This window comes from Caretta caretta, chromosome 16 (assembly GCF_965140235.1).
Source record: "Caretta caretta isolate rCarCar2 chromosome 16, rCarCar1.hap1, whole genome shotgun sequence".
Taxonomy (NCBI): domain Eukaryota; kingdom Metazoa; phylum Chordata; order Testudines; family Cheloniidae; genus Caretta; species Caretta caretta.
In genome coordinates this window covers 9,328,526-10,481,958 of record NC_134221.1, presented here as the reverse complement: position 1 = coordinate 10,481,958, position 1,153,433 = coordinate 9,328,526, and the positions used below count along the sequence as shown (strand labels likewise).

Here is a 1,153,433-nt window from a genome sequence, read left to right as displayed (position 1 = left end):
CCCCATTCCCAGGGCATCTCTCCATACACTGAAGGGGGAAAGCCCTAGGCCAGCTGCTTTGCTGCGAGCTGTTTGGGGGACAGAAGATTGCATAGAAAGTGGCAGGAGGAGGTAGGGAAGGCAGAGCACTTCCTTAAACAGCGTCTCAAACCCATCAGTGCTTTGATTTGCTTTCCGAGAATGCTTTAGCTCAACAAACAATTGCAAACTACACAGTCGCAAGGTAAAATGAAAAGCCCGCAGGCATTAATTATATATAGAGATATTAAAAAAAGAAGCTACTGCTTAATTATTGTTTGCAAATCTCGGTATTTAAATTGACTTATTTGCAAATGTCTGTTTAGAAATTGACTTTGTAATTATAAAGTCGGTGCAGGCATATCACAGGCCCTGGAGGGGTCTCTAACGAGGAATGATAATGTACCAGGCAAAGTGAACCATCCTGAGCTGCATTTTAATAACCAAGAGGTGCTTGGAGGGGGGAGGTGAAAGGTCTGCTGGAAATCCCAAAGCCAACAAATGAAGGAGCGAGAGACAGAGAGAAGAGAGCGGGGGGTGCACATGCAGAAGGCGAACCCAGCGGAGAAGGGGCTGCAAAAGAACAAGCCAGGTATTGCTCAGACCTCAGTGATTGGATCAGGCTGGTAATAACCTACGTTTGAGCTCTGAATGAGAATGAGGTTGTCTGCTGGCATGATACTGCCTACCAGAAAGAACGACACTCAACATGTACCCAGACATCCCCTGGTGCCTGGCTCTTGCCACAAAGGGGAGAGGACTCAGCTACGTCCGAATGGGCAGTGTGAAACATGCAATGGGCTGCATGTAACATGTCAAGGCATGTGCAATGCCTGGCTCTGTGAAGAACACAGAGAGCTGGGCAGTTTGTTGATGGTAAGGGCTGCATCTGTAAAAAATATTTTGCTCTGTTCAAAGCTATAATGCTCAGAATGGTAGCATGCTCCACAGGGGAAGCTATGGATCCCTCATACGTGTCCAGGGGGAAACCCCTTAAAGTACATGAAAGCAGGAGAGAAAGAGTTTGACCCGCTTTCTCTCTTGGTTAAAAATAAATGATAATCAACGTCACTAATGGGGAGTGAACCTGTGACTGATCGCTGGATTTAAAAGCATGGGTTGCACTGTTTGACCCAAACAACAACCTCTGTTAGCCTTGTCGTGGCTACAGATTTATAAACCTCTGATGAAGTTCATCCGCTAGGTGGCGACAAAGGCACACACGGTCAATAACAGGTGGAAGGATGTAAAAATAAAACAATGTTAAAAAAAAATTGCAAACAAAAGCTCCAGGTTTTGACGCGTCCGCAAGTCATAGTCAAGTTATCCCTTATTCGTGAACATTCAGTGGGTCCTGTGTATTCAGAAAAACGTGCAGGCGAAGACAAGGTCTGAAAATTAAACAGGATCCACGATCCTGCTGTCAAGAAGGGTAAAATTGAAGGCCCCACTGACATCAATGGCATCAAATGGCAATCCCATTCATTTAATCAGGGATGTGGTCCACCCAAATCTGAAAAAAAAAATGGCATCTCTGTGCCAGCATAACTATGTTGGTCAAAGACAGTGCATAGCCCAAGCCTCAGTAAAGGCTTTTTCCATTTATCGTAAAGCACCGAACAAGTGTCCTTACAATTAATTTTAAGCAAAAGAGCAGCTCTGAGTCTAGATCCATTCAACTCTTCTCTCCAATGCTGTTCATCACAGTGTTTGCAATTCCTTCCCCAGGGCTGTCTGTGACTCTTAAACGCAGAACATTATGAATAATTGTTTTGTGGTTATAAAAAAAACTCACGCATTTTGAAAGGTGCCATGAAGAATCGGGACATGTACAGTGTCCTGAAGGAAGGTCCTAGGACAGTGGGGCATCATCTGAAAAACTGTGACTGTCCAGTAAAACAGGGACAAATAAACACTGTACTCAGCTTGGTAAAACTGGTACTTGGTACTCAGCTCAGTGAGTTTCTCTTCTTCATTGTTTCACTAGCCCAATGCTTTTGCATTTAGGCTTTCAGTTATGCTGGGGAAATGTTTAGATAAAAAATACTGCTTTCATTGAATTAAGCTACTTGTCTCAATAATTTAAAACACATCTGCATGAGACCTTAGGCATTGAGTCATCCAGCAGAAAATGTTTGATTGCCCTCATGTGATGCTCGTGTTTCATCAATTGGCTCCAGTCCTCCAGTGGGATGTGCATTGTCAGTTGGGCTCTGAATAGATGTAAGAGTCTGATTGCAGGATCAGGGCTCAGTCTCATATAGTTATATTGATACACATGTTCCTCTATGGGTGGATTCTAGACAGAGCATCTGTAGCATCCTATTTACTTGTATTTTATGCTTTTCACCGTCCTTTAATTCAATGATTCTGCTAGCATAATAACTGTTCAAAGAGGAAGTATATTACAACTCATATTCATGAATTAATTAAAGCCATCAAAGAGTCCACAAAGTCTGCCATTGATTCAGGATGAATGGGGCCCACAGATAATTAATGACTCTCAATGACAGTTTTTGAAAAATTGGTTTCTGGGAGCTCTCAGAGTATGCTGGATAGGTTTCTGTTTTATAAGCTTTATCTGTTCTGAAAGACACACACAAAAGAGAAAGCAGAACTGTCCCTTCCAATATTTATTAGACCATTATATATCTGGAAGAGTTGGGGGTTTTTTTGGTGTTAGATATTTACATGTCAGCTGCTGCAAATTCCACCTTAAGTCACTTAATAGCCCATTAAGAGATTGTCTTGATGAATACTTATTAAGTACAAATCCTGAATCCATTTTCAGGTTTATTAATTAAAAGATTACTATTGGGATCTTGTGGCACACATCCCAGCATCATTTTGTGTACTTGAAATATGATGATTCTTTTACTTTCCCGTTAGCATATTTTAATGTCTGCCTACGGAGAGAAAATGGGTCTATACATTGCTCGGTATATATCATTAGGCATTATTACTAATGATAATTAATAATAAATACTAATTATGGGCTGGAGCGTGCTTCTGGGAGGCCCTGTGCCGAAGGGTTTGTCTACACTGCACGCTCCTTACGGCGGTGAGGAGAGTTTGGATGCTGCCTGCCACAGCACGGGTATAAATACCAGTGTAGACAGCACTGCTGAGGCGAATAAAGACATGACTGACCACTGTGGGTGTGTACTCTATGCAGCTCTCTACACACCTAAGCCATGCCTTACACGCACACTGCTATTTTTAGCAGTATAGTGTCCCGCAGCCACCCCGCTGCCAGACCTTCTCACTGATGCGTGGATGCAGTGCGAACACAGCTTACTTGAAGGCTGCCCTGTCGCTACACATGCCCTGCACTCTGCCTCAAAGGGTGTGCAAGGTAGACATAACCTAGGAGAAACTCCTGTGAGACACAGTTTCCACCCTGCGTCCCCGTTGCTTCAAAGCAGTGGAGTGTTGATGCATGATTGTTGGCCAGTATCACCAGTAAATTAAGATGTGCCAGCATGATGAAAGGGAGCTAACCGCGCTGGCTGTACTTGGGGTTTGGCAGAAGTTGAGTCAAGGCTCTGTCCCTTTTTCCATCCCTCTCCCACATCCCCCATCCACCAGTCCAGGGCAACCCCTCTTAAGCTTGGTCCAGGCAACCCCAGCCAAGCAGGTCTCTATGAAAGGTTCTATTCCACCCCCACCCCCCCTTACTCTGCTCCTTGGGTATATAGCCCAGGGTCCAGTCTAGCCTAATGGATACTATGCACCCATGTGCTGACAATGTGGTTGTAGCATTGTGTCCCGATGTACAGCCTGCAGTGGGATAAAACTCAACCCCAGCAAAATATACAGCAAAACCTGCATTAGGAGCATTCTCAGATAGGCAGCATTCTATACTAAAAGTCCACTTTTAAATATCTCCAGGGGTCTTGTTAGCATTTGTTTGACCTCTCATTAAAGAGCCAACTCGACAAGGCAACTGATCCTGGCTGGTCCCCTGGGTGACTGGCCAGTGAGGCCTGCTTTAAGCAAACAGTTAAAGAAACAAAAAACCCAGCAGTCCAGATGAATACACCAGCATCACAGCACCTACAAAACAAAGCTGTCTTCAGTGCTTTTTCATAGGCCAGCAGGGAGTGACTAAACAGAGCCTCCAGTGGGAGCCTATCCACCTTTGTTACTGGAGTCATTATTGCAAATAGCTGCTTGGCTCTAGATTTAACAAGGCAGCACTACCAAGAGATGGACTGAGGAGTGCAGAGTCCATGGACAGAAAGCTGAGAGCAGTTTCAGCAGGTACTTGAATCCCAAACGGGTTATCTTTATTCATGGATACTGCTATCCTTAGAATATCAAATTTGCAATTTTGCAACTATTTTTTGCAAAAACTTCATCCACTTCTTGGACCAAAATACAGAAGTGGGACCAAAAATGTAGTTGAAGCTGAATTTTACAATTTTTCAACCAGCTCTAATAAATGTGTTATTGTCAAGAATATGTGACCACTTAGGACCTCACAATAGTCACCATCCTGCAAACTGTGGCCAAGAACCGCCCCCCACCCCCCAACCATGATTAAACAAACACGAAAAGCTTAAAAGCTTAAAATAATGTGGAACTAACAAAGCATTTGCAAGCCATGACTCTGCTTGTGTATTCTGGCTGTTCCGCCTACCCATTGTCTATTTAGCTGGCAGGTTCTTTAAGGCAAGGATTGTCTCTCACCCTACGTTTGGACAGTGCCCACCACAATGAGGCCCTGCTTTTGGTTGGGGTCTCTAGGCAGTACTGCAGTAACAATAAAGAATATTAATAATAACTTGGAACTTCATGGTAATTGCAGGGCTAGAACCCATGTCTTTCCACCCCAAAAGGGCAACTCCCTGCACAGAAGAAAGGGAGCATAAAGCTCAGGCATAGTCACACTTTCAGGTTTCCTTCAATTCAAGGAACCTCACTCATTTTAGTCCCTCTGTTATCTGTGTTCCTCACATATTTAGTGTCCCCTTCATTTTTTCTATTGAAAATGCTTTGCATCAGAAAGAATGACTCACGAGCGTAAGGTTATAGAAGGAATCATTGACACAGAAGGAAGGAATATCCCATAGTATTTAAAATTTACTGATCCTAGAATACAGTACCTAAGAGCCTCCATGCACGGGCTTATTACTGACAAACCCTAAGAGCCTCCATGCATGGGCTTATTACTGACTTAAACGAAAGTCCCCGACATGAAAGGCTTGCAGAAATCAGGCCCAATTTCAGAGGTGTCTTCATGATGTCAAGATTAATCTGCTTCCTCGTCACACCCTTTTCTCAGTGCTGACAAATATGCCATTCAGGGTGCTGTTTTATTGTCAATTGCAACAGATATGGAGATAGGCTCATGAACCCCACCCCCACCCCAACACAGGATGCAGAGCGAGTCTCTTTGTTTTGGTCCTGGGAAAAAGGGGACATTTTCATAGAAGCATGGAAGAATTAGATGTTCTAGGCCAATCTCGTGGCAAAGAAGTTAATCCTGCAATGAAATTGGACTTAGCACCTGAGGATGAGGCTTGGCACGTGGGTTTGGGAGAGCTGGCTGCAGTAAAAGTTACTGCCATACACGGGAGACGCCTAGAATGCAGTAGTCAAAGAATGCAAGAGTTTTAGTTCTAGATAGACTGTTTTGTTTTCTTACAGATATAACACCCCAGTTATAGCTGTAAGATGGCTATAACTTGGGCTGTAAATCTGATGCTTGTCTATCAGGGTGATTCAGGAATAACTAAAGCCACCCTGCCGCAATGTGGTGAAATGGACCAGAGCCTCTTCCAACTAGAGATGGATCAAACCACATGCGGCCCAAGAAGCTGTGGGTGCCAACTGACAGAGGGCACAGAGGTATATAGAGGTACAGTAGAACCTCAGAGTTACAAACACCAGAGTTACAAACTGATGGGTCAATCACACACCTCATTTGGAACTGGAAGTACGCAATCAGGCAGCAGCAGAGACACCCTTATCCCCCCCCCCCCCCCCCGCCCCAAGAGCAAAAAGAGTACAGTACTGTGTTAAAGATAAACTCCTAAAAAAAGAGAAAGCAGCAATTTTCTTCTGCATAGTAAAGTTTCAAAGCTGTATGAAGCCAATGTCAACTTTTGAAAGACCAGTCATAATGTTTTGTTCAGAGTTACAAACAACCTCCATTCCCGAGGTGTTCGTAACTCTGAGGTTCTACTGTACAGGAATCCCCTGGGTTCAGCAAAAGAATGATACGTAAGATCTCTACTGAAAGCCTGTGTCACACTGGTCATCATAATGTTTGTGTGTGTCTATATGAGGAATTATGTAGATAAACTAAAAAACTGTGTTCTTGTGGTCTGTAGATAAAAGCAGGTTACTCAAACGAAGTGTCTCTTGAGACTCCAGGTCTCCAGGCCGAAGGTAGGAGACACTTATCTCCATGTTGGATATGTCACACAATAGGTGTCTATTAGCATAATAAATCAAACACTAATGAAGAGCTAGTGAGGACTTTAGAAGGAAATTAACAGGAAGCAGTAAACAGCGGGGGCTGGACGGGACCTTATTTTCATGTAAACACTAAAGGTCTGTTCTGGAATATTTGGGGTGCAAAGAGACCCCTGGCATCCTTCACTGAGGAAGTAAACTGACAGTGGGTTTGCTTAATGGGAAAGGAATCTCAGCCAGGCTTGGCTGAAAATGCTGAGAAGAAATTTGAGTGAGATACATTTCTTCAAAGAGGATAACTGGTTAGTTAAGTTTAGTCTCTAGAAAGCATGTTATAATTTTGTTTCAGATGTAACTGTTTGTTTCCAATATTCTCACCCTCTGTTATGTGCATCTCTGTTCTTTGAGAATAATAATTAGTCTTGTTTTTGCTATGTGTATATAGCTAAGTGCTGTATGTTAAGAAAAGTGGTCATCCTGAGTTGAGTCTTACACGCTGGTGTATACTACGCCTTTGGGAGTAGCACCTTCCAGAAATGCATTAAGCAACACATGCATACAACTGAATATTCAGCTCCACTGCCAATTGCCTTGACTTCTACACACACATTGGCCAAGAACACATTGCAAAGGCACCTAACTCAATCTGGAGAGCAAGAGGGAACATGAGAACAAGGTAAAGAGAGAGAGATTCTGTTGCTCCAGATGCAAAAGAAAAAAAAAAAGATATAATTGAACTGCACAAAATCCTCCACATCATGGATAATGGCAGCCTGCTGCCTGGGTTACCTTTCTTTATCTGTGGATTAGAGATGAGCGAAAGGGGTCATAAAGAGAAATTAAAGCCGAATAAATTCAGGGCCAGCATTTGGTAGCGGCTGATTTCCTGTCATTTACAAAGCAGAGCACTAGGAGGAATGAAAAAGTGTGGCAGACATTTTCTCGGCTCCGGAGGGACAGCCACAGTGTCATAAGCTTCTGCCACCTTTGCTCACACTGAGTAGATCCTTACCCTTCGAGTAGCCCTGTTGATTCCAGTAGGACTATTCCAGGAGTAAGGGACGATTCAGTGTGAATAACGGTGACAGACTGAGGCTCTCCACGCCCCAAGCGTTCAGGTCGAAATGCTCACGGCTCTCTGGCCACAGGCCCTGATCCTACCTCAGCTCTACACTCTTCCCAGGTAGGTAAACTGAGCACTACGGCCAAGATTGTCAAAGGTGACCAGCAACTTGGGCAGGCCTCTGTTTTTGGGAGCCCAGTTTGGGACACCTTAAAGAGACCTGATTTTTAGAAAGTGATGAGCACACACCCTGCTGGAAGTTAGGTCCTTTAAGGTGTCACAAATAGAACAAAGCACACAAAATCATGAATCACTTGAGGAAATCTTGGCATATGTCATGTGGATCTGATAAAAGCTGAGCCCTTGTCTGCTCTGCCTAGCACTAAAAGACCTCTATCTGCTTTTGGAAGAGAAGGGATATTTCCTCAGGTCCTTGGCCAAAAGCTTTCCCTTGTGGCACAGAGGTTCCTCTTGGTTACGCCTTTGTGGGCTGTGGGGGTTTAACAGGCTTTGGGATCTTTTTTGGATGAGCAGTGCTCTCCACAGTAAGTTATGTTTGTTCTTTTCTTCGAGTGAAAAATGGTATATTTACAGCATACACAGAGAGAAAAATTAAAAAAAATAGTTTTGCTGGAAGGTTGCAGTGTAGCACTACTTTATGTCTTAGAATGATAATACACAAGAACCCCAAAACAGAGAGAGAGAAAACAGGCTGCTCCCGAAGCAAGGCACAACTCACCTCACCGTGTTTAAGCTGGCTTTTTACAGAGTAACTTTCTCTGCTCACACTGCACACTTTGCTACAGAGCCCCCTAGCTTCCAAACAGGGCCAGGAAACACACCTGGTTTTAAAGTGATAGCATGCAATTCCAACAATCCTCAGTACACCACAAACCATTAAAGCAGCCCAGAGGCCTGGGTGAGCAAAGCCCTCTCCCTCCACCTCCTTGGGTGGATGTTAGATGCTGTTACATGTTTAGGAACAAGATTAGTCCCTTCTCCAGTCCCCTGGTGAGAGGCCAGCAGTGATGCCTACAGGGGAGTTGTACAGCCTGCCCAATCTATGTATTGCCAGGCAGTTGTTATGGTAATTGGGCCTTACAAATACCTGGCAATTCCTGAGCCAGGCAATGTTGTGAGGGGTAGCGCACAGAGTCTGACTTATAGTTAACAAAGCACTGAGCCCTGCAGCAAATGGTGTCATCCTTATTCCCAAAACCTAGGCTGCAATACAAGGACAAACGAATGACAGTGCCTGTGACAAAGATCTCAGAGCCAGGTTCAGTTTGGACAAGACACTCGGAACGTGCAGGAAGGAATACGAGGGGAGAGGGTAGGACAACCAGGAGGAATACAGCCCAAGAATGTACCACAGACTCATGGACACTAGAGCTAGAAATGACTCATTAGGTCTTCTTATCCATCCACCCCACCCGAAGATGAATGCAGAACTGCCCCCACTCAATACAATCCCGCCCCAATTTATTCAATCCAGTTTGAAATAAAGCACTTGGTTCACGCATCTCAGGCTGCGCTGATCCTTCCCAGCCGTGACTCAGATTGCAGCAGGAGGAGCAGCGGGAGGCCACATATGGAAACCTGGCATTAGTATCGCTTTCAGCTAACAGAGGATCAGAGAGCTGGACCTGGGAGCGAATTAATACAGGGCTAGGATTCACTCAAAGGCTTTGCTGGTGTCACACACTTCTCCAGATTTCAGAGAGAATTAACACAAGGGCTGAGAATGGGATTCACTGACAGCACCCTGATGGCTGCACACAAGGCCCATGTCATTCGGACCCAGGGAGCAAGTTAATTCATGATTAATACGCTGGGATTCATGCCAGGGGTCTGCTGGCACTGCACACCGTGAAAGCACATGCTGAGTGATCTTGGGGTACATGTATACCCCAGGACAATCTCAATCGCTATTGATTACAGGAACTTATCTAAAGGCTATTGAAGTGGATGGAAAGACTCCCATTGACTTCAGTGGGCTTTCTAGCAGATCCCTGAGTGCTGAGCACATGTTTGGCACTAGACAAAACAGGGACAAGGACCCTCCCTCACCAACCTTTTGATCTCACTGGATGGACAGCACAAATCACACCGTAAAGGCACTGAGCAACCCTGGGGAAGGTTTTAACTCAGAGCGCAGCTTCTGGGGCAATGGGCGTGAGGGCGTTTTTACAGAGGTGCTGGTGTCGGGGGGTTCACAAAAGAAGGGAGGTTGCAGATGGTATTTGAATGGGGTTATGGTTGGGGTGGGGGTGTCTGGCACAGTGAGATAGTGACCATCGGTGATCCGGGCTGAACCTTTGGACTGGGACATCTTAACACTATTTATGGCTCCTTACCTGGCATCGGCGTCACTCAACGGACATTGCGGCCACATGACCTCAGGCATGTGGCTGATTAACTTGGGAGGTTGGCTGCTGAGCCGCAGAAACTTCCCTCCTGCAATGGGAGCAGCAGGGTCTTTGATGCATAAAGTTTGGTTCGGCTGAAGCAGATTCAGGATCCTTGAGACAACGTCCTCACCCTTTCCATTGCTGTGGCCGACACATCTCATGGCGACGCTGCTCTGCTGCACGGTCACTCCCTTTGCTCAGCACGTTAGCCCACACGTGTAGGGCATTGCTGCAAGGCATTGCTCACACCTAGAGGGACTGATGGTATTGGCAGGGCATTGGTGCACGGGAGTCCATGCAACGGGTGGGTCAGCTGGCACTGTTGAATGCAAATCCCTGATATAGGGATTGGCAAGTAGAATAAACAACTGCTTTGCTTCTATCATCTGTCAGTAGGACCTGGAAGGCAGATGGGATATTCGGTTCATGGGGAAGGGAGTATATATGTCAACTAAAAAATGGGTGTGGGGAGGAGATGGAACGCTTGACAGATAGGTAGATATTGCAGTAAACCTACTGAGTTATAAGAAGAATCTGGCCCCCATCATTGGGAGGCTAATGATTACTTAGAATAATGCATCCCTGAACCAGAGGGGAGGGGGCATGGGAGAGGAGGCTTTGCTTCCCCCCTCCAAGGGGCAGAGAAGTGTGGAGCCCTGAGCACAATGGCAGGCAAGTATTGTAAAAATAGAGGGATAGAGTTCAACTGAGCTCAAATCTCCACATGTTTCCAGCTCCCTGAAATAGAGAAGAAAAGAGAGAGAGAGAGAGAGCCCTTGAAAACAAAATGAAGACAGAGAAGATGGGAAAATCAGCACTAGAGGAAACAGCTTCAAATAATTACACTGTGTAAGTGTCACACAGACACAGCAGATGCTAGAGCGTCCCTCACAAGGGAGGGACATCGGGACAGCCAGGATGAAGGACACCTAGGGAAACTGTGAGGATAAAAATGAAACACTCTGGGCCAAATTCATCCCTGCTTGAAAGCTGGGGAGTGGTTTCAGGAATGAATTGGATCCTGTATTTAAAACAACTCCACCCCCACCCCCCGTGGCTATTCCCACCTTACATTATAGGTAGCTGGAAGGAGAGTACTATTGTAAAATCTTCGGGGCAGGGATTATCATTCACCCTGAGCTGGATTTGCACAACTACGCCTCACCTCCAGCTCACAATGAGAGCAGGGGGAGCTGCTGCATGCTAAGCAGTTTTGAAAATCTACAGACTTAAACATTTAAGTGTTTCACTGAGAGCTGAGCTCATGTGCAGATCTGGCCTTGTAGGTTTGTACAGCACTGAGCACAATGGGGCTCTCGGTTTGGTCTTTAAGTGCTATGCCGCAGTATAAATATGAATGAATTATTCCAGTAGTTCAACTTGCGCCATTATCCTAAACTTCCCATCCCTCCCACTCACACACTCTGTTACAAGCATGCTCTCTAAAAGAGCTATCCCTGGATATGTGTACTTAGCTGTTGTGCCTTTTGTTCTTTTTGCTACAAAAATAATACGAAGAAACTACATAGCATGGTTATTTGGGACCCAGATGTGCCTTCGCAAACACACCAGGCCTAATAGCATAAATCCTGATGCTCCCTCTGGTCTCTGTCAACCTGAGCACCACCAGAGGGCTCACAGACAGAGATGCTACTCTATTCCTCGCCATTACATTGGTTAGTAGAAAACACACCATCTGCAGGCACATATGAATGCAACACATTGCCTGAAAGTTAGTGGGTTAAATAAAGCTGTGATTCTACATTTCATGAGTTCTGCTGTTAACGTGCCATTCCAAAGGCCCTCCCTCCTTCCATCCTCCTCCCCCCACACACCTTGGCCCCCTCCAGCCGAAATGACAAAAATATAATTCATACCGAATGCTCCTCCATTATTCTACTTCCTATCGATCCCTCAGCCATTTCATTTCAATATCAATCCCTCAGATGATGCAAAAAGAAAAGGAGTACTTGTGGCACCTTAGAGACTAACCAATTTATTTGAGCATGAGCTTTCGTGAGCTACAGCTCACTTCATCAGATGTTTACCGTGGAAACTGCAGCAGACTTTATATACACACAGAGAATATGAAACAATACCTCCTCCCACCCCACTGTCCTGCTGGTAACTATTACCAGCAGGACAGTGGGGTGGGAGGAGGTATTGTTTCATATTCTCTGTGTGTATATAAAGTCTGCTGCAGTTTCCACGGTAAACATCTGATGAAGTGAGCTGTAGCTCACGAAAGCTCATGCTCAAATAAATTGGTTAGTCTCTAAGGTGCCACAAGTACTCCTTTTCTTTTTGCGAATACAGACTAACACGGCTGTTCCTCTGAAACCCTCAGATGATGGTAATTCATGATAGATACAAGAGGCAGGAGGTGAATATCAAGCAGATCCTCTGCCCCGTTAGTGGGAAGTCCCGAGCTGTGCAGATCACAGGGCCAGTGGCCCTTCCGATTGGTTTGTTTGCTGTTTGGGGGGTTGGGGGGAAGAGCCAACTTATTTTCTGCATGTTATGGTTTAAAAGGGCCAGTTTGAGCAAACAGTCCAAGCAAATCAGAGCATTTAATGTTTCTCTTTGAGTATAAAAGTCTTTCCCTGTGCAGCAAGTTGAAAGAGAAAAAGAAGGGAGGGGGGCAAACGGGGGGACTGTGCATTCTGGTGAGATATAAAAATCTTCTAAGCACCCAAATCTAACAATTGTAGGATTTTTTTAAAAAAAATCTCTCTCCCAGACGACCTGGTATTAAATCAGGCATTAGTCAAAACATAGCAAGGAAAGTGCAACCCAAGAGGCAAAGGTTTAAAGCAAACTCCCCCAGGTAGAAATGCAACAGGAGAAACCAGGGGACAGAGATAAATGGCCCAAGGAGATGGCTGGAGTAGACGCAATGGATGTACTGAAATGTCCAAGGCTAAGAAGCATCACAGAAAGGTCGCCTTCATTAAGCTCTTCATGAAACGGGCCTTCTGCTGTCTGGGACTGCAGCCGTCTCTCTGGTGCCAGCACAGAGTTCTCGCCCCGTACTCCTTTTCTCGTCATTGCTCATCTTTATCCCTGAGCCAGCAAGGGAGACGCGTTTTATAACCCTAATGTTATTCCTCTCTTGCTGCTCAACGATGGACTTTTAATATCGCCGTCCCCGAGGAGCCTAAGAGATACGGCTCCCACGGAATGCCAGGCACGGCTCTGAATTGAGAACTGCCAGTAGCCGCAATGAAACGGAGCGCATGAATACAAACGCAGGCCAGGTCAGGGAGGTCATTGTATCTATAGGATTTCATATGTTAGCCAGTGTTATGCAATTAAACACACAAACAAGGAAGAACATCCGCAAATCAAAGGGAAAAATAAAACCCATTCATCTCGTCAGACAAAGCAACTGGGCTACTCTTTATTTCCTGGCCTAATGGCTGTTCAATAGTTGTCAAGTCCCTCCTCAGAGATGGCTGCATTGCCACAAAGTAACACATACATTTCTTCCTTCCCCTCCAAATATACCTCTCTCATTTTGGCCATACTTCTCTTGTAACCAGTCTTCTTGTGGTTTTTGCCCACACTAGATTTTGTGGGCCCTAGTTGCAGTTGTCTTGCAACTTTGTGTAACCACTTCACCTGTGCAACATGAATGATTTGGTAGCATTGTATGCTCCATTTACATTGGTTAAATGACTCCCAAAGGTTGAGGGCATCGTTGTGTACGATGGGAGTCACCAGATGGAACTATGGCATGTAGTTTTCCAAGTTATTTTCCTTAGCCTGTGGGTACTGTTCACTCTTAGAAGAAATGCTGCATTGTTATTAAGTTTGTTGCAGAATGCTTGGGGAGCTGTTGCAAACTGCTGGAGGGTTTATTCTCTGCCTTAATCTCTCTAACTAGAGTCAATTCTTGGAGCAAAGTTGCTCCCTGGAGCTTGGGTATTGGTATTTTTGCTGAGATTCCTGAAAGAAGGGTTGGGCTGCATGCTGCCTGACCATCTCTGTTCCAGGACTGGTGTATATCGTGTAAATGAAACAAGATACACTAAGAAAATACCTAGTTTCTACCACACTGATTTCTCCAATGGGAAACTGACCTGCAAGGCCCTTAAATCTGCCCCCACTTCTCAAAGGGGGTGACAGGAGAATCAAGGCTTACCCTATATTAACTGGCAAACTGTCAGCAAGACAGGGCTGCATAAAAGAAAGTATAAGCTTCGTTGCTTCTGTCTTCTAAATATCCATGTTCCATGAAGTATACAGGCCATCCTGTATTTGTTTTGGATTGTGCTGGACTGTACAGAACGTAAGCTGCCCAAGGCAGGAACTTGCAATCTGTTTGGCACAGTGCACCTGTCGTTAGCACTGCAGGCACAACATAAACACGTGCCCCGAGCTTGCCCCCACACATGAACCAGGACCGAGCCAGGATTCCTGCCCCATTTAGCGATCTAGGGGAAGCAGGGTGGAGGGGACTCCACAACATCTTTTCATGACCCTACTGGAGGTTGCAACCCCTGGATTGAGAACCCCTGGGTCTTCTGATTCAGACCATTATCAACGTAGGCTAGATCTATGCCATTCAAACCTGGATCTGAAGTTTGGAGGAGCTCAGACCCCAGGGGTCTGATGTGGGCCCATCCCAGAGGTAAAGCTCTGCTTTGTCTAGGGGATGCACAGCATGAGACATTAAGGGAACTTGCTTCCTTTCCTTTCCTTTCCCCTCTCTCTCTGTGTGCTAGCTCAGATCCATCTCCTAGCGGTTGCCATGAGAAATTGCTCTAAACGTCCCATAAATAGCAGCAGAATAATTGTAATCTATATTCTAATAACTGCTGCTATAATAACCCCCCTCCCACCCCACTTTCCTCTTTAGGGGTGAGCTGCCAAAATGAGAAACAAAATTACTGTGTCTGTTCAGCAAATTCGTACTGACAAAATCTTTAAGCGTTGACAAGACTAATATACTGAAAATTAGTTTAGAAGTGTTTCAAGTTTCAAAAATCAATCAAAATCAAATTAAATTCTGAAGATGCTGTCTGTAGAGTTTAAGGAAAATAAAGATCAGCTCCAGCAACTCGGGAGCATGGACTCAACCTTTGAGCTGGTGACTGGTTCCTGCTCAGCAATTGCCTTGTTTTACAGTCACTCAGCTGGCTCCTGGCCTTTGGGAACGGAGACCTTGGCTGGGCTGGGGGATTTCAGCCATCGATAGCAGATAGAGCTCTATCAGTGCAAACCCCTAAACTGAAATTTGCCATCAGGCACCTAACGCATTGCTTGAAACTAGTCTATGCTAAGGGGGTGATTCACATCTCCGCTTCGGGGGATGGGTGGTGAATCTCTGCTATTGGGTTGTGTAAAGGGACCATAACAGCCTGCAAGTGCCTGGTAGGAGAGCTCCCGGGACACAGTGAAGTAGGATGCGTGGTACCCTCCTTGCAAGCTCTGACATAGGGGCACACTGCGGGGCAAGGTCAAGCATGGGAGTGGGTGTGCTAGGGGCATGAGAGGGTGTGGAAGCCTGGGCAGTGGTGTAAGAGGGGGTTCCTCTTTCAGATGAGAATTGTAGTCCAAGTCACAATCTAACCTTGAATTAGCTCCAGTTTTATTCTGGGTCACAGTAAATTGTTCTGGTTCCGGATGATGTAAACTATACCTGAAAGCAATTATTATTTCTGAGTGGCTGGTACTTTTCTGGGCTAATGGATTGCATCACACACTCTGGATGTGCTGTCTTCCTTAACCTTCATCCATATGGTGACCAGACCCCTTCTTAGTCCAGCCAATCCAACAGTTTCTGACCTACAAATTCTCAGCCATCTGCTTTGCAAATCAACCTCCACCCTGTTATTCCAGCATTGGCTCAGGTGGATTGATTTTTTTTTTTAAGTCTATATTTTTAGGCTGACGGTTATGTCATTGCTGATTATATTCCACCTCAGCTCCTGGCGGGAGAACCTTAACAACTCCCCAGCATTTCTGTTCCCAAAACTGTGAGCCGATACTTTGATTCTGTCGCCTGCATAAAGGGGCTTCAATCTGTTTCTTGGGCAAAGTTCCTTGATAAGATTATATGCTACATAAATGTCTCTAGCAAAACACATTTCACAGGGAATTTATCTCTGCACAACTTCTCCAGCTTACAGCACCTTATCGTTCCAAGACATCTCAAGGCACTATCCAAAAGGTGTGGAATAATAACACTGCCTTTTACGTGAGTACTTCAGATTGCTTTATAAAGATGGGCACTATCATCCCTGCTTTACAAACGGGGAGACTGAGGCACAAGAGAAGACATAAATGAATTGCCCAAATGCATAGTACCACAGCAGAACCTATGACAGAGCCCAACGCCCAGAAAACTGCACTCTTCAGTGGGAGAGACAAGGTGACTGATGTCCTCTACTGGACCAACTTCTGTGTAAGCGCAAAAGCTTGTCTCTCGCACCAACAGAAGTTGGCCCAATAAAAGATATTACCTCACCCACCTTGTCTCTCTAATATTCTGGGACCAACACAGCTACCACCTCTCCTGAGTGGGTGTCTCCCTATAATAGAGTCTGCAATGCCCGGCTCGTGACCATTATCAGACAGCCACCAGACTGGCTCCCCTCTACATACTCTCTAGCATGTCTACAGCTCAGGGGCTGTTGTGATAATTGGGCCTACAAATTTACCCTAATTGTAAGCTCAACTGGGAAAAGTGAGTGAAAATCCATAAGATGTCACAAAAACCTACGACAACAAATGTGGATGGGAACAGGTGCAAAAACGAGACTGAAAGACTGAATTACTCCAAACAAATAGGCCTTAAGGTATGCTTTCAGATCATGCTTGGTGAACAAGAAAAGCATGGAACTGGAAATCAGGGATACAAAATTGGTGTGTCTGAATTAGGCCTAATTGGTGGAGAAAATAATGAGAGAGTGGGCTATCCCACCCACCACTCCCTTTTGGGTCCATTAAAGAAAGACTTTGGGAGAAAAACTGGCAATTGGTGTGAGCTCACGAAAGCTTATGCTCAAATAAATTTGTTAGTCTCTACGGTGCCACAAGACCATCATGGCTGCCACTCCCACCCTCTCTTGGGACCCAGGCCTTTCTCATCTTGATCTTGAGAGGTGTGTCCTGACTACACTGGGAGAGAAAGATCTGGATAACATCGTCCCTTTCACCAGCTCCAGCGAAATCCCAAACACCATCTGGAATGTGAGACTTATCTCCCCAGTGTGTCCTTTTCCTTCCCTACCTTATTTCTTCTCTTTCCTATTGTTCCCCTTTTCCCTTCTGTCTAATAAGAGTCTGGCGTAGCCGGCCAAGACTGTATATTTTGCAGCACTGCTGTGAGCCTGTGACCAGAAAAAGGCAGCTGAAAGCAATGCCCTAACCAGTCTGATGCTGGTATAAGTTTGCCACGTCTGAGTGGCTGATAAGACCATGGACTGTACCTGTGTTTTTCTGTGAAGTTGCAAGAGAGTCAACACCAGAGACAGAGCTTCACTTTCTACCTTTGCTGCTCTTTTCACTGCCCTTTTGTGTGTCTTTGTCTTGTTTTGTCTTCTAAGTGACGAGATTGGACTTTAGCAATAACAGCAGCTCCAGTCCATCTCAACCAACTTCTTCTCTTTTCCTCAAAGGGACCTTTGATACCATTCAAAAGACTGTCAGACAAGGGTTTTCTTCTTTCTAAAAACTCTCTCCAGCTAAAGGGAAAGGGAACAAGGGATGTTGTTAAAACAAAAGTCTTACAGAATACTTTACCTTTCTAATGCTTTACTTGGTTTTCCTTCTTTTCTGTATCTTTAATAAATGGTTAAAAGGATTGTTAATGGTGTGTTGGCCAGGGTACTAAGCAGGCTGAGGTCTCTGTACACCAAACCCAGAACCTTGTTTAATGCTGTATAAAGTTGGCTGTATGTACATAAATGCTGTATAACAGTGACTGGGTTCTGTTAACACCTTTGACCCTTTGGGCCTATATATTCCATCTAAATTAATATGTATCTTTTTTTTTTAAACCATTACCTGACTGCACAGATGATCTTTCAAAGGAAACCCAGGGTTTAGCCTTCAGCGTGAAAGGAAAAAAACACGGCTCGGTCCCGTGTCCTTCTCCCACAGTACAACTGATGTAGAAGACATGAAGAGCGTTCTCAAAGGTGCTGATTACTTAGGGAACCAACTGTCTCCAGCTTGAAAGTAGACAGAAGTTTGTGATGTCCCCAGTACCCACTCTTGGCTGAAGATCAGCTGCAGTCTGTGTGTGCAGCTCAATGTGGGAGTCTGGAGATGGGCTGAGTGAGACTCCTGGTTTCCATATGGGCTAGGAGATTGGAGGCTGGGGTGCCCTTGGTATTGTCTGTGTGGAAATTGGTCACTAAAGATGATGAACTAAGGGATTCCAACAACCTGCTGGGCAATAGGTCCCTTAGTTCCTCTAGAAAAGTGCCAGACAGGGTCTTTGATTCTTAGTGGACTAAAGCTACTCAGCAAAGCTTCCTTTTGCTCTTCACTGTGTAGCTCATGCAGTGACATTCAAAGGCACGTGTGCCTGGGGTGGGGCACCATCTGCATCTGAGATTGGAGGGAATGGCTCTGTTACTCTGTCTTCTCTTTTCTGCTTTTTGCCTTGTCCTGGGGTCTTCCTTTGTTTGTGTTGGACTGAGTAGCCTCTGAGGACCAGTCAGGCTAGAGGTGACAGTCAACCAGGCCTCAGTGATGTAAACTGGAGGAGGGAGGGGTCTTGCCCAAAGTCACATAGTGGTGCTTTACTGATGATCGATCTTGTTTTCAGCAGCAAGAGCTTGAGGCTGTTACCCTCCAGTAGAACCACCAGAGACAGGGCAATGGCAGGTATCACTAGCTGGACTGGCTTCATCTACCTGATTATATGCCTTGGCCTATGGGCTGGCCTTGTTGGCTTTAGCTGGTGGTATCTTTCATTTCCAGTTCCTGCTAGAGACTGAGCTCCCAGAAGTTCCTTCTCCTTGGAGAGGCACATGCAGCTGCTGCTGTAGGCATAGGGCTACAGTGGCCTCTCACAAACCATTTGCTTCTGCTGTTCACGAATTGTGTTGTACAGCTGGCCACCTTTATCACATGGTATTGATTCTGTTCCCTGATTGGATGAGTGAAAATTCTTTATAAAGGAGAATAACAAAAAGGAATGAGCGTTGTCCTGTCTGGGGTGAATTCACAGCTAAATAATCCTTGCTGCTAAAATGAGTGAGCAAGAGAGCTGGGCAAAAAAATTTCGGACAAATAGTTTATTTGCCAAAAAGTATAGTTTTGGTCTTCCCGAAACTGTTTACTAATTTGACATCAATAGTTTTGCCCATTCATAAAACAGCATTAGGAGGTGGCAGCTGCTGCTGCTCGAAACCCCCCACGCCACCCCGACCCTGTAACCTTTAACCCAGCGGCTAAGGCAGTCACATGGCTTCTGGGAGATCTCCCAGGTTCAACTCCCAGCTCTGAAACAGATCCAAAACAAACTAAATATTTCAATTCACCAACATTTAAAAAAAAACAAACTTTTTTATTTTTTCTGAATTGCCACCAAACCAAAAGATCAGTTATTCAACCAGCTCTAGAGACCGAGGTCATTGCTGTGATGTGCTAGGTTTTTCTGGCTACCCAGTGTGACAGACAGGGTAACTTCCTGCAATATCTTTGTGGTCATTTGGTTTAAATGAATAGTTTGTGTGTGACTGTGTTCTAGTCCATTGGGGAGGGCTACCCCAGTTCCTCCAGGAACTAAAAACAGTGGGGAGTGATTACAGCCAATCAGCCAGGTTGTAACACCGCCTCCTATTCCAGGAGGAACCACCACCTGGAGACGCTCATGTATACTAGTTCGAACTGGATTCTGCAGAGACCAACAGGCAGAGAAAGGTCTTTTGGATAAACTGCCTGAGTTTAAATGGACTCAGGGCCTGCTTTCTGATCCAGCAATCAGACAGGATCCTCAAGGTTGGGCGTGGGCAATACTTGTGGAGGAGTTGAAAGGGCCTGACCCGCTAGGCCCCCCAATAAGACTGATCTTTGGTAAGCTTTCTAGCATTTGTATAGGAATGTTTGTTGTTTTTATATGTTTTCTTTGTAATGTTTTCACCTTAAGAATAAATGTGCTTGCTTAGTAAGAGCCGTAACTTGTAACTGCTGGCAACACACTGTTCAGAGCTTTCAGAGAGACAGCAATGTGCAGATGCTAAGCCTGTTTAGGCAGTCTGGCTTGCTGAGAATATCACTATGTAATGCAGGGAACTATGCAGCCTTAAAAAGCCTGGTCGGGGGGAGAGAGACATGGGTCTCTGCCCAAGAGCGGTGACTACGGGAACTGGAAATCCCTAAGTGGGTGGACTATGGAGGGGGAATTCAGGTGCAGTTACACTGAAACGCCAACACCCAGCAATCCTCGTGACACTCCCAAGTATACACAGTCTTAGAAGTAACAGCAAAGTGGAAATTCATTGAATTTACTGCTCTGATTCTCATCTGCATCCTCGCCCCCTCTCACCTTGAGCTCAGCTGCCTAACTGGTGTCCTTGGCTCCTGCTTTGCCCATCACCTTCCTCTGCATTTTATCATGTTCAGTATCCTCTTTTCCCTCTGCTCAGCTTGTATCATCAAAAATCCCTTTGGCACTTTCTCTATCAGTAAACGGCCGTTTATCTGCTGTATCATTGGAGAGATCTCTAAAGCCTGCCTTGGAAATGGACCCATTTTTTTTGATGCAGGATCATCTGAAAGGAGGATGAAAAGCCATGAGAATATGTTTTCTTTGCATGGATCAATATGACTTTAACCTTCCTCTTCATCTACCATGGCAAGGCCTTTCTGCCCACCTTGTTGGTTTGTGTACGTCTCCTTCCCTCCCTCTCGCTTGTTTTCCTTCACCCCTCTGCTCCCTCCTACTGTTCAGTCTGCTTTAATGCTCTCACCACTTGGATCGTTCAGATCAAGTCACATGGGAGCAGAATTTTGCCTTGGGGGGGAGGAGGGGGAAACCAATCAGATCCAGTGTGTGTGTCCAGCTGTGCGCCCCCCATTTCAATCAAGTTGCTGACTCCATCATCCAGTGGATCAAAGCTCCTTTTCAGCTTGTCCCGTGCTTTAAATCTCTTTGCCATCCCCAGTATTATATTATATTGAATTCAGATGTTTTGAGTCACTGAATGAAGCTCTGTATTTGCCCAGGAACCCACCAAAGAAAGATGAATTTCTAGCACCATTGAGGTAGTGTAAATTTTTTCCTGTTTTTCTCTTCTTCTCCCCGTCGAGTCACAAACAGTAGAGCTCTTCTCTAAAACACCCTTCCTTCCCAGAGTGGCAGATTTACTCCTCCCTGGCTCCCTTACAGCTGCTGCAGCTGCCAGGTTGAACAAGAACCTCCACATTCATTTCATCTTTCACCACATTCCTTTCCAGTGGGACCAGCTACAGAGACAGCAGCCATTCGGGGCTTTTGTTGCTCTCTGAAGATGCTGGGTCAAATTTAAAGAGGTGGATGCAACTGGTGAACGTTCAAAAACTGCACTGTTTCTTTATTGGCTCCTCTGTGGGGCTCATCACTGTAACACCTGAGCACCACACAAACAACAATGAATTTAGCCTCGCAACACTCCCATGAGGCAAGGGGGGGCAGTCTTTCTGTTTTGAACAGCACCTAACACAATGGCCCAGGACTGGGGCGCTTAGGTGCTATGGCAACACACATAAATTCATTAATTTAGTATTACTTTGCAGAGTTAAGAGGAAACAAGCTGAAAAGGAACTTTAATAATAATAATATCATGATACCTGGGGAAACTGAGGCACAGAGCGGTGAAAGGTTTTGCCCATGAATAAAGACTTCCCTCACCTGCTCTGAACCAAAGTCCATGTGCTGGTCAGAGTCAAAACTTACCTCCCTTCCTGCGGTTTGGCTTTAGTAACAGAGACATTAATAATGCATTAATATAAGGTTCAGGTCAGACTCTTTGGTGACTCAACGGGCCATAAAATACAAGATCCTGTCTGCCTCCTTGTTGGTTACAGCGATGTTAAAGACTGAATGGGATTGTGGCTGCACTTGGATAACTTGGGGATTGAAGCATACTAGATGATACTTATTACATAGATTTGAAGGGAGGGTATTGTTCTCCCATTTAAAAGGTGAAGAAACTGAGGCACACACATTGAAGTGATTCGCCCAAGGTCAGTGGCAGATCTGGAATTAGAAACCAGCTCCCTTGACTCCCAGTCCAGTTTCCTGCCCACTGGATCGTGCAGCTAGCCAGTGCAGCTAGATGGAAGTGTCTCCTACCCTAACTGATGAGGAAAGCTCAGACACATGTCCAGGGCAGTTTCGGGGGATGTTTGCACAGCTGGGATTTGAGATGTATCTGCTGTGTGAATAATTAGTGAGTGTCATTTTCCAGGCTTTAGTCTGGCACCTTCCCCCAGCATCACACCTGCTAAAAAAAAAATTAAGAATTAAACTTTCAGTACAAAAACCACCTTGACAGTGGGAACCCAGAGAAACATCAACTCTTGCTCCTTGTCAGAACAGCTCTTAAGGAAGGTGCTATTTTTATAATTACTGACTATGGTAGCGCCACAAGCCCCTAACGAAGATCAGAGCCCAGCTGTGCTAGATGCCGAAAATACATGTAATAAGAGAGTTATTGCTCCAAAGAGCTGTCCATCTGAAAAGGCAAAGGATGCACGTCTACACTGCAATTGGGAAGTGGGCTTGTAGTGCAGGGAAGCAATGGCGACATAGGCAATGGTTGCTGATGTATTAAAGGTCCTGGGGCTATCGTTACTTTGATCTAGTTAGATCAAGGCAAGCCCGGTATGTCTACACAACATGCTGCAATCTCACCTCCTGATTGCAGCGTAGACAGACCCAGAGGCACAGAGGTAAAGTGACTTGTCCAAGGTCACCTAGCAAACCACTGGCAGAGCTGGGAATAGAACCCCAGGGCGTGATTCACAAAGTTACTTAGGTGCTTAACTCTCACTGAGCTCAATGTCTTAGTCCAGCATCCTACCCACTAGGCCACGCTGCCACCTTGGCTTAGGCCTCACCTACTTAGCAAGCAGCTCTGGAGCCCCTCAGTTAGCGAAGGCAGGTTCGGAAGGCTGACACGCATTCATACAAATAAGCAAAAAGTGTTACCAACGCACATTCCATTCCAGCCCCTCATCTTTCACACAGAGCCCTCTCCCTGCGAGCAAAGGAGATGAGAAAATGTTACTGAAAAGAAGGAAAATAAAATTTAAAAAAAGCATTGATCCTGGGACCTAAGAGACGGTTTAAAGTCTCACATCAAAACAAAAAAAGAGACAGACAGAGAGAGAGAGCTGGCGTGTTCTGTCCATATCTAGCCAAATGCCAGGTGCTGTCAGAGATTAGACAGTTTCGCAGATAAAAGCAGGTAATAGGACCTCGCCAGATAAGGACACAAAGAAGAGAATACAGGGGAGGGAAAAACCCGCAGATGAGGAAGAGGTGAAAGGACAGACTACAGCTCTGGCTATCTGCAGATCAGTCAACCAAGCTGGCCGAGATGCTGCCTGGCCCAATGGCAGTGGGAACATCACATCTACCCCCCCCGTGCGGCCAGTGGAATGATATCTCTGTCTCCACATTCACCAGCGCAGTAGGCCCACAGATCACCTTGCCCTGGGCTCAGAGCCATGGTTCCTAAAGGCATGGGGTTGAGGGGGAATGAATAGCTTGTGCTGCAGCTGGCTGGCTTTGAGATAGATACCCAGAAAAGGAAACCAGCCGGGGACGGATTCATCCCATGTAACTCAATGGAGTTTCATCAAGGATGCATTTAGCCCTGTAAGTTGAGGGTGTTCGAAAGGGTCCTTGACCCTCGCTGAATGCGTCCTCCACTCCTCAGGGTTACAAGTCCAGAGCATGATGTTCACTGCATCACCTTGGTCTGTCCAGTGCCGAGTTGAAGCCACTCCATTGATACTACCCAGCATCCCACGTCCTGGGCTAGACATCACTGAGTCCTGGTAAAGGCTCTGAGATGCAAGGACAAGTAGCAGAGGGAAGCTGTGAATATGACTAGTGGGGTCTGAATATCCTGTGGGAATTTGCTGAGGCTGTGGGGATACGGTCAGTGGCTAATGCCCGTGGATTGCGGTGTCTCAGAGAGCCTGAAATGCATATGCCAAGAATCTTTGTTCATGGAAAGAAGTTACAGCTTCATTCAATGCATCTTAGCAGGATAGCTGTCTGTGGGAAATGCCCTAAATCTCCCTCAGTCCTATCCCAGCATGGGATGGATTCTTCAGGAATTGACTGAACTTTGATTGCTCCAAAATCTCCATCAGAATCACACAGGGGTTCTTAAAAGGGCAGTACCCCTAAATCTGGCTTTATTAACACTCCATAACTCAAATTAGCAGCTTGTAGGAGAGGTGCCCAGATATGCCGTGTCTTGGCTAGGCCTTTCAAGGACCAGGAATCCTCTCTACATCATTCAACCAGTCTGCTGAAGGAAATGAATGCTCCAGAAGGGGATTCATTCTTCTGCCTGCAATTCCCATGCGTAACCCTAACAAACCACTCTCTTGCCCATGGGCCAGTGCCTCTGCTTTGTTAATTATGCCAGACAAAAAATGAGAAAGAAAGAAGGAACTGGCCTCACCCCCTGTGAAACCTTCTCTGGCCACCACAAGTCTGCCAAGCACCATGGAGTAAATCAGGCCGTCTTCTCATGTTTCATTATCCATGACCCAGATATATAACATTTAACCTCCATTGATTATACCGTGCGAGGCAAAGAGGCATTCATAGCCCCTTTTGGTTCTGGTGTTTTCTCTTTGATTCCGATGCAAGCAACCGAGGCCGGATGCCGGGACTCAGTTACAGGCTTTCCTGCCCAAAGTCCGGTTAATAAACCTGACGACGTTGTCACAGCGAGACATCCGCAGTGACAGGGCACATGGTGTTTCCATACAGAACACCAGTGTTTGACTTCTCTGTCTCCTGAACTGTCATGGATGCAACCTTCTTGCTTGGTGGCTATCAATCACATGGTCCCTCAGGTCCCTGCAGCAGGAAAGTTTTCTCAGACTCCTGTTAAAGGATTCAGCCCAAGCAACAACTAAGGGCCTGGTCTAGCATGGTGCAGAGAGCCTTCAGCTCCCAGCTGGATTTAGCGGGACCTGAGAGCATTCAGCACCTTGCAGGATTAAGCGATCAGCCCCTGAACTGCATTACACCTGTCATTTCCCTTGTATGTAGCCTCTACTGCTCACAAGTGTGGTCTCCCCCTAATAGTAAAATAGCCACTGCTTCCTGTGATTTATCTATTGTTTGTGTGGCCTGATAATTCCCAAATCTACCATTCCTCCTCATAAATGTGGAGTCCTCCTCGCTTAACGGGCTTCTTGTGGACAACTTAATAGCAGGGGCTCTGCAGAGGATACTGAAAACCTGGAAAGATCTTGAAAAACTGGATTCCAGCAGCTGTGCTTCTGACAGTTGTGCTGGAGGAAAAACAGCTTTCAGAGGAGACGTAAAACCCAGGCCCTGACCATTTGTGGTCATTAACTATCCCATGCTGCTTTTTATAAAGATACGGCATTAAATGCAATGTCCTGGCTAAATTTCAACTCAGCTATCCTACCTAGCTACCTAAATTCTACAGACAGTTCTGAATGGGTACAACATCCTTCACTTTCTGTCCTATCCTGTTCTGTGAGTAATGTTGCCACATGCTGTTCAACAGCTGCCCCATTCCACCCCAGATGTGGCTTCATCCAGGGGTGTAACTTCAGTGTTGTCAATTAATTTAGCCATTTGTGTGTCAGTTTTCCCATTAGTAAAATGGGATGAATAATATTGATGTATTTACCTCAAGGGAAGCTGTGAGGACGTACTAATTATCATGCATGCTTGGATCGCTCGTTGTAGTAAGACCAGGTTAATAACGGGTTAATAGCTGACAATACATGGTTAATCGTTCATAATGCTTTGTACGCATGTGTTTATAACCATCTAGAACACATGCTGTAGCAGGCTTTTAACACCTATTCACCCTTTATAATCCATCTATGAATGGATCCTTACTACAACGTGTGATCCATGTTTATCAGTGGCTTGGAGGTCAAGAGCTCTAGAAATGCCCAAGATAGTTTTTCTCTTATTGGTCCTTCAGTTACGCAACGCTGAATTTAGCATGACACCCAGTCCACCAGCAGCAGAAACTGAACCGAAAATGTCTGGCTCGAAAAGCATGAGTTACCTACACCAGCTGTGTTAGCTGAGGCCTTAGGAGCTCATCCACATCTGTATGTGGTTAGAAAGGGCCACAGCAACACACTGTGTGGGTGAGAGCTACTCTTCACGGAAGAAGCCAACAGCTCCGGTGCTCATTTCAGCAGCGTTTGTAACTTTCTGTCTGCCTCTTCCCCCCATGAATAGTATTCTTTATGGTGGCACCTAAGATGTGACCAGACCTTTCCAAACACTGAGGAAAGATCAGTCTCTGCTCCAGGGAGCTCATAGTCTAAGATCATTCGGACAAGCAGATGGAAGTTAGGGGACTGACAGTCGGCATTTTGTATCTGAGTCAGCTTTGCTTCACCATGGCACGTGGGTCTGTGAAACAGACTTCAGCATGGCCAGGGTAGGGCTGGGGGAATGAGTTCAGGGAAGCTGTCCCTGGCACAAGAATTGAACATTGCAGATGGAACACTGAAGAGAGCAGAGCATGGATCCTACTGGAAATAATGACACCGCCCTGAGCCGGGCATTTTCATGGATCATAGCAGAAGGTATGGTCCGAAGCTAGGCAGGAGGAAGACACCTTGTTATGAAGCAGCATGAGAGTCCAAAGCAAATGCAGGACCAGATTTACCTCCCCGAACTTCTCTCGCTCTCTGTCCACACAGTAAAAGGAAAGCGACGTTTGCCAAGCTTGTTAGGACTCAACCGTTCCCTTCGGTGCAAGGAAGAACTGAAAGTAAGGAGGCTCATGCAGTGCTGGGAGGTAAGAGAAGAGTAAAGTGCTACCGGTATCCTCTGTGAAGCATTATATAACGCCAGGATAAGGAGCATATGTGGCCCGGGCAGTCCCTTTTTTAAGCCCTGTCCCAGCCATCCTGACTTTTTTTCTTCAAAAGGAGGCATTTGCTCTTGCTGACTTGATCAGTTAGCAAGGGCAAACGAGACAAATGGTCACTTTTGTCAAAAAGTGGGAAACGGTGCGGAGGAACATGCGGGGAATGGGGGGGGTGGATGCCAGCTCCCTGAAGGGGGCGAGAAAGAGGTCAGGAGGAGGCAGCATTCCTGTATGGCCCCCCCACAGGGTTCCAGCAATAGGCAACAGCCTCGTGTGGGGAGGGGGGCTTGGGTGAGTGGCTGGGGGTGTCCCATTTTCTCTTTGGGAAATATGGTCACTCTACTCCAGGGCTGCAGAGGACAGATTCGCACTGCTGCACACTTCTGTGGAGAGCATGCTCCTCTGTGCAGCTGACATGGGGGTGGACCTCCTTCCCATCCCCCTCTGCAGTGACTCGCACTGCAGGGAGCACTCAGGAGAGCAAAGGCACTGCAAGCAGGGCCAGCTCCAAGAGGCAGAGTGGGCAAGACCCCTTGTAATCTCTCCCCCATTGGGTACCCACAGCCTCAATCTGACTGGACACAGATTAGGGCCCAATGCACAGTTCTGCTCTAACTCCAAATCTCATCTCTTGTGGGAGAAGGCAGAGTGTCAGAGCTGGACCCATCTCCAGCTGGGAAAGGGACACCCCCCGCACTGATCACCTGCACCATGCAGCATTAGACCCAGGCAAAAGCACTGTCAAACCACAACACAGCTGCAATCACTTTTCTGGGAGGAAACATGGGTGCTTTGCATAAGGCAGACACATGCTGCAGCTTTGGCACAAGGAGATCCGGTTGGCATTCGCTTGCCAGACTTTTCCCACCCTCCTCTCAGACCATCTGCCTCTGAGAAGCACTGAAACTCCCATCTGTCAATTTTACTGTAAACACACAATTACCGAGCTGCCGAAAAAGCTCAGTCGACCCCTGGAGGTTAGCGGGCAAGCCGGGGAGCTGGTCAGCCCTGACTACATGTTATCTCGCTCCTTTCCAGCAAGGTGCTCTGGCGCTTAAGAGTCTGTGCCCTCCTTTCCTGTTCTGCTTTAATAGGGCTCTCTGAATCCTTCCTCCCAGCTGGGAATCAGAGCTATTAACCTTGCTGACTTCTCGTGACGTACGGGGAGCCTCAGAGAGCGCAGGAATCACTGCTGTAAATTTGGAATTAAACACAAAGGAACAGAGCAGCACACTGGCAGTTGCAGAGCCCCGAGCATCACAGCTTCGATCAAAGCCCCCCAACAGCCCTCATGGCGTGTTTGCTGGAGAGAAGAGTAGCCAGGGATGTGCACTTCCTCCCAGCAGTGCCGTGCCAAGTCAGCTAGAACTCCCAGCCACGTGAATCTCCTCACGGCAATGCCACACTGATGGCATCCAGAATGCCAGCAGAATGAGCCTGGACTGTGCTTTCTGATGTCCATGCCATCTTATGTCCATGCCAGCAGTGTGAGCTTCCTATCAGCAGGGCCATAGCCATTGGGCTGGGATTGCACCAGAGAAATCGTCCTCCTATCCATGCCAGCTAGAATGCCAGCAGGGTATTTCTTTGCAGCAGTGTTTGCGCCTTGCCAGAGTGGATGCCAGCAGTGTATTTCCCCAGAGCAATGCTCAGACCATATTAGCAGTGCAAGCTTCTTCAGAACAGTGCCCTCCTCACGCCTTCTAGAGTGCTGTCTGGGACAGCTTTGCCCCAATCATACCAGGTAGGAAAGCATTGGCTGTGTGTGTAGCACAATCTCAGCACCCATCAGCGTAAGCCAGGCTGCCCCCTTGTTTGTCTGTGTTTAGCAACAAACCTCACTGCAGATACTGATCAGCCACTTCACTCCCTTCTCCTACTCTGAGCCAGAATGCAGGAGGAGAGGGCGGTGTGGAGACAGTGGGAGGTGGGGTGTTGGGGGCCGAGGAAAATGCAGATAGTTCACAAAATCAGGGCCCCTCTGGGGCATCTCCAGCTCAGGAAGTGGCTCCACCACCTGTTACATTCACCGGGAAAGAGATGGCAGAGGTGGGGGGAGCAGCTGGCAGATGGCATGTGTTCCAGAAGATAACATTGGGCTAGTTCAGAGGTTACTAATTGGGTTTCTGCTTGCCTTTCATATTCAATGTGAATCAAAATGAGAATGCACAGTTTAAAACACACCTCATCCTCTCCTCCTGCCTCCTCTCCCCCCACCTTCCCGCACACTCACACCAAAGAGGCTAGAACCAATGAATGAGATAGTTACTGTTCATTCACAAGCTAAAGCAAAATAGCAGCACTGCCGGCAGAGAAGCCAGTCAGTCCCCGCTCACTTAAAACAACTCCAAAGACCAGGGTTCAACCCTTCCATGCCAGCCGACCTACTAACAAGCTATTGCCTTATACAGCTAATGTTAAGCCATCCACTGACACACGCAGCATGGGGAATAGAACTCACTACTCAGGTAGCTCCCAAGTGACTGCAGAGCATGCTGGGAGTGGTATGACACATGCCAGCCAGTAGGGGACAGTCATGCATGCCCAGAAGAGCCTGTTCATTACAGCCTCTGAAGGGGTGTGTCTTCAAGCTTCAAACACCTGCATTGCTTTCCTTTCACAGCAGCGCACTTCCCCTGCCTTCCAATAGTTGTACCGTATTTCCTTTTCAGGGGCTGCCACCTCTGAGCTCTAGGCTATCTTCCCCCAATAGCATGGCAGGACCTTCAAAAAGGGGTCTCTAGTGATGGCAGCAGGAGCTGCTCAGGAGACTGATGGTGTGTTTACAGAAAGGGAGCACGGTGCAGTCATTAGACGCCCTTGGTCAAGATGTTTAACTAAGAATCTCTAAGGGACTAACTAAGGGATGCAAAGCCTTGGCCTTTGGCTCTAAAAGCATGAGCCTCTACTGCTTGAGCTAAAATTAACTGCTACGGTCTGTGAGTTAAGGGAGACTCTCTATGTGGTCCAGTCACCAGAGGAGGAGAAAAACTTACATCTGCCAGCATGAGTTATGCAAAGCCCTGACCCTGCATAGTTTATCCGGCCATGGGGACAGCAGACATATGGACAACATTTCTCCCTTGGGTAAACAGCTGGATTTTCACAGCATACAGTTTGTGGTGGGCACCATATTTCGTGATGGAATATGGTCCCCTAGCCTGGGTCGGCATATGAGACTTAGGGCTCCTGTGTTCTAGCCTCGACTCAGCTGCTGACCTCCTGCACGGCCTTGGATAAATCTCACAGAGCCAGATTTGTAAAGGCATTTAGGTGCCCAGGTCCCATTGAAATCCAGATCTGTGAAAGGGGGTGCTCTGGATCTTCATTAACGTTTGTAAAGTACTTTGAGCTCCTTGAACGAAAGATGCCATAGAAATGGAAAATAAAGTTCTGAAAATGCAACCAAACAGGCCGTCATGATTTCTTTAGGAAAGGCCAATATTGCACCCCTGGTTCGAATCAAATCCAATCAATATTAGGATTAAAAAATAAGCATCTAGAGTCTCTGACCCTGACTGTCCTCTCACTTACACTGGTATTACACCAGTGGGCTCGGTTCCCTCAGGAGCTCAGGGATAGCTTGTCAAGGGGCTAGCATTAGACGTGATCAAACATTCTCCATCCAAACATGTTTCCCCATGAAAAATGGCCTTTTTCCCCAAAATTAAAATTTTCACTCACTCCAAAATGTTATTTTTTCTGCTCAGCAACAACAAAAATGTTTCTCAAAATCCAAAAAGTGAAAAATGTAACCAAAAAAAAAATTAAAAATTGGTTTGTATTAAAAAAAACAGAAAAAAAAGGTGATTTTTTTTTTTAAGTTTTTGTCTCTTTCAAAAAGGTTTGTAAAAATGATGTCCCACTTTCTGACTTCCCACCATCAGGGTCAAATTTTCAAAAGGGCTCCACACCCAATCTGCACCCTTCGCATTGAGCCCTTTTCATAATCTGGCCATTTATTAAGCTGTCTCAATGGGAAAAATCAGATCCAGTGTAGCTACGTTGACTGCGCTTACAATCACTCCTGATTTACACCAGTTTAAATATTCTAAAGTGATGATATTAACCACTGGTTGGGATCCGTAGCTTCTCTCAGCAGGTGTTCACCACTGGGGGGATGCCCGGCACCATGGTGCAATTAAGCACCATGAAAAGGCAGCTTGTCGATGAATGCACTTGTGATGTCCATTTTGAGAAGCACAGGACTGGGGAGTGAGGAGGAGACAGAGAGAGGTGGATGAAAAAAGGAGGGGAGTGAGAAAAAAAGAGGGGTGGGGGAGAGATATGGCAGGAGGGAAGGGGGACAAGCTGAGAGAAGAGAAGGGAAAACCTTTAAAAGCTACTTCTCCAGGGTGGTAGCAGTATCCTTGGTTGTGCTGTGCCACAAAGCTAGAGCAGCTTGTGGTTATAGTGAGGGTGGGACTGCTGGCAGGGGAGAGGCGAGTATCAGCAATGGGCTAGCCTGGCAATGGGCACAAAGCTCTGGAAGCAACATGTAACTTCAAGGGAAAGCAGGGAAGGCTGTGTGAGGAGGGAGCGCTGGCCAGTGTGTCCTGGGGGCTGTGTGATGCAGGAGAGGGACGGCAGGGTGTGGATGGCTCCCTCACGTCGAATCAGTCCCCTGGCTCTTTTACGCTGCAGTTAGATTCTACAGTCTGTTCTTCTCTTTCCCCCACCCCTTTCTTTTCCACCCAGACACATGCCCCGGACATAAATCACTGTCCATCAGGATAAATGGAGGCCTGTAAGTGCCGTAAACACTAATGACAACATTCATCAAAAGCTGAAGTACTCCATATTGCGCCGGTCACAGGGATGCCCACGGCCATATGGACGGAGCTCATTCCAGCAGCCTTCGCTCCCCCGCTGCCAGCCCCCCATCCTCCTGTGCCAGGCAGCGGGCCCTTGCCTCTCCTTCACACATCAGCGTGGAGCAGCATCTTAGAGCTCACATGTTAAGCGACCTCAGGCAAGAATATGCCGGCTCCTTGGGAGAATGGATGGCAGAAGGGACTGCGAATGCCCCCCTCACTTCTAAGCTTCATGCAGCCCGGATGGGGATGGCTGCTAGATGTTACCATTTGATGGCTGCTGAGCCTCCTATGTAAAATGAACTGGCCTCAGTCCAGGTCCCAACTGAACAAGTATCCACCTGATAAGAAAACACTTCGCCGCACCTGGACGGTTCAACTCAGAGCCCTCAGAGACCTCACCTCGAGAGGGGCAGGTTATGGGAAGCTCACATGGCCAATGCCTAGTTTATACCAGCCCTGTGGATGCATGGAGAAATACAGGTGCCTGTGAGGGACAGCCCAGAACAAACTGCACTAAAAAAAAAATCCTTTCAACAGGAAAAACAAAACATAAGAACAGCCATATTGGTCAGATCAATGGTCCATCTAGTCCAGTATCCTCTCTCTGACAGTGGCTAATGCCCGATGCTTTAGAGGGAATGAACAAAAGAGGGCAATTATCAAGTGATCCATCCCCAGTCATCCAGTCCCAGCATCTGGCAGTCAAAGGCTTAGGGACACCCAGAGCATGAGGGTCCGTCCCTGACCATCTTTCTTAATAGCTATTGATGGATCTACCCTCCATGAATTTCTCTCATTCTTTTTGAACCCAGTTATACTTTTGGCCTTCACAGCATCTCCTGGCAGCCAGTTCTGTAGGTTGACTGTGCGTTTTGTGAAGAAGTTTGTATGTTTTTAACTTGCTGCCTATTAATTTCATTGGATCACTCCAGTACTTGTGTTATATGAAGGTGTAAATAACACTTCCTTATTCCCTTTCTGTACACCAGTCATGATTGTATAGGTTTCTATTATAGCCTCCCTTAGTTGTCTCTTTTCTAAGATAACAATCTCAGTCTTTTGAATCTTTCCTGGTACGGAAGCTATTCCATGCCCCTAATCATTTTTGTTGCCCTTTTCCAATTCCAATATATCTTTTTTTTGAGGGGACAACTGGAATTGCACACAGTATTCAAGGTGTGGGCGTACCATGGATTTATATAGTGGCATTATGATATTTTCTGTCTTATTATCTGTCCCTTACCTAATGGTTTCTAACATTTTGTTAGCTTTTTTGACTGCTGCAGCACATTGAGTGGATGATTTCAGAGAACTATCCACAATGACTCCAAGATCTCTTTCTTGAGTGGTAACAGCTAATTTAGATCCCATCATTTTGTATCTATAGTTGGGATTAAGTTTTCCAATGTGCATTACTTTGCCTTAACCAACACTGAATTTCATCTGCCATTTTGTTGCCCAGTCACTCAGTTTTGTGAGATCCCATTGTAACTCTTCATAGTCAGTTTTGGATTTAACTATCTTGAGTAACTTTGTATCACCTATAAATTTGACCACCTCACTGTTTAGCCCTTTTTCCAGATCATTTATGCATATGTTGAACAGGACTGCTCCCAGGACACACCCGTGGGGGACACCACTATTTAGCTCTCTCCATTCTGAAAACTGACCATTTATTCCTACCCTTTATTTCCTATCTTATAACCAGTTACTGATCCATGAGTGGACCTTCGCTCTTATCCCATGACTGCTTAGTTGCTTAAGAGCCTTTGGTAAGGGACATTTGCAAAGGCCTTCTGAAAATTCAAGTACACTATATGCACTGGATCACCCTTGTCCACATGCTTGTTGACCCCCCTCAAAGAATTCTACTAGATTAGGGAGGCATGATTTCCCTTTACGAAAGCCGTGTTGACTCTTCCCCAACATATTGTGTTCATCGATGTGTCTGATAATTCTTTGCTAAAGTTTCAACCAATTTTCCTGGTCCTGAAATTAGGTTTACGAACCTGTAATTGTCAGGCTCACCTCTAGCACTCTTTTTTTAAAAATCAGTATTACATTAGCTATCCACCAGTCATCTGGTACATGGACGGCTTTAAACGATAGGTTACATACCAAGTTAGTAGTTCTGAAATTTCATATCTGAATTCCTTCAGAACTTTTGGGTGAATATCATCTGGTCCTGGTGACTTATTACTGTTTAATGTATACAGTTGTTCCCTACTGACCCCTCAATCTGGGACAGCTTCTCAGGGTTGTCACCTAAAAAGAATGGCTCAGGTGTGGGGCTCTCCCTCACATCATCTGCAGTGAAGACTGATGCAAAGAATTCATTCGGCTTCTCCGCAATGGCTTTGTCTTCCCTGAGTACTCCTTTAGCACCTCAATTGTTCAGTAGCCCCACTAATTGTTTGGCAGGCTTCCTGCCTCTGATTTACTTTTTTTAAATTTGCTATTATTTTGTGTGTCTTTTGCTAGTTGCTCTTCTAATTCTTTTTTGGCCTGCCTAATTATAGTACAGGGGGATTCGTGTCCAATGGCACACGCCAAGTGCTCCTTAGATTTGGCCTTGCTTGGGACATGTGAGTGACACACGTGTGCAATCATTCCCAGAGACCTGAGGTCAAATGCCTCCGCACAATCAATGAGATGCTCAAGACTTTTAGTTGACATAAGTTATATCACTCAGGGATGTGAATTAGCTAAGCCCTGGAGCAACATAATTTATGCCAATTTAAGCGCCAGTGTGGACAGAACTATGTTGCCAGGAGAGCTTCTCCAACCAACATAGTTACTGCAGTTCACGGGGGCTGGAGTAATTAAGCCAACGGGAGAGTTCTCTCCCATTGGCTTAGAGCAGCTACATCAGAGAGCTGCCATAAGCTCTCTAGCGTGGCCATAGCCTAGCTCAGACAGAAGTTGTGGCCTTGATGCAGAAGATACTTGGTGAGGTCAGAGTAGCAATCATAATAAGGGTTCCTTAGGGCCTTAAAATCTATGAACCAGAAGTGAAAAGAAGTGGGAGCAATCTCCTCCAGTTGCTATTTTGTTATATCATGGATGTAGGGATGGTTTGGTTCAACTTAGCATTCCAAAGTAGAGATGGGTCTCTGAATCTCTTGAGCCTCCATGAAAGGAGAAAAAAGAACAATAATGAGGGAAAGACCTAAAATTTTTTAACTCCACTCAGAAAAAAGTTCTGTTTGGCTTTCAATTTAAGAGGGGAAGCTTGAAGGCAAAGAGGAAGGATTATCCAGTGGTTAGGGCACTCACCTAGAATTTAAGAGACTGGTTTCAATTCCCTACTGCACCACAGACTTTCTGTATGACCTTGGGTAAGTCATGTAGATCCACATCCCCAATCCAAGTGAAATCAAATGGGAGTTATGAGGCAGCTCCTCAAAGATATTTAGGCTTCTATCTCTCTGTGCCTCAATGCCCCATCTGTACAATGGGGTTAACAGCTCTGCCTTACCTCCCGGGGCTGTGGTGAGGATAAGGATTGCGAAGCACTTTGAGATCTAGTGATTAAAAGCACTACATCGAAGGTAGGTATCATAAGTAATTGTTTCCAAAGCGATGTACCCTAACATCCCTACCAAAAGCAAGTGGGGAGCGAGGTTAGGTCTAGAGAGAGGTGTATCATCAAAGCTCTGCCCTAGGAAACCTCAGTGTACTGCCTGCCTTTCAGACACCAGCACTCTGAGTCCCGTCCTTTCATGAGCAGAAAAATTCACTTGCAAATGGAAATAAATAAAAGTTTATTGAAATATGAAATTGCAAATGGAAACGGCTGGTTTGGGCCCTTTACAGCAATTATGCAAGGGACGTTCATTTCCTTGTTTTTATATGGAAGTAAAAAGATATTTTAAAGTAATTTTGTGATTTATTTACCCTAGGAAAGCTCAGCTCAGATACAGCATCTGTTTTTCCCACAGTGGAGCTGACTTCTCTTCACTAGTTTCCTAGCTAGCTTGAGACGCAAGAAGGTCAAGTGATTTACCTCAGGTCATACAGCAAGTCAGAACCTCAGTCAGGTTTAGAAGAACTTTTGGCTATGTTTATCCCTGTCTAACCAGTCACCTCAGAGGTCCTACAGAGTAGACAGAACCAGGAACAGTTGTTTTTAGAAATATTATCATTTATATTATGGTAGCAGCTAAAGCTAGGGAGGGAGATGACAAGGGTGGGCTGGGAATCATTTGGCCTGGAGGGAAACTGAGGTCAGATGAGAAGCCAGACTGGGGAGACTGGGACTGCCTAGAAAAGGAGACTGGGGCTGGGAATCAGTGGGACAAGGAAACTGGAGAGTATTTCTGACTAGGAAGTGGGGGTGATGTGGGAAGAACTGGGACTGGCTGGGCAAAGAATAGAGATTAAGGCCACACTGGCGCTGGGTGCTGTACCAGCTCATAGAAGAGATAGTCTCTGCTCCAAAAAAGCTTACAGTCTAACTAGACAAGAGATGAGAGGGGAACAGAGGCATAGAGAAATGAGAGTAGCCCCAGCTTACCCACAGGGCAGAGGCAGAGCCTGAAACAGAACCCAGGAGTCCTGGCGTGACAGCGGCCTACCCAGCCAACCCACCGGGGATTGAACCAGGGACCTCCAAAGATGAAAAAAATAGGAGCTAAAGCTCCCTAGGCAGGGCTGTAACAGACTCAGGGCACCAAGGAGGGACCTGCAACACACACCGGCTTACACTGGCTCCTAGTCTCATGCCCTAATCACTGGACCATGCTGTCTCTCAAAACGACTGTCCTGGTTCGGTTCTGCAAAAAAACCAGGGGTGAGATGGATCTGGAACGTAACTCAAGTTCAAGTGTGGAAGGACTCTGGAAGGGAGGGGTGCTGGCTAAACGATTCTGGGTTCAGGCCCATCTGTACCAAAAAGATAGTTAGAAAGGCAGCTGCCCAGCTTGTGCCTTCAGCTTACTATTCTGCTCTAAATCACGTACAGGCCCTGAGACAGATCATTCCTTAATTCCTTCATTTCATGGGTGAATTTCACGCTTGCGAAAGCGAGGAAGTAATGGCTCCAACCAGGTCTGCAGTGATGTCTCCCAACTGTAATCCTGGCTCTAAATGCAGACCTTGTCTAAACCATGTCCCATGTCCAAAGACTATGGCTCTGGCCCAACTCTTCTATAATGCAGGCCAGCTCTGTGCCTGCCTCCCCATCCCTGGCAATGCACCGTATCCACGATCCAGAGCATCCCCCTAGTCTAGCCCTGAGCCCCTGCTTACAGCTCTAGCAGTGCAAAGCCCCCGCTCCCGAATGCCCGTCCTGCTTCTGCAGTGTGAACAAGAGTCCGCTAAGAACTGAGGCCCCCTCCACTTATCTCCACTTTTGACCCTCAGCAATATTTGAACTCAGCGCTCCAGGGATGAAAGGCTGGAGCTGGGTCATTGATGCCAGTGCCCCCTTACTCAGAGGAAAACACACCAGTCAGATTGTCCCTGGCCAGCCCAGGGGGACCACAGGGTTCTTACTGCATGGGTGACATACCCACCTGCACTCTCAAGCCCAACAGAGCTCCCACTCAGCTGGGGGCATCCAGGTCATGCTAGGACAAGGCTACATCCCTAGTGCTCTTAATGGGCCTTGTCAGAGGATGCTCTTTGATCTGTAGGATGATTCACTGTAGCACAGAAATATCCCCACTGACCTCTAGACAGGGGCAGATTAGGGTTTTGTGGGGCCCTGGGCCAGAGCAAGTGGGGGCCCCTCCCAACCCCTTCTGCCTTCAGTCCCCCTGTCCCCATGCTCCTGCCAGGGAAATGGGGTCAGAGCACAGGGGTTTGCTCCACTCCACCTGCCTGGCACTCCCGCAGGGGAGCGAGGGAAACCCCCACATCCCAACCCCACTCCCCGGCAGGAGGGCTGATTGGGTGGAGCAGGGCAAGCCCCCGCACCCTGACCCCGCTCCCCAGAAGGAGCGCCTGATGGAGCAGGTCAGGGCATGGGGGGGACCATTTTTCTGGGGCCCCCAATTAGTTGAGCCCCTGGGCACCGACCCCATTGGCCCAGTGGCTAATCTGCCACTGCCTCTAGACCTTCTGGCAAAGCAGGTATGTTGGGATTCGGGAACGGTACTATCTTCCTTACGGATTCTTTGCCCTTCCACTCCGTCCCCATTCGGTCCGGACCCATTGTAGCTCTGGAGGATTCTCCATGGCCACAGGCTGCAAAGGAGAATCATCTCTACGGGTATCTGTGCGTGATGGGGCGCCTGCCCCTCACTGGTATGTAAGGAATTAAAGCAACCCTGGGGAGGCTGCGCGGGAAGCAGCCAATAAGGCAAAGGCTTGCAGTGCCAGCCAATTAGGGGAAGTTTTATTGGAGGAGCCAATCAGGGCCAGGCTGGCCCATATAAGAAGAGGCTGCAGAGCAGAGGGCAGTCACTCCCTGGGGTTTGAGGGAGGAGGACCACCAGGGACAGAGCAGTGCTGGGCAGGGTCAGCAGAGTAGGAGACAGCTCCAGGCTGCCCAACTGAGGCCCTGATGCAAGGGCAGAGAAGGTGCTAGGGCTGCAGGGAAGTGGCCCAGGGAAGGAGACGGCGGAGTTGGAGGAGGGGCAGTACGTGGCTGCCAGCTATAGAGTGCCTGGGTTGGGACCCAGAGTAGTGGCCTGGGTCCTGCCCCCTTTCCCCCCTACTTGCCACTGAGGGGAGTGACCAGTGCATGGACTGCAGTTTGCCACTGCGACGAGCGGCTAGAATCGGGACTGCAGTTCACCACGGAGGCAAGTGGTTGGACTAAGGACTGTCGGTCCCCCAGAAGGAGCGAAAGGACGGACTGGGACACCGCCAGAGGGCTGTGTCCAGAAGAGGATGACATGGTCTGGGGAGCGATGGGGGTCCTGGAGATGGAAACAGATGAGATGACGGGCGAGACACCACCTGAGAAGAGTGTAGTGGCAACTCCCAAGGTGATTCCCAGGATGGCCAGCTGCAGGACCGCAGTGATGAGTCAAACCCCATCACACTGCGCCAGCCTGATCACATGAAACTAAGGCTGCTCCCAAGTTTAGTGCCTGCTATCTGGCCACTGGGCAACTGGCCCCCTTTCACTGCTGTTGAACCCAGGCTGGCTTGCACAGCGGGTCTAGCTACATGCACAGCAAGTCACGCTGTGCAGCAAGAGGGAGATTTGAGAGCCATCTCCACGAGATTCCAGATGCCACTTTGCCTTTTACAGATTGGCCCATTTTCAAGTCAAAGACTTGGGCTTCTGCTAGGAAAACACATTTGCACCAGGAAGGGCTCCAGTCACACCCACAAACATTCCAGCCAGCAGAGGCCGCGCAGGGTCTCAGGATTATTGGCTCCATGTCCAGCTTGTGGGTTGGCAGCCCTATGAGGCATCCTGGTGAGAAGAATAAAAGAAAGATTCCTCATCACGCATAAGGAAGGGGCAACAGGCAAGCTTCCTACCATCTGTCCCTGAGGTCGCACTATATCTCCCCTGCTAGCCTCAGTCCACGTCTCCACTCATAGCTTGAATAAATCTAGTGCTGGCTTGGCAGACCGAGGGGCTGTGGCCCTAGCTATATACAGTGGGGGGCAGCTTGCCCATGCTGATCGGCCAGTGTCTGCTAAAGGGAACCGTGTCTGGGTCTGGAACCAATTCAGAGCCCTGTTAGCCCTTGGATTCCCTGCCCGTGAAGAAGCCCTTTAGTGCCAGTGGTTTCTGTGATGCGGAAACCCAGCCGGTGTTTTTATTAATGATGATTGTGTTAAGCCCCAACACCACATACAGGAAACAGAAAGAGAGGATGCCCAAAGAGCTTACAATGGACCGCACAAGAGGCTCTAGGAGATGCAGCGGACACTCACAGTGTGTCCAGGGGATTTTTACAAAGCCATCGCTACCCCAGTGCAGGCCCCTGACTGGACACTCTGTGCCAGTGTAAAAGGAGAGCTGTTCACAAATTGAATTTCCATCCTACATCGAATGTAATTTCTTCGGGGCAGGGACCATTTTTCTGTTTGTACCGTGCCTAGTACACTGGACCCCCCAGTCCATGAGTCCCCGCTCTTGGGTTCTATCCCACTATGAATAGCAAAGTAAACTAATTTCAGCATTGGTGTTTGTCCTGAAACAGGAGGACGTCAAAATACCAAAATGTTCAGACTGAGCCGTGCCCATAAAAGTGTAGCTTGAGAAATGTCAAAGTGCGCATGTGCCACACTTTCAGTCCAAACAAAATGCTTCGGTTTTCTTATTTCCTCCAAAAAACATGTCCTAGGAAGCTTTAGATTTTGACACAACCTCCTGTCTTGTCCAGAATGTCTTTCAGCCAAAACATTTCAACCAGCTCTATGCCCATTCAAACCCACGTAAGCCATGCTGCTGCAAGCCCTGTTTTAAACCAGTTCAGTGCACTTACACCGGGTGAAGTCACATTGGCGCCAAATGTGGACGAGCCCGTGGAGCGGTGGGGGGGGGGGAGGGTTAAGGTTGTTTAAGAGACCAGCCAGTGACATCAGCTCAGCAACAGCAGTTTACAGGTGGATGTTCGCGCGACTGGACTTTGCTTTGTTCTAAGCTGGGGGCCCTGGCTTGCTGGGAGTGGGAAGCGGTTCCAGGCATAGTGGGGGAGTGTAAATGAAGGTCTGAGATTCACCACCTGCGCCTGAGAGTCAGCCATCTCTCACTGACCACTTCAATCACCTGTTCTCCCTTTCGCAGCAGTGAGGGGTGCTCTTTCCCCCAAAGGGGTTAACATTAGCATAAGAGCCATCTCTTTATAGAGGCAATTCCTCTGAGCAGAATTTCTTGTAGCAGCAGAGGCTGCAAACACAGAGCAGTCATTTCAAGCAGGGTTTGCAGTAGCGTGCGGAGGGAGGGAGCATTGCAGTGAATGGGCATGGGGTGGAAGGTAGGAGATATTGTTCCAAGCAGTATTTGCCGCTGTGTAGGAAGCTGCTTAGGGGGGGATATTGCTCTGATCAAGGTATTGATTGGTCCTAGTTATTGCTTGCTGCATAGAACCACTGCTCTCATTGTGCTCACCTCTTGCCTGAGCCTTATTATCTACTCCTCGCAATTATGTTGTGAAATGAATGCCGGGCTGGAAAAATCCTATCTAACCACATTCAGTATAAATTTTAAACAAGCAGCCTTTCAAACTCGATAATATTTCAGGGGCCATTAATCACGCATGCTGCTCACTGCCATGGCAGGTGACTACGTGTTAATAAAGAGGGGGCTGGAAATAAAACTTTAAAATAAAGTGTGGTGAAAGGTAATGTTCCCTCTTCTCTCTGCGTGGAGAGATCTGGGCTATTGGGCTGGGGCTGGGCTGTGAGACACATCCCCTCATCCCGCGTTAGCAGGGGCTCTGTAGACTCAGACTTTAAGGCCAGAAGGGACCATCATGACTGGACTTCACTCTGCCTCACTGAGCCACTAACCCCTCCACCCCACCCCACACTACCCCTGAGCTCTCTGCATCCCACAACAGGACTTGAGGGGAAGCAGGAGAGATGAGTCCACATGGAATCATAGAAATGTAGGTCCCTTCACTTCTAACCCCACCTACGCATATGTAGCCCCCTCTCCCTCCAGTGGAAGGGGCCTGTCTCTATGGTTGTAACACCTCCATCCCCCAGAGTCCCTTTCTCCCACACTAAATGGAGGTGTCTTGCTCTTTATCCCCTCTCTCCAGCTCTAAGACATTCAGACCTACAGCAGCATGGACGTGGCATTTCTCCTCACCCCATGGTAACCAACACCCGGCCTACTCTCGCCGGCCTCGGTTCTACTGCAGTTTGCTCCGTGCTCACCCCTTCTAAGCCACAGTGAGTTATTTCACATCCAGCTGGGGAGGGCGAATTGGATGCAAGCCCTGGCTTCTTTTGGCAGAGTAGGCCGTCTAGGAACACCCCCATAGCTACTCTTTCCGGATTCCTGCCTCACTCTCTTTCCTGTGGGGGAGTCAGAAGAAAGAAAGAAAGAAACATTCTGAGTCCTGCGAGCCTCAACTCTCCTCATCCTTGGGAACTGACAAAAAGAAATGAAAATATGATGGGAGGGGGGGACAGATAAGGGAAAAAGAATAAGAGAGAGAGCGCGCCAGCATTTTTGAATGGCACAGATTCTAATCTTGTTACCGAGTTCAGTTCAGGAGGTTGATACACCCCTGAGGACAGATTGACATTTTGATGCTCCTAGTTAGGGAAAACATGAACTGGGGAAGCCGCATTAACAAGCAAATAAATTTATGATCGGCTGGCAGTGTCTCGCTGTTTGTCGGCAGCATTTAGGCAGTGATATATGAACAGGGTGAGCTCCCAGTAAAGCATCTTCCTCTCCCACTTGGAAACCAACACTCACAACCAGGTGGGGGTGTGGATTTCCAGTGCTCCCATCATGCGGGCAGGCAATACTAAAAGACAAATCGCAAGGCAAAGCTGGGCGGGGGCATAAAAAACAGTCTGAGGTTTGCAAATGATGCTGACTCAGCACCCCAGCCCAGCAGAACTAGGGAGCCTGGCATGCCCAGGGATGGGAGCGACGTCATTCTAGAGGCAAGAAGTGTTTGATTTATAGCAGACGTCAGAGCAACTGTGATTTGAAGCAGACTCGTATCATGCGGAAGGGGGTTGGGGGACTCCTTCAGTATCCAAGACACAGTCTTATGCTTGAAGCAGCAGAAAGAGAGTCAGGAGACCTAGGCTCTAGCCCAGCTCTGCCACTTGACCCGCTGTGGGACCTTGGGTGAGTCACTTGGCCTCGCTGTGCCTAAGTTTCCTTACCTGTGAAGCGGGGTTAGTACTCACCAAGTGAGGGGAAGGGTTGGACTGTAAAACGATTTGAGATAGTATAGTGGAAAGCACAATAAAAGAGCAAAGCCCCTTTTAACATAGGGGTGTGGGGGGGTCTGATTATCAGGATGAGGGTCTGGATTAGAACTCACAGTAGCATGACAAGGAGAGATTTTCTGGATTTCTGTTAGGCCATCTTTTTGTTCTGGGGATGCACCTAGCACTACAGGGTCCTGGTCTATGACTAGACCTCCTAGGTGCTACAGTAATACAGATAATCATCATTGTACATTGCTCTTTTAGGACCTGATCCACAGCCCACTGGATTCAGTGGGCTTCTTTCCATTGACTTCAAGGGGCTTTTGCTCAGGCTGTTACAGTGATTTTCATTTGACATCTCACATATTTAATATGAATGAATTCAGCTTCCAAACCTCACTCCTGCAAATGAGACTGGTAAGGGATATACAGTACTGGGCTCTCCCCACCACAACACACACCTCTGGAACACTGCCCCCTCAGGGGTGCAGCTATTTAGCAATGCCCATTGGAGCAGTCAGGAAATAATTTGGGGCTTGATTCTCCTCTCACTTACACCAGAGCAAATCAAGAATAACCCCAACTGAAACTAACAGAGCTTCGCTGCTTTAAACCCAGTGTGCCTGAAAGGCGAGTCAGTCCCAGTATCCAAGGGAATCTCAAGTGGGAATTTATAGAAACAATAATAAATGAATCATGCTTTGCTCTTCTAGAGCACTTTTCTCCTCAGAAACTCAACACTCTTTTGAAACATGAATTAAGCTTCACAAAGCCCCCCTGTGAAGTAGGTCAAGGACATCTGGGGCCCTTTCCGCCCACCCTGAAATGCAGAGAATGTTTAAGCACCACAGACCAGCAATGCACAACAGTCCAGGAGAGGAGGGGAAGAATGCTGCATCAAATGGAAACTGCAGAGCACAGCAGAGGCCAGCAAAATTTAACTAGTGGAGTTGGAATTTGGCCAAGACCCTGGGGTTAACACCCTTATTCTTACAAAAAGTACCTTGAAGTCTTTAATGACCACACATGGCTCGGAGCTCATTGGACATCAGAGATTCCAGCATCTACTAGTCCCACCCTTGGGGCATTGGTCCCACACAGACTCCAAAGAAAGATCTGTCTATGGAGTCAGCAGTACTACCTGCGATACTTTGGAGACCTGCCTTCCAGGTACTGAGCAGGCCCTGCAGGGCTTCTAGTAGCAGGACGGCTGCTTAATGAGCACCCACTCATGGCTAGAGGTCTCTCTCTGGTGCCCTGCTATCAATTTCTCCCACTTCAGAGCCCCTTAGGAACTCACAGTCCACAGGTTAAATTAAAACATTCTCCTCCTGCGGTTCCAGTTCAAAGTCTGTCAGGCTTTACCTGGCTGGAGCTCAGCCTTCTTCAGCCACGTGGTTTCCAGGCCCCAAACCCTCCTCCAGTCAGGGTCTCTAGCAGCAGCTGGGCCCATATTCCCAGGCTGTCCCTGGCTGAAGCTCAGCCTCTCTCAGCCCTCTGGTTCTGGCTTCCAGGCCCAAACCCTTCTTTGAGTCAGTAGCTTCCTGATCACAGGAAGTCCTCTCTGTCTTAGCTCCCTTGGTCTCAGGAGACTTCCCCACTCTCTGTAGCCTCTCAGCTATTCCCTCAGCATCACCCACTGCACTGCAGCCTCCTGCTGCTCTTTATAGCGCAATCACACCCAATCTTTCCATTCTGTAATCAGGCATGGCTAGCTCCAGCCCATCAGGGGCAAGCCACCCTGTTCTACTTACCCTGCTGGAGCTGACATGAGCACCGTTCAAGGCAGTGACTGTTAATGAATGCCTAGGCCCTGGTCTACACTATGAGTTTAGGTCGAATTTAGCAGCGTTAGATCGATTTAACCCTGCACTCGTCCACACAATGAAGCCATTTCTGTTGACTTAAAGGGCTCTTAAAAATCGATTTCTATACTCCTCCCCAACGAGGATTAGCGCTGAAATCAGAATCGCTGGGTCAAATTTCGGATAGTGCGGATGCAATTGGATGGTATTGGCCTCCAGGAACTATCCATTGTGACCACTCTGGACAGCACTTTCAACTCAGATGCACTAGCCAGGTACACAGGAAAAGCACTGGGAACTTTTGAATTTCATTTCCTGTTTGGCCAGCGTGGCGAGCTCATCAGCAGAGGTGACCATGCAGTCCCAGAATCGCAAAAGAGCTCCAGCATGGACCGAAGGGGAGGTATTAGATCTGATCACTGTATGGGGAGACAAATCCGTGCTATCAGAAGTCCTTTCCAAAAGATGAAATGCCAAAATATTTGAAAAAATCTCCAAGGGCATGATGGACAGAGGCTATAACAGGGACCCACAGCAATGCCGCGTGAAAACTGAGGAGCTCAGGCAAGCCTACCAAAGAGGCAAACAGCTGCTCTGGGTCAGAGCCCCAGATATGCCGCTTCTATGATGAGCTGCATGCAATTCTAGGGGGTGCCCCTGCCACTACCCCACCTCTGTCCATGAACACCTGCAAGAGGGGGAATCTCATGCAAGAGGGATGAGGATTTTGGGGATGGGGATGAGGAGGAGGAGGAGGATAGCACACAACAGTCAAGCGGAGAAACTGTTCTCCCCGACAATCAGGAACTGTTTATCACCCTGGAGCCAATACCTTCCCAACCCTCCCAAGGCGGGCTCTCGGACCATGAAGCCAGAGAGGGCAACTCTGGTGAGTGTACCTTTGTAACTATAATACATGGTTTAAAAGGAAGCATGTTTAATGACTAATTTTCCCTGAAGACTTGGGATGCATTCGCGGCCAGTACAGCTACTGGAAAAGTCTGTTAACATGTCTGGGAATGGAGCATAAATCCTCCAGGGACATTATTAAGGGGACATTCAGAGGTGGCCATTCTGTCTGGGGATGGAGCGGAAATCCTCCAGGGACATTATTAAGGGGACATTCAGAGGTGGCCATTCCTCCTGGGCTGTTTGTCTGTGGCTGAAAAGAAATCATCGCCGCTTTTAGCCATGCGGTGGTGGGGGGCGGGGGACATTCATGCTGCGTTGTTCACGTTTGGCTGGTAGGGATCTCCCCTGAAACTAGTCACATGGCGGGAGGACGGGTGAAGCGCTCATCCCAGAGAATTGGGTGTGGGGAGGGGGGGCTGCTGCACGTTAATCTGAAAACCGCAGCCCCTCCTTTTAAATGACCAACCCAATGGGTGCTTGGTATGGGAAAGGAGGGCGCTGTTGTTTGAAACCGTTCCCACATGTTATGAAGGTTGAAGGAGCCAAAAGACTGGTTTACCATGGCTGCCTCCAAGGCGAATTCTGTTGCCTGTCCCTGCGTGTGTGATCTCTCACACCAAACAGGGAGGCCCTCAATATAAGAGGCAAAATGCGACCTGGTACCGAAAGCACATGTGCTATGTAATGTTAACAGCTTGGTTCACCATGAAAGAGTCTACCCATTGTTCTCTAAAATGTGTCTTTAAATACTACTCTCCTTTTCTTTCCTCCCGCAGCTGCAAATGTTTCAATGCTCCCCCTATCATCTCCGTCCCAGAGGCTAGTGCAGATAAGGCGGCGAAAAAAACGCACTCACGATAACATGTTCTCTGAACTCATGCACTCCTCCTGCACTGAAAGAGATCAGCAGAATGTATGGAGGCAAACGATGGCAGAGTCCAGGAAAGCAGAAAATGAACTTGAGGACAGGAGGGACGAGCAAGAGGAGAGGTGGCAGAAGCGTGATGAGAGGAGGCAGGATGCAATGCTGAGGCTACTGGGGGATCAAACTGACATGCTCCGGCGTCTGGTGGAGCTGCCAGAAAGGCAGCAGGAGCACAGACCGTCACTGCAGCCCCTGTGTAACCGCCTGCCCTCCTCCCCAAGTTTCATAGCCTCCTCACCCAGATGCCCAAGAACGCAGGGCAGGGGGCTCTGGGCACCCAACCACTCCACCCCAGGGGACTGCCCAAGCAACAGAAGGCTGGCATTCAATAAGTTTTGAAGTGCAGTGTGGCCTTGTCCTTCCCTCCTCCCCTTATCCACCACATCTGGTGTGTCCCTCCTCCCCCACCCCTTCCGGGCTACCTTGGAAGTTATCCCCCTATTTGTGTGATGAATTCAGAAAGAATGCATGATTTTGAAACAACAATGACTTTATTGCCTGTGCAAGCAGTGATCGAAGGGGGGAGGGTGGCTGGCTTACAGGGAAGTAGAGTGAACCAAGGGGGCGGGTTTTCATCAAGGAGAAACAAACAGAACTGTCACACCGTAGCCTGGCCAGTCATGAAACTGGTTTTAAAAGCTTCTCTGATGCACAGCGCACCCTGCTGTGCTCTTCTAGTCACTCTGGTGTCTGGCTGCGCATAATCAGTGGCCAGGCGATTTGCCTCAACCTCCCACCCCACCATAAATATCTCCCCCTTACTCTTGCAGATATTGTGGAGCACACAGCAAGCAGCAATAACAATGGGAATATTGGTTTCACTGAGCTCTAACCGAGTCAGTAAACTGCACCAGCGTGCTTTTAAATGTCCAAATGCACACTCTACCACCATTCTGCACTTGCTCAGCCTATAGTTGAACTGCTCCTTACTACTGTCCAGGTTGCCTGTGTATGGCTTCATGAGCCATGGCATTAAGGGATAGGCTGGGTCCCCAAGGATAACTATAAGCATTTCAACACCCCCAATGGTTATTTTCTGATCTGGGAAGTAAGTCCCTTCCTGCAGCTGTTCAAACGGACCAAGTTCCTGAAGATGTGAGCATCATGTACCTTTTCCAGCCATCCCATGTCGATGTCGGTGAAACGTCCCTTGTGATCCACCAGTGTTTGCAGCACCATTGAAAAGTACCCCTTGTGGTTTATGTTCTGGCTGCCAAGATGGTCCAGTCCCAAGACAGAGATATGCATTCCGTCTGTCACCCCACCACAGTTAGGGAATCCCACTGCAGCAAAGCCATCCAATATGACCTGCACATTTCCCAGAGTCACTACCCTTGGTAGCAGCAGCTCAGTGATCGCACTGGCTACTTGGATCACAGCAGCCCCCACGGTAGATTTTCCCACTCCAAATTGATTCCCGACTGACCGGTAGCTGTCTGGCATTGCAAGCTTCCAAAGGGATATCACCACTAGCTTGTGAACTGTGAGGGCTGCTCTCATCTTGGTATTCTTGCGCTTTAGGGCAGGGGAAAGAAAGCCATAAAGTTCCATGAAAGTGCTCTTACACATGCAAAAGTTTCGCAGCCACTGGGAATCATCCCAGACCTGCAATATTATGCAGTCCCACCAGTCTGTGCTTGTTTCCTGGGCCCAGAATCGGCATTCCATGGCAAGAGCCTGCCCCATTGCCACCAGGATGTCCAAATTGCTGGGGCCCATACTTAGAGAGAAGTCTGTGTCCATGTCCTCATCACTCTCGTCACTCCGCTGCCGTCACCTCCTCGCCTGCTTTTGCAGGTTCTGGTTCTGCACATACTGCAGGATAATGCGCGAGGTGTTTACAATGCTCATAACTGCCGCGGTGATCTGAGCGGGCTCCATGCTTGCCGTGATATGGTGTCTGCAGGAGAGCAGAGTTGCAGCGGTAGCGGTGGCTGACGGATGCCACGAGAATAGATATTTATAGAGAACGACGAGAGGACCTGCGAGGTGGATTCATGAGAGCAGAGTTGCATCGGAAGCGGTGGAGGATGACGGTTAGCAACGCGCACGTTTCCCGAGGAAGAACACATGTACCCGGGAGCCCAGGACAGACAACATGGAGAAATTCGCTATTGAGACAATAGCAGCAGAGCAGAGTTGCAGCAGAAGTGGTGGATGACAATGGTTAGCAGTCCTACTGAACTGTCTGCTGAAAGCAGAATGGCATCCACATGGAAAAAAGGTGCAAAATGATTGTCTGCCGTTGCTTTCATGGAGGGAGGGGCGACTGACGACATGTACCCAAAACCACCCGTGACAATGTTTTTGCCCTATCAGGCATTGGGAGCTTAACCCAGAATTCCAATGGGAGGCGGAAACTGCGGGAACTGTGGGATAGCTACCAACAGTGCACCACTCCGTAAGTTGATGCTAGCCACGGTAGTGAGGACACACTCCCCCGACTTAAAGCGCTTAGTGTGGACATATGCAATCGATTTCTAAAAATCAACTTCTATAATATCGACCTAATTTCATAGTGTAGACATACCCTAGTTCAGGCCCCATGCAGAGACAGCAGGCATCACAAGATGCATTTGCCAGTGTGGCTGTTTGAGAGCTTTGGAGAAACACTGAGGCATCAGTCTATGTCTGGCAAACTAAATAAAGCACTAGCTTTGTAGTCACTACAGTGGAGAAAACTCTCTCTTCTCTATCTTACAGATTTCTCTCCTTCTCCTGGTCTCTGTGCGAGTCCAGAGTTGGATTTCCACCTACTCCCTTCCCTCTTCTCACCCACTTCCCCCTCAAGAGGAAGACTTGGCGCTTCTATCACATCTGGATTAGTTTTCCACCACTGTGAGAAAACTCAGGTCTGGAATGGTGTTCCAAATTCCTGGCCTTCTCTTAACTGGAACATGTCAGGTCATGCCAGTCCCAAGCATAGAAAGAAGCATGGATGAAAGATAGCTAGAAAGTAGGAATGAGCAAAGAAGTTTGCAATCCCATGCAGCTGGTATGGCTGTCACTTTGGCCACTGCAATGACTCGTCCCTTTCAGCATCCTGCTGGGATCTGCATCATCTGACAGCCGTGACCTCGTTATAAATAAATTGCATCCCCAGGTAAAAAATCAGAATGTTTATCCAAAAAAGAACTCCCCCCACAACACATGAACACCCAAACAGACATATGCACAATCACACCCAAAGGTATCACAGATAATATATGAGTGCGAGTTTGTGTCTAACACATAGGTGCCAAACTTACCCAGGCACACAGATTCAGCCATACAAGAGCACGGGCTCAACTCACCCAGAGAGACATACAGAGCAACCCCACACAAACAGAGAAAGACACAGACAAATACATACAGACACCCCCCCACCCCCAAAAAGCAACCCGTACAAAGGCACACATACAAATCTGTGCATATATACACACACACGTGCCACACAGACATATCGCTACACATATACATTCTAGCACATCATGCATTTAGATGCATCAATGCTTTTCATGTTGGCACTTTCCCCAGGAAGGACACAATGGCAGCGGTGCTGTGTGGTTCTCTGGTACAGTCACTTGCTTGGGAAGGCAAGGCAGAGGGAAAGATGACCATACGGTTAGAAAGTTGGCCACAGTGGCGATACAGGAAAGTTAGCCCGTCTCTGGTGAGCTGCCTTCTCCCAGCGCATTTGCATTCTGCTGTGAATGATTATTGCTTTCTGCCGGCACAAGCAGCCTCCCTGATAAAGTTAAGCTCGAGGGTATTAGGGAACAGACCTTCACTTGGTTAATTTTCAAGGTCCTTCATATCTCCTGCCAGCAATTCCAGTGCCTCACAACTCCTTCAAAGAGCTGCTCTCCGGGAAGGCTCAGGCAGCCTTTCCCCTGTCTTATCAGCCTCCCTCAGACTGGCTTATTTGCCTAATGGCAGTTCGGTATCTGCCATGAGACACACGGCACACAAAGCAAATGACCACCAGGTGACCTCCCAGAGCCAAGCTTCTACAGCTCCTTGCGTGACAGTACCCGATCCCAACTGCCCTTCCCTGCATCTTTTCACTCCCCCTCATGCACCCATCCCTTGACTGTAGGTGCAGAGCAGTAACACCCACTCACCCCTCGCTTCCCAATAGCTATCTTTTGGGTTGATAAACCAGACCCAGTGGCTTTGGACGCTGGGTGAAATGGGACTATGGAGAGAACCAGCCATGAGCCCGAGTCCACAAACATCACATCTGCTATGCTATTGTGGACACTGACCTGCAGAATCAACCTCTACTGGGTTTTGCCCACTTATGGCCCTGGGGTGCTCCCCTGCCTTGGGTGTCCCAGCCTCAGAAACTCTCAAGCCCCCTTGCTGCTCCAGCCCTCTGGAAATGAACCCTCCACTAAGCCCCCATGCTGTGTACGGAGCCACACCGTATGGCCCTCTCCTCCTACACAGTCCCTACCACACTTCCCATCCCTCCTTGGCACACGGAGCCTTGGCAAGGTCACTGTGGGCCATCAAATGCCTCTTTCCAAGCCTTTTCAGGTTCCCCTCCATCCGGGAGAGACCCATTTCTTTTCCCATAAGCCACCAAATTGCTGGTAACAACTTTGGGTCTGTAATGTTCTGGGTTGGTCTGAATCAGCACCCAGGAGCCAAAAGGCTTAACAGCTCAGTGCCAACCTCCTTCCAGTCAAAGTGCGGCTGTTTTCCAACTAGCATGAGGCCCTGCGGTTCAACAGTTCTCACCATGCTTTCCACTGCATGACATGGAGTCCATTCTCGTCTCTCTCACAGGGAGGCCCAACCACATCTCAAGGGCCTGTCTCTAGACCATGGACACCAGGCTCACTGGCTCTCATCAGAATCTCCCTCACTCGATTTATTTGTGTTGGCAGGGAGGAGGGGGGAGAGGAAACCAGATGGGTCTCTTCCGTGATAGCACCACAGCCTAACTGTGCTGGGGAGCTGGTCATAGAGGGGTCCAGGACCGTTATAGGGATCCAGTAGGTAGAGCTGGGGAAGTTCTACATGGAGCCGTCACCAGTGATGGGGAAGAGGGTAGAAAAGAGAGAAGAATATGAGGGACAGGAAGAGCAAAGACAGGAGAAGGGGAGAGACTGGGATGAGAAGAGACAAGAGGGATGAAGATGTGTGTGAGGAAAGAAGGCACAGCTGGGATTCGCTCCATGGTCTCTCTGCTCACCCAGCACTGGCCTCGCTTTCCTTTCCCCGGTATCGGTGTGAGAGCCTTCTCCTCTGCAGCTCCCACTGCTTGGAACAGCCTCCCTCCATCATTTCATCCCCTGAGGGGAATTTGATCTGGGATAGAGATTTTAGGAAAAGTGCTATGCAGAATGACACAGCATTGCTCTGTGCTACCTATTGCATTGTCGCGCCCTCTGCGAGCCACGTGCAGTTAGGGCTGTGAGAAGAGGCGTTCCTGGGCAGCTAACTGGAGTCTAGCTAACACAATGCCTACGTTGCCAGCTGACAATAGTTAGGTACATGATGAGCTATGGCAACTGCTCTCTATGCTAAGATGTGTGTTTATTACCTCGTCCTTTTCCTCTCCCCTTACTCTCCAACCCCAGACTATTTAATCCACCTTTTGTATTCCACTAATCTAGACTGTATATTCTTTGGGGGTAGGCACTCTCTTTTTAACAAGGCTGCGGACAGCACCTTGCGCATCAGGGTACGGATCTTTGATTGGATCCCTTAGGCACTACTGGAATAATTTCTTCACAGAAACAAAATCTACAGCCTCTTTGTATATTTCATTTTGAGTCACGGCACTTGGAGCCCTGGACTGGCCCTTTCCCCTGTATCAATTTGTTCTGAATTGAAATAAATAAAGCCCAAAGGCTAAAAAGGTGGACATGATTAAGGACTTGCCTACATTTGAAATGCTACACCAGCACACCTGCAGCGCCTCCGTGTAGATCAGAGGTGGCCTCCTTGAGCTCTCCGCCAGGGAGGCTCGCCCCCAGCCCCTTCTCCCACTGTCCCCCCTCCTCCACAGCCACGACGCTGCGTGGGCAGTGCTCTGGGCGGCGGGGTTGTGTGCTCCTGCAGGGCAAGCGCAGCAGCATGTCTGGCTCCGGCCAGGCGGCGCGGCTGCCAGACATGCTGCTCTGAGCGGCACGGTAAGGGGGGCGGGGCCGGCGGGTCCCAGGGGGCAGTCAGGAGGCAAGGAGCAGGGGGCGGTTGGATAGGCGGTTGGATAGGTTGGACCCCCTAGGGAGTCCCAAGGGGCCTTTCCAGGGGCAGGGGTGTGGATGGGGTCGGGGCAGTCAGAGAGCAGGGGGGGTTGGATGGGGGTGGGTGTAACGGTGCTCCCCATAAGGCTTTATGGAAATATGCTTATGAATATATATAACAGAACTGAAATATGTTCTATGCTACATATGCCATGTAACATATCTATGTAAAGGTTATGATCTACAGAATCTATTACTCTTATTTGTATGCATGTATCATTTTTGTATTCAAAGTTATGAATATTGGCCATGTACTGGCTTGATTTCTAAATAACCTTAGTAGAGCATTTGGTCAGTTCCTGGAGAAAGGAATTCGCAAAGTTAGGTGCCCAATCAAGAAGCACTTAAGGAATAATGCATCTTGGAATGCTCCAATCCACTTAAGAAGTCCTCCTGGAGACATTCAAGATACCATAAAAACAACAAGGAGTCCGGTGGCACCTTAAAGACTAACAGATTTATTTGAACATAAGCTTTCATGGGTAAAAACCTCACTTCTTCAGATGCGTGGAGTGAAAGATACAGATGCAGAGATAAATATACTGACACATGAAGAGAAGGGAGTTACCTCACAAGTGGAGAACTAGTGTGGACAGGGCCAATTCGATCAGGGTGGATGTAGTCCACTCCCAACTATAGATGAGGAGGTGTCCATTCCAGGAGAGGCAAAGCTGCTTCTGTAATGAGCCAGCCACTCCCAGTCCCTGTTCAAGCCCAAATTGATGGTGTTAAATTTGCAAATGAATTTTAGTTCTGCTGTTTCTCTTTGAAGTCTGGTTTTGAAGTTTTTTTGTTCAAGTATAGCTACTATAAGCTGTATACAGGGTAAAACAGATTTATTTAGGGTTTGGACCCCATTGGGAGTTGGGCATCTGAGTATTAAAGACAGGCACACTTCTGTAAGCTGCTTTCAGTTAAGCCTACAGCTGTTAGGGGACGTGGTTCAGACCTGGGTCTGAGTTTGCAGCAGGCTAGTGGGTCTGGCTCAAACCAGGCAGGGCGCTGGAGTCCTACGCTGCCAGGGCAGGAAAGCAGGAGCAGAAGTAGTCTTGGCAGATCAGGTGGCAGCTCCCACGGGTGTCTGTGATCCAACCTGTCACAGTGGGAGTCCCGGGGAGGGGGGGGGGGGGGCTGTCAGGGTGTGGAGGGTCCTGGAATGGGGCGGTCAGGGGACAAGGAGCAGGGGGGGTTGGATGGGTGGGGGGTTCTGAGGGGGTCAGTCGGGGGCAGGAAGTGGGAGGGGGCAGACAGGGGGTGGGGACCAGGCTGTTTGGGGAGGCACCGCCTTCCCTACCCAGCCATCCATACAGTTTTGCAACCCCAATGTGGCCCTCGGGCCAAAAAGTTTGCCCACCCCTGCTGTAGATGCTACCTATGCTGACGGGAGGGATTCGCCCATTGGTGTAGGTAATCCACCTCCCTGAGAGGAGGCAGCTAGGTCAATGGAAGAATTCTTTCATCCACCGAGTGCTGTCTACACCAGGGGCTAGGTTGGCTTACCTATGTCGTTCAGGGGTGTGGATTTTTCACACCCCTGAGTGACACAGCTGGGTCGACCTAATTTTTTAGTGCAGATCAGGCCTAAGGGATCTCAAGGTCTCCTCTGGCATATAACCCTCCCTCCCTACCTTCCCCTTTCCTTCCCCAGTTCTATACCACCGTCCCAACCATAAATTTGGCCCTCAAAATTTGCACACACAGAAATTTGCTAAGTTCAAAACAACAAATGTCAAAAGGTCAGCATCGCCTACCCTTATTCACACTGCACATACCTTCCTCCCCGAGGACTGCCATTGGCTCCAGGGCGTGCACACACTGAGCAAGGGTAGCAGAATCTGGCTGTCTGAGAGAACATGCTGTTTCCTATTCAAGGGAGCCATTTCCAACATACTATGGACGCAATCCTGCAAGAGATCCTGCTGATTTCAATGCGACTACTCACATGCTTAAAGTGAAGCATGTACTTGAGCTTTGCTGATCAAGGCCAGAGCAGTCGTCATCTTGTAGCACTAAGCCCTACAAAACTAACATTTATTGCTGGGTTACACACAATGTGAAAACTACATATGCCAGCTGGCCCACTAGTTAGTTATCACCAATGCAAGCCAGCAAGTAGAGCCAGTCAAGATCTTCTGATGGTACAAAAACAATGAGGGGTCCTTGTGGCACCTTAGAGACTAACAAATTTAATTGGGCATAAGCTTTCGTGGGCTAAAACCCACTTCATCAGATGCATGGAGTGAAAAATACAGTAAGCGGTATATATATTACAGCACATGAAAAGATGGGAGTTGCCTTACCAAGTGGGGGGTCTGTGCTAACAAGGCCAATTCAATTAAGGTAGAAGTGGCACTGTGAAACTGATGGAACAGTTTTCCACCAGAAAAATGTTGATTTGAGTAAATGAAAACACTGTAAACACAAAATTTCAATTCAACACTATTCTTTTCAACTTTTTCATTTTGCTTTGACTCTTTTGTAAGGACTTTTATCATCTTTTATAATGGACTATAAAATAAGAGTTAAAACAATTAAGTCAAAACAAAATTTTCAATTTCATCAGCATGATGGAAGCAAAACATTTCGCCCAGCTCAAAACAAAACTTTTCGCATTAGTCTATTTTGCCAGAAATGCTGAATTTCTATTTTTCTTCCTTTCTGATATGGAAGAAAACAACATTCCAGAATCTGGTAATCTCTCATGGGTGGGCAATTCCACGTTTTCACTCAGCTCCCCTAGCCAGCTCTCCATGTGCTGACCCAAATCCAACCCACCAGCTGATCTACATGTCAGAACACCGGACGGAACAGCCATTCAGTTCTATTTATAGGAATATTCTTCTGCTCTGCCCACACCCTGTACTGTGAGCACTCTGCATTAATGCACATTGAGACTGCATTCCCTCTCAAAGCTTTGCTACACATTTCAAAGGCATATACCTCATTGAAATACAGCGCAGTCCCCATTATCCAAATAGCAATGGGGACAGGGATTTTATTCAGATAATTGAGAGGGCAGGAGCCATTCAGCAGTGGGATAGCATCCCTTATGGCTGGGGGCTCGTGTTCCTCTTCCTCACAGCCCTGCCCAGGGGTCTCTGCTCTGCCTGATGATAGCAGGGCTGCAGGGGACTCTCTGCACTGCCACGTATACAGTGACACCAGATCCCTGCAGGCGCCAGGTGCAAAGCAGAGACCCCCAGCCAGGACTCTGTCCCGCCAGGACCGCAGCCCTCCTTGCACCTGCAGGGACTGGCGTCACTGCCCCTGCGGGGGGCAGGGAACCCTCCGCAGCTCCGACTTTTGCAGCCCCACTCAATCCCATGACAATGGGACTGCAGAGGGCTCCCTGCATAGCCACACGAGACATTCAGCAGCAAGGTGTCCTCCCCTGTGGCTGGGGGCACATCCTTGTCCTAGCCCTGGTTGGGGATCTCTGGTCTCTTATCCCAGCTTCCACTTTATCCCAATCCCGGCCTTGTCCCCCAGCATGTGGGGGGTGCAGATAATGTGGAGATTCAGATGATAGGGATTTGGATAAATGGGAGCATACCATCGTGGGCTCCCTAACCCCAGCAGGCTCCTATGATCAACCTTAATAAACCATCTATAACCATCCAACAGCACTGCCGAATGAAACTATTGTCTCATTTCTTTTTGTTGTATTAGGAGCACCAAGGAGCCCCCTTCATGGACCAGGACCCCATTGTGGAAGGCGCAAATTAGAAGAGGGGGCAGAGTTAAGGTTAGATGGGCAGCATGAATCGAGGGGGAGATGAGGGTTTGTTGCCATGGGGAACTGGCTGTTTGTTTCTCGATAGTCACTGGAAGCTGTACGCCCTCTGTAGTTAAGCGTTAGGTTTTTAAATGGGCATTGGCCAGATTTCTGTGAAATGCACCCAATTATTTGTGTGGGAATAACACTCACCGGCTGCAAGGGGCTGTGATGAATCGCCATTCCATGAAGTCGTACGATGCTTTGAGATCCCTGAATGGAAGGCAACATTGAAAGGGCCAGTGTCATTAGTGCTAGTGGGAAGGAGAATCGGACAAGCAAGAAGAACTCCCAGTGCTGGGGATTAGGGGTGGGATGAGCTTCCTGGCCTGCCAGGCTGCTTTCTCAAGGCTGATCTTTCACTCGGCTCCAGACCATCCGCAGCTCCATTCAGTCTGTTCCCGGGTCTCTGCCGTGGAGCTCTGACGCCCCCTGCTGTGAGCAGCTCTCTGAATCAGAGACATTTTCCTGCCTTTTTACACCACGCAGCCCTGCAAACAGGGATCTCTGAATCCATGGGAACAACAGAATCGATACTGTCATCCGCTGGGGGAGGGAAACAACCCTTCCAGAACCCCTTCAGCGGGGAGTGCTTATCCTAGCAGGGACGGCTTTCCAGGCCACTGCTAGGAGCTGCCAGGTATGCACACAGCAAGCAGGCGTTTACAGACCCTTTACCTCTGAAGCGCGTCACAGCTCCAAACTGTTGGCTGTCCATCACTCTGAGATCCACTAGAAGAGGCGACAGTGAGAACCCAGGGAAATGGTCACGCCGATTCTAAGGCAACGTGGCCACCTGTCCCCAAAGCTCGACCTGGACTCCAAAGGCAAACTCAATCTTCATTGAGGGTTGAAAAAGTTTGGTCAGCTAATTATTGGCTCTCGTGCTGCTGGGCATCTGCACCTCTGGGCTCCAGGAAGGGCCAGATACTCAGCTGGTTAACCATTAACTTTGGTGCAGCTGCAGGCAGATGTGACCTGAAGTGTCAAGACAGCATGAGAGAAGCTGCTCTGTGGATCCTCAAGCCTGATGGGTTTCAGAGTAGCAGCCGTGTTAGTCTGTATCCGCAAAAAGAAAGGAGGACTTGTGGCACCTTGGAGACTAACCAATTTATTTGCGCATAAGCTTTTGTGAGCTACAGCTCACTTCATCGGATGCATTCAGTGGAAAATACAATGAGGAGATTTATATACACACAGAACATGAAAAAATGGGTGTTTATCATACACACTGTAAGGAGTGATCACTTAAGATGAGCTGTTCTGTGAGTATATAAATCTCCTCACTGTATTTTCCACTGAATGCATTCAATGAAGTGAGCTGTAGCTCACAAAAGCTTATGCGCAAATAAATTGGTTAGTCTCTAAGGTGCCACAAGTCCTCCTTTTCTTCATGCCTGATGGGAAGCCAGGGGAATGAAAATCCCTAGGGGCTGGCCTTCTCCCCATGAGATTGGGCCCACGAGGTTCACGCTGTCATCCAAACTCCATCTACAAGCCGCCGGAGGATCAGCCAGTACTGACTTGTCCTTTTGCCCCCTGCTTCCTTCCTCCACCTGGGGCAGAGAAGAACAAAGCCCTGAGGGTCTGGTGAGCAGCGAGGAAGTGGTTGCTTGCTGCAGGGCCCATTCAGAGCTCTGCTGGTCTCCCTCCACCTCCCCAGCATGCGACGATGAAAGAACTGTGCGGAGGGGTCTCAGAGCCTGAGCTTCAGCCCAAGCCTCAACAGCTGCACTGCAATTTTATAGCCCCGCAAGCCCGAATCAACTGACCTGGGCTCTGAGACCTGGCGGTTTTTAATCCCAGTGCAGACGTAGCCCGAAAGTCTGCCATGCTCCTGGCCCCATGTGCAGCTCAGTTGAGTCCAACATGTTTAACCAAGGCATTTAATTCTTGCCATCATGGAGGGGACTTGAACCGTATGTTAACCATGTTACCAAATCATTCCACCCGCTCAGCATAGCCCAGAGCCTTAGCACAACTGGTAACGCTGGTCCATCTCACCAGGACCAAAACCAGCCTGGGCACGATCAGCTTGAAACCAGCGCATCTGAACAGAGCAGATGCAATTGAACATCGCTAACCGGAGTGACTGCCATTTCTCGGTATCCTCACCCTCCCTTCCCTCTAATGGTTTGCCCCACACTCCCTTGTTGTGCCTTGCCGATTTAGACTTAGGGGCCAGATTCTCAGCTGGTCTAAATACACTGAGCCCCATTGGTGTGTGATGTCTCCAAGTGGGCATCCGAAGTCAGAGGCCCCCGAAATCACGTGTCAGGGTGATAACTCTGGGCCCAAGCCCTCCCACTGCAGGGGTATGCATATGTCCCACTGATGGCAGAGGGAAAGGACAGTGGGATTTCTTTCTCCCTCTTGCAGAGGGGGATGTGTGGGTGGGGGAGCCTGCTTGATTATCTGAGTTTCCACACGGCAGACGTTCCCTTTTGATAAGGATGCTGACTGTGATGGATCAGAGGAAGTGTTACCGTTTGAAGAGGGCGCAGAAGGAAAAACACATCAGCAAAGTTTCCACGTGCAATTATTAACTTCACCTCCGGAAGGAAGTGGGGGAGGTGGAGGCAGGAGTGAGTGCTCAAATTCCCTGGGGGGTGCTTTGGATCGGCTTGCTGGCTGGCTGAGCCCAGTGGAGCATATGGCGGTGAGATCTCTGGTCTCTGCATCGCCAGCACTGCGGTGGAAGAGAAACTGCAGCTGCACAATTCGCTGGGCACAGTGACTGGAGACAAGCTCCCACCAGAAGAAAACTGATGTGGGTGGGGCAGGCAGGAGTAGATCCCACCACTGGAAAGTCACTACTGGCTGTTCTAGAGCAATCCTGCAGCAGGAGAATCCGAGTGCCGGATGCAATGAGAACTGGGTCAGCTAAGACAGGATGCGAAGTATGTGCCCTTGGGAAACGGAGGGGAAAGGGAACTCAGGTAGGACAGGTGGCCGAGAGAGGAAGGCTGATCTAGTGGTCAAGGACTAGGTTTAATTCCTGGCTTTGCCCCAGACTCACCGTATGATGTTGGGCAAGTCGCGTCACTTGACAGGGCTAGATTTTCAGTTCCTAAGTTGGGTGCTAAGCCCTTTTGAGAATTTGATCCTATCCGTGACAGGCCCAGGGGGAGGGACAGTAGTTGGTCTTTGTTTTGCATCTAACATTTCAAGTTGCCATTATCAACAGAGCTCAGCAACAGCAGCTTCCTTTGCTGCTGGGCACTGAGGCCTTTTGAAAATCTGTCCTCGCTTCAGTACCTTGGTAGGAATTGAGGAGAGTTGAGCTCTTGGGGACTTCTGGCCCCAAATGAGGAGGCATGTCTGGTGGTTAGAGAAGGACACCATGAGCCTGAGCTCCTGCCTCCTACTCCTGGCTCTGTCACCAAGTCACTCTGTGACTTTTGGAAAGTCACTTCATTCTTATATTTGATATATTATTCTTCATTGGATGGCACTGAAAAGCACACCGGGCACTTGGGCTGGCCAGAAAACAAGAATTCTGTTTCACATAAAATTTCAAGCTGTCAAAATTTGTTTTCATTCTGCCTTGTGACAAAAATGAGATCTTTTGAAATGTTTCACGAACAAGTCAGAAAGAACAGGAAAGAGTATGCCCACACTAACCAATAACCTCGTATGTGAGAGACCCAGGTTCAAATCCCTGCTCTTCCTGATTCTCTCTCTTCTGTGGTTTGATCAGAAATTCCAACCCAGACCTGAGAAACCTTCCCAACAGACGTTGTCAAAACCAATATGTTTCTGCCCAAAATTTCAGTTTTGACGAATCAGCATTTTACAATGAAAAATTCCCAGCTAGCTTTACCAGGCACCTCCCAGTAAATATCTCATCATCCTTGCTCCAAAGAACTCACCTCTACGTGTGCCCCCATATCTCTGGAGCTGATTGGAAAACGGGGGGTGGGGGGTTGTTCCTGTGAACATTTTTGATTAAAGAAAAAGAAAGTTTTCATTCTCAAAATTCTTCAACTGTTTTCATGGAAAACTTGAAAAAAAATCACCACAATCAGAACACTTCCCATGGAAATTTCCATTTTGATGAAAAAGTCTCATGGGTTAAAAATGTAGTTTTGAGCAAAAAAATGTCAACTGGCTCTGCATATGACCTTATGACCTTTGTAAAATGGAGATAATAAACACTTCTCTGAGGGTAAGTTGTCCCGGGGAGGGGAGTGTGTTCTTAACTCAGGCTAGCTACCAGGAGTTAGAATAGCAGCAAGGACAAGGCAACATGGGTTGTAAGTCAGGTTAGCAGCTCACATTAAAGTCCAACCTCTCCAATAGGCTTTACCCTGAGCTGTTAAGACTACTTAAAAGCATTTGCTGTGTCTTCACTCTTCTTTTAACCCAATTTAACTAATCCAATTGAAGAACACACACACACACACACACACCCCTTTTTCTTTAGGTGCAATGAAGTCATACTTCAACTTGGAGGCACGTTAGCTCAATTGACGTCTATAAAAGACTTTGAGCAACTTTGAGCCAGAGGCTGGATAGAAGCACTACATTAATTTTCCTAGCGCAAGGTCAGCAACGAGGTGGTCGGGACCCCATCAGCATGGGCCTGGCTAACTGGTTTGTCAGCAGGGTTGAAGAATGCCGCAACGCAATGGGGATTGCTGCTCTGATTTGCAAACGCTGATTTGGGTTGGTTAGCCGAGTTGCAGCTGCAGGCAGAAGGCGCGACCGTCTCTTCCCAGCTTGAATGTTTGCCTAGCTTGGGAGTCTGCTGAGACCGTTTGAAGTAGGAGGGGTTTGTAATTGCACATTTTGTGGTAGCTAAGAGTCCCCCTGAGCCAAGCAGGCTGCCTACTGTAGAAGCAGAGCTTTGTGCTCAGCAGCTGAGCTGAGCCAGTGCTCAGAGAACGCCTTGTGAAAGGACACTTGCAAATGAATTCTACCCCAAGGTCTCTGTGGCAGATTTACCAGGCCATACAGATCTCTGCTGTGAACGCTTTGACTTGGAAATTAACTTGGCCCATTGCAAGGAACTGGTTCAGCAAAACAGAGCCTGTCTGGAGCAGGGTTCCAGCCACAGGCAGACTGACTTCATCGATTCAAATCCCTGCAAGGAGCACAGTTCATTCACACACATGTTCCTCTTTGTCGAGGACTGGTTGGATTGTGGGAAGGAAGCAAGAGAGCGGATAGCAGCAGCATCCTCCAAAGCTCTTCCAGACAGCCAGGAGCAGCAGAGAATGCAACCCTACAGCTAGAGAAATGGAGATGGATGCCAACACGTAGGGATTCATACACTGGTCTAGGAGCCAGGTCTCTGTTTGCTGTTCCGGCGCAGAGTAACTGCGTGAGCTTTGACTAGTCGTGTCCTCCTTGTGTGGCTCAGTTTCCCCATGTCACATGGGAACAACAAACAGAATAGAATATTAGGATTGGAAGAGACCTCAGGAGGTCATCTAGTCCAACCCCCTGCTCAAAGCAGGACCAACCCCAACTAAATCAAAAATATTTCCCTAGTTGTCAGGGGCATGGCAAGGTTGAGATCCTCCCATGGAAGAGGTCCAGTGGTGGAAGGAAGAAGTCAGAAGCAGAACTGCGAGGGATCTAGAGGAAGGTGGCAGTGCTGAAAGGGATGGCTGAGGACTCACCAACCCAGGCTCCAAGAGCCCTGAGCCTTACTGAAATAAAGAAGAGGAGAAAACAATAGAAGGCAATCGAAAGCTAAGAGATAGTCACCTGTGAAACACAAGATGTCAAATTTACATAAACTCCAGCCTCTGCTCTCCGGCTCCCTGACAGTTATGTCTGAGGGCTTGAATTCAGTACAGGATTCTCAGTAAACAAATGTAAGAGCTTTATGCAACAGAGTAATTGTTTAGCACTAAATAATTCTCTCAGACTGTATATTTCAAACCCCAGACACCCTCCATTTAATCACAGTCAGGGATAAAACCAGCCGCTCTACTAAAAACCCAGCTAAATGGAAGACATCTTGTCATGATCCATCCTCAGGGTGCTTGCAGGCTGCTCCTTTAGTGGCTTCTCTTCCCCCTCCATATCCTTCTACGTGCTGGGTTTCTCCAGGACCCTGTCCTCAGTGCCCTCCACATGTCTTTATAAACCAGTATTTCCCAGCTGGGATGGGGGAACCTCATCCTCAGCCTCCCACTTCCTGGATGAGTCTAACAACAGCAGGAGGATGGAGAAAGTTACATGGTCCTGGGTCTATCCTCTCCCAAACAGCACCTGCGCTCCCCCAGAAGTTCATACTGCACTCTTTCATAACACCTTTCCTCCGGGAAGCTCAGCCATCTAGAAACATCTGTTAATCAAGCCCCACAACACCCTTGTGAGGCAGGGACATTGTATTATCCCCATTTTACAGATGGGGAAACTGAGGCACAGAGCGGTTTAAGGCCAAAAGTTTCCAAGGCGGCCGCTGATTTGGTTGCTTCAGGTATTGAGGTGCTCAGGTTGGGCACCCAGAAAATGAAGGGACTCAAAAATCAGTGGCCACTTCTGAAACCTTTGACCCAAGTGTCTGGTCAAGGGCCGCTTAGAAAGTCAGTAGCAGGCTAGGAATAAAACCCGGCAGAGCTTATCCTTTTGTTGCCAGCTTCAAGCAGTAGACAAGCCTTGAGAATTCAGCAATAGCTTGATAGCAGGCAAAGCAACCAGGGAAATATTACACACATAAATATAGAGATTTAATGTAACACAAGTAGTATCAGCAAAACCTTCCTGCACCAAAGCAAATCACTCACCTATTTTTAGCCGTACAATTTAGTCACACACTTGCAGGAAATAAGGTCAGTTTCCTTGCAATGTGTCCCTTTTTCTCTCTTTCTTTCTTTCTTGATTAAAATTCCCCACCCTGCAGCAGAGCTCAGAGACTTGGTGAGATCCTTAGCATCTGCAGAGTCAAACTGCGTCACTGGCCCAGCAGGGCACTGTCCAGCTGTCAAGGTGTCTGGACTAACGAAGGGATAAAGCCACACAGTCTGGATCGACAGTTGGAGCCAAACATCACCATAGGTTAGGAGCATTTGGTGTTTTTAATCGGTCATACTCCAGCCAGGACTCATGTGGATGAAAGAGAGAGGCATGGTCCAATGGTCTGAGCATGCCCCTCAGCTGGTGTCAGAGTTGCGTTGCTTTGCACCAGTGGGGGATCTAGCGTGGGAGCTCCCAAGTTCCGATACCTGACACTGTGGCCTTGAGTAACTCACAAGTTCTGTGCCTCAGTTTCCCTATCCATTAAAAGGGGTTGATAAATACCTCCTGCCCTGAAGGAAGGAAGGAGTTGATGTGCATGAAGCACTTGGAAGGTGATAATGCCCAATACTATTACAGGCGCCCCCACCACACACAGCACCATGTTAACCTGCCATCGGTTAGAAAGACTCTGTCAGTCCACGTGCAGGGCGGGGCAGGACCAGATGATAACTGGATGCAACAAGCTTGGCATCAGGTGCCCACTGGCTTGCAGAACCCACAGGGCAAATTGCTGGAGGTTCTGCACACTTCTCAGCTGACCACCTTAGAAAGATGGCATGGACTTCCAACAGTGACAGAAGGGTGAGATTTGCCCTGGAGAATGGGGCTCCGTGCAGAGGACAGCTGCCTCTCAATTCCCATGCTGCTGTTACTAACCGGTTCTGAAAGCTGCTCCAGGGAAACTGGCTTCTCTCTCGGGGGCTGCAGCAAATGCAAGATGCATCTGTGGGAGCAGTGATGGCTTGCCAGAGAGCAAGGAGAACAGCGTGCATGGTTATGAACCCTTGCAACCTAGGGCTGCAGTCAGGTTCAATAAAGCCCAGAATTGTACAGAGCTCCAAAGCAACTTGTTATTTCCAGCTCAAAGGGAGGGACCCAGACACCTAAACAACAGTATTGCCAACAGCAAGTCTTTCAAAAATCATGAGTTACAGTGCAAATAATGATGACGGGTTGAAAAATAACGAGATTTTAAAAAACAATGAATGTACAGTTCATTTGATTGGTCTTCTCATGTTGGAGACTTTAGGGTGCAAATGTTCACGTGTTTTGTTGCTGTCATGAGGGCCAGAAATTTACTTTATGTAAATGAGAGCTGAGATTCTTGGGCAATAACATGACTCCAGCAGTTGGAGGCCTTAAAAAGAATCCCCAAAATAGTGAGACTCATCAAATCACAAGAGTTGGCAACACTCTGAAATTCCAGCTCAAATCCAGGCACTTGGGGCCTGCTCCAAACTCCCCTGCTCCCAGATCTCTTTTTGCACTATCCCCAAAGGAGAGGTTTGGGATCTGAAGGCTGCCAACACACTGCCAGATTTCCAGGCAGCCCCATAGTGACACACACCTCTGGGAAGTACAGAGTGGGGGAAATACAAGAGAATGGGTGTTACCGCAAGGAGGGAGCAAAGTCGGGGTTCTGGACGTACCCCCGTGCTTTGTGCCACTTTGATCAGCCTCTCTCAAAGGGCTGGGACATGATGCATCTGTGCCACGGATCTGTGCATCTGTGCCATCCCATCCTTCCCCTTCACTCTCTATGGTTCAGTGGAGTCAGAGGCTGAGCGTCTGCCTTATTCCTTGAAGCTTCATCCTTAACCCACTGAGCCATGTCCCCTGTGTCTCAGGTACAGAGTCTTGTGTTTTATGGAAGGTCAGACTGGATAAACTGGCTAGATCAGACCAGGTGACCTTAGAATCTGAGAATTCCGTGCCGTGCCCCATTGGTAGTCAGTGCTCCAGGGCCTTTTGGTTTCTTAACTCGTGGCCCCTGTGAATGAGCCTCCTGGTGGGATGCTGAGGTCTCTGCCCAGAGGGGAGGAGAATGAGGAGGGAACAATCTGTGTCCCACTTCCCCCCCGCCCCGCAGTGAGTCTTGTACAAGCAGGCAGGCTCAAGTGTCTATAAGTGCAGAAGTCGCTGACTTGCCAGCATTGCAAGTGTTACCACTTCCAAAAACCCAGGTGTCCCCCGTGCCTTTGCTAGAGCCCCTGCAGTCACCAATGCTGCTGCGACTCAAAGCAGCAAGGAGCAATGCAAATGAACGCCCCCGAAACATCATCTTTCCCAGGACTCCCAGAATGCTGCTCTCTCCGGTAGTGTAATTGCCTTCAGCAATTCACTTAAAACTCTCTTGGCCCAGATCAATATTCCTCCCTGCAGTCCCCCATGCTGCTGCTTCCGCCTCTGGAGAATTCCCTTTTTTCTCCATTCCTCTGCAGAAAAAAACAAACTCCCTCCATCAGCTGCTCCTGTCCTTTTCACACAATCTTCCCCCCCACCATTATTACCATCTGCAGCAGACACATTTGCAGCAAGGAGCATGGAGCTAATGGAATTTCTGTGAAGTTGTAAACGATTATTCAAAAGGAAGGCCGCACCTATTTATCTGCTAATACAGTCGGCAGGGAGGGGGGGGTTAAAAAAAGTCCTTCAATTGCATTTGGAATCTATTTTAACGATCTACCCATGTGAGTATTAAGATGCCAACGCTTTTCCATTAGTAATATATTCCCAAGCAAAATCTTTGTTAAAATAGGTTAAGGTGGTAACTAGCTGGTAAACAGACAATTAATTTCCAAGTACATAATTAGAACACTGAAGTTATGTTAAAAAACAAACAAACGAACGCCATATTATTTGAAAGTCAGGATATTGAAAGGCAAGATGTAAAATGTAAATTGGCCAATCAGTGAATTTACAACCAGCTTTTCAAAAATCCCAAATGCTGAAAAGCGTGGAAAGATTTGATTAAGGTTCCAGCATTGACCCTAACTGTGCCCCACTGCTCAGAAACACCATCCTAACATCAGTTGTGCCAACAAAAACATCCACCCAAAAATATCCACAAGTGGCAAATAATATACACAGCAATCATGGCTGGACCAGGCAGCCTTTTGAAATTCAAACAAATATTTGTGAACAAAGTTATGCAAAACTCAACTTACACTAAGAGCTGAAGACTAGATTCTGTGTGACTTCCAATCAGAATCCGCAACAACTCCCACTAGAGAGCATGGAAGACTTTTCAGAACACACCATTCCGATTTTTCATTTCAAAATTTCTTTTTGTTTTCAAGTTATAATTCAAAATCGGGGAGGGGAAAAAGTTGAAATCAGAACAACGCTTAGATTGACCCAAAATGAATATTTTTCCCCAAAAAATTTCATTTTCTGGGACAGTTTTAAAAAATTGCTTCAGTACCAATTCAGAACAAAGACAAATGCAGAAACGTGTGAGTTGCTTGAAACTTGGAATTTCCATTCCACTGGAAACGCCTTCTTTCACATGTGTGTGGATGGGATTTACAGAGTATAAAAGGGTCTTCCAAGGTCATAAGTGGTGCAGAATTTGTATCCTCAAGATGGTAAGGCTCTAAAGCTGTGATTCTCAACCAAGGGTACATGTACCTCTGGGGGTACACAGAGATCTTCCGGGGGTGCATCAGCTGATCGAGATATTTGCTAGTGCTTTTTATGTAGCCTGTTGTAAAGCTAGGCAAAGTCAGTACAAACTAAAATGTCATACAGACACTGACTTGTTTATATGGCTGTATATACTATACACTGAAATGTAAGTACAATATTTATATTCCAATTGATGTATTTTATAATTACATAGTAAAAATGAGAAAGTCAGCAATTTTTCAGTAATAGTGAGCTGTGACACTTTTGTATTTTTAAGTCTGATTTTGTAAGCAAGTAGTTTTTAAGTGAGATGAAACTTGGGGGTACGCAAGACAAATCAGACTCCCGAAAGGAGTACAGTAATCTGGCAAGGCTGAGAGCCACTGCTCTAAAGCACGAACATTCCTAAAGAGATAAGCAATCAAAATGTACAGACTTAGCGGTCACCATTGGTATTGTAAGTTGTGACAAGTTATAAAATTGATAAGAAGTAACGAGATTATCTTCTGCTGTACAGCAGACCCTCAGAATTATGAACACCAGAGTTATGAACTGACCGGTCAACCCCACACCTCATTTGAAACCGGAAGTGTACTATCAGGCAGCAGCAGAGACAAAAAAAAATTAAAATAAGAAAAAAATTACAGAACTGTGTTAGACGTAAACTACTAGGAAAAAAAAAGGAAAGCAGCATTTTTCTTCTGCACAGCAAAATGTCAAAGCTCTATGAAGTCAACGTTCAGCTGTAAACTTTTGAAAGAACACCCACAACGTTTTGTTCAGCGTTATGAACATTTCAGAGTTACGAACAACCTCCATTCCCCAGGTGTTCGTAACTCTGAGGTTCTACTGTACTGAGAAGTCTGAAGTTCAGCTGCATGTTGCTATTGTTCTGTTTGCTGGTCTGGACTTTTCCTAGTTGTTAAAGAGACAACAGACCAACTAATGCTCCAAATAGAACTGCTTGAAAAGTGGCGGGGGGGGGAGGAGGGATTTTAACATTTTCAACAACATTTGACCAGCTCCATAGTTGGTTGAACAAACAGGGCAAGATCTGTGAGCCTTTTGTCAATTTATTTTCCTGATTTTTTTTTTGGGTGTGGGGGGGTATTTTTGACAAAATTTGGAAATGTAAAAAATGTTAACCCGCGCAGGTCCCACAGGAAGCTTTCGAAAAACCAGCCCTCTGCCCAGTGGAAATAATCTCATTTTTACTTGGTTAATTTTTTAAAATGCCGCTGACACTGGCCTAAAAACCTTCTCCCTGGAGTTAGAGTAACAGCCGTGTTAGTCTGTATTCGCAAAAAGAAAAGGAGTACTTGTGGCACCTTAGAGACTAACCAATTTATTTGAGCATGAGCTTTCGTGCATCTGATGAAGTGAGCTGTAGCTCACGAAAGCTCATGCTCAAATAAATTGGTTAGTCTCTAAGGTGCCACAAGTCCTCCTTTTCTTTCTCCCTGGAGTGTTTGCAACAGTGTTCTGAGAGAGCATGAGAGCCCGAGGGTGAAATTGATTAGGAGCAAAAGTGAAACTGACGAGTCAGTTTTCATTGTCCAGAAATGAATAAGCTTCCAAAAGTAAACAAACAGCATAAAGGATGAAAAATAAATGAGATTTTAAAATAATTTTAGTTTTAATAATCCATGCCAATGTTTTTCTAACTTGGGTACCTAGAAACTGCAAAGGACAGTACTAAAGAAATGCTCCTTTGTTAGGAGAAGTTTTTGGTTGACAAACCCCATGCAATGAAGTAATTGGGAAAGGAGTCATACAACAGGGGAACTGGGATATGCAATTGGTTTTATTTTAGAAAGGATCAGCACAAGACTGTATCTGCTTCTCTCCAACTGGAGCCATGCAGATGGAGTTATGACAACTGTGGGGTAGCACTAATGAGCCAGATCCAGAACCAATTTATCCAACAATCCTGCATCTTCCTGACCCCCCCATCCTCAGACCTGGAAAAATTGGGACTTGGTTCTGAACCAGCCTGACTGCCAAAGTTTTACAAAACTAAAGCTACATCTGGGCCAGGTCTACACGAGAAACTTTTGTAGGTATAATGTCAGTTAGAGGTATGATTCTTTGCTGCTATAAAAATGTCATAAAATGACCTCGTGTGGACACCAGTTGTACCGGGCAAAAAAATCCTTTTACCAGTTTAGCTTAATTAATTTGGGGAACAGATATAAACTATTTTGGCAAAAGAACTCCTTTGTAAGAGTCTAAGCCATGTTTCTACCAGGAGGGTTTGCTGGCAGAGCAAACCTTTTTAGTGCAGACCTGGTCTGGGTTTTGCCCACCTAGTAATTCTCACATACTACAGAGCCGTAGTAGGCAGAATGTGGCCACACCCTGAACCAGGAGTGGCACTGCTCTGAGATCCTGGCCATCATGTATATAAACTCCCTCTCCCTGCATAGCTTTGCTGCTCCTGGGTGGGAGTGTATTTCCCCTCTTTTCCAGGATCTTCTCCTGGATAGGTCAGCTCCCCAGACAAGCAGCTGCAGCATATACAGCCTTCTGCAGCTTGTGCACCTCAGAAGCCATTGTACTTTGTGTTCAGAATAAGGCTCAACACAATCAGGTGCTGAATGGAATGGAAGGTTGCATGATGCCTGTGTAAGTGTGATCCATGTACATATTTGCCCTGGCTTATTGCAGAGGATCTCCCCACACACTCACAGACACCCCCACATGTTCACATGCACATGCCCGTGTCTACCCAGATGTGCAGAGAAACACACCTGCATGCGCCCCACCGAACGTACCACACACCCCTGAAGAGCTGCAGCTCCCATGCCTACGTAGCTTATTCCTTCCTTAAGCTCGTTGGGGCAAGGACCATCTTTTAGTCTGTTCCGTGTTTGTACAGCACCTAGCACAGCGCCTGGAGCACCTCGATCCTACTGTGCTACTGCTACCATAATATTATGCCTGTGGTCACTTGCTCAGACACGCACATTCCTACACTAAGGCGTGTGTGTGCACACACACACATACAGGGGTGCACAGGTGACCCGCTTATGGGTGTTTGGTGCAGGTCTCCCTCTGTGCCAGTCCACAAAAGATGACCGTCTGGGACCATGCCCAGCTACAGAGCTTTAGCTCAAGCTGTGGTAACCCCCCACGGTTTTAGTTCTGGAGGTTCCCCCGTTCAAGCCCCAGTGCGTCAGCTAAGATGGTGCCTGTCACGTATGCACGTAAACATTCCCAGGCGCGCCACTTTCCCCCTTGGATTGAACTGCCTCTGCCTTAACAAGGATGGATGCGCATGACCCAGAGAGGCCACACCATATGCAAGGGAAAGCCATGATCCTGTATGACTTTGCTGCCAAGCAGCAAGTCTGACGCCAGGGATTTCTGCCCTTGACCTTTGCCTTCCCCCCGAAGTGCAAATTTCCAAAAGGTGGCCAATTAAAGAGCAATCAAACCCTTCCAAGGGAGGAGGAGGGTAGGGGGCATATGCAGCTTCCCTGCGAGAGGCTGGCATTAATGTCCCTGAACTAATCCATTATTTCATGCCCGCTGGACCCTCTGATTGGGCTTTTACAATTAGAACCATCTCATCTTGGCGTGTTTATGGCACAACTCTGGTGTTGGCTCGCTGCAGCTATCATCCCAGATTATATAGGAGTTTATTTAGCCTTTTACTACCACTCCCCCAGCCTTATTTGCCACTAATGAGGGCTTTGTTCCACGCTGGGGTTTTAAGAGGGCTGCAGATTGCTGCGTCCCCACCACCCCTCCTTCCTCTGTCCCAGATCTGTCTGTCTCGCTCGCTCTCCCCGGCTCCATTGGATTAAGATGCTATGCCATGCGACAGCTCTCTTTATATAGCAGATTGATTTTTTCTCCCCCCTCCAACTCCCCCCCCCCAATCCTCTTCCCTTCCTCTAAAAGAACAAATGGTATCGGATATGGCAGGGCTTTTCATTCCGGAGTTAAGATTTACTGTGCTTCTCAAAACAAACGCATGTAACTTGTGGCCGGAAAGCAGAGTGACAGGGAGAAGGCTAAAACTCCTTCCTAGGAGGAAAGGCAGGGGGACAAATGACACGAGAAGGCTCCATGCCAGGACCTCAGGATAAAGCATGCAGGGCCCAATCCTAGCAGGTGCTGAGCACCCACAACTCTCACGGCAGCCAATGGGAATTAAGGCCAACATTTTCCAAAGAGGCCTCCATCTATGATACCGATATGACCTCTCTCCCCATAGTATCTGAGCACCTCACAATCTGCAATGCATCTATTCTTAGAAGTAGAGCAGTGGTATTATCCCCATTTTATAGGTGGGGAAAGTGCGGGACAGATAGACCCAGTGACTTGCCCAAGGTCACACAGGAAGTCTCGTGGCAGAGCAGGGAGATCTATATTCAATTCCCAAGTCCTAGACTCATGCCTTCGCCACCGGGCCATCCTTCTGGCATGAGGTGCCACCACTTTTGGGTGGCCACCTTGCAACACCCAGGCATCTGATGCTCAGGAAGTGCTAAGCACACGCAGTTCCCGTCAACGTCAGCTGCACTTTGCTCAGCCCTTTCTGAGATTCAGGTCCCAGATGCCTCCAAAATTGAAGCACCTGAAATCAGAAAGTGCCTTGAAAGTGCCGACTTGTGAGCACTCAGTGTAGGACATTGCCTGGGTGCATGTGATCCTGAGCCCCTCTAGTGGCTGACTCGCATCAAGGATAACCACCTGTTGCTTGCTCGCAGCTCGCCAAGTAGCCCCATGAATACAGGCCAGGGGCTCACATGCTTGGAGTGGAAGGCCCCAGGACTGATCCCTGCTGTCAGCCCCTGGCATCTCCATGTAAGTGGCTGGTTCTGTTACATCAGCACTTTGCAGGATCAACCCTGAGTATTATTACTCAGCATGTATGTAGAGCTTTCCACACTTAGTTCTCAAAACTCTTTACAAAGAAGTGTGACCACCGCTAGCTGCATTATACAGAATGGAAAACTAAGCCACAACTGAGGTCAAGTGACTTGCCCCAGGTCACCCTGGAAGCCTGTGGCAGAGTCAGGAATAGACCGCCCAGGAGGGGTGAAAGTCCTGGCCCTTTTGAAGCCAGTGGGAGTGTTGCCATTAGATTCAGTGGAGCCAGGATTTCATTACCAAGCTCCAGCTCTAAAACATGCTGCACCCCTGGGCTCCAGCCTGCATCCTTGCTCCTCCCTCTGTCTGTAGAATACCAACTACACCAGCCCAAAAGCTACGCCATAAAGGTTCACACACCCCTAATTGGCCACACTTTGCCTTAAGTGGCGGCTGTTATGATCACCCACATTTTGAAAGGGTCATTCCGTCCCTGACAGCAGCAGTAAAAACCTCCACTCTTGTGTTTTGTTCTATTTTTGCAGATTTATTCCCCCCCAGTGATTTTACTGCCATTTAAACCTGTACTGGTGGTTTATGAGACGCCTACCCTCCCTCTACCATCTGCATGTTTTCCCCCTTCCCTTCCTTCAAGATTTAGCTTGAGGGTTCAACCCCGCTGGTAAAATACCTGACCCTTAAAATTTCAGCACAGCACCATTGATCGCTGCAAAGCGATTTTACCACTCAAACTGAACAAAATGGAGTCTTTAAAACACAAAATGCCAAGCCCATAAATATGGGGCCTCGTAAGGCCCGGGACTGGCTCATAGCCCTTTAAAGTGGTTAACCGTGCTATCTGCATGTACCAGTGATGTAACTTTGCTGGGTGGTACTTACAGCCCCCCAGGACTCATAGGATAGGTTCACCCTGCACAATGGATGCAGCAAGCCATTTCCCCTAGGTAGGTCATAAATCCTACCTTTATTGCCTTTTATTATGTTGTTTCAACACACTCTTAAAGCTGGAACAGCCACCGATTCATAGCTGCTTTAAATCTTTCAATTTTTTGCCCCTATTACTTTCCCTTCCCAGATTTGCTTTTCTTTTCTTCTTTCCTCCCCCCTGCCCCTCTTTCCCTTCATGAGTCAAATTTTATAGGTCTCCCCCTGAGGACTGCAGCAGAATAGACACAGTGTTTGTGATTGCGAAACAGTAACCAAGAGAGAGACAGAGACAGACAGCGTTTATTTTTCACCGTGCTACCAGGAAGAGGAGGCACATAAATTGAATTAAGCTTAAAGGGAGGGGGAAGATTGGCAGGATACGAGCCCAGGGAGGATTTATTGCCATAGAATCAAGGGAAAGAATAAAATGAAAAACTAATAATAATAATAATAATAATACAGTTCTGGCTCGATTACTGTGCTTCTGTTAATGGCTGGATTCACTCCCCGACATCGCTCTCAGCTGACTGCTCGCTTAACGCCAGAAGGGGATGGAAACACAAAGATTTAAGCTAGAAATCAGACTGCATTTTTAGGCTCTAATCCTGCATTGAAAATCTTGGCAGAAGTTACTGATGCAGGATCTGGGCCTTCGCATGTAAGGCTGTATCTACACTTAACACTGCAGCTGCACCCACTGTCACACTTCAGTGCAGACATTACACCAACGGAAGGGGTTCTCCAGTCAGCATTGGTAATCCACCTCCGAGACCTGGTAGCTAGGTCGAGGGAAACAAACAGTCTTATATCTGATATGTTACAGATAATATGTTGTATTTTGTTTTGACATGATCAAAAGAATTCTTCCATGGACCTGACAATGTCTACACCAAGGCTTATGTCGGCTTAACTACGTCACTCGGGCATGTGGATTTTTCACATCCCCAAGAGAAGTAACTATACCGATGTGACTTTTCAGTGTAGACCAGCTCTACGTTCTTTTGGGCAGGGACTACCTATGTATCATTGCAGCGCCTAGCACCATAGGGGCCCTGAACTCAAGTGGGGTTACGATAACATAACAATTGCAGGGATTTGCTCCAACTGGACAGCTAGTGGGAGGAGGAGGGAGGTTCAAGGTGGTAATGCGTAAACCTCAGAACACTTCCACCTACTTTTTGATAGAGACCTCTGCACCCTGTGGCCTTCTTTCTAGAGCTGCTCAAAAGTTTATTTTGGGCAGAACAGGTTTCCCATCAGAAAATGCAGTTTTGTAGAAATTAAACCACTTTACGGGAACATGTCGGTTTCAATAAAGTTTTTGAAGGGAAAGCCAAAATGAATCATTTGAGATTCAGTTTGGTTTGGCTTATATATTATATTGAATTACTAATTTTATATTATATCCAATACATTTTATATTTTGTTTGGACATGATAAAAAATGAAACATTTTTATCTGAGCGAAAACAAACATTTTGACATTAACAAAAGAAAAAAAAATATTTGAAGATGATCAAAAATAATTTTGTACCATTGAAAGGATTTATTTTGATCAGTTATTTATTTATTTGAATTTTCACTCCATGGGAAATTTCAAAATTTCAGCTTTTCAGTTGGATTTGGAATGAAAACAAATTTTGAAAGGTCAGAATTTTCTGTGGAATAGAAATCCCATGTTCTGACCAGATTTATTAACCTGACCTTGCTACAAAGGCTTATGAACCTTTGTAGCATCCCTGGGTCTCTGAGACAGAGCCAAGGCAGAATATAGCTGGAGAAACTGGACCACAACAAGAAACTATTAGGGAACTTTTTTTCCGTAGATGGGTGGTCCTAGCTCAGGAGAGTCCAAAAGGTACAGGAAGGTCTTCACAGACCCCCCAGTAATGAATAGCTGAGCTGTGAGATCAGCCTACACCTGCAGGCACCAATTGACACTGTAAGGGAGTTTTCTGCCTCTAAAAATCCAAGATCACTCAAAATTTGCAGAATAATGGCTCTGGTGTTCAGCTCCCTCTTAGTTACCTAAATAAATGGCCAATTTTCAAGAGTGCTCGGCCTGCGGGGTTCACAGTGGGAACCGAGCCAGTCGGAAAATCTGGCCCTTTTATTTCGGACTGCAATAACAGCTGAACACTTTGGAAAAATCTAGCCCTGACTGTGGGCTCTGAGCACTTAGAAATCCATCCCTGAGTTCTAAGGAAAACTTGACTTCCCATTCAGCCCTGCTCTCCGACAGACGTAGGTCAACCTAAGGCAGTCCTCCTGACTCCGTAGGCGTCTGCACTAAAAACGTCACTCCCACCGAGGTAACTCCACCTCCGTGAGAGGCGTACTGCTTAGGTCGACGCAGTGTCAGTGTCGACACCACGTGACTTACAATTGACTGTTGCTGCCTTTCAGAAGCCATCCCACAATGCCCCACGCTGACAATGAAATCGGTACAAGCGCTCCTAGTGAGGTTGTGCACAGCTGACACAAGTGTAGCGGGGACATGCAAAAGCGATTTAATTACTGCAGTGGTGATCAAGGTTCCGTCTAATTTTAAACATCCATGTGCGGAATGAATTTTGTTGTGTGCACCAATATGGAGGTGATGTGTGGCAGGGGTGGGCCTGAGGGTTTTGGAGTGTGGGAGGGGGCTCAGGGCTGGGCAGAGGATTGGGGTGCAGGGGTGAGGACTCCAGCTGGGGCGGGGAGGACTCTGGGATGGGGCTGTGGATGAGGGGTTCAGGCTGTAGGAGGGGGCTCAGGGCTGGGGCAGAGGACTCTGGGATGGGGCTGTGGATGAGGGCTTCAGGCTGCAGGAGGGGGCTCAGGGCTGGAGTAGAAGGTTGGGGTGCAGCTGGGGATGAGGGGTTTGGTGCAGGCTGCCCCAGGGCTGCAGCAGGGAGAGAGGACTCCCCTCAGCCCTCTCACCAGAGCAGCCCCAGGGCTGGGGCCAGGGGAGAGGCACCTCTCCTTGCCAGCAGCAGCTTCAGAACCCGTATCCCTCAGAAGTCGCTACCCCTGGACCACGAGGGTACCAAATTCTGCCGGGTAAGCAAGGGCCATCCTTACATGGCGGTAACTACTACTGGTGGGAAAATATGACAGTGGTGGCCTCTCCCCACAGTAGCCCTGCATGCCCAAACTTGCTCCCCTCTCTGCCCACCTCTTACCCCTCTCCTCTCCAGGCCTCTGTGGTTGAGTGCCTGTGCGGCTCTTTATAGCCCGCTGCACGGCCACGCAGCTTAGAGGGAACTTAGGTGGCAATACATCAATGTAACTTAGGTCAACTTAATTTTGTAGTTTAGACTTGCCCTCGGTCACAATTGGGAGCCAGTGAAGACAGAGGGCAGGAAATCTGATCTGCCATTTTCGATGGCACCAGTCTCAGCCCTTGCTAACCTTGAGTGTTCAAATATAATAAATGAGGCATCTCAGAATCATGAGATGGGCTTAAAAATTGTGAGCTGTGTAGACATGATTTTTAAGCCTATTTGCCCTCTGGTTTCTGAGTCCTTGCCTCACTTTTTCACACTTTTCTCCCAAACATGATTGCATAAGAATCTCTGCTTCCATTTAAAATGAAAACTTTAGCAATCTCTTGATGTCAGCAGCTGGGGGTTTAATCACAAGCCCTGTGATATAAACCACAAGTGTTGGCCGCACTGCCCATACAAGTCTCTTATGGCAATAACTTTGCTGACCACATGCTATGAACCAAACCACCCAGTGACAGGCTGGGGCGAGGCATCCTTACTCACCCTTTGCAAAGCCAGTGATGTATATGATTAGTCTTTAAGGGATAGATTTTCCAGATACCATGTAGTAAGTTAGCCCCTCAAATCCCATTACCAAGTCTAGTCTGTGGGTACCGAACAGCCACATCATGTACATGCTCTGAGCTGAAACTGCACCAAGCACTTCACATGAATTTCTCCTCTCCATGCAAATGAGAATGAACACCCTTGTCCCGTATTTAATGGGGCTGGGGGTGGAAACAGACATTTTGATTGACATTCTACAGCTTGACAGGCTCCATCCCTTCTGATTTGTGTGACAGCATGCTCCATAGGTGGAGGTGACAACTGCTCAGTGTCTGATACTTATGCAAGACAAGAGGGTTGCAAATTCTACGGTGTGTTACCAGCTCTCCCCCCCGCCCCCCACTCTCTGACATCCTCATGCTAATGCTCTATTGTTGAATTTAAAAAAGTAGTCCAGGACACAAGCCAAGTCAATGTGTGAAAGTGTTGCTGGCATAGCTATGGTGGTTTGGGGGATGATTTTTTAAATTTATTTTTTACAACCTAATTATGCTGCCAGAAGTCCTAATGTATATGCAGTTTTATTGGCAAAAAAAAGTAATTTTACTGGTATTTTGCTCACCAAATCAAACTCTACTAGCAAAAGCACTTAGTGTAGATGCAGTTATAGTGGCAAAGTGGCTTTGGCAGATGAAGCTATACTGGCAAATCTCGTAAGTTTAGGCAAGGCTAAAGTGGATTCTATTCTGCACTTCGCTCAGTTGTAGCCACCATGCTTATTAGCATGGTTCTGTGCTTAAGTCTGAGTTCAGTTCCTGGTTCTGCCACAGACTCCCTATGTGGCCTTGGGCAAATCACTTCATCTCTCTGTGTTCTGTTCCTCATGTGTAGACTGAGAATAATATTTCCCTACCCACATAGGCATCGTGAGAGGAAAAGTCTTCATGCTTGGGAAATGCTCAGGCACTATCTAGACAGAGGACCCTAGACAGCTTGGTCCTGGAACATTGATTCCTGTCATTACTACTTTGTTTAATAAATAGCTGACCTAGGGCCAAGCTCACTACCCATTTTCACCCCACCGCACTATCCTTCCCACCTGCTAATGATCCCTCTCCTATTCCTACCTCTGAACTCTCTGCAATAACTGCTTGGTTTGTTACTATTTCTAACTTTACTGCACACCCCGGAAACAAAGACTGGCTAGGATAGCCCATTTCCAGTGTAACCCTTCTGCCCGTCAGAGTTGGTAGCAACAAGGGCCGGGTTCAATATCTAGGGGATTCATTTCAATAACACAATGCAAACCGGCTCGATCCCCCACCCAGTGACCTAGGACACATATATACCACCCCCGCTGGGCGCCTCCCAGAGGCAATGCTTCCCCTCTCGCAAGCACCTAGTCTGAGTGTAGCAAAAAGCCTTTTAATAACAGAGAGAAACAATGTGGCATTATGTTGGGGAACCACCACCAACAGGATTCATAACACAACCCATGAGCAAAAACCCACCCCAAGCAAATTTGGGGCATGCCCTTTCCTTTTGGTTCTTGAGTCCAGCAACCCCAAATCACCCAAAGTCCCAAAAGTCTCTGTCCCTGGTCAGGGCAGCCCCAGAGTTTGAAAGTTTATCTGCAGAGCTTTACCTCCCAACCTGGGTGGAGATGGGGGGTGGGGGGAAGAGAGGTAAGGGGCACCTTACATGATCTGAAGCTGACCGCCCCACAGCTCCATAGGCCTTCGCTCCGCCAGCTGCCCCACGAACTGCTTCGCTCGGCTCCGCTCCGCTGCTTCACCAGCTGGTCCACGAACTGCTCCGCTCCACATCCCACAAGCAGCTCCCGCTGTCCCACGAACTGCTCCGCTCCACATCCCACAAGCAGCTCCTGCCGTCCCACGAACTGCTCCATGTCCTACAAGCAGCTCCCACCATCCCACAAACTGCTCCACCAGCCTGTCCACAAGGCACTCCAGCCGTCCCACAAACTGCTCCACAATATATCTTCAGGCTCCCCCACTACTTAACACAACACTCAGTGATTTCAGCTCTTAGTCAGTTCAGCTCTTTGGTGAATTCAGCTTGTAGTAGGGGAGCCTCAGTGCTGGTGCACCATTAGCCCAAAGTGAGCTCAGCAGCCCGTAATTAGACTCCTAATAGAATCAAAATTAGCTCTGATATTCCACAATGGAGAGAGGAGGAAGTACAATTAGCATATAAGGCCCTCACCCAGGGGCCCATACCACCAAGTATTAATACTTATCCCCAGCCTCTCTCAATTCACAGTTTTGGAACCCACGACCCTTGCCTAGCGAGTGCTACTTAGTTGATGGTGAGTCCCTCCATCAGAACAAAAGGCCAAGTACAGTTCCAAGCGCAGTTCCCATAATCAGGGTAACAACAATTTATTCTTCCTGCCCCAATAACAGAGACACTGGGGATCCCACAGCAGCCAAAGTGACCATTTGGGCAGCTATGGCCTCATTCTAGGCGGGGTGGGTGTGCCTATGCAAATGAGATCAGCCCCTGAAGTTCTTTTCCACAACTTTCCACACCTCACCACCAGATGTCAGGGTGGAGCTCATCCTGACACTGCTTACACCAGTATTGATTATGTTCCAGCCCAGACAGTCAAATGGCTCTGGATCCACAGAAGCGCAGGATGGTCAGTGGAGTTGGGAAATACTGAAGTTTACGAGCCAGTAAAAGCAAGAAGCCAGGCACTTAATGATCACCCTCACGGCTTTGTGGATGGTTGACTGATAGCTTCTCTTTGGACAGTCCTTATCCATTCATTGCATCACAGCACATCAACCAGGGGTATTGGTCCCCATTCTGGGGTTGAGCCAGAGTACAGCTGCATACTCCTGCTCACAGGTAGTGGATTTATCTCAAGCCACGGCACTAGAAATCTTGAGTTCAATTCTCTGTGGTAACAACCCCCTGGATGAGCTACACCGTGAATGATTTTAACAGGCGTTTTAATTGGGGGGTGGGGGCTTAGCATCTCGTGTGTCATGGCTACTACTGAACAGAAGGGAAATTGGAGTCTGCCTTCAGATAGGTTTCCAATGGGTGATGTTATGATTTTGGACTACCCCTGCCACATCTTCTACAAAGGAAATATGGTAAACAGAGCACTCGGTACAAAGGTGCTGCACTGGGCTGGAGAGAAATGGGTCTTCTCTCTCTGAAGCAGCCTGTTCAAATCTGGCTTAGTGCCGGCCTAGCTTAGCGCATGATACGTTTTGGAGCCCCTAATCCAAGGCATTTGTGGATATTTCACATGACAAAACCCCCCTCCAATTTAGTGACCCAGTTTAGCCAGGGTGACCATATGACCTGTTTTGCCTGGGACGGTCCCTTTTTTTAAGCTCTGTCCTGGCTTTTTTGGAAAAACTGGGCATTTGTCCCATTTGCTCTTGCCAAGTGATCCGTTAGCAAGAGCAACCTGGACAAATGCCCAGTTTTGCCAAAGAAGTGGGGTGTGACCCCTAGTGTGGCAGGGAGGAATGTGTGTGGAGGAGGGAGGGGCAAGGGGCAATGCCAGCCCTGCACAGGAGGGAGGGCTCAGGCCAGGTCAACTCTGCGTGGGTAGGGGTCAGGGGGTCTTGGGTTGGCCCCATGTAAAGGGGATAGAGGGTGATCTTAGGCTGGCGGGCGGGCAGTAGGGGGCCTCGGGCCAGTCCTGTGGGCAGGTGGCAGGGAGGGACCTCATGAAGCAGGGGAGTGGGGGGGGTCTCGGGCTGGCCCTGTGCAGTGTTTCCTTTTCCCTTTGGGAAAATATGGTCACCCTCTACCCAACCAAAAAGAAAGCTAGGACTGGAACAGCAGGGAGTGGCAAAGGGCAAGACAGAGGAGGGCTGGCAAAGCTGAAAGGATGAAGCTTGCTTAGCGACCACTCTTACTGCGTCAGAGTTACTCCAAGTGACACCGATATATCGTTCCTTGCTTTAATGAGCACCAGTCAAACGTCAGTCAATTAAATAGAGCTGGGCAAACATTTTCCGTCACAACTTTTCTTCAATGAAAACTGGACTTTTTTGTTAGTGGAAAACGTCATGGAAAATTTTCCCATTCTGTGATAAAAAACAGACATTTGTACTAAGAATGAAAAAGGGTTTGGTTTTTGATTTTCCCCCCCCCCCTTTAAAAAAAATTGTGGAAAATATCAGGAAAAAAGTTAAAATGTTTTCTGTCTTGACCTTTTTCCTGGACAATATTTATTGTTTCCAAACCTGCTCTGAATATGAAGCAGTGTTTCCCTTGCATCCTTCTCCCCTGTTTTGGAATATTCAGAGCAGCAAAGAAACGTTTGTACCAATAGCTGAACAGGAAGGTGATATCTAGAGATCACTTGTGGTCATGCAAACTGCCTCCCCCCTATGGAGGAGGAACTGCCACATGGATTACTCAGCGATAGTATGTGGCAAATCAAACCAGACTGGAAAGACCTTGAGTGACTCAGTAATTAAACAAAGGGCTTTTCTCTGAAAGCCCCTGCTGATGGATGTCCTCTGAGGCTGGGAACAAGCTTGAGTCATTTGGTTTTGTTCCACCAGCCATAAATAATAGCTCTCCTGGGAGCCGAGGAGAGGGCCAGGATGGTGCTTGACAGTGAAATCACAGCAAGAAGAGGACAGCAATGGGGACCTCAAGGAAACACCACAAGATCCAAGGTAGAGACAATTTATCTCCACCTTCCTACTGTGGTACCAAAAAAAAAAAAATCTCTACAAAATGAGCAAGCCAGAAATTAACATTTCAGCAGAATTATTTACAAGCGGAGAAGATAGTGGGGAAATGAAGCTTGTTATGGAGATGGGCCTGAATGGGAAACCTCTGCCCCCAAATCTGAATACCCCTCAGCATTAGGGAGGAAAGGAGACCAGAATTTGAATGAGGTTCTGAATTTCACCAAGAGACTCTCTCACTGTAATAAAACGACCACTATTAGTGACCATAGACCTCGGTCCACTTTGCAAACATGGGTTGAATGATCCCCAGGCTACAGATAGGGAACCTAGAGCACAGAGAAGTGACTGGTCCATGGTCACACAGCCAATCAATGGCAGAACCCAGGTGTCCTGACCCCCAGTGTGATGCCTCTATACCTTGAGGGTCAGATTTTCAGGAGCTCAGCTCCCACATTCAGAGGCTGATTTTCAAGAATGCTCAGTACCTATTTCGGCCCCGAAATAGGGGCCAAGTTTGCACCACTCTTCAACCCCCAGCAGTTCCTGCTGAAACACAGATGGCCAGATTGCCAGGAGAGCTCAGCAGCCAGCATGCACCCACTGCACAGAGCTTGTTCAGGGAACTTATTTTGCTGCCTAATGAATGGAGAGGTGAGGTCTCTGGGAAATGTAGCCCTATGTGGCAAACCTCGAAGGGAGGGGGGTGAAAACCCGCTCTGTAAATGTTGCTGCATGCATGATTCATCCTTTTACCATGGGGAGGTCGGAGTTCAGCACCATGCCTGTCTGATTCAGCCCTCACCCTCGGAGGTGAAAGCACTGTAACAACATGTGCCTTTTCACTTTCACTTTGGTTACTTAGCCTAAATTGCTTCCTCTCTTTGGCAAGTTTAAATGGTACCAGGGAAACCTCTGAACCAGGCGCAGTCGAAATCAATTTGTGCCAGATCCAACCTGAAGAGAATTTATAGCTGCACCCAAAACACCACAATGCACTTGCCTTTATTCTTTTTCAACAGAACATCCTGAAAGTAACAGTAGCAGAGCAACGTCAGAGACAGAGAGAGAGTCAAGCAGAAGCTGGAGAGAAAAGGAGAGAATTAAAAGTACAGTAAGCTTTATGGAAAGCTGGAGGTGAGTGGGAGTCAGCAGGGAGGGAATTTGAGAGAGGACTGTTCTCACATCTTGGCTCTTTTCTCTGGTGAGTGCAGCAGTGTGAAGGGATTGTCGAGTTTTTAAACAGAAGAGATAAAGACAAAACTGGTCTCATCCGCAATGACAGCCACAGCTTACAACTGACCCGAAGGGGAAGATGAGCAGAGTCCAGGCTTCGAATAGCACTGCCAGCTGCCTAGAGGGTACCCTTTCCTCAAAGCATCCAGTTTCCTGCTCCCCTGGATTTTGTCTTCCTGCTACTCTGATCCTCTTGAAAACATCCCTGGAGACCACACAGAACCATAGAAATGGAGGGCTAGAAGGAACCTCCGGAGGTCTTAAAGTCCAGCACCCCGCACTGAGGCAGGATCAAATAAACCTAAACCATCCCCAACAGATGTGTGTCTAACCGATCATTAAAAACCTCCCCTGATGGGGATTCCACCGCCTCCCCTGGAAGCCTATTCCAGAGCCTAACGACCCTTAGAGTTGGAAAGTTTTTCCTAATACCCAACCTAAATCTCCCTGGCTGCAGATTAAGCCCATTACTTCTTGTCCTACTTTCAGTAGACAGAACAATTGATTGCCGTCCTTTTTACCACAGTCTTCAAATACGTGAAGGTTTATTATCAGGTCCCCAGCCTCCACCCTCATCTTTTCTCAGGACTAAACATGTTCAGTTTCTTTAACCTTCCCACAAAGGTCACATTTTCTAAGCCTTTTCTCATTTTTCTTATTCTCCTCTGGATTCTCTCCAATTTGTCCACCTCTTTCCTGAAATGTGGCACCCAGAACTGGGCACAGTGCTCCAGCTGAGGCCTCACAGTGCCAAGCAGAGGGGGCAATTACCTCCCATGTCTAAGGGCTTGTCCACACTTGAAACGCTACAGCAGAGCGGCTCTTCTGTTAGGCACTACCTACAGCGACAGGAGAGGTTCTCCCATCGGTGTAGGTAATCCACCAGCAAGGTCAACCAAGCTCTGTCTGTACCAGTGACTTAGGTCAGCTTAACAATGCTGCACAGATGTGGATTTTTCACACCCCTGAGCAAGGTAGTTATGTTGACCTAATCTTCTAGTGTAGACAGCCTTTACATACTACTCTCCTGTTCATACACCCCAGAATATTAGCCTTTTTTACAACCGCAGCACACAGTTGACTCTTACTCAGTTTGCGATCCACTATAACCCCCAGATCCTTTTCAGCCATACTATCTCTAGTCAATGATTTCCCTTTTTGTAGTTGTGCGTTTGATTTTTCCTTCCTAAGTGAAGTACTTTGCACTTGTCTGTATTGAATTTCATCTTGCTCATTTCAGAGCAATTCTCTGATTTGTCAAGGTCATTTTGAATGCCAATCCTGTCCTCCAAAGTGCTTGTAACCTCTCCCAGTTTGGTGTAATCTGCACATTTTATAAGCATATTCTCCATTCCATTGTCCAAGTCATTAATTAAAATCCTGAATAATACAGGACCCAGGACTAACCCCTGCAGGACCATACTCGATCTGCCCTCTCAGTTTGACAGGAAACCATTGATAACGACCGAGTACAGTTTTTGAACCAGTTGTGCACCCATCTGATAATGATTTCATCTAAACCATGGTCCCACGTGATGGTCTCATAAGCAAACTAGGGAATATGTCAAAAGCCTTACTGAAAAAATCAAGATATACCACATCTACTGCTTTCTCCATAACCAATAGGCCAGTAACACTTTCAAAGGAGGAAATTAGGGTGGTTTGCCAAGCTTTGTTCTTGCCAAATACATGCTAGCTCTTCCTTCTAACTCTATTATCCTCGAGGTGGTTTAATAATTTGTTCCAGTATCTTTCCAGGTATTGAAGTTAGGCTGATTGATCTATAATTGGCTGAGACCTCTTTATTCCATTTTTTAAAGATAGGTACTATGCTTGTCCTTCTCCAGGCCTCTGAAACCTCACCCATCCTCCAGGGTTCTTGAAGGTAATTGCTTCAGCTAGCTTCTTAAATTCCCTAGGATGAATTTCATCAAACCCTGCTGACTTGAATAGATCTAACTTATCTCAATACACATACACAATAGATTGATCCAGCAGTATGCAAAAGGGACTGGGAGTCAGGACTCCTGGGTTCTGCTCCTCCCTCAAGTTCCAGGAGGGAGTGTAATGCTATGAACTTGGAGTCACACGTCTTTGGTTTTGCTCCCTAGTTGTCCTACTGACACATAGAATCACAGGACTGGAAGGGACCTTGAGAGGTCTTCTACTCCAGTCCCCTGCACTCAAGGCAGGACTAAGTATTATCTAGACCAGTGGTTCTCAAACTTTTGCACTGGTGACCCCTTTCACATAGCAAGCCTCTGAGTGTGACCCCCCCCCTTATAAATTAAAAACACTTTTTTATATATTGAACACCATTATAAATGCTGGAGGCAAAGCAGGGTTTGGGGTGGAGGCTGACAGTTCGTGACCCCCTATGTAATAACCTCGTGACCCCCTGAGGGGTCCCTACCCCTAGTTTGAGAACCTCTGATCTGGACCATTCCTGACAGGTATTTGTCTAACCTGCTCTTAAAAACCTCTAATGATGGAGATTCCACAACCCCCCGGGCAATTTATTCCAGTATTATTCACTGTGACTATATCTTCACTGCAGGCTAATTACAATTTGGCCAACAGTGACATTGGGTATGCCTATACCGTAGCTGGGAACATGCTTCCCAGCTCAGACAGACACCCACTAGCTCTACTCCAGCTAGCGTGCTAAAAACAGCAATACAGCCTGTGGTAGCCTGGGTGGCAAACCAGACTAGCTGAGTACAACCTGCCTAGACCCCTTGGGTATGTAATCGGGCTACTAGCCTGAGCTGCTGTCTGTGCTACCCCCAACACTGTTATTTTTGGCATGCTAACTCGGAGCGGGGGAAGCAGGGTCCCTGCTCTAGTGTAGATGTATCCTTATCGTTCCCTCACAATAATTTAAGTGGCTACCGCATGAGCACACTGTCAGGTTCCACATGCTGATGTCACACCACACAGCCACCCCGGCACGGTGTCATAGCAACATAAAATTATAGACCCACAGGGTCAAAGCACAGGCTGCAAGGGACAATACAGATATCTGGGTACGTATCCTCTAGTTCCTAATGACACGATTCACTGTACTGCCCCATGCTCGTTTTCACAGGGTGCTGCAGGACAACTTGCTGGGGCAGAAATGGCCACGGCCCAGGACAGTCATCCCCTAGCAGGACCTAGTGTGGTGGTGAGCTGTTACCTCCCTGGGCTGAAGTTACGGATCCTGCTCATTGCAACATCCAGGATGGACAACGTCTGGTTTTCATGGAGGCAGTCTTTCTTGGTGTGCCTTTGTAGAAGCTGCCATCAAGAAAGGGTGGGAAGTGTTTCAGAGGTGGCTTTTTGCCTGGAGAAGAGGGAAGCAGCAGCTCCAGTCAGGGGTCAGAGCACAGGTAGATGGCAAGACAGTGTTCTAGCAGACCATCTTCTATTGCTTGTTGGGACCGGCTGTGGTTGGGCATCTTCCCTGCAGTCACCTGAGTTAGCAAAACACAAGATAAGCTAACTCAGGGTCTGGCCTTTACCTCAGGACAGGGCTGCCTCACCACACAGCAAGACTGTGGCATGGCTGAGTGGTGCCAATTTGTGCACTTGGAATATGTTCGAGGAGGAAACTCACCATTGAATCCAAGTTACATTCCCAGGGAGGACAAATCCTATTTGACTTTGAGCAAGTCATGGCACTTCCCTGTGCCTCAGTTTCCCCACTTTTAAAAAGGGCAATGCTATTGACCGGGTCTGTAAAGTGCGTAGAGCTCCTCCTCCCACGAAAGATGCTATAGAAGAGCATAGTGTTGCCATTATGACATATCTAGGCCAGTCTATCAGTGTAATACAGTCCTGACCTCCTGGTATGGCTGGCTGTGGATAAAAGCAAAGCCAGACCTCGCTTAGATGCCTTGAACACCCCTCCCCATCATTTCACAAGCAGCAGCATGTGCCAGAATAGCCCCGCCATGTTCCCCCGGCTTTGGCCAGAGCTCCAAGCTGTTTCTAGAGCCACATCCCAGCCCTGAAGGATAGCTAGGCACTGAGCAATCTGTGGCAGAGGCAAGCGAGCCCTGCACAATGCTTTCAAAGAGGTTTCCACAAAGCACCGCGCTCCTGTTAATTTCATTAATTTTATTCTCCCAGCCTCCAGCACTTCAGCTTCATGGAGCACCAGCCCTGATTAATTGGAAGATCTCCCACTGATTCCTGATTAGCTGCTTTTGATTAGGGTTTAATGACTTCACTGGGCCCCTAATTCACAAGGACGAGCTGCAAAATGTCTACAAACTACTTCAACAGAATTACATTTTCTCACACCCCAGAGCCATCACTTAAGCTCTGTGTACAGAAGCCTCCACCTCTCCTGAGCCCCAGGTAATTGTCCCATTCCCACCCCTCCCATCCTCCTCCTGCATCCTCATACATAGCAGCAGCTCAGAACTCTGAACTAATATGCCCGGCTGCTAGAGGAGACATTAGATGAAAGCCTATCCCAGGAATAGGATATGAGGGTGGAATTTTCAAAGCCACCTAATTGCTAAGGGACACCTGATTCCCATTAAGTTGAATGGAAATTGGATGTTCACATCCCTTAGGCATGTTTGGAAAATTCTGAACCGTGAGGTCCACTTAGGCTATGGAATAGTCACGCAAGGAAAGTAGTGGAAGCCTCATAATTTGGGACCTTCAGAACTGGACTGAACAAACCACTCCAAGTCAGGTCCACAGCTGGTTACATGAATCTAAATCCATTGATTTCAACTTCACTACACCAATTTCTACCACCTGTATATCTAGCCCACACTAGGAAACAATTCTGCACACATGCGGCATGGACAAGATGACTCAACTGTTCTTTTCTATTGATAATTTCTTGGATCCAGGATTTGGGCCTGAACCAAAACCCAGGATCCAAAGACCCCTACACCTTGGAGTGCTTAAGATCAGGGATGTAAACTCTACCCCTCAAGGTCATCTCAAATGTTCTGCTTGCCTCTGAATTGGGGAAGAATTTAGTGGGAGGTAGCTCCCCTAAGTGGGGTTCCCTCTCCCCAATACATTTCTTTCTAAATAAATATCATTGTCTAAAGATAGTCAGCTCAACCCGAGTGCTTTCAACTCAGAGGGCTTGATTCTTCATTAGTATAAGTGAGCACAGCTCATGTATTCTGTAGAGCCATGCCAGTTTTGGGGCCCCCCTTGAATCTCTCAATGACTGGATATCGGGTGGGTCAAACACTATTCAGCAAATAAATTATTGCATAAATTTCACCCTATTTGACAAATTTTTTTCTCCATTAATGACCCAGCTCCAATCAGAAATTTTACCGGAAACCAAGACTCTATCAAAACCCAAACAGCTTACCCAGAGAAGAGACCCAAACCAGGATTCCTAGGGAACATTTCTGGAGTAGCCAAAAAGTTCAAATAACTTTCATTGTTTGTGGCAGCCCCAACATGTTCAGGTTCAAGTTGGGACCAGAAGCAAGGGCAGGTGAGATGCTGAAAGGAAAGCTCTTCTATTAAAATCTATATGATAGTACCACCTAGATATACAAACCAAAGCCAGTGTCCCATTGTGCAAAAGCACTGAACAATGGCAGTGAGGTTAAGAGTGTACAATTTGTGTGTAGACAAGCCCTACAAGATAACCCCTGCCCTGAAGAGTTTACAGTCTAAAGAAGTGATTTGCTGGAGGTCAACAGCAGAGCTGCAATAGAACCTAGGTTTTATGAATCCTAGTTCAGAGGTTGGTCCACTGAACCACAGTCTTTTCAAGACAGCTGTATACCCAAAGATTTTTTTCTAATGTTAGACCAAGAATCACCTCAAGCAGAGCAGTGGCAAGAGGTCCCTGGTATTGGTCATGAGCCAGGGAGACAGAAGCAATTGAAGCTGAGAGATCTGTGCTGGGTGGGAAGATAGAGAATGTGGCTCAACATGATGCCTTCAGGAAGGAATTGGAGTGGAAAAGGGATAGATTGTTCATATGAGAGGCAATGGGGAACCCACCTCAGCGGCACACCCAGGCTCCTGGGGCTCTCTAAACTCAGCACACAGTGGCAGACCTTGGAGAGAAAACCATCATGGATAGGTTTTTCCCCCACGCACTTTCCTCTCTTCACCTTATTGCCTCTCAGACTCTCCCTGCTCCCTCTCCTTCAGAGCCTCTCTCTCACTAGTTCCTGTTTTCTCTTTCCCTCTCCTCCATTTCAGAACTCACCCTGGGCCAACTTCTCAGCTGGGGGTAGCTTTATTGCCTTCAGTGAAGTGATGTAAGCCAAAGATTTGGCCAGCTCTCTTGTTAACACTTTCCCTCTCTCCGTGCCTGAGAAAACAGTCCAGTCAGATTCCCAGGAGTTTGCCCTGCCAGGGAGCACCATTAAACGCATGCCCCAGGCAGTGGACGCGTCAAACTGCATTAGCGCTGCTAATAACTCCGCCAGCCTTGCGTCTCAGCCACCACCTTGGAGACAGAGCTGACTGAAGGTCGTCTCATGCTCCCGCCTTGTCAGGAGCCAAAGGGAGGTACTGAGCGCTGGCTTTCAGAGGCTGCCTCTCCTGAAGATGTGAGAGTGCATTTATCTTCCAGAGAGGCGCACTAATCTATCAAATCCAGGTGAAGATAAAGGGATAAAAAGATAGTCAAGGCAGGGGGAAGAGGAGCCATTTTATCAATGAGAAGCCTTTCGTCCGCTCTCTGCATCCCCCCAAGGCACAAGGACTCGGCCCTCCAAGAGTTATTGATACTCGGCAAACAGCTGCCTTATCACAGCTCTCCCCACCAGGCTTGACCTGACAGCACGAGGGGACAGCTTGTGCAGCAGAAAAGTCTCCTCGGCATGCCCCAAGCCCCACTTTTCATCCACTTATCTCTGCATCTCAGTGACAAGGCAGACAAGCAACTAGACTCCCCAGAAAACATTCCCTGTGCAGTTAAAAAGACACGGTGGATTTAGTGAGGCTGTAAGGTGCCTGCCTGTATTTATGGACAAGCAGGTAAAGGGCCAGGTAGCATTAGCAGAAGTGTCTCCTCTGATGTCCCATCAATGTGGACTACCCAGACATGGAGAGCCCATGTTTAAGGGCAAGAGAAGAATGCCTCTCCCAGAAGAAGCTATGTGGGTTAGTGGACTGCAACTTGGCAGACCTGGAGTCACTTCCCAGTTCTGCCACTAGCCTTCTGGGTGCCCTAGATCAGGTCACCTTGCCTCAGTTTCCCCTTCTGTAAAATGGGGGTGATGACAGTGACCTCCTTTGTAAGGTGCTTTGAGATCAACAGATGAAAAGAGCTAGGTATTAGGATTCTACTCCACAGTGCACCCTCCACTGGGGACCAGCTCAGTATCTGAGACTGGCCACTTGGTCAAAGACTCTATATTTCCACCAGAACGGGAGGCGGGGCATGGGTTTCCAGTGAAACTAACAAACAGCTTTGAAAGACGAGGATTCGATTCAGGTCCACATTAAAGGGCAGGGAAATGAATGCAGCGATCAAAGCGCCTACACTTTCAAATCTATCAAACAGATAAATAAATATGGTTAAAACTTTCAATTATGTTTGAAAGCAAGCGAGGGAGAAAAATCCCAGCAGCCCTCTGGCAGTGCGTTTATCTGTGGTCCCTTTCCGTCTGCATGCCTGGGTAATCAGAAGCAGGACATTGGTAATGAGAGAATTGTGGGTCCCAGTAAGATCAAATGAGTGTGTTTTTAATGCCTCAATTAAGGTTCATTCCGATTGGTTTTTAAAAGCAATTTAGCCCTGCTAAGCCACGCCGGGTCAGAAGCAAGGATAGACAGCGTGTCTCATTTGAAAGCTGAGCACATACATTCCCATCATTAACATTCCCTTCCCATTAATGAGAATAATATTGTTGGCTTATAACATTGCCTTCATTTAGCAAGTGGAGAAGAATGAAATGCTTTCCTCTATGCTTGGCCCAGTGCCAGAGCCTGCCTGTAAAATCCAGATAAGGGTTCTTAGCACAAAAGTTCTGATAAGGAAATTAATGGTTAAACTTTACACTTAGACTTGGAGGGAAAGAGCCACGATCTCTTCTCTGGTGCTGGCCCTGTCAGGGCTAATCCCCCTAGAACCAGCCCGCCCTGCTCACTCAACCTGCTGTCCCCAGGGTCGGTGAAACCAGTCCTTTCTGTACCACCTCAGGGCTGGGGTGTGACCGAGGAGTAGTTTCCTGGAGGACCTTCCCATTCTGCTCCTTAAGGCCTCTGGCCCATTGTTGGGGAGGGTCTGACAAAGGGCTGATGTCCTCTAGATCAATCTCCTTTCTGCTCCCCACACTGATTTTCTCAGTATTTAGTTGTCTGCACCTGAGGACTAACTCCCCATTAAATCTAGCCTGTTCCCCTCTCTCTAGAGGCTCCTCCTTGATGGTTGTCCTTCCACCACGCAACCCCGTTAGGGCTGCCTGACCTGGATCCATAACGTATCCCACTGCACCTAGAGAATAATGTACCCACATTTCCTCACATAGGTATACCTTTCAGGTGCTATCTGAGGGGACATCCTAGCCCCCTGGTGTGGATGAGAGCCCCTGAAGACAATCTGGATGAAATATTCACCATGAAAAAACTCTTTGGCATCAAGTTTGCCGAGTCCCGAATTTATGAAAAAAAATCCATCACATTAAAGAAATTCCATCCCAAAAGAGTAGCTGTTTGAAAAGGAGTGAACAAAATGTCAGTCAGGAAGTGGAGTGCAGGTTTCTGATGAACACAGTGTTGAAAGCTGCCTGCCAGTGCACATACCGCTGCATCGAGAGGACACCTAGCCTAAGATTCTGGCATCATCTAGAGGACATTCTCCTCCCACCTTTGCCACCAACAGGATTGAATGGACAACTTCATGGATATTTCTTTGGTTTTCTGACCATGATCTCTTGTAAAACAGGGATAGTGTTCTTGGCTTGCTCCAGAGGGGAGCTGGGAGCCCTAACAAGTTAGTATTTTAATCCTGGTTCTTCTGACCTTGAGTCCCCTCCCCATCACATACCTAATCCTCTTAGTGGCTTCTAGGCAAGTCACTCTCTGCCTCGCTTTCTCCATAAGGAAACTGGGGATAATATTTATTTCCCTATTATCTGCCTCTCCATGTGCAACCCACACACCTCCTGGCTGTGGGGTTCTGTCCCATGTACTGGCACAGAGACCATTTAGAGATTAATAAATCTGCTACAGCTTTAACTAGTAGCCACGTGGCTTTTAGCTCATGCAATAGAGGCTCATGCATTGAGTTTCAGAGGTCCCAAGTTCGATCCCACTCGCTGATAACTAGGCTCTGTTGGTGTTACACAAGGGTACCGTAAAGCTGCACATACTAGGATCTTGCCTGTGGTACAGACATCATTGCCCCGTTTCCCATATGGCAAAGGGCATCAAAGTGAAGTGACTTGTCTTGGAGGCACCACGACCTAACAGACTCTTCTTCCTTCTTTTCTCCATGGGTGGGCACCTCTTTGATCTGCTGACAAACCAACTCCTATTAAGCAAAAGCCACTGAACACACAGAACTTCACCAGAAACTCAAACCAAATCCAACCCCCAGAGCCATTCTGAGGGTGGAAAAAGGTTGGTTGACTTCCTTGTTAGCTGCTTACATTATGCTGCTGCTGGACTTCTGTATTTTAAGTGGGAGCACCAAACACCACAGGAAAGGCTGTTCCCAGAAAATTTCTGGCATGACTTGGAGCTGAGAGAAATTTCATCAGAAAGTCTGGTTCGGTGATAACTCCAATGCCAGGGTGCAAACTCAATAGCTCCTAAGCTCTAGGCATTTATTAAAACAAACTCAAGAACTACAGAAGGCCTCAAAGCCACTGCTCTTGATAGGTTTGCCAGATGTCCGGTTTTCAACCTGATCGAAAAGGAATCCTGGTGGCGCCGGTCAACACTGCCGTTCGGGCTGTTAAAAGTGTGGTCGGCAACACCATGGAGGTCTGGGGCTAAGGCAGGCTCCCTGCCTGCCCTGGCTACGCATGGCTCCCAGAAGCAGCTGCCAGGTCCTGAGGCCCCTAGGCACCCCTGGGGTGTTGTGGGGGGGCTGGGTCCCAGCAGGGCTTACCGCAGCTCCCAGGAAGTAGCCTCCAGGTCCCTGCGGCCCCTAGGTGCATGAGGGCCAGAGAGGCTCCACACACTGCCCCCACCCTGAGTGCCTTCTGGCTGAGAACTGTGACCCATGGGAGCTGTGGGAACGGTGCCTGCGGGCGCAAGGGCAGTGCATGGAGCCTCCCAGGCTGCCCACGCACCTAGAGGCCGCAGGGACCTGGTGGCCACTTCCTAGGAGCTGCAGAAAGCACCCCTGGGATCCAGCACCCCCCCTCCAACACCTGAACACCCTGCCTCATCCCTGAGCCCCCTCCTACATCCCAAACCCCTCATCCCTGAGCCCACCCCAGAGCCTACACCCTCAGCCAGAGCCTTCACTTCCCACCCCAATCCCCTGCCCCAGCCCTCTCCACCTCTCATTTCTGACCCCACCCAGAGCCCTCACCCCAACCCCTGGCCCCAGCCCAGAGCCCTCTCACACACCCCAAACCCCTCATCCCTGGCCCCACCCCAGAGCCCACACCCCCAACCGGACCCCTCCCTCCCCACCCACTCCAACACACTGCCCCAGCCCGGTGAAAGTGAGTGAGGGTGGGAGAGAGCGAGCAACGGGGGTGGGGGGGGGGGAGGAAATGGAGCAAGTGGGGGCAGGGTGTCAGAGAAGGGGGTGGGACAGGGGTGTTCAGTTTTGTACCATTAGAAAGCTGGCAACCCTAGCTCTTGAGTTTTAACTCCTCAGTTGAGACTTTAACTTTGTCTTCTTTCAAAAGGAGAATTAAGATCAGGCCTGATCCAAAGTCCACTGAAATCACCAGAAAGAGTCCCAGTGACTTCAAAGGGCTTTGGAGCAGGTCCATAGTTTTTTAGTTCCACCTATAGCCAAAACTTTTGCTTATGAGTCTCAAACAGGACTGACGACACCAAACTCCTGCTCCCATCCCAACCCCAACTCCCTCCCAAGACCTGCTCCTCTGAATCTCTTATCACCATGTAAGATCACCTGGCATTTCGGAAGAGCTATGGAAAAGAGCTGGTTGGGGTTTTTTGTTATTGTTGGTTTTGGTTTTTAAACACTTTTTGGCTGGAAAAAGCCAATTGTCAAAACTGAAACTGTTTATGGGGAAATGGTTTGAAATTGTCTAAACAACCCATGTTAACATTTTCTAATTTAAAAACTCCATTTTGGGTTCAAAACAACCCAGTTTCAAAAAGTAAAGAAATTATATTTTTAAAAGAAGAAACATTTCAAAATTATTGAAACAAAAATGTTTCATTTGACTCAAACTGGGGTGGGTTTTTGTTGTTGTTGGTATTGTTTTGGATTGTCAATTGGTGAAAATTTGAGATGGATGTTTTAGCCAAATCCAGGATGAAGAAAATTTTCAGAATCTCAAAGAGTTTACCTGGATGGAAAAAACATTTCCCACCCATCTCTAATGGAACCCTGATTTTATTGGTCTGTCTCCTCTTCTGCTTCGAACTCAAACAGAGTTAACTAGAGTGATCCAAACTTGTTAAAAAACAAGAGAAACCTTTCATATTTCAAAAAGAACAGGAGTACTTCTGGCACCTTAGAGACTAACAAATTTATTAGAGCATAAGCGGCCGTGGGCTACAGCCCACTTCATCGGATGCATAGAGTGGAACATATAGTAAGAAGAAATATATATACATACAGATAAGTTGGAAGTTGCCATACAAACTGTGAGAGGTCAATTAGTTAAGATGAGCTGTTATCAGCAGGAGAAAAAACTTTTGTAGTGATAATCAAGATGACCCATTTAGACAGTTGACAAGAAGGGGTGAGGATACTTAACATGGGGAAATAGAAGCAATATCTGTAATGACCCAGCCACTCCCAGTCTCTGTTCAAACCCAAGTTAATGGTATCTAGTTTGCATATTAATTCAAGCTCAGCAGTTTCTCCTTGGAGTCTATTTTTGAAGCTTTTCTGTTGCAAAATTAAACAATCTTTTACTGAGTGGCCAGAGTGGCTGCAGTGTTCTCCTACTGGTTTTTGAATGTTATGATTCCTGATGTCAGATTTGTGTCCATTTATTCTTTTGCGTAGAGACTGTCCGGTTTGGCCAATGTACATGGCAAAGGGGCACTGCTGGCACATGATGCCCCATCATGTCAGGCATTGGCACCCTGACTGCAGGATTGTCTGGCTATGTGGACTCTCTCCTCAGGCCCTACGCTACTAGCACTCCCAGTTATCTTTGAGACACCACTGACTTCCTGAGGAAACTACAATCCATCGGTCATCTTCCAGAAAACACCATCCTGGCCACTGTGGATGTAGAAGCCCTCTACACCAACATTCCACACAAAGATGGACTACAAGCCGTCAGGAACACTATCCCCGATAATGTCACGGCAAACCTGGTGGCTGACCTTGGTGACTTGACCTCACCCACAACTATTTTGCATTTGGGGACAATGTATACCTTCAAGTCAGCGGCACTGCTATGGGAACCTTCATGGCCCCACAGTATGCCAACATTTTTATGGCTGACTTAGAACAATGCTTCCTTAGCTCTCGTCCCCTAACGCCCCTACTCTACTTGCGCTACATTGATGACATCTTCATCATCTGGACCCATGGAAAAGAAGCCCTTGAGGAATTCCACCATGATTTCAACAATTTCCATCCCACCATCAGCCTCAGCCTGGTCCAGTCCACACAAGCGGTCCATTTCCTGGACACTACTGTGCTAATAAGCGATGGTCACATAAACACCACCCTATACTGGAAACCTACTGACCGCTAGACTTACCTACATGCCTCCAGCTTCCTTCCAGGACATACCACATGATCCATTGTCTACAGCCAAGCTCTAAGATACAACTGCATTTGCTCCAATCCCTCAGACAGAGACAAACACCTACAAGATCTCTATCAAGCATTCTTAAAACTACAATACCCACCTGCTGAAGTGAAAAAACAGATTGACAGAGCCAGAAGTCACCTACTACAGGACAGGCACAACAAAGAAAACAGAACGCCACTAGCCATCACCTTCAGCCCCCAACTAAAACCTCTCCAATGCATCATCAAGGATCTACAACCTATCCTGAAGGACGATCCCTTACTCTCAGACCTTGGGAGACAGATCAGTCCTCGCTTACAGACAGCCCCACAACCTGAAGCAAATACTCTCCAGCAACCACACACCACACAACAAAAACACTAACCCAGGAACCTATTTTTGCAACAAAGCCCGATGCCAACTCTGTCCAAATATGTATTCAAGTAACACCATCACAGGACCTAATCACATTAGCCATGCCATCAGGGGCTCATTCACCTGCACATCTATCAGTGTGATATATGCCATCATGTGCCAGCAATGCCCCTCTGCCATGTACATTGGCTAAACTGGACAGTCTCTACGCAAAAGAATAAATGGACACAAATCAGACATCAGGAATCATAACATTCAAAAACCAGTAGGAGAACACTGCAGCCACTCTGGCCACTCAGTAAAAGATTGTTTAATTTTGCAACAGAAAAGCTTCAAAAATAGACTCCAAGGAGAAACTGCTGAGCTTGAATTAATATGCAAACTAGATACCATTAACTTGGGTTTGAACAGAGACTGGGAGTGGCTGGGTCATTACAGATATTGCTTCTATTTCCCCATGTTAAGTATCCTCACCCCTTCTTGTCAACTGTCTAAATGGGTCATCTTGATTATCACTACAAAAGTTTTTTCTCCTGCTGAAGCTCATCTTAACTAATTGGCCTCTCAGTTTGTACGGCAACTTCCAACTTATCTGTATGTATATATATTTCTTCTTACTATATGTTCCACTCTATACATCTGATGAAGTGGACTGTAGCCCACGACAGCTTATGCTCTAATAAATTTGTTAGTCTCTAAGGTGCCACAAGTACTCCTGTTCTTTTTGCGGATACAGACTAACACGGCTGCTACTCTGAAACCTTTTATATTTCAGACCTCAATCTCTCTCTGCTCCCAGTGGCCACAAAAAATGCCATTAGCCCTGGAGGTTCTTTTAGTAAATAAAGAAAGGGAGGAAAAAAGATGATAGAATAGTCTTTATCCTTTTATTTTCTCTCTTTTTAAATATATTTTATAAACCATTTTCTCAAAGGCACTGAAATCTCTCTTCAGTCCAGAGAGTCAGGGGAGCCCAGGCTTTCAAAGTCCTGTTTTGAAAGGGACTAGTGGCTTGAAAGCGCGTCTCAAATGTAATTTTCTAATACAGGGCAGCTACACAATGGGATGTGTAAATGCTATGCTCCCTACAGAGTTCCCTTCAGCTTTTCTTATTATGATTGTGAGAGATTCTGGGTGAAAACAGCGCAACTCAGCACAGCCTGTAAATCTAAGACACTATTTGCACATCAATGCCCGGAAGGGGGAACTAACTCTTGCTTATCAGATCTGCCAGACTTTGAGCTTTTCACTATGCAGCTATTATTATTGTTGTTGTTATACTATTTTTGGTTTTGCTCTGGGAGATCTGATAGGTCCTGGGGTCTTCTGCTGCCCCTTCACCGAAAGGAGCAGGGAGTTAGGGGACTCAGTGATTGTTTTTACAGACGGCTCTTTGAGGACTGTTATATTTTTAACTTTCTCTTAAGAAAGTTTTGCTTTTAAAGCCTCTGTGAAACATGACTCTGAGTTTGTGTGTGTACACACACACACAATTTCAGGACGGGTCCTACAAACTCTTATTCATGTGAGGAGCCCTTGTTTACATGTATAATTCCACCTGAACAAATGGGATGACTCACATCAGTCATGATACGTGTACTGATGATCACCCGTGTAAGCAAGAGTTTGCAGGGTCAGTGCTTTTGGATGTTTTCAAATGAATGAAAGATTCACTAGTTCATAAAGTAACAGTAACAGAGATGGTTGATAACTGGAATTTCTTCCTGCATGAAAGGCCAATGTCTCAACACTGACACGGCCTCAGCTGGAGTATTGTGTCCAGTTCTGGGTGTCATATTTCAGGAAAGATGTGGACAAATTGGAGAGAGTCCAGAGAAGAGCAACGAAAATTATTAAAGGTCTAGAAAACGTGACCTATGAGTGAAGATTGAAAAAACTGGGTTTGTTTAGTCTGGAGAAGAGGAGGCATGATACCAGTTTTCAAGTACAGAAATGGTGTTACAAGGAGGAGGGAGAAAAATTATCTTTGTTAACCTCTGAGGCTAAGAAAAGAAGCAATGGGCTTAAATTGCAGCAAGGGAGGTTTGGGTTGGACATTAGGAAAAACTTTCTAACTGTCAGAGTAGTTAAGCACTGGAACAAATTGCCTAGGGAAATTGCTGAATCTGTCATTTGAGGTTTTTAAGAGCAGGTTAGACAAACACTGGTCAGGGATGGTCTAGATAATACTTAGGCCTGTCTTGAGGGCAGAGGACTGGACTAACTGACCTACTGAGGTCCTTTCTAGTCCTACAATTCTCTGATTTGTTTTGGTCCCAAAGTGGGATGAAAAGTTGAAATAAGTTTTTTCTCAGAAATGAGAATTCCAGAAAATATTGATTTATGAACAATATTGAAACATTTTGTTTCAGTTCAGTTCAATGTTATTTCCATGTACCCTTGAGCTGCCATAGTGCCTCATGGGAGCATAATTAGGGTGCCTCTTGCCCCCATTCTCCTCAATGGACAGGTCTACCTTTCCCATGGTGCATCTTGGTCCTGTGACTCCCTACTCCATGACAGTCCAACTGGAAAGGTGACTGCAGAGCATTATGGGGGGTGTAGTCCAATCAGGAGCACTGGCCATAGAGAAATGCAGTCAGTTGATCCTAAACAAAACAGTTTTACTCAGTTCCTCAAACCAAGATGTGTTTCAATTGAGGTCCACCTGACCCATAACAAAAAATATTTTTTTAGATGTTTGTGATAGAAAAATGAAAAATTTCAGCAAAAATCAAATTTCCCCCATGGATAATTTTGATCTTATAGAAACGATTTACCATTTCAACAGAAAATCCCTGATCAGCACCAATAATAATAAATAAGTTTACTAAACACTGACAAACTGCTCATTACTGTGCAGGCCACAACAAAACCAACCCTGGCTGAAGAGCTTCTGCTGTTTTTTTATATTCATTCAAGGTACATTTCTAATGCAGGAGAAAGGTCTTAGATCGACAGCACAAAATAGACGTTCTCTGTTTATCAGAGCAGTAACCACAGAGTGGAAGCTTTGTAACATTACCCATGCCCAAGTGCCTGAGGTCTGGTCTACACCTAAAAGTTGGTCAACCAGGCTACATCACTCAGGGGTCTGAAAAAGGCACACCCCTGCAAGAGGTCATTCAGCTGGCCTAAGCCCCAGCATAGACCCCACTAGGTCGCTGGAGGAATTTGTCTGTCAACCTAGTTGCTGCCTCTTGAGAGGGTGGATTTACTAAAGAGAAAAAAATCCCTTCTGTTACAGTACTATGATACCTCAACCCTGAGCTAGAAGAAGCCTCCTCAGAGTCTCTTGGTCCAGTGAGACCTTGACCCCTCTAATCAAACACTACTCAACCAGGGGGTGCTGGTGACTTTGGTAACAAGGACTTCTGGCCACTAGGAACGGGATAAAAACCTCCACACTTATTTGAAACAGCTTGCTGAATGGCCACCAGGTAGCCAGGACTTCTGATTGGAAGGTGCACCCCTTACTAAGGGCTTGTCTACATAAGAAGTTAAACTGGTGTAAGAGAAGGTGAGAATTCAAACGGCTATTTTTATACTGGTATAATTCCCTGTGTGGATGCTGAGGCAATATTATTTAGTACTATTACACTCCCTGCACCTCAACTTAAGGCTTTGCTAAAGCCCAGACCAGAGTTCTGACTTTTCAGACAATTACTACACAGGTAAATCTCAGAGTAACTTTACGTAAAACCTTGATAAGTATGTGTTAAAACTTCCCAGTCAACGTCAAAGAGAGAATATCATAGAACTCCTTCTTGAGCAAACATTTACAGAAAACAATTGTACATAGTATTCTGAATACTATGAATATCTTTTACACAAAAGCTGTTAGAACCTACTGGTGAGGCATATATAGACTTTTCCACTTTGTTGCTGTTACATATATTCTGAAAGAAGGTTTCAGTGTAACAAATACACTTCTACACAGTAGCACCCACACCTAAACACATTCCCCTCTGATCTCTCAGACATGATTTCTCAGGTTTTGTAACCTGGCCATAATACCTAGACTATGTCACCCGGACTCTTCAGAGGGTGAGAAGAACTGCAGCATCTCATCTCTTTTCCAAACACTTCAGAACCCTGGTAGTAAACAAACAGTCTGGGGAATCTCTGCAGCTAGCAGCCTTCCAGCTTGGGGTAATAGTTAACCAGGCCTTCGTTGCTGGTGAAGCAGAAATTCTTAGCTGGTCTCCTACGTGGTACAGGTGCTGGGCTCAGCATATCAAATATCCATTGCATGGATCTCTATAAGACTCTTATTCTCCGGGCAACTATCTTTCCCCCTATGAACCCAGCTAAGTCAGACAAGCATTTTCAAACCCTCACCTCATGCAGCACTAGTCCCATTCTCTTTAGCGGAGATGGAAACCTAGTTTTAAGCATTTCATTGATGACTACATGTAAGTTGCCCAGACTGTATAGCCTCTAGAAGTGACAGCTGCTCCTCTCCTATCTCTCCCTCTAGGTCCATAAAACCACAGCGGATGAAACATTATCCTAACAGATAGCTTCCTTAGTAAGTAAAGCTGGAATAGCACTCACCTGTATCCAAAGTGGGATCCAGCCCTCCCAACACACACTACTCCTGGTCCTACATCAATCTGTCAGCATCCCAAGGCTGTCTAAGCCCTATATTTATAACTCTTACCCCCACCCACTTACACTCTGATTGGCTCAACTCCCTGAAGGTGATTGGCTGTGACCTGACAGGCAGATTAACTGTCTATACAGCTTCAGAAACAGCCAATGAGCTTGTTTAGTAACTGCCCCACCCTATTTCTAGATGTTTCTGGGCCTCCTGGCTGAGTTGCATTACTCTGCACAGACACAGGATAGTCTAACTAAAAGCCATGTCTCCTTCCCACAGCTTCTCTCCCTTTCTTTGGGCTGAACAAAGTGAAATGCTGCAGTATAAAGCATGTGGGTTATGGGCACTCTGGTTCTGAGCAGAGTGGGCTTTTTTGGTTGGTTCGTTTGTTTATTTTTGTTTAGTTTATGTCACATGGGAAGCAGTGCAACTGCCGGAAAAAGGCACTCTGATTCCAGAATTCGAGTGTCTGCCCTGGAAGTTAGACAGGTATAACTACGGTGGTTTAACTATAGCGGTAGATCTTCCCATCAGAAAACAAGCCCTCAGAGGGCACTGGGGGAGGGATAACACTGTGGTTCTACTGAAGTCAATGGCAAAACTCCCAGCCCAATTTTTGAGAGTCATACACCATTTCTCAGCTCCATCTCCTCGACGACGGTACTAGACCTGAAGCCTTCTTAGGGCTTGCTCCTGCAAGGTGCTGAGCACCTTGACCCTGATCCAGCAAAGCACTTAAGCACATGCTGGTGTTCAATGGGACGGCTCATGTGCTCAAGTGCTTTGCTGGATTAGTGCTAGAATGCTCAGCATTCTTCCTGATCAAGCCCTTGACTGGTCACTACCAGCCTGGATTAGGGTCAGTTTGGTGGCATGGAAGTGCAAGGATTATGCTGCTCAATTAGCCAGCTCCCAGTATTACATATCAAGTGAGTAGGTCCAGGAGGGCTGGGGGCGCATTATGGAAATAGAGATGGGCGAATCTGGCAGTTATACCTCCAAAAAAAAAAAAAAAAAAAAAAAGCTTCACATCAATGCTTTCACCTGCAGAAGTTCTGTCAGCTCCCATCAGCCTGTTCTGTGCTCTCGAGGTGTACTTTTTGGGTCAAAATTAATGGTTATCTTTCCACAGTGAAAACATACAAAAATTGCACACTGAATTAATTTCTGGCCGAGTTTTGCTCAGAAATGAGCTCTTTTTTCCACTGGAAAATGGGCTCACTTAAAAAAATAAAGTACCAAACCTGGCAATTTTGTAAGAGAAATAAATCCATGTTTTAGCCTGGAACAAAATAAGAAGTGAAAACCCTCCCATTTTGAGTAGTTTCCCCTTTCATTGCAAATGTTTACATGCCTTACAGCTACTGGCCTCTTTCCCCAGCCCAGATCTCTTCTTGGTCCTTTCCTTCAGGTCACAGTTTATTGATTTGAACACAAACTTGCAAATTAACACAAAACAAAGCAATTTCCCTGACCAACACAGGCTGCAGGGGCCCAGAGCCACTCACTCTATTCCCCTCTCTCGGCAGGCCATTCATCCGGTTTTAAGCCACACAGTGCGGCTTCTCTAGGGTTTGTCCCCCATCCTGTACTGACACAGAATCGCACATGGTTTGGTCTGGTATTGGATGGGGGATGTCATTCTGAAGATCACTCTGGCCTGTCCCCGCCAGCATGACTTCACATGCATGGTGTCCTTAAGGGGGCAGGCCATCTTGCTGCACACCTCAGTTAGAAAGGCACCTAAACCAGTGCTCCTATAAGGCAAAGAGTCTATCCCCAGACCTGTCTGACAGCAATAACAGGGCCCATCCTGTGTAAGACTTAAAACACAGCCCTTTTGGCTGGCAGAGACGTGAAGGATGAGCATTTCTTTTCTCTGGAGGCTAGGGTTGCTACTGGTTCTTACTCTGGAAGAATTCCTCATTGGATTTCCTTCCACCTCCACGCTGCAATCCCTCAGCAACACGTTATGGTGTGACTCACATATGGAAAAATGCCCTGCATCCTGTGAGGAAAGATCTCTGTGGAAGAGCATTGCCAGAGAAACACAACAGGATAGTTTGGGTGCTTCCGAAGAAACTGCCGCAGAGAAAGGCATCTGCTTCTGAAATCCCTGCTGCGTTTCTAAAGAACACTGGTGACACTATATTATGGGTGAAGCCCATACTCCCCTGGGAGTTTTGCAATTGAGGTCAACAGGGCCAGGATTTCATCCCACATGTGCAAGTGACAACAATGGGGACCACTGCAATTGTTTCATTGTTGACAGGGAAGGTGCAGCCAGCTGTCACTGCATTTAGCAGACAATATGTTGGACTAGTTTTGTGATCATCTCCACTAGGCAGTAATATAGATTTACTGTAAAAATAATCACCTGTTGGCTTTAAAATCTAGGGTTGTATCCAGAGGCCTCTCCAGGTGGGTGCAAAATTCCATTTCAATTTCTTCTCCTTCCAAGGACTGTAGTCAGGGTCCGTAGAAATCCAGTCTAGCGTCTTCTCCTCCCCAGGGCTGCATGCAAAGACAAGTCCAAGACTCAGGGGTAGTGTTATAGTTCTTCTCCTGCCACAAGCTGTTTTCTGAACAGAATTATTATTATTCTGGTCAGAGTCCCGACTGAGATCAGGCCCCCATTTTGCGAGGGACTGCATATGCACATGTAGCCAGAGACAGCCCCTGCCCCAAAAGAGGTTGCAATCTAAACAGAGGAGACAGCCGGTGGTCAGCAGGAGTAACAGGAGCTGTTAATTCTAGTGCCGGCTCTGCCACTGACCTGCTGTGTGCCCTTGGACAAGTCATTTTCCATCCCTGTGCCTCTGAGTCCCACTCTAGGGTGCTAGCCACTAGACCAGGGGTTCTCAATCTTTTTCTTTGAGGCCCTTCAACATGCTATAAAAGCTCCCCGGCCCTGCACGGTTTGCTGCATATAAAAGCCAGGGCCGGCGTTAGGGGGCAGCAAGCAGGGCAATTGCCTGTGGCCCCATGCCACAGCGCCCACTATGACGTTCAGTTGCTCAGGCTTTGGCTTCAGCTCCTGGTGGCAGGGCTCAGGGTCCCAGGCTTCAGCCCCATATGGTGGGGCTTTGGCTTTCTGCCCTGGGCCCCAGCAACACTGGCCCTGCTTGGAGGACCCCCTGAAATCTGCTCCCAACCCACCAGGGGACCCCGGACCCCTGGCTGAAAACCACTGCACTAGACCACCATAAGTGTTCGTATTTGCTTATTTGTATGGATTTATGAGCCACAGGGTGCACAACTTACAATATTAAAGCTACTTCAGTGCAGATCCCTGGTCCTGTACCCGCAGGGGACCATAGCACCTCTCATGAGTAAGAAGGTTGCACAGGGGTCAGGAGCTCTGGAGACGGATTGGCAACCCCACACCATGCTGCTCAAGTGGCATTTGTGGCAATATTTCCAGATGCCTGCACTCCCAGAGTATAACAGGCCCATCTGGAAACAGCGAGGGAGCTGGAAGTGGTAGAGGCAATTCTAGGCAGGAGGAAAAATACACCTGGCTCCTAATAAAAGCCTCTTCAAGGGTGCAGCAAACGCCATGCTCATTGCGCCAGTAATGGGAGAGAAGGGATGGGGCATAGCCTGGAACCGGACACCACTTGCACCAATTAATCATGCTACCCCATTCTGTTTGGGGGGCGGGATCTCATATGGATATGATCCTCCTGCTGTTCTGTGCTCCTCAGCTCCTGGGTTGGAGAAGGAGAGACCCAAGTGTCAGAGACAAGTTGAGCACTGGAGAGGCAGCGAACTGTCATCCCATCTTCCGCCCTCTGGTCCCACCGCTCTTACCAAAGACTTGCCTGTCTGCTCATAGGGGGGAGGGATAGCTCAGTGGTTTGAGCATTAGCCTGCTAAACCCAGGGTTGTGAGTTCAATCCTTGAGGGGGCCATTTAGGGATCTGGGCCAAAAATTGGGGATTGGTCCTGCTTTGAGCAGGGGTTGGACTAGATGACCTCCTGAGGTCCCTTCCAACCCTGATATTCTATGATTCTAGGGGGGAGTGGAGGAGGTGCCTTACCTGGCCAGCCTGATTTCCCTACCCATATCTCCTTGGGTTCTCCATGAGAGAGGGCAACCTCAGCAACCAAATCCAGTCCCCCATGCTGTAACTGGAGATGGGACTGGTTTGGATTTTCCAGGGGAGGTTCTGACTCAGGCTCCATTTTATCCAAGCCACTGAAGTTCAAGGGAGAGGGGTAGATAAAAGTTTCCCAGTTTGGGCTCATCTGTACTTGAAACAATTCTTGTGGCTACAGGGACAGAAGCATCCAGTTGGTAAGGAATAATGGTAGCAAGACAATCACCTTGTGTATTTTTCCATGCTCCTATCTAATATCAGGTGGCTTCTAGCCAGCTTTTTCTTATGCTCAAGATGTCCTCTGCTTCACTGATCAAGCCTTTCATGTCCCTCTCAGATTGGAGAGCTTCCTCACCAGCAGCCTCGTAACCTCCAGGGTTAGCTACACATACGAGCAGCCTTCCACGCCACTGATCCCAAATGGAATTGCGTGGGCACTAGTAAACACAAAGGGCGAGCATCTCAGCAGGTGTGATTCAGCATGGCTCCACTGGGCTCTGGGCCCTGGTTTCTCTCACACGCACGCAGACACAAAACACTACCCCAGCCCATGCTCACCTACCTGTATAGACACCGAAATAATCCCACAACTCTATGCACTCTCTCAGTCCCTCTGATACTCATACATCATAAGCAGAAATGTGTGCACAATCACACCAGCAGGATGTATACTTACATAGCACAACCAGTGCACACGCCAACACAGAATTGCATATACTCTGGCATACACATACATACACACAGCCAAATATGAACAAGAGCACACACACGACATGCCATGCAAAGGTCACACACACCCGACTGCTCAGTGATAATTAAAGACGGCTCTATTTACCAAGGACTTCTTTTATAGCAGTTGGATTAGGATTAAAGATAAAATCTGGAGTTCCCAAAATTTGGAGGTGCCGGGTGGTACAGATCTAGCGAGCTGGCCATTTGCAGCCATGTTGGTCCCAGGAGAGAGACAGGGTGGGTGAGCTAATGTCTTTTATTTGACCAATTTCTGTTGGTGAAAGAGTCAAGCTTTTGAGCTGCCTCTTCTTCATATCTCTCTCTCTTTGTCTAGGCATTTACACTGCACTCTCTAATAGCACCTAAGTGCCTTTTAGTTTGGTCTATTGTAGAGATGTGGCCATCTGTTAAGCACTATTTCCTTACCCCATCTAGGCACCATTCCCTTCTAGAGGAGTCTTGTTCGGATGCTTACATTTGCCACTAGTATTTTCCTCTCTTTTATTCGCAAACAGCAACCAACTGGTTCATGTTGTGTTTTCCCGTGATGATCTATCTTTGGCTGCGGTTTCTTTTTGGGTTTCCTACAGGCATATCCTAGTACGGACTCACCAAATTGTCCTCTGAACTTTCCCAAAGTGCAGGAGTGTTTAGCTCCAGGGTGTTGGTTCAGGCCCAGCTCTAGCCATTTATTGTGTAAGGAAGGAAAGAAGCAAAAGAATTGTCCCAATTTTACATTCCTCTCCCGTTTACTTGAGTTATTTCCACCACAGGATCTCCGGCTGATTTATTCAAATTTCCCAGTGCTGGTCCTCTTTGTAGCATTTCCAGGAGTGGTCAACTGGCTAGTTCACACCATTTACTGGAGCTGCTGGAGAAGGGGGAAAAAAATCATATGACCTGAAAAGAAATGGATCAATGTGTGGATTTCATCATCTCTGCAGGGAATAGAGACTCAAATCCAAGCTGCTGTACTGAGAACAATCAAAGTTGAGACACAGTTGAGATACTCTTGGCAGGATTCCCTTCTCCTGAGAGCTGGAACAATCCCCTTCACACAGAGCAACCTTGAGAAGAAGGAGTGTCTTGCCAGCAGCAATATTGTTAGTTGCATTCATCTGGGTCTTTGTGTTGTGATGGACTGGGCAAAGGTATTCATTGTTTCTAGGAGTGCCAACCATCCAGGTTCGTGCTGAAAAATTCCTTCTCCCGGCTCTGGCTCTTTAATTTATTTCGCAATCAAGCCAGTCCACAGACTGAGGTTTGATTGATAGTTAGGAGGGGTTTGTTTGGGGTTTTTTTTGCCTTTGCTGATAGACAAGAAATCAGATAGGAAGAGGCCCGTTTTGTGTGCCTAGCAGAGAAAGTTTAGTGTGCTTCCCAGAGCGGGAATTTCCCAGGACAAAAAGACCCCACTGTAGCACCACCTAAAAGAAGACATCAAAGCCCCCTACAACAGCCTGCTCACAAAACATAAGAGCAATACATCCAGCTGGAAACCCCCCAGCTGCTACCTGGCCTGCTCCTTGGGACCACCTGCCAGGAGTGATCAGTGTTTACCGAGTCAATGGCTGGTTTTCTAAATTCCTTCCTATCCAGCCCTCCCTCCCAACAGTTCACTCCCCAGACCATTTCCTAAAGAGAGAAAGCCCTTTTATGGACCAGATCCCAAAGGTTTTCATCCTGCAGCGCCATCAACAACAACAACCTTCTACTTCAACCTCCAGCTGAAAGGCACCTAGGATCGTGTCCCCTGTTGTCTTACTGCCAAGGGAGCAGCCACAGGGACCCTGCTGGCTCCAGAGCAGAGGGCTGGTTCACTCCAGCACTAGCAGGGTATCCTGAATGCTCCCCTCTGCTGTTGCTGTTAAGCTGTTGAGTGAAATACACTGAAGTCCTGCAGTTCTGGTGCCACGGGAGGAAAGCGCTTTATTCAGAACTAGGTGCTGAGACAGCTGCCCTTCATCATGGCTGCCCACACCAGCAAGAATTAAAGTGTCTCCAGCTGGGATCTCCAAAAAATGAGACGCCCCTGCCCAGTGGCCACTCTTGAAAATGGTCACCTTATGGTCTCTGTGCCTCAGTTTCCCCATCCGTAAAAAGGTGATGCTGATGGTCACCAATTCGTGGATAGCCCTAGCTCAAGTCTGGGCTGCTGCAGTGTGCGGGACTCAAGGAAACAAAGCACATTTGCCCACCAGAGAATCCAGAGGAGCGTCTTTCCACACTGACCTGTTTCCCTCTGTCTACGACACAGGCCTTAAAGGTGTCTGTCATGCATAAAACACAGGAGAGAGGCATGAAGAGACACTCATCACCAGCAGCCATTTATAGGTCATACACGACACAAGGGTCAGGGAGGGCATCTATGGAGCATGTCAACACTAGAGCCCTGGATCGGACCTTCCCCAAAGTCTGGCTGGGAGTTAGGATCCAGCTTCAGCTCATTACTGAGCTATATTCAGAGCCAGAATTTTAGATGGGAGGAAGGAAACAGCACCTGCTCGCTGCAGATGAGGAGCACCTCCTACTGGTCAGCCCCTGGAATAGGTTTGCCGTTGGATTCATACGAAGCCACTCCTCCAACAGGTCCCTGCTCTCTTTAATAGTGTGCATGCGCTCGCCAGACACACACAGCTCGTCCAGTATTCTCACCAACCCTGAGACGCCTTCCTTTCGAAAAAGTTCCAGACCCACTCTCACATTAGACATTAGGGAGCATTACGGGGCCTGTGCTCTCCTGGATCCTGATGCAACTTCAGCCAGTGAGGGAGCGTGACCTTCAGAACACAGGCAGGGGGAGCCAGGACTTGTGGGTTCTAATTCCACTTTTACCACTGAACAACTGCATGCTCCTAGGCAATTCGGTTGATAACACTGTGCCTCCGTTTTCCTATCTGTAAAAGGGAGGTGGTGATAGTTACCCAATCTGATAAGGCTATTACGAAGATGAATGCAAGAATGCTTGAAAAAGTTTTTCAAATCCTTGGAGGGGAGCAGTGGAGAAATGCAGCAATGTCCAGTGTTATAAGCAACGCAAACACAATAGAAAGCTCCTGCTATTCTGGGCTCTGTATGCAAATGCTTTCACGTCAGAGAGCTGGGCAGGGTACAGCCACGATGCAAATGCATTTGGAATGCTGCGTGCAGCTGTGGGGAGTCGTTAGCATTCCCATAGAGTGTAAACAAGTAGGACAGCACCGCAGTAAATCCAAAGCTGGCCGGACACAGACTGAGGGCCAGATTCTCTGCTGATGTCTCACCACACAGCAGTGGAATCTCTGAGCTTCTCTCTGGCTCCAGCACTTCCATACTGAGTAGCAGTGACATTGTGGCCTGCGTTAGCCAAAGCCCCAGCCAAGTTTGGGCAGTCCTGGGATGAACTGTAGACTACACTCTATTCCTGCTTGCGTTAAAAAAAAAAACCTCAGCAAATTGGAGGGGATCCAGCGAAAGGAGATAAAGATGATTAAGGGTTTAGAAGGATTGACCTAAGAGGAAAGATTAAAGGAACTAATTATGTACTGCTCAGATAAAGGATGAGTAAAGAGGTGATTTAATAACAGCCTGCAAATAGTTGGAGGGCGTCAACATTAAGGAAAGGGGCGGAATTGTTCAGGGTGGTTCAACGGGGAATAACAAGACGTGATGGGACGAAACTGAGCAAAGGGGAAAATTAACCAGAGTGTTAGGAACAAGTGACCTGACAATAAGGGGAGGAATTTTCAAGAGTTCAGGTGATGTAGGTGACGCATTGACATGCCACAAGATTTATGGTCTTAAATCACTTAGGGCCTGATTTACAGAGGTATTTAGGCACTCTACACAGTGCAGACAGGCACCTGAAGGGATTGACAAAGGTGTCCGAGCATAGAGGTTTTCAACCTTTTTTCATTTGCGGATTCCTAAAAAATTCCAAATGTAGGTGTGGACCCCTTTGGAAATCTTAGACATAGACCCACGGACCACAGGTTGAAAACCACCATTCTATGGTAATGATAATCTTTTGTGGATCACTTAGACACAGTCTGCGGACCCCCAGGGGTCCGCGGACCACAGGCTGAAAGCCACTGCCCGAGAAGATTGGGTGCCAGATTTCAAAAGGAGTGTGGTGCCCAACCTGCTTGGGTGCTTTGGAAAAGCCCACCCAGTGCCTATCTGCATCTTTGCACTACATGACTTTGAAAATCTGGCCCTAAGACTCTTGTCAAATCCCCCTCCAGGTCAGAAAAGGCTTCAGAACTGGACTGCAAGGGAGGGAGCCGTGATACTGGAGTTATTTAAAAGGCAGAGTGGTTGATGCACTTGGGAATGTTCTGTAGGAAACAGTCCTGCCTTGTCAGGATATTATTCATTATTATTATGTATTCATTTTCACCATCAATTTGAAAGCCAAAGAGACTTAGACTCTGTGCCTAAATCACTTTTTAAAATGGGGCTTAGGGACTGTGATAAAGTTCCTCCTCTACCTTGGTGGGTCCTGCACTTATTGGTGGATCATTTTGCTCGCCTCAGAGATTCACAGTAGCCCTCAGTTTGGCCACTTTCATGGCTCAAATCTGCCATTCACTCAGATAACCTCATCACTGGCCAGCATGGGGAAAAAAGAGTAAGAACAATGCCCGCAGTTTCTGCTGATCCACCCTGTGGGTCGGGGAACAGCTCAGAGACCTTCCCCTCTGGTGGAACCTCCTGTGTTGGGTCGGGAGTTGGGAGGTTTGGGGGGAACCCGAGCCCGCCCTCTACCCTGGGTTCCAGCCCAGGGCCCTGTGGACTGCAGCTGTGTAGAGTGCCTCCTGGAACAGCTGAGCGACAGCGACAATTCCCTGGGCTACTTCCCCAGGGCCTCCTCCCAACACCTTCTTTGTCCTCACCACAGGACCTTCCACCTGGTGTCTGTTAACGCTTGTACTCCTCAGTCCTCCAGCAGCACATCCTCTCACTCCCAGATCCTTACACACACCTCACTAACTGGAGTGACAGCCTTTTTAAACCAGGTGTCCTGATGAGCCTTAATTAATTCTAGCAGCTTCCCAATTCGCTACAGGTATCCTAATTAGCCTACCTGCCTTAATTAGTTCTGGAAAGTTCCTGAGTGTTCTGGAATCGTCCCTGTTATCTTACCCAGGGAAAAGGGACCTGCTTAACCTGGAACTAATGTATCTACCTTTGACCACTCTCTTGTAGCCATCTGGCCTGACCCTGTCACAGCACCCTGTGTATATTTTCATTGCAGTTAAATTGGGTGATCAGCACCTGGCTCTGAACACTGGGGTTAGCCTCACTCACTGCAAAGCCATAGCAGAGTTACTTCCTGGAGCTGCACTCACCTGTACAAGCCAAAAGCCTAAGCCCACGTTGTTTCAAATACTCCTCTGAAGCTCATAACACTTCCCAGAGTTTACATTAGCCAGGTCTCCTTCCTAGAGACGTTACATACAATTTCATAATAATACACAATAATAATTATTAATAATACATTTGCATTTTTAAAATAGTGAACTACTAAGATACTTAATCATAATTCAATAAGGTTTGTCCAGGATATTTAAAGCATGACTAGACCGGAAGGAGAAAGTTTTGTAAAGGATGGGAGGAGGGGATGGGGAACAGCCGAGTAAGAGCCTGGGTTATCTTTGCAATGAAGACAGATCCTTAGGATCTTTGGAAAATGCCATGCTTGGTCCCTGTAGTGGTCCCTCGCTCTCAGGTAGATAGGGAGGCCATTCCGCCTCACTGCGTCAGGCAACAGTAGTTGGGCTTGGGCCCTGAAGGTCGGGGCCCCGAGCAACAAGCTGTCTATAGCTTGCAACCTCCTGGTTGGGGCAAACAACAGGTAACAGTCTGGGGCTCTGGCCCTCTAGGTGGGGCAGAGCAACAAGCAGTCTTTAGCCCTGTGTCTCCTGGCTAAGGCAGACAGTGGTCAACAGTCTAGAGCCCACAGCCTCCTGACTGGGGCAACCAACAATCAAGCCACAGACCTTCAGACCTAGAGTGAGGGTGCTGCCAATCCCCAGGTGTGGGATAATGGCAAAGGGGATAGGGAGACCCAGGCTCACCCTACTCCACCAGGTCCCAGTGGACCTAGTAGTGGCATGTGGTCCCGCCACTGGGTCGTTGGAGAAACTGAAATACACTGCTTTGCTTTCTGGATCAATGTCTGGTTCCCCTGCGCTACTTCCGACACTATTTAGTCAGCATTGCTCCATCGTGCTGGGGCTTTGTCTTCCCACCTCGAAGTCGGGGGGCAGCCACTTCAAGCAACTCCTCGGGGTCCTCTGTCTCTTTGGGCAGTAATGTGCTGGTTTGCATGGCTGCTGGGCCAGGGTCCTGCAGAAGGCTTGGCCCCCTAAAAGAGATATACGCATCCTTCCCTAGTGCAGCCACAACTGAGCTGCAGGGCCCTCCCTTTATACTTCCTGCTCCGCCCCAGCAAGAGGTGCGGGGCGGGTTTGACTCCACCTACCTGGGGGAGAGTAGTGGTCCCTTGCTTTCAAGTCTGGAGGGAGGCCATTCTGCCCTGCTACAGTCCCTGCCAAAGAGAGCTCACAATCTCGTTTCAGACATGTCACACTCTAGGGCTGGATCTGAACTTTCCTGAAGTTTGGGTGGCAGGTTGACACAGTGGATGAGTAACAAAAATTAGGGATGAGGTGGGTATAAGAGTTCCAAGAATCACGAGATCACAAGGTTATTTCACCGGGGCATGAGCAGGGCTGATCAGGAAATTTTTGATAAAATTGCTATTTGTCAGAAAATGCCGAGTCATCAAAAACCAAATCTTTTTTGTGGGAACATATCCGTTTCAATGAAATGTTCGTCAGGACGTCCTCTCGGGTCTGCAAGGGAATTTCTGGTCCAAACCAGAGAGCAAGAGACACTAGCCAGTAGCCCAGTGATTAAGGCACTCACTCAAGAGTGTCTACGGGTTTTGGGTGTCTCTGTTTTTGGGATCCCAGCCGGAGACACCTTCCCACTGTGGGCAGCCGTTATGAAGGACAAACTGGCTCATTGTCTGGGGCACTCAGGTGGAAGACCCTGGTTTCACATGCATTGCCAAACATTCCACATGAGTTTCCTAATCACTGGGGTATTGGCTATTCTGGGTTGGGTCTCTCTCTCTCTCAGAAAAATGATGCAAGCTCTTGGTTGAGTCCCAGGGTGGAATGGGAATTTTTTTTGAAATCTGCAAATTTTTGTGCGACGGGAAAACTATATTTCCCATCCAGCTCTCGTCATAAGTGCATCTCTGTGGTTCCCTGGAATCTCGGAAGGGGTGTACAGGTCTGGAGTAGCACGGTACCACATAGTTCTTGCAAGATAATTAGGCCAATGGAAACTATAGGGCATTGTGCTGTCATCCAGCTGCGGCACAGGTGTGAAGGGAGGCAGCATGAGAGGAATCTACCTTAATGTACGGACAGATCACAATGGCTGTGGACGGAGACTGCTCAACCTTGCTCCCTGCAGGGAGCGAATCACCCAGAAAGGATCAAGGAGGAAGGGGCAGTTCACAGGGCAGCAAGTAGCAGTGAGGGGAAGCAATCTGCCCCATTCTGATGGATGATGCAACATCCCTCCTCCCGAGGAGAGACCATGGAGCACTTTCTCCTAGTGCTCTCCCTGGTCCCTACACAGCCTCTCTGCAAACTGCACAGCTAAGCCCAGAGTGCAGGGCTTTCACCATTATGACCACTTGTGTTTAGAAACTCTAAACTAAATGCCAGTGTCACGAAAGCAAAATCTCACCTGCTACCTGCCTATTTGATTGCCATAGCCAGCGCGGCTGCGGGTTTAGATGCTCTATTAGAATGAAGAGCACAGTAATAATAGAAGAGGGGAGTGACTTGCGCTTGTTTTCCCCTGAAGAATCCTTCAGGGCAAACATTCTGCAGACAGTTTTCAATACACCACAATCCATTGTAGCCTTAAAAAAAAAATTCAAAGCGTGGCTTTAAAACTCCAGTTTCTAGCAACTGGGTTAACCCTTTAATGCCACTCACATTGGTCTGAAACAATACCACAGGGGAAAGTTTAAACACAAAAATAAATGGCCAGGGTTGCCAGGGAAACATAAGTGGAAGGAAATTGAAAGTCAATTTAAGGGCTAACTTCATGCTTCATTTTAAAAATAGCGTTTTTATACCGAAATGAAACATTTTTCAAACCCCTGTCAGCCTGCGTCAAACAAACAAGGCTGGCTGCTGGGTAAATCAGTCGATACTAGGGTTCAGCTTGTGGTAATGAAACCTGTGTGGTCCTCAAGTACGTACTGAGGAAAGACCTGCTCTCAAAGGGTTAACTGTTTATTCTGTTCCCAGACCTCCAACAAGGCTCTTATTTATAATTATCACACAGGTTGGCACAAATGCAAACACTCACATACACACACACACATATACACACACTTAAGTCCCTGTTGTGTAATAATACTAGGTTGTTAATGACTCTAGGTCACTTCTGCTTATAGGGACATTTTGGACTGAGGGAAATATAATGCACCTACATGGTTCTATTCAGAGACTGGGAGAAACTATGTTTGAATAGAGTCAAAACCTGTTCATGAACTGCATGCCAATGGAAAACTGGGTTTTCACACAGCCTGTTTGTCTCCCTACACACACACACACACACACACACCCCTTTGTTATCTGCTCGAAGTGAACATTTGTTCAACAGTTTTGTTTTGATCATCATTAGCAAACAGCTAGTCGGTGGCCTGCAGCCACGATTCTTTTAACCAAGAAAAAAGTTTTGCGCAGCAATGAAATTCATTTAGGTCGGGAGTGGCAGTAGAACGTAGAGGTTGGCTCAGCCAATCACGAGACACAAAGAAGGCCATGTGACTCTAATGACCACTCCACTGCCCCTCGACTCAGAGTTTGGCAGACACCTTAATTTGTGTCTGTACAAAGGTGTTAGGGGAGGTGTCTTCCGAATGGGTCTCTTTGCACAGTGCCATAGCGGGGCGCAGAGTGACCGAAGTAAACACGGCAGCACGACTGAGAGCAGCCTTTGCCCACCTGTGTTTGAAAAAAAGCCCTGCACTGTAGCTGTGATGTCAGACTGATGCTGTCTTGACCACGCCATGTGTCAGTTTCATACCGATGCCCATTCACTCCCTCTTCTTTGCTGCTCTTCTCTCCTCCTCTGCCTCTTGTGCATTACACACTGGCTCAGTGTGCGTGATCTCGCCACTCACATAGAAGGAGGCTTAATTCTACTAGCAAGCAAGGACCATTCCTTTAGCTCAAGTGCAGGAGGTCCGTGATTTCTCAGACACGGTTCTTGGGTTCTACCACTCCCAGCACTGCACTTGTGCTGTAACTGGATTGGCTACACATTTCTACACCCCCGCTTGATCCGCCCACCTCTAAACCCCATTCATCTCCTTCTTCCACTCTTACCTTGGCATCTTCTCCATGCCTCTCCTTACACCTGGCACTCCCGTCTGGTCTTCTCAGGTATCAAACAGCTTCCTGCTTCTCATTCCAAATGATACTTTCAGCACATTTCTCCCACAAGCCCTTTCAACAACTCCCACTGAGTCATGGAATCATAGAATATCAGGGTTGGAAGGGACCTCAGGAGGTCATCTAGTCCAACCCCCTGCTCAAAGCAGGACCAATCCCCAACTAAAGTCCAGAATCTGTATTCCAGTCCACCCTCGGCACCACTTTCATATTGTTCCCTTGACCTGGTATCATGTATGTTTGAACTAGGCATGGATGGACTTCATAGCACTCAAGGTTTTGTGAACCTCACAGGCTATTTGGGGGGATTCAGAAATCTAGCTTGAGCTTGTGACCCTTTTTCTCCAGTAGCTTCAGCCCACATTTATTTTTCAGTTAATACAAACTCAGCAACAACCACATGTATTTTTCCAGTTAAAGGAAAGCCTATGTATTAGGGAATAGGAGAACCTTTTCTGCTCACACCTAGCCGAAAGCTTAACTGGGTAAGTGAGTGCCCCATACATGGTATATAGACTGTGGATAACATTTTAAAAATCACCTAAGACCCAGATTCTCAAAGGTATTTGGGTGCCCATCTCTCATTCATTTCAAATAGAAGTTGGATTGCAAATCTGGGTCCAAGTGACCTAGGAGCCTAAGATCCATTTACATAAGTGATGTAGGCATTTAGGAGCCTAAATCTCATTGACTTTCAGCTACTAAATGCCTAAGAGGCAGATTTTGTAGGTGCCAAAAGATACAGTGAGGTGCCTAATGTGATTTTCAGCAGGGCCTCGGCACCTAACTCCTATTAATGGGCCTTAGGGCCAGATTTTCAAAGGTGCTTAGGCATCTAAAGATGCAAATAGGCATCTAGTGTGATTTTCAAAAGGGTCTAAGTCACGCTTGAAAAAAATAGAACTTAGGCTTCTAAATCACCTATAAAGAAAAGGAGTACTTGTGGCACCTAGAGACTAACCAATTTATTTGAGCATAAGCTTTTGTGAGCTACAGCTCCCTTCATCCGATGAAGTGAGCTGTAGCTCACAAAAGCTTATGCTCAAATAAATTGGTTAGTCTCTAAGGTGCCACAAGTCCTCCTTTTCTTTTTGCGAATACAGACTAACACAGCTGCTACTCTGAAACTAAATCACCTATGCACTTTTGAATAATGTTCCCTGTATCTTTTTAGTGCAATCTCTCTCTCCTTCACTCTTCTCCTTTTCCCGTAGATTCTTCAACCCAGAGCATGTTCAAGTCCAGATTTCTAACCCAAAATATTTGAGTGAGTTTGAAATTGGGCAAAATGAATTAACCAGTCCCTTTTTGGAACTCTATTACCTGGGTCTAAACAGCACCTGGGTCTAAACTCTATTAGCTGGGTCTAAACAGCACCTTCCTTTATCCTGCATGTGATGAGCACACTCTAAAGGTTCAGAAAGTAATCTGCAATAACAGCAGGATTCCTGGCATCCCTCGCAGATCCTTCATGCAGCCAGAAGGTGCTTTTAAAATTGGTTGTGTGCTGCTCTGAGAATTTTCAGGTGCCCTGTAATATACAGTATCTATAAGTAATCACGGCTCCCTCGCTGAGAGAGAAGTTCAGAGTTTAGCTGAGGGGCAGTGGCCCCATTTTCACAGCAATAGCGTCAGGGGTCCCCGTATTGCTGTCGTTACCCTATACTGCATTGTAAGTCGTTTGGATTTCACATGCAAAGAGGTGTGATAAAGTGCATGTCCGTCACACATCTGTCCCATGAAGCCAGGGGAAATTAATCCATTTCACATATCCCAAGGAATCTGCTCTCAGCTTGGTCGGGAGATAACTACACACCCACGAGCCAGCTCATGCTTGCGGCGCAAACACCGGTGACAGCAGCTGCAAAGTGGCATTTGCATGACAGGTGACTATTTGCTGTGCTGCTTACCCCTTCCTCCTACTGAACCGGCCCTGCCCAGCCTTCCCCAGCTCCTGTCACCCTGAGACTTGGGCTCCTGGAAGCGGGCAGCACGAGAAACTTAAAAGCAAATGAGATGTTTCCACCAGGATTGATCTCTCCCCGCTGCACACACTCACGCACACAAAGTCACATGTGGTTCCACGCACTCCCAGAAACACACAGTCACGGTGTCATAGACCTGCACGCACTCATGGCGTAACGCACACACCTTCCTACGCTCACACATACATAGTCCTACATCTATCCAAACACACACATGCTAGGCCCCTGCTCCCCGTTCCCAACATGGCAAAAGAAAGAAAATAAGCGAACAAAAAGAAAGAGCAGCACCCAGGCCTTCTGCCCTGCAAGGACCCTACCTTTGGTAGGAGACCGAGGACAGCTTGGCTTTCTGCTGTGCTTCTCTCTGGGAGCTGAGAATAAGAAGTCTCTCCACATCCCTAGGCTGAGGCCCTAGGAGCTGGGCTTCTCCCTTTCCTTCTCCAATCTGGCATGCTTCACAGCTGCAGTGGCAGGATCACCTGTGCCCACAGGTGCTCTTTAATCCCTTTCTGTCTAGTGCGGGGTTTGTATACCCCATCACACCTGGCCACTGCTGAATCCCTGTGGCTAGCAAATATCCTTAGTTCATCCGAGGACTTTCGGGGCTGTGCAATGGTCTCTCAAAGAAGGTCCAATGGCATTGCCAACAGGCCTTGTTAGGCAAGAGGGAAAGGCATTATCAAGCAATCACTAGGACAGTTGGCTTCCAGGAAGCTCAGTACCTTCAACATCACATCACTTCTCCCAGCACACAACAGTGACCCACATGAAAAACCCGCTCACGCACAGACGGTATGCACCCAGCTGTGCGTTTCCATGCGTGCCGCCCTCGTCACCTATTTGCCTCCTTAAATGCATGTTTTCAAAAATCGACCCGTGTCCACGTGCTGCGTTACACATGCATCCACACGCGTGTCCAGACTTGTGTTTCCACAACTAGACAGCTCTGGCCACCCCACTGTCCTTGCACAGTCCTGTTGCCAGCCACATGGCCACACGTACATGTGTCCGTACACACAGTTCTTTCATCTGGCACGGGACACACACACACACACACACACAACACTGCACACACACACTGTTCACATGTTTCTCTCCTCCTCTCCCTGTGCACTTCATCCTACCAGGAAAAAAGCAAAACCAAAACAACCATCTGCCTCTTGTTAAATACTATTAAAACCAGAAGCAGTTTTTAAAAAAAAAAAAAAAAAAAACAGCACACCAGCCCTTGCTGAAGGTTGAAACCACCTTGAGCACAATCCTGGAAAAAGCAGATACTTCCCTCCGCTTCTCTGTCAACTCCACTTTGCATCAAAATCTCCTTTGTATGTCACTGAGTTATTAAAGTTGTGGATTGCGGCACAGTGTGTTAGCAACCAGGGAGCTCTCCATGAAAACTCTGCCCTTGACAAATGCTACCAGCCAAGACCCAAAGAGTCCCCACACCCTTTTTGTGTGTGCATCCCATCATGGTTTGAAGGGAGAAAATAATCCCTCCTCTTGATGGGCTTTTGTACCTTTTATTCAGCAGCTCCAGAAGGAAGTAATTTCTAGCAGGCCAATCTGGGGGATGCTCCATTCTCAGGCTCCGAGGCCTGTGGGGCCTTTGCTCTTTTTAAAATATTCCCTTTCACCTGCAGAAGCAGCTCACAGGCAGGATAATCAGCTCCTCAGCCTCTCCCCCATCAGCTTTCAGGAAGTGAGGGGGAGGGAAGCAGCCAAACTCCAGGCCTCAAGTAGGGCCAGCTGGGTGCTAGTTAGAGGCGTGGAGGGACTAGAGAGGAGGAAACCTCTGCCCACAGCCAGAGCTGCTCCACTGAGTCTATTTCAGTCCAGTGGCTGAAGCTGCCTATGCAGGCCACTTATCCAGGCAGAAGGTGGGATGTTACATCGTTTCATGGTGGAACTGAACTAGTTCCACTGCAGAGGAGTCCTCCACAGCCATGGAGGAAGGGCTGAGTCTGCCTCAATGGGTCTCGAAAAATGGGACATTCCCTCAGGGTCTGGGAGCAGCATGTGAGCTCCAGGCCTCGCTCCATCCCAGCACCTAGCCCTGGGAGGTGCAGGTTCAGAACCCAGTTGGTACCGATAATTTCATTTGAGGGTCTAAACTCTCCAGCTAAGTGGCATTGTCATTCTCGGTTTTCATCTGGGACTAGGGGCCAGATTCTCTGGCCCAGCCAAGCTGGGCTCCTGGCCTCCTCCACAGTGAGACAGACAGACATGCACAGGGAGAATTGGGGCAGGCACAGCAGAGCTCTCGCTGGTGACTTGGTGTGCACAGGGCGAGACCCACCAGTTGACACTAACCGCCAGGTTAGTTGAAGCATGCTGGTGGCCTGCCAGGCCAGTTCTGCTGACTCCAGCCAAAGCAGTGGGGCAAAACCCACTGGCCATATTCCTGAGATGAGGGGGAGGACTTGGTGGAGGGAGGAGGGTTTATCAATGGGTTGTTTTTAATATGTATGACATTAACAAGGCCATTTAGCAACTGGATAATGTGGTGGGGGCTTCTTAGCTGGGCAGCTACTGCCCTCAAAAAGTTCAAGCTTTACCCTCAGATCCTCCTGGGCCACAATCTTAAAAGCACACAGAAACCTCTCACTCAGAGCCAAGTCCTGCTCTGTATCACAGTAGTGTAAATCCAGAGTCACTCCTCTGCAGTCAGTGGACGCAATAGGATTACTCCAGATTTACACCACTTTAAGTGACACAGAATTAGACCATCCACTAACACATTCAGTTAAAGAGCTAGGACCCCAAGGCAAACCCGTGCCTGAAAAGGGGACAGTGGGTTGGCTTAGTGCTCAAGAAGGGCTGATGTGAAGGGGTTTAGCCTGTAGTCACAGACAAGCAGTCCCATGCAACCGATCCTGGGACCTCAATCACAGAGGGTCAGACAACAGAGATTCCAAGAGAAGGAAAGGGCTGATTGCAGGGGCTTTGCCCCTCCACCACAGCCACTCCAGCACTGGGAGAGAGCAGGAGGAAGGGAGGGGGAGCTGCTCCAGGACAGACAGCCCAACAGTGGGAAAGTGGAGGCGAGGAGCAAAAGGTGCTGTGTTTGAGGGATCTAGCCCTCAGGCAGAGACATCTGAACAGTCAGTCTGGGCTCATGGAGCAGGAGCAGTAGCTAGACCTCAGAGCCAGTAGCATCTGAGCACCTCACAGTCCATAGCTTTCCTCCTCCCAGCACCCCTGGAAGGTCCAATCCCTGATGGGGAACTGAGGCACATTTGCCCAAGATCACACAGGAACTCCGTGACAGAGCTGCAGATTGAACCCCGCGGAGCTCCCCAGAGTCCCAGTCCGCAGCCTCTCTACTAGGCTGTCCGTCTCCCTCCATGACGGAGCCATTAGTCCAGCCCTGAGCAGCCCTGCACCTTCACAAGTACAGAGACCTGACTTTCCAGGGGATTAACCCCAGAGAGGCTGCCATTCCAGCCCCGCACCAGCAGGCATTATGATGCCGCAGTATGACAAGAAGCCACCACGCTGCCCTGCTTGTGTCCGTTCCAGGGTAATAAGCGCACCACCCACTGGCCCCTTGTGGTTACATGAAACGGAATATCCAGATAATAGAAAAGTCACCCACACTTATTACAGTCTAATCAGGCCTGCTCCATTGTCCTCCGGCTAATGTATGCAGCAGCGAATCTAAGGGATCTTTAAAGGAATGAATTGTCAGCTCGCGGAAGCGAACGATGACAGGGGAATTATTGCTAATCCCACACTGGGGCCGGACCACTCCAGAGGACTTAAAGAATGGTTTGTCTGTTTTTTTAAAAAAAGGAGAGGATCTTCTTTTCCTAAGTGCTGGTGCAGATTTGTTCCCCTCTCCTGGCTGGCATTGCACCAAATAGTGACCAGGAATCTGAAAAGAACGAAGAGAAGAGGAGCAGGGGGAAAAACGACAAAGAGAAAAGATAAAGACGGGAGATTAAAATTGCACTGACGCTCCATGTTACCCACTCTGGGAGTGTTGGCTCCAATTAAATCTTCCCCTCCCAACAATACACCATTGTCATTTACCTAGTACTCAAGATATTGCGATAAGCGACCATGGTATTACCAGCTAGAGACAGCAAGTACAGGAAAGAGAGAGAGCTTGTGACTAGTACTTGATCATGTAACAGTTGGATCTTATCTGAAGGCCCAGTGGATGTGGTTATGGGGCCAGCCCCTCCATTGGTGTAAATGAGCAGAGTTACACGGAAATTAATGTGACTACTCTCATTTGCACCAGTTGAAGTGCTGGCCCCTGGTCTGAAATTAATAGCTTCAGAGCAACATTAGCAGAAGGGGAAAAAACAAAAGAAAACAAAATTCTCCTTCTGGGTCCACATCCCAGATGTTGCTGATGGAAAGACACAAGCATGCCGCTTTGTGTCCTGGTTTCCAGAGCCCCTTCAACACCCACCTCAGGAGTTTCTGGAGCTTCCCAGGACTTGCCTCCTTTGGCACATCAAGCAAAAAGGGGATAGGAGCAGAAGCTAGCGTGTGGCTACTCCTGTAGCAGGAATTCATCCCAGCTGAACTGTACCCTTGGGCAGAGGCCCTGCACAAGCGCTGTGTGCCACTTAATCTCTAATTGGAGTTCAGAAGTGGCACCTAGGCCCTTATCCTGAATTTCACCCCTTTTGCACGGTGATAACATAGGGTAAATGGAGTAGGCCTGATGCCCTCCATGTGTGGGCTTGCGTCAGAAAAGCACTTAAGCATCTGCCTATGTTTAAGCACGTCAGCAGTCCCATTGGAGTCACTTGGGGAAAAACATGTGCTTAAACTTAGGCATGTGCTTGATTGCCTTGCTGAATCGGGGCCTACCCACAACCGGTGCAGTACGGCCACAGTGGAGCAAAGTTTCCCCGAGCTCCCCTGCAAAGGCACCTAAGCCCTGACCTGGGGAGACCAACGCTAAGAGAAGAGGGGGAGTTTGGTCTTCTGCCCTCTGGGCCACGCCCGCCAGCTGGTACTGAGTGGAAGTGTAATGTCACCGGCACCAGGCAGTGTTAAAGGTGGTTATGTCCTATGCGATGTGCAGACTAGGCCTGGCGCTGCTAGCCTCTGGAAAGCTTTCCTAGGGTCTCTGTCTTTTCCCCAAACTCTTTGTGAATTTGGTTTGATGATGGAGCCTGGATCATACCACCGGGAACACACTGGCTTGGGGAGCAGAAGGTCAGCGGAGGGCTAGAAGGATGCAGGGACATATTGTGTTCTTGGAGCTGTTTAGGCTGAGGTGGGGTTTGGCTTGAAGGAGCAGCTGTCCATCCCCAGCGGGTTTTATATCGTTGTACAATTATACAGCTGTCCTTAGAGTTTGGATGAGGTGCACCTTACGGAAAGGGGAATGAATAACTGTACTTCGACTGAGTTCTGTATGTATCACTGAGTTCTGTCTTTCTAAACGTGCCTGTGGATACTGCTGTGAGAAACCAAAACCTGAACATGCCTCAGATGGCATGGGGTGCACACCCCGGGCAGTGCACAAGAGGGATTTAACAGCGACAGGCCCCGCTGGGGAGGAATGGCTTTGCCCTTCAGCACCTGGACTCTCTAGAGGACATTGCTTGTCTTTTGATTCCAGCCACCAGCCTGGCAAAGCGAGACCTGGCAGAGATCCTGAACAATGCCATCCCCAGCATCTTCCCTGTCGGCAGAAATGGTCTCGTAACGGACGGCTCCCACCAAGCCTCAGGGATCGAACAGACACCCAGCTTGGGTTCAGGGCAACATCAGCAAGGTCCTGAAGGCAGAATCTGCTGAGAATGGAGGCACAAACGTGAAGCTGTGCGTGCTGCTTCTGCTTCTCAGATGAGCGAGAGTGATCCGATAGAGAGACAGATGAAATCATTCTGATTGCAGTTTCTGAGATCAGACGTAACAGGAGTCGGGGCAGTTCAGAACACGTGTGAGGATTTTTTGCAATGAACACAGCATGGACTGAGCACGTAAGCGGGCTTCAGGACAAGAGTTTCATTTGCATTTAAATAGATTTAAAGGGTGACTCGGTCTCTCTCTTTCCATTCACCACGTGGATAGGAGCAGGCTGATTAATGCAGGTAATGAAAAATAGCCCCGGCTAATCCATTCTGCTGTAACTGCTGATACTGATGGAGAGAAACATGTAAACCACCATATTATTTTATACTGTTTGGGACTAGAATTTATAGAGGGCATGGCCTGCTGAGACAGATATTCCAATGCCAGCCACTACCTGCAGGACTCAGCGTAGGGAATGGGGTAGGAGCCCTATGTGAACAGCTCTTAGCTCCTGCAAACTCCGCCTCTCTCAGCATGAGTCACAGGGGCGCTCTCCCCTCCTTCCCCAGCCTTTCCCTTCACATTCACTGTAGGGTTTGATGAGAAGCCACTGCAGTCCCAATCTATGTCTACACTGCAAATTGAGGTGTGACTGCAGTTTGGGCAGATGTAGCCACACCTATCTTTGCCCATGGTAGGATGGCTAAACACACCCATGTAGACATGGCGGGGCGGGCTTCAGCGTGGGCTATGCAAGCTGGACGGGGACCTTAGGTACATACTTGCTTTGCTAGCCTGCACTGCTGCCGCTACATGGCTCTTTTTAATAAGGCTGGTGGAGGTATGTCCATCCATGCGGCAATCACACCGCGGATTGCAGTGTTGACGTACCCTAGGAGGAGACCTCTCAACAGGGGCCCTTGCCTGGAGGGAGTGCTACTGCAGGAACCCACACAAAAACCCAGGGTTCAGATGAAGGCAGCAGCCCTGCTAATGTTTTACACAGCATTTCACCCAAGCCGATTACACGTAACAAAACAGAAATGAAGAACATATGGGCTTAGATGCGGCTTCATCTATATACTGGGTTCAGTAGCACATCAGCCCTCTGCCTTGGGGTGATTTTATGCCTGGTGCGGAGGGGAGGGGGTGGGTTCTATTCTCTACCAGTGGCTGTGGTGTCAGCATTCGGGCAGCCACAGAATCGTTACAGTTACACCGGCTCCCACTTAAATCCCACACTGATCTCTAGTGTTTAGATTGGACTAGCCCTCAGGGACATATACAGCTTGCTCATTATAGAAGCTTGTTACTTTTTGAAACTTAAGATTGGAACTCATTTGTGTGTGTATGTTTACCTGCTTGAACCTTGTAAATAACTCTCATTTCCTTTTCCTATTCATACATCTGTATATCATTTATTACAGGATAGGCTACAAGCATTGTTTCTGGTGTGAGATCTAAGCTGCAATTGACCTTGGGTAAGCGACTGGGCCTTTGGGACAGGGAGTAGCCTGAATATTGCTGCAATTTATGGTGTAAGGGACCATCTATCACAAAGATAAGCTTACGCAGGTGGCGAGACAGATCAGAATACCCAAGGGACTGTCTCTGACGCCTTTGTTCAGGCTGTTCTAGTGTCTGAGTTTACACTTGATAATTGGGTGGTAAAATCTAAGTATAGAATTCACAACCAATTTGAAGTTTGTTTCCTGCTTCTTAACAGTCTGCCTAGAGGGTCGTCCTCATGCTCTGGAGCCACAGCAGGACAGCCTGACAGGTGGGCTTTGCTAAGGCACTGGGGATTCAAAGGATAAATCTGCATGAAGGACCATTCGCCCTGTGCCACTCCTGCAGCCAGCCAGAGCCAAGACTGGTCTCAAGGCAATGGAATTCTTATTGTGTAACTTCTTCTCTACAGCCTGGAGATCACAAATATTTCATGATTGCAAGGGCCTGGCTCAAATCAGAGATCTTACTAGAGAAATCACCTTCCCAGTGATGATTAGAACATAAGAATGGCCATACTGGGACAGGCCAAAGGTCCATCTAGCCCAGTATCCTGTCTTCTGACAGTGATCAATACCAGGTGCCCCAGAGGGAATGAATAGAACAGGGAATCATCAAGTGATCCATCCCCTGTCACCCATTCCCAGCTTCTGGCAAACAGAGGCTAGGGACACCATTCCTGCCCATCTTGGCTAACAGCAATTGATGGACCTATTCTCCATGAATTTATCTAGTTCTTTTTTGAATCCTGTTATAGTCTTGGCCTTCACAACATCCTTGGCAAAGAGTTCCATGGGTTGACTGTGTATTGTTGATTGGCACAGCCCGAGCTGGCCTCAGCATTTTGGGGGTCAGGCCTGCCAAACTATTTTTCCTACTTCCTTTGGATACATGGGCAATACAATCCTCTGGGAGACAACCCAAATTTCCATGTGTGTGTGTATGTGAGAGAGACACAGACAGACAGACAGACACCTACCATGCAAACAATGGCTTTGCCAGTCCACAGTAGGTGTTTGCACTGGTCCAGATACAAATCCCCAATGGAGATGAGACCTAAGAACCTAGGTTCAATGGGGAACGCTATGGGAACTCAGCGCCTGACCCTGCACCCGCTGAAGTAAATGGCAAAGCTCCTGTTGCCTTCAAGGGTCCATGGTCAGCTCTGTAACCAGCTCATCACCAATTATTTGCACCATCTAGAACAGGGATGGTCAGCCTTTCCTGCTCAAGTGCCACAAGCACAAAATACTTTCCAGATGTTGGGACGGGCACTGCAGTGTTAGCGGGACTATCTTCTCCTCCATTCTCATGAGATGCACCAGGAGTGTAGGCAAAGCTGGAGCTGCTCTGTGAGAAGGAAAGCAAAATTAACTTGTCCTTGTCATGGCTTCAGCAAGGACCCCAGGCCCTTCTGGCTGCTCGCCTGGAAAAGGGTACAGGGAGAAAAAAGAGACCCTAGCATAGCCAATAGCCCAGTGGTTAGGAGACTCACCCAGGATGTAGGAGACTCACGTTCAGTCCCTGCTCTACCTGATTCCTGACCAGCTCTCCTCTGTATGCTATTCTCTGGCCCACATGCTGCAGGTTGCTTAGTGCATTTGCAATGGATAAGCTGGTAAACCTTTGCTTGCTGTCAGGAGTCTATCCAGGGAAGTTCATGTTGCTAGCCACACAGGCTCCCTGACGTAACAGCACTGGTGTTGCCCATAAAAAAACCCTGTGATCCCCCAGAATTGAAATTCACTCCAGCCACTGAGGAAGCAGCTACCATACGCAGGGGTCTACTGTCTCCTCCACTCTCTTCAGCAAGGGAAATGAACTTGCCATGTTCTTAGAAGCGCAGCACTACTGAAGCCGTGTGATACTATGGACAGCAGTCACACTTACTGAGAGGGGATAGACAATTTTCCAACTTGCAAAAACAAAACAAAACAATCAAACAAACCCTCAAACTTGCGTGTGACGCTGTCTCGAATGCTCAGAGAGCCTGTCTCCGGCCTGTAGCCTTTTCTGTTGGCTTACCCCTTCCAGAAGCAATGATGGCTTTCCCACGCACTCACAGCCAGCAGGACAATCTAACTGGGGTAGCCTGGGGCCACGTCCATAGCTGAGTCTGTATGGGTGATGCCACGTGTCTGGAGTGGAGGGGCATGGCAGTCACCAGCCTGCCTTTAAAGTGTGGATCTAGGAGCTTCTGACAAGCACAGCCCCAGTAACTATTCTGCCAAACTTGGCTTGCTATCCAACAAACCCTCACCGTCGAAACAACACGTCTGTCCTGCACGCTTATTATCATTCCCTGGACCACTTGCAGGCTTTCAGAAACCCATCATTACAATGATAATCAAGAATCATAGGACACTGCGATTTGTAACTGCAATACATTTACACCGTGAATTGTTTGTAGAAGAGACACAGAGAGACAGAGAAAGAGAGAGACCTGCAGCTTCAGTGCCATTCAATTCAGGAGCAGTAACTCCCACGCCATTTGATTTGTCCCCTTTCATTTTCTAATTTAAATTGTACCTGCTGAAAACCAGACATATATTTACTTCGTCCTCTGCGCTCTTCTTTAGCCTTGAACCGAGGAACCTTGAGACATGCCCTTGTTTACTGCACCTTGAAATCTCTCCTCTGTGCAGAAGCCCTCCTCTGGTTTCCCAGGCCTCCACCGCACGGCGAGGAGACAGGTTTGTCTGACAAAGCGCTACGCTCCCGGACTGTCAGTCATGCCTGAAGTAAGAGACAGAGCACTCTGGAAATGACTGCAACAGTACTTAGCAAACGTAAAACGGAGAGAAACTCACTGCAGGATGCAAATGCAGCGTGAGTCCAGTTTTATTAGAGTATTTTGCACACAGTTCCTCTCTTGAAACACAAAGACACTAGAGAGGTGACTGTGTCACTGGTGAGTAATGATACAGCACAGTGGGAGGTAAAGGGAATTGGGCTTAGGCCAGCGCAAGCCACCCACTGAGACTGGGTCCTCCCTGGGAGCAGGCTTCTGCAAATATAAGGCGTGAGTCTGATCTCACGCACACCTGGCTTCAGTGAAAATATTCCTGATTTGCACCTGAGTGAGATCAGAATCAGGCCATCATTTTGACTAAATGATAAACCTGATTCCTCACGGGACCCTGCCTGGTTTACGCTGGGATAACGTCACAGATTTCAGCAGGGTTACACCACAGTCAAACTGGACTGACTCTCAGATTCACACCCAAAACCTTCCACCCAGCTGTAAAAAGAGCAAGATTCCATTGGGTAACTTGTGCCCCAGGAGCGCCACCATCATTCCTAGTCAATCGGGGGGGGGGGGGGGGGGGAGAGGGGGGCTGTAGGCTTTGCTGGCCCCTATTTCTCCCAACAGTAGGACATATACAGTTCTCCATTGCATTCAGCCATGCACCTCTCCCCTTTCTCTCATTTCTTACAGGCCTAAGCTCTGCTACAGCATTATACTAAAGGTCAAAGCCGCTCCCGTTGAACGAAAGGCAAAACTTCCCGAACAAGGATCCACCCCATATAACTAACAACGGAACGCTGGACAGTGATTCCATATGTCGCTGTGTCGACAGGCCACTTCATCCCACCGGCTCCCAAATTCAGACGTGGGCTGAGCCGTGACATCGATGGCAGAGACCTCACTTCCTGTCCCAGTCACACCTCCCCTGCCCCAGCATAATGGGGAGGAGAGGGTGTATCAAGGCCAAGCAGAGCAGAGCGCTGTTATTTCTGATCTTCCACTGGGGTAGGGCCCGTTATGCCAGCGGTGGAAGTAAGAGCAGGCCCCCTGCGGCCCTACCTTCTGCTGGGGCCAGGTGGCTGTGGACCGGAGAGCTACCACCAATGCTCTGCAGCGGCCGCTCTTGGAGGGTCAGGGCCAATTCCTCAAAAGAGCTTACTTGCCCCCTGCCCATAACACTGTGAGTGGACAGTAGTTCAGGACTGAATCCCAGGCAAGAGCGCCCCCTTATGAAAGCACTACCGCCGGGCTGTTGCCTCTCATCCCCAGGCCAGACCAGCTTGGAATGGCTGCGGCCACCGATGGCCGTCGGGCCAGCCTGTCCATGTGGAAGCATCCCAGCTGCACCTGACACCTTAGTTCACAAGCTCTCCCTTAGAGGAGGCTGCTGAACAAAGGGCCTAGAGCAGGGGTGGGCAAACTATGGCCCAGGGGCTGCATCTGGCCTTTAAAATGTTTTAATCTGGCCTTCGAGCTCCTGCCGGGGAGTGGGATCGGGAGCTTGCCCCGCTCCGCGCGGCTCCTGGAAGAAGCGGCACGTCCCCCCTCTGGCTCCTATGCGTAAGGGGCAGCCAGGGGGCTCTGCACGCTGCCCCTGCCCCAAGTGCCGCTCCCATTGGCCAGCAAATGGGGCCAATGGGTGCTGCAGGGGTGGCGCCTGTGGATTGGGCAGAGGGGGGACATGCCGCTGTTTCCAGGAGCTGCTTGAGGTAAGCGCCACCCAGAGACTGCACCCCTGATCCCCTCCCATGCCCCAACCCTTCGTCAGCCCTGATCCCCCTCCCACCCTCCAAACCCCTCGGTCTCACCCTCCTGCACCCCAGAGCTCACCCCCGCACCCGCACCCCTGCCCCAGCCCGGAGCCCCCTCCCGCACCCTGAACTCCTCATTTCTGGCCCCACCCCAGAACCCACACCCCCAGCCGGAGCCCTCATCCCCAGCCACACCCCAACCCCAAATTTCGTGAGCATTCATGGCCCACCATACAATTTCCATACCCAGATGTGGCCCTTGGGCCAAAAAGTTTGCCCACCCTGGCCTACAGTTTCACTGGGTCCCCACTCTTGTACTTCAGAAGAATTAAATTCCTCCAGCTCCAAAGGAAACAACTCCTGGAGACCCAGCTCATGAACCCCAGCTTTCAGCCAGGGCCAGGCAGAGAGAGCAAGGAACAGGGAAGCACCATCATAGTTTGTTCCCATTAGTTTCCCCCGCTTCCTGGTTCTGTTTTGCCAGCTAGCAAGGCCGTCCTCAGCTGCCTCCAAAAGAGGTGCCTGCTTATTTCCCTGTCCTTCCACTCCAGGTAGGTGTTCCTCTGCAGGTAGCGGGACAGCCCCAGCTTGCGCCTCAGCAGCGCCTTATTCACTTCCTCCAGCACAATCAGGATGATGCCAGCTCTGCCCTCCACGAACTGCCAGGACTGGGCGATCTCAAGCTCAAAGCTGCACCACTTGCTCTCCATGAAGTGGTCGGAGATGACCGCGATGACTTTCCTGCTGCTCAGGAACCCTTCGTGGATGATGTTGGAGGCAACGGGCACCCCCGGCGTGAAGTCCCGGTAGTGGAGGCAGAGGTGGAAGGGGGGCACTCCCCCCTCCAAGGTCTCGACCAGCTCCTTTCTCACCCACTCAATGTCCTTGCTGGAGTGGATGACAAAGGCGTCGTAGGTGTCATCCCTGTCCGCATACCGCCGGCATCCGCTGAGCAGTACCAGCCCGTAGTACAGGTTGAAGTAGTATTTGTAAATGAGGAACAAGAACAGAGCTCCAGCGAGGGCCGGGCCCACATAGATGGCCATCAGAATGGGACTGAGTTGGCAGGAGGAGAGGTCAAAGTTCAGCACACTCACATTCTTCAGGTGCTCGGGGCTGTTGCAGACCATCAGCTTGGTGCTCCAGAGCAGCTCCCCGTGCTCCTTGGCCCACTTCAGGAAACTCAGGTGGCTGCAGGAGCAGTCAAACAGGTTGCAAGAGATGTCCAGGTGGACCAAGCTGCTTGGCAGGCTCTCCAGAGCCTTTTCTGTCAAGACAGTCAGCTGGTTGCTGCTAAAGTCCAGGACAGTGAGGGCCTGGAGAGGCTTGTAGGCCAGGTGGTCAAAGGTCAGCAGCTTGTTGTGGCTGATGTTTAGCTTTTGCAATTTACCAAGGGTAGAAAATGCGCTCAGAGACACCTGTATCAAATTACAGCTGGAAACATCCAGGGTGAGCAGCTGGGTCAGTTTCATGAAGCTGTCGCCCAGGTTGTTGCCCTTAAAGGAGTTGCCGGCCATCTTGAGCACTTGCAGGGACTCTAAGCCACAGAACGCACACTGGGACTCAACGTGAGTGTTGGTGTAGGAAATATCAAGGTAGATGAGTTTCCCAAGGGAGAGGAAGACAGGAAAGGAGCCAGGACCATTCAACTTCGAGTGCTGAAAGTCCAGAGACACCAGCTCATTGACACTCCAGCTTCCAGACACGCTGATTTTGGAGTTGAAGCTCAGGTTCAAGTGCTTCAACTTTGGGGTCCCAGACAGGTAAAAGGCACAGCATTGAATGAAGCTGAGCCGGTTCTCACTCAGATCCAGGACCTCCAGGTTAGGCAGATCCACAAATGTCTGCAGGAAGCCAGTGAGGTATTTGCTTTTGGTGATCCGAAGCACTCTGAGCTCTTTGAAGGAGGACAGCTTCAGGGCAGGCACCTCACTAAACTTGCAGGTCTTGCATTCCAGCTGGTGTAGTCTGGAGGCAGTAGGGACCGCTGACACCTGGTTGAGGTAGATATCCACCATCCGAATAATGGAGGTGTTGACCAGGCAGTCAAAGAGAGTGTCTGTGCAATTATAAAACCTCTCGAAGCAAATGAACACAAACTCCTGAAGCTGCACCTGACACAGTCCATCCAGGAGCCCATTACTAAAGTCCCCCACTCTCCGAATGTTCCTGAACTCTCCAAGAACTAGTCTGTTGACCTGTAAGCCAGCAAGGCCTTGGATGCCAGCCTTCATAACACTGGTGTTCTCAAAACAAGCCCTCAGAGACAGCTCATGAAGATGAATCCCCTCAAAGGAGCCTAGCTGAATGTATTTTATATCATTGATAGAAAGCACTAATGTTAGGTTGAGGCCCTTCTCTCCTTGCAAAACATCCAGGTCTCCTGTGGAGATAGATGAGATCTTATTCGATTGAAGGCTCAGGAATCGGAGAAAAGTCAAGTTGGAGAAATATTTGGGGAGCTTCAAAGAGTCGACATTGTTCTTGGCCACATTCAGTTCCTGCAGAGTATGTAAGTGTCCAATGGGCAGGTCAGCTAGTGAGGATATGCTGTCTTCCACAGCTACCAGCTTTTGCAGGGATGTCAAACTATAGAAGGCTTTTGGACCCAGATGCCAGAGGGGATTTGCAGTCAGAATCAAGGTGAGCAAGTTATGAAGATCCTCAAAAGCATAGTCTTCAATTGTCTGGATGCGACACCTGTTACGCAAGAAAAGAGAACAATATACATGAAGCATTATCACTTCTGTCACACACACGCACATGCATATGGGTACCGCGTTACTGCACTGGGTGCAGACACAGTGTCATTATGCCAGGTGCACATGGGTATGGAGCATTACCAAGCTAGGCAGCTTTGCAGACACACCATTATCAAACCTGGGGCAATATTATCACACCAGATCTACGTGTGAGCACAGCATTATCGCCCAGAGATGCAGACCTGCCCAACCAGGCAAAAAGAAATCAGCTTAGCGGAAAGGAAATGAATGCTGACACATAGAACACATCTCTCACATCTCTTCTGCCCTGCCTAAATCTGGAATTAAATTTGAAAGCAGGGGATTTACAGAGCCATCTACAGTGAGGCAGGGTGCAGGCTTCCTTTACCACCTGACAGTCCTAATCAAAAGCACCCATTGACATTCCAGGGTTTCTTCACCACCAAAAGGCCTTAAAACAGAGGCTGAGCGTTTACAAGGCACCTAGGAGATCTGGGTACCTCATTCCAGTTAATGTTCATGGGAACTGGACACAATTTCCTCAGGGAGCTTTGACAATCTCAGCCTTCATTTCTGGAATGAAAGGAAACCTTAAACTCAGAAGAGTGCCGCGGAGTTACCAACAATCCATGGGAAGACCCTAAATCTACATCAGGGTGCGGAATGTTGTATGTGACTGAATCTGCTAGGGGCAGTCTTCAGGATTTGAACCCAGAACCTTCAGTGCTAAAAGCATGAGCCTCTATCGCTTGAACTAACAGACTAAAAATGCCACAGCCAGAAATAGTAGCAGAGTCGTAAATCTCTTATGTGATTCAGGCATGAAATGTGGAAAATAACCCACATACTCCTAGTATGGGTTAAAAGCTAACCTCCCCTAGGGAACCTCATCCTGAATGTCTAAGGTCTAGTGGGGTTGAAACCCCATGTTGAATACCCATTCTATAATAATAATACTATCTTGCTCTCCTATAGTGCTTTTCATCCATAGATCTCAAAGCACTTTGCAAAGGAGGACAGTTTATCCCCATTTTACAGATGGGGAAACGGAAGCACGAAGTGGTGACGTGACTTGCCTTTGGTCTCCCAGAAGGCCAGTGGCAAATCTGGGAATAGAACCCAGGTCTCCTGAGTCCTAGTCTAATGCTCCATCCACTAGGCAACACTGCCTCCATCACCAAATCTCCTATATGACCCATATACTCTAACCAATCCCACTTGGTTCAACAACCACGTTTAAGCCCAGGAGCTTCAGCACCATACACATGAACCTCTACCACTTGGCCTAAAGGATTTAGGTCTGGATTGAGCAGTCCGTCCCTATTCAGCAAAGATAAGCACAGGCTTACGTGCTTTGCTGGCTAGGGGGTGTACTTAAGCATGTGCTCAAATACTTTGCTCATTCGGAACTTTAGTTCCAGCAGCGGAGGCTTATAAGGAGTCAGGTACACGTATTTTAGTCCCAGATGAAGTCTGAGCTCTGCTTGCTAGTCTAAAGGAAACTGTCCCTAGAACAACATAGAACACAGCTTCAGCTCCTAGCATCCGGAAGGGAAGGAAAGGCCGACTGCTCCTCTAAGCAAGGAGAGTTAGTGAGGGATTAGCGTGTAGGGATACAGGATTCTACCCTGAACCTCCAAACCTTAATGCTGTGGCTCAGTCTACACTTAAAATGCTACTGCGCTTCAGAGTAGACACTCACTGCCGCAACGGGAGGGGTTCTCCTGTCGCTGTGGTTAATGCACCTTACCGGGTGGCAGTAGCTATGGACTGGTCTACATTATAAACTAGACTGACCCAGCTACAGCACTCAGGGGTGTGAAAAGTCCACCCCCTGAGCGCCATCATTCAGCTGACCTCAGACAGCGGTAGGTCGATGGAAGAATTCTTCCGTGGACACAGCTACTGCCTCTTGGGGAAGTGGATTCATTACGCTGACAGGAGAACCCCTCCCATTGGCACAGATAGCGTCTACACTTGAAATGCTACATTGACACGTCTGGGCTGCTGGAGAGTTCAAGAATAGACAAGCCCTAGGCTGATGGAAGAACTTTTCCGTTAACCTAGCGCTGTCTACCCCAGGGGTCAGTTGGCATTTATGTTTCGCAGAAGAGTGGATTTTCCACTCCCCTGAGAGAACTAGCAATGCCCATGCTAGTTATCAGCGTAGATCAGCCCTGAAACAGCTCATTGGGCTGGAGGGAGACAGACAGAGAGGTGCTGGAACAATTTTTGTAGTGGGGGTGCTGAGAGCCATTGAACCAAACTGGTTTCAGAGTAACAGTCGTGCTAGTCTGTATTCGCAAAAAGAAAAGGAGGACTTGTGGCACCTTAGAGACTAACCAATTTATTTGAGCATAAGCTTTCGTGAGCTCACGAAAGCTTATGAACCAAACTGTAAACCCTGTATATAATGGAAACCACTTCAAGCCAGGGGGTGCAGCACCCCTAGTTCCAGCACCTATGGACAGGCACAGTAAACAGCTATCTGAACTTAGAAGGGAATATCCTTGACAAGCCCAGCAGCATTCAGCAATTGCTCAGACCCGGTGTGGGATTTCTCTTATGCTGAGAGCGGAATTCATCCCAAAGCAGATATCCCTGATGCAAGGCCAAAGGCACCACTTAAAACTACAGCTCAGATCTCATGTGAGGCTCTAGTGGGTGTAGAGTCTGAAATGGGCCATCGGAGCTGGAGAGAATTCCATCATCAGAGGAGACGTGCCAGTAAGGACCTGGTCTTAATTACCATGCCAGGTCTGCGGGGTAGGGAGCTTTTCTTCTGACATGTCCGTAAAGTGCCGCGGGTACCAATGCCTCTATGTAAACAATAGTAATCATTATTATTAATATAATTCACCATTCCCATTGCATCTTTAAAGTGCAGGTCAGCTCTGTAGGAGTGGGGTCACTGGGTCTCCACATTTACTGTCTCTAGGTGATCTCCAGGTCAAATGTGCCCTATTTACCACTAAAAAGATGCCCATTTCTTCACTTGCAACCCACAAAATGCCACGTGACACTTGCACGGGGTACGATCTATCTTGTGCATTGTCACCCATAATGCAGGTTGTGAAAGACAAATAAGGGCTTCACTTACTTCTGTGACCCCCTTCCCCCCCCAATCGTTTCCAGGTTATGTCCTCAGTGACACCCGTGCAACCGCTTCACTGCCCACGTGCTGTCAAAACAAGGGGTCGCTGATTCGGACTTAGGAAACAACTCTGCTGCGGATGCACAAGAAGGAAGGGACTTCAGCCCGTCATCCCTTCGTGGAGTTGTCTCTGACAGTCTAACAGAAGTAGTAAAGCCGAATGCCCCACGGAATGAACACGAGTGACATGAAGTGCAGGAACTGCACCTTAGAACAGTATCCCTGTGACAGCACTGGGCACGATCTTAAATTACGGTGCAGGATTAGAACCCTTTTTTAGCCAGAATCACCCGTTGAACCACACAGACACAAGAGCAAAGAGGGCAAAAATAACAGTGCCTGTCCCCGTGTCAGTGCACTGGCGATTCTGAAACAGGATTAATCAGTGTGACGCAAAAGCCCTGTCTGCATCCAGTAGGACAACACCAATGTGAAAGGTTCCATACCTAGTGAGGTCCAGAAACCTCAGTGCAGGGACTGCTGAGAAATAATTTGAGGTCAGTGACTCCAGTGGGTTGAAACTCAGATCCAAGTTCTGGGTGGAAGGTGGGATTTCAGCGGGAACTCCAGAGAGGTTCAACTCCATGCATCTGTAAGTTACGTTGGTGATCTCCTGCAAATATTCACAGAGCCAATCCACAAATCAACATCTAGATTCCACAGAGTGCCAGAAAGTTAAACCATTAAAAAACTATCGAGTGCAGGCTAAATATCTCTGTAACAGACAGATCCTCTGGGCCGCACTGAGCAACAGGAAGTCCAAGCATCTGCACCTATTCTAGTAATAGCATCTCTGCTTCCTAAACCAATAACCAATATAATTACAAGTGTAATGAGGCGCAAGCCCACTGGGATGTGCCTACTTATATCAGTGGTGAATCTGGACCAGAGCTTTTAAAGACAAGATTCTTTGTGATGCTGGTAATACACCAGGGAACAGAGATACTCTCAGACAGTAACAATCCAAAATCAGCATTAAACTTAATTCTTCAAGTTAACATTTAACTTTATTTCTTATAGAACTCGTTTATTTATAAAAGTGACGTCTGGAAACAACCAACTCAGCAACAAGTTGCTGACCAGTGGCTGCAACACCAACTCTGCAACATATTACAGGAATAACCTAAAATATCAGAGCTTACAGCAGTAATACTATGGGGTCTGAGGTCTGTTCTACACTACAGAGTTAGGTCGACCCAACACAGCTTCCGTCAGCCTAACTATGGAAGTGTTCACACTTAAAGTTCACTCCCGCCAACACACCTGCACTGCTACGCCGACTTAATAACTCCACCTCCGTGAGCAGCGTAGAATCAAGGTTGATGTAGTTAGGTCGACACAGCATCAGTGTAGACACCGCAGTGCTTATGTCGACGGTTGCTGGCTTTCAGCACGCATCCCACAATGCCCCACGCTGACGCCACAATCGATACCAGTGCTCCTGGTGAGGGCTCGCACCGCCGACACAGGGAACAAAGAACAAATGCACTCAAGCAATGTAATTACTGCGGCAGCTATATGCGGACGAAAGTTAGGTCGACTTAATTTTGTAGCGTAGGCATGGCCTGAGTCTATTGCTGTAGGAGAATGGGATCCATTGGTTAATAACTGCACCTCAGCAATACCAAGCCTATGGAAACAAAACTAAAATAGGTCAAAGCTACTTTTTCTGGTGCTGCGAGTTGGTTTAGTCCAGGATTTCCATGGTGGCGTATGCTTTCTGCAAAGCTGCGTAATACTGCTGGCAAAAGACAACGCACCCCACAGGAAGATGAGCACTCAGCACATCAGAGACACCAATAACACAGGCTGGGGAAAGCTGCTCTTGAGAAACAAAAGGATTTTGGTTATTTAGAGATCACGTACCTCCACACAGGGGTTGAGGCTGCTGGCCATTAACTGCGACAGGAAAAGTGTGGCCAAAGACAGCACAAAGCAGGTTGGAAAGGAGAGAGCTTCTCTCCCGAACATCTTCAGGAGGTGACCATCCAGTGGAGAGAACCATAAGTGAAAATAAAAGACTCTAGCAAGACTCTGACCCCACCATCACTGCTCCTCCCAACGGCAGAGGGAGGAGAGGGAAGTGAAACTGAAAACAAGGCAGCTCTGAGGCATGCTCTGAGAACAACACTCTTCCGTTCAGTTGCTTGTAAAGAAGAGGAAGTTACAGGAAAGCATGACCTCCTGGGCAAGAAGCCCAGAGGTGCCTGGGTCCCATCAGAGCAATCATTTAATGCCTCAGCTTAAGATGGAATAAAAAGGAAAACCACCCCTTTGGAACTCATCTTTCCTGGGAGAGAAAAGACGTCCATCCAACACACTAATACATCTGAATGCACTAGGTGCATCCAGTGTTGGCACTGGGTTTACCCTCACAACCTCTGGCTGCCCGTCGTACCATACAGACTAGGGGAGCCGGGGAGGTTATACCGGCTTTACACAATGCTCCCATCTCAAGCAGAACAGAGGTCTGCCGGAAACGAGCAGGATGGTACCAGGCATGTGCAGGGAGCAAAACACGCTGGGTGGGGCTGGGAAGTGACCCAGTCGGAAGGAGACTGCTGGTGTGGATTTGCACAAAGGAGCTTTCACCTGGCTGGGATGGCACTTAGGGCACAAAGCATTGGGCCCATACTTTGTTAAACACTGCTGTTTGTTCAGATGTATCTACAGCTGTTGGACAAGTTGAGAGCTCTTCATCTCATGCTGCCTGCCCCAGGCTGTTAGATGTCTTCCTCCTTCTTCCATTCCCCCAATCCTGGACAGCCCTACACATGTGATTTGTACCAGGATAGAGCGGCTCTGGCCATGCCAGCATTAAGACACTGTGCCTTCTCGGATGCTGGTTCTTGGGGAGAGTCGAAAATCAAGCCTGGCAGTGCTGCGTTCAGACCATTTCTTCCTATCCTGATATAAATATACCCTGTCTGAGGACTTCACCAACAGATTTCAAAGCACTTTGCAAATACTAACTAAAGGTTTTTCTACCCGGGGACACCCAGAAACATTAATCCAAATTAACTAAAGGTGTGAATTTGAAGTGAATTAGTTAAACCGCATTCAACCCCATTAAAAAAATTAAACTAAACCAAATTAAGGCCACGTTAATTCTGAATGAGGTTGTTCACACAGGGGTTTAATGCGGTTTAACTAATCCACTTCAAATTCACAGTTTAGGTTAATTTCCTGGAGGCCCCCATGTAGATGGGCCCAAATGGGCACAAGCCCCCTGTGAAACAGAGAAGTGTTATTATCCCCACTTTTGCAGAGGGCTTGTCTACACTACAAATGCTGTACAACGGCTGTACTGGCTTAGCTAGACTGTCAGAGACCCCAAGACAAGACGCAGCTTATCCCAGCAAAAGGAATTCTTTTGCCAGCATAGTTAAACTACTTCCCCGAACGACATAAACTGTGCCGGCAGGATGTCTCATGACGTTGTCACCAGGACGTTTGCCGGTATAGCTATCACAGTGGGGTGTATGTGATTTTTTTCCCAGACTCTTGGCTGACACAGCTGTGCTGGCAAAACCTTGTAGTTGAGATCAAGGCTCAGAGGTTATATGACTTATTCACCATCACTCAGAACATCAGTGGCAGAGCTAGGAATAGAACCCAGGAGCCCTCGCTGAGAATGGCATGCGCTAACCACTAGCCCACACTCTTCCAGATCCTGCATCGTCTATCAGTGGCTGCACTGGTAAGGCCTTTTCCTCCTTGAGAACATTTATCACCTCACCTGTCCTTAGGGTGTGAGAAGAGAATGAACGATCCTGCCACCTGGAGACCAAACGAGGCAGCGCTCCTTGTGACTGAAGTGGTGCACCAACATGTCCCTTTGAGATTTAGTCGTGTGTTTCAGGGTGCTCCTTCAGACTGAACCATCACACTGCTCTTCAATTGCATTACCCCAGAATGCCAGGGGATGGCTCACATACCGGTCCTTATTATTATTAATCATGTTTATGACAGGAGTGCCTAAGGTCCAACCGAGCATGGGACCCTGTTGCGTTAGGCGCTCTGCCGAGTAGCAGACCGGGCCAGCCCTAAAGAGTTCACAATCGAAACAGCCAGGACACACACGGGGTGGAGGAAGAGGGCGAAGGCACAAGCAGAGGGAACAAGGACGTGGCTTTAGTGCGTGGGTGGTTTTAATTGGGAGGGGATCAGAAGAGCGAAGGGACATGGCAGGGAAGGGGAACGAGAGGAGAAGGGAGAAAGAGGGGCAGGCGTGGAATGAAGCTGAGGGGAACAGACGGTGCGGGAGGGAGAGGATTGGAGCAAAGAGCCAGTCAGCACGGGCCAGAGCAAGTCCAGTTCAAACCCGAGAACATGGTCTGAATGGCCACAGGTCTCTGCCTTGGCTGCTTCTGCAGCTGCTCCGACTGGCAGGAATGTCTGGCTGACCCCTCTCCGAAGTTCTTCCCCATGGTGAGGGCGGAGTGGGAGGGAAGGCACCACTTGGGTCACAGTGGCCTTGGGAGGAAGGCGGGTCTCCCCTGTATGGGTCTGGTCTATCATGGTAGTGCTGGGGGGGCTGGGTGTCCCGGCAAGGCCCCAGAGCAGCGGACTGTGCTGTGTCTGTTCCTGCAGTGCTCAGCTGCAGAGGTGGGCGGCTCGACAGAGGATGCGGAGATGGAGACAAGAAGTCTGCCCAGGCAGAGTGAATTATAAATACCTCTGTACACGGTGCTAAGTACGACACTCCTTTCTCCAGGGAAATCATCGTGGGCAGGAAAGCAATGGGGGAGAAAACCACTGTGGGCGTCCGGCAGGCAAAGGCGAGCTCGGCTCCAGTCTTCTTGGTCTTTGGCAGGGCCACAGCTATGCCCTGCTTGGCAGTCTTTTGCGGGGAAGGGGGGAGGGGAGGAACAAACAGGCTCAGCTACACAGAGGACACCTCCTCCAGAGCTCATGGGTCAGATTCAGCCCCACACCGGCACTCGGGCTAGCGCAGGGACAGAGGGGAGGTTGCTCGTGCCTTCTCTATGCCTCTGCCACTGGTGACCACATTGCAGGGGTGAATTTCTTCCCTAGGGTCTGATCCCGAGCCCACGGAAGTCAGTGGAAATATTCTCATTGACTTCAGCAGGCTTTGAATCTGGCCTCTGGCAAGGAATCCTTACAAGGAATTTGACCGGTGACCTTCTGAAAAGAACGCAGTAACACTGAGTTAAAGGAGAATGATTTAGTTGGGGATTGGCCCTGCTTTGAGCAGGGGGTTGGACTAGATGACCTCCTGAGGTCCCTTCCAACCCTGATATTCTATGATTCTATGAATCTTCCCACGTCGGATGCATTTGCCCTATTCTTGGCCTCCAACAATGACAATCACAAGGTTTCCTGGATTCTACCCTCTCCCTGACTGTGCCCAGCTATGGCAGGAAAGCCTGGATCATCCCTGGTTATGTTTCATAGGGAGGTTACCTCCCTAATGCTGCCTATTCAATAAAGCCCTTCTGTCGTTTACCCAGTTTCCATTGTGCAATAAGCCAGGTACAAGCAGGGAGTTGTAAGTCATGGTGGACAGAGTCACTGCGGGCGCGCTGCTTCATTGTGGGGAGCACAGGAGCACGGTGGGAGGAGTTGTTGCCCAGGGAAGAGGACGCACTGAGATCTCCTCTAAAATAAAGGTGCTCTGCACCCTAGCTTTTGTTTCTGTGGGGCCCTCGCAGCGAGCCAATGCTTAAACCGATAAAAATAAAACACATCCCGTCATTTGCTAACAGATCCCCACCTCCCCTCCTCCAGGGCTGGCAGCTTGACTCAGCTCTGCCGGCGTGCATCCGTGTTATTGTGAGAGTCCGAATCCTCCGCTTAGCCATTCTTGGCCCTCTCCTTCTGCCTACCAGCGACTTCATCCCCAAACTCAGCTTAGCAGCCAACCTCTCAGGCTCTTCCCCCTCGCCCCCAACACAGGGCACCTTCCCCCATTTTGGTTCCGTTCTGAATCGTACAGACTCACCGCAGTGACACGTTTCAGTTCGATGGATACCGGGTACACGTCTGTAGACATCAGCTTGGCTTGCAGGGGAGAAGTAGGACCGAAAGGAAGAAAGTTAACGCTGTACAAAGTGAGATGCAGAGACACGCTGGGGCAGAAATGGAGCAGAGTCAAAGCCAGGGAAGTCACCAAGGAGAAATGGAGCGTAGACAGCCGCACAGAGAGTGCTGCACACTAGCTGCAGGGAGGGGACGGAGGAGGCTAAGGCCTTGTCTACCGGCTACATAGCTGTACCCAAATCAAAGTGTCCACCCCGGGAGATACTGGGATCACTGTATCAGTTTAAACTCACCCCTTAGGACAGGTTACACCAAGAAACCTTCCCCACCTAGGCAAGGCTTTCTAGTGAGAGCTGGAGAAAGGTGAGTGAGCAGGGTGTGGAAGCTGTACTGGGCATGGGGAAAGATGAGCCCAGCAATGAGTGGGGCTGGGGAAAGGTGAACGTGGCAGTGAGGGAGCACTGGAAGGAGGCAGGGGAAAGTGTGCGGTGGGGATGGAGGCCTGGAGGAGAGGGTGGAAGGAAGCCGTAAGTGGGGGGGATTTTGGTGTCTGAGCCAGTCGTGCACAGGAGTTTTACAGATCAGATTTGATGGAAGGAGGAATTCTGGCATAACAGGCCAGCAACTTCCCAGCTCCGGCAGGGTGAGCAATGGGGCAGGGGTGGCTATGCAGTCATGGCAGGTTGGGAGGGGCAAGCAAAGCCATCAAGAGTGTGCAGAGAAGGGGGGCAGTAACTGTAGATCCAGGAGCAGCAAAGAGTTTGTAGTGACACTGCGTACCGTCATCCACATTAGTCCCCTCCAGACAACCCCTCCCTATAACCCTGGTGCCAATCAGAGACACTCCCAGGCCCACTTAGAACCAGTTCTGTCTTTATTTCCAAACAGAAACACTCATCAGCACGGTCTCACTGCCAATAACTTTCCCCAACGTTTCAAAGATCACCTGAGATACCGGATCCTCTGAGGGTTCAGCAGAGTCCTTCTCCAAGCTAACGGGACCAGCTCCTTCTCACTTGAGGCTCCAGAGAAAGGGGCTGAGAACTGTAAGGGACCTGGCTTAAGACCACCCCTCAATGCCCTAATGCGGGGCCTTAACCTCTCAAGTCAAGGGTTAATACAAGTGACAGCAGGCAAAGCAGGGAGGGCTGTTTCCAAAAGGTGTGGGAAGCACCATATGGCACTCTTCCTCCTCCACCAAGGAAGCCATGGATCAGTGATTAGAGGCAAAGGTCGCAGGCCATCAGAGCAAAGGCCATGCAGTCAAACGCCGGAGGACCATGGCTTACTGCCCACCAGGTACAGAACAGGATAACGCCTGCCCTGTCCGATACAGATCAGAACAACAACAAGAGTAAAAGCCAACCGTGGCCCAACACTGGTGCATGGAGCAACGGCTCCTGGAACATCTCGCAGCGTCACCCCCACTCAGGGGCCCCAGGACGAGGAGGAAGGGCGCAACAAGTCGGAAATCATCCCCTGCTCCATCATTTTCAGCAGCCACGCCTGCTCCGCGCTGATGTTGTGCGTCACAAACTGCAGAGAGAAGTGCTGTTGTTATGGATCATTTCTTACAGCACCCAGAACTGTGTGCTGAATGTTGCCCAGCACAGACAGAAAGCAGGCCGGACCCACAGCTGGTGTAAATCAGTGTCAATGGAGCGACTCCAATTGAGACCAGCAGGGGATCTGACCAAAGATCCCTACCCCAGGAAATTTACAAGCTAACATCAGTATGGTGCCATGCTTCAAGCACTGAACTGGGGACCAGGTGACCTGGGTTCTATTCCCAGCACTGCCAGTGACTCACTGCATAGCCTTGGGCAAGTCACTTTGTCTCTCTATTTCCACTCTCATCCTTAGTCTTTCCACCCTGTCTGTAAGCGATTTGGGCAGGGACTGTCTCCCGTAGTGTGTGTACAGCGCCCACACAAGACGGGCCCCTTCTCAGTTACAGGCTCCAGGTGCCACTGCTATTAATGATATAACTTTAATAAAAGGGGGTAAAAAGACAGGAGGGAAGGGAAAGGGTCAGGAATGGCAAGGGTTAACAGCGCTACCGTCATGCAATTATGCAGCATGGCGGGATAAGGGTGATTGGGTTTCTGTATTTTAAACAAATGAATGGCTCAGCTGGCTAATTTCTTACAGGTGGCATGGAAAAAGTGAGACTTAAGCGGGGATTTGCATGAGATCAGGAAAGTGGCTTTGCAGGCCCCGGTGCCTGAGCATGACGATGGGCACCAGGGAGGAACTGACAAACAAGACAGTGAAGGCAACAGGAGGGGAGACCAGCTCTCAGAATCAATAGCAAGACTCCCGTTGATTTCAATGGGCACTGGATTGGGCCCATATTGCCATTCCAAATGCTGTACTGGAGTGGACAGAGTCTGTACCTGAAGTCCTCTCAAAAAGCTCCCAGCAGCTACTCCAGTCCCAGCCTCTCCCAAGAGGAGTCGCTGTGGGGAATGATGAAGAAGCACCAAGCGTGGGGGGCTGCCAGCTACTCCAGTCCCAGCCTCTCTCAGCGGGTGGCATCACAAGGAACAGGTTAGCAGAACGAGGATAATCTTACCACGCCCTGGCTCAGATGCTCCGTGTCATAGTAGTGTACTGGTGTGGTATTGTCATGCTTGTCAGGGTACCCAAATCCTATGATGTTAACCTCGTGGCAGACATGGAGGGCTAAGTTCAAAGCGATGATTCCGGTGGTGGAATACTTCTGGATAAAAGGATATGACACATTTTCAAATTGCATTATGCATTTTGGTCTCAACTTTTACCACACCAGCCCCAAGCAACCTGGCTACCTCTGGGACCAACTGCCCCCTCCATGCCCCACTTGGCAGAAAAATACCAAGACAGACAGAAGGGCGGAGTTTACAGGTCTTGCCGTTTCTGTGACAAAACCACAAGGTGCAACTTTTTAAAGTGACGCTGGGCAGAGCAGAGCGGCCTGTAGTGAGAACGGGGCCTTTGGAAAAGTCAAATGTTAACCACAGTGGAGATCTATGAGCTTCTGGAAGGAATCCAGCAGGCACTGCAGGTCTGCACATACTACTGAGCAAGCATGCAATCTGTCCCTATCGGACTTCTGGGTATGCCTTGTCTGAGTATGTACTCTCTCTGGTTGGCGTGTTAGGGTTGTTCTAAATTCGAGCCCGTGCATTAAATTCCAGCCTAAAAGTTACAAAACTCCAGCGTCAGTCATTTAAAGGCGACACTGGCCTTCACAAACGAACACCTGCATTAAAAGAAAAATAAATGAGACCAAGCAGAACAGCTACAAAGCTCAGCTCCGGAGCCAACGTAACATCTGTAGTAAGAGGCCCTGAAATATAAACCCTTGTATCAGAGGCCTGGTCTGAGGCCTAAAGCCTGAACCAAAGTACTTTCAGGCATTGCTAAGCAAAGCTGGGCTGTGAGCCAGAGGCACGCCCTAATTGCAGAACATGGCAAGAAAAGGGCTCCTAGAAAGCATGCGCTAATGATATAAGTAGTAATAAGAGGAACGAACGTGTGCCAAGATGGCACCTGGACATCCTGATACAAGGACACTTCCCAGAGATAACAAGGAACAGGCAAGTGCATCCCAAAGACAGGGTCAAAAGGACAGCATGATGGACAGAGCTGTTTGTTTGAACCAACATGATCAAAGGGGGAGACAGCACCCTAATGAGTCAAGGGGCTGTACCTCAGTACGTCAGGAGGGATGAGTAATCTGTCCGGCAATCTGTCCGGTATAAAAATAGGTCCCGGAGTGCATATCTTTGTCCACCCTAGGGGGCAGTGGAGTGAGCTGTGTCCATTGCCATGGGGCACATATTCGTAGTATGTCCTGTAGAGTCTACATGAAACTATTACTGCGCTTCGCTGGACAATAAATCTGGCCAGGTGCCTTACTAGAGTCTGTGGTCTTTGAGGGTTCTCTCGGGGTCTGCTGTGTCAGCTATCTGTGCAGAGCTGGGGCAGTACACAGAGGGAACACGCACGCAGCCGACTGTTATCATCATCGAACCAGAGCAGAGCACCTCACCGGTAGCTACCGACAATACCATCCGGCCTCCGGTCTCTAAGTACACACTTCGCACTTTCCGCATGGACAGTAGCACTTTCAGCGAGGATACGTTGTAGCACATGGGTTTGGAGATCTGGAGACTTGGGTCCCAGTCCCAATCCCAGCCCTGGCTATGAATCACTGCCTGACCTTGGGCAAGTCATTTAGACACCCTGCCTCAGCTTCCCCCTCAGAAAATGCCAATTACAATGCTTCCCTAATTCGTGGTGGTGGCTGAATTAATTAATGGCTGCAAAGCGCTTTGAGGATCAGGACAAAAGACAAAGAATGATTATACTTATTAACTAGATAATCCTCGGTGCCCCCAACGAGTGGGGAAGCTAATGCTACAGAAGGAGTTGACAACAGAGCCAGGATTAGACTTGAGCTTTCCTGAATACCTCACTGCTTTAAGGGATGCAAACCTAAATTCCTCTCTTCCTTAGAAGCCCATTATCAGTATGGGTCCATCTGATGGGGAAAGAGAAGAACCAAATACACACAGCTTGGCTAAGCATTGACCAAGCTGGGGAGACATTGTTCAGCCTCGCATGGCAAGGAATGGTGGGATGAAATTAAGAAAGGGAAATTTAGGCTGAATGTCAGTAATATCCAGACACAGACCCGGTGGATAGGGTAGAAACACCCATCGCCCATTTAGAGCGAGGTCAGCCATGGCAACAGAAATCCTGCTAAAGGCATGCACCCGGCTCTGGCAGGCAGATGGATTGGATGACCAAAGAGGACTTTCCCCTCCACCCCTCCATCTCCTTCTGTGATTCTGCTTTGGGCAGTACTGTACTGCGGTGAAGCAGGAAGGCACAGAGTTAAAGGAGGCAAGTAGCATCCTGGAGCTTTCTCCCTGCCAGGCAGTCAGGGCCATACCTTGCCCCTCTTCTCCAGCTGAAGCAATTTGTATGTTGCTTCATAGGTGACGTAAGGGTGCAGAATCCGCAGGTGAGAGGCATTCCACTTCCATTCACTGGGAGGCCGGCGCCAAAACCCCTGTACAGTCTGTAGGGGAGAGAGAGAGAGAGAGAGATTTGGATCCAGCTGCAATATCCCAGCCTGTTGACTCATTAGGAAGCAGCAGAGCATAGGAGGGCAGGTGATTAGTACAAATAAGAAACGCATACATAACAATGGCTACAGGAATTAGCACAGAGAGATCACATGGAGGTAGCAGACATAAGTAACCTGACAAGACAGGTCAGTACCAACAAGTAACGGGCAAGTGGTTTGTAACTAAGGGGAAGATTTTCAAAGGCGCAAATGACAGTGAGGCATCCAATTGCCACAGAATTTCAATGAGAATTGGGTGCCTGACTGTCGAAATCCCAGCCTGCATCTACCCTGGTGCTGTCCAGACTCTGCTGCCCATGTTCACACTGAGTAACAGTTGGCTACAGGATTAGAATCAACCGGACTTTCTGCTGAGTAAGGATGGCGAAGTCTGGTCCCTTCTCCTGCTCCCAATGCCATCAGCCTTCTAGGATTAGTTCCCATGTAGACAGTATTCCCATTTAATGACGGAAGAGTTGAGAGCCAGATTGGACCAGAAGCTTGGGGTCACCCCACTGCTCATGGCAAGCTGCTTAGGTGCACCTCGTGATATGGAAGAGCACAAGAGAGCCCCGAAACCTCTTCACTCACCCTTATCGCATGCCACTTGGCCGAGCACCTCCCGATAGCCCTTTGAGAAGCCTCACCTTATTCCTTGTCTTCAGCAGCATTTCCTTCACCCAGATAAAATCCAGGCTCTTGAATGCAACGAGCACCATCAGCGTTTCATTGTCATTGTTATCCAGAGGGTTGGGCAGAGCAGACTCGGGGAAGAAGAGCCGGATGCTGGTTTTCTCACCAACGTCTTCCTTGTGCTCTTTCACTGGAGCATTGTTTAACCTGAGGGGTGAAAGGCAGAGTGCTGAGAGCATGCCAGATACACAGGTTGTCACGGAACAGGTCATGTGCCACTGCCGGATGGAACCCAGGGCCAGACTTCTTCACATGTGGGGGTTTATTTTACTTTACTACTTTGTTATTTACAACACCTCGCGGCCTCAATTGATATCACAGCTCCAGTGTGCGAGGCAATGCATGCACACATAGTAAGAAATGGTCCATGATCCAAAAAGCTACATAAAGGCAGACAAAGGGTGGCAGAAGGCAGTATGATTTTAGCCCCGTTTTGCAGATGGGGAATGGATGCACAGAGAAATTAAGTGACTTTCACTCAGGAAATCGATGGCATTGCCAAAAATTCAACTCAGATCTCCTGAGTCCCAAAGCAAGACCTTGACTACAAGACCATTCTCCTTTCTACTGAATGAGCAAATGGAAGAGGTCAAAGGATTCATCTACACTGCAATAAGAGACCCACAGCATAGGGGTGGCTGGCCCAGGTCAGCTGACTCAGGCTTGCGGGACTCGGGCTGTGGGGCTAAAAATTGCAGTACAGACAGGATTTTTATTGCAGTGTAGCTGTACCCACAGAGCACCCACAGAAAAGGCCTGCAATTTTGGAGGCTGTGAATTCTGATAACCATGGCATCTACTTGTGTGTTTGGCCAAGGTCATGAGGCTCCCTGAACACAGGGGTCAAGCTGGCTATACAGAAAGAGCTAAGCACGTGTACATCAAGCCATCGGTTCCCCTCTGCGTGTTGGTCCCAGGGAGCATCCAGTACCTGATGACAATGTTGTGTGAGTCAATCACTGCCCCGAAGCCTCGGCCACGAATGGAGTTACTGTTGCCGACCACGACGCACCTTCGGCACCGAAGACTGGACAGAGGAGCCAATGGAATGCATGTGAGGCCCTGTTCGGCCCAGTTCCTCCCCCTCTAGAGCAATATCGCCCAGGGCTTGTCTGGACTACTGATGGGCCTCCCCAGAACAATGCCATGTGACTGCAGCGCAGAGGAAACCTGGAACTCAGCCCGGCCCCAGGAGAATTCAGCTGCTCCTGCTGGGCTCAGATACCAGGAGTGGGCTTGGCAAGGTACGGAGCGCTGCCAGTCCAACCCACAAAGCCCATCTATTACCTGGTTAGCCCTGCAACACAGGGATGCTGCACTCCGCTCGGCTGGATGTGGCCATGCCCCAGTGAGAGGAGCAAGGCATGGAGTCTCCCCAGCATACTAAGAAACTTGCGTGTGGCCTTGGCTAAGCTGGTGGAGGGGGAGGCAGCCATGATAACACAGTCTGTACTGGAAGGGCCAGAAGGCACTGGTGGAAGAGGGAAGCAATCCAGTGGCTAACGGATGCCCAGCAGACGGACCATGCTTCACAGCCAGTAGTGGACGAGCACCACAGACATATGCACGTACCTCTGTGTGCTCTGAGCGGCCCCGCCCTGGGAGGAGGTAGATGGTGATGGGGGAGGAGGAGAGAGCAGGGTGTAATAGAAATTAGAGGGCAGCGGCTAGTGACCTTTCTGATGCCCTGGGCACCAAGGCGGACCAGAAGGGCAAGCTAGAGGGGCCTGCAGGGAGAGTAGAAGGGGCCTTTTGGGAGGCGAGGAGAGGGAGCAGGGTGTCAGCAGAGGGGATGGATTGGAGGGGAGGTAAGAATGGGAGAACTTTAATGAGCCTCAGATACAATGGTGCCAAACCAAGCTGCTAAACCCTTTTTTGAGGTTTCCCCACCACTAACACCCACCATTGTCCCACCGACACACAGCCACCAGCCAGCCCCCTACCGCTCAATGGACTTTGGCATCCCCTGCTGCGGGAGGAGCTGTAATGTGTGGAACGCATGGAGAACTGGACAGAAAGGAGAAAGAGGTTAAACAATGACACAAGAACACAATAAACACAAGATCAAAAGAACTAGGGGTCACCAAATGAAATGAACAGGCAGGTTTAAAACAAACAAAAGGAAGTATTTTTTCACACAAAGCACAGTCAACCTGTGGAACTCCTTGCCAGAGGATGTTGTGAAGGCCAAGACTATAACAGGGTTCAAAAAAGAACTAGATGAATTCACGGAGGATAGGTCCATCAATGGCTATTAGCCAGGATGGGCAGGAATGGTGTCTCTAGCCTCGCTTTGGCAGAAGCTGGGAATGGGTGACAGGGGATGGGTCACTTGATGATTCCCTGTTCTGTTCATTCCCTCTGGGGCACCTGGCATCGGCCACTGTCGGAAGACAGGATACTGGGCTAGATGGACCTTTGGTCTGACCCAGTTTGGCTGTTCTTATGTTCTTAATCATCTGCCTGGGCCAAGTGATCCCTTCCCGAAGACACGACTCCTTGGTTTCATCCGCTCCTCCTATTTGCCGAATAGTCTCCACATCCTGGGTATGTCTACCCAGAGACTCAGGGCGCGGCAAGCTGGGGTGTAAATCTACAGCGCAGTAGCCTGCCATGCTCTACGTGGCCGTGTGGACCCAGCACTGCCATGCACTCCAATGTCCGCACTGCGCTCTGATCGGCTGCTGTTTCAAACTGCAGTACCCAAAGCGCACCAGGGAACTCGAATGCGTGGCAGGAGGGTCCATACAGCCACTGAGCACCCAGCGGGCTGTAGATTGACACCCCAGCTTGCCGTGCACGGTGTCTCTGTACAGACAAGCCCTGGAGCAGATGAATGTCAGACCTCTCTATTAATTATCCTACATGTGATCACCCCCACATGTGAACAGACCTCTCTATTAATTATTGATCAGGAACAGTCAGCATGGATTCACCAAGAGAAGGTCATGCCTGACTAATCTAATCGCCTTCTATGATGAGATTACTGGTTCTGTGGATGAAGGGAAAGCAGTGGATGTATTGTTTCTTGTCTTTAGCAAAGCTTTTGACACAGTCTCCCACAGTATTCTTGTCAGCAAGTTAAAGAAGTATGGGCTGGATGAATGCACTATAAGGTGGGTAGAAAGTTGGCTAGATTGTCGGGCTCAACGGGTAGTGATCAATGGCTCCATGTCTAGTTGGCAGCCGGTGTCAAGTGGAGTGCCCCAGGGGTCAGTGCTGGGGCCGGTTTTGTTCAATATCTTCATAAATGATCTGGAGGATGGTGTGGATTGCACTCTCAGCAAATTTGTGGATGATACTAAACTGGGAGGAGTGGTAGATACGCTGGAGGGCAGGGATAGGATACAGAGGGACCTAGACAAATTGGAGGATTGGGCCAAAAGAAATCTGGTGAGGTTCAATAAGGATAAGTGCAGGGTCCTGCACTTAGGACGGAAGAACCCAATGCACAGCTACAGACTAGGGACCGAATGGCTAGGCAGCAGTTCTGTGGAAAAGGACCTAGGGGTGACAGTGGACGAGAAGCTGGATATGAGTCAGCAGTGTGCCCTTGTTGCCAAGAAGGCCAATGGCATTTTGGGATGTATAAGTAGGGGCATAGCGAGCAGATCGAGGGACGTGATCGTTCCCCTCTATTCGACATTGGTGAGGCCTCATCTGGAGTACTGTGTCCAGTTTTGGGCCCCACACTACAAGAAGGACGTGGATAAATTGGAGAGAGTCCAGCGAAGGGCAACAAAAATGATTAGGGGTCTGGAACACATGACTTATGAGGAGAGGCTGAGGGAACTGGGATTGTTTAGTCTGCAGAAGAGAAGAATGAGGGGGGATTTGATAGCTGCTTTCAACTACCTGAGAGGTGGTTCCAGAGAGGATGATTCTAGACTATTCTCAGTGGTATAAGAGGACAGGACAAGGAGTAATGGTCTCAAGTTGCAGTGGGGGAGGTTTAGGTTGGATATTAGGAAAAACTTTTTCACTAGGAGGGTGGTGAAACACTGGAATGCGTTACCTAGGGAGGTGGTAGAATCTCCTTCCTTAGAAGTTTTTAAGGTCAGGCTTGACAAAGCCCTGGCTGGGATGATTTAATTGGGGATTGGTCCTGCTTTGAGCAGGGGGTTGGACTAGATGACCTCCTGAGGTCCCTTCCAACCCTGATATTCTATGATTCTATGATTATACAGTGGCACAGACATGGACAACACATTGCACTGGGGGAGCCTGGCCAAACACGCAGCCCCTTGCCCCAAGGAAACTATCGCTGTAGCCTTTGCCCTCCCTTCTCCCTATTCCCCCTGCTGCCCAGGGCTTTCACTCCCTGTGTCACTGCACCAGGTAGTTGGCAAACTCTTTAGGGCAGGGATCATATTTTGCCTAGGTTTTCCATCAAGTGTCCCAGCATACAAATAATCAGGGCACACGCTGGGACGGTTCAGAACTGAGAGCCCCGATACCAGCCCATTGCGGGGGTCGATGGGACTATGACCGTGGACTGCAATGGAAGCTTTAACAGTACAGCACTCATCAATTCTATTCATGGGCCTACTGGCCCTGCTGGAGAATGAAATTAAAGAGTTTCCTCCTTCCTTCATCTCCGCCATTCCCCACGTTCATCCTCACACAGTCGTATCCAGGGAGCAAAGCCGACACTCCTCCAGCCTGACCACCTACCCAGGAAATCCTGCGGTCCAGCTCTGATGAGCCCTGGCATATTTCTATCCTAGCACCACCCGCACCTTCCATATCTCCGTGTGGCTGAGTAATGGAGAGGCTTTTCTGATGCCCAGTGGGCCCCCACAGTCCCGCGAGTTAACCGCGAGCAAAGGGTGTGCTTGGGGAGGGGGGAGACCGGTACCCGAGCTCTTCAGTCCAAAGGGAAGCATATGGAACTGGAGAAGGTAGTTTAGTTGTCTCCTGGCAGGAGTGTTGTCCTGCCAGAATAACTCCCTGCTGGTCAGGAAAGGCTTCCAGTCAGGCTCAAACCTAGCAAGAGAGAGCCTGGGTGTTAGCAGCAGGGTCCAGGGGAGAAAATGCCAGTCACAGCCTCGGCACATGGGCTGAGCGTCCAGGCTCATTTAGGGCAGTGGTTCTCAACCAGGGGTGGGTGTACCCCCGGGGGTATGTAGAGGTCTGCCAGGGGGTACGTCAGCTCATCTAGATATGCACCTAGTTTTACAACAGGCTACATAAAAAGCACTAGCGAGGTCAGTGCAAACTAAAATGTCATACAGACGCTGACTTGTTTATACTGCACTAGATACTGCACACTGAGATGGAAGTGCAGTTTTTATATTCCAGTTGATTTATTTCATAATTATATGGTAAAAATCAGAAAGTCAGCAATTTTTCAGCAATAGTGAGCTGTGATACTTCTGTATTTTTTATGTCTGATTTTGTCAGCAAGTCATTTTTAAATGAGGTGAAACTTGGGGGTACGCAAGACAAATCAGACTCCTGAAAGGGGTACAGTTGTCTGGAAAGGCTGAGAGCCACAGACCGACGGCGCTCGGATGCTTCTGTGCTCTCCCCAAGCGCTTCTAGACAAGGAACCACGTCCCACCCTGTTAGCCCTGGCTGGTTCCACCCCATGTCTCAGCCCGGCCTGCGATGGCGAAATCCCCTCTGAGCTCCCACACTCAACTTCCCCAACGTGTTCCCCTTGCCTTGGCCTGCCGACGTCTTGGAAATGCTGCGTCATCTTTCAGTTGCTCTGCCCTGGGACGGAAGTGAGGTCTGCTTTTCCTCTTGAGGTTCCTCAGCGTGTCTCACCTCAGCTTGTTCACTGACTTCACAGCGGTATCAGCACTCACAGTGGACATCTCCCTTCCAGTCTGCTGGATTCCCCACACACCGGGACTGCCCTGCCCCTCCACATACACTGGTCAGAGCGTCAAACCCTCCCTCGCCAACATCCCCAGGGCAAATCAAAAGCAACTAACAAACCTGCCAAGAATGGGATTTCTCCATGCAAAGCGCTTCCTGCAAATGTTGATGTCCTTCCTGTGAAAGACACATGGCTCATTTATTCACAGCTTTCTGACTGCCTCCACCCCCTCTCTAGCCCTCCATGAGTCTGCTCCAGAACTGTCCATTAGCACACCCCTCCGGCTCCCTCTCCACGACCTGCCAGGGATCCCACACTATGGGAAGATTTTAGGTTTAGAATTGAGTCCTTCCGTGACTTTTTCCCCCCTGCTACTTTTCTCTTCCTTTCCTCTCCTTCCACCCCATCCTCCCTGCCACACAATTCAGATAATCTCCTCACCAGGCAGAACACAGCTCTCCCAAACTCCCCATGGTTCCCCATGCCCCACACTGGGAGCAAGCAGTCTCCATTGTCCCAGGACAGAAAGGTCTGAGCTTTACAGGTGAGGTGTGTTTCTGGCTACTGAGCCCCCGCTACGAGCCTAATGTCATGCAGATCGGGCCTGGGGAAGCAGGGTGACTTACTCAAAGGGAACATCAGGTGACATCCTCCTGCAGTACCGGAAAACTTGCACACTGAGCACTGTTGAAGGAAATGGACACAAGACGGACACGCTGAAACAGGGAAGCAATGGCCTCATAGAATATCAGGGTTAGAAGGGACCTCAGGAGGTCATCTAGTCCAACTCCCTGCTCAAAGCAGGACCAACCCCAACTAAATCATCCCAATTTTTTCCCCTTATTTTCTTTTTGCTCTAGATCCCTAAATGGCCTCCTCAAGGATTGAACTCACAACCCTGGGTTTAGCAGGCCAATGTTCAAACCCCTGAGCTATCCCTCCCTCCTAGCAGCACCACAGCTGGGCTCACCTGCCGCCTAGCCCCCGAAACGCACATCCGACTGACGTGAGTTTCAACCACATAGGGCTGAAGACCTGCAGATACTGTTCCAGAACAGGGGAGCCCCTGAGTGGCTAGATCAGAACTAGTCCCTCACTGGCCAGGATTGAATGGGACTTTCTGTTAATAATTCCTAGTATTTCTACAGCAATTTCCACCCCAGGCCCTTGCTGCGCGTTGCAAACATTACGACCTGCAGCACCCCCGTAGGGTAGGTATTATTCCCTCCTCTGTAAAATGGCAACATAGCAGCACAGAGAGGTTAAGTGACTTGTCAAAGCCCTTCACTAAGTTAGCAGCAGAACTAGAAAGAAGAAGACCCATGAGCCCTGACTCCCAGCCCACTGCTTTAAGCCACAGACTCCCTTTCAGGGCCAGGAATAGAACCCCGGAGCGCTGAGTCTCAGCCCCCTCCCCACTCTAACCACAGGGCACTACAGATAGCAGCCCTGAGTTACATCCGCAACCCTGAGCATGCCCTTTGCTGGACACAGTTGGCAAAGGCTTCATTTACGCTGAGCCCAGCTCTCTCTCTTTCTCATTGTCTCTTCAACGGCCTCGTATCTGCACAGATTAGGGGATGCAGAGAGCAGGCTCCTTCAAACCTCTCATGTTTCTATTACAGTGAGCCATTCCCCCCCCCCCAGCACATCCACCAGCGGGACCTGGAAAGAACACAAACAGCCAGAACCCCAATCCTGCCCCCCAAAATGTGGGTTAAAAACACAGGACTGCAGAACAGAGAAAAAAAATCATTTTTTTGTTCTTTCTTTGTACAGCACCTAGCACAGTGGGGCTCGGGTCCATGCCTGGGCCCCCTAGTTGCTATGGTAATGCAAATAATAATGTTCCACCTCCTTGGAAACCAGTGTCCCTGCCAGGGAAAACCACGGGCCCAGCCCTACATTCCTTGTGCACCACTGAAAACAGTAGGAGTTTGGGGGGAGAAAGACAGACAGGATTGGCCCCTGTCTATAGATGGGTAGGAAAGACCCTTTAACACCAAAAGAACGCTAGACATCTTGTCTCCTTTGCGTTGCCTTTCTTCTTGGCTCTCCACTCTGCATGGGCAGTAAAACCCAGTCATTGAGTATGTTTATTGCAGTTGTGCCCAGGACTCAGCCAAGATGGGGGACTCCACTGCGCTAGGTGCTGTATGAACACAGAATGATAACTCTGCCTTCCCTGGGCTCCCATACCTCTGGGCTTCCGAGATGCATGAAGCTGCAGATTGAGAGGAAAGCAGCCAGTCCACCCCCTCCAAGGGCAGGACACCAGCCCAGGTGTGAGGGGTGTCTGATACTGCACTGAAGCAGGGCCAGAAATAAGGAGATATGGAGGTTACAACCCTGAAGAGTTGGGGGTAGGGACAGGGATGGCGGGGGGGGGGAATTCCCCTCATCTCATACCATCTCCCCCATTCAAGGTATCAGTGCAAGAACCCGCACTTGTTCACACACCCCCTGGGGAGGGGAAAGCAAATCAAGCCTCCCCGTTATCTCCCATCCATCAGCAGGGAAGGGGGGGGCACACCCTCTAAGTAGGAAGGATGGGGGAGCAGAAGAGGTGAAGGAGAGCGGCCACAGGAGGGATCCAATCAAGGGGGACAGACACTGCTGTAATGGCCCCCTCAACTCAGCCGTTCTCAGCCCCATCGGAAGGCAAGGGGCACAGGCACAACTTCACATCACCCTCTTTCCAGCCCTGGGCGGAGCAGGGGAAATGGCCTGCAACATTTTTATGGACAATACGTGTGACTCAGTTTACCTACTGAGTATAAAGGGGGCGTGAGGCATAGCTGGATATCACAAAGGCAAGAGGCCTGTCTGGGTTGGAACCAGATACGTCCGGCTGGAATCCACCCATATGCCACGGAAGGTCCTGCAGAGCCAGTGGCAGCTTCAGCCACCGAAAATTCCCTTTGAAGGCCTGGCAGCCAGAGAGAATTCACACAGCGTGGCTGCGGCGGGACACAGAGGAGCAAGGTGTTTTAAAGGCTGCTGCTGGAAAGACAGAGACGCTGAGCCAGCGAGAGAGCGAGCGAGCCGAGATGGATGCTGGGAGAGCGTGGAACATTGGGACATCGCACACGCTGTCATAGGCTTGGCTTGCCCATGCTTGTTGACCTGAGCATGCGCCGATACTGTATTCCAGCTGGCTAATAAATGGCACCTTGTGAGAAGGCTGCCCTGCCTCACTGAGAATACCCTCTAGGTGCATTGCTCCCTGAAGGGGTAGCAGTCTCTGCAGGGGTCTGAAGCACTTTGTAGGAGCACTCAATGAGAAACAGGCGGTGCAGGAGCCCAAAGGCCCAGGCTCAGGCCTAACTGCTCCCAAAGGGACCTGAGGAAGGTGGGATTGCGGGACACTGACTGGCAACATCTCCCAGGGGCCTGCCAGCCCCCAAATACTCCACCTCTGCCTCCAGAGTAAGCTCCAGAACGGGGGAGATCTAATGGGGAAAGCCGCACCGAGCCAGCTGGCCTTTGTGTTTGTAACAGACCCTGCCAGCTCCCCTGCTGTTTGCTGCATACCCAGAATAGGAAATCAACCTGCAGTGGACCTGGCCGCTTCTCGCCTTCTGTTGGAGCCCGCGGTTCTCTTGTTAGCTCAGCACTGCCATAGAGTCTGAAGTTACCAAGCGACGTGTCCTCCCCAGCAGAACACCCCTGCCCACATCAAGCCAGGCCTAGGAGAACTGAGCAGCACAGGGATAGATGCCAAGGAAAAGGCCTAGCAAACACATTTCATGGCCACAGGCCATGCTGTTCAATCGTGGTGGCCAAGAGTTAGTTGCATTTGTGAGCGTGGGTAGCAAAGTCACTAAGGCCATCTCTGGAGGATGTCGCCGGGGGCTGTTGTTACATCCGCTCAGCAGGAGCAAATGGCCCAGTGCAGGTGTTCCCAGGCTGACGAGGCTAATTTGGAGTGTTTGGTGCCCAGCTTTAGACACCCAGGGCCTGATTTCCAGAAGAACAGCTGATTTCTGAAAGAGTGGAGGGATAGCTCAGTGGTTTGAGCATTGGCCTGCTAAACCAAGGGTTGTGAGTTCAATCCTTGAGGGGGCCATTTAGGGACCTGGGGCAAAAATTGGGGATTGGTCCTGCTTTGAGCAGGGGGTGGGACTAGATGACCTCCTGAGGTCCCTTCCAACCTTGATATTCTATGATTCTACGTTCATTGAGAAGATAGCAGGACATCACGGAGGCCCTCAGCTACCACAGTAATGAGCACAGTAGGGAAATGGGCTCAATGCTCCTGACAGTCAGGCTCTGGTGTGTGTAAATAAAGATGGGCACAAAAACCTGCAGGCCATTTTGGGAAAACTGGTCGATAAAGCTGCATGTGTGTCACAACCATGACATCCACATGAAATCCTTTTCAGAGTGGTAGTCATGTTAATTTGTATCAGCAAACAAACAAACAAAAAAGGAGTCCTTGTGGTACCTTAGAGACTAACAAATTTATTTGGGCATAAGTCAATGGGAGTTTTGCCATTGATTTCAGCGAGGCCAGGATTTCACCCATGACCTTCACGGATCTTATGTGTAAAAACATCTAGATCTTTGACAACCCAGCCAGCCTTCTGCTGAGCAAAATTCCTCCAGGAATCTTTACAAAGCTGGCTGTAAATCATCTCCAAATGAGTCAAGTGGAATATGGATTTTCAGATTTTTTAAAAAACACCTATTAGTTAAGCCCAATTTTGATTGGAAAACAAAAGATTTTAATTTGACTTTTCTCATAATGTCCCATGTCAAATAACACAATGGTCATTAAATTACCCGGAGGATTTCTTTCAAACTGAAGGTCTGACGGATGCATTTTTAGCCCGAAAGCTGCAATGAATTTCCCCAAGACAAAAAAACAGCCTTTCTAGTGAAAATAGGACACCCTTACTTTGTGGAAGGGGTTCACAAGCACTGGTCTTCCTGGTGGATTTCATTGGACCACCCACCCATCCACTGGGGTGACCAGATGTCCCGATTTTATATGGACAGTCACAATATTTGGGGCTTTGTCTTCCATAGGCGCCTGCCAGCCCCACCCCGTGCTGATTTTTCACCCTTGCTGTCTGGTCACCCTACTGTCCACCCCCCCCCACACACACGTTCTAACTCTAAACCTGTAGGAAGCTCCTCATGAGTACCGGGGTCTACTGAACCGAGACCATGGCTACTTCACGGCCTAAGCTGCTGTTTTCAGGTACTTACAATTTTTGAAAAAGTTACAACTTGGACTGAAATTATCCACATTCTTTCACAGCACAAAGGTAACATTTTGGGAGGAGACTACAGTGACATTCCCCTGGATTGTTTTGCGCTAAGTGTGGGAAATAATACAGGAGATTTTCACATTTTAAAAAAAAATAATCTTTTCTTCCGCACCACACAGGCAAATACAGCTCAAGTGACGCAATTTTCTACAAATAACCTAGATCCAAGTATAAACATAGTCCTGCCCATGACCTGCAGTGTTACTAGGCACCCGATGATTGTAATGCAAAGGGTTATTACAGGTTCAGTGCTTACTGCTGGGAGTAGTTCCACTGAGGAAAGCATCATTGCTCGCAGTAGTAAATGCTAGGAAGTCTTCGCAAGATCGGGTGCTTGGTTTGGAAAAGAACGGCTGGCTGTGGCAGAGCCGCACAAACACAACCTTGACTAGCAGCTCTTTAGGGCCACGTGGCGGAGACCTGACTCACCCCGGGAGCACTAACCCACTCAAGTGTCCCCCTGAAGTCAAAGGATTCATGGGAGTAAAGGTTCCCCAGTGTGGGTACGGACTGCAGACTCCAGCCCTTGGCCCGGACAGTGGCGAAGGGCTGGTGCACGCTGCACCATTCTCCATCCTGTCCGACATCTTTGGGCCTGATTCTCCACATATTCATTCCCATCACGCTGCCGGGAGCCAGAGAAGCCTCAGGCCTGTTCTGCTTCGCCAGGAGTAGAGGTGGTTCCACAAATCTCACGGACATCAAACTTTCTGAAGCTATTTAGCTCTGCATGTAGCTGATCTATGTAACCACATTTCCTGTTACCATTACCATGCTCCAACCTAGGGTGACCAGATATCCCTATTTTATAGGGACAGTCCTGATTTTGGGGTCTTTTTCTTATATAGTCTCCTATTACCCCCCCCCCCGATTTTTCACATTTGCTCTCTGGTCACTCAACTCCAACCTCCCTTGTCCCTTCTACCCCTTTGCCACACTCACTTATTGGGTCCTGTCTACCTGAAGTGCAAGCTCTTCAGGTCATGGGCTGTCTCTCACTATATAGTGCCCGGCACAGTGGGGCTTTGATCCTGGTGACCATATGCAAATACAAGTGGGGCAGGGGACAGGATGGCAGGAGACAGCATGAGATCAAGCTCTCTTACCCACACTCAGGAGAAGCCTCAGCACCTTCCACAGCTTCCTGAGAAAGACAAAGGTGAATCTGCCCTGCGATTTGGAGCACATGAGCCCCTCAATATTCATATCGGCAGCTTCTGCGTTCCCAGCCTGCAAAGGAAACTAACAGAGGTGACCCATCAATTCATCAATCAAAAGGACTGGTGAACCACGACATTAGACTTCGCACAGAACGGTAGGCAGGGATCCTTCTCAAGCGCTCGTGCAACAGCTGCCTGCGTTTGCCCTGGCTACATTGACCCGGCATTCTGGGTAATGTCTAGCATTTGAGTCTCTGGGACACGCCTCACGCTGCTTCATCCCCTGCTGAGACTCCCCATGCAAATGGAAGAAAGGCCACGCCGAAAGACTCACCCACCTCCCTTTTGCTTTGGGCTGCCGGGCAAGGGGCGGGTGGGTTGGTCGGAGATGTTGTTTTTACCAGTTACCCTAAAACGACACAGTGAAAGGGGACGTCACCAACAGGAGTTATCTAAACGCTGCCCAAAGGTGAATTTTTCTCCCCCTGGCCCCAAAGCTTGCTCGACCGATAAGAATGATACTTCCCTCCAAAGAGCAGAGAGCATGGCACCTTTGCCAGCGGAGCAAGGCAGCTCTGTGAGCAAGCCGCAGAGTTTGCAGCATTTAGGTCTCTGAGCTTGACTGACAGCCTTAATTATACAGGGACAGAGATGCAGCTGGAGCAGACACGTGGGAGCTCAGGCCGGTAAAGCCACAATAATGCACTCCCGCTCTTTAAGGGACGGCGCAGGAAGGAAGAGCTCCGCTTCCTCCGTCTGAGAGCGATCACCTAATTAGCCCCATTGAGCAGGTGAGACAAACTCAAGCACAGCAGGAGAAACCGGCAGCCTGTAACTGACGGTGCCTTATAGTCATCCCCCCCTCAGCGGCTGGAAGGGGGCCTCGTGAGGCTGATTATCTGGGGCAAAACCAGCTCTTCCAAAGCTGCCCATTGGCCAACGAAGAGACCCTTCAGCTGCGCTGGCATCTCCTGCTCTCCCAGACCCTGCTGGGGGGATTAGCCACTTTTTTTGGTGGTTACCTTAAAAGCAAGGGCATTGGTGCTCCCCCTCCCCAGGGAGCCTGGGGTTCGCACTGCAGGAGTAGGTGAGATCTGACTGTCTCAAGCTATTGCATTGCTCCTGCCAGACAGGCTTCCGTCTGATGCAGGTGCAGGGGGGCGTTTGCTTCGCAAGGCGTCAGTGGGAGGTAATTGTTTCAAAGAAGGAAGGTTAAGTGCCTCTTTGCCAGGAGTCTGAGATGCATCACGTGAGGGCGATGGGCAAACAGCCCCCCGCAAACTGATCTGAATTGTGCCCCTGCAGCTCGGCTCTGGTTAAGGGCCGCTCAGAATTGACTGAGCATCTGTGTTTCTTTATTGGTCAGCCACAGATCAAAGTTGCTCATTTGAAAAGAAATAATGGGGTGGGGGGAGAAATCAACCAACCAAACTGGGATCTTCCCTTCTCCTGGATCATCAGCAGGGGCTGGAGACCTGACTGTGCGTCACTGCCCTCAAATTAAGGCCTGTGCAGTGCCATCACCTCCACGGGGTTTGCAGGGGTATAACTGAGAAGGCCTTAGTACCCAAGCCTGTCGACGCAGCACGGGGTGGACTCCTCTCTGCCTCACTCGCCTGCGGCTGCGTGCGTTCTGCAGGGCGAAGCGGAGTGAAGAGCCGACAAAACGTATCTGTCTGTCACTACAGTCAGGAGGCATAACGCTGAGTAAGGGGATTCCTCTTGCCCTTCGCCCTCTCACGCCCCCGTAGCTACCTCTCCGAGCAGCCTCTACCTCCAGAGTCTGGATACGCAGACCCTGCCTAGCAACAGTGCCCTGACTCTCCCCAGCCCAGAACTGTCTTGGGGGGCTCTGACCCTGCGGAAGTCTCCCTGCTGGGTGCCAGGTGCCACTACGGTCCACAGCTTATGTGCCAGGAGCCTGTCCAGTACTAAGACAAACCGGATGTGACTTTGCCCTGTATCAGACCGGGGACACCATACTGAATAGTGTTCCCCTCTGCCGGCGTGATCTTGCACAGACCGTGCATGCGAGGTCATGCTGGTGGGGGGACAGGGCAGGGAGCTCTTCAAAATGGCATCCTGCATGGCACGCACTGTGCGTGCGAGGTCACACCAAGGGGAAGGGGGGGGGGTGTCACGCCGTTCCTGAAGTACCAGAACGGCCGGTAGGCCAGGTACGCGGGAGTGGCCACCCTTCCTCCACCAGTGCCACGGCGTCCATACTGCTCCTTTAGCACGCTAGCTTGAGCTCTGCTCGTGCGAGTCTGTCTCCCTAGGCTTGCTCCCGGCTGCCGTGTGGACACACCCTTCGTGAGCCCGTCTGAGCTCCGCCCTACCGCCCTTGGGCCCCACTGGAGACCGGCCTCTCTCCTTCCTCCCTGCAGGGACAGAAAGAGGGGATGGATTCACTGGGGGGAGGCATCTAGTTTCCCACCTATGCTGGCCTAAAGGGGGCCCCCTCCCCAGCCCCGTGCACAGGGCTGTGGTTCTGGGGTCCAGGTCACTCTCTGGGGAAGAGAGCTGCTGGGGTTTTCAACCCCTTCCCCTGGGTCAGCTCCTCTCCCCTGCTCTGCTGGATGGGTTCTTCTCACAGCAACTGGCCTGGGAACTGGGGAGAGGGATGGGGGGTGCCCACTGGGTGCTCATGGCAACGTGGCCATGGCTGGTTGAAGATGGTCTGCCATGTGGGGGGGGGGCAGGGGCAGTTACATTAAAACTGCTTGTTGCCTTGTCCGCCCTTCCTTATGCACCCTACATATTCCCCCTTTACAAGTAATAATAATAATAATTACGGTAAACCTAGGAGCCTGAGTCATGGACCAGGGCCCCATGGTGCTAGGTGCTGTACAAACCCAGAACAAAGATGGTGCCTGCCCCAAGGGACTTACAATCTAAGCACGGCTAACTGTGGCGCCTTGCAGCACCCTAAATGATTCCTCTCCCTCCTGCTTGTTCAAACCCATCCAATCTCTGCAGGCCATTATGGTCCCATCACCGCCTTGACCCTGCAAGGAGCTGCTTTCAGGATGCTCCCCCCGCCTCGCACCTGCATGGAGCATCACTACCCTATAAGGAGTGCTGCACAGACACAGGGGGCTGTGCCGCAGGGAACTCCTTGCAGGATCGGGGGCTAGCTGCTTTCATTTTCCCTCAAGCCAATGCCTTCACCCCCTCCCATCCGCCCCACTCTGACCGGTTTTGTTGCCATTCCGGTTCGGGGATACCTTCCCAGCAATGACGTGCTCAGATCAGAATACGCCATTCCCCGGTCTCTGTAGAAAGGGGACAGCGAATCGGTGTCTCTGCGGCTCAAAGCCTTACTGAGCTCCCTAGCAATACAGTACGACTGCAAACTCAGACCTCAGTCCCTCACGTGGTGACTTCAACACATGAATGGCTCCACAGAACGTGGAGGTCAGACAGGTCAAGAGGTCATCTTTCCTTGCTTCAGAGAAATGCAATCGAGCTGCATAGCTCTCAAGATGCAACGTGTCCGGCACAGGCTGCTTCCTAGCATGGAGCAAGACAGTTTTAAAAAGAAAAAAAAAAAATCAAGCAAACTACCGCCTGTCTGGGGAAAAGTCTGTCTCTTTCTCCAGCGCTCCACCAGCAGGTGCTGGGCCCGGGTTTATTTTCATAGAGGGTTTTTTCATTTTTGTTTGTTTGTTTGTTTCTTCCCTTTTAATTAAAGTATTTGTTGCCGCAGCAGGAAATGTAAACTGTACAGCAGCCTATATATATATATATAAGAGAGGGAGACATAATTTAGCAAAAGCAATGATCTTCAAGCATACACAGAAGGCACCTCCTGCCCTCACCCCAGAAACCACCACAACCAAAACCAAAAAGACTGTCCCTTTTAAAAAAAAAAAATTAAATTCCCTGTATATGGATTGAGGACCTTTGGCCCACTGAAATCGGTGGGAGTCTCTGCGCTGACTTCAGTGGCGTTTGGATTGGGCCTTCTCTCTACCCGTTAGGCTCAAGCTGTCTAGGTTTCCCTTGGAACGCACATTTGCTCGGCATGGGTCTGAACGGAAATAAGGGTCTCTGACACGCTGTTAGAAGAACAGGAGGACGTGTGGCACCTTAGAGACTAACCCATTTATTAGAGCGTGAGCTTTCGTGAGCGACAGCTCGCCTCATCGGGTGCGTGACACGCTGTTTGCACCGCAGCTACCCAAAGATGCTTTCAACTGCCACTGGGGAGCTTCCTAATTATTCCTGGTTTGCCTTGCAATACAGCCCAGCGGTCCCACTCAGACTGGGGGCTCTGTTGTGTAGGTGCTGCGCGTACACACGCAGGAAGGCATGGTCCCTGCCTCTATGAGCTTGCGGACCTGATGGGAGTTGGATACGTCTCCACAGCTGAATCTCAGAGGTCTGCTGCCCCGGACAGGAAGGAGACGAACCAGCCAGAGTCTGGCACTTAGAACATGTCACTCAATTTCAGCCAAGGGTGAGGACGCAAGGACCATCAGCCCCAGGGGCAGGCACAATGCAGGGCAAGCAAGGGCACGGCCCCCAAATAATCGGAGGGGGCACAGAGCTCCTCCGGCCCTGGGGCGGTGGCCAGAATTGACAACTCCTCCAGCCCCAGGGCCACAGCAGGGAGAGAGAGAGAGCTCCCCTGGCCCCAGGGCCACAGAGGGGGCACAGAACTTCCCCGGGACCAGCTCTCTCTCTCTCTCTCTCCCCACCAAGGCCGGAGGCGCTCTGTGACCCCACCACAGCCAAGTACTTGCGGATACATGTATTCAGATGGCTCCACGGCACGTGGATTTTCGTTGATGCGGTGAGTGTCCTGCTGTTTATTTCTATGCATATGATGTAGGTGCATATGTCGATAGGGTTTAATGTGTATAATATGCATGTGTTTCACATGCCCCTCCAAAAGCAGTCAAATGTGAATTCCTGTGCACACCCCTGATCAGCCGTGTATCCGACTGGAACGGGGAGGATGGAGCCAGAGAGAACAGCCTTCTCTCTAAAGCATGGGCCCCCACCAGTCCCCCAAGCGTTTAGCTTTTCGCCACTGGGTCGCCGCAATGCAGTGGAGCTATCTCTGCAGAGCACTCAGGCATCCCGGTGAGTGCGGAACATGACTGCCAGCCTAGCTCATGGCACAGTCCCTACAGAGCCCGTTACCCGTCCTCTCCGTGCAGCACCATGGCTCCCAGTTCAGATTCAGGTGCAAGGCAAAGTGTCTACAAGGGCCGATAGGATCGAGCCTTCATGGCGTGGGGTCCTGTCTGGACGCCAGCCGCTCTTCATGGGCCAGCCCAGCAGCTCGGATCAGCGGAGACCCTCAGATTGGTGGTTCTAGACGAGTCTGTCTCAGGACCACAGAGCTCTTTGTGGAAGGCTCCCTGGGCTGGAATGCAGCCGTCGCCCCGCACAGGGCCCGTCGCAGCTCGTGGCAAATCTCTGTGCTGTCCCACAGCACACAACCGCCTCATCGGCAGCCCTTCTTTTTGGAGTATTCTCTTTCTTCCCTGGCTGCAGCTGCCACTCGGTGGCAACGCTGCCTCGGGGTTAAAGTTGGGCAACTGATTTAAAGTATGTACCTACATCATCCCCATTTCCTGAGTATGTCATACGATTGCCTGCACCTGTCCTCAGATCACCACTACCAGAGAAGGCCGGGCTGTTATCCCCATCTCACCGAGGGGGCACTGAGGCACAAAGTGACTTGCCCAAGGTCACACACGAAGTTCGTGACAAAGCAGAGAACTGGACCTGGATCTCTCAAGTCCCAGGCTCATGCCCTAACCCCTGGACCAGCCTTCCTCTCCTGGAATGGAAATCAGAGCTCCTGGTTTCTATTCCTCCCTCTGCTACTCACCTGATCTAACCCTGGGCGAATCACCGTCCCACTCTGTGCCTCGGTTTCCCATCAGCGAAATGGCCATAACAATGATATTCTGCCTAGCTCAACTAATGGCTGGAAATTTACTTTGAGATCCCCGGGGGTGAGGTGCTATTTTGATTCATGGCCAGCCTATCAAAAATCCCCAGTGCCTGAGGTTGTGTGCTGTTCTCCATTGTCATGCTGGAGAAATAGCGAAATAAATCTTTATGGTCTTCTAGCAGTAACTGAGCAGGTGAGGTACACTGGGATTTTTTTTTAAACCACCTATTGCACCCTTGCAAGAACAGGCTAGTAAATGACAACAGATCCAGTCTGACTCCACTCCTCTAGCCTCCACCTCCCCTACCCCAGCCATCTCTCGCTCCAACCAGATAGAAAAACCAACTTCTCGAAAGATTGTCCCTCCCATTTCAGCACAGCAGGACAAGTGGAAAACAAATTAAAACCATTACAATAACCATCAGAACCATCCACCGCTGGGGCTGGGGGGAGGAGGAGACATACCAGCATCACTTTGGTTTAAAAAAAAATCTATTTATATTAAAATAAACAAGCACAAAAGAAGAAAGAGAAAAATCAATCAACTGCATTTAATAACCAACACACAGTGCTGCATGCCGCAAGGCGGAACGCAGCTGGGGAGAAGGACACCTAAAAAAGGCAACAATTCTCTCCCTCCACCTCTCTACGGGCCCGGTTATGCTGCAATCAGAGGTGAGACTGACATACCCGAGCTGGTTTATACCTGAGCTTAGACATAATTCAGTGAACTTTCTCTTGCAATTCCAAAGCTGTTTCCTCTCCCGGAGGAGAGAGACTGGACCTGTCCCCAACTACCAACCCCTGGGAGAACCTGCCAGGGACCCCTGGCCTTGCTGCATCCGCCCCCGCACACACCTTCCGTGAAAATCATCTCCCCACACCTGATGCTAATACACACACCAGCTCAGCCCGCGAAAAGATGCCTGGCACAACTAGGCACATTTGGCATGGACACAAGCGTGCACACACACACACACCCCGTCAGTGAAAATATCCCTCCACCGCTAGCTTTGATGCACGCACCCCTTCCACCCATGAAAAGAAGCCGGGCACATCCGGGCACGGCCGCGCCAATGCACCCACACACGTCTCTGGGAAAATATGCCCTGTGCAGCAGGCAGTGATGCAGAGCAGGGCAGGCAGCGTGAACGGACCCCTGGCTCTGTCCTCACTGCAAGGCCACCTTCACCTCTGTGCCCCCCACCCACCCCCCACGCTTTCCCCCTGGAACTCAGCTGGCCCAGGGGGGTTGAAGCAACTTTGCCCCCTGCCAAGGGTTAAGAAGTTTGATCCTGCCAGACAAATGGGCTATGGAGACACCCCGGGCCCTTCGGTGGCCCTGCAATGCCATCGTGTGGCCGTAGCGTGCACACCACAGCAAGCGTCAGGCTCAGAGAAGTGAAGAAGCGAAGAAGGAATCAGCCACTGTAAGAACCTTCCAGGTCTCTGCTGCCCCTAGGCCCTAGTCTCCTGGAGTTTGACTGTAGCACGGCACTTCCCTGCTCCCACCCGGCAGTCATCCCCCTCTCCCCGAAGCAGCCAAATGCAGCCCAGAGAGTCCTACCCTCTGGGTCCCAGAGACGTCAGGTCCCAGCCGACGATGCTCCATCTGGACCAGAGAGGTCTGGCTGCCTCGTGTGCTGGGGGCTTGTCATCTCTATGGCTGGATGAGGGGGACTGAAACCTTGGGTGCACGTCCCATGTTCTGGGCGACTGGCCAGCACGGCCTTGTTTCTTTCGGCAAAGCCTAGGTGACCCTGCCTTAAAAGGAGGCAGCTGCTAACGACACAGATGCTGAGTGTCCCCGAGACAGCCCAGGAGTGCAGCTCTGGGGAACTTCTAGCAGCCGTCAGCAAAACCGCAGAGGGTTCAGTTTAGGGATTGCAGCAAAGGGTTAGCGAAGCCTCTTTATTGTGTGAAGTCGGCCAGACACCTTCCAACTTTAACATCCTGCCCAGCTATCCTGACCCCTAGCCCCGGGGGCTGGATCTAGAGAAGGGCATTTCCACTGTGTGATATGGCCTCTGCTCCCTGCCCCTGCTGGAGCCAGGACCGGACAAGTTGTGGGGAAACGTAGCTCAGATGCCCGTCCTGCCAAATTTTGCTGAATCCCAAAGGCTCCGGTTTGAAGAAAGGTCAGGAGCCAGATCAGGCTATCTGCCCTGGTGGGAAATTCCACTCCACTCCACTCGAGTCTGCCAACTGGTCTCGCTTGCTTTTAGTCCAAGGCCCAGTAGCCCTGAGAACCAGCAGACCATTCATGCTATTCCCAAACCAGCTGAAAATCTCACCTGGAGTTTGCACTAGAGCCTGGTCTGTGACCCACAAACCCATCCGTACAGACACTTGCTGACAATTCGCTCATGCTGTCACTCCGTCATTGCCTCACATCATGAATTCATCACTGCAACGCATTCCCGCCTCTGCTCTACCTTGACTCGGAGTTTATCCCTTTACAGTTGGCATTGCACGTCTTTAAGCTGCTGCGTGGGTGACAATATAAAAATCTGAGCAGAGCTGCACAAGGCAGAGGGGGTGGAAGAGACAGGACATGCTCACCATTAGCAGAGATCGCTCTCACACCCAACTGAACTGGAGCTGGGGGAGAGTGACACCAGCAGGGAATTCCAGAAATGGCCCTGAAACAAACATGGGATTTAAAGAGTCTTTTCCCTACAATGAACTGAATCAACCCCACGACCTGAAGTGGACGTTGGAGACACCAGATGGCTCACGGCAGATCCTGCAGATGTGAGATGAGATGTGAAATGGAAGCCTCCAGATGAGATGAGCTTAGAACTGTCCTGCTTTGGCCTGGTTAGCTCGCTTGGTCAAGGGGCTGCCTACAGACCACAAGGACGTGAGTTTCTAAAGATACATTTGGTAGACCCGGCAGAGTGAGCTCTTCATAGGCAACACAAGTGGGGTCTCTCTTACTGAATGTGACTGGTCCTTTAAAAACATTCAGGGACCTTGAGGCTTTGCATGGAGTGGGATTTCAGGGCTAATCCAGGCTGCACCAGGATTTCTTTTTTACATTAAGGTTCCTTTTCTTAGCCACCTGCTCACAGCAGCCAAACTCCACCCAGGCTCAACATCTGGATCTATGAACAGATGTGCAGAGAGCACAGTCCTCCTGCAAAGCCACCCATACCTTTCCTCCTGCCCAGCAAAAAGGTGACCCCAAAAACAGAATTCCCCAGGAAAGAAATCGACGGGCAGAAAACGGTCAGGGAGGGGCTCAAAAATGTCCTCCAAGTTTTGCCCTCGTTTTGGGTTGGAAAGTTTGTTGCGATGGAAATTTCCCATCCAGCCCTTCTCTCATCTTAATAAGCCCTGATGCAGCCCTGGCAGCTCCGCCACGCATGTCAGCGAGAGTCGAGCCATGGAGTTAAGCAAGTTTCCTGTGTTAATAACGGTCCCGGGGAGCAAGTGGTCATTAACAAGGCGAACAAGTGCCATCGCGGGGACCTTGACAGCACCCAGGGTGACCGCTGCAAAGGTGCCCAGATGAGTGATGGCAACAGCCACTTGCGCTCCCAGCACTGACCCAGCAGGATTAGAGAGAGGGGCTGCCCAGGGCAGTGCTGGGAGCAGGGAGGAGAGGAATGAATGTCCTCTCACAGGATGGCTCATGGCAGACAATGCTCAGACAGTCCTGGGTGCCATTATCCAGCTCTCTGCATTCCCCTTTCCTCTCCGAGCCTGCCCTCTATTAATCCTCCCCCTGGCCTGCTGAGGCTCTGCAGGGCGTCTGGGGGGGGCAGCAAAGGAGCGAATGTCTCAACGCGCCAGGCACAGCAGACTTGCCCCTGGAGCCACCACACCTTAGCGCCTCCATTAACCCACCCACTGCGCTAACAGGGGCCTAACCCTAACTTAGGGTGCTAACGCTGGAGCCTTCTTGGAGGGGGCATCACAGGGCACTGACATGACCCCTGCCCAAGCCCTGACCCCACCATTCTTGTGCTGACTCCGAGGAGCTGCGATGGTGCAGTTATTCTGCAAAATCGGGAGCAAACCTTCTCCCCGTCTCACAGCCCCTGCACAGCATCCCCTGAGACACGGCCCTGACTACCAATCCCCACTGGCCCTCCCGGTCTCGCTCACTGTTCCCATTATACCTTCCAGGGCCCGAGGATTCAACAGTTCCTCCAAGTACAAAACTCTGGGCATACAGCGACCGCAGGATTGGGCCCAACGTGAGCCCGGGGGAACAGGAGCGGGATTGCAGTGGGGAGGGCATATGATCCTGGAGCCTACTAACCCACCCTTGCTGCAGACAGGGAGTGAGCTATTGTTACAGGAACCCAGTGTCCAACAATGGCACTCACCCCACAGGGCAGGAGGAATATGAAGGATCCCCAGGTGCAAGGGGCACTAGCTACCAGCCCTGTTGGACATGCAGACCCTCTGCCAGCCCAGCTACAACTCCATGCAGCCACCTCCCCGGCCCGGCGTGTAGCAGACGGGAACATGCACAAGTGAACTTATCAATTGGCTCTTGTTTATCAATTGTCTCTCCCAGCACCCTGCCCTACAAATTCCACTCTCCTGCTGCAGCCGAAAGCTCTCCTGGAGCTGGCCACGAGGCACTGAGGCTGAGCGGCAGAACCGTCCCTGGGAGGGAGGCAGTGGGACTGGATCTCTGCATTTCCCCTGCAAGCAGTGACAAAACTCACGCTCCTGCCCTGCAAGCCAGCAAGATCCAACCAGCCCCATCCAGAGGAGCATGGGCAGGCTGCCAAGTGAGTTCTCTACTCAGCATCTGCGCAGGAACTATCTGGCAGCCTGGCCTCTTGCCTGGCAAAGCTCTACTTGGGGACACAGGAGTGTCTCCTCCTAATACTTCGCACTCCCCCAGTCCCCGCAATCACTCGCCAAACTCGATCGCCCGCTGTTCACCCGGCCTAAAGCTCTGCTCTGGGTGTTTTACTTAGGCTTGGAAGGGTCAGATTTCTCGAAGTAAATCTTGGTAAACGTCGATTTCACTATATACACCCAAACCCAGGAAAAACATATTTCCATCAATAGCAATCAAAATGTATAGTGAGGCAAAGTCAGAGATATGCTGCTTGGGATCTTATTAGAGCTTTACTTTGTATATTTTGACATGGGATGTTGACAATTTGGGTTTCGATGGTTACAATGCTTTACATTTTTGAATCTCAGCTGTCATTAACTTCTTACCATCTGATCCCTGCATTGTCTGACCCTCTCCGCTAATTTCCCACAACTTTGAATATTTCAATGGATAAAAACAGAAAAATATAACACTTAAACCCCACCGGTTTGTGCAACTGTGAAAATTTAAAAATCGATCTTAAATGCTTAAAAATGAGCATTGATATCCATTGGAATGATCAAAAAAGAAAACTCGTGTTCTGCCAAGCCCACTTTTCCTCCATCGGGCAGTGCCTGTGTCCCGAGGCACCTCCAACCCCCCTCCAGGATTTGAGGGAAGGACAGGGACCAAGCCAACGGACAGGGCCAACATCCATCAAAAGGGATTTTGTTCTGCCACAGTTTACCTGGCCTGTTTAACCAGGACTTTAGCCTGAGGCAGGAACAGGTGGTGGCTTCTGGGTAGAGGAAAAACTGATCCTTAAGGGACATGGGAGTAACCTTAGCTCATGGGCGGGCTCTGTCTCTAAGGAAGGCCACTCCACAAAAGGCCTGCTCTGTTGTCTTTGGCCTCTGGGCAGGGCTGGTTACATGGTTTCCTATCCTAAGGACTCCTCCTCCACTTCCCGGGCCATCAGACCACATCTCTGAGTTAACGGTGCCACGGGCCTGGCCGTGTGACTCTGCCATCCTGCAGCAATGAGAGGAAGCTTTGCCTAGGGGTTAGAGCACAGGGCAGGGAGCCAGGAGGCCCAGGCTGTGCTCCCAGCTCTGCCACTGAGCTACCATGTGAGCTTGGGCAAGTTATTGTAACTGCTCTGTGCCTCAGTTTCCCCACCTGTAAAGTGAGGCTACCAGTACAGTCCCTTTGCATTCTCCAGATGGCTAGGGAAGGGTTTGAACTGGGTGGGTTTCTCCGGCCTGTGCAGTGCAGGCGGTCAGAATAGATAATCATAAGGATTCCCTCCCCCCACCCCCGACTAAACGAATCTACGAATCGCTGATGTTACTGCCGCAGATCTCGGCCCCAAAGCCCCCAAGCCCCATTGTGCCTCCCCCACTCCTGTTCCGTCCTCATGGCTCAGGTTCTCAGACCACGCTAGTCACGGGAGCCTCTAGGCGCAAACACTTAAAGGCGTCTCGCGGTTAGAAAGAACCGAGCAATCTCAGAGACACGCCCTTGTAGACAAGCAAACACGGGTGCTGGAACAAGTTTCACAGTGGGGGGTGCTGAGAGCCATTGACCCAAACTGTAAACCTTGTACATAAGGGAAACCGCTCCAAGCCAGTGGGTGCTGTGACACCCCCCGCACCCCTAGTTCCAGCACCTTTGCAAGTAAATCACACCCCTGCAGTATCTACAGCCACGACACTGAGCGTACTGCAGGCCCCAGCCCCCACTGCCCCTTGGGGGTCCCCCTCACCGTAGCCTTGCACCCCGGATGCTCGTCAGCAGCCAGGCACCGTGGCCAGCTTCTGACTCGGGTGCCTCTTAGACCCACGGGGCAACCAAGTATAAAAGGTTATCGCCTGGCCGGGCAGCATGGTCCTCCAACCTGGCGTGACGTCACTGGCTCCGGGAGAGGAGAAGGGCCTTACTCGGGCAGCGTTCGGGCCTGTGCAGGATTAACGGCTGGCAGAACGCACCGCGGCAGAACGAGGCCGGAGGACCCGACGGCAGCACATCTGCAGCTGCCTTTGCACAGGGACCCCACCTTGTCGTGCTGGGCACTGCGCACGCCACACAGGGCCTGTCCCGAGGTCCGTACTGTCGAAACGCCGACCAGGCAATGCCCATTCCAAAAGACAGGGCACGCCGGCCTGCCTCACCAGCGCCACCCACGCCCTGCGGAGCATACCCGTGCTGTGCAGGGGAGACAACGGCACCAGCCCCTGCTCCAAGCCACCGACGAATTAGCCCAGCCACCAGCAACTGCCCTGCAACCTGCTTCCTCCTGGGCTGCTTCCTAGTGGACCAAGCTCAGCGGGGCCAAGTATGCTGCTCAATTTGGGATGGACAGTGCCATCTACTGGCTAGCTAGCATCATTGCCTCGTTAGGACAGACCTTCCAAAACCCATGATCTGACATGGGACACATTAATTTGCTACGTGAAGAGCTAGTTGCAGGGTTCTCTAAGGATAGTCTTTTGGTTTTGGCGCTAGACAAGGATGCAGGGTTCAATTCCTTCCTCTACCACAGATTTCCTGAGCTAGCAACTTCATTTCACTAAAAGAACAGGAGGACTTGTGGCACCTTAGAGACGAACAAATTTATTGGAGCATAAGCTTTCGTGAGCTACAGCTCACTTCATCGGATGCATTCAGTGGAAAATACAGTGGGGAGATTTATATACATAGAGAACATGAAACAATGGGTGTTACCATACACACTGTAACAAGAGAGTGATCACTTAAGGTGAGCTATTACCAGCAGGAGAGCGGGGGGGTGGGGTGGGGGGGTGGAACCTTTTGTAGTGATAATCAAGGTGGGCCATTTCCAGCGGTTGACAAGAACGTCTGAGGAACAGTGGGGGGGGGGGAGGGGAAATAAACATGGGGAAATAGTTTTACTTTGTGTAATGACCCATCCATTCCCAGTCTCTATTTAAGCCTAAATTTATTGTATCCAGTTTGCAAATTAATTCCAATTCAGCAGTCTATCGTTGGAGTCTGTTTTTGAAGTTTTTTTGTTGAAGAAGTAAAACTATTTCCCCATGTTTATTTCCCCCCTCCACCCCCCATTGTTCCTCAGACGTTCTTGTCAACCGCTGGAAATGGCTCACCTTGATTATCGCTACAAAAGATCGTCCCCCCGCCCCCACTCTCCTGCTGGTAATAGCTCACCTTAAATGATCACTCTCTTGTTACAGTGTGTACGGTAACACCCATCGTTTCACGTTCTCTATGAATATAAATCTCCCCACTGTATTTTCCACTGAATGCATCCCACGAAGTGAGCTGTAGCTCTCGAAAGTTTATGCTGAAATAAATTGGTTACTCTCTAAGGTGCCACAAGTCCTCCTTTTCTTTTTGCGAATACAGACTAACACGGCTGCTACTCTGAAACCGTTCATTTCACTGTTACTCAGTTCCCCTGATGTGAGGCTTTATTTGTGTCTGGAGATCTTTAAGTGGGTCATGTCTTCCCTTTCCCCTGCCTGGGAAGCCTTTCTTGACAGCACTGTTTAAATTGTCCTCCCAGACAATCTGCAGTGTTAAAACCCCCTCATCGGGATTGCCAACCCCAAAGTGTTCAACAATCAAGAAACCGACTTAAAAACATGACAACTAAATGCAGGTTCTTTTCGTTTGCCTTCTGAGTACAATGGGGTCACATTTCCAAGCTTTTCTCCACAACCATGGGGGCTAGCTTCACTTTTCCTTTCAAATGAAAGCTGAGATTCAACTCCTCTGTTCACATGACTCCAGGAGCTAAAACTTTAAGGATAACAGCAAATTACAATGACTCATGATAAAATCACAAGGCTCGGCAACACTGCACCATAGAGATGAATGCAGGGAATAAACGAGCTGTTTGTTTCAGGCTGCATGTCTGCAGCATGCTGCTTTGGACTCGCCTGGCAAGGCACTCTTTGCAACCAGAAATTTTGGGGCTGAGTTTCCATTACATTATAACCGCCATGCAGTCATTTACACTAGAACGGGCCAGAAAAATGGCCCCCTCCCATGGAAAATGTCAATAAAAAAATCATTTTTGCCTGCCTTTTCCACAGAAATTTTGACTTTTTGGCGACATATTGAGTACCTATATACTTTGACTGAAAACCATAGCGTTCCAAGTCAGAAACGCTGCCATGGTGCCTCATGGGAGTTGCCGTTCAGGAGCCTTGTGCTCCCCATTCTCCTCTATAGGCCAGCTACCCTGGGTGGACTAGATCTCCCAGAGTGCATCACAGTTTGTTTTTCAGGTATTTGGTTTCATTGATGAAAAAATAAAATGCCCTGCAGAAAGCAGGCACTCCCCTGCCCCACCCCCCCAAGTCAGTCTGGTTCATCAAAAACCCAATTTTCTGTCCACAAGCAGTTTTGATGGAAATTTTTCAACCAGCCCTAATTTATAGCAGCGCAAAGTGGGCATACCATGCTAGTAGATCAGAATTATACGGTTTTACACTCCCTGTGCACTGGTCTCGGTGACAACACAGTGACCAGGGTAATGCAGAGTCAGACCCTTAATAATTTTTTCTCTTTATTTACCTCTCATATATTTTTTTCATAGGGCACTTTGAGCCGGAGGAAGCTCCCGGTTTCCCAGACCACCCTTCCAGGCACTGGTGCACCTCAGCCCCGCCTCTTCTCAGTCTTTGGCACCCAATTATTTTCATAATTGAGTCTCCCGAGGGCTGAAATCATTTGGTCTAATTCTGGTTGTCAGCCTGTTGTGGAGGTGGCTAACTGGTGTTGAGAGGCGTGTGATACACAGGATGATCGGGAGGTCCCTTCTGGTCTTAAACTCCATGACTCCCACAATCAGTCTGGCCTGGGGTGGAGAGTGAGAAGGGAAGGCATGATCCATTTAACCCTCGTCCTTTCTGCTGAGGCAGCAACTCATGTGCATGTAGCAAGAATACAAGGGGGGTCCTGGTCTCCACTGTGGTAGAATTGTTTGCTCTGAGGACACCTATCATAACCCAGGCCATCTGCCAGACCTTCCTACATACCAGCCACATAGGATCAGGAACTTATTTTTTCAAGTCTTATTTGGGAAAGTACCTAAGGATGTGCTTAACTTTAAATCCCAATGGAATTTAAGCATTTACTTAGGTATTCTCCTGAACTGGGGGCCTCAATCCATCCTCCCCCCAGCCCTACTCCACCTCCTTCCCCTGTCCCACTCTCTATCCACTCACCTGCCTTCGGCTGTGTATCATCTCATTTCAATAAGAGGTGGGGGAGCAATCTTCCCTGAAGCTTAAGATAGCACAATCCAATATCCATATATAAGCTGCTGGCTTTCTAATTACCTGCTTATGTATCTGGAAAAAGTGCTGATCAATCACACAGAGAGAGCAGACCGCTTTGTGAGCTCGCTTATGGTGGGGTGAAGGCAGCGGGACTGCCCAGGCCACTGAACATCTGGTGGTCTCCGAGGGGGAAGGTACGTTCCGCTGGCTCGACTCACAGACAGAGAGAAACCGTGCTTTCATTAGCAGTAAACAGGCTGATTCTCATTCAAGCCCTTTGACGAGAGATTAGATCCGGGATCAATGTGGTGTTTTTTTCCTGGAAAAATCTTACGTACGAAACAGGAACCCAGAGCTAATAGGAACATGGGCTGGGTGGCTCCGGAACTAAGAAACCCGCCTTGGGTTTTGTCTCATCCTTGTACCAAAACAGTCAGGTGCAGAGCAGTAGAACCTGCTTCGATGGCTTATAGAAATGTGTCTTCTTGTTTGGTTTGGAGAGTTTTCTTATAAGCCAGGCTGTGGGAATTCATTTTGCCTAATTGCAAAGCCATGATGATGACCGACATACAACTTAATTCCACCATGCAAATGATTTCAGGCACACTCAAATCTACTCCTCTTACCATGGTTACTGATTCTCTGCAATATTGCTCCACCCAGTGTTTGCAGAGAGGAAAGCGTAGCAAAGCTCGTGACGAAATTGCGTGATATGCCACATCTACCGTTAATTAAAGACTCATTTAATCCACCACATCGTCGTCTGCCCTCATGGCGCCTGCTGGGGAGAAGTTTACTGGGTGAGGGATTTACGGTAGAGGATGTGTGGCGACCTTCATGGTCTGCAGAGAAAGTGACAAATAATTCTCTTGTCTTGGACCCCATTCAACGTCCACCTGGGCTTGATTTACCACAAAGGCAATGGAGCCTTCTCAACTGGTTTCGTACTGGCATGGAATTTGTGCTGTGGCAGAATTTCGGTGGGATTTTAGAGACAATCCACTATGTCAACATGGGCAGCCACAACGCATGATGCACATTGCTGAGGACTGCAAAATGATTCAACTTCCTGGAGGTCTTCATGCCTTGAACGTTGTTGATAAGAATGCTGCAGCTTGGCGTGACCGGTTTGCAGACACCAAGTAATAAACAATAATTGAAACCTCATTCTAGCGCTGTGGGGCTGAAAGACTTTTTCAAGTTGATTGCTCTCTATAAATATATCAGAGGGATAAATACCAGAGAGGGAGAGGAATTATTTCAGCTCAGTACCAATGTGGACACAAGAACAAATGGTTATAAACTGGTCATTGGGAAGTTTAGACTTGAAATTAGATGAAGGGGTTTCTAACCATCAGAGGAGTGAAGTTCTGGAATAGCCTTCCAAGGGAAGCAGTGGGGGCAAAAGATCTATCTGGCTTTAAGATTAAACTCGATAAGTTTATGGAGGAGACCTAGACAAATTGGAGGATTGGGCCAAAAGAAATCTGATGAGGTTCAATAAGGATAAGTGCAGGGTCCTGCACTTAGGATGGAAGAACCCAATGCACAGCTACAGACTAGGGACCGAATGGCTAGGCAGCAGTTCTGCGGAAAAGGACCTAGGGGTAACAGTGGACGAGAAGCTGGATATGAGTCAGCAGTGTGCCCTTGTTGCCAAGAAGGCCAATGGCATTTTGGGATGTATAAGTAGGGGCATAGCGAGCAGATCGAGGGACGTGATCGTTCCCCTCTATTCGACATTGGTGAGGCCTCATCTGGAGTACTGTGTCCAGTTTTGGGCCCCACACTACAAGAAGGATGTGGATAAATTGGAGAGAGTCCAGCGAAGGGCAACAAAAATGATTAGGGGTCTGGAACACATGACTTATGAGGAGAGGCTGAGGGAGCTGGGATTGTTTAGCCTGCAGAAGAGAAGAATGAGGGGGGATTTGATAGCTGCTTTCAACTACCTGAAAGGGGGTTCCAAAGAGGATGGCTCTAGACTGTTCTCAATGGTAGCAGATGACAGAACGAGGAGTAATGGTCTCAAGTTGCAGTGGGGGAGGTTTAGATTGGATATTAGGAAAAACTTTTTCACTAAGAGGGTGGTGAAACACTGGAATGCGTTACCTAGGGAGGTGGTAGAATCTCCTTCCTTAGAGGTTTTTAAGGTCAGGCTTGACAAAGCCCTGGCTGGGATGATTTTACTGGGAATTGGTCCTGCTTTGAGCAGGGGGTTGGACTAGATGACCTTCTGGGGTCCCTTCCAACCCTGATATTCTATGATTCTATGATTCTATGAGATGGTATGATGGGATAACATGATTTTGGTAATTAATTGATCTTTAAATATTCATGGTAAATAGGCCTAATGGCCTGTGATGGGATGTTAGATGGGGTGGGATCTGAGTTACGCAGGAAAGAATTTTCTGTAGTATCTGGCTGGTGAATCTTGCCCATATGCTCAGGGTTTAGCTGATCGCCATATTTGGGGTCGGGAAGGAATTTTCCTCCAGGGCAGATTGGAAGAGGCCCTGGAGGTTTTTCGCCTTCCTCTGTAGCATGGGGCATGGGTCACTTGCTGGAGGATTCTCTGCTCCTTGAAGTCTTTAAACCACGATTTGAGGACTTCAGTAGCTCAGACACAGGTGAGAGGTTCTTCACAGGAGTGGGTGGGTAAGATTCTGTGGCCTGCGCTGTGCAGGAGGTCGGACTAGATGATCATAATGGTCCCTTCTGACCTTACTATCTATGAATCTAAGTTTAGGCCTCATCTAGACTGGCAATTTGCCCCTATTTCAGCCATGACAGTAGCTGCCTCAATGCAGACCTCTCATGCAGATGGGCAAATCTGCAATTTACACTGACCAGTCCTTGAAACAAGATTAAGCCGCAGCAGTGTCAATTGCAACCTATAACTGTTTAGCCCATCTACACTCGGAGTTTGCACTGGTGACAGCTACAGAAATGTAGACAAAGCCTTAGACAGGGGGCTTGTTCCCCACCTAGCTTGTTCCTAGCACCAGAATGAAGACATGGGGACAGTCTATACAGTCTGCTAGTCACCCATTTGTGCCAGCCAAGCTTTCAGCCAGGTTCTTCTAGGCCAACTACATAAAACAGGCTCACCAAGTCTTTAAAAATCAAAAGTCAGTCCCCGCCCCCGTCTCAAAAAGAATGAGTTTTTAAAAAACATAAATGTTGGGTTCTTTTTACTTTGCCTTCTGAGCCTTTCGTGTTCATGTTTTCAAGCTTTTCTCCACAACTAGGGAAGGCTAAAAATGTAGGGCTGGATTCACAAAGAGACTTAGCTGCTGCAGCATGGAGCGTCGCCATGCCTGCTTCTTAGGGGCCGCCCGGCCAGAGAGTGGAATTCCCAGCCCTGAGTCAGGCGTCCTGTGCAATGCATGAGGAGACCGAGGGGCCTTAGAGTGGGATTCACAGAAGCCCACATGCTGAGCGGGAAGCTGCCTAAGGGAGCCAGCAGGGAATGCCGAGGAGAGGGAAGTGGTCTAAGCCCCATCCTCGAAAAGAGGGTAGGTCCCTCGCTCGACTTGGGAGTCACAGCCATGAACCTGCTCCTGGAGCTGTCAACAGTAGCAGCAGGCCCCCTTGTAATCCTTAGCCCAGGAGTTAGGCCACTCATGCTGGAGACCCAGGCTCAATTTCCCCTTTTGTCTGAGGTGGAGACATAATTGAATTTGGGTTTCCCACCTCCGGTGTCAAAGTCTCTTGTGAACATAGACGTTGTTTTTAATGAAACCTCAGCTTCCCCCGTGATCACAGGACTCTAGGAGCCAGGGCTTTATGAAACACCAGGTATCTTGTGAGAAGAACGTTCCAAAACCCACCATGTAGCCCCATGAGGAAGGTAAATATCCTCACCAGATAGGGGATGGTGCTGTTAAGCAGCTCACCCAAGGACACCCAGGAAACGTGAGGTAGAGCTGGCAATAGAATCCATGTCTCCCGACTGTCGTTCCTGTGCTTTAACCCAGAGACTCAGCTTCTTCCTTTGCTACAGCTAGCTGCTCCCTGCACAGATGTGTGTGCTCCAACCCACAATGAAGTTGGGAATACTCCAAACTGCAGTCTCAGACTTTAGAGTTACCCAAGTTCCACAGCAGGTTACAAGTACATGTCCAGGTGTTATGTCCCAAGGGAGGTGGGCAGCAGAGACCTGCTAGGACATAACACAGAATCTCATTGCAGCCCATTGGTGAGCCTGCATTGTGGGTCCCGCTCTGTGCCTGACCTGCAGAGGATGTGAGTCTATTACAGCCCCATCTAGGTAGCTTCAGCTCAAGCTGTAGCAGCTCAGGGTCTTAGCCCTGGAGATCCTCCCATCAATCGCTTATGTGTTGTACAAAATGGCAGCCATCAACTCATCACTGAGGTAGACTACCTAGCTTGGGGCATCAGCACCAGTGGCTGGGAAGACCTACGTGACTCAGGAACTGGGAGTTTAAGACCCCCTACAGAAGATAAGAACTTTTCCACTTCGGACAGCAAAGGAGAAAGACTCTTTTCAAGGTACAACCCAATTAAAATCTATTGTGAGGAAACTGGAATTAAAAGTAGAAGAAGATGACAGTGGGGTAGCTAAGGCTGAATTCAAACTTCCTGAGGCGAAGGGCAGGTTCTTATTAAAGGGCAACCCTGTCAGGTACCATAGGTGGCAAAACAAATTCCCTTTCGTTGGCTTCAGATGCTCAGTCTGGCAGAGAGCAGCACTGCAGATTGCAAGTGTCTGTTTCCTTTTCTTTGTTTCCTTGTTGTCTTTTTCAAACAATCTGCCAATTCATCATGAAGACATTAAATATTTTATAGCTGGTTTCATGATGATGACAGGTGCCAGATTGATTGGTGCTGGCAGAGGAAACGCGCTGCTCTTTCTTTACCCTCACAGCAATGAGCTACATGTGCTGGAGAGAGGGTGGAAATCTCCAAGCTGTCCAGGCTTGACCCAAAAACGCGTTTTAAAAATAGGTGCAATCTGGAGGCATTTCGGTGCCAAAAAAGGTCATCTTTTTTCCATCGATGGTGTGAGTGGGAGGGGAGAATCCTTAGCATCACTATCGGTGATGTTAAGTTTGTCATGAATTTACACTAACTTCCATTTATACATCTCTGATGGGGTGTACAACCCCACACTGGGCAACAAGGGGTTAAGGGACTATTTTGGGCTCAACCAGCCCCGCCCAACCACACCCGTAGCAAATGCTCCACCTGCTGGAGGAATTAAAAGCAGGGAATTGGCTAATTTGGGTGGCAGAGCTGGAGGTGAGCAGACCTGCAGCCCACAGTCCCAATAGTGCAGTGGAGAGCCTAAAGGCTCCAACACAGCTCCCCAAAGGGGCCCTCCTTGCGTGAGGGGAGGACCCACCCCAGAGACAACAGAGAAGCAAGTATCCCTTGGACCAAGATGAGGCCCAGGGAGGACAGCCTTAAGCAGCCTTGGTTGCCAGACTACTGGTAACCCAAAGGGCTCTGGGTCGGAATCCTGGTGAATTGGGTGATCCCGGGCTCCCCTCTCCACAACCTCCTTGGCAGTCAGGAGTTGCAGCCGTGACCACTAGGCCACACTCCCCAAACAGACCCCAAGTGAAGACCTTTACAACATCTCACCCAGGAACAATGCCCTTCAGAACCTGCCACTATCTAACCCCTGGAGAAGAGGAATGGTTTGCGGCTAAGGAACTGAACTGGGATTCAGCAGATGTACATTCAGCTCCCAGCTCTCCCACAGGCTCCCTGGATGACCTTAGGTGAATCACTTCATCTCTCTGGGCCTCAGTTCCTCATCTGTCAAATGGGGATGATGATAAACTCTTTGTCAGCCTCGCCTGTTGAGGTTGTAGGCTTTTCAGGACAGGACTGTTTCATTATGTGTACAGAGCCTAGCACACAGGGTTCTGACCTGAAGTGTGGCCTCTGGGCATTACTGCGATATAAATAATGATCCTTTGAGTGTTGCTGCCCCATGCACCTGGGCCAGGCTTTGGAGCACTGATATGCCAATGGGATGCTACACGTGGAAGTTGCTATGGAGACTGCCAGCGAAAGGGTTAGCAGTGCAAAGGGGTGGCTCTTGCACTTCTCGGCCATCCCGGCAGAATGAAGGAAGTCTCTTTTTTTTTTTTTTTTTTTTTTTTTTAAGATCTGTGTTTGCCTTCATCCTACTGGAGAGCCTGGGGCCTGTAACTGAGGACATGGAGAATGTCAGAGAAGCAACTCCCCTCCTCCCATCTCCATTTAAACCTTCTTTACCACTTAGGCTGGCATAGGAACCCCCAACATATATTATCAGAGGGGAGTGAACTTGGGGCCTTCTACACTAAAGCTGCAGCTTGCAGATTCTCCAGTGGTGTAAAGCGGTATAACCCACTGAACAGCCCCAGCTGACCACCTGACCCACAGGGCTCCTAGAGACACGGAGCTACAACACATTCTTCTAGAACTCCATCTTGGCAAGGTGCTGCCTCCCTCTTGGCTTCCGTGGGAAGCTGAGGGTGCTCAAAAGATCTGGCCCCTTGCGTCCAGAAGGGAAGAATCTAAACACTCCAGAAGCCGGGGTGTTTCAAATCCAGATCCACTTTTTTGTGGCTTGAGCCCAATACAAGGGGGTGGGATGAGTAGAACCCACCCAACCCTACCAACCAATCGCTGAGCCACCCGCCACCTTCTCTGACCAACTCCTCCTTCTCGGCTGCCCTTCCCACAAGCCGGGCTCTCCTGGGAGCAATCTGGCTTATGCTGAGCCAGACCTGGAAGACAGACGAGCCACCTTCCCAGAGCTGACACACTAACTAGATTTACTACCATGGCTAAGGCCTGCAATTGGTGGTGATAACAGGAGAATTACCCTGATAAATATTGGATATGATTTGGAGAGTAATAATAGATTTTTCTAGTCCACCATATCCAGCAGCAAGGAGAAGGGGAGAAAAGAGCCGCTGAAGGAGAGTGTAATTGTAACATCATTCTTCCTGGATGAGCTGACCGCTCGCCTGCAATGGATCGTGGTTCCAAGGGGGATAGAGGAGCGACGGATGGGCAACAGGGCATCAGGCCTGTGCTTTGCAGGCAGTATCACAGCACAGGAAGGGCGTAGTGTGCAAGTGATGTTGCGTCTGTGAGCGCGTCTATGTGTGAGAGAGAACTCGGGGAAGAGCAAGAGGGGAGACAGGGAGGGAAAGAGCAAGAGGGGAGAAGGAAAAGGATGAAAGAGAGGGAAGGGGGAAAGAAAGGGAGCAAAGAGAGGAGAATGGGAGAGACAGAGAAAGGTCAGAGTGAAAGAAAGAGGGGAGCGGAGAGGGGGAAATGGGAAGACAAAAGGACAGGGAAGGTGAGTGAAAAAAGAGAGCCAGGCCGGAGGGTGCTGAGGCAGAAGGTGCTTTTCTGTGGTGCTGGTGTGTATGAGAGGGGAGAACATGACATAAGAACGGCCAGACTGGGTCAGACCAAAGGTCCATCTAGCCCAGTGTCCTGTCTTCTGACAGTGGCCAATACCAGGTGCCCCAGAGGGAATGAACAGAACAGATAATCATCAAGTGATCCAACCCGTGTTGCCCATTCCCAGCTTTTAGCAAACAGAGGCTAGGGACACCATTCCTGCTCATCTTGGCTAATAGCCATTGATGGACCTGTCCTCCATGAACTTATCTAGTTCTTCTTTGAACCTTGTTATAATCTTGCCCTTCACAACATCCTTTGGAAGGGAGCATCTCAGTGAGAAATCCAGCCTGATAATTGGCCGTTCCCCTGCTGTATTCCCTACAAGGGGAGCATTCTAAAAATCAGCAGCATTTTTTAGGTTTTGTGGCTCTCTCCTTCTTCCACCTCCATACCCTGAGGTCAATGGAGCTATGCCAGTTACACCCACTAAGAATCTGGCCCTGGGCCCAAAGGTATCCTCTCAGGGCATGACTCTCCACTGTCTCACGGCAGTGATATGCTTGTGTGACTCTACTGATACAAATGGAGTCACGGCAGCATTAAAACCAGTGTAAGGAAGTGTAGTCACCCACTTAAATCCATGTAGCTCTCTGAAGGCCATGGATAGAGTGCTGGAGTGGGATTCCTAGTCTTGGATCTCCATGGGCCTGCTGTGTTACCATGGGCACATCATTTCACCCCTCTGTGTTTCCATTTCCTCTCCCACGCTTGGTCAGTCTTGTCTATTTAGATGGGATGCTCTTTCGGGGCCAGGACCCCATCTCTTGCTGTGTTTGCACAGCACCTGCCGCACTGGGCCCTGGCTCTCTAGCTGCCACTGCAATATCAATCAGAGGTGCTGTATTCACTGGGTGCTCAGAGCCTCTGAGACATCAAGCCACCTTTCTAAAGGTGCCCAATTTGAGGTCTCTGAATGCCAAGTGTTCATCTCATTCCCTAGTCGCACCTTCATTTTTGCGCTCAGATCATTAGTCAGACTCTGTTCAATGACTTTGGGGCAAGCATGGTTTCAAGTTAATACAGAGAAAGCATCTGAGAACTAAGATCACAGCAAGGAAACTAGCATACTGACATGTTCAAATAGCAGCTACTCCTCCAGGTAAAACATAAAGCGGTTGTAATGATCTCTTCATAAACCCTAATATACATTCAGTTACTCTTAAGAGTTCCTTCTTTGTTCCTCCCCCTTCATGTCATTCATCTAAACAGGGGTCAGACAGAGAAAGGCAATAACACAAAGTAACTCCAATCCATTCTCTTAATATACCAAAGGATATTAATAGTGGTCGTGCTGGCTAATTGCACATGTCCTATCGCAGAGGATTGATCACGGTAGGAAAGTATAGATCAAAAGCAATTCAGCATGGTCTTACGGCAACCCATTCAAATGGGAATATGAGGCACGCTTCTGCCCTTCTTACACTTATTCAACCTTTCTGGAAGCCAGTGGGATTAGTGTTTGAAGGTATAAATGAGGGAAGATCATGGTCTATGGTGTCAGTCCCTCAACATCCCAACATGCAGACTTAGTGCTAAAAAAAAAAAAAATCAACCTTGCTGTAGGGTATGTTAATGAAAACCAACAAGAAGAAAGAACAAAAGTGAAGTCTCTAGACGAGAGCACAGTGTGTGCGTCTCCTCTGGAACAGGCTGCAGAATTTCTGGGAACAAAATGGCCATCCTCTCTGAAGGCTGGCTGGGTTCAGAGAAAAGGAAAGACACATTACACAGGAAACAAAGACACCCCACTATCATAGATAAACCGACTCCACTTTTCTTTACACACAACTGGCCAGGCCACCAGCTCGTGTAGATCAGGCTAGCTCCATTGACTTCAGTGGTATGATGCTGCGTCACATCAGCTGAGGATCTGGCCCACAAGGTTTTGCAATGCTGGTGTCACTGTAATACAGTCTTGCAGTCCTGAGTGCTTTATTATTTGTATTGCAATGGCATGGAGGGTCCTCAGGCAGGGATCAGGGCCCCATTGTGCTAGGTACTGTACATACATATCATGAACAGATAGTCCCCTTCACAAAGAATTTATAACCTAAGCAAACCTCTGAAATCCCTTTTTTGATATTGGCAATCACATCACATAATAAAAATCAGACTTCTGAGAACGGATGGGGTGTGACCCCAGACTGTGGGACCCCTCTAGTCTCCAATTACAAGCCCTCTTCCAGTTTTCTCCAGGCCCCAGCAATCTTCACCGGCTCTTGGCATAAAGAAAAACAACAACAATCACCCTTGTCCCATAGTAAAGGTTAATTTCCCCTTCAAGCAGTTGTCTTCACAAGAATGAAGAGTTTAATTTTAAGTGATAGGTCCCAGATAATACAGCTAGAACTTACACTGCCGTGCTAGAGACTGAGATAGACACAAGGTTCTGTCCCCTGTGATGGATTCATTCAAATCTAGAGAGCTGGAGTAGAAAAAAAATTAAATAAAGCCCTCTTGATTTTTTTCCCCCTTTTCTTCCCATTGAGTTGTCGCCAGCTGCCTTAATTAGATATTGTTCTTAACAAGAATGGAGTACACAAATTAAATCTGCTCCACACTTCATCTCATTTGGCTAGTCAGACAATTTTACCCAACTGCGTTCTCCTGAGGGGATGGGTTCTTCTTTTAGCCACTTTCCTCACCTCCGAGGCAGCTCAGCATACAAAGTTATTGCTCCGGGTTCTGTATTTGGGCCCCAGTTTGGTTCACTCTGAGCACATGAATGGCCCCATTTTTCTCTCAATGGGATTATGCACATGCTTAAAGCTAGGTACATAATGAAGTACCTTGCTACGTTACGGCTTGGCCCATTAACACCCCAACCCTCCCATCCTCAAGGCATCCGTCCACATTCAGCGCCTCTGATTTCAATGGTTTTGCCTGTGGGTACAGAAGTCCAGCCATGTAGAAGCAGGATTGGCCCCAGATGGCAGGATTTGGGGCTACGTTTTAACCTATTGCCCTTAGGTGCCCAGAGCCCTCAGGGAGAAGCATAGCAAGAGGCACCGGCAACTGGAGCTGGGCTTTTGGTGCTTCCTGGGACACTGGAGATGCAGGAGGAGGATGGAGTCTGGGGCTACCCGAACTGCCTGGCCCCTGGTGAGGATGGTGCTCTTCAGCCTGACTGCCTCTCTGGGTAAGAGCTCTGGGCTGGGTGTGGGTTAGGGTTATCTTAGGGCTGGGTACAGGGAGCAGAGCTCAGAGTGGGACAATGGGGAGGGGCAGGGAGATGACAGGGCAGGGGGCAGAACTCAGAGCTGCATGTGGGGCAGCAGGAGGGAAGTAGGTGCGGAGCTGGGTGCAGGGAGACACTGTGGTAGAGATCTTGACGCTGAGGGCAGGTGAAGGCGAGCTCTGGGTCCCCCTCCAGAAAACTCTGGGTACGTTCCTGCCTCTTACCAAGATTCTTCCCATCCCTCCACCTGGGGACCCTGGTATGTCCTACTTCTTCAGCCCCCGTCAGCGCTGGCCTCAGTTTATTCCCTTTAACTCACAGCACCAGCCTCCCCCTCAGTCAGACCATGTCCTTTTATACATACGCTGCTGCAGGCCAATTGTTTCCCAGGAGCCAGGTCAAACTCATTCCACTGGCCCAGGGGAGAACAAGGCTGGATGTGTAAGTGCTAATTGCCCTTGTATTGTCTTTTATCAGGTCTCAGTCTTTGCTGAGAAGTGGGCACCTGGTTTCCTGCTGACCAAAGCTCTATGGAATTAACACATTATTAGACACGTACAGTACAGTACTAGAAATACAGTATTCATAGATAATCAAAGGCAACGCCAAATCCATCACACCAACTAAGGGTCTAGTTATCTTCCTCGACCCACCTCCCTAGTGGGTGCAGAATTCATAGGTGTCAGAACTAGGGGTGCTGCTTGAAATTGTTTCCATCATGGGTGTACCCTTTGGTTCAATGGCTCTCAGCACCCCAATTATGCAAACTGTTCCAGCACCCCTGGCAGAATTACTCCCTACACTACAGTTTCCTGTGCTTCTCCAGTCTCCTGTGCTTCTCCAGTCTCAGTGTTAAAGCCTCTGGGATTGTTTGCCATGACACCAGCCCACCACATTGGGACCCTGTAACAGAGCACAGCAGGGCCCCCTCAGCTTCTGCCTTGCTAGGTCCACAAAGTCACCCTGAAATCCTCAGCTTAGTAACCACCAGTGCAGTTTATTCATACACTTGTTCTCACCACCATGTACAGTTGGCCCTTTACCATCTACAGAAGGGACATGAGCACTGCTTCCACACCCTGTCTTTTCCCTTTCTTCCTGCTCCCACTTTGGCTTCCTTCCCCTAAGGCTTTATACAGCCCCAGTCTAATTAGGCAGCAGTTGTCTCTGCTTCCCCAATTAGGGTCAGGTTATCTCCAGCCAGCTCCAATTTAGTCCCCTACATGGGAGCTGACCTGACAGACAGCTGAATCAGCAACCCTTTGCCCCGCACCCTGTCACAGATGCACTTCTTAAACTGGAGACCATCTTCTCTCAGCCCAATCTCAGACCTTCTCTATAGGACAACCAGAGGGTTTGGCAAAAAAAAAAAAAAAAACAAATTAAGGTGAGGGCAATAAGAAGATAAAACTAACCTCACTGTAGTTCTGTGGGTGACTCCGTCCTCCCATTCTGTTTCTCTGCTATTTATCCCTTCTCTCTGGGTGTAGGGTTTTACACTTTTGCTGGTCCCCAATCGCTCCGCTTTGACTTTGGTCACCAACTTTCCTAATATCTTTAGGTCTCTTTCTGGTTTGCTTCTGCCTTCCGTTGAGTTCGTTACTGATCCTGGTGTCATGCACAAATCTGATTGTAGTTACACACAGGGCAGAGCTTGTGTTTTTGAGGTTGGTCAGTCTGAAAAAGCCTCTGGAATTGCAGCATGGGCACCCCAAAAATGAGGGCATCCGAAATCTCTTTGAAAATGTGGCTGTGAGAATCCTGGGACCAAATAATTTTCTGTTTATGTAACTGAAAGGTCAGGGTGTTACACAACTGCCCTCGTGCCCGATCCACAAAGGATGGCTCTTTCATTCTAGCTTAGCAACTTAAGCACTGAGTTCTGGAGGTCCCTAGTTCAACCCCTGTTGTCAGTCGAAATGGAGACTATCACACTGGCATAACAACCTTCACTTCATTGGGGTGACATCAGCAGAGAATTTGGTTCCTGGATGACATTAGAACTCGGCAGCTGCATCGCTTCTTGCAGACTAAGTGGTGAAGCATTGTCATGCTGGAGATGACGCCATGGGCCAGCTGCAAGTCCCGTATGAACCACCAATGTTCTGCAGATCACGGTTTAATGTCCCTTTGGGAGGGGACTGGAGAGCACATGAAGGGCTAACAACCTCATTTCCCCTCTGCCTTACCCCTGTGTCATCCTTTGCATCTGTGCCGTGTGGGTGGGAAATGTGACAGCCGGGTGGCCTGAGTAGAGAATTCTGATTTGGTAGCATCTATACCCATGTTGCTCGGAGGTAAATTACTGCACCAGGTGCCAGAAAGTGGAAAATCAGGCCCTAAGAGAACAAGGAGATGAGAAAAAGGAATCTGCTGTGTGTATTTACAGATGTCTGGGGAGGAATGGGAGAATAATTTGGCCAAGGAAAACAGAGACGGTAGATGAGGGTGAAGGTGAGCTAGAACTTTGCCTGGCGTACACTGATCTATACCAATTTGCAGCAGCTGCAGATCTGACCATAAGCGATTGTGTGTTTGCAGAGGGGGAGGCTTCTATAAGTTCTGCTGCTAAAACTGACTCTCTGAAAAGCTGCCTGCTGCCCTCCTGTCCTGTCCTGTCCTGTCCTGTCCTTTCTCAGCACCGCCCTTTCCATCTGTCTGTGCTTTGAAAAGGTCCTGGTGTCACAGCCCAGTCTCGCTAGAGCATTGACCTTTTTCTGAAGGAACAAATGCTGGCATTCCGAGCGTTACCCTCAGCCTGTCAACACGGCGATCCCGGAGGAAATGGGAAGGCAGAGCAGGCTTCTGAGTCCTACACCCCGCGCACGTCAGAGAGAGGACTTCTGGCCCTTGCCCAGCTGTCTTCTGCAAGAACGTAGTCCCTAGTGAGAGCTCATCAACTGCCGCAGCAGGGGGCGGCATACAACCAGGGAAGGGGATGAATGGTTCCCGAGTGTGCATTTCGTCCCAATCCCAGGAACAAATACTTGCCCTGTACTGAGACACTTCTGACTAAGAATGTGGAGGAAAGCTCTTGTTGCTAAAGCTCAGGAGACTTAGTTCTTTGTCGTGGTTGAATGAGGGTCTGAGTGCCGGGATTCCTTTGCCTTTTTCTCAGCCCTACGCCAACGCCTCCGCATGACTGTGAGCAAGTCACCACCTCACTCTGTGCCTCAGTTTCCCTCGCTGCGAAATGAGGACCTTAATTTGTATCCACTGCACTGCACAGGGTATTGTAAGGGTTAATGCGTCACTGTTTGCAAACAGTCCTGAGATTCAAGGATCGGGGGCGCTGTAGACATGCAAAGTATGATGCTTGTGATGACGAGGATATACCGGAGAATCCAACGTGGAGATGAATGCACGCACATGGAGGGGGAAATGTGCATGTCTGTGCAAGCATATGGGGGCTGGAAGAGAGAGAGAGAGAGAGCACAGGTATACAGGGTCAGGCAGTCCATCCATCCCACTCAGTATGCAGCCAGGCACATGGCTTCCTTTTAAAGAGATGTCAGACCACCACCAATCCCTATTACACAGCCCTCCACCTTCCCAGCTCATTCCATTACCTACTCTTGGATGCCTGGCAGCAGCTAATATAATACTCACAACAGGGGACAAAAACTCTTTCAAATTTTCCTTAAACACCCTTCTCCCCACAGTGCTGAGCATTTACAAGTAATTACAACCTGAGTGCTGCTGATCCAAACCTGAGAAGGGGCCCGGCAGGGTAACTAAAGCCCTCTCCACTCCCCTTCTCCTCCCGGAAGCATCTCACCTTGAACAGCAGTGCTGTTCCCCATTCTGATTTCATCTGTGTCACCTCCCAGATCCCAGCATGGTTGGCAGCAATAATAAAAGCTGTGACACCAAGCCCTCCGCATGGCGGGCCCATGCCAGGTAAGGTGTGAACAGTCCCTTTACATCCAAGTCCGGCTCCTACCAACCCAACGGCTATTTTCCCAGCAGCGCCTCTGAATCTGCAATTCGCTCCCCAACAAGTGCTCATCCCATTTTCATGAAATGCCTGAAAATGAGGCAAACATAAAGCACCAGGAAAATGCAAGGACCAGTTCAATAAGTTACTCATGCACAGAAGAGACTGAGGAATAGACGAAGGGGAAAAGGTGCTTTACAAAAATTCCTTTTTTTACAATGTTAACATATTTTTACAAATTTTACAAAAATTGCTAACATGATTCCAAACCCCTGGGTAGAAACAGTTCGAACCTTAAAGGTATGTCTACACTGCGGTTGGGAGGTGCGATTGAAGCAGGTGTTAGCATACCCAAGCTAGTGTTGATTGAACTAGCTGGCTAAAAATAGCAGTGTGTAGCCATGGGGGCATGGGCTAGCGACTCGAGTACATACCCAGGGTCCCGGGCAGGACTGCACTTGACTAGCCACTGGAGTACATAGCCAGGGTCTTGGGTGGGATTGTACTCAAGTGGCTAGTCTGTACCTCTGTCTGCACTGCCGTGGCTATGCTGCTATTTTTAGCAAGATAGTTTGATCACAGCTAACTCGGTATTCCTATACATGTTGCATGCACTTCTCCTGATCGCAGTGTAGACATACCCTTAGTGTTTGCTGGTCAGGTTGTAACCGAGGGATCGGGGGGAATGTCAGTTAGAATCATAGAATCATAAAATATCAGGGTTGGAAGGGACCTCAGGAGGTCATCTAGTCCAACCCCCGGCTCAAAGCAGGACGAAGCCCCAACTAAATCATCCCAGCCAGGGCTTTGTCAAGCCTGACCTTGAAAACCTCTAAGGATGGAGATTCCACCACCTCCCTGCCCTAAAGAGTTTGCCAGCTACCTGGTGCAGTGACACAGGGAGTGAAAGCTCTGGGCAGCAGAGGGAATAGGGAGAAGGGAGGGCAAAGGCTACAGCGATAGTTTCCTTGGGGCAAGGGGCTGCGTGTTTGGCCAGGCTCCCCCAGTGCAATGTGTTGTCCATGTCTGTGCCACTGTATAATCATAGAATCATAGAATATCAGGGTTGGAAGGGACCTCAGGAGGTCATCTAGTCCAACCCCCTGCTCAAAGCAGGACCAATCCCCAATTAAATCATCCCAGCCAGGGCTTTGTCAAGCCTGACCTTAAAAACTTCTAAGGAAGGAGATTCCACCCCCTCCCTAGGTAACCCATTCCAGTGCTTCACCAGCCTCCTAGTGAAAAAGTTTTTCCTACCATCCAATCTAAACCTCCCCCTCTGTAACTTGAGACCATTACTCCTTGTTCTGTCATCTGCTACCACTGAGAACAGTCTAGATCCATCCTCTTTGGAACCCCCTTTCAGGTAGTTGAAAGCAGCTATCAAATCCCCCCTCATTCTTCTCTTCCGCAGACTAAACAATCCCAGTTCCCTCAGCCTCTCCTCAGTTGGTCATCTGAGAGATGTAAAGTGGCCAGAACAGCAGGAGACAATCCAGGGCACAGGCCCATTCAAGTGTCATAAAACAGGGATGCCAGTAGGGATGTATATTACAGCAGAAGAGGTAGGTAGATGGAGGGTGGTTCTGGGGTGTGGTGGGCAGAGAAGAAGGGGGGTTTGTGGGAAGGTAAACAAGTGTTTTGGCAGGCAGACTGTCCTCAGGTCCAGTGTGAAGGGGGATACAGAAAGCGGGATGATTCTACCGCTCGTTAAAGTAGGGAAGCGCTCGGGCAGTAACAAGATGCAGTCAAGCTGTTTTGTTTGCGCGTGGCTTTTAAATGTTAGACTTATTAGCGACGGTTGTCAAAGCACCGCTTGCAAAAAGACTTGCCGTCGCAAGCAACTGCCGGAGCCCTTAATGTTAATTGGACAGATTGTCTCTGGTTTTGAAGAGAAAACTGTGATTAATGAAACAATTGGTAATGAAGCTGGAGAGAAGTGGCCCCGTCGCCTTCCTTCTTGTGAGGGGAGAGAAACAACAACAGCCCAAAACAACTTGTTCTAGGCCAGCCAAAAGAAACGGCCAGAGAGTGGCCATCATAAGACAACCACCAAAAGCTACAAGTCATGCAGAAGGCAACTCAAGAAGGCTGGGTGTCCCATGTCAGGATATCCCAGTCCTTGTTTTCTGTTTAATCCCGGGCCAAATCTCCATAGGTCCAGTCTAGATTAGGAATGGACCAGAACCAAAGTCCTGGGCACAAAGAGATCTGAAGGTTGAGGGGGTTATGATCCTGATCCAAATTTCACAGCTCAAGCCGATCGCTGGCTCAGATAAACACCCAAAGGCTTCTCAGAACCTCCTGAGTCTGCAAACCTGGGCTAGGAATCTGGGGAGGACAGCGTTCCTCGAGGGACCTCTGGAGTGGACCCAGGGAGGGTTGGATTCTCCATTGCCTCACACCTTTTGCAGTCATTTATGGAAGTGCAAAGTGGGCATAAAAAGCTACCACATCAGAATGTTGGTGTTTCACACTCACTTTGCCCTAGTGGCAAAGTTCAGAGAAACGAAGCAGCAGGCCCCAAGGCTGGAGTTTAAAGGAGGGAAACAAGCATTTGTGAAGCTCAAGAAAGGCTCCATTCTGCTCTTGGGAAAGAGTCCCGTTATCCCTTTACTGTCCCTGAACTGGTTTTCTCAGACCTAACTTGAAGGTGGTATAATGGCTAACTCGGGTGGCGGAACCAGAGGCCATTGGGGGACTCCACCCCCACGTAAACTCACACATACGTGGGGGGTGGGGGCGACAAAAGCAGGACCTGGAGTGGCCACTGTGGCACCCCCCGTCCAAGCCTAGGTCTGGCTCTCCCCCTGCAAGTCCCAGTAACTCCCCTCACTCCTGCTTCTACCACTTCACACACACACCCCCAGCAGCCTTGTACATGTGCCAGCAGTCATCTTAACAAACACCAAGGACCTCCAAAGCTAAAAGCACAAGCTGCTCCAGCTTGAGCTAAAGAGCCAGGGCTTTCTAGTGTGTGGCTGTAACAGGAAATGGTTTTCCCATCTTGTGAATATTTTTGAGAGTTCAGAATTTTTTCCCAACCCAAATTGTGATGAAAAACCAGGGGGAAAAATATTGTTTCGGGTCAACTGAAATTTTTTTTTTCATTATTTGCAAAGTGTTTCATTTGGATTTGACATTTTTTCTCTTTTTTTCAATCTAAATTAGCTTACTGTTTTTAAACACAAAGTCGTTTCAAACAGGAAAAACAGGATTTTTCATTTCAAAAATGTCAAAAAGAAACGTTGCTCCAGTTTCAAAATTTTCTCAGCCTGTTTTCTTGTCAGGAAATTCATGGTCCCTGACCCTGGTTTTGCAAAGTCTTGGTTTGGACCAATCGGCATTTTCCAATGAAAAAGCAATTTATCGAGAACTTCCCCACCAGCTCTACTCACATCCCTCCTGGTGGATTGGAGACAGTGGGGGACATGTAACACTCACCCCCCCACCAATGGGTTACATATACAAACTTGCACAGGTTGCCAGAGAGCCGTATGTGTTTTCTCCTGGAGGATGAAAGCTGAAAAGACTTGTCTCATTCTCCTTTTCCTTATTCCCAATGGCTGGTGAACTCTGGCCAGCAATGACTTGTGACCAGAGGCCCCTGGACCAGTGCTACATCCAGTCTCAGAGACCTCCCTCACTGGGAACAGGGTTTAAAACAGAAGCAGTCTCCACACTCCCGCAGCTGCCTGATGTTTGTGAACTCAGGCCAGTTCCACACCCACATACATACAGCAGACCAATAATTCCCATTGGTTATGGTGTGGACTAGCGATATTGTGCAGTGGAATAACTGGGGCTCAGGGCTCTTGTTTGTGGCCTCGTAGAAAGAAGGGGAAGGCAGGTTCGGAGTGTGGGCACCACCGGTCTCTTTCCCCTCCTAGAACGAATTCACAGGGACCGTTGTACGGAGCCACCCAGCCCTGCTGTCAGTTCCAAGGCTGTGATTCAACTCCAATTGTCCTCAATGGCAAAACTCCCCATAGACATCAACTGGAGCAGCATCAGGCCCTGTCTCACTCGGAGGCAGTGAGCTAGGAAGCCCTCCTCCCTCTTGTGTTCACATGCCGAGGTCTCCGGTCATTACTCTCCTCGCTGCCTCATTACCAGAATGTGTCATTAAAGTTTCGCTCACTTGAAAATGATCTCTTATTATCTCTCCATGGAAATTGCCCCAGCAACAAGCTCCTTCCTTCAATATCTATCAAGTCAAAGAAAGCCATTAGAGAAATTACAGTGAGCAGCACGGACGCCCACAGCCCTCCCCTGGCAGGTAGCCTCGTCCAGCTCAGAGCACCCATCCTCACGCTGCTCTGGCTCCATCATGAGGTGACTGGAGGAGCGGTCTACAATCCCTCTCACTCAGGGGCATTGGGAGTAACAGACTGGATTTAAAGAGAAAAGAGAAGGCCTTGGAACCAGCATATGGACCCACCCATAGAGGAGGTTGCTGGGAGCCTTATAAATCCAGGAGCCCAAACTCTGCAGCAGTAAGAGTGACACAGGCCTGACGGCCAACACTCATTCCGTTAATGAAGGAGCCTCTGTCCAGTAGCTGGAAAAGGGGCGTGGGAATCAGACTCCTGGGTTCCATTCCAGTCTGTAGGAGGCAATATGGTTTCACGACTAAAACAGAAGGTGGCACTAGGAGTCAGGATTTCCGGGTTCATTTTCCAGTCCTGTCACTGACTCACTGTGCAACTATGGGCACGTCACATGCACCCAGATTTCCAGTTTTCCTTTGCGCATGCCCCCATTTGAGACACCCTGGGCCCGATCTCCAGAGGTGCTGAGCACCCACAGCTCCCACTGACTTCAGCTGAAGTTACAGATGCTCAGCCTTTCTGCAAGTCAGGCCGAAGGTGTCTCAGGCTGGGCCACCCGAAAGAGAGGAAGTACCCCAAAATCAACACCTCTGTGCCGCATTACTGCATCTGTAATGGGAGGAATATTTCTATTGCTGTCAGTGGGGGCAGGATGGAGAGGGGGCCCTAGGTTTCATTGGATCCTTTGGGGCAAAATGTGAGTCTTGATCTGTTGTAAAGAGCTGTGAAATCCCAGGGGCGGTGCAATAGAATGCCCAGTTTCCCTTCATTCCACACACTCACGTACCCTTTCGAACTCACAGCACATGCTCACGGCCATAATATTTGCTTGTATTTTTCTCTCTTGGCAGATGAACAGAAATGGCTGCCTTCAGCAGCAGTGAAATTAAAACACCTGAGGCATTTCCAGAGCTGCTGGGGACAAACAGCAGATACAGGGCTCTGGCCTATCATAAGCATCATTAAGCTCTGTGAGCCGCAACCTTTATATCTATGGGAAAGTTGATTTACTATTTATGGCACCTTCAACGGTGAAGGAACAGGCCATGAGTTTCTTCTTCTTTCCAGTCCTGTTGCTGGAGCGGGAGATCTGTCTCACCGGTTGTTTATACCAAGCTCAACATCCTGAAATCTCAGTGCTCAGGTCTGGCTGGCTTATGTGCAATGCATGTGCATGGAAGAGGCCCATTGCCAGGGCTTAAATCTGGCCCTGAGCAAGAAATAGGACAGGGGCGAGTGGCTGTGGATTATCTGCAGGGCCATATTTGACCATAGCGCTGCCCTCAAATGGTCTTTATACAGTATTAGATCCCTAGAGCCCTCACGCATGTGCAATGACAGAGTCATAAATTGAATGGTTGTTTGATTCTCAGCCCTGTTTTCCTTTGCTGTTGAAATAATAGTACCATCCTGTATTGTATGATAATCCTCTGTAAGTGTGTATGTTTCCTAATGTCTCTCTGCATGTGCATCTCTGCCTCTTTCAGATCCATGCATCCCCTAAAGTGACTAGGGAGTTTCCCTGTCCCAAGTGTCTTTACCCTGTGCAATGTTAGGTCACTGGGATGGCTGAGATCACAGCCTTCCCACGAAGTTCGGGTGGCAGGCAGCATGTTTTTGAGGAAGCACTGGCTATTTTAAGGCCATCTGCTGTTTCTCTGGCATTTCTCCTGACCCTACAGTCATTTGCATTGAATATTCATAACTGGTACCCCAAACCTCCCCCAGAACCCAAGCAGCTGGCCTAGCCATAGTAAATGCTGGGCTTTGAACCAAAGCCCCCAGAGGCTGTGATTTTTGGAGTCACCTAAACATAACTAGAATTCCATCACCCCAGAGGTGTTTCTAAACTCCACATGAGTCCATCCATGCAGCAGTCTTCACCAAACAGCCAGAGCAAAAGTTCTGCTTCTCAGGTTGGGAGGGAGGAAGGAGAGAAAGAGAGGAAAGGAAAAAAACAAACAAACAAGTAGAGACAAAGTGAAGCAGTTGCCTGCGCTAAAAGACAGGTGGAAATAGGGCTAGAGAAGAATGACCTATAGCACATGCTCAGGCTCATGCATATGCTGTTCTTGTTCAGACCTGCTTGGGGACAGCAGACCTCTTGATAGAGCTTCTCTCTGGAGCCTGCATGGTCTGCGTGTATCCAGGCTGCCGCCCCTGTGGTATTTTAGCTGGTTCTGTGTATCAGTGAGGGGCTGTACTGGCTGTTTGCACTGGTCCCCACAGAGGGCCCTGCAGCCCTGACTCATCCTATCTCATTGGTGCCTCTAGCCAGGAACATGGATGAGATGGATTGTTTGGGGTGGTTGGGTGGGGGGGGGGGGGGGAAAGGGTTGTTAAATCCAAGATGGAAACTGTCCTGTTAGGTAGCAAACAGGTACAGCTGAGCCTAGTTGGAGGCAGACCCTTTCAAAGGGCCTGGGCTGGGCTAGGCTCATGGGAAGAAAGGACAGGATTTGCTGAGCACAAGCCAGGACAAAACTGTCTGGAGATGTGAACTATCCTGCTTATGTGACTTGTCTGGCACTTATAAGCTGTTCAGCTGCAGGAAGGGGATGGATAGGGCCAGAGATTTAGTTGGTTTGTTTGGTCAAAAGATAGCCAGTTAAAACTGAAACCCCAGAGAGGATTTCATTAGCTTAACCTGGACCTCCTGTGAGCTCTTGGTGCTTTCTGTGCCTGGGAGCCTTGCAATCAGACTGTGGGATTCCTGTGTAGAGTCTATGATCAATACCTGCAGCAAGCCGCCTCATCTCCTGGATCCAGAGTATTTCAGAGATGAGTGGTATGTTGAGAGGGAGTCGCCAATCAGCAGCCCAGGTTCATTTGCAGCTTCATCTGGCATGGTCTAGTTACTAGACACTAGTAGATGGAGCGTGAGGCTGGGCGGCATAGGAGTCCCTGGGCTCCAGTCCTGGCTCTATCCCTCCCTTGCGGTGTGACCTCGAACAAGACATTTCCTTTCGTTGCTTCCCTGTTTCTCCATCAGTGAGTGAAGGACAATTATGCTCACCCACCTTTCTAAAGCACTTTGAAATCCTCACACCAACTACGCTATAAAATCACCGTTTATTAGTAGGAGTATTAGAAATGTCCTAGTTTTCTCCAGTTCACAGATGGTTTCCCATAGCTCTTCCTGCGCTGAACACAGGCATCTGCTAGGTCAGCACACTGCAGCAGACAAAGGTCGTAAACATCAAGGCATCAGAGGTGGCAGGGAGGCTTGTATTGAGCCATGATTGTGGCGTCCCAGAAAACTGATGAAGCCTGGTGCATAAGCAGAAACGTCAAACACGGTTGGTAAATGGAGAAAAGTTGCTGACTGTTTCACCTGGAGCCACAGTCATTCTGCTTCTGCGGCCCAAGACACACTGTGAGTTCTCCTTTGGCATGAGTCCGTGGAGTTAAGCCAGGGTGATGAATATGCCTCACTCTCTGGAAGCCTAGTCTAGCATCATATTCATCCAAATGAAATAACCTTTACTAGTTGCTCCATTTTAGAGCATCCAGGAGTAGGGATGGCAAAGAGGCATCCAAAGTCTTCCTCGCCAGGCTAAGCAACATCCCATGTGCTGTAGAGAACCAACTCTCTAAATGCACATGATCAGTTATTACACAGTAAATTGTAAGCTGTTTGGGACAGGGGCTGTCTTTGTGTTCTGGGTTTGTACGGCGCCTAGCATAATGGGCTAGGGACTTAGAAATGCTACAATAATACAAATGGTCCATGACTGGGACTCAGAAGTGATACAATAACGCAAATAATAAATAATAATATCGTAATAGGATATAGTAACATGATGATGCAGTCTGGACATCCTTGTTACTATGGTACCATTTCATTAATGTGAAGAAACCCTGAGCTATGCTGATTTACATCAACTGAGGATCCGGTCCCTAAGGTTTTGTGTTTGATCATAGAAACCTAATTTTTTGTATGTCCTGTGAAGCACTGCATCTAGGCCTGGTCACTTAATATTAAGGAAGATGACAAGATGTAATTGGGATTGAAAAGGTCCAGTGAAGGGCAACAGAAATGGTTAGCGGTCTGGACAAGGTTTATATATGACAAGAAGTGGCAAGAGCTGTGGTAGAATTATTTAGCCTGGGAAGAAGAGATGATGGCAGGGGTATTTAGAATTATGAAAGCTGTAGCGAAAAATGATCCATCTCTCTTCGTTCCCTGTCCCATAAGAAGAGAACCAGGGCGTTACTCCATTAGATTAATGGTTAGGTAAATTTAATACAGGTTAAAAGAAATGCCACCTAGTGTGTTGTGTAGTCAGCTTGTGTAATTCACTACGGCAGGAGGTCACAGTGTGCTGTATTGGAGTTGCAGTTAAAAAGGAGCTCTATAATTTTAAATCCATTAAGTACATATCTTTATGCCTGTGAATATGGGAGGAGGGGCTACCAATGAAATCTTAAGCTTCAGAGTGTAAACTGATCACAGCAGCTGTCAAGAAGAGAATATCCCTCACCGCCTACAGGGCACATCACACAACCAGGTAAGGGCACTATAACAATAGACAGTTGGAAATTTTGGGATGAAAAGGTTTTTTTGTTGAAAAATGCCAAGATCATCAACACTGGATTTTTTGGCTGGAAGCTGTCGGCTTTGATGAATTTCTCAACACTCAAAATGTATGGGGAAAAAAGTTTAGAAATTGTTCAAACATTTTGTTTTGACATTTCTGACATGGTAGTTTTCTGGTTCCAAACAATTTTTCGTGTTGCAAATTAGAGTAAAAGAACTTTTTTAAAAAAAATGATTGAAATTAAACTGAAACATTTCAGTTAACCTGGACAAAAAAATATATATATTTTCAGTTCACAAAACTATTGAGATTGTGAATTTCTGCCTGATTTAGGAGGGGTAATTTTTTCAAAATCTTGAAAATTTTAGCAGGATAGGAAAACTATTCCCACCTAAGTCTACCCATAACAAGTTCTTCCCTTCTTCAGAACTATCCAGTAGAAGCCACTGCCATAAAGTGGAGATCCAGTTTGAGAAAGCCATGGAAAGCACTCAGTGAGGCAAATCCTATGATCTCATAATGTTTACTACACAACACTGGAACAGGGTACCTAGAGAGGTTGTGGAATCTCCATCCTCAGAGGTTTCTAAGAACAGGTTAAACAAACACTTCTCAGGGATGATCTAGGTTTACTTAATCCTGTTTCAGTTCAGGGGGATGGACTAGGTGACCTCTTGAGGTCTCTTCCAGCCCAATGGTTCTATGATTTGCCAATGGCCTATTTGCTGTGGGATTTCAGAGCATGCTTGCTAACCCAGGCTTTACTCTCAGCTGTGTTCTGAAACTCCTCAGCCCCTCTGTTTCCATGAGCTGGGCTGATTCCTATTGCTCACATCTGGCCTGGAGGATGCAGAAGAGAGGGATTGCTCACTCAACATCACTTATCACTCCATCACTCCCACTAATGCACCTCCTCATGTGGAAGCCCCACTGTAGTTAGAAAGCAGGAACTGGGCCATGTTGATTGGGAGGAATGGTGATGGCTGCTCATCATGACATTATCCCCATGGAAACCCACATTCTCAACAGTGCAGACTGGGCCCCATTACAGCGTAGTTGGGATAGCGGCTTGTGGGGATCACTCGCACGGATCTTCTATGGGTACTAGGAAGAGCTGCAGCTGCAGAGGGCCTCCACCCAGATGGCTCTGGCCTCCAAATATTGGGAGGTCCATCAGTTGAGGGACTTAGACTGCAAACCCTGCACCCCCCGCCAACAATGGGATTAAAACTCAAGGAGCTTCCTTTCTCTTACAAGGTCTTTCCTTGTGCAGGGGATGATATGGCCATTTATGTTCTATATTATGCCATCTAGGGGCTGAATAAATGAATAGAGCCTAGTGTTTAGATGAGGTAATCCATGAAGGGTGTCATGGGAGTGGCAGCCATGTTGCATGTGAGTGGGATGAACTGAAGCGATGTTCTGATTTGGGCAACATGTCTCCATCTCCCTCTGTTCGTGGTTCTTCTGCATCGATGTAGTATATAGGAAAGGGGTAGTAGCCCTTTAAGTAGTTAGGCAGACCTCAAGAAGACGCAACCATCTGCACCTTCCACCATCAGCAGCTCACCATAGCTTTCATCTGTATTGTATTATTAGCCTGCCTCTTCAGACTCAACTCCACCCAGCTTCGGCAGCATGCAAGCAGGTTAGCCTTTCACCATTTAGTCTGGCTGTGCACAGCAAATCTAGGGAGATTTCTGTTGATATTCAACGGGGGTTGTGGAATTGGGTGGCTGTGCAGATTTTTGGATGGACATAGTTTGAGGTAGCACCAGGGGGTCATGAAAGCAAGCTAGGCCACAAGCTGCTGGTCATACTCAAGAGCCTGAGCATGCTTGATAAAGATCTTTTTCCTACAGCTCTGCCTGTCTATGCAGCTCTTTTCCCATGGTGAAACAGGAAGCATTTTATATGCTATTGGCCCACAAATCAGGGGTCAGAGCCTCAGCTGGTATAAATTGCCATAGCTCAGTCAGTGTTAATGGATGACTTCCATTTACACCAGATGAGAATCAGGCACAATGATTACACTTTATCCTGGTGTATCTCTATAATATGGGTGCTGCCCAATCCATCTACAGTTTCAGTGGGAGAGCCTGGCACACTTTGGGGACAGGCCTATTATAAATCAGTATTCTTTATTTCCTTTCCTACATTGCTGGGAACGGTTAACTGGCTGACCACTTCCCCTGGCTGCATTTCAGTGGAGACACAGTTAAATATGTGCTGGCTCGTGAGAGCACACTGGAACCCAACACCTCGGCCAGGCGAGAAGCAAGAGGGAGCAATGGGAGAAGCCCGTGGAGGATGGACAGCCAGCCAAGTATTGCAGCAAGAGGTCCAGGACCATTGATTTGGGAACCACTGCTCTAGCCTTGTTCCTTGCTTCCCTTTTGTTCCTGGGTCTTCTGAAAGCTAGGCAGGAAAATACACCTGTGTGCCTTTTGCATTCCGGCTGGCCAGCAAGCGGATTCTACTGTCAGCCAGCATTCCAGGATCCAAGTGGCCCACCTCCAGCTTGGCTAATCTGTCACTGCTGAAGCTGTCAGCTGGCAGATAATGTATATGCAGGAGCTCCGATCTTACTCGAGGGCAAGGGTGGAGGGAAAGGAAAGGACCCAAATGTATCATGCATGAGCCTAGGGAGGAGGGGAAGCAAAAGCAGCAAGCATGGTGCCTTTATCCACCCTTTTCAGGTAGGTTCCCCCTCCAGTCACAGAGCCAGCAGCCCAGGGAACTCCAGTGATGGGGCAATGGCCTTTACTGGTCCCGGGTTCATCCTGAACAGTAGCTGTTTGTGACTGAGGGGGCTTCAAAGGCTGGAAAGCTGATTGGCTGGCAAGTACAGCAAAGTTGCCCTCTCTTCTGGACAATCAGCACCTCCTGTTCTTGCCCGGATACTGAATAGGGGTGGGGGTACACAGAGGGAAACCAGAAGGTGTGCACAGCTGTTCAAGAGCTCTTCTCTCTCACTCCAGTGTTGATTTGGATTGTGCTTCCTCTGAACTGCCCAGGCCTTCCGCTGAGGATGAGCAAGGCTCTGTGCTGCCCAGCCATGGATTTGCATTTCTCACATGCCCCTCTCACTCTGACCTGGTGTAACTAATCCCGGAGCTGCATGCATACAAACACCGCCATCATCGGCCAAACCACGTCCATGCAGCACCAAGGGAAGAGCATCCTGGACTGTGTACTGCTGGGAGAGACTCTCTCAGTAATGAGCAGCACTAAGGCTTATCTCGCTCTCTGTGGGCCTTTGCCAACACTTGCATAGGCTTCATCCGTTCAAGGACGCTGATGCGTGTACATGCCAGCCAGTGGCCTACAGTGAGCGTTCCCGCTGCATCTGCTAAATAAAGCCGCTTCCTGTAAAACAGCAGAACCACCTCCGCTCCTCTGCACAGCCCAGGCTGATCCTGTCTCTTTCCCCCCAACCACATGGCTTGTCCTCCTGGAAAGGGGCCCATCATATGTGGGAGCCAAACTTCTGTAGTACATAGCCACATGGTCTTCACATGCACCTATCACTTAGTGATCTCTCCCTGCCTCTCAGCAAAGATTTAAGAGCAGAGCCTCTCTACTGAAGATTCGTATTACTAGAAACAACTAGCTCTTCCACAGCCCTTTTCAGCTTCAGCTTTCCAGGCAGGTAAATCTAATTATCCCTCTTTTAAAGATGGGGAAACTAAGTCACGGAGCAGTGACGTGAGTTGTCTAAGATCTGCAAATAAGCCAGGGGCAGAGTTGGGGATAGAACCTAGATCTCCTGAATCCTAATCCAAAGCCTCACCCAACCTCCTACACTGAAATTTATAGCAAACTCCCCTAGAAGCTAATTAAGAATGAACTTGTATCTATAGGACTTAGGTGCTGTAAAGCCCTTGTGTTGGAGCAATAAAGAGGGATGAGATACAGCCAGTGCACAGAAAGGCAGTGTAGTTTAGAGCAGGGGTTTTCAACCTTTTTTCATCTGCAGACCCTAAAAAATTTCGAATGGAGGAGCAGAACCTTTTGGAAATCTTAGACATAGTCTATGGACCCAGAGTGGGTCCACGGACCTCAGGTTGAAAACCCCTATTCTAGGGTAACGACAACCTTTGGCTGACCTCTTAGACATAGTCTGAGGATCCACAGGTTGAAAAGCACTGGTTTAGAGGACTCAGAACCAGTCCTGAGCTCCAAGCCTAGCACTGCCTGATTTAGGAGATTGGGGTATTTTTTTGTTTGGGGAGTTGTGTTTAGTTGCAGGGATTAATGACAGCTGGTTGACACATTGTGCTGATGTTTTCATTGGAAATCCAACTGGACATTGATAACATAGAAAATAATCAATTGTTAGAAGTGGAATGAATCAAGGTTACATCTCCATGGCTTTCCGAATACACAGGATTCCACACGTAATTCAGCCAGTGTTTCTGCTTAATGCTCTTATGGTAACATCGGCTGCACAGAATTTCACTGCATTCTTCCAGAGATGCAAAGGTGTAAATAGCAATTTGCCACCCACTCTGCTTTCAAGTCTCTGCTATGGAAGTTGGCCTTGATTTCTCCTCACTGATGCAGTAATAACTAACAAAGACACCGGCTCTGGTGTAAAGCTAGATTAAGGGAGAGGAGAATCAGCTCTTCCTTTGTTCTGTGGTGGCTCCAAGAAATGAATGCAAGGAGCCAGATCCTCAACAGCATCTCTCTGTTAAAGTCGATGGCGCTAGGCTGATTGACACCAGCTGATTATGGTAATTATATATAATCAGAACTAACCTTTCCTCTGTTCTGATCTTCCCAAAGCATCCAGCCTCTCTCTTTACTTCCAGCTCTGTGGAGCAGAGATGCTCTTCATTCTGCATCTTGCACAGAGCTGAGCACAAAGGGCCAGATCCTCAGCTGGTAAAAATAAGGATGGCTTCATGGAAATCAATGGCCTACACTGATTTTCCCCAGCTGGAAAGCTGGCCCGCAGTGTGCACTTAACAAGTCATGACTGATGGGGGTAAATGGCAACGTGTGCATGCACGGGCCCGTCTGCGAGCCCTCGGGATGCTCCTCCGGCAGAGGAACACCATTACCCAAGCTATTGTAGGGTCACTATCACAGCAGGGGCAGCGAGAGAGGGAGATCTGGCAGCATACTTAATTAAAAGGCCTGATGAAGGATAACACCCTTGACATAAGAAATGTTGCCCTACCGGGAGCTCTAACAATTGTCTGCCATGGCGTCTACCAGCCTGGCTACGACTGTGCAAAATCAGAAGCAGCGTGAAACTCACCTGATTTGGCGACAGGGCCAAATCTGCAGCTGGGGTAAGTCAGCATAACTCCATTGACTTCAGCCGAGCTATTCTGACTGACACCAACCAAGGGTCTCGGCCCAAGCTTGTGTGTGAAGTTCAGGCAGACCTGAGCTGATTAATAACCCTGGGAAAACATGCAATGCTCAGTGGCTTTAGCTGGATTCAGGGGGCTTATTTCAACTCCTGCTGAAATTGGGGCTGCAAACTGAATGACAATATTTTGCACAAACCTTCCTGAAAAGCAAAGCCCCATCTCTCAGGCCTGCTGCTCGCCAGTGCTGAGCACTGCTGCAGTCTCTCTCTTACCAGCCTCGGGAGTATGTGCTGCTCTGATTAGGGATCTCCCCAAGCCAGAACACTGTCGGCCAGCCTGGCTGCTGGGATCGACCAATGCCTCCCATGCTTGGTGGAGTCCAGATCCAGAAATATATGCCCCATCTCTTTAATGAGCCAAACCAGAACACCTGGGTCTGAAAGCCCAAAAACTCCAGGGAAGTTTGATCTGAACTTGGACTTGGGCTAGGGCTAGTTCTGGAAACATTGTCAGCGTGCAGCTTGACCTATAAACGTAGTAATGCTTCAGTGACACAGGGCTAAACCTAGGCAAAAATGTTGACAGTTCCTGCTGACCAAACACTTGGGCAAAGGGGTTCATGCCAATCTGCCCAACCTACCCCCAGCCCTCACAGTTGGTGAAAAGCCCAGCCGGACATCTGCCAGAAAGCAAACTGGAAAGCTGGCAAGAACAGACTTTTCGAAAGAGATCTGGGTATTCCTACTTCTGATCACACCTGGAAATAAGATGAGAAGAGACCCTCTTGTGATCCTTTAGCATTTCTAGAGGTGGTGAGAGGTAGCTGGTGGGTGGGGCACTGGGAAGCCATGTTTCTGTTCCTGGTTCGACCACTCACCAGCTGTGTGACCTTGGGTAGGTCACTTTGACTCGGTTCCTCAATCAATCCAAGTTAGAAGCCTTAATACTTCTGAGTAGCTGGGCCTACCCCTTTCCCCCCATTGTCTTCTATTTGGATTACAAGCGCTTTAGGGCAGGTACTGCTCCTTCCTATGTGTGTGTAGCTATCACAATGGGGCCATGACATCAGCTGGGAGTTCCAGGTGTCACTGTAGTACGAATAAATAACAACTAAGCGTGGAAACCAGGCACACGGACATTGCTTAAATTGTAAACTCTTTGTACAGAGAATTCATCCTCGGAGTTCGTGCCCTCATACGATTATCATGGGACAAGACAACAACCGTAGCCCTGGGCACAATGCAGCCCTGTCCAGGCCTAGGGCTCTCTGGTGCTACCACCGTTAGTTATAAAAATGGAAAGGGGAAGAATAAACTCAGATTCTTTCTGAACCCCAAAAATCTTTGATTTAAAAGATGGGGAAGGGGTCAGGTCAGTTCTTGTTCTGTCTGAACTGGGTCAGGTATCCCTGATAGACAATTAAACCTATTTTGTCCAACTACCTTGGAGACGGGGGAAAGGCAACGTATCTAATAGACGGGAAGGGGCCACAAGGTAGAACAAAATGGCAGTGGGAACTTTGGGACTACTTTAAGGTGGTCCCAGAGGCATTTGGTTATCCCGAGGCTGAAGTCCCTGGGCAGCACGCAGGTTGTACAGCATGCACTGTGCCAGCCTCCCACCCTGGCACTCCCCCGGGCTATTGGGAGGCAAGGAGGATGCTGCCAGCTTGAGGTGTTGCCACTCAAGCCAAGTGACTACAACTTTGGATCAGAGAGAGAGAGAGATGTGCCAGAGATTAGAGACCATCGGGAAAGTGAGAAGGGCCAGGACCGGCGTGTTTAAATCGATGGAACAATCAGTTGGAGGCTAAAGCAATTTTGAGATTAGGGCCCCTGTATGGAAAGAAGTGATCTCTCTTTGATGAAAAAAGCCATCCCAGCCTATTGCTGTAATCTCACCTCCGCTCGCACCAGTTTCTCTGTGTCTCTCCGCTGACCTACTTCCTTCATCTCCTTGGCTTGTTTGCTTCAAGTGCAGTTTTAGCTCCAAACCACATAAACACCTTGTTTAAATTGCTTTAATCTCCAAGTCCTCCTTATATTGATTTGAAACAGTTATGCTGTCAATCAGTCCCTTTGCCTCACGCTGGAGATGAGGGCAGGAAGATTAAAACAACAAACAAACAAGACGTGAGCAGGCAGGGAAGTTAGTTTGAATTTCTAAATGGATGGTGGCCCTAAATAGCCCTTCGCTGGGTGGGAGCGAGGTGTCTCAGCTGGATGAAGCCTCGGGTTAGACAATTCTTTCCAGAGCTAAGGACAGTGTGTCATGTCCCATTGCTCAGTGCCTTGAGCTAATGCACTGAGACTCACGTTATTAATGCAAAGACCTGGCAGTTTTCTTGGAAATGGCCAGTCTGTCTGGACACCATATGAATTACAAATCCCAAAGTCCTCCCCCAGCATGTATCAGGGAGATGCTTTCGTGGCTGCCCCTGTTATCATTAGAACTGGTTGGGAATTTTTAGAAGAAACTTGTTTTGTGCAAAAATGTTTTCTTGTTGAAAGAAAGCTTTTCACAGGAAAATGGTCGGTTTTGTTGAATGTTTCTACTCAAAAAATTTTTGGAAAGAAGTTTGACAGCCATTGAGGCATTTCATTTGGGCATTTTCAAGGCCAAAAAAGTCAATTTTTCTGTTTCCAAACAAAGTTTTGTTTTGAAATGTGAGCTAATTACAGTAAAAAAAAAAAAACACAAAACAAAACAAAACACCACCATGGAAAATAGAAAACAGTTGAAATTAAAACACATTTTCGTTGCCCTGAATATTTTTCAGATTTTTTGGTTTACCAACATTTCTGAGATTTCCACTTTTCATCTTGATTGGGGATTTTTTTGATATCTTGAACATTTTCACAGGACAGGAAGACCATTTTCACCCAGCTCTAGTTATTATTGTTTGTGTGACAGTCGCGTACTGGCGCACTCCCATGTTGGCAGGCGCTGTACAAACACTTGTAGGAGACAGCCCCAGCCCAAAGAGTTTACAATCAAAATGGATGAGACAGGCAAAGGGTGGGAAGGGAAACAGAGGCACAGAAAGAAGGGAAAGGATTTCATTAAGGTCAGTGGCAGAGCCAGGTACAGAATCTAGATCGTCTGACTCCTCAAACCAATGCCCCATCAAATTGACCACCTGCCTCGCAAACCTTAGTTCTGAGGGGATGGATGGTCCAGTGGTCAGGGCACTGGTTCAGAATGTGGAAGACCCAGGTTCAAGGCTCCACTGTGGAAGTCCTCTGTAACCCTGGGAAAGTCACTTAGCCGCTCTAAGTATGTCTATCTGGCCTGTGGCAGTGAGCCTTCCAGCCTGGGTCAATGCATCTGGGCTAACAATAGCTGTGTAAACCTTGTGGTTTAGTCCCTGAAGCTTAGGGAGAGCGATGGGTGTCAGAGCCTCATCTGCAACTTCAAAGTGCTGCCTAGGCAGCTATGTTCAGCACAATAGTCTGAGCCCTACTAGCTCCAAGCTGGGAGGCTTTTTGCTGTTGCGGACACACCCTGTGCACCTCAGTTCCTCATCAGTAAAAGAGGGATAACATCTCTGCCCTGCCTCACAGGAGTGAGGTCAGGAAAAATCCATTAAAAGCTTGCGGAGCACTTTTGAGATCTACGAAAGAAGCAGCAGATCAGGCCAGGAGTGGGTCCAATAAAAGACCGCACCTCTGCCACCTTGTCCCTCTAATATAAGGATTTGTTGGCTTGTTTCAGAAATCTGGGCAGGAGGGAACATACCTACATGGTTCCAGACACAGGCTTTATCTGAGCAATGTCAATCGGCAGTGCTTCCTTTTCCGAGCTGAACCATACACGGGACCCAAAAAAACCACCAAAGCAGCCCCACTGAGCCCCCTGCTGCTCTCGAAGTCAGTGGACAATGCCTTTGCTCTTTCCGTTGCTTGGATAAAACTCCATGCCAGCTGTGCGTAAGAGAGCCCTGCTGGCAAACGCTAAGCAGCAAGCTATTATCTCATCATTAGAGCCAGGATAATGACAGGACCAGCGAAGCTCATTGCTGATGGAGAGGTGTGTGCTCAAGGAATCCAGAAGGAGAACGAAGAAGGTGTCCGGCGCTGGAGCATGGCTGGCCCGGCCCAGCTTTGGTTATACTGTTATCACATAACAGAAGCTTGGGGTCCGCAGCTAGAGTCCTGGCTCTTTTAAGGGGCGATGGGTCCAGCTCCACCCATGACAAGGCCCCCATAGCAGGAATGCAGGGAAGAACAGCCCAGGGGTAGTCACCCAAGCCGCAAACTCATCAACGAGTCCCCTTATACAGTGTCAACAACAGGGACAGCCACGCTTGATGCAAAGGGAGTCTGTTTTACTGTGTGGCTGCCCCCAATCCTCCCTAGCACAGGGGGAGGGGGGAGAAAGCTCTCTGGCCTCTGGTTTAACAAGGGGCTACCAGTTCACCTGGGCTGCACCTTCCCTTGGGGCAGCTCATCCGCCCAAATGCCCCGAGACGCTGCCATAGGAGGGTGAGCAGGCCAGGCACCCACATGTGGGGAGGGGAAAACGGAGGGCAGGAGGAATGGAGGTGAGTGACCCCAGAAGCAAGATAATGTTTCCTAGCAACTTCTGAAAGCTGATTAACCCTTTCATGGCTGTCACATGTCCTCACACTGCCCCCCTCAGATAATTTATCAAAGGATACAGCCAAATGTAAACAAAGAACGTAGATCTTCCTTCTAGGATGGGAAGCAGTGATCCAGGGATCGTGGTGGATAGTCAGCTGAAACACAAGCTTCCAATGCAACACTGTGGCCAGAAGGGCTAATGCTAATGTTCTTGGCAGTATAAACAGGGGACTCTGAAGCAGGAGTAGTGAGGTTATATCACCTCTGTATTTGTCACTGGTGTGACTGCTGCTGGAATACTCTGTTGAGTTCTGGTGTCCACAGTTCAAGAAGGATGTTGATAAATTGGAGAGGGTCCACAGAAGAGCCCCAAGAACACTGAAAGGATAAAAAAAACCCATGCTTTATAGGGGGGAAAACTCCAGGAGCTCGCTCTAGTCATCGTAACAAAGAGAAGGGTAAGGGGTGAATTGATCACAGTCTATAAGTACTTAGATGGGGAACACAAATTGGATAATGGGCTCTTCAAGCCAGCAGCAAAGACCTAATAAGAACCAATTTTTGGAAACTAAAGATAGATTCAGAGTGGAAATAAGGCAGACATTTTAATAGAGAGGGCAATTCACTATTAGAACAATTTATCAAGGGTTGCCAGCATCACTGGCAATTTTAAAATCCAGATTACATGTTTTTCCTTAAAAGCTCTGCTCCAGGAATTACTCTGGGGAAGTTAGGCAGCTGGTCAGACTAGATGATCACAACGGTCCCTTCTGAATTTAGGATCTATGATGGTTCAAGGCTCTTCCTACTCCTTTCCACCTCCACCTCTTAAAGATGGGAGTTGACTCTCGTGAGGCCTGATCCAAAGCCGGGTGAAGTCACTGGGATCCTTTCCACTGAATGCAATGGACCACTCAGGCTCTTGGGTTCTTTTGTGCCCTGTCACATTTGATCATGAAAAGGATTCTAGCTGGGGGGAGGCTAAAACCAACTAACAATATAAGCACGTCTCCTTTAATAAGGTCTTAGGGAAGGGGTAGCTGTAACAATAGCTCATAAAGCCCTGCCCTCCGGACCCTGCTTCCGAGCTCCCAAACTTCACGTCTGCAAAACAGAGTCTCTGGGTCCAGTCAAGCTAGTCCCTTGGAGCCCGCAAGAGCAGTAACCACCCATAACCACCTGCATAACCTACTCCCTTCTCTCCTGCTCAGCTTCCTGTTCCTGTTTAAATAGCTCAGTCCCAGGACAGGGGGGTTCCCTTGATTATTCCCAGGCTGTCTTGTTTGTAGGCTCCAGCTAGCCTGTCTCTTAAAGGGGCAGCACATGCCTTCACAGATCCTTTGTCCTCTAATCCTTTGTTCTCTAACTTGTGCAGCTTCCCAAGCTGCTCTCTTAAGACTGACACAGTCTGTACAGCTGTTAGTCGGTTTCCTCCACGCTTCCGACTTCCACCGCGCCAAGAAGCTCAGTGGTGCTCTCAGAGGGAGAGGGATAAAGGATTTGATAATGAGGGAGCCAGAGATCTTGACAGATGCTGGGGAAAGCCAGCTGATTATAACCCCCTTGGTACCATTAGCCAGTGTCTCCTCTCACTTATTACTCCTGTAACCCTTCTGCCCGTCAGAGTTGGCAGCAACAAGGGCCGGGTTCAATATCTAGGGGATCCATTCCAATAACACAATGCAAACCGGCTCGAGCCCCCACCCAGTGACCTGGGACAAATATATACCACCCCCGCTGGGCGCCTCCAAGAGGCAATACTTCCCCTCTCGCAAGCACATAGTCTGAGTGTAGCAAAAGCCTTTTAATAACAGAGAGAAACAATGTGGCATTATGTTTGGCAAACACCACCAACAGGATTCATAACAAAACCCATGAGCAAAAACCCACCCCAAGCAAATTGGGGCATGCCCTTTTCCCTTTGGTTCTTGAGTCCAGCAACCCCAAATCACCCAAAGTCCCAAAAGTCCAATGCCCCAAAAGTCTCTGTCCCTGGTCAGGGCAGCCCCAGAGTTCGAAAGTTTATCTGTGGAGCTTTACCTCCCAACCTGGGTGGAAATGGGACGGGGGTAAGAGGCACCTTACATGATCTGAAGCTGACCGCCCCACGAACTCCTTCGCTCAGCTGCGCTCCGCTCCGCCAGCCGCCCCACGAACTCCTTCGCTCAGCTCCACGGCCCACAAGCAGCTCCTGCCATCCACAAACTGCTCCACCAGCCGGTCCGCAAGGCACTCCAGCCAGCCCGCCAACTGCTCCACAATATATCTTCCGGCTCCCCCACTACTTAACACAACACTCAGTGATTTCAGCTCTTAGGTGAATTCAGCTTGTAGTAGGGGAGCCCCCGTGCTGGTGCACTGTCAGCCCAAAATGAGCTCAGCAGCCTATAACTAGACTTCTAATGAAATCAAAATTAGCTCTGATATTCCACAGGGGAGAGAGGAGGAAGTGCAATTAGCATATAAGGCCCTCACCAAGGGGCCCATGCCACCAAGTATTAATACTTGTCCCCAGCCTCTCTCCATTCACACAGTTTTGGAACCCATGACCCTTGCCTAGAGAGTGCTACTTAGTTGATGGTGAATCCCTCCATCATAACAAAAGGCCACGTACAGTTCCAAGCACAGTTCCCATAATCAGGGTAATAACAATTTATTCTTCCTGCCCCAATAACAGAGACACTGGGGATCCCACAGCAGCCAAAGTGACCATTTGGGCAGCTATGGTCTCATTCTAGGCGTGGTGGGTGTGCCTATGCAAATGAGATTGGCCCCTGAAGTTCTTTTCCACAACTTGCCACACCTCACCACCAGATGTCAGGGTGGAGCTCATCCTGACACTGCTTACACTCCAATATCGTTTCATGCCGCCACCAGCACAAACGAGGTCGAGATCTGGCTCCCCAAATTTGCCACAGTTAAGCAGTGGAGCCACAGAAAGCAGCAAGACGAAGGGAGGCGCTATCAGGAGAGCAGGTTGCAGAGGAAGCACGAAAGCTAAGTGAAGGGTGTTGGGGGAAAGTGTTAGGAATCCACCTGTGCAGAGGACAGCTGGGGGCCCCTAAACCACACTGTAACTGGAAAGCATCAGACTGCCAGGCTCCTGGAAAAGAAGAATGACGTGTACAAGAAGTGGCCAGGATGGCTTTGCAAGAAGTGGATGAGAGATCCTGGCTGAAACTTGGCACGGTTTTTTACTTGTATAGCACCAACACAATGCCAAAGGGGTGGTGGGGAAGTAACCTAAGGTGAACACGCAGCTTACTGGGGGAAAACAATAGGGGGGAACAGCCAGCTGAATGGACGTTAGTCAAAGGAGTTAAGGAGAAGGAGCAAGACGCTATATATGGGGTAATAGTAACTGGCCCATTCTCTCTCTACTAAGGGCTAGGTTGGGCTTGACTCTCAGTGCTGTGGAAGGGGCAGCACGTAGCTTTTCAAAACAGCATTAGCACCTGCTGCCCTGTCTGCCACTGTTCCTGCCTTTAATTTGCAAGTGATGCAAAAATGGGAGCTTGTGTAAGCATTAATGAAGGCAGAGAAATAACTCAAAGGAACTCAGAGCCTGATCTGAAGCCAGTTAAGTCTATGGAAGGAGTTCCCTTAGCTTCACTAAGCTTTGAATGAGGCCCCTGGAGACCTTAGAAATAGGAGCAGAAAATTGCATATATATATTGGGAAATTGGAAAGTAATGAATCTCGGGGGAAATGGATGACACAGGTATGCTGCATGGGAGGGAGGGAGCTGGGAAACAGTGATACAGAGACCTAGAGTTTAGAACAGACAGCAAATAAACAGGAGTTTGCAGTGTGAAACAGATTCAAAAATGGTTAATGCAATTTTGGGATGCATACCCAGAGGTTTCCCATTAGGCAGCTGGGTGATAGTTTTCCTAAGTCCATCAAAATGACACATAATGTCTTTATTTCTGGCCACCTCATTATCAGGAACATATGGACACATGGACTGCTGCTACGCGATGAGCTGCGCGTGTGAGCCCCAACTCGCACAGGCATACTGGTGCTAGCTCTGATCAAACTTGCATGCTAAAAAATAGCAGTGTAGCCATAGTAGCATGGGCAACGGCAAGCAGCAGCACAGGGTAGCCGCCCTGAGGAAGTGCCCACTGGGTCCAGGTGGGTCGATACCTGGGGCAGCTACCCCATGCCGCCACTCGCTGCTGCTGCCAGTGCCGTCTCTGTTGCTATTTTTAGCACGCTACCTCGACAAGCTCTAGCGCGGGTACGTCTCTACGAGTTGGGACCACATCCGCCGCTCCAAGTGTAGACACGGCCAAGTTTCAAAGAGTGCAGAGCCAAATTTCCAGGTGCTCAGGACCCCAATCGGGGCCAGATTTTCAAAGGGCACCTGAAGAAGTGACCAGATTTTCCCAGCAGCACCCAGGCACCGAGCCGCTCCCATTGTGACCCAAAGGACCAGATTTTCAAAAGAGCTCCACGCACTACAGCTGGGTGAAAGATTTTGGCTGGAACTTTTTTCAGCAAAAAAATGTAGATCCCGTGAAGCACTTTGTGACCATGTGTCGGTTTTGCCAAATTGTGTCAGTCAAAAAACAGCAACAACAACAAAATTCCAAAACATTTTGATCTGTTGGTTTGAGATGACTTTGATTCAAAATTTCCTTGAAGTGGTTTTTTTTTTTTTTAAATCAAACACATTTAAAAATGGTTGAAATCTGAATAAGCTGTTTCGGTTTTGTCAGAAAGTAATGCTTCATTTAGGGTGACCAGATAGCAAGTATGAAAAAGCGGAACAGAGTGTGGGCGGTAATAGGCACCTATATAAGAAAAAGCCCCGAATATCAGGACTGTCCCTATAAAATCGGGACATCTGGTCACCCTAGCTTCACTACTCCTGAAGCAACATTCTTTTTCTGACTTGCCGACAGTCCTGGTGCCACCCATGAGTGCTGAGCCTATCTGAAAATCTGGCCATCGGACGGCATTCAAAGAAGGGCAACAATGATTGTTATAGAATCCTAGAATATCAGGGTCGGAAGGGACCTCACAAGGTCATCTAGTCCCACCCCCTGCTCAAAGCAGGACCAATCCCCGATTTTTGCCCCTGATCCCTAAATGGCCCCCTCAAGGATTGAACTCACAAGCCTGGGTTGAGCAGGTCAAGGCTCAAACCACTGAGCTATCCCTCCCCACTGGAGGGACTGAGCTATGAGCAGTACCCCATGTTCCCTGCAGCACACTACGCTTCCTGTGTTTGGCACTGCCCCCGATCGCTGTAACCCAGAGGTGCCCAGTTCTGTGGCTGACTGGAGTGCAGGAGGATGCCTAAGAAAGCTATGCAGAAGTTCTGAACTGAATTCTACGTGGCACTAATGATCGTGTCATTCCTTGGAATGTTTTAATTAATAAAAACCTCACTGACTGCATTTTCTTTCCCCCGCACACACAGCGGTCTGCTGCCAAGTTTCCATTTTGCCTCGGGATACTTTGGTGATATGCTGCAAAAATTCTCGCTTGGTGGAGGGGCTGCTAGAAAGGTCACACCTGCTTCTCTTTGGCTGCTGTGACTGGAGAGGGTTCTACTTCCTCCCTCTGTGGGCCACTTGGAGAGGTGTGCGGCCAACAGCCATGTGGGGGAGACACTGATCGGAGTAATGAGGGAGAGAGTTCCTCCTGTACATTGAATGAGGCAGGAGCTCTACAGGGAGCAGCCTCCTTCACCATTCCCTGAGCCTCACCTGGCCGCTGCACTGAATGAGACAGGGGTCCTGTTGGAAAAAATAGCATGTGACCATGTAATTATAGACTGTCATAATGCACAAGCACAAGGGGGCAGAGTTAAGGTTGCACCGGCAACCTTAATTCTGGCATTTGGAATGCTCGACTTTGCAACCTTAATAACTTACTTTAAACATAGGTGGGGTTGAATGTCATTTTAGGTACGGTGGACGAGATTGTGCAGCTGACCTGCACCATCCTGGGGGAGCTCCAGGAAGGCATTATGTCTCAGGGAAGCCCAACGGCTCCTGAAGCATGACATGAGACAAGAATGAAGTGAGGCGGATGGTGTGCAGGAGCCATTGGCACACTGCAGAAGCCCCCTTGTGGTGATAACACATGCAGCAAAGGGTTGTCCCTGCCCCAAAGTTTCCAAACTAAGAAAACAAGCAACAGACAAAGCGTGGGGAGAAAGGGAGATTGTAAAACAGAGACTTTTTATACATATAAATTTGCAAGATTTGATTTGATTTGATTTTTGTAATTACTCACCATCTTCTTTCCCCATCTGCCCTTCCACCTAGCCATGAACAGATTGCTGGTTCGTGGTAGGTATTGCAACAGAGAGAGGGAGACGGGGGGGTCTCAAGAAGGGATTTGAAGGAGGTAACGATTGTCACCTGAAACTGGGCCTGCCTCTCTGGTGCCCCTTTGCCGCCCAGTGGTGCACTCCTCATGCTGTTACAGGGTCTTCAGTGGTCGGTAGCTGCCCCTCCCAGGGAAAGGTGCCAGGGTGCTTTACCCCGCTAGCTAAGGCACCCAGGAATGTTACCCCTTCTGGGGTATTAAAGTCCCAAAATAAAGGAATGTTAACAACTCCAAAACTGGATTGCCCAATGAACCTGTGGCAGGACCCTGTCTCCTCCTCAGGGCTCCTTTTCAAGCAGCCTCCCCGGTCAGGCTCCTTGGGCATGGTCGTCCCATCCCCCAGGATGTTCATCCAAGCAGCAATCTGTCTCAGACTCTTGACTGAAATGAGGCTTCCCTCCCTGAAGGAGACGCAGAGCTCCGCTCTCCTGGTCAGCCCACAAACTGAGCAAGGCCTTCTCCTTTGAACTCCCCTCCCCAGACCTGACATAATGTTGCGGGTGTAGCGGGATGGGGCTAGTTGGGTCCTCAGGCACTTATTAACCACTTCCTTGTCAGTGTAGGGCCTGTATGCCCCATCCGGTAGCCTTTGGGATCAGTTCAGGGCCAGTATTCCCTGTACAAAGGGCAGGGAGGAAGATGGTACTAAGACACCTGGGGGAGGATCAGAGAAGTAGGCAGTCAAGGCTGGTATCATTGGTGGAGTGGCAGGGATGGGGTTGAGGTGACCAGAGTGGACAAACGGTGAGGGGCAGAGCAAAAGAGAGGGGGCAGGGCAATGCCAAAGCAAGGGAACACATTGGTAGACCTGAAGAATTCCGTAGGGATGATCCCATGGGACCTCCATGCTACAAGCAACAGCTGGTAACATCTACAGAATCTCTCGATCCTCACTCTTCAGCTTCCAAGGGCTTGTCACTACGATGGGCTCTTTCCATGCCTTCTCTCTCTGCATTTCCAGTTTGCTGGAGTGATGCTCTTCAATCAAATCCCGACTTTAGGCTGTGAAGCAGGAGGCATGCAGAAGCCAGGAGGAGCTGGCAGAGAGGTGTTCCACCACTTTAAGGTTACGTTCCCAGCCCAGAATTCACTCCCTCTCACACAGAGGCACACACACAGAGCAAAGCAAGGAAGGAAATCAATAGTCCTGGGCTGAACTCATTTTCAAATGTGACTGTAGCCTGTGATTAGTGAGGGGCTTGGTGGAAAGCCATTATTTCCAGCCTTGCTCTGCACCTTAAATGTCAGGCTTGTGCAGGAGGGGGTGCAAAAAGCCTGCCACTGGGGAGTTGAGAATGCCAGTTCTCTTCTCTGGGCATGTGCAGTGTTTGGACATAAGCAGGTGAGCGGCTGGTAGAATTTAAATGCTTTCTTTATTCCAGCCATCTTGTCTTCCTCCTCTCATCTCTCTGTTTCTCCCGGTGTTCTCAAGTGTGAATTGCCCCATGGCACTCAGGGATCGATCCTGAACAATTCCTGCATGGCACTGGGTGCAAATGGGAGGATAGGCTGCCCTGTACCTCTGTGGGTGGGCCCAGCACCTAGCAGGATTAGGTCCTCGGAGTGTAAGGTGCTGGGCATGGTGTGAGAACTTAGGTGGGTCGACCTGCTCACTGCCGCTCTCTCTCAGGGCTGGGAGAGGAAGAGAGAGGTGGGGAGCCAGGTTCTCCACTGACCTGTGCTTTGCGTCAGCATTTATACCTCTGCACAGGGAGTGAGAAACGCTACCAGCATTCTCAACTCACTCATATCCCCTTTGTTTCTGAGGCCTGGGCTATGTGAAGTGCAAGGCACTGGGGAATCAGGCCCAGAGTGTCTTCTGGGAGGAAACACAGGAGGCAGGGTCCTTCTCCTCTCCTGGGTATTTCGATTAGGGCTATGTAGACCAGTTTGGAAAACAACAAGAGCCAACTTTGCACCAGAACCGAGCATTTCCACAAGGGCCAAACCTTACCAATTACTCCAGTATTCAGTCATATTCGCTTCGGCACCGTCTGGTCTCTGCTGAGGCGGGAAGCGGAAGCGCTGAGATCCCATCCAGGAGGCTGTTCCCCAAGCCTTCTCAGCTGTGCTGGGAGCAGGACAGAGGGGAATTCCCACCCCAGACTGCCCTGTTCACAGGAGATTTCTGCACTCTCTCTGTGAATTCCTCATTAACATCAGAGGAGATTCCGCACTTGCAATGCTAAGGTAGGGTACACCACGGAGCCCCTGTGGTATGGTTTGGTGGCCTTTGGCGGGACAGAGGAGATATAAAAGGCTGCAGATTGTAAACTCTTTGGGGCAGGGGCCACCTTTTTGTTCAGAGTTTGTACAGCACAGGAACATGGGCCCGGAAAGGATCAACTTGGGTCATTGAATACAGTCCCCTGCAACCACAGGCAACCCCCTCACACAACCCCATTCGTAAACTCATCAAGCGCCGTCTTAAAGCAAGTTAGGTTGTTTGGCCCTCCCCCTCTCCGCTGATGGAAGAAATCTCCAGCCTCAGATTATTCATGGCCCATTTAGCCCCATTGGTTCTTCTATCAACATGGTCCTTCAGCTTAAATAACTCGTCTCCCTCCTTGATGTTTACAGCACCCAGCACAATGGGGCCCTGGTGCATGATGGGGGCTTTTAAGAATACCACACGGCCTATAATAATTATTATTCAATTAACACACTGGGGTGAAGTTCACCTCTGTGCAGAGGGCCAGCACAAGGGTTATGTCCCCTTTGTATCCATCTGCACTGGGTTGCATTTCCACCCAGGAGGGGATGCCGCAATATATCCCTAGATTGTCCTGGGTGGCAACCTTTCTCTGCATTTTTTTCCTCCTCCAGGCTGGTAGGTCCCCAGGCCTCTAGCAAAGCCCGGCTGATTGAATATTGAGTTCCTGCTTCTTGCTAGCTCTGTAAATGGGTTTTAGCAACTCATCTGCTGGGAGCTCTGGAAAGGAGGGGGAGGGGGCCAGGAGTAAACTCACACAAGTCTATTCTGGTCTCTGAAGTTACAGTGATTTTTTGTTAAACTGTATTTTCATTCAATGCCACCTTGATGCTGCAACCTCGATCGAAGAATAAATCGTGACAGTGAAAGGGTGGGGGAGAGAGAGAGGAGATGATTGGAAATAAGGAGGAAAATGAGTCCCGGCCAACCAGACTCATTTTCAAAGGTGAAGGTAGCCGATGATTAGCGAAGTCCTGCTTAACCATTATCATTTCCAGCCCTGCCAGTGATATAAATGTCAGCTTCCACTAGCAGGGAATGGGCCAGCAATGACTCCTGCAATGCTGGGAGGGTGCAGAACTTCCAAATGAGCTTGACATTTTCATAACCTGAAACAAACAGAGAAGTGGAAAAGGCTGGGGAAGGAGCCCATTGGAATGACTGAGAGGGCTATAAAAGGAGAGCAGGACCTCACTTAAACACAGCCATCCGTAATGTGCTATCGGGCCGTGACAGAGCCAGAGTCGTGGGGCTGTCAGAGCACGTGCATCAGGATGGGTCTGCACTGGGCTTTGTGGGCATGTAGAAAGGTGGGTCCAAGTGGGGCAGGGACTGTGTTTGTATAGAACCTTGCACAGAGAGGCCCTGCTCTGCGACTGAGGCTGATAGGTGCTAGAGTAATACAAATTAACAATAACAATAACATCAGCCTGACCTACTGATTCAGATCCATTCACGAGGCCTGGGTTAGTGGGATGAGAGCGTTGCAGAGGTTGGACCCTAGGCTAACAGAGGTCTGCACTACTCTTCAGTAGACCTGTGTTTGAAGTCCAGCCTTGGCTCAAGAGGACACCAGGAGGTCAAAGAGCTGTGATGGACCATTGGTCTGACCCAGTATGGCCACTCTTATGTTTGTATGATCCTATGTTTCAAGGTATAAGATTCTTCACAGGCAGGATGATACTCTGCTGCATTCAGGCGTATGGAGGAATTTGGAGGTCCATGGGAGAGGACAGCCCATATTTTATCACAGGTTGCTTTGGAAGGTTCATTATTGATTTTAATGTGCCGGCACCAAGAACACAGGACAGGAGCAGTTTTGGAAACGGGAGACAGGAAGATTAAAGCTATTCAGTCCTTGTCCTCTGAGCACACATTTGCCTCTCCAGTTCAGTCCAATGAGCAGTCTCCCTTCCAAAGAAGGGATTTAATTTTAATAGGGCTGGCGTACATTTGTCGAGCTGCTGCTGTCCAGGATTGGAATAGTTAGAGGGTACTTCAGGAGAGCACTGAAGTCCACTGGCAGAACAAGTAGGGGCAACCCCGGATTGGAATCACTCGCTATCGGCATCACAAGGTGGCAGGGGGAGGGGGAGGGGAGTGCAGGACCCCACTGACGTGCCCAGGACCGAGACAGCTGCTGATCAGAACGGAGTCACTCTGCAGAGCTGTATGCAGGGCGAACATGCCCAGCGCCTGCCCCAGCCAGGGCCCACTTCCATGCTTACCAAAATCACAGGCATAAAGACCGATAAAATGGAACAAAGGTGTTTGGGCCTGAATCCTGCTTGGGTTCTCACCTGGTCCCAGTGACCCCAACAGGAGCAGGAGCACGTCCGTGGGGCTACTTTTATATGCAGGATTGGACCCTAAATAAAGTAAGCTTCCTCGCTCCATTACTGATGATCTTTGCTCCATTCAGACCTCTGTATTCAATGTGTTCCTTCCTGACTGAGGAGCTGCAGGGTCAGCCATGCTGACCTCATTGTGAGAATGGTAGTTCTCTCCTCGCGGGTGCAGACGAGGGGGGGGAGCCGGGCTCTTTCCATTTTGGTGCCGAGGGGTTGCACTGTCCGCGGTGCCCCCTCGGGTTGCACACTGAAGGGAGAAGGGTGAAGCTCATGCTATATTATCCACTAATGAACAGGCCTCCTGCGCTCTGGAGGCTGGCAGCTGGGAGGCATCTCTTGCACATTCCCAGTGCGGTGGCCCAGTCAAGCCAAAGGTTACCTTTCTCCCTGCACCCCTGCCCTGGCGCAGTTCACTCCATGCTCCAGCAACAAACTCACTTATCTCCTGCCCTTCGGTGGCCTTCACAGCTTCTTACTTCCAGTCATTACCAACCCCAGACTAGATTTAATGAGGCTAGAGGTCGCTGGATGAAATAAATGCAGGTCCCAGAACCCTCTAAACCAAAGCTAATGAAAAATATATGCTCTCTCACTCTCTCTTTCTCGTTTCCTCATCCTGCAAATTATCTCTTCTAATGCACGCAGTTCTCTGCTCCTCCGCGACTTCAGATGCTGAACTTTGAGTCTTTGTCACATCAGCCAGCGCCGACTAATTCCACACCGAAGTCTGACATTTCCAGTCGAAAAAAATAAATTGATTAAAATTCAACAGGCATGTGGTGTTCAGCTTTTAAAGGTCGGCGAATCTAGGGAACTATCAACTGTAAAATAATTCAACATTTAGAGAGGCGGGTGCAAGGGGGGAAGGAAACCTGTTGTGATCATTTACCGCCTCCATTTTACTCTCAGGGACTTAATTTAATTATAGTCTAACAGACAGGGCATCCATCTTCCCAATCATCGCCCCCAGAGTCTTCACTGCCTCCAAAAGCCCTCGGACATACGGAACGGGATGGCTGCTCTGATTGGAGGATGAGCACCCCACTGTGCTGGGGTCACCTTGCTGCAGGGATCTTGAAGAGAATGGCAGGGGTTGCTTTCTTTGTTTCACTGGGTTGTTCCTTGGAAGCGAGGCTGCCTCTGGGCTCCACCTGGTCTGGGTGGCAAGCCTTCTCAGTACTTCCAAAGGACACCCCAGAGTGTCTGTCAACTGGAGATGCTAGGCTTCACTGGAGATAGCCAGTCAAGAGGCAGCCTATGCTGCACCCTGATGCTGCCTGGCAGGGGACTGCTTCCTCATAGGGTGTGAACAGAGCTCTGTCCTTTCAGCGCTGGGTTTTTCTCATTACTGTTCTATCAATGAGCCCTAGCCTTGACTTAGAGGGACCCAAATCGACTTCCTGATAGTGAACCCTAGAGCCAAACTCTGGATCCAGATCCAAAGTTACCAAGCCACAGCCTCAGCTGGTGTTGTACATCAGCATCACTCCACTGACCGACCAGTGGGGTCAGCACAGCAGATGGGCCCAGACCCAGAGCCTAATGTCCTTGGACTTTGGGCATCTGTCCCAGCTCTCCTTGACCTGCAGTGAGAATGGGGCTTGCGTCAGAAACAAGAAGCGAGGGCCCTTTGTGCTTCTTGATGGGCAGCAAGAGTGCAGGCGGACATCGGCTATAGATGAATTTCCAGCATGGGCCTTCTCCAGAAGTTGCCATATTAGTGGTTACATCCCTTCCCCATCCCCTTTACTTCTCTGTGCATGTCTGAAACAGGCTCAGTAATGGGAAGAGGGAGATCCATTGTCTAGTTCAGCCTCCTGCTCCTGCCCCGCCTTACCCCACTCTGTGGGGATCGGGGAACATGGCTCTTGAGAAATGCTGCTCTCCTGCCTGGCAGGACAGCATTAATGGGGAGAGGATAGAAAGAGAGAGGCCCAGCCGGGGCTTGCCTTCCCAGCCCATCTGACTGCGGGGACCAGGCTGTAGTCTGTGGGAGGTAGGCACTTAGCCACCTGCTGGCATACTGCAGTATAGTTAAGCAGGAAGTGGGCTGTGTAATGCTCTTATTTCCTTGCAGGAGGATGGACTCTGTTGTGCAATCCAGCTTTGCCCCCTGCAGGTCTCTGAAAGGAGAACGCTGGAGGAGACGGTGCTAAGCTCCTCAGAGGGAGACACAGAGAGAGAGAAACTCCTTTCCTCAGAGCTTATCACAGCCTCACTATCCCGGCATATCGGGGCACGCCTTGTAATCTCAGCATGCTGAATTCTCCTCCCAATCAAACCAGGACAATCCCATTGACTTCAGTGGAGATCATAGCTGGGATTGAAAGGAGAATTTGGACTGGAAACCTCAGACCAGAGAGAATCACAGAGGAACCAGCACCCCCCTGCCCCGGGTGATAAGACCACCACAGAGTGCCTCAGGGAGCAGGGTTATGCCTTTCACAGCAAGCTAGCTGAAGACCAGCTTATCCAGCATAGCTAAAGCAGCAGCGGCTGAGGGACAGGCCAAACCAATCATAAAGGGATGCGAGACGTGCAGGTGGTGGTGGCTGGGTGGGGATTGAGAGGGAATATTCCCACCCTTCTCTATCTATCCTGGCTGTGTTATCTCTCTTCCATGCCAGTGCTGAGACACAAGTTCCAAACCCAGTCCTAGCCACGAGCTGCCAGGACCTGCCTGTGGAGGTGGGGAAGGGAGGGATGCTCTGGGGGCTGGCTGGCCTGTTCTCAATGAGGCAAACAGAAGAATGATCTCCAGAGGAAAATCTCCAGTACGTGGTAATGAAACCACTGGGCAATTCCCCAAGGAGTTCTTCCTGCTCCATGGCCAGATAGCTGTAGCCACAGGGAATATTCACTCCACATGATTGTGGTGTATTGAAATCTGTGTTAAAATTGTAGGTTGTCACTTTAAATGTCAGGGGGTTTTCCCGATCCTGCTTGCTGGCTTGGGGGCTCTGGAGGGTAGTGTGTGAAATGGGCCTAGTTAGCAGCAGTCAGTCTGCAGAATTCAAGTCTAGAGTAAGATGGGTTGAGCTGTGCCTCTCTGTTTTAGGGAGCAGCCTGCTTTGTTGCTCTCTGATTTTGTTCTTGTGTGTTATTGTTCTGAATACTAAGAAACAAAGTACCGTTACACTGCAACCTTCCAGCAGGAGTATTTACGTTTTTATCTACTGTCTCTCTGTGTGTTCGCTGTAAATATAACAATGATGGCAGCCTGCAGTGTAGTCTGTCTGTCTGCCTATACTCCAAGCTCCCATACAGAAGGCCCTGCCACAAAAACAGCCTCTTCAGGTATTAGGAAGGGGAGTACACCAGGAGCCCTTACTCTGTAGTATTCTCTAGTTGCATACCCAAGCACTGCGGTGTTTTGGGTGATTGCTACAGAGAAGAAGGTATGAGGGTGGGAACAACATCTATGTTGCCTTTAAAATGTGTCCAAATTGCACTGATTGTTTTAAAAATTGTTTTGCAAATTCAGCTCCTTCCCTGGGTGTTTCCTGCTCTCTTGCCCCTCCCTTCATCACACCAGCAATCCAATAAAGTGCCTCCCTCCTGACCCCTGCTGGGGATTTGCTGCTGGGCTTCACTGGAACCTAAAAGACTTCCAGCTCCCACCCCAGCCTGCCTGCAGGCTCCCACTTGCGAGAGGTGGGTCTCAAATGCCGACCTTTTCCAATCTGCCCACGGTGCCTGCACTCACTGGGGGAATTGCTGTCCGATTCTCTCTCCTCCTCATCCTAGCCCTGCACTTCCCCTCTTCAAGGAGATAACCAGAGAGCTACAGACTCCAATGCTCTGGTTACCTCCCCTTTACCTGCCCCACTTTGGTCAGTGAGATCTAAAGCCCCAGACAGTGGATCTGGGCAGTACTCATGCCAGACAGCTGTTCCCAGGAGCAGGCTTTGAGCCACACACTGCCCTTGTTACATGCACAGAGCTCTGCACCCTTGTCAATGGGAAATCCCCTTCTGGCTTGCTGAGCTCTCTGGGAGGTGCATGTCTGGTCAGCATTTATAGCAAGGGCAGTGGTGGCTCGGGGAAAAGAAAGGGCTCGGGTGGGAACGATCCCTTGCCCTGCTTACAGCAATGGAGGGGCAAGATGCTGCATCAGTGTGGGATGATGACGATGCTCATTATTATTTACAAGGTGTTGTATGGAAGCACCTAGGAGCTTCAGGCATGGACCAGGACTCCATTGTGCTAGGGGCTGTACAAACACAGAACCAAAGGACAGTCCCTGCCCCAAAGAGCTTCCAGTCCAAGTATAAGCTGAGACAGCAGCTGGAGACAGATGGGGAGTACAAGGAAACAATGCAGTGGTGTCAGTGATGCTGTGACATCATTCAGTATCATGACACGGAGACCTGATGTCACCACACCATGATGCTGCTTCATGGCATCTCCACGGGGTAATTTGAGGGTACCTCTAACCCTAACATCACTGAGAGGGGACCCACAATCCTAAGCCGATGCTGTGTAAAGAGGGGACCCTGAAGGTTTAAAGTTATTATTATTTGTATTCCTGTAGTTCGCACCACATTGTGCTAGGCGCTGTACAAACATAACCCAACGGTCTCTGCCCCAGAGAGCTCAGGGTGTAAGGATAAGACAAGAGACAACAGACGGGTACAGACAGATGGAGGAATACAAGCAAATAATGAGACAATAGTTGTCAGCATGACAGGCACTGATTTAAACACAACAGCAACCTAATTGCTGTCATGGTTTTGGCAGGTAGGAGAGCAAAGGCCAGTTTCCTAGTCAGGTATTAGCTGTGGAGCATAAAAGATGAGGGGGAAGGCATGTACCATGGTCATCCACTGCTGTCCCTCTCTACCCCTTGACAACGTGCCCATCAGCTCACTTAGTGCATCACATCAGCTGGGCTGCCCGTCATGTTGTCCCCCTAATCACTCCTGGCACCCAGCAGCTGAAAACCCTGTTGATTATTCAAGAGTGGATCCTTAACAGCTCTAATCAGTTGATAATCCAATCATACACTCAGCTGAGCCGCGCTCCCGACTCTCAGGTCCCTGTCACTGAAAGAACATTGACAGACCCATCAGGTTGATCATAACCACCGAGCAGCCAGGAGCTGAGTCCCAAGAACCCTTCCCCACCTTGCTGCCACCGCCTGCCCTTCTGCTGGGTCTGAACCATGCGGATCCACCCCCGCCCCAATTGCTCTGGCCTCTGCTTCTCCCTGGAGTGAAAGTAGTCTGCTCCGTGGACCCTTCTGTTCAGGTGGTGCTCAGCGCTATCTTTGGACTGGGCTGGCTGGCGTGCAACCGTATGGCTGGGGAAATGAGATGCCCATCTCCTGGGGCCGCCTCAGCCAGCAAAGCGTTTTAAATAAAACCAATAAACCTGGAAGCACGACCTGTGCTGGGCAATTTCCCCGCCTCTTTGTGGATGGAGAGGGGCATTTTAAATGGAAGACGTCAGAAGCCACCAAGCACAGCACAGCCCACTTCAATAATCGGGCACATACTGTTCTCCATGCACAGCGAGTGCAGCGTGGACATTCAGCTCGGACTGGAGATTAAGGGAAACACCAAGGAAAGACGGTGCAAAACTGTCTGCGTATGTCTCTGTGAGAGAGAGCACAATGTGCGTGACTCACCGGCAAGAGCCGGGGGAGGGATAGCTCAGTGGTTTGAGCATTGGCCTGCTGAACCCAGGGTTGTGAGTTCAATCCTTGAGGGGGCTGTTTAGGGATCTGGGGCAGGGATTGGGGATTGGTCCCACTTTGAGCAGGGAGTTGGACTAGATGACCTCCTGAGGTCCCTTCCAACCCTGATATTCTATGATTCTGTGACTCATAGCACTGGCCAGGGCTTCCCACTGAACGGTGCAGGACCAGAAAAGTGGATTGTAATATCTCCCTAACACTGACACAGCAGCGCACGCTACAAGTGAGCAGAGCAGGTCTTTGCAAGGGCAACAGGCTGCTCTGGTGTTCAAGGCGCAGGGGTGGGAGTTCCGGGTTCCATCCCCAGTGCTGCCACAGACTGACCCTGGGCAAGCCACTCCTCGTCACTGTGTCTCAGCTTTCCCATCTGTAAATGGGGATCATAATATTTGCCCACCTCTCAGTGCTGTTGCGAGGCGGAGTGTGAGATCCGCCGATGGAAGGCGCTATAACTGTGCAATATCTCATGTCAGTAGGGCTGGGCCACCCCAAAAGCAGAACATTTTAATGGGTGCATCTATTGTTGTTGTTTGTGTAGCATATAGAGGCCCATCGGTTCTAGGCTTTATACAGACACATAGCCAAAGACAGTCCCTGCTCCAAAGAGCTTACCCTCTAACTAGACAAGGCAGACAAAAGGCGATTAATTTCCCATTTTAAAGGTGGGAAACCGAGGCTCGAGGTGATGGGACTTGCCCAGGGTCAGCCCAGAGGCCTAGGGCTGAGCTGTAAAGTGGCCCTAAGCCTCCCAAGCACCCAGTGAACACACCCATCCTTCCTCTCTAAGGAATTAGTCCATTCCTGTCTCAAACTGTGCTCTCAAGACCAGAGCCAGCCCACTATGGCACCAGGCTATTCGGGCATCTAGACACAAGGCTGGGGGAAGAGGCTATTCCTCCCTCCCTCGTTACACCTGCTGTGATTGGGGTGTAAACGGCGTTCGCTCTATGTTCCAGCCAGCTCATTCCTCCCAGGGAAGCTGGGTTGATTGGAAGAGGAAACAACAGCAGGAATAAAGTCCATTATTGGGCTTGTTATTTATGCCTCTGCTCCCTCCTTCCGACAGCTCTGCTAACAGGTTCCCCGAGGACCTGTGCACAGGAGGAGGAGAGCTGGTGTCTCTCCTCTCAGCACATACACCATCCTCTGGCCGCACCCTCCCCATTGCCTGGCCTCTGCCACCTGCTCTCACACGCTCTCTCGGTATGCAGAAATATCCCCTTGCTCCCCTCCCGGCCCTCAACCCTCCATTTTGCTGCCTGTTCCCCCATGTGATGCATGCAGAAAACGACCCACCTGCACTCCTTTCGTCCCCCGGGTCTGATTTCTCAAGCAGAGAGATTCTCTGGGCTCTCCCTTGCCCTTCCTTCCCCCTTGCCACCCTCAGGCTCTTCTTTCAGCTGCCTGGTTTCCCGTGTTGTTTGTGGGGGTCATTCTCATCCCATGAGCCGGGCCAAGTCTATTGCACGCTCCCCGCAATCTTGGATCAATTCACCCTCAGTCGCTCTGAAATTAGAGTTTGTTTCCCTCCGGATTGCATTTGCCGCGCAGTAGTAGTGGAGGGTCGGTGTATTTCCTTCAGTCCCTAATTCCAGATTTCCTGCATTTTAGTTACCAAAGAAACTTCACCGTTGAATGGAAACAAGGGGTGTGCATGGGTGGTTTGGGGAGGGGGAATTGTACTTTATTTACAGAAACAGTTCCGTAGGCATTTGGTTAGATGGGATTAGTCACCCCCCAAAAATCTAAAACTAAATCGAGCTGAGGTACTTGTCTGGCCCTCAACACTGTAGTATCAGAACAGCTCACAATCTTTATGTATTTATGCTCACAACGTCCCTGTGAGCTAGCCAGCAGTGCTATTATCCCCATTGTACAGATGGGGTACTGAGGCACAGACACTATGGCCCAGATCCTCAAAGGTGTCTAAGCACCTAACTCTCATTGACTTCAGGGGCAGTTAGGCGCCTCATACCTTTCAGGATCTGGGTCTAAGTGACCTGCCCCAGGTCACACAGGAAGTCTGGAGCAGAGCTTTCATTTGAAAAAGCTTGAAGTGTCTCTCTAGTTGCACCGATGACTTTACAAACATAAATCAAGTGTAACCGGCACCTGAGTCTCCTGAGAGACTGAATCGATAGGTCCAAGAGGTGTGAACTACTCCTGTTTGTCTCAATCGGTGTTAACTCTGAAGCATAATGATGGTTGTTTAAATGTCAGCACTTATCTATTTCACTGCTGGTCAAGCCACACAGAAGAATAGAGAAAATAATATTACTCAGAGCTGCATGACATACAGAGAGTGTCCTCGCACCTTAGAGTCAGGAGGGGGCTGCAGGCAGAGTTTGAGTTGTAGATGGAGTTTGGGAGAGCATAACCAGTCACTTCTTTTCTCCAATCCAAGCCCTGTCCAAGTTGGGAAAGGACCTCCACCCTCAACCAGTAGAAGCAGGTATGAGCAGTAACCCACACCTCCTTCCTGACACTTGCTCAGAGATCTTAGACACATGGGTGAGATGGACAGAAAGACCCTCCCACTCAGCAATGACAACTCCAAATCCATGGGGAGAGGCCAGGAAGCCCTTCCTTTTGTGTCTTCTTTCCCGGGGGAAGGGAATGGCGCCAGCATGGGTTACAAGACAGGAGCCCTGGGTTCTATCCCCAGCTCAGACGCTGACTCGCTGCCAGGCACTGGGTAAGCCACTTTGCCTTATTTTCCTCATCTGTACACAGGGGGTTGTTGCTCCCATGCACACAAACAGCGGTGTTAACAGACTTAATTCCTGCCAGGGTGGAAAACTGCTTATTTTGTAGTGAAAGAGGTGACAGGGCTCAAGAAATGTTTTTTACTTTCATAACTGATGCGGCAAACCCGGAGGTACCAGGGCTCAGCCCTGGCACACATTAAGCACTGGGGGAAAGGCTTTAGAAGAGCCACGAAAGATTTGACTTAGGGTTGAAAATGAAAGAAAGAAGGAAATGCAAAACTATCCTGAGGAAACCACAACAGCAGAAGAGCAATAATGTTTAAATAACACTGGGGCCGACATGCCAGCCAGCCAGGGCACAAGGAGCTGGGACACTGTCTTAAAGTAGCCCACTGGTGTCCAACAATAGGGCTGGAAAGAGGGAGGAGTGGAGGTACCTATATATCCATACAACATGCAGCACAATGGGGTCCTCCTCTATGCCTGAGGTTCCTAGATGTTACCACCATCAAATTAATAATAAAAATTTGCTATACTGCCAGGTCTCAGGGCAGGTCTCACCTCCGTAGCCTGTGGTTTTTTAAGTCCTGACCTTTGGCGCAACTCCTGCAAAATGCCCTTTGAATGTGTATTGATTGGACTGGCGCACTGCAGCTGACAGTATTATCCCATTACATGAACCACCAGCCGCTGTGCTTCGACCGTGCAATACCCACCAGCCCCTGTTTTGCTTTGGGCAGAGACCCATGATGGCGTCCATGGCAATAAGCCAAGCAGCTTCCCCTTCTCCCAGACCTGCTGCTTCTACCGCAGATGGCCCAGACCTGGCTCAGCAGAAGGTCTCACGTCCGGAGGGCTGACTCACGCTCCTAGCCCATCTATTGTATTAAATGCTATTATTACTTGTTTGTGCTGTAGCACTCAGGAACCCCAGTCACGGACTAGAAGTCCATCGTGCAAGGTGCTGTACAAACACAGAACAAAAGGAAGGTCCTCCCCGAATGAGTAGAGAGACCATATTTTCCCAAAGGGAAAATGGGACACCGCGTGGGGCTGGCCTGAAGCCCCCTGCTGCCCGCCTGCCCATGTGGGGCTGGCCTGGCCCAAGCGGCTGTCCCCAGTCCTCCCTCCCTTCCGCTCAAGGCTGCCGTTCTCACCCCTCCACCAGAACACTCCTCCATGCCCCGCTAGGGGTTGCACCCCACTTTTTTTTTTTTGGCAAAACTGGGCATTTGTCCCATTTGCTCTTGCCAACTGATGATCACCTGGGCAAGAGCAAACGGGACAAATCCCCAGTTTTGCCAAAAAATTTAGGACAGCTGGGACGGGGCTTAAAAAAGGGACTGTCCCAGCCAAAACGGGACATATGGTCACCCTACCAATGAGCTTCCAATCTGAAGCTGATTTAGCGCTCAGGGATTGTGCCAGATTGAGTGCCAAGAAGGGCAAAGCTGTCCAAATGATCTAGCAATTGGACCCTATACACATAGTCTAGGGCTCTGTCCATCGTGAGCCGAACCAAAATGCCGGGTGTCCAACAGCTTCAGAGAACCCAGATCCTACAGTTCAGGCCAACCTTTAATATACTCACTCCCACACTGACTACTGCCGCAGTGCCTTGCCCCTGCCCTGGAGGGACTGGGTGCCATCCAAAGATGATGTAAGTTAGATAAACGCACCCCTGAGGTTAATTTAGGCCACGATCCAGCAACGTGAACCCCGGAACTGGAGTCAATGGGACTGTTCCTATATATGCAGTTCTGCATATGCTTAAGTGCTTTGGTGGATCAGGTTCTTTTCCCTCCCTCATACCTGGACTCAGTGGGACAACCTGCATTTTGGGGAGAGGGTGTGAGTGTAACAAGGGAGCTGATTTAATGTGCACACTGAAGGGACCAAAAGAAGGTGTATGTGTCACCAGTTAAACAACCCTGAGGCTTTCTTAGCTCTGTGTCCTATTCAATCCTTGGCCTTAACAACCAGAGGCCCAATTAGTGCCAGTGGTTTTAGAACATAACCTACTGGGCTGAGACCCCCAGTTCATTTCACATATCACTAGATATTGACTAGGCCTCAGATGGTAATAGCTTTCTCTCAGTGGCTGGATTTGAGCCGGTAGCCTTGAGGCGATAGATTTTGTATCGCATTACTAGCCTCCTGAGCCATCCAGTCCCCCCGAATGACTGCATCCTCCATGCTGGTGCTCTCTCTGCTTTCCGAAGAGGAACGGGTCATGCATATCGATGCTCGCTGGCTGCCAGGCAGTGACACCCATTGGCAGTTCATAGACATACCGCTCACAAAAGACAGACGAAGAAAGCCCAGCGAGGAGCCGCTGTGCTGATTTTCCGGAGCATTCGGGAATTAAGTGCGCATTTGTTTGCTAAGCCCATTATCAAAACTGCTCTTCCGCCACATTAGATTCAAGCCATGTTAGTCCTGCCTGCCCTGGGTCTTTTTCAGAAATCTGTTCTCAATCAATTGTGCTTCTGCTGTGTGTAGTAAAATGCATGCAGAGATCTTCCGCCAGGCTGCTACTCGGCCCCTTCTGCTAATGCCATGCACTGCTAACACCACACTGGGACACGTACTGGCTACCCGGCCTGCTCTGCTCCCTCTCATGAGCCTCTGCTAGCTTGTGCCAAGCGCTGGAAGAGGCGGAAATGGTGGCAGGCTCTCGCTGAGGAAGGACGACACTGCGGAAGGTGGCATGTGTTCGGCAATGAAAGAAGCAGCAGTGACTCAGGGGAATTCCTTGTGGGCTCCAGATGAGGGTGTAATTAACTAGCAGCAAGTATATGCCCAGTGCAGGATAAGTGACAGGCTATTGAGGGTCTGGTTGCGATGGCAAGTGGAACCCAATGAGGAGTGGAAGTGTAATGCCAACGGACCCCGGTCTCGAACCTGGGGCCTCTGGAGCTTAAAGCATAAGCCTCTACCACATGAGCTGAAAGCCAACTGGCTCTTAGCTACGGCAGTAGAGCAGACTCATTTCTCCTCTCTCTCTAAGTGATCTAGGTGCCACTAGATGGGACACAACACCACACCCTGGAGCTGTGGGGGTTACAGAAGCTCTTTGGTACGGGGACGGTCTCATGTGTACGTACAGCACCTAACACAATGGGGCCTGATCCTTAATTGGATCCTCTAAGTGCTAGCGCAGTGTTACTACTACCTGCGGAGCAGGCAGAGGTGGCTGGGGAGGAGTCAGCCTGGACTGCGGTTTGGGTAGCTCTGCAGGCAGATAAGGAGAGGCCATCCAGGATGAGGATCACTGTACACTGGATGAGACGATGCTGGTGGCACATACCAGGTGCGTGATAAGCAAGGTGCCTTGGAAAGAAGTTTTGTGCATTCTAGCTGAGTGTGCATGGAAGCCATTGGATGCATGCCAGATACAGACTGAACAGCAGAAACAGTCATTGCCGGGAGGGCAGGTTCATATAAGGTGGCACACAGCAGCCGGTGGGTTCGTGCCACCTGCAGGTGAATCCGAGGCTACAGTAGCAGCACAAATATTGTCTAAAATATCAGACACAGGGCAGGGAAGAGTCCTGACGTATGGCGCCCGCCCATGAGTCGCAGCTCTTAGCATCTCATCTCCCAGGATCAGGCCCAGAATCCATGCTTGCTTTTGCTGGTCACATGGGTGTGGTGATACCCATGGCACTGCCCCTGCCCTCCTGTTCACATCACGCTGACAAACTGAACGCAGCAGCCAATCCCCTCGCTGCTCTGCCCCCTCCCTGCTGTCATTCCGTGACATAATGGAATCAAATTAAAGCCCCATTTACCAGTTTTATTGCCTATTATTTATAATACTCCAGCTCCAAAGTGCTGTTTTATAGAGTGCTTAAGCTGCCATTGCTGGATAGAGTTTGCCATAAATGTCTCCGCAGCCACAGAACATAATGTCCTAGCATCGCGCAGGAAAAAGGAAGAGATTCTTCTCAATTATTTCATATAGTCTGTTTTATTGTCTTATTGTAATAAACTGTCATACCCTACAACACTTTAAAATCAATAGTTTGCATTAAAAGTAATGAAAAGTAGTTATTAATCCCGCTTAGTGCTTCCGCTCACCACAAAGCCCTGGAACGAGGAGAGGGTGATAATTATTCATTTTCAATCAATAGGAACATTTTCAAACACTCCTCGGTCCATCACCGTTCTCAGAGCCATTTGCGTTAATGAGAACGGGTGGAGAAGGCTTTCAGGGCTCTGGCCTAGCATGTCATTTTCCTTGGGCATAGCTTTTGAATGTAAAAACAAAACAAAAAGCTTAATTATTAAATAAATAGATAGATAAGTGTTCCTGCTATCTGCTAGCTTTAGAGCTCAAGAGTGGGGTTCTCAGAAGTTCTCACCATTGGCCCATCTCAGCTCCCATTGAAGCCCATTGCTCTTCATTGGCCTAACTCTGCTGCCATCTGAGGATATATCTACACTGGAGCTGGAGGTTACAGTCTCCAGCGTAGACATACTCTAAGTCAACTGGCAGTTTTGCCATTGACTTCAATGGTTATAGAGTTCGGCCAGTGTTGAGCATTTTTGAATTGCCCACCCCTGGAGGACAGAGATGGGCACATAGGCGTTGCCAGACTGGAGCACGTCCATTTAGCCTAGTACGCTGTTTTCGACAGTGACTAGTGCCAGCTGCTTCAGAAGAAGGTGCCAGAAACCTGGCAGTAGGCCTCAAAAACCCTTCATGTTGGTGTATCTAACATCTTTATCCAAGTTTTCCCACAGGAACTTTATACTGGGCCAAACCAAAACGCGGATCAGAACAGACCTGGCCTTTGAGGGTGTTTGAAATCGTGATCCACAGCCAAATATTGCATCTTATGGAATAATAGAAATGAAGGGCTGGAAGGGGCCTCAAAAGGCCAAGTCTAGCACCCTGCGCTGAGGCAGGACCAAGTAAACCTAGATCATCCCAGGCAGGTGTTTGTCCAACCTGTTCTTAAAAACCTCAATGATGGGGATCCCTCAACCACCCTTGGAAGCCTATTCCAGAGCAGAACTACCCTTACAGTTAGAAAGCTTTTCCTACTATGTAACCTAAATCTCCCTTACTGCAGATTAAGCCCATTACTTCTTGTCCAACCTTCAGATTTAGCCCCTTGCTACCAGAGAATGAGAACACCTCTTTAGCTACATATCAGATACTGCACTAAAGGCAGCCACACTGACAGTTTTCCCTATCGATAATACCTAGATACTTAGCTGGTGCACATCACTGTGGTATTGGAATACCTCCTTAGTATTTAAAGTTGGAAATAACAATTCATAGATTTTAATGCCCAAAGGGACCATTATCAACATCTAGTCTGACCTCCTGTATGATGTGGGTTGTAGGACTTCCCCGAATTAATTCGTGTTTGGACTAGACCATATCTTTTAGAAAAGCTTCCAACCCTGGTTGAAAAACTTCCATTGATGGAGAATCCATTGTGACCCTTAGTAAGTTGTTCCAATGGCTAATTTAATATCCAGCCTGCATTTGTCTAGCTTCACCTTCCAGCCATTGGATCTTGTTATGCCTTTGTCTGCTAGATTGAAAAGGCCTTTATTATCAAATTTCTGTTCCCCATGTAGGTACTTACAGACTGTGATCAAGTCACCCCTTTACCTTCTCTCTGTAAAGCTAAACAGATTGAGCTCCTTGAATTTATCATTATAAAGCCTGGTTTCCAATCCTTTAATCATTCTTTGGACTCTTCTATGTCCCCTATCCAATTTCAACATCCTTCTAGATTTGTGGACACCAGAACTGGACACAGTATTCCAGCTGTGGTCTCAGTCGTGCCAAATTCAGAGATAATATAACCTCCCTATTCCTACTGAAGATTCCCCAGTGACAACCCCACACTCTTTTTCCTTCCTTCCCTACCCATAGGAAAAAAAGTTTGTTTATTTTTGTGTGTGTGAGAGTATGAGTGAGAGAGAATAATTTATTGCTAGGAAGCTAAGACAGAGATGGGATTTACATATAGATCTGATGCAATGAGACCAATGGTCCTCCTTATCTCTTCAAGAAAGGAGTTCCATTATTTAGGTACAGTTGCTAAAAAAGTTCCATCTCCCACATTTCCAGCCCTCCTTATTGGTTGACAGCTTCATTGTTCTGGTAGCATGTAGCTGTCATGAGAGGTCATGGTAGCACAGGGCAAGGCAATCTTCCAGATAATCAAAACCGGTTTACTCCTGGGGGAATGCTGTGCCTCTGCGCGGGCGCAGAATTCATGTCCCCCACAGTTTTCTTTGCTTCCCTGCAGAAAAATGACTTTCTGACAGGGAAGCTGCAGGAGCCGTCATGCACCACTCCCTACCAGCACAGGTACATTGTTTCAGGCCCCTGGAGCAGCTGGCAGAGAGGTAAATCACCACGGGGCTGGGGACGCCCCAACCAGTGGCTCCTACCCTGAGCCAGGATCAGCTGCTAGCCCCGGCTGGGCTAGAGTCAAAAGAGGACGGGACTTCCTCTTCCCCTGCAAGAAGTGGCTGGGGCTGTGTCAGACCCACCCCCAGAAACCTCCCCCAGATGCAGGAAGCTCAGCATCCTCCCCTGCTTCCTCCCTCCATTGCTCCTCAGCTGTGGGGGGAGGGGTCACTGTACAGGGAGCTGCTCCCCCATCCACCCAACCCGCATGCATCCGGACCTCCCATACCCAGACGCCTCTGCCAAGCCTCACCCAGTACATCCAGAACTCCCCTATCCCTCCATACCTAAACCCCACGCCACTGAACCTCAACCCCTGCACCTGTAGACCCCCTGCACCCTGACCCCTCCACTGAGCTCCCTGCACTCAGACCCCCACCCTCTGCACCACCCTGAGCCCCCACATCCAGTACCCAATGCCACTTATCCCCAACTGCACCCAGAATCCCACCCCACCAAGCCCCACTCCCCCAGCACCCAGAGCCCTCTGCTGAGCCCCAACCATCTTCACCTGGAAGCCTCTGCAGAGTCCCATTGCCAATGCCCATAGAACGAGCCTCTGTGCATCCAATTCCTCCCACACCTAGACCCCCGCACTGAGCTTCCTGCATGCAGATAGTCCCACACAGAACCATCTCATCCCACACCTGGATCCCCCCATACTGAGCCCCTCCACACTCGGATCCTGCCTGGTCCAGCCCGCCTCCCCCACCAGCCACCCTGGTGCACCTGGTGCAGATGGGCAGGGCACTGGGGTGTTTCTGGGGCAGGACCAGGCCTTGTGCTGTGTCAGGGTCAGTTGCAGCCTCACCACTAAGTCCGTGTCCCAGAGGGGAGGGCTGGAGGGGCTTCAGGGTGATCTCCCACCTTCATGCAGCCAGTGGCCTGTGCTCCCCACTTGCAGAATTTTTAAGTATTGTGCGCAGAATTTTTAATTTTTTGGTGCAGAATGCCCTCAGGAGTACAGGTTGGACGGAGGGCTACAAATATAGGAACCGGACTCTGTGTTCATTTGGGAGCCAGTGCAGAGCAGCTGAGTGATATGTTCATGGCTTGTGTTGCCAAGATGATGCACTGCTATGTTTTGCGCCATTTAGGGCTTTCTCAGATCATGTGGCTTCATCCCTAGATATCGTAATAAATTGCAATAATCTGGAAGGACAGCCTCAATAATAGCTCACTCTCCGTCGTCCATTCAGGCTTTGGTGATTTGGGGATGTGAATACCTGTCCACTAGGAACTGAGACCCACTAACTCATTTCACAGTGGCACATTTCCATCACTATCAGCCTGGGCTGGGTTCATATCAGCTCTGTCTCCCCATTGCCAACCCCCTGAGCCATCCAGTCCCACTCTACTGACATTACTAAAGTGCCGTTCTGTTCAGAAAAAAGTGACACCGTTTGAAATGACATCTGGGTGTTTCCAGATTCACTCTTCATCCGTCATCCTTCATAGCAAATGTGCCTGGATTGCAAATCAAAGCATAGATTTCCACCCACCCCTTTTAGCTGCCAGCACTCACAAAAGCTCAACCCCATATGTGAAAATCAAGCCGTGTTCTCTTTGAACCACTTCATACATCACCAACAATAAAGGCAATTCTGAGGGTGATTCATGAGGCCATATAGTGTAGCCCTCGGTCTTCCAAGCTATAGTACAGTTGAATTCTTCTTTGTCCACCCAGGGAACCAATGTGGCTCAGAAGGTACATATATAAAGAATAGTTATGGGACGTAACCAAGATGTAATAGATTTTCTTATTTTTCTAGCCATAATTTGGGCAACATTCACCATTGTCATGTTTTTGGGGCCCACTCCTCCTTTCATTCACACCAGTTTAATTCCATGGTCTTCAAAGGAATTACTCCACATTTACACAGGGCTAAGAGAGGAGAGTCAGGCTCAATGAGAGCTATCCAAACTGAGCTCCAACTGCTGCAATTCTGATGTGATAGAGGTTTTCTCTCTCTTTCCGCTTGTTTAAATGACTGCACAGGGTGGAGGTGAAAAGTGAAGCAGGCCCTTACATTCAGTTCTTGCTTATAAGCCCATACCCTTAACTGGTGTAAATTGGAGGAGATTTCCTGATGGGGCCACCTGAGAATCTGGTCCATGATCTCTAGAGCCCTGAATGGAACAAGATACCTGAGTGGCTGCATCCCCTGTGCTTTGTCATGACAACTGAGACCAGCTGGGATCACTTGCTCCCTCGGACAGGTCATCAGAAGCAGAGTTGGAGGTGGGGAGGAGGCACGGCTGTAGGGCTCAGTGCCCTACGTATTTGTTGTGGCAGATTTTGAGCTGAATCCCTTGGATTTGCCCCACATAAGCAAGGCAGCTCCCTGGGCACTGTATTTTGCAGTGTGAAAATACATGGAGGTGTGACCACCCCCTCCAGGCAGCTTTGCTATTTTAACCACGTTTTAAATATTGTAAAGATGCCTAGAAACTGCACAAAAACTAGGGATGATTTTGGTTTTACAACAGGTTGTTGGTCGGTTATTGTAAAATCCAAAGCAGGGGTCAATCAGACACAGGGCATATTCCATGCAAACCCCCAATGCCAAAAGCTAGAAAGTGTCAGATAATAACACTGAGCACTTTTCATCCACTGATGTCAAAGCACTTTCCAAAGAAGGGTAAGCATTATTATTCCCATTTTACAGATGGGGAAAAAAGAGGCACAGAGAGAGGTGACTTGTCCAAGGGATCAGAGGTGGGGAGAGAACCCAGCTCTCTCAGTCCACAGCCCAGTCCACATGGCCACTCATCTTGGGCCGCTTGGTTATGGTGGCCCATCTCCGAAGATGTCCATGTGACATGGCAGGAATTATCTGCTTTGAACAGGGTCTCTACGGTGGCCATGTCACTTGCTGAACACTGTTCCTTTATTATTATCATAGCATCATCATCATCATCATCATTTTTAATCGCATTTCTGAATTTTTTCCAAAGGAAAGCCCAGCTGGTTGGTTGGATTTACTCTGCCTTTGCTACAATGCAGCTGCAATGAAAATAACCCAGCAGCCCATTAATTCCATAGGATGATAACATCAATTCACCCACACACACGCACCTCACTGGCAGGCCCATTGTAATCAAACAGGAGGAGCATTTCTCTATAGCTGGCATCTCTAGCAGCTGAGGAATAAAAACAAAATAATAATGCAACAGAATGAGTTATTTTCACCTGGGATTAGAGATGACAAGAGATTTGTTTATTTTTAATAAAGTCCATTTTTCCCTTGTTTGTCAGAAGCCGTTTGGGCTAAATGTTGTATGAGCAGAGGCAGAAACAGATGTGTCTATGTTCACCCAAGAAAGCTAGAAGTAATGAAAGTACTTTGTACCTTCCATGCAAGGATTTCAAAATACTTTTCCAAGTGTTGTGTCTCCCTTCACTCTTGTGAGGCAAGTATAGTTTATTGGTCCCATTTCACAGAAGAAGAAACAGATTCAGATTAGTTAAGGCCACAGAGTCAGAATGTCAGCTGATGTAAACCAGTGTAGCAAAATGAACGTCAATGGAGCGGCCCCAGTTTACACCAGCTGAGGATTTGGGCCCAACATTTTCAATCTTGGGTGCCTCAAGTTAAGCAACCAAAATGCATATTGAGGCATCTTAAAAAATGTTCTGATTTTTTGAGGGGCTGTGGACCCGCAGCTCCCAGTGATGTCAGTGAAATTCAGGCTGTTTTTTGTTAGGTGCCTAGGTGTGGACTCAGGTGTCTAATTTGTGGGCCTTTGTGTCTCACGATGTTGGTCTAAGCGACTTCCCTGGTTTCATACAGTGAGGCTCTAGCAGAGCCAGGACTAGAACTCAGATCCATAGTCCTGCATTTTATACACAAGACTGGCCCAGGGATGTGCAAGGCAAGGCAGAGAGCAAGGATGTGTGAGATGGAAAGGAGAGGTCATGAATGTGCTGGCCCCCTTAGCCATTAGATGCTAGAAAGGAGAAAGAATGACCCACCTGGTGGAATAGCCCATATGATGGCTGTGTGCACACCCTGCACCTGACAGCTACGGAGATGTGCCCTAGTGGTCCTTTGGGAGGCGCTCTAGCCTCTGAGACAAGAGGAATGTGCTAAGGTCCTCACCCCCTGAAAGTCAGCCTTTGTAGATCTTCTAGCAACAAAGGCTAAACAGAGGAGATCATCAAGGAAGAAGGAGACAGAGGAGGGGAGGCTACAACCAGCAACAGGGGGAAGTACAGAATGAAAAGGAAGAGGGGAAGCAGAGATACAGAACAGGGAGAGAAAATCCCACCCTGCCTCACATTTGCACATGCCTAGACACACATGTGCACAGAGGCGCACACAGATTCAGGATTCAAAACCTTCGCACATCTACTATCTTTGGCATTTTTTCCTGCTCCGTCCCCCTCCTCTGCTATTACTCTGCAGATGCAGTGCCAGAGCTGGGTATTATCGTGTGTGTTCTCGTAGCCCTTCAGCACCTGAGGCAGGGACCACGGCCCTGCAGTGCTAGGCACTGTACAAACAAAGAACCAAAAGATGACCTCTGCCCCAAAGAACTAAGATTCACCCCTTCCTTGGAGGTGTAAGCATCGTTTAACCCCCATCCCTCTACACTGGCATCTCATTTAACCGATGCCCATAGGCGGGAATAGAGTGACTATATTTCCCACATCGCCCATCTCCAGGGCCTTGAGTCTTAACAAATAAAGTCCCAGCCATGAAGGCAGTAAATGCAGGATGGGAAAGACGTGTGTATGATGAGGGGCTGCTGCTTCAGCTTTGCATACAGCTGTGCTGAAGGGAACTTGAGGGCCATGAGGTCATCCTAGCTCAGGGTCCATGAGGAGAGATGCCAGGCCTGGGAGACCCGCCCCTGTTTAGATCCATGTGTGAGGTCAGAGATGCTGCAGACAGCCAAGCGTGTCTGTGCAGGAAGAGATGTGAGGGGTTGCCGACCCGGTAGTTCAGTGCAGAGTGCCGTGGGGAGGAGGGCGGGGTTTTTTACATAGATGATAGGGCTTTAATCTGGTTTTGACATTATCTGAAATTAAAATCATACCTGACATATGGACAGTGGCAGAAATGGATTACACCTCTCCTGCCGGTAGATAATCCCTGGGTTATTCCAATGCGGGGGCAGGGAGAGACATGGTTTAAAGATGAGGGGGGGCAGAAAATCTTCCTGCTGCAGATGCCAGCTGCTTTCCGGTCTGTTCCTGCCACAGCCCTTCCAGGGACCCTTTCAAAGGGAGCTGTGATCCCATGTGCAAGATCACAAAGCCAACCTTTGCACTTGGGTGTATGTAGAATCCTAATCCACTGCCTCTTCGCTCATTAAAGCAATCCTGAGAGCAAGCCGGGGGCATTGGCAGCCTCCCTAGGAAGCAGAGACCTGAGCTGTAAAGCAGTTTGCTGCCTAATGGGAATATGCCATTTGATATGCACATTCCCGTATTAACAGATGTGCACTAGCTCCCCTTACACACACTCACCCAACACCCTGTGCCAACACCCTGTCTGCGGTACGCAGCTGACCTCTGCCACTGGAGTACATGAGCACCTCACACTCTTTAATGTATTTCTCCTCACAACGCCCCTGTGGGGCAAGTCAGGGCAGCGCAAGTATCCCCATTTTACTAATGGGCAGCTGAGACACGGGAAGGCTAAAAGCCAGAAATATAAAGTTATTCAGGCAGAGGTAAAGATGCATTGCACATGCATTGATTTTAAGGGGCGTTGGGGGCCGATGTGCTAAGATAGCTTTAAAAGCATGGTCCTAAGTGACTTGCCCAAAGTCACATGGGATGTCGGTTGCAGAGCAGGGAACTGAGACCTTCCCAAGTCCAGGCTCCTGCTGCCCTAACCACTAGATCTGTGATACTCAGACCTCAGTGGTTCAGGAGCCAAATTAGTGATCAAAATTACCCAAAAGTATGATGGGGAGATATTTAATGTGTGTATATAAAAAAAAATTCCCAAAGCAAAATGACTGACCAAATATTATTATTTTATCCACTACAGTTGGTTAATAACATACTAAAAGCCTCCTGATTGGTTATTAATTAAAATCACACACTGGTTTAATATCATGTGCTGCAAAGAGCCGCAGTCGCGGGAGACACATTCAAGAGCCACTTCGAGCTCATTAGCCTCAGTCCGAGTATCACTGCATTCGATCACCCTTGCTCTCTCTGTGTTTCCCCATTTGCATGTGCACCACTCAGATGGCAGACACTATCATAGGGCCTAATCACATCAGCCACACTATCAGAGGCTCGTTCACCTGCACATCTACCAATGTGAGATATGCCATCATGTGCCAGCAATGCCCCTCTGCCATGTACATTGATCAAACTGGACAGTCTCTACGTAAAAGAATAAATGGACACAAATCAGACATCAAGAATTATAACATTCAAAAACCAGTTGGAGAACACTTCAATCTCTTTGGTCACTCGATTACAGACCTAAAAGTTGCAATTCTTCAACAAAAAAACTTCAAAAACAGACTCCAACGAGAGACTGCTGAATTGGAATTAATTTGCAAATTGGATACCATTAATTTAGGCTTGAATAAAGACTGGGAGTGGATGGGTCATTACACAAAGTAAAACTATTTCCCCATGTTTATTCTCCCCCCCCACACACACACACTGTTCCTCACATGTTCTTGTCAACTGCTGGAAATGGCTTACCTTGATTATCACTACAAAGGGTCCCCCCCGCCCCCGCTCTCCTGCTGGTAATAGCTCACCTTACCTGATCACTCTCGTTACAGTGTGTATGGTAACACCCATTGTTTCATGTTCTCTGTGTATATAAAATCTCCCCACTGTATTTTCCACTGCATGCATCCAATGAAGTGAGCTGTAGCTTATGAAAGCTTATGCTCAAATAAATTTGTTAGTCTCTAAGGTGCCACAAGTCCTCCTTTTCTTATTCCTGTTGTGTTGATCCCAGGCCCGTTCCCAGTGGGTGGGTGTCTGCACACAGATGAAACTCCTCTACCACCAGGGACAGTCTCTGCGAAGAGCCTATGGGTTAAGTGAGCCATGGAGGCTGAACTAATTTCTCTGTTTCCCAGGGTAGCCCTTCCCAGATAGGGTTGAGTCCTAGGATCGTAGAACTAGCAAGAGGAGCTTCCAGGGCCACATGTGCCACTGCTCTCCTCTACATAAGCGAAGGGTGTCAAGCCAGCACCTTTCACCCCTCACTTGAGGGGTGAGGTCTGGCCTTCCAATTGAGTCAGAAAAAAACTTTCCTCCAACCACTAAATGCTATTGAAAAGAAAGGAAAACCCTATAACACACACATCAAACCACCACGGCTCTGTGGGGCAAACACTTGGTTTTCATTTGGTTTCTTTGCCCACCTCATGAAATCTTCTCCAAGAGGAAATAACTGCTGGAGATCCCTCCCCCCTGCCCTGATTCCCTCCTCCTCCTTCTCCTCCCCCACCCATACTTACTCTTCTCTGATTCTAATGCAATCCCTGACCACAAATGAATGCGAGGAAAATGAAATGGGACTGCCAGTCTGCAGCACAATTCAATTTCAGGGCCATTCCAGCCAATAATGGCTCTAAACAAAATACCATGAGTAATTCACAGCGTAATACAGGCCTAATTACATTTGTGGAATGGGCTTTTCTCTCATTCCCCTCTTCCACCCGCCCATAGCCAGCAGGACAAAAAAAAATATGAGAAAGACATCCTTCTCCTGAACGTCACCACGGATTGAGGGGGTGGGGGAGAGGAAGAGAAACTGCAGAAGGGATTGATGAAAATTGCAGGGAATTTTAATGTTTTTATAGGACGTTGTTCTTGGCATAACCCCCACCTGCTGTGTAACTGATTTTCAATGGAACTCCTGGACGCTATGTTTTCCCCAATTTCCCGCCTCTCCTCCTTCTAGAATTTTAAGTTAATTTTGTGTCATAGACAGACAGATCACGCAGGAGACTGAAGCTGAGGGTGTGCTGGAAGGAGCAGTGTTTGACAACAGCTGTGTCACAATAGTCCCTTTCTGTAGCACAATCTTTACTGAGCCCACCAGCAAGGAGTTAACTGGGAGGCTATGGTTGGCATTGTAGACAGCTGTGACTTGTCCAGGAAGAACTGGACTGAGAGTGAGCAGCCATTCCAGGATAACAATTTGTAAACCCTAGTGGCCTGGGCTGGATTCAAACTCACAACCCAGTAAGGAAGAGGCCAGTCTCCCATTCTTAGTCCCCTGGGCCACCAAGTTCCCTTTTTGCTGCTGATGCCAGTGACTGCAGCGCCAACAGGAATCTGGAAACAAACTCTGGCAAATCCAGCTGAAATTTTTGCCCTAAATCTGCAGGCTAACTTTAGAACATAGGAGCAAGGAGTCTCATAATCCCCAGTCTTGCATGGATTACTGAAGATCTACCACTGCACCAGACATATTCATCTAAATTCTCACATAACACAATAATGCTAGATCGTGTAGCCATGTGAGTGACTCAAGACCAAAGACAGAGTCCATCTTCTTTTCCCTGCAACTGGTGAGGGCAATAATGTATCCACTAAACATCCAGGGGTAAAGCACAGAACCTGAAACTACACAGATCCCAGTCCATGTCAGGTGATGTGGGCAGAAGTTTGTAGCTGCTGCTAAACTCAAAGGAGCTGCATGTCCATCCGTCAGCTGGAGATGGGGTGGTACATCACATCGGCTGCAGGGAAAAGTGAGAAATTAAGAAGAAAAATACCTAGGCTGTTATGATCTTTTATTTCTATAGTGCCAGAGGAGGGCATGGGGCTTTACAAAGATGGAGGAGAAGAGGCCTCTACTCCACCAAGCTTGCAGTCTAGCTTAGGCAGGTTTGAGATGAGTGACTAAGTGTCAGGTGCAAGAGTTGGAGAGAAGAATGTCGGCGAGAAAGTCAGCACTGGGGATGCTAAGTGAAGGGAGGAGGGGTAACGTTGGTCAGATGCCAGGGTGCTTCGGAAGTTCTTTGCTTCTAGGCGAGCATTCTATGTATTTCCAGGAGAAACTTTACAGTGAACCTCAAGCCCACTCGCACTCGCATTGGGTTCTGGATTCAGCATGTTTGCAAACTACAGCCCTTGCTCACCCAAGTTCTGCAGAACCGAGGCAAAGGAGCTTGCACGGCTAGGAACCGGTTAGACCCTCTCCCACCATAACCTCCCCCTACCCCAACAATCTTCAGGACCCTCACTTCCTAACCTGGCAGCTTTCAGGAGAGGCTCTGGCACAGGGTGGTCTGTCTCTTTAGGAGTCTGCAGGGGGTGGTTTTGTTGGGAGTTTGCCCCCTTTGAGTGTCTGTGCTTTTTCCGGTCCCGGGTGTCCTTCTCTGGTGCACGAGGAGTGTGGGAGTGGAGTTAAACAGCTAGCATCTTCTCCTTTTGTTTGCTTTCCTCTGTGTCAGCCACTGTAGCATTTTGTCTCTCTATCCTGCCCAGAGAACTGAGGACAAATGCAAACACCTGGGTAAAAGCTATTCTTTGTGGTTGCTGGGCTACTAATGACTAGAAGCGTAAGATTAGCTGAGCTCTGCTGGAAGTACAGGGGCAGAAGATCAACCACTGGGCACCCCAGGGGCTTGTCTACACTCAACATTGCAGGGATTTAACTAACGGTGTGATTTTAAACTGGTTTAGCTGAGCCAATGAAAAAGGCGGTATGGCAGCTCTCCCCAGTGGCTTACGCTAACTGCGATTCGGAACAGGTTTAAGCTACCCTGAAATAAGCTGCTCCTAAACCAAGCTAGTGGCCACGCAGGAGTTTGTGCCAGAGTAACGAAAGCAGGGCCATGATGAGTGTAAGCAAGGCCAAAACACATAAAATGGGCCAAAACCAGAATCACAAGAAGTGGGGCTAGCTGGGGAAGTTCTGGTTCACAGCTGGCTACTGAGTCCTCTGTTATGAGGGGTTAAGAACCTTCTGCTATTACGGACAGTAACTTTTGTTGATTCTTGGGTCCCTTCCCCAAAGTGGGAATGGCTAACTACATCTTTTACCCTGTCTGCTCTAAAGCAGGGGTTCTCAATCGTTTTCTTTCCTAGTCCCCGCCCCACTGCTGTTAAGAACTGACTACATAAAATGCCCGCAGTTTTTCTTGTTGGGCCCAGAGTGGAAGTGTTTCTGTAGAGCTTCTAGATCTCTACCTAGCCTGTCTTTCTTCCAGGGAGGGGAAGGGTCCCTCGGGGTCTCTCACAGGGTGTGGCTACCACGTCACCCCCTCCCCCAGATTACAGGCACTCGCTGCCTCAATTTCCTCCTCTGAGATGGGTCCCCTCGACCCCTCCGCACACGTGGGCTTGTGTGGGGGATGCAGTTTGATCCTCCAGCCAAGACACTAAACAAACAACTGCCTCCCAGGTAACAAAAGTGCAACTAAAAGTCCAAACAAACATAAAGATTCTTCTGCCCCTCTTGGGCTACTCTTCAACCTGCCTTCTGGGCTACCTTTGCGTCTTCTCCGCTCTGCTATAGAGCACGTCTCCCAAGCTGCCTTCCCAGGAGTCCCTCTCTCATTGGACTTCCCTGCTCTTCTCCTCTGCTCTGGGGCCCTGCCGATTTCTTCCTTGCCCTGATAGCTGAGCACTGCCTCACCAGGCTTCCTCCCAGGAAACCCTGTTCCCTAGCAGCTTCCCACTGCCTTTCCTCCAGGGGACTCTAGTAGCTTCTCCCAGGGACCTATCTGCAGATCCTCCCTCAGGAGGCCCTGGAATTGCTCACAGGGCTCTCTCAGCCCTTTCTATGAGGAGCAGGTGTTGGCCATACTAAACCCTGGCCCCATTAGTCCCACTTTCTCAGGCTGGGAGGCAGCTAACTATGGCAGAGCTGAGGCTGTTCCCCTTTAAGAGTCCGGTCACCCTGTGACAGGTGGAAGGAGGTGGCACACCCTCACCATGCTTTGGATTGGCTTAGCAACCCTAAAGCCCTGCTCCTCAAAAGGTATATAGGCTCCTAAATGCCATTGAAATCAGTCTTTGAGCAGCTGGACCTTGCTGCCTCTTCACTGGCAGCCACTGTTTGCCGATGCTGAGTGAAGTGCTGTTTAAATCTCTTCCCGTTGTCTTCCGTATTTCCAGAGGGTTTCAGCTCTGGCGGAGCTTTTCACTGCGTCATTCTTCCGCTTGGGTTACTTTGTTTAAGTTCTGTTCTCTCCTGGTCTCGTGTGGTGATCGGGAATCACCCTGGACCCCAGGGGCTTGAAACAGATCCTCTTTATCCAGTGACACTGAGCAGGTCGACGCTTAAACCACGGCTTTGGCCCAGCGGCACCAAGGTAGCTGAGCCGCTGTGGCAGTTTAGTGAAGACGCTCTATGCCGACGGGTGTAACGAATCCACCTCTGCAAGAGGTGGCAGCTATGTTGGTGGGGGAAGCTCTCCTACTGACGTAACGCTGTCTACACCAACACTTAGGTCAGTGTAACTACGTCCAGGGCCGTCCCGAAGGGGGTTTGAGGCCCGGGACATTAGAAACTCAGCCCCTATCTGCCGGAGGGGGTGCTCCGCCTGGCTCCGCCCAAGCTCCACCCCTTCCCCCAAAGCCCCTCCCTGCTTCTTCCCACCCCACCTCTTCCCACCCCCATCCTGCCTCTTGCCCGCCCAGTTCCACCCCCTCCCCCGCGCACGCTGCGCCCTCGCTCCTTCCCCCCCCCCCCGCCAAGCACCTCCTGATGCCGTGAAACATCGGATCTGTGGTAGGCGCTGGGGGGGGGGAGGTGCTGAGTAGCAGGGCCCGCCAGTGGGCAGGAGGCACTGGGGGTCGGAGAGGTTCTGGTAAGGGGGGCTCCTCCTTATCTGCCTGCTGCTTGCCTCCCCGTTTGCCTCCTCACCCCGCTTGCCCGCCCGCCACACCTCCCTGCCTGTGGGGCCCCCCAAAGCACAGGACCCGGGGCGGTCGCCCCAATTTGCCGTACCCAAGGGACAGCTCTGACTACGTCTCTCAGGGGATGGATTTTTACACCCCTGAGTGATGTAATTATACTGAAGTAATTTTGTAGTGTAGACCTGCTCACAGTTACCACCTGTCTCTGCCTAACAGAGCATGGGCTTCTCCTGCAACGTCTCTCCCCCAGATTTCCTAAGTAGAGAAGCTCCTTCAAGGTACGGTTCCAACAACACACTAAATGCAAGAGCTGTACACACATTAATTTATTAATCTTCCCGATTGCCCCCAGTGGGGAACAAATGCAGGTAAATGAGTACTATCCCTATTGACACACTTAGAAACTAAAGCCCAAGAAGTTAATTGATTCGCCCAACACCACACGTCAAGTCCATGCCAGACGCAGGCTTAGAATCCCAGGCTCCTAGCCCCAATCACAAGCTATAGGGCCGCCCTGCCTCAAGTTTGCCCCCAAACTCCATCCCTTGCCCCAGCTCCGAGGAGTTCTTCGTAAACAGTCCTGAGTAGGCTTTGCCTTGGAGTGGCTGGGCGGGAGGATAAGTGGCATTCATCATATCCTTGCTGTTGCTTGCTTGGCTGCAATTTCCCAAAGCCATCTGACAGCTCACTGATTTAGACAACAAACGCTAGCTCTGCTCAGCAGAAAGGGCTGGGAGAGGCATTGATTTTAAATCAAAGCTGGGATTCTCTGGAAAGCCCCTAAAAATCAAAGAGTCCACCACTTTACCTGGTGCTTTTAGCTGGCAAAGTGGGGTGTATAGTAATAGGGATACAAGAGCCCCTAGAATACCCCATATCTTTTATACCACATGCTAGGTGCTCTGGGGACATGGAACAGTCCCCCATAGGAATCTCGCATCCCCTATCTTCCTACTTTCGCCAGCTAGCCTGTGCTTCCACCACCATGTTCCCCTTCTCCAACAGATTTCTCCAGCTCTTCCATGAGCTGCTGGTCATGCCTTTCTCCTTTCTGCCATCCCCCCTTTCAGTCTTGTTTGGGGCGACCCCATGCTTGGCTTTCGCCTGCAGCTTGAGTTTGTTAGGCCAGGGAGCAGTTTAATCCATCCCTTTATTTTCCAACTCCTGCATCTCTTTTGGAGATCATCTTCTCCCCTCCCCTCTCTGCCACCCCTTGTAGGCGGGTGGGTCGCACCCTTTTCCACCCTCGGAGTACAACAGGAAGAGCAAGGTGCTGGCATTGCCCATGTTGAGGGTCCATGCCTTAGTCTCCCTCTGACTAGACTGTGGAAGTTAATTCTGCCTGATCCTTCTTCTCAGCAGCTCTTCCCAAACTCCTGACACCCCTTGCTTGCACCTGCTGCCTCTTTACATCCTTAAGCATGTGCTTTGAGAGCTGTACATGGTACCCCTGGTCCACGCTCTCCCACGTGTCACTACTCCCAGGCTATAAAGTGGCCTGGGTTTTTCCTGCAGATGTTTCATCCACCATCAGCACCAGGTCTCTCTCCAGCTCTGCAATTCTACTGCAACGAGCAGCACCAGAGTGAAATCACTTTGCACAGATGGCAAATTATCCCTCCCTGCTGCTGTCATCTGATGTAGACCTTCAAAAAGTTGTTTTTTAAAAAAAAAATTAAAATCAAAACATTTCATTCCGAAAATGTCAAAACAGGATGTTTCCACGTTGTTGGGATTTCCCCTCCCTCTCCCCCCCCCGCCCCCCAGTTTTCTTCATAAACAAAATTCCTGTGAAATGGACTCGATTTCACAAACCGTTTCGATTTCAAAGGAACCCCATATCCCGATCTCAAAGTTACTCTAGCCGGTTCTAGCGCTGCTGCCAATGGAGAGACATGGATTTATACCAGATGTGGCTCTGGCCCTCCCTGGCCTGGCATGTCTTTGACCAAGGGCTAATCCTTTCAGTTAGCTTTTCTCACTCCTTGGTTCCACTGGCTCAACACCAGGGTGTCTGTGGCCGGGGGAATTAGCCTTCAAAGTCAACCCTTCTCCTGCTCCACTGTCCTAGCCTTGGACGTACTCCAGAGTCAAGATCTGAGCTGGCTGCCACATGCACCTCCCTCTGAAGCTGTTGCAGATGAGCAGCGTTGACAGCTCCCTGGCGTGTGTTTATACTGAGCGTGTGACACGCTCCCCCTTTCCCTGTGTTTCAAGCCTCACAGATGACAACGCTCTTGAGAGATGGATTTAGATAACCTTGCGCTATACAAAGCATGCGCCATTCCTCCGTCGGCCTCCCATCCCATGCTTGCCTCAGTGGGGCAGAGCTCCACTCGGTGTTTACTCTGATAAATGCAAACCTTGGGAAAACAATCAAGATATGCCACTCATTACAGGAACGGATACCGGGAGCACAGGGGGTGGGGTGGTGGTGGAAATTACCAGCAAGGTGTCTTGAAAGCCCTCTCCTTTCTTGTACTTTTCTTCCTGGTTTCATACAGATTTAAAAGGTCTGTGGGAGCTAATGAACCTCAGATAGCAAAGCTGTCTCCTCTTTGTTTGTCATTTTCAGTTTTTCTGGTTGATTAAGATCCTCGCTGGCAGTAAGGTACGAAATAACAAGTGTCTGTGAGTAGGAAGAGGTTACATTTCCTACCCTGAAAAATGCTGAATTTACCAGGGGAAATGGCTAATCCCAAGCCCTGAAGGGAAAGATAACAGCCATGGAAATGAAGATTTTTTCCCCTCTATTTGAATAGGTTTCCCCCCCCACCTCCTCTTTTATTATTTTCTGCTTTATTTCACATTTTTCACTATATCAGGTTTTCCGTTAAAAGAAATTGAATTCTCAGTTACAGGCATAAACTGCAAAAGAAACTCACTCGGAATAAGACTCAGGCAGTGAACATTCATCAGGGGAAGAGTCTTCTCCAGGCCCTACCACTCTTGCTTCTCTCCTGTTTCCACCTATCTACTGGTTATCAACATGACTCAACACTATAGCACTCCCCAAATTAATTATGGCTGCCAGACCTGGTCCCCATCAGACTTTAGGGCCGGCGACTTGGCATGCCTCTGTTTTTGTGGTGCCAACTGGAGACACCTTTGTCCTAATTTCAGTCCTGCCACGTCTCATAATTTCATTGAAGGAATCACACTATTAAGTGTTTTTCTTACAGTCCCAGCTTCGGGAGTCAAGTGATCACATGAGAATCTCAGCTTTTATTAATAAACAAAGTATGTGTCTAGTCCTCCTGGCTGGGCACCCTAAATGCTCAAGAGCCAGAAGGCAAATAAAAGGAATCCAATAGTTGTTGTTTTTTAAACACTCATGATTTTAAAGCCCATCCCATGGGAGATTCTTTGGAATGCTGGGATTGATGTCACAGATCTAGTTGGGCTCCCCTTGCTGGCGACCCACCGGATTATTGGGAGGAGACTTGGAGTCTGAACAAAGCCCAGGCATCTACCTTGGGGTCCCTAAGCACAGACTCAAGATGCACCCCGTGTTGAGATCTGCCACCACATGGTCCCCTAGCCAGTCCCTGGAACTAACGCTGAGCCCCCAAATTCCCCATATAGCGTAATCGCACCCTTTCCCTGAACTCCACCAAATCGGTGGGCCTTTTGGTTACCTCTTCAAGGGGCCACATGGTAGGCATATCATATAGCTCACACGCAGACACTTTGCACAGAAGTCCAACCCTCACTGCTCTTTACTTAATCATGAGACATACACAGATCTATTCAAAAATAATAAACCCTATACCCATTTTCCTGCCTCAGTTTCCTCACTGGTCTAGGGCATTCTTTGGGCAGAGGTCACAGCATTTTGGGTTGTCCAGAGTCCTCCTGCTCCTGCACAAATGTTCCTAACTGTGGAGCCTTCTCCTTAGGTGAGCTTGCTTCCTCTCACCTTAGCCAGCCCAACCCCCTCCTTCCTTCTGCTGGAACTTCCTGTGAATCTCACCCCAAGATGGCTCTGAACCTGTTTATATCTCCCCTTGGTGTATTTCACGTCTTGGCTTCTTTGTTCTGTGTTGGGGAACTTTCCACTCCACGCAGTCCAGACCCCTGCAGATAGGTAAGAGAACACTGTTTGTCTCTGGGCAGGAGCCACCCTTTCTCCCAAGCAGCTTTCAATAGGTTGTGGTTGAATTCTGAAGATGCACCATTGTCCCTGGGCTGGCAGAGAGACCTGACACAGCCCTGCAGCTCATGGTGATTACACACACACACGGGCATTCACGATACAACAAGGTTCATAGTAACAGCTTCATAATACCAACCAGCATTCATAAATTGTGTATGTTACACAGTGACAATTTCCTGCACTCGCCTACTTTACTGAATTAAGTTTAATACCTTTGGGGGTCAGTGAAGGGGCTCAGGTGCTCCTCCTTGTGGCTAGGTCTGGGAATAGGCTCTCGTCCCATCGGGTGCCACCATCTATTGATTGCTTCTGCGGTGGCCCCATCTCGCAGGGACTCAGGGGGTTCGCTCTTCATGACTGAGCCCTCTGGCCAGCTCACTATAGAGTCCCCCTTCTGGGGTTACCAAGTCCCACCAGACAAGCTGTCTGTATGCCAATTTCAGGCAGGTTTCTTTTCCAACTCCAGGTCCTGTGCCGGCAGGTAGGGGAATCTAGGCCCATGTACTGCTCCAGGTTCCAGCCCAGGAACCCTAGGACTAGTAACACAGAGCTCAGTCTCAGGCTCTGTTGTGATTTCCCGAGGCTCCTTCCTACCCCACTTCTCTACCTTCTTACCTATCTCTGGGTTTGCCACTGCAGCTTCCTCTACTTCCCATGGCTATTTCATCCCTCTTGGCCTCTTGTCCAATTCCCTAGTCTAGGATAGTACCCCAGGGATAACTGTCCCCCTACATTTCCCTTTGTTCCTAGCCAACTCCCTTTTCTTTTAGGGAATTGCTGCAGGCCTCCTCCCGCATTGGGTTTCATCTGCAATTAGGCCTTATCAATCCCTCTCTTCCCTCAAGGTGCAGCATATAAGGTTAATTGGCCCACATTAACCTGCTCAGGGCTTGTGTGGTGTAAACACACATCACAGGGTCCACTGTATTCAAGATGCCATTGTGTTGTGTTATGGTGGCACTATCTGTACCTTCTGTAGCAGGGGGGGAGGCTCTGTTACCAGCCCTCTGAAGCATCCTCTAGAGAGGGCACATATACTACATCAAACTGGATTCTCCAGGGACCAGTAGGCAAAGAAAGAATTTTTGCATCGGTAGCCCAGTTTTAAATTGATTCGGGGCCTTTTGCTTGATCCAGCAAATGGACAGGACCCCAGTCCACAGAAGCCCCCAATCCTTAGGGGAGAGTTGGAAGGCCTGGGCCTACTGAGGCCCTATAGCAGTGGGGTGCTTGTTCCAAACAGAAGCTGTGATGAACTTGTAATTGCAGGGAGTCTCCTTGGGTGGGGTGCTGAAGGAGTGCCCCTGCCAGAATCCATGTTAGGGCTGGGGTGATCTCTGGTAAGCTAATTAATGTGCAGAGGTTCTTTTACTGGTTTGATATGTTTTCTCTCAGGCTTGCATAGAAAGAACTTTGTGGTAACTTATAGCTGTAGCTATTAGACCTGTTCACCATCTCTGAAGAGAAAGCCAGCAGGCGTGCTTGAGCCACCTGTCTCTGCTGGGAATAACACAGTGAAGGCAGGGAACAGTGCAGCCTGGAAATACCCCAGTCAGTGCGGAGTTAGAGGTGACTCTCCACCCGAAAAAGGCAACGGCTGGGGAGCTGGAACCCTGTTCCCCTTCCTGGACCACTGAGGGGAAATACAGGTGCAGCTGCCCTGAATTGTGGCAGGAGATTTCCCAAACCATCCCCGGGAGCTGTACTGTGATTCTCAGACGCTGGGGAGCATGCACCGTTTCTGTCAAAGTCAAAGGGGGCTGTGGGTGCTCAGCCCTTGCTGAAAATCAGGCCCCTCTGTGGGCTGGTGCCTAAGTGGGAACTTTCCACTTCAACTTGTACCTCAAGCATGACAGCCTTGGCGTGAGTCTTTCTGATTGTTGTGAGACTCACCCCAGCATACCACAGCGTTCTCGTTATCCTGTCCCTCTCAGGGCACTGGCCTCACCAGTGGAATGAAACAGAAGCCACAAGTTAGCCTCCCAAGGGCAGGATTTCAAGTGACCAGCGATTCTGGGTGCCCAACGGGAGACATCTTCAAGGGGCCTGAATTTCCAAGGTTGGGTGCTCAGCACGATCTGAGAGCGGGGCCCCTTGAAGCTGTTTCAAGCTGGGCACCCCAAATCCAGAATTACTTTTGAAAATCTTGCCCCTAAATCTGAAGTGCTGAGCTCCCAACATGGCATGTCTACCCTGCGTTTGGGAGCAAGCCTCCACTGCCTCTTGTTAGAGGGGTTCACACTAACGCTCAAAAAACACAGTGTGGCTCAGGCTCTGAAGTCTGGAAGTATAGGGGGAGGAGGGAGCTTGAGGTCCCAAGTTCCAGCCCAACACTGCTATTTTCCCAGCACTAGTACCAGGCCTGCTAGCACAAATCTGTGGACCCAGACTGGGAGGCTCGCTGCCAGATGCCACGTAGACATGCCCTCAGTGACCTGAATGGAATCAGCTGGATGCTCAGCACCTCTGAAAATTAGCCTCCTCCATCATCCCCTTCACAATCTGTGGCCCCACTCTTGCAAACGAATGCTCATCTTTGCTACCATGAGTAGAGTACTATTGAGAGAGATCATTTCCCCCCCCTCCCCCAACACACACACACACACCGGAATGCACCCACGCTCTGGGCGGCAGGTGACAATTGTTTGACAATGCACAAAAACACTGCACAACAGAGTTTAGGCCAGGGAGCGAAGAAGGCTATTGTGTCCAAATGAAACTGCAGGGGAGATTTCGGTAGACGGCATGCAATTACCCAAATTACAATTTAGCCAAGACATAAATCTTTCTGAAACAATAATAACACTTAGCACTTGGAGAGAGCTTTACATGTTCAAAGCTCAAGTGGTAATGAAGATGTCAAAAACATTTGAACCTCAAATAATTATTAACAAGCCCAGAAACCACCACAGCTGTGGGTTTCTCCAGCTGTAATTTACAGAGGTAGCTTTTTTCCAGGGGCACTTTGCTCAAACTTCCATCTTCCCCCAGCCTTCTGCAACTCCAATTCCAAGCTGAACGAGAAAAATCAAAAGCCGCCCCGAAGAAATACAGTTTGAACTTAAGCAAAATAACTAAAATAAAAGATAATGGTGCTAAATTTTTAACCACAGGATTCTTTTGCAAAAACATTTATTTGGCGGCTGACTCTTCAGGTATGGTGAAGCTCCACGCAACGCAGATAAGGGGCGTGGCACAGGTGGGCTACATGTCAGTTTGACACACCCTATTTCCCCAAATTCAGGAGCCAGTCAGGGACTGGTTCAGCTGCAGCACAATTTAAAGGAGCCTTGGGGCTGCTCTATTTGTGCTGGCCAGTAAAACCCCCGCAAGGAGCTGTCTGCCATCTGAGGATTGCTGGAGCGCACAAGCCGTCTGGCCACATCCCCTTTTGCTAGCCCACACTCCCTATACCAACTGGGTGGTCGTGGTGGCACAGAGCCATGAATAGCTGTCCAGTTAAGCCAGTTGTCAGCTTCTTTACGCTGCTGAAGTAGTGATTTGCTCCTGCGTGGGCGCTCCATTTTCACGCATTAGTCAAGCTGTCAGAAGACAATATGCCCCATGGGTCCAAGGTTGGGACTCCATTAGGGTGCCCAGAACTTCTTGATGGGTCAACGTACTGAACTCCGGGAATGGTGGTGTTTTCTGGCCTGTTACATACAGGAGCTCAGACCAGATGGGGGGAGGGATAGCTCAGTGGTTTGAGCATTGGCCTGCTAAACCCAGGGTTGTGAGTTCAATCCTTGAGGGGGCCATTTAGGGATCTTGGGCAAAAATTGGGGATTAGTCCTGCTATGAGCAGGAGGTTGGACTAGATGACCTCCTGAGGTCCCTTCTAACCCTGATGTTCTATGATCTGGTGGTCCCTTCTGGCCTTAAACTCTGTGACATGCCCAAATATGGCTTGTACCTAAATCCCAGTGTTTACATATGCAAAACTCAGGCAAGAGAAACCTTCTCCATGTGCAAAATAGTGGGTGACGCTGGGATTTCCGAGACTGGAGTGATGATCAGTCAGCCCTCCTTGTGACAGTCAGGGTAGCGCTGCGTTGGGTTTCTGGTTTTAAGAGAAGAGTAAACCTCTTTTTACAAAACCAACACAGATTCATTTCTCCCCACCCTGGACAATTTGCGACACATAATTCATCCATAGCACTCTGCTCTCCTAGAGCGGCAGCAGTGGCCAACATTTTGCACACCAATGGCTCATTGGCTGACTTGCCAGCAGCCCCAGGGCCTGTATCTCATTCGCATATATATTTGCATACATTTACATACTTTGGCGGGGGAAGTAAATAGAGGCATGGCTGTAATTCTCCATGCGTCTGCGGCTAGATCAAACAAGTTGCTGAGCGCTCAGGGCCTGATTTAGCAAAGCACCTAAGCCCATGGTTAAAGTTAAGCATGTGCTCGAGTTCTTTGCTGGAGCAGGGGCAGAGGGCTCAGCGCTTTTCGGGATTGAGCCCCTGGGCATGGCTGGAACAGTCCATTCTCCCTCCAAGAGTGCAGGGTTTTCTGTAACAGATGCCTCAGCCATTAGATGCCACAGTGGCTGGTGCCTTAGAAATCCACACAGAGGGTGGATCGGTTAGTAGAATGCTAGGTGGCTCCCTGGGCTGTAAGGGAGAGGGTGAAACCTATTGTCTCCCCTGTATGATGGGCACATCTGGAAGGAAAGGCTGAGTCCTCACCTTGCTCAAGCCCAGAATACACAACCTCCTGCCCACACACCTGCACAGTGTGCTCAGCCACTAGGGGGCGACACATACACACACACTCTGGGTTAGTGCCCCGATTCACCCCTCTTCCTGCGGTGAGCTTTATTAACAAGGGAATTCAATGAACCTGTGTACCAGCCCAAGACTTGTCCACAGGCATGGCTGTTTCCTAGGGTTCCTACCTTTGGGCTCCCACTCCCCAGCCCTTAGGTCTTTGAGGGAGCTACTTCATATCCAGGCTGGAGTTAATGACCCACACCGGCTCCAAGAGTCAACCACCCTGCAGGGTTCCAACACCCCCAAACAAGTGGGTGCAACAAGCAACTCCTGCCTCGGGTACCGATGGCGATGCAGTGCGCAGAGCGTGTGCTGATTTTAACCTATCCATGGAAGAAATTAACAGCCCTGACTCTTTCTCCCTCATGCACACACACACGCACACACCCTTTCCCACCTCCCGTCACAGCCTCCTCTCGGCTGTGGGCCCAGTACCTGTAAGAGGTAGAAGGCAGAAGGGTACTGGATTGCATTGGGGAGGAAGGGGGGAGAGATACAACAAACTCCCCTGAAATCTCTGTGGCTCTTTCAAAAACCCCTGAGCAGCTTTGAAGCAGCAACTTTGGTTAAATACCTTTGCTAGGCACAATTAACCGGAGCATGCGGCTTGAACTTTCCCTGCGGCAGGATCCCAGTGGGGTTAAAGCATTGTGAACTTGCGCAGCCTAAGTTTCTCTCTCTCTCCTGCTCAGAGCTAGAGGGGGACTGAGTCATTTGGTTAAAAATGAAAACACGGCGATCTAAACTTTAACGGCTTTGTTTCCCGTGGCTGCAGGCGGTGCTGCATATGCATTCCAAACAGCGCTTTGACTGCAAATGTACCATTTTGGAAGCTATTCCACCTGAAAAACAATATCTTTCATCTCCCTTCCCTGCATTGTCTGAAGGCCAGGAGCTCACCAGTCCTGGCTTTTGCAGACACGGGAGAGATGACTGAGTGGGGGATGGAGAGTACGTGAAGAATCATGAGCCTCACCCGGTTTGCCACCCTCCTCCAGTGTCAATGGCTTGGCTTTGGAGAAGCTCTTGAGGCATCAGGGTGACGGCTCTAAAGAGGCTGGGGGTCCTGCCCCTGCAATCCCAGCCTGCAACCACACCTTTGCAAATGCAAACACACACACTTGTGCGCACACACACACATTCCGCTTTCACAAATGACCCCGCACACACTCACTCCCACGGCCTTTCTCCACCTATTTTCACACCTAGCCAATCACCCAGTAGCTCATGCAACTCTCACAAACACACCCCAACCTCCGCCCACAGACCCTTTCACAGCACGCATCCATGCTATCCAACACTCAGCCTCTCTCACACACGCACGCTGCCACACAATCGCCTAGACGCTCACACATCCACTCACGAGTGCACAATTGCCTAGTCACCCAGACACTCACACACCTTCTTGCACTCCATGTCACACACACCTCAGTACCCTCTCACAACAACACGCACACAAACACACATACTTTCACAATGCATGCACACAGTCTCACAAATGCACACTTGCACCCACACTTCTCCAACACACACATTCCTCTCACAAATGGACACTCACCTCCCTACAAATCCTTCACACATTTCCTGCTCCTCTGCCTAAATTTAGCCTAGATTAGAAAAGGGGAGGAGGGGGTCCAGGTTAGGCCAGGGTGACCTAACATATTGCAGGTTAACCCTGGCCTTTCCTCTAGGCTCCCCACTAAGGCTGAGCTTGACTATCTAAATCAGGGATCTCAAACATGTGCCTCACATAGTTATTTATAGGCGCCGACTCTGCGGGTGCTCCAGGGCTGGAGCTCCCACGTGGAAAAATTAGTGGGTGCTCTGCACCCACCGGCAGCCAAGCTCCCTTCCTCTGCCTGCCCCACGTCCTCCTCCTCCCCCTGAGCGTGCCACATCCCCACTCCTCCACCTACCTCCCAGCACTTCCTGCCCAGCCGCTGCCAAACAGCTGTTTGCACACTCCAGTATGGGGAGGGGAGCAGGAACGTGGCGCGCTTAGGGGAGGAGGCGGGGAAGAGGTGGGGCCGGGGTGGGGATTTGGGGAAGGGGTTGGGATAGGGGCGGGGAAGGGGTGGGAAGAGGCGGGGCAGGGTGGAGGTTTCAGTGATGCAGCCCTCGGGCCAATGTAGGAGTCCTCATGTGGTTTTGTGGTTATTTGAGTTTGAGGTCCCTGATCTAAATGGAAGTTAAAGGGTAATCTGTGTCTATATTAGGGGAAAGGCCATGCTGAGGTCAGGGTTAAGTAAAACCTGTTAGCTAACCACCACCTCTTTTCTAAATCTAAACAAACCCTCAGGGTCTCAACCACCAACAAGGGCATGAAGACGTGTCTCTCCCTAGTGGTGAAGGTAGCACGTGCCTGCACGTCACCGGCTCCAGCAGACATCAAACCCCCCGGCCCTCTTCCCTCCCTCCTTGAGAATGCCCTGGAATCCGATCTCATCCTCCAAACATGGGCGCAATTCAGGAGCCTTTTCTAGGATTCTGGTGCCTTGTGCATGCTGGTCAGGTGCATTGCTGGTGGGGATTCCCTAGCAGGACGTCCTCTAGTAGTCCTTGGCATCATGCAGCATAGGTGCAAATGAGGAGAGCTGGAGAGAGAGGAGACATTCCCACGAAGGCCTGAGGCTTACAGCTGCACTCCGTGAGTTACCAATGGGGCAGGGAAGAGTTGCGGGGTAGCATGTCCCATGCATCCCTTCTCATGGGTGCCCTTCTGGGGTCTGATCCAAAGGCTGTTGAAGTCAAGGGGAGTCTTCCCATTGAGTCCAATGAACCTTGGATCAGGTCCTTGTGATACAACTAAGTTGACTCGATTTTGTCTCCCCTTTTAAATGACTTTTCCAGCCCTTCCACCCAGGGCTGCAGGCCCCGGCTCCTGCCCCTAGTGAAATCAATGGCCAGACTCCCATTGACTTCCATGTGATAGGATCAGGCCCTGCCAGGGGCAGCAAAGATGGCGGATCCGGGGGGTAAGGTGGAGCAGCTAAATAGCCAATCCTCTGAGGGGTAAGGCATGCGCTGCATCAACCACCAACTTTGTGGTGTTCCCCTGGCAACTCAAGCTGTAAGACGATGCACTCAAATTTGGGAACGATGGGATGACAAATGGCAGGTGAAAGGAAACAAAAGGAAGCAAAGTCGCTGTGGCAGGTGGGAGGCAGTGCCCGGCCCACAGCACATGTATCCTGGTTGCAAAACATTATTCCGAGCAATTACACTCAATATCATATTCTGTTTGCCAGCTAATTACAGAAATGCATTCAGAGCCGCTGTCTGCCTGTCCCCGGCTCTGCCTGCTTCGTTGCAGCCCTGGGAATGACACTCTCATTAACCTGGCTGTGTTTGATCAGCTCCTACATCTCCACTTGGCATGGGCCCATCCCTAGTTGTCGTTTGCCTCTTCCCCCGTTTGCATATTCTCCTGCCCCCTTCAACCTCCTCTTCACACTCAGCAGTTCCAGATCTGCCTCTTTGCAGGGGCCTTGTTTCCTCCTTTGTTCCCCCTCAGAGGGGCTGCAGGAATTGGGGCCAGCACCACTCGTAGTTCAAATACTGTTAATCCCTCGTACGAAGGTATTTTGCTTTGGGTTGTTTCTCCCCCTCCCAAGAAGCCCCAGCTGCCCTTTCGTCAGCTGCGAACGGCCCAGCAGCCGTGTGTAATTCAGTTCCCATTGTACAAACTGGCCCTGATTCTCCATTGCCCTGGGCCTTTTGGTGTCCCTTGCACCAGTGCAAAGGCGGGGTATAAACTGGTGCTGTTCTGATGTGTTTGCCTTTTACAACCACTCTGCACTGGTGTAAATGTCTGGGCTGGTCAAAGGGCTCTGGAGCATCCCTCCCCTCCCCCCCCACCCAGGTGTGGATGTGGAACAGTTCCCCAACTGCTGTTGCAAAGGGCACCGTGACACTCTGACACTCCTCCCATTTCTCCTCCAGCCCCTCTGGCCTTGTCTTCACTAGGGAGCAAAGGGTGTTTTTAATATGTATTAACACACCCCTGTTCAAATCCTAGTGTAGACAAGGCATGGTGCAGTTTGAACACATAGTAGCTGGTCGTGATAAACCCTTGAGATGACCCCTACTAGCTAACATGTTAAAACTACAACATGGCTTGTCTACACTAGGATTTTAACACGTGTTAGTTAAGATGTGTTAGCTAACTCGTGTTAGCTGATCACCTATTTTTCTCTAGTGTAACCCCAGCCTCTCTGGGTATGTCTACACTGCCTGGTTGCAAAACATTATTCCGAGCAATTACACTCAATATCATATTCTGTTTGCCAGCTAATTACAGAAATGCATTGCAAGCGAAAAGTGTGAATGCGGCAAAGGTAGGCATACCTATGCTAACTTTAAACTGGATAGTACAGGTAACAATGGCAGTGAAGATGTGGTAACATGGGCTTGTGCCTAGAGTAGCCACCTGACTACAAGCCCAATGGGGAGCCTGGGTATGTGCTCAGGTTGGTAGCCAATGCTGACCTGTGTTGCCACATCTACACTAGTCAATTAAAGCTGGCCCAGGTCTGCCTACCGACATTACAATCACACCTTCACTTGCAGTGTGGACATCCCTCATGTCTCTGCTCCTATCACCCTGAGATGACTCTCTGCACCTCCTCCCCCACCACAGACTGTGTCTGTTGTTTTTCTCACCCCTGTTAACTTCCCCGACAGACACCAATACAATGGATTGGCCTAGGGTCATTCATCAATGACTGGGTCCCAACTGGACACTGCTGGGAGACCGGGGCATGTGTGTGACATCAACAGAAAGACCTAGCTGGCCAATCTGAGGGGGTTTAGGGGTCGGTCATCAGGATCCCCAGCCAGACATTGAGGATATTGAAATGTGGCGACTTTGGGCAACCCCTCTGCACCTCCCTGTCCCCCTCTGGGAAGTGGTCGCTGGGAAGGGGAAAGAAGGAAGTGGAGAGGGAATCAGTCAGGTAGAACTGTGTCTGCTTAAAACCTAATCCCCGCCAACACAGCCTGGGAAATCCTCTCCTCCGGGTGAGCTCATTTAGATATACCGTGCGGCTGAGTGTGGGGAGAGGCAAAGTTGTAGGGGAGAGGCCAAAAGGCTGTTCTGACTTCCACCTCTACGGCATGGCTCCTCAGGAGCCATTCCCCCAGGAGGGATCTCTGCAACCCACTGCACATGTCTCCTTCCACCCCAGCCTGCCCCAATACATCCCTTCGCCTGGCGGGGCATAGGTGTGTAGATCCAGCTACACCAGCTCGACACCCCCCAGGCATTCTCCAACCCGCCAGAAAAACCTAGATGTGCCTGTCGGGCAGCACAAAGAAGCTGGAATAGGAGCCGAAGATCAGGCCCACGTTAAGCCTTCACCACAAACATCCACCAAATCAAACTGCCTAGACCACATCTGGGCCCAAAGCGTTCAGCTAATTTCTTTCCTAACATTTTCCATACTCACCGGCCTGTGCCTTTCAGATTATGCCGAGCCCCGGCGCTCAGCATGCCGAAATGACACAAGACAGGGCATGCCCTTCTGCAGTGTCCGTAGAACGTCGATGGAGTAGATTGATTTGGTCGCCCACGCAGCTTCCAGGGAACCCTGGCAGATGCAGGGCTTGCTCCGGCACAGAACAAGTAGTTAGGAGCCCAAAGTAAACAACGCCAATCAGGTCGAAGGGTGCCGGGGCCCCTCTCTTGCATTCATGAGAGTGCTATTGGGCGTCCCCCAGATTACTCCAGCCTGGCAGCAGGATGGAGGTACCTGAGGGGAGCACATTGCTAAGGGCTGAGGTCCGTGTTTCAGACACAACCATTCTCCACTCCCATTCCTGTCACCTTCTATGTGATTTCTGTGGAGAACCTTACTTAGGTGCTATAAGCACAGGCTCCATCACCTTGCTTACGCTTTCTATGCAGTGGTTTAGCCTGGTAGGTGGAGCACTGACTGGTCCCTCCTGCAACGTCTGTGTAATTCCCGCTGCACAGAGCTCTCTAATACACATTTCTCTCCCCCCCCCCCCGCCCCCCAACCTTGCCTCCCAGAATGAGTTGCTTAAAATGAATAGGTCTGAACTGGAATTAACCCCAGCAGGTGTCTATGAAATGCCGCGGGCCTGCAGAATTCGGACAGATAGAAATATGATAGGATGCAAGAGGAGGAGAGCTGCTGAGAAGGCAGCAAATGTAAATGGGGGGGATCTGCTGTCGCCAGATGGGGCACAGGGAGCTGAGCTTAATTTGAATTGCTCCCAGGCTTTGCAGTCAGGCAGAAGGAAATCATAGAAAATCCATCTAATACAAACGAATGCGAGTCATTAGAAAACCGAATAAACTGGCACCATCTGCATCGGGGAAAGACATTAGGAGGAAGGTTTCAGAGCAGGTGTCATTGCCAGAATATATCAGTGATGAACAATTCACCACCCCATTTATTTTTTTCTTCATTTTTTTCTTTAAATAGAAAATAACCTTCAGAGAGCCTCCTTCATATTGTGGGATCGTGGCCAGATTTTCACAGTGCTGACTGCAATACTGTGCCCACTGCAGCCAATAGAAGCCATGAGGCTCAAGCCCTCTGAAAATCAGACGGCCCTTTCTCCTTCTTTTGCACCAGGCGTAGTATCTGTAAGTGAAAACAATCCCTGTTTGCCAACAGAGTTGACGACAACCCCCAGCCCTGAGAAACAAGATTCCCAAAGCAGTCCTTTAAAGATGGTCAAATGGTATCTAATGGCAGTTTGTAAAAAGTAAACAAATCAATAACTCACTTCCAGCTGCAGCCCATGTGTGAGTTCTTCTAACCCTCCTGGTTTCTAATAGAAATACAGGCAATGTGTGAAAAGGGAAGCATTATCTTGGATGGGGGGTGGGGAGGAAACCCTGCCTTATCAATAACACTTTAGATTGGTCACAAACGAACAGATGTTTCAACATTTTGAAACGATTTCTGTTGGCTGTTAGCTTACAGGTTTCACCCAGCCTATAGAAGGAAACTAAACTTGTCAATTTCTTGTCAGTTTCAGATAGGGATTTGTAGCCAGTGCATTCTGGAATAGAGGCTGATTTGAAGCCCTCCACAAAAGATTTCCAGCAAAGCCATATTCATGGCTGACTTCAGAATCAGTGACCAAAAGCAGGAAGTGGAAATCAGGAGGCACAAAGACCCAAAGAGAAAGGACTAAACCCAAAGAGAAAGGACCATACAGCCACTGTGACAGAGGATAGATAGAGACAGAATCACTTTTTACTTCAATGTCCCATATGTGAGGCAGGAAAAGAAGAAGATTTCCTCAAATGATCAGAAATAATAAAAGACATCTCATCAAAAAGCAGGCAATGAGGAAACCCATACTGGGACCTGAGAGAGATAGCAGAGGCGGAATGGCGCTACATAGCAACATAAGCCAGATCAGGAATGGACAGGGATGATACATGGACACATTTCAGAGGAACAGCCGTGTTAGTCTGTATTCGCAAAAAGAAAAGGAGTACTTGTGGCACCTTAGAGACTAACCAATTTATTTGAGCATGAGCTTTCGTGAGCTACAGCTTACTTCATCAGATGTTTACCGTGGAAACTGCAGCAGACTTTATATACACACAGAGAATATGAAACAATACCTCCTCCCACCCCACTGTCCTGCTGGTAATAGCTTATCTAAAGTGATCAACAGGTGGGCCATTTCCAGCACAAATCCAGGTTTCTCACCCTCCACCCCCCACACAAATTCACAAAATCACTTGCCCCATAACCTCAGCCATGCGGAACGCAATGCCATCCACAGCCTCAGAAACAACTCTGACATCATAATCAAAAAGGCTGACAAAGGAGGTGCTGTTGTCATCATGAATAGGTCGGAATATGAACAAGAGGCTGCTCGGCAGCTCTCCAACACGAGTTTCTACAAGCCATTACCCTATGATCCCACTGAGAGTTACCAAAAGCAACTACAGCATTTGCTCAAGAAACTTCCTGAAAAAGCACAAGATCAAATCCGCACAGACACACCCCTGGAACCCCGACCTGGGATATTCTATCTACTACCCAAGATCCATAAACCTGGAAATCCTGGGCGCCCCATCATCTCAGGCATTGGCACCCTGACAGCAGGATTGTCTGGCTATGTAGACTCCCTCCTCAGGCCCTACGCTACCAGCACTCCCAGCTACCTTCGAGACACCACTGACTTCCTGAGGAAACTTCAATCCATCGGTGATCTTCCTGATAACACCATCCTGGCCACTATGGGTGTAGAAGCCCTCTACACCAACATTCCACACAAAGATGGACTACAAGCCGTCAAGAACACTATCCCCGATAATGTCACGGCTAACCTGGTGGCTGAACTTTGTGACTTTGTCCTTACCCATAACTATTTCACATTTGGGGACAATGTATACCTTCAGATCAGCGGCACTGCTATGGGTACCCGCATGGCCCCACAGTATGCCAACATTTTTATGGCTGATTTAGAACAACGCTTCCTCAGCTCTCGTCCCCTAAAGCCCCTACTCTACTTGCACTATATTGATGACATCTTCATCATCTGGACCCATGGAAAAGAAGCCCTTGAGGAATTCCACCACGATTTCAACAATTTCCATCCCACCACCAACCTCAGCCTGGTCCAGTCCACACAAGAGATCCACTTCCTGGACACTACAGTGCTAATAAACAATGGCCACATAAACACCACCCTATACCGGAAACCTACTGACTGCTATTCCTACCTGCATGCCTCCAGCTTTCACCCTGACCACACCACACGATCCATCGTCTACAGCCAAGCTCTGCGATACAACCGCATTTGCTCCAACCCCTCAGACAGAGACAAACACCTACAAGATCTCTGTCAAGCTTTCTTACAACTACAATACCCACCTGCAGAAGTAAAGAAACAGATTGATAGAGCCAGAAGAGTTCCCAGAAGTTACCTACTACAGGACAGGCCTAACAAAGAAAATAACAGAACGCCACTAGCGGTCACCTTCAGCCCCCAACTAAAACCCCTCCAACGCATTATTAAGGATCTACAACCTATCCTAAAGGATGACCCAACACTCTCACAAGTCTTGGGAGACAGGCCAGTCCTTGCCTACAGACAGCCCCGCAACCTGAAGCAAATACTCACCAACAACCACATACCACACAACAGAACCACTAACCCAGAAACTTATCCTTGCAACAAAGCCCGTTGCCAACTGTGCCCACATATCTATTCAGGGGACACCATCACAGGGCCTAATAACATCAGCCACACTATCAGAGGCTCGTTCACCTGCACATCCACCAATGTGATATATGCCATCATGTGCCAGCAATGCCCCTCTGCCATGTACATTGGTCAAACTGGACAGTCTCTACGTAAAAGAATAAATGGACACAAATCAGATGTCAAGAATTATAACATTCATAAACCAGTCGGAGAACACTTCAATCTCTCTAGTCACGCAATCACAGACATGAAGGTCGCTATCTTAAAACAAAAAAACTTCAAATCCAGACTCCAGCGAGAAACTGCTGAATTGGAATTCATTTGCAAATTGGATACTATTAATTTAGGCTTAAATAGAGACTGGGAGTGGCTAAGTCATTATGCAAGGTAGCCTGTTTCTTCTTGTTTTTTCCTACCCCTGCCCCCCCCCCCCCCCAGATGTTCTGGTTTAACTTGGATTTAAACTTGGAGAGTGGTCAGTTTAGATGAGCTATTACCAGCAGGAGAGTGAGTTTGTGTGTGTATGGGGGTGGGGGGGATGTGAGAAAACCTTGATCTATGCAGGAAATAGCCCGACTTGATTATGTATAGAGTTGTCACTTTGGATGGGCTAGCACCAGCAGGAGAGTGAATTTGTGTGGGGGGTGGAGGGTGAGAAAACCTGGATTTGTGCTGGAAATGGCCCACCTGTTGATCACTTTAGATAAGCTATTACCAGCAGGACAGTGGGGTGGGAGGAGGTATTGTTTCATATTCTCTGTGTGTATATAAAGTCTGCTGCAGTTTCCACGGTAAACATCTGATGAAGTGAGCTGTAGCTCACGAAAGCTCATGCTCAAATAAATTGGTTAGTCTCTAAGGTGCCACAAGTACTCCTTTTCTTTTTACATGGACACAGGAGAGCAGTCCCCAAACACAGTGTGTGACCTCATCCTAGGTGGGTTGCACCTGCCTCCGAGAGAGATCTGAGAGGTCTGTTTCTTCCTTACACTTTGGCGATATGTGTCGAGCTTGTAGTGTTAGTAAAGTCATTACGTTGAATTGAAATTGACTTTGGGAAGTGAACCTTGAAGCGGAGAGTCATACCCGTGGGCTTTGATGAGCTGGGTTTTTAACACTGCCTGTGGGAGAAAGACCTATAGGAGAGGAGGCCAAAGAGATTCAGAACCTTTTTATTTTCCTTTAACTGTCTTGGAGAATGTAACAGAACATTATACACTACCTGTACAGCTCTACAGGGTTTTGAGTGATTTCTATAGACTTCTGCTAATTTTCTATTAAATCCCTTTGGTTTCGTCCCTATTCAATCCTATAGAACTTTTATGTTAGGGTTCCAGTAAATAATGGCCTGGACCCTGCACAAACGTAAGCTCAGCTATAAGGCCATGTCTACACTGGAGAAATTACATGGATTGTAAGACAGAAGGGACCATCTGGTCAGATCTCCTGTGTAACACAGGCCATTTAATTTCACCCTGTTACTTACATACTGAGCCCAATAACTTGTGTATTTGCACCAATATAATTTATAAGATGAAGTTGCACCAGGGCAAGTCTTGCTTTACGTTGGGGCAGCAGGTCTGCATTCGGACTAGTGAAAAATTCTCCAATGTAGACTGGGCTTAAGATACCCAACAGAGAAGAAAATTAGCTAAGAGCAAAGGAAGGCGGAATCTGTGCAGAGTCAGAGGGCTTAATTTCCTAAGTATGTTTCCATTACCTTTCAGAGAGCAGCAGGAGTTCTGAAATCATCATCACAGATTGGTATTTGGCCTCCCTGATTGTGAGCAAACAAGTAACCAGAATAGAATGACCACACACTATAATGGAAGCAATCTCGTACAGTGATTAGAGTGCAGGTGTATCCAGCAGAGGAGGCGGGGAAGAAGGATGCAATTTTAAAGGACAGGGCTAGCATCTCTCTTTATACGCAGAAGAATGTACATCCCCTCTAAGGCTTTGCAGATCGGGAGATTTCATCCTCTGTGCAGTCGTGAAATAGTTTTAATACATTCCTAATGTCTGAATTAATAATACTTTGCACATTGTGCCACTCATCCAAAGATTTCAAAGCGCTTTACAAAGATGAGTAAGTAAAACTCATGGCATCTTCATTTTAGAGACAGAATGATTGAAGCACTGAGGTGAAGACCATTGATTTCAATGGGCGTTACATGCCTAAATACCTTTGAGGATCTTGGCCTAAGAGATTTACCCAAGCTCACAGAGCAGGTCAGACCACTACATACTCCAAGAAGAGCAGATATTAGCAAGTGGGGTTTTCAGATGATGCCCTCATTCTATTTTTAAACAGAATTATGATTTCTGGCTATTTTTCTTACTGTCCCTGCCTCTCCAGTATTTGCTACCATCTCTCTCATCAGCTCGAGTTTCTCTTTAAATAGATTGGAAGATCTTTGGGGGCAGGGACATAATCTTTTTTTTAACCTGCAAAGTGCCACACACATACATGCACCCACATGTGGCCCTAGCACATAAGGCAAACACGCATATGTGAACAGTAACACACACCACTCCGGCACACGCTATTGCACTTTGTGATGGGGTGTAGATGGTCTGTCCAGCTGCTGGCAGGGAAGGAGTTAACACATTCTGACTCAGCAGGAGAGATTTAACACAGGTGTCTGCTGTCAGTTGGTAAGCCCGGTGACTAGGCTCAGTGGTAGAGAATTATTTGATCGGGAGAGGCTATAAGAGAAAGGAGCTGAGTAGGATCTTTCATGGCAGGTTTGGAGCTGCTCGGTTGCTCTGACCTGGGAGTAGCTAAGGTTGATTGCAGGAAGACCTTCTGATCTTGGTTAGGGTCCAGTTCTGCAGGTGGGGTTGGATTTTCAACAGTGCTCAGCATCCAGTAGAAGATCAGTGAGGAGGACAAAAATTGCATTTTGGAAAAGATGGAAAGATTTTGTCATCTGTGTTTATTCTGATTAGGAAAGAAACTGGAAACATTTGAAATTCTCCATGAATTTTTTTTTAAAGTCATTTGGGATCAGTTAATATATTTTGTTTCTACAAAATTGAAACATTTAGTTTTGATTTTGCTTTTTTAAAAATTTCTATCATAATATGTAATACAGTTTTGTTTTAAATAATAAGTTTTGTTTTAAAACTTTCAAAGCAAAAAGTCATTTCAAAACAAAACATTGAAATGTTGCAATTTGAAAATGTTGAAATGGGATATTTCAATATTGTTGGAACTTTTTCCCCAGAATGAAATTTCAGCAAAATCTACATGATTCCACAAAGTGTTTTGACTTTGACAGAATGCCATTCTCTAACAGAAATTGGTCCATCAACATTTTTCTGACAAACTCTCTCCAGCAGTTCCGATTGTGACAATTTTGGTCCGATTTTTGAGTTCAGCACTCATCATTTTGGTGCCTAAATAGAAGCTGAGCTCTCTTGAAATTCAAACACTTGATGACCTCTGGATGTGGGAATCCCCTCTGATTTTAGTTTGGCGGTGAGCCAGAACTGCAAAGTTCAGATCTGGCTCAATCTTTCCTAAAGCTTGGGGACTGTGGTTTTTTGGGTCTTGGTTCCATCTTGGGTTCATTCATTGGAACCCGAACAGCGGTTCATTGGCTTTCTTGAGCTGGGACATAGCTCTGACACAGGCACACATGTGTGATGAGAACTTTCCAACATGCCCCAAAGCCTGATCTCCACTGGCACCTTTAGAAATTCATAGATGCATTGATTCCAAGGCCAGAAGGGACCATTGTGATCATCACATCCGACCTCTGTCGAGCGGCCAGAGAACTGCCCCAAAATAATTCCTTGAGCAGATATTGTAGAAAAACATCCAATCTTGATTTAAAAATTATTACTGATGGAGAATCTACCGCCACCCTTGTTAAATTGTTGCAATGGCTAATAACTCTCATTGTTAAAAGTTTGTGCCTTATTTCTGGTCTGACTTTGTCTTGCTTCAGCTTCCAGCCATTGGGTCATATTATGCCTTCCTCTGCCAGATTGAAGATCCCATTATTCAATAGTTGTTCGCCACGTAGATAATTATAGACTGATCAAGTCAACCCTTTAACCTTCTCTTTGTTAAACCAAATAGATTGAGCTCCTTGAGTCTGTCACTAAGTGAATCAGAATCTTTCAAAATAAACACAGAAATGGCCTGCAGCCTGGGGCACTAGCCCACATTGCGCCCCCAAGGAGAACCCTCCCTCCCCCAAATACTCGCCTCTAGAGATAGTCCACAATCTTGGAGACCGTCTCCCAGAGAGAGAAGAGCACAACCCCAGCTCTGTCTGCATCAGGCATCCTGCAACCTCCGACCCCATCTAGAGCCTTGGGTGTGGTCTCCCCGAGTTGTCTTGCAGCCTCCATTAAGTCCACGGATAATGATGCAGACAGACCCTTTGGCACAGGACAGGATGGTCCCAGCCCTTGAAGGCCGACATGAGTCCTTGCTATCCTTCCCCCACAATGATAAGCTAGAATTATATTCACTGGTCAGCCTTGTATTTTTTTTTTCCTGCTGCCTTCAGATCTGCCCCCCCCTTTCCTTGAAACGAGGCTTAAACACATTTTGCTGTTAAAGTACTTTTTTCATGTCTTCTGGTTCCCACTGGGCTGAAAAGCAATAAAAAGTCAGGAAGAAGTATGGGCTCCCTTCTCGGCGTTGTCATGTGGATGAATAGCACAGTAAAAAGCACTGGATTCTATCGGTTAAAGCGAACCCGCTGCTCCTCCAATATATTTGGAAGTGTTCTGATGGGAAGGAGTGGGGGGCTCGGACGGCAAAATCCTTTCCGGGAGATGGATATTTGGTCAGGGTAAAGATTTCTGCATTAAAAAGAGATTCCAGTTATAATCTCCCCACCGACAGGTCCCCCATTTTCATGTCACAGAAATAAATCTCTGGGTAACGCGACTTGCAGCCAGGATATCCATGAGCATCTTGGAGGATCTGTTAATAGAGGCCTCACAAGTAGAACTGCATGCAAAGAGCCTCCTATTATCTCGCCTTTGCAGTCTTTCCTGGATATTTTTCTCTCTTTCTCCGCTCTCATCTGTTTCTCATTGTTTCCCCGATCAGGCCGAGAGTAGGGATGGGAGAGAGGGAATGGCATAAACAGACAGCGAGACTTTGTAATATTTCACACCCTCACCTACCTGAAAAGCACTCTGCTCTGAAATTTTAATTTCCAATTGCAGATAAAGGCAGCTGGGAAGTTGCTGGAGAATTTCCCATTAAGATACTTAAGATACCCAGAAATCACTTCCATCCAGGATTTTGATCTGCTATTGTCAAACAAGCTCCAACTAGTTTGCATTAGGGGACAGCAGCCTGAATTGTAATAAAATCCTCCTTCCTGTTGCCTTTTGTGGGCTCTTTCATGCCCCTTTTCCTCTGCAAGGGACAGACATTGCTTTTGGGTTCAGTCCCAAAGAAGTGACTCTCTCCCACCTTCTAAACCCGGGACTGTCTCTAGGACAGTGCGAGATATCTCAGACAAATGTGGACCCTGTCTTTCTCATGCATGTCACTGGAGAGGTTGTAGTAGTAAAATGGTATGTTTGTATTTTATATAATTTAAAATAAAAAATAAAGAGTAATAATGTAGCATGTATTAAATGTATTGGTGTATGATTTGATCATATCCTGCCAACCTCCCTTTTTAAATAGCAAAAAGGAATGGCATAATGGGCCATTTTTTAAAAATACATCAGCCAAAATCTGTCTCTGTGCTAATTTCAAGGCAGTGACAGACCTTTGAGGGTTACTACTTTGTTGTAGGTTTAGCATTTTTAAATAAGTTTAAAAATGTCATAATTGTTTCCTTGTGCATTGCAACTTAATGTTTCTATTTAAAATGTTCTGTGTACATTAACTCTGTTTTGTACATAAATAAAAAATGTATATATATAAAAATTAATGTAAAGGCCATCGGTAAGCCAAATAAATATATAAAAAAAACCCCAAAGACAAATGCAAGGGCACCAGAAAGCTGCAATACGCCCCTACTGAAATGTCAGAGGAGGGCAAATTAACAACTCTAAAAATAAAACAAGCACCTATCAATAAAAACAAAATAGCTGTAATCAAAACCAGCATAAAATAACTCCCTAAAAAATCTAATAAAAAAACAAAATAAAAAATAAAATGAAAAAGTTAAAAAAAACAAGCCCTCGTCGAACAACAATTGATTACAGCATAACGGTGCAAAATTCATTGGTACCAATAAAAAAAAATCACTATAGAAACAGGGGGCCTTGCCATGAAACTTTGGGTTCGTCCCGCCAAGACTTCCCCGGAGCATTGTGTCGTGACCAACAGAACCCAGCTCCTCCCAACCCGTGATCCACCTAGCTGGCCACTAGATTGATCTGGACTCTCAACTGGTAACTATAACATCTACTGGTGGGACAGGGAGCATGTGGTGTAACTGAATGCATATGCTAATTGTTGTATCTTCAATAAACACGGCATATTGCCTTTTCCCCTAAAAAATCCCGTGTGCTTCTTATAAGCATAACAAGGGGAGAATAGCATGGTTCAAGGGCTTGATGATAGTTAGGTAAGGAGCCTTTGACTTATAGCCATGACCTACAACCATTCATTCATAAAACCAGGTGCTTAGCAGGTCTCAGCAAGGGCTGTCAAAAATGTTCTGTCCAAACTTGTGCCGGGTTTTTTGGACGGAGTTTTTGACTAAATGGAAATCTTCACAAATGCCTGCTTTGCTCGAGGAAATTAGCTGTTCCACTGGAAAACCCGAACATAAGGGGGGGAAAGGCGGGTGGTTCGACAAAAAGACAATTTTTTCCATTTCTTCTTGTCCTTCTCATGTCCTTGTCAGAAATGAGATGGACATAGGCGATGGCGCTTTCCATTGCTGCAGTGAGGTCCTCGAGAAACGATCAGGTGCTCCAGGGTCTGCACTTCACTGCACTTGCATGTCTTCGTGTCATTAGAATAGCCCATTTCATTCTGTTAGTCTGCCAGTCTGCACGTGCAGGCAGTAGGCTTTGTCTACACTGCGGACCTTACAGTGTAAGGTCTCCCATGTAGCTGCTCTGTGCTGGCAGGAGAAAGCTTTCCCGCCAGGGTAATTAACCCCCCCCCCACACACACACACACACACAACAAGCAGCAGTAGCTGTGTCGGCAGGAGAGTGTCGCCTGCTGACATAAGCGTGGTCCACACCAGCACTTTTGTCGGTGATACTTACGGTGGTCAGGGAGGTGTTTTTCCCGCATCCCTGACCACCGTCATATCCAAAGGCGCAACACTGGTTATAAAATTCCTTTGCGAGTGGGAGGGGAAGGGGCTGGGATGCCATCCAAGGAAAGTTATCTGAGTGTTGTCATCCAGTCTCCAGCTCCCCCACGGGATGTGGCCTTGCTCTTCTTAGGGAAGCAAGATGAAATTATCCTCTCTCCTTATTATGTAGTGCCCTCAATGGGGATAGAGGGGTGGTTAACAGGTCAGCTAGTGGACCCCATTATCCATTGGCATGCAGGGGTCTCCTCGTCAACAGTGGGCAGTGAAAACTGCTCCCTACCCCGCAGAGGGACCCAGCGGAACAGTTTGCAAACTGAAACTACACACCAGCTGCTCCCCCCTTCACTTCCATTTCCATCTTCCATTGATTGGGAGGGCTTCAGCCACCTGCTTATCCAGCCCCATTCAAATAGCTGGGACCAATATCTGGAAACCACACAGCGCTGCTTTGCTCTTGTTATTGATGATGTGTATTGTGGTAGAACAGAGTTCCCAGCCAAGAGAGGGCAGAGCCCCCTCGGACTCAGCTCTGAATACAGAGAGAGACAGTCCCTGCCCCAAAAATCTTTTAGCTTGTAGCTCACAAAAGCTTAGGCTCAAATAAATTGGTTAGTCTCTAAAGTGCCACAAGTCCTCCTTTTCTTTTTGCGAATACAGACTAACACGGCTGCTACTCTGAAAACAGCCTAAGTAGACACGAAACAAAGGGTGGGAGAGGAAAGGTGAGTTTAGGGAGGTGAGGTGAGATGACAAGGCTACCGAGATGAGCAGTAGCAGAGACGGGAAGAAAACCCAGGCGTACTGATTGTCACATAGACGACACTGCCTCTCTCCATAGTACCACAGGTGAGAGTGGTGCTTTCTGACCAAGTAAGAAAAACAGGTCCCAAGCCCAGGGAGCTTATCATCTAGCAATGCATGGCCAAGTAGGCCCTGATAACAGACTGAGGCTGGTGCAAGGGAGTGGGGAGGAAGGAGGAGCCTTTCTCCAGTAGGAGATCATAGTCTGTGTGTCTTCCTAGATCTTGTCCCAGAAATTCGGGGATTTTTTGCAACAGATACATATCCAGTTACATTAAAACTAGGGCAGGATTAAATTAACCCGTGGCACTCCCTGCCAACAGATACCATTGGGGCCAAGAGCATATCAGGATTCAAACAAGGATGGATATCATATAGGGATAACAAATATCCACTGATAAGAGGAAAAAGTGTTTAGAGAGGATATAATCCCTCCTGCTCCAGGTGATAAACCAGCCACTAACTGACAGGACTTCTGGGCAGGTTATTCCATAATTGGCTGTTATGGGGTTTCTTGAACTTTTCCCTGCGTGGTACGGGTCACTGCTGGAGACTGGATACTCTCCGGATCATTGGTCTGACCCATTCTGCAGTTCCTATGGTGCTAATGTAATTTATTGTTATGGCAGGTCTCACCAGGTGGAGCTGTTACACACAGTCTTCCATGTTCTTTTTCTTGGCGCGCAAGCAAGTTTTAACTCTTGGGAAGATATGTTTTGTTTCTAAATTTGAGCTGTGCAAGGCTTGTGTGCAGAGCTTCAGGACAGGGACCTGCAGGAGAGAGTGCTCTCTGCCTTGAGCTCTGGTTAGAGCCAATGTTTGCATTCCCTGGGAGCGAGGCACCAGTTTGGGGCTGAGAGTCCTGGAAAAAGGGATGCCTTGCCTGCTGCTTGACTAGTTGCAGGACTGGTGTATGTGTGTAAATAAAATACATAGCCAGGCACCACATCACTGATTTCTCCTCCACTGCGAAACTGAATGGCAAGACCCCAGACATCTGCTCCCAATCAGCAGAGGAGCAAAGTGGGTGTCAGAAGAAGGGGCAACATTATGCTTTATTTCTCTCCTTTCCTTTTGTATAATGAGTCCTGCTGTCCAGCTGGACGTGAAAGTAGGAGACGGCAGTGTCAGAGAGAGAGAGAGAGAGAGAGAGCAAGGATGCTGATGCAGCAGTGGCCAGTTAGAGGGCGTAAAAACCTAATCTCTCTTTTCTGCACGGCTGCATGCTTTTGAAGTGCGTCACGCTCCAGCAAAGCTAATGCGCTCCTGTGATGCCCCATCCATGCAAGATGGCTCCCAAAATGTTCCACCCGTCCAGTGTAATTGAGGGAGCTCTGCTAGCAAATTCCTGCCCTGCACCACCTCTGCCAGACACCAGCGCCCGATCAGGTGACTAAAGCCGATTGAGATGAGGGGTGGAGCGGTGCCCACACCAGACAGGTGGGAAGGGGAGCGTTCACTGTGGGGGAGCTTTCACTGAGCCTTCACAAAGCCCTTCAGCAGAGGAGGGGAACCTTGCTCCAAACTTTGTCAGTCAAAACTGTGGTTCAACTAAATAATTTTTCCCCAAAAGGTTTCTGCTTCTGGTGGACAATGTTGAGTTTTCATGGAAAACCTGAATGCCTGAAAACTGAAATATTAAATGCTTTCACGGTGTCTCATCTGAGCTATAGTTTGGTTGGCTCCTGTCACTTTTCTCCAATATGGGCCAGGCTCCCCAGGGGGACTACATCTCCGATGATGCACTAGGGCCATGGGACTCCCATGATGCATCACTTCTTTCCCCCAACTGGGGAGACTGTGATGCATCACAGGAGATGTAGTCTGACCAGGAAGCCTGGCCAGCAGAGAAAGATGGGAACATGAGGAACCCAAACTACAATTCCCATGAGGCATTTCTGCATCTAAATATTTCAGCTTTTGGTTTTTTTCAGCAGGAAGTCCCAAATCTCCATCGGGGGAAAAAGGTCCAGCCACCTCTCCCTGCCCTCCATACTATGACACAACTCCACAACCCCGCTTGCACCGACAATTTTAAGTGTTGTCCTGATGGGCTGCTGACCCCAATGACTAGGAGAAAATCCAGTGCAGGAAAAAGCTGCCCAGCCATAAGCCACCCTTGTCCCCTGGGGCCCATTGCCAGAGTGCAGGCTGCAGGAGGATGCTGGCTGGAAGACCCTTGTGCTCTGGGACCTAGCCCCTTGCCGGGCAGGCTGCAAAAGGAGGCTGGCTGATGAGAAAACAAATTCTCCACCTGAGGAAGGGAAGAGGTGAGGAAAAATGCATGGGGCTGTATGTGGTCCTTTTCCCAGTGTACCTGGAGCTGGTCCTACCTGGATGCCCTCTCTGGGGAGGGGAAATCAGGCGGCCTCCTTTCTGTGCCAGCCCCAGGGGTTCACTGTGGAGAGGGGAGGCTGTGTCACCTCGCACTCAGGGATGGGCAGAAGGCCAGCGGGGCACCACAGCAGAGCCGTCTCTCCCTTTATTCTCCAGCATGCTGGCAGGCCTAGCCCCAGAAATCCCTGCGCTGCTTCCCAGAGCCAGGCAGCAGAAAACGACTCTTGTCGAGTGAGCGCAGGATGGCTCACAGACAGCCAGCCTCCCATTGTCCATGTCCTAGGATGGCTGCCAAGCCTCGGCGCCTTGGCTAGGGGATGTAGAAGGAGCCCTGTTTGGTTCACATCTGTTCCGCTTGGGCTGTGGTGGAAGGGGAGGGGAGGGCAAGGGGATGCTTTCTTCTCCCCCCTCATTGCTGTGCAGTAGAGGACAGCAAGCCCAGCCACTGGGAGGAGATGCTAGCCCAGTCTGACAGTGCCTATCGCCTGACATAGGCCACAGGGCTATGCTATGACCAGAGACACCTGCCCTGCCAGGAGAAACATACCCTGGTGCGGCAGCTTCAAAGAGCCCCTCTCTAGAGGAGTGAGGGGCACCTGCAGGGGAGGGGGTTTCTCTGTCATCTGCTGGAATGGGCTGACAGCAAGATGTGTAGCCACGTGGAGTTACCACGGAGTCTGGCTGGGACTCAGACTGCACCACTCAGCTCCACTCCCACTGCACAACCAGAGGCAAAGGGTTTGCAAAGCTGGCTATGGAGTCGGGCGGCTTGGTGCAACCAAACAAGCCACAAACCCTGCAGGGGGCGGTACAAGCTGCCTCCGCAGAGGTGTACAGCCAGGAAGGGTCTTCAGAGATGTGGGTGAGCTGCCGGAGTGGGAAATAGGAATGGATCATTATTGAATACAGGAACCAAGCCTTCAAGGGGTGCCCTTGGTTCCCATTGATTTCACACACACACACCCCCCGGGCAGGGTAGAGCTGCTAATGTCCAGCGTACTCCCATGGCAAGGGTGTAAGGAGTCCAGGTGCAGCAGGGAATTGCGCCCGGAGCTGGGACTAGCATCCCAGGCCTCCAGCTCTCGCTGCACCCTGCAGGAAAACACTCTCGGTTCCCAGCAGTAGTAGGTGCCGCAGAGACTTTGTGCCTCAGCCACTAGAGGGCAGTATCAGTCACCGACTCCTTCATCCTCGCAAAGCCGGGGCTTTCCAGGGCGAGCTTTAACAAGTCCTAACACACCAGTCAGATTTACAGGCACAGCCGCTGGGAAATGCGCCCTCCAGCCTCCGTGGAGCAGCTGCTCTCGCCCTGACCTAGGGGCCCTGTTACAGAAAGAGCAGTTACTATGCACTTGTCACATGTAGGGGAAAGAGGGGCCCTACATCTACAGACGCTGCGTGCGGCTTCCGTCTGCCAGGGCCATGGACGGGGACACAGCCCTCCAAACAAACCGGCTCTTTCATCCAACGATGCATGGAGGCCGGGGAGGAGAGTGCCGAGGGATTCCCCTGTCGGGGACAGACAGTGCTGCTGCAGCCCTTTGAAGTGCAGCTTTCCTCTGTATAAAAGCCATGGCGGGGCTCCCCAGGCATCATCTCTCAGTGGCTTCCAGACACAGTTTACAAAACAAGAGGAGATTAATCCAGCTCTGCAAGATCCCCTTGGGAGCTGCCAATCCAGCTGGGCCCTTCCTGCCTCTTGCATCATCCCCCAGCAGTAAAGAGCTCTGCAACAAGAGCTTGGCTGACAACTTTGGCCACGATACACAAGGCGGCACAGAATTCAATTCGAAGAGGGGCGGCTTTGCAGCCTGTTGCTCCGTGGGGTGGGGACATCCCACTGGAGATGAGGCTAGCAGCAGATCCAATCCGGTTAAAGTGACTACAGTGTTTTCACTCTTTTCTCAGGGCTGTTTGGGGGGTTTGCTCTCCCCTGTGTGGGGGTTTATTCCCCGAGGAAGAGGCAAAGAGTCCCAGCACCCAGATCTACTGGATGCAAAGGCCACCTGTTCAGTGGCCCTTGCTTCTGCATTGCTGCTCTTCAGCTGAACTCCTTCCTGCTAGCAGCTGCAGCTCACAATGTGTTAGATTTCCCCATTCAGTACCAAGCTATCCCCAAAATACCCCCTTTCCCTTGGGGACTGGAGAGGAGGGGGAATAGATACAGAGGTAAACTGAGGCCCAGAGGTCTTACTCCGCCATGGCCACAAAGCAAATCATTGACAGAGCTAGGAAAACAATTCAGGACTCCTGACTTCCAGTCCCCTGCTCTAAATACTAGGCGCCATTGCCTGTATATACTGTTTGCGTTGTTATATTGGTGGCTTATAAACGATGTGATCATTATCCTTCCAAACGCAAGTGTATCGTTTATTACTTAGATTGTCAGCTCTCTGGAGTAGGGTGCTGTCTTTTTTGTTCTGCGTTTGTACAGTGCCTAGCACAATGGAGTCCTCGTCCATACCTGTGGCTCCTGGGCACTACCATGCTACAAATAATACATAATAATAGTAGTGTCTTGGATTGTTGTAAGAGTTATCAGCTGGCATTGCCAATTGCATTACTAAAAGGTGCCAACAGAGGGCATCAGCATTTAGTTCAGCAGAGCTGCAGGACACACAAACCTATCTGTTTATTGCCTCTGTCGGAGCAAAGGTCCTTTAGATTTTTCACCCTTCCCTGGCAATGTGCAGTGTTCTCTCCATCCGACTCCTCTTTAACTGTTTGTCTGCAGTGTTAAGTGGACAGGCTTTTCCACAGGGGTTTCTGCTTTGGTTGGGAAAAAAATACAACTGCAGCATCTTGGTCAAGGCAGGATTTTGATAAACAGCGTCTAAGCGAGATCCCCAAACAGCCTGGCAGAGAGAGAGAGCCGGGTTCAAAGCAAAGGCGTGGATGTTCTGATCTCAGCTCTACGCTGTTGTAAACACCGTGATGGTGTGGAGGAAAGGGCAGCTGCTTTCACTGCGAATGTCCTGGCTTTTGGGGGTTTATATCCTCAGTGTTCTTTGTAGGTGGCTTTTTGGCATTTAATCTCCTTGTTTCATGTCTCTTTAAGAGGGCCGAAAAGAAATTGAACTTCTAAAGCCATGCGCTCCCCTTGGTAAATACACATTGATGTTTGGCCAATACATCAGAATAGCTCTGAGCCAATAGTGTCTAGTATTTTGTTAAGACCTATATGCAGGACATCAGGGACCAGAAAGAATCACCTCCATCAAAGACCATCCAGTCTGTCCGATGCACAGGTTTTTAATGCCCACAGCTTGCCTGAAGGTATTTGCTGCCGCAGTCAAAACTAAATTATAGACAGGGTCCCATGTGGGGGTCAGGGATAGAAGAAGTCTTTGCAGGGGATTTTTTTCCACTTTCAGAAAGAAAAGCACTGGGGGTTTAATCATCTCAGAAGAAAAAACTCCAGTCAGAGGCCCAGCACATGCAAGGAGGCAGAGGGGTAGATACAGTTAATATTAGGGACGGGGGTGCAAGCGTTGGAAGGCAGGTCACTCTTCCTCCCCGTAGTGGGGCCTGCTTTTTTTTAGCTATGTGAATGGTAGTGAGTCATGGCTTTTTATTGGAGCCAGGGGAGAACAAAACTCATTTGCACCTTAGAGAGCCTTGTTACCATGCTGCCCCACAGGGCTTGAAATAGTAGATTTCCCATCACTGAAGGTGAATCATTATCTCTGCCCCATAAGAATAGGCTCAGGACTTGGTTTTAACCCTATGGTGATTGTAAACACATTGGCTGAAACTTTCACATGTGCCCACTGGTTTGGGGAGGGTAGGCCAGTTTGGTTTGCAAACAGGGGTGAGAGCACCTGTAAGTGCAAGATAATCAGTCTGTCAGAGTTGTGGGTGGTTAACACCTCTGAAATCCAGCCCTAAAATGTCTCAAGCTGGCCACCTGTGCAATCTGAATCTACTTTAGGAAAATGCCGGCTATATTTGCTATAGTTAATATGCTGAATGGGGCCAGAAACACACAGCTGCATTTGATTCATTGACTACAGTGGAAATTTAAGAAATTTACAATTTGATTAATCCATCCCATAGCTCTTTATCTTTGTTACCGGTAATTCATCCCATATATCTTAGTCCCAATGAGCAGTAATTTGGCTGGCAGAATGGAAAATGTCAGTGTTTTTAAGGGTTAAAACATATGTGCCCAACAGATAATAAACTATTATGACCTGATGCTTAAATGTGTATTCCTCCTTGCTGGTGTCTGACTTAAACTAGAACAAATCTATTGGGTATCAAGTGAATATGTATTTAGGACACATGCTCTTTGTAGGAGAACATCCTTGGGAAAATGCTTTGCAAAACATACTCACACTTCCACGTGGTCAAATCTTGTACAGAAGGAGCAGGGATCTGCACTATTCCTTGGAATCTATGCAAATTCTCCATAGCTACCTTTGTCAGAATGCAGTGTTTTCACTGTGTACACAGAACAAGGGGGACTGAATGGCTAAGGTCACTGGTAACAGGATATGGAATCTTTTACCTGTAGGTTTAAATTCCTAAAATCTCATGCTTCAGGGCTTCAGCCAGCCACCGGTAGGGGTCAGGAAGGAAATATTTCCCCCCATTGTATTCTGTTTGTTTTTTCTTCTTCCTCTGACGCGTCAGAGACGGCCATGGCTAGAGATGGGATACTGGACTGGGCGGACCAGTGCTCTGAGGTGGTGCTGAGAATTCTTTCTCAGATACTTGGCTGCTGGGTCTTGCTCACATGCTTGAGGTCTGATTGCCATAGGCAGGGTTGGGAAGGAATTTATCCTCTGGGATTTTTCACCCTTCTCTGTAGCATTAGGCATGGGTCATTTGTTAGGATCATCTGGGCATATCTCACCTAATCAATTCCTTGCCACGGGCATTGGTGTACCTTGGCCCCTCCTGTTCTCTGCCTGTAGCACACACCAGTTTAGTTTCCAGAGGGCTCTAATAATTTGGTCTCATTCTGGTTGTTGGGCTTGTGTGGGTGGCTGAGTGTGGTTTATCGGCCTGTGATATACAGGAGGTCAGGACTAGGTAGACTGGTGGTTGCTTCTGGCCTGAAACTCTGTGTCTCTCATCTGAGAGTTGTTTGGCATATGTGAAAGCTCCATCCAGTTCTAGGAAGACATAGGATCCAAATGCCCCCCCCCCCACACACACACCAAACGAATACTATGAACTGAGTGGCACAATGAGCAAAAATGCCAAAGACTGAATGTTGGTGTTAACTGAGCCCAAAACAGCCACTGCAGCTGGCAAACATGGTTTTTAACACTATCATTATTTTTAAATGATCACATTCTTTTAAAGCGCGTTTAGTGCTGGCAAAAGGGTCCGGATTTCAGTATTGCCAATTCCAGCTATTCAAAAATCATGACTCAGGCCCCAGATTAGCTTAAAAAACCATGAGTTTTAAAAATAAACACGTATGGGGTTGTTTTTCTTTGCCTTCTGCTTTTTGAGCCTTCCAGGGTCCCATTCTCCAGCTTTTCTCCACCCCCAGGAGGACTAGAAAAGTGTTTAAAAAAATAGCTGAGTTCTTCATGTCATCCAGTCATGTAAAACCCATGACTGCAAGAGCTGGGGTTTTATGAAATACACCCAACATTGCAAGACTTGCAATAAAACCCCGACAGTTGGCAACAGGGAGATTGCGAGACCTTCTGGAGGCCATCCAGAAAGCAGGTACAGCATGGACATCAGGTGTGATAGCTTCCCCCGCCCTTCCCTGCCAACATACCTCATCCCTGACCTGCACGTATCACTTCTAGGAGGGAGAGGGAAGTTCAGCCCCTATCACCCATTTGGTCCTTGGCATCCCTGCATGGCCAATGAAGAGGCCAATTAGCAGAAAATCTGAATCTGTTTTGCAATGCAGACTCCTGTCCATCAGGAACTGGGTTGAGACATGCATGACTTCCCATGCATGGCCACCAATCAGCGCTCAGACAGTAACAACAATCCACTTCTATTAACTGGACTTAGAGATGACCCCGTGACGGTGATGTGGAAAGCCCTGTATCTTCATTAAAACCCCCCAGAGCCATCTGGTCCCCCCAAATGGTTTATTTAAATTAGTTTAAAAAAACAGAGTGCTCCCGGTGCAGAGACACTGTGTGTCATATTTAAGCCCAGAGCAGATTTTTATGTCCAAATTGTAAACCCCTGAAAAGAGAGATTTATTGAACAGAGATGCTCTAATTAACTTCTGTGGTGGATACAATCAATCCATTTATTGCCCTCCATACAGATTATATGGGAAACACTGTTATCGTTCGTTCGTTAGCAACCTGTTACTTGCATGTTTGGCCTGAGTTGTCTGGTAGATGTTATGTCCTTCATGTTTTTTTGCCGGAAACATGCTATGCAGGAAAGTGCTTTTAGACAAGCAAGGCTCCTCTCAGAGGAATTCACTTCATTCCAAGAGGCATCTTGAATGGTTTGGCATAGAAGGGGAGGAAGTCTGGGCTAATGGCTACGGCACTGGGCTGGGAGTCAGGAGACATACGTTTTCTTCCAAGCGCTGCCACTGACCTACTGTATGACCTTGGGCCAAGTCACTTCACCTCTCCATGCCGCTGTTTCTCTTTGCACCCTTGGACTTGACTGTTTAGATTGCAGGGACTGTGGCCCACATCCTCAAAGATGTTTAGGCACCTACCTTGCTTTGAGGATGTGAGTCCTTCGCTCCCTGGGTTAGTACAGCACCCAGTGCAATGGAGCTCCGACTTCCTGTGGGGGTCCCAGAACACAAATGTTAACAACCACCCATGTGCCCTCACACAGAGACCCTGTCCAATGAACAGATAGGCTGCTTTGTTTTCTCTTCCTCATGTTCTCTCATACACAAGCTTTCCACATACAGCTGGTTAAATCGCCATAATAAATGAGACAGACAGGCTACGAGCTATCCCAAGGTTGTTGGTTCTCAGCTTTCTAATGTGCTCTCCCCCACTCTTCTTCACGGTTCCATCTGAGTGAAAGCCAGCTTGGCTCTTCCAGAACGGGGCTTTTACTTTTACATTCTTGGATTAGCCATGGAATAAAACAATGAATCAATGGAGATTATTTGTCATGAAAATGTAATCAGGAACTGTCCCCTTGTGTGAGTGAATCCGGATGAGCCTGTGAGATTTGGATGTGAAATAAAAATTGTCTGTCTAACAGAGGTAAGGAGGAGCGTGAGGGTACGTGTGAGCATGTTTCACTTCAGCATCCATCTACACAGACCCTGTTGAAGGATGTACTGTCTGCAGCTTCTCCTGTCAATTGCACTGTCCATCTATCTCAGCTTCTGAGCAGTGATAAAGACAATACTCCCCCATGTCATGCATCAAAGAAGTTTAAGCTTCTAATGCAACTACTGATTAATTAAGAAGTCTTACATGTGTTTAGAGTTTATCTCTGAAAGGAGAGGAGCCATTCAGCAGACACCTGCTGTTATCTCTCGGGAAAGAATTTCTGAGGGCAGGCTTTGATGGCTAGCTAGTTTGTGCATCTCTCTTGTACTGAGGGAAAGGACAATACAGTGTTTAAGCAAGTTTCCCCTCCCAGCAAAATGTACTAAGTGTGTGTGGTTATTCACTCCCATCTGGGGCCTACCTTAGGCACAATCAACACAAGTGTTCTCCTGATGTTTGTGTTTTTGGCCCCTCCCTGACATTCTGTCTCTTGATTCTAATGCACCCATCCACGCAGCCTCTAGATTCCAGGCTTAGGCTAACTCAGAAAACCCTTGGTCAGACCAGCCCATTCACCATTCCCCTCTGGCAACAGGGCTGTTAGAAGTGGTGACTCAGAGCAAAACTCCTGCCCAGCTCCAGAAGCTGTGCTCAGGTCAGGCTTTCTGATTCGCAAGGCCCTTTCCAAACTGATTGTGCTACGTAAGAATAGCACAAAGTTCCTAGCCCACTTTTGGTGGTGGGTAAATAATAACACATTGCTGCAGACACAAAGCACTGCAGGGGAGCAGATGGGTAGCACACAGGATTTCTGTAGCACACAGCAAATCAATGCTGAGGTTGAGAATTGGAAGGTGCTCAAATACCATAGTGATAGGGATGAGAAAAGGACCTGCGCAGAACTTCCCCTCCCAGGTGAACAGCAAGGTTGCGGTCTCATTGACCCCAGACTTTGCAATGACAATCTTTTGTTTCACCTTAAGAGATGAACAAATTTATTAGAGCGTAAGCTTTCGTGAGCTACAGCTCACTTCATCGGAAGTGAGCTGTAGCTCACGAAAGCTTATGCTCTAATAAATGTGTTCATCTCTAAGGTGCCACAAGTCCTCCTGTTCTTTTTACGGATACAGACTAACACTGAAACCAATCTTTTGTTTATAGAGCATGTTCACCAACCCCTTTCCCTGCTACTGAAGTGCACCCACCTCTGGGCTGAAATTTAGCAACTGTTAACCGTGTACAGAAAGTTATTTAACACAGGCTGGGAAGGCGATTGCTGTATCCCATTCAAATTATAGAGGGGATTTTAGGAGGCTGGCTATACATGCATTACCCAAGACTGGCCAGGAAATCGGGGCTAACCTCCCTGAGCTTGAAAAACATCCGCTTTCATCTACCTTTTCTATGAAAGGCAACTGCTCTAGCAGACCTGCGACATGGGAACGGTGGATCAGTATTAACTCAGAGGCAAGAACGCCACTGACTGAATCGCCAGTGTCATTTCCCGCCTAGCCTAGCTTTTTTTCACGTGGCGTTTCACTGAATTGCTGACCCCGTTTAGCTTGTGAGAGTTGACAAAGAGCGCAGCTTGAGTGGTATGGTTGTATACCACAGTTGGATACCATCTGGCTGCAAACCAGCATTTATACACCCCAGTTCAGAGCAAAATTAATTCTGTAGTATTTCCTTTGGCGTATAAAAATCCTTCGGCTCTCTCCCTTGGCGAAGTTTTTGTTGCGGATGTGAACCTTGCAGTGTGAAACAGACGCCTCTGATGACATCATAGCTGTGTGATATGACTTATCTTTCCCCCACTCACCAACAGCGCAATTTGCCATATCTATTACAGACAATATACCTTGTTCTATATATTGTAAATACATATATAGTACATTTTAATGATGGCTGCTGTATATCTTCAGTAATAGGGCCAATTGAAAACCACTTCAGAAAGCCTCTATTGATATCTTTTCAATAGCCTCCTAATCTTCTGCACCAGCACCAGCTGATAAAAGATGCATTAGGCAAGGCTGTCCAGAACACGAGCTCACGCGATTGTTAGTCAAAGAGAATGCTTCATCTGTGGCCACTTAGACCAAACTGGCTTTCCCCCTCCTCTTCCTTTTTAACTTGGATTGTATCGACATTTTAAGTATTTCCCAGTTAAGACGTCTGTATGCAGTTACCCAGAGAGGCACAAATCACAGGACAGGCTGAATCACATTCAGGATATTGTAATACAGGGGACAATGGCAACACTGCTGACTTACCCTGCCTACGTTTAAAAATAAATCAAAGAAAATATCTCTGGGTTTCCATTTAAAATCCACTCAGGGGAGGGTATAGAATTAACGCAGGCCGATTTCAGCCCATCCAACTTTCCCATGCAGTTCTGTCAACATGCAACCTGCTTGTAAAATGTGTGCTGTCTCCCTCTAGTGGCATACTAGTCCACACAGTAGATAGCCTACTACTGCTACCAACTAACAGAGTTACTCTGCTAGTTACTCCTCCTTCTCAAGCAGCAAAGGTCTGCGTTTTTTGTGCTGAAAGTCCCAGATTCAGACCTTACTATCAGCCTGTGCTTGGGGTAGATATAAATATTCTCTCGGTGGGCCAAAACATCTAATTATTTGTACGACAACAGTGCCTAAAGGGTTCCATTGCAATTTTTCCATGCACACACTGAGAGAAAACTCAAACCCAATGAGTTTATTATTTAATAGTCAAGATAAGGGTGGAAAGTGAGGTGAAGTGACTTGCCCAAAGTCACTGAGCTAGGAACAGAACCCCTGTCTTCTGTTCTAGCACGTTATCTGCTAGAGCTAGACCACATTGGCTTGCTACAGCCTTACTTACTGTAACTTGTACTTTACTTGCAATATTCTCTACTGTTTCACTCCTGGGCTTTTCTTGAACAGAGGTGGCCACTTCTGTTGGGGCTTTATGTGGCAGACCTGATCTTGATGCTGTTAAAGTAAAAACTGCCACTGATTTCAAAGAGAAAAGGGTCGGGGGCCCTGGAGACTACATGGAACCCTTTCAATTAAGGCTGGGACCTAATTTAGGGTTGAAACACATCTGGGTCATGCACTATACTGGAGCGCCAATTAGTTTCTGAAACCTTCAGCTTTCAGTACGTAAATGCACCTGGCTTAAAGCAAACACAGTGTAAAAAAACCACATTGTAAGCAAACTTCCATAAATAACTGTCACTAGGACATTATTATTAAGTGAAAGGTTTTTTTGTTGTTTTTTTTTAAATCCCATTTTCTTCATGCTACCCAGGCTCTGTTTCTCTTTTGAGTGGTGCTCATTTTGGTCAACAGGAATCCATGAAGTCACTTACACTTGTTTAAAACAATAATACCTAGCTCTTATGTAGCAGTTTTCATCAGTCAATCTGAAAGCACATTACAATCTTTAACACACTTATCCTCACAATACCCCTGTGAGGCAGGACAGTGCCATTATCTCCTACAGATGGGAAACTGAGGCACAGAGAGGGTAAGTGATTTGCCCAAGCTCAGACAGGAAATCTGTGGCAGAGCAAAGAATTGAGCCATGGAAATGTTTTTATTGATGTAAATGGTTTCATAGAGATTTTGCGTTTACACTTTTTGGGCTTTGGACTTAAAGAGCCACAGTGTCTCTTTAAAGAAAGCAGTTAGAAGACAGCTGACCACCTGCACGTACATACAGTAGCACCTTTCATCCAAAGAAATGCTGATCAAAGGTAGCAGCTGCACTTCACAGGTGGAGAATCTGAAGCATACTACGGTCGCATGCCTTATTCAAGGTCACATATTTAGTAGCAAAGCTGGTAACGGAAGCCAAATTTCCTACTGTCCAGTTTGCTGTTCTCATCCCTACAACATGTAGCTCTCATGGCTCGATTGTGAACAAGAGAACAGAGAGAACTTAAGTACAACTGTAACTTTATTTTTGATTGGTCAGACCTACAGCTAAACTGCACCCAGCCAATTAAGAGCTAACCAAAAACCCCTGTGTTGGGCACTCCACAGACAATCCAGATCATGCTACAGGTCTCTATGTGGTATGGTACTGATATGAGAGAGCTACCACCTTATGGGCCAGGAAAGCCAACAACGGCTTCATTCCTAGCACTAGCGGCCAAAATAATTTCTTGCCCCATAGATGAAGCCTGTTCAGAAGCAGTCTGGCTCCAAGTTTCACCACAGGAAGTTTGGGTTTTGTAGTGAAAAGTTACAGAAAGAGGGACATGCTAGAAATATCCTGAAACAATTGTGAGTGCCTGAACTGAAATAAGCCCTAGTTGAAGGGACTTTCACCGTTCTTTAAAAAATTTGGACTTAGTCACCTTTTACCAGCATGACCTTGCCATTTCAGCCCCCTTTCACTATCAGAATTCAGTGAGTATTGCACAGTTATCAGTGGTATTAGTTTCCACATCTCATCCTTTTGCAGGAGAAGCTAGGGCATCATTACTGGAAGTGAGGAAAAATTCAGTCTCCATAGCTGCTCTAATCTTTTGTTTTCTACGTTATATACACCTCAACACCACCACCCCCCTTTCTAAATAACACCTTCCCCTAGAACTACAGAGTTTTTACTATGTTACCTTATAATGAGGTGACTTTCTTATAAAAACTTTTTTCCCAGCATGCCTTTCTGGGGCTGGCCCTTTAAACTAGGCAGCGCCAAGCAGCTGGGTGCTCTAAAGGGGCCATTTTGTGGGTAGCTGGTGCTTCTTCCAACTGGTGAGTGGTTGGGTTTTTCCTTCTCTCTTTTCTATATTGATGAAGACAAGGTATGTGATCACATTTCCCTTTTGTAGTGCTAGCTAATTTTTATTATAAAGCTGGTTTATGGTATTGTGAATACTTCTGCACTGTTGAAAAGTTTCTTCCAAGGCCTTCAGTCTCAAGTTTGCCTGAACTAAGCTCATTATAGGCAATCTCTTCTTCTGTCTAGGGACTTGCCCATCTACCCATAAAATAGTAATAACCAGCAAAATCTCACACAAAGCACTCTTCTGTGTTATTGCATAGAGCCAATTGTCTAACAGGAATGACTAGCCTGTGGGTATATCCAGCAAGGAACTAGGTACCATTTCCAGAAAGGAGAGAGATGTGGAAGAGAGGCCTGGACTCCATGAATAAGACAGAGGAAGAAATTAGATGCAAAAGGCAGTATAGACATAAGAAGAACTTAATAATAGAGGGAAAGAGAAGGAGAGAAAAAGCCACTGAGTGGAAGGGTAAGAGAACAAAGAGCTAATCAGAAAGATTAACATGCGAGCAGGTGGAGGGAGACCTGGAAGGCTGCTAAAGGCAGTGAGAGAACGTGAAAGATAGAAGCAAAACTGAGTTAGTAAGAGACAAGGCTGGGTTAAGGACAGAATGACTGAAAGCAGAAAAAGCAGCTGGTAAGAAAGCGGTCTGATAAATGAACTGGTGGATGGACTGGAGCAACAGACAAGAAGAGTAGGTACCGGTCCGTGGCATTACATCAGCCATGGAACTGTCTCCCCGAGACTTACTGGAAGAGGTGTTGAGGGATTTTTGCTCAATAAAGTGAAAAAGAGTGGGGTTAAAGTAAATGAGCTAAAGAGAAAGAAAGTGGTTTAATGGATTGGGGGAAATGAGGATTGAACCAGATTAATTGAAGGAAGGTTTAAATTTAGATTCAGGAAGCAATTAAAGGGAAGATGGGGTGAATTAAGGTGGTAGGTAGGAGGGAAAGAAGCTGTGGGGATGACATCATGGAAGATGAAAGAAGTTAGAGATTGAATGGAATAATAATTGTCAGGCAATGGAGGGAAAGCTGGAGAAAAGACCTAGGGCATGGGTGGCCAATCTGAGCCTGAAAGGAGCCAGAATTTACCAATGTACATTGCCAAAAAGCCACAGTAATACATCATCAGCTCCCCTCCCATCCCCGCTCCCACTGCCTCCCACCCACCGGCAGCCCCACCGATCAGCACCTCCCCGCACCTCCTGATCAGCTGTTTCGTGGCATGCAGGAGGCTCTGGGTGCAGAGGGGAGGAGCAAGGGCATGGCAGGCTGAGGGGAGGAGGTGGGAAGGGGTGGCATGGGGGCAGGGCCTGTGGCAGAGCCAGGGGTTGAGCAGCAAGCACCCCCCCAGCACATTGGAAAGTTGGTGCCTAGACAAGGAGCCGCATATTAACTTCTGAAGGGCCACATGTGGCTCCGGAGCCCCAGGTTGGCCACCCCTGCACTAGGGGGATAGAACTGGAGAAAAGAAGGGGGTGGAAAACTGGGTTGGGTTAGTGGAAGAAAATAAGAAGGCAGTGTGGAATGAAAGGTTTTGGCTGAAGTGAAAATTAGAGGGAGTGATGAACTGCAGTGGAGGGATGGGATAGAGACCAGAGGAAGGGAGATGCAGGAATTATATGGTTTAGGAAGACAGGAACACTCAGAAGCGAAAGACTTGGACTTTCCTTAGTCTACTTCCTTTAGAAAGGAGGGAAAGAACCATCCCTGAAGCTAGTTCTGGGAAGGTGAAGTAGTTCTGAGAAAAGAAAAGTGGGCTGAAACGGGGGGGGGGGGCACGAAAGGGCGTGCTGGGGAGAAGGTTTGGATGAAGAAGGGCATGGCGTTATGGTGGTAAATGAAGAAAGAGAAGGGGAGCTTGGATGGAGAAGACCGAAAGAGAGTTCCCCCTAGGAAGAAGGCTAGAAAGGTGATGGGAAGGGCAGTGGGGATTCCTGGGATTAGGGGAGGGCTGGAGCGCTGGGAATGAGCAGCCAGGAGGAGGCTGCGGAACAGCCGGGAGGGTCTGTGGGGGCGGGGCTGGGAGAGGGGGAGCTGGGAAGGTGAGGGGCTGGCTCTGGTGCTCCAGGGCTGCCGGGGGGGAGCTGGGAGGGTGCGGGCCTGGTCCTGGTGCTCCAGGGCGAGGGAGGGGAGCTGGGAGGGTGCGGGGCTGGCCCTGGTGCTCCAGGCGGGGGGGAGCTGGGGGGGTGCGGGGCTGGCCCTGGTGCTCCCGGGCTGGGGGGGGGAGAGTCGGGGGGAGCTGGGGGGGTGCGGGCCTGGTCCTGGTGCTCCGGGGCTAGGTGGGGGAGTCGGGGGGAGTTGGGGGGGGGAGCGGGGCTGGCCCTGGTGCTCCAGGGCTGCTGCTGGTGGTGGTGGGGGGGAGGTGCGGGGCTGGCCCTGGTGCTCCGGGGCTGGGGGGGGAGAGTCGGGGGGAGCTGTGGGGGTGCGGGCCTGGTCCTGGTGCTCCGGGGCTGGGGGGGGGGGGAGAGTCGGGGGGAGCTGTGGGGGTGCGGGCCTGGTCCTGGTGCTCCGGGGCTGGGGGGGAGAGTCGGGGGGAGCTGTGGGGGTGCGGGCCTGGTCCTGGTGCTCCGGGGCTGGGGGGGAGAGTCGGGGGGAGCTGTGGGGGTGCGGGCCTGGTCCTGGTGCTCCGGGGCTGGGGGGGGGGAGAGTCGGGGGGAGCTGGGGGGGTGCGGGCCTGGTCCTGGTGCTCCGGGGCGGGGGCAGGCTCTGGGAGCCCCCGGGACCCCTGGGCAGGGCCCGGGGCCAGGCGGAAGGGGGCGGGGGCGAGCGGCGGCCCGGGCCGGGAGGGTCCCGGGCGGCGCGGGGGCGGGCAGGGGGCGGGGCGCGGCGGCGGCCGGAGGAGGGGCCGCTAGCGGCAGGCTCAGTCGGCCGGCTCGCCCCGCTCGGCTCTCCGTGCGCCTCCCGCTCCGGCTCCGGCTCCGGCTCCAGCGCCCCAGCCCGGCCCGGCATGGCAGCTCCCCCGCGCCGCAGCCGGCTCCGCGCCGCCGCCTCCCGGTGCCCGCCGCCGCCGCCGCCTCCGCTGCTGCCGCTGCTGCTGCTCCTGGCCAGCGGGCCCGGCTCGTCCGCCTCGCGGGAGCCCGACAGCCCGTGCCGGGCGAAGACGGTCACCGTGTCCACCCTGCCCGTGCTCCGCGAGAACGACATCAGCTGGCGCGGCTCCCCGCCGGCCGCCAGCGCCGCCGCCCCCGGCCCCTCGGGCCCCGGCCCCGCCGCCGAGTCCCGACTCCTGCTCTTCGTCCGCAACGAGCTGCCCGGGCGCATCGCGGTGCAGGACGATCTGGACAACACGGAGCTGCCCTTCTTCACCCTGGGTGCGGCGGGGCGGGGCGCCTCGGCGCCGGGGGTCGCTGCCCGGGGCATGGGAGGCCGGGAGGGGACAAGGGTCTGGGGGGCCCGGGGTTGCCTTCGCCCTGGCACCGGCGGGGTGGGCACCGGGTCCGAAGGGCGAGGCGGGGAGCTGCCGCCTCCCGGGAGGAGGGCGCACGGAGCGGAGTTCGCGGACTTCTCCCTGCTCCGTGGGGGACCGGGAGCTGGGCTAAGCCAGCTGCTTTCGGCCCCCGGGAGGAGGGGAGCACGGGGGCGCGGGGGGTCGGGGTGGGTACCCGGGCACACGCCCGATCTGCCTCTGGCCCCCGCGAGGAAGGAGCAGAGGTTGGATGGGGCCACCTCTGGCCCCCACACGGGGCTGAGCAAGGCGAGGGGCTCCGCTTTGCGGGCAGGGGGGCATTTCTGGGTGTGGGGAGGGGGCAGCTGAGGCACGGCCCTGCCCCTGGGGGGTGTGTGTGGCTGGCTGGCTGGCGGGGAACTTGCCCTCCTGTTTGGGATCAGCTCGGAGGACGCGGGGGAGATGATGGACCGAAGGAAGCAGAGGAGGGCTGAGCTGCTGAAGTGACTCTGGGGGGCAGCAGTTGGGGCTAAGAAGCGGCGGTGGGAGCGAGCCGCTGGGGCCGTCTGGGAGGGCTGGCTGGTGGGCAGTGCCCCCAACCCCTAGGGCGGGCTGGTGTTTGGGGGGGGGAGTGTGGAACAAAGTACCTGCCACTGCTCCAGGGCATGTGAAGCACTGAGGCGTTCATAAGGCTGGGGCAGAAGCTGTGGTGGTGGGGGCTGTGATACACAACCCCTCATAGCTAATTCTCTGGGGGTCCCTGTCTGTCTTTCTCCCCCCCCCCACCGCTACCTTCCCTCCGGTCTCCCTTAAAGTCCTCTCTCCTGGTGGGGTGCAGTTTCAGGGGAAGATTAGCTGGCATTATCTCTTTTCACTGTGGCTGAAATATTTATATTTATATTCATTTTTGCTCAGGAGTTGAGAGCATTTGACTTGATACAGCTCTTGTGCCTTTTTAGGTGTGTTCCTCTGGGCTTTTCACATACCTGTAGCTGTACCTGCTTTCCTTAGTTTAAAGACTTCCTCCTAGCTTTTTCTCCCCTTCATTCCCTGTCGCAACAATGCACAGTGGTTTATGTTTGCTCTCTCACCAAGGGGCTTTTACCCTTGTCCTCTTGGGCAGGACTCCTCTGCCCTTGCAGATGTAAAATATAGGACATTCTTTATGTGGCACGATCTCGCCTCGTCACCGAGTTGCCAACCAGTTTGATTTCAGAAATGTTCTTTGCAATGATCCTGCAGGAGTCACTTTAGTGCTGTCATGTTGCCGTGGTTTGATTTCCCTCCCTTGTAATTGATAGCTTCATTATCTTTTAGAGCTTTTTAATGTTTGCCTTTTTGCACACTTTTTTTTTTTTTCTGGAAGGGGGGAAAAGAGCTGTAGCAGGGTCTCAAGGCTGCCTGCTGGCTTGTCAAATGACCGGTTTGGAGCATATTGGATCAGCCTGCAAAGCTGGGTGGCACTACTCCTACTTAACTGTCTTCTGCAGTCCTGTGAAATGGCTGGCCCTGGAGAAGCTACCACTGAGCGTAGGGTACAAGAGGAGATTTCCTTTGATTGCTTATAAATATTTTTGCTGAATGCTCTCTGATTACCCCTGCTTTGTGTGATGCTTTAGCTGTCACGGACTATTACAGCATGACTGCATGTTTCTCCATACTTTCTAGGATTTCCCGGTAGCGAAGAACAATTAAAATGGGTTATGAGAACATCTTTCCTGCATGAAGCTAGTTGATCTCCTGCTCTAACATGGGATGTTCCTCCGTCTTGTCACTATTATCCTATTTTATATATTCGTTCTGACTTGTTCTACTCCATAAAAGTGAACTGTTTCGAATTCTGTAGCTAAAGCGTGGTGTCTGCTGTGGCAGAAGACTGAAGGCTTTTGTTGATCTCAAAACATCTCCTCTTTATCCACTGGCTTTCTCCTTCTCTGGGATCTAAGCCGCCTGTAATTTGAATACCTGCTTGGCTTTATGTGTGTGGTGCTGATGAAGGTGCTCCTCTCTGTTGTGACTTTGAGTGGATTGTTTTCTATGCATTTAGCACGTCAAGCTATTCTAGCCTATATGCATGCTAACCTGGTACAGAGTTGTGTGTTTAGCCGCAGACTGTTGTTTACAAGTGACTGTTTTTTCAGGGATTGTGATATGCCACAGAAGTGAAATAACTAACTGCATCTCATGGTCTTTTAACCCCCTGGGAGGCTCTTCCAATAGAAAATGCTTGTAATAAATACTTGGATGCCTCTTAAACTGAGCTTGTCAGAACCTCACTGTGCAGTCTGCTTGCCTTCCTAGGCATCTTAAGTCAATCACCAACAACAACAAATCCAGAACTTAAAAAAACCCTGTACTCTAGGTAAGAAATCTCAGACTCAGGGAACCGCCCCTGATGTGCTGGGCTGGCTTTACCATACAGGAGAGTGAAAAAAAGGTAACAGGAAACTTTGATTCACTGAGTTGAGGTTTCAGGGCAAAATGCAGTTACAGCAGGGATCAGGAGTGGATTCTCCCTAGCCCCACTATACATCCCTAGCTAAATGCATCAGAGGAAGGCAAAAGCACCTGCACGTAGCCTTAAATATTGGTTCCTGCCATGCGAAGGGTACTAGACCTGACAGAGCAGCAGTCTGATCTAGTACGGCAAACCCCATTGCAATGGGTGACTTGGTTGAGGGACACAGTATGCCTAAGAATTTCCCTACTTTTCAGCGAGCCTGTGCCTTGACTAGGACTCACAATTACCCCAACTCTTTCTCAGTGCTGGCTTCTGTTACAATCTCTTTTGTGTGCTAGACACCTCAAGGTATCCCCCAAACCAGCAGATATTGAACTTGCCGCAGAGTATAAATGAGAACGTTCCCCACATGGGATGGCTTTGCCACGATTCTAAACTTCATTAGTGCCTTGCTTCTGCAGAAGGGAACCCCCTCTCCTTTCCCAAGGTCTGTCTCATGAGTTGCTGTGGATACTTTTCAGAGGAGCAGCCATGTTAGTCTGTATCTGCAAAAAGAAAAGGAGGACTTGTGGCACCTTAGAGACTAGCCAATTTATTGGAGCATAAGCTTTCGTGAGCTACAGCTCACTTCATCGAATGAAGTGTGCCCCAAGTACTCCTTTTCTTTTTGTGGATACTTTGATACTGCCGTTTTTTTTTTTCTGTCTCCAGGAGTGGCAAGAGGTCCTCTCATATTTAACTCTTTCCTGGACAGTCACTGTAAACGATTTTGCTGGTTAGTGGGATTGCTTTTTGGGCACAGCGAATAGTGGGGCGGTTAGAATAGAAGTCCGGTAGGCCTTTGTGTACTAGCAATATCTCTGGACCCCGCTGTCTCTGGCGTGGCCAGAGTTGTCAAGGTTTGTGTGTGGTGGAGGGTGGGGAGACAGGAACGAAGTTACCAGTAAAGCTCTGTGGTAAGCTCTCTCAGGTGTGGTCCCTCGTCCCAAGGTGACTATCCCTGTAGATTTTTCCTCTGCTTCCTGCCCTACAACTCTAAATAGCAGCTGTACTTGCTGTGTGGCTTGCCAGGCTCCTCTGGGATGAAAGGTTCTTGCAAATGTAGGAAAAGGGGGAGGCCAGTAGCTCTGATCTTCTTGGGTGGTGAGGGAAATTGCCTTAAACACTTAGTCCCCTCCTCGCTGCGGTAGTGCTTGCCATTGGACGTCAAGGATTTATTGATTGGGTTTATGGTAGAAATCCGTGCATAGACTTGCCTCTGTGGGCAAGTTTTCTTCTGAGCTCCAATTTTACGGGTGCCTGGGTCGTTCTCTCCGTGAGAAGCAGAATGTTTTTCATCTTCAGATGGCCCCAGATGTGTCCTTACCTCTTTTCTGAGGCGCTGGTCCCAAACCGTCTCCCTGAGTAGCTTCCTAGAGGATTTGAGCTAGAACCAGCGTAAAACAGAGCTGATGGCAGTGCTGGTACCAAGAACTTTCAAGGAAAGGTCGCTGAGAACAAAACAAAGAAGAGCCTAACTTATGGGAACAGTCTCTTCATCTATTAATGGTAACATCTTTGTGGGGATGAATCGGTAACTTGTGGCGGCTTCTGTCAGGCACCGCTGTAGAATCTTGATACACGTCCCTTTTTTCTTATCTCCGTGATTATTTCCTTTCCTGTGAATGTCCACAGCTGAAGTGCCCCTTCTTGAAGCCTAATTGGGTCACAAGACTGCTTCTTAATGCCCCAAAACTCTCCGAAGGCCACAACCGACTTATTTTGTAGGGAAGCAATTCTGCATGAGTGGAGAAAGGAGCGTGACTTCGCTAGGGGCATTGCCTACAATAGGTGTCTTTTGATTAAAAATTTCTACTGGTGGGAGCCGGAGTGTAGATAAGGCTCCCACGTCTGCTAGCATTCGTCATGCAGTGCCATCTGGATTTGCTCAAAGCAAGGCTGGGAGATACATTGCTAAAGTCTGGTGGCTGTGGGAACCTTCTCCGTAGTAGCTGTAACTGTAACAGTGGGAAACCTGCTAATAAACAAACCAACCAAACTCAAGCAGAGATGTGGGCTAAAAAGGCTGGAGAATCTGAATCCTGGGAGGAGGTACTCTACTAAAAGGACACGGGGTGATCTGCATCAGAAAGAAGCTTCTTCCCCTGTGGTTATGCTCTGTAACCCTGACCTCCGAGGACGTGTTTAAGAGATTGCACCTTTCCCAGTATGTGTAAATGTTTAAAAGTTGTGACTGTGTGTGTACAGATGGCGTGCTGGAGGAGTGTTTTAGCCCACTAGGGGGTGTTGGAGTCTGGAGATACATACTCTATAAGCTCCAAGGCTGTGCAGAGTTCTTCTGCAAGGGATTTATCTGTATGTATTGGTTTGAAACCAGCTGTGGGGTTGGCGGTGTTGCTGTTGGATCCGAGACCCCGAAAAAGGGTTAACTAACTTGAGTCCTCCTCTGATCGCCTCAGGGGATGTCCAGCTAAAACACTGGCCTAGCCTGGCTTTCTTACTCCCATGAGAGTTAGTTCCTTGCATGCCCATACACGTCATTGCATTTCTCTGTGATTCTGGCCCCAATGCTCAGCATGTTTCATAAACCTTTTCCCTGTCTTAACTTACAGCCCGCCCCAAAAAAACCCATGAAGAGAATCCCAGGCTTGCAGGGCACAAAGCACTCAAAAGGCTGGCAATGACAAGTTCAGCTGTGCCCCTTGTCCATATGCATTATGCATTGATAGATAACACACCATCACTCGTGATTTTCTACAACCTTGGATACACCAGTTACACTTTGCAGTACCTTTTCATTCTTCTATTGTTTTCACTGGCGTAATGGTCCAGCATCTTTGTTGACCTAAGATGCTCTCTGATGAGGCCTCTTCACTCTGGGGCGTGTATCTTAATTTACTCAGCAGCTATGCACTGTACAACGTCTATTCACCAGGCAACACAGCCTGCTTTAAGTGCAGTTCAGAGAATGAAGCAGTTAGCGACCAAGCTAAACTAGATGGCCTATATATATCCTGGCAAATTTTCACTATTGATCTGTTACTTACATTGTAGTATCTTACATAAGAACAATTTCCTGTGTACTTCTTGTAAATGACTTCAATGGGTTCTGTGTGACTGGCATATGTAGCACTACAAGATGCTGTGTATCTGTGGGTGTCAGAAAAAAGTGTGTTTCTGCATATGTATTAGGATAATCGTTAATAACACCCCCACATGCAAGGGGCATGAGCTAAAGTGGTGTGTGCAACTTTGCTTTCACATCCCGATTTTTTGTTCTTGATCCTTAGCTATGCAATCCTAACATCCTCTTAATGTCATTTTTAATGCATTTTCCTAGGTTCTTTATTCCTGGTTTTGATACACTTTGACTTTCTACTGCAGCCATCTGGGTGCTTGAGCTGTCTTTAAAAAAAACAAATAAAAAACCCCATACAGAATCTTTTTAATAGGGAGAATGTTTTTCTCCTTTCAGAATATTTGAACTGACGTCTCAGATCTCTTTAAAAAGAAACAAAAAACATCTTTTTGTTTTTAAGCTGGAATTTTTCCAAGCTTGCTGCCTGCCCAAAAGTGGGATTTTTGGAAAGTGAAAAGAGGGCAACAATGGAAATGTTTATGCATTTGCTGCTGCTTCTTTAACAATACAATCTGCTTATAGCAGCTGTTTTTAGTCGGTGGGACTTTTTTTTTCTTTCTTTTTTTTTTTGAAAAACAGGATCAGGTCCGTAGTGAAACCATGATGTTGAACAGAATTGCACTCCTGAGTATTTCCTTGTCACCTGAGTTGCATTTTGCACTCTGGTGCTCTGAACCAACTTTGGACCGCCAATGGCATGGTTCCCAATATTTGGGTTCCACTGCGTAGTGAGAAGTAACTTGACCTCAAATTAGTTGAAAGTATCTTCCTTTTCTATTGCACAGACCCTTTGTGTTGGGCTGGAACAAGTCTGTAGTACTCTGAGCAAGGCATTGGTTGGCATAACACTCTTCCATTGGGTGTATCCTTGCCTCTTGCTGGCTGTATCCAAAATAGCCCAGTCAGGTAAAGGGTAGCCACTTCCAGACTCACTGAACAGCCTTGCCTCCTGCAGAATCGGAACCCAGCCCTGCCACACAAAAGCACTGATGGGAATGCAATGAAAACACGACTGTTTCAGAGGAATCCCTGGAGGGAGAAGCAAGGGGGATGTCACCTGATTCAGAGAACAAAGAGCTTTCCTTCTTGAAGGATGCCTGTTTGTGTGGAACAACCTCTATTAAAACATATCCATTTGGACCAGGTAGAAATCCCTTAGGGGGTATGCTGTTTACTAGGCATGGCTGTGCAAAGATGAAAGGGAAAATGGAACAAACTTTGCGTCTGGCTGCTTCCACCTGGCTTTCATTTCCATGGTGTTACACAAAGTAGAGGATGCAGAACAGATGGAGGGTGAGAGAGGAAAGATATTGAAAGGGGCCATGGGTTGTTGCCTGTTTAAGTTAATGACTCATGGTTAAGGATACGATTTAATCACGGGTATTTTTAGTAAAAGTCATGGACAGGTCACGGGCAAGAAACACAAAATTGTGGCCCATGACCTGTCTGTGACTTTTACTAAAAATACCTGTGATTGAATCTTGCGGGGAGGCCGTGGCACCAGCTGTGTGTGGTGTGGGGGAGCCCCTGGGGGCCTGCTGCCGGGGGGAGGGAAGCCCCAAGGTCAGCCGCACTGGCCGCTGCAGAAGTCATGGAGGTCGCAGGAAGTCACAGAATCCGTGACTTCCGCAACCTCCGTGACAAACACGGAGCCCTACTCATGGTCAATCGCCTTCACACCGAAGCTCTTTGCAACTGATGTGAATGTAATGGCTCAGAGAGAGAGGGAGGGCTCGGGAGGCATGGCCTCTGTTAAGAACAATCTCGTGGGTCTAAGTGCAGTAGATACAACTCTCTTTAAGGAGATTTTGTACAGCCAATACAGAAGGCCTGCGGGGTCTCTCAATGCCAGGGCTGGGAAGCGGGTGTGACTGGTGCCACTAGTTGTCCATGCAGCTTACTGAGAGAAGCTACCTTTAGGAGGAGGTGGCTCACGGCCTGAACACCTGTCAGTGGATTTGAATGGGCCTTGTGGGAAGAGGCAGCATCTGTTCTGTCTAATTCATTCCTACTGTTCTAAACCAAACAGCTGACTAAGATGGGCAGCTTTGCGCAGCTGCGTAATGGGCTAGGTGGTAGGGAAACCTGCGTTTTATTCCTAGCTCTGCTGCTGACTTGCTGTGTGACCTTGGGAATGTCACTTAACTTCTCTGTGCCTCACTCCTGTACTGTGTAAAGAGCCACAGATGCTCTCAGAAAGGTACTAACATCCCAACCACCGAGTCGGGAAATATGCTTGAATCTCTAGCTTTTACTCCCTCTTCAGATCTCCCTATACCCAGCTGATATTTGTTTCCTGCTTCTCTTGAAGAGGTAAAAGGATGGGGAATAATTTAAGCTTAATACTTCTGAGCGGTCCTAGAGAGAACCATAGTCTCATGAATTTTGTTAGACCTTGGCCACACAGTGGTCCCGATCACACATCTCCGCTGCTTGGCTAGTGTGCCCCATCCCCAACTGCCCCAAAGTGATGCTTGCTGCTGTCTAATGCTGAGAAATAACTTTTCTGGGGGGGATCCCTTATGCATCCCTTTCTTAAAGCATTGTCTGCAGTTCATCCTTCCTGAGGGGGCTTAGTCATCCATAAATGCCTTTTTTAATATGGGTTGTTGGAGGGGGGAACTTGGTTCAAACTACCTCTGGCATCTGAACACAAGAGCATCCTTAAAGAATTGCTGCTTTCCAAGAGTACCCATATTGACCAGCTAGTGGCAACAGAAGATTAACTATAGAGAAAGCAACCCATACTTTCCAGCTGAATTGCCAGACAGTGGGTAGGAATTACTAGAGGAGGCCTGCAGTTGTGGGGTGAGCTGGTTTAACCCTCATTTCCCGACTTTCTGTTCCTCTGCCTGCTCCCTTTTGAAAAGGGAGAGGGCAGAAGTGGGGTCAATCACCTGACCTAGATACCTTGGCACCCAAGATCTGCCTTTCCCAGGGCCACGGCACAGTGTAAAATGCACTTCTTTGCAATGTAGGCGTGGGAACTTCAGTTCCCTGTGTGTGTGTGTGTTTTTCAGGGTGGGAGGGGAGACGGAAGAGGCCCAGATGGATGGGCCCCTCAAAATACCCATTCCGTAAAGCAGTTACTGAATGTCTGACTGTTTATTTTATATGCATTGCCATAGTGCAGAGGAATTGTAGTCAGAGGCCAGGTCCCCATTGTGTTAGGTACAGACCTTGCTCCCTATATCTGCTTGACCCCATGTGGATGAGACCAAATTGGCACGGACCTTGATTCTGCTTCTGGGTGTGAGGTTAACACGCATCACTGCCTGACTCCTAAACTCCAAACAGACCCGTCAGCTTTCTCCGTGTGTTAAATGATCCCTAGGTCATTGGAACGCTGGCTTGGGACCAGTGTTCTCTGAGGCAGGTGGAGAAGTTATTTCCCTGCTGTGGGTGGGTGGGTGGCTGATGGGGAGGGATTGTTCTTGTACCACCTTCCATACAGATCTAGCCCTAGCATTTTCAGATGGTTTGAAAAACCTGCCCATTGTCAAGCCAAAGGCCTGACCAAGGTGCCCAGAGAAGGGAGCGGTGAGGCTGAGAGCTCAGACTAAGTGAAGTCCTATCAAGGCATTGACGTTGGAAGCTTTTGAGATCAGTAACATTAGTTCTCACTGTGTGCAGTATCCCAAGTGCATCTAGGATGATTTGGAAATAATGAGAGAGTTTCTCTCCTCTGACTGCTGCTGCATGCACAGGGAGAGGAAACCAATATCGTCCTTTCCCTCCTCTTTATTCTCTCTCTCCCCCCTTTTGCCTTCAGCCCCTGGTTCTGCATCCCTTGCTCTGTAGGAACAGCAGCAGAGTGAAACAGACAGGAACCTTGTCAGTAGCCCACTTAGGAAGTGATGCCATGTAAAATAATCAAATGTTTTTGGGTTGCTGCTGGGGCTCTGCTAATTTGATTAGGATTCCTAGTGTCCAGACAGCATGGAGACAGCTAATTTATTGAAGATGCCAAGCATGCAGAATGTAAAATCAGTTGTTCTTGGTGTCCGATGTCTGGATACATCTTTTTGAGGGTACCTTTGAACAACAGGTATGTAACTCTTTGCCTCCCCTGGGACCAGAGGACACTGCTTGGCTCCCGTGTTATCTACTCTGTATCTGCCAGGCAAGTGAGGAAGTTGGGTTACTCTGGTGCAATCCCTCAGTTACCTTCAGTATGTTCCTCCTGCTCTGAACAAGGAGGCGGCAGAACACGGCACAGAGGGACAAGTTGACTTGTTGCTAATTGCGACAAAAGGGGCTGAGTCCTGGATGGAGACGATATCCCGTCTGTCCTGAATGAGGTTCATACAGGAAAGAAAGGAACCAGCATGTTTCCAGCTGTCTCTCATCTGCTCCCCACAATGCCTATGTCGTCCTAACCCCATGCTTCCAGCCTCCCTATCTTTCTCTAAAAGGCAAACCCTGTAGGAGCTAGGGAACCCATGACTTGGCTTTGCAAGCAGCAGAGAAAGGGAAGAAATTTTCCATTAGCAGCATCAGCAGTAAAAGAAATTTCCCAGGCACCTGGTAACTGCTGAATTTAGGAAGATTATTGCGAGTTGGCTGCATTACTCCCAAGGATATGCACAGGGGTTATCCTGTTAAGGGAGAGGAGAGGAGGCAAGGGCCAGGTTTCTTGGCTGCCTGGAGATTTGGCCTTCAGAGGAGAACTGCCCCCAGATTTGTTTCTGATCCTGATAAGTGTAGCTTTGCACATATCTCCTGTAAGGTGAGCAGGAAGTGGTGCACCGTGGTGGGAGGATGGCGGAAACCTACAGGGCCAGCTGCCTCCGGTGCATCATCTCTGCCCTTCTGATGCTCCAGAATAAAACTCAAATTGCACAGCCAGCCGCACTAACGAGCTGCAGTGAGGAGGAGGAGGAGAGCACCCAATGGCACACCAGGCGGAGTGGCGCTGGGGAAAGTGGGGAAGGCACCCTGGAATGGCTGGGAATGCAGGGGCAGGGCGAGTTCTCGTTCATAGGCGTGAGAGTGTGAAGAGGCATGGAGGTCTTAAGCCATGCTCAGTACCAAGGACATGAGCCAATGTCAAAGCCGTGGAGTAAATCCATCTCTCTCGCCTGACTCTGACACTCCAGGGACCTTGTGGCTTTTGTTTCCATTATTAAGTATTCATAATTTTTACAATCCCCAAGAAGTCTCTTTCCAGAGCTCATAAAAAGCCATGATCCCTGCCATAAAGCACTTACAGTTTAACTGCAGAGGTGATGAGGGAGGGGAAGGAATGGGACAGTAGCTCAGAGGTTAGGGCACTGAACTGAGAAGTCCAGAGGGCTGGGTTCTGCTTCCACTGGCTTGCTGGTGACCTAGTTCACCCCCTCTGTGGCTGTTTTTCTGCCCATTGCTTGTCTGTGTTGCAGGGACTGTCTATCCAGTGCCAGCACGATGGGGTCCTGATTGCGGTTGGGGCTACCGAGTAAAGGATGGGCAAGGCTGATTTACAGCAAAGCAATCCATGTGCTGCCAAGCCGCATCTGAAGAGTTAACTGTGCCTTGCTGATGAGCTTGGTGTCGCTCGTGAGACCTCTGTTCGGTTCTTGTCTTCTCGCCTGTCCCCAGGTCCGCAGCCTGGGCTGGAGCATGGAAGGGCTCGGAGGCTGCTGCAGTAATTGCATATGAGTCAGCTGTGGGGAGGAGGGCTGGGATTCTGCTCAGCACCCACCGTGGGAAGGAAACGGAAGCCTTGTTTTAGCATCTCGTGTGTGCTGACCAGCTCTCGCTTTAGTCGTCTTCCCTCCCACCCCAAATGAACAGAGCATCCCAGGTGCCCAGCAAATTCTTCCCCCTCCCCAGCTTCTGCTGGCTCAGATGTCTCTTTCCCAGGCTGTCGATCTGTTCCCTGCCGCTTTCTAGTTCCCTGGGTTATTGCCTATCACGGGCTGTGTGTGGGACATTAAAATATGGGATTGAGTGACAGAGTAGTTGCTGGCAATGGCGTGGGCTTTTTGCCTCTAACCAACTGTTCCGTAAGGTCATCTACATGATTCAGTGCTCCCGAGTCAATAGCCTGCTGCAATAGCAAACACCAGGCTTGTGTGGGATGGCAGGAAAGCTGGGAGCTGAGGAAGGCCTGAGCAAGGTGGATCTGCCCTCAGATATTGTGGTGCTCCTAACGCCTGGCTGCTCTCGCTGAGTTTGGGAGCCCATCGCAGTTACTGACCTGCCCCTTGGGGTGAGAGAGGAGCTGGGGGAGAGCTGCTGACATGCCGGTGACCTCGTTATCCATGCGGGATTCACCCCTTGTGCTCACTCTGCTCTGCACTCCTGCCTCGTGACAGGTTCATTTACCACTGAACCAGGAATTCCCAGGGGGGCTGACCCCTGTGCAGATGCCAGTCGATTGGCCCCACTTAGTCCTCCGTTATAAAGCTGCCTCTTCTGCTGTAGGTCAGCCCTGTGGCTGAGAGGGCTATAAACCCTGACCTGGTCTTTCCGGGATCACTGCAGTCCCTTGTGTGGAGCTTTCAGTACAGTGGCTGTCAGAGGGAGTGTGGGGAGAACCAGGTCTGTCATTCCTGTTTATCCTCCCCCACCTCCTGCCATCGTGTTGCACTCTCATTCTAAACACATCCTGAGAGCAGCTGCGTGAAAGGAGGGGGGACCTCTAATCTAAATTAAAGAGACTCGTTAAATTCTCCCTCCAGCCCGGTGACCTGCCCAGGAAATTCTTCCAGAGCGTCAGCACCCTGCCTCTGGGTGTTGGTTTTGGGCCTCACCCGCCCCACGGTCTGTCCCCCTGCCAGGGGAAACTGGGAGCAGAGGGCACCCAGCAAGGGGGTCCCAGGGAGGGCAATTCTTGGCTAAACTGGGGGTGGGTATCGTTGTTCTCCTCCAGCTAATGTGATTGATTGTGTGTGTTCTTTTCCTCAGCCCTCCTCCGCTGTGGACAACAGTGATCTCTCTAGGTTCTGGTACTTCCATGGCGCCTTTCTAGGCATTTAAAAATAGAAACAATGAACAATCTCTTCTTTCTCCCTTCGTAGCCAGCAGGGCAGAGGTCGACTGGTTTGTAGGGTCTGGGCCACGGAGGGTGGAGCCGAAGAGGTGACTCGGGCGTTTGTTTCTGAACACCCGAGGCCCATACTCATTCTAAATCTCTTGTGGCAGGGAGTTCCCCAGTCTGGGCCCAGCTCCTGGGAACAATCACTGCCTTGCATTCCCAAGCCTCTCCTGTTGGTTGATCCATGCCCCCCTCAACCCACCCCGTGGCAGGTTGTGCTCAAGGAGGGAGAGGTGATATTTTGGACCTGTCCCATGGAGGGCTTTGAATGTGAGACCTTGAACTCAACTTTCCCCTGGCTCCCTGTTGAGTAGAGTGGAGTGTACCTGGGTGGTGGTCAGCTGATGGGCTCGCTGTGTTTGTACCAGCTGGAGCTTTCTCAGGGCGTGGCTTCATTTGGACCCTGTTCATAGGGTGGCTTCGTTCCTCGATCGTAGGCCTGAAAGTGACCAGGGTCAGTTCTGTGCCTGATGAGATGGGGCACAGTCAGCTGGTTTACGTGGCATTGGGATTCCAAAGGAGCCAGGTCTGCAGACAGACAACCACTGGAGGATAGATGCTGTTGATAAAGGGGGATGTTCCAGAGAAGGTGTGTTCACTCAAGCATGTCCCTCTCCTTACCAGCATGGCCTCCCTGTGGCTAAAGGTGAGCCTAGGCCAGGGCTGGTTTTGGGAGATGGGGCTGGTTACGTTGCGTGTAAAGGAGAGGAACGGGGGAATCTGCATAGTGCTGACACTTAAGCTCTCCCAGCAGCCTGGGGTAGGGATGGAATAATGCAGGGAAGCTGGCTGAGCCTTGTGAGAGGCTGTGGTGATGACTTTGGCACTGGAGGGACAGCTGCCCATAAGGACCCTCTGGCTTAGCCTGGGAGGAAAGACATGAACCAAGTAGAGTTTCCATTCATCCCTGGAGCATTCCAGGTGTGGGGCAGGCATATTTGGTGATCAAGTCTATGGAATGCTACTGAGACGCCCCACGGGAGGCGTGTGAATGGTAGGTCCCTTGTCTAAACAGGCAGGTCCTTGCGAGCCACCCCTAAAAGCCGCCCCTGGAAGGAGGAGTTGTTGCTCAGCCTGACTTGTTCACATCAGGGCTCTTATCTTTTCAATATCCTGTGGAGCCAAGGAAAGGCCTTGGGGGCACATTTGTCACCCAAACAGCCCCAGGCTTCAGATGAACTCTGTTTTCTAGCAATAAAACTGGGCTAGGCACCATGTACTGTAACAAAGCCCCTGGATATCCTAAATTCCGAGAATACTGCACCTTTCATCTCGAAGGATCCAAGGCGCTTTCCAAGCTGCTGAGTGTTACAGCCTGCCTCACTGGAGCATGCTGTTAGTGAGGGCAGCAGATGGTCTCTGCACCGCATACCCCACCCACCCCCCACTCCCTTGTAACTTCCTAAAGAATTCTCCTCTCCAATCAGCCATGCCGTGGGCTGGCTCTGGACCCGAACGTGAGTTTTGGAGGAAAATACATGCTTCCATTTGAGTTCTGAAAGGATGGGCGGGGGAACTATTCTTCCAGGACTGTGGCAGTGGGTAGGAATAACTTTCACGCACAGCTCCAGCAGCTTTGGAGCTTGGCAGAAATAGTAGTCGTGGAGGAGGTGTGCATCCTCCACAGCCTGAAGAAATCGACGCTCAAGTTCACGTGCTTGGGGGAAAAAATCACTCCTGGGCCATAGACTCGGTAGGAGCCCAGCTGACAGGCAGGGGTTGCTGCGGCTGGGGCCGCGCTCATGAGGGAGGCTGTAAATGTCTTGCTGAAACCTAAACGGTGCCGGTCCTTTGCCGCTCACCCTCCCTTTAAAGCGAACTCTCAGAAACAATTGCGGATCTGATTCTCCTGTGGAGTCTCCTTCAATTTTTGCAACATTCAGAAACAGATGTGCTGCTGCCCTTTTTTTAAATCCAGCCTTTCAGAAAACTATCTCCAACATGAGTGACCGATGGAAGGAAAGGAATGCATTTGCTCCTGGACTTCTCCACTACCTCTTACCTTGTGCTTTTCATCCGTAAATCTCAAAGCAATTTATCGGGAGGCAATTATCCCCGTTTTACAGATGGGAAAAGTGAGGCACTGAGACGTATAGGGACTTGCTCAAGGTCCCATCTTTGGAGTGTCAGATATAGAGCCTAGCTGGGATCATTTAAGTGCTAAAACATATTTTAATAGAACAAGGGCACTGCATGCGAAAAGAAGCATTACGGGTGCACAGGTCGTTGGGAAACGCATTTCGTGTTGAACTTCTGTGTGCGCGCTGTAGTACCCAAGAGGCAGCTTTTGTTTAACCGTTTGTGGGATACATTTCCTCATCCTGGGTAGCTTGTTCAATGTTTGCCATAAACTGTTAAATCAAAAACGGCCTTAACTGGTTCCCAGGAAATGTGTCCCAGTGCACAAAACATCTCTGCTGTGCAACAGTGCTAAGTGAAGGTTTCTGCAACATGAGCTCTGCATTTCCTGAGGGGTATGTTTTAGCTTGGCACCGTTGTGGTAGTGAATAAGGTAATGAGCAAGCTGGGGGGTTATTTTGTATTTGCTACAATTTCTAAATTCCGGAATTGCTGCAGCTGCCCCTGGGGTGGGCAAAAGCCGTGCCTGACAGGAAGTGGAATATCCTCTCCATGGACACTACAGGGTAAGTTTCAGCGAGGCAGGATCTATTTATATATATTGAAATCTGTTAATTGGCCCCAGCACTGGAGCTAATGCCCCTTTCCCGAAGCTCCCCATGCACTGTGAACAACCACAAGCAATCAGGAAGTCTTGTCTTACCTCACCTTTGGCAGCATCTCTGCTGTGGCAGCAGGCTGGGTCATTGGCTCCATCCTGACAAACAATAGAGTGACCCACCTACTGATTTACCAACACTAAAGCTCACAGCTTCCTGTAGTCTTTAATCAGGGCATAAATTTGCTTCGCTTGTGAGATCTGGCAAAGACAGCCTGCATCAATTTGCCTGCAATGGTGTAACGGGACCGTGTTGAAGAGAGTGGTGCTGGAGGAAGGGTCATTTCCCTTTTCAGCCCCACTTTCCCTTCATTCTGATCCTGCACTGAAGCCCCCAAACCAACTGATGCTCTGTATTTACATGGTAGCGATTGATGTAAAATTTCAGCATCCAGAACTCCCTTAGGGTTAGGGAGGTGAGGGAGCAAAGCTGTCTTAATGTTTCTTTAAACACCTCTCTTGCTGTTTTGAGTTGAGGGATCTATTACCAATCAACCCACTGGGGAAGTAAGCTCAGCAGCCATTGTATATTAGATAAGGAGTAGGGCCTGTGGTGTGGCCAACTCCAGGCATTCAAAAATCATGAGTCAGTTTCCTTAAAATGAGATTTTTAAAAAGTAATACATTCTGGGTTTCTTTGTTTTTTGAGTTTCTCTGGGGTCACATTTTTCAGATTTTTTCCCACAACCATAAGGACTAGAAACATATATCTTTGTTTTAATCACATGACTCCAGGAGCTGGGACTTGGAAAAAAACCACCTACTTCATTAGACTACTCCACACTAATGATATTAGATCCAGCACTACTGCTCTTTTCTATTCTTCACTTCCAAAGCACCAGACAGGCCAAGTGACTGTCCTCTCTGCATTGCTGGCTTTCTGCGGCTTCAAGGGGACAGCACTGGACCGATCAGGACAGTGCATTATCACATGGAGTGCCAGCCAGAGAGGAGGTCTGGGACTCTGGCTGCATGGGCCGGTGTCGGGTGGCTGGGGGTGTTTCTAAAGCAGCTAGGATCCTGCAGTGGACAGACATGCAAGGTTCACTGCTGGGTGTTTGTTCTGCATTGCGGAAAGTGGCTTTCTTCTCTGCTTAACCTCTGAACTATCCTTTATTTTAGCTTGAAAGTGAAACCTGGAGCGGGGGGCATGAGAGCTTTGATCTGGGCAGGATGGATGTGCCTTCAAGCCGAGGGAGTGGGACCACTTCAGGTCTCTCCATCCAGGACCCCACCTGCTGCCTTGCTCAAATGCCTTCTGCCCAAGAGCATTCTGCCGAGCTGCATACGTTCAGAACAGTCCGACCAGCTAAGTCTCACATGTGCAGAGAGAGATGCCCTCGCCCCCTGGGTTTGTTTGAAATGCAGTTTTAAAATGTCTCACTCCTTGTGCTGAAGGGTTTTACAGTGTCTTTCAATGAGCCACTTAATCCCCCTTCACTCCCCAAAACCCTTGTGCTCGTAACTTGGCATAATACTCCACCTTCCAATTATCAGAAGCCCAGTAGAATAACAGGCTGCTCCCTAGGATCAGACCTAGACTTCACCACCTTCGGGGTTGCTAAAGAAGGTGAGGGGTGACCTCCCTCTGCAGACAGCTGCTGAGTTTCTTCTCCCGACTGCATTCTCCACCCTCCCAGCTGCTCCCCACCATCCCTGGTGTGGCTGGGAGCGATCCAGGAGGGATGGGTTTGGCTGGCGTTCCTCTCTGGCAGGCTTCCCTGCTGAGTTTATGATGTGCGGAGAGTCATTCAAAAGAAATTTTTAGAACGTCTCAGCCCATAAATCCATTCTCCGGCAGGCATGGGCTCAGGTTTGGTTTTGAATAACCTGCCACACATTTTTGAACACCTTCTCTCATATCTCCCCGCCTCCTCTGGGGACGTTGTATCGAGGGTTCAGGGCGGTGAGATGACTCTGTGTGTGGAGGGGGTTTGGAGCAGGGCTGCTCCCAGCCTGTAATGGGGGAGTTTTATAACAGGGAGGAAGTATTTGGGATAGAAAAAATATACACCCTGGCAGTCGCATAAAAGCCAAGAATGACCAGTTAACGTAGGGTGACTGTTTTATCTCTGTTGGTTCAGATTGCTGCTTCTCTCTCAACTCCTCTAAAGGTATCCGGGGGAGACGCAAGGAGATGTTAATATCCTGCTGCTTGTCTCTGGAAAAAAGTAAATTAGATTGATCCAGCAAAGGCAGGTTCCTACGTAGTGGGACTCCTTGTCTCTTCCCTGATGCTGGGAGGGCGTGTAAAAACTGGAGACCTCTGCTCTGGTCGTACTAGCAAAGGGAGTGTGCTTTCACAGGGCTCCTCTTGTGGCCAGGGTGCACTAAATAAACTGGCCATCGACAAGTTTAGGCTTGAATTTAGATGAAGGTTTCTAACCACTGGAGGAGTGAAGTTCTGGAGAAGCCTTCCAGGGGATTTGTGTGGGCAAAAAACCTAATTTGTTTCAAGACTGAGCTTGCTAAATTTATGGAGGGGATGGTATGTTGAGGTTGCCTACTATGGTATATGACCCATCCACAACCGCTATTAGCAAATATCTCCAATGGCTGAGGTGAGACACTAGACTGGGAGGGCTCTGAGTTACTACAGAGAATTTTTTCCCAGGTGCTTGGCTGGTTGGTCTTGCCCACATGCTCAGGGTCTAACTCATCATATTTGGGGTTGGGAAGAAATTTTCCCCCAGGTCAGATTGGCAGAGATGCTAGGGGGTTTTCGCCTTCCTCTGCAGCATGGGACACGGGTCTCTTGCAGGTTTAAACTAGTGTAAATGGTGGAATCTCTGCAACTTGAAGTCTTTAAATCGACATTTGAGGACTTTGGTAACTTAGCCAGAGGTTAGAGGTCTGTTACAGGAGTGGGTGGGTGAGGTTCTTTGGCCTGCAATATGCAGGAGGTCAGACTAGATGATCATGATGGTCCCTTCTGGCTTGAAAGTCTGTCTGATTCTAGCCTGGGAGCCACAGCTTAAAATATTGGTCACTAATGGTGGAGAAGGTCTTTCCACATATTTACTGGAGAGAGGACTGAAAATTAAATCCAGAGAAACTCAGAGGTTAAAGAACAGACCTGGAAAATCCTACTTCTGATTTGGTTCATGAGCTTGAGCTCATGACTCCATTTTCCCTGTCTGTGAAATGGAGAACACCAGCTGGGAAGACGTGGTGAAGCTTAATTTATGGCTGCAAGGTGCCTTGACAGAAGGTGTAAACTTAAATGTAAATTAGTCCAGGGTACTAGCTTAAGCTTTCATATAAAACTTGACTCCTCTCTGATGGCATAAAATGGGTAACGCTATCCTTTCTGCCATGATATGGCAAATGGGCCACTTGCTCCTACTGGACCTTTTCTTTCCATCCCCACAAGTGGCTGCTAGAAGCAGTTTGGGGTAGGGACAGTCTCTTCCTAGGTATCAGCACAGTACCCACATACTTTGGGAGCTGTTGTAATAGGAATCCTAGAACGGATTGGGACACCAGATTAAAAAAGTGGCTTCCAATTTTGGTTCATGTTGGGAAATGACAAAGCCAAAGCATTCTAAGAAATCATTGGTCCCCCTAACTGGTTTTAAATGGGGGCATTGCAATGGGAAAAGGTTGGATTTAAAACAGGCAACATTGTTATATGGCTGCCAACAAATCACTGCTCTGCCCTTGTGGAATAATTTCTGTCTTCTGATATTATGTGGGGAAAATGGAGGATGGCGCATGCCCTATATTCAGGGGAGAAGCATCATCTTCCATTTCGATGCAATACCATATACATTGCCCTTTCTTTGACCTCACCTTTGCTAACAAAAATATATAGCAACATGTATGGTTTAAAAAATCCTAGACACTCTGCTCCCCTTGGAGAGCGGATGAGAGAACAAACCTATGAGATGTGTAGTCAAATTACATGACTGGAGGGTGCTCAGATACGACAGGGATGGCCGTGGTATAAGAACCTATGCAGAACTGGGGAAGAGAAGGGATTTTTTCTGTTCAAAGGCTTGGTGAACACAATGGGTGCCGGCCATAAGTTCTTCTCTGTGGGCTTGTCTATACTATGGGGAAGGTACAGTTAAACATGACTTCGTCCTAGAGTTAGCTACGACCAGCTAACTGTTGAAGCACCACCAGTCTTGTCCATGCTAAGGGCAATAGCAGGTCTAATTAGACAGTGTGTTAACATGTTCTAATGCCATGCATTTTCCTGGTATGGGCAAGCCCCTGGTGTGGACCATGCTTGAGGGAATAGATTAGTGAGGGCCAGATAACCCTGAGGTAGGGAAGAATTTTCCTTAAGAAGGGAAGAGGGCAGAGTCGTGAACAAAAGCTCTGAAGAGGGGCCTGATACACTTCAGTGCTTGCTTCCTCTTGGGCGTGTCGCACTAGCTCTGTTTAGTAGGTCAAAGGCAGAGGAAGCTTGGTATGAGGGAATAAACCCGGAGGTGACTGGTGAGCCAGGACAGGCTGGCACAGCCCTGGTTGCTTTTGCTCCTCTCCTTTAACCCAAAAACGGTCATCTCCTCCAGCCTCATTACACCTTCTGCCATTTCCAACCTTGCTGCTGTTTGCTTTCAATTAAGGGAGGAGAGTTTGAGAGCTTGCAAATGAAAACAAATTTTTCACAGCTGTTTAGCAGGCACCTGCCTAATGGATTATTCAAGCAGCACAGGCTCAGTGACGAAGGGAGAAGCAAGAGCAGACGGCAACCTGGCTTCCAGAGGAGTGACCCTAAGGATGCCACAGCATCTAGCCGCTCCTGCTCCTCAGCTGTTTGCATCCTTTACAGGCATCACGCTGGCTTTGCTCACCACTGTTCCACCTGTGTGGCTGGGAAAGCATAAATGCAACCAGACAGGCAGGTGGGGGGTGAGGCCTCAGGATCACTCAGAGGAAGGATAGTCTTGTGGTTGAGGGATTGGACTGGGGCATGGGCGTTTTGGGTTCAATTCCTGTCTCTGCTGGAGCCATTTTGCCCAACCTGGGACAAATCATGTTGTCTCTACTCCTCATCCCAATAAAAGCTGAATGAAACTTTTTCTACTAAATGATTATTTTGTGGAAAAATCCATTTTGGGAGATGGCGGGTGCGGGGGGGGGGGAGAGGGGACCCAGAAACTGTTCGTCAAACTGATTCAAAAGGGTGTTTTGATTTCAAATGCAGCCAGTTTAAATCCCCCTGCACAGGTGAAAACACCTGGAACATGCAAACTGAAACTAAATAAAGCAAAACCAAAATAATGTTGAGTCGACTGGAACATTTTGATAGATTTTGAAACCATTTTTTCAAGTTTTCTGGTTTGACAATTTTTTTTAAAGAAAATTGTCTGTTTTTTTTTTTTATTCAAACCTATTCTAGTTCATTTTTTATTTTGGCTTGGCAACTGAACTGAAAAACCCATTATTTGCCCAGCTCTAATCCCAGACGTGTCCTTTCTCCTGCCTTTCCGCTAGCCATCTGCTTTCCTCTTTAGACTGGAAGCTCTTTGGAGCAGGGCAGAGGCTGTTTCTGTGTATGTACCACCCTGCGCACAATGGTACTGCTGGAACACACATTGTGTAGAATGGATCTGTAATGCTCAGATGCGGAGATGGGGTGAATGTTTACCACGTCTTTTTCATTTGCTCCCGAAACCCTGTGCAGCATCTGCTCTGGTGTTGTGGGGAAAGATGAATTCCTTAGCTGGCTGCAGTCCCTCTTCTCTGAATTTCTTTTATTTCACCAATTTTCAAAGGGATTACATAAGAACATAAGAATGGCCATACTAGATCAGACCAAAGGTCCATCTAGCCCAGTGTCCTGTCTTCCAACAGTGGCCAGTTCCAGGTGCCCCAGAAGGAATGAACAGAACAGGTAATCATCAAGTGATCCATCCCATGTTGCCCATTTCCAGCTTCTGGCAAACAGAGGCTAGGAACGCCATCCCTGCCCATCCTGGCTAATAGCCATGGATGGACCTATCCTCCATGAACTTATCTAGTTCTTTCTTGAACCCTGTTATAGTCTTGGCCTTCACAACATCATCTGGCAAAGAGTTCCACAGGTTGACCGTGTGTTGTGTGAAGAAATACTTCGTTTTGTTTGTTTTAAACCCACTGCCTATTAATTTCATTTGGTGACCCCCTAGTTTATGAGAAGGAGTAAATAACACTTTCTCCACACCAGTCATGATTTTATAGACCTCTATCATCGGGCTGTGCTGATTGTATCTCTTCTCCCCCCCCCCCCGTTAAGTTCAGGTTTTCTTTGGACTTTGTTAGATGCCCAGACAGCTTTGCGTTTGTAGCCTAGAATTAAAAATAAATCTGTTTCTGTCTCTGAGGGGGTTGTGGAGATGTGAGTGACAAGGCCATGAGCTCCCAACGGCAGCAGACGAGCTGTCGGGCAATTTCTGCTAAGAGAAAAGATGCCTTCCCCAGCCCTACCTCTGTCTCCCTGCAACGTCTAGATTCCAAGTTTATTTAAGAGTGCTTTCTCTATTGCCGAGCATATGCTTTACCATGCCAGTCTGACAAGTCCCTGAGGGAATGGGAGCATGGTGGGAGTGCGATGGAGACACTGAGATGAGTGCTTGATTTCTGGGGTTCTCTCTCTCTGCGGTTTATGCTGCTGTTTCTCTTGCTGCTCTCTACCTCTTTAAAATACAGCTACTCATTGGCACTGCTGTCACCTTGGAATAGCAACAGAGTAGACTTCTCCGCTCAGAGTCCCGTCCGTTGGCAATGTGAACGTCTTCCTGACCCCTCCTTTCCCAACAGAGAACCCACCCTGGTGGCCCAGTCTCGAGACCTCATGCTGCGCTGCTCTGGGTCCTACCCTATAACGCTGCCAGATATTAAGTCTGGCACTGGTGTAATTGGTGTAGTGGAACGGGACACTGTTTCATGCGGTTACGTTGTCCTGACCTAGTGGACTTCATGGCCTAGCATTGGCATCCGTCCTGCCAACGCTTTTCAAAGATGGGTTCTTTTCCCTTCCCCTACTTCTCAGTCCCACAAGCTGGAGCAGGAGGCCTTTTGTCTGAAAAGCTGCTCCAGGAAAAGGAATGTCTAACCATCATGTGCAGACCAACCCCAACTCGGAGTGGGTGTTTCTCTCTGTGCATTCCCTCTTTGTTGTGTAAGGAGGAGGGAGGGATAGCTCAGTGGTTTGAGCATTGGCCTGCTAAACCCAGGGCTGTGAGTTCAATCCTTGAGGGGGCCATTTAGGGATCTGGGGCAAAAAAAAAAATTGGGGATTGTGCCTGCTTTGAGCAGGAGGTTGGACTAGATGATCTCCTGAGGTCCCTTCCAACTCTGATAGTCTGAGTCTAAGGCAGAAGCCTCAGCTGGTCTTGTTTCTTCAGTGGATCTCTGAATTCTCTACCTTGGTGCCCAGTTTCTTTGTAAGCTAGGAAAGATCGAGGTGTGTGGGTGACACCAAGCTGAGAGGGGCTGCTAGCACTTTGGAGGCTAGGATTAGAATTCAAAATGACCTTGATACACTGGAGAATTGGTCTGAAATCAGCAAGATGAAATTGAGTTAAGACAAGTGCAAAGTACTGCGTTTAGGGAGGGAAAAGTCAAATGCATGACTACAAAATGGGGAATAACTGGCTAAGTGGGAGTGGTGCCGAAAAGGATCGGGGGGCTATTATGGATCACAAACTGGATACCAGTCAGCATTTTGATGCAGTTGTGAAAAAGGCTTATGTCACTTTGGTATGTATTAACTGGAGTGTCATAGGAAAGACAGGGGAGGTAATTGTCCCATTCGACTTGGTACTGTTGAGGCCTCAGCTGGGGGACTGTGTCCAGTTTTGGGCAGGTCACTTTAAGAGGAGTTGGGGAAGGGAGCCGTAAAGCTATGCAGTCACCATCCCAAAGTGGCTCCCCAGATGCCACACTTTAAAAAGATGTGGACAAATTGAAGAGAGTCCGGAGGATAGCCACAGAAATGATGAAAGGTTTTAGAGGACCTGACCTGTAAGGAAAGGTTAGAAAAACTGGGCACATTTAGTTATGAGAAAAGAAGAGTGAGAGGGTGGGGTATAAGGCTACATAAGTCTTCAAATATGTTGAGTTATAAAGAGGACGAAGATGCGTTATTCTTCATGTCCCCTGAAGGTAGGACAAGAAGTAATCTGCTGAGTTTGAAGCAAAGGAGATTTAGGTTAGATATTAGGAAAAACTTTCTAACAATAAGGGTAGTGAGCTCTGGAACAGGCTCTCAACTCAGATTGTAGGAACCCCCACATTGGAGGTTTTTAAGGACCGGTTAGACACACACCTCTCAGGGATGGTTTAGATGTACTGGGTCCTGCCTCAGTGCAGGGGCTTGGGCTAGGTGGTCTCGGAAGGTCCCTTCCAGCCCTATGTTTCTATGCTGAGCAAGTATCCAGTTCTAGAGCCAGCCACTCTCTCTCCTTATCTGCTGCACAGTCTAGGGAATGTTCTGTAGTGGTTAGAGCTGTGATTGAGTCATTCTTGGATTCTATTCCTGGAGCTGCTACTTGACCTTGGGCAGCTCACTCTATCTTTGTGTCTCCGTTATCACTGGTATAAAACAAGGATAAGATCTACCTATCTTCACCAGGGCACGGAGAGGCTTAATGTTTGTACCATACAGCTTTTAGAGGAGCTTGGATACTGAGGAGCTACAGAAAAGTGCTATCCAAGTGCCTGCCTTGATCGTTTGCGGTGGTGATAGAAGGGGCTGTGACCGTTAAATGAGCTGGGGGCAAGGGAATGGTACTAAAACCAAGGCAAGGCTCTTAAGGGCCCGAAGGGGAGTTTAAATGGCCTGTATAAACCAGGACTCACTGCTTCCTAAGGACTGAGACGGCTGCTGCTCCCCACTCTCCTGTCCAACAACCTCGTCTCCCTTTGTGTGCCATCCTCCAGGCAAGAGGAGACAGGATGTTGCTATAGGGTTATAATTGCTCCAACATGCAGCCCCATTAGGTGACAGTTTCTTGCCTTAGTGCTGTACAAATTGTCTGTATTTTTTTTTAAAGTTTTTTTTTTTCCGTCCTCTCTTCCTGATCTTTGCTAGAGTGATGGCTTCTGTAATTAGGCAGCTGAGTAAGTAACCTTAGCAACTCCACATTGGCAGTGGGAACCCATCTCCAACTGTCCTTGGAGTCAGCGTGTCTGGCATTAAATGGCCTCTTGGAAGGGCCAGGAGAGTGCCTGGTGCTTGTGCTGAGGGCCTCTGTCCCTGACACCGAGGTTAATGCGGCTCGCAGTGTTACCTCGCTGAAGGGCAAGAGCCAGCAGATGGAGAGACAACTGCACCGAGTCTCTGCTCGTTTCCTTCTTGCCTGACATGCTGGAGTGACAGGCTCTCTGATGCCTGCATGGCTGCTGTAGCTCTCTGAGAGGCAGGGCCCCAGTGCTGCCAAGCGAGTGGGTGCAGAAGGGAGGAGTGGCGCCCAAGCCCGCTTTGTATAACTGCGCCTCTGCTCTGTGTTGAGACCCAGCAGCTCTGCTGAGCCGTTGCAGGGTGACTCCTGGAGAGTGGCCACTCCCAGAGCCTCTAGGAACTGGAGACGCAGAGACCTTCCCTTGCATCGCGTCCCTCCGCGGAGCCCGGGGTAGGATCCTTCCCTGTCCTATATTCTCCATTGCACTGTCTGGTTGAGTTAGGTTTCCATCGGTGGGGCTCCTGCTTCTTTCCTGGAGTTTTGCAGCGTAGCAGCTCTCACTGTAACTTGGATTTCTCCCATTTCTGTCTGTACTCTCAGCCCCTCCCCTAGCTTCTGCAAAGGGAGCCAGGAACTTTGTGTCTTCCTCTTGCTCAATAGCCTTTCCTATGGGGCTATCTTCGTGCTCTGTCTATTTCCTCCTTCCCTGACTCCCCTTCCTCATGCAAACCATCATCTCTGGGGCACAAACCTGTGGCTGGAAGCCGGCGTGTTTACGCCTCTCCCAACATGCCACAGGAAATGCTGGAAGGACTGTTGTTAAAATCTTGCCTCCGAGGGGGTCTCTCCCTTGGAATACTGCTGAATCACCCCTGCCAGAGAGCACGTACGCTCTAGCTCTCCGTAAATACAGCTGGAGGGCAACACTTCTTGTCTTTTAGACTGGCCCAGGTTGCATGAAATTGCAGGTATTTAAAATGTGTTCCAGGGAAGGACGTAGAGTATGTCCCAGTCCTCTGCCCTTCTCTCTGTGAGCATGCACAGCCCTGGCATGTGGGAGTGAAGCTTTGTGGGATCCCCTTGAAGTATTGATCACACATCCTGACCCGGTACTGAGATACCACCTGCCAGAGGGACATGGAGCCCACACTCACCATGGTCCTTTCCTCTGCTTGGAGCTAGCCCATGCCATGGGACCTGACTCTAAATGCACCCCATCCCCATGGGCTCACGGCTGTTCTGGGCCTCTGCTACTCCAAAGCGCACTCTGAAGTGGTTCTTGAACAGCAGCTGGGGTTGAGCCAGAGTTAAAATGAGCTGGGGCCGCTGAAGGGAGATAAGCTGAGACTTAAACTGTGATTTTCTGCCCTGTGAACCCGGTGCATGGATTTCATCTTTAATGGAAGTGCAGTAAATAAAAGCTATTTTCACAATAAGCTGAGCAACAGGGTCATAAGTGTCTGAGCTGCTGAAATTGAGAGAAGTGAGCTAAGCGTAACAAATCTCCCAAAATTGCACCAGGCTCTGCTTGTATCTGCTCCCTTCCTGCATCTCTCCAATTATAGCAAACCGCAATTATTCCTGAGCCAGAGCTTTTGCCGAACAAAACCTCAGACGGGCTGGAAATGCTTTCTGTTTCCTTCTCTTGAAATAGATTTGTGCTGGAGGAAAAACCCAGTGCGGAGAAATCCCATTTGAAGGGGCTTCCCTGGCTGTGCCTGAGGAGAAGGAGATGCCAGACTTGCGCAGAAGCAAGCAGCTGTACCGTGTTCGCGCCTACCTGATAAGGCGCCACGGAAGGGGAGTCCAAAGCAGTCACGCTAGTGCCTCTCTCCGTGGCAGAGAATGACTGGCTGGGGAGGTGCTAGGATTCTGCCGTGTCCTAGCATGGTCCAGTCTGAGCACCGCTCTACCAGACTACCGTTGGCATGTTCCTGGCAGCGGCATCTTGTGTGTTGCCTTTATCGAGCGCTGCCGTTCTCTTGCCCTTCCATTAAGTCAGGTCTGATGTGTTATTGGCTCTTTCCATGCCCCACCTGGGCTGTAGGATGCTGTGTACTAACGCACCTCTCCCGTTATAACATAAACCAGGCTCTCAATGTCTTGGATTTATTTTAAATACTTGGGCTTAAAACATAAAATCTTCTTCTTCCCCGCTCAAAGTAACCTCGCCTCGCCTTGCATTATGACTATTACAGTGCAGATGGGCCTGTGACCACAAAGACAACTAAAGGCTCAGGGCAGATATTAGCTGTCACTATCCAGCTACCAAATGCCAAAACATGGCACTTCCCACACCCACCAAATTGTCAGTGGTCTAGGTATGAAATGTTCCCTGGCCCCATGGGCTAAATTAGGCCATGGAGACATATGGAAACTCTCCTCTCAGCCTGGAAGATGTTGACTTTGAAGGAATGAGGTGTATTGATTGGTCCAGGCGTGTGTATGTGCATTCGTCGTGTGCTGTTCCTGTTCTTTGTTATGTATTTCTAGAGCTCCCTGCATGGTGATGCATGAGCGCTGGGGTTTTGCAAAGGAAACAGAAGGAAGTTAGATGCCCAGCTCTCAATGCATTGCAATTAGAGTTAGGCACTTAACTTCTGGATTTTCCTTTGACAATCCAACCTTCATGTATTGTGATGAAGGGCGCTCTAAAAATACCTATTGCCATTGGGCGGTGAACGCCCTTAGGTTTCTTTTCAAAATCTGAGCCCCTGAAACCTTCTTTGCAGAAATAGGGGGCTTGAGTCTGGAGGGCTGTCAGCCTGGCATCTTCCAACACTAAATTAACTGGAAGATCATCCAAGATCCAAGAGTGTTGATTGTGCTCTCCTTAAGTTGGCAAAAGGAAGTTTTTTGCTCTGAATAGCATTGCATTTGTGTAAGTGGTGAAAGTATACATGGGATGTTTTGCAGCCTTTTCAGTGGCCCCTGGGCACCAAATCTCTCCTCTGCAGGTGAGGCAAGAAATCACTAACTCGGAGTGATCAGTGTTGCTCAATGATGCATCCTCTCATGTCATGGGAGAACCAGATTTGATTGATTCACTCTGTGTTTGTTTCGCATGATGAAAAGTTTTTTTTCCTTAGTCTTGGGAATTACATTTTTTTTTCTTGGAGTATTGTTAATGAAAAGCACTGAACCAACCTCCCTTAAATTGAATTTGCTTGCATGAGCTGTCAGGCCAAGAAAAAAGTGTATGTCAAATATTTGTCCAGAGGCAGCCAGGATTGCATTCTAAATAGGCTGAAAAATGAGGCTGTACACACACATCTGATGCTAATGTGCCCCAAATACCTTGTCCTTCCCCTCCAGCAAAGAGAATACACGCTTTGAATCAGCATGTTCATGTTGTTTTCCTAGGTCCTCCTGGGTGTGAAGCATCTATGGGAACCACTGCTGGAAACAGTGATCCTTCTTTAAAGTCTTAGTACACTGTATGCCTATTATATGGGTGCTGGGATGGAGTGGCAGGTGATCTACAGGTGGCTTCATAGACTTTCTCTTAATGTTCAGACAAGCTCATGTCAGTCTTGGGCACTGAACCTTGATGACTTGGAGGAGCATGCATGTCCCTCGGGGTGTGCGACAGAGCTCCCCCAATCTGACTCAGTACAGGGAGTTTGTGTGTATGATGTGCCTAATATCCAGAGCCCAGGTATGTGTCCCTCAGGCTGAAGCCTGGCCACAGTGTTAAATGCACACATCCTTGGAGGCGGATTGTCTGGGGGAACCGGTGACGCTGGGCGAGAAGGGCAAAGTACAGGGCATTGGAAGTGCCAGGAGAGGTTGTACAACAAACCGCCTCGAGGTCCCCAGGAAATGAATGGTTAGTGAGCTGACCAAAGAGCTCCCCTCCAGTAGCGCGGGCTGCACTGTATTGCTCTCGTTATGAAACGATGCTATTGAAGGTCTGACCGCGATAACAGCAGAACGTGTGGGCCGATGAGGGCATCCATTCCATCTTCACCTTGTAGGTGCCCTTAGAACAAATGTCTGATTGCTCTGGTTGGCTGTGTGGTTTGTGTGATAGTCTGTCTTAAAAGAAACAGACTAGCTTATGTTGTCCTCAGACTGTGCTCATGCTGGGAGCCCAATGAGGTGTGCAGGACTTGAGAGCTTGGGGCGGGACTAGAGCAAATGATGTTGCCATGCCACAGGATATGGTCTGCCTGCACCTAATCAGACTTTGTGCAGTATTGTGCCTCTGGCAATGGCCAGTATGGGGAACTGCTTCCTATTCTATAACACTCTTAAATAAAGCTTGCAAAGCCACACAGGAGGAAGGTGGGAAGCCCTTCTTGATACACCACCTCTGTTTTGCAGGCATTTGATTACACCTTCAAGCCTGCAATCAAATAGCTTTACTTCCTGCTTCCAGAGAGCCTTCCGTCTGGTGATCTCAGTGAACACATGTAACTTGCATGAACTCCAAACCCTGGTCAGCATTATCTCCACTGTGCAACAGGGGAAACATTTTGGTACAGAAGAGGTGAAGTGACTCGTCCCACCTCCCGTGTTAGAGCTAGGAATAGAATTCCTTACCTTAACGGGCATTATAACCGATGTTCATGGTGAATGATCTAGTGCTGTTTAAAACCCAGCCACAATAGCTGGCTCTGAGTTCCTGTAGCAGTGAATTTTCCAGGTTAGATGCCATAAACTCTGTAGTGTCTTTTTCAATTCCTTCTGAGTGCCTCAGGCACTGCTCTTCTCCAGTCATCCTTGTGTTCAGATCTGAGTTATAGTCAGACTGTGGTCCTTGATCAGTTTTCACTATCCTGGGTTACTATCTTGAACTCTTCCATTGATTCATCTGGCTCTTCTCTCCTGGCTGAATATTCTGAGTTACTTAGTTAAAATGAGAGATTAGTATCTCCATATCCAGCTATCCTTTCCCCTATCAGCATCATCAAAGGTGAAACGGCTAAATTTTAGGTCTATGGAAGAGCATTATCACTGTTCATTATCTCCCTTATTTTTGAAAATGTACCAGAAATATCCTACCTGCTTCTAAAGTAATGGGACCCACAGAGCATACATCTTCATGGAACACTGATGGCTCCTAAATAGACCTTGATTTGGCCACACGAGTTCTATATCCATCGTGATAAGTTTATTTGCTTTGCCAGGGTGTATTAGCCTTACTTATTTGAAATGAATTCCATCATCCCGTTTCCCCCGTTCTGCTGTAAATCCATCTGAAGATTCTCAGACTCTTTATTGTCTTTGCTAAGCAGGATGACCTAGTCTCCTGCAGATCACTGTCCATGTCTTCAAGCAAATCACTAATTTAGGCTGCTCCTATTAACCTCTCTCTCTAATTTAGGGAGCATTCTTTGTTTTCTTTTGCTTAGCAAATATTAATCCTTGACATGACTTTGCCCTTTACCCGTTGAGTATTTATTTTCCTTAATCTCTTATGAGGCACCTTTGTCATAAATTCTCTGAAAATCCACCTAAATTATTCCAATTGGGTCACCTTTATTTTTATTAACTTTTTCAAATAACTCTAACAGGTTAGAGGCATAATTTTTCCCCTTATTGAAACTGTGCAGGCTTGACTTGATCAGATTATACTTACCCAAGTTTTGTACTAGTCTGACCCTTAATTAGACTCTGCATCGGTTTTCACTCCACTGCAGCTGGGCTCTTGGGTCGGTAATTCCCAGGATCCCCTCCGCTACATTTCTATGTATGGATTTTTTCCCTCTGTTTTGAAAAAGCACCTTTTTATTGACTTTATGGCTTTTTGGGAAAAGCAGCTGCTGTTTATGACAAATAAACTGCATATTCCTGCCAGTCTCCCTTATGTTTCAAGGCAAATATGGAAGGGGATATAGCCTAGGCCAATAATGAGAGGGGAAGATTTGCAGAGTGATTGAATGACTTTTCAGATATGCATGATGATTGGGAAGTGGAGTGATTGGTAGAACTAATGCCTAAGTGATCTAAGCTCCCCACACTGATGTAATGAAGGTCCTCCTGTATGGTAGCTTGATATGATAGGACAGCACCTGCCAAACATCAACCAATACAGAAAATTGCTTCAAAGCTGGCTCTGTTGGCCAGTGACTTTGGGTATTTTGAAACTGTACAGAGTGAACTAGATTTTGAGAGCTCTTAAAAGCATGTTAATGAAACTTATGCAGCAAAATCCCCTAAAGTAAATAGGATTTATCCTAAATGTTTAGATGATTCTGAAAATCTCCCACTACATATCTTGTCTTTCCCTGTAGCTGCCCAGATTCTAAGGCCGGAACAGACCACTGCGATCTAGTCTGACCACCTGTATAATACAGGCCATAGAATTTCCCCAAAATAATTCCTGTTCGAGCTAGAGCATATCTTTAATCTCGATTTAAAAATAGTCCTTGATGGAGAATCCATCACAGCTCTTGGTAATTGTTCCCGTGATTAACTACCCTCACTGTTACTTCCAGTCTGGATTTGTCTAGCTTCAGCTTCCAGCAGTGAGATCTTATTATCCTGCTGTCTGCTAGACAGAAGAGCGGTTGTGGCTTTATTCAGTTGGATAGGTCCAGGGCTCAAGAAAATTCTTTTTGTCCCATCATTATTGGTGTCTCTAAAGTTATGGGGCTTTTCTAGATCCCTATCCCCTATCTGGGACAAATGACTTTTGCTGTCCTTTTTGGCAGCTTGTCCTCTTCCCCTTCCCCATTTCTTTCACAGGAACGGTACTTGGCACAGCTGAGTTTTGTTCAAACCAGGCCCCCGCTTGGAGACTATTTTCTTGGCTGCATTTCAAGCACTCCCATTGGACGTAATGGGAGTGGTGAGAGGTGCATTCTTGGGGCTGGTTCCTATGGCACAGCTCTGTTTGGAAAGTTTGTGGGGAAAATAGCTTTTGAATGAGCAGAACCTCCTTTGTTTGGAACGGAACCCGGAACTGACCAGACACGTTGATAACTCTCTAATCTAGCAGATAAAGGGATGACAAGATCCTACAGCTGGGAGCTGAGGTTAGACAAATTCAGGCTAGAAATAAGGCACAAATCAGTGGGTGGAGTTTTGTTGCCTGAGTAATGTGGGAGGTCAGATTAGATGATCAGAACGGTCTCTTCTGCCCTTAAAATCAATGAGAATGAACCCCTTTTCTGGGAGTCCCAGATATATGGTCTTTATCATTCTTTGATTATTTAATTGCCGGAAGGCTACATCTATTGGTATCCCATGAGCTCACTCTCACTACTACCTCTCCAAGCAGAGTGCGATCATTCTGAAGGCTTCTCTCTTAGTGAGTGTGAGAAACAAGGAAAAAGTCTCTTCTTCCCTTCCTCCACCCTTTCCTTTCAGTGTGGTGAAATGCTGGGGTCCTCTAGATAGTTGAAAATTGGCATTTGCTCTTTCAAAGGCTTGTGGGGCTGGGAGAAGCCAGCTTTTCAGAGTTCTCATGCCCTCCTTCTCTTGGGATGGTTCGTTGGTCCATGATGCAGTGGCACGGATTGCAGGGTTCAGTCTGTCCCCCAAGAAGTCAAGGGTCTGCATGGCACCAGCCTCCCCATATTCTGGTAATGGAGCAGGCACCTCTGGGAATAAGAAATTTATTCCCTATGTCTGGCCTGGCAGAGATTTACAGTAACTTGGGATTTAAACTCAGTCGGGTTGAGGAATAAATAATTCGGCTTCCATTCTCTGAAGGGGGATATACAGTAAAAGTGTCTGATTTTATTTAAAAACAAACCTGCACAACTGCTGTTTCATTTGAGACTGCACAGGCCATAGATCAGTGAGACAGACACAGAGCAGAGCTGTAAAAGCAATGCAAGATCAGATCCCTTCAATCTCAGGGGACGGAGGGTGGGTAGGAAGATTGTCGCCTTCCCTCCACCCCTCAACAGGATCCAGGCTGGAATATCGGGAGGGGGCTCCAGGCTGCCACTGAAGTGTTACTATTTATACTTCAGCTGTGTGTCATAGAGGTAGGGAGGTGTCACTCTATCTTATGGAGGAGGGAAACTGAGGCACGGGGAGAGGAAGAGACTTGTCCAATGCCACAGCATGCATCAGTGGGAGAGCTAGGACAAGAAGCCAGGCTTCATGATTCCCACCCTCCACCACACTACACTCAGCCCACTAGATGGCAGCTACCCCTTTTTAACGGGAAAGCTTTAACTCTGGCTGAAGCCAATGTCCTCAGGACCTCATTCTCTAAAACTGCCCCTTGCACTGGAAGTTAGATTGGGGAGCGAGTGGCACTTTGACTGTGTCCTTCCCAAAAGCACATTCCTAGCTGCCTTGCCCTGATGGAGGGAGCCCAGCCAACGGGGTTGGCATGACTCAGACTGCACTGATCTGGTGCTTTTAATTAAACCTTCCAATGCCCCTGCAAGGCAGCAGGGAAGTAATATCCCCCTCCTTACTGATGGAAAAACCAGGACTCTGAATTCTGGCTTGCCTGGTTTTGCCATGAATCAGTGGCAGAGCTGAAAACGGAGCCCAGGGATCTCTATTCCCAGTCCCCCCTTAATTGCTGTGCCAGTGGGGTGCACCGCCTGCTGAGCAATCCTTGGGGCCAGCAGACGGGTGTAAGCTCAGCACTGCTGTGGCCTTGCTGTGATGCTTCCTCTGGGCACCCAGAACAGTCAGTAATTGTTACCCCCTGCCTCAGCCGGAGAGCTTTGCTGGAGCTTAAATTGTGCGTCAGCTCCCTGCCATGCTACTCAGTCCACCTCCCCAGTAAACTCCAGGGGATTCTGCCAGTCTTCACCTTGCCTGGTATGTAACATACGGTGAATCTCAGTTCCTGGAGGAGCATTCCTCTGCGATATTCAGCCCCTACCCTTGGACCCTCTCTCAGCAATTACCGAGTTCGCTGTCTCCAGAGAGACAGAATCCCCGGCAGCCTGTTGGCTCAGCTGAGGATGCACGCCTCGCTGAAGCATAGCAGCACTGAGATAAAGTTATAAGAAAACAAGCCGACGTTTATTAATAAAAGAACAGAGATTTAATTGACACTGAGCGGAGATAACAGAAAACGGTTCCAAATAAAATAACTGTTTCTATTGTCTAAAATTTAACAGATTACAATCCTCGTCACCTACAGTCTTCCACACACATGGTAACGGGATCCACGTCTCAAGAGGGCTGGCCTCTTTTGTTCCTTAAGTGCTGGATAACCAAGGAGTCCCCTTGCTTCCCTTGGATAGCCCAGCAAACCTTGAATGTGTTGTTTGAAAAGCAAGTCCAGACAAACTTCCTCTCTCCTGCTGCTTGCTCCCTGGAGTGCAGGTACAGACACCCTTCTTCAGCCTCTCGTCTGTTCAGTTTTACGACTGACTTGATCGCTGTGTTTACTTTAGATGCAAATGTCCTTTGCTTGCAATCAAGCTGTGCTGTTTTCTCATCCACCGGCTAGCTTGGACCCATGCCGACAGGTAAATACGCTTTCCTTTGGCGAGGGCAGGCTTGTGTATCGGCTGTCTTGAACACCTATATTTGCAGCACACACCTGTAGCTCTTGATACACAACCGGTACGCACATCATGCAGTGATATTCATCACCCGCGTGTTGCCAGTTTTCAAATGACCCCTTACAAGACACTGTTTGGCTAAACATTCTGACAGTAGCACGGTGGGAGTGCCCTTTGGCATAAAGGGGTTTTTAGGATCACACTTGCTCACATATAGATATGGGGGTAAGAATAGTTTCAGTGCTGTGATGTAAGTGACAAATAGCAGGCCCAAAGCCCATCTGGTGGGGTGCTTAGCTGAACGAAAGTCCAGCTTGATGTGAGTAGCTTGCTATAAAGAGCTAAGACGTGAGTGACAGTCACACGCTTGAGCACAGAGGCAAGTGGGAACAGTAGCACAAAGGTGATATCTTAGGATAAGTTTAGGGGATAATTATAATGGAAACTTGCACGATTCACCACAGAATTACCATGGTAACTAATTGAGGTAAAGGCTGGTAAGAGTGAGGTGAATAGGTGAGTCAGTAACAGAGTATCCCCAAAGATATGTGGCGGGGGGGGGGGAGTTAAATAAGGGGAAAGGGCTGAAATCATCATAAATATGCATAAGATCCAGGGTGGGGGAGGCGGCATCAGTGTGACACACACAAGATATTACCCTGGCCTGTGTGCTGTAGGGTATACGAGGATCACAACTGCTGGTGGTGATGAGAACAATGACAATGAAGCTGATTGACACATCTGGTTTCCCCATAAGGGTTGATGTGAGTAATGCAAGGACGTTCTGTATGCGCTCTCTCCCCTTCGCTATCCTGTTTAGCTTATTACATACCATTGCTACTTGGCGTAAAGGTGTTGGATAGTTTCTTGCTGGTGTTGTGCTCTTCAATTCCTCATTCTGAGCACAACCTCACTGCTGCAGCTGGGGCTGAAGCCCGTCCTTCGATTCAAGTGATGGTCCCAAAGATAGATGAAGCTACAGCTCGTATCTCCTGGCACTGTCCATCCTTCATGGGCGTGCAGCGTAGGGTGGCTGAAGCGTTTAAGGGGTTGTCTGTGAAGTGTTCCTTGTTGAATAAGGCTGGACAGCCAGGTGCAGTCTGGTGAGACTAAATACCTGGGCTTCTCCCAAGAACAGTACCCCTGTTAGCTGTCAGGGAATCGGACCATAGGGTGCATGTCCGTGTAAGCTGATTCGGCTGAATAACTTTGTTACAAAGGCTGGGAGCTGGCCTGTGCGTGTGTGGACTGGCTGTGAAATGGGCATCCTGCAGTGGGGATTGTGCTGCGTGAGTTCTTGTGGATTTCTGCTGGATTCTGTAAGTGAGGCTTTCTTGGAGCAGGGATAGAATTTCCTGCCTCCTCCCGTGCTCCAAATGTCCCCTGTCCTTTTAGTTAACTGCGCTGATGCTGGCTGACGAGGGCAGAGCCGGCCTGCTGCAAGGTCCATGCTGCCGACGTCGGCCAAGCCGTCTGCTGCTGTTCCTGCTCAGGACTCTAAACAATGTCAGCTGCGTTATTCTGTTGGGGATCTTGCTGACTTTCCCTTGCGTTAATGAACATTCTGCCTGATTGAGAGCCAGACCTGCCTGCCTAGTGCAGAGACTGGGCTTTGGATGGGAACCCACTTAGAGCAGGAAACTTAAGTGTTTCTCTGCCTCTCTCTGTCAGAGTAAAAAGAAAAGGAGGACTTGTGGCACCTTAGAGACTAACCAATTTATTTGAGCATAAGCTTTCGTGAGCTACAGCTCACTTCATCTGATGCATAAAAGTGGAAAATGCAATGAGGATGTTTTTATACACACAGACCATGAAAAAATGGGTGTTTATCACTTCAAAAGGTTTTCTCCCCCCACCCCACTCTCCTGCTGGTAATAGCTTATCTAAAATGATCACTCTCCTTACACTGTGTATGATAATCAAGGTGGGCCATTTCCAGCACAAATCCAGGGTTTAACAAGAAAGTCTGAGGAACTGGGGGGGGGGGGGGGGCGCGGAAGGGGTGGATAGGAAAAAACAAGGGGAAATAGGTTACCTTGCATAATGACTTAGCAACTCCCAGTCTCTATTCAAGCCTAAGTTAATTGTATCCAATTTGCAAATGAATTCCAATTCAGCAGTCTCTTGCTGGACTCTTTGGAAGATCTGTCACTGCTGCTGCCTCAGTCCTGCCTGTGTGTGTATGAGAAAATAGATATACAATGCAATGTTTTCTATGTATCGGGTGCCTTTTCATGTAGGATTCCCTTGAAGTGCTTTGCAAACAAAAGAACTCCAGCAGACCTGAAATGCAGCCACTTCTGGGTGACAGCATGTGCATAGTGTTGCACAAGAGGGAGGTTATAGAGAGAGGGCATCATCAAGGACCCTTGTATGGAAAGTGCCAGGAGATCTTTCCTGCCCCCTCAGAGCAGACAGCCTGGAGGTGTTGGTTATTTTAAGGTCTCGCTTGTAAGAACCATACTGAGCAATCTACCTGAAACCCTTTCCAGAAAAGGTGGATTTGAATCATCCCTTGTGGTTTCTCGGGAGTCGAAAGTATTTCCTGCCCATTGCTTAGACAGCTAAGCCATCGTCTTCTCCACTCCTCCTACTACAGAGTGCTGGAAGCCACTGCTGCTGCAGGAGAGCAGATGCTGTAAAAGTCACTTTCATGCAGCGTTTCTCCATAAATTATGAAATAATTTGCACGCTTCGTCTCTCTGCTCTGAACACGCTGGTGGCTCAGTTTTGTGATTAGTGGCTGAATGTAGCTTGTGGCAAAGCAAATCACTCAAAGTTCTGGCACTGTGCTTTTCTTCTTAAAATAAATTAAACTCCTTTACTGACCCAGGAGTCCAAATCTTCTTCCAGGGTTTAGTTTCCAGCTGTGTAAATTGGGTGCAAACAGCCAGGTGCACTCCAAGCCCTGCTAATGCTGCTGAAAATCTGGGGGGCTCTGAGCCAGGCCGGTGCTCAGATGGGTTTAGGTTGCACATGTTTGTGTTTGGTTAGTGGATGGCAGCTCTGCTTAACCTGTTCCATAGCCCTCCCACCTGGGTGTGCTTACTGGTAGGTCTTTGTACTCCCCTGTTAGTGCTGGGGTGTACGTGAACCTGCCCTGGTGGTTCTGTCCTGGGCGTGGCTGTGTTGTTAAAGTGCCCACAGTTATCACCATATTACACAGACCATGGATCTAAGGCGGAACTTGAATAACTGCTGGCTCTTCTTGAAGTCTCTGGTTAAGGGGGGGGCCAGTATCCTTCAGCTTTAGTTGCAAAACTGAGACAGAAGGTGAAATCCTGCCCCCACTGAAATCAATGGCAAAGCTCCTGGGAGGCCAGAATTTCACCTGGATCATCTGCACTGACTGTCTGTCCCAGAAGGCTGGGGAAGAGCTCCTGGGACATGGATCTGATCTGAGTGGCTGGCTGTGATCTCTCCCCTTCTAGTGAAGGTGGGGGCCAGCGTGATGCGGCACAAGCCTCAGAGCGCAGCAGCCTGGCTGCAATTAAAAGAACAGACCCTGGGCTGGGGGAGCAGGGTGCTGAGTGAGGAGCGCTGGGCTGAGGTTCAGTATGCTGCCTACTGCCCAAGTGAACTAGGACATGGGCGGTCAGGCCTCGGGTTGGACCAGAGTCAGGGACCATGGTCCGAGTTTGAGCCAGGAAGAAAGTGGGAGAGGGGCTGGGATAGGAGTGGGCAGCACAGGAGCAAGGCTGGGAAGAAGGCAGGATGGAGGAGAGTTCACAGCTGCAGACACGTGCATCGAGCAGCCAGAGATCAGGTGTTTCTGCTGCTGGGCTGAAAAGCAAGCTTGCTGACTTCTTCAGCCAGTCAGTCAGGTGGCCCGGCTGGGGCTCAGCTGTGCTCAGAGGCTGCCGGGAGGCTGGGCTGGTGCAGTTGCAAGTCCTCGTTCCTGACACTGCCGGGGGGAGCCAGTGACAAAATGAACCTCAGAAATCCAGATGCTCACGAATCAAGTGCTTCCTTCTCCCTCCCCATCCCCCCAACTCAAAGGCATGAACTCAGCTTTCCCGGGTGAGGTCTGTCTTTGTGGCTTTTTGTTCTTGCTACAGCATTCTGGAAAGACACGGCCTTTCTCCCTTCCCTCTCCTCACAAGTGGCTGCTGATCCTAATAGTAAATTACTCTTGAAGAATGAGCTTCTTTGCTGTAACTTGCCATCACCCAGGCTATATTTTGCCTTCTCCCTCGCTCTCTGCCTCGGGTGATTGGAGTGGGGAGCATGCCTTGATTGCTGACAGACTCTGAAGTTGTGGCACAATCGAATCAGTTCCTTTTCAGCATGTAGAATCCCTTCAAATTGTAATCACAGGCCATTCTTTCCCTTGGAATTGTGTTCTGCAGGCAGCTGCAGACGGATGCTTTCCTCCCTCCCCAGCCTGGGACCACCAGAGCCCTTGCTGGCAGGCATCCCCTGCTGCCCCAGCCTGCTAGGCTGTCCCTGGTTGGGAGCCTGAATGCACCTTACAAATGCAGTTTATGGTGGGCTTGCAAATAAGTGTGACGTGCTGGCATTGATGAACTAGGAGGGATCTATGGCTTGACCATGAACAGGCCAGGTGTTCAGGCTTCTGGCACCAGCTGGTTCAGAAGGCTGTTGGTGAAGAATTGGATTAGACCAGCCATACTCTCAGACCCACCACTCCAATCCCCATCCCCTTCCAAAAGAAGCGGCTGACATCCCACGGCTTGACATTGAGACCTACAAAATTACCATGTCCCCAAGCACTGCAGAGAACCCTGCACAAACAAGGAGAGGGCTTAGACCGGCACATCTCAGTGTGGTCTATAGACTCCTTTCTTAACCACTTGCTGTCAAATCCCTTGAGCCAGGAATACCCTCCCAAACAACTGGTTTGAAAGAAACATTGCTGCCCCTTCTGTCAAATTGTTCAATAAGTTCTTGAATTTAAATAGATTGTCTGTCTGCTTCCTATAACTTCCTGCCCCTTCCGTCTTTGCTGGTGCTGATGGGAGAGCTCAGGGGCTGGTGCTGCTTTTTCATTTTAGCTTTTGCAGCTGTTAAAGAAGCCCTGGAAAGTAACATGGGATTGTGCCTTCTTTTTGATCAGCTGGCATGAGGAAGGAGCCTTTGCAAGGGGAGGGTGTATCCTCTGTCGGGGGGACTCATAGAATCATAAAAGAATCCTAGAAGATTAGGATGGAAGAGACCTCAGGAGGTCATCTAGTCCAACCTCAACTAAATCATCCCAGCCAGGGCTTTGTCGAGCTGGGCCTTAAAAACCTCTATGGATGGAGATTCCACCACCTTCCTAGGTAACCCATTCCAGTGCTTCACCACCCTCTTAGTGAAAAAGTTTTTCCTAATATCCAATCTAAACCTCCCCCACTGCAACTTGAGACCATTGCTCCTTGTTCTGTCATCTGCCACCACTGAGAACAGCCGAGCTCCATCCTCTTTGGAACCCCCTTTAAGGTAGTTGAAAGCTGCTATCAAATCTCCCCTCGCTCTTCTTTTCTGCAGACTAAATAAGTCCAGTTCTCTCAGCCTCTCTTCATAAATTATGTGCTCCAATCCCGTAATCATTTTCATTGCCCTTCGCTGGACTCTCTCCAATTTGTCCACATCCTTTCTGTAGTGGGGGGCTCAAAACTGGACACAATACTCCAGATGTGGCCTCACCAATGCCGAACAGAGGGGAATAATCACTTCCCTCAATCTGCTGGCAGTGCTCCTACTAATGCAGCTCACTATGCTGTTAGCCTTCTTGGCAACAAGGGCACACTGTTGACTCATATCCAGCTTCTCTTCCACTGTAGTCCCCTGGTCCTTTTCTGCAGAACTGCCGCTTAACCAGTCGGTCCCCGGCCCGTAGCAGTGCGTGGGATTCTTCTCTCCTAAGTGCAGGACTCTGCGCTTGTCCTTGTTCAACCTCCTCAGATTTCTTTTGGCCCAATCCTCCGATTTGTCTAGGTCACTCTGGACCCTATCCCTACCCTCCAGCGTATCTACCTCTCCTCCCAGCTTAGCATCCTCCATGAACTTGCTGAGGGTGCAGTTCATCCCATCGTTCAGATCATTAATGAATGACTCTGGGGGATCCTCTCTTGGGCATTAAACAGAAAGTTAACGCTATCCTGATGCTCTTTGGTGTATGCCAAAGGGAGCATGTGTGTGTTTGTTTTAAAGGTGGTTCAGAAGCATCCAAGCTGTAGGGACGATTCGACCCTGGCAATGATGGTCTAGCAGCATCTGGAGTCAGATGAAATCCACCAGAGCCAAGGAACTTACACACTCAAATGCTGTGCCTGTGTGCTCACGTTATGACAACACTTGGTATTTGAATGCTCCCCAGCTTTGCGTTCTCTGCTGCTCTAGCTCATGTCTTTCGCTTGTTTGAAGCATCTGGCAGTGGCCACTGTCGGCAGACAGGACACTGGGCTCGATGGACCTTTGGTCTGACCCGGTGTGGCTGTTCTTAGGCCTTTTACCTTCTACTCTTTCCTTCTGCTCTGTCGTATCTTGTCATTTCCTTTCCTTCCCTCTGCTCTTCCTTGCTCCTTCACTCCCATTGTATTCTCTCCCTTCGTGAACTTTCAGTCTCTCCCTCCAGACCTTGATTCCATCACCCATTGGTGCCATTGTATTGCCCCAGCCATCTGCCTTCCTTTTCTTCTTCCCATTTTCCTGTACCTTTGGACACAATTCTTCTCTTTCCAGCCCCCCTCTGCTGCCCTCTCATGTAACATGGGGCAGTACACCCTGACTCCACTCAGTGTACCAAGTAAACATGACTCCTAGCACCTGGGGCTAGGAGGAGCTTGATTTCCCCCTACCAGCCCCCATCCCTCCTGCTTTTCCTTGGATAGAGAAGGGTAGACTAGAGATCAGGCTGGATCCTAGCATGACCCTTCCTCTTCATCAGAGTTGGCAGCTGCTCTTATACCCCTTAGCACAGGCAGCCAATGACCGTGTCTCCAGGCTCGTTTGGCTGAACGGGGAAGATCAGGCTGCTAGAAGCACAGGGGCTGGGTGGGGCCACAGATCAGGGTGGGGGGAGCATTCCGCCAGATGTTCTCCAGCACCATGCCCATCAGTAGAGCTGTGTCATTTTTCATTCCATTTTTTCCTGACCAAAAAAACCCTTTTTCATCAATAGGGAAATGATTGATTAATTTCGACGAAATCTTCTTGGGGCTTTTATTGAAAGCCCAAATCAGGGATCAAACTTAGTGGAAACTTTTTTCCTGGGCACAAAAAAGCATTTCCTGACTGGCCCTCTGCAGGAGGGCTTGCTTCTGAATGCTGGGCCTGTTTCTTCCTTCTTCGGGCCCGGAGAGGCTCACTGAGGCATGAGGAGGTGCACTGCCTCTCAAAGCATGTCACTTCTTAGCTGGGATTGGAAGAGCAGAGGTAAGGACCATGTCCACTGTGGTGGCAGGGGAGCATACAGAAAGCATGAAGCCAGCCCCAGAAGTAACTTCGTAAAGCCCTCAGAAAGGGAGGGTTTAGGGGGTTTGAACCCTGCCAATTAATTACTTGTTTGTTTAGTCTTTCATTTCTTGCAACAGAACGAACCTCACAGTTGCAGACCATTCAAAGGCTATCTCTTTGGGTTCCCGTCATGTGACTTCACCAGTAAAGAAGAGGCTTACCTGCCTGAGGATAATAGGGAGATGCCCCCCACCCTCCAAACAATGTACACCCCCAGAATGGTTTGGAACACCCAAGATTAACCTCCTGCCTGCTTGAAGCCAGCTAACTTAACCGCCATGCCAACTTGTCAGTGGAAAATTTACTGTGGAGAAAATTAGGGCAGCAAGGCATAATAATAAAACCTATTGCAGCTGAAAGCCAGCCAAGAGAAGCTGTGGAAGGAGAGCCTGATGTCAACTCTGGGGGAAAAGTATGATTCAGAATGCCCCTGAGCTCATTGATCTGGAGGCTAGGACAGGTCTGAGAGGAGCAATCTAATGCACGGACAGTGGGGAGTCAGCGCTGGGGCGTTTTTGTTTGTCTGCCGTGCTAGATGTCATACAAACCCAGACCCCGAGGCGCTCTCCGTCCTGGGACCCATCTCCCAAGTCAGGGCCTGTGTGTTCGGAGCACACGCTGATTCTTTGGGACGGGGGGGAGCTCCTGCCCCCATCGCGCAGGCATGGGAAGGAAGCGACGTTGTGTCCTTGGTGTCACTGGTATGTCTGGGATTCAGCCAGGCAGCCCTTCTGGAGGGTGGGTTGCTGGACAGTTCCCAGTGATGCAGCACTGGAGGGGGCAGACTACTGCTGCTAATTCTCTTTTGTTGCCGTTTATATAGCGGTGAGGGGGGAGCCAAACTTATTGACCCCACCCCCCCGCCCCGAGCCCCGTACGGTAATCTTCAGAAGCTCCAGAACTGGGAGTGCCTGCTGGGGCTCGGGGCTCCCGCCCTATGGCGGGGGTCTCGGGAATCAGGGCTTCAGCAGGAGTGGGGCAGCAGCCCCGAGACCCACCACCCCCGGCCAAGTCTGGTAGGCAGAGAATGGGGGAGCGTCCGGGGACTCTGTGAGCTGCACTTGACCTATAAAGAGCCACATGCGGCTCATGAGCCGCGGTTTGGCCACCCCTGCTATATAGACCTGGCTTTATCTAGAGGCTCTTGGCCCATTTCCTCTTCTTTTTGACTTGCGTCTCTCCCTGCCCACCTCAGTCCGCTTTAGCATGACTTTTGCCGTCGTCCTGCAGTGACAATTGAGGGGTTGGGGGGTTTCTCTCTTGATCTGTGAGCTTTGGTCCTGTTTCAGCAACACACTTAAGTGTCTGAGCCGAGTTATAATAGCATATTTGAAGTCCGTCTCTGGTCAGTAACAACTTTAAGCATGTGCTTTGCTGAATAGGAGCCCGGGGGTGTATGACACTGTGTTGTGACACCATGTGTTGACATGATAAAATATCTCAAGGTGGTGAGTAGTAGAAAACGCGGTTTGCTGGCTAAGAAGACAGCAGAGGGCTACGCTCTTGCCTGAAATGTTACTTGGGGATTCTGACCCCAGCTGCCTAACCTGTCCCCTCTCCCCTTCTTCTTCAAACTTACTTGCAGAACTATGGCAAGGGGCTGGTGCCTTGTTATTGAGAATAGCCTTTGTACTCTACTCAGGCTGATTTGTTCCCAGGCTTCCAAACTTTCTGTTCATACCCAGGGGTGGAGGCAAGTCATTGGCTACTGGGTCACTTAAATTCCCTGAGGGAACATTGTCCATGGCACATAAACAGGGTTTTTGTTCTGCATTAGGGTCTCTTCACACACGACTTGATTCCCTGACTGTAATTTAGTGATTATATGGCGTGTAATGGCATATCTACCCTGGGAGACTATGGCGATCTTGGGGAAAGTGGATCAGTGGGCTGGCAAGTGCACATCCACATCACGTACTGCAGCTTTGCATCTTCCTTGCTCAGTGTCACGGTGCAAATGTTCTGATTTCTTAAGGCTTAGATGCCTAATAGAAGCCTCCAGGCTTGAAATGCAGCAGCAGGACCTACACCCAGTGACAGCATGACCTCCCACTTCATGCATGGCATGCTGTGGAGATGAGCAAGTCACGGCAGCTCTTGCTTCCCAGACCTTTCACTGGGGGATGGTGCAGAGGCCATGCCTCTTGCTCATTAACAAACTTCCTGAGTCCTTCATGCACATCCTGAATAGAGGACAGCCCCAACCAACCTTCTTCCCACTCCAAACCCCAGCCAGCAAACAAATAGCCCTCGCTACCGCTTAAAGCTTGCATCCGCACGTCACCTTGGGTAGAAAAGCTCATATATTCTCGTTTCCCTAAATGAAGGATGCACTCAAGCAATTGAAAACAACTTCTGGGACAATCTCGTTCCATTATGTCTAATGGAATTGAGTATATGTGGTGCACAGTGTGTGCTGATATCTTAGAGAAACAAAGAGGGATTTTCCCATTATTCAGAGAATGGATGAGACGTGAAATGAACTCCTCAGAGGCATTTTCAGTTTGTCACAATAGAACAAAGTGAGTCACATTTGGAGGATTTGGGAATAAAATGTGTGGGGTTTTTTTTGTGCCTCCCCCCCCTTTGTGTATTTCTTCTCCCCTTTTTCCATGTTACTAATAAACGTGGCAACGAAAGCCCAAAATCAAGGCGCATTTGCTCAGACTTTTAAAGAGTTGTCAGTGCTGTTTTGGAATACAAGAAGCCTCTTTTGAGCATTGCATGGTCTTTCTGCCGATTGCATTGGGGCTGTTTAGAGAGGAGCTGCTTCTGCTGCTGATCAAATGAAGAGCTGCTGTCTTGGGTGCTCCTTCTCTTTCTTTCAGAAATGTTTTGGCAGCTGTGCTGCTGAGCTGTGAATAAAACTTCTCCCTTTGCAAGGCTCCTCCGCAGGAAGCTGGTGTCACTCACCTGCGCTTGCAAATCCCTTTGATTTCAGTGGGACTCTGTGCGTTTGTGTGAAGGCGGTGACTTCACTCCCATATGCCTTCTCTCCTGTTCTCTTCCTTTAAAAAATACAGTATATAGTTGAGGTTTTCAGTATTGCCAACACCAAGCGCTCAGAAATCACAAGTTACAAAGAACACAAATTATCTCTATGTAATTTGGTTTTTGAGCTTCTAGATGGTACTCAGCTCATGTTTTCAAGCTTTTCTCTGCACTCGTGGGCTCGGAACTTTGTTTTAAATGAGAGCTGAGATGCTCTTGATTGAGAGACTCGTAGTAAAATCAAAAGAATTGGCCATACTGAATTTTCCAAGAAGTTTAATGGACTAATGGACGTATCTTAATTCCCATGAGTGCTTGGTAAATCACAGCTAGGCATGGTTGCATTTTTTCTTTTCATTTTGCATAGACATTTTCCCATTTGGAGACACGGTTTCACTGAAATAGGAAATTTTCCATGGGAAAATCTCTCTCTCTCACTCACACACTCTCTCTCACACTCAGCTTTTTGGCTTTCCAGTTGGGAGAATTGAGACAAATGTCCTTTTCATTTCAAAATATCAAATCGTGGAGACATTTCTGATTAAAAACCTTCTGGCAATGATCCATTGTGTGTGTGTGGGGGAAATGTATATTTTTGACTTTTTATTCCAGTTTGGAGTGGAAAGCAACCTCAAAATTTCTTGCAGAAGGAGAATGCCGTTTGCCAAACAGCTTTTATCTCAATAGTATATTTTTACAGGAATGACACATTTAATGTGTTCAGCACCTTACAGGGGCCTGTGGTTTCAAAAGTGGCTAGCGATTTTTGGGCACCTCTATTTTTGGATGCTGAACTGGAGATAATTTAAAGATTTTCTAGAAAGGCTGAACACCCACCTTCTGGAAGTCGGGCCTCTTTGTCAGATCTCAGAGGCAAAGATTTTTTTAATCAAAGACCTAACTTGGCAAAAGCTAGCAGATAAATGCTGTGGCAGAGAGAGATGAAGGCAGAATGTTACAACAGCAAGAACATGCCATTTGCGGGTGTTGCAGAGACTTTTGTTGCTGGTGTGAAATACCGGGGTTGGGGGGAGGGGGTTTATGTCTCATCAAACAATGGCATTTAATTCCCCCCCATAAAAATGCCACCCAAAAGTAAATTCCTCACATGGGAAATGTAACTGGAAAGTGCCCATGTTAAATCTGTTCCAGGATTCACAGTGCCCATCTCTGCCCCTGACTTGACTCTGCCCGTTGGAGTTTTTCCATGTTCCCTGCAAGAAGAGGTGACTGGGAAACTCCTGTCTTCGCCGCTTCCTGTTGGCGAGCTGTTCCTGCCTCACTCACTGAAATCTGCCGCACCTGTGCAGCTGCTGAAGAATTCTCTGCAAAGGCAGCATCTCGGCCTTTATTTTTAAGGACTGTTTCCGGACTTAACAGATCAGTGCATTAAAATCCATAAATATTTAATCAGCCGCTGGCCCTCCAGAGAAGCTCCTGCAATTATGTCGGACTCCGCGTGCCTTTTCTTCCCCTACCCTGAAATACTCGGATAATCTATTTACTAATGAACTCCATATTAATGTGTCCATTTTTCTCCGTTAGTGTCAGGTTCCATTAGAAAATGGAGGGCTGCTGACGTTTAAAAGGATGAAAAACAGCTCTCCTGGAAGCTGTTGGAGCCCTGGAGGGGGATTTTCTGCAGGAAAAGGAATGAGGGAGCCTGTGGCCCACTGCTTTTTTGTTCTGGTTTTGATTTTATTTATTTTTTTTATCCTAAGTAAATAAGGAGTCAGGCTCATTTATTTCATGCTGATCTTTGCAGGTTGGTAGGCCCTGTGGCAGGTTCAGTTGGGGGGTCATGCGGTCATCCCTGATCTTATAGGGTATGTCTCCGCTGCACACTGAGCCCAGGCTGTGAGTCAGGTTTTGAGCCCGAGTCTCCCTTCCATCCACACACCCATCAGTTTGACTCAAACACACTCAAGACCTGGTCCTAGGACCCTGCTCGAGGGGTGGGTCAGAGCCCATGTCCTGCTGTGTCAGTCCAAGCCCTGTCATTATGCAGGTCAAGCCACAAACCCGAGTTCGAAGTGCAAGACGGATGCGTTAGCAAGGCTGTGAGACCAGGGTCCAGGAATTATAAAACCAGGTTTTCAATGCAGTGTGGACGCTCCAGCGTGTGCTTGGAGACACCAAGTCCACAAGCCCCCCGGACCTGCAGATGGAGCTTAGTGTGCAGTGTAGACGTACCCATAGCGATTCAGCCTTGCTTGTCGTCTTGAAGGTCCTGCAGTGTCGCATGGTAGTAGAGGGGGTTGCATTGTACACAAGGGCTTGTGCATGTCTGTTGTGGCCATCTTCATGCATCCAGTATACTCCTGGGGGCATTCTGCACCAAAAAAATTAAAAATTCTACACAATATTTTAAAAATCCGAAAAATTCTGCAATTTTTTGGTCAAAATAACACTGTAATCGCGCCAGTTTCAATGACTTTGATAGTTGATTTCAAAGTAGCTGTAGGCAAGTATGTCTTTAACAATAGACACATACACAGATTCCCCCAGAAGTAGACAGTTAAAGACACCCCTATGACACCCTTGTTTCTGTTCATTTGCACTTCCCCCGAGTCCAGCCAGGGGGCCAGACACCCACAACCTCTCTTCTCTCCCCCCCCGTGCCCCCCCCCCGCAGAGCCCAACCATGGGGGCCCCCCCAGCCCAGATAACTGCATGCCCTCCTCCCCAAGAGCCCAGCTGTTGGGGCCCCCCTTGCCCAGACACCCGTCTCCCTCACCCCCATCCCCTCCCTGAGCCCAGGGATCCAGAGGGAGGAACAGCCTGATGCTCGGTCCCAGGCTTGCATGGAGTTTCCTGCTATGCCCTCTCCTTCCCTCAGGGGGTGCTGCAGCTGCTAGGAACCCTCTAGCTCCCCCTTCCGCCCCCCAGCAGTGTCTGTTATGTGAAAGCTGGGCTTCGCCAAGTCTAGTGGCGGCTAGCATCATTGCAGCCCATTTCTGTGGGGGAAAGGAAATTCTGCACGCACAACATTAATTTCTGCAAAATTCTGCATTGCGCAGTGGAGCAGAATTCCCCCGGAGTAGACGGTCTAACCAGGACATGTGTGGCTTATGGTGGGTGGGAACCCTTTTGGCTATCAAGTGACTTGCAAGCTGGGGTTGTGTTGCACTGCTGATGAACTCTCTTGTGCTGTGGTCTCCTGGTGCATCATCTTTGCTGTCGCCGGCCTTTATGAAACACGGTTTTGATCTGCTGCAGCTGTGAGACCATCTGGTGCAGTTGCACAGGCTGCAGCTAGAGCTGGGTGAATAACGGATCTCTTGGTTTGCTGGCAGTTCCTAACAATTGGGAAAAGTCGTGTTGGGTTGAATGTTTTTGTTTTAATTTCAAGCTTTTTGGTTTTGTATGTTTTGTAATAAGCTTTGAAGACCGATGAAAACAGAGTCATTTTGAACCAATAAGATAAAACTTTTGGGGATTTCTTACTTTTGTTTTGTTTTTGACCCAAGCCATTTCTGGTGAAACTGCCTCCAAGTCACGGAACATTTTGGTGTCACCGAGTCAACATTTATTTGCCTCCCCCCACAAAATCATCTAACCGATGTCACCCAGCTCTAGCTGAGCCTGACTGGAGCTGTACGCTCCTCATGTCTTTACACTCCTAGAAAAATGGGTGTGAGAAAGGCAGGGAGCAGTGTTAAAACCATGCCTGAAACTTCATGTATAGTGCTTTTCATCAGTCAATCTGGTTGTGTTACAGATGGGGAAACTGAGGCACAAGAGAGCTGAAGTGACTTGCCCAGTGTCACTCAGGAGGCCAGTGGCAGAGCCAGGAACAGGTCCCAGATTTCCTCAATCCCAATCCGGTGCTCTTTCCACTAGGCCACACTGCCTCTTGGCATGAGTGAAGAGCGCCTCAGGAGCAGCCGTGACTTTGCTGCAGGTCGTGAAGTTGCTGTATTTACACCCCTCGTACAATGCCAAACCCATTGTGAGGGCCTGATGTAAGGGACAGTAGGTAGCAGAAGAGCTCCTTCCCTGCTGTGTAGGGACAGGCCTTTCGGTGCCTAGAGGGGTGCTCAGTCTCATGCCTCTGCTGAGACTCCTAGCAAGGTGCCGTTGGAGACAGAGGCTTTTTGAGGTCAGTGTTGCCCTCTAGAAGCAGGGCTCCCCCACCAGCCTCGAAAGGTCAATTGGATAACAATGGCTTCTGGGTTAGTCCCACATTAAACTGGATTTAAACCAGCTGCCTAGAGGGAGGAACCCCTTCTTAACGAGCCAGCTCATCTGTCCTCTGGTGAGAAGGCAGAGTGGCCTGGTTGATGTAGCACTTGGACTCTGGAGAGGTGGGTTCTAGAATTGACTCTGCCACTGACATTCTGGGGGGCCTTGGGCAAGTCTCTTATCCCTCCTGTCCTGTGTCTTGTCTGTTCAGCCTGCAAGCTGTTCACAGAGGGGGGCCATTCGTTGCCATGTGCTCTTACAGCACCCAGCACAATGGGACCCCAATCTAGCTTGGGGCCTCTAGATGCTCTTGTAGTGCAAATTAATAATAATACTTGGCTGTTTCAATGAGGCCCTAAGAAATGAGCTGCACAAAGTGGCCCCTTTCTCTGGGCTTCCCGGTGTGCCCTGCCCCCTTGCTGTAGAATGTAGCCTTTTGGGAAGGGCCTGTCTTTATTTTGCGCCTTCCACGTTGTTGGGACTTCATACATAATGAGACAGCAGTTGCTTACCCCGTAGCAGCTCTGACTCCCACTGCTGAACTTGTGCCCGACTCTCCCTCAAATGGAATTATCTTCGAAGAAACAAACCAAAATGCAACCAGTATAAGATCAGACTGCTTCAAAAAGACATGTAATTCTTGGCTTGGGATCCTTGCCCCTCCCTGGAGCTGGGCTAGAGTTACAGCCTACGGTGTGTGGTACCCAAGTCTCTCTGCTTCAAACCACACCTACAGAGCTCTCTTACTTGTTAAAGTGACAGACCGCCCCCCAACCAGAACACACCCAAATCCTCCCCCGAATAGAGATGCTTATGATGTGATGCTCTTTATCTTCAGCATCTTGAACTTCTTTTTTTACAAACTGCTTCAGGGTCTTGCATCGCCTGTCAATTCACAGGAATACGCTGTGGAGATAAGAACAGGAGTGCGTGGGGGGGAGGTAAACTTAGCTTTGAACTGCGTGGGGTCTCATTAAGGAGGTACAATTGAGATGTATGACATGGGGGAGTGTGTGGGGGGTGGGGGGGGTTTCGATCTATACAGTTTAAAGTTCTAATTTTAACCCGTCTGTGGAGATGGACCAGAGGACTCATGTGAACAGAGTGGCAACCTCATTGATGTCTGGGATTTTTTCCCCAAGGATCACTGTAGAAAGGGGTTGCATGATTTTGCATATCACTCCTGCTTCTCTTAAGGAACCGTTGCAGCCCACTGTCAGTTCGTAATATGATACTGTTATGACATAATCTAGATTTTCTTTTAGGAATTGTTTGCCTAGTTGCGTGGTTTAAAAAAATCTGTCAAGTGACAAGTTTGGCTTTTTTAATTTTATATTGAGTGGAAAGGCTTTTGCCTAAAGTCCAGGCTAGGTGCTTGCAAATCTGCATTCCTGGACAGTGAGCTATTTTCTAATTTAGAGTGAGCTGTGGGGAGAGGAGATCAGGGTAGGTTTCTAATTGACCCCTCTTTCCCTTTCCTTCTCAGCCAAATTGTGTTACAGTTGAAGTTTGAGGCCCCAGCAGAGATCGGGGCTTTGTTGTGCTGGGGACTATAGGGTAACCAGCTGTCCTGATTTTATAGGGACAGTCACAATTTTTGGGTCTTTCTCATATAGGCTCCTATTACCTTCCATCCCCATTCCAATTTTTCACATTTGCTGTCTGGTCACCCTAACTGTAATGCATGAGACAGTCCCTGCCCCGCAGAGCTGCCAGTCTTAAATAGCCAAGGCGGACAAAAAGGGAGGGAATGGAAACAGAGGGACGTAGTGACTTGCTCAAGACCAGTAGCAGAGCCAGGAATAGGACCCATAATTCTTGAGTCCAGTCCAGTGACTTTTTGAATGCGGCAGCACGCGCACAACAAGATATATATTTTTGTGGGGAATTGGGGGGGGGGGAATGAAGACCTCAGTTTGCTTTTCCCCTTCCAGCTCTCTGCGCCTCAAGGAAGCAGCCACACCAGCTGTCCGAGCTCAGCTGGCTCTGCGGTGCGGTGACTTATTGCTGTGTTGATCGCACGCTCATGGTGTTTGTTTTTCTGTTGTTTGTTTTTGAAGATTTCTGGTGCTGTTCCCCTGAGTTATGGAAACAGACAGGCCTTGGAACAGCTGTGTTGGTGATAATCACGGGGGCTCGGTTTAGTTGGCAACAGGCTGTTTCTTTCACTTGCTCGCTGAACGGCTGTAATTGCTGGTGAATCTAATTCTCTTTATTTTCTCCTTCGCACTTACCCTACTGCTGGTTTTTTGCTTTGTTTCTTTGCTCTCATGGTGCTTATGGCCTCTTTTCCAGGGACAGGGTTAAAAGGCAAGGCTGAGGCCTCTGGGATATGCCAGAAGGAGCTAGTGGACCTGAGATGGGTGTTTTTCAGAGATCGAGTCAGTCTGCAGAGTGCACTGATTTTCAGGGGAGGGCCACAGCCCCTCTCCACCCCCAAACCCAAGGGCAGATTGAACACAGCCAGCTCCAGCTCTGCCCACCTGCTGTAGCTTCAGCTGCACCCCGTGGGAGACATTTTCCTACCCCGGTGATGGGGAGTCCCGTGTTACAAGCTAGCCCCTACCACAGACATCTGGGTGCAAGGTAATAGACCTGTGCACTCGCTTGATGGTTCCCAAACTTTATTGGTTCATATGCTTAAAAAATGGTTGTGATGTGAATTGGTGGAACATGAAGCTCGTGTGCCATCAGGGGCTGTGGTTTGGGAACTCCTGCACTAGCTCTCGTCAAGGACAGGTGTGTTTAGCGGCAGTTCTTTGGAAGACAAGTCGCCTTTGCAATTCTAAGACTGACCGTGTTCGGACTTCTCTGGAAACGACACCGCGACTGTAGAATTGTTCCATAATCGCTGAAACTATTCATCTGTCCGACTTCCCTGCTGAAGAGACCAGCCGTGGGGGAGGATCTGGGGGAGTGTTTGATGGCACTAAGTGTCCTCTAATTAAAGCTCTGGGGTGGCTGTGGCAGGTCCATAATTACTGAAACGTGCAATATCTGGCTCGTTAGCATTAGCAGGCTCTGAGTGAGTTTGGGAGAGGAGACGGGATGTGGGTTTGGAGGAGGGAGCTGGGAATGGAGTTCTCGGAACTTGCATTAGCGGTGGCGAAGAGAGTCGGTCTGACCTGCCCTGGCTCCAGAATGCATTAATGATGGTACACGTGGCTTTTTGCCTCACGTTGAAAGCTGTGTAAAAACAGGCAGGCTCAGTCTAAAAACGTGCCGTCACTTTTTTCTTTTCCCCAATCAGTCAATCACCCCCTTCCCATCAGCAGGCCCATCACTTGAAGCTCCCTGTGGCTCTCCACACACTGAAGTCCATGGTGCTCCTGTGTGAGGCCGCAGCTGCCATTCCAGAGCTGTGCAGGTTCTCTGCCTTTCCCTGCATGCTTGGATGGATACTGGGCACTACATGCCCTCTGGGAAGGGGTCCGGCCCTGCACGCGTTTCAGTCACAGACCAGCAGACCCTACTGCATATTTGAATGAAACCTCTTTGTTGAGGGTTAGCCTCTGCTGGTTAATTTCATGCTCTGTGCTCGGAGATCAATGGCTCATTCTTGCCAAGACTTTACTAACTGCTCTTGAATGCCTAAAACTAACCACTGTCTGGCCAGTTAACACACACGGAGAAGGAAATCTCTCTTTGCAGCCAAATGCTCTAAGCTGTTTTTGCCCTCCTTCTCTGCCCCCATCTCTTCCCATTTCCTATTAATGGTTTAATGCTGGTCTAGGAAGCACTCTTGACATTGAGATGATTGTAGCTGCAGAGCCATACAGTTTTAGAAATGAGCGGTTATCCATGTCCTGTTTTTGTCAGGAGCTGGAGAGCCACTTGCCTTTGACATTTGCTTTAGTGACTCTGGTTTGGTTTCATGTATTGGGTCAAACCCCGGCTGTTTTGTTTTCCACCTGCTGCAGAATTGATGTCTGTTCTCATGTTGTTCGCCTCTCCTCATGGGCAGATTGTACAGATGGTGCCGGGGCAGGGGGATGGCCAGATGTGACACAATAGATGATGGATCCTGAGTGGATGTATTAAAGCTCTGTCCCTCTGCTGCTGTCTGGTGGGAAGAGGGGAAGTCACCATCTCGGGATCCTCTGTGCATCTCCTCCTTGTCTGATTTTCAGAGAGGTTTTCATTGCAGGGCTTGCATGGAAATGGCAGAAGTCTGAATCCCATCCAGTTTGCTGTAAAGAGCCTAGAGAGTTTCCAGACTGGAACAGATCAATGATCCATCTAGTCTGGTATCCTGTGTTTCAGTGGTCAGCGCTGAATGCCTCAAAGGCAGGTTAAAAATTGTTAGAGGGCCCATCGCTCTACTGGTGTATGTCAAATGATCTCTAAGCACTTACTGATATAAACCCCACAGCACCACACTGGGGGAGGTGAGCATTAAACCCACTTCTGTATGGGCAAACTGATGCACAGAGATAACGGCCCCAAGTCTTCAAAAGTTTCCACTAACTTTGGGTGTCTCCATACTTTGAGTTGATTGTTTTTTGTTGGGGGAAGGGGGTTGGTCCAAAGGTGCTGAACCCCAATAGCTCCCATTGACTTCAGCTGGGATTTCTAGGTTTCAGCCTGTCTCTGAATCTCAGCATGTGTCAAATCAAGACACCTAAAATTAGTGGATACCTTAGAGTTAAAACCAAAACTAATCAACCAACACACACACAAACTGGAGTTTACGTAGTCATTTAACAGAGTAGTGAGAGAGTGGAATAGAACCCAGGAATCCTGATCCAGCGCGCCGTGCGCTAACTGCACCTAACACTCCCCTCCTCTATTGGGCCAAACACGATACTAGAATAAGGGGAATTTCTTCCTGTCCCCAGCTGGTGTGATCATCTAATGCCCTGAAGCATGAGAATAAACAACTCTTACTTATAAATCAACTCTGCAATGACGTTAGCTGGGACAAAACATTTAAGTGTCTAATTCCTTTTTTTTGTGGTGTGTGGGAGTAATTCACTTTTCTTTTTCCTTTCCCTCCCTCCCTCCCTTTCCCAATCTGCCAGACTAGTCTCTTGATCTTTCTTGTTTGCATGGAGGATAAAGAATAGTGGGTCGATTTCTGTAGCCTTAGCACGGACCTGGGATGGGGCAGAAGTATTCCACAGCTCTGGCAACCTGAATGCTGCTCTGGGCAGGGGGTTAGTTTGAATCAGAAGCAGCATCTCTTCACCTAGAGGGTTATTTTACAGCTTGGCCTTAAAACCAGGGTTTGAGAAACTTACTGGACACCCAATAGCAAAAGGCCAGTTTGAAAAGGGTGTCTGTAACTCACCATCAAGGTCCAGGGATGACATTCTGATGAGAAGACTGTTGTTGTTGTTCCCTTTTTTCAGCTTCTAGGAAAAAAGGAAGGTGCTGGGATTTGTACTGAGGTGGAACCTGCTCAGGGCTCTCTTTTGTACAGTATGGTGTCTGATTAAATCTGAAGCCCTACCGTGCCTGCTTCTCCAGAGCCTCCTGACTCGTGTGTGTGTGTGTGTGTGTACATGTCACTCCATCCTTTCCTACCCTAGCTATGCTAGTAGTATGATTCCTCCCACCCCTGTGCCATAACTGCAGCATTGCCTTCCTCTGCTCAGCTCTTGGCAGGCGAAAGCAGGGGCAGAGTGGAATGGGTAAGATTCATGTCATTCACTGCTGGCCACAAGATAATAAATAAAGGGTAATGAAAGGGAGTGCTGAGCTGAAGCACCGGAGCTTGTCTGCAGACTCAGGAAAATGGCACAGCTCCAGTTTGCATTTGGAAGGTTTCCTTCATGGCCATGAGGCCTAGCGACTTCCTACTGACCGATCATTTTACTGTAGAACCTGAGTGTTTGTTTTTGCTGCACTTCACCTGGGAAAGTTTCCTGTTTGCCTCCGGCGAGGAAATTTTGCAACTCCTGCCTAAAACTATGGGCTTGGAACAAAACGTGTGCGCAGGAATGAGGATTAGTGCTATTAAAAACAATTAAGACTCTCCCTGCCTGGTACGGCAAGTGCTTGTTGGGGCTTCTGGGGGTGATTTTCCTTTTCTCCATTCTAGATTGTGAGCTCTCCACTGTACAACCCACCATCTCTGGGTGGGTGGGTTGTACAGTGATTTGTAAAAGCTACTGCTGCAAACATCGTCAGTAGCCTGCTCAGATACCTGATGGTAACACTGCCAGAGGTGGCAGCCAGTGAGTCCAGTTCATCTGACTCTCTAGTGCATGTTAAAACTGTGGCCCTTCTGTATCACTTACATTGTAGTCCAGCAGATGGCTCCTCCTCCCCCTTTCGCCCCTGGAATTAGCATACACGGTTTGTGTTTAAGTTTGATCGCTAATCACAGCAGCTAATCTCATGCTTCAGTGTGACGAGGCCTCTGAGTGTCTGTCGAACGTGTGTGTATGCACGCACCTAATTTATCCTGACCTGCCAGGTAATGAGTTTTGTATGAATGTTAAACAATGAAGTCCTTGAATGCATTGACTTGAAAAACAAACTGCTTAATAGGCAGAACGTTAGGGAGCTTCGCCCCCAGACTGGAGTCATTTACAGAGCCTCTGCACTTTGGCTGTTCTCGCCATTAACGGCTCACTTTGCCAGGGTCCCCAACAGAGTCTAATCGATGCCAGTGGACAGAGGAGGTGCAGCGGGCATGGTGCAGGCAGTGCCACGCCATTAGAATGCAGAGTCACGGTTCCTAAGAAGCATGGGAGAGGCTATTCCAGTTGTCATATTGGTAGCAAGTCCTGTTAGTGACTCCACTAAACTGGAAATCACCTGTGAGTGCTGGCATTCTTCCTCTGAGAGTTCAATAGTGGTGAAAGATGCAAGACTAAGGGTCCTGGAGACTGCCCATGGAATGGGATACAGCAAGGGCAGCTGCCCTGCCCTGCCTTTAGGCCTTACCCTGAACCAGAGAGACTAATTCTAGACATGAGCAGGAAGCCAAACCTGAATGGCCCATGAAGTCATTAGCCTCTGAGACCTACCCATTGGGAGCTGGACTGAGGCTGAAATTCAGCTCTTGTGGTCCATCAAATGACCGTTTGTAGCCGCTACCAACCCTACTCAGACTGAAAAAGTCAGAGGTGGAATTTCCCCAAGTTTCTCCCACTCCTCATGCCAAAATGAGGACACGTTCACAGTAGATCATACAATCTCCATTGCCCCTGTTTTCTCATGGACTTTGGTCAGCCATAAAATGGTTAACAATACTGATATTGAAATGTCTGTGATTAGGTTAGAGGTAGCATCCTGTGCAGATGAATGGGGCAGTTGACAGCGGTGGGCTGCTGTGTCAGGCTGCCTGTAGATGCAGGCAGATATTGCAGATTGGAAAGGTCAGGCTATGCATTTGGGTCACTTCTGACCAGAAAGTTCACCCTGGACAGACCTCAAGAAATTCCTATATAAAGTGATTAAAATTAATAACATCTCTGTGAAACGTTTGGGCTTGGATAAAAAGCACCTTTAGACTAAAATATGTTTGTCTAAAATGTTCGAAAAAGCTTTACTGATGTCCCTCACTCTGCCCTGCTAGAGAGAGAAATGGTTCATGTCCATTTCCCTTTTGTTTCAGCCCTCAATTACCCCAGGTGTTAATGAGACCCTCTCCTCATCAGTTTAATATGCAGCAGATCATTTAAAACCTCCATTCCAAACCCTGCAAAATCCTCAAGACTTAGAACTGAAAAGCAACCAACAAACAACCTTGAGATGACTTCGCTCGTCCACAGAAATTAAAATTAACTGGGCTGATTTGACTGGCCTGAGGGCAAGAAGGAATAAAAAAAAAAATGTGACAATTGAGTCAGTAAAGCTTTTCTGTCCCAGGTGAACAGAGCATTCGCATATGAATCGCTTATAAATGCTTCAGCTCAGGGTTCTGGAAATTGCCATGTTGTCAGAAAATAATCTGGGATGTGTTTTGAGATGCAGTTTAAATATCAATGTCTAAAGCAAAAGAACGGGTGACACTTGGAGGCAGTATTTTTGTGACGAGAGCAGGGTGCTGGGGGTCAGTACTCCTGGGTTCTTCTCTGCCCTGACTCACTGGTGATCTTCGATAAGTTATTAAATCTCCAAGTGCCTCATCATACCCATATTGTGATTATTTTATTTGTATTCCAGTCGTGCCTAGAGGCCCCAGCTGGATCAGGCTTCATTTTGCTAGGCACTGTACAAAGTGCTTACAAACTGAGCCGAGGAGACAGAGTGGGAGGGGGTGTTTATACCTCTTTGTACAGCTGGGGAGGAGAGGCTGCCCAAAGCCACACAGGGAGTCTGTGGCAGAGGTTAGATGTCCTGAGTCCTGCTCCAGTGCCCCATCCACAAGACACCTGCCAGTGAAGTAAGGGTTGGAAGGCACGTCCGGTCATATGACGAAAGACTGATTAAGTGCCAAGGATTATCATTCTTGGTAGATCCCAGACGTCCATTTAGCACAACCAGATTCCCAGAGTGAGTCTGTGCTGCCATAATGTCACCATAACAGGGTTGGCACCCAGCTCTCGTGAACACCCCCCTTTGGTCAAATGCGTGTGTCTGCAGTCTCCCAGCTGGTGGTGGTGTAACTGGGTGGCACCCACCTCTCGCGAGCGCCCCCCCACCCCCCCCTTGGGCGACGGTTTCTTCGGCGGGTCTTTAGTGACTCAGCCCTCCGGCCGAGTCTCACACTTGGTCTGTAGGTGGAACAGAATAAACCTTTTTCTGGGGCATACAGTCCTTACCTTCTCCCGGCCCTGGTATGGGGTCATACCCACAGGGCTTCCTCTCTGGAGACAATGTCATCTTGCAGTCCTCCCCAGGCCCAGGCCCTGCCCCCACTGAGCTGTCCATGGTCCTGCTGCTCTTTCAGCCAGTCAGAATCAAGGTCCTCTTTTTTCCGGCTCCAGGCAGCAACTGACTGGCTCTCTCTGCTGCTCCTTTTTATATGGCCCTCTTGGCCCCTGATTGGCTGCTTCCCCTGCAGCCACTCTAGGCCGGTTGGAGGATGTCTGTTCTGCTCCTGTCTGGGACGGGATGGGGGAGGCCCCGGGCCTACTCCTGTCACAGTCACATTTATCCCCTTGCCAGCAGGGGACAGTCCTGTCATTTTCTATCTTGCCCTTGAGTTTGACAGGGACAGTACTTGGCCCTCATTTCTTGGGAAGTGAAACAAGACCAATGAAGAGAAGACAATTGGTCATCAAATACACTGTTCTGTAGTGCACCAAGGTGTTGGTTGTGCTAACCTGGAGTGGGGCACGGAGTCTACCTCCTCCCTGATGTTAGGGGTAGGGATCTGGTGAGTGACACAGTGCAAATGCAGCCTTGGATCACGTGATGTTCATGTGTGCCTATTGAAGGGGTGTTTGTGGTTCGCACAGATGCCTAGCTACATACATGCCTGTCTGGTTACCTGACAGCTTGTCAAGCCATTTGCAGTCTCTCTCTTCTGCCTAGTCTGTCATGTTGGCCAAATGGGTTAGAGGTTCATGGTATCTTTCGTGCTGATCTGATAGCCCTGGCCATGCTGGCCTCATTCATGCCAGACACAGCACAGGGAGTGTCAGTGCATTTTGTACACTGCTTTTCCCACGTACCTCAGCGTTGACTGCTACGGGTCAGGGGAGTTAGGCTTCTCCCTGGGATTGCTCCCAAGGGTGCCAGTTTGGGGTGGGGGGTGGCTTAGCCACCTGGCTGTGAGCTGAGACCATCAGCCCATTTCATATAGGTCACCAAATGGTCTTTGGATGATGTCTCTTTCATTGTTGCTGTAAGGTCCTGGCTCAGAGCCCAGCCTGGTGATATGACCATCCTTCCCACCCCAAAATCCTCCAGCTTCAGTCTCCAAGGCTGCTTAACATTGACTCTGACTTGTTTGTTGCCTTTAAGGTTGGGCAGCAGCATTACCTTGACAAGGAAAGGAGGACTTGTGGCACCTTAAAGACTAACCAATTTATTTGAGCATGAGCTTTCGTGAGCTACAGCTCACTTCATCGGATGCAGCTGTAGCTCACGAAAGCTTATGCTCAAATAAATTGGTTAGTCTCTAAGGTGCCACAAGTCCTCCTTTTCTTTTTGCGAATACAGACTAACACGGCTGTTACTCTGAAACTTGACAAGGAAGTGTTTTAGAGCTCTGTAATCCCTGCTGGTCCATCCTCATTACTTCCCTTCTCTTTCTTCAGGAGGGCAACTTTACAGTGGTAATTAGGGTGGGATTGGCGAGACTTTTTTAATAATTAAGTGGTGTCACGCAAGGAGCAGGAAGGAAGGAGGATGGGGAGACCATCAGTGTGTAGGGGCCAGTGAGGTCTTCCTGAGAATGGAGAACCCACTAGCTCTCTTGAGCCATCCAATGCAGCCTGGAGAACAGAGCTCTGGCTCCCTGAGTCCACCTAATTAAGAAGTTGCACAACTGGAATCTGTAGGAGGATCACAGAGCGGGTAAGTGATGTGTCACAGCATAACTGAACCAAAATAGTGTAGCCTAGATATTGTATTAAGGGGAGCACTTGACACTCCTTAGCAATACAACATCCAGGCTTGAGCGCCAGAGGTGTCAGCCACCTGCAGCTTCCATGGCCTTCAGCTGGAGTCATGGATACTTGGCTCTTCTGAAAATCAGGCCATTTATTTCCACTAGTCCTTCTGAGATGCAGTAGAAAGGAGGGCAGTGTGAGGAAACCCGTAGGAAACTGTCCACTAGTTGCTGTAATCCAACATGGTGTTTTTCTGCAAAGAAATTATTCTAGGTTTCTCCAGCTTTGGAGGCCAGCTGCTTCCCGTACAGTGAATGGGTAGGGAAGGTGTTTGCTGTGGCAGAGATAAGACCTGGGCTGCTGGTTCAAATCCTTCCCAGGTCATAGTTACCCTAGTACTTTGCATCTATGACTGCTGTTTGGCATGTGCTGAAAAAGGCTCGGATTAGTTGTCTCCAAACACACCTCTGGCTTGGTGACTAGTGAGAGCAACAATGACTTAATTTTTTCCCCATGGGCTTAAATCCAGCCCACCTCAACCAGAATTTAAAAGCATTCCCCTTCTGGCAGGTATTTGCTGTTTCCAATGGACAGGTGGCCCCCACACAAGTCTTACCACAGTTGACATGAACGGTATGTCTCCACTGAAGTCAGAAGTGTGACTGTAACGCAAGAACCTCTTAATGCCAATGGGCAAGTGGTGGGGAGGGACTACAGGGATCTCTGGAGTCTGACATGTACATTCTGGCTGACCAAAGAATGTCCCATGGGATCTCAAATGAAAGCTGGTGCCACACTGGCCATCAATATCATTGTGATACGTAAGCACAGATCTTGTTTTTGTGTAAGGAGTTATGTGCACCTGCTGAAAATACAGTAGAACCTCAGAGTTACGAACGCCTCGGGACATTGGTCTTTCAAAAGCTCACAACTGAACATTGACTTAATACAGCTCTGAAACTTTTTTACTCTGCAGAAGAAAAATGCTAACCCTAACCCACCACCCTTCCCCCATTCTCCCTGTCCCACCCAGCCCCTCCTTTCTCTGCCCCATCATGGGCATTCACTGCTGTAACAGGAAATAGGATGGTGACCATGTAGGGCTCCCAGCACACACGGAAGGGGAAGACAACTGGCAGTAGGACCCAGGAGGGGGTGTCCAGCTGCAGACGCAGCGAGCCCCCTCCATCACCTGGCAGGAGATGTGGCTCCATCCCACCCGCTCGCTCCGTTCCCTGCCCAGGCCTGGCTTGCGGGGAGAGGGGGCGAGCAAGCTGGAAACGTGCCGGGGAGGGATGTGCAGTGTGGGAAGGACAGGCCAAGAAGAGCAAGCCCTGGGCAGCTCGGTGCTTGCAGAAATCGGGGGTGGGGGCAGTGGCACGTGACCCTGTGTGTGTCTGCCCCCCCATTCTATGTCTCTGTCTGGGGGGGCAATGCCCCTGTGCCTTCCCCCCAAACTATGCCCATGTGTGCGGTTGACTGGTCAGTCTATAACTCTGGTGTTCGTATCTCCAGGGTTCTACTATATGTTGTTAAAGTCTGAATCAAGGTACCGTCTGGCATCTTTGCTGGTGACAAGTCCCATCAGACAAGAGGTGTTTATCCATCTCTCTATTTACATATAAGTGGAGTATTGTGCCATTCACAGTGGGCTTCCTGTCATCAGTCTGAACTGAAGGCAAAGAAAGGATTGTGAGAACTTCAAAAAGAAATTAACAAACAGGAAGGGAAAAACGGCAGGGGAGGGAACCTTGTCTTGTGGTGCACTTCAAAGGTTTGCTTGACTCTGCTGGGGGGTAAGAAGACACCTGGGCAGCCTGCATTGAGGGAGTTGAAAGGATAGCGATTTTGCTTCATGAAAACAGGGTCTCAGCCAGGTTTGGCTGAGAACACTGGAATGAACTTGGGGTGAGAAGAAAAGCTTCTTAAGACAAAAGAATAATGTCTTAGTTAAAGGTTTCAGAGTAGCAGCCGTGTTAGTCTGTATTTGCAAAAAGAAAAGGAGGACTTGTGGCACCTTAGACTAACAAATTTATCTGAGCATAAGCTTTCGTGAGCTACAGCTCACTTCATCGGATGCATTCAGTGGAAAATACTTCAAGTTTGAAGTGAGCTGTAGCTCACGAAAGCTTATGCTCAGATAAATTTGTTAGCCTTTAAGGTGCCACAAGTCCTCCTTGTCTTAGTTAAAGTTCAGTCTCTAGAAAGCATATGGTGATTTTGTTTGGTATGTAACTGTTTGTTTCCAATATTCTTACTCACTGTCACTTGAATCTCTGTTCGTTGATGATAAACGTATTCTTGTTTTACCTGAGTGCTGGGGTGATGAGTTGAGTCTTACAAGCTGGCGTATACTCCTCCCTTGGGAACAGCAGGCCTGGAAATTCTGAGTGTGCTCAATGGCTGGGCGCTGCTGGGAATACATGGGGAGTTAGCTTGTGCCTGTCGCTATCTGTACAGAGAGAGGAAGGCCTGCCCAGGCAGCTTGTGCTGGCAGGGCCTGGTGGTTTCAGGCAGCTGAGGTATGCAGGTATGCACACGATTGCTTTGCACTAAGGGCAGGTGGTGGTGAGGTGCCCCCAGGGAGCATGTGTAGACGTAACCGAGCGAGCTGGATCTCAATAGCCGGGAAGCTGTGGCATTGCAGGCTAGTTGCTTGAATACACAGCTGGGGTCCTGGGCCAGGTTGTTCAGCCCAGCCCGCAGTCTGAGCTGCCCTGGCTTCACTGCTGCTGCTAACGACCAAGCTAGCTCAGGCCTGTCTACGCGTGCTGCAATCGCCCCTCTGGCTGTCGTATAGATGTACCTGAAGTTGCATGGTGATTGAAAGTCTCTGCAAAGAGTCTAGGGACTGACGGGTCCATGGAGATGCAAGAGGTGTCCCTGCAAAGCCAGGATTCATGCACGTTGCTGGGCAACGTCGGTGGAGATTGCATTGCGGCCATAGCCTGTTGCCATTACCCCAGCTGAGGATCTAGCTGTGTCAAATATGCTAGTTCTCCTACTCCCCCTTGAAATCGGTTGTCCTGCTGGGCATGAACTGACTCCAACACCGCTCGTGGGAGAGCGTGTGAGGGGCCTCCAAGAAAGAGGTGTCTAGTGAGCTTTGCGGCCGAGGCGGCTGGGTGCTGGGATGCTTTAGTGGCGCGCTGGCTTCTGTATTTGACATCCTCAAGTGGGGGTGGAGCCGTATTGCAGGCAGAGCTGTACTCTGCTGCATCTGCCCTGTGCACCAACGCCCAGCAGTCTCGAGGGTTGTGAAGCAGACCCCTCTGTGGGTGCTAAAAATCATTAAATCCAAAGGGAGAAAGCAGGACCAACTGGAATCCTTTAGTCTGTTTCTTCAGTGCGTTTCGGACTCTCTAATTCAGTGCTAGGAAAAAACCTCACTGTTTTTATTGCGAGCCCTAAAGGCTCCTGTTTAATTGTCTGATTTAAAGCCTGCAATAACCCCTTCCAAAAGGGAGGTGAGGAGACTGCCAGAATGCTAAGCCCTGACACTGCTCCCTTGGCTTGAAGATCTCTCTGAGCCCCTGCTATGGCAGCACCGCTCTCTGCTTTCCCTGCCCCAAGCCTCTCCCTTCTGCAGGTGCCTCCAGAAATACCTACTCGTGCCAGGCCTCCGGTTCTAGGTTGGCCATCTGACTCCAGCGACGGGGGCCTGGAGAGAGCAGATCTGGCATCGGTCATGATATGTAGTTTCTCAAGAGACCACCAGACTCCTTGCCCAAAGAGGAGGCTTTTGGTGAGTGTAAGCCTGTGTGAATAGCTCTAGTCCTCCCGCCTGTCACAGGGACGAGGGAAATGGAGAAGCTTCGAAAGGAGAGTGGGTCAGGCTGAGGAGAACGAAGCGTCCTTGTTATGCCTGTGGGGCGGCCTGCTCCCTGTGGCCTGGGGCTCGAGGAAGAGATCTGTAAAGGAACGCAGGGCAGTGAAAGCCAAGGGGTGGGGGGAGCCCGGCTTCCTTCTGTGTTGGAGCTGGGAGAGGGATGCTTATGCAGCAAATGGCCACCCGGTGCTTCAGTTGAAACAGTGCAGCTGCTATTCTGGCTACAGCTTCTCTCCTGCTGCCCCTTTCTTGGGGACAGAAGTTGGGGATACTGAGGGGTGTGGACGGGTCAGATATGTTGCGGCTCCTCCCTCCCGCCCCGTGACAGTGAATGCCCATTTCTCTCCATCCTGAACGCCAGGCGGATTTGCAGTCCCCAAGTGTCTAGGCAGGTGTCACGCACTGATTGACAGGCAGGGACAACTAAATACCTTGGTAACTAGCCTGTCTTGTGTTCCACCTCCTGCCTGCCCTCCCTTTCCCCTGATGGGAGCTGGCTGGGGAAGGGCATTCTGGGCGGTGTTATGTATGCACGCCGGCTGCCGTGCTGGGGACAGTAACCTTCTGAGGTCTGCATTTCCATTCCATCATCCGATTGCTAAATGCAAGAGACAGCTCCCGTTCAATAATTCATAACCCCGTGGAGCTTCTATCATATGGGGGGGAGGAGGGGGGGGAGAACCCTCTGGTTTGCCCTTCCTCCAGGCAGAGGAGGAAGGAGAGAAGTAATGGAGATTGTTCTGTCCCTGGAGCACTGCAATTTGGCTGGGAGGCAAGAAATTATTTGTACAAATCCCTCCTCAAAACCAGAGTGAGATGCCCTGAAAGGGAACAGGGACACGGTGCAGATAGACATCTCTGAGGGAGTAAGCCTTCAGTGCTGGGCCCTTGGTGGAATGGCATTGCATCTGTGCCATGGGAACAGAGTGCTGCCCAGAATGGACTCTACCTTGCTTTCCCTGGAGACCACGGACAGTAAAGTCGCCTGCATCAGCCTTCTGGGAAGTTTGAGGTTAGGGTAGGCTGGAGTTGATCCTACTGCTTATAACCAATCAGACCCTTCTCCCCTCCCCAGCTCCTTGTGTAGCTGGCCTCCTGGTAGAAATGTCTCCCGTGGGAAAGGGAGGAGTGATCTTGTATTTGCATCCCGGTAACAAGCAGTTTGGGAAGCAGCAGTGTCTAGTGGCTTAAAGGCAGAGAGCTGGGGTTCCTGGACTGTCTTCCAGCTGCCACCGACTTGCCGAGGGTTGAGGGTGGGAACAGACAATTACGGGTATTCTGCACTGGTAAATTGCTTTCCATTAGAAGGTCTCAGAGCTCTTGAATCTGAGAATTGTTTTCCCTGTCATACAGATGAGGCAAATGGGCAGGTCCCTTCATCTCTCTGTGCCTCAGTCACAGAGCCAGGAATGGAACACAGGGTAAAATTTTTAAATGGGGCCCAAGTGACTTGGTAGCCAAAGTCCCATTTTCAAAAGTGACATTGAAAATCAATGGGCCTTTGACTACTAAGCCATTTTTAAAAGTGCCCTGAAAATCCTCCCCCAGGTCTCTCTAATTGTAGGCAAGTGCTCTCACCCCGAGAGCATCTCACCATCTTTGGATGTGGGGAAGATTCTAAACCCGCTCTGTGCATCTGGTTTACTCTTTATAAAACAATGCAAATACTCAACTTTGCAGAGACTTTTTGAAATCCGAGTGCCTTCCAAGTGCAAAGTGGTTGCTGATTGTTTAAAAGTCACTGGAGTAGCTTGTATTCGTAATTTTAAACAATAGGATAGTGGGTTTAATTTGCTCCAGAATCATAAATGTGATCTTCATTGTGCTTTATGAAAACAATAAAGCTAAACACTAATAACCACAGATTTCCCTTGCTTTATGTGTGTGCATCCTTGGGGAGTGGGGCCTCAAGACTTGACTTGTTCTGCATTAAAACTCTCTTAGAAGCGCTCAATTTGGTCGCTGGTGGAGAGCTAGATTATTAATTTGCTTTGGTTCCGAAGGGAATTTTCTCTGCCTTGAGAGTGCTTGAGGTGAGCAAAAAGATGCCTCTGGAAAAGGAATCCATGCTGGTAGCAGAAGAGCTCAGCATTTCAGTACAAAATCAGGTTTCATTTAAATTACAAACTTCTATTTATATACAAGTAGGGGGGTTTTTTTGGTTATTTTTTTGCAATGAGTAATACTTTTATATAGCAGATTCATAGGTTTCAAAGCACTTTACAAAGGAGGATGCTCTTTCTCAGGTGGGCAAACTGAGGCACTTCATCAAAGGATAGTGGACATGATGTGACGATACAGACATTTTTACAGAACAATGAGTTTTTCAGCAGATCGTGAACTTTCATATGACACCATGCAAGGCATGAATTGTATGACATATCACAACCACATACCAGTGAGGAATATGGGGGGTTAAAGGATGCTGGTTTGAGGTATTGTGAATCACTGCACCTACCTGCATGTTTAGGTTCCTAAATACCTTTGAAAACTGGCCCAAAGTGATCTGCCCAAGGTGACAAAGGATGTCAGTGGCAGAGCCAGATGTCCAGACTCCCAGTCCTGTGCCTGATCCACTAGACCAAACAGCTGTTAATGTATTTTACTATCTAAGCACATGCATTGAGGAGTTTGTGTAAGTGATTTAATATTTTAATACATTAAGGACGTGATCTTGCAAATGCCTGCTCACATGAGTTGTCTTGCTTGCGAGAGTAATTGCATTGAAGCCAGTGAGACTATCTGAATGAGTAGGGGCTGCTCCCGTGAGTCAGAATCGCCCTACCGGTGCTAGCTTTAATTTAGTTAAAATAACAGTGGAGGTGTGGCAGCATAGACCCTGGCGTGGGCTAGGGATGGGAGCTTCTGGGCAGGTTTGTGTAGTCTGCCACAAGCACCTGCTGCTGCATTGTCACGGCTATTTTAGCCATGCCAGCCAGATTAGAGCTAGCGCAGGTATGCCTCCCTCAGCTGCAATCACACCTCCGATTGCAGCGGAGACCTACCAGCTGTGTTTGTAAGATCCAGGGTCTTATGCTCTTCATGTAGCAGAGGGATCTGCACGCAGGGGGCCATTATACTCAATATCATTGAAGGTCCCAGACATCCACTTGGGAGTAAAAGTTTGCACTTCTCAGAGTCAGGCCCTTAATTCCTAAATTAATTGGGCCTCCCTTGGGAGAAAAGGCTGTGGACAAATGCAGGCAGCTGCTGCTGTCCCTATAAAGCAGTGGCTCTCAAACTTTTTTTTCTGGTGACCCCTTTTACATAGCAAGCCTCTGAGTGCGACCCCCCCCCTATAAATTAAAAACACTTTTTAATATATTTAACACCATTATAAATGCTGGAGGCAAAGCGGGGTTTGGGGTGGAGGTTCACAGCTCACGAACCCCCATGTAATAACCTTGCGACCCCTGAGGGGTCCCGATCCCTAGTTTGAGAACCCCTGCTATAAAGGGAAAGAGCGTAACTTGGTGGTGCACTGACAACTCTCATCTACATGTGGCTGGGATCTGGTATTTGGATTTATTAGCACAGAGCATCTTTTCTGGGTTGTTTTTTTTTTTTTTTTTCCAAAGGTTTCAGGCTGAAGTGGCTCAAGGTCCAGCCTTGAATGTCTGCACAGTCCTGCTAAAAACGCCATGCTCTCTCTAGCCAGAATGCCAGAGATCGTGTGATACATACCTGGAACTGGTAGCAAACCTTTCCCCTTAATTAGTGGGATTGTGCCTTTACCTGCAAGTGTGAGCGGTGTCCACATAAGCCAGTCTCCCACCCACAAATGGAGAGCAGAACAAGGCAAGCCACAAGGGGGGAGATTTCAAAAAGTATGTTGGGAGTGCTCGTGAAATTCTAGCTGGCTGGTTTGGTGCCTGAATGGGAGTGGCGCTCTCCTGAAAAAATCTTAGTGCTTGGGCAGAGAGAGGGAAGTTTCCGTGAAAATGGTTAGTGTTGAAGTCCCCTGTTGTTGGCTTACCCTGAAATTGCAATTCTGGCCTCAAAGCACAATCAGCTGGCGGAGAAGTTCCAGGAGTTAATAGAAAGTCAGCAGCAACATGGAAGTGTAGCTCAGGAATTGTCTCTGTTTAAGCCACAGTGGCTCTCCGGTTTCAGAGCGCGCTGGGGATCTTTGGCTGCCTAAAAGGAGCTCCCCTCAGAACAGCAGTGAAAAATGTGTTTAAACTTATCGGAGCTTGTAGCCTCGTTTTATCCCAGGATCCTGAGGTGGTATTACCCGGATGGTACGTCTGGGAAAGATGCAAAGTGAATAGATGGGGAGTGGAACTGCTGGGGAATTGATGCAGGGAGCTATCGCACATTTGGAGAGAGTTTTTGTCCTTCCTGCTCCCCCCCCCCCCCCGGGTCCACCCCCTTAAGCTGTGCAATTCTGTTTGTACCTTAACTCCTGCCGGGCAAGCCCATCTTCTAGGGACCGTGCAGACATCAGAGTGCGGAAGTCGTCCCCTCTGGCTGTTGATCCTGCCCTGGGCTCCTGCCAATGGAAGGACTCCTCTGAAAGGGGCTGGAGCAGAGGAGCAGGAGCGAGAAGGTTAATGGGAGCCCCTGATGCATGGCGCTGCTAAACCAGCAGCTTGGATTCTTCTGCTGATTGAAAGTTCCAGGTGGCAGGAGGGATCGGTGTCTGTTCTGGGCATGTTGGCACAGGGATACAGTCACCTGACCTTTGAATCCGGGAGAGAGGAGATTTCCAAATATGTCAGTGCAGTCCCATCAGAAGCTGGGCTCTAAATCATTACCTTCCAGCCTGCATGCAGAGTCGTCCAGGGAACCTATTTAATTAGGGGATACATATGGAAATCAAGAATTATTTGCAGAAGCTGTTCTCCTCCTTACTTCCTTTAATGAGGAGATTGTAGGGATTAATTTCTCCGCCCCCATGATCCTGGAGTGTAGATCGAGGCAGGAATGCTGAGCGTATCTCCTCCCTATACATATATTTAGCTCATCATGGGCAGCTTCTCTCCATCCCTGGTCCAGACCCTAAATACCTGGTTAGCAACCACAGCTACAGAATTATCTTGTTAATACACAATATACTCCCCCTTGGATCTGTGGCTCAGGGAATGAAAGGGGTTGGGATGCCTCCACAGTTGGGGCGTGCTTTGGCCTTTCACCTGCAAAGATCCTGGGTAGTTGTAAAACGGGTCAGGTTAGAAAGAGCTGTTGGGTCTTGTCTTAGTTCTGCAGGGAAACTGTCCCCCTTGACTTAGTCTTGCTCAGGAAAGGCCAAGGGCTTGATGAGAAGGGTTGGGAGGTTAGGGATTCTGCAAATCCCGATTGGGATGGTATTGGCAGAGTTCTCCTGGGAACTTGGCTCTGTGCTTGCCAGGCGCTATGCCCAGCATGCCAGCCCGGGTTACCAACCACCCCGCTCAGTGCTCCAGGGCACCAACAGACATTCCAAACCGAGCCGAAAGGTTTATCACACTCCAGGGGCTGGAAACCTTGTGCTGCCTTGGGGGGGGGGGAGCCATACTAGCTTCTTTCCCTGTCTCACTTTAGGGGGCCAGTTTTTCTCTGTAATAAAAGCCAGTCCCCTTTCTCCCCACACACAAAACTAAAGGAAGGCCTGGCGAAACCTTTTTGTCCAGTCAGTCCTCCTTTCCATGGCGTGGTTGCGTTCTTTGCTCCAGTATGCCATGGATGGCCTCATGGATGGCCCCATGGGTGTGGGAGCAGTGCTGTCAGAAGTGGGATTATAAAGGACTAGCTACTCCCATGGCAGCCCAGCTGTATTTCCCGAGGATCCGGGCTTGCATTCTTATTTCACACGGCGGGCTTGTCTGTGGCAAGTCAGAACATTTTGCAAAGAGTGGGTATGTTTCCCCCTCCTTATGCATGTTGCTCTTTCCCCAGCAGTTGCCAGGCAGGTGTTTTTTTTTTAAAATCTCCGGGTTGAAACTGTTCCCTTGAGCCTCTGGAGCAGCTGGGCTGCTGAACAGAGCCAAGCTTTAATCGCCAGAGATGCAGCAGCCATTGATCTGCTGGTCCAGAGGCTCCATGTACAGAAGGTGGCATGAGATGCTGGCTGTTGGCACGAAGTAGAGTGTTGGGTACGATGTAACAGTGGCAGGGAAAGTGCCCCCCCCATCTCCAGGTCTAGACTTGGCCAGCCCACAAGAAGAGGGTCCCATCTCCTCCAAGGTCTGGTGAGCAAGGGAGTTGGCCATGTGATTTCCGTGGGCATTGGTTTCTTCTTCATTGCCTGCTCTGTAGAATGGGACATGCTCCAGGTAGTCTAGAGGTCACTGACTTGTTTTGTGGCCTTTAGCAAATTACATGGCCTCAATTTACCCACCTGTAAAATGGGGATAAATATCTACCCCTCAAGGGGTTGTTGAGGTTTAATGTTCACAAATGTCTTTGATATCCTCAGAGAAAAGATACTGTCGAGTTGCCAAGGCCTGTTATCTGGGGCTGATTGACAAGAGCTGTGCAGCCTCCATCCGTAGAAGGGGTGTTCCACTCCAAGGGATGCTGAAGCTGCATGGCTTCCTTAGAGCTTTGCTTGACAGTTTGTCAATCAGGAGGTGGTGCTGGAGGCTTTTAAATAGGTATTTTTGTACTCTGCGGCTCCTTCACTGGGATTGTGGCTCAGGTGAAATAACGATCTCATGCAATCGCTATAATCTTTTCCCAGGTGTCTCTTCAGAGAACTTCAGAGCAAGTATATGGGACAGATCCCTTGATGTTTATATTGATGGAGAAGGGAGGCGTGACTGGTCTCCATCTCTTCTCGAGATGGTCTCTGTGAGTGACATGGATGTCTGTAATGGGGGAATCGGGAATCCGGAGGGAAATGGAAGTTTGAGTCCTTAGGAAAAAGCATTGCCGTGTGCAAACGCCTCACCCTGAGCTGACTCTTTCTTCTCACACCATGTAATGCTGCGCTCAGGTTTGAAGAGCCACGGGGAGCTGAGCAGAGTGAGGGGCCTGGGCACGTTTGCCAGTGGTCTTGGCTGGCAGAGCTTTCAGAGTAACGGAGTGTAATGGTGAGGATCTTGCTGTTGGAGGAGCTCAGGAAGTCACAGAGCAAGGCCACTGTGACTGTGGGTGTTGTACAAGGATGCGCAGGGTGACTTCCAGGCCGCTATATGCGAGGACTCTGATACGATGCGCTAGGTTCCTAATGTCCTGAAACGTCTGATTTCTGTTGTGCCTGTTGGTCACTCGCACGATGCATTGGCTTGTGTCAGTCACTGACCTGCAAGGGGAAAGGAGGACTTGTGGCACCTTAGAGACTAACCAATTTATTTGAGCATGAGCTTTCGTGAGCTACAGCTCACTTCACGAAAGCTCATGCTCAAATAAATTGGTTAGTCTCTAAGGTGCCACAAGTACTCCTTTTCTTTTTGCGAATACAGACTAACACGGCTGTTACTCTGAAACCTGACCTGCAAGGGCTTACCAGAATTGCAGAGTGGCTTTACGCTGGGCACCATTGCTCTTAAACGCTAACAGAGCGATCCGGGCTGTATGGGGTAAGTCTGGCTGTCGTACTGGGGTTGGGAGGAAGGGGGAGCAGGTGCCAAAGAGCATCTCTTGTGGCAGGGGTGTTCTGGGTCTGTGTTCACATTGCTGCGTCCTCCTAGAATCTTTCTGACATCTAGCCTGAAATAAGGCCAGGGATGCAGCATGGGATGGAGAAATGGTTTTAGTTGACGAGTTGATACCCTGTATAGGTAACACCAGCCAGCTCCTCCCATTCCCAGCCCTGCCCAAGCTTCCACCCGTGCTTGTATCCAAGCTAGATGTCTCCTGCTATTAAAGCACAGCAACCGGTAACTCCAGGAAATCCGTTTCCTTCTCCTGTTTTGGGAAGAAGGCCCTATGGGGACTCTGCATCACCTGGGCGTACGGGACCTTGTGGGGTCAGGAGAGAGGCATTTAGTGATTGTGGGAAATTAACGAACATCTGCTCTAGTGAATGCTGAACCCAGCTCTGCCACTGCATCCCAGCCCGGGTCTGCAGTGCACCCCCCCAGTCGAATCCAGGGCCCCGAAGCACTGCAGCTCCCCTAGAAAGCCACGTAAACGAACTTCACGTGCGACCAGCAGAGCCACCTGCCATTCCAGTCTCCAGGTCTCTTCCTGGAGCAGAGACAGAGTGGTTTTCATAAGGGTTGTTCTGAACACTTGGCCGGGCAGCCTCCCTGCTCACGGCTGTGCTCTGTTGTGCGCACGTCCTTGGTCAATCGGAGTCTCTGCTGACAAATAAAAATGGAATGGAATGGAATGGAATTGAAAGTCAAAAGGGCTCTATAATAATTTTAGGCTGCCTGAGGCACCGTGCTGAAGCCCTGGCATTATAAATAAGGGTAATGTACTAGAGACTGAATTACAATCAAAGCAGCCATAAGAACATGGAATGTGCGCCACGCTTATTTAAAGGATATAGAGTCAGATTATGATCTGTAGACAGCGCACTGCTGGCAAATCAATAACCACTCACTCAAATAGGGGCCAGGAGGACTTTGATTAGAAACGGGGAAGGGATGTGGGGACATCTGCATTGGGACGCCCCATCCCACCCGTTACCTCTGACAACTCAGAGGCGGGGGGGGGGGGGGGGTTGCACAGTTAAGAATCGGTCTCTTCCTCCTCTTTGTTGCCTCTCTCATCTCCAGAATCTCAGCCCTGATTTCTAACTTACATCCAAGCTTACACTTACTTTAATTAAATTTAGTCTTTTTTCTTTTTTTTAAAGCATGATGCCAAATGTGGGTTTATGAACTAGTCCTGGGTAGTGGGGGAATATCCAGATTGTTCTGAGCCCACTCACCCCAGAGTAAATCAGGAGTCACTCCATGCAAGTCGGCAGGCTTATTCTGGTATAAACTCAGTTGAAGGGACGTCTTGCGGGCTTCCACTGAGAGGATGGTGCTCAGCTGGAGGGGCTGGGATTTAATTAGGACCTGGTGATAGAGCCTGCAGAGTCACTGTTGTGCTAATGGAAATGTCTGCAGAGCAATCACTGTTTGTTAGTTAGAAGCTCTTGGAATAGCTGGTTCAGCTGCTGTTCTCCCCTAACTAGACCACATGACAGCTTGGCAAGGAGGATGGCTGCTCTTGCAGAGATCCTTCTACGCTGCCTTGAAGAGCTTGCTACAGCCGCCATCCGTGCAAAGAGGATGTTCCAGCTCCCAGCCAGAATACATAGTCTGCCTTGGAGAAACCAAAGGCTGAATGAACGTAGCAATAGGAATAAACACTGGGCCAAATGCTGCCTTCAGCCACGTGCAGCCCACTCCCACTGAACCCAGTGCTTGAGGGGAGAACCTGAGCAAATGTGTGTAAATCTCCAAGGTCTCACGCTAGGAGGTCTCTAGGGGTGTGGTAGCACAAGGAGGTGCCTGCACTGGTCCTGCATCTCTTTGAGAGCTCAGGCTCACACCTTCTGCAAGCGAAAACAAGCTGGGTGCTTCGTGGTTCCTCCTCCAAATGGCCAAAAGCACCAGCTAGTTCAGCCTCCTTGGTGACTTCTGCTCAGAAGAGACCAAATGCAACACAATCCTTGGCATTTCCAAAATGCTGGGGGTGGCGAGGCAAAGGATTCATGGTAAATTCTTTGCTGTGAGGGTTGGAGAGCTTGTTCTTGCAGCCGCTGAGTTTCCTCTGATACTTTGGCAACCCTATGAACTGCTTTGTGGGCTGGGTGTGTGGGTGGGGGTGGGTGGATTAGCCCTGTGGCCCAGCAGAGATCTTATGAGGGTGGTAGGACAGTGCTGGCTGTATCTGAAGGACATAAACATCAAGAGGGGAAGGAAGTGATTGAGGTGGTACAAGGGCTCATCTGCATCGGGTGATGGTTAAAGATCAGTATGCGGTGCTGATGTTAGACCTATATCAGCTACCTTTGATTGTGACTTGGTATTGGCTTGTCTGGCTTGGAGGGTTTCTGTTCCCTTTGCTGGCAGAGCCCAGCATTAGGTGAATTGCTCTGCTCTGCGGGGGAGAGGGATTCTCAGGGCACTGCAGTGTTAGGTGCTGTTGGCTCTTACTTGCCGTTCCAGAGGCTTAATGAGGAGGTGTGGGTGGGAATGCTGGCACTGTGCTGGGGACACCCAGCTTTGTCTCCCATTAAGGAAGCTTGGAGAGTGGCTGAGCATGTCTCCTTGTCAGAATGCGAGCAATGCTCAACCCAGATAAGGTGGAGGTGATTATGGAGAGTTGGGAGAAGCAGCCAGTGGATTTGGCAGGGCCTGCATTGGGTCCACTGATTGAGGGTGTGCAGCCAGCATTTGCTGCCTGGTTTTGCAACTTAGCTACCCCTACTTCCCCTCACAGAACCTGAGATACTTTTAAAACTAACAGCAGCAGTGCCAGGGTGGCTTTTTCCATCTCTGGGAGGTTTGAGTCCTTTCCCTTTCTAGTCGTCCGCACTTCTAGTCTGGACTTCAGCAACGTGCTGTACTTGGGGCTACAACCTAAATCCGCTCAGAAGCTGAAGCTTAATGCACAAGGCAGCTCCCTGTGTAAGCAGGGTGCCTAACCAGCACTCCAAGGGGTGTACCAGCTGAACAGGAAGAGTCCCCTGTGGCCTAGGACATCACCCCATGCAATAGTTGGTGTGAAAGAGAGACCTGCCTTGATTCTGGAACTCCCTCCCTTCCCAAATAGTCAGTCATAGTGCAAAGCCTATCTCAGTGGGCCCTTGGGGAAGGCTGGGGTGAGGGGCTTCTTTCGGGATCTGAAGAGGGAGCGAAGTGTCTTTGTTGCATGGCTGCCTTTGTGTTTGGGATCTGCCAACAGGGATCTGTTGCTTTTGTTGTTAGTGGTTTGAGTGGTAAATGGTTATCAGGATGCCTAGAGGCTCAGGAGATGTCTCTAAAGATGTTAAATGTAGATACATAAATAGGGGAGATAATTAAGAGTAATGGGATAAAATGCTACCTTCACCATCTTCCTCCTTTCCTAACCTTCTGAGTTTCTCTTCCCTCTCTGTTGCCTTTCACAGTTGTGCACCTGTGCGTACATTTCCCTGTGAAGTGTGTTTGTGGGGACAGGGCAGTTTGTAGAAAGACGCCCGAGAAAACAAAGCAGTGTTGAAAGTGGGAAATAAAGGAAGGTGCAAGCTGATGAGCGGGATAAAAAAATTCCTCCAAGTTAGGCCTGTCTGTGGAATACGTCTCCCAGGGGATGTGGGGGAAACCCCGTTGCTTGAGTCATTTTGAAACTAATCTGAACGCAGCACTAAAACTCAATTCCGTAGGGAGCAATCCTGTGCTGCCAAGGGCGGGCGGAGATTTCTGTCTGGGAGATGCTGCATAATTTTGGATTATATCTTCAATGGTAGATAGCACTGAAGCACTTACAGAATAACGTTTAAATGGGGGTTACATTTGTGGGTACCTCAGTGCAGAAGAAACCCAGGGCATATAACGGGGGGCTTATTGCAGGGCAGAACAGAGCTGCGGGTGAGAAGATTCCAAAGCAGTTGACAGCGCTAGGTCTGGCTCTAGCCGGCATGAGATCAGTTCACAAGCATGGTCGTTATAAAAATATATATATACTCCCAGATCCGTACTCAGTTTCTTCTGGTCTCTTTCAATGGTGGTAACAATTCAGTCTCCTTGTGAGCTGAGTGAAATCTTTGTTGGGAGGGTGCCAGGCCAGGTGTTGGGTAAAGGGGCATAGAGGACATGATCTGTGTGCTGGAAATTCCCTGGAGCCTTTTTTCCCCTAGGGATTTGGTCCTTTGCGTAGACAAGCCTGGTGGATTCCAGCAACCTGGAAAAAGTAGAGAGCGGGAAGAAGGAAAGCAAAGCACAAGGAACGCTTGGTTATCATGGGGAGATGCTCCAGAGATGAGCTGCCTTGGGCAGATTGGCTTATTTTAATAATGACCTTCAGGAGTTAAATGAAAATACAATAAGCAGGGCAGATGAGAAAGAACAAGCCAATTAAATACAAAACATGCTTTGTAAAACTCCATGACAGATAAGGCAGGGCTGCAACCTCCAGAGTAACTGATGAATGCTAAATCACTCCACAAGGACTGGGGAGGAGGTATGTGTGGTGGGGTGGGGGAATGGGTTTAGGCTATTGAATATTTCAAGACTTGCAGCCCACTTTGGAAACCAGAGAAAGGTGAAACGGCTGTGGTTGCTTTGCTTCCCTTTCAGTAAAACAAAGGGGGCGGGAGCAGGAGGGGGTTGAGCCGGCCTGGAGCTGGAAGGCATGCAGTAACAATTCTCCAACTTTAATATCTGCTGTTTCATTTTATATTCATCATGTCAGCATAATCTGCTTTTATGGGAATCGTCTTGGTTCTCGACCAAATGCATTTAGGCCCTTTTTCTTTTAAGTTTGATAGTAATGTGACTTGAAGACTTCAATGAAATGTTTATATATAAGGATTGTAGAAACAGCAAAAGAAAAAATGGAATTACAAAGTTGGAAGGGATCTTACTTCTCGGTCTCGCCTTGGACCTTTTTCACGAACAGGTGACCTAGTGGCTGGCTCAAGCCCAGTTCCTGGGTTCTGCTATAAGAGACTGTTTACCTGTTCCCAACAATGGGGGTGTGACACTACACAAACCAAAGTTTTTGGGGTGCAGGGAAAGGCTCTGCCACTCTGCAAGGGCATAGAGCTTATGGCCAGATGGGACCTTTAGCTCACCCTAACCAGACCTTCTGCTGGGGCAATGGACACCATCTTGGATGCAGGAGAAGGAGCATCTCATCATGCCTATGGCTATTAATAAAACAAACCCCTTGTACGTTGCTGTTAATGTACCTGTGCTTGATAGGACGGGGTGAGACTCACTTCCTGCCCCAAAGAGCTTGCAGCATAAGGTTGAGGCGGCGAACTGAAAACGAGTCACAGGGCGAGAGTTTGGGTAAGGGTGGGTGTGGGGGGGGCAGGAGGGATGTGTGGAAGAAGGGGATTTTGAAGTGGGTGCTACAAGGAGAAGAGAGAGTGTTGGGTGGGCGAGAACAGCCAGGCATAGGTGGGAGCATTCTGAGATACGGTGCAGAGAATGGGAGGAGGCAAAAGGAACAGCGAAATTAGGCATTCTGGAGATGAGGCAGACATGTTGGTGGGGGAGGATTTGTGAAGGCCCAGGCCTCTAGGTGAAGATGCTGAATGGGCTGAGGTGAGAGATGGGAATGCCTGAAGGAAGTGGAGGTGGGGGAAGATGCCAGTGTAGAAGCAGAGAAGGTACCTTCAGCAGCAGCCTTCCGGCCACACTGGAGGTTGGAGAGGCAGTGGGGTCAGACAGCGCCTTGCTAATCAAGGTGAGAGCTGGTCAAGGAGTGCAGCAGAAGGGATAGTGAGAATGGGGTTGAGGGTGGTGACAGACCATAAGGAGAGTCTGGCGGAGGGGGGAAGAGGGGAGTCAGAAGTGATGAGATTGGGAGAGGCGTATACGAGCGGGGTTGTCGGTGGCGAAAAGGGGCAGGGAAAGGGATTAGCAGCAGACAGGAGTTCATTGAAGTCTGTGCAGCTGTGAGCCCAGGAGTACACACACAGTAGGGGGAGTCACTGCCAAAATGCAGATGGGATCCTCCTGTATTGACAATGGGGGCGGGGGGGATACGAGGCTCGCTCCCAGCTGCAGGGTAGATGTACCCATAGGCTAGTGTGTTCTGAGGTTTATTAATCTGTGGTAAGTGGCACCCAAATTTTGTACCCAGCCCTTATCAGAAATTGCCTAGACACAGGATTTCCAGTAAAACTGTGGAATGAAGCATAAGCTGAAGTTTCCAGACTAGCCGCCTTTGGGAGGAGGCTTTGATGAATACGGCACGTTTTCCTTTCCCAGGAGTCTAGCTTAGTGAGGTCTTGTATTTCAACTAACTTCAAAACTTCCCCAAAACGTTCTGCTCTGACTAAGAGGCACCACATTCAGGCAGGGAGAAGGAAGTTCCTGGAAAGGAGTAGGGATTGGGGGGGATGTTGACTCTGGAGTGTTTCCAGCCTGGGAGGCAAGGCCTGAGAACCACAAAGAAGCATCAGCACAGATTCTCCATCTCAGGGCTGGTCTACACTGGAAACTTACATTGACATCGCTACGTCTTTCAGGGGTGTGACAAATCCGCACCCTGAGAGATGTAGTTAAGCCAATCTAACCCGTGGTGTAGACAGTGTTGACCGAATAATTCATCTGTTGCCCTAGCTACCACCTTTCAGGGAGCTGCATAAACTAGAGCAATGAGAGAGCCCCTCCCGTCACCCTAGTGAGTGTCTACACACTCTACGTTGCAGGGGCCCTGTTCTAGCTATATTGGTTTAAGTGTAGACACGGCCATAGTCCTAGGAATAAAAATGATTGGCTGAACCTCCTTTCCGAAACTTGGCAGGGACTTTTCCCTTTGGCTGCAGTGCCTCCGAGTGGCAGCAGATCGGCTCAGTGCTGATGGAAGTCCCATCTTTCAAATGACATTTAAACTGGTCCCCATCTCCTTGTGTTCATTGAAAGGGCTCGTAGCGCTTTCCCCAAACTGCAGTTGGGCTGTGTCCGGGACAAGCCCTCCTGCTCTTGTGAGATCACGTTCTGCCTCCCCAACCTCTCCCTCCTTTGACACAGGGCTGGCTTCATACCTTAGTGTCCTATAGGAGGCGCAATGCTAGGTTCCTCCCAGAGGGAGCTATGTTTCGCTTATGGGAGAGGTAAACTCTGTGCGAGGTGCTGTACGAATGTGGGATTTTAATTTTATGAGACTCCTTTTAAGTTTTATCTAACCCTAGAGTGTCCTTGAATGTGACCTCTGGGGTTCAGTTTTGTTTTGCAGGGAGCCAAATGCAAGGGCCACCTTTGCTGGTGTGTGCTGCTCCTGGAAACGGCTTTATTTATTTGCTGGGATGGGGACTGGGTTATTTGCAGAAAACCTGCTTTGGCGGCGGCGGAGTGACAGTGAATTCGTGCATCTCTGAGGTGCAAGCCTACTCTGTTTTGTATTCCAGGCTTGGGCAGGAGTTTATTCTCAACAGAGTGGGCAAACTAGCGGTTGCTGTGCTTCCAAGGTCGAGATATCTAGCTGTCCTCCCATTAGATTCAGGTGGTGATGCCATTGTCTCTGATATGTCGATAGAATAATTAGTGAGGAGGCGAGCAAGGGAGTGTGTAATATTGGCCTAACCTTGTCGCTGCAGACTGCAGCCAGGGATCCAGCCTGCTGTGGGACAGTAGAAACCTGATCGACAGGTAAACCCAGCCCTGTGGAAAGGTTTGGATTTCTTGATGAGGCTTTCTCTTTGAGCGCGTGATTGTTCTCTTTGTCTAAAACAATGACCGTAGGAGTCGTGTGTTTTCTGATGCAAAACGTGTGTTGCTTTCAGGGCTGGAAAAATCCATTTGCCCCTGAAGAGCGGGGGGCTTTCTTTGCCGAGTGAAGGGGCCTGAATGGAACCACTGACTTCTGCAGAAACGGGTCGAAGGCTAGATGCTACTAGGTGGCTACTAGGAGAGCCTTACACCTGCGATGTTTTCCTGAGTCTGCAGACTGACAGCTGCTAATCAGCCCCTTGACTGGAGGCTCCGGTGTGAAACTGACCAGGCCGGTGTCTTTCACCACGGCTGCTCCCAACCTTATTGGCAGCTGTGAGGCTGCTCAGGGTCTTGTTTAGTTTCAGGCTGCTGCTGTCCCTGGGTTGTGCCAGAGGCTCCCTCTCTTTGGCATCTGCTTTCGGCTAGAAGGGGTCTGAATTTTCCAAGCCTCTGATTATTTATGGTCCCCGAAGTGCTTTGCAAAACCTGGTATGATACAATCCCAGCCCCAGGCTGTTTACGGTGTAAATTTGAGTATCCGGGGCATGAGAGCAGGAGTTCATGTCAGCAGAGGAAGGCTAACAAAGGAGCCATTCCAGGTGTGTCCCTCTCGTGCAGCAGCTTGCTTTCCCACCGGCACTGCCTCCTGCTGGTGTCTCCTTGTACTTTTCCACCGTGCTGAGGAAATGGCTGTGACTGGTTTTCTGTGCCCTGCTGTGCCAGTGAGCTAGTCCTGGAGAAAGGCGTATTTCAGGGGTGGACAAACTGCAGCTTGCGAGCCGCTGCATGTGGCTCTTTTACAGTTAAAGTGCGGGTCGCAGAGTCGTCCCACCTCTCCCATTCTCTGCCTACCAGTCTGGTAGGCAAGCTTGGGGCTTCTTGCCTGTGGCAGGATGGTGGTGCTGCACCACCCAGCTGCAGAGCAGAAACCCTGAGCCCTGGCAGGTGCGCCCAGCTCACCAACTTCTGGAAATTTGCTGAAGGCAGTGCAGAGGGTCAGTAAGTTTGGCCACCCTGGTGTTTTTCTTATAACTGTCTGCTGATCTCTGCTCTCTGGCTTCTTCCTCCAATTTGAACTAATGGCAAAACCCCTGTTGAGATAACACCTCAGATCCCTAGGAGCTACATGTTGTTCTTGAGCATCTGTACAGCTGGAGGATAGTCAAGGGACCTTGTATTTCAGGGATGAGGTCCTCTGCCTTTCATTGCATAAGAAACGTACGTGTGTGTACACCATTCCTCTCTCTCCTAGCTTGCAAAAAAGAATGACCAGGTTTACATAACAGCCCTATCACAAGGGCTGAACAGTGTTTAAAAACAGATTACAATAAATATCTTGCGTTTCTGTTGCACATCTCATCCAAAGATCTCAAAGCACTTTCTAGCCAGTAATTAATTAGGCCTCACAACTACCCCAGCCTCTGAAGCAAGGGCAGTATTCTCATTCTGTATATGGGGGAAATGAGGAACAGACATGGAGTGATGTGCCCCAGGTCACCCAGCAGATCGGATGCAGTTTGGGGGATCGATCCCAGTTGTCCTGGCTCCTAGTCCCTTGCTCAAAGCACTAGGGTGAGAGGAGCAAGTCTCTCTCTCAGGTGGTCTGTCTGTTGTGCAGTGACGTGGGACGTGTGTTTGAATGCAGCTCTCTCGTGAGTGCGGAAACTGAACCCCAGTTGTTTCTGTTACTGCAGAGATGTCTGGGACTGTGGCGGATATTTCCTTGGTGCACTGGAAGCAGCAGTGGCTGGAGAACGGCACCCTGTATTTCCACGTCTCCATGAGCAGTGCTGAGCAGCTGTCCCGGGCCACCCCGCCCACCCTTCAAGAGCCTTCTGAGATCGTGGAGGAGCAGATGCACATTCTTCACATTTCTGTCATGGTGAGTGAATCTTTCTTCCCTTCCCTGCCCAATCTGGTGGGCCAAGAGGAGCAGCTGGGAGGGACTGGTGGCTGGACGGAAGTGAGACGGGGGCGCTAAAAGGGTGATAGGCTGGTTTGCCTCAGTCCAGCTTCCGGTGTCAAACGTCTATATCCCCAACCAACATAGCGGTCCCTGGTTACTGGGGTTTGGCAGAGCAAGACAAATGACTGAATGGGCCTGGAAAATGAGTTATTCCTGTTTCTAAAGGTAATTCTCTCCAGGGCAGGGGTGTTGCATACGGAAGCCTCCCTTGCCTCTGTGTGCTGCATATGGAACACTTCTCACCAGTGTTAAGTTCTGACACGAGACAAGTTGGTGAGGGCAAGTTAATGTCTTAATGCTTTTTTTTTTTTTATAAGCTGACGCCTACCCATTACATGGGTGTCAGCAGTGGACGGATCCTGTGTGGTTTTGAATGACAAAATGAATCTGATACTTGCAGGGTTCTGCAAAAGCAGTTTCCGTCTTCCCAAGCGTTTGGATCAGTCTGTCTTCGGTACTGAGGCCTCTGTTACCATAGGATCTGGGTCCTTATTCGTAGAGCACCCTGTGAGACAGGGGAAGTGCTATTCTCCCCATTTTACCAATGGGGATCTGAGGCACGGAGAGACTCAGTGACTTAGTTGCCCAAGGAAAGTCTGTGGCAGAGCTTAGCATTGAACCTGGGTTTCCCAAATCCCAGACTAAAGCCCTAACCACTGAGCAATCCTTACTCTCTTAGCTGTTATGGTTATGTTTGTGTTGCTTCTTCATTGCTGAGTGGTCTTGCTGGGGGGCTGAAATCACAGACTCCTGAGAAAGTGCCCTCCAACTGCATTGGACGGCGGAGAATGCACGGAAAGGGCAGTTGTAGGAAGGTATCTCCAGTCCACGCCTGTTTAATGTATGTGTTCATAGCTTTGAATTCGTGCATTGGTTCAGAACTTGTGCTTGCTAGATTTTTCTGGGCTACTTGGATCCTTGTTTTCCACTTGAGCAGGGACTTGCTCCCCTTTTTTAAAAGATCAAACCTACATAAGCAAGTTCACTAAATGCATTACAGAAGTGGGTTGCGGATTTAGCTGGGACATCAAGTATATGTATCTATAAAAAGATACATTGCCTTGACACTTCCATATAAAGAGAGAGTGAATTGGCTGGGACTATAGAGAGGAGAGGAAAGAGGGCATGATAGAAGCATACATAACAACGAATGGGATGGAGAAGGTAAATTGGATGCTCTTATTCATAAGCAAGGGGACAGTCAATGGAACTGAAAGACGACAAACCTAAAAACATGAAAAGGAAATCCTGTTCTTTCATAATACGTAATTAACCTGTGAACCTCATTGCCACAGTACATCACTGAGGCCAAGAGCTTAGCTGAATTCAGAAAAGGATTAGACATTTATGTGGCTAATGAGAACATTCACAGTTAATGTTAGATGGGATCAATTTTTTAAAAGCAATATAAACTCTCATGTTTCAGGGCATAAGCCAACTACTAAGTGGTCAAGGTTAGGAAGACACTTTTCCGAGGTGTAAATTGATGCCATAATTGCACCTTTCTCTCCTAAGCAGGGTTGGAGGGAGGATGTGGTCCTGGAGGGACCGTTGGTCTGATTTGGTGTGGTGGCTCATATGCGTGTTCCCATGTGGAATAGCCTGTAGGAATCTCGCAGAACTGAGTGAAACCCCAGTGCTGGGTTTCATTACAAACTTGAAACTTTGCCCAGTCTAGTTGAAAGATTCATTAACTTTTCAAGTGAATCCGGGCCAAGTTTTGAGTGAATGGGAGCAGATATATGGTTTTTGCCTCAAAACCATGCGAAATTTACAGCTTACGCAAAACCAGGTGAAACGCTTTGTTTTCAGAAGAGATTTTTCATCTGAGGGTGTGTTTTGCTCAAATAGCTGTAGGGCTGGTCTACACTCAAAAATTAAATTGAGCCAGCTACATTGCTCATGGGTGTGTAAAATAAATAAATAAATAAAATCCACACCCCGAGAAGTTGGCTTAACAACGCCAAAGTTCCATTTTTACAGCGCTAGGTGGATGGAAGAATTCTGCTGACTTAGCTCCTGCCTCTCAGCAAGGTGGATTCACTACAGCAACAGGAGACCCTCTCTCCCCCCCCCCCCCCCCCCCCGCTGCTGTAATAAATATCTGCACCGACGTACTGCCGCAGCATAGCTGTCGTGTTTTAAGTGTAGACGCAGCCTTCGCTATGCCCTGCCTTATCCCTGACCCCCCTAAACCTACATCCCAGGGCAGCCTGACGTACATGTTGTACCGCTTCTGCTACTCCCATAGGAGTCCCATAACTATCTCATACTCTCCCTGCAGTGTCATCGACCACCTACTGTGCCAGACCCCAGCGCCTGGGCTCACTCAGTACCTAACCTCTTGCCGTCCCCATAGATATTCCATCTTGCCGTTCTAGTTCAGACCACACCATTTTCTTGCCCTCCTTGGTAGGGCCCTACTAAATTCACAGTCCACTTCGGTCAATTTCACGGTCATAGGATTTTAAAAATGGTTAATTTCATGATTTCAGATATTTAAATCTGAAATTTCACAGTGTTGTAATTGTCGGGATCCTGACCCAAAAAGGAGTTGGGGGATGGGGGGGGGTGTCACAAGATTATTGTAGGGGGGGTTGCGTTACTGCTCCCCTTACCTCTGCAGTGCTGCTGGAGAGCGGCAGCTGCTGGCCGGGAGCCCAGCTCTGAAGGCAGAGCCACCGCCAGCAGAAGCGCAGAAGTCAGGATGGCAGGGTGTGGTATGGTCTCTGGGCTGCTGCCTGCAGAGCTGGGCCCTCAGTCAGCAGCCGCCGGGCCGCCCAGCTTTGAAGGTAGTGCAGAAGTAAGGGTGGCAATACCTCAACCCCCACCCCCCCCGCCCCAATAACTCTCCAACCCCCCTGTAACACCCCGTGAAATCTGTATAGTATAAGGTAAAAGCACACAAAAGACCAGATTTCACGGTGGGAGACCAGATTTCATGATCCATGATGAATTTTTCACGGCCGTGAATTTGGTAGGGCCCTACTCATTAGACTTGCTAAACACTCTCCTCTCTCTCATTCCACTTTATGCCAAAAAAATTCAGTCTCCCCTACTTACCCCCTCGGTAGACGAGACACATCCTGACTGCTATGCAGAAGTGGTTCTGAGGCCACCCCTGCACTCCCCGTAGGAGATGAATAGCTACTGCAACCTCACCCCTTCTACACACGCTATCTGTGGGTCCCATTCACCAGCAGCCTAGATAGAGCTATGATCTCACCTGCTTCACATAGGGGACAGGAGGGAACTGGCATGGCCTGGGCTTATCTTTGAATCTGATTTAAGGAGCTGTGCTGTTTACCTTTACTTGCGTGCACATTCTGTGTCTGATTTGCAGCATGGCAGGGTACAGGGACAGAGTTAAGGTTGCCTGTGGAGTATCTATGTCTGGGATTGGGTGACCGCGCTTTAGGAAGCGTTGTGTGTTTGACTGAACACCATCTTAAAGAAACATTTTTCTTTTGGATTTGTGGTGTTGTTGATGCTGCTTATGCACTGCGTGGTTTTCTGGTAGCCTTGTTCTCTGCCTGGAGTGTACAGTGCAAGAGGATGGGGCTGGGGATACAGGTCCTGAAGGCTGAGATGCTTGCAGATGTACGTTCCGTGTTCGCTGCACTTGTGGTAAACAGGCTAAAATCAGTGCTCCAAGTCGGGAGGCGGAACCAAAAAAGCAGGGGGAACCTGTGCAATTCTGCAGTGACGGTGTGAGCTGGGGAGCAGAGTGCAGCTCACGGTGGGGGTGAGGATAACATCGTGCAAATGAGCTGCAGGAGTGACCCTATCACACCTTCCATGTAATGGTACTTGGTATCTTTCACAGTTGCTTTTCCTTTATCCTTCACTTAGTCTTCTGGTGCTCCTGGTTTTGGTTCTTTTGCATTATATTCTTAATGCAGTGAAAGCGTGAGGAACTTTTATCCTTTTAAATTCAGCTAATTGTGTTTACACTGAACTACTTCCCCTAGGGAAGGGGAGGAGAACCAGAGCTCAGCTCCCAGAACTGGCAGTAATGGGGAGTAAGAGATGCTCCCGATAGGAATGGATAAACGTCGGGGATTGCCTGGAAGGTTAAGAATGGGGATACATTCGATGGGTACACGTGGCTGTATTTCTGGTCATTGGGGTATGAGTACAAGCCATGAATACAATACAGCAATTACCCAAATCCAGCTTCTGCTGCTAATGTTCCCCAGCTCAAGGGCATCTTTAATAGCAAAATAATACTTGTTTTTTCCCCCTCACTGTTTTTCCTAATCTCTCCCCAATGAGACATAACATTAATTACCGCAGTTAGAGGGAATTGTCTCCATTACTGTCTGCCACCCCTTTCGTCTTGGTTTGAGCATCCAAAATTCATCTCCTGAATGAAAAGGGGGGGGCAGGGGAATATGCAAATGCAGGATATTTTTTATTTATTTTTTTTTGCGCAATGACATGTAGAAAGGAATCAATATTTTTGTCATTACACCTGTTGTGTGTTTTTCCATAATCTTAGCTGTCATTTAGGTTTAATTGTGTTGCTTCCTCTTGTGTGGAAGTAAATCTTATCTGTTTTGGATTAAAATTCAATGAAGGTCAGAGCGGCTCGAAAATTTACCAGGCTGCAGCAATTAATGTTCATTTGGCTTTGATAAATTGGAATGTTCCCCACAATAGGACTGGAGTGGATTTCACAAGCAATAATTCTTCCATTAACTCAATGATTCCATGCATGATGGAGCGTCTTGTCACTGCTCTGTTTGTCATCTGTCACTTCAAGGATCTGGGCATATGCCTGATATGATTTATCATGATTATTGGGGCTGCTTGTGTCAAAACATTTAAAACCACTAATTATTCTTGCCCTGTAAATTGCTGAATTAAACAAAACACGCAGTTCTCCGTTTTTTTTCCCCCCTCCAGCTTGTTCCCCTGTTTAATTATCGTTCTGGGCCACTATAAATCCATGCCGAGAGCTGCATTTAACAGCATCTGGCTTGGAGATGGGTCTTATTTAGGGGACTCTAGGGGGAGTGCTGCAGGAGCTGGTGAAAGGAGCATGCTTAATCTCTACAATGTAGCTCTTTTGGTTCTCGGTGCTTCTACTGAGCACATTATCTATTGCACTTTGTGTGGCCTCTCTCAGCACCTCGCAATCTTTAATGTATTGATCCTGATGTGATAGGACACATTGTACATGTGGGAAGCTGAGGCACAGAGAGACTGTGACTTGCCGAAGGTTACCCAGGAAGTCTGTGGCAGAGTAAGGACTTGAACCCAGGTCTCCCAAGCTAGCTGGAGTGGAGTATCATGTATCACATGCTAAATGCCATGTAAGCAGAGCCCATCACCAAAGCCAGCATTGGTGGTTATAGCCCACAAGCCAGATGGAGTCAGGTTCCTGATGACGGGAAGTTGAAGACACTGGTACCTCCCAGAAGGAGCTGGCTTCATTGTTGCCTGCTGGCAAGCTCGCAAGAAATGTCTGAAGCCAAACCCTGACAGGCAGGATTCCTCTCCCTTTGCTGTATTATGGCCCTTCGTGAGCTGAAAAATGGATTTGAGAGTAATAATGAGTTCCTCTTTGATCAAAAGGAGGCATGGCAAGAATCTTCCCAATGATGGAGGGGGAGCAAAGAGGTAAATCAGCCCTGCTCAAAGCCACCAGAATTGTGCTGGGTCAGAGTCTGAGCGCAAAGTTCAAAGGATCCCTGGGGAGGCGAGGCATGCACCCAGGTGTGCAGCCTCCAGGTAGGGATATGCTTCAGGTAAACACCACCGGCACTAGTCTTGCGTCAACTCACTGCCCAAAGCCTGGAGGCTAAAACCCATCTACCAACTGGACTGGTGCAATGGCTCATTCCAAGAAACTGGTAAAGCAGCAATTTCTAAACCCTGCGAGCCGCAAAAGGCCCTTGGTCATGCATGCTGTAGGCTGGATTCTGCCCTCCCCGATGCTGCTGTGAGAGGAGTGACTCCGCTGAAATCAATGGTGCCAGGGACGTGCATGTGTAATCAGACGCTGGAACAATGCACGCAGGTGTGTGTTTGCATAGACAAATTCATCCACTGACTCTGCTGGGTTTATTGCTGGAATGTACCAGGCTCTTATGTCTTCAGGGAAATGTAATGAGCAAATTCACGGCTTTGTTTCATCTCCTTCCTCTCTCCCGGCTATGGAATATATGAGTGTCTGGAATAAAAAGCAAACCAGCCTCGTCAGATTTCCTACACCCACTTTCTGCCTGGCTGTCATTGGCGTTAGCCAGCTAGCTGCTGGAATCCAGTTCTCCCTGTGGATTCTGTTCTACTTCAGCTCTTATTTATACGTTACCATTTTTATTACTGTTCTTATGTATCCTGATGATTCCCTAATGATCAGTCGCAGGGGCTGTGTTCTGCCAGCTTCGGAGATGGGCAAAAGGTGTGTTCTTAAACATTTCACTCTGATATAGCAACCTCTTCCTGCCTGCTGTGAAGTGTAGCCCGGGGATGGGTGCAGTGGGCCTGAGTCGACTTGCTCTAATACCAGTGTGACTTCTGTTTAACTCCACTGACTTCATTGGAGCTGCTCCTGATTACGCTGGTTAGGGAGATTAAAATCCAGTGAATGCCGATTGTCTCATATCCCTGCCTTGTGGGTCTGGCCCTGGGGTTCCTGCTTTAGTATCTGCATAGGGGTTGGTGGAGGGTTTTTTTTTTTTAAGTGGCTACCACCTCATTTCAGGATCTTCCTTCCTGCAGGCTCCCTGCCAGCATCCAGCTCTATCCCTGTGCATTAATTTGCATTTTCATCTGTGCACCATATGGCAAGAACTTCCATCCCACACAGAGTGTGTTTTCTGGAGGAATGCAGCTCTGACTAGAGTTTTCCCTTTGAGCTCTGGTGGGGCCAGGTACCTTGTGTGGCTTCATGTCTGTCCTGCACAATAGTTCTGATCAGTGTTTTGAGTTTTTGTCCAAGTGCCTGTGTTTTCTGTTCTCAAATGTTGCAGGAGTCCCTTGCATTGTACATGTTCCTCTAAAGTCTGAACTATATGCAGGTTTTGTCCTGATATAACTGTGTGGTGGTGGTTTGTGATATTTTACCAGTATAACTATACTGGTAAAACCCCTAGTGTGGATGCATTGATAGTTATTCCTCTCCCTGTATGTGATGATTACTCTATACTGGTATAAGCAATTGTTACCCCTTTTTTGACACAAGTGGATAGTCAAAGTTTGGGGCCTTTCTGCTAGAAAGAGAAATTGATGGTAGAAAACAGTCTTGTTTTCCTGAGCACAGAAGGAATCAAACAGCAGGAGACCATTCCTTTGTTTGCTATTCCAAACCTGCCTTTCCAGCCAGCATGCTGTGCCCCAAAAGCCTCCTTTCTTAGCTTGCTGTCAGGGCCATGTTACCAGCACTTCTGTTCCCATCTGCTTAGCTTTCTGGTTACTTTGGTCTCTGCCCACCCTTTCTCTCTCACTTACGCAGACAAGCTGCTCCACTGATCCAAGCTGTAGCATTGGGCCACATGGTTCAGCTTCTACTCGAGCTTTTCCATGTACCTGAATGTTGGGTCCTTCCGCTGTTGCTTCAGCCACCTCTTTACATTTACCCTGACACTGTTACCAACGTACGCCTGACCCATAGCAGCAAGGTGTGACCCAGCCCACAACATGTTTATACTGGTATAACTGGGTCTGCGCTAGGGGAGCTGGTTGTTGCTTTAACTACTCTGGCTTTTAGTTAAAGTGGTGCAACTTTTGAGTGTAGACACACGCTAAGTGAATGGATCTCAAACATCCCTGATGTTTCTGGGGCGCGTCCAGTGGGTTAGCTTGCATCTGGCAAATGCTCCAGGTCGTTCTCTGCCTGAGGCTTCATTGAAGAAGTTGTACCTTGGCCGGCAGAATCCCCGAGCTTACTGCTCCCGCGTTTTGGGCACTTAACAGGTAGCCTGTTGTCTCCAGAGTCCTCTACGTTTGTTCTCCTCCTCTGAACATGAGCCCTCCCAAAGGAGACCCCCTGCCCAAATAGCTCAAAGCGTGACCTTCTCGATGTGTCCTTGGCGGCTGCGTGGAAGGGTCCAATCGATGCAGGGACACTCAAGCCCCCTCCTCTTGGGGGAGCATGTGCTTCTGTGCTGCCGTCTGGCTTCTCGTCTGTCAGCCGTCTCCGGTGGAAGAAATTGGCGTAACGTGAATAATGAGGCAATGAAGAAGGCACAACATCTGTGTCGTCATTTCTTCACCGGGAGGTCAACTAGATTCATAAAACATGCGCTTCCAGCTTGTGATATCTGTGTTGGAATTAATTAGGAGAGGGAGAGAATTGCTTCCTCAGCACATAGCCTTATCGGAAAGTTATAAAAACCAAACTTATCTCAAATAAATGAGCTTCCTCAGTCCAAAGAACCTGCCCAGCACCCACCCCAGTTCAGCGCCGGCCCCATGCGAGAGTGCTGACCCCGCTCCCAGTTACTGGGGCTGGGGGAAAAGAGCTTAGAGCCCCATTTACAGATGAGCTGAGCATCCTCCACTTCCAGCCACCAGCAGCTGCATCACTCTGCATGGTTAAAACCCAGGCCATCGGTATCTGTCCCAGGTGGAGATGCCATTAGCATCCTCATCTGGGCCCCAGCTGGGTGTGCACTTAAGTCCTTCCCTCCACCGCTTTGGAGAACTGAAGCCCAGGTGAGGATGCAAATGGGACCTCCTTCCAGACTAGATACTAATGGCTCAACTTCCAGTGGTGCTGAGTCCCTGCACTTCTTGTTGATAATAGTGGCATTAACAGGAGCCCATTGCACTGGAAGTTGGGCTATCCCCATCCCTAGTCAGTGGCAAAGCTGCTGTTGAATCAGGGCTCTGGTTGGGAGCTGTACGCAAATGGGCATAGATCTTTTTACCATGGGGTCTGCAACTAGACCCTGGTGCAGGTGGGCACAGAAATCCCATCCCAATTCACTTCTTCTTACGTGAGCTGCCAGCCCTAAAGTGTCTGCCCCCGCCGCCACCTGATTTGGCTCAGGAGGCTTTTAATAGAAAATGTGAAGAAATAAATGGATCCTCCTGCAGATCATCCCACGGATGCGGGGAGGGAAAGCAGAAGCACTGCGGGGAAAGCGCAGATGAAATCATGCTTCAGCAGCTTGATTGAGTGAAGCAACAAGGAAGCTGTCCAGTCTCCTCCCTCTAGTGCTGTCAGCAGCATCTCCAAATCTGTCTGAAAATTTCCATAATGTTCCATTAACCAACTTTTTGAGAGTTGAGGAAGAAGCCTCTATCTAATTTTCTGATCCTTTATGAAGACAGCATAAAACCAGCGTTAAGTGTAATGAACGAGGTGCTCTTGCATTGAGGGAATTAATTTTTTTTTGATAGGTCTTTAAAGCGTCATTCTTGTGACAGAGACACCTGTTATGCTAATAACTTTGCACCAGTCTCAGCAGAGGCCTTGATGTTTTCTACTGTAGTTACGCTGAATACATTAAACACTTTGTAGCATTCTAGTCTCGCAGGTTTTTCCCTCCGTTAAAATATGTAACTGAAGTGCTCAGTTTGCATCCCTGATAGAAATGGGGTGAATACATTTTAGTCCATCCCCCTAGGATGTACCTAGACTGGGCAGCGAACCAACTTTCTCAAGACCTCCCCAGAGCGACCACGACTAGTAGCAGCATGGGAAGCATTCGGGAGATGCTTGTGGCACGCGCTCCCCGACGATGTGTGTTTAAAAGAAGCGAGCACTGGCAGAAGAATGTTATCTCAGGGTAGCTAATGAGGCAGATGGGCTTCAGAAGGGCCAGGGGAATGAAGCTGGGATGGGGCAGAGCAGATATCCTAGGAGTAGAATCAGCAGTCGGAGCAGTATTTTGACGGGGTGAGGTACATGTTGAGATGCCCATGGCTCTAGAGAGCACTGAGAAGCGAGGATTCGCACTGGTCACTTTATAGCCGTACCTTTCTACCTACAATGCGGACTTCCTTATAACAGGCTTTACTGATACATGGTTGTTCATTGGGCTATGAATTAAATGATGCCTCTCGAACTCTAATCTTAAGTGTGGCACTCAAGTTGGGGAAAAAATCACGGGTCCACAGTGTTTGAACTGACACTTGTATTGCAGACTTTCGTCCGCAACTCCCTGACTGAGCCTCTCATCCTACCTCTGCATTTGAGTGCTCTTCATCTTGCCTTATTTATTATTTATTTGTTATATCGCATCGGTGTATAGAGGGCCTAGCTGAGATCGAGGCCCCATTCTGCGAGGCTCTGTACAAACACACAGTGAGTCCTTGCCCCAAGGAGCTTGCAGTCTAAACAGACAAGACAAGAGATGGGGTGGATGAGGAAACAAAGGTGAAGTGACTTGCCCAAGGTCACACAGCACATCAGTGGCAGAGCAGGGAATAGAATTTGCGTCGCAGTACTCTATCCACTACATCATGCTACCTCCCTTACCTCTGAATCTCTTCTCATTCTGCCTTTGTCACCTACATTTTAGTGTATTTTGCCCTTGGCCCTCCTTTCCTTGGTCACAGTTCCTCCTGCCCAAGGAAGCAGCGGGAAAGGGAAAGGAAGGCGTCACTCTTGTCACTTTCATTGGCTGCTGGGCTCAGGCCTGACCAGAGCTGTGGGGCCACGGATGGAGCATACTGGTCTTGCATGGAAGGGTTATTCTCTGCCCCGATACAGGATCCCAGCCAGTTCTGCTGAGCTGCAGGTGTTTCAGAGAAAGCAATTCTGTACAGGAGCCTGGTGCTAATCGTGTGTGTTATGGCTGAGTGCAAAGAGCCTAGAGTATGTGATAGGCACCTTTGATGTGTTGGAGTAACTGCAGAAATATTCTGCAATCACTGGCCAAGACTTCATAATTTTAAACTGCCGGTCTCAAAACTCCCTGGGACATTGTCTAATAATAATAGAAAATGGAGCCAAACTCTGCTTAGTAACTACAGAACCAGCCACTCAAATAAAACCTTCCCTCTTTCTCCCTCTCAAAAAAAAAATAAAAAATCCAGAACGGAAAAGCTGGTGGGAAAAAAGGGGTGACGGAAGAGCAGTAAGTGTTACATACCTGCATAGATATTCCTGGTGCTGAGCTCTGAAGGGGGGGCGGAGGGCGGGGGGAGTGCTGGGCAAAGACAGAAGCACAGGTGAGAGGTGACTACAGATGACTCAGTGGGTGGCCCAAGACCTATACTGATATAGTCTTTGCACTGTAAACTTGGTTGGGCATCCAAATGGATCTTGGAGGCATGCTGGATTTGCAAGTCTGTTGGTTTGCCGCTGTGGAACCTTGTGTTAAGAGACCTTGCAGGGTCGAGTGTGCCCCTAAAACGACCCTTTGTAACATCTCCCTGAAATTTAAATCTGAGCAATTTCCAGTGGAAACCCATTTCTTTCTGGTGTGGTGTTCTGTGAAAATAGCACCATGAGCGTCTGTTTCTCCTTGAAAAGAAAAGGAGTACTTGTGGCACCTTAGAGACTAACCAATTTATTTGAGCATGAGCTTTTGTGAGCTACAGCTCACTTCATCGGATGCAAAAACTGCAGAAGACATTATATACACACAGAGACCATGAAACAATACCTCCTCCCACCCCACTGTCCTGCTGGTAATAGCTTATCTAAAGTGATCATCAAGTTGGGCCATTTCCAGCACAAATCCAGGTTTTCTCACCCTCCACCCCACCCCACCCCCCCAAACTCACTCTCCTGCTGGTAATAGCCCATCCAAAGTGACCACTCTCTTCACAATGTGTATGATAAACAAGGTGGGCCATTTCCAGCACAAATCCAGGTTCTCTCACTCCCTCACCCCCCTCCAAAAAACACACACACAAACTCACTCTCCTGCTGGGAATAGCTTATCCAAAGTAACCACTCTCCGTACAATGTGCATGATAATCAAGTGGGCCATTTCCAGCACAAATCCAGGTTTTCTTACCCCCCCACCCCCATACACACACAAACTCACTCTCCTGCTGGGAATAGCTTATCCAAAGTGACCACTCTCCCTACAATGTGCATGGTAATCAAGGTGGGCCATTTCCAGCACAAATCCAGGCTTTCTCACCCCCCCCCCCCAAACACACACACACACACAAACTCACTCTCCTGCTGGCAATAGCTCATCCAAACTGACCACTCTCCAAGTTTAAATCCAAGTTTAACAGAACGTCGGGGGGGAGGGCGGTTAGGAAAAAACAAGGGGAAATAGGCTACCTTGCATAATGACTTAGCCACTTCCAGTCTCTATTTAAGCCTAAATTAATAGTATCCAATTTGCAAATGAATTCCAATTCAGCAGTTTCTCGCTGGAGTCTGGATTTGAAGTTTTTTTGTTGTAAGATAGCGACCTTCATGTCTGTGATTGCGTGACCAGAGAGCATTCCACACAAAGATGGACTACAAGCCATCAAGAACACTATCCCCGATAATGTCACGGCTAACCTGGTGGCTGAACTTTGTGACTTTGTCCTTACCCATAACTATTTTACATTTGGGGACAATGTATACCTTCAGATCAGCGGCACTGCTATGGGTACCCGCATGGCCCCACAGTATGCCAGCATTTTTATGGCGATTTAGAACAACGCTTCCTCAGCTCTCGTCCCCTGACGCCCCTACTCTACTTGCACTATATTGATGACATCTTCATCATCTGGACCCATAGAAAAGAAGCCCTTGAGGAATTCCACCATGATTTCAACAATTTCCATCCCACCATCAACCTCAGCCTGGTCCAGTCCACACAAGAGATCCACTTCCTGGACACTACAGTGCTAATAAACAATGGTCACATAAACACCACCCTATACTGGAAACCTACTGACTGCTATTCCTACCTACATGCCTCCAGCTTTCACCCTGACCACACCACACGATCCATCGTCTACAGCCAAGCTCTGCGATACAACCGCATTTGCTCCAACCCCTCAGACAGAGACAAACACCTACAAGATCTCTATCAAGCATTCTTACAACTACAGTACCCACCTGCGGAAGTGAAGAAACAGATTGATAGAGCCAGAAGAGTTCCCAGAAGTCACCTACTACAGGACAGGCCTAACAAAGAATATAACAGAACGCCACTAGCCGTCACCTTCAGCCCCCAACTAAAACCCCTCCACCGCATTATTAAGGATCTACAACCTATCCTGAAGGATGACCCAACACTCTCACAAATCTTGGGAGACAGGCCAGTCCTTGCCTACAGACAGCCCCCCAATCTGAAGCAAATACTCACCAACAACCACATACCACACAACAGAACCACTGACCCAGGAACCTATCCTTGCAACAAAGCCCGTTGCCAACTGTGCCCACATACCTATTCAGGGGACACCATCACAGGGCCTAATAACATCAGCCACACTATCAGAGGCTCGTTCACCTGCACATCCACCAATGTGATATATGCCATCATGTGCCAGCAATGCCCCTCTGCCATGTACATTGGTCAAACTGGACAGTCTCTACGTAAAAGAATAAATGGACACAAATCAGATGTCAAGAATTATAACATTCATAAACCAGTCGGAGAACACTTCAATCTCTCTGGTCACGCAATCACAGACATGAAGGTCGCTATCTTACAACAAAAAAACTTCAAATCCAGACTCCAGCGAGAAACTGCTGAATTGGAATTCATTTGCAAATTGGATACTATTAATTTAGGCTTAGAGACTGGGAGTGGCTAAGTCATTATGCAAGGTAGCCTATTTCCCCTTGTTTTTTCCAACCCCCCCCACCCCCCGACGTTCTGGTTAAACTTGGATTTAAACGTGGAGAGTGGTCAGTTTGGATGAGCTATTGCCAGCAGGAGAGTGAGTTTGTGTGTGTGTGTTTTGGGGGGGGGGTTGAGAGAGCCTGGATTTGTGCTGGAAATGGCCCAACTTGATGATCACTTTAGATAAGCTATTACCAGCAGGACAGTGGGGTGGGAGGAGGTATTGTTTCATGGTCTCTGTGTGTATATAATGTCTTCTGCAGTTTCCACGGTATGCATCCGATGAAGTGAGCTGTAGCTCACAAAAGCTCATGCTCAAATAAATTGGTTAGTCTCTAAGGTGCCACAAGTCCTCCTTTTCTTTTTGCGAAGACAGACTAACACGGCTGTTACTCTGAAACCTGTTTCTCCTTGCTGACCAGATCGACAGTGCTCAGTTTCGTAGTTTAAAAAAAAAAAAAAAAAAAAAAATTCTTCCGAACTGCCAGCCCTGGAGGGTCGGCCTGAGGTCCCCCATCATCTCCAGTAGTTTGGGTCCCGTGGGCTAGGTCGTGTCCTCGGTTATGCCTGGGCAGCCATGTTGTTGCCAGCAGCAGGCTTGCCCTGATGTCACTGATTGGAACCTAGCAATTGTGCTGATGAAGCACGTGGAGGAATAGACTGCAGCTCTGTCTCCTGGCTGTGCTCACTCTGCAGAGCTAGTGGGACTAGAAAGCAGGGGGAAAACCAAACCAAACCTTTCATCAATCACTAAACTCAATAGCTGAATCTAGATATGGACACAGAGCAGAGCAGTTTAGTGAGGATGTGCCTTTTTACATAGGCCTTGCCTGTATTCACATCTTTCATTATACTAGCGTACTGATTTTAAAAACAAAGAAAGATTTAGTTAAGCAAATGAAAACCCCCATGTGGATGTTCTTATTTCAATTTAAACTTGACTAATTAATACCAATTTAGCTCCGGGTAAGATCAATTGCTGCAAGCCAAGTTCAAATTGAATTACGATTGACAACACCAGGCTTTACAAACGTAACTACATTGGTTTAAATTCACACTGGTTGAACGTAAGGCTTGTCTACACTTGAAACGCTTCAGCGTCACGGTAGTCACTGCCTACGCTGACGGGTGTGGTTCTCCACCTCCCCAAGAGGTGGTAGCTAGGTAGACAGAAGAAATCTTCTGTCAACATACCACTGTCTAGCTAGGGCCTAGGTCAACTTAATTTCGTCACTCGGGGATGTGGATTTTTCAGACCCCTTGAGCAACGGAGTTGTGTCAACCTAAGCAGCCCTAAGGGTGTAACTTGGAATATAGACAAGGCCAGTCTCTTTGGTACAGAAATGCCCTTTAAACAAACATTCCCACTGAGGGTCTCCAATCCCTAGACATTGCAGAACGTTGCTGGTGCGTGAAAGCTTGCCGAGGAAATGGGCTAGAAACCAAAGTGAAAGTGGCTAGTGTATTTTCACTTTCCAAGCTGAGAAAAGTGTGTGTGGGGGGGAACTCCCAAACTCAAAAGTAAAGGTAAATTTTCTTCAAAATTCTTTATTTTAATGATCTGAACATTTAAACCCCTCAATAAGGGCTTTAAATAAGAGACCATGTTTGACTAGGTCTTGCTCCCATGGGAAGTCAGTGACAAAATTCCCGTTGACTTAATTGGTACCAAGTTCAGGCTAAGGATTCTTATTTTTAACTTGTTCCTGTTCCTGCTCAACTTTCTGTCCCCTTCCCCTTGCCTCCGATTGCAATCAGGAACCCACTCTGTTTTAGCCTTGAAAAGGTCTCTGTGAATTCGGAGGTGCAGCCTTGCGTTCATTGCATGCCACAAAGAGAATAAACCATTAAATTTGTTTTAAAATCCAATTATCTAAAACTCCCAGAAAATAAGTATATATTTTTATAAGCAAAATGGTCCAGATGGGTCGGATTTACCCCCAGCTTAGACGTAGCCCTGACTCCTCTGTCTCCTTCATAGCAAGCATTCAGCGGTTCCAAGGTCAGACGGGATTCATTAACTTACTGGCTAGGAAAAGAAGAAAGCTTTGAGTACCAACTTTCAGTCACTGCTGGGACAGACCTTAGCAGGGTCCACACAACCCCCCAATTCCTTCAGGGTCTGACACCCTTGTGTTGAATTGTTCTCTTCGTTCAAATACGGGAAATAAAGAAGGAACTCTCTTCCCCCCTCCCTCCACCCCAATCCCCTCCTCTTCTATTCCCTCTTGCTCCTGAGCAGCTGATTAATTAACTGTCAATGGGCAGCACATCCAGGATGAGGAGAGCTGCTCTGTGTTTGGGGTCCCTTCTTACATCCCTGCGTGCAGAGTATCTGGCCCCAGACAATGCAGAGGGTTTCCAGCAGGGACAAGGGGAAATCCTTCACATGGCAAAGGGCCAGAGCCAAAGCAAGCGTGTTAGGGAGCGGCATACACCCACCTCCTGCAGATGCGGAGGGCCCATGGTCTTGTAACAGGGCTGGGACCAAGAGGCATTTGCACCTATTAGCCAGATATCCTTACTTTTCTCCCAGCATGTTTCATTCATTTTGTGTTCTCCATTGGTGGGGAGAGGCCAAGTGGGTAAAGCAGAGTCACATTATTTTGGATTATATTTTGTGCATATTTCCTTCCCAGCCTCCTGCCGCTTTGGGTTCGGGTTCTTGTATGGAACTCCCAGCAAACCTCTCGAGCAAACTTTGGTCTGGATGCATGCTGCTTCCCGGTAGTCTTGTCACACAAAACTCCATAAAGCTGGCCCGTTTGAGTGAAATCAGGGGGAACTCGATGGCGACTGCAACAGAGTGCTGCATCAAAGGGCATTTTCTGGGGAGCAACTGGGGTGGGGATTGGGGGGTGAGCAAGCCCCAAAGTGAACTTCAGGGTACAAACCACTGTGCATTGAAAGGTGCAAGCTTCGCCTAGCTCCGAGAGGGGGAAGTGTGAGCGTTGTGTGGGGATGGCAGGTGGCGAAAAGGCAAAACTAAGCAGCTGGGTAACCTTGTTTGAGGGGGAATGTCGAGTGCCGTGGCGGCGTGGTGACAATTTGCAGCATGAAGTTGAAATGGGGTACGATTGGCTGGCAAGCACCTGGCCTGCGTTAATGCCCCAAAGAGGGAGACTGTTGATTAAGCTGCTGGCTTTGCTTGGCCTCTCCATTGTTGTTCATGTCGGAGCTGGGTCTGTGTCACTCTCCCTGCCACAGAAATTAATGATTTGAACTCTGTGACCGGCTTGCACGACTGGATGAGGCTCCGTAAACCCGCACAGGGCCGTGCGGTGCGGCAGAGGTCCTGCCGGCGGTGGAGCGGGCGGAGCGCCAGGCGCAGGACAGAGCTGGTGAAGCCGGAGGGAAGAGGAGGCGGAGGGTCTTCAGCATCCGAGAGTGCTAAAGGAGTTGGCGGATATGATTGCAGATCCATTGGCCATTATCTTTGAAAACTCATGGCGATCGGGGGAAGTCCCGGACGACTGGAAAAAGGCTAATGTAGTGCCCATCTTTAAAAAAGGGAAGAAGGAGAATCCTGGGAACTACAGGCCAGTCAGCCTCACCTCAGTCCCTGGAAAAATCAAGGAGCCAGGTCTTCAAGGAATCAATTCTGAAGCACTTAGAGGAGAGGAAAGTGATCAGGAACAGTCAGCATGGATTCACCAAGGGCAAGTCATGCCTGACTAATCTAATTGCCTTCTATGACGAGATAACTGGCTCTGTGGATGAGGGGAAAGCGATGGACGTGTTGCTCCTTGACTTCAGCAAAGCTTTTGACATGGTCTCCCACAGTATTCTTGTCAGCAAGTTAAAGAAGTATGGGCTGGATGAATGGACTATAAGGTGGATAGAAAGTTGGCTAGATTGTCTGATCACTACGCGTTGAGCCCATGGCTCCATGTCTAGTTGGCAGCCGGTATCAAGTGGAGTGCCCCAAGGGTCGGTCCTGGGGCCGGTTTTGTTCAATATCTTCATTAATGATCTGGAGGATGGTGTGGATTGCACCCTCACCAAGTTTGTAGATGAGACTAAACTGGGAGGAGAGGTAGATACGCTGGAGGGTAGGGATAGGATACAGAGGGCCCTAGACAAATTAGAGGATTGGGCCAAAAGAAATCTGCTGAGGTTCAACAAGGACAAGTGCAGAGTCCTGCAATTAGGACGGAAGAATCCCATGCACTGCTACAGACTGGCTCAGCATGCAGTTCTGCAGAAAAGGACCTAGAGATTACAGTGGACGAAAAGCTGGATATGAGTCAACAGTGTGCCCTTGTTGCCAAGAAGGCCAATGGCATTTTGGGATGTATATGTAGGGGCATTGCCAGCAGATGGAGGGACGTGATCGTTCCCCTCTATTTGACATTGGTGAGGCCTCATCTGGAGTACTGTGTCCAGTTTTGGGCCCCACACTACAAGAAGGATGTGGAAAAATTGGAGAGAGTCCAGCGGAGGGCAAGAAAAATGATTAGGGGACTGGAACACATGACTTATGAGGAGAGGCTGAGGGAACTGGGATTGTTTAGTCTGCAGAAGAGAAGAACGAGGGGGGATTTGATAGCTGCCTTCAACTACCTGAAAGGGGGTTCTAAAGAGGATGGATCTAGACTGTTCTCAGTGGTGGCAGATGACAGAACAAGGAGTAATGGTCTCAAGTTACAGTGGGGGAGGTTTAGATTGGATATTAGGAAAAACTTTTTCACTAGGAGGGTGGTGAAACACTGGAATGGGTTACCTAGGGAGGTGGTGGAATCTCCTTCCTTAGATATTTTTAAGGTCAGGCTTGACAAAGCCCTGGCTGGGATGATTTAGTTGGGAATTGGTCCTGCTTTGAGCAGGGGTTGGACTAGATGACCTCCTGAGGTCCCTTCCAGCCCTGATATTCTATGATTCTATGGTTGGGGAAAGGTCAGGGCAGGCCCAGATCCTCTGCCACTGACTGTGTGATCAGGGCTGAGGTGGAGGGGCTGCACCTCAATCACTGGGAGCCAAAGCTGGCTTTTCAAGAAAGCCGCCCTGCCTTGCAGCCTTTGACGTGTGGGGGCAAAGCCGCCTGTGATCGCTGCCTCCCTTGCTTTTCCCATCCCCCACTTGCTCCCTGTGGCTGTTCTGGGAGGGCTTGGAAGGCCGTATGCCTGGGGGAGCGCTGTGTGCTGGAAGAGGGGTGTCGGGCTGTTTGAGGAGGAGGTTAGAAGCGTTCCTAGGGTGTCACCTGTAAGGAGAACTTCAGTGCTGAGCCCTAGTCCACCCAGCTAGCGTTCATCCTGGCACCCTTGCAGGCTTATCGCTCTGGCAGCTGCAAGCTAAGAATGGTTTTTAATTCTCTTCTCTCACAGCGAATGTACTTGAACCGCTGCCTTTGCTCCACGGTCTCCAGTTGTGTGGGGGCGGGCGGAGGAGGGGTGCAATCCAAGCTGTTCCAAGGCCTGCCTCCCTCTCTCCTGGGGGCTGGAGTCTCACCTTGCAGACGGCACACTCTCCTCTCCCTCTGCTGTTCGCTTTGTACGGGGGGGAAACTAGTTAGAAATGTCTTCCCCTGGCTTGTACTGTCCCTTCGCCGCCTCTCCTGGGCAGACTCTCTCCGACTTCCCTCCAGGATGTCGGGTTCTGTGGGTGCACTTGAGGCTCTCCGTAAGTGGATAGAACTGGGCGCACCTTATGAGTAGGCACTTGGCAAACTCCTCTGCCAGTGTTGGTCTGTCATGGGCTAGCCCCTGCTTTGGACCCACAGGCCACCTGTTCAATGCACCTTGCTAGTGACCTGCCATCTCTTTGGTATTCCCGGCCTGAGCACCTACACAGCTCCGCCTCTGCATCTCAGTCCTGAGCACGGATAGCTCCCTGTTGTTCCAGACCCGGCTCTCTCTCCTGCGTGGTGGTTAGCACTGCAGCTAGCCATTCCCCGAGGGATTAAATGAAGACCGACCACGCTTGTATAGCCTGTAACTGAAGGAAGACTTGAACCCAGGACTCCCGAGGTCAGAGATTAGTCCGTGTTGCGTGCTCCAGCCTCCGGGGTTGGACGGCAATAGCATTCCCGCATGCAGCGGCTGAGCCTGGCGGTGCGATGTGCAGAGGAGGAGGAGAATAATCAATAATCGATAAGCGATGTGCCGTGCATATACTCCCCCCACCCCCGTCAGCCATCATTTTAATTTAAAGCGAATACACTTCATCAGCCCGGGTCTTGCCTGTCTTCTGCCTCTCTCTGTTGGTACTTGGTATCTTGTGACTTTCCCTGTATGCACAGGTCTTTCTGTGCAGGGCTCTGGTGCACCAGGGCGCTTTCTGCTACAGAGATAAAACAAGGCTGTTTAACAGCACGTGCCACTTGGAGCTGAGGCTATCAAAGCTGTGACCCTGGTGGGAGACTTGTGCTGCTGTGCCGAGTTCGAGTTGTCCCTGGGTTTGATTGCCGACTCTCTCACTCGCTCTCATTCCTCTCCTCCCCGCCATTGTAAACGACAATGAAACATTACTCTGTGTCCTTCTGTTCGAGATGTGCACTCCCGGCCGCATGCTGCTCCGAGTGCTGGGGACTTTACAAGCTGAATGCTGCCTACGGGGCATTGGCTAGCTCCATGGAGCTCCATGCTCGTCTCTGGAGGAAAGGAGTGCTGCTCTGAATGCCTGTGGTGGCTGGCTGGCCAGTTTGAGTTGCCATGTTCTTGGTGCAAGCTCCTGCCCAGTATATGGGCTTGGCAGAGAGGCTGCTCCCACAGGAATGCTGCTCTTCCCCATGCCACCGAGGGAGTGAGGGGTGCTTGGCTCAGACAGAATGGTTTCTCTTAGAGGGAACTCCACCCTCGCCTGCAGGCTCCTAGCTTCTGGGAGAGCTGTGTGGGCTGGAGGATAGGTCTCGCCGTTGAGATGCTGCCTTCCAAACACTTGAGACAGGCCCGTTTTAAATTCTACTTAATGCCACTTATCCCAGGATCTAGAGGAGGTGAATCGGTCTGTGTCCCAATTTTACAAATAGGGCAGCAGCGTGACCGAGAGGTTAAGCGACTTGTTCAACTGCTCGGCCATGGGCCAAGTTGGGAAGAACCCAGATCTGTAAATTCCCAGGCCCCATTCTAACTCCTGGGAGACTTGCATTGCTCAGAGGGTTAAGCACCTGATCTCCAGAGGGTTTGCAAAGGGTTAAGCACCTGATCTCCATTTATTATTGACGGGCATTGCTGTAATGCCTACAGACACCATTGGGATTGGGGTCCCATTGTGTTAGGTGCTGACCATTCACATAGCGAGGGACAGACCCTGAAGCTCTGAAAAGCTTACACTGTAGAAAGATCAGACACAGACAGGGTAGAAAGGGAAACTGAGGCACAGAGGTAACATGATGTGCCCAAGGTCACACAGCAGATCAGTGGCAGAGCTGCGACTAGAACACTGCTCTCTGGAATCCCAGTTCAGTGCCCTGATCCCTAGGTCGGACTGCGCTTGGTGCCTCTCAGAGACCAGGCCGGGTATGTGAACTTGGGACACAATGGCATCAGACCCCATGAGGGGCCTGGTTTTCAGATCAGTTCTCCTGTGCCCCTCCTGCCTTGAAAGCCGGCCAGCCGAGGATGCAGTCTGTCTATACGTGGCCACAGCTCGGGCCTCAGCTTGGCTGCACTAACCTCAGCTATACAAACCAATTTAAAGACGGCGAGTCGCATGTCGGCACGCGGGCCTGAGCGGGGTGGGTGGAGGATCCTGTAGCCGAGCTCTCATTTCGCATATCCCTCGGCTTTCACCACTGCCCTTAAGAGTGAAAGGAGGTGGTATGGCTGCTTCGACTGGCTATTGCTGGGTGGCTGCCCTGGCGTAGGGAGCAAGAGCTCTAAATTAGCTCTTTTCCTTTCTCAGTAAAAACAAGAAGCCTGCAAAACACCTCATCCCTACGGCTGCTCCTGCTCCTTTCCTTCAGCTCTGATCCCTACCACGAGGGGCTTTGTCTCTGCGTAGCACTGTAGTAGGGAACCCTGCGTGAAAGCTTCTGGCAGGCGGCTGCTCAGCCCGTTGAGCAGGAAGAGGTAGAAGCCGAACATTCAAGACAAGCTACATGCCACTGCACTGTGCCCAAAGTAAGGCCTGGCTGTACCCCACCAGCATGGCTGGTCTCTCTCTCTCTCCCCCCCCCCGCATCCTCTCCACTCACACATTTTTGCATGCTGCTCTTGGCACAACATCTGAGTTCTTGGCTGTGAAGCTCTGGAAAGGGGGAAGGTAGGAGTAAAGTTGATTGATTGGCCCCCTGAAGCATCCCACGAGACCAAGACAGTGGGCGGCTCTTGCCCCAAGGATGCTGCTGAGAGAGACGGAGGTTACAGCATCTCAGGGTGCCTGTCGGCAAAGACAGACTAGGGCCCATGGGCCAGGTGGAGACTGCAGTATGGGGTGAATTCAAAGGGGAGGGCAAAGTCTGCTGGAGCAGAGATCTGTTTGGAGAAGGAAGGTAGAACCTGGGCTGTGACAAGATACTATTCCCTTAACCCATTGTGTGCACTCCCTTCTGTCTCCAGTCCAGGGGGAGTGACCTTCACTTCTGTACCGGAGTGAAGCCATCTTGGAGGGGAGAAGTTCTGCATTCCATGGGTCTGCATTAGAGGAACTGCAGTGTAAATCCATATCACAAATAGGATGCAGGTGCACAGGCAAGCTCCCTTTGAGAGAGAATGCTGGGTAATGGTTAGAACTAGGGACTGCAAAGCTGGAGTCCTGGGTTCTGTTCCATCCTTTGCCGCTCACTTTCTGTGTGAGTTTGGGCCAAGTCATTATACTGCCGTGCCTCAGTTACCCCATCTGTAGAACAGGGATAATTCTCACCTGTCTCATGTCATTCAGTTGTCTTTGTCAGGGAACTGATTTGTGAGACCAGCACACAGCCCTTCAGGGCTAACACAAATCTCAACAGAAGTGGATACCAGACTGCCGCTCACCACCCTCCCCTGCGATGCTGGTGGCCAGAGCTCAAATTGGATCAGTACATCACGTATTGGAGATCTGTCATCTCTACCAAGCTGCCATCTTGTGTTCCATAATCTTGGCTTTCATATTTTTAAAGGGGGTTCTCTATCCCCATATGACTGCAAAGATAACCTTGAAAGTGTGAACCATGTGTAAGAGGTGTAGCCATGCCTGCCCGGGTCTGCAGAGAACCTGAAACAATACCTCCCAGAGGCATGAAGCCGCCCTTTTCCCTCTGAAGTGTTAACTTAAATGCCCCATGATGCTGATTTCAATGTTAACGTGAATTGGTTCACTGAAGTTCCCAGCTTGGAAGAAAGGAGAGGGGAGGATCATAATATGGAGATCTCTCAATCTCCTGGTGCCATGGGGTGGGCGGTGGTTGGCAGAGAGCCATCACTTTCTCCCTTCCCGCATTTGAGAAAGAGCCAAACCCCAGGAACCCAATGTAGCCCAGCAGAGCCTGTCTCACTATATTTAGAAGATAAGATCAGCCATACCGGGTCAGACCAATGGTCCATCTAGCTCAGTATCCGGTCTTCCAACAGTGGCCAGTGCCAGATGCTTCAGGGGGAATCAACAGAACTTGGCAATTATCGAGTGATCCATCTCCCCTGTCGTCCAGTCCCAGGTTCTGGCAGGCAGAGGTTTAGGGGTACCTGGAGCATGGGGTTGCATCCCTGACCAGCTTGGCTAATAGCCATTGGTGGACCTATCCTACATGAATTTATTTGATTTTGTTTTGAATCCAGTTATACTTTTGGCCTTCACAACATCTCCTGGCAATGAGTTCCACAGGTGCACTGTATGTCGTGTGAAGAAATATTTCCTTATGTTTGTGTTAAACCTTCTGCCTATTAATTTCATTGCCACTCCTGGTTCTTGTGTTACGTGAAGGGGTAAACAACATTTCTCTATTCACTCTGTCTACCTCAGTCATTATTTGTACAGACCTCTATCATATGCCCCTTAGTTGTCTGTTTTCTAAAGTGAACAGTCCTAGTCTTTTTAATCTCTCCTAATACGGAAGCTGATCCATGCCCTTAATAATTTTTTTTGCCCTTCTCTGTACTACTTCCAATTCCAATATATCTCTTTTTGAGATGGGGTGACCAGAACAGCATGCAGTATTTAAGATGTGGGCGTACCGTAGATTTATGTAGTGAGACTATATTTGCTGTCTTATCTATCCTGTTCCTAATGGTTCCTAACAATCTGTTAGCTTTTTTTGACTGCCACTGCACATTGAGCAGATGATTTTCAGAGAACTATCCACGATGACTCCAAGATCTTTCTTGAATGACAGCCATTCATTTACACCCCATTGTTTTGTGTGTATAGTTGGGATTATGTTTTTCGATGTGCATTACTATCAACATTGCATTTCATCTGTCATTTTGTTGCCAAGTCACCCAGATTTGTGAGATCCCTTTGTGACTCTTCGCACTCAGCTTTGGACTTAACTATCTTGAGTAATTTTGTATCATTTATAAACTTTGCCCACCTCACTATTTACCCCTTTATCCAGATCATTTATGAAACTGGTGGTCAGCATAGATCCCCGTACAGATTTTTGGGCAACTCCACTCTTTGCCTCTCTCCACTGTGAAAACTGACCATTTGTTATTACTCTTTCCTATCTTTTAACCAGTTACTGATCATCAGAGGACCTTCCTTCTTATTCTATGACTGCTTACTTTGCTTAGGAGCCTTTGTTGAGGGATGTTGGCAAAGGCTTTCTGAAAGTCCAAGTACGCTATATGCTCTGGATCGCCCTTGTCCACTTGCTTGTTGACACCCTCAAAGAATTGTAATTGAGTAGTGAGGCATGATTTCCCTTTCAAAAAGCCGTGTTGACTCTTTCCCAAGATTAGCGTGTTCATCTAGGTGTCTGATCATTCTTTATTATAGTTTAAACCAATTTGCCTGGTATGAAGTTAGGCTTACTGGCCTGGACTGCCAGGATTGCCCCTGGAGCCTTTTAAAAAATAGTCATTCTAGTAGCTATCCTCCAGTCGTCTGGTACAGAGGCTGATTTGATAGATTACATACCACAGTAGTTCTGTAATTTCACATTTGAGTTTGTTCTTGGTGAAAGTCTTGGGTGAATACCACGTGGTCCTGGTGATCTAGTACTATTTAATGTATTTAGTTGCTCAAAACATCCTCTATTGACACCTCAATCTGGCCCGGTTGCTCAGAATTGTCACCTAGAAAGAATGGCTCAGATTTGGGAATCTCCCTCTCATCCTCTGCAGTGAAGACTGCTACAAAGAATTCATTTAGCTTCTTCACAACAGCCTTGTCTTCCTTGAGTGCTGCTTTAGCACCGTGATGGTCCAGTGACCCTACTGACTGTTTGGAAGGCTTCTTGCTTCTGACGTGCTTAAAAGTATTTTTGCTGTTAGTTTTGGTGTCTTTTTCTAATTGTTCTTCAAATTCTTTTTGACCTGCCTAATTATATTTTTACACTTGACTTTCTGGAATTTATGCTCCATGCTACTTTCCTCAGTAGGATTTGACTTCCAATTTTTAAAGGTTGTCTTTTTGCCTCTAACCACCTTTTTTACTCTGCTTAGCCACGGTGGCATTTTTTTTGGTCCTCTTATTGTTGTGGTTTTTTTTTTGTTTTGTTTTTTTAAAATTCCAGGCATACATTTTGTTTGATCCTCCTACTATGGTGTTTTTAAATAGTCTCCATACAGCGTGCAGGCATTTTGATCTTGTGACTGCTCCTTTTAAATTCTGTTTAACTAGCTTCCTCATTTTTGTGTAGTTCCCCTTTTTGAAGTGAAATGCCACTGTGGTGGGTTTCTTTGATATTTCCCCCTACAAAGGTGTTAAATTTAATGATGTTTTGGTTGCTATGACCGAGCGATATTCAGCTCTTGGACCAGATCCTGTGCTCCACTTAAGACTAAATCAAGAATTGCCTCCCCCATTGTGGGTTCCAGGATCGGCTGCTCCAAGACGCTGCCATTAATGGTGTCTGTTTTGAGCATATACGCAGTCTACTCCAAGTAGCATGGCATTTGGGTGCCTTAAGTAGGCAGGGCTTTTTCTATGGGCAGCATTTCCAATTTGTTCCCTTCTTGTAGCAGTCACAGAGTAGGGTAATCGGCTAGAGGGGATGCTTGTGCTTGATGAGCATACTCTGTTTTCCCTGCAGCGTTGATTGGAGGTGGGAGAAGCTTCTTCCAAGGTGCTGAGTGGCAATGTACCTCATTGGCATGTTGCTGAAATGATGTTCCAGCTGACCCCCTCCAGGCTGTTCAGCTTTGCCTGTAGGTGCTTTCAGGGAGGTGTGTGTGTGAGAAGGCAGGTTGTGAAACACCACCGGAGGCACTGAGATCTGTCTTGTCTGCTGCTCGGTCCTGGTGGAGGATCGCTGGGGAAACAGCAGAGGGAAAATTCCACTCTTGGAGTCGCCTTGAGACTTTTGAAGAGACCTCTGTCGAACTTTTGGCCTTCCCCTTGGTTTGCAGCTAGATCCAAAGTGGCAGCGGTCTACTCCGCTAAAACAGCAATTAGCCTTTTTTGCTAATAAGGACAAAGAGCAGTGTCAGGGGCCCCAAAATAAATTAGTCCCCACTTTACATTTAATCAGCCAAATGCCCAGAAGGAAACAGGAATAACGGGGTGTGTGGGGGGAAATAATAAAAAAGCTTGTTAAAAGAAACTTGCTGAAGTTCTTAGTGGCAGCTTAAACCCACGGTGTAGTGGAGCCGTTTCCAGGAGCACAGAGTGGGTTCGGGGAGTTGTGTATGTACAGTCCCATGTATCCACTACTGGAGACGAGTTTCCTTGGTGAAATGGTTTGATTCGCAGTCCACCAACCGCTTTGAAATAGCAAGTGGGCTGTGTAATCACCCACTTTCCTTCCACTGTCTGTCCTTTGAGCCACAAGCAAAGAACACTGGGATCCAGTATGGGAACAGCTGCTTTAGTTGGGAACAGCGCTTGCTTCTGTACCTCTCCTCAGCTTCTTCTCAAAGCACTTCACAAAAGCCAGAAGTATTCCCCCATTTTACAGACGGGGGAAGTGACTCGCCCCAGGGGCACAGGAGGTCGGTGACAGAGCTGGCAATAGAACCCAGGAGTCCTGATGGCCAGTTCTGTGCTTGATGGTATTATAGCTGCTGTATGAGCCTTGGGGTACATACTGCAGGGGGAGAGCAGAATGCAGAGGGAGTAAAAGCAGACATTTTGGGGAACAGCCCAGGGAGAGGGGAGTTCCGGAACTTGAGACTGGTATCTCAGGTAAAGTTCCAGTTAAAATCAAAAGGGAATTCTGTCTGAGAGAGGACTGCAGGGTCTGACTAAACTGAGGAGAAAAACAGGCAAGAGCAAGATATCCCAGAAATGCTTAAGGAGAGGGGGCGATGGGAGTGGAAAGAGGAGATGAATACCTGGAGAAGCTGAGATGGGATTGGAGAAGCTGCCAGTCCAAAAACACCTGATTCTCCTCCTGCTCACGGTAGATCCTACCTCAATAACAAAATAGCCTGGGTTTATGTGGCCATGTTCCTTTCTTCCAGGTAGATCAGATTTCTCACAAGGAAATGTTGTTGTATGTATACCATTAAGTCTGATGTGGACAGCAGTTGGTGAGCAGAAATTTCAGGGATAAGGCATTCTTCTTGCAAGAGGGTCAGACTGAGCTCATGCTGGGGTTGGAGGTGGGCAGTAGACAGATCTTCGCTTGTCCCCTTTGCTCCTGTCTTCTAGGCCGTTGGCAAGGGACATCCCCGGAGCTAATTTCAGTGTAGCCGTCTGGTCAAGTTTCAGTCACCATGTTGCTGCTGTTAGACTAGAGATCCCAGCTGAGCTTCTTTGTGCTGGGTGTTAAACATGTACATAGTAATAGACACCCTGTGCCCTGAAGAGTTTGCCATCTAAATACTCAAGACAGACAATGCGTGGGAGCAAGGGAGTATCATCCCCATATATAGGTGAGAATCAAGGCACAGTAAATTTAAATGACTTGCCCACACATACAGTCTGGGATTGAGCCAGGAATTAAACCCAGATCTCTGTAGTGCTCAGTCCAGCGCCTCAACCACGAGACCAGCCTTCCAGCCTGCCACTTTAAAGCAATTGTTCTAAGATGTTTCCCTTTTGGGCTCCCCTCTTGGCATCTTCTCTGAGACGTTTGCCCTCTCTTCCTGGCAGATGCCCCTGCGCCCTCCTCTATCTTCACCTTCATGATAGTCCCTCTGTTAATCACTCCCAGACGCCTCTCCTCTGTGCTCATTCCCACCATCAAGCTGTTCCCCTCATTACAGCACCTCAGGGCTTGTCTACATGGGAGATTGAGCAGAATAGCTCCCCATGTGGACACACTTATTCTGGAACAAGAATCTCTCTCTCCGATTTAGCGTCATCCACTTTGGACCAAGTCCTCAGTCTTCACTGAATAATCCATAAGATCCGTGGAGGAGATCCCAGACCTCTTTCACCCTGAATCCCTCTCTGGAGTCTCTCTGCAGGGTTAAATGGATGTGTCTGTGCTGGGAAATGGTTGGAGGACAGAGAATTTCATGTCTAGACAGAGAATTTCAGCAGCAACTCGTTCCACCGCCGGCCACCCTGGGAGGAGTTGTCCGTTGCTGCACGGCTGCTGGTTCCTCGCTGCGCGAGGTGTTAATGTCTTTTTAACACTGTGCAGTGGCAGGCAGATCAAAGCACGGGGCGATGAGATAATGTTTGTTCTGAGCATATAAATAGAATCCCATATTCTGGCACAGGGGGGTGTCTCTCCTGGAGAGATGGGGCTGCAGCCTCTCCGCTCACGGACTCAGTGATGTCTCTCACCTTTACAAACTTATCTCTGCGGTCTGGAAATGTGGTTCATTTTTCTGGTTGCTCTGTGTGTTTGGGGGAGGGGGGAGCTTTCCTCCCAAGAGGGATCCCAAATGCTTTATGGACAAAACCCAGCATCAACGAAATGCGGCCAGCTCTGGGGCATCAAGCAATGAGTGAGCAGTGCATAAAACTGGGCAAATGGGGTCAAGGCCAGTAGACGAAGCCCAATGCCAAGGGATGTGCCTTGGGATCATTGATATTCTGACAGAGCAGACACAGTTTCTGTAGAAGGTCTTCAGCACCGTTACTCTCTGGTCCCAGGGTTCACTCACAGAACAGAGGAGATGAGGGTCCTCTTTCCAGGCTGAGTTTCTATTGTAAGGCACCGTGAACTACTGATGCAGTTTGCAAAATCCTGGTGAGATCCTTAGGGGTGGATGCCTTGCCCCCGTCACTCACGTGCCAAGGGGAGGAGGTGCCATGCAGACTGTACAACGTGTTCTTTGTTGGATTTGGAGATATTCTTATTGTTTCTAGGGCTCCAAGTCCTTACGTGCCAGCTCCTAGATGAATCGGGGATTTGGGTTTGGAGGGCAGAGCCTGGCTGGGCTGTGTCACTCCTCATTAGAGCGAGTGGGAAAACTTCCATGAAAACCCATTGGTCCAGGCATTGGGGGTGGGGGAATGTCATGGAAATGGTTTTCTCTCTCTCTCTCTCTCCTGACTGGCTCTGTTCTCCACAAACATCCTCCAAGCAGTTGCCTGGTGTGCTATTGGCTAAAACCAGCCCTGAACGCGTTGCATGCTATCTGAGAGCACTGGGTTTTGCCATATCTCACTAGAGCACTGGCCATTCTAGATTCCCAGCTTGACGTTATGGAAGAATGTTGACCAGTTCACTTCTTCATACTGCCCCTCCCTGAAAACTGTACCTGGTGATTTGGGCAGGGCTGATCAGGGGAGTTCTCCTTCCAGCATCTAGCTCACTTGCCATGTGCTTCCTTCACCTTTGCCTTTGTTAATGGTGGCAATAGACTTGAGCTAGCCCGCATCTCCAGCCTGTGTGCTCTTTGTTTGGGAGCCAGTTGTATGTGAGTGTACTGACTGACTCCCTCTTTCCCCTTTGATGCTTTGTTCCATCAGCACCATAGAAATAAATGAAATCTCATGTCTCCATTCCATTGCTTTTATGCTGGCTAGATCCCTGCATATGTCTGCACCAGGATGCCAGGAAGAGGTGAATGAGCATTATGAGTATGGGCTGAAATCTATCCAGAAAGGGTTAATGGATAAACATTTAGCACAGGGTGGATTAAAATCATGATTTAAAAAAGTCAGGATTTTTTAAAAAATATTTTTTTATATATGCATTGCTGATTTACTTCACATTTTAGCTTTCGCTTGCTAAAGTGGATGTCTGCTACTTGTTTCATAGTTTCCTAATTGTTCGTAGAATTTCAGATTCCGATCTTTTTCCGCTAACAATGGTATACTTAAAATGCTTATCTACAATGAAAAGGACAAACCCAGGGCCTCATGAACATCCTTACTGTAAACACAAACTCAAACACAGCAGGGATAAGCAAACAGCCCGTTCTATTTTATCAACCAACACCCTCTTCAGAAAGATTGAACTTCCTCAGGTCAAGACAGCTGACCTGCTTTGACCAGGCTGTATGCCTCCATCCGTATTGCAGTCTGAAAGGAATGGAGCTTGTGCTTCTAAGTCACATGGGTGCTGTTGAGAAGGTCTCTCTTTTATATTATTATATATGGCCTTCAGAGCCTAGCACAGGGCTTCTATTTTTTTTTTAAATTGTCCTCTGTGAATAAGAAAGGTCATTAACTTCATTGTGTTGAAAGTCTAAGGGTATAATCCACTCCAACTACCTTGGTCTGCATACGACACTTGAAGCTGTGGCACGGGCCAGTCGGAGATAGAGCAATGGTCCATCGAGCCCAATATCCTGACCTAGTCTGGTGGTGGTTCTTGTGCTCTTAGAGTCTGAGGCACCTAGATGCTTTTGAAAAACCCACTAGGTGCCTAAATACCTTTAAAAATCTAGCCCTAAATAATGTTAGTTGTTAACACAGGAACAATTTATTTTTTCTTTTGAAAAGACAAAGATTCTTTGCCATGAAGAGAAGCTGTTAATCATGATACAATTTTAGCTCTTGATGTTGCAACCACTTATGCACACACCAAACTTTAAGCACAGGAGAAATGGCACTGATTTGTCTATAGCAGTTTGGTAAAAATCAAATAAGGTTCGGTATTAGGAGGGGTGCGATATATTTGTGTGTGTAATTTAGTTCATTTTGAATTTTAACCCCAAATTGCAGTGTCACACACTTGCTAATTAGTCTTGCCTAACCTCACCCTAACTTACAGCAATGGCTTAAAAAACAAAAACAAACTATTTAAATCATCCCCCCTGTAAATCACTGCCTTGGTTTAGTCCCTTAAAGGGTTAAGAGCAGCTGCAAGCACCTTCCTCTCCTTAGAAGGCAGGAACGCTGGCTCTGCATAGTCTCAGGGCCAGCGTCCTTCTGCCTTTCTCTGTCCCAGCCTGGGGTGGGTAGGTTGTTTCATCTCCTCCCAGGAGACTGGCAGTCAAATTTCCAATGGAGATGTGCACCCAGGGGCTAATGCCAAGGTGAAGAGCCACGCAATCCGGATCCTCAGGGAGAAGAGGATGAAGGCAAGTGCGTCATGCTGCAGCCTTCGATGAGACCAAGCGGGCACAGGTGCCGGAAGCAAGGCTGCCTCCAACAAGAATAAAGGGAGAAGCTTCTTGCCTAGGACCGGGGCAGCAGAGTAGGGGAGAGAGCTCTAAAGGAGCCATGCACGGGGCTTGCCTTGCCTTACCTAGACACTTCCAAGCATGGTTCTGGCTTTTCATCTAATTGGTGTTTTTTAAGGAAAGGATCCCAGTCCCTCCTGGGTTCAGAAGGAAGCGGGGTGCTGTGCAGAAGCCCAAGGTGGCTGAGCAGGTGTTTATGCAAATAGGAAGCTCCTCTGTCTCTTCCTCCACATTTGGTCGGGATGGGAAGGGGGAGGGAAGGTCTTTGCAACAGGGAACCTGCCACTTGTGTAGCCTTTGGGGAGATACTAATCAGGGAAAGGAAGCAACCCGCACCTCGAACCAGAAGTCAGGGTCGGGGGGTAGCGTATATCAGTGGCAGAGGAAGGAAGCACTTTTAAGACGAGATTTAAGCATTTCATTAATTTTCTGTCAAGGTGCCCCCCTGATAAATTGCAAACTGCTCCGTGTCTCCCGCCCACCCCCAAGCTGCTGGTTCCTCCAGGCTCCAAACAGAACCCAGAAGCCTCCAGGGAGCTGTTGAGGGAGGAGGGGCATGCTCAGCATGTCCCTTCAATGGATACCTTGCTGCACATAGCCACAGATCTCTTCCTCTTGGCTCAAACGGCTCTGTTTCTGCAGGAGGCTGGTTACGTGGTGCCCGAGGCAGGGAGTGGCATGCCCCATGCTGCAAACACCATTATCACCTTTGTTCTCTGTGCTTTTTATTTTCCTTTAGGGCTCCTTTTTTTCAGTTTGTGCAGCTCAAGTCAAGCAGCTGTTCTCAACAAAATTACTAAACTCGCTGCTCTGGTGCTTCGGCACTTGGGTGTGTACGCAGCCTGGTGTGTGAGACGGGCTGGATTTCTGTGTCCATCTGGCTTCTTGTACGACCCTCACCCGCTGTAGTAGCTGAACACATCACAGGTGAATGGGTTTGTTCTCTCACCAGCCCTGTGAGGTAGGGAAACATTAGCCCCATGTTGCAGAAGGGGAACAGAGAGGCAGATTAAATGACTTGGCCAAGGTCAGCGAGACTGTGGCGGAGTTGGGAGTTGAACCCAGCCTCCTACATACAAGTACAATGCCTTAATCCCCAGGCCCACTTCTGTGTTAAGCCAGAAACTATGTGTTTCAGATTAAGTAATATCACAGGATGGGCTGCTCCTTTTCCCACCAGTCATCTAGGATGTTGATCTAGTGTTTGGGAAACACACACCTGGAAATGGAAGCTTTAGGATTATTTGTGTTACAGTAGCACTTAGAAACCCCAGTAAGAGATCAGGTCCTGGTTGCGTTAGGTGCTGCAGAGACACGCACGCAGAAAGCCCCTGCGCCAGGGCGTGTGCCATCAGGACACAACAGGTGAATAAAGCAGATGATGATGTGGGGATGAGAAATAGGTTGTAACACTATAAACCATTTTTCCACTAACCTCTGAAGTCTCTGCTCCCGCCTCGCTGCCACACAGTGCATGATGCCAGCGCGGTGTCGTTCTGCCTTATAATTGGCATAACCTTCTCAGTCTGAGTAGCTTGTGTTGGAGGATGAGCATCCCAACTTTATGGGCTAGTCACTTCTGGAACGGTGGAAAATCTGGAGTTCGGGGTGGATTTCTACCCCTTGTGTTATAATGCCACTTATCTAGCACCTTTCATTGCAGCATGCATTATTACAGCCTGGGTCCACTCCACCAGCTAATGCAGAGCATCCATTCTTGGGGGGAGGTGATTCACAGCCCCACGGCAGTGCTAGGCAACTGGGTAGGATAGGAAATAAAACAGTTTTATTGACATTATGGTCTATTGCAAGAACCATGTGGCATAAATTGTAGGAGTTAGAATAGAGCTGAGTGAATAATCTGCTTTTTCAGTTCAGCTGGTGAACCACAAAAAAAAAATGTTTTGAAACTGTTCTTGTGGCTTTTCTTGCTGAAATGAAGGCGGAAAACAAAGTATGGGTCAAAGGGAATATTTTGAATGTTGATTTTCCAAAGGGAAACGTTCAGTTGAAATGTTTTGACAATTCAAAGAAACAAAGTTTTATTTAGCTGAAGCTGTTCCTGAATTTCCTGAATTTGCAAATAGCTTCAGTGCGTTTTCCGGTGAATTTACTATTCACCCCCCAAATTTTGCCCAGCTCCAGTAAAGCGTGCCACCAGCGACAGAGTGATATGTGCAAAGGGGACATGAAAATGGAAATGGAAAGTACAAGGAAAGCAAAGTTAATGCTGAAGAGCAAATTTCCGAGTGCCCACCTGTCTTCTGCCGTACCACATGGCATGACTGTTCCACCGAGACCAACCCTGGATTGGCAGGAGGAACTGCAGATTAGAACGAAGGTGTTCTGGCAGGGCTCTCTGTGCCAGCAGCCTTGCATGGTGCTTGTCCCAGTCAGACCCTCAGCCCTTCATCCTTGCATTTGAATCTGAGACAGGGTCCTTAGCTCCATGATGGCATTACAGGGGCAGTAGGGGAGGCAGTCCTCTGAGTGTGTAATTTTACTCCCCCCTGTGCTCTCCAGGCAGGCTTTCCCTTTCTTTATGCTATCTGGACTATTACATTAAATTGCCTTCAGCAATTGCCTGGCTGTCTCATTGATTTTAGCGGGAGAGTCCATTGGTGAGGGAGCCCGAAGGTACTGCCGGGAATGTTAAAACAATAAACTTGTTTTGCACCTGGTCACAACAGCCTGGAGAGACCACAGGGAGTTGGTGACTCAAAGGAGGGAAGGGGTAGGGGATGGGGTGCTGTCTGAGGGGGGGTGCACATTATACAAGAGGCCTAAACTGGCAGAGTCTAAACCCTTCAGGGCATGGGCACTGGAAAGACTGCAGTCGCTCGGGGGGGGGGGGGATAAAAGTGTCCCGTCTCCTTTCCCCCCTCCTCGATGGGAAGAAACTGAGGCACAGAAAGGCTAGTGGGAAACCTCGGGCGCCAGGCTACCCTGTGAGCCAGCGTTGGAGGTCGAATTTAGACATTCCTGTCTCCCTGGGGTTGGTCCACTAGTCCACAGCTGAGTTTTTTGTGCAGCCGAGGCGCTCATCCTTCCTAACTCCCACAGCTGCAGCAACAAACTTCTCTGGGACCATATGGATATATATTCATCTCTCACGCTCTTCCCCCTCAGGCAGAGCCCTTCCTCCATCAGGGAGCCAAGGCTCCTCCGAATGCAGAAGCAGCATGCGGGCCTGGCTTATTATGATTTAGATGTGTGTGTGTGTGTGTAGGAATTCAGTCCAGTGGCTTCCAGCCAGCATGCAAAGAACTCATCCTTCTGTAAAGATCTCATCTTTCTATCCCACCTGCGCATCCTCCTCCCCGTGCATTTGGATACATATGTATTGTCCATGTGGGCAAATTCAATTTTCTCCTTTCCTTCCCTCCCCACAATACGAAATTAAGGATTAAGGTACCCTTGGCAAGGATTTGTTTGTCTTGGGCATGGTTCATCAGAAGGACTTTGCTCCCCAGTGCGTAGTGTGTAACTAACATTTCTCCTTGCAGCTCACCTAATTTCCCCCTCTCTATTTGCCTGGCAGGCAGAGGGAATTTGTCTCGGATGCACCACATTGAGACGGGAGCTCTGAGGCTACGACTATGCAGCAAAGAAAAACCCGGGCTGGCCCGTGCCAGCTGACCCAGGCTCTTAGGGGTCTTGCCCGGCCCCTGAGCTCCCGGCCGGGGAGGCTCGCCCCCGGCCCCTCCCTTGCTGTTCCCTCTCCCCTGCAGCCTCAGTGCACTGCGCCAGCAACGCTCTGGCACAGAGGGCGTTCAGGGAGCAGGGGGCGGTTGGATGGGGCAGAGGTTCGGGGGCGGGGGGGCGGCAGTTAGGGAATGGGGAGCGGGGAGCTGGATAGGCGTGGGAGTCATGGGGGACCTGTTAGGGGGCAGGGGTGTGGATAGGGGTCGGGGCAGTCAGGGGACAGGGAGCATGGGGGTTGGATAGGGGTTGGGGTCCCAGGGGGTGGTTAGGGGCTGGTCAGGGGACAAGGATCAGTGGGGGTTGGATGGGTTCTGAGGGGGGCAGTCGGGGCGGGAAGTGGGAGGGGGTTGATAGGGAGTGGGGGCCAGGCTGATTGGGGAGGCACAGCCTTCCTTACCCGGCCCTCCATGTAGTTTAGCAACCCCAATATGGCCCTTGGGCCAAAAAGTTTGCCTACCCTTGATCTAGTCCCTTGAGGGGAACAGTATAGAACTAAGTCTCCTTTGTTCCCATCAGGGGACAGCTCACTGGCTGATGTCCAGGACTGCATGAGAGTGGGGAGTACATTTCCCTTCCCTCCCTCCCTTCCCAAGCAGGGACCGTTCCCTCCAGCTTCAAGTTGGGGAGTGCACGGGTTGGTTCTGACAGCAGGCAGTCTGCAGGGAGGTAGGCAGCCACGCCGATGTGACTGCTCTTCCACATCCTTAACCTTTCGGAAATGAGGATTCTGTATTGCATGGCACCATCACAGGAAGTTTAATCTGGTCCCGGAGCTTGGTGTCAAACCCTCTCAAGGAGCCAGGCGCATTCTGGATGCTCGTTGTCTGTGACTCCATTTATGGTAATAAGTGGTGGGCAGGGAGAGACGTGCTGGCAGCTCAAAGAAGGGCTTTCTGGGCAGGGTCTGAAGAGCCTTCGACATACAGATTAACCCAGAGACTGTGTCCTGGGACAGTCCATTACCACCATGCGATCACTTCGCACAAGCTTTCTTCTCCTTTGCTGCTTCTGCGGTGCATTAGTAATGCAGAAGCAAGAGTGTTGAGGAGGCAAGAGAGGGAGATGAATCAAACAGCCACAGCGAGAGAGTAGCCACTAATAAACGGAGGACATTAGGGCCTTGAAAAACTGAAGAAGCCTTGTTAGTAAACTTCAGGGAAGAGCACCAAAATATCCCCAGCAAGCATCTTCTGAGAACTACCTAAATTGCCTCTAGTAATGTCTGAGGAAATAGTTAGTTTGTTTGCATTGATCCCAGCTGAGATCAGGGCCTCATTTTGTGAGATGCTGCATGTACACACACGGAGGCTTTGTATACACTACCACTGTTGTGGGTAAAACTTCTGTTGGTGTGGGGTGTGAAAAAACCCTCTCCTGCCGGCAAAGAACGGATACACGAGAGACCTTCTAGCTGCAGTGGTTCAGCAGTGCTGCTGTAAGGTCTGTCGTAGACATAGCCTGAGAGAGACAGTCCCTGCCCTGCAGTGTTTGCAGTCCAAATAGCCAAGAGGGTCTAAGGTGTGGATCATTATTATCCCCATTTTACAGATGAGGAGCAGAGGCCCAGAGGTGAAGGGACTTGCCCACGGTCCCCCGGGAATCCTGTGCCAGGGATAGAAGCCACAAAGGAATTCAGTTCTCACCTTCCCCCAGCATTCTAGATGTGCCCTCTGAAATATTCAGCGTGGCTACGGTGGAGTTCTGTAATAAACGTACGTGGGTCAGATAACACAGCTTGATCGTTAGATGCATGGAAAATTAAACACCCTGCCGCTGGTTATGATGGGGTTCCGGTTATCATTCATTTCCCTCTCTTTTCTGCTTGCTCTCTCATCATTCTCTTATTACCCTTTCTCCCTCTCTCCTGCTTGCTTATCACTTGCTTTGATCTCTCCCTCTCTGTTATTACACACTTCCCTTCCCCTCTGCTATGGCTTCCAATTCCATTTGTATCCCAGCTGGGTCGGCCTCCTTGTAACAATGGCCCTCCGCACCACTGCTGCTTTAGCAGGGGGAAGAAAGGGGTGGGAATGGGGGTGAATGCGAGGTAGGTAACCAGGCAAAAAGATCTCAGTCTAGCTCAAAAGCTGCCTCACGGTCCAATCACAGCCTGTTGCTGAGCCATGTGGCAGCCTGCACCGAGTGGCTTAATTCACTCCAGGAAGATTATTCACAGATGCTGCAATTACATTGACAATATTGTTTCAAAAATGGCCAGCGGCATCAAAACGGGCATGGGGGGGCTTATGAGCCTGTTGTTATCCATTTACCCAGATATCCCAGCTAATCCGCTTTAAAATGGCGAGAGTTCATTGGCTTTGTTCGGCGCGCCGGGCACGTCTAATTGAAATGAATTCTCTCCCATTTCTGAACGGATGGGTCCTCTGCCACCGTTAACGACAGAGCGGGGGATGGGCCACATCGCCTAGATTTCCTATCACAGATTGTCACAGCATGGTGCAGCTGGGCTGAAGTGAGCCGGTGCCCTTGATTTCTCTCTCCATCAGGGATGGAGCTCTTCTTTCTCCATGCGTGCGCCGGTGGCCTGTTGGGATCCTGTACAAGCCCTCTGCTTTTAGAAAGGTAAAATCCCAAATGATTTCAGCCCCTCCAAACGTACAGAGCAGCCTCAGTCATGGGACTTGCCAGAGCATCTGGGGGAGGGAGTGTTAACAGAGCATCAGCCCTGCAGCCTGCCTCCTCTCCCAGGCAGTTCATTATAATCCCTAATTTACATATGAGGAAAACAGAAGGCAGAGAGGTGACATGAGTACAGAGCTCGGGAGAGGAGAGCACAGGCCATCCTGGCTGGTACTCCCAGGCATTGCCTATATTAAGAATGCCGCCCCCCCTTCCCCCCCGATAAGTGTAGGTGAGCCTAGTGCAGACAGGCTAAACCATTAAACACCCTAATTTGCCCCAGTGCTGCTTGCCCCAGTTTCAAGCAGGGCTAAGCCTCCCAGGTGCAGACGGTAGCCTGGCCTGTCTGCGCTAGGGTACGTGCTGATGCAGCGATGCTGGGGACCGGACGCCGAGGGCTACGAGTGGGGCAAATCGCTAGTGTTAACAGAGAGCACCCCCGCCCCAGTGCAGCGGCACTGTCAGTCAATTCCTGAAGCAGTGCATCGAAAAATAGTCCACAGAAAGCTATTGGGTATCTCTGCCTGAGGCTCTGGGCGGAGCCCGGTGTCGCAGTCTCCCATAGCCCTCTACAGAGGTGAAGGGTTTGTACAGCTTAATTTGCTGGCATTGATAAAGTGCCCAAAGCCCATGGATGGCAGGTGCAAGGGGAAGGTGCCCCTCTGGCCCAGGCACCATCCCTACCCGAGCAAACTCTGCGCTGTGGAGCACTCTTGTGTGTGCCAGGTGGTCATGCCGGAAGCCACCCCCCACTCCGTCAGGGCGTGCCAATCTCCCCGAGTGGCTACTGAATTTCTGCCCGCTCCACCTGGTGAGATTTCTACCGCTGCTGCCCGGCTCCCAAGTGAAACATCCCCCGGCACAGCCTACAATCCCTGCGGGGATGGTGCCTGTTGGGAACATCTGCTCCCTCCCTCGGCCCCTGCATGGTGAGAGTGATTTCAGCGAGGGATGTTTGTGGCCATGTAGGTGGCATCGCTTCACCGTAGCTCTGTGCCCATTGCGGGGAGCTGGGGGGAGGCATTGCCCTTCCATTGCCAGGAAAGTGCCAGGGAGCAGCGGTGCAGAGGTGGGTGATAAAAGCCCATCTTGGCATGAGGCAGGGTGGGAGCCAGACTCCGCAGTGGGAGGTCGCGGAGAGGGGAGGAGTACGGACTGAGCAACAAAGGTGGGGCTGGGAGAGTCGCCAGGGAATGCCAGAGTGTTCAGGAGAAGCCTGGCAGAGTGCGTTTGCACCGTGGCTTCCCTTTGAAAGCAGATGATGTGTCGAGAATTTCTAGCGGCTCTTTTAGAAGGATACAGCTTTATTTTTGGTTCTGTAATCACTTGTTTACTTTTGCTGCCCGGTCAAGGTTCTCCCGGGACTTAGTGACTCGCCAGCTAATGAAAGTGATGGAGTCTGTGTTAGCGATGGGAAGGAAGAGCCTGCGATTGGAGGCGGTCAGGGCTTAGTGCAGGAGAAGTAGACTAGAAGGTATAAATTGGGTCGCTGTATTGGATGCAGCGCTCCGCCCCCGCAGGCGAATGGAGGAGGATCTGGCTTGCCCGTTCACGGGTTGGATCAGGGAGGGCACAGAGTGTTTGTCCATGGCACGGTCCTGAAACCAGAGCCCATGCACACTGAGATCCCTGATCCCAAGCCAGTGTAACACAGAGGTGGAAGGGAAAGTGTCCTACGTCTGTCTGTGAGCGCGAAGCTCAGAGCTGATGCCCATGGAGGAGAAATGCAGCAGTTTGCAAAGCTCTTGCATGTTAACAGGGTTTGGGTTATGGGTTTTTTTAAAGCCTGGCTCTAAGCCCTCAGCATGCGTGACGGGACATGTGTGTCCCCAGCCAGTTCCTTGTAATTAAAGCTGTCTCCTCTTCGTTAGAATGCCTTGTAATTAGAGCTAGGCGTGATGCCTAACTTTAACTTCAGAGGCTCAAAAGTGAAAACTTGAAGCCCTCTCCCCTGGGAAGACGAAATGTTACTCCGGAGGGTGTTTTGCACCCAAAACCTGCACATTCTGTGCACAATATTTTAAAATTCTGCAAAATTCTGCTAGTTCTCTTTGTCAAACAAATGTGGAGGCTCCAGCAGAGCACTGGGGAGCGCAGGCCACTGGCTGCACAGAGGTGGGAGATCACTTTGCAGCTCCCCTGGGACACAGACTCAGCAGTGAGGCTGCACCCAATTCTGACATAATGCAAGGACCAGGCCTGCCCCAGAAACACCCCAGGGCCTTGCCCCTCCGTGTGGGCAGGCAGGCTCAGCATCCAAGTGTGGAGGGGCTTAGTGTGGGGGGATGCAGGTGTGGACTGAGAGGGTTCTGTGTGGGGCAACCTGAGCGAGGCTGAGCACGTGGTCTAACCCCCGACCCAATGCTGTGGCCGGAGCGGGGCCGAGCCGCTTGGTGCGACTTGCGAGCCGATCCGGCCCATGGGCCGTAGTTTGCCCGCCCCTGTGCTACCACCATACAAACAAATAGCAAGGTGGAATCCTGCTGGCCCATCGGTGCAGAAGATTGGCCACTAAAGCAATGCAAGGTGTTTGCTTTCCAGGTGTTCTCCTCACCCCCAATATCAGGCAATGGGGTGTAGTGGTTTTCCCTGGCTCCCAATGCTCTGCTAGCTCAGATCTCATTCCTTTGGTAATAAGATCGCTGGGTCAGTCCCTGTTAGAACATTTAGAAACAAGCAAACAAAACTACAGCAGGGTCATTTCACACTCTTTATAGTTCCAGTTTTCGATCAATACAGCAAGAGGTCTAGGAGCACGGGTTACAATTTTTCAGTGAGATGGTTTAGCCTTGAGTATACAGCTAGCACACTGACAGGTGTGCTGCAGAACAAAGAGTCTTAAGATGGGTAAACAGTAACCCCAGATCTGGTACATCAGGAGAAAAAAACCCTTTCTTGCAGAAATCCTCATCCACATTGCAACACTGAGCTTCTGTAACATTTTGGAGACCTTTGATGTGGGCTTGGATAATGGGGACTGTTCCATTCACAGATCTCAAGTCAGCAAAGTCCTTAAACATGCTTAACCTGAAGGTCCATCCTTATTCACTAAGGCCTGGTCTACGCTAGAAAATTACATTGCTCAGGGGTATAAAAAATTCACATCCCTGAGCGGTGTAGCTAAGATGACCTAAGTCCCTGTGTAGACGGTGCTGGATTGATGGAAGAATTCTTCTGTCAACCTAGCTACCACCTCTATGAGAGGTGGATTACCTATGTCAGTGGGAGAATCCCTCCTGTTGGCTTAGGTAGTGTCTACACTGAAATGTTATAGCACTTAATAAACATATGCTTAAGTCCCACTGAAGACAATGGAAGTTAACATTAACTGAAGTTCTCTGTAGACCTTCGTCTCCCGCTGGAAATATACTGGATGCTATTTTATTTTTTGGGCAGTGGTGAAGGGATCATGAACCTAGGAAACACTCTCCCACCCCAGAAGGGGCTACAACTTGGCACGCTAAGCACATACTTTGCAAAGTGCTTTCAGATGCTCTGAGGAATGTGGGAGCGTTGGTAATATTTTTGATTCCTATGCATGCCTCACTTTCCCTCTGAGCTTTGCATTGCAGAGCGAATGGAGAAGGAGTTTCTCATGTAGCAGCCTGGTGGGAGATCATGGTCGCTAGCCAACTGAATACAGTCTACACATGTGAATGGAGTGACGGTGTCTTTCGCTCCCTTCTCTGCAGGGAGGCAGAGCAAAGGCCCTGAGTGGAGAACAAAGAAGGGTGACAGGTGGCTGTGCTCACAGACAGCTGAGCTCCCCAGAGGGACAGCACACACAGGCTGGGACTGAAGAGAAGGGGACAGAGACTTTCTGATTCCAGACGCCAGGTGTCAAATAAATTGTCACCATGTGAAAAGGCTGCCTGGTGTCACTGCAGATGCTCACTGAGAGCATTGCACCCGGAAGGGGTAAAACACAAACCTCCAGCAGGAGTCTGGCGCGGCTGGAGTTGCTGCAGGGAATCTCAGAGACGGAAGGGGACTGCTGGCACTAGTATGCCCCAGTTTTGACATCATGGAGGCCTTGGGCCTGCCCCTGTGGAACCGTGTGGACCCTCAGGGTCTGGCACACTGAAGGGGTGACTCCCAAGAGATTGCTTCCCGGCCGGGGCATAGATCATACCCTGTGGATCTGTGACAGATGCAAAGGGAAATCTCCTCACACAGCTCTGATTCTTAGTATTCTGCTCCAAGTGCCCCCACCCCTTTGGAAAGCAGTGACATTAGTAAAAGTTAAACGGCAGCTTCTGCTGCTACTTTACAGAACGCTCATTATACTGAAATATTTGCACTTAAAAAACCTGCCTAAACATATTTACACAATCGGCTGGATCGGTCCCAAGGCAGTTGCCAGCTATTGGCTCAGTAATAAACCTTTTAAAAAAACAACAACAACAACAAAAAAAAGAATGCTTTTCCTTCCCTTGATTTCCTAGGAGCACAATTACACCTTCCCATCAGTTCCCGGCTCCATAAATTGTTTTGAATGTCCAGAAATACATTTAAAAAATCCTATTCAACACACTCTCTTTTTCTCTCTTTCATGCCTTTTATTTACATGTATATAAGAGAGAGCAATATGGTAATCTGCATGCTTCCTGTGCCATCAGATATCACTTAGGGTACAAAACAAGGCTCTGCCATCCCTGTCTGTCTTGGGCTGCTCTGCATGTCCCCTGTGTTGTGAAGTCCCATAAATTTTCCCTCTGAGTCTTGTTTTCTGGGGGTTGTTTCATTCGGCCCCTTTTGCATGTCCCTCCAGCTGCCCAATGGCATCTCTCCCGTGGCAGCTGCTGCTTCTTCACGCAGGCCTCAAATATTTCCATCTTCTTTGCTGAATTACTTTAGAGAGAAGGGCTGTTGAACTGTCTGATGAACCTCGGCATTTGACTACAAATGTATTCCATTTAATAACGAGTATTTTCCTAAGGCATTTGCTTTTGAAGGCATTTAGTCGTCTGTCTGTCCCTTTGGTAGACTTCCAGTATCACAAATAATAATTACTAGGGCTGTCAATTAATTGTGGTTAACTCGCGCGATTAACTCAAAAAATAATAATCAAGATTAAAAAAAATTAATTGCGATTAATCGTGCTGTTAAGCAATAGAATACCAATTGAAATTTATTAAATTTTTTCGATGATTTTCTACATTTTCAAATATATTGATTTTAACTACTATACAGAATTCAAAGTGTACAGAGCTCACTTTATATTGTTTTTATTACAAATATTTGCACGGTAAAAGTGAGAAACAAAAGAAATAGTATTTTTCAATTAACCTCAGACAAGTACTGTAGTGCAATCTCTTTATCCTGAAAGTGTAACTTACAAATGCAGATTTCTTTTGTTACATAACTGCACTCAAAAACAAAACAATGTAAAACTTGAGAGCCTACAAGTCCACTCAGTCGTACTTCAGCCAATCGCTCAGACAGACAAGTTTGTTTACATTTACAGGAGATGCTGCTGCCTGCTTCTTATTTACAATGTCACCTGAAAGTGAGAACAGGTGTTTGCATGGCACTTTTGTAGCTGGCATTGCAAGGTATTTACGTGCCAGATATGCTAAACGTTCGTATGCCCCTTCATGCTTCAGCCACCATTCCAGAGGACATGCTTCCATGCTGATGATGCTCGTTAAAAAATAATGTGTTAATTAAATTTGTGACTGAACTCCTTGGGGGAGAACTTGTATGTCTTCGGCTCTGTTTTACCCGCGTTCTGCCATATATTTCGTGTTATAGGAGTCTCGGATGATGACCCAGCACATGTTCGTTTTAAGAACACTTGCACAGCAGATTTGACAAAACGCAAAGAAGATACCTAGTGAGATTTCTAAAAATAGCTACAGCACTCGATCCAAGGTTTAAGAATCAGAAGTGTCTTTGAAAATTTGAGAGGGACAAGGTGTGGAGAATGCTCTCAGAAGTCTTAAAAGAGCAACACTCTGATGCAGAAACTATAGGACCCGAACCATCAAAAAAGAAAATCAACCTTCTGCTGGTGGCATCTGACTCAGATGATGAAAATGAACATGCATCAGTCCGCTCTTCTATGGATCGTTGTTGAGCAGAATCCATTATCAGCAAGGACGCATGTCCTCTGGAATGGTGGTTGAAGCATGAAGGGACATATGAATCTTTAGCACATCTGGCACATAAATATCTTGCGACACCGGCTAAAACAGTGTCATTCGAATGCCTGTTCTCACTTTTGGGTGACATTGTAAACAAGAATCGGGTAGCATTATCTCCTGTAAACTGAAACCAAATTTGGTTGTCTGAGCGATTGGCTGAAGTAAGACTGAGTGGACTTGTAGCCTCTAAAGTTTTCCAATGTTTTATTTTTGAATGCAGTTATTTTTTGTACATAATTCTGCATTTGTAAGTTCAACTTTCATGATAAAGGGATTGCACTACAGTACTTGTATGAGGTGAATTGAAAAATTCTTTTGTTTTTTATAGTGCAAATATTTGTAATCAATAATAAATATAAAGTGAGAACTGTACACTTTGTATTCTGTGTTGTAATTAAAATCAATATATTTGAAACTGTAGAAAACATCCAAAAATATTTAAAGAAATGGTATTCCATGATTGTTTAACAGCACGATTAATCACATAATTAATTTTTTTAATTGCTTGACAGTCCTAATAATTAACTTGTGGTTCTTCACTCTGATTCTTTCTCCTTATGCTTTGCAAAGTTCATTTCCCTTTCTTACCATTTCTTCCGGGCAGCTGTCCGAAAACCAGCAGCTCTGAGAAATGCATTGGCTAATTGAGCAGAAAGCAGGATGTTCTAACATGTTGTCCAAGGGCTGGAGGCACAATCTGAATTGTGTTTATGTTCCTTCATCTGGAGATATGTGGTTTTTATTAGATTTTTTTTGTATTATTTATATGTGGAATATACAGTGGGAACAGCATTAATTTGCACTAATGAGCGGGCGATCCGCCGAGAATCCACTGGGGTTTTTGTAAATTAACAAGGAAGCGAATAAACACAATTATGAAAAAAAAAAAAAAAAACAGGCAATTGTTTTTCAACAGCAAATGTACTTTGTTCCCTGATCTGACTTGTGTTTAGTTTTAATTATTTATGATACTTCATAGTTTGCTACTTAATGTTGTGTAATATATTTTGTACAAAGTAATGAAGTCAGAGTAACTTGAGACCTTGCTTCAGCATCTGTTAAAACTTTATCGGGAAGAAGAGAGAAGCTTCTGGGTTTTGTCAGTGTGAATTATGGGGTACGTGAATTAGCAGGGTTCTGCTGTAATTATTATTATGTTTTCTCATTAGCATTAAGGTCACTCTCCTGTAGGCCCCAGCTGAGATCTTGGGCCCATAGTGCTGAGACAGTCCCCGAAGAACTTAGTCTAATTAGGCAAGACAAACCAAGGACGGGAGACGGGAAGGACTGGGTTCCTCATTTTAGAGATGGGGGATTGCAGTACAAAGATGAAGTGACTCACCCAAGGTGTCCCAGGGAGTGTGTGGTAGAGCTGGGAGTCAAAGCTCTGGCTCCTGCATTCCAGTGCAGTGCCTGTAAGAAGATCGTATTTCTCAAAGAAGCTGTGTGTTTTCATTCCTTGGTCAGTCAGTTTACCCTGTGTGCTTTCCCCCCTCTGGTGGTACCACCCCTGCCACATTCATTGGAACAGTAATACTCGCTTGGAGCCAGTTTACCCAGGGTGGTGGCTGATTGTTCCCAGGTAGAGAGGCTCTAGCTTAACCAGAAGTTATGGGCTTAGTGGAGGAACCACTGGGTGACATTCTGTGGCCTGTCTTGTGCAGGAGTTGGGACTAGCTGATCGTAATGGTGTCTTCGGGTCATGAAAGCTACCACTTCACGGCAGCGCCCTGTTGGCAATAGTTTGTGCTTCCTCCTAGCAGTGCCTGCCTGGGCTCCAACAATGGAGAGCGTCCTTCAGTGCCTGGACATGAGCCGTTTGGACTTCCAGCAATGCCCCAGCAGCGGTATCTGGGGCGTCAGAGGGTGTGATTCCCTTCGGGAGAGACCGTGGTTGAAGGAGTTCCTTTCGGGGACTAAGGAGAAGCCCTTTCTCTGCACCACGGAGGCCACCACCACCTTCCTCCCGAGCAGCATCGAAGGAACATTCAGGGGGCTCTCTGCCGTGAGCTGGGTGAAGGTGTGTGGAGTCATAATGGAGCTCTGGGATGGTAGTTAGTATCCAGGACAGCTGCTTGGTGGGAGGAAGATGATGGAGGTCCTCTCATCAAAAGGACCATCCGTCTGGCGTAGAGGGAACAATCCTCTGTGGAAAGGCTGGTTGGGGGGATCCTTGCCAAGCTCTTGTTGCCCTGAAGAGCTTCGGTGATGAAAGCCTAAAAATCCCAATCCCTGGAGTTTTTCATTCCCCAGCTCTCTCCCCTGTTTGTTTTCAAGTTGCTTGGGGCCATGCCAAGCCTCTTCAGCCATCCTAGTTATCGCTGAGCAGATACCTGGTTGCCTGTTTATTAGATGAAAGTTCCTGATTTGTACCAGTTCTTGTTTGTCTGGGTTGGTGGGAAAGCATGGGAGGTAGGGCAGGGCAGGATGCCATAAATGTCTTAGCAGCAGCTCCAACAGCCTTTCAACATGTTTAATGTCTGAACTAGGTTTCATTTGCTTGGGTCAGAGGGCAGCTAGGGGAAGTGAATGTGGTTACTGTGCTGTGACCCAGTTTAATGTGTCTCTCAGAACCAAGTACAGGAAATCCGCCACTGAGAGTTCATTCATGCAATCTGCTGCCTGCTTTTCAGAGTAGCAGTAGACTTTGGTAAGTAGTCCCCTGCAAACATTATTATTATTATTATTATTTATTATTATTTTAGAGCCAGAGAGGCAGGCAACATTAACGCTCCCTTTTGCAAAGAATAGCTGGGAAGGGACACTGAATTAGCTGCTTTTCTTCCATCTGTAGGACACTGATGTTTTCCTGACTGCTGTCCAAAAGCCTCTTAAGAAGGGAGCCTGGCCATTGTGGGTTAGAACAGCAGGGTTCCTGGGCCTGCTTTTTCAAGAGGCATTTTTATTTAAGCCCTTGTTTAAACAGTAATTTAAATATTAGCCGTGTTATTTGTATAGCCGTAGCACTTAGAGGCATCAGCTAGGTCGGGCACCGTTGTGTCAGGGGCTGTACAAGTGCGTAGTAAATGATGCTTTCAGATCTGTGCGGTGTAGAGGAGCTTTACTGTTGGTATCAGACTCTTTTCTATTACATTTCAATCTTTCAGTTCTTGACTTGAGAGGACTTCTTTTTTCTTACTTTGCTAGAAGTCTATTGATCGGTTTGAATGATCAGAGTAAGAAAAATCAGTGTGTGTGCCTAGAATGCACATTTCAGGTGCTTTTGGGGGGGGGGGGGAGGGCTTGGATAACTCAAGCTGCTTGAAAAAGCTTTGGTCTTATCCTGGACCTTGCACTCTGCTGGGCTGTCCACGTTTGGAAATGTGATCGTTAAACTGTGATAGCTAATGCATTTAAACTCCGAGTACTGATCGGGAAAATTGCAGTTTGTGCTAGCTGGTTCTGGTGAATCCTAGAGGGGAGCCGAGGGTTAACCCTAAACCGGCTGACCTGTTAAAAGCGATGATGAGCCCTGTCTAGGCTCAGATTTTAAAACACATTGGCTAGCAAGTTTTTAATAAAATCACCTTTTATACCTAGCCCACCAAGGGCAAGTGATTTGAAGAAATGTAGCATAGAAATGGTTTGAACTGTTATCCTCCCAAGATGTGTAGCTCCAGTTAGTGGCGTGTTCTGTTTGTTCAGCAGCTGCTTTTCTTCCGATGCCTGCATATAGACTATCCCGGGGAGACCATTCCAATGAACATCACACTGTACGTTTGAATGGTACGGACTGTCTGATTGGCAGGCTCACCTTGCCATTTGTCCCCAGCAAAACAACATTCAATGTATTTTTTTTTTAAATAAAACTATAGGGAAATGTGACTTTGTCTGAGATTTTTAATACAAATGGGTCTGGGATTTTAAAGTTTGTAGTTCCCACAGCAACTGTAACTGTTCTTGTACTTACGCTCGGCTTTGTAGGGCTGTGTATGCTATTAAATTTATGCGCTGTGTGCGTATGGGTGGGGTAGCGTATAGGCTAGATATCGATATGGCACACACATGGGGGCTGACTTAGTGTTACTGTGGGAGCCCTAATTCTTAAATTCCTGGGCCAGACTCTGCATGTGGCTGCACCAGTGTAAATCCATCTGCACCAGTAAACTTCAGTGCCAAATTTAGCCCCTTCCACTTATCTTCATGTTCCCAGCAGTAGAGCACTTGAGTATGTCAAGGCTAAGGCAGTTTTGCAACCGTTTGTTGCCTCTGGGCAGGGGTAGATGAGAGCAGGATAAAAAAGAGGGTGTCCTGTCATCATGAGAGCTCAGACCCATCTGAGTGTCAGGAGAGCTATGGAGGAATACAGGAAATAATACGCTTCTGTCCAAAGCCCCAGTTCAGTAAACCGTCCCGATTGGGCAAAGCTTTGAAGCATGTGCTTAAGCCCTATTGACTTGAATGGAACTTAAGTACATGTGTAATGTTAAGCACATGCTGCAGTGGGCTTTGCTGACTCCGGGCTCAAAAGGGGATGTGGACATGTAGGTAGAACGTGCCCTATTAGTTGATTGATTTGCCTCTTATCGTGTTTCATTGGGGCGTTTTTTTTTTGGAGAGGGATATGGTCTAGTGATCTGAGCTGCTGTTTGTTTTAAACCAGTTTTCTCTCTTTCACTGACTTCCTCTCTGACCTTCTGATGCCTCGGTTTTCCTATCTGCCCAATGGGGATAACAATACTTGCCAGCCATGCAGTTCTAGTGTCTCTTTAGCTCATTGTGGCTCTGTGCTATGCAAGGATTACTATAACTATTTAACATGAGAGGCTAATGCTATCCACTGAAGACCACAAAAGCTGCATGCTATCAGTGAATACACTGCCAGCCAAGGTGGGCAACGAATGTATCTTAGTGACACACAAGCAGAGCTAACTCTTGACATGTCCACCCCGAAATCCTTTAGGTACCGAGCTGATCGCTTCCCCTTACACCTAACTCTTCTCACTTCCTTCCCACCCACATCTCCAACATCGCCCATAAAAATCCTGCCCCATTGGCTGGCCTCCTCCCCCACAAACAGCCACGGTGAAAAGAAAGGCTTTATTTTGGATTCTTCTCTGCCACTGACTTCCTGTGTGGCCGTGAACAAGTCATTTAACCCAAGAACATAAGCATGGCTGTACTGGGTCAGACCAATGGTCTATCTAGCCCAGTATCTTGTCATCTGACAGTGGCTGGTACCAGCTGTTTCAGAGAGAATGAACAGAACAGGGCAACCTCTTGGCCTCAGTTTCTGCACTGACTTCATTTTTCTCAGATTCTCTACTATGGGGATGAAGACAATAACTTACCTTGCAGGGCGTGTGAGGTTTAATTAATGTTTGTAAATTCCTGGGAGCGCCTCAGCTGGAAGGTGCTACAGAAGGGGCAGAGTGTTGTTACCATTAGTGGCACAATGTGCTTTTCAAAGCCATTCCATACTGTTCAGAGATAATGTGGGTCAGCTGCAGTGGAGATCTGGGTGTAATTTAAGAAGGTGACTGTAGGAGAAGGAATGCTAGGATGGGCCTTTCGCCTGACCTAATAGTTCCTCTAGAGTTTGAAGGAGCTTGTGTAACAAATGTTGTATAGGGAAAAGTCTTCGGCCTAGGGGTGTGTGGAAACCACAGGATGCAAAGAAGGTCATGATACGTGGGAGCGTGTATAAGAGAGAGAGCATTCTGCTGAGAGCAGTCTTATTTATCATCATTAGTGAGCTGAAGGAAGGAGCTAACAGCACATTAATTAAGATTTGCAGAAGAAATAGCATTGGGAGATGTTGCACAGAGGGAAGATGGAGCCATAACACAAAGGGATCTTGGGGAGGGGGCTAATGTGGGCAGGAAATAACGGATTGATGTTTGCTCTGGAGCAACGTGAACTCCTACAGTGTATCTGGGCAAAATAGTCTCTGACATGCATGGCAGTTTTCCTCCAAGCTACCACTTGGTGCAGCTCCATCAGAAGTACCTGTGTTGGGAGCTTTGCTGCGGTGGCTTACCCCGCTCTGAGCAGGGTTTGATGATAGGGTGCTCGATGCCAGCAGTCCTGTCGTCGGTACCTCTGGTGGAGCTGCATTGGTGCTAATGTGCTGATGGAAACTTGAAGAAAAATGCTGGTGTAAGCACGGCCTGAGGGAGGGAGAGATCTGAGAAGCAGGAGGCCTTAGGGATGAGAGCCGACAGTCAATCTCACACGGCCTTGCTGTTGTTCTTACTAATTACAGTGCCACGTAGGAGCCCAAGTCATGGCCAGGACCCCATTGTGCTAGGTACTGTACAAACACAAACAAAAACACCCTTCCTGCCTCAAAGTGTTTACAACTGAAGACAAGAGACAGCAGATGGATCCAGACACATGGAGGACTAGAAGGAAACAATGAGACCACATTGGTCACTGTGATAGGAAGTGATCTCAGTACACCAGCATTGCCTAGTCTTTTTCAGCCATCTCGGCAAAGGAGGGGTTTTGAAGGAGGAGAACGAGGAGTTTTTGCAATGTGGTGTTGTGTCCAAACAAGCCGATACGATTTGCAGGTTGTGTATACAGAAGTACCACACCGCAGACCAGGGAGCTGATAGACCTCTTCTGTGGGCTTTGTCTACATAAAGCTTTGGTTGTGCTGTACCTCAAGCTAACTGGTTGCTAGTTAATTAACACTGTTGTAGATGCTCCCAAATGTCGGCATCTGGTTATGGTTTGCTCTAGGATTCAGCCTAGGACGAACTATGACCAGGAACAAATGTTTCCTGGAGCAAACATTTATGGAGTGTGAACACTGGAATTTACAGCCACGCGAGCTAGCTCTGATTAATCTGGCAATCCGTTAGCTCAAGTGACATCGAGTCCAGAAGCTTTAGTGCAGATGTAACGCACATGCACACAATGCAGCGCTTTGTTCTCCCGCCGTGGTGGCTGACACACAGATAGAAGTTATTGAGTCTGCTGTAGTCCTAACTAAGAGGGCTGGCTGCTTTTAGGTCAGGTAGGAAAGCTCCATGTGTTAAGATCTAGAGGTGTGAGGTTCGATTTCCCTTTTAGTGATGTCCAATTCTGGACTTAGGGTATGCCTTCACTACGTTTGTAGAATGGGTGGGGAAAGAATGAGTCTACACTACAAAGTTTTGCCAGCCTCGCTATGTTGGCTTGGAGTGTGGGGGAAAAAAATCCCCCTCCCTACCCCCCAGTAGACCTAGCTATGCTGGCCAAAACCCCCATGTAGTCACGACTGTGCCGCTTCTGTCCGCATGCCTGGGTGGGAGGTGTAGTTGTGCCAGCAGAAAACCTGTTAGTGTGCGCTGTATCTGTGCTAAGGGGCTCACGCCGGCATTGGCTCCGTAGTGTAGACAAGCCCCGCCTTTCCCCTGCAGCCCTCCGTCCAAGCACTGTCCACCTGGGAAAAGAATATTCACATGCTCCTGTCCCAAAGGTCCACTTCTCCGATAAAAATGGCAACCAGAATTCACTGCAGGTGAGACAATTTCAGGGGCAACCCTTACTCTTCCTTCTCTCTGAGCCCGGGCAGGGTTGAGAACCGAATGCCTTCAAGCCCAAGAGAAGGCAAGGCCTGGGCCCTGTATGAGAGGCCTGTGTCTATGACAATACCCAAGTTACAGTCTGGACTGATGGATGGTGGTGTCCCCTCACTTCCCCATCCTGGGGTGCCTTTTGCACTGCTTCGCTCTGAAAGCACCCACTCCTGGTCTGCTCACACCCAGCCTCCAGCATGTATATCATTCCCACCTAAACTGGATGAGCTGCACTAGCTCCTGACTTACACTAGGATACCAGCAATCTCCCAGTCCCAGACTTTCCCCCAGATATGTGCGTTTGTACTGCCCCGCACCCTCCTCGACAATACATGTTCTTCTAAAAACTGTCATTTATTACTAGAGAATGATATATGTACAAATCTTGTTATCCCAAATGGAGTTTCCCTAACCCTTCAATCCAAACACACTGGTTTAGCTAAAACAACAAAAGAGATTTATTAAGTACAGAAAGATACATTTTAAGTCATCACAAGTAATGAGGCACATAAGGTGGAATTGGTTATAAGGAAATAAAAGGTAAAACACAACTAACACCTGACTTAACAAGCTAAGTGACTACAAAGCAAAGGTCTCTCTCACCGCATGTTCCAGCAATGTTACTGGCTAAACCTCTTTCAGGTGGGATCTCTCCCCCAGTCCAAAGCTGCTTCCTTTGTTCTTCAGGTGTTGACGAGGCTGTGAGTAGAGAGCCCGGGAGAGGTGATGGGGTGTCTGCCCTCTCCTCTTAAAGCCCTTTTTCTTGCACAAGACTTGTATCCAGCTGATGTTCAGGAGACCGAAAGTCTGTGTGGCCAGGGGCCTTAAACTGCTTCTTTGTCAAAATGTAGGGGTTTTTTGCCCACACCCTCTCGCCTGGGAAAGAGTGACCACTTAATCAGGTGGTGGTCTGTTTGATCTCATTGACTCTTGCCTGAAGAGTTGGCTGGCCTTTTCTCTCTGGGGAATTGTATGTGACTGCCCTCCAGAACACGTCTTGGTAATATCATATGGTAGAATTTTATATTTTTAACAATGTTGCCACACATTTTACCAGGACAATAACAATCAGCAAATCATGAGTTTTCAAATGGTACCTTCCACAGTATGCTTTATACAGAATTAAACTTAGTCTCGTAAAAGGGGTGAACATAGGGGTACAGACTGTCACAGTGCTGTATTTATACTACGTAGGGTTGATCTAGACATGTTATAGGATATAGCAGAGGTTACCATGGTGTTTCTAACACTGGGTGTTAGCATTGAAGCACCTTGCTATTGGGAATCTGTCAACTATCCCTGATAGGTGTACACCCAAATTCATTGGTACCATTGAGTGTTTGTTTCTCACCCACGGGTAACAATATTGTCATCAAGGACTTTGTAGCTCATGTAAACTACACAAAGTCTCACTCCGCTTGCCAGGCAGTGATGCGGGCTTGGAGGAAGCCCTCCTCTTTCTTTAATCCTTTGAATCAAATCTGCTACCCACAGATTTCTTGTCTCCCACATCCTCCACCAACTGCTGAGTCCTGGAGCTGCATTTTGTACAGGTGACTCATTTTACTCTTTCAAACTCTGGTTCCCCTTCTGCCATACCCGCTCCGCATTTGTGTTCCCCATCTACGTGGCCCAGCTGCCATCCATGTCGCGGGAGTGGAGAAGTATTTAGCTGGTTCTAAATGGACACCTGTGGATGCCATTAAGATGGCTGGGCAGTCCCCCCAGAGCTCCTGCTACATCTGGCTGGCTTCACTTTTCCCCCTTTTCCAGTGCTAAGCAGTAGCTCTCGTGGTCTGAGTTTACCTCTCCTTTCCCTGACGTCCATGGTGACGCCCAATTCCCAAGCCACCTCTGTTCCAGGTAGACTTGGCTTATGCCCACAATCCCTAGAGTCCTGGAGCAGGGGGGAGAGCGGTCCCCTGCGCTCTCTGTGTGTTGGCAACTTGCAACTGCATTGCCTTCATCCTGATCCCCTTATCCCTGGAGTCTGACTTGTGAGCACCACGACTGTACGCATGTCCATGCTCACCCCAGGCCTCAGCAGCAGGAGTTAGCATCGGGTGTTGCCTTCATGAGGGCTTCAACCAGTCCCTTGTGTTGGATGAGCTGAGGAAGCCTGCTCAGAGCACCCTCACGTCTCGGCGGTTCCATTCCCCTTCGGGACTCGGCTGACTCTGGGGGCACGGAGCAGTGCAGGGAGAAGGACATTACGTGGGAGAATATGCATGTTCACAGCTCGGAGGATTAAAGGCCTGTTCTTATCACTGCAGAACAGAGTATTATAAATCCAGCCTTAGAATACCCAATCCCCTCGCGACTCGGCCATTGTTCGGGAATATTAAAAAGCCCTGAGACAGAAATAATCAGTTTCCAAATGACACATTGTCAAATAAAACATTTCTCATATTATCCATTCCTTCCCCTTTCTCTCTCCCTCTCCCTCAGTTGGATAATTTAACATGAAAAATAGATTAAAATGAGGCCGACTTCAATGCCTCCTAAGTTTGACTTTTTTTTTTCAGGAAGCTCTCCCATCTGTGTGTGTGTGGTGTGTAAACCGGGGACTGTCCGCACTGAGGTCAGGGACGGAAAAGAGAATGAGCTGCAAATGAGGAGCTCTTTTTGTTTCTTTTTTCTTTTTTTTTTAAGAGTGCCACTGGGTAGCAGTGCCCGGTGTGCGATGGATTGCTTCCGCCAAGCACTGGAAGAGCAGGGAAGGCCTGGGGAAGTGCACTGAGTCTTCCTGGGACCAGCAGCACGGCTGTGAGCAGCCCGCAGGGGCTATTGATCTGTGTCGAACTGGGGAGAGCAGGGGGCCTGTGGCTCTGGCCAAGAGAAGTCTCCCGTGCAGCGATAGGGAGTGCGGTGCTGGCTCCGGGCAGCGGCCCCAGGAATGCTGAGGGTTAGTATTCCTCGTGTGTGCTCCCCCAGCAGTCTGAGTACATGAGCCACGTTTCGCCGCACATCAGTGCGTTGCTGCCCGCGGCCTGGGGCCTGGCTGCGCTCGGGGAGGGATTAAAAGGCCGCCTCCTTGATGTTTTGCGTAGGGGGAGGATTTGCACATTTCTGCCCTTTCCCAGCCGGCTTGAGTTGGTTCAGACCCCGCTGCCCAACTTGCTGCTGCAGGGGTGCTTGAGGTCATGGGGGGCCCCCCATCCCATCAGGGACTGGCTGGAGTCTGTCACAAATGTAACAGGAAACCTCTATACAGTGTTCCCCTACTTCCCTGCACAAAGACACATCCAACCTGGCCCCCCTCGTTCTCCCCCCCCCCCCTCCTTGGCAGAGCAGTTTGGTGCGGAGGAGGAGTTGGAAGAGAAAGCTGCCCTTGGCCTTGAAGACAAGCCATTCAACCAAGTGGTTTGGCAGGGGATTCACTTGCACCAGCCCTGTAATCTTCAATGGCATAGGCTAACTCCAGGACGGAGGAGGGAACATCAGACTAATCGTGTCTGTGGCTCTGTGCAGTTTGTGATATCCCTGAAGCAGAAACATCTCGGTGGGCCCAATACAATAGACTGACAATTTTCGTGGTTCAAGCTACTTCCCCAAACCACATCTGACTGCAGCAGCCGTGGGTAGACGCTGTGTTAATCTGGTTTGCCAGCTGCGGGCCCCTGGCAGCCAGAGTGGCTCCACTTTCACCGATGGTTCAGATCAATGTCACATTTGATCCCTTCACACTTTTCCTTCCCTCCTCTGGCTCCAGTTGGCAGGTGCTTTTCCAATGGTAGGAATGTCCATGGCTGTCCAGGGCTTTTCCCCCCAGTGCTCAAACTTTCTTCTGGATCAGTCGCAGACCCCTAGGTAGGTAGAGGAAATGTCTGTGGAGGACTGTGCCTGCAGGGGACTGTTTGAACGGGGCACTGAGCATTAGGGCTGTCTGGAAAACCAGACTTCCGTTCTGAGAGACATCCCACTCCTGAAGAGCCACTAGCCCATTGGCTAGAGCATGCTCTTGGGAGAGCCAGGTCCAGAGCTGTGCTGTGCCTGTTTCAGCCTCCTAGAAAGTCTCCACAGTCTCCCCCGTCCCAGGTGAGGGCCTGCGCCAGGGTATTGGCTATTCCGGGGCGGTTAGGTCTCTGGTTTTGGCCAGTAATTGCATCCTGAACCAGAGAAACCTTCCTGGTGAACAGATACAGGGACGTGTCTGAGAAAAGCTTCATTTTTGAGGAGTTGGCATTTTCTGAGGATGATTTCACAGAAAAGTTCCTGACCTGCTCTAGTGAGCATATAAGGGGGCATGTCCCCTTTCCCTGTCTGAGGGGTAGGGTGTGTTAGGAGCAAGCAGAGGGCACTCTTCTTGGCTCTGAGTGTTAGGGCAGGGGGGAGCCTGTCAGAGCTGTGGGGGGCACTTTGAATGCACTCAGATCGCTGGGGTGTCCATCCCTGCTGTTGAGGAAACAGCCCATGACCGGTGCTGAATGGTGCAGAGCTTTCACTGGCCTAAGGCAGCCTGAACATCTCCATTCCTAGCTTTCCAGCTGCCGCTTTCACTCAGGCAGCTTGATAGGTGGGTTCCAGTCTGGCTCTGCCGCTCCTCCTAAGCTAACAGCCACGAGGCTGTGTCCCTGGGCTGGAGGCGGGCAGCAGGGATGATCTCCAGCAGGCCCTGCATTTAGACACCCGAACGCTGATACACAGCGCTTGGGTAATGGAAAGCTCCTGCTGGCAAATTGCTCGTGCTTTGCGGGAGGATCTCCTGTTTGCGGCCAGAGGCTAACACCCCAGAAGAGATTCTCGTTTGCCAGCCTCTGCCTGCTCCCGCTTGGTTCTGAGGCCAGGGCGGGATGGGTGAGGGTGTTGTCTTCTAAAAATTCCTTTGCGTCTCCCCCTCCGCCCTTCTTATCTGATGGAGCTCAGAGCTCTGCGGCCTCATTCCTCGTAAATCCAGCCTACCCACTTCCTACCTCCCCTTCCATGAAACTGACTGACTGGACAGCGTGAGCTCGTCCGCCGGCTGCTGCAGGAGCGTTGTGTGATGCCACAGGCAGCTCCGCTGTCAGGCCACTGGATGGTCATAGGACGTGCTGTACCTCGTCGTGCGTGAAGGCCGCCATCTTGGCTGACCTCAGGGTTGGACCGGGATGCTCCAGAGCTAAAATCTTGAGCTGCCACCGCTTGAGCTAACGGTCTGTAGTGGAGCGGTTGTAAGAACTTGTATCCTCTGCACCTCAGCACGGAGGGGGACTTTTAAGACACCCACCGGTGGGTTACACATGCAGGATTGCTGCAGCTGAATGGCCCCAGCGTCCCCAGGGGTTCCAGTCACTGCAGGGTAGGGATTGTGCATCGCCCTTATGTCATGGTGTCGCCATGTTGCCCTCCGGGGAGACCCTTGCTGCAGGGTCTCTGTGGCTGTGTGGTCGAGTGGATGAAGTGGTACAGCTGGATGTGTCATAAATCAACAGGTGGAAACTCCCCACCCCCATGAATGACTCTCCCAAGAGGCCATGACCTGGCTGGAAGCGGAGCTCCAAAAAACATTATAATTCATATCACTGTCATGCCTTAGAGTCCCAGTCGTGGACTGGGACCCCATTGTGCAAGGCACTGTGTGCACACACACAGGGGAACAGAAGATGGATTCCCTCTTTTTCAAACTCTCTTGGGTACCCTTAGTCTCCCGTGATCCTGAGCGCCGAGGAAGAATCCTCACACAGTCTGTGATCCTCCCCTTGTGTGACCTTCTCCCAGTCACAGCTGCAGGAGTCTTTTCTGGCCACTAATGCGTTCGGTTTCCCAACAGACACTGTCTGCTAAATTGGGAAAGTCATGCGGAGCAAAGTCATTCCGCCTCCCTGAGCCCTTCTTCCTATTAGTGTCCATTACAGAACCAAATGAGAAAACAGATGAGGCTGGGGATGGGATCCTAATGAGAGCTGCCATATTGCGTTTTTACGGCAGATTGGGCTGGGCCAGGAAAGCTGTGGGCTCCTCAGAGGCCCCTCTCCTTATGGCAATCTTTCCTCGCCTCCTAATGCTGCTCCCTGGTGCTCCAGGCAACCAGCTGCTGGATTCATGACCAAATATACCACTGGAGAAGCAAAGGTCCAGGTGGTGCCCCCAGGACCTAGCAACCAAGGACGGCTTTGCACACTTCCCAGCCCTCTGCAACCAAACCAACACTTCCTGAGACTTCCCCCACGTCCCAGGGCACCCCATGTTCTGAGCAGACCTCTCTATTCCTGATCTCTTTCCATCTCTGACAGGGACACTGCCTCCGTTACTCTTGGTAACTTAGAGGCCAAGAGGTTTTCCATTGGGTAGGGGTTGGGGGGATAAAAAAGCAGGTGTAACTTGTAGAAATAGGCTGTGGATGGGTACCTGTGCCTGAAGGCTGGGGGTGTGAGCGGCTTCTTTACCATACACAACACTGCAAGAGGACCCATTCCATCCACTATACACAAGCGTGCCGGCTGTGTAGGTGTCTACCAGAAGCCACGAGGCGGGTTTGTGAGCGTGAGACCGTTCTGTTGTACATGAGTAGGAGTTTGTGGGGGTGGAGGGGTGATGCTCATCCACCCCACATGGCCGTGTGGGTGTTGGGGTGCACGGGGACCCATTCACCACACTCGTGACCTTGTGGGTGCGATTGTGAGATCCACCCACCATGCATGAATGTGCAGGGGGCGTAGGGGCGTGCTAGAAGACTGCCGTGCACGACCCTGTGGGTGTACGTGGTATCTCGCCATCTGCATCACGTGTGATATTGTGTATTCCTCGGCGGCTTTCTTTTGAAGTTGAGTGTGATTGCATTAGGGTGGAACCGGCTCAGAACACGGGCAAAGATTGCACTATTGTGAAAGCAGTGAGTTAGTCTGCTGGATCCATCCCGCTGTCGTTGGCTGAGGGTCTGTCTCCCAAGCTAACTCATCTTGTGAATCGCATTTTTTAGACACTAGCTTTTTATAGATTATCCTGTTTGTGTCTCAGATCTCTCTGTGCGCTCACAGTGTTTTTACTGAATACAGATGAAATATTTACATGTCAGTTACATGGTTTGTAAAGTTCCTGGATTTGGGCATTCATTTTCCAATATAAATTCCTCCCCTGCCCCAGCAGTTACATGTCACGCTATAAAGCCCTGATTGTTCACGCCACTCCTGATTTACCTGCCCTGGGATATTTGTCTGCCACAATATGAAACTGACTGGAAGCTGCAGCGGGGATCTCAGAGCGGCTTGCAAATGGCAAGCGCATTTCTCTTGCCTGCCTGCGTTAGGTGCCCACTTGAAAGACAGACCTCCAGAACAGGTGCAGTGTGGACTGTGGCAGTGAAGACTTCTCCATTGCTGCCCAGCCTGGGTGCCTTCACTTGGAGAGATCACCTCTGAGGAAGGACCTGCATTAGGAAGCACTTTTACCACTGTTCCCATCAGAGCATCTGCCAGGAGGGCGTGTGCGATACTGCTTCAGAGGGGTAGCCTTGGGCTGAGGCACTGGGCTGGGAAGCAGTTGATCCAGGGTCAACTCTTGCCTCTGCCACAGCCTCCCTGTGTGACTTAATCTCTCAGTGCCTCTGATTCCCGTCTGCAGAATGGGGAATAAAGCTTCCCTACTGACCAGGGAGTGGGGAGGTAAGGATAAATTTAGTGATGGTGAGGTGTTCAATGTAAATAATAGATATAAATATATAAATCCATCGCAGTGATATATTTGATAAGATCGTCTTTGGCTTGGAGAGGGAAAGACTGGGCCCCGGAATTGTCCGAGTGGTTCCTGAAGAGCGGTGTTGCTCACCAGCTGTAGGAAAGGTGGCCCAATGGCGATGGTGCTAGTCTGAGATCCGGATTCAATTCACTGCTCTGCCACAAACATTGCGTGACCTTGGGCAAGTCACTCGGTGTCTCTGTCTCCGCTCCCCATCTGTACAATGTGGATAGCAGCACCGCCCTGCCTCCCAGGGGTGTTAAGGATAAATGCATAAATATTTTGAGGCCCTCCGCTATCATGATAATGGGGGCCAGATAGGTACGTCTTCATTGCAGCTGGGGATGTGGTGTGCAGCTCATGCAGATGTACCCACACTAATGGTAATCTTGCTAGATGGCTAAAAACATCCGTGAGAGTGCAGGCTTCATTACGGGCTGGATATGCAAGTACGTTCCTAGGGTATAGTCCAGGCTGCCTCATCTTCAGCTGCTGGTTTTATCCGGCTAACTAGGTTACAGCTAGTGCAGGTATGTTCACCTGAGCTGCGGTGTGGACGTAGCCCTACCCTGCAAGTTCTTGAAGCGTGCGCTCTCCATTCAACACCGCTGTAATGGCACCAGTGCGACCCCTCCAGTGTAGATGTGCTGGTAACCAGGATGATTCCCACTGGTGCAGCGCATCTCGTTTCGGGGGTTTGCAATGGTGGAGCACTTTGCTTTATCTTCATTCTGTTCTTAGATAATCGCCCCCTTGCTACCAGGAGGGAGTGGGAGCTATTTTGCAATATGTAGCTTGATATCTAATGAGTCAGATTAGCTGGATCAGCCGCTAATAGAATTGACCCTGCCCCATGGAAATTGAGTACCGTGCAGTTAGCTGTGCCGGCGTCTTTTGGCTGAGACCTTCTGACATCCCCTCTGCTCTGCTGAGACTTCAGATCTTTCCCCCCACCCCTGTTTTTTGGACTAAGTGTTGGCCCTTTGTCCTTGGCCAGAAGCTTTCCTGCCCATGCAACATGCTGTGTGCTTGTTAGGTTTCCTGGCTGCTGCCTCCACCCCAGAGGTGGCTGCATTTCAGGAGCGAGTGTGGTGGTTTTCCTGACAGCTGGCACTTTGCAAAGTGCTTTGGGACCATCCCGGATGAAAGGGTGCTCCAGAAATGGGGGAGGAGGGGAGATGGTGATGCTGTCCTGGTCCCTTGTGGGGTCTGGAGGGAACAGAGCAATGCAAACTCTGAGCTTCTGTTAATGCTTCTCCTTTGCTCTCCGGCAGGGTGGCCTGATCGCTCTGCTCCTGCTCCTGCTGGTGTTCACGGTGGCGCTGTATGCCCAGCGGCGATGGCCCAAGCGTCGCCGGATCCCCCAGAAGAGTGCCAGCACCGAAGCCACCCATGAGATCCACTACATCCCCTCGGTGCTGCTGGGCCCGCAGGCCCGGGAGAGCTCCCGCAACTTGCGCCTGCAGGCTCACAACTCCGTCATCGGCATGCCCATCCGCGAGACGCCCATCCTGGATGACTACGACGTGGAGGACGAGGACGAGGTCCCACAGCAGGTGGAGGCTGGCCCGAGGGAGGACGAGTTCGGCAGCCAGGTGACGCGGACGCTGGAGAGCCTGGGCAGGGGCGGGGAGGAGAAGCCCGAGTTCGAGAAGAAAGGTTTGTCGCTTCCCTTCCTATTTACTCCCTCCCTGCTGGCCAAACAGCTGGCTCCCAAATGTACCAGAGGGTCATTAGGAGGTGGTAGCTGATCTCGGAGGCGCTGGTTGGCAGCCATCCCATTCATGGCCTCCGCTCTCCTCTTGCTCAGTCGAGTGCATGCTCCGAGACACCCAGCTTCAAATGCTTTAAAAAAAAAAAAAACAGAATCGGGCAGCAGCCTTCACGTAGGGAACCTGGCTGCTTGCTCGCTCATCTGCGGCTGTACTGCGGGCATATTCTTGATCAGTGCTTCAAAGGGGGGAAACTCCCGCCAGGGCCTCTGATTCGGTGATGGTTTTTGTTCACCATAGTGCAGCGAGGTCTCCGTGCCATGTGTGCCGCATCGCAGCTTCTCGGGCGGGAGCCAGTCCTCGGTCTCGGGCGTCGTCTCCGTTAGCCCGTGGCCTGCTTTCCTGGCAAACTATCCTCGCCAGGGGTTTTCACGCTGGGGATTCTTTATAGCGTTAGCCGGGTGGGGCGCTGAAAGAGAGATTCTCATGCTTTAAAATAACACAGCCTAGCCTCTATCGAGAGCTTTTCATCTTCAAAAACACTTCACAAATGCTGATCCTCACCCCCTCTCCTAAGATTGGTATTTATGAATATTCCCCATTTCTCAGAAGGAGGGGGAAACTGAGGCACAGTTTGGTAACTTGTCCTAGGCTGAAGAGGGCACTGGTGTGAGTGCCTGCGATGACCAGGCCGTGTGATTGCACACACATTCCTCAGCTAGCCTGGCAATCTCGCTTTGCTGGTCAGATGATGTAGCATTAAAGTGAAGTACCAGAGAAACCCATGTGCGTAGGAAGTTGGTGGCATTACAGCTTCCCGTGCGTTTTACTTTATTTTCTCCCCCGTCAAATCCTCCTTGAAAAATGAATGGTCAGAAACCTTCCATTTCCAACAAGCGTAAGAATTTTCACCACCGCGTGCCCTGCCGGGCTAGCGAACTTTTAGCTGTAATTCTGTGCCCGTCCAGCACAACTGGTGCCGGCAGTGGTGGAAGCGGCAGTGTGGACAGGGATCGTAGGTCTTTACTGTCATCATGGATTGTACAATATGATGGTAGACAACCCTGAATGCCTGAATCTCACTGACACTACAGCTTCTGGTGTGGCGGCCACGTAGACCGGGAGCTCTGGGGCAGGGACGACCGTTCTGGTCTGCTTTGGTGCAGCGCTTTGTACAGTGGAGTGCTGGTTCGTGCATGGGGCTTGGAGGTACAATTGCAACAAAAATAATAAATAGTAATAACAACTTTAGAGCTGCGTGGATGGTGGATTATGGCTGCAAGTCTGATGGTTATAGCCAGATCTGTTAAGGCTGTAGCTTGACAGACAGACAGTAGCATCCCGGAAAGGGTGAATGTCCCACCTCAATTGGGTGTTAGCAGAGAGGCATTAATTAGGCCAGGCTGTATTCTGTAGTTTCTAACGGGGGGGGGGGGGGGTTAAGAAGTGTGCACATCTCTCTCCACATTGAGGGAGGGGGCGAATTTCAGAATAGATCTTCAGGTCTGCACTCCAAGGGAGGTGGACATCTGAGTGCTGGAGCAAGTCCCCTAAGTGCAGTCTTCCTGGAGCTGATCTGCAGCTGGGTGTGGCCCTGCCTGTGTGTGTGTTCGAGGAGGTTTGAAGAGCCTGGCTCAGCAAGACAGGTTAAAGGGGGCTCATGCTGGCAGAACAGGTAGGCTCAGTGGTATCTCAGCGCATCAGGTGGCTTCCCAAGGGGTCCAACCCGTCACACAGAGGTCCACGGCTGTTATGGTCTCTTGTGGGGGCAAGTGCCAAGAGAGCTACGTGCAGGCAAGTCTCCGTTGAGGCCGATGATTCTAGTGGCATGTAGCTGTTGTGGGAGGCCAAAAGATGGCCAGCGTGAGGCGGTCTCTCGGGGGTTATAATGCGGAACGATCCCATGGACAGCATTGCAGACGAGAGCCGCCCGCCCCTTGAATTTGACCCAGAATTCAATGGGGAGCCAGCCCAGAGAATGGGGCACTGGGGCAATATATTCTGATCAGTTTGTGTTATAGCTCTTTTAATGTGGTTCGTTTTGTACAGAATGTAGGGACAGAGGTACAATAACCAAGCCTGGCGGTCACCAGTACGTGGATGGCTGTGTCTGAATCGCACAGTGTTTTCGCCCCCCATCTGTTAAAAAAAAGGGGCTATCTGGCAGTCGGAGTGAGCTATTGGGGTATCCAGAAGCAGGGAGGGGTCCAGGCAAGCACAGGATTCAACATAGCTGTAGCGATCTCTGGGCAGGCTTTGCCGGTGCAGGTTGAGGATACAGATGTGACAAGTTATCTTCTATTCAGTTCTGTGACTACTCCCTGGGGAGAGGATATGAGAGAGAATGACCCATGCGTGACAGATGTTAGTGATGTCATTTAATGCACCTTGGGAAGGTTCTCAGATGCTACAGTCATCAGGGAGGTGTAAAAATCTGTCTAGAATAGAGCAGACTGACTCTAGTTCTGCTCTCAACCTAAGATACAATTCACTCTGCCAGACCATGTGTGTTTGGAGGAACTGAACTTGGGGAGACAATCCAGCTTTGCTCCTGCATGCTCCCTGCTAGGTGTGGGCTTTCTAGGCAGTTATTTGGATGAAGATCTGATAAACTGCACAATTGGTGGATTTGTTTCTCCTGCACAGAAGGGAAAGCGCTTTCCCCAGAGTGCTCTGGCTAATGCACATTTGATTGCCTGCATTTTTAAAGCCTGTCTCTCCAAAACAGTAACACCCACCTCCGCTTATCGCAATGTCATTTTAAAACATATAATATCATTAACCTGCAGCACACAGTAAAATGTATCCAAATAAACACAAGCAAAGTGCATTTGTTCTACCTGCTAGCAATATTTAGGGCAGGAGTAGATCGCAATGCTGCACAAGTCCCCCTCTCAAATGGAGTGGGAATAACTTTTTCCTTTCCTAGTGCCATCATTCTCGAAGCTAGCAGGCTTTGATTCAGCATGTAAATGCTTGCAAACTCCATTCAAGTGTGAGGTTGCTGTTAAGACTATAGGAAGGTTTCAGAGGAACAGCCGTGTTAGTCTGTATTTGCAGAAGCTCAGTTTGCAACCAAGAGCCTTTAAGGCGGCAATGCCTGGGTGTCAAGACTCCGGAGTTCTAGTTTTGTAGCTGACTTACCCTGTGACCATGGGCAAAATCACCGAGGGCCTGATGTTCAGAGATGCTGAGTCATCAAAGTCAAGTGGAGCTATGGGTGCTCAGCAGCTTTGGAAATCAGGGCCCTAGAGTCCCGGGCGTGGAGCCGGGAGCCGAATCCTGGGGCCGGCAGCTTGGACCCTGGGTATGGGGCCAGCAGCTGGGACTCTATGCAAAAACTGCAGCACCCCCGCACTCCTACTTCCTATGCCTATGCTGTTGTGCTCCAATGAGCATGTAGATACCCCAGTGCCCTTTTACAGCCCCTAGGTGCCGATCGGAGCAGGTCCTTTCAGCACCCTCCGTTCAATGCACGTGCCAGATATCGGGCCTACAATGTTAACAAAATGCTTCCCTGGTTCTTCCCTCTGTGGCAGAATCTTCGTGAGCCATGCCTGCATTTGATTTTTTATTCTTTAACATTCTCTTGTTTGTTTTGCTTTTTTATACATTATTTAGGGTTGTATGGGTTGGGAAAGACAGAAATAACTGAATTTTCAATAGTTTTGAGAGCAGAACAGTAAACAAGATCTAGGGCAGAATATTAAACTCTGCGAGGGTTTCAGGAATTGGTGATAAAATACGTTTTACATTGACTGGTAAATTTCCCTTCTGTATGGCTTCTAATAGCCGATCTGCGTTGCCAAAGATGCCTGCAGACGTCTATTAGCCTTGGGTTGTGTAAGCAAATGTTACCGACTGTTCAGTTTAATAAACTTTTTTTGTTTCAATTACCCTTCTCCATACCTTACTCCATGAAGTGGCCTTAGGCTGTAAGAGTGGAGCTGAGGGGAATCTAAAACTAAAAGGGGTAGGGGGAACCCGCTCAGAAATTAAGTCGCTTTCCAAGTACTTTAACCAGAGGTATCTGTGGATTTGGATTGATCCTGTGATCTAGCTACTGTGAAAATGACCTTGCCCAAGACAAGGCAGCTGAGGGAAAACCTGGGAAGATATTCAGAGCAATGCGTGGATACAGCCTTGTCTTTCCCATTTGGCCTTCTGGACCCCCATGGCTCAATCCTCATCTGTCACTTTGAAATGGAGTGCCCCAGCACTTTGTTGTCAGGATATCGCTGGAGCAGCCCTGTCCTGTGCTCTTGGCTCTCCTTAAACTCCCACTGAGGTAATGGGGCTTTCGACCTCTCGGGTGATGTAAGATTTGGCCCATGATTGGTGCAATTTAATTTAGTCCCATTAACTAAAGTGGGAGTGGCAGGCGCTCAGCACCTCTGAAAACCAGGCCAATTAGATGCCCTTAGCAGGAGATTTTTCAAAGTATGTGTGCTACTTTCTTATTACAGCCACCCTAGACTCATGCCAGTAAGAGGTTTAGCTCACCTGCCCCCACTGGTACATTAGTCTGTTTTTTACTAATCAACTGCCTGTATTTGCCAGGCACTCTTGGTCTGAGCCAAACGCCTGGTACCGGGATTGCCAAGGAAAATCTTGGTGCATTAGGCCCAGATCCTCAGAATTATTTAGGCACCTAACTCCACCTGATTTCATGGATCTAGGCCAGGGGTGGGCAAACGTTTTGATCCGAGGGCCACATCTGGGTATGGAAATTGTATGGCAGGCCATGAATGCTCACAAAATTGGGGGTTGGGGTGCGGGTGAGGGCTCTGGCTCGGGGTGTGGGCTCTGGGGTGGGGCTGGGGATGAGGGGTTGGGAGTGCAGGAAGATGCTCTGGGCTGGGACTGAGGGGTTTGAAGGGCGGGTGGGGGGTCAGGGCTAGGGCAGGGGGTTGGAGTGTGGGAGGGGGTCGGGATGCAGACACTTACCTCAAGCAGCTCCCAGAAGCAGCGGCATGTCCCCCTCCAGCTCCTATGTGGAGGCGCGGCCAAGCAGCTCTGCATGCCGCCCTGTCCGCAGGCATTGCCCCTGCAGCTCCCATTGGCCACGGATCCCAGCCAATGGGAGCTGCGAGGGCTGTGCTCGGGGTGGGGGCAGTGTGCAGAACCCCCCTGTTTGCCCCTACTCGTAGGAGCCGGAGGGGAGACTTGCCGCTGCTTCCAGGATCCGCGTGGATTGGGGCAAGCCCCCAACCCCACTCCCTGGCAAGAACTCGAGGGGTGGATTAAAACATCTGGAGGGCCGGATGCGGGCCTCAGGCCGTAGTTTGCTCACTCCTGATCTAGCCCTTAGGGTATAAAACTGGCTGCCTTTTCCCCGTTCTGCCTTTCCTGCATCACCTCTCTACCCATCAGCCTGGTCCCCAACCCACCTTGTAGCAGGCAGTCAGGTCTCGAGAGGCACCGCTAGGCTGGAGCGATGCTATCCCAGCTTTCCAGTGGGTAGTTTAGCATCCAAGGAAGATGGTTCTCGCAATGCAGCATTTTAACAATGCATCAGCTGGGACTTGTCCCCAGGCTGCAGACAGTGACATGACTAAAGCTGCCCCAAAAGACTCTTTTGCGTGTCGGTCCCCAGCAGTAACTGCCCTGGAGGGTGAATCAGATGAAGCTGAGGCATTTGCTATTCCTCTTACTTTCTCATACGTGGCCTGGCACTTGACAGGTGTTGTGTGCAGTCAGCGCAAAGTGATTAATTGGGGGGTAAGAGGTTTGATGAATGCTGGATGCCCATGAGCTCAGACCCATGGGTGTGCCAGCTTGGCAGGAAAGGGGCCTTGTGGCAGTGCAGGGACGGAAGCTCCCCTGTTGTTAGGAATCCATGCACACCACTCCGGGCAGCCACCAGCTGTTAGGATCAATGGCACTTTCCTGGAGGAGTAGCATTTCCCCCCCTGCTTTGTTTTCATTTGACTGGGGACGGGGGGTCGTGTTTGCCCATCTCGAGGAGGATTCTGGCTGCATGCAACATCCAGCCCGATGGAGAAACCTCTGCCAGGCTTGGGATATTATTTAGAAGAAATGTCTATTTCACAAACCATAGGTGTGCTGAGCAGAGGGTGCCGTAGGGCCAAGTGCTTTCCTGGTGCATGGCAGCTAAGCAAGCAGGAAACCAGCCCCCACGTGTGCTACTTGAACTGCTGAAGTTGGAACCCGGTGCAAACGAACACAGGCGCGATGCATGCAATGGCAGTTGGCAACAAGCACATCTGAGTGATAAAGTTAATGAAATTACAGGATCTGACCTGATATAGGGCTCTGCTATGGATAGATAAACAGCAGGGCAAAGGTGAAATATTTCTTTTTCCCAGGCAGCAGACTTTAATCTGGACACATCATACACTTCTGTCCAGGTTCCTTCCCCACTCTGAACTCTAGGGTTCAGATGTGGGGACCTGCATGAAAGACCCCCTAAGCTTATTCTTACCAGCTTAGGTTAAAACTTCCCCAAGGTCCAAACTTTTACCTTTTGTCCTTGGACCTTATGCTGCCACCACCAAGCGTGTGCAACAAAGAACAGGGAAAGAGCCCACTTGGAGACGTCTTCCTCCCAAAATATCCCCCCAAGTCCTACACCCCCTTTCCTGGGGAAGGCTTGATAAAAATCCTCACCAATTTGCATAGGTGAACACAGACCCAAACCTTTGGATCTTAAGAACAATGAAAAAACAATCAGGTTCTTAAGAGAATTGTAATTAAAGAAAAAGAAAAACCTCTGTAAAATCAGGAAGGGAAATACCTTACAGAGTAGTCAGATTCAAAACATAGGGAATCCCTCTTGGCAAAACCTTAAGTTACAAAAAGACACAAAAACAGGAATATCCATTCCATTCAGCACAACTTATTTACCAGCCATTTAAACAAAACAGAATCTAACACATATTTAGCTAGATTACTTACTAACTCTTTACAGGAGTTCTGACCTGCATTCCTGCTCTGGTCCTAGCAAAAGCATCACACAGACAGACAGACAGACACTCTTTGTTTGTCTCTTCCCTCCACCCCTCCAGATTTTAAAGTATCTTGTCTCCTCATTGGTCATTTTGGTCAGGTGCCAGCGAGGTTATCTTAGCTTCTTAACCCTTTACAGGTCACAGGGCGTGCCTTTGGCCAGGAGGGATTTTATAGCACTGTATGCAGAAAGGTGGTTACCCTTCCCTTCATATTTATGACAACTTCTATTAACATGATAACTAGTATGCAACATCAGTTTTTATTAAAAAAAAACCATGCCCCAGAGCCCCATTGCAAACCTAAAGTAAACTAAATTAGAACTGCAGTAGGAGTAGACCTGACCTGGTGACACGGCAGAGAACCCGGATGAATTTAGACGGAAGAAAATCCTGCGTATACCGCTCATGGGAGAGAAATGCAAACAGGGTTTATTTTTTTAAAGAAGCGTATCCGTTGGGAGATCGCATTAGCCAAGTAGATGGCTTTTGGGTAATGAAGGGGGGTTGATGGGATGGAATGTGGGACTCAGGGGAAACTGGGTTGGTGGGATGGGGTCTTTTCTGCATTCATCAGGGTAGCAGGTTGGGACAGTTGCCGCTCTGCATGGCATTGTAAGTTTCGGAGGTTTGGCATGACTGCAGTCTCTGGGGTCTGTGCTTTCTTTGGGGGTTGGGTGTGGTTAGGCAGTGGTGCATTTTGAGAAGTAGGCATTTTTATTCCCCTCCACATTGGGATCTGGTTCAAATTGTGCTTGTGGCCTTGGGTTTCTTCCCCACCCACTCCACCTCTTGGTCTTTCAGTTCCTTTCCTTTGCCGTCTCTCTGTGACACGTAACTCGTCTGTCCAAGCAGAGGAGGTGCCAATAATGCTTGTGATTTCTGCCCTCTTGTATCTCCTCTTACATGATGGCCAGAAGCACGCTTCCAATGGGAATTCCTAATTTAGTTGCTGTTAGCTTTTAACACCTTTATCTCTTCTCTCTACCAATAGCATCCACTCCTACAGCAGCATGAGCAGTCTGTTTCTTTGTTGCTGTTACATTGTCCAGCCAAGCGATAACCAACAAAGGTTTCTGCTCTTACTGTGACTGGGAGAGATTTGTAGCAAAGGGTTTTGAGTCCAGTCTATCACTGGGATCACAGGATCGGACCCTATGATGTGGCAGAGAAGCTGCATCAGTTACCAAGGTATGGGGCGGGAGAAGTGAGTTTGATCTAACGCTAAATGTGAACTGCGAAGCAACAGTGAGAATGGAGTGAGCCACAAGTTTCTGGGCCAAACACCCTTTGAAGAAGGCTTGGTCTGGGGGACAATCAGCACAGAAATAAGATTTTCACTAACTTTGAAAACATCCTCTGTGAAGTCTTCTTGGTACTTGCTGGTTCACTGAAGAGATCCCAGAATGCAATGTCACCGGTGCACAGATATTATGGTGATGGGCTCTGTATAAAAACATAACCAGGATGGAAGAGAAGAATTAAAATATGTCAGGATTGTCACTGTAACCTGCCATGTGTTTCCTATTCAGCGCTGGCAGAGGTGCTGTTTGCAGTCCTGGATTCTTCCCCTCCCCAACATGAGAAGCCAGTGGTTCAGAAAGGAGTGAAGTCTTTGCCTGAACAGGTTCTTCTGAGGACCGAGGGAGCCAGAGTTGCTGCATGATCAATATTCACGTGAAATTAAAGGGTGTTTAGGAATAGAAGCTGCAATAGCAAAAAACAGTCATCTTCTGTTTTTTCAGTAGCAGCCAAACGTCTTGGCTCATGTCTCCAGTAATTTTCAGGCGTGCCTTCCTGCCCACTTCACAGGCTCCAGAATGTGTGTATTGCCTGCAAGCCCAAAGATGAGTTATTAGCACAGATCCAGTGGATTGATGCAGTCAGTGTATCAGGACTGTCACCGTGCGCTGACAGCAGAGGTCTGTAACTCACCTCTCCTGGGTTCTGGGTCTGGGTTTGCTTCTGACCCACTGTGTTGCCTTGAAATATCTGTGTTTGCTTAGCTCTCTTGCGGAGGGGAGACAACACTTGTCTCCCTGCAGAGGTGCTGTGTGGCTTAACTGTTTGTAAAGCATGTGGGGGGTGTTTCTACTCAGGGAAGGGAGGTAACACATGGCACAGGGCAGCAGCAGGGTTGGGTCAGTAGGTAGTGCTGGGCTGGAAGGTGGGAAATTTGGGTTCAATTCTCTGCTCTGCTACAGATTTCCTGTGTGACCTTGGGCAAATCACTGAGTCTCTCTGGGCCTCAGTTCCTCATCTGTGCAATGGGGATAACAGGACTGCCCTGCCTCCCAGGGGTGTTGTGAGGAAGAATACACTAACAGCTGTGATGTGCTCAGATATTAGTGTGAGGGGCCATATAAAGTAGATAGATAAGCAAAAGTTTCTTGCATTCACCTGCAAACAAAAATGGGAGAGGATAATACTCAGACTTAACTCTTTCATCAGCAGATCTCCAAGGGCTTTACAAAGGAGGTCAGTATCATTATCCCCATTTTACAGATGAGGAAACTGAGGTACAAAGGGGACATGACTTACCCCAGGTCAGTGGCTAAGCTGAGACTAGAACCCAGGTCTCCAGAATCCCACTCCAGTGAACAAAGTACTAGGCCATATGTTGTGGTGTCAAAGTGCACTCTCAGGAGTGCAATGGGGCATGATCCCAGCAGTATGCAAAGTTCACTGGCAGGACAAAGACTCGGGAGCTCTGCAGGGGGAGTCTGGGGAGCTTTGGGATAGGAACAGGCTTTCTCTGAGTGCAGCCTGTTCCTGGCTCGGACTCTCTGCTGAGTTCGAGAGTGTACAAATGAATCATAATGGACAGGTGGGGGGCAAAATATTAATCAGAGGCATTTTGATCCTAAAAAAAACAAAACAAAAAAAATTCTGGTTCCAATTTTTGCTTGGCTGCATGGGTACATAGCCACCTGGCTAAGAGGGATCAGAGCATCAGTTCGGTATCTGCTGTATCTTGGGACTCCACCCTGCTCTAGGAGTTACCAAAAAGGCCCATGACCCTATTTATATTTGACCAGGCCTGCTCTGGATCCAGTCCCTGCAAACTTCCCCCCGTATTTTATAAAGACTGTTTAAAGGCACAGTCAAAATGCCTGCATGGATGGCGATTCGACTATTCTAAGCAGCCCTTTGATTCCTGGTTAAAACATCCCATTGCAAATTTCAGCCTAGAAAAAAAACCAAACCTTGGCCTCTATGGGATAAGAACTAGGCCCAGTTCGTTAAAGCAAGTGCGTAGTGCTATCTCTATTCAGCCAAGCACTTATGTGCTTCACCTAAATCAGTGGGAGTTAAGCCTGGGCTGGAGTGCTTTTCTGAATAGGGCTGTTCTGTTCAATCAGGGACATTATTTGCAGGAGTTATAATGGTTGTGGCTTCAGGCCCTTTAATTTTGTAGCAACGCTGATTGAATGTAATGTTGGGGGGGTTTGTTTGTTTTTGGGGGGAGGTGGGGTTTTGTTTTAACTTGCTGAAGAGAACAACTGCTTTCCAGATCCATCCACTTGGTCCTAATTAATACGTCAGTTGCCTCTCTGGCTTGAACGGACAGCTCCTGTGCTGGGCTTTTGGGTTTCTTCTCATCACCCCCTTCAGTGAACTTGATTGCTTCAGTCTCCAGTTTGGGTCGCCCTGGGGACTTGGGGGGCAGCTTGTGTTTTATTCTGGAGGGAGGGTTGAGTTCATCAAGCAAAACAAATGGAATTGGATGGAACGAGGCTTTTTTCCCCGCTTAATGAGCCAAGCAGGAGGAGAGGCGTCTCAGTAGAAATGAGGCGAGCAGCGAGGAGGCAGGGGGAAGGCTTGGGGATCCTGTGGGCTGTTAGTGCTGCAGGGTGGCATTGGCTCCTTCTCCCAGCAATCCATTCCTCATGGGGGAACAGGCGCCGGCTGCCAGGGGAGTGGTGTGAATGGTGAAACTGGTGTCTTCCCTGGAGCAGGTGTCTCCATTCCACAGCTGGGAGAGTGCCGCTCGGGTGGGGGTGGCAGCAGGGAGGAAAGGTGGGTGTCACCCTGGTGGAACTGCAACACCCTCCCCACCAAGGCTGCCCGACAGCCTGTCTTGCCATGCTGCCTAGGGCCAAGCTCTTTTAGGGACGGAGGGAGAAAGGAGCCGAGGGTGGGCTGGCTGGCTGGAGAGAGTGCGCATGGGGGCAGCGGCGTGCTAGTGGGGAAAGTGTGGGGGGGACCCCCAGTGGCAGGGAGATAAGGGAGGGATTTGTTCACTTGGCTTATTAAAGCAGCATTTGAGTAACCAGGGAATATTGCTGTGTCCACGTCTTCCTTTAACCCTTCATGCTGTGAGGAGGGGAATGGGGGACGGGCGGTCATCGGGACAGTCTCTGTCTTTGCCCCACCTGCTCTGAGCAGCGTTACCAGGCTTGGCAGGGAAGGTGTGAGTGCCTTGTCTGCTCTAGCGTCCTGCCAGGGTCCCGGGGACACAGGGCAGCAGCTGGGAGCTTTGTGGAGCTGCTGCTGAGCCAGCGTGTCCATCGGGCATATCTGTGTTGTGCCGGCGTGTGTCTAATGGTTCATTATGGCTGGAGCAGCCCAGCGGGGACTTGCTGTGTCCCGCAGCAGATGCTGTTGTGAGACTGCTCAGAGCTTGGATTTCCTGGAGTGTGTTCCCCCCACCCCCTTCTCTACCTGGTACCCATCGGCAATTGTATTTGACATGGAGAGCGAGGAGGGGAGAAGAAGGTGGAATGCTGACGCTGCTGATCACTTGGAGGTCACAGAAGGGTAAAGGACCATTGTAATGTGTTCCCCTTCCAGGCAGAACTGCTAGCCAGGATAGCTCACCCCCCTCCAGACATTGCTTCCTGAGCAGCAGTTCAGGCATCCTTTGCTTGGTTAGTTTAAAGTGAAAGTTCTTCCTCTGCCGGAAACAGAGATCAGCCTTCTGCCCCCTCCTCCCACTTCAGTACCTTAACAGGACGTACAACAACTTTGGGTACACTGGATGTGTTTTTTGAATTTCGTAGGTGAGCTCCTGGGACAGAGGCATTGGCTATTTCCATTAGCAGTGGGCTTAGCTATTCTCCGCTGGCTTTTACCAGCCAGGAGGGACATGACTCTGTTTCACTAGTTAGCAATATATATTTTTCAGGGTTTCCTGAGTGTCAGCATAACTGCATTCTTACAACAGGTTGCACTAGCATAACTACAGGTTTCAGAGTAGCAGCCGTGTTAGTCTGTATTCGCAAAAAGAAAAGGAGGACTTGTGGCACCTTAGAGAATAAAGTGGTTAGTCTCTAAGGTGCTACAAGTACTCCTTTTCTTACTGGCATAACGGTATCGATTAAAAATACCAGACCTTCCCCTGATGTAGTAACAAGCATGTCGACCAGGCTTAAGCCTGGTTCAAACGGATATGAGTGTCCACACACAAAGATGCACTGGTTGAGCAAAACTGGTATAAAATTCCACCTTCAGTTCTATTAGGACAGCTTAGGGAGCAGGCTGAAGAGACATCAGACTGGTTTCTAAAGTGCATACAGCTTCCCATGAGGTGTCAGCAGTAGAGTGAGGTGAAAACGTCCTTACAAAACCCTCCGGCCCCTGAGTCTCTCTTGACTTCAGGTCTTGTAACAAATTAAAAACTCCAAGAGCCCTGGAAAGGCTGGAAGTTTTTGTGCCAGGGACTTTTATTGACTGTAGCATCTAGCCTGATGGGGCTCTGACCTGGTTGTGCCTGTAAGTGCTAACACAGAGTAAATGATTCCAAGCAACTGCTTTGCGAGTCAGCCAGGCGGACCGAGGCTGGTCTCGTTTCACAGTAGCACGGGGGGTACGTTCGCCTTCGAGTGGGCGAAGTGACTCCCAGCTCAAGGAGACATGCCCGGGCTAGCTCTAATAGAGCTGGCATGCTAAAAGTAGAGTGTAGCCGCGGTGGGACAGGAGCCGGGAGCAGCTGGCCGAGCTGAGTATGTACCCATCTGAGATGCTAGGACTGTCCTCGGCGTGGTTTGCTCCTCCTGCCGCTGCAGCTAGCGTACCAGCCTGCTCAGAGCTCGCGTGGGCACGTCTCCCTGGGCTGGGATTTGCACCCATACCTCGAAGTACAGGCATCCCCTAAACGACAGTCGCAAGGTCTCCTTCATTGAGTCTGAAGAGAAGGTTCTGTGTGTAAAGTGAAGCGGCGTAACCTTCTTGCCAATGGAATCAGCAGCTCTTTTGATGTCTGCGGGGCAGGTGGGGAGGTCATGTCAGACCCTAGCTGCTGGTTGGGAGGCCGTGGTGATTTCGTGTATGCATGAGATAACAATTAATTCCCTTGGTGTCTGAAACGCTTTTCATCCAAGCAAAGTCAGAACTACATGGATGATAAGCTGTGAAACGTTGGCTATCCAAAGAAAACAAGCCGTCAGGAACTATATAAATATAAATCCCAGGCTGGCATTGTTCATCACTTTGTACATAACTATGAATGTTTGATAAAGCATTTACATTATTTATGGCCCCGTCGCTGCTGCTAGCTAGGTTGTAGGCAGAGTGTTGACCAGGACTGGCTTAGCGATGTTCTTTCCCTGATGCAAAGAATGGTATTTTCTGTCCCCCTTTGGATACGTCTACACTGCATCTGGGAGCAAGCCCAGAGACTTATGTTGCAGGGCCTCATGTTAGGGTGCTAAAAATAGCTAGGTAGATGATGTACCTTGGGTTGGAGTTCAGGCGTTCCAACCTGGGGTGTGAGCAAGGATGGGTCCTTTTTGCTCTCTAAGTGCTTCTCTTAGGGGTTCAAGTTTCCGGGAACTCTTAAACCCCCTCCCTGTGGTCTGGCCCTGGCTTCAGAAACAGTCTTGCGAGCAGACTTTCTTAGGGGGAAGGTTACGGTGAAGGGAATGGCCATGCCAATTCCAGCAGTATCTGCTTTGCTCCCTGTCCTTATCCTCCTTCGGTCAGTCACATTTCACTTGGGTGAAGCACTGGTTCTGGGTCCGTCTTGTCAGTTCACTTGTAAGGATGATGGATCAAGGATCTACCGGCAGCTTTTGATGTCATTTATCCTGAGGCAGTGACCTACGTGAGGAACTGGGAGGGTAGAGCGCATTGCTAAAACTTGACTCCTTTCACTCAGTAGGGAGTGGTACTAGGGCAGCGACTCATCCCTATAGGGTGCCACAGGGTTCTGGTGCCCCTCTTGCTTTATGTATTAGGTGGTAAGGCATTGCGAGAGACAATGTGGCTGACGCTGCTTAGATCTGGCTTCTTCTGGTAAACCTGGAAATAGTGGCTTCCTTCCCCTCACAGTCTGAGAAAGGGACCTGGGTGAAAGCTAGATCAGCACAGCTGTGTCCACCCTGAGAGATGCATCTATGGCAACCTAAGCCCCGGTGTAGACGGCGTTAGCTACTACCTCTTGTGGAGGTGGATTAACTACAGTGATGGGAGAACCCCTACTGTCACTCTAGTGAGTGTCTATGCTGAAGTGCTTCGTATGCTGGTGTATGTATAGACATAGCCTGGGTCTGGTTGCTCGAACCAGCTGTTTGTAGGCAGGGGGAAGCCACCCAGGGTATGTGACATCGCTGTGAGTGTATGTAACCACAGCCTGTCGAGGTCGTGTCCAATCTTGGCTTCTTCTGAGTTCCCAGGTTGTAGTGGTAGGCAGAAATGCTTTCACGGGCCAGAAGACGGTGCTTTCTGCTGAGATGGGGACCTCGCCAGGGCTGTCTCGAGCACAGAAGTGACAGAGCTGCCATCCTGTAACAGACCTTTACAGTCGGCTCCCCTCGCAAACCACTCTGTTGCTTTAGCTAGCGCAGAATAGATCTCCCTACTTTTCACATACAACAGACGAGGGATGAGAATGCACTACGCCTGCTCCACATGTTCTTACAACCACTTGCCCGCTGCATCTGATAAAGTTAGAAATACAAAAGACTTCTTGTTCCGTCTTCCTGCCAACACAGGATTGTTCCCTGTTGTACGTTTACTCATGTTTCCCCAGTAGGGTTTTAAACATCCAGAACAATTTGGCTTCTACTACTTCCTATGGGAGAATGCTCTTCCACTTTGGGAATTGAACAGATCAAGGGAAGATTCTCCTGACATTAAAAAGAAAAGGAGTACTTGTGGCACCTTAGAGACTAACCAATTTATTTGAGCATGAGCTTTCGTGAGCTACAGCCAGCTGTAGCTCACGAAAGCTCATGCTCAAATAAATTGGTTAGTCTCTAAGGTGCCACAAGTACTCCTTTTCTTTTTGCGAATACAGACTAACACGGCTGTTCCTCTGAATCCTGACATTAAGCGTCACTTTTCCATGCTTTAATATTGAAGAAACGTGCCAACTTGCACTCTACGAGGAACATGATCTCCAGGCATACCCAAAACAAGAATCCTACCCCTGAATACGCAAGTCACCTCTCCTTAAGTCACCAAGCCACCAATTTCCTGTACCTCAACCTTCCTCCCACACGGTGCCCCCTGTACACGGTTGAGATGGCGGCTCTCTGACTGATTGTTAATAGCTTTTACTAAGATGTTTTTCAATGCTCTTTATGGTGCTTTACTCTGTGTAACTTATGTGAAGAATTTTGTTGTGTGTTTGTACAGCGCCTAATGTAAGGGGTCCATGATGAAGGCTCCCGGGTTGTACTGCAACAAAAACAATAATACTTTGCATTGTATTTCTTTGAGTTACTGTCCTTCCTTTTTGACACACAGGCTTGCTTGAGCTCATCCATTCTCAGCTCCCTCCTCAACATGTGCACAGGCTTCCACAGGTCAGATGCACCGGGGGAATGGTGCTGGCATTTGTTTGCCAGCTGGGCAAGGAATAAGAAAGTTTGAAGAGCAAACTTGTTGGCAAAAAGGACAAACTGCTGGGGAGCCCCTGTGTCTGCTCGTCCTGGCTTGGCTATCGCACCAGGGTCTCTGGAGCAGAAAAGAGAGTGGTGGCCATGTTGCAAATGTTTTGCAGTTCTGCTGGGGAGAAAGGTGAAGGAGTCCGAGAGAGGATGAGCATGTGGGAGGTATCCTGGCGGATGGAGAGGGAGGGATGCTGAGGTCAGGCTGCATTACAGAGGGTGGCGGATAGGCGTTCTCTCTACATGAACTGTCTGTTAACCACCTCAAAACCGATTAGGTGCAGGTTCACTCTGCGGATTTAGGCCAAGCAGCAGGAACCAAATGGTGATGGCCAAGCTGCTGATTCTATTAATAGATTGTAAAGCTAGAGGGACCATTATGAGCATTTAGTCTGACCTCCTGTGTAACACGGTTTGGAGACAGTGATGACTGGTCAAGGCCTGGTAACAGCCCCAAAGGTCTCAAGACAAGGATTTGTCTTCTCTCCCCCACACATCCACCTTCCGTAGCAGGGCAGAGACAGGGCATGTGCCCGTCGGTGAGGGAAGTGCACTCCCTGGGCTTTGGCAGAAAGAAGCATCATTTACGGCTATCAAAGCAGACAGGCTGATCCTTCCAGAGTGACAAGCATCTGAGCTCCAACCCAGGTGTTTGCAGCTGCTGTGCCACCTTCCAACTGGCATAGGCCTGCTTTAGGTTTGCATTTTTGTCCCTAACCAGGAGGAACAATCTGTTTGCTCTCCTAGCATCTCCTGGGGTGAATGGGCACCATGGGCAGCGTCTGCCCGAGGGCTGCAGACAGCTGCCTGGATTGGCACCATGGTGGGATTCCACAGAACAGAGACCCATGCTTTCAAGCTCTGCCATCGTCTGGCTCTGGCAATGTGATACCTTTCCAGAGCCATCCTGTTGGCTCTCCTTGGGCAGTGCTGAGATGGGGATCCGGTAGGTGGACTTCTCCCCTGTGAGTCAGTCCCAAGCATGGGGTGAAGGACCTCTGGGCTGCTGCTGCTGGAGGTACCCTCCCTGAGATCCCCACCCTGCCTCTCCTTCGGGCCCTTCCTTTCCATTTCACATCCCCTTCCTCGGAGTCATCCTGTCATGACTTCCAACAGCTGTGTGCAGGGAGGCCGCTGACAATGAGACTCCACTCCACGTTAGGGGCCCCCAGGTATATTAATAAAGACCCTGAACTCGAAGATACCGCCAGAGGTCTGGATAAGCTCTAAGAAGGATGGCTGTTTCCCTTGGAGAGGTTCTGCTCCGGCACAGAGCAGGCTCTGGTATGGCCGGCCCAACCCTTTCCAGCACTGGTCAATGGGAAGTGCACGTTCCCTCACCTCCCGAGGATGCTGAAAGTCTCTAGTGCCGGCCACCTCATGCCCTAGAGGATCAAGAGCGCGTTCTGCAGGGGCAGAGGTGGGACTTTTCTCCCTGGCTCCACAAGGCCTAGGGGCCCTCATTCCCCGCTCGCGTTTCATGAAGATGTTCCGTTCTCCGTTTCAAGCGCTGTCATTAATAACCTTTGCCGGCTTTTGCTGGCTACCCAGGAGGGGTGGGGCGGAGGCAGCTCCTCTGTTCTCACTTGGAGATTATTGATCTCTCTCTCCCCTCTCCGTGGAACATTAGGCTGGGATTTTGCCACGTGCCCATTAGCGGCAAATCGGGAAGCTTCCTCCAGAGTGTTTTTATTTAACTTTTCAATTATTTTATAACTTGAGGAGCGCTGGCAGCTGCAGAGGGAAGGATCCGTTAGCCATCCCGGCTCTCTGCTCCTGCTCGCTGGCTGCGCATGCTAAAAGGTGCTCTAACAAGATTTGTGTGGGCTTCCTCATGGCCGTACCAGCCAAGGGGATGGATGCTGTGAGCTTCCTCATGAGAGTGCCCTCCTAGTGCTAGTGAGGATGCCAGCTAAGGGGTGAGCTTCCTCGCCTCAGTGCCCCATGGGTGCTAGTGGTGGGAGGGAAGGGCAGGGTGACCGAGTGCCCTGTGGATGCTGGTCAGGGAGGGCAAGGGAGCTTCCTCATCACAGTGCCGTGTGGGGGGAGTTTCCTCACTGCAGGACACGGGAGGGGCTGGGCCAAGGAGCATTCCAGACCGGGGATACAGCAGCATCTCCCAGGGAGTCCTGGCTAGGTCCTGACACCATGGCCAAAGAAACTAATTGACTGCTTGCTTTCAATGGTGTTCACAGTGCATAGGTGTGAGACAAGGGATGCTGGACAACAGCTCTCAAGTGTTTGATCTTTCACTACGTGTTTATAATTGTACAGCATTATCTTAATTACCACGATGAGAGAAAGGAAGGGGGAAGGAACGCACTGAAAGCGTGCGCGGGGGGGAAATAATGGCAGTTGCCGATCGGTGGGGCTGTGATTGTGGCTGTAATTGCGAATGGTGCTATTAATACAATACTTTATTCATTCCTTACAATGAAAGGGAAAAAAAAGGAAAAAGGGAAGTGCTTTGCAATTACCCTGTTCCAAATGAAATTAACATTCCGTGGCATTTTCCAGTAAACCGTTAGTTTGCACACATGAGTGGAGGCAATTAGCTGAGCGCCGTGACTGGAGACAGGATGAAGACGGGTCAGGGCGCTTGGCAACCAAGGGACGGGCGGCTCTTCAGACTTTCCTTCAACACTCCCCAGCTGCTGCTATGCTTCCTCCTCCCCCGCACTCTCCCCCCCCGCCCTGCAATAGTCTGGAAATTGGTCTCTTGTGGTCACCTGTGCCTACGTCTCCTGGGACATGCTTGGCTGTAAGATTGGCAGCTGGAGTGAGAATGGCTTCTGATTGTTTCTACTGCCTGCCCCAGCTGGGGTTGGGGGCTTCATGGGGGGGAGGAGGATGGAGCTTCACATGCGGGGTGGAAATATGGAAGGGATAAAATAGGTAAAGAGAACTGGGGAGCCAGGCTTTGCCATCCAGAACCAAACCCTCCAGGCGTGGCTCATGAAGCCAGGTTTTGCTGTTCAGGACTGGTCTCTGGGCAACTGGGCTTTGCTATTCAGCACTGGATCCTCTGGACCGGACCTGGGTTAGTTGGGCTATTCCTACTCAGAACTGCTCCCTGAATCAGACTCTAGCCCTCAGAGCTGAGCTGCCCTGGTTTAGAGCTGGAGATAGCAGATGTTGTCCCTTTGCACTCTGCTGAAACTGCTGGGGGAAGAGATGAGATATAAGGGTTTGCACTGATTGAAGTTAAATGTTGATTTATACCTGGTGTACGTTGGTTTAGCTGTAATTTAGGTACAAGCTAAACCCCTATCAGCAAGTTCAAACCCATGTAAAGGTATGTTTGCACTGGAGATAGAAGGTGTAATTTCCAGCCTGAGTAGATGCCTGCACTAGCTTGGACTGAGCTAGCGCGTTAAAAATACACAGGTGGCCACGGCGGCCCAAGTACATGCCGAGGGTCTCAGGTGAGATTGTACTCAGGGGGGCCAGAGGATTGTGCTCACAGTGGCTAGTCCATCCTGCTGCTCATGCTGCTGCAGCTGTACATCTATTTTTAGCATGATATCTTGATCAGAGCTAGCACGGGTATGTCTGCTCAGGCTGGAAACTACACCTACCAGCTTCAGTGTAGATTGGCCACTGGGTGTGTCCACATGGAGACTTGCACCGGATCCACTGAACCAGTCTCAGTGGGCATTCCCAGCCAGTCCACAGCACCTAGGAACTGCGCGTGGCTGCTTCCACAATCCCGCTCAAGGAACTTGCCTGCAGCCAAAGCCCAGCCCTGAAAATTCGCTGGGCCTTGCCTGCTGCAGAGCTCCGGACGGTGAGTGTCGAAGGACTACGTGCTCCTGCTCCAGCTTCTGAACGTATTGGCCATAATGTGGGGGGGAAAAAATTCCGCCTCCTACTTGCCTTGCATTCGTCGCCTGCAGCACTTAGATGCAGAGTTCAAAAGTTGCATCCAAATCTGACTAAAAGGCACTTATCCATTCCCCCTAGTATCTGAGCATCTCTCAATCTTCTGTGTACTTCTCACAACACCGCTGTGGGGTAGGGCAGTGCTATGACCCCTCATGTACAGAAGGAGAACTGCGGCACAGAGAGCCCAAGTGATTTGGCCAAAGTCACATGGGAAAGTCTGTAGCAGAGCTGGAAACTGATCCTGCGTCTGAGTCCCAGGTTAGTGCCCTAACCAGTGGGCCACCCTCCCCTCTTAAATAAATAAGACTAACTCTGCTCCTCCTATTTCTGAAGCTTTCCCATCATTTCAAGCATGGGTGAGGCCTGATGTATCATCCCAGCAGGCCGCAGGTGCTTGGTGCCCTGAGTGACTGTAGAGCAGTGGGGGAGAACTGCTGGAGACGACAGCATCGTCTAGCGCTGAGGTCTGGGAAGTCCCAAACAGCTGATTGCCCAGTTGAGCCCTGGGCCACCCGTATTACTTGGGTACCCAGTACAGAGTGAGCACTGCCCACATTCTGCTTCAAACCCTCCCTCCACCCCTTGGCTAAATGCCTGGCCCTACGCACCCAGATCCTCTGAAGAGTGCCCAGAGCCATGGCATAGCTGGTATAGGAAAAATGGATGGGCAGGCAAAGACAGGAAGGTCGCCTCCCCGCCACACAGGGAGATTACGGTTTTGTGGGACCCTGGGCAAGTGAGAGTCCCATCCCACCCCTTCTGCCTGCAGTCTCCTTTCCCCCCTTCTCCCCCTCTGTGCTCCTGCCAGGGAAATGGGATCGGGATGCGGGGGCTTGTCCTGCTCCTACCGCCGCTCCTGCTGGGGAGCGGGCTCGGGGTGCGATTTGGATGCTATGTGAGTAGGCAGTGGCCCACCCATGGCTGTGCCCCCTGGCCCAGAGGTGGCCATGGGGGAGCTTCCACACACATGACAGCTCAAGGTCACCCAGCGAGTCTGTACCTGAACCAGGAATAGGTCCCGTGACCCAGTCACCAACACCAGTAGTTGTCAACCATTTTTTGGTCCGTAGTCCACCAAAATGGCAAAGGAAAAAAAATCACTATGTGACCCATATATCCCACAATCCTTTGGGACCGCAAAGGATTATGGGATTTGGGTTATGGTTTCAGTCTTCAGCTATTTTGTGGGTTTCAGATCAAAAACGATGGGTCTGGGATGGCTGTCATCTTCCTGGGGTGAGGGGAGACTCCCTTCCCCCCACACCATGCTCAGCACTGCTCTGAGAGGCTGCAAAGCCAGTTGCACCTCCCTTTGCAATGCTACTCCCCCAGCCTCAGAGCTGGGTGCTGGGAACAGCAGCACTTGGGCTGAGTGGCGGAGAGAGGAGGGTGGAGCTGGGGCTGTGCGGGGCTAGAAGCAAGCTGCTGTCTCCTTTTCATGCCTCGGCTGCTGCTGAGTCCGAGTGACCTAAGCATTTTGCTGCCCTGAGCCAGTGAGTGGAATCTGCTAAGGGCATCTGAAGAGAACCATGTGTGGGCCACACACCCTCTTAGAGAACTGCTGCCCTAGACAGTGCTTCCATTTAAAACAAACAAACAGGGCAAGCGTCCTTCCTAGTCACCGATGGCTTAGTCCGTCTGATCCGCTGGCTTTCTCCCCGACTGCCGCGGAGTTTCTCTCTGCGTTACTCCCTTCCCTGATTTGGGGGTGTGGGCGGAAATGTTCCAGCTCAGGCTGCCGGCCCAGGAGCGGACCGGAGGGGTTGGATATCAGTCTCTCTGAGCATCTCCCTTTTTGCAAAGCCATCGCCCGCTCCAAGCTGTATTAAAAAGCAACTGAGACGTTTTTCAGATTTGTTAAACTACTGAAAAAGCGCGATTGTATCAAGATTTTCCTTTCTCCTGCCCGGTACTAGATAAGGGCTATGCTGGCACCTAGCCCAGAACAATGAGGGTGGTGGAGACCGGGCTCGAGAAGCAACTGTCTTATGAATTTATGAAGGAGGAAAATATATTTGTTCAGCTTCCCACAAAGAAGACAGCATCTTGAACGAAGGGTCTCTCCCTCCCGCCCCCCCCAGACAAACAAAGACATTGACCATGAAAATAAGGTAGATAGATCTGTTTTAATGAGATACATCCATTTTCTATTATAACGCCAAACAAAGTGTGTGTGGGGGGGAGAGGGGGAGGGGGGGTAAATATAAAAAGAAGAGTTCCAAATGCAATAAAAGGTTTTTAAAAGAGATATTGGAGCCATGGAGCTGTTGTAATAGAACTGGAGGGCAATGAAAATATAATTTGCATTGAAGAATTTCTCCAAGCTGGATGGATTTGCTCTCTCTCTTTGTTATTTTATGTGAGTCAGGTAGACAGGCTGGGGTGCTGGGTGTAGGAGAAGAGAGAGGAATACAGACCACGATCATGCCTTGTTTATAATCTCAACCGATTGGCTGATCTAAGAAGTGACTGGAGACCATACCTACTTCTCAAGGCTATCGTTCTCACATGTGTTGCTACAATACATAGTCAGTTTTGCTTGTTTTTATTATTATTATTATTATTTTTTATTTGATGATTGCTTTGCAGCATTGTGCATTCAGCAGCATCATTGCGTGCTTTGGAATCTGCCCATCCATGTGTGCAAGAAAGCAATTGAAAATGGCACTGACGAATTGTGAGAGACTGTTACCAGAATGTTGCTGAGATTTTGGTACTTTCTTGCTGAAGACAGGAGCCTCATAAAGATGTCCAGTGGTTGGAGAAAGGAGACTGGGGGTTGAGGCTCCTGGATTCTGTTGTTTTTTCTGCCACTAGCTTACTGTGTGACGGTACCCATCTGTGCTTCATTTTCCCCTTCTAAAAAATGGGGATAATGTCTTTCCTTGAATGCACCGAGTGTTATGCATATTAATTAGTGGATGTTTGTAAGATCTCTAGTTCTTGCTCTTTGCTTGGCAGGGTGCTTGCGCAAATCAGTCCACATTCAGCCTTTCAGGACCAATACCAAACATGGTTGATATTTCAGAAAACAACCTCTAATTAATAACTAATTATTAGTCAAAAATAGAAATTTCTACCCTGTGGGAAATTCCAACATTTCAAATGTTGTTTTTGTCCCAAATCAGAACTGTGAAACTGGCAGACCAGGTGCCAGCTCATGCCAAGGCCTCTACGCCTGACCATGACCAAGTTTAGGCTTGAAATTAGATGAAGGTTTCTAGCCATTAGAGGAGAGAAGTTCTGGAACAGCCTTCCAAGGGGAGCAATGGGGTAAAAAAACCAAAACAACTGGCTTCAAGACTGAGCTTGATAAGTTTATGGATGGGGATGGTAGGATGAAACTGCCTACAATAGCATGTAGCCGATCGGTGGCTGCTAGCAGCAAATATATACAGTAGCCGGTGGGAAGACACTAGATGGGGAGGGCTCTGAGTTACTACAGAAAATTCTTTGCCAGGTGTCTGGCTGGTGAATCTTGCCCACATGGTCAGGGTCAAACTGATCGGCAGATTTGGGGTTTGGAAGAAATTTTCCCCTGGGTCAGATGAGGGTTTTTCACCTTCCTCTGCAGGGGCCACTTGCAGGTTTAAACTAGTGTAAATGATGGATTCTCTGTAAATTGTAGTCTTTAAATCACAATTTGAAGATTTCAGTAACTCAGCAAGAGGTTAGGGGTCTGTTACAGGAGTGGGTGGGTGAGGTTCTGTGGCCTGCAATGTGCAGGAGGTCAGACTTGATGATCATGCCAGTCCCTTCTGGCCTTAAACTATGAACCTCACTGAACACTGACAAATGCATAGCTGGAAACCTGTCTGGCACCCCTGTGTGTTAGAATTGTTAAAACAGATATTTAGAATTATAAAAATATGTATATTTATTTAAGTATTTGCTCTGAAACTGTAAACCCACATAGTCAAGGGAGAAGCATTACCAAGTGTGAAATACTAGTTAACATCTCCTGTGGTAATCTCCTGCCCAACAAAGGAAGGCCCATAGACATCAGGCAAACCATTGTGGAACATCGGGGGACAAAAGACTTTGTTGATTGCTCCCCCCACATCCCTGGAGAGGAGATGTGCAGGTGGGCTTGTCCCAACAGCTTGAACTGTTGGGGAAGGGATTAAAAGCCCTGACAAGAACGCTACTTGGCCTCAGAGGAGCAAAAATTGCTAAGCATAAGCAAGGGATCCCCAGCTAAAAGGCACAGAGCTTTGTTGCAAGTGTTGATATAGGATCTAAGGTACAATTGACCTGGGATAAATCATAGAATATGAGGGTTGGAAGAGACCTCAGGCAGTCATGTAGTCCCACCCCCTGCTCAAAGCAGGACTAATCTCCAATTTTTGCCCCCAAACCCTAAATGGTCCCCTCAAGGATTAGGGGATAGCTCAGTGGGTTTAGCAGGCCAATGCTCAAACCACTGAGCTATCCCTCTCCCCTAATGACTGGTCCTTTGGGTCTGGGAGTAACCTGAATATTATTCGCAAAAAGAAAAGGAGTACTTGTGGCACCTTAGAGACTAACCAATTTATTTGAGCATGAGCTTTCGTGAGCTACAGCTCACTTCATCAGATGCATACCGTGGAAACTGCAGCAGACTTTATATATACACAGAGAATATGAAACAATACCTCCTCCCACCCCACTGTCCTGCTGGTAATAGCTTATCTAAAGTGATCATCAGGTGGGCCATTTCCAGCACAAATCCAGGTTTTCTCACCCTCCAACCCCCACACAAATTCACTCTCCTGCTGGTGCTAGCCCATCCAAAGTGACAACTCTTTACATAATCAAGTCGGGCTATTTCCTGCATAAATCCAGGTTTTCTCACATCCCCCCCCCCACCCCCAAACACACACAAACTCACTCTGCTGCTGGTAATAGTTCATCTAAACTGACCACTCTCCAAGTTTAAATCCAAGTTAAACCAGAACATCTGGGGGGGGGGGGGGGTAGGAAAAAACAAGAGGAAACAGGCTACCTTGCATAATGACTTAGCCACTCCCAGTCTCTATTTAAGCCTAAATGAATAGTATCCAATTTGCAAATGAATTCCAATTCAGCAGTTTCTCGCTGGAGTCTGGATTTGAAGTTTTTTTGTTTTAAGATAGCGACCTTCATGTCTGTGATTGTGTGACCGGAGAGATTGAAGTGTTCTCCGACTGGTTTATGAATGTTATAATTCTTAACCTGGATTTATGCAGGAAATAGCCCGACTTGATTATGTAAAGAGTTGTCACTTTGGATGGGCTAGCACCAGCAGGAGAGTGAATTTGTGTGGGGGGTTGGAGGGTGAGAAAACCTGGATTTGTGCTGGAAATGGCCCACCTGATGATCACTTTAGATAAGCTATTACCAGCAGGACAGTGGGGTGGGAGGAGGTATTGTTTCATATTCTCTGTGTATATATAAAGTCTGCTGCAGTTTCCACGGTATGCATCTGATGAAGTGAGCTGTAGCTCACGAAAGCTCATGCTCAAATAAATTGGTTAGTCTCTAAGTTGCCACAAGTACTCCTTTTCTTTTTGCGAATACAGACTAACAACGGCTGTTACTCTGAAACCTGAATATTATTGCTATTTTTGGTGTAAGGGACCATCCATCACAAAGACAGCTTACCTGTGTGCCAAGATAGACTGGAGTGCCCAAGGAGACTGTCTGTCACTCCATTTTAAGGCTGTTACAGTGCTTGAGGAACTCACACTAGATACTTGGTTGGTGAAATCTAAGCCTAGAACTCACAACTGTTTGGGGTTTGTGCCCTGCTTCTTCACAGTCTGCCCCGAGGTTGGTACTCCCTCTTGTGAGCCACTCCTGACAGTTTGACAGGGACAAAAAGTCCAATTCTTGAAATACGTCATGTAATTGAAATTCTGAAATATTTTGTTTTGGAAATTTCAGAATGACCTTTGCAATTGTTGGGGCTGACCGCAAGTTACCTTGGCCTGTTGTTACAGAATGGTTCGGGGGGAGCTAGTAGCGAACTGGCTTTAACCGGCCGGGCTGGCTTGCAGCCACTCAACTAAATAAACAAGAAATAAGACAAGAAATAAGGAGGGCCTAAAAAGGTTAAGTGTGAAAATAGAAAACAGTCGTGTTTCCTGCCAGAGCCTGCTTGTGGATATACACCTCCCCCCCTTAAAAAAATAATAATAAAAAACAGCTATGCAAATTGCTTTAGACAAACAGTCTTACCTGCGGACCCTGGCCTTGTGGGTGTCCAGAAATTCCTCATGCTGCAGCGGCGCCTGCTACGAGCCCTCAAGGATAGGGCTGGAGGGTCCGGGACTGTCCGTAGCAGGAAGGGGCGTAAGCATTGATGCTTGCTTGGTTGGTTGGTTGCTGAATAGCACGTATTTAGTAACGCGTAAAGGCTGAAAAGCTTATTGTATTTTAGCAATAAAACCAACTATACTTATGCATCTGGTGTGGCTTCATTAAGTGTATCCGAGCCGCTTCTCCCCCCTCCCCAGCCCCTCTTGGCTTGACAGCAATATGAAACATTTATAATATAATACCTTAAACACAGTGTGTATATATAGAGAGAGATATTAAATATACTTGTACATATGTGATTGTAAACGTAATGCATGCAAGTGAATTACATTAATGATTAAATAGCATAAATAAATATAAATATGAGTCAGAAACAAACAAGAAAGTGAAAACAAAATACTCCATTTTGATTTCAAATGTTTCCAAACTTTTTTTTTTATCAAAAATGTAGTTGAATTCAGCATATTCCCAGGAAACATTTTGATTATGTCAAAGCGCTTTCCGAAAACTGCTTAGTTGACATTTTTTGACCAGCTTTACTAATTATACTGTGCCATGCTATAGCACCTTCTCTCCAAGGCTTTTGTAGTGTTACAAGCAGCACCACTAACTCCAAGCACTCAGAAATCACAGGTTTAGCCTGCAAATCATGAGCTTTGTTTAAAAAAACCCCCAAAACATATTTTGGGTCTTTTCCTTTGCCTTCTAGTTTCTGAGCCTAGGAACTTCACTTGGGTCATTTTAAAGCTATTTTCTGCAACCATGAAGCTAAAATCTTACTTTAAAAACAAAACAGATTCTCACTATGCCAGGACCTGCAGCCTTAAGAAAAACATCAAATATCACAAAATACATGAGAAAACCACGAGAGTTGGCAGCTCTTGAGCTATTAAGATTCACAGCTCTGTTTTACACACTGAAAATTGAGGCACAGAGAAATCGTCTTGTCCAGCTGACGTAGCAGATCAGTGGAAAAGTGAGGCATAGAACCCAGGAGTCCTGTCCTATTTCCCAGTTTGTTAGTTAAAATTACCTTTCAAGCAGGGCCGGAGGAAGTCAGTGGATGTCCTTAGTGTCTACCCAGTGGCTTCCATTCATTCATTTGTTGAAACTCAGGCTGCTCCCTTTCATGCCAGACCCAGAGTGGTTGGTGCCATGCAGCAGTTGTGCACTGTAAGAATGCAGGAGAGTGCCGGCCTGTCCATGGCCCAGGATTGGCCTGGCTCTGACAGGCTGCCAAATAGCGTCTCCAGAGGCTGGATCTGCCCCCTGGGCCGCTGCTCTGTGTACTGTACAGGCCTTAGTTGTTAGAAACAAGGAGCTCTGCTGTTTGAACGCTGCCAACCCTAAGGTAACTGGGACTTCCTCCCCTTTTGTCTAGGGCACATCACGGATTCCCTCACTCCTGTTCAACAGGAATCTTCCGTCTAAAATGTCTCTGATCTCCCTCTCCAGACATCACCCTTCCCCCCCCTCGACATACTTTCTGAATCCCTGCCCCCTCCTCCCCCACCCCATGTACCTGTGGCTCAACAGCTCAGGGGCAGTCCTGGGGCAGTTTCATATTGACTCAGGGGCATTGCATCCAGGGGGCCCAATGCAATGACTTTACAGTTAAGTGTAAACTCTGCTTGGGAGTTCAGTGTAGGGGGGGATGTCATGGGATAGGGGAGTTGGAGCCCAGCCTATATGTTGAGGATCTTCTTTAAGGAGGATGAGTCCATCTCAGCTCACCTGGAAATAATCAACTGCCTACCTGGCTGGGTGGCAGCCAATTGGCTAATGAACACCTGCACCAGAACCCAGTTCGGGGAAGGTGCTCCCAGAGAGAGGAGGCTCCTAAGGAGACATGCTCCCAGGAAACAGCAGAGCAGGAGAGGTACCCGGGAAAGGCACTGTGGGAGACAGTGGCAGGAGCCCTAGCCTGCAGGGAGCCAGAGGGGACCCTGCATCAGCCACAGACTGGGAGGGAGTGGCAGAAGGAGCCAGAATCTCGAGGCAGAAAGCTCTGGAAGGCGTCGCTCCGTGAAAGGGGGGCCTGGAGGCAGATGAAGATAGGGAGTGGCCCAGGGAAATGGCAGTAACAGACCATGGATGCTTAATACAGAGTCTGTGGGCTGGAACCCAGAATAGAGGGAGGGCCTGGGTTTCCCTAATAACCCCAAGAGAGGGGATGTAAAAACCCCCTGATGCAAGGGGACAAGGACTATCGGGGATAAGGTGGGGCTCACGTCTAGGGAGAAGGTCATTAGACTCTCCCTTTATTGACTCTTACCCTGGCAAGGGTGGGACTATAAGTGACCTGGCCAGAGAGCTGAGTCATAGAAAGGGGGCAAACCACCCCAGGCTCTGGGTAGCTGTCGATGGGGTGCCAGCTGAAGATACTGCTGGGCCATGCTCAGCCATGGGGGGTTGGGGGGGCACGTACTAGCCAGTGAAAGAGCCCCCCACTGGGCACCCTCAGTGGATGACTGAGGACAGTTCCCCACAATGCACTGCGTGAGACATCCCTGTGTCCCCAAAAGACCGTAAGGCATCGTGGCACTGTTGAGGATTCAATAGCAGAATCCAGGCAAAGAGAGTGCAAAGGCGCCTGGAATATTGCTCCTTCCAAATCCTGCCTCATGGCTGCTGTCCTGCCAGCCAGCCAATGGCGGCTGCACGTCCAAGGGATTTTGAAGGTGTTTGAACCTTGTTCTGGGCCTTTGACCATGTCCCTGGATCTGTGTATTGGAGAGGCAGGGGTGTGTGCGCGTGCATCATCTCAGTGTGAGCCTGGGGGTGTGTTTGAAAGCACCCTTCTCTTTGCTCTACCCTCAGGATCTGCAGAAGGCCTGGATTTAGCGGAAAGAATTCCCATTAGTCTGGAAGGATTATTTATGTTTTCATTAATAAGTGACAGGTGTGCAATGTCCCTGCCATCAAGTTAATGGACTCAGCCGTATTCGGAGGTGGCTGCAGCATAGCCAGGAATGGTGCAAACCTGATATTTTCCTTTGGCTCCGGTAACGTGGGGAAGTGGAATCGCCCCACCCCCACCCCGGAGTGCAACTATCATGCTCTGCTGGCTGCAAGGTTGTAAATTAATCCTGTGCATGGGTTGTAATTTGTTAAACATGTTGAGTCAAATGAAATCCTGGTGGAACTCTACTGGCTGCTCTGGAGTTTCCACTGGGGATGAATTTGGCCCCTTTCTTGTCTCAGTCACATGGCATTTTTGTCCAAGGCCCATCTGTTTCATTCTGTCAGGGGCGTTTTTTTCAGCATTTTTCTTTTGTTTTTTGTTTTTCCCCCTCACCAAATAACCTTTCTTCTCGCTGAGCCTTCTGCCAGCGGAGGGAAACGTAGAATGCATTCTCTGGAGAAAAGGGTACGGCGGTGGACTGTTCCCCGTGAGGCCCGTGTGGGAGTGGGGTAACCCGAAGGAGGGTAAATCATTTGCAATATAGCCTTGAGGGAGAATGACGAGGAGATGGGTATATAGAAGGAACTGCTAACCTCCTTTAGGAAGGTCAGCCCTAAAGACTGGAAGCAGCCAACAAAGGAGATGAGATGATGGTGTAGAAAGGCTGGACTCAACAGTAGGGCCTTGACTTGACCTGTCTGGGAGTTGGGTTTACAGCATAGAGGTATAATACAGCATAATTCTTTAGTGAGGTGGACTAGATTGTCATAAATGTCTGTAATTCCCATTGATGCCTGTGGTTGTGTCTAAATTGCCAGGAGTTATAGATGGATACAAGCTCGCCATCTTGGCTAGGCCTGTGAACCATCAGGGGTAGCGAGCATGGGGGGGTACATGCTACATAATGTCTCTAGGATGGTCCCATTCACCTCAGAAACCAGAAATGGAATGGAGCTGATGGAAGAATTCAGGAGGAGGGTGTGGGGGGCTTGAACTGGCAGACTTAGTGAGCAGTGGTTTTAATTCTAAAACTAATGTGGCCAACACTGAGAATTGTCAGGAGAGGCCTGTGACTATAGTGAGTGATGCGTCACTGGGCTGGTCTTGTCGAGATGGGCACGACAAGAATAACGGAGGTCATGCAGGTCAGAATTGAAACGCCCAGACAGAGCTGCATGGGATCCAAGGACTGAACACAGAGGTGCTGCAGCAGGCCTTTATTCTTAAGTTCAGAGGAGATGACGCTTGCACGGCCCCTGTTATAATTCTAACTCCTTTTTATGTCTGCACTATGTTGCCTCATTGACAGCCCTGTTCCTAGCTTGTGTGTGTGATGTGCATGGCGTCTGACTGAATAGTTGTCCTCTGGTCAGCATGGCGTGTACCCCTGGGGCCTGGTACATGAGAGTTACAGAGCTCGCTGGAGTCTTTAGCTCAAGCTGTGGAGACTCATGCTTTTCGCTCTGGGGGTCCCCAGTTGAGTCCCAGGTGTGATAGCCAGGATAGTGGCCATCACACATACAAGCCTGTGTGAAGTTTGTGAGGGGGGTTGTGGGTGAGCCCAAACTCCTATGTGGGTGTCCCCAGAAAAGGGCGGAGGCATGTATCCTGGCACTGGTCCACTCTGCCGTGCCACTTGGCCTCGCTAGCCTCATCTGCCCTCCCTTCATCTCTGCTGGCAGCGAGCGAAGGAGCCTGGTTGATTTATTCAGATTAAGTGCAACAATCCCTCACTTCTCAATTAGAGGGTGGTTTTTGTTGTTGTTTTTTGGTCTGCCACACTACTTAGATCAAACTCCATCTGTTGAGCCCACACAAGCAATTGCTTTGCCTTGCAGTGCCTCGGGGTGTGTGTGTGTGGGGGGAGAGCCTGGCTGCCTGCCTGCTACCTGAAATGTGCAAGATACCAGAGTGGAGAGGATCTTTGAGCACTGGGATTCTTCCCCCTCCAACCCCGCAGACCCAGACAAATGAGTGAATGGGGCGGGGGCAGGGGGAGGGTCACTTTGCAAATAGCCGACAGCTGGGATTTTCCTTCTGTGAGGATAAACACCTCCCTGCGCTCGGCAGCCGCTCCAATGACAGACATTCAAACAGATGCCTCTGGACTGATGCGCCTGTACAGTGCCTAGATGGGGCACAATCATGGCCTCACTGATCATGCCTGTCAGCTGAACAAAGGACATGGAAGGCCCATGACCTCTACAATACTTAGCTAGTTGAAGATTCCCTCTCATGTCTAATCTAAACCTCCTCTAATCTCTTGCTCAGCCTCCTTCCAGGAACTAAGCTTTCTCCACGCAGTTCCTAAGATCGCTGTGCTACTCGCACATGTTACATATTACACAGCCCCAAGGTTTTAAGAAATTGCCCTCTGTTCACAGGAAGGCCTTGCTGCAACAGTCTCTGTCCCCAGGCAGCTGCAAGAGGAGGTGAGAACTCAGAGCAAGGAACTGAGTCACTTGGGAAAGCAGGATAATATCCTGCCCCTTCACTTTGCTGTGGCCTGTGTATTCCCACCGGGTGTTACCCACCTGCAATGCCTCTCCCTGGCCCATGCCCCTGGAAATGGGCACAGTCCCTTCTCCCTTCCCCCACACTCTCACAAACACCTCAGCAGAGCAGTGCCTCTTAGGGGTCCCTTGAAAGGGGAGCCCGAAGCCATCTCCACTCTGACCTATTGCATCATTGCTCCTTGATGCCGTCTCCTTTTAAATTGTATTTGATGCAGCACTGTGGAGCAATGCCTGTTGTGCATCCAGGACTTGAGAGCTTTCCTCCCAGGCTAGTGGGACGCTGCCTTTGAGTGAGTGTGTGTGTGGGTAACCCTTCACAGCTCGTCTGCTGCTGCTTGCAAGAGTCCTGCAGCTTCCAGACAGGAGTTGGAAAAGGCCTCCAGGGCCCTGGAGAGGGATATGAGGCTGTCCAGTTATGGTGCAGCTAGCCCGTGTGCATACAGATCTCTGCTCAGATGGACAGGCCTGAGCATGCCGCTGGTGGGGGCACCACCTGGAAAGCAGGGGAGATGCTTCGAGCTGTTGCTGATGTCGGGCATCTTCCACTGCGGTACCTCAGCGGCTGGAGCAAATGGGGGGGGGGGGGGTCTTGCAAAGGAGAGAGCCTTTCAGCACAGCTTAAACAGACTTGTGCTGGAAACCTTGGTGGAAGGCCCACATAGATGGAGCGCTGCCTTTGGGGGAGGGAGGGCATGAAAGCAGGTTTCCCTGTGATAGGATAACATTGGTGGGGAGGGAGGGTCACCGTGTCTGTGTTGTCCTGTTACTACAGGCCTGGCTTGGGGCTCCTCAGCAGGGTTCTTGGGAGTCAAAGCAAGGGAAGGGCTTGTGTGCTGGTGTGGCTGCTTGCTTGTATTAACAGCCCAGCACTGGCCTGTAACAGACACATCCTTTCTATCCAGACTGATGTCTCAGAGCTCTAATGCTGGGGCTGCTTGCTGATGGGCAATCCCACCTCCCTTGGAGACAGCAGCTCCTGCCTGCCGGGTCTCATCCCATCCCGGAGCCGTGGCTGTCTGCACTGATAAGCCTGCTCCAGAATGGGAGCTCTTTAGAAGTTGGTATTCGGAAGATTCAGGTGCATTATCTCTGGCTCTGGTGAAACCCCTTCAAAGGAACAGGGAATCATCAACATGTCCAGCAGCTAATGGTATTAGGAACAGCGCTGTCACCCCACTGAGTGTGAAATTATACTGCCAGCAAAGGAAGGGCAGAGCAGCCCCTGGTTACATCCGAGCCCAGGAGAGAGGGACCTGTCGCCACACTGGACTGGAATGAAAGTGCCCAGATGCTATATCTCCTTCCCAATCACTCCCAGACCCTCCCTTTTTCCTGTCCTCTTTCCCTCTTCCTCCACTTCCTCCTGCCCACATCCTCCGCTCACAAGCTCTTGCTTCCTGGGGAATTGCCCTCTGCTCCTTGAACACATTGTGGTTGCCTGTGCAGACACGCATGGCGCAACGGATCTGTCATGGGATCTGTCACGGGCCCTCCTGTTCCCTGCTAAAATGGACTCTGCCCCATGCTGGCAAGCGAATTGGAGTCCACGGCCCATGGCTGTTACAGAGCCCAAGCTCCCCAGGTGCCAGAGTATTTCCAATTAAAATACATATCTGATGCATCTCCGCGCCGGGAAAGAGCAGCGGGTTAATGCATTAGCCTTTTAATCCTGGCCGGGCAGTATAAACTCGAAAGCACTAGCTCGAAAGAGTTTTGCCAGTCCACTTCCCCAGCTGACATTTGTCCTCAGTGGCAAACCACTGCATCCTTCAGCAGATCGCAGCACGACTGGGAGCCTCTGCTTAGGAGAGGAGCATGGACACAATGCTGGCCGTGGATGCAGAAAGGCAAAGATCGGCAGAGCTGGGGGGGGGGGGGGGGGGCAGCGTGAAAGAGGGAGTCGGGGTGCTGCGGGTCAGGATATGACGTTTGATTGGCAGAGCTGTTCTAGGAGAAGGGCCTCTGCCTGGCATTAGCCCAGCCATTTGCCACACGGGAGAGGCAGTGAGCGTCCAAATCCAGACCATGAGAAGGGGCACTACGATAGAGACTGTATTGCGTGTCTTAGCGAATGGAAGAACGCAACGCTAGGAATGACCGGAACAAAGCCTGAAAAGTGAGCCAATCGGGGCTTGGGTGAGGTGAGCCAACCCTATGGATGTGTGCATGGCCCAGTGAGTTGCCCAGCAGATGGCAAGGGTGGTGGTGAAGCCTTTAATGCAAAGGAGCCCCCCAAGTGTCTACAAGAGGGCAAGGAAAATGTCCTGCATGGGAGTGGTCTATGGGCAGTTTATTCCTAGGGCTGGTGACCTGTGCCAACTCCAAAGCAGGCCAGAACCCCAGGGTTTGGATGGCTTGTGGAACTGATAACAAGACGATGATGTGAAATTCAAAATGGATGCAGGAGCAGAGGCCAGTATTATATTTGAGGAAATATCAGGGAACAAACAACTTGCCCAAACCTGGGTGACTGTAGCCTTTGAAGAGGCCTGCATAAGGCTGGCTTGGTAGTGGAATTCAGCATGCTTGTGGTTGCATTATTTCCCGTACTTGCCCGCTTCTCTGCAGGCCTGGCTTGCTGGTGCATTAGATGGAGCAATTCTAATTTCTTTTCATTGCAGCTTCTTCGATGTGGGTTTAAAGGCAAAGTTCCTTTAAATACGGAGAAATGTTCCCTCGGCGTGTGCCATGGCAGAGCCCCATTTTCCACGCTCAGCCGCTGTTGCTCCCCGATGGAATTTGGAAGGAGGGGATTTTCTGCTGGGGTTAGGTGCTGGTAGCTGCAGCTGTTAGGCTTGGGAAGCCATTGTTACTCCTGATGAGCCAGTAGAAACTGTACAGAACTTAGCTTTGGGTTTGGGTTTGCTGCACAAGCATGCCTAGCTGGGATCTGAATGTGCTGGTACCTCGTAGGCCTCAGTTCAAATGAACCTAGAACCTCAATGTGAAACATGGGCAAAATCCCTGTGTTCCACCTGGCTTGAAGCTGTGAACCTCTCATCGCTTTGCAAACCCATAAATCAGCCCCGGCTTTATGTGTAACTAGGCCCTGGTTCTCTTGGAAAAGCTTGCACATCTTCGGTTTAGCTGGAAATTCCCTAGGCTGAGCCCGGGAAAGTGCAGTCTCACTCAGGGTTTCCTATGGCTGTAGTATCAATGGCCAGTGTTAGAAGAGTTCATGGTATAGAAGTGTGTAAGGACACCTACAAACATAAGGCAGGATTGTGCTCAGCACTAGGTGAGGGCAAGTGGGGAGGGTAGCACAAAGACACTTTCCCTGCCCCTTGCTCCTCTGGTCATGGGATAGGTACAATCTGGTCCTTGTGCTCAGGGGAATGCCAGGACTCCACAAGGTTGGTACTAAACTTAAGAACGGCCACACTCGGTCAGACCAAAGGTCCCTTTATCCCAGTATCCTGTCTTCTGACCGTGGTCAATGCCAGGTGCTTAAGAGGGAATGAACAGAACATGTAAGCATCAAGTGATCCATCGCCTGTTGCTGATCCCCTGGCAGAGGTTAGGGACACCATCCCTGCCCATCCTGGCTAATAGCCATTGATGGACCTATCCTCCAGGAACTTAACGGCACTCCCAAAATAGGTGGGTAGAAGGTGGGGCCATGATGACATCCCTCCTGCAGAATTGGTTGAGCCCCGACGGGCATGAGCTGTTCCTTTGCAGCAGGCACACTCTCTGGAGTCAGGCACATTGGAAGTGTCTTGCAGCCCTGCTGGGGAATGTGGCTGCAGGATGCTCCCAATGCAGGTGTGTGCCTGAGAAGTGCAATGAATAGCCTGAAATGACTGAAAGGGTTTCAGTCTCATGCCCCTTGTCTGCATTGGGAAGCCCTGCTCGCTTGTCTGGCATGAGGTGACTTGACAGATCTGAGCCTTTCTTTCCAAATGGCCAGTGCTGCCCACTGCCTCAGCCCTGCACGGCTCTGGGTGGGCGGGTGCCCCAGTGGCCAGCAAGGTTTAGGAAGCACCTCAGCTCTCGATGTCCACACGTCTTTTAACCTTCACCCCCTTGCCCACATTGTAGCCGCTGAGGCGACGCAGGAGACGGTGGAGTCCCTGATGCAGAAGTTCAAGGAGAGTTTCCGCACCAACACGCCCATTGAGATCGGCCAGCTCCAGCCGGCCCTGCGCAGCACGTCGATGGGGAAGCGGAAACGCAGGAGCAGACCCCGAGGTAGGAAACCCCCCTTCGGACTGATGTCACACTTCCTTCTCCTGTACCATTGAACTGGTCATGAGTACGGAGGCCGTTGCTTCCCAGAGGCCAATGCACGAGCCTGTGGCAAGCCGGGACTTGCTGCACAGGGCTCTGCTGAGGCTTTCTGCTCACTTGACCACGTAAACTTAGAGGTGTCACAAAGTCCCTCCATAGCTTGATGGAGGAGATGCAGTGCCCTGAGAGGATGTGCATCTGATTGTAACAGGCAGTTGGGGTGGTGGTGCTTGTGAATGGGGTTGGCCCATGTCCCAAATCTGATTCATTCTGGGCCTGATCCTGATTGATGCTGAATGTCACTTCCAACTCAATGAGCACTTTCAACTCTTGAAGTTGGCAGAAGCTGAGGGCACCTGGCCCCTCTCAGGATTAGGCCTATAATGTTAGTCCTTAAAGTTATGATCCCCATGGACCTAGCTGGGTGGAGGAACAAGAGTTGTAGGTAAATGAAATTCAGATTTTGTGCAAATCTTTTTGCTGTTTGGGGGCAAAATGGATTTCTGATCACCCAAAATTCACATCTTCGGATTTCCTCTGTGTTGCACAATTGCCAATCTTTGACCTAGAGAAATAAAGGGGGAAAAATAGGGACATGCCACATAGCTTCACTGGACTAGATTAGCTGGGGAGATGGCTTCAGACAGACTGGGGGAAAGTTTTTGATTGTTTTATTTTAGAATAATGGTGTGAGAATTATCATGTACAATGTAGCATGTTTATATGGATTTCAAAGCATAATACAACATGGCCTGACAGTATGGTTTGGTTTATGGCACTGTTTGTCATGCCCCCCACACCCCTGCACAAAATGTTCTAGATTTTGACTGGTTGTGATCCTACTCTTAGAACTTGTCAGTAAGGGGTAGGGTTATACTCAACAGCAGGGGGAGATGTTGCTCTTCATTGTGGGTATTGTGTAGCACTGATGTAGGTTCCTGGTTACTCTGCAGTGTGAGACTTGTACATTACCACATATACGGTGGTGCCCAGCTGCTAATAACCCAGTGGCAGAACATTAATGCCCAGAGAAGTCACATGGCCCTTCGTGCATTAACTTCTGGCTGTTTACTAACTTGGAATGAAATGTCAAAATCTCAAATTTTTGCAAACCAAAAATCCGAATAAAACTTTGGCTCTGGTCCACTGAAATGTTTTGTTTCAATAAGTTTGAAACACTTTGTTTCAACTTCAACCATTTAAATGTTTTTGTTTTTAAATATATATAATTTGCTACAATTTCCAAACCAAACATCATTTTGAACCAGAAAACTGTCAGTTTTCATTTAGAAAATATAAAAACAAACATTAGGACAGTTTTGAAAGTTTAGGTTTTTTTCATGTAAGAAATCCTTCAAAATGGACCCTGGCCTGCAGAAAAAATTTGGTTTAGATGGATCAGCATTTTCCTACCAAAAAAAACCCCAACAAGTTGTCCGAAGTTTTCAGCCCACTCTGTTCTTAACCTCATGGCTCCAGATCCCAGAAACCCGCTCCAATTCACATGGTGCTTCAAAGGATTCCTGGTTCCTACTGGTACTGCAGTTACCGCATGTGATTGCAGCTTGTGCAGACGTACCTGAGCTAGCTGTAATCTAGCTACTTTAGGTATTGGAGCAATACGCTCTTCAGAGCAGGCTGCCCCCCAAGTAATTACCCAGAGTTCTAGGTTGGCTTGTACAGGCCATGCTGAAACACGTGCTGCCCTGGCTTCCCTACTTCAGTACCCGTGCTAGTTAGAGTTTGGTTGGCTGTGTCAGCCCCATGATTGCAGTATAGACATACCCTTGGAGAAGTAACACGCTCGCTCTGTGTCCCAGTGGGTTCTGGGAGCAGAGGAGATCAGAGCTTCTGGGAGCGAGGCACCTCTTTCCTGCTAGGAGGGTGGGGTCAGGCTGTGGGAAAGCTTGCCCTGCAGTGGCCGTCAGTGGGCTAGCAGGGTGTGAGGTACAGCTGGCCCCCTTCCAGGGTCAGACCCTGCTCTGCAGTGAGGAGGGGGTCTGGGTGTGCAGTAGGAACGTGGTGAGTCGGTGCCAATCCGTCCTTCAGCTTATCAAGGAGAGGTTCTGTTAGTGCAGCAATAAAAACCATTGTGCTGTCTTTCTAGTGAGAACTTTTCCTGGTGAGAACCCCAGTGGGGGCTGACTCCGTTCGCCTCAGGCCATTCTCTGCACCGGTCCCGGCGGGCCAGACCTGCTGCGACTCTGGAACTGTCAGGGATGTTGTTTGCTGTCTGGCTTCCCCTTCAGGCTCTGCAGGGTGCAATGGGCAGCATGGTCTCATTTGCAGCTGGCATTCTGGCACCATGCAGAGAACACATGGTGTCCTTGCGCTTCATTAACCCACTTGCCTCGCCATGGGGGCCTTCAGCCTTTCTGGAGAAGGTGACTCCGCAGCGAAGAGATCCTGGGCCTGTCTTTCCTACTGGCCATTAAGACCTCAATGCTCCGAACTTCCTCCTCTAGCCTTCCCTCCCACACCTCTCTAGTGTCTCTGCTTCCTGCCCAGCCATACATCAACCCTGCACAGTACAGCACTCCTGCCACACCATGCCCGCCGCTCTGTAATTCCGCTACAGAGGAGGAGAGACCGGCTGGGCTGTAATGAATGTAAAGGGGGTTCTTTACTTAAGCTGCTGGACATGGAAAAATCCCTGTGGCTCTCCAGCTCCCATACTGCCTAACTCAGCTTGTGCTGCTTAGTGTAACACTCTCAAAGTATTTATGTCCCCCTCCAGTGGCTAGTTTGCACAGAGGATAATAGCCTGCCCGTGCTGCCAGCTAAAGGACTTCGTCTGTTAACTCACATAGTTGAAATGTGTGGCTTGGTTCTGAAGTTCCAGGGTTTGAACCATGCTGGTGGATGGCAGGGAGAGGGGGGGTTATTTTATGACTTTGACGCAGAGAATCTTCCCTCAATTTAAGCGGCTATGGTATGCTTTTCATGCGGGTGCCTAGAGCAGTGTGGGTCAGCTGCATGGCTGTTTCTGCAGCAATGTTGGGAAGCCTGGGGAAAAACGCTTTCCTCTCTGTTTACTGTGGGTTTTGTTTTTCATTTATTTATGAGCCTGAAATGTGATCTTTTATTCTGGGTACATTTTCCTGTGGTAGATGACTGGAGAGGGCTTTTATTATTATTATTATTGTTATTATTATTATAGCTCTGGCCATAAATTATTCACTTAGTGTGAAGAAAATATTCTGACTCTTTAACTGGTTTAGATTATTTGGTTTAGTCTGTTGTGGTTACTCAAATATGCATCTCTGTATTTCAGAGAAAGGTGAAGGTGGGTGACTTTGGGGTCAGACAGGCTGCCCTGTGAGATTCCTCCCCTCCACCAAACATTACCTTTTCTCTCCTTTAAAGCCCTTGGTTGGGAGACATTTTCTAGTCACCCCAGCAGCTGAGCAAAGCTAGCAATGCTCTCCACCAGTGCTGGTCTTTGGGTGGCCAGAGGTGTTCCTCAACCAACCTAAAGTGCTGTTCAGAACCCTAGGATGGAGAAACTTTCCCAGCACCCATTAGCCCAGGAGCGAGGTCCCTGAATCCAGATCTCCTGGATAAACTGCCACTTTCTAATGGCTCTCCACTGCCCTATGACCATCTGACCACCTGGGACTCGTGAAGAGATGTCAGCAACCTAACACTGTTTGCCTTTAGGAAAATGTTCCTTGTATTCAGCCGAATGCTTCCTTTTCTTAATCTCCCCACGTTACTCCTAGTGAAAACCCCGGCAGCCCTCCCTAACTAGTAACCTCCCACGCAGATGGTCTGGTAGTTGGCCGTTCTTGCGACTTGACGGCTGTTGGGGCTGCTAGAGCAACGTGGGAGAAATGCCCAGCAGGCATTGGCTTGAGATCTCCCAGACTCTTCCATTCGCGCTCCCCTCAAAGGGAACAAATAATCCTCTGCTGGACTGTTCGGTTCCCTCATCCACCCCTCTTTCCCAGACATGTGCCTTCTGAATGCTCGTGCTGGGGCATGATGGACACTGGAGAGTGGGACGTGCTTGTGATCTTGGCCTTGGCAGGGGTTTTCAAACTGAACCCTTCCTCTTTGCTTTTCCAGTTCAGGACCCACTCATGCTACCTCCCGTAGTAACATCTCCTCACACTCCCACCAGGAAACCTTCACAATCCTCTACGGAGAGAGACCTGAGCCATGCGGAATCAAAGCCCTACTCCTATAAAAATTGCCATGACCACGTGTGGTCAGAACCTTGGTTTTGTGTCTCCAGTAATTGACGGCTCTGTCGGTGTCACAGCGCCCTTACCCCCAAACTCAATCTTCTCTAGAGGAGTCTGGTGTAGGGCTTTTCTCTCATTAGTCCTGCTGCCTCTGGCTTAAGCCAGCCCGTGAAAAGCAGGCTGATTTGAAACCGGAGCTCGCAGTTGCTTTGTCGATAAATCATCCCTGATGTGCTTTTCGTAGTATTTTGCTTTCCTGAAAGTGTCTGTCTCCTTCAGGGCGTTTGGGTGCACATCTGAAATATGTTGGGTTTCTTATTTCAGCAGCAGGCAGTGCCTGGCCCAGCAGTGCAAAACAGGTCCTCACAAGCCCATATCTTGGAGGGGAGTCTGGTCTCAGGTGGTGCCAGGTGACGGGGGAAAGATGGGGAGGAAAGGTGAACCAGTCCTCTGGATGTCTTCCTGAGCTTGAGTTTAATTTCTCCTGGTGACACTGAGATGGTTGCAGCAGGCTAGAGGCATAAACCTCTCTGCTGTTAAAAAGGGGACCTTTCTAGGCCAGCAGAACCCAGGAATATGCCTGGTACTTGTGCCTCTGAGCATGTCAGCACGGGTTGTTCAGAAAACCATGTTGGTCCTCAGACTCTCCCCTGCTCTCCACTCCTTGAGGGGCTGGCTCAGTTCACTGTGGATAGGTGGGATTTGTTCTCTATGTGTGCCCTCCACATCTGTCTCCCTGTGTCTCATTCGTTAGGGTGGAGGATTCTTGGGGACCAAGCTGAGCCATTCCATAGGGAGAGCTCTCCTCGGCAGGAAGGATAACATCCACTCGGAAATGGGGTCCGCAGAACATAACAGCTAAAAGAGGAGAGAGGTGCATGGAAAATATGGTCAGAGATGAGATTAGGGACTGGGAGTAGGGGCTACTGAGTTCTATTACGATGGTCACTGATGCTCTGTGACCTTGGACAACTCACTCGGTTGTCCCATCCATAAAGGCAGAATGATGCTTCTCTCAGAAGGGTGCTTTGGGGCTTAATTCATGGGTTTTAAGGAGGTGCTTTGCGATCTTTGGGTGGAAAGCAGAGTGTTCTTCTGAGACTCTCCTTTCATGGGAAGGGCTTTGTATAGAATGTCTCCTAGTGCCTTCTTGTCTGACTCCAATGGGTAACTCTCTTGGATGCTTTTTTTTCTCCTCCAGGGAGGAGCAAATGCAGACCTTATCACCTGTGCTCTCACTTTCTTCTGTGACTTCATTTCCTCCAGGTCATCTCCATGCTGCATAGTCACGCTAAGCCCTCCCTCTCATCACGGCACATACTCTCGGGTTCAATAGTGATGCTAGTAGGTTCAGTAGCATGCTGCTTTAGTTTTTCAGAATGTAATCCCCCTCTCCCCGGCCCCCACCCCCCCTGTGATTTTCAAAAGTGATGAGTGATCTTGAGCCCAGCTTGAGACGCCTTTAAGAGGCCTGATTTTCAGTAAAGAGCTTAGCACCTACCCATGGAAAATCAAACCCCTTTATGGCACCTCAAATTGAACTCCCGAAAACTTCATGCACCTAGTTGTTTGTGGAAACCTTGGCCAGGAGCTCTGTGATGCTGCTGCAACCAGGCATGTCTTTTTCTATTCATTTCTCAGCTCCTCTCCCATTTTGGAAGTTTTTTGTTTTTATGGCTTGCGTTTAATTGCTCCTCTGGTGCGTTAGCGATCGGAACACTATTGAACATTAAGGTTAAATGATGATATCACCACTCACTATGTTTGCATTTTGCATGCATTTGCCAACACAAACCCTTCGCCTCATTAATCCTTTGCAATCCAATTTTTTTTTCTTCCCCTAAATGAAATTGTCCGTTTGGGATGCATTTATTTCCTTTTAACAGCCGCATGACAATTCCGCTGATGGAGTTTGCATCCAACTTTGTTACTGGGTAGTGTCAACTTGGCCTGACGGATGTGTGTGTGTAATTATTTTCTCGCAGTTTGATTTAATTAATGCTTAACCTCATCAGAGTCCTACAGCTGGAGTTCTCTCTCTGCAGGAACTGCTAGTGGCAGAAGGACTGCCTTTTTCCCTGAGAACCTCTGAGCACCTGGCTGTAAAAAATTCAGCAACAAACCACCACCATCCCACTCAAGAAAAAACAAATGGCAAATAAACCTCCCTGGCTTTGCTTCCCCACACTAACTGCGTTTAAATGGTTGCCATTGTATCTGATTTTTCGCTAAGTGTTTCTAACAGCTATGGGGAAGGTCATATGTCTCTGAGAACATTTGACTTAAAAAAAAAAAGTATTTTTCTGTATAGTATAATCTAACTTTATTTTGAACAATACCACTTTCCTACAAACTCTCTTCTGAAACACTTCTATCAAGTGTCACACATTTAGAGTTAATAAGTAGGAGAGAGGAAGATAGAGGTGTGGGCACAGAAGGGGGCGGGATAGGGGAAGGACCCCTTGGCTGAGGTTTGTGGGTGGGGAGCTGGCTAGACAGACAGGTTACAGGGAGGCTGTTCTAAGTAGTGTATTTGCAGGAGAGAAGGCTCTTGTGCATCGGGCGTGTGGCCTAATGAACAGGGCAATGTGCTAGGAGATAGGAGACCTATATGCTATGACCAGCTCTGTTACTGTCCTGCTGAGTGACCTTGGGCAAATCATTTAACTTTCTGTTGCACAGTTTCCCCATCTATAAAACAGAGGTAATGCTCTTAACCTTCTTTTGTAAAGTGCTTTGAGCGCTGTGGACTGAAGAGGTTGTGTAAAAGCTAAATATTTGTACTGTTGGTTGGGAGAAAGAACAAAGGGGAGTTGAGTAAAGCCTGGGTCTTGAGGGGTCATCTGAGGCAAATCCATGGCAGGTTATAACTAGAGCTGGGCATAGTTCGTGGTGGTGGTTTTTTGTGGTTATTTTTTCCAGAGAACAATGCAGACTTCGGTCGACCAGAACATTTTGTGAATTTTCCAAATTGTGTTAAGGGGGTGCCAAATAAAACTCCAAATTTGTGTGGGGGGAGAAATCGAAACATTTCATTTCAGCATTTTTGAAATGTTTCTAATTTTTTTATTCAAAAGCGCTTTTCATTTTGAAATTTCCTTCAGGTGTGTTTAAAAATGTAAAAAAACCCCAAAACACACAACAGGCTCAAAATCAAATGTTTGTTTCAACATACAGATTCCTCCTGCCAAACTTTTTGGTTCATCAGTTATTTTTTTAAAAAATTGTTTGGAGTAAAACTGAAACAATTTTTGTCCACTATCTCCCCCCCCCAAACTGCAAGCAAACTGGAAAAATCAGTTATTTGCACAACTCTAGTTACAGCCACAGAGATGAGTCTCACTGCTGAGATGAATAAGGAGCTGACAAAGGTGTCTGAGGCTTGGAATGTGGGGGGAGTTAATCAGGTTACATTCCTAGGTCACATTTTTCAATGACAGTGGTTGGTAAGTAGGATGGACCCCTGTGACTATTGTTTAAATATCAATACAAAAATATAATGTTTACATCTAGGTGTAAAGCTCCAATGTGTTTGATTATTAGTCTATAGTGTCTATTTGAAGGGCATCTGTTAATCAATATCCTAATTGGATCAGCCTCTGGCTGGGTTCGCCTAGCTCCACCTTTTTAGGCTGCCTGTGTAAGTGGTCGCGCTATCAATGGTCCAGTGCGATCATTCCCCTTCTCTTGCTTTTCCAGGCAGCTCCATTTTTACTTTACATTTGTATGGCACCTTTCAACACCTTTGCCGACTATGGACTGTGTTCCCAGGAAGTGCTGGGTACCCATGACGCCCATTTAGATTCACCTTCTACTGAAATGCAGCCTGCTCTGGGGTGGAACACAGAAGCTGCAGTTAACAGAACACACCCATCTCCTCTACAGTGGTTTAAAACAGGAAATGCAGAATGCCATATTCACCTGGAAACACAGCGGGTGATTGAGGATACAGATTGTACTTGGAGTGCAGCTGAAATGTGGAACTCAATGCCCCCTGCAGGGAAGGAGCGTGACGTAGGGGTTAGAGCACAGGACTGGGAGACAGGAAAATATGCCTTTTGGATTGGGTGACAATATTCAAATAGGGGTGTATGGCGCCCTCTATTGGGACAGATGGTTAAAAACAGCAGAATGGGTCAGAAGGTTTTTTAAGGCATGAGAACTGACAATCTAACAAAAAACAAATCAAAGTGAAAGCTGCTTAAGGCAGCTGAGGGATTCCAGCCTCTGAACATAAAGCTGTTGGTGGATAAAAGCCAGCACTGAAATATGGTGGTTATCTAAACTGCCAAAGGTAAATAAAGAGGTTCAATGAGCATCTTTCCTTTTTAAAATAAATAAGTGATTAATAGATCCTGCTGCCCAGCAGATAATTTACTGTTGATCAGGGTTGTCTTAATGCATCTAGAGGTCTCTACTGCACCATAATTTACCAGAAGTTACTGGTTCACCGGCTAGGAGGGGAAATAGGAAACCCAGAAGGAAATGAAAGGAGCATTGCAGCTTTCTCAAGCCTGCTTCCCTCGAGTACCTGCTTCTCCAGGTAACTAACCCCCCTTGGCTTCCCATCCCCACCAAAGCAGGACTGGACGTACTGCAGAGCGCAATGTGTTGGGGAAGCCTCATCAGTCTGTTTGTGTGGAGTCAGGGGTTGGAATTTCTAAATCAGCCTGGTTTTGGAGGGCAGGTTCCTGGATCCTGCTTCCAAATGTCCCATATGAGCTAGATGGTGGGGTGGGGGGGCCACGCCTGGCCCTGGCTGCTTGTCCCCTGGCACAACCTCTGTCAGACAGGAGACAGTTCCTGCTCTGAGGACTGACCCCTTTGGAAGGCACCCTAAATATATGCCAAAGCAGCCTGCTGTTGGCCAAGGTTAAAAAAGAAGTTAAACTGCAGCGTTCTGTTCAACCATTCCAGCCCTGTAACACGGCACCAGGCTCTTCCTGCCAGGTTGTTTGGTAGAAGGACTTGGAGGTAGTTGGGCTGTTATCACTGCATGGCTTTGCTTCGGTTCACTTGGTTTGGTGCTAAAGCTTAGAAACTACCTGAGCCTAAACAACAAGGAGCCCTGAACCTAGTTCATTCACTGGAGACAGGCAGGGGAGATGGTCTAGCTAAGGTACTTCGATGACACCAGGTGTCATATATACCCTCGTATCTGAGAACTTTACAATCTTTACTGTATTTATCCTCACAACGAGCACTGAGAAAATAATTGTTTTTTCCTTCGTTTGTCCAACAAACTGGAAAAAAAAAACAACAACCGCTTTGTTTTGAACAGAAACTGATTTTTTTCCCCTCATGGAAAAGAACCCCCCCCACAAAAAAATCCCACAAAATTCTTGTGTGTCAAAACCAGGTGTTCCATGTATTGATTCAAATGGACATTTGTGAATAGTTTGCATTTTTCAGCAAATTCATTGCAGGGGGAAGTGCCCACTCCTCCTCTCAACACCCCATGAGGTGGGGCTATTAACCTTATTTTACAGGCAGGGAACTTAAGTCTACAACAATTAAGTGACTTGCCCAAGGTCACCCAGGAAGTCTGTAGCAGAGCAGGGGATTGAACTCAGGTCTTTCAAGTCCCAGGCTAGCACCCTAACCACTGGGGAGTAACTTCCTGTCACTATGGTGGGGAGGGGCCATGGAAATACCATGAGAGATGTTCCTTGGGTGGGATGGGCAGGAGAGATGAAAATTAAAATGTAGTGCCCTGGGCTTAAGGATGTGTGTGCAGGGGGAGTGGAGCAGTGAAGAGATGGCTCGAAAGGGTCCTTGAGCATGGCCCGTGTGTAGGGCCCTCATCACGTGGCATGCCCAGGATGGTTCTGGTCTCATAGGGAGGGCATGTCATTCGCCCAGCCTGGAAGGGAACTTGCAGGGGGGTTGAGTTGTGTATCTTGGTGCTGAGTGAACAGGCCAGCGAGCTACTGAGTTTCCTTTCCCCTGAACCAGCCCCACTGGCCAGCTTTTCAGGAGCCCCTTGCGGGCTGTGCCTTTGATTCCATTGCTTCCTCCTCAGAGTCTTGTTCTGCTCTGTGTTGCAGGTGCCTTTTGAAGCCACCTTCTTTGAAAGTGGAGTGATGCAGAGGCAGCCAGCGGGTGCCTCTGCTCTGCCAGCCATAATGATTGCTGTCCAAGCTGGGTCAGGAGGAGAATAGCTTTCATCTCCCTCTCCCCTACCCCTCCCTTTCTCCTGGCGATCCTGTATCAAAGGCTAGCTGGAGAAACTCTGCCCAGCACTGTTAAGCGCTCTCCAGAAGATGAACGATCCCTGGGAGGCTTACCTTTAAAATCTCAAAGTTTCATGCTTTTTGTGTTTGGGGCAATGCGGGGATAAAACTCACCATTTTGTTCTGGCAGCTAGAAAAGCTGATGAAGGAGGAGCAGCTGGGGGAGGGCGGATTACCAGAAAGAGATGGACTGAGTGTGGTCTGAAGTCTGGAGTGTGGAGGACAGGACCGTGTAAGGATGCGATGCTAAAATTATTACCAGGCATTGCAGGTGCAACGCCTACAATTAAACTTGCCCCGCACTTCCCCGTTTTCAGCTGTGTAGAACTTTGTTGAGATTTAACCGGTCGAGCTGAAATGTTCCGTGCTGGGTGTCTTCCTCAGGCTGAATTTCTCTGGAAACTTTCGGCTGAAATGGCTCTGCCATTTCCAAGAGTGAGGCGAGGGAAAAATGCATTTGTTTTTCCCAGGGTTAAAAAAATTCATACTGCCGTTTGACTGGGACGTTCTAGTGCCCCCTTGCTTTGCAGCGGGGACTTGATGTTTGGCAAGGGGGTGTCCTGGTGCTGTTTCCATGGGGGAAACAAAAACACCCAAATTTGGCCAAGGTCTAAACCTTTGAAAAATCCCAGTTCGCACTTGCTCAGCAGAGACTTGTTAGAGCTTGGCAGCCAAATTCTCTGAAGACAGCGTCTGCAAAGAGCACGCTCCCTCCTCTCACACAGCTCCTGTGTGCCAGCCAGACTATGCTTGTGCCATGCCCACAGAGTGACTGAGTGTGAGCTATCCTCCTGGGGCTGAGCGGGACTGTCCCAGCAGTTGCTGCTGTGGCACTGGGCACGGGAACAAAGAGCAGGGAGATTCTCTCTCCTGTGCTTTCAATGTTCCCTCTGCCGGCACCCAGGAAACATGGAGGAAGCAGTCTGCCTCAAATGCAGAGGGGACAAGAGCCAGACTGGAGGGAATAGACTGGGACAAGGAGCCTGGGGGTGAACTGGAACTGGGAGTTGCTGCAGGTGGGCAGGAAGAGATTGGGACTGGCTGGGGTAAGGAGATTAGGAGCCCACGAGGGGGAGGAATGGGTGCAGGGGGAGGGGAGCCTGAGATTGGACAAGGAGCCTGAGTGAGACTAGCTAGATGAGGAGCCTGGGACGAAAAGCCAGGAGGGAGACAAAGGACTGGGACAGGCTGGAGGGGATGGGTCAGTTGGGGTCAGGCTTGGCGGCCATTGGATGGAGGATTCTATGACAACTGGAGCACAGAATGTGGATTGGAACCCACAATCCCTGCGTCTCGCCATTCTTTATCTGTTGGCAAATATCTGAAACCCACTGGCACAGTGTGTCTCATCCCCTTCTAGTGCTGGTCCTCATAGAGGATGACAACCTTCTACTGCTAGCAGTTCATTAGCCCAAATGGTGGGTCTAAACCTACCAACCCATCTGAGGGCCCATGTGGATGTCAGTGTGTTGCCACGTGATGCAGTTAGGTTCCTCCTCCAGTTTGCTTTTTTTTAAACCTAGCAAATTACACATGCAAACTATGTTAAAAAGAATGGTAAGGTTGCAAAGTCAAACGCTCAGAAGTGAGGATATGCCAGTACTGTGGCTGCCCATGAAGCTCTATTTCAGCCCCCTTGTGCATCTGCATATTATATTATACAGTCTTTGATTACATGACATGTTGTTTTTTCCTCAAGACCCCTCCCTCATTCACCATCTACATTAATATCTCATTCAAAAACAGCAAGAAACCCTGCCCTGCTTGTCCCTGAGCTGAGATCAGTTTCAGTGAATTAATGAGCTTGTAAATCTGCAAACAGGATTAGAGATAAAAGCACCTTTATTGAGACTTCTGGCTCCTGAGGAGGATTTCAGCAGGGCTGCTTCCAGGTTTCCATGCAACTGGGGGACTTCTGCAACCCTGCAATCCGTGCTGTCTTATTGGCCTGGTTTAATAATTAACGGGACCCAAGTTGTAAAATTGAGTGTAGCTCCTATGTAAGTGGGGGGATTCCCCTGGAAGTACCCCAGGGTGAGGCATCTGCTTCTGCCGGGGCTGGATTAGGTCCTCACGTTTTCAATAAAGATGATCGATGGATTGTGCCTTGAACTCAGTGGGTGTCTGCAAAGTCTGTTAACACCTGGGTTGCAGAGAGATCTAATCCAAGGCAAAGTCAGTTTGTTCGTTCTTTTTCTCTCCCTCTTTCTCCATCCCTGGCCACTGCAGCTGATGTGGTTCACAGTAATTTAATATTGGTCTGGGTAGCACCTGGCCAAGAAAGCTGCTGAGGGGGGAGGACAGCTGGTGCTAGAGTATTGCGAGGAGCCTTTGTTGTGAAGGAGATGGTGGAGTGTGTGCGTTGGGGGTGGCTTGCTGCTCTATGCTCTTCCCCCCAGGAGGCAGGCTTTAAAAAACAAACAGCCCAACCAGAATGCATCTCCCCCGCCCCCAGGCATTTTTAAAATTAAAGCACAGTCTGGACTCTTCTTTCCAAACTGGGGGTACATGAGGGCCGCCAAGGGGAGCTTGCAATGTAGTTAATAGACAGGTGGGACATGAGGCCACACCATTAGCTAAGTCCCAACAGGTGCTATGTGAGGCACAAGGGAACATGTGGTCCCTGCCCTGAGCAATGTTCCCTCTAATTTTTCCCATGCATGTGCAGAATGAATTTTGTTATGTGCACCAATATAGAGATGATGTGGGGTGGGGCCAAAGGGTTCAAAGTGTGTGTGCGTGGGGGGCTTAGGGCTGGGGCAGAGGGTTGGGGGGTAGGTGGGGGGTGAGGGCTCTGGTCGGGGGTGCGGACTCTAGGCTGAGGATGAGGGGTGCAGGGCTCAGGGCTTGGGCAGAGGGCTGGGGTGCAAGGAGGTGAGGGCTCGGGCTGGGGGTGTGGACTCTAGGCTGAGGATGAGGGGTGCAGGGCTCAGGGCTTGGGCAGAGGGCTGGGGTGCAAGGAGGTGAGGGCTCGGGCTGGGGGTGTGGGCTCCGGGCTGGGGATGAGGGGTTCAGGGTGCAAGAGCGGGCAGAGGGTTGGGCAGGAGGAGGGTGAGGGCTCCAGCTGCGGATGTGGGCTCTGGGCTGGGGCTGGGGATGAGGGGTTTGGCGTGCAGGCTGTCCCGGGCCGGGGTGGGGAGAGCGGATTCCCCCAGCCCTCTCTCGCTGCAGCTGCAGCTGGGCTGGCGGGGAGAGGCGCTTCTCCCTGGCTGCGGGAGCTCCGGAGCTGGGGGAGAGCGTCTTTCCCCGCCTCTCCCTGGCCGTAGCAGGTCTGGGGGCCAGAGCTGCAGGAGAAGCTGGTACCTTCATGCCTCCCCACCACATCCCCGAGCGCCTGCGTTGCCCTTGATAGGCTGCTGCACGGCCGCGAAGCATAGAGGGAACTTAGGCCCCGAGGCGCGCGCAGCCTAAATGGAGAAGCAGCACTGACATCCTGCAGGATCCAGGGGACAGCTCTGCCGCAAGGCAGCTTTAGGACTGGGACTTCCAAAGAAGCTGAAGGGAATTAGTGGTCAACTCCTGTCAAAGTTCAACGGGTTTTGGGTGCCTCACTCCCTTAGGCTCTTTTAAAAACCTCATTCTTCGGGGGGGGTATGTGTGTGTGTGTGAATTTTTGAGGCTGTGGGATGACGTGGATTTGTGGCAGTTACGGGCTTCACAGGAGAATCAGGATGGAAGGAAGGGCCTGGAAGAAAAGATGAGGGTGGGGAGACCTTCTGGGGTGCAGAGAGAGGGAGTTCCAGTTGTAGCGGGTGGCATGGAAGTGGGAGTGTGAGTTTTTGATGGGCTGCAAGGTGAGGAAAGAGATGGTGGAGCTCTGTGCCGAGATGAACGGGGAGGCTGAGCTCTGAGGGAATTCTGGGTACCTGATGTCTGCTAACCATGGCTGCACTCACATCACGAATGGGAATTTTCTTGTGACGCATTGTGTTTGGAGCCATGAGCCAAGATGACCCCATTCCCAGTAACTCCCTGCATCATCACATGTGTGCTGCTGAGCGCCGGCTGAACCTTATCTATGGAGAATTTTGCATATCGGACGCTTTTTTCCAAGTGATTTACTCTGCTTTGTAATTGGTTGCAGTGATTATAATCTCGTTTCTATTACTCTGCAGTCCCTGTCTGTCTGTCCCCTCCCCGTTTAAGAGAAATAAAGGAATTGCTGACGAGGGGCGACTGTCTTGTCTTTAATCAGGTGCTCCTTATTCTCACTCTGTCAGCTGCTTGTGCTCAGATAAATCCAGCTCATATGCAAGGATCTGTCTCATCTGCCTAGGGCAGCCCACTGTTCCTGTCAAAAAGAAATGATGATGGGGCGGGGGGGGGGGGGGAAGAAGAGAGGCTGGCAAGATTGGGGGTATGCAAGAAAAACAAGGACAATATAGTATGCAGTGTTGGTGTAGCCGTGTTAGTCAACCCAGGGAAGAGATCCCAAATCTTGAGCTACTCAGAGCAAGACTTTGGGGCCAATTTAAAAACAAAACAAAACAAAACCCGAACCTCTCCCCAGGTGGCTTGGATTGTGAAGTCAGGTTTATGTGAAGTCTCAGCTGTGCTAAGATTTTGCTTTCCTACAGATAATGTCAACTGACTTCACCCAGACTTGTATCTGGGAGTGTGTTGTGATGGGAAACCTGGAACCGCTGAGTTACCGGGAAGGTAAATTTCCACTCCATCCTTGAAGTTTTAGGCAGATCAGAAAGGAATTGCAGAGACATCTCTCTCTCTCTTGCCTAGCTGTTGCCAGCTGGCTAACATTTGCCCTTTCTGGGTGGGTTGGGGGAGGCATTTCTTTTCCAGCCCAGGGACCCTGATGTGGGTCTCCCAAGTCCCATATTTATACATCCTGCACAGTTTTAGGTAATCAGCAAATGCTGTCACCGGCTCGCCGAAGACACTCAGCCTGAGTAATTTTACATGTCGGCACCATCCATCACAGAGATGCAACCCACAAACATGTGAAAAGCTGCTGAAGGGGGCGGAGATGGCTTCTGGCTGTGAACCTTGCTGGTCAGTCCATTTCCCAGCGAAGAGCGTGGAGAGCATGTTAACCCCTTTCGGGATGTGGCTGCAAAAGGAACACGACTGGGCTTGTATTCCTTTCCTGAAAGCCCTAAAACCTTGGATTGCTTGGGCTTTGCTATGGCATTTACTCCTGAAAATATCTTGCCAACACAGAGAATGGCTCAAGCAGTAGAGGTGGGAGACCTTGTCTACACTACAGGTTACTTCGGAATAACTTAAGTTGCTCAGGGGCGTGAATAATCCACAACCCCTGAGCGCCGTAAGTTATACCGACCTAAACTTTGGTGTAGACAGCGCTACGTTGGTGAGAGAGCTTCTCCCGCCAATGTAGCTGCTGCCTCTGGTGGAGGCAAGAATTATTAAATTGACGAGAGAGCTCTCTCCCGTCGGCATAGAGCATCCCCCCCACAAGCACTGCAGTGGCTCAGCTGCACGGCCATAAGTGCTGTGGTGGAGATGTAGCCATAGAGACTGTTGGTCAGATAACTAGGGTTTACATGTGCTTCCATTCCCATCTGCATGGGTTCTCGCTGCCCTGAGTTTTGAATCTCATTCTGTATCGAAGCTGCAGAGTCTCACCTGGTTTTGAGCTCCACAAGGAGCAGGAAAGCTGGCAGAACCCTCGTTCAGACCCACGCGTTGGCCCAGGCACTCCCTGTGAGCCTGGGCAAACACTCTGATGTCCCTGGGCTAAGTTTCAAGCTTGGGATGGGACCTGTAACCTCATGAGCTCCACAGGCGTTCAGGTTTCCTTGCAGACTTTTCGCACATGGCTCTCTCAAGCAGCCTTCATCTCAAAGTGCCCTGCTCTTTCCCCAGGGTAAATGCTGGCCCTTCTCGACTAGCCTGGTAGTTTGCAGTGATATTCCCTGGCGGCATGCCCTGGTAGTCTGGTATTGATCCGCTGTGTGGAAATCAGATGCTAGGTGCTAACAGTGATTAGGACGTGGCAGGAAGGTGATACGGCTCACCCGCTTTGACGATCTACGTTCTTGGTCACAGGGTATTGTTTAAAGCCCTCTGCCTTGTTGCTATGAGCGCAGGGGCAGGAAGCCTCGGAGCAGTTTATATAGCCATTGCCACATGCTGATAATCCTTTACCGTTGCGTTAACGCGTTCCAATCATTTGCTATCTTTTAGGACCTTAGTGGAAATATTCACCTAGCTCCAGGTAATTAACGGCTGCACTTTAGTGCCCTAAATCACACACTCGGTAAAAAATACCGAGCAGCAGGCACCGTTCACCGTGGCGAGAATCATTGCAGCACCCTTAATCGCTCCTGGTGCCTTCTGGGTTGTCTTGGAGCTTTTGAGACCAGTGCCAATATTCAGCTTTCAAGCCACCTGCTTTTGAGAGCTTGCCACCCTCCACTTGCATACCCTCCGCCCTTTCCTGCCTGTGGGCTGCTTTCAGGATTTTGGAGGTGCCCTCAGCAAGCTGAGTCCTGGGAGGATCCCTAATCTGCAATCACGTGGTGACACTGGCGTCTCATGCTATGCACTTTGAGGGTGAGAGGAGCTGGATGGATGGATGGTTGTGTTTGTCGGGACACCTACGTTCAACCCCTTTCCCGCTGCACCAGGGAAGGAATGACGAATAGGTCATATTCCCTTATTGATACAGCAAACTCTTAGAGGCGCAGCAAGCCCCAAGCTGCCAGTTCTGCATTGTTCGGGGGTCCGCTTCCAAACGGCCAGCAGTGTGGCCGCAGCTGAGGGCTGGCTTTGTCATCTCCCCTTTAAGGAGCGGGGCCCATTCTCGGCGCCGGACTCTGGGCGGACTTGACACAGCACCCTCTCCTGGAGGGACTAGATGGCTTAATGGATTGATTGAATGGGATTCCTGGTCTTTTGCATTGCATCCATGCTCTTAATGCAACTTAGGCTGGTGGAGACCAGACTTGTTCCTATCTGAAGGCTGTTGGGTTGCAATGTGAGATGAGTTGGTTTAGTTCCTAGCTGGGGAGTGTTCCGTTCACAATATATTGCTCTCCACCTCCTCTCCCTTATTGGCAGTCTCAGCAGAGGCTAAGGTCTGAGTGGGCCAAGTGACCAAGGGCAGAGGCATGTTGGTGAGACTATGGGGGTGAAGCTGGCACTGCTTCTGTCTGTGCCTACGTGCTCTGCTGATCGACAGACACCCGTCTCCGGGGCTGTCCGTTCTGTGCATTTCCCCAGCTCTCTCCCCCCTCCCACTCATCGCGGTGATTAAGAATTTTACAGGGCAGAAAGTGCGCTTTCATTTGCTGGACTCTTGCCAAGAAGTGTGGAAATTGTACTTCTGCATAGAATAAAGGGGGTTTTAAAGCAGTAACATATTTTAATGGCAGTTCAGAGGGCCACCGTCAACCCCTAGAGGTCTCTTTTCTTTTAATTTTCCATGAGGATTGGCAGACTCGTGCCAAGTCTATTCCTAAGTTGATTTTTCTAACTTTTGCTTCTCCTAAATGTTTAAAACCACCGATGGGAGGCGGGGGGAAGGAGGGGGCTCTGCCTGGTCAAATGAGTCTGAGTGCATCTGGGCGCCCCTAGCTGGGGGATGTAGCAGACCAGTGGACGTGTTACTCTTTGGGCATGGGCAGGCTCATCTTTCCACGGCTTGTTTTTGTTCCTTGGGAACATCAAAGCAAAGGGGGCGGGTGAAGTCACAGCTCCATTTTTCTTCCCTGCTGTTTGTATTGCGGTAGAGCCTAGGGGCTCCAACGGAGACCACAGCTCCCTAGGCCCACAGCAGAGACAGCTTATGGTCTAGACCCACGCAACAAAGGGAGAGGAAGCAACTTGACCAAGGTCACACAGCCGGTCGGTGGCAGATCAGGGAACAGAACCCAGGTCTCCTGACTCTGTTTCATGTCCTGTATTCTGGACCACATTGCCTCTCATCTCCGCCTGCTGACCTCTGAGGCAGATATGCCAAAGTCCATGTGGTTCACTGTGCTTGGGTCCTTAGGAGAGTGGCTTAAACTCAAGGTCCTCACTGCCATGTAGATAGAAAGCTCTTTAGGGCATTTTTTTGTTCTGTGTTTGTACAGGGCCTAGCACACTGGTGGTCCTGATCTATGACTGTGCTCCTAAGTGCTACTGCAATACAAATAATAACACCCGGACTTTAATGAGCCCATGTCTTTATTTGGAGAAGCAGGGGTTTAAAGAGATGGCAGAAGGGGAAGCTGGATAATGATTTCCTGAGTTTTGCTGAGGAGAGCACAGCTAAGTTTTGTGGGTGAGCCCCTAAGATGGCAGTACTGATTTTTCTCCTCACTTCCTTTCAGGTGGAATTGGGTTTGGACGTGCCAAGGGAAACTCTGGCTCAGAGGCAGATGACGAAACGCAGCTGACCTTCTATACCGAGCAGTATAGGAGCCGGAGACGGAGCAAAGGTAAAATAAAAGAACCCGCAGTGACACAGCAGCTGTGAGAGGCAAAAGAAACAAACACTCCAGTTTACCTCCTTTCGCTGCACCCCTAGCTAAGAGGTCTGAAATAATTTGACTCTCGGTCCATAGGTACAAATCTTCATGCCCAATAGCTAACATCAGCCTATTCATAAAGATTTCCCAGCCTGGGACTATCCCCTGCCAGCTACTAGCATGTGGGAGACATTAGCAGTTTCCTAGTGATTATATTAATTGGGTTGGTTGCTTGTTCATGGCTATTCCCTGGTTTCCAATATCAGCCACATTAAAGATTTAGGAAGCACTGATCAGTGACCCCAGCATTTCCTCCCCTTCTTTCCCCTTGATGCACCAGACCCCCAGCATGCTGGAAGTGGAGTTGGATGGATGGATGGAGCTGGTCTTCCCAGTTTTGAACAGTATACAGCTAATTGGAAAAACATCCATCACTGAAACACTAAGCTGTAGATCTGAATTAAGGAAAGGGGAGGGATGGGGAAGCACAGCCCTTCAAAAGTCTCCAGCTAAGTACCATTTCCAGTGCATTATATTGTAACTACCGTGGGTTTTCAGTACAGCCTTGCTAAGAGTATCATGGACATTATGTTTTAAGGCCTTATAGACACTAGGCATTTCAGCCACTGGCAGCCAGCCACTGGTGTCACTGCACCAGTTCATACCTCTGATGTCAACACACACAAGTGTGATAAGCCACAGCTTGTACTGGGGAAGTTTACTATCCATGGCAGTGGTGCTCAAAGTGTCTTCACTAGGGATTTGCGTTGGTAGAGCCGTGCTATTGGTCCAGCCACCCGTGACTGTAATGGTGGCGTTTCCTGAGGATATGTAAAGCTCAATTTCTGTCACTTAAAGTTTCTCAGCAAATTTCCTATTGGACTTGAATTTTCCATGCTTTTGTTCTCAGCCCAAAAGCAATTAAAAAACAAACACAAAATTGAGGTTGAGGCAAGGACTTAATCTCGTAAGTCACGTTGTGAGTTAAAAGAGAGAGAAAGTCTCTTCCAGGGTTTAAAACTACTTCCTACGTTTTCCCCCATTCAAATAATACCAGGGATCACTTTGTTTCTAAACCTCTGATCTAGTGTGTGTTTAGCCTTCAATAGGGGAAATAGGTGACTTTTGTTGCTGCTGTTGCTAAGTCTGAAAACCACCATTAAGAAATAACCAAGTTGGAAAGTGATTTTAAGATTGCACCGGTGGCTCTGAGTCCTGAATTTGTTTTCTTTGTTAAGCCAAGCAGAGCCAGAGTGCAGCATTCTAGATAGATGCCAGAGCCCACCAAACTAAATACAGCTCCATTTATTTCCGAGATTAGGCATTCAGATAAATGCGCATAACATGTTTATTTCAATGTGAAATTACCTCCACACCTACGGTTGGCCCAGTGATTTCACGTTAGAACAAACACACACATTGCGTTTATTTATGTGGAATAGGATTTGCGTTCAGGTGTGTTCTTGTATCTTCGTTCTTTTAGAAGAAAGGGAAATCCAATGTTACATAAATTTTCACTGGAATTATACTTGCCCTTTTAAGCACGGAAAGTCAACAAAGGCTTCCCGTGGCAGCATTGCCTTAGTCTTGTTAAAGATACAGGCCTCAATTTTGGAAAAGGGGCTAGTGAATTTGGATGCTTCAGTTTTTGCTGTGAAATGAGTTCTCCCACTTCAAACGTCATGTAGAGAGCAATCCTGCAATGGCTGGAAGACAAGATACATTTTTCAAAAGCGTTGAAGTGACTTAGACCCCAAGTCCCATTGATTTTCAAGGAGTCACTTTTAAAAATGGGACTTAGGGTACTAAGTCATTTAGGCACTTTTAAAAACCCCACCCATGGGATTCAGTGTTTGTTTCTCAACCAGTGGGTTTGTTACCTCTAGGGGTGTGGGTAGGGAAACACACAAGGCAATCGGGGGGTCATGAGTCACTGGAGATTTTATTACAATCTAAAGCAAATAAATTCTTGCTCCTTCTTTCCCTTCCTCTTCAAATTCAGTGTTCTCTGTCTGGTTATTACTTATACTTAACAGTAAGAGTAAAAAAGGTAAAGGGAGCGGATTGCAAAATTTCATAGAATCATAGAATATCAGAGTTGGAAGGGACCTCAGGAGGTCATCTAGTCCAACCCCCTGCTCAAAGGACCAGTCCCCAATTTTTGCCCCAGATCCCTAAATGGCCACCTCAAGCATTGAACTCCCAACCCTGGGTTTAGCAGGCCAATGTCAAACCACTGAGCTATCCCTCCCCCCAAATTTGTTGAACTCAAATAAGGGGTCACCATCCTGAAAAGGTTGAGAAACGCTGAGCTAGATGATCTAATAACCCATCTGTCTCTTCAATGGAACCACAAGTCTGGTTTTGCTAGATGCACAAATGACCTTGGCTATTTCTCCATTAACCAGAGGGTTTTTTTTTTTTGGTTTGTTTTGGTTTTTAAATAAATAAGCTCCCTGAATAAAACTCCATTGCCTTTCCCTGTTGCTTGGCTAAACTTTACCTTTAACGGTGTCTTGGAAGAAATTTTCCATTATTGTCTTTGCTCCCTTGTGTGAAGAAAGCACTAGCTTAGTGGGAAGTTACAGCATAAAAATAATAATTACTGCTACAACAAAGTTCCATAATTGGACAGGCTCATCATTCTAATAGAGAAGGGTGCAGACTCAGATACAGTTTATTGTTACAATGATGTTCTAATATTGATTCCACTATGGCTGTGTGTCATTGTAGGTGCAATGGGATAGTCAATGAGTCCAATGAGAGAGATCTTTCCCACAATTTCCCTCCTTAGACTGGTTTTTGCAGGACAGAGTACAATTTCTGAAGCATTGGTGGTGCTTATCAGAGTTGATGTGGTGGGACCTCTTCAGATGTATGTGATTTGTTAGTTACAGCATGCATGATAACTTCAATTTATGTCTAAACGATCCTGTAAACTCAGGGTAACACATGGATTTTCTTTGTGCTTTGGTCAAGTAAGCTAGTTAGGTGGCTGTACATTATAATTGTTGCAAATGGCTGCAGGTTGCACACATCAAGGGATGCAGGAGGAATTGTTCGAGGGGGTAGGCCAAAGGAACATAAATAAATTGTCCATAGTTGTTTTTTTTTGTGTGGGTGAGAAGGAGGATATTCCTAACAGTGAGGTCTCTTTGACTGTGGAATAGCCTCTCATGAGAAGGGGTCAAAACCTCCCTGCTTGATTGCTTAAAACTGGAATGGACAAAGCATTGAGAATATAAAAGAGAGAATCAGTCTACATTGGCCAGGAATACAGACTAGTCGATGTAGTGGGAGTCTTCTCTCTCTAATCTCTGAATTCTGTGATCCCAGTCATACCATGTTAGAGATCTTCCCATCTTATAGTTGCTGGATCCCTTCACTGGTAGGCACTAATGTTCCTGTGTCTTTGGAATCATCTTGGAGATGATGGGAAGAAACATGGGGAAACAAAGGAGAATTTTCCCTTGGTCAGTGGTGCAGTGTTCCCTTTCAATGTCTGTCTGTCTGCTCAATCAAGTTCGTGGTGGAAACTGGAGGCTGGATGAAGGCGTGGGGTTTGAATCCAGAAAGAACTAAAGCTCAATGCTAATCAGGAGAGGTCCTTGAGGGGCTGGCTAGTACCATCTCTTTGCCCTTGTTGGAGGGCACATGCACTCTTGTATGAAGCCTGTTGGTCATCCTGGCTTGTTGCTGACCATGAGGAATCAAACAGCAGTCACTAGAAGTGCTGTCTTCCACCTTCTTCGGACAACAAAACTGTCCTTTCCTCTCCAACGAAGACCTGGCCATGGCTGTTCATGTGTTCTTCATCTGCAGGTCAGACTGCTACATGATGCACTGTCCCATCTCCTGACCACACCACTGCACCTCATCCTTTACTGGTGCTCCATGCCTTACCCAGTCCCATTCACTGCTCTGCAAAGTCCTTGGTGGGATCCATGTTATCTCAGACCCGCTCTTTTATAGGAACCCTTGGCAGCAGCTATGATCACCTGGTCTGCCATGCTTATAGGAAGCCATAGGCACCAACTCCATGGGTGCTCTGGGGCTGGAACCCCCTTGGGGAAAAATTAGTGGATGCTCTGCACGCACTGGCAGCCAAGCTCCCCTGATCCCCAGAGCGCGCCGTGTCCCCGCTCCTCCACCTACCTCCCAGCGTTTCCCACCCGGCTGCCGCCAAACAGCTGTTTGGTAGTGTTAGCACACTCTGGGATGGGGGAGGAGTGGGAACGTGGCACGGTCAGGGGAGGAGGTGGAGAAGAGGCGGGCCGGGGTGGGGATTTGGGGAAGGGGTTGGAATATTGGCAGGGAGGGCGTGGAGTTGGGGCGGGGACTTTGGGGAAAGGGTTGGAATGGGGGTGGGAAGGGGTGGGAAGAGGTGGGGCCTCATGTAAGGGGTGGAGTGGGGGCGGGGCGGGAGCAGAGGGAGGGTTGAGCACCCATGGGAAAGAGGGGAAGTCGGCACCTATATTGGAAGCCACATACGGACTTAGTGCAGCAGTCAGCAGAGCCTGCTGGTTATGCTACCTAAGCCCTGTAACAGCCTCCCCAAGGAGATGAGAGTCTCCTGCTTGCCATCCTACAGTCACGCTGCAAGGCAAGGGTCCTCAGCGAACCGGACAGCGGAAAACCCACTGGCATCCACAAGCAAACAGCCCGTTATTAGCCTGGAGCAAGGCAGAGGGCTAGCATGGTGCTCAAAATCAGAAGTTATGATTAGACGTAGGCTAGGTCAGGGAATTGGCTGTCTTCCTTCCCCCAATTGTGCGTGTTTTAATACTGCACTAGAATACTCCAATGATGGGCATTTTAATAAACCCTTCGAAATGCATTTGCACCATCAAAACCCACCAGCGCAAGTGCCGGTGCTCCCCTTGGCAGCCTCCGTGGGAGATGCCAAGGAGCAGACGAGCCACAGAAGCGAACTTCGTTGCTCATTCCAGTCAAGTGAGGGCTGGCAGGGCACTGTGGGGGAGCTCCCACGCTCTGTACCTGTTCTGCAGGTACGTAGAAGGTTCCCGTCTCCAGGGCTGTCAAACTATGCACCTTTCACCAGCACTACAGTCGTATAAAGAGAACCGTCATTGTTGTCGAGATGTGTATCCAGATCTGCAGCTGCCCACCATAGGAGATGTCAGACTCCGTGTAGTTATCACGCTCCCGTTTTCCCTCTCGCCAGGTGGGGAACATTCAGTCCAGTCCTCTTCTTTTAAAGAACAACTTTCCTCCATGCTGCTGGAATCCTAATCCTCCTTGCTCTAAAGAAGGGCTGCCTCAGCCTCCCGTCCAGCTGCGTCTGGAGCCGTTCTCTCCTCCGGCCGCTCACAGAGGGTTAATTTTATAAAGTGCTCGGAAGCCTCGGATGAAATCATCTCTGGCGCTGAATGTCAGTGCAAAGTATTATTATTGCAATAATGGCGGCTTGATGACTGGTCCAGTGGCCCCAGAAACGGGGAAGGAGATTGTCCCTGTGAGCTGAATAACTTGTCTCTCTGATAGGATGCAAATGATTTTTAAGCAGCCATTTATACTTCCTGGAGACACTCCGAACAGGCCCTGCAGTGAATAAATTGTCTAGGCCAGCTCCCATTGGTCCCCACCCCAGAGGAGCAGAACTCTGGCAGCTTCCCTCAACTCTGAATCTCTTCTCCACCAGCCTGGTAAGAGGGAGAGAAAAATTGCTCCTTGTTTGATTGCGTTGCTCTGGGCCAGACAGCGTCTTCTCCTCCACAGTAATCTGGCTTCCTTGTCAGGATAACACACGCATCCTAGTCATCATTTGGCCTCCCAGGGGACATGTTGTTGCCTCATAAAACAGCGCAGTCTTCCCATTATGGCCTAATTAAAAGCTTGGGGATTTGGGTTCCTGTTGTCCGGTGATAAGTTCCGCATACTGCCTGGCTGAGATAAAGGCTGAGGGTGGATCTGGATCCTTCTTGTGTTGAGGGCCTGTGGACTGGGGAGGTGCAGATAGAGAGAGGCAGGGGAGTGGGCTTAGCCTACATCCTCTTCTTTTTTTGTACGGGAGGGGTCCGTGTGTACTAGATGCCCAATTGTTTCTGTAGCACACAGCGATGTTTCAGATAAATTAGCAGAGCCCAATTATCTTCCTCGGATTTGCAGCAGCCTCTGTATGTGTGTCTCTGGCTGGCAGAGCCTTCTGAGAGCTGTTAGAGGAGCAAGAAGCCGGGCTTTGATCTGCTTCTGTATTTGGTGTTTAAAACAAGGCCCTTTATAAGGGAAAATTAGGTATTCGGAATCTGTTACATACGAGGAAGCTTCCCTTTGATCCTCTCCTGTCTCCGGAGGCAAACCAGACACTTATTATTTCACAGGGAGTGAAAGGAAATGCAGAATGAAATGTAGGTAGCATTTTCCTTCCCTCGCAGCTGAAACACAGGGAAAACATAAGGGCTAAGTAAACAGGGAGCACTGGAAGGGAATCACATCACCATGTCTCAAACGTGTCTCTTTGAGGCAGAGAGGCTGCTGGAGAATGCAGTGGTTTGAAATTGTCTCTCTGGGTCTGCACCTATTTCACCAGCCAGCACAGCTTGCCTCCCTGACAGCGGCAGACTTCAAACTCCAGGAGATGCCTGTCAAGAATCAAATGGGAGACAAAAGACGATAAACCAAACATGTCGTTTTTCGTTGCTTACACTAGCAAGAGGGAATAATCAGTCTCTCCAGTGCTAATGCTTTCCAGCTACGCTCAGCTATCCCCCACCCCCAGCACTGTGAATGATTTCTCCTCCCTCCCTCCCTCCCCCTCTGTGCCACTGCGCTGAACTCCTACAGTTTGACCGCCTCATCTCCTGAAGTTACTCACAAGCATCGGCCAACTTCTGACTACGTTCCCTGGGGCCAGGTGATCCTGGAACTGCCTACTGCGGGTTCCTGCTTCTGAAGCAGCTGGCACTGGCCACAGCTGGAAGCAGGCTACTGGGTTAGATGCACCTTGGCTCTAATCCAGTGCGGTGATTCCGAAGTTCCTAGTTCAGGGATGCATCACGGGCCTGCACACCACCCTACAGACTTCACAGCAAACAGGATGTCAGAGCTGCATCCCTAATCACTGAAGATGGGGCTCTTCATTCCTTTGATGTAGTTTAATGTCCACAGTTGAAGCATGGGGTGGGAGAGGGTGAGGGGGAAGCTATCAGCACATTCCAGGACATCTGTCATCATCCCGGTTCTTTTCCGTGCCTCTCCAGGCCTGCAAGTGACCAGAAACTAGAGCTCTGCCGTAGGGAGAGTCCTGAGTGAGCAGACCTTTATGGGCAGAGCACCGGGGCAGAGGGTACTAGTCTCTCCTCTGATTCTGAACCAATGCTCAATCTAACAGATAATGTAAAAGGCAGGACTTTGCCATGGGCTGGTCCACCAGCGACTCTCCAGAAGTCCCAGAGCAAGGGGAACACATTGCTGCCTCTGATAGGGAGGGAATGCTCCAGCATACACGTGTGGGATTTCCCCAGAAAGGCACCCCACATAGTTAATTTCCTTACTGCTGAATATTTTTCTTCTGATCCTTTGGATGTTAGGTAAGCAGTAAATAAAGTTTGAGGCAACTGCTCTGGCATCTCTTGGAGCTTCCCTGCTGTCATAAATATAAAGGGAAGGGTAAACCCCTTTAAAATCCCTCCTGGCCAGAGGAAAAATCCTCTCACCTGTAAAGGGTTAAGAAGCTAAAGGTAACCTCTCTGGCACCTGACCAAAATGACCAATGAGGAGACAAGATACTTTCAAAAGCTGGGAGGAGGGAGAAAAACAAAGGGTCTGTTTATGTCAGTTATGCTGCTTTTACCGGGGACAGAACAGGAATGGAGTCTTAGAACTTTTAGTAAGTAATCCAGCTAGGTATGTGTTAAATTATGATTTCTTTAAATGGCTGAGAAAAGAGCTGTGCTGAATAGAATGACTATTCCTGTCTGTGTGTCTTTTTTGTAACTTAAGGTTTTGCCTAGAGGGATTCTCTATGTTTTGAATCTAATTACCCTGTAAGGTATCTACCATCCTGATTTTACAGAGGTGATTCCTTTACTTCTATTAAAAGTCTTCTTGTAAGAAAACTGAATGCTTTTTCATTGTTCTAAGATCCAAGGGTTTGGGTCTGTGGTCACCTATGATGCATCCGATGAAGTGAGCTGTAGCTCACGAAAGCTTATGCTCAAATAAATTGGTTTGTCTCTAAGGTGCCATAAGTACTCCTTTTCTTTTTGCGAATACAGACTAACATGCTGTTACTCTGAAACTGGTCACCTATGCAAACTGGTGAGGATTTTTACCAAACCTTCCCCAGGAAGTGGGGTGCAAGGGTTGGGAGGATTTTGGGGGGAAAGACGTGTCCAAACTACGTTTCCCAGTAAACCCAGATAAAGTTTGGTGGTGGCAGTGGAAATCCAAGGGCAAAGGGTAAAATTAATTTGTTCCTTGGAGAAGTTTTAACCGAAGCTGGTAAAAGTAAGCTTAGGAGGTTTTCATGCAGGTCCCCACATCTGTACCCTAGAGTTCAGAGTGGGGAAGGAACCCTGACACCTGCCCTCAGACCAACCCAGCATGAGGCTGCTGGGTAACCCTTTTCATACTGAAGGAATACAAAGTGCTTTCCAAACTGTGCAGACAGACAGGGACAGTTAGATGGTTTCTTCCATGGAGGCCCCATTGCTAAACAGAACACGCAAATACATTGCAAAAAGCAACCAGGGGATCTCTAACTTCTCTAACCTTCCAGTATCACCAAGGCAAAATGTGTCTTCTCTTAATGGATGGAAAGTCCCAAATCCCATTGATACTATCCCATCCGGGGCCTGGTCTACACTACAACGTTAGGTCAACATAAGTTGCTTTACGTCAACCTAGTTATGCATGCGTCTACACTGAAATTTGTCTCCCACCGATGTAAGTGCCCTATTATGCCGACACAGTAACACCACCTCCCCACTCGTTGTAAAACAATGGTTGATACAGCGCAAGTGTAGACACAGCGTTTCTCATGTCGACCTTCACAGTCCTCCAGCAGTGGTCTCACAAGGCCTGACTCTGACCGCTCTAGTCCCAACTGTGAGCTCCGCTGCCCAGGAGTCACTGAAGGGTGGCGGTTTGCACACTGGCATACCTACCCATGGTGTGCCGCACTGTGAATTGACACAAGCAATCCTGGTGAGCGTGTGCTGCAGCAACGCAAGTGGCCACGTCCGCATGCACAAAGCGATATACTAACCCCAGCAACACAACTTGCGGTGAGAAGACTTTGTAACGTGGACGTGCCCTGAGATCACTCTTCCCCTTTTCTCCTCTCTCTCTCTCTACTCTTTCACAAATGAGCGGCGTGTGCGTGTGTGGCTTGGTCACACCTAGAAACTTTTGCCAGTATAGCAATGGCAGGTAGGGGTGTGACCTTTTTTTCATAACGTTTCAATAATGGTACAAACCCTAGTGTATACGTAGTTACACAGACAAAAAAAAATCCGTTTGCTTGTGTCGATCATTTCGTTCACCAAACAAGTATAAGCTAGAGCAGCAAAATCATTTATTTGCTGGTGTAAGCTACAGGTTTACTAGAAAGCTTTGCCAGCTTATCCACGATTACTGTTGCACTGCCCCAGTATTGCTGTACACGGGGCAAGCTTGTCCTCTTGCAGCCCTTGTCCTGGACGTGTTTGTCGATTTGGTTGTAGCATGTCTGAACAAGCAACCGTGGAGCCATTGTGTGAAGACCATCATAAACCGAGCGGCAATGAACTCGGAGGGGAGCCACTGCTCACCCACCCACCCGCTGCAATTAGGCCTGCCACACCACAGCTGCAGCCCCAGCCTCTTTAACGTCCCCTGGCCTGCATTAGAGATAACAGCTTTTACATCTGTTCCTGGAGGCTGGGCTTTGCTTTTTTTTTTTATTGTATCTGATACAGCCTCACTGAGTAATTGAGTGTTTGAGAGTGAAAAATTATCTCCCTGGGTTGGCCCTTATCTTGACAGCAAAGCAGCTCTTTTAATTTAATTTTGTTTGGAGCATGTGGGTAACAAATTTCTCTAATCGCTCTGCTGTTGTCCTCCGCATGGCAACAAACCTCTTGTGTCACAGGCAGTAAAATGTAAACACGTTGTTGGTGCTGGATGCAAAGCGAGGGAGTGGAGGTCGGTACCTTGGCAATAAACAGGCCCATTTGCTCTGTGCATCCATGACATGATGGTGTCAGATCATTGGTCTCCTTGCTAGAATGAAAGGAAAGGTAGGGTGACTTGTTCCCACCTACACTGTAATAGCAGCTAGTTCTTAGAGAACTTTTCATCTGTAGATTTCAAATCACTTTATCAAGGAGGTCAGTATCACTGTATCTCCATTAGAGGAAACATGGCTTGCCCCCACATTCATCCAGAAAGCCAGTGGCATAACTGGGAATAGAACCCAGATCTTCTGATTCCCAGTCCAGTGTGCTATAGCCACTTGGCCACACAGTTGCAGGTACCAAAGTAGCCAGGAGAGGAAGGACGGTTGTATGGTTAAACCACTGACATGAGACTCAGGAGACCTGGGTTCATTTCCCACCTTTGTCCCAGATGCCCTGTGTGGCTTCTTGGGTAAGTTACTCTCAGTCTACATCTGTAATGTGGGAATACATCCTCCCTATTTCACGGGGTGGGTTGAGGATATACTCCCTGACTGTGCAATGCTCACATGCTACAGCCGAGAGACAATGTTGGGGGACCTAGTTATAAGAAAGCATAGCCCCTTGGCATGGTGTAGGTTTGGAGTGTAGGTGGGGCCAGACAGTTTGTATCATGTTCTAACATGGTCTCTAACTAGGGTGACTAAATGTCCCTATTTTATAGGGACAGTCCTGATATTTGGGTCTTTTTCTTATATAGGCACCTATTACCCCCCACCCCCGTCCCGATTTTTCACACTTTCTATCTGGTCACCCTACTTCTAACACTTTGGCTGGTTCTATATTTTGTTCCCTGAACCTCTCTCTTTCCAGAAAGATTCTTCTCTGGGCAGTGACTGCACATGGGACATTTCATAGAGAATGATAATATTTTCCCTCTGGGACAGGGTTTAAATTATGCTTATCTTGGAAACTGTCTTCCACCTTTAAAGTGAAGGTCTCAACTCAGATTTGACCCAGCAGTTGTAATTTGTAAAAACAGGGGTTGGTTTGTTTTTGTTTTCAAACCTTAATCCCAGTGGAAGAGTTTCCATTGATTTACGTGAAAGACAATTCCAGTAAAAACAATTGCTGTCTTTAAACATATAACTGCATCTCTAAAGTGATTGCATCTCAACCGATTCAGTGCTGAGAACATGAAAGTGAAACGGACTTCATTGATTTTAATTGTCCGTGGCCAGAGAAATGCAAAAAGTAAACAGCATAAAGAGTGGGAAAGCAAATTGGATTTGTAAAAAAATTCTTTCCACTTCAATACGCTAAGGCGATTTTAGTAACACAGGCAAAGGAATTTGATCCCAATATATGATTGGATTGACTGTGTTCCTTTAACTATGGTATTAGTCTGCCTGCATGCCACCCACGCAGGGAATTTTTCACACTTAATAAAATATCTCCTTGTCCTTTCCAGCAGGTTGATGATAGGTCAGGTCTGCTAACCAGGGGTTAATGTTGGGTCAGCTTCCCCTCTCCTTGGGAAGCAAAAGGACTCTGAGAGGCTGTTTCTGGGAGCGGATGCCTTTGGAAGGTCAGTGCTATACCCAAGCGTCCCAGGACGGGGCTGGATGCCAAACGGGGACAACCTTGGTTTTGCTTATGAAAAATGCCAGTGCTGGTTGTGATTGTGTCTCGCTGTGCTGAGTAATTCTGTCTGCACAAAGCCCCCATCTCAGCCCACTCCGGTCAGGAGTGGCAGAAGTTCCCTAAAAGTGTGTGTGGGGGCAACAGTGCCCGAACCATGGCCCTGCTGCCCCTTCTCCCCAAGGCCCTGCTCTCGCACCGTCCCTTCCCCTGAGGCCCTGCTCCCGCGCCGCTTCTTCCCCCCAAGACCTCACCCCCGCTCGCTCCTCTCTGTCCCCTCCCCCTAATTGCTTGTCCTTATGGCCGGAAAAAAGTGGGGGCATGCCCCCATAGCCCCCCTGTTCCGGCGCCCCAGGCTCCCATTCTCAATGTGTTGCAAGATCTGGTCTACACTGCGGAATAGCCCCAATGCAGTCAAAGGTGCAGCTGGCTCGGAAATAGCCAGTTTTTCAAACAGGCTCATTACCCAACAAAGATTCACAGATTCTAAGGCCAGAAGGGACCACTGTGATGTAGTCTGACCTCCTGTAGAACCCAGGCTTGCAAACTTCCCCAAAATAAGTGCATATCTTTTAGGGGGAAAAAATCCAATCTTGATTTTAAAGCTGTCAGTTACGAGGACTAAACCGTGACCCTTGTTAAATTGTTCCAGTGGGTAATTACTCTGGCTGTTAAAATTTTATGCCTCATTTCAAGATTTAATTCGTCTAGCTTCAATTTTCAGCCTTTGGATCATATTCTACTTTCTCTACTAGATTTAAGAGTTCATTCTTAGATTTGTTTCCCATGTAGGTACTTACAGACTGTAATGGAGTCACCCCTTAACCTTCTCTTTGTTAAGCTAAAGAGATTGAGCTCCTGGAGTCTATTGCCATAAAACAGTGTTTCTAATCCTTTAATCATTCTCGTGGTTCTTCTCTGAACCCTCTCCAATTTATCAACATCCTTTTTTCATTGTGGATGCAGAACTGGATACCAGTGTGCCAGCAATGGTCGCACCAGTGCAAACTACAGAGATAAAATAACCTCTCTACTTCTACTCAAGATTCCCCTGTTTATGCATCCCAGGATTGCATTAGCCCCTTTGGCCACAGCATCTCACTGGGAGCTCATGTCAGCTGATTATCCACCATTGGGATAGAGTCCCCCATCCTGTTAAGTATGGCCTACATTCTTTGTTCCTAGAGGTATACATTTGCATGTAGCCATAATCAAACACATATGGTTTGCTTATGCGCAGTTTCCCAAATGATCCAGATCTTTGTATTAGTGACCTGTCCTCTTCATTATTTACCACTTCCCCAGTTTGTGTGTCATCTGAAAACTTGTCCAGTGGTCATTTCATATTTTCTATCAGGTGACTGATACAAATGTTAAATAATATGGAATGCAGAACAGATCCCCGAGGGTCTAGCTCTTCAGTTTTGTGTAAGCTCGAAAGATTGTTTCTCTCACAAACAGAAGTTGCTCCAATAAAAAAAAATTACCTTATCCTCCTTGTCTCCCTCTAATATCCTGGGACCAACATGGCTACAACACTGCTTATGTTATTCTATTTGCACATTATAATTGTGGTCAAACCATGATCACTTGTACCTAAGCTACCATTCATTTTTTTTAAAAAAACTAATTTTCTGCACAGGCAGAAATTGTGGAAAAAACAACATCGCTTGCCTCATAACCTAAGTCGTGCAGAACGCAATGCCATCCACAGCCTCAGAAACAACCTTGACATTATAATCAAAGAGGCTGATAAAGGAGGTGCTGTTGTCATCATGAACAGGTCTGACTACCAAAAGGAGGCTGCCAGACAACTCTCCAATACCAAATTCTGCAGGCCACTTTCCTCAGATCCCACTGAGGAATACACTAAGAAACCGCACCATCTACTCAGGACACTCCCTACACTAACACAGGAACAAATCAACATACCCTTAGAGCCCCAACCGGGGCTATTGTATCTACTACTCAAGATCCACAAACCCAGAAATCCTGGACGCCCCATCATCTCGGGCATTGGCACTCTCACTGAAGGACTGTCCGGATATGTGGACTCTCTACTCAGACCCTACGCCACCAGCACTCCCAGCTATCTCCGTGACACCACTGATTTCCTGGGAAAACTACAATGCATTGGTGATCTTCCAGAAAACACCATCCTAGCCACCATGGATGTAGAGGCTCTCTGCACAAACATCCCACACACACAGGGAATACAAGCTGTCAGGAACAGTATCCCTGATGATGCCACAGCACAACTGGTTGCTGAGCTCTGTGACTTTATCCTCACGCACAATTATTTCAAATTTGGTGACAATATACACCTCCAGACCCATCGCACCTCTATGGGCACCCTCATGGCCCCACAATATGCCAACATTTTTATGGCTGACCTGGAACAATGCTTCCTCAGCTGTCGTCCACTCACGCCCCTTCTGTACCTATGCTACATTGATGACATCTTCGTCATCTGGACCCATGGGAAGGAAACCCCAGAAGAATTCCACCACGATTTCAACAGCTTCCACCCCATCATCAACCTCAGCCTGAACCAATCTACACGGGAGGTCCACTTCCTAGACACCACGGTACAAATAAGTGACGATCACGTTAACATCACCCTATACCGAAAACCCACCGACTGCTATGTCTATCTTCAGCTTCCATCCCGGACACACCACACGATCCATTGTCTACAGCCAAGCGCTGAGGTACAGCTGTATTTGCTCTAACCTCTCAGACAGAGACCAACACCTAAAAGATCTTCACAAAGCATTCTCAAACTACGATACCCGTACGAGGAAATAAGGAAACAGATCAACAGAGCCAGACGTGTACCCAGAAGCCTCCTGCTGCGAGACAAGCCCAAGAAAGAAACCAACAGAACTCCACTGGCCATCACATACAGTCCTCGGCTAAAACCTCTCCAACGCATCATCAGTGATCTACAACCCATCCTGGACAACGATCCCTCACTTTCACAGCCCTTCGGAGGCAGGCCAGTCCTCGCCCACAGGCATCCCGCCAACCTGAACCATATTCTCACCAGCAATGACACACTGCTCCATAGTAACTGTAAATCAGGAGCCAATCCATGCAACAAACCTCGATGCCAACTCTGCCCACATATCTACACCAGCGACACCATCACAGGACCTAACTAGATCAGCCACACAGTCATCGGTTCATTCACCTGCAAGTCCACCAATGTAATATATGCCATCGTGTGCCAGCAATGCCCCTCTATGTACATCGGCCAAACTGGACAGTCCCTACCTAAAAGGATAAATGGACACAAATCCGATATTAGGAATGGCAGTATACAAAAACCTGTAGAACACTTCAGTCTCCCTGGACACACAATAGCAGATGTAAAGGTAGCCATCCTGCAGCAAAAAAAAACTTCAGGACCAGACTTCAAAGAGAAACTGATGAGCTTCAGTTCATTTGCAAATTTGACCCCATCAGCTCAGGATTAAACAAAGACGGTGAATGGCTCGCCAACTACAAAAGCAGTTTCTCCTCCCTTGGTGTTCACACCTCAACTGCTGGAAGAGGGCCTCATCCTCCCTGATTGAACTAACCTCGTTATCCATAGCCTGATTCTTGCTTGCATATTTATACCTGCCTCTGGAAATTTCCACTACATGCGTCTGACGAAAGGGGTATTCACCCACGAAAGCTTATGCTCCAATATGTCTGTTAGTCTGTCAGGTGCCACAGGACTCATTGCTGCTTTTACAGATCCAGACTAACACGGCTCCCCCTCTGATACTTGACATTAATTTTTAGTTCTGTGATCAGTTCCTCTTGATCTGTCAAGGTGAGGTCTAATATAGAATTCCTTCTGGTGGTTGTAACACTTTTTGAGTTAGGAAATTGTCATCTGTAATACTTAGAAATTCCAAGGATGTTTTAGTACTGGAAGCAGGAGACTTGCAGCATATGTCACTCAAATTGAAATCCCCCATCATCACACAGCTTTTTTCCCCTACACATTATAGGTAGGCTTGGCAGAACTCAATGTTTATTTTTTTATCATTCTGGCAGAGAATATTGATGGTTATCGTAAGCATGTTTTAAATTTTTTATAATTTTCACAGTTGCACAAAATTATGGGGTTTTAAGCATTATTTTCAATTTTTATCTATTTATATGTTCACAGTTATGGGAAATGACATGGGTTCAGACAACAGGGAGGTGTCAGATAATTGTTTAATGACAGCTGTTGAGATTCAAAACGCTAAAGCTTCATAATGGTGAAAACACAGATTATCAACATCATATGTCAAATTATACAAAGTAAATAGTCTTAAATCAAACACTAATAAGTTCTCAATAAACATTTTTCTTTCTGTGCCTATCTGTAAATTTGGATTATTGTTGATGGAAATATTTTTTCATCGGTTTGTGTGTGTACAGTGAAATCAATGTTTACCAGTAAAAATCGAATCCTTCCAATTCTAATTATAGCCAGGTATGTAAGGAGCAGGTCATGCCGCTTCCCTAGTGTGATATGGTGGTCTGGCAGGCACCAACTGATACCCTGTCTTGGGTTTTATCTGTCAGGACATTGATCCATAAGCATTTCAAGATTTTATTCTTCTGAGTTAGCAGTGACTCAGAACCGGTAATACCATTTTAGACAGAGAGAGTAATGCGCAGCTCTTTAGAAAAATCTGGACTTGGGTGTGTCCAAGGACAGGCTGGGGGCATTTGCTGATTGAGCTAATTAAGGTTTACCCCTGCTTATAATCAGGATAGACTCCAAGCAGCGGCAGCCCTGGCTTGCTCTTGTCAGTGTTGGTGCAGCTGCTCCATTTGATGGGCACTGAGAGCTGGCTTGGAGCTAGTCCCAAGTGTAGAGCCTCTGACATGCAACTGTTGAATTGCTGCTCTGCATGCTGAGTTGTTTTGGGGGGGGTGGCCCCGGATTTCTGAGCTCATCTCCCCAGCCCACACGTAGGGCAGATAGTACCTGCATTAGCCAATGGGGAAGTCCAGCTTGTGCCATCCATTCTAGAGGCAATACCTCCGCTGCATCCTGCTAGCAAATCAGCTGCTCCCTCCCTGAGAGCTTCTAAGGATGCTCCTGTTAACCTCTGTTGGGTGGTGGCACTGCTGGGAGCAATGGGATTGATGCTTGGGGATAGACAGAGGCATTCCTGTGAGTGCGGTGGAGGTCCTGGAAGCTAAAGCTGGCCCCGGCCCACCTACCTCTGCAAAATATCTCCTCCTCCCCATCTTCTCTTCTCGCCAGCAGGACCACCTCCCAAGGAGATCAGTGCCGCAGTTGCAGTCAGGCTGTTCTCAGGGTCCTTCCCCTTAGCCTCTGGATAAGGAGAGGGGAACCTGTGCCAAAGTTAATGCCTTGTTAGCAGAGGACCCGCAGCCAGCCTGTTCTGCCGATCAGTGTCTAGCACTTTGTTGCCTTGTGTCCTCTTCGGGTAGCGTGTGAGCCCAGAGCTGTCCAGTTCCCTGTCACTGAGATTCAGCCACCCTGCAAGGGTACTGGGGTCTTCCTTGCTGAACCCTCAGACTCCACCGACTCAGCAGAAAACACTCAGGATGATGGGAGCTTCTCTGGGGAAATGGTGATTCCTGCTGATTTTACCCAAGAGCTCACCTAGTGGTGGTGACCATGGCAAGGAACCTCTCGCCTCTCATCCAAGAAAGGAGAACAACTTCCAGAGCCTCCGCTGGTTCATCATCTGTCTTTTATTTCCTTCTCCTTACTTCCCTCTCCCTCCTGCACCTTCTGTTTCTGTGTGCCCTGCCCGCCGGCTTCCCCTCCCTTCTCCTCGTCCTCCCTCTTATCATGACTGACTCTCTCCCATGCGTCTCTCTCCGCAAACGGCAGGTCCCGTATTTCAAATAAGAGAATGAGAGTGAGAGAGAGAGAGAGGTCAATATTTGAAACTTTATAAATACTAAGTCCAGACACATTTCTTTAACGCCTCGGGTATTAAAACTCAAAGTATATAACTGACCGAGACCCAGGGTAATAAAAACAGATCAACAAAGGCGTCACGGGATCTTCACGCTGAATGGAACATGCAGACTGCACAGGGAAGGAGTTGGCTTCCCCATGCTGCTTAGGCTCCGACGGGCTGGCTGAATCCCTGATCTCTGTGTGAATCCAGGAGCCAACTTACGATACTGAGAAAGGCACCTGAGCCTCCTGCATTCACTGTTGGGATCTCCCTTATCAAAACTGCCAACAGTTTCATCTGCACACTCCTTGCCCCCAAATAACCCCCCTCTAGGAACACCAGTTAAACTAGCTCGAACTCTGACGGAGGAAGTGTTTACAGGCTGATATCATTCATACCTGTTAGTGTTATCGGTCATCTTTGCTCTACGCTTAAGCAAGATCAGGCTCTTAATAAACCTGAACATTTCTAGTCCTCCCACATCTGCCTTCCTGTATGTTTCACCACTTCCTCCTCCTCCATCTCTGACCCTTGGTCCATTCTCTCTCCTTTCACCTTTTCTCTTCCTTCCTCAGAGCTATCCAAAGGGACCAGTCTCTGTAAAGAAGGTGCTTTCTTGGGGGAGAAGACTCAAGTTTCAGGGTCAATGTCAAAACAGGGCAGATGGAACAAAGTCCAGTCCATGCTGCCAACAAAGGGGCTGTAAGTTGGGACTAGAACAGAGGTGGGCAAACTACGGCCCATGGGCCACATCCAGCCCGCGGGACTATCCTGCCTGGCTCTTGAGCTCCCAGCCGGGGAGGCTAGCCCCCGGCTCCTCCTCTGCTTCCCCCCTACCCTTCAGCCTCAGCTCGCCGCATCGGCAGGGCTCTGGCCCTCCGCTCCTGTCGGGCAGCGTGGGTGTGTGGCTGGCTCTAGCTGCGTGGTGGAGGTGTGAGCTCCTGCTGCTCTGAGCGGTGTGGTAAGGGGGTGGGGAGTGGGGGGTTTGGATAAGGGGCAGGGAGTCCTGGGGGGCAGTCAGGGGACAGGGAGCAGGGTAGGCGGTTGGATGGGGTGGAGGTTCGTGGGGGGGCCTGTCAGGGGTGTGCATAGGGGTCGGGGCAGTCAGCGGACACGGAGTGGGTGTTGGATAGGGACTGGGGATCCCAGGATGGGGTGGTCAGGGGACAAGGAGCAGGGGGGGTTGTGTGGGTTGGGGGTTCTGAGGGGGGCAGTCACGCGACAGGGAGCAGGGGGTGGTTGGATGGGGTGGAGGTTCGGGGGGGGCCCTTTCAGGGTGCAGGGGTGTGGATAGGGGTCGGGGCGGTCAGGGGACAAGGAGCAGGGGGTGTTGGATGGGTCGGGGGTTCTGAGGGGGGCAGTCAGGGGGCAGGAAGTGGGAGGAGGCGGATAGGGGCAGCCGCCAGCCTGTTTGGGGAGGCACAGCCTTCCCTACCCGGCCCTCCATACAGTTTGGCAACCCCAATGTGGCCCTCGGAGCAAAAAGTTTACCCACCCCTGGACTACAGACTGGCCCGGACCAACCCCCCCAGATTCTGACAGCACCAAAATGCATGGGGGGGGTCCGGGGGGGGGCACTGAAAGCTAGATCAAAATGCTGGACTCTTGTGTGAGGAGGTATAATGCCCTGCAGATTCAGCAGGGATCACACACCCTTACTTCGCCAAACGCTGGATGTGGCCCATGGAGTTAATGGCATGATCTCTCCCCCACAAACCTCCCCCCCTCATTCCCCAGTACGTACACAAACACACAGTGTATTGTCCTGCCCCTGTGGGTGAGAGTCTGGGATGTGGAGTGTGGTTGGAAGAAGGTCTCGGCAGGCTTGAGAATGCCTGGCCTGGGATATGGACGTGGAAGGCAGTGTGTGTGGTTGGCAGAAACTTGAGAAGAGAAGGTCTGCTGCTCTGGGCTTACTCTGTGGAGAGGAGGGCAGCGGACATGGGTTCAGAGGCGGCTGGTTACCTTACTGGGGAAAGAGGACTGTCCAGATAAGGGGTGTTGGCTCAGGTTCTGGGCTGGACACTCTGGGAAGATGGGGAGAATGGTTGGGACATTCACCGAATGGGGGAGGGAAGGTTTGCTTGCTAGAACTTCTTTGGGGGACAGTGCCTTGACTGAATGTGGGTTCTGCAGCTGAGGCATGGGCTGTGTGGAGGGGTAAAGGGGAGTGGCTGGCTTGGGGGTTGGGTAGGAGCCTGCCAGGCAGCAGCTACAGAAAGCAGTGTTTCTTTCCCAGCGGGCGGTGCGATCCAGTGAGAGCGGCCTTCCAACATCGCTGTTAATCTTTAATTGGTATTTGAATTGATTTAACATGATCTCCTGCTTGTAAAACACCTTGAGATGTTTCTGTGTGTGAGAGCATCGGGAAACGCTGTTGTACTGTATTAACGAGCCTCCACTGGAACATAAAGGGAGATAATTAGAGGCAGTGAACTTACTTCACATGCACTGGACAGCTGAGTGCTTTGGAGGTAGCCCTCCTAGACCTGCAAGGAAAGCTGTCTGAGGTGTGCTGTGGGTGGGGGCAGGATACCATATCAGGGTCATTCCGCCATGTCGGTTGCGTCAAGTTTATAATCAGGTGGCTGGTGACTCCCAGCCCTCCACCCCAGAGGCGGCTGCATTTTTGTGCTGCCAAAATTCAAGCTGAAACACACCCTCTCCGTGTTAAAAATGCTGCTTTCTGATTCGCGGGTGCCTTTGCACGCCTCCCACTGGTGTGCGCGCTGTAGGATTTGGAGTTCAGTTGCTAAGGAGTTCAGGAGGTTGATTTCTACATCCCCGTCTTTCCTGGGAGGTAGAAATATGTTTTAATATCCAAGCAGTCTTGAAACATTATGTATGAAACTATTATATCTTGGGGGGGAAAGGATTGAAGAGTATTTGGTGTTTAACACCCACATATGGCCAATGCTATGGGCTGTGTGCTGAGAAAGATGGAGTCATTAAAGTTTATTTTTTATAGACTAATCTCCCAAGCATGTATTTGAGCCTGATTTAGAAACATCATATTGCCAAGCAAGCAGGATTTTAGTGTTGCTTAAAATCCATACGTGTTCTGTATGTTCCTTTTTAATTTCAGCAGTGCCGCAGTGCCAGATCTGAGTTTTCTGCCCTTTATGTGCCAGATATTGGGGCTGGGGAGGAGGCAGTGGAAGGAGGAGTAATTGGCAGCACAAGTAAATGATATTTTAGATGAGACACAGGGCTGCATGTGGAGTGTTTGTTTGCAGGGGGTGGCTTTGAATTTATCTTCCTCTTGCAGTAGGTGCAAAATGTTCAGGCCCTTTGCAGGCTGCTTCCAAACTCTCTGCAGAGGGGACTTGGGTGTTCTCAGGCAGACCAGAGCCAGTCTAATTGGCACTTGGTGTCAGGATCAGAGACTTCCAAGGAGAGGTTTTCTTTTGGAATTTCTTTTGCATTCCAGTCTAATTAAGCAGTGGTAAATTGGATCGGTAGCAGGAAGAAACTCTGATGCAGTTCTGCCCTAGAACTGATTGGTTTGCTTTTAATTTTCACATTCCTCTGTCTTCTCCTTGCTCACAAGTTGGGGAGTGTGGGGTGGGAGAGGAGGGCCCCAATTCCTTCTCCAATTCAGGAGAAGTCCTTTTCCTCCTCAACCCGTCTCTTGCGTTCCCTTCCTTATCTCTTCATTTCCTGGTTTCTCCTCATAGAATCATAGAATATTAGGGTTGGACGGGACCTTAGGAGGTCATCTAGTCCAACCCCCGGCTCAAAGCAGGACCAATCCCCAACTAAATCATCCCAGCCAGGGCTTTGTCAAGCCTGACCTTAAAAATATCTAAGGAAGGAGATTCCACCACCTCCCTAGGTAACCCATTCCAGTGTTTCACCACCCTCCTAGTGAAAAAGTTTTTCCTCATATCCAACCTAAACCTCCCCCACTGCAACTTGAGACCATTACTCCTTGTTCTGTCATCAGCTACCACTGAGAACAGTCTAGATCCATCCTCTTTGGAACCCCCTTTCAGATAGTTGAAAGCAGCTATCAACCCCCCCCTCATTCTTCTCTTCCGCAGACTAAACAATCCCAGTTCCCTCAGCCTCTCCTCATAAGTCATGTGCTCCAGTCCCCTAATCATTTTTGTTGCCCTCCGCTGGACGTTTTCCAATTTTTGCACATCCTTCTTGTAGTGTGGGGCCCAAAACTGGACACAGTACTCCAGATGAGGCCTCACCAATGTTGAATAGAGGGGAACGATCACATCCCTCCATCTGCTGGCAATGCCCCTACATATACATCACAAAATGCCATTGGCCTTCTTGGCAACAAGGGCACACTGTTGACTCATATCCAGCTTCTCGTCCACTGTAACCCCAAGGTCCTTTTCTGCAGAACTGCTGCCGAGCCATTCGGTCCCTAGTCTGTAGCAGTGCATGGGGTTCTTCCGTCCTAATTGCAGGACTCTGCACTTGTCCTTGTTGAACCTCATCAAATTTCTTTTGGCCCAAACCTCTAATTTGTCTAGGGCCCTCTGTATCCTATCCCTACCCTCCAGCGTATCTACCTCTCCTCCCAGTTTAGTCTCATCTGCAAACTTGCTGAGGGTGCAATCCACACCATCCTCCAGATCATTAATGAAGATATTGAACAAAACCGGCCCCAGGACCGACCCTGGGGCACTCCACTTGATACCGGCTGCCAACTAGACATGGAGCCAATGATCATTACGCATTGAGCCCGACAATCTAGCCAACTTTCTATCCACCATATAGTCCATTCATCCAGCCCATACTTCTTTAACTTGCTGACAAGAATACTGTGGGAGACCGTGTCAAAAGCTTTGCTAAAGTCAAGGAACAACACGTCCACCGCTTTCCCCTCATCCACAGAGCCAGTTATCTCATCATAGAAGGCAATTAGATTAGTCAGGCATGACTTGCCCTTGGTGAATCCATGCTGACTGTTCCTGATCACTTTCCTCTCCTCTAAGTGCTTCAGAATTGATTCCGTGAGGACCTGCTCCATGATTTTTCCAGGGACTGAGGTGAGGCTGACTGGCCTGTAGTTCCCAGAATCCTCCTTCTTCCCTTTTTTAAAGATGGGCACTACATTAGCCTTTTTCCAGTCGTCCGGGACTTCCCCCGATCGCCATGAGTTTTCAAAGATAATGGCCAATGGATCTGCAATCACATCGGCCAACTCCTTTAGCACTCTTGGATGCAGCGCATCCGGCCTCATGGACTTGTGCTCGTCCAGCTTTTCTAAGTAGTCCCAAACCACTTCTTTCTCCACAGAGGGCTGGTCACCTCCTCCCCATGCTGTGCTGCCCAGTGTAGTAGTCTGGGAGCTGACCTTGTTCATGAAGACAGAGGCAAAAAAAGCATTGAGTACATTAGCTTTTTCCACATCCTCTGTCACTAGGTTGCCTCCCTCATTCAGCAAGGGGCCCACACTTTCCTTGACTTTCTTCTTGTTGCTAACATACCTGAAGAAACTCTTCTTGTTACTCTTAACATCTCTTGCTAACTGTAACTCCAGGTGTGATTTGGCCTTCCTGATTTCACTCCTGCATCCCCGAGCAATATTTTTATACTCCACCCTGGTCATTTGTCCAATCTTCCACTTCTTGTAAGCTTCTTTTTTGTGTTCAAGATCAGCAAGGATTTCACTGTTAAGCCAAGCTGGTCGCCTGCCATATTTACTATTCTTTCTATACATCGGGATGGTTTGTCCCTGTAACCCCAATAAGGATTCTTTAAAATACAGCCAGCTCTCCTGGACTCCTTTCCCCCTCATGTTATTTCCCCAGGGGATCCTGCCCATCAGTTTCCTGAGGGAGTCAAAGTCTGCTTTTCTGAAGTCCAGGGTCCGTATTCTGCTGCTCTCCTTTCTTCCCTGTGTCAGGATCCTGAACTCAGCCAACTCATGGTCACTGCCTCCCAGGTTCCCATCCACTTTAGCTTCCGCTACTAATTCTTCTCTGTTTGTGAGCAGCAGGTCAAGAAGAGCTCTGCCCCTAGTTGGTTCCTCCAGCACTTGCACCAGGAAATTGTCCCCTACACGTTCCAAAAACTTCCTGAATTGCTGTGCACTGCTGTATTGCTCTCCCAGCAGATATCAGGGTGCTTGAAGTCTCCCATGAGAACCAGGGCCTGCGATCTAGTAACTTCCATGAGTTGCTGGAAGAAAGCCTCGTCCACTTCATCCCCCTGGTCCGGTGGTCTATAGCAGACTCCCACCACGACATCACCCTTGTTGCTCACACTTCTAAACTTAATCCAGAGACACTCAGGTTTTTCTGCAGTTTCATACTTGAGCTCTGAGCAGTCATACTGCTCCCTTACATACAATGCAACTCCCCCACCTTTTCTGCCCTGCCTGTCCTTCCTGAACAGTTTATATCCATCCATGACAGTACTCCAGTCATGTGAGTTATCCCACAGAGTCTCTGTTATTCCAATCACATCATAATTCCTTGACTGTTCCTCCTCCTTCATCCTCAGCTGGGGATCACCGATGACTTCTTACTTTCAAGCCAAGCAGACTGCATGCAAACAGACTGTGTTCATGAACCCTTAGAGCGGAGACTTCAAAGGCAACAAGGAAAGCAAATCTGTGGTTTCTGCACTCTAAGCCAGCCGCTCGGGCAGATAACACCACTGGAGGACTCCACAGAGCTGGGCCTGTGTCAGACATGAACCCTATGAAGGAGTGTTATCCAACCTCTTATAGACTGGGAAACTAAGTCACAGCGAGTTGAAGTCACTTGCCCAAGGCTACCTAAGAGCTTGTCTACATGACCAGTTAGTGCGCAACAAGCTGGAGTGTAGCGTGCCGTGAACTGTCTGTGTGGATGCTGCTGCCGCACATTAAAAGTTCCCTCTTGAGTGTTGACCTACTCCTGTTTCAAAGAGCAGTAGCTCAAACCGCTCTAGGGAACTCTTAGTGCGTAGCAGCAGGGTCCGCGTGGACAGTTAGTGAGTGATGTGCTGGTATGCCGTAGATTTATACCCCCAGCCTGCCAGGTGCTAACTTGCCTCTTGACAAGCCCAAAGTCATTGGTGGAAGGAGGATTGAAGTCCAGAAGTTCATGGCTTCCAGTCTCATTCCTCATACTCCTTCCACCACACCCTACTGCCTTGGTTTGGGGCCCTACCATCCTCCTATCTGTGACAGATGCTCTCTGTCAGCGGCAGGTTCTCCACTGGGGCTCCTGACTTGGCATGAAAACTGGCTGTGAATACTGAAGCCAACCATTTTGGCCTCTCGTACTGCCCTGCCTTGGGGTGGAGGAAAGGAAGGATTTATTTTTTGGGCAGCTTGCTTATTATTTATAAGGCTGCAAAAGTGCGGGTGGAAGGCCGAGGGTGGAGAACCCTAGAGAGTACGACATCCCTTCTGCTACCCCAGCATTGCTCCTCCACCTTCATGTGCCTCAATACTCAGCAGCATTGCCCCTCTCCTCCTTCACCTGCTGCAAGGAGTCTACCCCGGGAGTGTCTGTCTTCCCTACTCAGGCCTTTACTTAGCCAGAGAAGGAGTAAGACCCCTCCTTGTCCCCCTGCTCAGATTGTGCCTTTGGCTGCTGTGAAGAGAAGAGAGGCTGTTTGCCCAATTCCCCCCCGCCCCAAACCATGCATGCAAGAGAAAGGAAAGGAGACCTGATTCTGCCCCGCACCCCCAGCCAGGTGCATGGGAGTGAGTGGGGGTGGGTAATGCTGCTCTATGGAGAAGGTGATATATTTATATAATCTCGAATAAGGTGAGAGCAGAACAAGGATAATGACTCCAAGTCACAGGTCCTTCTCCGCTCTGCCACTGGGGCACTGGGTCAGCCGACAAAGGTCCGATGGAGCTCTCAGCTGGCAGGAGCTGTGTGCTGCTGCCTGGGAAGGAGGCCGACCCTCGCCTCTCTCCCCTCACCCCCTTGGGCCTCCTGCTGCCCAACTCGCAGCCTCATTCCATCTAGAGCTTCCATTCCCTGCCCCCTCCCTGCCTGTAGAGCATAAACCTGGGGCCAGCCTTTAGATGGGATTGGGATTGGCAAACTGCTGTGCGAACATCTTGGTGGTAGTCCCAGGCTTGTGGGAAGGGGTGTGGGGGGATAAATTGAGAGCAGCAAAGCCTGGGTCTCCAGCCTAAGTCACCTAAGACAATTCAATGATTGCTGACGGTTATTGCAATACCTGGGAGTTTGGACACCCCTGGGGCAAGGGTGGGGTTGGATTTTTGTTTTGTTTTGTGCCTCTCAAACAAACCCAACTGCCTCTGGCTAACCCCTAGAGGTGCGTTTAGTTAGACACAGGTTGTAACACGTCCATTTCCCTGGGTTTTTCAGAGATCTGGCACTAAACTGTTTATCTCCAGATGGGTGTTTAAACGCAGCCCAGAAGAGCTTCTGCTGAAGCGTTAGTGGTCTGAAGAACAGGCGATGGGATGGAAAACGAGAGAAATGCCCCTCTGCTTAATGAGCGAGGGAACGAGCTGTGTATTCGGTTAGCGTTCCTTAGAACCTGGCAGCAGACTGGCCTCGAGCAATAAAAGCTGAATCGGAAATCTAATTTCAGCTCAAACATAAGCCCCGTTGTTGCGGATCGGTTGAACAGAGCCCCCTGCTTGCCTCCCTTGGGCGATGGTGTTTACTGTTCGGGATGTCAGTAATTAGATACACAAGATGAAAATGAGCAGGGCAATGGAGCAGGGGTGGAGACGTGGGAGGAGGGCCAGTGAAATGAGAATGGCAGCACATTGTTCCTTCCCTCCGACATTCAGCCCCATCTGCCGGGAGCTTGGCTGCGCAGGCCTTTGGCTATTTCAAACGTTTCGCTCTTCCGCAGGAAGAGGAGGTCGTTGGGTCTGGCGCAGCGGTTGCTTTTTTGGTTCATGTGCCGCTTTCTTTAAAAAAAGAGTTCGGGAGTGAATGGTGGAGCATCAAGAGCCATGGCACTAGTGGTACACGTAGGAAGGGTAGGAGATTGGGAGTCAGGGTCCCTGCTTTCTGCTCCCAGCTCTTCCACTGACTCACAGCGTGACCTTTGGCAAGCCGCCGTATCTGTGACTCAGGTGAATTGTAAAAGCAGAGTAGTACTTCCCTATCTCCCTGGGATTTGCGGGTTAATGTTATAAAGCACTTTGAGATCCTGGGCTGAAAGGGGCTTTATAAGGGCTAAATAATACACATTTGCTATGCGCTCTCTAGTCTATTGTGACTCGTAATGTTTCCATTCTCACCGATATATTTCCATTATAAAAGCACTGAGTGGCCCTAGCCAGGCTTGGTTGTATGCCCACGTAGAGAAGTCTGTGCCTTGGGGAGCTTGCAATCTAAATAAACAAGACAGGGAAGATGGGCCCAGAGAAGTGAAGTGACTTGCCCAAGATCACACAGCAGGTCGGTGGCATAGCTAGAAGTTTAGGCGGTGGGTATATTTTGGGAATGGGGAAGGTGCTTGTACGGCTCTTTGGGGACACGTGGAATGTGAAATGTGTCTTGTAAATATCCCTGTTCTGTACTCTCCTCGCCTCTGTCACAGGGAGCTGTCCAGCAGATCAGCACCTCTAATTCAGTGTTGAATGCCTTCCTGAGACCCAAACTTTTACCCTGTTTGCAAACCCCCAGCGCGCTGCAAAAAACTCTGCATTTTTGGTGCATATATTCCCATTAGCTTCAAAGCTGGCTCGTGCTCTGAATCCAACTTAAATGAGATTCTCTGTTCTGACACCAATATTTCTAAAAGCAGAATCGATCAAATTATGAGGTAAAGAGCACTGGAGTATCTTAGTGGATGTATTTCCCGTTGTTTTCAAACAAATGCATTTTAGGTCTCACTTTGCTGATGTGATTTGTGCATGTGTGGAGGTGGGGGTCAGAAAGGAGACCGAGTTCCAGAAATAAATAAATAGTTTTCCCCGAATTCTGAACAGAGATAGAGTCAGCTCTGCTGGGAATTCAGTGATCTGTGTCAGACTGTCACAGAGGCAGCAGTTAATTGGAGATCAGTGGTCTCGCTTAAGTGTCTTTATATTCCTGAAAAAAGGTTCCAAAATGCTACAGGGCTGCTTCCCAAACATCCCAGAATTGCTGAACGCAAGGTTGCCTTAAGTCCATTTTAGTGCTTGTGCAATCTGTTAATGGGAGAGCGAAGTCCTCTGACCGAGAGCAGCTGCGGCCCGAACAGCAGCGACTCGAGCTTCTCCAGCCTGCCCCACTAATGTATCTTGGGGCTGCTGTCGGTGAGAGGGTGATTTCTCCGCAGTGGAGACACAATCTTTGGCCTCTCTGGAGAGGGCCAGCATGGGTGCCAGTTGGGATGGTGCCTCTTTGGGCAGCAGATGGAGACCACAGACTCCATTCAGCATAGACTGCCAAGCAGCTGGCAGATAGTAATGACATTTGGTCACTACCACCCTGGGCCCAAAAGGAGCCATTGGTACATAGTTTTGTGTCCCATGAGGTAATCCACTGTCCCACAGTGGTTCTCCATCTCATTCACTGATTCAATTCCCTTTCATTGTATAGAGCTAGCAAGTTGGCCTCTTCTGCCAGAAAGCTAATGGGCCATTGGCCTGGCTTGGGCTCCTTAGCAGTGTGTTATGCTGTAGGATTTCACAGCCGATTCTGTCCTCGGCCCAGTCTGTCCAGAGCTGCAGCCAGCTGAGTTCTTTTTTCACTTTATCCCTTTCACTAAAAACACCCAAATCAAACCAACCTTGCTCGCACCGAGCTTTGTGCCATATTCTGAGATGAGACAGAGCGTTAATCCTGGCAGCTGCAGATCTGGGCTCTCTCTTCCGCCTCAAAGGCACCACCGCTCCTGAATTATTACTGAGGTGCCAATGTTCTGTGATCCGTGGTGTTAGACAGATGGCCCACAGAGATGGAGGGAGGGCTCAGTGTGACCCACATATCGCTCTGGTGTCAGGGTAGGATTGGGATCCTTCAGCATGGCGTTGGCCTGAACTGGAGTCTGCCTTCCTACTGTCAGAAAATATTTTAGCTAGCACTTGCAGGGAGTCCCTTTGTGAGCTGGGTTTTGAGAGAAACAGTAAACATCTGTGACTGACAAAATAAAACTCCTCTTGTAAAATCCACTGGCTCTGGTTTGCTCTGCACAGATTGTTTTCTTGCTCACTGAATTAACTGTTAGATGTTTGTAAGTATAGGAATATTAATAATTAGCATCTAGGTATCACTTGTTAATTAGTGCAATATATAATATTGTACCAACGTATGACACGAGGTGTAGTTAATGATAACACACTGCACACAGCCTTGAGACTTGGCTTGATATTTTTAAGACTCAGCAAGATCTGCAAAACAAGCCAAGTTTGAAGAAAATCGATTTGGTCGTTGAAGTAATGAAAATTTAGATCTACATTTTAAAAAATGAGGAGTGATCTTTTTTGGGGGGCCCTCAGTTTGCACATTCCCAACTTAAAGCACTTTAAAGGAGTCAAATTTTCAAAAAGCCCAGAGCACCTACTCTCTGAAATTAAGGCCCCTTTAGGGTGGCTAAGGTTGGGTCACCTAAAAATTGGAGCACCCAGAATTGCTAGCCACTTCTGAAAGATTGGGCCTTAACAGGGATTGATCCAAGGACTGACTAATCTTAACAAAACGCAACCAACACCAGAAATAACAGGATGGAAAAGCTTCAGACTGAAGTCATTGAGGATATGTCTACACGACATTGTAAACCCAGCTCTGTGAGACCTGGGTTTGTGGACTCAGGGTTTCCAACAGAGGTGACATGTGGGGGAGGGCATGTGGGGTCAAGCGGTGCATCAGGGCCCCCTCCCTTCAGAGCAGCTGAGCCGGTGAGCTGTGCTGGGCAGGGAGCGGCAGAGGCAGGGGTAGAGGAAGAGCTGGGAGCTGCTCAGAGGTGCCGCTGCTTTAACTCTGCAGGGAGAGGCAGAGGAGGAGTTGGGAGCTGCACGGAGGGGTAGCTGCTTTCCCAGAGGGGTGAGGGGGCTGCTTTCCAGAAGGGGGAGGGCTGCCGGGAGAGGGGAGTGACTCAAGCTGTTCCAGGGTTGTGCCCCCGCACTGTCAGCAGGCACGGGTCATCTTGTGCTAAAGCATCCACCCAGCATTATAAACCTAAATTTACAATTGCTGGACCCGGGTCTCACAGCCATGCTGCCAGGGCCATACTCCACTACACAGACCTTCTGACTCAGGTCTGCAGCTTAAACGCTGCATCCGCACTGCAACAGGTCAGGGCTTGGATTCGAGCTACAGTGGGACTTGGGCTTTGATCCACCTCCTCAGCAGGGTCCTAGGACGCTCGTCCTGAGTGTTGGCTGACCTGAGTCAGACTGATCTGTGTGTGGGAGTGGCTAAAACCTGAGTCAGAGCCTGGGCTTAATGTGCCAGGCAGACATCTCCTAAATGTTGGATGGTTTAGACACAACAAACCCTGCGTCTCAGCAGGGCGCTAGGCAAGACAATCCTTGCGCCCCATTCTAACCCTGTGATTCTACGTTCTTCAAGCTTTAACATGACAGAACTAATTTGTCTTCAAACATCGCTTGCTCTTAACTGCAATGCCTTTCAGCACGAGACATAATTAACTGAAACATTTTTCTAGTAAAACATACGTTTCCCCTAGCATGGCCTTCTTACAGTTACTGATGAGTTTAGCATCACAACCACCGTGGCAGGCAGGCAGTTTCCCCATCTCAAGTGAGAGATGGGGAAACTGAGGCAGGTGAGTTGTTGAGTGGACAGGGCATTGGAGTGGGACGGGGGAGCCCTGGGTTTAATCTCTGGCTCAGCCATAGATTTCCCATATCGTCTGAGTAAATCACTTAATCTGCCCCGCCCCTTGGTTTCCCCATCTGTAAAATGGGGACAATGCTTCTCGACCTGACAAGATTGCTGTGAGGATAAAATCCTGCAGTTAGTGTGAGGTGCTCAGAGACTATGGTGAGGATTGGTATCCAGAAACAGAGATGGGGTAGGGCCCTAAAGAGTTAGATCGAATTGCTCTTGTTCTTTTGTGCTGCTCATGATGGGTTAGATGCAAATTGGATCCACATCTTTCCCCTTTAGCTCGAGACGCTATTACTTCACTTTGGCCTCTGTGTATATATGCGTGTCTGTTTGCGTTGCAGGCTCTCTGAAGAGTCCGGTGAACAAGACGGCCCTGATGCTAATTGCAGTCAGCTCCTGCATCCTGGCCATGGTGTGTGGTACCCAGCTGTCCTGCCCTTTGACAGTGAAGGTCACGCTTCATGTGCCCGAGCACTTCATTGCAGACGGTAAGATCCCGAGAGCGACACCTCTGTGTAAGGACTTGGCATCCTGGGGCCCTGGAGCTTCCCAGTTCAATCTAGTCAGTAGAGTCCTTTGCTTTGTGATGTTCCCAAGTGCCTCCTAGAACTCCCCTTTCTCAAACCACCCTTCAGGGGACTTTCCACCCTTCACTTTATTCCTCAGCGCTGGGACGGCCTAGAAAAACACCTGGGGACAATCTGTTATAGCGCACTAACTCCCCCCTTTCCCCAGCACCCCACACACTAACCCTAAAACAATGTTTGACATCCCCAGCGGGGAGAGGAAAAGGACTTTTGCCATGGAGAGTTCTTTCCCCTCTCTACATCCAGGGAGAGAGCTCTCTAGGACGGGGTTGAGGCTCACTGCTGCATCAGGCTCTGTCTGTGCATACTTATTTTTTTGCATAAAGAGAAGGCTTCATTCTCGGGGGTTTGACAATCTGGCAAGTCCTCAGCAGCACCGCATTCACTCTCACTTGAAAAGGGGGCGGGGAGGTTGTGAGGAAGACGCGGCGAGTATGGAGTGATTTATGGGTTTGGTTGTGTGGGAGGGAGACTAGTCCTTTTATGTTGCATTTGTATTGTTGGCATCAGAGCGGCTCAGCTTTCCTCTGAGATTCCTCCCCCTCCCCAACAGGAGAGCTGCCGAGTGCATTATATTTGTACCTCAAGGGAAACTTCCCTGGTTCTGCATACAGAGCCAATTCAGACAGAGAGATGCCAGTCCCATGGAACTAAAACCCAAGCATGCAAAGCTGTTGGCACGAGGGGGAGGCAGAAATCTTCCCCCCACCTCTGTTTTATAACTCTGTGTCCGACTGAAATCCCTGCTTGCTCTGAAGTGAAGCACTGGGCTTCACCGGCGAACCCCGGGAAGCTGCATGGATGCTCTCCCTCCTGTCAGAGTGAAGCTGTTTGTCTCTGGCCCTCGCCGCTCTGGAGAACGTGAAATTGCCAGTGTTGGAGTGAAGAGCGAGAGGCTCTGAAGAATTAGACAAAGGCAACTGTCACTATTTATTGCTTTCGCCAGCTTGCCTCCTTGTGTTTGTTGTTTCACTGACCTTTTCCATATAATGTGCAGTGAGCGTCAAGTGTAACTTTTCAGTAACATGAGGGCAAAATTCTGAAGACAGGACCCATTATTCAGTCGGTTCCAATTCTTTAGCTCCTGCGCTCTCCTTACCGCCTGGGACAGGCTGAGGGTGGTCTTTTGTCCAAAAGAATTCGGTGCTGCTTAGGGGGCTGCAGTCACTCTTAGCTTGCACCCATACTGCACTACTGGGCGTCCGGTTCTGATCCAGTCCGGGGCTGTTCCCCGGAGACTGGGGAGGTGCTAGCATTGGTGGGGAAGACAAAGGCTTATGAAGCAGCAAAGGAAGTGACCCTTGAAGGGGCCAACTGCGGTGAGATGGAATTTATGGCACGTCCGCCTCACTGGGTGAAATGGTCTGGTCCACGTTGCGCAGGGTTCAGACTAGATGCTCATAATGGTCCCCCTCTGGCCTCAAAATGAATTCACAGCCATTTAATCCTGCACAGAACCACAAATGGTCCACGCATCCCAACCCTGGTGTTTATGATGACATTTTCCAAGGTTGGTACCCCCAAAATTTGCACTGATCTCTAGTGTGCCCCAAAACGGTACTTGTGCACATGAGCACTACGTGCACTGGCTGGATTAATGTGCCTGCAGAACTAGACCTGAACCCAGTGGGACCTGATGAGGTGTGTTAGGTTCAGTTTGGGCCTGAAAATAACCTAACACGCTTGGGCTGGGCTGTCTCTGCTCACCTTCTCCGGCCCGGGGGCTTGGCAGAGTGGCAGCTGCGTGCCCCACTGCTGCCGGCTGCCACTGCCTCGCTGAACTGCATCGCGAATGCGCCGAGGAGCCGTAGCGCCTCTCACTCATAGCACGCATGCAGCAGCCAGGGGGCATTGCCCAGCAGGAGCGGGGCCCACAGCCTGGAGACAGATTGTGGGCATGGAGAACAGGAAGCCTCCCCTGGCCACGTCCCAAGCATGAAACAGTGACGGGGTGCTGACCCAGGTAGAGCAGCAAGTGCAAGATTCGGTTTGGGTCTGAAAATGACTTGGCACTCTCAGGCTTGGGTCAGGCCAGCTGTGGGCTAGTCGGGTTTGGGTCAGGCTTTAAAATTAGACCCAAGCAGGTCTCGGTGCAGTATGGTACGGAGGTGGGCAGTTACCTGTTTTGCAACATCAGATGTAAGTCTTGAGGGTGCTACTTATATGCTAGGCTTTGAAAATCCTGCCTCAGCACATGCTGGATAGCCTATAAAAAGCAAACCTTTGAGCCCTTACCAGCAATGCTGAGTGTGTTTCCATTTTGCAGCTGTAGGGAGAGGGCGCGTGTGTGAAATGGATGTCAAAACGAAACAAGATACTTCTCCTCAGCCTTCAAATAAATAAAAAGAGCGCTTAGACCTTAGACTGGAGTGAGTGGCGTTTCCATAGAACATAGCTGATGAGTAATCGGTGACTAGGAAAGAAAACAAGCAACCGTTGCCCTGATAAGAGAGGCTGCTGCTCCTTCTCTATCCACTTGCATCCAAGGAACATAGTGTATTCATACATTGTTATTTACTGTTTGTTCTGGTAGTGCTTGGAACCACCAGTCAGGTTCTGGGCCCTGCTGTGTTAGGCTCTGCATGAATGCATAGTAGCCAAATGCTAGTCAAGACACCCAGTAGTCATGGAAGGAAACGAGTGCTATTCCTAACTCCCAGTCAGCTACATTGAAGCAGGGAGAGCTAAGGTGACTTGCTGAAGGTCACAGAACAACACGGTGGTGTGGCTAGAACCCAGGAGCCCAGACTCCTGGTCCATAATTCGAACCATCTGATGACACTGCACCCTCGAAAACTATGATGAAATATAAGGTGGTGACTCCATAGCATTAAAGTGAAAATGGAGCCGGTTATATTCCTGTCTCCAGGAAGAGGGTGGTACTGCAAATTATGCAAATACCCAGAACATTCAAGCAGAGATGACAATGAAATACCAATAAAACAGATTAATCTCTCTGGAACTGGGGGAAAACAGGCTGATCTCCCATCCCGCCTTAATGACTTTTCTAAAGAGAAAGTGGTGAGAGGAGTGGTGAAAAGGTTTGCAGGAGAAGGGAAATGAGATTTGCAACGAAACTGTAAAATATCATTATAAACTGTGAAAACTTTTTTTTCTTTTGTAATGGGAAATGGGGTCAAGGGCTCCAGATGGAACTGGGAGCAACAGAGACAATTTGCAGCAAAGATCTGTTTTCCTGAAATCTCATCATGAGATGCACCGGCACTCTGAGGCCCTGTCTTGGAACGGAGAATTGCTTAGAGCCATTCTTTCCTTTAAATAACAACAAATCCCCAGGTAGTGCCAGGCTGGCAGCAAAATATTATAAAACATTTAAGGAGATCACAGCATTGAGCTGGGGTGGGAAATTTTAATGACACCCAGGGAAGTGTTCTTGGCTTGGTTTCTCCCCAGCACAGATCGTTGCTAATTTCACTCTTCGGCAAAGGGAATAGCCGAGTTCAAAACCGGAGGCTAATTCTTCTGTTTGGACAGCAGCCCTTAATGTATGTAGAAAAGAGAGGGGGCAGGAAGGAGGAGAGGCAAATTTCCTCTCTCCTGCTCTGCATGGGATGAATTGGGCGGAACAGAAGGGAATTGGCTTGGGGACCAGAAGGAAGATGGAGCTAGTGGCTCATTGTCAGAGTTAGACCTTGTCTATACTGGGTTGTTTGAGCACAAGTGGGTGCAAATCACCATGTAGATGTCCTGCCCTGGTAAAAGATCGGGCTTACATAAGTGACTTGACCCTGGTTTTTTACTGGGATGAGCTGCACCACAGAGCTCTGCCCGGGACTGTTTGCAATCCCGCTCCCGTCCCACTCCGGCTATTACGCCAGTGGGTCTGGCGGGACCCACAGAATCCCAATCCTACTGCCAGGCTCTACGCTAGTTGCACACAGGGCTCTCAAGCCCAGTTTTGCACCGGTGCAGCGTCTTCATCAGGGGTGTGTGCCCCTGGAGCTACATGGATGTAATGACACCCCTTCAAGCTTCCCCAGGTTAGACAAGCCTTTGGAGCTTTGATCAGTGTTAAAGCAGAGTATTGTGTGAGCCATAAGCGTGTGCTCAACGTCTTTCAGACATTGCCGTGAACATAAATACTCGAGGCTCTGTCAGCAGCACGCTCTGGTGTTTGCGGAGTGATGAGCCAGCCTCTGAGGAAGGGGAGGGCTGGTGCACTTGTTCAACACAGTCCCAGGTGTGAGGCTAGACTGGCCTCAAAGATCCCCTTTGAGGCACGGTTTCTTAATAGACGCTGTTGGCCGCGGCAAATCTCAGAGTGGAGCCGCTGCTAGCAGCATCCTCAGCTCTACAAGAAACGCTGTCAAAGGGAGAGCCTGGAAAAACAAACAAACCCCGTCCTTTTGTAGCAGATAAATGGGAGCTTGCTCAGATGTGCCGCATTCCAAAGCCAGCTTGGATAAAAGCCAAGCAGTGTGGGCCACTGGGCCTCAGGGAGAAGCCACCCCCAGAGCAAGCTGCATCATCAGGCAGCTGAGCGAATTGGAACTGCAGAGGTCCAGAGATGGATGAATACAGGAATGGAAACAGATGTCGAACGCAAGCAAAAGGGGGCAGAGGAGAGTCTATTGCACCAGGTGGCTTTAATAACCAAACCGTCTCTATTGCTCTTTTTCTCTCTCTCTCCGTTCATTTTCTTTCTTTCATTTGTTTGTTTGTTTTCTCCTCCTCTCAGAACAATGAGCCTCAGGTTTTGTATCGCTGCTTTGTCTCAATGTTATGGGACAGCCAAATAAATAGAAGCTGGTTGCAAGCTAACATCCACCCCCCCCCCAGTACCTACTCTTGTCGGAGAGGTTGGAGGGTCCTTGGCGCAGGCGATTTGCTGCTCTCTCGATTCCCTCTGCTTTTTAAAAATATTTGTAATAGACCTTTTACATTTAAATCCCCATGTTTTGTGGGGTTTCGTCAGACGCGCCCCGCATTATAGAGGTGGGAGTTGGCTCCATTACAACTTGCCAGAATGCAGGGGAATGGTAGAGCACAGGTAATTACATTGACATAGTCATCGTGGGAAGGGGCAAGGGGAGATGGCCTGTGTGTGAGTCTGTTTCCTTCTGCACTGCACAGCTGCCTCTGTGGCACATCCCTCCCCCTCCCCGGGTAGCCTGCCAGAGTGGATCTTGGGCTTAGAAGCAGGGCACCCAGACGGAAGGTACTACTCCACCCCAACCCCCAGCCTAAGCCAGGCAGGCAACTTGCAGAAAACAACCCGAAACAAAACAAAACCCCCACCCACCTCTCATGCGCTTAAGCTGCTATGACCGTTGGTGAGATTCTTCCCAGTGCTGTGCAACCCACTTTCAAGGAGGGGGTCTAGGGGCAGCTGCCAGTGGGGGACGTCCTGTCAGTACCTCTCCAGTGGAGTCATGTTACCGTGGGGTGGTGTCCCAGATTCACTGTCCTCTTGTGAATCTCCTGGGATCTGCATTATTGTTTTCAGGGGAATCCATGAGTTCTGGTGGGGAATCCCCTCCTTCATTTCACTAGTGGGCAAGCCCCAAATACTTGGGTGCCGTTCCACGAGGGGAACTTCTGGGCGTTTCCCTCCTCCCTCTTACTCTCCCTCCCCAACCCCTCAGCCTGGGACAACTTGCTCCCAAATTTCCAGCTGACACAGTCAGAAACTCCGAGATCCTACCACCATGTCACCCCATGGTGAGTGGAAGACGTCATTCTAATTTCAGAGCAGGATCACAATTATAGACTCATACAGAGTAGCTTTTGTGAGGATTTCAACCTTTAAGTGTTACTTAAAGTACCATTTATCAGCAGCAAGAAAGAAGGGAACAAAAAAAAATAGAAAGAGCTCCTTGGTTGAATTGTCAAAATCCCCTAAGAATATGTTCGCCACTCCTCAGTTAAGCACTCACAATGGGTCTTTCATGTAAGGAATCGTTTAAAATATAGAGATACAAGTGACAAGAGCTGCCTGTAGAGAAACCACGGCTGGAGAAAGAGACCCGGAGGACTTAGCCTCGGGCGTGTCCTTGCTGCAGAACAGTTTGAAATGGGGTATCCATTAACTCCCCCCCTCCCCGTTCTCACAACCTGTGTACGGCAGGGGCATGTGTTTACATCTGGCTGTGCTCGTGGGGGAGACTCTCTGGAGCATGAGGCGGCAGCGATGTTCAGTCTGGAGGGGGTCTTTGGTTTATAAACGATGCCCCATTGTGGAACTCAAAGCACATGTGCCAGAGTGGATTGTAACGTTTTTCAAAGAAGCTCCCCCTGCTCCTTCCCCTCGTCCACTCTCCAGCAAACCTCGAGAAAAGATAGTCCTTGCTCCAGCCCTTCAAAGTCAGTGGACTTGGACTTGGTTGGGCCAGCCAGGGCAGTGAGCCAACCCCCCGCGCCCCCTCCCCCGTCCTGTGAAACTCCCTCCCACTCAAACATTTAGGCCTTGCCCCCCTTGAAGATTTACCCCAATTTCAACCCCCCGGTGTAGCTGGTTCCCGTGCAACCTCTGGAGCAGACGGGCTGAACCCCTATAAGCAGCGATTTGCACTGTGAGGCACTTTTACCCTAGTTTCAAGGGGGCTGGGGGGGACGGGGGGGGGCAGATTCCTCTCCTGGCAGCTTTTCCCATCTGCACTGGGGCAGCTACGCTGGTGCCTGAAATCAGGTCCAAATCAGCAGCCCTTCAATCCAGTTGCTGTTAGCTGGAGTGGTCAGCTGAATCTCGCTGTCCCAATTGTGCGGAGGGGGAAACAGGCTGAAAACCCCATGAGGTTTTCCAGGTCCAAGCCAACCCCTCGGATTGCCCCCTTACAAGGGCAGCAGGATCTTAAATAAGATGTAACTTTCCCTGCCCCTGATGAATGCCATTCCATGATTGCCATGCAGCTGATCTCTAATTGTTTCATCTGAAAATGATTTATCTCCTTCCCACATGATCATCTCCTCTACGCTTGTGGAATGGCGTGCAGCTATTAGCAGCTTTCGCTGACTTCCCCTGAAGGTTGACTGAGCTCCTCGGGCAGCAACGTTGGGCCTGCAACCACTTCTCATTTTGTTTTTAATTAAATTTGTTGCTTTAAATTGTTTGCTTTCGCTCGCTCTTCAGCCACTCTTCGAGGTGACCAGGCATTTGTTTGTTTCCTCAGACATTTCAGTCTTGTGTGCCCAGCATGCCCCGCACATGCGTTTGCATATGACATTAACATCAAACGTTAGACTCTCAATCTGGGGAACTGGCTGCATTTCCGCTGGCATTGTGGCTATATTCTACTTTTGGGGACACTGGGATAAATCTGGAATTAACCTACTGACTCCCACAGAGGAACTCCAGATTTGCACCAGTGAAACAGAGAGCAAGATTTGACCCTTCATGTAGCTGTCTCACCGCTGCAAACTGCAAGAGGGAATCCTATTCCTGTTTGCTTGTCACCTGGGACCCTGCTTAGAACCGTATTCAAATCCCATTGAAATCAACAGATGGACTCAGTGGACTTTGAACCAGGCTTTCCCTTTGGTAGTACCTGAATATGCAATCATGCTGTTGCATTTAATCATGGAAGCCCTGTACAAACACTTCACAGTAAGCAGTGTTTTCCCCTTCTAGGGACACTGTTCAGTCTGATTGACCGAGGCAATACATCTTTCTCTTCAAGAGACCATATCTGAGGGCTGCTTGTCTTGAATGCCATTGCATTTCTGTGGCTGTGTGGGGTGCGCGCGGGCTCTGAATCATCAAGTCATCGTGGTTTCCCCAATAACGCATAGCCTTGCTCCTATACCCTCGGCTTGTAAGAAACTGTTGGCAAACAGCTGGATGCTCATTCTAAATATTAACAACAGTTCGTGGGATACATCAGCCCAGATCAAAGGCTGTTTTCCAGCACAAACACTTTTTGTATGACGAGCTAATAGATTCCGCAGACTGAAGTACATCATGTTTTTATCGTTCCTTTGACAGGCTTCTGATCCCGAGATGTTCTCTCTTTGCTTGCCTCCCTCCCCCTCCCTCCCTCCAAAAGGTGGCTTGCCTCCTGCAAGCGAGAGACAGGGCTGCCTGCAACAGGCACAGGCCACCCAGCCAGGAAGCCCAGGTTGCCAGCTTAGTTTGGGAGGGCAGGTGAGCACCTCTCGCTCTCTCCTTTGCTCTATTTTCTGGGCAAGGAGGAGCTTGAAACTGAGGTGGCGCCTGTCCTCAAATCCCCTTCAAGGCACCAGGGTGTGGGGATATATGTGCCAGGACTGCAGGCTGGGAATCCGATCAGCTGGGGCCTCTTTAAGGGGGTATCTTCAACCTCGCTTATGTCAGTTTCCATTTCAGAGTGGGGGGAAACAGAGTAGGCAAGGTGCACAGAAGGGCTTTGCCATCCTGGGGCAAAGGGGAGCTTATTGGGAACCTTAACTGGGAGAGAGGAAGAAAGGTAGCACCGCAGCATGTCCAGTGGGTGATAGGTGGGGGAGGCCCTTGTGGAATACATGTGTGCAGCCGGCCTGTGGTTAATTTCTGCAGCTGATTGACATGGGGGGAGAGGGGATGGTGGTTTACAAAATGTGGAACAAAACTTTCCCAGTTTTTGCTGGGACGTATGGAAAACTTGGCATTTTTAAAAAATCCTTCAGCAAGAAATATCCTGGATATCTAATTCTGCTCTCCTGATGAGTACAGAGAGTACATTTTCTTTTCCTTCTCCCATAGCATCTCGAGTTGGCATGTTTCACTTGCTCTGCTGTTTCTGGTGCTGTACAGCAAGGAGGATGTTTGCTCGTTGTGCCTAGCAGCAGAATCTCTTCCATTGACATGCAGATGTATCTTGTTTGAGCCTTTATCATCGCCTGGTCTTCATAAACATTGCGGAACAATGAGAGTGAGGCTGGATTTCTCTGAACTATTGTCCAGTTTCCAGAGAATGTGATTGGACAATGGCCCAAGGCTGTGCCGTGAGAGTTTGGAGGCTCTGAGAATTCAGTGGAAGCTTTCCTTTGACAATCTGATTTCATTTTCAGCCTCCACTGTGTTCAGAGGGGCCAAATTATCAACCTAAGATGCTGCTGCTGATGGTAATAATAATAATGATTAATAGCTTTGCTTTCTTATGTCATCGGGTGGCAGGAGAGTTGCGGGGGGGAGGGAAATACAAGCCAATTTAAAGATCTGGATTGAGGTGGAATGCCGGGAAGAGCAGAAGCCTTACCTGGAAACATGCAGCCTTTTGGAGGATTTGCTGTTGTCCTTCAACCCAAGGGGGACGCTAACGAGAATGCAATGGGCAGCAGCCTGGCTCGCTCTGGATGGGCCTGAGATCAGGACTAGCCAAACCCTCTGGGTCCTGGAGAGAGGGGGTGGAACGGCTGCATCTGCCTCAGTTTCCTCAATTCCAGAGGGGAATGTGCCTCTGAGACAGACTCCTCCGCACTCAGCGGAATTATGCCACCTTGAGCCCAGCTCTGGAATCTTCATCCATGCAGGTTTCCCCAGTGCAGCTGACGTGGCGCGTTCGCCTAAGGACGGACTCTCCAGTTGGGTGTTCTTGGCTGCCTGCTTCCATGCAGAGTTTGAATGGAGGAGCTGGCAGCAGCAGCAGCATGCTGGGATGGAGGATGTTGTACGCTGTTCTTCCCCAAACAGATGGCCCCTCGTTGGGCAAGACTGACACCATACAGTGGAGCACAGCATGGGGGGCGTAGTTATAACCAGGCCACGGGGGTTCATTTGGGAAACTGCCATTGCAAAGCGCTCCATAGAAAATGTCAAGAACAGATGAATCTCCAGCAAAATTCAGAGATGCACTGCTAATGGCACAGATAATTGTCCATAAAGAGAGCTTTAACAATTAAAAATCAAACTAAGTCCTTCCCGCAGGAGAGATGGTTCTGGTGTCAGCTGTAGAAATATACAGGGTTTTAATCACTAATTTAAAACTTGTGGAGACTCTTCAGTGGCTTCGGCTTTGGCTGGCGTGCAAAATGTGATCATTAGTAACAGCCTCGAGCCGCCGAGTCCAGATCTGCCTGAGTCCCAGGATCTGAATTTCCACTGAGTTTGGGCACGTTTAGATCTGAGCCTTGGCCCTTTATGGAAACAGGAGCAAACTACAGTCAGTGATTTGGATCTGGGTTCCAAACCCCTCCCTCCCAAATGCTGGTCCAGTTCTCTCCTGCCCCCCACAGCCGTGTTCCCCGTGGAATCACAGGGAGTGCTGCTCACACCATTCAGCTCGGGGATTCCATATGGGTCCATTTCTACAATTAATGTGTGTGTTCTACACAATCAAACCCCCAGAGCTCGAGTGAATCTGAGGATTTCATTCCTCTTTCTCCCCCAGAGAGCAGGTGGACACTCTCAAGGAGGAAGGGAGACATCCCCCACCCCCATTCCAGAGACATGCAGGGAAGTCATGGAGTGAAGTGTCCCACTCTCCCATAGCGGAGATCAGATTTGCTGGTATGTAGGGAAATCTGTGGACAGATTTCCCCTCCCACTCCTCAGTTTTCTCTCCTAGATCAGTGTATTTTGGATCACATGGATGGAGTCCGTTGGCTGCTTCTCTGTGATGAATTTGAGAAGCAAAATGTATTTTTAAAATGTTATATGTATAGGGATGGGAGGGGGCCAGTCAGTGGAGAGTGGCTCGTGTTATCCTAGTGGGAGAAGCCCATTCCTGTTTAATAGAAATGAAAATAATAGTTTTCTGTAGAAATGTAAAAGGGTTATTCCAAGTACCCATGTGTTTGTACAGCACCTAGCACGCTGGGGTCCTGCTCCATGACTGGGGTTTCTAGGCGCTACGATAATAAATTACTATAGAATTGAACAGAGGATATGATCTCTTCTATAATTTTTGCCTCTGTTTCTTTGTTTTAACCATCCTTTAGAATTCCATAGCAGGGATCTAATTCTATTGGGACTTCCCCATAAGGGCAGAAGCATTAAGAAAGGGGTTTAGTATGACCAGCCACAGCAGTCAGGAAAGAAATGCTAATTTTAGATCAAAGGGAGTTTGGCTCGCCAAGACGTAGCAATGGGCTAAAAGAGACAAAATGGGGAAAAATAAAATTCTTAAATGGAAGTAAAAAATAATCCGTCTCTTAAAAAAAAAAAAGAGAGAGAGAGCGAGAGAGTTAAAAAAGCCAACCCTTTCTAGCTGCCTTTTGGGTGCTTTGTTCTGTTCCCTTGTTAGATATCTGTGTTCTGAGCTGTTTTATCCTATTTTGTTCTGGAAAATAATTTTTGAAATGTCAAAACTTCAAGCCTCTTTTGTCAAGCTTAAACAGTCTTGTTGAACTTTGAAGGAGACCTCGGGACGAGACACGTGAACTTTTGAAGCTGCCTTAGCTGGCTTGACTTTGATCAGCATTTGAGAGAGGGGGGTGGAAACCCAAACAAAACAATAGCCTCAAGTCTTTGTGGACCTTGTAGTTCTGGGAAACAGCTACGTTTGAGGCCAAAAGACATACGTAGCTTTGTGCTGAAATGCTCTGTGCCAGCCATGCTCTTTCTTTGCCTCTGCCTCTCTTTCATTGCATTTCTCACAGCCGGTGGAGCCGGGCTGCGTCAGTCACTACTTGATTTATTGGGACTCTGTGCAGACAGCTTCAGAACTGTTGCATTTTCGTTTTGTCCTTCGTTATGCAATCGGATGCCATAGCATTGATGACAGTCTGGTCCTGAGGCCTAGCGTTCTATCTGCTGGGTGAATTCTATTGAATAATGTTGAGTTGCTCCGGAATAAAAGACCCTTTCTTCCTGCACGCTAGTGATGTTTGGCGTCTCTTGGACTGCAGCTGGTTAGCACTGGGAAATACCTTGATCATTTTGGTGCCAATGGCTGAGATGCTTGAGGTGAAATCCTGGCACAATTGTTGAGAATGGGAGTTCTGAAATTGACTTCGTGGGCCCAAAGTTTCAGCTCTAGACTATGAATACCTCCGCACATTTCATGCGGCTAACATGAGATGCAGCACCACTTTGGTTTGGCCCATCTGCCCCTTTGTCAACGGAGACAGAGGCGCAGACGGGCCAGATTTGATGGGCGTTGCGACCTAGTGCACAGGGTTGCAGGGCCATTCAAATTTTGGCCCAGCCACCCCATTGTAGATGGAGGGGTGGCCAGACCGAACCTGAGTTGTGCTGTGACCCTGTGTGCCGAGTCACAATGCCTCTCTTGGGGGATCCAGAGTAAATTGCCCCCTGTCTTCCTGGCTGTGGGTGTCCCTCAATGTGGGGAATGTTCTGCTTTAACTGGGACAGCTAGATTTGGAGGTCAAGCAGGACACTCCCTTGAAAGCTGGGACTATAGGGATGCCTGACTATGGTATCTCACTGTTCTTTAGAGTTCAGTGTTGTCAGCACTCCGGATTTTTCATAAGTGACGGGATTTCAGCCAGGGCTGGAGCCTAGACTGGTGATGACACAAGAAACTCCAACTTTCTTGCCCATCTCCTGAGGCAAAGCATCCAGCCAGAGCTGCTGCAGGAAGAGCTCTGTCCCCCTGCAGCCGACAACCTTAAGCCAGCCTCACAGAAGGAGAAGGGAGCAGAAAGGGCCCAGCAACTCAGCAACTTTCTTTCTTCTTTTCCCTCCCATCCTGTGAGCAATGGGACAAGGTGTCTCCTCTGCTCTCCCTCCCTGCCATACCTGGCCTTGGAATAGGCAGGGAGGTAAAGAGCCCCTGGAGCTGCCCCCCAGTTCCTGCTAGAAGGGAGAGGGGGGGTCCCTGCTACAGCCACTAGCCGCAGGCCTGGGAGAGGGGGAGTGAAGAGCTGCAGGAGGGAAGGGGGGACTGAACTGTTGGGTTGGGGTCAGAATTAGCTTCTGGGCAGGGAACAGACAGATGTGGGGGTGAGAACTCCTGCAACAGAAACCAAAAGCACCTTGCCCAATACATGTGGGTCAGTGGGCAACACATACATACTTTTTGCAGGAGGGTGACTAAGTGTGAAGGTGATGAGGATACCTGTGAGCCTGTCTGAAAATCTGAGCTGGGGGAATTGGGACACACATAAATGGACAGGACTCCTAGTCACTGCACTATCTTGTGCATGAGCTGGTCCGTGAATGGACAGATAAATAAATATTCGTATGAGTGTGTGGGTTTTTGAAAAGTTCTTGTGTTGTTTGAGAGAATCGATCCCCCAGTTTACATGGAAATTGGCCTGAATTCTGAAAGTCCACAGGGCTATCGGTGTCCCCCATTAGTGGCATGTTCGCGTGTTGTTGTGTATAGTGCTTGCATAAACTTCTTTTCTCTTTTTTACTTGCCTCTCAACAGCAAATACACAGTTTCCAGCTGGGTTTTTCAAAGGAGCCTGAAATCCTATGGGTATTGGATACCTAGCTCCACTTTCAACCTGCTCCCCATCCACCATCCCCCAAGACATGTCTCTATGCTTCTATACCTTTGAATAGTCTTGTTGTTTTGCTTCTTGGTTAGTTTGTTGCTCTTAGTTTATTGCCTATTCATTGTGTTTCTATTAATTTGGGGTTGGCTGCATTTTAAATCCGGGTAGAGAGCTTTGGTGAAAGTGGAATGTGCTGGTCCATGTCGTTGCTCAGTCCTTTAGGGCAGGGGGAATTGTCCCTACAGGCGCACTCATGAAATATCCCCGTGTGGGTCCCAAAGCCGCCCTTCCCACCAGCTTAAATAAAATGAAAATAAGGAGCAAGATTTTTTTAATATACATATTGCATATATGAATATATAAAGTGTGTATCTGTATATTGTATAAATGTCCAATATGCAAATATAGGCACCTAAATAAGTGGCCAGCTTTTCCTAGCTACTAACCTCTTGGCAGCTCCCATTAAAATCAGCTGGAACTGCTGTGAGCTCAGCACTTGTTTCTCATGGGGTTTTCCCAGGCCACTCATTTAAGCACCTGCATTGAGACTCCTGCTTTATAAATCTTCGGTTGGTGCGGCAGGAGGAAGGTGATTGAGAGGTTTCTTTCTCACTAGGCCTTGACAATCCTCATTTACATGGCAGTTAACTTCTAATTTTCCAACGGATGCATGTGCGCCGATTCTTGTCCTGATGGGGTTTCTTAATCGCTTGGCTTCCATTGGTGCTAATGGGAGACAGGAGACGAAAACCTCACACACTGTTTTCAGAAATTAAAGACTGAATCCTTTATTAATTCTTGTGAGTCTTCCGTGCTGCAAAGGGATAAACCCAGATTCTGGAGAGGCTCCCACTCTGGGGAGTCACTTTGGAAGGCTCTGAATCCTCAAAAAATCTAGTGCATTCTTTGCCCTCTATTTTAAAGGTTATATTGAGACCTGGAATTCTAAAGGAATGAAACAAATTAGTTCCAGGCCTCTCTTATAGTCCACAAAGTACATTTGTTTCCACCATTCTTCTCTGAAGGTGTCTTCTCCCAGTGGCCTCCATGCCCTGCTTTTAGTGGCTTCTACCTGTTACTTCACAAAATGCTACGTGTAATGGCCAGGGTTCCTTGGCTCACCTCTGATCTATGCAGCACTATTACAGACGCAGTCTTCTAATCAATGTAATTGAAGATCAGAGTTAATGAGGACCTCTGCGTCTGTGAAATCCCCCTAGTGATGCTGGGCTTCAGATGTTAGATAAGGAAATGATTGGGCTGAACTGAAAATCTATTTGGCTAATTAGAAGATGCATATTCCCACAAGCTAGGGGGTGGGGTGTGGGGGAGGGGGGGAAGAATACATTTCACAACTAAAGAAACATCAGATTTCTTAAGAAAAGGGTTTTGGCAGGGATTTACTTCTCAATCACTGACCTCTGGAGGAAGGGAGTTTCAGGAGAGAGAAGAGTGCTCATACGGGGAAGTGAGAAAAACAAGGTGGGTGAGGGAACATTTTTGATTGGACCAACTTCTGTTGGTGAAAGAGACGAGTTTTCGAACTCCACAGAGCTCCTCTTCAGAGGAATTAGCATATGGGGCAGGTTCATGCCTCTTGAGCCAAGAGCAACCTGGTGGTGCGTTCTGCTGCTACTGTCTATGAACGTATATGGCCCTCATCTCCCTAGAATCTGTGGGCCTCAGAAACACCACCCTCTGAGATGGGGAAGTGTTCACCCCCTTTTACAGATCAGGAGCTGGGGAACAAATTAATCCATTTGTCCAGGGGCAGGAAGTCTGGCAGAGCCGGGTGGTGAATCCAGGTTTTCTGAGTCCTGGGCTGATGTCATGTAAGCTGGACCCCTCTTCCTCTTCAGGGTGAATTCATAAAGATGTGAGCTGAATGGCAGGTTCAGATTTGGGGGCGGGGGGCTCTCTGTACTCCTCTGTGCTCTGCTGTGGCTCTCAGGCTGTTCATTGAGCTTCTGCTGCTGCTTTGGGACCATGGACCAGCCTGGTTCTGGTGGTGGAAAGCAGCTCTGGGGGTGCACCAAGCTATGAGAGGGCATAGGATTGGGCTGATGCGATGCAATGAAGCCCCAGCACCCTGTTTGTAGATCTGAGCCATAATCCTCCACCCTGAGCTCCCACATCCCCTGATAAAATGAATGTACTGACATTGGGGCAGATAGTTCCCTCCAGCAAGCGGGGCAGAAGGGAGAAAAACAGGGGTGGAAGGGGCCAAATAACCAATGAAAGAGGGGAGTGACATCTACGGCTCCTTCCATTCCTTAGCCCCCAGAAGACCCTTGGTGTGAATATTCCTGCATCAGGGCTCTGTGTGATTTGGGGAGTGGCTGAGGATCAAGAAGACGGAGCAAGAGATCAATCATCCGTTTCTGGCAGGAATAGCTCTGGAAAACCAGGGGACGGTAACTCTAGAGTGTCACAGAGGAGGTTGCTCAGCACAATTGCATCTAATTCACTACGCATGAGATTGGCAAGAGTTTGCTTTCTGCAAACAGCACAACTGGGCCAAGAGGGAAGTGGGAAGAGCAACTGCATGGTCATATGATGATGCTCTACCCACACTCTGTGCATACCATTTGGGATCTTGTCTGATGTGTCTGTCCTCTTCTCCTCTCACCCTCTCCAGCTATGCCGAAGTGCTTGGAGTCCTGATTACACCCGACTAACAAACTGTCCCTTTCCCTGTTTTCCCCCCGACAGGAAGCAGTTTTGTTGTGAGCGAGGGAAGCTACCTGGACATCTCTGACTGGTTAAACCCAGCCAAGCTCTCCCTTTACTATCAGATTAACGCCACCTCCCCCTGGGTGAGAGATCTCTGTGGGCAGAGGACCACCGATGCCTGTGAGCAGCTGTGTGATCCAGAGACTGGTAAGTGGAAAGCGGCAGGCAAGAGACTTGGAGGTGTCTGTCTTGGTATTAAGAGTGTCTGTGCTGGGGGGTTGCAGTCCTTCATAACCTACGAATGGCTGATCTACCAGCCCTTCAGCATTGGACTGCTAGTGACTGTCCCTTCCACAAGGATGCAATTTAGCTATGATCTCTCATGCAGCTCTCCAGCACGCAATAAGAAAGGAGGGTACTGTCTTTTCTACCCTAGAAACACTCTATCTTTTTATTATGATTTGTATTGTGTTAGTTCCTTGAGCCACTGTCATAGACCAGGACCCCACTGTGCTAGACATTGATCAGCTCTCCAGCATGACAGTGGGCAGGATGGGGAGTTACTCTGCTGTTGAGAGTTGTTTGTCATCTGAATAGCCTTCCCCTGCACCGTCGAGACATGGCATCAGGATCACAGTCTTGTTGGAGGTGCTGCCGAAACTGCAAGCCCGTGCAATTGTGTTTAGTGCCCTAATGCCTCTCAGCGCAGCTGTGAGAAACTTGTCCCCAGAGCCTGTAATTAGCGAGGAATTGAAAAGAAACCAGCTGTACAACCAGCAAATAAAGGAAAGGAATTAAAAAGAAAACTTGTCAGCAAATAAACTCATGGCTGTGGCCAACTGAAAGCTCCTTATCAGGTCACTTTCCATTGACACCTCCTTCGCTGCCAGCACTGATAATGAGGGAGCAGGGTGCTCTGTATGGGAAGATGGCTCTGTGGCTGTGATTGGTTTTCTGATGAGGGTCCTTGGTACCCTCTGCAGGGTTTGGGGAGAGTTACCATTTCCCGGTGCCTCTCCCTGGAATGCTTTGCTGGCTGGCTGGAGGGAAGTAGCCTCGGTGCTAATAAAACTCCCTGCGTGCAGCTGAATCGAAAAAGCATGCAAATGACCTTGCCTCCCAGAAGAGAAATGGGATAACCCTGGCTCATCGAAGGAGAAGCATCGGACCTTCCCCTCCTTCTACCTCCCTCTTGTGTAGCCAGTGCCAGGGAGAGCCACAAATCCCCAGCAGCAAGGTGGGATTGTGTTTCTGCTGGCTAGATTTGAAGAGAGGCAGTTTGTGGCTGTGAAAGCCTTTCTGAGATGCCATCAGGCCCTTGAATGCGCTTCCCCCACGGCAGCCTGCGAGGAAGAAAGGGGGTTCATTTTCAACTCTTTCAGCACTTAAGGCTGTGAAAGCTTTCTCTATGTCCTCTGTCCAAGTTCCAGCTGAGACCCTCCCCCCTGAGAAACCAGACTCTCTCCCTGCCTGAGCAGGGTTGTTTCTGGCTGACATCAAGGCTGGTGCAATTTCATAAAATCATAGAATATCAGGGTTGGAAGGGACCTCAGGAGGTCATCTAGTCCAACCCCCTGCTCAAAAGCAGGGCCAATCCCCAATTTTTGCCCCAGATCCCTAAATGGCCCCCTCAAGGATTGAACTCACTACCCTGAGTTTAGCAGGCCAATGCTCAAACCACTGAGCTATCCCTCCCCCATTTCTGTCCTTTCCATCTTTTTGCAGTGACCACAATGGGAGGCGGTGGCAGCAGCTACACCAGTTGGAGAGTGACTGTATGAGGATAGTGCTAATCTGTTCCACAGCTTCATGAGGGCTGAATTTTAGGTGGGGGCTCCAGACCTTGTCTCAGCTGCTCATTCATTAGTGAAGGACACTTCTCAGTGCACGATTGTGGCTGTCAGACTGTTCATGGCAGGGCACTGGAGCAGCCCAATTCTGGATGTGGAAGAGGAGCTCTGTCAACTGGCTGAACTGGGAGCAGGGGATAGAGTTGGGATCAAGCTAAATTTATTTTGCTCTGATTTTCTTTGCTCCCATCTCAGGAAGTTGCCACCCCACATAGGTCAGGGGCCGTTGTGGCTGTGGAGATACAAACACCATCTGGGATCCGGGAGGTGCTTTGTCCTGGTCCAGATAATGGGAGAAAGGAGTCCCAAAAGCAAGGGCGGGGGTGGGGGGGGGGACTTGCAATTATAAAACATCAGACACTTGAGAGTCATTTGAGGCTGGGTTGTGTTCTAAAGAGTGGGTCAAATATCTGTGTCCAGGAGTAGCTTGGAGGAGATGTGTTTTATTCCCTTCTAAGTGTTTCTCTTTCTCAGGGCTTGTCTGCAAAGGGAAATTAACCAGCACACCGATAGCAGGATAATATTTCCATTATAGCTACGCTGGTCAATTTCCCTGTGTAGACAAACCCTCAGTATCACCTAGACTTCCAGGAAAAAGGGAAGAACCAGCCCAGCAAGGAGGGCTGATATGTACATAGAAGCTTTTCCTCCAAATATCTCAAAGCCCTTTGTAAACTATATAGAGAGATCATTCTAGCCGTCAGAGAAGCACTGTCGCCTCCGGGGCGGGAGGCAGCCCACTGTAACTACACCACAATTCAGAGAAGCAAGTAAAGAATTTTTCATCCGTCTGAAACTGCGGGGAGAACGTATGGAGGCAGAATGCAATTACCCAGTCAGAACAAGCCCGGCAGCTCTGCTTGCAAGCCCCATGCTGTCTGGTTTAATTCTCTCGCAGTCTCTGCGGTGTGGGACAGACTGCTGCTGGCCACATCTGTACAACGGCAGCAGCTCAGGCTTCTCTGGCTTGTGAGAGCAGCTGGTTCCTCTGGCTGGCTCCCCCCGCTCCCCGTGCCGTGCTTCACCAGAGGATGACAGAACTCAGCCAGAGGGAATGGAGCAAGGCTTGCTCTGCGCCTTTGACGTGCTGTATTCCACTTTCGCTGGCTGCCTCTGCCCTTTTGCCAAGAACGTTCCTCAGCACATCCCTCAAAAGGAGCATCTGCCCCTTACTGAGTGCAGTAAAAATCCGTGGGAAGATGGGCTGATTGGGCCCCTTTCTGATCCAAGTGTCGGCCCTCCTGGACCCTGCTGTATCACTGATCTGGCTGAGAAATAAATCAGTTAGAAGTCCCTGGCAGGGGCTTGCTGGCCGTGAGCGACAGAAAGAGGATGAGCTCAGCCCTCACCTGTAATGTCTAGTCCAACCACAGGGAGCTCATGAAGGCCCGGGAATAGCTAGATCAGGAAGGGTGAGAAAGCAGATCTGGCACACAAGGTGTCTGAGTACGGGGACCTGCCATGAAGAAGTGTTCTATTCTTAAGCCTGTCCTGCTGCTCTTGACTCACCCGACTATGCCTGCGTATTGCAGCACATATGTTCTCTCTCTCTGGGGTCTTGGAAAGTGTTGGTCACAAGCACTGCATCATGTAGGCCCAGGGAGATGAGTCAAAGAGATCTCAACCTGGATATTCTTAACCTTAAGCTTAAAATCAAGGAAGGAGAGATCAAGGGCAGAAATTACAAAGCTGATCCCATCTTCCCTCCAGACCGGTTGATAAACAGGGATAGAGTGTTGCTGTTGGGAAGACGTTGGCTGCAAATTTTAAAACGGGATTAGTGATTTTGGCAGCCTAACTCTGAGACTATGTTAAATGACCCATTTCTCAGAAAGTTCTGAACGCTCACCCTTTGAAAACCTGGAGAGTTGAGCGAGCCCCCCGAAAGTGAGACAGTCAGAATCTCTAGGCACCAGTGACAATCATGGCCAGTATGTTTGTGATATGGCTACTTGGCAAGAAAGTTCTCTGCTAGGGAAATGTTTCAGGAGGGGTGGGTGGGAGAAGAACCTGTTCATGGGTCAAGTTTATTTTATTTTTTTAAGTGGCATTTTATCATCTTGAGGGAGAAAATCCTGGGGTCCTGCTGTGTCTGATTTCAGCCCTTTCTGGTGAGGGGTTTTATAAACTTGTTGGATCCCTAGTGATGGTTTGCTAGAGGCCTCTCCCACCTAGGCTGGATAGAGGATTGATGGGAGGAGAGGCCCTATGGCAAGTGATGGCTGAGGTCTAGAATGGGGAAGGAGAATGACCCACGTAGCATGAGGGAGCCCCCCTTCTAGTGACAGCCCCTTGGCCTTGCGTAGCATTTCTGCTCTGAAGGTCTCAAAGTGCTTCGCAGGCATTAGTTAAGCCTCTTTCCTGCAAGGCAGCTTGGTATTGTTATCCCTGTTTTACAGGTAGGTAAACTGAGGCAGTGAGGGGGGCGTGGGTTTGGCTCAAGGATCTGGAGTGAATCATTGAGAAAGCTGGGACTGGAATCCAGAACTCCTGCTGTAACCATCCAATGAAGCCTGGGTCTGGGATAGAAGGGTAGAGCTCTGTTGTCAATCCATGGTCCCCTGGGGTGTGTCAGCCATAGGCAGGGATAGGACTCAGGCCCTTTTGCTCCAGAAGCGCAGACCTCTTCCATGTGAGCTAAAGGGGATCTCCTTTAGCTGTAGCAGTACAAGGGGCCTGTGACACATGTGAACAGGTGCATGCACTCCATGCTGCGAAGGGCAGCAGTGCATTTACATATTAGCCTTTGCATTTCAAGTTCCTAATAGCTCTTTGGGCAAGGACTATCTTTTCTGTGTTCAGACAGCACCCGGCATGATGGGGACCTGGGCCACGACTACAGTACAAATAACACAAATTAGTCTCCTACTCACAAGCCCTAGGTTTTATGGGTGATGTGATTGTTACCATCAAGCTAACTTTTGGAGTGGGTGTGAGGGGGTTGACATCTCATTTTAGGGCTAATGCCATGTGATACAGCTGCCGTGGAGACCCTGGCAGGAATCCCTGTTTTTCAAAGGGATTAAGTTTAGAGTCCTTCCTTCGCCACCCCCAGATCCCTGGATACTGTGTAACTGTGAAGTGCTGGCTGGTATTTCATCTACCTGTAACACACCAATGTAACACACCAACCTTGGTTAGGTTGATTCAGGCCCCCTTTTCTGTCAGCCAGTGCCATCCATCCTTCCATGAAATTTACATGAGTGAGAGCTGCTGCTCTGTTGGCATGGCTGGCTATAAAGATTACCAACAAGAAGGGGCAATTCATGCCGTGCTTGGGACTGGATTGCTGCCCTTTGCAAACTGAGGATAAGGAGGGATTGTGCTGTGCTGTGAGTTGGAGCTGAGTCTGCCAGCTCTGTGTCTCAAAGCTTTGTGTGCGCATGACAAAGCCGCTGCTTGTACCACACACTATGATGCAGTCTCATAAAATCAGTGAGGGGCTACCTTTTCATTAGCCTCCCTTATCAGCACCGGTTACATTTATGAGGGCATCTGTTTTTTTTCCCTTCTCTGTGGCATGTGCAAATACTGATTTGTGTACGCAATTACCTGCTTTGTATGCATGCAACTAATTCACTCTCACATGTTGTGGGCACATCTTAGGAGGCCTGCTGGAAAACTGGTCCAGTTGGGCCAAATGCTGAAATGTTCAAAGTTCGTGCTGGCACTTAGCAGTGCAATGAGATAAATGAGATGGAAAACGACCTTGATTAATAGGGGCACGTGATTTTTTTGCCCTCACAAATCAGACCTCTAAATTGTATCATCTGTAGAGCTGATTGCCTCAACAAAACGGTGAGCAGAATTGATTGAAGATAAAAAAAAAAAAAGAGTAGAGACCCCTTTTAAAAATTGGCAATGGCATTGGTTTCCAGTGTCTTCCAGATGGTTTCTTTTGCCACTGTAGTCACAGATTATATGACCATCTCCAGCAAAAAGGGGACTTGCCAGCAGGAGGTTCAGGAAAGATGTTTTTAAACATATCCCATTTAACTAACAAACACACTCCCCTTTAGAGAATTTGGAGATTGCATGGTTGAGCATGTAAGTTAGGAAGTGCCCCCTCCCTTTGTGTATATTAAAACCGCCCTTTGATCCCAAGTAATGCAATTTAATATCATGCAGCTTTTCTGCAGTATCTAGTACAGTTTGTTTATTCTTGTATCCATTTGCTATTTTCATTTTCATAATGGTCCAGCATCTTTGTTGACTTAGACTTGTGTATGATGAGGTCCCTTCTCTCTAAGGTCTGTATTTTAATAACTTGGTCAGCAGCCATGTAATATCTGATTTCTTTTCATCCATCAGCACAGCTTGCTTTATGTGCAACTCAGAGCATGAGGCAATTAACTCCCATGCTGGTTTAGCTTCAGGCTTAAGTAATATAATCAAAATGCATGCACATAAAGGGGCAGAGTTAAGGTTATCTGTGCTGCCTTTGCTTTCTCATTTTCTACCATTTGCAGGTTTGACTGTGCAACCATTAATGTTGTCATAATGGAATTTTTGAGTTTGTGTAAAGAAAAAAGGATTCCATAATGTGGAGCTATTTTTGCACAGGCCCCTCTAAGCCAAACTACTTGATAAATATGATGAGATCTGCAGGAGGTAACCTTTCAGCTGTGACTCCTTAGGAACAGTGCAGCTTTTACCCTAGATGATAAAAAGTGCCTGAGACGGGGCTCTGGCAGAACCCTACCTCCTTTGGTGTGTGCCTTCACAGCTGAATATAGGCTGGATGCAATGAGGCTTAAGCGCCTCCTTAAAGTTAAGCACATGCTTAAGTGCTTTGATGAATCAGGACCATGAAAGGTGGAGCTCAATGGGATGTAACTGGCAAATCAATGCCAGATTTCACAACACTCAAAGGGGCTTCTGCTCAGGGAGGGTGCTTTCCCTGCCAAATTTCGCCCCTCTACCCCAGCTGTTTAAAGAATTGTAGCGCCAAAAAAAAAAAAAAGTCTAAAGAGGAAGGTGTTTTTCATTTTAAATAGCTCAACTGTGTGTGTGTGTTTATTTATTCATTAAATCACTATTGGGAAGAGACCAGGCCTGGAAAACGTCAGCCCAGAAAGTTAGAAACGACTGGTAACCAGTGGCTGGAATGGAAACGATGAAGCAACCTTTCCTGCAGCTGTCACCGCTGCTGCGGTTATTCGCGAATGCAGTTCACAGTCTCTAGCTGGTGCTTGCTTGGCCAGGAGCTCTCTGAAGACGGCACTCTTGGCCAGGAGCAGCTTTCCGTTGAAGTCAGCATTTCATAATTTATCAGGATCTCTTTCTTCGTATTTAATGTTCTGTGAATCTCCTCACCTGGTAGGGGGGAGCTGTGAGATCTTGCCACGCTGTCCCATGGCGGCCTCGTTAATTATTTGGCAGGGGGTTTGACTCTCTGCTCATCAGCACAGCTAATAAGTTCTCTGGCAGCTGGCAAGCCTGGCAAGAAAGCTTGTGGACATGCATGTTCTGGCCTCATCTCCCAGGGGCTTTGCCTTCAGAGCATCGCACAGCATTCTCCATCAGCGCTGTTCATCTGGAGAGGTTGTTGGTGAATGTGAGGTGCTGGGGTCTGGCAATTTTGTCACTATGTCACCTAGACCTGCTCTGAGCAGGGTTAGGGGACACAGTGATTGAAACTCCTCCAGCAGCTTATCTATGCTGCTGCTGCTGCCATGATGGAGCTGGACCAGTGAGGGTTATGAAAAAAAGGCCAATGTGGAGACAGCCATTAGGTGACCTAATGTCACAGGGCAGAGTTTCCCACCCTTTCCCATACTGGGGTCCCCCACCCATTGAGCAATACGAAAGGGCAGGTTGTTTCATACCTCCGTCAAGATCTCTTCTGAAGCTCATGACCCCTAGACTGGGAGCCCATACTGTAGAGCAGTGGTTCCCAAACTGGGGTTCGCAGAACGTTACAGGGGGTTCGCCGGAAAAAATTTCACTCATGGCGGACAGAGGACCCCGGGTGTTGGAGGCAGCAGGTGGGACCCGGTTGCAGGGCAGACAGCCCGAGCCCCAGGGAGAGCAGGGCCGGGCAGTTGGGGCTGGCAGCCCGAGCCCTGCCCCCATCAGCGGGGGAGCCGGCAGCCCAAACCCCAGCGCTCCGCGTGGGGCTGACAGCCCGAGCCTCAGGGAGAGCAGGGCCGGGCAGTTGGGGCTGGCAGCCCGAGCCCTGCCCCCATCAGCGGGGGAGCCGGCAGCCCAAACCCCAGCGCTCCGCGTGGGGCTGGCAGCCCGAGCCCCAGGGAGAGCGGGGCCGGGCAGTTGGGGCTGGCAGCCCGAGCCCTGCCCCCATCAGCGGGGGAGCCGGCAGCCCAAACCCCAGCGCTCCGCGTGGGGCTGACAGCCCGAGCCTCAGGGAGAGCAGGGCCGGGCAGTTGGGGCTGGCAGCCCGAGCCCTGCCCCCATCAGCGGGGGAGCCGGCAGCCCAAACCCCAGCGCTCCGCGTGGGGCTGGCAGCCCGAGCCCCAGGGAGAGCGGGGCCGGGCAGTTGGGGCTGGCAGCCCGAGCCCTGCCCCCATCAGCGGGGGAGCCGGCAGCCCAAACCCCAGCGCTCCGTGTGGGGCTGGCAGCCCGAGCCCCAGGGAGAGCGGGGCCGGGCAGTTGGGGCTGGCAGCCCGAGCCCTGCCCCCATCAGCGGGGGAGCCGGCAGCCCAAACCCCAGCGCTCCGCGTGGGGCTGGCAGCCCGAGCCCCAGGGAGAGCGGGGCTGGGCATTTGGGGCCGGCAGCCCGAGCCCCGGCAGTCAGCGGGACCTGCAGCACAAGCTCAGTGGAGCTCAGCTGACCGGGGTGGTCAACGGGGTCCAGCAGCAGGAGCGCCACGGAGTGCGGCGCCGGCAGCCCAGACCCCGGCGCGGGGCCAGCAGCCGGAGCCCTGTGGTGGGCAGGGCGGCAGCTGAAACACCAGGCACACAGGTGGCAGCTCGGACACCTGTCCTTGTTGGACAGGGGAAGTTGGCATCAAGGGCAGAGTGAGCAGGTGCCGCGCTGTACCTGGGGGGTGGGCCAAGCTAATTTAAAGGAGGTAGTCCTTAGAAATGTTCATTTTTAGGAGGCGGTTCACGAGACTTGACCTTTTAGTGAAAGGGGTTCGCGGGTTGTTAAAGTTTGGAACCACTGCTGTAGAGAGAAGGAAGAGAGGAAGGTGGGGAATTGTCCCCCTTACCACCTCCAGGGTTGGTTACCAAAGGAACTAGAGTCAGACAGCCTCATGCTATGATCTTGGTAAGTAGGGTTGCCGGTTTGGGTTGAAAATATCCCTGGAGGTTTCATCATACGACATAATCTTTCATTAGAGATTAATCTTCGATTCCTGGAGGCTCCAGGACAATCCTGAATGGTTGGCAACCCTACTTAAGTGACTAGCCCATGCCGCTGCGGCTGTTGTTTACTAACCACTAACTGCTGATGTTAGCAAGTTAGCTCCGTGCTCGCTTGGGTATAGCTACATGGGCTGTCCCGATTGCAGAATAGACACTCCCTGAGAGTTGCAGCACTCTAGCTAGCCTAGCTCAAGTGACCACGTTGTGAAACAGCATGGGGCTACACAGTGTGGTTGGGTTCACATGTGATGCATGGGCTGCTGTATCCCCACGGCATTACTAGCTCCAGCATCTGCAGCTCTGGACCCTCAGACACCATCAGCCCCATCTGGCTAGCTCAAGCTTAAAGCATCCCTTAACTTGAGCGAGAGATATTTGTGTGAGGGCAGGAGTCAGGTTAGAGGCAACACTCAGATTCCAGCTCGAGCTCTGCAGCGATGACAAGCCCTTAGTAGGGTCAGTGCGGTGCTTGGATGGGAGACCCAGTAGGAAGTCGCAGGTGCTATAGGAAATGGTGCTGGAGATATTGTAGGTGGTGCTTTTCCCAGGGCCCTTAAATCGCATTGGGGGTGCTGTGCTGGTGGAGGGTGTTGTGTTATAGAGGCCAAAATTCTGATTATATGGCAGGTTACAGATTCCATGGCAGTTTTGTCAGACCAGGGCTGCTAACCCCAGGGCCTAGTTTGGATAATCAAAATTGGTCTGGTTAAATCCCCCTTGTGGTTTCCGTTGGATAGGACATTTTTCTTCCTTCCCAGACCTCAACTTTTCTGTAACGTTGCTGTGTGCTGTTAAACAGCTGCCTTATTCTACCCCAGGGGTGGCTGCCTTTCAGTGATGGGTGAAGCATTTACTCTTTGTCTCGTTTCTGTGTTAATTTTAGTGTGTGAAGAAGGCATTTTCATCCAGTCTCTTGGCTTTTAACAGCACTGGCAGCAATCCTGCTCTCCAAGGCCAGTTTGTGGGTAACTCCTGCACCCTAAGTGTAGCTTCCTTGGCAGATGGGGAAGAGACAGACCCATGACCCTGTCTCCCTCAGCACCAGCCAGAAGAATTTGCAAGCCGCTCAGGGGATCCTATGATGAATCATCCAAATGGATGTAGCCCGGGCATGTTCCCCGTGCCTGCCTGGGGGCAATGAGGGCGATTGCACCATAGATCCCAAAGTTCCCCCCCGGTGTCCGAGTAGGCTATTGCAGCTCCAACACCGCCCGTCATGGAGGGCTGTGGCCAAAAGCCACAGCAGAGCTCTTACATAAATTGTCTTTACAGAGCATCTTTCATGGGCCTCAGAACATTGCATGCCACGACAAGCTGTGTATGTGGAAGGAGGCCTTCTGTGTACAATAATGCATCCACCTCAGCAGTGGGACGTGGCAGCACCGTTGGCTGACAGTACTGTGACAGAAAGTGAAGAATACTGTATCCAACTGAAATCGCACGGGGCAGGGGGGCTTGTGCGGGCAGCACCAAGACCTGATGCTAGCCAGTGTGCGACCGGTGTTAATGCTCAGCTTGGACTGCAGGTCCCCCGGTTGGAGAGCGTGGGGCAGGGGGGAGATCGGTGCCTGCATACATTGAGTCCCCCAAACCTGTTTCTGTTAGTGAGGCTCCCTATATATGATAAAATGTGGGGGAGGACAGACAGAGGGGCCTGCAGGGCTAAATCCTGGGCTTCCAATGGCAGAGCGGAGCGACGGGCTTTGACCCACCCATTTGGCAGTTGCTCAGGATGTTGAATTAAGAACTTGTTTCTCTGATGTTCTACCTGCCACTCAGAAAGCTTCAGGGCTGATGGCAAAATTGCCATGGATTTTGATGGCCAGTGAGCACTGGTTGGGGACATGGGTTCTGGTCCTGGCTCTGGCACTGGCCTGACGGATGACATTAGGCAAGTCACTTTCCCTCTCTGTGCCTCAGTTTCGCCATCTATAAAATGGGGATAAATGCTACTGACCTACTTTGTAAAGTGCTTTGAGAGCTACTGGTGAAATGTGTCATGTAAGGGCTAGATTATGATGCTGGTCAGGGCACACCCAGACCCATTTCGTGGTGAAGCCTGGTCTGTCGTGTGTCTGGGACAAGGAGCAGTGTGGGCTGGGGCTGCAAGAGTGTGATGGAGGTATTCCTGGTGCTGTGCCCCCTGTCCAGGCCATGCCTCGCTGGCAGTCGCTCCTGCTGTTGTCACTGATGCTACCCACAGAATGGCCTTAACTTGTATAAAAGTTCCTGTTGGTGAGCATGGAGCTGGCTTCTGGCGTCCAGCTGGGGCCTGTCCCCTCTGCAAGCGGCATTTCTAAATGGAGAGGAGGGCACCCCAGCCTGCTCCCCTGCTCCATTTCCTTTCTCTGGAAGGAGATGGGGATTGCAGTGTGCCATTGCTCTTCAATCCTACCGGTGCTCTGGTCTCACCCAGGGAGTGATTGTGCCAGGGGATGCCTGTCCTGGCAGCTTTTTCTCGCTCTAGCCTTGGAGAAAGGCCCTTTCCATAGGTGTGGGGTGGGTCAGAGATTTCTGTTGTGGAGAAGGACCCGCAGGCTCCCATAGCCAAGTCGGCCCTGTTCCTCTGCATTGTCAGCACCATGCACACAGCCAGCAAAGGGGAGAGGTGAGCTGGCCCCGCGTGTACCTGAGATCCCCTCCACATGCCGTAACAAAGAGCCTTATCCGAGCGTGATTGGAACCGCAGTGATCCATTCAATGCGAGCCCAGAAAGGGGTGCCGCTCTCCATCCGGATCCTATCGCTGTTACTAAAGGCAGCTCACCTAGAAAAGAAGGGCATTGTGCCCGCCTTTGTGCAGGCAATGTAGCGAACACTGGGGGCAGTCAGCCATGCTCTGTTTGGGAAATGGGGGCACTGAAAGGGTCCTTCTGTGAGCTGAATAACGCTCGACCTTGGGCCACCAATTACAGCTGGGGCTTTCTCTCTTGGGGCACTCCGCCTCCCCCTCGTTCTGCAGGAGAGGCAGGCAGCCAGGGGGAAGCAAGCGGCACTGTTACAGGGTGGCTGTGCTGAAGATTCCCCCCTGCCGTGGAGTTGCCTGCGGATGACGCATAGGAATTGGGTCCTGTCTCCTCTTGGCCCTGCATGCGGCGGGGGAAACGCAGCTGCACCTGCTGGGTTGGAGCTGGCATCAGATGGGAATTGAGAGCTGCGGGGAAATGGCCTATGTTATTTCCAGGAATGCTTTCCCGCTGGCTCATTGGCTGTGGAAAGTGCTTTCCCAGGGCAGATGCTTTCTCCCGTTTTGTCCATCCATGCGTGTTAAAGTCCTTTCTTTTTGGATGTCTTCCCATGCCCAATCTGGAGCTGACCCACAGAGCCAGGGATAGGCTGCAGGAGTAAGGGGTGGAAGCTTTGCTTTAAGCTGCCACAAGGGCATTGGCTGGAATAAACACCCCTGGAGAGAGAGGGAGTGTATGTGAATGCAAATTTATAATATCAAGCCATGCAGGGGGAGGGAGGGACTCCTGTTTCTTGGCATAGAGGGGGAAATTGGGACGAGATCTTGGAAAGGAGCCACGGGTCAGCAAGCGAGGTGGCACACCTCAGCTGCAGTGCTGTGTCCAGGTGTGAGCACCACACTTCGCAAAAGATGTGAATAAACTGGAGAAAGCTCAGAGGAAAGCAACAAAAATAAGACGTTTGGAAAAGCAGACCTGTGAGGAAAGGTGGAAAGAACTGAGTGTGCTTAGTCTGGAGAGCAGACGTTTGAAGGGGGCATGATAAGTCTTCAGATGTGTAAAAGGTTGTTGTAAGGAGGTCAGTGATCAATTGCTCTCCGTGTCCACTGAAGGTAGGACAAGAAGTACTGGGCTTAAACTGCAGCAAGGGAGATTCATGTTAGAGATGAGAGAAAACTTTCTCGCTGTCAGGGTAGTTAAGTATGGAGCAGGCTGCGGAATCTCTGTCACTGGAGATTTTTTAACAGGTTAGGCAAACACCTGCCAGGGATGGTTTGATATATTGTGTCCTGCCTCAGCGAAGGCGGAATGGATTGGATGGCCTCGCAAGGGCCCTTCCAGCCTTACATTGCTATCGTTCGGTGATACGTGTGACTCAGAATCTTCCCCAGGACCCCAACTCGCATGGACAAACTTAGGTGCTGTCTTCGTTAGAGAAACTTTCACTAATGTCACCACATCACTGGAGTTCCACCCGTGCAGGACCCCTAGGATGGAGACACACTGCACCTGCTGAAAAAGGGGCTTACCGTAGAGTACGTTGCCCCAGTGCCAGCCCGACCTGACACTGGTGCCGCATGTCTACACTGGGGGGAGGTGCTCCAGTGTGACTCCATCTCTGTGGTTACAATGTGGCCGGTTTCTCCAGTGTGAAAAAGCCTTTAGGGCATGTCTACACAACAGGCAGCTGCAGCTCTGCGGCTGTAGCACCATTGTGTGGGTGCTTCCTGCATCGAGGAATGGGTGTTTCCACCCCTGTAGATAATCCACTTCCCCAAGCAGTGGTAGCGAGGATGACAGAAGAATTCTTCCATCGACCGAGCTGTGTCTACACCAGGGGTTAGGTCAGCTTAATTTTGGCGCCCACGGTGTGAATTTTTCACACCCCATGGCGGCATAGATAAGTCCATCTAAATTTTAAGTGTAGACCAAGGCTAAGAATAGGAGATATCAGCAAAGAGTGGCCCAGCTATGATGCTCAAATACCGGAAGTGCAAAACACCGAGTGACATTGCTTTGTCCCCAGATTTGAAATGATGAGCGGAGAGAGAAGAAAATGACTGGGAAAGAAGATAGATTTGTGGAGCCTTCTGTCTGGGTGTGTTTGGGCATTAAAGGAATCCCTAAAGCATCATCACAGCAGATCAGCTGCTCGCCCTAACCAGGGCTAACAGGATTACTCTGCTGCACTGGCGGGAGGAGGAAGAATTTTCGGAGTGAGGATTCTTGACAGGCTGCTGCTCGGCAGCCTCTCCTGGGAAGGCTACTTTGGGAAGAGAGATGAACTGGAAGACCTTTAACAGGGCACGAAACTGAATAGTAAATTTTGGGGAGAAGAGTCACTGTATTTTAGGCGATGGGGTAAAATAATTTTGCAACTTTAAATGTACAAAAGAGACACCCCCCCACTCCCACCCCCTCAAAAAATCCCAGGTCTTGTTGATTTAGAGGCTGGGGCCTGGGATATTTTTATTTCTGCATGTGTGCAACTTTTGATACAGCATGTGGGGATTACTGTCCTTTGCCCTGAGAGTGAGCTTTGTAATGGATGCATTTCCTTTTTGGGCATCATCACAGGGTGCTCTGCCTCTTTAAGGGGCCAGCACCCTGTTGAGAACCAGTTGGGACCTGGTAGTTTGCAAGTGGTCACATGACTGCCAGGTGAGTACCCGATTCCTATAAAAGCGGAAAGAGCTCAGTTGAGGGCAGAGTTGCAGCAAGCAGGTTGGTTTCTCTTGCAGGTGTGTAGCCAGAGGATGGGCCCCCAGACAGATGGCCTCAGGGAGGACTGGGGAAGAGCTGTCAGCAGAAGGCAGGCTCAGGGGAAGGAACAGGCTTGATGTGGAGTTTGTGCTACCAGTTTTATTTGGAAGTAAAGCTTGAAGCCCTGAGAGCAAGGGTCTGAACGGACTCTGGCTGGGGCATGAGCCCACCCTGGGCTGGGGAGATGGGTCAGCAGCCGACATGTTCTTCCTTGTCAATTCTAAAATCTCTCCTGCCAGTAGAGAAAAGAGAGACTATTTGGCACTAAAAGAGAAGGACACCATCTCCTGTTACTGCTTCTCTCCACTCCCAGGGACTCACCTGTTCCTGACAAGGTGTCACTTTTCTCCTTGCTCCCTTGCGCAGAGCCACTGTCCTCTTCCACCTTTCCAGCGCTGCCAGCCTCAGGCAGAGCTGCAATGCCCCCAGCTTCCCTAAATAGCCAATAGAGGTCATTGCCGCAGCTGCACAAAGTGGGCCAGAGCTGTAGGCTCCCTCTCTGCAGCACACTCCCTGTCAGAGGTGTCCAGGGGCTCGAGGCTCTGCTTGGATCTCCACCCCCCCCCCCCCCCCCCCCCCGGAGAGTGGCTCATTATTACCCTGCTGCGCTGGCTCCTTTTTGCATGGATGCACTTTCACGTGAGCCAACGGAAGCCTCCCGAGCCAACCTTCCATGGAAATTAAAAGCACAGCAGGCAGAGAGGGGTCACAGGTGTCTCTCTCTCGTCTTCCCAGGCGTGCTGGCTGAGGCAAAAGGGCATCTCCTCAAGCTGAAGTCAGCAGAGAGACTTCAGTGTGACCTGGAATTGGTCACTGACACGCAGCACGGGACTGTTGGGGGTAGAGGTTTCTGAAGTTGGGGAATGGGCACAGGCACTGCATCCTGTGCACAGAAAAACGGGTTTCAAGGATTCTCAGTGCACCCATCACTGTATCTGGGCCCCATTGATAGCCCAGCCAGTTTGAGAGGCAGTGTGGTCCAGGGGAGAGGACATCAGACTGCGACTCAGGCCTGGGTTCTACTCCTCTCTTTGCCGTTGACCTGGTATGTGACCGTGGATAAGTCACGTCTCTCTGTGCCTCTGTTTCCCCTCCTACCCTTTGTTCCTCTTGACTGTTTAGATTGTAAACTCATCAGGTTGGGACTGTCTTACTGTGTGTGTACCGCGCCTAGCACAAAGGGGCCCTTATCTCCGATGGGGTGTGTAGGCGCCACAACGGGCTGTGTATCCCCCCACTCTAGAGCCAGCGTTAATTCCCTGCAGGGGAGGACAGCCAGGGGAAGGGAGAGCATACCTTCTTCTCAACTGTTTGAAATGGGCCGTCCTGATTATCACTACAGAAGTTTCTTTTTTCTCCTGCTGATAATATCCCAACTTAATTGATTGGTCTCGTTACAGTTGGTATGGCAACACCCACGTTTTCAGGTTATCTGTGTGTATATATATCTTCCTACTGTATTTTCCACTGCATGGCTCCGATGAAGTGGGTTTTAGCCCATGAAAGTTTATGCCCAAATAAATTTGTTAGTCTCTAAGGTGCCACAAGTCCTCCTCGTGTTTTTTTTTTTTTTTGCTGATACAGACTAACACAGCTACCACTCTGAAACCTGTGTTTGTCCTTGTTAATGATGTTTGACCCTGTACTGCAAGGTGAGCTAGCTAAAAACTACAGTGCTCCCCCATTCCTCTCTTCTGGTGTCACTGGGCGTCAGAGATGTGGAGCCCTGATGTGTTGGTTGAGACTAACAGCTCACTTCTGGTTGTGTGTTCTTCCGTTATTCGTGCTCCGTCTCTCCAATCATGGAACTGCATTTCGAGAGAAAGTTCCTCACATGCCTGCTGCTAGTGATTCTGTAACCAGCGCTTGGCAAGCCAGGAAAGTGCTTTGCCACCTTGGCCCCATGCTGGAGTTGCTCCAGTCCGGGGGAAGGGTGAACCAGTCATGGGCTTGCTCAGGTCTCTTAGTCCGCCCTCTTTTTCTATATCCCAGTTACTCAGGCCAAGGAATCTCTGACATCAGTTAGTGGCTGAGATTAGGGGCTCTGAGAACTTAGCCCATCGGACCTGGCCTCTTAGCTGCTGATTTTCCTGCACTGTGATTGCATTGTCAACTGGGAACGAGGAGAGAACATGTGGAACACAAGGCCGATCCTTCCCGCCTAATATAAACCCACAAGTGGCCGTTCAGAAACAGCTGGGTCTGAGCATCAGCACGGGGTAGCAGGAAGGAGAGAACAAGGGAGCGCGCCCCAGCGGGCTGTTGGAAGTAGCTGAACTGTGAGCACCACCTGGACAGGCGATCAGGAGCTCAGTTTTATATCTCCTGTGAAGAGAGGCACCTGGTACCATGCATGCCTTGAAAGCCTTGCCAATGTCTGTCTGGTTCAGCCGCGCAGTGCTGCAGTGGGGGATGTGCAGGCCGTGTGCACCCCGCAGGGCCAGGTCTCTGTAGCTTTCTGTGTGCTCAGAGCAGAGACGGCAGCTGCTGACTTGTCCCCAGAGGGCTCTGGAAGAAATGCAGCGGTCTGGTTTGGCAGCTGCACAGCCTGCCTTAGAGGGGCTTCACAGCTATCCTGGGCCTGTGGCTCCCCCCTTCAAAACCCGCCTTGTGTTCTGTGGGAATCACCATACCCCATTTCTGGGTTTATCAGCCGTTGCTTTGCCAGTAGCTGGTCACTGCCGAGGTGGTTTCCTCATGATATCTTCTGATAAAATAGTGACGTACTGGATATTCCTTACCCTTAGCATATGGGCGATCTGTAACCTGCCAGCCTAAAGGAATGTGCCACATCTTGGGTGACACACCAGGGAGTGAACCGGAGACCTCCAGACCTGAAAGCGTGAGCTGCTACAGCTTAAGCTAAAGTGCCAAGCCTCCTCTGTTGGGAGTGGGGAGGGCCTCAGAGCCTGGTCTCCAGCCCTAGCAGGAATGGCTGTTTTTAGCCCTGCAGCTCAAGCCTCAAAAGCCTGAGTCAGTTGACCCGGGCTCTGAGATTTCCTGCCAGGGGTGTTTTTGAAGTGGAGATGTACTCTTACAGGCTCATATCCTTTGTGAATGAGTCACAGCAGCGGGGACCTGTAACATACTCACCAATGGGTAGAAATGCATTGGAGGCTGTCTATTCACAGTTAGGTATGTGCCATCAGGGTGTGATACCCAAAGAGCCTCAAAGTACTTTCTACACACTAATTAATTTTGTCCCCTCACAATAAGAGCTGCACAGAACGCTTGTAACTAAACCCGAAGCTACCTGCAACTTGTTGCTCTGGAGTTTTGTCCCTGACTCAAAACTCTAGTCAAGTGCATGAGCCTAATCCAGACTTAGAGTGATCTTGAGTTAACTGATGATCTTGACTTCTCATTTATGCAAAATCTGGCACCTCCAGCTGAGTTTTTCTGAACAGCTTGTTTGTACCTGAAGAACAAAGAACACGGATTCTTTCAGAAGGGAGAGTTGAGGTGCAGGTCGCTCCCTGCCCCCATAGGGAATGAATCTAAAGCAAAGTTCTCGCCAGTCAGTCTGCTGTGATCAGCTCTGCTCATAACACACCTGCAAGGGAGGAGCTGAGTCACAAAGGGCCAGTTCTTCAAAGGTATTTTGGTATCTAAAGATGCAGCTAGGGAGTCAATGGAAGTTAGGGGCTAACTGGCTTGGGCCCGCTTGCAAATCCCACTAAGTACCTGTCTGCATCTTCAGGCACCTAACTACCTTTGGAGCTCCAGCATGGAGAGGTTAGTGACCCGATTGCCAAGAGTTCAGTGCTGGCAGCTTCTACTGTTGTGACATTGAGGGTTTAACACCCAGCATGCTTGTCTTTTTTGAAAATCTGGACACACATGGCCTGGCAGCAAGCCACATGGATAGACGGCGGAGGCCTGATTCTCAGTCCCTGGGTCTCTCTCATCTCTGCTCTCTGAAATGAGTTTAATATCTGGATGGGAAGGGAAGTTGGTAGTGTTGCTTGCTGTTTTTAACTTGACTGAAATAAACCTTCCGGTAAACCCTCAAGCACAATTTCAGCTGTTGGCATTGTGGGAATGGAGTCAATAAAATCAGTGTTCTTGCTGGTGGTTGCAAATAGTTAACAAACGGGAGGACAAAATAAACCCTTTAATAAACACTTTAGTCAAAGGCACCCCACACCTTCCTTGGTGCCAACCCTTAAAATCCAGGTCTATTACAGCCCTATGGATCCATCGAGGAATTCTCAGTGGGTGCACTCCAGCCTACAGCTCTAGTAATTGCTGGGGCAGGGGCTGAAGATGGAGAATGGGCCAACATCCCTGCATCCCCACAGCTCTGCTTTGCAAGCACTTTGAGATGTCTCTCATTTGCAGAACACATATTTGTTATGTAATAAGCGTCAGGAATTAATGATCCACGCAGCAACTGAGAAAACTTGCATGCTAAGCACTCTTGGAAAAATAACTGCTTTTCGACTGATGGTATACGAGAATAAAACTCCATCCACCACATCCCGGGGCAGGCACACTTGGCCTTGTTGTCTGAACTCCTGCAGGAGACAATACAACCAGCCTTCTTCCCCAAGTCCCTTTCCCTTTGGAGAGGTAATGCTTCCACCGCTCCTTATGAATCATGAGTTTAGCAGCTATGGCAGATCATCAATCAGTACTCTAGAGTCACCAGGACAAATCTTGGGATGTTTAATCTTTAATATTAGACGTGTTTAAAGCAGTGAATATTTCATGAAGGTGCTGTTGCATTTGAGCACATCATTAGCTGTCTGCTTCCTCCCCGCCCCCCCTTTGCAGAGTGTTCTCTTCACAATCTTCGAGCTGAACCCCTGTTTCCTTCCCTCTGCAAAGAAAGCGCTTATTTCAATACCCCTAAGACATTTTGAGGTCTTCCATAGGGCCCAAAGAAAGCATGGGTATTTTGTCAGTCTGTGTTAACTCTGTCTGGGGTATCCACACCCCATTCTGCCACAACATCTTTCCTTCACTCTGGCCATAGCGGGGTGTGGGCAGAGAGAACTAAAGGGAACGGTTTGCTTTGAACAGTCCCTCCACCACCCCCACCCCCCGCACACGCTCTGCCTGTGTTTAAAACTTAGTCCAATGCTCTGTCAAGTGAAGACAGGAGCTGAAGGGGAAAAGAAAGGGATGGGGTTGGAGGGAAAAAAAATCAACAAAAGCTTTTAACAGCGACTATATGTGCAAATCCAATTAATCTTTTATTCCACCATCTCTCGCTCCGGGTTATGTATTTCTACCAAACAAAGAATCAATCTGGGCCAAGTGTAGTTAGGTCTCTGGTGTGGAAAAATCATGACGCCTCCACTAATGCTGTCAGGAGGGGAATGGGGTGGGGGGGAAATCGGAGAATGAGCCCTTGAGGTAAGGAGGCAGAGAGAGCTTGGAAGAAGAAGGGAGAGGCAGAATAGGGCAGTAGATCAAAAAAGACTGTTGGCACCATCATGTATCCTTTGTGGGAGGTGGAAAACGGGCAAGAACCAGGACTGCTCTGATGGGCCTGAAACCTTGCAGTGAGAGGAGGACTTCAAAAGAGTTTACAATTAGAAGCATGCCGTGGTCCAGGAGATTAGGGGGGCAGAGAGATGATTCAGGATTGCTGCTTGCCAGGAGGGGCTGGTGATGAGATAAGAGGCACCTTGTCCTGGTGTGAAGCCAGCCCAGATCAGGAGGGGACGAGAGGCTATTTCCACCTGTGGAGTGGGATGCTGTTCTTTATTGTGAACTGAATTGGTCACAGAACAGCCCCTAGCATACAGATTCATGACCCTAATTGGCATCCAGTTGCAACCAGCTGACAGGGTCAAGAATGTCACAGGGGAGGGGACTTCCCTTAGGGAAGGGGTGTTGCCTGCTTAAGGGACTGGGACTTTACCCTTTGGGAGGAGTATTTCATTCCGCTCTGCTCCATGGGCCTGAGCCACAGCTGGAGTGCCTGGCTGCTGCACTGGTGAAAGCCAGCAAACCCCTGCTGTCCCAAACATGTCTGTAGCAAGGAGGAGATGCAAGGTTCTGCGCACCCTCAGTTCCCAGTGATTTCAGTGTCCGCTGAGGATGCTCAGGGCATTGCAGGATTGGGCCTCAGGTGCTGCTAGCCGAGTGAGCTGTGTCTTCTACAGAATGATCAGGATCAACTCCCACCAGCGGCTATTCTGTCTCTCCCCCCCACTTTTGTTATGTGCTCAGCTGCATTGCACTGAAGCTCCAGGTAAAGCAGGAGCCGACAGAATGGCACGCTCTGGGGGAGCTAGCCGAGACTAGAGATGCTGCAGGGGTTCTCTCTCTCCCATGCGCGTCACCCTAGCTTCTAGGTAGATTCCAAAGGGCTCTTGGACCCAGGAGGGGCCGTGGATGGAAGGGATGGGGCAAGGAATGCTAGAACGGCCAGCTGTGGATGAACAGGGAGAGGAATGGTGGTGTGGGAGAGCCACATACAGTTACTCCTCATGCGCTCTCTGCAGACAGAGGTTGAATCTCTCTCCTTTCCCTTTCAGGTGAGTGCAGCTGTCATGAAGGCTATGCCCCTGACCCAGTGCATCGGCATCTGTGTGTGCGCAGTGACTGGGGGCACAGTGAAGGGTGAGTGGGGCTGGTAAGGTGGGCACTCATCCCCAGACTGCCCCCTTGGGTCCAGGCTGGCATCATCAGTGGCACACACTGCCCAACGGTTCAGTGCAGATCCAGGGTTACGTTGCTGCCTCAGTTTCCCCAATGGGCTTTTAGTGAGTTCAGTGAGGCTTTCACGTAGTGAACAACGCCCCTTCAGGGATCTAATTCATGTAACTAAACACTGAATGTGGCAGGCAAGCAAGCTTTCTGCCCAGCGTCCTAGCTGCGGGAGCGGCAAATGTCTGCCCGAACCGAGTCCATTTGCCTTCTCCGTCCAGGCTCCTTACCTGTGAGGCCTTCTCAAATCGAGACCCTCTTCTGGAGTTGGGCTTCTTGCCACCAGCTGGGGAAGGGTTCCTTCTCTGGGCTCAGGGATCCCACAGAGCTTGAATTACCGCAATGCTTCTCTGGATCTGGATCACCTGCTGCTGTCTGATAAAGTCCTTTCACTGGGACCAGCTCTCTGGATGGACTTGTCACTGATGGCACCTGCCTTTTGAAACACATCCCCTCCAGGAGTACCTTTCATCAGTCCCCTTTCCTGGGGAGTTCCCCTGAGCAGTCCCTTTCCTCCAGAGCTTCTGGAACCTTCTGACTGAACCCTCAAGCCTTTATTAAGCCCAGGTGTTCCTTAGCTAATTAGCTGCTGCCTGGCCGCCTATGCAATTAAACGACTCACAGGTGGATCTGGCCGGGTTCGTTCTCTTTAGCAGAGCCTGTCACAGCTAGTCTAACCCGTCAGATGGTCAGGCACCCTGTGACGGGTGCTATGAGCCCTTAATGTCAGGATGGGAAAAACAGCTTTACCTTTCTCCCAGATCCCCTTGCTTGTGTACCAATTCCTCATGTGTATAGTTGGCTCTAGACCCACCTGTTGGCATCACTGGGTGAGCTTGTCCCTGGGTGTTTACCTTTCCTTGCCGGTTGACATGCGGTGCTCTCTGTCCTCTGTCTCTCAGGCCTTGGCCCTACACAACGCTCGAAAGGGGCTACGACTTGGTCACAGGAGAGCAAGCACCCGAGAAGATTCTCAGGTAAGCTGAATGGCTAGTCAGTCAGTCTGTTGGGAGTTGGAGCATTTGGCTGCCAGGGCACATTGGGTCTCTTTGGGAACCGCTCCAGCAGGCTTTGCAGTCACTAGCTCCTGCTGCCATTTTGTTCTTCTCCCTGTGCTGCACTGGCTCTGTTCGTAGTCAATGAGTTTGGAAGACCTTCGGGGGGGGGGGGGAGGAAGGGTTTGACCCTCCGGTCACCATCCCCTTTGGCATGCATCTGGGTCAGGAAGCAACCGAGGAAAGTGTGAGCTTCCTAGCGATCCACTCTGTCCTCCAGATTCAGAGGGGCCAGTTTGCCCACTTGTGCTCAGGCTGCCCTTCTACCCCTCTCCCTGCTCTCACCTGTTCTGGCTCCGTTCCCCAGTGTTGGCTTTCTGGAGCAAGATACCAAACAGGCTCCGTATTCCACCCCACCGTACCATCCAACCAGCCTCCAGACGTTCAGACACTGAAGAGGGACTTAGCGCTTGCCCTGTATTTCATGTGCTTACGCTACGTTCTTGCCTCTCTCTCAGGTCCACTTATAGTTTGGGTCAGGGCCTCTGGCTACCTGTCAGTAAGAGCTTCGTGGTGCCTCCTGTGGAGCTTTCCATCAACCCTCTCGCCAGCTGCAAGACAGACGTCCTGGTGACAGAAGACCCGGCAGACGTCAGGTAGGGGACCAAACTGTCTTGCGGAGATGACTCTCAATGCTCCTTGTAAGAAGCTGAGATGCAGTACCCCTCTGGTGGGATGTCTTCCTATCTCCAGATGGGACTTTCTCTTGGGCTGAGTGCGGCTTTGAGTTCTTCAGTGTTGACCTGTCCATTGGCAATCCTGCACATGAGTCAGTTTCTTGAGGGAGAATGTGTTTTCCATGCCCATGTCTTCTCCAAAAAACCTTTCTACATGCTTGAGTCAGTTGACAGCCACCTTCATTGTAGATGATATGCATGGTGGGAAGAGGCCTACACGGATGCTGTTAGGTTGTTTAGTTCTTCTGAGCTTAGGGCTGGCCTACACACACAATTGCTCAGATTTTAACTGAAGGTGTGTTTTCAATCCATGCAGCTAAACTAGTGCAGATGTTGGATGGATTCTCTTAAATTAAACCAATTGAAACCTGACTTATACTGATGTATCTTACATCAAAGCATTCACCAGTGCGAGCTAAATAAGAATAAGGGGTCAGGGATGTCAAGAGCTCAAGTGGCTAGCAAGAATCACATGCTCTTATTTGACTGTGACAAGCACAAGTGGGGAATGCTCTTTGCAAGGCAGGGAGTGGAGGGGAGAGATTGCTTGCTTGACTTGGCAAATGGATTATTCATCTTTCAGAAACGCTCATAGAAATGCCAGCAGTTCTCCTGGGTATTAAAACATTAGGCACTGGCTCCAGGCGGAGAGATGGAGGATTGGCAGACACGTACTCAGACTGTCTTATACCCCTATGCTGCAGCCTCCAGCACTTGGCTGTGGGGTCAAAGCTGGTCCCTAGTGAACAGAGCCCACCTTGCCTTGTCTTGTTTTTATACATTTTTCTCCTATGCTTCTCTGTAAACTCGGTGGATTTTGTTTGGCTTCCCTGGCGTGGCTCACTCTGTTCCCCAGACTTTGGTTGGTTGGTACTGGTCTAGTTCAGAAGCTGGATCTAAGGGAACCTCTGCTGGGTGAAGGAGAAGTGTACTGAGTGTGGGCTGGGAAGCAGAGGTGTTCTGTGGTTATAAGTGTTACCTTGGGCAAGTCACGTGTCCACCGTGTGCCAGAGAGAAAACCAAGTATAGGACAGGGCCTTAGAGACTGCCCCTGCTGGTGCTGTGATGGCTGTCAACTGAACGAGGTTAACCCGGGTGCAGGGCAAGTCTCACCCCACCTTGTACATGAGGGTTTAGCTATGCTGCCCTCCTAGCTATGGAAGTGTGAGCTCCCCTTCTTATACCCCTACCCTCAACCATCATGAGTCTCCCAAATCAATCCCTGGGTGAGAATAAGCTAGTTGGGTTCTATTGAGACCTCAGGTTCTTTTTTTCTGGTAAGACTTTCCTCATGAATGTGAGACCTCACTTCTCTACCCCATGGATCCTCATCAGTGTTGCAACTCTATCTTCGAACATTCAGACATCCATCCATCCACTCACTCAAGAAAGGCGATGGTCAGATGTGCATCCTCTCTTCTTTCACCGACAAGCTAGGCACAAACCCAACCTTAGGAGAGCAGTGTTGTCTAGTGTGCTGAGCAACCAACTGGGAGTCAGTACTCCTCGGTTCCATAATTTTATCACAATGCCCCTGCCCTTTCCTCTCTGCCAACTAGCCCACTTCTCCAATAGTCGTCTTTGCTCCTTCTTTCCCTTTGCTTCCCAGGTGTCTGGCTGGTAGGTCTTGCCCACATGCTGAGGGTCTAACTGATCTCCAGATTCAGTCGGGTCGGGAAGGAATTTTCCCCCAGATCAGGTTGGCAGAGACCCTGTTTTTTTGTTTTGCATTCCTGTGCAGCATGGGGCACTGGTCACTTGCTGGTTTAAACTCGTGTAAATGGTGGATTCTCTGTAACTTTTGACGTCTTTAAACCATGATTTGAGGACTTCAGTAACTCAGCCAGAGGTTAGGGGTCTATTACAGGAGTGGGTGGGTGAGGTTCTGTGGCCTGCAATATGCAGGAAGTCAGACTAGATGATCGTGATGGTCCCTTCTAGCCTTAAAGTCTATGAGTCTGCTTATAGAACACCTCCCTTACCTTGTCTGTAAAGACACCACCCTCCCCTTCAAATCCCTCCTGAAGATCTACTTTGACCATGACACCTACAAGGCATCTACCCCCTGATGTAGCCATTGCTAGCTGTCTGTCAGGAAGAGCTGCTGTTCATTCATGTAAAAATGTAAAGTCAAGTTATCACAGAATATAGAATATTAGGGTTGGAAGAGACCTTCACAGACTGGGCAATGCATGCGCCTGGAGGTTCATGTCATGCCCAAGGTCATGCAAGAAGTCTGTGGCAGAGCCAGGATGCCAGCCCAAGAACTCCTGACTCCCCATTTTATACTTTAGTTTCTGGGCTCACTTCTCCTACAAAATAATATACCCCAGCCTTGAAGGGCTGTTGTGAGTTGCTCACTTTGTACCAAGCACTTTGTGGTGCTGGGGTGAAAGGTGCTGGGGAAGGTTTAACATGTTTGTGCACTTTTAATATCTCCCAGCACATCTAGCCAGGAGAATATTGTCTCTCTCCACCTCCAAATTTAGTCCAAGCTATTTTAATAAAAGCAAAGTCTATTAAGCTTGGTTTTCTCTTGGCGGCAGTAAATCTCTTCAAACACTGATCCCTATGGGAGATTCCTGGGATTACTTGCCACTGCAGAGGGGGTGAAAGAGCAACAGAAGGGGATGGAGGTGAGGGGAAGCTTCAGGTGCCGAGAATGTCACTTGCTCCCTGGTAAATGAAACTTGAATCTAGAATTGTGGATATAAATATTGGAGTGACCCAGGTAAAATAAAGGGAGAACAGTTCACTGAGCTTGACTCTGACATGCAGGAGGTGCTAAATTATTAAAACTTTAATAAACGTAATAATAAATATTTGATGTTGAATTATGGAAGTTTTCACAGATACAGTGGAAACCGAAAAATGATCTATTATCTCTGCATTAGAACTTAAACACTGCTCAAACAGGGATCAGGCTGTCAGCTCCAGGGCCCGGGTGTTCCATGGTGGATGACAGCCAAGGTGATGCACGCGTAGGTTGGTGTTACAGGTTCTCTAATGCAGTGACGGGTGCAGTGGAATCACGTTCCAGTGCTGGAGGTTCACTGCAATGCTGAGAATAGGTGATGGAGTTACATCCGGTATTAAGAAGGCTTGGTGCTGTCCTATCTCAGCACTGGAGGTTCTCAAGTGCTCTCTTGTAATAAGAAAGCTACTTTGAAAGCTTAGCTGTTTGGGAAATAATCAAATATATTTTCCCAGTTCCTTCACTTTGTCCTTGTGGACTGAGACACACTCAGGGCATGTCTACACGTGGAGCTAGGTGTGCGTGATTCCCAACTCGTGAAGACATCCTTGGGCTAGCACTCGGAGCTATCACACTCAAAATAGTAGTGTAGCACGGGCAGTGGTGAGCAGTGGTACAGGCTAGCCGCCCTGAGTACAAACCCATGCGGACCCCATGGGTATGTAGTCGGGGTAGCTTGCTTGTGCTACCGTGGCTACACTGTTCTTTTTGGCATGCTAGCTCAGTGAGACCTAGTGTGCGTATGTCTGTGCAAAGTTGGGAATTACCCCCCTACCTCTAAGTCGAGACATAGCCTCAGGGTGATAGTCTGGGAGGGGAGATACTGAACTTGTCTCTCAGGGCTGTAAATCCCCAATACTGACCTGTAAGACACAACCTGCCATTGGAGACTCCTGGGTATTTTACGGTAATATAGTAACCGTACAGCAGCTGGGTCTTTGCCCTTGGAGCTTCCCATTGCAGAGCTGTAATACGGAGGCAGTAGTGCAGTCGTGTCTCTGGATTGCAATATCCCACTGATTGTGTTGGAATGCATAAGCACTAATGCGGTCCCATCTCAGCGCCAGGGCTTCTCCTGTTCAGTGCCGAAATGCATTAACTGTAATGCAGCTGTGTCTTGGTGCTGGGAGAGGTTCCCATTTGCTGTACGGTAATACGGTGGCAGTAAAACAGTCATGTATTTCTTTTATGTCCTTGGTAACAAGTGTGCCACATTCCTTCAGGCCTTTGATTAGTCTGTCCCCTTTGGCTTGGGGGTCACTTGTCTCTAAGAGTTTAATGGAGGGAAATTGCAGGGGGGCTAGTTTTGAAGAAGCATGTGAAGTCTTTACAACTCTGAGGGGAAAGGTCTGAGTGTGGCCTTGTGTTTTTATGAAGACGCCGGAGAGTGTGTAAAGAATAGATGGAGATCTGCCTTTCAATGGCTGTTCAGTGAAGTGCCGACTCCAGCTTCCTGCCAGCATTCAGAGGGAACGTTGTACTCGTTTGCTGCTCTGCTAAATAGCTCAACAAGAGAGTCAGCTGCATGTCCCAGCTGTTAGCTGCAGGTCTGGTGAAAGGCCCTAGATAGCTCAATGAGTTTCAAGTTGTGACTTAGAGAAGTTGTTATCATAGAAGTTAGAGATGGAAAGGACTATCAATTTGTTTAGTCCCATCTCTTTGGCAATGCAGGATTGTTCCCCATGTTACATTTTTTACCGGAGATGAGCTGTGATATAACTTTGCATGCATCACTTACAATGGTGTATTGTTTTAATTCTGTGCACCATAAATTAGGCACATGCCTTCTTTTATGGTTAATGAAACTTGAATGTATAATTAATATACTTGCATATATAATTCATCAGGGACTGCATTACGTGTCCCCTCCTCAGCCACTCAATATGATCCATTGTATGATGTTGATATCAGTCTCATGTCATTGCATGGCCATACACAGATTGGAATCTGTGTTATTGGGCATTTGGCCCAGTGCATTATGGGGCTGTTCACCGAGCTCTGAAGCATCTGGCATTGGCTGTGCTAGAAGCAGAGTACTAGGCTTGATGGACTCTCCCAGATTCCTCTCCACTGATGAGACCATCAATCAGTATTTGTCTCCCTTTCTTAAAACATCTGTTAATTTCCTGCTCTCCCGCATCTCTGTGTTTTTTCCCATGTTACTCGCTGTGAATGAACTGACCTCCGTGCCCTGGCTTGCAATCCACATCTCTCCTCATGCTAATCCCACATTTCCCACAAGTTGCAAGTTCATAATATCCAAACCCTTATTTCTCCCCTCGGTGTCTCCCAGAGTGCATTGCCTTCTCGATCTGTGCCAGCACGCTCTGTTGGGACAGAGACTTTCTAAAGCTTTATGTATTGCACAGCGCCGTGAATGTTATCAGTTCATTATGTACCTGGCAAGCCTTGCACTCCCAATGTAATTTCTCCACTGAATCCCCCAGCTGTAGTTTAAGCTGGTCTATGGTTGGTAAAAAATGGTGTGCAGAACTGGGGCAGCATGGTGTCTACAGAATTATAGAAATAAAGGGCTGAGAGGGACCTTGAGAGGTCATCTAGCCCAGCCCCTGCACTGAGGCAGGACCACTCCTGACAGATGTTTGTCTAAACTGTTCTGAAAAATCTCTAATAATGTGGAGCCTCCCTAGGAAGCCTATTCTACTATTTAACTATCACTATTAGGGAAAAGAGTCTAACTATATCTAACCTAAATCTCCCTTCCTAAAGATTAAGCCAATTGCTTCTTTTCCTACCTTCAGTGGACTTGGAGAACTGTTGATCTCCATCCTCTTTACAACAGCCCACAACATACAGGAGACCGTTATCAGGTTCCCAACTCAGTCTTTTCTCAAGACTGAACATGCCCAGTTTGGGTTTTTTTAAACCTTTCCTCATAGGCTGTTTATCACTTTTGTTGTTTTCCCCTGGATTCTCCAGTTTGTCCACATCTTTCCTACAGTGTGATGTCCAGAACTGGACACAGTACTCCAGCGGAGGCCTCACCCATGCTGTCTTACAATATAACACAGCTGTTATACACCCCAGAACGGTATTAGCCCGTTTTGCAACTGCATCACATTGTTGACGCATATTCAATTTGTGTCCCACTCTAATCCCTAGAGTCTTTTCAGCAGTACTGCCACCTAGCCAATTATTCCCCATCTTGTGGGTGTGTGTTTGATTTTTCCTTTCTAAGTGTAGTATTTTGCATTTGGCTTTATTGAAATTAACCTTGTTGATTGTTGACTAATTCTCCAATTTGCTGAGGTCGTTTTGAATTCTAATCCTGTCCTCCCAAGTGCTTGGTGTCATCCACACGTTTCCACTCCGTTATCCAAGTTATTAATTAAAAAAATTGAATAGTACTGGACCCAAGACAGACCCCTGAAGGACCCCACTAGATACGCCCAGCCAGTTTGACATATGTAAATGATACTGACAGATTGTTTCCAGTAGTGGAAAGGGGAATAATTATGACCTAGAAAAAGGTTAGCTCCGGTGAGCATTGTCATAGGTGAGCAGAGACTACATGGCTAAGGAGACTGAGAAAGGGAGAACCTTTCACCTCTGGGATCAGTTCAAATCCAGAACAGCTCTATTGACCAAAAATCGATATATCAGATGGCAGTACTGGGGGAGGGATAGCTCAGTGGTTTGAGCATTGGCCTGCTAAACTCAGGGTTGTGAGTTCAATCCTTGAGGAGGCCATTTAGGGATCTGGGGTGAAAATTGGGGATTGGTCCTGCTTTTGAGCAGGGGGTTGGACTAGATGACCTCCTGAGGTCCCTTCCAACCCTGATATTCTATGATTCTAGGGCTGTTTGGCAACTTGTGTGGAATGAGTGGATTGTCTTCATCCAGAATTTACCGAGCAATTGTCCACATCACAAACCAAAGCAATTAGCTTTGTTGCTGACAGTCGGGCCAGAGGGGATCAAGGATTGAATGGGCCATAGAGCCTGAACTCCCCTTTTACCCCTAAATGGTCCCTGTGGGATCTGGGGTTAGAGCAGATCAAGGATTGAATGGGCCATAGAGCCTGAACTCCCCTTTTACGCCTAAATGGTCCCTGTGGGATCTGGGGTTAGACACATTGGTGGGTAAATAGGTAGGGGATTCGTGCACCTTCTGCTGCCCATGCGGTCTGGGTTGAAGCTTTTGATCTCCTTTTCTTTTCACACCTGCCGATTGTCTGTGCTCGGTTATTTATTAATATATTTTTTTATGTTCTCCCCTCTCCAAAGTGCGGGTTTCACGCACTCCGACTTTGTCACTGATTCCAAAGAAAAGTTTCTAATTTAGCCCGAGCAGCTATAAATCACAGGAGCAGAGCCTCTGCTTCCAGCTGACATGACTTACAGCTCTATCGTTATGGCAACCATAGAAACAAATAAAAGCCCTGCTTTTGCTTGACAAGCCTTTGAGGTGCCCTGATGGAGAGGCAAGTGTTTAGCAGAAGAATGAATTTTCTTGAACTCGCTGTCGATTCATCTCCATTTTGCTCCCAAGTGAGCCCCTTTGCTCTCTGAATTCTTTGGCCAATCAACAGGTTGTTGTTTTTTTTTCTCTCGCTTCTCTCACTACTGCACATGCTTCTTCCTTTCGACGGCAGGACAGAGAGGGAGCTCCGTCCGCCGTCTCCGAACTTACCCAGCCGAAAAGGGGAACGCTGCAGGAGCACGTGCTGGCTGAAGCCACAGATTCTATCCCTGACTCAAGCTCTGCTGCTGTCCTGGTGGGTGACCTTCCAGCTAGTCGTTTCGGGGAATGTTTTCCAAAGCACCTAAGGGTCAGATTTTTAAACGTTATTTAGGGGATGCTGCACTCAGCTTTGCAGTGCCTGAGACCCGTTTTCAAAAGTGACTTGGGCACTTTGGAAACTTGCTCAAATTGAAAGTCAATGGGATTGTAGCTCTTCAGTGACTTAGGGCACTTTTTGGGTGGGGGAAACACACTCTTCACCTCTTTCTGCCTTAGTTTCTCCATCAATAATAGGAGGATTATAATGCCCACCTTGATAAAATGCTTTGAGATCTGTGCAGAAGGGTGAATGCTCTATTGGTGACAATTATTCTATGCAAATGGGCTGAGGTTATTGGATGGTGCACGCCAGTGATGGATGGGAAGGACGTGGCTGATTACAGGGCCTGCAATATCCTGCAGTATCCCGCTGCCTGCAGAGACTGGGAAAATGCTGGCTGGTGTCATGTTAGATTCCTTTTGTTCGCATTTTTACTAGTATTCCTTGTATGGTACTGCCCAGGGGCCCTGACAGTGATCCGGACCCTCTTGTGCTAGGTGCTGTGCACAGACAGTCCCTGCTGCAAGGTGCTTACAGCTTAAATAGACAAGACAGGCTGAAGGTGAGAGGGGAAGTGATTTGCCCAAGGTCACCCAGCCGGTCAGTGGCACAGCCAAGAATACAGTGTAGGTCTCCTGAGTCCTAGTCCAGTGCCTTATCCATTGAACCACACAGAACTGATTCCAGGATCTACTCTTGAGCTGGCTTTTCTTGGTGCAGCATAGAATGGGTTTCCAGCTTCTTCCCAGTCGCACACTCTCTCTCTCTCTCCAAGTTCACTCATGCTATTCTGCATTTCCCCGTTCTGCCTGAGTGAACCATTCATCTTGACACCACCTGCTTGTCTGCAGGATCTTAAGGAAACAAGGCTGGCCAGGCAGCGTGCCAGGGCTGGGGTTATTGGATGGTGCACGCTAGTGATGGATGGGAAGGACGCGGCTGATTACAGGGCCTGCAATATCCTGCGATTTTATGATAGCTCTGTGCCCCTTGGAGTCACAGCGGGTGCTGAGGGGAAATCGAGTCCCCTGCAGCCTCCTATATAGAAGATCTGTCTGATAGGCCCCCTGATAGAGAGGTTTGGCTTCGGGACATTCCAGGCATCAGGGGGGAAGAGGTTGCTGAGGGAGATGCTTTTCCGGTAAGAAACCATTTGCTGCTGCTGGAAGAGAGAATGGGCGAGCGCAAAGCAAGGCCTTTATCAGCCCCTTTCATCAATGGCAGCCTTGAGCCGCAAGGAGCTACCTTCAAAGGCTATTGCTCTGTCGATAATGGCAGCAGCCAGCACCAATAAAAGTGGCCCTGAGCCCCTGACAGCAGGTGCTGGTGATGAATGGACGGCTTAACGTGATGAAGCAAATTGATCATTGCATCACCGACCACAACTTATTCATTTCTGAAAAGAGGGTGATTCATTACCTGGCATGTCACGGTGGCTCTGTCATCGCCAGAGAAAAACAGCCGTGTTGCACGGGCTGATGGCTTTCATCAACCTGGCGGGCTCCTTATTTCCAAAGGGAGCGGGGGAGGGGAGCCCCAAGTCTTTAAAGCCGGGATAGGGACCATCTGTGGACAGCATCTCCCAAAAAAAAACACAGAACAGGAGAGGCCTTTGCTGAAAGACAACTGAGAACGCGTTCCAGCCCTGTGCTTGTAATCTCCCCTGACAGGGTCCCTGCTGCTCCTTGGAATTCTTCCTTGCCTCCCAGTTTGATTTATGAGAGCAGATGAAAAGAGCCAGCTATTTCTAGCTTGGCTAAGGGATGACTAAGTAGGGACCTACCCTTGTGAAAGCACTTTGAAGGATGTAAACGCCAAGGCAGGATAGGAATTATTTAGGGCTGTACAATGTGGTGTAATTCAGTTGATGATCAGATGATGTTAGTTAAAAAGAAAACTTATGCTGAAAGCCACCTATGAATTGCCCAGCTGGGCCAGAACCGAGGTCCATGTATCCTGTCTCTGAGTAGAGCTGCTCTGAAATTGTTTTGTCGGAAAATGCTGATTTGCTGAAGCAAAATGTTTTGCCAGCTCTGTGGCAGATTTGACAAAACGTTTGCCGGAACACAGACAAGTTTTCACTGGAAACCTGATGGTGTTCCGGGATCGAGAGCTCCGCAGCAGGGAGCCTGGCAGTCCTGGGAACCCCAGCTGGAGGCAGGTCTCTGGGGGCTGCTCGGGTCCCCCTCTGTGATAGGGAGCCCTGCCAGCCCCTGGACCCCTGCCTGGAATGAAATTGAATTGGAATAAAATCCTGAATTGGGATGAAAGCAAATTGGAAATACAAAACCCCTAGCGAACCATTCCCTCACCCTCAAGTTTTGGCCAGCATCATTTGCTTCCAAGGAAGAGACAAGAAAGTTATGAAATAACCTGCACCTGGAGAAAGTTTCTTCCTGATCCCAAGCATTAGAAGTTGGTTCATGCCCTGAAGCATGGGGGTTTATATCCCTTCCAAAGCTCTTGGGGTTTGTTTCTATTCTTTGTTGTTGTTGTTTTTAATTCTTGCTATTGTAACTCTTAGTCTTCTTGTCATTAGTATAAAAGTCCTTTTTAATTTTTTTTTTAATCCTACAAAATTCTCAGCCTCTTGCCACTGAGTTGTAAAACTCCACCCCAGGAAAAGTGACAGAAGCATTCTGGGCCATTTAAAACCACTTTGGAGCAAACTTTAGCAAACCCAGTGCCATAGAGACCAACCCTGCAAAGTCTCAAGAGATGGTTTGGGTTTTCCCTGAGTCTGATTGCTGTTTGCATTGGCGCTGATGCCTCAGCGTCAAGAAGGGAAAAAAAACGAACTAAAAAAAACCTCCCCACAGATGTTGTTTAGATATTTATTGAGCCAATTTAATAAATAAAAAAAGCTCTTCAAATGTGAACGTATTTGTAATGCTCTTTTGTTTTCTCTGGATCTTTTCATTACAAGCTTTTAAAACACAGTTATTGGACTCTGCAGCTTCCCCTAACTCAGTGTTTTACCCCAGATCTTCAAAAGAAATGGGGGATGACTTCTTCTGTCTTTGTTACTATTCGTAACGATGGACACACACTATGCTAGCTTCCACAGGCTTCCCACTCTGCTCAGCTGTCCAAACACCTAGGAAGTCCTGGTTTCATTCTCCTTCAAACTGCCTCTTTGTTGTGGGAAGGGGACTGAACAGACATCATGAGAAATATACAAATACAATGTGTGCAGGGAGGGGCATTGAAGTGATGCAAATACTCAGTGCAGCTGGAGAGCTGCCCGATAGCACAATCCAAAAACTACTTTGTCATGAAAGGGGTTTTCTTCTTCTTCTTCTATTTCTTCTTCTCCCCCTACTTCCCCCCCGCCCCCCCACTGCCACCTTTAGTGGTGGTATTTAGGGATAGAAAATTAAGACAGAAAATATCATAATGGCACCATATCGGGGTTCTCAAATTTCATTGCACCACAACCCCTTTCTGATGACAAAACAATCTATATGACCCCAGGAGGGGGAACACCAAAGTTTGAATCCACCCAATCCCTGTCGCTCGGGCGGGTGGCGGGCAAAGCCGAAGCCCCAGGCAGGGGACCTGTAATCTAAGCTCGAGCAAGTCTAACACCAGCCCTAGTGACCCCATTAAAATGCAGTCACAATCCACTTTGGGGTCCTGACCCACAGTTTGAGAACCACTGCATTATATAATCCATGGTGCACCCACACCTTAAATACGGTGTCCAGTTCTGGTGACCCCATCTCAAAGAGGATATAGAGGAATTGGAAAATGTTCAGAGAAGGGAAACAAAGATGATCGAGGGCATGCAATGGTTTCCATATAAAGAGAGATTAAAATGATTAGGGTGTTCAGCTTAAAAAAGAGATGGCTAAGGTGTGTATGATAGATAGCGAGCTATAAAATCTTGAATGGTGTGGAAAAAGTGAATAGAAAAGTGTTACTTACCCTTTCACCCAGTACAAAAACCAAGAGTCACCTGATGAAATTAATAGGCCATAGGTTTCGTACCAACAAGAAGAAGTACTTCTTTACTCAAAGTGCAATGAATCTGTGTAACTCATTGCCAGAGTTGTGACAGGCATGTGATAGGGATGTTGTGATGGCCAAAGTATAAGAAAAGAACTAGCTAAGTTCATGGAGGATAGGTCCATCAATGGCTATTAGCCAAGATGGTCAGGGATGCAACCTCATGCTTGGAGCAACTCTAAACCTTTGACTGCCTGCAGCTGGTGCAGAGAAGGGCTACAAGGATGATCAGGGGGTGGAGAGCCTGCCTTCTGAGAGGAGACTTAGGGCCTGTCTACACTCGAAACACTACAGTGGCACGGCTGCAGCAGCACATCCGTGTAGACACTACCTCAGCCGACGGGAGGGGTTCTTCCATTGCTGTCATTAATACACCTCCCTGAGAGGTGGTTGCTAGGCTGATGGAAGAATTCTTCCATTGGTGTAGTGCTGTCTTCATGGAGGGTTAGGTCAGTTTAACTCAGTTGCGCAGGGGTGTGGATTTTTCACACCCCATAGCAACCTAGCTGGGTTGACCTAACTTTTTAGCGTAGACAAAGCCTTCGGGCTGGTTGGCACTACAGCGTTAGGTCAATTTAACTACATTGCGCAGGGCTGTGGGAAGAAAAGCCCCAGCAGAAACAGTGCTAGGTTGACAGAAGAATTCTTCCGTTGGCCCAGCTGCCGCGTCTCGGAGCCACGGATTTATTCCAGCGGCGGAAGAACTCCTTCCATGGTTGTAGTAAGTGTCCACACTACAAGGCTACAGGGGCCTGGCTGCAGCTGTGCTGCTGTAGCATTTCTAGTATAGATGCACCCTAGAAGAGCTTGGCTTGCTTAGCTTAGAAAGACAAGGCTGCAATGGGATCTGATTCCTCTCTGCAAATGCCTTGTGGGGTAAACACCAGGGAGGGAGAAGAGCTACTTAAGCTCAGGGACAATGCTGGCACCAGAACAAATAGGGATAAACTGGCTATAAATAAATTTAGGCTGGAGATCAGAAGGTTTCCAACCATCAGACGAGGGAGGCTTGGGAACAGCCTCCCAACAGGAGTAGTGGGGGCAAAGAACCCAACTTGCAGTAAAGTGACGCTTGATACATTTACATTGATTGAGATTATATGACTGCGTTGTCTGTGATAAGAGGGGCCTGGACTCAGTGACCCAGAAGGTCCCTTTCAGTGCTGTATTCCCACGGCAGCTCTCCCCCGGTTCAATCACATAATGTCCCTTGGGCAATTACAGTTTTGGCTTCTGTGGGGCAGTAATGTTAGAGAAAAGATTTAATTTATTTTTCTTAGCTTCTTTTCCTGACATTTAGTAGGAAGAGCCACCACCATGTGACCAGCCAGCTCTGTATGGACCTCAGTTTGCACCTGCAAGCTTGTCTGAATAAGGGCCAGTCCACACCAGGAACTTATATCGGCATAGTTATGTCGCTCAGGGGTATGAAAGACCCACACCCCTGAGCGACATAATTAAGGAGACTCAACCCCTGGTGGAGACAGCGCTAGGTCGATAGAATAATTCTTCTGCCCACCCAGCTACCTCTCGGGGGGGTGCATTAACTACAGCGGCAGCAAAACTCCTTCCGTCACAGCAGCCGGTGTCTACGCTGACACGCTATAGCACGCGGTCACCACACTGGCTGCGTGCCACTGTAATGTTTCCAGTGTGGACAAGCCCTGAGTCTCTCTCTCTCTCCTTCCCTCCCTAGTTTTTAACCTCCAAGAATGATCGCTGGATTTCTGCAGCCAGAGGGCAAAACTAATACACTCATGAGAGACAAAACTTTCTGGGAGTTTAATAACAATGTGTGATGAGTACCTTAGCTCATATGAAGGATGGGAAACAACCCACAGGGTGAGAAAGAAAGAGAGGAGAGATGGATGTGGGGGGTGGATTCCATCTCCTGATGTGCGTGTCTGTCCATCCTTCGTCTGTGAGGTTCTCAGGGCAGGTATCAACTCTTGTATGTCCAGTCGGAACCTAGGGCGTGATGTATCTAATCATTGCCACATCACAGGCTGTGTCTGGTGTCCTGGGGGAAAGGAGTTGGTGGCTCTCAGTCCAGTTCTCAAAGGGTTGCACTTCACATCTCATAAAACTCTCACCATGACTAGCACCCCCATTGGCCAGCCTGAGCAGAAGGGGTTGGGCTAGATTCTCATCAGGGAGTCAATCACGACAGCCTGATCCTGTGTGTCCAGCCTAACCCTTTGAGGAAGCCCGGATGCTGAGGAATAATTTTAGCTTTTGCTACCGGTGTGAGATCCTTCGGTGCCAGTGGAAGATCGGACATAGCAGTGTCATCTCCGCTCCCCATCCCAGTCCTGATGTGCCTCTCCCTATCCCCTCCACCAAGGGAGAGCCCATAATGCAGGGGAAATGTTCTGCTGGCCACTGAGTAGCCCAGATTCCACTGGATCATCTGGCTAAGAGACGGGGGTAGGGGAAGAAAGGTGCAGTAGTGCTCTTCCTCTTGCACAGAGCAGCTCGAACTCCAGAGCTGTCTGACACCTCTCACCAGTACTTAATATCTGCTTGTGTAGATTTACATGCCCTGTGCTGGGACCTTAGCCCTGGCTGTGCCTTGCAGCTGTCGAGAGGTGATATTACAGCCAAAGCTCGTTGTTTCAGCCCTAAATCATGTGCTGTTTGGCCTTCATCAGTTCAGGTTTCACTATATTCTCCCTTTTTCTGGTTATAGATGTTTTACCAGTCCCCCCAGTATAGCTCCTGTGAAGTTGCAGGGCAATGCATCTGCTTGGTAGACCTCTTCGATAGTACAGATTCTGAACTGTTGGGGGGGTGGGTGATAACTTGCTAGGCATTGCATAGAACTGTTCCAAGCAGAATGGCATTTCAAAGAACTAAACGGAATAAGAGATGCTTGGGACATGGTGAGGAGTTGGTGGGGGGAAAAAGATGAAGAAAAACTAAGTAATACCTAGCAAAAATAATCCCATTGTGGGAATTGCCCAGATTTCATTGCCTGATGAATTACTGAGCACTAATCAATTCTACTCCAGATGTTTCCTCTGGTGTTTTTATCAAAATGAGTTACTATTGGCTTAAACCAAATGGCTTTTATTGTAATATGGATCGGTGTAGTTAGGGACCCACTACTGCACAGCAACACAAAATGTACACAAGACATCAGCTCTGGCCCCCAGAACCCATCACAAGCTGCAGGTCAAGTCAGGTAGACACTTCAGCAGCAGTGGAAATAAACAGGATAACAAAAGGCAAGAGGGATTTGATTGTTTGGAGAGGATTTGGTCTCTTATAGTATTAAGCATTGTTCATGTCATAGCTAGAAATAATGACTTCGAGAAACAAGGTCTCAAGCCAGCTTCAGAAGGCATGTGGAGTTATAGTTAGAGCTACTACTGGAAATAGGAATTTGTAGATTCCTAGATTTTCAGGCTAGAAGGGGGCTGTTATGATCATCTAGTCTGACCTCCTCCAGAACACAGGTGATAGAATTTCACCCAGCAATTCCGGCTTATCTAAAGTTGCGGGTTCTATTCCCTGCTATGACACTGATTCTCTGTCACCCCTTTTTCCTGAGAGGTGCTGAGCATGTACAATTCCATTTCAAGCGAGTGGAAGCTGTGGGTGCTTGGAACATCTGAAAACCGGGTCTTTGGATTCCCATTTTCAAATACAAGTGACTAAAATTAAATGCCTAAATAAGCGTTTAGGTGCTTAAAGATGGATTTTGGTGCCTAACTTTAGGCGTCCCTAGGATGAAAATTAGGCTCGTAACCTTTCAGTGCTTTAGTTTTCCCAGCTGTAAAATGGGTCGGATGTTACTTAGCTCTTCGAATGTGGGAGGTTTCCGAGGCTTAAGAAAGGCTGGAGAGCCTCAAACACAGGGTGTGGTAGATGGGCAGAGCACACTTGTTCTGGAATCGGGGCTGAGAACTGTCTCCCTGTAAGCGGTTGCTACTATATTTGTAGCACCATTCTCACGTGAAGGAAACATTTGTGTTTAAGACACTGAACTTCCTGTATAACTTGGGGCAAGTCATTTAGGGACTGATTCTCATTTATGCTAAGGCCTCTTTATGCTGCCCAGGCAGTGTGAAGGGGACTTAGTGGACGTAAATTACATTTACCCTTTACACCGCCAGAGCTGAACGAGAATCAGGCCCTTAAGCTCTCTCCACTCCAGTTCAACAACTCTAAAATATTTCTTTTCTTTCACTTTTTGTGTGTCTTGTTTCTTGAGTGCAGACTCTATGGGGTAAGGTCTGCCTCTTGGTATGTGTATGTGCAACGCCTGGCACAGGGGGCCCCCGATCATCATTTCTAGCCCATAGATGCTACTGTGATGCAAATCAGAATAGTTCTCTTGCCCATTGTGGCATTTCTCTCATGTAAAATGGCACTGTTGCTCTGACACATCTCTTTTCTGTCCATCCAGTTCTTTCTTCTGATAAGGTTGCACAGCCCTGCCCCTTCCCTGCTGGGGAGTTGCACTGGTTCTTCAGCATGCATCTGTGGAAGCACCGGCCTCAGGTGTGAAACCTACCTTCGGGTATGTCTTATACTTAAAACACTGTAGCGGCTCAGCGGCTCCCCGCTAGGGCTTCAGTATAAAAACTCACAGTGATGGGAGGGGTTCTCCTGTCACTATAGTAAATCCACCTCCCCAGGAGGAAGTAGCTAGGTAGAGGGAAATGTTCTTAGACCTAGCACTGTTTACACTGGGCTGAGCTTGGCATAGCTAGATCTCTCAAGGGTATGGACTTTTCACACCCCTCAGAGACATAGGTATGCTAGCGTAGACCAGCCTTCAGTCTCTTCTCAGATGTGGGATGGAGTAGATCTCCAAGGCCATGTCTACACTAGCATTTATGTCAGCAAAACTTTTCTCGCTCAGGGGTGTGAAAAATCACACTCCTCCTGAGCAACATTAGTTTTGCTGGCAAAAGTGCTTGTGTGTACAGCGCTCTGTTAGTGGCAGACACTCTCCCGCCGACATGCTTCCGCCGCTCATTGAGCTGTTTTATGACGTCAAATGGGAATGTTCTCTCCCATCAGCATAACGCGGCTACATGAGAGATCTGACAGCAGTACGGCTCTATCAGGACAGCTGTGCTGCTATAAGCTTGGTAGTGTAGACATGGCTCAAGTGACTTGCTCTTTGGGACCTGCACTGACCCCAGCGACACAGAATTAAGCACAAGCTAATACTTCTCCAAAAAGGTGGAAGGCTTAAAATGGCACAAATGAAGAAGCTGAGTGCTAACGACATGGTGTAAATATGTACTGAGCCTTTGCAATAAAAGATTCTTTATCCAGTTCCTTTGTATTCAATATATATTAAGTAGAAATGGGCCCAATCAAAAACTGAGCTGTAAAATCCCACAGCTCTGGATTCAGATTAGATTCTGGGTCAAACTCCATTCCATCACACTTTATATTGAGTGTTTCTTTATAAATATTTTATAAAGGGTTCATTACTGGTGAATAGATGTTTTAATAAAGGGTTATTCGATTGTTATAGAGACCAACAGGTCAATAGGCTGCCTATAGCCATCTATAACACACATTACTCGTGTCTGTAACATGCTTCTAACATCTATTAATCATTTATTAGCCTTTTATAAACGAGAATGTCCCCTTGATTTAAAGTGGGACCTTTAGCAGGGAGACTTAAGAACGGCCATACTGGGTCAGACCAAAGGTCCATCTAGCCCAGTATCCTACCTTCCAACAGTGGCCAATGCCAGGTGCCCCAGAGGGAATGAACAGGTTCAAGTGATCCACTCCCTGTCGCTCATTCCCAGCTTCTGGCAAAAAGAGGGTTAGCAACAGAGGACTTGCAAAGAGCAGGCTAGACGTGGACTGTGGGGCCTTGTTTGTGTGTCGAGCGACATTTGATGGTGTGAGAAGGATTCAGATTTAGTCAACAGAATTGGGGCTCAGATTTCCAAGGTGACATTGCTCACCTCTGTATTTGCACACGCAGAGTGATATTTTTGTTTGTGGGCTGTACAGATGTGCTCCTGGCAAGTGACTGGCACATGTAAGCTGGGTCCCACTACACACACATCTGTATATGCTGTTACCGCACTTTTATCCTGAAAATTCTGGGGCACAGTGGGTTCTCCCTTGAGAATATGGCCTGCCGTGGTTACCTAGACCAAGCAGGGCTCCTGGTGGCTGTATTGGGAACACTTCACAGTACTGCACCATCCAAGTGTGCTTTCTCTAGCTGCAACATCACAGTTATTGCTTGCAAGTAAATCATCCACAAGGCCCTCCTTGAGCTGCATTGCACAGTAGGCGTGAGACCCCATATTAGGTGTATCTTGTGACTGTGGCTTTCTGCTTGCTAGCTCCATCATGAGCATAGTAAATCTGCACTTAGGTATTTTCCCGAAATGAGGGTAGGTTCCTTACTCATGAGGCTGTATCATTTGGGCTAGTGATGCTAGTTACTGCAAGAACGGTCTAGCCTAGAAGTACCTCAGCCATTCATATTGGTCCCCTCCAAAAACCATGACACCGTATTATGAACAGGTTGTTTCCCAAGTTGTTTTCTTCTTGGTTCTTAGGTGATTTTACTGCATCGCCATAACAGGGCACTTACATCAACCTAACTTTATAGTATAGACCAAGCCTCATGAACACTTCTAGGTGTGCAAGCTCATGGCCATTAAGCAAGGGAGGGTACAGATGGCACATGGAATTGTTGTGGTTTCTGTTTTCCTTACCCTCCTGTTAATGAACTCAGCACCAGCTTTGCAGATGGCTGATGAACAAAGGTATTTCTTGTGCCAAGATGCATATTGCTGCCCTCAACAGGTGCTTCCTTGCTGTGTATGACCAATGATCACCCTGCCAGCTAGGGCAAGTCCCCTTCTTACCCTTCCTCCAATACCCCAAGCTACACAAAGAGGCGGAGGATTTCCCAGCTTCTCCCAGCAACAAAATCAATACCAAAGGCCTCCATTAATATTCTGGGAATGGCAGAAAAGATTGACTGCCTCATTAGCAGGCATCGTGTGGAACGCTGACAATAATTAACAACTCAACGGTCTTATTGCTGGCCTATCACAGAAGTATTCAATCAAAAATGTAATTTTCTCGACGCTTCCATTTAGCATGAAGAGAATATTCCTTCAAAGTTTTAAATAGACTAATTAAGAGGGAAGAAATACAGGGGGGAAATAATATTAACAGTACAGTTTTAATGGGAAATTACTGGAGCGTATTAATAATGCAATAACCATTTTTAACAGCTGTCTGTCAGTTTGTGGGCTGGGGTAATTAAATTAGACACGAAAGGGTTATTCAGATTAGGTGGCGGTGAATGGCGCTGGGGCAGTAACGTCAGACTTAATGTTCCGGTGCCCGAAGGAGGATGAGGTGCCACCAAAGCCTGCCTGGTGAAGGTTTAATGAGGGACCCTCCTTCCCTTCTGTCATGGTCACATGTTATATGAAGCTCACTTGGCTTTAAAGGTGACCTGAAAGACGTTTAAATCCCTTCCCAGACTGGAGTTCAGGCTTTGTGCTCTTCCAGCAGCTGCTTGGGGCATCTGGAAAGAGGAGGCAGGATGGGCGTATTACTATTTGTGATAGGGTAACAGGTAGAGCTCCCCAAATAGATCACCCCCCCACCCCCTGCTAGATGCTATACAAACACACAGTGAGAGCGTCCCTGCCCTGGGGAGCTTACAGTCAAACCAGACAAGTTTTGGGAGGGAAGCAGAAGCGCAGAGGTGAAGCGACTTGCCCAAAGTCACATAGGAATAGAATCCCAGCCTCTGGTTCCCATTCTATTACTCGATCCACTGGATCAGGCTGCCTCTTAGTCAAGCTAAAAACCCAGGCCCAAAAGCCAACCAATGTGATTTCTGTACACAGCTCTCCCCACAGATGGGTGAATGCATCACTTCCCTTCTCTGTGCCTTGGTTTCCCCCTCCAAAATCACAGACGTTAATGGTTTCCCCGCCTCACAGGGGCGTTCTGAGCCTGGATCCTTGGTTTGCAAATTGCTTTGAGATTCTCAGGTGGGAGGTGCTCTAGATGTGTAGATTATTATAGCAGAGGAGAGGGTGGAGTTGGATTCCTTGTGCAGTTTTAGGTGGTAGCTGTGGTGGCAAAGGCCTTGGCTCAGTAAGTGAAGGATAAACTCATTTAATTTTCTACGTATATTTATTTGTACATTAACATCAAACACATGGGGCAGAACCTGGGCTCTGGTTCCTCAAGAGGGGACAGTTGGCCAGGAGCCTGCTGTTGACTGGTGCACCCTGGCTCAGTGAAAGAGAGGACTGGACACGTCCAGATGGGGTGCTCAGGAACGTGTAGTATGTGAATTTTGTAGGACCAAAACCTTGTGCACTGCAAATGGCTTCCAGTGGGTAGCACGTCACATACAGCTCTGGGTGCAGTGTTTCCCACAGCTCACCAACTAGCCGTGGCACCCTGGGGAGGACTGAGCCAGCTGTCAGAGTTCCTGTGAAGCCTGGGCGAGAACTTAAAGCTTCCCTCTCCAGGCAGAATCCCTGGAGGAAGGTAGCAGTGGGACCAGACCACGCCCTTTCCTCTGGTGGGTTCTCCACCCTGGTGCCAGAATGGTGTGTGCGGTCGCCACCCCCTCTGAACATATGAGTAGATTTGTTCCTCTAATGTTAAAACACTAGGGTCTTCTCATTTTTTCCTGTATTTACTTTATTCAAATATTATGTGTATATATTATATTACAAACACCCCCTTACATTTAGACAGCATTATCAAAGTTGCAAAGTCATGTACTCAACCGTTAGGAAATAGCAGACTTAAAGTTGCCTGTGCAACCTTTAATTTATGATCGTCTTTAATGACTTGAGCACATTCTGTTTTTTGCACAGGATTCCTGCCTCATTCAGTGTTCAGGATGGACCTGTTCCGGGCTTTAACCATAGTTGTATAGTGAAGAAGGCTGTTCTCTCTAGGACCCCTGCTTCATTTGTTGTATAAATTGGAAGGTGTGTAGTGAATGAGGTAGGGGATTGCAGGAAAAAGAAAGGATGGGAAAGTCTTTCTTAGACCCAGGTTGGAGCATGCTCAGTGCAGATGGAATGTATCAGTTACGGTCCCCAAAGTCTCTATTGAGCATGTGCAAACTGATTTTTTTAGGCTTACAACTTGACCAAAACTGGATGGATTTTCATGGAGATAGCAAAAGGCACATCCATCCCTGACACAAGGCTGCTGCTTCTTCAGCGCTTAGCTAGACAGTCAGCTGTCGCAATCGTTTGCAATTTGGTCCATTCCTGCGCAAACGCAAAGGCTTGAGGGCCTGAAAGTCCAACATCGGAACAGACTTGATGAACCCATGTAATAGTGGTTCTGCCTCTGGGCCGCCTCCACCCTCCGTTGGTGGGATTTTATCCTGGATGTCACAAGCCACCCAGAGAACGGCGTTCACTGGAACATCTTGTGGCATCCTTGCAACATGTCTGAAAAGTGTAAGGCATCGCCTGTGGACAATGGCCCCAGTAGTCTGTGGACCCGAGTGACCACAAACATCTGCATTACAGATGAAGTCATTCCACTCTCTTCCCAATATATGACATTGACATTTTGTGTGGAAAGTCTCCAGCTTTGTCCAGTCTGAGCGCCGTAGTGTTCATGTTTCACAGCTGTACAACAGTATGGGAAGGATGCAGCTCGAATAAATCCTGAACTTGGTTGCCACACTAAGATGATGTGGATTCCATACCCTTTGTAAACGGCCCATGGCAGATGCTGCAATGCCAATCTAATGGAGAACTTGTGTGTGAGAATTGGAGGAGCTGGTAAGTATAGATCCCAGACAGCAAAAGCTGGAAACTGATTCAATGATTTTGTTGTTCAGAGAGATTGGAGTCGCGGGTGGACCTGGTCCTGGATTTTGCATGTTTGTCTTTGACCATGAAACATGGAGACCAATCTTAGCTGACTCCTCCTCCATAAGCTGGAGTGCCTCACAAAACCTGTCGGGGCTCTGTACTAAAAAAATGTCAAAAGTGTAGTCAAGGTCTGTGAGCGAGAGATCACCGATCTCAATGCCTATAGACCTGGTGGAATGCTGCATTGGGAAATCCATTGCCCGACAAAGGAGTGCAGGGGCCAGAGCGCAACCTTGCCTAACACCAGATACTGATTTAAAAGGCAATGACATCCGGTTCCCTAGACGGACACGGGCAGTGGTTCCATTATGCAGCTCTCTAATCAAGTCCAGCAAAGTGGCAGGGACACCTACGCCCTTTAAGGCCTACCATAACGCTACACGGTCTACTGAATCAAATGCAGCCTTAAGATCAACATACGCTACGTTTAGGGGCTTCCTGAACTCGCGATGTATCTCCGACAACAAGCAAAGGGCCAAAATGGCGTCTAAGGTGGACCTTTTTCTCATAAATCCTGGCTGTTGAGGACGCTGCTTCCAATGTAGCAAAGGCTCCAGGCATGCCAGCAAAACATGCTCAAACACCTTCCTGGGGACAGAGAGCAAGGTGATTGGCCTGCAGCTCTTACATTCACTGTGTGGTCCCTTGCCCTTATAGAGTGAGATCACAATACCGTCCTTCCAGGCAGTTGACAGGGTTCCAGTTCTCCACACCAGATGAAAGATGGCCAGAAGTGATTCTGCTACAGGATCAATAGCACATTTTAGCAGCTTTGAGGGGATGCCATCAGCACCGGCTGCACATCCATTTTTCAGTTTGGAGATGGCACACTTCATTTCATTCAATGTTGATGCATCAGTACAAATGTCTGGATCTGGAACTGCAGTGACTGCCAGATCATTCAGCTCTGAACAAGCGGCAGTTGGAGGATGGTTCAGGACACTTTGATAATGTTCCACCCAGCGTGAGAGATTGTCATTATCCGATTTACATGGATGGTCTTGGCTGTCGTTCAGGATGCTGTTTGTAGTGACTATCTCTTGACTGCTGAGGTTGCGAATGGTGTGGAATGCTGGCTTCAAGTTGCCCTTGGCTAAGCGAAATTTAACATCATCTGCCTCTTGGTTATAATATGCCACATGATCGCGGAGTGTCAGGGTGTTAAATTTTCGCTTCAGCTGATTACGAGAGTGCTTATCACCACGCTGGCATGCTGCGGCCTTCAGTTTAATTATCTGGAAGGCCTCCTCCGATAGCCAGGCTCCTTCATCCGATGCTGGATGCCTATAGCCAATTGCCTGCTCAGCAGATTGGTTGAGGGTAGAAATGAACAGGGACCGGGCAACCCCCACATCATCTGACAGATTAGCTAGAGCCGAGAATCAGTTGCTGACGTCAACACAAAACCTGTTGGCTAAACCTGGCACATGGAGTGCGTCAATGTCAAACTTCTTCATCATTGCAGAGGGCTTACCCGCTCTTTGGAGCGTCAACTACTAGATGGTGATCTGTGTTCGCTGCACATTCCACACTACAATGTACTCTACAGGAGGCTAAGAGACACCTAGCGTCTGTAATGATGTGGTCCAGCTCCTTCTGAGTGACACCCTCATGAGAGATCCATGACATCCGGTGTATGCATTGCCACTTGAACCATGACCCAAGAATGGAAAGATTCTGGAGGCACAGAATGTAAGCAAGCGGCGACAGTTATCATTGGGTGTGCCTGAACCATAATGACCAATGACCTGTTCAAACCCAGTTCGCAGGGCGCCAGTAACTGCATTTAGGTCGCCCAGGGTCATGAGATTATCACAAGGCTAAAAATTTCAAGTCCCTGCTCTAAAGCCTCTATAAGTGCCCAGAATTTTTAACAGGGGTGAAACCACATATTTTTCTCTAGCCTCATTCTTCTAAACAGTTGAACGGTTTTGTTTGAGATTTTCCAAAACAGTATCCGTTTAAGGCAGACACCCAGCATGGGAAAATTCAGCCCAAACTGTTAAGGTCTGGCAAAGTTATAATATAAGCAACCAAAATCATGGTCTTAAAATGGGAAAGGTCAGGCAACCTTAATATGGGTGGGGCTACCAACCTCGCCCATAATATATCAAGAAGAACACAGTGGGCGAAACCCACCCCAGGCGTAACACTGTTGCAATCAAAGCAGGTACTCCAGGGATTAACTTGGTTCAACATTGATCTACTCTGGGCTGCTCCTCTGCTTGAGAACCATGGTAGGAACCTGTGCGGTCAGAGACTTGGTGGGGGGCTGTTACAGAACCATCTGAAACCTAGAGGAACTACTACAGATAGGCTTGGAAGGGTTTTTATCAGTAAACATTGGCAAATGCTGATTTCACTGCGTACCCTCCAAACTGACAACATATTTCCAGCAATGATACTCAATATTTACAAGAGGCAAAGTAAGAAAAACGCTGTTTGAGAACGTATTACAGTTCGATTTAAGGATATTTACTGTGTATATTTTGATGTGATGTTGGCAATTTGGGTTTTAATGGTTGTAAAGCTTTAACTTTTTGAATCTCAGCTTCAACTGTCATTAAATTATTGTCTGATGCCCCCCGCCCCATTAGCTGACACCTCCACAGTTTCCCACAACTGTGAAAATTCAAGTGACTAAAAATCTAAACATTGATATTATGTACTAAAATTATTTAAAAAAAATAGAATTGAATTCTGCCAAATCTAACTGTAGAGCATTATATCTCCCTTTTAATTTGGAGATGAGCACTGTTTTGTTCACCCCACACCAGCACCCACCCATCCATCTTAGCTCATCTAGCACTGGAGATGGGCCCTTGAAAGCAGCCCTGGCATATGAAAACCCCTTTCCATTCGCCTTGACTTTGTGAACAGACCTACTTCACGCACTGTAAGGGAAGTGTGGGGAGGGTATAGGTGTGAGGGAGGATGGGGATTGGGACAGGTGGGGAGAGGCTGGAGTTTTGTTGGTTGTGGGGGGGGGGGGGGGGAAATGGAGGGCCTGTGTGGACTGATGGGGTAATTGTGAACAGGCTGCTCTGTGTTTGAGTACTGAGGCAAAGTGTATGTGAATGCTTACAGAGTGGATGGTCCAGTGATTAGGGGGCACTAGCCTACACCTTGGAAAGATGTGGGCTCAAGTCCATACTTTGCTTCAAATTTCTATATAACCTGGGGCAAGTCACTTAGCCTCCCTGTGTCTCAGAGAATGGCCTGTCCCTTCCTCCCATGGGCGTTGTGAAGATAAATATATTTAAGATTGTAAGGCACTCGGACACCATAGCAGTTGGAACCAAGTCCTTAAGATTTGAGCTGTGTGAAATGTATTGGACAAATAGTTTATTTGCCAATAAATGCACTTTGGGGGCAATGGAAACTATTTGTGAATTCAGGTCGAATTCAATAAATAGTTTCAGCTGGAAAAAAATGAATATTTTTTTCTGAAAGATCAAAACATGTAATGTCAATGCTTTGAAATGAAATACTTCAGCTTTTCATTTTGAAATTTAGATAGATTTAACAATTAATAATTAAAGGTTTTAATACAATGTGAATATAAAGAGAAAATAACAAAAATGTTTTAGGTCAAACAAAATGTTGTAATTGATGTGAAACTTTGTTTTTTTTTTGTTTTTCATTGAGGAAAAAAAAAGAGAAAACTCTCCATTTTGGGTTGATCCAAAACTAATATCAATGATTTTCAGTCCAGCCACCAAACTGAAAAAATCAGTTGTTTGCACAGCTCTGCTTGAGGTACACAGTTTTGGAGCTGATGTTTCAGATTGATCAAAAAAGTACGTCAATACATGCCCTGTCCTTTCAATGTCAGCTCCATCAAGATGCCAGCAGACCCTCTGTCCCAGGTAAAGCAGGACCGTCACACCACCTTCCCCCAGCAAACTGACCGTGTTTAATGGGTTTCAGTGTAAATGATCCCCTACTGCTAATTCTACCCTCCTGCTATCCGATGTGCCAGGTGAACCCACCCCAGGAGAGACAGGATAACGTAGCACAGGTCAGGCACCACTCTCTGTGACATTCGCTTTGCCTGAGCTCTCCGTCTCTCATCCAAGAGCCAGAAGGCAGCCGTGTTCTGGCTTTGCAATAGTCACTTTAGTGCTTTATATTCCTTTGGCTCCAGCCTCGCTTTTCCCCCCTCCTCCTCCCTCTCTTTTTTAAATTAATCTCAGTTAATTTTGGATGCTGCGGAATCTGGAACACATCACTCCTGCTTCCATTCTATTAAAAAATATTTACAGCTCCATAAAGCAAAGCCAGCTGTCAAGGTAATGTCCTGTTGGCTCCAGTATGTTCGGGGCAGAGGGGAGGGGGAGGAAAGTGGGTGAGGCTTTGGTGAGGAACTTGCTCATATGATCATGGCAAAGATTTTGAGTTGAACATGGAGGTTTCAGACTGACAAGTTTACTGCTGTCCGGGGGACGGTATTCATGGAAGCAGTGTGGTCTAGTAGGTAGAGCAGGGGACGGGGCATCAGGACTCCTGGGTTCTATTCCCAGTGCTGCCCCTGATTTGCTGGGTTTCTGTTTCCCCATCTGTAAAAAAAAAAAAAGGGGGGGGGGTGATAATACCTGGCTTGTGGGATGATTGTAAATGTCCCATTATCTGATGAAAGGCTGTTCAGTGCTGTGAACAGAAAGGATTTGGCAACCTTAACACAGGGGTTGTTGCTACTCCCCTTATAGCAAAATAATCCTTGTCTTCTGCTCCAGCTATCCTTCCCCCCAACTTTCTTCTGTTCTGTCCAGCTCTGTGCGAAACAGCCCACTCCCCCCACCCCACCTAGGTGCCTCTGCTCACTATTGCAGCTAGTGCCCCTGTTCCTGAAGATTGCCCAGTAGAGCAAGTTGCTCCTAACATCACAGTCCTCCTCAGCAGTGGATCATAGTGGCCTTCAATCCTCATCCTCTTCCAGGGAACTGGAATAACAGAGTTGCTATTTACCATAGGATTCCTTCTCTCCTATTTGCAGACCCTCATGGATTATTTCCACCATGTGGGAGGCAACAGGGTTCTTGGACAAGGTTCCATGCCAGGATAGTGTCCTGTTGATGATATGTCACGTTCACATATTCCCTTTTGTTATGAATGGGTTTCTAGAGCACTTTACGTATCCAGGCATCACTACACCCAGCACAGTAATGCAGCCACCGCTGGGGGGGAAAGTAGCTACTGTTTAATAGTGCACAGCAACAGTATGTAAGCTCACAGCGAGACGTGAAGAAGAATCTTGCATCCAGTTAACGCTGCAGAAAGAATTTAATAGGGTAGAACAGAACTGTCCAGATAATTGGGGTTTGGCCAGGACATGGGCTGAATATCCTTATTTTTGCAAGGAGCACCATATGGTATTTGGTGGTTGCAAACCTGCCACACCTTTGGTTTTACATCTCATGTGAAATATGGTACCTCCAGCAGCACAGCCCCTCCAAACATCACGCTGCGGTGTTTGGTCCAATAGCAGTGACTCCCGGGGGCGAGAGCCATTCACCAGACGCACTTCGAATTTTTGGTGGCAGGCTGCCATGCAAACACTGACCCGCTGACCCTGTGTAGCTTGAAATCTGGCATGATTACACTCCCAAAGCTGTGTATGACTGTAAGCGTATCACAGTGGTGAGTGTGCCTTACAAGTCCCCCTCTGTGCCAATGCACAGAAGATGCGAGTTGTTACAGCCTCCAGCTGCAGAGCCTTGGACCTTTAGCTGGCCCCAGTCAATCCCTGTTTGTCAGCCATGGAGGGGTCACACAAGCATTCACTGGGTCTCTCACCATTCCCAGTGCCACACTGCCCTTAAAGTGGTGTTCTTTTGCATCTGAAGAAGTGGCAAATGCCAATGGACTATGTTCATCTTCAGGGGAGCTACTGGATGATTTCCTTACAATATCCACCTGTGCTGGGCATGTTCTTCCTAGAGTGGAGGGCTTCCCTTGTATCCACGTCAGCATGGAATTTCTACAAGAGGGACAGGTCAAACTTCAAAGGGACACCAGAGCTGGTTGGGAAATTTCAACAAGAAATGGAAAATGGCAGGGATGGGATTTTCAAAAGAGCCAAAGTGGCTTAGGTGCCCCCAGTGATATTTACTTTCAGTGGGACTTGTGCTCCTAAGTCATTTAGGTTCCTCTGAAAATAACACCCAACACCCTTTGTGCAGGAAATGTTTGCAAATTGTTTCCTCTGGTCTTTGCAGCCAATAACCCTTTGCTTCTTGGCAGATTGGCTCCCTTTCTTCTTAAGAGAGGAAGGATGGCCGAGTGGTGAGGCACCAGATGTGAGCTCAATTTCCTGTTCTGTTGCAGACATCCTGTGTAACCATGGGCCAGATTTTTAAAGGTATTTAAGCATCTAAAGATGGAGACACCGAGTGGGGTTCCGCTATTTTCTTGGTGTGAGCATGTCATTAGAATGGAAGACCAATTAATTCTGAAGCAAGTTTACCAAGGAATGCCACTACGTGGCCAGTGGTCTCCTGGGCACCCAAAGGTTTGGTGAGCACCAAATTGCCAATGATGGACAGAAAATTAATATCCAGCCCAGTGTTGAGTCCCCAAAAAAGATGCCAGCATGCAGTCCGACAGACAGGACGCACAGAATGACTCATGGAGCGGTTTACTCTACAATGATCAGAAGTATCAGAATGCTCCTAAAAAAGTGCTAGAATGGCATTATGGAGCGTTCCAGCATGACTCGAGCACTGATCCAGCCAGACCGCCTTCAGGATCTAGCCAGAGATCGAGCCAGGTGGCACTCGATCTGCAAGGAAGCCTCCTCCCTTGGGGATTTGCCATGATGAAGATGATAGGTGCCTAACTCCGTTTGAAAATCCCACTAGGTGCTAATCAGCATCTTTTGGAGCCTTTAAAAATCTGGCTCTGTGTTCCCATACCTCAGTTCCCCATCTGTAATGAAAGATAATAGCACTGCCCTACCTCACGAGGGTATTATGAGGATGAGTGCATTAAAGATTGTGAGTCACATAGATCCTATAGAAGCTGAAGCCATATAAGTACCTAAAATAGCTAGCTAGCCGAAAAGGACAGACCTGCAGGAGAGCAGATCACGTCCTCCCTCAGTCCTTTTCGTTCACGTGCAGCGCAAAGGCCTATTTCAGAAGAGAGCCAGCCAACCCCCTTGTTGCCTCGAGAGCTGCAGAAAACTGCACCCCCTCCCTTCCCCCTATGCTGCAGCATGGCAAATGGCAGGGTCAGGACCAGGAGCTCTCACGAAGGCAGGCTCCGCTCGCCTTCTCCCATGCTGGAGAATTACGAGTGGTATAGATTATTTTAATGGACGCATTACTTCCAACGGTGACACTGCCATCTGTTCTTCCCCAATTATGGATACAAAACCCCAGCATGTTTCTCCATTCTGGCAGTAGAGAATGAAATATAAGGGCTGTGAAAGCGTGGGTATTCTTTGAACAATGCAGTTGGCACCTGTGATATTTCCCTCCGCCTTCAGGCACATGTGAAGCCGGAAACACTGTCTGGGCCTGGTGCAGCTTTTCCTGCCCCCATCAAGTTCTGTTGCACCAGGGGCAGCTGTATTGATAAAAGGCAGAGGCTCGCATGCTGCTTGATTGGCCCAAGGTGTGCAGGCTAGCTGAATTATTAATGCGACCGAGCGTCTAAATGCTACAAAACTCGACAAGAATGTCTTACCTGCGAGGCGGCAATAAACAGGAGTGAAGCTTCTTTAGGGAGAAGGAATCAAGACAAGACATCAAAGTCCTGGATTCTGTCAAGGGAGTCACCCCCCTGCAGCTAGAGGGAGAGCCCTTAAATCTTTTATGAGGGATTTTCAGCCACTACCAAAATTAAGATGGAAGGGATGAATGACTAAAAACCAGATTAACAAAACGATAGCCCCTGAAATAAAGCTGCAGGGTACCAACCAGCGCGCCTGTACGCCGCACCATGTCTTGGCCTGCAGGTGGACGTGTCTGAGGGCAGTAGGAAGGGAGAGCAGAAACACTGTCCCACTGGAGACATGTCTGGTTCAAAATCTGCAGTGGGTATCAACTGTATCCCGGTGGCGCCTAGAGGCCCTGGCCAAGATCGAGATCCCGTTGTGTTAGGTGCTGTACGTACAGATGAGAGCCAGTCGCTGCTTTGGAGAGCTCATAATCTAAAGAGATACGGAGTAGGAGCAAAGGAGGATTGTTATCCCGGCTTTACAGCTAGGGAACCAAGGCATAAGAGAGAGTTGTGCATGGTCAAAGGGAGCAGGGAGTCGGTGGTGCAGCCAGGAATTTAATCTAAGTCTCCTGAGTCCCAGTCTAGTGCCTTAACCTCAGAACCATCCTTCCTCTTGAATGTAGGCTTCTGTCAGTTGTCTGCTAAAGTGTCTTGTCATTGGCCATTTCAGGGCCCGCTGACATCTTCAACACTACCTTGTTGGGGCATTGTGATTATACCATGGGTAGGTCCTGTCTGCAGAGCCAAGAATTATGTCACCGTCCCGATCTTCTCAGAGTAGCAATACAACCTGATCGCCTGGTGGTTATCCCCTGGTCTCCCGACATGCTCTCTTTGGTAGGGTGAGCGGACCCCAGAAGTGCCTGGGTAGCCTGATGTTTATACGCTGTGCAGTGTTGTTTTGGGGTTAGAGCGTCAGGACCCCTGGGTTCAATGCCTCCTTAGTGTGATAATATATTATTTGCATTGCGGCAATGCCTAGGAGGCCCAGTCACGGACCAGGACCCCTGTGGTGCTAGGCGTCCCACACAGACCATCCCTGCTCCAAGGAATTGACAAGCCAACTGATCTAAGTGCCTTTTTCTGCCGCTGGCTCCCTCCAGTGCCTCAGGAAAGTCACTTTGCTGCCTTGTGCCCCGGTTTCTCTGTCAAAGGGGGACGATATTTATCAGCTCTGGAAGCAGGAGATTGCTATTCGTTAAGTGGTACCTTGCACTGTGATGGGAGAGAGCGTGATAGCAAACCATTAATCTGAAAGCATCATCTGGGGATAGGGTGACAAGACAGCAAGTGTGAAAAATTGGGACAGGTGTGGGGGAGTAATAGGAGCCTATTTAAGAAAAAGACCCAAAAATCGGGACATCTGGTCACCCTACCTGGGGAGGCCTGGAGATGACTTTGTGTGTTTTTCAATCTCCAGGCTTGTGCACCTTCTGCCCTGTTTCTATAGAGGGTTTGCGCCAGGTGCTCAGCAAAGAATCTCCTGGAGAATGTGGAGGAGTTTGGTTTTTGTGTTCTGTTTTGTTTGTGTGTGTTCTTAACAGTTTCAAGGCTCTTGCATTGTAATGCACAGTCAAAATCCTGTGAATAACAATACTGATAAAGTCACTGGAAACAATTCACAGTGAGTCTAGAAGAACACTGCTGAGGCTCACCCTTAATGGAACAAGTGGAGGCCTCATTCATAATGTAACTCTTCTGCCAGGCGCAGTTGGCCGCAACAAGGGCCGCATTCAGTATCGAGGGGTTTGTCTTAATTACACAAACAGACCTGGTTCAAGCCCCACCCAGTAATCTGGGAAAAATTAACACCACCCCGGGTGCCTCTAAGAGGCAATACTTCTCCATTCACAAGCACTGAGTCTGTGTATAACAAAAGAAAACTGTTATTGGAAGGTAAAAGAAACTAGGCATTAATTTGGGAAAACACCACAACCACATTCACAAGCATGAATGGGGAGCTGCTCCCCCCGTCCACCCAACCCCCATGCATCCGGACCTCCATACTCAACCCCCCTCCCCACCGAGCCTCACCCCCCGCACCCAGACACACACCCCTGCCAGCACCCTTCTCCCTCCCCACCCTCCACCCCCAAGGTGCAGAGCTTCCTGCAGCCAGGGGAAGTTTCTGGGGGTTGATCTGACCCAGCCCTGGCTGCTTTGTGCAGGGAAGGGAAGGAGGAGGGGGAAATCTGTCTCCGTGGTTGTCCTCCTCCCTGCCCAGCTGGGACTAAAGTCCCTGGGTGGCTGGGGCATCTCCAGACCTCCCTCCCCCAGTGCTTTACCTCTCCCCGACTGCCCGAACAGGTGTGTCCGAGGTGAGCGAGCACTGGTGCAGCTTCTCTTTGCTTCCCCACAGAATCCATTTTTGGTGGAAAGTAAAGAGAATCTGTGGGGAGTATTTTTCTGCAGTGCCACAGAATTCCCCCAGGCATCTGAGCGGTTGGAAATGCTAGACCAGAGGACTCTCCATAGTACAGGCATCACCATAAAATTGTTCCAGTTTCCTTCACCCTCCAAGTTTGAACCTCTTGAAGCCTGGCTCCTTCTAATGACACTGGCGGGAACGTTGACTTTACATGTCTAGAGGATGTAAAGGCAGAGTTACAGCAGGCTGGTATAGAGAGCTGATGGACAGTCTCCCCAGGGTGCCATGCTCAGAGACTTGGGATAGGGCAACTTGAGTGGATGGACAATGACTGAGGGCTAGTCTACACTTGGAATGCTCCAGTCACTTTCATTAATCCATCTCCCTGAGAGGCAGTAGCTAGGTTGATGAAAGACTTCTTCTGTCAACCTAGCACCACCTACGTAGAGCGTTGGCTTACCCGCATCATGGATTGTTCATACCCCTGAGCAACGTATCTGGGTCAACCAAACTTTTGAGTGTAGACCCAGCCTCAGATTCCAGCCTGCAGCTCAGGATAACCATGAGGGCCTTCTAGGGCCCAAAGTCAGTCTCATCTCTTCCCACAGGCCTCCCGTCAGTGATGAGGGCTGCATTTGGTAACTAACGTTCCTCCTGGAGGACAACTACCATTGATGATCCAACCTAGAAAACACCCTTGAATGTGGGTGGAGCAGAGAGGTCTAAGTCCCTCTTCAAAGAGGAACAGTGCTGCTATCGGGATAGCACGCAGCCCTGGGCTCTGCAACGCTGGGGAGCTTAGAAACACAGAGCCAGACAGGGCTGTTCTGTTCCGACCCTCAGTTCCTGGACCAGCTCAGTTCTGGCATCAGGACTGGAGTTGGTGGAAAACTTGTCCCTGGATTTCTCCACAAGCCCCTCAGGAGCTTGAAGGTCATGTCCATTGCTTAGAGTGCACTTATCCCTGGGTAGAGGCGTGTGTTGCTCCCGCAGTGACAGTGGATTTGAGATTGAGGGGGACTCCCCTAACGTGCATGGCTCCAGTACAGTACTGCTGCCCCTTTGGCCAGAACTGTTCTTTGGGGCCTTGCAGGGTTGGTTCCATTAGGATGAGAAATCGGCAATATGAGTCAGGTACAAGTAGTCTTGTTTAGTCATAACAAAGTGTGTACACAGCCACCAAATAGAGTAGCAATAAAATGGCAGGGAGTTCCTTTGCTCAGCAACCTCCTAGTCTGCAACCCCAGCAAGCTCTATGCCCAAGTAGCTCTGTCCTTGTACCTCTTCTTTGGTCTAATTTCAGCTGTCGGGTTCCATGTGCTGGTGCTGGGTGGCGTTGCTGGCTTGGGATATACAGGATGTCAGACTAGATGATCAGTTTGTCCTTTCTGGCCTTAAACTCTATGACTCCCTGGGTCCTGAAAACAACTATTCCTCCAGCCCTTTTGTCCCTTTAAACACACACAGGCTGTCAAACTAATATCATAGCCCCAGGGCTTCCAGTCAAGGAACCTCCTGTCCTTGCTTTGACCTGCCCTGTGCTTTGGGCAGTCCCTCCATTGCTTGCAGTTGCCTGTTGTACATAAAGGGACTTAATTGCTCTCCCATTGAATCTGAAAGGGTGCTTGACACCACCATTGGCTTTAATTAGGTCTCTGACTGGATCAAAAACTCTGAGGTGTTTGATGCCCATTTTGCTTCTTCTTCATTGCAAAGGTTAATTGTGATCAGATGCTTGACACATTTTCTATTAACAAGAAGGGGGAAGGAACACAAATTGGACTTGGAAAAGAACAGGTTAAAGAATATTTAGATAAATTAGATGTAATCATGTCAGCAGGGCATAGTGAAATTCACCATAGGGTACTTAAAGAACAAGCTGAAGCAATCTCAGAACCATTAGCAATTATCTTTGAGAAGGTCCCAGAGGACTGGAAAAGGTCAAACATAGTATCCATCTTTAAAAATGGAAACAAGAAGGACCTGGGAAATTATAGAGCAGTCAGCCTAACTTTGATACCCAGAAAAATATTGGAAGAAATTATTAAACAATTTGTAAGTACCTACAGGATATTGTGGTGAGAAGTAAAAGCCAGCATGGATTTGTCAGGAACGAATATTGCCAACCAATCTAATTTCCTTCTTTGACAGGATTACTGACCTAGTGGATAAGGGGGAAACAGTATGTGTGTATGTTTATATTAGAAAAGCTTTTGACACAGTCCCACGTGACATCATAAACTAGGGAAATATGGTCTAGCCGAACTTACTATAAGGTGGGTGTACAACTGGTTGAAAGATGTACTCAAAAATGTTATTTATCAATGGTTTGCTGTCAAACTAGAAGGACCTATTTAGTGAGGTACTGGAGGGGTCACTTCTAGGTCCAGTTCTCGTCAATATTTTTATTCATGACTTGGATGGTTGAGTGGAAAGCACACTTATAAAATTTGCAGATGGCACCAAGCTGGGATGGGTTGCTAGAACTGTGGAGGACAGGATTAGGATGACCTTTATAAATTGGAGATTTGGTCTCAAATCAACAATATGAAATTCAATAAAGACAGTGCAAAATACTACACTTACAATGAAAAAATCAAACGCACAATTACTAATTGGGGAATAAGTGGGAGGGCAGTAGAACTGCAGAAAGGGAATGGGCAGGGGTTTGTCAAGGTTCCTCCCCCACTCTGAATGCTAGGGTACAGATGTGGGGACCTGCATGAAAACCTCCTAAGCTTATCTTTACCAGCTTAGGTCAAAAAGTTCCCCAAGGTACAAAATATTCCACCCTTTGTCCTTGGATTGGCCGCTACCACCACCAAACAAATACTGGTTACTGGGGAAGAGCTGTTTGGAAATGTCTTTCCCCCCAAATACTTCCCAAAACCTTGCACCCCACTTCCTGGGCAAGGTTTGGTAAAAAGCCTCACCAATTTGCCTAGGTGACTACAGACCCAGACCCTTGGATCTTAAGAACAATCCTCCCAACACTTGCACCCTCGCCCCCTCCCTTTCCTGGGAAATGTTGGATAAAAAGCCTCACCAATTTGCATAGGTGACCACAGACCCAAACCCTTGGATCTGAGAATAATGAAAAAGCATTCAGTTTTCTTACAAGAAGACTTTTAATAGAAATAGGAGTAAATAGAAGTAAAGAAATCCCCTCTGTAAAATCAGGATAGTAGATACCTTACAGGGTAATTAGATTCAAAACACAGAGAATCCCTCCAGGCAAAAACTTAAGTTACAAAAAAAGATATACAGACAGAAATAGTTTTTCTATTCAGCACAATTCTTTTCTCAGCCATTTAAAGAAATCATGATCTAACACATACCTAGCTAGATTACTTACTAAAAGTTCTAAGACTCCATTCCTGGTCTATCCCCAGCAAAGGCAGCATAAAGACAGACCTACAGACCCTTTGTTTCTCTCCCTCCTCCCAGCTTTTGAAAGTATCTTGTCTCCTCATTGGTCATTTTGGTCAGGTGCCAGCGAGGTTACCTTTAGCTTCTTAACCCTTTACAGGTGAGAGGAGTTTTCCTCTGGCCAGGAGGGATTTTAAAGAGGTTTACCTTTCCCTTTATATTTATGACAGGGTTATAGAGGATCACAAATTGAACCTGAGCCAACAAGATGATGCAGTTGTGAAAAAAGGTTAATGGCATTCTAGAGTGGATTAACAAGTGTCATATGTAAAACACAGGAGGTAATTGTTCGACTCTACTCAGCACTAATGAAGCCTTAGCAGGAGCAGTGTGTCCAGTTTGGGGCAACACACTTTAGGAAAGGTGTGGACAAATTGGAGAGATTCCAGAGGAGAGCAAGAAAAATGATAAAAAGGTTTAAAAAACCTGATCTATGAGGAAAGTTTAAAAAACTGGGCATTGCTTAGTCTTGAGAAAAGAAGACTGAAGGAGGGACCAGGTAACAGCCTTCAAATATGTTAAGAACTTTTGTAAAGAGGACAGTGATCAATTGTTCTCCAGCTCCACTGAATACAGGACAAGAAGTGATTGGCTTAATCTGCAGCAAGGGAGATTTAGGCTAGACATTAGGGGAAAACTTTCTAACTGTAAGAATAGTTTGCTCAGGAATAGGCTTCCAGGGGAGGTTGTGGAATTCCCTTCTGTGGATTTTTTTTTTTTTTTTTTTTTTTAAAGAACAGATTGGACAAACACCTCTCAGGAATGCTCTAAGTTTGCTAGATGCTGCCCCAGTGCAGGGAGCTGGACATGATGACCTCTCAATGTCCCTTCCAGCCGTATCTTTCTATGATTTTAGGATTCCAGTGTAATAGTATAATGAGTGTCTGGGAAAGGCAGAGAAAGTTTCCCTTTATAACGATTTTACCCTCCAAGCTCTGCTGATCTCCCTTGGCTTGCTAAGGGGTTTCTCAGAGTTTGTAGCCCGAGCCTCACATGTCAGTGGTACTCGGTTTCATGAGAGCTGCTGGCTATACGGAGAAGAACTGTCCTTTTGCATAGGCGATACAGCTTTCAATTGTTCCCCTGTATTCATTGCAGAGTGCTTTTAGTTTAATTCCCCAGGAACACTTCTTTTCTCCTTTGTATTCACTCCATATCTTAGTCAAATGGTTAAGTGTTTTCCACTGCTGCAAATGCCCTTTTAGCATTGGGCAGGTTCCTGCTGCTGCCTTCTTAACCCTGACAATGGATTTCATATTTATTTCTCTAGTACCTGTCAAAGGAATCCATTGTATTCTGCACAGTCCTCTCCCGTCCCCTTGGCTCTGACACACTCAGAGCCTGCATTAGCAATGAGGCCATAGCTCCTTGAATTGGAATAGGTATTAAAAGGGGGAGGCCGGGGGAAAATGATGGTGGGAGAAAGAAAGAGACCCTGAAATGGCAGGGCAAGGTTTTCTTTTCTCCTCTGATCAGGTGTCTGCCGCTAAATGTGAAGCTGGAGAGCAGATTCCAAGGCACAGCTCAGTCTGATCTGTTTGACAGATCTAATCAGGCAGGAATTGTGATGCCCAAGTCCCACACACCAGTGTCTCCCCTTGCGGATTGCCGTTCAAACTGAATATCCGTCACAATTACATTGTCAACTGAAACAAACCTGATGACTGCACAGCTGTGGACATTAGGGGTGGGGGGGGGGCATCCCTCCCAATGCACACCTGCCTTCAGCAGGCATCATTAACCCCTGAGTGTTCAGAACTTCTGAGAAATCTTTTGTAACCATTGCTGGGGTGCAACTCTTCTGGGTGCAATCTGCATGGTACATGGGTCCAAAAACTGATCCTAGAGTGGGGGCTGCCAGAAGGGGAGGCGTCTGTCTTGGCCCTTACCAGATGCATACATTATTTTATACTGATTTTTGTTTTTGTTTTGTTTTCCTCATCATAGAATCATAGAAATGCAGGACTGGAAAGGACCTCGATAGGTCACAGAATCATAGGATATTAGGGTTGGAATAGACCTCAGGAGGTCATCTAGTCCAATCCCCTGCTCAAAGCAGGACCAACACCAACTAAATCATCTCAGCCAAGGCTTTGTCAAGTGGGGCCTTAAAAACCTCATCTAGGAGATCATCTAGTCCAGTCCTCTGCTCTGAGACAGAACTAAGTATTATCTAGACCGTCCCTGACAGGTGTTAGTCTAATTTGTTCTTAAAAACCTCAATGATGGTGATTCCACAGCCTCCTTAAGCAATTTGTACCAGTGCTTAACTACCCTGACAGTTAGGACATTTTTCCTAAAGTCCAGCCTAAGCCTCCCTTGCTGCAATTTAAGACGATTGCTTCTTGTCCTAGCCTCAATGACTAAGGGAAAAAAATGATCCACCTCCTCTTTGCAACAACATTTACGTACTTGAAGACTGGTATCATGTCCTCCCGTGCATTCTTCTCCCTCCATCTCCCCCCTCCCCCCCCAAGTTTCTCTTCTCCAGACTAAACAAACTCACTTTTTCCAATCTTTCCACATAGGTCATGTTTTCTGGACTTCTAATAATTTTTGTTGCTCTCCTCTGGATTTTTTTTTTTTCAAATTTGTCTACATCTTTCCTGAAATGTGGTGCCCAGAACTTGACACAGTACTCCAGCTGAGGCCTTATCAATGCTGAGTAGACTGAAAGAATTACTTCTTGTGTCTTGCTTACAACACTCCTGCTAATACATCACTAATACATCAGAATGAACTTTGATTTTTTTGCAACTGTATTGTGTTGTTGACTCTCATTTAGTTTGTGATCCACTATAACCCCCAGATCCTTTTTGGCAGTATTCCTTCGTAGGCACTCATTTTCCATTTTGTATTTGTGCAATTGATTGTTCCTTCCTAAGTGGAGTACTTTGCATTTGTGCTGATTGAATTGCATCCTATTTAATTTAAGACCATTTCTCCAGTTTGTCAAGATGATTTTGAACTCTAATTCTGTCCTTCAGAGTACTTGCAACCCCTCCTAGCATGGTGTTGTCCACAAATTTTATAAGTGCACTCTCTGTGCCATTATCCAAATCGTTCATGAAGATATTGAATAGAACCAGATCCAGGGCAGATCCTCTATTGTGAATCATTGATAATTACTCGCTGATTACTGTTTTCCAACCAGTTGTGCACCCACTTTATAGTAGGGTTGGCTTGGCTATATTTCTCTCATGTAGCTGTGAATCACATTTTATAAACTATTAAGGAGACAATTGTGTTCTTCTCTATCAGATAAGGACTGGTTACAGAGCTTGCTTGTACACACCAGATGTGTTCCTCATAAGATTGTGTAATGCTCTGCCAGGTATGGCTGTGGTTGGCTTACACAAGGTATTTTAGACACAACACCAACTAGTAGCTGACCAGTATAATACAGTTTACTATTAAGTTCTTCATTCCTACCATTTACACTGTCATACTGCCTTTGAAATTCAGTATGTAACAGTCTGTTTAGTGTCTCTGAATTGTACTGGTTTTCTAATTACGCGACCCAAACGCATAATAACTTGGTCATCTAGCTGTCCATTATTTGCAGTGACTGGCTGTGGTGGGTTTGAAATCCTTCAGTCTTCATCTTCTTGTTTTGCATCTGGCATCTGTAGAGTTTGCTCTGTTGATGGTTGTTTCTGAGGAACAAACTGTAGCTGTCAGTGGTTTGTGTTGAGCTCCCTGCTGTCAGACTCAATCACATATGATCTGGGCACTGAATTCTTTTTCTTTACAACAGATGGAGTTGTACATCCTTTTTCTCCATCCGATTTGACCTGAACATGGTCATCAGGTGTTCGATCCAGCAGTCCTCTATGACATCTGTTGTAAAAGTTTCAGAGGAACAGCCGTGTTAGTCTGTATTCGCAAAAAGAAAAGGAGTACTTGTGGCACCTTAGAGACTAACCAATTTATTTGAGCATGAGCTTTCGTGAGCTACAGCTCACTTCATCAGATGCATACCGTGGAAACTGCAGCAGACTTTATATATACACAGAGAATATGAAACAATACCTCCTCCCACCCCACTGTCCTGCTGGTAACAGCTTATCTAAAGTGATCAACAGGTGGGCCATTTCCAGCACAAATCCAGGTTTTCTCACCCTCCACCCCCCCACACAAATTCACTCTCCTGCTGGTGCTAGCCCATCCAAAGTGACAACTCTTCTCCCTCCATCTCCCCCCTCCCCCCCAAGTTTCTCTTCTCAGACAGAGACAAACACCTACAAGATCTCTGTCAAGCTTTCTTACAACTACAATACCCACCTCCAGAAGTAAAGAAACAGATTGATAGAGCCAGAAGAGTTCCCAGAAGTTACCTACTACAGGACAGGCCTAACAAAGAAAATAACAGAACACCACTAGCGGTCACCTTCAGCCCCCAACTAAAACCCCTCCAACGCATTATTAAGGATCTACAACCTATCCTAAAGGATGACCCAACACTCTCACAAGTCTTGGGAGACAGGCCAGTCCTTGCCTACAGACAGCCCCGCAACCTGAAGCAAATACTCACCAACAACCACATACCACACAACAGAACCACTAACCCAGGAACTTATCCTTGCAACAAAGCCCGTTGCCAATTGTGCCCACATATCTATTCAGGGGACACCATCACAGGGCCTAATAACATCAGCCACACTATCAGAGGCTCGTTCACCTGCACATCCACCAATGTGATATATGCCATCATGTGCCAGCAATGCCCCTCTGCCATGTACATTGGTCAAACTGGACAGTCTCTACGTAAAAGAATAAATGGACACAAATCAGATGTCAAGAATTATAACATTCATAAACCAGTCGGAGAACACTTCAATCTCTCTGGTCACGCAATTACAGACAAGAAGGTCGCTATCTTAAAACAAAAAAACTTCAAATCCAGACTCCAGCGAGAAACTGCTGAATTGGAATTCATTTGCAAATTGGATACTATTAATTTAGGCTTAAATAGAGACTGGGAGTGGCTAAGTCATTATGCAAGGTAGCCTGTTTCCTCTTGTTTTTTCCTACCCCCCCCCCCCCCCCAGATGTTCTGGTTTAACTTGGATTTAAACTTGGAGAGTGGTCAGTTTAGATGAGCTATTACCAGCAGGAGAGTGAGTTTGTGTGTGTATGGGGGTGGGGGGGATGTGAGAAAACCTGGATTTATGCAGGAAATAGCCCGACTTGATTATGTAAAGAGTTGTCACTTTGGATGGGCTAGCACCAGCAGGAGAGTGAATTTGTGTGGGGGGGTGGAGGGTGAGAAAACCTGGATTTGTGCTGGAAATGGCCCACCTGTTGATCACTTTAGATAAGCTGTTACCAGCAGGACAGTGGGGTGGGAGGAGGTATTGTTTCATATTCTCTGTGTATATATAAAGTCTGCTGCAGTTTCCACGGTATGCATCTGATGAAGTGAGCTGTAGCTCATGAAAGCTCATGCTCAAATAAATTGGTTAGTCTCTAAGGTGCCACAAGTACTCCTTTTCTTGTTGTAAAAGTGTTCATAATCTCTTTTAGCCATTTTATCTGATGTGGCTACTGTCTTCATGTCTGGCCACTTTGGGAGCAGGTTCTTCTCCAAAGTTGGAACAGTAGTTCTGTGTTGTCTTCCCATCAGGAGTTGTGCTGGACTACAGCTCACGAAAGCTTATGCTCAAATAAATTTGTTAGTCTCCAAGGTGCCACAAGTACTCCTTTTCTTTTTGTGAATACAGACTAACACGGCTGCTACTCTGAAACCTGGTGTTGATCTGTAACTCAGAAGACCAAGGAATGGGTCTTTTTGCTGTAGGATTTTCTGTACAGCTCTCTCAGCCTTTCCATTTGCTTTTGCATAATGTGGACTGCTAGTAATATGATCAAAATCATATTTTGTTTGGAATGACTTAAATTCTGCTGCAGCGAATTGTGGTCTATTGTCAGACACTAGTTGTTCTGGAATACCAAAGAGAACAAGAGTGCACTTCAGTTTCTCAGTAACTCTATGACGTGTTATGTTTTTCAAGTACATTATTTCTATATACCTGGAAAAACTGTCCATAACGAGCAAGGAATGATGTCCTCTTAATCTACATAAATCTGCAGCTAGACTCTTCCAAGGTCTTTCTGGTAGAGGAGTTTGTACACTGCATGACCCAGCATTGTCTCTTAAGTTCATTTGTACTGGATCTCTTTTCAAAACTCCAATATCCTCAAATCCTCCATCGAGTTCTTCCATCTTCCTTACCAGGCCAATCATGTCTGCCACACTATGATTGATAAGGTTGCTGATCTTAGAGCCTTTGATCACATGCACTCTGAATGCATAGCTTTCTATGTTGTTTCTGTAATAAACCTGGTGCGTGCAGTTCAGAATACTTCCAGGGCTAGTCAGGGCTATGTCAGGTGACTTCAGCTCTGGGAGGGGTTGAAGGTAGTTGTAAGTCCCTTCCGTGACATCAGCTCCTGAGTCAATTTTAAAGTCAATAGTCTTGCCATTAATATCCAGTTTCACTCTCTCGGTAGGCTCTGTCATCACAAATGATATATCAAAAAACAATGGCTCTTGATTGTCTGTAATATGAGTCAAACTCCCTGATTGCTTTGGTGTGACAAACTGTTGAAAAATATCCATATTTCATACATGTATTACACCAAGCGCCTCTGGCTGGAAGTGCATCCTCTCTTGAGATATGACTTTTTTTCCATACCTTGTACATGTAGGCTGGAATTTGTCCCTCTGAGCCTGGGAATTCTCTCTCCTTGCCTCAGGGATTTTATGATAATGACTTCTAACACTCAAGTGTCTGTTTATAGCTTCTAAGCTAGTTTCAGGTTTTTTCAAGGTGCTCCTGCCTTTTGTTCTGTTGTTAATTCTGACTGCTTTGCTGTCTGTATGGCTTAAATTGTCGTTCATTTGTAGCTGCTGTGACAGGTTTTTATGTGTTAACCCAATAACCAGTCTCTCTCTAATATTTTCATGTTTCCCATTCCCAAAATCACAGTTTTCAGCCAATGTATGCAGAGCTCTTATAAAACATTCAAAATTTCCCCCTGGTTCTTGAATTCTCTGGTGAAAACGTGCTCTGTCATAAACCACATTTCTCTGAGGTATAAAGTATGTATCAAACATAGCCAGAGCCCTTTCATAGTCATCTTTGTGAATGACCACAGTAAAGTCAAAGGATTTAAAGATCCGCTCTGCTTGCTTCCCCATAGCATAAATTAAAGAAGACACCTGTCTATTTCCAGTGGAGTTTGTTTGCAATTTGCAATCTGCTTCCAATCTGTCCATTGTGAAGGTTTGTCAAAGCTGAAGTTCTCTGGGACATTGAAAAGTGACATGCTGATGAGCTCTTGCAATCTTTGTTGCACTTTTTGTTCTATCTGCAACCTTTGTTGCTGTTTTCCTTCTGATTCTGGCGTTAGTTTAATCATGAGACCATGTCATTTAGGTAAGGCTGAGGTTTGTTTCAATGAAGTATTTTATATGGAGTGCCACCTAGTGGCTGGACAGTGTAATACAGTTTAGCATTCCATTGCAGCAATGGTCCATCCTGGAAAGCTTGGTAATTCCCATGGGCGTTAGGCACCTAGGTAACTTCAGAGATCTGGGTCTCTGAATGTCTAATGTTTTGTAGTTTACACGCCCCGGTGCCTGTGCCCAGTGTAACAAACATGTAATTGGCACCAGAAGGTGGCAGTTATGCTAACACACATTCTTGTAAATTAATCTCTAAATTTGGTCTCTTAGGCTATACTAGCTTAATATTAGTGTTTGTCCTGGTTTAAAAAAAAAAAGGCAAAAATCCCACAACCCCCCAAAAAACCAAATCCACACAAAACAGGCTCCACACAAAACAAGTGCCTCATCTGGGCTGGAACTCTCCTGGCCCCCAAAACTGAGCAAAAATGGGGAGCTGAACATTGGGTTATAATACAGTCCAGGCACTTGTCGTCCGCTGCTTTCTGCCTTTAACCATCTTCCTTCCCCACCCCCAAGTAAATCATGACCACTTTATGATGATCAGTTTGCCACTTAATTTATCTTGTTTATTTACCCAAGCAGAAAGTCAATGTGTTCTTCATCTGCCATCAGGCATGGTGGCAACCAGCTTGGTTGTAGGAATAAAAATGGATGCAACAGAACTCAGATCCAGATTCTTTTCTTTTCTTCTTTTTCACGTGGATTATCTTTCTAGAATACACCTGGCCCCAGGTGTGACTAGGTAGCTTTTCCTGCACAGTATGGCTTCAGGCAAGGCTAAAATGCAGAGCAGTTGCCTCTGGAATTGAAGAGCTGGAAGCCAGCTTGAGGGTCAGCTCATTACAGAGAAGGAATTTCCCAGAGCTGATGCTGTCCCTGAGCTGTCTGTGGCTGTGGTTTGTTGATGGAACACTCCAGTATGAGGCTTAATCTGCACTAGAAGCTACTATTCTGCCATGAGGGTCTGGAATTGATACTTCAAAGATGTTGTCTAGATCAGTGGCTCTCAACCTTTCCAGACCGCTGCCCCCCTTTCAAGAGTCTGATTTGTCTTGTTTACCCCCAAGTTTCACCTCACTTAAAAACGACTGGCTTTCCAAATCAGATATAAAAATACAGAAGTGTCACAGCCCACTGTTACTGAAAAATTGCTGACTTTCTTATTTTTGCTGTATAATTATAAAATAAATTGAATATAAATATTGTACTTACATTTCAGTGTATAATATATAGAGCAGTATGAAACAAGTCAGTGTCTGCATGCAATTTTAGTTTGTACTGACTTTGTCAGTGCTGTTTGTATAGCCTGTTTTAAAAGTAGGCAAATATCTAGATGAGTTGTTGTACCCCCTGGAAGACCTCTGTGTACCCCCAGGGGTACATGTACCCTGGGTTGAGAACCACTGGTGTAGATTGTACTGAGGGCTTTCCACCCACCGGGGAAGGCACAGCACCTGCCCCAAAGAGCTGATCATTTCAGTCCCTGTCCTGCCCTGAACTCCACGCCCTGCAAGCAGCCCCGCAGCAGTCAGTAGGTCCCAGCATGGGCACAGAGGTCTGCCCATGCAGTCCAAGTGGTCAAAGGGATCGTAGCTCACATCTTTATAATGGCTTGCTCTGAGTTTTTTTGTTGTGTTTTCTTCTTCTCCACTATCTATCTATCTAGGATCTGTAGGTCCCATTTACCATAGTGTCTGAGCACGTCACAGTCTTTTAAAGAATGGGGATCTGAGGCACAACAAAACTAAGTGACTTGCTTAAGGCCACACAGGCAGTCTGTGATGAAGCTGGAAATTGAACCCACTTTTTCCGAGTCCCAGGCTAGCACCTTAACCATGCACTATCCTTTTCTGAGGTGTCTTTTGCCCTCTACACTTTCCCCAGCTGCCCCTCCCCTAAGTCCCTAAGCCTGCCCTACAAACCCAGAGTGCTTGAATCTTCATTCCACATGTTCATGCCTCTTTCTAGGTTTGCTACTGAGAATCTCCTCTTACCATGACTTCCCCACCATCCTCCCTCAGCACAGAAAACCCCTACCTCTCACCCTTCCTGCCTTCACCCTGCTGAGAATATTTCCTCTCACTGCATGTGTCCCCAACCAGTTGAGAGGTGAGGGCGTGACTGCTGAAGTTCAAGGACGTTCTGGGTGCTCCTCACTTCTGGAAATCAGACCCCAAGGAATGGAGCTTTCAGAAGGACTCAGCACCCAATTTCAGTGGAAGTCAAGAGCCTAAATACCTTTGTGGCTCTGGACCTGAATCCTTTTGAAAATCTGTCCGTAAGGGTATGTCTTCACTGCAGAGGTAACTTGGGCCATTGGCACCTGGGTTAGCCTAGGCTGGATGTGAATGTTCCCCACTGCAATGCCCAGCCTGCATTACTATATCCTCACGGAGCGTATATCCCAGGGTTCTTTGCTGATGCTGTTAGATTCTTTCCCAGGCAATTGTGGGAGAACTCGTGTGTCCTCCGGGGGAAGGCATTGGGAGACTGTCAATGCTCAAGTGATTTAGCCTGTGTCCTCACTACGAAGTGAGTACATTGCAGCCCATGTTAAAATGGATCCCAGGCTCTCACCCACTATCCCAGCTGGGCTGGGTAGCCCAGAAGTTTTTGTGTGGGGACAGTAGTGGGGTTTGGGCTAAAACCCAAGTAAGAGCCCAAGTTAACACTGCAGTGAAGACATACCTTAAATGTGTAAAGTTGGGCCCACTTTTGAAAATTTAGCTTTCAGTAACGTCTCTGCTTCCGTTTCCCCATCTGTGGAATGGTGATATTTATTTACTTTTAAAAAGTGCCTTGGGAGCGTCTGATGGAAGACGTTCTAAAAGAACAAGGGATTTTAATATCTATTTGCATAGAAGCCTCCCTAGTAACCAGCCCTGTTGAACAGCGTTTTGTAAAGCGTGGTGCATGGACGAGGTTTGGAAGTGCCCTCTAGAAAGTAATATTCAGGGCTCCATTCCTGACCCCTGAACTCCTTTCTGCCTCTTGTCTACAAACAATTCCCCCATCGCCACGTGTCCCCCTTTCCCCTGCCACCCCCATCCCTGTGTAAGAATAAAATTAAACTTTGGCTGTGCCTAGTCTTGAACTGCTACAGCTTTAGTTAATCCTCCTCGAGAGGCGGTAGGTTAGGCTGGCATACGTCTCTCAGAGGTGTGGATTTTTCACACCCCTGTGAGACTTAGCTAGCTGATGTAAGTTTTCAGCGCAGAACAGCCCTAAGGGCATGTCTACATTACAATGACCCAGCAGCAGCTGTAATTCTACAGTGTAGACACTTCCTACAGTGACAGAAGGGGGTTTCCTCAAGAGTGAAGAATTCTTCCATTCATGTACCACTATCTACACTAGGGTGTAGGTCTGTTTAACTACGTCTCTCAGGGGCGTGACTTTTTTACACCTCTGAGTGACTTAGCTAGGGCAAACTAAGTTTTAGGTGTAGACCAGGCCTCAGTTTCCCAGCCTCAAAGGTTTCTCTGCATGTAGAGGGGGAATGGGGATGGTGGGGTGAGATCTCCTGATTAATGGGGCTCTGAGATCATTCAGGGCCATTCATGTGGGTGTTTGTGCTGATATTCAGCAGCCTCCAGAAAGCTCAGGGCTTCTCAGATCAGAGGCCCTTCAGGTAGCTGTCCTGTTGCCTTTCCCTACCGCCAGCCGTGAGGTGAGAGGATGTTGTGTTGATTAACAGTAGGCGTGACCCAGCCGCCCACACTGTGCTCAGGTAGATAACGAGAGCTCACTGCCGCAGGGGGTGGTCGGCGAGTAATGTAGCGTGCCGGACCTTTGGAGCACCGCCAGCCTGGGGCCAGGGCCGCCTCCCCCCTTAGCTTGAAGGGAAGCGTAATCTCCAGGAAGAGTGTAGTGCTGACGGGTTCATTCCTTTAAGGACAGTTCCACCTGCGGAGAGACGAAATGTCCCCACACCTCTTCTGGAACAAGCCTAGTCACAATCTGTACACCCGTTTCCTCCCCTCCCCTGCCCCTGGGAGGAGCAGGCAGGAGGGAGAAGGTGCCCTAGAAGCCAGCTGCGTAGTGTTGACTACTCTTTCAACCCCCCCCCCCCCCCGCCCAAAAGACTGAACTTTGATTGCTAATAGCCAGATTGTTGGAGGTGCCTCGGCAGCCTCTGTTCCCAGCAAATCGATGGGAGCGCCAGGCGCTCAGCGGCTGTGACAAACCAGGGCGTAGATGTCTGCTCCTGCACAACTGGCCAGTCCCTATTTATCCAGTTCTATCGGCATTTCTAAAGTGCTGATCACTGCTGCAACCAAGAACTTTATTTGGATTTAAAAACCAGCAGCAGCAGCAGAATGAGAGCTGGCCGGGCTTGGGGCTGGGAGCTTGGGTATGTGCATGGGCGAGAGAGAGAAAGTAGCTAAGTTCCTGGGAAAAGTGGAGGAAACTTTTCCCCTGTTTGTTTTCTACCAAATACAACATCCCATCACTTTCCTTAATTGGCATCAAATGCCAATGTATCTGTCAAGCAGCCCATCAGAACAGAAACATTTCCCACAATGCTTCTTGAGGAAGACCAGGATAATTGAGGAAGAACAAGTGACTGCTTACACCCGTACGTGGCATGAAGATCAGTGGGTCTGTACAGTAATGCCTGGCACTCATAGCACCTTTCAGCTGCAGATTGTGAAAAGCTCTTTACAGTTGTGGATGGAGTGTAATTATTCCCATTTTACAGTCAGGGAATGCAAGGCAGAGAGAGGGGAAGCACGTAAAGCAGAACCCAGATCTCCCAAGAATTTAGACTTGTGTCCTCATTACTGGGGCCAACCTCATTTGGGGGTTAACACGGTGCATATGGGTTCTAAAATCGGCCTTTCCCCGGATGCTCACCACACAGCATTCCACTCTTCTTGTGACTTCCTCAGGTCTTCTTCCCATGCAGACCTCAGCTGAGCGTGTCCTTGTGGGTGAGGCGGGGAAGACCGTCTATCATTGTAAGCAGGCTGAAGCCCAGAGCTCTGCATTGGGCTTCTCATGTATTTTAGCCAAATCGCGAGCTGATGTGGTTACCATGGCAGCAGTGTGGACCATACCTCTGTGTGTGCGAACTACACATTAATCCACAGCAGGGCAGTATGCAAAGTGTCAGGAGAATATTTAGTTCTTATTCCTCCCAACCTTCACTGAATAGTAAATCGGGGCTGGAGGGAAGGCAGACAGAAAGTCCAGAGAGCCTCCTGCAGGAGGGAATGCAGAACATTAGCTTGTGACAAATGAATCACCAGCCATTTCTTTGGGCTGATGAATGAGCAGTGACCTTACATGTTGGGCTTGCTGGATGCTAATTATTTTGAGAGGCCGGAAAAAAAAAATGGTGATTGGATGATCAACTCCCCTCCAATGTCCCACCTGTTTAATTGTGGCCTCGTTCGGAATAGATACATGTGAGGAGGAGTGTTGCTTGAGGATCTTGTCCGTTACCGGTGACACTGATGTGAGCTTTCGCCATTGAACTACGATAGAAATAAAATTAGTCCCCTGTATAATTGGTTCTCTTCTGTTTGATTGTAGGCAGGGCTAGAAGAACAATCTATTATTAAGGTTGCCAGATACCTCCCGTTATAAAATCCTATTTTTACTCACTTATAACTTTACCAAACTTTGACTGTTCTGAAATTCTCCATGCCAGATGTCTGCCTCAAGCTAAACTTTTTAGGAAAAATTCAACCAAAACAGTTCATCCATTTGCTAGAACAGGGCTAGAGGAAAACTTTGCATTGGCCATGCTGAACAATTCTGATGGCCTCTTTTTTGAATAGCTGTAGTGCCCCCATGCTTTGGAACAGGGACTTGACTTTTGGCGCAGGGCTTACCCTTGTGTCAGGAACGTGCCTTTTGCTGTCCCCTAAATTTGGCTAAGTTATAAGCTTCTGAAAAATTGTAGTTTGCGCCTGCTCAGTGGAGACGTCTGTTCTAGCGACAAAAATTTCCAAAGATTCCATCCTCACTGAGCACGTTCCAGGCCCTCATCGAGCCTAGTGCTCACCAGACTGTGTGCACCATCCACACAGAATGACGGAGCATGCTCCAGTACAGGGCGAAGCCGGAGTGTCCCTATAAAGGCTGCTCCCAACTGCTTTGGGCTTGAGTGGGGCTTGCCATCAGATCCGAGAAACAGGAAGACTATTTCTCCTGTGCTCTCAATGAATCCCCCTGTGGGCACCCAAACAGCATGGAGATGGAAGTTGCCTGATTTGAATGGAGAGGGCACAAGCGCCAGACCTGGAGTGGGAGGTAAAGGCATGGACTGGGGCAAGGAGTTTCATCAGAAAGGAATTGGAGCGGGGAGAGAAGTTATGACTGGGAGTGGTTGGGCAAGGATACTGGGAGTCATGCAGAGCAGTGTGGCATCTAACTCCAATTTGTAGGCTCTTAAAATCCCGTTAGGCCCCATCTACATCTGTAGGAGCATTAAATATCTGGTCCAAACTGAGCACCATCCATCGTGTGCACCAGGAGTCCTGTGGGAGAACTAGTAGGTGCTCGGGTAATTAAAGACTGTATCATAATGCAGACACACAAGGGGGTGAATTAAGGTGCCATGGCTCATTTTAATTCTGACATTTCTTAACTTTGGAGTGCTAGACTTTGCAGCCTTAAGACTGTTCTTTCAACCACAGTTTTTGGTGTGTAATTCTGCATAGGTTCTTATGTCACCCTCATCCCCCCAGTGTGAGAGCACCTTAGTGAGGTGTTACCCTGTATATCCCCAGGTTTGCAGAGCTACAGTTGTGTTCCTTACATCCTTCCGAGAACCCAGGGTTTGCCCGGCTGGGAGTCTGAGTCTGACTATTAATTGCTTTTGGATGTCCTACATGCACCAGCCACCTAGGATTTGGGTTTCTGACTTGCCTGAGTAGGAGCGAGGAGGGGAGCAGGGGTAGAGTTTTCTTTCCGTTCCGAGAGTCTCTGGTAAATTTGGGTTCTTGGTGAGTTTCAATGTGAGTAGATAAAGAACTAGATCAACGTGGACAGACTGGCTGCAGGGGAGATGAACAGCAACCGGGTTGGGGCTGGTACCCCTCTTTCCTCCTCTCCCTGCAGGAAGTTTGTCCCTGTCTAGTCACCTGGCTTTCCTTGTGTGGGGGCTCTGAAGTGATCTGACACCAGGCACAGAGCAGCCTCCAAGTTCCATATGTGACTGTTTCTCTCACCAAAAAGAAAAGGAGGACTTGTGGCACCTTAGAGACTAGCCAATTTATTTGAGCATGAGCTTTCGTGAGCAACAGCTCACTTCATCGGATGCAGCTGTCGCTCACGAAAGCTTATGCTCAAATAAATTGGTTAGTCTCTAAGGTGCCACAAGTCCTCCTTTTCTTTTTGCGGATACAGACTAACACGGCTGTTACTCTGAAACCTTTCTCTCACCAGTCACTATATGAGAGTCTTGGGCCAGAGTTTGTGCTTCTTACCAATCATTGCAACACCCTCTTGCTTTCCCTCCCCCTCAATAACCCAACTTTCACTAGGGGTGGAAGCCCATTTTACCCAGAGTTAAGTCCCTTTCCCCCATCATTCAGGATACAAGGAAGTGAATTGCGGTGAGACATCAGCACAGTTCAGTGGGGCAGTTTTGTTTCAATTGATAGGAGTTGGTTTCTTCCTTTGGGGCCTTTTCCAAAGCCCATTGAGGTTTAACTGGGGTTTGTCTACACTGCAACTAGACACCCACCGCTGGCCCGAGCCAGCTGAGTTGCGCTTGCAGGGCTCGGGCTAAGGGACTGTTTAATTGTGGTGCAGACATTTGGGTTCAGGCTCTCTGGGACCCTCCCACCTATCAGGGTCCTAAAGCCCAGTTTCCAGCCCAAGCCTGACCATCTACACTGCAATTAAACAGCCCCTAAGCCAAAGCCCAGTGAGCCCGAGTCAGCTGGCACAGTCCAGCGGTGGGTGTCTAATTGTAGTGTAGACATAGCTTGAGACATACACTTAATACACTGCAGTGCTTCAGTGTAAACACTACGGCTACAGGAGGGGTTCTCCCGAGAGGTGGTAGGTAGATCAACAGAAGAATTCTTCCAGCAACCTAGCACTGTCTGTGCTGCAGGTTAGGTTGTCGTAGCTACTCTGCTTGGGAGTGTGGATTTTTCACACCCCTGAGAGACGTACATAGCTGTACCAATGTAAGGTTTCAGTGTAGACCAGCCCATGGAATCATAGAAATGGAGGGTTGGACAGAACCTTGAGAGATCATCTAGGCTGTCCCCCTCACTGAGGCAGGATTAAGTAAAGCTCCTAGACCGTCACTGATAGGTGTTTCGTCTACGCAGTTCTTAAAAACGTCCAGTGATGGGGATTCCACAGCCTCCCTAGGAACAGTGCTTAACTACCTTGACAGTTAGAAAGTTTTTCCTGATTTCTAACCTAAATCTCCCCTGCTGCGAACTGAGCTGATTCCTTCTTGTCCTACCCTCGGCGGACATTGAGAACAATTGATCACTGACCTCTCTATAACAACCTTTGATATATGGGAAGACTGTTGTGGATGGGTTTTGGATTGAAATCTTGCCACTGTCATGAACCACGCCCATTTACCCTAGATTCAACATGTCTTCCTGTGTCACAGAGCAGCAAGACAACTCATTTTGATATTTTTTTAGTACCCCAGTCATCAGCATGTTATCGGAGTGCTTGTTTCATAGGCTTCAGGGGAGAGAAAATGGCACAGGGCTTTTTAATTACTGAGTCCAAGCAAAACAATTATGCTACTTACTAAGATTTAGTTTGAACTTAAAATTAACATTTTGAGAAGACGGATGGTGGGGGGAATTGCTTGGCAAATTTAATACTAATAAAAATATTAATAAGCAAAGAGAAATCACTTAGTAATTTTCATTTACATTTTTTTTAAATTATGCATTGCTTCAAATTACATATAAACCTCTGCCATTATAGAAAGAGAGGGTTTTTTTTTTTTTGGACTGGGTAAATACATTACTCAGTAAATGAGTTAATTAGTGTTCAATTACCATCAATTACTAAATATTACTACTGCCAGTTATTTGTTGAATGGACACATCTTTTTTTCTCATCTTAATGATTTAAATTATTAATATTGTGCAGCTACAGATAACCTTTCCTGCAAGTTTTCCTAAGTGATCATTGTGGTTTAGGTGAACAGGTATCTCACTGCTCCAAGCTGTTCCTTTCACTACCCAGCATATGTAGCCGAGCCAGTGTCACCACCCTGAAGTGTTCAAAATTCACAAGCCAGGTCCCTTCAAAATCATAAGATTTAAAACAACAATAATTTTGGAGGTCTTTTTATTTTCTTTATGGTTTTGAGCATTTAGAGGGTCACATTTTCCAGCTTTTCTCTGCAACCACGAGGACTGGAAACATACTGGGAGAAAAAAATGAAAGCACAGATTCTCACATAATCACATGACTCCAGAAGCTGCAGCTTTAAGGAAAACAACAAGTATGCAAGACGTGATCAAATTATGAGCACTGGCAATACTTGATTTTGAGCAGCTCTGTCTGGATGGGTAGGGAATAATTCTTATTAACATTAATCAATATTTAGATTGTGATATCCCTCAACATATGGTAGGCACTTTCCAAACACAGAGGAAGACATGTCTCCAGCCCCAAAGAGTAGACTTTCTAAGGCTCTGATTCTGCCAAATAAGTTCCTCAAACATGTATGGGTGAGCAGCAAGGATATGCACCTATTTAATTGTGACAGGATTGAGTTCTAAGAAGCTTCTTATGTCTTCTTCAAACCGTGGCCACCCTTATGCCAGATCTAACTCTGAGGGCCTGGATCTCCTTTATACTGACTCTAGCAATGTAAAGTGGTCAGCATTTGAGTAATTTATGGTTACTTTACATTTCCAGAGTGGTATAAAGGAGCATTAATGTAAATGAGAATCAAGCCCTAAATATGTTCCTTATGATCCACTGGGATCTGGGTTAAATGCAACCCTTTTGTACCAAGAAAACCAAGGTTTGTTCCGCCCTCACCACCCGTTTGCCAGGGCTCTGGAGCAGCCTGGAGAAAGTGTTAAAATGATCTCTGTGGATGTGTGTGTTCTAGGATGTGAGTAGGAATAGAGAGAGGTCTCTGAAGTCCCATCTCTGTGTTCTTGACCGTCATCCTCTGATGTGGTTAACCCTAGCTTATCGCCCTGACAAAAGCTGGAATTTCCTGTGCTCTGAATCAAGTATTCTGTGTTTTATCATCTGGCCACTGGTGTCTGGAAATGCACAACCTTTTAAAAAAGATGGTTCCACCCATGAAATCGAACGTACTGAATCTGGGAATAATTATGCGCCATGAGAGCCGCAGTGAACTGGGAACTGAGACATGCAAATCACAAGGCTCTTACTGAATGTGGTTTATCATCTATATTAGATCTAATGTGCCTCTTCTTAAATCTCCCCTAGCAAAGGTTGCCTAGGAGACCAGGCATGTGTCAGTGTATAGCTAGGGCATCTTACTTGCACCTCACTTGTTCAGCGTTGAAGAGGGGATCATGATTCTTTGCTAAGGCAAAGGGGGGAAAGGATAGTTGCTTACCTTTATATGGCATCGCTGATTTGGCCCTACCCCTTGCATATGACATCTCTGAGCTCTCTCCCCTTCTGTGTGGTTGTTACTTTACCATGAAAGAGGCCACTGGCCTGATGGGAATTCTTTATGCAGAGCATCATAGGATCAGTCCCAGATAACTAAACACATGTCAGTTTCACCCCTAGATTCTGGGATCCCCAAGGATGAATTTGATGTTTCCTACAGACTCGGGGCGCTTTTTTTTTCTATTTTAATTAAGTTTCTGGTTGCCAGGATAAGCTTCTAAATGCAGCCGATGTAGCGCTGGATTTATTGAATCTCTAGTATATTACTGCAAACTTGTAGGGAACCTGTCACACTTTGAATCATGGTTTTTATATATATATAAATTTTGTCATATTGGGGCTTATAAGGTCTACTATCATAAGACATGGCAGTACTAAGGAAAATTCATATGAACCAGCTGCTGACTTGCATTGAAGTTAATCGTCCAAAGTCAATGGGGCTACACTGATTTCCCCCAGCTTAGGATCTGGCCTGTATGACTGATCTTTTTAAAACCACCTGTGATATTTGGATGCCTACTAAAATCAGTGGGAATTGGGTTGGCAGCACTCCCCTCGGCAGCTTTGACAATATCGGATATATATGGGAGAGGGGGGTGATACGTAAACATTAGGAAATTCCACAGTTAAGGTTGCCTGTGCCACTGTAATTCGGCCCACTGGCATCTGCGTAATCAGGCGTCTGCAGTGTCATAGAAAGTTAGGGTTGGAAGGGAACTCAGGAGATCATCTAGTCTAACCCCCTGCTTGAAACACGACCAATCCCCAATTTTTGCCTAAATGGCCCCCTCAAGGATTGAACTCACAACCCTGGGTTCAGCAGGCCAATGCTCAAACCACTGAGCTATCCCTCCCCCAAGGGAGTCTTTCATTACATGAGCATATTCTGTTTTTGAAAGTGAAAGGTGACGGGCTGGCGCAGTAAGGCCCTGACCCCAGGTGCTCATGTGGAGATACCATGGAGGGGTCTGCTTTTTGGAAGGTAGATGTGCTGTGCATTCTGAAAATCAGGCTCTTTTAAGTCGTCTCAAATGGACACCCAAAAATGGAGGCATATCAAACCACTAGGTGCTTGGCCCTAATCACTGCAGGATTGTCACCTGCTACACCTCATCTTTGTGCATACCTGCCATCGCCACCAGTGAGAGCTCCTCTACGCACTGCACTATGGAGTCCTGGAGGTATACCCCAGATCACAGACCACTGTCACCAGTGGAATTCTGCCTCCTGCCCACAGTGGTTGCCACTTCCCTGCCCCAGTGGCTAAAACAAGTGAGCTGTAGCTCACGAAAGCTTATGCTCAAATAAATTGGTTAGTCTCTAAGGTGCCACAAGTCCTCCTTTTCTTTTTGCGAATACAGACTAACACAGCTGTTACTCTGAAAGTTGTAGGAATGGCATTGCTGGCATTCACGGACTGTTCACAGGACACAGCAGCCCTCCTCCCCAGCTAGGACAGAGCTCCATGTCAGCTGTGTGCATTAAGCTGGTGTGAACACAGTTGCCCCAGGGCATGGTTCATCCCTGCTGCTCATTGATAGCCAATTCAACCGCTGCCCTGGGTCAGTCTGGTTAATTTCCACCTCTAACCCATAGCCTGGCTGCTTCCTGTCATTCCGTGGATCTGCCAGTTCCCTGCTGGGGAATCCACGGAGCAGCTCATTAGAAGGCAAACCACAGCAGCGGATAAAGGTCATGTCCCATGGAGCTTTCCCTGTTGGGGTGAGGGGACAGCAAAAAGCTGCCTTGTATCCAGAAAGGGAACAGTGGAAGGCAACTCCTCTCAGTGTGTGTGGGAGTAACATAGGGCTTGGCAGCACAGGGCACCCTCTCTGGGAATGCCCAGGGCTGGTAAAGGGGGTGGGGGGATGGACAGTGGAGAGCATCCTCTCTGGGTCTGGCCAGGGTGGGGAGCACCCTGTCTGAGTATGGCTGGGGTGGGGAGTGGCAGGGGGTTGGGCAGTGGGGAGCCCTCTCTGTGGGTATAGTCGGTATTGGTGGGCTAAAGAGAAGACAGCTCTGTGTTTGGAGCCAAAGATGTCCCGCTCTCTGCTTGGGCCTTTCCTTTGTTGTCTAGTGTATGGGGATGGGGGTGTGCAGTTCCCTACACAGCAGGGGGGGATGCTGAAGTTCACAGAACATGCAGCGACCCCATTTCCACTCAGCGTTCACTGTCTCTGGGACTCGTGAGCAGCAAGGCTGTAGCTTGATGCCCCTCTCCAGTGCTGTGAGTAGATCACAGGGCAGCCGATGCCGGGGATGTATCAGGGTCTCACTAGTGGTTAGGTCTGTGGGTTGGGGACAGAGCAGGTATAGAGGAGAGGGCAGCTGAGGGGAATCATCCCCAGCAGCCCCTCCCAGGGTCAGCCCAGAAGACAGGGTTGTTGTGAAGCTCAGGAGACTGGCGTGATGAGCTTGTTGTGGGATGAGTGCTTTGCGGCCTTTTAGAATTGCTTGACACTGATATTTCATGAATAAGTAACCCTCAGCAGTATTTGTCACTGATGCTGTTTTATTAATGATGGGGCAAGGGAGGAGGATGCGGAGCAGTGGGGAAGGAGAAGAGAAGAGTATTTACAAATGAGTAGTCAAAGCAAGTGCAGGCTGTGGGAGATGACACGCAGCACTCTGACTGACTCAGGAACCATTGTGAAGCCTGGACAAAAACGAGTGTCTCTGGGTATCATGCAAAGAAAGGTATTGCCATAAAACTAGTCAGAGAGCCTTGTTTTACAGGGGCTCGCAGCAGGGTTAGCAGCGAGGCAGGCATATTTCATTTAAACGTATGCCTTTTGTGGTGGGGAGAGGTCTCAGGAAACAGAAATTTGCTCACAAACTCTGAAATGTTCTTCGCATTGGGATCCAAAATTTGCTCTGTGTATCAGATATTTCTGACCCACACAGCACGCAGAATTCCCAGCATAGGTGTAGCATTCTGGGAGCTGGGATACGGTACGGGCATGGTGTTGCAGTGGATGGTTAGGGCCCAAGCAGAAATTGACATACATGAGAGATTGCATAAACTAGGGTTATTTTGCCTGGGCCAGAGAGGAGTCAGAGGGCACTTCCTTGAAGTTTCTGAGATACAGAACGGCAGAGTTCAAACTGAGGAGCCCCTCTTTAGTATCCTTTCCTGTTATGAGAGATCATGGTGTCACTCAGTGAATTTAACAACAAAGGTATAACAAAGAAGAGAAACATTTTTCAAGGCAACCTATGGAACTCACTGCTGCAGGGAGTCAGAATCAAACATCAAGGATAATCCAGTCCCATGCTGCTGCCGTGGTTTAGCTGATCTAAGGTAAAGAGGGATTATTTACCCTAATGTACAGTTATACACAGTTGGCTAGACTCCCCTGCCCCCCCCCCCCCCCATCTCCCTTCCACTATCCTCTGAACCATGGGTGTTGTCGCTCATCAGAAGCAGGAGGTGAGACATGATGGCCTGGTGGTCTGATCTGATGTGGCAACCCCAGATTTTCACATGGCTGGCAGTGGAATGTAGCCACCGCAGCAGTCACGGGAGAGAAGCCAGCAGTGATGTGGTTAACCAGGGGACAAACACAGAGCTATACGGGAACAGATGTGTTTTGTTCCCTTGGGAGCACAGAACCCTAAGTGCTGGAAGCAGACAGGCACAAGGATCAGTGCATATGCTTGGGCAGCCGGACAGCATGGTGGCATGAAGTGCAGCAGTCAGAGATTCAGTTTGCAGTGGCTGCATGAGCTCTCCTGGATGACAAACCCAGCCCCTCTTGGTCAAGGTGACTAGGTGGTCTGGATTTCAGGTGTTTATGCAGAAATAAATGCACCTCTGGCTTCAGGGGGTGCTACAGTGCCTGTCTTTGGGAAGGAGAAAAGGTTCTTGCTGAAACCTTCCTGATTTAGAAGATGCATTTCCTCTCCAGCTGCTCAGAGAGGGACTGTTCCCTCCCCTCTCTGCCCATGCTGCTAAACATTCCAGATCAGACACAGCTCTTGCTCTCCATCTTGACTTGAGCATTAGCATCTCTCCATGAGTGACACTGACCTTAAAGGGCATGTGTTAACAATGGGACATGTCAGAATCTGTTATCTGTATTTATTTCCAGTGTAAATCCAAGCATCTGGCTCAGACTGACAGGGTGAAATGAGTTCTGGGCGAGATGTCAGTTCTGCAGAAACCAACCGTAGGCCGGGAGGGGGAGAACAGGCTTTTGATCTAAACCTCAGTCAGACAGGAGACGTCTTGCTGAATTGCCCATAAAGCCAACCGGTTGGATTTGTCTTTTAGTTAATACCCTTTGATGCATTACCACTGACGATTAACGTCCACGATGGTCCTAGACGGAAGAGCATAGTTGGTGGGGGTCAGTAAAATGTTGATGAAGAGGTTGAGTGGTACAGCATGTCAGAGCACTAGCCTGTCTGGCATGCTTAGCGTTTAGATAGTGGCTTTTCACCTGCTGCTCTCCACGGTGGGTGAGCACGGCTAGCCACCACCCTCCCTTTATGATTGACTGGGGCTCAGAGAGTTTAATTGACTTCCCAAGGTCACTGAGCGAGTCCAGTTAGAGCCAGGAATACAATTAAAGATTCTGAGTCTTGGGCCCCATCTAATGACTCACAGAAGAAATGGGGTTGGCGATGTCAGTCAAGGTCCTAGTCAAGGGCTTTTCCAGGTCACAATACGCACTCTGCAGTCTCTGTTAGGGACACGCCTCGGAACAGACTCCCAGGTCAGTGCAGAGATGCACGAGCAGAGATGCGTGGACATGTGTGATTGCTCGGGGTGGGGAGGGCTGGGCAGTGGGGCTCGACCAGATTAGGCATTTGGTGATAAAGGCTGCAGGTGCATTGACACAACTGTGAAGAAGTCTGGACTTACAATAGCAGGGGGTGCTGTGGGTCAGCAATGAGGTACATTTGCAGAACCATTGGAGCAACCAAGGACTGGGATAAGGGTGGGGCATTAGGGCAGAAAGAAGGTGAATTGGCAAAGGTTTTGCGGAGCCCCGATCTGGAACAGTAGGAGGTGCTGTTGAGAGGGGCTAAGGAAACATTGGAAGATCTGGGTGGGGGTCCTAGGACTGGAATAGCAGGGGGCTGCAGGTCTGGATTGAAGGGCATTGGCAAGGTAGGGTAGGGGTCCTAGGACTGGAATAAAGTGGGGCAGGTTTGGATTGAGGGGCATTGACAAGGTGGGGTGTGGGTCCTAGGACTGGAATAAAGTGGGGCTGCAGGTCTGGACTGAGGGGCATTGACAAGGTGGGGTGGGGGTCCTAGGACGGGAATAGCAGGGGGCTGCAGGTTTGAATTGAAGGGCATTGGCAGGGTAGGGTGGGGGGTCCTAGGATGGGAATAGCAGGCGGCTGCAGGTTTGAATTGAAGGGCATTGGCAGGGTAGGGTGGGGGTCCTAGGACGGGAATAGCAGGGGCCTGCAGGTTTGAATTGAGGGGCATTGGCAGGGCAGGGTGGGGGTCCTAGGACGGGAATAGCAGGGGGATGCAGGTTTGAATTGAGGGGCATTGGCAGGGCAGGGTGGGGGTCCTAGGACGGGAATAGCAGGGGGCTGCAGTTTGAATTGAGGGGCATTGGCAGGGCAGCATGGGGGTCCTAGGACGGGAATAGCAGGGGGCTGCAGGTTTGAATTGAAGGGCATTGGCAGGGCAGGGTGGAGGTCCTAGGACAGGAATAGCAGGGGGCTGCAGGTCTGGACTGATGGGCAGAGGCAGAGCTCTCTGTGTAGAAAATCACCCGCTGCCTATGACCCCGTCTGCCCCTGTCTTGTTGTGTGAGCTGGTTAATTAAATATTGTGGCGCTGAAATCCACCCCAACATTACAAAGAAAAGCTGAGTGTGTCCTTGTCTGTGGAGTGCAGTCTGGCTCCGGAGAGCTGAGCAGCCCCTCTCAGATGCAGCAAAAGCAAAGTTTGCTCCCAGCTCCCTCGGAGCTCGCCGCCCATCCTTTCCTCTGTGTGACATTTCCTCCTGTCAGGCCTTGGTGTTGTAGCAATGTTCCACCAACGTAGCAAACGTTTATGAGGAATCGATGCGTCAGGAGCCAAACAGCTCCTCTGTCTGGAGAAGGTGCTGTCACCCCGCTCGTCTCAGAGGTGACATTTAAATGCTTCCCTCCATCTCTCTCCCTCCCGCCCCTGCTTCCGAGGAGGTTAATATTTTAATACACGTAATGGCTCATTCAGGCTCATCAGCTGCTGCCCCTGTTTTGTCAGCGATGATCCATTACACCAGGCATAATTTCAGAGAGCGCCGTTCCCCTCCCCTCTCTCCTAATCGCTGCCAGCAGAAATCACTGGCCGTACAAGAGGCACAAAAGCCTCTTTCATTCGGTGTTTCTAGATTTAATTAAAAGAGAGAATTGATCCCCCCTCTCCAACTCCTAGCTTGCACTCCGTCCTCATTGCTCTGGTTCTAGTGCAACACAATAGAAGGGCCATCCCAGCTTTGCACACCTGTTCTGCCTCGAGTCATTGGAGCTGCAGTGATTTACACCAGCTGAGGATCTGACCCTGGAATCCCAGCCGCACTATAGCTGTGAGACATCTCCTCCTCTTTCTCCCCCTACACCCAGACACACACTTGAGAGGAGTTGTAAAGCCTAGTGAGGATAGAGCACCAATGGTTAAAACAGTTAAAACGCTACAGTGTAGACACTTAGGGCTTGTCTATGCTTAAAATGGTGTAGCAGTAGGGCTTCAGTGAAGATGTTACCTACACTGATGGGAGGGCTTCTCTCATTGGTATAGATAGTCAACCTCCCCATGGGGTGGTAGCTAGACTCTCCCATCGACCACGTGCTGTCCTCACCAAGTATTAGGTTAGTTTAACTGCGTCACTCAGAGATGTAGATTTTTCACACCCCTGAGCGATGTAGTTATACTGACCTGGTTTCCTAGTGTAGACCTGGCTTCACTACAGCAACGGGAGGGGTTCTCCCCCAGAGGCAGTAGCTATGTCAGCAGAAAAATTCTTCGTCGACCCAGCACTGTCTACACCGGGGGAAAGGCCAGCATAGCCTTGTCTCATAGGGGTGTGACTTTTCATAACCCTGAGGGACATAGCTTCGCTGATGCAGTGCCCAGTATAGACCAGCCCTAATACAAAGAGACCCAAGAGGTGTATGAAACATGGGCAGGAAATAACAGAGGGAGTGACTCTGTGACCTAGGGCAAGTCACTTCACCTCCCTGTGCCTCAGTGTCCCGTCAGTAAAACAGCATGATCATATCTATTTCCCCAAGATGTTATGGGGATGAGTTAATATTTGGAGAGCGCTTTGAAGAAGATAAACATTCTATAAGTGCTTAGTGCTCTCAACAAAGATCCCAACCCCTTTTGACAGGAATCGAATGTGAAGAACACATTCACCCCTGAATTCTTTGCTACCTGCAAAATGGACTGTGCATGTGGCTCTAAGAGGTGAGATTTTCAAAAATGCCTTAGTGACCATTGAAAGTCAGTGGAACTTGTGCTCCTAAGTCACTTAGGCCCAGATTTTCAAAAGTGTTTAAGCACCTAAAGATAAAGACAGGTGCCTAGTGAGGATTTCAAAAGCATTTTAGGCATCCAAGTATTTCTGAAAATACAACTAGGTGCTTATCTGAATATTTAGAGGCCTAAATACCTTTGAAAATCTGGCCTTCCTGCACATTTGAAATCCCACCCTTTTGTCTTCCCCCTAAAATGGATTACTGAACACTGCAAGCCACACAACCAGTCACTGTAGCATTGGAAGCAGAATTCCTGTATGGTGGGTAGGAATTATGCCCATAGGGTGGAATTCACCCCTGTACAGAGGACCATAACTAGGCCAATGAAACATTTTAGCTTCAATGACAAAGCATATTTCACATAAATATTTCATGTAAAACGTTCCATCCAGTTACCCCCCTTTTACCCTTTGGCCACCCATAGACAAGCCGTCTCGAGTCTGCTCGGTCGCCAGTTCTAACAGTGCCTTTTCTCTCCAAGGGAAGAAGCGATGCTGTCCACCTACTTCGAAACCATCAATGACCTGCTCTCTTCCTTTGGGCCGGTCCGAGACTGCTCACGCAACAACGGTGGCTGCACCCGTAACTTCAAGTGTGTGTCGGACCGCAAAGTGGACTCCACAGGCTGTGTGGTATGTATGCCACCGGGTGACTAGCTCTGTAGAGAGATGGTGTGTTGTCACGGCTGCCCTGGGTAGGAGTTACTAGTTCTTTGTCCATGGATTTGCGTAAGGGAATCTCTGTTGCCTTTTTGGGCAGTGGGACTGTGTGTCTGTCTATCTCTCTTTCCTTTTCTCTCCCTCTCCTCCTTGTCCCACCTTTGTCTTCTCTCTCTCTCTCTTGCCTTGCTCTGTGGGAGCAGACTGCTCTGGCCTTAGCTGGAGAGATGCCCCGAGGGTCCTGTGGAATGTTAACAGGGCAAGTAGAATGGTCTGAGTTGTGGGGAGGGGTGGGGGCTCCTGGGGAATGCCGCAGGTGCGAATTCTGCCTCAGTAATGAGCAACCTGTTCTCCAGCCCAACGGAGCCCCCAGAGGTCCAGCGGGAGCTCAAAGGCACACTGAGCAATGCAGAGTCGATTGTCACGTACTTGCCAAAGTGTTGTGGACTAGAAATGGACTTTGCTGTCTCCTCTGTCGCCCACATGCTTCCCAACTTTCTGGGAGCTCCTCCCTCATGCACTGTGCCCCTCCCAAAGCCCTGTGCCACCTCTTTGGCCCCAGTGGGTAGCCGCTTCTTCAGGGTTGTTTCCCTTCGGAGGAGAAACTCCTGATAGAGGGAGGTGTTTCTTTGGTGCAATCCTGTTTGTTTTCCAAGAACGCACAAAAGTTCTGTTTCCCCAAACACAGTAGGAACAAATAACAGGCAGTTTCCTGGCTCAGAAATCCAAGTCTGCCTCTTCAGCAAGTTCTGCGCCGAAAAGTAGCTCCATCTCTCAGCCTCCTCCAAGGGTCACGCTCGCCCCGGCATCTCTCTCTTTCTGCTTCTCACGCACGCACATTCACAGCTTGCCAAACAATACCCTTGTCCCTGTATTTGCAGCCAATCCCCTGGAAATCCCACGGACCACACTGCTTAACTCTGCCCAGGTTTTGCCAGGCTGCCCAGTGCCTTGGGCAGTAGCTTCTTCTTCTTTCCAGCTTTCATTACATGAAGAGGCATAAGCTTGAAAGAAGGGTGATTAGCGCAACTATTGACTTTATCCAGGTCTGTGATTGATGGCAGCCATTAACACCTTCCAGCATCACAGTCCTCTCCAAGGGAATTTTGTTGCTGTAGGTTGATTTTTAATATGAATAAAGGAACACCACTGCAGGGGATGGGGAGGTTTCCTTGTGCAACAGAGTCACTTGGCAACCTTGGAGAATCCGTCCTCTTCTTTCTGTAAAAAGAGCCTGGAAAAAACAAGCTGATTAAAGTGGGATCCTTGTCCTGGTGCTCACTGTTGAGCTCTTGCATCATTACACACTTTACACAAACACACACTCACTGACAGTCTCTGTCACTGGCACACAGGGCCAATCTGGAACTCATCTCACACACACATACACCAGATTGTCAGTGACAATGACACTCCTCTATGTGTATACACACTCTCTGTCACCTCAGCACATGTGTACACACACACACTGTCACCTCCCTACACACACACACACACACGCTGGTTTTCATGCACGCACGTCTTTCTCATAGTCACACTCAGCCTCTCTCTCATGCACACGTGCACAGCCATAGATGCTTCTCCCAGCCCCTCCACCACCTCTTCTCCAAACCCGCCCTATTCCCTGCAGGAGCGTTCTCTGACCCCCTCCTCAGCTCTGCAGAAGCAGGAATGAAGTGTCTCTTTCTTTATTGAAGATGTTTATACACGGGAGCCAAGTAAGGTCAGCCTGGAGTGGTGCCGTCTCTGGGTGGCTCTTAACATTACCCCCCTGTCAGGGTTCCTTCCCCACTCTGAACTCTAGGGTACAGATGTGGGGACCCGAATGAAAGACCCCCTAAGCTTATTCTTACCAGCTTAGGTTAAAAACGTCCCCAAGGTACAAACTTTGCCTTGTCCTTGAACCCTATGCTGCCACCACCAAGCGTTTTAAACAAAGAACAGGGAAAGAGACCACTTGGAGACGTCTTCCCCCAAAATAACCCCCCAAGCCCTACACACCCCCTTTCCTGGGGAGGCTTGAGAATAATATCCTAACCATTTGGTTACAAAATCATCAAAGACCCAAGCCCCCTGGATCTTGGAACAATGGAAAAATCAGACAGGTTCTTAAAAGAAGGATTTTATTTAAAAAAAAAAAAAAAGAAGAAGGAAAAAATCATCTCTGTAAAATCAGGATGGAAAATACTTTACAGGGTATTCAGATTCAAAACACAGAGGATCCCCCCCTCTGGGGAAAACCTTAAAGTTACAGAAAACAGGAATAAACCTCCTTCTTAACACGGGGAAAATTCACATAAAACAAAAGATAAACTAATCCGCCTTGCCTGGCTTGCCTATACTGGTTGCAATACTGGAGACTTGGATTAGGATGGGTTGGAGAAGATGGATTTCTGTCTGGCCTCTCTCAGTCCCAAGAGAGAACAACCACATAAACAAAGAGCACAAAACAAAAGCCTTCCCCCACCCCAAAATTTGAAAGTATCTTGTCCCCTTATTGGTCCTTTGGGTCAGGTGCCAGCCAGGTTAGCTGAGCTTAACCCTTTACAGGTCACAGGATGTTGCCTCTGGCCAGGAGGGATTTTATAGCACTGTGTACAGAAAGGTGGTTACCCTTCCCTTTATATTTATGACACCCCCCATCCCCGAATGCTTGTTAAGCACATTTAGCTTGGCCGCCTAATAGCACTGGTGCGTTACAGGCAACACTTTACAATGTGGGTCCTTACACAGTTGGTTTTCCTTCCTCTTGTCTGTCTGTCTGTCTCTCTCTCTCTTTTGCCATTTCACCCTGAAAAGTAACGTGCCTCCCAGATATTGTCAGAAACAATCCTGGCTCCGATTGCCGTGCGCCACAGAGAAGCACCGCCAAGATGCCGCCTTTTAAAAGATAGAAATTGTCAATAAATTACAGGCCTGGCTCTCCCTGCATGTGCCCATGAAGCGGTGGAAATTGAAATCCATGTCACTCAGAGAAAATGGGGCTTCTTTCCTTTCCTTGACCCTGCTCCTATGCCTAAATGTAGGCTATAATTAATGGGAACGAAACACAGGGGGTCGGGGATGGGATGGAGAATCAGCGTGAGCAGTCACCTTGGAGTGCAATCCTGGTCCCTGATAGCTACGGGGGAGAGACAGAGCAGCCTCCATGTGGGTGTAAGATGCTGCTAGGTGGGAGTGGGGAGCTGGAAGGGGCGGGGTGCTTGCTGTTTTTAGGCTGCCCAGGGCCGCCCCTCCACACATACTCCGGGTTGCTTCCTTTGTTTTTTGCTACCAGTGTGCGGCCCTGGTGTGGGAAAAACGGGGCTAGCCTTGGACTGGTGAGTCGCCAGGATCCATGCCACTTCCAGGCAGAAAGTGGAGTTCTTTCTGCTCCCCTCGCCAGTCTCATGAGGAAAAGCTGGTGCTGCAATGGGAGGTGCTCGAGGCATAACGCTTTAATCTCCTCACCCTCTCTTTCTTTCCTCTCTCTTTTCATCTCTTCCTCTCTCCCTCCCACTTGCAGAAATAGAACACCAATTTATGCGGTGTTGCAAAGGGAGGGAGGACTCCATGCTATGCCAGGGCTTGGCACTGATCCTCCTTTGTCCAGACAACTTTCCTACTTAGCAAGGGAGGTGGCCGTGGTTCTGGGGCAAGCGCAGACTTTCTAGGTCTGGACTGTCTCATGCTGCTCCACTCGGGGCGCTGGAGCAATGTGTGTAGTGGGGGTGCTGAGAGCCATTGAACCCAACTGTAACCCCTGCATATGATGGAAACCGCACCAAGCCTGCTGCAGCACCCCCTGCACCCTTTGTCCCAGAACCTATGGCTTCCCGCATGGAGCCCGGCTGTAGCCCAGTGGAAGCCCTGCTGAGCTAGTTGCATGGGGAATGCAGGGCTGGTCTTGGCCTGATGTGATTTCAGTCAAGTTGTTAGAGTTCCCCCTTTGGGAGACATTTCAGAGCTGATTCTCAAATGGTCACTCCCTCGACCTTTTTGGGAATTGTCTGTCTTCTTCTCTGTTTAAATATCAATGGGAGACTGATGTGGGATTCCGCAGGAGAAGCAAAACTGGGTCAATGAGCAGGCAAATTGGTATCAGCTGACGAATGATCTGGAAAGCTAAGCTCTGTTGTCAGAAATGCTGAGGGACAGAGCATCCGTGACTATTGGCGGGTGGTTGACACTGTGATCAGCGATATGTGCCTCCCCGGAGAATTCTGGTGAAAGCAGAGCTGTGAGATTTCTCCCTGGCAAAGGGCTTGGGCTGCAGTACTCTTGCCAAGGATGTTACTAGGAGAGATTTCAGGACTGGAGTGCAGAGTTGGAGATCGGCTGACAAAGCCCACAGAATTTCAACTTCATGGTAAGGGGAGGCTGGTGAGAATCCCGCGACTGAGCAGATAGAGATATGCCTCTAATAATCCCCTCTCTGGTTTCTCTTTCACTGAGCTTTCCCCTCTGTGAGAGGTTATAAAAGGAATGTGATGTATCTTAACCCCAGAAATGATCTCTTTCTGCCATACCAACCCCTGTGCAGCTGAGAGCACAAAGATTTATGGAGACAGTGAAGGCCAGTCACTCAGACATGTAGGGAGGGGGCCAGATGAGTCACCATTCACAACTTCCTGTTGATTGTGGAAGAGGAGAGGATGTTCTTGTGGTTAAGGCACTGAGCTGGGACTCAGGAGAGCTGGGTTTAATCCAGCCCTTGAGCTCCCGCTGGGGAGCGGGGTTTCGGGCTTGCCCTGCTCTGGTGCTCTAGCCAGGAAGCAGCGGCATGTTCCCGCTTTGGCTCCTATGTGTCAGGGCAGCCAGGGGGCTCTGCTCCGCACGCTGCCCCCTCAGCTCCCATTTGGCCAAGAACTGCAGCCAATGGGAACTGCAGTGGCGGCACCTGTGGATGGGGCAGCTTGCAGCAGAGCTGCCTGGCCGCACCTCTGTGTCGGAGCTGGAGGAGGGACATGCTGCTGCTTCTGGGAGCTGCTTGAGGTAAACGCTGCCCAAAGCTTGCACCCCTGAGCCAAAGCGCCGCCCGGAGCTTGCACCCCTGAGCCACCCCTCCGCGCCCCAACCTCCTGTCCCAGCTCTGATCCCCTCTGCTGCCCTCCAACCCCCTCATCCCATGAAGCACCCTACTGCACCCCAAACCCCTCATCCCCAGCCCCAGCACAAAGCCTGCACCCCCAGCTGGAGCCCTCACCCCCTCCCGCATCCCAACCCCAATTCCATGAGCATTCATGGCCCAATGAACAATTTCCATACCCAGATGTTGCCCTTGGGCCAAAAAGTTTGCCCACCCCTGTTTTAGACAGAGAGGGAATTGTTCCTAGTCTCCTGGTAGACATACAGGCCTTTGCTCAGCCTGTCTTGAGCTATTTTCATATCAAAATGATGCAATATTCCTGAGGTGCTGGAAGGCAGTGTTGCAAAATAGTTTGATTTAAGAATGTAGTTGTTGCATTAGGGATATAGGCTGTGCAATACAGGATCAGATCAGTGGTCCATCACATCCGGTCTCTTCCTTCCAGCACAAGCTAAAGATGAAGTTCCAGTGGAAGGTGGTGGGGGCCTGTAGATATGAATAGAGCTGGTTGAAACATGGAATTTCCATTTCACTGGGAATACCTGACATTTCATAATTTCCCAAATCAGAACCAGATGTTGAAATTTCAAGTTTTACCATGAAATGGAAATTGTGAAATAATTTTGTTTCCAAAACAGTGAAATAACCTTGTTGAAACATTTTGTTTTGACTCTATCATTTCACATTTTTACGTTGTCATACCATAAAAGTCTAAATGACAAAGTGGAAACAAAACATTTTGATAATTTCCTTTCAAAATTTTGTTGAAATTGATACATTCCTGAGAAAACTTTCAATTTTGCCAAATCACCATCTTCCAGTGGAAACCTGTTCCATCAGAAAATGTTCTAGCAGCTCTCCTTCCTCCAGCACGAGCTAAAGATGATGATTCAGAGAAAGGTGGGTTGGGTTTGTAATTATAATGAAAGAAACTTGGATTTTCAGTTCCTTGGAAATTCTGGCATTTCAAACTTGTCTTTCATCTTGAATCAGAGCGAAATATCAACATTTCAAAACTTATCACAAAACAAAAATTCTGAAACATTTTGTTTCAGAAACATCAAAGTAATCTCCTTGAGGTATTTCAGTTTGGTAAGGTCAAAACGTTTCATTCTGACGTTATCGTTTTGACTTTTAGTTGGTATCATTATATTGCAACATACGAGTTGAAACCATAAAGTGGAAACAAAATGTTTCTGTCAAAATTTTTGATGAAATGGGACATTTCCACAAAAATGTTTTGATTTCTTTGATTCAGCATTTTTGGACAGAAAACAGTTCAGTCAGCAAATTTTCTACTAGTTCCAGTTATTATGCACCTAGCCAGTTATGCAGAGATGTACATGGGGGCAGTGAAGGATTCCTTCCTGACCCCTATAGTGTTCAGCTAATACCCTGAAACGTGATTATTTAATTGTATTGTGGGAGCACTTAGGAACCCCAGTCATAGACCAGAACCCCATTGTGCTAGGTGCTGTACAAACACAGAACAAAAACACGCTCCCTGCCCCAGACAATTTACAATCTCTGATTCCTCTTATTTTCCTTATTAGCTACCAGTGTTAGAAATATTGAGAAATGTGGCCAAGTAGGAGCTAAAACCAAGCCTAAATTTACAGTAGCTACGGCAAGCATGTGTCAGAGCTCCCAGATGTTGCTGAAAGTATTTCAGAACAGTAATGAAATGGAAAGAAGCAACTGCTAATCTGAGGTGTCTCACGGGTGATGGGTGGCCATTCCCCAGGGGGTTTGAACCAAGGGACTGTCATCACAGGGATGAATAGCAGCTGAAGACCGGGCAGAGGTTGGCACATCACAGTGCAGCAGATGGGCCTGGCTCAGTCCCTGATGCACATAGAAGTGTGACGAAGAAAAGGGATTGTGTGGCATGGACCTCACTGCCAGTTCAGGAAAGGGCTTGTTAAATTAAAGAGTAAATACAAATAAATAGCTGGTAAAAGCTGAAGTATGGGAAGTTTCCAGCCTGCTCTGAACAGAGTGCACACATGCTTTATGAATCCAAGTGTAGCCCCTTTCTGGGCTCTGCCTTGACTGATAACTTTAACAGCAAAGCAGACGTTTTCTGCTCAGCTCTCCCAAGGGTTTTCTTTGCCAGGGTCACTTTGTCCCAGAGCCACCTCTGTCTGCTCCTGAAGGAGGCTGCAATCCTGCACACATTCAGACTGCAGCTCTTTGGATCCACTGGCTAGTACGATTCAGCAGAATTACGGTGCATCTTGGTGCAAGGTTCGAACACCTGCTCTCAGGGTGACTTAGCAGACGAACACCGTATCCCCAGGCAGGTTCTTAGAGCCAGCCAATCTCTCCCATGCTGGCTGTAAGCAAACACAACCCAGTGCATTACAGCTGTCACTCTTACATCTAGACGGACCATTTTCTGGTCCCCAGAAGGAAATCTGAGCCGGAATTCACAATTACCTAATTTCTTTTGTTGGGGGAACTCAGAGTGTGTTACACACATGTTCATTAAGCCTCAGAACATGTCTGAAACAGGAAAATATTTTTATCTCCAGTTCAAAGATGGGGAAATTGAGACACGTGTAGTGCGGAGTGGGATAGTGATTTGCCCAAGATCACATCGGACGGGTCTGATCCTTAGAGGTGCTCAGCAACCACAGTTCCCACTGAATTCCATCCTGAGATGTCATGGACTTTCCCAAGCCCCTTTTGGTAGCTTCAACATATGCATACATTAGCGACCCAATAGTCTGCCAATATTGGGGGCCCAATCCTGCAGCTTTCACTCATGAGCCGTTCAGTGAAACCAGGGGGGCAGGATCCATTCAATGGATCTGTCAGTGTTCAAACTCTTAGGATCATGCCTGAAGTCAGTGAGAGCCAGCCACAGTACCTACGAGCCCGGGCTCCTAGTCATCCGCTCTAACAGGTCCATAAACGATAGCATGAACATTTTAAAATTATATCTATATCTATATAAATATAGATAGATATATAAAAATAAATGTAAGCTAGGAGGGAATGTGTCATTCTGTTTAATTTCCAAATCCATTACTGATTTCCCTGTGTTTGTTGTCGCTTGGGAGTATTCTGGGAAAGGCAAGATATTGCAACGTGTGATTAGAAGCTCGAGAGACAGATGGATTTGATCATCTGAAACTAAAATAATGACTGATCATCTTGAAAAGGCAGGGGGCGGGGGGAGAAAAGTATGGAAAATAGTGGCTGTTATTTCAGAAAGCAGTTGCAACTTATTTTGCTCTGGCAAGAGGTGTTACCCTCCAGGAGTGTCCTGAGTATTAGTGTAAAAGCTGCAAGTGGGACTGCCACAGCCAGTGAAGGTGATGATAAGCTCTGCGGACATCATTACTCTGGAGAGGGAGAAGCAATGATCTTCACTGAATAGAAGGGGAAGAGCAGGGGGATGGCAAAGAGAAAATGAGATTATTTGCGCCCCTTACAGATGTGGCACACTCCATTTCTAATTTTCTTTGGTGTTGAGTATCTTCCTTTCCTAGCAACAAGAGCGCTGGAGACAGATGAGATCTGAGTGGCTGGGGAATGGAGGGAATAAAGACTGGAGTTCAGTCACAGGAAGCTAGAGAGGAACAGCTTTTGGTCCTAAAATGGGAGAGCTTTTGTGGGGAAAGGTCTTTCACGCTCATGCATGTATGGCTGAGAAGAGACGGGATTAGGGGAGAAGGTTTGGGGTGTCCTCCTCACTTGCAAATAGTGCCAGGGCAGAGCTGGGACACAAGTGGGTCCTTTCCTAGTGAGGGGATTCTACCCAAGCTGACCGGCATCCCAAATTCACCTGCATGAAAGCAGACCCTTTCATCCCACTGACATGGAAGTGAGGAAGGACGGTGTAGTGTTAGTAGCCTACTACTTGAAAGGCCTGGGTTCAAGTCCCTGCTATGCTATGGACTTTCGGCAAGTCACTAAGCCTCTCCGTGCCTTGGTTCCTCATCTATATAAGGGGATAATAGCACTGCTCCGCCTCCCAAGCCGGTTTTTGAGGGATAAATATGTTACACAGGGGGAGGTGCTCAGATACTATTCTAATGGGAGATGTGCAAGTAGCTATGATAAACAGGCAGGAGCACCTCCAGCTCAGTGTTCTTGTGGGCCGGCTAGGTACTGAGGTTTGCAAGAAAACTGCTTTGCCTGATCACAAGCCTGGAACAGGATGTCAGTAACTCAGCCAGAGGTTAAGGGTCTGTTACAGGAATGGGTGGGTGCAGTTCTGTGGCCTGCAATGTGCAGGAGGTCAGACTAGATAATCATGATGGTCCCTTCTGACCTTAATGTCTATGAGGACATTGGTGGGCTGGGGGGAGGAGGGGTGATCTTCCCACCAACGGAGGAGGCTGGAAGAGAGCTTCTCATCATCGGGAAGGGCAGGCTCAGAGTGGCCACAGGTGGGTCTCTGGGCTCACCCTGTGGGGGATCATCATGGTGATGGACATGTTTCTACCATGGCACAAGCCCATGTGGCAATGCAGCTTTTCTGGCCAAGGGAGTCCTGCCTTTGTGGTGGCTGGAAGATTGAACCTTTACTGCTGGCTAAGGAAAGTGAGCTTGTTGTTTGGTGGCTACTTGGCTGAGGAGCTGGGTGTTGAGGTATTTTCCGGGCAGATAGAAGATACGTTTCAGTGTTAGACAGATATTAAAATGAGAGGGATGTTAAAACGATAAAACGAGGTCTGATTAATTCTGATGATTCTTGGACACTGTGCCTTTGCTCTCACGGATACATGAATTATAGGCTTGCAGTTTTAAAGGGGCCTTAACCTGGCCTCTGATTCTGTGGCTGCAATTGATTGCAGCCACAAATGATGGCATATGGCTCTCCCACTGCATGATCTGCAGGCGCCATCAGCCAGCGAGATGTCTGAGTGCTGTGATTTGCAGCGACTGCGAACTGTGCTCACGTTTCATTGCAGAGGCAAATTTAGAGGCGGTTCAACATTTGGCCCTAAAATATCTTGAAATCGTTGTGGAAGTGCTCCTGAGAACTCTGTCACCCTGTGAAAATCAATAGCAGAGACGCGTACTGCTAGGAGCACTCAGGAAACCGGGCTCCACAAGTACAATGGAAGGACTTTGGAAAGCAAAAATTCAGCCTCTCAGCAGCCATTTCCAGCCAAGTGTCTGAGGCCGACATTGCTCCTGCAGCAGGGCCGCACTGTACACAGAAGTGGCTGATGCTGTCTGTATGTTGCGGTGCCCCTCCCAAGGTTTTTTTTTTTCTGTGATCACTTTAGTCATGTAAGTTATAGTTGGGCGAGATTTTCTAAAGAGACTAGTTCTCGTGGGTTAGCTCCAGTTCTGGACTCCCCACTTGAGATTCTTTAAAGGGCCCTGATTTTAAAGCTGGGTGGATTTTTCTCTGCACATTGTTTTTTTTACACACACACACACAATTTTGGGGGGATCTGAAACTTTTTACCACGTTTAGATTGAATTCTGCAAATAGTTTTGCTTGGGAAAAACCATTTTGAAAGAGTCAAAATATGTGTTTTGATTTTAAAACTGGCCAGTTTAAAACATGCACAAAAAGTTGAAAAATACCCAAAATCCAAATGAAATACTCAGGGGAGGGGTGCGAGGGGTGGAGAAGGGGAATAGTTTGGAATCAATTGAAACTTTTCCATTAACTGAAAATGAATTAGAAAAAAAATAATGTTGTGTGTCAATCTGGAACATTTTGGTTGACTTTCAACATTTTTGTGTTTTCCAATTCGATAATTTTTTTAAAAAAATTGTGTCCCTTCAAATCTAATCAGTTTTTTTTTAAATTTGGTTTGGCCCCTGGAATCAAAAACTCCATTATTTGCTTAGCTCCAGTCCTGAGCACCCATTTTTTGAGGTGTCTCATGTTGGACACGCAAAATTTGGAGTCACTTATGAAAACCTTGGCCATTGGGTTGCTTTAATGACTTCACTGCTGCCAAAAGGTGCTTACACTGACAGCCTTGGAGACCGACACTCTCCCCTCCATCCCCCTCCCCCGGTCTGTCTACGAGCACAGCCCTGGCTATGGCAATGCAGGCTCTTCTGAGCCAATAGGGGCACCATTTTGCACAAAGAGGTTAGTTCCATTTCAATGACTCATTGAGCCCAGGAACTCAACAGCGGTGCTACCTGTGGTGATGGATTTATAGCATGTGGATGTGTAGCCACTGAGAACTGGACTGAGACCAGCAACTCGCCTCCCATAAGGGGTCAGGAAGGATTTTTCTTCCCTGATGCACGATTGGCCAGACGTATTGTGGTGTTTGTTTTTTGTTGTTGTTTTATTTTTTTGCTTCTTCTGAAGCGTCAGGGATTGGCCACAACTGTATATGGGACACTGGATGGGGCGGACCAGTCTGCTCAGGGGGTCTAAAGAATCCTCTTTCTAGATACCTGGTTGGTGTGTCTTGCTCACATGCTCTGGGTCATACTGATTGCCAGATTTGGGATCCGAAAGGAATTTTCAGGGTAGATTGGCTGGGACTCTCCCCCACCCTTTCTGTGCAGCATGGGGTCTCACCTGCTGAGACCATCTGACTCCATCTCACCTAATAAGTTCCCTGCCTTGGACATTGGTGTACCTTGGTCTCTCCCATTCTCTCTCTGTGGCACACAGTTTATTGCCCTGAGGACTGATATGTTTAGTCCCAAGCCTGTGGGGTTAATAGAGGGGTAATTGGGTGGAAATGAATGGCCAGTGATATACAGGAGGTCTGACTAAATGATCTAATGGTCCTTTCTGGCCTTAATATTGAGCTCTGAAGACACTGGAAAGTCCTTCGAGGCAACAGCTGGTCACCCTCAACCTGAGCTGCACTGAAACTGGTGATCTAGACACTGGATCTTCCACTGCCAGTCTCCAGAACCATTCGTGCATCCTGGAATGCATGCCTTGTGTGGCTAATAATACAGATATCCTAGACATAAGCGTCTAAATAGACGTAGACACACAAACATACGATTGAGGCATTTGCATTGCATTTCAGAGCAGATCAGATGCATGTCAGTGCGTAGCTGAGATCTCAGTACAATGTTGTCGTGTGACGGAATGACAGGAACACCGAGGGTGGCTCTTTGTCTTGGGGCTGTGGGTGAGGGAATGAATGCCTCCAGGGATTAATTATAGTCTGTGCCATTTCTCACCACCACTGAAGCTTGTCTCCAGTCCAACTCAGGTGGGCAGAGAAAGTTGTTACCATCTGGTAGCTCTTGGGTGGCTTGTGCGAAATGAAAGTTGGTGGCTTCAGTCCCGTTCCCAGCCCTCAACCCCCGTTGGTAATCTTGGCAAGGCGTGTGAGAGTCTGAGTTCACCCTATAGATGGAACTCCCCATACTCTCCTCTAGAGGTCAGGGTTGAGTCACATGGGCGGGGGGAAGATTGCCCTGCCGCCGTCTGTGTCATGCCTGTTCTGTGAAATATTTTAGTCTTTCAGGCTGCGAATCTGGCACGTTTCACCAGCCCCAAATCAGGAAGCCAAAGATTAGTAAAGGAGGAATGGTGGGGTTGGATGAGCGAGGTGCATAGAGCAGCCGGTAGAATAATTGAAACTGCATTGTCTCAAACTTTCCTAGCCTTTGCATTTAACCTCCTCCAGGCTCCTTCCAGCAAAGCACTTAAGCACATACTTAACTTTAGACCCACTAACATCAGTGCTTAGACTTATATGTCTAAAGTTAAACATGCGCTGGATCAGGACAGAGTGCTCAGCACCTTGCAGGATTGAGCCAACCTTTTGGATAGCCTCAGTCCAGCAAAGCACTTAGGCCCCAGTTCAGAAAGCAGTGTAAGCACATGGCTAAGTCCTTTCTTATTCAGGACAGCACTTCAGCGTGGGCTTACCTTTCAACAGATGTTTAAATCTCATTGATGTCAATTATTCAGAAGAGGGGTTACTCACATACTTATAGTCAGACATGTGCTTCGGTGACTTGATGGATCTGGGAGCCAATTCTTTGCTATCCCATGCACCACAAGCTAGGTGCAGGGCTTAAGAGCAATGTCAAATTCCCCAGAACTGTTTTGAAAAGAGTGGAGACCCCAGCTCACCTCCATGCTGCTGTTTGCTTCCACTACTGCCAGGCCATCCCTGGACACCCGCCATCCTCTGCACAGCACTGAAGCTTTGCTGGGAGAATCTGGGCCTTCATCTCATAAACATCTCCAACAAAAAGGCAGCTGATATTTAGAAAATACAGCAGAATAATAAAAACAGGCAATTTACTCTCTGCAGAACCACTTCATTAAATATTCTTTTTTTTAAACTTCATAATAAAAAAGGGAAGCAGAGCTGCAAAAACCCCGTCAGGCAATTTAGCTGGAGAGTCAGTTTCCTCTCATTCGTGTCAGTAATGAGGCATTTCTGATGTTTCCAGTGACCCCGGCACCCATCTCCTTTCTAACGTGCTTTGCGAGTGTGGACGAAAAGCATGCCTTTGCTTATTGAAATAAATAGGGACCGGTCCATACACTCATTTCCCTGGGGAAACAGTCCTCTGTGGCTTTCAGCTGTCATTTCTTTAATCTCGTCTTCAAAGAGCTGCATCTCTTCTGCTTTGGATTTGATTATGCAGGTGAGTCTAGACATAGTCTTCCTTCTCAGAGTCCTAGCTGGCCAGTGGATTGAGCAGGGACCCAGAGAAAGGACTTGGCAATTTGCACAGTAGTGAGTCACCTTAATGTTACCGAGGTGAATGGGCCTTGGTTCTGGACCTTGTTCTAGCCTTCAATTGATCAATGGTTGGCTGCTAATCTGCAAAAGGTGTTTATTGTTGTTGGTATCATGCTAGCGACATAGAATGTCAGTGAGGTTGGTTAGTGTGGTCTAGGGGTGTCAAGGTTCCTCCCGCACTCTGAACTCTAGGGTACAGATGTGGGGACCTGCATGAAAAACCTCCTAAGCTTATCTTTCCCAGCTTAGGTCAAAACTTCCCCAAGGTACAAAATATTCCACCCGTTGTCCTTGGACTGGCCGCTACCACCACCAAACTAATACTGGTTACTGGGGAAGAGCTGTTTGGACGCGTCCTTCCCCCCAAAATACTTCCCAAAACCTTGCACCCCACTTCCTGGACAAGGTTTGGTAAAAAGCCTCACCAATTTGCCTAGGTGACTACAGACCCAGACACTTGGATCTTAAGAACAATGAACAATCCTCCCAACACTTGCACCCCCCCTTTCCTGGGAAATGTTGGATAAAAAGCCTCACCAATTTGCATAGGTGACCACAGACCCAAACCCTTGGATCTGAGAACAATGAAAAAGCATTCAGTTTCTTACAAGAAGACTTTTAATAAAAATAGAAGTAAATAGAAATGAAGAAATCCCCCCTGTAGAATCAGGATGGTAGATATCTTACAGGGTAATTAGATTCAAAAACACAGAGAACCCCTCTAGGCAAAACCTTAAGTTACAAAAAAGATACACAGACAGAAATAGTTATTCTATTCAGCACAATTCTTTTCTCAGCCATTTAAAGAAATCATAATCTAACACATACCTAGCTAGATTACTTACTAAAAGTTCTAAGACTCCATTCCTGGTCTATCCCGGACAAAGACCAGCATATAGACAGACACACAGACCCTTTGTTTCTCTCCCTCCTCCCAGCTTTTGAAAGTATCTTGTCTCCTCATTGGTCATTTTGGTCAGGTGCCAGCGAGATTACCTTTAGCTTCTTAACCCTTTACAGGTGAGAGGAGCTTTCCCCTGGCCAGGAGGGGTTTCAAAGGGGTTTACCCTTCCCTTTATATTTATGACAAGGGGTTAGAGCAGAGGCTGGGGAGGCAGGACTCTTGAATTCGATCCCCATCGTCTCGCTGTGTGCCCTTGGGCAAAGTCATTTAAAAACAGCAGTTCTACGCCGAAATGTACCTAAGTAAAAATAGCACCTTCTTATTCAGCATCTCTGCTCCCCATGCATACACAGAGTTCTTTCTGCTGACTGGAGTGACAAAAATAGACGAGCTTCTCCTCCTGCTATACCTGCAGAGCAAAGGTATCTGAGAGTGAGTGAGCTGGAATCTATTCCACTGTTCATCTTCCGCGGGTTGTTTACCGAGTTGCAATCAATGCTACCTGTGCAAACCTCTTCATGGCAGTGGGGTTGCATGGGAGTAGTTGGGGGTCTAATTTATCCAGCAGAATATTTATTACTAGTTACGTTGCTCCAGAAGGCAGGAATCTAACTTGACTCTTGGATCCCAAGTGGAGTTTTTAAGGCTGGAGATCAGAGGTGGGAGGGAACAAAACACATTTGTTTGTTCTATAACCTGAGCAGTTTGGCATGACAATAAGCATGTGACATTTGCTGTCGCTTTTTAACCTTTCCATGCCTCAGTTTCCTGCTCTGTAGAAGGAGTCAGATAGTTGAACTACCTCCTGAGTTGAGGTTTAATTATGTAAATGTTGTTAAAAAGACCTTAGAGCATTGTTCATCCAAGGATCTAGAAATTTCAAGTATTCCTCTTATGGTTAGTGATTTCAAGGGTTCTGTTCCCATCTCTGCCACCGGCCTGCTGGGAGGCCTTGGGCAAGTCACACCCCATGCCTCAGTTTCCCTGTATGTAAAATGGTGGTGATGATACTGACCTCCTTTGTAAAGTACTTTAAGATCTTTGGCTGAAAAACACTATAGGAGCTAAGAAGGCATTAGGTGATTTTGTTGGACAGCTAGTGGATTGCAGAAGCTATTAGTCTACATGGAGAAAAGAGTCAGAGTAACTACTGATTTGTTCCAGGTGTTTAATGGCATTATCTGACTAGCAGGATACAGAGTGCCGTCCCCTGCCTACCTCCACCCTTCACGGCGTGGTCACAGCAGGGGAATTGGTGAGGGTTGTGTCGCCAAGGATTGCCCAGACAGAATTATTGGCCGAGTTAGCTATTGATTTTCTAATCATTTTCAGATGATGTCCTCCCTCATCCTGTGTTACTGCAGAGGAGATTGCAAATTGAACTGCAGCTGGATTGATGCTGGATTGATTAGAACGCACAGTAATTATTGGGTCTCTGCTGCTCAAGCCAGACAGATGAATGTTAGCAATAATGGATATGGTTCTTTATCAAAGCGCAGAAAATGCACACCAAGTACCATGCACATAAGTCCCCCTGGGTGCAGAGACCAGCCCTCCAGAGCAGCTTATCCTGTGCACAGAGGTGTCTAAATACAACCTGTGGACACATAATTTATGGTCCACAGCTGCTCTTCCCATAGAACTGCTGGGTAAGGACAGTTTTGGGGTAAGGGCAAATTCGATCAGCTGCAGTGTTTTTATTGGTGACAGGCAAGCAACAAAGTTCCATTCCTCTATCAAGGAAGATAGAAGTACAATTATGAGGGCATGATCCTGGGAGGTGCTAAGTGCCCCGTTGACTGCAGAGAAACACCCACCTACTTTCCCTGGAAATCGGTGATACAATGACTAAATGCATTTGAGGTCATCAGGTTTAAGGCCAGAAGGGACCCCCCACTCTCCCAGGTAGACCTCTTGTATATCACAGGCCACACCACACCACACAGCCACCCCCACACCAAGCCAGCCAACTAGAATTAGATCAAAGCATGACAGCCCTCAGGAGACTAAACTATTGCATACCACAGGCAGAGAACAAGAGGTGAATAGAAAAAGCTAATTTTAAAAATAAGACAGCAACAGAGATCCGTGCGTATGCTGCCGTCTGGCACATGGAAGGTTGCTACACTACAAGTCTGCCCTCTCCCTGAATAGAATATACCAACACATTCCCTGTATCGATTGCCAGCCTGACCCGTGTGATCTCGCTGGATGGAGATCAAGAGACCAAGCTTCTTGAGCACTGCCTGCCCGGAGACCATGCAAAGCTGAAATTACAGCACTTAGGCCCTGAGTAGGGGTCTCCATGAGGCATTCTGGAAACCCAGGTGCATTATCCTGGCCAGCTCCATGGTCCCCTCCCTGCTGGTCCCTGCTTGGTAGATTCGGGCCAGACCCTCAGTTGCTATAAATTGGTGTGTCTCCCTTGAAGTCAGTGTATTTACACCTGCTGAAGATTTGACCCTCATGGTCCTTGAGCAATCTTGAGCCCAGAGACTAATGGTGTCCAGCCCCCTGTGTTAACCCACATTAACCCTTTGTGGCTTTTTGACCCTCTGTAAGTGGAGAGGTTTATGATTCTTCTATCCCCTCCAAGGTGGAGGAGTTGGTCTGTTAGCTCAAGCAACAGCGTCTCATGTGTTTAGATCCAGAGGAATCAGGTCCAGTCCCTGTGGACGAACCATCATAAGACAAGGAAGGGGAGCTCCTTGCAGCTGCCTCTCCCTAACTTGCTGCATCCAATCAGGGTTCAGAACTGACGTTGCTCTCAGACCCCTCCTGCTGAGCTCTGAGGCTCCTAGACTTTGCAAGTGACTCCGAAACACTTTCAGGGACAGGTCTGGTGTACACTAAAGAGTTAGGTCAGCCCCGCTGCATTGCTCAGGGCTGTGAAAAATCCACACCCCTCAGCTACGTAGTTAAGCCGACCTAACCTCCAGTGTAGACAGCACTAGGCTGGTGGAAGAATTCTTCCATCGGCCTAGCTACTGCCTCTTCGGGACGTGGATTACCTGGGCCTATGGGAGAACCCTTCCCACTGCTGTGGGGAATGTCTGCACAGCAGCTGTGCTGCTGTAGCATTTCAAATGTAGACAAGCCCAAAGACTGAACATGCCCACATGCTAAGTAGTTTGCTACATAGGGAAAGGTTTAAATTGAAGTACAAAGTACAGCCAAGATTCCCATCCCCCCAGCCCTCAGGCTTGAATTTATTGTTGCCTCCATGTCTGTGTGTCTGTCTTTTAAACAGCCTGTTGCTAATTGCAAAGCGGACCGGCTCCCTTTGGCTGTTGCCCATCTCACTGTGTGCTCCGAGGAGGGCTTGTTATGCCTCTGACCCTGCCAGGGAACCCCCCAGTATTTGTGCAGTGTCAAGGAGATCTTCTTTCCCAGGGGTACTCTCTGCTGCAGTGCAACAGCTGGCTTGTGAGCTACTTCCCTGGAGATGGGGGCGTGGAGGTGAGGGAAGGGGACTCTCTTTTGCAAATTTCACGCTGGAGCAATTTGCGTTCAGTAATTAATGCACATTGCAATGCATAATTACAAACAGAAACAAAGCACGCTTCCTGATGATTGAAAATCAAGTTGGGGAAGTATTCCAAGGGGCAAACCTCAACCAGAACGTGGCTACGAACCACGGAGAACGCTCCGCGGTGAGTCTCCATCAGTCCAATCTACTCTGAGCTACCACAGGGTGCCAGCCTCTTCCGCCAGAGACAGAAAAGGGTGCTCCCATCTCTCCATGATACTGTCTTTCTTAAAGCCAACTTGCAGCTCCTGAATCAGGCCATGTCTACACTGCATGGTCTAAGCAGCATAGCTGCAGAGCTGTATCTGTATCAGCAGTGACTCCCGTCACTGCAGTCACCCACAGTGACTGAAGGGGCTTTTCCATCCCTGTAGGAACGCCAGCTCCTCAAACCATCCTAGTTAGGCCAATGGAAGCATCACTCTTCCATCAACCTAGCTGTGTCTACACTGGGGGTTAGGTTGGTCTGGATTTTCATACCCAAAGCGCCGGAGTTATATTGACCTAAATTGTAAGTTTAGGCCAGGCCAAAGTCAACAGAATCTATGGGTGTGACCCGAAAGCAGGAGCCCCGCCAGTTCCCCTGGAAGTCAATGGAAGGATCCTCATTCACCTCAGCGGGAGCCCTGTTGTTATGGTCCGACCCCTTGGAACGAGAGGCATCTCTGTTTCAGCTACACAGGGTGCTGTCCATGCTCATCAGTGGCTGAAGAGCAAAGTCAGTGCAGAGATTGAAGCCAGGGCAGCAAGGAGAAACTTTGACCACTACTGCAGTCAATGAATCTTTTCCCCTTTTGTTTCTGCCTGTTTGCACAGCTCCTGTTGCTCTTCCATTGATCCGCACAGACTAGAAATGTGGCTTGTATCTATACAGCCACAATTATTCTGAGCCTTATTTGTCCAGAGTGTTTAGCAATAAAATGTAACACGCGCGAGAGGCATCTGTCCCCTCTTTATATCCATGCTGGGAGTATGAACTGAAAAAGCTTGCCGCAGGTTGCTGCAACCTCCTCTGATGCCTTATGGGTAAGACTCGGAGGTCACAAAATCTGCGATTTCCGATTTCCAGAGACCTCCTGACATTCTCTGCTTCAGCCCCAGGGGCTGCAGGACTCCAGCTGACAGCCAGTGGGGCCCTGGCAGGGTTCCAGCAATGGGCGACAGCAGCGACAAGTGACAGGGTTCCCCTGCAACGTTCCAGCCACAGGTGGCAGACTCCCGAGGGGACCCTCCTCAGGGTTCCAGTGACGGGCAACAGCCTCATGCGGGGAGAGGGGGACGTCTCGGGCGAGCGGTTGGGGGGGGGGAGTTCCATTTTCTCTTTTGGAAATATGGTCACCCTGCAGCTCCCGGCCGCTGTGGGGGGAAGGGGGAACCCTGCAGAGCCACCAAGGTGGTGGGGGAAACCAGGGAGCCGCAGCAGCAAAAGTCACAGATAGGTCACAGCTTCCATGAATTTTTGTTTATTGCCCATGACGTGTCCATGACTCATAAAAATAACCATGACAAAATCTTAGTCTTACTTATGGGTATCAGAAGCTTCGGTCTCCAGTGTGGCCAGTCCTGGCCCTTTCCCCATGGCTAGACATGCCCTCACTCTCCCTGTCCTGTGAAAAGAGGTGTCGTCATTCCCTTGCCCGTCTCTTCTGGACAGAGAAGCCTTCTGCCTCTCCTGCTGTTCCTTGTTCCTTTGCACGGCCCGTGCTCCAATGGCTGAACCGAGGATCCCAGGCTCTCATGGTCCATTCCACCTAGTTCGCAGCTCAGCTGGAGAGGAAGAAGTGGCCTTCGGGAGCTCACTGCCTGTTGCATCTGCATTTGCCCTACAGGGAGGCTGCACCGCCTGCGGGAATGACAGCAATCACTCAAATGAATTAAGTTTTATTTTAAGGAGCTAGCGCAGCAGAGGGGAGGGACTGAGGCAGGTGACAGGAGCTTTCCAGCTGAGAAGCTACAGGACTATCCTAGGCATGTGTGGCTTTGCACCATGAGCAGCCAGAGTTCAGCTGTCATCGTACAGCTAATGGCCTGATGCCCAGGCATCCATCAGACCTGGCAGCTTGGGTCTGGAGCGGCACCTGGCTGGGTAGCCAGCTCGGGAGGAGGGATCTCCTGGACTTTTATTACATGTATGGCATTTTGCTCGCACAGAAAATTGATTTTCTTTTTTAAGCACAAAATATAGCAGTTTTATAACCTTTCTTCTGCTTGACAGAGGCCATTTATAACCTGCCTTCACTGCTACATGTGCAGGCTCTGAGCTAACTCATCTTCAAGAACTCAGTAATGCATTTTTAATTGTGAGCTGTTCCTAGGTGAGATTTATTTTTTCCGAGGACTGGTCCTTTTGTTGTGTTTTAGGTTGTTTTTTGTGTTTTTTTCTTTTTGTCCTGGTTTTGGATAAAAGAAAATAAATAAATAGCAAAGGTGGACACGGAAAGCACTTTAATCAGGGTGGCAGATGATTGATGGCATTAGGTGCCTGCTGTTTTTAATCTTTTGGGACAGGGAAAGCCAGCTGGAGAATTGAAATTAAAACCCGGAGCAGAGCTGGATCCCTAGCTTGTGCAAAGTGGCCCGGCTCTGCTGGCTTCAGTGAGGATCTGTCCTTCTGCAGTTGCCTGCTTCATTGTCAGCCAGGAAGGCTGCCCCCTGCTGAGAACTGCTGCAGAACCCCACCTGCCTACTTCAAAGAGGCACTGGGCTGTTTTTTGGGAATGATTTTAAATGGGGGACCCGGGGGGGGGGGGGTTGAGATCCCCAACCATGAATAAAATGCATCGGCAGGCTTAAACAAATGACCAATACCCAGCCAAAATCCCCACTGACTCCAGGAGGGCCAGGATCAAACCCACAGGAGTCCATTTACTTGGGATGCCTTCCATAGTCTGTGCTTCCCATTCAGCGTCACGCGTTGCCATTCCCTAGCACACAGACGCTGCCCAGGTAAAGGACTCCAGGGAGAGAGGTAGGTGGGGCTCTGCAGCAGGCTCTGAGTGGGGTGTGCCGTGAAGATCCTTGCAATGGCTCTTTTCACCAGAAGATCCCAAAGCCCTTTGCCAAGGGGGTCAGTATCATTAGCACCATTTGCCTGAGGCACAGAGCAGGGAAACAGGCCAGGGGCAGAGCCTGGAGTAGAACTCAGCTCTCCTACGTCCCAATCCGGTGCTCGTCCCAGTCCACACCGGCTCCCCAGGTGAACTTGCACCTGTGGAGACCTGAGGTCGGGTTTTCGTGTGTCCTCTGTTAATGCCGACAACAGACCTGAGTTCACCAGTATAACGCCGTCCACTTCGCTGGAGTGGAGCCTGCTTCCACTAGGAATGAATGTGGCTCCCCAGGGCGGAGAGCTAACTCACAGCAGGGAGCTGCGTCCCTGGCACTGGCTTACCTCCAGTGGTCACACCGTCACCTCCTACAGGGAAAACGCCCCCAGCCCTGGGAACCAGCAGGGTGAAGCATCCCACTCGCCTTAACATGTCCCCTCTCTCTGCAGTGCCCGCAGGAGCTGAGGCCCATGAAGGACGGCACTGGCTGCTACGACTATTCCAAGGGGATCGACTGTTCGGATGGCTTCAATGGTGGCTGTGAGCAGCTGTGCCTCCAGCAGACCCTTCCCCTGCCATATGACCCTTCCTCCAGCGCCATCTTCATGTTCTGCGGGTGAGTCTCCTGGAACCATTGTGTCAAAGGGGTTCTGCAGCTTGAATGGAAGACTTGAGCAGCTGGTTCCTCCTCCGCCCTCTTCCCTCCCCCTGGATTCCTCTGAGCCATGTCTGCGTCTGTACTCGCATGTCTCTCTGTCTGCGTGGTTGGACCTGTCTGGCATGGAGGCAGTAGAGAAGTATATTAGCTCAGAGCAATGGTGGAAGTGGCCTGTGTGTATGCATGTGTGGAAGCATAATTCTGTTCTAGCTGCACATCCATGCAAGAGCTTGATGACCCAGTATGCATCTGTGAAAATAAATGAGCAACTGTATGTGCTGCGTGCCCCCATGGGGGGAAAGATTATTCACATGGGGGCAACAAGTTGCGATCGCATACACATGCAGTTTTTGATGGTGAATGTACGTGCCTGCTGGCCTGCAGTCTAAGCACGTGGGAATGATCTGTGTGCAGACGGACAGTTCTCTCTCCTACTGGAGTCTGTGTGAGAGAGAAAGAGAAAGGGACTGTACGAGTCAGTCCATGTCTTGTTATATAAATCCCAAACTATTTTGTGTCGGGTTGTTGTGGTTTTGCTGTGCCTCTCTTTAAATAGAGTTTCATCCCAGAGCTTGGCCAGGATCCTAGAATCCGATGTGATTGAGCATTTTCTCTAAGGAAAATCTCCCCAACTACAGAATGCTCCAAAGGGAGCTCTGTGATTATCTGGCTTTATGCGGCACGGCTGCAAAAATAGCCATCCATCACACAAGCCGCCCTATGCAGTGCCCTGGTTTAGGGGCGGGGCAGATTGCATCCCTTTGTAAAGAAATCAAGAACATAGAGAGAAAGAAAGAAAGACAAATCATAACATCACACAATAAATAAATAATAAAGTAAGATTATTGGCTGCACCTTTGCTAATGCATATCTGCATTTCCACATAATTGTGAGCACATGCATTAACCTACTTCAGACCTTCTAGCTACAGGGGAAGAGGTGATAATGGGAAGGTGAGGGAAGGGAGCAAGAAGCCATTTAGTGAATGAAACATCTGGGCCCAGTCGTCCCCTGGAGGGTAGCAAAACAGTGCAGAGGAAGAAGGATTTACAGCAGAATGCACTGAAATGGAGGGTTGCATCCGTTCATCCTGCACTTAGCGCTATGGCATCTGAGTGCCTACATGCCACCATTCCCTAATATACATGACTGCAGGCTGACACGCAAGGAGGAATGAGAAGGGCCTCTGGGCTCACAGCAAACTCTTACATGGGAGAGGGGACAGTCACAGCGCGAGAGTAAAAGCCATTACCCGTGCCCAGCCTTGGTGACAGTGAGGTTCCAGAGGCAGGGACTCTGAGGCATCTCAGTACTCAGCCTGGCTCAAGGCAAAGGCCAAATGGCTCCCAGGCAAGTGGGAAAGTAGCAGGATACCCCATCAGCAGATGCAGAGGCACAGAGTAGAGGGAGAAATGCGGCATCTGGCTAAAACTGGTGGGTGGTGGAGAGTAAGAGGGCACTGAGGAACAGGAAAGCCATGTCCCTAACTAGAAAAAAAACTGCAGGGAGCATTGATGGACGCCTGCCCTGTTAGGCCTTTGCAGACATCACTGCCCTTCCAGCCAGGGGTGGGGGGGAGTGTTGTGCTTGGTAAAGGCAGAGTGGCTGCACCTTCCTGAGTTTATAATAGCCACTGTTCCGGTTTGGGTTTGTTTGGATGGAGGGAAAGAGCCTGGGGTTTGTGTGTGTGTGTGTGTGTTGGAAAGGGGCGGGGGGGGGGGGATTTCTCCCAGCACCTGTGCTTCTGGGGTCCAGCCAGAATCTACAGGCAGGGAGCTGGTGAATCCCCTCTCCCCCAGTGCTGCTTATCTGGAGAATGCTGCTTTCAGGCCATAAGCTGCATTACACACAAAGCCTTCATGTGTCACTGCCCTGAAGTCACGTCAGATGGAGAGGGACTGGCAGGACAGGCCCAGAGTGTATGTGCGCAGCCTGGTCTATCACCACCTTCCTCTGGCCCTGCTCAGACAGCACAAATCTCTTTTCCTCTCGGTGCCCAGGGAAAAGCGGCCTCACAATGTCCACCATTCTTCCTGTAAGCACCTAGGGGACCTATCAGCCAGCAGCAGGAGCCTGGCTGATCACAATCAAACGGGGATGTTTCCAATATCCCCTGTGCATTAGGGTCCCAAAGTGGAGTTCTCCACCAGCTCTGGCAGGCAGAAAAGGGAGCATAGAGGCTATATAACAGGCTCCCCCAAGCTTCCCAGACACATTCCGCCTCTTGCCTGGTTGCTGCCGCCAGTCAGAAAAGCACTTTGACCTTCAAGGAAATGTGAGTTACAGTTCGTGAAGTGAAGAAAAAAATTCCTAAAAGTAACTCCGAGGAACATCTGTCTGCTCCTGACACATCCAGGTGCTCAGACGGCAGAGATCTCGCTGAGCCCCAGCCATTCACAGCTCTCAGGGGACCCAGCTTTCTCAGCCAGTTTCTTTCCTTTTATTTTTTTCCCCTTTCTTTATTGCTTTGCTACTTGGAATGATTGTGTTAGAAAGAGAAAACACCCAGCTTCTGCAGCTGCTATGCAGGAGTTTTGGGACGCGGGGCAGGTTCGGCAGGGAAGGGGATAAACAGCCAGGCTCTGCATTCCAACAGAATGTGTTACGTACACGGGGAAGGCCAGCAAAACTAGTTCAGCTGGGCCAAGCAAATACCATGGTGATGAGTACAGGGTAAAGTCATATTTGTGTTATAACTACACCTCCAGGGCCCCACAGTGCTAGGTGCTGTACAAACAGTGACCGGTAGGCCCTAGCCTGTAGTATAAACAAGAAAGGCCAAAAAAGGGTGGAAGAAAGACAGCACTATTATCCCCATTTTACAGCTGGGAAACTGAGGCGCAGAGAGATGACTGACTTGCTCAAGGTGATGTGGAGTTTGTGGCAGAGCTGGGGATTGAATGCAGATCTCCTGGCCCCAGTTCAGTGACTCCTCCACAAAATCATCCTTCATGTCTTGTGGGGGCAGAAATTCGGAGAGTTGTTTTTTATTTCTGGCTGCACAACAGGAATCCCTGTGTAACTTGGCGGCAAGTTACCTCACCCTTTCCATGCCTTGGTTTCCCCATCTATAAAACAGGGATGATGATACTTTCCTTCTTTGCGAAGAGTTTTGCCAACTAGAGCTGCAAAGTTTTGTAGAAGCCCTGGAAATTAACAGTGGGAGAGAGGAACAAAAAACCTTGGATTCACATCTCTGGGGACAGAACAGCTAAATAAAAACAGGGGCAGTGTCTCTGGCTTACTTGTGCTGTTGGATGGGGGGACGTTGGCGTGGGTGTTTGTACTAGTATTGGGAGGGAATGTGTAAAATAAAGCAGCTAAATAGACAATATGCATTGGCGTCCAATTCTGCCATCAGGCACAGGGCGTCATTCCCATGGATTTGTGAGCATCTGCCCTGGTAGATGGGGACTGGCTCCCTTGGGAAGGAAAGCATGTTTGAACTGAATTCTCTTTCCCCTGCCACCTGACCGAGGCAGCAAGAACATTTGCCTTGTGACCCTGGTACTGGCGTTTCTACGCTGCCAGGCCTACCCACAGGGAGGCCCAGAATACGCACTGCTGGCACCAGATGCGGCTGGCAGCCAATGTGGATGTCAGCCCTGCTGCAGCTGTCCATGGTGCTGAAGAAAGCTGTTACTGAAGCTGCAAGAATAACAAGCATTGGTAACTCTCAGGCCTCAGCTGTTAGTCTCCAGGAGCTCTCCCCAGCCTAGGTTTTGAGTGCCAAGCCTGGAGCTAATACTTTGTTGGCTCTCCAGGCCCAGTGCACCCACCCGGTGCAGGTTTTAAGTGATGTGACTCCCTGGAGTAGTTTGCTGCACCCTGGTTCCCCAGATCCTCATGGAGTGCCTTACAGTCAGCTGGCTTGTTCTACTTCGATTGTGTGCATCACCCTGACTCTCCTATCTTGAGAAGAGTCTTTCTACAGCAGGGTTCATGTCACTACAAGCCCTGTTTGCGGGTTGGGTATTGCATGCATGTGGCTCTGTCTTTCTCTCTGACCTAGTTTGTGTTGTTTCCCAGCTGTGTCGAGGAATACAAACTGGCTCCAGATGGCAAATCCTGCCTCATGTTGTCTGACATCTGCGAGGGCCCCAAGTGCTTGAAGCCAGACACCAAATTCAACGACACCCTCTTTGGCGAGATGCTGCACGGGTACAACAACAGGACCCAGCATGTCAACCAAGGCCAGGTGTTCCAGATGACCTTCAGGTACTGCCCCATCCCCTAGCTGGGTCAGGTAACATGGTAGATTTGCAAGATGTACCCTGATGATATTGCAGGTCGGAAGGGGGGGTGTCAAAGGTGAGGGTGGTGGGAAGCTTAGCTGTCAAGAGCTGTGTCTTGTAACATTGACATACAAGAACTGGGGGCAACACAAAGTAAATAGAGGAGGGGAAAGAACTGAGAGGTTGTTTCTGTCTGAGGTATGTCACATAGTGGGGCCAGAATTTCAGCTGGTGTAAACCAGCTTAGCCCCATTGACTTCAAAGGATCTATGCCGATGTGTATCAACTGAGGAGTGACTCCACATTCCGCCCGACCACTGCAGGGTCTGATGCAGGGTTGTTCTACACAAAGTGTTCTCCAGTGGCCTCATTCTTCTAAAGCCCTGAGGCTGCACAGCTGCCATGGACGTCAGTCCGAGTTGCGTGTGGTCTTCATCTCTTACAGTCCAGCCCTGCGGCTTTCTCCAGTCGTTTGTAAAATCTCCCCAGTGATGTACTGGTGCTGAATTCTGACCCTTTGCTATGGCGATGGGGTCTGTAGAACCAGTATGACCGACAAGGAGCTGCTCTGCTCCTTTCTGCACCCAGAAAGCATTGGCAAACCAAGCACTCGGGGGTTCTCAGCAGTGCACGCTTTGGCCTCTGTAGATCAGCAGCCTTTGCCGGAAGTGAGAACTGACTGTGTGTGGAGACAGTTTTCCTAGGGCCGCCTTCTTCAGTTCCCCTCCCCTTGTGGCAACCCTTGGTGGGGCCTTTTGAACAGAGACAGGAATGCAGATTGGAAATCTTTGCCATACGCTTTGTTTCCTGATGGCCGAGCAGGACTGGGAGTTTCATGAAACCTGCCCGCCTAAAGAGCCCCTTATGCGATGGCTGCAATCTCACATAAGCCCTCCCTGCATCCTAACCAGCTCCCGCCTCTGCTGCTGTCCTCTGGGCTCCAAGCCGCCTCTTGTTGGGGCTTTAATTTCCTCTCCCGCTCCTGTAATAGTGTGGCCTTTCCTTGCACTGCGCTAGGGCTGAGGGATTTGTTTAAAGGCAGCCTTCTCCTTGCCCAGACAGCAGCCTGATTGAGGGGGCTGTTTTTGCAGCATGAAAGGAAATGCGGGGCTCAGGGACTCCAAGGCAGACGGGTTTCTTCCTTTGCCGCTACTGCAGCCAGGATGGATTCTGGTTCTCAGAGGAAAGATGCTTTAAAATAAAAAAACAAACATGAATCCTTGGGGGGAGCGCTGCCTCCCTCCCATCCCCCGACCCCATTCAGTGTGTTTGAGCCACTCGGTCTATACTGGCCCTAGACAGCACCGGGGCTTCCTTTATCTGACCCTGCCAGGTGCTTCCAGTTGGTGTGGGGATTAAAAAGCAGGCGAGAAACCATCTTCCAGGCTAAATACCAGCCATAAATCCCGCAAGATTTTATAACTCCATTTTCGTTTGGGAGACGCTTCACTTCATTCCTGGCTTTAGTGGCCAGCTGGCTTTGGGCCCAAGCAGTGCAAGAGACCACGAAGCCTCGGGGCTTTGTGCTAAGAGACTCTTCCTGGTCCAGTGCTGATTCAGCATCATGCCCAACCCAGTTTGTCCCCCCGGCTGGAGGGCTGGACGGGGAGACCCGATTTGGCTCCCTTCTCCCGTGGGCCAGTAGTCACGCCCAAATCCAAATCATAAGGCCATGCCTGGTGTACCGTGAGCTGATCTCTCAGCCAAAGAGGGTGCACCTTGCTGTTCTGGGTGTGTCAGGCCCTCTGCGATGGCAAGGTGGAAGCCCCCCTCCCCCGACAGTTTTGCCTATGTAATATTTTCCATTTATGGCTGGAGTTTCCACCACACTGTCCTAAGCGTTCCACTTAGCCCCAACACCATTGGGGATTTTTCCCTTCATACTGTTGCATGGTGAGTGATGCCACTGGGCGAAATTCCCCCTTCTCCACTCGGTCTTCATCAGCAGGTGCCTTCTACCTCAATCCAGATCTGTGCCACTTTCATGGCCCTGGACTCCAAGGAGTGTGGTTTATTTGCTTGCACCTGCTGAGACATGCCAGGATTTGTGTGCTGCAGCTGAAGTTCTCCCAGTCATCTGAGGGGACCACCTGTCCCCTCCCCCCAGTGTATTACACCTGCCTCCCAAAACTTCCAGGTGTCAGAGTCCAAAAAGCCACTGACCAGTGGAGAGTCTGAAATACTTCAGCTGGTTCCGGTAGCTCTAGCTACCAGGCCGAGATTCAGCTGGAGGTTCCCAGGCGAAGGAAGGATGCCGGTGGGAGGTGAGACCATAAACACACTTTCCCCATCTGATGTGAAACCTGCACAGAATTCTGTGCGCTCCCCTTTGTAATGCTCGCAGCTCTGCATTGAGACAATGACCGCAATCGAATCTCATTGCGTCAGGGCTTCAGAGAGTTGCTTACTGGGGTCAGGAAAGATGTATTCTGGGCGGGAGGGGGTGGCCTTCTTCTGAAGCATCAGGCTTGGCCACAGATGGAGACAGGACCACGGACAGGGAGGGTGAGTGCTCTGAGGTGGCACAGGAAAGCTTCTTCCTTAGGGTATGTCTGCCCTTCCAGCCGGGGGTTGTAATTCCCAGCTCAAGGAGACGTAACTTGTGCTAGGTCTCATGGAGCTCGGGTGCGAAAACCGGAAGGTAGCTGTGGCAGTGCGAGTGGCAGGAAGGGCTAGACACCCTGTGTACGGACCTAGCGTCTCCGACAGGTACGCGCTCGGGACAGCTAGCCTCTCCCGCTGCCACGGCTCCCTTCTAGATTTAGCACCCGAGCTCCGTGAGACCTCGCACAAGTTTATGTCTCTTTGAGCTCATTTCCCTGGCGTTGCAGAGGCCCTGGGGACACCTGGCTCGCTCCTGTTCTCTGCCTGTGGCCCACACCGGTTCAGTCTCCTGAGCAGCGGAATGCGTTAGTCTAACCTGAACTATTGGGTTATAGACAGGAGGTCAGACGAGGTGGCCTTAAACTCTGTCTGCCTCTTGGGCATGTGAGTTGTGGGTTTCCAGTCCCACTGGCATCACCGAGAGAGCTCCTACACAATCTACATGGGCTATAACGAGGGGAGATTAGACGATATCCAAATCAGGACAAAAATTGGCCTTGTGCCTTGCATGCAAGGAGCCAGGTCCTCAGTTGGTGAAAATCATCATGGCCTCATTGAAACCAGCAGAGTTATGACAGTTAGACTGGCGGAGGATCTGGCTCTGAGCCCAGCTGCTGTATAGGACAGGGACAGAACAGCTCTGGGGTGAAAGCAGTGCCGGAGGGGCGGGAGAGCTGGCAGCTATGGTGGCTGAATAGGAGAGGAGGGATTGCAGGATCCTCTGAGAATGGAGAAGAGAGGTAGCACCCGGAAGGGATGAATGCCTGGGGAAAGGCGGGCGGGAGTCCTGCTATCCTCTTTCCTGCGCACATCTATACTACTAGCTAACATCCGTGACTCGGTATAACGTGCAGCGTTTTCAGCGCCCAGGATACCAGGGTCTTGGGCTTTAGAGATTGTTCCCTGGGGTGGGGAGGCCGGCGCTGGCTTTGTTGCCTATTCAAAATGAGACTGTTTGTTCTGAAAATATTGGCTAAAAATGGGAGGCCCCTGCCCGCCCGCACACAAATTTATTCAGCCCCCTCCCCTGGAGTTCCTCTGCCTGTTCTCTGTGGAGGGTTATGGTGTCGAAACACCATTACATCATCCTCTAACAAGGGCCAGAAAGGAGGTTAATGGAGAAGAAATTATTAACTAAAAGATGTAATTTGCCTCTGATTTTCATATATATTCAAGAACCTCTCTGAGTATTAAGGCGCCAGCTGTTCAAGAAGCCCTTAATTTGGTGCATTTGAAACATAGCAGGAAACTGCCTAATACCAGGGATTAAAAACCTGTTTCAGCAAAGTAGGAGCAAGAACCTGCTATCGGAACAAAGGGCTGAGTATTTTAAAGGCATTTATCGTGGCTGGGATCCCTTAGTTATGGAGATGTAACAGTCCTTTCAATGCTCCCCACTTCTCATGTTGTCATCTCTTCAGTGTCCTTAATAAAGAGTATAGTCTCCATCCACTTATCATGGCAGCCCAGTGTTGGGGGAAGGCGTCGTGCAGCTAGAAACTTGGTCCTTCACGTCTTAGTCTGGATGTCCCCATTAGTCCCAGTTTCAGGGTCTGGTGGTAAGTGTTGGAGTGTCCCACTGCCACCCAATGCTTGGCAGTAGGCCCTGCCCGTTAGTTGCTGGATATGCCTTTCCATCCAACGTGCAGCATGAGATGAGGGCTGTGCGGGAGTACGGGCAGGCTCCTCATATGGCGCTGAAGGACTGGGATGTAAAGTGGCCCCCTTTAGAACTAGAACAGGTAAAGGATTTGGTAGGATTACACACCCGGCTGGAGCAGGTGAATTAGATTATTCCTGAGATCTTAGCCCTGTCCCTTAGTATCACCGTGTTACAAGCTCTCTTGCCTGCACATCCGCTTCCCTGTTCACCTAGCTGCTGAGGATATGTCCTGTTCATGTACATCAGCGATGGGTAAGCTAATGTGTGAGCATCAGCTGAGCAGCTCACATCATCCAACTCTTAGGAGCAGCAGGCATATCTTACCCCACAGGAATTATGATGTCACCCTCAATGTGTGTGCCATGGTGATGAGCATCTGTCCCTGTCCCAACATCCTTGAATGCCACCTTCCAGTTCATGGAGAGTGGAGAGAAACAGCTAACAACCCTGCACATAGCTCATTCATTGCATAGCTGGGCTATCATTCATTAATTATTACTGTGTGTCATTGCATAGCCCTGTGGGTGTGCACAGCACTTAACAGACAAGTTAGAAGATGAGGTTCCTGCCCCAAAGAGCTTATGAGTACAGCTGGATGACGTTTGGGGGTTGAAAACTTGATGTCAACAATGACCTCTTTTGTGGAGCAAAATACAGTAAAAGCTTTGTTATCCGGCGTGTTGAGGGAATGGGGGGGAGGGGCCGCAGGTAAGCCAAAAATTCCAGTTAACTAAGAGGGAGGAAGTTTGGGTGTGGGAGGGGGCTCAGGGCATGGGGTTGGGGCGCAGGAGGGGTTGCGGGGTGCTGGATCTGGGTGGCTCCCACAAGTGGCGAAATGTCTCTGCTGTTCCTAGGCGGAAGCACGGCCAGGTGGATTTGCACCTGGCCTCCACGTGCGGGCCCTGACCCCGCAGCTCCTATTGGCTGCGGTTCCCGCCAAAAGGACCTGCAGAGCCAGCGCTCGGGGCAGGGTGGGGCAAGGGCAGCGTGCAGAACCGCCTAGCCATGCCTCCACCTAGAAGCAGCAGGGACATATTGCCAGGTAGGGAGCCTACCAGCTCCTCGCCAACCAGACTGTAAACCAGATTTTCAATGAAGATCAGAAATGCCAGTTTATAGAGCTTTCCAGTTGGTCCAGGGCCGGATAACACAGCTTTTACTGTATTTTGGATGCAAATATTCCTTTTTTTTTTTTTTTGACAAAACCTGGGCATTTTCAACTGAAAGCCCAAAATCCAAAACCCCAAATACCTTTTTTTTTTTTTTTCATATGGGAGGGAAAAAATAATTTTCCAAAGAGCTCTCTCTACAGCTCAGGGGTGGGAAGGGCACAGAGTCCTGTCCAGTGGCTGAGCTGTTACAGAGGTGCTTCACCTGCCCGTTGCCTCTCACTTCGCTCCTGACACCTGCTGGACTCCTGATTTCCAGCTTTGTGCTCTTCATTTAAAGTAACACACATGGATTGCAGGGGGGCATATCGAGCCTCCCTCAGCCTTCCATGAGCCTTGCTGTGAGCGTTTGAAAGAGCGAGGGCAGTGCCCTAAAGTGACCCGCTTACAATGTGTTTCTCTTCCTCCTTTCTTTCCCTTTGGCTGAATGCCAGGACGGCACATGAATGCTCTTTAACCACACTCCAACAGTCCGCTTTGCTCCCCTCTTGGAAGTTCCCCTAAGGGATTGTGAGCAATGAATTCAAAACCACACTTTCCTCCCACCCAAAATGTTACATTTATGGAATATTCATAAATAAGCCTAATTCAAGAAAAATATGTATCTATTCCACACATGTCTCTCAGTTTGGGTGGGAGGCTTAGCAACAAATCCAGCTCACTAAAGGCTAGATTAACAGTGTTTTTGTGTCGCAATGGGGCCCAACCAAAAGCTATTGTTGTCCTCAAATTGCAGGGGGATTATCTTCCAAATGGCTTGTTTGCCAGTCCCATCTGTGTTTTGCGCCATCTCTTTGCCCCAAGGGAACAAAGATTTTTGTTTAAGAGTTGTTTGGAGTTTCAAATGGTTGCTTTTATGCAATTGGTTGAAAGAAATCCCAAATTACTGCTCATGGAGGGAGCTTTGCTTGCTATATTCTTGGTAGGTGGAGAATGGGATGTCAGCCCAACATGTAACTGTCACATAGGAAAAGCGCTCCCTGGGGAGTGGATTGGAAAGACCCTGCTCAAGTCGGTTGACCCTAAATGTGATATTTCTCTTTCCCTTATCTTCTGCTGTGTCTCTTTTTTCTTCCTCCCTCAGCTCCAGGTTGGGGTGGGCCCCTTGCTCGCTTGCTCTCCTGTCTCTGGGGCAGTGAACTCAGGCTGTTGCGGATTCTTTGGGTGGTGGGGATGTAGCCAGTGCAGTTTAGGGGAGGAAGTGACACATTTTGGAGGTGGGGAGAAGGAAACATTTCTGTGGCCATTTGATTGATGTGAGTGCAAAAAAAAAAAAAATCTGGTTGAAGCAGTTTAGGTTGTTGCGATGAGTCCTTGGCAAGATAAAATCCACTCGTGATTGAGAGATGCTTGGACAGCGAACAGGAAGAGAAATGGGGCTGGGCCCCTAAGAATGGGGAATGGGGGTAAAAACCTTAGTGTGCTTGCTCAGGGAGAAGTGGGAACGGCTTTGCCTCACCTGCCTGTTAACCTTGGGCACCAGGCAGCAACGTTCCCCAGGAGAAGGGCCTCCCGAAGCGCAGGCTGGCTCCCCCTGTGCTGACGTGGTCTCACCGGGACAGCGTTTTTGCCTGAGGGCGCAGCCGCACGGGGGAGCCCTGTGCGGGAAATGCTGATCAAAGAGCACGGCGAGAGTGAGGGGCTTCCATCTTCAGCAAAGAATTGCCCACTGCCATTGTCAAAGCGGAGGGCCCGGCGAAGGGTTTCGTTTCAACAAAGTTATGTTAATATTGTCAGGCAGCGCGCCGGGTCACTGAACTGATGTGGGGAATTGTCATAATATTGACGGAGAGTTTGGCAAGTTAATTTTAAATCTGTCACTCCTTCCCCTCGCATTCTCTCGTTCCGTAATAAAACTCCGCCGTGATTGCGGGGCTCTGCTGACAGCTCCGCTGGAGCCTGCCTGAAATGACTGGTTGCGCTCCCCCATCACCTTTTCCCTCCTCCTCCTCCTCGTCCCCCAGCAGCACACATGCATGCACCAAGCAAACCCCGGATAGAGTGTTTAGGCACCAAATGTCAGGGTGCTCAGACAGCAGTTCTCCCTCCCTTTCCCCCAAAACAACCTCGTCTCGCTGTGACTGCTGCAGTATGGAGTGGGGACGGGATTTCAATGAAGGAGAATGCTGGAAGTAGGGAACCTTTATTTCTTGAAGTCCAGGATAGCTTCCGAAGGAGCTGCTGTCAGTAATGAAGCTTGGCTCACCGAAGGTCCAGTCACCATTCCCAGGGTTGCCCTCTCCCTGGGATCTATTCAGATGGGCTGGATGTGGAAACACCTTGAAGTTTTCTGTCATGTCTAAGGTCTTACTAATTAACACCCTGAGACTCCCTGCAAAGAGAATGAGCCGGCAGGTTCGCTGAATAAGTCTGTCTGAGCTGGAGAGCTGCAGAGAAGTCACTGAAAGTTTTCTCCCAGTTTGCACTGGGTCCGGCGTAAGGCCTTGGGTGGCTTCACTGTCAGTCATTGCAAAGTTCTGCCTGGGGACTCCTGGGAAATACCCCCTGCACCTCCCAGCCTCAGCTGACAGCTGCATGCCAACAATCTCTCCTGCCCAACTTCCAGGCTCCCCCTCCAAGCTGGCTGCAGAGCTCACTCCTGACCCTGGATAGGTAGATGTGAATTGCCACAGGCCTTTGAGGGACTCTGCCAGGGGATGTACACAAGCCCAATGCTGAGTGTGTGTTACAGGTCCCGCTCTGTGCCAATCCAGTTTGTTACAGCCTCCAGCTAGGGAGCTTTAGCAGCTCATGCTCCTAGCTCTGCAGGTCCCCAGCTCCGTCCCTAGTGTGTTGGCTGAGATGGTGGCAATCGCACACGCAGGTGTGATTTTAAAATGAGCTGGTTGCTGTGGGTGAGAGCATGCCATGAGCCCTCCTAACCCACCGAACTGGCATCTCTATTTCCTGGTGCACCGTCAGAACCCATCGCTATCATTACCCCTACTGGCCCAGCCAAGATCATGGCCCCATTGTGCTCAGTGTTCTACGTCCCCATTGTCAGAGACAGTCTCTGCTCCAAAGAGCCCACAGCCTAGCTAGATAGACAGGGGAAGGGGAAATTGGTGGGAGGTGACTTGCCCAAGATGACACAGCAGATCAGTAGCAGAGTCAGGGGTAGAACCCACATCTCCCAAGCCCAGCTCAGGTCCCTTTCCACTGGATCTTGTTGTGTGTGGCTGTCTGACATGCGTAGATCTGTGGGTCAGGTTACCTGTAGCTCCTATGCAAGTGAGTAAGGGGGGTGGAGCATGGGTAAGGTGCCAATAGGTGCCGAGCCCCAGGATCCAACAGGGGGCACTGTTTATGAATGCAGGGCAGTTGCACACCCAAAGCAACATGGCTGGCATGGCCATACCACCCCATTCCCGGGCGCCTTGCAGTGACTGAACTGTGATGCTCAGGTCTGGTTCACCTGGCAGCTCCTTGGCGAGCACTTCCCCAGCCCCCGTAGCATAATATTCATAGATATTCATAGATATTTAGGCCAGAAGGGACCATTATGATCATCTAGTCTGACCTCCTGCACAATGCAGGCCACAGAATTTCACCCACCACTCCTAAAAAAGACCTCACACCTATATCTGTGCTATTGAAGTCCTCAAATTGTAGTTTGAAGACCTCAAGGAGCAGAGAATCCTCCAGCAAGTGACCCGTGCCCCATGCTACAGAGGAAGGCGAAAAACCTCCAGGGCCTTCCAATCTGCCCTGGAGGAAAATTCCTTCCCGACCCCAAATATGGCGATCAGCTAAACCCTGAGCATATGGGCAAGATTCATCAGCCAGATACTACAGAAAATTCTTTCCCGGGTAACTTGGATCTTACCCCATCTAAAAACCCATCACAGGCCATTGGGCCTATTTACCATGAACATTTAATTACCAAAACCATGTTATCCCATCATACCATCTCCTCCATAAACTTATCGAGTTTAATCTTAAAGCAAGATAGATCTTTTGCCCCCACTACTTCCCTCGGAAGGCTATTCCAAAACTTCACTCCTCTGATGGTTAGAAACCTTCGTCTAATTTCTAATCTAAATTTCCTAGTGGCCAGTTTATATCCATTTGTTCTTGTGTCCACATTGGTACTGAGTTTAAATAATTCCTCTCCCTCTCTGGTATTTATCCCTCTGATATATTTATAGAGAGCAATCATATCTCCCCTCAACCTTCTTTTAGTTAGGCTAAACAAGCCAAGCTCCCTGAGTCTCCTTTCATAAGACAAGTTTTCCATTCCTCGGATCATCCCAGTAGCCCTTCTCTGTACCTGTTCCAGTTTGAATTCATCCTTCTTAAACATGGGAGACCAGAACTGCACACAGTATTCCAGGTGAGGTCTCACCAGTGCCTTATATAACGGTACTAAAACCTCCTTATCCCTACTGGAAATACCTCTCCTGATGCATCCCAAGATGACATTAGCTTTTTTCACAGCCATATCACATTGGCAGCTCATAGTCATCCTATGATCAACCAATACTCCAAGGTCCTTTTCCTCCTCCGTTACTTCTAGTTGATGTGTCCCTAGCTTATAACTAAAATTCTTGTTATTAATCCCTAAATGCATGACCTTACACTTCTCACTATTAAATTTCATCCTATTCCTATTACTCCAGTTTACAAGGTCATCCAGATCCTCCTGTAGGGTATCCCTGTCCTTCTCTAAATTAGCAATACCTCCCAGCTTTGTATCATCTGCAAACTTTATTAGCACACTCCCACTTTTTGTGCCCAGGTCAGTAATAAAAAGATTAAATAAGATTGGTCCCAAAACTGATCCTTGAGGAACTCCACTGGTAACCTCCCTCCAACTTGACAGTTCACCTTTCAGTAGGACCCGTTGTAGTCTCCCCTTTAACCAATTCCCTATCCACCTTTCAATTTTCCTATTGATGCCCATCTTATCCAATTTAACTAATAATTCCCCATGTGGCACAGTATCAAACGCCTTACTAAAATCTAAGTAAATTAGATCCACTGCGTTTCCTTTATCTAAAAAATCTGTTACTCTCTCAAAGAAGGAGATCAGGTTGGTTTGGCACGATCTACCTTTTGTAAAACCATGTTGTATTTTGTCCCATTTACCATTGACTTCAATGTCCTTAACTACCTTCTCCTTCAAAATTTTTTCCAAGACCTTGCATACTACAGATGTCAAACTAACAGGCCTATAATTACTTGGATCACTTTTTTTCCCTTTCTTAAAAATAGGAACTATGTTAGCAATTCTCCAATCATACGGTACAACCCCTGAGTTTACAGATTCATTAAAAATTCTTGCTAATGGGCTTGCAATTTCTTGTGCCAATTCTTTTAATATTCTTGGATGAAGATTATCTGGGCCCCCCGATTTAGTCCCATTAAGCTGTTTGAGTTTCGCTTCTACCTCAGATATGGTGATGTCTACCTCCATATCCTCATTCCCATTTATCATGCTACCATTATCCCTAAGATCCTCTTTAGTCTTATTAAAGACTGAGGCAAAGTATTTGTTTAGATATTGGGCCATGCCTAGATTATCCTTGACCTCCACTCCATCCTCAGTTTTTAGCGGTCCCACTTCTTCTTTCTTTGTTTTCTTCCTATTTATATGACTATAGAACCTTTTACTATTGGTTTTAATTCCCTTTGCAAGGTCCAACTCTACTTGACTTTTAGCCTGTCTCACTTTATCCCTACATATTCTGACCTCAATAAGGTAGCTTTCCTTACTGATCCCTCCCTTCTTCCACTCCCTATATGCTTTCTGCTTTTTCTTAATTACCTCTCTAAGATGCTTGCTCATCCAGCTTGGTCTACAACTCCTGCCTATGATTTTTTTCCCCTTTCTTGGGATGCAGGCTTCCGATAGCTTCTGCAGCTTTAATTTAAAATAATCCCAGGCCTCCTCTACCTTTAAACCCATAAATTCTTCAGTCCAATCCACTTCCCTAACTAATTTCCTTAATTTTTGAAAGTCAGCCCTTTTGAAATCAAAAACCCTAGTTGCAGATTTATTTTTGTTAATCCTTCCATTCAGTTTGAACTGAATTAGCTCATGATCACTTGAGCCAAGATTATCCCCTACAACCATTTCCTCTATGAGGTCCTCATTACTCACCAAGACCAAATCTAAAATGGCATCCCCTCTAGTCGGTTCAGCAACTACTTGCTGAAGGAATCCATCAGCTATCGCATCTAGGAAAATCTGAGCCCTATTATTATTACTAGCACTCGTCCTCCAGTCTATATCTGGGAAGTTAAAGTCTCCCATGATCACACAGTTTCCATTAGTATTTACTTTATTAAAAACATTAAAAAGGGCTCTATCCATATCCAAATTAGATCCCGGCGGTCTATAGCACACCCCAAGCACTATCCCAGGGGAGGCTCTAATAGTTTTCTTCCCCAATTTAATTGTTGCCCAGACAGACTCAGTCATATCCATTTCATCGCTTCTTATTTCTTTACATTCTATCTCATCATTGATATACAGTGCTACTCCACCACCTTTACCTTTATTTCGGTCTTTCCTAAACAGCACATACCCTTCAATACCTGTAGCCCAGTCATGACTACTATTCCACCAGGTCTCTGTTATACCTATAATATCTGGTTTCACTTCCTGCACCAGTAACTCTAGTTCCTCCATTTTATTACCTAGGCTCCTTGCATTAGTGTACAAACATCTTAATTTTTGCTGTTTGGCCTCACTCACATTCTGTACCCTATTAGGCACGGTTATTTTACTACCAGTATAACCTATTAGACTTATATCTACACTGCCCTTCCTCCTACCTACAGCTGTATCCACTCTTACTTCATTTTCTTTCCACTCTATGCTAAATTCTGGCGTGGAGATTACCTGGACATCTCCCAACCATCTCCCCCAAATTCCTAGTTTAAAGCTCTCTTAATCAGTTGTGCCAGCCTCCATCCTAGAAGTCTATTTCCTTCCCTACTCAGATGAAGTCCATCCCGAGAGAACTGTCCTCTATCCATGAATGCCTCCCAATGACCATACATCCCAAAGCCCTCCTTATAGCACCACTGCCTAAGCCATCTATTGATAGTCATAATCTTGTCACACCTTTGTTGCCCTTCTCTAGGAACAGGACTTTACATTTTAATAAATGTAACTATGTTAAATTAATTTCATTGATCCTTTCCCCCATCTTCTCTTTGAAACACCTGAGTGCGGCGGTTATAATTGGGCTGTTTATTATTCCAGTGCCGGAAAAGTCCACGCCTCCCCGTACCCCAGTTGGCTTGTTTACCTATTACCCTTCAGGTTTGGATAATGGATAGAGCTCCTTTTCGGTGGCTGGCTTCCATTTCATTCCCTTTATTATTTGTTGCTGTGATTCTATTACCGTTCACGACTCGGAAGCCGCAGATGTATTGGTGACAGCCCAGCCTGATGCCACAGGCACAGCATCTAAGGACTGGACCAAAGTGTGCTGGCTGAGGTGGTAAATGTGTCATTAGCAATTTAGTGCCATTGTGCTGCCTGCAGAGAAGCCAGCGCTGTTGAATCCCACGCTCGAAGCAGCCTTGTGCTGCAAACCCCACAGTCCTTTTTTTTTTTAAAACAGAACCCTCCTGCGATCCCCCCATTTTTAAATGTCCAGTCCTAATGCCTAGAGGAAAGGTGATAATCTGGCCTGCATGCCAATGTCTCCAGCAAATGAGCTCCCAAGTCCCCCTGACACAAATCCAGGCGTAATACGGGGGAACAAAATGTCACAGTAAACTCCGTCTCTGATCAGGCTGGACAATTTGTCAGCAGTCAGATCTTTGGTCCATCTAGCCTGGCATCCCAGCAGTGGCTAGTATCTGATTGTACAGTGGTTGGCCAGCACTGCCCCTCCTCAATAAAGCATGTAGACAATTAGCATCCTGCTTGGTAACCTAGGGCAAGTCATATCACCGCCTGGTGCCTCAGTTTCCCTATCTGTAAAATGGGGATAATGGTACTGAGTGCCTTTGGAAAGTGCTTTGAGATCTATGGATGAAAAGTGCTATGTAAGTGCTGGGTGGTGGTATTATTTATTTATTTATTTATTATGCAATGTTATACACATGGGAAAGAGTAAGAGGGGGAGTTCCTTCCCGACCAGCCCCAGGAGAGTCTAGTGTGCATGCACTTTGATTACTCTTATTAACCTAACTCTCACAGCTAGAGGTTTTCTCTCCCCCCACCCCACTCTCCTGCTGGTAATAGCTTATCTAAAGTGATCACTCTCCTTACAATGTGTATGATAATCAAGGTGGGCCATTTCCAGCACAAATCCAGGGTTTAACAAGAACGTCTGAGGAATGGAGTGCGGGGGGGGGGGGGGAGGAATAAACAAGGGGAAATAGGTTACTTTTTGTAATGAATCAACCATTCCCAGTCTCTATTCAAGCCTAAGTTAATTGTATCCAATTTGCAAATTAATTCCAATTCAGCAGTCTCTCGTTGAAGTCTGTTTTCAAAGTTTTTTTGTTGAAGGATAGTCACTTTGAGATCAGAAATGGAGTGACCAGAGAGATTGAAGTGTTGTCCGACTGGTTTATGAATGTTATAATTCTTGACAGCTGATTTGTGTCCATTTATTCTTTTATGTAGAGACTGTCCAGTTTGACCAATGTACATGGCAGAGGGGCATTGCTGGCACATGATGTCATATATCATATTGGTAGATGTGCAGGTGAACGAGCCTCTGATAGTGTGGCTGATGTTATTAGGCCCTGTGATGGTGTTCCCTGAATAGATATGTGGACACAGTTGGCAACGGGCTTTGTTGCAAGGATAGGTTCCTGGGTTAGTGGTTCTGTTGTGTGGTATGTGGTTGCTGGTGAGTATTCGCTTCAGGTTGGGGGCTGTCTGTAGGCAAGGACTGGCCTGTCTCCCAAGATTTGTGAGAGTGTTGGGTCATCCTTCAGGATAGGTTGTAGATCCTTAATAATGCGGTGGAGGGGTTTTAGTTGGGGGCTGAAGGTGATGGCTAGTGGCGTTCTGTTATTTTCTTTGTTAGGCCTGTCCTGCAGTAGGTGACTTCTGGGAACTCTTCTGGCTCTATCAATCTGTTTCTTCACTTCCGCAGGTGGGTATTGTAGTTGTAAGAATGCTTGATAGAGATCTTGTAGGTGTTTGTCTCTGTCTGAGGGGTTGGAGCAAATGCAGTTGTATCGAACCTGGATTTGTGCTGGAAATGGCCCACCTTGATTATCATACACATTGTAAGGAGAGTGATCACTTTAGATAAGCTATTACCAGCAGGAGAGTGGGGTGGGGGGGGGGGGGGGAGAGAAAACCTTTTGTAGTGATAAACACCCATTTTTTCATGGTCTGTGTGTATAAAAACATCTTCTGTATTTTCCACAGTATGCATCCGATGAAGTGAGCTGCAGCTCATGAAAGCTTATGCTCAAATAAATTGGTTAGTCTCTAAGATGCCAAAAGTCCTCCTTTTCTTTTTGCGAATACAGACTAACACGGCTGTTACTCTGAAACTTGTCACAGTTTGGCGTCCACCGTATTTACCTGGGGTGGCCCTCTTTTATGAGGCCTGTTCAGGGTGCTGCAATGGTGGACAATCCTGGGACAAAATGTTGACAGTACCCAGCTAATCCCAGGCATCATTGCACTTGTTTTTGTTCACTGAAGGGACGGGGCAGCTCATTAAAGCATGGACTTTGTCCACCAAGGGTCACAACTGGCCACCTCCTATTGTGTACCCTAGCTATGTAACTCCGTGGGTCCTAATCTTGCATTTTGCCAGATTGGCTAACAAGCCTGCACCTGCAAGGGATTGAAGTACTGCTGCTACCTGTTTCAGGTGGTCCCTGCAATTCTGGCTCTAGGTGACAATAGTGTCCAGATAGGCAGCATCATATTGTCCATGGAGTTGCAAGATTTCATCCATCAACCTCTGGAAAGTGGCAGCTGCACCATGGAGTCCAAAGGCCATGGTATGGAACTGGTACAATCCATAGGAGGTGGAGAAAGCTGACTTGTCCCTGGAGTCGGGTGTAAGGGGAACCTACCAGTACTCTTTGGAAAGGACAATAGTAGATATATACTCGGTTGATCCTAATCGTTCTACCCTTGGCATGGGACAGACCTCAAATTTGGATATTGCATTGACTTTGCAGAAGTCTATACAGCAGCGTAGTGGCCCATCTGACTTAGGGACCCAGGTGAGGGGGCTTCTCCACTCACTGTAGGACTCCTCTACCACTTCTACATCTAACATTGCTTGAAGCACCTGACGGATTACAATCTCACACTTTCCGGGGCAGGGAGAGGGCTTTCCTTCACTATTTTTGTCCTGGTGCAGTTTCAATACGATGAGTGGTTTGTCTTCCATACAAGATCTCAAAAGGTGAAAAGCTCATGGAGGACTGAGGGACTTCCTGGATGGTCAATAACAGGGGTGGGTGTAGTTGGTCCCAATATTTGGGGTCTGCAATCACAAACTTCCTCAACATTTCTTTTAACATTTTATGAAAACATTTCAGTAGGCTAGCTGTTTTCTGATGGTAGACTGATGGTCGCAGTATCTTTACTTTCAATAGGTTGCACAGTTCCTTCATCAACAAGGATGTGAAATTTGAGCCTTGGTCTTTCAGGGTTTCTTTAGGAAACCAGTTTCCTGAGCTCAGTTGCTATGGGGGCTGCATTAGTCAATCGTAGTGGAATGGCCTTGGGGTATCTCGTGGCATGATCCAGGATGATGAAGATGTGCCGGAAGTTGGCAACACTCTAATCCAGGGGTCCCATCAAGTCTATTCCTATCATTTCACATGGTACATCCACAAGAGGAAGTGGAAGGAGAGGTGCCTTGGGGATGCCCCTGTGGCCAGCTGACATTCTGGGCAGGATCTGTAATAGTCACTGACCCACCCTGGAGCCGAATGTCCAAAGTGCTATTTTTAGTGCCCTAGTTCAAGCAGAGCTAGCTCAAGTCTCTCTACCTGGGCTGGGAGGCTCACTCCCAGCAGCAGTGTAGACGTACCTGAGAAGATTACCTAGGCCTCTTAGTTGCTCCAGGTGGGAAGTGGTGCATTTAATGGAATCTGCATCAATATTCACCCTCTGCTGTCAAGTCTTTTCCCAGAGTCTAAGCTTCCATTTGAAAAATTATGTTGCCAGTCTGCACGGTTGCAAAGAAAGCTTTAAAAACACGACCAGAGGGTAACCCAACATGGGCCGTCCCCACCTCAGAATAAAGGCGGTGTAATTTTTCCTGCCTTTGCCAATAGATTTCAATGAACACTTTTTAAAACACCCAATTCGCACCACCATGGGAGTGGGGGAGACAGGACAAGCTCGCGGAGCTTAACCAGATCCAGCAAACTGATTTTTTTAAAGGTGTTAAGCCCTGACTACAGGAGGTGGTAAGTGGTATGTAAAATCATGTTAATTAAAAGGTCAGCGAGGATTTTTTTAAGCACCTTTTTTCTTGAGAGCCACTAGTGTTGTCTTCTGGATTACACGACACTGGATTTTTTGAAAAAAAAGTCTAGTGTAGACACACTGTGGTGTCTGGAGACAGCCTGAAATAATAGCTCCGAGAGGTGTGATCTGCTCCCAGTCTTCTCCACGGGGTGTTAATTTTGAAACCCTGAGGGGCAGGAAACGATAAAATGAGTGTAATATTAAACTGAACGATAGAGGGTGCTGTGCTGACTCCATTTTTCATTTTCCTATTTAATGCCACGAAACCTCCAATAGGGAACCTGCTCAAAGCAGATGTGGGATTGCCTTTCCGATGCGTAATTTCAGCTCGCTGCAAGCTCCACATTGCCTTGTCTTGAGCCCGCTGCTGCAACTAACTCTGCAAAAGGCTTGAGGGAGGCGTGGAGAATAACGTCCCCTTGAAACTGCAGTGACGCCCCGGTGCTTGAGGATTTGTATAGAGGATGAAGGCGAAGAGGCTCTGGGGTGCAGTTCCCTGCCCTTCCCACTGAAGGTGGGGGGGAATTTGGCAATGCAGGGGGACATAGAGGGAAGGGACCTTGTTCCACTCTGGCCAGTGGCTAGCGTAGATTGAAATATGAAGGGGGGTGGGCGAGAGGAGGGCCTTCTCGGCCACAGCGGTGTAACGAGTCGGCCCTAATTAAACACCAGCCTAAAAGTGAAGCATCCCAGACAGCACAACTAAGGCAAGCAGAGTTTGTCAGAGTGAGACCTAAAGAGCGTCCTGCCTCTTTCCTTCTGTCAGAACTAGCCCGCTCCCTGCCCAGCACTGAACAACAACCTCCAGTGCTCATCCGCTTTGCTCACCCCATTAAACGTAGCAGTCCCTGCAAGGGACCCAGGAGCTACGCAGAGAACCTTCTGTTTCTGACTACAGGGCCATGGTCTGCTCTCACAAACCGGAGATGCCACTGAAGCCAGCAGTGGGGAGGGGGAGAAGGTGCGTAAATGAAAGGGGCCTCCTTCTGGTTTAATTCCATTGGCTTCAGTAGCATTACTCCTCCTTTACGCTGGTGCAACACAGCAGAACCAGGGATCACCTTCCCCAGCTGTGTCTACAAATCACTGGGTAATGTCATGGCCACTAGCAGGATCCGTAGTTGTAAGAGTTAGGTTAAGAGTAATCAAAGTGCATGCACACCAGACTCTCCTGGGGCTTGTCAGGAAAGAACTCCCCCTCTTACTCTTTCCCATGTGTATAACATTGCATAATAAATAATAATAATAATAATAATAATTAATAATACCACCACCCAGCACTTACATAGCACTTTTCATCCATTTGTAGTGATAAACACCCATTTTTTCATGGTCTGTGTGTATAAAAACATCTTCTGTATTTTCCACAGTATGCATCCGATGAAGTGAGCTGTAGCTCACGAAAGCTTATGCTCAAATAAATTGGTTAGTCTCTAAGGTGCCACAAGTACTCCTTTTCTTTTTGCAAACTGTGACAAGGCCTTTAAGACACTCAAGGAGTGTCTATGTAGAGAACCTGTCCTTTTCAACTTGGGCTGGAGGCACCTGTCAGCAGCTTGAGAACTGTGAATACAACAAAATACAAGAGCAGTGGAGAAATCTGAGGATCTGCTTCCACATCCAGCTCAGGGCCCTGCTGACTTCCCAGCCCCTCTCACACTTTGCTCTCTTGAAATGGTCCTCCTCCGTGCCAAGCCCAGGTACCATGGACAAGGAGAATAAGAAACACAGAGCTGCTCTCAGTGCCAAATGGTTTTATCCTGACCCCCTAGGGAACCACCTCCTTAGTCTGTCCCCACTGGACAAACTTGTCTGATGTGATCCTGTCACATTTATGTCACTGCGTTGGGCCGTTGCATCATGATGTGACGGTGCTGCATCAAAACGTCACCCTGCTGCAGCGCCCCTCTGTACTGAGAGAGCACGCAGGGACCAGAGGCATGGATTACGAAGTTCCCTGCTGCTCGCCGAACAGCGTGATCTCCGCAAATATCGCCAGCGTTGCAACGCCATGACTATTATAATGGGCCCGGAATGGGATTCCAAGATCCATGAATGTTCCAGTCTGTGCGTGTTGAGTCCGTGATGATGAAACCAGGGGCTCAGATACTCAGGTGACCGGGGCCATAATAAGCAGCCAGGTAGACAGAAAGACCAGGTTAGTTGTGACCCTAGCTCTGGCTCCAGCTGCCACATGCACAGGGAGGAAAGTGAACTTTGAGCTTTTCCTGACTGGTGACTCAGTGACACTCACCACCAGACCACAGGTGGGCAGCGAAATCTGGAGCCAGTCCTGGGATTTCCTGTCCTGAGGAGCAGTTCTGCCCACAGTCATGGGATACTCTGCTCAGAGCAACAGTCTGTAGTGCAGCCCAGAGGTGCGATTGGACTGCTGCTCAGGCGTGTTGATTCCCAGACCTTTGCAGCTAATGGAGAGGCATGCATTGACTTCAGTGGACTTTGGATCAGGCTTGTGCTTAGGAGAATTTGCCTTCCACAAAGCAGTGAAGCATCTGTTTTTCCCCCCAAAGCCACTGAGACGCGGCTTCCCTTCCGCCACTCCTCCATCTCCACCCCTGATAGCATGTCTGTGCAGATGTTTGTATTCTCTGCAGCTGATGAAAATATTCATTATCTCGTTAGCGGCTGTGGCGAAGAAAGCTCGGATTTGCATTTCCACAGATAATCACCCAGCACAAACAGAGCCTGTCACCCGGTGGCACTAATTGGGCAGAACGCTAATCTGCCAAGGAAGAGGAAACCCCCACAGAAAGGAGGGGAAATGGCATCCTTCCTCACTCCATGCAGTGGGTGGCCAGGAGGGAAGGCAGGGAACGATCCCCACTCAACACAGGCCGAGCATCAAGAGGGAAGGGGAGCTGGGGCTCCGGATGGAATTACTCTGAATGGGGTGAGCACTGGGGAGATGGACTGGATGGACTCCTCCCTCTTTGCTGGGGAAAGGGGGCGGGAGTCGGAGCAGATACCTAAGATGGATTTACTCCATTTACATGGACTGAGTATCGGGGGTGAGTGAGGTTCAGAACAGGAGCAGATTGCCCATTCTGAGGGGGGCAGGAGAGAGAGAGAGTGTGTGTGTGTGTAAAGGGTTGGGGAGGATAGAGCAAGGGCCCAGCGTGGAATTGCCCCTCTGTGCAGCCTGAAAACTGATCAGATGGAGGGGCAAGAGGGAGCAGAATTATTCCCTCAGAGTGGCGAGGCACTTGGAAGCCGGGCCCAGAGCAGGTGTAGAGGATGAATTACCTCATCTGCGTGTGGGCTGAGAACAGGGAAGGGGATGGAGTGTGGTCAGAACAGGAGCCTAGACTGGAATTGCCTCTTCTGTGTAAGCTGAGCAGCTGGGGTGGAGAGGGCACAACTGAGGTTATGGTACATCTTGGGGAGCTGAATTTTCAGTCTTCTCTGGAGTTAGTGCAATGCAAAGGTGGGCGTATGCCTCCACACTCAGCGCCTGAGTTTAGGGAGCACTCGTGAGACAGGGGGCACAGGTTGTATGGGACAGGGGGATTCTTACAACGCTGAGCTGGTCAGAGAATGCCCATCCCTCGAATGACATGATTGCGATTGGACATGGGGCTGCTCCCCCGAGTAGTGTTGTTACTTTCCCAGCAGAACTGTTTCTCTGCACACTTGTTCTTTGATTTTTGCACCTGACTTCGTGGGAAAGGCCAGCACGTCCCCATGAGACAGTCCCCCTCCCAAGCCAGTCAGCGTTCCTAGAGCGGTGTGGGATGATGCGCTGCTTGAAACGAGAGGGCTTCTGTATCCTAACTGGCTGATGAGGACATAATTTACCCCCTGCCCAGAGTCCTGAATAGCCTAGTCGTGTCCATGTGCCATCAGGAAGTGAGGTGGAATGAGTGGGAATGAACCAGAAAGAGATGGGCAAGTGAAACTAAAGAAGGGCCTTGGACCCAGGCACTGGGCTGATGAGTGTATAATCCCCCCCAACACCACATCGGTCTCTGTCTCCCCCTCTAGTGGTCAGCCCATGTCAGAAGGTATGAGCTGACTACAGTTACCAACTAATGAAGTTACTCCTTTAGCCAAAGCAATGAAAGTAGGTGCAGGATTCACACCCCAAGGCAGTAGGGGACCAGTATAAATGCTGAAGCAGACTCCTAGATGAATAGAGGATTGCAGGGCAGTGGCTTGTGGATTTGCTTTTGTTCACCTTGCTGTGTTCTCAAACACTCGGTGATTTCCCTCGTCCCTTCCCCGCAGCACTGCTGTTCAGTTTTGGCTCCTCTTTTACTAGCTCCCAAGATACATGAAGGGTTCCCCCCCTACCGCCTTTCATTATCCGGGTGGGAACATTCCAGATTCTGGCTAGAGATTGTCTAGCTGACCTGTTAGGTCTTTCTCATCTCTAACGTTTATGCTTCTCTTTATGCCTGGGATTATTGCATTGTTCATATAGCCCTTTTTGTCCCAAGGGACCCAAAGTGCTTTATAGCCTTAAAGTGATACCCAGACTTATCCAGAGGGATTGCTTCACCCACGTGCTGGAATTCAGCTGCCTCGGGTTGGGTGCAGCAGATTGTTCAGCGGGGCACAGTGATGTGGCACAGCACTCGAGGATGAGAAGTGAAGAAGAGTCCCCATATTCAACCGAAAATACAGGGGGCGTGGGGGAGGGGGAGGGAGGCAAGATTTGATCACCAAAAATGGAACTGGGTCAGGATACTGGGGTTAACACCCTGTATCCCTGCAAAACATTTTGTGGAACCATCAGTGACAAGAAGCGGTCCGTTTCGTATGTCATCTCCTACAGAACGGTGCCCCTGCCAGCACCACAGACATTGGTTCAATAGTAATGCTGAGAGAAGACGCACCCACTAGATCATTAATGCTACTTCTTATGAGCACCAAGCTGGTCCTCAGAGAGCTCCCATGCAAGGGCTAACCTAGTGTGGCATTGCGTGGCTTTGGAGAATCATTGCTCCAGGCAGTGTGCCTGCAGATTTCTGAGCCCAACAGTGTTGTCACTGGACCCTGCCAGGTGTCAAACGATACCTGCTTCCAGACTGTGTGGCTCTTGGTTGAACAGATTGGATGGATGACTAGAAAGCCCTTCCCCATCCCAAGCTATCATTTCAGAGGCCAAAGAATAACTCTTGTGCGGGTTACACTTTAACATGGACAGTGGAGTTGTCAAGCCAAGCTCTGGGGCATTCTTCATGGGTTAATTGGACTGGCCCTCCACCAAAGGCTAACAGTCACAGAGAACATGCTGATTGTCCTTCCTTTCTTATTGTCACATCCCAGCCCCAGGGGGTGTATGAAGAACTGTAGAAATATAGGGCTGGATGGGCCTTCAAGAGGTCATCTAGTCCAGCCCCCTGCTCTGAGGCGAAACCAGGTAAACCTAGATCCTCCCTGACAGGTGTTTGTCTAACGGATTCTTAAAATCCTCCAAAGATAGGGATTCCACAAACTCCCTTCGTAGTGTGTTCCAGTGCTTAACTCTCCTTATAGTTAGAAGATTTCCCCCCTAATATCTACCCTAAAGCTCCCTGGCTTCAGATTAAGCTGATTACGTCTTATCCTACCTTCAGGGGACATGGAGCACTATTGATAACTGTCTTCTTTATAACAGTCCTTAACATAAAGAAGACTCTTATCAGCCCCCCTGTTTAGTTTTCATTTCTCAAGACTAAACATGCCCAGATTTTTTTAACCTTTCCTCATAGGTCAGGTTTTCTGAACTGTTTGTCACTTCTATTGCTCTCCCCTGGAGTCACTCCAGTTCACATCCTCCCTGAAACGTGGTGCCCAGAACTGGACACAGGACTCCAGCTCTGGCCTCACCGGTGCTGAGTAGAGTGGACCATGACTTCCTGTGTGTTACGCACGACACTCCTCGTAATACTGCATCACATTGTTGACTCATTGAATTTATGATCCACTGTAACCCCCAGCTCCTTTTCAGCAGGACTGCTGCCTAGCCAGTTATTCCCCATTTTGTAGTTGAACATTTGTTTTTTTTTCTTCCTAACTGTAGTACTTTGCGCTTTGTTGAATTTCATCTAATTGATTTCAGACCAATTCTCTAACCTGTCAAGGTGGTTTTGAATTCTAATCCTGTCCTCCAAAGTGCTAGCAACCCCTCCCAGCTTGACGTCATCCGCAAATTGTATAACCTTGATGTGCATCGGACACCTCCCATCTCTACACTAGGAGGTTAATGCCCAATGTGAGACTGCATGGCCACAGCCCGGTGCTCACAAATATAGGTCCAGACGCCCAGCACTGATCCAGGATTCCCCTCTCTTCTTGTTGATTTCATACCCACATTCTGTTCTGCCTTCCATATTTTCCCAGCAACAATTCTAGACTGTCTGAGGGCTGGGACAGGTGCTGGAGTCTCCCCACGAGCCTGCAGGCTCTAGGAAAGCTCAGTGCACATTTGTCACTTCATTTCCCCTCCTGTCTGCCATGCTGGCGGCTGGGAGCGCAGCTTGTTTGGTGAGGTGGATGGCGCAGAATAGCAGGACACAGCGCCTGCCCCCACCTCTGCTTTCAGGGGGATTGCACCCGGATACCAGATGTCTGATTACCTGAAGGCAACAAGTGAACACCTGGAGGCACGACTGATATTGCCGCTTGTCATTAAGAAGCCTGGCCCATTGATGCAAATGGACAGGTCCCTTGCAGATGGCAAGTAGCGCAGAGAGGAGCTGACCTCAAAGAAAGCCAAGGCAGAAGGGATGTGCATCTACCCACATGATCCTAAAACGGGGGTCTTTAGCTCTCGCTTGGCTGGAGAGCAGAGTTGTTAACTTCACCCAGTGCTGTAAGTGCAGCCACTCTGCACTGGCTCAGCGAGGGCAGCATGTCACGGCTTCCATAATTAACTTCACACACAGCAATGCAGCATCGCAGAAGCCGTCACAAATTTTAGCTAATTAACCATATGGTCTGGCTGCCTGACATGCTGCCTAATCGCTGGTTTTCCAAGCACTCATTCACAGGTGCTGCTTTCTGTGCCGACACAAAGATGCAGGAGGCTCCCAGAGAGATTCTCTGTTCTTGGCTCCTTCTGTCTTCAGACGCATCTAGGGGCTCACCCTTCCAGTGGAAACACCCCACAGCAGCGGGCACGGGGTCCCAAACTAGAGGTAGAAGTGAGCACTGCAGGAGGCAAGTGGTTTGCATTGATTCTGAGTATTAGGAGACAGGCTGGCAGCTAAACAGACAGGACATGGCACTGCTGTGAGGAAGCTTGCTCTGCTGTATGCCCAACTGGCATAAGCTGCCCTAATGGGCACTGCTGCCATGAAGCTCACGCTGCAGCAGCCCTGGCTGGCATAAAGGGAGGCACTGGTCTGAGGAAAAGTTGGCACATTAGCTGTGTTGAAATGACTTTGCCAGCATATGAAATGTGTGGTGATATTACAGATCTGCCACTGCCCGTGGCTGTTTTTCCTCTCCTAATGACTAAGAGAGATAAGACAAAACCTTTTCTATTAGTTTCTCCCACACTGCAGTGGGTTTCTTATTTTCCAAACCTCATTAGTGTTTGTAATCCCATGGTGGTAGCCAAGAGCAGCCCAAGTTGCCCTAGGGCGGGAGGAGAGCAGAGAAGAGAGCAAGAGAGCTGTGATGTATAGCCCAACATTAGCACTGATATTGCCTGGCTTCCAGAGCCCCTTCTCAGTCCCTTCCAAACTCTTATGTCTCTTCTGAGCCTTAAAGGTAAACGACAAAGCTTAGAAGAAAAAATTCTTCAGATCACGAGTTGTTAAGGGAATCTATGTGCGTGCGGCGTGGAGACCTGCCAGCGCATTTATATTGTAAAGACAGATATTTAAAAAGGAGCTCCCCACCTGCCTGGCGTCACGGTCCAGGGGTTCCCATTTTCCTCAAACAGCTGCTGACCCTCAGTCGATGGAGAGAACCGTGCAGGAAGATGTCAGGTGACAGGTGTCTGGCATGATAGCTCTTGTTAGTCCCCCACTGACACAGGGGAAAAAATACCAAGGCTGACATTTTGAAAGGTGCCCAAACCGCATCGGAATTCAATGCAAGATGGGCACCAAACTCCCCTAGGCTCCTCTGAAAATGGCAGCCACAATCTGGGGTGAAGTCCTGGCTCCACTGAAATTGATGGGAGCGGCTCGGTCCTGCTGCAATACACGTAATAAAAATTAGCAACCGATCAGAAAATTGCTGAAGCAAAATCATTTTGAACAGTTGCAAATAGCGCCCATGCATCCATGAGATCAAACCCTTTGACTCGCGTCACCACCAAAGCAAAAGCTTGGAGGAGGAATCGAACTGGTTTAATCCACTTGACTCTCGCATAAAGCGTTGAAATACACATACCCCGGTCCATTTCAGAGCAGCTACAGTCTAGCAGGCATGTGTGCTGTTCTGCAGACTTTGCCTTTGTTCAGTCTCCCATCCAAATATTCACGAGGCTGAACCTTGCTTAGCTTATGAGAGCCGACAAGGTCGCTCCCCTTTGCTGTCATTAACATAATGGAGCAGGAGACGTTGAATACCAGATACCCCCTCAAGTACTAAACAGCTTCAGACCTTTGAAAACAAGCCCAGCTAGCCACATCAGCTGCTTTGAAGCATCCACAGTCTGCCCCTTGGATAAGACAGCCAGAGCATGGTGCTGGGGTCAGGATGCTCAAGTTGAATCCCAGTGCTGACACGAACCTGTTCTGCTAAGGAAAGGCAGAGTACACCGAGACTTGGTCTCCCCTCCTGTAGAATGGAGCTGTCACCTGTTTCCCAGGGACACTATGCAGTATAGTAGATCAATTGTGTTTGTCACGCACAACAGGTCAGACCGAGAAGTGTCTCATCGCTGGACCCAGCCACAAAGCAATTGCTGCCATGCTTGCTCCTGGCGGCAAAGGGAGTAATTGACTGCAGACCTGAAAGCTTTGTGGTTTATTTCCTTCCCTGTTCCTCTGCCTGGGGAATGAAGGGCAGGCGCCTTGCCCCCAAGTGCAGTGGGGGGAATAGCAGAAGTGCAGAGGCTCCAGACCTAAAACCAAACTCCCGAGCCAAGACTGTGCCACACCAGAGCTGGATACAAGATCCAGAGGGGTCTTACTTGGCTGAGCAGGGGAGTGAGTCCCTCATACTGCCCTGCATGACCAAGTAAAACAAGGGCACAGTGCAGCCCTGCGTGTTCGCTTTAACTGTCCCATGGTTAAACCTCCTCTGTTTTACGGCTGCCAGGTAAGCCAGGAGTTGAGCCGGGCTTGCTCCAGGTGACAAAGTCCAGGCTCTGCAGATGGCACATCAGCCTTGCTGGAGGAGACCTCTCTCGTTCTGAAAGACGGGCTGGTCTCACTCTGAGCTAAGGTTGGTAGAGGTTCGGCATGCATGGTGGCAGGGGAGGGAGCCTTTCCACAGTAGTAGTCATAGATACTGATTTGGTGCCTATGCTGGGAGTAGTGAGTGGCCCTCTCACTTCCTAACATTGGGTCAGATCACAGCACTGTTAGGCTGTCTGCACTGCAAGTGAAGATGAGACTGTAGCATGTAGCCATACCCAGGCTAGCTTTAATCCAACTAATGCTGGTAATGTAGACGTGGTGGCACAGGCTTCAGCGTGGGCTAGCGACCCGAGTATGTACTGAGGGCCCCCAGTGGATTTGTACTTGGGTAGCTGGCCACGTGTATAGTACTATTGTTATCCCGTGCTACCTGGATTAAAGCAGTCTGGCTACCCATGCTACAAGCACACCTTCCTTTGCAGATAGACGCTTGACCCTGGCGAGCAGAGAGTGGCACGAATAGGTCATCAAAACCGATCGGACTCAATCAGTGTAAGTGCGGGACTCGTGTTCTGGCTCACTGAGAGAGAGCTACCTTGGTGCACGTTATTGTACCCTCCACTCTGAGCTCTGGTGCAGCTAGGAAAGGTTAACCAGTCTGACCACTAATAATCATCCTTATTTCTCCACCAAATCTCCCCCCGTGTCACACGCACGTGCCCTAATGGAGGATTGAGAGTCTGACAGGCGTGAACTTTGAAAAGCAAGTTGTGCCTCTGTTACGGGTGAGCAAAATAAAGGTTGCAGCTTTTTTCTTTTCTTTTTTTTTGGCTACACAGAAAGCTGTCCATTTTTCATTTCACTCCTATTACTCAAGACCATTTTGCCCGATTTCCTTGAAACCCTCAGTGAGAAATTGACTTGGAGCCAAAGCAAAGCATAGGGAAATTTTAGCCCCAAAGGGTAGGATCTATTTCTTTGCAGAAGTTGTACAGGGGGCTGAAACCACAGAGGTTAGCGTGGAATTCCTCCAGCAATCATGACTCCATAATTAAGGTATAAATCTAGTGCCGTATACATTAACATCACACACTCCATATGCACAAGGCGTTGCTGTGGGAACCATAGCTTTTCGAATCTGCTTTTACACCGCACTGTGTTTCAGTGCGTTCCCAGCAGACGCTCCAGAGGAAGAAAGATCCATAGCCTGCTGCAAGATTTTGCCCACAGGAGAGAGAGTTTAGTAGAATAAATAAATAGCTGCATAATGGGGGGAGCGAGGAGGAGAAGCAGAATGTAATAAAAAGGAAGGGGGGGGGGGTCGGGCTGCCTTGTTGGAAAGCCAGTCTGCCTGCACAGCTGAGACCAGTCCTCCCTGGCATGCGCTGGGATGGCTGGGCAGCTGAGGGTGTTCTTGATTTGATGGTTTTGGTGCAGTGCAGGTGAGAGATGGAGGAGTGACGATTCTGGAGACTGAACTTGGGTACTGCAGGATAGCGCAGAACCCCATGCAGCAGTGGGCCTCAGCCCTGTTCCAGGGGAGTCGCCGCTGGGAACGACATCAGCAGTGCTTTTAGCGGTATTAGGAATACTGCATATTCTCCACTGGCAAAGCATGACCCAGTGTGGACACAGCTGTATTGGCAAAGCTGTGCTTTGTATGAGTGTCATAAAGCCACTCTCCCCCCCATCCCCGAGCGAAACAAGTCATTCAGGCAAAAGCAGTTTTGCTGGTTTACTGCGTTTACACAAGTGGTGTCTGTCAGCACATCTCTCAGTCAGGGATCCGACCTTTTCACACGGAAGCCTGTAGTATAGACATGGTTTGAGACTGCATGGCCCATTCAGTCCTTTGGCTTCTCTACAGAGGTTGAGGGTGCCAGGTTGTTTTCTTTGTGGTGTGTTCTCGTCTAGTGGGGACTTGGGTGAAGCCCCCAGGGGCTGTCCTAGCCAGGGAAGAAGGGAGTCTGGCCTTGTCTCGAGAGGATTACTTAGTTACTGTCGTGGTCCTGCAGATCTGTCGTCAGCCTGAAGATGTTGGGATGGTCTCATCAGGAACAGACGTGAACCTGAGTGCACTTTTTCCCCTCGGATCCTTTCATATGCATGTGGTAGGAGCTGTCAGCCGGGTTTCTTTCTGCACTTGTCTTTTATCCAGCTGCACGAAGGGTGTCCAGACCTTGATGCTTTTCATCTGCTTGCCCGGCACTTCTGCTAGGGAGCTGTCTCTGCCCAGCCTTGTTTGCTGACCCAGTTCCCGTTGTCCTTGATGTGCTGCACAGAGGATGGTGACAGCAGGTGGAACCAGGGGTAACAAGATTGTGGGGTTTGGAGAAAGGGATGGGGATTGTAGAGGCTGAACTAAACTGGCTTAGTGCACTAGAAACCTATGGCAGGCCCATGTGCATAGGACAGGGTCTTCAGCACAAGGAGGGATGGCTGGAGATCGCTGCTAGGAAAATCAAGTTTGAATAATGCAACATTTCTAGAGAGTGATGCTGACCGACTTGACCATGCCATCCAGCCTGCTAGGCAGCGCTGACAATCTCTCCCTTCATCTTCAAAGCACTGGTTGGCCCCAACTGAGCCTCCCAAGCCCACTGCTAAGATGGGCAGGGGTACTGTTGGGAGATGTGTCCCGGCCTCAGCATTTGGATCCACACTAAGATTTCAAACACCACACAGTTGGGGGCAGCTGGACCTTGGGGCTTTGGCTCACACCCATGTCTGGCAACCAACCTGGCTTGACGGATGGGGATGCAGAGATGCAGGGGGGGAAGTGATTTGCCCAAGGAAGTCGCCATCAGAGCTGAGATTAGAAACGTGGCCTTTAAATTCCGTCCATGCTGAAGGGATTGTGGGGGGTCTAGGGTTTACAATGGGACCCCAACCCCCCAAAGAGAGTTTGGGATTTCCTTCTCTGCACCAAGAGTTTTCTACTGGCTTCAGAGAGCCAGGGCTGAAAGGAGATGGAGTGGAAGTGCTCATGCCACTGCGGATGGAGAGCTCTGCGGAGACAAAGATCTCTGGTGAAGAACCAACAGGGGGTTAATGGTGCCTGATACTTAGCAGCTTTCCACAAGTGTGTGTGAGAGTGTGGGTGAGTGTGTACTCCTTCGACTTGTCAGTTTCACTTCCCCACGTCTCCTGGTCCTCCCTCATCCCCACACAGTCTGGAGCCAGCTGGGCCTCCCCTAGCCCCGGTGCCATACCTGGAGCCAGCTGGGCCTCCCCTCGCCCCAGCGCCGTCCTGGAGCCGGCTGGGCCTCCCCTCGCCCCAGCACCGTCCTGGAGCCGGCTGGGCCTCCCCTCACCCCGGCGCCGTCCTGGAGCCAGCTGGGCCTCCCCTCCCCCTGGCGCTGTGCTGGAGCCGGCTGGGCCTCCCCTCGCCCTGGAGCCGGCTGGGCCTCCCCTCGCCCTGGCGCCGTCCTGGAGCCGGCTGGGCCTCCCCTCGCCCTGGAGCCGGCTGGGCCTCCCCTCGCCCCGGCGCCGTCCTGGAGCCGGCTGGGCCTCCCCTTGCCCTGGAGCTGGCTGGGCCTCCCCTCACCCTGGCACAGTCCTGGAGCCAGCTGGGCTTCCCCTCGCCCCGGCACTGTCCTGGAGCAGACCGGGCCTGCCCTGGCCCCAGTGCCATCCTGGAGCCGGCCAGGCCTCCCCTGGCACTGATGGAGTTTAGTGGTCCTTAGACTCCACTGAAAGAGAGCTCAGAACAGAGCCCCCATCTCTAGGTATCAGCGAAGGCCATGCTGTTTCCATGCTCAGCCATTGTTGCCATGTGTGCTGCTGTGGCAGTCTGGCCTTGAGAAGACTGGGGAAGACAGTTGATGCTGTTTCTTCTTCACGAGCCGACCCCCTCGCTTCCCCAGTCCCGCTCCATGTAGGAGCTCATGCATTTTGCAAGCATCGTTTCTGTCAGGGCTCTGGAGTTGCGTTCTCTCTGCGGACAGCTGCCTGTTTATTTCCCCATTCCTGTGGGCATGTGTCATCCCTGCCATGCCTTTGTGTTCTCAAATCTCATGCTATTAGGGAAGAGGAGCCCAGGTTAGGCTGTCTGGAGGCTTCCTTGGCTGCGGTGCCGAGCGACATCGGCAGTGGGAGAGTGGCAGCGTGATTAGTATTCCACGGCTCGGATCAAATAGCTGCCAAGACAGAGCCCAAGGCACTTGGCCAGCTCTGATGGACTGAATCATTTTCAGCACCTCACAGCTACAGTGCAGATAACTTTATATCAATGCACTGTAACCCCTGGGGAGAGGAGGAGGCAAGGAGCGTGTGGGGCAGGACTACGGCACCACACCCCCACCCGGGACCTGGTGTGGGTGACAGGAGCAGGAAGGTCCCGGGCAGCTTTCTGCTTCCTTTGATCCAAATGGTCAGGGTAACGTCTCTCTTGCTGCAAAGCACCCCATGGGCTGGCCCTTCCAAACCAGTGTGTGCTATTGAGTTTGCAGCCTTTGCAACTGCTGAGCCATTGGCCCTTGGCACCTGCCGCCATGCACCATGCACTGATGCAGATCTAGCTGTCCAACCCACGCCCCCCCTTTTAGGGGTCAGTCTCAGGCCATCTCAAGTGTGCAGCCCTGAGCGCCTCCCTGGGACCGGTTCTCCTTTCGTAGCAGGTGATGGACGCACAACCAGGCAATCTGTTTGGAGCCAGAGGATTGTGTGTGTACACATACCCACGCAGCGCCGCATGAGCTGGGAAGCAGCCCTGGCAGGCGAGGATACGCTCCCTTTCTGGCGCGCTCATGATTTACCTTCCTGAAATACCTCAATTTAAATGCTAATTTCCCCAGAACTGAGGGGGGTAAAGCAGCTATTGAATACTGTTGGGCTGTTTCTTAATGGAGCTAAAACACTGGCACATATTCTTAATGTGCCAGGGAGGGGCAGGGAATGGAGTGCAGGCAGAGTTCTTCTCTCGGCTGACAGCATCCGGGGTGAGTGACTGACTGAATCTCCTGTCACTTCTGCCTCCCCTCCCCCCAAGTGTTTAGCGCTGGAGCCCCAGACTAGAACGGGAACAGATGTTCCTGTTTCCTTCATTCAGTGTCAGTGTGCTTCCCAGCCACTCTGCCCCCATGCCGGGACACCTGGGCATCAGTCTGTCTGCCTCATAGCATCACGCGGGATGGAGCTTCCCCATGATGCTCTCCTTTGGCCCTGATGTGGGCAGCTCCTGGAAAGGCCCTTTCCTTGCCTTGGCACATCGGCCCAGGAATAAAACCTGCCTCTGCCCCATATGCTGATTGCCCCTGAAATGAGACACATTTCCAAGAAGCTATGTCAGATCTGATCTCTCTCACCACCCCGCACTCCCTCTCTCTGTATTTCCATTGAGCCCCGAGAGTTCTGCTCTCCTCAAGAGAAGGAGGGTTTTCTTCCCTTTCCTGTACAAACCAAATGGTATCATCTTGCCGCCAGAGGCTGTCATGTTGGCCCTCTGATCTAATGCAGTGCACCATCTGCGTGCTCCGCTTCCTACCACAGGAGCCGGGCGGGAGCTAGCTTGCAGTGGAAAACAGCTCATGCCTTGGAGCAAGGGCATCTCCAGCCGGCAGCTGAGGGATTGGAAAGCTCAGGGCTCATAGCTCACTGTCCTTCAAGGCAGCGTGCCAGCCCGGACAATGGGCTGCCACTGCACAGCAACCGGCTGGAGTCCTCACTCTCTCCAGGAAGCGGGCTCTCTGTTCTGCTAACCCGTAGGGTCCTCTCTGTCCCACATGGGGCATTGAGCTGTCTCTGGACTTCTGCTCCCCAGAGTCTTCTAACTCCTTGCCCTTCTTACTCCCACGTCGGTCTGTCTATCCCCTTGTCCCACACTGGCTCTGTCCAGCCCACTCACTCCGGTGGTTTGGCACGTTCAGCTGGGCTCTCTCCAACTAGCCCCAGCCCCAGTGTCAGAAGCCCGGACCTTTCCAAACTGCGTGTAACCGACTGCAGTAAGGGACACCAAAACCTTGGGCCAAATCCATCTCTGGTGTAACTCTAGCAAATCACAGCTCTCCTTGGAATAGGAGAACGTGAAGCTGGCTTCCTTCACCTTTCGCCAGTGTTAATGAGCCTTCTGGGTTACTCCTATCTTCTGTGCCCAGGGCTCTGCTGGACCATGAGACACTGCAGATACTCAGGCTCTTGGGCTTAGCAAGTTAGGGAGCTAGAGGGGACTGAAGATTGTGAAGGACACTGTGAAAACTGATTAGTCTCTTCTTTTTACCCTGTCTCATTATACAGGAACAGGGACTCACTCAAATTTAATGACCAGTAAATTCAGAATAAGTAATGCTACTTCACGCTGCACATAATCAGCCTGTGCAATTCACTGGTGCAGGAGGACAGCGAATCAAATTCTGAGGTTAGATTTACCCTCTCCAAAGTGACTGTAAAAATAGGACTCCCTGTTTACTGTCTCCAAGTGCCTCTAGATCCGTTGTGCCCTGTTTACAAGTAAAAAGAGATTTCCAGCCCTACAGCCTCAAGCAGGGATTGAAAGAAAAGTGGGCTCTTCTGAGCTTGCACAGTGGTAAAGATCCTGCCACTGAAAGTTACTTAAAAATTCAAATGATGCCCAGGCCAGGCTAGAATGTGGCTCACTCTCCCCAAGCTAAGAGGAACCAGAGCATCACCCTACTCTTGTCATTCCACTCAGCGTGTCAGATTGGTACAGCAGCTCTGTGGTGTGAAAAGGTGCCATTTTCACAGTGTTTCCTGGACATGACCACTCTGGCTGATCATTTGATTCTCATTAGTAGCTGTGCCAGCTAAGATAAGGGTAATTAAATCTTATCCTTTGGGGCATCAGCTAATGCACTGTGCACAGATGCACTGGAGCGGGGTGGAGGGAATGATGGCTGCTGTCCTCTGAAGCATCCCCTGCCTACCACTGCTGGAGGCAGGATACCCACATGGTGGCCTGATGGTCTGATCTAGTCCTGGAAATCCTGTGAGAAGCAAATGGGTTCATAATGAGGATGTCAGGAGAAAGTCTCAGTTCCCAAGAATGAGGGAAGAAGTGACAATGCCCATCAAACCCCAAAAAAGGGTTTCTCAGCAGAATATTTTCCGAGTGGAAAATGATATTAGCGTGAGGCTCTGGCTGTCTTTAAATGTAAATCCACCCTCAGTTATATCCAGCTTGGGCCATGGTACATCAGGCCTGTTGTTCAAACATCTGCACAGGATACCTCATGTTGTAACAGAATTGCACCTTGAGACGATGCATGATGGATGTAGCCCTGCCCATGACTACCTCTCACAAGCTTGTGTCATCATATCTGCTCCAAAAGCGCACACCTGGGGCTTTACTCCATCTCCCTAGTAGGGTAGTGAGGAGGGCAGGGGGCAGAGAGGAGTGAGTGGCGGGGCAGCCCCACTCAACAGCTATGGGGCGGGACAGCCGCTGAAGAGCTGATGGGGGCACAGGGGCAGCTGCTGAACAGCTGATTGGCAGCCAGCCCAGTGTGTGCTGAGCACCCCCTCTTTTTTCTCCATGTGCCCCTGAGTACCCCCAAGGAGATGATGGCTATGCTCCTCCCTCACACCAAAGCCAACCAACAGCTCACCCAAGCCCCTCACCCACTGCCCTTCCTGGCCACTCCCCACCACCCCTGGCTCAGTGCTCCACTCCCGTCCTGGGCCCTGGCTCTGCCCAGTACCTGCTGCCCAGCAGCTCCCCTTAGCCTCCCCTCACTCCCATGGCGTGGGCCAAATTTGAGGGAGCAGTGTTGCGACCTGGTGCGTGGGGTCACAATACCACTCAGGTTTGGCCTGTTGCAACACCACCTACCCAAATCCGGTGGTTTGGGGCCCTGCGCAAGTGTCCTGCATGCACGTTGGTTAATCCGGGCCTTGTTGTGAGGACGAATGAGTTAATTCAAAGTCCACCACTTTGAGGAGATGCAGCGCTGTTATTACTAGAACTGAGTATTAACCATCTGCTCTGAAAAACAGAAGCATTAGGGATCGAAGTAATGGGGGGGGGTAATGTTCTGTTGTGGGGTGTTCGTAGACGGCAGATATTCTGGACTCCGCATGGATCTGATTGGAGCCAAGTTTGTTCCACAGTTGGTAGAAACCGTGGAGTTGCTCACTCACAAACATACACGGTCACAGACACACACGTGCACTACCCGATGCAGATACACATATTCCCACGCCCGCCCGCCCGCATACAGATGCCCATGAAAACACATGCATGTGTATATGCATGTAAACACCCATGTACATCATGACACAGATGCCAGCAGACACACACACTCTGTCCCTCACCTAGACGTATGTGCACACGCTTTTCCGCCTGCACCGCTGGTAATTTGGAGTCTTTGAATCCCTCCTGAATCCTTTCCTCCCCTCTCTGATGTTTCTGTTCCTTGCACAGAGTTCAGCAGGGCTTCATGTGGGGGCTTTGATCAGTGCTTCTTAAGAGCACAAAAGCCGGGCGGAAACTCTTTCTTATGCATTTACTTGAGCAGAAGCAATACGGTTATCATAACAGACAGATGAAAAGGAGCGACAGCCCTCTGCTGGCTAAAACCTTAATCTACAGCTCTGGCCACTCCAAACCAAATTCCAGGGGATTTGAAGGGGAGGAGAAAAGAGAAGAGATTTTCATGGTCATTCTCCTTCGTCCCCAACTCTCTCTCCTCTTGCCTGTAAGAGCAGATATCAGCTCGGTCCTGGGCCCACTCCCAAGAAAAGATCATCTAATTAATTGTCCGTGGAGAAAATATCTTTGAAAAGAGGAACAAAGAAGACCTGGGGAACTATAGACCAGGCAATTTAACGTCAATACCTGGGAAGATAGGGGGAGAAATTATTAACCAATCAGTTTTTGGATGATTATAGGGTGATAAGTAATAGCCAGCATGGATTTGTCAAGAATAAATCATGCCAAACCAACCTCATTTCTTTCTTTGACAGGGTTACTGTCCTAGTGGGTAGGGGGGAATCAGTAGATGTGATCTATCTTGATTTTAGTAAGGCTTCTGACACAGTGCCTCATAACATGCTCATATACCTGGGAAATGTGGGCTAGATGAAATTACTAGAAGGTGGGTGTACAACTAGTGGAAGGACCGTTTTCAAAGCGTAGTTATCAATGGTTCACTGTCAAACTGGGAGGATGTATCTAGTGGAGTCCTGCAGGGGTCCGTCCTGGGTGCTGGACTATTCAATATTTTCATTCATGACTTGGATAATGGAGTAGAGAGTACCTTCTAAAATTTAAAGATGGGACCAAGCGGGGAGGGGTAGAAAGCACTTTGGAGGACATTACTGGAATTCAAAACAACACTGGCAAATGATAGAACTGATCTGAAATCAACAACATGAAATTTAATAAAGACAAGTACAAAGTACTTCACTTAAGAAAGAAAAATCAAAGGCACAGCTACACAACGGGGAATAATCGGCTAGGTGGTAGTATGGCTGAAAAGGATCTGGGGGTTACAGTGGATCACAAATTGAATATGAGTCGACAATGTGCGGCGGTTGCGAAAAGGCTCATATTGTGAGGTGTATAAACAGGTGTGTCGCATGTAAGACATAAGAGGCAATTGTCCCATTCTACTAGCATTGGTAAGGCCTCAGCTGGAGTCCTGTCCGCAGTTCTGGGTGCCACACTTTAAGAAAGATGTGGAGAAATGGGAGAGAGTCCAGAGGATAGCAATAACAATGATAAAAGGGTTAGAAAACCTGACCTATGAGGAAAGGTTAAAACAGCTGGGTGTGGTTTTAGTCTTGAGAAAAGAAGACCGAGGGGGGCCTGGTAAGTTTTCACTATGTTAAGAGCTGTTATAAAGAGGACAGTGATCAATGGTTCTGCATGTTCACTGAAGGAAGAATAATAAATCCTTAATCTGCAGGCTTAATCTGTTTGCAAGGGAGACTTAGTTTAGATATTTGGAAAAACCTTCTAACAATAAATTCTGCAGTAGGCTTCCCAGGTACGTAGTGGAATCCCCGTCCTTGGAGGTTTTTAACAACAGGTTAGACAAACGCCTGTCAGGGATGATCTAGGTTTACTTGGTTCTGCCTCAGCAAGGGGGGCTGGACTTAATGACTTTTTGAGCCTACTGCCAGCCCTACAATTCTGTGATGGAGGCCCAGGCTACTCTTTTGCCTTGCCCTGTTGCTCTTCTTCTAAATTGCTGTGTCTGGTATGCATTTGAGTTTGAGGACCGGGCACGCAATAGTGGCACAGGCAGGGTTTGTGCCGAAGACGGAGCTGAGGGCAGAGAGGAGGGAGGAGTTACAGAAAAGCTAGCAAAGAATGTATCATCAAAACTGCCCACTTAGACACACAGCAGCCAGATGTAGCCATGCATTGCGGCCATTCGCGCCACCGTGCACGGGCACAACAACATCAATGCACAATCCACACACCACAGACACACACACCTTCCCTTGCAACCATAACCACCAATGCAGCTGGACCTGCTTTTCTTTAGCTCCTTGCTTACAGGACAAAACCTGCATTACAGACCAAAGCTCTTCAGTGAAAATCTTTTTATAGATCCCCTGCCTCAGCTAGAAACCATTGCATTCAGATTACCCTCTCCAAGTTGCCTCTGCTTTCTTTTTCTCTCTCCCCAGGTGCTGCCCTGGCACACAGGTTGCCACCCCATTCCAACCCAGCGGTTGTTTTGCCAAAATCCTACTCTTACACCAAATAAGTTGGTGTTGTGCCCAGATCCTCTGGCTGCATCTGTGTAACCCTCCACGTGTGCTCTGTATAATTACATGGTGTGTGTAGTGCACAAATAATTGTCACTGGAAGTGCAATATGCATGCAGAGTGATATCAGTATTTGCCCAGTTGCCATACATGTGTCTGAGTCATGAATAAGGGATGATCATCCTCCGCTATACAGCTTTGCACAATTAACTAGGTGCATTTTGTAGGGAAGGCTGTGGGGGGAGTCATTTTCCTTTATTTGTGTTTCCTCTGGTGCTGGAGGCGGGACACCAGATTTATGTGGACCAGGGCTCACATCTGGTATGGCAAAGCCTGTGCCACTCTCGGTATTTAATGCACCTAGGCTAGCACATTACCCAGACATGCATGGCCCCCTCGGTACGCTCGCTGCTGCCAGGGGAGAGCTGATTTTCTGAACACATGAGGCAGCTCATGCCACAGACTTTCCTCTGCTAGCCAAGAGGGCAGAGAACTCTGTGTCTCCCATGCTGAGCTCGCTATCAGCGAAAGGAGTGGGAGAGGCAGCCAGCATTAAACCAGAGTCAATGGAGAATGAAACAGGCCGCACATGGGGAGATAAAACGCTCAGCTCCGGAAGGTGTTTGCAAGGCAGCCTTTCCATGAGCAATGACCAAATCCATTTAGATGTTGCTCTTCCACGGCTCAGCTTTCAACAAGTGTTTCTCTTGCCCGGGAGTTTGGTTCCCTTGCAGAGGTGCTCATGGGGGCTGAGCAGCCCCATCATCACCAATAATCCTCAGCCCCAGTGGTGTGATGGCTAGTCATGGGTACAAACAAACCAGAGCCTAAGCCGCTGCAAATGGCCTTCAGTGCAGCTGCACTAGGAAAGGGCCTGGCCCAACACTGTTATTTCATGGTGCTGTGTGGTTTCAGCTGTCTTGGAAATTAGCTTCATTGTGGCATGGTTTCCCTCTATGCTGAGGCTGTACTTGCATGCTGGAAAGAAAGCTGAATAAATTGATCGTCTCTCTCTAGGCCCGCAACCTCTCTCCCTCCCCTGTCTCTACCCATCCACCCAGGCTTGAGGCTGATGCAGTAATTGCTAACCCGTTTGCACTGCTAAGACGGGGAAAGGCTGAGAACGGCAAATCACCCCTTAGCCACCCGGGATCAGGAGCGGAGTGTGGTCAATATTAGATCTGCGTGTGAGTGACAGGAAAAGAGAGATCTCTCCCGCCCCCCAAACAGTAAAACGTCGTTGTTGCTTGAAGCGAAACCTCTGAGATGCAATAAGGTGCTGGGTCCTTTGATGAACAGGACGCAAGGCGGCTGAGAACACAAGCAGCTGTTAAATCCACAGCCAGACCCCAGTTCCTGTCGCCGTCGTGCAATACCCTTTATTATCCTGACTCTTGCCCTGCACTTCACTGGCTCTGTCCCCCAGCCCTCACCGTCGGGTCCAGGTTGGCAGGACAGCTCAGCTCCCATCTTGGCACCCAAGTTTTCAGTTTCCCAGGGCGTGCACTTTGGGAGCTGAGCTGCATTGACAATCTGGTCCCGGTTATGGCTCCCAAAGAACCCAGCCCCTGGGTTTCCCAGAAAGCCCCGTGGTGTTTGTCACCACAGCAGCATGCCTTGTCTGTTTTCAGCGGGCAGCATGTGCTTTCCAGTAACATCCATCAGCCAGGAATATAAACGTCACTCGTCACAGCCGTAGCTTTCCAGAGGCCTGAGCAAGCCAGCAAGGGCAGAGTCAGCAGTAGCCAGGCTCGCTACCTGCACCAGCCCTTAAAAATCCCCAACAATGATCAAGAGCTTTCCCAGCCCCCTCCTCCTGCCCTTTGCCATGAAGACTTGTCCTCTCTGTCTGCAGGGAGCATAGACCTCAGGGCTAAGAGATCGATTTGTGTAGCTCAGCTCTGCCATGAGATACTTGAAGCCCTTGGAGGCAAGTGGGGGATAAAGGAGGTAGAGTATGGGTCCTGGGTGCAGAGAGCGGGCTGGGCTTCCTCCCTCACCTTGCACTAATGGGCTTGTGACTGCCTCCTCCCCGCACTCCATGGAGTTGCGGTTGGCTCTCCTTTCCTGCCCTGCACAGATCAACATGAGTGTATTTGGTGGAGCATCTTTCATATCAGCGGTCTCTCCCGAAGCGCTTTGCGGAGTTCAGTAAGGGAAAACAGCAGAAGGGGAGAAGGGGCACAGATGTGGAGACTAGGGAGGGACCCCCCATTCTTTGGCTGAGACTGGGAACGGACTGGGGAGCTGCTGGAGTGAGGAGGCCGGAGGGCTGATTCCTTCAGGAACGAGGTTTTGCCTCGGGTGAAACAGCATGGGGGGAGGGAGAGCAGGTTCGGGGAGGTTAGCAGGGAGGGGAGCAGGTAAAGAAGGCCCATGTTGCAGAGTGGACCAAATCCAAGAGGAAATTAAAGGTGAATTGGCTGGTTTGGATGGGAACCCCGATTGGACCAGGGTCAAGTGGGGCTTTTTGGAGGGACCTGGGGATGTAAGAGAGTCGGGCCTTGTGGTATGTTGGATCAGCACCAGCAGGGGGAGCTGTGGTGCCTGGGTTGTTCAGGATCTTGATTACAGCCCTCCAGGTTGTCAGTTCGAGTCTCACTAGCTCTTCCCCTGGAACATCCCCTCCGATGCGGTCGGTCGTGGTGGTGGCCACACCATGCTCTTGTGCACCGCTGGCCAGGAAAACTGATGTGCCTTTGCCACGGCAGCCCACTGAGCCTTTGGCTTTGGTCCTGTGGGAGTGTGGAGAGCTGTGGACACGCCATCGAGAGGGGGAATGGATGGCCGCTTTGGGGAGTTGGGCGAACTTAGAGCTGGAGGGGGTGCCATGGAAAATAAAGAGAAGGGTGAGGGACAAGAGTCGAAGGTGCTGCTAAGTGAATCTGCCCTGAGGCTCCAAGGGCTGCATCTGTTCCACTTTGTTATCCCCTCTGTTGCTCCAACAAGGGCTCTGTCTCTCACGCATGAGAACCCGCAGGGGACCAACATCAGAGGCAGTGGTGTTGCACCAGGGATGAATTTGGCTCTTTGTGACCATCGAGGAGAGGTGGATAATGGAAGGTGGCCAACCCTGGGGAGTTGCCCCATTGCCTGTGTCCCGGTCTGACACCTTACACCGCTGCGGCACAGCTAAACCGCCAGAGCGGAAGCAGCGAATGTATCCCCGGGCCTGACAGGCAGACTCTTCTATCATCGCCACTGCCAGGAAGCTAAGAGGGATAACAATGAAGCAGCCCCCAGGGGAACTAATTAGTGACTCACCTTCCTTGGAGGGAAACGTGGGATTGAAACTGAATGGCAGCACATGCGAGAGAGTCGGATCTCAAAGCTGTCTCCATCCGCCGGGATTCATCTGCGGGCGTTCCAGGACATGGCTGACAGCAACTGTCGCTCCAGGCAGAGGCTCTCTGAACTCTCCTCTGCCGCCTGCAAGCACCAAACCTGCTTCTTACCGCTGAGAGGTGCAAAAACAATGCTAAGTCTGTGGGCATCTGGCCTAGAGCGCTGAGATCCCCGGGCCTGCAGAATAATAATGCCTGGCTGTCCTGTAGCATTTTCATCTGTAGATCTCAGAGGGCTTTACCAAGGAAGTCAGTATCATGATCTTCATTTTACAGAGGGGGAAACTGAGGCACAGAGAGGGAAACGACTTGCCTATCGTCACCCAGCAGGCCAGTGACAGAGCTGGGATTAGACCCCAACTCTCTTGAGTCCTGTACAAGTGACCCATCCAGTAGGCCACACTACGTCCACTAAGAGGGAGGGGTGGAACCTGGTTTGTAGCACTCCCTAGTGACCCCTGCAGTGTGGGGCTTCGGAGGGTGGAAATGGGGAGGCATTTAGGGGAGAGGTGGACACTTTTATCTGCTCTTCAGTAAGCCATCAGGAGCTGTGGTGTTCAGCTTGGCACAGAGGGGATGGGGCAGGTCCAGGGACCTAAAACCATGGTATTATGACAAAAAGCCTCATGCAAACTTTGTGCTGGTGACAGGTGCTGGCTTGACCCCATCGCTACGTTAAACTCATGTGCACTCCCACCCAGAAAGCATGGCTAGTGCCTCCTTAGCGCACACTAAGGTGCTTCACGATTCAACCGGGACTCACCCGCAAGCCCCATTGGTCCCTGTTAATTGCCCCATGGCGACGTGTCTTAGCAGCACTGCCTCTGGGGCAAAAGGGGCAACAGCAGCGCCCTCTGAGGAACGTGCCGTGGCCAGCTGAAGTCTGGGCTGTCGGCCGAGTGTTGCGGTCCCTGGTTGGGGTGGGGCGGCTGTGGGCTCCAGAGGAGAGTGGCTCCCCAGGGGGACAGGACGAGGTGAGGAATGAAAACCCCATCACACGCTGTAGGTTGGATCTCGGGGATTCAGTTCCGTCCGCAGATCCGTGCCCCATGGGACTTCAGTGGGAGCAACAGCCACCACGTGCCCACACCCCATCCATCCCTGGGTGTGTGCCTGTCTCCCACAGAGCCCTGCCGCCAGCCGCTCAGCCTCGCCGCCAGGAGGTCCCCTGCATCGTTGCTTTGGAATTTTCTTTTTTTCTTTCTTCAGGGAGAATAACTTCATCAAGGACTTCCCCCAGCTGGCCGACGCGCTAATGGTGATTCCGCTGCCCGTGGAGGAGCAGTGCCGCGGCGTCCTTTCTGAGCCTCTGCCTGACCTCCAGCTGCTCACGGGTAAGCAGCCCCTGTCCCGGCAGCTTTCCTGGAGGTGGTATGCTCTCAGCCCCCAGGCAGGGCTGGGCTTTCACAGCCGCCTGTCGGAGAACAACACCCTAAAGAGGTGTCTGGGGTGTGCTCAGAAGTAAACCCCCTCTTTTCTGTCTCCCTGTCTCTGACCCCCATGTTTAAATCCCTCCCCCCATCTCCCCACATTCCCCAGTGGTCCTGCTCTCCTCCTCAGTCTCAAGGACCTTCCATGTGTCCAGCTGGCTAATGTCTGTTGGAAATAATACACTGGCCAGCCCACAGTCACGGTTGTTATGCCAACCTGCATCCCATCCCTGTGAGCTTCCTCCCAGCAGTGCCCTGTCTGTGTCAATGCCAGCTTCTCCAGCAGCGTGAGCTCATGGAAGGTCAGCCTCCTCATCTCAGCCCTGGCCGTGCAGCCAGCGCTCCGGCAGTGTGATCCGTCTGGGGTGATGGTCTCTGTTATCCTGGTGTCTGTAGCCACAAACCACGCAGCAAAAAATACAGTCAGAGTGAAAGTAACTCTTCCCAGGGTGCATCCTTCGCTGTCTCCTCCCCACTCTCTAAGCCCTGGCTTCCTTTTTACAGGAGACATCAGGTATGATGAGGCAATGGGCTACCCCATGGTGCAACACTGGAGGGTCAGAAGCAACCTGTACAAGGTGAAGCTCAGCACCATCACCCACGCTGCAGGTGAGAGCTGCCTTTGTTATGAAAACGGTTCTAGCTGGGAGGAGAGTGTGTGGGTGGGCAGCAGGCACTGGCTCTCCCATCACTACCCATGCCTTAATACCGAGCACTTATCCAGCACTTTGCTTCTCCAGGCTCTGTACAGACACTAATGCTCACAATCCCCTCCCCCAGGAAGGTCGGCCGAGAGAATTATCTGCTTTCTATATAAGAACATAACATAAGAATGGCCACATTGGGTCAGACCAAAGGTCCGTCTAGCCCAGTGTCCTGTTTTCTGACAGTGGCCGATGCCAGGTGCCCCAGAGGGAATGAACAGAACAGGGAATCATCAAGTGATCCATCCCATGTCGCCCATTTCCAACTTCTGGCAAACAGAGGCAAGGGACACCATCCCTGCCCATCCTGGCTAATAGCCATTGATAGATCTATCCTCCATTAATTTATATAGTTCTTTTTTGAACTCTGTTGTAGTCTTGACCTTCACAACATACTTTGGCAAGGAGTTCCACAGGCCGACTGTGCGTTGTGTGAAGAAATGCTTCTTTTTGCTTGTTTTAAACCCACTGCCTATTAAAAGACAGAGAGGGGAAACTGAGGCAGAGAGTTCACGTGATTTGGTCACGGTCACAGATGGAGACAGAGCCAGGATGAGGGTAATGAAATAATAACCTCCAGCCCTTACTGTTCACAGAGCTCTGCATCCAAGGAATGCACAGCTCTTTATAGTGGGGGATAAAAAACATTGTTCCCATTAAACATGGGGGGAAACCAACACAGGGAGAGGTTGAAGTCAGAATTGTCCATTTTGGGTGCCTAAAGTTAAGCACCTAAATCCCTACTTAGGCACCTAACTGAGGGACTTGATTTTTCTGAGATTGTGAGCACCTGCAGCTCCTGTTGGCTTTTGGTGGCTGGCTTTAAGCAACCACATTTAAATGTTTTGTGCTAAATGATTTGACCAAGAAGACACAGCAGTGGCAGAGGAATGGTAGAGGTTCAGGTCTCCTGGCTCCCAGCTCCCTTGGTCATGTTTCCTTTTCAGAAGTTTCTGACTCCCCACCGCCTACTCATGCCACAAGGCACTGCCTCCCTAAACTAAACCCCGCCTCCTGTAACACATACAGACTTGTTCCACTGAGACACGTCCTCCTTGCTCTGCACTATCAGAATAGTGTGTGTTCAACGGGATTAGAGTTACCTCCCTTTCCCCTTCACCCTGAGCTCATCTGCTGTCCCTCTTGCACCTCTCGGAATGGTGGGAGCTCGGGATTAACCAGGGAGGTTAATGACCTAGACTTGCTAGGCTTCCAGTTGCACGACTGTTCTTGAGCAATCTGGCTAAGCATCACTGTTACGCAAATCCTCGAGATCACTGTCTCAAGAGCCTTTTTCAGCAGCCTTTCTGCCGGTGCACAGATACTCCAGGGCCAGGTGCTTTATGAAAACCTGGAGAGACTGGCCCCGTTGCGATCTGGTTTGTATTTGATCATCTGGTATAAAAATTTTCCCCAGTGGACAAACTCATTGCATCCGAATGTCATGTCTGTATCAAAATGTCTTTGCCTTGTCATGGTTCTCCAAGTTCCATCATGGGGCAATGTCCCGGCAAATCTGATGCACCAGCTCTGAAGAAACAAAATACAGATGAAGTCTGCAAGGGCTTTTCTTCCCAGGAGAAAGTTTGCAGCCAAAAGACTTCCCCACCCTCAAGTCCAGCCCTGTCCTGTGACCCCAAAGCATTTCCCCCCACTGTCTTCCAAGTGACCAGTGAGCACCCCTGAGCACCTGTGCAAAGGAGTGGGACAACTGAGTTAAGGTTAACCCCTTTTACCTCTGTGCACTCTTTGTGATACACTGGCCCAGATTCACAAAGGAGCAGAAGACATCTAACTCCTATTGAAATCAAGGGGAGTTAGGAACCTAAATTCCTTAGTGAATCTGGGCCGGTGTGCTCAAACCAGGACAGTGGCCTCACATTTTGCTGCCACCAGGAGACACGTCAGGCTACTCCTTGCCTTGTTCCAATGGAACTTTTCCTGTGACAATCCCGAGAGCTGGGACACCTGCCTTAGGGTTACTCACTTTCAACTGGGGCTGCTGGCAGATTGCCAGGAAATTCACATGACCTGCAGTCCGACTATCTGTGTCCAGTTACTTTCTTCCCCTCCCAACCATCCAGGGCACTCCAGGGGCACTTTCAGCTTTTTTTTTTAAATAAACAAACATGCCCAGAATATTAACTCTGGGGATGCTCCACTGTATGATCTGGAATAAATTAATCCCTACGCTAGGGCAACGTCTCCAGCTGTGATAACTGCAAAACGAAGCTGCGACATACCCTCCGGTGTATCTTGCAAAAAAGGAACGGAGCTTCAGTTGTGTAACACATGCATGTGTCTGCACTGCAGCACTGTCACCAGTGACTTATATGTGAAATCCCTGATGGGGGGGAAGCCACAGAAAGGTCCGAAAGCTGCAGACCCAGGTAAACAGCATGTGTTTAGCAAACCATAATGTAAGCCACAGAGGCAGGTAGAGGAGGAGGAAATGCAGCTGGCACACGAGTGTTCAGGGATCAGAGAGTTTGGAGCAGGAACTCTGTGAGTCCCCACTGCCCACACCTGGCTGCCCTGTTTGGTGTGTTTACCAATGAGATGCTCACTCTTTCAGGATTTGCAAATGTGCTGAAGATCCTAAGCAAGGACAGCAGCCGGGAGGAGCTGTTGTCATTCATTCAGCAGTACGGCTCTCACTACATCCAAGAGGCACTGTATGGATCAGAGTTCAGCTGCACCATCCACTTCCCCAGCAAGAAGGTCCAACAGCAGCTTTGGCTCCAGTACCAGAAAGGTAAGGGGACCCCAGGGAGGAGCTGCTGCCTCGGGCACGCCCACTGCTGCAAAACCATCCCAGCCCTTTTGACCCAGTTCCCTCCCAGCCCTTTCACCACCACCCTGCAGGCGCTTTGGGCCATGCCTGTAATTAGAAGCAAACTGAAGGCCTGGGTTGACCCAATGGCCAGCGACACAAGCCTGCCTGTGTTCCGAAGTCAGTCCAAAACTCCAGCTAGGCCTTGGATCGACTATTTATCTGTTCCTGCCATTGCCTTTCCTCAGACGCACACCCTCCCTCATGTAACCTGGGCAGCTGCCCACCGGGCTGTCGCCTGCAGGCCCTGTTTTGAAAAGAAGTACTTGCCATGATCCTTGTCATTTGCTTCCCTACCCTGTTGTGGTAGCCCCTGGAATGCCCTGGGTGATTTGGGTTGTTTTATATAAATGTGACATAATTGAGCTGTCTCAGAATGGCTTTGTTTTATTGCTTGTGACAATGACAGTCTTTAAGGAAGTGTATTAAATCAATAGCAGACTCATTGTGCTGCACTATAAATAACGAGACACATCATTAAGCAGGGCAATAAACTTCAGGCCTTTGAAGTAATACAATTAGGTTATGTTTATAAAAACTCCCTTATTGCTGTAGCCTTCCGTGTACCAGTTCATTTCCCTCCTCCGGAGAACCCGCAATAGTCCCTTGACTTGATCTTTCCCCACTCAAATGGACCACAGCGTATGTATGAACACATGGGACATATTATAGGATTCACAATAGCAGAGATTGCAAAGGCACTTTCATTCTATCATCTCTACATACTGAGCCTGGCCTGACATGCTATGATTGAGAGGAGACTAACGCATACCCTGGGGTTCTGTGAACCTTTGGCTATGGCCTTTAGCTATTTTTCACCTGCATCCCAGCTGTAGTTGTTCCTGTGAGTTATTTATAACATGCTGTTCTTGTTTGTTTTATTTTTAAATATTGATAAATGGACGTTTGCCATAGCAATGCCATCGAATGGGGAGGAAAATGTGGAGATACGTTGTATACGTATGTGTGAGGCTATTAATCATTCAGACTGTGCAGCTTCCTGGAATCCCTTTGAAAATGGGATAGTGTGAAATACTCAAGAGGGCCAGATTCTGCTCCCAGTTATGCTGATTTAAATCCAGAGAGACTCCACTCCAGAGAGACAGTGGAGTTACTCCAGATTTACAAGGGCATAATTTAGAGTAGAATCTGGATTTGATGACTAAAGTAACTAATAGCAACAGTGCTGTCAGTAGTGCTTTTAATCCATAGCTCTCAACACAGTTTAGAAAGGTGGGTGAGTAACATCATCCCCATTTTACAGATGAGGGAGGTGAGGTACAAAGCTATCTGTGGACTTGCTCAAGATCACAGAGCAGGTCAGTGACAGAGCCCAGGTCTCTTGACGTCTAGCCCACTGCTTTAGCTCCTGGAGTGCACTGCCTCCCCCACCAAACAGGTGCATTAAGGGAACAAGGTTGGCCCTCACTGAGTGAATGGCTAGGAGATCTGTACCTTCAGCTCTTTCATTTGGGGCAGCAGGGGAACCTTGGTTCCATAGAGCAGCTGCCTTCTGAAGGACAACATCCCACTGAGTTAATTTCACCTGAATGTGTCCTCACAGACAGGGCACTTTATTTGCTATTCCATGCAGTGCCGTTACCAAGGCTTTTCTGTGTAGGCTCTCCCTCCCCTCCAGCTGTCGTACATAGCACTGGGACTCACTGCCCAAAAGCAGTGGGGAGAAAGTGAACACCTTACCTGCGTGGTTCTAAGACACTCCCTTGCACTGTTCTGATTCCTTTCCTATCCAGCTCCCTTATCGCCTCCATCCCATTCTTAGTAGCCCTGGCCACGGCATTCACCTTCCACGTGGAACAGTAAGTCATCACCCACAAGGCTTCAACTGCTGTTCAGCAGCCTAGGTGCTCAAGTGAAGCCATTATTGTCTCTTCCACCAGGAGGCGGAAAGCATCCTCTCTCCAGGAGTGTCTTCATTCCAACCAGGCCAAGGCTTCTAGCCCTTTGGTGATTACGTCCCCCCACTGGAAGACAAGCCACACAGGTTGCTTGTATTCTGGAGCGTTATGGCACATTATTTATCTGAAAAATGGACATGAAACCTGCCTAAGGGGTTGCTTCAAGGAAAGGCTCTAAAACGCAAATTATTATTGTTTTTAAACAATGAGGATGACATGACTAAAGTGCCCCAACCCAGACAGTTTGACTGGGTACCTGCTCAACTCAGAAACATCTCTGGCTTATCACTGCCTTCCTGCTAGCCAACCCGTTTCCTGCCTGCACCGGGAACACACATGCAGCACGTCTATGAACTATATGAAAGGGGCACTTTCCCTGTAATCTGGTAGCAGGTGAAATTGATAAAGGAGAAAAAAAAATCTCATGCTGACTGGAATGGCCCCAAAAATAATAAAATTGAAGTTGTAGCACATTTGCAGCTTCCTGACCAAAGTCTCTTAATATTGTAATCAACTTCACAAATAAATCTGGAGGCCCCAGGAAGAGGTGCCCGCCTACAAAGTACACAATCTGTGTGTTTGTGTTCTAATTGAAAACATTGTCTCGAACATAAAACCGTACTGCTGGCAGTCCGATTTCTTGTAAATTGCTGGGCCAGACGCGGGCTAGTTGCCAACGTTGGAACTGTCTGAATAACCACGCTAGCAGGCAGCAGAAAGGAACAGTCATGGGAGCCCTGGAAGGGCGTAGGTGTTTGCATACGGATTTACTCCAGCCAAATGCAAGACACATTGATTTGGTTTTGTGGAGAGCCAGCAGAAAGCTTGCCCCTCTCGCTCCGAGTGCTCAGACACCCTGGGGACGAGCATGATATGAAAGCCGAGAGAGAGATTCCACTCTGCTGCATCTTCTCTCATTTGTGCTAGTGACAGAGGAGATGAGGTGTGCTCTGGGGTTGATGGACAGCTTGGTTTCTATGTCCATTAACAAAAGGGGGGAACTACAGAGTTAATCTTCCCTCATTAAAAACAAATCCTGTACGTTCAAGATGAACATCGTGCTGATGACAGCTACTGGATGGACAGGCCTGGAGACAAAACAGAGGCCAGATGAGGGCCAGTTTTCCCTACTCTGCCCCTATATAGCATGAGCAGCATCACCTTACACCACCTTAACATTGCTCTGGATGCAGCCCCTCAAAAGGCAAGAGGAGCATACAGCCTCCTGAACCCCTCCACTGAAGGGGTGGAGTGGGGGAGGTTTAGATTGGATATTAGGAAAAACTTTTTCACTATGAGGGTGGTGAAACACTGGAATGCGTTACCTAGGGAGGTGGTAGAATCTCCTTCCTTAGAGGTTTTTAAGGTCAGGCTTGACAAAGCCCTGGCTGGGATGATTTAACTGGGAATTGGTCCTGCTTCGAGCAGGGGGTTGGACTAGATGACCTTCTGGGGTCCCTTCCAACCCTGATATTCTATGATTCTATGAGACTACAAGCAAGAGAACCAGTTATGATCGTTTTGGAGGTATAGACATGTCATCCCTGGAAATTGAACTGATGCCATCCAGGAGCCTTCCTGGGATAAGGATTTTCAGTCACATAAAATATTTGGAAAGAGAGAGAGGGGAATTTTTGAGTAGACATTACAAATCAGGAGTTGCTTTTCTTTTAGATCTAAGGCAAATATTGGAAGTTTGCTTTCTTCCAATCTCCCCTCTGGAGAACGAGTTAGATTGTGGGCAAACAAAACAACCCCTCCCCCCCCCTTTTATTTAATTGAAAATCATTAAAGGCCCTATTTCAGGGGCTCTTTGGCTACGGTTCCACGTTACCTAGCAACACTTTAACTCATCAAGGGCAGATGTGGGCGCTGATCCGAGGCTTTGAAATTGACCCTGCTGTTGATCCCTTTCACTGAAGCCTGCATCGGTTTTCTCCACCATTAGAGCCTGTGTTTAACGCTGACAGCACGTCATTAGGTTCACACCAATTCTGCGGACATCTTTATTTGGCAGTTTGTGGACACCTGTGGACTCCATGCCACCTCCTGTTGCTTTTAAGGCACTGTCACAACACATGCAGGAGGAAGTAGGGGAATCCTTCCAAGAAGGGCTCTCCCATTACAGCAAATGCACCTGCTACTGTCCGGTCCATTCTCTGCAGAATAATTGTAATAGATCTATTTGCTCTGCGCCTCCCTTCAGTCTGACTGAATGGAGGGAGAAAGGCAGCTGTAAGAGGAAAGGGGAACAGTTATTCAGCAAGCCAACTTTGACATACAGGAGGAACTTCAAACAACTAAGCTTTGTATCTCCCTCACTTCCAGCGAGATAAACAGACCACAGACAATGCATGTGCATTTGAAAATGTCATTGGCCCAGATGAAAACGGAGAGGTCATCAGCAATACTGCAGAGAATCTACTAGCATTAAGCCCTTTAGTAGCACTCTTCCTAACAGCACTGTGCAGACGGCAACTAAACCTTCCACCTTTCCCATGAGGCAGGATTACCTCTGCTCTACAGCTGGAGAGACTTGAGGCACAGCAGTTAAGTGACTTGCCCAAGGCCACGCAGCCAGTGTTTGATGAAACCTCAGATGTACCCAGTCCTAATACTCAGATCACTCTTCTCCCTCACAATGGAGATGGGAATAAAAAGATTCTAACAGAAAGAGAAACAGCTGCTGTTGAGGGGTTTGGAGTGGTAAGGATGTGAGGGAAGTGTCTGGAGAAGCAGAGGTTATGTTCTCATTGTCAGACAGCATTTTCCTTCCAACATTGGGTTAATTTTATTTTGCTCTTTTTACACCTCTCCTCCCCAAATGGCACACATGTAGATTTCCCCTGCCTGAGCCAACGTGGCCCAGTTATGTGCCCAGCAAACCAAATGTTGCAAACAGTTTCAGCGTCTGGAAACAATGCACCCCTAGCTAATAAAGGAGAACAACGGCCATACTGGGTCAGACCAGTGGTCCATTAGCCCAGTATCCTGCCAGGTGCTTCAAAGGGAATGAACAGAACAGGCAATCATCGAGTGATCCATCCCATCATCCACTCCCAGCTTCTGGCAATCAAAGGGTATGGACACAACCAAGAACATGGGCTTACGTCTCTGACCATCTTGGCTAACAGCCATCGATGGATCCATTCTCCATGAATTTAGTGAATTCTTTTCTGATCCCCGTTATAATTTTGGCCTCCACAACATCCCCTGGCAACAAGTCCCACAGCTTGACTATGCACTGTGTGAAATACTTCCTTTTGTTTGTTTTAAACCTGCTGCCTATTAATTTCATTGGGTGACCCCTAGTTCTTGTGTTATTTGAAGGAGTAAATAACACTTCCTTATTCACTTTCTCCACACCCATCATGATTTTATAGATCTCTATCATTTCCCCTCTTACTCATCTCTTTTCCATGCTGAAAAATCCATCTTTTTAATCTCTCCTCATATGGAAGCTGTTCCATACCCTTAATCATTTTTGTTGCCTTTCTCTGAACCTTTTCCAATTCTAACATATCTTTTTTGAGAAGGGGTGATCTGAACTGCATGCAGTATTCAAGGTGTGGGTGTACCATGGATTTATATAGCGGCATTATGATATTTTCTGTCTTATTATCTATCCCTTTCCTAATGGTTCCTAACATTCTGATCGCTTTTTTGACTGCTGCTGCAGATTGGGCAGACATTTTTAGAGAACTATCCACGATGACTCCAAGATCTCTTTCTTGAACGGGATCAGCTAATTTAGACCCCATCATTTTGTACTTATAGTTGGGATATTTTCCAATGTGCATTACTTTGCATTTATCAACGTTGAACTTCATCTGCCATTGTGTTGCCCAGTCATCCCGACTGTGGTGTGTTTCTCTGGCATTTTTCCCTGTACAAGGATGTTAAATGTAATTATATTATGGTCGCAGTTCAGCTATATTCACCTCTTGGCTCCACTGAGGATTAAATCAAGAATTGCCTCTCTCCTTGTGGGTTCCAGGACAAGCTGCTCCAAGAAGCCATCTTTTATGGTGCCTTGAAACTTTATCCCTGCATCCTTTCCTGAGATGACATATAGCCAGTCAATATGAGGATAGTTGAAATCCCCCATTATTATTGTAAAGGAGGACTTGTGGCACCTTAGAGACTAACAAATTTATTTGAGCATAAGCTTTGAGCATCTGATGAAGTGAGCTGTAGCTCATGAAAGCTTATGCTCAAATAAATTTGTTAGTCTCTAAGGTGCCACAAGTCCTCCTTTTCTTTTTGCGAATACAGACTAACATGGCTGCTACTCTGAAACCTGTCATTATTATTGTGTTTTCTACCTTTATAGTCTCTCTAATCTCCCTGCATTTCACAACCGCAGTCACCATCCTGGTCAGGTGGTTGGTAGCATATTCCTACTGCTATACTCTTATTGTTCAAGCATGGAATTTCTGTCCATACAGATTCTATGGTACAATTGGATTCATTTCAGATTTTTACTTTATTTGCCTCTCTTTCTTGTACATAGAGGGCCACTCCCTCACCAGCGCAACCTACTCTGTCATTCCTATGTATTGTGTCCCATCGATTACCCTCATTCTACCAAGTTTCCGGGTTGCCTATTATATCCTAATGTAATGTCATGCCCTCTAGTTCACCCATTTTAGTATTTAGGCAATTGGGATATAATACTTTCCCCCTATACCTGGTTTTATTGTCTGGTTACAATATGAGCCTATAGAATTTTATAGCACTTGGAAATCTGTTTCTACCAACAAGCACTATATTAAGTGTATATCTCTTTGCAGCATGCAGTTTCTGTCCTGATACATGTTTTAAAACCACAGATTTAACATACTGTTCAGGCTTAAAAAAATCTAGTCAGTTGCTGTGAAATTTTGTTTAGACTAAACTGCACATGCGATGAGTCAGTCTGCTAAATGACCTTATGCCCTGCTCATTGTAATCCAAAATTGCCAGGCGAGTACAGTAATTAGTTGTGCAAAATGAAATAACTTTAAAGCCTCACATTGACTAATGACCCAGAAAAATCACTTAAACTATACAATACAAAGAACCTAAAAGTGCCTGTATTTTGTTTTTACTTTTATAACCCTGCCCTCTTTGATTAAAAAAATAAAACTTTATTTTTAAAAATAACCTCCCAGCCTCAAACGTCACATGCCAATTTTGAATCCAGAATAAATGCTTACAGTGAAATTATAACTGCCGTGAGAAATCACCTCTTTTCATGAAACAGTTGATCAGTGCTAAGTCTAGCAGGGACATTATGACTATCATTCTTCAAAGTTCTTTTTATTTTATAAACCAGCAACTGCTTAAAGCGCTGTCTCACATCACAGGAAGAGAGTCTGGGTAACAAACTGAGCTGGTAACAAGAAAATCAGAGGATGTGTCTCCACTGATGAGATGTTGTCCTCTAAACCGAAATGGCAAATTGCTTGGCTCTCTTGTGGCTTCCCCTAAATGAGATTTTCTTAAAAAGAATACTGATAGCACTTATCAGATTATCCCAGTTTAATCCATAACAACTAGTTGAACCTCATGCCACGCTGGAGTAATATAAGCAGTACTGTCCCAATTTTGCAGATGGATAAATTGAAGCAGGCAGTGGCTAAGTGAATTGGTGGCAAATCTAGGATTATAATCCAGGATTCCTGGCTCTAACCACTTGACACACTTTCAACTATTTTTATTTGTTGCACTACGAAAGGGTGAGGGTTGTTTGCCTTTGAAGCATTAGGTACGACATACATCACGAAGATACAGGCCTTGAGGGCCTATTGATCTGAGCGTATATGACAAATCCTAGTATTTATGTTTGTAAGGTGGGGAAAGAAGTGTGACATACTTATTGTAGACCTGCCAGAGAGTGGATTTATCCTCCACTTCCTGAGAGGAAGAGAAGAGGTATCTTGCAGTTAATATGTTAGCAAACCTAATTCCGGATGGCCATGGAAACCAGTCTGCCACCAAAGAGAACATAAGGAGAAATGTTTTTAATAATGAGATGAGCCATTTGTAATGCACTTTTAATTGGATCAATTTTCCCGTTATTACACAATCTTTAAAAATCAAACACACTCATAATCAGACATGTTCCATCTCCAGGTGAAAAGCAGAAGCTAAACTATTTCATCACAATCTTTAATTACTCCTTTTCATCTCCTTTGGAGCGGATCACAAGGGTGGCAAAAAAGCAAAACACTACGGCAAAAGATGCAGCTCTGAGAAACTAGTTTATAGCCAATTCTGCTTTGCCAGCTGCAGCACGTATTCTAGCTGGGGACAGCCCATTCCTCTTCTCTTCCCCCTGTCTGCCTGAAAAAAACCCCACAAGAACAGTATAGCAGCTACAGGCTAAACACACACACGGGCACCAATCCCCCCCACCTTACTCTACAAGTGCTTCACAGAATAGTGTCTCCTTTTCTTGGAATCTATAATACAGGATGAAAGAGATGATGGAGAACTTAATTTAAACTGTGGCCACCAGGAGAAACCTAGGCAACCAACTGCTTAGTCAGCAGAACAGGCCAGGTTTTAAGTCCACTTAATGTATCCAGTTGGCCTCTAGGAAATATTCTCTCCCGAGTTTGATGCAGATGCTCATTAGGAAAGATAATATTGCTTCATTTATTCAGTTCTACGGAAGCTGCCTGCAGAAAATGGCTCTTAGGAACAGGTAAGATTTTTAAACATGAAAGATCAGTACATAGGAACTGCCATCAATGTAATGTTTATAGAACAGCTTGGGTTGCAGCAGAGTTAATTATCCAAACGAAGTCCAAACACAAGTAGATCTATCCAAACAGCATGCACACCAGAGTGCAAGTTACTCTCCAGACTGCTACTACACACCCTAGGCAAACTTGCCCAGAAGACAGCTGAGTGTGTAAATCCATGTTTGGGGTTTGTATCTACAGCAAATCAACACACCACAGTTCATATGGTAAGGGCTGAATTTTTAAATTCCCTCAGAAGCCACAGTGTCTTCCCCTCTACAGATCCATTGCTTCCGTCTGTGCCTGCTCCCTTCTCTCCAAAGTTCTCCTAGCTCATCACTTCATAATACAGTAACACGCAATTGCCCTGATCAGCATTGTACTCCCTGTGCTAGGCACTGTACAAACAGCAAAGATGGGTCTAGAGTAGTTGGGGCTAATGTGCTGGTCCTGCTCAGTTCTTTGGCAAAATCAGGGAGTCCACAAATCAAGATGGTTCTGCTTTTACCACTAGGTCTTGAAGCCCTGTTACAGTCACACAGCTGGCTGGAGAGGCACAAACAACAGCAGCTGCTTTTAGGAAGCTCTTATTTTTACTGCTGCTTAACTAAGAAGGGACAGACAGATTGTGGGAATTTAAAAACTCACCTGTTACAGACACATTGTAGCACAGATTTGATACTACAGCAAATACAGTTCGAAAATGCTGGACAGGACAGATAAAGCCAGTTTTTTACGTGGTCTATTGTGCCCCCAAATTTGCAACTACATTGTTGATGGTAACACATAGTAATTACACTGCTGTGTAACCATGATTTTGGCAGATTAACATTCTACAACTGTGTCCTATTTAAATGTTTCTTTTCTTCAGTAAACTATTTTAGAGAAGCAACACCACACTGAGATATGTGTTTATCAGCCAGGATAGGCACACTGTGGGGGTGTTAACTCACAAAGCTGCAGTTTTGTGCTTCATCTGACCCAAAGCTGAGATGAACATGCACCTGGTGCCTGCTGGAGCCATAAAAAAGGCCAAAAAATGTCTCTAGGAATGTAGCTTTTTGCTGTGCATGGAGAAAGATGCAAACCACCAGAGCAAGAGCTTCCAAGTAATAAAATAAGATTCCCTCCCCACCTTTTTTCCCCTTATCTCATGAACAAGTAGCTTTCACATACAAAGTGCAGACTAATGGAAACCTATCAGTAAATGCAATGATCTGGATGCAAAATATTGAAGTGTGCAGAAGAATATACCATTTGTCACATTTGATCGTGTTTACTTCAATTTCTCTCTCCCCTGGCAAAGCTTTAAATACCAAACATACCCTTCAAAGACAGGTTCCAAGCCAGATTTAATAGTAAAACAACTGTGAATACTAACAGACTGAAATTTATTCTGTTAAATAGGTTCTCCTGTCAATTCCCCCCTCTCACGCTACACTTTTCTCATGCTAATCAAACTGTAATGAAATTCTCTTTGCCATCAGAGGGCAGTTCTCTGGCTCGATCAGTCTTCCATGATTGCACTGTACTCACTTCACATTGAAGAGACTGGTGGACCAAGTGGGATTCACTAATGGCACCATGAGGATAATCTCCTAACTACTGCAAACAGGGAGGGCCACCGCCCTGCCCTTTAGTTGTATGCAAGCTGCATCTTCGTGCAGTTTAGGGAGGCTGTGTTGTCGTATGCAACTACAGCGTTGCAATCAGAAATAGCTTTCCGTGGTTGTCTGTGAAGAATTGTGACTGAGATCTTTGTGAAGACTGTGGTGGTAAGAAGATCACTTCACAAGTCCCCTAAAGAAAGGTCATATAGAACAGTCAGTTAATATTTATGGCACAAAGCTGCTTGCAGTGGTTGAAGCTGGGAGTATGAGCTACGGTACAAGGCAGTAAAATGTAGGGAGAGATCAGTCACTTAACCCACAACCAGTACTCCATAAGTATCCCTTGCTCCATGGAGGTGGGGGTGGTGGGTTTTTTGTTTTTTTTTAAAATTACACAAATAAAAAAGGCTATTTTGTTTCTAAACACAAAATAGTGACACAGCTCGGACTAGGACATAATCCACCTGCTAGTGCAGCACTAACTTCTGTCAAATGATGATAAGGCGGGGAGAATCTATAATGAGAAGAGTAGCTTTATCCAGGGAAACACCCTTATGGTGTGGAATACCTCCTCAAATGGTAACTGTAGATCTTAATGCAGTGATCCCAACAATCCAGCACTAGGAGCTGCCCTTTAGGGGTAATGGCTATGCCAACAGGACAGGTGAGGCCTTCCCTGATTAAGATGTTGTAACCACCTCCTTTAGGAAAATGCAGGATTTCTTTACGGCTGCTGTCTGCAACTATCAGGTCTCCCCTAGCATCCACGCACATCCCAGCGATGCACCTGAAATCCTCATTCTCCGAGAAGAAGTGGCTGATCTGGCGGCCTAAGTGCCCATCTGGACCTACAGAGCCAATTGAAAAGCCCCCCTCGAGGTGGTGCTCATGCTGACGGTTCTCCAGATTGAGTCCCAGCCCCTGAGTGAAGTATACAGTCCCTTCAGAATCACAAGTGACAAACTTTGGGCGCACAGCACTACATAAGCAACTGTACTTGACTACCCCAACACCACGGTCCACTGTGAAACACCAGAGCTTTCCCCCTTCCACATCGGTCACTACAAACTGCCCTGAAGGCAGAGCTGTGATGCCCCAGGGCTTGCTAAGCTGGCTCCTGTGACATGCAACGCAGTGTCCATCCATGGTATACACCTTTAGTGAGTTATCATAGCTGTCAGTCACTCCTATCAGGCCATGGCAGTTCATGGTGACACATAGGGGAGTCAAATTGGGTAGATCTGCTCCAAGGAAACTCAGCACAAAGCTATCAATGCCACTAGGGCTCCGCCGGATCTCCTTCAGAAAACCCTTGCGGGTAAATACCTGGATTCGGAAATTGCCACGATCTGCCACAAGCACCTCTCCCTGTACGGTGACATGTACGCTGACAGGAAGATTGAACATCCCTGGCATGCTGCCTTTGGAGCCCATCTTCTTGAGGAAGTTACACTGCTGGATGCTAGTGGCTGTTTCAGGCATCCTTGGTTTGGCAGGTGAGGAATTTGGGGTCAAACTAGTCTCTTCTTGCACCACATCAGTATCCCTAAATGTAGCCAATGAGGATGCAGCAGTCTCCATCAGAGATTCCTCCATGTTGACTGTCCGAGGTTTCTTTGCCACCTGCCCAATCTGCAGAGGTCCCACATGGCCCACCTTGAGGAGCTCCACCTCTTGCAGAGTCAGCTCTCTTGGTAGGTTGTTCGTCAGTTCTGGCTCTTCCTCATCCGCTGCCTCCTCCAAGAGAGCTATATCTCCCTGCTTAATCTTGGCAAGGAAATAGTCACATCGAGATACGATCTGCACCTCTGCTATGTTCAGCAGATAAGCCTGTTCCTCCATTACCTGGTTATTTACTTTCTCAACTTCAGACAAAGAGTTTGTGAAGAACTTCCGTGACCTTGCCAGTTCTTCCTGGATCTTGCGCTCTTCCTTGCTGTAATCCTGAAGAACTGCTTTGTATCTGGATTGTACATCTTTGGAGACCCCTTCCAGCGATGCTTTTCTTTTCTGCAGATCCCCCATGAGCTCCCGAAGTCTGCCAAGCTTTATACCAAATTCCCTCCTCCGTTCATCAGCAGCCTCTTTGATGGCAACAACACCATGTCCTTGTTGCTGATGTTCCATCTCCTTGCATGGGTCACACAAAACCAAATTACAGCTCTTACAGAAGTGCCTGGGTAACCTTCTCCCACAAACTTTGCACATGAAAAGGCCCACAGCCTCACTTAGTCCTGTGGTGTCTATGATCTTCAGCACCGTGAGATTGTCGGTCAGTTGAGCCAAGTTTGTGATCCGAGTGACCTTGCTGCAGAAGGGACAGCGTATCCCATTGATGCTGTTTGCTAGGAGTTTCTCCAAGCACTGCTTGCAGATGGTGTGCCCACAGTGTAAGAGTTTGGGCCTCAGCTGGTCCTCAGTAAAGGACTCCATGCAAATAGGACATTCCAGAACTTCCCGAAGTGCATCCGAGTTCAGGTGAGAGGCAGCGGCCATGGCTTTCCAAGGTGGATTCAATTAGTGTAAAACTTGTACTCACATTTATTCCAAGGTGCTTTGATCCTGTTCAGAAAGAAAAGAGAAAAGTGATTTATTTCCTTACCACCTCCGGCTATACATACACATGCAATTTATTTCTGATTTATCAACCAGCTCTGGCGAATAAGCAATCCACTTGGCTCTTCCACATTCTGAAGGGGCAGATTAATTTCAGCTAATCTCACAGTGGGCAAGTTCTAACACTAACTTGCAGTTTCTGGTACGCTGAATGATTCACTTACATGATTTATAAGTAAAACTGAAAGAAGTCTAATGGCAGCAATAAGGAAACCCAATAGATATTGATGACTAAATCATCTGCTCATGATACCCAACTACCACTGCCATGCCTCTGAGTTTACACAATTTATGGATACACAGGGATAGTAAATCAAGCATTCAAATATTGCAGATCAAAAGGGGGACCAGATGGTGCAGTGCCTTAGGACATTAGTATATTACTTCTGGAGACCAGGATTCAGATGTGACCTCAGACATGAGTGAAATGAATGCGGTTGTTCTGATCTACCTTCCTGGATGTTAATCAACCAAAATGATAAATTTCCAACATCCCGTCTGTTTGTCAGAAAGATAAACTAGAGTGAAAGAGATTTGTCAGTTTCTGCTGTTTTTTTGTGCATTTTTTAAACATGCAATCATTCACAGCTAAGATTCAATCCAGTATATTTTATTAACCTCTTCAGTGTTACATCCCTCCCCCACACATGAAACAAAATACACCTTTGATGTACCAAAATTCCAGTGGGCACTGGCACTGAACAGGTTAATAATTAGACATTTCCATTCATTTGTAAAAACTACTTGAATTCAACTGCTCATTATTCGTTCTGGAGTTTGGTTTTAAAATGTTTCACTTTATAGATTTAATAATCTTGCAGCATCCATCTTGCTCTTACATTTTGGTTCAATCTAATACTACCTTTATTGCCAACCTCCCTTATCCAGGGGTTTCTGTATCCTTCAGCATCCTCACATTATTCCTCCATACTGAATTAAAGAATTGCAGTAGTTCTCTCACTAAAGCAGGCATTCACTCAAAAAGAACACAAGAGTTCACATCATTAAACCATTATTCAATGGACTTGGTTTCCATACCTTTACTATTGCAAGGCCCGGCCATTAAAAGAAAGAAATCCCTATTTTTTTTTTTTTGTCCCAAAGATGAAGAGAGAGTGAGCTGTGAGACCTGTACAGAAAAGTAACATACCCACTGTGCTCTGAATCACGGCTGCCTGACCATAGCACTCTCCTGCTTCCCCTGCTGAGCTTGCCTGCTTCATCCTTGGGAGCATCTGAGACAGAAGGATTTTGTATACTTCAGTAGACCATTTGCTCAAAGGAAGGGAGCAGACAACTGCTGTGGAGGAAAGTGCTTTGTGCGCATTCAGAGAGAAAGTGTGCATCAGTAGGTTTCAACCAATGCCCTGTTTGTTATTCTTTGGAGCCCTCATTTTCAGGGATTGAGTCAGTGGTGTAGGGGAAAATCACAGTTATCTACCAAGTGAGGACCTGATCCTTTACTCCCAGGATTTGCAGTGTTGTGGATGTAATACTCAAGAGCTCCTGGGGAATTTTGGCGTCATAGTGTTTAAAGCCAGAAGGGACCACTAGGTCATCTAGTCTGACCTGTATATCACAAACCATTACATGTCCTACTTACCCTATAGCCCAATAACTTGGGTTAGACTAAAGCATTTCAGTCTCCAGAAATTAAGCTGTGTTATCCAGCAGCTCCTACCGCTAGCACTGAAATAGAAGATTTGTCTTTATCCTTCGCATACATAGGAGCTGTGGGAACAGAAAGCATTGCTCAATAGCCAGGACACTGCCAAGTAGGCCAGAAATGTTCCTCAAAGTAGTGAAAATCAGTATTTAAGAATGATAAATCCACAGTGTAAGACCTATTATCTATATATATTCTCCTTAAAAATATTCGAGAGGGCTGGCTTTGCTTGGAGGGATAACAATAGGGAAAGATGTCAGGTGATTGGAGTGGGGAGGAATCCCAGTTTAGATAAAAGGTTGCCGACCACCTTTAAAAAAACAAAGCAGAGAGAGCTCTGTTCATTAAAAATAAACTGCTATTCATTTTGAAGTGGCTCAAATATTCAGCAAGCTGAACTAAACAAGGTCTTAAATCACAAAAACACCTGTTTATGAGAATGATACCGTGGGTCTCACTGAAGTAAAACAATTCAGTGATCGCTGTAATTGCATCCTTAACTCGCATGAGGGCAACCCTTAGGAGAGGTTTCCAGCTAACAGGTGCTCTTGTGCATCATAGTTCAGGCAGTTCATTAAGCACAAGGGGTTAAAATTAGAGAAAACCTTAGGTGAGGGTCAAGTTAGAAATATATATGTGATTTTTTTTTAATTACTGTATAACTTTGCACTATCAGTTTTTGTTTTGTTTCTCTTAGCATGCACTGAGAGACTAAACTAGTTAGTTTACTAGTTACTTTTGTATTTTAGTCAACTTTACAATCAGATTCTGGCACTAGGACAAAGCTTCAAAATTTAGGCTACAAACACTGCAGGGAAATTGTTTAAGAAAATATTCCACTGGAATGAATAAATAATAATAATAATGCATCCCTGTAACTCAGAATTTTCCTGCCTTTGCTTTTATTTGCATTAACCCTTATCTGTATGTGTGTTCAGAGTGAATATACAGGCTACTAGAAACATTGCAGGATTTTTTTCAAATCAGCACTGTGGGAATGGAAACATACAATGTGATCACAGGAGAATATTTTTCTATAAAAAGAAAATAATGTTTATGTCCCAAGAAGCAAAGTTCCATGCATGCCTCTAAATGTGTTTTCTTTCCATCGATTAACATTTTTATTAAGCAAATATAAGTCCTGAGTCAAATGCCCTTGGGATTGTTAAGAATACGCTTTGTGAACACAAGCATGTCAAGCATGGGCTGATGAACGCACAGTGGAAACTATCGCAAGTGATTCAGTTCAGTGATGCCCTGAGACTCTTGCACAGCCATGTACAAGTTACTTAAGTTTGATTTGTAACATGGGTACAACCGTCTCCTTAGCAAAGACATGTCTGCTGCAGCAGGAGATAAATTCATTAAACAAGGGGCTCTGTTAACATGGGAATAACCACAAATGGAATTAACTGCTGATACAATTAAAGCCATATGTAAACATAATAAAGCTGCCTGCTAACAAGCCTTAGAAGAAAGACAGCTGTGGCTGGGAGAACTTTTTGGGGGGTCAGGAGTGGTGGGAAGGGACTTCAAAACAAAGCCATCATCCATACACAGGTCATATCTAAAACCTAGCCTGTAACTGCTCTGCATCCATGTTAACTAAAATTATAAGAATTTCCACATTCTCTTCTAAAAGCTTCCAGCCTCTCCCAGGAGAAGGAATGCTGCTCTGTGTAATATGGTAGGCAGGAAATGCTACAGTCCCACACTGGCCCTGGAAATCTTACAGAGATCTAGTTGCCCCAGGCTTTATCTACATGGGGATATGTCTACGCTACTGAGACTGTGCTGGAATAGCTACATCAGGCTACACAGATAGAAAGGTTTGTTCTGACCCCCATTAGCATAGGAACCCCACCTCCTTGAACAATGGACGCTCCCTTGCTGGAAGCATTCTTCCATTGACACAGTTGTGTCTACGCTGGGGGTCAGGTTGGCATAGCTACGTCCGCCAGGGATGTGGATTTTACACCCTGCCCGTACGTTGACCTAACTTTTAAGCGTAGACCAGTCCTAGAATAACAAATCCTGAGTGACAAAAGGAGTTAAGCAGACATACTAACCTCCTTCAACTTGGATTGAAAATGTTTGTCCTGTAGGTGGGGATGTGGTCAATAGAGCTTAATGCCCATTGCTAGCCGAGTACGCTAGGGTATGTCCACACTACATGTATTAGAGCGACAAAGTTGGAGTGCAGATGCTTGTAACCCTGAAGAAGGGATTTTTCCATAGCTGTAGTAAATCCACCTCCTTGTGAGGCAGTAGGTAGGTCAATGTGCTTAACTATACCCCTGAGCAAGATAGCTAACGGACCTAAGTTTCAGGTGTAGACTCGGTCCTAGTCATCATAATCCAGGGAGCAATGGGGTGTCTATTCTTTTGCTATCCCTCCATTTTTCCCCTTGGTCCTTCTTGCTCCCCGCTTCTGCTCCCCTACCCATCATCCCAGAGCCCATCCTGCCATTGCGTCCCTCTCCCCTGGGGTTGGCACCTTCCAGAGAGAACATACTGACCTCACACAGCACCAGGCCAGTCTGGTTTAGCGCCTTTGAAAGCGACACTTGGCTTTTATTTATTGTATTCAAATGGGGGGCGTCTTTCAATGGCTTGGAACCTGGCCGTACCAGCCGGAAGGAAAGAGACCGGCGAGACACCCCCAGGTGCCCACCCCAAGCCTGGCTCTGCCCTGGGAGCTTTTCCCTCTCCCCCTACGTCTCCATCCCAAATTCAGATTTCTCCCCCCACTCTTTCTGCTTCCCCAGCCCATACTGCCCCCCTTTCAGTATGGGGTCCCATTACCCCTCAGCCACCCCGTGCTTGTCCCCGGGGGCCCGTTACACCCTCTCCCCCCCCCCGGTGCCTGCCCCCGGGGGCCCGTTACACCCCCCCCGGGGGCCCGTTACACCCCCCCCGGGGGCCCGTTACACCCCCCCCGGGGGCCCGTTACACCCCCCCCGGGGGCCCGTTACACCCCCCCCCGGTGCCTGCCCCCGGGGGCCCGTTACACCCTCTCGCCCCCCCCCCCCCGGTGCCTGCCCCCGGGGGCCCGTTACACCCTCTCGCCCCCGGTGCCTGCCCCCGGGGGCCCGTTACACCCTCTCCCCCCCCCCCGGTGCCTGCCCCCGGGGGCCCGTTACACCCTCTCCCCCCCCGGTGCCTGCCCCCGGGGGCCCGTTACACCCTCTCCCCCCCCCCCCGGTGCCTGCCCCCGGGGGCCCGACCGTTCCTCTCCCCCACAACAAAGTGCGCGGCCTCCCGCCCCCCGGCGATCCCTGGCTCCCGGCCGCGAGCCCCGGCGAACCGCCCGGCGCGGGAGGCGCGGCCCATCCCTACCTGCCCGGCCCCGACCTGCTCCTCCGGCCGCCGCCGCCTCTCCCAGCCTGCTCAGCGCGCCCGGCGCCTCCCCCGCCCCGTCCGCGCGGCCCGGAGCATGCTGGGAGCTGTAGTTCTGCCCGCGTCCAGCTGCGCCGCGGGCCGGGAGCCAGCGCCAGAGCGCTCCCGCGGGGCAACGCGCTCAGGGTACCCCGCTCGCAGGTCTGTGTTTGCGGGGCTCCCCTGAGTGTCCCCCCAGGGTTGCCTTTTGGGGGCGTCCCCACTGCCCCCCCACCCAAGTTTGCATTTCCAGGGTTGCGTTTTGGGGGGCCTTGCTGACAGGAGACCCCCCACCCCCCCGTTTTGTACTTTGGTAGCTTCCCCCTGCCCCTTTCCAGGGTTTGGTTGGGGATCCCTGGTGCCCCCTGTTTGCATTTTGGGGGCATGCCCCATTGTTTCCCTCTGCTTGTACTTGGGGGTGATTCTCTGATGTTCCTTCCCCCCCCAGTTTGTGGGGCCCATACTCCAATTGCAGGACACCCACCGCCGAGTGGGAGCTGTTCCCAAGGACAGACAGAGCCTGAGAAAAAATAACTCAGGTGGAATAGCTAGAAAAACATATGCATGATGGATGTATCAGACGTGGGGCTTTCAAGCTTTTCCATAGCCTTTCTTCGAAGAAGTAGTTCACACTATCTCATGGGCACCTCACTTCTCTTTCTCTTCGTGCAAGTCACCCTCCTAACATCCCCAGGGTGATTATGGCAATTGCTTGTTTTTGGAAAGGGTTCAATGGGAGTTAAGTTTCTTTTTACCACAATTTGGCAGCACATGGGTTCCAAGGGTATGTCTACAATGCAAAAAAAAAATTAAAAGGGGGGGGGGGCTGTTCTTAACGTGGGTTAAAATAGAGAAGACATAACAACTCTGCTTTTAACTTGAGATAGCAGCTTGTGTTAAAGCCTGGGACTGTACTCATGCTGCTAACCTGAGTTAAAAGCTGGGTTGTCTTGCCTTCACTGCTATTTTCACCTGAGTTAGCTAACCGGAGTTAAGAACAGGTTTTAGAGGAACAGCCGTGTTAGTCTGTATTCGCAAAAAGAAAAGGAGTACTTGTGGCACCTTAGAGACCAACCAATTTATTTGAGCATGAGCTTTCGTGAGCTACAGCTCACTTCATCAGATGTATACCGTGGAAACTGCAGCAGACTTTATATACACACAGAGAATATGTATATAAAGTCTGCTGCAGTTTTCACGGTATACATCTGATGAAGTGAGCTGTAGCTCACGAAAGCTCATGCTCAAATAAATTGGTTGGTCTCTAAGGTGCCACAAGTACTCCTTTTCTTTTTGCGGAGTTAAGAATAAACTTTTGTTTGCAGTGTAGACATATAAGAGAGAAGCCAGAACCACATGACCGTTAGCAAATGCTCCACAGACCATCAATGCTTCTCCGGTCACTGTTTGAGAACCACTGTCTTAGGACAGATCTACATTAGAAAATTAGGTTAGTTTAACTGTGTTGGTCAGGGATGTGAAAAATCCATACCCCTGAGCGGCATAGTTAAGCTCATCTAAGTCCCTGTGTAGACAGTGCTAGGTCGACGAACAAATTCTTCTGTTGACCTACTGCCTGTCAGGGAGGTGGATAACCTGTGCCAACAGGAGGGGTTCTCCTGATGTATGTAGTGTCTGTACTGAAGCTTTCATCTGTGCCACTGTAGCGTGTTAGGTATAGACAAGCCCTTAGACAGGACAAAGCCCTGGGGAACACACTGTAGGTCACAATCCTGGCCTGGCCTGCGCAAGGTGGTCTGGATGATTTAATAGGCGTTTTCCATTTCTGATGTCTGTGGCAGCCTACAGATGGGTGGAATTGTGCTGTGTGAGCAGGACAGGCATGTGGCTGCTTTTAGGAGCATTACATAAGGCTCTTTATAAAGTCCAGCTGCCTCCCAGCTTCAGGTTCGATGCAAGACAGTGCTATAAAGACAGGGTAGAGCAGTGGTGGGCAACCTGCGGCCCGCGGGCCACACGCAGCCCGTCAGGGAAATCCACTGGCGGGCCACGAGGTAGTGTTTACATTGACCGTCTGCAGGCATGGCCGCCCGCAGCTCCCAGTGGCCGCAGTTTCACTGGTTGCTCACCACTGGGGTAGAGGCTGCTTATTACAAGGTTCTTTCAAAAGACTTTTAAAAATAGCCCACCTAACTTTCTATATCTTGATGTTGTTAAGGCGTTTGATAGTCCCCATATGACGTTCCCATAAGCAAACTAGGGAAATGTGGCCTAGATGAAATCTACTGTAAGATGGATGCACAACTGGTTGATATTACCTCATCCTCAACCTCATCTTGGTTGATATTACCAAGATATTACCTCATCCCCCACCTCCCTTGTCTCTCTAATATCCTAGGACCAATATGGCTATGACAACACTGCACACAACAATGATTAAATGCTATGGTTAATAGGACCTCGAGGTTGTAGGGACCTCACGCTGTTAGGAACAGGGAGATGGAGAGAACTGGCAGCCCAGAGCCAAGATCATGTTGACTCGCCTAACCGAGGCTGGGGTGACTCATGGTTGGGAAGCTGCCTTTTCACACTAGCGGTGATTCAGGCAACCAGGCAGGATTTGGTGAGATGGCTCAGTAAACCATAGGAATCCTAGGGGAAATTAGCCATGGGGAGGGAGAGGAGTGGGTGAGACATTGGACTTCTGGTGTGGAAAGGGTGGTCCTTGACTTGCACCCCATAAGATAAACTCCAGCACTGTCAAGGGGTTTGCTGAGCTACAGAGGGGCCTCTGAGGACCTGTAACTGCTTGGGGAGGGGAGGGCAATGAGAGAGGCCCAATCTTGCAGGAGGGCAGGTCTGCAATCCTTCCCTTAATGAACCAGGCGCAATAGCGTGCACAAACTGTAAGGTCACAGTGCGGGCCTCCCGGGTCTCCACAGAACTAACACCTTGTAAAAGTCAGCTCAGCAAAGATGCCTGCACTTTCCGCTTTTATAGGGTTTATTAGTGCTATTTAAAAGCCTTCCCCAGCTTTTTCCCAGCCTGGATATGCTGTTGGGCTGCTGTTATGGTTTTGGGAAATTTTCTTGCTAAATTTAGTCCTCGTGTCTGAGCCTGACATTAACTCAGAACAGGCCTGGACAACCCGAGGGTTGTGGAATGACTCTGCGTCCCAGATGCCTTCAGGACCAGCCCAAGGAACGTTGAAATAGGGTGCCTGCATCTGCCACTAAATTGTGAAAACCTCGAGTCGTGCTTCTGCCCAACCCATCTCAGTATCGGGGTCTCCCTGGCCCCAGTCCCAGCAAATGCTTAGCACCCAGCCTGTTTACCACCCAGCCAGGTCAGTGGTCAGAGGAGCAAGCATAACATTTCCCACGAGCCATTGGGGCAGCCTGCCCCCTTGAGAAGTGTGGATTTTCTGTGGGAGCCAGCCCACACAGTCCGACCACGCTCCCCACAGTGGGCCTGCTAGAGGGAAGCAGGGTTCCTCTGGTAGATTCCTTTGCTAGGAAGTGTTCAGAAAAGGTTGTGGAGGACTAGGGGGTGGAGAGATTCCACCACTGCCTCTTTCCTCATGCCCGGTTCAAGAAAGGGAAATGTGAAGAATCTGAAGCAAATTCAAAATATGCCTTAATCCTAGACCATGCCAAGGGACTGTATAACCCCCAGGATAGCCCAGATACTCCTCTCTGGTGGAGGGACCATGGCAGGAGGCATTTCTGCCAGACAGAAGTGTGGGGGGAGCAACCTACATCCCAAGTTCCTCCACGATCTCCCATACCTTTGCCAGCTTGGAACCCGGCTCGTGCCTGTCAGTTCCTCAAATCAAGCTGCCCCTGAACCTTCCCACACTGCAGGGCTGGAACCCACGTGAAGGCGAGCACTAGAGGGTATTTTCCACGTGGCCCTGCAGCGTTAGCTTGACCTCCACACCAGTTACGTGGCTGAGCAGGAAGCCACAGCCCTGATTGATCGTAGATGGTGCTGAGTGTTCTCTGCAAGGCATTGTCACGTCCCATTGAGGTCAGTGGGAGTTGAGGGGGCTCAGCACCTTGCAGCGTCCGGGCCTGGGTTTGTATCAGAAAAGGGGCCAGGAGGGAATTTCCGTGGCAAAGAGTCTTTTGAGAGATATCATCCAAAACTAGCAGGAGCTGAGCTGTCGCAATCAGGCCCTCAGGGCTCCCTGCTGAGTGCTGGCCGGGAGGGGTTCACCGTGCAGATTTCCAGCCCCACCCCCCCGTAAGATGCATCTGTGATGTTGTTAGGCACATAATGCCTCTGTTGCAGCAGTGGCCTTCCGACTGAGTGCCGCAACTCTGTCTGGAAAAGGAAAGCCCGGTGCAGCAACTAAATGCAGCTCCCCACCTGTGCCTTCAGGGACTCATAACACTGGGCAGCTTCACCCCCACCTCGTTATCCCCGCCTGCCTTGTATCCCACTTTCCTTCTGGATACAGTCAGCTGCAGCCCTCTTCTTCTGAGCAGGAAGGCCACAAGCACCTGCCAGAGCTGTAACAGTCTCTGTGTCTCCACATGGTCCCTTGGCTGCATAGGAATCTCTGAGACAAGGAGAAAAGGCTCCAATCCACTAGTCTCTTCCTCTTGATCATCAGACAGAGAGTCTAGGCTCATTGCAAAGGGCTTGTATTGGGAGGCAGGGAGCCAGTAATACATCTTTCTGACGTTTCTCCCCACCAGTTCGATCTGGGAAAGCAGCCTTTTCTCAGCTGACCTATCAGCATTTAGTATGGGGAGTTTTCTGCAGAAAGTCCCACACTCCGTGATCAGGGGCTCCACCCTAGTTCACTCTTGGGGAAGGGGTTCTGGATTCCCCTAGTTTTGTTTTTCCCCACATGCCCTATCTCTCCAACAGGCTGCACCAAGCCGGGCTGCCTTTCTTTTTTACTGTGACTGTCGTGCCGGAGTGGCACTCTCTAACCCTAGGACAGCTGCAGCACCCCTGTAAATTTCCACCCCCCCATGGTCTTCAAAGGAAACCTGCACAACACCTTTAAAAGACGAGCCTGGGAGCTTAAATTCATCACTTTGCTAGACATTAAAAATCATGGACTGAATAGAGACCCTGGATTTATGAGTTATTACAACAATCTGTAACCCTACTTCCCCCCGCCTGCAATGACTGGACAGAAGTTAATGGGCAACTTCACCTTGAGTGGTCCCTTGAAATGTGTTAATTACTTATGCTAAACAGTCTGTTCCACCTTGTATTTAGCTGTGATGTTCTGTGTACCTTTGCCCGACCTGAAGAAGAGCTCTGTGTAAGCTTGAAAACATGTCTGTGTCACCAACAGAAGCTGGTCCAACAAAAGTTAGTACCTCACCCACCTTGTCTCTCTAATATCCTGGGAACAGCATGGTTACAACCACACTGCACACAATCTAGCTTTGGGGGTTTTTTCCCCCGAGAGCCATTGCTCTGGAACACCACTAGAGGGCAGCAGTCACTCGCAGAAAGCAGATTCTTTAGCCATGTGCCCCACCTGATACACTTGAGATGAGGCTGGTTGCACACACACACACACACACACACACCGTCCCTCACATGAGCATAGCACACCCCATTCTCTCTCTCACACACACACACACACTCCTGGCTTCATGTGCTTAGGCTGCTGCACCCACGTTTCCACAATACATGCTCACACTGTTACATGCATACACGCATGGTCACACACACACACAGCTGGGACAGATACTGCCGTGGACCAGTTTAGCTGCTGTATAGCCCAGCGGCCCCATCCCATGGGAGATTCTGCAGTGCCCAGCTCACGCTGGCTGTATGTATTCATGCTCCGTTCAATACAGTGCAGCCTTGCAATGCATTTCAGCCGGTATAAATATTGTGCGTTCTTGTTGTTATTTACTGAGATCCAACAGTGTGCTGGGCATTGGGCAGTTATTGTACAGGTGGATACATAGCACGGAAGGTGCCCTGCTGAGGTCTTTGTGGATATTGCAATCAGGCTTTCATGGCAGACCTGAGTAATATTTTCCCATAACTAATAGCAGGCAGAGTTAAAGCTGTCAGACTACTTCAGAGCTCTGTTGTTTACTGCTCTAACAACGTCTTGGTACAGGAGGAACTCCCAGGCAAATACTATGATTGATTTTCTTTCTAACTGCCTTTGGAGGAACCGGCAAACAAATGGGATATTATTGCACTAAGTAATAAACTGGCAACCCCAAGAAACTACAGCTGGTGCAGTGAATACACATCATCCAGACATCCCCACTCCCCTCTCTCACAGTAGCAGAATGTCTAAGCCCTGGTCTACATTTAAAAATTAGATCAGCCTAGCTATGTCGCTCAGGGGTATGAAAAATTCCCAGTAAGCCCTAGTTAAGCTGACTGAAGCCCCAGTGTAGAATTTTTCTGTTGATCTAGCTAGGGGTGCTCTGGGAGGTGGATTATCTACGCTCCTGGAAAAAACCCTTCTGCGGATGTAGGAAGCATCTACACTCCAGCACTACAGCTGCAGCCCTGTAGCTGTGCCACCGTTGTGCGTGTAGTGTAGACACGCCCCTGTGCTGTGCTGCCAGCTGTCCTGCAATCAGTGCGCGGGAGACTTGCCTGAACTTTCGGATGAGATGTAAAACTGAGGTCTGAATCCTCAAAGATCAAGTGGCTTTTCACAAGGGTTAGATGTGTTCCCCCAGTTACCAGGGGAGATTTCGTCCTGCATAACTTCACATCTGCCTCCCTAAATGCCTCCTGCAGTTTCAGTTGGATACCACATTTTTCTTCCCGTTCTGTTCTAAACTCTGCCATGTTACACCCCTGAGGTTGCTGCATTTTTGCAGCAGTGATTCCTAGTTTTAGAAGGATTTTGGATCCTTAAAACAAAAGGCATGATATAAAATCTCAGGGCCATTATCAAGGTCGTTGTCCTCTCGGAGTCTCCAGATGAAGAGCACTGTTCAGGAACTAGGTATTGTTATTATTTTAGTGGTAGCAGTATTAAGCTCCCTCTGGCATCCCAGCACTACGAAGCGCTGTCCATAGAACAGAAATCCTCCTGCAATTTTAACTTATCACATCACAGCCAGTGACTCCAAAATGCTGTTCTCATTTGCCTTTCAGTGAGGGGCTGCAGAAACGGCTTTAGGACCGTGCAGGCAAAAAGTTCTGTCCCAGAATGGCCAATAGGTTACCTCTTCAGATTCCTAGGTGCTGTGCCTTGCTTCCTTCAGAGAAATACCCTAATAACTCCCACAAGTTGCCGTGATGCATCTATCGTGTGGGGCTTCTAAACAGATGTTGCTTGGTTTCACTGAGTCACTGCAGCACTAGCAAAAGCCCATACTGACAAAAAGGCAGATAAGGAATCGCTCATCCATCACAATGGATACACTGTACTCCCGCCCCCATTGTCATGTCCTGCATGTGCCCCGCCCATCCCTTAAAGGTTTTTTAACAAGGCTTTGGATCATCCCAAACGTGACCACCCTCAAAGACATTGTCCCACTGGCCCCAGGACACTTTGAGAGAGTATTTGTGTGAGTACCTTGGGAGACGATATACTGTACCGTAGAAGTACCTACGTAGACCTGCACTGTAAAGCTGAGTTATTTTGGATCTGCCCAACTTTCGTTGAAGACAACGGAAGTGTTACTATTGGCTTCACTGGAAGCTGGTGCTGGCATTTCAGTGTTACATTGTAGGATCTGGTTTTGATCCTTTCTAAGCCACTGGGAAAACTCCCATTTATTTCACCAGGTACAGGGTTGGGCCATAAGCGTTTCAATTCAAGAAGCACCCATTTGTTGGGCCCTTGCACTAATGGCATTTGGGAATATCACGCAGAGACTGGTGACAAAAACCAGACTGAGCTCCCAGCAGTAAGTCAGTCTTCTCCAAATCAAAGTCAAGTTCACCCTGCAGAGATAGGGCCAGGCTGTGAGCCCTTTACTCACACAGATAAGGAGTGAGTAGCCCCATTGACCCACGAGAGTAACTTCCGGAGGCAAACCTTCTCAAGTCACCTGTGCTTCATGTACAAGGGATAAGCCTGTTTTCTAGCCCTGTTGCAAAGAGACCATTACAGGTTGGGTGGGTTGAGGAGTCTTGAGATTTCTGCATCAGGGTTGAAAATGGTCCATCCCCTCAACACCAGATTTCAGCACCAGTGGGAGGAGGAACAAGGTGGGCCTGTTGACAAGCAGTGTCAGCAAGGGGTCATTTCCCTCGTATAGAAGGGCTCCAAGGGAAGAAAATATTGGAAGCCAAGACCTGGGTCTTCTTTCTCTCTTTAGCCTCCTCCATCCTCAGAGGCATAGGACATGCATTAGTTTCCACCATTTATTTCAGTCTTGTGCTGGTCTGTTCAGGCTTCTGAATATCATGTGGCAGGATTTGGCTTCTCTCTCTGTTGTTCTACATAATATTTCTCTAGGCCATCCTCTTTTTTTTTCTCTTGTCCATCATATCACTTGCTGTGAAAGTTGTGTTGGTTGTATCCTTCAAGGGTGTCCTAAATATGTCCATCGTTGTTTCCCCACCATAGATGATGTTTTAGATTAGTTTGCTCTACTTAGAATTTCTGATGTTGCAAGCCTCTCTTTCTAATGAACTCTGAAGATCTCATGCAGACGTTTATTTGGAATGAGTTCATCTTCTTATAAATTTCTGTTGTAGATTTCCATGACTCTGCTCCATAAAGGAGGACAGACATGATGCCAGTATTAAAAATTCATATTTCTGTGTCGGTGCCAATTATGCTATTTTTCCAAATATTTTCAAGCTTATGGAAGTTGTTTGCTACTCTTTATGTTCGTTGCTTAACATCTAGCCTGGTGTCACCACAATTGCACATCTCACTCCCTCGATCTGTAAAATGACATTTCTTCTAGTGTTTCTTTTTCCAGTCTAATGGTTGCTTTTGGAACATTGAAAGCCATATATTTTGTCTTCTCCTTGTTAAGGAACAAACTTGTTTTGCTGTATCTGCCAAAAGCTGGGTCTTTTCTTCCATTAAGTGATGTGTTGAACTAAGTAGGACAATAAGAAAAGCATAAGGTTTCGTGAGCTACAGCTCACTTCATCGGATGCTGTAGCTCACGAAAGCTTATGCTCAAATAAATTGATTAGTCTCTAAGGTGCCACAAGTCCTCCTTTTCTTTTTGCTAATACAGACTAACACGGTTGCTACTCTGAAACCTGTAAGTAGGACAATGTCCTCAGCAAAAATTGTACTTTATCATTTGCCCATAAAATTCTTTCGTTGCCTTTTGCAATTATTTTCCTCACGACATAATCAGTGACTAGTGCAAATAATAGTGGGGACATAATACACCCTTGTCTTATTCCAGTTGTCACTGCAAGCTATTGGCTGATTGTCACCGTCTCTGACTGCACAATCAGCATTATCACATAGATCCTTGATTTTTTAAATTATTTTTTCCTGGTATTCTGTAGTATGCCCTAATGTTCCAAAGTCTGTCTCTGTGTATGGTGTCAAAAGACTTTTGGAAATCTATAAAACTTACCACAGTGGCTGCTTGCCACTCCTCACTTTGTTCTATAACATTTCTGAGAACAACAGTATGGTGTGCTCATGAGCTTAATGGTCTAAAACCTGCTTGCTTCTCTCTAAGTTGAAGAAACAGCTTGTTTCTTGATGAGTACCTGGATGATTTTGCTTATGTCTTTTTTCCAGGAAAACAGAGTAACTTTTTTTTCATTGTAATATCTCCCAAATTAATATCAAGTTCTAGTGGTAGGTCTTCATAACATATTTCTAGTAATTCGCTTGATCTGAGTCACCCAGCTTTGAATACATTTCCACTCTAAATAAGGCAAAAAGATGATCGGTCCCCTCTCCGCGTTCCTTCTCATATGTGAACCCACATCAGAAAGACCGCAGCCTTTAGGCATTGCACCCTGATCTTCTCAGACAACTGAAACTCCTCAGAGAGAGAGGCCCAAAGAGTTCACTTCCCCCTTCTTAGTTCCTCTTCGGACAAAATTAATGGCAAGTTTCAGCTGTGAGGCAGGACTGTTTTAGAGGGACGATATGGAGGGACCAACTCTAGGGAAGTTGATTATTCTCCATGGCTGGTTCAGTATTCTTGTTTGACTGCTAAGAAAGGGGGAAGTTGGTCGGACAATTTTTTTTGTGATGTGGCTTCTAGGAACTTACCTGAGATCCCACCGGCTTGTTTCACAAAGGCTCCCCAAAACTGCCATCCACTGCTGATGTCTTTGGAGCACTGCCGTCCTGGGCTGGATGGGAACTGGAAATTTAGCACCGAACAGTTCTGTAGCCCTTTCTTAATCTGCCGGGCTGTCTAGTCTTCCAAGCCCTGTTGCTTGCAGTTGTGCCCCATGTCTGTGCAGTGCAATGGAACACCAAATATTGATTGAATCACATTGCACTCTTGATCTAAGAAACAACCACCCCTGAGACCAAAGGGAGCCCAGTCTGAGAAACGAGCCCACCCTCCAAAGTGTTTAGGGATTCAATTGTAATAAAGAAATGGCATAAATAGCCCAGTTCCCACCTTGCCCCAAAGAATGCTTTGTTAACAATTCTAGCATGACTCTCGTGAGTCCCTGAAGAATCTCCCATTACTGAGAGCCCAGGGTGAACTAGCCACATAATCAAAGCTCGCTGACCAGTGAGGGACCTCCCTGGTCTGCACAAGTATCACAGTCCCCTTGTCCTTTCAAGGAACAGTTGACCTAGCACCTTGATTTTGTTTTTTTACATTGATAGGTGAGATCCTAGTACTTCCAGCAGGAATGCCTTGCTCTCTTCTCAAAGAGAAGTCATTCTGACCAAGGTCCATGGTACCAAATCATTCAGAAAATTTGGGGAAGACGCGGGTAGTTTCCATTGGTCACAGGTGAAGGGGAATGGACGACACTCCCGTTTGAACTATTTGGCTGTTAAACAAGAAATAACCCATTTTCCAAAAGGAGCCAAGGTCAACCTCTCGAGGTCCAAGTCAAAGTCCTGAGATCCTTTGTCTATCGTCAAAACTGATGCAACCTCTCTCTATGCTGCCCCGCCAATGTGCTCTAATCCTGAACAAGCTGGGACCCCATTCGAGGGCAAAAGGGGAGTTCATGGCCCATTTGCTCCTTGGCTTCTTCAGGGATTGCCTTGGTCTGCATACAAAACATAGACAGGGCTTTCTTCTACCTATCCACATTCTCTCCTTTGAGGGTAAGAGAGAGAGGGATAATCCCAGAAGGGTCCCACTCTGGGAAGGACCTGTCTACATGCTTCCTCTTGTCCCTGGAATCTCCTTTGTACCACACCTCCTAAGCCTCTCCCCCCGCTTCCAAGTGCCCTCTGTCCCACACTGGCACTTTCCATTGGCTGGGGCGATGAAGGTCAGCATGATGGAATTTGACCTGGAAGGAACACAGGTTAATGTTTGTTCAGTCCAGTCATTATTTTCTGTGTTATGGTAGCACCTAAGAGCCCAACCACCATGGTGCTAGGCCCTGTACAAACACCTAGCAAGAGGCAGTCCCTGCCACAAAGAGCTTACAATTTAAATAGACAAAACAGACAAAAGGCAGGAGAGGAAACAGAGGCACAGAGAGGGGAAATGGCTTACCCAAGTCACTGGCAGAATTAGGAAATGAACACAAGATTTCTGATTCTCAGTCCAGTGATCTATCCACTGGACCATGTTGCCTCTTAATGCTAGGCTATTTTCAAACATATTTCCTGAAGGGTGCATTGTAGAATGCAGTTGCTCTGTGGGGTCCGGCTCTGGGAGGGTGTTTTGGTGTGGGAGGGGGTGAGGGGTCGGGCTCTGGGAGGGAGTCTGGGTGCAGGAGGGGGTGTGGGGTCCAGCTCTGGGAGGGAGTTTGGGTGTAGGAGGGGGTGAGGGGTCGGGCTCTGGGAGGGAGTTTGGGTGCAGGAGGGGGTCTGGTGTCTGGCTCTGGGAGGGAGTCTGGGTGCGGGAGAGGGTGTGGGGTCCGGCTCTGGGAGGGAGTTTGGGTGCGGGCTCTGGGCTGGGGCAGGGGGGTTGGGTGCAGGAGGGAGTGAGGGGGCGGCGCTTACCTCGGGCGGCTCCCGAAACTGACTGGCACATCCCTCTGGCAGTGGCTTCTGGGCAGGGGGTCGCCGCAAATCACTGCCCACAGGCATCGCCCCCACAGCTCCCATTGGCCGCAATTCTTCGGGATGGGGGCAGCGTGTGGAGACATTCCCCCCTCCCCCGAGGCCACAGGGATGGTGCTGGCCACTTCCGGGAGCAGCACGGAGCCACGGCAGGTAAGGGACCCTGCCTTAGCCACGCTGCCGCGCCGGACTGTTAGCGCCCCAAATCTCCCAGTTTGGCTGAAGTAGCCACCGGGAGATAGAGCATGACTCCAGGAGACTCCCAGCAAAAGCAGGAGGGTTGGCAACCCTACCTTGACCTCTGTTGAGACTGGCCAGAGGAGGCCAAGAAACACAAGAAGCAATTTGTGTGTTTGGGAGATTTGGACATCGGCCTACTACTAGACAGTGCCCTGAGACCACTGTGGGCCTGATCTCCCAAATGAGCGCCTACAACATCCATTGACTGTGTCTCTTACCAGGCCTTACCTCAGGCCACCCACAACCTTTAGACGTTGAGGCTTTTGGCCAATACCCATCAAACCATAGATGCCAGAAGGGAAGGCTCCATATCCCACTGTAAATGCCCTATGTCAACTGGTTCCCCTTCTCTTCCACTTCCATGCACCTTCCAGCCTCCTCACATGCCCTCCCTCCCCTGCGCTGTCTGAAATCTGGAATGTAGCCTCCCCTCGTGATGCCTTTCCTGGGGGTTGCTGCGCTCACTCAACATTTGCTGTTACACGTGCTCTTTGTTTGGCTACGTAACACAGATCTGTTTCAGCTGTATCGGCTTCCTGAAAGCAGACAGACTCTATCCCCTGGATCATCCCACCTGGGAGCCTCTTGCAGCCCTAAAGCTGTGATCTTAAATTGTGTTTCAGACTCTTTAGGTGAGAGACCACTTCTGCTGTCAGAGAAGAGGCCGCTCACTGGGAGAGCAAAAGCCTGAAGCCTGTTCTCAATTTTTCACTCAGATCTTATTCATGCAAAGCTCTCATTGATCTTGGCAAGAGTTTGGCTGAAGCAGGACCTCTGGATTTATCTGCTTGGAATTAGGGCGGCCAGGAAGTTGCACAGTGGTTGCAAACACTTGAATCTTTTTCAGAAAAAAAAAAAAAAAAGCATTGTGCTAATGTTGTAATATTAATTAATAACACGTCTCCTTTCATCATCGTATCTCAGAACACTTTGTAATGAGGATTGAGCGTCGGACCCGCCCCCCCCGCTTGGGTAGAGAATGTTACGATCCTCATGGCAGGAGCAGGATTTTCTTCTTAGAAGAAACCTTTTCCTCCAACTTACCTTTGAAAGCTCCTTTGCCTTGTGTCGGGTAACCTGCTGTTTCACTTTGGGCTCGGTTTGTTCCCTACCCAGCAAGCTCTTCCATTGATCTATATTTGGGACTGACCCAGCATCGTGGCCTCACGTAACAACGCTGTATGGGGAGGGGAGGGGTTATCGAGATGTGTCAGCTTGGTTCTGGAGGAGAGACCTTCAGAGGTGGCAACGGTAGAACTCCATGCTGCAGCCGGCTCCATGAGCAGCAAGAAGGTCATTCCAGGTCCCAGTCACCCTCACTGCAGAGAAACATATTTCTAACATTCAATGTATTTCCCACCCCCTTTCTAGTCAGTTTCAGTGCCCTACTCCTTACTATATTCTCCACAACAGATAGGTAGGGGTCACAGTTCAATAGTGGGGAGGGAACAGGATTTGAACCAGAGTTTGACATCGCCTCTTTGGAGATGGAACATTTTTTGGCTCAGGGACTGTCACATACTATCTATATGTGCAGAACCCAGCCCCAGGGAGCCCTAACGTGATTGGTATCTAGGTACCACCCTAGTTTAAATAATAATAATAATAATAATAATAATAATTAATAATTAATAAATAATTAGTTAATACTCAATTATAATGATCACAGGGCTTGTCTCACACCAGACAATGGGGCTATCAGGCCAGACAGCTGGTTCATGTAACCTAGAATCTTGCCCAGTACTTGATGAGTAAGAGTATTTCGTGATGCTCGCCAACCCTAAGTGGTGTGTTTCTGTGCATTGGGGAAAAACGGGAGGTTGGGGGGGCATCATTACTTCCTGACCTCAGCTGCCTGAAGCTTTCTGTCTTTGATCCTCACAAAGACTGCACCTCCCATGGTTTCATGCACCCAGAAACCCACAGCAAAACCCCATTGAAAGTGCTTCATGTGGTTTTGCATGTCCGAGACCTGAAATCCCACAACAGCCACAGTCTCCCTGCCAAGTTGTCTGAAAGGGTCATGAGCCTTCCAGCAAACCTGATTTGGAATTAAGGCGCTATGTCTGGGTGAGCTTCCATTAGTGTTGGTGGTGTATTGGACCACACCATTCCTAAGCAGTAGAGCTGGTCCGCTTTGATTTTGTTGACATTTTTTTTTTCCAATGAAAAATAGTGTGTGTGTGTTTGTTTTATTTTATGTTTTCCTAAATGAAAATAATTTAGATAATGGCATAGAGAGTACACTTATAAAGTCTGTGGATGATACCAAGCTGGGAGAGGTTGCAAGTGCTTTGGAGGATTAAAATTCAAAATGATCTGGACAAATGGGAGAAATGGTTTGAAGTCAATAGGATGAAATGCAATCAGCATAAATACAAAGTACTCCCCTTAGGACGGAACAATCAGTTGCACACATACAAAATGGGAAATGACTGCCTAGGAAGGAGTACTGCGGAAAGGGATCTGGGGGTCATAGTAGATTACAAGCTAAATATGAGTCAACAGTGTAACGCTGTTGTAAAATGTGGAAGTGTAGTACTCATTTTGTGCTAGGCAAGAGCCCTGCAGAAGACAGGCTAACCTTATTGTTAATAGTGCGAGATTTGTAGAAGTGGGGCTTGTGCTAGGCGGCTGGGAAAATTGTTTGAGATGCTGTTTTTTGACCTTGCTTTGATAAAATTGGAATGTAGACTGTAGCAGAATTTGTTGAGAAAAATAAGATAGCAGGTAGGAATATGTATAAACAAACTGCAGCTGTGATCATTATTGCCTGTAGCAAAAAGGTATAAAGGCTTTCCTCAATTGCTTATCTATGGAGCCCTACCTGGAGTGAGGCAGATTCCCTGCCCGGGTGTGTAGTTCCCCTCTTGCAATTGCTTGAGAATAAACGGTCTCTGATTTGTTACAACCCACCTAAGAGTGAAGACTCTGTTTTCTTCCACACAAAAAAGCAAACATCATTCTGGGATGTATTACCTGGAGTACTGTGTCCAGTTCGGGGTGCCACATTTCAGGAAAGATGTGTACAAATTGGAGGGGAGGGATAGCTCAGTGGTTTGAGCATTGGCCTGCTAAACCCAGGATTGTGAGTTCAATCCTTGAGGGGGCCATTTGGGATCTGGAGCAAAAATTGGGGATTGGTCCTGCTTTGAGCAGGGGGCTGGACTAGATGACCTCCTGAGGCCCCTTCCAACCCTGGTATTCTATGATTCTATGAAAGTCTGGAGAAGAGTAACAAAAATTACTAAAAGTCTAGAAAACATGACTTGTAAGGGAAGATTGAAAAAAATGTGTTTATTTAGGCTGGCGATGAGACGACTGAGAGGGGACATGATAAAAGTTTTCAAGTACATAAAAGGTTGTTACAAGGAGGAGGGAGAAAAAATATTCTTCTTAATCTCTGAGGATAGGACAAGAAGCAATGGGCTTAAATTGCTGCAAGGGCTGTTTAGGTTGGACTTTAGGAAAAACTTCCTAACTGTCAGGGTGGTTAAGCACTGGAATAAATTGCACAGGAAGGTTGTGGAATCTCCATCAGTTGGGATATTTAAGATCAGGTTAGGTAAACACCTGTCAGGGATAGTTTAGATAATACTTAGTTCTGCCATGAGAGCAGGGGATTGGACTAGATCACCTCTCGAGGTCCCTTCAAGTCCTACGATACTATGAAAAATTTCTTTTCTGATGGGTATGTTCCCTTTTATTTCACTGGAAAAAGGGGCAGGGAGGGAAGAAAATAAGGGAGACAAAGGGGAAAGGGCAACTGAAAACCTTTTATTTTTTTTCCAAAGACCAAAATTTTTTGGTTTTCATTTTATTGAAAAATCAAACAAATCTGCAAATTTAAACACAGAAATGTTCATTTCTTTAGAAACATTTCACTCAAAATACATCCCATTTTTCAACCAGCCACACCAAACAGCAATGTGAAAATCTCATGTTTCTCTTTATCTCCCTTCCCTTCTCTTGTGCCTCCATCCTAGCCTGGTCCCACACGACCTGTGCTGTAAGCAGCTGCGTTTATCCTGGCTGCTGTGGTGTTCGGTTTGGCGACAGAAAATGTTTGATTGGGCTGAAATGTATTTTCCACTGGTCTTCTCCCCCCCCCTCCCCATTCCCTAAACAGAAACGACTGAACTCGGTACCAAGAAGGAACTCAAGTCCATGCCATTCATCACCTACCTCTCAGGCCTGCTGACAGCTCAGATGCTCTCGGACGATCAGCTGATCTCAGGCGTGGAGATCCACTGCGAAGAAAAGGGCCGCTGCCCCTCCACCTGCCATTTGTGTCGGCGCCCAGGCAAGGAGCAGCTCAGCCCAGCCCCCGTGCTGCTGGAAATTAACCGCGTGATGCCCCTGTACACTCTGATACCGGACAATGACACAAAGGAGGTGAGTGAGGTGGTGATGAAGCCTGCTCTGGAAACTCCTCTCTCTCTCCCTGCTTTCCTCACCTCTTCTCTTCTTCCCGTCGATCTCTCTATCCAGTTTGGAAGCTCTTTGGGGAAATTTTTTGTATTTTTGTTCTGTGTTTGTACAGCCCCTAGCACAATGGGGCTCTGGTCTATGACTGGGGCTTCTAGCCACTACCGCAAAACAAATAATACCTCTCTGTCATAGCCATTGATCCTGCACTAGTCGCCACAGTATCTGAGAGCCTACCCAAATTATCCTCACCACCACAGAAAGGCCAAAACATGGCATTGTGTCCATGTGTCTCAAGCAGCCTGGGAGCATCCCTCCCTCTCCCCCCCACTCCCCACCCCCCAATCACTCCTTTTCTCACTGTTTCTTATGAATCCCTCTCTCTCTCCTTCTCCCCTTTCAGTATCCAAATCATTTTCCCTTTGGATGCAAAACAGAACAGTACCGGCAGCGTGTGTGTATGTGTGTGTTCGTTCTGTCCCTATCGGTCATCCACGGCTGAAAACAGAGCTCATGGTCTTTCCCATGGACGCCCCTTGAATTCAACAAACCAGGAAAATGGCTGCCTTGTGTGTAGGATCAGGACCTGGAGTGGCACCCCTTAAATGTGCCTGGGGAATCTGGTGGAGATTCTCAGTGCCCTAGGACTTTGCAAATAACAGCCTACATCTCTACCCATCCCTTGCACAGGGAACAGGGCCTGGGAACAGGCCCCTGGGATTCACCCAACCAGCCACTGGAGGTCACTGTTACTCTAACAGGTGCAGGCGAGGCTAAGATCAGCCTTGCTTCTGGCACTGGTTTCTCTCCTGTCTCTTGCTCTCTGCAAATCCTGCAGGAACGTAAATGTTAATCAGATGTAGATTTATTTGCTGGTTTCCCCAGTCCCTGCTCCCCCCCACCTTCACCCCCGGCCCCCAATCCAAAAATGACAGACCTGTTTAAAGTCACTTATTAGCACCAAGCCTGCACTTGATTAAGGGGCTCAGAGCAAGCCAGCGCGCGGCAGCTGTGGGTGGGACGAGGGGAGCTGCAGGTCTGGAAACAATCCCAGCCCCGAGTAGAGGTGTGGCCACCTAGTGCGATTCCCCCGCGCTCTCCCACACCCTCAGAGGGCAGAGCACCGATCTCTCTCTCTCTCTCTCTGCGTCCTCCCCTCCTCCTGGGCCTGTCCATCCTTCTTTCTGCCCCTCACTCTCCTTCCGTCTCCTTCTCCACCCCATCTGCCTGCCCCTCTCCGTGTAGCCATTTCTCAATCCTCTCTCAGTCTCCCTTGTTTCTCTTCCGTCCGTCTTTACCTGCCCCCCCAATCCGTCTGTCCCTCTTTGCCACTACCACTGCCTCTCACGATCCCTCCATCTCTCTCCAACCTCTGCTTCTTTCCATCCAGAGGAAGAGTCTGCACTCCTTGGCAAAGGCTCTCCGTTCCCCTCTGTGCCCTGGATTGGCCCAGCCGGCCCCTGATCATGGCTTTTAAAGCTGCCCGTCCTTTAACCAGGCTCGGGAGCTCCTCCCGCTTGTGGCAGGTGAAGTGCAGGAGGATTGCAGTCTTCCGAAGCTGGCGGAGCCCTAGCTGGCCCACTTGGACCTGGAGACCTCAGACTGGCAGACTTCATGGCCCCGATGCAGCCATGATACTAGCCTGGGCTGCGCCGGCCCAAGCTTCTTCTCCCCCGCCCCCCTTTGCAGTGAGGGAGCATAGATGATGGACATTGCTGGCTCTTGGTGTCAAAGCAGCCTCCATGCATCCACCACCAGCACCATCCCATCAACATGCCCTCTCCTTCCATGTGAGAACTTCTGCTGGGACACTGACAACCCCTCTTCCCCCAGCCTGACCCAGGAATGAACAGGGCGGAATTTCCTTTAAGAGCTGGGAGAGACGAACGGGAGGCTGATGCACACACTGGCTTCTTCCCTGGCCGCAAGACAGGACGGAGCTATTTGCAGCTTCTCGCAGGCAGCCAGAATAACCCAACAAGACAATGGCGTCTTGGTCTCCGGAGCGCCCTCCCTTACTCCTAGCAACACATCCACAGTCAGGGTGTTGGGCAGTGACAGACAGTGAAGGCTGCCGAAGGCCAGGGTGGATCCAAGAAGGATTCGGGAATCAGTAGGCCGTGTGTGTGTGTGTGAGGAGGCGAATAGCCTGGAGTGGGCACTGAGCCACACTTATGCCGTTTGGTAGGTTGGGATGTTACTGTGATGGGGAGTGGGGGCAGGGTTGTTCCCTCGGGATGCTCTGCAAGATGTCAGTTTGTTTTGGGGAAGGGGAATGGGTTCACCAGCAGGCAAGGGGTTAATGGAGGAGAAAAAAGAGAGGGAGAGAGACCAAGCCAGTCTAAAGAGCTCCTGCTGCTACTGCTCATCCACCAGGAAGTAGGACAGCTTCTCCGCCCCTCCCTTCCCCATACGCTCGCTTGTGCAAGGGGGCAGTGTGGCCTTCCAGTCTCATCTCACTCTCCTCCTGCAAAGCGCCCCATCACCCCTCCCTCCGCCGCTACCATGATGCAGCCATCCCCTCCCAACCGCCTCCTCCCTCTGGGTGCCCAGAGATCAGATCTCACTCTTCCCAGGCTCCGAGCAGAAGCAAAGTTCCCATGTGCCCTGCCCTGGAAGGGCCTCCGGTTTGGCTTGTGAGTTGGACACGGGCTGCGTTTCTCCAGCAGCAGCGTCACTCCCTCCCTCCGTCCCGCGGAAGAGAGACTGTCCCACCGGCCGCAGCTGGAACCGAGCCCCGAATTGTACTTTCTGCTGAGGCCCTGGAAAAACCAACCACCCTTTTACGAAGACTTTGATTAATGCGCGCGTGCTCCTCCCTGCACCTGCTAACTTTGCACACAGAGAAGCATGCCCCCAAAGGGAGCCTGTCTCTGCAGGCGGGGGTTCCATGCATGTGCATGCAAATTTGAGGGAGAAAGAGCCTTCCCTCCCTTCCCCCAACACTTTCTGCATCAGCAGCTGCTCCTGCCAATGGCGGAGCTTGGATCTGAGCTGCACATTCTCTTGCGCCTGTGCATCCCATGCCAAAGAGAGGGGGAAGGCTGCTCTGAGAACGGCAGGAGAAGGAGTCGCAGAGGCGGAGGGGTGCAGGAGAACGCTGCACGGAAGGTCAGGGAAAGTCGATGCGTATGGTGTTGGCGGATGGAGTTCAGCTGAGTACATGTTATGTGCCAGACGGTGACCATGTGGCACCATTGCACAGCAGCTGTAACCCGGCCTAGGCCTCCTCTGTCCGGCTGGAGTCTCTGATGCTTGCCTTTGTTACAGGCCCCACTTACCCACCCACAGTCCTGCTAGAGGCCCTGTTTTTGTCTGGGGCAGGACACAGGTAATTAACTCCTTTTGTCTTCCATGTCCACCCCCCACCACAGCTTGCCCTCTGTCTTTTGCTGTCAATCTCTCTCTGTGTCAGTTATTTCATATCACTTCCTACTTTCTTCTGTTCCATTCTTTTCCCCTTTCTCTCTTTCCTCCTTTTCATTTTTTCTTAAAACCTTTTTTTCATCTGGTCTGCCCGCCCCTTTCTCCCCATTCCTTCCCTCCGCTCCTCTCTTTCTCTGATCCTCCTCTCCTTGTGCTTCAGCAGGTTATTCCCCCCCCCCCCCGCCCTTTAGCTCTCCATCCTCTGTTGACTGAGACAGCTCCCGATGTCTTCAGAGCCAATCAGCTGTAATTCACAGCCGCCAGCCAGGAACCCCCAGTAAGAACTTGCCGTCGCTTCTGTGGGAAACTGAGTCAGGTCTCTCCATCCCAGTGTGGGGAGAGAGCCAAGATGTTCACGGCATCGCTCTTACAGCAGGCTCGGTGCCCTCAGCATGATTTCTACTGGGGAGAGCGCAGCGTCCCCATTGACTGAAAGAATTGGGGTTGGAATGACGCAGGCCCTCTATTGTAAAGAATCCTACAGGGTCAGGATTGCTGGTAGGAGAATAGGCAATGGAAACTTTCATGACACCCCTGGGCTAAGTTCACTACCTATTGAAATTGATCCTACCAAATTGTCACGGCCAGGGCATGGGCAGCCGGGCCAAGTGGGCAGGGCTGGAGTCGGAAATCAAGAACCGACGCCAAGGTCAGAAACCAAGAACCAAAGCAAGGCGAAGGAGCAGGGTCTGTCATAGACCCAGATGGGGATCCACCTGGTTGCACAGACCACTTCTTGGGGTCCCCACCAGGCTTAAATAGTGTGCCTGGAGCGATCAGGGCCCCCGTGAGCACAGCCAGACAGGCCCTCTGTGGGGAGCACATTCTGTGGTACTTTGCTCCTCCAGGCTCACAGCCTGTCGGTCACTGCTGGCCCACAACTGTTGGGTGGTGACATGGGTACAGCAGCTGCTCAGTGTCCAGCAGACCTAGGTTCTAGCTGCTCCGTACACTGACAATTCCTACTCCTACAGCGTTCTCTCAGTCCTCCCCATGCAGAGAGGCAGTGAGCTAGGTTCAGGGACTTTACTAGCTGATAAAGGACCAAACTGAGCCCTGGCTACCAAGTCCCCATCTCACTAGAGGAGTTCACCATAGTATCTGTTCATGGGGTTTACCCTACACGGCAGAGGTGCAGGGCAGATTTAGTGACTTGCCTGAGGTCACACAGAGACAGTGGCAGAGCCAGGAACGGAACACAGGTTCTTCTGAGTTCTAGTCTACAGGCCCAGTTACCAGGCCATTCTTCGTCTCCACTGGAGTCACTGGGAGCAGTACCCTCCCCAGCCAGAGCTGAGTTATGCGCACATACAGATGTGCACCATTCTTCTGCCTGTCCCTCCCCTGCATTGGGTCTTTGCCCTGTTTTGATTCTTTGAATGTTTCTTTCCTGTTGAGGGCACAATTGTGAGCTACTTTACACACCAAAGCAAGGATGCAAGAGGTCACCAGCTTCCCCCTGCGCATGCTACCCCATATCATGGGTCAGTGCGTGAAAGGGACGGCAGCTTTCAATGCAGGGTTACTCCGCATCCTGCATGAACTGGCAGACAGGGGCCTGCAATGGGAAGAGCCTTGACTCCTCCCTCCCTCACCATGCACCAGTACTGATGGGGAAGTGATCTGTACCAAGCATAAATCTGGCACAGATAACTTCCCCCACTCCAGAGTATGGGGAGACCAGGAGGAACCAGGTGACTCTCGAAGTCGCACTGCGGTTCCTGGCCTGCTCTCAGGGCAGCGTAGCTATGTGCTGCCCCTTATGTGGCACAGGCTGTAAAATGACACACTTGCCCTAGGTGATGATTTGCTCTAAGGAACAGCAACTCTGTAAGAGAGCAGAAGGGAAAGATAAGAAAACATTGACCGGCAAAGCATCCTCTTCCAGCATCAAGCTTGAGGACTGGGGCTGGTCTCCACCAGTTGCGGAGGTAGAAATATTTATTGACCTTGAGCACAAACAACAAATGCAGGTGTCTAGGACTCCCACTCAAACTCCAAGATGTCCAGCCTGGTGTGAATACTCAGCCCAGAGAGATAGACTTCACTGCAGCAGCCATTCAACACGAATCACCCACAAACTAGTCTCGTGTTTTCCTCCAAGCACAGGATCCACAGTTATTCCTCCAAAAACTCCCGTTTGCTGTCTGCTGTGGGAGTGGGTAATACTCAATTGATGTAGCTATTGCTCTCCTGTGGAGTGTCTGCAAGCAGATAAGGAGTTCTTCGCATTTATTTAGTAAATAACCTGTGGGTTGACTCTTTCATAGTGAATATTTGAATTTTCCTGTGTGTTGCCAGGCTGCAGCGGATCGAAAAGTCACATGCTGGACAGTATTTCTGATTGCAGATTGGATGCACAAGCACTTATGTGAGTGCTTGGGTCTGAGGATTCAAACTTTACTTCCTGCAAATACTTGCACACATGGATCTTCAACGTTCTCTTTCCACAAATGTTTTCCCAGCGACTTAACTGCTCCAGTGTCCGCGGGACTCAGTGACAGGTGGGGTGAGCCCGGCCCAAGGAAATTCATTTCAAAATTCAAACACCTATTCCTGGCCGTCTTTGGCTGTCTGTGCTGCGATGCATGGGCTGTTAATGAAGGTTTCTGCAGTGAAAGGACGCGCTGTTCTCCACTGAGAACTCCTGCTCTACCAGTCAAATTGATGCGACTCAACTGTCTTGGGTGGAGCAGGTGACTTTGTTGCCTCTCTTCAGTTTATAACAGCTACCCAGCATGGTTTCGAGTGAGCTCCAGTCCTCTGCTTCCTGTCTAAGTCAAGCCTGATGCAAATAGGCAGAGGCTATGACTAAAGCAGGGGCAGGCAAACTTTTTGGCCTGAGGGCCACATGGGGTTCCGAAACTGTATGGAGGGCCGGGTAGGGAAGGCTGTGCCTCCCCAAACAGCCTGGCCCCTGCCCCCTATCCGCCCCCTCCCACTTTCCGCCCCTCGACTGCCCCCCTCAGAACCCCCGACCAATCCAACCCATCCTGCTCCTTGTCCCCTGACTGCCCCCTCTGGGACCTCACCCCCATCCAACCCCCCTGCTCCCTGTCCCCTAACTGCCCCGACCTCTATCTACACCCCTGCCCCATGACAGGCCCCCCGGGACTCCCACGCCTATCCAACCCCCCTGCTCCCTGTCCCCTGACTGCTCCCCGGGACCCTCCACCCCTCCTCCAACCCCCTGGCCCTGGCCCTCTTACCATGCCTCTCAGAGCAGCATGTCTGGCAGCCGTGCCGCCCGGCCGGAGCCAGACCAGTTGCCGCACTCCCCTGAATGAGTGCGCAGCCCCGCCCCCCAGATCACTGCCCGTACGGCAGCATGGCTGCAGGGGAGGGGGAAACAGCAGGGGAGGGGCCGGGGGCAAGCCTCCCGGGCCAGGAGCTCAGGGGCCGGGCAGGAGGGTCCCACTGGCCAGATGTGGCCCGCGGGCCGTAGTTTGCCCACCTCTGGACTAAGGCATGCAGTGCGGGGCATCGTCTCACTAAAGGTCTCTGGGGACCGTCGCAGCGTGTAGGCTAGTCTGCTGTCTCTGTCCTGCTTCCGTCTGCTTGTGCATCGTAACACCACTGGCACTGAGCAATGGTCCATCCATGCCAGGATCCTGTCTCTGACAGCGACCAGTCAGCGCTTCAGGGGGAGGCGCAACATGCGCTTTCCTGTCAATTTTCGGAGGTTTCTCCCTCTCCTCCATCATTTATTGGTCAGTTCGGCTCGTGCAGTGAAGCACAAAGGTTTCTGCCCATCCTACATCTTTGTTCTGTCTTATGGAAAAGCTCCCTCTCCCCGTGACCCTTGGCACAGAATGCAATCAAGTGAACACAGCAGCCATCAAACAGCCCCACAGGAAGAGACATGTAACAACAGCCTTTCTCAGACAGGCTCCAGTGCCAAGGAAAGGAATCACTCCACCCTGCCTTCAGGAGGGTGCGGTTTAGATGTCTGCCATGGTCATTTGGTCTCCTGGGCTTAGCCCATGCTATTCCACCAATGTATTCCTGCCCTGCATTGGCCTCACATCCACCTCTTGGGTCAGGCAAGGTGATTCTCATTGCACCTGGAGTTTCCCTGGCACTGCTCTCCAACTTTGAGCCGGGGGAGCATCCATCTCCTGCAACGACCGGGCAGGGGGAATTCCTCCAGCTCTGAGTGCAGCCAGGAGAAAGAGAAAAGAGGCAAAGCCTGTAATATTATCATTCTCACCTTTCTGCTTCTTTGACTTCTCAGCTCTCTGCAGCTGTGTGATTGACTAGCAGCCCCGCTCGTGATAATCACCCAGAGGCACAGGCTGAGAAAGCGAGAGACATCAGGTTTGCGTACTCTGTAAACCTCCAAGTCCCCTGGAAGAGGCGGTTGGAAAATGAGCCAGCCCACTAACCCAGAGAGGCAGCAGGAAGAGAATGGAGCTTACGCTTCCCCCCACACACTCTGAACATCACAGTATTGAGACCTAGAAGATTCAGTGCATGCATAGTATGCTGGTTACCTACAGGAATCCACCTTCTGCACCAATAGCAAGCCAAGGGATGCTGGTTTGAGGGGGGGTGGGTCACACCTGACTGGCTGGGATCTTCCTCTTGCAAGATAATAATTTCATTTGCATTGCACTTTCGCCCATCAAACACACACGCACACACAAGCTCTCCCAGAGCAGCTTGGCCAGCTGCAGAAACGCTTAGATGGTTGCTGGGGAAGGGGAGCAAAGGGAGATTAATCTCGTCTCCTGCGGGAGATTGATTCAAAGCTCTGTTTGAATGTAAGGAGATGAATTAACTTCTAGTTAGAATTTTAGGAGACCTCTGGGACCTTTATTTAATTTTAAACGTGAGTAATTTCAGCATCAATCGCTCGCCGTGTCGCCCTCACAGCAAAGAGCACAGCACAGAACCTGCAGGAAGGGCTTGCTTCGTGAGTGGAGCTGCCAGTGCATGGTCAAAAACACCTGTGGCAGTCTAGGGACCATCACCTCCCACGTGGCCTCAGGAAGAGGAGAGGCCAGGCTCCCTTCGCACCCTTGTTCTTCCTCAGCTGAAGGAGATGCCCAGGGTCCAGTGAGCAATACTGACCTTTGGTGGACTCTATGGGGGCGTTTCTTTATCTCCCCCGCCCCAAATGGAGACCTCTCACTTCACCGCATGTGGGAGTCCGGTGAGAGATCCTCCCGCATGCACAGTACCACTGTGTGTGTGTGTGTGTTGCGGGAGGGGAGGTTTCTTTAGATGGGAGCACAATTCTTCATTACTACCTGATGCTGCTGGCTGCACTTTGCAGTCTCTTGTTGCCAGTGTTCATCCAGCCCCCCTCCCCTGTGTCTGTGCATGGATCTGGCCTCCCCTGAAAAGGTTCAGCCGAGCCAACACTTGACACTTCCCCGTGTGCCAGAGGCCTTAAATGATGGCCTTGTTTGTACTCCCCCTTCCGACCAAAGGCGCTTTCCTGGTAGCGCTAGAGAGGCCTTTATCTATGCTTATTACCTTCTCTCCCCTTACACAGGCTTGTATGGCCAATATATACTTTAAGGAGGGGACAATACCCACCTGCTTCTCTGCACAAACAAGGCTGCGCTGGGAACTTGATCAGTAAATGTGCACTGAGGTTTGTCCCCTCAGAGCCAGTCCGTCCTCTTCATCAGTGCTTCACCCACCCATCCTCGGCAGCTGTAGGAGTCTGCCCATCAGTGCTACCTGTCTGGGAAATGCTCCGGCTCGCGGAGTCTTTGGAACGCTGTGGCTGGTGGTGATGGGTCGCAAAGGGAACTGCAAGCAGCCCCACCGATGAAACCAACTCTGCTGGAATCCCCAAATGCCGCTTGCTGCCCACCTCCCTTCCCCCCGCCCCTTCTCTCTCTTACTCTCAGTTGCTGCCCGGAGCAGATGGGATAAACAGAAGGAGACTCAGACACATATTGGCCATCTGTCCTCCTTAAATCTGGCCAAGTAAACGGCCAAGTGGAAAAATCCAACTGGGAAGGCTCTCACTGGCTCTTCCCGGCATTCCGGTTAGCAGGTGCCCCTCCGATGGTACCAAGCCTGAGCACACCAGCCAGCCAGGCTCGGCCATGGGGCCTCCGTGCCGGAACAGAAGGAGCTCCAGTCAGCATGTGAGATCAGGCCCATGGCCCTGAGGGGCCGAGGGAGGCACGGCTTCAGGACTGAGGAAGCGCGCAGTGTTTGCATTGAGCCTGACCCACAGAGGCAGTCTGGAGTTATCCCCAACTAAGAGACCCCCCTCAGAGACCGCAGGGTTGTCTTCGTTTGCTTGGCTGCGCTGCCTGAAAGGTTGTGGCCCGCTGATGAAAATGAGGCCATGAAAGGAGAGAGGGAGGAAAACCCCTTCGTCACACGCTCCACTCCCCCATCCTTCCAAAGCTCTTTTGGGTGCTGGGCTGGGGGGGGGGCTGTAATTGAAAGTTACGCACCCCCCACAAGATGTCTCAACTCTGTGACAGCGTTTGCACGAAGCTTTCTCTCAGAAGTTCCCCGTCCTGCTGCAGACAAAGAGCCGGTGTCGTTACCGCTCTGAGCAGGTCTAGACGACACAGTGGCAAAAGCAATGGCAGCCTGTCTAACCTGCCCCTCCCAAGGCCTGTTGTTTTGCAGCGTGGGCGCAGCTCCAGCGGCAGACCGGAGTCAGAGAGTCTGTGTGGCGCAGTAGGGATACGTTAGTACAGGTGTGAGACCTGAGTCCAGCAATGGTAAACGCAGGTTTACAGTGCAGTGTGGATGCTCAAGCACTGGCTTGGAAACACATGAGACCACAAGCCCAGGTCCAGTACATCTGGGTTTGCAATCTAGTGTGGACATACCCTAAGTGCTACTGTAGGACAGCTAATAATAATTAATAGGCATTTGAGAATGGGATTCCAACCGGGCTTTGGCTCTGATACCTGCCTTTAAGCTGATATCACTATCACACATCCATGCCCAACTATTCCCAAGGCAGATGCTCGGGGTGGAGGGGGGAATCCATTCTGTTTGGGTTCTCACGCTGCACTCACCTGCATGGTATTTGAGCACCTGGGCAAAGAATTTACTTTCCATCACTGATGGTTGAACCCCCTGTGCCAGGGTGGCCCGCCCCTTTAAGGACCAGGAATCCGTGGGGCAGTCAGCCCAGTTCACTTAGCCCCACCCTGCTGTCATCTGCTCTGGATGTGGGGCGTATGTTGAGGAAAGCCCAGCAGTGGGGATAACTGGCTGGGGAGGAAAGAAGAGGAGCTGACTGCAGAGGAAAGCCCAGCAGCTGAGTGCTGGCTGGGAGGAGAGCAGACAGATTGCTCCTGCCTGGGGGCGTGAAGCCTGGGTGAGGGCACGAGCTGTTTGAGGACTTTGGCTGGCCAGGGCCCTTGGTAGGAGGAGGCAGTTTGTTGGGGTGACCAGAGCCCAGGTACCTGTTGGTGGATGTGAAGACTGCCATTGCAGCTGGGACCTACCTGTAAGGAAGGGGGCTGGACATTGAGCCCAGCTAGGCCAAAGATTCCTTTGGAGTTTTTTTGGGGGGGGCAGGGGGAGGAGGTTGGGAGTTTGTCCAAAGGATACTGTTACCATGGAAAGGTGGATTTGCTGGGGGGTCAGGTCAGCTCTATGCCGGGAATAGGCTTAAGATCATTGTGGGGAAATTGAGGCGGACGTGCTGCAGTGCTGCGTCTCACTGTGAGGGGGTGCGCCAGGACAGCGAGTCTTGGTGTGCTCCCCGCAGCCTCTGTGCCAGAGTTTCTGCCAGGGAAAATGGGAGATTGAAAGGAGCTGCAAGAAACCCCGTAACAGTGTGATCCAAAGGCCCAATTGGATAACATGAGCCGAGGCGCAGGGATGCTTTGTCCTCATGGGGAGTTAGCACACGTTTCCAGCAGGGATTTGCTTTGTAACATGATGTTCAGGTGTAGCAATGTGCAAAGCAAGCATCCCCAAGGAAGGTGCGCTCCGCAGGCTGAATTGGAGTGAAGTGCACATCTATGTTTGCTGGGAAAAACCCTGGGAACACTGGTAGTGTAGCATCTCCCTAGATCCACAAACACACATCTTGGGATGCTCTGGGGCAGAGGGGAAGCAGGAAGTGATGACAGGTGGGAGAGGACAGGAGGGTTTGTTGACAGTCAACTATCCAAGCACCTGCAGATCAGCTTGGGAAGGTCTCTGGAAGGCTCACAAGCCAGTGTAGGTATGGCCAGCTTGGCCAGGCCACCCCTTGCCATCTCTGATTTCCATGAGTTAATCACTCTCTCTGATGATGTCGCAGTTTGCCCTAGAGGCAGAGCAAACCTGGACCTGGGGAAGTCAGAGCCATGGACTGAGAAAATGAATCGGGATGCCGTAGTGCTGAGAGCCTCCGCGAATGCAGGGAGGAAAACAATCAAAGAGGAGCTAGAGCATGTCAAATGTGGATTTACTCAGAGCACTTTCTGACCTACAGCTGGCCAGGAGGCACTGCATACAAGGTTGTGATATTTTGCTCTTATCCCTTGAAGTCTGTTCAAGCAGACAGACATTTGTGCCCCTTCCCATTGGTCACATTTTTCAGGGTTGTTTCTCTGTGGTATCCCAGAGCTGCTTGTTTTAGGGGAGGGGAGGGGAGGAAAAATCTGTACCTGTGACTGGCAGCAATGCCAGGGAAACTGGCATTCATAGGGCCTTGGTTCCAACACTGCAGCTCTCGCCAGCTTCTCCAAGCACTCTTGGGTCCTAGTCCCGCCAGACTGCGCAGAAGTGGAAGGCCAGGCAAGCTTCTGAAAGAAAAGAAAACATTCTGTGCACGCAGATAATTCCCCCAAAGCAGAGTCTGAAGACATGGAAGGTCGGTGCCAGTAATTTATTTTTCCATGGACAAAGTCGCAAGGGAGCCAGAGCAACTGGGGACAACGTTGTTATTGAGTGGGGGGGGGAGGGGGGAAGGGAAGGCCGTTTATATCTATTAATTGGCACTCATCATTCTTGCATTAATACGCTGTGCAAAGTTTAGCCACTCGGGCCTCTTCCTGATATGGATCTCGTCCACATCCGACTTGCATTAGTGAATAGGCCCGCTCTGATCTGACCTATTGTGCTATAATAGGGAGCTTTGTATTCTAGGTGTGAAAGCAAAGCCGACTCGCCTGGACGGGACTGTCGCTACAGTATGAATGTTGTCTGATGCTGCCAGGTTTTCCAGTTTCCTCTGCTGCTCCCTTGGTTCCCATCAATAATAGAAGCCAGTGCATTGCCCATCCTGGATCCTTTCCAGCACCCTGAGCTTTCTGGCAAAATGTTGAAGTCCCTTCACAGGATGAACAGCAGGAGATACTGCTCCCCAGGGAAAAGCAGCCAGAGAAGAGGAGGGTGTGAGCACTAGAAGATGTGGTCGCCTGCCAACAACAGTAGGGAAATTTCACCTTCCTTTGCTCTGAATCTGGAACAGACTTGCAGACGCAAACTCCATAATCCTGGAAAGAGTCCCTGGTCTGGGAAGTCCTTTATTTTTATCTCCTCTATTAGATGTTGTAACTTATATGGAGTAGCATTTATCTCCTGCTGAAGCCCATTGAGCCATGCTGCTGGGTTTGAAATGCACTGAAACCGAGGTCTGACCTGAGATTACGGTTCTGTCTGTCTAGGTGCTTATATGGCCCTAATCCTTGCAGAACCTTCACTCGCCAATAAATGAATGCCAATGAATAATGCCCAGGGCATTATTTGTATTACTGTAGTGCATAGGGGCCCTTGTCATGGATCAGCATCCCCTTGTGTTAGGTGCTGTAAAAACTTGTAGCATTTATCTGCACAGGATTTGCCCTGTTATCATGATAAAGGTACGAACTGGCTGCTGTATCTGAAGGGCACTCCTTGCTCCACTCCCCACAGCCGTAGCTGTGTTTGACCAGGAGGATTGTGTGGTTAATGAACCCCAGTGTCAAGTTAGTGGTACAGAAAAGCAGGATGTTAGTCTTGGCTGTGGGACTAACTGCCACCAGAGATCAAGCCGATCCCATGTTTTGGCTAAGTTAGCAGCTTCAGAATGGAAGAATGGGGCCATGGCCTTGGTTCTTCTTTCCAGAGGGATGTGACGTGACTTTGGAACTCATGTAGCGTTGCCTAGAGATACCTTTATTGATGCCTTGGAAATGCATGGAGACCACATAGCCAGGTCACAGGGTGCACCTCGGAGACCAGAGAGTAACAGATGGGGTCTAGAGGCAGTCAGACTACACAGTAGAAACAAGGCATGTATGATGCACAAGAGGGAAAGCAGCTTTGAGTAACAGCCCATTGAATGGAGGGTCACAGTGGAAAGTCTGCTATCCCATAAAGGATGATGGAGGCATAAGAAAGATCAGATCTGTATCTAACTCTTTTGGGATGATCCACAATGTCCTAGTAGATGGGTGCTCCTTTCTCAATGCCCTTTGCAATGAGCTGCAAGAGAATAAGTCTTCTCAGCATCTTGTTCAGGTTCACCATCATGAGAGCATGCACTCAATTTATATATAGGCAAAATGGATAAATGGGCATAAAGAGAGGAACCCCATGCCTTCCTTTTAGCGTCACAGGCACTCCGATGTGATAAAGAAGGATTATTATCCCAATTTTACAGGTGGGAAAACTGAGGCATGGGGTGGTGAAGCAGGTTGGCCAAGGTATCCCAATGCATGAGCAGCAGAACTGACAATGGAACCCAGGCATCTAGCACCCTGCTGTCAGATGCAGAAAAGACTCCATGATTGCATTCATCGTTCGGTTAGAAGCTCCTCTTGGTTTTGAGAGACGTGCTGATTTCGAGCCCTTTACCCATTCCTCCTGGCAAAGGGGCTGTCCCCTGTACTGTCTGAAGGAGGCCATGGAGTAACAAGAAAAAGATGGAACTCTCATTTATTGCTGAGGTTGGTCTAACCAAGAAGTTAGTCACTGGGGGAAAACAGAGATTAAGGTTTGAGAGGCTTATCCGGGAAACCAATGCAAGACACACAATGTACCAGAATAGCCAATTTCTATTGGAATAATCCATCCAAACAGTCTATAGCCAGATTCCCTCACAGAAATTCACTTCCGCATTCAACCTGCCTGCATTTTTCCCCCTGATCCATATATTCCCCTCTGTAATTCTTCCTGAAAATGAGGCATGTACTAACCACAAAAGTTCTTTGATCCAAAGAATAAGTAAGGCCAGATTTCCAATCCTTAGCAGCTCCAGCTGAGGCCACATTTTCAGACATGCTCAGCACCCAACATGCACCCAACTCTCTGAGCTCTTTGGAAATCCTGAGCCCCATGGTGGGTGTTGAGTCCTTATGAGAAGGCTGGCCTGAAAGCTCGGGCACTTGAAGTAGATTCTCCCTCCCCACTATCCTGCAGCTGTTCCTCAGTCAGCCCTGGTGTTAGAACTTTCTTTGTGTTCAAGGTCCTGGGAGCTGGACTGGGGCCCGCAGGACATTTCCCAGCAACCACCAAAAAGCTGTCATACAGGAATGACTTTCCATCCTTCCCTTTCTCACCCGGATTTGAGCTGTCAGCAGACTGTTAAAATGTTTCTGTATTCAATTGCGGAGCCTCTGAGCCATGAAAACTAAGCAAGCCCTGTGTTCCCCGTGGCACAAACAAGAGGGGAAGAAAGACCCATCTGCACTCACGTCAATGATAGATGGGGTACGTGGGTCATTCATTTTCCTAATATTTGTTAAGAATAGACTCAACGTATGGCAAGATGGGGTTTTACGGCCCTTTATGTCTTGTTCACGTCGAAACAAACAAAGTAGCCGTCTTGGGGGGGGAACCATCAATCCATTATATGGGTATGTGTGGGTGTGGGGTGTCAGTCTTATTATACCTTTAAGAGCAAATTTGATGCTGTTGCGGTGATTCATAACGCTATATATCTAATGGCATGACTCCTCATCTAGAAAATAAAACTTCTGAGCCAGTTTCTACTCTCACAAATCTTCCTCTGGCACTGAAGGATGTAAACCAAGTGCCCTGACTCACAGGGAAGCCATACAATTTGAATACTTTAAAATGAAGGAGAAATTTGCCTGAGGACTCAGAGCAGGGTCGGGGTGCTGGGGAGTGGTTAGCTCCCACAGGACAAGCAGCCTGTTCAGTGCATTGTGGGAAGGGAGTTACTCTGCCATCCCAGGCGCCTCCAACATGGAGGGCCCAACCCTGTGAGGTGCTGAGCACCCTCACGTCCCTTGACTTGCCATGGCTCAGTACTTAGCCAGGATCGGGCGCTAAATCAGCACATCCAGGGTTAACTTTATGGTGCTGTGGGCCTCCCTTGCCAATGTCCTAAGACGGTGATGTCGAAGAGAGAGAAGGGTTAACTTTGGGTATGGGAGCGGGGAGAAGTACCTTTCAATCACAGACACCAAAGCAATGAGGTAGCTGTGTCAAGGACAAGAAAGGGTAGCCTCCCGGGGGATTAGCCCCCAGTCACAGACGCCCTAATGCCAAGACAGGGAACAGAGAGTCTTCAGTCGCCCAGGGTTGGGGCTGGATTAAAGGTGTTTTGGGCCCGAGCACAGCTGTGTTTGAAGATACACTCGATAATCAAAGATGGATATATGGCAGATCTCTCCCCCTTCATATGTGTCCCACCATTGCCATCTGCAAGCAGTCTTTTTCCCCCTGAGGGTCACTGTTTGGATTACAGTGATTGCAGTTTCACCTTTGTCTATGTAAGCGGGCTCTGTGCAGCATCCCTTCCTTCTTTACGATGCTCAGGAGAGGGAGAAAGCAAGCAGGCAGCCGGGTTACGGTGACAGCCCAGCTTGCAGGGTAGCAGATAGCCCTTGAGCATTACCGCTGTCTGAGACTGAGCCCCTCCAAGAACCAGATAGCACCCCCAAAAGACACATTCGTACCCAATGAGCCAGGCAGGTTCCACTCATCAAGTACTACGTCCCTACCGGGCAGCAGAGAATTCCTGAAGGTTACTGGGTGGTCCCACAGGAGGAGGTACTGGACTCCTACAGGCTACGGCAGAATCAGCTGGGCACCCCACTTTGCAGCAGGGGCACCTAAGCACAGTGCAGAGCCCTGAATGTTGTGGCAATGTCCCTTGAAGGCATCAGGGAACCCCTGAAGGTTACAGTGGGTACGCTAAGGTAGACATGGAGCCCTGAGGGGCAACGCGGTGGCCCCAAAGGGAATTTGGAGCCCCAGGATTGTACAGTGGTGTCCTGGAAGGGTAATGCAGCTTCCTGGAGGCTGCAGGATTCTGCTGGAATCCTGCTTCAGGAACTGCTTTGACCTTTGTCGCGACCTGTTTTTCCAAAGCACCTGACTTCTTCCCTTCCTCTGATCCCCCCCCTCCGACCCAGCTCCCCACGCACACACTCCCCAGCGCACACACTTACTAGAAACCCTGATTAAAAACAAGCAACGCGCAGCTCTGCCGAAGCCTGCCCACTGGCTGTCTGCTGAGCCCGACGCCCAGCCTCTCCTGGCTCGGTTTGACGTCAGCCAGCTGCTCCTCCATAAACAAATGTCAGCGAAATTGAATAGAGGCTGCTGTCAGGGCCGGGGGCCCATTGTTTCTCGTGTAACTCTGTTACTGCGCGTAGGTGCGCTCAGCCTAATGAGTGGAATTGAAGGACGCATCGATGGGCTAACCTCGTTTGTGTAAAGGTTGACACAAGGCAGATCAGGGCTCTGTACCTGCAGGATCGAATTAAAGTGTGTCAGGTTGCGGGGGAATGGGGGGGGGGGGAGCATGTAGTTCCTGTAAACAACAAAAAAGAAATTAACTCTTGGATGGGGCTAAAGGGTATGGCCATTGGTGGATGAGATTACATCATTAGGTGGCCAGGGTATCCAGCAAGGAGCGAGCCCAGGCGAGGGGGAAAGAGCTGCAAAAGCACCGACCTCTGACTCTGTGGAAGCCTAGCGCATGCATGTTCGTGAATACCAGTGACCATGCACCCACTGCTGCACCATCCTCGGGGCAGTGTGAGTGCACGGCGACATGACGCAGACGGAGGATGTACGGGCATGTTGTGATGGTGCCAGGGTGTCTGGCATGGCAGGCGTGCACCACACGGGCAGTGTGTAGGGGGAGAGTGCAAGGGGGCGGCAGCATTTGGGGTTGAGGTTGTGAGGCTTTCGGATGATGGTGTGACAGCAGACTGGGCACGGGTTCGGATGGGTTGGCAGAGACAGCAAGGGCCATAGATGTGAAGAGTAACGGTATGAGAACAGTACAGGTAATGTGGTGGCAGCTCAGTGGGGGTGGCAGGCGGCAGTGTGGGGTGCGGGGGTCGCGGGAGGGTGGTGTGTGATGGGGGGTGGCAGTGTGTGGTGCGGGGATGGTAGGGTGCTCTGCGGGGGTGGCAGGAGGGTGGTGTGCAGTGAAGGGGTGGTAGGGAGCAGTGTGAGGTTCGGGGGTGGCAGGAGGGTGGTGTGCAGTGAGGGGGTGGTAGGGAGCAGTGTGAGGTTCGGGGGTGGCAGGAGGGTGGTGTGCAGTGAGGGGGTGGTAGGGAGCAGTGTGAGGTTCGGGGGTGGCAGGAGGGCGGTGTGCAGTGAGGGGGTGGTAGGGAGCAGTGTGGGGTGCGGGGATGGCAGGAGGGCGGTGTGCAGTGAGGGGGTGGTAGGGAGCAGTGTGAGGTGCGGGGGTGGCAGGAGGGTGGTGTGCAGTGAAGGGGTGGTAGGGAGCAGTGTGGGGTGCGGGGATGGCAGGAGGGCGGTGTGCAGTGAGGGGGTGGTAGGGAGCAGTGTGAGGTTCGGGGGTGGCAGGAGGGTGGTGTGCGGTGAAAGGGGTGGTAGGGAGCAGTGTGAGGTGCGGGGGTGGCAGGAGGGTGGTGTGCAGTGAGGGGGTGGTAGGGAGCAGTGTGAGGTTCGGGGGTGGCAGGAGGGTGGTGTGCGGTGAAAGGGGTGGTAGGGAGCAGTGTGAGGTGCGGGGGTGGCAGGAGGGTGGTGTGCAGTGAGGGGGTGGTAGGGAGCAGTGTGAGGTTCGGGGGTGGCAGGAGGGTGGTGTGCAGTGAGGGGGTGGTAGGGAGCAGTGTGAGGTTCGGGGGTGGCAGGAGGGTGGTGTGCGGTGAGGGGGTGGCAGGCGGCAGGGTGCGGTGCAGGGATGGTAGGGTGCGGTGCAGGGGTGGCCGGGGGCAGTGTGGGGTGCGGTGATGGCAGGAGGGCGGTGTGCAGTGAGGGGGTGGTTGGGGGCAGTGTGGGGTTTGGGGGTCACAGGAGGGCAGTGTGGGGATGGTAGGGGGCAGTGGGGAGGGTGCGCAGGTGGCAGAAAGGCAGTGTGTAGTGCATAGGGTTGCCAACTTCCTAATCGCGCAAAACCAAACGCCCCTGCCCCGCCCCTTCCCTGAGGCCCTGATCCCACTCACTCCATCCCTCCTCCCTCCATCACTCACTCTCCCCCAACTTCACTCACTTTCACGGGGCTGGGACAAGGGGTGTGGGCTCTTGGGGTGGGGCCAGGGCTGAGTGGTGTGGGGTGCAGGAGGGGGCTCAGGGTTGGGACAGGTGGTTGGGGTGCGGGAGGGGGTGCAGGGTGCATGCTCTAGTCAGGTGGCGCTTACCTCAAGTGGCTGCGGGTCAGCGGCGCAGCAGGGCTACGGCAGGCTCCCTGCCTGCCAGCTCCAGCTCTGCATGGCTCCTGGCAGAGGGGCCAGGGGGCTCTGCACACTGCCCCACGCCCGCAGGCACCCCCGTCACAGCTCCCATTGCTCACGGTTCCCAGCCAAAGGGAGCTGCAGGCGCTGAGCTAAGGGGCGGGGGCATCGTGCGGCGCTTCTCTGATTGCCGGCCACTTAGGGGCCGCAGAGACGTGCCAGCTGCTTCCGGGAGCTGCGCGGAGCCAGGCAGGGAGCCTGTCTTAGCCCCACTTTGCCGCCAACCAGACTTTTAACGGCGCGGTCAACAGTGCCCACAGGAGCTGCCACGACCCTTTTTGACTGGGTATTCCGGTTGAAAACTGGACGCCTGGCAACCCTAGCGGTACGGGGGTGGCAGGAGGGCAGTGTAGTCACTGAGAGGAAATCCATTGCTTAGCAGACCTTGCTTTGGGCCCAGGTGACTTTCCTGGGCAGCCTGACACAGCTGTCTCTGCAGGCTCCCACCCCATAGGCGCTAGCGGACGTTGAGCTCAGAGAGCTGGAAGCTATTTCCTATTGAGTGGTTCAGGTGTTTTCTCTCTCTTCAGCTCCACCTGGTGCTCTGCTCCGACACGCTGCACATGGCCCCGCTCACTCCAAGCAAGCTCCCCGAGTCTCCCCTGTTGGCTGGAGATGTGAGGGGAGCCCGCACCCATGCGGGCCAGCAGGGAGCTGTAAACAGTGAGTCTATTGCAGGACACATAACATGGAGCAGGAGGAGCAGTTCAAAGGCCAAGGATGATCTAATGTCATTCCTTCCCCATTCCTGGCCTGGCTGGAGAGTACTCTCAGCTCCATGCCCTTCAAATCCTCTTGGAAATCCAACCTTCTCTCTCTCTCAGGCTCCCTCATGCTTTTCTAAAATCCATGTGTCAGTTTCTCCTCTTCTTTCAAAACCATCAGGAAATCCCATCCAAGCTGTGGGCCCATTTAGAAAGAATCATCCTGGGCAGCCACCTATGGCATCGTACCTAGGTCAGCAGTACAGCCCCCCACATCCCCCAGTTATGGAATGGGACTGATGTATTTTTGCTTATGTATTTTTCCTTTTCATTAATTCCTGGTCACATTAGTTATAGCAGACCCTCTGGGTAATACAGAGGTTGAGAGATTATTATGTGGTTGCAACATGAGACAATTCATTCTCATGTATCTGATCTGTCTGTCTGTCTCTTCTAGACATTCTCTAATTGTCTAAAAATACCCTTTCCGCTTTTAGGCTTTTACTTAGGATCTAAAGAGTAATGATGTATTTTCTCTCTCTTTTGCTCTCTTTCTCATCCCCTTCCCTCCCCCCCGCTTTTTATTTTTATTTTTTATTTTTATTTTTTGAGTGGAAAACATTTAATAAATGCCTGGAAGCAGAAATATTGCAGACTTGGGTGACTCAAGGCGCCTTATTATAAAGGTGGTTGCGTGTTTGGGGAAATTGTCAAAATCCCAAACAATAGAGTAAAAAGAAAAGGAGGAGTTGTGGCACCTTAGAGACTAACCAATTTATTTGAGCATAAGCTTTCGTGAGCTACAGCTCACTTCATTAGATGCATTCAATGAAGTGAGCTGTAGCTCATGAAAGCTTATGCTCAAATAAATTGGTTAGTCTCTAAGGTACCACAAGTCCTCCTTTTCTTTTTGCGAATACAGACTAACATGGCTGCTACTCTGAAACAATAGAGTGTGATGTATGTCTCTATTTATACCCTTTTTCTCAATGGTTCGAGGAAGGTGCTTTTACTACAGTGTTGTGTTAAATACCAAATCTGCTGAAGCCATTCCTGTCCCCTCCAAGGGGTGATTTCAGGCTTTAAGGTGTAGCCCTTAAAGTTAGTCTTCTCACGTGGGCCAGGCAGCTGCGGTCGGGCACTTTTGGAGATTTGAAGGGGGTGAAGTAGTGCTGCTTTAAGTACTGGGGATTTGTCAGATCAGAGCTGGCTGGGGCAGGAAAGCCAAGAGAGCTGTTAGGTATATAGGGGACACTGCTCAGAAGTCTGGGGTCCAAAATGTAGGTCTTCTAATACCTTGGGAAAGGAATTGCAAAAGCTAATAGAAGCAGATTTTAAAAAACAATTACAGTGAAGTCAGAGTTTCATTATTGCCATATCTCTTAGAAACCTGAATGGAGGCTGGAACACCTGGGTGCCAGGTGCTGTACGTAGTGGGAGACAGCCCCTGCCCCAAAGAGCTAATGGTCTAAGTAGAGGAGACCGACAAAGGAGGAGAGGGGCAACAGAGGTGAAGCAACTTAAGGTTACGCAGCCGGTGGGAGGGACTCCTGTCTCTACAACCCGGGTTTCCTGAGACCCAGTTACAGAGCTGAACCACTAGACCGGGTGCTGGTTTTGTTTTAAGCGTTCCCCTGCGGTATTAGCAACTCAGCTCCAGCAGCCTGGGGCTAGCGCGTGAGAACCAGGCAGTGAAACTGACCTGCTCTGTCTCTCTGTCCTAAGCCGAGTGAACAGCAAAAAGTGAACAATCATCAGGAATAGATTCTAAGGAAGTTAGATTTTTTAAAAAATGATTTCACCTTTACTAATCTAGGGCCAATCATGCTGTCTGATCCATGAGGATCATTATTGGTTCTGAGGCTTATATTGTAGTATCAGTCCTCTGAGGCGGTAGCAACCGCAGTGAGGAGTTCTTGTCATGTTAATGGCAGTGCATAGGTATTAATAATTTCCATTAGATGCACTCCCTAAAGTGCTTTTACAAACTCTTCTGGTTGTACCTACTAGGGTACCTAGTCCTGCAATTCTTACTCTTGTGAGTAATCCTTACTCAAGCAAGTAGCACCACTCACTTCAGCTGGACTGCTCATATGAGTCAGGAGTGTGTGAGTACAGCATGCATGATGGCCCCTGGGTGCTTTTTATTCAAGAGTCACTCTGCTCACCTTTGAAATGCAGTCAGTTCTGGGGTGGAGCATAAGAAATATTAAAAGTTGGAAGTAAAGAACAGTAGTACATCCTACTGAAACTTCAGGTCAAGTTAAGGGAGCCCAGATTTGTTGGAATTGGGTTTATCCCTGTCCTTCTGCAATAAAGTCCCAGGGGACCACATGGGCCCTTTTACATCTCAAAAGACTCCCTTTGTGGTCAGCGCTGTACAGATACATAAAGAGATACAGACCCTGCTGGAAGAAGTGTACAGTCTAAACAATCAAGACCAAATCATTATCCCCCATTATCCCACAGACGTGGGAACTGAAGCACAGAGTAAATGACTTTCTCAAGGACACATGGGAAGTCAGTGGCAGAGCTGGGAATTAAACCCAGGTCTCCTGAGTCCCATTGCATGCACAAGCCCCTACTTCATCCTTTCCAGATCTAATGACATTGACATTGATAATTGGGGCAGGGTAAGGACTAGGTGTTAGCTGATTTCCCTGAGCTTTCAGCGTTTACATGTTTGTTTCTTTTTAATAAAACTTTCCAGGCCTTCAGGGGAGCCCTGATGAGCTCATACTGGTGCTCAGGGAAAGGAGACGTTATCGAGGATTGGTGCCGATGTGACCTGAATGCCTTCGACGAGAATGGACTCCCAAACTGCAGTCCTCTCCCTCAGCCTGTGTATGTATCTCTTGGTGAATGACTTCTATGTTGTGGTGTGGTCAGCACATACTCAGTCCCCTTCTGGTTTGCTGAGTGGGGTTACGGTTTTGCCCACAGGTGCCTCCTGGCTCCTGCATTCAAACTCAGGTCCCCGGCCCAGTGCATCTTGCTGTGTGACTAAGGCCTTTCAGATATCCTGATGCTGCCTGTGGCCCTGGGAGGTTTCTTTGTTATTTTTCATCACCTTATTAGTACGGCTTGTAGAATGGGATTTAAAACGGTGAAAGAAATGGAATTACAATGCAGTTCATTGTGGCTTGTCAGAGCGAGAACAAATCAGGAGCAAACTGATGAGGAATTAGCTGAAACAGCAGGAAGAGAGACTGGCTTCAGCTCTCCACTAGGAAGAGAACATCGTTTTAGTAAGCCAATACCCTCAGATGGCATTGATTTCCCATCCTGAGCTCAGCAAATACACTGGTACTCTCAGAGCCTAGTTGTTAATAGCCCTGCACCTTGTGTTGTCATTGACTACAGTCCTAAGGGGGCGCAAAGTCGGCATGATTCTGACCTGGTGGCACTTTATGCTCTTCTTTGCACTGGTGTCAGTGATGGTGATGGTGTCCTGCCATGTGTGCAAGGGGCTGAGGTAGATGACTTCTCAAGAACCCTTCCAGTCCTACAATTCTATGATACAAGGCACATACCATGAAGAATCAGACCCCTCTCTCTCTCCTCACACATACACTCCCGTTCTCTCTCTCACACACACACGCTCTCTGACTCACACTTCGTACATATTCATCCCTCTCTTTCTTTTGCTTACACACATTTCTGAGACTCGCTCACAAGCCCTCTTGCACACACACACCCGTACACACTCTTGGACGTGCACACTCTTGCAGTCCTTCACTCCCATTCAGGCACAACCTGAGCTAGATTCTCTCTTCACTTATACCCCATCTGGGTATAAGCTGGGTAGCATGGAGACACACAGAGGGAAAGTTTGACCTTCTTGCTCTCCTCTTTCACTCTCTCGTGCTGCTTGATATCCATTCTCCATAGGGTCACTGAGCTGATCTGAGATTGCAGGGACGTAGTTATGAAGGTGTTAAATGAAAAGGTGGAGAGCCCTTCAGATGGGATGAGTTTAGCCACTCTCAGTCGGCAGTAGGTGCATAGCCCAGAGACACTGAATCAGGAGTCACGAGGCCAAGGTTCTTCAGGGAGCAGGTGGAGGAGGGAACAGCATACAGCAGTATCTGACTCCACCTGGCTGAAAGTTTCCTTTTTTGTTTTTTTTCTCCCTCCGCTTCCTATTGTCTCCGTGTTTCTTGTGTTCATGTGTTTGTGTCTGAATGTGCGAGAGAGCCCATAGGCATATGTTCAGAAGCTGCTTTAACAGGCTGCCTTTCCTCAGAGTGCAAGCTGATCTCCAGGAGTTCTGCTTTGTTTGTGCCCTGCCCAGGTTGCGCTTATCCCCCAGCGTAGAGCCCTCCAGCACCGTGGTCTCTCTGGAGTGGCTGGACGTCCAGCCTGCGATCGGGACAAAGGTCTCCGATTACATCCTTCAGCACAAGAAGGTTGATGAGTACACGGACACTGACCTCTACACAGGTAGGTGAGGACAAAGGGCAGCAGCTCCGGAAATGCCGCAGCAATGTTAACTGATTCTGTGCCCGAGATTGCTGGCCACAGCAATCCGAGCTCTGTCCTTGGGATTTTGTTGGCTTTGTGCAGAAGGGTACGGAACACAGACACCAGCTGGAGTGTAGTGTCAAAGCTCCTGTACCGGGAGTGGCTGCTGAAGGCCTCTGTAGATTCTGTTACTTGGAAAAATGAGAGAAAAGTGTTTGGTAACTACAAAGAAGTTATTTGCATTTCAAAAGTTTTGTAGCAACTGGGCAACCTACAAAACTGAGACCTCAGCTAGAGCTGTGCAAAGCTTCGCTAACAGCACCTGAAACTCACCTGGTTTTGGAGTTTAGCTATAAACACAGAACGTGGACCCAGTCCCCTGAGGCTCGTCAGTGTTTTGGCTGAGACTCAGAGCATGATTCAGGGGCCTGCAGGTCAAGGTGGAAGGATGTGAAACTTGTCGATGGGTCTGGATGAGTAATTAAAAATGATGTATTCTAAAACATAGCACCAAAGGTGTTGAAAGCTGCTGCTCAAGCTCTGCTCGGTGAGAAAACCAGGCAAAACTCGGTTCCTTATCTTGCAATTAATGGAGGATTTGGGGTTCATTTAACTATGAAAGTTCAAAGTTATGGTGCATGTGGGTTTTTCTCTCTCTCTCTCTCTACATTACAGGTTCTTTCTTTGGAACATTGTGTTGCAAATCTCACAGGCTAGGTGGTTTACATGTGGGCGGGGTTGCTTACATTTGTTTTTCCTGGTGCTATCTGTCTCCCCATCCCATGCTCATTGCCGTGCTGTCTGAGCGCCTCCTAGAGGCTACACATGTCAGCGCTAGCAGGGGCTAGGCTCCACCACTGTATGCATTACTAAACCATGCTCTGCAGAAGCCTGAGGAACGGGCCCGGCTGGTGGGCGTCACTCTGAAGTGCTACCAGACAGATTGAGCCTCTCCATGAGGCCTGCACAGATGTGCCCACAGCATCTGCGCTGGTGAGCGTAGCCCGCCAGAAGCCTGCTGGTTCTGAGACCGTTCCCTCACTACTGCTCTCTCTTTGGCACAGGCTCAGCGCCCTCCAGATACTCTTGTGACCGTGTAACACCTCGCTCCAGTCGCAGTCACTTTGACACACCTTTGTATCCAGATGGGTAGCACGGAGGTGTGTGTGCGCCAAGCCACAGGCTGGTGACTAGTAGAGGCTCCTCTTCAGAAAGGCTTTCCGTTGCTGTTGTTGCAGACTAAGCAGGAGCTGGCCATGCGCCTTTTCAGTGCAGGGCAGGGTGCTGGCACCCGCACCAGGGTGGGGCAGGGGGACATTAAAGTGCCTCTGGCTGGCAATGAGCAGAAGACTCCTGATCGTGACTGACGGAGGATGAGTCCTGGGAACCTGGGACTCTGAGTGTGTGATGATTCCGTCAGAGGCGCTATCTCACTGTGATCATTCATAACCAATTCCTTCTCTCAGCTCGGCAGGGGCAAGCCAGGGAAATGCAGGCGAGAGAAGAATTTGGCTATTAGTGGTGGGTGGATTTTTGTGGGTTTATTCACTCTGTAACTTTCTAAGTACCTATGGGCTAAATTCTCTTCTGGTGTAAACTGGAGCAACCAAGGAAGCTGCACCAAATTATACCAGCAGGGATTTTTGGTCCCATCTGTTCTTCCTGTCAGATTTCTCTCTCAGGTATTTATATGGCCCCCATTACTAAGCATCTGTGCTACAGAGGCTAGATTTTCGTTGTCAGGGGAAAGATCAGCGCATCCTTCTGAGGCCACTGATCATTTGCAGGGGCCTCCGCTATGGGCAGTCAGAATTGATGCCCCTCATTTGTTTACACCTCAGTCCCGGTCTCAAAGTAAGTTTCCCTCCCTCCCTGTCACTGACTTCCATTTCCAAAGCTATCCAATGCCGTTGCAATGCCTGGGTTACGGTTCCAGTTTCCAAGCATGGCAGGTTTGTTCTTTGCCTTGGAGGGGCACCCTCAGTATGCAAAAGGAAAGCAACACGGTAAAGGAAGCACTGTGTTTTGGATGGAGATTCCAGATTGTTCACACATTTGTCAGGTGAGGCCAGACAAGGGAAACATGGGGTTTCTTCTTTGATGTGGCTGGACCTCCGTGTGACAGCTGCAGCAGGAAATACAGATTATTATTATTATTTTCTTTTCTTTTTGCCATGTGTTAGACGTGCAAAGAAAATCACTCCCGAGAGCCGCATGCCCCTCACTCTGAACACACAAAAACAGAAACAACGAACAGACATTAAAAAATAAATAAATAAAGAGCAAACCCCAAAATTCTCTCTTCTGTCAGTTGTTTGTATCCAAATGTTCCCTCCTTTCTCAAGCCTGTGGAGCTACTAATTTTAGATGCCTTGATTTTTGGACGTCCAACTGGAGACACCAAGGGGCCTAATTTTTCCAAGGCGCTGAGCTCCGCTGGTTCCGTTGACTTCATTTGGATGTGTGGATGCCCAGCTACTCGGAGAACGAGCCCCTGGGTGCCTCCAGTTGAGTATCTCTCTCTTTCTCTTGCTTTCTCATACTGCTGCCCGTCACCAGTCTCTGTGTGACTTTTGCATAAAATCAATAGCAAAAACCTAAAAACAGGAGCCCCCTGGAAAAGCTATGCTTCCGTTTTGGGGCAAGTTGAGGTTTTTCACTCTTCTTCTCTCAGTAGGGCAGCTGGCCATGCCCCCTCCCACAGAGAGACAGCAGGGTCATTCTGGCAGCACAGCCATACCATCCAAAAACCAGCTATGGTCTTGATGCTGCTGGAGTTTATTCCTGAGATCTCCAGGTCTTAAGAGTGGGAAGATAATCCGTATTTTTTAAAGAAAAATTAGAGTTATAACCTCCTAATATTGTGATTCCTGGCAATGCCCTCTGCTAGCACTGTGCCAACCCACCCTCTGGCTGCATGGCAGGATTTGCTCCTGTATGGCATCTGGCCCTCTGCCTGTCCCCCAAAGGCTCCAGCATCTAATCTCGACAAAACCCTTGGCCTCCTATTCTGCTGGCAAGTGGAAGAAGCCCTTTTCCTGAGCCAAAAATAATTTTATCCTCTTCTTCATCCAGGAGCAGGGTCAGGAGCCAGCTCTGCTTTTTCTTTGTCTCGGTGTGCAGGACAGAGGTGCTGGGGAGCGAGGGTGAGAGAAATGAAGGCCTCTCAGGGAATACCTGCCCACCCAACTCCCTGGCTAAATACACTTTTAAAGGCTTATTACTGGTGCTTAGAAAAACACAGCCCTCAAAACCTTGGATGTTACCAGGACTGTTCTCAAGGTGAATTTGTGTGCGAAGCAAACCATACTTTCAACACCGTGCAATGGCGAGAGAGTGGCTCTCCACTCAGCAGCCAGAAAAGAAGAAGGAAGAATCGCATCCCAAACTGTTCCTTAAAGTTTGTGGAAATTACTCACAACTCCATGTGCGTGACAACTTGGCAGATGAGGGATGCTCTTTGTTCGAACATGAGCTGTTCGAAGGGGGAGAGCGCGCGAGTGAGCGCGCACACTGGCGGGGCTGCTAGCAGATTATGTCATAGACAAAGCAGGCTCTGCACTTGAAAAAAAGAGAGAGAAAATGTGTTTTACAGAGTGAGGTACAAACCAAAATGTCTGTGAACATCTGGAACTAATATTAGGTTTGGAAAATGTTTTCTGTGACTTCAAAACTCCTCTGGAGGAAGGAGTGTAAAGTTAAGAACCTCCGAAGTGGGAAGAAGAGCAGAGCAGCAAGAACCCTGTGCTACGTACTTTTCATTTCTTTATTCTGGTTCCACTTCAGTCCAAATCCCCATCTGGTTCAGACTAGGGTTCCAGGTTATTATTATCGTTCATTGTTATTACAGTAGTTCATAGAGGCCACAACTGATATGGGGGTCTCATTGTGCCAGGTGCTGTACATAATGAGGGACAGTCCCTGCCCCAAATGACTTGCAGTCCAACTAGGCAAGGCAGACAAAGGATGGGTGGAAAGGAAGGACTGTTGTCTCCCTTTTAGAGATGGAGAATTGAGGTTCTGAGAGATAACAGCTGGGATTGCCATGCCCAGCTCTAATGGAAAGTCAATGGAACATAGGGACGTAGGAATGGAGGACTGGAGTCTCTTGAGTCCTCAAATCTAGTCCCCTGTTATTGCAGGCAATTCTGTCATGTAATCTTGTTCAGAAATGTATCACGCTCCATTTTAAAAGTAGATAGGCTCTTTGCCCCCTCCTACTCCTGATGGGAGGCTGTTACAGAGCCTCACTTCTCTGTTGGTTAGATGTCCCCTTCTGATCTCCATCCTCAATATATTCAAGTTCAGGTGTACCCCCATCGGTTTCTGTGCCATTAGATGTGGTCTCCCTGAGCTGCTTTAGAAGATCCCATGCATAATGATGTCCCCCGGGTCCCACAGCAGCCTGTGGCAGAACCAGGCGCTCCAGAGTTTCAGTCCAGGACAAGACCATCCTTCTTCCCAATCCCTGTATACGATGTAACTTGTGGTAGTGCCTGGACACCTCAGTCTGGATCAGCGCCCTGTTTATACTAGACACTGGGCAAGCCCTTGGGAACAGCATTTCCTCCCACCCCACCCCCCCAAGTTTACAGTCTAAGAAGGGGTGAATGGTGCAATTGCCCCCATGAACAGGGGCCAGTGCAGGTCCATGTACCAGTTAAGTCCCACCTAAGCCCTCAATCTAGGGGAGACGTGGGTGCTTAGGCCGTTTGCAGGTCCTCTCCACAGAGGTGAATTTCACCGTGAAGAAGGTTCTTCTCACTCCCCCTACCACAGTTCAGAGATGCAGGGACAGGAGACCAGTGGGGTAGCTTGGGTTTGTAAATGGCCCTAGTGCTGGTGGATGGGGTCAGGCTGGCCGCCCTGGAGAGTGACGTGAGCCCTCTGATTCTCTGCACAACAGGTGTGGCACGGGCAGTGGTGAGGTATCCTTGCCACTTATCCCAAACAGGGCAACCCCTTCAATGGACGAGGGACATTCAGTCTCCAGGCCAATTCAGTGCTAACCAAGGGGCCTCCTTTCCCATCTCGTGTAGGCCACAAACAGCCAGAAGATGGTAACAGTCTTCAGTCCCACATCTCTCGTATCTCTCTCCAGGATGGAAACTCTGTAGTTTGTCCAGGTCGGGTACAGAAGCCTGACCTGCAGGTTGCAGCCCTGCAATCTACTGTGTACAAGGAGTACCTGACAGTCATTCTGGCCATGAGCCGAGTGTTCAATCCAGCAAGCTCGGGGAAAGGCTCCAGAGCCCACTGACAATCCTGAGCCATCCAGGGTACGTCCACACAGCCAGAAAAACCAACCCATGGCAGCTAGTCTCAGAGCCCAGGTCAACTGACTTGGGTTTGTGGTGTAGAGCTAAAAACAGAGCAGACATTTGGGGCTCTCCTGCCTGTGAAGGGGGAGGATCTTGCAGCCCGGCCTCCAGCCCGAGCCCGAACATCTACTCTGCTATTTTTAGACCTGCAGCATGAGCCCCATGAACCCAAATCGGTTGACCCGGACTCTGAGGGTTGCTGCCATTGCTCTTTTTTTGCTGTTGTAGATCTACCTCTCGACTCCTTTTCTCAGGCGCTTGTTTTTAATCTGGGTGAATGGACTCACCAGATCCTGTGTCCATCTTCCAGGTCAGGCCTGGGCACTGTAGCAGTCTAGGGAGTGAGATGTCGGGCTTTGAATGCCCACGTGATATCCCATCACAATCTGAAGAACCACAAATAAGGCCCCTCTTGTGTCGGGGAACCCTGACGTCTCCCGCACAGTTAGAGCAGTTTCCTGCCTTCATATTGTTAGTTGTATCGCAGTCGCACCTAGGAGCTCCGGTTGTGGACCAGGGCCCATTGTGCTAGGTGCTGTACAAAACAGAACAAAAAGATAGCGAGAATTGGAAACTTTTGGATTCTTTTTCAATTGGTATGGGTGGGTGAGTCCTTGTAAACCTCCCCCACACACGCTTCCTGCTGCTGGAGCTACTGTCCCACTACAGGACTTTGTACATGCTTGATAGTTCATGCACCTCCCCTCAAAATCAGTCCCTCCATGAAACTGCTGCCCCATGTCAGCCTGTCTGTGACTGAGGGCTTCTGTCCCTGTAGCTGCTGTCCTGGCATCAAACTGTTAGTCCTTGTGACTCGTCTCCTTTGCAAACAGGCTGTTCAGTGCTGAGGCTTTCAGAGCTCTGTGGCAGAATAGCATCAGTGCATTACACACCTCCATGCCAAGTAACTCCAGCCCCTAGAAGAATGAGAGTTCAGCATTGTGATCCCCTCAAAGGAGGAGAAAGGAACAACCCTTTGGCTGCATGCTCCCTGAGTGACACATGGGTCAGAGAGAAGAAAAGCCTCCTTGTTAACCAGCCCCTGTGTAGGAATAAAGGGGATGATTAAATGTAATGTCACTAATCCCATCTCCTGTTTACCTCATCGGGGGAGGACATTTGGGTGGATTTTTAGGGCTTCAGATAAAAATAGCCACATTAGTAAAGGGTTTAAAAATAAAATAACAAAATGTACTTGTGATGCTGGCAGACCAAGAGCCAGCTCACGCTAAGATTCCCAGGTCTCCACACAACACTGACAAATGTGTAGCTGGAACCAGTCTGGCTCACCTGTGTGTTGGTATTGTTAAGGCAGGCGTTAGAATGATAAGAGTGTGGTTAGTATTTAGACTGTATGGAACACTTGTGATTTCCTGCCTGCATTTATCTCACTCATAACCTCTGTAGCCCATATTTTACGGTAATATTTGAGTGTTTTTGCATTGTAAGCCTCTGTAACCACATATAACACCAGACAGAAGAGAAACATTATCTAAGTGTGAAATGCTGGTCTCCGACACAAGGTGTGGTGTCCAGCCCGACAAGGAAGGCCCGTCAACCTCATGCGGTCTAGAGTGAAACATTAAAAGGGACCAAAGATTTTGTTGTTTACCCCCCTATGCTCCTTGAACTTGAGACTTGCAAGGGAATTCCTGCCATCAGCTGAGTTTGCAACTCACAGCAGAAGGGGAGAAAGGAATAAAAAACCCTAACCAATACAAGATCATCCTTCCTTCTAATCCCTGTATACTATGTACTATAAATTAGGGCTCAACTGGAGTATTGTGTCCAGTTCTGAACGCCACATTTCAGGAAAGTCCAGAGAAGAGCAACAAAACTGCTTAAAGATCTAGAAAACATGACCTATAAGGGAAGATAGAAAAAAACTGGGTTTGATTAGTCTGGAAAAGAGAAGACAGAGAGGGGGCAGGATGACAGATTTCAAGTACATAAAAGGTTGTTACAAGCAGGAGGGAGAAAAATTGTTCTCTTTAACCTCTGAAGACAGGACAAGAAGCAATGAGCTTAAATTGCAGCAAGGGAGGTTTAGGTTGGATGTAAGGAAAAACTTCCTGTCTGGGTGGTTAAGCACTGGAATAAATTGCCGAGGGAGGTTGTAGAATCTCCATCATTGGAGATTTTTAAGAACAGTTTAGACAAACACCTGTCAAGGATGGTCGAGATAATACTTAGTCCTGCCATGAGTGCAGGGGACTGGACTAGATGACCTCTCGAGGTCCCTTCCAGTCCTGTGATTCTATGTACCTCGTGGTAGTGCCTGGACACCTCAGTCTGGATCAAGGCCCTGTTTATACTAGACACTGGGCAAGCCCTTGGGAACAGCATTGCTTCCCCGCCGCCCCAAGTTTACAGTCTAAGAAGGGGTGAATGGTGCAATTGCCCCCATGCACAGGGGCAGTGCAGGTCCATGTACCAGTTAAGTCCCACCTAAGCCCTCAATCTAGAGCAGTTGTGGGTGCTTAGGCCTTTTGCAGGTCCTCTCCACAGGGGTGAATTTCACCATGAAGAAGGTTCTCCTCACTCCCCCAACCACAGTTCAGCGATGTAGGGACAGGAGACCAGTGGGGTGGCTTGGGTTTGTAAATGGCCCTAGTGCTGGTGGACAGGAGGATGAACTGTATGTTTATGCTACTTGGACACTGGGGTGGGGCTGGGGGGCAAAGATTACTAGGCATAAGCAAAAGATCCCTAGTGTTTAGCCTGGGGTAGCCCTAAAGGACATCTAGAGCTTGCTTACCATAGAAGCTTCTGTTCCCTTTTGAAACCTAAGGCTGTAACTTGTTTGTGTGTGTTATGTTTTCCTGCTTTAACCTTGTGGATGATTCTTGTTCCTTTTCTTTAGTTAAAAAATTGTAGTTAATTTATTATTGGGTTGGCTACAAGCGTTGTTTTTAGTATAGAATCTATGATGCAATGGACGTGAGTAAGTAACTGGTTCTCTGGGACTGGGAGTAACCTGAATATTGCCGTGATACTTGGTGTAAGGGATCATCTGTCACAAAGGTAGGCTCACCTGGGTGGCAAGACAGATCGGAGTACACAATAGGACTGTCTGTAACTCCATATTAAGGCTGTTATAGCACTTGACGAGTTTATACTTGATACTTGGTTGGTGAAATCTAAATGCAGAACTCACAACCAATTTGGGGTTGGTGCCCTGGTTTTGAGTAGTCTGCCCTGAGGCTGGTACTCATGCCCTTGGGCACTGTAGGGCAGCCTGACACTGTTTATAACACACACACTGCAGGCCAGAGAATGGGGGTTGCTGTTCTGTGGTTGTTGTGTTGGGATGTGGAGGGTCACGGCCGTGTCGCTGTGCGTTGGCGGGCATGGGTGTTGTTGTGTTGCTGTGCTTTGGCAGATGTGGGGGTTGTGTTGCTGTACGTTGGTGGGTGTAGGGGTTGTTGTTGCGCTACCGTGTGCTGTGCAAGTTGTGTTGCTGTGAGCAGGCATGAGGGTTGTTGTGTTACTGTGCTGGCAGGCGTGGGTGTTGTGTTGCTGTGCAGGATGGGGGTGGTTGTTGCATTACTGGGTGCTGGTGGGCATTCTTTCACATCCTACCTTCCTGGGCAGTTTGGTTTTGGCTCCTGCCATCATCTCCGAGCGCCCTCACAGCCCTGGCCTGCCAGTGAACATGAATATACCAACAACAATTGGTGCATCCTCCCAGCAGTGCCCAGCGTTGGCCAGCTGGGACTCGCATCATGTGAACATCCATCAAATAGTGTCCTGCCAAGAATAAGGAACATTCCCCCAGCATGAGCTTCCTCACAGTAGTGTCCCCTACGCTTGCCAGGTAGTATCTAGCTGGGTGAGCTTCCTCACAGCAGTGTTGTGCCAATGACAAACAGGAAAACAGCTCTGGGAGCTTTCCTTGCTGGGAGTAGCTCCCAGCTAACAAAGAGCAGAGATCTCCTGCTGGCCACAGCCTCTCCCTTTCAGCATTTGCCAGGCCTCCCTTGGCCTCCTCACAGCAGGCTTCTGCTATGACTATAGGTATGTCTACACTGCAATAAAACACTTTTGTCTGGCCCATTTCAGCTGACCTGGGTCTGCGGGACTCGGGCTGCAGGTCTGTACAACTGCAGTGAGTTTGGGACCATATACACAGCACATTTAAAGCCCCACGAGCCCAAGCCAGCTGACATGAGCCAGCTGTGGGTGTTTTATTACAGTGCAGACATACCCTCAATGTCCTGAACCACAAGCACAGCAGAACATGAGCAGGAAACTCCTACTTCTGGATCATCACCTCTGGGCAATCTAACCCTAGGGACAGTCCCCTTTCTGGAAGCTAGGTGGAGATCCCCCAGTCCTGGAACAGTCTGAATCCACTGTCTCTTCAGCTCCGGACTCTGCGATTGGGTTAAGTTTGACCCCTCTCTCTCTCTCTCTCTCTCTCTCTCTCTCTCTCACGCTCACACACCCACACACACCCACACACACGCCTCAGTCCAGAAATTTGGGTGCTGTGTTCTGTGATCTAATCTACTCATTACAAATCACCCAGGTTCCAGTAAGGCTGAGGGCGCTTACACAGTCTTATTTCTCTCTCACGGTCCCCCCTCCCGCCCCCCAAATGATCAGTGGCTGCATCCCCTGAGGCAGGAGAGCGGGTTTGTCAGTGTCAGTATAAGGAACAGGAGCAGCAGCAGGAGCAGACTGAATTGTGTGCAGCATGACCTCCTGTCAGGCTCACGTGGATCCAGAGGAGACTGTGTCAACCTAAGGCAGAATAAATGGGGCCTCTCCAGAAAAGAGCTTCCCTTTTGCATGGTGATCCTCCACCAGTGAAGCTTAATAGCCCTCCTGCAGTTGTCATGGGTGGAGTCCCCGGGCATCTGCAAAGGGGTGATGAGAGGGGTCTGGTGCACATGCACTCATCTAAGAGGGCGCTTCGAAAGCTCCATAGGAGGAGAGGTTAAAAAGATGGAGACAGGTCAGCTTAGAAAAGAGACAGCCAGTGGGGGATATGAAAGAGGTCTCTAGAATCATGAATTTCGTGGAGAAAGTGACTAGAGAAGTGTTATTTATCCCTTCGCATAACACAAGAACTCGGGGTCACCAGGTGAAATTAATAGGCAGCAGGTTTAAAACAATCATAAGGATGTACTTCTTCATACAGTGCACAGTCAACCTGTGGAACTCATTGCCAGGGGACACTGTGAAAGCCAAAAGTATAACGGGGTTCAAAAAAGAATGCGATAAGTACATGGAGGATAGCTCCATCAATGACTGTTAGCCAAAATGGGCAGGGACGCAATCCCATGCTCAGATTGTCCCCAAACCTCCAACTCCCAGAAGCTGGGCCTGGATGACAGGGATGAATCACTCAGAATTGCCCTGTTCTGTTCATTCCCTCTGAAGCACCTGGCATTGGCCATTGTTAGTGACAGGATACTAGGCTGGACCATTGGTCTGACCCAGTCTGGCCGTTCTTATGCTTTTACGTGCCACAGGAAGAGCTCAAAGCACTTTACAGACATTCATAAATCAATCCTCAGCACCTGGGAGGTAGGGAAGTATTATCCCTATTTTACGGATGGAGACTTGTTAATTGATCTCCTCCCCTCCCCAGTTATGAAGAGCAGACATGCATGTGGACTCGTCCCATCAGCCTGAACTCTGTGGGAAGGGAATAAAAATCCTTGACAAGAAGAAATTGTATTTCTATGCTGCTTGGACTTTAGGAAGGCCATGTCTCTAAGCATAAGCAAGGGATCCCCAGCTGCTTAGCATGGGTTAGTCCTAGAGGACATATGGTGCTTGCATATTACAGTAGCCTCTATAACCTTTTGGAACCTAAGACTGTGATTCATTTGTGTGTGTATATTTATCTGCTTTAATCTTGCCCTCCTAAAGTCCAAGCAGTTAACATACACTTTTGTCCTCTGATGTTCCACAATGGTTTGCCTGGTGTCTATGGGCTGCCTTTTTTTTGGGCAGAGGATAACACCTCCTGTGGTAAACTACCATTTCACACTTGGTAATGCTTCTCCCGGACCATGGGGGTTTACAGTTTCAGAGCAATCACTTTTACATTTACAGAGCAAACACTTAAATATTACTTGATGGCATGGGATAGAGATATTATAAGTGAGATTAGTGCAGGCAAGCAGCTCACAAGCATTTCATAAAGTCTAAACACCAAAACCTAATACCTGTTTTAACAATTTTAATACACAGTTGAGCCAGACCGGTTTCCCGATATGCATTTGTCAGTGTTCAGTTGAGGCGTAGGGGTCTTGGCATGAGAGGGCACCTGGTCTGCCAGCATCACACAGGCCCTCAGCAATATTCATTGTTTTTTTTGAGGGGGGCGGGGGGGCGTAAAAAGCTGGTGCCCATTCACACCTGATCTGCAACAACTCAAACCCTGGCCGAGGACCTTAGCTAGCAAAGCCCAAGCAGTGATGATGGGGAGGAGCTAACAGGTGGGAGGAGCATCTGGGGTCCTTCCCCTGGGGACTTGTGATACATCAGGTGCGATCCCCTGCATTCACGAGACACTGAAAGTATTTTGAAACAAAGCCTCTAGATTGTGATTTAAAGCCACATCCAGTGCTGGAGGGCGGCGAGCAGGAGTCCCAAGGGAAGAGCAGGCTGGGTCACACTAAATTCCTCCCGGGGAGGAAGACGGAGAAGCAGCTCCACCACCGCATGAGAGCGTGCAGCACGCACTGCTGTCAGTGCCTTCCCATGCTGGCTCATGCCGCCCTCATCCTGTCCCTCCCAGCTTCTCTGGCTCCAGTGGTAGAGCCAGCAGTGTGTTATCTCCAGCTGCATTGAGCTGGTCCCCAGGTGCAGGTAAATGGAGGAGGCTCCTTGGTCACCAGCTTTTTATGCCCCCCCCAAAAAATTAAACGTGGGCTTTACGTAGTGATTTTGTACTAAAACCAGGCTGGCTGCAGGCTCTCAATAGATCGGTCGATCGGATTTGTTCTAAATTTACCTGCTGCTACTGTCCTCCAGTGACCCTTTGGTCTCCTGTCAGAGGACAAGCTTGTAACTGCCGTAGAAAGAAAAGGAGTACTTGTGGCACCTTAGAGACTAACCAATTTATTTGAGCATGAGCTTTCGTGAGCTACAGCTCACTTCATCAGATGCATTCCGTGGAAACTGCAGCAGACTTTATATACACACAGAGAATATGAAACAATACCTCCTCCCACCCAATCCTAACTGCCGTAGGATTCTTTTGCCTTAACACGGTTAGGAGAATGTGCTGGCACTTCTGTCATCAAGCCTGCAGGCTGGGATTCTCAGTGGATGGGTGCATTCCCCTGTGCTGACACAGGATTGCTGTGAAGGGGATATTCCTTAGCACGTGCAAGGAAGACTCCAAGTCCCTTTGCACTGGATCTTTTTGTGCGGGTACATGTGTATGACAAGCCTGCCTGGGTAGCTGGGAGGAATTCCAGAGCAATAGGTGAAGTTTACACCTGGTTTTGCCTTACTATGGCAGTCCTGCTGTGCACATTGGAAGGTGCCCCCTTCTGCTCAGAAGATAGGCATTCAACATCATAGCTCCCCATTATTATTTTTATTAAGGTAACACTTAGAGGTCCCAGTTAAGACTGGGGCTCTGTTGTGCTAGGCATTGTACTCAGCACAGTAAGAGACAGCCTCTGCCCTGAAGAGCTTGCAACCCAAGTAGACAAAACAGAGTAAAGGGCAGGGAGGAGCAGAGGGAGGGACGGGACTTGTCTAAGGTCACGCACCAAGTCAGTGACAGAGCTGGGAATAGAACCGTCAGGCCAGGAGTAGGGGGGGCCTGATTTTAACAGTTTGCACAGGGTCAATCCAGCCTTCTTTTGTGCTGACCCAGCCCAGCTGACATCAGCCGGGTTGTGTCCACATGAGTAGGAGAAGACCTTGGCTCATGGATTGAAGGCGGTATGTTGGGCAGTAGACCGGGACCAGTCAGGATTATTTGAGGAGAGTGAGGTCCCAGCTTTGTTGCAAACTTTTGGCAGAAAGTATAGGATTGAAGCCTTAAAATTCCACCTCTCCTCTAGAATGCCATGTCCTACAAGGGGGCGTCCATTGAAAAACACCGGCTCTTGTAAAGAAAGGTGTGTGCCTTCATGCTGGACATGGAAAGCTTCCTTTTTGGTCAGTTCACAAGGTACATTTTCAGTTGCGATTTTGAGAGGATCTTACTTGAATCGTATTTACAGCAGTTTTGGTGTGCTCATTGTGAATCATTTTAAAACATCGTCACTGCTTGGCTATGTAAATATAATTATGGTGACCACCATTTTCCAGCAAAACATCTTCTTTGTGGATGCTGTGCAACTGGTATTATATGAACATCTGTTTATGGACATGAAGAAATAAAGATATAGCCAGAGTGAACGCAGTGAAGGTCACAAAGGGATTAGAAGTTGTCCCTATTGCCAAGATTGCCTGAAATTAGGTTCCTAGCTGCATACTAGATCAGAGTCCTGATTTCTGAAAGTGCTGAGCAACCAGCATGTTCCTCTGTGCCTCAGTTTCCTCATCTGTGGCATGAGCGTAATGATACCGACCTCCATTGTAAAGTGCTTTGAGCTCTATGGCTTTATTAATATCTATATTTCTCTCTCTCTTTCTCAAAGAGCTAACAATTAATAATTTAAGTACTGTCTTTTTTACAGTCTTGGCCTGTAATCACAGCTGTGTGCAGCTCGGACTCCTGGCTGGTTCTGGTCAATAGGCTGGGGTCTTTTTTTTTTTCTGGTTAGGAATGGAAGAAAATACTGTTGGCCTTTATTGGTTTTAAGGAAGTTGTTTGTATGGTGCACCAAGGTTCTGCTTGTCTTCCTTATCATGGTGCTGTTGGAGAGCTTGTCTCAGAGGAGACTACCGTAGGTGATAAAATCTGATAAAATCTAGGAGGTTTAGACTTCACAGTCCGGGAGTTATATGTAACTGTTTCATGGAGAGTCTGGCTGTCGTGACCTCTCTTAGGAAGTCTTTGAACATCACTGGAGTAGAGGAAGACTGGTGGCTCTGGGGAATGGGTGTTGGCATATTGAGCCTTCTACCTCGGGTCAGTACCGAGCAAATGTTATGTTACCATTTGCTAGCTTCTTGTGGCTTACATGAAATAGGCCTCCATCCACTTCCTAGTTGGCAGCTATGCACATGACATAAAACACCATCCCAGTGAGCACTGACTGTCACCCTTGTAGATAGTGTCAGTAGAGAGGCCAAGAACTGAATGGAACCTGAACTACCCATCTCCAACACAAAGCGAGTCCATCCAGACTTAGGTTAGTGTGTGTAAATTAGCACAGCTGCTGCCTCTGTTGTATCCATTGCATGAAGAAATAGAAGACTTCAGTTCCCCAGGTGCCTTTCCTGAGCACTAACACACTTAGCTGTTGGCTTGTATAAAAAAAAAATCAAAAACAAAGGGAAGTCTTTGAAAAAAAGGTCAAATTTTTGGAAGACGCTTTCTGGAAGCTGTTATGAAATAATACCTAGCAAGTAGTTAATTCTGGGGGTTGCATTCATCTGGGGAGCACTGATTTTCTCCCGCTGGGATACCTATAGTTGTTTCTACCTACCAATGTCATTTTTGAATCCTAGAAAGCAAGAAGGAAGAGGAGATTCTTGGCCAATGTTGAACCACGTGCCTCAGCATTTCATTGAATCATGTTTCCGTGGGGCAGTTCCAGTTCATTATCTTGTAGGAAGGCCTTTGGGACAGAACTGGGATTAGGGCATCACCTCCAGTCCTCCCAAATGGTTCAGTAGTTTGAGAAGTAGGAAAATCCATCAATACACTTCTGAACTAGGGAACTGAAAAGTGTGCTGAATGGGACAGAGCCAAGAGAATGTCATCCACGTCAAGGTATATTGTTAATCGAAGGCTTTGTATTGCCTGTTCAGACCACACTGGTTCTTACTGAAGACAAGGATAGTGGGTAAAACGGCAGCTGTAGGATGTTCCCTCCTCGCCAAAACAACTCTGAACTTACTACAATGGAGGTTAATGAGGTCACACATAGCGTTTTGTCCAGGTTTATAAAACCATCCCCTAGAATAAAGGTCTGGAGTAGTGAGGTCCCAGAGTTGTCTAGAGTGAAGGCTGCTCCTGGAATTTGGACTGAGTGATTGTAGCGTATGAATGCAGGTCAGTAGTCATCTATATAAAACCCTTTATGGACCAGTCTTTATGGAAAGACACTGTTCTGGACAGTAAAATGATATGGTTGGAAACTACCCGGGGGTCCAGATTTTCAAATTAGTTCACCTCCCATTGAGGTACTCAAAGATGTGCCCACAGTTTTGAAAGTGCTAAGTTCATTGGGTGCATGTCGGGATCTTGGCTCCTGTGAAAATCTGACCCCACTGAGTGCTTGGAAATGCGCCCTGAGCTCTTCAGAAAATCCATCCCTTAGAGCACAGTTAGGTGCATATGGCCCCGATCCAGCAAAGAACTCAAGCATATGAATAACTTTAAACACATGAGTAGTCCCTTTGGAGTCAACCGTGCTACTCATTTGCTTGACAGTACGCACATGCTAGACTGCTTTGCTGGACTGAGGCCATGGTGAGGCTTGTACATGTTCCTTGGAAGCATCTGGTCTTACCCACTGCTGTGGGAATGGTGCTGAAGTTGGTGGATTTTTGGTACTAAGGTTATCCTTGTATCCTTGCTTTAGAGTCTTTTGCAAGGCTGTTGGGCATGACTATGTCTTGGATTATTTCCAGTGATGGGAAAAGAATGCATCAAAAAGGAAAGTACCTGGCCCCTGTCCACCGCTCTGGCTGCGTACAGAGGCTATAAAAGGGCTGCCCCAGCCTGGTGAAGAATTCCTTTGGCACAGAAATTGCATAGAGCTGGCATATGCTGCCTGACCTCTGAGCCTCCAGCATAGGAGGCATGCTGGGGGCAAAGCCAGAGGCAGGAAGGAGAGTAGCCGTAGTGCTGAGTGTTACAGCTCTCCTGGGCTGTGGAGCTGTCCCTTGGTAGCTGCAGCGAGACCATGGTAGTAAAGCAGTGCAGCCCTTGGGGCTGCTCTAATGTACACCAGGGGCTGCTCTGGCCCCTGGGCACAGACAGGATCTGGGTGCTGCAAAGCTGTCTTAAAGTCCCCTTTGCCCCTGCTCCTCCTGAGCTGTACCCTGTGTGTTGCATCTGCCCAAAAGCAGAACTCAAAATCTCTCTTCCCCCTCTCCACCCCATATACCAAGACAGTGTGCTACCCCCTCGTTGAACCATGGCTCCACGCACTGCCCTGCATCTGCCCTTTCCATCGCTTTTTCTTTCGGGGAAGCGGGTACTGAGAGTTAGAGGCACTTGCCAATTAAAATAGCTACTCCTCTGTCACATTTCACATGATACCGGAGTAGGAGAGATCCCCCCGCTCCCCAGTGGCCCCTCCCCAGTTTGTTCAGCTTGCTGTGGAGGAAGATCTGGTTCTTGCAAGGAGGCTACGTCACATTTCATGCTGTTTAGACAGGCTAAACCTTTCCTCCTTGTAATTGGGTGATTGAGTCCGTGTGCTTTCCCAGATATTAATCTGGGGGCCCTGGGGGCGGTCAGATTAGGTTATGGAGACATAATAGGAAATACTGCTGGGGCAAGTTTGGGTTATGGGGGATGAATGGATATTCTGTAGCATTCCCCTGATGCCTTTCCCTGTCAGGGGGCCTGCACTGTGGGGTCAGGGAGGGGTCTTTCCACAAAATCAAACTGGTTTTGACCTTTGCTGGGAGAACCTCTCCCTGGTCCCGTTCAGCTCATGTAACTGTGCCCTTCCAGAGCATCTAACTATGATCTCTTCCTTGGGACTGACTCACTCCCCTCCCCTTGGTGCAGAGGAGAGGAGTTGCCTGGCTTTCTATTTCAAACGGGCATCACATCAGCAGCCCCACTTCAATAGAGAATGCCCAGGGGCCTCCTACACTGGGGCAGCATTGCTCAGAGAGAGAAAGCTATGAAAATCTCCCCTTGCAAGCAAGCCCCTGCCTTGTCCAGTTCCCCCCAGCTTGGGCGGGTTTGTGTGCTCCAGAGGGGTTGGCAAGCACAGGGATAAAAGTCTCTCTGCCTACAAATCTCCAGCTTGCCAGCCCACCGGTGCTTCCAGGCCCCAATTCAGGACAGCATTTAACCTCATATTTAAGTCCATCTGTGGTGGGTTGCTCACCCCATACCAGCCCCTGAAGGGTTGGCTGCACCTGGAGGAGGAGCCAGGGAGCAGTGAGGACTCCTTAAAGGATGAAGCTCAGCTGGATGGGAACAGGCAGGGCTGGTATAAAGCCAGGTAGCTGAGGGCAGAGGGGGGCTGCAGGAAGTTCTGCAGATGCTCTTTTTGAGGCTAGGGGGAGCGGAGGCTTGGCCCAGAGGGCAAGGTGGGCGAAGAAGGAGTCGGAGCCTGAGAAGGGCAACCTAGGATTCAGGCCAGGGAAACAGGAGCAAGGTGTGGGGTAGTGCTTTACGTCCAGATAAGGTCAGTGAACCTGAAGCATGTGCCTGAAGCACAGGAGGTGCTTCCCGGCTATCTTGATTAGGGATGCTTTCCTCAATGGAGGCCCCAGGGACCTGAAGAAAGACAGCAGTACAGCCACGCTGATGCTAAGGAGGACCCCTCTTGTGTGCCCGGGAGCATGGAATCTTGCCCTTTAACTCGCATTGGCTTGTTCAGGCAGGTGATTTTGCTGGGCTCAGCGCCATAAGCCCTACTGGCGTAGGGCTGCCCCAGGTGCCAGCCCACAGCACTCACTCCAGCCCTTCTTTTGTTTTGTTGATTACAGGATGTTAGTTGTGGGATGGGCATTCACTTAGGAAGTTTCTGATCAGTAAGGTTAAGTGGTGGCAAAGGCCCAATGGCTGGAATGGCTGTTAATGGTAATTGTGCAACTCTCCAGTGAAGTAGGGTTCTGCCTCGTTCGGATTCTGCGCCTGCCAGCAGCTCCTTTCCCATCGCCTTGCAAGGAGTGGGGGATGCATGCGGGATATATTCCAGCCTCCTCAGCCAGGATGTTCTTAGCATAATCTGGGAGTGCGTTTGGAGTGAGGTTAACATGAAGAAAGGGCTTTTTCCAACCCTCTTTAGTGATCAGCGTTTTGACCCTCGCATGTGAGTTACCCGTGAACCTGATGCAAAGCTCACTCGAGTCAATGGCTCTCTTTCCATTGACTTTAACCAGTGTTGGATCTGGCTCTGCCACCTGATCGCATCCCCTTCTCAAGAAACTACAGTGGACTTGTACACTGTTTCAGTAAAGCAGAGGGACCAGTGTTCCTGCCCCCCTCCATATCCCCTTTGCCAACTCTCTCCCCCTTCCCCCAAACTGTGGTGGATTGATGCCAGCAAGGAATGACAAACTAGCTGTGCAGCCCTTATGCTGGAGGAGAGTTTGCATGTCAATCATTAATAGTGCTTTGCATTTACACATGACTGCGAAATACTTTACAAAGTTGGTAACTTTTGTGAACCACATTCTGTAGCTTAGGAAAGTGGGGTGTCGAGAGGTAAAGGCACAAATGTTCATAGATTTCTAGATTTTAATTGTGATCAAGTAGTCAGCCGTCCTGCACAACACAAGCTAGAGTCACCCTGCAATTCCTGCATCATGCTCAACAGCTTCAGACTTGGCTTCAAACAGCTTCAAGTCCTGACTCCCAGTCCCTGCCCTAAGGCTAGAAAACACCTCCTGTTGTCTTTGTGCTGTAAGACCGCCACAGCATTAGAAGGAGAGGGGAGGAGTGTAGCCAAATCCAGGAGAAAGAGCAAGAGCAGCAGGAGTGCTATCCTTTGACAATCAGGATCCAAACTCCAGCAAGGGAACAGTATGGGAAGGCTGTCACCCTGGCATGAAAGCTCAGGGCTCAGTGGGAGACATGGAGGTCCCATACTCAGCACATTCCTTTCAGATATTCCCTTTCTGTTAGTTGTAAACCGTATTTCCCTCTGAGGTCACCTTCCAGGACCTTCCTGACACTTCCTAGACACCTACACAGGAGCTGGCTGCAATAGTTGCCTTGTCTTGGAAAGTGAAACTCTGGGACAGATGCGGGAAGAGGAGGGAGATTTTCAAAGGTACAACTGACATTTACATGCCTAACTCCTCTTGAAAGTCCATCGGAGTCAGGCGCCTCACTCTTATTTTGTCCTTGAAAATCTGCCCCAGGATGTCATCAATACTGAATTATCTCCTCCCCATCCCAAAATAGTGGGTCCTGAGGTCTTAAATTAAATTTCTGGTTGCTGGTTAGGTTTGTCCACAGAAGGCACTTCCTTCCCAGTCCTCTTTGGATTGAAAATTCCATCCCAGTTCTGGATAGTAATATAGGTGTTGGCATACTGGACTAGATGAATGGTTTATCTAGACTGGCATCCTCTCTCCTGCAATAGCTAATGAAGGATGACTCAGGGAAAGGCATTAAAAACTCCTACATGGTATCAGACCAACTGTGCAATGCCGGAACCAGGGGAAATTCCTTCTTGGCCCCAGCTGGTATTGAGTTTATGACCTGAAGCATGAAGCTTGATAGTCCTTGTCTGTTTTACTTTAGCTCATGCAACTGCAAATGATGTTAATTAAAAAAGCAAGTTTCTACTGTAATAACCTGCAGCAATGAGTTCCACAGATCAATTAAGCACCATATGTTCTATAATGTTCCTTTTTAAGTCAGTTGCTGTTTAATTGTTCTAGAGTCCTCCTTACTTGTGCCTGGGGACCAAGGGAAAAAGAACTCCCACGGCACAGCAAACTTAGCAGAGAGGATGACATTAGTAGTTTCTTGGGCTAGCTGGTAGAGGATGACGATAATTACCATTATTGTGGTAACACCTAGGAACCCCAGTCATGGATCAGGACCCCACTGTGCTAGGTGTTGTGCAAGCATGGAACAGAAAGACAGTCCGTGGCTCAGAGAGCTTGCAGTCTAAGGGTACGTCTACACTGGAACTGGAGATGTAATCTCCAGCTTGGGACCACTACCCACACTAGTTTTGATCAAGCTAGTGCTCTAAAACCAGACAGACTAGCTTCCCCGAGTACGTACATTGGGTTTCAGACAGGATCAGACTGAGGGGCGCTAGCCTCTTCTGTGGCTGGGGCAGATGCAGCCACACTTCCGTTGTTAGCACATTAACTCGATCAGCGCTAGCGTGGGTGTGCCTATCTGAGCTGGAAATTATAATTCCAGCAGTAGCGTAGACTTTCCCTGAATAACTTCTGCTATCGAAGCCTGACCTAAACTCTAGCATAGACATAGGGAGAGACCCTGAACTTTGAGCTGTAACCTAGGTCTCTTGCCCAGGCCAGAACACTACTTTTCATCCCCTTGTCTGTTGTTTGAATGCATGTTATGATGGGAGATAAAACAGGGATGGAAAATGCATGCGGAACCTTCCCCAGCACACACACAAAATCCCGTCCCCCAAGAGACTTGGCCATGAGATTTTGGGTAACTATTAAAATAAAATAATAATTAATAATAATAAAGAAAAGGAATAAGGGGCGGCCCGATGGGGCACCATACAGGGAGCGAGGAAACACAGCCGGTTGATTTAGGGGCTTTTCGGTGGGAGTTGGCACCCATTAAAAGCTGTTGACTTAAAAGTGCGTGAAGCAGAATCTATGTTCCGACCGCCCAGGAGCAGAGCCCCTGTCCAGGAGGAGAGACACAATGGGGAGCTGGCGTACGCTGTGTAGTGGTGCAGCCTGCTTGCCTCTCCCCCAGCTTGTTCTGATTGCAATCTCAGGCGCCTGGCTGAAGAATGGCCATTCTTGGTATTTCATTGCCGGTGCAGCCAAATAACCTTGCATTTGCTTTCTCCAGATCTCTCCTGAGTGGGGGAGGCAAGGTGATATTAGGACATTGGTGGGGGTTTTGTGCTGATAAAAGTGCACCATAGTCCTGACATGCAGCCTCCTCCTATTCCAGTCCTGAGACCCAGCTCTGCCAATGCACCTCATTTCTGACCCTTATTCCCCTCTGCTATTCTAGCTACAGCACTTCATCCCTGAGAAGCAGCAGCCACTGCAGTACAGATCCAAAGTTTCACCTGGTGAGCCGGTATTAGGAGGAAAGAGGGTCAAAAGGGAGTCAAAATCTTTCACACACCCCCCCCCCACACACATATCCCTGCACTCTATAAGAGCCCTTTACATCTCCAGGCATTTGTTAAAGCCCCCCTTTGCATCATCTCGACTCAGCCACATCCCAAAGGCTATTTCTTCTCCTACCAATTGTCTTTTTTTCTTTTGTTTTTTAACTTTTTGTTACAGCAAAGTTACAATAAAATGTTAACATGCTACATTGTATATTACTTATTACTCATTCAGGTTCAGGGCAAAATTCAAGGAACCTGGCTAGAGATTCTGGCTGGATGGATGAAATTTTAGGAATTAACATCCTGGAAAAGGTCAGAACAGATTGTTGTCAGCTACATACATTTAAATGCATAAAGGAACCTTTAAAATAGTTAGGGATAAATATTGTGGAGAAATGTAATAAAACACTTGGACGAATGGAACAAATATGAAATTTGGGCATTTGCTAGGGCAGTGGTTCCCAAACTTGTTCCGCCGTTTGTGCAGGGAAAGCCCCTGGCGGGCTGGGCTGCTTTGTTTACCTGCCGCGTCTGCAGGTTCGGCCGATCGCGGCTCCCAGTGGCTGCGGTTCGCTGCTCCAGTGAGTAACCTCGGGAAAGGCGCATGCCCTCCCGAAGTTATTTTTGTTTCAGAGCCTCCCCATTGGTATCCTTGATATGACATTAAAAGGATGGCAGGATGCACTATTCGGGTGCCCATTCATGCATTACTGCAATAGTGGACATTCTGGTACTTCCGGGAATGGGGTGGGCCTGCCCCCACCGCTGTGAGCTCACGCATACAGTGCGTGTGAGGTTATGCCACTTGGGGAGTGCCATTTTGAAGAGTATGCCGCCCCTCCCCCGCTGGTGTGAAATGCGTGCAGTGTCACGCCGGCAGGGGCAGAGCCACACACTCTACAAAATGGCATCTCCGGTCTGATACTGGACAAATGCACATCAGGTTTTCTCTCAGTACCGGGCGGGGGATGAACCAGCTAAAAAGAGGACCGTCTGGTTCAAAGCCTAACAAGTGGCACCTCTGTTTATTAAAATTCACATAGACATGTCAGAAGCAAAGGGTGAATTCTGAAGTTCTCTCTAGGCCTACAAAGAGGGGTGGGCTGGCTTCCCTTGACTTGACTTCTCATTATTATTATCTATCGCAAGTAACAGATGTGATCAGCTGGGTCCACAACAGAACCATCGAAACATTGGGTAAAACGCGAACATGTTCTCTTACCCTGGGACACCTTGCTTCCTGGAGGCGAGAGCAGAAAAGAGACAACTGTGTCCTTATTTGGCCCTTATGCCATACATTGAACTCTCACAGACCAGATCAGAGGGAGTTTAGAGGAATAGCAACAGCTTCTTAGCGTTGGATACAGAGACCTCTAGGAGTTAGAAGTATGCCAGGACAAAAGCCCCCTTGCCAGTGGGAGATGGAGGGATATCTAGGAGGGGCAGGCACCGCAGCAGCTCTCTCCCACTGTGGGATGGAGGGAGCTGGGGAGGACTCCTTGGAGTAGTTCACTCTGCCTCCTCTGTCCCCGCAGCTTGCACAGTGCTCTCATTCTTTATTAGCCGGGGGAGTCTGGCGAAAGCAAGTGTCTGCAGGCAGCAGGCATGTCTGGGCTTGTCGGGAACACGCCTGGCCGGGGAGGCTGGCTGGTTTAACAGTGTGTGTTGGAGAGGGTGCCTGTGGAGGGGGAAAGCAGGGAAACAGCAGGGTTAGTTTGGGCAAGAGTAGGAAAGCCCACACCAGCAGTGCACAGCAATGGTGCTGCTATTCATCTGCATCCGTGCTGCACACACACTCAGCTGGTGCATTCAGCAATCAAACCCAGCACTGGACGGAGACTGACCAGGCATCAGCATGTGCAGGGTCGGTCAGCTCCATCTGTCTATCAGCCCATTGGCTGACATTGCACAGTGGGGGAAAAGGGAACTTGGCCTGCCTGGCTACAGGCCCATGTTCCACTGCAGCATCTACTAAGGAATATACTGGGTCAGCCTTCCGGGGGCATATTAGGGTTGCCAATCCTCCAGGATTGCCCTGGAGTCTCCAAGAATTAAAGACAAATCGTTCATTAAAGATTATGTCATGTGATGAAATCTCCAAGAATACATCCAGCCAAAATTGGTAACCCTATGTCATAGAGATAGATTAGGTTAGATAGCAGTGGCCAGTGTTTGATGATGCAGAGGAGACTAATGCATTTAAGTCCAACTGTGCAATATTGTACATGGAGTGGGGAAATTCCTTCTTGCCATTCCCCCCTCCCCCCTGACATCCTACAGCATGTGGCCAGATTCTCCTTATCTAATAATATTAGTCATAAAATGATCCAGCCCTTTCTATAATCCTGTTATAGTCTTTGACTCTTGTTCTGTGACTCCTGAGGGCTCTAATTACAGATGCCCGTAGATGTGATGAATGTCTCAATTCATCTTAAACGGCGTCGGTTTTTAGGACAGCCCCCCACGCTCTAACAATTTATGAAAAAGGGAACTAACCCTTGTTAAAAAACCAACAGCTTTGTTATGCAGCATTGGCTTTTTGCCTTCGTCTGGCCAATCTGCATCCAATCCATTCCCTCACTCATCTCCTCTCTGCTTTCCATCCCTTAGTTATCAAGAGAACAACTCTAATTGCTGCTCATTCTAATTTTGCAGCACGGTAACCCATAAATCACTCTGATGTGTGGAGTATTTTCATGCTCTGTAACAAAGGAAGCAAGATTTTCTTCTCTGCTGCATGTTTTTCAAGAGACTAATTCTATCAAGGCACCTTTGAAACAATGACTTCATCAGTCACTCAGACGTCGGCCGTGCCACCAGTTATACAGGCACGATCGGAATCTTACATTTATTAGGATTAATTTATTCTCCAATCATGGTTCTTGTGCTGTAAGGACAGGGAAGTTGAGTGATGTTACTGACTTGGATTGGCTCAGCTACGTAAGCATGATTTCCTGCCTCATTACTGAGCTCGAGATATTTTTGTTGCGCGCTGAAACTTCTCCGAATGAAAATGAATAATGTTATGTGTCAGATGAAAGTGCTTCCAGGACTCTGGAGAAAGTAGAGTTATTCAAAGGTCCATACAAATTGCCTTTAGACCCTCTGCTTTTTTGTTCCTGATTTCCACTCTTGTTTGTCATGGGGCACGTGCCCCTGTGCAGGGTGGAGAGTCCCGATGGCTTTGTACAGTGGGGGTCCGGGATGGATATGGGCCTGTATCACTCAGCTAGGGAACAGCCGAGTGCAGGGGTTCTCAACCCGGTAGTTGGGACCCCACAGGTGCCACAGAGGGCTGTGACCACCCTGCCCTTGCCATATTGCTACGTAGGAGAGGCACTGTGGCTAGATACTGGATGCATAAGAAGGATTTTCTTTCGGGGGTCCAGGCTGGAAAGTAGTCCCACTGTAGAAAAGTCTGAGAACCACTTGCATAGTGGCAGGAGCTGCCGGTAGCTCACAGCTACTCTGGTCCCAGCCTCTCCCAGCAGGAGTCTCTGTAGGGGATGGTGTAGTGCAGTAAACAGTGGCTAGTACTCAAATGTATTTCAGATTTTGGGGTCAAACAATTGGCTAGAAATAGGAATAATTCTGGATATCCGTTGCCAGAACCCACTTCCCATCCTCAACTCAACCCCTTGACTCCCTGCAAAAACCCTCTCCCCTTTGGGTAGAGTTGAAATTGCCTCCATGTTGGGGGTAATTCTGCCGCTGGTGCATCCTGCGTGACATTTGGACATTCCTATGCCATGCAATGTATTGCAGGCCCCAGTCGCTGCCCAGAGAAGAGCTTGCGACAGTTCACCAAGTGGGGTCGTCGGCCGGCTTGGCGGGTTCTCAGCACTGAGGAAAGCCTGGCTTTGGCAAGAAGGAACGTGGTGACGGGGGGAGACCCTATTGCCATGTGTACTCGTCCTGGAGCCTGATTCTGGAGAAAAGCCGGCTTGGAGCACTACAGCCATGGCTCTTTAGTTCGCGTGTGGCAGCCTGTGCTGGCTCAGTTCCATGACAACGGACCTCCAGGCGGGGTCGGGAGGAGGCAAGGGGGAATGGAAGAGGCTTCACAAGGAGCAGGGGGAGACTGGTAACTCCAGTGTTTCCCCGACAGAGGGGGCTCCTGCACCGTCCAAGGCCATGCAGGAAAGAAAGCAAATCCGAGCAGGGCTGCTGAGGCTGCCAGCTGACCTTTCTCAAATAGTTCATGGGTTTCCAGAGCAGCCGAGGTGTCGGCGGTGTAGAGCAGTCACAGCTTCCCAGTCACTGGAGGAGGAAGGCAGGGGGCACTCGAAAGGGGAGGAAAAAAGGCTCAATCCTGGCCCGCTGGAAATCTCACAACCTATTAATCGTTTCTCAGCAGAGACAGGAGATGGGAAACAAATAAGGGTGCGCTTTCCTCCCTCCTCCTTGCTTTTTCCCTTGGGGGGGCTGCTGTCTTTTGTTCTCCCTCTTTTCCATCCCTGGCTCTGCCACCAGAGCAGCACATTGAAACCCAGGGAGCAGCCTCCAGGATGTAGGCAGCACCTGTTCTTCCCCTCCAAGCTGAGTAAAGCTAAACAGGCTGGTATGCTGGCCAAGCATGCTCCCGAGTAGATCCCTCTTGGAGCTTGGCTGCAGAGAGCACAAATCACTGCCTACAATACCCCTTATGGGAAGCCATTACACATCGATGCCCATAGCCAGCTTTGGTGGAGTTTGCAGCAATCCGATTTAATTAACGGTCGCCAAAATCTTCTGCTTCTCCTCAAAATTATTTTTAAAGTGGGGCCTTTCATTGTTTTGGGGTTTATTTATTTTATCTTATTTTATTTTAATGACATTTCTTTTGAGCCTGGGGCAGCTGGTCAGTCACCAGCTAAAACCAACATACAGTCCCTCACAAGCACCAAAATGGAGAGTAAATTAGCCAGTGGGTATTGTGAAAGGAGCTGTTTCCTTAAATGTTTCCACGAAGCTTGTTGGTTTGTTGGTGTTGCTACCCTTGAGTTAGTCCATTGTACTGGGAATCAGGACTTCTGGGTTCTTCCTGGCTCTTCCAATAAATAGCTTTTAGTGTGACCTTGGGCAGGTCGCTTCATGCCTCCATGCCTTAGTTAGCCCATCTGTAAATGAGGACAATAATACTGACCAGAGCAGTGATGAGGCTTAAGTACTGAGTGTTTATAAACTATTTTAAGACCCTGGGATGAAATAATGTATAGAAAGGCAGGTTAATATTCTTGTATTTAGCTCCTTGAAGGGGAGAGACTACAAAATGAAGCTACTTGGTTTTAATCATTATTTTATTTTTAAATTATATTTAACCACCGATTTTCAAATCAAAAACAAAACCCAAACGTCCATGACCCCCAAATCCCACCCCCTCCTCACCTCCCCGTGCATAATAACAGCCCATTTCTGTTTGCTCTGGAAACTAGCAAGGAAAAAAACAATCCATTTGCCTCCTCCCCGTCTCCCTTAAGAATGATCACTGTTTCAATCAGCTGGTCTATAACCATGTCCAGTAATATTCAGGGATGTCATTTGCCAGCCAGCACTGGAGTAAAGAAGCTATGTAATGGCAAATGTGTAATGTTCAAGGGAGCATTTTCCACGAATTTCCCCCCTCGAGTTCCTGGGAGCCATTAATTATTAGCAGTACTTGTGTTGCAGTCAAACATAGAGACGCCAGCCGAGATCAGGGCACCATTGTGCGAGGTGCTGTCTACAGACAGCGATAGGCCCTGTCCCAAAGAGTTTACAGTCTAAAGAGAGAAGACGGAAAAAAGGGTGGGATGGGAAAGGAGCACAGAGGGATGACGTCTAAGGTCGGCTCAAAGCGGTGAGCAAATGTTGGCAGCATCGGAGGATGAGCTGCCCCATTTGAGCTCATGAGTGCTCTGGGGGAACTTCTATGCGAAACACCCTCCCAGGGTAACCCAGTTTGGCACCTCCAGAAGTAGGAACAGCTGTTACAGGACAAGGCTGTTCTCAAAGATACTACTGTTTATACGGATGGGCTCAACCTGGATTCCTCCATCTCCAGGACTGGATGGAGCTGGCAGGGCCCTGACAGGGAATTCAATCTCCCTCTTGTTGTTTCCGGGCTGGTTGGCTGTCCTCTGATTCCTGGTCTGATTCCTTCAGTGCCCACACGCTTCAATCTGCCACCTCAGCTACTACCCTCACAAGCCTGCCTTTCCCCTCCCTCCCTCCCTGCATTTGTACCATCTTTATAGTACCCATTACTATAGATCTAGGCGTCATCTCCAGTAATGCTGGTAGTGGCACTGGATAGCCCCCAGAGACCAAAGCCCAGACAGCTCTCACTTTGTTTTCTCATCACTGCCTGCCTATCTGCACAGACTATGTAACTCCTCCCCAGCACTGTCCACATACTGCTTCCCTAACCCCCTTGTGATGACAGCAGCTGTCTTCTTATACCACCCTCCCTGCCTAAGCATCCTCCATATCACTCAGTCCCTGCCCCATTTCCCTTCAGCATCCAGCACATCCATTTTTGCGTGTGCTCTTTGCGTTCCTTCCCTATTCGATTTCCCTCCCTTGTTTGGCTGGGCATATTCCATGCTGCAGCAGCCTTTGCATCTTGTAACAATGTTCACTATGATTCCATGCCATGCTGCCAGACATGGATGGTTCCAGAGAGGAGCAGACAGTGAGCACTCCTTGTAGAAGAGGACAATGCAGGGTGATGGGCTGCCGGGTGCTTTGTTGTAGGTTTCCAAAGGGGTTGCATTTCGTAAACAGGCAGGTTGTCTTCTCTGCTGGTCTTTGTCCCCACTGTGGTGTCTGTGTAACACACTTGTAATAGGCGTGTTGTATCTCCATTCAGTGGTACATCCGAGAAGAGGATAACAGCCTTTTACCATTGCCAACTAATAGAGTTTTTCCTTTAGCTCAAGCAGTGCTTTGGCTCTGAAGATCCTAGGTTCAAACCCTGCTGATGACCTGTGTTAGGGAATATTATTAGAGCTTAATAGGAATTAATTTTCCCAGCCTGTGAAAAATTTCCTGTTCCATATCAAGATAAAACGATACAGACAACCCAACTCCAGAATAGTCCATACCTTGCTGGTTTGGGGACTTGCCTGGGCTGTGAGTGATCCATGTTCAGGTCCATACTCTTCCTGATTCAGACGGGTACTTTCACCTGGTATCCCACAAACCCAGGAATGCCGTGACCACCAGGCTATTGGCTATTCTGCAGTGACCATTGGCTATTCTTTCTGAATAGAAATTCCCCCCTGCATCTGAGAAACCTTTTTTTTTTTTTCCAAAGCTGGCCCACTCCTGCAAAACGAGTGGTATTTCTGGATGAGAAATTTTCATCACAACTTTTCCAAACCACTCTAGTCATGAGGTTTGTTTCCACTGGCTATCTAGGATCTATCCCAGTGGCCAACAGGTAGAACTTTTCATATATTTAAATCTCAGTATATTTATGCTCCATGCGTAAGACCAGAGTTTGAGCCCCTATCCTCGACATGCCATTCCTGACAAATATTCTCCTCAGGGACATTTAAAACAAGGCTAGACAAAGCATTAGAAAATGTACCATGAGGGACAGCTTTACACTGTCAGGAGGATGGACTAGATAGGCTCTAATAGGCCATTTCCTTCACTGGCTTTTACATTCAATCATGCTGTCTTATCTATCAAGTGGTTTTTATATAGCATCTATCACTGAAGTATCTAAGCACTGATCATCCATAGACTCCAAGCACTTACCCGCAGAGGGCCCGGCTTTCTATGCCTATGGAAATGCAGACGCTTTGTTCATGTACATGCAGACCTGAAATGGAGGGGATGGGGGAAGATGGAATCACCTGGCGTTTCTAAAGTGGCTGGTGACCCATGACACATTATCCCATCAAGCCCTAAGGGCTGGCCACTGATGCCAGCTGTGACTAGAAGAGTCAGGTGGAAAAAAATGTTATTGTTGTGCAAGCCCCACTGTGGTGTTCAGCTTCCCTGGCGTACACTGTCTGGCTTTCCTGGGCGGGGGGCCCCGTGCCAGAGGAACCCATGCACTGCATTCCCAGTTGGTGCAGATCACCCTATATGCAGAGGGCCAGCACAATGCCTGTGCACCACTTAAGACTTCAGGGCTGGTGCCGACCCTTTGCAAGGGGGGGATGAATTTCACCCTTGATCCCATTTTATTTCCAACTCTGAAACCCACATACAGCCCGATCACTTGCCTATTTCAGCCAAAATAGGACGCTTTGTTTACTGCTTGCACTGTCCGGTTCGTTTTCTGGCTGCACCGCTCTCCCCTCAGCACGTGACTTGCACCAGTTTAAACTTCCTACCCACACTGGGCCTCTGAATGGGTCAGGGAGTCTGCAGGGTATTAATGCCCCTCCTCTCTCTTCCCCTTCGCTTGTTATCTCCCCCTCTCTCTCTGGAGGCAAACGGCTACATGGTTTCCACAGGGTGTACTGAGGCTCCCATCACCCAGCTCTCTCCCTACCTGTGACAGACGCAAGTGGGAGGCAGGTGGCTGGACTGCAGACTAGCTGCCGTGCCGCTGGTCCATCCAGCTGGGGACTATTTCTCCCGCAGTGCCGAATCCTGTGCCAAGGCTGCACTTTGGCCACTTCCACCCTGTGATACAAGGTTGCTGCTGCGGCTCAGCTCCCAGCTCATGCACGTTACAGTGTCATTTTTATAAGTTTGTTAAGCAAACGAAGCAATTCTGTGAGAGGGGGAAGTTGCATCCCAACCACCAGCGCCTCTGCACTCGTTGTCACACTCAGCTATATATGTGCCCTGTAACGCCCCCATCCATCTGCAGTCACACACACCCATGCTCACACAGCCGCTCATCTTGAAAAGGCCGCACTCCCTCTGAGTGTCAGCCATGTTCATCACACAAGGAGGGTTGTACCCTGGCTACTAACAAGTTCCTTGTCCCAAGCTGTGGCTACAACTCTGTTAGATCCCATCCTGGGCCCCCTCTTTCCTAAATCACTGCAGCTTTCCAAGGTAAATTCTTCCAAGCCTTTCTTTGCATTAGCACCAGGGGGGTGGGGTGGAACAGGGCATCTGTGCAAACCCATACTGCAAACTATCCATCAGTTGCAAGGTCCTTCTGCACAGACATTGTTAATGCTGCAGTTGGAAGATGCTCTGTTTCTGTCTAGTTCGATCAATTTGGATATTTTAGGTCAGCGATGGGGCATTCTGGAATTGGAGTTATCTGTACCATGCTGCAGTAGAGGGTAAAATGCTTGTTTGCTCAGCCTCTTAATTACCTACAGTATATTCAGTGATGAGTATCTGAAAAGGCTGCTTTTACACCCTGCCTTCCCTTCCCCCCCACCACCACCACTTGACTACCCCTTGTTTTTGTTTGTGCTGGCCCGGCAGTGGGTTGAAGAGGGAGCCCTATCTTCTGTGGCACAAGAGAGAACCAAACTGGTGGGGCTTGGATGTAGCTACACCTTAGTGAGGAAGTCCCAGCAGTACCAAGGGCCACAAGAGCAAACAGAACTGACGTTGGTACGTGTAGTCATCACCCTCTGGAGGAGCTCAGTGACGTGAGTGTTTCAGGGTTTCCCAGAACAGGGGCGGCGGGGAGCGGGGCGGGGCGGGGAGGAAAGGGACATACCTGCGAGTAAGCAGCAGCCCCAGGCTGTGCTGGGTCAGGGAGATAACAGTGGTTCAACTGGATCAGATGTCTTGGGACAGGGAACCAGGTCTCATCTCTAGTGTGTAAAAACATGGTGTGGATTTACCCAGCTACCATCTGTAAACGTTTTAGGATTAATAATGGAGAGGGAGATGCTGATGGGATAGCAATCATGATACTGTCTGAGGAGCTCCGTGCTGTCTGTACTAATTACACCTACAAGGCTCTGAGATGTGATTATAATAATATCTAGCTCTTAAATAGCACTGTTCACCTACAGAGGAGGTCAGTGCTGTTGTCTGCATCTGTGTGTTCATTTACAGCACTGCATAAACAATAGTAACTGGGCTGCATTGACTGAAGTATATTGTGTACTTTGACGTGCCTGCAGATTGCCCAGACCCTCCTGGGTACCACAATAGAATAGCAGGCAGGCATTGTCCTGGACCAGAAGCCGCTTGCTGAACATACCATGTGTGCTAGTATCCTTGTGGTGCCCTGCATTGCCTGTGCACAGCTGGGGTCTCTGCATGCAAAACAGCGGCTGCACGCCCCTTTGGAAATCTTGCCCCCCAAGCTCTTGCTCCCTGTGGGCAATTTCTGGTTCGTTGGAAGAGGCCTTGTCTTCCCTTGGTTCTGTAGAATATGTGCCTATTCAGCAACTCTGCAAAAACCAAGAGGCCCACTCTCCAGCCTGGATTGTCTTCTGTCTTCCCCCTTAAACCGGCAAACGACAGTAAATCCTGCAGGTGACTGATGAAGAGATCCTAAGACTGAGAAAGATGCATTCTCCTCCTCGGGTAGCTCTTATTCTGCCATCATGTCCTGTATCGCTATAGATATCACATGCTGAGATAGCACCTTTCATCCCAAATGGCTTTAAAGTCCTGTAGAATGCATACACACAGGAGCTGCTTAACCCATCACAGCAATGCTGACTTGGCCACAGAACAGTTTAGGACAGGAAGTGAAGACAAGTCCCGTATCTGCATGGTCCAGTCAACTGGGAGTCAGGAGACCTGAAGATCTATTCCTGACCTGCATGTAACTTTGAGTAAGTCACTTCCCCTCTGTTTCCCTCCTTATCTAATTAGTTGGCATGCTCTTTGGGGTGTTTCACCGTGTGTTTTTACAGTGTCAAGCACCGTGGGGCTCTGATCTCAGCTGTAGCCTCTAGGAACTACCAGAATATGAAATGATAAAATACAGCTGTACATCAAAATGTCATGTTACATGAGTCTGATCTTTCCAAACAAGAAGGGATTGGTCTGTGTCTGTGTTCGGGAGCCAGATTGTTTCTTGTTGCCAGACAGACTTTGATACAGCAGTTCAGGCTGCATAATTAACGAAGGGAAGGGATGGATAGGTACATTCTGGGAGCTGTCTCAAGGTGTAATTTCCCCACACCCGTCCTTGTATAGCTGAGTGCTGGGACTTTCTCTGTGTGAGCTCCTAGCTGGAATAAAGCTCTTCCCCTTTTTGACCTTAAATGATGTTTCAGGATCACTTTACGGGTGGAACTTTTCCTTGGCACCTCACACTGTCTGTCTCTCCAAAAAAGAATTATGCTCTTCCACTTTCCAATGCCAAATTGGAATGCCTGTTTATTACCAATCTGGATCAGTAAATAGCTCATCTGATTTAATAATACTTAGCATTTATATAGCGCTTTCCATCTTCAAAGCCCTTTGCCAACTCCAAGTAATCCCTTCAGCACCCCTCCGAGCTATGGAAGTGAGAATATTAATCCCAGGCAAAGAACTTTAATATGGAGCTAAGGCTGTAATTTAAGGGTAAACAGGTATAACCAACAGCCCTGTAATGAAGTGATATTTATTTAAAACCACCAACCAACCATTAGAAACTAAAGTTTAAAAGAAGTAACTTGAAAACACAAACACTGGTAACTTACATGTCAAGTTGGCAAGACAGTAAACACATGCTAAAACATGTTTATACAAAACCTAGGATGTGCTGTTTTGAGGTATAAAACATACTTCACCGGAACATCTTGTCTATAACATAATTTCACTAAAAATTGCCTTCAAGTTTTGTTAATATACTAAACTTAATTTATACTTTTGTCATCTTAGTTTTCTTTTTTTAAACAAAATGGCAAGCTTCTTAAAGCTTCTTTCAAATGAAACAGAAGCTCTTAAATTTCTGTTTTTATTTATTTGTAATAACTCCAGCATGGCTTTCAGCACTCACTCAGGTAGGTCACTGCTACTGAATTTTCAAATTTAATGCCAGCTTTTGCAAAGTTCCCACCTGATTGCTCCTTAGGTTTTTTTTTATGTATTTAATTATTTGTTAAACTGGTTCTATGGTAGGCTGGAGGAAAGCCATGCCACTGCAGGCTCTAGGAGTGTCTCAGGAGAAGAACAATGATTTTGCACCTTTGTAAGTGTTTTGAAGTGGAGGAACGCACTCGTTCCTCCCCACTGTGCTGTTCCTTCAATTTTCTGCAAGCCGCTCTGCATCCAGAGAGGAGCCCTGCCTCTGTGAACCTCCTATTGGCTACAAGAAGGGAGAGTGTTGTTCTGCACTTGGGCATTTGCTTTGGTTGCAGTTCTTTCACATTTTAATTTAGTTTCATAATTCCCTACCCTGCATACAGAGCAATAAGAAGAAACACACACAAATACGCGTGCACTCCCCTCTCCCCCCGATTGTTGGCACAGTTCAGTGTAAATCACCAGTGCATAATTGTTAAGGCAACAAAATGCATTTCCACTTAAGATACTTGTTTAATCCTGATCAACACTGTCTTAAGAGTTCCTTGGTCCCCAGATGGTCTCTCAAAATTTTTGCAAGAAAAGAATAGCAAAGTTCAGAAGAGTCTGACCTGCAGTCATGTCCCCTATCTTCTCTGAGGGTATGTTGGGAATGCATTTGAGTCTCTGCCCAGCAAGTTACTTTCTCCCCGTTGTTATTGTTAATATTCCTCTAGCACCTTCCGGTTACAGGTGGGCTTGTACCTGGCCACAGCTCATCCTGCTCCCCATGTTACTAAGACTACACAGCTATTTATGCTTTCCCTAGCTCCAGTTTTCTAAACCTTTTATCATTGTTGCTCTCCTCTGGACTCTCTCCAGCATGTCCACACCTTTCCTAAAGTGTGGTGCCCAAAACTGAACACAGTACTCCAGCTGAGGCCTCACCAGTGCCAAGTAGAGTGGAACTATTACCTCCTGTGTCTTTCCTACAACACTCCTGTTAATACACCTCACAATATTTGCCTTGCAACTGCATTACGTTGTTGGTTCATCTGATCCACGATAACCCCCAAATTCATTTTGTAGTTGTGTGTTTGATTTGTACTTTTCCCTTGTTGTTGTTGAATTTCATCTTGTTGATTTCAGACCAATTCTCCAATTTATCAAGGTCATTTTGAATTCTAATCCTGCCCTCCAAAGTGGTTGCAACCCCTCCCAGCATGGTCTCACTCACAGATTTTGTACACATACTCTCCAGTCCATTATCCAAGTCATTAATTAAAATATTGACTAGTATCGGACACAGGACAAAACCCTGTGGGACCCCACTAGATACATCCTCCCAGTTTGACAGTGAACCATTGATAATGACTCTTTGAATATAGTTTTTCAACCAGTTTTGCACCCATCTAATTTTAATATAGACCGCATTTCCTTGGTTTGCTTATGAGTATGTCGTGTGTCAAAAGCTTTTTCTAAAATGAAGATATATCATGTCTACCGCTTTCCCCTATCCACTAGGCCCCAGTAACCTTATCAAAGAAGGAAATTAGGTTGGCTTGGCATGGTTTGTTCTTGACAAATCCATGTTGACTATTACTTATTACTTTGTCCTCTAGGTTCTTACAAACTGATTGTTTAAAAATCTGTTACAATATCTTTCCAGGTATCAAAGGTATCAGGTCCACTAAGTTTCTCTTTTAAAAGATAGGAAATACATTTGCTGTTCTCCAGTCCTCTAGGACCTCGCCTATCCTCCATGGGTTCTCAAAGATAATCACTAATGGTTCCAAGATTGCTTCAGGTAGTTCCTTAAGTTAGGGTGAATTTGTCAGATCCTGCTGACTTGAATGCATCTAATTTATCTAAAAATTCTTTAATCTGTTCTTTCCACATTCTGGCTTGTGTTCCTTCCCCCTTTTTGATCATATTAATTGTGTTCAGCATCTGATCACAATTAACCTTTTTAGAGAAGACTGAAACAAAATAGGCATTGAACCCTTCTGTCTTCTTGGTGTCGTTGTTCTTAGCTCTCCTGTCCTGCTAAGTAGTGGACCTACGCTTCCCTTCATCTCTCTCTTGTTCCTGATGTATTTATAGAAACTCTTCTTACTATCTTTTATATCTCTTGGTAGGTGTAACTCATTTTGTGACTTAGCCTTTCTGGTTGACCTAATGACTGTAAAGGGGATTCTTTATTGATGCTGCTGGATACAAACAGACCTTGTGGTTCTTTTCGACCCCAAGACTGAGTAAGGCCGCCTATGCTGCCTACTGTCAGCACACAGCACCTCCTTCAGTCCTGGCCTGGACTCAGCTCCTGTGGAAGAGACTGCTTACTACACGGAAGTACCACCCATTCAACAAGGAATAACCTCACCTGCAGCTCCACACATCAATCTCCTTTCAAGCCTTCCTAGCAGCAGTAAGATCAGCAGGGCACTCTAATGCCTACTCAGGCAGCCAAAGCAGGAGGACAGGTGAGTAACCAGCTGCGAATGATGCTCAAACCCTTTCCTTGGAGCATCAATCATCAGTTTCTTTCTCTTTGCAGTCAGGCCTGGAGGCTCCCAACAGATACTTCAGTTTCACTTTCTCTTTAAATGCCTCCTCACAAGGTCCCTCCTGTCAAGTCGCTCCTCTTAAAGGAAGGCAGTGTCATCTAATGGCTAGAGTACTGCACTGGGACTCCGGAGATCTGAATTCTATTCCCGGGCTGCCAATGGCCTGCTGGGAGTCCTTGGGCAAGTCATTGCCCCGCCATGTGCCTCAGTTTCCCCATTTGTAAAACAAAGAGTGATACTGTGACCTAATGTGTAAAGTGCTTTGGGATCTACTTATATAAAATACAATAGAAGAGCTAGATGTTATTATTTTATTATTAAAGTGACAATAACTCAATACCCTGGTAATTAATTTTTGCAAAATATGCCCAAGGGTTACATTCTCCACAACATCTGACACTGCAACAGAGCTCAGTGACTAACTGAGATCTAACTGAGCGCAAAATTATATGCCATTAATGCAGTTGCTTTTGATACCTTTCTACTAAGAATCTACTCAGAGTTTGCATAATTGAAAATATTTGTGGTATGTTCTAAACTTTCCTTGACATGTGAGTTTCTACAGGTAAATTCATTTACTTTACATAGTGAGACAACAAAAAACCCTCTAGAAGACTCTATGCACTCTCATGAATGGCTGTATTTAAATGTCTACTAATGAATGAACCTCTTGTCTAAATTATTTTAAAAATTCCACCTTGGCCACAGACGGCACATAACAATTTTGAGGCCAATATTCCATTTTTTGATAGATTTTGAGAGAGGTGGCAAAATTGGGCTCCTATTGGAAACTGAGTTCCCAACCTTAGCTATGGGATAGTGGCTTCTGCCCTGTATTCCCCCCATTGTATAGATGGGGAAACTGAAGCAGAGTCTTAAATGGCTCATCCAGGATTACAGAGAGAGACCTGGGATTAGAATTTGGTAGTCAATCCACTGGATCATGCCTTGACTCTCCAACAGCCTGATCCAGTGCCCATAGGAGCCAATGGGAGCCTTTCCATTAACTTCACTAGCATTGGATCAAGCCTTAATTGCCTAGTAATGCGTGCTGTAACACTTGTATTTGAGCAAGTATTTGAGTGGACCTGGACTGACAGATTCCTACAGGTGGCTCCCTTGTATATGGTATCTTGAGGCTAGTGAACAGCAGTGTGCTGTTCAAGCGTGGCCTACCTTTTTGATGATGCATTGTTCCCTTTCTTTGAGTATCGCTTCGAATGATCATTGCTGTTGATAATGGACTTTATTACAGCCCTATAGACTTTCAAACTTCAGAAGGGTTCTTTCCCCAGTCTTCACTGCTGCCCCAGCATTATCCACTCGCCAAACTAGTTATGAGAGATCAAGAGAAGTGGTACAGAATTAAGGGCATCGAGGGAACCGAAGAGGAGAAACTTTAAACTCAAGAAAAAGCTGGAGGAAAAATAAGCCGCTCCCATCTGGAACCCGAGCTTTACATCCTCTGCTGAGATGACAAGTGGAATGATTTATATGTCCATATCTTATTCCTAACTGGCTGGATGTTTCTATCCCAAAATCACCAGACATTCAGATGTGACTGGGGTGAGCGCAAAGGTCTGGAATTTCCCAGGTGCCGTAGGTTGGAATTGAGGTTTTTTGGCAAAACTATTGGGATGGACTGAAATAACAGGGTCTGATGTGCTACATTGGAAGAGCTCTGGCAAGGCTCCAGAATGGAAGAACAAGCAATGCCGGTCAGAACTGAGGTCTGAAGAGAGTGTTGTGTGTCAGCTCAGGACTGGACGGGGACTGCAGGTCTGGACTAAGGTGGATTGGCAGAGCTGCGTGTGGGCCAGAATGCGATCGGAGGGGAGCTGCAGGTCAGGACTAATGTCCATTGTTAGAGCTGTAATGGGGCCCAGGATTGGACTAGCAGGGTGGGTCCTGGGTGCATTGACAGAGCTGCGAAGGAAGCTTGCATAACATCTGTCTGCACTCTATTTGCTGGAAGCCAAAAGATATCATACCCACTTAAAAATGTATAAGAAATAAAATACCCGCCCAAACCTTCTCCTCCTCCCCTGTTTTGCAAGGAGAGCAACTAAGACATGCCTAAAGAGCGCTGAGTGTGACCATTTATCCTCAGGATTTCGCTGTGGGGGAGAGGTTAAGGGAGAAGGCAGAATTGAGAGCAATCGGAATGACTAAAGCAGGCACACTCAATGCACAGAGCTCTCTGGCTCCTGGGAGCCATATAGCTTCTTTCCGCCCTCCACGCCTCTTCTCCCCCCTCCCCCCCGCCCCCCCCGGCAGCCTTGCCCTTCCATAGCAAACTTCTCAAGTCGTAAGAACAATAAAGGTTTGGCAGGTCTGTCTGCACTGCGCGAAATCGAATTAGCCGTGGTATGTGAGGAACACGGCTCGATTTCCATGGGGATGAGGATTAGCCTGTGCAGCACAAAGCCCCCTCTGGAGCTGGCACATAGGCGTCCTTCTGCGCTCCTCTCTGGGTAAAATCAAGGCAGTGTCCTCTCTGGCCCTGAACTGCCGGTGCTGACTCCAGACTCTACAAAGCCAGGGATTGGGGCAGAGGTGAAAAGGCTAAGGCAGTATTATTCTCCTGCAATGTGTCCAAGCAGCCCTGTTGAGAAAGAGGCACTCTTCCTCTGGGACAGAGGTGCCTCTTTAAGGACTTGATCCTGCAAGGTGCCAGGCACTCATTTTAATGGGAGTGGAGAGTGTGCAGCCAGTCTTCAGTCAGTGCACAAGGTGCTGGGTCAGTAAAGGCAGCTAGCAGTGGCTCAGAAGCCTTAGATTGACGTTGGGTGTCGGATAGATGGCAATGCAAATGTCACAGTATTAATGTCACCGGAAGAAAGGGAAATAAATGTCAACTCTAACTCAGAGATATTGCTTCGGCTGATATGGCCAAAGTGTATTGTTATTTCTGTAGGCTGTACTGGCTTGGACAATGTGTCTGCATAAAAGAATGAGAGAGAGAGGAGAGACTCGCCCACACACAACCCTACATGGGCTACCCAGACTTTGGGACCAGGCACGCAGGAGTAAACAGCCTGTCTTGGGCACAGGGGGAACAGGAAATGGATGGAGTCTTGGCCAAACTTCCCCTACTTGCTGGCCAGTACAGCTGAGCTGGTGCAGATGTTTACATAATTTGCTGCTGGTAGAGGCGGTGGGGAGAGACCATTTGTTATTTGGTGTGGGAAGGGCCATGTAAGAGGGTCCCTGCATGAGCAGATGCAGCAGAGAACAGATTAAGGGTGTGTCTACATTGCAATTCAAACCCCACAGCTGGCCCCTGTCAGCTGACTCAGGCTCAGGGGCTGTTTCATTGCAGTGTCGATGTTCAGGCCCAGGTTGGAGCCCGGGGTCCAGGACCCTGTGAGGTGGGAGGGTCCCAGAGCTCGGGCTGCAGCCCAAACCCGGAATGTCTGCACTGCAGTTAAACAGCCCCTTAGCCTGAGCCCTGCAAGCCCGAATTAGCTGGCCCGGGCCAGCGGGTGTCTAATTGCAGTGTAGACCTACCCTTAGAGCCGGACGCTGGCGACTGTAACTGGCCGACTGTCAGAGCAGGTGGGTGTCAGAAGGGACTGGAAGTTGGCAAGGCCTGATGTGCCTTCATTTGGAGGCTGTCCCTCTGCGGGGAGGCAGTATGAGAGATGGCGCAGAACCGAGAAGTAGGAATCAGAAGAAAAGGCTTGCCAGAATGGAAGGGGATGTGGGAGGAAGTGGGGGTCCCCAGACAGGCAGGAGAGGAAAAGTTCGCCGTGCATGTGGAAGAAGGGGGAAGGCCAGTGCAGAGATTCCCAAAAGAGGAGGCAGGGCGGAGCTGGCTAGACTGCGGGGTGGGTGATATGAGAGATGGGAGGGCAGAGCTGCAGACCACCTCTGTTTTTTCTCCCGTCGATCAGGTGGCCCAGTCTGCCATTCTTTGCATCTTTTCCCATCTCAGCCTAATTTGTCTGGGCTGTGCTTTGGGGAATGATCACATTCAAAAGGCTTCTCACGATCCCCTTGCTAGATAGGCCTGCAAGGGCCTGCCCATCTGAGGCTGGGAAAACCTGGCCCAAAACACCACGTGTTGAACAGATGTCCCCTTTGGAGTCACGCCCATTCTGAACATCACAGACCGGGCTATGTCGGGGCAGCTCTGACCCATGTGTGGCAAGACTAGCTCACAGGTCTTTGACAAAGCAAACCCACTCTATCTAAGGTACATATATGGCCCTCAGTACTGTTGTATCTGAGTCATAACACTCCTCTGAGGTAGGCAGTGCTGTTATCTCAATTTTACAGGTGGGGAAGTGAGACACAGAGAAACTAAGGGTCTGTCTGCACTGCAACCCAAGGCACCGCTGAAGCTCAGGTAGACCTACCCATGCTAGCAGTAAAAAAGTAAATAAGGAAGTGTTATTTACTCCTTCTCATAACACAAGAATTAGGGGTCACCCAATGAAATTAATAGGCAGCAGGTTTAAAACAAACAAAAGGAAGTATTTTTTTCACACAACGCAGAGTCAACTTGTGGAATTCCTTGCCAGAAGATGTTGTGAAGGCCAAGACTATAACAGGGTTCAAAAAAGATTCATGGAGAATAGGTCCATCCATGGCTATTAGCCAGGATTGGCAGGGATGGTGTCCCTTGCCTCTGTTTGCCAGAAGTTGGAAATGGCCGACATGGGATGGATCACTTGATGATTACCTGTTCCGTTCATTCCCTCTGGGGCACCTGGCATTGGCCACTGTCTGAAGACAGGATACTGGGAAAGATGGACCTTTGGTCTGACTCAGTATGGCCATCCTTCTGTTCTTATGCTCTCTGCAACTGCCTTGCAGTACAGCCAGTTGGTGACCGTGATCATCAGAGTCTTCGCGAGGCACTGCAGTGGTCTTACTTAGATGTACGCTTAGGACAGCTGAGTATTATGATTGCCTGCAAAGAGGGACTCAGAGTCTGTTACATCCTGCAAAGGGTTCCAAACACCCTTCTTTGCATTGTTTCTGTTGTGTTCATCCCCTCTGAAGCACCTGGCTTGGGCCACTGTCAGAAAACAGGCTACTGGGCTAGATGGACCTTTGGTCTGATCCAGTCTGGCCTTTCTGATGTTATGGTCTAGCAAGGTTACAAATAGCAGTGTATATGTGGTGTGAGCCCCACAAGCCCCCCAGGTTCTTGTATAGATCATGCTGCCACACCTACCTGGCTATTTGTACCCATGCTAGCACAGGTGTGCCTACCTGATTGCAATCATATTTCAGACAGCAGTGTAGACATACCCTATGTGACTTGCCCGAGGTCATGCAGTAAGTCGGTGGCAGAGGTCAGGTTGCCTGACTCTCAGGTGAGCAGGCTAATCAGTGAACTATCCTTCTTTCCATTTTCAGTAGGTGTGGAGCCCTCCTTCCCTTACCTGTGTCACTGCAGACAAAACTCCTCATTTGTCAGAAACGGGGTTCCCAAAGCAGGGACCATTTTTGAGTGACCCTGGCCCAATTCATGGTTTCAGGTACTGGGTGGTGCATGGTTTCTATCAGGTAAAAGAAAGTGGGTTTGGCTGGGCTTCTCTTAGAGATGGTAGGTCCTTGCTGATTTTTCTGGCAACTCCCACTGGCTGCTGGATGTTTGAATCCACCCCCTCTATCTCTCCTCCTCACACATTCACTTGTCACTGGAATAGCAGCCTATTCCTCAAAGCAGGATCCTGCCTGGACAACCTGCTGCAGATAACCCTGCTCTTACCTTCTACAGTGTCTTCTCTTTGAGGATCACCCCGGACTTTACACACATTAGTGACTAACCTCACAACCCTCCTGAATGGTAGGGAAGTATTGGCAGCCAGGGTTAGAGCCGCTGCAAGTGGCCCTGGCCAAGTCACTTACCCTCTCTGTGCCTTTGTTTCTCTCCTGTAAGATGAGGACTGTGATACTCACCTCCTGAGATAATCAGATGAAGAGGGCAATAGACGTGTACTTCATTTCCCCTTGGTTTAGCAATGGGGAAACTGAGGCACAGAGAGGGGCAGTCACATAATGAGTCGGCAGCAGAGCCAGGAAGAGAACTCACACCTCCCAGTACCTTGTTTTAACCTCTAGATCATGTTACCAACTGCCATCTCCTCTTAAAAGAACAAGCATCCCCCAATATACCCGCCTACGGCCTCCCAAACCCACCCACCGTTCTAAACCTGGCAGTTTTTCCTTCCTGTGCAGTAACCCACTGGCCCGGCTGGAAGACTGATTTCCATTTCAAAGCTAACAAGGGGTTAATTATAACCAAGAGCAAACATGAGGATATATGTGTACACCCGGGAAAAATACAAATCTCCAGTGGCTGGTGAGGTGGCACTGGTTTGACCTCGGTGTATCTTGGGTACTGCATCTCCCCTGGCTGTTGCTGGTATGGCACAGCCAGATCCGTGCGTAGCTGCAGCTCCTGGGGATTTGTCTGCAACATTAAAGCTTGCTGAAGCCCTTTGTATTTTTGCACGCACACACACACACACTCTCTCTCTGTCACTGGGAAGCAGATCTTGGGGCCTTTTTGATTGCCGTCTTTTTGTTCTGTAGCCAGCCTCTGGTTACTGTTCTGAAAAGGTTAAAGTAGTTGGGGGAGGAATCTATCTTCCCCCTTTCTAATGAGAGTTTGGGGACCTTTTCCCTGATGACGTCAGAGTCGTCTCCAATAGCCCTTTCAGTGAGGCCTGATTTGCAAAGGATACCCTAGGGTATAGCAGAAGCCTTGGTGAAACCTTAAAAAAGATCCCTTTGAAATGATTCTCTGTTTCTTTTACGTCCTGATTTCACCCTTTTGGGGGGAGGGGGGGAGTTGGGGTTTAAAGCAGGGGAGGGTAAAGTTTGTAACCCCCTCCCCCTCTCTGCTCACTCTCTGCTGGTTCTCTCTTCCAGCTGCCATGCAGGAATAGGCCAAGCCTGAACAGCTGGGTTGCTCCATCCTTTCTTGGCTGAGAAGGCGAGGGGGCCCAGTCTGGGTCTCTCAAAACTCAGGCAGTCCCAGCCCTTCCAGTCTGTGTGTGTGTTTCCTTTCTTAACGGCTGGCTTGCGACTTGGACTCTGTGCCCACACTAGGGAATCAGAGCCCCACTCCACACACACACATATACAAACACAGGCTAACCAGGCCTCAGGGTCTGGAACAGAGGAACAAATGGGGCTCCTCGCCTCCCTGGAGCAGGAAATGGGCAAGGAATGGGTGGAGTCTTGGCGTCACTCCTCCTGCTGGCTGGTCGATGTTTTGGAGCCAGTGTGAGGGGTGCTGTGAGTGGCGGTGGGCATAGGTGAGGTGTCCCCCAACTACCCGGCCACAAGGGGAAAGGAGGGACAGATTTGTGTCTTAGAAGGGGCGCAGTGTCTCCCAGGGGTACTCCCAGAGCGGTGCATCTTCTGAACTGTCCCCTGCTCAGGGCTGCGCCCAAAGGCACAATCTCGCTCTTCATTTGCAGAGCTTTTGTATTGCTAGGGGATTTGCTCAGTTCTCAAACGCCTGATACAGGCAGGACACTGATTCTGGAGAAATCTGAATGCAAAAGAATGGCAGGTTTTGTGCCATCCTGTTAGCACATGTTGTTCCCGCAGGGAGAGGGTGATGTGGGTTCTGCTTACTCCCTGAGGCCTGGGGGCTTGTTACCTAATCTGGATATAGGGGAGGAAAGAAGCACTCTCTGAGAAGTGAGGATCTAGAGTGTGGACTGAGCAGGCCTGAGGGAGGAACCATAGGAGCAGCCATGCTCTGGGAGAAAGCTTGAGCTGAATTTTGTTATCTTATTGTTGAGGATTTTGTAAGCCAAGTCCCAGGAAAAGGGGAGTATTTGACTCTTTGGTGTGTGGACATAGTTGTAGACAGATTGAGAAAAAGCCTGCTCTGAAGTTCTTCAGTAATTAGGCAATTACTCATTAATCAAAAGCTACAAATAGCCTTTTTTTCACCTTACCTGGAGCTGCCACTTCTGAGGCTTAATCTCCACTATAAAGTTTTGATGATGTAGCCATGCCAGCTAGGAGTGTGAAAAAAATCATACCTCCTCGCTGCCCTAACTGTCATGCTCTGTCAGCAAAGCCCTCTATGTAGATGCAGCTATGCAGACAGAAAAGCTTCTGTTGATGATCACGGAGGTGCTGTGAACTATGCCGGCAGAAGAAATTCTTCTGTTTGCTTACACTGTCTCCACTATGGGATTCTGCCAGCATAGCTATACTGCAAAAGCTGTGCCCTTCAGACAAGCCCTGACAGGCTGAAATATAGCAGTTCAGGTGGTCTGCTTATATGCCAAGTGACGTGTGTTTGGTGAGGTCTCATCCTAATCCCTAAAAGTCATTGTTTGTCACGGTAAAACTACAGCGTGGATGAAATTCTACGGCGGGAGGTCAGACTAGCGGACCTTACCTGGCCTTAAAATCTATGAATCTGTGAGCACAGGTCTGTGCAGCTGGCAGTATTCCTATGGGATGCAGTCTTGCTTTCCAGAGTGAGACTGGCAAGAAGGGAGACAAGGAAACACAGATGCTCATGAGTCTGTTGGACATGGTTTTATGCCACCTGTTTGTTCTTTTGCGGGTGTGTAACAGAAGAGCGTCCCTACCCTCCCTTATGCCTGAGTCCTATCAAGCTCAGCAGGCCCCCAGCACAGACATTCTGATAGCTGGGGAATGAAATTGGCACACGTTCCTGCGTTAACAAGCAAAACAATTGGGAGTCTCTATCTCTTCCTGCTCTCTCCAAGCATCAGCATTTTGGATTTTAAACTAAGGTGGCAACACTGTGAATCGGGTCAGCTGCCAGTGTCTGCTAGCCAGAGGCTAGGACTGGAACAGCAGGGGATAATGTCAATCTGGATCGAGGTGGACAGGCAAAAGAGGGTGGAATTTACAATAATATCATATGTCCAGCTCTGGCCAGATTCACCCTCCTCAAAGACTACAAGACATGTATTTTATTCAGGGAGAGTGGGCACAACTGCTTTAGATGGGCTTGAACCCAAACCCCGTGACCCGTCCTGAGGAAGTTTAGTTCTGGGTCAAAATTTTACAGCAAACCAACCCTGAATCCAAAAGTATCCAGCATTTGGGCAAAGCTGGATTCACATCTGGATCCTGATCCAAATGTTGCAAATTAGGCCTATCTGTACTTCCTTCTCTTCCTTAATTCTATGAATGTTGTGGCTCTTTAGCTGAATCAAAGATCTAGCAATGCTTACGGCCGCACCTTACTGAGATTCTGGGCTGCAGTTCTCCCAGAGATTTCTGCTCTCCTGCAACCTGATACAACTGCCCACATTCTGCTCTCCTGGCCCTAGATATTCCCCATCTGATGCCAAACACTCTAGGCTCTTCAGGGCAGGGAATATTTTCCTGTGTGCAGTGGAGCCCTCTCCCTGGTTGTTTTAGGGGGTTGTACTGTAATGCAAATCAGTATAAATAGCACCATCGTGTCCTATGGTTGCTGACTGCCCACTGCCTCATTCTTAAATAACCTGTGGCAAGAACAAACCGGAATTTTGTTCACCGGAATTTTGATTGCTCCTGCAAACCTTCTGCACTTTGCTCATCCCCAGGGCTCAGGCAGCTATGTCATGAAAACTAGAATAAGGGAGGGGTTATTTATTTATTTGTCTTTGTAAAGAAACCTCCATATCATGACACTCAGATGCCATATAAATGGGCTCCCTAGGAATGGATTAGATAGAGCTGCAACCTCAGAAATGCTCGTCACATGGCAGTGTCAAGATGGGGAAAAAACAGACTTTACAAGAGTCAAAGAAGAATCAACGGAGAATCAGGTGTACAGTGGCCATGAGGTGCCATATATGTCTATTAGAGCACGATTTTCTCTCACCTTCCTCTGAAATGGCTGGTTCTGGCCACTGTCAAGAGAGAGGAGATTGGCGAGACAAATGGTTTGGTCTAGCAAGGCAGGTGATAGGATTGCATAGCGTTTTCATGGCACTCTTTTCCCCGGCACATAAAATGGTGCTACCCATCTCCATGCTACTTTGTTCTGGTGTTGGTGGGTGTCAGGCTAAGACCAGCCTTTTCTTAGCATCTTAGAAAAATAACCGTAACCCTTTAAATGTCTCTATATCTCTGGCTACTTCTTGCCCATTGTCTGGATGCCTCTTGCTCTCAGAGCTGCTCCTGCCTCTGATTCCCAAGCCTTTCCAGTGCCTCTCTGGGGTTCATGGCTATGAAGGATGTGCATGCCCTGCTCCCATGGCTTGTGCAATGAATAATGTGGTTTAGCAGCAACTGCCCCAGGCCACAGCATCTGAGCAAAACCAGTCAGCCCATTGCTCCCTCTTCTGCTTCCTTGTATATGTCCCCGTGGGGCAAAGAGTCAGGATAGCCAGTGGAATGTCCCCAGCTGAAGGTGATGAAGTGAGGAGAAGTTAATGCCTTTACCACTTCTCCTAGGAAAGCTGCACTGAGTTTGCAGATTCCTTGTGACCTCATGACCTGAGTGGGTCAGAAAGGACCAGAAGGGTCTCTAAACTTAACCTCTGTTTCTCTGCCCGTACGGGACAGAGTCATCCCAAACTGCTCCAGCTCCAGTCCATGATGAATTGCTTCGCCTGGCATCGCTGTCGCCAGCCACCGGCCAAGTTGTTGGGCAAGAGACAGCAGAGCTTGCCCCCGAACAACTGGAGTGGAGGCCACCTCCAAGAAAAACATCCAGCCTGCTCCCTCGATTGAGCAAGAGGCTGGAAGAGGAGAATGAGCCAGTGTGATGCAGACAGGGCTGGGAGGGTCCCAGAGAAGCCTGATGCCGCGCTCAGAACCTCGCTGCAGCCCCAGCTGTTCGGTCGGCGCGCCTCTTCGCAGACTTCTCTTGAAATGCTTTGTGCAGCCAAGTTTGTTTCAGACCAGCAGCGAGATGCTGTAAATCATAGTAGTTCCTCTCCCCCCTCCTCCTGTCTCACTCTCCCCTCCATCGCTCCTTCTTTTTCTTTTTTCCTTCTGCTGCCGCTTCTCCTCACTTCTGAATTACCTTAAGCAAACACCACCGCATCCGAACCGAGCCAGGCGAGAAAGCAACACCGACCCCTTTGCCAAATGCAGGCTTAGAGGCACGGCACAGACACAGCTCCATTAAGCCAGGCCAAGCCTTACGGGAATCGTTCCTGGCCCTGGCTTGAAAAACAAATATAGCATGTCGGTTTTCTTTGGCCGCTTCGGAGGGGGAGGGGGCTGGGGGGGTCATCCAAGGACACAGGTTTGCTGTTCTGATCTGAAGTAAAGTCCAAAAGAGGAGCGTCATAGCCTGGAGAGTGGTGGCAATGGTCTGTCGTTATTTGCATGCCAGGGATACATCCAGCGACTGCTGAGGATGCGCTTGTTTTGGTGGTGTTGTACTGTCACATGTGGGAGAGGGGAAGAAAAGGAGAGAGGCTGGGAGCTCTTTCAGTCATGCGTCAAACCAAAGCTGAGCAAACCTGTAACAGGTAAAAACTTCACCTTCCCTCTGCATGGGCAAGGGACCGTGCATACATGCCAAAATGCCAGGGCATGGCCACTGACACCCATACAAGCATACAGTCACGCCTTCCAGTTTGCACATGCCTCTGTGTCCACTCACTTGATTATTTCAGAGCACCCGCAATGGGTGCTTGAAGCCCTGCAGAAGACGTAGGCACATATGGCCCCAGCCCAGTCTCATGTACACACCTTTTCACTTTTCTACCTCCTGATCCAAATTCACAGCTGGTGTAAACTTGACTCCAGCGGCACTGCACTCCCTCTACATTGCGTCTGATTTCAGTAGTGTCTCCTGAGAAGCAGGGGCTGTGAGTAAGGGGCAGGGTTGAGTTCAAGACACTTGGCTTCATTCCTCCAGCTCTGCCACATACTTCCTGTGTGACCCTGGGCAAGTCATTCAATTTCTCTGTGCCATCTGTAAAACAGAGATGATGATTGTTTCTTTCTCCCACTCTTCATAGGTCTTATCTGTTTCGAGGGTAAACTCTATGGGGGAGGAGCTATGCATCTGAACAGCACCTACCACAGTGGGGCTCTGTTCTCGGTAGGCATTTTGATGTGCAGCTGTAATACAGATAAATAATAATAATTTACATTGGATCTAAATTTGACCCTTGGACTCTAGGGAAGCCAACCTGAAAAAAGAAAAAATTGCTGACAACCTCCAATATGTGTATTGACATTCCAGGTTTTTTTTACTGGCAAATTTCCAGACTGTAAGAAAGGTCAATAAACTATCATATATATTTATATATATATAATCTAATTTATACCATATACATATTTATCATATCTGCACACACACAGTCATACAATAGCCTGGAAAATTAGGATTTCCAAACAAGTTTGTATTTATATAACTTCTATTTATGGCCATGTGTGTGCTTTTTTTCTTTTCCTTTTTTTCAGAACCCACCTTTTCATTCGCCAAAAAAAAAAAAAAGAAAAAAAAGGCAAAAGGCCATAAATCTAGATTATATATTAAAACTTCTTGTATACTCCGAAGTTTACACTGGAGTAAGGGGGGGAAATGTCTCAAAGTTAATTTACCGTTTTTATAGCTATGTTACAAAAAAAAATACTGACTTTTACTGAGACTAGACCTTTGATGTCTTTTTTTTTACTGCCAGTCAGGAAATTCACTGCTAGTTGCTCACCCTGTCTGGGATGGAGACGTATGCATGCTCATACACACACACACAAGTACACACAACTTTCTCTGCGATGCACTCGCATCCAAACCCAGATCTTCATTGGTCCTGGGATGGCTCATTTACTGCCTTCCCAGTGATCTTTCTGGAAAAAAATACATGGCTCAGTGGATAAGGTACTTGAAGTCAGGAGAGCGGGGCTCTATTTCCTGCCCTGCTACTGATCTCCAGGTTGACCTTGGCCAAGTCTCTTCCCCTCTGTTTCCCCTCCTTCCAATTGTCTGTCTTCTCTATTTAGATTGTAAGCTGTTTAGGACAGGGACTGTCTCTTACGATGTTTCTGTACAATGCCTAGCACGAATGGCTCCTAATTTGAACAGGGTGAGGACCGACTTTTCCCTTTCATGGGAAATTCTGTGATTTCAATTTTTTTTTTCTGTTCCAAAGTGGAACAACAACAAATAGACATTTCCTGCAAAAGTGGAATTAATTTGGGTTGACTGAAACATTTGATGTTGATAAATCTGAAACGTTTAGTTCACTTGACCTTTTTAAACTATATGTGTAAAAAACACAAGGAATTTTGTTGTGAAAAGTTATTTTGAAATGAAAAAGTGAAACTTGCCATTCTGAACACGCTGAAACAGGACATGTCAGCATCATTGAGGTGCTTCGTTCCCCAAACATGAACTTTTGTGGAAATGTATACAGTTTTGAAAATGTTGTTTTTATTTGAATGAAAACTGCATTTGTCCTCAAAACCCCATTGTGACGCAAAGTGCCTGAATAGCTCTCTCCCTAATCACAGTTGGAGTCCCTCAGCAATATTGTCGTATCGGTAATGAATATGTAAGGGGACTCTGTTGGCAGCTCTCGAGAAGTCAGCATTCGGAAGAATCTGTTTCACATTTTCTGTTACATTTCAGTACATTTTAGCCCAGGGTGACCCTTCACTCCCAAAGCAAAGGATTAACTGCCTCCCTCAGCAGTTTGTCCAGTGCCTTCACTCTGGTCTTTACCAACTGGCAAGGTGATACCAGCAGGGTTTCTGAGACCACCAAGCAACTGGTCCTTCTCAGCAGGAAATCCTGCAGAGGCTTAGCATTCCGATGCTGATATCGAGGGATGTGATCATTCCCCTCTATTCGACATTGGTGAGGCCTCATCTGGAGTACTGTGACCAGTTTTGGGCCCCACACTACAAGAAGGATGTGGAAAAATTGGAAAGAGTCCAGCGGAGGGCAACAAAAATGATTAGGGGATTGGAACACCTGACTTATGAGGAGAGGCTGAGGGAACTGGGGATGTTTAGTCTTCAGAAGAGAAGAATGAGGGGGGATTTGATAGCTGCTTTCAACTACCTGAAGGGGGGTTCCAAAGAGGATGGCTCTAGACTGTTCTCAGTGGTAGCTGATGACAGAACAAGGAGTAATGGTCTCAAGTTGCAGTGGGGGAGGTTTAGGTTGGATATTAGGAAAAACTTTTTCACTAGGAGGGTGGTGAAACACTGGAATGCGTTATCTAGGGAGGTGGTGGAATCTCCTTCCCTAGAAGTTTTTAAGGTCAAGCTTGATAAAGCTCTGGCTGGGATGATTTAATTGGGGATCGGTCCTGCTTTGAGCAGGGGGTTGGACTAGATGACCTCCTGAGGTCCCTTCCAACCCTGATATTCTATGATTCTATGATCACAGCAGGGGCAAGAATCTTCTTGATCCAATCAGGCCTCTTCCCAAAGAATGAGGGAATGATTAGGGGTATGGAACGGCTTCCGTATGAGGAGAGATTAAGACTGGGACTTTTCAGCTTGGACAAGAGACGACTAAGGGGGGATATGATAGAGGTCTAAAAAGTCATGACGGGTGTGGAGAAAGTAAATAAGGAAGTGTTACTGCTTCTCATAACACAAAAACTAGGGGTCACCATTTGAAATGAATAGGCAGCAGGTTTAGAACAAACAAAAGGAAGTGTTTCTTCACACAACGCACAGTCAACTTGTGGAACTCTTTGCCAGGGGATGTTGTGATGGCCAAGACTTTAACAGGGTTAAAAAAAGAACTAGATACATTCATGGAGGATAGGTCCATCAATGACTATTAGCCAGGATGCATGGGCGCCGATTGCATGGGTGCTCCGGGGCTGGAGCACCCATGAGGGAAAATCAGTAGGTGCTCTGCACCCACCGCCAGCCAAGCTCCCCTCCCCGCCCCACCTCGCCTTTGCCGCCGCATCCCCAGGCCTCCGCCTACCTCCCAGTGCTTGCCACCGCCAAACAGCTGTTTGGCGGCGTAGCAAGCTCCAGTAGGGAGGGGGGAGGAGAGGGAACATGGTGTGCTCAGGGAAGAGGTGGGGCCGGGGTGGGGTTTTGGGGAAGGAGTCGGAGTTGGGGCGGGGACTTTGGGGAAGGGGTAGGAATGGGGGCGGGACACAGGCAGGAGGGGGCGGGGTGGAGTTGGGGCAGGGCCGGGAGCAGAGCGGGGTCGAGCACCCACCGCCGTGAACAGAAGTCATCACCTATGCCAGGATGGGCAGAGATGGTGTCCCTAGCTTCTGTTTGCCAGAAGAGGGTAATAGGTGACATGGGATGGATCACTTGATGATTACCTTTCTGTCGGAAGACAGGATACTGGGTTAGCTGGACCTTTGGTCTGACTCAGTATGCCTGTTCTTATGTTCATATGCTCTCTGCAACTGCCTTGCAGTATAGCCAGTTGGTGACCATGATCATTAGAGTCTTTATGAGGCACTGCAGTGGGCTTACTAAGATGTATGCTGAGGACAGCTGAGTATTATGGTTGCCTGCAAAGAGGTACTCAGAGTCCGTTACATCCTACAGAAGGTTCCAAACACCCTTCCTTGCATTGCTTCTGTGCAGAGGGGTTGCAGAAAGCACCAGACTTTTAGCTCTCCTCACGCTTCACCTTGGTTTATGTCTACTTGAGAACTGCCTGGCTTTGTTAAGGCTGTGATGAGAAACCCACTTATGGTTTCAGGACATAGCTACCCATCACAGGAATCTCAGTCCCTTGTGTAATCTCTCCACCCCCATGCAGCCTTCCAAGGTGTGGTCCACATCCAGCAGCTGTCCATGCTGCAGGTGGAAATGCAGTCGGTGATAGAAGCCAGGCAAACTGGAGGGTTCAGCTCATTGTGACAAGCTGTCACACTCTATAGCTTTATCTAGTGGCCGGGGCAGGAGGAGAGCATTAGAGCTAGGAGTTTAGGGCCCATCTCCAGGACATCAGCAAGTGGACACTTGAGAAATGAGACTGGAGGGAAGTGATTGTCTGTGTTCCCATCAGCAGCAGTACGTGCAGTGAGCGTGCGGGAGGGAGGGAGGGTGATGGTAAGAGAAGGTTGGTTGGACACAACCCAGAGGAGGGGAAAGAAAACACACAAGGCCCCTAACGAGGTGACGACGGAGAGCTCTGGATTCCAGAGCAAAGCGTCAGTGGGGAAGGAGGGAATCCTTTAGCTGCAGCCTTTACGGGCATTATTTCATGTACTTATTTATTTACTTTTTAAAGGGACTTAGCTTCCTTGTGTCAGCCAAGAAAGTGTCTTTCTCCTTCTGTGCCATGGTTTCCCATTGGCTTGGCGCCAGGCAGGGTTTTCCTGTTTGCTCCTGTGGTCTCTCAAGGCAAAGAATTGGAATCTCTCCAGGCCTGAGTTGGTGTTGGTTCTCCCCCCACCCCCATTATCCTTGCAAGGTGAGTCGCTCCAGGTGACAGGATGGTGGCCTTCAGAGTGCCCTGGATCATCTCTGGTAATGACCCTGGGATTCTTCCCCCTGCACCATGTGTCTGAAAGATGCTGTCAGCTAGGGAGCCCCACTCAGCTGCTCTCTGTCCTGTTGCAGGAGCACGCTTGGAAATAAAGCCAGCAGCACCTTTCTTAAATCATGTATATTACATGCAGCCTCAGTGTTCATCGGGAGGCCACTGTGATGACTGGGAGGGATTTACCAGGTCCAAATTCACTTGACAGAAAAACAAAATTCCAGCGTAATTTTAACCAGCTGTGGTAGGAGAGAGAGGGCAAGAAAAGGAGAACTCTGCATGGGGAGGGGGAGGGAGGAGAAGAGAGGTGGCTGTTCTGAATGGACTAGATGTGCGCAGTCTTTGTATTCAAAGAAACACACTGTTGCTGGAGACAAGGTTCTCAGGATGCTCGGTAGTAGACACCACTAACTGGGTGCTTCCAGACATTGCCCATAACCCTAATGGTGATATGGACTGCGGAGGTTGCTGCATCTGGGCCTTCACCTTCTGTAATGATCCCTTTCCCCTGGCAGCGGTATATAGGTATATATCAGTGTGCCACTCGGTCCTTGAGAGCCTTCTTCATAAAAAGTAAATATTCAGTGGAACCTCACTTCCATTCCACATGTCACCCGCCTGCCAGCTACTCTGCAATATTTCTAGGCACCCAGACCCTGCCCCTAGGTAGCATGATTTCGAGCAGTCTGGAGCTCTCTCACCCTTTAACACCAAGCTCAGTGCTGGCTCAGATCATGTCCTAGGACCTGTAGTCACCATGAGCCACACCTCCATATTAAAGGCGACAGCTGCCGTGGGTTGCATGTAGAACTCCTTTGGTCTGCAGTCTGCCCTTCGGACACCCCTACCATAAAGCTTTCATCTCGCTAGGACGAGCCAGGGATCCTATTAAAAGCTGTTCCTCTGATACACTTTTTCTTCCACCCTCCAGCAGGCTGCATTCTCTTTGAAATGCGTTGCTTTGTTTCCATCTTCATGTGGCCTGCCATGTTTTTTGTTTCTGTGGCTGCTTTTCTTCTTCCCTATCTACTCCTTAAAGGGTGGAAGAACGTTGGCTGTATTTGGGAGGCATGGGCAGCTGGTACATATGTCAAATAGGGCAGCAGTTTTTTTCACTTAATTGTGGCCACCACCTACGGTTTAGTGGCAGGAGAGAGACAGATGGCAAAGACAGAGAGGGAATTAATGGACACGTATGTGCATTTAATGCTGGTCTTAGCAGTGCCTCTGAACCCATTTCCCACTGGTTCTTCCTGTGTTTGCATTGGGCAGCAATGGCATTGTGATTCCCGGAGCTGATGATTTAAACATGCCTTGGCACAAAGTGGCCACGGCCGGATAATAGCACATTTCTAGAGGGGACCACCTTCTCCCGGGCCATTGACTGTCCCTGATCTTTCAGTGCTGGGCTCCCACACATGGACAGGCCCAGTTCTCCGCCAGCAGGTTGTAAGGCTAAGCGTCTCCTGACGTGACAGGAATCCTGAGTGGCATTGTTCAGCTCATATGGAGGCTGATGTACCTGTGGCTGGAAGGAACCTTTTGGCAGGGTGCAGGGGGTAAGATCATGTTGCACCAGCAAAAGTCATGAAAAAAGCCCCCAAACCCCCACTCAGTAGCAGCAGTTATATTAGTGCCCATTCTGCCAAGTACCGAGCCACCCGTCACTAGCATCAACTTGCCCTAGCAGGATGCAGTTGCTACGTCCAAGGAGCAGCAAGGAGCAATGTGCTCGCTGCTCCAAACCATTGCTATCCTTCCTCCTTGTACTCGGGGCCTAGACACCACAGCGCCGGGTGCCCAAGAAACGTCGAGATAAATCACACAGCTATGGACACGTTCTCACCAGTATCCTGCATCGATCCCCTTCCCCTCCCCCTGTCCTGTCGAGCTGTGTGTGTAAAACACCTATCACTCCCATGCTTTAATGACTTCCACATGGTGCCGGGCCTTGTGGACAAATTCCCTTGAACAGTAGGAAACATTCCTTGGTCTCTCATCGTGTCTGTCTTTGGGAAGGAGGGGGAAGAATGAAGATGACGGGCTGAGGAGCTCTTAATATTCCACTCGGAGAGCTGATTAATTCCATCCTCCCCAGCCGCATTTGACCATCTCCAACCCGCCCCTCTCCTTCTGGTTCTTGTTGTTCTCTCCTCTCCACCTGGCTCCGTTTGGCAAGGAAACTGATGGGACTTCACGCCGTGTGGTGCTCCCGATGGAAAACCCAGATGGCAAGAAGCTCTGTCCCCCGCACAGTCCAGGGCCTGGGCTCCTGCTGTTAGAGGGAAGGCTACATATTCCACGTGGCGGAGACCAAACAGATTGTGGATTCAGCATTCCTCTGCAGCAATTCAGCCCCAATCAGGGAAAGGAGGAACCTTCCCACTCCCCCATCCCACCACTCCAAGGCAGGTTAGTGTGCAACCTTAAACGGTAGAAGCAGTCCCATATGAAGAAAAGGAGGACTTGTGGCACCTTAGAGACTAACCAATTTATTTGAGCATAAGCTTTCGTGAGCTACGGCTCACTTCATCGATGCATCCGATGAAGTGAGCCGTAGCTCACGAAAGCTTATGCTCAAATAAATTGGTTAGTCTTTAAGGTGCCACAAGTCCTCCTTTTCTTTTTGCGAATACAGACTAACACAGCTGGTACTCTGATTCCCATATGAAACGCTGAAAACAACTGAGCACGGTGAACTCTCTCCTCATACTCACACTCATCCATATGTGCATGCGCACACTCCTACTCCTACTCACACCCTTGCCCTTACACTTTCACTCACCCACCCTCTCGCACACTCATACACATCCTTGAAAACCCCTATGCTCACCCACTCTTTCCGTACCGTCCCCATCTGTCGTCACGTGGAGCCCTGGCCATTCTGTCTCCAGACGTACTCTCCAGCTCTTGCTCAGCTGTGATGCAAGGGAGAGGGGGAAGAGAGAGACGGGCATTTTGATTGCAATTATGGACTTGATTGATGAGAATCATGTTAGAACACACAGCCATCTGTGTGCCTCTCCCCTGTCCAAGACGTATAAAAGACCAAACCAGCCATCTGACCCCCAGCTCTCCCTCCCCCTCCACTCCCTTCTTCCATACTCATCAGTGACCTGCTTGCCAAGACACTTGCCCATACTTAACTCTTCTCCCAAAGAGACCATGCTTTGCATTCTTGTATTAGAAGCCAAAAAAAAAATCCTATTCTGCCTGCACTTTGCAGCCTGATCCTTTAAGCTGCTTTCCTGGGATGGAAACAAAGGAAAAGAAGGAGGTGCTAGTGAAAGGTGCTCAAGTGACATCCCTGGTAAAGTTCTCCTTCACTCCACCTCTGGAACAGACCAAGGATGGGCAGGGCACGCTGCCCCACACTGCCCTCCAGAGTGACCCAGGCCTGTTGGGAAGAGATCCCCTTGAGGGACGAAAGGAGAGTGTGGTCTCTGTGTCCCATTCCTTCCTTCCCCTTTCTTCTGAGGCTGCCAGCAAAGGTCCCCATTGTCAAGAACTGGGGGGTGCTGGGAGTTTCTCCTTCCAGGATGTTCTCATGGCTAAAGCCCGGGAAAGGAACAGAACTGAGGTGTGAGTCTCCTCCCATGCCAGCGTAAGTCAAGTCAATGGAGTCACATGGGAGGATGTGAGAAGAGAATCAGTCCTCCCCTTGTTTCCATTCTCAGTGCTGCTACAGACTCCCTGGGCCATTAAGGTCAAAGAAGCTATGCGGATTTACACCAGCTGGGCATATGCCCCTTCTTGTGACCTCAGGTAAATCATTTCACAGCTCTGTGCCTCAGTTTCCCCACACCTTAGATGTCTTAGGCATTTGTAAAGGCACATCGACATTACAAAAGGAACGGTGAGCCAGTATGACTAACTAACAGCTGTGGGCTTCCACATTATACCACAATCTTTTTATCATGCGTGCAGATGGGAAAGAACAGATGCAGCACTGGGGATTTCCCATCTGAAAAAACAAACACAAACAAGTTACAACATGGCTTTCCCTATCCTTGGCATAGAACCACGGTAGCCCAGAGTTTGCCTTGAGTAGGAAAAGCAGTCGCGTTTGAGTCGGGATTAGCTAATGCATTCTAGCTAAGCCCAACCTACGCTCAACGCTCAAGAGCAGAGAGGAAGTTTGATTTGTATTTATTTATTTATTTACTTATTTATTTGTGCAGAATTTTGGTTTTCTGGATAGTTCTTTTCAACTTCATATTTAACCCTAGCAAGATAAACCTTATTGTGATGGGGCTATAGGAGTAAAATCCCACACAGGACCTGAGAGTGCTGGACCTATATGGAGTATGGAAGCACTTGCAATCTGCTAATGAGGTTTAATGGGATAAGCAGGATATATGTGGGGGTTGGCAAGAGACTTCACCTCCAACTAAGGGACTGTCCTCACTACAGAGTTAACCAAGGTTCTTACTTGGGTGTTGCCCCAACTTCTTCCCATCCACACGCAAAACCCTCTCAACTGAATGTGGTGCTGCTTTAAACCCAAGCTAGCTGGCTCCTCTGGGATATAGGCTAAAACCAAAGAGATGCTTTCACTTGGGTTGGTAATCTGCCCATTTTGCAGTGTAGACAGGTGAAATTCCACAAGTGCTGTTAGTCCTCCGTGCCTTCCCGTAATTTCCTTTGTGTGTCAAGAAGAACAGACAAGTTCTCCCACAGTTCATTGGGAAAGAACCACAGAGCGACTCGTCTTCCGGCAGAACAGAGAGCCAAATGATGTGCCCCCAGATATTCTAGTGACACCCAGAGGGGAGCACGGCACCAGTGAGGCTTCCATAACTCAGTATGGCAGCTCACACCCCAGCTAGGGAAACCCAGGCGCTGAGCCCCTAAGTTAACTCTGCAGTGAAGACAGATCCCTAGAAGAAACAGCCCTGCTCAGGAAGGTGCTTGTCAAATGAGACTGAGGACAGCCAATAGGGTGTATCTTAGGTGCCTGTACACCCAGATGATAGTGGAAAGAAAGACACTGGATTTTGGCTGAAGAAGGCCTATTCTGACCTCGTGACTTTCCACTGTAAATAATATACCATTCTCCCTCTCTAAAATTTTCCCTTCGCCAGATTTTCCAGCAGTCCCCATGCTCAGCTGCTGTGTCATGCTCCAAGCAGCTGCCACGTCCCACCCTGGAGACAGCCGCATACGATGTGCCTGGATTCTCCCCTGGGATCATGTCAATCAGGAGTTGTTCCATTGAAGTCAGTGGAATTACACTGGCGGAAAAGCGGGATGAGAGAAGGATCAGGTGCAGATCTTTCTGGATGTATGGTGCTGTGTCCATGCCAGATTGTTGCTCTAACTTCCTTCATGCTTCACATTCAGACTCTGGTGGAGAGAAGCCTCTTGTTTTGCATTGGTGGTTTGGATTAAGGGCCCTTAAGGGGGCCAGACATTTTTTTGTGCTCTCTCATGCCCTATAAATAAATTGCACCTCTTCGGTGCTCAAAATCCACCCTACACTTGCAGATTCCATTGTCTAGCTGCCACCACTCGACATGGCCTTTCACACTCTTTATTTTATTTATTATGGAAATATTAGTAAACCTCACAGTCTGTGACTGGCCAAAAAAAGTATCCAAAGGAATGCTCTTCTCTCTCCCCCTCTCTGCAGACAATCCCTTTCCATCCACAGTCATCTGGTTTGCTTCCCTTTCCCTGCATCTGCAAGTGCCGCTGGATTGTCATGTAACATAGCTTAACGTGACCAAAGAGTTCCCAGAGCCTTGTTGCTGACCACAAAGCAGGGCCAGCATTCCAAAGCAGAGAAGCTGGGGACATCTCATTAATGCCCAGGCATCATCGTCACCTTTGATGGGTTGTGTTTTCCTAATAACTGCTGCCATGCTGAGCGCAAGGAAGAGATGTAACCTCCTTGGCGTATCTGGGAAGTATGCATGGAATCTCTCAGTGGCTGGGTCAGTGTTCTCTAGGTTGCTTTCAACAGCATACTCACCCTGCCAGGTTCCACCTCTCCTCCCCAGGTCTCGGGAGAAGTCACCGGGTGCACCCTTTGTGCAGGAGTGTCACATCAGGGTTGTCTCCTTCTCACGGATGTTATTAATAGAGTAACGCTGAGGCCAGCTCCAGGGTGGGTTGGTTTCTATTAGTCTTATTTATTTTTCCATTTTTTTTTAAGCGTGGGTGAAAGATACAAGATGAATAGCCCTGAAGACTGAAGTCATTTATTTAATCTCCGAGCAGTACAGCCAGAACTCCAGCTTTCCCTGCACTGGGCTCCACGAAGTACCTCAGTCCTAGTTGTGGCTACGCTTTCATCCCCACTAAGCCAATGTAGGATTTTTCAATGTTGGCAGAGGAAAGTGGGCAACTGTCGTAGTAGTTGAGGGGTGTGGCTTTGTATGCAAGCTCTGTTCTCTCTGAAGTACTTCTGTGGCCCCCACACTGTAGTATTTGAACACTTCACAAGTCTTTAATGCATCTATCCTCACAGGCCCGCTGTGTGGTAGGGCAGAGCTGTTATACCCATTGTACAGATGGGGAGCTGAGGCACAGAGAGACTCAGGGTGTGTCTATACTGCAGCCAGAAGTGTGAGGGGCAGCTCCTGCAGATGTACAGAAACTGTATCTGGATGCTAGCTAGCTAAAAATAGATATGGCTCCCCTGGGTAGGTACTCGCTTGTGCAGCCACCGCTGGAGCCTACCCTGCAACATACTCGTTGCTATCTTTAGCAAGCTAGCTAGAGAGCAGCTGGTGTGGGTATGTCTACACGAGCTGCAAATGCCACCCCTGGCTGCAATGTGGACAAACCCTGAATAACTCGCTCAAGGTCCCATGGGAAGTCTGAGGTGGGGCAGGGAATTGGAGCCAGGCCTCCAAGGTCCCAGTGTAACACTGACCCCAGCGCCACTTTCTCCCCTAACGCCACGTAAATTGGAGTGGGCCACCAAACCCTGTAGTGGTGCATGTTTGTGGTTAACATAAAATAGTGTGTTAATCCAAATGGTGATTCATTACTTGGAGGAAACCCTGAGGTCTTGAAACAAATAAGCCACTTGATTTTGGTTGTTGGTTTACTCAAACAAGCCATTTTTTAGCCACTATTACTGAAAGAAAGAAGCGACTCTTTTTTAAAGTGTTTCCCATTTTTCACCTGATGTTTTTCTTAAAATATCCCTCCCCCCCAGAAAAGAAGAAGAGGAAGAAGAAGAAGAAGAATCTCTTTATATTTCAGGTTCAGTCCAGCCCCATTGAAGTCAATGGGAGTTCGGGCATTGATTTCACTGGGAGCTGGATTACGCCCTGTCTGTGCTGATCAGGCCTCCGCTGGGGATGTCTGGGTGGCTCCCTAGAAGAGCTAAAGCAACCAGCTCAACCCCTAGAAGAGCCCAATCTGCAAACCTCAAAACTATCCTGTTCCTGAGGTGGCAGGAAGTTCAAGAGGAGGGACGGGAACCTTAGGCCTCAGTCATGCCCTCAGATTGGTGCGGAGCCCCACCCATACTAGTGAGGCCTTGTACTGGTGAAAGCGTCTGCCCGCATGCCTCCAGTTGCAGGACTGGGGCCTAAGTCACTCATCCCCACTACGTAGTTGCTAGCATTTGAAAGTTACTTTCAGAAGACAGACTTCTGAACAAGCCCAGGGGCTAGAGGGGCCCTTGTTCCTGGCTGCCATAGGGACAAGTGTGTGTTGTGCTGAAGCTTGGGATGTATTTTCTATTCCTTTCCATTGTCCAGGCCTCTAAGCTGCTGCTGTTCACAGGCTGTCTTTGTGATCCCCACTAAAGCAGCCATTGGCTCACTTGCCCCCGTCTCTCGCCGTGAGGGAGGACTCAGCATGTTGCTATACCCCCCCATGCCATCTCCATGGCAGACAGGTGGCCTGATCCCCAGCACAGGTATCTTGGGAGCTGCCTGCCACAGACTCCTCCCCTTTCACATTTGTGGGTGTTTCTCATCCCTCTCCCCACCCCTATTAAGCTCCTTTCCTCTTAACATCCACCTCCTCTCTCCCCCTTCCAAGGTTCCCCTTCTCTATGTCCTTCCTCTCAACCTACCTTTTTATTCCCCTGCTCAATCCCGCCACCCCCCTTTCTCTTTGCTCCTCCATCCCTCTTTCCTCTCTCCTTCCCAACCTCTGTATGGTCGCACCCAAGGGATCCCTTCTTTCTGCTAGAGCTCCCTCTTTCCTCCTGTCTGTCCTGTGGCTGCAGAGAGGGCAGTGAGAATTAGCAGCAGGAGGAGCCTCTTCAGCTCTCTGAACAGCCCTAAAAATGGAGAGTGAAATCCTGTCCCTACTGAAGTCGGTGGCAAAGCTCAGATAGGGCCAGGGTTTGGCGTTGAGTCCCCAGGCAGAGAGGCAAGTAAATAGGACCTAAGACTCAGTATAGAAATTCAGGATTCATAGACTTTAAGGTCAGAAGGGACCATCATGATCATCTAGTCTGACCTCCTGCACACTGCAGGCCACAGATCCTTGCCTACCCCCTCCTGTAATAGACCCCAACCTCTGGCTGAGTTACTAAAGTCCTCACATTGTGATTTCAAGACTTCAAGTTACAGAGAATCCACCATTTGCACTAGTTTAAATCTGCAAGTGACCCATGCCTCATGCTGCAGAGAAGACAACCCCGCCCCTCCCCCCCAGGGTCTCCACCAATCTGACCCGGGGAAAATTCCTTCCTGACCGCAAATATAGTGATCAGTTAGACCCTGAGCATGTGGGCAAGACCCACCAGCCAGACGCCCTCCCCATCTAGTGTCTCATCACCAGCCTTTGGAGATATTTGCCACTAGCAGTTGCAGATCGGCTGCATGCCGTAGGCAGTTTCGTCATACCATCCCCTCCATAAACGTATCAAGCTCAGTCTTGAAGCCAGTTAGGTTTTTTGCCCCCAAAACTTCAGGACAGCTTGACTAGAGCGGGGGAAAGAACTCAGATGGAAGCCACCTCTCCATCACCACCACTCCCTTTCTCTAGTGGTGTCTTATCGCCAAACAGGGATACTGGATTCTCTACTCCCTTGCACCTGCTGAGTGTGCCCAGCGTTTGGGAAATGCTTAGCAACTGTTTCTAGTTTTTGAGCAGCATCCAGGAGGAACAATGGGTGGGAATGTCCTGCTCAGCCTCTGGAACACGCTCAGTTTGTGTTGTGGGATTGGTGTGCATGCAGTTTGCTCACACACAGGGATTGTGAGGGGCTGGGACATGCTCAGTCCAGATGGAATCTTCCGAGAACTTAGCTTCCAAACTCAAAAGTCTCTACTGAGCTGGTGCATACTAAGATTTTGTGGAGGCTTGTAGCTTCACCAGATTTGGGCAGATTGTCACAGGGATGGCATAAGGCACATCACTGGCACCAGGGTGACTCCCATGCCAAATTTCAAATCCCTGCCCCAAGGCATGGGTATGCTAGGGCTTCTCTACAAAATCACTGTAAGTTTCTTCTTTTAACATGGACGACACAACACAGTATTTCCCAGGCTCATTCCTAGAAGTGACTGAAACATTTTTAGCTGAAACTTTCCAAAATATTCCACCTGAGGCAGATACTTGGCATGGAAAATTTCAGCCCAAATGGTTAAAATCTGGCAAACTTAAAAATCATTGAAAACATGTAATTGGAAGTGTTGGCCAAGCTTAACTTTAGGTGGCATCCCTGTAATGTATATTGTTGCTGGAGTATCCATCTCAGACAGTGAAGCACGGGGACAGAGGAGCTGGCTGCAGAGAGATGTAGGGAAAGTTTAGCCCTCGTTGACAGATGGAATAAGGAACAGAAATTTCTATACACCGTTCCTAGAGTCCACGTACCCAGCAGCAACACAATTGTCTTTGATGCTAACTGGCTTTCTTTCTGGGAGCTGAAGCAGAGGGATTATAGACTGAACAGTCGTGGAGGCTGGATTACACTTGCTGTGTTACCAGGGGTGCTTAGCACCTTAACTGGGAACAGTTGGAGGGAAGCTTGTATGATTTGCATTATGAGAATGTGGGACTTTGTCTACCACAGCGGCTGGCTAGCAGGGTTATTCCTTTAACTTTAGTGGTAGAGACTCGTGATTTTAGCACTGAAGGTCCAGTGCTAAACCCCCCTGCTGGTGGTACAAGCGTGATCAGCTACACTTTGGAGGTTGGTGTAGGGGATGGCTAAAAGCTTTCAGGGGGGCAAGGATGTTATGCTCATTGTACCTCACTGCAGTAATAGCAGATTGAACCAGCAAAGTGATGCTACGGCCCCTCCTGACACAGGTGATGTCCACAGAAACAGAGTGTGAGAGGAGACAGAAAGGAGAGTCCCAGCATCCTGGCCCTTTAACTGGCCTTCAGTGTGCACTGTCTTTAGCCTTGTTCCTGAGCTGCAGAGGAGACTTCTCTGGTCTGTGCCAAAAAGACCTGCTCTTCAGAAAACCAATTCAACAAAACTTGTAAAATTCCATCTCTGCGAGCCCCAGGACTCCTGTTACTCCAATGTTATTGTTGGGTTGGGAAGGAAGTTTGCAAGCCTAGAATTTTTTTTTTTAAAGACGCCTGTAATCTTTTGGGAAAGAAGCGAATAATGTAAGAGCCTGTTTGGGTTTATTCTTTGTCTGATCAGGGTGGTACGAGTTGGATAATCATTGCTGTCTTACCAAGTGTGGCAGGATAGGAGAGGTGTCACAATATTGTCTCTGCCATCTGCTTTCCCACTTCACGCTGCTCTCCAAGAGAAAAACCATAACCAGGCACCGTGTGGCAAACCAATCTCCCCCTGGAGCTCGGAGAGCTTGCCTCTCCCCCCTCCCCATATCCCCTCTCTGTCGTCAGTGCCACGTGCAGTCCTTTTGCCTCTTCCCGCATCAGTCACATGGGGACGATCCTACTTGCCAACCATAGGTAATGCACCAACCCCGCATCAGCTCAAGCTCTCGCTTTTTTTAAGAATAAATCCAATTCTTTCTATCTATCTATCTTAAAAAAAGAAGCATGTGGAAGAAAACAGCTCACACTGTAAAATCTGCTCCACACACGGTGTGACATCAACATGGTTTGTTTCCTTTGGGATGGTGCTTTACATTCCGGCTTAAATTTTGAGGGCCGGTTTTCATTAAAAGTGGCTTTTGAAAACGGTAAAGTAATAATTTGCTAAATCAGGCCCTGGACTGCTCAGTTTAGCAAATGATTCCTTTTTCTTTTTTTTAAAGACCGTGTGTAAAGGGAAGCCCATTTAATGAAAAACGGCCAGGTTAGATCAGGTTCAGGTTAATAATTGTTTGATCTGGCAAAATAAATAATAATAATTGATAAAATAATCATAATGTTCCTGTCATACACTTCTTTATGTGTTAATAAAACTATGTGGCAGTAAGTGTAATAAGTCATTGCTTGACTTCTTGCTTATCTTTGCTTTTTGTTTTAATTCTCTTTCAAGGCACAAAATAGTAAAGGAAAGTAAAACTGACATACCTTGTACAGTGTAATTAGTCAAATAACCAGGTGTAAAGTAATACATTGATTTCCTCATAACTTTTATTTAAGATGCTTCATTTGACTAGCTTGAGCAAATCTGTGCCCCCCAAAACTTCATGGCTGCACTGTGTTGCACACCATGTAACGGCCACGCTAGAACTCAGATGTTCTCACTACCAAAGCACAGACTGCTACTACTTGAGCTAAAGGAGAATTTGCACTCACTTGTTTGCAGTCCGGGACATGGCATAGCAGTGAGCAATTCTGATTCCATCCAGTAGAGGGCAGTGGTACACATGCACAGTCTACCTAGGCTTGGAAAGATTAGATTTTTATCGGTAAATGTTGCTAATCGTCGATTTCATCATACACACCCAGATGAGTGAAAAAAAAATTCCGTCTATAATAATCAAAATTTACAGATAGGCAAAGTAAAGGAAAATGCTGCTTGAGAACTTCTTAGCATTTGATTTCCTTTGTGTATTTTGACATGAGATGTTGACAGCTTGTGTTTTAACTGTTGTAATGCTGTAACATTTTTCATCTCATCATCATCTGTCATTAAATGATTGTCTAGCACTCACACACCCACAGTGTACCACAACTGTGAACATTTAAATGGATAAACATAGAAAAAATGTGTAAAATCCATAATTTTGCACAACTGTGAAAATTTAATTTATAAAAATAGAAAACGTTGCTTGAAATAAACACTGATGCTAGCCATCGAAATTACAATAAAAATAAAATTCTTCCAAGCCTAACTATCCTGAGAGAGATGTGGTCTGAGTACGGAAGTGGGAGACAAGAAGTCCTGAGGTTCTGATGCCTCTTGAAGCTGTGTGCAAGTCTTTATTCCTCTGTGCCTCAGTTTCTCTATCTGTAAAATGGGATTAATTTAACCCTAATGGGAGGCTTGATGGATTAATTATTCAGGACTCTCTTGTGCCTTTGCAAGGCGTAATGCTGCTGGAGATGTGTCTGCTCCAGTGGGGGCGTTCAGCCAGTAGAGTACACAGGAAGGAACTTGCTGAAGAGTGGCGCTTAGAACCCCACAGTGCTGGCTGTTGCCTGTCAGTCAGTGCTGAGGTGCCCTGCATCCTTTTGTTTGCTTGGTACCGTTCTCCTTGTTTTTTAAACTCACGGAGTACAAGGGCTGGGATGGTGGCTGCTCCCAGGGCAGAGGATTGGCACAGTGTCTTGCGCCTTTGCTTTGTCTTCCCGCACCATGAAGGGCAACGAGTAATGTGGGCTTTTAGACCAGATTCTGAGCTCCCATTTAGGCACCAAGATACAGGGCAGATTTTCAAATGAGATCAGCCTCTTGGGAGGCAGGTCTTATCTGAAAACCTGTCCAGAAGTGCCACAATGGAAGTTGCTGGGTGCTGAGTGCTGTTGAAAACCTGCCCCCTCTCCCCAACTTCCTCGCAAAGCATGTAGAAAATGTAAAACTTTCAAAGTGCCACTGCAATTAGTATATCAGACAATGAGCTTTAAATTAATTGTGGTTAATATAGTCTAAATAGAGCTTCCACACATCCTCCTTCCTGTCTAAATTATCTTGTGCACTCTCTATTGATCTCCTGTTTGCTGTATGCATTCATCAGGGCCCTTAACCACAGTGTATGGGAAAGCTTGCTTGTTTTCTCTTTCTTTCTTTCTTTCTTTCTTTCTTTCTTTCTTTCTTTCTTTCTTTCTTTCTTTCTTTCTTTCTTTCTTCACTAATTTGCAAGAACCATTTATACCAAGAGGCAAAATGATTAGCTGGGTTTGCACAGTGTCTGGGGAAGTGATTTCAGCCGTTGTGTTTGCATGTGTATTTAAGAAGGTGATGCTGCTGTAGTAGCCTTCAAGATCCTGTTTCCCATGGGTCTTGCAGGGCTGCTGTCATCCCTCTAGCTCAGTGGTTCTCAAAGCCGGTCCGCTGCTTGTTCAGGGAAAGCCCCTGGCGGGCCGGACCGGACCGTCCCTTGGCCCACGCCGCTTCCTGCAGCCCCCATTGGCCTGGAACAGCGAACCGCGGCCAGTGGGAGCCACGATCGGCCGAACCTGCGGACGCAGCAGGTAAACAAACCGGTCCAGCGCGCCAGGGGCTTTCCCTGAACAAGCGGCGGACCGGCTTTGAGAACCACTGAGCTAGCTGACAACGGCTACACACAATGCCACTCTGCATTTGGCCTCGCCACTTTGAGTGCCAGCCACAGGGCTGGGACAGAGGCCACATAAGAAGAACCAGAAAAGGTTTCAGCAGCAGCACTCATAGGCATAGTTGGCAAAGGCCCATCAGATCATCCGGTCCACTCTCCTGCCAAGCAGGGCTAGAGACTTTCAATGTAGCAAGGCAACACCAACACTAGACAGTAGGCAAAAGAAAGCAGAAGTGAGTAATAGAGCTTGCAAATGGGTCTTGTCTTTACTGCAGCAGTGAAAGGCACAGTTCGGTCCAGAATCCGGCTTTTATCCAGACTGAAATTCTGTCTGTAAATTATTATCCGGATGACAGTAACTCCTGAAGGCCCCAAATGAGATCAGGGTTCCATTGTATTAGGTATTAGCACAGAGGAAGAAACCAGCTCTGTAAGAGCGAACACTCTAAATAGAAAGCTGGGAGGGCAAGCAGAGACAGAGACTTGCCCAAGGTCATGTCACAGATCAGTAGTGTAGCTCACAACAGAGCCCGGCTCTCCTGAATCCCCGCTTAGTGCTTTATTCACGGGCCCACACTGCCTCCTGCCGAGCTGTCGTGTGCCTTGGCTGCAAGCAGAACACTCCCAATTCTTGAACCTTTTCACCCCACCATATGCCGCCCAGCTGTATGGGCGATCACTCTCTTTCACTAAGTGTTTATGCTTGTGTCGGTCTCTATTTGTTTCTAAGCTCTGATTCTCTCTCTCTTTCTCTCTTTTTTTTCTGCCACGGCTGGCGTGAGGAGTAGAAAAACAGTGGCATCTCCCCCAGTGCTCTGGCCCTAGCAGGTTTCCCCTAATATTACATCTGAATAAATAAGAAAAATCGAATAAGAGCTCACTGACAAATTCTGCCAATATTGGCCTCTGCGCTCACTTTCCAGCCGCCTGGCTCCCAGAGGAAAGTTTTGCCCTCTCTCACACCGGGGCTTGCAGGAAGTAAACATTCATTTTCGTTTCTTGAAGGAGAAGGAGAATGAAAATAACATGACGGTGCCTGAACCCTTCAGATCTCGGTGTGGGTGGCTGCCTAGCTGCTGAGGCAGCCTCAGGCCATTTGCTTTCAGGCTAGCTCTGGTTCTGAGTGTCTGTGTGATAGGCCGGGGCAGAAGTGCCCAAATGAGGCCCATATGACTGCCATCTTTATATTAATTAGTAGTATAACACCACAGGGGCTCAAGATTCTTGATAGAATCAGTAATGTCGAGTGCTGTACTCAGAGGAGCTCTACAATGCCTCAAGGAGCGAATTTCCTGGGGGTGTTCCGGTTCTGCAGAGGACAGTCGCAGGCTGCCCTCTGCGAGCCCCCTTGGAAGCCTGAGCACAGGCAACCTGTTGCGGGCAGAGCCAGGGGTTGAAGGGGAATCCCTGTAGCTTTGGGGCAGCTTTGGGGATTCTCAGCAGCTGTGGTCTTGCAGACCAGCTCATAGGAAGCCTAGGGGAGTAGGGGACACCATAAAATAGAGCAGCTCCTGGCTCCTCTACTTTATGTTGGGAGTTGTTCCGGTACCGGAACAGGCCTTCCCAGGCTGCACCTCCTGAAAGAATGGCACGGTATCTCAGCCATTGTTTGTAACCAGTTTTTGAGGATGGAGTAAAAGGAGGAGAGAGGTGAGATGTGCTGACTGGGGCTAGGAAAGAAGTTCCATGCACCGGGGATGTGTTGAAAGGAGGCATGGAAGTGGGCATGGGACAGAGACATAAAGGCTGGATCCAGATAGCTGAGCAAAGATGGAGAGAGGTAGAGAGGTGCAAAGGAATTAAATCGCCAAGGGCCTTGAATTCAAGCTACTTGTTCTTACCTTTGATGCAGGAGAGAATGGGGGACATGTGGAGGTGAGGGGTGGATTGAACAAGGCCACAGTATCAGGCAAGGAAGGTGATTTTTGCCCTAGAGTGTTTGATGGATTGGATCAGGGGCAGTGACTTGCCAGATGCCAAAAGCTGGCACTTAGTTTGTGTGTAATGGAGCAGATTGCACTCATCCATGTTGTTAGAGGATATGTTCCTCGGGGCTGACAGACACTATCAAGCAACGGTCTGTGTTGACACGAGTGGCCAGATATCCTTATCTGCTTCCTGTATCTACTAGCCCGGATGCCCAAAGCAAATTTCATCTTTGCTCAGAGCTGCTTTCACTGTCTTCTGTGTTATTGATAAAGATGACCACCAGTCCTTTAGTGTCGGTATCTGCCAGGTCGCATTTGCCATCTGTTGCACTCTGGCCTTCCCTCTGTAATCATATAAAACTTCTTCTAACAGACACAAGTTGGCGTATCTCTGAATGTTCACGTATGGGACAAGTGGAGTTGCCAAGTCACTGATGTAAATCCTTCGATCTGTCTGCTTATTTGGAGTCTACCCATTTAGACACTGCTCATCACTGTAGTTTCTGAGCATCTTCCAGAAGTATGTAAGAATGGCCTGGTCCCTCCTCAAAGAGCTGTCAGGAAATGGGATGTTTCACACAAATGTTTTGTGTCTTTTAAAAAATTTTCATGTCCTTTTATTTTAAATGTTCACAAGTTTCAACCAAAACAACAACAAAAAAGCAAACAGCAAACACATAAAAAGGAAAGTAGAGAAAGGGGAGAATAACTAAACAAAAAGATTTGGTTTCGAGAACTGAAACGTTTTCAGTTTTTCAATTTCAGGTTCTTTTGCATCAAAAAAGGGCAAACATGGACACATCTCACCACAAATGTTGCTATTGGGAAAAAGAGTCCATTAAAAAAATATTGAAACAGTTTCAAACAACAAATTTCCGCCAGCTGTATTACCATCTAAGGCTTCAATCCTGCAACCACTCACACACATACGTGACTTTAGTACCAGGACTTCTCCCAGTGATTGCAGTGGGACCACAGATGGTAGGAGAGTAAAGCAGGTGTGTTTTCAGGACCAGAGCCTTAACTTGGAAATAATAGACCAGATCCTCAGCTTGTTGTAAATCAGCATAACTCTACTGAAGTCAATGGACCTACACTAATATACAGGATCTGGCCCAATAGCAATAACAAATGAAGGATGCGTCAGACAGAGAGATGACAAAGGAGAAAATATGCCCATGCAATTGTGTTAGATTTCATTGTACGCCACTTGATGGCGTTTGGTGGTGGTGTTGCTGTTACTGATTTATCCTTTGTATGTGAGCAGAAGGGAAGTGATTGGGGGAGAGGACAGGGGAGGAGAAGAGGCACAATGAGACAGTGGCAGGGACTGAGGAGGAGTCAGGAGCCTTCACTGCAGCTGTTGGACTGGTTATATAACATCGACTGCAGGCTCACTGCCACTGGCCTGTCTCTGTGCGGATAAATCTCAACTCCTCCAGGAGGTGAAAACACATCACTGAAATCTGGAGGGCTCCGGGGGATGACTGGCTGGTAGGAAAGTTGACAAGCAGGAGCTCTTCCTCACTAGTATCATTCAAACATCTGCCACTGGAGGGGCTTCCTGGAGAGTGACACAATTCAGAAGCTGGGCATGTTCCCCTTTTTCTTACAGAGCTCCATTGGAAAGCTACTCCGGGAACCCAAACCCAGAGCCAGATGCTCTGCTGGCGTGAAAATCACAGGAGTTCCACCGAAGCCATTGGCTCTGTAGTGATTTGCATAAATTGGGACTCTGTCCCTCAGCCTCACATTGTCCCTTCCTCTATCTGCTGCTACCTCTCCTTCCTCTGATCTCAAGTGGGGAGTGTGAATTGAGCTGTTGGCCTCAGAGTGCGCGGTGTCTGTGGTGGAAGTGGGCCTGCTGTGTAAGAGTCTGTGTACTGTACATGGTTATGGGGATGTTTGCCATATGAATACACTGGTTCAGTTTAATAGCAGGCTGCTGGAAAGACAAGCAGGAAGGGAAACAATAGTTCGAGATAAGCCAGCTCCCAGTAAACCACTTCATGGCCATTAAGAGACAATGCCTGACCCCATTCACTGTGAAGATTGGACCTCCCAGGCTCCAGCCAGCTTACAAAACTTGTTTGGCCAGTGCTGGGGGCCATCTGCCCAGAAGGACTATAAAGAGCTAAAAAAGACACTCTCTGTCCAGAAGTCAGGGGCACTTGTAGCTGAGGAGCTGTGGCACCTATGGGGATATCTGAAAAGCTTAGGCTTCCTTCAGGGAGTAGTCAGTAGAGCTGGTAGGGAATTTGTCTTCAGAACGTTGTTGGTTGGCAAATGCCAGCTCTTCAGATCTGAACCTTTTCACAGAAACGCCTCAGTTCCAGTGACACTCTCATCAGGGAAGGTTTCTCAGATCCAGGATGGAATTTGTGGTCAAAACAGAGGGAGGCCCCAGAAAAGCTGCTGTTCCTTATTCAGAGCACGTGGACCGTGCACATGCCACGTGAGTGCGTGAGCCACCAGCCTATTGAACTGACGGCACAATTGCTGCTTTTGGAGTAGTTCCGCTTTGTATAAATATTCAAATAGTCACTGGGCCGGAGAGCAAGAGAATGATTTGACAGCCTGGTGGTTGGGCCCTCCCCTGCAGTGCAGGGGACCCGGGGTAAAGTTACCTGCTCTGAATCCAGCTGACTAGTGGCTATTCTGGGACGATGTTCTCTCCTTACTTCTTTTTTTTTCCCAAAAAGTGTGAAAGCTCTCATTTTTATTCCAACATAGAACAAAAACAAATGTTGAAACCTCAACATCTTTTGTGAAAGAGAATTCTTGTTTTCTGGCCAGCCCTGCCCTAATGGTAAGCAGCTAGATAAGAGAGACATGCATATAGGCTGCTTCTCGTTTTGAAATCCTGTTTTTCTTATGCCTTGTTTTATTTCTACTGTTTAGACATTTAGAAGGTTGTTCTGGTCACTCTAGTCACAGACTTCGGAAGGAATGAACTGCAGGCACTGGACAGCTGGACCTGATGTCTAAACACAGTGGATACCCAGGGTACTGTAGCCCAGGGGCCATCTAAGAGTGGGAGAAATCACTGCTTCTACCCCAGGAGAGGTCATGCCTGAGCCATGCAGTTTATAGCCTGACACCTCCAGGGCTGCGCTCAGAGAGACCAGACACCGCTAGCTCTGTAACCGTGACAGTGTCCACATGACAAACTCCAGCAGCACAGTTGCCCCCCTTGCTGGTGGACATGGCAGAAAGACCAGAGAAGAAAAGGGCTCAGTGACCCATATAGATGGTGCCTCCAAGCCAGTGCATAGGCTGGGCGTGTGTCAAGAAGCGTGCAATGTCTCTGCCCATGCTGATCCTGTTCTGTGGATATGCAGAGGACTTTAGAACCCATGGCTGTCCATTTGGATACCTTTCCCTCACACTAAAATGCCTGCCCTTGGATTCTCTATAATGACCTATAACAGCTATAAATGCCTTGCAGACAGACGGCATGTATGCCTGGATTCCTACCTCTGGTACACAATAGCATCATAGGACTGGAAGGATCCTCGAGAGGTCATCTAGTCCAGTCCCCTGCACTCATGGCAGGACTAAGTATTGTCTAGCCCATCCCTGACAGGTGTCAGCTAAGTGTCGCTAAGGCCATCCCCACTTCCATCGCACCTCTATGGGTCTGCCTCCATCTGTGTCCCAGGGACAGACCCTTGCTCTGGACAGCTTGCTGGGCAGCAGGTGGACAGAGCAACTCCTCTGATACCATACAGTGGCATTCCTCCTCTCTCCAAACAGTAAGCAGTGATTGTTCTAACTCCCTTAATGAGACTGACTATTTATTACAAAGGAGATTGCAGGAATCGGGAAAGGAAACAATTCCTCAGCCTGGCTAGCTCACACCTCACTGTGTCAGGCTGCCTTTGGTACTGAGCACATGTCAGAGCGATCAGAAGTGCTGCTGTGGAGTCATGGCTATTTTCTTTTTTATTTTATTTTATTTTTTACTATGTAAAGCTATCAACGGTATGGGTTAGGTATGAATTAGAGCCTTATAAAATGTGTTTACTCATTCTGTAACTCAAAGCGGGGATTAAACAGTAGGAAAAACTGAGTGGGAGAATTTTCCAAACTGAAAAAGCTTTACAGCTTTCATTGTGGACTGGTGAGAGAGGAATTTATTTATTTATTTAAGATAAAAAGAAGAGGGTGGGGATGGGCGAGGGGGAGATAATGGGTGGATGAAGAAATAGACTCAGGGGTAGCGAAATTAGCTCACACGGTCTGAACCCCCAATGGTCCCGTCTCCCCGCCGATGGCTTCCAAAAGGGCCTTCTCCCCACAGTGCGCAAAGCTCCCAAGCAGGGCCTGCTTTTCTCATCTCCTTGAAGGCATCTTTTATGGGGAAAACAGAGGCATGTAGATCCATGGCTGCTCAAGGGGAGAGGTGGGGGAGTGAATTGACAAGATCGAGGGAAGACGCAGCTGTGCTGAGCGCCCCGTGAAAGGGTTGAGGGTGCGGGGGAGCGAAGGACATGGGTGTAGTTATGGTATTATAGCCTACGTGCTATTAAAGCCAAAGCACTGGGGAATAACTGGAACGGTCAAGGGGGATGGAGATAGTGGTCAGTTCCCACGCGGTGTTGAGTGGCTCCCTGATAAGGAGCAAGGCGCATGTAACCTGGACCCTTCCCAGCTCTCATTTTCTCCCCTGCTTGAACACAACTTTCTTTCTTGCTCTCTGGGGCTCTGCCACCTTTCAACTCCCGCTCCCTTGTCCGTGAATCATCCCCGCTCAGTGGAATGGTGATCCTCGCACTATTAGTAAGCCTGACTCACCCTTCCCCTCCACACATTATTTCCACAGACCTCAGAGGGTTTTTTTTCCCCTTTTTTCTTTTTTGCCTTTTAATTTTTTCGCTCTGCTTTACGAACTTTTTCCGGGGGATAGGATGGGGGGAGAAGAGAGAGTGGGCTCGTTTGGGTAATTTTCCCTCTGGCTAAATGTCAGCATCCTATGCTTGGTGTCTGGGGCCGGGGGAGGGTTACAGGACTGCCAGGGGTTTTATTTCAGGCTTTGCTGGGAGCCAAGGGATTTGGGCCGGGAGAGACTCTCCCTATGGTTTTGACAAAGCCCCAGCCATCAAGCCGTGGTTGGATTCCATAGAAGGGAAGGAAGCGATGACATCGCTGTGCCAGCTCGGAGGCTTTCACCGCCAGGCACATGCTCCCTTGTTAGCATGGGTCTTGGAGCAGCTGTGGAGTCCGTTCCCCACTTGGCTTAATCCTTCACTGCTCGCTCTGGGAATCTCTCTTCCCTCTCCTCCCTTCTCTAAGTGGTGGGATATTACTTGGCTGCTGGCTACGACCCATCTCCGTATGACAGTGCAGCCGTCTAAGAGTGACTGGTGTTACTGGGGATTATGAGCACGCATGGAGGATTTCAGTGACTCAGCCAGAGGTTAGGGGTCTATTACAGGAGTGGCTGGGAGACGTTCTGTGGCCTGCAATGTGCAGACGGTCAGACAAGATCAGTGGTTTTCAACCAGTGATTTGCGAACTCCTAGGGTTCCTCAGACTACGTCTAAGGGGTCCTCAAAAGGTTGTCATTACCATAGAACAATGGTTTTCAACCTATGGTCTGTGGACCCCAGGGGGTCTGCAGACTATGTCTAAGCTTTCCAAAGGCACCCGCGCTTCCATTTAAAATTTTTTAGCAGTCCACAAATGAAAAAAGGTTGAAAAACACTGGACTAGGTGATCATTATGGTCCCTTCTGGCCTTGAAGTCTATGATTCTGATTCTGTGAGACATTTAGGAAAACAACTCAGACATTCCACCATGTGAATGCCATCAGCACCTTCCTCTCTCACGTGAAACAGACTCCCAGGAACTATTACATTGAGGGACAGCCATCCCCAGAGCTGCCCCCTCTGAAAATAGACTCTCCTGATGCGGTCACTCAAGATGCCATAAATTTGCCTTGGTGGCTGAGGCTGTGTTGTCTGACATTCAGAGCTGGGGGCATTCCTGCCTCTGCCAATGTCCTGCCATGTGATAATGTTGCTTAACCACCCCAGTGCCTCAATCCCCCCATCTGTAAAATGGGGTTAATGCTACTTATGAGCAGGGCATGATGGCAGATTACATAGAGTGGACTTGGAACCAGGAGATATGGGTTCTAATCCCAGCTGTTTAGCTGTCCTGCTATGTAGTGTTGGACAAGTCATTTTTCTGTTCCCCTCTCACCCTTTGTCTGTCTTCTCTATTTCGATTAAAGGCTATAAGAATGGGAGCTGCCTGTTACACTCATAGACATAGAGTTTAAGGCCAGAAGAGATCACCAGATCATCTAGTCTGACCTCCTGCATATCACAGGCCACCAACATCACTCAACACCCACACACTAAACCCAACAACCATGTGTATGTAGCACAATGGGACTCAGGTCTAGCCTGGGGCCTCTACACACTATCACAATATAAATAATAACGATCTTTGTGAAATGCTTTGAAATCTTTGGATGGCAAATGCCATATCAATGCCAAGTATTATCTCTAAGTGAGTAAGTGCTCAAGATTCAACATGGCAGAGTCTATTCCAGTGGAAATAGTAATGGAACAGAGAACATCCTGATACAGTCAATGGCAAGGAGAGGACAAGACATGGAAGAACTTCAATCTGAAGAGAGATTGAAAATGTTGAAATTGTTCTCCATAGAAAGGAGTCAAATGAGAGAGGACTTGAAAGATGCAGACAAAACAATGAATGGCACAAGAACTAGGAGACAGTCAATGAAATTGTAAGGCAATAAATTTAGACCTGATGTGGGGAAATCCTTTTCCAAACAGTGCACAATTAGCCTGTGAAACTCATGGCTTGAGTTAAAGTTGAGCATTGTGCTTAAGTGCATTGGTGGATCAGAGCCAGAGTACTCAGCACCTTGCAGAATCAATCCCTATTATAAAAAAAGTTTTCCTAGCCACCTCTCTTAGGAGAACCAAAGGGAAAATGATGCCCTGCTTAACACATTGTTTCGTGCAAAACTCTGAAAGCCTCAGAGAGCCCAGAGTCTTGGCAAATATGGCTGGCTGGAAATCAAGAATTCCTTTTTAGCAAAAAAACACTGAGGTTCTGGCATTTGAGTTCATTCCGCATCGCCCCGAAACTGAGACCTTTCAAAAAATTTCATGAAAAATAGAGTGGAGCCCCATCCCATAATAGCCCATTGGTTATGGCACTCCTCTGCAATGTGGAAGACTCAGGTTCACATTCCTTTTCTGCCCATTTCGGAGCAGATAAAAAAATGTTTTGCTGGGAAAATCTTGACCAGCTCTATTAGTTAATTTGCTTGAGGCTGTTGCCATGAAGACTTTAGACAACCTTTCTGCTAGTACAGTGGTAGACAAAGCTGTCTCTGAAGAGCCAATCTATAATTCTCTACGTGCAGGTCATTAGAGGTGCTTATTCTGCTGATGTTGTCTTCTGCTCTTTATACAACATATATAATACAAAGGAACCACATGAGCATGATGGGTTCAGATAGCTGTGTTTATGAACTACACACAACATGCAAGGCCTGCCTGCATATACATACAACATTGCAGCTCTGGCAGCCTTCTGGTGGCTTGTGAAACATAGAAGACAGTGAAGGTCACTAGAGGGCTCACAAACTATTTAAAAGGATATTACTCAGTCCTCATACATTACAGATGGGTTTCATGGAGGAGATGCATATGGCATGTGTACTCGGAAAGGTCTAAAGGAACTTGCCAGTTTTGGTATGGGATGCAGGACAGACACTGCTGGAATGGAGAACTACAGTAGTCACACCAGAAATGGAATGGGGGCAGTTGGCCATTATACTAGTGATGAAATAAAGTCATCCTCATTCAGAGAGTTCCAGCTCCAGCCTTCATTCGACCCAGTCATTCATTAAAAATAATCAGAATTATAAAAGAATGAATCACTTTGATCACCATTAGATCTGATTTGAAATCTTGGTTATGAACTGACCCTAATTACAAACATAGCCCTCGTTCAAGAACTGATCTCCATCCTTGCGCTTGCATTCACGAAGGGCTTGAATGGGTGATTTCCAGCCTATGAGTTCTTTGTGATCTGTCTGCTTCTGCTATGCATTATTTGTGTTGTCACGGCATATGTAGTTGGTCTCCTAAGTCACATGGCATGGCTTCTTCTCCCTGATTGGATGACTGAAAGTTTGTAAACAGGAGAATAACAAATTATATACTTCCTGGTATGAATTTTCGGTTGAAAAACATCTGTGATAAAATGTTCAGGATTCACCAATATTTTCTCAAATTCTCCAGTTGTCAGGGTACTCACCAATTATTGCCTTGGTTCTGCAAACACATACACACCTGAGTAAAAAGAAAAGGAGGACTTGTGGCACCTTAGAGACTAACAAATTTATTTGATCATAAGGTTTCATGAGCTACAGCTTGAGTAACTGTATGCATCTGAGTAGTTCCATTGAGTTTAATGGAATGGCTCACATGAGTAAATTAAACGTGTGTAAAGGTTTGCCTGATCAGGATCAATAATTCCTCAGGAATCATAGTGAAGCAACTCCACACTGTTATTTATGAGAGTGTTCACTACATTCCTATCTTTTTTTCCAAATCACTCATCGGTCTGTAATAACCAGTATGGCACCGTTATTCCAAATCACTCACAGCCAGGGTGTAGATCATCAGAGGTTGTAAATTGACATAGCTCTATAGTCTTCAGTAGAGCTAGGACAGTTCATACCAGCTGAAGATCTGACCCCCGGATTTTCAGGTGTTCAAGACCCCAGTGGGAGGCCAGATGTTCCAAAGAGCTCTGCTCCCATTGAGGTAACTGAATAAGGTCCAGATTTTCAAACGTGCTGATAATCCAGCCCGAGTTGTGAGTGCTGAGTCCTTCTGAAAATCCTGATCTATGACATTATCACTAGCACGCTGCAGAAATCAGCATCTGACAATATCACCTGGCTGTATTCAGAAGAAAATTGGGCTGGACACAGAGTTGCTGCTTTAAATTGGCCACTACTGACAGTAGTGAACTTGGGTGCATTAGTCCAAGCCGCTCTCCGGCACTGAGCCAGGAAGTATCGGAAGGGGCCAGGAGGGGGGGAAGGCAACGATGATGCTGTAGAACTAATTTTTGGATCTTGCAGAGCTACAAAAGGTCCATTTACCCAAAAAGTGCAAAGAGAAGTGAAGCAGAGAGCAGGGGATTGCTTTTTGGCATCAGTTTACAGTGATTTGATTTGACAAATTACCCAGGGCAATTGTGTTTTTAGAGATTAATTACACACTCTGCGTTTCTTTCTAGGAAATGCTTTCCCCCGTCCCCCTTCTACCTTGGGATTTGAGGCCAGGGTGCATGTGTAGAGAGGAGGATTTTTTTTAAAAAAGCTAAGGATTCGGTACTGCACTGAATTGCACCCAATCAGTGAGGTCCCACAGGGTGTTAAGTCAATGGAGAATTTGGCCTTTAAGAGCTGGTCATAAGGGGGCGTGATCAGTAGAGTTGAAAATGAGGGATTGGCAGCACAACGTTTGGCAGGCTCTCTCTTGCTCCCTCGCTGGATCAAAGTCCCTACTTGCATTCTGTGGTAGGCCAGATGGTATGTTAGACCCAGTGGTGGAATTCAACCAGGGCTGGCCTTCCATCCACTAGGCTTCCTCCTAGTTCAGCAAAGATCCCCAGTGCCCCTAGGTGAAAGCTGGTCCGCTCTGCATTTGGGCACCCACCAACCAGCCAGAACCTCCCAATACCCTGGATAGACAGAGCGAAGCTGCACGGGGCTATGCTTGGGTCCATGAGAGCAAGGGTCTGAACTAAGCGTGGGGACAAACCCACCTGAGTGGTTTTGTGACCCTTTGTGAGCAATTTGGTAGTGAACTTCTCACAAGACTTTAAGCTCCTGGAGGTAGGGACTGTCTCTTTGTTATAGGTTTGTACAGAACCTTACTGCATGAGGCAGAGGTCTCTAGGTGTCACTTCACTACAAATAATAATGAGATGGATGCTTCTCTTAGTGGGAGACTGTCAAGGCCAGAACTCTTCCAGTCCGGGAGCAAGAGGACTTCTTGTGCTACCCGCTTAGCAACTGGCTTCATGAGGATCACTAAGGATCATTTCATTAAAGAAGGAGAAGTAGGGAAGTTTGCAGATGACACTAAACTGTAGAGAGAAGTACATATGCTGGAGGGTAGGGATAGGGTCCAGAGTGACCGAGAGAAATTAGAGGTTTGGACGAAAATAAATCTGATGAGGTTCAACAAGGACAAGTGCGGAGTCCTGCACGTAGAATGGAAGAATCCCATGCACCGCTATAGACTAGGGACCGAATGGTTCGGCAGCAGTTCTGCAGAAAAGGACCTAAGGGTTACAGTGGACGAGAAGCTGGATATGAGTCAACAGTGTGCCCTTGTTGCCAAGAAGGCCAATGGCATTTTGGGATGTATATGTAGGGGCATTGCCAGCAGATCGAGGGACGTGATCCTTCTCCTCTATTCGACATTGGTGAGGCCTCATCTGGAGTGCTGTGTCCAGTTTTGGGCCCCCTACTACAGAAAGGATGTGGACAAATTGGAGAGAGTCCAGCAGAGGGCAACACAAATGATTAGGGGGCTGGGGCATATGACTTATGAGGAGAGGCTGAGGGAACTGGGCTTATTTAGTCTGCAGAAGAGAAGAGTGAGGGGAGATTTGATAGCAGCCTTTAACTACCTGAAGGGGGGTTCCAAAGAGGATGGAGCTCGGCTGTTCTCAGTGGTGGCAGATGACAGAGCAAGGAGTAATGGTTTCAAGTTGCAGTGGGGGAGGTCTAGGTTTGATATTAGGAAAAACTGTTTCACTGGGAGGGTGATGAAGCACTGGAATGGGTTACCTAGGGAGGTAGTGGAATCTCCATCCATAGAGGTTTTTAAGGCTGAGCTTGACAAAGCCCTGGCTGGGATGATTTAGTTGGGGATTGGTCCTGCTTTGCAGGGGGTTGGACTAGATGACCTCCTGAGGTCTCTTCCGACTCTAATCTTCTATGATTCTATGAGTGAGCCTTAAAGAACAACCTATTTGGAAATCCCAGCCAATCCCTAATGAAAGCTAGGGCCCAGATCCTCAAAAGTATTGAGGTGCCCGACTCCTGTTGAAATCAATGGGAATTAGGTGCCTTAATATCTTTTTGAGGATCTGAGCCAAGTGATCAGAAGAACCAGCTCTGACAGCCTCTGCATGCCATGGGTGAGTCTGGAGAGGCATTAATGACAGGGCTAAATGCATTATCTCCCATCTCACCCCACCCCACCCATTGGATGGTGTCTTTTGCAGTTTGCACAGGCCAAGCGGGCTGGGTGCACATTTTGTCTGGATGCTGGTTTCTTGGAGGACAGGGATAGTAATGCTGGCTGCAGGGTGGGCTGGGTCACGTCCAATGGAGGGCTGTTTTCCAGAAGGTCTTTGCTGCAGCTATCAGGTTCTGCTGTGAAGAGCAGAGTGTCCAGAAGGCATAAATACTATGGTTCTGGGTGCTGTAGGGAATCCTAAGACAGACAGATACAAGCCTTTGGAAGTGTGCCATTTAAATCAAAGGGATTCATCTGAGAAATTAGCCATGCACACTGTGTTCCTGATGAGGGGCACTATGTGCTGGGCATTGCAGCACCTTCAAAATAAGACCATTTCCTTCAGCTGAGAAAGCTGCTATTGATTGCGGTCAGCAGTGCACCCTGCAATCTGGTGTGGGGTCTGCATCCATTGACTCCTAGACTCGGAAGGCTCTAACAGAGCCATCCTTCAGGTTTTTCGGACTCTAGACACATTGGGAAATGCTGTTCTTGTCATTTTAGCCATGCACAAATGCCAGCTGCCGTCGCTTGAGGGACTGGAAGACTCAAGGGACTGGATAAAAGATGGAGCCTTTTGTTATTATTCATGTATTGGTGTAACAGAGGCACATAGGCTCTGTATTGTTCTGTGCATGTGCAGCACCTCTTGCACTGGGGTCTTTCTCTCTGTCTGCAGCTCCTGGGTGCTACAGAAATAGAAATAATAACTAATATAATAATACCCACACAGTAAGAGACAGTCCCTCTCCCCCAAAGGGCTTATGGTCTAACTAGACAAGACAAAGAATGGGAGAAAGGAAGTACTGGGGAACTGAGGCATAGAAAGATTAAGAGACTTGTCCAAAGCCATAGTCTCAGTTAGCTTCCATGTTCCACTCTAGAAGTGGCTGCATCACAGGTACAGGCAAGGTGATTCCCGTATATAGTGTGCAGAGCTCTTGGAGGTATTCCAGGACATAAGGAGCTTTTCGTAGACTACACGCTCTTCAGGTCAGAGGCCCAGTCTTCCTGTGTTTGGCAATGGGAACTAGCACATTGTGGGCGCCGCTGAAATATAAAGAAGAGCTAATCATTTTTTGTGAATTCCCTTTGTGCCCCATGGCAAGAGAGGTGAGGTGGAAGGAGGGATCCGACCTCCCGTCCCCAGGAGTGAGGACACAGTTTGATTGGCATGATCACTGGGTTGGACCCTGTACATCAGAGTAGTTCCACTGACTGAAGTGTCCGCACACTGATTTACCCCAACTGAGGATCTAGCCGAGCCTCTTCGAGAGATACCTCCCCTCACATGGCGGGGGTCTGATCTGAAAGCCCATTGAACTGAAGGGCAGCCTGTCTCCCGAAGAACAACCCTGGGCCTGCACTCGGCATCGGTCGCTCCAAACCGAGCAGAGCAAATCTCAGGCTCCCAAACTTGCCCTCCTCTCTTTGCCCCAGCGCCTTGAGGACGGACCCTGGCCGGAAGGGAGGGTGCAAGGAGGACCCAGAAAAAAGCGATGCGTTTAGAGGCCTCGCCGCATCAGGTGTTTCTTGCAATCAGAAAACAAGACTAAGAAGGAGCAATGCAGGGGCGGCCTCCCTTCCCCCTGCTCCCATTGGCACCACTCCAGAGGGCACCGCCGGGGACGGATGTCCCAGCAGGGCCCCACCCGCCGCCTCTGGGCGCCGTCATTGGTGCCTGTTTGGGCTTCTGACATTCTATTCTGTTGTTCTTTCCTTGAAAATGGACAGGGAACTGGGAGCTGCTCTGCAGGCCTGTGCCTGTTCCCCATTACAGCTCCACCGGGGCTGTAACGTGAGAGCCTCTGCGCCGTGCCCACATGGCTATTTATTTGTCCATACCGACTTTTCCGTTGTTTTCATTAAGTTAGGCAGAAAAGGTTAATCTTCCTTCTGCTGAAGCTTCAAAACGAACCAAACTAAATTAAAGATGATTTTTAAGGACTTCCCCCCGCCCCTTGTCTTCCCCCCTCTCTCCACCACCCGAGCACCAGTTTTGAGTTGAGGTCACAATCAGTGATAGCACAAGAATAAATTAAAAACAGGTTGAAAGAAAAAGTAAGAAAGAAAGAGAAAAAGAAAACCACACTCAGAGGAGAGTGACTGGGAAGTTCATAGGGGTGGGTTTAGTCTAGGCCAATAAACAAGCTGTCCGGCCTGAGTGACAAATGGGCAGCTGAGAGTTCTCTTCCTCCTTTTCTTTCTAGGAATTGCAGCAGACCGTTCTTATAGAGCCTCCACTCCCTCTTGTTCATCTCCCTCCTTTGCCACAACGCCACATCAGGCCTGCCTGTGCCAGAAAGAAGAACCACAGCGCCCGGGGCTGAACCTTTGTGCACCCGCAAAGGAGCCTGGCTGAGTCATCCTCTCCCCATGCTTTATGTGCTGCCGTTCTCTCCATGACATGGTTTCTGAGCACGGGGGGCAATCTGGTTAAACAGGCAGGCGTTCCCTATGGCAAAAGGGCTTCCACATTCTTCCCCCAAGGAATCTCATGGGTTGATTCGCCTCTCCCCTCGTTTGGCTCTGCACAGCCAAGGAAGTCCTGTTGACGTGAGTGAATCTGCTTGTGATTTACACAGCTGTCGGTGACAGGAGGATTAGGCCATCGGTGCTGATTATAGTTCATACCAGGACGTGTGACTCAGAGCCTGCTCACAGCTAGGCCGAGAGACCAAGTGTTCGAGTCTCCGAACGGGATGCTGAGTCTGGTACAGGGTGGGGTGATGGCCTTCAGATGAGGCATTAAACTGAGTTCCCCTCTAAGGACTGGCCAGGTGGGCGTTAGAGAACCTGGGGCACTTTCAGAAAGATAACTCTGGTGGCCTACCCAGCCTTCCCCCTTGCACTGAACAGAACCTATAATCTCAGGGTGGCTGGGCGGGTAAGTTATTGCTGACCTGGTGCTTTGATGCTGCGTTCACAAGCCATTCTTGAGAGAGGAGGTTCTAATGAGGAACCTTGTCCTAGCAAGTTCTAGGAACAAAGTCCCTGGGGAACCTTTTGTTACCACCACAGATCTTGGTCCAGAGACTAAGAAAGGCTTGTGGAGGCTCACAAACCTAAGCTGAATCCCCTGCAACCCACTCCTACATACGCCATCTATTTTGCTTTGAGTTTTACGAGTTGGTTCAAACTGACACCTGGGGGTCACGGAGGGCGGACTATGAACAGAACCTAAATAGGTTTGTCAAATCCTAATCCAGTTTGAATGGCCAAGTTTCACATAGCTCTATCAGTGGATACAATAATAAGGGGTCCTGTAAAGGCGCTTTGAAATGTACTGCAAGGCAGAGTGGGCTCGTGCACGAGCCATCGTGCAAAAATCACCCCAGGGAACTGGATGTTTATGGAGAGGCCATTCCCTGGTAGCACGGAGGTAGGAGAGGGATAGGGCATGTAATTTGTGACATCAACTGGTGTTATTAGCCAACTGGATTGTAAAGAATTTGGAGCCGGGACCATCTTTTACTCTGGGTCTCTGCAACATCTAGCACAATGGGGCCCGATCCTGATGAAGTTATCTTGGCCCTAAGTGATAAGCCCAGGTGGGACATCCAGATTGGAGCTGGTCATTTCTGACTGTTGCTTTATCAGTATGGGAGGGGGGAATTTTTTATTCCTGCTAATTAAAGACACACCAGGCTGGCCTGTCAATACAAACCTCTCCTGCTCCAGGGAGGTGACCTAATTAGCTGTCATGTACTCAGCTAGGGATCTTCGTTTTTTCTTTGAAGGCCAATAATGCAAAAAACTGCCACAGTTAGGCTGGGGTGTCTGTGCTTCAATACTGTTTTAGGGGGCTGACTTCCTTCTTTAGATTGATGGGGGGTCTGGTTTCTAATGACCTGCCTCATCCGATAAAGGATATGGGCAGCTTTGCTAAGGAAGCAGATGGGGGGCAATTCAGTATTCACATTATTTCAGCCCCAAGCTTCCTGTATTGTTCCACTATTGGAGGCTAACTCTGATATAGAAGGAATGCCATCTCTCAAGTCAACAGAGGAATTTGGACTCCATGTTCATCCAGGCCTCCTGGCTGCTGAGCTCCTCCCAGACTTCAGTGGGGTTTGTGGGTGCTCAGCACCTCATAGGTTGTGGTTCTTGGACAGGAAAGTCCACCTCTTTTTAAAGCATTGATTTTCTGCTTCGTCTGTATGCAAAGTCTTGGTGAGGAACATCAATTGTGGCATCAGATTAAGGTCTAATATGTTCTTCGGGGGGTGACTGTATCCTGCTGTTGGAGGGAGATGATATTTTCCATATCTAATGGCTGTGGCCCTTGCGTGAATGAGTATATTAAAGACACTGTGATGGCCAAGATTTTAAAAAATGATGAATGATTTTGCATGCTTCCAACTTGAGACATCTTAAAGGGGCCTCATGTTTCTGAGGATTCAAGTTGGAAGCACCCAAAAATGGAGGCACTCAAAATCACTAGCCATGTTTGAAAATCTGGCCCAAATGTGCTGCTTTCAGAGGCTCATAACTTTCCTAAACTTCTATTTTGGGGGTCTGGTTTTGTGTTCATTTTTTCCCCCACACTTGAACTCTGGTTTGTGAGGATATTACGGAAAGTTTGAGCAAATTCCTTTCAGCTACTCCTGGTTTATGAGAGGGTGAATAAAGAGACTTCCCCCCGCCCCACATGTTAAAGAAAAATCATGGTTTGTTTTTTAATTGTGGGAGAGTTCAAAATGCAGCTGTGCCTTTAAGCTGAAAATTGGTAGATAGTTTGACCTTTAGGTAGCCTATGGGATAGCCAATTTTCCCTTGAGCTGTGTTACACCTGCGGCCATACCTGCCCCCACATCTGCTGCACTTGTGAACCATAGGCATTGGCTTCCTGGCTACTACCTACACATAAATGCTCCTGGCCTCCAAGCTGCCAGGGCCCAATGTGTGTGTAGGAGGGATAGGGGAGGGGGGTGGCGGCGGTTGTTGAGAGCACAGGAGTGCTAGGCTCCCTGCTCTCAGTTCAAGTGGCTGGCCCCAGCTCTGACACATCTGGCCCTAGCCCACAGCGGCTGTTGAAGGGAGAGTTCTGCTCAGTTTTAGGCTGGAGTGTACCCAGGGCAGATGGAATCCTCCAGGAATTTACCTGCCCAGCTCTAGTAAGTCTCTGCTGATCAAGTGTGAACTGCAGTGTTTCAAAGGCTTATCACTTGGCCAGATGTGGGCAGATTATTACAGGGACGGCAAAAGGCACATTCTGTTTCACACAGCAGTAGGTCAAAGCGCACTGGGGAACTTGCATGTGCAGTGGCAGGCTCCACCTGGACAGTTAGTGTGTAGTGCACTGGAGAACTGTAGAGGTACACCCCAGCTTGCTACACGCTATCTTCTCCTCTGGAGAAGCCCCCTGCCAAGTTGCAAGTCCCTGCTCCAAAGCATGTGAGCATTTCAAAGAAAGGTTTCCAAATATTTTTAACATGTAAAACAACATATTTTCTCCCTAGCCTCATTCTGTGAACTGGCTGAACCACTGCGGGTGAAATATTCCAAAATCATTCAGCCAGAAGCAGACATTCAATGTGTGCATTTTCAGCCCAAATGGTTAAACTCTGGCAAAGTTATAAGCAAACTGAAAACAGGGTCTTAAAATGGGAAGTGTCAGACAACCTTAGTAATAGGTGAGCCTACCAGCCCTGCCTATTATACTACAGTAAACATCTTTCATTCCTACTCCACCCCCATCCTAATGCGAACAGCTGTGGGTCAGTGTGATAAACTTTGTCAATGATTATTTGCAGTTATTTCTGTGGATGGGGTTTTTGCATTCCAGGTGGCCTTGCTCCACGTGCTGGGTCTCGGTCCCACAACGTTGTCCCTGCAGGTTGGGCCTCTGCGTATGTCCCATGGAAGCAGGGAGCTTGCAGCTAGTCCTAGCCGCTCATGTGCCAGCTCTCTTGAGCTTAGCTTGTCATTCCTCTAGACCAGCTACGCTTCTGTCTCACTCCCCTTCTTGCCCAACCTCCTGCTGCCAGGCTCCATGGAACAGTGCAGGGCGAATTCACTGGGATCTAGATAACTAGCCATGGTGGCAAAAGCTGGAGAGAATGGGATGCAGGGGATGAGTCCCAGCAGACAGAAAACAAAATGTCAGAAGTCTGGTTCCAGCAAAATGGTGACTTCCGCCGCATAAAGGCTAAATTCTGCAGCATCTTGGAAAAAAGCCATAGGCTATAAAATTGTAGAGTCTACAGGGCAGGTCACATCAGACCACACCTCCCAGCGTTATTGTTCTAGGCTTTCTGCAGGCATCACTCCGTCAATTTATATTTGGTCAAGGTTATTTTTGTAAGCACGGGTGTGATGGATGTTATAGCGAGGATTGAACTAGGGTCCTCCAGAGCTGTAACTGTAAGTTGCTATAGCTTGAGCTCAAGCTCTATAGGCAATACTGCTAATTATTCCTCTTTGGTAGATTGCCAGAGATGAGGCCTGCACACGCTCACCAGCAGGTTACACTAGAAAAACGTTTTATTTTATATGAAAGCAGAGATTCCGAAGCACAATTCTGCAGCAAAGGGATATTCCATGGCAAATTCTGTGGCTATGAAATACGCAGGATTTTTATCTAAGGTACCTTTTCACAGAGCATCCTGGCTTCTGGTCAGCACAGTTCTTATGCAACTATTTATCTGCCAACTTGAGGACGTTTTTCATGTTCATGCGCTAGATTGGGTCTCAGGAGACCTGGGTTCAATAGGTGGCTTTGCACAAACACATCTCTCTGTGCCTCAGTTCCCCCAGTGTATCTGGGGAACATTAGTGCTCTCCTGCCCCAGAGGGGTGTTGTGGTGGTAAATTCATTAATGTTTGCAAGGAACTCAGATATTGCAGTGGTGGGGTCCAGAGAAGTAACTAGACAGATGGGTCCAATTTTCAAAAGTGCTCAGTGCCTGATGTTCTGGTCTCTTTAGAAAAACCCAGATGGCGTCTGTTGGTGTCTGTGTGGGTGCTGTGCTGGTCTCAGATCCACCCCACAGTGCCTGTTGGAGCAGTGTGAGACTCCTGGCTCTGACTTCATCTCAGAACCCAGCCCATCCTCTGGCTTGCCCGGGTCACCTCTTAGGGCTGGCAGTGGAAGTGCCAGGGCTTTGGAATCCCCTGCAGAGTGAAAGCAGCAGCCTGATAAGAGATCCCTGCCTATCACATGGCTGGGTTGAGGGAGGACGGGTGTGTTCTCTTTCTCTCTTGGGGCTTGAGGTAGGGAAAAAGCTTTTGGGGGGATTGTAACCAGCATTTTCAGGTTTGTTATGTTCATGCCCATTGTTCAAAGGCCCTTACAAAGGACTCGGGCATGGAGTTTGCTTCCCTTCCCTTGCTGGTTGCACTAAAGCACTTGTATGCTCTGCCCATCACGTGCATTTATTAACTCTCATTGTGAATGCAGGTGCTTCCATAAATCCTCAGCTAGACATAGCTGTGTTTCCCTAAAACTCTGCAACTGCAAAATAACATCGAACCAGATAATGAGTGACTGTTGTTTTAAGTCAGGAGAGCATTGGCTGTGCAGCAAGCAGTGATAATCTCTCTTGTGCCCAAACATTTGCACTAGACTCACTAGAATGTGCTGTGTCACCTCAACCCCAAACATCTTCTGGTTATCCTCAAGTAACCTGTGACCCTGTATTCAGAACAGGAACTTTCAAGACATCAGCAGCAATTCCAGACAACAAAGCTGTAATGGTGGAAGGTCAGTTTGTATCTGAACTATAATGGTAACCATGCCTATATGCTCGGGTGCATTGTGTCTGTTCAGAGGTACAGGGCATCCGGTCTCAAAGAACAAGGTCTAAGTTAAGCAGTAATGAAACCACAATTGAATGAGGTGGGCACCAAGATCATGAGGAATAACACAGGAATTGCCAGACAGGACCAGACCTGTGGTCCTTCTACTCCTGTGTTCTGCCTTTGGCATTACCTCATGCCAGATGCTTCAGAGGAAGTCAAAAGAACCCACAGAAGACAGATGTGGACTAATCTGCCCCCACATTAAGTCTCTTCCTGATCTCTAATAGTTAAAGATTGATTTAAGCCCTGAAGGATGCAGTTTAATATCCCTCCCAAAATTTCATAACGTTAACTATTCTTTCTCTAGATTTTCTTGTTATCCATATAAATGGCTGACCCCTTTTTGAATCTTGGTAAATTCTTGGCCTTAATATCATCCTATTGCAATGAATTCTACAGTCTGGTTATGTATTGTGTGAAAAGGGCAGGAAGTTAAGGTTGGAACCAAGGGCCAACCAGTTCAAAGCTGGGTTTGTTTTTTTGTTTTTAAATCTGCCCAGAAACCCAGAGAGTTTAAGTGACTTGCCCAAGGTCACAGAGGAAGTCCATGGCAGAGCCAGCAATTGAACCCAGATCTTCTGCATCCCAGTCCTGTGCTTTACCCAAAACCTTCTTCTCAATCAGACTTCCTCAAAATTTGGTTCAGGTCCATCTCTAATAACAATGTTAAAATATGGAGAGCAGTAATGGATCTGCCTGAAAAATTGTTTGGAAACAGCAAATCATACCGAGAGCCTGGGCCTGAATGGTGCATTAAGATGAATAATTAAGAGTTGGATTCCTTTAGGAAAGGAAGAAATTTATTGCTGCTCTTCTCTCCAGTCAAGGGGGACATTTGTTATTGAACTGTGTAATTTGTGACAAGACACAATTTTTGTGTGTGCTATCTGGGTAATCAGCCTGCGGGAATTATGCATTCCGTGTTGATTACACCAATGTGTTGCTTTTCACATTTCATACCAAGAGTTTAAAATTTATGTTCCATTTCTGTGGTCCTTAATCAGATTTACTTTCAGTTAAAAATGCAAAGAAAGAAATATGGTCAGAACAGAATTCTCTTCTGATATGAGCCATAAAACCTTGGCACTTCCATACAAGGTGCCCTGGCACAAGCGGGAATGAAGAGTCTGATTCTGAGCTCACTCACACCAGTGTAATTCAACTAATTTCAATGGAATTACTCCCGGTGTACATCAATAGCAAGGATTGAGTCTGATTTTCCACTGCTTTGCCTGTGAAAAATCCAAATAGTAACTCACTTCGCGCTGGTATAAATAACGGTACGTAGGGGAAAGCAGTGAGGAGTCAGGTCCTAGAAGTGTAATTAAAGGGATGCTGTCAACTTAAATTGGGTCATGCTGTAAAAACTGAGTGGTGTAGTAGTAAAAATAAGCTTGTATAAAACCTAAGACGTACAAAAATGTTCCTGCGTGATTATTATTTATTATTATTTTAAATTATAATAAAAACGGTGGCTTTAAAAGAAGCAATCATCTCCCTGCAGTGTTTGAACTGCAAGTTCTGCGGCGTTTAGAACCTGATGGGGAGACGGTCTGTGAATGGGAAGTCATTGCTTTTTGTTGTCCAGCCAGCCTGAGAGAAAAAGCAACAAATAAAGAGCGTAACCGTGACAAGGACATGGCATTTCTAAAATGTCCTTCAATGCCGGTCATCTAAGGTGTTAGTAGTAGCCAAGGTGAAGAAACCTGTTTGACTGTGACAGGTGCTTTTTTGAAAAAGTGATAGTGTCACTTTAAAAACAGAATCGGAAATCAGAGATTTTTGAGGTGGAAAAGACCAACCAAAGCACTAAGTCCGTTTTCTTCCAAAGAAGGATACATTGCCCCATTAGAGGACGTAGGTTCAGGGTTCAACATTTGCAGGGTCATCCCTGGAGTGAATCTGTGTGTTGCCCATATGATCTATGAGTGCTCATATTGCCCAGTCCAAGCTGTGAGTCAACTCGGTCTGGATTTGACTTGCAGTGTATGGGCCCTGCAATGGGCTTGTATACTGTTGGTGGCCCTGCACTGTGTATGTGCAATGTACCCTATAGGAGCCCTTGGTGCAGCTTCTTCTTTTCTGATTACCTGCAGGCCTGTGCTGTATATGAGTTACTTTAGGGAAAGGCTCAGGAAACAATGAATGCCAGGGCTGGAGATTGAGCATGGGGTTGCTTAGCTTTATTAATCTTGCCCTTCTGCTCTTTGTTCTTCAGGAGAATCCTTGAGCTTTGCTGATGATTTGCTCTCTGGACTCGGAACTTCCTGCGTGGCAGCTGGCAGGAGCCATGGAGAGGTCCCAGAAACCAGCCTTTATTCGGTCATTTTCAAGTGCCTGGAACCAGACGGCCTGTACAAGTAAGAAAGTGATGGATGTAGGGTGGGATGGGGAGGAGGGTTGAGAGATAGCATATAATGCAGTTATTGGTTAACATTTTGATTGCAGTAGTGCCTAGAGGGCTGTACCAAGACAGGGCTCCGTTGTGGTTGGCACTGTACAAACAGGTTTGTTGGGTGCGCATGTCTTGACTGTGTGTTAGGAGCCGAGACAGGCTCAGATCATGAAACTGAGATCCAGTTGCCCAGCATTGGAGAGACTGGGGCTGTTTGGATCTGGGAGTTTGGTTCGGTTCCACGAATGGGTAAGTGGGATAAAAGAGATCCCACTGAGGTAATCGCAACTCTCTGATATCATGTGCATGATGGGATATGGTCTGCCTCACTCTGATGAATTGAGCCAGCATCAGGGAGATTGGAATCTGACCCTAAAGGGAGTTCCTCAGAGGCAGCAGATGGGTTTGAGTCCTTGCCAGATTCTCCCCTCTCCATTTCCCCGCTTAGCAGGCAGGGCAACCAGAGGCAGTATTATGAATGTTACAGAATGGCTTAGAGTCCTCAGTGTGTTAGACACTGTGCAAACATGCTGTGAGGGACACGCTCTGCCTTGAAGAGTTTCCAATCCAAATAGACAACGGAAGTGTCATTGTCCTCATTTTTACAGAGGGGGGACTGAGGCGCTGAAGGACACAGTGACCTGTCCAAGGTCACATAGGCCCAATTCCCTTGCCTGTGCTTTACCTGCAAGACCACCCTTCCTCATGTCTGTGCTTTCTGTGCGCTGCATCCCCCGCGTGGCTCAGTTGGCGTACAGGGGACGGGGAAAGGTAGGAGAGCAAACGTAAAAAAAAGAGAAAGAGACAGAAAAAGAGTTGAGAGAGAGAAACACCCAGGCCTTAACGTCAGAGCGGCTGTAATAATTAAAACACGTTTTGTAGTGAGTAATGAAACTTTTTATGGGACCACAAAGGCAGTTAAATTGAGAGCTGGCAAATGGACTGTCAACGAGAACTTTTTAAGATCTTGATTAATACTTTCCCTTCACCTCCCGCTCCGCCCTCTCTTCCCCACCCCATTAAGTACGTTGACAACCTCCAAAGAGGGAAGAGCTTTTATTGCACAACTCTGGTGCTGTGCTGCATCTGGGAGCAGGCTCCAAATGGTGCTTGCCATTGAATAACTCTAAATGTTTCCTTCTTAAAATATATATAGGTATGTAATATAATTATTAATATCACTGGGAATGAGCAGATGCCAGGAAGAGTCTGGAACGGAGCTGGCTAATGATTTGCCTCCAGTAAAATCTCGTCACTTGCGAGCTATTGGCAGCTTGGTCCTTGGTTGTCAGAAGGGATGAGCAATTCTATTGGCCTTCCAGTCTCTGGGGAGGCTAGTCTTGAGGTTAAAGCATTGGGCTGGGAGTCAGGAGAACTGGGTACTGGGTCCAGACTCCCTGTATGACTTGCCAAGGCACCTTTATGACTCAGTTTCCCCATTTGCAAAATAGGGGCATGATCCTTGCCTGCCTCCCAGAGAGCTGTATGGCTTAATTCACCAGTGTTTGTAAAGGGTTTGGGGATTCTCAGGTCAAAGATGCAGAGCTTTATCATTTGTCCAAGGGCATGTAGACAAAGTGTTGTCCTCTCCTTGGGCCAAAGGCTCCTCTCTGCTGCACAGCACTGAACCCCATAGCAATGGAGATGGGGAGAGGTGGTCCTCAATTAGCGAGCAGCCACCAGCATCCCTGCTAGCTACTCTCAAGTAGAACATGTGTGCATTAGGGAGTGTGTGGCTGGGTGGATTTGGGAAGCTGCTGCTCTGTGCAGTCCGCCTTCAGGGGAAGTGGGCCAAACCTCCGTGACCGCTTGATGTATACAATGATGCAGCAGCCTTCTGTACTAAAAGCCTGAGCCACCTCCCGTTGCAGTCACTGGGAGTCTTTCCACTGACAACATGGGCTTTGGGTCTAGCTCTCTATCTCCTCTCTTCATGCCTTTCAAAGACAAGTTGGAACTGGGAGAGCTAGCAGATGTTCTGGGAGTATAGGTGGGATTTGGGAGGCACACAGAGAGGCTCCATGCATCTGACTAAGGATCTGTGGGGCTGGGCAGCCATTTCCCTGGGGATCCCAGAATGCTACGTGCACACCAGCACATACACACAGATGCTAGCATCTGTGCACACACACTGGTCCATACACACGTATATAGGGGCTGATATGTGTATACATCTAAACATACACATTCACACACTGGTACATGCACACGTCAGTACGCGCACACACCTGTCTGTAAACATACATGTTCACATGCAGTGTGTGCGTGCACACACCCCCCCCCCACACACACACACACGTAGTGTAATCCTAAGGACTGTTCTCTGCAAACACCCATACAGTTGTGACACAGAACGCAGAAAGTCAGGGCAGTGACCTGTGAGGCTAATGCTCTGTTCTGAACCCACGCAGACACAACTAAAACAAAACCCTGGGCACAAGGTTGGGTTTAAAATTGAATTTCTTCTTCTTGTTTCGCTTTTTTTTATTTTTGTGGAAAAATCTCTTTCTTGGAAGACTCTAAAATGGGCAAAATCCAGTTTGCAGCAATTCGGTCAAGAGCTGAGATTTCTTTCAGGCTGTCCGGTGAATGCACATGCACTGTGCTGCATCAGTGTTTTTAAAAGGCAAACCCTTTTGCCGTCTGGACAGTTGGAGGGCATCATCTAAAGAGAGCGACAGACCTGTGCGATCACACAAGGCTGATCAAATCCGTAAATGTGGATCTGACGTCCTGTCCATTTGGCTTTTCGTTTTGAATCACCTAAAGCAATTAGGCAACACTATTGACGAATCGCTCAGTGCATTTCTGTCCTTAGATCAAAGCCAGGATTCAGTTTTTTAAGAAAAACAAAATCTTTGAACAAACAAGCTAACTGATTTTTCTGTTTTTGAGGTTTCTGTAATTGAAACAAATAAACTAACAAAAGCAGAACTAATTTGTATGTCTTTCTTCATTTTCAGTTTGATGAGAACAAGTTCCCTTCCAGCTTGGGCTGTTCTGCTTGTAAAACATTAGGGTTGTTACACCAATCCTACAGCACGAGCAGATATAATACACACGTGCCTACCTGTAAACACATACACATGCAAGTGTGCATACACACAGATACCTGCGTACAAATGTGCACACACAAATGCATGCATGTACACACAAATCCATACTGAAAACACGTGAATGCCCACTTAAAAATACACAGCGGTATTGCTTGTGGGTGTTTTTTGAGAATACAGTATTTGGTGTATGTCCCTTAAAAAAAAAAAGAGAGAGAGATGAACTAAATATCCTGCTGGCAAAATGTGCCATGAGCAAGAATTCCTCTCCCCATAGAACAGCAGAACTCAGGCAACCCACTCACTCCTCCAAGCCTGGTCTGGCAGAGCCACCTCCATGTCTGGTCAATGCTTGGCTGCTCCTGGGACAACCAGCAAGGGGCGTAATTAGTGCCAATTGTACTGATGGTTTTGTGATAGTGCTGAGACCCCGTAGCTCATTGCACAGCAGCCATTAAATGGGAAGGGCTGTCCATTGCATCTGACCAAAGGCAAAGATCAGCCTAGAGGTAAAAGGTTCCATCACCCATAACCCAACCCCAGAGGTCCACCAGCTTCCTTTATTCCCCTCTCCTAAATGGGACTTGTTGGGTTATCTCCTTTTGCACACCGCAACCTCCCTACCCCTGCAACCAACCTCCCCCGTCTCATCTCCTTACCTAGCTGCTCTCCGAGCACTTAGGACACCAGTTTACTGAGCTGTAAAAGCCGTCCGCATCCAAGTGCTGTACCTGATCAGATGCTGGAGAGCGGGATTGCTAGCCAGCATGTTTATTTCAAAGCACTTGGGGAGAAGCCACTAGCTGGGGGCCAAAGAGGGAGATTTTGGAAAAGGAGATGAAACCTCTTCTGGCTCTTCTATAGATCGGCTCTGCGAAAGCAGAAGCAGCACCAGCCGCTCTTTCCTCCACCAGAGATACTATAATTATAGATTAGATTAAATCCCAATGTTTCACTTTATTTACATTCCTGACCTAGCCTATTCATTTCCGGTGTTTGTGCCAAGAATCAGCACAAAATTTACTGGAAACAATATGGAAGTCATCAGGAACCCCTCCAGAGCCTCTTCCTTGGAGCGTGTCCTTCTGCCGAGAAGGAGCCTCCAGCCTCCCGCTGAGTTTGCTTTTCCCCTCGCCATGCCAGATAGGCTACCTTGTTGTGTTGCTGACCTGACCCGAAGCCTCTCACCATCCCGAGCGTGCAAATGTGTCAGAGGGGTCATGGGGAGAGAGGTCGCTGTGCATCATCACCTCAAGGAGACAGAAACTTGGAAGCCAGAGGAAATGGCTCGTTGTGTCTCGAGCTCTTGATGGGGAGCTGCGGAAGAAAGGTCAGTTCCCTTGGATGGAAGTGAATTATAGCCATGTGACTACAATCAGACCTCAGAACAGCAATAAACTCTACTCCATGGGGCTGCAGCCACAGCCAGCAAATCCTGCTAGCCAGCTTAATCCGCTAGCTGGCACAGCAGCTGTCTCCAGTGCAGCTAGGCTTAGCCTGTGCAAAGTGTATATGCCTTTTTGACGGCATGTCTGTCTATTTATATGCATACAAGAGCCTGCTAATGCTGGCAAATGCCTGCTGCTCTTTAGTTGGTAGGGATTGTTATTGTTCGTATATCAGAAAGACACATGAGTGAGCTCAGTAGCCAGCAGCAGCAGATCCTCAAAGGCCACGTCTACCCTCCGAGCGAGGGGTTTGATTCGTACTGGGTAAGAGCTGGTGTGGGTGTAGAGCGCCGTGTCGCCGGGATAGTGCTGGCGATGGCAAGCTATGCCAAGTCCATACTCATGAGGGTCAGGCACGTTTGTGCTCAGCATAGCTAAGATGGGCCACCTACTACTTATACTCGTGCTAGTTCTCGCCAAGTACGTCTACACAAGCAGGGACTCACCCCCAGCTCGTAGTGTAGACGTAGCTGAAGACGTAGCAGAACAGGTTGAAACTCAGCCCTGGCTAAGCTTCTGCCTCTGGACAGTCACCAGGCTGCAAAACTGGATCCTTCCATTGGATCCCATGTGCTTTTAAGCCTATTGGGTCTGAGCAGCATCCAGCTACTGTCCCTATATCAGGCCTTTTAAACATAATCCCTGTTCGGCACCCTTCACTGGCCAGTGGGACCCTCTGGTCCACTGCCCTGTGCCCCAGGATCAGTGCTGACTTCCCAAGTCTCCCCGGTAGCTTATGTATGCCATAAGTAGTGTCGCTGTGGTAACCTGGGCAGCGGTGGCACAGGCTAGCTGCCCTGAATACAGACCTGCCTGAGCCCTGTGGGTACATACTCAGGGCAGCTAGCCCATGCTGCTGCCCCTGCTACCATGGCTACAGTACTAATTTTGGAGCAGGTTCTTCACCCTTACTGAGAGCCGATAGGTCATGATTCTTCTGCCCTCTCTCATCTCCCACCCACTCTTGTTTTTTGGCTTTGCTCTGCCCTCCCTTGCTAGAGAGTGTCTCTTTAAACAGCAGTTTCTAACACCTTTGTCTCTTCCTGCCCTTACCCGTTTTCCTTCCCCATTCTCCAATCTCACTGGATTTGTTACAGCAGACCAGAGTCATTCGCAAGTCCATAGTCTTTGGCCAGTTGTCGCCCCTTGGACTTGGGTAAAACAGAAATGGCTCAGTTGTGCCTCCATTGAACAAGGACACCTTCAGCAGCTCTAGACACCTGTGCTGTTTGTTAAGTATCCCTGATGGAGCTATCTACAACCATTGTCTGCCTTCCTGCCAGTAACACCCGCACCCACCACTCCCCAGCATGAAGTTAACTCTTTGCACCCATGTAGCAGACATCACAATAGTAATAGAGGTCTAAAGATATTCATAAAGGAATAATAAACGTAGCCCCCATTTTCTTCATGATACTATACATCTGTCTTGCATGCATTACCGTGCTTGCTTACTTATCAGGGCATCAAGGGCTGGCAGCATGTGCAGCAAAAGGGGGACAGATGTCATGGAGAACTAAGCAGAGACTGAGTGTTTGTGTGTGTGCATGTGATTTCCTCCCCAACCCCCAGCACTGAACATTAAAAAGGCCCATTAGTTCTACTTTCACTCTACCATAGACACAAATACAGGATTCTTGGCAATGTCATCTCAGAGCAGAGCAGTTCCAATAGATTGTACAGCCTGGCTAGCTAATACCTGAGTTTTATTTTTATTTTATTATGTTACCAAAGGACCTAGGAGTCACAACCATGGATCCAGAGTCTCCTTTTGCTAGAGGCTGTGCAAACAGCCCCTGCCCCAGAATGCCTACAGTCTAAATACATGAAGGTCAGTCAGAGCTGCGCATATAGGCAATTCCTGTTACATATTTTTAATATTTGTATTACAGTGACACCAGGGCCCCATTGTGCCAGCTGCTGTACAAACACATAGTAAGAGACAGACCCTGCCACAAAGAGCTTGCAGTTTAAATAGACAACGCAAGAAGGAAGTATTGTCATCCCCATTTTACAGATGGGGAACTGAGGCACTGAACGATGAGGGGACTTGCCCAAGTTCATCAGGGCGTCTGTGGCAGAGCCAGGAATTGAGCCCAGGATTCCTATGTCCCAGACCTGGGCTTGAACTGCAAGAACCTCCTTCTTTCAAGATCTTAGAGTTGCAGCAAAATCAGGCTCTCCAAAGGTAGGCCTAGGTGACATGAGTTTGTAGGGGTTAAGTCCAGCTCCCAGTTGACAGGTGTCCACATTACCTACCAAAACATAACTGCAGCAGGCATTAATGGACCCCTGTGAAAGGTGATAATTGCAGATGGGCCCAGGACTGAAAGGACCATGAGGCCTGGCCTCCCCTCACTAGTACAGGTGATACCCCCAGGCTAGGGAGAAGGTTGGGCTGCTACTGCCCGGACTGTCCGTATCATGGTGGTACCCATAGGCAGCTTCCAAGCCTGGCTTCTTCCACCAGCATTAAAATCATGCATATACTTTTGGGAAAGGATTCACAAATGGAAACCGTGTGAAAGAAAGCAAGGTGCTTCTCTCCCTACCCAAGCAACCAACAGGATGGACCACTTCCATCTCCTCTCCCCGCTCATCACCCTGCCACTTGTGGATGGAACTGTCCTGTCCATACAGCAACAGCTGGGTCTTGTGACAAGGGGCCTCCTTCTGTCCCTCCCTGTTCAGCCTTCCCTTGCCCACGAGAGATGGGCCCAAAGCAAAACCCCTTTTCCAAAATTACCTGGTCTTGAATGAAGTTCAGATTCCACTCTCAACTTCACAGCAGCTCTATGGTGTGCCAAGCCCAGCATGCTACAGGAGAGGCAGCGTAGTGTAGGGGCTAGAGTGCTGGCTCAGGAGACATGGGTTCTGACCCCAGGTCTGCTGTGTGATCTTAAGACAAGCGCTTCCTGTGTCTGTCTTTTCTTTTTAGCTTGTAAGCTGCTCAGGGCAGAGGTTGTCTCTGACTGTCCTCGACTTGGACATGTGGGCCAGGTTCTCATGTGGTGTAAACTGGGGTAATTCCAGTGCTTTCAATGGAGTCCTGATGATTTACACTAGCTGAAAAGCTGGTCTTTTCTCTCCTCTTTTGTTGGGAAAGGCAAAATTTCCCTCCCTCCCGCCCCCATTTCTGACTACACCCCACACTGTAAACAGAAATAGAGCAAGCATTATAGATTCCCCCCACGCCCAGCCTCTTCCCAACCTTTCCTCAGGATGTCAGGAATGAAATAACATTCTTTTCATTTTTGCTATAAAGCTCCTGGCATCTGATCTGTAGACCCCCAGCCGTCTCTGAGCTTATTTGCATGGGTCCATTGGGGTCGGCTGGAGGAGGAAGGCAAGATAGGAAAGTTGAAGGGGGAGCGAGGAGGAGGTGGAATTCTTAGATCATTGTGTAAGGTATTACAGACAGGAACGTAAAAATTGATGATTCTGCCAGGAAATGTTAACAGGAAAGGGGGGGGGAAAGGACCCTATCAGCTTGATCTGTTGATAGGCTGGTGGGGAATTGGCCCTTACTGATCCCACCAGTTTCCCATTGCAGATTTACTAACCCTTTTCATCTGTGTGCTTGAAGGTTATTTTCACTTCTGAGTGTGTAGTAACCTAATACTGGTAAACAGGTTTTTTTCTCTAACCTTATCTCTCTGATTGTAATGGAAGAGACAGTGCAAGAGACCCAGGGAGCTACAGAAATAAACACAAACAGAGATGTTATTGGCTTTGGTCCGTTTCTAAGCCAGCAAAAGCTTCTTTGTGCTCCTAAGTCCTCCACCGTTGCTTTTATATTGATTCTCTGAACTCTACAGCCTCTTTCACCTGGTGATTGTAATGCCCAGGACAAACGCTAATTTAACTCTGAAGCCAGCCCTGAGGTTTGATTTCCCCTGGCCACTGCCAGACACATGTAACTCTCACTAATCTAAGCAGGAGAACACTGCAGGGGAGAGCTGGCCCTAGAAGGAGGGGAAGTGTTATTTTTATTAGCCATGTTTCAGAGTTGCAGCCGTGTTAGTCTGTATCCGCAAAAAGGAAAGGAGTACTTGTGGCACCTTAGAGACTAAATTTGTTAGTCTCTAAGGTGCCACAAGTACTCCTTTTCTTTTATTAGCCATGTCACAGTTGGGGAAACTGAGGCAGAGAGAAAGGCAGTGACTTCCCGAGGTTGCCCAGCAATTTGAGAGCAAGACTCAGAATTGAACCCAGGAGTCCTGCCTTACAGTGCTCTGGTGTAGCAACATGACCACACTCTTCCTTTTCTAGCAATCATTTTTCCTCACTGCCACCCGACTGCAGTAAAGCACTTGCATGATGCGCTTTGCTGGATCGGGTGTCAGACAGCACCCCCTGCAAGAGAGAGAGAGGCCGAGAGCTGCATGGTATATAGAATCCCAGCAACAGTTTGCCAACACCTTTCTTTAGCGCGGCGTTTCCCAAACTGTGTTCCGCACGATGTGACTAGGTGTTCCATGTTCCCATTTTTAAAAAGGGTCTTTAATTTTTTTTTTAATTTTAAATTTGGCATATTTGAAGCGTAGTTTACAACTCTTTTTGAATGACTATAATTTAACATAAACCGCTTTTTCCGGTTATTGATAGATCTCGTATTGAATATTGTGGCGTAAACAGAACGCGGCACGCAAGCCTGTTGGCGTCTACCCCTTTCCAGCACATTTCAGTTATAAGTGTTCCGTAAATATATACCAGGCTAAAAAGTGTTCCGTGGCCAAAAAAGTTTGGGAAACGCTGCTTTAGCGGATAGTCTCCCCATCCTCTTCTTTCCCATTTCCTGAGTGGGGATAACATCTGGGTACTCAAGGGGCTTATGTGGGGGAGATCCAGGTTGTTATGGTGCCCTAAACTCTCCAACCTGAAACACTCTCTTGCTGTTAGCCTTTTTTCTTTCCTCCTGACAAAGACAGTCCCTTGGTGAAGGGAAAGGTAAGAGGGGCCCCACTCCAGTTGTTTCAGCAGCGGCTCTGGTGCCCCACCTATTCCTATAGGGAAAGGAACGTATTGTAAGGCCAGTTCCTTCCAGCTGGAATTATAGATGCTGTAAACTCTTCCTGGGGCCACTTTGGTTGTTGGTGGACCTAAATGGTGCTTGGTAAAGGTTGGCAAGGGATAAATCAAGCATTTAATACAGAGACATAGTACTGCCTCATGGCCTGGGAGTCGCCATCTGAGTCTTGGACTCTATTTCCAGCCCTGCTGTTGACTCACTGCATCCCCTGGTCTCCTCATTTCCCTGTCTGCAAAATGGGTGGTGATCCAGCTGCGGTGTGGAGTCATTCATTGTTGGTCAAATGCTTGGACTGTTTAGGATGGAAGTTTCTAGAAAAAGTTCAGCCTGTTATTTACAGCTAGCTACTGCTTTCCAGGGAATGCTAGGCTGGTCCTCACCCCTGAACCTTCCAGCAGTTCATCAGGATGTGTAAAAAGTGACTCCAGTTTTTAATAGGATTGTTCCACCCGTGGGGAACTTCAAACCCAGGGCTCTTAGTCTCTGCAGCAACAGCCTCTGTACATAAATGTGCTGCTGATGAGGATGGATCTGGATGAATTAAGATTTCCAAATGCTCAGCATTTACAATTAGGGCTAGAGGTGCAGAAAGCACAGCTCCAGTCTGGGCCTCTAAAATTCCACCCTGATCCAAAGCCTCTTGAAATAAATGAAAAGCCTCCCATCGACTGAAATAGGCTTTGGACTGGCCCCTAAAGTGGTCCTGGTTCAAGCAGCAAGTTAAGCCACAAATTAATCCTCCTGCAGTTGTCAACTGAGTAAGCCCCCTCCGCACGCTGTGGTGCATAGCTCCGACATTACAGTGACAGGTGCCACGTGAGAACTTCTGGAGACATGCCTGCCTGAGACCTGAAAGCTCATCACAGTAGTAGTGTCTGTCAAACTGGCCTGTACGTCTGTAAAACTTTTTTTTTCTTTCTCCAGCTGACACCTGCAACAACTCCCCCTCATCCCGCTTTCCGCTTTCTTGTAACAACCACAAAAAAACCCAAAACAAAGGCACACAAAGTCCTCGCCAGCCTTATCTCCAGGAGGGTGCTTCATATTCTTCTTTTAATTTATTTTTTTAAAATATTTCTCTCCTAATCTCTCATTTACGCAAAGCATTACGTCACAGGCACCCTTTCCAAGCCTTGCTGCTGCCTTTTATCAGGGTTTGATTCCACCAACAACCCATCCCAGCTGTGCAAGCCATTCTTACAACTCAAGGTTTCAAGACAAAAAATGTTTCCAAGTCTGCCAATGTGGTTATCTTGGGGGCTGCAAGGGAGAGGTGGATGGATGCAGGAATCCTCCACAGAGGGGTGAGTTGGGAGGGGGTTGCTGGACTCAGCTGCTTTCCAATATACATTAATTGAACATTCACTCTCTTATTGTTTTTCCATGTAGTTTGCCTGGTTTTCTTTTTCTAATCCTTGGCTGGGAAGTTTGAGAGGGGAACTGAGAGCCCATGTGTAATCGCTCCTGGATTTTTCTGAGCTGTTCCATCACTGGATCCTTTGCTTGACTTTCTTGGTCTGATCCAAAGCCCCCTGGAGTCAATGCAAGTCTTTCCACTGACTTCCATGAGGTTTGGGTCAAGGCTTTGGAGGAAGTATGTTCAGGTGGATTGGGTTGAAACTCTCCTGTTCTAGACTCAACCATGCCACAGATTCTCTGGGACTGCTGAGGCACGTCACTGAAGGGCAAAATGATCAAAAGTGTTCACTAATTTGCAGTGCCAACTTTAGGCACCTGTAGTAGGGCTGATTTTCACAGGCTCAGAGCTCCCACAGTTCCTGTTGTAGGTACTCAACATCCTAATGTGGGGCTTAAATGGGCAAAAGTAGCCAATCATTTCTTGGTGCCTAACTTGAGACCTCCCTAGGATTTGATTTTCAGAGGTGCCAGCCACTCGCAGCTCCCAATGACCTCCACTGAAGTTGTGCATACTCAAGGCCTCTGAAAAAAATCAAGCCCAAGGTGCCCAAATTTGGCCAACCAAAACCAGGCGCACCCCACATGAGTGAACACTTTGGAAAATATTGCCTTAAACCTCCCAGTGCCTCAGTTTTCCCATCTGTAAAATGGAGATCACAAAACTTACCTGCCTGACATTAAAGTGTTGTGAGGGTTAACTAGTGAATGACTGGAAGGCAACATGAGGACGTAAGATTTACTGGTGCATCTGTCCTTTCCTTGGACAAGATGGGAACGCCGTCTCGGTATGCATTACCCTCTCAGCTTCCTCCACGTAGCTCCATCAGTGATCGCCCCGAACTATGCCCTGAGTACCCTCAGCAATGATCGCAGTTGATAAGTTCCCAAACGGTTGGTTCCTTAGCAAGAAATCTCACAAGAACAGGCCCTTGTCTAAGATTTATGGTGCTTCCTGCTTTAGTATTTCAGTCCTTTCACAGCGGGGAAGCACAGGAACATGTGCACCAAATGAAAAATAAAGGGAGGTAACATTATCTGGACATTTTCTGAACTTCATTAAAGACTCAGCACAGCTTTTGTTTAGTTCTGATTGTATGCAAGCCATTCCACCATCCACCATTGTTATGCGCCGGGATTGCCCTTGCAAGGCAGTTCGAACTGAGGATCCTTTGCATGACCATCCAAGCTCAACATTTGACCTTGGGGGCCAGTTTTTCAAAGAGCTCAGCACCCAACTCAGCATGTCCAGCGCATGTTGAATGACGAGTTCTCTGCAAAAGCTGCTACAAAGTGCCACAGAGGGAGCTGAGCTCTTTGCATAATCTGGCCACTTCTTTGGTGCTTAAATGGATGCAGAATATTTGAAAATCTGGTTTAGAGAGCACAGTTCATGGTCTTAAAGCTGGGAGTGTGGAGGGGGCAGTTATCATCCATGGTGTCTGAGACAAGATCCTGAATTCCTCACACTCTAGTGGGGTTTACTGGAATCTGATGGTCCTTTAATCCATTCACTTGGAAAAGGTTTGTCCAGCACTGGATATGTTGGCTTCTCCTTTCTGCTTGGAAGACACATCTTGCTGGAGCAAGATCTAATCCCTGCCATGGGAGTTTAATGTGGACTGGGTGTATTGCACCCCAGTAGGCATGTGTGATGAGCTCCAGCCATGTATATGTTGATGGACATCCCACCTAGCCCAACAGGTGCTGTCTTCAGTGGATAACTGAGGGGCCAGGTTTCAGTTCTCTCTAGTCATGCGTTTACACTGTGCTCCTGACTATAGTCTCTGAGCTTGCCAGACCCCTGAGGTCTGATGACACATTACACAGCCAAGGTCAGGAACACTCACCTCAGTTGTTCTCTTTGAGGAAGGAGATGAGGTACCTTTAGGTTTTTCTCCCCTCTGCTTCTAATCTCCTCCCACATACTCCCCTCCATCCTTCAAGAGCAAGATGAATTGATTACACAGCAATATGGTTTCTGTTATGAAAAGGGGGAAATAAAATACCCTGGCATTTGCCGGAAACCCACAGAGCCAAAGCGTATGTCATAATTAAAATGCTTCTTAAAAAAGGAGGGGGGCAGGGGTGGTTCTTGTTTAGAGCAGGAGCTGAGCACACTTGGAAGGATCCGGGGGTGAGCCAGTCTATTAGCTTCCCTCTCCGGGGCAGGGTGGCTGACCAGCTGTGGATACCTGAACCTCCAAACTGGGACGAGCGAGAGTGGGGGGGAAGGAAGCCCAAATTCAAGGGGTTCATTGCTGAATCAGTGATAACCCAGCAAAGAGTCCTGTGGCACCTTATAGACTAACAGACGTATTGGAGCATGAGCTTTCGTGGGTCAATACCCACTTCGTCAGATCCATGATAACCGTGTCCCCAGCTGCCTCAGGCACTGGAACTGCAGCCGGCCAATCCTCAGACCTTCTCCCCTCTGCACACCTGAGAGCATGGCCAGGTGCCCCCCGGCCTGACGCCCCCCTTCTGCTCAAGAGTAGGAGGTGACAAGTTCAGTCTTACAATCCCAGAGAGTTGGACTTGGGCTCAGGGTTCTCCCCCGCTCCCTTCCCAAACTCATTCCCTGAACCAGTACCCATTTCTCTGTGTTCAGCTTTCCTGGCCCCGGCTTTACTGGCCCTCCAGAACCCACCAATGCTCCTTCTAACTCTGCTGGGAACAGCCGCTCCCTTTGTCCTCCCAGCCTGGGCTGGAGGAACTCCCCCGCTTCCTCTGGAGCTGAAGATACCAACAACCCAAGAATGTAGCAGGGAGACTAGGAGCAGCCCAGCAGGGAGTGTGATCACCGCTGGCCACTGGGCAGCTCCCAGTGATCCTGACTGGCTGAGCTCAGGGCCCTCAGGCATTGGGATTCTCGCCAGCTCCCCAAGGCATGAGGCAGCATACCTGGCTCAACCTCAGGGGGCTGGGGGCTCTGCTCTGTTGACCACAGGATGTTCAACCTGTCCGAACCCTCTCTCCCCAGCAGCCAGTTGAGGTCTTGCAGCAAGGCTGCACTTACACTGTGGGACCACACAAAAAAATTCTGCATCTAAATGACCCTGCAGGGGGAGCTCTGGGTTGGGGAATGTAATGCTCTGTCTCTGGTCCCTGCGGCTAAGACTCTGTTCTTGAAAAGAGTGTGGCGTGGAGGCTGTGTGGGTTAATGGACAGAGCATTGGCCTGAAATTCAAGAGGGCTGGATGCTACTCCCAGTTCTGCCACAGAATGACCTGGTGCAAGTCACTTCACCTTTCTGTGCCTCAGTTTCCCCCTTTTGTAGAGAACTGCAGAGATAGGTGTTGTTATTAGGGGATCTTTCATGAACAAAAGCTCTCACTGCCTCAGCTGAAAATCAGTCCCTCCACTAGCATGATCCTGGAGAATAGGTTTAGTACTGACTCACAGGGAGAAATGCAACCTACAGTATGTACCACCTTGGGTTTCCCTTGGGCAGTGCAGTGTCTCTTGCCAGCACTAGATGTCTGGAGCACTCTGACGATCACATGGCCATGGATGACCCAGGTTGCTGGCTCCTCGTAGATGAGAGCTGGTGTTACTCTCTTCTCCCCTCTGACCATGTCACTGTCATGGTTTTGAAATCGGTTCAGCTCTCTGTTTTGTGGTGCCGCCACAAAGAGATGTGTACACAGCCAGGCTGGGCGCATTCTTGCTGGGATTGCATCTCCTATGGGTTTCTCTTTTCAATCTGACTGGGCTGCAGGACTGCACAATAAAATCCTCCAAATCCTTTGTATAACTAGGAGGCATATTGAGGAGGAAGGATCGGGTTGGGGGGAATTACTCAAACAAGATACATGATCATCAATGGGCTGTTGTTTCTGTTGTGTAACTGAGGGCGTTTGAATACTCTGGAGGCAGAGCTGGTCTGAGCTCTTCCGCTCTCCCCATAACCCCTACCCTACCATGCAAAGAGAGACATCCATGCCAAGGGTCACTGCTGGTGATGGGCCAAACTCAGGAGGGCTGGAGATCCCGCTCGGAAGAGCACCCACAATTGAGATGCATAGCTGGGGGCACACTTGCTTCTATGCTTTGCAGCGCAATCGCCAGGGTGAAGAATACAGGGTCAAGCCTATTTTGTTGCTACTGTGAAGTTCCCTGAAGATGCACGGTGGAGAGTGATTGGCAGTCCCTGGTGCTGGGTTCCCAGGTCAGAAAAACTTGCCAGCACTGCGAATAAAGGCGTGTCCTGGTGAGTAGCCTTCGCTGAGAGAGGGCAAGGATAGAATGGGCTCTGAAGCCTGAGCTCACCTCTCTCCTCTCCCCACCCCACATCCCTGCTGCCGGGGTGGCTAGGGGTTTGTGTGCCTAAGGTGGGACAGAGTCAACTGGGCATAGGCTCCTAAGCCACAAATTTTGCCAATGGCGTGTAACCCTTCTGCTCATCAGAGTTGGCAGCAACAAGGGCCCGGATTCAATATCTAGGGGATCCATTTCAATAACACAATGCAAACCGGCTCGAGCCCCCACCCAGTGACCTGGGACAAATATATACCACCCCCGCTGGGCGCCTCCAAGAGACAATACTTCCCCTCTCGCAAGCACATAGTCTGAGTGTAGCAAAAAGCCTTTTAATAACAGAGAGAAACAATGTGGCATTATGTTGGGGAAACACCACCAACAGGATTCATAACACAACCCATGAGCAAAAACCCACCCCAAGCAAATTTGGGGCATGCCCTTTCCCTTTGGTTCTTGAGTCCAGCAACCCCAAATCACCCAAAGTCCCAAAAGTCCAATGACCCAAAAGTCTCTGTCCCTGGTCAGGGCAGCCCCAGAGTTCGAAAGTTTATCTGCAGAGCTTTACCTCCCAACCTGGGTGGAGATGGGGGGTGAGGGGGAGAAAGAGAGGTAAGGGGCACCTTACATGATCTGAAGCTGACCGCCCCACAGCTCCATAGGCCTTCGCTCCGCTCCACCAGCCACCCCATGAACTGCTTTGGTCGGCTCTGCTCTGCGGCCCACAAGCAGCTCCCGCCATCCCACGAACTGCTCCACCAGCCAGTCCACGAACTGCTCCGCTCCGCATCCCACAAGCAGCTCTCACTGTCCCACGAACTGCTCCATGTCCTACAAGCAGCTCCCACCATCCCACGAACTGCTCCACCAGCCTGTCCACAAGGCACTCCAGTCATCCCACAAACTGCTCCACAGTATATCTTCAGGCTCCCCCACTACTTAACACAACACTCAGTGATTTCAGCTCTTAGTCAGTTCAGCTCTTTGGTGAATTTAGCTTGGAGTGGGGGAGCCTCAGTGCTGGTGCACCATTAGCCCAAAATGAGCTCAGCAGCCTGTAACTAGACTCCTAATAGAATCAAAATTAGCTCTGATATTCCACAATGGAGAGAGGAGGAAGTGCAATTAGCATGTAAGGCCCTCACCAAGGGGCCCATACCAGCCAGTATTAATACTTGTCCCTAGCCTCTCTCAATTCACAGAGTTTTGGAACCCACGACCCTTGCCTAGCGAGTGCTACTTACTTGATGGTGAGTCCCTCCAGCATAACAAAAGGCCAAGTACAGTTCCAAGCACAGTTCCGATAATCAGGGTAATAACAATTTATTCTTCCTGCCCCAATAACAGAGACACTGGGGATCTCACAGCAGCCAAAGTGGCCATTTGGGCAGCTATGGCCTCATTCTAGGCGGGGTGGGTGTGCCTATGCAAATGAGATTGGCCCCTGAAGTTCTTTTCCACAACTTGCCACACCTCACCACCAGATATCAGGGTGGAGCTCATCCTGACACTGCTTACAGGCGCTTAACTACACTGCCTTCCTCCCCTGAATATCCCTCCCTCCGTAGCTGGAGAGGGAAGGAACACTATCTAGGGACCTGGTACCACAGTGGAAAATCCAGTCATTTCTCCCAGGGCAAGGTAGCCACTGCCTATGGCCCACGGCTGATCTCAGCTGCCGTGGTGCAAATCTAGAGTAACCCCACCAGAGTCAAATCGGTGAAGATACTCCGCATGCTCCTGGTCTTTATTCTATCACCACCCTCTGCCCAGGCCACACTCCCGCACCTGCCCTGAAAGGTTTGCAGCAAGAGGGGGCCACATTGAACCAGGAGAACAAAAGTAACAATGCAGAGTGAAGCCCTTGCTGTAGTGTCAGCCACGCGTACCCTGTAGCAATGGCAGGTGAAGGGGGGGCTAGAGGCAGAGTTCTGGAGTGCTGCGACTGGGTTTGCCTTTGGAAAGGTAGCATCAGGTGGTAACGTTCCTGGGATCAGAGGAGGGATTTTTTGTCTCAGGGTCCTCTCCAGTGGGTGGTGTGGCTGGTGAATACATGCACCCTGCAGTCATTGGGGTGAGTTTTCCCAACCCTCTCTCTCTCGCCCTCACCCTGAGATTCTGGCTCCTCATCTCCAGCCTCCTAGCTTTCCGCTCCTCACACACTTGCTGGGGGTAGCAGCGATTTGGAAGCATAGTCCAGTCCCAGAAGGGGGGGGCGGATGTGGGGCTTGTGTGTTGTTCTTGCACATCTTTGTTCTCTGTAGTCATTCACAAACCAGAGAACACAGAGTCCGGGTAATCTAATAAAGTCCAACCTTCACTACACCCCTGCTCTCTGTAATGTGTTTATCCGAGCCGCAGCCTGGCTCAGAGGCACATAATCACTATCAGTGTGACCCCAGCCATCCTCTCTCGTCCTTTCTGCTTTCAGCTGGGGTTTGTTTTGGTGTTTGTTTATTTTTCCAAGAGCGTGCAGTTCCCCTGGGGCCCTGCTCCTGTGCTGGCATGGGCACCTGCAGCCCTGTGAGAGGGGGCAGGTGGCTGGGCATGTGTTTGAGGGGGTGTGTGGTGTCTGTGTGGGTAGGGGTTAGCTCATAGATGTATGTGTTGTGTGAGTGTGGATAGGGATAGGTGACTGGACAATGGAGTTTGTGTATGTGGGAGGAGGCTGTATGTAACTGTGAGTGCTGGTGTGTTGCTGGGAGTGTGGATGCCTTGTGTGAGTGTAGATGCAGTTTGCACATAGGTATGTTAATCTATGGCTATGCATACATGGGTATATACACATATATACTGAATATGGGTGTGTGTACATGTTGGGGTGTATAAATAGGGACTGGATATGTGGCTGGTTGTGTGCATTTGTGCATGGTTGTATGGGTGGATAGAGGAGTACATTTGTGTGTAATCAGTTGGCCCTTTGTGCAGAGGTGTGCGTGTCTGAAAGCCCGTTTGTGTATGGGTGGGGAAGTGTAGGAGCTCTCGGAATTAGTGTGTGGGCATGGGGACATACCAGTGTCAAAGAGTATGTCTACACTACACCATGGATGCGGCTAGCCCGGGTCAGCTGACTTGGGCTCGCAGGGCTCAGGCCCCAGAGCTATAAAACTGCAGTACAGAAGTTTGGGCTTGAGCTGGAACCTGGGATCTGAGACCCCACAAGGGGCGAGGGTCTCAGCACCTGGGTTCCAGCCCGCACCCGAGCGTCCACACTGCCGTTTTTAGTCCTTCAGCCCAAGCCCTGCTGTATATATCTGTGCTGGGACGGGTGTGCAAGGTGTGTGGGGGTGTGTATGTGAGAGGGGCTGGGGTGTTCTCAGTGCTGACACCGCAGCTGTCTTTCATTTGTCGATCTGGTCAGCTTCCCCAGCACATTTGGTTGCTATTATTTTGTTGTGTTTGGTCCTCATACCACAGCCCTGCGCTCTGACTGAGAGGCCTGAGGTTTATTATTATTATTGTTGTTTTTAAACAGCCCGTGCAGGGCCTAGGGAAAAGCAGAGGAGCTAAGAGGAGAGACGGTTCCTCGGCTAACATGAGTGCCTCTTTGGGCTGGGATCTAAAGCCAAGATTTAAAACCCAGTGCCACGGACGGGGCTGGGGTATCCCTGTTCAGCGTTCGCTCTTATGTCAGTTGGTTTAGGATTGTCCTGTGTCTTGTCAGGAACCGTTCCCCTTTGTGCCAGGCACCCCGCCTGCACCCTGCAGCAGCCACTGACAGCAATGATGTAGGAGCGCTGGCTGTGGTGGGAGCTCCCAGGTGCTAGGTCCAGCCTCATCCAGAAGGAGTCGCTGTGGGGAATGGTGTGGCAACATGGGCTGGGATGGGGTTCTCCGAGCTCTTGGCTCTCATCCCTTTTCAAGGGCGCTGCTATAATGCCCGTGTATTATAGACTAGCAATCACACGTACTAGGCCAAGGATAACGCTGCAGAGGACTACGTCACCTGAATGCTATTGAAAGCCGACAAAGCGTAGTACCTTTGGTTCCCCTAGCTCACGCCCCATGGCATCCCATATTTACTGCACTTCATGCCATCCCCAGGGGAGTAGCTGGCGGTGGATGTTTCTCTTTCTCTTGCACGTCGGCTCAGAGCCTGCCCATGCGCGACTCCTGCAGAACGCCCCTCTGCAGCGGACCATCATGCGTGCCCCCAAATCCCTGCCTCCCCAGCTTTGTGCAGCCCTCCAGACAACCCCAGTCGGCCTTGACCAGCCAATCCCACCAGTCTATCGCAGGCATCCTGACCCTACCCCAGGTTTATGCCTGCTGCAGTGCCACCAGATGAGATATTTTCAAAGTGGAAACGTGAGTTGGCGTGTTAACTCCACAAGGGCCTTTCTGTGCAATGCGCCGGGATTAAATATTTACGTTGGCAAAAAGCATGCAATAGACAGCTCCAGATCGGAGATAATGAAATTGAGGTGTGTGCAGGGGCGGGCAGGGCAAGGAGGGGTTTGTGGGACCAGTGGGGAAGAGGAAAGGGAGTTTGGGTTACAGCGGAGTGTTGTATGACTTATCTCACACCTGTCCACGGGGCTTTGCCCCAGCTCCAGGCCTGTAAACGCAGAGCATGGTGAGTGGGTGGGGTAAGGAGAGCGTGGAGATGAGGCAAGCGACACCTGAGTTTCTTTCACCTTAAATCAGGAGTAACTCCAGGCAAGTTATTCTGGTGTAAAGGCTGTTTAAGGCAGAACAGCCATGAGCAATCCAAGGAGAGGACTGTGGGGGTGGAGAGAGGGATTGGGCCCCCTAGCTGTCATCTGCAGCTCTTGCACAATCCTAAATCATTAATGGGTTCTGATACAGGATCCCTGGCTTTTCTGACCTCTAGCGTCAAGGTTATTTACTGGGGACTCTTATCTAATCAGGCAGCAGTGTGGCTTGATTTGGCTTATATGGAGAGTTTCCCATAGGCTCAGGAGGGTGAGGATGATGATGATAGAGGTAGATTTGCACTCGCTCTTTAATTCATTGCAGGGCAATCAAAGGGGAGGCCTGGCCATAGGAAAGAAAAAGACTCCTTAACATTGTTAAGACATGTGGGGAAAATGGGTATGGCAAGGGAAGGAAGAAGGGTAAAGAGAGATGCATGCAGAGGTGAAGGGGTGAGGTTTGTGAGAGAAGTGGGGAGAGATAATGGTGGGGATCAGGGAATATTCTTTTGCAGTAGCAGAAAATACAGCAGTCAAGATGCAGAGTACACTGTTATTTCTGAATTCTAGTAGACTCCAGAGAAACCCCTCCTGAAACAAATAGTGGAGAACAACAAATAACTCTCTGACTTCCTAGCTATGCTGTGGAATTGTGTCCACTCACAGAACCACCAGGAAGGTCGGGAATGAGGGGCTGGAAGAGAATGAAATGTCTCTGCCGGCTCCAAAGCGCTTCTCCGGGGGGGTTCTTCCTGACAGACAGAAATTTCTTCATCCTCATTTCTTTCTCTTTCTTGTGTGATGTGCCAGACTGCGCTGGGAATCGGAGCGGGTCCCGAGGAGACGGGAACGCATCATATAAAGCTTCCCACTATGCCACCAGTGAAGAACTGAGCAAGATTTTTTTTTTAAAAATCCCCAAACAAATCGGGATGTCTCTCTTACTAACTGTTGTGTGTTAGTATCACTTAGCACCTCGAGGCCCTTCAAGATTGGGAGTCCCTTGTGCTAGGTGGCTGTACAGTCTCTGCCCCAGAGTGCTTGCCATCTAAACCGACAACACAAAGGGTGGGTGGGAAACCAGAGGTAAAGTGACTTGCCCATGGTCACTCCGCAGGTCACTGGAAGAGCCAGGAATAGACTTCTGACTCCAGGTCTGTCCACTAGGCCACCCTGCCTCTCAATATATTTAAGTTACAATGGTAGAAGAGAGACATTCCCATTGCTTGTACCCACCACTGGCCAGATTCTGCCATCCCTAGGTGTGCTGAGGAATACTCAGGTACTTAGGTGTGCTCCATGAATACTTCTAGATTGTGATTTGGGCTGCTCACCTACACAGGGGAATAAGGGTGCGGTGGGGGGGGGAAGAGCCCCATGTACAAACACCCCAGTGTGAAGAAGGGGGTAGGCCCTGCATCCCCCACAGAGCGAGTGGGCACACAGTGATTGAGGAGGGGCAGAGAATAGAGCATTAGCAAATTGCTACTCCCCTGCCTGGAGCAAGGAGGAAGCAAGGCTAGGAACGGTGCCTCACAGGGGTGTCTTTGAGGGAAGGTGTCTCCTTGGAGTGGTACAGCATATGCATTGCTCCCTGCTCAGGGCAGTGTCTAAAGCCACAGCCTAGCCCCTAGATTTCACTGGTGGTGACTAGTGAGACACTATGCTTTGTGAAGAAGGGTGGCGACGTCTGGTTGAGAGTTGGTAGCCTTGCAGCCCCGTTCGGAGTGGTAGGGCTCTCGGTGATGCTCCTTGGGTACTTGTCATTTCAATAAAGAAAGGATTTAAAAAAAAAAAAAAAGAACAAGAAGAATAAAAACATCTGTTTTACTTCAAATCCGAGAAGATTCCTTTGCTTGCAAGGAATGTGTAATTCACGGCAGGCTGGGAGCTGTACATAACCCTTCCTGAAAGCTCCGCCGGACTTCAAACGAATTCTAACATGCTTACTGGGATTTTGTTTTTATTATTTGTTTCTCACTCCCCGCCCTCTCCTGCCCGCCTGTCAGATCCGTGAGAATTTCTCAGCAGTTGTTAACCTTGCCTGTGCATTCCCTCCTCTGATGAAGGGCTTGGGGGGCAGAGGCTGGTGGGTAAAGGAGACTGCAGGCCTGGCTGGATTTCTCTTGCCTGCCTGGTACATACCTGCTTATTTGCACATGGCACTCCTTCAGCCAGCACCCAAAAGAGCTCCCACTGGCCAGCCTTGTTCTTCTCCATCTTCTCTGTGCCATCCAGACATGGGCCTCTTATGTCCCATCTCTGTGCCATGCAGATGTGGTCCTCTTCCCTGCTGCTTCTGTGCCAGCCACGTGTGTCTCTCTTCCACTCCATATCTGGTGCCATCCAGATGTGGGCCTCTCCCCTGCTGCCTCTGTACTATCCAGATGTGGGCCTCTCCCCAAATCTCCTTGTGTCATCCAGATGTGTGCCTCTACGCCTCCATCTCAGTGTCATCCAGATGTGAGCCTCTACCCCTGCAACTCTGTGCCATCCAGATGTGAGCCTCTGCCCTTGCCATCTCTATGCCATTCGTTTGTGGGCTCTACAGTACAAATATCCAGAGTACGGTTCAAAGACTGATGTTGGGCTGTACATTGTTTTTCCATTCCAGCGTACGCAGCTGTTGCATACTAGTGCCAGGGGATGGGGATGGGGGGACGGGGGTGATGCCCCTTGTCACGGGATGGGCTCGCACTGAGACTTTCCCTGTCCGGGACTTTGAGAATGAGATTAGCAGAGGCTTCCCAGACTTAGGCTTTGGCTACACAGCGAGTTACTTTGCAGCCAGCCAGGGGGTGTGACTCTATAGTGCACCGGCTTTCCGGGCCGTAACAGCCTGTTTGGGCACTCCAACGCAGTGTCCGCACGGGACATGCCTGCGCAGCAAGCTCGTGCTGTAGAGTCACATGCCATGCTGCCCGTTGCCATTTAGACAATCCCCGAGCCTCCGCAATGCACATGTTTCCTTATCGTTGTCAGAGGTGAATTTAGCGCTGGCGAAAGGTGCCGGAGTAACAAACCTGGGGACTGAAGCCCCCGATCAGTGCTTTTCAAGGGCATGAGTAGCAGCAGGGCAAGCTTCCCCCACACCGCTGTGCTCGTGTCATCTGGAGCGTACAAGCAGAGCCCACTCCCTGTGCTTCCGACTGCCAGCCAGGAGCCCATAGTGTGGTGTATACATAGGGGGCTGGTTGGAGCCGAGACCCCTGAACTCACTGAATGACAATACCTATGTCTTCTCATCTGCAGCCCTCCGAGTGCTTTACAAAGGAGGTCAGTATCATTATCCCCACTCTACAGATGGGGAAAATGAGGCACAGAGCGATGTAGTAACTTGCCAAAGGTCACCCAGCAGGCCAAGCAGCAGAGCTGGGATTAAAAGCTGGGTCTCCTGAGTTCCAGTCCAGTGCCCTATCCACTGGATCATGCACATAAACCACTCCATAGTCCTCAGGTGGCAACATTTTTAGTCATTCCCAATCTGGGCTACAGCCAAGATTTAAACCGAGCACCCTGTAGGATGAGAACAAGCCCTACCAAGCAGACAGGAAAGCTGATCTCCTGGGGGCAAACTCATGCTGAGTGTCTGTTTCTTGTTTGGCACCACTGTTGGGTTGGAAGGGGCAGAGGTTTCCCAGTTTAGCGAGGGCAGCAAAACCCCTAGAGCCCAATCTCCACAAAGAGTGTGCAGGTTAAATGGATAGTGTTGTTATATGGGATTGTTTCTGCTGTGGAGCCGGCTGCAAGGTGTGAAGGTCTCTCTGGCCTCCCTTGTTTCCCAAGTGCTCCAGGAGAGAGGTTGGGTTTTTCCCTCTCCTTCACTCTGAATAGCCATCTCCGCTCTGTACGCACACAGCCACCCGCAGCCTTAATTTGCCCCATGAATCGCCCCACATAGAGGAAGGCACTAAAAGTGACCTCTCTGGAGACCTGTCCAGTACAGTGGCTTGCACTTCAATGCCTTTCCACGTGGCTCAAAGTGATGCCGGCATTAGACTTGTGAAAAGCAGATAGGCTGTAACCTTTGACTAATGGCTTGACCGTTAGCATGTAACCTTCAGGGCGCCATGGCTGGAGGCTTGGGGATATCTGTCAGGCTGGGGGCTAGTTATAATTGTTTCTTTTTCTACCAAGGCAGTTGCAAATAGCTTGAAGCCAAGGTGGTGATTGTGTTGGGGCAGCATGCAGAGCCGAGCCCAGATTCTAATGGTGCAGCTGGTCCCCAGAGCATCATGGTGGCATTGACGGTAGAGAGCAGTGCTCTGGCAAAGACCCTATTTGACTCCTGCCAAAGTACTTCATTTGGGGGTTTAATCCGAGTTGCAATGGTGCTTTGGTGCTTGAATGAGCTGATTGGTGCCCCATTATCTGTGAGACAGAGAGATCAGGCAGTGGTAACCCAGTGGCAGCCCCATGTTCAGCCAAAAGCACAACAAATGGCCTCTGAGCTGCTGCTAGGACCTCACCGGCCCATACCAGGGCACTGCAGAGAGCAGCTATTCAGCCCAGCTCCATCTGCTCCGCGGGAGGTCAGTATAATGCCAGTAGCTGCATGTTTGCTGACCACCCTCACTTCCATTGACCCAGCCAGGGGAAGGAATGAGGAGACAGCAGCCAAGAGGTAAGGAGGGAGACAAAGGACTGTCCCGCTGTACCTCCATGGTTACTCTTTAATGCTCCTCCTGTCTTTCCTCTGCAGGGTTTCATGTGTCCTCAGTTCACAGCTGGGGCTGGCAGACCGTCCAAGGAAACGCTCCCTCCTGTTCTGCTCAGCCCCCTTCTGCATTCAGCGCTTTGTCTCCGCCATGGCGGTGGCTTAGGGTTGAGTTCTCATCTCGGAAGTAGCCACTCGGCCCCATCCCTGACCATGTAGGTGTGGTATGCTTATACGGTGCCAGCCCTGGCATTACATTCTGTGCTCTGGGGCAGCCTTTCTGAAGGGACAGGGCAAAGGACACTGCAGTGTGTGGGGGTCAAGAAGAAGGCTCCTAGAAGACCCTGCTGTGCTGAGGAGTATGAGTGTGGCACCTGGCATTGCCTCCTCCTTCTGGGGTGGGGAGGGGACATGGCACTCGGCACAACGTCCTCCTTCCGGGGTGGGGAAGGGAGGTGGCACCGGACAGGTCCACCTCCTTCCAGGATGGGAAGGGAAAGTGACATGAGATGCGGCCTCCTCCTTCCGGCGTGGAGAGAGGTGCATAGCTGCACGCAGGTCCCTAGCCTCTGCGTGAGCACCCGTCCAGTCCTGGCTTTTCAGTGTTGTTCAGAGGCCCCAGCAGCACAGGGAGGGCAGCAAAGTTAACACAGAGCCTAGACCACAACGCGATCACCCTCTCCCTATGACTGTATCCCTTCCTGCCCCTCCCTACCCTCCGAGAGGGAAGTAAACCCTTTCAGAAGAGCGGGGCTGCCTTCCCCTTTGGGCATCCCCAAACTCCACTGTGACCCTGCTTTCCCAGCCATGCCCATTATCTGCATAGCTCCATTCCCATCCCTTCGGAACATCCTTGTGACATGATGGGCTGCTTGTGATTGATAAAGACCAAGACTCTTGCTCCTGGGAGCAAGCTTAATTCCAAAAGCCCTAGACCCTCGGCATAAGCTGCATTAATGTTATCTCATGTCAGGGCTGCTTTTTGGACGAGGTCTCCTGTTGCCATGCCAAGGAGCTGTTCTCTGGGCCACGTTTGCTCTCCGTCAGAGGGCTTTGTATAACACGCCAGCCCCCCTCTGGGGAGGCTCGCTCTGCTCTTTCTTAATCAGTGGTGCAAAGCTTTTGTGAAAGGACATATTCAAAATGTAACGCACACACTCAGGAAATGGAAACCTTATCGAGTGTGAGGGATGAGGGACAAATTATCTGCTTCTTGCCAGTGGCCCTGAGGACCAGGGGTCAGAAAGGAGAAAATCTGCAAGACTGAGAGAAAAAGGAAAGATGACTTAGCCAGGACTCCCCTAGGGTGAAATCCTGGCCCCATTACAATCAGTGGGAGTTTTGCCATGGATTTCAATGAGGCCACCTAGAGCACTCCGGGTGTGTTGCCAAGGCACTGCCAGCAGCGAGATGAGCTAATTGGGGGGGGTTCTTTGGGGGAGAACAGCTCCCAGACACAGATACCCTACAGGACCCAGGGAGCAGGAAGATCGGGGTTCCTGGGGGTTCCTGCTCGGTCCCGGACATTGCCACACTGGGGAAAGCAGTTCTGGAGGGGATTTGAGAGGTGGTTTCCAGGAGATCAGCCCTGGGTCACTGGGACTTTGGAACTGGGGGGCAGGACGGCTGATTTCTTTCCTCGGAATCAGGGGCAAGAAGAGGGGAATTAGCTCTGTCTCCCAGGGCGCGTCTACACTTGGGTCTGTGGGTGCAATTCCCAGCATGACTGGACGTGCTGGCAGTAGCTCTCATTGGGCTAGCTTGCTAAACGTAGAAGTTTCCCTGTGGCAGCCCAGGCTAGCCAGCTTGAGCACGCATCTGCCTGGACCCGGTGGGGGCATACTCGGGGCGGCTAGCCCCTGCCGCCACTCAATTCCACCTGCGCTGCCAGGGCCACACTACTGCTGGTAGCGTGTTAGCTCAGTCACATCCCTAGCACCACGAGCAGGCACAGCCTCCCCACCGTCACCGGAATGGCAGATTCAGGGAGCAGCAGGAGCCGATTTCTTTCTCTCCCTTCCATCCTTTTTGGATCCTGGCCAGCGGGGATATGGAACCTAAAGAGATCAATGAGGTGTTGTGTAGCAGGGCGCTCACCCCACTCCGGTTTGGAAGTGGTTAAAAACAGCCCTGGGAAAGGGCTGCCCCAGGGAGCCAATCACGAGCAGGCTTGAGGCAGCCAATCAGGGCCCAGTATAAGAAGGGCTCCTGGGGAGAAGGAAGTCAGTCTTGCTTCAGCCATGGAGTGAGAAGGACCTAGCTACCTGGTAGAGACAGGGGTACCTTGGGCAGGGCAGGGCAGGGCAGGCGGAGCTGGGGAGCTGGGGAGCTCTGGCCTGGTGACCTCCCAGGCTGAGGCCTTGCAGCAAAGGCCTGAGGAGGTACTAGGGCTGCAGGGAGGCAGCCAGGCCAAGAAAAGGCAGCAGGTTGGGGGAGGGATATGGGGGGAGGGATAGCTCAGTGGTTTGAGCATTGGCCTGCTAAACCCAGGGTTGTGAGTTCAATCCTTGAGGGGGCCATTTAGGGATCTGGGGCAAAAATTGGGGATTGCTTTGACCAGGGGGTTGGACTAGATGACCTCCTGAGGTCCCTGCCAATCCTCATATTCTATGATTCTATAGGTCCAACCCCCTTGCCAGTGATGAGTGGCCATTACAGCCTGCAATTTGCCCCTGAGAGAAGGGGCTAGATGGTGACTGGCAGTAGCCACTGGGGCACGGTGGGTCTAGGGGGTTGGGGTTCCCATGAGGAAGGGAGACCCAGAGTGTGGGGGGAACTGCTGTGGGGCAGCACCTCAAGGTAAGGGTCACTGGAATCTGGGAAGGATGTGGGGTCAGAGGTCGTGGAGACAACAGGCCAGGTAACTAAGGGCAAGAAACTGGCCAGAGGAGGGAGCTCCTGAGCTGGATGAGCTAATTCCTGGACTGACCAGCAGGAGGTGCCATGCCGGTGAGTTGGTGGCACCGCTACACGTTGTAACAAGCCCAAGCAGAGTGAGTGTGCCCCATAGCTGAGCTAAAACATGTTGCATTCAATGGAAGGGACCAAGAAGGAAGGTTTATAGAGCTCTTGTACCCTGTTCTCTCCACTTGATGGCTTTGCCCCCGGATTCCCATAGAACCCCAGCCTGGTGGAAAGAACCCAAAGCCTTCCCTTCCCTAGAGGTATCCCAGGGGCTGTGCCCCTGTGGGGTCGTTACCTTTTGCATTAAAAAGCTCCCTCATGTTAAGAGTCAGAAAATCCCCTCATGTGACCCCTTGCTTTCCGCCCCCCCAGTTGGTTAATTGTTGGGGATCAACAGCCATTGTCTGGAAGGAATCCAGATTCTGCTTGGGAGGGGTTATGAACTACAGGATTTTGAGGTTTCCTTATCTCTGGCGTCTCTTGCATTGTGGGACACATACTGCAGCCTTTGTGGGAACCCCCACCCTTCATAGAAATGGAGGATGTTCCCATTGTATTTTGTTTTATTTGGATCACCCTGTAGAACCCAACAGAAAATAACATCCCTGCACTAGGTTTCCATAGGATGGGATCAACGTAGGCCTCCTTTCTTCCCGTCGCACTTCATGGCCAGCTGCCTTTCCTCAGCCTGTTACTGATCAACAGCCAGGTGGCCCTTCTTGGGGGGTTGATTCTGCAGGATCGGTACCCTTCTCTTCCCAACCGCCTCTTACAAGAGCCCAGCACATCGTCTGCCCTCTGAGGGCAAATGCCAGTGACTCTACCTCATAACTGTCTCTGACTCAAATGGCTGAATTTCAGGCCAAGATTTTATTAAGAATAGAGTGGGGGGGGGGATCAAATTACCCCCACGAGAAGCACTCTGTGAGATGTACTAGCCTCATTCTCAGCAAGAGTTACATGAGAGAGATACAAGTTTTTACCATCTGTTTATCATTACAGTGGTGCTTAAAGGCACTGACCAAGCTGAGGGCCCCGTTATGGTAAGCGCTGCACTTACCCAAAGTCAGAGGCTGTCCCTGACCTAAAGAGTTTACTAGCTAGATAGACAAAATCAAAAGTATTATTATCTCCACTTCGCAGAGGGGGCACAGAAAGAAGAGGATTGCGTCTTCGCTGCCCAGTGAACTTGAGTTAGCCTAGTTCAAGGCAGAGCGGCCACGCTGCAAAATAGCGCTGGTGCATGGTGCTAGAGCTTTGGGGGGGAACATCCCGTGGTGCTTTGAGCTGCAGTGAGCTGAGCCGCTCCATGTTTCTTCCCCTGTGAATTGTAGAGGACTTGTTTCTCCTTCCTGGGCACATGGCAGGGGATTGTGGGAAGGCACTGGAGGACTAGCTGCACTTGGAGGGGCGTTCACCTGTGTCCTCTCTGCAGAGTGGTGGTGGTGGCGGCAGCTGGGGAGCGGTGCAAACGTGAGCTTTAGCCTGCACCTCTGAGGAGCCAGCCAACTGGATTTACAAACGCCACCACGCTCAAGGGCCTTTTTGGGGGGGTGGGACTCAAGTTAGAGACACAACTTGAATTATAAATTGAGTTAATTTTGCAGCAAAGACAAGCCCCCAGTGACTCGTCCTAGGTCACACAGGAGAGCAGGGAATTGAATCCACCTTTTTGGAGTCTCTCACCAGTGCTTTAACCTTCTCATTACACTGCCAAACACAGCAGCTTATTTCTCTGCTGCTCCTTTCCCTGCATTTCCTTTTGCAAGAAAGCCTTTCCTATCCAGAAAAGGAGTACTTCATTCAATGAAGTGAGCTGTAGCTCACGAAAGCTTATGCTCGAATAAGGTTTTTAGCCTCTAAGGTGCAACAAGTACTCCTTTTCTTTTTGTGAATACAGACTAACATAGCTGCTACTCTGAAACCTTTCCTATCCAGGTAGCTGCTGTCTACCCTCCCCGCTCGTCGTCTATTGTACTTTCCAGCATTCATTCAATGTGCAAAACTTTATGCCAATCCAACCCCCCCAGACACGAGTTGATTCTCAGCTCAGATTTGTTTTTCCCCCACCCTCCAGTCCGTGGTCTGTTCTTGGAACAAGTTTTTGGGGAATGCTGGTTAGCCTGCTTTAAAATGTTTACCGTCCCTGAGGGAAGGCGTAATCCTTCAAAACCACTTGCTGGCTGCCTTGGATCTGAGTTTAGAGATAGGGCTCCAGTATTCAGAGACAGTACTTCCATGTTAATGATCATTTCTGTATCAGATGGGAATGGCTGATAGAATCAAATCCAAGATGGTTGTGTCAGATGATTTAAAAAAAAAAAACCCTGAACGCAGATAAATCTCTATTCAATTTGATAGTTTTTTGGAGTATTTTATATAGAACTGTCACACATTTCTAGTGGTTTTGCCCTTTATTAAATTCTGTAGAATTTTTCCATAATAGCAATATTTATCCACTTATCCATCCATCCGCCTTAACGTATTCACTGTGGAAACGCTAAACAACAGACCATGGAAATGCTAAACAAACACCTTCACAGTTGTTCCAGAATGTGTTTTGGGTACATACAGTGCAAGAAGCAGACCTGGCGGGGCTGGTGATAGCAGCTGGGAGTTGCATGTGTCAGTTGTGTCACCGTAGGCTGTACTACTCACAGATATTGCCCCTATGCACAGCACATCTCCCCCAGCCCATCATTGTCGGTGGCCCAACAGGACCGTCTTGTCGCTGCAAGGTTTTTGTGGTGCCAGCCATAGGGAAGTCAAGGCCAGCCATGTGGCAGGGTTGGAATGTGCAGTGGATCTCTTGACAAGGCATTCCGCCTGCTTGGGTAATGGCACTATAAACACGGGCATAGCGTGACCAGTCAGGCAGGAATTCAGGGCCCGACAAAAGCAACCGAAAATTCCTTCCCTTCCAGGGAATGCTCCCTTCCTATTGTCTGTTTGTTATTCACCACAAAGTGGCTGGGGGGTTAACAGTTTCTTAATTGCAGAGTCACCATCAAGCAATACACTGAAATGCATTCTTGTGGCTTGTGTTGAGGGGCTGATTTTTATTTTTTTATTGTCATGGTTTCTGAATAGGAACACTCACAAAGACACCCTTACAGACTCTACATTTGGCAGATAGCTCCCACTCCACCGAAGCCAGTGGGAGTTTTCCATTGACTTAAACGGTAGATCAGCACCGTCGTGAAGCCATGCTCACCCAAACACACAGGACACGTTTCTCAGGAAATCCCTCCCCTGTGTACTGTCATTGGGCACCTCCGCCAGCGGTAGCGACGGTGGAAGCACTAATGTAGACAGGACGGCAGCATATTTGCCACCAGGGCATCTAACCTTGCTCAGAGTAGGTCTAGAGGGACAGCAGTAAACATGCTGGCTCTTCCCAGAGCTTTGTCCACACTAGCAGTCTCATGCCCCCACGGGGGATGCCTTGCTAGTGCAATGGTAGGAGGTTTCCTGAAAAGACACAGTGTAGACAGGCTTTAGAGCCAGTTGCACACAACCTCAGTCTCCTTTTCAAACTCATGCATAGCACATTTACACCCAATCTTAAGTAATTAGACACAAACACCCTCCGTGCTTAGATTCGTTCACACAGAGGATGCCTACAAACCAATGCAGAGACACCCTTATCTTGAGATATACCAATAATACTTAGCATGTATAAACACTTTTCATGTGCAAAGCACTGCAAAGACATTAATTGTCACACAAAGACATCTTGAGGTACAGGCAAGTACGCAGCTCTGCTCACACAAAAATGTACCCATGCACGCTCGTCCACACAAAATCCCTTAAAATTTCAACACTTTCCCCTATAGGCACATCAACACTTACTTGGAGTCAACCCCGTGTACGTACACAAACTGTATTGGGAGAAACTGGGTTGTCTGTCTATATCTCTGTCTATCATAGTCATTTATAAAAGTGCCTGTCACCTCAGTAACCTAAGTGCTTAACAAAATCATGAAAAAGCACAAGCCCTGGGAGAGAATGGTGTTTTCTCACTCTGTTTCCCTGAGTACAACACACAGCCTGTGCAACTCGTGGTCAGGGAATGTTGTGAAGGCCAAAAGTATAAATGTATTTAAACAAGAACTAGATAAGTTCATGGAGGATAGGTCTATCAGTGGCTATTAGCCAAGATGGTCAGGGCACAACCACATACTCTGGGTGTCCCTAAACCTCTGACTGCCAGCAACTGGGACTGGATGACAGAGGATGGGTCACGCAATAATTGCCTGTTCTTTTCATTCCCTCTGAAGCATCTGGCACTAGCCCCTGTCAGAAGACAGGATACCGACTAGGTGGACCTTTGGTCTGACCTCATATGGCCCTTCTTATGTTCTTATGAGGTGTGAAGTGATATGTACAATGATTTTATTTACATATGTATTTATTTATGGGCATTGTTCCTGGGGTGTGTCTCACACTTCATTCTGAACACACTCAAGTTTGGGCACAATCTGATCTCTTCTGGCATTGAGTCCCATAGCCTGTGTCCTGCAGCTAAGAACACTCTGGTCCTAGCTCTTGGGGTCAGTCCAGCTGCCTCATCTGAGGGCAGGGGGGATTGTCTTGGAAGGTCATGAAGGGTGAAGCAGATGGAGATAACCGAATCCCTGTCCATTGAGGGCTTGTAGATTAGGACCAGGGCTCTGAATTCTGTTCTAAAGCGAATAAGGCGCCAGAGGAGCTGGCAGAGCGCAGGTGGGATGTGTTCACATCAGCACTCTGCACTGGCCTCAGGCATTTTGTGTTGGTTGTGTTCAGACCCAGAGAGAGTGAAACAAAAGCCTTGCTCACTGTAGCTGAGTCTTCTCCTGAAAGCAAAACACAGTCCTCTAGCTAACCAAGCAGCTTTCATTGGGAGAGCATTTCCAGAACCTGAGCGTGGATCTGATGATCTATTGCTCCAAAATCGAGGAGTGTAATTATGAGACTGTAATGGGTTAGAACTCAATAGGCAGAAGGTTCAAATGAGAGTGTAATACAGGCATTGATGGACTCCAGGCATACAACAATAGTGTCATACGTGTGACAGGGTAAGGTTGGTAGAAAAGCCAGTCAGTCATTTTTCGACGAAATGTTTTTCATCGCAACCTAAATATTTCGCAGAATCAAGTTGGTTTGGATGAAAATTTCTTTGGGAAGGTTTCTCAGGTCCAGGATGGAATTCTGAGAGAGACAGATCTATCCTCCATGGTAGCCAAGAGCCTGGTAGTTAGGACAATCACCTGAGATGCGGTAGACTCACGTTCAAGTCCCTGATCCAAATCCAGTAGTTCCCGGGTGTGAATGCGGGTCTCCCTCATCTCTCGCTGAGTGCTCTAACCTACAGAGTCAGCATCTCGTTCTCTGGGCCAATGAATATTTAATTATTTATACAAAGTGGAACAGTGCCAACAGGAGAGACTGACTCTATAGCCCAGAGTTTTGGGCCTCGTTCAGAGGAGGGACCCCTATATCCCCAACCACTGGGCTGATGCTGTTCTAGATTGGGACTGTCTCTCAATCTCTCCTATTTTTTCTTGAAGCATGTTGAAAGGTCTAGTTTTGATGCTGAGGTGAGACAAATCCTGAAACCTTGACATTTTTTGACTAAATGGAATTCTTTTCCCGCCAGTCCTCGTCAGTGATCATCCCATAACTGAATATCCAGTGTGTCCATATACCTACATGGTTACTTAGCATCGCTACATGGCAAATGATGGGATTGTTTATTGGCACTCTTTTCCCATGGCCCAGGCAGTTAGGTCATGATATCCCACAGCATCTAGCAGTTGCGAGAACCCAAAATATACAGTAAACAGCAGAGGCAGGAGAGAGCAAGAGTCAAGCATGTGGAGTGTCAGAGAGATGCAGTGGTAGGTTGGGCCTGCATCCATGTCATCATGTAACAGAAACTGTTCAGCTCCCACACAAAGTGTGGTTACGTTGGGTCAGTTCTTGGCTGCAGCACTGCCCACCCCAGCCACTCAAAAATCATGAAATTGACTTTAAAATCATGGGATCTGAAAACATAATAATATGTTCTGAGCTCTGTTTATTTGCCTTCTGGTTTTTGAGCCTTTCGGGTTTTGCATTTTCAAGCTTTTCTCTGCAACTACTAGGCCTAGAAACTTACTTTTTGTTTTTTTATTGGAAGCTGAGATTCTCCCATAACAATAGGACTCCAGGAGCTGGGGGTTTAAGAAAAGCACCAGACGAGTGATAGAACTGCAAGAGTTGTAAATTTTGGATGGGAAACCTATCAGGAAGATGTCACAGCATCTCTCAGGTGCTACAGCAACTTACCTTATGTTTCAGCAGAAGTGGTCTTCCATCTAAGTCATGAACTAGTTTCCCAGCATGATGGCAGGGGACACTATGCTGCCGGGGCTGCTATCTTTTGGGAAAACCAGATATTCTAGCATCACGTTTTTAAAGGCACCCTGGCAATTTTTAAGAGCTGGGTTTTTAACCCTGATTTCCTGGACAAATCTAAATCAGGAAATTGCATTCTGTTATCCTGCATGTCCCCTGCAGCTCCAGCAGAATATACATGATGATAAGTCTTGAGAGGCATTGCTGTGTTTGCCATTCAACAGCTGCTGCATTTCACCCAAGAGGTGAATAGCAGTGCATGGATGGAGCCAAATATTTATTATTTGTGTAAAAGTATTGTTCATATTATTCAACCAAGAGCATCAAAGAGGAAAAGAGCCAGGTGTGTGATACAGGCTGGGTGGCCTACAACCCACTGGAGACCTGGGAAAACATGAGAAGACCTGTTAGAGGAAAGCTTAGCATTAAATTCCTCTGTGCTATGTTGCAAGCCCTGCCACATCTTAATGTAAAGCATTTCTGATTGGCGGGCATGTAGGGTAATGCCTTGAGCATGGGGCTGGGAGCTGCTGAGTTCTGACCCTGACTATACACCTGTTGTCTTGGGCAAGCCACTTAGTCCCCCTTAGTCGGTGGACTTGGGTTGCCAACCCTCCAAGATTGGCCTGGAGTCTCCTGGAATCGTCATTGATCTTCCAGCGATGATTGAAAGCTATCCGGGAGATTTGAATAGGATATTTTAAGAAAATGACGTTACATTATGGGGGGAATCTCCCGGAATAGCTTCAGTCAGAGTTGGCAACCCTACCATAGACTTCAGTGGAGTTGCACCCATTTCCATCGAGTCTGTGTTTGGCCCCAAAAGTTCGTGATGGCCTAAGTAGTCGTATTGTGTCTCTCCACTCAGCCTAGGAACATACAGTGTATATCACGTGTCTGCCTACATTATCCTTCCTCTCCCCCCCCATACACACAGAACATACACTTGGAAAGAGCCTTTCTGGGTTTTCTCCTGTTTCTAATGTCTCCGTTGCACAGGGTGGTGAGATGCAGATGGACAGTTTAAACTGTCTAGGTTGGGCTTGGCAGCAGCTCCAGGGAGCCTGGATCTGAGAGATTCCCCCTAGCCATGCACTCCAGTGGATGAATTGATGCCTAAGGAAGTGTTGTGGCTGATTTACTCAGAGCTGGACTCCAGGGCGGGGTGTTCTCTGCTTGAGTCCTTCCCTTAGCCTTGCTTCCCTTTTGTTTTCCTCATGTCTACACTCCAGACAGTCCCCTCCACCAGGCCAGATGCAGTCATCTTGCTGCCTGCCCTGCGGATTGCCCTGGTGTCTGCGTGCCTTAGCAGCTTCATTTCCTCCCTGGGCAATCCTCATTCTCTGGCACCACCAGTGTCTCCTTACATCAGCTCTGCCAGGTCAAAAGCTCTGCAACAACTTGGCATGAAGTTGTGCTCTGGTTGTGTGGCTGACTGGCAAGACAGCAAGTCTCACTGGTTACAGCAGGTTGGCTGGTGTCAGCGGTGGGACCCTTGTGAAGGTGATTAAATACAGGTCCCATCTGAGGTGTCTGATGGAAGGCGTTGACTGGTGTCAAAGGGAGTGCTGGTGCTGGATCCAGGACCAGTGGTGGGAGATCCCTGTGTTCCACCCCAGACCCAGGTGATGAGATACGTTCCCAGTCAATCTACTCCTCCACGGGCTTTGAGGCGGACACACGGTTGCGTTAACCTATGGCAGCCCAGCCTTGTTTCTGCTCTCTTCCCCTAGGAGCCCAAGTGAAGATGCTCAGTTGCAGTGATTGGCTACTTTCCGAGTCTTTGAGGTGATGTCTGGAGACATCTTCTCCACCCAGGGACTGGTGTAGTTCTCAAAGCCCAGACTGATACCGCCCCTAGCCAACCATCACCACTTTTTGCCCTGTACTGGGTGCGCGCCTGAAAGCTTTTGTCCCATCTGTCCTCCTCAGTCCCCATAGAAAGCGGCTGCTGTTAGATGTCCGTGGTCTGCACCCTAGAGGGCGAGGGGGAGGGTGGGGAGGGAGAGGGAAACAGACACACAGTTAAAATCCCATCCGAGAGCTTATGGAAAAGTTTGAAAATTTCCCCACCCCTGTAAAAAAAAAAAAAAAAAAGAAAATGTTTGTTTCCAAAAATAACTAAAAACTCTCCCACAATAGTTTGTTGTTCAGTTGTTTTCAGTTTTTGGTTTTTCATTCATTAAAAAAAGAAAGGAAAATTTAAAATTTCCATGACAACAATTGGGGGAATCGTTTTGTAAAATTCTTTTGATGTTTTTCATGGAAATCCTGCCCCTTTCATCCCTTTGCTTTTCCTCTCATGCAGGGGCCTCAGACTCCCCTCCCCCATGCAAAATATGCCCCTCATTCTATCTGCTCTTGGTTCAAGACTGATATCAGAACAAATAATAACACCTAGCCCTTCTAAAGTGTCTTTGCATCTTTAGATTTCAAAGAATTTTACATTATCAGTAGCATGATCCCCATTTCATCGATAGGGAGACTGAGGCACAGGGCAGTGAAGAGACTTGACCAAGATCACCCACAAGGCCAGAGCAAGGAATTGTACCCTGGTCTCCTGAATCCCAATGTAGTTCCCTATCTACTAGGCAACACTTCCTTCTGTCACCTTGCCCATAGAGACAACCAAACAGGGTCAAACTTACTAAAATTTTCCAGAGCTAATTCAGCAGTTCCTGCTGCTCTCTCCCTGTGGGAGATTTATGTTCTCATGGGGATGCCAGGGGTCAGGGGCTCTCATGGCTCCTCTGCCCACCTGAGGGGCTGTAGAATGACCTCATGGATGGTCCTACCCCAACTTGTCCCACAGGTCCCATTTATTTTCAGTGTGCATACAGCATCCCTTCACATCATGATCGGGAATTGCATTGGCATTCATTTTTCAGTGCAAGTAGCTGGTTTAGTTTAGTCGGAGCTCCCTGTTGCTCCCCTAAGCAGTTTTCTGCACTCCTTGGTGTTCACAGCTCCCCAGCGATAGAGCATGATGGTGCAGGGAACTGGAGGAAAGAAAAGGGAATTCAATCCATTTCACAGCTCACCCCACAAGGCAGCTTTTTATCCCCACCTCTTCAGGTTACTTCCCAGCGAGTTCACTCTCCTTTGTCTCTCCCCCAGAAATGCACAACGCGTCAATTCAGTTGTTGCCACAGCAGGAGGGCTGTTTTACTGATGGCAGCGGTGTCTTTCCTATGAGAAGACACCCACACGCCGAGCCAAGTGCAGAGAGGAGCTTGGCAGGCTACCCAGAGGGGTCTCTTGGGTTTGCAGCACTAAATAGCAGAAATAAATTCAGTCCTGTAGTTGCCCGGTCCTCTCAGTGGTGGCATTTACCAGTGGGTCCCCAGTGCTCTGCTGTGCCACCCGGTCTTGGAGAAAATGAAATTGTAGGTCGGGGGCATTTTCCTGCTTCCAATCATAGTTGTGTCCGTGAGGACAGTAGAGTAGGCTAGACAAGGAGAGAGGGTGAATGGGGATGGCTTGTGTGACACGGGCCTCTGGCCAATCACTGCATCACAAAAGCCACCAGCACAGTTAGTGCCCATAGGCCCAGCTCAGGAAGAGGCCCTTGTTGCAAGCCCGACCACCTAGAAGCTGTCCTAGCAGGTCTGTGACATGGGACAGCTGGCAAAATTTTCCCTGCTGCTGTCTCCTGTTATAGGGATCGTGAGTTTCACTTTCCAGCCCTGTCAGTCCTGCGCCTTTTGAATTTATTTGCCGACTTTTAAAAGAGGGACCAGAAAAAAGAGAGTCACTGCGGAGCAGAAAGGAAAAGAGAGAGAGAACCAAAGGGGGGAAATAAAGTTCAGGGAAATGGAAGCGAAGCACATTTCACCTCTTGCCTCCCTTTCCTGCTGGGGTCTCCACGGAGAACTAGATGTGGTTATTTTGCTAGCATTGCATGCCTGCAGAGCAATTCTTTCCATCACTGAAGTGGGTACGGAGCCGGGCAGCCCTTCGGAGCACTGCATGTAGGCGCTACTGAGGATTTCGAGGGCCTTAATATAAACCCGTTTGATAAGTGTGAGTGTAAGAGCCAACTGTGAGTAAGGGAAGGAAATGGGCTACTCCCCATGCAGAGCAAAGATAGCTGGAGGTGGAGGCAAAAGGCCGAGTTCCAACACTTCACCTGGGACCTTGCAAATCAGGAGCCAACACAGTGACAGTTCTGGAGAGCTCAAAAGCATGAGAACAGGAGATTAGCTGGCAGCTGCTGCTTACTAGGGATCTGGGAAAGCAACCTGCTTCGGCAGTGTGAGGCATGTTCATGCAGAGGTCTTTTTACCCTGTAATCACTGGCGGATGTGTGAGCGTTACTGGCCATGCCAAAAAAACAACGGAAAACCTGGGAAACAGAATTGAGATCTACACTGTATGTGTGCACCTCTCGTGGCCTGGAAGGCTCAGGCGATTTGCACTGGGATGCAGAGCCTTTCACCTCCAGGTCACTAGATCTCATCCAGTCCCATGTTGACCATGATTCAGTCGTTCCCACCTGACAGCCGTTCAATAACGTGTATGCAATAGGCTGTTGGATCTCAGTCCAGTTAGCATTCGTCACACCCTTATTGGCAGTCTCTTAGCAGAGACGCCAAAAACTGAATGAGTCTGGCGACCAAACTAATCTCTCAGCCTTCGAACTGCAAGAAGAGGTGGAGCCTGTCAGTGGGTCACGTAGAGAAGCTTATGTTCCTGCTGCCCATGTTGTATTTGGACTGTGAATAAACAAATTATTCCCAAGCTCAGCCACTCACCAGCACCAAATTGTTGCACAATTTGGGCCCAATCCAAAGGCGATGTGTAATTTAGAGTTTCCTACACTCCATTAGAATCCCTCAGACCGACTTACATGTCAGTATCTGAGGGAGAGAACGTTGAGCATGTCTACACAGTTTGGGCACCAATTTAATTAAATCAGTTTAGAAACAGCTTGAGATAAATTGTCACCACCACCATCACCCGTGTGTGGACACTCTTAAACCTATTAAAGAATGATTGAATTTGGTTTAGTGTAAATCGTTTACACACCACCACACAAAGTTGCACCAGTTAGACTCGCTTGTTTCCAGATCACCCCTTTGGCTTCGCCACTGCCACTGTGTATGTGTGGAGCAAGCCCTAGTGTGATGTGCATGCTGGGAGGGGCAAGGAAGGCGATGGAAGTGACACCAGTTTAGGGCACGGATACACTAGAGAGTTTGCAGCGGCACAGCTGTAAGCTCTCTGATGTAGCTGCTCTAAGCTGACAGGAGAGAGCTCTCTCATTGGTTTAACTCAGGAGTGGGCAAACTATGGCCTGGGGGCCGCATCCAGCCCTTCAGACATTTTAATCCGGCCCTCGAGCTCCCGACAGGGAGCAGGGTCTGGGGCTTGCCCTGCTCTGCATGTGCCATGGCTCTGCGCAGCTCCCAGAAGCAGCAGCATGTCCCCCCTCCAGCTCCTATGCGCGGGGCAGCCAGAGGGCTCTGCACCCTGCCCCTGCCCGAAGTGCTGCCACTGCAGCTCCCATTGGCTGGGAACTGTGAGCATTCATGGCCTGCCATACAATTTCCATACCCAGATGTGGCGCTCAGGCCAAAAGTCACCCCTGGCTTAACTATTCCAGCACCCATGAGCAGCAGTAGCTATGTTGGCTGGAGAAGCTCTCCTGCTGACAAAATGCTATCCACACCAGTGCTTATGTCGGTGTAACTTACAGTGATTTATTCTCACACACCAAGTGACATAAGTTATGCTGACGTAAGCTGTAGTGTAGACATAGCCATAGACTCCCTCTAGAATTACTGAGGTTCATCTCCGAATTTGGCCCTTTAACTCAAGAACATCTGGCTCCCCTCTACAGAGTCTTCCCTTTGAGAATGACCGGAAATACAGGAGATTGCAGTAGCTGGATGGCTACAGGCTGGAAATGTTAACAGCTGAACTTAACAACCTGGATGGTGGAATAGCCGGTGTGGGGCGACCTCTGCTCCATGCAGCGGACGTGAAGTCACAGAGTGGGAATGCTGCTTTCCATCCTCTCTAAAGTAAATGAATCACTCCCTGGTTTAACAGAGGGTCACATGACAGGGGACTTACAGGCTAGAGCCGCTGGCAAATTGTGTCCATGACACAGGAGCTTTTTGCATTTGGGGGCTGCTGGACATTGTGAAGGCCTCTCAACAGCCAGCGTTGTTGGAAAATGATGTCTTTCAGACATAACAGTGAGGTCCTGGCCACTCATTAAAGATGCCACACTGATGTGTTCTTAGCACTTAGAGCTCTGCTCAATGTCAGATACTGGCCTTTCTTCTCTTTCCATGTCCCATAGGAGCAAATCATTTCATCATTGCCCTGTGGTACGGTGTCACCACCTTCGTTATTGTGACATACCCTTATCCCCTCAGGAATGCCTGGATACATTCTGGCCTCCTTAAAATCACTCACCAACTAAACTGAGGGTGGACCTTGAAATCAGCACAGGTGGCTGCTGTGATGCGAGTAACAGATTGCCAGAGGTATTGACAGAAATGCTCCTTTAGACACAGTGAGGCCACTCTGCCCAGCAACTCCAGACAGCCTAGTTCTAAATATCTGAAATTTGGTTGCCCCTACTTCCTTTAGAAGACTATTCCACAATATGAACTCTCATTGTCAGGCATCTTCCCCCCCCCCCCCCCCCCCTCGACATTCAGCCTCAGGGCCGTTTCCGTAGCTAATTCCTTTGCACCTAATTTGCACCCTCTTGGACCACACCCTGAACAATTCCTCTCCTCTCCCATCTGTGTAGATCTTCTTTTCCTTCTGTTGTTTATTTACCTTATTATAGCCCTGCTGCCATGCCCAGCACTCTACCCAACGGAGGAAAACACCCCTGCCAAGTCAGAGGTTCCTGTTGAGTTTACACTCTAATGCAGGGCTGGCCAACCTGAGCCAGAGAAGGAACCAGAATTTACCAATGTACATTGCCAAAGAGCCACAGTAATACGTCAGCAGCCCCCCATCAGCTCCCCAACCCCTCTCCCAGCGCCTCCTACCCACCAGCAGCCCTGCCGATCAGCGCCTTCCCCTCCTTCCCCGCACCTCCCGGTCAGCTCTTTCGTAGCATGTGGGAGGCTCGAGGGGGGAGGAGCGAGGGCACGGCAGGCTGAGGGGAGGGGGCAGGAAGGGGTGGTGTGGGGGCAGAGCCAGGGGTGGAGCAGTGAGCATCCCCCCGGCACATTGGAAAGTTGGCTCCTTTAGCTCCAGCCGCGGAGTCGGTGCCTAGATAAGGAGCTGCATATTAACGTCTGAAGAGCCACATGGGGCTCCGGAGCCCCAGGCTGGCCACCCCTGCTCTAATGTGTACAAGGGGTAAGAAACAGGCGGTTAACACAAAGCCAGGCAAAAAAAGGGACGGCGGGTTCCAACCTTTCCCCCCCAGAAGCTATGAGGGATTTCAAGGGGAGCAAGAGTCAAGCCCTTTCTGGGACTGGGCTCATTATGACCAGGATATTCCCTATGATTCCTGAGGTGGAATTTCAGAACATCCTTGAAGGGCTGGAGAGTTGTGGCTTAGTGGATGTGGATAGTTTGGGGTTTTTTTTAATTCTGACACAGCTAACCAGAGCCAGGTTAGAATGTGTGGGACATAGGGCCCGCTGCCCACTGCAGCATAGTATTGAGGGAACCCTGCTGTAATAAACCATGATCCAGGAGGCTGTGTACCTTTTCTCAATTAACCCAGCCCTGCCAGTGTTCCTGGAACTGGTGACTGAATAACTTTCCCATTGTGTCAGGGTGAGCTCAGTGACGAGTCAGGCGTGGTGCCGGTCTGGGCCTTTGACATCATCCAACGCTGCTGAAATATTTTAAACACTCTTCCAGGCAGAGACGCCACCTTCTGACCCCCCTTGCGGTCGAAGCGATTATGTGGGCACTAATTACAAAGTGCTGCAATTATGTGCTGATAAAACCTCTCAGCTTTAAAGGAAAATGCTGTGGCACAGATTGGAGCTTGACTGACTGAATGACTACAGCTGGGGCAGAGGTTAGGGATTAAACTTGTGTTCACACATTACAAAAATAAAAAATAGCACATGCAGAAACAAATGACGCCGGTATTGCACTGAACACCAGCTGGCGGGAGAACTGTGTCGTTCGCTCTTTTTGCAGCTTGTCACCTTTGTGTTAAGCTGGTTGTGGAGAAGGAGGAGTGCTGTCCAGCAATGAGAGCCGGGGACTGGGAGTCAGGACTCCTGGGTTCCACTGCCGGTTTTAACCGCTGCCTCACTGCAAGTCGCTCAACCTGCAAGTGTCACAGTTCACCCCTCTATAAAATGGGCCTTATCATTCCTGTGGGCTGCAGTGGTTTTCCATATGCTCTGATGCTTCCAATCTAAACAACTTCAGTTTTAGATGAAGGGACCACAATAACAGGGTAAAAGCAGTGTCTCCGCGAGAGGGCACTGCGTGGGCTTCTTCTCCGTAACATGCTGTATCAACTGAGCTTCACAAAATGACAACTGTCCCTGTGGGCAGGCAGACTCCTTGGCGATGTATAGACAGAACTGTGCCCATGCAGACCCCAAATATAGCTAAGAAAAGACACTGTTTGCACTGATGGAGCGTATCCCTTGCTGTGAGCTGCCTTGGTGCAAATGACAGAGTTCCTTGTCGACTCTGGAGGTGGGCAGGACATAGCTACATAGCTCGATGGCCCTCGATGGCTGAATTGGGGCTAATCCCAATCCCAGACAAGGCCAGTGTGTGGAAAAGAGCAGAAGCCAGTTCGTACGTTGTGTATGCGTGGGTAGTACACGCTGTAGCTGGAGGGATCCATTCCCAGCCCAGGCAGATGTACACGTGCTCGCCATGATCGACCTTGGACGCTACAAGTAGCAGTGTGCCCAGTGTGTCCTGGCTAGCCAGAGCAATGTGGCCCTGACGGCGTGCCTAGCCAGAGCAGTGTGGCCAGAGCGGCATGGCTAGCCAGAGCAGTGTGGCCCTGACGGCATGGCTAGCCAGAGCAGTGTGGCCCTGATGGCGTGGCTAGTCACAGCAGTGTGGCCAGAGCAGTGTGGCCCTGACAGCGTGGCTAGTCACAGCAGTGTGGCCCTGATGGCGTGGCCCTGACGGCGTGGCTAGCCAGAGCAGTGTGGCCCTGACGGCATGGCCCTGACGGCGTGGCTAGCCAGAGCAGTGTGGCCCTGACGGCGTGGCTAGTCACAGCAGTGTGGCCCTGACGGCGTCGCTAGCCAGAGCAGTGTGGCCCTGACAGCGTGGCCCTGACGGCGTGGCTAGCCAGAGCAGTGTGGCCCTGACGGCGTGGCCCTGACGGCGTGGCTAGTCACAGCAGTGTGGCCCTGATGGTGTGGCCCTGATGGCGTGGCTAGCCAGAGCAGTATGGCCCTGATGGCGTGGCCCTGACAGCGTGGCTAGTCACAGCAGTGTGGCCCTGACGGTGTGGCCCTGACGGCGTGGCTAGCCAGAGCAGTGTGGCCCTGACGGCGTGGCCCTGACGGCGTGGCTAGTCACAGTAGTGTGGCCCTGACGGCGTGGCTAGTCACAGCAGTGTGGCCCTGACGGCGTGGCCCTGACAGCGTGGCTAGCCAGAGCAGTGTGGCCCTGACGGCGTGGCCCTGACGGCGTGGCTAGTCACAGCAGTGTGGCCCTGACGGTGTGGCCCTGACGGCGTGGCTAGCCAGAGCAGTATGGCCCTGATGGCGTGGCCCTGACGGCGTGGCTAGTCACAGCAGTGTGGCCCTGACGGCGTGGCCCTGACGGCGTGGCTAGTCACAGCAGTGTGGCCCTGACGGCGTGGCTAGCCAGAGCAGTGTGGCCCTGACAGCGTGGCCCTGACGGCGTGGTTAGCCATCTGAGCACAAACCTATCTGAGACTCCTGGTACGTACTCAGGTCGCCAGCCTGTTCGCCCACCTGTGGCACCGCCGCTACGCTGCTCTTTGCAGCTCACAAGCTCAGTCACAGCGAGTGCCTGTACGTCTACCCAGGCTGGAAATTTCCCCTTCGGCTCTGTATGGTAGAGAGACCATCCGTGGGGATGGTACTTCTGAGAGAGCCAAGGCTGCTGTGGACTCGGACCACAGCGAAAAGAACATACAGCACAGTCCAGATCCCACTTAAGCTTCAACAGCTTTTAAAAGAACAATTTTCACTCTCTCCCAAGAGCTGTCAGGTTTGACATTAAGATAATAAGCTGGGCTGTGCTATTTAGTGGCCCGATCTGGCTTCAGTCAGCGGGTGCCCCGTCCCTGGGTCTCTCAGACCTCCAAGGAGGCCAGGTAAGCTCCTGCACTTTGTCAAAGCCAGCCCTGGAGACGTGTGTTGCACCGCCTGGCTCTGAGTGGATAAATATGGAAAGATGCCCACTGAGAGCCGTGCAGAGGATTATGCTAGGATTTACCCGATCCCCAAGCTGATAAGAAGCTCTCTGTGTTTTACACTGTAAGCCTCTGATTGGGACACTCGTTGCTCAAAACCAAAAAAAGAAAAAGGCCCACGGCCTGTTTGATCAAAGGTTCTTCCTTGCACAAGTGCCGTATTTTACTGTCAGATGCTCTCCATTCATTTCAAGTGTGAAATCAACACTCTCAGCCTTTCCCAACCCCTCTCTGGCTAGAGAATGGAGAAAAGACAACCTCCAGGTCTGTTCAAAGGATGCATACAAGCTGCTGCCACCACCGCTTTGGGCATTTAAGAGAGGAATTAAAACCTCTGTTACTTAAGGATGGAGGTAGAGGCAGTGTACTTGGAGAAACTAGTCTCCTGGCACAGTTGCAGTGTGGCAGGGGAAGCAGCCCCCATAGGTGAGTGACTTTATACAGCTGCAGGGCAGTGGGACAGCTCTCCAGACACCAGTCCCCTTGCATAAACGCAGTGAGCAGGGCAGTGAGGCCCCAGCAGCTTTCCTTCTTCGTCCTCTTCATTATAAATGCTACTGTTCTCCTCTAGCCCACTCAAGCTGCCGGAAGTGGACGCAACGAACTTGGACCGAACAGTTCATTGCTCTTTTGGAGCTTTTGTCCATGTACCGTCGCGGAGCTGGTGTGGCGGCTATCACAGCTGATCTTCTCTCTGCCTTCCAGATTTACCCTCTATGCCGTGGACACCCGAGGGAGGCATTCAGAGCTGAGCACCGTCACCCTGAGAACAGCCTGCCCACTAGTGGATGACAGCAAGGCAGAAGGTAAGAGTTCAATCTCCTGATTCCCCTGCTCCCAGACCCCGGAGAGCTCTCCTGTTAATCACCCCTGACCCTCCTTTTTCCCACTTCCCCTGACCTCTGAGACACAGCTGATTGCCGTGCAGCCAATGATGCAGCGGGGGTGAGGAGAGAGAAAAGAAAAGGAACAACGGTAAGAGAAGGGGAGAGAGATACTGAAGGAGACGTTAAAGGAGAATGAGGGCTTATCTACACAAGGACACTTCAAAAGTTCATTGAAATTCAGTATTAAAGTGGCCTAAATTCGATTTTGCTTAATTCATTTGAATGACAGCATCAACACAGGGATTTAATTTGGTTTAACTAATCCACTGTAAAAAATAATTTGGATTAGCTTTCTTGGGTGTCCCTGTGTAGACAAGCCCTGAGAGAGAAAGAACGAGGGGTGAAGCTGGAATAGCCAGACTGTTCTGAACAGCAGTAAGAGAATGAAGAGCCAAAGAGGGACATGCAGGGTACATGCATAACCAAAAGCTCACAGTCTGTCTGATGAAAAAAGAAAAGGAGTACTTGTGGCACCTTAGAGACTAACAAATTTATCTGAGCATAAGCTTTTGTGAGCTACAGCACGCTTCATCGGATGCAAGTGATGTCTGATGTGTGTGATCTGTTACCTTTTTCCATTTGCGGACCCCTACAAAATTTTGACTAGAGGTGCAGACCCCTTTGGAGCACACACCCAGAAAAATGAAAGTCGGGGGTAACTGCACCCCCCCCATAGGTGTGTCGCTTCTTTTGTGCTGCTGTAAGCTGAGCCGCTCTGTGATGCTTTCCCAGCGAATTGTGGGAGGACTTGGGGGATTGGTGGGAAAGCACTGGAGGGCTGGCAGCTTTCGAGGGGGTTAGCCGGGATTCTTGCCGCAGAGTGGGCAGATTACGAGCCCGAGAGAAAGCAGCAGTTGAGCTCTACCCCAGGCAAGCCAGATTGCCTGCATTGAAAACGCCAGCCAACTCACGCGCGAGGGCTCGGTATGGGGATGTTAGGGGCAACACCCAAGTAAGAGCCTGGGTTAATTCTGCAGTGAAGATGACTCTCATGGAGAGCTGGGCTCTTGAAAATCTGGCCCCTGGTGCCTAATGTTTGAGCAAGCAGTTCCCTCTACAGCGGTGCTTCCCAGCTCTGGGGTATAGGTGAGCACTACGGATACTTTAGGCTTTTGTGCCTGGTATTCTGGCATCTCCTTCCCTCTGTGCATCACTATTTGCCAGCTCCCACTCAGCAGCTGCAGCACTTTGGCTGACTGGGACTGGACGCAGGGGTTTAGAGGGTGCATCACTGAATGGGAGATGGCAGAGTTGAGGTGTCAAGCCCTGATCCTGCAAATGGTTCTGCAGGGGCAGACTCCCTGCACCAACTTGGAGTTGTTGAAGTCACTAGGTCTCTGTGGGGACTCTGGGTTCCAGCCATGTAGGGCCTCAGTCTGGTTCAGCTGCCCAGATAGATGGCTGTGCTCTAAAGCCAACTTCCAAGCTGCTGTGGGTGAGGTGGCCACCCCAGTCCCACAACGTCAGCCCCACTGGCCGGTTTTCCCTTCCCGCACTCCCATTCCCTTGTAAACTCCTCCTTCCCCTGCTTCTTTGCAGAGATAGCCGACAAAATCTACAACCTCTACAATGGCTATACCAGTGGGAAGGAGCAGCAGACAGCCTACAACACGCTGATGGAGGTCTCCACGTCCATGCTCTTCCGAGTCCAGCACCACTACAACTCACACTACGAGAAGTTTGGAGACTTTGTCTGGCGCAGTGAGGATGAGCTGGGGCCCAGGTAGCTGTGCTTTCCCATAATCCTTTGTGGTTAGTCCATCCCACCCCATTAGACTGGCCTAGTGTCTTACACTGCTGAGTGCATCCTGTTTAGGTGGCCATTCAGATGACCCTGATGATCCCCTAATACCAGAGAGGTAGCGTCATCATCTGCCCTGGATTGGGACAAGGGGTGCTGTAATTTAGGATTTAAGTGATTTGTAACAGTTGTTTGGGAGACCAGTCCTGGGAATAACAGGCAGTGCTGCAAAGTAGGATCTGGGCCTAAGTGAACTGATAAAGCTGTGTGGACACAGTGCTATACATTAGGACTGAGGTGAACTGCCAAGGCTGTTATAAATTAGCACTGATCCCCAGTCTTTTTTACATTGGAGAGTCTTCATGGCAGAGACTGTGACTCTTCCAGGATTCAAATGTGCCCTGATACTTTCAGCATTATCACAGTATACACTGATTCGATGAATGAATGAATGAATGTGGAAGTACAGAGAGTGATACAAATTAGGACTGAGGTGCATTGTGTCAGGTGTTTGGAGAGCTAAGGACTAGAATAATAAAGGGACAATTTACCCTAAGGATGTATCCAGGACTCTGCCTCAATCAGCACATCCTCTAACAGCTGTAGCATTGGTACGTAGAAAAAGTCCAGGTGGTGAAGGAGAGCAGCAGACCACCGTACTGGGGCACTGGCAGAGGGAGACTGTTTGGGATTTTGACAAATCAGCACTTTTTGACTGACAAACACCTTTGTTGGAAAATCCCTCCCCAGCTCTGTGTCATGTGTTCTTGAGAAGTTTACAGTGGATGTTCTACCACTTAGATCCTGCCCTATTGTTCTGAGATCTCCGGAGTGAAAGTGGCTGTCCCACAGCGATCGTCTTTGCTTGTGTTCTGGTTTTGAACAGCAGTAAAATTAACTGAGGCGACAGTGAATGCTGGAGTTGCAGCTTCATCTAAACCATTAACCCAGCTGTGGCCCACCAGCCCACTACAGATGTGAAGGCGTAAACAGGCTCTTTCTCCCCCTTTATTTTGGAGGCACAAGCCATGAGGGCCTCATGTAGCTTTTGTTTAAGGGGCAGGGGAGAAGGTTCACATGCATAAACTGTCTTGACACCATGAGAGAGTGGAGATAAAACTTCCATTTGTTTACATGTCTCACAAACAGCAGATTTTTTTTTTTTTTAATCTGTAGTTCTACCCTTGTGATATCTCCTTAGGGTTTGGTGCATGAACTGTCAGCATGTGATAGACTGTGACTTTGCAGCACAATATCTCCTAAACCCCTGCTGGTGAATTAATCCTCTCTCTCTCATCTGATTGATGGAGAGACAGACAGATGAGGTGTATAGTCTGTCTGTCCGTCTAATCAGCCTGATGAGACATATTGATACGTTGCCCCTCACCATGGTTACTGGGCACTTTACAAGTTATAAATACTCTTAAAGATCTTAGATTTCTCTCCCTCCCTCCCACCTAAAACAATAACATGGCATCACAGTGGCCTCCCCAAATTCTAAATGCAGTGCACACTAAAAACCAGTGCTGCAAACTGAAGCATGCCCAGGCTATGGCAGAAAATGTATTTTACAAACCTGTGTTCCCTTTTCCCTAATTTCGTGCTAAGAGTGGGAATTAGCAGCTGGATAACTCTGAGATTGTGAAGAACAACGGTTCCAGCAGTAACAGCACCCCCCCCCCAAATATTGTTTTGGGGTATTTGCAAAAGTATATTACTGGTGAACATGCAGGTTCAGAGAGACTACAACTGTGGAATAGAGCATACACGGAGTATGCCATGTCAGAGTACTGGGAGAGTAAGCTGGGTTGTTTCCTGGACAAGGTGTCTTCTTACGACCTTTTTGCCACTGCTCATGAGCTGCTACCATAACTCCTCACAAAGAACATTCCGCAAGTGACATGAAGCTCCCTCAGGTTTCTAGATTCGGCCAGGATGCTTAGAGATGTTTCACAAATGCTATGTTGTCAGCAGTCTGTTTCAGAAATGACCTTTTCTCTGAGTGCTAGAAAGAAACAGAGAGAGAGAACTGGGAGGTACAGATGATGGGGGGAGCAATTAACCACAATAAACACATAATAACAATAGATTATACTTTTTTTGCCCACCCTGCATATTGGGCACAAGCAGGGATCCACTCCTGACTCCATGCCACAATTTCTTGCAACAATTTACGACCCTCCTAGACATAAATCCAAGTTAGCCTGTGACTGGCCCTCCTTCAGAGGTGACCTAGATTGTAATTTTTTTGATAGCTCATTAACCTCTGATGTGCAGCCACTCTCTTCCCCTCTCCTTGATGGCACTGCAAGATGTTTGTCATTTTAAGTCGTCCCTCTCTGTACAAATCCATGGGGCCACTGGCTTTCTTTATGTTTCCCCGGTAACTGCATCTGTTACTTGGGCATCTCTGGAAGCTGAGTGACGATGTACCTATTTGAGGGCATTATCCAGCAGGAAAATACAAGCCAGGCAAACTTGTCTCTCCATGTCAAGCAAGGAGATTTGGAAGGTGCTCTCCAGCATGTCCTTGACACATCGTTATACAGAAAGCAATGTCTAGAGACATCCATGGATTCCGCAGTTGTCCTTCCACACAGAGGCAGGGATCTCCGGTTGAACTTTCAGCAGCCCCTCATGCATCTGAGTAACCAGCATCTCCTAGCCATGGGGAAGCTTCTAAAAATACCCCTGCCGCTTGCAAGCAGTTCTAGTCTCTTGACAAGAACAAACGTCTGTCCTCCAGCCTCATTTCTCAGGTTGCTCTGGCAGCGATGGACCCCCCGACAGCGGGAGAGGTGACTGAGGATTTCCCAAGGGAACATCTCGTAATGAGATTTTAATTGACAGGCTGTTCTCGTTCCCAGGAGGGCATTCATTTTCGTACCTTGAAATGTTTATCAGATGAGCCTCAGATCCACCGTAAATGTTCACTCATAAAACTTAGTGACAAGAGGGGAGTCTATTGCCTCTGTGTAATAAATACATCATGCTGGAGTCCTTGAGAGCCCAATTTCCATGAAAGCCACAGGTTACTGCAAACAGCTGCTCGCGAGAAGACACACTGACAACCAGATGTCTCAAACAGAAGGTTTACATTAAGGAGACATTAAAAAACTTAGCTCATAGGTGGCCCTAGACCAGGACTTGCTGTGGTCAGGACTTGGCTCCTGGTTTGCTTCATCCTGCTAGTCTCTTCTAACAAACCCCATATAACCCTAACACACGCAAAAAGAGACGCTTTCTCCAAATTTACAGCAACACTTTGTTCCAACTAAAGAGAAGAATCTGTCTAGACCAATAAAGGCCTGATGCTACTATGCATTTGTTCGATCCTTCCCAGGCTTGTGTGGTGCAGGGACGGTGCTTTGTTATGTCACAGGCTCTTCTTTTAACAGCTGTCTGGATTTTTGGGGAGTTGTTGTGGCCATTGCAACAGTGTCTAACTCTCAGCGAGAGGTGGAGGAAATAGACATGGTTAAATTGTCCCCACCCCCGTGCTCATCAGGTCAGGATGTGACATCAGCATGGGGCTTTAAGCCCCTCCTTTTCTTAAAGCAAATAACAGACCCCTGCTGACCGCAGCAGCAGGAGAAGATCCTTTTAAATGCAGGCGTCTCCACCAGCAGCTGCCTTACGGTAACTGGAGGGAATACGATGTACAGATGAGAGGCTGTGATAGCAGGGTTTGGAGTGCTGGACTCTCTATCCTCCCATCTGAGAGCCTGACAGACCTGGGTCAATTATCACTTGGGCGGAAAATCTGAATTTATAGCAAAGAAACCCCACAAGAGAACAAGACAACCAGGCACTGACCCTCTCCCCCACCTCCCGTCAGAGTCCTGGGGCGAGACCCTGCTCCACTCCAACACAGCTGTTGTTCCCTGTCTGCTCTGTAATCCTGCATTGTACTTTCCTAGTGTCTTTCATCCTAGCATGTCAAAGTGCTTTGCAAGCAGCTAACTAGGCCCACGGCAGCCTTGGGAGCAAGGTGAGTATTGTATTCCCAATGCAGATGGGCAAACTGAGATGGGGAAGGGTGAAGTGACGCACCATATGGGGCACAACTGGCCCGGGGCAGAGCTGGAAGTAGCCAGTGCAAGACACCCAGCTCTCCCAAGCTCCCTGGCAGCACAGGGAATAGAACCCAGGAGTCCAGGTCTGCTACTCTAACTACTGTATCACACTCCCTTACGACAGTGCCTTTATCCATGCATGAGCACTTCGAACGGCCCGAACAGTCACACCTTCCCATCTCTCTTCAGGCCCCAGTAACACGAGAGGGGAAAATGGCAGCAGAGGGCCATTACTTTTAATCCCTTCCATCATTTTTACCGCAGCATCAACCTCCTAAATCCTTCACTTTCACAGCAAACAAGATCAGTCCCAGGCTGGCACCAAGTTTAAACCAGCTGGCGCAAAGTGCGCTGTGGCAGGCGAGGTGGAGCGGGGATGACATCATGTGGGGATGGGGTGGGGAAGAAGCCACTAAGCTTCGGTGGGTCAGGGGGCTTAGTGCAGCCAGTGTCAGCCCTGGCTGTAGCCAGCCCGGGAGTCTGACTTCTGCAGCCATCCCCTCCTGATCCTGCCCTTTCATAGGGGAATAAATGATTGTTTCTGGCAGCGACGGGGTAGCTCGGCATTAGGAAGATTTCATTTCCAGTCTTTGAAAAGGTGGTCGATCTGGCCTGACATCCCCCCGCAGAGAGCACTTGGATGGTGGCCAGAATTTGATTGATGGCCTTAAATTGGCAGCCCAAGAACTGCTTCTGTAATTTATTACCCGGCCTTCACCAGCAGGCTTCTCTCTCTTTTTCTCTCCTCTCCCCTGGTCTCTTTCTCTCCTTCTTCCTTTTTTTTTTTTTTAATAAAGAAAAGATGTCAGCCAAAAGTCTAACATTTAAGCATGACTTCATTAACCCTCTCAAACAAGTGAGCCACACCAGCTCCCCCCAAGAGAGCCAAGCAACCTGGCCATTGCTGAGGGGGTTTGTCATCAACCTGAGGATAGCAAAATCCAGGTATCCACTTCCCTCCTGATCCTCCACTCCAGCATGTTCCTCCTTGGTTTCTCCTGCATGGAGCTGTTGCCTCCTCTGCTTGTCCGTCGGAGCACTTTGCAGTTGGTGCATCCCCTGGGCCATTCCATCACCTGCTGCTTCCCATGGTTGCACTCCCTAAGGCTCCCCAGCCACTGAGCAGAGCCAGACCCAACAAAGCAGCTGGAGTGAGACGGAAAGATGCAACCACATGTCTGCTGGAGGACAGAACAAACCCACCAGTTGTCCCCAGGAGATGATGGATAGAGGGAGTGGCATGGGTTTGCCCTGTGCTGCCATAACAGCAATGGCCCAGGACAGGCTGGAGGAAGCAAGCTGTGTGAGGGAGTTTTCAGTGGTGTCTAAAGGTAAAGGGATGGAGAGGGGGAAAGAGAGAAGAGGGGACATGGGAAACTATAGAAGGGACAAGAAGGAAATGGAGAGGGAGAGATAAGCAGATGGCACAAAAGAGGGAGAGAAAAGACGAGGGAAGCAAACACAGGGTATAGGAGATGGAATGGAGGAGAGATGGGACAGGAGGCACATTTAGGCATGTCCTGGAGATCTAGGCCTTCATCTGAAGCATCTGGCATAGGCTAGGGGCAGGATATTGGACTTGACGGACCATTGGTCTGAATCCATCCTTGGGGATCTGGGGTTATGAAGCTCAAGGCATGACCCTATTTGCACCCATTTTGATGCAGGGGATGATATTCATGCATTGTGCACTGCCCTAGAGCAAGTGGAGGGGACTCACTTGTGGGTAAATGCAGCTTCCTTTTACTGTAGCACGTAAGGGACAAACTCCCAGCTATTCCTGCCCATCCACACATCCATCTCCTGTTTGCCTTCTCAGCAATAGAGTGAGTGTCACCTCCCGCCAGTCTCTCCTGTTGCATCCACTTCAGTAGGCAGTTCCAAGGCAAGCAGAATAACACAGGTCGTTCCATTTGCAACTTCAGCCCAGAGTTGGACCACCCCCTCTTCCCGAATCACCCAACGGGCAGAGAACACCACACAATATTACTGATACCAAGATAGCTATGACACCTCCCTCACACACTCTGTCCTAACTCACGCCAAACACCAGCTGTCTCCAGAGCAAACCCAGTGTAGGTATCAGAGTGTTGATTCACCCTGCTTCTTAGGGTCTGTCTACACTGCAGTCAGAGGTGTGACTGCAGCACATGGAGACGTAAGTGAGCTAGCTAGCTTGAATAATGCTAGTAATGAATCCACAGCACCAGGAGCTGTACAAACCTCTAGAAGCTGGACAGATTTAGACTGCAAATAAGGCATACATTTTTAAAAGTGTGAGTGCAATTAACCCAGGGTCGTGATGGATTCTCCACCACAACCATTTTTAAATTAAGACTGGATGTTTTTCTACAAGATCTGTTCCAGGAATCTCTATGGCCTGTGCAATACAGGCGGTCAAACTAGATATCAAGTGGCCTTGGAATCTGTGAATCTGTGTAGTCCAGTGGCTAGCCCATGCTGCCATGACTTCACTGCTATAGTTGATTGAGCTAGCTAGATCAAAGCTAGCTTCAGTCATACCTCTGATTGCAGTGTAGACATACCTTCAATCTTCCAAACAAGAAAGTGTTTCCAGATGTGTGCTCAAAATAGGTTGGTCTTTTCTTTCTTTAACTACCTTCCTGTTTTCTTTCCTTTCATTCAGACAGACTGGGTAGTTCCCACCCATATAAGCCTTTCCATTCTTTGGCAAGATTTGACCTTTGAAGCAAACACCCGACACATGGTCCCCTCTCCGAACACACTGTAAAGGGTTCATGAATGTTAGTAGATCTTGTCTCCCTAAACTCGACAGGGAGAGCTCACAACTCGGGGCCCAGCTCACAATCCAGCTGGCTTGACTTTGAGAGAAGCTCAATGGGAATGTCGTTAGCATGAACTGGAAATGGCCATTGCTGTCTGACTGGAGCTGGTGAAAACACAGAAAGCTGGTTTCACAAATAATGTTGAAATTTCAAAGTTGTTTTCATTCTGTTGAACTAGGCCCACTTTTCTTCATTTCTTTTTAAAAATTGTATTTTTTTACTGTCATAAAAAATTCAAAAAGTATTTTCACTATTTTTTGACAACTATTTTGGGGGAAATTAGCCCCCAGAAAGAATGAAAAATGACAAAATTTGGACAGTGTTGAGAAGGGTTCATGAACATTTTTGTTCCTCCCCCCAAGAATAAAGGTTGTTTTCTGACGAAAACTCGTCATTCAAAAATGTGTAACTCATTTTATATCTACCCGTTCCCGTCTACATTTAGTAATAGCAGGCATGTCCCGATGCTGTGCTGCAGACACAATGTTCAGAAGCACTGGACTCTTTTAGACATGAGTCTAAATCCTATGCTTGCTTACACCCAGTGCAATCCACATCGAAGTTAATGAACTCTACGCAGTGAAAGTCAGTGCAGAATATGACTCCTTGGTGTGCATTGTTTTAGCTATGGCATCCTCACTGAAAATATCAACTTCCATAATGGGAAACCTCCAAAGTGTTTCCCATTTTAACAATCTCTGGCAAGGATTGGGGTGGGGCGGGGCGGGCGGTATGTCACTGGTGAAGTTATGCATCTTGGATTGCAGGGAGAGGGAGCACCTCTCTGGTAGGGTGGTGGCTACTTAATGGAATTGTGTTAGCGGGAGTTGGAAGGTGTTGGTCAAAGCTCAAGCCATCACATCGAATGTATGTGCCTCCCGAGAAACAGAGAGTCATACCTGGTTGTGGAGGCTTGATTGGCTCCAGTCACTGCTGTTTTGGCTTGTCGCTCTGTCATGCACTTCTGTCTGTACCGCACTCTTTTGTGACTCACGGTGAATTCTTACTTGGAATCTCAATTAGTGAGATGCCTCGGAGAGAGCAGCCGCATCAGAAAATAGCCATGCTCCCTCCCAAAGAATCGGGGGCTGAAGCACCAGAAAGCTTTCATAATCAAATAATCCCTATGTTTATACCTAGCTGACTGAGAGCGCTGCCCCTGACATGTCATTATTGGGAATTGACATTCCTTCGGTAACTGTAACAAACCCCAAGCCTAATTCCAGAGCTTTGCTGCGACACCAGCGGGAGAGGGAATAATCTGTGATCTTGAGACTTTCAAACCACTCAAATAAACCCTCTTTCCCCACTTTTGATTTAGCACTTTGCAGGCTCTCACTAGGGGAGGGTTGGCCTCTAACTACTTAATTTTGTTTTGTCTTTTGGGTTTGTTGCATGTTTCCTTCTCTGCTGTTACAGAGTTGGGTTCTTCCTAGCCCGTTCCCCCTCTGAAGACTTGACAAATTGCAGAGAGGGCGGCTGTGCTTGGGTTCCTCCCTGGGGTAAGGCATGAGTTGGGGGAGGCAGGTATTCTGGAGAACTCCAGATAAGTAAGGGAAGGAGAGGGCAAGATATTCCCATTTGGCTTGTCACTTCTCCACTGGCTTCCTGTAGCAGTGAGTTTGAGGGTTGTGCCATGGTGATAGATAGATGGCTAAAGGGATGGATAGGTGGATGATGGTGGATGACTTATGATGAGAGGCTGAGGGAGCTGGGATTGCTTAGTCTGTGGAAGAGAAGAATGAGGGGGGATTTGATAGCAGCCTTCAACTACCTGAAAGGGGGTTTCAAAGAGGATGGATCTAGACTGTTCTCAGTGGTACCAGATGACAGAACGAGGAGTAATGGTCTCAAGTTGCAGTGGGGGAGGTTTAGGTTGGATATTAGGAAAAACTTTTTCACTAGGAGGGTGGTGAAACACTGGAATGCGTTACCTAGGGAGGTGGTGGAATTTTCTTCCTTTGTGGTTTTTAAGGTCAGGCCTGACAAAGCGCTGGCTGGGATGATTTAGTTGGGGATTGGTCCTGCTTTGAGCTGGGGGTTGAACTAGATGACCTCCTGAGGTCCCTTCCAACACTGATATTCTATGAGTCCATGTTTCATCAGCTTCTTAAGAATCGTGATCAACTTGTTACTTCACTGGAATTGCACCAGTGTAACTGAGAGGCAAATTTGGCCCCTGGGTTGGGGGAGGAAGCCCAGCTTCCAACAGGATGTTTGCTTCTCTCTCTCTTTCAGCCAACTGAGAAATAAAAAAAGAAGGGAGCATACATTAAACTCCGGAGTCCCCAGGGAGTTATTGGAGGAACAGGTTTGGTTCAGGAATGTATTGCCAAATCAGTCATATATATCTATTTTACTCTAATTGCCAAAGATTCCGGTAAGGGTTACTTTACTTGAGCTGCTCATACCACCCAAGCCCTAGCCCCGGCGGGAGTTTGCCAGTTTTGAAGCCATAGGGCAGGGCTCTGGAAACTTTCTGTGATAGGTCAATACTACTGAAGAGGCTGTTACTGCCTAGAGGGCAGCCTAGGTTAGATGACCCAATGCAGTTGAGAGACGTGATGAATTGTATTCCCAACTTTTTATCTAGAGCAGGTCACTAAACCTCCTTGTGCCTCAGTTTTCACATCTGTACACTGGGAATAATAGTATAGATGCCATAACCCTTAATTCATTGTCATAGAATCATAGGACTGGAAGGGACCTCGAGAGGTCATCTAGTCCAGTCCCCTGCACTCATGGTAGGACTAAGTATTATCTATCCCATCCCTGACAGGTGTTTGTCTAACCTGTTCTTAAAAATCTCCAATGATGGAGATTCCACAACCTCCTTAGGCAATTTATTCCAGTGCTTAACCACCCTGACAGGAAGTTTTTCGTAATATCCAACCTAACTCTTCCCTTGCTGCAATTTAAGCTCATTGCTTCTTGTCCTATCTTCTGTATCATCTGTAAAGCATTTTGAGATCCTTGCATAGCAGGAGCTATAGACATTTAATTACAGTAAAAACTGTGTTATCCAGCCCTGTACCAATCGGAAAGCTCTATAAATCCGGCATTTCTAATCTTCAGAGAAAGTCCGGTGTATAGTCCAGTTGGCGAGGGGCCGCGGTTCCCAGCCAATGGGAACTGCGGAGTCAGCGCTCGGGGCAGGGAGGGGGCAATGCACAGAGCCGCCTAGCCTCGCCTCCACCTAGGAACAGCAGGGATAGGTCATGGCTTGCGGGGAGCTGCTTCAGGTGAGCGCCCCCCTGGATCTGGCACCCTGAAACTTCTCCCGTGCCCTAACCCGCTCCCGCACCCCCTCCTACATCCAAACTCCCTCCCTCTTAGTTAACCTGAATTTTTCTCTTACCAGCACCCCCCCATTTCCCAACATGCCAGACAAAAAAAACTTTTACTGTAATTAGGAATCAGAAGACAGACTCTATCAATCTATCTGCTGGCAACTGTTAACAGAACTGTTTTGTGTATGTGACAGGACAAACTACCAACAAAACCTAGGAGCCCTGGCTAGAGCTAAGTGAATAATTGTTTTGGGTTTTTTGGTGTTGGCCGAACCAAAATTGATATTTTTTTTCTTGCCGAAATAAAAAACCGAAAAAAATTTCAGTCTGGTCGAACAAAATGTTTTGGATGTTGAATCAAAACAACATCTTGAAACAAGTTGTCTGTTCGAATTGACATTTTCTAAACAGAATGTCAGTTCCAAGGGATTGTAACAGCTCATTTTGTAACAGCTCATGTTGAAAATGTCAAAACAAACCATTTCAACATTTAAAAAAAGATCTTTTTTGTTTGATTGGTTGGTTGGTTGTCTTTTGGTGGGAGGGTTATGCACAACTGTTGGCTAAATTCAACCTGAAAAATGAATTTTTCGGCAAATTTACTATTCCCCAAAACAATGTCACCCACCTCTAGTCCTGGCTCCTAGCTCTCTGGTCCAACTGCTTCCACCTTCTTGCTATGTCTCCGTCTGCTATTCTCCATTCCAGGAAAGCTCACCTGATCTTAAGGAGGTTGGAGAAAGTTAGCAGCCACTGTTCGACCCTGCTCCGCAGTGCCTATATCCAGAGCCGCACTGACACCATGCCGTACCTGTTCTGCCGCAGCGAAGAGGTCCGGCCAGCCGGCATGGTCTGGTACAACATCCTAAAGGACACCAAAGTGACGTGCGAGGAGAAGATGGTCTCCATGCTGCGCAACATGTACGGGGAATCCAAGGGGCGGTGAGGGACGATGTTGGCCTGGAGCTGTGGAAGGGAACTCCGAGGAGTCATGGACGTGTGATAACCTGAGTAGCTGGTGGGCTTAGAGGAAGGGTGACATTCAGATGGAGGGGACAGCGAGGCCAAACTGGACTTTTTGACATGGGCGGTGGAGAAACAAGAAATCAGCCAGTTGGACTTTGATTTCCCTTTTTATTTTATTTTTTAAAATGAAAATGCCTAATTTGACTCAGTAGCACCGTCTCTCCTTTTTAATCTTTTCTTACCGAATTTCCTGGACTACGCACTCCAAATCTGAGAGGAGGAGAAATCCAAAAGAGCCAGGTCAGGGCACAGGAGAGCTAGCTGCGCCCTCCCCTGCTAGCCTTGGAAGCGGATGAGGTGGGAAAGGGGGCCCGCTGCCTTAGAGCGTCAAGGAGCCAAGGCGAAGCGTCTCAGTTCTGGGAGGCGACACCGGGAGCTGGAGGCACCATCCTGAAAGCGAAGATCGTGGAGATTAACGCCAGCCGGGCAGGTGCAAAGACATTGCAGGCAAACTGGGGTTTTTTTAACACTCTGAGTTTGCAGAACTGCTGCTTGTGGAGTCTTCGTTTGCAGGGCTCCTGACAGGTTGTTCTGTGCATTAAAGATTCATATGAAGTCCACTTTACCCGCCTGCTGGGTATTTTTTGCCAACACACGTCTCTGCCATGGCCTTTTTGCAGGGTCTTTTTGCAGAACTACCTAGGGAGGAAACGAGTCTCTTCAGAGCTCGGGTAAAAGAAATGTGAGTGTCGGGTAGAGGATTAAGAGAAGAATCCCAGTAAGTGGAACAATAAGACACTTCTCAATGCTGGATTGGGGTGGGGGTGACGGGAGCTAAGCATTTAAAGAGGGCGGGGAGGGCCTCTTTTTGTCTGCAGACTTCTTCTATAAAGCCAGATAGCTCTTTGTTCTCAGCTCCTGTTTTTGTAAGAGTTCTGTGCTCGTGGGAAAACCCTATAAGGCAGCCAAGAGCTAGATAGACATGGAGACTCTATAATCTTTTAGCATCTGAGATGGATAAGGTTGGCACACGCTGATGGAGCAAGGTGGGAGGCTGAGGATAGAGGAACCCGATCCAGAGCCCAGTGAAGTAAGTGGGAGCCTTTCAGTGGTGCCAGTGAATTCTTCTTTCAGTCCAGAAGAGGAGTTTGAGTTGGTATCTGCTGAAGAAGCAACTCAAGCAGGCCCAAGACTGAATGGAGACAGAGGTTGGAATTTCTCATTTGTGAGGTCCCACAGTGTTCACTGCAGAGCAGATGGGGGCTGACCAGTCCTCTTACCTTAAAGAAAGAGAGGGTAGGGGAAGGATCATTAATAACACAAAGGAAGAACACCCCTTCTTCTCAGCTCTTCTGGGGCTGTGAAAACACTATGTGTTTGTACAGCACCTAACACCAATGTGGCCCAGTCCCTCCTGGGGCCTCCAGATGCTACCACCAGACAAACAATAAATAATAGCAATAACCTTCAGAGAGTCATCTGTGGTAAGCTCCCCCAGCAGCCCTCCCGGCTCCCCTGAGTCCAGACCCAAATTTGCTTAGATACAGACCTGTAGCAACTTGGAGCTGAGGTCCTGCCTGCTGCTGTGCCGCTGAAGGGTTAATCCCATGGCACCTAAAACACCCTACACTGTGATCTTCCTTCTCCCTCCCATTGGGCCGTGCTCCTGCTTTGCATGCCGTTAGGCCTCAGGAGATTGTGAGTTACTGGTCCCCATTAGTCAACCGTTCCCTTTGCCGTCGATGGGGCCACACTGAGAGAATGCGAGAAGAGATGAAAAGGTCAGAGAGCCTCTTCCCCCCGCCCCTCCCCATGCCCGTGCATAGGGGCCAGCCACAATATGCAGGCCCTGTCCAGTCCGAATGCATCCATGGACAGAAGCCGACTCTTTTTCAGAAATGCCGAGACCGTGCAAGCTTCCGCTGACTTCGCGAGGCAGCTCAGTACCTCCTGAAATCAGGCTAAAGCTGAGGAGGCAGTGTGCATCCACACTGGGGGGGGCGGGGGCATGGGGGGGGTGATTTCCAGCACGTATCCCTGCTAGCTTTGACCAAGGTAGCACACTGAAAAGCACAGCATTGCCACCACAGTGCAGGCAGCTGCGCTGGCTACTCACCCAGGTACGTACCTAGGGGCTCGGGCCGGATGGTACGTGGGCAGCTAGCTCATGCTGCCGCAGCTACGTTGCAATTTTTAGTGGGCTAGATTGATTGGAGCTAACGGCGGGTACATCGAAGTATACCGCCAGCTGCAGCAGAGACATGCCGGTAGAGGGCTGCGAGGTTGTCCTGGCCAGCCACACGCCCCAGAGCGGGCACTTGACAAGGAGCACACTGCAGCCTCTCCAGTGACACTGCAGCGGGCACACTGGTTTGTACTGGCCAGCGGGAATTCTGGTTGCGTTTCAGCGGCTCCTTGTGCAGGCAAGCCCTTGGGACCCTTTCCAGCTCCTGAGCCTGCCAGGGATGCCAGCCAGGATTGAATTGCTCGTACAGCTCCTTTTAAATATACACCCCTTGTTCCGACCCTATAGGGTAGCGGGCAGCTCAGCTGCCCCGGGCATCACATGTTCATTCTGGACATGGGAGACAAGGTGAAGGAACTATTTGTTGCAATCTGCTATTGTAACACAAACAAACTTTGAAGTGCACATGAGGGCCTGTTTGATGCCCTGGCTGGTGTTTTGGCACCGCACTGCTGTGCTGTGTTCCGATTGCGTGTGCTGCCATGAAAAATACCAGCCGTGGCCGTGAGGGAAATCTGTTGGCATCCCTAGCGCCCAGCTGGCTGGGCCAGAGTCTTCCCATCCTTACACCTCAGCTTGTCTTGACTGTGCCTGGTTTACAAGGGGGTGAGCGAGAGGTGAATGGGGACCCCGTGATTCACGTGTGATAGCATGTGACAGCTCTTGGGGGGCGTGCCTGGCATGTGCATGACCAGCAAGTGTATGTGCAGGGGGTGTATAACCTGGGCTGTATCGCTGACACGGTGTGTCTGTGTCTCATCATGCGAGCTGGGTGAGCCGGGAGGCGTTGGAGGTTTTACAAATTTCATTCACTTTTTTTTTTTTTAGGTGCACAGGGATTTGGACCATTTCCTGTCCCTTCCCCATATTCGACACACACAATTTTGCTTGGTTTTTCAAGGAGGAGTCATTTCTTGCTTTAAAAAAAGAAATGGGCTTAAAACCGACCTGCAAGTGCCAAGGGGGAGAGGAAATCTGTGGATTAACGGTGGGAAGGAGGCAGTGTTGGCTGTGGACAAATCAAATGCTTTGTCTGTAATCCTAGAAAAGTTGGTAGATACCAGCAACAGCATAGGGCTACTGCTAGACGGATGGGCTCTCTAGCTAGAGCTGCATGTCCTATGAATTAGGATCTAAGACTCACTCCAAAAGCTGGGCTGGCTTGAGTGGGTGAGTCAGGGCACATTTGGTCATGACAACTTTTTGCACACGTTTTGCCTCTGATTGTGCCATTTGCACGTGCCTTCGGTGTAGGGTTCAAGTCATGGCAGGAGGTAAAGAGTGCACAGTGCCCATCGAAAGCCAATCTTCAGTTACAACAGCACTGAGGCTGCTCAGACTTACACAGCAAGCAGAATAAACGGTGCACAAAGATGGCGTAAAGTCACCTTAACTCCCAGCCCTCCGTAGCCCAAGCGTCAGGACAGAGTAACTGAGAATCAGGCCCAGGGGGCGTAGTGTCTTTTCATGTGCGGTAGTGTACGAAACACACATGTACATCGTCGGATCTGGGTGTATGAGCACAGCAGGTTTGTGAGTACGGTACACTGCAGCGTGTAGATGTGCTGTGTGGGCCAGTTTCTCAGCTGGTGCTTCAGCAGTGAAGGACAGGGAACAGACTGTTGGGAATCATTAGGAAAGGGATAGATAATAAGACAGAAAATATCATAATGCCGCTATGTCAGGGGTGGGCAAACTTTTTGGCCCGAGGGCCACATCAGGGTGTGAAACTGTATGGAGGGCTGGGTAGGGAAGGCTGTGCCTCCCCAAACATCTGGGCCCCCACCCCCTATCCGCCCCCTCCCACTTCCCGCCCCCTGACTACCCCCCTCAGAACTCCCGACCCATCTAACCCCCCTGCTCCTTGTCCCCTGACCGCCCCCTCCCAGGACCCCCCCCAACCCCCACCCCCAGAGAGCCCACCCCCTATCCAACCCCCCTGCTCCCTGGCCCCTGACTGCCTCCGGGCCCCTATCCACCCCCCCAGTCCCCTGACGGCCCACTGGGACTCCCATGCCCTATCCAACCCCCCCCGTTCCCCATCTCCGACTGCCCCAGAACCTCCGCCCCATCCAACCGCTCCCTGTCCCCTGACTGCCCCCCAGGATATCCTGCCCAACCCCTGCACCGCCCTGCGCTCCGCCGCCACCCCCTTACCATGCCACTCAGAGCGGCAAGAGCTCGCAGCCCACTGCCCGCATGGCTGCAGGGGAGGGGGAACAGCAGGGGAGGGGCCGGGGTCTAGCCTCCCAGGCCAGGAGCTCAAGGGCCTGGCAGGACGGTCCCACGAGCCAGATGTGGCCCACGGGCCATAGTTTGCCCACCTCTACTCTATGTAAATCCATGGTACACCCACATCTTGAATACTGCATGCAGATGTGGTCGCCCCATCTCAAAAAAGATATCATGGAACTGGAAAAGGTTCAGGAAAGGGCAACAAAAATTATTAGATATATGGAATGGAAGAGAGGAGGAGAGATTAAGAAGACTGGGATTTTTCAGGTTGAAAAAGAGACTGGGGGAATATAAGGGGGGATATGCTAGAGGTCTATAAAATCATGACTGACGTGGAGAAAGTAAATAAGGAAGTTTTATTTACTCTTCATAACACAAGAACGGGCGGGGAGGGTAACCCAATGAAATGAATAGGCAGCAGGATTAAAATAAACAAAAGGGCGTATTTCTTCACACAACACAGTCAACCTGTGGAACTCTTTGCCTGAGGATGTTGTGAAGTCTAAGATTATAAAAAAAGAACTAGATAAGCTCATGGAGGACACGTCCATCAATGGCTATTAGCCAGGATGGGCAAGGATGATGTCCCTAGCCTCTGTTTGCCAGATGCTGGGAATGGGCGACAGAAGATGGATCACTGTTCATTCCCTCTGAAGCACCTGGCATTGGCCACAGTCAGAAGACAGGATACTGGGCCAGATGGACCACTGGTCTGATCTGATTGGCTGTTCTTATGAACAACTTCGATTTACCGCAGCAGAGAATCTGGCCCCATATGTCTGTGTTTATGTGCCCAGCAGGGCTGTGTGTGTATGTATTGCCGGTGATAGAAACAAGGGAAGGGAGGCTTCACACTTTGACAGCATATTCAGCTGTGATGCAATGTGCATAGCCCTCAAGATCAAAGCTAGTTAAAAGCAGTGAGCCATGGTGAGTGCTGTGATGGTACCCAAGAGTTAGGTGCCCGAGCCAAACAAAACCCAGGAATGATTTGAGGTGGCAAATAAAACATCTCACAACTGAAAGGAAGCTTCTGGATTTCCTCACTGGAAACTTTGGATGATGTTATGCGCAGGCTTTCAAGCCAATCTGTTACACTTTCCTGTCCCACAAGAGCTGACAGATCGTAGCATATGTACAAAAGTGTTCCCTGCCTACCAGGCTGCCCCCCTGCCTGAGCATTTATAAACGCCTTCTCTCTGCAGGTTACAGACTTTCCTTAGAGGAAACCTTATCCTAAGTCCTCCCCCTGTGCACAACACCCCTCTCTTCCCCCTAAAGAACCCCCCACCTCCTGCAGCGCCTTCAGGAAACTCACTGGCCAAGTCTCCTACTTCTCCAAGTCACTGCTTTGTCTTCAGCATGAACTGCTCATCTGTTTAGGGGGGTGGAGGGATGTTGGCAAGGATGTAAGGACACTGGAATCGATGCTGGGAATTGGAGGTGAAGACAAGGGGGTTGAATCATGGAAGGAGGATGGGAAGAGGGGAATGGATCTTTTTTAACTTAAAACAGCAGTATAAGCATGTAGCTACCAAGCCACATAGCTTACATCACACGGAGCTCCTCGTACATTGCATCCATATCTCCCAACCTTGGTGTGGCTTTGTTTGGGATTGGAAGTTCATTTGGGACTATTTTCCTCTGTGTTGGGAACATGCCTAATAGATGGTGGCCACTACTACAATGTAAATAATAAATAGCAGTGCAATTTTTGTCATGCCTACAATGCCCTTTTCCACCTGGGCTGGCTAAGCCTTGCATTTCTTGTGGTGAGTGGAGAGGGTAAACAGGAAGGAGTTCTTAGGAGGGAGCATTTCAGAAGGACTCAGCACGATGGGTGCGCATTGGGTGTTGAGCTCACTGGGAAATCTGCACGCATGTCAAACAAGCTGGGATAACTGTTTTAGGCGCCAAGTCCCACTGATTTGCAATAGGACCTAGGCTCCTAAAGCACTTGGGTGCTTTTGAACTTTGTACTCTGTGCCTATTCAGTTTCATCTGTGTGAAAGGGATAATGAAGGTTAAAGCTGACGATAAAGGGTCTGATTCTTATCTCACACATAGGTGTAAATCAGAAGTAATATGACCTGTACCACCCTGCTCTCCTATAGGGTGTTTCATCCACACAGCTCACAGTGCATTACAAAGGAAGTAAGCATCGTTAGCCCCCATTTTACAGAGGGGGAAACTGAGGCACAGAAAGGCAAAGTGACTTGTCCACAGTCACACAGCTAGGCTAAGAACCTCAGTGAATTTCTCACGCAGGGCTGGAAAGGGAGGAGTGAAAATTAATTGGAGGAGAAAAGAATGAATGCAGCAGGCAGGTTAAGTACATGGAACTAGAATTGGTGGGTGCCAGGGATCCGGAATGACAACGAGCAGCCCACTCTGGCCATACCAGACGCTCCTGATGTTGCAAATCCCATCTCATCTCTCAGTGCACTCCAAGCAGTGCCCTCACCAATGTTCAGGTGACTAATTTGAGGCATTCATTGGGGATTATTTCTTAAGCCACTTGCATTTTCTAAAATTAAAATAAAATAGCCCAACCCACCTTTCCCATCCTAAATCCAGGGCACATAGTGGGGAGGGTTCTTCCAGCTGGGATCGTCCAAGGAGCTGTAAGGGAGCTAAACACCAAGCGCTCACTGAGATTCAATTCAATGGGGCCATGGCTTCACTAAATCGTGTGATTGGCACCTGGATCAGCCTAGCTGGGTGTGAGCAGTCACCTTGCAAATCCCTACCTGCATCAATGACCATTGGGGGGGGGGGGGCACTAGGACATCTGGCATCAAAATCCCATAGTTCTTTGCGCTGCCATCGGCAGAGTCACACTCTAGTTCTTTCCCCGTGACTTATGGGAGAACTTGTCTGTCCTTCTGGGCACATGCAGGGAATTGTGGGAAGGGACTGGAGTGGTTTCGCCTCCCTCCTCACTGCAAAGTGGGTGGGTTGATAGGTGCTGGAGCTAGAGGTACTGGGGGCACTGATACACCCCTGGCTTGAAGTGGTTTCTATTATATCCAGGGCTTACAGTTCGGTTCAATGGCTCTCAGCACCCCCACTATAAAAAATGTTCCAGCCCCCCAAGTGAAAGATGAACATGGATTCTAACCTGAGTTTAAAGCACCAGCAACTTCAGGTGAGATGGTTGTGAGAGTGGATTGGGGCAGGGCAGAAAGATTAGGGGCAGCAAAGTAAAAGCCCAAATTTATTCTGCACTGTAGATATACGCTGGGAGAATACATTGGTAAGTTTGAAAATCCAGGCTAAGCTAACCTTGCGACCTTCCTGAAACTCCCTTTTGGGTCAGGACCCCCCAATTTGAGAAACACTGGTCTCCCCCGTGAAATCTGTACAGTACAAGGTAAAAGCACACAAAAGACGAGATTTCACAGCGGGAGACCAGATTTCACAGTCCGTGACGTGTTTTTCATGGCCGTGAATTTGGTAGGGCCCTAGCTTTGGGCACCGTCCATGGCTCTCCTGCCACTGTACGTCTTTGCCCGATCATACCCCTGCCACGGCTATGCCCGCTCTGTACCTTTGCTACAGTCTCTGCACCTTGCCCTCTTTCAGATTCCACGCACACCACATTGGATGCCTGGGCAACTGTAAAAGATTTGGACTGGTTCTGCTTTTTTTTATGCCAGGGAGGTCACATGAAATAAGTGAACCTGCCTTCACACTGCCTGAATAATGTGCTCCCAGTTTGTTCATCAAACAGAGATACCATTTTACACCAGGAGATATTTTCCCAGACGTCACAACTGTAACTCTGGTCTAGCCCTGGGGGCTTTTATTTTTATCTTCCAGGGCTTCCCCCGACCTCTCTACTTCAACCACCACCTGGGAGCATTGGAGACATATCCAGGGCATTGCAGGAAACCTTCAGTGCTATTCAAAAAAACCAAACACCTTGCCAATGATTTGCATTATAATTCCAAAAAGTTTTTATGGTTTTCCAGATTTTTTTTATTGTTTTTAATGATCCGGCTCTGATGTAGCTGCCGCCAATCTGACCCTCTGGCTCTGTTCTTTTTTAATGATATAGCATAGAAGGTGCGGTCTACATAAAGGCCACTGGGATGAGTAAAAGGGAAGGGCGAGGCTGAAAGATAAAATGCCACGTCTTTGCTTCACAGTAAACAGCAACTGTTGTCAAAAAAAAAAGTGGGGGGGGGGGGCAAAGGAGTGCTGATCAGGACTTTGTCAAAGGGCATTCCACGCAAGACACAGTGTGAACGTAGCACTGTGTCTAAGGCCCGTCTACGTGAAAAAAGTTAGGTCTACCCAGCTACTTTGCTCAGGTTCCCACTTGCAAAAAAACCCCAAGCCCTGGCTCAGACCAATTGCACCTAGATGTTTGCATGTCAAGTGTAGACAAGTCCTAAGGGGAAATTGCTAGGAGCCACTGGTCTGAGCCAGGGCTTGGGGATTTTTTGCAAGTGGGAACCTGGCAATGTATGGCAAACAGGGGCCTGGCTGGTCCAGCGCCCTGTCTCCTTGTCTTATCTGTGGCTGCTTTAGCAGTGGGAATTTTCTCATTAACCTTGAACTGGCTTTCAAGGAATCTCCTGACCTGAGGCTCTTACATCAACAGCCTGGTGGGCTGGGTGGGGTCTGCTCTAGGTCTGCTCCTAATGTATTGCTGGAACACAGGCACAAATGTGGGCATACACAGCTACTGAACTCCCTTTGGGTTCCTTGGAAGTCCCAGCCCGTGTTTCTGTCTCAGGCGCTCCCCACCTCTCGCCGCAGAGTGACAATGAGCGGCAGAACCAAAGCTAGAGATGATGACGTCTACGCTCGTGTGGTGGTGCACGGCAGGGTGCCCAGATAGCAAGTGTGAAAAATGGGGACACTTTTTTGGGGGGGAAGAGGGGGGGTTAGTTATGTATATAAGACAAAGCCCCTAATATTGGGACAGTCCCAATAACAGCGGGACATCTGGTCAACCTAGCGCAGGGCAAGGCCTGTGCATCATTTAAGCCCTAGCTCAAGGCCTTCTGCCTGGGGTAAATGTCACCCATAGAGAAAAAAGTATCATCTAACACAAAGTCTTTCACCCATGGATTTCAAAGGCAGCCAGTGTCATTATCCCCATTTTACAGATGGGGAAACTGAGGCATGGAGAGGCGAAGCAACATGCCAAAACCTACAATTAAAGACAGGAGTGGAACCCAGGTCTCCTGATTCCCAGGCTAGTTAGTATAGCTACTGCACAAAACAGCCCCCTATTGTTATGCTGGTGGGGGGGGGCTGCATAAGTGGGTCCCATCCTGAAGTCATTTACCCAGGCCAAATGCTTGGATTCCTGCCGAGGGTCAGGCCCCTGAGTACAACTTCCCTGTAGGCTGGACTGCAGCTCACTCGCTGGCTTGCTTTCTCAGGCAAGCACATCACTGCCAGAACTGTCCCTCGGGTAGGGCGCATTCGGGCAACCGCTCCGGGCCCCGCGCTTTGGGGGGAACCCATGGGCCAGTGCGATTGGCAGGCGTGGTCGGTCCCAGAAGAGACGAATCCGTCACTCCCCCCCCCCCCCCCCCCGCCCCATGCTCCCCCCGCTGGCAGGTGCGATTGGCCAGCGCAGTCAGTCCCGGATGAGACAGAGCTGTCACTTCCTCCACGGGCCGTGCCCCCTCCAGGGACGGCCCTGCTCATTGTTCAGCCTTATGGTGGGGGCCCAAGCACTAAGTGCTGGCCAACCTCTGCTCTCCTCGAAGTCAAAGCTAAAAGCCTCCCGTTGACTTCAATGGGAGCAAAGTTAGGCCAAACGCTGAGCACTTTTCGGAATGCCACGCACCATGACATAAGGCCAAATACGCCCAGTGGCGGAGTAAAGATTTTGCCGCCCCTTAGGCCCTGAAATAATTGCCCCACCCCCACCCCAGAAGCCCCCCGCCCCCGCTCACCTCCGCTCCGACTCAGCCTCCTCCCTGGAGCGTGCCACCGGGTCCTGCTTCTCCCCGCTCCCTGCCAGCGCTTGTGTGCGAAGCAGCTTCGTGCGGCTGGGAGGGAGGAGGAAAGAGGGGGGAATGCGGCACGCGCAGGGGAGGAGGCAGGGCCGGGGATTTGGGGAAGGGGCTGGAATGGGCGCGGGGAAGGGGTGGAGTTGGGGTGGGGCCGGGGGGGCGCAAGTGCCCACCGGTGCCGGGGGAAGTTGACGCCTCTGGCTGCTCTTACAAATTTGCCTCCCCTGCAAATTTGCTGCCTTAGGCCTAGGCCTTGTTGGCCTAGGAGTTAATACACCGCTGAATCCACCCCGTTCTCAGTGGGGTGGCAAAGCCGCATGTGGGAGCAGACGGGGGCAAGGCACGACCCACCGCGAGGGTTGCTTGGCACAGTTGTAATTCAGTACGTTTCTCACCCGCCTTAGGGTTTAAAATCACACCACAGAGGTTGACAAGCCCCCCCCCCCCCCCCCTACGAGGTTTTGCATGACTGGATGGAAAGTTACAGTGTTGAACTACTAATAAACTGTCCAATAAAAAGGATTCCCTTCCCCTTTCTTTCCAGCCTCCCCCTCCTCCTCCATTCCCCTCTTGTAAGGTCATTTAACAGCCTCTGTGATTTGCAGCATTCTTCCACGGTGGAAAGAATGGAGAGTCTCACTTACCACAGTTAGGAAGAAGGTTACTGTTCATGCCAGTGCCCCAGATGAGGGCAGCCCAATTTGGATGGAAGGGGTAGGGAAACAACATCATTTCCTAGGAGGAAAGGGCTCTTCTGCACTTTGATCTACAGTCTGGAAAGAAGGGGTGGCTGGGAATATCTAGGAGAGAAAGGCTGTCTTGTAATGACCATGGTGAACCAGTCAACAGGCTGGGAGAGGAATTTGGTCTGTCATGGAGACACTGTGTCAAATTCATCTTGGGTGTAATGCTATTGAACTCAATCTGATCTGGTCCCTGACATTATCCATCCTGAGTCTCCCCTACAGATGGAGGATGCGCCAGTGAAGGGAATAGAGACTATCCAAGAAACAGGCCGCCCTATTCAGAAAAGAGCTTTTGATTTCGTGTCGCAAGTTGGGCACTCAAAAAGCAGAGGTTGGGCTTTGAAACCGTTGGCCCCAGGATCCCCACATATCACTGCTTTCCAAGGCTCCACTCTGAGAGCCAAGAATTTCGCTGGACTGGGCCAAATATGCTGGAAAAGCCAGAGAGATATTGCACTCAGTTAAATATTAGGCACATTTCCATGTTGTACTCATTAAAGATCTAGAATTATGGGAGACATGGGAAACTGTGTAGAGATGACTAGTCAGGAAGGTAGACAAAAGGATAGAAATTAACAAAACGCAATCAATTTGCGCCAAGCTGTTTATCTCCTAGGAGCAAATCAATCAAACCATTTTTTTCTTAAAATAATTGGGGACTGCTCCAATGTCCGCAGAAATAAATGGAAAGATATCTAGAAGCTTAGGCGCCAATTCAACAATCATGTGGCTGACTTTAAGCCTGTGTTTACGTCCCTTGCTGATTCAAGCCCTTCATCATGACTCTTACATGGCTCTCACCGAGTGAGAGAAGCCCAAACCCTCTGTTCATTGGCCATCTCACTGCACTTCACAACCCAAGTACATCACTTTGAACCTGAAGATCTAAGAGACGTTTGATGAATTTTGCTTTGAGTAGTTAATGCCAGATCATTCGACGTTTCCTGTTTGCATGTGTGTGAATGTATGCATGTGCCAGGGTGCGCGTCTGTGCATTCATTTGTTCAGCATGTGGCCTTGTTTTACACTGCAAAGGCATGTTTTCTTTGTAGTTAGGACTTTCAGCCTCAGTCACCATTCATAGTCCTGAAATGCTCCAACTTGTTGAGCAGAATTAGGCTCCTCCCATCATCCCCTATGACCTCTTTGAGGAGGTGTTTGGTCCCTCTTGGGGGCACTATCTGGCTGGAGTTTTTGCTGTGAATTTGACAAACCCAGGCTTACCTGGCTTGGATATGGCCTCATGCCTCTCAGTGCCACATACTTTGACTCTCCTTGGAGAGCAGTGTCAGAGGACCCTATGGAGAGGTTTGGGATTTTCCAATTCATCTTAAATTGGTTTATTAGGGCGACTGCTGTAATTGCACAGAGGCAATATGCTCGGGGTTGTTATGGCTACAGATAGTTTGATACGAGTGCACTAATATATCACCATTCGTGATCTGCAATACACCTAGTAGAGGAGATTTAATTTATGCACAAGTCATGAAACAAACATGATTGAAAGGGTTGCAGGTGTTCTGACGTTAGCAGGAGTAAGGCCTCAAAGGTATTTAGGCTCCTATTGAAATTCATGGCAATTGGGCTCCTAAATACCTTTGAGACTCTGGGCCTAAGCAATTTAGGAAGGTCTTGCTTGACATAGGAGGTGTAAGCCTGTCTCAACTCAATTGTCTCTGGGGGCTACGAAGATACTGTCATCACCATGATGGCGCAGTGCACTGGGGTCTGGCCAGGAACATGAAATGAGCCATGTCACTAGTATATTGGACACACAGTTTAATTATCTATCCTTGTGATGCTGGCGAGAAAAACCAAGATAAGCAGGAACCAAAACTCCAGATCCACATGTTGAAGTCATTTAGATCTATATATAATCTATATATATTTATGGGTCACCCGTTATATTAAGGCACATCAAGGGTTAATAGATGACTTTTATAAATGACCAATGATTATAGATCGTTATAGATTCTAACCAGTCATAAGTTGCTTATAGCCATCTGCAAGCCCTTCTACTGATGTGCTTATAACCATCTATAACACATGCTGCTCGTGTTTATAACATGCTTATAATAAACTGTTAATCATTTATTAACCTTTGCAATGGGGTATATAATATATAAATTGTGACCACATTATCTATATACAGAGAGGGAGAGACCCATCCGCATTTAGTTGGTGTTGGTCCTGCTTTGAGCAGGAGGTTGGACTAGATGACCTCCCGAGGTCTCCTCCAACCCCAATCTTCTGTGATTGTGTGCTAGTCTGTGGAGCAAACTTGATCAAAATTGGACAGCTAGACCTCCAGCTCCAGGTAGCTTCCTGACTTAGCCCACTCTGATTTCTGCAGCAGTTTAGAGAATTAAAAAGCTGAGCTGTTCTTATTGACTTATGTATGACATCAAATGGTACAATCAATGTTATTCATGGTGACATGCCAGTCTATTTTTTTTTCTGTTGTGCCCAAATGTTTCCGTGTGCTGTGTGCTGCAGAAATGTATAGGCAAAATCCCTCATCGCACAGGTGAAGAAGTTGGCAGGTTATGGACTGGATGATGCCTTTGGCACCTGGGTGAGACTGGGAGGCAGTAGGAGATGCTTGGTAGCTTGATGTCTCTGCTTGTACAGCCATTAGAGAACACGGTTGCTATTTAATTGGTGATCATTAGGGTTAAGAATCAACCTCATTAGGATCAAGAGTTAACATCCCATTGCCAACTTCAACCGTTAACGCCTCTCCTGTGATTGGCTGCAGTTTTTTTTATTAGTGAACAAGATTGCTATTTAATTGGTGATCGTTAGGGTTAAGAATCTACCTCATTAGGATCAAGAGTTAACATCCCATTGCCGACTTCAACCGTTAACGCCTCTCCTGTGATTGGCTGCAGTTTTTTTATTAGTGAACAAGATTGCTATTTAATTGGTGATCGTTAGGGTTAAGAATCTACCTCATTAGGATCAAGAGTTAACATCCCATTGCCGACTTCAACCGTTAATGCCTCTCCTGTGATTGGCTGCAGTTTCAGGATGACAACGCTGCTGCTGTTTACATTTTGAATGTTTTCTTAACCACGGGGGCTTGAAACACATTTCAGGTAAACAAAAGTGCACGTTTAGCATATGGCACAAGCTTGTGGGACAAGGGTGTACCTGTGTCCAGAGGCTGCAGGCAGAGCCAGGGCCCAGAACCTTGGGCGGCACGAGCAGTTCTTCGACACGCTGAAGCTAAACGTGAGGACTGCCTTCAGGAGAACTGATACTCTCCAGCTCTCCTGGCACCCTGCTGCAGCATGGACTGGCATGGAGGTTGCGGGGAGGGTGTGTGTGTGTGTGTGTGTGTGTTGGGGGGGCGGGGCGCTCTTCACAGCAGCTCTTGTGTATGAAAACACACGCGCCTGCTTTTGTTTGCTTATGTTGCCAATCTGGGTGGGGTTAAGAAGAAAGCGAGGCAGCGAGGTGGGGGGCCCGCTCTGAGTGAAAAGAATGGAGCCTTTTGCCTCAGGAGTGGGAAGCTCTGAGTGGCACAAGCAGGCTTGTGTCTTGTGCCAGGGCAGCGGGTCAGGGTGAGAAAATGCAGGCCACGCGACACAAGGGCTCTATTGTTAATACCCTCACTGCTCCCCGTGGGGTGCTTTTTGGCCTGCAGCCAGCCGGGGGGGGCAAGTGGTTTTTGCACGCTAGGCAGGGTTGCGTGTGCTCAGAACTTGGCTGGGAAGCTGTATCAATGAATCAAAAGATGCTTTTCCTTGAGAGACACTGCTGACCCATTGCCCCAGCATGGGGCCAAGAAGTGCTGGAGGGTGTTGTCTTTGACATAAGATGGAAAAGGAAGAGCCTCGTTATTTCTCAGCATTAAATAAACTCAGTGTTATTTGCACAGGGAGAGGCATTAGCTGTGACCTCCTGGCCAGTTTCCTATTCTACCTCACTAATTGCCCACATCAGGCTTCTGCACTTCCCGTCCTGAACTGGGCCCACTCAAATTCCCACTGCTGTTAACGGGCGTCTTCTCATTGACTTTACAGGGCATGGGATTGGTTCCCTAACAAGATGCATGCCCCTTTGAGGTGCTGAGAGCATTCAGTGGGTCACGCCTTGACAAGAGCGGATTTGTGTTTGTAGGGCCGCTTAGCACTGTAAACAGCTGCTGTGTTCCAACCCAGTGAACAGACAAAAGCTGAGATTTCCAGAGCCACTGAAGGGGCTTGGCTTGCCATTTTAATGAATGGGGATGCCAAGTCCCCAAGCCAGCTTTGAGAATTTCGGCAGTAGCCTGTAGGCTCGCTTAAGCTAAAGGGCACCCCATGTCCGTCTGCTAATACTACCTGAGTGTGCATTCCTGCCTGTCAGATTCTTCACCGCGTTGTGTTGCAGGAGAATGCTGACAATCACCAGCCCCTTGCTGGCCTGACAGCCACCTGCAAAGCTCATTGGGTAAACCAACACTCTCTTTCCCCACAGTTGAGAGTGATGATGGCCATTACTACATGCATGCAGAGGGGAAAAGAAAATAATTAGCCCCTTGAAACATTTGAGGACATTTTAATGTTGTTTGAAAAGTCAGGCCATAACTAATGCTGGTCACTTAACTCCCATCTTGATGGATCTGAGCTGTCTAAGCTCCTCCTTGGTGCTATAGTTACCAATGATGAGATGTAATATATAGATATCAACTGTCCCCCAGGCCTGGCTCTCCCATTTAGTACAACTTACAAAGACTAGCAGGGTCCGTTGCAGGGCAGGTGGGACCGAAGCAGGTTTGGTTAGGGCTAAGGTGCACAGGGCAAGAGGTATGGAAGGCTTGGTCTGCAGGTGAGTGCTGTGTGCTCTGGGAAGCCGGCACAAGACTGGCCTGGCACATGGTGCTGACCGTATGGCAGCAGAGGCTGCGGTGGGTCTGCTGCTCTTCAGCCAGTGCTGTGGGTCTCTCCTGTCCACCAGCAACGACAGTCGGGATTGTCAACGCTGCCTGTCTATGGCCCGTTGCCGTTAATTGCTAAAGGGCTTTGGGTGGCCAACCCCTTTGAAAACCCACCCTGACTCGCGCTGAAAATCCCAGCCTTTCAAACACGATTGGCTTTGTTTGTAAGACGTGAAGCTGACCGGGTTTCTCTGGCCAGCGAAGTATGGAGAAAAACACATCCCCTGAGTCAGACACAGGCCTGGCAGTAGCACCTCCATCCGTGAGATGCTCGGGAAGGTGGCCAGTCTGCCCCATGCTCAGCAAAGTGGAGCCAGTCGGTGTTTGGATGCAAGAGCTCCAAGGAACGTGCTGCAGAAAGTGGTGAGTGGGGCATGGCTCCAGCTGAACGGGTGCCCCAGGGTGGTGCGCGTGGGCAGTTGCCTGCTGGCTATGCTGGGTTTTTTTAAAGATGAGCTGTATAAACTGGAGGTTCTCGTCCTTGCCAATCAGTAACAAGCCCATGGCAGCCTGGGTGTTTGGGCAGTTGGGTTAATGCTGCCAGTGTTTACTAGCTAAATTCCCCCTCCACTTTCAACGGCTTGAAACTTTGCGTGAAAAATTGGGACAGAGGTGGTGGTGGGGTAATAGGCACCAATATAGAAAAAGCCCTGCATATCAGGACAGTCCCTATAAAATCGGGACATCTGGTCACCCTAGTTTCCCAGCTTGTGGGGGATGTAGCATCCCTGGGCACTGCTATGCAGTGGCCATATGCCACTGCTGACGTGATTCCTGAGCACAGGGGGCTAGGCTTGTACCCTTAGCCAGGACCGTGCGTGTGTGTAATTTATGCCAGCCCAGGCGTGGCTTGGGGAGACAAACCTCTCAGTCACTAGGAGGGGTATTAAATTGCTGCAGGCCTATCACAGCAGACAGTTACAGCCCCCTCCATCATCCTGCCAGCTACAATTTCTCTGCCCACTGCCTGCCTCCATCTGCCCCAGAAGTGGGGCATCAGCAGCACTGCCTTACTCCTACGGGCCTGGATCCACGAGCTGGTAATCCCACAGGGGGAAAACGGGGGTGGGAGGGGTGGTCTTATGCCTTTGCAGGAGGCATAGCTCAAGTCACAAGCGAGCCTGTAATTTTTATGGTGCTTGCGAATCCTTGAAGCCAAATAGGGGCACCATGTGGCTGCCCATCACTTTACACTCGTTCCCCAGCAAAACAAATGCTCAGTGTTTGTTTTTATTGTGATTTTAAAGTTGTACCTTTTATGAAAGAGCAAGAAACTACAGTTCTGTGGGGGTTTTTTTCCTGTCTTTTTGGACCTGAGCAGCCCCTTGGGCATGTAACTGAAATGTGTCCAGTTATGCACAGATGAAAACAATTTTAATGGATTGCAGAATCTCATTCTTTAGGAGGTAAACGAAAGGCATGTTCTCGCCCTGTAAACAATGGAGCAAGATTAAAATGGGAAGCACTATGCTCAGGCAGGACAGCCACTGAGAACAGGACTCTAATGTGTGAGTAGCCTTTATCTGCCCCGGGGAGGTTTCAAAGTGCCTTGGTCAGGCGTGAGGTTGCAGGCCTGGCTAGCGCCTGACCCATTGAGAATGACGCTTATCTTTAGCTGAATGTTTTCTTGTATGGCCACAGGCTTGGTGCCTAAAGAATGTCTGGAGTTTCCAGCTTTATAACTGCATTTAGGCAGCTCTCAGCTCCCTCCCCCACCTCAGCCACACCTTTGCATCAAGGGTGGCCTCAGCGTGGAAATGATTTTATGGTGGCCACTGTCTGGCTTTGGCGTGAAAGGGGAGCAAAAATCCCTTTGCATTTTTTAAAAGACTAGAAAATTGGGCCTACGGGGGGGGGGGGGGGCAATCGTCTTATGTAATGGGGAAGAAAAGAATCCTGCCGGGGGGTCACCAAGATGCAAAAGAGGGAGTGTAACTGCACCTCAGTCATTCAGTGATACTGCGCGGAAACCATGCTTAGCCAGCTATCGGCGGCAACAGTTCCTCCCTGCCAGACCTGCAAGGGGGGTGCTAATGCTGAGTTATGACCATAGAAGCACTGGTGGCTCATGGTAGCAACCAAGGACCAGCCCAGGTGTACCCTGATATGCAAGCCATGCTGGCTTTTGCTCAAATTTAAGTATCACTAAACCAGGGTCATACACAGGAGTAAAAATTTGGCTGCTTTAGAAGGGCCCCCTGCAGCCAGAGAAGCTAGTTCTCGGCCCCCTCTCTGTTCCCTCCCCCCTCCCCTCCCCCGCGGCCGGAGGAGCTGGCTCTCCCCTGCCACAGCCCCCGTGGCAGAAAACCCAGTTCTCCCCACTGCGGCTTCAGGGCTGGTGGAGCTGGCTCCCCCTTCTTCCCCCAGCGATTGGGGGGCATGGTCTTTTGCCACCCTTGTGCATGCCCCTGCTCTAAACACAACCGTGTTCTCATCTTTGTGCACACTGCTCTGCTGACTTCAGAGACCAACGTTAAATTGTTACTATACTATGAGTTCCTGCCATCAGCTCTGCTGAGCCCAAGCAGCTATGTGAGAGAGAGCCACCTTCTCTGCTGGCTTGTGTACAGTCGAGACCACAGTTGGCTGGCGTCCCCCTGCAGAATCTTCACTGGTGAGGCATGAACCACAAAGGACCCAGCCTGACCTTCGGGTCCCAGGGTGCTCTTGTGGCACTGGCAGTGAGGTGAGCCATTGTTTCACTTATCCTCTGATGTGGTCTGGGAACACTGAGAGCCAATAGACAACACGAGACTATAGCTGTAGAAGCACTTTGTAGGGACCCACACTTTGTTATCTTAAGGGTTATGCCTTAAGTAGTCACACTTACCATGATGTTCATAATTTTTTTTAAGTTACTAGCAGGGATGCTGGATTTCAAGACACCATCTGATGTCACAGAGCTTGCTCTTTTGGGGGCAATTTATGTTTTTGCCTGATGAGCAGCTACGGATGAAACCTCACTTTTCCATGCAACTATGCAATAACCTCGAATAGATAACTGCTCTGCATTTAGTTATGTGAAGGACCCTGGCCCCAAATCAGGCAAACATCACTCTGCAGGAAGAGCGTTTAAGCATACGCTTAACTATAACAATTGCTTAAGTTCCATTGAAGTCAATGGAACTTGATGTAAGCACATACTTAAAGTTAGGCACATCCCTAAGTGTTTTCCTGAATAGGGTGGACTTAAACATGTAAAATGTTTTCCTGAATGGGGGGCACCTACCCCTAACATGCATGACACCCTCAAGGTCTTAACTAATTGGTGCAGCAGGGGCCAGTGTGATTTGGTTGGAGGCTACTGTCCCAGTTCTGCGATTGCAAAGACACCAGGTAGCAAGGGAGTAAGACTCCATACTATTGAAAAGTCACCATATGGGCTGCTTCTGTAAGTCATAGAATCATAGAATATCAGGGTTGGAGGGGACCCCAGAAGGTCATCTAGTCCAACCCCCTGCTCGAAGCAGGACCAATTCCCAGTTAAATCATCCCAGCCAGGGCTTTGCCAAGCCTGACCTTAAAAACCTCTAAGGAAGGAGATTCTACCACCTCCCTAGGTAACGCATTCCAGTGTTTCACCACCCTCTTAGTGAAAAAGTTTTTCCTAATATCCAATCTAAACCTTCCCCACTGCAACTTGAGACCATTACTCCTCGTTCTGTCATCTGATACCATTGAGAACAGTCTAGAGCCATCCTCTTTGGAACCCCCTTTCAGGTAGTTGAAAGCAGCTATCAAATCCCCCCTCATTCTTCTCTTCTGCAGGCTAAACAATCCCAGCTCCCTCAGCCTCTCCTCATAAGTCATGTGTTCCAGACCCCTAATCATTTTTGTTGCCCTTCGCTGGACTCTCTCCAATTTATCCACATCCTTCTTGTAGTGTGGGGCCCAAAACTGGACACAGTACTCCAGATGAGGCCTCACCAATGTCGAATAGAGGGGAACGATCACGTCCCTCGATCTGCTCGCTATGCCCCTACTTATACATCCCAAAATGCCATTGGCCTTCTTGGCAACAAGGGCACACTGCTGACTCATATCCAGCTTCTCGTCCACTGTCACCCCTAGGTCCTTTTCCGCAGAACTGCTGCCTAGCCATTCGGTCCCTAGTCTGTAGCGGTGCATTGGGTTCTTCCGTCCTAAGTGCAGGACCCTGCACTTATCCTTATTGAACCTCATCAGATTTCTTTTGGCCCAATCCTCCAATTTGTCTAGGTCCTTCTGTATCCTATCCCTCCCCTCCAGCGTATCTACCACTCCTCCCAGTTTAGTATCATCCGCAAATTTGCTGAGAGTGCAATCCACACCATCCTCCAGATCATTTATGAAGATATTGAACAAAACCGGCCCCAGGACCGACCCTTGGGGCACTCCACTTGATAGTCTTTCCGTTCCCTGTAGTGCAATCATTTTGCACGCACACACACACACACACACTCACGCACACAGAGGCAGCTAATACACAAACATGCCTGTGGTAGCCGGCTCTCGGATCCCTGTAACAGATGTAACCAAGTGCTTACTAACAGCCGGTGTTCTTTTCAATGCATATTAGGTAGTAATACGCCCAGTGTCCACTTGCCACAAGAAACCAAACAAGATGGGGCACAAGAAAACACTCTTGTTCAGAACTCTTTAATACAAGCTTATATTGTTTGTGTTTTTGATTCTCTGTTCTCCCGGCGTCAGGGGACATAAACCCTCTTAGATGTGTGAGCATGTGTATGAAGATATATACAAAATCACACAGTTAAATATTTAAGCATACAAGGTATTATATATTTATATAATATAGAACTTTAAAGTATAGGAATCAACAATGGCAAAATATTTCTTATGTCTTTGACATAGCTTTTTTTTTTTTAAGTGACACGTGACCTGTATTTGAAAGACCAGAGGAATTTGGTTTTGTTTTTTTTTAAAAAACCTGTATAAAGAAATTCTGTGAAAATGGTAAAAAAAAAAAAAAAAAAACCCTCATGAACCAAAAAAAAGGACAACTGTTAAAAACTGTATTGAAAAAAAGAAATAAATTAGATGAACAATTGTGTAAATATAAATTAAAAAAAGATGACAATCTTAATAAATAAGCTTTACTATTTACATCTTTATATATTGCTTGGAGACTTAAATTAGATCCGTTAAAAACAAACGAATGCAAAATAAAAACCCAAAATAGGAGCAGCAAACGTACAGGCGTGAGGTACAGAATTAAGGGCTGAACTGTATTTTATCTGTTTCTTTCTTTTTTTTTTTTCTCTCTCATTTTTCTTGTATACAGTAGACCAGTAGAATTCTTGTGAAAATACATCCTCAGCACTTCCTTGGATTATTGGTTGACGTGGCTTCCAGAAAGTGCCAGAAAGATTCCATAATAATAATAATCATAATAATAATAAACATAATAATTATAACAATAATAAAAAGATACAATATGATACATAAATATGGAAGAGCAGTTGGTACTATGAATACATTTTTTCTCTAGATGAGATCACAGTTTTATTTGTAAATATTACACACATATATATAATATTACACATATAATATTATATATATATAGCATATATATCTCTAATATGGCTCAATCCTGCTCCCATTGAAGTCAATAACAAAAAAAACCCAACTTCGTGTTGGCATTGATGGGAACAAGATCCAGCCCAACATCTACAGACAGGTAAATGATTACAGAGGCCATACAATGCAAACTCCACAATGGTTCCAATTCCTCCCTCTTGAATTTCTGGAGAAAAATGTCTCATTACAGCCCTGGTTCTTTGTGCTCAGAAGATCACAATGGGTGGCTGAATTGTGACCTCATGGATTGAAAAAAAAAAAAAAACGGAACCAAAAACATTTTCAGAACTGAGTTCTTTTGGCTCAAACGCAACCCTCATTAGCTCCGCCCCCCCTCCCGCCCCCACAAGGCCAGTATTGCACAGGTATAGCACCAAGACTCTCTATCTGATGCCAGTCAAGCCAACTCATGCACTTGTGCTTGGCCAGAGAGGAAGCAATTAGATTTTAACTGAATCTCAGAGTTGTAGAATGGGGCCAAAAGGGGGGGGGGGAATGGTTTGCTACAAAATATTACTACAATGAAAACATCATCCCCATCCTGGTCCCACTATACTCCACTGAGTGTTTGAAAACTGGGCTCACTGGGAAAACAAGAGCAACCCATTAGCCTTTGCATTAGTCCCTATTTGCCCTAATGAACTGGAGCTCAGAGGGAGTACAGCTTGACAGATTTGGGTCTGCTCTCAGTAAGTCCTGATCAAGCCCCCTTGAGCACAATGGTTAAACTCCATCAATGCTCAATCCAACAAGGTGCAGAACACCCTCAAATTAACGGGAATTAAGGGGGCTCAGTGCCTCTTGGAGGAACTCAGCACTTCACAGGATTGGGCCCCAGGATGGTGTAATGCGGAAGTAACTCAGTTGAAGTCAATGGAGTTACACGACTGAGATCAGAATCAGGCCATGTAACTTGAAGCTATCAAGTCTCTGCACATGGCTTTCTCCCAGCGACAGACTGAACACACCTCTAACTCTCACTGGAGTCTGTGGGAGTTTTGCAGGTGAGAAGACTGCAAGATGAGGCCTTAAGGCAAGGATTCTCAAAGCTGCCCAAGGGAGTTAGACATCAAAGTACTGGCATCTAACGCCCTTAGGAAATCCCAACCTAAGTGTCAGTTTAACCCATTCAGTCACCTCCTTGTTTTCTGGTTTGGACGCTAATGGAAATCAAGGGATGGAATCTAGGAAATGGGGAAAAGTTTAGTGCCCCTAATCCCAACTAATTGGAATTACCTGTCTGATCATTTAGCAGCTTTTCTCTTCTTTTTCTCTCTCTCTCTCTATCTTGTTGTTCTGAATTCAGACTGTGCAGTGATTTTTGAGTGCAGTAATTGGAGCACAGTGAAATACTGGATAAATGTATATGTACAGTTGGATAATGTAAAAAAGCACAAATACACATGTTAAAAAAATCTGGAAAAGATAAATGCAATGAACCCACCCACCCCCACCCTCCAAAAAACAACAATATACCAACCTCCCGCCCCCTCCCCCGCAAGAAACAGAAAACATATCAAACTAGCCTTATTTCCTGGACTTGTCACAAAGCACAAGGGAAAAAAAAAAACCAACCCAAACCCCGAAAACCCTCCAGACAATGCAATAAACACTTCACTGTATTTCTAGGGAAATCTACACATAAGTGTCTAACTCTCTACTCAGTTGGCAGAATAACACACAAAACTAGGTTTTGCTCTTCTCAGGTTTGGATCATGCATTTTTTTTTCCTTTCTTTTTCCCCCTCCTCTTTCTCTTCTCTCCATAAAGTCTTGTTGTTATTTTTTCCCCCACTTGAATCAGTTGCAGCAAGAAACCGTTGTTTGGTTTTTTTTTTTTTAATATATTTTTTTTAAACACAGGTAAAACCTAGAACAAACCGACAGTTACAACCAAGTGAAACCAAAACTGGAAGGGAGGTAGCTGGAACCTGACTCTGAACGATCCTCTGGCACAACCCTCCTGTCTCAGCCTTGGGGGGTGAGGGGCAGCAGAATGTGCAAGAAAACATGGACACCAGCGCAGTCCGTTTGGGGGTGGAGAGTAGCAGCTGATCGGGTTTTTCCACCCCGTCACGCACGATTCGCCACTTTCTGATCTAGCTCTCCCTCTTCCTAACCATGGAAGCCATCAGCAGCTGGAGCCAAGCCTGGGCAAAGGCTGCTCCAGGCGAAGATGATCGCCTCACTCAGGGCTACTGTGGGGTGGAGTGTTGGCCCCACATCTCTGGCAATCAGGCAGGTGCCACGGGACCTGCACCAAGTGAGCAGCTGCCTTCAGTGGCTTTATAACTTTTGATTTGTGCATTCGCTTGGTGGCTCGTGTCCCTCCCGCCTGATCCAATGCCCACTGACATCAATGGGAGTCTTTCCACTGATGCCAATGGGGGCTGGATTGGACTCTGAAAGAGTTAACCCCTTATACACCAAGGATTAGATTAACCTTTTCCTCAGGACCGCTGCACAAGGGAGAGGGAGGTTGGGAAAGGGCCCACTGTGGCCCCTCCACTCACCCACCTACGCACAGAGGCAAGGCACAATGGGAGTCTTGTGTTCAGGGAGCGCAAGTGGGCAGAGCTGGGAATCAGCAGCCCCCTCACGCACATGCCAACCCAGGTTTTCTTCTGGTAAACCCCATGGGAGGGAGGGAACGCTGTGCAAAACAGCGCTGACGTCCGCTGCTGGTGCTGTGGGCTCCGTGGGAGGAGATGCACCGCCTAGGCATGCCAGAGGGGAAAATAGCAGCATGGAGGTTCTGCCCTGAAGAGGGGACTGCCACTGCTGGCAGACCGGGGACTGCAGCGCTGTAATTGGCATGTGAGGCTGTGTGGGTGAGAGGCCACACCTCCTTCCACACTAGCCTCTCCCCCGAACGCAAGGAGGACTCAAATCTCTGTGAGCAGCAGCTTGCCCTATCTTCTCCGCATTGATCCCTCTCTATGCAAAAGGGGGCTATTTTGGCCCTGAGTTCTCAGGAGCTCACAACGAGCACGAGGCAAGTATGCGTCTTTGGGACTCTATGCAGGGTGGCATTATAACTGGGAAAATTATATATATTATATATATAAAATTATATATATATATAAAAACCAAACCCATATTAATACACATCACTGAAAAGTTAGAGCTGCCCCTGGCCTAGCAGCTCTTTGCTCTCTGGGAGGTGCAAGTAGGACATGGGGCACAAAGCAGAGCTCCTGCCAACCTGTCGCGGGCGTAGAGGACACAAGCCGGTCGATAACTGGGGCTTGTGAGCTCTTTTGATGACACGTGAAGCAAACCGCCAGCACGGGGGAGGGGCAATGCCACTGTCTCACATGTATTTTCGTGTGGATGGCGGCCTCAGAAGAGAGGCAAAGGACTCGAGGCTGCAAGCTGCAGGGGATCTCTGTGAGTAACCATAGCTCCCAGTCTACTCAGCTGGATTTGAGGATGCTCAAGATAAGCCCCCTGAGAGAGCCATGATGCCTGACCAATCCTTTTGTCCTTGGGAGGGCAGCAGTGAGCGCGTGCGTACAGGTGGGTGGGACGCCTGCCTGACAGCCAGGACCGGACCTGTTCTTTGAATCAATAGAGGGCTTTGGAGGTGGGACCCTTCAGCAGATGTACGACACAGTCACTGCCCCTGCCCTCCCAGATTGGAATTGTTTTGGGGCCATCCCTAGTTTAATTGCCGTAGCTTTAACGGAGTGAGTCCACGGATGTGTTTGGCCCTTTATCTTTGGATTCTTAATCTTGACCCCAGTTTCTACAAGCCTGTTGATTTCCCATGTCGAGCCATTTTTACAGCCTCCGGCAGCTCCCCAAGTGCGCCATGGCTGGGGAAGGGAGATGCAGCCTCTGTAGAAGGCTGGGCATTGACTATACTCGACAGAAATAAAGTCTAGGTCTAGGGAGAGGTCCTAAGGCCCCTAAATCAGTGAGTGCCACTGGGATGCCCAATCTGGGCAACGAAGCATTGGGGGATTTTGGTGTCACTGAGTTGAGGAAGAATTCCTCTTCTGGCTTAAAATGTTCCCATGGATTTGAATTTTTTGCTTCCCCCCACCCCCCAAAAAATCTTTTTCCTTCCCCAGAGTCTAAAATATCAGGCAAGCAGGACAGTTCATTCTGGCTGCATTGGTTCAAGGGATTGCAGCCGGTTCTAGGATGGCTTCAAGGGGAGCCGTGGCCCTTGTGAATGCACTTAAATGAGCTGCCCAAGCTCTAAAATGCCGCGGCCATTCCCTTGTCAGGCAATGTCAGGCCCGCCTCCCGTCTGAGCCCATTTTAAAGCCCTGCAGAAGGGGGAATTAACCCTTTCAGGGAGGCATTATTGTCAACAGGAGACCTAAACTACAGGATGCCAATCCAGCCGTTAGTGTGCAGACTTTAGGGATATGTTTGGAATGGGTTGTAGCAGCAATGTCTGCACTGGCTCCACTGGGTATCAGATTGACTCGATGGGATCTGAAGCAACCAGAGGATGCTGAATCCCAATTAAGACATGACTGAGCGGCTGGTGGAAAGTGCACCTTTCCGGACCAGAACTGGAGGTGGGGAGGAAGGGGCAGATGGGAGGTGTGAGGGTAACCTCTCTTCATGCCCTTCCTTTTGGAAGATTCAAAGCAGCTGATCTCCTGCTCTGAAGTCGCTCTGTGGGATGTATTGCCCACAGGCCTGGGAATTTAACACTGACAAACTGGGTTCAAAAGTCTAATCCTGTCCCCAGCCATTCTTTCCACTTGGCTCATGCCTTTGCACTCTCTCCCTCTCCTCCGGCCTCTCCTGTGCCAATAGGAACACAAAAACGTTGTTCAATATAATATACTAAAGGGGAGGGGAGGAGGTTTAAGCAGAACCATTGGCTAGCTGGAGGTGAAGCAGCAAATCTCTTTGGCTGGCTGGTGTCCTGATTTCTTGCCCCAGTGCTGAGGAGAAAACCAGAGGGTCTGAAAGGCAGGTTGTAGGTAAGCTTTAAGGCAGATTGTTTGGTTGCTTGGGGTTGTTGTCACCCTGTCCTGACACAGTAAAGAAACTAGTTGTATGGGACATAGCAGCAGGAGTAGCAGCAGCAGACATGCTCAAACGATAAGTATGGGGGTTTGATTTACCCTCCCTATTCCCTCAGGAGCAATAATCTCCAATCCTCAGTGCCAGCCTAACTCATCAATGCCAGTCCTCAGCCCATCCACCCGCTAGCACCCTCCTTTGCTTCACCACGGGACGGTCTGCCGACCAGCAAACATTTCGGAGTTCTCCCATGTGTAGGCTGCAATTTGCAAGCTGGATGGAGGCCAGTGCAGCCGCGCAGAAAAGCCCCGTACAGTTTGCAAAGCTCCTAGCCTGGGTGTAATATTTTCATGATAAGATAATGCAACCCACTTTTCAGCCGTCTGGCCATTTGGAAAGACATTCGCCAAGATGCACGGTCCCGTGGTGAACCCATCCTAACCTCAGTTCCCTGGGCATGAGATACCTTGGCATTCAGCATCAGTATAGGCTTGGCCTGGTTTCATCCGAGAACTCAGCCTCTTCCATGAATGGTCTGAGTTATGAGCGCTGGAGAGGGGAACGTGTGTTTGCTTTGATCTCAATCTCTCTATTTATCTCTATAAATTTGTATATATATATATATGGCTTGTTTCTCGCCTTAGATCTAGATACAAACAGTTCAAATTAGGTGGGCGCACAACTGCATAAACACATGCTGTTTTGATACTTAAAAGTCTTGACTCGACTCTTTGTTTTTGCTTGTTTGTTGTTTTTGCTATTTAAGATATACTTAATACATAACCCCCCACTTTGAGTTCTCCTTGGACAAAAATTAAAGGCAGACTGGTTGAATTCTAAAGGTCCCTGGTGCAGAAATGCCATCCAGTTGAGCAGCTAAATGTTAAAGACAATACCAAAAAGGGATGTGGTGTCTCTCCGAGCCTGCCTTTAGCGGTGTGATCGTCCATTCCATGTTGCCGGACGTTACCCACGACTGAAGCTGCGTACATCCTTCTGACTGTTCTCTTGAGCGTTGGGGTCTAGGCAAGCACATTCTGCTTGTAGGTCACAGGACATAGGGAAAGGAATAACCTATGGGATAGAGGCAAAAACACAGGGAAGTGCACAAGGAAACACACTTTTCGATAGTCATGTGGATAATTTCATGCCCCTAGTCTTGAAAATCTTGGGCTAAATTCCTCGGGGCAGGCCCTGTACCCCACCCATCACTGAGCACTTAAACAATGATGAAAAGGTGCCTGGGTTTCACCAAGAGCGAGCCTTTAAACGTTTGGTGTTTTCAAAGTACAGAGGCCCAACAACTGAGTGGGTGGGAAACTTGGAAGGAATGGGAGCAGGAGATATTGCTCTGTGCAAATAAAATCTCCTCATTGTCTGTTTAAAGAAGAGCGTGCAGTAGTCGAAGTAACAGCCTGGAGTGCTTGGCTAACAGACGTTGATTTCAGCCTATTGCATCATGGCATTTACATAAAGAGAAGGGGGTGGGGGAGAGTCCTGCTTGCCTGAAGTGAATTCCCAAGAGTCTCTCCCATCTGCGCAGACAGAGTTAATGACCTAATTCCCCTCCCCCAACCCTTTCCAGGACAGTGCTGCAACCTGTTCAAATGTTCTCGGCAAGTACAGCAAGCATTTGCTCACTCTCATTCGCTTGGCTCTGCTTCCACATGTTTGCTTCCTTGTTTTATATGCACTTTTCTCCAGGCCATACAGCTCGGATCTGTCTGTTCCCTATCTGAATCCATCCATCACTGGCACATGGAAGAATGTGGACCATGCACTTACACACATAGTTACCATTTCTGTCCATGGAGCTATCCCTTCCGTACGTGTGCCTGCGTGTCTGTGTACAATGTGCCTTTCTCTTTACACACACGCACAGGGAAGATGGGTGGGTGGGGCGGGGGGGTGGGAGTCTTTATTTCACAGCGAGGCAGCCTGAGATGGGGACACAATGCAGCTCAGAAAAGAGCTCAGATAGCCAACGCCGGGCACGGATTCAAGGCTCTCCAGCACCTCCACCCAGCACATCTGACTTCACCTTCACAAACCTTAACCGTTCAGGTGGAGTCAGGACCCGGTTTGGGGTCAAACTGTGGCACTGCCCAAAGAACTGAATCAAAGACCGAGTGACTGCAACACGTGTGAAGGGAAGAGCAATGTCAAGAGTCTAAAAATAAATAAATTCAAATAATAGAAATCAGAGAATTTGTAGAAACTGGAGAAAACAGGAAGAGCTAAGAGGATACTTTGTAGCCTAAAGGTATAAGTATTTGCTAGGTAAGGCATAGGCACAAGTTAAGGCAGTAAAGCAATGAGCTTTCAGGCGTGTAAGGGTGTATTAATTATTTTCATTACTTAAGAATTCCCAGTTAACACACTGAGGTTTGATAGTAAATACCTTTACCCATAGTCTACAACTTGGTCCATCCCTAAACCAGTTAGGGCAGGACTACTGCAAACTACAATGTCCCAAATATTCTGAAATGAGATGGTGGAGTCTATTGGGTAGAGTGAAGACCTGAAGTTCATTCCTGACTGCTGCTGACTCACTGTTTTGCCTTGGCCAAGCTCTTCTGTCTCTGTGTTTCAGTTATTCTCCCTGTAAACTGGGGATAATGCTCCTTTAGAGATACCATCAGTGCAACATTGTCACTCTTTGGAACTCCAGAGTCAAGAATGAGAACCCTGGAAGATGATGTCTTCAAAGAAGCATGTTACAGGTATGTAATTTCCCTGTGTGCACCTCACAGGGCTGTGCCGAAATATTGACTTTTGAACTTCCTGGCTCTCTGGAGTTCGTTACAGTTTGATGTCAGTCTGGTGTTCTTTTGAAATGAAGTCAGTGGGCCTCTCCTTATAGCCTTCCCCCCTCCATCGGCCCCTCCTTCTTTGCTTTCTAACAACAATTACAAGGACGCGTGAAATCAGAACTGGACAATCTCAGGTCTCAATACAGGGTGAAATGCAACGGCCAGCGATATACAGGAGGTCAGACTACATGACCTAATGGTCCCTTCTGGCCTTAAACTCTATCAATCTGCGGAAAGAGAATAATCCCTCTGTACCGTGAGAGCCTCTGGAGAGGGAATGTCTTCCTCTGTGTTGTCCGAAAAGAACCCTACAGTCTGCCCTATAGGATTCTATACTGAAATAGTCCAACTAGGCCAGTAGTCTGTCCCCAACAGATGCTTCAGAGGAAAGTGCAAGTTCTCTGCAGTGGAACAACATGGCTATAAGGGGACTTTCCTCCTAATCCAGTGAACGGTTGTGTTCGTCTCTTTATACCCCTTACATATTTTTATCCTATCTAATGTAATGTTCCCATTGTCTAATCTTCACCACAATGATATCTTAACAGCAGCGAGACTCCCGGGATAATTATACATTGTATAACGATGTACTGGACATTTATATGGATAAAGAGAACATCCACAGTCCTATCTGACAGGATACAAATCTTTAAATGCTCATGCTTCAGGGCGTAAGCCAATCGCTCATTGATAGGGAAGAAAAAGGCAATGAGGACAGGTAAACTCAAACACGCATGGCTAATCTCATGACTTCAGCACCAAAAGAGCAGAGGAGCAAGGCTTGCATTCTCACAGAGAAATAACAATTAAAATATATGGTTGTTCCAAGCCCCCAAGATTTTCACAAGTATTTAGGCACCTAAAGGTGCAGAAAGGCACCAAGTAGATTTCAAAAAGTTACTAGCTACCTAATTCCCACAGACATTTAAAAATCCAGCCCTAAACTCTTTGGGAGCAGAGACTATCTTCTCCTTCTGTGTTTGTACATTTCCTGACACAACAGAGGCCTGGTCCATGACTCGGGCTCCTAGGTGCTACAGCAATACAAACAAACAACATTAAGAAGAAGCTGCCTTCCATTCCTTGTTCACTGAGCCATGCTCCGGTTAGGTGCTTGAGCCCAGAAAAACACACTCTAAAATGAACTGGATTTTTTTTTCCAAATAGGTCTTTAAGGTCCCAAGTCATTAACAGAATATATGACTAGCACTGACATGTCCAAATATATGCATTTAATCTAGACATTATACATTTAAAAACGAATCTGTTTTCCTTCATTTAGCTACCAAGACCTGCGCTCCCTTATGTCTCCCCTTGCAACAGTTGATGCCTAACACCCAGGAATGCTGCTGTAGCAGGAGAAAGACAGAATGTTAAAAACTCAGGTCTTGGCTCAGTGATTGTTGTGAAACAGACAAAGATACTGTATCCACAAACAAACTGATGTAGGCAGAGAACACCACAGCCCAAGAGGGGACATGGAAAAGGGGTTAGGGGAGAGAAATGAGAGCGCATAACACATATACACACACTAGCATATGAGAGATGAGCCAGAACCAAAACCAAAGGACCGAACCACAAAGAATTCCAGGGACATATGGATCAAAACCGGAATGCTGGTCTTTGAGCCCATCTTGAATGCACACACACATGCACAAACATCTGAGAGATGGGCCAGAACCAAAAACCACAGGACGGATTAGCACAGAACTCTGGGGAATTTTGGGTCAAAATCTGTATGTTGGTTCTTGGGTCTGTCTTTAATGCACACACACAGTTAACAAAAGGAATCAAAGGCACCTTGTCCTCATCATGCACATCGGCTAAGCCTGACAAAGAGACATGGAGAACACAGAGCAAACATTATTCTGGAATTAGAGCATCCACACACAGCTATTCAAGAATCAATATTGCATTTTAAATTCACATCCCACCTTAATCCAAATTATCTTTCAAATGTAGATAAATCCTTATGTTTCTAATCCTTTTCTGAATTTTACCGAGCATTCGGTCTCAATAAAATCATGTGGCAGTGAGTTCCACATGTTAAATGATATGATATGTAAAAACTGCTTCCTTTCATCAGTTTTAAATTTCTTGCCTTCCAGCTTCATTGGAGGGGGAGAGGACAGACAGACATAGAAAAAGAGAGAGACCACCTGTATGAGGACATTTCACCCTTTCAAACCTCTCTGTCAGCTCTGTGACACCAAGGCTCAGAGGATCTATTTGTGGTTCACAACTAGAAGTTATTTTTTGTTTGTCCCCCTTTCTTTGAGCTAAAAACTCCATATAATTTGTAGCCAACTTTACATCCATCACAGGCTATAGAAGGGATATAACCCTCTTAGAATCATAGAATATCAGGGTTGGAAGGGACCTCAGGAGGTCATCTAGTCCCACCCCCTGCTCAGAGCAGGACATAATCCCCAACCAAATCTCTGCAATCTCTGATCTAAGAGCCTTATCCAGAGCCTGCTGAAGTTAATGGGAATCTTTCTGTTGACTTCAGTAGGCTTGCGATCCGGCCCTTAATTTCTGCGCCCATATATTACATGACAGGTCCTGTTCCGACGGTGAAGAAGCATGGCCACTCTGAGTCCTAGAGGAGACAGCACAAAGACAGGAGACACTGATGCATGGCTGGGATCCAGTCAACTAAATGGACCAGAGGCAGCTTGTCCTCCTCATGGTGCAGCTACGGATTGACACACAGCTAATGCTATCCAGACTCAGATAACCCACTGAGAATCGCTGAGAAAGGACAATCTGGAGGAAACAGATGGGAATGCGTTTGAGGGTATTACTTGCCTCCTTCCCAGGGTGAAATCCCAGGCAGGTACCGAGAGGGACGGGAGAACAGTAACACAAATAGCCTGATTCTTAGCCCTCCACACCCTCTCCCCCACCCCCGCTTCACACTGTGGCTTCAATGCACTTGCGGCTGATTTACACTGGCATAAGTGCTGCTGTGGGGGTGGGGAGGAGCGTCGCATGTCGGGAAACAGCGTGTTGCTAGATAGAAGTTGAAATGTTTGCAAAATCTCCCTGATGTGACTAACTCTGGAAGTATGAAGAACCCCCACGTCCATCTCCCCTCCTATGGATAAAAGTGCTGGGTCAAGATAAGCATGGCAGGCTGCGGCAAGCCGTTCTCAGTGGCCGCTCACCTCCCCCCGGTACCCTCAGAGTTCACACACCAAGTGGGGGCTTTGTTCCCTAACAGGGCTCTTAAGCACAAACACGTCTTGTACTTTTCTTCTCTCTGGTTTTTGGCATTTAGGTCACCAGGGCTTTTCTAAGATGACGCAAAAATTGACTTTTAACTCTTTGGGCTGGTATGCTGGGTTCACTCCCAAACCAGGTCAATGCCCCCTCAGGGCCTGGGAAAGGAGAGATTAAAGTTCCTCAGAGGCCCAGTACAGGACGGTATGTAAGGTTGAGAAGGCCTGACTTGCCTCTCCCACAGTTGTACATCCAGAGCTATCCCATTGATGTTCATGGGCCTGACTCTCTTCTCACTCATCCTGATGTAAATCAAGAGTTACCCCATTGAACTCAACAGGCCCGATTCGCCTCTCATTCACCCTGGGGTGTCAATCAGGGGTAACTCCACTGAAATGAATGTAATTACATTGACATAGACCCAGCATGAGAGTAGTGTCAGGCCCTAGAGGGTATGTCTACGTGGCAAAAATTGACTTTTAACTCTTTGGGCTGGTATGCTGGGTTCACTCCCAAACCAGGTCAATGCCCCCTCAGGGCCTGGAAAAGGAGAGATTAAAGCTCCTCAGAGGCCCAAAGGACGGTATGTAAGGTTGAGGAGGCCTGACTTGCCTCTCCCACAGTTGTACATCCAGAACTATCCCATTGATGTTCATGGGCCTGACTCTCTTCTCACTCATCCTGATGTAAATCAAGAGTTACCCCATTGAACTCAACAGGCCCGATTCGCCTCTCATTCACCCTGGGGTGTCAATCAGGGGTAACTCCACTGAAATGAATGTAATTACATTGACATAGACCCAGCATGAGAGTAGTGTCAGGCCCTAGAGGGTTTGTCTACGTGGCAAAGAAAAACCCATGAGTGGCCTGTACCAGCTGACTTGGGCTCACAGGGCTCAGGCTATGGAGCTGTTGCATTGCAGTATAGACTTCCGGTCTTGGGGTGGAGCCCAAGATCTGGAATCCTCCCACCCCGCAGGGTCCGAGAGCCCGGGCTCCCACCCAAGCCTGGAAGTCTAACTGCAATGAAACAGCCCTCAGCCCGATCCCCACGAACCCAAGTCCGCTGAGACGGGCCAGCCGCAGGTGTCTAGTTGCTGTGTAGACATCCCCCTAGAGTAGGGGAGGATGAAATAAGGAGGTCAGTAACTTACTTTAATTCCCTGCTCTTCATCTGCGTTCGTAATGCTGACAGTCGAGGGGCTGAAATGAGCAAGGGAGCCAGTTTGGCAAACCACACGGAGTGTGAAAGCAAGCAGCTCTGCCGCTCCGCAATCAGCTGTGCTTCCAATCCGTGTGCTACTGATTGTGAAAACATGAATGTAATTAGTCTAAATAAGCACCAAAGATTTCAGAGCAGCCTGACCACCCAGAGGCAAATAGCTGGTGTGCAGAAAGGAAAGCCCTGTTCCTTGGTTTCTGTAACACTTGCTAATGAAGCAAGGTTGGGTGGCTGAGCAAACAGTTAGCAGCTCTCCAGGGATTGCTGTGTGTTGTGGGGTTCCCACAAACATACAGCATTTCTCATACCAACCAAGAATTTGCTCTCAGGATAGACAACACGGGCTGCAACCATCACTGCATTTAATGTATTGCTGTCTGGAAAAGGATCCTTTTGGTGTTAGGCAAACCAACTCTGAGCCCTGAAATGGCCACTCAACCACCCATGACCAAAAATGCCCTCACATGTCACACAACCACTTGCTAGCCAGGACCAAACATAACAAGTAAGCAAGTTCACCCGAATGCCTGGATAACACAGTGCACTTGGAGCACATACTAAACACTGAATCATTTCCAAACAAAGGAAGTAATGCTTTTATATTGCATCCTCTGTTCCTTCATGCACCCTATATTGTACCTCTCTAGCTAATTACAGTGAACGGGAACAGCCTGCCAGGGGCACTGGAGGTGGCATGTCAGGGAGATCCACTCTTCTGGATAAGCATCGTTTCCTCAGTGGCAGCTAGACCACTGGCTGTGTGAGCTTTCTCATACCCACGTTCTAAACACTGCCAGTTAGGACTGTTGGCTTCAGGCAGAAGAGCAGGAATAGGAACATTGAAAGAAAGCACCATGTTTCAGAGATGATCAGACTTGGGTATTTACATCTCCAGAGTACTCACAGATTGTCACTTTTACTTTTGGCCACAGAAGATGGGTAGGGATCCACTGGATCCCACTTTGGGGTGGGGGGTGGGATGGACGCACTCCTTGGAAATCAATGCTATACTACTGCAAATTAAAGCAATATGTCTGCTCAAGGCCCTTTGCTTTATGTCCTGGTTTCTTGAGTGAAGAGGCTCAGATAAGTTTCCATGGGTTTTGGATAAACAAAACGTTGGATGAACCGTGCCAGGTTCTCCATCCAGCACTATGCCTCATTTGTTTTTCACTGAGCCACTTTGTGGTTTTTTCTCCATGGTGTGCACCTGTTTCAATGGAACATCAATCGGCGGAAGATTTGGCATTCTAAATGGAGATTTGTGCCAAGGTGATGTATCCTTGGCATTAGGGCAAAGTAGTTGATGTCTAACCTGAGCTGTGAAACTGTCTGAGACAGATTCTCCTTTCAACTGCACTGCGGCTACCCTCCTTGTGATGAAGTGGAGTGGCCGGGATGTAAGTGAGAGGAGAATGTGGCACTACAAATACCGTCCAGTTTTGCGGAATTTAAAGAGCTTATTCTTCTGGGTTAGATTCGAGTTGTGTACCTTGAACAAGTTGCAGGGACTGGGATGCAGAATATTTAACACAGAGTGTCCATAATGATAGTTTAGAATGAAATATGTGACCAGGGCCCATTGAGAAATGATTTTGATCTGCACAAGTTCTTTCTTGCCATGCTTGTCAAGCGAAAACTCATAAAATGGAAAGAAACGAGGAAAGTAGTGGAGGAGAAAGGCAACTGGACAGGAGAAATCCTGGGGGAAGAAAAAAAACACACCCACAACAGGGGAGTAGTTACACTGCAAGGAGTTGTTAAAGTTCCCTAGGGAACTTTTGGAGGATCTCTGAAATTAAGTCATGGAAGACAGGTGAGATTCCAGAGGACTCAAAAAGGGCAAATATAGTGCCAATCTATAAAAAGGAGAATAAGAACAACCCAGGAATTTACAGACCAGTCAGCTTAACTTCAGTACCCAGAAAGATAATGGAGCAAATAATTAAGTAATCAATTTGCAGATACCTAGAAGATATTAAGGTGACAAGTAACAGTCAGCATGGATTTGTCAAGAACAAATCATGTCAAATCAATGTAATAGCATTCCTTGACAGAATAACAAGCCTTGTGGATAGGTGGGAAGCTGTAGAAGTGATATATCTTGGCTTTAGTAAGGCTTTTGATACTGTATTGCATGGCATTCTCATAAACAAAGTACAGATATACAACCAAGGTGGAGCTACTATCAGGTAGGTGCATAAATGGTTGGAAAACCATTCCCAGAGAGTAGTTATCAGTGGTTCACAGTCAAACTGGAAGGACATATCAAGTGGGGTCCCACAGGGATCAGTTCTGGATCCGGTTCTGTTCAATATCTTCATCAGTGATTTAGATAATGGCATAGAGAGTACACTCATAAAGTCTGTGGATGATACCAAGCTGGGGGAGGTTGCAAGTGCTTTGGAGGATAGGATTAAAAATCAAAATGATCTGGACAAACTGGAGAAATGGTCTGAAGTACATAGGATGAAATTCAATAAGGACAAATACAAAGGACTCCACTTAGGAAAGAACAATCAATTGCACACATACAAAATGGGAAATGACTGCAGAGGAAGGAGTACTGTGGAAAGGGAGCTGGGAATCACAGGGAATCACAATCTAAATAGGAGTCAAGAGTGTAACACTGTTGCAAAAAAAGCAAAGATCATTCTGGCCTACATTAACAGGAGTGTTGTAAGCAAGACACGAGAAGTAATTCTTTCACTCTACTCTGCACTGATGAAGCCTCAACTGGAGTATTGTGTCCTGTTCTGGGCGCCACCTTTCAGGAAGGATGTGGGCAAACTGGAGAAACTCCAGAGAAGAGCAACAAAAATGATGAAAGGTCTAGAAAACATGACGTGTGAGGGAATATTGAAAATATTGGATTTGTTTAGTCTGGAGAAGAGAAGATGCAGAAGGGACATGATAACAGTTTTAAAGTACATAAAAGGCTGTTACAAGGAGGAGGGAGAAAAATTGTTCTCTTTAACCTCTGAGGATAGGACAAGCGGCAATGGGCTTAAATTGCAGCAAGGGAGGTTTCGGTTGGACTTTAGGAAAAACTTCCTAACTGTCAGAGTGGTTAAGCACTGGAATAAATTGCACAGGGAGTTTGTGGAATCTCCACCATTGGAGATTTTTTAAGAGAAGATTAGACAAACACCTGTCAGGGATGGTCTAGATAACACTTAGTCCTGTCTTGAGTTCAGGCGACTGGACTGAGGTCCCTTCCAGTCCTATGATTCAATATGATTCTATAAAATGAGGGGATAGGAAAGGAACAGACACTAAATCAAAGGAGCCCTAATAGTGGGATTTGAGGCAGTCTGCTGTTGGGGCTAAATCATGCATTATCGAAGGTGAGGCTGTTGTGCGCATTTGGCCTTACATTTGGAAGGATGCCAAGAGCTTTAATGTTCGGTATTGAAAGATGCAAATAACCCCAGCAAGATGGGCGTGTGGGAAATTTCTATCACTTCCTTGTGCTGCTCCTTCGTTGGCCTCTGGGGCCTAATTTCTCCCTCAGCTCTACCCAGACATAGACCTTTCTACTTACTCCAAAGAAGTTGCACAAATGGAAGCAGGGACAGAATTTGGCCTTAATGTTTGCTGTCTGGGATCCCAGAATGCTATCAGCTTGGACTGTTACACCGACCAGGAAGTCCTTCCAGACAACAACCAGTCTAGAGATGTCCAGTAAATGCCTGGGTAGTTGCTTGTTTACTTTAACAATGTGCCATATTTTTCTAAAACATGTTTTATAAATACCTTACTTCTGTGTGTTGTGGGATGCAAAGCAAGAAGCAGTTTTATAGCGCAGCTGGGCAAAGGGCAAGCTGGCAATCTGTGCCAGGTCAGGAGGTTGCAGACATTAAAAAGAAATGAGATTTTATTTTGTCCTTAATGGAGGACCTTGTTCCTGCTGGATCCACAACAGAAGCCCTTTCTCCCTCGAGGACATGCATTGTGGTGACCTTCCTTTGGCCAAGGGGAGTTGGGTGGCCTTCCCTATGGAGTCCTTCAAACCCACTCCCGGGTCATCAATGGGGCAGGCAGCCCAGCAGTGCCCCATACTCTTTCCCTCAGGGGCTTACCATGCTGTCTGTACGTTTACCAGTCCCTACTAGACTAGAAACTGAACCTGAGTTTTAGGTGCACAACCTTTGATTGTTAACTGCCAGGCCTGTCGGCTGGTTCCATAAGGGTGCTGCAGGAAGTTGATGATTCATTAGGCAGTGCTCTTCTCCCAGAATCTTTTCCTGGGCATGGTGCTGTGGGACACTGCAGCTGATCCAGGAATGCACAACAAATCATTTATCTGACGAATGTATCCTTTCCCTGCTTACTAAATACCCATGACAGATCGCAATCGCCTCAAAATGTATTCACCTCAATATTACTGAACGTGTTCACTGAATATCGAAGTATTCCATGCAGTTCTTTCATGATTTATTTTAAACTCTGTGGACTGATGGTGAGCAGTTCTCGGCAAGTATTCACTATTGATTATTTCAGCCGAGTTGCGATTGGTCTGGTAAGTCATATGGCATTGTTTCCATTCCTTGACTGGAGGAGCGCACAAGGCCATGTTGTTCTAATAGATGTGTGGACCAATTTAAAATTTGGTTTCTGCCAATCCTTATGCATGCAAATTTAATTGCCTTTCTGTGAACTTTCACACCAGTGTAACACAATTGCGTGAACATTTGTGGAAAGTGAACAGAAAAGGGGTCAATGTTCCAGGGACTTTTTGGTGGAACCTTTTATTTCCATACTTCCCAGCTCTATGTGGTTGCTTTGCAGCTGGAGATACCACTTTTTTTGGTTTCAGAGGAACAGCCGTGTTAGTCTGTATTCGCAAAAAGAAAAGGAGTACTTGTGGCACCTTAGAGACTAACCAATTTATTTGAGCATGAGCTTTCGTGAGCTGAGCTGTAGCTCACGAAAGCTCATGCTCAAATAAATTGGTTAGTCTCTAAGGTGCCACAAGTACTCCTTTTCTTTTTGCACTTTTTTTGGAAGAGACATAAAACCAAACTTTTGACCGTTTGTGGTCAATAAAGACCTCAGTTCGCCTTCAGCATGACTGTAAACACCTGCAGCTTCAACCGGATATGCAATGATTCTTTACTTCCTTTTTAAAAACAAAATGTGGTGGCGGTGTGCACCGCTAAACACTCAGAGGTGACTATATTGCAGTGAGGACTGAAAAGAGGGGACTGTATTTCAGTGGGGACTGTAAAATGTCTTGGGATCTTTGGGGATGAAAGGTGCGGTGCAAATACACAATATTTTACTAGTCCTCTTTTAAGAGCCTTGTGAGACTGCAGTGTGTGAATTTGACACAGCAGGCAGCAGAGGTGGGTGTCTCCCTCAAATGCTTGAACACTTTCTAACAACTGCGTAGAAGTACACCATCATCTGGTACTGGAATTAAAAGAGCTGGGTTTGCCCCTCCCTATAACTCCTTCAGGTTTTGGCCTTTACACCCAAAATGTGTTTTAAGGCTGTGGTTTTTAAGTAGGTGACAAATTGTGCTGGAAGGATTTGGTATGTGGAATATTTGTATGCATCTCTCTTTTCTCTCACCTTTCATTGTTTTTCCCTTTGGAATATCTCCTTTAACATTCCACTCATAATGCTCTTCAAAGGAGGAGACTGTATTTGAATAGCTATGCCTAAAATCTGTTCTCCAGCCAAGGGCCCTTAGACCGGAAAACAACTAACTTCCCCATATGGCTGAGTGTCTGCATGGGAATTCAAACAGGTGTCTGTGAGCTGGTGGCCATTCCTTTGAACTGCATGAGACACACTGCTGGCCTCAAACGACCCTTTTCCTCTGAAACTTTTACATCATGCTATGTGCCTGGCTGCTAGATTATTATGCCATAAATTTAATAAACTAGGCACTGGCCATCTCACTTTTGATTTGAAGAGCCTAGGACTTGGTTGGTTTTCTCATTTCTTTTGTGTGTTTTGTTTGGTTTCTGGGTTCTTGTTGTTGTGTTTTAAAAGTCTTTGAAAGCTGAGTGCATGTGTCTGGAGAAAACACTTCATTTGAGGAGTTGGCCCTTGTGAATGATTAGGAAATACTGAGGATGGGATTTTCAAAAGCCCTCAGTGTTGGCCAACTCTGTTTCCATTGAAGATAATGGTAAAACTCCCACAAAAGTCAATGGGAACAGAGCCAGGCCAATGCATAGCAATTTGCAACCTCTCTTCCCTCCCCTCTTAGTATCTTATATGGAATAAGTTTGGAGGTCTTAGTCCAGTTCCTTGTGGAGAGGTACCCCCTCTTAAACCTACTGCCACATTTGTTGGGCTATACCAGTGGAGAGGCCAATGACTGACTAGGCCATGGAAACTGAACACTCCCTTACATCCCAAGAGGTGGCCCGTTCAGTTAAGGGTTGAGGGATCTCAATTGGGAAGCAATTGCCCATGATATCCTCGATCATGCCCATGCCACCGCCCAGGCAATATGTGATTTGTGACTAAAGAGAGAACTTCCCTTGCCAGGGCTGCCCCTTTGCCTGAACAGTTCACACAAATCATTTTAAAAACAAAGATATATCGAATATCTGAAAAGAGGCACTATTAGGAAAATTAAAGCACTACCCCCATCCCTTCTCTGCTGCTACCAAGAGATGACATTAACCTATCACCAGTCATTGCTCACTGCCCCTTTCCAATGATTCCTGATATACCAGAGACATGCCACAGCACAGAATTAGTAGACATGGCCAAATGAACCAAAGGAGAGATGAAAAAAGACCCTCATGCTGAGGGCCAGCTTAGAAAAGACTGTGTTCCCTGCAGAGACATCCTCTTTGTCCTCCAGGTATGGTATACAGACTGCCTTTCCTTAGACAGGTATGACTGGCCTTCTTGAAACACACTAAGCCTAGCATACTTCCATCTAAGATACCTCCCTTGTTAGTATCAAGATTTTTGGCTTTCTGTCCCAACCACAAATCCCAAAGAAGAGGTAAAGAGCTGTGCAAAATTCAATACGTAAGCATGAACACATGTGGCTAAATTCTCTGTCAGTCCCTTAGTGAGTGACCTTGGAATCTACACTGTATGCAGCAGATCCTCCTTTCAGTGTGCCTGTCTGTAATTCCCACAAGAGTCAGGGTCAGAACTGACGTCGGACCGCTTTACTGATGACACGCCAAACCAGTCTCGAGGGGGCGCCAGCAGTTGTCTGTAAAGCAGCCAGGGAACCATTGGTTTAGAACAAGAATGAAGGAGGTAAAGCAATATCCCTGTGTAACAACACCTGCTGTACGGGCCTAAGGCAGACTATGATGGGAAACACAAAGGCAGACCAAAGGAGAATGAGAGCACTTTCAAATGAACCAGCAGAAATTCAGTGCCTTTGGTAGGACAATGTTCATTGCCCCTGGAAATGTTTGTGCAGCTGAAGATCTCTCCACATCCTGGATCTCCAGCTGGACACCAATTACTGTCCAAGCCTAAGCCTGCATTGTTGGGGAGCTCTGGGTAAGAGAGGGGAAGGCAGACCTACCTTTTTGGTCTTGACCGTTGAGGTGCAGCAGTCCCCTCCATCATAGTTGCAGAAGGCTCGGTTATTGATGGCATCACAGTAGTTGTCCCCCATAAAAGGCTAAAAAATAAACAGCATGAAGAGGCTGAGAATATGGATACAGTCCTCAGTGAAGGATCTAGCACTACTGTTGGTAGTGCCAGACACATCCTCTTTAAAAGCCATGGCCATGTTCATAAGTATTCTAAAAAGACACCACAAAGCAGCTTAAACCCAGACTTATATTACTGTTGCAAATTTAAATATTCTTTTGAAATGTTGGACACCCAAACATAACAACGCTGTACCCATGTAGGAAAATCTGGAAGTAAAATTGGCTAGTCTAGTTTCACCTTCCAAATGAGCTTTGTGCAAAGAGTAAACAAAAAGCATAACTGGTGGTAAGAAAATTAGAATTGTTGGGCAAGATGTCTACTTGGTGTAAATGGGCTTAACGCATTGACTCTCATTGAGCTATCGTGATTTACACTAGCACTGGCTTTGGTCCATAAAAGCTTTTCTGTTTTATTTATTTAATGTGCTAATAGTTATACAGGCAAGGGCTTTTTTTTAAAAAAAGATATGATTTTATTTCGATAAGGTCACTTTAAAAATATGTAATATTTGGGCAATCTCCCAATAAACCTGCCAATCCATTTACTTATTCGACACACCTTTCCACCCTGGAAAGCTGTCAATAGGGACTTTTTGAGGAGTATGCCTTTTACCTCCATTGTAATACATAAGAATAGGGGGCCTGTCTGGAGGGACAGAATGGGAAAGATAATAAATATTTTGCTTTGGTAAGAACATTCTCGGTTGAATCATCTGGGGGGACTGAACCGAGACCTCTGTATTTAAAACCATGTGCCTTTACTGCTTGAGCTAAAAGACCAGGTCTACTAGTTCAGCTGCAGGGGTAGACTCATAAAACCTCTATACATGCCACTAGAAGGGGACAAAAAGTCACACTGCATTAGCCTGGGTTACACTTTGAAAAGCAAAGTCAAGGAAATCATCTTCTTAGAGCCTTTACACAGGTAAAGCTCCCATTGCTATCAATGCAGGATCATGTTATTACTGGCTTAGAACACTGCCTCCCCATGGCCTGGGATAATGGGAAAGGTTGCTCAACCCCCTCCATGCAGGAAGGAGGGGACTCCATACTGAGTGTTTCCTCCATAGCCCTATGCTGGAGAACATGGCCTGGCCCATTCTTGGCTAACGCCCTACATATTGGAAGGATCATTCTCTGCATAGATGACATGTTTTATGCAGTAGCCCACAACCAATAGCATGGTAAAGATTTCGATGGAGAGGCTATGACACTGCTGAAAGAATGATGATGAAGAAGGTTTCTATTGACACAGAGGGATCCTGGCAATTAGCAATGATGAGAAAGAAAAAGCAGAAAAAAGGCACGTCAGTAATAATAGCTTCTGGTAAATCATTACATCATTTCAAAGTCTGCCTGAGTAAGAATGCTTCTTAAATAGCAGAGGAGTTGGTACCCAATGATTCATCAGCACATAACTGGCATTTCTTAATGGTCCCTGGATGTTGTTTAGCTCTCTCTAGAGAATAGAGGATGAGCCAGTAGACACCAGAGCCCTGGAGAACTCCTGAATCATGAAGCGTCCAGGATTGAGAGACAAAGTAGGTCTGATGCTGCCTGGTACGCTATTGGCGTAGGGCCGATGTGGTCAGTACTGGACTCAATGGATGCCCATGACCACAACCAGCGTTGACAGTACTGGGCTTCACTGCCCTCGGTGCTGGGCCAGGGAGTGGCTGGACAGACCTGCTCACTCCCACATGCCTGTGCTGGTCAGCACTCCTCTTAGAAGAGGAGGAGGAGGAGTCTCCCTGAGCCCTGGAATGGTCCTGTTTTGTTTTATGGGACCTTTTCCTCGCTGACCAAAGGAGGATGAACAACCCTTTTCCGCTTGGGGCAAACACCAGAGCCTGAATGCGGAATGGCATCACCTGCCAGGTCCGAAGGCGGCTGCTCAGCAGATGAGGGCCTCAGTGCTGAAGCGGGCCTCGTGGCCTGCTCCAGGAGATACTGCTTAAACAGCAGATCTCACGCCATCAGGGTCCTCTTTGGGAATGACTTGCAGATGGAGCCACTGTCTTTAACGTGTCCCTCGTTAAAGTGGGAGTCGATGCTGGGGATGCCCCCCCTACACACTGGACAACTGGTGAGGGCATCAAACAAGTCAGCCAAGTAGTCTAGCTAAAATTAAACTAACGCTTAACTAAACCTAAGGTACTCCTACTATTATATACAAGCAACAGTTCTCAGAAAATGAGATGAAATTGTGAGGTGAAGACACCACACAGATCTCCAACTCTTGGCCATGGGCGGTGAGAAAGACCTCAGGGGGTTAGCCACCCTTATATAGCCAGGGCAGGGTGTGAACGCTGCCCCTATAGGTAAAGTTCTTTGGCTCTGGCGCACAGGGTGCGCCCACCCGCGCAGAATACATGGCTATGTCTACTCGAAGAAGAACCTGTCTTTTACCATGTGAAAGTTGTACTGCACAACATCCACACAGGAGGAGGCACTGTGGTCTAGTATTTAGTGTGGAAGTCAGGAAACCTGGGTTTCGTTCCAAGCTCTGCTACCTTGGGGAAGTCACTTCACTTCAGCGTACCCACCTGTAAAACTGGAGTAATATCTACCGATGGCATGGGGGTGCTGAGAGTATTATCAGTGCTTGGGATTCTCAGTTAGGTGCTAGCGGAAGGCTCAGAGGAGCAAAGACATTCTTAAGGATAATGCACCAGCATGGAACTCAGGAGGCATGGGTTCAAATCCTGGCTCTTCTATAGACTCTCTGTGTAACATTGGGTGAGTCACTTAGGCCCAGATCCTCAATGGTATTTATATCCCCAACTTCCATTGGAAATTAGGGGCCTAAAGACCTTTGAGGATCTGAACCTTAATCCCTCTATGTTTTAGTTTCTCCCTCTGTAAATGGGGATAACGCTTCCCTGCCTCACAAAGGGGCTGTGAAGTTAAGTTTGTGGAGTGTTCAGACAACACAGCGGGGGGGGGGGGGGGGGGGCAAGTCAGCACCAAGACACACAGAGAGGTGCCCAGTGCTGCTTTTACACAAAATATGTCAAGACTTCTACAACTGTTAAAGGAAGCAGCCAATAGACATTTCATACTTCCTGAAAATCATTAATTATTAATGGCACATGAGACTAAAAAGCCAGAAACAAGCCTTAAACTGCCTCAATTTGCTCAAAAATGGGCTGAGATTCAATGGGGAGGTTTGTTAACCTTTCAGTATCTCAGGGCAGAGGGCTGAGTGTGTGACGAAACCAGGAGAGTTTAATATGTTTTTTAGGTTTCATTGGAAACGCTTTCCATGGCTCTAGATCTGACTGGATGCTTGTTCAGATAGAAAGGGTACGAGATGCTAACAATGTCTTGGTTTGAACCGTTTGCTGGGTGGGGAAGGGCCTTGAGGCATAAGTCCTTCATAAACAGGAAGAGTTCAGTGCCCAGAAAACCTGTCTGGCAGGGTTCATCAACACTGTTTCCTTTAGGAGGCAAAACTTTGGCTTGGAGGGGCCACTTGGTGGGTTTTTACTATCAGTGGCCATTTTCCCTGTTGTATTGGGTGATGTGTGTCTGGGTTTTTGAACAACTCAGAAACTAATTCAGGCTGGCAATTCCAATGAAGTCCAAAGGTGTTAGGCCCCCAATTCCTATTGTATTTCAATGACAGTTGGGTGCCTAACTCTCTTAAGCCCCTTTGAAACATCCCAATCTCAGTATTTTAAAAGTCCGCATCTCCGGTCCTCCTTCCTCCAGCCATTTCCCAGTCATTCCTGCCCTAGCTCCACATCTGGGTTGTTCTTGCTCCCTTTCTCTTTCCTAACGTTGATCTCTTCTCCAAAGTTCAGGGGAGAGGAGGTGCCCTGGACTTTCAGAGAGTTCAATTTCTAGTCAGACAGAGCACCCTTAAACACCTTCAACATCAAGGCAAACAACTGGAGGCTTTTGCGACTGTCCAATGATGACTCGCCAAACCCTGAGAATGCCCGAGTGAAGGGAATCAGGCTTGTTTAGTAGCAAAGAGTTGTCCACCTTAGTTAGACACTCTAAGGCTCGTCCAATCATCAGCTGTCATTGAGCACTGCTCTGCACTAGAAAAAATGACTTTTTCTTGCCAATAGGTGTCAGAACTGGTATAGCTGAAGACCATTTAACTGCAAGTAAAGACAAGACCAAACCGGATTTGGCCATTCCTTAGAAACAGAGATTTAAAACTGATTCATCTGCATCCATTGTTACCACCCACCCTAGGAAACCAAAGTGGATGGGCTTAGTTAATTAACTCTAATGCTCACGTCGCAGGCTTTGATGCAGTGAATCAGCGCTGGGTGCGGATACCACTTGAGTCCTGCTGTGCAGACAACGCTCTGGAGAAGGAGAGAGAAAGAAATGGGCTAAGACAAAGAAATCAGTGTGCACAAAGCGAATGTGCTTGCATACATGCCCCCCACCCCACCAAACTCTCCCAATGTAGTCCCATTCCTAACACCTCTTGAATTTTCAGGATCTGGCAGTCCTCCAACTATTTACAAGATGTGTTGGACTTGACACTTGCAATAACAGAATGTTTGGGATTAAAATAATACTTAAGGTTCTTCTGAAAAGTCATGTTAAATATTTCACTCATGGCGGGGAGATGTGGTAGGGAAAGGGAAAGGTTCTAGCCAGGCTCTAGCTCTGGGAAGTGTGGGGGAGATATTTCGGAATGGCTTTAGGGGGCTTCTTTGGAGCCACCAGGTACCACTTTTTATGGCTGCCTATCCTTCCCATGCTGCATGAGGAGATTGCTGGGGCGAGTGCTGGGAGTGGAAAAAAGCTCTTATGGAAAAAAGTCTTTTAGAATTGAATAGAAAATGGAAACCTTTCTATAAGTCTTTTGCACCCTCATACAGATTTTAAATAGCACTGTATCCCCACAAGACCACTCAGAATAACCCATAAAAAGGGCTATATCCGCTATTACATTTAGAGTCATTTCAATAGAACCCTATTTATTTCAGCTTCATCAAATATTACATGACTTTTCCGGAAGGCAAAGCTGGGAAGGACTAGTCATGGGCAAAACACAGATATTTCAAAAAGTTCTTCAAACCCGACAGGTCTGCAGAAGGGAGTGGGAGACTCATGAGAGCAGGTATATTTCTGATGACACTCTCACTTTGAGTCCCCAGTCGTCACAGAGGCATTGTCTTCATTAGGAAAAAAGGTACATTCTTACCTCATGTTAACTGACACATGGTAACTAACATGGGGTACAATCCCAGTGAAGACAAGGCAGTGTGTAGTTTTATCATGAGGCCTTCCCCATAGTCTTTACCTTGACCTGCTAATTCGTGTAAAACTACAATCTGCCTTGTCTTCACTTGGGTTTTACCTCACATTAGTTACCGTGTCTCAGCTACTACAAGGTAAGAATACACTTTTTTTCCCTAGTGGAGGCACACGCAGCATGATAATGGTACCCACAAACATAGAAACTATAGGAAAAAGAAGATTAAGCCAAACTCTTTCAAATATCAAGAAATGGTTGAGGGTTTGGATAGTCTTTGGGTGGAGAGAAGAGGAGGGAAAGTCCAAAGGAACCAAAGAGGATTATTATTTTATCTAAACCAGTTCTCCCCTACTTAAGAAAGACCCTACCGGAAGCGAGCTTAGTAAGGAGTACTGCGTGGACTGCATGACAGCTATCTCTATGCTGCCTTCTCATCCCCACTCTCCCTGAACGTCCATCAGTCACAACACTCATTTCACAAGGTTGGTTTCCTTTACAGAGGAGGGAACAATCGTATTAAGATAACAATGGTGATACAACCGCTGGTTTTGTGAGGTGTGCCAAGGGGCATTTGCCAACCAGTCAGGATTGTGCTAGAGGCTTAGGAAAGAAAGGAATTAACATTTAGAAGGGACTGTGGCATGAGCCATCCCTTTCCCTACTTATCTGAGGCCTAATTTAAGCCATCTGCAGGGGAACCTCAGCATGTTTGTACAGTTTCTGTCATTTGAGGCTTACCTGACGTGCACTAGGAAAAAGGACTTTTATACTATCAGCACAGGGCTGTTTATCTTTCCGACACCCTCGGATTTTCCACTATTAGTCAGGCCTGGCCTGCCCCACCTGTCTCACAACAGGGCCCGTCTATGTGAGAGGGGAAGAGGCCTGGGAAGCTGGTGGGGGCGGAGGGAGAAACCAATGTTGTTTATCCCATCAGCGAGGGAGACCGCAAGGCGCAGGGGCCCCACAGCATCAAGTTTGCTCCCAATGAGCTCTTGACAGACATCTGGAACTTTCAAGGCCGCCACAAACGGTAAGACTTTTTTTCCCCCTTTTATTTGCTGCGCTTCAGGGCAAAAAAGAGAAAACCTTTTTAGGTTTCAAAACACAGAAGCCCAGGGATTGGGGAGAAGCAAGGACTGCCTCCAGGAGCTTTTGAACCCAGGGCTAAACTGAAGGAGAACTGAAGAAAAATGCAGGCCTTGCCCTTCTCCATACCCAGACCCATCCAAATAATATGAGAAAAATAATTGCATTTCCAAAGAACTTCCTCTGCTCCCTGGGACACCAACATTAAAACCAAAAAACCATTTGCTGCCAATATACGTGACTGAGTATGTGGATTTGGAGCTGGAGCTGGAGAAAGGGACTGGCCCGGCCGTCCTGGAAAGGGAAGGACTGTGTTTATCCACAGAAGATGTCAAGCACTCGCAGCAGCAGGGCAAGCTGCTTCCTTAGAGGTTAATCTCCTTCCTTAGAGGTTTTTAAGGTCAGGCTTGACAAAGCCCTGGCTGGGATGATTTAACTGGGAATTGGTCCTGCTTTGAGCAGGGGGTTGGACTAGATGACCTTCTGGGGTCCCTTCCAACCCTTATATTCTATGATTCTATGATTCTAAGCACCCAATCACCATGTCTTGTTGATATGCACCAGCCCTGACTGGGAGACTCCTCTCCACGGCCCCTTCAGTTCTCTGTCTCTCTGTTGAGATGGACAATTGCTACAGCCTGAGAACTGCCCTAACAGCACCAAACCTATCCCACATGACTGCACTGAGCAGTCACCTAACTGATCCAACCACCTGGGCTGGATTCACACCAACTGCTTAGATATGATAGACTCCATATCCCATTACAAACAGTCCTAGCAAGAAGTCAACTGAAAGGAAGAATTAAAACACTGGAAGTGATAGGACAGTGGACAGTTTCTGTGGGAAAATTCATGGGCTGAAGTGGATGTCCAGTCTATAGTTGCTCAAACTTTGCAAAACTGAGGTTCTTACGAACAATCCCGGCTGGGATGATTTAGCTGGTGTTGCTCCTGCTTTGAGCAGGCGAATGGACTAGATGACTTCCTGAGGTCTCTTTCAACCCTAATATTCTATGATTCTATGAATTTGCCACGAGCATCTAATTGCATAAAAACATAGATACTACTTAAATTCCCAAATCAATGCACGTTGCCATAACATTTGTTTACTGTGCTTTAGTGGGTGAACAACCCTAGTAAAGACCTAGCATAGGCCACCACTCAAGTGCACAGACCAGACCGGGGTGCTTCAGGGAGGTGGTGTTTAAATAAACGGGGAGGAAACTTGTTCTCAGTAAGTTTGGAGGCAACTTTGGAGAAGCCTCTTCTTCAGAAAGGCTGTTGCCAAGTAAAGTTGGTTCTCTGTAGAGGATCTATTGGTTATTTTCACTGAGCTCAGCAGTAGAGCCAGGAGAAAAATGGATTTGTCAGTTCACTGGCCATTCTGAAAAACTTTAAAAAAATCGTTTTGGTTCAATCTGAAAATTATTATTATTTTTTTTTTTAATTTTTGGTGAAATGACAAGCTGGAAAAAAATCATTTCAGATTGAACAAAACATTTCATTCAACCATACTGACATGTTTCAACTATTATAAACCATTTTAAAAATTAAAAAAAATAGGATTAAAGGAAATTTATGAACAAAAAATAATTTTGAACTGAAAAGTCAAAACCTTTTGATTTGGGGGGAATATTTTTCCCCATTGTTTTTCGACCAAAACAATTCAGTGAAAACGACATGAATTTGTGAAACGTGTATGTGTCTCTGAATCTGCACTTTTCACCCCCCCAAAAATTAGTGTGAAAAATGTCTCCCAGCTCTACTTACCTGCATTAAACCACATCAGCTGTTCAGCTTTGTCTTCTCCCTGTAGCTATATACAGAAGGTGATATCCACCCCCCCAGTCAAAGGGCTAACAAAATGCCTATGCCCCACGTAAGCCCCAAATGTTAAATGGTGGATAGGTTTTGTGCTGGCCCTTAGCCTAGGGGGCAATTTCACCCAGAGGGAGGGAATGCAGCCACTGGCCACTTTGCCATATTGTAGGGCCCTGTAGGATGCCTTTGGCTGATTAGCCCTGTATTGAATTAATTAGGACCTGACCAGGGGCTTTTGAGCTGTGACTGGAGAGGGACATGGGGGGTCCATATTACAGTGAGCAGCTTGGGGGAGTGGGTGTGGTTCATGATGCAGCAACTGCTCTGCCAACCTTTCTGCTGGCCAGTCTGGGGAGGTGGGACCCTAAACCCACCCACACCACACTTTTCCCTTCTCCATGTTAGAGATGGAATGCCCAAGAGAGCAGGGTCTGGGGCAAGGCAAGCAGGGGACTGCACCCAGATTAAACAAGGGGTGTTGTGGGTGTGTGCGTGTGTGAAGGCCGTTTTCACCTCCCACAATCCTCCTCAGACATGCACAGTCCAAACACACCCAGAAATCAGCTGGTGCAGTAAAACATACAAAGTTGCTACTTGCACAAAGCACAGTCCACCTGTGATCTGCATTGGTTCCAGGTCATTTCCAGATGCTATTTAAGGTGGTGGGTTTAATAACTGGGAGATTTACATGGGCTCAGTCCTGGTGACTTCAGAGACCAGCTCTCGCCCAGTGTGATACCTTGGCAGATGAGATCATTGCAGCTGCTCCCGCTAACACCTGACACTGCTAATATGCAGGAGGCTGGGAGCAGGACCCTCTCAGAGAAAGGCCGTCAGCTATGGACTTGGCTTTTCTTCCTGGTTTGACAAAGCCTGAATTCCCAATGCAAGGCTAGTTTGTTCCCCACAAGGCTTTTCCTCATGGGTGAAGAAGGGGCAGGAGGAATGACTTGATGGCCAAACCTTGGCTTACAACAGTGTGCCCTTGTTGCCAAGAAGGCTAACAGCATTTTGGGCTATATAAGTAGGGGCATTGCCAGCAAATCGAGGGATGTGATCATTCCCCTCTATTCGACACTGGTGAGGCCTCATCTGGAGTACTGTGTCCAGTTTTGGGCCCCACACTACAAGAAGGATGTGGAAAAATTGGAAAGCGTCCAGCCGAGGGCAACAGAAATGATTGGGGGCTGTGGCACATGACTTATGAGGAGAGGCTGAGGGAACTGGGATTGTTTAGTCTCCAGAAGAGAAGAATGAGGGGGGATTTGATAGCTTCTTTCAATTACCTGAAGGGGGGTTCCAAAAAGGATGGATCTAGACTGTTCTCAGTGGTGGCAGATGACAGAACAAGGAGTAATGGTCTCAAGTTGCAGTGGGGGAGGTTTAGGTTGGATGTTAGGAAAAACTTTTCACTAGGAGGGTGGTGAAGCACTGGAATGGGTTACCTAGGGAGGTGGTGGAATCTCCTTCCTTAGAGGTTTTCAAGGTGAGGCTTGACAAAGTCCTGGCTGGGATGATTTAGTTGGGACTTGGTCCTGCTTTGAGCCGGGGGTTGGACTAGATGACCTCCTGAGGTCCCTTCCAACCCTGAGATTTTATGATCTTTCTGCACTGCAAAGACTCCAAAGGATGGTCTGTCCACAACCTCCCTATGTAAACCATTCCAGTGTTTCACAGCAGGTGGGGTTTGGAGAGGGAAGTGAATGTGTCATTTTCTTTCCTTTTTTTTTCTCTTCAGTTTTTGGAACTGATCAGAAATGACCAAACTCTGACTACAGACTGGCCCCATGGCCAAACACTAACACTGCTCACTTGCAAAAGTTACTGCTTTCTTAACTGCAGGCCTTCCAGAATTATGCAGAGACTGATACCAAGTGACGAGACGGTAAGATGTTTTCTAAGAACAATCCCCTAGTTGATCCAACCAGAACCTGCTCTAGGGAGATGCTCCATCCTCTCCATTTCCAAAGAGGTCTGTTTATTGAGGCTTCAGAGTGGATTAATTTTCACTTGGTACTCAGTGTCCTATCCACCTTTTAACATAATTTTAGAAACTCAACCCTTTAACCTGCTATTTACAAACCAATCCTTTTTGGTGTTTGTGAGGGGGTCAAACTCCTAACCAGTCACAATCTAAAGATCTTATAAGATCACTGCCATAGGGGCAAAATGGACCCAGATTTTTCCACTGTGCTCCTGGAAACCATCAAACCCCCCCCCCCTTATACCGCACTCCCCTGTTCTCCCCCTTTACTACCATTTTTCCCCCTGCTGCCTAATGAGCCCTCCAGAGACCCTAAAGCATCCACGCTGCATTGTAAACCTGGGCTTACAATTGCCCATTACAGCTCCCTCCAAGTCCTGGCATCAATAAATGAGGGCAGCACAGCAGAGATTGGGAGGGAAGCTGTGGTTTTATTTCACCATGAATTACAAAACCTCTTTGAACTCCAGAGCTCAGGACAGAGCCAGTGAGAAATAGCCTCTCATACAGAGATAAGGTTTCTACAGATATGTATTTCACACCAGCAGCTTGGCAAAGCTTTGGCCGGGGCCGTAATGTAATCAGAGAGTATGGAGTGAATGAGGAGATCAGAGGGACAGCCTATGATTGTGATATCCTCCAGTCACCTCCCAGGAGCGTTTCTATCGCTCTGCCTGCTTGTTGGTGTGCAGCACACAAGCACGGCACAGCCAGCGTCTTCAGAAGGGCTCAGTACCCACACTCAGGGCCAAATTTTCAAAGATGCTACATGTAGACACCTAAAAAGACGGATTGTCAAATATGCTCAGCATGCTGGTTGTCTGGTGGGTGCTTAGCCCTTTCGAAAACCTTGCCCTGGATATGTAAAATGCAGGGCCAGATTTCCCACAGAACTCAGGGCCAGACTTTCAAGTACTCAGCACCCACTACTGGGGAGACATTTAAAAAAATGGTTTCCAATTTAGGCATGAAAAAGGGGCCTGATTTTCAGAAATGCTCTGCACCCACCCTGCACCCCAGGTGCACAGTGCTGTTGAAAATCTGGCACACAGGGTGCATTTCTGTGTTTATATGCCTACAGTAACCTGTATTAGTGAGTGTGTGTATGTAAGTGCCTATTTATGTGGTTTCTATGCAGGAGCTTATATTTACATATGTATGTGTAGCATGAGTGTGGTTTTGGATGAATGTGTGTGCTTGCTTGTCTAATCTACACACGTGCATATGTGTGTGTGTTTCCAGTAGTGGTTGAATGTGTGTGTGTAAATGTGCACTCTTTGTGTAGGTGTGTTTATGGGTGACAGTAAATATGCATTTGTGTACATCTGTGAGTGTTTACTTGTGTGTGCGCATCTGCAGGTAAGTGTGCCAACCAATGTCCACCTGTTTGTGTTTTCATGGGTAGATATAAGTGCATGTGCATGATCGGAGTGTTTGGCCTGTGTGTGTATCGGAGAGTGTGTGTTTGCAGAGCGCAGAAGGAGAGAGCAGTGACCTCTGAAATGGATGCTGTGCTGAGCAGACAGACGTCTGTCACATGGGGATGTAGGAGAATCAGTTGCCTCAGCCAATTTGGGAAATTATATACTCATCATATCAGGTTCTTCTGCTGCCCGAACACAGACAGTTCCCTACCATACAATGTGCACAGAAAACTGAAGAGTAGTAAGAATTTAAAACCTGATCTGTGCAGTTTTACTTGTCCCCCTTTGTTTTCTCCTACAGTTAAGTATGTAAGTGCATTGTCTGCACTCCCCATGGTGCTGGTGCAAGGGGTGAAAGTCCCACCAGATCAGAACTGTTAGTAGCTGTGTGGATCAGAGGGCAAGGACGTGGTCCCTTTAGCTCAAGGTGGAAATGCCCAGAGGTTGTTGCACTGGGAAACTGCAGAGTTAAATGGGCAATGGTAGAGCAAAGGAAAAGGGCCGTGGGGTAAGCAAGAATCAGGTTTGGAGTCCCTATTGATGACAACCTTGTCCAAGGAGGGAAGATGTCTCACTACACAGACAGATATGAAATATTGCTGGTCCTCGCTATCCTCTGCATCCCTAATCTCTGCTTTGTGGGTCAAGCTGCATGTTCTCCTATTCTGGAGGAACATGAAAGTCTGTGGGTCTGGGGAGGGGTACTTAGTAACATGCCCCCCACTGACCTTCACTCGTTGAGGATTCATCCAGTGCTGGATGTCTTGTAAGGTCTCATTCACACGCAGCAGGATGGGCTCGTTGTGGTCCGTACACGAGGTGGTGCATTCGGCTCCTTCATGGCACATGCAGAGGGGAATGAAGGAAGAAAGCAAACACCATGTCACTCTCCTACCATCATTTCAGTTGTCTGAATAGCCTCCATCTTCCTACTCTGCAGAACAATTATTACAGCCAACCCATAATGGAGCTCTTCATCACCATGCACCTCACAACCTCCTGGGATTTACACTGTGATAGGATTCTGATCACACCCCACAGCTTGTGACCCTAGGACCAGAGTGGGGATATACATAAGGGCTTGCTTCTTAACGTGACCAATAGATTACAGTATCGAAATATCACTGTGGCTACTAATCCATGGATTGAATGGGGGATTTATTCATTTCCTGAAGCAGTCAAGGAGAGGCAGAGGCATTGAAGGCAGTTCCATTTCAAGAGCTCTTTCTGAAGCCGTGAAGCAACTGAGTAGATGCCACCAAATTCCTCTCACTTCTGACATGGACAACAAGCCAATGGCCTGATTTTCCAAAATTAGAAGACCCTGAAATAATGGTGAGCAAGTCTAATGATGTTGCAGGCTGGTTATCACCTAAGCCCCATGCTAAACAAGAAGTAAGAGGAGAGGTAATGATCAATTTGTTCACGTGTAAACCGGTATTTTCTCTGATTAACTGCCATGCCCTGTGGGAATCCTATCCTTTCCTTGTTAAAACACACTGCGGTGCTCTGCAGTAATGTGGTGACACAACCATAAGCCTTAGCACGTTGGACTATTACCATTTCCCCCCTAGCAAATCACTGCTGAAAGGGGCAGCTGCTGTAAACCCTATCATTAGGAATCCTGCACTCCAATCAGCGTGAGGGGGAGTTAATCTGTGGAGTGGTTTGGATGGCTGTGCCTTTGGCTCAAAAGTCACTTCAGCCTGGAGGAGCAGATTAGGTGTCTGTGGAGAAAAGGAAAGGTGTTAGGGTCACACTGACCCTGGCTGGGTACTTTTCCCCCCAGCCTCTGTCTTTTTTCTTTTTCTCACGTGGCGAAGCCAGTTGGAACAAAGCAGGAGCCAGTTAGTTTAATTAGGAAGGGTTTGTTTCTGTTTTTCTCCTCTAGTTTGAGCCGTAGTGACTCCATTGATTGTACTGGATATCTGCCAGGTTCGGCTCGGCCCATGAGTGGAAGGAAAAGATCCTCTTTTGAGGGACATCCAGATGACTTCCAAAATACGTGACCTGATCCTGAAAAGTGCTGATGTGAGACACTCACAAAGTGTGTGTTAATTTCTCCAGCTAGTGGCTGGTCCTCTAGACCAGGAACCTTTTTCTTTCTGAGCCCCCCCCTCCCCCCCAGCTGTGCCACAATGATTGTTTTTCTGCATAAAAAAGCCAGGGCTGGCGTTAGGGGGTAGCAAGCAGGGTCATTGTCCAGGGCCCCACACCACAAGGGGCACCGTGAAGCTAAGTTTCTCAGGCTTTGGCTTCAGTCCCGGGTGGTGGGGCTCAGGGCCCCGGGCTGCAGTCTGCTGTGACAGGACTTTGGCTTTGTGCCCTGGGCCTTAGCGAGTCTAACACTGGCCATGCTTGGCGGACCCCCTGAAACCTGTTTGCGGCCCCACATGGGGCCCAGGACCCTGGGTTGAGAACCACTGCACTGGAGGATAACAGCCTTCAGATGCTACCCTAAGAGAGTTACCCCTTTAGCTGAAGAGGTTAAGGTCCCAGGTTCAATCTATGCTGTGGGCCAGTGCACTGAGCTCCCTTGATTCCTACTGAAGCTTTTCTGAGGGTGTGGGGGCCACTCAGGATTGGCCCCAGGGATCTGTCTTCTGGACAAGGCTAATGTAAGCTAAACTAACAAGCATCCATTGGAACGGAGGTGAAAAGGGCCAGGAGTGCACAAAGAAGGGCTGAAAAGCCTCCTTGCCTCCAGCACAGAGAGATGTTCCCTGGGAACACGCAATCAATATTTCTTCTCTGAAAAAGTGGCAACCCCTGGTAGGTAAGCAAAGGTCGCCTCATCTCAAGGGTAAAATGCATTGTCAAATTAAGAGTCGCTGCTGCCTGCTCACAGGCCACTCCAGGGTGCTATTTACACTCAAGGAAAGGAGCAGGTCTCCATTGTTTTGATATATGATCCGTAATTGGCACCATTAAAGAGCAGTGATCTCATCCAGGTTGTGTTCCTCTCCCCTGGGACGGGACTGGAGCAGGCTCCTGGTACCTTACAATGGTTACAATATAATGAGAGATCTGCACAACAGGGAACACTTTCTCCAAGTTCAAAGGGACAGCAGTGGGGGGAGGAGGTTTAGGGAAAGGGGCCTGGAGGGGGAGGAAGGGGCCCAGGTTTTCTCTCCAAGCTGCATCTAATACAGCTCACATTCGAATGCTCCAGTATGGAGCTCGGGCGGTGACCTTGGGGAAGGGAGGTGCAACCCGGTGCACGGAATGGTAAATATAGCCCGTCCCCCAGCAATCTGAACCTGGCCTACAGGACAAAGCATAGCAGCCCACGCTGAGTACTTGGGGACCACGGAAGGCAGAAGTAAGACAGGCCTTTACGAGGGTGCCCAAAGAACTTATTGGTATGCGGGTTTGTCACTCTTACCGGGGGTTATAACTGTCATGAGAGGAGGGCTGTATTTCTCACTGAACTGGCCCACTACCAGAGTGCCTCCTCCCCCCTACTGGCTTCTCCGTCTGCACCAATGCTCTGCCCTGCCCAGGCCTGCATCTCTATCCCTCATTCCCCTCCGCCTCTTTTGTGTGCTACACCCAATTCTCTCTCTCTCCTTGGCCCCGTCTACACTAACCATTTTCTTCAAATCTCCCACATCACTGGTGTGGCCCCATGGGTGGTAGAAATGGGGGCAGGCGGTGGGGCACCAGTGTAAACAGAGAATGAATGGCTTTGCCACCGGGTAATGTAGACCTGCTCTGAGCAAGGGTCAGCGACGCCGCCAGTCCCTGGTACCCCGTCGCTGCGGGCGGAGCTGCATTAGAGCTGCGGCAATGGCGGGAGATGGCCCCAAAGCACTAGAGAAAACACAGCCTTTGTCTCCTTCTCCCACTCTTGACTTTGTGCTGTTTTCACACGGCCCCTGGGCCTGAGGCAGTCTCCTTTATTTTTCTTATTGTTATTATTATTTGTATTCTAGTAGCAGCGAGGAACCCCAACTGAGATCAAAGCCCCGTTGTGTGAGGCACTGACCATAATAAGAGATAGACCCAGCCCTGAAGAGGTTCTCTTCTAAACAGACAAGACAGACAGAGGGTGGGTGGGGAAACAGAGGCGCAGCAAGGGGAAGTGACTTACCCAAGGTCACACAGCAAGTCAGTGGCAGAGCTGGGGATGGAACCTAGCCCTCCCGAGTCCCAATCCAGTAACCTATGCACTAGACATCTTCCAGCCAAGTGCACAAATTATTCTTCACTTATTTTGGTTAGCCTGTCACCATTACCCACACTCCCAACCTTTTGCCTCTATACCTTCTGATAAATTCTTTAAATAAAATATGTGGAAGAATATAAATAAATAAAAAAGCTTGGCGCTAACACGGTAGGTTGGAATCACGCACACACATGTGCACAAACACAGCAATCATATGATTTTTGTTGGTGAAACCCTCCACCTATTCCATCCCTCCCCACTCCCTGCCATTGTCTGTGGTCAGGGCTCACAACATGACTATGTTCTGTCTAAGGCAGATGATAAACTCCCCAGGGTAGGTTTCAGAGGAACAGCCGTGTTAGTCTGTATTCGCAAAAAGAAAAGGAGTACTTGTGGCACCTTAGAGACTAACCAATTTATTTGAGCATGAGCTTTCGTGAGCTACAGCTCACTGCTGTAGCTCACGAAAGCTCATGCTCAAATAAATTGGTTAGTCTCTAAGGTGCCACAAGTACTCCTTTTCTTTTTTCCCCAGGGTAGGGATCCTGTCTTCCTCCATATCTGTAAAGGGATATAGGTTTCTATGAGTCATAATAACTGATAATATGAGAGAGTGCACACTGGTAAGTGTTTTTGTGTGCCTTCCGATGTATGAGCATGTGGCTTTGTGCGTATGACAAAGAATGTGGTTGGATGGGTGAATTTATATTTGAAGGGGAGTATTTACGCACGGGGGAGTGCACTTGTGTCTTTGTGAACATGCATGGGTGGGAGAGCATGTTTGTGTGTGTGCATATATACGCCTGTGCGTATTTCTGTGTTGGTGTGGGTGAGACCATAGGGGGTGAGAATATCTGAGAGTATGTGAGTTTTGTATGTGTGCGTGAGCATGTGTAGCTGAGTGGGAATATTTGCCTGTTTGTGTGTGTGTGTGTGTGTGTGTGTGTGACCATTCACCGAAGGCTGAGAGGAAATGTGTGTCTATTTCTTCATTTATTTTAAAAAAGATCGTATTGGATTTGTCATTCTTGTAGTTTGATCCTGGGAACTGCTCATTAAACTCAGCAGGGCAAGGGACGTGGTGGAAGTGGAAATGCTGTGGGGGAGCAGGAAAGCAGCATATGTTACCTGGTGTGTGGCAACTGAAAGCTTGATGTTCTCTGCAAATCCTCTAATTAGCTGCTTCCCACTAGGGCAAACTGGCCCCAAAGACACGATGACCCAAGGACTCCTGTCTCCTTCCTTTCCCTCCTCCCCACTGGCAGGCAGACCAGCTGCAGCCCTGGCTTTAGCTCATATACCTATTCCATAGCCGTGCGCACAATGCAGCTTAAGGTTGCTGTTGAGCTGAGTGGGAAGAGAGCACTGGCCCTGCATCTCCCTGCAGAGGTGAAAGGAGCCGCTCCAGGTGCCATCCTTCCGGCAGTGAATCACGTTGTTACCACGTCCCTGAGAATGGGAAAAGCAAAATACAGTCAGAAAAGTGACAGAAAAAGAATCAGAATCGAATCAAGGGCTGATGTTCTCTGGGAGCTGCGAAGGTCTAGGGGTTGGGCTTTTAGCTGAGCGAGAAACAGAATCAGACTTCTTCAAAAGGACAAAGAAAAGACAGACTGTATCCTGCCCAGAGAGACAGATGCACACTACCGTTTTCTATGTAATATTATGGCCTGTAAAGGATGCTCTCAAAATGGACCCAAGCTAACTAGAATAAGGGAACATTCACCCAATGTTCCCTCTTTCTTGATTTTAAGGTGTTTGTGCGGAGGACAGCCAACCTTTCTCTTCTTTCCCTTTTCTAACTAGTTACATCATCCTTGTATGGAAGAGAACAAAGAGTTCCCTATGCCCATGTGAAGCAGAAACAAAGGCAGGACACTTCTCTGTGAGGTTTTGCTGGGGTAATCTTTATAGCTTGCCTGCTGTGACTGACAGCAAAGAAAGAAACTGCGATAGAGAAGCACAGAGACAGAGGTAGAGAAAGAAATCATCTTGTGTGTGTGGATGTGTGTGAGGGTGGGGGAGGGTGCGGGATATCACATTTGTCTTACAAAAAGAGACCCTGTGGAATATTGGAGAATGAATGAAAGTCCACGGGGAAATATCATGCCCTTTTAAAACAACAAAGAAGTGCACAAGGCTTCTTTCATCAGATCTATGCACGCAGCACCCAGGGAATTCTGCATGAGCTGCTCTGCAGGATCCACAAGCCTAGTTGTTACTGGGTAGACAGGGGATATTCTGCACCAGGATATTTTGTGGGGCTAGGTGTCTAGCTCCCAGCGGTGTTCTACATTGGATATGTTATGGGATCTGGCCATCTCACTCCCAATCCCTGGCATGCAAGGGGGGTTTAATGTAATCCCTGTACTTGTCACTCAGCGGAGTGTACTGGGCATTCTCTGTGAGCTATCTTGCGGGGTCTATGTGCCTAATAGGAAGTATTTTCAGACAGAGCCGTCAGCAGGCAAGGGGGATATTCTCTGGGACCCGCATGCCTCACTCTGCAGGTGCCTGAGGCGTCTTGTGCAGGTTGCATAACAGGATCTGCACACTATGTCCCCAGCACATCCCTCGGTGTTTTGCTTGTGCTGCTTGTCACCTTTGTTTTGCTCTTGGTTCCAGGAGGAAATTTGTTTTTCTCTTTGACATTCTTATCCTTCCCTGCTGAGCTTGTTGACGAACACGATGTTCGGGGTGATGCAACTGGTGTTCTCTGCAGGCTACTGGGTTGAATTTTCAGCCCACTTGTTTGTGTGATGAATGATGATGATATCATTTGAATTTTACAGTATGGCAGAGACCAGTACCTGTGACTCTCAGTGGCCCAAGGGTAACCATGCAAACAGCATAAAAGTCCAGACTAGCTGAAGAATGTTAGGTGAGGGATCAAAACCTCAACTCCCTGCTTTGGTTTGCTGCTCACTGGACTCTGGGTGTCAGACAGCCCAGAGCACCTACATGCAGGGAACATTTTCCCCTGCAGCAAGAAGTTCTTGTGGTATGGTGGGAAGAGAAGGGATTTGAGTGGAAGAAACTTTATTTCCCCAGATTTCTTTGTGAATGAGTAATCCAAATTAGACATGGAGATGACCTACTGGGTCATGTTGTCTATCCCCCCTAAGATTTGTACCTATAGCACATTATGGCATTTCCTATGGCTTTATGGCAGCCCAGCCTCTAAACACTATAAGAAATTTCCATAAACAGCCTTGCTTCTTTCTTTTCTGTGAACTTGCACCTGCAAGCTATAAAGGGTCTGAATCTGATGCTGTGACAGTGAACTAAATATTTCATTCAGGCTACAAGGTTCTGTTTGCCTTCTCTGGGCATTAAGGTATTGTCAGAGATAGCAAGAGAAGCATCTGGTACTGTTAGTCTCTAAGGTGCCACAAGTACTCCTTTTCTTTTTAGTACTGACCACTGACCAAAGACAGGGTACTAGGTTCAATCTAGTACGGCAACTCCTACCTCATGTTTGTGGCGGTAACTTTTCTCAGGTTTGCAGAGACAGCTTAGATCTGATTTTCATTTGGGGCATGCACGGTAGCTAGAGAAGGAAGAGATTTGTTGTCTTTGTGTGAGTATTTGTGTGTACCTGCTTAAACAGTCACCGCACACCTGGTGGTCAGTCCATTACAGACTGAGATATCATGAGAATAGAAGGTTTGGGCTAGATTCTCAAGTGAGTTACACTCCTGTGCTCAACTCGGGTAGAAAATTCCAGCAGAGAACTCCCTTGGTGTAGAATTCTGATGAATGTTACTTGGCCTCTGCATCTCCCATAGAGGGCATAGGGGCCATGTTAAGGCAGGAAAGCTGTGCTGTGTGGTCCATTAAGGACCCTAGGTCAGTGGTGCAACTTAGTGTTGACCGAGAGCAGCTCTGAAGGTATATCTACGCAGGGATAAAACACCCACGACTGGCTCGGGTCAGCTGACTTGGGCTCACTGGACTCAGGCTCCAGCACTGAAAAATTGCTGTATAGATATTCAGGCTCGGGTTGGACCCTGCGAGGGTGAACAGTCCCGAATGTCTATACAGTGATATCTAGCCCCGCAGCCCGAGCCCTGTGAGCCTGAGTTGCGAGCATGCCTGCCATAGCAATGCTGCGGGTCTTTTATCCCTGTTCAGACATACCCTAAGTATCACGAGGGTGGGGGTGTCAGAACGGCGTCACCAGCTCCCGGACAGCCTCCCCCTACTCCTGCAAGAAGCAGATCTGTGGAGCAGGAGAAAATCTGGCCAACTTGGCAGGACCCCCCATTGCCTCTTGAGCAGAGGATAAAAATCCAGGTACCACATGCTGATCAGTGATAACTGAGCATGGTTTGTTATTGTAACATGTGGGTTGTACTTCCGTTGCAATTTTCAAAATACATGTGATAGCAGTGTTCAACAGCGACTTTTAAAGGTGACCCAGAGTTATACCGATAGAGCTGGCTGTGCTTGGGTTACTGTTGTATTATATTTGTAAAGTACTCCCAGATTCCAGTACTCTGGAATGCTGGAATATGGAGGAAAGCCGATGACCAAAAGATTTTGACTGCAGAAACTAACTGCCTGAGTGGAATACTGAGAGTTTCAGGACTACAGAAAATAAAAATAAAGTGATAAGAAAAACAGCTTGCGCTAGAAATAACTCTGCTACAGAAGATTCAATAAAGACAATTGTGATGGTCTGGAAACAAGTCAGGAATGGACCCAGAAAGGATACCATACATGGCGATACATACCAGAGTGCTAGTAACTAGAAACAGAAAGATTGAGGATGCATTGGATAGACACAGTGAAGAATGACATAGAACAAAAAAAGGTTTCTAGATGAAGAAAGCCGTAAAGCTGGTGCAAGACAGAAAGTGTGGGCAGACGTCATTCAGCCCCATGGTTGCTTGCAGAGCTGGTTGAAGGGAATCAAAGAAGATGATGCCAAGTTCCCAGGACATCTGCTGCTATAGTAATATCCTGTCCATCATTCCCTACCCTGCATAATCTCTTGTGAAAATCCCTGCTGTTTTTCTTGCTTGGATGAAGCATGCATTATCACCTTGTATATCTGAGAAAATCTTAGTGGGTTTTATTCCTTAGATAATTAACACCTCTCAGGCAGGTCAGATGAGGTCAGGGGTCCTGTCTCTTTCTCTCTCTCTCTTTTTTTTTTTTTGTAATCTGTTTTCCGTTATATCTGGAAATATCTTTCCCTGGAGGTCCTTTTCGAAGCTGCTTCTTGCACATTTGTTTGAGATGTTTTCTGAACTGACCACCAGAATCTTACTTTAAAGTGCATAAGCACATCCCTAATGTGTTGCAAAGAGTCTCTGGTGTCACCGTTGCAGCCTCATTAACTCAGCTAACTCTTACTCCATTGCCCATTACACCTCACTGGCCTTGTAAAAATGCACAAACCTTGTAGCACCATTTAGTCTTCAATATTATGCACAGCCCCTGTTATACTGCATAGGCCTCATAAGGCCATACTTCCCCGGTGGCATCACCACCTTTCCCCCGTTCCGCCCCACAGGTCTCATAACACCACACAGACCTTGTAACCTCCCGCATCCTTCATTACATTGCACATTTGTAACACACTACCCAACCCTCCTTTCATAGCACAGACCTCAGAGTGCCACACAAGCCTTGTCATGCCAGCCAGGCCTCTGCACCATTCTGGTTAATCTCACATCAAAGCACAGGATTCAGTCCTTCTCTACTCCTCGCCACGAGAGCAAGTCAACTCTGAGAGAGTTGGGGATGACAAGAAACACACTCTTACTTTCTTGCAGAACTGTCACAGTTTTAAGTACAGAAAACCTGACTGGGCCCTCTTCCAAGGCTATGTGTTTTTATTATTTGGAGCAAACATCAGCAGTGTCCTTCAGGCTACTTGCCTGATGGCAGATGCAGTCCATGTTCAATAGACCCTCAGAAATTTCAATTATAATAAAAAGTATTTTGGCAGGGTATTCTCTGTTCTCCGAACTGAGTGCACTCACCGTAACTTCCAGGGCCTCCACCTTCTCTTACCAAATTTATCAAGCAGTAGCACTTTTAGGATAATTTAGTCATTTCACAAACTGAAATTACTCTCTGGTTCAGGAAACCAAACAGTTCAGACTAGCTGTTGAACTTTATAAAGACTAGAGCCTCCTCTGCTGTAAACCAGCTTAGTTCCAATGAAGCCAATGGAGCTACACTGATCTACATCAGCTGAGGATCTGACCCTAACTCTTTAATGACATCTTATAGCAGAGAAACACTATAGCTCAGTGAAGCTGAAGTATTGCTTAAAGTGTCGAGATCCATATAAAAGTAAACTACTATATGATAGAAATGCCTGGACTGCACAAGGAAAAGAAAACCCAAGAACCAAACTTATGTCTTTAAAAACAGACAAAGTCACCCAAACAAAAGCCATGTAACAACCAAGACAAGGGCTAAACTTCACTGCTCCGTCAGTTTCTTTTACTGTGTCCCATCTCTCTCCTGTATTAATATGCTATTATAGAATGTCTCTCTAGATTACAAAACCTTTGAGGCATAGACCCTGCCCTCTTACCTGTCTGTAAGGCCACCAGCACACACCATTAGCCCTCCACACATAAATGATGAATACAGTTATCATCCTAATAAAATATTTCCCAACTAATAACAGTACTGTTTCTCCTTCACCCCTACTCCCACATTTTCTCCTTCTTGGGCACTTGCTCTCCATTCACAAAGACACTTTACAGAAGCATACTCGGTTTTTTCCATTGTGACCGCGAGAAGCTTTTAATGAGCATGATGTTACCAAGGACACTGCATGGATCACCTGTCAGAACCCGGAGGTAGTGATTAAGACAGTGCATTACAGGTAACAGCCTAGCACACTATGCAGCCCGGTGCATTCTCTAACATCCGTGGAAGACTGCTCCTGAACCTGGGACGGTGACTGCTCACGTGACCACACAGCACGACCACTACCATACGCCCATGCTGCAGCAACCTTCTCACCTATCTTAGGGAAGCTCAATGCAAGCAATCACTGAGACCTCATACCAGAAAGACAGTGGCCATTCTCTGCAAAGCTGAAGGGACTGGTCTGATCCAATGAAGATGGATTTATACGGCCACATCCTAGAAGGCCCAAAGCATCCTCAAATCCCACTGATGCCCATAGGAATTGCAGGTGCTAAGCACTTCCCAGGAGGTGTGCGGGCTCTCATAGATTTGGTTCCTGAGGCAGCCGGGCGGCACATACAAGACTTGCCAGAATCTAGTTCCTGTTGGCTTAAATTATTTGGACACAAAAGGAACTCACTGATTGATTGTCATCTTCCTCACACTTGATCCTGCATTCGCTGTTGAACTGGAAGCCGTTGGTGCACTGGTACAGCCCATGGAACTTTGAGGGTGGCGGATCGCAGGTGACGGGCATGCACGCTCCAGCTAGCCAGGTGCCATCTTGCATGCACTGGATCTTAAAGGCCCTCCTTCCATGTGGAAACAAACCAGAATATTTAGTGAGTGGCTATGTCAGCTACAGCTCTGAAGAACCCGAGCTCTGTTTAGCAAGCTGCAGGAAAGGGCTGTGTTTGCGCCTTTCACGCTAGGGACCAAGTTGTGAATTTGCATCGTGTAGTCTTAAAGCGAAAATAATGTTGAGATGCAAAACCAACATTCAGTCTGCTCATCTAATCCTCTCTTCTGCCTTTGACACAGTTCCCAAAACACTGCTTCTCCAGTTTGTGGGCTGCGGGTAGTGTGAAATGGGTTGAACAGGGTCAGAAATATGACAGTAGTAAGCCTTCCCCACAGAGTTTCAAAGGGGGCTCCCCAGGTTGAATATCAAAGATATATTTCTAAAGTGGGTCCTTAATGTAAACTCATGGGGAACACAGGCTGGAATTGTCAAAGGATAGTGATTGAGTTAAGCGCCCAACTCCCATTGACAGTTGGGTGCCTACTTCCCTTTGGTTCCTTTGAAAATACCAGGTGTGCTATCCCCTGTCCTTGTAAGATCGCTAATAGGGAGAACTCCCATGAGTCTGTGTCAAGAAAAGATCTTCTTTCTCATGCCTATGGGATCTCATCTGCGTCCTACCCTATCCTCATTCTGTACTCATAGGATCTCTAGTGGTACAGCTGGTCCAATTATTCATTGCAGATAAATTACCCACTGAAGTCAACTGTCTTTTCTGTTGGTAAACACACTTTGATATTTACTGATTTAGCCACTACTTTAACTGTTTGGCAAATAGTTTATGTGAATTAATTTCAGCATGTGGATTGTGAGTTAATTATTTTCTTGGACTACTCAGTATTTATTATTCATTATTAGTGGTGTGTTACTAGTCACCTAAGTCATACAGCCTTGTTTTTGCTATCTGATTGGATGACTGAAGCTTTTTAAACTGGTGAAGAATGAATCATGAACACCAAATAATGAATACTCCTTCTGGTGCATAAAAATATTTTTGTTTGGATGTGAATATGGGTATTTGTATGAAGAACGACCATTCCCCAAACATTTGGATGAACAAAAGTACGTTCGGGAATAATGAATAAAAATGGCATCAATATGGTTGAACCAAACAGCTGTTTGGAATCTGAGCAAATGGCTCCAAACACTGTTTTTACTGTATACAACTAACTTTATCTATGGGCTCTCATCCCTCTCATTCCATACACCTGGGATATCCTCTATAACTCTTCTCTTTTCTGGGATCTTTGATAACGTTGCGTTATCCACAACTGCTGGCATATGTGAGTTGCCCCACAATAGTCCCTGCTACTCACACAAGCCACTAGTACCTAGAGATCTTCCTCTCCAGAATTTTTTTTTAACCCACATCTCTCTGGAATATGTTGTCTGGTTGGTGTTACTGTTTTACTTACTTCTTTGCTTTCCTGGAGGAGCCAGGAACATGGTAACCCGGTTTGCATTTGTACTTGCAAAAGGAGCCCACTTTGTGCTTATCTTCACGGCAACGGGCAGTCTGAAGATCTGCATTAGGAACTAGAAATGGAGCTCGACACATCAGCTCACAAAGGGCCTCGGGGAAGGACCACAGCCCGTCTTCCATACATGTCAAGTTGCTGTTGTTTCCTGGACAGGAGAGTGGAAAGGGTTAACAAAATCAGGCATGGCTATTTTGTTAGGGTATCCTAACTCATACAACAGATCAAAAGATTCCTTGGTTTGCATGTCAAAGTGAGCTATGTATATTTTCTTCATTTATCTTCTGCGTCTTCTACCTTTAAATAAGTAAGAACTCTGCTGTCCACAAAGACAAGGTAGCCCTTCTGTGCTCTTTTCAGGAAAGGCTGTGACACAAGAGACATACTGACTGTCTGCTCTTGCATGGATACTTTACTTTGTTCTTTCCTGTTTTGTGGTTTCTCTTAATCTAAAAAAACCAAAAAGGTCTTTTCTGTTTGAAAATATCCATGCATGGAAAGTCTGCTTGCTTGTTTGCAAAATCATTCATAAGCTACCCCAAAACATACACACATACCCCATGGAACTAACATGATGTTGCTGCCATCCTTTCACTCTGCTGGGGTGTGATACCCCTTCTCCCTACCTTGTGTCTGTCCTGTCTATTTAGATTGGAGATTTGGGGGACTAGGGACCATCTGTATTGCATTACAGTGTCTAACACAATGGGTTGGTCCTTTGGCACTAGTACCTGAACATGATTAGCATTATTTGTTATTAATTATTGTCATTAATAATAATAATAATAATAATAACAACAACTAAAGTGTTGTTTTCCTTTGGAAGCTTGCTTGGCCAATATCTGAAAGGTAAAAGATATGGTAGGACACATTCATCCCCGGTGTGGCTTCGCTGATTTCACTGGAGTTACACCAGGAAGAATCAGGCTCAGTATGTTTTGTATTTCTTTGTCATTTCATGTTGTACGTAACAAAGGAACAAGCTTTGTCCAAAAAAAAAAAAAAAATCCCACAGCTGTGAGCCAATAACCATTCAAAGACCTAATAGTCAATCAACCCCCCAACCCAGTGCTTCAGAAACAGTGTGGGGAGCTTCACTCACGTTGACAAGTCCCAAACTGAGTCCCATATGGTCTTTCTCATCTGAAAGGATGAGAGCTGTGACATGAGATGTCAAAGCTGGTATTCAAAGAGAGGAAAAATGGAGGAATTCCCAGAGCACAGCAAGGCATGCGGAGAAGCCCTCCTCCTTCATTAAACCATTGGTGGCTTTTTTTTCTTGCCTTCGTAATTGTGGCTGATTGCTGAGGTATTTTTGTGAAAACCAAAGCTCTTTCCTATAGCACCAGCCTGCTTCTCTTGTCTGACTCATGCAGCAATTCTGCAGTCCTGCACTGGTGAGACCCTGCTTGCTACTGCAAAGTGATGAACCGTGACATTACAAACAGCGGCTTCCATGACATCAGTGATTGAATTACGTCTGAGTCATTCAACGTCCATCCTCCAGAAGCTCAGTGGCAATACCTATTAGTCACCATCTGAGACTGTGCAACAAATGATTTTTTTATTGCAGTGGTCCCCAAACTGTGGGGCATGCCCCCCCTAAGAGGGCACAGAGGAAGGTTTCGGGGAGTATTGGGGGGGGCAGGCAAGCCCCCACAGAGGGTGGGGAGAGAGCACACAAACCCAGTTCCAGCTCCACTCCACTCCTTGTTCCGTCCCCAGCCCAGCTACGCCTCTAGCCCCAGCTCCTCCCCCATCCCCAGTTCTGCCTTCAGCCCAAGCTCCTCTGGAATGGAGGGGGGGTTGCGGACAGATTCCATTACTGATAAGGGGGGGCACAACAGGAAAAGTTTGGGTACCACTGTTTTGCCGTATTGTTTTGAAAGCTACACTCCAAAAGTACAATGATACTAGCTGTGCAAAACTAAGGGCCAGATCTTCAACTGGTGTCCATTAGCCTAGCACCACTGTGTTCACCAATTGAGGATCCAGTCACTTGTGACTTATTTTATTCTGCAGTGTTCAGTGTGACCATTTTCACCCTTTGTGGTGGACAAATTTGTGCCCCTTGAATTTGACTGTCACAGTTAAAACTTATTCCACTATTTTTTCCCCAATTATTTCCAATTAGATGCCACCTTCCTCTTGGAGAGGATCCCACGTTAGTGCAAAATAATAATAAAAAAGACATTTTGATAAAAATAGGACAACTTATAACAACAGGGGAAACTCATGCCTTTTGAGCAGTTTTATCTTTTACTATGGAAGCGTTGGCTGTGGATACATAGTTAAGGTTGAGCTGAGTTTTGCACTTAAAGCAGGGATTCAACAATTTTGTCATGAATGGAGAATTCAGTCCGCCCTCCCACAAAATTAAGGGCATTTCATGCACCTCATCTGGAATCCAGAATCAGCACTAGCAGATGAGTTGACATCATACATACAAAAAGCCTTGCATCTCTAGTGTACCTAAATATACAGTAACGTTAGGGATTAATTCAGTGTTGGTGGGTGACAAGCCAACCCGCCTTCAAAGTTCTTTCAAGTTAGAAGCCTTCTTGGTGTACTGACAAGATCAGATCAGGCAGTGGTGAGAAGGGTAGAGATTCCAGGGATGAGCACTTTAGAAGCCACGTGAAATTGGGATAGGCACTCATCAGAGAAAGGAAGGCAGTAGCAGAAGGAAAGAAAGGAGCAGCATGTGTTACTTTGGGGAGTATCATTTAATGGACTCAGGCAGGGAAGGCAGAAGAGAAGGGGACTGGCTGGGATGTGCAGAGGGCTGGGAAAGAGGATGGCAGCAGGAGATAAGAGGATCAGGAAAAGATCCCTCAGGGAACTGAGTGTGCGCCAATGGGAGGTGGGAGGCTGAAGTCTTCTGCTGCCTTCAAAAACAAAGGGAAGGAGCATAAAGGGGAGACTGGAATAGGAAGCAGAGAAGACATGGGAAGGAAGAAGACGGAGCAAGGAAACATGCTCCATTTGGACAACATTTCAGGGGCCAGATCCTCAGCTGTGCTTCAATCAGTACATCCAGTTAACTCTGGGATGTTCAAAAGCCCCAGGGACCATTATGTCCAGTGCATTATCTTAGACTGTGAGATGAGCTGGGCCAAAATCATAAGCTCTGAACTCTCCAAAGTTCAGATGCAGTGTTTTGGTTGGGTTTCATCCAATGAAGTTCCTTAAAGTCTGAATTGGGTCCACCCCTAATTATGAACGATCAAGGTCACATGCTGTGCTTGATGGGGGCAGGAAGGAAAAAGTAAAAGATGGAGCTGAGATCACATCTGGGACATCTGCTTTAGTGATCCATCTAGCAGTACCCCCCTCACAGGGGTGCGGATGCAAAGGCAGACCAAATGTACCTCAGTGAACAAGACAGACGAATCCTGAGATTCTCAAATATTCTATTATTGACACAGGGTCAAATCTTGAAAGCTTCGGAACATCAGCAGTTCCTACCAAAGTTGGAAGGGGTTACAAGTGCTCAGCACCTCTTCAGGATTCAGCCCCTGCAGAACATTTTGGGTAACTTAGAGGTCTTTTTGGGGTGTGTTTGTTCCTTTCATTGTTTACTTCCAACAGTCTTGCCATCTGCTCTGAGGAATCCCCTCGCCTTTCTCATTCCAGACAAAGCCCTCCCTACAGCTTCTGTCTGTGTGGCATGTGTGAGCCTGATGAAGACTTTGGAGAATTTCTTTAGATGTCAGTAATAATAATCAATGCCCAGAGGTTTCCTTTTGTCAGGCTGGATTTTGATATTTACTCATACTGAGTACCACTTTGCTAGTCTAGTAGGAGTTGACGGGACCACTTGTGGAATAAGGTGCTATTCAACATGAGTAAAGGTGTCAGAAACTGGCCCTTGGTTTGGACTCTCATCACGTAGCTCAGAATGAACGAACACAGCGCTCCCAGCTACATAAGTCATAGCTGGTGCTGGTGCAAAATTTTCAAAAGCGCCTGAGCGACTTAGGAGCCTATGTCCCATTTTCAAAAGTGACACAGGAATTTAGGAGCTTGAGTCCCATTGAATTTCACTGAGACTTGGACTCCTGAGTTTCCATGTCATTTTTAAAAATGGGATTTAGGCATTTTGAAAATCCCACCCTATGTCTATAAACACCTTCCCCTGCACACCCCAGGAAGAGATACAAGCGTTACATTTCACTGATGGCATTAAACATTCTCTGCTCCCTCCCAGTGAGGGGAGCCAGCCTGGAGGAATCACGGTTCTGATTCTATTTATTCCTATCACTTTTTAAAGTTTTGATTTTATGGTGGTAATTTTTGCGTTCATTGTTGTTCCCAGCCCACAGTCATCAAGGGACAAGGTATTAAATAAACCCTCACAACATACAGAAAGAGAAGGGGAAATTAACTTCCAGAATAAATAAAACCTGGCCGGTAACTTTCTGCCCTCATTCTTTTTCATGCTTCAACCCCATAGAATAATAAATAATAATAATAATGACTTGTCTGTGTCTTTTAGAGACCTAACCTTAACTTGCAGCAAAATGCCCTCCATACCTTTCAGCAGTGCCGGCGGTCGGCATCTGAAGGAGCATGTCTTTCCGAAAGTCGTACCCTCGCTGCAGTTGAACGTGGCTGGGTAGACATGGTACTGGTCTGGGATGCCACAATCCACCGGTTCACAGGCCACCTGTTTGTTCCATTTCCCGTCCATGCAAGTCATTGTGATGCTGGACTCCAGCTGAAAGAGACGCATGGCCAAAGACATCAAACCTAAGAATAACCAAATAGCTCCCAGTACCCACTAAGAGCCACCCACAGCCTAACTGCTGCTCATGTTTGCTATCCTATCAGGTCTCGAGCCTGATCATCAGCAGAGGCTTCCAAAGAACATCCAGATGTTAAGGAAATGGTGTCAGTGAGTCAGTAGGGGATATTTCCCCCTCTGAGTTAGCACCAAACCAGTGCTCCCGAAGCGCTGTGTTGCTGGTGATGAGACTTAGAAGGGAAGTCCTGATAACCTGTGGTTGTTATAGAACCGTTGGTGATTTTTCTGCTACTAAGATGTTAACCATGGCATCCTGGCTGAATGTGAATTGGAGGTATTCCTGTTTGCCAACTTCAACTCACTCTCCGGTTTTCACCGTATGTGAATCTCTTCTTCACTTCCGCTCCTTAGATGCGGCTGTATGTGCTGTGAAACAGCTGCTGTGCCTGACCCCAGACAGGGCTGAACATCAAGCTGTAAGGTGCTCTGGCACCCAAGGGACTGCGCTTTGTGATCCATTTCCTGGAGATGCTCACATTTACTCTGAGAACACTGTCATCCATTAAGTGTGGCTATTATTATTTACTTGTACTATGGCAGTGCCCAATGGAATCAGGGCCCCACTGTGGTAGGCACTGGACATGCCCCTAGTAAGAGACAGAAGAGCTTACAATCTCAACAGACAAGGCAATATTATTATCCCCATTTTTCAGATGGGGAAACAGAGGCACAGAAAGGTCACATGTGGAAAAGGTTGTACAGAGATTCTGTGGCAGAGCTGGAAATTCAACTCAGATCTCCTGAGTCACACCTAGTGCCTGGGCCACAAGACCATCCTGGAGTGGTTTGGAGGAATGTCCCTCAGAGATGCAGCAGATATCCAGAATCGCTAGATAGCAGAGGACACAGAAAGTGAGGGAACCACCCTTCCACGGCTAAGACCATGAATTTACTACAAAGCACAGGCAGGTAGGGGTGAAGACCACAGAACAAATAACACAGCCAATATTTTAAATGTTCTTTTAAAGCATTGTGGTTAGAAACCAGGGAAGGCCAGCCCAAGAGTATGACTCCTTGCAGGAGAATACAGAGCGGGATAGAGAGGAGAAATAAGAGAGATGTAAGAGACCGAACAGCAAGAGGCAGCTAGAGCAGGAAAGAAAAGCTACCTGCACAAATCTGCCTGAACTGTAGCAGTCCTGTCCCTCCAGGGGATATTTTATTCAGGGCTGGCACAGTCACAGGAGATTTGCAATGCCAAGCATTGATCTGGGTTTATAAAAGCCAGGGAAATTTTTCTAGCACACATCAAAGGGACCTGGAATTCCCTTTTGCCAAAACACCCTAATGGTTTCAACAGAAGTTCGAACCTGTCTCCCTTTGATATATGGTTGTATTCAGAATGGAAAAAGCAGTCCCACAGGCTGGAGATTTCCCAAGTGGGCACAAAACCCCTTTTCCAGGTCACCAAGTTTCTTTAAATAGGAAGCATTGTTGACAAAAACAAAACAAAACAAATTCCTATTGATCCACAGTGTAACATACCAGGATCCATGGAGAGCCTAAGGCAAACTGACATTATGGACATCACTTTCAGAGGATGTGTTTCCCAGGGACTTTATCTTCATTGCTTTCCAAATTGTCTGCACCATTTTTAAATTGTTTATAGACTGCAGATAGAAAGTTACTTGGAGATGTCTGTACTTCAGGAAAGTTGTTTTACGGTGTGAGACTCCACAGAAGAAAAGTGAAGAGATGAATGTTCAAGTATGTAACATCCCCGCCCAACCCCCCCTTGCCTGCTTCTGGTGCACTCCTTGGAGCAGAAGTAGAAATTGGGCATTTCTCAACCACTGAGATTTCCATTATTTTCAATGGACAACACGTGGGTTAATGAAGGAGTTCAGGGCCTGATTCAGAAGCTGAGTGATGCCAGCTCCCATTCCATATTTCAGTCGGAGTGGGTGTTCAGTGCTTCTGAAAATCAGGCCTTTTACCTCTGTAGACCAGGGAGACATGCAGTCTTCCCTGCTACCACAATGCAGCATGTGGTTTTGCACTCCAGGCTGTGTGGCTCCATGGTGAGCGGAAGCCGCTGTTTCCCATAAGAAACATTATTATCTGCTAATTTCCACAGAACCTATGGCCACGGATGCTCGGCACGTCAATTTCAGAGATTAAAACACAAAATAAAAGCTGTTAATCAAATGCTAAACCAAATACATGCCTCTTGCACTGTGCCCTGAAGGACACTGGACTCAGGCTCTGATAGAAGGCACAGGGAAGCGAATCCCAAAGGCGTGGGAGTTCAGCTCAGGAAACCCAGCTGCTGGGTATGGAGTGTTCTAATGTAGTAACCAACTTCAAGAACTTCCCAGTTGACCTTTGCTTCTGGGAGAGGATATAGAGGAAGAGACAGCCTCTCCAATAGAATCATATACATGTAGGGCTGGAAAGGATCTTGAGAGGTCATCAAGTCTTGGCCTCTGTGCTGTGGCAGGACCAAGAAAGCCTAGACTATCCCTGACAGGTGTTTTTCCAACCTGTTCTTAAAAACCTCCAATGATGGGGATTCCACAACCTCCCTGGGAAGCCTGGTCCACAGCTTAACTCCCCTTATAGTTAGAAAGTTTTTCCTAATATCTACTCTAAATCTCCCTTGCTGCAGATTAACCCCATTACTTCTTGTCCTAGTTTCAGTGGACACAGAAAACAACTGATCACTGTCCACTTTACAACAGCCCTTAACATACTGGAAGGCTGTTATCAGGTCCCCGCTCGGTCTTCTTAAGACTAAACATTCCCATTTTTTCCCCCTTTCCTCAAAGAATTCATGTTCTGAGCCTTTCATAATTTTTGTTGCTCCCCTCTGGACTCGCTCCAATTTATCCTCATCTTTCCTAAAGTGCGGCACCCAGACCTGGACACAGGACTCCAGCTGAGGCCTCACTAATGCCCAGGTGAGCAGGACAATTACATAGTGTAGCTTGCATATGACGCTCCTGAAAAGGATTATTGTGGCTCACAGGGCGTTAAATAACCCGACAAGTCACATCTGAGCGAGCGTTAGGCTTGATAAGGATGGAGTCCAGCTGAGCAGGGAGCAGGTGGGGCTAGTATAAAGCCAGGAAGTATGCAACAGACAGGGGGCTGTAATGTAGAAGCCTGCAGTCACTCTCTGGGCTTAGAGAGGGAAAGGAGGAGACCCAGGGGGAGAGCAGAAGCCCTGGGATCCTGGCCCTGAAGGATGGGTTTACCCAGAAGGTTGGTAGAGCACAAAACTGATGGGGTGGAGTAGGAAGAAGCTCAGGGAAACAGCAGCAAGATTTGGGACAGTACAGACATTGGCTGCTGATTCAAGGATTCCTAAGCTGGAACCTGGAGTAGTGGGTAGGCCCGGGTTCTCCTACCAGCCACTGGGGAAGTTGCATTGCCTTGGATTGGAGGACTGCTGGGTAGAACACCTGATCAGCCGGTCCAGTGAGACTGTGACACTCTGGAAGGTGGTAAACACATAGGGACCTGGCTGGAGGGCCCAGCCATGAAGAGGGAGTATCCTGACTCACAAAGAGGAAGCCCTGCAACTCCTGGAACATGAAAAGAGCTGTAGCATGAGCAAGACACAGAAGGGGGCATCAGATTGGGCAGAGCTAACCCCCAGACACAGGTGCAAGGAGGCACCCCAGTGATGAGTAGTGTAACCCATGACAATCCCCCAGAATATTAGCCTTTCTTTTGCAACTGCATCACATTGTTGAGTCATATTCAATTTGTGATACACTATAACCCCCAGATCCTTTTCAGCCATACAACCACCTTCCCATTTATCCCCCATTTTGCAGTTGTGCATTTGATTTTCATAAGTGTAGTACTTTGTGATTGTCTTTATTCAATTTCATCTTGTTGATTTCAGACCAATTCTCCAATTTGTTAAGGTTGTTCTGAATTCCAATCCTGTCCTCCAAGTGTTTGCAACCCCTCCCAGGTTGGTGTCATCCACAAATTTTAGAAGCATGCTCTCCACTCCATTATCCAAGTCCTTAGTAAAAATATTGAAGAGTACTGGACCAAGGACTGACTCCTTCGGGACTCCCCTAGATACATCCTCCCAATTTGACTGGGAGCCATTTATAACTATTCTTGGAGTAGGGTATTTCAACCAGTCGTGCACCCACCTCAGAGTAATTTCAACTGCACCACATTTCCCTAGTTCGCTTATGAAAATGTCATGTGGGACTGTGTCAAAAGCCTTCCTATAATCAAGGTATATCTACTGGTTCGCCACATCTACTAGGCCAGGAAACCTATCAAAGAAGAGAATTAGGCTGGTTTGGCATGATTTGTTCTTCAAATTTATGCTGGCTATTCCTTATAACCCTATTACTCTCTAGGTGCTTACAAACTGATTGTTTAGCAATTTCTTCCAGTATCTTTCCAGGTATTGAAGGTAGGCTGAATGGTCTATAATTCCCCAGGTCCTCTTTCTTCCCATTTGAAATACAGATACTATGTATTGTGACAGAGTCGGGCCAGATGGCTACAGGAGAGTGATAGAAGGCAGATATATTAGCCCCAAGTTAAGTAGTTCCCTTTTTCCTGGGTAAGGTAACAGGGAAGGTTCCAGAACAATCAGGAACTTTCTGGAAACAATTAAGGCAGACAGGCTGATTAGAACACCTGCAGCCAATCAAGAAGCTGCTAGAATCAATTAAGGCAGGCTAATCAGGGTACCTGGGTTTAAAAAGGAGCTCACTCCAGTTAGTGAGGTGTGCGTAAGGATCTGGGAGTGAGAGGACGTGCTGCTGGAGGACTGAGGAGTACAAGCGTTAACAGACACCAGGAGGAAGGTCCTGTGGTGAGGACAAAGAAGGTGTTGGGAGGAGGCCCTGGGGAAGTAGCCCAGGGAGTTGTCGCTGTCGCACAGCTGTTCCAGGAGGCACTCTAGACAGCTGCAGTCCACAGGGCCCTGGGCTGGAACCCAGGGTAGAGGGCGGGCCTGGGTTCCCCCCAAACCTCCCAACTCCGGACCCAACACAGGAGGTTCCACCAGAGGGGAAGGTCTCTAGGCTGCTTCCCGACCACATGGCGGATCAGCAGAAACTGCGGGGATTGTTCTTACTCTTTTTTCCCCATGCTGGCCAGTGATGAGGTTATCTGAGTGAACGGCAGATTTGAGCCACAAAAGTGGTCAAACTGAAGGCTACTGTGAATCACTGGGGTGAGCAAAATCCGCCAATAAGTGCAGGACCCACCAAGGTAGAGGAGGAACTTTATCACAGTATGTTTGCCTTTTTCCATCCCTCTGGGACCTCACTCATCCTCCAGAAGTTCTCAAAGATAATCGCTAACAGTTCCAAGATTGCTTCCGCTAGTTCCTTACATATTATTTAAACATTCTTTAACCCGTTCTTTCCCTATTTTGGCTGGTGTTCCTTCCCCCTTGTTAATATTAATTCTGCTGAGTATTTGGTCACCATTATCTTTTTTAGTGAAGCCAAATGGGCATTCAACACCTCAGCCTTCCTGATGTCATCTGTTATTAGCTCTCTTCCCTGTTAAGCAGAGGAACTACACTTTCCTTTTCCTTTCTCTTGGCTCCTAATGTATTTAAAGAATCTTTTCATTAACCAGGCCCCCAGCCCAGTCAGAGTGTTCAAAGCATTTTCTGAACACCTTGAACTGCTCCCACAAACAGGGAAGTAATACAGAACCTTGAGCCCCGGTGTTATACATTTATGCAGGCCCACCCACTCAAGAAATAGTCAAGCGTGCACTGCACTATTCCTGAAGGGCTTCAGCAGTAGCTGTGTTGTATATTAGTTGAATAGTATAGGTGCAATCAGCTGCAGCCTGTTGGAAATGGTAAGTGACTGTGTTATTGCCCTGTAGCTTAGAAGACATCATGTATCAGCAGTGCACTTAATCTGCACTTATTGCTGCCTCTGTCCTGTATCCTGCTATGGCATGATCATTCTCTGCTGTGTAACAGGAAAATTCAGTCTCTTGTTGCATTTGGCCCTAGGCTTCCCTCCAGTCCTCTTCAGGATAAGAAGAATCACTAGGGTACTTCAAACCCTTCAGCCAGTGCACATTATCAGTGTTCCATTGCAAAGAAATAACATATCAGAGTGTGAGATCATTGGCTTCTCAAGCAATTGGTTCCCTACATTGTCTGGTGGAGGCTCTTGGTTTTCAAGGTCATTGATACTGTACTCTTTAAGGCATATCAATCATCTACCATCGTCACTTTAATTAATACTGAAACGCCCATACCTTTGTGGCAGAACATCACAGTCATGGCTTTCAGCAAAGAAAGTGAAAGCTAACTTATTTGTTTCAATGTGCAGGGGGAATTTAGATTGCCAGAGTTATAGTAAATGTATCCAGGGAACCAGCATTCATAGCCCTCCTTTTGCAAAATGTGCTAAAGGCTCTAGGAGGGCTGCAGGTGGCCAGGACTTCGTCCAAAAGATGGCAGATCCAGCAACAGAGCATTCCTTAATTCCACAGTGGGACATTAATCAATCCTGCCTCAGAGGGAGCAGCACCACCCCCTGAATCATCAGCTGCATCATATCCGGAAGCACCCATGCTTTTCCTTGCAGCTCTCCCACTAAAATACTGACCAGGCACAAGCCTGCTTAGCTGGGGAGACCTCTCAAGGTCACACAGCCCAAGGCAGCATCTGTGCAGCACTTGGCTTTTGCCTGGGGTTTATTAGCTGTCACTCTGGGCACTTTGTGTTGCTTTGACTGGCATCCCCAGCAACTGCTGCCCTCACTCCTCTGCCTTCCAAAATGAGCCTTATGTAGGGAGAGATTGAAAAAATGAAACACAGTCACCCAGTGTCTGGTGCAGATTAAAGGAACTAAAACTCAGCCAGTCTCATAAAAGCTGTTTCTTGGGACTTCTGACAGCTTGTGAGAATCCACGTCCCCTTCCCGCTACCCGAGATCTGTCTGCTCCTTCTTCAAGAGTCGTTTCACGTGTGAAGTTTCCCCTCCTTAAAAATGAACAGCTGTGTGCTCTCCTCTAAGTACTCTTCCTCTGCTGCCCACTTACTGTGCCGCTAATTGAACCCACATGAACTGTGCTTTCTTTGCCTGGCATGATTGATGATGCCTTTGCACAACATTAAGGAGCTGCTGGGTTTTAAGTAATACCTCGCAACCACAGCCGCAGCGGCAGTGGCATCCAGAAGGAGAGATGACAACAAATAACCAAGCGATGGGGGCTTTTAGGGAAGGCAGGACAAAAAAGGGATGGGGGGAGTGGGAGCAAGAGAAAGGTAATGAAAGAAGAAGAGAGGAGGGAGGAAAAGAAGAACAAGAGAGATTACGATGGGAGAAAAAGAAAGGTGGGACAAAATGAAATATGGCTAGAGTAAGAAACAGATGTAGTGGGTAATTTAAAACGGCCCTATGTGGGGAAAGGTGCATTGAGGATTTAGCTCCCATCCGCACACTGAGCTTCTTTTGTCGTCAATATAGTTAGGTGAGGTTGAGAGATAGTTACAGTAAATAGCCAGGCCACCACTTCTCTTCTGTTTACTGCACATGGCTTCGCTGTATTCAGGGTTCTGTCACCTGACGGAGTTTGCCCTTAGATGTCCCCCCCCCCCAAAGAGCACTGATTGAATGGAAAAGGTTCAGAAAAGGACAACAAAAATGATTAGGGGTATGGAATGGCTTCCATATGAGGAGAGATTAATAAGACTGGGACTTTTCAGCTTGGAAAAGAGATGGCTAAGGGAAGATATGATTGAGGTCTATAAAATCATGACTGGTGTAGAGAAAGTAGATAAGGAAGTGCTGTTTACTACTTCTCATAACACAAGAACTAGGGGTCACCAAATGAAATTAATAGGCAGCAGGTTTAAAACAAATAAAAGGAAGTATTTCTTCAGACAATGCACAGTCAACCTGTGGAACTCCTTGCCAGAGGATGTTGTGAAGGTCAAGACTATAACAGGGTTCAAAAAAGAACTAGATAAGTTCATGGTCGATAGGTCCAACAATGGTTATTAGCCAGGATGGGCAGGGATGGTGTCCCTAGCCTTTGTTTGCCAGAAGTTGGGAATGAGTGACAGGGGCTGGATCACTTGATGATTACCTGTTCTGTTCATTCCCTCTGGGACACCTGGCACTGGACGCTGTCGGAAGACAGGATACTGGTCTAGATGGACCTGTGGTCTGACCCAGTAGGGCTGTTCTTATGTTCTTATCTTCATGTCCCAGGAATGGGTAAGGACCGGGACTCAACACAGACCGAAAGGCTGAACAGTTTTTAGCCACTGAGATGGAGATTTTCAGAAGTGCCTAAAGGGTGATAGAGATTGACTTTCAAGGGTACTTGTGCTCCTAAATCTTTTTTTTTTCTTTTTTTAAATCTGCCCCGGAATTCTCTCTGTTCAGTCCCTAAAAAAGCCTCACCCTGAAATGTCTATGAGAAATTCAGCTCTGGTGCTGAAATCAGGGCATGATCATCAATCATTTTCATCAGCATGGCAGTCCTCACTGTCCCTCCTGCCAAGAAGGCTATAGATCTTCATGACTCTCTTTCAGATGCCTGATTTCCTTCCCTACCCAACACTATGGAATACCAGCTTGTGCAAAACTGCTTTCCTTCTCCCTTTCTCCAGTTTCCTTCAGTTGAATGAGTGGAACATGTTTCCAGTTCTGCACAAAAAACCACTGTGCAAACAAAAAGATTCCATCCTAACCCAGGGCAAAAAAGGCCATTGGTTATAGATAGTCAACAATCAATACATCCTATTTTACTTCTGAACTACTGTCATCAGAAGAGAAACTGGAAGTTGTGAAGCAATTGAGGAAGGACAAAAACAAATGAAAGGAATCTAAACTATGATAATTAAATTCCAGGATTTCACAGAGATTTTATTTCTTGTGTGAAAATAACCCAAATTCCAGCCTGAAGCACCTGACTGCAATGAAATAAAGAACCCCTGTGTGGAGCATGGTGATATCTCCTAAGCACATGCATAACTTTAAGCATGTGCTTAAGTGCTTTGTTGATGAGGGATGGACTTAAGCACATGCTTAACTCTGCTGAACTGGGGCCTCAAAGCCCACATACACACTATAATGAATGCACAGAATATAAGAAAGACAGAGAGCCTTTGGCCTAGGGTGGGTGGGTGGGTTTGTTTTTTTTTTTTGGCTCTTTGGGAGAGGATTGTTGAGAGCAAAGTGTGGGATGGATCAGGGTTCGGATAAGAGCATTGTGACAGACAGTGAATCTTGTTGGCTAGTGGAATTAACATCTCAAGTTGTGTCATATGAATCAGATCAAGTCCTGAATGCTTTGGGGGCGGAAAAAAAGCACACTTTGAAACCAGGGTTCTCTGATCAAAACCATACAGTAATAATTGGCTTCAATCTTCCCCATTAGGGACTTTTCCCATTTAAGTGATACGGTGTTGGTGAAACAATTTTAGTTGTTTTATTTGGTTTGTGGATTCCTGTGTTCTCAATGTAAAGATCTAGTCCAACTATTTCCCTGGTCAGTCATTCAGGCTTGTTTGAGACTTTGTTTTCTAGTCTGCAAAAATGCTCAGCTAGAGCTAGGGTTCTGGTGCTGATGCCAATTAAGATGGAAGAGGCCCAGCTCATGGGGTCCTGTATTTGTTTTGTAATGGAGTTGAAAGGGCTGACTCATTCCCCTCCACTCTGTCTCCCCCTCAGTGATCTTATGAAGAGCCCAGTATTTTACAAATCCAGACAAGCTGCTGAGTGTGGCTGTTTTCCTTTACATCCCCCACAACACCATGCTTGCTGCCCCTACCACAGAAAACAGTGCCTATGTGGAACACCTGAACTAAAGCACTGTTGGTCTCACGGGCAGGACCCAAATGGTTTTACGTACACAAGTCTGAGAAGAGGGAACCAGCGTGTGCGTATCGGAAAACTCCAAAGCTTTGCCCCCAAACTTAACACGAATCCAGGGAGGTTCTGCATGTGAGAGTCATGGGACAACTCCCCCTCCCCCACATTAACTCTCTCCCCGCAAACTGCAGGGAAAGCCGGAGTGATTTTCACAGCTCTGATGGAGTTCAGCCCCCTCTCCGGGCACTGAAAAATCATCCCTGCCTGGGGATGACTTATGCCTGGCGCGCACAAGAATCCTTCTGAAGAGCAAATAGTTTGGCTTTGGAATGCACCAGATTGTAGCAAGTGTCAGGTATTTGGGGGTGGGAGTGGGGAAAAAAGGATTCCAAGGAGGGTTCTCCAAGGTTTCCTCTAAAAGGTCTTTGCACACACTCCACACTTCCTGTGACACACATGAACACTCTGCCATGCTATCAACACACACCATAGATTTTCCAGGATCAAAGTATAAATATTTCCAGCACAAAATGAATGTAAAATTTGCTAACAGGTGTTGCCTTCCCTTCTGGGTTTTGTTTAAACAGGAAAACAAATGAACAGTTTCCCCTGTCCCTTGCCCTCTCTGCCAACAAATGCACTTGTGGAATGGGAGGCTTAGCTCATCATTAAGGGGAGGCAGCATATCAAGGTCTGTCCCCCCCCCCTTTTTTTTTTAAATCTGAAAAACCCGGGTACACTTTTCCCCTTGTCGTCGTTCATGTTTGTGCATCTCTGCACTGTCAGGTTCTGTCTGGAAGCCGATGGAATGAAATGCTGCAAAAGAGGCGTGGCCTGTGACATTATCAGGCCAAGACAAAAGAGAAAACACCAGAAATCTCACCAAAAAGCTCGTGCTCATAAGATTCACAGTTCAGCTTTGCAGACCTAATAAGATCAGATAAGGTCAGAATAACCATCTAAATGTTTGGGAATTCTAAATTTCAGAAACATCTGAGGTTCACCCATCATTAGAACATGTTTCTATAGAATTGCCCCTTTCTCAAACAAGAAGACATATAGAAGCTACAGATTTATCTAATCTTGCTATAGCTGTTTGGATGTTGGGAAGGAGTGTAGTCTACAAGCTCAAGCATAGATTTGCGGATGAGGATACCTGGATTCTATTTTCAGTCCTGACAATGCCTACCTGTGTGATCTTGTGTGAGCCATTTGGCCTTTCCGTGCCTCAATTTCTCCAACTGCAAAGGAAGGTAGTAATACTCAACCTCTCTCTCTTGCATTTTATGAGGGGCAACAAAATTGTTTGTAAGCTGGTTGGAAATACTTTCATGAAAGGCTTTCTACAATAAGACCCAACTTTTTATCATCCATGTGATGATGAAGGAACCTCCAAAGCTTTGGACTTTCTATTCTGATCAGCTCTCACAATTTAAGAACTTCCTGTGAACCCATTCCAACTTTCTGGGTTGGTAAAAGTGACCTTGAAATCTCGTGAAAACAGGATTTCTTGTGACACTCCTGGTATGTCCTACTCCTGGATCAGACCAGAAATTGTACCATGAGAATGGACTTTCTTATGGTGTTCCAGTATTTCCTCTGCTGCTGAGCCTGGGAGGGACTAGGAAGTGCAGAGGCATGTTTGAAAAAGATTTTGAAATGTAGATGAAAGTGTGGGTCAGTTCCTATTTTATCCAGACTTATATTTACCCATCTCTCCTTTTGGAGAACCCCCAACACACCTGGCTCTTGACAAGGTCATCATCTCGCTGTACTTGCAGAATGTAGCCCATCTTGCAACTCACACTGCACTGGGCACCGTTGTAGAGCTCCCCACTGGTGCAGTTCAGCACAGCATTCTCAATCTCCAGCTCTTGACAGTCAGTGGCTTCGCAGGAGTAGTGGACACAGCTAGTAAGGAAACAAGAAATGGCCCCTTTAGTTCATTTTTGCGGAACAAGGCTACACTGACAAATGCTTCATTGGTAGGGCAGCACGTACAAGTCACACAGCTTGCATACTGAACTAGTTGTGCAAAAATCATCCGGGAACAGTGGGCACCATTGTCACACTTCCTGCTGAATGAGTGCGTGCTGGCAATGACACCTGCAGCACATTATAGATCTTGTGCGTGTGAACAAAATGCTGGTGCAAGGGGCCAGGTTGTCAATGCTTGAGAATGACATTTGGTTTTTGTACAGAACACAAACAGTGTACACCGCAGCATCTCAGGCTTCCCTTCAGCGCTCCACCAAACCTTGCCAGAGAAGAACCATCTTCAAGGTTTAGGGATGTTGTTCGGTCTCCAGGCACCATCCAATCTTTGGTCTCTGCTGAAATTACAAGGGTCGGACCATACAGATAAAGCCGGTGTTTTTGTGATGCTGACACCTGTTTTTGGGGAACTGGATTGAGACTCAAAGGACACAACTCCAGGTATGTAGCTAGTGATAAGCTCTTATCAGTTTGAACAAGCTCAGTAGCACGCTGTCTTTTCAGATCACTCCAATGCTGCCTTCCTGTCCACAAAGCATTTGAACAGATGGAACCTCTCTGTTTCCTCGCAGGAAGTGATATTAACATTTAAAACAATTTGCAAAATAGTGATTTCTTTTTTAAACGACACATAGAGGATTGTGTGCAGCAAAGTCTTTCAGTCTATGATAACCCAGACACAACAACTACTGAAAACGTATCCAGCTCAGGAACTTGAGCATTTACCCAGTGGTTCTCAACCTATTTAATACTGTGGGCTGCATATGCAGCTCTCTGTGTGTTACTTGGGCCGCACCCACACAATAGAGATACTACCTGTATGGCCCTGAGAATGTCACATGGGCTGCAGCTGGGGGATGATTGGGCTGCAAGCTGCCTGCGGGTTGAGAAACAATGATTTACATGACATGCATCCGACGAAGGGGGTATTCACCCATGAAAGCTTATGCTCCAATACGTTTGCTAGTCTATAAGGTGCCACAGGACTCTGCCACTTTTAATGATTTACATGACATTTTTACATGGTCAAAGTGTCGTATGGACACTAAGTCAGGGTTCTCAACCTGAGGCTCTCCCTCCCCCCCCATACTATAAAAACTCCACAGCCCATGTGTGCTACAATAACTGGTTTTCTGCATATAAAAGGCGGTAGCAACCAGGGCAACTGCCTGGGGCCCCATGCCCGTGAAGCTACATTGCTCAGGCTTCGGCTTCAGCCCCAGGCAACGTGGCTCAGGGCCCTGGGTTTCAGCCCCATGTGGTGGGGGTTCAGCTTTCTACCCTGGGCCCCAGTGAGTCTAATGCTGGCCTGCTTGGCGGCCACCCCTGAAACCTGCTCGCGGCCCCCCAGGTGGCCCTGACACCTGGTTGAGAACTACTGCACTAAGTAACTACCTCATGATATCCCTGTGAGGAAGCTGGGTCAGTGCAATTAATCCCATTTTAGAGCTGGGAAAGGAGATACAGAAAGGGGAAATGACTTGCCCAGAGCCACACAGAGAGTCAAAGGTGGAGCCAGGTTTAGAACTTGGGACTTCCTGAGTCGCAAATCAGACTTGGACACAGTATTCTGTCGCTGTATCAAATCATTTCTCTTCCAACTAGGAAATAACCCCACCTGGGAAGTAACCTATGCTTGGAATTCAATCATCCCTTGCTTCTTGGAAGCCCTTCGCTGGAATGAGTTGGGCTGCTTATATCCTCTGCATTCGGACGGACTCCATGGGCCCAATTCCCATCCCTTTCCTCTAGGTTGGTGCTTCCCAGCCTAAGTAAGCTCACAGTATCGGAAAGACGCTGCCACAATTCCCACTTAGGACCAAACTGTGAACGAGTAGTATCCTACTCCATAAGCCATCCCACTGAAATCTCTGGTACTGAGTCTTTTAGAAGCACTCCCTCAACTAGTCCTAGAGGCAGCCACCCTTACTTAAAATTGAGCAGCATCTTACTTTGCAAGTAGTCCTGTTGACATGAGTGGAAGTAATTACCGAAGAGGGTCCCACTTAACATTCATAAGGCTGTTGAATCTGGCCACTAAAAGGGAATGGATATTGAACCATGATGGTTTGTCCAATCCTCACTACACATTGCAACTACACCTGTGCACTGAGGCTAATGTTATTTTGTTTTCCTCCATTTTTGGACAGTGATGTTTTGTATGTGAGTTTCTTCTGCCTTGGTGCTTCACTGAGAAGTAAGTTGTGTTGTTGAGGAACAAAGTGAACATTACTGATAATTCAACATATCGAATAAGGAGAAATCTGTTCTCAAAAATACATGTTGTGAACCTTGTAAACCTTGCAGGAAGAATTAAACCCTTCTGCACAAAAGTCAGATAAAAATAAATAAAATAACAGATCCTTTTCAGTAAATATCTGATGTGCACCAATGTACAGCATATTGATGCTACCCTGAATTCAAGCCTTGAAGGATATCATAGGAAGGAATAAACCTGAGAAAAATTAGGGCCAAATTCTGTTGTCCTTACACCAGTACAAATCTGGAGTAACTCCACTGAAGTCAACAGAGCTAGTCTTGATTTACATTGGTGGATGTGAGAACAAGAATCTGGCCCCCAGATGACCATTGATAGTCGTACAGAACTGAAACGCCAGAGGCAAAAGCATTAAATAACACTTCTTGTGATGTTCCTCTTTCTGTTTACAAGTCCCCTTGTGGTCTTAGCAAATGGCTGGGGAACATTTTTAGCAATCCCTCGAGGCTCCAGATTATGCTTTGGTTAGCAGGCTCATCCAAGCAGCTCTCTCGGCATGTAACTCTATAAGAATGACTTCATAAAAAACAATACAACCATTCACTTTTTGTAAAACAACTACCACTACCAAATGTTTCCAATTTAAATACTTTTGGCTCTCTTGCTACTAGTTCCAGTTTGGTATCAGCTACTGTCAGCTGTAAATCCCAATGACTTTGGGAGTCACCATCCTGAACCGAGTGCTGCAAGTACAGAATTAAATAGGCGAAACAAATATCAACAAGAAAAAACATCCAGACAGAACCCATCATGCCCATAAGCACAAAATGGTGGGCTGCACCATTCCTTTCTCAGGTACTACCACGTAGGAATGGGAAAACACGACATGTTCAAGAAACCATACATTCCTAAGGAACGAAAGAGTAAAAAATCTGAGAATGAAATAATTTTTTTACCTTAATCCACCTTCTTAAGTGTGGACAATAGTTTTTCAACGAATGACTTAATGAAACTTTGCACTGTTCAACGGAGGGTCACTAAGCAGATTTCAAAGAAGGGTATGTTACAGACAGGGAAGCCAAGGTAGAGAGAGAGTATGACTCAATATTTTCAAAAGTGGTCTCTACATTTGGGTGCCCAACCTGAGACCGCTTCAGTGTAATTTTCAGAGGTGTTCCGCACCTGTAGCACCAGCTGGAGTCAAAAGCAGCTGCAGGGGTACTAAACTCCAACAATCCGGCCCTATGCATTTAAAGCTGTGCACCTAAAAATTGGGACACCCACAATGAGAGACCACTTGGTTTTGATCTTCACTATTAACATTTTGCATAGCTTGATTCCTCCTGACTCATCTCTCTGAAGATACCACTGGTTTGGAAACATAAGGACGGTTGTATTACTATCTGTATCTTTTCAAGTACCTTGTCTCCAAAGCTCTCTAACCCCTGACACTCAAATCTGTGATGCTGGCTTTCAACATTTCTGGACAAATTAGGAAAACCTGGAAAAGTATGTGGGGAAGGGGAACTATGCACTCCTCCAAACTCATCCACATCTTTGCAGACTGGAGATCTTGAGAAATACGAGATTGTGAGTTCTATGAGATTTCTAGTGCCTTTTGCTTTCAGCCATGTTGGAAATAATACTGCACTGACAGGCTATCTCACAGTGTGGCACCAATTGAAACTGGGAGGAGAAGAGACACGTGACTTTGTTAAAATATATATTTAACCAAAGTATTTTGAGCTTCACAGAAAATTTGAGTTCAGGTCATATCTATGCTGAAGTTCTGAGTTAGTTTTTATTTTATCTTTTATCTTATTTATTTTATCTGAACCATTTCGCCAATCTCTAATCTAGATATGCTCAAAACTTGTGCTCTAATTCCCCTCTTCTAATATTGGCCCCGATTCAGCAAGGCACTTAAACATGAGCTTATCTTCAAACATGTGCTTAAATCCCACTGGAAGTATATGACATCAATGGGACTTAAGCATGTAGTTAAGTGATCTGAATGGGGACCCCAGTAACAGAATCCTGGAAACATCTGTATTGTTATGTGTTTGTACAAAATTATGACAATTAAGAGGAACTCTTCCTTCCTTACATAAAAACAAAACAACACCTCCTGCTTTGTAAAGCTTACAGCAGCCAAATATCTTTTCCTAATCCTGAGGTCAAACACTTTTTTCCAAGAACTCATCCTAACACTGTGCACCCTCATCATTTAAGTAATTTCCTTAATGATCTCTCTGCCAAATATACTTGTATAGGCAAGCACAAAGACACACAAATGCACCCTGACATACAACAGAGGGTCAATTCTGACCTTATTTTACACAGATGTAACTACCTGTGTAGTTGAGGATAGATTTGGGCCTTAGATCTTAAACATTTCTGTCTACACTAATTCTATGACAGTGCACATAACACACACACACACACACACACACACACACACACATCCTCTACCCATGTTTCTAATGTTCTCATCATCACCAGGTCTCACTGAGGTGGACACAAGAAAGCAGAGATGGACATTTCTTCTGGTCTGTCTGGAGGGCACTTGTCAACCGAGAAAAAGCAGACTCTCTCTCTTTACGCAAAACAAAGTAGGCTTTGATGAATGCTTTAGAAAAGCAGATGCATCAGGCTACTTCCAGTTACACTGCTGGTTGCAGTTATACAGTTCAACCAAAGAAAGATTTGAAAATCTTGTTGTCTGTTTAGTTTCTTTTCTCCAGCTTTCTGCTAACATCTTGTCGATTTCTTTGTTCTGAAGCAGAAGTTCTGAATAAGTGTAAGGCAAATATCAGAATTTATTAGACAGAGGGGATTCGATGGGTCAGGGGATTTGGAATGGGGTTCAGAGCCTTTCATTTTAGGTTCTCTGCTTCAAATCCTATCCCTGATAGTGATCAGAAATAGTTACCAGCTGTTGGGTATTCATTCAATGACTTGGGTGAAACTGACCTCAGCCCAGTTCCCAGAGGGACCTCAGTGGGAATTGTGCATGTATATGTTGATAGGAGTGAAGTGCAGAAAGAAAGAAGATGCACGTGTGTGTGTGTGCATGCATGTATGTGAGAAATAATTACCTGAACACTTCAGTGCTTTCTAAAAAGTTTGGCTCTAAAACTGAGTGAACTGAAAGGAAGGAGAGGCATAGCCTACTGATTAGAGCCATTAGACTGACTGGTTAGCCAGACTCCTAGGTTCCATTCCCTGCTTTGGAAGGGGAGTGGTTCACAGTGGTTAGAGCAGGGTGGGGCAGGTGTCAGGACCCCTGAGTTCCACGACCAGGACTCCATGAAAATTTTTCCACCTGGTTCTCCTGCTCTGTGAAATAGCATGTCCAGTGAGACTTCTGCTGAAATGAAGACCTCAAAATGCTCAAGCTTTCAAAACACCTCTAAGATCTCAAGGCAGCTAAGCAGTGTTTGGGAGGTGTGTGTTAACAACTGAATGCCTTGCAGTTTCTCCCTGTGAAAATGTGTTGAAGAGAAAAAAAAAGCGCACCACATTCTAGCTTAATAAAAGCCAAATGATGCTGTTTGCCAATTACCAAAACAGGGTGAAGGTTAAAACCCCATTGAATTATAACCCAAGTCACGGGCCAAGACTTCTATGATTAACAGCTCTCTGAGAAATTCAGTAATTTCACCAGAAGCAGATTGACCGCAATTGCGTAAAATGAAAGAAAGCAGAAGAGTTGGAAACTATAGCAGAATGAGTTAAGAAAAGGAGCATTAAATAACAAGTCTGAGATCAGAGGAGGAGGAGATTCTTTTTTGTTTTCTCTTTAAAAAAGTCACAGGAGGGACTACAAAAGATGATCAGGTTTGTTATGCTTTTGCAGATGATTGTCTCCTTAGTAATTTCTTCTTGGAGACAGAGAGAGCAGGAGAGAATTGAGCGAATGCTTGAAAGGAGAGAGAGGCCACCTTTCTGAGAGGGTTGTGTTGGCCCATCGAAGAGAGAATTCTCAGATGGAAGGAATTTTTTTAGGGCAGGGGTGAGGGGAGGGGATTGCATGTTGTTGAGGAATGGTTTATGCTGGCTCAGGTATGCCAGGTCATGCACTTCTGTGGAAGGAGCTGAGGGTGCATGGTTTCCAAACCATGTCTAAACAAACTGTAGGTCTGTTATTCAGATCCCGATTATTGCACTCAGGGAGCTGAGAAGCAGTTGGGAGATGCTGATTTTATTTTAGTTTATTTTGCCTACAGCCCTGTCCATGACATAAAGAGTTGTTAAGTGTGTATCTGTGTATACAGGCAGAGATTTATATGTATACGTGTATCGTTACATAGACATAAGTCAAAGGAGTAAAAAACACAGCCCACCCTGCATAAGCTGGTTCTTGGCTGCTACAGTGAGGTTGATAGTAATAAAACAAGGTTCAATGGAACTGGGAAAAGCAAATGTACTTTCTTCAAACTATAAAATACACACAGTGGTGACATAGTTATGTAACAAGAAAACATGCAGTACCTGTACCAGAGAACCACATAAAACAGGATACCATTGGCCTTCCCACAAAGGGGAAACTTATCTTCATTATAAACAAGGAGTCAGTGGAGAACTGTAAAGCTGAAATGCTGTTGGGAAACCAGGAATTCTAGCAGTTGGACCAAGGTGTCTGCCTAAGCTGTGAAGCTGCAGTTTCCATTAGAGTAACAAATCCATGACAAAGTGAAGGAGATGCCCAGCTCTTCTTGTGAACAAGGCATACAGAGGTTGCCATGAAAATGTCAGCACGCAAGAACAGTGGGCACGCAAGAGATCACATTGACTCCCTGCACCATGAAAAGGAAATAACCACAGTATCTCAAACCCAGGTCTGGCAACCACTGATTTTCCCTCGCAATCACCGTACACACATCTTCATGGAAATATAGTGTCTCCTGGGTGGAAGCAAATGCTTATATGGGCCTGTCTTCGATCTCTTGTGCACTACTGTAAATAAGGAGTAACGTCACTGAAATCAGTGGAGCTGTACAAGTGTAGAACTAGTCTGAGAGGAGAATCAGGCCCATGGTATCGGCTCTGAGGGTGTCATGTCACAACCGCCCATGTCATTTTGACAGCATGTCAAAAGTCCCACTGTCAGCTGCACTGGAAAAAGAAAATCAGTGGAAAAATAAGGAATGCAATGTTATGAACACTCCATAAATGTCTTATAAATTAAGGTTGGAATTTCCAAAGTGCCTATGGACATTAGGAGCAGAAATCCTAATGAATTTCAATGGAACTTGTGCTCCTAATTTCCTTAGGCTCTTAAAATACCACTCTAAATATATACTTTTAAAAGGGAGAGGGAATGCATGTTTTATTCAGTCATCAGGGTGACCAACTCGTGACAATGGGAAAGATGAATTCACACCCAAAATAAAAGCTGTGTGAACCTCTAAAAGGAGGTATATTCCTCTTCTCTCTCTCCTCCATATTCAGACTCTCACCCAAGCTTATAAGCATCTGTATATCTGAGGGTACAATTCGCCCCAACCAAAATAATTCTCCTTGTGGGGTGGGGAAGAATCTTTTCTTGTAGACTGAAGCCAAAATTAGAGGCAAAAATATCCACATTTATCTAAGGAAAATGAAGGAGGAAAATCTTATATTTGGAAAGCAAATTTCAAACTAAAGTCACCTCATCAAATGAGACCTGGGCCAATGGGAAAGAGGAGTAGAGAGACAGTTCCTGGAAAGAGAATGCATGTGTGCATGCTTGTATGAGATCAGCTGGAGTCTACCATCGAGGACAGCCCAAATGGGAAATACATCAAGACAGCTTGGCAGGCTCTGCAGAAGGGAACAGGAAACCTACATGCAGGTTCTGATCTGGTTAAGAATTAATTTAAAATTAACCCTCTTTCTAAGTTCATCTCAGATTGGGTAAATAAATGAAGCAAGAAGATAGCAGCTAACTCCCAGAGGTCTGGAAAGTTGCTCATTTCTTGGCCTCTTTGATGCCTGTCTTAACACTCCTTTCCCCATAACATTCACTCGTTCAAACTATTTTATGGAGGGGGGTGGGCGGAACTATATATGGTCACCACAAGCAGTCTCACCATGCAGTGATTTGCATTCCCACCATTAGGGCCTGATTGAAGGGAATGGAAAGGCTCCTGTTGATTTCAATCCTTCTTTCAGAAAGTCTCTAAATCCTTACTTGAAATTGGAAGCTTTATTCATAATCCAGTACTTAGCCATAACCCGGATGTCTCTGAGTTTTACTATTTTGAATAGGTGAGACTCTTACTTTGAAAGTTTGGGATCCAATGGGCTGCGGCTTAAAGGGGGTCAGCCATGTGTCATTAAAAACATGGAGAGAAGACAGAGTGGGCAATTGTTATTATTGTTAAAGAAATGTTTCGAAAGGTTAGTTTGCTCTGTTGCAGCTGAGGTCTTGCCTAAGGGGAAATGTATTTTTTTAAATCAAGGAAATATCTTTTCTAAACACACAGTACTTCTAATTTCACAATAAATGGTTCAATTTTACTGAAAAATAGCGAGAGAGAGAAATGGGGCACTGTTTCCGAACCCTCTCAAACTCCACATTGCTCCTAGCTACTTCCTTCTGACGGGTCGGTTTCTCTCTCTCTCTCTCTACCTCCTGCACTGGGAGTTGGCCAGACTTCCAAACTAGACCTCTCATCTGAAACTTGATCTTGCTGAGTTTGGGCCTCTGAATTTATACAGCTTATTGCACAAAATGATTGAATCTAGGTCAGAACACACTGACTGAATTGATTTAGCTATAGATATACTCCCCCACCCCTCGGAATAAAAAGTGAGGTCCTAAAAAACCAGCCAGGAGTGCTATCAAAAACCTGAGACTACTAGAATCCTAGGAGGCAGAGCAGGGGCTTGTGAGGGAATGCAACTTGCTTGTTTTATTATTGTACTCTACTCAAACTGCTGCTACAGTTTGACTATTACTTGCAGCTTTGAGTGTAGTGAGAAAAAAACCCATGACTTTTATGTTTTTTGCTAAGTTCTCCCCACATCCTTTCAGTGCCTTTCTGAAAAGATCCATGAGACTGCAGAGACTGGACTGTGAAAGGTCACAATCTCTTCATGATGCTGCAAAGCAGAGATGGGGAGGGATTGGTGATGACCTATTGATATGTATCAATAGCAACAATAAGCTTATTATAGGGCCTTTCATCCTACAGGGTCCCAAAAAGCTTTCCAGACCATGGGAAAGAGCCACAGAATGTTCTGGGGGCCCTTGACTCACCTTATAATCAGTAGAAGTGATAGGTACTAAGCACCTACCATGAGGTGCTTTTCAGAATCAGGCCTAACAAAGGCACAGGAATCCCTTAATTCACCATGGAAGTGCATCCATAGTAATGCTGATGCAGTTTAGAGCAAGGACTAGACTTGTGAGAGGCTAACTCCACTCCTTATTGGAGAATGTGTATAGAGCCAGCTGGCCACAATTCCATCTCATAACAGGGGAGGGAGGAAAAAGGAGTAGGAAATAATTTACTAACAGTGTCCCGTGTGGGTTAAATGTCCCATCCATCCTGGTCAATGAGAACACTGCTGTTTTTACCAACAACACAAAAGGGTCAGCAGAGTTCATTGGCCTTGCCCCTCCTATCTCCTTTTAACCTCTTGATCAGACCCACTGGAGCTGAAGTTGGTGGGTGGCTAGGGGAGGAGGCGGCGTGCTGACAGGCTCACCTCTGCTCTGCCGGGCTGTAGGTCTGTCCTCTCTGACAGCTGCTGATGGTGATGGGGTCGAAGTTGTGGAAGGAACGGAGGGCCACCCCAGAGATGGCCACATACGGGGAGCTGAAGCTAATGAGGACAGCCTGGGTGTGGTAGAAGGGGTGACTGAGGTCATGGATCACAGGGATAATCAGGGGATTGTTCCTGCAGCTCAGAACGTGGACACCTGTCAGAAGACACAAGACCGGGGAAGATGGGGGGGATCAGTACTTTGCACAATTACACCCACATGCCATCAGCACTTCAGAAGCATTCAGCCATTATGGAAAAGCCCTACAGAATTTAACAGTTAAAATACAGGAGGTTTTGGGAACCATCTCCTAGAATTTTACAGAGAAGTATATCTCTCCTGAAGAATCAGATAGGATGGTCCAAATAACCCAAAGAAAGGCTTCCATTCTCTCCAGTAATTTCTGTAGGTTTTTAGAATAATTTCTATTAAATCTTACTCCACTTCTATTAAACCCTATTAAAGCAGAAGCAACTATATTAAAGGCAATGGAGTTACACTACTATTAAAACAGCATAAGCAAGCAAACGATTAGACTTTTTGTGCTATGCACCGAAACATGTAACTGCACAAACAGAATGGGTAGCTTTGTGCAAAATGGGCAGTTTACCAGTGGTTTCTTTGCAGCTGTGTGCAATTCCCCACTGGATGCAGGACATACACCAGTTTGTTTGTTTGGTCATTTGATTTTTTTTTTTTTAAACAAAGTAGCTTCTTGCTTTTCCCAAACAGGGCAATACTGTGCTGATGAGCCAGGAGAGAGATACAGGTGTGTGGTGGGAGAAAATGAGGTTTTAAAGGTGACCTTGAGGTGAAAATAAGCCAAAGATGCACAAAGTCTGTCCATTTCAGGGAGGTACTGTGCACCATCCTCAGAGATGCTGAGCACCTCTCTCATCCCATTAATTTCAGTAGGACAGGAGGACACTCAGTAGCTGCTCAGCACCTCCTGGGATCAGGCCACAGTACAGAAAGTCTGAACTTAATGGGCCAAATTCATTCTTGCAGTAACCCTACTGATTTCATTTGAGTTACCCCAGGAGCCAACTGGACTGCAACTCCATTCACTCCAATTTGTTGCACCAGCAATGAATGTTCAGCCCTTACTCCACTGACTTCAGAGCTGCATAAAGGATGAATTTGGCCCCAGGTCCATTCACCTCCCTGGAGTTCTACCAGCGATGGATTTGGCCCAGTGCCTTTGGTGACACCAATACACTGACAAATTTGAGACTAAATTCTCTTTGCGTGTTTAACTGGCTCAGAGATTCCCCCCACCCCCACCCCGTTCAGGTTTCTTGACTCAAGGTTGGGGGTGTGGGGATATTTTTTTTTCTTAGAAAGTGATTTCCAGTTAATTAAGACAGGCTTCTGATCATTCTCTTTAAACCTCTCTCTTTGAAACTGCCCTTTTTTATGTGTTGATCTCCTTGTCCTTCTTCCAGCAATAATAAATAAAATAAATAAATAATAATAATAAATAAAAGGCTTCTCTTCTCCTTTGGTTCCTATCTGACCCTGGCATAACCTCTCTGTCTGCTTGCCTCCCAGAGGTCTTTTGATATGAGCTCCCTGAGGAATGGTGCAGGTTTCGCACTTAGAAACAGGTGCAGTTAATTCGTAAATTGAGCCCCACTGGAATCCCAGGATTCCAAATCCCTTGGACGTTTCTGCTGTCTTTGATGGAAAGCCCCAAAGTCCTCACTGTTGGGCTGGTTATTCATTTTGATTCAACTCCTAGCAGTCAGGTATCTGCAACAAAACAGATCACTACAACGGGCGCTACTAATTGGTGCTTCAATTCCCAACAAAGGAAAATGGGTTATGGACACGGAACTCTCTCTTTCTTCCCTAGACGGAGCCCATCCAAGACAGGACTAGGCCATACTGGGCAGACCCACATGGGTGAGAGCTATCTGCATGGCTGTCTAATCTATCTGGTTGCATGACTTATATTTTTCACATGCTGTCTTGGTGGGTAAAAATGCAATCCTCCTCACATTCTCTCCTAGGCAAGGCACCATGGACCCCTGACCTCATTTTTTACTAAGTCCAGAAGACACAATAAAAACATGTTCTAATAAATGTCGTGAAATCTGTTGTCTCTTTCTGCCTGTTATACCTAAGGCTCACTGTCTGTACATAAAAGGCCAGAAGGGGCAACTGTGACCATCTAGTCTGACCTCCTGTTTAACATATGACACAGAACTTCCCCGAAACAATTCCTCTAGGCTCCTTTCAATTTAGGTAGTTAGTCTGTCTTTATTCATGTAATAACACACCTCACAAAGGCACAGAATGGGCCTGATCCTGCAGTCAGTAAAACAGCCACTGACGTAAATGGTAGCTGAGTAAGAACTGCTGAGCTGAGTCTTACATATTTCTCCCTTCCATTCAGCTACAAAAAGCAACCTAGCCTGGGGTGGTCCACGGGGCCTTTCCATGATGAAGAGAGTCCCTTGACTGTGAAGATTTGCAGGCATCAGTTTGGAGAGTGCCAAACTCATGTTGCAACTTCTTGCAAGATTCGCAAAACTTCGCCCTTGATCGCTGCTTCTCCTTTCTCTCTCCTGCGCCCTCTCAGTCTGTCTGTCTCTCCATATAGTTGTATGTTATCTGTTAGTTACCATGGGTAGCTCTTTGTCATTTATATTTAAGAAGGTGGCCACCATAGGAAGACTACAAGTCACTCTGCTGTGTAAGGAGAAGGATGCTGCTGACTTAAGGTGTGCTGTATACTCCGGGACTGTTGCTTAAGGAAACCCGCTCAGCTAGAGCAATGCGCTGGGCTTATCTAGATACATTTCATTCAGTGCTAAATGGGAGTCACCCACATAAATTTCTGTTTACTCTGCTGCGAGTGAACCCCTAGAGACTTGCCTTTGTTTCAGGCCCAGTTAATTTTGAGTGGGAAACCTGTCAAATATCCTTTCTCCTGCCCTGGTCTCCTTCCTCCTTCTCTCTACAGACAGAGAAGGGTAAGAAAATCCAGAAAAGGGGGAATGATTTAGGAGAGCGTCTGACAACAATAATAATTCCTCTGCACTCCAGCCATCAGAATACCTGCAAAGGCTACTCCTCCTCCCTGCCACACACACACACCTGGTGTATGGATAACAGCGGTGGCAAACGGGCTTCTTCAGGTTTTGGGGGCTGCAGCCTCAACAAAAGCCATCTGCAAAGGCTGCAGGGATGGCAGCAAGAGGCTTTATGATAAATATTCAGAAGGGCTCAGCTCCCATCATCAGGGCCAGAAGCTCAGAAGAACTCAGCACCCAACCTGCTACGGTCTTTTAAAAACCTCCCCATTGGAGCTGCTGGGTGATGAGCACTTTCGAAAATGTGGCCCTTATTTTGATGCCTACAGGGGAGCTGAGCACTTCCAGAATTCTAGCCCACTGTGATTAGTTACTGTGTAGTCTCAGTGGGCATGACAATACTTGACTAGCAGCACAGACTTGCAATAAACCCCAGCTCTTGGAGCTTGAAGTGGGTATGTCTTCCTGCTGGCGCTCTACTCCAGCAACACCAGGCTGCTGGTGGGAAAGCTCAACAGCGGTACCGGCCTTCCTCTGAATTGGGGTGGAGCAAACAGAGGAAACCGATGGAAGAAGAAAGGCAAAGCTCATTGAAAAACTGTCTTACCAAGATCATGGTTTTGCTTCTTGGTGTCAAACAGTTGCACAGTGATCGTTTCCTGCTTCTGATCCAGGTAGTGTGTTCCATCAGTGACCAAGTGGACAATGATAGCAGCAGCCACCATGGGCTGAGAAAAATATGCCTGTGAGAAGGAAGCATAGCAAATCAGGCGCAGAACGGGTGTGGGTCATGGGTTTTTACGTTTTTAAGATACAATGTCTGAAGCATCACTTTTCAGCCGCAGTTCCTGTCACAAACCACACAAAAGTCTTCTTTTGTCCGTGCTCACAACGTTGTGGTTTTTAATTTTGCAAAAAAGGTAAGACAAAAAAAGGAAAGTCACTGCCCTGGTATGTGTGTATCTCTTACCTTGAGCCAGAAAATGGTCTGAGCCATATGGGAATATGGTAAGTTGGCTGTGCAGGGATACCAGGCATACTCAGACACCACATCGCTCAGGTCCATCACCTTGGTTCGGCATACCTGACCGACACAGGGGAAATGTAACAATGGATTCAGATTCAAGTATGAAATGGATATGACTGTCAAAAGAGGTGCTGGTGTCCATAAGAACTGAAAATGCTACTTTTAATACCATTAGGTTAATAGACATCATTATTTTTAGGTCATATACACCACTGGATTATTCCACAATGACACCATGAACAGGAACACCAGACTCATAGTGGCCCTGTGTTTGCCAAAAGAAAGTTTCCTTTTGTGATTAATTGTTTAAGGGTGGAGTCTTCAAAAGTGCCCAGTCTAATTTTGCTCCCATTGAAGTCAAAATACTAAAATAATAGATGGATGGAGAGATATTTGCAGTGTTGTTGTAGCCATATTAGTCCCAGGATATGAGAGACATAGTAGGTGAGGTGATATCTTTTATTAGATCATCCTCTGTTCGTGGAGGTCCCAGCTTTCGAGCTTTTGAAGCACTCCTTCCCTGGACCTGGAAAAGACTCTGGGTAGTTCAAAAGCTTGTAAAGAAGTTGGGCCAATAGAAGATATCATGTCACCTACTTCGCTTCTTAGATACATAGACAGATAGGATATTGTGGATGCAGCCAGCACTCTCTACACACTGTGTCTTTCTATTTAAACCCTGCATGTTACTGACAGTTACTAGCTGTCTCTCTCTTCAGGATGGCTACAGATGACCATGTGAAATTGAAAATACATGCCATCAGCATTGCCTCCACAACCTAACCTGAAATGGGCCCTGATAGGAAAATGGTAATCTTATTAATTAGTTTCTTTAATCAAAATCACCTTCTTCTCACATCTACAATTCATCCCATAGCATACAATTCCCATAGCAACCCATACAATTCCCATAGCATCCCATATAATTCATCCCCTGGTGAGGCAGAGGTGAAAATGAGATGGGATTATCTGCAAACCTCTCCATTCTGCTCAAGAACAAATACGGCATATCTGAAATGGTGGGACAGGTGAAAAGGGCTAGGAAGGGTACAGGGATTTAAGTGCATAAGAAATGCAGAGCACAGTCAGTATGGAAGACGTGAAAAATAATCTTCAGGAAATGACATGGATTTTCTCTTGCAATATCATAGTGAAGTGAGATAGTTTTTTAAATGTATATATGTAGCTGTGAATTATTAGCCCCCATAGTGCTGCCTCTGGAGAAAACTGAATGGAAGAACAGCAAAGCTGCAGTGCTTTGAACATTAAAACCACAACTGCATATGTAGGATGCCTTCCATTCAAGGATCTCAATGCCCTTTACTGATGCCCCTCTGCAAACTCAGCAACATTATTATCTGGAGAACACGAGGCACAGAGAGGTGAAGTGTTTTCCTCATGGTCACACAAGTTGGTAGCAGAGAGAAGAGTCCAAACCTGGAGGCCAAGGCATCTCGATTGTCTAAGGCCCTGACTCTGCAATTGGGACCACAAGTGCAGAGGTCTGCATTGGGCAGCGCTATGTTCCGTTGGGTGCAGTGGGGGGTCTGACTGCAAAAGTGGGGCCTCAACGGAGAGCTCCAAAGTCAATACATTGCAAATAGCCCATTCCCTGAAACTACACCACTGTTGTTGTTGTTTTTAAAACAGGAACTGAGCATATTACAAGAGCTATTTTGATAGTGAAAAATACAGTGTCCATTCAGTAATTGTGCACCGAACTCTGTTCCCGGTCTCGGCAGGCAAATGCTGAGAGTGCTTGGAATGCCTGGGAATGGAGCAATCGGATTGGCCAAAAGTGAGGTAATAGCTTCTATAATTTGAATCCCTAAAGGCCCAGCGCTGAGGAATCTATGTACAAAATATAAATCAGCTTTAATGGGCTGGAAGAAGATTTTTAGTTTTGTTTTTTTTTTAACAACTGGGACCAAGCTTCATTGAGGCTAGCCAGTGGATAGTGTTACATTTTACAACAGTGCAAGACTTTACATAAACTATCTTTGGCATTTGAAATCCAGTCCAACAATTCAACATGTATCATTTCACAATTCTCCTTTCTTGCATTTTCAGCAGCCTCTCTCTTGTTGGGAGCATGGGTTTTATTTTAATACTGTACCTATCCAGTTAGGAAATGTATCTTACCCACATCTGCAATTTAAGTGGTCATAGAACTCTTTGACATGAACAAAGATCTCACTGCTTTTATATTGTTTTGTTCTTTTTCTTGTTTCTCTACTAACTCTATCAGCACAAAAAGCTGGTTGAGAGAAACAGGAGAGCTGGGGTTTGGCTCATTTTAAATGCCACTTAAAAGATGTGTGAGAACCAATATTAAAAACAGGCCCAGACCTTCACCAAAAATTTGAACAAAACCCAAAACAAACCTTGAGGATCAGAAAAACTCTGATAACTTTTAAATAGCTAGTTTTCACTTTTTGTGAACTGTAGCTCTTTCTGGTTCTATCTGGGAACATAAGCAGAATACTTAACATCTCACAAGAAAGTCTGCTCCTAGGAGATTTCTACTTCAATTTTGCAGACTCAGTAGATTTGGCTAGTTTGAAAAAGGTTCAGATAAGCACCCCAACCTTTTGAGGCTGACCTGTCACTACTTATGCAAACAACTCAGAACATTGCAGGTGGAGGGGGAGGGTTAAAGATCAAGGGGAAAGCTGTGATTGACAGGGGTCTGAGCAAATCTAATCCATGTGGTGTTAAGAATGGCTGCAGGAGTTGTACCATTGTTAAGGCTGGAGTTAGCAATTGATAACAAATTTCCCTAGTATGGTCAAGTTCCTTAAGGGTTGTGCCATAACAACCTGATTAGATTAACTGTCCCACTCTCTGACAGATTTCACCATTTCAGTAGTCCTTCTAATGCACATGATGAATGTATCCTTTCCTCAGTTCTAGCCAATTACTGATTGCCACAAAGCAACTGCAAAGTATCTCCATGAATTACTTGCTAGGAGCTTCCCCATGTTTCCTTTTCAAGCAGCCCTGCCAGAGTATGTGACGGCCAACAGCACCAAAGAGCTCTAGCTTCAGACCCTTATTACTAGAAGCCCAACAAGTTTAATCTACAAATGAGGGAACAATTTCCTATCTGACAGGGTTTCTGTGAGGATAAAATCCATGAAAGACAGAGAGGCACTCAGAGGATACCATGATGAGGCCTATAAACACATGAAGGATCTGCCTCTGCAAGCAAGCATGTGTCGGTCATGTACCATTCAACCCAGCCAAGCAACCATTCAGCCCAGACAAAGCAACCCCCAAGTGAAGTCAAGCAAAGCTCCTATTTGCACTGATGGGACTCACCCCTACTTGAAACAGACAGAAGGAAAAATCTGCAATTAATAGCAGCTGAGCCTATCTATACCAGGAGTTTGAGTCAGTGCAGCTACCCAGGTAGGTGGCCTCAGATGGCTGTAAGTAGGGCAAATCTCCAGTGCATAGATAAGACCATAGTGTATGATCTAGTCTGTTCTCACTTTTTCCAAATCAAGCCTTGCTGCTGATCATCAGAGCTGCACCAGTGTCTCATCTGGTGACAATGAGCAGGGTGGCTTTCAGGTGAGACAGTTTAAAGTGGATGTAATGTTTACGTATGCAATGCTGATATGTGGCGTTGTGGTGTGTTGTTAAGGGCCCACTGCTTCCTGCTGTAGCAGGGGGCTGCATTTCAGCACTGGCCAAAGCAATTCCTATTTGTAGGACTACAGTAATAAAATTGCTTTGGGATCCTTTGTGATGAAACATGCCGAACACAGTACTGTTTGCGAAAGAGCAAGCCCCAAATGAGTACAATGGGTTCCTCGGTTACAATTCACTGTGACAAGTATATTTGTGCTGGGACACAAAGTCCTGCACAGGAACTGTAGAAGGTGTGATGGATCTGCTAAGCAGGAAACTACGATTCCCAACAACCCCCTCCCCACAGCACATTCCCCCTCTCAGTGGGCCAGGTAGGAAGAGAGGCAGACACCCCATGAAAAGACCCTGAACCAGCATGAAGTTCAAGTGACCTGGAAACAGCAATGACATGGCTAGCCAGGAGCTGCAGGGAAGAAAAACCCAGAGTGCACTGCATACAGAGTACTTTGCAGCAGAAGCTAAGGCCCAGATGTGGTGCAGGGTGAGACTGTCAGACACTCAGCTGGGACTTATGCTGGAAGGGCAGAAGCTGGGCAGGGAGCTGGTGAAGAGGGGCCCCAGTGCGAGAGACCAACACCACTAAGGGAGCCTGGCCTGGAAATCTGCAAATTTTGCATAGAATCTGGACTACAGAAGGCATCCCCAGGGAAGAGTATAAAAATATTGCTCGGGCATGCAGGAGTGAAATCAGGAAGGCCAAATCACACCTGGAGTTGCAGCTAGTAAGAGATGTTAAGAGTAACAAGAAGGATTTCTTCAGGTATGTTAGCAACAAAAAGAAAGTGAAGGAAAGTGTGGGCCCCTTACTGAATGAGGGAGGCAACCTAGTGACAGAGGATGTGGAAAAAGCTAATGTACTCAATGCTTTTTTTGCCTCTGTCTTCACGAACAAGGTCAGCTCCCAGACTGCTGCACTGGGCAGCACAGCATGGGTAGGAGGTAACCAGCCCTCTGTGAAGAAAGAAGTGGTTCAGGACTATTTAGAAAAGCTGGATGAGCACAAGTCCATGGGGCCGGATGCGCTGCATCCGAGAGTGCTAAAGGAGTTGGCGGATGTGATTGCAGAGCCATTGGCCATTATCTTTGAAAACTCATGGCGATTGGGGGAGGTCCTGGACGACTGGAAAAAGGCTAATGTAGTGCCCATCTTTAAAAAAGGGAAGAAGGAGGATCCTGGGAACTACAGGCCAGTCAGCCTCACCTCAGTCCCTGGAAAAATCATGGAACAGGTCCTCAAGGAATCAATTCTGAAGCACTTAGAGGAGAGGAAAGTGATCAGGAACAGTCAGCATGGATTCACCAAGGGCAAGTCATGCCTGACTAATCTAATTGCCTTCTATGACGAGATAACTGGCTCTGTGGATGAGGGAAAAGCGGTGGACGTGTTGTTCCTTGACTTTAGCACGGTCTCCCACAGTATTCTTGCCAGCAAGTTAAAGAAGTATGGGCTGGATGAATGGACTATAAGGTGGATAGAAAGCTGGCTAGATTGTCGGGTTCAACGGGTAGTGATCAATGGCTCCATGTCTAGTTGGCAGCCAGTATCAAGTGGAGTGCCCCAAGGGTCGGTCCTGGGGCTGGTTTTGTTCAATATCTTCATTAATGATCTGGAGGATGGCGTGGATTGCATCCTCAGCAAGTTTGCAGATGACACTAAACTGGGAGGAGAGGTAGATACGCTGGAGGGTAGGGATAGGATACAGAGGGCCCTAGACAAATTAGAGGATTGGGCCAAAATAAATCTGATGAGGTTCAAGAAGGATAAGTGCAGAGTCCTGCACGTAGAATGAAAGAATCCCATGCACCGTTACAGACTAGGGACCGAATGGCTTGGCAGCAGTTCTGCAGAAAAGGACCTAGGGGTGACAGTGGACGAGAAGCTGGATATGAGTCAACAGTGTGCCCTTGTTGCCAAGAAGTCCAATGGCATTTTGGGATGTATAAGTAGGGGCATTGCCAGCAGATCGAGGGACGTGATCATTCCCCTCTATTCGACATTGGTGAGGCCTCATCTGGAGTACTGTGTCCAGTTTTGGGCCCCACACTACAAGAAGGATGTGAAAAAATTGGAGAGAGTCCAGGGGAGGGCAACAAAAATGATTAGGAGACTGGAACACATGACTTATGAGGAGAGGCTGAGGGAACTGGGATTGTTTAGTCTGCGGAAGAGAAGAATGAGGGGGGATTTGATAGCTGCTTTCAACTACCTGAAAGGGGGTTCCAAAGAGGATGGCTCTAGACTGTTCTCAGCGGTAGCAGATGACAGAACGAGGAGTAATGGTCTCAAGTTGCAGTGGGGGAGGTTTAGGTTGGATATTAGGAAAAACTTTTTCACTAGGAGGGTGGTGAAACACTGGAATGCGTTACTTAGGGAGGTGGTGGAATCTCCTTCCTTAGAAGTTTTTAAGGTCAGGCTTGACAAAGCCCTGGCTGGGATGATTTAGTTGGGGATGGGTCCTGCTCTGAGCAGGGGGTTGGACTAGATGACCTCCTGAGGTCCCTTCCAACCCTGATATTCTATGATTCTATGATTCCATGATTCCTACTCGCTTTGCATAGAAACTGGACTGCAGAAGACATCCCCAGTGACTAGCCCTGAAGAGCCTAAACCCTTGACTGGACAGCCCAGGGGCCCAAACAAGAACGGCTATTGCTCATTTTAGACTGTAACTGTTAAAGCCTCTGTACTTACAGTACCTGCCACCTTTCCCCTTCTTGCCAGCCCTAGTCAAACACCCTTTCACTTTAGCCATGGGTCTTAAGCTATGCCTGCACTGCAAAGAAAAGCCCCTTAGCCGAAGCCCTGCAAGTCTGAGTCAGCAAGCAACAAGCCAGCCGCAGGCGTCTAACTGCAGCGTGGACTTATTCTTAGTGGTTACTGGGACCCACCAGGGTTAGTGACTAAAAGGCCTAGTAGCTGAAGCGCCTTCAGCACTTGGCTCCGAGTCGTGGTACACCTGGCACACTATTGGTAACTTAGGGTATGTTTACACAGCAACTAGACACCCGTGGTTGGCCCATGCCAGCCGACTCAAGGCTTGCAGGGCTTGGGCTGCAGGGTGGATTCGCTGCTGTGTAGACATCTGGGCTTGGACTGGAGCCTGGGCTCTGTGACCTTGCAAGGTGGGAGGGTCCCAGAGTTTGGGCTCGAGCCCGAGCCTGGACGTCTACACAGCGATGAAACAGCCCTGCAGCCCAAGCTCTGCAAGCCTGAGTTGGCTGACCCGGGCCAGCCATGGGTTTTTCTTTGCTGTATAGTACATAGTCCTTAGCGGTTTGGTTTACCCAGCGCTGAGCAGATATAATGATTGCAAAGGGCAGGAAAACCTTTTTGATCAACATATGACCTGCTGAAGGACCAACTGGATGCATTCGGTTCCTTTGGGAGCTAGCGAAAGAATTGCCACAAATAAATAATAATAATAATAATTAATAAAAACCAGCTCCATTCCTAAAGTTTCTAGCTGGCCTCACTGCAGAATGTTCTTTACATTCACCCCAGCAAATTTGTCTGCAGGCCAGCTTTGGAAAAGCGGTGCCAAAGAATCTCAAAGGCAGACTTAAAAAACATCGTTGCATATCCCTCCAAAATGAAATATTTAACCCTTTGATGTCAGAATTGGGGGTTGTCCTCCGCAGTCACCAAGAGGACATATTCTCCAGTATATATGTCTTTTTACTGACCTAGGATTAATTTCATCCAATAAAGCTACACACAGATGCAGCAGACAGTTTTCAGAAAGGCTCCTGCCTGCTTATTACCTAAAGCCAGGATGACTGCCACATATACCTGACATGATTTCCCTACTACTGCACAGTGGGTCCAGTCTGTACTAAAGGCTCCAAACTGCTGCTCTTTGCTCCTCATTTAAGCTAGGAAATGGGACTTGTGGGTTACAGGAAGGTGAAACTGTCTAAACTAGTGGTGAGTGAATCATTAAAAGGGTCAGAATTTGGGTTCAAACAAACACCCAATAATCTGGCAGTTTATCTGAACTATCCAAACCTCAGGAGTCTGCAAAGCTGTGATGGCAATCTCACAGGAACAGGCTTACTCATGAGGTACCCAGCAATTCAGTTTCAATTCCAGTCCAGAAATACCCAAAGAACAGCCTTTCTCCTGGTGAGGAGAACCTTTAGTTCTTGTCCTGTTCGGAACTAAGAAGTACTGAGGCAAAGTTTATCTGAACATCACAGAAAGTCAGCAAAGGCTCAGTTCTAGTTTGCTTGTAAACCTCCAGCTGAAGATTGAGGGTTATTTTATTCAGACTATTCAGTCCATTACAAATCTGTGCTACCCTGGCCTATTTCTCTTGTACGTTCCCCTGCGTTTTCACAGAGCTGGGGCAAAGGGAGAAAAACCCGCAGCATGGCCACTGTCCTTTGCGCCAAAGAACTGTATGCAGCTCATCAACAGTCCGCTTAATTCACTGGAGGCTGTTCCACCCTCTGGGTGAACACACTGATTCTATATTACTCCCAGATTCTGTTGGCTCAGGAGCGAGATGAAATTTCATCTGTCAATTTCACCAATGTAACTAAGAGTTGAATTTGGCACTGGGACTGGGAATCAAACCTATGTCTTCTGCGCAGCAGTACAAAGTCCTAGCACCAGACTGCTGAGCCAGTTCTCAACAAGAATAGTTTCCATTTGAATCTGGTGTAGCCGATGGCATCTGTGGCTTGAAAGTTACTGTGCAATTGGTCTGTCAATACATACTCTCACTGCTGTCTTGGTTGATTGCCCCTTTGATCCATATTCTAGCAGTTTTCCTAGTGATGAATCCCAGTTTTCCATTGCGGGGTTTTATTTTGTTTTTTGGTTAATTGAAATGTGATCTTTACACATGTTCAAACACTGTTACGGGTCTCACTTGCATTGCTTTCAGAGTTGTGTTACTGCACTGGCTTCCCTGGGGTGACTTCTGAATTGTACTAGTGTAACTGAGATGTGGATAAGTGCCCTTTATGTTAACAGCAACAACAATGATAGTATTTGTTCTTATGGGAAAATGGCATTATGAAGTGTACTGTATATAAATAGAGATTATGAAAAAGCAGTATCTAATTAGCAGATCCTCCACGGCTGTAAAGTGGTGTAGCTTCACAGAAGTCCACTGGGGTTATATTGATTTACATCTGCTGAGGATCTGGCCCTGGCTGTAAGAGTGTCTGAAATAACTACATGACTCAAGGTGTTATTAATTACGGCCTTATGTAAAATGTGGTTATTTCACTTCCAAAAGGTTTGTGTGAACATTGTGTTTGTTTTTTTAATCCATTTTGGTTTGCACATTCTGAGCTTTGCTTTGTCTTTCTGGTTCTAATGTACCCCCAAACTCAAAGCAAATTCATTAAAAACTTAATGAATTTCAAATCAAAATCACATGAAACCATGAACTTCATCTGGTATCAATACAAAACCATAACTTAGTCCAGATTGGCTCAGAACCGGGCCCAAATTGGCCTGGATCCACACCCAAGTGTTCACAAGAGGTGAGTGATCTTTGCCGAACCTTTCAGCAAAGCTCATTTGAGTTCTGAATTTGTAATAAAACCCCAAACCTGGTGATTTTGCATAGGTCAGAGATTCATTGCAAACATTTCATTCAGCCCTACTCAGTCACTAAAAAAATTAAAATTGCAATAACCTTGTTTAATAAATGCAGTTATGCCACATGCCAGAATTTCTTGGTTAGCTAGAGGCACCCAAGTGTGATGCACTAGTACCCTGCACCTTATGCAATCACTTACATTAGTGCAAAGTGAGTGTAGGTGTAAGTAAATGATGGCACAAAGTGCAAAGCAACAGAGAATCTGAACTCATCTGAAGCATGGGGGTATCCCGTGTAACACAATTTTGCCATGTGTTCCTGTTTATATATATCACAGGGTTACTGTTTATTTAACAGAGTACTTTGGAATAAAGCGGTTGCATTGAAATAGTTGCATCACCTATGCTAGCTCTGTTAGGAACTGTTCTAGTGTGACAGTTCTGGTAACTAGAGGGTAAATAATGGCTGTTTTCCACTAAGAAAGGGCATTGGTTCAAATGTCTAAACAGATTACAAATGCCAGCTATATACATAAAAAGGCCATGAAGCATGTAGGATACAGCTTAAAGTAGGACCTTTGTACCTTTAGCTTCAAAAACCTCAGGTCACTCCCATTAAAATGAAAATAAATTCTCAGCTAACTCTCAGCAGCAGTAGCTCTTGCATCTACCTTTCACACCACCGCTCACAAAAGTGTGAAGTCGTCATAGATTGCTAAGTGCTTTAGCAGATTTTACATCCTGTCCACAAGGAGGCAATGATAAACAAAAGACACTAGCCAGAACATCACCGTTGGCACAGTTGGGTTCCCAATTTAAATGTCTCTAAATTGGACCAGCTAGCACAGCCTATGGCAAAACAGTTGTGTAATAGCTCTCTGGGGTTGTGGTATTAGTGTCACTGTAAAGACAAACAACCTCATTCAACAGGCTTTTACGAACACTGGGCAGAGCAAAGAGTCTTTTAAGGAGGAACCCATCTGGCATCAAGCGCCAATATGAAGTCAAGTTGCCAACAACAGAGAAAAGTGACATGAATTTAGGCAGACAGAAGGGCAAAAAAATGATCTCAATGGTCCTGGAGTGGAGTGATTCGATGGAGTGACACTGTTGAGGCACTCATGCAAGTCTGAGCAGAATCAGGCCTGTTAAAACCTACCCAACAACTTTCCCTCCCTATCCCCACACAAAAGGATAGCAAAGATGGACTTGGATGGATCAAATACACATCCAGCTGTAGAAAGACAGGCAGCAACAACAATTCATCCAAAAGGAGCTCTAGTATGAATATTAGTTACCCATAGTAAGAACATACTGACTAAGAAGATACTTGGGCAACAAAGACACTTGAACCAACCCAGACAATGAGCAAAATTTCAAACAAAAACAAAATTAAGATACATTTTTAAAGTAGTAAAGTAAAAGTGCAGGGCCCAATTCTGCAATACTTAGTCAAACAGAACTCCCATTGGCTTCGAGGACTGGAGCTCTGGACCCTAAATAGCTATCTGGCCATCAATCTCTTTCCCTTAATAGCTCAAGTGCACAGAACCATCAGTGGCAGCTTGAGGGTTACGATGAGACAGGAAAGGTGCTCCACGTGTTCTCTGAAGGTTTCTGTATAAGCTTAGCCTGTGGGTACAACCAACAGTCGTGCAGCAGTTAATGTCAGCTCTGACCACACGGTCCCATTCAGGAAAGGTCAAAGGAGTGATTTTTCACTTAAAAACATCTGCGTGTTGAAAGAACAAAACCTTTTCATGTGCTGAAAACGATGAGTTTCCAGGCCTTTTGTTTTCAGAGTTAGAATCATGTTTTTTCAGTGGTGTGTAGGGTTATTTACCAAGACAATATATTGTATAAACGACATACAACCCCCAACTCTCTGCAATACTCAAGCAGGAAAGGAGGCAAATGCCCAGTTACCTTCTCTGGGTATGTGAGAACTTAAATATGCCTCAAATTTTAAAGGGTATCAGGAAAGAGGGACACACTTGCTCTGGCCTGTCACCAGGCTTCAATTGGCTACAACATCCAGGGAGAAAATACATAGAGAAGACATACCCTGGCGGGCAGCAGTGGTAGGGGTGGGGGGGAGGAATACATTTGTACTTTAACAATCAAAGTACTTTGGCCTCATCTCACTTATCCAGCAATACGTCAGCAGGCACAAATTGAAATTAAATGGTCTTGTGGCTTGTTTTTCTTAGCACCCAAAAGGATGGCTTGTGGGGTGTAAACCGGAAAGAGCACACGCGCTTCCCAGGGCTTCTCTGGCGGTCGGACGAAAACTGCTGACTAACAAAACTGCCGCCACATAAATGAGTTCCCCTAAATGAGTTGGACCATCCAAAGAGACCCTTCCTAGAGCAGCAGCCAGTTGCTTCCTTTGGCATGCAACCGTTCACATCTGCATCCAAGTGAAGTTTTGCTGCAGGTGTCTGGGAAAGCCCCTCACTTTTATCAGGCTGCAGAACAGCTCCGGTAGCTCTGATGAGCTTCAAACTTTGATTAATGAAACCAGAAGACTGTTTGGAATATTTCCCCCTAGAACTTCCCAGGATAGTGAGGGAGTTCACAACTATTCCAGTCCCTGTCTTTCCCAACAGAAGTCACAGTAGGGAATAAAGCAGGAGTGCAGTCTGTGAGAGAGAGCTCACAGCTACCGCAGTCTCAGTCTCTCTCAGGCATAGTCCCTTCAGAAGATAGAGTAGGACTGCTCACAGCTGTTGCAGGCTCAGCCTTTCTCAGAAATCGCTGCCGGGGATGGAACAGAAACTCCATATTCCAATACTGTTCTTTTCCAATAGTTTATGGTTGGGAATAGTGCAGGTCTGTATCAAGGAGGGAGCTACTTGACTCTGAAGGCTGGGTTTTCAAAGGTACTGAAGTGCCTGAAGATGCAGATAGGTGTCTAGTGGGATTTTCAAAGCTCCAAACCAGGTTAGACATCTAACTCCCATTGAAACTCAATGGGAGTTAGGTGTCTAACATGCATTTCTTTAAGCACCTAAATACCTTGGAAAATCTGCCATTCCTTGACTTCTGGGGCCTGCATTAAAACACATGCACAGTTAAACCTTCACACACATTTCATTTATATTGGAAGCAAAGGCCACATCTTTAAACCTGAGATGTGCAAACTGAGTTCACAAGTAATGTGCATGTGCAACCAGCTCCCTGTATGCACAAATATATACATACTTTCGTAGGTGGTCACCAGTTTTGTATGTGTATTTACCTACTTGCTCACAAGCATGCGTTCTTTATGGCCACAGTTCAAGCATGCCACTGGGAATCAGGATATGTATGTTTAATGCCTGGCTCAGACTCACTGCATGACTGTGAACATGTCACCTCTACTCTGGGCCTTAATTTTCTCATTATTGCTCTGCCTCAAAGGAGTGATGTAAGGATTAATTAACAAGTGATAGTGAAGTCACCTCTGCTAGAAGTGCAAAGCGTTATAACAACTTAGAGCCATGCTGTGAACCCCTTACTCACATTTGTGAGTAGTTATGCACAAGAGCCATCCGACTTAAATCAGCTGGGAAGGAGACCAAAATGTTCTGCTGAAATGTGTGCCACCATACCTTACCCACACACACAGACGGTGGGACTGCTCGTGTCAATAACAGCAGCACTGAGTGAGAAATTCACAACATGACCTTTAGGCATCCATGATTGAAAACTGGGTCCTGAAGGCCTAGTTGTGGTATCAGATACGTTGCACAGCTTCCACTGATACCAATGGGCTTTGCAGCCATTTATCTGAGTGGAGAATTAAGCCTGCTTTTTGGAGCTGCTGAGCATCCAACACTCCTACGGAAGTGACTTCAAAGGGAACAGGGAAAATCAGTCCCTAAGGCCAACATTTTCAAACATGGTCACTAATTTTGGATTCCTCAGTATTAGGTCACTGAGTTGAGGAACCAGTGGCCAATGGTAATAGGCCAATTTATACCAGCTGCGGATCTGGCCCCAAGGTCTCACATTTTCAAATCCAGCAAGTGATCTTGGGTGCCTGACACCTCTTCAAGTGGCTTGACTTTCAGACACTGGCAGAGTGAGCACCCATCCCCTGAAAATCATGCCTCATTAAGGTGCCTCAAGTTGGACACCCAAAAATTGAGCGATACCCGGCCCTTTCTGACAACGTAGGCCTAAATGCCTACAATGCTCTGGACAAGCAGCCCAGACAAGCCTTCATTTAAAGAAAAACATAAATTCTCCACTGCTGGCATGAGAAAGTTTACTTTCAGGCTTAAAGAAATGAGCGTGTGGTTTTGAGGATGGCATTCCGTTCTGCTGAAGAATAGCACCCTGCCTGTCTGTGTATCTGTGGCTTTGTAGCTACATTACAATCTTGGAGAGCTCTGTTTACATATTTTACATGTTTTCTCGTGCAGAACATGAAACCAAATTACATAGTAAAGGCCACGCTGGCTTCACTCCTGCACCCCTCTTCATCTTCTTCTTCTTCTTCTTATTTTTAAATTCAATCAAAACTAATCTACAAGCATATTTTTAACCTAGCTTGATTGACTGGCAGTGCTTTAAGCAGGTTTTATTTCCTGCTGCAAAGGGAAATTATGCAAACTACGGTGAAGCTGCATGGGGGAGAGAGTCAGACGAGGGTTGGGGAGGGGGCGGGAAGAGAAATGCTGTGATCCCTTCATGCATGAACAATGCGACCGTGGTGATGCATTTATGTCCGATCGTTCTGCTCGGAACAGAGAGAGACCTGAAACAAACAATCCAGATTGGATGTAGGGGAGCTACCCCAGGTTTACTGCTGTACACGTTGCGAATCACAAGGGTACAGCAGCCGCAGGCACAGAGACCAGCAGGTGGAGTGGCAAGAGCAAAGGAGGGGAGATGTCTCCATTCACAAGAGTTTATGCTAGTGAGCACTCTGATTGTACCAGGTACCCACTTTCCATCTCCCTGATGAGAGGGGGATGCCAACCAGGCCTGTTTTCTGTTCTCTGTGTGTATAACAGGCAGGATGATAAAATGATGTACTGTACTGGTTCCCTGAAAATGCAGACGAGGTTTTTCATTAGAGAAAACCTACCTACCTACCTTCCCTCAAGTTCTGGCCTTAATTTAGTACCAGTGTTATGGACTCCTGATCGTGTTTTGCTAGTGGTAAATGCCTCCAGGTCCTAGCCAGGCAGGAGCAGTTTCCAGTACCTGAGGACTTTCAGTTTGATCTTCATTTCTGAAAAAGGTCAGATTAAACCTCTCTGCAAGTTCTGATGGTGGCTTTGCTCGCTGCATCATCCTTTGTTTCTTTTATCTATTTTCTGAACAGTACACAAAGGGAACACAGTGTACCAGCCCCTGGTCCTCACTGTTCTGTTTCCTTTAGATGACTTGCACATGTGCTCTTGAAAAATTGTTCTGAAAACCAAAGGATGGAAGGGAATCCCTCCAGTGTTTGGTAAAATAGCTTGGAATCTCCTCTGACATCTCACTATGTTTCCTCACTGTCCTCCTCTCAGGAATTGGCCTGAGACTACTACATTCAGCATGCGGGCTGGTGTTTACTACTGCAAAGATGAAATAAATGCTTAAGGAAGTGGGTGGGAGACAGACCATTGTTCTAACAGGTTTCAGAGTAACAGCTGTGTTAGTCTGTATTCGCAAAAAGAAAAGGAGTACTTGTGGCACCTTAGAGACTAACCAATTTATTTGAGCATGAGCTTTCGTAAGCTCATGCTCAAATAAATTGGTTAGTCTCTAAGGTGCCACAAGTACTCCTTTTCTTTTTGTTCTAACAGGGAATGCAGTCAAGTGATTAGCATTCTACCCTTTTTACTATCTAATCCCTGATTGCTCATTAAGATAACTGTCTTTTCCAATCTTCTCTATTCAATACAGCCTTTTCATGCCGGTCAGCACACATGGAAATCCTACTTCTCATTCAATTTTACTTTGAACTGTAGATTTCCTCAAAACACCAATCTGAGTTATGCACAGGAGGGATGGTGTCATTACTGAGGGACATCCTTCCAGCCTCCCAGGTGAGCCACCTCCATCAGGGGACAGAAGATCAACAAGACTAGGTGGTTGGTGATACACTTGTTGGACTGCAGCAGATTGATGAAAAACACTTGATCACCCTTAGCGAAAGAGCTGAAAAATCATGTTTTCCCAGAGAGAGGTGATAAGAACAGACACCCATGAATTTGAACCAACCTTTCTTTAAGATTTGAAAATACCAGGATAACGTCTTTCATTTATGAGGGCCTCTGAATTTCCTAGTTCTGGGAAGCAGGACAGTCTAATCCTAGCCAGTGTGGCCCAGTGGACAGGGTACCAACTAGGACTCAGGAGGCCTGGGTTCTATTACTGTGTACCTGCCGGGTAACCTTAAACAAGTGACTTCACTCTCTATGCCTCAATTTCCCCATCTGTTAAACTGATAAGAAACCCCCCATCTCAGAGTGGGGCTGTGACGAGGCTAAATTAATTCATATTTGTAAAGCAATTGAGATCTTCAAATGATGCACTAAGTGCCACTATTGAGCCATGGAGTGGAAGTGCCAGAGGTCTCCTGGGAAAGATCATTCTTTTGAGATTTCCAGCCCAGTTTGGCACAGTGGCAAGAGGCCAGCTCCTTGGCAGACTCAAACCTGCTATCAATGGCCAACTGAGGATTCCCTTGGAGTGCTGGAAGCTTGGGTGGCATATGGCCACTGTAGTTGCTCCTGCATCAGACCATTCTTGGCTCTGGTGCAGGTGCATGGCTGGTGAAAAAAGGGGTCTGGCCACAATGCTGCTATGTTAAGTTAATCTGAGCTGCTGGACTAACCACTGGCAGATGGCGTAAGACAAAACAGCCTTTAGGCCAGGGACCCAGTTATCTGGTCAGTAGACTCTGGGCCAAGGTCTGGTTTTAAGGACTTACTGAACCGAATTCAGGCACTCAGGAAGATCAGTACTAGAAATCCATCTACATGAGCGGAGCATAGGCTTGAAAGAGAAACAGACAGTTCTTTTGCAACAGAAAGCAACTAGGACCCAGCTCACTGTTTTCCAGAACCAGCCTGTCATAAATATAAAGGGAAGGGTAACCACCTTCCTACATACAGTGCTATAAAATCCCTCCTGGCCAGAGGCAACATCCTGCGACCTGTAAAGGGTTAAGAAGCTCAGCTAACCTGGCTGGCACCTGACCCAAAGGACCAATAAGGAGACAAGATACTTTCAAATCTGGGGGGGGGGAGGGTTTTGTTTGTGCTCTTTGTTTACGTGGTTGATCTCTCTTGGGACTGAAATCCATCTTCTCCAACCCATCCTAATCCAAGTCTCCTATATTGCAACCAGTAAAGGTAAGCCAGGCAAGGCGGATTAGTTTATCTTTTGTTTTATGTGAATTTTTCCTGTGTTAAGAGGGAGGTTTATTTCTGTTTTCTCAAAAAGAAAAGGAGTACTTGTGGCACCTTAGAGACTAACCAATTTATTTGAGCATAAGCTTTCGTGAGCTACAGCTCACTTCATCGGATGAATACTGTGGAAAGTGTAGAAGATCTTTTCATATACACACAAAGCATGAAAAAATACCTCCTCCCACCCCACTCTCCTGCTGGTAATAGCTTATCTAAAGTGATCACTCTCCTTACAATGTGTATGATAATCAAGTTTGGGCCATTTCCAGCACAAATCCAGGTTTTCTCACCTTTCTGTTTTCTGTAACTTTAAGGTTTTGCCCAGAGGGGGGATCCTCTGTGTTTTGAATCTGAATACCCTGTAAAGTATTTTCCATCCTGATTTTACAGAGATGATTTTTACCTTTCTTTTTTTTTTTAAATAGAATCCTTGTTTTAAGAACCTGACTGATTTTTCCATTGTTCCAAGATCCAGGGGTTTGGGTCTTTGGATAATTTTGTAACCAATTGGTTAGGATATTATTCTCAAGCCTCCCCAGGAAATGTGGTGTGTAGGGCTTGGGGGGATATTTTGGGGGAAGAGTCTCCAAGTGGCCTCTTTCCCTGTTCTTTGTTTAAAACTCTTGGTGGTGGCAGCATAGGGTTCAAGGACAAGGCAAAGTTTGTGCCTTGGGGAGTTTTTAACCTAAACTGGTAAGAATAAGCTTAGGGGGTCTTTCATGCGGGTCCCCACATCTGTACCCTAGAGTTCAGAGTGGGAAAGGAACCCTGACACAGCCTCTGCTCAGTCATGGTTCCACCACTAATGGTTCCTCTTAGGGTATATCGGCACAGCAATTAAACACCTGCGGCTGGCCCAGCTCAGCTGACTCGGGCTTGGGCTATAAAAATTGTTCGGGCTCCCTGGGAGGAGAGTCCCAGAGTCATAGAATCATAGAATATCAGGGTTGGAAGGGACCCCAGAAGGTCATCTAGTCCAACCCCCTGCTCGAAGCAGGACCAATTCCCAGTTAAATCATCCCAGCCAAGGCTTTGTCAAGCCTGACCTTAAAAACCTCTAAGGAAGGAGATTCTACCACCTCCCTAGGTAACGCATTCCAGTGTTTCACCACCCTCTCAGTGAAAAAGTTTTTCCTAATATCCAATCTAAACCTCCCCCACTGCAACTTGAGACCATTACTCCTCGTTCTGTCATCTGCTACCATTGAGAACAGTCTAGAGCCATCCTTTTTGGAACCCCCTTTCAGGTAGTTGAAAGCAGCTATCAAATCCCCCCTCATTCTTCTCTTCTGCAGGCTAAACAATCCCAGCTCCCTCAGCCTCTCCTCATAAGTCATGTGTTCCAGACCCCTAATCATTTTTGTTGCCCTTCGCTGGACTCTCTCCAATTTATCCACATCCTTCTTGTAGTGTGGGGCCCAAAACTGGACACAGTACTCCAGATGAGGCCTCACCAATGTCGAATAGAGGGGAACGATCACGTCCCTCGATCTGCTCGCTATGCCCCTACTTATACATCCCAAAATGCCATTGGCCTTCTTGGCAACAAGGGCACACTGCTGACTCATATCCAGCTTCTCGTCCACTGTCACCCCTAGGTCCTTTTCCGCAGAACTGCTGCCTAGCCATTCGGTCCCTAGTCTGTAGTTGTGCATTGGGTTCTTCCGTCCTAAGTGCAGGACCCTGCACTTATCCTTATTGAACCTCATCAGATTTCTTTTGGCCCAATCCTCCAATTTGTCTAGGTCCTTCTGTATCCTATCCCTCCCCTCCAGCGTATCTACCACTCCTCTCAGTTTAGTATCATCCGCAAATTTGCTGAGAGTGCAATCCACACCATCCTCCAGATCATTTATGAAGATATTGAACAAAACCGGCCCCAGGACCGACCCTTGGGGCACTCCACTTGATACCGGCTGCCAACTAGACATGGAGCCATTGATCACTACCCGTTGAGCCCGACAATCTAGCCAGCTTTCTACCCACCTTATAGTGCATTCATCCAGGCTTCAGCCTGAGCCCAAACGTCTACATAGATTTTTAGCCCTGCAGCCCGTGCCCCATGAGCCTGAGTCAGCTGACCTGGGCCAGCCACGGCTGTGCCATGGGTTTTTATTCCAGTGTAGACATACCCTTAGCAGGATTCTGTGTCAACCAAGAGGCCAGCAGTTCAAAGCCTGGATGTGCTATCAATAACCAAGACATTTACAAAGCAAATCATCTTATTAAAACTGGGGATTGTTTCTCAATCCAAGCACAACAGACATGTCACTGCTGACGAGCAGGAGCACGCGGCTTCTAACAGGGAAATTCGGACACAGCCACTCGCAGGGCCAAGAGACAGACACCTTCCCTTTTCTCAAGCAGGTCACCTCAAAGGAAGTGGCGGGTTTCCTCTTTTCCCCACCCCCATCCAGGATTATTATATTTATTGGCATTGCCAGATCTTTGGGGAATTCTCTTCTGAGCTATATTTATTTGTTGAAATAAAACTATGTGGCAGAAACCTGGGAGTGGATTCTTCATCCTTGTCAATGTCATTACCGTAATTGCTCTACTCCCCCCACCCTCCCAGATCCCCATTTTGCAGTGCTGTTATTTCCTTTATGCAGGGGGCTCTCTCTCTCCTAGCACACAGAATATCAGCAGGTCAGCGGTTCTGTAATTCTAGAAAGGCTTTTGCAGCAGGGAGAGTGATGTGCTTATTGCTTATACACATGGGTTTGTAGAAGTGTAAGAACTGAGAGAGGGTACAGAAGTAACAACAGAACAACAGTCCCTTTCCATGACTTCTTACTCCAATGGGAGTCCCTGTGTGGTGACCCTAGGCAGCACAGGGTATATGAGTCAGTCTGGGAGCTTAAAAGCCAGAAAGAACCACAGGGTCTCTCTGTGTCCAGCAGACTCAATACAAAATCTCCTTTAGATTAGTTACAACTGAGCCCTGCTTCCTTTCCATCCAGGGGACAACACAGGTACCAGCAGCAAGCATAAACTGAATATTTACACGGTGACTTGCTGTAATCAGCTTCTGCACAATTGGGAGGAAATGCAATCAAGGCCTGCTAAGCTATTTAGGGGCTGGCACTGAAGGTCGCCAATGCAAACATCAGCTTCTGGGTCCTGCACGCCATGTTGATATAAGTGGGATAATAACAAGCAGGGCTTGCTGTAAGTGCAATAGTAAGCTATCCAAAGATTCTCTTTTTATTCCTTTATTAAAACCACTTAACGGCTCAATGGGAATTAAACCACAAAAGAGTTAGCCATCCACAAGTGGGAGCGATGCCAACCAGAGGTGAGGTGAAATGGCCTCCCAGGCCCCCTGTGGTCACTCCACACACGCGAGCGCTCCATCTGCTTTTCGCTCATAAAACAGTGGATTTCCCTTCAGAAGATCTCCAAGGTAAACAATCCTTCCTGAAACCAGCCTGTTAGCGTTTGTGTGGACTTCCCATAAAGGATATTAGCAAAGGCAAAGCTGTGCCGAAAGCTTGCTCTAAAAAGCAACAACAACAAAAACAAAACAACACCCCCCCAAACACAAGAGTGTGATTTGATGCAACCTGCTCTAAAAACAAACAAACAAACAAACCCCTCTGTTTGGTGCTGTTGGAAAATAAGGGAAACACATGCACAATGAGAACGCTGACCGAATACGTAGCCTTCTAGCCAAACCTGCCTCCTCAAATCCCAGTGAAAAGCAATGTGGCCTCCCATTCGCACTCTGTCTAGTCCACAGCAGACTTTCTTCCTTAAAACTCTCCACTGGTGCACCTTTACTCATGGTGGCGGTGGCAGAGGTCCTAGAGTGGACTGGGAGAGCCGGCATGTTAACCACTGTGTCGTCTAATGCAAGGGTTACTAGTGTGCGGGCTGGGGGATGCATTAATCTTGCCATCCCATATTTCTAAATGGGACCCAGCAAGGTGCCAGCTAAATGGGAAGAGGGGGCTCTCAGGGGCTTCCAGTATGGAAAACGTTCTAGCCTTCTCAAGGTAGGTCTCTATGGCACAGTGATTAAAGAACCCCTGGCCACACTAGCACTCCCACTAGAGTATCACCTACAGTGACAGCAATAAGGAATTGTAAAAAACAGGGCTAATGCAGACGTGGGGTCCTATCTTCAGCTGCTGTACATCGACTTAGCTCTACTGCTGTTCGTGGTGTTTCACTGACTTACACTAGCTGAGGATCTAGCCCAGGTCCTGTAAAGAATTACACCAGCCTCAGCAACCTCCAGCACACGAAAAGTTCCAAGGAAACACCACATGCATAAGGCATGTGCCTGGATAATGATTCTCAAAGCATTTATGGAAAAGAGAAGATCCTTAAAAACCTACTGAAAGATTTGTAGGTTGAAGAGTTGCCCGACAGTGTGTAGGTTGCCCAGAAACTCCTTGTCCATCAGTGACGGATAACTAGTTGCCCCTGCATGAAACATCATCAGAGGATGAGAACTTAGAAATCAAGAAAATACGGTGTAGGTACAAGTAGCTTGGCATTTATGCAGTGTTGCTGACTGGTCCAATTTGGCTTTAAATGTGACATTATTAGTTCTGAGAATATTTCTTAATCAGCTCTGAACAGTGGCTGCCAGGAAAATAGAAGTGGCCGGTCTATCATTTTTGCCTCTGTGGAAAGTGTGACTACTTAAAAGGTGAGGGGAGGTTTGGCCTCTCCATTTTTCAAATTTATACCTGTGTGCCAAGATGGTGTCATTCTTTACAAGCATTTTGGACATTGGATATCCAAAAAACAGACTGGATATTGTAGCTTCTCTTTTTTTCTTAGTATTTCAATATTTATCAATCTAGTACTCATGAGTAACCCTACAATAACAAAACACATACAATCCAGTACCCACGGGTAATCTTAGAACATCAAACAAACTTGTGCAATACAGTTCTCATGAACAACCAGCCCTACCATAGCAAGCAACTGGGCTCAGTACATTGCTTGTAAACAAACCCAGAATAGCTAACAAATGCGATCAGGCCAATACTCAGAAGCCACTCTACAATATCAAGGAAAGACACCGAGCCCAAGACTTATGAATGACATGACAGTAGCTAACAAATGTGAACAAACTGCTGCTCGGGAGCAGCCTCGGACAGAAATAAAGTTGTGGTGAGAAAACAATTTCAAATATCCAAAGATGGGGGGGAGGGGGAGAAACACCCGAAGTGACTTTAAAAAGAAAGTACTTAAAATGTTTTTAAAGCACCTTGACAGTGCCATTTTAATTACGGAAAGCATGGATAGTTAGCAAACAGTGAGCTTACGTATTTTGTGTATTATCATGTGCCACACTCATTTCAGGGGATTCAGATGGGAAAAGCCAGCACAAATGCCTTTTTATTTTCAAGCAAAAGACTACAACACCATGAAAAACTATAACTGAAAATACACACACATACACACACACAACTCTGAATACTGTTCTGATGGGGAAAGGCATCCCTTCCACCAGTAATCTCCGTAGGAAAAAGAAGCCACAGGCTTGGGTGCTTTGGGCAGATAATGAAGCTGGAGGAGTCAGCGCTCCACTGATTGTCACATGCAGTGATTAGAGGGGGGTCTTAGGTTAATTTTCACCCTGTCAGGGCTTCTTGTTAAGATGCTGATGGCGTACTGCCTGGTCTAAGTATCAGGGGGTAGCCGTGTCATTGTTTTTGTGGATACAGACTGTGGAGTCCGGTGTACCTTAAAGACCAACAGATTTACTTGGGCATAAGCTTTTGTGGGTAAAAAAACCACTTCTTTAGATGCATCCGAAGAAGTGGGTTTTTTATCCACGAAAGCTTATGCCCAAATAAATTTGTTAGTCTTTAAGGTGCCACCGGACTCCTCGTTGCCTGGTCTACATGTTCCACGGTGATATGTAATGAGCTGTTCTGCAAGTTATGAAGCTGCCTTGGTCATGTGGAAAACAATGGCGCCATACACATATGTCTTTAACTTCAGAAGGTCAATGAACTTAATGCACTCGTGCAATGGGAACATGGCCACATACATACAGACTCCATGGTTGTTAACGGGGACACACCCTGGGCCCTTAAGCACCAAAAGTACAAAGGCCTACCTGTTGAGCTAAAGGAATATCCTTTATCTGGGAGTGTCAGCTCTTAGGGGCACTGTGGCCAGTCACAAGGGGGAGACATATTTACATGCATTGAGCCTGTGTGATGCAACAGTGTCCCTCCCGTATGTATATTTTCTTCATGAGGCTGTGACAACCTTGTCTCAGCTGGGTACAACAAACATGCTTGACTTGTGGCCACACAGTAGGGTTTTTTTCCACAGCATGATCGTATGTCCCCTACTTCACTGCCTACGTGTATTTGTATTAGTACACTATGAAAACAGATCTGCTATCCTGCAGTGCCTCAGCTGGGATAGAGTGCCTGGGGGACACGCACACTGAGCAGTGCCAGAAGCATATTAGGCCATGCATTTTGGAATGTTCTAATGCACAGAGAATGGAGAGGGAGGAGGAGCAGGGGCACCTGTGCACAGAAAGAATAAAAGATCATATCAAACAGGTAACCACAAGGCAACCACATGCAATCCTAGGCTGGTAGTAAGCTTGATGCTGCCATGGTACTAACCCAATACTAATGGCACTTTATGTTTTTGGAGTGGACTTTGTCACTAACTGGTTACAGATTCATGTACAATATAAACTGGACCAAGTGGTTTGGTGAAAGTTATTCTTACTTGCAGGCCTCTTGGAAGTGTTTAGAATGTATAATTCACAGTTCAATCTTTTGCTGTATATGTTGACATTACACGTCCCTCTACACTGCCCTTCCATGACCCATTCTAGATAATCATGGGTAGTTCTACCAGGGGAACAGGTAGTGAGGAGCTGTTTACTTTAGAGAAGTACTCATGACGAAAGTATACAAAGTAATGAATGGTACAAAGCAGATCGATTGATCCCCACTGTTCACCCTTTCTCAGAAAATAAGAATGAGGGGACATTCAATGACACTGAAAAGTGACAAATTCAAAACTGTTAGAAGAAAATATTCCTTCATACAACACACGGTTAGCCTTTGGAACTCATTGCCACAAGATAGCATCAAAGTCAAGAGATTCCAAAAAGGATTCAATATCAATACAGATAACAGGAATATCCAGCCTTACAAGCAATAGATATGAATAAACAAATGCTTTGGAAGGGATATAAATCTTCAAGCTTTGGTACATAAGGTAACTTTAACGAATGGGCTTTAGGAGGAAACCTTCCTTGCGGGCAGATTATTTTACAATGGCCTCTTGCAGAGTTCTTCCTCTGAAGCAGCACATACTGGCCACTATTAGATAGGATTCAGAAGTAGAGAGACCAGTAGTTTGAGCCAGTTCCTACCCGGTCATTAGAGGCAGAATCTGGAGCTCGTTGCTGCTTGGCAGACTCATACTGAAGACAGCTAACCTCAGTAGCTTTCCTGATCCAAGTTGCAAGTTAATTGGATGGATCTACAGATGGAAGTTTTGCATTGTTGGACTTAGCTTTACAGCAGGTGAAGAGGGCTTGGGTCTTTCTTACCTGAGTTGCTGCTGGCTGACCAATGACCACCCAGCCTGGGCACCCCTGGTCACTATGATGAGAGACTGACGCGTTGGAAGCCCACTGGTCTAGGAAGCCTTTGGGGGTATAAACCCCACAGTCTTTGATGCTGGTCATTTGCTCAAACTCCTCACATACCCCATCACCATCATGGAAGTAGCATCTGCTGGGCTCGTCTGCAGTGAGAAATCAAAGAGGAATAATTACTAAGGACTTCCCACACTCACCTGTGTCCCCAGTTGCTTGGGTCACAATAGGCCAGGCAAAGGAAGTGGTAATGCATCCCCCATCCAGGTCCATGTGCAGTAATGGCAGTGGTCATTTAGCAGCGCAAGATGATATGATTTTAAGAAAGCAGAACAAAGAAAGAATGCAGCTCTTCTGCCATATGAAAGTCCCCAGGATACTTCCTAGCCCGTGTCTTCCCTGCATATTTTTACCTGTATCCATTTTTAAAGGATCTTACTAAAGCTTAGTGCTGAGAAAGAAAATGCACTTACAGGGCCAAATTCTTAGCTGGCAGAACTTCATTGACTTTGATGGAGTTAAGCCAACAGAGAATTGGGTCCACAATGTTTCCCTTTTTTGTTCTTAAATGACACTTGCAAAACGACAAAAACTAAATTCAGTGATGGTCAACACTGCCAAATGAACAGCCCTAGGGAGAAACTAAAGGCCAAATGTATCTGTTTATTCAGATACAGCGTGGGCAGCGGAAGGGTAAACTTGCCACACACATACCGCCCCAACCGATGTGACTTAGACTTGACCTGGAAGGATCAGAAGCAAGAGGGGACTTAAATCTCTTTATTCATTTATTCTGTGGCTTCTCTAATGAGACCGCCAGCAAAGATGCCCATTAGTGCCAGATTTTTGAGGTTGCGTCTGTGACGCTCACCCAGTAGGAACTGAACGGAGACCAACCCTCTTCTTTTAAACAGACTTCAGACCAGTAATGACTTTCAGTCACTGAAGGCCTCACTGAGAATTAAATCTCTGACCTATCAGTATCCCAGTTTATATCATGTTATCATTGCCAAGCATCCAGTCCCAACATGCTGTTGTATTTTTGTCTGGTAAAGAAGTTACTGCAAAAATGGTAGGAAATTGGCATGAGCGGCTAGTTGGAATGGTGGAAGTGACCCCGGATGAGAATTGAGTCCTTTCTGAAGATAGGTGTCAGAAAATTCAATAGTCACTCAATTCTGAGTCACTTCCAAAATACGAAACCCCCTGTTTATTTTTCCTCATAGTTTACACAATGAAATACCATTGCATGAGCCAGAATAAATCAGTTTATTATAATTCAATTATGTAATGAGTTTCTCTCCCCTCCCCCCACCCACCCCAATGTAAGATTCTAATCCCTTAATATCAGGCCTGGTCAAAAGAGTGGAAGGTAACAAGAAGACAATGAACACTTGCATGCTGCATTCCCTTGCTTCTGACATCTGTGGTCACCTAAAGAAGAACTCCACCATTTCATGCCTCTTCAGCTCTTTTTCTATTTACCTTTCCTTCACATGTGCACTAACGCTTTTAGACATCTCTCTGACATGCCTGGGTAACTCTGGTATCAAGCGGCCAAAGCTGTGCACGGTTTTCGGAAAACGACATCCCAGATTAGGGGAGGATCTGAACAGAAATCTCCAAGAAATATTCAGGTCTGGAAAGATGGTGGTAAATAACCCAAAGCAAAACACCACTTATTCTTTGGAAAAAGGGTTTATGTTCTCTTATAAAGAGACCGATTTCCTTAAAAAGTACAAGCAACTAAAGGCCGCCAAACTTAAAAAAAAACAGACTTTCCCTTATAGACAGACACATGGCAAGTACAGACACTCTGAGGCAGCTTGCTCACAGACACACACTGACTGAGACACACATTTATTGACAAACACATGTACATGCAAATGCACGCACATACACGCTCATAGCCCACCGATACTCATCCATGCACACAACCCCCATGCAGGGATAGCCCCACTAACAGAGACACACTCTCCATCCACACATCCATCCTACACATACGCATTTAGACACAATCTCCACAAACAGACTGATTTGTCACTATAGGCACTGGAGTAAGCACAGAATTTATATAACCAATGTTCTCCTGTACTGTTTCCAAATGTTCCCTCCTAATGCGATGATAAATGTAATGGGCCTCTGATAACATCATGTGTTTGGGATAAAAGAATACTCAAGACCTGCTCCAATCAGATGACTTAATTCATATTCACATGGAGAGGAAGCTGCCTTCGAATAGCTGTGATCCAGGCCAGTGTGTGATTCTTACAGAGGCTAATTTGTTCCTGATTATGTTTAAGACCCCAATAAATCTGTCTGCTCGGAGTCTGCAAAACCCAAGGGAGGAACAGAATGGAGAGACAGAGATGTCTGAATTAAATGGAGACTGCCCAGATGATTAGCAAACAGCAATGTGGTGTGTGTGTGTGTCCCATCTACAATTCCAGTCCCAATGAGTCAGTGTGCTCTGCCCTTTATTACCTGTCGGTAACACTGGCTGAATGGCATTACTTATGCGAGCCAATAGAAGATCAGGTGTTCAGTCAATGATGTAAGCTTTGAAAAATGAGGGAGGAAAAGTGGTTTTACAACGGCATTTTGCTTTTTAAGGGAATGTGTTCTTGCCACTAGCAAATCATTCTGAAACATTTAAAGATGTCCTTTTATGGGGGGAATAAATACTGGAAAGTTTCCAACCTCATGGCTCTGAATTTCAATATGCCTCCAAACCTCATCACATAAATACTCTCACATATGAGCGAACCCCAAGAGGCTGAGCTTTCCGACCTCTTTCCGAACTTTGTAGATGCAGAAGGGGTGCACATCAGAATCAAGATGCTAGCCGGTGCCCAAACTAACGTCACATGGGTGACTGAAGGGAAACCAGAGGGACTGATTTTCAGAGGCGCTGAGTAGCAGCAACTCCTGTTGACTTCAGATGGGGCTTTGGGAGCTCAGCACAGCTGAGAATCAGAGCCACAATTTTCATACCGCACTTGGGTAATTTTCTGGTCAGGTCTTCCTGAGACTTCCCTCACTACTTGTGAAAATCTATGGGCTTGACTGTCGTCCCTCCGTGGTGCGCATCCAGCATAACTCCACTCAGTCAATGGAATTATATGGATTCAGAATCAGAAAGAGGAGAAGTGGGCCCTATATTTCACAATAGTCAGGACAATACGAGGTACTCTCAGCAGTAACAAATACATCCAAGCTTTCTTTACCCCATCCTTATCAGCCCCAAACGTCCCCTTCAGCATGGTTCCTGTCCATTCATACATCCACTCTTTCGGGCAATTTTATCACATTCTAAAATAAAGGACTCTTCAACACTGCTCTTGTCCATCATTCTGAGAAATCTGGCAAGAGCCTTGGTTGGCCAGAATGTACTGGCATAGCGTGAAAGACTTTACCCAGCTCCAACCACCAAATCTGATTATGTCAGGGACTTCCATTCCTAGTGGAATAGGACAGCAGTTCTTTGTAAGACCCATGGCTGATATTTCACCGACCTTGGAAGCAATGTTTCCAAAGTCAGAAGGACGGCAAAGACTGGATGTGTGCAAAGTAAGGCAGGGAAGGAAGCAGGACGTGACGCTGAATGCAATCACATTTGGCCAAGCAATAATCTCTTCTCCTGCGAGACAACTGTGATGATAACCTGGTGTTTTTTTAATGGATAGTTCTTTTCCAACAGCCTATTTCACCCTCCAGTCTACCCTGCTAGGCCTCAGTCAGGATCAAGGCCAATTGTGCTACGCCTATATACACATAGTTGAGGGCATGGTCTACAGTTGCATGACCTGACGCTGCAATGAGCTCCATGTGGACACTGTGAAACTCATCACTGGATCAGGACTAAGCTAAAGCACAGTTTATGAAGAATCTACAAGCACGGGCCTTTAGGACAGTGGACACTTCCCCCAAATTATTTGCAGTGGACTCTTCTTTTTGTTTTATTTATCAGGCACCAAATTAGGTGGAAGGTAGAAGGCACTTGGATAGGAGCTACTGCTCTTACCAGACCCTGTTGTGCACTCCATCGCTGTACAAACCAGGCCAGGATTTAAAGAGACCATGTATGGTGGCAGTAGGCAGCACCCACTATGTTTAACCACTTGAGAGCCAGAGAGAACCTAGACTCTAACTGTGTCTAGTAGCCTCAACAAAAAATCCCCTTTATTTTACTTACATCTGAGTCTGGTCTCCTCCCTAACACAAGGGATACTGCAGGCTCCATCTGCCATTTCCTGACATTCCCTTTCGCTGGATTGGACCCAGATTCCTTTGCACAGTAGGGTTCATCTCACCTCCTGGTACCAGTTGCATTTATAAAAATAGTTTTGCTGTGGTGCTTCTCTCTATTGCTAGTTGCTTGCTCCTTGCACTGTGTCAACTAACGGAGTTGCTTTTCAGTTTGAAATTGTGTCTAATTTTAACTGCTCAACCTGGAAGGGGTCCTGAAGCGGAGCAGCTGCTGACTGTGAGCAAGAGTGACATAAAATAATTAATACAGATGCCAAAATCAAATCAAAATCTGGAACAGCAAAACTGTTGCAGGGGCAGCAGTTGGGAATGGGAGATGGAGTCTCTCTGGACGTTTTGATACAGATGCCCAAAGACCTGAGCTGAACTCTGAAAGAAACCAAAGTAATAATCCAGGCAATCCAAGTTCCCTTCCCCCTAGAAAACCGTCAGTGCAGGCACTGGAATTTTTAAGCCAAACCTTGCCCCTTTTTCTATCTGCTGACAGGTTTGCCCCGGAACAGGACAGTCTCTGAATGGCACATGCAAGCTCTCTGCTAAGCTCTGCGGACCCTGGTGTAGGTGATGTGTCTGAGGAAAGAGGTATGGCAAGACAGCTGCTGCTTTCCAGTGAGCCCCAGCTTTAACCAGACTTTGCAACCCACAGCAGCCCTGAGTCTCGTCTCCATCATACAGGGGCTAACGTGTTGGGGTGAGGACGGAAAGCCACCTTTAGCATGGGTCCCCAAGCACAGCTCCCCACAGCAGAAAATTCAGCTCTCAGCATCCAGTGTTCCCATTTCTCACTGGGTTCAGAGATAAGGGAAAGTACAAAGCAAGGCAGGTGGTAGAAAACCTTTTTCGGAAGCTGCTAACATTGCTAATATTGTAGTTCACAGAAGGATTGTGGCTACCTGTTCAGGGAGAGGCTAGAGCTTTACTCCAGTGAAACTGATTAAGTTTGGGACACATCAGGAAGCAGACATGCAGGATACAGACTTATCTGTGATGGGCAGCCTTCCACACTGTGGGGAAAAAAATAAGATCTACCCAATTCACGGCACAGAGCACATCCTCAGACAAGGCCTTTAATGTCCAAGCAGAATGGTCAAAGTGCTGGGGACAGACACCCAGTGCAGCTTCCTGTTTTCAGCTCAGAATACAGTGATTGGCACCAGAATAGTCTTCTTTTGTACATTAACTACTGTTTTTTTAAAAGTCAGGACAAAAAAGAAGTATTTTTAAGCTCAGCTGTTTATTTAGGGACAGTTCCAACTACAACAACCCTCATGCCTCATAGCTATTCCTCCCCTCTCCCCCCCAAAAAGGGACAAAAATGCACACACATTGTCTCAGAGTAACGGATTCTTGGAACAGAGCGGGCATTAAATCTTAACCCCTAAAGGTCTGTTTGGCCCTCCCAGGGAGATGACAATTGGCATACGGGTCTTCCCAATCACCAGAGGAAATATTCAGACCGATTAAGGCCAAATCACGGTCTCTACAAAGTCAGCGGGGAAAAAACAAACAAAACCCATTGACCTACATAAAGCCAGGATTAGACCCACTAGTTAATAATCTGCACTAGATTATTTAATCTGCAGATCTGGCTACGGGTATTTGTTCAGAGGCTCCCATATCAAAATAAGAAGTGGTTTCACTGGCTACCCTTTGAAGGTGGGCACTGGAGGCCAGTTTCTGCACCATTCAAATCAATGGGAGTTTTACCATTGACTTCAGTGGGAGCAGGGCCAAGCCCTCGGTGAGGAGGCTTGAAATCCAGGATGTCTGTTATCCCTCTCATTCATTTTGACGAAACTGGGGATAGTTACATTTCTTCTGTCAATACAAGGTTTCAGATGAATTTTCCTTTCTGTAAATTTTAACTGAAGAGAGGAAAAATCGTTGACTAGGACACATGGAAACTGCACCGAATAAAGTCACATCTCAGTAACTTGTGGCATTTTTCATCAGTGAAATAAAATGGGTAGATAGACATTCTTGGAAATGAAGTAAATGTGGATGTCACACTCTACGGGGGAATATTCAGAGGCTTGGAGGAAGGTGACAATCATCTTGGAGCGTCTTCTGAACTGAAAGGTCAAACACAAGGAGTGTGTAGTATTACCCTTTGATCATTCAGCGACTTCCTATAAACTCAGCCTGCCATCCCTGGGCTTCTCCTTTGACCAAGGTGACTAGGATCTTCAGTACGATTTAGTGGCCTTAGCTCAACATAATAACTATGTAATTCATCTGTGTGCCACAGATTGCAGATAAAATGACAACTCACCTGCAGTGAGTGGGACTAAAATCTTGATACTTCACCTCCAAAAACACAAACCTCTGTCATTTGAGCTAAAAGAGATTTTCCATAGCGAGCCAGCAGTAGTAAACTATTTATCTTTTCTGTAAACCAACTACCCACGTACTCATGAGTTCTAATCTTGCTTCCACCTCTCACTCTCCATCTGCTTGGGCAAGTCACTGAAACTCTTTGTGCCTCTATCCACCCATGAAAATGGAGCTGATGATACACCATTACTTCAGAGAGGATTAGTGCAGATTCATTAACTGGTTTTTGGAGATCACACTGAAAAGCTAATTGGGTTTCCGGTGGAAGTGGGTGATAGCCACAGGGGAAGGAGATGTTTTGAACATGAACAAAGTTAGCAGTGTGGATCTTTCAGAAGCTTGCCAATTTGCTTTAGAGGCAGGGAAGTAACCTTTGCGAAAAACCAAGTGGCATCATTCACAAAGAAAGTCAAACCACTGGTCTGCATGCTAAAAACTACCCTGTTAATGATGACAGCCCCTGAAAATTGACACTAGTATTATTGCTAACTTGCCAAATGAGTAATTACACACCTTGGAACGTGCAGCCACATGCTCCCAAGGGCTGCAGAAAATGTTGAGCTTCAAAGTATTTACTGGAAGCTGAATATTGGGGTGTGTGTGAATTTTGGCCGAAGAGCTCCAGTTAGCAACATTCATTTCCATTTACTATGAGGTTCTACTACAGACCCACCTTAGTTTGTTAGCAGCAATACTCATTCCCCAAGGTACTTGGGTCCACATTTTGGCCTTAGGACACCACTGCTCTTATGTAGCCTGATCCAGTGAGGTACTGAGCGTGTCCTGGAAGGGGCTAAGTGCCCTCCACTCCAGTGGTGCACTGAGCCCCTGGCTGGATTTGTAAAGACCTTTTTACCATTCTCAAAAGAAAAAAAAAAGCACCATTAACTGCTGTACAGGGATGTGGAGTCAGCTGTCAAAACCACATGTTCCTGTGCAGGAGTGGGTGTGTGGGTGATGGTGGGGAGGATGGGAGCTCAGTCTCCTCTGAATACCCACAATGAATATGGATGGTCATCCATCAATTTATTTTAAGCACATTACTTCTCTGTCAAAAAAAAAAAAAAGACATATAAAATTAGTTTTATGTCACTCACTTAACATTGCATTTTCCCTAGAGGCTCATGCTCCAAATAGAGATAGCAAGCTCATGAATATTAATTATTTCCCTGAATGCAATACAGTCTCCAGACAATGAGACTGGGGAGAATGCTACACCTAATGTATGGAAAATTGGCGAGGTAAATGATGGATCCTCCACATTTGCAGTTTCCAACTGCAAGGAGAGGCTTTTCCAAACAGGGAAAGACAGACCAGGGCGACAGAGGTAGAATGATAAAGTTGATGCCAAAGCATAAGCTGAAAAGCAGTGATATTAAAACGACATTAGCAACTTAAAAAACACACATCTCTCTGAACGTTTTTCACCTACTGCTGTGCCAAGCAGCCCCGAAAATCACTCTAGCTGAAAGAGATCGGGGATAAAAATTGTCCTCTTTGTTTTCCTGGAGTTTGTTTCCTTTTTGGCATTTGACAGCACGAGGCCCTGATCCAGCAGATGTGTAATGAGGATTTCAATGGGACCGATCATGTGCTTCAAGTTATGGTCGCACTTCAAAGCTTTGCTGGCCTTGGTGTGCAGTTGGTTTCCTGACTTGTTTACGTGGGCCTTTCTCACCATGATGTGAGGGGGAAGTTAAGTAATAAATGAGAATAATAGTAAATGTGATTGTAATAACCCACAAATTGCCAGGCAGACTCAGGGGTAGATGCAGGACCTGAAACTCCTTTAAAGACATTTTTAAACTAGTCTTTCAGCCTTTACTATGCTCCTGTCATAATATCTTCTCACAGGTTTCTTTGATATTCTTTGGTGTCTTTTCCAATATAGCCTTCTCTTTCTTCAGAATGGTAGGAGAATGTGCATCCCACCACTGTACGCCTTTACTCGGGCAAGTAAGGACCAGTTGGATAAGTAAACTTTTATTAAAAGATGCTCATGGAGACTCTCATCTTCAGGCAATTGGTTTGAACCTGGCTCTGGTCCATAGTGACCCCAAATCATTTCCATGCCATCAGGCCTCATTGTCAATGTGAAATGAATCAGGGATCTCCATCCAACTACAGGACAGCTGTATGGGTGTGTGTGTGTTGCAATGGGGCAAAGCTCGGATTTGCTTTTCTCCTGCAGCATGTTGTTAACAGGAGAGGAGAAACTTTCATCCAGGGACCGAATTCCAAACTCCGTGGGGAAAGAACAAGGGCTCCATGAGCAAAAATCCACTAAGCAGAAACTAGTGGATGTGGGCATAGAATAAAATTGGGGCTGGAGAAGGACTAATGACATTGCAGTATCACATTTAAAAGGAAGCACTGCCAGATGCTTTAATTAATTAATTTATTTATTCCACATGTCGCTCTTCAGTTTGGTGTGAGAGCATCTTGCAAGAACTAAATGCTATTAATCTTATCTGTTTTCTTTTCTCGGCTTTCTGTTCTGAGAAGGCCAGGGCAGCCTGACAGTAAAGACCACACAGCTTTCTCCCCCGCCTCTCTCCTTGGTTCACCCCACCCCTCCCATGGCAAAGCAGATTGATCACAGCCTTATCTGATTATAAGGGGGAGGATGAGGGAAAACAAAAACAAAACAAAAAAAGAGAAGCAGCCTAACTGAGTTATAGGCACCAGTGCAAAGCGTCCTGAGAGCTGCTGTGTGCCATGTACACAAAACAAAGTGAACCTGTCAGAGACAAAAATAAAAGGCCCTGATGGCAAGAGATGTAGAGGGAAAGCAGCAGATTTAAGCTTGCTAGTGTTTGCTTGCTTAATTGCATTTCTGCTCTAGCAAAGAAGGTGAGGAGAGTCATCTCTCCGGAGGTGTGAATGTGCATGGCTGTTAAACCTCCGATCATGGAGACCTCAGAGTATCTTTTGATTCTGAAAAAAGAAAAGGAGGACTTGTGGCACCTTAGAGACTAACAAATCTATTTGAGCATAAGCTTTCGTGAGCTGCAGCTCACTTCATCGAAAGCTTATGCTCAAATAAATTTGTTATCTCTAAGGTGCCACAAGTCTTCCTTTTCTTTTTGCGGATACAGACTAACACGGCTGCTACTCTGAAACTTTTGATTCTGAAACATTTAGTGATCACTTTGTATAAATTAGGGACCGGATAATGCTTACTTCCAGCCGTATAGCTTACTACTGTGAGTAGACCTGCTGACTTCTACAGAACTGCTCACGGTAAGTAAGCACTATGCCTGGTGGTGTTTGGAAGATCAGATCTTTGCAGTACGGTCTACATTGCTTCTGGGAGTGAACGTTCCAGGCCACGTAGACAAACTCACACTAGCTCCGCTCAAGACAGCATGCTAAAAATAGCAGTGTTGATGCTGTGACCTGGGCCGTGGCTCAGGCTAGCTCTCCTTGTCCAAGTCCTCTCAACCCTCTGTGTCCAATCTTGGGCGGCTAGCCTTATCTGCTGCCTGTGGCACAATGCCCACACCGCTATTTTAGCATGCTGTAGTATCTTGAGAGGAGCCAGCTTGAGTCTGTCTTGGGAGGCATGCAGTGTAGACATAACCGTAGGCCCCAAAGAATTTAAGCATGTGCCTAAATTCCTTTAAAGGCTTTGGTAAACAGGGGTTGTATGCTTCACTGGTGCTAAAGAGAGCTAAATATTATCACAGTAATGTCAGTATAAAAGTAGTACAATGTGAAATGATTATTTATTATTCTACAGGGCCACAACATGTGCTAGTCTCGTAACATTACAGATCAATTGCACATGTTTCTCTGCCTCTTTTCCATTCCTCAAGCCGTGGGCCCAATCATTCAGTCATTTCTCAAGCAAAAGACCCGACTGAAGTCAAAGAAGAGTTTTGCTTGACTAAAGCTGGCAGGATCTGGTTTGATGTTATCAGGCTTTCAAGAAGGGGGCTACCTGCTTTGTTTTTTAGTTATGCATTTTTATTAGTAGTAAAATTTGTTTTAAAAAATAACCCCTTCCCCCACCCCAATGGTTTAGTGGTTTCTAATAAAGTAATGCCTTATTCTGTGTTAAAATATGTCTGTCTGGCTGAAAGACCAGTATTGTGTCTGTCTAGACACTCCTCACTGGTAATCCAGAGCCCCTGGAAGCCAATTGGTGTCTTTCCGTAGATCTCAGTGAAGTCGAATCAGGCTCTTATTGAATCCACATATTAATGATTTCACCAACAACTGGGTTCTATTTTGATTTTTTCTAAAACTAGGACCTATGCAAAACACCGGCTTTAACTCTGCACCTGCCTATGAAAAATGAACAGCTTTACGCTGCTCTGAAAACTAAGTACATTTTCACAACCCCCCTGCTGAAAAAAAAATCCATCCTAAAACACCAAACACAGAAGACAGACTGAAAATACTTCAATCTGCAAAAATGGGATTTGCACTGTATTTATTTTGATTTTTTGTCCATCGTGTTAGAGGACATGAATTTTGCACACTCACATGTAGCTCTGCTCTGATTCCTTGAGATGAGCTATGTGACTGGGATAAAAAAAAACAAAACACCCACCACCAAAACTGTTGGAACTAAACACAAACTAAACCTTTTCGGAGCTCCTAAAAGGTTTGGATAAGAATTGTTTCACTTCCAGTTTGAACGGGTAGTGTCAAAATACCATGCTTGAGGCCCTGGTTCAGCAAGGTACTTTAACCTGTACAGAAATGTAAGTATGTTCAACTTTAAGCCCAGGTGTATTTTCATTGACTTCAATGGGCTATTCATGTGCTTAAAGGTACGCATACACCCAAGTATTGCTGAATCAGTGCCTTGGATCCTTAGGTGTAGGTTGCTATATCAAAATCTTAAGTAGATTAAATAGACTGTGGTTAGATAGATTGCTCTCTCAGTCCATCCAGACGGGACCAGCTATGGAACTGCATAACATCACCTGAGCACATCCGTTCTCTTGTGATCTGCAGCCTGATTCTGCAGATTCAAGAAGTCTAGATAGGTCAAAAGAGCATCCAGACCAAATGCTCACAGAGGCTCGTCCCCAGCCTAGGCCATAACATGATTCCTTGTGCTGTATGTCTACACATACTGTGCTGTAGTGGTGCAGCTGCATCACGGCAGCATATCTGGTGAAGACGCTCTATGCTGATGGGAGAAAGCTCTCCCGTCAGCATAATAAAACCATCTCTGTGAGTGGCGGCAGCTATGTGGCGGGAGCTCTCACGCAGACATAAGTGCCAGTGTGGACAGTGCTATGTCGGGGTAACTTATGTCACTCAGAGAGGGGGGGAAGATTATTCACACTCCTGAGCAACATAAGTTACACCACCATAAACTATAGTGTAGACCTAGCCTTACACAGAAGCTGCAGTGTAGATGGGCCCTCAGTTGCCCTTCTCTGCCCCCTCTTCACCTCAAGGATTTAATAAATATGTTAAGCTCACAACTGCAACCCTGCAGTCCCCAGAGAGCTGCAACATCTTCTGGCCATTGTGTTTACATTTCCTGCTAATCAGGGCAAACCAGGCTTGCAAACAAAATCTGATTAAGTAGTTTTCACCTCTGAAAAAAGGGGATTAGCTGGTCCTTTGATCCTCAGATATTGATTTGCATCTCAAAGCAGGTGTGACCTCAGCTAGGGCTGCTTCTGTTCCAAGTCCCTTCCCCTGACACTCTTTCCTCTGTTTACCAGAAGGGATCAGTTCATATCCTCACATCGAGCCTGATCCAAAACCTATTGCAGGGGGTGAAAAGCCACCCACTGACTTCAATAGGCTTGGGATCAGGCCCTAACACAGCTGAAAGTCCAAGCCAGTTACAAAACCACCAGAATCAATTTTCCATCCAAATGACTAGAAACTGGGAAGGGACACATGCCTGTCAATCCCACAAATCCCACCTTTTCCCTTGCATCTAGGGCGACCCATCGGCAGGTCGCTGAGGTTGCTGTTTATTTTTTACTTGCACCACGCACAGAGGCGCTGCCCACTCTGGGTGGAAGGGGCTCTGGACCAGACTTACCAAGGCAATTAAAGGATTGCTCCTGCTGACAAAAGAGGGAGCAGCCATCACCGTTGATCTTATTCATGTCATCACATTCTTCCCCCAAATCTCTGCAGGCAGGAGACAAAACGAGGGATCAGATGGAAACCAGCTGCATTTCTCAGACCTCTCTCAGTTCCTGTCTCATAACCTGGAGATGCTTAATTCAGTGCTGTGCTGGCCCTCAAAACACCTGTTCTCTCTCCTCCGTCTCCCAGCTTTGACAATTCCAGGGTACAAGGTTTCCCCTCCAGTTCCCTCGCAGTGGAACTATTGCTTCTGGGCTAAGACATGAGCACTTTCCTTTATGGCTGCTGCTGACGGCTCAGCAGGTGGGGGAAAGACAGCAGCTATGGGATCAGAGGAGAGCCTGGAAGGGCAGGAATTCTGGAAGCTCTTCATGCTCTGTCTGAAAGGGCCAGATTGTGGCTCCAGCAATGCGCCCACACAGGGGAATTAGGAGGTGTAAGTGCCTTCCATGTGCTCAGATTTCAGGTAGCTGCATGGGATGGAGAGCACTTGGCCGATAGTGGATGGAGTCCTGGCTTTGCCCCCACAACCCACCAGCCAGTGCCGTTAAGCCCGCACAGAGGGGGAAGCAACTTGAACCACAAAAAGAATGGGCGTGGGTGACTCTCTCCCCCCACAAACCCCACAGGAGCAAGTGTGGCAAGGAAGGACCAGACTTTGCCACAGTCTGGTTCCGGGTCTGCTCTTGGGGCCATGCCACTATGTGCTACCCCTTACTCAAGCCATGTGGCAAAGCCACAACGGATGTCTAAAGCATTTGCAGCATAATGGCATGAGAAGTGGTACACAAAGTACAACCGATACCTCTATCTTTCTCCTCCCAGCTGCCCCAGATGTGTCAATGGCTTGGTTATTTTAATTTGAATGCATTGGCTTTAGGGCCCGATATTGCAAACACTTGCTGCCAGGCCTCATGCTTGAGACCATAAGTAGTCCCATTGTTTTGACAGGAAGCTCTGCTTCCCATGAACAGTGTTTGCAGGACTGGACCTGCGTTTGTTGTTAATTTTGTTGTTAATTAATGACATTTTGTTAAAGTGCCTGGAGACTTTTGAGCAGGTCCCATTCACGCTATAAAAACAATACAGTAAAAATAAACTACAATTGTTCATAATTATTTTTATTATTAGTGGTCTGTCGATCAGCAGGCAAGGAGAGGGAGGAGTTGATTGAGAACCTGCAATGACTAACACTCTCCCTTGGAGCCCAAATCTGTCACCTCCAAATGCATCCCAGCTCCAGCGGCCTGCAGAGCAACCTTGCCCTGAGGTTGCCCTGGAAACCTGGCCTCCCATGTGCCAGCTGTCCATCAACCGCCAGCCCGCCTGGGACTTCTCACTTAATGACAGCACCAAAGATGTTGTGAACATTTCTTTTTTTGTCAGCAATTAACACTAAGAAATTTATTTTTATATATATATATATATATATATATATATGTGTGTGTGTGTGTGTGTGTGTAAATAAAGGTGTCAGGACAGCAGGACCGAACTAAGTTCCAATTAAATGTTATCATCTTGATAATAATCAGAGACGTGGGTCCTTGTCTCTCTACTTCTGAGAGTCAGCCTAGGCTATGGAGACATCAGGTGATCAAAGACAAAAGCTGTAGTGATTATGTATGAGAGGCAGTAATTTCCTTTCTAGCCCCAATCTCTGGATCAATGGAAGCAGCACAGCTGTATCTATTTGCTTACTCCACACTTACTTTTGGATAATCCCATCTCCACAGTATCCACTTCCATGAGTATATACAGTCATGGGGGAGGGTTCACTCTCCTCTGTCCCAGAAATAACGGCAACCTGGTACGTGTACACGATGCTGTCACTCAACTCCCTACAATGCAAGAGAGGAAACAGTATGTGAGCAGCACAATACAGTCAGTAATACAGGTCAGAGAAGGGGCTGCTGAAAAGCAGCTAGGCTTCTCAGAAAACGTCCTTAATTCAATCAGGCTCCTAGAACATTCCTGAGTCACTTGATTGGGATTACATGGGACTAGTTTTCAGAAAGGCACCCTCCTTTTTTGTGGGAGTAATCTGTGCCCACATTCTTCCACGTTCAATTCGAGAGCAAGTGCAAATCTGAGTAGCGGCAGCTCTTAACTGCAGGTACAAATCCAGGAGTGAAATAGCCTGCTCCCCAGATTTGCCCCAACATCTGATTTTGTGGGTACAAAAATGTGGGTGCATTTTGTGGATGTAAATGATTACGGATAATTCTGCCTGTGCTCTGCTAACCAAGAAAGGCACAAAATCATTTGTGAGCTAACAGTTCAGGCAGCTGTAATAACCACAGAGTCACTGCAGAAAAGTGAATGTGCCACTCTTTGTGAGCTTGAACCTCCCCAAAAACAGTTCACACAGGTTCTGCTCTTGGGCACACATGCAATTCCTACTGATAGTTGAATGCACATACATTTGAGAGCAAAGTGCAGCCAATGTGTGTATGTAACTTCTCTGTGTGCGCACATTCGCATGGGTAAGCAAACTGAAAATACATTCAGCAAAGGAAAATTTTGCTATAATAGAAATTCCATAGGAAAACAATGAGTTACAAAGTTCATGTTTGTTTAACTATGGGATGGGAAATTGGTCCTAGAGTGTCATAACAGAGGGACTGGCACTACATTAAGCATGGGGTGAGGATTATGTTTATGAGTTAATGGGCTGCAGAGGACTGGGTTTGTGCGTGAATATGACCTGGAAGACTGGAAAGGAAACTTCATACGGAGGAAGGACTGAGTGTGCATAATTATGTGGTCAAGGACTGAATGCACGAGTTAATACAGGGAGAGTGTTCTGTGTATGTCAGGGAAGAATGACTGCTGGGCTGGTTTGTTTTAGTGTGCTTTGGCTTAATCCAGCCACCAGTTACACAATGAGGTGGGAGAGTTTTCCAACTGCAATCTGCTACCCATGTGATCCGACAACAGATGGCTCCTATCACAGCAAGTGATTCTTACAGTTTAGCTATAGGGATGGAGGCAGAAAGGACATTTCTCTACTGAAACACTTCCTGGACCTCTTTGCTAACTGTGGAGGACTAGGAAATATATAACCATGCCTCAGGCACAGAAAGATTAAGTAGTTTGCCTAAGGCCACAGAGGAAAATGGAGGCTAAACCAGGAACTGAACACAGGTCTTCTAGTGCCCAGAACTGTGCCTTAACCACAAAACCAATCTTCTTCCCGATTTCCATCGCTCCGGCCCTTTCAGAAGGTTCTTCTGCGCATACTACTGCTAGCAAATTTAAGAAGCCTCCCTACCTTAATAATCCACCACAGAGAAGAAATTTCAGTCTGTCAGATACCTCTGTGGTCTAAGGTAGATTGAGCACTTCCAATTAAAGGAAGGCTAGATTAGAGTGACCCACAGAGGATGGGAAATGGGAGAGAGGGCAGCTCCAAGTGACCCTTCCAATTGGATGCAACAGGTAGACGCTGGTTACAGATGTTCCTGAGGTGGAGCAACACCTGGGCTACAAACTCTAAGACTATGTCTACACTATGGAGACTGCATAGCCCCTTAGTGTAGATGCAGCATACACCAAGAGGAGGAGTATTTCTGCCAGCGTAAGAACACCACTGCCCTGAATGACATTAGCTTTGCTGACAGAAGCCCTCTTCTGTGGCATAGCTGCGTCTACACTGAGGTTTTTTGTTGGCATAACAATGTTAATGGGTGTGTGTTTTCACTCCCCGACTGACATTGCTATGCCGATATATGTTTTAAAGTGTAGCTCTGGCGTTTTAAGCTCACGTGACTTAGGGTTTGCAGCACTAACCATGCCAAATGCTTTGCAATTAATGGCAAATCGCCTACTCAGTTTGGCTTACCAAAAGTGGCCTTTCAGAATCTCCCACTTGGGACTTAAGTTACATTAACTCATCCACTGCTGTTTGTCACAAGCTGTGTGTGGTTACTTAATGCTCTGGCATTCCTTTAGAGTGCCAAACTTGGAGAGAAACATGAGTGTTTTAAAGTGGATACGCCTAGTATGTCGGGCAGTAATATGCAAAGCCATGGTGATAAGCACAGTGTACACATGGAAAAACAGATAGATTAACAAAAGAATGAGCGAAAAATGCCATTGCATTTTCTTCCATGTGTCAGGTACATTAATGAGCACTCAAGTGGATATTAGAGTTTGTGTATCTGGAGTTGTCAACAAGACAAGCTTTTTGGGGGGCACTGATATAAGCAAGATTTTGACCATTTATTTTTCCATCTGCCTTCCCACTGACCCGATGGGACAGTAATAATGATAATGCACACTTTCCACTCCTCCGTCAATCGGTTCTGATGCATGGCTGTTTCACATGATGGTACTTAAGGAGTTGAAGCTGAAGAGCATCTTTAATATTAAGGATACGAGCAACTGCTCTTTCTAATTTATACATATGGTCTTTTAATGACCTTTTCCAGAACTGAGTAAAGGGTATTGATCACTCTGGCTTCCGCTCAGGGGGAGGCACTATTACTGAAAAGCATTGACTCAATTCCTCGGTTTAGAGGAGGAATTAGAATACACCATGTGAAATACCACAAGGGCTGCTTTTCCTCTCTCCAGCAGCAAGGGAGATATTTGGATATTGAGATATCGGGGTCTTCTATTTCTTTTTCTCTTTCTATTGGGGAGGGTGGGCAGCTGAGTTTTTTTTTTCCCCCTGTGTCTCTGAGAAGTGACCTTGTCAGCCACGTTTCCTGTTTTGGTTTCAGCCAGTGTTCCTATAACATTCAAAGGGCTCCACAGCGCCACCCGGATGCTGGGGCGGCGCTCCCTCCCCAAGTAGTGGTGAGATAAGTAGGGCCCTATCAAATTCACAGACCATTTTGGTCCATTTCAGGGTCATAGGATTTTTAAAATGGTAAATTTCACGATTTCAGCTATTTAAATCTGAAAATTCATGGTGTTGTAATTGTAGGGGTCCTTACCCAAAAAGGAATTGTGGGCTGGTCGCAAGATTATTGTAGGGGAGGGTTGCGGTACTGCTACCCTTACTTCTGTGTTGCCTACAGAGCTGGGCAGCTGGAGAGTTGAGGCTGCTGGCCGGGAGCCCAGCTCTGAAGGCAGAGCTGCAGCCAGCAGCAGTGCAGAAGTAAGGGTGGCACGGTTTTGTGGGTACAAAAATGTGGGTGCATTTTGCAGATGTAAATGATGAAGGATAATTCTGCCTGTGCTCTGCTAACTATGCCACCCTTACTTCTGCACTGCTGCTGGCTGCAGCTCTGCCTTCAGAGCTGGGCTCCCGGCCAGCAGCCGCAACTCTCCAGCTGCCCAGCTCTGTAGGCAGCACAGAAGTAAGGGTAGCAGTACCGCAACCCTCCCCTACAATAACCTTGCGACCAGCCCACAATTCCTTTTTGGGTCAGGACCCCCAATTTGAGAAATGCAGATCTTCCCCATGAAATCCGTATAGTATAGGGAAAAAGCACACAAAAGTCCAGATTTCATGGGGGAAGACCAGATTTCACGCCCACGACATGGGCCATGACTTTGGTAGAGCCCTGGACATAAGGGACTGTAGATTTTACAGTTGCAGTGCACACCCCCCTGAATGCTTGCAGGTGTGCAGGAGCTAGGGTTGCACCCTAGGCATGCCTGGGTATGCCCCTGTTAGGGTACTCGGCACCTTTGGCCAAACGAGCTGCCCCTCCTACTCTGCAAGTGAAATCAGCTCCTTTCTAGATGTCTCCTGTTTGGTATATTGGGGGAAAGCAGCTCCCTGCACCCTTTCTTCCCACTGCAAGGGCCAGTGTGTTTTTAGTAGCATAAGTGATAGATAGATAGATAGATTTTTAATTATAAAATTCCCCCTTTGTCATGAAATTGAACATCTTCTTAGAGACCATCCCAGCTTCTGCCCCTAGAGAGCATGATTTCCATAAAATAATGAATGCTGCAAGGAAGGCTAGCCAGGTGCTCCTATCATGTAAGGAGAAGGTTGAGAGCCACTGCCACGCAAATGTCTTGAGTACCTGCAGCCAAATTATGGCTGCCTCCAGCAAGGGTGCGTGGGAGGGGTGAAGGAAATCTCTGTATCCTCAACACCTTCAGTGTTCCCAAGAAGGCCTAGCCCCTATTTGTTCCTAAATGGGGATGTGGTCCACCAAAAGTTTGGGTCCTGCTCCCCCAAAGACTTTGTTCTCTGAACAGACTCTCTCCTTCAGCCCTCCTCTCGCCCCAGAACCAGCCCCTCCTTCCACAGGTCCCAGCTGAATCCTTGCTTTCCTCCAGCACCTTTGCCCTTGGTTTTCTTCCTTAGTGATGAAGCCTAGTCCAGCAAAGCAAGAAGCCAGATGGCAGCTACAAGCTGTGGCCTTGACTTTCTCTGGCTGCTATACCTTGGACCAACTGCTTGAGGGTGGGCCAACCATGGTCACAAAGCCTGAGCAGCTGAAGATTTTGCCTTATTCCACCTCAGTTCTCCACAGTCATAGAGCTGCCAAGTATTTTGCTATTTTAATTAGCTCTACTATGTGGCTGTCCTATATAATGAAAACTTGAGTCCAGGCAAGGAACCCATTTCCCGCCATTTTGAAATTCCTGCTATGTTCAGATTTGTTATGCCCATGCCCTGCTTTGGTCAATGGTCCTGAAGTCCCCACAGTGCATGTTACACTAGTGAGTTAGCCATGTTCAGGCTGAAACAAGATGGGATGGGGGGTCTCAGTCCAGCTCCTAGTGGTCCAAGTGCCACAAGAGCTTTCACAACTGGCCACAAGAGGCCTGATCCTGACTGACTGAAACCAACCGCAGTTTTCCCCATTGGCTTCCATGGGAGTAGGTATCTGGTCACAAATCGGAATGGAGATAGGGCGAGATTTAATGGGAGTTAAGCACCTAGATACCTCTAAAAATCTGACCCATAGAGACTAAATTCCTTCTTCCCTTGAGGTATGTTGGCAGGAGAACTTAGATAAGTCTTCACTGCTCCTCTTGATTAATGTGATTGTTATTTGTTACCTATACTACAGTAATGGCTCCAATTGGGATATAGGTACCATTGTGCCAGGCACGGTGTGGACCCACAGGGGGAGGGAGTCCCTCTCCCAAAGAGCTGACCTTCTAAATAGGCAAGAAAGATAAGGTGATGGGAGGAAAAACAGCGACACAGAGAGAAGTGCTTTGCCCAAGTTCACATGCTATTTCAAACCCATATTTAGGCACCAAAATAAGAGGCCTTAGTTAAGTTAATGGGAGCTGAGGGAGCTCTGTAGCTCAGAGATGATGCTCCATGGGATTGGTCCTGAGCTCAGGGCAAGAAATGAGGGTCAATAAAGTAGCTGAGAATCAACTACCTCTTTTTCTGCGGTCAAGCGTGCTCCTGGATTACTGAGAGCTGCCCCATCCTTTCTTCGAATCTGCTTGAAGCTAGGCTCCTTAGACTTTACTTCCGCTGCAAGGGGAAGAGCACCTAGGAAGTGTCACTGTAGCTTTTCATGTTCCCATAGCCTATGGTGCTTACAAAAGCTCTTACTATAACAGATGGCCCCAGGGGAGAGGGTCACTTTAGGACATATTGATCACACTTGTTATTGACTATACAAACAGAGCTGCTTTCCCCTCTTCCGTAATCTCTCTCTCTCTCTCTCTTTTAAATAAAAATGGCATGAGAGTGATGGTAGAAGACAATGAAGAGAATTCCTGTCTGATTTTGAAGCTGGGAGGGGATGTGTGGAATTTTGTAAACAAAAGAAGGACGTCAAAAATCTCGAGTTCTTGCACTTGTCTATTATTTCAGCTGCCATCAGATCTTTTGCTGTTTGCATAAGCCAAGCGACATGGCAGATGCAAGGGCCTCAAAACAACCCTCCCACCTGTCTCTTTGGCACAAAGTTGATTTAGAAGAAACGATCGCCCAGGAGGCTGCCGCTGAGATTCTTCTCTCTCTACGGAAGATAGGCTAGGCTCTGATGGGAGGATTGGGCTTATGTGCCATCCTCGGGCTTTTACTGTTCACCAGGGAGAACAAAACAAATTAGTGGCAGGATTAAATAAACCTGACAGGCCCTGGGCTGTGTTCCCTCTGGAGCAAAGGCTGGAGATGCCAGGATGGATTTTACCTTGTCCCTCTGCCTGAAACTCAAATTAAACCTGAACAGATGGAGAGTTTCACAAAATGGCAAGGATGAATACGGGCTAAGTTTGGGCTGAGATTCGCCCAGGAGTAGCCTTATTATTTATTTATTATTAGTAGTAACGTTATTATTACAGTAGCATCAAGAGGCCCCAGCAAAGATCAGGGCTGGGTGCTGCACAGACAGAGCGAAAAACAGTCCCTGCCGGGGAGAGTTTACAATTGAAATAGACAAGAGACACAAAGGTTAAGTTGGGAAACAGAGGCACCGAGATGTGAGGTGACATGCCCAAGGTCACAGAGCAGCTCAGTGGCAAAATGAGGCATAGAATCCTGTCTCCTGAGTCCCAGCTAAGTGCCCTATCCACACTGCCTTTCCTGTCCCCAACCTATAATGTGCAGCATGCACTTGCTACGGAACCAGACGGGTCTCCTTAGTAATTACCCTAGAGGTTATGGGGTGCTGTGTTCCACAGAAAGCCAGTTCGGAAGTGAGAATAGGGAGCAGGAAGTAGAGATGGAGGGGTACAGACTGCTTCCCCACCCTAAAATCTCTAAGTACTGGGGGAAGCCAAAACCATGTAAAGCATCTTTCATCCTCACTCCTGCAATGAACCAGTTTAGGGAGCAGAACAGTCACACACACACATACACACACACACCTCCGAGGTCTCGGGGGAACTCAGGAGGGATAGACAGGTCACACAGGACCCTCAATACAGCAAACATACGTTGGCTGGAGAGGGTCCCAGAGTCCGTGGGACACCTCCTGGAAGAGCAGTGGGAGGAGGACTAGGGGTTGTTTGCAACCTGATCATCCTCAACTGATGTTTATAAACCATTCACGAACATGGGCAGACGTTTGCAAATACCAAAGTACCCAACTGCACCAGCCCTGCATCTTTGGGGAAAGTCCTGCCAAGCCCTACCAGCTACCTCATCTCCTACCGGCTTGCACAACGTGTGAGGTTTATGCATCAGAGGCAGTTTGTGCAGAACCATATGCCACTTCTGAAATTTAGGTAGTTGCCATTTCAAAAAAAAGAGTCCTCACTTATTCCATTCCCCAGCCTGATTGTTTCTCTGCACCATTCCTTCCAAATGGCTAAGAACTTCAAAGTCTTCCCCAGCAAACTGCCTGATCAACTCGGACCTTTTGGACATGGAAATGTTATATCTTTACCAGTCCTACCTCCTGTCTCCAAAGACTGTGTTCCAATCTCCCCTCCCATGGTCACACTTACACAGGCAGAGTTCGATTTGGCTGACACTCCCCTCAGACCCCACACAAGTGGATATACAAACAAACTTCAAGTGGATTTTTGTCTAACCTGATAGACATTAATTAGTCTAATCCATTTGCCTTTTATTCTATTCCTGGGCACCTTGCTGTGAACTCCATCAATCAAAGTTTGGGTCCAGATCCCCAACTGGCATAAAGTGTCATAATTCCATTGAAGTCTACAGCATTCTGCCCATTTCTGCCAGCTAGGGATCTGGCCCTTGGATTCTAACTTGTTTGCCCATTTGACATGGACAGTGGTTTTCCATGCAGTATATAAGAGATGCACATGCTCAGCAGTTGGTATTAACCATAGCCGGAGGAAATAACAAGTATGCCTCAAGTTTTCATCTCAGCTGAGTGCTTTGTGTAGCATATTTTGTATTACCAAGTGGTTCTAGCAACCCAGAGTCTGACCTTTCCATTGAGTTCAACAGAAACTAGACCAGGCCCTCAGCCAACTCTTTTCTCACTCTGTCTTGGCAAGCTAGTTCTAGTACCACATCAATATCGACATCTTACCCACTTCCACAATGCTAGGGAGCCTACACATCTCATCTATGATGTCCCAGATATTAATGATAAAGCAATGATCAAATAAATTAGAATTTGCACGTAACGTGCTTTTGTATACCACTGGCAACAATGACACCAGTGAATACAAGATTAAAAATACACACCTATGGTACAGTTTCTACTGTCAATTACACTGGCATCAATCTGGAGTAACTCCACTTATGTCAGTAACCTTACTCCAGATTTACACTGGTGTAACAAAAAAAGAGTATGAGACGAGTCCAATTTCCAACCTAGGTTAAAATGTCCATTCTATACTTGGTGCTCAGATCAGCACATAGGTTCCCATAATAGGTAACTGGTGCTGTTCTGAGAGGTCAAAATGCAGTAACGCACACGTTAATATAGCAACCTAACTCTGAAAATTGAGCCCCATGTATTTTTCTAGCAGATAACTTGGACATTAAACTACTGAAAAATTTTCCTTTAAATAGATCATTTTCTTCCTTCATGCAAATGCATGACGTTTTAAAGTAGCAAACATATATATGCAACTGATTAACTCCAGCAGACTTTGATATAATCATACAAATATTTGCCCTGGTACCAATTGAAAACACAGTAGCAAATTTAATAAAAAACAAAGTTTGCAGCCAAGGTCGCAAAGATATTTCTTGTTTGTGTTTGAAAACAAACTTTTTAACACTGATGGACAATTTTTAAGTTTCTTGGTTAAACAAAATAAGATTTTTTCTTTAGAAGGATGACAAGCTCCTTCTGAAGCTTCTTAATGGGATCAAGTTACAAATTCCACGATAAAGTAACTATTAGAGGTCCACAGTCTTAAATGGGAGTTTGTACCCGAGAGGCAGTTTTATGGACGTATATAGGTTAAGGGGCTCAGCACCTGTTGGTTATTAAAAAAGCAGGGAGGGTGGAAATCTGTTTTGTTCATTTCCTGAGCACGGTTTCAGGTGATGTTCATTTGAGGTATGAGAGCTTCTCAATTAGAAAAGGCTCCTGTGAAGTTCTGTCTCAGCAATTTCAGAGAGAGGGGTTTGTTAGGAGTTGATCCAGCACCAAGGACTCTGGAAGCTAAAATGTATCAGGATGCATCTTCAGTTGGTATAAACCAGCTGGGGATCTGGCAAATAATCAGCTACCCAACTACAGTGTGTCAGTTTGAGATGGGAGCAAACCAACCGGGAGGCAGGTTGGAGATCGGAAGGGCCGTCATCAGCAACAGTCACTGCTGAACCTTAGCCTTGAGCCATAATTTTGAGATATTAAGGACATGAACAGGATCAAGCCTGAGAGGTTGTCATAGGCCCCTCTCTTTGTTCAGAATATTTGTAAGCCATTATATGCCTAAAAGGGTTTCTATCGTGCCCATCAGTGTCCTATCCAAATGGGGTACTAAGGGAAGAGCAGCATTGCAATCCCAGTCTAGCTCTGTTTTCAATTCCCATTTGATTTGACTCTGAGTTCCAACTTTATCAGAAGCTTAAGAATATAGGAATGTCCATACTGGGTCAGACCAATGGCCCATTTTAGCCCAGTATCCTGTCTTCTAACAATGGCCAGTGCCAGATGCTTCAGAGGGAATGAGCAGAACAGGGCAATTTATCAAGTAATTCATCTTCTGTTGTTCAGTCCCAGCTTCTGGCAGTCAAAGATTCAGGAATACCCAGAGCTTGGGTTTCCATCCCTGACCATCTTGGCTAACAGCCACTGATGGACCTATCCTCCATGAACTTATCAAATTTTGGTATTTTAATCCCACACAAAAGATATTAAAGATATAAAACTAAGTGTCCAGCAACTGATTAGGCCAATAGTTACAAAAGTAATACCAAAAACTAGACTAGCTGATGCTGCTGATAAAAAAGCAGGTAACACATTTCTGCCTCTCTTGTGGTATTCAAGGCTCAGACCACGTTTTACAAAGGAGTTATTTTTAAATTGTTGCATAACACATGCCTGTCCAATATTTCTTTCCTCAATCAAGCAAAGAACATGCATTTGTTACTCTTGGGAGATTCCTGGGGCTTCTTGCCTTATTTAGAAGCCCAAATAATAGGTACATAAGAAGGGAAACATCAGCTAACAGTAATTATCCATGAGTAACGTACAGCCAAATTCACTGCAGCTCTGAGACTGTTTCACCTGCAATAAATTATTTTGCCTAATGGGAAAGGTCCCATTTAACCTTCATATCACCTTGCAGCTAAAAACCCTGTTGCCAGGTTGCCAGTTCAAATGCAACCATGGCTGGTAGTGACTGAAATCAGTCATCTTCAACTAATGTTTGCTTGGTGGCCAATATGGCTTGAGTTGGTGGTATCAGTTCACGTTCTAATGGCTATCTGTCTACAGCTCAACAGTGGGCCACATCCTTGCCCCCTCTATAGCCTCTTTGTACGGCTCTGGCAGGGCATAGGGCTGCTAATCCATCTTAACATGCCTCCTGAGGATTTTCTTTGCATAGTGGCAACTCTCCATCACTACTCCCAGCCCCTGGAGAAGCAAGTATCTCTAGGGAGGAAAGAGTCATGGTCAGAGTGCTTCTGCATTCTACCTATTCTCTGTGGTTGGAACCACCCCATGAGGCACAGACAGCTGTGAGTAACTTACAGCAACTCTGAAGCTCCTCTAAGGTAAGGTTTCCACCAGAGCTGGAGGTGTAATTCCCAGCTGAGGCAGATGTACTCATGCTAGCTCTGCTTGAGCTAGCATGTGGAAAATAGCCATTCAGGCTAGCCACCTGCGTACGTTCCCATACAAGATCTTAAGGTATGTATTCAGGCAGCCGGCCTGACCTGCTGCTGGTGCCATCATAACTACACGGCTATTTTTGGTGTGCTAGCACCCGTATTTCTACCCATGTCGGGAATTACACTACCTAGCTGCAGTGTAGACATACCCTAAGTTGAATCTGGGGCCAAAAACGGTCTCGGCCCTGTCTCAGGATCAGCGCACTGCTAAGGCATAAGCCCACCTTTGCTCTCTCATTCCTAATCTTACATCAAATGCAGCTCAGCCAGAACAGAGACTCTGGAGCTGTGTGTTTTGTCCAGTGCCACACGAAGCTATGGTGTTACGTAAGTAACCACAACAACTAATAATCATGACCCATCACCATAGCTAATGCAGCTTTGTGCAGATTTAACAGGAAAACTGCCTAGTGAGTGGAGAACGAACATGCCCTCTTGCTTCTCCAGGTCAGGACTAGAACGCTTTGGCAGGGGGTGGTACAGGGGAAGCTTGCAATGCCTATTCTGTAGGTGGTGGGAAGCAGATTTCATTCTCTTGCAAAAATAACCTGGCATTTTTAAACCAGTACTAAACTAATAAGAAAAGAAAAGAAAAGAAAAGAAAAGAAAAGAAAAGAAAAGAAAAGAAAAGAAAAGAAAAGAATGTGGCTGCCAGCTGCCAGCTCTGATCAGCTAAATGGAGATGTATAATCCCTAGCAACAGCAGCAATATTAGCCTCGAACATTTGATTGTATGCTCTTTGACGCAAGGACCTGGTTTACTTCTTCTGTAAAGTACCTAGCACGCTACTGGAGGTTGTAAATAATCGCAACATACACTTTAGCTTTTAGTAGCATTGCATATGTGAAGGAAACACTCCAAAAGGAATATTAAGGAGAATAGTAGAAAGGAAAAAAAAAAGTGGATTTTCTCTTTTTGGTTTCTCTCTGCCAGGCACTTGGTGTGCTGTGTGTGGGTGAGCAATGGTACATATTCATACCTGGAATGTGTGACTAGAATTAGTCATCCTCCCTGCCCAGTCTAAGATGTATGTCAGAGGTGTGGTGGTGAGAAAATAATTCCCCCCCAGGGCCTGGTGGCAGTGATCTTACCAGTGTTTGAGCATCTCTACTTCAGCCAGAGTCCTTTGTCTTGGACTAGCAGTCTCATTCATGCTGAAGAGGAATCTGGAGCTGCTTACTTTCAAGTGTTCTATGACACCTCTGGAAGCAAACTTAAACCAGCCTCCAAGCCTCAGAAGTTTTACTAACAATTTGTACAGTTCCCCATGACTAGCCTCAGGCTTCTTAACAAGAATACACAAGCAACAGATGGGATTCAAGAGTCCTGGTTTGTCAATGTGCAATTTGGACCAACAATATCTCTCTTGCTCAAGTCATCTGTATGCTGTCTTCTGATTAGTTGCATCATACTTTTTTTCTTCACATTATTTTCAACTGTATCATTGGCTAATGGCCTGCTCCATGCCCATTGACTGTTGCCTTCAATAAGCTTTGGATCGGGCCCTAAATGCTGAAGTCCTTATTCAGTAGTTGGCTTTACTGAAACCTTTGCTTGAGGACTGAATGACAACTGACGAAGGGAGATTCCAAGACTTGGCCAAAAGAGAAAAAGCTTCAAGCACATTTGGTCCGTGTCTAGGTGGTTAACAGTCTCTAGCTTGCCGCAAAATGTAACCCTAGACCCACAATACAAATGATTTCTCCATCCAAAACCGTGGGGATGGGTGTCACAGGCAGGAAACAAGTAAGGCTGTGATGAAGCTTGGGGGTCTGATTCTCTCCCTTGCATCACTTCAGTTCTACACTAGTAAAGCCCCACTGAAGACAATGGAGTTTCACCAGTGTCAAACTGGTATAGAAGAGTGAAGAATCAAGAGGGTTTTTGCGTTGGTGGTTTTTTTTTTTTTTTTTTTTGCTACCACATACAAACCACGCCACATCTACAAGGCCTCTTACCATTTAAAGCAAATAACAGGAACCAAAGCCACATGCACCTTCTCCCTATCCTGGGCACTCCTGCAGAGCCAGCTACAAGCCTTACATTTGTATCTAAACCCTAACAGACTGATTGATAAAAACCAGTGAACATGTTTCATGAATGACCTGCCATGTAGCTAAGGATATAGCTAAACTCTCTGTTCTGTAACCTGAATGGTTGGCTCAGACCCAGTTTACATCACTGCCACATACAGACATAAAGGCAGGAGCCCAGGTTTCTAGGGACCCTGTGAAATCCCTATTGTATCCCCTGTGGACTCATGTCCCAATTTTACTGTGGGATCTTTAGTGAGGGTCTGAATTTCTTCTCCATGGAGCCAAGTGCCACTGACTTCAATGGGAGTTACGCATGCCCCATGGCGGGAGGACCAAGATCCCAGGATTTTAGTGTGTATAGGAATTCACAGGAACAATACAACCCAGCTGTGGACTCTTCAACGACAGCTCAGTCTCCCCAGAGTTCCAGCACGCACTATACAGCTATAGTACAAATTAGAACTTTGAACAGACCACCTCTGTCTGTACGCTGCCCATTGCCACCAATGCACAGGGAGAGCCGGCTCTGTGATGGCTTCTCTTCGCCAACATTTGTTCCAGATAAAAAGGCTGCACTCATGAAAAGGGGGTGACAAGTGGAGACTGCTGTGGCTATGAAACAGGACAAGTCTTTTGTGAGTGACATCTACCCATGTTCTCGACATCTTGGAGGAAGCTTCCCATCCCAGGCTTTCTCTACTTTATAAACTCTCCCTAAAAATTCAAGGGTTTTTGCTCCAGAACAAATGTTGAGCTACTGATTACATGGCAGCTCTAACTAGGTCAGCATACCAGGCTACAGCTGGGTTCAAAAGGTTTTGTGTTAACTGGTTTGACCATCCCTAATTATTTCTAGTGATCAGCCTGAATGAAAACCCCAGAGCTGAACCCCCAGGAGTATTGGGGAACTTTGGATCTGGATGTGCACTCAGATCTGAACTTTGCAGGCAAGTCCCCTCTCTACTTATTCCTAGAGCTGTGAAGAACTCAGCATTTTCACACTGCAGCTGGTTCGCCTATTTTATTTATTTATTTCCCCCCTATTTTTGGTTTATGTCAGTTCATAGCTGATGAGTTTCCCTTTATTTAATGGATTCAAGAAAACCTGGACATTCAAAGTCTTCTGAAGCTATTGAGATTTGCCTGGTTACTCTATAATCTGCAGGGATGAAGGGGCCATTCAGATCTCAGCCCCATCCTTTTGAAATGTTCCCTGATCTCAGCCTGCTTGAGAGCTGAGATTCTAATTCAACCTGAGAGCAGGCAGGGTTGGGATGGGTCTGTGTTCCTTAATAAAAGGTCTGCCTTACTCTAGCTATTTTCTCTCTCCTGTAAGAGCACCTAATGCTGACTAGGCAAGAGCCATCAATTAAGACTGTCTCCCCTTTCAGCTTAGGGGGATGTTCTCTTCACCAGCAGGAAGAGGGTATGAGAAATTAATTTTCCTTTCATCACTGCCACACCTGGGGAAAAGATCCTCCTCAGAGAAAACAGAACAAGCAAATATTTTCTTTAGGAAGAAAAGAGAAAACAGAGACCAAGGTCAGAGGAGGCAGGGGAAGAGATGTGCAACTTCCTCCACAATATTTTTATATACATGTGTGGATGCCACTCTAGTCAATCTGGAAACATGCAAAAACAATGAGGAGGGGTAACTGGGCTGGGGTTTACGGAGAGACAGATGGGCTGCACTGTCAGCTGGTAGCGGGATGCTGAGTTCCACGTATACAGAATCAAACACACAGGCAGAAGAGAATCTGGGCTCAGAGATATTTCAAAGTGATATTTTATGTACGTGTTTACATAGGGACATATTCTAGCTTCTCTTTCATGGGTGCCTTGGTGAGGGGCCACCAGCAGCCCTCTCCTTTCTGCTTGGTGAGTAAAAAAATACTCTGCCCAGACTGATGATGGAAAGCTTATCCTGCCTCAATCTAGCTCCTAACTGAGAATACAAAGGATTCGGCCACATGACAAAAGAAAGAACCAATCAGATTGTGCACTTACACAATCTACCTAGGGATCTATTTGGTCCTCATCACTATAGTACCTGAGCTATTACCCACTGCCCACCCAGGAGATAGGGCAGTGCTATTATCCCCATTTTACAGAGAGGGAGGCACAAAGAGCCCATGGGTAAAATTGTCAAAAGGCTCTAAGTGACACAGGAGCCTAAGCCCCATTTTCAAAAGGGACTGGTGAGACTAAGACACATTGACTTTCTGTGGCACTTAGGAGTCTAAGCTACTTTTAAAAACAGGACTTAGGCTCCTAAGTCAGTTAGATACTTTTGAAAGTTTTATCCCCCATGACTTGTCCAAGGTCACAAAAGAACCTGGAGCAGAGCTGGGAGTTGAACCTTAGGTGTCCTGAATCCCTGGACAGTGCTCTAATCACAAGATCATCCTCCTTCTCTCAAAACCAATTAAGAGGACTATCAGATAGAGGTCTGAAAAATATTCAGAACAAAGTTTGATAGAACAGTGCTCAGAATTCAAAGGTTTTTTCCTCCACATTTCATTATGAACTCAGAATTCGGCCCATTTCATGGAACTTGTGCTAAGGAATGCATATGTTTCAAGCAAAACCAGTCCTTTTTTCCAACAAGAATGGGCCAGTTTTCCGGCAAAGATGCTTTTGCAGAAAAAACCATGGTAAAATTCACAATTTCCCATATTTCCAAAAGGCCAATGGCCTTATTTACTGTAAGTGCCAGCAATATTGCAAATCAAAGCACCAGTCCAGGAAAATACTTTAGCGCATGCTTAACTTTAAGCATCTGAGGAGCCCCAATGATGTACATTTTTTGGTTTTAATAATTAACCTGGATTCTCATGCGCTCAAAGACTATTTGCATTCTCTCAGTTGTACAGTTGGGCTGCCAAAGTGGCAGTATCTTATAATTACTGGATTGTTAATTATTCTGTTTTATTATATTTTAAAACTCTTTAGAAAGCTGTAACGATGTAGTCTTCCTTGCTATTAGCTATTAGTAGTAAGATTATATTTTTTTAAAATTAGCATGTGCTTTCCTTAGCAGCTTTGTTCCTTTTATCTGATGTTAATTTTCAAAAGGGCTTCATTGTGTTGCTAAAGATGAGTGAATAATTACTAAAGAATACTTTTATTAAACAGTTTTGCTTTTTTCTGTTTGTGGAATGTCTGTGAACAGAGCATGAATTACTTTGAAGTTATTACACTATTTTACTTTTCCTTTGGTTTAAGTTGTGCATAGCTGATTGGCCTAATAAAAGTCACATGGTAATGTTTATGTTCCCTGATTGGATAAGCATAACCCTTCTAATCAGGCTTTAGGCTAAAACCCAGTGTGAAATTCACCTGTGTACAGAGAACTTGCAAAAGGCACGTTTCATGTAAGTCCCACTCAAATCTGCAAACTTTTGTGCTAACAAAACTCAGCTGCAGAAAGTGATTATAAGAGGGATGCAAATGTAGCTGAAATAAATTAATTAAAAATGTAAACAAATATATGCACTTCTCTCTCTCCCACCCACCTACCAACCTCAGCTTTGGGTGTTCCCAATAAGAGCACTCCAAATGGTTTCCCACCACAACACACATATTTCTTACAAAAGATATTCTTCTGAGTGTCGCTATGCAAGTCCCAAAACCCTCTCATGGATTCTCTCACAAAGTTCAGAATTTGGATAAGTATTTGGTAGTCTGTGCGGTAAAAAAAATATCTGAACTTCTTGTGCCTGCAAATCTAGGCTGGAAAGCCCACGAGGTCCGGCTGTCTCATGTGATTTTGGTACCTCCAGTTCCAGACATATACCCTGAGAGTGCCCTCTCTTGCGGAGAGTCAGCCTCTCTAAGTATTTCAGAACCCTGCCATTCCAGTGTAATTTTATGGGGAGAGACGTTTCCAAAACCGTGTGTCCATCCTTCTGACTAGAGATACTTACGTGTCCACGAATCTCCTGCTGAGGTTTGAGATGACAAATGGAGAACCAGTCTGGAAGGGAGGGTCCCGGATCACCTTGTACCGGATGGGTCTGCAGTCTGTACACAGCAGGCTTCGCGGGATAGAGCTCAGCATGGCCGCGTCAATCTCCAGGTGCTCATCCAAGGTATAGATCTGGATGCCGTACACTTCCTCGCCCACCTGTTTGGCATTCAGCTTGATGGTCAGAGGGATGTCGCAGAAGACGTTCTGGGGCCCCAGAGAGATGTTCTTCCCGCCGATGGTCAGCAGCTTGATGTCATTCACTGCTCCGCTGGAGTCCCAATCCGTGGAGACAAATGTCACCCAGACTGTGAGGGACTCTGGGATCAAGGGATAGCGGAACTCCAGCTCCAGATAGCAACCCTGGGGCTCGGGACAGACTGGCGGTACTGTGTGCTGGTGGACCCCTGAGTTGGGACTCCAAGTCCTGACACTGGGTTTACAAGGTTGCTCTACATCAGGGTGACCTGAAGGAAAGGCAGAAGCAAAGAAGAGAGATAAAGGATGTTAGAGACTATGGCTTAGCACTGATTTTACAGTCTTCTGAAATACAAACCTACAAGCTAAGAGTAGAGCAGGCCACCTCCAGGCAGGGAGATAAGCTATATATTTAGATGGAAGGATGAAAGATATCAGGACTGAGAGACTGTGGAAGGAAGTAGGAGGCTACCTAGAACTGTACCCTACATTTCAGAAAGGTTTTGTGTGACACAGCAATTGGGTGAGAAATGAGCTCTTAGGTAATCTGTCCTGTCCAACTGCTAATGCAAGATTGTTCTGTACTGTACAATATGAGCTGGATTTGCCAGCACATCATGGCCATGCAAAAGAACCACAAACACAGTTTCATTGGCTGGCTGAGCACAGTTTAGGGCTGCCTTTCATCACCAGAGAGGCACAAAACATCTGGAGGTATCAGTAAACCTGGCCCCGTATTTTCAATCTCCAGTTTCAAGTGAAGGTTGCTACCACTGTGATGATTCCACAGTCTGAAAGAGCTCAAAGTGGCAAATGATTCTTTCCAACAATCAGCCTCAATTCTCGTTACTTTAATTTCACCTCATTGCTGCTAACTATACCCTCTTGTGGCATTTTATTATATAATTAGGAAGAAAAAGAATCCTTACAATGTTACTGGTCCATAAGTGGATGGAAATGGAAGAATTATCAATAACAACACAGAAAAGGCGAAAATGTTCAATAAATACATTTATTCCATGTTTGGGGGAAAATGAACAGATGATGCTCTCTCATCATATGATGATGATGATAATGTTCTGTCCATTCCACCAGTATCTCAGTAAGTTGTTAAACAACAGCTACTAAAGTTAGATATTTTTAAATCAGCAGATTCAGATAATTTACATCCAAGAGTTCTAAAAGAGTTGGCTGAGGAGCTTACTGGATGGTTAATGTTGATTTTCAATAAGTTTTGGAACACTAGGAAAATTCCGGAAGGCTGGAAGGAAGATAATGCTGTACCAATATTTTACAACAGTAAATGGGATGTTCCGGGTAGTTATGGGCCTGTCAGTATGACATCAAGCTGGGACAAGATAATGGAGTGGCTGATATGGGACTTGATTAAAGAATTAAAATAGGGTAATATAATTCATGCCAATCAATGTGGGTGTATGGAAAGTAGATCCTGTCAAACTAATTTGATTTTTATAAGATTATAAGTTTTGTTGATAAAGGTAATAATGTTGATGTAATATACTTAGATTTTATAAGGCATTTGACTTGGTACAGCATGACATTTTGATTAAAAAATGAGAATGATATAAAATGAACATGGCACACATTAAATGGATTTAAAGCTGGCTAACTGATAGGTCTCAAAATGTAACTGTAAATAGGAAATCATCATCAACAGGGTGTGTTTCTAGTGGGGTCCTGCAGGATTCTGTTCTTGGTTCTACGTTATTTAACATTTTTTTATTAATGACAAAGTAAACAAAAAATCAATCACTGATAAATTTCGCAGATGACACAAAAATTGGGAGAGTGGCAAATAACAAGGAGGACAGATCACTGATACAGACTGATTTGGATTTCTGGGTAAACTAGATGTAATCAAACAATATGTATTTTAATATGGCTAAATGTAAATGTATACATCTTGGAACAAAGAAAGTATTTCATACTTAGAGGATGGGGGAGCTCTATCCTGGGAAGCAGTGACTCTGAAAGGATTTTGGGGTTGTGGTGGATGATCAGCTGAACTTGAGCTCCCAGTGTGACACTGGAGAAAAGGGCTAATGCAATCCTTGGATGCATAAACAGGGGAATCTTGAGTAGAAGAGAGGTTATGTCGCTCTGTGTCTGGCACTGGTATGACCACTGCTGGAACACTGTGTCTATTTCTGATGTCCACAATTCAAAAAGAATGTTGAAAAAAAGGAGAGGACTCAGAGAAGAGCCAGGAATAGGATTAAAAGATGAGAAAAACTGTCTTCTAGTGACAGACTCAGGAGGCTCAATTTATTTAGTTTAACAAAGAGAAGGATAAGGGGTAACTTGATTACAGCCTATAAGCACCTAAATAGGGAATACATATTTAGTACAGGGCTCTTCAGTGTAGTAGAGAATGCTATAACATGATCCAGTGGCTGGAAGCTGAAGTTAGACAAATTCAGACTGGAAATAAGGCATAATTTTTTAACAGTGAGAGTGACGGGGAAGTTCTCTGGCCTGTGTTAGACAGGAGGTCAGACTAGATGATCACAATGGTGCCTTCTGGCCTAGGAATCTATGAATCACTTTCAAATAATCTATTTCTCTCCAAAGGACACAAAGAACAAATAAAGTGCATTTGATTACTCTGAAGGGCAGCTACATTGTGCTGTTAAGAGGTTGACGTGTTCACAAGGGCTCTTTGGGTGAAATTCACTACTGTGCTGAAGGCCAGTACAAGGCTGATGCCGTGTGATGGAAGCCCAGGCTTTTGGACGGAAGTGGTGCATAGACCTTGTGTTGGCTCTGTGCTGTGTGAATTTCACCCGTTGTGATGAAATAACGAGAAAATGTGCTCTTAAATTTCTCACCACTGGCTTTGCTCTACAACACAGGAGGTATTACTAAAAGCTAATGAAAGCCACAATGCTTGCTGGGCTCCCAAATAGTTGGTAACATTACAATCTGGCATGAAATCATGTACTGAAAGATCCAGAGAGGTCGGATGGGTGGAACAGTCGGTAACAGAATCCAGTGCGAGCTATAAATTCCCTCTTCCTTCCCAAATAACCACACGGAGAGGGAGTCAGCTGGACAGGGAGAATACAAAGCAGAGGAGAGAAGGAAGGGAAAGTAAAGATAAAGAGAGAGAGAGAGAGAGAGAGAGCACACAGCCGAATGTAACAGAGGAAGAAAAGAAGGGAAACAAAGCACTGGTCAAACACAATTAAGAGAGGACATGAGTGTTAATTTAAAAAGAAAATGCCAATATGTGAGTTTTTCTCATGGTCTGCGATCCTCTGAAGTGTTAGAAATATGTTTTATTATTTATTATTTATTTCCCTGAAGGTTGGCTTGTAGCAAAGACTCTCCAGTTCAGTCAAAAGGAGTCCAGATGCAGAATGATTTCCCTACAGCAAATGCAGTCCTGGCAGAGGGCCAAACGGTGACACCCTTTCCCCATTAGCCCCCTCCACACGTACCCTTTCTACCCCTCACACACATCCCTGTGCAGCAGGAATGGCACTTACCTCAGGCATGGAAAGAGACCCAAGATCAAGTAGCAGTGACATATTTTGAAGGAAGCCAGGGCTCTGTTTCAAGCTCTGTACTATTTCTTTAGTTAGCTCTCCCTTTCTCACGATTCCAGCAGGGCAACTGCTGAGCCCCCATCTACTCCCGCCGCCCCCCAACCTCATTCCTGCTAGGCTTACAAGTATTGAGTGTTTGATCAATCTGAGTAGCAAATAATCCATCCAGCTCAGATTATCTCAGAACATTTGCTGCAGTGTGTATGCGCGGTCTGGTCCAACGGTTACACTGTATCTGGTACACTGAGCTCCTGACAGCAGCCCAAAGAAAACGTTTTACCCACAGATCCCCAAGGACTTTCGACGGGGGAGGATAAGTACCATTTGGCAAATGGGGAAATTGAGGCACAGAGTGGTTTGGGGCCAGGCCCAGGTTTTCAAAGGTGGCCACTGGCTTCGGCTTCCTGTTTTTGGGTGCCCAAACTGACACGTCGGGCAGGATTTTCGGTGGTGTGCTGCACCCATGGCTCACTTTGGCTTCACTGGGAATTGCGGGCACTCGGCGCCTCTGAAAGTCAGGCTTGAGATGGGGCTCTCTTAAAAAGGTCACACAGTGCATGAGTGGCAGAGCCAGGAGTAGAACCCAGGGTTCCAAAAGTTAGCGTCCCATCCACTGGACCACATTGTCTTTCTTCCATTCACCTTCCCTCCTTCTTCCCCCTTTTCTTTTCCCAGGTTTTCAAACCCCAGACAGTGCTGCAATGCAGACTCCTTTGGCACAAATGAGAGACGTCCTCAGAAAGGGTGCAATCCACCCAGCACAACGCTTGTGCGACACTTACACAGCCAGTGGGCTAACTCCCCCACAGGGGGTGAATTTCACTCCAACTGCAGAGAGTTTAATACTACAAGACATTTATCCATACTAAGCAACAGCCGTTTTGAGTAGCTACACTGTATGCTTGACCACGGCCCTGCATAGACTGAAAGTCTGAGCAAACTACAGACGTTACTACTTTAAAAAATTTCAGGTAGCTCGATTTATTTAATTTAACAAAGAGAAGTTTAAGGGATCATTTGATAACAGTTTAAAAATACCTACATGGGGAACAAATATTTGATAATGGGCTCTTCAGTCTAGCAGATAAAGGTATAAAGCAGGTAAAGATCCAATGGCTTGAAGTTGAAACTAGACAAATTCAGGCTGGAATAAGGTGTATATTTTTAACAGTGAGAGTAATTCACCACCAGAATAACCTACCAAGATTCATGGTGGAGTCTCCATTACTGACAATTTTAAAATCAAGACTGGATGCTTTTTATAAAAAAGATTCTTTTGGGGAAGTTCTAGGGCTTGTGTTATGCCGGAGATTAGACAAGATGATCACAGTGGTCTCTTCTGGCCTTGGAATGTATGAATTTATGATTAGTCAGAAACTGTGTTGAGCTTAGATAAAAGTTTATATTTAATTGTGGAGAGTGTGAAAAGTCCTACTCCATGCACCTTTGGGTTTCTACGGCAGGGTGACTACGGCAAAAGGAAGAAGTACCAAACACGTGGCAGCATTTTTAAACAAATTTGCTTTGTGCCCCTTTTACACTCGTCTTCTGCAAATATGCCAGTAAATGAGTCAATCGGCGGGAACAATCATAGCAATGTCAGATCCTATGCAAGCAGTGCAGAACGGACACGAAGAGAGCATTTTGGATTTGCAAGCATGAGTGACCACACTAAACCCTGATTCACTGAGTTGCACTCATTCATTCAGGGCAAAAAAAACATACCATGTGACCTATGTGTCAATTAAGACAGCTCAAATTCGAATATGGAATGAACCGCTCTTGAGCAATGTATTTGGCCATTGCCAGAGGCAGAGTACTGGATTGTTCAGTGGTCTGATCCATCGTGGCTATTCCATGTTCCCAGCTTCCCTTAATCAGTATGACACAGGCAACCACAACCTACCCTTGACTGACAAAGAGAACTTAAGGCTTGAAATTGCAGCAATTGGGTTCATTGTAGCTTTTGATCCATGTGAGAACTGTGGTTTTCTGGTAAGCTGGAAGAGTACCGCAAAGTATTTCCCATGAATATTGGCTCAAACTTTAAGATGAGCTTGTTTTGACCATGCTTTTTCCTCTTTCAAGGCTGCTTCCTATGACCATTCAAGTAGTAGAGTGTTTACACACATGAATCATTGCAGAAAGTGGTTTTTAAGCTTGCTGAATACTCGCAGAGAGACAATTAACGAAGTCAGGCAATGATCTAACTAGGCTGTCTGCAACTAAGACCAAGTGTGCAAACACAAACACACACAGTTACTGTATGCCAGTGACTGGGTGGTGATGACGGAAAATTACAGACCAGCAAATGCCATCCACTTGGTAGATCTTATATATGGGAGAGGACACGAATGATTAACACAGTAGCCAGACACGGTTTCCAAAACCCCTCGCCATAGCTATGGTCCAACTGCAATTGAATGAGATAGATAAGGATCTGACTGCACATTTCATAGCTAAGAATATGCAGGCACACACTGTGACAAGAGGAAATTAAATGTAAACTCTGCAGCCCGCTAATAATATCTTACAGTGGCCCATTTTTTCTAGCAATATTGCCTCTGGTTAGGCCTGTGTGATCCAAAAGGAAAAGGTGGTTTCAAATTAGCGCTAGTTGGAGACATTTAGACAGAACCAGATATTCCGATGCATTGTGCGGGTCTGTCAATATCAACATGCTTTGCGGAATGCGGTTGATTTCACCAGAATTTCATTCTGGAAGAAAACGGGGGGGTGGAGTGGGGGGGTAGGAATGAGTTTTGACAATGTTGAAACATTTCAATCTTTTGTTTTGAAATGACTTATTGTTTTAACAGTGTTTATCTTTTGTATTATATTTATGATATATTATAAAATGTATATATACAACTTCGACATGTAAACAAAATGAATAGAAACAAAATGGCTTGACTGAGACCCCCAAACTAATTTTGGGGGAGAATTTTCCTTTGTGGAGAATTTAGAAATTTTCTATTTTTGGTCCAATTCGGAATAAAGCCAGAGTTTGAAATCTCAGAATCCTTTGTGAGATGAGACTTCCATCCTCTAGCCAGCTCTAGATCCAGATTTCTCTAATCCTGCTTCTCTGCTCCCTCACCCTGAAAGATACAAAGCCCCACTGGCTTCTTCCTACTGCCTCTAGATTATAGTAGTTACAAGTCAACAAGTCAAGGAACAGAAACAATGGCATGGAATTTATACAACCAACCACAATGCATGTTTAATCTTTTGAGTATCATCCATTCACTATTTGTGATTAAGACACAGACTTAAAAAATGGGAACAATCTGTCAGGTGAACTTGAATGGGGAATGCATCTGAGGGCACTGAGATCTGCTTGTGGACATTCAACAGACAGGGGAAAAAAAAGAGGCTAGATACACTGAATAAGTTATTCAGTGTGAATTATTCACGCAATCTATTTTCTGGTGAACGGTTCATCTGTCTCTCATGCTCTTTCAGGAGACCAAAACCTTTGACAGCTGCCTTGCCCATTTCTGATCCCCTGATCATCTTGATGAGATGAAACCAACAATGGGTCACAGCTTCTTATGGAAAACCAGTTCAATTTCTACGAAGCTCAGAAAGATATTTCATACCATGATTTGTGTCTCAATTGCAGTGTTTGTAAAATATCCAGCTTAATATCTAAATCTAAAGCTGGAATAATCAGTGCTTGGACAAAAATCTGCTTCATATGGATGAAAAGAGGGAAAAGGAAATATATCGCAAGGATTCCTGATGAAAAAGTTTTTCTTCTAAACTATGGAAAAGGTTCTGCAGTCCCCAGAAACCAATGAAGGATCCTATATTAAGATACACTAGGAAGGTAGATTATAAAAATTTGGGGCCCAATTCTCCATTGTCTTAAATCAGTTCTACACTGGTATAACTCCATTGAAATGGACAGAGCTACACCTTATAAACTGGGTGTAACTGAATGGGGAATCAACTCTCCCAAGCTTTTCCTAACCTTGTTGAGCTAAAACTGCATATCTAGCAGGTAAACATTTAAACTTGTGCTGTGTTGTTGGTTTGTTTGGTTTTTTAAATTTCTTGGCATTAACTGCTATGCAGGACTATTCATAGTAACACCCCATAAGTCAGCACTTGCCATTTGGGATACATTGAAATTAATCAATCATTAATCAATCAAGGAACTGATTTTGCCTCCCTTATTCCTGCTGCTGGGTACTTTGCTCTGTAAGTAGTCCCCACTGCTTTCAATGAGGCTACTCCTGGAGTAAGGTACTACTCAATGCAAGTAAATGTGGTAGAATCTGGGCCTCAATAAATAAAATTAAATATTGCATTTTTGTGGGTTGGAGTAAACAGGCCTCTCTGTCGGCACCTATTTCACTTCACGTTACAAATCAGATTAGTTGGTTTCTTGGCACAGTTCTGCTCTCAGAAATTCATGCTCAACTCCCACTGACTTAAATGGGAGCTGTACAGGTACGTCTGAGCACACAGATTTCAGCTAATGAGCTATGCCATGGCGGAAACCGGTCCTGTGTGCTTATCTGCCCTTTATTTTCGTTCATGCCACATGAAAAGATAACCAGTGTTCACTTTATCTCTTCCTCATTTTGCCCCTTTCTCCCTTCTTTCCCATTCTAGTGTTTCCACCCATCCCCCACCTTTTCCCTTCCATGGCAGAGCCATCCCTCCCTCCGACTCACCTTCTGCTTCCCGTGGACTCCAGTGCCCAGATGGATCACATGGCATTGGTGAAGAGGCACCGAAGGCATATTGCACCAGGCCTCTTCCTTCTGTACACAGATCACATGCTGATCCCACTTCTCTAGGAAGCCAGGAAAACAGAAGAACACATCAACTTAGTAACAGCTGAATGAGCTGCTTCTCCTACAATACTAAAAGCCACAAGATTTAGAATTCAATTTCACTTAACCCCCTTTTCTTAGGGCATTGGCAAACTGCACTTTTCAGCATGACCTTCTGTAGGGTTCAGCTAATAGCCTGTGAAGACTGCATCTGTGTTTTTAAAATGAATACAGAATACAAAATGACAGCAACTTGTAAAACCATGCTGGGTTATTTATTTTTTCTTCTCTACAACTGGATCAAACCCCAATGAAAGAAAACCCTGTCTAGTTGTTAAAGCAGAGAAATAGGCATCAGGAGAGTGCAGTTCCATTCCTGGCTCTGTCATGGACTTCATGCATGACATTAGGTAAGGCACTTCTTCTGCTGCAATTTCCCCCTCTGTAAAATATGGTTAATAACAGCTACCTGAATAAGGTTCTGTGAGCAAAGATGGTAGAGTATGTGGAAAAAAACAAACAAACAAACAATCTCACTGATTCACAAATATTTTTACTAAGTGCACAGGGCCAGAACCTCAATGGGTGTAAATTGTCTTACCTCCATTGACTTCAAAAAAGCTCTACTGATTTGCACCAGCTGAAGATCTGGCCTGCCCGGCAGTTTGCAATGACTCTGGGTCTTATTCATTTGGAAGTATTTTTGAAAAGTGTTTGCAGACCATGAAGGTATCACAAATTTTGGCACAAATAGATTATCCATTCAAAGATGTGGCATAGAGAGACTACATTTATAGAGTTTGTGGACGACACCAAGCTCAGAGGGGCTGCAAGGTCAGAGGGTAGGATTAAAATTCAAAATGATCTGGACAAACTGGACAAATGGTTGCATGCAAATTGGATAAAATTCAATATGGACAAATGCAAAGTACTCCACTTAGGAAGCAACAATCAATTGTAAAAATACAAAATGGGAAATGACTGCCTAAGAAGGAGTACTGTGGAAAGGGATCTGGGGGTTATAGTGGATCACAAGCTAAATGTAAGTCAATAGTGTAGCACTGTTGCAAAACAAGCAAACATCATTCTGGGATGTATTAGCAGGAGTGTTGAAAGCAAGACATGAGAAGTACTTCTTCTGCTCTACTCTCAGCTGGAGGGTTGTTTCCAGTTCTCCAGTGGCACCTTAAAGACTAACAGATTTATTTGGGCATAAGCTTTCGTGGGTAAAAAAACCCCCTCTGATACTTGTTTCCAGTTCTGGGTGCCACATTTCAGGAAAGATGTGGAAAAACTGGAGAAAGTCCTGATGACAGCAACAAAAATGATGAGAGGTCTAGAACAGTGTTTCTCAATGTTTTTTGTTACCAGTGACCAGCTTACTGCCTTCCTAATCTGTGTCAGGGAGATCTCAGGGACCGGCGTTGATCCATGGACCAGTTGTTGAGAAACACTGGTCTAGAAAACATGGCCTATGAGGGAAGATTGGAAAAAACTGTGTTTGTTTAGTCTTGAAAAGAGGAGACTGAGGGGAGACATCTTTACAGTTTTCAAGTACATATAAGGTTGTTACAAGGAGGAAGGTGAACAATTGTTCTCATTAACCTCTGAGGATAGGACAAGAAGCAATGGGCTTAAATTGCAGCAAGAGAGGTTTAGGTTGCACATTAGAGAAAACTTCCTGACAGGGTAGTTAAGCATTGGAACAAATTGCCTAGGGAGGTTGTGGAATCTCTGTCACTGTTTAAGAATGGGTTAGGCAAACACCTGTCAGGAACCGTCTAGTTATTACATATTCCTGCCTTGAGTGCAGGGTACTGGACTCGATGACCTATTGAGGTCCCTTCCAGTCCGAAACTTCTATGATGGGTTACCTGCTATTCAGCATTTGTGGGTCTTCCATTCTAAAAAGTTGACCACCCATTCAGGGAGCAGAAGAATATCATGTGACTTCAAGTGACCAATTGCACAACACGCTGGTTTAACTCCACTACAGTATTTCATAGGACATGTTAACTATTGAGTTAGTCATGGTTTGAGTAAATAATAGGGCTCAACTAATTACCATTTGTAAAATGCTTTAAGATCCTAGGATGAAAGATACTAAGTAAGTGAAACACAGAATTATCACCAGGCATTTGTGTTAGACCCTAATGGTAATTTGTTTACTAGACCTTAATAGCTAATAGTTCTCAGTCTCTCTACAAAGAAACTCCTGCAGCAGCACTTGCTCCTGGAGGAACACAGGGCATGGAAATCCAAGTTTCCACATTTAGGACTGCTTTTTACTTAAATGAACAGCTATAGTTTCATCATAGGTTATCATGGTGGAAAAAGCAATAGTCTTACAGAAAAAACATTTTCCTTTCTCAGCAATGACTTGGAGGTAAGAGAAATCACAAGGAGCATCATGTGGGATAGGCTGTGAACAGATATTCTCCTCTTACTTTTCCAAACTGGGAGCAAAACTCAGCCCCTGTATAACTCCATTGGTTAAAAAAGGAGCGTTACGCTAGGGACGACTCTTGGGTTAAAGCTTTCGGTTTGTCTAATTATGCACACGTGGCCACACAAATCCTGTAAGCAGACATGGGCACCAGAACTGATTAAGAGTTTGCTATTACAGGTTTGTGAATCTCTGAGCCAGATTCTCCACTACCCTGCAAATGAGGACAAAGTGGGTTTAAAATGTTACTAATTCAGAATGGCAATAATTTATACTGAATTTGTACATGTATACTGGGTGTACAGGGTAATGGAAAATCTCGCCCTCCATGTTTTTTGAGAAACGAAGTACTGGGCACATTTCAGTGTATGAAGTTGATGGCATAGAGGTGATGTGCTCCCATAATTACACATTTGAGTGGAATGGATTCAGTAGCCTATACCGAGACAAACCTTATAGCAGCCTATTTAAAATGAATTTGCAACTGAACAGTGGAGAAATGCCATCCTCTCCTGCCATGGCTGGCTCCATCCAGATTAAAAGTTTTTGAAGATAAAAACACCTATATAGCTTACTTGGAGTTCAGAATCTCTTCCATGTCCCTGGAGACATTTAAACTGTCAAGGGTGATTAAAGCAAACAAACAGCAACAAAACCCCCAGTTATCTATATCTAGGAATTGTGCAGCACAAAATATTGTATTGCAAAGAATGAGATATCAGCAGTTCCATGGAAATTAATGCAGTTGTCTTGATGAAGAGTTGGAAGATCAGATGCACTCAGTCCGTTCTTGCCTGAGCAAGCCACACGACACAGCCCCATAACAATAACTGTTTATATTCCAACTGTGCATATCAAGCAGTAGCCACATGAATGGATGCTTGATAACAACAAGATTAAAATAGGTCTGAGACAGTCAGGAAATGAACAGGGTTTCTCCCTCCCCCTTTGTTTCCTCTTTTTTATTTTTATTATTATTTTAAACACATATGTTTGACATCAGATTCTGGTAATGCTTTTATTCCATGAGACAGGTCTTCTCTGCAGAATACATGGATGGCAGGTACAGCAGATCTGAGCTGTGTGAATAACCCATTTTTCAGTTTGGGTTGACCCAAAATCCATTGCCCCAATTTTTTGGTGAAACAAAAAAAAAAAAAAAAAAAGGAAGTAAAATTCAAAATGAAAAGTAATTTCAAATAAAAAAATCAAAATGTTTCCTTTTGAAAATATCTAAACTAAACATTTCAATTTTTTTGGAGTTTTTCTTCCTTTATTTTCTGGATTTAAAAAATGGGCAAATTCAACACAATTCACAACATGTTTTGGTCAACCTGAATATGTTTCATCCCAAAAAATTCTGCATAGCTCTATTCTAGACCCATGTGACTGAGAGGCACTATTTACCCACAGATTTGAGTGTTAAAAGACTTAGGGGCTCAGTAACCTACTAGAATTTAGGAACATTCATTCAGATTTCACCCTGGCATGGCACACTAGCCATACACTACATAAAATACAAAGCTATGGAGTCATTGGATTGACTTAATGTACCAATAGTGTAGGTATCTGGTATAACTATGTTTGCTGAGGTTATAAATAAATAACACTCTCCTCTCCGCGTATATTATAGAAAAATAAGATCACAGAATCACCAACTCAAAGCTTTCTAAAATCACAGATCAAGGCGCCCAAAATAATTAGATTAATTCGTTTCTGGCTCTTTTTATTTTCTTTCTGGTTTTGAGCCTTTAGGGATCACATTTTCAAGATTTTCTCTGCAATCATGAGGGACAGAAACATGCCTTTTTTAAAAATGAAAGCTTAGATTCTCATGTAATCACCTGACTCCAGAAGCTGGGCCTTTAAGAAAAACAATGAATATTGCAAGACTTGTGACAAAATCACAAGAGATGACAATATGAATTTACACTAAAATGTCTCCTAAAAGACACCTAAGGAACTTGGCCCTTGGTGTCATGCTTTGTGTCTCACCAAACTTATGAAACTTAATGGCCTCTAGTACAGCAGCATTACATGCCTTCTGTTCTTTGATAATATATGGCTAGGTTTTATGGGCCTGATTCTTATTTATACTAAGGCCTCCTTATATTGCTCTGACAGTGTAAGGGGGACTTAAGGTGAGCATAAATTATACTTATGCTCACTTGAAGGCCCCTTTATGCTGCCAGAGCAATGTAAAAGGGCCCTCAGTCTAATAAGAATTAGGCCCAAGGTGCATAGCAGTGGAGAATCAAACTCCTGAAATTTACATGAGTAGTCCCATTGAAGTGAATGCTCTCCTCATTTCAGCAAAGGAAGCAAGATTTGGCCCATGATTTATGCTCTGAGGAAAAAAGCCCTTCACGACAGCCTTTTCCCACACAGATGAGACTATGACCAGCCTCACTTTCTAGTTCTCTTTCACTATGGCGCGGAACCTGCAAATGCTTACATGTGCTCATCTTTGGTACTTAAAGTTAAGCATATTTGTAAGCAGGTGTAGGATTGAGCCCTATGACGGCACAAGTGTGCTTGGTTCTCCCAACATATAAGAAGTGGTATTTACCTTTAAGGGAAAAAAGATTGTAGCTAAATGTATTTGTTTAAAAGGTCACAGGAAAACTTTGCTTTATATTAGGATGGGAAACTTTTAAAAGATCAAAAGTTGGACCTAAGCTCCTTGACAATGTCTCTTTAACTATCTATAGTAATATCGATCACATAAATGTCAAGCCCCAAAGGATATGTTTAGAAGAAATCAGTATTTATTTAATATGTGATAACTTTGTTATGACATTCTAGACTAACAGGCTATCCATTGTGTATCATTTAAGCACCAACTAGCGATGAGTTATTAAAAACCTACTGATAAAGTTTTAGAAATATGTAATAGAGACATATTTTGTTACATAACAATTAATCCCATATCAATATGTTTTTTAACAGTCAGATGGTATTTATTTAACATACAATAACTTCCTTATGAAATCTAAATTAAATGCATATTGGGAAAGCTTAATTTAATCTCTTTATGATGAATATAGACCAAAACTGCCTGAGAATTCTCAATGATTCATATAAGATGCTATACATTTTCAGAAGTACATTGTCAAAGCAGTCTGTCTTGCTGCAAAACTACAGTTAAAGTAATGGAGAGTTTACAAAACTACAAGCAAATACATGTGAGCTAAAACGCTCGAGATCAGATATTGATCTGATCTGGTATGGCATTTCCTACATTACCATGCAGAAAGGGTGAAATTCACTCTCTTTGCACAGAGGGTCAGAACCATCGCTATACACCACTTATAGCCACAAAATAGAGTGTAAGTGAGTCTTAAATGGTGCACAGTTCTTGTACTGATGCTCTACACAAGGCGGGAATTACATCCACTGAATGCCCCATATTTCGAGGTGCTCTCCTTTAAATAAATATGAGTGTTCAGATAGATATTCATGTACTGATATGCTTGTATCTGGAACACTGCACTTCAGTCTCATACACTGCAGATTGCATTGGTTCCAATGGGAGTTCAATAAAGTTTTCTCTTTTATAAAAAAAGCAAAACAAAAACCATGGAAATTCAATGCAAACAAAGTAGGCTATTACAAAAGAATGGCCACACTGGGTCAGATTGATGGTCCACCTAGCCTAGTATCCTGTCTCTGACAGTGGACAGTGCCTGACGCTTCGGAGGGAATGAACAGAACAGGTGATCCGCCTCCTGTCCTCCAGTCCCAGCATTTGGCATTGTATTATTTTGGCATGTTTACTGCAATGCTAAGACTGAGACTGTAAACGTGTGAGGAAGTTCAGTTAGGCTTCCCATGGCTGCCACCACTCAGCCAATCTGCATATAAATATATTTTAATGGCATACACCTTGAGGCTACGTCTCACTACACACCACTTCTGCCAGTGGGTCTTTGTAGCTACCCACCGCAGTGAAAAGCAAGCTACGTCCACACTGCAGCCTGTAACTACATGGGTCAGTGAAAGGCTCTGGTGGGAGGGAGGCAGCAGGGAAAGGATGAGCCTTTTCCCATTGCTGGAGCCTTTCCCTGCGGAGAAGAAGGGCTCCTGCGGCCAGGAGCTGTCAGAACCTTCCCCCCATCGCTGTAGCAGGAAGGTGCTAGCCGTGGGGAGCTGCCAAAGCTTTTCCCCGTTGCTGGAGTCTTTACCTGCAGCAGGGAAAGGCTCCAGCAGCAGAGAGGCAGCGGGATGCTCCATGGCTAAAAACAGAAGTGTAGACAGGAAAGCATGGCTTGGGCAAGTCGAGAGCTGTGGAGGGCTGAGTTATGGTAGCTGTAACTACGAACTGCTTGACTGCTGCGTGTTGAAATGATCAGCCACGGCATTGCATTCATCTTGGTTCTGTATTAAGGACAGACAGCCAGCTGCATATGCACACGTCCTCTTCTAGACAAGTTCTACTTGATATATAGCCAGGGGCACAAGTCAGGTTTATAGGGCCAAATCATACGTGCCACTTACAAGCCTGAGCAGCTGGTCCGTGCACTGACTAATTGTTCTGTGGGGTGGGGAAAAGAATCCACCCTTCCAGAGGTCGTGTGGCTGCTGAGATGTTCTGCAAAGGCTATTGGCTGAAGTAGCCCTACTGGTCATTTTGGCAAGTTGCAGAGCAGAGAGGAGCTAGGATCTCCGGCTCTGCCCTTGCGCCATTTCCACCTGCTCTGCTACTTTACAGCAGATGCGGGGTGCTCTTCCAAACACTGCTGCCCTCTTGCAGAGCTTCCACTGCTAGGGAAGCAGAGGCAGGATCTGGGCTCTGAAGCATGGAAGCCAGGCAGGATTTGCCCTGTTTTGCACATGGGAGTAGGAAGGACTTGCCGTCCAAGGTGAAGATAATAGAGCTGTCTGTGAGTATCTATTTGTGAATGGGCAGCAATAACAGCAGAGATCGCAAAACCAAAATCGCTGCTTTAGATCAAATATGGAGGAGATTTGCTCTTTAAATGCCCAATCAAAGGACCTAGAGAGAATGCTCCAGACCAATAAAGGAACAAAGGGACTGATAGAGATGGTGAAAATAGATCAATAAGCTATTGATTCTAGCTCTTATTCAGGAAAGCATCTCTATTCAGGACAGCACTTAAGCATATGCTTAACTGCTTTCCTGAAGTAGGGCATCTGGTTACTTCCATGTTCCCTTTCCCTGACTCTTTCAGGTTAAGGGCTGCAGCACATCAAAGCTCGTGATCACCTTTCAAAGAAATGACCGTCAACGGGAGGAAACCATTCCAGAGTGATGGAGTTCGAAGTTCGGTCCACGATCTGAGGGGCAATGGCAATTGGAGCGGGTTTCTTGACAGGCTGCCAGCTCTGGTACACCAGGTCCAAGTAGCAGTGCATTCTCGCCATCTGATTGGGCGTGAAGGAATTGGTGCAGTCGTCGTCTGAAAACCAACAAAGCGAGAGATAAGGAGAGAGAGAGGAGAGAATTATGATGTGGCAAACGTGAGCTCCCAAGCTACTTGCAGATGTTGGAATGGGCTCTCCCTGCTCTCGGGAGTTAATGGCCTGTGAACAAATTAGTACAGTCATCACTTCTGGAGACAGGTGAAAGGAAACAGAAGTAAAAAAAAAAACAAAAACCAAAACAACATCAGCCCTCCTCTCTTGCTATGGCCTGGGGCACACAGGAAGATCCTGAAGGTCACCCCAAGGAGGGCAGTGATGCATAGAGGTATGAAAGGAGCCAGACAGCCTGAGTGCAGCACCTTCTGGTCAGAGCTGGGTCTACACTTGAATGTGAGAGCAGAAAAAGGTTTTGTCTTTAAGGAAAGGTGGGCAGGGAATGGAACGAAAGCGCAATTCAGAGCATGACTCTCCCCCACGCCTTCCTTATCCTGCCTCTGTTTCTTCTTTAGCTCCCTTTCTGTTTGGACTGACTCCCCACACATCCTCATCCTCCAAGTCCTCCCTTTCCCACCACTGCTGGCTCTGCATTAAGCCTCGGGGAAGGTAATGCCCCATAAGGCCTAGGGTGGTAACAAGGGAGTATGGCAGGGAACTACTTGCTCCAGTGGAAATACAGAACCATTTGCACCAAGAGATGGAGGTTCTCTCTCTCCCCTTTGAAGGTGAGGGAGTGGGTGTCAAGCTGCTTCTTGGCCTCTCCAAAGACAACTGGATAAGTGAGTTTAATGGCCCTCTCCCCAAAGGTAGAAAATGTGGGATCAGCCACTTGTTACCCCTCAGAGGCCCAGAAGGCAGTAGGGAATGCAGAAGAGACAGTCTCTACCCACAGGCCAGTTGGCAATAGTAAGTAGGGGGGTCCTGGGTCTGCAGTAGTGATGGATTGCGGCTGGGTAGCTGAAAGTTTGAGGTGAGCAGGTGGTTGTGAGCATGGAAATGAATTTCACCAGGAACCTAGCACATTTTAAAACCAGGCTCAGTTAGAGGGGGTTGACGGTTTTGTCACGTGACCATTTATGAAATCTTTTGATGTCTTCAGATCAAGACTGTATGCCTTTCTGGAAGATAGGCTTTCGTCAGACACAAGTTACTGGGGTCACGACAGGGGTAAATGGGGAAATGTAACGCCCTGTGATACACAGGAGTTCTGACTAGATGATCTAATGGTTCTTTTTGGCCTTAAACTCTGTGAATCTAAGAAGGATGCTCTTGTGGCTTCAGCACGGAGCTGGGACTCAGGAAATCTGTATTCAAGAGAACTAGTCAAATTTTTTTAACCAAATTGTTTCCCCCACCAGTAAATGTTGTTTTCCCAAAAGTCAAAATTTTCCATGGGAAAAGATCAAATTCAATTTTTTTTAAAGTTATGCAATCAGGGGAATACAAACAAAATTCTGTTGAGTTTTGAAATGTCTATTTAAAATAAAAATTTCATTTCAAAATGTCGATTCAGAATGAAACATGTCGTTTCAGCACGTTAATAATGTCGAAATTCGCCTCTTTGATCCTTGATTTGAAACTTTTCAGAAAGTTTCATTTCATGAGAATTTTCTGACATTTCAACTTTCTGTTCTGAATCAGAATGGAAAGTCATCTTGAAATGCTGACATTTTCGGTGACAGAAACATTCCATTTTTTTAACAGCTCTGCAACTCCCTGGCTCTGTTGCAGATTTCTAGGGTGATCCTGGGCAAATCACTTCATCTGCTTTTCCCCATGCATAAATGGAGATAATTATCTATCTAGCTATCATAGGTACTTACATGCCCCCAGTTATCATAGCATGAGTCCCCTGACCGCAACTTTTAGTGTATTCCTCCTCATAACATTGCTAAGAAGTAGGGATTTATATATCCCTATTTTACAGATACACAGGGAGACTAAATGAGTTGCCCAAGGTCCCAGAGGAAGTCTCTGGTGGAGCAGGGAATTGAAGATCTTACAGCCCCCAGGCTAGTACTTTAATCTCTATCCTTGCTCTTGCTTGCGCCTTGTCTATTTAGATTGGAAGCTCTTGGGAACAAGGACTATGTCTTATTATATTATATGTGTATAGACTGTACCTAGCATAACAAGGCTTCAATCTCATACAGTGACTTTAGGCATGACTGTAATACAAAAAACAACGATGATTTTACACAGCTCTTGTGCATTCGGTTTTGTATGGGTGATGGGTTACTGAGGACAGTTTGGTTGCTTGCTTGGTTATTTGAATATGTTGCCAGTTTGATATTTTGGGGATTAGTTATATTTATTTGTAGGTGCCAAGATGCCTTCAGTTCTGAGCATTGTGGAGCACAAGAGGAATGAGAGAACGTGAAAATGTTCTAAAGAAAAAGGGAACTTGCTTGCTTAGTGGGGTCCTTTCCACCTCCAGCAACAGCACGTCCAGCAACAGCACAAGGAGGGTGCTTTGGTTGGAATCAATGCTTCAAGTTCCAGCCCCAAACCCTTCCAGGAGATGTGTTGCAGGAATTAATGCTGCCAGGATGGCTAGAGGATCATATCCTCTCCAGTGCATCTCCTTTGCTAATTCCACAGAGTAACTAACTTCCCCGCATCAAAGAAACAAACAAACTGAGCAGGTGCAGTTGGTTTCTAAATATCTATCAAATCCCAGTGGCCAGCTCAAAGCTGCTGTGTCCATGCAAGGAGCCGCTTTAATCCTTGGATTTCCTCGATAATTATTGACAGGCTATCCCTGAACATCCTGTAAAAGCCATAAATATTCCTTAGGGAAGCCCAAAAGTGCACAAAAGGCTTTGAATAGCCACCATAAAGGAACAATAAAATATAGATAGGACTCAATCGTGGAAAGAATGGCAGAGGGGGAAGATGACATGCAGTCTATGCTGCAGCTCAAGTGTCTAAACACCAGCCTCGGCTGCTCTTTTGGGGGTGGGGGAGGGGAGAGAGAGTCATTAGCGTTCAGGAAAGGCTCACAAATCCACAGATGATATAATGACCAGAGAAATGAAACAGGCTTCATTAGGACTTCTGCTCTCATTGAAGTCAGAGGCAGAACTCCTACTGGCTTCAATGGGAGTGGCCCTAAGGAAGTAATGTTTTGTTTACTTGGAGACAACATGACTCTGTTTGACAGGCGAGACAATGCAAATCACCCTCCTCCGGCTTCTAGCTCCCCTGAATTCTAGAGAGATATGAGGTTGCCTGTATGGGTACATCCTATAGAGACAAAGTAAGAAACAGATAAGATAGATAGACCAATATAGACATGAGAAAGAGAGAAAGTCAGTCGTTCAGAGCTGTATGACCTCAGCCTAGAGGCTTCAAAGGTATTTCTACAGTGATGTGATATCCTGATATGATTTTTATTCCACTGGGAACAACAGAAAAGCAAACAGATTCATGCATGAGCTCAAGAGATGCCTATCGTGTTACTTCACTTAATTTTACAAGAATAAATAGTCGCTTTTGTTCACAACACCAGCACCTCTTTAGCTCTCACTAGCAGATAGGTATCTCGGTGTCCTGCCTGGCTGTGTCAAATCTGTTGAGAGAGCTGGCGAGCGTGGGACAGAAGAGCTCTCTGCATGTTGAAACATTCCGGGCCCACCCCAAATCTTCCGCCCTTGTCCACACACACAAACACATTGCTGGGAGGAGTGTAACAGCAGGTGGCCTCTACATGTAGGTGTGAGATTATCATAAGAATTTAGTGGGCAGGAATAGTTTCTGGCTGTAATCTGTATATCTGCGTAACGACAATGTTAGTATACAGGCCAAATCATGAGAAGTGCACAGTATGTACTAAAAAGCTAGGTCACCATGTGTATACTTGTCCTTGAAACCAGGAGTGGGAAAATATGAGAAACAGCAGCACCCATTAGATCCGACAGCATCCAGAATATATCTACCGCGGTGTTATAAATCAACGCAGCCTCTGCCCCGGATGATATTAATCATTTGCTTCTCTACAGATATATTAGCACTCATGTGGCACTTTGCATGGACAATCTGTTTCTGCCTTCTCTGCAAAGGTACCTTAAAGTGGCTGTACATGTAATAGGTTTCAGAGTAACAGCCGTGTTAGTCTGTATTCGCAAAAAGAAAAGGAGTACTTGTGGCACCTTAGAGACTAACAAATTTATTTGAGCATAAGCTTTCGTGAGCTACAGCTCACTTCATTGGATGCATCCACAGTACGCATCTGATGAAGTGAGCTGTAGCTCACGAAAGCTCATGCTCAAATAAATTGGTTAGTCTCTAAGGTGCCACAAGAACTCCTTTTCTTTTCGTACATGTAATAGTTCAGGCTAAGATTTTGTCACAGTTATTTTTAGAAAAGTCATGGACAGGTCATGGGCAATAACCAAAAATTCACAGAAGCCCGTGACTTGTCCCTGACTTTTATTAAAAATAATTATGAGAAAATGGGGAGGGAAGCACCCACCACTGCTGGGGCTCCAGGGTTCCCCCACCCATGATGGCTGAGAGTGCAGGGTCCCGCCTGCCACCGGCAGCAGCTTGGAGCTGTGGGGTCTGTCCATGTTGGCTGGGAGCTGCAGGGACCCCCACCACAGCCCACATGACTGGGAGCTGCGGGGTCCCCCTCGCCACCCATGCAGCTGCAGCTGCAGCTTGGGGCTGTGTGGTCCCCCTGCCGGCAGTGGCTTGGGGCTGCACGAGTACCTGCCGCACATGTCAGCTGGGAGCTGCAGGGTCCCCCTGCTGCCCACGGTGGTGGCTTGGGGTTGTGGGGTCCCCTCATCCCCTGCAGCAGCTGGGAGTTGTAGGGGGGACCTGCCCGCTGAGACAAATTCTGTGACTTCCATGACAAAATCTTAGCTTTAGTAATAGTTTACACTTACTTTAAGACACCTTTATATTGCCAGGATGATGTAAAAGAGGCTTACTGCAACTGAGAATCAGGCCCTAGTACCCAATCAAAGGGGGAATGCTGTGAAGACATCGGTCTCTATCTCCTACTCTCTTCCCAAAACAACATGGAATCCTTCATTGCCCATTGGACTGCCAAGGGAGAGGGGCAGGGATCCCACCCCTATGTCTTATCTGAAGGATAAGGGCTCTGGTAGCTCAGCTCTCCCTACATTGCAATGTCAGCACACAACCCAGCTCATGATGTAGGACTTGAACTTCTGACGTGACCCAGAGATGAGAGCGCTAACACCCGAGACAAACCAAACTCGTACGGTTTGCTCACATCTTCCAAAGGAGACAAAAGGGGGTTAGGAACCCAACTCCCATTGAAATTAAAGAGGAACTGGTTGCCTACCTCACTTTGGAAATCCCAGACTAAGTTAAGCCCCAAATCGCCATATCTAGATGTGAAAAGTCAGTGACCTTGGGATAATGTCTCATCTGCAACAGAATGTTAAAAATCAAACCTCCCTCTCTGCCTCCCTCTTCTATCACGGACACCTCTGGCAAAGCCTGAGTACCTGCGTAGCTCATGAAGTTGCTGAACGGTGTGTTTAGGAAACTGTGAAAACCGCATGTGTCATTGCCAGGTCCAGGGTCCCCACACAGTTTGTGCTTTGGAGCAGGGTTGGTGTCGCTGCAGAGGTCTCCAGTCTCAAAGGAGGGCTCCGTTTCCATGCACTGGTCACTGCAGGAGAGGATCTCAGAGATTCCCCGGAAGACATGATAGAGCCCCAGGCTGTGCCCAATTTCATGGATCATTGTGTGTGTGTGGCCGGGGATGCCGTAGAAGGAAGGGTTCAGCACGATGCCACCTGCATGGAGAAAATGAGAAGCTGTTGCTTTTGTCTCATTTATCCTGGAGTTGGGGGAAGTGGAGAAGTAGGTTTTTTACCCACAAACGCTGATGCCCAAATAAGTCTGTTAGTCTTTAAGGTGCCACTGAACTCCTAGTTGTTTTTGTGGATACAGACTAACATGGCTACCCCCTGATACTTAGATCCTCACTGTGCATCTGAGCCTTCCAGGTGCTGAGCAGGGAGCTCAGAGTGATCTGCACCCCACACGCGGTGCTCTGCCTTTTGCAGGAGCAGATACTGTTAAAGTCTAGGAGGCATGTTGCTTATTGTTGGTATTTCTAAACTAATAACTGGACAAAAAGGTGAGAATATTCCACATTACAAAGGGTGAAGCTTTAAAATCAACTGGAATTGGTTGTCCTAATCATCTAGGCAGCTTTGAAAATCTCAGATGAAATATACTCTGCTCATTTATTAGCCACTCTAACTTTAATTATCTGAAAAAGTACTGCATAGTACACTAGTAAAGGCATGGGATCTAATTTGTAAAAAATATGAAATATTAGTAATGTGATAACTAATTTGCTTGGATATTAAATCTGTAGAGAAGTGAGTGGTGATCAGGTTTTGCATGTGAATTAGAGCATGTGCAGATAAGCAAATGGTAAGCTAGCGAGGTTCAGCAGCATACTGAAGGGATGGTTAGAATTTTATTTTTTAGCTGAGCTTCAGCTATGTTTGGAGTTAGTGAGAAGTTCCATATTTTCTTTCCATAGTTTGTTAAACTCATCTTTTCACAAGCCCTTTTATTTTAAAGTGTTTACCTACCTTGCTGGTGCCTTACCCAGGTAAAGGAAAACTGTTTTACGAAAGAATACTGGCAAAATAAAAAATGGATGCGATGCACTGTTAAGTTAGAGAAGATGAGGAGCAAAAAGGTTTGGCAGGAGGAATTTTATCAGAGGCTGTAGCACTGTGAGGATGAGATCATTACGTTATGACACACCACAGATACTATTCATGCTCATCTGTTCGTTGACTCTTGTTGCAACAATAAAGGGGTGCGTGTGAATGAGCGAGGAGAGGGAGTGTGTGTGTGGGGGGGGGAGTAGCGTAGAACGGAGAAAAGAGGAGAGTGAGCATGTGAGAGAGAAGGCAAAAGAAACACATTTTTATATGCCTATAAAAAAAGGAGAGATACAAAGTGGTGTGTGAATGTGAAATTCTCCCTGAGAGCACAAGGCCCTGCACTCCTTCAGTCATGCATGGGGTTGCACCAGGAGTCAGCCCCTAGCAGTCCTATAGGGGTGGCTGCGCATCTCCTGCATGCCAGAGGACTAGTCTCTGTGCCAGCTTTGCATAAGTCAAACTGAGGGGCTGTGGATCGGTGGTTAGGTGGATCCTGCTATCTCAGCACCCTGGCTCTTTGTCTGAGGGAAGCATGTGAACTTCGCCTTCCCATCCTCCCTGCACTACATCTACACAGCTCCCCGAGTGTTTGGGCTCATGTGGGGTAAGTGAATTTCACCCAGGGAGAATCTCTGTTACATAATTCGTGACACTCCCCTCCCCCTTAGGAAGCACACATTTTGGGTTTACCATCACTGGCAATCTTGGCAATGCCCCAAAGTTGGAGTTGCAATCACAATAAAGGCTGGCTCAAGAGCCCTGGAGCTGGGCAGAGTTGTTTTATTTTTGCCTTTGTTGAAGATGTCTCTTTTTCATAGCTGCCAAGAGTCTAAATCAATTGTAGTTTTACAGAAAAGATAGTTACCTCACCCAGACAAGCTATGTTCCAGCACTTAGATCTGGACTACAGAGCATATTTCATATTTTTTTATTAAATACATATTGGACTTATGGAAGAGAGAAAGAGAGAGTGAGAAAAGAAAGATTAAAATAGCATTCTCACAAACCAAGCATGGGGCAGGAAGGCTGTTAAGACAGGAAATTATTATTATTACTTTTACTGTGAGTCAACCTCAAACGGTCAGTTAAAGGCTTTCTTGCTCTCTAGTGAGCTCTCCCTCTGGTCAATGAATTCAGTCAATAAGCTGTAGAAGCTGAATTTAAGCTGTTTTGTTAAGACACACTATTGACAATCAGCCTTAGAGAAGTGAAAGGACAACTAATCAAAATTACAAATGAGCGCCACCATCTCTCTGTGTCCAGCAGGAGGTGCTACAAGGACTTTTTACCAAGCAGAGGAATGCATGGGTTCATGCATTCTCTGCCTCTCTCCACAGTTATAGAGATGGGAGCTTTAGGAGCTATTCCAGTCCCATCTTACCCCAGCAAGAGTCATTCTAGGAGTAGTGGCACAGGCTCTTAAGGACAATCCAGGCTACTCCAGTCTTAGGCTGTCAGAGTCATGGTAGAGAATGTTGTGGGAGCGTTGGTGGAGGGGAACTTGCAGCTCCACTAGACCCAGCCTGTCCTGGAAGAAGTTACAGAAGGAGCACTGGCTCTTAGGAAGGCTCTGTGCTGTGTCAGTCCTAGCTTCACCCAAGAGGACATGATGAAGGGAATGAGACAGGAATGCTGACTATGGGGCATTCACATCTACTCCAGTCCCAGTCCCTCTCAGCAGGAATCACTGTAAGAAATGGCATAGGAGTGATGGGTCTTGGGGGAACTCTACACTGGTACTTAGCTAGCCGTCTTCTGTAGTATGAGCGACCCTGATGAATGCTGCATGAAATGCTGGTTGCCTGTGGTGAAGCAGCCAGCTTCAACCAAATTGTTTGACTAGGGAGGGTGGTAACCTTCTGTTTTCTGTGGATTGTCCTTTTGAGTGTAGAGGAGACTCCCTGACCACGCTGCACAGCCAGCAGTGAGGCTGCCATTGTGTAGTTCAGTTCACATGCAGAATGTTACAGAGGAAGGAACACTCACACTGTGCTCTCTCTATATCTCTCACAGAGGCTTCACATTTGCCACTTCTTTATTGTTTTTCTTAATCTGAAGATGGTCTGTCTCAGATAATATCAGAATTGATCCAAATGGCCACACCCAAACCTCCATCTAATCTAAACTGGACCTTATTCTTGGTCCAGAAAAGTCTGCATGACAGTACTTATTTTCTCCACTGTTGTTCATTTTGACTTACTCTGCATTTGCTGCTTCCAGGTGACACTGGATGCAGGAAGCTCTGGAAAACATGTGATCAACATTGTTCTTGTGAGATCTCCAGTCCAGTTTTGCTGCCCCCAGGAGGTTTGTGTAGTTCAGACAAGCATATCCAGATTTTTTGGGTGCTTAAGTGACCTGTCCCTCTGTCTCTTTTGAGGCTCATCCATCATTTCATAAGGATGTAAGGACGTTCTCTGGCACTGTAAGCATCCAGGGAGTGATTCATCTGCTAGGTTGTGTGGCTTCCTCTGGATACCTGGGGCTATAGCAGCTATATTCAGCAATCTTAGCTAAGAAATACACAGGCCAAGCTGCAGGGTAGCAAATTCTCTCCAGTTCCACTCAATTTAACATTAGAAACATGGGGATTTTGCAGGTTGCTTTTTTGCAAACTGATATAGAACAACAACGAACCTGTACTGCATTTTAAGAGGAAAATTAACTGCACACATTCTAGGTAATGGGCTAAGGTTAATACCGTAATGGGCAAAGGTTAATAATTCAGTGCTGTCCAGCATTCTCCCTTTGCCCTCCCTACAACCTCCTCTGCAAAGTGCTCCCATGGGGCTGATGCCCTGTAAAGTAGCTTCACTTAAAAGGTGAAATATTTTCAGCTTGACATCATCTAGAAATACCATAATATGCTTTGGCTTTATAATCTAATATTTTCCTGGTTGTGAGCCAGGAGCTGGGAATCATGGAATTTTTTTCCCCTTGACTATTTATTAGTGGAATGATAAGAAATCAAAACTGGGCTTAATGCATAATTGTCTTCCCTTCTTGCTCCCCCTGAGAAAACTTTTCAAAAGAGGCAGCGTCTCTAAGACTGACCTAGATGCATCAAGGCTTCCTTGTCCCAAGGCCAGGTTGCCACTCCAGCCAGCTCTTCCTCAGAGGAATTAGCGAAGAAGATGTTGAGGTGAGTGGATCCGTCGAGTTTGAGTATATTCTTCAGTTCGTTGACATCCAAGTATGCTCTGAAATAGATAAATGAACTATTACAAACAGCATTGCCAGCACTGGCAGAGTACTAGGACGCTGAAAGCCAGGTAAAGATCCTCATGAACCCATGAGCAGCAAGCAGTTGAGAACATTTTAACATCCTAATCCTCAAATCCTAAATATGGCATAATAATTTGCATTTATATAGTGCCTTTGATCTGGGGAGCTCAACTCACTGAAGTATTGATCAATGAAGGCTCACAACATTCAAGGTAAATACCCAGAATTGTCTACCTTCCTGACACAGCCGCAGAATCTTTATCATCATCATCATCATCATTATGGCTGGTAAATCCAGTTATGTAAATAGTTGCCTTTTATACGTGCTCTAAATTTGTTATTGCTACCTATATTCCTGCTTCCATAACACAACAGCAAGGAGTCTCATATCCTCAATCCAGCAACGGATGGTAACAGATTATTACTGCTACCAGCTTCTGGTGTTATTCCTTTAGCCCAAGTGGTAGAGGTTCATGCTGAGGTGCAGAAAGTCTAAGCCTGACTGAGGGCCCTGGTTATGGTGCGTTGTTACATCCAGATGGAAACTAGTACCACAGAGAAGGAAGTAAATACAACAAGGTTAGATTTTGTTTATTAAAACACTGCAAAGAAGCAAAGCAAAGCAATGTTTGACAAATGGAGAATGATAAGATCGGCAGGGAAACAATTCAGCGGCAAGCTCCTGAGAGGTTATTATAGACAGAATTTAGAAAATAGGACAACTGGGAAGAAAAATTGACCTAGTTTATGGTGTTGTCAGAGGAGGCAGCTATGTGATACCTGCTTCTTGCCTGTCTATATTACATGGCAGAATGGAAAATCCACACTTAGCCTGAATGTGGGGGTTCTAAAGCTGAATTAGTATTCATATGTGTTTGGGTGGAGAGGGGAGCTAAGCCATTACAAGTGCATTCTCCTCTCCCTCTGTCCCCACATAAGCCCTGGGTGGTCAGGTCTATGTAGGTTTAGCAGATAGCAGGGTGAGAACTGTTCTACATGGCATCATCCCCACTGAACCAGCATCTACTCCCACAGGTTGTTGGTCCCTTCTATCTACCTTCTTGGAGAAGGAGTAGGCCTAGTAACCACGGACAATGGGGCTTCTGAGGGAGATGTGCTCCATGACAGAATTAGGACGAGGTCATTGAGTAAATTCCCCAGGCCTGTTTCCCCAAGAACTGTGGGATTTCCTCGTGAATCCTGGGATATCTGCAGGGTTGTAGGAGCACACGACTTTGAGGAGGCAAATCCAGCCCCCTGAACTCAATGTCTTTTCCGAGTATCTTTAGTTCTCCCTTGGGGTATTCCAGGAAAGGTGTGATATGGCCTTGTCTGGGCACAGGCACAGATATGTTGCCAAAGAATATGCCATGCTACCCATTAAGTTCCCGTCATACCATAACGCTCTAACCCAATGGAGTGCAGCTGTAAGGAGGTGAAGGGAGGGTGAGGAAATCAGGCAGTGTTCTAACAGAACAGAAACAAACAAAAAATCAAGGGAAAAGTTGATGTCGAAAGTGGTGTTGTTGGCACAAAGACACAAACTTGCTTTCCTCTCTTGATGCCTCATTAGCAAAGCAGCCAGTACCTCATGGGAAAATACTGAGGGTATCAGATACTGTACATTCAGACTCAATGAATGCACTGCACCAAAATAAATCTATAAGAAATGAACTATTTTCACTGCACTCAAAGGATGCAGGGAGTCAAAAATACAAGCGATAATCAGGATATAAAGCTTCCAGGTTTACTTGTACTACTTCCAATTCGACTTCTTAATGCACCCTCACCTATCCCCTTCCCAGCTCTCCTGAGAAACAAGCCGACATGTGGGAGTTTAGCCATTCAGCCCTGCTGACAACTCAATAGAAAGAGTTATCATTTTTTCTTGTTCTTCTCTTCCCCCATTTCCCAGTGTACAGAGGAAGGTGAATTAGATTATCAGCTTTGTTATTGGCTCATTGTGTGAACATGGTGATACTATTTTTGTGCCTCGGTTTCTCCATTGGTAACAATGGAAGCTGGGATTTTCAAAGGACCATAAGGGAATTAAGTGCCCAAATCCCACTGAGAGTCAAATGAAGTTAGGTACCTAACTTTCTTAGGCTCCTTTGATAATCCCAACCAGAGATGATACTTCTTACCCAGCTTTGTAGAGTGCTTTGAAATTCTCAGATGACAGCAGCGGTGTACATGCAAAGTAGCATTATGACTAGAACACACTGACGCCTGGATTTTGTTCCCTGAGAGTTCCCCCCAACTCAATCCCTATAGGCACCATTAAGGATACCATCATCGTTTTCACACCAACCACGTTGTTTGTGACAGAGGAAATGAGGCTGTAAGAAGTGAGAGAAAATGAGCTCATAACAACACAAGTTTTCTTTGTAAGCATCCCTAGAAATGTAAAATAGATCAGGTTAGAAATACAGAAAATGTGTTTCTGAGACGGCCAAGTCCTCAAGGTGCTTAGCACCCACAACTATTCTTATCTCACTTATACCAGTGCAAATCATGAGTAGCTATCTGCAACCAAGTCAGTGGGGTCACATTGGTGTAAAACTCACCTGAGATCAGAATCAGCCCATTAATGGGGGGCTGCAAGAATACAGCCATGGCACAACTCTTTCCATGCAGAAAGTTTTACAAAGTTTAAAAGTTTTTAGAAGGTTTGGCTCAGTTTGGAGAAGCAATTCAAATTTGCAGATTCATAGATAAGGCCAAAAGGGAACCCTGTGATCATCTAGTCTGACATGTTGAATAACACAGGCCATAGGACTTCCCTGAATCAATTTCCTCTTTGAACAAGAGCATATCTTTTAGAAAAACATCCAATTGATTAAAAAAATTCCAATGATGGAGAATCCACCGGAAAAAGAAAAAAACTTGGTAAGTTGTTCCAATGGTTAATTACCCTCGCTGTTAAAAATGTGCCCCATATTTCGAATCTGAATTTGTCTAGCTTCAACTTTCAATCATTGGATCTTTTTATACCTTTGACTGCTAGACTGAAGAGCCCATTATCAAATTGTTTTCATCTCCATGAAGGTACTTATAAAATGTGATGAAGTCACCCCTTAACCTTCTCTTTGATAAACTAAATAGATTGAGCTCCTTGAGTCTGTCCCTAGAAGGTAGGTTTTCCAATCCTTTAATCATTCAGCATGCTTCTTGAATTATGAATACCTGACTTGAACACAGTTTTCCAGCAGTGGTCGCATCAATGCCAAATACAGAGGTAATATAACCTCTCTACTCTTACTTGATATTACCCTGTTTATATAGCCAAGGACTGTATTAGCCCTTTTGGCCACAGCATCACACCGGGAGTGCATGTTCAGCTGATTATCCATCATAGCAAATGATATGATTTCCTTAAAGACTTGCCAAGAGTAATATTACTCCCTTTCCCTTGTTTTTGGTTCTCTAGCCCCACTCCACATGACCTCCTGTTATTAACCGCTGTGCCAGGAAATATGAAATGTGAATGAGCATCATTGCTCCCATTTGTCAGATGGGATAAATGAGGCACAGAGATTCCTAAGGTTGTCACAAAGTTAGAGTTTAGAACTCAAGTGGATAACTCCTTGTTCCATGCTCAAGCTACTACACCACAATCATCCTTGGTTTTAAGACCAACATGGACAGGGAACACTCTGAGAATAAAGCATAATTTATTAGGGAGTAGGGCTGGCCAGAAAACAAGACTTCCATTTCATGAATAATTTTTAGGTTTTCACATTTGGTTTTATTCTCATGCAGAACAAAACTGAGGCCTTTCAAAAAAATTGTGAAAAATTGTTCAAAGACAAGTGTCACTTTGCAGCAGGAAAACAAGGAGGCTGAAATAATGAAATATCCTCAGGACACCACACAAAACAGAGAGGAGGGCCTTTGTACTCCTCTGTCTTGCAAGTCCAGTCTCCAATTGCCTGCTCTCATTGCTAGGTTTAAAAGGAATGCTGCTCATCTCCAGAAGGAGGCATTCGTTAGTCTATCTTTCCATGTAGGGGGAAGGGGAGTCAGTTCAGTGGGTAGGACATTTATCTGGGCTGTGGGTTCAAGTCCTTGCTCCATATCAGGGAGAGAACCCTTCTCTCTAGTTCAGCTAAACTTTTGTAGGGAAGGTTTCTCAGGTCCAAGATGGAATAACTGGTCAAAACCAGACAGCCACTAAACCTAGAACAGACAATAGTGTGGTGGTTAAGCCTGGGATGTGAGAGACCCAGGGATGTGAGAGACCCAGGTTAACTTCCCTGATTTTTCTCTCACGCCAGAAATTTCATACTGAACCTGAGAAACCTTCCCAAGCAAAGTTTTGTCAAAAACGATATATTTCTGCAAAAACGTTTTTGACAAATTGGCATTTTCTGGTGAAAAAAATGTTTTGTTGAAAAGTTCCTGACCCATTCTAATAGGGAGTTGAATACTTCTGCAAGATGACTGCTCCCTGTCGTCCCTCTTTCCTTATGAGTGTGCGTGTGTGTGTGCAGCTCTCACGAACTCAATGCACTCACATTCAGTAAGCAGGGTTCCTTGCATACTTGACAAGGCTTCCATTCCCAGAAGGGCAAAAAAACCCCAAAAAAACCTAGGGGAGCTGGCTCAACACCAAGATCTTTCTGTCCTTCCCTGGAGGACACCCCAATGGAAAACAGACTCACATTTCCGCAATAGTTTCCTTGCCACTCACTGAAGTCACCATCTCCAAAATAGCTCGAGGCCGGGTGTCCCCAAGCCCCCGCTGACTCACCGAGGAAGACATGCTCTTTGGGGACATCAGTAAGAGGGGCTTTGTTTCCATTCCATGTAGCGTTTATCTTCAAATCAATGGTTTGTGATGTGGCTGAAGTTCTGAAGGACAGGCCAACACTGTGACCCTTTGCACATTTCTCATCTCTCCACTGTTCTCAGTTCATCTCTCATAAACACACAGCCCTCTCCCTCCCCCCCCCGCCCGTTCTGCAAATATTTGCACAATGGTTTGATTCTATATGTTAATCTAGTGCCAGAGGGTTCTTCATTTCTTTGAAACGTCTTTGCTGTGCACTGTTCATCCTGGTATGACCCATGTGTGAGAGTGTGCAATTGTGCAGGTGCACACACGCAGGTCTAAGTATGAGAGTGGGTCACATCGTGTGAGGGAAAGTGTATGTACAAGAGCACGTGTGAGATGGTATGTCAGTGAATGAGAGATAGCGGGAGAGCAGCATTATCGGAGTATGAGAAAGTGTAAACAGGCGAGTGTGTGTATTACTGTGTGAGACCCTGGAGAGAGAAAGTTTCTGGGTTTAAGGGAGAGGGGGGCTACTGCTGCTCATGCTAGAAGCAGACAGAATGTAGGGCCTACGTGAAGCCCTCACAACTGTACATTAGAGCAGCAGTTCTCAAACATCATTGCATTGTGACCCCCTTCTAACAACAAAAATTACTACACAACCCCGGGGGGGGGAGGGGGGAGACCAAAGACCGAGCCTCTGCCCTGAGTGGGTGGCATGTAACCTTAGCCCTGGGTGGTGGGGCTTGGGCTTCAGACTTGCTGGGGCCCAGGGCCAACACCATCCTTGGTCACCCTATTAAAATGGGGTCGCGACCCACTTTGGGGTCCTGACCCACAGTTTGAGAACCCTTGCATTAGAGCATTCCAGCAGTTGTCTCCTCATTCTCCTGTAGTTCCAAAGAAGCTAAGCTGTCACCTCCTTACTCTTAGCTACCTTTTTGCCTAATATGTTCATAAGCCATTCACCAGCTACATCCCATTCCCATACCCCCTAGCACAATCTTCCTCTGTCTTGCATTCACAATATACTCTTTCAGCTTCTGGGATGGTTTGTAAATGGAATATTACCATAGCTAACCCATCTCCCCAAGGCTGAGTGCATCAGCCTCTGACTAGCCAGGGCTGTTTGTACCTCACTGTAGGCCCTGTTCACATCTGGTGTAACTCCACTGAAGTCAGTTGAGTTGCACTGGCTTACCTTTGCTTGGAATTTGACCCATAATGTGGTACAGACTCACCCAGGGGTTTGCAGAGCGTCTGCTGTTTTATATAGGGAGCTGGTCAAAGTCAGCCAATAAGGAGATTAGGATATGTAGGTGTGAGGACAGGATGCGAAAAGTGTTTTTGCAAGGGGGCTGAAAGTAGCCAACTGGGACAAGGGCTGTCTAGCCTGGTGGTCGGAGCGGGTGCCAGGAATCAAGAAGTAGGGTCAGAGCTGGAGTCAGTAGTCAGAAGACAGAGCCAAGGGTCAAACCAGAGGAAGCAGAGTATCAGGCAAGGAGGGGTTCAAGGCAAGGGCAGGACAGAGGAAAGGCTGGGTGCAAGGCAGGGGCAGAAGGAACAAGGAGCAGGTATAGCGGTGGGCATGAGCACTGAGTAGGCATTGAGTAGGCCCTGATTCCTGACCCTGGACAGGACTGGACATAATAGGTGGGTGTAACTGGGGTGTGTTTGGACAGTGTGTGTGTGACTCCCCTGGCACGTATATACTGTGACCTTTTGCATATATTCATGAACACACTCAAGATCATGTTCAGGCCAGTCCCTTGGGTATATGTATGTCTACACACACACACACACACACACACACATGTAAGTTTGGGAGTGTGTATATATGCAAGATGATCAGAGCATATTTATGGGGCTCCATGCAAAGCTTTAGAGTGTGGGGGAAAGAACAAGAGAAAATATGGTTTAGAAATCTATTCCTTCCTTCCTCCCCATGTTTCTAATAATCTCCCGTCTATATCCCTCATCACCACATTAGTACACACATACACAGACACAGATTAACTACCTTTGCAGTTCTTATCCAGGCACTGGACCCTACCATTACGAGGTCAGAACAGTTTTCGGTTATTGTGTTGGACTGATTTGACTCTCCTCTGGCTGCTGCTGCTCCTTTGCTATCAGTCCAGAATATCTGATTCAGTGCAATCTATGAGCCTCACTTACTCTTCTCAAGGTTATGTGGGTCCCACTATAGAGGACGTAATGCCTGTCACGTGGGCCCATGCCAAAGAGAACCAAGGAACCCAGCCTCTGCACCGGTGCCAAGCTCGCATTTCAAAGACATGAGTGCAGTTTTGGAAAGGGATCAAAGCCCTTCCAACTGTCATTAGAAATACTCCTTTATGCATCTCTCTGCGAGTGCCAGCAACGTATTTCATAAATCCATTGGCTCGAAATGGTACCTCCAATATAAACCTGAATGGGGGAACTGTCAGGGCAAGTCTGTGTGGAAAACAAAACACAACGCAACACAAGGCATATGTAACCCCTGTAATGGAAAAAAACCCTGTGACGCCTTGAGTGTGCTAGCTCAAAAACACACGATGAGATCATTAGTACATTAGTAAAAGGTCTCCCCTGCTAGAATCTGTTTTAGACATAGAGCTGCTGCAGGCTGCTTTTGACCACTGGGGACACTGAATCGTATTGGATTGCGGGCACATTCCCACCCAAATGTTCGCACAGGCATATTTGTCTAATGCACAGTTTTAGCCCATAGAGTGGAGAGCACTCCAGAGCTGCATTGTACACCAGCTTCATCTGTTTCCAACAGACTCCATAGCCCAACCAACAGTACATTTCCTATACAACAGCTCCATCCCCCATCCAGCATGCACATCATCTCCCATATACGGAGATCGATCCATTTCCCTCTCCTGTCTGTCAGGCCCATCTCCTATCTATCTGGGTCCTGGGTCCTAGAGAGCAGGCCCATTTCCTGTCAGTGAGGCCAGTCTTCTGGACAACTGATCCATCACCTACCGATTGATCCCTATCCCTGATACGGTGGACCCTGTCTCCTGTACGGTGGGTACCACTCTGCTGAACTCCGCTTTGCTGGATATCAGTGCCAAATCATATTAGCAAAACGTGTTGTATTTAGATACAGTCAAGTTGACCGATAGCTTTTACACTTGATTGTGGCTCAGTGATCGGGGCTAGACCCAGACAGAGCTAACCTGCATGGAGGGCCTAAAACAACATGTCTTCACCAGGCAGAGATCTGAAATAGAGCACAGTGTTTTAACCTGACGATTCCATGGCTTGATCCTTTTCACAAGAGCTGGGTTGCAGTCCAGTCCAGCCTAACAATGGTTGTTAAATGTGGTTGTTTCTATGACGTGAGAGGAGCCTTCTAGCTCTCACTGTCAGGAAATGTTTCCCGACATTTGTCCTTAGGTTTTTCTTCACTTGACTTTGTTTTGCTTTTAAAGTTCAAAGACAAGTGTCACTTTGCAGCAGGAAAACAAAGAGGCTGAATAACGAAATATCCACAGGACACCACACAAAACAGAGAGGAGGGCCTTTGTACTCCTCTGTCTTCCAAGTCCAATCTCCAATTGCCTGCTCTCATTGCTAGGTTTAAAAGGCATGCTGCTCATCTCCAGAAGGAGGCATTCATTAGTCTATCTTTCCATGCAATGGGGAGGGGAGTCAGTTCCTAACCACCAAAAGAGCAGCTCTTCTCTCCTTGTATGTAAGTTCGGCCTTTCACAGAGGGGAGGACATTTGCAAGGGATAAAGATATCCCATCGCTGAATCAGTTGCATAAGCTGGCTTTGATTGGCCATTGGTCCACTCTGTTTTAAATTTTGTGTGAATTTGATGCTCCTCAAAGGAATTGGTAGGTGCTGATTTGAACCAGCTATAGACTCAGGCAGGCTCAGAGCACCCTTCCCCCAATACCGTTGCCAGTGCAACTCAGTTCTGACCTGCACCTGTTCCAAGCCAGGTACCCAGTGAGGCGATGCTGATGCACCTCATTCATGACCTATACATTATAGACTATAACACACTCTGGTGTTCTAGTCTTGGGGCCTATCTTGGACAGTGACCGCCAGTAATGTCAAGGCATGCTGTAGTCTGGTATGTGAACGAGTGTCTGCTACGTATTAAAGAACAGCCACCAAAGAGGTTTTCACATATTACCCAAATCATAATTTGAATACCCATCTTCTGGGGTAAACAACCATTGGGATAACCACCTACAGACATTACAATGCCAGACATCATCAGCAATGATAACTCCAGGCCAAATCTTGGTCCCATTGCATGGCAAAATTCCCTGATGTCAATTAAACTAGCATCTGGCCTTTATATAGGGCCATTTGGCAGACAGATATACAGCATGGGGACCTGGAATTATTATATTTTAACTTTTCTTTCCATGGGGTTTCTCAATCTTAAGTGGCCAGGAATGGAGCTCTCTTTCTCATAGTACCTACATACCCAACTGTTGCAGAGAGACACCTTTCACTTGACTACACTGCACATGTGTGTGTAAGCAAGTGTGACAGTTTGGTTTTATTTTTGTCCTCAGCTCTGTTCCCAAGTGCTTTCATTCCTCCTCCACTATCATGCTTTAAACCTAAATGACAGAGACCCTAAGTCTCTGACATACTGATGGCTCTCTTCACTATTCCTGTTTGGCAAGGAGCATTTTCATTTATTAGGATCCTTATTGGGTGTACTGAAATTTCCTAGCTTTTATCTTTAGAACGTATTGCATTTGGAGATGCAGTGGAAAGATGCTATAGTAAAACAAGGCCTTTCTGATCTTCTGTCACAACTAACAGTTACACTATCTAATCTATTCCATTTATCACATCACCTGATACACCCTTCCAAAATACAGGCATTTTCTGGGCTTTTACTTTCTTCTATTTGAAAGGGTGATAGTATGTGCATATTAAAAACCTGCACAAAATGATTACATCCTATGAAGAGGTATAGTCTCACAGGGTTTCCAGTGCAATTTTGTCTGACCTTACAATAAAGACTCACTTCTGGTAGTAAACTCAGTATTCCTAGTCATTTAAGACAGAATCAATAAATCCTCTGAAGGAGGAAACATGTCTCATCTATGTTTAGAGCAGCATAAATCTGTGACACTGGTCATGTGTTTAATAATAAATCATGAGGATGATGATAATTAATAGAGACTAAGGCTTTCAGAGCTACTTTGGATGGTTTGGAAGAGGCAGATGTTTGAGGTATGGTGTAACCAAAATGTTGCAAGAACAGCAAAGTATTTGATTCCAATTTGAATCCAGCCCACTGCCTATACGCAAGTAGAAATCCAAACCTGAAATTGTAGTTCTGGCAGCAACCAAAAGAGGAGACAACTGGCTTCAATCTACAAACATACGTTCCAAGTATTGTCCCACTTACAACTTTAAAGCTGTTTAGGAATTTTGGTTTGTTTACTGCAGCAAAATGTCCTCAAGACTTCCTAGATCTGCTCTTCTGTCTGAAGAACAGAGAGAAACGTTTGGAGAGGATAAAATAAATTAAAGGACTCCAAGGAGATGATGTAAAGTGATGTAAACAACTGGATAAAAACCTGAATGTTTATGAGAGGTGTCTGTGTTTTGTTTCTGCTGATACAAGGGTGTTCTACATAATAAACTTTCCACAAACTGAGTTTATCCTAAGGTCGTATTGGCTTTTCTTATGGTTCTGGTGATTCAAGCTTGTCATGTTTTAGACCATCATCAAAAGTCTCAATAGTAATTGCAGCAGTGTTGTAAAAATTGGGTCGAGATACAAATTACTTATTATTTGGCCCCAATGGAGAGTGTACAGTATATAACACAATGGGTTGCCAAACACATGGTAAAAGACAGTCCCTGGCCCAAGGAGCTTACAATCTAAACAAATATGCAGCTGAACTAGCTAACATTTTGAATACATTTGGATTCTGGATTTTGTTTTGGTTTACTATAGGGACCAGAGCCAGAGTCAGACTGGGGAATTTCTGCAAACTTTGGGCGGATTTAGTGTAAACTCATCCTTACAGAAAAATACTAGAGCATTTGATAGAAAATTATAGCTTTTCTACAGGACTTTTGGACCATTCTACAGAACTGAATAAACTAAGAACTGAATAAACATATTCCTGCTATAAGAAGTTATTCTTTATTAAATTCCAATAGTCTGGAGTAATTTCTATAGAATCCTACTGGTTTCATCCCTACACTACTCTACTGGACTTTCCCCTAAGGAATCCCTAATACAAAATACAGCTGTATTTTACACAAATGCCCATAAGCAACTTCTGAATGTTCCAAATGGCTAATATCTCTTTAATGGTCTGAAAAACAACCATTAATCTGAATAATCCTGGATTCTGGTTTGTTCAAAATCTAGAATTGGATCCAAGTTTTGAGGACTACACTCGCTTTTCTTTGTCTTCTGGCTAGTATTGGTTTGTACTCTGGGCTGATTTCTGTTCTCATTTACATTGGTGTAAATCCAGAGTAACCCCACTGGCTGTAATGTAGTTATGCCAGTGTAAATCTAGCATAAGTGGGAATAGAATCAAATTTTACTTTTGAATTCAAGTTCAAAGACTCAAAGCAAACGTCCCCCCAAATTACCAGTTTTTGCCTAATTTCTGGCCAACTAAACCCACTTTTGTAAAGAGGGAGGAGGGCTTGCTCAAATCTCAGCACAGGTTCTCTTGAAAGTTTCATAAATCCTCAGCAAATCCTTTCAAAAACTTGGGCTGAGATTCAGAAATACAGTGAGAACAGATATTTTTTACACTTCTGCTGCTGGTCCTGGCTGGGATGGGGAACAGTAGAGGCTCAGGAAGAAATGATACAAAAGGTTACCCAATATATTTCAAATGTCAAAGTTTCAGTCTGAGCTGTAGGCAAAGATTCACAGTGACTTTTAATACATCCAAAATAATTCACCCACCCTAACAGCTACACTGTCCAGTCTCACAGGGAACTACACCTATGGGTTTACATAGTATTGTGCTGCTGAGTAACACAAATGTGTTATCTCGGTAGCTTCCTCCTCTGTATGGTTTACTATTAGCAGTGGTACAAAGCTTTGAGCTCATTATTGCAGTGAGAGTGGTGGCTGCTCAGCAGCTTGAAAAACTGGAGCCATAGTCAACCTGTGGAACTCTTTGCCAGAGGATGTTGTGAAGGCCAAGACTATAACAGGGTCAAAAAAGAACTAGATAAATTCATGGAGGATAGGTTCACCAGTGACTATTAGCCAGGATGGGCAGGGATGGTGTCCCTAACCTCTGTTTGCCAGAAGCTGGGAATGGATCACTTGATGACTACCTGTTCTCTTCATTCCCTCTGAAGCACCTGGAATTGGCCACCGTCGGAAGGCAGGATACTGGGCTAGATGTACCTTTGGTCAGACCCAATATGGCTGCTCTTATCTTCATAATCAATAATTAAGCTGACCGACTGCGAATTAAGCCAACTAACTATAAAGAACTGTGAGAATTTATCCTGGATGGCCAGCTTTTGGGAGGAAAAAGGAGGATGTGGGGTGAAGGCACGATGGTGAAGTTCTGGCAAATTGAACTGTGCTCTTTCTACACAACAACCTTTTTAGACTGGAAGTAGGACTTATTTACAGTGAATTGCAAGGAGGACACATTTTCAAAGAGCAAGTACGTTCTGGGGAATAAATTGCACCATACTCTATCATCAGCAACACTGTCTGGTTTATCTGTTTCAGTTGTTTCTTTTCTTTTCTTTTATTCCTATTTTTTTTCTTTTCAAGACTGAGGCTAAGTGACCCATGAGAAATATACAGTAATTTGCCTGTTATCCATCCATCATCTCCATCTGATATTCACTCTGCCCTCGTTACCCTGATGTTTTTCCAGACTCTACATGCTGAACCATTGTAACACAGAGATAAATCAAATAATAAAGAAAGAAGTGGTATAAGGATATTTTCCACAAACCAGTTCTGTTAAAATTGACGTCCCTTGCTGCTCCTTCAAAGCCCTTTTGGCTGTAATGAGTCTCGTTCTTATATCCAAGAATTTAAAACAATATATTAATGTATGTATGTTTTAAGCAACTTAGCTAAAGATCCAGTTATACTATTTAGCACTTCTGTAGCACCTTGCATCTGAGTCTCAAAACGCTTCACAAACATTGAGTGAAATTCACTTGGCACAAGGCCTCTGCATTCGATTTAAGTTCTATTTGGAGGGCTTAAGTGGGACTGGAGTGGTGCAGAGGCCTTGAGCTGGATGTCCTCTGCAATAGAGTGAATTTCACCATAACTGCTTAAGCCTCAAGTCCCCCTCCACCCTCTCTGAAGAAGGGAAATAGAATCATTATTCCCATTACACATCTGGGGAAACTGAGGTGCAGAGATAAAATGACTTGGTCAAAGTCACTCAGTAAGTTAGTGTGAGAGCTAAGGTTAGAAACTAAATCCCTTGAGTCTAAGAACTGTGAGCTAACTACAAACCCATACTACATCCTTTCTCCAATTAGATACCTTTCGTTAGTCATGCTCACATGTTCTTATGCATGCAGTATTTGAGGAGCAGGTGCCAGCATTCTTATCTCAGTGTCAGAGTACCTGGGAGACCCACCGAAGCTCTCCTACGCTACAGAGAGAAAGTGAGTGGTCACTTGAAGAAGTCAGCCTTCCTTTGAATCCAGCAGCTTAACCATTTCAGAAGGAGCTGCAGGTAAACTTCTGCCATGAACAGACTCTCTTATGGAATCAGAACTCTGCTTCTAATGAATGAGTGGCTCCGATTCTAATAATATTTGACAGTTATATATCACCTTTTAGTCCAAAGAGCGTCCAGGAACAGCCAGGCTGACAGAAACTGTACAGTGCATTACACAACAGTTAGGTGTGGGAGAAGCTTTTATGGCCTAGGATACCAGAACAGACTCTTGATCTTAAGGGAAGCACTGATGAATGTCTAGTGTCCCGACAGTCCTTCCCATGATCCAGGCCAGGACATAGGTAGATCCCCTGTGGTGACAGTAGACAGCAAAGGTGGTGTTAATCAGACTCAGAGCCAGAGAGCAAGAAAGAACCACAGGTTCTGTTTGTTTCCAGAAGTCTCCACAGAATCCACTATTATAGAGAGAGCTGGTAGTGATCCCTATATTTAAGTTGCCTAGTACTTTCCGTTATAAATATTAATTACAGCCAAGTCCTATCTCTGGTTCTTAGTTGAAACTACAAGCCGTATCATACATTTGACATCCTTCAGGTGCACTGGTGTGTGTGAAACCACTGGGCTGACACCGAACACCCTAAAAGGAACTGTGATCAAAAGACTCAGATTTCCTCTCCTTCTGGTGGTCCTGAGCAACACGCACTGACAAAAAAGCTATCACATCGGCTCCCTCTTTCCATGCCCAAACAGCTCTGTGGGCCCAGGAAGCGGGAGGCAGAGACTCTGGCGTGCCCCGTTGCTATTCTTCAACACCTGGTCAGGCAGATAGCAGGGCAGGGTCTGGGCCTCCAAGCTACACTGTGGCTGGTCCCTGCATAATAGTGTTGGGTGTATGTTGATTCAGTCTGTAGTCACCAGCCTCCCCGCTCAGGTTGACAGACTTGGGCTAGAGGGGCTCCTGCTAGTGGTCTAAAAATAGCTGCGTAGACAGTGCTCTGAAGTTGAGGCTTGGACTGGAGCTCAGGCTCCAAAGCCCACCCCATCTCCAGATGTCCAGGCCTGAGCTCCAAGCCCAACTCTGTCGATCCAGGCTGGGAAGCTCACTGCCACGCATTTTGTAGACGTACCCAGAGAGGGAGTAAGAGGCTTCTTGCACCTTGCCATCCATCCCTTGTGGCCTCTCACCCACCCTCTGTGCATCTGGCCATCTCTGCCTAGCAGACAGGACCTAATGTTTTAAGATCTTCCATGACAGACCCACCCAATCAATGGCCTGATACTCTATTTGTCTTTCTCAGTTGAGTTGACCCCACTGGGGTTTGCAGCTGGGGGGTCCAGGGAGCCTGGGTGTTCCCTACCTGATGCAAGACCTTTTAAACCCTCTCTCTGGTCTCTATCCTAATTAGCATTCAGTAGTAAAAACTGAAAAGAAAAGAGAACAAGCTCAAGGTCTCTGCTCCTCTCATCTCATTTTTTGACATTAATCCCTGCTGAATATTTACAGAGACCTCCTGCACATAAACTCCATGCAACAAAATGAAATACACATTTGCTGTTGGAAAAAGAAAGGCTTGGAACCAGGCCCACAACATCAATAAAACCCCACATATATATTCACAAAGGAGCTAGGTTTGTTACAGATACTTCTATACTTGATGGGCCAAAATAACCAGCTCAGCTCTGTCTCTGGCAAAATAACACCTTTGCTTTGCGGATCCTGTTTCTCTTCTGCTTTTGTTGTAACACCACAATGAACTCTGAAATCTTGTCTCTTAACTTTCTAGAAGAATTGTACATTACGTTGATACCTTGTTATCAGGCAGATCATCAGTGGTTTATGTTTAGTATAATCTCACCTTTCCTCAGTTCTGAGGAAGAGCTGAAAACCTGATTCCACTGATATTAAGGCTGAATTCTCCTCTCAGTCCATATTTGGAACCAACTGGTAGAAGAGGGTGGAAGGAGATCAAGATGATAATATGAACATAATTTAAAGAATAAGGCCTCAATTCAAGAGCACCAAGAAGGGTTGCCAACCCTAAATGTTCAACTATCACAAGATTTAAAAAAAATTGGGTATTTTTATTTGCCTTCTGGTGTTTGAGCCTTTAAGAAGTCACATTATTAATCTTTTCTCCTCAACCATGCGGTCTAGGAATTTACTTTAAAAAAAGTAACGCTGAGGTTCTCAGATAATCACAGGACTCCAGGAGCTGGGGTTTTAAGAAAACATTAAAAGATCCTTAAAGAGACTCAGAGTTGTCAACACTGAAAGAGTGTTGGCTGGAAATTTTTCAACAGAACGACTTTCCACCAGCAAAACTGACTTGGGAACATTTCAGTTCCCAGGCTCCCAGGCAGCTTGCCAGGTGAGCTACCATGGACCTGGAGCTCCTCAAGCTCCCAGGGCTTCCATGCGTCTCAGTACCCTGCCAGAAGGGCTGCCACAGAACCAAAGGCCCCAGTGCTTCTGCAGCACATTCCTAAAATAGAGGGGGATGGCAGAGTGGCACACAGGATCTTGAGGGGCAGAATGAAGGGATGCAAAAAGCCTAGGATTGCCAAATTCCTGAAAACTGGACCCCCCTGCTCTGCCTCTTCCCCAAGGCCCCACCTCCTACTCCATCTCTTCCCTTGAGACCCCACCCCCACTTGCTCCTCTCCCTCCTCCTCCCATTGCTCACTCCTCTCACCCTCCTTTTTCCTCGCTGGATCCTCTCCACCTCCCTCTCCCCCCTATATGGGCTCCCTCTGTTCCAGAGCTGGGATGGGAGGTGCAGCCTGACTCAGAGCCTGCTGCCTGCCTACAAGCAGGAGATGTCCCCGGCTGAGCAGGAGCTAGTGCGGGTTAATGACCCAGTGACTCCCCCCACCCGAGTAACCGGACTTCTGGTGTCCAGTCAGTACAGCTGACTGAACACTGCCAGGTCCCCTTTTTGACTGGAATTTCTGGTCAAAACCCAGACACCTGGTAACCCTAAAGGAGCCCCTGGTGTGTGCAATGAGCTTGGCCAAGAGAAGCAATGAAATGTGCAACCTCCTAAAAGTGCAAAACGTATTTCTAAACACAGGTACAAATAACGCCAAACAATGCAGCAAATGGCATGAATTCACTTCAGCAGGTATTCCTGGACCCTTTCCTTCACCTCCTTCAACCATTGGCACAAATCCAATTCACATTTGCTTGTCTATTTGCATTCTTAATTGTACTGTAAGCAGTCACTTGGACAGCCCTGGATGGAAACAGAAATAACAAGAGCATTTAACCAAACAAGCAGCATCAACAGGGAATTAAGAACAAGGCTTAAATGAAGAGTTTGCAAGCACAATCTATAGGCTGGAATAGGTTCATATAAAGAACCAGTTGGACAATTTCACATAATGAACTTGTTTTTGGATAATTCATGAACAGACAAAGGTCTAAAATTGTCAAATAAGCCAGCAAATAAAGAGCCCTGGCCCACTATGAGTTCCTAGGCACTACCAGAATACACATAATAAATAATAATAAATAAATTCACCCAGTTCTAGTCTTCACCTTAAGTAACCCTAAATGCCACTGATAGAAAGAATGTTTTTACCATGGTTGGGAGGGGGAGCATATGGCAGGAAAGGTGTTGGTGGAGGTAATCTTTGTACGATTGGGAAACATTGCTAAAATAATTAATTCCCTAAAGTCAAAATCCTCCCTCCAGATCCGCAAGTCAAGCCTGCGATATGCAGCAGAACGAAAGACTTTTCTGCATTACTGGGTGGAAGTGTGTCGTCTTAGACACTGCCAGTTTTTACACCTGACACGTGCATGAGACCTAATGGATCTTCCAAAAAGATGTATGGCACGGCAAAAAATAGTTTGCACGCGCGTTTGCAGATTAGTTGAACTGAAGGATATGTCATATGGAAAAGATATTCTACTCCTTAAGTAAATGACGGACAGCAGCCACATCAGATGCTGAGGCATTAGACAGATGGAAGGACATATGTGTACCCTGTCATATGGATCTGCTAATGTAAAGATCAGAAAGCAAGCATTAGCAGTCCAGATCAAGCTGATTGTGGATATTCCCTGGGGGATGCATTTCCTGAAACCCCACAAAATGGGACTGGCAGTTTATGAAAGATGGAATAATGCGCCTACATGTCATGGAAAACTATAGAAACTACGCACATCCTCTCTGTCAGCCCTCAGACATGACAGTTGAAAATTGCCCCTTTCAGCACCAAGGAACTTATATGCAAATGACCTGCCTTAATCTACTACAAATGCAGACTTCTAGTAAAGAGTGAGTACAACAATCAAATAATTTTTCCATTGGTGAATAGCACTATGAGAGAGGAGAACCACATCACTCTAATTTTCATCTACAGGATAACAGACCCATGCCACACTTTTGGCAAAAATGGGAATGTGTATGAATGGAAAGGCATATGGTAGACTGGCTCATAGCTATCCCCTGCAGTCTAGGTGTTATCCTTGTTATGGCATGAGCCGATTGTATCATAGTACAACTTGGTTGCCGTATCCCAACCACGTATCAAGTGTGTCACGGTGATTCCCTTTACAGGCCAAGCTGTAAAATGCCACTAAATGACAACCCCCTGTCTTCTACAGAACCTAAGCTTTTGGTGACTGTGAATCTGACTTTTAATGGTCCAAGCAAAAAGTTTTATAAAGTCGTTCTTTGGCCTATCATAGAATCATAGAAGATTAGGGTTGGAAGAGACCTCAAGAGGTCATCTAGTCCAATCCCCTGCTCAAAGCAGGACCAACACCAACTAAATCATCCCAGCCAGGGCTTTGTCAAGCTGGGCCTCAACAATCTCTCAGGATGGAGATTCCACCACCTCCCTAGATATCCCATTCCAGTGCTTCACCACCCTTCTAGTGAAATATACTACATTAGACCTCCAATTTTATAAAACCGGAACTTACAACACTTATTTTAATCTGAAATGACTTCATATCCCCCTCAGAAACAGAATGGATTCTCTCAAGTTCACAGTCCCAGTGTAATAAAATCTTGAGAACTTTGTAAAAATGGGATCCCACTGTATAACATTTTGGGGGAGAAAATTATCTGAGACATTCAATTTGGAGATTTTTTTTTATCAACTGCTGCAATGGGGTATACTAGCTTAACTATAACATGCTTCAGATAATATGACTCTCAGGCAGCTAGGCTGATACTCTGTGAACATTCAAGTCAAAGAGATCTAAATGATTACGTCTAGGTTTGCTAGAGAAAACATGGGACTTAGAAGCAAAAATCCAGATGGAAATCTAGCCACAGCAACAGCTCTATCAGATGAATCCTGAACATATGAAAGGGGTACTGGAAACCTGGAACTCTCAGCCTCTAGACAGATCCAACTGGCCTACAGGGAAAGATTCAAAATGTCCAGAGAGCCTCAGGCAAAATGGGAGAAATATCAACTGCATCTGCCTGACAGAAGCATTTTGTGTTATGTTTGGTGCAGTGTGCTGCTTTGCACTGGCTGCCCTCTTGGCTACTGTCTTCCCCACCCCAGAAGTGACTTCTATATTAGTGCTACTATATGAATCTAGGGCCTGATCCAAAGCCTGCTGAAGTCAATGGGAGTCTTTTTATTGATGTCAGTGGGCTTTGGATCAGGACCTTGGTGAAAGCCCATGCTTTGGAATCCCCGTCTGGATGGAAAGTAAAACATACATGCACAATGTATGTTTTCAATGAAAACAGTGAAATGAATGTTTAGGAATGTGAAGTAAAGGGGAAGTCTGCTCTAGACAAAGGGGCTAATCCTGCAAGGTGTTGAGTGCCTACTAACAGCTGATGAGCATCTTCAACTCTCACCGAAGTCAGTGGGAGTTGAAAGTGCCCTGCACCTCACAGAATGAGGCCCTAACAGTAAGCAAGTCCTACATGCAGATGAAATAAAAACCCTTCACCCAAAATATTGAGCCAAAACCTAACCTGAGCTTCCTTGACATTACAAAAAGGCCATGTAACTTTCTCCTTTACTTTTTCTCAGGTTTTCCTACACCTCTCCACTGCAGGTTCCTGGTGGGATTGAAAGCAGAAACATGGCATATTGCAAGGAAAGATGTTACTGCAATATTCCAAGCCTCAAGGGAAACAGGAAGCCCTGGAGTTTTCAGGAGTTTTCCTGTAAGACCTGTTTGCAGACCGAGACAATTCGGATAAGTTTCCCAACTTTGTGGTGCTTTGTTGAACCAAACTAAACTCTGGCTCTGTTGAGTGTCGCCCTCATGTATTATACAATGTATTTTATTTATTTATTTATTTATTTGTTGATAAATCAATCTGTCTCTGTCTCATTTCCATTTTACACAAAAAATCCAATATAAGGGCAGCTTTTCAAAGGGACAATGGAGAGTTAGACACTCATTTCCCTTTGAAAGTCAGTGGGAGTTGGGCACATTTCTTTTGTGTCTTTGGGAAGCAAAATGTATAAGGAGTTGGAATAATAAGTCTATTTCCTGATGGACTTTGCATCTTTATCAGTAGCCTACCACTGTCTAAAATAGGTATTAAATTGGCACCTTTGTCCCCTTCTGCTCCTTGCTTACTAATCAATCCTTCTTGGTACACCTGTAAACGTGACTGCGTGGCCAAAAAGCTCACACAATCTTATGAGGAAAATCATAGATGGTAAAAAATTTCTAGTCCTCTAGTTCATACCATATTAATGCACAATTCTCCACATATGTCTTCCAGTCTAAATTTAAATGTCTCAAGGGGTGGAGATTCCAATGCTTCCCTTGGGCAATTATTCCACAGTCTAAGTTGTCTCCAAAAAGTAGACATTTTCTACCCATGTTTTTGTTAACTTTTTTCTCACTACAATTTTGTTCAAAAGGAGACAGTTCAGAAATAAATCCGTAAGGTCAGGGCAGGTCATTAACAAAGGAGAAGAAATGCTATCACAGTGCAAGGAACAGATTCAACCCTTTTCTCAGCGCTATTCATTTGACTTTATCTTTTGGTATAATTTCAACACTGAATTTTCCTGGCATGAATCCCATAGCTTCCCTGCTTCACCCTCGCCCCCCCCAACATACACACCTCCCCAAGCTTTTCAGTGCTGGGTAGTTCTATGTTTTGGTAAACTTATTCTATTAATAGTCGCCCTCTGTGGCTATAAAAAATCCCTCAGTAGTCAAAAGCCAACCCTTGCTCACTAACAGCTGTGGATGTCTGAATGCACACAAGACCCGACATCACCCAGCAGAGCCCCTTCTTGGCTCCACGTCAGAGCAAACTGATTAAATAAGGCCGTTGCCAACTTGAGAAAACGGAAAAGGAGGCCCCCCATAACAGAGGAGGGAGGGAGAGAGACTGACTCCTGCACTAGACTGAGGAAATAGGAGGGTATTTCCATTTGCTCACTGGCTTTTTCACTTAGCAACCCCTTTCTTCCCCCCCCCCCAACTCCAATAAACTCTTGAGTCTCAGAAATAGAGACAGAACAAAGAGCTGTTCAGAGATAGAGTCGAAGGTGGTAGGTAGAGTTGCAGTTGCAGGTTTTAAAGTCTAATCTAAGTTTTCATTTGGTTGGTTTAACTGAATTAAACATTTCTGCTACTCCAGTCCTATTACTGGTCCTGGGATAACCCTATGGCAATTTAAACCTGTCACCTGTGGTCAGTGTTAATAGTCAATGGTGAAAACGCACATGATGATGCTGATTAGGCAGAACAAGACTCAGGGAATTAAAAAACAAAAACGATCCATCTGCATCCTGTAAAGGTGATGAAAGAGCTTTTATTCATCAGAAAGGGAAGAATTTGGCTTCTCAGAGGGTAAAGGGAATTTCCCATATTCTCAGTATTTCTAAGGTATTTCCCTAAATGTAGTTTCTGCTAAGCGACGAGATGCCTTAACTATGTGTTTGACTAACAGAGTTCCTATGTTATGTTCACTGTCCTTTACCCAGAGTTTCACTCTGATGTTTGCATGAACCCCAAATCTCAAAGAAAAACATCAGGAATTGCAGAGATTCCACTAGTTGCATGTCAAATCCATGTGAAACCACAAGTGTCACAAGATGTTGAGGTGAAACAATATGTCTAACGTGTTCATTTGAAACTAGGCCCAGAGTCTCACACCTTGTAATAAACCTGACCCAAATTTTGAGTCAGTTACAAAACCAGTAGCCAGGCAACTCAGGAAAATTTTCAGATTTCTCTATGAATGCTTCATTCTGGTGAATTCTAGCTAAACAGCTGATGGGAGTGAATTTTTAAAAATGTATTCAATACTGGGGAAAAGTGCTGAAATTACAGCTCCAGGAGACTGAAGCCCTCTGTTTATTCACACAACATGGACACACACAGGAAGCATTGGTGCAAGGTTCTCCTATCAATATAGCTCAGTTCTGACCTGCAGGACCCATCTCTCGGGGTCAGAAGGGAGCTCACTCTCCAAAGCCTTTCTAGTCCAAGGTCTCTTTGCTGACACGTAACCAAGTGGGCCAACTTGTGCCAGCCACAAAGGTAGTTTTCACACCTGACTATTGGCAACGAGACTGAGATATTCCAACTCATTTCACTCAGGTGTCAGTCACTAATGATCACCAATCAGCTCTGTCCAGGATTTAAACCAGTCATTTAAAGGTTCTGTGTCCCATTACATACCTCCAGAGCCAACAAAGTCCCTTGTAAAATAACGTCTCTGAACTTTCTTTCTCTCAGGTGTCTACTGGAACTGGAGCGGCTACTGGAGCCCATTAGCCCAATGAGAAAAGAATTTTGCTTAGTCCAGTTTTCCCAAATAGTTTCACTGAGAGCAGATTGGGTCCAAAGAAACTGATCCAATCTCAGTGGAGTCCCCCTAGCTGTCATTAATTAGAAGGAAAAGGAAATTTAAAATGAAAAACTACAATAGGGAAAAGTTAAGCACTCGCTTCCAACTTGCACATACCAGGAAATTCAGAGTTGAAGGTTAAACTCCACCCTCAGACCACCTCTGCTGTTCCCTATATTGCAGGCTTCTCAGCAAACTAACTGAACACACGTGCTAGAATACATAGGCCCCGTGCATTAAATATGGAGTTTCAGCTTTCACTCTGAATTTCCTGACTTTTTAAGACTTTTATTAGATGGTTATGCCCCTAAAATAGTACATGTTACATGGAGTTTCTCCAACACAGCTACCTTTTGGAAGCTCCGAATTGTCAGTTTATCCATTCATTATTAATGAACCTGGAACTACTTTCATGCAAACCTTTCTTAATTTAAGGTGTTGTGTGTTGAAATGGGATCCAAATGAAACCATCGCAATTGAGTTTCACTAAGAACTTGGGGGTTCATACAAACTAAAAACCCAGAAGGTGTAAACTTGCTTAGCTCAAAACTGAAGGAAAGATTCTTATAAACCTCTGCCAAACAAGAATTCTGAATTTTGCGCAGATCTAGATGAGCCCTATGAATCCTCGAAGTGCATCCTCTCATGCATCTCTTGGTATATTGAGCAAACTGAAATGCTAATGACAAGGTTCATCTCTATTTCAGGTGTGACCATCCCACAGCAGTGGGACTGGATCCTAAACATCACACTTCTCACTAGATTTGGCTCTAAATTTTAAAAAACAGTAACTGTTACAAGCCTCATAAATTATTTTTATAATACATCTTTAATAAGCACGTGTTATAAACACTGCAACAGCCCTGCGCTGCACAGGGATAACGCCATCTCATAACAGCCCTTAAAGACTTGTTACAAGGCTTTGTGTCACAGGCCTTCGTGATAGCATTAAAGGAGCCATTACTGTCAAATGCATCAAAAAGCACTTCCAGATTTTTTTATAGGCGTTTCAGTGGGTGCTATCATGACATATGGCCTATTGGGGAGACATCACATGCACTTTAAAGATGATCTCAACTAATAAATATGTGCTTCCTTCACAAAATGGAATACCTGTGGAAGGACTATGTATGTCTCAATATCTGATGCCATATATTTCTGTTTGTGCATGTTAGACTGCAGCAGGCGCCTAGCCATTGTTTCTGAACAGGAAAAAAAAGCCCCTGCCTTTTCCAGCAGTGGATTTTGTCTTCTGATCTATTTAATATTTTTATTACTAAAGTAAAAAGCTCTTAAAGGGCATTTTCCCCAAAGTGGGGCATCTGATGTACACACAGAGGGACAGATTCTTTAGCTGGGGACAGAGAGCAAGCAGCACAGATTGCACCTGAAGGGGTGGGCGCAATGGTGAACAATAGTTGTGGTAATGGGGTGGCTGCTTCCAGAGAGCCTCCCTCGTGGCATGGGGTTTGCCCTGCAGCATTCCTGCCTGTGCTTCCCTCTCCTCAGAAATTTCACAGAGGTTCTTCTCATGACCAACAACACCCTGGCTTGGGCTGGCTTAGTATCAGAAACAGTTCCAAAATAAAGTTCTCAAAGCCCCAGGGAAAAGTTCTCATTTTACGGTTTATATAGTCATCTTTCCCCACTCTTCATCAAGCCCCTCCCAGACCTTCCTGCCCAGAGACTTCCCTGCCTTGGCAATCCACTCCCAGTCTTACTTCAGTTGGAATCTTTTCTCCCATGGCATCTTGGGGTCTACTGCAGGAGCCTTCTTGCTCTCTGCAGCCCTCCTGTCCCCCATCTTGGGCCTTTCTGCCTGGAATCTCTCCCTAGGCCTCATCCTGAAATTAACCACTGGGACCAGACCTTCGTTTTCACAGCCTGGGGAGGAAAGTTCCTTGAAAAGAGCCAGCCAGCCTGTCAGAGTTGTGCCCTCCCCTGGTTCTGGTGCCACTGTGTGCCAGGGAAAAGAAATGCAGCACACAAGTGGTGTGAACAGCGCAACAGTTTGCTAACTCGTTAGTGCCATAGACTTCCAAAGGGGCCTGGCTATAAGGAATGAGGTTTTGTAACCCACTTGTGGTCTCCCAAGGGCTTGAATGGGGACTCCATGAGCTTTGCAAATACTAAGTATCAACCCCGCATGGTAATAGACTCCTCTGCTGAGGGAAAGGTGTCGGCAAAGTCTTTAAAGAATCAGTTAACATTCAAAATAATTCAAATAATACAAACAAACAAAAAACCCCCAAAACCTTCTAACACACAAAACCAAACCATACAGAAATCATGGCACTAATGTGTTGTGATAGGTTGTATAGAATCAGTTAACTGTAGAGTGAGAGACTTCTGTAGGGGCTGGCACTATGCTGAAATTGCAACTAAATAACCTTCAGGGATGCCACAGATAAGTCAGTTTCCTTTAAGTGTAGCAAATAACACAGACTTGCAGAAATGGGAGGAGGAGGCTCTAGAACAAGTCAGCTATTACCTACCCTCAAGGTGAAATGTTTCCACTTTTGTCTAATAATATTTTATGACTGTAGGTTTCCTTGACTTACTCTTACAGAACAAGAGAGGTCAGGCCCCTTTGGAAGTCTATCATCTAGGCTGCCAGGAATAGGGACTGTAGATTTGGGTGGAGAATTCTCCCATCTGCCTGGGATAAGGGATCCAGGGATAAGGGCGGATGATACAGTGGAGTTTGAAAGAATTGTAATAGGTTGGCATATCAGTGTTGTCTGGGCCAACCTCATGCAACCAGAAGAGCTTTCACCCCGTTTGGGTCTTGTGTATTATTCTGAGTAGTAGTGAAATGGGTGGTGGTATCATGCAGAAAGTCCCGGCTCCAATCTGTTAGAAATTCTAGCTCAGAAGTGATGCGTCTTGGTGCTCTCCTTGGTGGCAAACACATCTATTGAGGGAGTTCACCATTTGCAGAAAGGTGCCGAGTCCCCGAGTCCTTCAGGAACTTTTTATGTTGGTCTTGGTTTAGTCTGCTTGAGAATTCTCCGCTCCTGGCAGCTGCAGAGTGATTTGGTGTGTTCAATGAGGAATGCACTGCAGCCAAAGCTTTACTGCTTCCAGACACCCCATGGGGGAGTGAGCTCCACCTGGTGTGTTTACATCATGCCTTGCGGCGGTGCTGTCACTTAGTATCTGTGCTGTGTTCACCACCAGGGAAGGCAGGAACGACTCCAATGCCCAATGTGTCACTCAGTGTTCCAGAATTCCTAGGGATCGCCTGGATCCCTGCTGACTGTACAGACCCGGAGGTGAATGTGGACTCTCCAGCCATGAGGCCCGGAGGTGAATGTGGACTCTCCAGCCATGAGGCCCACAGTGACTACAGCTGTTGGAACTGGAGGACTGAATGCAATTCCTGCTTTTCACTGTCTCCTCCCATCACGAAAGATTCTTTAACAGCTCTGCTGGGATAGTCCATTGTTCTTGAAGCTGTCCACATTTGGAGTGTGTGCATTCAAACTAGCCAGCGTTGCAGAGAACTCCTATGACATTTCCCATGAAGGATGACATGTGGAAGAAGCCATAAGTGCAACTACTGGTGAAGTAGACTGTGCTAGGAAGATTTCCTTAGCAAGGTCAAGCAAACCCTTACGTATGAACGTTGTTTCAGAGCCCGCAGGTCTTGCATGTATGGAAGAATCACTCCTCTAGTAGGGAGGTGCTGCCCACAGTCGCATTCAATAGTGCACCTATAAACATCAGCCATCAGATACAGAAACACATGACATTTTATAAACACCCTAATGGATGATAAGCCAATGGGGAAGAATTCTGCATTTTAGATGCTGATTCTGTAGGTGAAATCACAGATATTTTTTGGGTGACTGCCTGATCCCTGTGACAGCGTAAGGATCTTTGAGGTCAAGAGTCGCATACCAGTCTCCTTGGGATATGTGGGGAGTTATGCTCCACAAGGAAAGTGTCCCAAACCTGAAGACTTTGAGGTGCCTGTTCAGTCCCCTTAGTTTAGGGCTGGGCAGAGGCTGTGTCCTGTTTTGGGAGTCAGGAAGTAACTTGAGTAGAAGCCCCTTCCCTTCAGTTTTTGAGGGACTTCCTCTATGGAGCCCTTTGCCAAGAATTAGTTGACTTCTCCCTATAGAGTTGTGGTGTGAGCAGCGTCCCTGAGGAGGGGTAAGATGGAGAATAGGGAGGTAGTCCAATGGAAAGGAACTCTATAGAGTAGCTGCAATCTACTGTATTATACAGCAATCTGATGTGATTCACATCAAGTTTTATAGACTGCACAATATGGTCTCGAGAGGGAAAGATGGAGGAGGCAGTAGATGAAGGGTAGGATATGCCGAACACTGGAACCTGACTCTTGACTGTGATATTAAACCTGCAACCTCCAGGCTGATGAAGCAGGCTGGTTTACAGACCTTGGATGGTTCATTCTTGTCTTTCTTTGCTGTTTGACAGAACGGGAGGTCTGCTGGCACTTTCAGTACTATGCATAAGTATGAATGGACGCTGACAAGCCAGGTCTGTGGTATCAGTTGCACATCATGGCTTTCCACCTTGAATGGCAGTGAAGTGTGAGAGTCCAAGAGAGCTTGCAGTTGCTCTGGTGGCTTTGAGTTTCACCTGTCTTTTCACTGAAAAGACTTTTGCCATCAAGGGGAAGATTTTCATCTGTCCATGAGACCCTGCAGTGAGGTCTGATGGGCAAAGCTATGAGTACCTGCAAAACAGTGATTCTGGTGGCCATTGTATTAGCACAAGACTCTGATGCACCATATGCCACATGCAGGGCATGATGTACAGGGATTCTAGAAATCCGTTTGCCATGGGAAAACATGGAAAAAACCACAGAATTTGCATTTGTACAGAGAATCTTTCATTTTGACATCTTGTGAAAAAAATATATATACAGTAAAACCCTGTTTATTTGAGCCTCCATTATCCTGCTCTCAGTATTAACCGAACCACCAGCTGCCTGGCGTGGACAGCAGTGGAGTTCTGTGAGCCCCAAGAAGCTGGTGGTTCAGTTAATACAGAAAGCTGGATAATGGAGGCTCAGATAAATGGGGTTCTACTGTATCAAGAAAGCATTGTGTTCAACTGATACCACTATATATTGTGGCTAGGGAAACTAACGTTCAGTGTTTCATTTTAATCGTGGAAAAACATGGATTTTTATTTTTTTTAATTGGAGAACTTTGGTTTTTTTATCACAGAAAACTAGGATCCCTGGGTGATGTACTCTGATTTTTATTCAGCAGCCAGATCCTTTGGTGAAGGATAAGAGTTATGGTTTCCCAGAAGTCAAACTGGTAGTATGCCATCACTGCCTGATAACGGATGCTGTGCATGTCCAAAGATCAGAGAAATATGTCTTCCGATCAAGTACACCTTTCCTGTCTCTATGGGCAGAGTGGGTAGATGACTGGGAACATCCTGCCCCCTTGCCGTGAAACTGCTGGAGAAGACTGTGTCAGGCAGATTTCCTTGGCTGGGTCAATCAAACCCCTGTGTAGGGGTAGTGATATCCTATCCTTTGGTTTCCCTTGCAGAACATCAAAGAGAAGGGCAGATGCTTCAGTTGGTATGGCACCAGCGTCCAGTTGTAGCGTATAAGCTATTCTGGTCAGCAGCTCCTAGAATTGATGAAACTTGTTCAGAGGGTACACAACTAAGGGATCAGTATTGTCATCTGGTGATATGCCATCCCTTGGGACATCCCCCATTTGTACGTTGACATCATCCTGAAGAAGTCCTCTGTCACTGTCTCCACTGCTATCTGCAGGTGCTGTGGTGTGTTGGCTCTTTGGTGGAGAAGTCTGTAGATAGATGCCAACTCCGTGGGTGCTCCAGGGCTGGAGCACCTGCAGAAAAAACATAGCGGGTGCTCAGCACCCACTGGCAGCCCAGCGGATCAACTCCTCCCCATCCTTGCCAGCACCTCCCACCCGCCGCAGATCAGCTGTTTAGCGGTATGCAGGATGTGCTGGGAGAGGAGGAGTGAGGAAAGGCGCAAAGATGGCGTGCGCTCAGGGGAGGGGGTGGAATGGGGCAGAGTGGGGATGGGAAGAGGCAAGGCAGTGTGGGGGTATGGGCTTGGGGCGAAGCGGGGGTCGAGTACCCCCGGTAACTCAGAGACGACACCTATGAGTGCCAGAAGGGAAGGAGGGGGAGCCAGTGACAACACTAGTGCTGGAATTGGCACCAGTGACCTGATGGCTGCAGCAGGGCCAGTGACTGAAAGGGCAGTGTTGAAGGACTCGAGGACCCTGCCAATTGTGCCAGAAGGAGATCCCAAGGAACCTGTAGCAGAGTTGGAGGCCAGTGCCACGGCAGCCCTGTTGGTTCAGGCCGAGCAATGTCTATTACTACTATTATTTGTATTACCACCCTCAGCACTTCTTGTAACATGGGACATAACAATTCTAAGGGGCCATGGAATAAATGCATCAAGTCTGAGAGGACCAATCACGGAATATCCCTTAGCTAGAAGAGTGAAAGGAGCCTGCTCAGTCTCCTCCCAGGGGGGACGGAAAGGAGCTGTTCAGTGGCATGCAGGAGGAAATGCTGGGGGAGAGGGGAAGGAATAGGGGCAGGAAGAGGCGGGGGAGGGGCGGAATGAGGTGGGAAGGGGCTGGGCAGGAATAGGCAGGATGGGGGGCAGAATGGGGGCAGGAAGAGGCGGGGCAGGGGTGGAGACTTGGGGGAAGGGGTGGAGTGGGGGCAGGGCTTGGGGTGGAGTGGAGGCCAAGCACCCCCCGCGATCTAGGGAAGTTGGTGCCTCTGCTGGGGATGCTAGGATGCTATATGGCACCGGACTGTCCAGTATAGGTGATGTTGAGGTTGGGTAGGGAATATAAATCAGTGAAATGTGGAGCCCTATGGTGCTGAGGAAGACTAAGAAGCTGAGAAGCTCCTCTTGACACACTGCCGAGGAATCATCATGTGACTGGCACCATTTCCTTTTCTCCCGGGAGCCCTCGGAGGAGTCAGAGTTCTGTTTCCCTTTCCTCAGCATCTTATGTGACGTTGAGCTTTGACAGGAGTCAGAGCAGAGCATGTAGCGGGCAAAGAGATGTTCTCAGCAACAGGTGCTGAGGCCTCCAGCAGAGGGCCTGAGGACTCAGCAACGCCATACATGCTGCCAGACGTGGTTGGCATGGGTGCAGAATGGGTGGGGTCAGTGCTGACTGAATCTCTGACTTTGGAGCAGTGGTGATGGAACCTTTCTGAAAGGAAGCACCAAGGCCAAGTACCAAGGGGGTGGAGGCTTTACCCATTCCATTGATAAGGGCTTCAGTGCCAGGTGGCTTATTGCTGATTGTATTGTTAGCCTGAACCCCTGATGCCCGAGGCCTGTACTACAAGAGTCTTAGTGATCAAGGATGCCTGTAGCCCCTAATAGTTGGTTTTGATGCAGTCAGAGTGAGAATGCCCAACAGATGGAGCGCTGAGATGAGGTGTGAGCCTTTCCTGGACACATCCAACTTTCACATTAGATTCGGGATCGACATTTACACAGGTGAGGTTTCTCAAAGACCTTCTTAGCTGCACTGCTGACCTTCAATGAGAGTGTTGCAACCTCAAGGCGGTGCTGAGGTCACATTATGTTTTCTCTCTTTTTGATGATCTAAGCTAAACAATCATGTTTATCAATTGTGGGGGGCTATATGCATCTGCTAAGAAGATCCAACACAAAGAGGTTCCCAGTGCTTATCGCTGTGGAGAAGGACCTTGGGCAGTTGGGGCTGCACTCTCTTAAATACACTGGGACCCCGAAGTCACTAGGGGGCGCTCATACAACTGCAAAGGCCACGGCTTTGGTAGATGTTCCGTGAGCACGATGCCGGGGGCACCAAATCCACAAATAACAGTGCACAGAGGTACCCGAAGAAGAATAAACAGCTGCACATGAAAAAACAGTGTGTAGAAATGCCTGTTTTGTCCATGGAACTGCATATTTTGCAAATGACATTTGACTTACTTGAACTTCCACATGTACATTTTTTGTGCACAACTTTGGGCATGCAGTTTGGAAAATTTGGCCCTGAAAGTTTCTGAATGTTAAGGAACAGTCTTAAATATGGTCATGTGATTTTAAATTAAATAATAAATAATAATAATACCCAGCTTTTATATAGTACTTTGCATTAGTTGATCTCAAAGCAATTTACAAAAGAGTTAAGTATCTTTATCCCTATTTTACAGATGAAGAAACTGAGTTAGGCTTTTCTTATTAGGTTGAATTTAAAAGGTTTGTGCATGTTTGTGATGTTGGATACAGTAAAAATGTTAAAAGGGCACTGTCAGATTAAAAATCACATTTTTAAAAATTATCTTAGCTATATTATTACTAAAACCATGGGTTATGAAAACTGCAGATTTAAAAAAAATCCAATTTACATTTCTCTACTGATGGTGTTTGCTTAGTTGCATTTTTCTCTGACTGGACAATGAAAGTAGATTGGTCAGTTTCCTTTTTTTGTAATTGGTATTTAATCCATTTCACTGTCTGACTCTCCTGCACTATCACAAGGATGTAGTGTTTGAGCTGAGCTGCAAAGGAATATTGATTTGTTTATTTTTGAAGAGATACATTGGATTTATATAAACAAAATCGAAGAAGCATTTCTCAGATGTTTCGTAAATTTGGAGCCCAAACTGAACTGAAAGTGTCCCTTTAAAACTTCTCTCTGCTCAAAATGTTAAGGAGATGGCTTGAACCAACACAATGTAGGGAATTCTCTCACAGCTGACATTTTCCTTCTTAATCTGCTCTGTGGTGGCTGATAACACAGGGTGTTCTGAGCACTGTGTGGTTCTCCCCCCTTCTTCCCCCCTCCCATAACCCTATAAGCTGCAACACTAAGCCACAGTGTGTGAAGGACAGAATTTCACCCTTACCTTCTATTTAATGTAGGTTTAAGATAGACCATAATGACTTTAAACCATAGGGTGAGGGTTTTTTTGAATATACAAGGGTCTGATTCTACTCTCACATATGCTGGTGTAAATCAGGAGCAACTCCACTAAAGTCACTGGAGTTAAACTGGTGTCAAACCAGTGCAAGTGATTTGAGATTGACACCCTGATACAAAATAAAAAATTGCATTTATGTAGACACGTAGACCCTTTCATCCAAAGACCTCAGACTGTTTTATAAATGTTATGTAATTAGCCCACACAGCTCCCCTGTCAGGAAGAGAAGGGATACTTTCCCCGTTTTTCAGTTGTGTAAACTGAGACAGTTAAGTTACTTGCTCAAAGACACAGAGCTCATACAGAAGCTAGAAGTCCTGATACTCATAAGAATGGCCAAACTGGGTCAGACCAAAAGTCCATCTAGCCTAGTATCCTGTCTTCCGACAGTGGCCAATGCCAGATGCTTCAGAGCGAATGAAAAGAACAGGTAATCATCCAGTGATCCATCCCCTGCCCCATACTCAGACCCCTCCTCTCTGTAACTGCAGAATGACATTCCCTCCCTATGCGTGCACAAAAAAAGCTGCGTTGACATAACATTAAAAGGCCCTGAATAAACTGTCCATCCTTTAAAGAAGTCTCAGTAAACTGAAGTCTGCCTAAAAGTATTTAATCGCTCTCAACTCAGAGCCTCACCAAATGGGACCTTCCTATGGTTTTGACTCCCACACTCTGAGAGCTTGTGGCTAAAATCAGCTATTCAGCACTCTAACCTACAGCTGATAACCTACAGCTTGTGGATTTCCCTGAGTTGGCCGTCTGAATCTTTGACAATCTGATCTTCGGTGGTGAGAGGGTAAATTTGGATTCAGTGGCAAGGCAGGTCTGAGGACTTGTGCTGAGACAGGTTAAGTGTGCGCCAATTACACACACACACAAACACACACACAAAGGAAAGAAAAAATACAAGAGAAGCAATAAATATGGAGGAATGGACAGCTGGCAGGACTGCCATTAGTCTGATGTTCACAGGTATTATTATAAATACCTCATTTGTTTAAGAAGTTGCCTACCTGTAAGGAGAATCTGGTTCAAAACATGTCTTGGTTACATCAGTTATCTCCGGGTTACAGCATTCCCCACCATCAAAGTTGTACCTCTCATAGTTACAATCCATGTCACACACGCCGTTCTGCTTCTTCTTGTGGAACAGGGCATGACGTACGTGCCGGCAGTCCCCTCCATCGTACCCAGTCAGCGTGTGGTTGCACTCGGGGTCACAGTTCTCGTCTCCAATCTTGCTGATGTCGCAGTTGGCTAGGATGAGGCGGTGGCGGAGGGATGAGTTCTTCACGTCCAGCACTTCCAGCTCCCAGGTGATGTTGTAGCGGCTGAAGGCCTCATTCAGCTGCTGGTGCTGGAACTCGATCTGCTGCCGGCTGACGGTGGGGTTCTGATATGTGTCGTCATAGAGGTTCATCACCCGGTAGCGCACCACCTTATTGCGGCGGAAGCGGGGAAGCTTGTTGTAGCTGGCGATCACCTCCACATTGTCGCAGACTGTCTGCCCACAAAGAGGAGGGTCCAGACTGGTATCCAACAAGTAGCCATGGTGATAGTTGAATTCGATCTGAGGACTGCTGCCATCCTTCATGGGAGACCAGGTGTTTTTCACATTCAGTAAACTCTCCTGAAGAACTAGCTGAGGTAGAGGGGTGTCTAGTTCATGAACCACCTGGCCCATGTCAAACAAGATCTCCTTCTGGGACCGGGCTGTCCTCCAGAGATTGAAGTGTTCTATGTAACCCCGATAGTTCTGATTCAGGGCATTTCCTCCGATCATGAGCACTTTACACTTCAAGGTCAGAAGGCTGAAGATGCTGCCCACTTGCTCCCCACTCGTGGCCACCTGGGCTCCATTCACATAGAGTTTCATCAAGTGCCCATCGTATGTGGCAGCCAGATGCACCCACTGGTTGGGAAGATAGCTGCGATGAGTAGCAATGGTGGTGACCTTGCGAGCACGGTCCGTCTTCAGCGAGAAGAAATAGCGGGGGTCTCTATTCCCCTGGTCACTGACGGTGTTAATCCCCAGGACCCATCCTCGGTCACGGGAGGTGTAAGAACATTTGTCATATAATCCTATGGGCCCCCAAAAAAGAAATAGGAATAAATAAGGGTGACAACAGATTATTTAATGTATTTACTTTGTCATTAAAAATATAGAGGTATTAAAAGGGTTGGCGTAGACCAGTGGTGTTAAACCATCTGGTGGCCGCGTGGCCATACAAGAGAACTTAGCATCAAAGGTCAAGGACTGCCAGAGGCATGCAGTGTGAATGGGACCCCCATTCCCTGGCCAAAGACCAGAACTGTTTTGCAATTTCAAAGCAGTGGAGAGCTGTTCTGTGTAGTCTCATTAACTTCATTTGAGCCATAAATTTAACCTCACTGGTTTAAACCAAGTAGAGTCTTATGAAACGTCCTTGATTGCTAATTCTCTCTCCCTCTTTGCCTCCCCCACCCCGGGACCATTCTCCCCCTGAAAAAGGAGGAACAACCTGTATGCAAAGTTTAGCAGGAGAAATGAATATGAGATCCAATCTTAATACAGCAGGAGAAATGCTAAATGGATGGGATTTCCACAGGAACCTAAGGGCTAAATGACCAAATCCTGCTGAGATTGATTTGGGTGCCTAACTTCCATAGGCTCCTTTTAAAATCCCAGCCAATGAGAACTGGTGAGAGAAACATACACACACTTATATTGAATCTGATGAACAAGTTGTATTCCAGATCCCCCACACATCCAAAGATGTGTATCCATTTACTGCACCATAACAGAACAGATACTAATGATCTCTCTCATACACTACATATCCATGCTTCTACTCACCTACATGCAAAGCGCTCTCTGGTTCATTGTGTGTCCAAATAGCTCAATTTAAATATATAAGGGAAATGGAAGGGAGGAAGGAAGGAAAAGAGAAAGCATGCTTTAGAAGTTAGAGGAATGAAGCAGTCCCCCACCCAGGGTTACAGGGAGCAATGGGGTGATGGTGGGGGGAATAGAGGTATGGAGAAAATCACTTCCCAAAATGGGAGAGAGAGCACTCTGGGGGTTAGAGACCATAGTCACAGTGATAAAGTCATAGAGTTTAAGGACAGAAGGGACCACCAGATTATCTAGTTTGACCTCCTGTATGTCACATGCCACCAACACCACCCAGCCAGCCACTCACACACTAAACCCAACAACAGAACTAAGACTCAAGTATACAACCCACAGGAGACACAACTCTGCCACAGGCAGAGAATAGGAGGGACCGAGGTGCACCAGTGCCCAAGGCCGCCACCATGGCAGGGAAATCACTCAGTGAGATAGACTCAGATAATCCTGGCAAGTGGCCCGCACCCACACATTGAAGAGGAAGGTGTAAAAAAACCAACCAAGCTCATTGCCGATCTGACCTGGGAGAAAATTCTTTCCCAACCCCACTCATGGTGATCAGTTAGACCGTGAGCATGTGAACAAGAACCGGCCAGTCAAGCACCTGCGAGAGTGTATGCCCAATGCCACCTCAGAACCCTGTCCCACCCCGTCTTAGAGAAAGTCCTTTCCCAGTGTCAGATACAGGGATTGAGGAAGATAAAGGAATACAGGTTTCCTCCCCTCAGCTCTTAATAGTAGACACCTTGACTGAAAAAAAAGTAAGGACTTCTGTACTAAATGGCATTCTAGCCCTAACGCATTAAAACAATCTCTTTCCCACCCTCTGCCACCAAAAGACCTGACTTGAAATCATAAATCTTTGACAGCTCTATCTCCGTGAAAAGACTAAATATCCCTTTACCTCACCTCTGCACCCTAACCCTCCCAGCACCATCACCACCAAATGACAACGTCTTTTGCTTCTGAAGCTGGACAAGTTGCTCAACAGCCATCTGTTAACAATCACTCATTAACAGTGTGGTCTTGTCTAATATCAACAGAGCAAAGGTTACGGGAGCAGTCACTGTATTTTTTCCCTTCCCCCACTTCTGTCACCCACCTTTCCCCCCCAGCCCCAAAATCCTCTGATGGGAAGTCTGAAAATTTTTAAACAGGCCTTTTTTCTGCACACTGTTATTTTGCCAGGGGCTCTAAGCTCCCCCTTTTCCTGTTTCCTTTGGAAGAAAGATCCCAGGGTTAGGAAGGTAATGTGTTTATTCATCTGTAGGGCGCACTCAGTTCAAAACCTTTACAAGACCAGCTTCAAGCTTATACTGCCACTTCTGATCATGAGAGGGAGGGAGAGAGAAGGGAGAGAGAAGGGAGAAGGAAAACAAGTAGGTTTAAAAATGACATTTTCCAGTCAGGCTAAGGTGAATGTTTACCCAGGAAATGAATACTATCAAATTCAAAGCTGCCAATGATGTTTTGGTGTCAGGGCTCCCAGCTTGCTTTATTTCTTTACTATATATATGTGTGTGTGTGTGTGTGTGTGTGCACATGCATGTGTGTATATATATATATATACACATACACACACACACACACACACACACACTCATTTTCAGATGTGCCCTCTCTTCTGCACTTCCTTTTAATGTGCTAAGTGAAATGTTACTTCCAATGGAAGTACCATGTAATGGTGTTGGGTAAGTAATACTGTAATGAATGATGGGAACACTGGAAAGACAAGTTTCATCCACATAAGAGGTTCTCGGGACTAGAAGTCCAGAATGCATCCCCCCACTCCAGTGTGGGATAGAGGGAGCCCTGAGGTGTGTATTGGTATGGAAAGAGTCCCTCCCAGACTGGAGGGACACCTGGAGGATAGAGAGCTGCAAGACACACCTTTCCTATAGTAAGATACAGACTTTTATGGGCGTTTGCTAGAGGAACAGTTAAGAAGTTGCACATAACAATACCATCTCCATATCTGCCGAGACTGAAAACCGGGGCACAGGGACACTCAAAAAAACATTCACACAGAAATCTTAAAATGTAAATATCTGTTTCTGTAGCCTTGGTTTTTATTTCTGAAATAGAAAATTTTCACTAACTAAAGTGCAAGGATATCAAATCCTAGCAACTTTGGATCTCAGACGAGTGAGGTCCCTCAAAATGAGGGACATTTGAGAGGAAAGTTAGAATGGTCTCTTCTTGACCATGATAAGCCCTCTTCCTCTTGTTCTTATGTGCTGCATGGGGCTAGCAACTGACCTCAGTCAAACAGACGGAGCTGCTGCAGGAATACTATAGAAATGTACCAAACCTCCTTCTTCCTTTGTGCAATGAACTCTGATGTGATGCAATGTGGCTTGAGTTTGCCTCAAACAGCTGCTATCAATTCAAGATTTATAGCCGACAGAGGACACATAAGTAGTGACAATGGGGACACTAATGAACCAGCCTGTGTGAATGCTGCTGAGATGGAACAGTTTAATATTCTGATTCCTTATGTTCTCTGGTTTAGGGCAAAGGCCAATCAGTCAACCCAAATGACCATATCTCTCATGCAATATTCCTTTCTCAAGCATTTACCATCGCAGGTATCCAACCACAGCTACAAGGCTAGAGTGGACCTGTTCCATTCCAAGACAGACTAGCTTTATGGATGTATAGAATATTTGTGTGCTGTTTATTTTTAAGGGAGAGGGAAAAGAGGGGAAAGGAGAGGAAAACCCTACAATAGCTGTAACTTACAAAACTGTGCCAATCCTTCACAATATCCATTTGTTTGTATGTTACATCCACATCCCCTACCTTCATCTGCTTTTCCCTTCGGTTTATACATCTTTTCAGGTAGGGGACAATCTCTTTTTCTGTGTTTGTCCAATGCCCAACACAATGAGGCCCCAGTCCCAATTGGGGTCTATGAGCTCCATCAAAATATAAATATTTATCACTCCCACTAATAACAACAAAGGAAAGGGCTCTGGAATAGGGACATGTGAAATAATTTCCATACATGTGGAAAACGTCAAAATCAGAGGTTTTCACAGTTTATTTTGACTTTGTAAAATGAGTCCATCGGCGTGAGTTATCGCTTAGAAATCATTAAAAACATTTTGAGCAAAAAGTACCCCTTTGCATCCCCAAAATCAAGCCTGTTTTTGAGCAAAATGACTGAAATTTAAATTTTATAAATGTAGTTCTCATGATCAACTTTCACATAATTTATACTCTTATTGTTACTATTATTATTTATTTGTACTGTGGTTGTGCCTATGAGATCCTGTCATGGACCACAACCCCACTGTGCCAGGCACTGTACAAATACAGGACAAAGAGCCACTAAGGCCCCTTCCCACTGCTCTGCTACAGTAGATTTTCACCTACTTTAAAGTCCCTTTATACTTCAAGAGCGGCGTAAAGGGGCCGCAGAGTACAGGAAAATTAGGCCAATGATTCTGCAGATGATTCAGCGCGATACCGGAATTTGACAAACACATCTTGAAAAGCAAAGTTTCTCAGCCATGAAATGGTGTGAGATCAAACCAAAGCCCCTCCTCCCGCCACTGAAAAAAGTGCACAATTTTCACATTGCCGTTCTTCCTCATTTTTGCCTGCCGTGAGTTGCTAGGGATGGATAGCACTTTAGGTGAGATGAGCACTGTCGGCGTTGCCAACTCACAAGTCTCATGATATCTGTTGCTTTCTCAGAGCCACAGCTCTTGGGGTTAGGGGATTAGGCCAGAATCTCAGCTTTCATTTACAAAGAAAAAAATAAGTTTTAGCTCTTGTGCTTGCAGATGAAAGCTTGAAAATGTAAGCCCCAATGACTCAAAACCTAGCAAGCAAATAAAAATAACCAGAAGTCTATTTTTTTTTTAAATCTCACAATTTTTTAAGCCAAACTCATGATGTTTGAAGCCTTACCCATGATTGCTACAGTATACCTCTGCTAATCATAACTGATCCTTGCAGGAGGCCATGCACAAGGCCTGTATACCACTTAAGTCCCACTTTGTTTTAAGGGACTGTATGGGACTGAAATGGTGCATTATCTTTGTGTGAGCCCTTTGCACAGGGGAGAATTTTGCACTGTGCATATAATATATGACACCGGTTGCTGAACTTTTGGAAGAAAGGTCATTGGGGGAACATTCTGTCTTGGATGGTTTAGAGACAAATCCTGCATCTTAGCAGGGGGTCCCTTCTAACCCTATGATTCTATGAGGCGCTGCTGTAACCAAACTCAAGATGCTGAGGTTGCAGCAGATGGTGATCAGGAACGGCTACAGAGAGGCTGGGACACACAGCTAGAAGCTCTCCGTGCCAAAGTTATAAGTAGCATTCTCAGTGGGCAGTGTTCACAAGGAAGGGAGCTAAAGTAACCTGTGCAAACTGCTATAATCCATTTTCAAATGATCAATAACAAACTCCAAGCCTCCTTCCATCACTTTAGCACTATTTCTTGTGTCTCTAACAACAGCTTCCTGGTAACCAACCCAGCCGGTGAACTAGCTAAGGTTTGAAATCTTTACTTCAAAGCAGGTTTCTCACTTTACTGTGCAATGGGGGATGGGAGCTTGTGGTGCCATTTTTTGGGGTGGGGTGAGCTGACTTTGAACCCACCAGGTGTGCTGTAGAGTCCACAGCAGCCTTGAAAAGAAGTGGGCGGGGAGGGAATAATACCTTGCACTTCTGGAAGTTGGCCACGCCTGCTGTGCTGGGAGACTACAACCAGAGGTGACAGGACTCCGTTATGAAAGGGGAATTTAGGTCAACAATCAAAGCTGCAGTCAGGGGCCCAAGAAGAGGGAGCTAAAGGTTGGGGCTGTTTTTTTCCCCCTAGCATGTTTTAATCGTTTAGTATCAAAGCCACAGAGGAATGCTTGACAGAGCAAATATTCTACAGGAACCTATAGAAAGCTTTTATCTGTCCAGAGGAAACTAATTAAAACAGACAGATTTGGGTTAAGTATCCCCATGCTCCATGCTATTGGGTAAGTCAGGGAAGATCCACTGGAGCAGCTTCTCGAGTTCTGCATTGGATATTTCACGGTACAATGTTGAACCCAATATACTTTTATGAAGGGAAGAAATAATCTCTCCCTTCTCTCCCAGCCTCCACACACTTTCCTCCAGAACAGTTAAATAATTCAAACTCCAAGGTACTTAAGAAAACAACTCCATCTGTACCATTTCCGATGCTGCCAAGCAGCCTTTGGGGCACTCCCAGGGGCAAGTATTGGCTCAAGCAAAGCACCTCAGAATTGCCCAGGTGGCAGTTTACTGCTCAGGCCAGGAACAAGTACTTGTTTTTCTGCTGCTGCCTGCCTTGCTGAATTCAGATCGGATACTTGCCATTCACCTCACAAGCAATGCTACAGGATTTGATTTAGGCCCCATATGCTTGATATGATGCCTTGTAGTATCAGGGTTGGGAGGCATGAACAGCACAGCTAAATATGAGATATATACATTTGCAGTGGCTGGTTAGTTATGAACTTTATAAAAGTCCTGGCTTTGTGATAACTAAATCATTTATGCTGTAACGGGGCAGCTACTGGCCTGGACCTTGGAGCCCCAACAATGGGCGTGAGACATCACTGAGCTTCACTGTGACAATAAACCTGCTGTCTGTATGCAAGATGCCTCCTACAGACTGATCTCGTGGGGTAGGGACAGAGATAATTTACTGTATTATGAGAGATTATGAAGAGTAAGATCTCAAAGCACACAGCAAGATCCGACAGCACAGAAGAGTGTGCTTCAGTACTACACCTGGCTTCATTGTTTAGAGTATCAATATCAAGGAGTACTGCTCCTTACCTAAATCTCCCTAAGCATTTCACAATTGCTGCAGGATCTGAGGAGAGTGGTGCTCAGTTAACAAATTGTAACTGTTCGTGATTCAGATTCCTCAAAGAGACAATGGATCATTAAACATCAAACAGCTGCTGTGGTAATGACTTGATTTTTTTTCTATACTTACACAAAACCTAAATGATATAGGCCACATTTGGGCAGATTCTCACAGGACAGTAAAAGCCACATCCATGACACAAAGTATATCTCTACCTCCCAGCCCCCAACCAAATTTCAGATCCCTGCACGAAATCACGGGGGAGTTAGAACATTTTTTAAAAAGTCTCAAGGATTTTTAACATGGGCAAATCAACTTATTTTACCCTAGTCTCATTCATGGAAATGACTAAAAATGATTAAGGGTTAGAAAACCTGATTTACAAGGAAAGACAAAAACTGAGCATGTTTTTTCTTGAGAAAAGAAGACGGGGTGTGTATGTACATGATAGGTTATCTAGGGAGGTTGCGGCATCCCCATCATTGGAGGTTTTTAAGAACAGGGGTAGACAAACACCTGTCAGGGATGGTCTAGGTTTACTTGGTCCTGCCTCAGTGCAGGTGACTGGACTAAATGACCTCTTGAGGTCCCTACCAGCCCTACATTTCTATGATTCTATTATTCTAAATAATTTTGGCTAAAATTCTCAAAATTCATTCAGCCCCAGCAGAAAACACCCACCATGGAAAATTTCTGCTTAAAGGGTTAATGTTTGGCAAAGTTATAAGCAACTGAAAAGAGTCTTATAAAGGGAAGTGTTGAGCAAACTTTAAAATGGGAGGTGCTACCTAAATATGAGGGTGGAGCCCTGTGGAGATGAAACAGTATGTGGTCATGTAATTAAAGACTATCATAATGCATATGCACATGGGGACAGAGTTAAGGTTGCACAAGCAACCTTAATTTTGGCATTTCCTAAATTTTCCATGCTTGCCTTTGCAACCTTAATAATGTTTTAACGACTTTATTTTTTGCATGTAATAAATATATAAGGCTAAATCTTGAGGTTTTTCCTCAAGTTTTTCTCAGACAAGACTCCAATAGGAGCTTAACAGAATAAGGCCGTCATGATCTAGCCCACCAATCAGAGAGCTGTGTTTGTTATTTATGAAAGGATGCTGTTCTATAAATATAGAAAACGAGACAAGACATTCATGAGTTTGGCTCAATTCGAGTACAGCACCCACAGGTTTGGATGCTCATCCAAACTAGCTGAACTTCTAACTGGGTCAGCAAAACCTGGCTAGGAATCAAATGTGAAGAAGGTTTCTTATTGGACTTCCAGAACTTCCTGTTTCCAACAAGCCAGTTTTGCTGAAAGAACAGATTTTCTCCTGGGGTTTCATCATTTCTGCTTGCAGCCATTGTCATAATCAGGAAGCAGAGAGTCCCACTGCAAAAATGAAAAGTTCTATTCTATATCCAGCTCTTTCTAGCCTCAAAATATTTCTTTTGAATTTCACATTTGAGTGAATTTTGGGCAAAGGCTCTCAACAGTTCCTATTTTACTTCACATAGTCTCTAGGAGAAATTCAGTAGTAACATTACATTGACTTTAAGGGGGTACATAGCCAGAGTCCCAGACACAAAGATACACACACACATACACAAGCGGGCAAGGAGCACACACAATAAGGAGAGGTATATACACAGGGATGCATCACACGCACACACTAACAAATTTACCTACACGCCCATGGAGAGACATATATACCCAGGTACACACAAGGATTAAAACAAATAATTTATACACACACACATAAGAATCCACACACATGAACATCTCTGCTCCCACAGCTCTTACCTCCCCTCTGTCTTAGACCGAAACATTGCTTAACCTTCAAAGGTCTATAGGAAAATAACATAGCTTTGTTCCTGCTAACCCAGTGGCACCTCCTTCTCCATTCTGAGGGCTAACACTAGGCAGCCAGCTCTGTACAGAAGCTGTATCATAATTCTAGTGTAATGCTAAATAACAAAGGCCTCGAAATTTCTGGGCTTATATTAGACAACATGGAAAGCTGGTGCATAAATTGGGTCAAGAGAGGTCACAGAACCTCAAAGTAGATCAGACAGCCAGAGAGTCCCCAAAGAAAACGTCCTTCTGGAGGGATTATGGAGTATATCTGTCACTGGACAAGTGCACACAATGCCCATCAGCTGACCGGCAGTTCCAAATGCTATTTCATTTCATAAACTCGCACCAGCTCCTGTGCCTGATGTGCTAGCGAAGTAAATCAGCGGCAGCACTGGCCAAGCTAGTAGCTGAAGAGGAAAAGGGCCAGACATTCTGCCCTGAAAGAGCATTCTTGCTGGCCAAGACAGCAGAGCAACAAGGTGGGGATGTATACAAGTGAGTTTGGCTGTGATGCAGCCAAAATTCATGGTGGAGAGTGGGGGAGGGGCAACCTAACTTGTTTTGCTCTTCAGAACTCCCTTTCAACTGACCTTTACAAGGGCTCCAAGGGCAGCCCTGGAACCAGCTGAGCAGTCACTACTCCCAGCTGCAAAGGGGATGGCTTTTACACCACTGCACAAAAGGAAGCGTGGGGGTGGGGATGAAGAACAAAGAAGGAAACACGAGCAGCCCCTAAACTAAATGGGAGGATCAGGATGGGGGCAAGTGGAGACCCGGGGGTGGGGGGAGGGAGGGGAGGGGACAACCTTGCAACCATTCCTTCCGGCTCCCGACAGATGGCTAAAAAGTCTCCATTAAAACAAAAAAAATCTTCCATCAGGGCTAACCAGGACACCCAGCTGGGAGACTGTAAAAAAAAAAAAAATCACATCAGCGTTAACTGGGAATTTCGTTGGTAATTTAGGGGCATTTCCATGTGAAATGGGCATGCTGGTTATATAACTGGACTGTGAGGCTATGTGGAGCAGATTATCACCTGATGTAAATCTGCGTAGCTTCACTGGAGTCAATGGATTTACACCACCTGAAGTTCTGGCCCTCTGTGGGAAGCTACAGTCCTAATCAAGAGTTAAATATTATTTTTCCATGTTTTTTTCTATGTATAGATGCTAGAGAGGCAATATGCAGACTTTAAACTAAACTTTTTAGGTCTGATTCACACAGAAGGACACAATAACCATTCTGCAGACAGAATGGGATTGATTGTGTTCGTTTCCTGCTGTCACTCTTGAAAAGCATCCTGCCCTCTTCTAATCACGATTATTTCGTGACTCAAATTCTCCCCTCTTCACACACGAGTGTCAAACCGATACACCAAACCACAGAGACACTCCTGCTTTCTAGGAAACATTCTTCTGAGAAAAGAAATGCCTCTTTCAAGTGATCTAACTGCTATAGTATATGTTCTTCATAGGATGTAGGCTCCATATATTAACTGGAAGAATGTAGTTTACGAGCCAGATTTTCAGTTTGGTGTTAATCCAGTCTGATATTTTTGGGTATAATTTTCCTCCTGCAAATAACCAACCCTGTAATTTTGCACACATTATGAATGTTGAGCACAATTAAGTAATTTGACTACTTGATTTGCAAACATAAATAGTTAAATGTTTAACGTCCAACAGTTATGCCTGCAATTTATTATAGATGCAAAATGTGGGCCCAGATATTTGCAGAGGGAAAAAAATACACCTGCAAAAGTGATGGCTACTGCGAAAATCTGACCTTTTATTCTTAACAGGCAAGATGTGGGAGTGATGGCCAAACCTCCAGAAGATCAGAATTCTAGTTTGGTTTTGCACAAGCCTCTCCAAAGTAGCTGGCCCTCATGAGTTTCCAAGATTGGGACAAAAATGTTATGAGTAGAAGCTTCCTTGGAAGATTTCTGGCAGTTCGTGTGTTTGATTGGGCAGTGGGAAATATAATTTATCCAAGCTTTCTTATGCTATTTTAACCCTTCAATTTCTGGTTGCATCTTTGGGCAAAGATTCTTATTTGACCCAAACCATCCTCAGCTACGGACCTATCTCAGGACTCTAATTAGCATCCTTAACTCTTTGCCCCATTCTTTGCGCCTGCAGCTCAGCTGAAGTCACTAGAACAGGTCATTTCAGCCTTCGGCGTACATACCACAGTGACTGTTGTTGTGCCCTGAGACTGAGGCAGACCACCCAGGAAGAAGCTGACCACCAAAAGGGTTACCACCAGGGGTTTTTTTAAAACCCTTTTGCATTTGCTTCTTTATTCTCAGAGGATGTCTGACGAGTTAGCCTAACAGCCCCCAAAGCGTTAATGCTGCAGCTTTTGAGATGAGACCTCTGATTCACTCCTTGAAGGATACACTCCTGGGGGGAAATCCTGGGCTCCCTGAAGTTAACAGGACCAGCATTTTACCGCTGTTCTTTCACCTGTCTGGGGCCTATGCTGGGGTCTATGCTCCTATGGTGAAAGCATTAAGCACAGTCTGATGCTAATCAGCCGATGGAGCTCCACAGATTAAAGTGCCAGAGCCATAATGGGACACTGATCCTGCTCTGCTATTTGGGAGGATTTACAAGACAGTCCCTGCTAAGCACCAGGGTGGGCAGAACTAATTACTATTGCCGTCTAAAGGAGGACTCAGACATTGACGCTTTGGTAGAAGTTGGTACGGGAGGAAAATTCAACGGTCCTAAGCTTGTAAAAGAGTTTTCTTAAAGACCGTTTTATTACCTGAGCCTGAGATCTGGTTCCCATTTGTGCCTGACTGGAGTGAGACTCCATCTGACACTCCATCCCGCAGCTGTGTGGGGTCAGGAAAGCCCTGGTCAGAGGAGTCCCTAACACCACCCGCCCTCCCCCAAGCACAGAGGGCCCTATGTTTTTCCATTCTTAACCTTTTACCCACCCCCAGAGAGCTAAATTCTGTGCCTTACTTGGGGCACAAGTGAAAATGAATTTGTCAGCCCCTGTCTAGGCTAGTCCTTAGCAGTTATTGGTAGGGCCCTACCAAATTCATGTCCGTGAAAAATGTGTCACGGACCATGAAATCTGGTCTCCCCCCTGTGAAATCTGGTTTTTTGTGTGCTTTTACCCTAGACTATAGAGATTTCATGGGGGAGACCAGGGTTTCTCAAATTGGGGGTCCTGACCCAAAAGAGGGTTGCGGGAGGAGGTTTGTAAGGTTATTGTAGGAGCGTCGCAGTAGTGACACCGTTACTTCCTCACCGCCTTCAGAGCTGGGTGGCTGGAGAACAACGGCTGCTGGCCAGGCACCCAGCTCTGAAGTCAGCACCCTGCCAGCAGCAGCCCAGAAGTAAGGGGAGCAATGCCATACCATGCCACCCTTCCTTCTGCACTGCTGCCTTCCGAGTTGGGTCAGGACCCCTACAGTTACAACGCCATGAAATTTCAGATTTAAATATCTGAAATCATAAAATTTACAATTTTTAAAATCCTACAACCTGTGAAATTGACCAAAGTGGACCGTGAATTTGGTAGGGCACTAGTAATTGGTCAACACCACTAAAGAAGCTCACATAGTCTGGACATTGTAGGCAGTGCGACTACAAGAGCAGGGAGTGTTACTACTCACCAGCATGGTGCACTGGCAAGGCTGTGTGAGGATCCCATGAACGGAACATTAAGAATAGAGGATGGAAAGAGTACCAGTTTGGATTGAGGTTTTTTAGCAGAGCTGTCTGTTGCAGATCATGAATGAGGTGAACTGCAGGACACGCTACAGGTCAATATTCAGATATATCATCAGCAGAGAGTTTGAATGGGTGAAAATGGTATAGTGTGCGTTTACATTCAGTTCCACCTTTCCATCCTTTTCTCTTTGAAATCAGGACTTTTGCTCTTACCCTGAATTTACCCCTGCCTCATTCTTCACAATTATGGGATTCTGAAGCCTAACCATCTCCAACCTCTTCCTCTAAGTACAATCAGCTCTCTGTCCGCACCCACATCTTAAACCCAGTGACTCCTAATCTCTAGCCACACACTGATGTATCATCCCTTTCCCCTACCCACTATCCCCTTTCATTCTGCCACTACATCTTCCTTACCCAAGCCAAAGCCAGTTTTGACACCCCAGGAGGCCAACTTCCCTTTACTGGTAATCTGCCACATTTGTGGAGTAGGTCTCACTTGATCTGGCAGTTTCAGCTGGACGGGCTGCTGTATCCAAACTCTGTATGGTTCCAAGGGGCTTTCCTGTGTCACTGGTGAGACAGAATGATTTGTGTATCTCTGAGACTAGAGAGCAACTCTTGAAGCATGAGATTTATGAATAGCAGCCATCCCAGAAGAGGCTGAAATGCAGCAGGGATTGGCTGAGCTATATTAGCAAAAGTACAAAGGAGTCTTGCTGAGTGTTGAACGTTCCTCGGATTGAATCAAGGATAATACTTGCCCAAATTGATCATGTTATTTGAGTCTGGTGCTTGGTTTGAGGCTAGTTCTCACTTTCTTTCTCACTACTGCTTTGTCCATCCCTGGCAGAGCTGTTTGTGTCAGGAAGACTTAGATGTAGGATCTCCAAATGCTACCCGATACCATCTCACCAAAGATGCTCTCATGGTGTCTTCTCATTTCAAATATTCCTTGGCAGAATTCCCTTTAGTAAGTCACTATTGTCGAATGCTTAACGCCGAGGACTGGGATTTAGGACACCTGGATTCCTGGCTCTGCTGCTACCCTGCTTTGTGACATGGGGAAGTCTATTCACCTCTTTATGCCTGTTTTCCCTCCCACCCATTTGTTTGTCTTGTGTATGTAGATTGGCTGCTCTTTGGGGGCAAGGACTATTTTTTACTAGCAAGTTGAGTCCTTTGGGCCCTACTATAATACAAACAACAAGTTTGCAAATAATCAGCTTTCCCTGAAAGTGCATCATCTCTCCCCTCCAAACACTGCAAAATAAATACAGCAAAAGATTGGTCTTCCCTATTGTGACAAAGTTCCTGCTCTACCTTGGTGGGTCTTGCACTTATTTGTGGATTTGCTCACCTTGGAGCTTCACGGCAGCCCTCAGCTTGGCCCTTTTTCTGAATTCACAGTCCAGGTCGACTCCTCCTGTGTCTGACCAGGAGTTGGGAGGATTTGGGGGGAACCCGGGCCCGCCCTCTACTCCAGGTTCCAGCCCAGGGCCCCGTGGAATGCAGCTGTCTAGAGTGCCTCCTGGAACAGCTGTGTGACAGCTACAACTCCCTGGGCTACTTCCCCATGGCCTCCTCCCAACACCTTCTTTATCCTCACCATTGGACCTTCCTCCTGGTGTCTGATAATGCTTGTACTCCTCTGTCCTCCAACAGTCCGCGTTCTCACTCTCAGCTCCTAGCGCCTCTTGCTCCCAGCTCCTCACACGCACACCACAAACTGAAGTGAGCTCCTTTTTAAAACCCAGGTGCCCTGATTAGCCTGCCTTAATTGATTCTAGCAGCTTCTTGATTGGCTGCAGGTGTTCTAATCAGCCTGTCTTAATTGTCTCCAGAAGGTTCCTGATTGTTCTGGAACCTTCCCTCTTACCTTACCCAGGGAAAAGGGACCTACTTAGCCTGGGGCTAATATATCTGCCTTCTATTACTCTCCTATAGCCATCTAGCCCAACCCTGTCACACTATATACAATACTTGAATGCTTAGCACATATGGAAACATAGGCATATGCACGTGTATATCACAGACTGTCACAGGCTTCTCTTATTAAAAATAAAGTACAAAACTCTACCAAGAGAATCACTAGTACAAAATGTAATGCTTTAGAGCGTTATGGACGGATACATGCATGCATGTGAGTGGAAACATTCACAGACACATGTCCTACACATGCAGACCATGGGCAAGTGTGGGCTGGATGGTCTCTTAAACTCAATGCTATCTGAGCTGTGGATGGTCTGTAAATATTGTGAAGTGCTACTAAAGGCAGCGTTATGAAAGAAAGAAAGAAAGAAAGAAAGAAAGAAAGAAAGAAAGAAAGAAAGAAAGAAGGTTGAAACCTTTCCTTCCTGCTGTGTCCCCTTGTATAGCTACAAATGGGAAAACTTGCTGTTATGGAGTGGGGTTGACTATAAAAAGCATCTATTACTGAAAGTTACAAGGCTGGGAATATTTAAGTCAAAGATGTCCACTAACTGGTCTGATGCTGTTCCATTGTGCAGGACACATATAGGACCTGACCTTGCCGGGTAATGAGTACCTTCAACTTCCATTCTGTATAATGTAAGCTAAGGGTGCTCAGTCTCTCACGGGACTGGGCTTACAATAAGGATATTTATTTTATATTCTAGTCTATTAATAAATACCACTTTGCACTTCCACAGTGTTTTTCACGAGAGGATCCCAAAGCCCTTTACAAAGAGGGATTAATATTATCTTCATTTCGCTGGTGAGGAGACTGAGCATAGGACCAAGTTACATGGAGATTTATATTGTATGCAACCACACCATAGCCAAGGGGATCCTGCGGGATATAAATGAGAGCAGAGATTAAGTGGTAAGGCCAAGGTCACAGAGCAAATCAGTGGCAAATCCAGGAATAGCATCCAAAAGTCCTAACTCCCAGTCCCTGTCTCTAGCCACTAAACCACAGTGTTAATTATTAAAGAAAGATGCTATTTCAACTAGACAATTTGTGGCGTATATATTTTTGCAGTGATAGCTGCACGGCAATAGAGTTCTTTCACCTCAGAAACACTCAGATACCGTCATAATGGTGAGGAATACATGGACAGATGGGTAGATTAGATAGAGGCTTTGGCATAAAAAATGCAGAGATATTTCAGAACTCTTAGTGCTGCAATATTCCGCCAACCAAGAAAGAGATCAAGAGATGCAAATTTCATCCCAAGAAGTCTGCATAATGCTGAATGCAAAGGAGGATTGCTTGAGTCACTCCATTCAGACAACAGCCTGCTATTGAACAAGGGGAACAAATGCCTGAGAGACAGGCTGCTGCACACTTACACAAGAAGCAAGAGTCTTTCAAAAAAAGAAGACGGGAAAAATAGATAAGGATGTGATATGCAAGATATACTGCTGTATTTCTGTCTCCTGTACATTCTGTAACCTGAACACTACTGCTACAGCAGAGAGAATAGCGCTGTGAGGATACCTTGCACCTACAGCAACCCTGGCAGAAAGAGCTCTTCTTCCATCCATTTTGGGCACAATAAAATGAACCAACGCTTTACATGTCCAAAGCATCGTGTGTATACTAACACTGCCGTGAGGATAGGTCTGTATTATTATCCCCATTTTACAGATAGGGAAACAGACAGATGAAGTGGATGGCCCAATGTCAGAGGTATAGCCAGGATTAAAACGCAGGACATCCCTCTACCTATCACTGGGCTCATTCCTCCACATCACTTTGTCAGGGGAGAAAAAATTACTTTTCTCCTAAAGAGCAGTTTTTACATTTTCATTCACAAACATCCTTTTCTCTACCCCAAGCCCCTCTAAATTATTAGTAGAGAAAAATCTCTGTTCTTTTCCCAAATTCATCAGCAAGGAGTCTCCATCTCCTTGTGCTCCAACCAGGTTCTTTATCTCTCTTCCTTAAAACACACTTCGCAACCCTGCCCTTTCACGATGACATCTCCAGGAAATCTTGTGCTGCTTGGAGCTTACTCTGTCACGCAGTGTCTGATAAATGCCTGAACCGTGGTGTTTCTGTATGAACTAAGCTGGAAATTCTTTAGGGCAGAGACAGCATGTTCTGAGCTCAGTGATGGCACTCAAACAACATTACAGCTGAATGGCAAATTGTGTTGATTGGCTTTTGAAGAATGTTGTGCACACAATTTACCTGTGATCACTCTGTCATGGTATACAGAAGAGCCATTAACATACGGGAGTGGGAAGAGAAATAAGCTACTGCCAGAGGGTAGTGAAGTATTGCTAAAAATTACAGAAGAGCACAAACTTCTCTAAAGGTTGGGGATCCAGGATTTCATCGCAGTCCGTTACAGAAACAAGGGTGTATTTGTATAGTTTGTATGTGGAGTTTTGCTTTAGCCCCATCTCTTGTGCTCTTTTCAGTCAAATTTCTTGTTCACTGACCAACGCTCACCCACAAATCAGCATATTTTGCCAGCGGCTTTCAAAAGACTCACCCCACAGAAACAGCACTGAAAATGCTGCTTGCCAAACAAATGAGTGACTGTCCCCCTCTAGACCATTCATTACTTTGCTTTTAATTCTGGGCCAAAAAGGCACACCACAGCAGGTCACCTTTGTGCTGCCTGGATTCTGCCTGCACTGGGAGCTGGTGTGGTTCCTAGGGCAAGTGAAAGCCGTCCCAGGGGCTTGTCTAACTTATGATAGCCTCTCCAAGCTTGCCTGTGCCCTGCTCAACAGTCTCCAGTGATTGTAGAGCTGAGTGCTACATCCGCTGCCCACCTCCACACCCCATCCGATGGAGGGTGAATGAGGGGGAAGTGTAGGGTCACGTATGCCAGCCCTTACGCTATTGGAATTCTCCCCAGAGTTGTTGTGACCCCTTTGAAGTCCCTGTACACCAACAGAATAGTTTAGAGCGGCTGGGACAGAGGCCAGAATCTAGCCTTCAGTGTTTCAAAAGGAGTCACTCCAAAATGGAGCTCCAATGGAGTGATGAGCTAGGAGTCCTGCAACCTCCACTCAACTGGACTATGTATGTGACCAAGAATTACTCACATGACTGAGGGTTGCAGGATCAGGCCTTAACTTGACAGCAGGACTATATTTACCCAAAAGATTTTAGTAGAAGATGATCCCGAATCAGAACTCCAGATTGATCCCCTTCAAACTCTGGGGATGTTTAGATATGAACCCAGACACAACCAAAAATGGCCTAGGCCCATCTTGAGAAGGGAACCAAGCCAGAACCACAAACAGTCCTAAATCGGAGAAAGTTTACATCTAGCCCCAAAAGTTGAAGCTTAGTTCTGGAGATCTCTGAAACCTTCAGGTAAATGGGATTGCAGATAAGCTCAGTCCCTGTGGTGGTGAGTGTAGTGTAAATATATTGATTGAGAAGGTAGACAGAAATGCATGATGTACATTGATGTTGAGGGACAGAATAAACCTTTGGTTAAGCATGAATTTCAGTGACCCAAAGCTGGTTGAACAGAGTTCTACATAGGCTACTACAATCTCAACAAATATCTTTTTTTTCTTTTTTGGGACCTTGAATGGTTATTGGGTTGACACATCTTTAAAAATGAATTGATGCTAGAAGCAGCTTGCTTCTCTCCTCCTTCCACATCCCGCATAAATACACTGGTAGACATACTGTCAAAGAGACATCCATAAGCAGATGCACAGTAGGAAACATCCAGTAACCTTGCTGGTTCCAAACCCCAGCCTCGGGACAAGTCTATGGCTGCCTTTCATTAACTACCTTCTGGACTTCCTCCTGGGGTTTGTGTTTGTAAACAGAAGAGGCAATATTATTACTGGATTTGGGACATTAGAGAGGGAAAACAGTTTGTGGCGAGAAGACTTGAGAGCCGAGTTTACATGTGTTTGTTGTCAGCGACACAACGGGCTTATTGTGTGAACTGTATATGGTGTGATTTTACAAGGCTAGGGGGAATACCATAGGTACATGAAGAAAATACTTCAGAAAGAAAAGCAACCCCGTGCTGTACAAATGCTTCCCACTGCATCACCAGAATGAACACACACCCTGATTAAATCATCCTCAGCAAACAGAGTCTCAGGGAGACCCCGGGGTGGGGTGGGGGGTGGGGGGAGACAGACTTTGGCACATTGTTTCCCCATTGACAATTACACCTCTAGGCTCAAAACTCTGCTACACAGGTGTAAATCTAGAGCAACTCTATTGATCTCCACTTCAATGGAGTTCTTCCAGATTTACTTTGACGTACTCAACAGCAGAATCTGGCTCCCCCTGGTTATCCTTTCCTCTGCCAAACACACATTTCAAAATCCTGTGCATAAAATACTCAGTGAACATTCAGCTTTGATTCCCAGTTTTCCATCTCTTCCCTAATGTTGCGTTCAAGAGCTAAGTTGTGTGAAGGCTCCAATTTTTGTTTTGTTTACATTGAAAATGATAATTAAACTATTGCTGGTGAAGGGTGTTGTTTTGACAACCCCAGAGACAGAGTCCTTCTGTTTATCCACAGAACACATGAATTCTACAATAAACAGTAATAATGCAACTGTCCCCTGCGTCTACCTGGGCACCTCAGTTCTAACTGGTCTGGTCTCATGGCTCATTCAATCCTTAGCTTCCCTGTTGACACTGCCTACAAAAATGCAGTTGTTCATGGGGTTGTGGACATTTGATGTAACAGTAAATCACGGAACAACCATCAGAAGGAAACACCTTTCTGTGTCTATTAACCAGACCCCTATTCAAATCGATGACAGGCAGTGAAATGCTCTAACCCACTGACAATCCCCTGAGCCATCTCTGTCTGGATTTCCAAACTGCTCACCACCCAACACGTCCCACTGTGAATAATGGGAGCTGCTGGGTGCTGAAAATCTGGCCCATAATCTGAGCTGATTTGTTTAGAATAAGGCTCATGAAATGGGTAGATGGCAAACACTTATAGCCGTTTTTTTTCTAAAAAGCTTATCAGCAAACAGATGTACTCACTGATACACAGAATAAACCAATGGTTTCCCCAAAGTATTAAACTATCCTATTTTAACTAGAGATGGGTCTGATCTGAGAAGCTTGGATTGGATCTGCACTTCTCCCAAGTTCAGGGTCTGCTCCATGTTAGAAAGAACGGCAATTAATTTGGATCTAAACATCCACGACTTTCATGGTCTTTGGATCTGAGATTTTAATTTAAAACAAACAATCTCTGTTTTTATGTTACCCATTCTCCAAACAGTGAATATGATCTACACTTCCCCCTTCCCTTTTCTCAGTTGTTGCCACCATACTAAACTAAGTGATGTTAGAAAGAACGATTTTGCACCAGTCTCCACTGGAACTGCACTGCTTACCAACAAGTATAGTAAGACCTAGTAAGATCTGAGCAGGTGCAGGGAAAAGTCCTACAGGAATTTAGAGACCTAGCCTTGACTTTAAATGAACAGAACCCAGATTATGGAGTAACATATGCTACCACTAGAGAGAGCTAAAGCTGCAGACCAGGAGACAAGACTGCTGGGTTCTATTCCTGGACCTGTCATTGACACCCGGTGACAGCACCTTTCTACCTCAGTTTCCCTGCCTGTAAAATGAGGACAATACCAACTTCACAATTGTGGAGTATATCATTGTTTGAAGAGCGCTTTGAGATCCCTGAATGATCGGGACAATGTATAGAAGTGCAGTTATTGTTATTATAAAAAAATAACTCTAGGATAATTAGGGTCAGTGAAAAATCCCCTGCATTCAAAAATAAATAAAACTGACAGTAATCAAACATATTGGCACATCTCCCTGAGTAATAATTTCCCTCAACCCTTGCTCCCTTAAATATTAAAAAAAAACCCCAAAACCTGAGTTATTTGAGTCCTTTCCTGACTCTGACTGCTTGAGCACCAAGAGAGGAGGGAAAAACAGGAAGAAATGGAGCCAGCAGCTGATGCACTTGTGTCTGGAACAGGCCTCCTCTTCTCCCAGTTGCACAGAAAACCCCTGGGAATCAGATGGAGCTGGAGGGGATGAGCAACGGGGAGGGAAATGTGTATGAGAAAGTGATCCAATGCATATATATAGAGAGAGAGAAAGAGAGAATAAATCACTGCAGTAGAACGGAAGGGCAAGAGATAAAAGAGACCTAAATCTCACTCAAGAGAAGCAGGTGAGGAAAGCCTACCAGCCCTCAGGAGTTAATTGGCCCAGGACAGATTGGGTTTCTACTCTAACACAGTAATCTTTTTGCTTTTGTGAGCTGGTACCATATCATTGTGAGCTGGTACCTAATATCGCCTCTGACTCTCCCTCAAACCACATCCCATGCTTCTCAGTTTCACTTCACCCCCATTGTTGGAAGGGTGCAGGCAATTCAAGTGACTGCTTGTTCCATATTCATATAGCAGTAGGGTGGATAGTAAATTGGGTAAGATCAATAATTCCAGGAAGACACACACATGCACTTGCCCCCACCCACCCACCATGTAGATTTCAAACAAGGAGTGGCAAATACTCTTAAGCATCAACCAAAGAGTTGTCCCTCGAGGCATATGGTGCACTACCATCATGTGGTGAAAGATGAACAGAACTTTGAAGAGCTCAAGGTTATTCAACAGATGTTTTTTACTTAGAGAGACCAGGTAGGTGAGATAATATCTTTTATTGGACCACAACTTCTGTTGGTGACAGAGACAAGCTTTCCAGCTTATGCAGAGCTTCAATAAAAGATTTTACCTCCCCCACTTTGTCTCTGTAATATCCAGGGACCAACATAGCTAAAACAACACCACATACATGGTATCTGCTGGTCAGGCAAAAGGCAAAGAGACTGAAACTCTGCCTATCAGGAAGGAAGGAAATAAGGGGGAATCAAGGACCCCAGATAGTCAGGGAAGAACCCAGAATATGATGGTCATATGAGAGGGCAGAGGGATTGATCAGGAAAGTTACACACTTACATCATCCAGCAGACCTGAAAATTGGATCGTGTATTTTGAATAAATACTTATTTTAACCATGAAAAAAATAGCTTGGAAGAGACAGAGGCCATAATGGGATTTGGATTACAACAAAAACCACTTCTTCCTCTCGCCAATTATTCTGATGTTGAGGGCTTTGTGATTTTCTCCTTCTAGTCCAGCTCCTATATGCAAGATAGGGCAGGAAACCAATGGATGTTAACTCTCCTGCAGAGATGCAGAAGGGGAACAAGACACAAAAGGTTCTCTTTACAATCCTTGTGCCTGATCTAAAGCCCACTGATATCAATCTTCCTGTCTTTCCTTTGACTTCAGGTCTCTCATGACAGATCCTCAGCTGGTGTAAACAGAAGTCAATGGAGCTATAGTAATTTGCACCATTTAAGCATCTGGCCGATCATATTTATACACTTTGACAATCTTGATGATAGAATTTGTGTCTATAGGATCAGGGTCAGTCAACCTTATTGAGATGGAGCAGTAGTTTACTCGGCGAGAAGTTCGATTACGATCAACCTGAATAAGCGTGGCAGAATCAGTGATTCTGGGAACCGTCTCAAGCTTCTCTCTCGTTTTCTTTTCATCCTTTGGGCTAACCCTCATTTTTCCCCCCCACTGCTTTTACACTCTTCACAGATTTTCCTCCCAATGGGCCATTGTAATAATGCCTTCTTTTATGTATGGCTTTGTGGAGCTTGAAATGTATATCAAACACATGCATTAAATGAAACCCACGGAGTTTACAGGATCCTTCACTTGTGTCAAACAATTTAGAAGAATAAACAAGCTTTCTTTCCTTTATGACTGGAGTTTAAATGCTCTATTGATCCGAGAAAAATCAAAAGGGCTTTGGGAATTGTGTGTGTGTGTGTGTGTAAGAGAAAGAGAGAAGAATAGAAGGGGGTTAAAGGTGAGCAGGAATTAATAGAATAGCCAGGAATTTTTTCCCCACCTACAGAAAGCTGTGATAAAAATAAAGAAATTCACATCTCATTTACACCAATGTAAGGGAATTACTACAGATTTACACTGGCATCAGTTCAGAATCAGGCTGTGACATTTATTTTTAGATGTTACACTTGTAAAAAAACAAACACTGGAGCAGTCTTCATTCATTGTCCCAAACAAAGCAGTAACAAACCTGTAGTGTGCAGGGCCATGGCTGTAAAATACTGCAGTATTTTTTTTTAATACGTAGAATAGAAGGGTTGTTATTTCCAGGCTAGTATTTAGTAGAAAAGATGGAAATGAAAGACATACAATGCTACATGGAGCATTGCTTCAGGACTATTTGGGATATAATGAGCGATTTCAGGAAGAAAAGACATTATTCATATTATTGATTTGTATTACAGTGGTGTCTAGAGGCCGTACCAAAGAACAGAACTTATTGTGCCAGGCTTTGGACAAATCCATGACAAAGACTGCCACAAAGAGCTTACAATCTCTATAGAGAAGACAGACAAAGGGGCAGGAGAAAGAAAATAATATCCCCATTTCACAGATAGAGACTAAGTGACTCCCTTATACACGAAACTCTCCCAGGGTCCTTCTGCCTATATGGGCCTGCCAGCCCTTGTCCCTGCAGCTCACTTTCTGCAGACCTCCCTCTCTCAGGGTATGCCTACAAAGCAAAAGCTGTGCACTAGCGAGCTTGAATCCAGTTAGAGTGGGTAACAGCAGTGATGACAGCGCGGCTTGGGCTTCAGAGCAGGAGTAACAGCCTAGCATGGCCCCACGAAGTCACGGGACCTCCTTGTCAACCTCCTCCTAGCCCTGGCCAAAATGGCTATCTACAAACCAGGGAGAGGAGGTTGGCCTACGGAGTCTCCTGTGACTGTGGGGCCTATTTCTGCTCCTCTGGCCGCTCACGCATCCGGACGGAGTTCCTCTGGGCGGCGTCCGCTGGCTCCCTTGACACCTTCGAGGAGCAGTGGGCGCTGTCTGGGGTTCTCTGCTCGGTGTCCCCGTCCGGTTCCCTTCATTTAGCTCCATGACCTCACTCCTGTCCCTGTTTTATCTTTAGTTGCCCCGCATACTCACTTGGAATCCCGGACCTGTGGATACTCCCCTTAGGCTGGGGGGAGGTCCTTTAGTAGTGGGCGGGCTTCCGCTTCCTGGATCCCAATAGGATAGACCCTGGGCATGTATTTGGCTCACTAGCCTCCTCGAAATCCGGCATTGTGCTCTCTTCACTGCTCTTGTTACCCATGCTAGCTGGATTCAAGCTAGCTCAGGTAAGCTTGCCTAAGCACAGCATTTGCTGTGTCGATGTACTCTGAGCCACAGGCTTGCCTTACGGAGTGTAGTCCTGTCACAAACTCTGGGTACAAATCCTATACGGGACTTGAGGGAATCAGCTCACCCTGTGACAAACCTCAGCATTTGGGAGCCTTAATTTACCACCCTTTACATATGCACAGCCCTCCCTCCCCTCCACTCATGCACCACCATGACCACCGTTCCTCCTTTATTTACAATTACTCTATTTATTAGCAAAGCCAGAATTGTAGACTCTTTCCTAAACTGCTCTCCTGAATATGGTGGTCTGACCGCTTGAGTAGCCAGCAGAACCCAAACGTCAGGACCTTTAAATACTCTCTGGGTTCTAGAACTGAAAGCCTTCTCAAGCTTTGGCAAACTTTCCTCCCTTCCCCGGTTCTACCTTGCCTCCACTAGGGGAGGTGAGAGACAGGTGGAGGGGAAAAAGTATTTTAACCCCCCCATGGCTTTCCCCCCAAACAAGTATGAGGTTTTGCAACTCCCCACCCCAATGTTGCTGTCTTCTCCCATCCCCCGTCCCTATTTCTGCTCTCAAAATGAAATAAATCACAAAAGCACCGAAGTGTTGCTAAAATGACAAGCCATCAGTGGCTATTTTGAAATGAGTAAGTAATCCTAATCTCAGTGGCCAGATATCCATGGCACAAAACTGCCACCAAAATTGGCACTACTGATTTGAACCCTTGAGCCGAATGGCCAAAAATACAGTGCACTATGGAGTCAGACCAATTTATCCTCTCACCCCACAGGTGGTTGATTCAGGTCAGGGTTTAGCAGCATTGGCAGAGCATCTTGGTGGAAGACTGTGTTACCACTGCTTACCAGGCTGCACCTATTATGCAGATAAACAGAAAAAAACACAGTATATTGGTGCCCTACCCAGCCCTTTCTGTTTTATTCCTTATACCATGCCCATCACCTTGGTATCAGAGCCCCTTCCAGCAATGCAGTAAGTGATGGGACTAACACGTGTCACACATGGTTCTTTCTTTCTATGGTAATAAAAAAAACAGAGATTTGATTTTTAAAAAAAAACCCAATTACAAATCCATGCAAGTGAAAGACTGCAGGCTGTTGAAGAACAAAAGATGTGGCGTTATCTGTCCGTTTTGGTACTACATTACCTACCTATCTGCTTCGTATGGGGGGCTATCAAGCGTAGCATCTGTGCAGAAGCAGTCACTCAGCTGAAAGTGCACCTGCTATAAAATCGGCTGGCTGGAAAAGCACCACCATTTCACCCCACTCATGGAGTCCAGTGAAAGTGGATCAATCTGAGAGCAGATTAATAATTATAGGAGGAAATTCCATGGATATGAAACTGCTTGTCAACCTGCTCTGATGCCGCTGTTTGAACGCCGGAGAGCTACTGTGTATCCCTTGTGTACCTTCAGATTAACCCATTTGTTGAAACCCTGCTGGAGGCATTTCTCAAATGGCTTACGGCACACTGAGGCTGTGACTTTAAAAGAGCTCCACTGTGCACTGATTTTGGCATTTCTTTCCCCTTGGATTCTGCTGCAGTTGTGTGTTCACCAAAGAGGGAAGCTGGGAAAACACAGGCACTCCCTTACATATGAAGCGCTATTAACTTGGGATCATGCTCTCTGTTGGCAGCCAGAGGGATAGAGACAGAGAGAGAGAGAGAGAGAGAGAGAGAGTGTATGTGAGTGAAGGGGAAAAAAAGAAAACAAAACACAAATAACTTTTACTCTTCAGAGCAGGCACGCCTTTTTACTCCAGCTCCCACGTCTGATCATTCACACAATCCTCTCAGCTCCTACCTCTTAAAGAGTCAACGTCACACTGCTAGCAAGATACAGGTCATCCAACTCTTGAGCTTTCTACCAACAACACACACGCAGGAACAAGCCAGGAGGAGCCCATTTCTTAGCAATTCTCAGGGTGGAAATGTATTTCCATTGTAGAACTGGACTATCTTTGAGTCCAACAGAAGCAGGGTCAACTGCGCATTGCAGTCTATGTATTGTGTTGATTTTAGGTAATCCAACCGGATTAACGGTCACCCCGGTTTAACCTGGTTAAATTAACTCCTTCGTTTATGCACGAGAAATACATCCCGTCGTCGAAAGGGTTGCATTAGAGATTATTGCAGCCTTTGAAAGCAATCATAAAGCATTGTTTGAGCATGTGTGTGTGAATGTGTTTGTGATGCAGGATGTGGGGGAGGGGGTGTCTCTGCAACCGCTGTGCGACCTGACTGTGTGGTGTTTGTGAGGTCACCTGTGCTGCATGTGTGTATGCTGTATGGGCTGGCGTAGCGAAGGGATATTCCATGCTCTGAGTCTATCTCTGGGCAATTGAGGCTGGGGTTTTGCACCGCACATATTCGTGGGTCAAACTGCAATTTTCTCCACGGCTTTGCTTCGCAAAATGCCAGAACTGATATCCATGAATCCAAGCAGGGCAGAAATAACATCGCTGCAAAGCAGTCTGAAAATCAGCAGACTCTGGTACCAAGGGCCACCTACCATCAGAGACGGGGGTGAGAGGAGGTGGCTCAAAGTGATGACTAACCAGTATAGTAGCTCTATAAAATTAGGCATTCATAAAAATAAATTGAATATAGCAGCAAAGGGTGACACAAGGAAATTTGGCTTCTGAGCAGCACGGAAGCTCCCTTTAGCCTGAAATACAGAAGCTCCTTATCTCTCAGGGCTCACTTGGAGAAACTGATGGCAACCTGGCTTCTACCTGAGATCTAGAATGAATGAATTCAGTGCACATCCAATCTCCCCTATGGGCACGTTATTGACTGTGGCCTGCAAATGGAGCAATGAATATTTTAAGATCCAGGATTGAACCAGTGGGGTGCGGGGGGAACGGGGGAGGGGGGGCGAAGAGAGAGAAGAGAAGGTTTGGTGAGGGAGGGCAGAGGAAGTGATAGGAAGGATACTAAAGAAAATGAGAGGTTTCGTTTCACTAAGGTAATATTCTGCCCTTATTTACGTCCTGTGCAACCCCACTGACTCCCTCTCCTCCCCACAACATATCAGTGGTAAAGACAAGAATAGACTGAAGGGGCCAAGACTGCCACTTATACCAGCAGTGAATTTGGCCCCATCTCTGCTCCCGTTTTAGTGGCTAGACAGACTACTGACTTCCATGGGGTCACACCAATGTGACTCGTAGGGCAGAATCAGAGTCCTAAATCTGTCACATCCAAAACGAGTGAAAATGAGAAAGCCAAGTTTCTGGGCACCTGGAACCCTTGATTTCCTCATTCAGGGAAGAGTCTAATCTCTCCCTAAGCTTGCTGCAGGTCTGGGAGACCGTTAGTGTGTGGAGGATACTCCAGGCGAGTTCCTCCTTGGATCTATTCCAGGTGTTTACACACACAGCCAAACCTGGCTCCTCTTCGGGGGGGGGGGGGGAGTTTAAAAAAAAAAGAGTCAGCATTCTCTGGAGTAAAGCTACAAGCTTTATGGTTCTAAACTGGGGCATTTCTTTTCTAGTGGAAGGTCATTTCCGTGCATAAAACAGGTCAGGTGTTTTATACAAGCAAGAACTTAACCTCCCCTATCCAATTAAAATATTTTACTTTACTACGAACAATCTTTGTGCGTGTGTGTATCTAGCTCCCTCATCATGTGGATTACACATTCTTGTGAAACAGTGCTTCCGGGGTTTGATTAAATAAATGTATGTATTTGCTTTGCATTTTCATTGACAATATCAGTGTAAACCTAGACTCTGTCTTTCTCCACTTGAAAGGGAAGCAATTTCAGACCTACTGTTGTAAATCAAGATTAGGAATAAGGGAGGAGGGGGAATAATAAATAATGGGGAATGGTGATAATCTAATCTTTTCCTTGCCTGAGATCACTCATCTCTCCTTCGTAGTTGGACTCCAGCTTTTTTCCTTACCATAGGCAGAAGGAAATACAATCTATGCTCAGGTTTCAGAGTAACAGCCGTGTTAGTCTGTCTTTGCGAAAAGAAAAGGAGTACTTGTGGCACCTTAGAGACTAACCAATTTATTTGAGCATGAGCTTTCGTGAGCTACAGCGCTCAATGTCTCATACTCTGACAAACGCACCGCATTCACCTCCTTAAAAGTGAACACAACAGCTGGGCACAGGGGAAAATTAAAGCAATTTGCTGCCGAGTCTGCTTTGTTTTTGTTTTTTTCCTGAGAAGGAAGAGACTTTCTTGAGTGACAACAATCCCATAGGTCAAGTATAGTGCAGTCAAGAGAAAGGAAATAAAAGAATGGAATGTGGCAGGGGAGCAGGAGGAAAGCAGCCCTAAAGGCTGATCAGTGACTATATCAAGAAGAAGAAAAGCATCCGCTGGTCTCTTGTAGGAAATGACTCTAGTTAAAGGGGAAGGGAAAACCCTCACTGTCTCTTTAAGGCATCCTACGACATGGAAAAATTGTACTTTCAGGGAATCTCCTTGCCAAAAGAACTATAAAATATGTCCTCCTCTCTGCCCCCCCCATCCCGTGTCTCCTCCCCTGTTTGGTTTTGTTTTGTTTAAAGGGCATTTCCATTTTCTACAGCTTCCTTCAGAGCAAAGATGAATGTTTCAGCGATTATGAGTGTTTATAAACCTACTTTGTCAAAAGTATCCAATTTTATGGCAGCTTCACCGCACTTTAGCACTAAAGCAGAGGGAGGGAGGGGGAAAGAAAAAGAACACAAATCCCTGATGGGCTCATAAGTTTTAAATAAGAAAAGTGCAATACTCCTCATTATTGTCATGATCGGACAGCTTAGCTCAATAACTGGTCTCAGCGCTAAACAATTTCATAGGGCAATTTGACCTTACAATTATGTGTGTTACACTTGTGATTTCGAAGGGGAGAAAAAAAATACTAAAAACATCCTCTAGATGCTGTGCCAGTCAAGTACTAGCTGAGTGTTGAGGGGCTGGGAACTTTATGAACTAAATTTGACTACTGAGGCTTCACAATAGCCAAAAGTTCCTTTACAGCTTTTTGGAACCACATGCTAACCTAGTGTCTGAAAAGGTAACAGCGGAAATAAACGGAAAAGCTAATAAAATCCAAGGAAATCAAATAGGATCCTCACATGCACATCCCCACACAAACAAATTATATATGCATGAATTGTGCACACACACACACACGCACACACACTTCCTACAGTTCTATTTTTCCTTATCAAATTAAATTAGAAACGTATAGAAAGTACTCGCCTTCCCATTTGTACATTGATTTAAAAATAAAGAGGCTATTTGGAATAATGCCATCGCTACTGGCAAAAGTTTACTTAACTGTATATATATATGTATACACACACACATACATACACTTTTAGACAGTTTGCTGAGTTTCTAGTTCATCAAATGTAGAGATATCTCTAATAAACACACAAACGTGTATACATACATCAGTACATGTATATGTATACGGAGGTACATACACACACACGTATATATATACACACACATTTAAATATACGTTCACACATTATACACACACGCGTGCCTACAATCGGCTGTTCTGCAGACGTGTGAAATATAAAAGGGATGCTACAGGCACAGGGAACTACCTACCTGCAATGACAGCTGGTGATCTCTGTCCTCCTTCAGCTCTCAGCCACACTTGCAAAGTGAAGGCATCTCTGGGCAGCTCAATATCTGCTTTCAGCCGCAGCTGATCACCTTGTCCACTGAAATAGAGCGCCCTGCTTGGGGTAAGGGAATCCTCTTCGCCCTTTACCTCCCGCTGTTGCCTCCTGCGGGGGACAGGCAGAGGCTCCAGACGAGCAGTGGAACGCCTGCCTCGGGCTAGCCTGGTGGCACAGGTGCCCGGGGCGGTGTAGCGGCTCTGGCGGGTGTGCCTGGTGTCCCTCCTTGCCCTGCGGGAGCGCTCGTCCATCCCACATTCGGGTCCACTGGCTACGGCTGTACAAAGAAGCGCAAGAGGCAGCAGCAAACTCCAGAGCTGCATTTCCAATCTTCCCCCCCCTTCTCCCCTGCAAATCCTCCCGATCTGCCAGCTTTGGGCTCCTCCTTGCCTTGACTTTCTTCTCCTGTTCACCCTTCTTGGGTATTTGCTCTTTTTATAACCCTTCTCAGTTTCTTTTTCTTTTCTTTTTTTCTTCCTTTCTTTCTTTCCTGGTTGTAGATTTTTTTTCCCTTTTAAAATAAAATAAAACAAAAAAACAAAAACAAAACTCCTCCTGGGTTAAAATGTATTTCTCTGTTCTTCCTACTCTATCTGTCTTCTTCTTCTCTATTCCTCCACAGCTGGAATTCCTCTCTCTCTTCTTTTCTCTGCTGGATTTTGCTCCCTTTATTTTTTTCTTCTTAAAAAAACAAAAAAACAAAAAAACCCAGCTTTCTCCAAGACACAGACCCACTGATTTCCCTCCCCCCCAAAAGATGCTCTAATCTATTTATTTTTTGGCTCCTTTATAACATAAGCCACAACCCCCTCCTTCCCCCCCCCAACCTCTCCCCCCTCCCTTCTTCTCTACAAAATGAAAGAAAAGAGAAAAAGCCCCTCAGAAGATGAGTAAACAAGAATATGCTAATCTACTCAAGGGTGCTCCACCTTCCCAATTGAATGATTCCCATTAAAACTGCAGGGATCATGACTAATCAATCAGCTTGAAGGGGCAGATAGCTCCAGAGTCTCAAACACTTTTGCTGATTTCTTCCCCCCCCCTCCTTCCCTTCTGTTCTTTTCCCTCCCCTCTTTCCTCTTTTATTTATTTTTTTAAAGAGGGCAATTAATGTGAAGGTACCAATGTGATAAAAATCCTGCACCCCTTTCTGCAATCTCCCCAGCTTTCCTCCTCAGTCCAGCCCAAAACACACATTCCTATGTTTTCTCTTGGCAAAAGAGTAAGCTATTTCTCCTCTCAGGCTCCCCTTTGCACTTTGCTGGTAAACCTCATGCTCCTCTGCAGCACATAAAGAGTCTTGAAACTTGATTCTCAGATTTTTTTAAAAAATTGCTTGCTTTCTTTCTCTTTTTCACTCTCTCTCTCTAATTCTTTCTTTCCCTCTTACTATTTTCTTAAAGTTATGCAATCAGCCAGGCTCCCCCTTTTGTGGTCCCCCTCAGTGCAGTTGTGTGCAGCTAATCCAAATGTTGCATCAAAGGTCCCCATCCGATCATCAGGAGCAAAAAGGAGTGAAGCTGTTTGAAGAGCATTTGCTTTCCAGAAGCTGTAGCAGCAGAGCAGGGTTTGCCTTTTGAATGCTCCCAAAGACTCTTGGTTTGGGTTTTTTTTTTAAATAATAAAAATTATTAATTTTATTTTTGATTGATTAAAAAAATCCTCTCTCAATTGGCTGATTTTTCAAATCTAAGGAATTCAGCTCCTCTGGTTTCCTTGGCTTAGTTGTAGCCAGGTAAGATTCTGGCTGCTTGCTGGTTTGTGGATCTCTGTTTCTGAGCTGGGACGTTTTTTTCTTTTCTTTTTTTTTCCCCTCTTTTCTTTTTTTTTTTTAAATATATATATAGTCACTCTTGAAAGATCTCAAAAGCTCCCCCTGATGGCAACAAAAAGGATTTTTTTAAGTACTTAAGTGGAAATGAGTTAGAGTAGTACATTATAAATCCATAGGCTACTATTCCATTCACAAAAAGTATGCTACAGCCTGGTTACCTCCCACTACATTAACTCACAAACCCAACAACTCTCACTAACCTCCCCCAAAATACTAGCGGCCTTGTTCTTCTGCAAACATTTAAAACAGAGTCGCTGCAGTGAAATCTCCAATTATTATGACCTCGTTGCTTCGACATATTATACTACTAGTATAAGAAGAAGTTTCACGATAGATGATTACATCTAGAATACACATGTAAAAAGTAACTAAAATCAATTCTTTCAGTCAGTAACCTAGATGTTTTAAAAATTATTATTAATGTGAATATATGCGAGGATTTTTTGTTTACTTGCTAATTTGCAAATATTCAGGAATATACAATGGGGACCAGAATTTCAGAGGTGCTGGGCATCCAAAGGGTACCATGGAAGTCAGTATGGCACTGCAGATGCTCAGCACTGCTCTAACCAGGTCAAGGGTCTCCCAGGCATTAGCCCGAATTGGGATAATTATCTAAAGAAAAAAAAACAACCAACCAACCACCCTTGTAAGTCTATATCATTTTCCATGCAAGGACCTCAAAATGCAACACAGGTACTTGTGAATTAAGCCTCACAACATCTGTGTATGGCAGATACAGATTAGCAATTACTGATCAAAACACATGCTATGGTATAATCATGCACAAGTACTGCAATACAAGAAATGACAGAAAAAGAAAGGGCACATTCAATTACACGCATACTTTACAGAGAGGATCTGGAGCTGAATCTGAGTACCTTATTAAATTATTATTTATAATCTGGACTGCAGTAGCACCTAGAAGACCTAATAGAGACTAGGGCTCCATTGTGCAAGGTGCTACACAAACCCATACTGAAAGACAGTTCATGTCCCAAAGAGTCTACAACCTAAATAGACAAGATGGATGGTGGGAGGGGAAAACAGAGGTATAAAGAAATGAAATGAACCTGCCCAAGATCACACAGCAGATCAGTGGCTGATCCAGGAATAAAAAACAAGTCCTCCAGATTCCCAACCCAGTGCCCTATCCACTCGGAAAACTCCCACAGACGTCAATGGGAATTTTGCCTGAGTAGGGTCTGCAAGGGCAGTACTTAGTAATAAAAGGCCTAAGTAGAGCTGGTCGCACAATTTCCAATGCAATAATTTTCCATCAGAAAATGGTGATTCAATGAAATCAAAACATTTCACATGAACGTATTGATTTCGCTGAAATATTTAGATGAAAAAGTGTCGAAATGTTCCATTTCAAATTCATTGTTTTGATGATTAGATGAAAATATATTATATAAAAGTCCAAATAATAAAGTCAAAACAAACCATTGCAGCATTATCAAAATGAAACCTTTTGTTAAAGTTGTTTCAATATTTCTGAAAAGGAATTTTCATTTGGTGGGAAATTCCAAATTTTAACTTTTTTTTCTAATTTGGAAATTCCAAGTATTGACCAGCTCTACGACAAAGACTTAAAGAAAATGTAAACAAAAAGTAAGGTATAACAAATACGCATGTTCCAGAATTTTTTTTAGAAAAAGCAAATGAGTAAACAACCCATCCAAACCAAACCAAACATCTTAATAGGATTCCCTTAGCCTATGCATCAAATCCTGCTTCCCTTTCTCACAACAAATGAAATTCAACCTTGTGCACATGAACAGCATCAGAGCTGTGCCATACTTGAAAGCTCTGAACTATAATCTGGGCTAGCAATCTCCTAAAAATTGCATTTCTCGTGAGATTTTGGCTGCCAGTTGGGCCAGAATCACCGGAACAGAAAAAGCCTCCTTCCTGAAATTTGGACATTTCCATTTTTGATCCCGGTGGAACCAAGAAATACAGAGGCAGAGCAAAAATGAAAACAATGGCAAAAGAACACTGGGAGTGGGTGAGGCTGATGTGGGCTCATTGCCAATTTTTCAAAAAAGGGATTCTAATTTTTCTTCTTTAACAAGTTGTCCATCTTTACTTAATCTCCATATTATTTGAAAATGAGTGCATGTGACATAAAGTTTACACCCTGCCTTAGTTACCTGCATACAATTCACATCAAAGTTCCATTGTTATGGATCCTTTACTGCCTATTGCTGTGTATTCAAAATAGTGTATAAATATGCTAACCTAAAACATTAAGCTACTGCTATTATATCCCCGTTTTTACTGGATATTACTAAATTATGTATGAATACTCCTGTAATGCTTTAAGAATTGGAGAAAAAACAGGCAACTGGTTCAGGTCAAATTTGGTGTAAAACAAGGAAGCATGGAATCCCATCACTTTTTGTTAGGTTCTTAAATTGGACATTAAGAATGGTAGATGAGTTGGAGGGCATGACATTGAGAAACCCTGCTCTAGATCATCCCAACTTCATTGCACCGTGACGCACTTCTGACAACAAAAATTACTACATGACCCCAGGAGGAGGGATCAAAACCTGAGCCCACCTGAGCCCCGCCGCCCCAGGCAGGGGGACCAAAGCCAAAGCCCGAGGACTTCAGCCTCGGTTCGGGGTACCTGTAACTTGAACCCCAGCACTCAGGGCTGAAGCCAAAGCCTGAACCCCGCCACCCAGGGCTGAAGCCCTGGGGCTCTGGCCCCAGGCAGTGGGGCTCAGACTTTGGGGCTTCGGCTCCAGCCCGGACCCCAGCAAGTCTAACACCAGCCCTGGTAACCCCATTAAAATGAGGTTGGGCCAACTTTGGGGTCCCAAGCCACAGTTTGAGAACTGCTGATCTAGTGGTAAGCTCTTTATCTTATGCACACAACATCATACCACTGGCAGACATGTCTTCATTAATGATGATCTTCTTCATTACTTTGAAAAATAGGTATACTGAATGTGGACTGATAAATGCCAAGACGACAAAGTGGTTGTATCTTGGAGGAGAAACTGTAGATAAATTGTTGAAATGCAGCAGCTGTGACGTCACTGAAGAAGTGAAACCTTGTGCGCGTCTAAGAAGTTTGATCATTATCGATGGTTCCATCACCAAGGAGGTTAAAGGAAGACGTGCCTTACCAACAAGTGCTGCGCAGAAGTTGATGAAATTATGGACTGATAAAAATATTAGACTTTGTATCAAAGTGAAAATTTACCAAACCAGTGTGCTAACAGTATTACTCTATGGTCTGGAAGCAGCTTCATTAAATGAAACAGACGTCAGAAGGCTGGAGGCAGTAGAGATGAGAGTTCTTTGGAAGATGGCAGATATAAAGTGGAATTATTTTAAGATGTCAGAAAGAAAGTAGGATGTAAAATCAGGGTACTGAATGGGCTGCAATTTAAAAAAAAAGATTATGATGGTGGAGACACTGTAGAAGACAAATAGATGATAGGATGCCAAAGAAAATGATGCAAACACAATAAAGGACATTCAGACCTAGAAGCAGATCTCTGAGTAGATGGCAGAACATTGTATACCAGGACATGCCCAGTCTGGGCTTAGTGGCAGAACAAGCCATGGACAGGAATCAATGGCACTACTATACTGCTCCCAGGCTCGGCAGAGATGCTTTGGAATGAGAAGAAGATTCCTGGATAAAAGACTCACCAACTGTAATTTCCGCAGTTACTCCATATACAAATGCACACATGCCGTTACTTTATATAGCCTCTTGTGAATTTTAAACATGTTGCTTGAGCTACAAAACAATTAAGAATTGCAATAAATTACAAAGTTAAAAACTATATTGATCACTTTATAAAGGGGTCAGTCATGGCTGCAAACTTTTACTTTAAACTTCTCTCCTGCAGAAAAGTACATTTCCCTGACATGCTGATCAGCCTGTTTGTTTGGAATTCAGTTACTTTATCCTTCAAATTTCTCTCATGAAATATCACATTTCCAATGATAGTATGTATTCTCTGTTTGTTTTTTCTTCATTACATTCATTAAATAAATTCTACAGTTTTTTGGGAGGTAGAAGGGTGAGTAATAAGTTGAATTCTATTCCATTGTGGTTATAATGAAAAGAAATTTTGATTGCCATAGATTATATAAATGATGGGCCAAATTCTGCCCTTAGTACACCAGTGTAAATCCTGAGCAACTCCAGTAACCTCCAGGAATAGGCCAATCAAAACTGGCAACCCTAGCTGTGGGATTATTCTGCATTTACACTGAAAATCTGAAAATCATTTTAAATCAAAGATTCTCCTTTTAGTTTTATGCCACAGCTTTTAGCAATATTCTGTTCAGTATGGACTCAGTAGGTGAAATCCTAGCTCCAATGAAGCCAAAGGTAAAACTACCAAATGACTTCAAGAGGGTCAGGATTTCACTCAAAATTTGTCTCCCTTCTGCACGACAAAATACCCGTCAATAACACCTGGACATGTAAAGTCAATTTCTGAAACTCTTCCCTATGAGAGAGCCATCCCTGACAGTTCAGTGAGCTCAATGGGAATATCTGCATACATAACGTGTGATCCCTTTCCCATGGATTTCAGTGCACAGGATGGGGGCCACACTAATCATAACAGGGGTTGCGGAACTGGGCCTTTAAGGAGACTAGGGTATTGGCTTTGAGATGCAGCTTCTGGGATAAAGATGTTGCCCTAAACTTGGGAATTTCCTGCTTCTTTCTGTCCCATAGACAGCTAAAATAAGCTTTAAGAATACTACAGCATTCTACAGTCTTCTTCTTTGTGTTAATCCTACCAAATGGGTCTGCTCTACAAGCCCTCCCCGCTCCAAAGAGCTCTGTTCAATGCCATAAACTACAGCAATGACCTCAAATAACTTTCAAGAGTATGGTGTTTTGGACTTCTATGGTAGGATACAGGTAGTAAGGGCTTTGGCTGGCTGTTTTTAAAGTTGTGTGTACTAGCTGAGGGCAGAAGGCAGACTCAAAAGGGGCTCTTGTTCTGTTGCAAAAGATGTTTGCATTGCTCTGTTCTCTGATAATCTCAAGAGCGACAAAACACCAGCAAATTGTTCCAGAAGGAACCTTGTGTATCCTTTATTTAAAGCCCCAGGCTAACACTGATTCCCATCTAACTAGATCTTATTAGCACTGGGTGGGGACTATCTCAAGCAGGGCTACTGAAACTCATGTTAAAGCTCCAGTTGATAGAATCAAGAAAGGGACACACTGAGGGGAGAGACAAGGTGGGTGAGGTAATATATTTTATTGGATCAATTTCTGTTTGTGAAAGAGACATACTATGCTTTCAAGTTCCATAGAGCTCTTCAGGTCTGTAGAGGAGACATGTTCAAGGCTGTCTAGGGCATACAGACTCCCAGTTGCCGTTCACTTCTACACAGAAGAGAGTATAGAGATCCCCTTAAGGAGCTTTGTATCAGGGGGTAGCCGTGTTAGTCTGTATCTACTCCATCTGATGAAGTGGGTTCTATCCCACAAAAGCTTATGCCCAAATAAATCTTAGTCTTTAAGGTGCCACCGGACTCCTTGTTGTTTTTAAGGAGCTTTAAAAATCCACATTACTCACCCTTACTTTAAACAAATAATAATGTGGATTTTTAAAGCTCCTTAAGGGGATCGCTATACCCTCTTCTGTGTAGAAGTGAATGGCAACTAAAATAAATAACCTAAAAATCTTTGGGGGCAGATCCTCAGCCAGTTTAAATGATCACAGCTGCATTGACTTCAATGAAGTTATGACACTTTACTCCAGCTGAAGATTTGGCCCCTTTTTAGTGTGTACTGGAGATATAGGACATAACCGGGACTCAGGTGTCAGGGCTCTATTCCCATCTTGCCTATTAAGTCACTGAAGTCACAATCACTTTATACCTCACTTCCTCCTTTCATTTAACAAGGATAATAATATTCACGTACCTAAAAGTGTGTTCAGTGTAGGGTGACCAGCTAGCAAGTGGGAAAAATTGAGGCACTTTTTTCTGGAGGGGGAGAGGGGTATAGTGGTGTATATAAGACAAAGCCCCTAATATTGGGATGGTCTCAATAATACTGGGACATCCGGTCACCCTAGTTAGTGAATTACCTGACTGTTGGCACAGAGATTTGAGATCCTCAGATGGAATTTGCTACCAAAAGTGCTACATATTAATCACGATGATCGCCCCCACCCCCCTTTTGTCTAATAAAGAATTTCCAGATTGCATGAAGACATTGTAACATGTATATTACTTTAAGAAGTAGGCTAAAGGCAGCAGACAAAACAAGTGGTCTACATTCTGGGGTGAACTAACTGGATATCTGGTATTCCAGAACAAAACTGAGATGAAGTCCCAAATTGTCTCATCAGAAGATTTTAAAATCTACAGGATGTCTGGCTTCAGGTCAAATGCTGAGGAAAGAAATCTGGTAAATGACTACCCTGCCTGCAAAATCTGTTTATCTGATCATTAGGATAACATGGGCTACTACTGCAAGTTTCTGGGGTGGGGGCGGTGGGCAGGGAAGATGTCCAACTGTCCATGACCATAAATGAAAGACGACAATGTGTTCTTCGTCCCTGGACTATTAGATTATTTGTTTTTTGACTTTCACAAGGAGGACTATCACATGGCAGCTGCTTTACTCATCAATATTCATACTCACTCTGTACGGACTACTTTGTGAGCAGCCTCCTTGCTTTCCTCCAAAGACTGCAAGACTCTTAAGGCCTGGTTTCCAGAGGTGTTGAGCACCTGCAGCCCCTCCTGGAGTCAGTGGGAGCTGTGGAGATGCTATACCTCTGAAAATGTGGCCCAGGATGTGCAAAGTATGCAGCCTCCCAATACGGAGATAAAGGCTGTCTCAGATTGGGGAAAAATACCTTTATGCTAAACCAAAGAGCAACTCCTTATTAGCCAGCACTGGGCAGCCAAACAACTGCAAGACGGAAAAGACAGGGGGCTTTTTTTTATTACACAAGGGTCCCCTGTCTTTGTAAATATATTAGTAGATATGTTTAATCCAAATGGGCTTGTAGCCATAACACAAAACACAGCACTACAGTTGCTGTTAATTAGCAACTCCCCCCACCCCAGGCCCCCCTGCCTTTTGGCAGTCTCAGCAGAGAGGTCAAGGACTGAATGGGCTATGGAGACTGAACTCTTTTCTTAGCCCTAGTAATGTTTTCTCTACAATAAAGATAAAGCACAGTGGTGCGGGGGAGTGGGGGAAAATTATACGGCCTCTACTGATTCTGTACCTGTTCTGTGGATACATGGAAGACATCAGTCTCCAGGGCTGTCAATCCAGCAACTTTCTCCAGCCATAATTCATTTAAAAAAGAAAACAGAAAGAATGGTATGTTACTGACAGTCATTCTGGAGGGGATACTGGGAGCCTAGGGCGGCAGAGAAGTTGGGTTGCCTTCGCGCCGAGATTCTGGTGGCTGGCTCAGGACAGCATGGCATTGACAGCTGTTCTGGAGGGGAGCTGTGTGTCCGGGAGATGGGGAAGCAAGGAGTGGTGCTCCGCGTACCACTCGCTCGGCGCTCCTGAAGGCAGAGTCAGTACGGTATGGCATGACAGTAGAAGAGCTGAGTGAACTGGTCTGAAAGCCGGAAGCAAGGTGCTATGCTGGTTAATGCGTGTGCATGAGGTGATGAGGGTAGGGTCAGAGATGGATAGAAATGTACTCTGGAGTACTTGGCTCCAGAATAACCTGGAAAATTCAAAAGCCACCTGGAGAGGCCTTTAGATCAGGTCAGGCCAGGGCATATTATGCCATCTATCAGGTCCCAGGACTTTCACAAATGAGTCAAACACACCCAAGTATTTTTTTCCCAGAATCAATTTTCTAGTCTGAATGGTGATGCTGATAGGATCAAAGGGGAAAACCTGTCTTGTCTTGCTGCTGATGAAGATAATCAAGTAAGTGATAAACAAACTGATCAGGAGAAAGACACTATTTCAATAGAATGAAAGCCAAGAGAGAGAGCTCAGGAGAAAGGCCTCACTCTGCTCCTCAGAAATTCCCTTACTTCTTTCACTCAAATGGCATTTGAAAAACGCAACTGCAATGTCCCATCCACACGAGATATGGGCCCAAACTGAACTCCCTGATCCAGACTGCCCCAACTTTCACAATCAGATCTGAACTTAGCAATTGCCCCTATTTCTACAGTGCAAGGGGCTAAATCAATGCCCTGGATCTAAACACCCCAAACGTTAGTAAAGTTCAGATCCTGATCCAAACTTTGTGGCTTGGGTCCATCTACAACAAACCAATGGGTAGATTAAACTTACATTCTCCCACATGCTCCTAACGCCTGTCCCAGACCGATTTGTCCTCCAATCCCAGCCCAATTCCCCCCAGGACAGATACCTTCATAGCTTTCCTGATGAACTCCTGTCTTCTTCCCACCGATGAGCCCTTAATCTTCCCCCTAAGTGAGGCAGGTAGTGCCGCCCACTGCAGTAGCAGCTGGCTGGCAGCAGTCAGCTATCAACCCTGCACTGCACCTGGTTCTCTGATTGTGGGGCTTCAGCTGACCCCCAGGACCCTGCCAGGAATGATAACTAATGGCCACTCCACAACAACTGAAGAAATGGATGAAAATGAAAGGTAGGTCACTCTGCATAGGTAAGTCAATCCCTACTGAATGGGCAAGCAACATAATGGAGCTGATAAAAGGCATACGTTTCAGAATCTCTATCTTGTCTGCATGGGGAATTCATGGGAAAGTTAGTGCAAAATAGCGAGGATGTAAATGTAAAGTGCAGTAGCTATTCCACCCTTACTTCCTGTGTGGACATTCTTATTCGGCACTAGCATATGGGGTGCTAGTTCAGAATAGCTCATCCAGTCTTGCCCCATGTAGATAAGCCCTTGGGTACTCATATTGCCCCCATCACCAGTGGTGCATTAGCCACTGGGCCAACAGGACCTGTGTCCATGGGCCTTGGCACCCTGACCCTCTCTGCCTGCCTGCTGCTCCTGGCAGGGGGCGGGGCTCAGGGGCTTGCCCCACTCTGCTGGCTTGTCCCGCTCCACTTGCCTGTCCTGCATGCCCCCGCGCCCTGATCCTATTTCCCTGGCAGAAGTGCGGGGTGGGTGGACGGGCCCTCACTTTCTCTGGCACAGGGCCCCACAAAACTGTAATCCACCTCTGACCATACCACTGTATGTAAGTGCCTCATAATTTGTAGTGTATTTAACCTCCAAGTCCTCTGTGAAATAGGGCAATGCTATTATCCCCATTGTACCGATGGGGAATTGAGGCACAGAGAGGCTAAATGACTTGCCTAAGGCCTGTGAAGGCGTAGGGAGTTGAATCCAGGTCTCTTCAGTCCTAGGCAGGTGCTACAATCACTAGCCATCTTGCCTCTTGCCACCCCAAAGCACTAATGATATGGCAAAGAGGGCAAATTACAAATGGCTATTGGACCCCTTCAACCATTTCCTGATTGGTTCCTTGGGTTCAAAAGAAGGGTTGGGGAAAGGGGAGTGGAAGGAGCATATAATCCTGTACTAACCTCTGCCAATCAGAGCGTTGCATAAATCCTGGTCCTATCTAGTCACACGGTTCTGGAAATGCTGGGATGGCAAAGGAAGACACTCATCTGCAGTGATCTGTCTGTATGGCACAAGGTGGTTTTTTCATACTCCTGTCTGCCAGATATAACATGGAGGTAGGTCCACCCATCACTGCTCCCTTTCAGTAATATGCTTTGCTTCAGCTCCTGAGAGTGTTTCCCATCCCCTTTACATCAGAACATACAACCATGCTAGTGCCCCTCCTCCTTGCCTCCCCTCGCGCCCCCCCCCACACACACACACGTGAGGCTTTGCTCCTTTTTCTTCCCTAGCATTACACTGTCAGGATGTGCAGAAATTAATTGATTTGTGAAAGGAAGTTGCAGGCAGAACTATATGAAATCAAAACATTCCAGTCATTCCTCCCAAGCTTCTGAGTGCAATAGAGATTCCTCAAATATGGTAAGAAAACAAAACAAAACAAACAAACAAACAAAGGAAAAAATAGAAGATGGGCAGACAAAGGAAAAGAAGACAAAAACCACAACAAACATCAAATAAACCTGAGGCAAGCCCCTAGCTAAAAAATGGAGGGGTTGGGGGGGTTCTGTTAGAAACTTGGCATTGATGACTTTCTGTGATATGTCACTGCATGAAATGAATACAATTTCGTAAGCTTATAGGAAACGATTGCCATATGTGAGGCTGATGGCAAACTGCCCTTTTCCCGCCACCCCCTATTGCTTTAATCACTAAAGCTGAGATTAAATAAGTGCAATCCTTCTCCACCTATCTTAATGTGTAAATACATCATGGACCAAGGTGTACCATTGGTCACAAACCAGTGGCAGCTCTAGGTCAAAATTTTAAGGGAGGCATATCCCTCATTCACTGCCCATGAAATTAAGGGCACTTTTGAAAATACCCGTTTATCCTCTGCTGTGCTTACCTGGTTCTTTAGGGAAGTGTAGGAGCCCTCACTGACGTCCTGGTGTGATACAGGACACTGCCAAGTCTGGAGCCCTGGTCACGCCCTTGGTTAGAATATGGGGGATGTTACATGGACACCTATGAGTGTCACTCTGACTTGGGTTCTCTAAATGGGCTGCAGAAAACTTGCCGCCTCCAGCCCGAAATGAAGCAGGCAACTGCAGTTCCGTTAGAAGCACCTATTAAATCTCCCTCCTTCAGAATCTGATCCAAAGCCCATTGAACTCAAGAGAAATCTTTCCTTCAACTTCATGGGTTTTGTATTATCCCCTAAGTCTTTATGTAGTTTGAACTATGATAGAAGTGCCTCATCTAATGTATGATTTCATCCTCCAGGGAACAACCAAGATTATTAGGCTTATCCGCAAAAAGAAAAGGAGGACTTGTGGCACCTTAGAGACTAACCAATTTATTTGAGCATGAGCTTTCGTGAGCTACAGCTCACTCGTGCTCAAATAAATTGGTTAGTCTCTAAGGTGCCACAAGTCCTCCTTTTCTTTTTGCGAATACAGACTAACACGGCTGTTACTCTGAAACTAGGCTTATCCAATGACTTCTGATTACCTTATGTGAAGTGATGTGCATGTGGCAGTCCCAATCCTCACATTTGAGCATTCGTGTCACAAGGCCACCAGAACTGCTACCCATTGGCTTCCTTGTTGAGACTGACACAGAGGCTGAGGACTGTATGGGGGTTCAGGGGCAGCCTATCCAATTCTCTCACTCCCTGAAGGTGGTGACTGCAGGTGAGGGTGGGTTCACCTGGATAGGGTGGAACATGTGGAAGGCTTGTATTGATACTGCTCATGCTGAAGCTTGTTACACAGAGTTCCACCATCTTTCTCCATCCACCATCTATCACCAGCACTAAACTCACTATAAGATTTTTTTTTAAGTAGAATTAAAAGAAGAAAGATTATTAGGCTTCAATGTTAATTTACTTTGAATTGTGTCCTATATTTTGGGACTCTGCTTCCTGATTCCATTGTGGTATTTCTTATTAAAACTGATCTTTGCAAGGGCACCAAGTTAAAAAAGAAGAAGAAGAAGAAGAAAAAAAAAAGCACATTCTCCTGGTTTGTTTATATTGGGTCACACAGTAAAACCAGGTTTTGTTTTTCTTTTAATTTCGTGCTTTAAGAAGAAACACATTGTTGGAATCACGAGGCTAGGACGTACAGTATGGTACAACTTTCAAGGTACCCTAGGCCAATTCCCCTCCCACCCACCCCCATTCCAGTCTCCCTTTAATTATCCTTGTGATGAGTTTTCCTGTTCTCAGCTAACAAGTAACAGACCACGTCAGAAGCACATTCCACACCCCCATTATCGGGAAGCGTTTTTCTTCTTTCCTCTAAGAACAAAAATAAGAGGTCAGTTTTCAATAAATTCAGAAATGGCAGCTTTGAAAAATCTTAGCCTGCATCTGGGGGATTTTGATACTCAATTCACATTCAATTTAATGGGAAGTGGGTGTCCGCATCTCAGCTATGATTCTTACAAAAATCCCAGTTGATCTGTGGATGCACATAGTGGCGCAGATCTAAACCCCTCCTTCTGCTCCCCCTACCCCCCTCCAGACGGACCCCTAGGGCACTGACAGATACTATAGGTGCAGCATTTACAGCCTTGCAAGAGTTACTGCTATAGGGAGTGGTTAACAGGTATTTGGTGATTAAGAGCCCTGGTTAGATGAGAACTCACAGATACTCTTGTCTTAGTCATTTTCAGCAGCAGAAGCTGTAAGGAATGGCAAAGACACCCTGGTCAAATAGTTTTCAGCGACAGAAGCTCCAGACTCTCCCAGAAGGTGTCACTGTAGGGAATAGTCTAGGAGACGACTGGCTATGGGGAACTGTTAGCGCTGGCTTCCAGGGCACTCAGAGTTATGGTAGTTGAAGCCTCTGGGAGCAGGACTCACAGCAGGGAACGATGCAGGATGCTGCCTTTGGAGGAGCTTCCAACCATTCAAAGCCCCAGTCTGCGCAGCAGGAATGGCTCCAGGGAATGGGGTGGGAATCTTAACTATGGACAAAAATCACGCTTTCCCTCCTCTCTGGCTTTCCCAAAAGGACTATGGAAGCTAGCCGGCTTTTTGTTCTCGGTAATCACTCCACCAAGATTTCAAAGGCATTATGTAAGTGAACCAATGTAAAGTGATTATGTCCAAGGCTGTCAATAAATCATTAACATTTTTTAACACGATCAGCACAACTATTTGTGTCACAGCTGTCTTGTTCACTTTCAAATCAAAGCTTTCAAATTAAATATTCATTTAATAGTAAAATATTAATGCATCCCCACTGTTTCTGTAACAAATATTAATTTCTTATGGCACTTCCAGGCAAGGCATAAGTTATAAAGTTTGGCTCCCACAGGAATCCCCTCATCTCCCCCTTTCCCCTTTTTTTTTCTTTTTTCTTTTTTTTGCATTATCCTGTGTTTAGCCCAGAGAGAGGATCTTTTCAAGGAAGGGGCTTTCAGAAGGAGCAGAAAGGTATATTATTTATTTGAAAGCATACCCACGACCCCACCCCACTAAACCAGGAGAATATCGAAGGCTACCGTTCCGTCTCCTGGCTGCAGAATGAGTCATTCATCCATTCAGCAATTCCTGTTGGAAAAGAACCATGAATGCCTCTGCCACCAGAATCCATTACAGATATTAAACTTAGCAAATCATCAAGGAGGGGCAAGATTTAAAGTCTTCAAGGTGCATGCCTGGTCTCAGCAGAAGTGGAATTGATTTGATAACAAGCTTTTGCAGTCCTAATGCCTGGGATATGTGGTATGCAGCTACCCTGGATGAGAAGCAGGTGACAGGGATAGAGTCTCTCTCTTTTGGATGCTTTTTTTTCCTTTGGATTTTACTGGTTCATCTCAGGGAAAGAGACACTGAATTCTAGTGAAGGCTGCAGGGGTGTTTCTTCAACTTTATAGTATGCTGGCACATTACAGTCACAGACAGTGTACAGCAGTCCCCCACTCTTGTTGCATGAGGCGTGTCCGTGGGGCACAAGGAATTTACAAGAACTGACAGGGTATTCCGAAGGGGCAGCGTGTAATGGGCCATAACAGAGCCCTGCACTGCCCTACATAAGGCATTGGGTTGTCAAGGACTTCACGGTCTAGAAAATTCAGGAAGGGAGGATGGGGGAGTGGGTGCAGTGGAAGGGCAGAGGTTAATTTTTGATAAATGGGAATATATAAATCTCCTCAAAAAGATTACTTTTCTGGGCAATTTACCATAATTGTTTCTATTGCTTGCAATCTGCTGATCCCCTCCTCCTGGGGCCATTAACTCCAAGCTACTCCTCGTTATGTTGTGGACTAAATCATGTCCAGTCTTGAGACCCACTGGTCTCCTTCTCCCACTCCTGTCCCCAAGCCTCTTTTCCAGACAGCAGCACCCCACCTGTCCTGGGGTGTCAAGACACAAACCATTCTGCTCCCATGCCCCCCCTAAAGATCACTCCTCTTCTCACGGACTGTGCTAAAGGAGTGATCCTTCCCCTCGGCTTCCTGATGAGCCCAGTCGTTTCTACCTCTGCCTATTAGACTGTAAGCTCTTAGCAGCAGGGATGCCCCTCATTTGGTCTGTCATACTGCACCAGGCACATTGTCAGTACTTAACAAACACGACACAATAGTGAAAGTGGAAAGCAGCAAGACAGTGGTGACCCTGGGAATTGCAGACAATTCCGGAGGGATGCTGGGGTTGACTTTAAATAGGTATTGGGTAATTTCTTCCCTGACTACCTGTTCTTTTTCATTTTCTTGCACCTAGATTCAGATGAGAATGACAGCAGATGGGTAAAATACCACAAGCATGGCTGGTCTCCCAAGACCAGTACATCCTTGGCCCTTCGATGGATGCAGAAGGAGTAGGATGCAAGCTTTCCCCTCCCCATTCAAGGACTTTGAGGAGCAAAGCATCTTCTTTCTCTGGGTGCCCTTATAGGTGTAGTCAACCCCAAAGGGGGCTTGGAGGAGGCAGGGCCATGCTCCCCTGCCTCCACCACACACACACACACACACGCACGCACAATGGCCCATGCAGCCGGTTACCTGTGCAGAAGGTAGCAGGGTATACCATCCCAGAAGATGCTGCAGTGTATGCCTCCCTGGAGATACAATCCCTCCCACAGCTCCCATTAGGGTGGTGCAACTTCATTCCACCCCGCTGCAGGCCGGTGCCTTTATGGCTCAGCTTAGCCCTTGGTATTTATGGCCTGAATGGAAGCAGGAGTTACTAGAGAGCTGCCATCTAGCCTAATTCTGCTGAGGAGCAGTCAGGATAAGCTTGGATAAATATCTGTGCTTGTTTGAATGGAATCTCAGAACCTGATGAGGTTTCTCCATCACTAGGGCAAAGCTCTGAATCCTTATAATCATCCAAAGACTATCTGGCTGCAGTGACCTCAGGCACTCTTATCATTCACTATCGGCAGTTAAGGAACTTGGTTGGTTTGGAGTGGTGGGGGACTCAGAGAGAAATTTCACAGACATTAGTCAGCGAGGTGGACACCAGGCTTCAGGGGAGGGAATAAAAACAACATAGGCACTTTTTAGGACATTCTTTTCAGTAAAAGTTTCATACAGAGATTTAACCCACGGATGGAGTGCACCTGTGCAGCAGCTGAATAATCCGCAGGTTTAAGAGCCTCTGACTACTCATTGACACAATGAGGGCAGTGAGCAGTCAGAATCAGGTTTCCTAAAAGTCTCTAAATCCATAGTCCCAGGATACAGCTTAACAGTTCCAGAGGAATCATTAAAACCTATTGATTCAATCATGCAAGCTTCTTACTCACCTGCCCTTCCTCTATCAACACTTCCACTCCCCCACAGCTACCACGAATGGCTTTCCCCCACTTCCCCATTCCTAGCCCTTTCCACTCCCCTATTACTGCCACACTGGCTTTCCCCCCCAAGACTACCTCCTACCAGTGTCCCTTCACTGTCACCTTTCCCGTTCTCAGGGGACATCATTTCAGAAAAATTCTGGGGCAGGGGGGGAAGTTGTGCCAGCATACGGAACAATATATCTTATATCTCTGCATCTTATATCCTGCAGAGTTGGCGGGGGGCAAAAAGTGGAAGACATGATGGAGAATATAGTCCTATGAAAAGCCTGGGGGCCCTGCTGAAGCGTTCACTGCCTGTTTTACCCTCTCACTGTAAAACATAAGCCAATATTCTTTTTTTTTTAAAGGATGCTACATAAAAAGAACTACATTCGTTTTTATAAGTCCCTCTGCTCGTTAAACCACCACCCTGGACTATAAGGTTTTATGGCCAATTGTAAAGCCTCCCACGGTCCCATTACAGTCAATTGAAGGACTAAAATATGGTTTTGAAAATAATCTGGACACATTTCCATTAGCCATTTCCCCCTTTCCTCCCTAAATTGATCATAGAAATCAACACACTAAGAACACACTCCGCGCCTAAAGTTTTCATAGCATTGCACACAGGTGGGAGGGGAAGGGCATCTGGCATGCAAGTTCCATTCAATTTAAAAGGCAAGGAAGGAGCTGTCAGGTTGGTTATACCATATCAAACCTCTTCTGCCCATTAAAGGTAATTAAAGCACTACAATATACAGCAGCCACGAAAATGGCTAGGCAAGGCTAAAACCACTCCCCTTCATTCATCTTCTTGTGGCTAATAATGATGAATCACAGATGTCATTTTTGGAAGAGAACTCTTCTCCTCAGCAATGGTCAATGCAGGGTTGCCCCTCTCACAACATGCTCTAGCGCTTTGTAAGCTGTTCTAAGCTCTCCAGACCTTTTTGCTCCTCAGTGTTTTATAGATGCCTTTCTTACAGCTAAAAATTCTTTTGAAGGGAGGCTCGCAAGAGTCTCTTCCAGCCCTCTGTAGATCTCCACACAAGCAGAAATCAGTCCAAGACCTCAGCAGCCTGCAGCTCCATTCTCTCTGTGTTGATGTGGTTTGGGAGGAGATTTCCAGATAGACCACGACTGAAATACGTACTCATTACTATAGAGATGTTAAATTGTTAATTCAAGGGGCCTCGTTCTGGTTGTCCAATGTATATGTTTGCTTGAATATTCTTTCATTCACAGTCTAAGCCCTGGTGGGACATTTTTCTGACGTGTACCTTTGTTTGCCTCTGAAAGGCACAGATGATAATAGAGCACTGATTTGGTAGAAGGGGTGCCTTGAAAACACAAATTAACATTTACCCTATCCCATGCAAAGGAGGACTGTGGCGAATGGCTGCCTCCTAAGGAGTTCAGTACCGATCTAGATATTGAATCATCTTTGCTGGACCCAACTTAGTCCTCAACTTAAAAAAAAAAAATTCAGAAGACCCGTTTCTTTGCCCTTGGAGTTTACAAGATTGCCCCAAATAGCTGGTATTGTCTAAGGGCCTGTTTCTACCTTCCCAGTTCCAATGGGGCTACTTGCAAAGTAAGGTATTACCAAGCATAATGAAAGGTGGGAAGATTCAGTCCTAAGAGATCTTCATCCTCCGCCCCATTTAGACTGCACACATTGAATTCCTTGTTATGCTATCAATATAAGCAGTGTATTTTTCAGGAACAACCTATAATTTTTTCCAGCAAGTGCACTTATTATAAGTTTGTTTGCCAAGCAGTGTGGCGTCACCTTCCTCCTCGGTTATGGTTAAGCGAACGTGGTTTTGTTTTCAATGGGAAAACAAATGGCATCAATTCTCCAGCCTTCTGCCCCAACCCTCTTTAATGGCATGCACCCCTTCTAGAAGGTTGATCGAAGGCTAAGTGGGGGGCCACATATTTTTGTGGGAGTCCCTTGTTAAAATACAGACAGCAGATTGTTGTACAAGATAATCCACAATGATTATCTCAGGCAATGTTTTACAAAGATGTCAAAGTGGCATTGAATCAGAGAAAGGAAAGCTTTGGGCCAAACTCCCAGCAGATGTAAATCAATTTATACCACCTGGGGACATGTCCCTTTGTCATGAGCTGGCTGAATTATTCAGTATAAATCATGTGATGAGTTTGGGCATTTTTGTTGTTGAACAAATCATTTATACATATTTTTATCATTATCTGAACAGCTATGCAGATGTGGGCATTATATTGGGCAAATAATTTAGTTCTCATTTTCCCCATCACGGGGTCTGCTACTCACTGTGCATTGGCGCCTCCTCGCGGCTCATCTGGGGAATGAGCTCGCCGCTGTCCATGCCCCATTTGGTGGTCACTCAGCCCATTGCCTCAGTCGCTCGCTCTGTGGCCCTTCTCTCGCTGTTGGGAGCTGCAGCACCTCTCCTTTGTGGCTTAGCCCTCCACAATCGTCCTTCCCTTTGGGGGTTTCTCCAGAGTCTCACTTCACACAGTCTCAGGAGGTCTCCATAGCCTCTGTGTTGACTGCACCACTCCAGCAGTGGCTTATAGGGGAACCCGGGCTCGCCTGCTACACTGGGTTCCAGTCCAGGGGCACTCGAACTAGCAGTTCAGGTCTATGTTCTCAGAACTTACTGCTCCTTCCTACCCTGCCGTTTCTCAGGCTCCTGCTCTTCCTCTTGGATCAGGGAGCATGACTGCAGGCTCACCTCCCTGCAGCCCCATTCCATCCCCAACTCCTAGGCTTTACAGTAGCCCCTGCCTGCTCCTGCCCAGGTGAGTTTCGGTGAGTTCTCAGTCTCATTGCCCCTTAGCTCCCCATCAGATGCAGCCTACGACAAATTGGCCTCT

The 1,153,433-nt window shown here is 47.9% G+C and overlaps 5 protein-coding genes and 1 long non-coding RNA gene across 17 annotated transcripts; 2 read left to right on the top strand and 4 right to left on the bottom strand.

Annotated features, from left to right (window-relative positions):
* Positions 1-128,201: 128,201 nt before the first annotated feature.
* Positions 128,202-135,993, bottom strand: TLR4 (toll like receptor 4). Of its 2 annotated transcripts, none has more exons than XM_075120452.1 (3): positions 135,737-135,993; positions 134,317-134,483; positions 128,202-130,693 (listed from the first exon to the last, which is right to left on the bottom strand). In XM_075120452.1, exons 1-3 carry the CDS (start codon positions 135,839-135,841, stop codon positions 128,443-128,445), a joined length of 2,523 nt encoding a protein of 840 aa, XP_074976553.1. In that variant the 5' UTR covers positions 135,842-135,993; the 3' UTR covers positions 128,202-128,442. The 2 variants fall into 2 exon arrangements, with proteins under 2 accessions (XP_074976553.1, XP_048678952.1); XM_048822995.2 differs by lacking the exon at positions 135,737-135,993 and adding an exon at positions 135,134-135,603.
* A 4,785-nt stretch (positions 135,994-140,778) lies between these two features.
* LOC125623579 (CMP-N-acetylneuraminate-beta-galactosamide-alpha-2,3-sialyltransferase 4-like) lies at positions 140,779-158,239 on the bottom strand. The gene is made up of 10 exons (XM_048823174.2): positions 157,895-158,239; positions 152,139-152,196; positions 151,632-151,688; positions 150,544-150,671; positions 147,629-147,692; positions 146,617-146,712; positions 145,640-145,832; positions 144,816-144,944; positions 142,449-142,595; positions 140,779-141,409 (listed from the first exon to the last, which is right to left on the bottom strand). The coding sequence occupies exons 1-10, from the start codon at positions 157,992-157,994 to the stop codon at positions 141,302-141,304; spliced, it is 1,080 nt and encodes a 359-aa protein (XP_048679131.1). The 5' UTR covers positions 157,995-158,239; the 3' UTR covers positions 140,779-141,301.
* A 129,941-nt stretch (positions 158,240-288,180) lies between these two features.
* Positions 288,181-892,935, top strand: ASTN2 (astrotactin 2). 4 transcript variants are annotated; one of them, XM_048822556.2, is made up of 23 exons: positions 288,181-288,641; positions 368,477-368,664; positions 428,939-429,323; positions 464,805-464,954; positions 483,711-483,818; positions 514,622-514,768; positions 530,900-531,067; positions 551,980-552,064; positions 553,054-553,128; positions 553,665-553,802; positions 614,907-615,057; positions 636,748-636,914; positions 640,986-641,174; positions 682,546-682,670; positions 683,271-683,375; positions 686,046-686,225; positions 720,660-720,925; positions 743,392-743,525; positions 744,976-745,124; positions 834,206-834,347; positions 879,254-879,354; positions 880,975-881,158; positions 890,298-892,034. In XM_048822556.2, the coding sequence occupies exons 1-23, from the start codon at positions 288,278-288,280 to the stop codon at positions 890,422-890,424; spliced, it is 3,828 nt and encodes a 1,275-aa protein (XP_048678513.1). In that variant the 5' UTR covers positions 288,181-288,277; the 3' UTR covers positions 890,425-892,034. The 4 variants fall into 4 exon arrangements, with proteins under 4 accessions (XP_048678513.1, XP_048678512.1, XP_074976649.1 ...); XM_048822555.2 differs by lacking the exon at positions 890,298-892,034 and adding an exon at positions 892,058-892,935 and having other exon boundaries at positions 288,184-288,641; XM_075120548.1 differs by lacking the exons at positions 288,181-288,641; positions 368,477-368,664; positions 890,298-892,034 and adding exons at positions 406,187-406,297; positions 892,058-892,935.
* TRIM32 (tripartite motif containing 32) lies at positions 694,245-704,254 on the bottom strand. 7 transcript variants are annotated; one of them, XM_048822558.2, is made up of 3 exons: positions 704,185-704,254; positions 700,330-700,414; positions 694,245-699,125 (listed from the first exon to the last, which is right to left on the bottom strand). In XM_048822558.2, the coding sequence occupies exon 3, from the start codon at positions 699,057-699,059 to the stop codon at positions 697,116-697,118; it is 1,944 nt and encodes a 647-aa protein (XP_048678515.1). In that variant the 5' UTR covers positions 699,060-699,125; positions 700,330-700,414; positions 704,185-704,254; the 3' UTR covers positions 694,245-697,115. The 7 variants fall into 7 exon arrangements, with proteins under 7 accessions (XP_048678515.1, XP_048678518.1, XP_048678516.1 ...); XM_048822561.2 differs by lacking the exon at positions 704,185-704,254 and adding an exon at positions 700,783-700,910; XM_048822559.2 differs by lacking the exon at positions 700,330-700,414 and having other exon boundaries at positions 704,185-704,250.
* A 25,951-nt stretch (positions 892,936-918,886) lies between the features above and the next one.
* LOC125623429 (uncharacterized) lies at positions 918,887-931,141 on the top strand. Its single transcript, XR_007352995.2, has 3 exons — positions 918,887-918,974; positions 921,611-921,740; positions 924,393-931,141. It is a non-coding gene; the product is annotated as an uncharacterized LOC125623429 (long non-coding RNA).
* On the bottom strand, positions 918,968-1,153,054 carry PAPPA (pappalysin 1). 2 transcript variants are annotated; one of them, XM_075120284.1, is made up of 23 exons: positions 1,152,868-1,153,054; positions 1,133,300-1,133,884; positions 1,103,255-1,104,323; positions 1,070,867-1,071,012; positions 1,066,625-1,066,918; positions 1,060,987-1,061,179; positions 1,053,212-1,053,333; positions 1,044,719-1,045,226; positions 1,027,807-1,027,935; positions 1,026,048-1,026,139; positions 1,013,375-1,013,571; positions 989,155-989,268; positions 988,792-988,927; positions 985,089-985,302; positions 974,920-975,088; positions 963,122-963,305; positions 958,523-958,733; positions 956,946-957,117; positions 950,947-951,094; positions 946,206-946,312; positions 938,183-938,254; positions 933,797-933,895; positions 918,968-920,091 (listed from the first exon to the last, which is right to left on the bottom strand). In XM_075120284.1, exons 1-23 carry the CDS (start codon positions 1,152,920-1,152,922, stop codon positions 919,984-919,986), a joined length of 5,124 nt encoding a protein of 1,707 aa, XP_074976385.1. In that variant the 5' UTR covers positions 1,152,923-1,153,054; the 3' UTR covers positions 918,968-919,983. The 2 variants fall into 2 exon arrangements, with proteins under 2 accessions (XP_074976385.1, XP_048678727.2); XM_048822770.2 differs by lacking the exon at positions 1,152,868-1,153,054 and adding an exon at positions 1,134,496-1,135,402.
* Positions 1,153,055-1,153,433: the final 379 nt, after the last annotated feature.

What these genes read in the sequence shown, in the direction of transcription:
- ASTN2 (XM_048822555.2), top strand. Translation starts at nt 288,278, where the DNA reads ATGGCAGCTCCCCCGCGCCGCAGCCGGCTCCGCGCCGCCGCCTCCCGG. An exon ending in GCCATCTTCATGTTCTGCGG is followed by an intron (nt 636,915 to 640,985) that starts GTGAGTCTCCTG and finishes GTTGTTTCCCAG; the next exon opens with CTGTGTCGAGGAATACAAAC. An exon ending in GAGGATGAGCTGGGGCCCAG is followed by an intron (nt 881,159 to 892,057) that starts GTAGCTGTGCTT and finishes TCTCCATTCCAG; the next exon opens with GAAAGCTCACCTGATCTTAA.
- PAPPA (XM_075120284.1), bottom strand. Translation starts at nt 1,152,922, where the DNA reads ATGGACAGCGGCGAGCTCATTCCCCAGATGAGCCGCGAGGAGGCGCCA. An exon ending in CGAGGAGGCGCCAATGCACA is followed by an intron (nt 1,133,885 to 1,152,867) that starts GTGAGTAGCAGA and finishes TTATTTTAAAAG; the next exon opens with GGAAAAAAAATCTACAACCA. An exon ending in TGCGCACGGCTATGGAATAG is followed by an intron (nt 946,313 to 950,946) that starts GTATATGAGCTA and finishes TGTGCCATGAAG; the next exon opens with GAGCCGAATGCACCACCTCG.
- TLR4 (XM_075120452.1), bottom strand. Translation starts at nt 135,841, where the DNA reads ATGTTCGGGAGAGAAGCTCTCTCCTTTCCAACCTGCTTTGTGCTGTCT. An exon ending in GCCTCAACCCCTGTGTGGAG is followed by an intron (nt 134,484 to 135,736) that starts GTACGTGATCTC and finishes GAATATTTGCAG; the next exon opens with GAGATCACCAACGTAACTTA. An exon ending in AGGTTTCTGGACCTCACTAG is followed by an intron (nt 130,694 to 134,316) that starts GTATGGAACCTT and finishes CTTGCGTAACAG; the next exon opens with GTGTCGCATCCAGACAATTG.
- TRIM32 (XM_048822558.2), bottom strand. Translation starts at nt 699,059, where the DNA reads ATGGCCGCTGCCTCTCACCTGAACTCGGATGCACTTCGGGAAGTTCTG.
- LOC125623579 (XM_048823174.2), bottom strand. Translation starts at nt 157,994, where the DNA reads ATGAATATTGAGGGGCTCATGTGCTCCAAATCGCAGGGCAGATTCACC. An exon ending in CTTTGGACTGAAGAGCTCGG is followed by an intron (nt 147,693 to 150,543) that starts GTACCGGTCTCC and finishes CTTTCTGTCCAG; the next exon opens with TTCTCCATGCGTTCCACACA. An exon ending in TGCTGAAGACAAGGAATAAG is followed by an intron (nt 144,945 to 145,639) that starts GTGAGGCTTCTC and finishes TCTCCCCTACAG; the next exon opens with ACTGTACAGGGGTTTTGGCG.